Consider the following 1,153,433-nt stretch of genomic DNA (forward strand, 5'->3'; position numbering starts at 1 on the left):
CATTAATGTTCGGTTGTGACAAATGATTTAGTTCTGATGCAGAACTACGATCTTTTAAGACCATTCGATCACTATTGACAAGAACCATGTATAATAGTCCATAAAAAGGACCTTTAAAACCATGATACATCAAAATACAAATAAATTACGTCAAACAATGTTTCAATTAAACGGGTCATATTGATTTATGTTCGGTTGTGACAAATGACTTAGTTGTGATGCAGAACTACATTTTTAGACCATTTGATCAATATGGACAAGAACCATGTGTAATGGTCCATAAAACGGAACTTTATGAACCATGGCATCTCAAAATTACAAATAAAATGAATGAAATAATGTTTCAATATAACGGTTGATATTGATTATTGTTCGGTTGTGACAGATTACTTAGTTTTGATGCTTAAGTACCCTCTTTTTGCACCATTAGGTCAATATTGACAAGAACTGTGTTTAATGGTCCATAGAACGGAGCTTTAAGAACCTTGATACCACAAAATTACAAATAAAATGATTTAAACAATGTTTCAAAGAAAAGGTTGATATTGATTAATGTTCGGTTTTGATAAATGACTTAGTTTTGATGCTCAAATATCTTATTTTTACACCATTTGGTCAGTATGGACGAAAACCATGTGTAATGGTCCATAAAACGAACCTTTGAGAAAAATATTACCTCAAAATTGCAAATAAAATGAGTGAAACAATGTTTAAATGAAACGGTTCCTATGGATTTATATTCGGTTGTGATGAAAGACTTACTTATGATACAGAAGGACCCTCATTTTAGAACATTTGATATTCATTCACGATCGGTTGTGACAAATGACTTAGTTCTGCTGCAGAACTACCCTCTGTTTAGATCCTTGGATCACCTTTAACAAGAACCATGTTTAATGGTCCATAAAACGGACATTTAGGGACCATGGCACCTGAAAATTACAAATAAAATGAATGAAACAATGTTTCAATAAAACGGTTGATATTGATTTATATTCGGTTGCTACAAATGACTTAGTTGTGATGCAAGACAAGACAGGACAAGGACAAGAACCATGTGTAATGGTCCATAAAACAGACTTTTAGAACCATGATAAATCAAAATTGCAAATAAAATAAGTGAAACAAACTTTCAATGAAAAGGTTCATATTGATTTATGTTCGGTTGTGCCAAGGGTCGTATTGGGATACAAAAGTACCTCTTTTTAGACCATTGGGTCAATAGGACAAGAACCATGTGTAATGGTCCATAGAACGGATCTTAAAGAACCACGATACCTCATAATTGCAAATAAAATGAGTGAAACAATGTTTCATTGAAGGAGTTCATATAATTATTTATGATCGTTGTGACTTAGTTATGCTGCAAAACTACCCTCTTTTTACACCGTTGGGTGAATATGGACAAGAACCGTGTGTAATGGTCCATAAAACGGACATTTAAGAATCATGATACCTCAAACTTACAATCAAATGGGTGAAACAATGTTTCAATGAAAGGTTGATATTGATTTATGTTCGGTCGTGCCAAGGGTCGTATTGGGATACAGAAGTAACCTCTTTTTAGACCATTGGGTCAATATGGACAAGAACCATGTGTAATGGTCCATATCACGGATCTTAAAGAACCATGATACCTCAAAATTGTCAATAAAATGAGTGAAACAATGTTTCATTGAAGGAGTTCATATAATTATTTATGATCGTTGTGACTTAGTTATGCTGCAAAACTACCCTCTTTTTACACCGTTGGGTGAATATGGACAAGAACCATGTGTAATGGTCCATAAAACGGACATTTAGGGACCATGGCACCTGAAAATTACAAATAAAATGAATGAAACAATGTTTCAATAAAACGGTTGATATTGATTTATATTCGGTTGCTACAAATGACTTAGTCTTGATGCAGAAGTACCCTCTTTTTAGACCATTGGGTCAATAGGACAAGAACCATGTGTAATGGTCCATAGAACGGATCTTAAAGAACCACGATACCTCATAATTGCAAATAAAATAAGTGAAACAAACTTTGAATGAAAAAGTAGAAATTGATTGATGTTCTGTTGTGACAAAAGAATTTCCAATTAATGATTCAAGTGTCTTCTCAGTGCTTTTGTTTCCTTTGTAACATTCCTTATAGAGCTGACGCGTAGCGCTGAGGACAATATCGAAGCTTAAGATGGACTCGGACAAAAATCCCAGTCTTTTGTGAATAACCTTAATCACAGACAAGTAGAAGGACAGACTGGCAACGCGGCATGCCTTTTGTTCCATGGTCGTCTCGGTAGACTATGGCCTATTAATATTAAAATGAGCTTCAAAGGTGTTAAACTTTTTGGAGACTTTGTTTGTGGTTGATAATTGCAGGAGATTATGCGAAAAATACGACGAGATGACATCGTGCTGCCAGTCGCGTAGCAAACATAGTTACTTTGTGAGCTTTCAGGGCAGAAACACTGCTTCATGCCAATCAAACATAACACGCCAGCAGTTCATAAACATGTCCTTCCTTGACGAACGTGCAAAAGACGGTATGACTGACTGAAAACCATTGAGTAAAACCAGACAGTATGGATAACACACTTTCAAATTTGGTTCAACAACACTCATTATATATTCATAAAAATATGAGAGGAATTTTTAAAATGGTAAAACTCACTTTCATGAAGCTCAAAACACTCCCGTTTTCGCCAGCACGCCAATTTTGCTCAGCACCACACGACGACAACAACAACACAAACTTCGCCGAACATACTTTCGCTTGACTATTGGCGAAAATCCGAAAATTACCGAACGATGCATGGTCGGCACTCTTCGGAAAAGAGAGGCGAGAGCTACCTGAGGCGAGGCGAACATGGATGGGTTACGTAACCGCTTCACGCCTTGAACAATACCGGTTGCTAGTCTGTCTTTCTATTTGTCTGTGCCTTAATACAGCTTTTAGTCCAATTTTACCAGAAAAAGCCAAACTTAAAGCATTTTCAGAATGGCCGTCTCACACAGCGTAGCGCGATCCAGTGCAGCCTGGAAACGCGTTCCGCTCGTCCGCTAGGTGCACAGAGCAAAACTTCAACCCGCACAGCACAGTTCCACACGTTGTAGACATTGTTGTTCGGCAGCATTATTTCATTCAGTTTCACAGGCTTTCAAGCTCCCCACTGCCTTCTCTCCGCCACTAAAATTCAGGAAATTCCCCATTGCCCACTAATTAAACATATTTCCACAGGCACATTTCATTTTTGAAACAGTTCCTTAAGGCTCCCCACCCCATTTTATTTTCTTAGAGAGGATATACAACACTTTAAAATTAAAAAGCTAACCCTTAACATAATTCCAAACCCCTCCAAAAGATGTATTTGATGTGCTTCTTCCAGAAGGAAACTCCGTGATTGAAGTGATTTCTTAGGGTGGGGTCCCTAAAGGAACTCTTGCCTCATGTACGCACCTATTTCCTCTATCACCCAGTGTGCGTTAGTTCAGAGCATGGATGCAATAAACATATACACACTAAGACCAACGCAAAACTGTGCAAGCGAAAATCTTAATATGTCAACCTTTGAACATTGTTTCCCAATAAGTTAGGCGCTAAATCTTCCCTGAAGTTTTCTATTAAATACGGCATTTCCCTTCCCCTACCTATTTTCCAGTACCCACAGCAAGTATTCCCCCCCCCCACTGTTCAAACTGAAATTTCTTCCCTGCCAACTGTAAATATTGACTTTTTCTCCCCGCCTGCTGATTAGTTTTTATATTTGCCCGCCCACTGAAAATCTGCGCACGAACATCTTTTGCACGAAAAGCTTCGTTGGCGGCATTGACCTAGCCTCCTCCTGTATCCTAAAGCATCTAACACAAAGAAAACATGGCGTCTGGTAGCCCTCACGGGCGTTTTATATGCGACCTTCTAGTGTGTATGCTATTTTGTAGCTTTTGTGTACAACTGTCATCAACCAGTAAGATGTTGATTCTACCGGGCTATCCAGCTGGAAGTGACTACATGGTCATGTCCAAGATAGGCAAGTTGCTGGTCGAGAAGGGACACAATGTCACGATGCTGATCAATGAAGGTTTCCGTATTTGGCAGAGTGTAAAGATAGAAAAGGACAAGTCGATATTCTCCTTTGAGGAATACAACAGCGTCTTCGAAGCCGACTTTATGCAAGCATACTTGCATAATTTGAAAGGAATGTTAGACGGCAATGCAGATATGTGGAGCACCCTCGCCGTTCTTGAGACTCTGTCAAAAGACTGTGAATTGTTACTCGGAGACGATAACCTTTTCCAGCGATTACACAGATCAAACTATGACCTTATATTGGCTGACTCCGCGCACTTATGCCATGCGTTGGTTGTGCACAAACTGAAAATACCTTTTATATCAGTCTCTACCCAAAAGATAGCCCCAATGGTTGATGCTTTTGTCCATGGTATTCCATCCTATCCGTCTTATGTTCCAGGGCTATCATCGGGGTTGACTGACAAAATGACCTTTGTCCAGCGTTTGAAAAACCTCGGCTGTTATGCACTGGCATACTTTGTATTTAACCATGGTTTGCTGAGACCATACCATACTATTCAATCCGAGCACGGCATACGCCCAGATGCTAGTATGTATGAACTGCTAAGAAGTTCTGAGATGGCATTTTTCAGTTTTGACTTTTCATACGAGTTTCCACGTCCGATAATGCCCCATGTTGTACACATCGTTGGAATTCTTGCGGGCCCAGCATCACCTTTAACCCAGGTATGATAACAAAGGCAAGCCATAAAATCATCGATTTGATTTATCATTTTGGACTTGTCTTTCTGCTCGCTTTATTATCAGAAACATTACAGTTCATATTCTATCACAGTACTCCCTGCACAATTTGTCCACAAACATGTCACAGCCAGTAAGACATTTATAGTATGGAGTTTGCATAAAACAGAAAGGTTACAGGGCGACGTGAGGATATGGTTGAATGTGTTTCTGTAATGTAAATGCAGTGACTTAAGTAGTAAATGTGCATTATCAATGATAAACCATTTATCACTGGAAAGACATAGCTAAAGTTATATTGCATAAATGAAGGAAAATATAGCGCTTCAATGTCATTTTATATACTAGCTCTAAGTATAGACCCCAAAAACTCCTTTAATCTATTCTCTAAGTTAAGGTGACACTGACAGGTTTAATTAAGAATGACAGTTCGTAATTATAGTGCTTGACGGTGCTTCTTTAGGAATTCATGGAGTTCGTTGAGTCGGCTGAGCATGGCATTGTGGTATTCTCATTTGGATCGCACGATATTTTGACATCTAACTTGGAAAAAACCAAGCTTTTCATTAGAGCTTGTGCGAGACTACCTCTGAAAGTTATCATGCGGTACGATGGTCCGCCACTGCTGGGACTCGGAGACAACACCAAACTTGCCAAATGGATTCCACAGAATGATCTCCTGGGTAAATATATGTGTCGATATCTAAATAATATTACACCCTTCGTGTCCTCCGACGAAGGAGCTGACTGCATTGCGAAAGAAAATATGAGAAGAAGTCGATTCAAGTTGAACTTTTCCGCAGTGCTAGAAAATTCTGATGAAGTTGTCTGTACAATTCACACAGAAAACCTTGCTAATGGGAATCCATCCTTTGGACAAAGTACAAACGCTGATGACTGCAGCAGCAGCACACAGTAATCTGTGCGATCATTTGATTTCCAGGTCACCCCAAAACGAGGGCCTTCATAGCTCATGGTGGTATCAATGGTGTTTACGAAGCAATCTATCACGGTGTACCTGTTGTTGGAGTGCCACTGTTTGCCGACAACCAAGATAATATCGCCAGGCTCGTTGATAAGGGCATGGCAGTTACAGTCGATATCGTTACCCTTTCGGAGGAACAGCTCTACCAGGCAGTCACAACGGTGATTCAGGACAAAAGGTAGTCATTTCCACTCGATTTTAACAGGAGTGTTTTCAGTGTTATCAGTAATTATATATTATTTGCGGAGTGATGGTTTTTTGTCCACAAACAGTGTGTTTGAAAGTCTAGGCATTAGTGCTGCAGTGACTTCGCTACTCCTCTCAGAATCATCAATAAAACATTTTGTATGGATATCAGATCGATTTGCGCTCGTCTTGAAATACTTCCATACTTTTTCCATCGTCTTTTATTACATCTTTCAGTTTCAAGGAGAACGCTATGAGATTATCACGAATCCACCGAGACCAACCAATGACGGCCGGTGAGAGCGCTGTCTATTGGACCGAATATGTGCTGAGACATGGTGGACAACATCTCCGACCGGCGTCGTTTGATTTGAACGTTTTCCAATGCTTCCTCGTCGATGTTGTTGCATTTCTGCTAATTATCTGCCTTACCGTAATCTTCTTGATGATGAAGTTATTTTCCTGCTGTCGTCGTCTCTGCTCTTTGAAAAAGAAGAAGGATTAAAAGATACAATGGATGTTAACTCTTGCACTATTCTGAGTTGAGAGATTGTAGTATTAGTTTATCAACAAAGTAATTCTGTTAACGACAATAAAAATGAAAACATAATAAAAAATGTAAACAAAATGAAAGAATAAAGAAATGTAAACATAATGAAATAATGGAACAAAATGAAAAAATGAAATAAAAATGCAAACACAACGAAATAAAAATCTAAACATAACGAAATAAGAATGTAAACATGATGAAATAAAAGTGTAAACATAATGAAATACGAATGGAAGCAAAATGAAAAAATGAAATAAAAATGCAAACATAATGAAATTAATATGCAAACAAAATGAGAGAATAAAATTAAAAATACGAAATATAATGAGAACATGATACATTTATTAAGAATGTAAATGCAACGAAAAATTACATCAAAATGAAACAATGTTAACACAAGTGTTTTTGCACTAATCTCACCCCATAGTTGAACTGTCTGGGAACGTTTCTTATCAACTCATGAAGTTTTAAAGGAAACACACTGATGAATCCACAGGATGCATCAATATTCACATGAAGTTCATAGTTCGATGATAGACTTAAACGAGTGTAAGGAAGTATGACGGCCACTCCTCTGTGTACATTCATTCTGCTGTTCTGTGCTGTACGTTGAATGCAGTGCATTTGTATCTGTACAGCGTTTTAATGTTGTTTTTGTAGGAGTCAGATGTGAAAGAGACATTTCCATGATTTGTACGGGCAATAAAGATTATCATTATTAATATGAAATCACCATCACTGTTCCTACGAGTCCTTAGGTGTCATTAGATGTTATATCTCCAAGATCATCGACTTTCGGGTCCAAATCTCTCTCAAGTCGATAATTACTTGCCATTGTGTAATGCATGAAAATAGATTTTTCGCGTAGGTTTAATTCTGGACTTGTAAAAATGTTACATCGGCGAAGTCATCCGATAGTTCTTAGCGGGACTCTGCACATGCGCACACTCAGCTGGACAGTGATCAGCGGAGAATAACCCCGAGGGAGAACCGGTCAGCTATCTCAGATCACAACCCTTCAGTTGTCATGACATCTCATGTCATATAGGTGTGTCCATGAACAAACCGGGCACGGTCAACTACCGATCAGCTATCTCAAAGCGGCAAAACTAGCTCAGCCTAGATACTTGCCTCTTCGACAGTTTGATCTTTTTCATTTTATCTCATTGATAAATTACAAAAATGCAGCATCTCTGTTTGATCATACTTTTTCGAATCGGTTTAATTATATATTCCAGATTTGATAATATAAACGGAAAAGAAGGTTCTAAAACACTTCAATTGACAGGTTCAAAATAGATTAACATGAACCGTGAAACCAGTACTAGAGCGGTTCAGTGTTTAACTACATTAACAAACATCATTTGCTGTGCCGTTCCCCCCGATCTTTCATTGTGAAGACAATTACCAATCACATATGCTTATTTACACCTGGGCAGATATAAATATGATCATGTGAGTATATTATCAGAAAATCGGCAGACTGTAGCCTATAGGCGAGTTCCCTTTCCTTGCTCTCTCAGAAATGGTACATTCTGTCTCGCCCTCAAACACGTTAGATATAGGACTGAAATTTGTCATAGAGTGGCGTGGTCTGCACAAAATCAACGGGTAAACGTATTTAATATATATATATATATATATATATATATATATATATATATATATATATAATATATATACATGACATGGGTATATATTATATATATATATATATATATATATATATATATATATATATATATATATATATATATATAATATCTATATATATATATATATAAGGTATCATGACAACTTTATCCTGACCCATACACAGTATACATGGCCTTAAGTATTATGCTGGAATTGTTTGTCGGTATAACGGTATTCAAATTGCACTTTTTTCTACGTTAAAATGAATCAATGTAGAAATCCAAATATTTGCTTGTGCCCCAATTTAATACCAACTTTAGTGCAATAAAATGGGAATGAAGAGAAAATGAAAGGAATTATACGTGATGAACCAGGAGACTATTTGGAAATTGTTTAAAAAAATATTAGCCAGGACCTTTTCTCGATTACGTGTACGCTACGCTCCTACAGATTCAGTTTGTGGGACGTGTAAGAGGTCCGACAGGTGACAGTGAAAAAATGGCGGTGACAAATCAGAACCAGAGAATACCCTAATGAATCTGATGGTGATGTTAGGCCTATAATCGGTAAATTCAGCAGTAACAAGCGATGAAGAGGTTTTTGAGCCTTTCGAGGCACAAAGCACTGCCCATAGCACGATAGCTTCAACATCAATGACGATATACTACGCTGCGCTCGCTCTCAGGTCAGACCTGTTACATATTAGCAAGCGCAGCGAGAGCGGCCGAAGGCCGCTCGCGAAGCGAGCATTAAGACTTACGCGTGTACACGAAATTAGAATGGAATCTACGAGTTAGGAAAGAGAGCACTAATCCACCATGGAGGTCCCGATGGAGGTGGCCATTTTGAATACTTTTACACGGATTGCGTGAAATTAAAGATATCATCTACCACAAATCCTACTCGACAATGTGTATTTCCGACAAAAGAATCTCTGTATTCCAAAGAAAGTGTGAAATTTGGTTCACAATGACTATTTTCGATCACTTTTGAAAGCCTGGTTCGGTCATCACAAGCCGCCGCCATTTTGAAACAAGCCAACTCTCCCGAGAACGAACGGTCAACTCACGCGAGAGCTACCGACGGGAATATCAAGTTCGTGTTTTACATTAGACTGCCTCTGTACCACCCCAGTTACAATATACTGATCGGAATCATGTAATTTACCAGTCGACTTTCTGATATAGTGCGTCGAATTGAAAATATTACATGTTATGTTTTGCAAGAGACCTATCGATCATGATATACTCTGACGCAATAAATGATCCAGGAGGAGATGAAGTTTGTTGTCACGACTGACTGAACTGAGAGGTAATAGCGATATTTGTCGATAACGTGCGCCTTGACGAAAATTTTGGTCGAGAGGAAAATAAGATAAAGTATCTCGACTCGCTAGCTGTATGCCAAACTTGTTATTTTTATTTCACATTTTGGTCGTGAGTATTGTGGTTCGTCACGATGAAGACCTAGCAATATAATATATGCAAAAAGTGAGTCATTAGAAAGGTAAGCTTTCAGAGAGAGTGGTGGACATACGTGAGTGCTTACTCCTCATGGAAAAGGCGGGGTATGCTTTATTTCATATGTTGGATTGTATTAGAAGCTTTTTAAAGTATCATTTATTGACTCTATTTGCACACAAACAAACAAACAAACAAACAAACAAACAAACAACCGTTCTTTATCTACAATATTAATACAAATAGAACTCTATTGGTCCTTTATTGTATATGAAAATAATCATACATAACAAATAAACAAACTGACAAACAAAGAGCCAGAGTTCCCGGACCCTGTGTGCATGCGTGTATGTATAGGTAGGTAGGTGGGTAGGTAGGTAGGTAGGTAGGTAGGTAGGTGGGTGATGGGCGGGCGGGTGGATGGGTAGTTAGGTGGGTGGGAGGAAGGTAGGTACAGCTATGGAATCACAACTGCAGTATAGCATGCAGCTGGTGGTTGGTACACCAAGGGTAATTTCCAAATATCTTCAATAGCGTTCAGCATCAAAGAAACAACTCTCAGAATCTATCGTTAAGCCAAAGATCTAATCTGGACATTGAGGACATATAGGACATATTGAAGCCTTCCCTTACATGGTACTCAGAGAGAGAGAGAGAGACAGACAGACAGACAGACAGACAGACAGACAGACAGACAGACAGAGACAGACAGACAGACAGAGAGGATGTATATATTTACAAATATAATATTTAATACTTATTTGTCGCATCGTCATTGCCACCACTTATGCAAAGGTTTTGGCGGAGATAGACAATGCCCTCATCACGTATATGTTTCCACACTAAAAAGTGTCGCATTAATATATCACGTTGAAAACAAACGTTAGCAAATTTAATTGTAGTTTTACTCCAAAATCCTGATTTTTTTCCAAACAGTGTATCTCCCAAAAAATGTATCCCCAATTTTTCTCATGGCCGGACCAATTTTCAACAAATCAATAGATGGACATCTGTCCACTTAAAATAAGCTCCCACCCTAATATACTCAACTTATCCTTGTTTGGTTACCGTGTTGCTCAACACTGAGTCAGAATGGCACTTTCTTCAATGTTTGCACTCAAATTTGATTCGAAAAAGTGCCATTCATTTTGGAAACATAGATATCCAAACGACCTTGTCAGCGACGTCTTTACCTATAAACCTACAATCATTTTACGTAATAATTCACACTGATTGTGGTCATTGTGTTACTTTGTTATTAATATCGAAAAAAAATAGGAAATTGGACATTTTAGAATCGAGACTTAAAGAACTAATGTTTTCTATTTGTCAAGCATATGTTAAGTATATATCTACGAACCCCTGTGCAGCGTTCCACTCACGAACATCAATCAATGAATCCATAAGAGTTCTATTATCATTCACACGTATCAAGATGTTTCCCTTGAAGTTGAGTGTATTGATACAATATAATGGACGTGAAAAGAAAGAAAATTAAAGTGTCATTTGAATTGTGTCGAGTATTTAATCCGACCTTTGGATGACGCACGGAGGTTACAAAGCCTCGGTCTGTTAATGTAGGCTATGTTTGAGGAGAGTTAGATCTCAAAGCCCCCACGTTGACATCTTTCTATCTACGTTCCTCCGGTCGTCAAACCCACTCTGTAAGTAACCAGGGTTTATGCATGTGACTTGGGAACAATGGAGTTTCTCTACTGTCTCTGTCACAACCAGTATTGTTTAAAAACAAAATATTTGTTTTCTATGTTTCCCGGAGAAACTCATAAACTACAAAAAAAGTACGTTTAAACATTTTCTAAATACTCTGCAACGAAAGGTGCCCAGAGCAATATTAATTTCTGAATGCTTTCATCTTCGTGCAAGTCACGTGAGAAAATAAGTAGCATTTTATGTCACTCATTCCATTTGTGTTTGCAAGAAAAAACCATCCGTTGAAACATCATAGGGATGCTGATATACGAACAAAACCTTCGTCAATAGTCCTTTCCATGACGTGTCATTTACTGCAAAGCTTTAAGGATCGAATTACATCGAGAACTTCTTTCTTGTGTTCAAATAAAGTGGCGTGCGATGGCATTAATTTCCGCGATCTATATTCCGCAGGAAACGTTCAATATTTGCATTTTTGTTGTTCCCCGGAACTCCCTCAATGCGGTTAAACAAACCTACACCGTATGTGTTGGCCATTTGAAAGGCTGATTTTTTGTGGGTTTTGAAGAAGTTTGTAATTTCTAACATCTGTTGACATTAACCCGTCCTTGTTTTTGAAAGCTATAAATACCTCTACTGGGAGATATTTTAGTTCACTCTGTCACTAGCAGATTTTGCTTCAGGATCCCCCTCCGTGCTTATCCTGATATAAAGCCGTTAACAAAGGTATGCTCTTTAACAATGTTATTCTGATGTTTTCGGCATTTTTACTGTTTTCAACGATTATTGCAACTTTCAACTTTTAGATCAGCCCTTGAACCATGGGAATGTAATCTAATAACAATCTGAAAGTATATTATCTTATTTTTATTGCTGAAAGTAACAATGACTTTTTAAGTTCCCAGAAAAGAAATGGGAAAAATTACGAACCAGGTAAGTCTTTGTGTCAATCTCCCTGGAAATGGAAACTGACGAACAAACAAAATTAATTTATCAGTTCAGTATCGACTGTCTCTTTCCCATGCGACCACTTTTATTTTTGTTCAGGGAATGGCAGTCAAAATTGCTACGAAAATCTGAAAATGGTGTAATTTTAGATTTTAAAATGCTAAATGTTAGGAAAATATAATTAGAATAGATGCAGCAAACGAGTCAAACTCGCTTTTAAAGCATTTTATATTGGTCTTCGATTTATAATTTTGTAGGAGATTTGTAAGCGGTTGTTAAAATTCGATAGAAGCTTTGAAATATTCATCAATGTAGCTAGTGCAAAGGATTCTTTGAATTCTTGCATTCAAATTATGATGGCGTCTAGTTATCTACTTATCCATCTGCGCATGTTTCGATTATTAGCTGCAGCATAACATTAATTTTCATCGTTGGAGTTCTTTGATGTCGTCTGAATCATCAATTTGAAGAAATGCGTTACTATGTAATTGTACTCTCTGCGACATTCTCGATTATATCACGTGATTGGCTCCACGACAAGTCATGGGAGCTATTACGATAGTTCGCGCCTCGAAAATAAAATACTTTTCTCGGGCAACTTTCAATCATTCTCATTCAAAATCAAAAACATAAATTTGGGACCACAGTCCAAATCTTGGTACTACAGAAACAAATCACCCGATATTGATACCGATATTCGAAATTCAAACTGGCCGCCATCGATGTGTTTATCTCCAGGGGAGAGGAAATAGAATTCTCGATTTCTCTAAAACCAAGCCTGTGAACACTTTATTTATTCCATAAGCTTCAGAATTGGCCCCGACAAGAGGTAGGCCAAGAGAAAATTGTAACAGTCTGAGAGTCTGAATATCTGTCCCCGTGGCGCATTCAGTATTTCTCACGAATTTCAGTAAGGCCAAGAAAAATTAAAAGTTTGTTTCTCATCCTATAGACATAATTCAATAATGATGCGGTGACGCGGTGGTTTACTCTCATTTGTTTTTATTCTTCATTTTTTTTATTTATTTTTGCATTTTTTTTGTATTTTATTTCCTCATGAGCAGAAAAAAAGGTTGACGCGGCGGGTCTGAATTGACTCGTGCAAGGATGAGAAAAAACTGTTTATTTTTCTTGGCCTAATACATGATTGAAAGAAAGTTATCACTAGTTTAGCAAAGTTAACATTAGTGAACATCCAAAATAGTTCTGCTTAACAAACTGTCTATCTCTCTGCCTCTCCCCTAGAAGCAGAAATGAAGTTGATCGCATTCTTTGTGTGTCTTGTGGTAGCTTACACTCAACAGGCAAAGGTGAGTAATAAATTTTATGTCGCTAACGATCGCGCGAAGTGTCTTTATGACTTTTAGCTAAAAGAACACGTCGCTGTTTGTTTCAGGCTTTGGCGCCGGCGATATCCCATGTTGTCGCCAAATGTAATTACAAATTTTGCTCGCCTGCTGAAGTTCAAACATTGCATGCTATCCCAACTTCATTGACATTCAAGTTGTAAGAGATATAACCACGTTCAAGCGAACATGCGCAATGTGGTCGGGTATTTTTTAGTAGTTTCTCTTCATCATGATAACGTTACCGAAACACATTTAGTAAAGAACTTTCATTTGCATATTTTAATTTCAACCAACAAATTTAACCAATAACTTTTGACATTGCCTTTTATCTTACAGATAGGACCAATCGTTGAGTTTGGTAAGCAAGATAATATCACGTGTATTTTATGTGTTTGAACATATTCTGATCATTTTTAAATCGCCAATTAATCAATCAACAGTGTTACAGCAACCAACTCTCCTGCCTATTAATACGATACGATACACGAACCGATAGATAGACTGATAAAAATGCATACTTGATATTTTTTCACAGTAAAGAAACTACTGCTGTATTTGTCATGTCGCAGAAAGAACAGCCATTTGGTTCATGTCGAAAAAAACTACTGCTGTATTTGTCATGTCGCAGAAAGAACAGCCATTTGGTTCAGGAAAATATAAGGAAAGAATATATATCTAGTACATAAGATGTAGAACTTGTAGAAATGTGCGTATGCAACTTTGATCATGTCTTTCATTGACCACTTTACAATAACAATACACTGAATCGAATGCGTTTCGGACTTACCTCGTAATGAATGACGAATTTGTATATGTGGTAAATACCTTAGCGAGATCAATGTCGATTTCCCTTTTCCCGTAAAACGCAATTTAATTACCTGTACATCAATAACAAACTTATGTATATATCACGACTTTGCGGTCGATCATTCGATGTATTTGTAACTTGTCACATAGAATTCGTTTTCAACGTTGCAATTAAGAAACGTTGAATTATTCGATATATCGAATGGCTAATATGGTGTAATGCGCCTCTGGACAGATATTCGGGCTGTCAAATTTTATCAATACTTTTCTAGTCTACCACTTGTGGGGGCTCATTTTAAATCTCTTGGTGTAGAAAAATTTTCACATTCATAGTTTTTCGAAAATCGAAAATTTTATTTTCCCTCCAAAGAGTAAACACTCGGATGGTGGACACATTGAATTTCAAATATCGGTAAATGTCGGGTGATTTGTTTCACTAGAACTAAACTTTCTTCGGTGACCCATGATTTCATTCTTGATTTAATAAGAGAATGGCTGAAAGTTTCGTTGAGGAAAGTTTGATCAAAAGTTTAAGCTAAGTTTAAGTCTTTCACTTTCGAGGCGCATACTACCAACACGCTGAAAATGAAGTATTATAGTGAAGTAGGCATAGAAAGCTTTAGAGCGTCGGACCTGGAAACAGTATTATAAGATCGACTCGTTCTTAGAGATAAAAAGCGACCGACTATCTCGAGCTACGAGAGTTTACCTGACACAGAACAAGTCCCATCGTTTTTCTGTTCTCATTCTTTACCAAAACGTAAAGTGATGTAACACATTTGCAAATATCATGCATGTGCATTATATGAGAACATGGATGTCATTACAGTGTTATGACACTCGTATTCTCATATAATGTTTTCATTCAGTAAACCAGTATGTGTCAGGTCAAACACATTGTGATTACGCAGATTTGTTTTTATTGCATTATAAGGGTCTCGAGTATTACTAAAAGCTTGAAATGGACGCCTATCGAGACAGCTGACCATAAGTCGAATACTAGGAAATTACAATTTTGAAAGTATCCTTGTACGTGATATAACCACAAAATGAAAACAGGATTTCCTCAAAGATTAGAGAGTCCTGTCCTTTTGTTCCCTGTCTCATATCTTCAGTGGTAGAAAACAAAATAATGTACATGAATTGAGTAATTTGAACTGAGAACATTGCCCTTGATATCTCTAATGCTTACATGTGTATGTTTCAGAGAAGTTATGTCACGTCTGTCTTTGGACCGATCTTGAAAGCTGTAAAAGCTCTGAAGACAGTGAGACATGCGCAGATAATCAGGTAAGTACAACTCGTACAATGATCAACATTACAATATTGTATGTGTGCATTTGGCAAATACTAACATTTTCTGGTTTTTTTCGTCAGAACGTCTATCAAACCGCCTTGTAAATACCATATATGGCCTCTTTGCCCCATTACATTGTTTTCCAATCAGAAATCTTACTCCCGTGTTAGATGTGAAATTGCATGAACGCCACCGTATTTCGTTATAAACATTCGATTCATACACTTGAGGAAATCGTCTGACTATATCTTTGAACTTGCCGTATGGTATCCTCCGTCCGCCTAAATATCTCGGTACAATAACTATTTCTGCAGCAGGGATGGAAGTTGTAGTTTTACCCAGGTCCTTTTTTGTGGCATGAACCTGTTTCTCTCTCCGAATGGATAATTCATCCAGAAAATGCCATCGGCTACACCCGTGAAGCTACACAATATATAACGCGCGATTGAATTGATAAGTTCATTTAATTTAATATAAACTCACCAATACAGGAGCTATAGAAAGTTTAGGAATACATTCTACCAATCAAAAGTCGAATTGGCGTGTGAGATTGAATATATGAAATTGTATTCGTCGCTTGGTTTCTGCAGCCATAGATAATCTTATTGCAAATATTCAACCCTTTTACCACAAAGGTTTGGCCAAACTTTGAAGAGGAAAGACATTCAGAATCATCAGGATCACTGAGTACAGAATTCAAAAACCTCCCGTAAGGTCGACGACTTAAGGTCCACTTTGTCCGTAAAAACTTGTAGGCCCTACAGAAAGATAACCGTCAGCTGTGGCAGTTTTAAACTCGGATTTTTTTTACGTAATTCATTGCCTTTTTCAGATTTTATGTATGTGTGTTTTAATAACTGCGTGTCGGTAGCTTTGTGTTGCCTAAAGATTTTCCATTCGTGCTTCTTTCATTAAAGGACAATAAGCTAAGGTTATTTGAATTGAATTGAATTGAAAAACCAACTGTCCTCAATGGCGAGAGAACCTGTTTACAGGGACTTTGGGACGGACAGGTTGAACTCAAAAATAAACATTTCACAAGAAATGAATAAAAAAATAATAAGGTTTTTTTTGGTCGCTTGACTTTATAGATACCTGAAGCTACAAATATTTGCCAATATTTCGAACATGTCGAGGTTTTACTCGTACTTGTTCAACTGGTTAGACAAACACTAGAGGGCGCCATGCATATTTTTTATCCAATTCCAATATTACAAAGGCCTCCTTCCGTCGATTCCATCATACAAAAATATTCTCTATCTTTCTGTGACATATTCATGACATTTTCGTCTTCCCTTCAATTATCCAGCCAAAAGGGCAAGCTTGCGTTACTCAAAATTGCCAGGACTTTTGTGACTTTCAACGTTTTTTATGAATCTCTCTCTTGGTTGCATTTCGCTGTACGGCAGGTATGTCCTCGGTGCATTGCACAATGTATAAAGTGATAAAGCAAGCCGTGATTGTACTGGTAAATTTCAGTTTGAATTCACTCCACAGGTGTGTACGACTCGTTACAGGTTGATCAATGATGACGGTGATCTCCAGGTGAAGAAGGGATGTAAAAGCAAAGGGGTAAGTTCATTTCACTGACAGACCATTCCGTCAAGAAAACACAAAGAAAAAAGTGAAATGTTTGGAAATAAGTCGTGTGTGTGTTGACATGATTCTTTGTCATTTATCTCAAAACGTTGTAGAGCACCCCAAGTATAGTAAATGCCGTAAAGACCTTATAGGTGAATTATACTTTGTATGTGTATTAAAACTCAAAACTCACTCTCTCTCTCTCTCACTCACATTCTCTCACTCTCTCTCTCTCTCTCTCTCTCTCTCTCTCTCTCTCTCTCTCTCTCATCCATTAGTGGGCAATGGACCAGCCTAAGTGCTTGGATACCTTGACTGAAAATCGAGAGATTGTCGTCGGTGAGACATGTCTCATAAGCTGTGATGAACACATGTGCAACTCTCAGGACATGCCGCTAGTGAAGGGACCAACAAGTAAGTATCAGCAATTTTCTTGACAAGACTAGTCAATATCAGGAAACTTCCAGGGCCTACCGGTGTTTTCAATCAAATGACAGCATTTCTTAATGGTGGCACTTTTACAATTTACAAAATTTTACAAACATTTCCTTAAATTTCCTATAAATTTCCTTTTTGTGACCTGATTGAGAAAACCTTTAAACGCTGTCTCCGTGTAAACGAAGACTGGTATCTAATAGAGCGATGTGATCAGACAGTTAGCTGTGTTGTCTTCTTGTCTAGACTACTACAATTCATTACTTTACCTAACTTCCATCTGAGTCCAGTATTTATCTCCAGTGTGCTCAAAATACAGCACCCTGAATAGCTTCAGTCCAAAAAATCCGACCAGATACATCCGGTCCCCCAGCACCTTCACTGGCTACAAGTTCAATACTGACTTGACTACAAAATTCTGCCAATGACTTACAAACCCTCGCCCTACATTCAAACCTGGTTGTGTATTGCGCTCTGAATCGAAAAATCAGTTATACTGACCTAAGTATAGACTGAAAATATATTGAAGAGCTTTCTTATCTTTGGCTCCACAACTGTGGAATTCCTTACCTTGTGACATTTGACCAGCACACACTGTCAACATCTTCAAGCATAAATTAAAGACTCATTTGCCAAGACATATAGTGTACACTGACTCAACCGCGCCTCTGAGAATAATATCGCTTATTCATTTTGGCACATTATAATTTTTTTGGACTGATTGAGTGTTAAGAATGTATGTACTTATGCTACAAGCATATTTGCCATAGTATCATAATCAAAAAAGGAACTATGGACCCGAGTTGGTCGGGCAAATGGTCTACTGCCTCAAGGATGCGTAGTCTCCCCTTTCTAAACGTACATGATAAATATACGCTTTTACTTTCATTATAGACCGAAATTCACAGAACGATTTTTGTCATCGAAAACCGCATAAAAACATATAAATTTGTTATGCGATTTGTCGATTTGTTTAGCATGATTTTGTAAAACACGTGATTTTCTATGTCAATCGACGTGTAATTCGATTGTTTGTAATCCCAAAGTTGTCAAGTTGAAAATAGTTCCGGGTTAGTTTCAGTCAAATGATGAACATGCGGCCCTCTACGTTACCGACAAACTTACCATTAAAAGTGACGTTCATTATACGAGGCATGTAATTCCTTCTTGTCTACTCAGCGAAAACTAATCCACAAATCGTTTAATTTCCAGTAATCATTTGTTGTTCTATAGATTTTGAAGTTTATTCTTGTGGATTGAAATCGGGCTGTCACCATATAAAATTTTTTTAAAAATCTTATTTCTTCCATGTTTTGCAGGTCGTAGTTGTTACCAATGTGGTTTCAGCAGCGTCCGGGAATGCGACAACTCTGATTTGTGTCCAATGTCCGAGGTAAGTATGTATGTTAGAATACAGTGGTAGATTTAACGAACTATTTACTGCGTGCAAGGATTCAAATCATGCATGATGTCCATTTTTTTCGGCGAAATTTTGCATATTTGCATCCAAGCAGCCATATTTAATTGGACACTTCTTTATTATTTATCTTGTTCAAACTCACATAAATTGTATTCAAGAATGACAGTAAAATCAAAAAATAGCGCAAAAGCTTGCAGCTGATTGGCATTTACTGGACAACGCAGCGACGAGCCTGATGCAGTGATTACACTTTTGAAGAAATTTCCGAAATCTCAGGATTTACTTAAATTTCAGCCCGAGTGCATTTTAGTCCGTACCCAGTGAAATATGGCATGAAAAACTGGCCAAAGTAATCTAATTCTTTGTTTTGCGCGCATGGTTGTTTTTAGATTTCATGTACAAAAACCCACACGGTAGCCTATATTCGCATAGGACTTTACCGGATAGCTTTCCTGCCTAGTACAAATTTTTATTTACAGATTTTGTAAAATCTACTAACAACGCCTGCATGCTTACTAGTACCGTAATTACATTTTTTCGTGAAAAAAATACTAAAAATTCCTGCATGCTTTAGAAAAACATATTATAGTGTAAATTTTGGTAGTTAAAATGAATTGTCCGCCATGATTATTGCTTGGGCAAGAGAAATGTAAAACTTGCCTTTATAAAAATGTGCAATTTTTTTTTGAGCTGCTCACCTTTCGAACTGTTGAGTGGGTGCAAAACAAAAAAAAATAAGCTTATTTGGCCTTCACCGATCGTCTTTCGACGCTACTAAGACTCGGGCGAAAAAAACTTAAAAATTGGCACAGTAAACGATGCAAAGCAGGTAACGCAACTGAATGGAGCACAAGAACACATGGATGGCCATTAAAATATGAGAAAGAATAATGATTACTGCTAATATTATATAGGGCTCAGCCCTTGGTGTCGCGCCAGGGGTTAAGATTGGCAATGTTATTTGTATTGATTCATGATAAACTGTAATTGTTACTTCATAAATGTTTATATGACAACTATGCCCAGTTTCCCTCTGATGAAAGCAGTACACGTACTTACACGACGTCAAACCCTGCAGCAGGGCAGGTATAGATTTTCTGTAGCGTGTAAAAATTTTGGACAAAAATTTGCAATTTTTACAATGATAACAGCCTATTGCGTTAAACAAGGGACGTATTATGCAATAATTATCATTGCAATGGTAACCGCACTGCCCACCTTCCACTTGCAAGCTGAAAACTATAGCGTTCCGTCTAAAAACTTGCAATTTTGAATCTAATTATTGACACAGGGGGCGCTCTTCTATAATTCAATCCCAGCATTCTTTGCGTATGCCCCGTTCATATGCACGACAGTTTTCTCCGTTTATCTATATCAACGATACTTTGTATCAGCGACAAGGTGTATAATAACATTTACTGGCTAATAAAAGAGGTATATTTTATAAAAGGTATGTTATATCATGGTAATTTGTTTCGTATTTGTTTATTTACGAGTACTCAAAAAAAAAAACATGGCGGCGCCCATGAAAGAAGGGTACACTTCCGGTTACTCGCATAGTATATTATGAATAAGCGCATGCGTAGTCAGTAAGCCGCTGGCGCGACTATTAAACCTTGTTTTGTGTACGAGCCTTTTTTCCGTGTTCTTTTCTTTCTTGTCCTGTGTTTCCTTGCGCAATTAGTCCTGACGGTTCTGTGTTAGCGTAATGTATGCAGTAAATAGTGCGCGCTCTCATGGTGAACTTTTCATACAGAATTTTTTTGACTCCATTATACTGTTGCCATACTAAAGGCTATAAGACACAGGCGCTCCTTAGCTGGGTGGTCTGCTAAGTAGATCGATTTGTCGGATCAATCTATTGATCCCGTAGTCGATATGCCCGCCACTGCAACCTAAAAAAAAATGACGTCATATGGTAGAATCGTTCTGCAAGCCGCATTTCACCACGCTTGGTCTCAAAACACGGCCGATTTCTTCAAGATGATGCGAGTAACACATTCATCGGCGTGATTTTTGAGGAGATGGTTAAATTTGTGATCCAACTAGGTATATGGGAGTGTAGTTCTGAATGTTTTGTGCGAGCGCACGGCCAGTTGACAAATCGGGTGGTGTGTTTTTTGAGTGATTGTGTTGCACACCTTGTGAGTATTTAGGTTGCAGTGGCGGGCATATCGACTACGGGATCAATAGATCGATCCGAAAATCGATCTACTTAGCAGACTACCCAGCTAAGGAGCGCTTCTGCTATAAGACTATATTATAGCGTGTCAAATGGTCACCAAGAGAGGGCGCCCCTGTGAATGTAGCAAAGCGATCGACAGCTACGATTCATGAAAGGTGGAAGAAGTTTACACGTATGGGTTTTTGATATCTTGCAGGCTGCCTGTGCTACCCAGGTGAAATTCACGAAGGAAGGGGAGAAGCGCTATAAGTACAAATGTGTTCAAAAACATGTAAGTATCTCATTTTGTGTCCGTTTGGGGATTGAGTTTACCTTTCGGGCAGGATAGAATAACACTTCTCAGCCAAAATGACTCTTTTATTATCATGTAATTCGTCATGACTTTGAGAGAAACAAATTTTGCTTATTCTGGTTAAGTACTCTAACAACCTACCTAGCAAGCGGAAAACGAGATAAAGAGAAATTTTGCGGCAAATATCTTGATTTTCTTTGTCTCATAACATATGTGTTTTGTATTTTTTACTTCCACTTTCTACAAATATGATTGTTAAAAATCAACCACCCTTGAACGTGTTTCTCTAACATATTTTACACATCTTTTTTCGGTCAACAGAACTGTCACCAGGACTTCGTAAATGAAAATCATCGTAAATGTGGACAAAGTCCAGACGATGCTTTCAGAGTATCGCCACACGAAGTCTGCAACTACTGTACCTCTGACGTCGATGCTGACAACAGCAACCCCTAAGCTACTGAAAGTTGATGTTGGCGAATAGGTAATGTTTTACACTTCAAAATAGTCTTTGTTTTACTGTGTGAGATATATGGGGTGTTTCGTGGTTAGAATCAATCAAGGCCGGGTTATAAAGTTGATTTACAATAAAAAAAATAGGTGCAAACTATGCAACTTCGTGCAAAACTGTAATGAGAAGAACACAAAAACGTGCATTTCCTGCAATGTTTTGTAACATTAGAGTAAGAAAGTCTGGAAATAAGTACTGTCAGACTGGGGGGATCTGTGACCCAGTATAAAGTACAACTCATTTCACTGAGAACGAGATTGCGGTCAGCAGAAACGCAACCTGTACCTGGGAACTTTATTATTTGTCTCATGGATGTAGAGATCATACTCATACCTTTGGAAATAAAACAATCCTAAGTTATCTTTCGTACTTTTCCAGAATATTTCCAGCTCTTTCTCTCTTTTCTTCAAGTTATTCAGTTCATGTTCAATGATGACGTTTTGTTATTGGGCATATTTCTGAATGTGTTTTAATATGGAATATATCTTTCACTTTTCAGCCAGGATCGGTAGGACAATCTGTACAACCTCAGTATAACAATGTTATTTTGCTAACGCCACTGTTCGGTATCAAGAAATCACACTAACGGCTAGACTTTCCCTCGTTCTGTGTCTATGACGTCATGGCAGTTGTAACAATCATATGCGCAAGTCAGTGTCTACGTTAAAGTATGAAGTTGACAATCAAACGTCCCATCAAGAGCGCCATCAACGTCCAGACAACACTGCGTCTCCAAGTAATTTGCGTCGTTTTCCCTGTGACTTATTTTCCAAATTTCTTTCATCATTTAGCCCGGCTTGTTTCGCAAATAAAATATAAAGAAAACAAAGTTATGTTTTATTGCATCGGTTTTCTTCAGATCGGCCATTGAACACGCAGAGTGGACTATTGTTAAGACCAGATTTAGCTTCTTGACAAACTTTTGACAGACCTCAACTTACTGACAACTAGTACTAAACCAGAGTCAACTGACCTTGACATAGGAGTAAATGTCGGTAATAATCTTTTGGCATAAGCCTACAAACATGTGAAATCGGTGATCACCACTCTGTGAGAAAAGATTGCTTGTAAACTGCTGAAATAAATGTGATACAAACGTTTTGATCAAAGGCGAAACAAATTGTCATATAGTCACAACTCATCTGAATCTTAAAGTTCACAGTACCAGAGATTTCCCATAAATCATGATTTGTACTACCCGTTGGAGATTCCTCAGTGAAGTCTACCATTTCTCCCATGTGTACACAAATTCATAGACTAGTTTTTAAAATTCTGAAAACGTACTTTTAAGCACACCATTCTTCTAAATTCCCATTTTCAATTATTAGGAAAATTATGCAAGATTGAGAGAGGAGATAGCATTTTTTTTAAGTTTTCCACTGATTGTGTCTTCAGCCATACAGAATAATGTGATTGAAAGTAGGGACACTTGTTGCACCTGTTTTATGAAATAAAAGGATATTGATTTTTTTCCAAATAGAAAGGACAAAAGAAATTTAGTTTCTGACTTTTCTCAGAGAAAGACCCCTTCATTTTATAATAACTTGCTTTCCAAAAGTATTGCATTTGTAGTACCTGCGGAATGTGACTTTTATGGTTATTTAACAGTCTTTGAAATTTATACTGAAATATCAAAACGTACTTTAAATTGTTATGTAGGTCATTCCCCCCACACTCATCGTGACCTGAGTTCAATTAGTCTAGAATATTCTCAAGGTCACTGCCCTTAATGACCTCACAACCTTATATTCAATTAGTCATGTTTGGAATGTTCTGGAAAGTTGATTTGATTAGTTGTGTAAGGGAGATAATTTTAGAACAGTAATTAGCATGTCAATAAAAGTTCTAGATTGTTCTTATATGCCTTTATAAAAGGGACGTGCTCAGCTTCCAGTCAGACTTTTGGGATCGTGTCTCTTGTGTGTTACATAAACTCCAGCAGTAGTCATTCTCAAGACTTTTCAAGACCTTCACTGTCAACGCTGGATTATACTGTGGACTTTGTGTAGCTTCAAGCCTGCAAGCCAAAGGACTGTTCATTCATCCGACTGACTGTTACAACTCTGAGACTGGAGCTTTGCCGTCCCAGCTGAGATAAGTAGTCTGTACACTTTTAAAGCTTGTACTCTGTCCCTGACTTAGCAATTAGTTTTGTTTTCGTAATAAATTTTGTTTAAACGTAAACTGCTGAGTTCACCCTTTTGTTCGTTTTCTCTGCACGTAACAAATTGGGGGCTCGTCCGGGAGACGAATATTTTGAGCCGTTTGACAACATTTTGCCTACCTTTTCAAACTACTGTATACTGTGAACTCAGCTAAATTCAATCATGGCGGAATTCAAGCCAGACGAATTTATGGATGACCTTGATCAGGACACATTTAATTCCTCAGAAAGACAACCTCATAGCACTGGCCAATTTCCTTAAAGTAGATGTCAAAAGATCTATGCGCAAGCGAGAAATACAGTTCAAGATTGCAAAACATTTAGTTAATTCTGGCCATTTTGAGGAGTCTGCCTTAAAGATTATGAGCCTGAGTCTTCCTTCGAACTCAAAAAATTAGAATTGGAAATACAGGCAGATTTCGAGCTAAAAAAATTGGCATTAGAAAAAGAAAAAGAATTACAAATGAAAGAAAAAGAATTACAAATGGAAAAGGAGAGACAGGCATTAGAAAAAGAAAAAATACAAATGCAGTTAGAAATGGAAGAAAGACAGAAAGAGAGGGAATTGGAAATGAAAGAAAAGAATTGCAAATGGAAGAAAGACAAAGGGAGAAAGAAAGAGAGGAAAAAGAAAAGGAAAGAGAATTAGCAGAACACCGACTGCAGTTAGAAATAAAACGTTTAGAGCTTGGACAGTCAGGAAAATTCTTCCCTTCAGACAATTTTGACATCACTAAGCATTTCAGGTTAGTTCCCCCTTTCCAAGAAAAGGATGTTGATAAATATTTCCTTCATTTTGAGAAAATTGCTCAGAGTCTGAATTGCCTAAGGGAGTCCTGGTCTATGCTTTTGCAGAGTGCTTTGGTGGGTAAAGCCAGAGAAATTTACATTCAGTTGTCAGTAGAGCAGGCTTCAAATTATGATTCTGTGAAGGAATTAATTCTCAAGGGCTATGAGTTGGTGCCTGAAGCTTATCGTCAGAAATTTAGGGATTGTGAGAAGGTGAAGGATCAAACTTATGTTGAATTTGCTCGAACAAAAGAACAACTGTTTGATCGTTGGTGTTCTTCGGAAAAGGTCAGTCAGAATTATGATAAATTACGACAACTTGTTTTGATTGAGGAATTTAAAAGGTGCATCCGGAGTGACATCAAGACGTTTATCAATGAACAAAAGGCAGATACATTAGAGGTTGCTGCACGTTTGGCCGATGATTATTCATTGACCCACAAATCTTCATTTCTCAGCAAACCATCCCAGTCCTTTTCATACAGAAACAATGCAGGTAAATTTAACTCGTCCTTTTCATCCAAGAATTTTTCAAGGAGAGTAGAAAATCAAATGACAACGTTCACAAAATTCAAGTAACACTCCACATCATCAGATCCCAAGTCTCAATCTCCTTCTGACAAACAGTTCGGTACACTTTCTTGTAATTATTGTAAGAAAGACGGCCATTTAATGTCAGATTGTTTCAAATTGAAAAGAAAACGTGAAGGTCAAAGTAGTCAAAGTGGATCTAAGCCCACCGGCTTTATTTCTTCATCAACTCGATTAGAGTCTAATAATGTGTGCAACACATTTTCTGAGGTTAAACCCCTCTCATCCCCAATTAATGAGGTCAAGGTCAATTCTTCTCAAGATAGCATTATGGGTATTTTCGAGCCATTTATTCATAATGGTTTTATATCACTTTCTAGTGATTTCTCTTCCGCTACCCCTGTCAAAATTTTAAGAGATACCGGGGCTTCCCAGTCTCTTTTGTTGGCAGATACCCTGCCGTTTTCTGAAAAGTCATTTTCAGGTTCTAAAGTTCTTATTAAGGGGGTAGATTGTAATGACTACATTCCTGTTCCTCTCCATAATGTCTATTTGTCTTCGGACTTTGTTTCTGGACCTGTGGCTTTAGGTATTAGGCCTTTTTTGCCTTTTAAAGGGATTCACCTTCTTCTTGGAAACAACCTTGCTGGGGACAAGGTCATCACTAATCCACTTGTGACTGATAATCCTAGTTTAGATCAGGATCCAGAGCCAATTGAACAAGAGATACCTGATTTATTTCCTTCGTGTGCCATTACTCGAGCCATGTCAAAGAAAACTTCCGAGAATCAAAATACTCTCAAAAATAATGTCACAGATGTTGACTTAAATGACACCTTTCTCAGTCAGGTGTTTGACACGGATCATTCCGTTATCCCTCGTGGATTTGAAACTTCCAGTAAAACTTCTGCTGACCAAAGTCAGACATTTTCTAGATCAAATCTCATTGCAGAACAACACAAAGACCCAGATATTTTATCTTTGTTTGACAGGGTAGATGATGAAGGTAAAACTTCAGATAGCTCTGTTTCCTATTATACAAAATCTGGTATTCTCATGCGTAAATGGAGACCTCCAGATGTTTTGGTTGATGACAATTGGGCTATAAAACATCAAATTGTGGTTCCAAAGCCCTACCGTGCTGAAATATTGCGCCTGGCCCATGAAACGCCCTGGGCTGGTCACTTAGGAGTCAGGAAAACTTATCATAAAATTCTCAGTCACTTTTATTGGCCTAATCTCAGGCAGGATGTAGCACATTTCTGTAAAACTTGTCACACATGTCAAATGGTAGGAAAGCCAAATCAGACCATTCCAAAGGCCCCTTTACAGCCAATTCCTGCTTTCAAGAACCATTTAGTAGGATACTAATAGACTGTGTTGGGCCCCTACCAAAAACAAGATCAGGAAATGAGTACATGTTGACAATTATGTGTACATCAACTCGGTTCCCAGAAGCCATACCACTGAGAAACATAAAGACAAAGACTATAGTGAGAGCTTTAGTCAAATTTTTCACTTTATTTGGCCTCCCTAAATGTGTCCAGTCCGATCAAGGCTCCAACTTTATGTCTGGTATTTTTCAACAAGTAATGGATCAGCTAGGCATTAAACAGTATAGGTCATCCGCCTATCATCCAGAAAGTCAGGGTGCTCTTGAGCGATTTCATCAAACTTTGAAAAACATGATTAGGACCTACTGTTTTGACACAGAGAAGCAGTGGGATGAAGGAATTCATTTTTTGCTCTTTGCTGTTAGAGAGTCAATTCAGGAGTCTCTTGGTTTTAGCCCATTTGAGCTTGTATTTGGACATACAGTCCGTGGCCCACTTAAGCTCGTTAAAGAGAAATTCCTATCAGACGATGATGATTGTCTGAATATTTTGCAATATGTGTCAGATTTTCGTACGAAAACTCTCTAAAGCATGTGAATTAGCCAGAGAAAATCTTGAGGCATCTCAGCAGTCAATGAAAACCAAATATGATAAAAGCACCTCAAAACGGAAGTTTGAACCAGGTCAAAAAGTTCTTGTTCTACTTCCAATTCCTGCAAACCACTCCATGCTCGTTACTTTGGGCCATACCTAATTGATAAGAAATTAAGTGATTTAAATTACATCATAATAACACCTGACAGGCGAAAACAAAAACAGCTATGTCACATAAATATGCTTAAGCCATATTTGGATAGGGATAATCCTACTATAACTCAGCCTGTCAGTGCAGTCAGTTCAAACCATTATGAAGATAGTGATACTGAAACTGACTTGAGTGAAAATACTCTAAACTCAAAGCTGGGCTCGGTCAAGCTTCAGAACTCACAAATCCTGGAGAAGCTGGAGTCTACAAAGTGGCACACCTCCAGCCAGAACAACAACAACAGCTGAAAGAACCAATCCATGAACATTTGTTCCAAGATATTTCAACGAGGACAAACATCATCTATCACACCGAAGATGTCTGCGACAGTAATCCAGTGGAACAACATCCAGACGGACTGAATCCTGCGAAAGCGGAATATCTCCAGGAGGAAGCCAAGTATTTGCCGAACAATGACTTTATCGAACTCAATAAAATAACCGGACTTTGCCATGCATACTTTATGCCAAGTTCAGTGCCATTTCGAGTTTTCCAATACCAAATTGCAAGAGGATAGTCATGGGACAGATCATCTTGTTTGCTATTTTTAACAAATTTTGCAAATTTAGCAAATCTCAGAGAAACTACTCTACAATTGAAAAAGAGTGTTTATCTTTGATATTAGCTTTACAGCATTTTGAAGTTTATGTTACTTCTTCAAATCAGCCAATAGTGGTTCATATTGATCACAACCCTCTTGTTTTTCTGCAGAATTCAAAGGCAAAAATCAGAGATTGCTAAGATGGAGTTTAATGTTACAGGAGTTTAATCTTGACATTAGACATATCAAAGGCAGAGACAATTTAATTGCAGACTGTCTCTCTCGTATTTAGATTTTATTGTTGTTCACTTTCAAGAAACTTTACTTTAGAGTAAAACAAAATTTGAGTACTTAAATCCTTTTCAAGATTACATTTGTAAAAGAAAGATTTTTCTTTGAAAAATTTTCTTTTTTTTTGAAGAGGGGGTGTGTTATGTAGGTCATTCCCCCCACACTCATCGTGACCTGAGTTCAATTAGTCTAGAATATTCTCAAGGTCACTGCCCTTAATGACCTCACAACCTTATATTCAATTAGTCATGTTTGGAATGTTCTGGAAAGTTGATTAGTTGTGTAAGGGAGATAATTTTAGAACAGTAATTAGCATGTCAATGAAAGTTCTAGATTGTTCTTATATGCCTTTATAAAAGGGACGTGCTCAGCTTCCAGTCAGACTTTTGGGATCGTGTCTCTTGTGTGTTACTAAACTCCAGCAGTAGTCATTCTCAAGACTTTTCAAGTAACCTTCACTGCCAACGCTGGATTTATACTGTGGACTTTGTGTAGCTTCAAGCCTGCAAGCCAAAGGACTGTTCATTCATCCGACTGACTGTTACAACTCTGAGACTGGAGCTTTGCCGTCCCAGCTGAGATAAGTAGTCTGTACACTTTTAAGCTTGTACTCTGTCCCTGACTTAGCAATTATTTTTTGTTTCGTAATAAATTTTGTTTAAACGTAAACTGCTGAGTTCACCCTTTTGTTCGTTTTCTCTGCACGTAACAAAATAGATATAATTAATGTAGAGACTTGATATTATTGCTTTCATTTATAAGTGAAAAAGTTATAAGAAAACTGACACTGTTGGTACAAATCACACAGAATTGTGGGTAATTTATTTTACTGTGAAGGTGGGATGACTCTGAGATACCTGGAAACTAGTCACTTGGTGTTTTTGTTTTTATCTGCACAGGGGAGGGGATTGAAGGGGGACACACAGCATAAAATGTCAGTTTTCACAAAGGACAGGGCAGATAGGTAAATGGTTTGGGAACCTGAGTACTATTCCTGTTGTCCTCTGATGTAATTTGTATCGATTTTCTCAGGAGAGCCCCAGTTATGTGACAAGGGAGCCTTTATGATTGCAATAACATGACTAGGGAGCCTCTATGATTGCCATAACATGACTAGGGAGCCTCTATGATTGCAATAACATGACTAGGAAGCCTCTATGATTGCAATAACATGACTAGGGAGCCTCTATGATTGTGCTGATGTAAGTCGGGGAATATTGATAATGTGATTTCATGTTAAAATACATCAATCAAGTCGATGTCAAGATAATGACATGTTCAGTCTGGCCGCCATGTCCACTTCTACAGAAATATTTCGATTGTTCTCATGTGCAGGGAGACACAAGAGAACACTGAAATGGAAACTATACTGGGAAAGCTGAAAAACATAGATTAAAACCACCCACACAGAATGATCCAAATAGCTCTACACGCCACCCATGCATAATCACAAACTGGAGTTGAAAACTGAATTCTGTACTTGGTCAAGAGCGTGCTTCCAAATTGCAAATTCAATACTTGAACATGATGCTTGAAAGGTGCTGTTTTGGTCAGATTGCAGTGATGACAAGTGTTTTGTGACTGTTTTGAGTTCTTCATCAAGATTGCTTTCTCATTTCCCTTTCTGTTAATTTTGCACTAAAAAATTCAATACTTTTAAACGAGGCTTTACTGACTTAATATACATACCTTAGGCTTATAGGTAATACTATTGAATTAAAGGCACAGTAAATCCGATTACTTTCAGTACTTTTGTTCTGTGTATCAACACAACATTCCAATTCTACTCCCTATAGTATGAAGATATGTACATCCAGCGTTAAGAATCTCAACATAGCCTGTTTATGACTAGTGGCCATTGTTACTGTGGAAAAATGAATTCAAGTGAGGACTAGAATTTATATCCAACAATAATATTGCTGATTGTACACATAACTGCTGTGTTGAGGAGACAATTTATGTCATTCATGTCGCTTTAGTGAATAGAACAAGAAACTGCAGTTGCTTCAAGGAATGAAATGCTGAAAATATAGCCCAAAGTTAGACATACTGGGGCTTTAAAGAGACAAAGTCTGCCATTTTCATGAATTTTTTTTGATGCGAGATACTAATATTGTTTGACATGTTGAAAGAAACAGAATAAATGGGTAACCATGCATATATTTGACCCCGGTTTCAGACAAATGAAACCATCGCCAAAATGAATTAATGGTCATGACCATTAATTCATTTCGCAATGGTTTCATTGATCGTGTCAAATATATTCATGCTCACCATTCATTCAGTATCTTTCAACATGTCAAACAATATTAGTATCTCGCGTCAAACAAAATTCATGAAAAACGGCAGACTTTGTCCCTTTAAGTAACTGTTTTGCACAAAGGCATTTATCTATTTCGTGCTCTCATAGGGTATAAGAATGGTCTACTTTAACTTTGATGGTCTATACTGTGACCACAGAACACAAGAAATAAGATATTCCACTGGGCATGGCATGTAAATATCTTCTTTGTTACAAGTTATAAACAAAATAGAAAAGAAATCAAATTGACTGTGCTGTTAAATTAACATTCAAACTCCAGTCATTATTATTTTTCATGAATGTTACTGCATTCTTAATTAGAGTTAACCTTCAATTATCAAACACTCACCTTTTAGCAGAGATTAGAAGAATGCAGGCAGTGTAAATTACTTGTTATAATATTACTTGTTTGATAACAAGCTCTATGAAACCTTACTTCCATGAATATTACGTCTACATATACATTATCAGGTCAAATGGTCAAGTGGAAAAATACCATCTATTTTCCCCGTGAGGTTTATGATGGCTTGTCATATCCCTAGCACTTGCATTGCAAGAAGATCGTAAGGTTGACTAAAGTAAGTATTTTACCCATTAAGGGGTCGCTGCACCCAACACGGTGTATGTTGCTCAAAAACAACTTTTTTGCAAATATCCATTCAATTTTAATTAATTTGTCAACCCAAGATTGAAATATTGGTTGAGTTCACCTTTTCGCTTGTCAAGCAGTCATAAGTTGCATGATAAAGAAGTGTTAATTTATGCAAATGTATGTAAATCACCCGATTTCCTGGCTTCTTTTTCCTCCCGATTTCAAAATTTCCAAAGAGTCTAACTCCACTCTGGCTGAGTCAAATTTTCTGAAATTTTCACATTATGTTCTTTAAATGCTATATAAAAATACAATTATTTTGTTTTGCAATAAAGTTCTTACATTTTGAATAAGAGGAATTTTAATTTTGCTTATCATGATTTTAATCACTTTTTGAGTGTCAGTCTTTCAACCCTTGCCATTTTAGAATGAGGATAGATAATGCAAAATAAAATAGTCGTTTTTTTCTACATATACTCTTCTTTCAAGTGAAATATTACATTTCAGAAAATAGCGTCAAGTTTTTGACTTAAATTAATTTTCATCGTTAATACCAAAATTGAGGTTTTTTACCCAAAATATACAGCCACTTCATCCTTCGAGTAAACTACTGCTACCATACTAAACTTTAGAGTCTCTGCTTTTAGAAAATACATAGTATGATGGGGTTTCCTTGTCATTTTTGATGAGAAATATCGCTTTGAAAAAAACTGTGTTGGCAACATGCAGCTCAAAAGCCCCTGTGATTTTGGTTATCATATCATCACAACGATGCCTCTGTCATTATAGTGTGGTCACCAGATTAATACCTTTAACAGTCCAGATCACAAACAAATGCTTGAGATCGACACTATGAAATGAGAAAGCAATCTTTGATGAAGAACTCAAAACAGTTATGAAAAAAAACTATCCATCATAAATATTCTACCAAGATGGCGCCTGTCAAGCCTCGTTTTCAAGTATTGACTTTTGAATTCTGAATTCTTGATTCTGAAGGACTCTCTCAGCCATCACATAAAAATAGTGATACCTTCAAAGACTATGTGTACTTACACTATTTGAATCCTATTTGGGTAAATGCCCCCATGGTGTCATAGGTCACCTGAAGTTCAGGTTCAAAAGTCAACAGCCACTGTCTATGGTATTGAGAATGTAATACGATGATACATACACACATATTGAATATCCAATGACGCAACATTGTTCAAGTTCCTCGTTTTAATAGAATTCCACAAACAAGCTCATTGGCTGATACAAGATGTTTGCGTGCAGGAAAAAGACAAACTCACTGTCTACATGAACCCCTGAGAGTGTGATTGCAAAAAGTTGTGTTCAACATGAAAACATTACTAAAATATAGCTTAGTTCCTTTACTAAAAGTTTGAAAGTGACTAACCATTTAAATTTACAGCTGAAAATCTTTGAAGATTCTCAACTCTTCTTTGAACAAAGACACCACTGGAATAAGGACTGGTGATGTGTTAGGTCATTAATACCTTAAAATCGGACAAACATACAAAAAGAGAGTTGAAACATCTCATTTTTTGCATATTATTATTTACAATAACGAGCTTTGTGAGCAATGTAACCTTTGACCTGTAGAGGGGTCTTCTTACGGCTGACTTGCAGTGTGTTTGCAAGGTTATATCTGATTGGTCGATTGTCACTATTCACAGCAACTTAGGGAGTTTATTTGTATTATTTACAATAATGAGCTTTGTGCGCAGTGTAACCTTTAACCAGTATAAGGGTCTTCTTACAACTGACTTGCAGCGTATTTGCAAGGTTATATCTGATTGGTCAACTGTCACTATTCACAGCAACTTAGGGAGTATATTTGTATTATTCAATTATAACGGTAAGATTCTGCCAACCGATTGGATAACAGGTTCCAAATCGCTGCAAGTCGGCCCTCTTCCACTACTATCTATAACACTCAAAGTCTCAGCTGACAGTACCCTTTCCATCAACAGCCATGCACTTTCTATGTACATATTTGTAGCATGTATTCACTATTCACAATTCAAGACTACATACAACCAACACAAAATACAAAATGTACTTCACAACGACAAATAAGAATTGGTAACTTTGAGAGGCATCACAGTCCCTCCAAAAGGATTGTGGTGGTATCTTATGAAAGAGCAAATGTTCGCAACAGTGTTCAAAAGTGCCTATGCAAAACACCTTTTTCACACACATAAGGCGCTTTAACCCTTTGAGTGCTGTATTTTTTCGCACCAAAATTTTAGTGCAACATTTTACCAATTTTCATGAACTTTTCCGTAATTGTTTTGATAATTTTGGACCAAATGAGCACAAAATGTCATTGACCACAGTTTTTTATCACAATTTTGGCAAAAATCTGACGAAAATTGACTCGGGTATATTTTTATAAGGGCGACAAAAATTGACTTTGGTGCTCAAAGGGTTAAAAGGGTGTTATAATTATTCCTTCTATCATAGAGCAATCTGCACATATTTCAAAATTTGAAACTTTGATATGCTAACTTTTTTGGATGGGATTTGGTTTTTCTAAAGCTAGAATGTAGGCCATGAAATGAATAGATTGGGTACTTGATGACATCACGGTGTACCAATCTAGATCTTCAAGTGAATCTCTTTGTTAGATCACAAATAAACTGCAATATGGCAATTGATGTGACAGCTAAGATATCACTTTCACAAACTGTGGACATGCAAAACTACTGTACACTCCGAGGACAAACCAACTCCCACATTATTTCTTGTTGATTTTTTCATTGATAAAATTTTTATAATAATAGCAAATGTAAAAAAATTTCTCTGCCATGTTATGTGAGGGGCGCTTACTTTCTTGTGAGAACTTTGTATAAACACTTGAACAGTGTTCATGCCAAGTTTGGACGAAAGTGATGCTGGAACTGTGTACATGAAAGTTAGGAAGACAGGGCCAGGGACATTGGATAATGAAAAAGTAAACAAAAAAAGCAATGTCATCATTTATTGGAGGGACATAATTAAATTTTTTTTAAACATCTTACAAAGATCATATAAAAATCCATTATACCATCATGTATCCACACTTTTTACTGAAAGAAGAGAACAGAAAGAGAAGAAAAAAACCAAAACAACTCTTCACACATCAAGTACATATTAGTATGTTTTCATTATCCATGGTCCCTGGGTTATGCAAATACTGTAACACAAACAGTCATGTGACAACATAAACCATGTGACAAATACACCAAATCACAAATGGCATAAGCGGAGCTCAGCACCAATAGAATGGTACCCTACAATATCTAGCATACATTACAATGAGAGTTTGACTTTACCAAGCTGCCATGGGTATTTCATTATGCAAACTTAACACTACCACAAATACATCTGTAGATATCAAATCCGTTACATGAAACTTCAGTTGCATATTCCCATTCCATAGATAAATACATGGGCATAGATTGAATATAAAACTTATCATCCCATAGCCTTCCTTGAAAGACCATTATAATTGCATTTTGAAACATTCCAAACTGGTATAATTTCTCTTCAAATGAAATAAATTACAAAGTTCTGTTTTGTCGTCAACTGCTATACCCTAAGACATCTCTGTTGGTTCTGAAATTCTTCTTTAAGAATGACTTCTTGTCTGTGGATTTCGTCTTGCTCTAGCTGTTCATGGCTGGGGTGCCAAAGTTTGGATAGAAGCCTTTCCATGTTTATTGCATAGACTGTGTGTGATGGTATTGTACTCTTGTGTACCTGAAAGAAAGTGAAATATCAAACAAAAATGTTAGATATAACAAACAGAGAGTGACTCATATTGATGAGGTATGATACAGGTGTAATGTTACCATTTCTTATTCATAATTATATCTACCAAATTGACGGTTTATACAAGCCTGCTGTTTTGTACAGAGATTAGGGTAGAATGTGCCACGGGGAGAGATAAGATATTTGAACTCTCAAATTTTTGCAATACTTTTCTGATCTACCACTTGTGTTGGCTCACTTTGAAGCTTTTAAAGTAAATAAGACATTACCATCATATTTTCTGGAAATAGAAAAATTAATTTTTTACATTGAGTTAACATGGCGGACTTTATGAACTTCAAATATCAGTAAATTTAAGCACAGTCCCTCCACACACTGGTTGGGAAATGTCTATTGTTTTATTGTAACATGTGAAGTACTGGATTAGGAATTGTATGCACATTATGGTTTTGGCATCTGTATTTCATACCCATTATCGTCGGATTTTTCTTTTGAACATTTGTTACCAAGAACCACTGATATTTACTCTGTGTGAAGCCTGCGTCAACCATTTCAAAAAATGAACAATCCATTAGGTTTTGGAGAGATCGGTCATTTGCTTTTGTTGTTTTTGAAAAACAAAATGGCGGTTACGGTAGCTCGCCTGCATTTCAATGCAGTAAACGGCGTTTTCTCACTTTACCAGTCTCCTGATAATAAACTTTTATGACACGTAACACACGAAAATGTAGTGTTTATTTTGGTGTGGGGTTTGATTGTATTAAAAACGAAATGAAGCCCTACAATTACAAACACAGACATCTTATCAAATAATACAGCACATGGTAACAATAGGGACCCAGGTGATTCCCAACTGGTGTGTGGAGGGACCGTGACTTAAAGGCAGAGCCTCCCTTTAAAAGGACGCCAAGGTATGGCGGCGTTCACTGTGTAAGTGGACACCAAACAGGCAACACGTGGGCACACGCTCCAGAAAATGCCACTTTTTAGTTTTCCCCGGCCACAAAAACACAGACAGACTGCCAAGCGGTCAGCGTGAAGTTGCTGTCAATCGAACTCTGTGGTTATATTCAATGTCTAACGCAACTGGAAGATAATTTTTTAGGAAATTTGAGAGTTTGTGGCAGGGAATCAATGACTGTTGGCAATTTTAACTGACCGTCAATCAAAAGCTTGCATAAACTCTGTTTGCAGGATTAGCAAAATGTGACAAAAGGTTGAGATGAGTTTGTGTTATCAATGTTATAGACATCAAACATCATACTGGCCATGTGTTTGACTGGGAGGAGAACTCCACTAATGCGAGAACCTGGGATTGAAAAGTGCGGCTTTACGGTAATTTGTTTCTCTGGTACTCACATTTGCATAATAATGCCTGATGTTTATTTTTTATTTTTAAACAGAACGAGTTTCCTTGAGGAAAGTTTGACCAAAGTTGAAGTCTTTCACTTTCAAGACACCTACTACCTTAAGTTTATATTTTGTTTCAAAGACTAATTTTTGAAGGGGACACTTCCCTTTCACATAGAGTGGTCTCATTTTTCCTTTCAAACACAACACTTTGAATTTCCTCTCTTACATGCCTTGTTACACAGACTTAATAGTCGCGCCAGCGGCTTACTGACTACGCATGCGCTTATTCATAATATACTATGCGAGTAACCGGAAGTGTACCCTTCTTTCATGGGCGCCGCCATGTTTTTTTTTTTTGAGTACTCGTAAATAAACAAAAAAGAAACAAATTACTATTATAACATGCCTTTTATAAAATATGCCTCTCTTATTAGCCAGTAAATGTTATTATGCACCTTGTCGCCGATACAAAATATCGTTAATATAGATAAAGGGAGAAAACTGTCGTGCATATGAACGGGGGCATACGCAAAGAATGCTGGGATTGAATTATAGAAGAGCGCCCCCTGTGTCATTAATTAGATTCAAAAATTGCCAGTTTTTAGACGAACGCTATAGTTTTCAGCTTGCAAGTGGAAGGTGGGCAGTGCGGTTACCATTGCAATGATAATGATTGCATAATACGTCCCTTGCTATTAACTAGGTGTCAACTCTTGGCAAATTGTGGCTGGTCAGCAGCAAGGAAGGGAAAGGTTGAAAGAGTGTGTATCACCCATTCATTGATGAGATTCAAGGTATAATGCATCTCAGGGACAGATATTCAGACTCAAATTTTCACTCTAGTTTGCTGAGGTTAACGGTACTGTTTGTCCAGGTCTATTTTGATGCTGTGGAGTATATGAAATCTTCTCCATCTTGTTTGTGTGAAAATCAAAATTTTCATTTTCCCCCTAGAGTTAACATAGGGACAGTGGCCATTTTGAAGTTCATCTTTTAGTTTTCAGGCATGTACTATCTTAAAGCAGTAAATTTTGCTGACACAGCGAGATCTACCAAAATTAATCATACTGTTTGATGGAACTTGTAAAGAAGTGGAAGAAGAATTATTGGCATTACCAGACAGTAAATGCAGCTGACATGTAATTTTAATACCATACCATACCTGACACACAGGGTTTTACATGACACACATTTCTGTGTCGTATAGGCATAAATTTGGACACAGGACCCTTAAAAAACTAAACATGATGCGTCCCTTGGGATGCAGAAATATCTGTTGCTGGTTGTTATCTCGCAAAGCTGCTGAACACGTAAAACACATCCAAGTAAACTTACCAACCCCATATTTAAATGGAATACCCTACAGTGCATTGGCCTCCAATCTTTGATGACCAATATTATGCGCAGAAACAAATTTTATGAATGTATAAAGTGACTTTCAAATGTAAACTGATTTTTGATTGGTTGATTTCTTGTTCGCATTGATTAACACATGTTTATGTATCATGGCGGATCGTGTCAAACAGCCATGACAGGCCGATCTGCGAAAATTTTTCAGCAGCCGTGGCAATCAGCATGATGCAGGTTTGGTCGAGGCACAAAAAGCAGCTACGCCATGCCAAACCGATACATCAGGTCCCCCGGCCAAGTCAGCAAAATTACAAACATTCAACAGAAGTTGGCTTGATAGATTTAAATGGCTTCGATATTCTGAAGATCGAAACGTGATGAATGCGAATGTTACATGCACATTCATGGAAGGCTGTTCTTATTTTCAATATTCAACTCTCACTCATCATCAGGACTCAAAAGTCATCTCACAAGTGTTAAAATCCTAAGCTTGCAGTCATAATTTACCAGTGGTCGCAAATCTGCAGAGGACCAGCAACTTGAGCAAGTGCAGGGTAAAGTGACAAACTCGAGGCGTACAATCATGTACCACCATGCTGTATAGGTGACACACCATCAATGCCATGTGTACCACCATGCTATACAGATGACACACCATTAATGCCATGTACCACCATGCTATACAGATGACACACCATCAATGCCATGTACCACCATGCTATATAGATGACACATCATCAATGCCATGTACCATGCTATATAGGTGATACACCATCAATGTCATGTACCACCATGCTATACAGATGACACACCATCAAGGCCATGTACCACTATGCTATACAGATGACACACCATCTATGCAATGTACCGCCAAACTCACCTGTAAAGCTTCTAGGAGATCATACAGTGACACTGGTGGTAACGATGGCGGCGGATGATTTGAAGCCAACAACATGGCCGCTTCGTGTTCACCCTCCTCAAGTGTCGGTCTATCTGCAGGAACCTGGCCATGCATCAGGTCAGCTGTGGAACATGTGCTATATGGAAACGAAAAGCTACACAAATTATTTACTTATTGCTATCATTTTCCTACAGAGAGAAGAAAATATGCACTTGCACTTGTATGTTTATCAATGCAAGTACCCTTACACCCTTGCATATCAATTGCATGCTTGAGTACCCACGATCAGGTGTTACCAAAATTTGGGTGTGAAAGTGGTAAATTTTTTATTTGTCTTTCCAGCAATCAAGCACTAAACAGAAATGCTTACCTTTCTTTTGAGTATGTAAATTCATTGCTTGGTTTCCTGAGTTGCTCGGATTTGGTTGCATTGCCGATGCCGTAACGAAAACAGCCTTCCCGTAATCTGAATCCATGGCGACGACCCAAAACTACCGATAATATGTTCTTCAAATGTTGCTGAGGGAAAAATGTCAGATTTACTTTACTTTTTATACATTGTAATTTATCCTAACCCGCTGAACCACATTTATGAGTAAACAGGGTTCATGGGTCAACTGAGATCAGCATCCACAGGGGTCAAAGAAAATCTAAAGAGATACCATTGACCTAAAAAATTATATCTGAATTCTTCATCAAAGACGTAATCCTTTGGTTTACTCAACTTGCTGGTATCACTAATAACCTCTCTTTGGTATACATACATATACCAAGTATACCTAACACTGTAAGTTATCAAGAAATGAGACAGGAATATTCAAGCCAATGACATAATATTGCCCTAAGCCTTTGTATGCTTCGTTCATCTGTCACTATCAGGTCATTTTAGTTAAAACTACTTGAGCACAACATGTCTAATATTGTGTATGCTACCTGACCTGGCAAATAGCAGACCCTTTAAAACACACATGGACATAATTCTGACCAACTTGACCTGACAGTGATTGCCACTGTGCTCTAAAACTTCAAAGATATCTGATCTCTTTGAGTCAATTGAAATGTTTTTTGAAATGTGTTCAGCCCATGGACCAGATGGTCTGCCCTATACTAATACACGTAACACATACAATTTTCCCACATAAAAGAGACCACTCTACTGTCAGTGACCTATTTGAATTGTCTTACAAGACACAATGGTGACAATGCAAGTCACAGGGATAAGTGTCACACAGTACATGTCAGGGGGATAAGTGTCACACAGTACATGTCATAGGGGTAAGTGTCACACAGTACATGTCACGGGGATAAGTGTCACAGTGCATGTCACTGGGTTAGGTGTCACACAGTACATGTCACGGGAATAGGTGTCACAGTGCATGTCACTGGGGTAAGTGTTACACAGTACATGTCATGGGGATAAGTGTCACACAGTACATGTCACGGGGATAAGTGTCACAGTACATGTCATAGGGGTAAGTGTCACACAGTACATGTCAGGGGGATAAGTGTCACACAGTACATGTCAGAGGGATAAGTGTCACACAGTACATGTCACAGGGATAAGTGTCACACAGTACATGTCATAGGGATAAGTGTCACACAGTACATGTCACAGGGATAAGTGTCACACAGTACATGTCACAGGGATAAGTGTCACACAGTACATGTCAGGGGGATAAGTGTCACAGTGCATGTCACTGGGGTAAGTGTTACACAGTACATGTCACAGGGATAAGTGTCACACAGTACATGTCAGGGGGATAAGTGTCACACAGTACATGTCATAGGGGTAAGTGTCACACAGTACATGTCAGGGGGATAAGTGTCACACAGTACATGTCACTGGGGTAAGTGTTCACACAGTACATGTCACAGGGATAAGTGTCACACAGTACATGTCACAGGGATAAGTGTCACACAGTACATGTCACTGGGGTAAGTGTCACACAGTACATGTCACAGGGATAAGTGTCACATCAGTACATGTCATGGGATAAGTGTCACACAGTACATGTCAGGGGTAAGTGTCACAGTACATGTCACTGGGTAAGTGTACACAGTACATGTCACGGGGATAAGTGTCACACAGTACATGTCATAGGGGTAAGTGTCACACAGTACATGTCAGGGGGATAAGTGTCACACAGTACATGTCACAGGGATAAGTGTCACACCGTACATGTCACGGGGATAAGTGTCACAGTACATGTCATAGGGATAAGTGTCACACAGTACATGTCACAGGGATAAGTGTCACACAGCACATGTCACAGGGATAAGTGTCACATAGTACATGTCAGGGATAAGTGTCACACAGTACATGTCACGGGATAAGTGTCACACAGTACATGTCACTGGGGTAAGTGTCACACAGTACATGTCACAGGGTAAGTGTCACACAGTACATGTCACAGGGATAAGTGTCACACAGCACATGTCAGTGGGTAAGTGTCACATAGTACATGTCATGGGATAAGTGTCACACAGTACATGTCACAGGGATAAGTGTCACACAGTACATGTCACAGGGATAAGTGTCACACAGTACATGTCACAGGGATAAGTGTCACACAGTACATGTCACTGGGATAAGTGTCACACAGTACATGTCACTGGGATAAGTGTCACACAGTACATCAGGTCGGGACAAGTGTCACAGTGCATGTCACTGGGGTAAGTGTCACACAGTACATGTCACTGGGATAAGTGTCACACAGTACATGTCACAGGGATAAGTGTCACACAGTACATGTCACAGGGATAAGTGTCACACAGTACATGTCACTGGGATAAGTGTCACACAGTACATGTCACTGGGATAAGTGTCACACAGTACATGTCACGGGGCTAAGTGTCACATAGTTCATGTCAGGGGGATAAGTGTCACAGTGCATGTCACTGGGGTAAGTGTTACACAGTACATGTCACAGGGATAAGTGTCACAGTACATGTCACTGGGATAAGTGTCACACAGTACATGTCAGGGGGATAAGTGTCACAGTGCATGTCACTGGGGTAAGGGACGGACCATTAGATCTTGGGAGGGGGGGTGGTCAAAAACAGAAAAAAAAATTTTCAGAGCAGAAAGTTAGGAAAAAAAAATCTTCAAACTAGTTTGCAAAATAAAAAAAAAATAAATAAGAAGACAAAGGCGTAAAAAAAAAATCTGCAAAAGTCTTTAAAATTTTAAATTTGTTTTAGATTTTACCGACAGTAAGCAACTTTCTGTATTTTTAATACATCCTCCTGGCACATTTTTAATTTTAATTTATACATTAGAGTGACTGTATCCTTTATACTGGAAGTTGTGATTATCTTATCTTTTCAGGACTTTTGTATTCTAATCACTTGAAAATTATGAAATTATAGAGCCTATTTTCTACTTGTTTCCTGCGTACAAACCAAGCAGGTACACTAGGTAAAACATTGAAACTATGGTATGATTGTCAAGACAGAAAGTTGTATTTGCCTTTTAAGATCAAGGTAAACAGATGCAGGCCACATCAGTTTCATTTTTTTCACAGCATTTTATTACAATGATGAATGCAAGAATGGGTGAACAAGTAGAAACACGTCAATAATGATAAAACAACATATCAAGTCATTATGTATTATTTTGCTTTTAAAAAGGCATTTTCAATTCTTTTTTCTCAAAAAACAGCCTCAAATAACAACAGCAACACATGTTTTAACATTCAACAATACACTACGTAGAATGCCATCTATCCAACAAATCCCAACACAAAAACACATAAAAGGGTTGAACTTTGAAAGTTTCTCGATAGCAAATACTGAATAAATCTGCATGGTAATCGTTTTTGTGTAGCAAATTTCAAAGAAATTGGACAAGCCCTTTCAGAGAATACAGATTTTTTGACCATGAATGGCATAAATTGCCAAAAAGACAAATATTGAAATTTCAACACATCTATACACATCCAATCAATTTGGACATGCTGCTACAGAGAAATAGATGTTTTGATCAAAAAGGGCAACAATTGCTCTAAAAACACAAATATGCAAATTTCACTATATTATTTAGCTTATTTTAGCTTCTCAGCTTGTCAAAATCAATTGTAAATCATGAGATATGCATGATGTTTGGTGGGGTGAATGTAGGCATTTCACCACGCAGTAGAAAGGGAAGCCAGGAAACCAAAATAGTCAATTTTCAAAACTATACGAAGCTACTGAGGAGCAAGAAGACCATGTTTCAGAGGAAGATGTGTAATCCGAAAAAAATGCTCCAAAAGTGCCACCAAATAACACCATTTTTATCTCTATTTTTCAAAAGCTCCAACGGCAGGAGGGGGACACCCCCCCCCCCCCCCCCCGCAAAAATACTCCCCAAGTGCCACCAAATAACACCATTTTAATCTCTCTTTTTCATAAACTCCAACAGCAGGAGGGGGGACACCCCCCCCCCCCTCCTGACCTCCGCCGGCAAAAATACTCCCAAGTGCCACCAAATAACACTATTTTAATTTCTATTTTTCAAAAGCTCCAACGGCAGGAGGGGGACACCCCTTCCTGACCACCCCCCGCAAAAATACTCCCCAAGTGCCACCAAATAACACCATTTTAATCTCTATTTTTCAAAAGCTCCAACAGCAGGAGGGGGACACCCCTCTCCTGACCTCTTCCCAGTGACGGCTTGCGCTTGTGCTTGGCACCACGTTTGCCCTCTTTATCTTCAGACAGCGACGAACGAAAAAAAATTATAAATCTGAAAATTTACTCTGAAAAAAAAAAATTGCACAGCTAATCTCAATTGGAAAAAAAAAATTTCAGAAATTTACAATAGTAAAAAAAAAATTTTCACAATTTCATTGTGACCACCCCCCCCCTCCCAAGGTCTAATGGTCCATCCCTAAGTGTTACACAGTACATGTCACAGGGATAAGTGTCACAGTACATGTCACAGGGATGTGTCACACAGTACATGTCACAGGGATAAGTGTCACACAGTACATGTCACAGGGATAAGTGTCACACAGTACATGTCACAGGGATAAGTGTCACACAGTACATGTCACGGGGATAAGTGTCACATAGTACATGTCATGGGATAAGTGTCACACAGTACATGTCAAAGTGGTATGTGTCACACTGATCTTTGAGTCTCTTCATGTCAATGCTGACATTCAATGACTTCACCTCCATAGGATTCATCAAGAATTACTGTGACCTTTGCCCTTCTATTGTCTTAATGAACTGTACAGGGATAAACAGTGTTCACAAACAGTACAAGTTTACTGAACTACTGCTTGGGATAAAATCTTTTCCGCTGAACTTTATGAAGATATCATTCAAGAACTTCATGCAAGATTTAATATATCACCTGTAGCGGCAAGTTAAGAGAACGCTGAAAGACTATTTTAGACTGCACTGAAATTATCAAATAGCGTCTGTGTTACAAGAAGTCAGACATTTCACCAGATTTTCATTCAGGTGTATCACTGATGTCATAATAAGCCATGTTACTGGGTCACTGATTCATTCACCTGAGTTCCTTGACCTTCATGTCAACATTGAAGAATATCTCAAGTTCAAATGCAAAATGATGACAAGCCTGAGTCTCCTACCTCTACTGCTAACTGCAGCAGTTGGACGCAATCATCTGTAATAGCCTCTAATCCACATTCCCAGGCCGTCACAAACATGCGGCCATGTAACATGGATATGTCAGGTAGGAACAGATCTCTTGAACAGAAGGCTATCGGAGAGTCATCCGGAACTTCTTTTGGCAGAACTTCAGGAATGTTTATGAATGGATATGGGGATGCCGGAACAAAGCGATGCTGTTTGAAAAAGAATTAGTCTGTTTACTCTTACTGAATAGAAATTCTGTGATGGTGCTTTGTTAGCATGACTACCTGCATGATAGCATGTGTTTGTGCATCCCGCTATGGTAACTACTACCAACTGCTTATCATTATGCAGGAAAAAGTTAGAGAATTACAGCGTCTTTCACTGTCAGCTATGTATTATCGGCAAGTGGAGTGACGACAAGAAACTAATAACAATATGACAAATTCCACAGTTTATGGAAGTAATAAGTTCATTCCAGAAACGTTTTTAAATGTCACCAGCAAGTGCTGTAGGAAGATTATGGCAAAGACAGTTTCTGTATAGCATGATCCCATCTAGGTTTCACTATACTGGAGTTCTATTGTAACATTATCTGTCATTGGTTTACACAATTTGATGATTGGTTTACATAAGAAAGTTTGTAAAATTATCTGTGATTGGTTTACACAATTTGAAGTGGTTACATTTTCCAGTTCATCTTTTTTGAATTCTAATACAACTCACAGAGTAAAGTCAAAAGTTGCTGAAATAATTACACACCTGTCAGCTGAATTCAGCCAATGATGATGGAAAGCTGCTTCCTGATAAATCTACACTTACCTCAAAGTTCGTTTTGGCCGGTCTGGATTTTTTGAATTTCTTTGAAACTTTTTTGTTGATATTCCGTCCTGCTGACATATTGCTGATCATTGAAGATTCCTTACCAACTACAACTGCTGTTGAATAACAAAGTATTTCTTTAAAATGAGTCAAAATTTTAGACTGTAATTTTACGTCCAAGATTAATATATCTGACTGTGTAGGATAATGACTTATCTAAGAACTGTTAATCAAGGAGTTGGTCATAAGAGCACTGTTTTACTGTGCCACTGCTAGTAATGAAAGTATGCATAATATGGACATAACTGATGAACAGTTCAACACTCGATCAATCTTCATTACACAAAAAAATCAGGTTTTCTTAAGGGCCTCTTTAGCTTTATGAAGCAACTTAACCCCCTAACTTTGAAAGCAATCAAATTTTGCAATTTCATTTCATAAATGATATCGTGTCAAGATGTTAGACTGTCCTGTAATTATATTTTCACTGCAAGAAAAGTCAGAGAAGCTCAGCGGATTTTGCTTAGCTGTCTGTGTAAACATTGGAAGAACTATTGTAAGATATTTGCTGTCTCTGTGATGTAGCTACTGTGGTAAACCAAAGGAAGTACCGTTGAAATGACTGTGGAATCAAGGAATCAAATTTATATAATCCTGCTGATCATTCTGAGATCTGACTAAATCAGTTCATCAAAGCTATTTTGAAATGGAGCAACTGATATCATTATGTGAAAAAAAAAAGACATTAATGGCAAAAGAGAAAAGGGTAATTCAATAAGTTTTACCTTGTGATCCAAGCGTTTGACATTTGGTGAGAATAGCCAGTATGAATTCATTATGATAATGCACTGAAAAATACAACACAGAAACTTTATCAATTTCTATAGAACTGATGCATAGTTGTCTATGATGATTTTATGCCACTGTTCTGGAAATACTTACACTGTACAGTACATATTACATCGACACACTCAACAGCAGTAGTTTGTTATGTCTCAAAAGCTTTCCTGGTACATTTTTCACCCTTAGAAATCATAATGCCTTTGAAACTTGGACTAAATACTTGCACTGTGCACATTGCATTCATACACTAAAAACGGCAGTACTTTATACTTGCACTGCGCACATTGCATTGACACACTAAAAACCGCAGTACTTTATAATGTTTCAAAAAAACTTTTTTTTCACCCTTTCAAAAAAATCATAATGCATTTTGTATTTGGGAGATTAGCAATTAAAAAATTGTCAAGGATGTAGCATCTTTACACACACAGACACACACACACACACTCACACAGATACCAAACTTACATATAGGGTATATAAACCAACAGTACATTTTAATGCCTCACTCAGCATTTCTCTGAACTTTAAAGTTATACAAATGTTGAAGAATGAATATTTTACCATAGTCAGGAGTCAAGAGTCTCCTTGCCTCAAGGTCAAATTCTTCTTTGTTAATCTGGAAAAATAGATTTAATAAATTTTGTTAATAGTTATAATCACCATCTAAGTCTTTTAACAATGATGATGATGAGTTGAGTTACAACCGTTATTTTTTTAAGTTCTATAACATATGATTTTCCTGGCCTTTTGCTCGATTTTTATTGACAAAATATTAATTGAAATATCTATCATCTATGTATTGAAAACATGTGGACTGTTTTCGCTACGACAGACTTTCTTTGCTGAAAATATGAAGTGTTTCAGATTATCAACGCTGCTAAAAAAGTAGTTTACTGAAATGTAAAAGATGACAACATTTAAAGAGCATTATTTTTGCAGATTCAGCATTTTTAGGTTGTACAATATGCTCCTAAATGTGCAAATTGCTTGGTGATAAAGTCGCCAGAAAATTCTGGATGACATTTGATTAAAAACACTTTGCAAGACCATTTTAACTTTCATTTTGTCATTACATTACAGCCAAAAAAACATTGGAAGTTGTGGAAAGAGAAAACTGACTATAAATTTGTGGAAACAGAAAAGAATTACAATTCTAAATGTGTAAATCTTAACAATTTTACCATCTGGGCATTTAAAGTAAACAAAATAAAAATGTGGACTCTGTGCAATATGGGTTAAAAACATATTTCTTGCATACCTTTTGTCGATACCATAACTTCATATTTGTCCAATACCTAAGCAACAAAAATAATGGTAAACATATTACGGTATACATATAATAGATCATAAAGCAATTTAAAGCGACAGCCATGTTTCCGACATTGAGGATTGAATGTAAATAAAATAGGTACACACATATTATTTATTTTTTGGTAAGGTTTCGAGGAAGACTGGCACTATTATTGAAACGTGAAAATATTGTGTTACTGATTTTAAAATATCAATAATGTTGACAGCTATAAGTATACTGATTCATATCCTAAATCAAGCTGGGTACCTTTTGATTTTCATGCAAAATGTAGATGCACTTCAGACATGGAGATCCCTATACTGCAGCTAGCTATATTGCAGCATACTTCAAAACAGAACGATATATTCACAAACATGTAAATCTTTCCGGATAATTCTTTGGATGCAATTCTGGCCTGTTCATAAATAGGAAAATTCGAGCAATTATTTATCGTGAACAATCGACGGCACGCGACTTATGTTGTTTACGGAACATTGGAACTATGGCCTTTGCGTTTAACAATGTAAATTACCCTCTCCGAATAGAAAGCGTGACTGACAAGATAATGTCAAGACAACTTGACACATGGCTGCGTTGTTGTCCTTCACCGTGCCCTTCAACATAAAAAGTAACGCACTCATTCAGCTTTGATTGAAATAATATTAAGAATATGTTGCAGCAATCGCGAACACAACTGTGTCAGGACGCAACACACAACGTTGCGTCAACATTTAATGTACACACATTGGGACGACATCGACAGGCGCACGATTCCCCGGAAACGAAGCTCATCACTCACGAGAACGACCAATGGAACATATAGACTTGTTTCTCGCATCGGTCGGAAAAGTCTGAATTTCTTCATCAATAAACTTTAAGAGGCTGCTTATTTGAATTCTACTCGAACTTAAATTTACTCACTGCTTGATGTTGTCCCCCAAAACCTCCGTCAAGTTCTTCCTGGCGGCGTTGAGTTCAGCCACGGCAGCCATCTTGGACGACTTTAAAATGCGCCCTCAAACTTACAACAAATAAACCCTGCGTTTTTGTCAGACAGGTGGGTTCGTTTCTGGGAGCTGTACATTCTGTTCCGTTACATGTAAAATTTCTTCATGGGTTGTTTTCACTTTTCACATCTATTATCATTTCTTAGTGAGAAAAGGGACATCGCTTGTAGTACTCCTCCAATTGAAGTAATCATGTTTGCTTTTATATTTGAACCTAATCTAAGGTCAGATTAGTTGTTCAGGTGGTTGCACAAACGACGTATGTGATTCATAATGTAGATAATAAGCTTATCCGTGGCCAAAAGCATTTAACAAATAAATAAATAATTTCAACTTCCTCTATAGTGTAAAGACTTTGATATACACCTATGCATGCATGTGCGAATAACAAATTGGCTATCATTACAATATCTGACTCTCCTTTGTAACTTCTATTATGGTTTACACACCCGTGAAAGGCCTGTTGTTGTACGATATTCGCAAAATGGACAAAGTCATATTGGTCTAGGAGAAGACTTCAATATTACCGTTACAGTAAAACAGATATTCATACTGTTTGACGATTCATGAATGTCATATTTTCAAAACAAACACTTCAAAATAGATAAGCTTTGATGAAAAGACATACGAGTAACATTAATAATACCTACGTAATGTCACAGTTCAGACTTATCCCTGTAAATAGATCGCCCGATGTCCCCATGTTTAGAATTTGAAATTTTTCATACGAATTTTTTGGACACTCAATGTTCGCTCTAGAAACGATAGACTTTTATCTACAGCTTGAATCGTCTTGGAGTAGGCATACTTTAAAGTAGCCTTGAAATTGCACCAATATGGTTCATCTTAAGTATGTGCGCAAATTGGTTCCGGGGGTGACGTCATGGTGTCACATCCTCTGGGTCAACCAGAACAATATTGGTTTCGAGGAAATTCACGAAGACAGTTTCATTGGATTCTAAGCATAGAAAATGCAAAGATTAAATTAATCATTAAACTTAAAGCTTTTCATGAAAATATGGGCCTGATGCACATTGTTGTCAGTGGTCATAAATAGAGACGCTATAAAATATATACTACAGAGCCTTGTTAAAAGGATATGATTATTATTCAAAGGACTGATCTGGTGAAAACAGTGTTTTGTTGAATACCGTAAAGTTTTGCCTTTAATTTCTTTAATTAATAGTTGCTGTGCGTCCGATATCAAACACCTGAACTTTTGTTTTTAACTAATTACCTAATATTTTGACAACGTTGAAACTGTACCACTATCGTTCACAAATGATTGGCGCCTAATTAATTTAACATTGTTTATTTGAGATAATATCTTAAATGTTAACATTACAGTTTAATACAAGGTGATGCGATGTTGCTTTTGCTGATACCTATAGAATCTTGCCAAACGGTCTGGAGACAATAGCACCTGAATTGCGGATCTTTAAAAATTTACTTCGTTAATATGTGCATGCACTGGCTAGGCTTAAAAAATGCGCGCACAAGTCTATGGATGAATATCAGACTTTTCACTCGAAAATTGGTTCTAACTGGTGTTTTGGACAGCTGACCTCGAAAATTTTGCTCGTAAATATAGAATTTTCAGCTTCTCTCGCATTCATACATATAAGTAAAATCTCTCTCTCTCTCTCTCTCTCTCTCTCTCTCTCTCTCTCTCTCTCTCTCTCTCTCTCTCTCTCTCTCTTTATGTATCGAATGCTAAATATACACCGGCAATAGAGTATTTAAAGCCCCTGTAGCCAACTAAAACATATTTCAACCGTCTGATTCTTGATTACGTCAGACGGTTATGAATATGCGGGAAAAAAGATATTTCCGAAAATTTATACGGGTTTTGAAATTACGCTTATACTTGAATCGTGAATATGGTACATTGATACCCCCGATATGTTCTGAATGAAACTGATTAAATGAAACCAATTGTTTGCCAGAGGATACGACCACAAGCAGAGGTAAGAAGATAGGTTGAAAGGTACAGGCATACTAGGTGTGCTGTAACAAGAATTTCCGTCGGCAAGAGGAAATGGCGCCGTATGCTCACTACTAGGCCTAAAGTTCGCCGGTTGCACGCTGTCGCCGCAGACTTTTCGGCCCGCCGTTCTCGAAAACCAGATCGCAGAAGGATGTGGTTTTTGACCCCGCATTCTCTGTACGGTCAAGAATACGGTAGTGCACAAATTAGATGCTAAAAATTCATATTTTTCACGAAAAATGCGATTTTGCCGTAGTCTCGCGAGATCTCGCAATTTCATTAATCGCCTGTGCCCCAGCCAAATTCTATTGACGGGACAAATTATCTAGCAAAAATTGTATTTTCCGGGAAAGAACTTTACATACTTTCTTTTGAGAGTCGTAGAAGTAGCATCGCTCATCTTAATAGGCTTATAACATTTTCTATTAGGTGACATTAATGCCGATTTCTCCGTCCCCGTTGGACGATCGTATCCCGGGATCGTATCTATAGGTTGATGGGCCGATGTACGCGTCCCTCGATCACCCCTATTTGGTACACGAGGAAAATTTGGCGAAATGAAAATTACCAATGGTCCTCAATTTCGCGTGTCAAGTGTACCTAGCCATTTTCATTTACTCAAAATACTAATAAGTATTCTAACTATGACGTGAAAAATCCGGAAATACCCATGAATCAGTGTAAAAATTAGGGAAATTACAATTCTGCCTAACATCAAAGAAATTAGGACATAAAAATATTAAAAAATTAATGACATACCAATTAGGGGTTACCAACTTCAATTTCGTTTTGCAAAAAATCACTGTAATCAACCATTCACTACCTGTACCTCGGAAAAGGAGTACCGACGACTGATGGAATTTTTAAACTTTCACCTGTCTCGCGAGACTGAAACGAGAGTTTAAAAATCGCAATTTTAGTCAAATTTCGGGATTTCACCACACAATTCCTATACCAAACGTGACCCTCCCCTAAGATGGGTTTATAGAAAGTGACCCTCCCCCTTGGATAGTTTTCTAAAAAGTGACCCTCCCCAAATTTCCCCGGCCAACCCCCCTGTAATTATTGGAGGCTCCCTTATGTTGTACTGTCTTGTGTATAACATTTTAACATTTTATTAGTACTCAGCATACACTATCAGAGAGTGTTGTAAGATACAGTACTCACAGTACAAAGTAGGAAAATTACATAATTACATAACTGCATTGCGTCAGTAAATGCAATAAATGCAAAAATCAACATACATTGTAAACAACTTTGCAAAATACCCAATTACCAACTTGGGCAGTGTCACTGGAGGAAACAATAATAATAATTGTATTTTTCAGGAAAACTGCTAATGGTAATGCATTAATTGTAACTCATAATGTTGATGATAACAGCTTTTCTCTTATAAACATTAGTGAATCTCATCTGTAATTTCACAACTATTGTATAAATGTTTTCTTTCCTTGGTAAAATTAGTACAAGTAAAAATTAGATGCCATATATTCATCATCTACTTCATTCATATCACATCTACGACAAGTTTTCTCAGTAACGGAATTTTAGGAGTTTTTTCCTCCTAAGCTCAATTTCTAAGTTGTCACTAACACGAAACTTTGTAAGACAACGCCTCAGGCCAAAATCAGAAATATTACGCAAATAATTTTCAATGGTAAAGTTTGATTTAAACACTCTGTAAGTACGTAATTAATTACCATTACCAGTCTTTCTTTCATCATTATAAAGGTGACTCATCCAAGAGTCAATATAATCTTTCTCCAATTTCTTCCTTACACACTTGAAAAGCTGAAACCTTGATTTTTAGAAAACGACTTGAAGACATTTCTCTGATTACAACTTCCTGTATAGAACTGATTAGGTACTATCATAGATGCAAATAACAACAACAATAACAACAACAACAACAACAAAGTAAAAGCGTCATTGGCAATAAATACAGGGGCCAATAGAAGATGACACAGAAACAGAGAACACAATAGACATGATTTCAACAAACACGAGTGAAAAAAAAATCAAATTGAACACCGATACAGACAGAAACCTAAAATTCATGCGAATCTCCCCTTCCGAACACAGAATAGACTACATTGAGAACGCTCTCAGAAAACGGCGAGATACCAATCAAATCATAAGATAAAAGTGAAATAGCAGTAACTGGAGACTAATAATTAGGACTACATAACAATACAAGGTCTACAAAGACGAATGGAACAAACAGAGAAAAATTCAACCTCAGAAAAGAAACGTACGATGCAAAACATTTTAACGAGAACAAGTCATCGTTGATGACACAGTCCCCACTTGTAATTGATACTTTGATAACAGGTCCTCAGAGAGAATAGAGTCCTCTTCATTAGGTCTGTGATAAAAATACTTTTGAATAAATTCACTTGATACATGTCTGAGTTATGGTTCCGGACATGAAAAAAACGTAACAAAATGGCCACATGGCGGCCATATTGGACCGTATCACAAACAAATCAATGTGCATGTGTATGACATAGGTCAATGTCCTTGTACCAACTTTGAATAAAATCGGTTGAGATATGCCTGAGTTATGGCTCTGTACATGAAAAAATCGTAACAAAATGGCCGCCTGGCGGCCATATTGGATTGTATCACAAAACAAATTGATGTGCATAGCTATGACATACATCAATGTCCTTGTACCAACTTTGAATAAAATCAGTTGAAACATGCTTGAGTAATGGCTCTGTACATGTTGGATTGTATCACAAACAAATTGACATGCATATGTATGACATAGGTCAATGTCCTTGTACCCAGTTTGAATAAAATCAGTTGATACATGTCTGAGTTACAGCTCTGTACATGAAACAATTGTAACAAAATGGCCGCACGGCAGCCATATTGGATCGTATCACAAAACAAATTGACGTGCATATATATGACATTAGTCAATGTCTTTGTACCAACTTTGAATAAAACCGGTTGAAACATGCCTGAGTTATGGCTCTGTACATGTAAAAATCGTAATAAAAGCGGCCATATTGGATTGTATCACAAAACAAATTGAAGTGCATATGTATGACATAGGTCAATGTCCTTGTACCAAGTTTGAATAAAATCGGTTGAGATATGCCTGAGTTATGGCTCTGTACATGAAAAAATTGTAACAAAATGGCCGCACGGCAGCCATATTGGATCGTATCACAAAACAAATTGACGTGCGTCTCTATGTCATTGGTCAATGTCCTTGTACCAACTTTGAATAAAATCGGTTGAAACATGCCTGAGTAATGGCTCTATACATGAAAAAATCGTAATAAAATGGCCGCCTGGCAGCCATATTGGATCGTATCACAAAACAAATCAATGTGCATCTGTATGACATAAGAAGTAATCCTTGTACCAAGTTTGAATGAAATCGCTCCAGGCATCTCTGAGATATCTGCGTGAACGGACGGATGGACGCACGCACGCACGCACGCACGCACGGACGCACGGACATGACCAAACCTATAAGTCCCCCGGACTGTGTCCGTGGGACTAAATATATCTATCTTTCAATCCAGTAAACACAATACGAACACTACCTTGAACCCAGTTGAACAAAATTAGACATTCTTAAGTTTCTTTTTTTGCTACTTGATTGACATTTTTAATAACACTGTTGTTAAAAAAGACCAATATCAAGATTACTATGACGCAGAATTGTTTCGACATGTTTTACCCACTTCGTATTGTTTTTCACTTTGTTCTTCTCGAGCACATTCTAAAATGTGAGTTTCTGGCAACTTATTTAATTTCTACAAACACAACCTTCGTTTTATTTGTATTTATAACAAGATGTCACTTCTTCCTGTCTCACATTAATTTATCAAGAGTTTTGTAATCCATCTGTAAGAACTAGATCATCTGTATACTGTCTGAATGCAACTTATGGGTCTAGCCTGTCTCAAAATAATACAGGTTATCCGCAGGATTTACAAATGTCTAACGACAATAGCAACAAAGTAAAGAAGAGAGAGAGAGAGAGAGAGAGAGAGAGAGAGAGAGAGAGAGAGAGAGAGAGAGAGAGAGAGAGAGAATAGTATAGATGTGACAGTTCCTGATATTCCGACTGTCAGTGCGGAGAACAGATGAAAAGTGGACAACTTCTCATGTACTTGTGGAGAGCTGTTCCCTCTGAAGTTCGCGGGTTACACACAGTCGCCCCAGATTTGTTTTGCCCGCAGAAGAATGCGGTTATTGGCCCACCGCATTCTCTGCATTGGGACTTATAGTGGTATATCGACTACATGCCTCGTATATCGAACGTCGCGCGCTCCATAGGATTCAATGGTAACTCGCCGATGACGTCGCGGGCCGCATAGTCATCACTGGACTGAAAGTGAACCGGAACTATTTTCAATTTGAAAACTTTTCGACATAAAGTCTTGAAATGGCATGTTTTGCACAGAAAATCCCGTTTTTGGAAAATTTCGCATAAAAATATTGATAAACCGCATAACAGTAGTTTAAATATATCAATGCGCCATTCGATGATGAAAATCGTTCTATTTTAACCGTTTTTCGTCTAAAATGAAAATAAAGCATTTAACTATAATTTGCCAATGAACGTAAATATTTTTGGTGCAAAGTGAGTAAGAGAGGCATGTAATAAAAATATTATAGCCCAAACAAGGGACTATGTACCCTCGGGGCAGGAGACCATTTGCCCTCCTTACGTCGGGCAAATGGTCACCTACCCTCGGGCACATAGTCCCATGTTTGGGCTATAATATATAATATCGACTACGGGATCGATAGATCGAGCTTAAAATCTATCTGTTTAGCAGACTACCCAGCTAAGGAGCGCCTGTGATGCCATGGTAAGCTCGCTGTACAAGACCGTGAGTCCGCGTTTAATTGGCGCTTTGACCCGTTGACCTGATGAGGTATGTGTTCAGTGGCATGCGTATAGCTTGGGCCTGGCGGAGATGGATACAAATTTTGTATACGTATTATTGTACAACTTGGATACCATTGTGACGTCCTCTTGAAAGTGTTCAGTTTTGTCATTTGTCTAATTTTCAAATGTACCATACCACACTCTCTGCTAGAGTGAGTTGAGAATAATGAATATCGATTGATTGACTGATTGATTGATTGTTCTGCCGTCGCTCGGCTTTCGTACGACTCTGCGACTACTAGAGTTCTAAAATTCTGAGAAAAAATGTCTCAAACAGCTTAGTTTGTCATTTGAAATACTAAATTCATGACTGAATACGAATGAATGACGGCAAAAGTCGATAGATGAAATTTTGTTCACTGCTGTATCATTGATATCGAAAATATACTGATTATTAAATTAATCCAGAAATACCAAGTTTACAAATATAGTGTAATTAAATTTTGCATCTAGGCCTACTTGAATATATAGATGTACCTAGATTTAAATATTTGATAAAAATTATTTGTTTTTGTATGCTTTTCGCAAAAATTGTGCAGAATAAATGAATGAATGTAAAGGTGTGGAAGTTTTAATATGATTTCCAGCCATATTTGAGCTCCACCAAGTACTCATGACCACAGACACATTACATACTTGAAATGCCAGGGAACAAATATTTATTTGATCAGTTTTTCTTTTTCATTTTTAACAACTAATTAAAGATCATTATCACCATGGAAGGAAATTGAGATAAAATTCCAAAGTTCCCAACTATTTCTGTGAATTTACAAAATATGCAAAATCATAAATGACTTAATCATGTCATGATCTGCAAGCTAATTTTGTGAAACGGTTCTTGTTGGATATCGATGTTGGTAAAAATTTCACCTTTTACCCATCATGTCAAGGAACTTCAGCAATTTTGGATCTGACTATGACGCTTCGCTTCTCAATCATTTCGGTAGCGCAGAAAGCTCTTGCACAACATAATCGGGAACTATTTCGTTCAGCCGTAAGCGTGTTCTGATCTGGTTTTGAGCCGGGTTCAAAAGCTTACAGGCCTAAACGGTACTTATCCTGCAGAACCACGGGCTCACACGGCATGAATACTTTTAGTGATGTTATATTAATAACACATAATTATGAAATGTGAGTATTTTCAACACATATTTTGGGGTATTCAGTCAGGGTTGAGCTTCATTTTTGCTCTTCAAATTCTTGCAAAATCCCTAAAGAGGTATATGGATCATCAAGACAAAGCCGTGATATGTGTCTCATCATAGACCTTATAGGTCTATCGTCCAATAAGCTTATAGCATGTGTACACAGAGAGTTTATGGGACATCCTACAGACGGCTGTGCCAAGTACTTTTCGCGTCCGTACCCGTTCGCTCACTGTTTTTTTTTTCAAGTATTACAGAGCAGAAATGAAGCTCAACCCTGATGAGAAAACAGAACGATTTTATCTATGTCATATTTCATATTTATATATAATTAATATAATGTTTCTCAGACTATTCATGCCTAGTGAACTGTACAAAACGATAAAAGTTGCCCGTCAGGAACTATCGAAGCTATTATGAACCATTTTTTTTTTGCGAAAGCTAAGTTGTGAACAATAATATTTTTATGATAAAAGGAATTAATGCCAACATGATTACGCAAAAAAAAATAATTCTCAGGTATATGAGTAAATATGAGTAACTTTTATGATTTCTCTGCGTCTCTGAGCCCACATTCAGGTATAGTTTTAAATTAAAAGCTCAATTCGAAGAACTCAGTCGCATCCTCTATTACAAATAAATAAATATCGATGTCTCCCCTTTTTACTGAAATTAAAAAAAAAACTGGATGCACAGCTGGCATCCTGGTCGATGGGGCGTACAAACGAAACATGCCGACTCAGACTACTTTTTTGGCCGCTGAGATCGTGGCAGACGACAGGAAATACAATACACCGCGTCAGGAGTTTCACCTAACCAGACAATACGTCTCTCTGTTTTCCTCTGCCACGCTACAGTCTCTATGACCTTGTCACAGTGAAGTTGGACAGGGATTTTTTTTTTCAAATATGTCTAAATTATACATGACCAAAGCCAATCAAATTGCTATGACTAAATGGGAACTGTGCAACAAACATTTCATTGAAACAATTTTTCTCGGTGACGCAGGAGCTATTTGAAATATTGCTGACCCTTCCGTTATATTGTATAGTACACAAGCGTGTGTAAGGCGTGCATCGAAGAGGGTACGTGGCATTACCCTTCTCAAAGCACCCTGGGTATTTCTCTTCCTGCTCCGCCATTTTGGTGATAACCAGCGAGCGGGCCCCGTCTCCGTCTCACGGTGTGTTTCAGGTCTTCTCAGAAAGATGTCGTCGCAGAATGAATTGCTAAGCAAAGCAGAGGATATCGCTGATCAGGTATGGCTGATGCACCAGCATGTCTTTGATTTCTGATGGCTTTGTCATCATATTTTCTGTAAGTGTTATGGGTTTACCCTTGCAATCACCCCCTTGCCCGATACAGACACTGTGCAGTGCAGTGACACTGCGCTACTTCCGCTAGTCACGGCCGGTCTGGACCGTGCGGCAGTGATCGGCGAACAGACCAGCTGTGCTGTCACCGCAAACTTGAGCTCTTTTGAAACCTCTGCTCTTGCGTGGATGAGCTTGAATGTATTAACGCTTTTGCAGACTTTGTTCATTGATATACGAATGAAAGGGCTGCAATCCCAATAGTCGAACTTCAGTGTACAGGGCCGGGCTCTCGACTCACTACTGCTTGTTCGACTATCATCGGTAGCGATCCTAAAATAAACGGGTGACCAGTTGTACATGTAGTACAACGTCGGCAAGGTATTGGGTATACAACGTCGGACTTCGATTTTGAAGTCAAAGTCCCTCTGCCGGGCACTTCAAGGTGCTTGCACAAAAGACGGCTGTCGAAAAATCCCACAATCCGATTTCCGGCAGTTATGGAGAAAATGTTTTCAAAAGCTGCTTATAAAAAGCAAATAAGTTAACTTATTTATTTATTATGAGACCGCATTGTTCCTTACTCCACGTGAAACTGTTGGAAGGCTGGTGTAGATAAGATTGTTGGAAGGGTTCTGCTTGGACGAAAATGTCGTCAGAAGCATTTTTGAAATTCTTACAATCTGCTGTACTCCTTGTGCTGATTGGCAGTAGCTTAAAATATCAAATATATAGTGCTTAAGTCAGATTAGGAATAATCAAAAGATACATAGATTTGAAATTGGTTGATACAGTTGAAGCAATCAGTATGTTACAACTACAATTATTGAAACATTCATTGAAAACACCAGAAAAGTCAGCGTGTAAGTCACAAGAACACAAAAGACCATTAATGTCTTTAAGAACACAAACACTGCACTACCACCAGTCAAAGAAGAAAGTTATCATCAACTAAAATATGTAGTTTCAAACATCATGGGCAGTCTGCCTTTTCCTTACCAATCAAACATTTCACATCAATTTAAAGTAAGCTCCCATTTAGTCATTAGTCTGTGAATTGGTGTGTAAATTCAAATTACCACCCAGTGTACATTTATACAATGTGTACTTCATATTGTATGTTTTATGCCTTCCATTCAGTTGAGTAGCTAAAAATAAAACATATGGTAAGGTCTTTTGAATGTTTAACGACACCAATAAAGATTTGTCCTCATTCACAACATGACTTTATCACAGATTACTACTTTGGTTATTGTTGCAACTCTGATCGAGTATAGCCAGTGAAAGCTTGCAGACTGCTTACTGTCACAGACTAGGAAAAGTTCACAGGATTTGGGAAATTTTAAAAGCACATGGTGACTGGATTTTCCAAGAGAGTATTTCCAGCTCTTCACACCTGTTGTTGATCAAACAGATATATGTATGTACTGACAAGCAGGATGATGTGAGGTCAAAAAAACCCATACTGTCAAAGTATTTATGTAGAAAAAAAATAATTTTTCCCATCTTATATATATATATATATATATATATATATATATATATATATATATATATATATATATATATATATATATATATATATATACAAATTACTTCAATACAAAAAATCATACAGCCAATATATATGTACATATGTATTTACAGTAGTATCTGTTTGAGCTTGCATTTTACAACTTACAAGTCTGAGAAAAAAGTCGCACAGTGGCAGCTGCTGTAGTTTGTTATAGAAGCACTTGAACTTCGAAACAAAAGAGTTCAAAGCTTGTGCAGTATGCATGCTTTACCCAGTTACAGATTAAAGAAGGGAGAAATTATTAGTAATATTACTCTCATAAAAGAGAAATTGAAAGAGTTTTGTACTCGTATGAAAAAGAAAGGAAACAATTTGTCAGATAATTGAACTTTTAAACCAAATTTCTTTCATGGCAAAGGCCATATTGCCTGAGGAAATGTTTGTTTTTCGCCATATGTATGTGTGTTTTCATCATACTCCCATACTGTCTTCAACAGGACATTGGTAAGCTAGGTACTGAAAATGAGTCATAAATTTAATAGATTGGATAATGCACAAGAAGATTGCCATGTAGACTGGTGTACTTGAAATGGATGGTGATTTAATAGATTCCCTTGGTAAAAAGTAGCATCAATTGGAATTTTTAGGCAGAATGCACTGAGGAAGTTTAGTGACGCAGTTTTGCTCATTAATTGCCTGAAGGGAACATTTGAAATTACTGTCACCTTTAATCAGGAGAGAAAAAAAGAGTCATTGTACTAAATCGGTGTGAACTGGCTGAAAAAGAATAAATTGTAATAATTTTATAGTTCTAAGATATTTGTGCCAGATGCACACTTGACTTCTGCATCACCTGGTAGTTCTGAAGCATCAACTTGTTTGTTAGGAATGGAGTTGAATTTTGAATGATGAATTGCAATCGCAAGATGCAGTAGAAAATCATCAGATGTCATTGAGAGGAAGTAATACGTGGTCAGCACAATCCCACACTATTACTTTGCCACAGAGGTATTTCGGCTACAGTACATGGTGAACACGGACAAACGATCAACTTTCCAGACACCACACTTGGCCTTGGAGGTAGACATAGGGTCCATTCACTTGTAAATATTTGCCAATTCCTTGGGTTTCAGAGATACCTTACTGAACTGCTCCACCTGTCCAGTGTGTATACCCCATCATATCAGAGTCAGTTTACATCAGGCATATAAGTTAATCGCTCCAAGTCAGTAACAATGACAAATACTGTTCACAAGTTACATGTTTGATGTTTTGTGCAGAAAAATAACCCATGGGACATGTTTTTTGTTGTAAATGTATTGATGAGTGTATGTTTTCAAATGAGTTGTGCAGGTTCAGTTGTAGCGATGCACCTTTTCCCACAAACAGTTTAACGTTCAAATATTTGAATGATTCTGTGAGATGATACTGAGGTGTATGTACATCAATGTACAACGTACACATATGCACTTGTACTGTACTGGTATTATACATGTTAAAGCAGTCTTTGCTTTGACAATGTGAATGCAAGCAGCACATCAACATTGTAAGGTGTCCCATTACCTTTTACTGCTTTCAAGAATGTGAATTTTTTTCACTATGGAACCTTTCTGCTTGCTCAGCACTGGGTACATGTGCCAGCCTCTGATTGGCTGTTACCATAACATTCAGCAAAAACGTTGCCGCAGCCAATTATTGTAGACCATTCCCTTCCCTTTATCATTGTATCACCTGCAGTGTACAACAGAGCCTTTGCCAGGATGATCTCTGAATTCAAATTTGTAGGTTTGCTTACAATTTACATTTTCTTCCATACGTGGAGTATGTTTATACATTCTGGTGGTTAATCTATTTTAAATAGTTAGGCATATTAGGATATTGAATGAGTGGAAGACCTTCAAGTCTTTGATTTACTTTAGTGAAAAGTTTAAATCACAAAAGTTGAAAAAAAAAAAGTTTAAATGTCCTCACTTTCCTACCAAGTCAGTAAAAAGCAGTATTGAGCCAAAATCTATTTTCACCTACTTGGCATATCCTATACACAAGAATGTAATGAAATAGTGCCCACTTTAGCAGCTTGATCCCCTAAAATTACCGCGGAATAGAGTGAGTGTCATTTGTCTGTGCTGGTGATTATATATAAGAGTATGACATGTCACTGACTTTTGCGGCATTATGGCCCATGAATGCCAGCTTCTGGGCACCCTGAAAATCGATATAATTTCCACTGACTTCGCTTTAATTGGGTTGGACCGATACAATTCATCATGTTCAGCTCCTCTGATAAACTTATCCATGCTTTACCTGGTGTAGTGAGAAAATTCTTTCTGAAAGGAACTATACTGTTAGTCAGTATCATTTCATGGGGCATACTTATCATCAGAAATCTTCCGTCAGCAGTTCAAGATCACAATGTAACTGAATGTGTAGACAGACTTAGCTGTGCAGCCCAGATACATATTCAGTATATAATAATTTCTCAATGAACATTTAGACTGTGTCAAAGGTGAACACTGAAAAGTATGGTTCAATGCAGTGGGACATATGTTACATGTACCTTCTGTGATATAGATATCAGTTTGTGAACACAGATGAGTTAAAAACTACAGCCAGGAGTGTGTTACAGTCAGATGGTGTATGATTTCTGTAGAATCACAAAAATATGGTAGATTTGTTTTGAATATTTACGTTTTTTGTTTGTCAGATCTGTGTGTTCATGTATTTAACCTTGCAAGTCTTAAAAAGTAGTGTTGCTGATGTTTCAAGCAGCAAAGAAATTTTTAAAAACATTTGTCAGCAATTGGCAGCCCAGCATGGCAGAGGAATTGCTCAAAGTCTAGGTAAAATGAAAATGTGAAAAAATTGAGCATGTTATTGTGAACCGGTTGATAAAACCAACACATGTTCATCATGTTCACGTCTGGCTTCTATGCCATATCATAATATTAACCCTTTCACCATCATGGTTTGGTCCAAACCCATTGTTATCAATGGTGATCTGGACCGAATTACAGGGAACTGGGGGTCAACTGGTTAGTACAATGATGTTATAAGGTAGTACACAACATTTACATTCATAATCACAAACATAGATGTGCATGAATATTTAGATGTGAAAAGCAGTGTGAAATGATATGATATTCTGCAACTCTGGCTTGATTGGTAAAATACTCCATTTGCATTGGGTCAGTCACACATTTCATAAGATAGTGCAAAATGCCTGGAAAAAGATCAGACTTGTACAGCTGTTCATTTCGGTCAACATACTGTGTGTTTTAAAACTGATATCGTCTATCATGAACTTGTTGCTATGTTGCACAGGTGTACATGCAGTAAAGTCAAGTTATATGGCATTCTCTTGCCGACCTTCACCGCTACATCATCATTGAGCGCACCAGCTGTTGTGTTTATGTACCTAGGGTAATTTTCACTGTCTGGATCAAGGCATAGCACCTGTGTCCTCAGGTGCCCTGACATTGAAAACTCTCAAAATGTCAAGTTCATATTGATTTGAATCACATTAGACCTGAACTATCATCCAGGTTGACAAACATTGTAATCTGGAGTGGACTTCAACTCTGCAGTTGCTTGATCAAACACTTGGCTGTACAGAGTCAGTGTGTGTTATACTTTGATAACTGTACCATGTGATCTGGTTTGCTTTGTCGCACCACCATGTATATACCAGGGTTCTCAATGAGGTGATTTTGAGGGATGGGCCACCGCTGTACTTTTGGGCAGTTTTATTCATATGTTAATAACCACACCAAGTAGGTAATTTGCATAAGACAATGATATGCAAATTTTGACATTATGCAAATTAGTAACCATTTGTTATTCCAAGCTGTGCAGAACTAACACACATACGGTGCTGACATCTATCTCTTATTTTTTTTCTCTTCATCCATTTTCAGATTCTGAGACACAGCAAGCATGTACTGCCACACATAGCCAGACTCTGTCTGATTAGCACGTTTTTAGAAGACGGTATTCGTATGTGGTTTCAATGGAATGAACAGAGAGACTACATAGACTCAACATGGGGTGTAGGGTATTTTCTTAGGTGAGTGTCAACATGCCAATTCCTTCAAGCTGAAAGCAGATCTCTCAACTTGGATTGCGGGTTAATGCTTTTTTCAGTAGCTTAACCAGTAATCTGTTTTCCATTCAAGCATTTTGTTAATTAACATTAATCCCTCCAGTACCCAAGTTGAACATGTCAATCATATTTCTGACCATGTTATCTCCAAACATATTACAAAATCTAAGTTCAAAGCAATGAACAGCAGTTTATTTGTAATTTGATATTTGAAAATTAATCATCCACATTTAGATTTCTTACAGAATCTGAATTCATGATATCAGATCAAATCAAAATGGCATTTATTTTAGATATCATTGTTGAAAATGCAATTTCATTGAGTATGTGAGTGACACTTTCAAGTAACTTTGACCCAGCATTGTTAATCGTAATTCCCCCCGACAAACAGAATTTTATTTATATTATTACCATATTAACTAGCAATGTCCACAGATATGAGTTTTGCAGAACATATACGTACTTAATCATTGTAAAACAATCTGGATTACAAATGAATTTTCTTCTTTCCTATCTTTTCCACACAGTTCTATTTTTGTGTTATTAAACCTTGTTGGCCAGATAGGAGGATGTGTGATGGTGCTAAGTCGGAAACAAGTACCAATAGCCTGTGGCTTGCTGATAGGAATCATTGCATTACAGGTGAGAATTAAACCAGTGTCAGTCATTGGAGCAATTATAAAAATGAAGAGAACTTTATAGCAGTAGTGTAAAAAAAAGGTTACAATGTGCATAAAACTATTGTCTTTAATCACTTCTAGTTCTGGAGTCATAAGTGTAATGAAACATCTTATCTATTTCTATTAAACACATGTAATGCGGTAATTAACAAGAATCCCCATAAAGGACAAATGCACATGAAATTAATTTTATCATGATAATGTATTTTTTTGACAATTCAAAACTGTAAATACCACCACTTTGTCTCAAACCGTTATAGGAAAGGTCCCACAATCTTAATTTTAAAATGAATGCATTCATGATATCAAATTTTCACTGGAAAACAACAGCTCTACAATACCTTTCTGCCTTACTGACTTGAGTTTGCTTTGCGTGCTTGGCTCACACAGTAACCCCCTATTTTAACTCAGTGACCCTATTTTAAGCATCATGGGACACTGTGTCCTACCTTTTCAAATCCTGGGCAAAACACTGGTGATGGATCCATGTGAGTTAGCTCACACTCTGGTACTTATACTGATCTGTATTCACCACTGAGAGCAATAGGATGAAACAATACCAAGGAAAGGGTAATTGTATGCAGCAACGTAGTTATGCTAAATGTACATTCAATAGTATTGCCAGCATAACAACAGTAACAGTGCAGTACAGTGACATTGTTTTTCCTTTGTATTTTTCTATATTCAGACAGTAGCCTACAGCATTTTATGGGATGCCAAATTTTTGATGAGGTGAGTTGTGTTTGATCTTAAACTATCTATCCTGCATGATATCTTCTCTGAATATGGTACACTGAACTGAGACAAGTACATTCAAATTCCATGTTGATAACTGCTTTCCCTGGATTGAGCAACGTGGACTCTAATTCAAATGCAAGCTGTTGTTGTACTCTTCAACTTAAGCTTTTTTCCCGGAAAGATATTTTCTCTCAGGGAACAGTATTCCAGTTTTCATGCCAATCAGCAAATATGTTATAGTTTTATGGTATACACCTCAGCAAAGTTGTTAAAATCTCATTGCCTCATCCCTGTACATTTGTACTTGGCAATGCATTAGTTCAGTGATATAAAGAGAATTTTCATAATTCCAGTCACTGCTGAAGGACAGACTAAGTGAATTATTAAGTGCTAAATGCCAGGAAGACACTGTTGTCAAATCTAATTAAGTTAAGGGGTCTTAGTAAATGAAGCATCAGAGTTTGCAGACTGTCAGGTTTATAGGCGTTACATATGCTGAAGATGTAAAAGATAAAATGTAAGATTCTAAAACTGTGTCTCCAAATGTACTTTGAATCATAGGATTAACTGAAGTTGAACTGAGTTTTTCGTCTCTTTCCTCCCACAGAAATCTTTCTCTGGCTGGTGGCATTATCCTGTTGTTGGCAGAGAGTCGTGTTGAAGGCAAGAGTCTCTTCGCGGGCGTTCCAACACTGGGTGACAACAGCCCTAAGAACTACATGCAACTCGGTGGTCGTATCCTTCTGGTCCTCATGTTCATGTCGCTGCTCCGCTTTGAGTTCTCTCCTCTGCAGATGATTCAGAACATCGTTGGTTCGGCCTTGATGGTCTGCGTCGCTGTCGGCTTCAAAACTAAACTTTCAGCGCTAGTCTTAGTTATCTGGCTAACTTGTCTGAATTTCTACTTCAACGCTTGGTGGAATATCCCAGAGTACAGGCCAATGCGTGACTTCCTCAAATATGATTTCTTCCAGACATTATCAGTGATAGGTGGCCTTCTGCTTGTGGTTGCCCTTGGCCCTGGGGGAGTCAGTTTAGACGAACACAAAAAGAAATGGTAGACAAAGTTTTTTTTTTCGCCATAAAATGTCAGTGGCTTAACAGATTGCACATCAGTTTGTGGAAAATTCACCAGTAATCACCATCCTAGGGGACCTTATGTAGATTAGCTCTTAGTGATGTAAAATATACAGCTTAAGTAGTTTTGTTAGAAAAAAAATCTCAAACCTGCGTAGTTTAAAAAAATACTTATAGACCTCCAACATTTATTTAAGAAGAGGAATATAACTTTGAGTTGGGAGGGGACCTTGTAAATAATAATAAGGTACTTAGTGTGTGAGTCTGGAGCCATTAAGATTTATGAAAAAGGAATTTATTGCTTTAAATCTAGGTCTCCTGAGCCCGAGCAAAACTGTGAATTTTTCACATTCTGCACAAGTCCAATTACCAGCAGATCCACCCATGTTAGTGCATTAGAGTTCTTGGCTTTCACTGACTTGCCACCGTGGCAATAGCTTTCTTGGTAGCATCTTGACCAAAACTTACCGAAAACTTCAGAAACAGTTTTATGGTCAAGATGTGAATACTGTCTGTTCTTGTCTTGCTAACATCTCTTATATCAATAAATTAAATACCATTCATGTTGAATTTTAATATCACTTATACCAACAAATTAAATACCGTTCATGTTGAATTTTAGTTCATGATATGGGCAGCACTGATATATATTCATGTTCCAGTTTATGCTTACACCCCCAGATTTGGTGTTGTATCTGCACTTTTTGTAAGTACTTTGGACAAGACCATTGTGAACTAGGGGTGTGCAGCCTAAACCTTTCACCCACCACTCTTACTTTCTGATAGAGACTGTTTGAAAGAAGAAGGAAAGCTTCTGTTACAGGGTTGATACAATTAAATTTTGATTTTTTCCGCAATAATTCAGAAGGTGTTTAATAATTGGAGCAGATAACATTAGAAAAGAAGTCATTGTCAAATTTGAAAGTAATGGTGGTGAATGGTCAATGGTTGTATTCAAATTAGATTTTGGATCTATGATTATTTAAATATGACCTGTCATGTTTCATTATTAACTCATTTTGTCAGCAAACTCCCACCTTTGTAAGCCCCACTGTCAAAACAGAGTCTCTTTTTTGTAAAAGTTTATATCAAAAATGTCTAAAAAAGAAGCAAAGCAAGAGAAAATAACGTCCCTGAGAAAGTGCGATTCAAGTGCGATTCTTGAATTTGAAACTGTACTGTACGGTGCCAGAATCCCAGTATGAGAACTACAAACCCACACTAGAACCTTGACATGTACAAATAAGCCTGATTAATATGTATTATAATGATTGGCAGCTGATCGGGCCTTCAGATCTGCATGTAAATCAGCAGCCACTTTGGCACAGTGCCAATGTTTCTTTATCACAGGTGCACATGTACAATTCTTTCCTAAGTTTTCATGTTCATAATTGGTGGAGTTCCTTAAAGTCTGACAAAATCATGTTTCTATCGGTGAAATCGTTTCTTTGAACTCCGTGAAATTTTGTATTATTACAGTAGTAGATTTCAAAAATCTTTTGAAATGAAAAACTAGATTAATGTCTGCTCTACTGTCACTGCATGTGCCAAGTCTTTTGCTGCTTTTCAAGGTTTTGTTGTGGGCTTGGCGGGCAGCATCATGGACAGGCTGAAAGTACATGGTACCCTGCTTTGAACTCTGCCTCTTGATTTATTTTTCATGGAACAGGGTTGAAATCAACCCAAATATATTTCTGTTGTTGCTGTCATGTACGCACCATTACCTCTTAATGTTTTGCACAAATGAGTGCAGCATCTCATGAAGTATTCCAACATTAAAATTCAGAAAGCTGTTATTACAGTTACTCAAAGTTGTAAGTTTCCTAGCATCATTTCTAGACTCTAGAGGGCGCTCTGAACAAAACAGAAAATTGCCAGTTTTCACTCATTGTCTGTCGATATGCCACATATTCTTTCAGACTTTTAAGTTATGTTTTCAACAAGAGAATTGTAAACACTTGTCTCCCAGTTATGAATTTTTTTTTAGTGTATTATCAGATTGTTTTGTCTTGATTTAAACCAATGCTAGAAGCTTCATGATTCGATCATTTGATGTATAAAAATACTGAAATAAATTTTTAAAACAAAACTGTAACTTTGTTTTATTTCTTAGATACATGTTGTCTTAGTAAAACTCAAGAGTAGTAGTTTGGTTGTCCATATGAGGCCATGTTGGTTCATGAACCATGGCAACATTGCCAGTATAATCAGTTTATGGCTGTTGAAGCCGCAAGTCATGGTATAATTTTCTGGCAAATTGCATTAGTGCAGTGTCAAAGGATTTGGTAGTCCATGAATAAAACTTTGTTGAATTTTTGTATAAAATGACAGAAAATTATCACGTGATACTCAAATGAGCCTTAATTATGCTAAATCATTTCTTTTTTCACCAATGGAATACCACAGTCTTGTCAATAAAGGTGCTGCAACAGGCAGAAATTTCAGACCCTATTACACCACTGTGATCACTGAGCACTGTATACAGTCATGCATTCACAGTGCTGCGTGCAGATCTATATACCAAGCCTGGTCCCAGCCATGTGACATCCAGCGGACACAGACCTGTACTACAGGGTTGTGTCAGAGTCTACACCGAGGACCTGTCACACGGGGCAGATTTGTTGTGTCGTGTACTTGGCTACCTGCATGACATTGAACTATTTCCAAGGAACTCCTGTCACTTGAGATAGAGAAAATGTTTAACAAACAACCACTTGTTGCATTTCTACCTGTCCTGTAAATATTAAGTGCAAACCAGATATGAACTGAACATGCTCACGTGTGTAGTAGTGAGTCAGGGCTGTCATTTAGTTCAACTAGTCTTTATCATAGAGTGGTATGTGACATAAGCATAAATAGCAAGTTTCATTAACTTTCGTGATTAATTACAGGATATGGTAATTAGTGGCTGACAAGTGTCATTCTTATTTCATTATTATTCATTCGCATAGTGTAGAAAGATGTACTCTGTAAGATTAATATGCTAATATATGTTTAGAATAAAAATAGTCTGATGTGAAAAACACAACATGGATGATAAAAGTCGATTACAAAATGTTAGGAGAAATTGCTCCTTTGGTTTGATACAGCGTAGATGCTATTAGGTTTGGGAGTGTTGCCCTACTATTCATTATATAAATTTTCCTGGAAATGTCTTTGTAGAAGAGGGGTACATTATGGATTTGTTTGTGTAAGAACGATACCTGAAAGTGGTAGTGGAGTAGAAATGGCGCCCTCATGTGTGCAGCTGCAGAAGTTATAGTCAGTTTCTGTCAATCTTTGGCTGAATCAGATATGCATTGATTGTCACTTTTATCTTATCAAAAACCACAGTGTTTCGTATATTCCAGATAGTGTATTTAACATAAGAAGTAATACAATATATTATTTCTGAGATCGAATCATCAATGTCTGCTCCAGTTATTGCCATTTTTTTAAGTCAGTGTCTTCATGTAGTCCATGCTCTTTAGTTAAGAACAATTTGCATTTATCCCATAGTTCGTTTGCATATCTGCAATCAAAAATTGCATGTTAAATGGTCTCTTCGTCACTACGAATGTGCGGGCATTTCCCATCACTAACTTTGAAGATTTTTACCAAACTTTCTGTGACTAAACCTCCATGATATATCTTCCAGTTTAGGTCATTTACCAGATTGCTGAAAATTTTGTCTGAATTTAAAAGCTGGAACAAGGACTTTTTATACATATCCCAGTTAATATCAAAAGTCTCTGTCCAGTCACACTCCATACATATACGTGGTACTTACAGCGCCCTCAAACAGCCGATATGGTCAAACAATCGTTTTACTTATTGGTGGTGCTATCACTAGCCTCTTTCACCACAGGACTGAGGTGACAAAGGCATGAAAAATCCAGCATTCAGTACTCAGCAGTCCTTTCCTTCACTGGTTCAGATTATACCATCAACACTGCGAGCTGTTAATTAACATGGCTCTGCTGAATGTCTCACAGCACCGTCAAATGTCTGTCACTTCAATATCTGCACGTTTTATCAAAATTGGTGAACCAATTTCAGAATTGTATCAAGAATTACAATATTCAAATTAGCATTTAATTGGCATGATGCTCCAAAATATTATCATTTCTTGCATGTTACAATTAATATGGCAAGTTTCATCATATTTAGTGCTGTAAATCTTGGTATATAATAACACTATAGTCATTATGTGTCTCATAGACAACCATGTACAGAAAAATTTTAAAAACTTTGATAACTTCATTAATATGCATACCAAGCCCACTAAAATCTTATCAGTTCTTGCTATTTGATATCTGAAGCTATGTACAAAATTTTGTTGAAATCTGTTGAGCCTTTCTTGAGATGCTGTGTATACAGACAGACAGACAGACACGTAGACATCGCTAAACCATAAGTCCATGTGTGTGATACATGTAAGCTAAAAAATGTTAAAAATCTGAACTTCGTTTCTTAAATAGGTAAGGTCTGCTTTTTCTATTAATAAACATAATGTGTGCGATAATATTGAAAAATATTGAAAAATGACACAACTATGATAAGAATTTGCCAATAACGGCTGGTAAGAGTCATTACATTTGTTTTAATTAAAGAAACACACAGGACTTGTCTTTAACTTTTTAATTACTGTATTTTGGTAAATTTCACAATTATCAAGTTCAATATGGTACATATAGTGGCCAATCAAATTGGCAAAACTTAGGCCATACAAAATATCAGATACCATCGATAATTTTGACTACAAATCAAAACTGCAAAGTTTAGCCAATGAGATGTCAAAATAAGTTTTCAATTTTTTAATTTGTTTCTCATGATTAATGTTTATCTATAATTTGAAAAAAGGACAACAGATCATTACTGGAATACTATTATCCATACAAAGAGAGGTGGCAATCTGATTGGCGATTGTGATCAGGTTGTGCACATCTGATTGGCTATTGTGATCAGGTTGCGCACATCTGATTGGCTATTGTGATCAGGTTGTGCACACCATCATACTTCACACACATCTAAGAACGAGGGGACTAGGGCATTCTGGGTGAAATATTTCTGCCAAATGTACAACTTGATAGATTTTATAAAATCAATCTTTGCCAGTGAAATTGACATCATCACCTTGCTAGTTCAGAGCTTGGAATTAAAGTTCCTGGTCAATTGTAATGATGCTCTATATTTGCTGACACCCATCACAACTGCCTTGAATACTCTATGTTATGCTGTGCTACTCACAAAAAAATAACTCTCCAAAGATAAAATATTACAACGTAAAAAAGAATGTATGAATGCACATCAATCTTTAACAGGAAAGATGTAATCATAATTTAAATGTTGATATCAAAGTTATTACAAAATAACATCTTTGAGACACTGGTGCTTTCTCAAGTAAGTTTGTAAATCTGTTAATTATTTCTGTAATGTGCATACATTTTCAACTACACTCCTGGTATCCTTCGAGCTTCCAGACAAAGATTACTCCAATAGTTGTAAGGTCCATTACTCTATACAGTAAAGCCATATTTATCTAATAAATTAAAATACTTTTTTTCTATCCTATGTGATTTTCTCCATGTTTCTTTTCTGAATTCAAGATCCTGCATAGATGACATCTTCTTGTAATTGTCATTATTCTTATCTTAGTTTTGTTGTTAATGCTTGTGGAAAATTGAAACACACGTGATAAAGAATATTTATTGTATTTAAAGGGCTATCAGCAGTGACTTTACTATTTTGGTTTTGTTTGTCTCTAGCACGTTCTTGTTCTACTACCCAAAGCATGTTGAAACATCTGCTATTTAGCTTGTCGACACAGCATCTATAAGTGTGCAGAACACTGATATTGTTTGCATTTGAATTCTAGTCCGGACCAGAATTTGCTTGTCATCATAAACAATGCAGGCTACACATGTATAGGCCAAGTTGACAAGCTGAATACTGTGTATCTCAACATGCCTTCAGGAGTGGAACAAGACTATGTATTAAAATAAGAAAAAACAACAGCAAAGAAATCGTCAAAAATTAGAGCTACTTAAGGGACTTTTAGGTCAATTTGAGTTATCACGCACAAGCGTACTCTCACGAGCTAATCACAATGGCAATATTTTTTGTGATATATGTTGTTCAAAACCATGTCAGCAGTTCAAACTCTCAACAAGCTATTTCAGTTATTTATTGTGTTTGATGAAAGTTGAAGCAACAATTTCATTAAATGATTTTCATGCTGTCTCACTTTTCATTCATTCAGAGGAGGTTTGGAGTTAATGGCTATGGGTTTGTAAGCCATTTGAATGTATTAATTCTCCATTGCCCCTTATTTTAAATGGGAAGAACCACTCAACGTTGACCACTTGAAATAAATCGAACACAATACATTTCATCTGAATAGGAGTCATAGCTGTTCCATGATTGCTGTTAAGGAACTTTTACAAAAAATCAAAATTCAGTCAAAATGACGGAATCTGGTCTCTTCAAATTTGCATATTTGCTTCAACCCATGTCTGACATTAAAGAAAGAAGCCAAACAATTTATAGACAGAGCTTTGCCGAATACAGGTTAACTCATCTGCCAAAGGGCGCCCTCTGCAGGCTGAATACGTAATAGGAGTCATGCTTAACACTGCCTTTCACTCTGAAATATCTCTCAGGAATTTTCACATCCTCACACTTGTGTACAAGTTTTGATGTGGATGGAAGTCAAATTACCATCTACACAGAAGAAATGGTGACAAAGGTATACAAAAATGCTGTCTGGTGTAACAAATAAAATTGAAAAGATCTGAAAAGCTTGGAAAATATTTCAAGCAAATAAAGAAATCCTGGTATGAGTATTACTGATATATGTTGAAATGAAAATTCTGAAATAAGGGAAACCACGGAAAGTGTAAGCAATCTTAACATATTGTTGTGGTTGCATCCTGGTAGAATGACAGCACTTCACAACATGTGTTGTGGCTCCTTGAAGAAAACTGTAGAAAAAGCAACATGTAATAACACACTGATGACAGGTTTCCTGTGTACACAGATTTAAACCACTCCAAAGTACAAAATAAGTGGAGTCCCTAGCTTCATGGTGGCAACTGTACAGTTACTTAAGGTAGTATGCACCTAAAAAGTGAAAGATTTAAACTTTTTCTCAAACTTTCCCCAAGAAAACTTTCAACCATTCTCTTTCAAAGTCAAATTAAAAATCAGGGGTCACTGTGCAAATTTTGGCACCAGAGAAAAAAACTACCTGGATTCAAAATGGCTGCAATCCTTGTGTTAACTCTATGGGACCAAAATAAAATTTTCAATTTTCACAAAAATGAGAGGTTGAAAATTTAATTTACTCCAAGAGTTTCAAAATGAGCCCACAAGTGATAGACCAGAAAAATATTGTACCAATATGAGTCTGCATACCTATCTCCAAGGAACATTCTACTTTAAACACGATGTCATGGTGCAAAGTGTTCTTTAACTCCAGTGCAACATGTTGTTGTCCATAGGGGTAGAGAGACAGTCATGTTTGTAGAAAATGGGCGTATTTGAACCCAGTTGATGCAGTTTGAAGCTGCTACTAGCAGATGAGATGGAAAGGGTAGGAGGGTGTACAACTTACATATAGTGGAAGCTTCAAACAATCTTAAGCCACAGAAATGAATGTGTAAAATTGACAGAGACGCCTTTCCTGTTCCATAACATCAATGGCTGACATTACACCTGAAATGATGAAAAGCTGTTGCATAACTGGCTGTATACTGTATTCCAGTCCACTATGTGATGAAATTACTTCTTCATTTCAACTCTGTCACAATAACCTTCTGGTATGACAAAACTGTTTGACATGGGATAGTTGAATCTATGTCTCCTGAAAATTTCATGAGGATGGGGTGGGGGAGGGTCAAAGAGGGAGGGACAAGTAATTTAACAAGTTTGTTGTCTCATACTTCAGGGGAATAATACTATCCACTGAATGTCAATCAGTTCTTATCATCAGTGGTGTCATGAAATTCTCTGTTGAGATTACTCAGTCTGTGAAGGGGTGTGTTTTGGAGTGGCTTTATGTCGTGTACACTTTAGAGTACTACCGCTGTGACCTAAAAACCTCCCTATCATCAAATGTGTTCAAGTTCACTCACTCTGAATATAGCCAAAATTATAAGAGACTGAATTCTGTATGATCTTTCCATCCTCTTCTGTATGATCTTTCCATCCTCACAGTATACATTTGCAAGGCCACAACCCTATTGATGTCAATGGGTTAGACCAACATAAGAGAGTTTGACAGGGTTTAAGTACAGACTCCTCACAAATCCAGCCTGGCTGAGCTCATGCATATGGATCTTCACAAGGCTCTCCGTCGATGTCACACAGTTGGATATACACCATTACTGTATCCTTGAAAACTGACGTCCTAGTTTCCGACAGCTCCAGGAAGTTACAGTACAACGCTTCCATGCACCTTTCAACATTAAGGAATGTTATGTCTCTCATTTCCTTTCCGTTTGCAACTGGGGAGATAGAAAGAAAAACAGATATAGTGAACGAATGTTTCGAAAATATCCCAGACTGGAGTACGTTCCATAGTAATATCACATGACAGGACTGCCAGACAGCATTATAACCTTCACCATTTTTGGTGTAGTCCCTTCTAATAGTTGGAAGTAGCAATGTTGGTACAACATATCTACAACATCTCAGGGAAGAACGTGAATCGCAGGGTCTCTGCCAGACTAGTCAAGACAATGCGTGTTAGTGTATACACAAAGTGAATGATGTATATTTCTGGCACTAAAACATGTAACCATGAAGGATAAACATGAATTGTAACTCTAAAAAAAAAAACAACCTGACTTTTAAAGCATAAAGAGATAATATCTCTCTTACAGGAGAGAATTTTGCCACAAAGACAGTTGATATGCACATACCTGGTTTAAATGGTTCACCAAGGGGAAAGTCCTCATTTCCTGTCAGGAGATGAAGATACGGTGAATCCGTCACTATTTCTAATGGAGACTCCTTGTATTTAACTGCAATGAAAGCAAGATACATCAGTAAAACAGGAGAAGCTGATAAAATTGTTCATAAGTGGTTTCTTGGCTGGTGTATGGGCACATTTTCCCATATCAGCTAGCAGTAAGGGAGCAGGTTACAGTTGCGTGGACAACTCTCCCTCATTAGTGGGCAAAGAAATTCCATTCCCTTACTTGGTGGGCATGGGCAACTTAAAACAGGTACAATGGGTGAGCAGGGAGTGTGGTCTGGTAGTTTAGGGAGTTTGCCGATTGGTAGGGGACAAGCATATGGTACTGGGAGAGCAGTGGGAACCTCTTCAGTTGGGAGGGGGCCTAATATAAACCAAACTTTTAGTAGGGACAGGGTAGGCATGGTGATTTCCATGGGGAATGGGGAAAATTAATGGGTGGGGTAGGGGGCACATTTCAAATCGCAATGAAAGGGCAGTAATAAACACCTATTTTTCTCCACTTCAGAGTTTAATTTTGTTCAATGTACATTGGAATTATAGCAAACTTTTTTATGAAGACACCTTATTACAATTTCTAAAAATTCATGGGCTGCTTCTTGGTAAAAATCAATACAGGCTATACACTACAACTTTAGGCAATTCTATGATTTTTTTTTTGGCATACAGTGGAATACTCTTTTACGTTTCATTTACAATCTTGTCTCCACTGTATCTCACTATCACTCTTGATATTATCATGTTTCTTATCAGTATGACATAAATGTATATCTTTCAGACAATGAATTTGTGGGATATCATAGATTGGATTCGGTGTTGTCACTTACATGAGAATCTGTGTATATTTCTGTTCCATGGGTACTTTTTTGAAGGCCTAGGTATTCTGAGTGCATTGGGCATCTTGAAACAGTCCATCAGGTCACTGTTCAAACCACGACAAAACAAAAAAGTTTTCAAAAATGACAGAAAGGAGGAGTCCTATTGGACAGACTAATGTCAACAGTTTGTATCAGAGTACACAGGCCAGCATGTAGACATTTAACACATGACATATGCCCATGTTGACAGTATATATTATAGCCCAAACATGGGACTATGTGCCCGAGGGTAGGTGACCATTTGCCCTCCTTACGTCGGGCAAATGGTCTCCTGCCCCGAGGGTACATAGTCCCTTGTTTGGGCTATAATGTTTTTATTACATGCCCCTCTTACTCAGTTTGCACCAAAAATATTTACGTTTATTGGCAAATTATAGTCAAATGCTTTATTTTCATTTTAGACGAAAAACGGTTAAAAACAGAACGATTTTCATCATCGAATGGCGCATTGATATATTTAAACTACTGTTATGCGGTTTATCAATATTTTTATGCGAAATTTTCCAAAAACCGGATTTTCTGTGCAAAACATGAAATTTCAAGACTTTTACATCCAAAAGTTTTCAAGTTGAAAATAGTTCCGGTTCACTTTCAGTCCAGTGATGACTATGCGGCCCGCGACGTCATCGGCAAGTTACCATTGAATCCTATGGAGCATGCGACGTTCGATATAGGAGGCATGTGATAAAGCCCATCTGATACCTCCCTTCTTTCTTCAAATATCACAACTAGTAGGATAGTATTTAATAATATCACATTAATCCTTTGTGCATTTCCCTGCGATTTGATCTTCAAATACATGCTAAAAGCTACAAACATCACACATGTCCATTGACTGAACTGATGGAGGATTCTTATTTGATAAAACTCATCTTTATCAAAATTCCCTCCACTACGTTGCCTGCATGGTGACAAAACACTGCATGTGGAGATACAACATTATTTATAAGTTGGAACATCATTATCCATGTACACATTAAAACTGGCTACACGTAGTCTACAAACACGTCTTTGTTTTTGTTTTTGTTTGAGAGTAAAGAGAATCCTAAAACAGGAATGAGAGTGGAAGATTTGCCGACTTACAAACTGATGTCTGACATGATTTGTAGCCAGTTCTTCATGTAGACTGTAGTTTCTATCTGTGGTGGGTAGCTGTGATCAAACACTAGACAGATATTGTAATTGTGAGGTATCAGGTCTGAAAACAGCATCCTCTCCATTGAGATGCGGTCAAACTGAGTACAGAGAGAAAGAAAGACAGATGAGGTACAAATTATAGAAGGATGTCATGAAGGTCACAGGACTCTTTGATCGACTTGTGGGACTTTTACATCAAATTCAGTAGCTACAAGTTTACATAAAACTACAAATACCATTTTTCATACCCTCGACTTGTTTAGTGATACCTGCATGATACGCTATTCAATGTGGATATTCACTACTGGTGTTCTCGCCAGAGAAATTAAGCATAGTGGCCACAACTATTTTATTTTGGTAAAATAATAAATTCATTAACAAAGCAACTAATTATATTGTTATGCAAATCAACTGCTGTGATTCTAGATATCCTGGGGAGAATACTGACAAGGGTGTGGGTGTGTTCTCATAGTTAAAACTCTCAATTGTTTCTTGATTTTTTCATTTTCCAAAGTTCTGTCAAAGTTGTTTCTACAGACATCCTGTCATTCACATGTTCTTTAAGATCTCCGCAGGACAACAAAATCATGACAGAATTTCAACGAAAATACAATTTCCAAGAAAGACAAAACTTGAAGCAAACGACAATTGACATTTACCCTGTACATTGGCCTGAGATGAACAAACCGTGACGCCCTCGGTGGCAGCTTCAAGACAGCTCGTAAAATGGCATCATTATGAAGTCTACGACACTGGGTCAGTTTAATATTTCTCAGATCTGGACATCTGTCCAACTTGAGATCTTTGAAAATCCTACAAGCTGTAACTGCAAATAGAGAAAGGCAGATATTTAATACATATAACAACATGACATTATCAATTGCTGGATGACACAAACTCTTCTTCATCACAAACTCTTCTTCATAATAAAATGTAGTGCTGTATATTTTTGACAGGCAATCTACAAAAAAACTATTGTGCATAAAGACTAGCCGATCATTTTTGACTGTTAATGTTGGAAAAGAATTGTGATTTTTGTTTAAAGTCAATCTAGGTACATTTGAAACATACGAATACATCAATGCTCAAATCTGTCATTTATTCTTCTCAGTGCAATGACAAAATTGTCAATACGAATGCTAGATGTCAAAGTTTGCCACATCAGACTCAAATATACGTAAGGTTGTGAGAGTTTCTGTAATAGTAAGTCATGAGTTCTGTGATATATAAAGTGTTATCAACATTGGTTACATGGAATATGTCTTACTTTGTAGATTTTTCATTCTCATACACCCCTCTATTTCCAAATGGGATATTCCACACCAGTGCAGAGTTACTGTTTCTAGAGTTCTGGCTGTTAATTTCAATGTCTGCACCGGATCTTCCTCCTTCACTGGGTCACTTGTACTGTTATGAAAAATACACAAAGAACATGATACAATTACGTTGAAATGAATATGAGATTCAGAAAGTCCTCTCCATCAATTTGCATGACGCACATTAAGTTGAATAACTCTTCCTTCACTTATAATTTCCATTTGGCACAGATGTCATGTATCCTCAATGATGGTACTTTTGTTGTGAAATGTTTCTGAATATTCAATGTGTGTCATTCATTGTTGCACACTGCATGGCAGATTTCAAGATTATAATTGACAAATATTATGTTTCAGGGCCCAGAAGCTGTAACTTTGATTTTTATTACAATTTTTGTTTTGTATGTCATTTGTGAAAACTTCTACTCCCTCAAACCATGTTAAAAGACCAACTATTCAGCTTGTGAATACAGTGTCTTAACCTGTCAAATACACTGTTATTATTTATTTTTGGATTCCTGTCTGGATCACTTTTCAACCATTACAATGCAGTTTACATGCGTAAAGACTAAAATGTACGTGTACAAAGCTAAAAACTATGTATTTCAAAATGCTTTGTGGAGTAGAATAAGAAACTGTAGTTGACATAAAAACACAAATAGCCAAAAAATTTATTAAAAGTTACAGCTACTGGTCCTTTAAATGAATCACATCCATATCAATTTGAAATAATGCTATACTATGTTTATATTTGTCACGACAGGCAGAACCAAATAAATCTTTCATATTTATGTCCAGCAAATTTTTCAGTGAAAATTCATTCCCTGCCATTATCTTTCAATTCCATTATCTTTCTCTATTCTCTCACAATACAAATACTCATACTTGCACAGAAACCCACCTTGTAGCTTGGTCACACATGTTTGGTTTCCTTTTTGTAGGTCGCGGTGTGTTCGTGCCTTTATCACTCTTTGTCTTTCCTCTCCTATTGGCTGACACTCCACTGGCGGGCATCGTGGCCGCTGTCAAATTATTCACAGACATGTCATTCATCCGCACAACTCCAGCATTCTCAGACATCCTCCTCGCCTGCCGTCGCGTGGTTATCCTTGAAGTCGTGGTTGGTGTCCTAGAGGGCGCTGCCTTTGACCCCTTAGCCTTCTGTTCTTCATTCTGTAACTTTTCCATTTTTGCCATTTGCCTAGTAACCCTTCTAGTAGGTTCTTCTTTCATCTTAGTAGGTTGCACAGTTTTGCTAGATTTCCTCTCGCTGATCATGTCATCGGTTGATGTGCCAACACTCTCACCAGTCGGTTGTTTTGTGGTCTGACTTCCTACTGTCACTTCCTCTTTCTTCTCTTTCACGCCCTCACGCACACCACTCTTCTGAGAATCCAAAGTCTCCATTGGTTTGTCTTTACTAGTGGACGGTACACTATCGCCAGTAGAAGCTTTGCTTGTGGAAGGTTCAGAATTAGAAAAGTCAGGTTTCTGATCGGTCTTTCTTGTCTTTCCTCTCGGTGCCTTCCCTGCAAGTTTTTTGCCTTTCCCAAACACAGGTGATGTTTCCGTCTTTCCAGATTCACCTGCACTCGCATCAACCTTTTTATTTCCTGACTCCGGCAGTCTTTTCCCACTCTCTGAATCCTTCCTATTCCCCGATTTCCCTGCAGGTTTGTCAGGATCCACAATGGACGTAGAACCACTGGTTTTAGTTCTTTCATCACATACATTATCACTTACCTTCTCCTTCACATGATTTTCACTTTTACCTTCAGATATTGACTTTGTCATTTCTTTCTCCTCCATTGCATTGGGGTCATTTTCCGCCACACTTTCTCCTTGTTTCTTTTCCTGGCTATCCCCTTCCTTTTTTCCCTCTTTATCAATTCCAGATTTTTGCTCCTTAGTATCCTTTATATCCTTTCCTTTATCAACCTCCTTTTCATTGTTTGGCTCATCGGTTTCCATGACTACATCCTCGTTTTCAGTTTTCTCCTCAGCATCATTTGAGGTTTCTTCTCCCTCAGTTGTCTCTTTTTTCACTTTGTCCTTGGCAGCTTTTGCGGCTGCCGAGGTTTCCTCCTCGATTTGTTGACTTGAAGCTTGACAAGATTGGTTTGAAGTATCCTGCAGAGCGTCTGGTGAACTCTGTGATGACCGGTTTGCTCTTTTGCTCTCCAGGACTGGTTTCTCTTCCTTTTCAGCACCAACATCATTTGTCTCCATGGCAACAACATCCTCCTCTCCCGGTTTCTCACTTGATGGTATGCTTTCATCCACATCCATTTTTTCCTCACTATTCCCTGATTCATCCTTTTCTTTCACAGTGTCACCATCATGTCGGCTTGGTCCGGCAACCTGAGAGTCATTGGCTGTAGATGTCGATGGACCATCTGAAACAGTTTTGTCAACACTTACAGTGTCTGCATCACCTGCATGTTTTTGATCACTGGGAGATGCCTCGGCTGCATCACCCTGTTGCTGTTGTTCTTCCTGTGGCTGTGGCTGATTTTGTTGTTGTTGATTGTTCTGTTGGCCTCCTTCCTGTGCCTGCTGTTGCTCCTGTTGTGGCTGCTGTTCCTGTTGTTGTTGCTGTTGTTGTTCTTGTTCACCTTCTTGGTTTCCTTGCTGCTGGTCTCCGTCATCATTCCCATTGTCACCTGAACATAAAGAAAACATTATTACACAACTACGTCTGTCACCTATGGAGTTTCCTCATACAGTAAGTTTTACTATAAGTAGATGCGGAGTCCATCAACTTTTGGTGTTATTGGATGCTCAATGGCCTTTGACCTCAAACTTTATGTAAACACAGAGAAAGCAAGACAACAATATTTTCTTTTTTTAAATATACATTTAGTGATCACTTAGTCATGCAGTGAGTGATGGTCACTCCAAAGCCTGAAAGTTTATGTGAAATAATGCTGCAGAACTACAATTTCTTCACATGTACTGCACTGCGCGGGTTGAATTTCGTTCTGTGCACTTAGTGGACGCACTGAACGCATTCATGCACTGTGTTGCGTGGGTTGATATTTTGTTCTGTGTGCTCAGCAGACATGCTAAATGCATTCAAAGTCTACTTGAGTTTGCTCAGTGCAATGCATTACAGGCATCCTAAAAACACCTTGGTTTCAATTTTTTTCTGGTAAAATTGGGACTAAAAGGGGGAATAATAATAAGGTCATTCACAAAATACTAAGATTCATGTCCTCGTACATCATACGCTTCAGTATTGACCTTGACGCTACATGTCGGACAATACCTCTGCAGCATGATGTTCTTGGACATAAATCCCAGTATTTTGTGAATGAACTTATATTTGAGAAGTTACTGTTTAATGAACCTAGGCTACTTGGATTTGTCAAGGAGTGGAAGTGGAGTATCATCAAGGTAGATTGCATCTTGAGAAGTTTTTCCAGACAGCTCTGCTTCTTATGTGGATTCGTTTCGAAGCTTGTGAGCAAAGTTTTCAAAATCTTGTTTTTGTGAAAATCTAAAATACGATTGTTCAAACATTATTGAAAGCATATATGCTGTAAACATGATTCACTTGCTTTACCATGCCAAGTAGGTGAAAATCTGTGAAGATTTTTGTTCAATACTGCATTTTACCGACACAGCAGATGGGGACGTGAGAAGCCTGGCAGGATAGGTTTTAATATCGTTGATCGCAATTTTAAGTTTGTTACTAAATATAGCTGAACACGTGCTACTTAGGACAACGCTGCCTAAAATTCGGACAAACTTTGTTGTTGTATGCACGGCTGTTGTTGCAGCTTGTAGTCCCTGAGACATAAATTCATCAGAATAAGTGTGACTTTTCGTAGCCATTATAACACCTGAAGGTTTTATTTCATCATTTATGCGGAAAATATGGACAAATATTTATTTATGCATATTAATGAGAGAACAGTGACGTCATTTGCAATCAGTGCTATTGTTACATTGATGTTGTTCATGACACTGAAAATAAATAAATAAAGTTTCATACCATCGCCATCATTGTTTCCGTTATTATTGGTAACCAGTGCCGATGACACTCCTATTCCGGTTCCAGCACTCAGACCAACTCTGGAACACCCCATGGGTTGCTCTCGAAACATCTGCTCCAAGTACAGGTCGACAATGGAATCCAACTGGTTAACAAACTTACAGAAACTGTCCAGTTTGATGGCGTGGCATCGGTTGAGGTGTAAAGTGGCCAGGTTTGACCACGTCAGATTTCCTGTAGATTTCAGCACAAGACAAGGTGTGTAACGTTAAAAAGTGGAAATGTAAGATTACAGGAATTGCACATGAGTGTTGTGGAATTAAAATGCCAGAATGAACAGCATATGAACAAACGTGTCCACAAAAGAATGGTTAACAGTTCAACATGACACAGCAGACGTGAAGTGGCTGCCACCTTTACAAATTGCTTTCCATACTCCATATTTTCAGGAGGAACTGTACTCTGTTACATTAAGTGGCAGGGGTCATCCCATTTGCAGCTGTGAGACTTTTTTGTTGATAAACATTGCCTCTTCCCAGAAATTGGCAATGAATGTTGAATGTTGAGCAAGTATGACAAAAATTCAGCCTTTGATGCATGTTGATAGTTCACCAATTTTGTAACTTTCCAATCACTGCAAGACTTTGCCAAATAAACTTTGGTCGAGTCCCTTTATTTGTATAAAGCTGCTTTGCCCATGATCACCAGTTTGGGTATAGCTGCCATTTTAAAATTTCATATATACACTAGAGATGTTGGCATATGTTGTGCATAGCAACAGACCAGTTTCATGGGTCCCATACACACAGGGGTCCCATCCATACAGATAAAATTTGATTTGTCACATCTATATGGTTTTACTAAAATAATTTTCTAAGACCAAATTCCTTTCAACAGCACATTTTCCACTTAAAAATGTGGAAGTATATTTGGAAAATTGTGCAACATTTTAAAATAAGTATTTTTTTTTCAAAGTTGATCTTTCAAGAGCAAAAAAGCCATTTCTGAGTAAAGAAAATTTAAAAACACCTATAATGGGCATGCATTTATACATGATACTGTTGATGTTTTGGGTATCAAAGCCTGCTTCATCATGATTTTTGCTATCTTAGATGGTGAGCTATGGCAGAATTTTGAGGTTAGTAAACAGTGATTCTTTCTCAGTTCTTTTGTTTTTTGTTGCTGTGTTCACTTAGTGTATGTACAAAGGTAATAAAATATTGGGACACCAAAAAAAATCACCACACTAGCAATTTGACAAACCATAGCCTTAGTAAAAATGATGGAAGCTGACCTGGAGTTGTTGGCATCCATAGGTGAGGTTTATGAAGATGAGGGCAATTATATGCCGACAATGCCCTCAGTGTCGGGAAGACCTCCCCTGCTGCTTTCATTCCGTTGTCAGTCAATAACGCTGGATTTTCAGTAACATCAGCCAAACCATATTGTACTAGCTTCTCATTTGTATAACCCTCTGTGGAGACAAAAATGAGTGCTGATTAGTAGCTTTGAAAATAAATACTCAAGAAATAAATATAGCCACCATACTCAGTGTGCAGAGTTGGAACTATAGTCGGCACACGTAACATCTTAAGCTCTGACTTCTGTGCTGGCACAATGAATGGATGGATAGTTCAATCTCAGTGGCAGATTTAAATTTTCACTTCCATCTCTGTCCGTAGCAGCCCATTTGCAAAACATAACCACGGCATTGTACCACACTATGGCAAAGAAGGGAGGGGGACAAGCAGACTTTCCTACGATTTTGTTGCTTGAAAACAAAGATTACACTTTTCCTTCTAGTAGTATGGAATCCCGTCTTGAAAACACATATGCCATTAACATGGACAAAACATTGCTTTTGAAACAGCAGAGTGTCTTCTCGGATAAATTGATACGCCACTGACTCATATAAACATATGTATCAAGATTTAATGGGGTTAATACAATGAATATTCTGGAAATTCAAAAATCAAATCAAAGGGTTCAGAAATGTTGCTAGTTATATGACACACTGAGCTGGTGTGACTTTCCCATTTCCTATCAAAAGATATTCATCAGCTTGGTAGATTAAATGTAGGATCAAGTTTCTTCTACACAAGCAGTCAATGTTTTTTCAGCGTATTGAGCTTTCTATCTGTCAGAATGACAAAAAGAAATGAATAATTTATAGTTTACCACTTATCCCAACATGCACAGCATTCCATCACCGTATCGATTGGAATACCATTACTATCATTGATTCAGCACTGTTTGACTTGCAAAGGAAGATCCAACACGCCATTAATATTAGACATCACAATCCACAAATAAACAGAGATGGGGGTCTTGAAATACTCTATATTTACAATCAGTTGATCACACCGCCATCTAGTGGTCAACTTCTTTTTGTCATTCTGATGAAGATCATTGTCCATGACAGATCGGAAAGCTAAATAGTACACTGAAAAAACACTGACTGCTTGAGTTCTAGAAACTTCATACTACATTTCCCATTTCGTGTTAACATCCTGAAATCTTTTCATCACTGTTTTCCTTTAACCCCAGTTCCCTGTGTACAGGTCCAACTTTACCATAGAAACAATGGATTTGGGACAAACCATGGTGGTGAAAGGGTTAAAGAAGTCTAAATGTATCAAAGAAAAGAACTGTGTTGTGAAAAAATTCAAAAGCAAAACAGACTTCCTTACCTGCCTCTGGAAATGGATGAACATATCCTAAATTGAGAGACTTCAATTGTGGGAAGTCAGTGTCAGCAAGTCTCAAAGCAGAGAAGAAACTGTCCTTTGACAGTGATGGCTGTATAGTCAATTCTTCAAGCCACTTTTCTGAACAAACAACAAGGTAACCTAGATCAATTTCTAAACAGTTTTTGCAAGTGCCTATCAAAATTTTCTTCAGTTTCCCAAATCCTTCCATTCGCCATGCGTCTTCGATGACATGCTGGAAAAGCCCCCCGAGAAACGGAACACGGATTAGTTCAAGTCTTTGGAGTCGATGTGATGCTGCTAAACCAGCTACTAGGGGAACGTATTTTAGCGCATTTGTTGGACCAGCACAGTTACGCATGACAAAAGTATGTAAGCGTCGGCTGCCAAAGTCCTTGAAAGGCTGAGCATTGGTGAGTTTGACCCACTCTATAATAATTTCCTCCAGGGTGACAATCTGCGGCAATTCTGGCATGGTAACTCCAGTAAGGTGGAGAACCTTGATCCGCGACAACTTCGGGATGCAGAGTCTGTTGTGTGGATCGGGAGGAAAAGTCCCATTACGATTTGCAAACTTCCCCATGATTTCAATCAGATCTATGTAGGTGAGTACTGCTTCAAGCAATTGGACGTGACAGGTTTCTATGCCGAGTAAGTTCTCACAGCTCTGCAATGCATCCACTATTCCTGGGATACTGAAACCCATCTCATTACCTCTTGTCCAGCGATGGGAGAGTTTACGCGGGTTCAATCCATACACGTACTCCAATACTGGCATTCTCTGAAGGAACTTCTTGAATGTGTGATCAGTGAAGCCATCAGGCATGTATTCGTACCATCCTTCTTCAGTGAAATCGAAGGACTTTCTGATGCGCAAATGCATGCTAACAGCCTCCTGAAGTTTGCGATTCATCAGTTCCATGCACATTACGCTGCGTATGGGCAAGTAGAACAAAATCTTGACCAGCAATTCCAATGACAAGCGATCAAAACTATCCAGAATCTCCAATGACACTTGCCTCTCAACCACACTGGTTTCTGATGACACTCTCTCGTTGGACTTTCTGTCCAAGCGCCGCTGCTTCCTTCTTCTCATGGTTCCTCTTTATAGATGTTCAACCTACGACAAAGTCACAGAAAAAAAGCTACACCTTAACATGATTGTTTCATGAAGTATTCCGTACAAAAACAATCTGTAGTGAATGTCATACCAAATATCACAGATATTACTAACAATTGGGCATTTACAGCATGAACAAATGGTGACAAAATCACTTAAATATAGTTTTTACCTGCTGCACTTTTGTGCATTCATTCACCCTAAAATAAATTGTAGATCAACTATCAATGCCAAAGTTTAAAGTAATGACTTTGGCATTCCACCTACCTGTATATAATGTTATGATTTACTCAAGTCTGCACTTGTATAAATACATTGCTGATTATTATTGGGGAGTTTTATTGCTGCAGTTCCCTACAACTTCTCCTTGAGAGTTTTGGGTTGAGGAAATATAGTAATTCTAAGCGTATAGTATATATATTTCCCCACCACAAAATTCACCAGGTAAAGTTTTGGGCTAAGGAACAGCAGCAAGGAATTTTTTATGATCGTCGAAAACCGTTATTGTACAGTGTTGGGTCGAACTATTAGGAACTCGCGAAGTATTTTGACCTTTACCTCACGGGTTCAAGGTCGGTGCCATTTCCTGTCCGAGTAGTCGGGTGACCGGTGAGGTGCTTTTTAGCGGTAAATGCCGTATATCATGTAACGGCTGTGACAAGCAAAGAAAACGTGACAAGCGGAAAGTATCGATATTAGTAAAGTTTTCGTTGTCATGAACGAATATGGGACAAGAAATGAAATCCATTCTTAATCACTATGATATGAACACCGCACTGTTTGGGAAATGTACAACACCCCATCTGCCAGTCAACGCTCATGGGACATTTTCGTGTCAATGATATAGCCAAGAATTTGCCAAAATTACACAAACTACCAAGGGATGCCTAACTACTTATCTTCAAAGCCAAATCTAGAGGGTTTGCTTTGAAATTATTGGGTGTTTGTAAATCTACGGGCGGCAAGAAGGCCATGAACAAACGGTTGATGGCGCGTCGATTGGTATAAGCATGCGCGCAACAGTCACTCCACGCCGCAATATACAGCCGCATTTAGCGGCGCCTTGGTCAAGCGAATCAGAGATAGTACATAGGAACGATGTCATACGATGCTCACCTAGTAGGAAGCCCATTATTTAACAAGATGACACTAAAGTATGTTTGAAAAGCAGAACAAATCTCAGCACCGGCTGCCTTACGTGGGATTCTCAGCAGCCATCTTGATTGCTGGCGTCGACGTTCGTGAACTTTGAACTAGAACACCCTAACTGAGTAGACATAATATTGCATTATCATTCTGCATCCGTGCATTCGGGAAGTGACAAAGATGAGGTTTACTGTATGGTATGGTACGGTATGGTGCCTATGCCGCTTAAATAAGCTAACGGGGGTAGAGCGTGGGAAAGCCATTACACTGATTTCGTGCAACCTTCCTACATTTTCCAGTCCTGACATCTTGTCGCCAAAGATATCCGAGAAAGGCAGGAAAGGGAAAAATCACAGGCACTCGATTCAATGCAAGCGAAACCGTCACTGATGCAAAAACTGGTTGTGCCAGTGACGGTTTCGCTTGATTGAGTCGAGTGTCTGTGGGAACTATCAGTTCCCCGCTTCTCGGAATCAAACGAGGAAAAAGGTCTTAAATTTTCTCCGGGCCTCCGGGGTTGGGGGCTGTAGCCTATTTCTATTAAACTTGTGTACCCTCAGAGATTTTGGTGAACAATTTGTGTGGAAAAAATAAAAGGGAGCCTAGGGTTAAGTGAAATGTGAAATGTTGCGAGCGGTGAACGACTATATTGCCTAAGAATTATTTCACGATGAAACCCTGAATCAGGCCTAATAGGCCCTGTAAATTAATATAAGACATTAAACTGGTCCAATAATCATTTCCGTTCAAGGTAATACATTACCAGGTCCATTGGACAGTTGAGATTTACAAATTAAAGCTTACCCATCTATGAGAGAAAAACAAAACAAAACAGAATAACAAAAAAACTATGCGCATGCCACAATCTTCTCTGCAGTTTTCCTGGTGTTATGCTATTTTGAGACCTTCTAAACCGAAAATTAAAGCTGCATTAAAGGAGAAAGTAAAGTAACGCAAAATAGGTATTAATGAAGCACAACGATGTAGCCTACTGAAATAACACACACTTTTAATCTAAGGTAGGCCCCTAGATGTACCCGTTCAAGACATTCCTAAGGGGCCGTCGATAATAAAAGCTGACGCACGACAAACGTAATTCCTTCGTTTAGGGGGGAGGGGGTAAAAGCTCATTTCGTTTTATGTGCGTCAAAATCGCATAAGGATTTGCATGCGTCTATTGTTTTCGAAGTGCGACTTTGCAGCGAGAACGCACTACTATCTTTCAATACTATAAGGGCTTATTCGAGAATAGAATGACAACAAAATACGGAGACAAAAAAGACAACTAAAAGACATAAATGTGAAATAAAACTTGTAAGTTTTTTCAAAGTGAAACATATACATGAAACTTTTCCTACATGCGAAATACATTAAAATGTTCTGTGTCTTAAAAAGTGAAACGTGTAAAGTGAGGTTTAGTAATTGATGTGAACTTCCGGTGTTTTTTCATGGGCGTGCGGATCGCGGAGGTGTGTGTTGGTTTGTCAGAAACAGCATCATAATATGAAGTTGATTTCGCATAAGAACTTTCGTTTTGAGGGGGGAGGGAGGGGGTTTCAAGTAAAACGAAGGAATTACGTTTCTTGTGCGTCAGCTTTTATTATCGACGGCCCCTAAGTACATTTTGACTGTGATGACTCAGCAAAAACTAAATGTAGGTGAACGAAAGTAGATGAAAGAGTGTTTTAATATCCTGATGACTTGCTCTAACACCAGCTTTCCAGCTCTGGGGAAAACAAATCGAAATTGCGGTGCTGTGAAAAACTTGGGGGGTTGGGGGGTTAGACCTCATGTTTTTTTAAGTTGTCCAGATGTCATACTGTGGAAATCACTGGCCTATCAGGCGTATATTTGCTCCTAGAAAAAGAAAGAAAACAGTCTTTCATTAAGTGATACTTATAAATGAATTCGGCTATTATTGATAAAAGCAATTTGCATCTTTAATGCCAAGGTGAATGACATTGTAATGTCATCCATTTATGTTAGTAATAATTAAACAACATCTAGAACAATTGTGTCACATTTCATGACTTTTATCTCGAAAAAATCTGTACGTGTGATTTCTCGTAAAATAAACAAACGTGTGGGCCTAATAGCGGGGCAGAAGCTGCAACTGTTGATAATTTTTTTTCAATATTTCTGTGCAATATATCAAATACAGTTTCTTGCTGTCTCCCTACAGCATGAAACACGTAGTATTCAGTGTGTCGACAAAGCCTGCATATATGCTGTAGGGAGCAGAACAAGCACGCAGTTGTATAAACTGAACAAAAACTTTGTCAAAATTATCAATTTTATACAACTGCCTTGCTACTGCACTGTCACTGTCACCGCATACCTGAGCAGTGGCAGAGATAGCTCTGACTCTGATGTACATGGTAGTTGAAGAAAAGTTTGGGCCAAATGACGCTCATGACAATGAAATATACTTGTACACAATATCAGGCCAGAGAGCAACACATGATATGGAAGACCAGGAGACTTGAAAGTATTGGGAAGTTTTAAATTCTGGTACATGAGAATAATCAAATATGAAAAACGGTGGGATCACCATGCTTCATTTTCTAAATTTTCACATTCTCGTCGTAAAATAACACAAAAGTAAAACTTTGAACAGTTAATAACTCTTATTTTGTTTTAAATTTAAATGAAAAAATGTGCGACTAAATGGTATTATTTATTTTTTTACCAAATTTGCCATTATTACACCCAAAATTTCAGAGATTAAAACGTTTATTTTATGAATCCTTCCAGTATTGTCAATTTTGAGCAGCATCGAAGTCATATAAGTTGCACTTTTGAAAAAACATTTTTGGTAGGTCTCTGTGATAACTTTTCACAATTTGGCAAAATGTAGCCAGAGTTGGATTAACTCAAATTGACTTAGACTGATAAATCCAAAAAGTCCACTGATGCGTTAAAAATGAATCAGTTTAAGAACTTGCCTTAGGAATATGGCTCTACAAACTGCTAATAACAGGTAGTGTCGAACATCTGCCAGCAGAATTTGCCCAATACATGTTTGCGTGCATCCCTAATAAATATGCGGCTATTTGGGGGCAGGATTTGAAAAATTTTGATCATATAGATTGGGGGACTTTAATTTTTTTAGGGTATTGAGGGTTATCTGAAAAAAATACTAAGATTTCAATCATGATTCCTCCAAGCCCCCCCCCCCGCGTTATTTATGAACGCAGCCTTATGCTACGTTCCGACGTCCAGATACGTAGACTACCGAAACGTCGGAACGTAGCATGTCTACACACGAGAGACTACCCAGTCCATCTACGCCTGTGATAAGTTTGCGTATACTTCCCGTTGCTCTTTGTTTAATACTATTCTTAATATGTTTAAGTTTCCTACTTCTTGGAAATCTGCTTTTTCAGTTCCTTTTTTAAAGTCAGGTGACTGAAGTGATCCATCAAAATATCGAGGAATCAATAGTTGTCCGGCAAAATTGTTCACATCTGTTCTCAATTGTAGGCTTGTTAAGTACTTGAATGATAAGGAAATTTACACTCCATTTCAGTCTGGTTTCAGAGCCAAGAGATCTACTTCTGATAATATTTGTTTTGAGATCTGCTGTTGATAAGTATATTTATTCTTCGTATATGAACAAAGCTGATTGCAACTTTAGAAACAAGTATCTTTTTTGTTGTTTTGATCTTCATAAAGCATTTGATAAAAGTTTGGAGACCAGGTTTGCTTTGGAAACTTAGGAATTATGGTATCAATGGTAAATTTCTTTTCTGAGACTAAGTTTATGTATGAAAATGTTAACTATAGTGTTTTAAATCTAACAATAGCCTCACTGACATGTTTAAATCAAACGTGGGAGTTAAACAGGGCTGTAATCTGAGCCCTACATTATTTAACATTTACATAAATGACCTTCCAGGTACTTTTGGCTCCAGTGAGGACAGCCCAATTACATTAGATTCATTGCGCATCAACTGTCTTTCATATGCTGGTGATCATGCTGCTGATTTCAGAAACTCAAGTAGGTTTGCAAAGTTGTCTTGATAAATTACACTCTTATTGTTTAACTTTCTATTAGTGCAAAGAAGTCAACAGTCATGGGTACGTTTTAACAAAAGTAACCATGTACTGAAAGGTACATTACTTGCCCTTGATGTTGTGAAAGAGTATTGTTATCTTGGTTTTGTTGTAACACCCAATGGCAAATTTAAAGCAAATTTTCAAAATCTTAAGATGAAAACTACAAGGGCTCTTTTTAGTCTTCGTAAATGCACTTCCTATAATAATACGATTGGAATTAATTTGGGACAATTGGATAGCGTATTAATGTTGGTTTAATCAGTAAATGTAAGCTCATCTACTTTTCTTTTTTTGCAATACACTTGTTTTTATGGGTAATTTGTAATATTGTAACTTTAACACTTTAACTGCGTAATTAATTTTTATACGTGCATTCCTGTGCGTAGTTTTCTATGGATATATGGCCTTATAAATATTGATTTACATGCATGAGCTGTATCTTTGTTACTAAACGAGTATTCGGGACAATTTTTCAGTGAGTATTGCAATATGACAGAGCATCATAAAAATGAACAAAAAGTCACGTGACTCATCTGGAAGGTCACGTGATAGTGGCGGCCATATTGGATTTTAGAAAAAATTCAAAAAATGTTGCATTTTTTTTATTTCAATATATTAATGTATTTTTTTGTCAGCGTAACACTTATTAAATTACCACTTACATTATATTAACTCAAATTAAGCAGGGGAACACATACTCTAAAACATATTCAACATAAATGAGGTAAATATGCATATTTATTACAAATCTATCTTCGAACAACAGGTATCATCTGACATTCAAAAGAGAGATATATTATATATATGCTTATATACTTGTAGCTAGTCCGATATGTGTAATTGTCACTGATAGATTGATGCCGTACAAAATCCACAGGATACCCCATCAATATTTATGACGTTTGTCACCGACCCTTTGTTGCACTTTGCTCTCAGCATGCTCAGCTGGCCTACCTTCCTGTCTTGCTTGCAATCTCTGTGTTTGCTCAACTGGTTCGGGAACATATTCAAGTTCGGTATTAGAGTTGTAATTTGAAATTTGACTTCCGCTATCTCCGTCGAGTTCAGTTTCACGATCAGTGACAATTCCACTATCACTGTCTAGAAAACATGCTCAAGGGCTTAGTCAGTGTTAAACTGTGCCCGCGTCGCCATTTTTAAATACCCCCTGACAGAAAAATAACAACTGATCACACGATCCTTACAAATTACGGCGGAGAAATGACCGAGTAGTATGATGGCATTTGTTTACAAATTTGGCGCGCATGCTCATTTAGGTTTGACCTCTACCTCGTACGCTACACTAGGCTTGAGGAAATAGTCAACAAACATGATGTAGATCAGACAAAGCCAACGTATATCGAACGCATATAAACGCGTACGTTCTTGGCGCGTTTACGCGCCTCCCGCAGTCTGGCCGTTGGCGCAGAATGCGCCCTCCGCGTGAAAGTGTTAAGCTACAGGGCAACTAAGAATTTTGATAAATTCTAAATATTATAAGATCCAATATACTCCCAAATTAGTTCCAATCGTGTTTAATGGGATTTTTTCAGTGAAAGTTGCTTTAGATCTTTTTGATCATTTGATTGTTCCCACATTCTGACCTATGGTTGTGAAATTCGGGGGAATGAAGTTGATGATAAGAGTAATTTCTTAAATGATGTTAGCTTTTCATTTTACAGATATTTACTGGGAGTTTTGAAACATGCTCCTCAGGCAGGTATTGTAGGTGAACTTGGTAGATATCCTATCAAAATTGTCATAGTCAAAAGCATGTTAAAATATTGGCACAAGTTAGTTTTCAGTGATGACATTCTGTTACGTTCAGCATATCTTTCTGCAAGATGTCATTCAAAGTGGTTTTTGAGTTCATTCAAAACATACTTGATGCTTATAGAGGGAGTAATATTTGGTCAGCTATTTGTCACTATTAAAACTGTCCAGAATAACTTACGCAAGCATTATCAAGTTCCTTGGTATAGTGATTTACACAACGATAATAAGATTCATGTGAAGGGAAATAATAAGTTCAGAACGTACAGAGAATTTAAAACTAAGTTTGGTTTAGAAATTTACTTACTAGATATCAAGAACTTAAACTGCAAAAAATTGGTCATAAAACTTCGTATTTCTGATCACTGTTTAAAATAGATTTGGGCAGAAGGTCAAGATCAAGAATTCCGCCTGAATCCAGATTTTGTAAGTTTTGTAAGTCTTCCGCCGAGGATGAATGTTACTAATGAAGTGTCCAAAATATAGTAGTGATAGAAAAGTTCTCTTTTCTTCAATGAAGTTGTATTATCAATATTTGATAGTTTAAATGAAAGAGATAAGTTTTTGTACATTTTAACTTCAGATGATACGCTGTCTCTCATGAAATATATCACAAACACTATGTTTCCCCTAGCAGTTGCAGGTAAAGACATCTACAACAATGTTGTATATGCAATGTTTAGTTTTGTTCTTGCTATACTGCACTTTCCGAAGTGTGTTGTTATGCAATAAAGTGAAAGTGATATTGTCATAGGAATATGGACTTTGTTCAGTGTAATAGTTTGTTCATTGTTTATGCCAAATGCAATTTTACCGGACCAGCGCAGATACGTCGGCAGCAGTCAAGATCTTGTTCCTGCGTCGTTTGATCACCTCTTCACGATACGGCAAGTGTAATAAAATAAATAGTAACACATGCCAAAGGATTGTGCTCGTGTCTCTATCAATATTGATGGGACATGATCAGTATGATCAGGCTGCTATATGTAACCACTTTTCAAAACAAAAATATAGTAACATGAAAACAAAAGCTACAGAGGAAGTTGTCTATTTGGGCTAGAATCATGGATATGAGGAAGATCGTTATTTTCATACAGCGCCCTCAACAGTTAGTAGGTGAACCCCACCTGACAGATTTGTCTAGGAAATCCCAATAAAGTGTTGAGCAATTTGAGCAAGCATAAATTTTGGTCTGAGACGTTGTATAACACTTGTGCGTGAAAGAGTGCATGACAAAATTGTAATTCGTTTGGAAGATGAATACTGTGATGAAGACTACATGGAGGACATAGTGACAATGACCTACAATGAACGTAGGAACAGGCTTTGTCAAGATTTCAGTCTCCCTGGCAATAAATGATACATGTGTGATGCTAAAGGCTGGTTGACAAAGCTATAGCAATGAAATATAATTAGATGCATAAAATTCTAACACCAGTCATTGTCAATCAATCAATCAGAACAATAATCTTTCCAAACATCCTTGGAGTTCAAGTGACAAAGTGGTTTTCATTAGGAATGTCAAAATTTGACACAGCAAATGTCACAAAATTTGCACAATAACATTATTCGGATCAAAATACTGATTCAATTTTGTTTTCTTCATGTCAAGAAAGTTCAAACCTTTACATGTAATTGCTCGTAAAGTGCTTGGCCGAGTCAAAATTAAGTTAGTCTAATTTTATTTGTATTTCCATCATGTGATGTTGCGTGTCTCGGAAATTCAATCCGAATTACAATTTCCCACCTGATCATGAAAGGGAATCTTGCATTTCCAGCGATAATTATAGATATTTATCACAGGATGTAACCTTGCACTGACGAAGCTCACTTTAGCAAAGCATTGTTGCCTTGACAACTGCATCATTGTTCAGTGGGCTATAAAACATTTCATCATTAAGAGAGGAAACCTCTGTATTTTGAACAATATTAAAATTTGCTGAAAGGAATGTTCAAATCTTTGATCTGTAAAAACATTTTAATTTCTCCAATCTTTCCACATATTAAGCTGTTGTTATATTTTCAGATATCATATATCTCACCGGTCCATACATGACTTTCATATATAATATCCATTTGGTTCATTTTTTATCATTATGGTATGTGCACTCCTTACACCGGTAAGTACAGCTGAATTGAAGTACAACTATTTGAAGAAACAAATTTGAAACATTTCGACATTATGTCTACATTATAAAGAACAAAAGAAGATACAATAGCCATGACATTACATGTAAAGGGACAAAGTCGCCCATTTTTCATGAATTCTGTTTGATGCAAGATACTTCTTATATTGTTTGACATGTTGAAAGATACTGAATAAATGGGTGACAATGCATATATTCGACCCCGGTTTTAGAAAAATTAAATGAAACCATTGCGAAAATGAATTAATGGTCATGACCATCAATTCATTTTCGCAATGGTTTCATGTATCGTGTCTAAAACCGGTGTCGAATATATATGGTCACCCGTTCATTCAGTATCTTTCAACATGTCAAACAAAATAAGTAGTATCTCGTATCAAACAAAATTCATGAAAACTGGGCGACTTTTGTCCCTTTTTAACGCCAGGGAAGATTTTATAAATCTTCTTGCTTTACCAAAATACATAGCCTCAAAGCTTTACTTGCACAAATATTGGCCATTAGGCCAGAGAAAGAAAATCTTGTTCATCTGATTTTTTGGACCAAGGTTCAGGAGCGGCGAGCGAAAAAAAAAATTTTTTTTAGGCCAAAGATAACCGCGGTCCCTCGGACTTTGCCGGGACGCAGACAAGGCAAAATAATCTTTTCCCCTTTAGGCTAACCAGAAATATCTCAGACAAGATACATTGATACTGGTTATTGAATTCAACACTATATTTCTCAACAATAACATAGGGAATTACATATACAGTCGGTGTTTGCACAACAGTCTCATTCAGAATCCCACATGCCCGCAAAACCCCGACGAAGTGTAGGGCGCCGCCACCGTCTGTACTAAAGTATTTGCAATGCAGAAGTATGAATTTGCCGAAAAAAAATCCAAATCGGGCAAAGTAGAAGCGGCAATTCCGATGAACAATTTATTTTTTCTTTGTGGCCTAATAGAATATTGAGTTTTTGGTTCGTACCATTTGTTTGAAATGATACAGTTATGCATTTTAGCACTTCAGTTTTTTTTTTTTTCCTTTCAACCACTTTAGCTACCACATCAGGTGTTGTTATTTTTCACGAACTGCAAAATTTGATTGTTGAGAAGAGAAGGCAGCCACACAGATGGAGTTTAGTAATTTTTTTTCTTGATAATATAATGTGAATCGTTCTGGTTTTACTGTTTGTTTGAGAACACACTATAGTTAGGATTTTATTGGAGACACCAAAGAAGAAAAAAAAGGACACAGTGAAGGAGTATATGATAAGAAACAAATCTAAAATTTTGTGTTTTGCCTTCACTCAAATCATACTGTCATTTTTTAAGTTTTTTAAACAAAAGGGTCTTACATGGAAATGGTGTTTAAAGTGAATAGTCAGGTCCAGTAAGTCTAGGTTATAGAGTTCCACCGTGTTTGTGTACACTTCACAGACATGAATTTTATGAATATAAAGTCAGTGAAGACAAAACAGAAGGGCCATGGTACTTGAGTCACAGACAGCCTCGCTTCTACTTCTATTATCTATGCTTGTATCATTGCTCAACAGACAGAATTAGTTTATAATAAACACTTGTCTGTTTATGTCACAGAGTTACTTGTATGAGAGTAGTGTGTTGTGTTGATCATCAAAACCTTCCTGATTTGTAAGATATGTTGTGGCCATTTTTGTCCATCTGTCAGTAAGATTCATAAAACAGAATAATGTTGTGGAATTTCTAGAAGATTTCGCAGTTACGTGAAACTTTAATATTGGAAATCATGTTTAACAAGTATGAACGACGAAGACGTCAACTTATAATTGAGCAGCGTAAATGAAAGAACAGTGCAAATAAAATCACTGAGGAGCAGCAGAGATGTGAAACTTGGAAATTCAAATTACATTCACGAAGGTTTAAGAGGCAGGATAGTGGATACAGCAACAATCACACAAAATTATTATATTTCTCAAAATTTTAATCAGAAATATTTCAAGACAAAATAAATGTGACTAATTTTTTTTCCCAATAACTCTAACTGAAAGCTACTGGATACAATAACTATATCTATGGGTCCCACATAAATTGAAGGCAGATATGACAAGAATGGAAATGATACATGATGTAAGGTAAACAAACGACTGTACAGGGAGTGGATAGCAATATTAAGTAGAAAATGTAAGCTGACTATAAAACCATGGCACACCTGAAGAACCTGGACCCAATATTCCTTTCAATAAAAACATTGTTTTCTCGAGGGAACCTTTCCATAGCGATGAGAACTGGACCCCCTACGAACTTGATGATTTGTAAAATTGTGCTGTATGCTCCAGTATTCTCAGGTCTTGCTACAACAAGTCTCTCAGTGGTATTTCTATTTACAAATTATCAATGAAGGTCTGTCCTAACTGACCAAACTGAAACATTAAAAGTTTGTGTCATTGTAGTTATAATGTCGCCCTACTAGAATTGTTTCTGTATAGCGCCATCATTGTCAGGTTAGCATTTTGTTCGTCTATTGATTTTTGTTTCCAGTATTTGAGACACAAACTTAATACATCTGACACAATAAATCTCGGAAAGTGATTTTTTTTCTTGAAAACTGATGCAACACAACAATCTGGATTTTTTCTCTGTATTTCACTGTTGTTAAAAATTTCTGCAGGGGATATAGGATGCTTAAAGATTTATAATTCATGTTTGGACATCAAGTAACCAAAACATTATCAGAAACTTGCCTGGATTTCTTGAGTAGAAAACTGCACAAGCTGCAAGTTTAACATTTGAACTCTGTCAGACCTCTGTCCACTCATGAAGTTCAAAATCAGATTAAACAAAAGCTGGAGTATCAACAAGGTAACAGGGATCTTGGCTGTTTTGATGAAATTTATAGTTTTCTTTTTTCATGAAATGATCAATCCGCTACACATTAAGTTTTCCATGTATTCAACTGTTATCTTTTCGGAGTTTGAACTTTCCATTGCTAGCCTTCGAATCTTTACAGTGGTAGTAAATTTACAGATCAGAAGACAGACGGAATCCAAACGGTGGGTTGATTTACGATGATACACTACTCAAAATGGAGTTCAACTACAAAGTCAAAGAACTGAAATACATGTCTGTATATGGTGTGTTCAGTCCATGGTATAATGCCATACAGAAACATGCATTATTCAACCTCATGAAAGACGAAAAAGGTACATTATGTCAAATTATGGGATGAAATGGGTATGTACATCATTTTATGAAGTCTTACCAAGTTCATTTGCTCAAAATCAAACATCTAGAAGCTGTTTTAAGTTTTATTATTGAACTTTTGTCATATAAATTACGGCTTCCAGGCTTTGTCTCATACATGGGGATACAAAAAAATCTGAATAGGTATAAAAATGGGACACAGTGTTGAAGACAAATATGAAAGAATTATTGACATTCGACCAATGACAGGACTTTGCTCACCTATGTGAACCAATCACTGATTTTCACTTGGACGGCCATGCAAAAACAAGTGCACTTGGCTGCCATTACTGTCCAGTACATTGTAGTTTTGCCAATTCCAGTTAATATGTGACATCATATCCTCAGATTATTTAGGATAGTGTATTAGATCATCCATCATTGTAACACATGTTTTCTGCATCTACAAATTCACTAGCATCACCAAATCTATGAATTAACGGCAATAATTTCCCCAGGCCCGGCCAATAATTGACTCAAGGAAACTTTGCACTCTGTAATGTACTTGGGTTTTGCCTCATATATACATTATCATGCAAAGTTTGCTTTCGTCCATTATGGGCTGGAGGGACACATTATTGCGTATTAAGTATAACAGACTCGCTATGGTAAACATGGCTGATACCTCTTTAACCATTATACGGATATATGCAAACTTAAGATGACTGAGTAATTTCAAAGTGTTTAGCAATTTCTACAATCCTTTGAACCTTGACCCCCATTGGTGACCCTTGACACCATGTGAACAGGGTTGAAACAGTCAACGCTGAGGGTGAGTGTTTTGCAATTGGAGAGAACATCAGTTATTAAAAGCATATACAAATGAAATACCTAAAGCTAAGTGAATGTGTATAAAAAACATTTTCAAAATAGAAGACAAATAAGTAAACACTGGATTCTGAAAGACTGGTAAAATGTTTAATTGCTTGATACAACAGAGTATTCAAAAAAACTAAATACTACCGTTTGACCATAAGTGATTTTTAGATCCATTTCCAAAGGATCTGATTTTTTAGACTCATTTCCCAATCCCCCACAAATATTTCTCCCAGAAATCAAAAGGCTATTACAGAACAACATGTTTAACTGACATAATGTTTCAGAATTCTATTTGTACAACCCACCCTGGATGGCAACATATCAGTGCTGTGGTTGCTGGGAGAATACACAATACATTATTTTTGCACTGTATGGTAATGCCAAAATTTCACTCTACACTGTGTCACTGCAACTACTATAGGGGATGCAAAATCTGCCCTCTATCACCACATGAGGCAGTTCAAAACAAAATAATATCTGTGAATCTGTTGTATTACAATGTGTTACATAGCAGTACTTCTAGATGAAATTAAAGTGAACATAGCAAGGTATTTTGTAAATTGCCTCAGTCACACTCTATCGATTACATAGATATATATTCACTACAACACGATTTTTTTTGCAAATCAACAATATGCTGTATTTTCTTTTATACTTTAATATACATGATTAAATGCACTTTTCCAGTACTTCTCATAAAGTTCTACATAGAATTCTACAAACATTCCCTCTTTGATTTACAAAACTATTTGGTTTGTAAACACCACTTATCTTACATTGTAAAATAGGTTACAGTCAACTTAAATTAAGAAAGTTAACCAAAAAATGAGATGAGCAGCAAAATTGTACACAAGGAATGCCTGCAATGCTTTGGTTCAGTTGCCTAAGGAGCTCAAAACAAGTCACTATGAATCAAGCATCCCTAGCCTGACTGTGAATTGCCCTTGGCAAAAGATTCACGCATGGGACGGCTTTAGAATATAAATCTACAGCAGGACTGAATGCAATCCATACATGGATAGTAATTAATTTTGTTATTTGAGGGCCGTAACAGTCTGTGGGCTACAAAGTTTGCTGACTATAACTAACTTCTTTTCAAACAAATTGGTAAAGGGTAAGTATTAAAATGTTCGGGAGGGAACAGACTGATTTGTGTACTAACTCTGAGTACCACAGGAGATCAGCAAGCACCATCAGGCTATGGTACCAGATAAATAAATACAACTGGTCTGCAAACACTGTATTGCTGGGAGTTTCTTGTGGAAACGTGTGCCAAAAATTTGCTAAGAGTTTTAACCCTTAGAGTGCTGTAATTTTCCCGCCAAAATTTCAGTGCAACATTTATCAATTTTATGAATTTTTCTGTAATTTATTTGATTATTTTGGACCAAATAGACATCCCATTTCATCGGCTGCATTAACAGTTTATTTTATTTAAATTTTGGCAAAAATCTGAAGAAAATTTACCAGGGTATATTTTAAAAAGGCAACAAAAACTGACTTAGGCACTCAAAAGGTTAACATTCATACACAGCATGGTAAACATTGTTGTATGCTGTAACATGTGGACACTGCAAGCAGAATTTGGTTTGGAATGCAAAGTTAATAGACAAAATGGATGTTTTCACAGGTTACTAATACTCCTGAAGAAACAAAATTGCCTTTCTGCTGCCCAAAGAGGAACTCGACAGGAAATGAGACAAATTTCCTCAAAAATTATATATCATAAAACAGGATGATCAAAAGAAATGTTCATAAATTTCACGTTCACTCAAGAAGCCAAAATTTCTTGGATGGATGAATGGCTGTCAGCATCGGCTGTAATAGCACTGTCTGACAAAATAGCTGAAAACTTGATCTAACTCTTACAAGATAGAGTCATGTTGTGTGGCTTTTACTTGTAAAATTTCTACAAAATTGTCACAGGAGACTGTTTTACAGCCAGAATGTGAGCAGAAATATTTGGATATGGATGAGAAAGTATTTATTATCACAAACACTATATTTGGGCGACAAATAATTCCAGAGGAGGATGGACGATGACTGAAGTGTCTGTGATAAGAAGTTCATAATCAAGTTTAAGGTAGAACGCACCTCCGGGACAGATATTCGGACTCTCAAACTTTTACAATTCTTTTTCTGATATACCATTTGTGGAGGTTCGTTTTATAAAGCTCTTGGTGTAAGAAAACTTTTTACTGGTTTAGTTTTTCGAATTCCAAAATCTTATTTTCTCCATAGAGTCAGCACAGGGATGGTGGCCATTTAAAATTTTAAGTATCGATAAATCTTGGGTTACTTGTTTCTCTGAGTACCAAAATTTGCCCAGTGACCCCCAATTTTTATTTTTGATTTTGAAAGAGAATGGTTGAAAGGTTCCTTAAGGAAAGTTTGAGCAAAAGTTTCTCTTTCATTTTCGAGGCGCATACTACCTTAACTGTTCTGTTATGGATCATAAGTGACTGAGGGCAAAAATGAAATAGCGCCCTCTTACATTGTGCAAACAAAAGTAGGCAAATGAAAACTTGTCTCCAATACGTGAACATTGATACCAAAAGGTACACACATACTCTTTGAGTTTTGGCCACTTCTGCATTGTTTTTGGGCAAGACAGCATTGTGTGTTGTCAGATCAAATGGAAAATATGAAACTCTACGCTGATTGGACAAGAATCTACATACCCACAAGGGTATTTGTCTACTCTTCAAGCTGATTGGGTGGTAGCTAAAGTTAATGTAAATTTATGCAGCTTACATGTAAATTGCCATGTTTCATCAAATGGCTGAGGGAGAACTCTTATAAATTCCTTAATCCTTCTTTAGTGACAGCAACTAACTTCTATGACAAACCATACAGCATCAGATGCATACCGTCCAATCATCATTCAGATAGCTGCGTCAATATGCAAATATTTCACCTCAATATTTACTTTGTCAGTGGGCTTGTGAGAACAGACACTCAACTGTTGAGAGTCCTTGAGACTAGATACTTTAGGCTCTGTTGGACTAGAATTTTCACTTCTGAAGTTTAACAATTTTCTGAAAACATTAAAAAAGACAAAAAGTTCTGTACTCTGTTAAAATCTATATACTACATTTATATTTCAGAAAAAAAGGTACGAAAAAAATAATGAGAAAACGACGTCCGTAAAACTATTTACTAGGATTGTTTTGATTTGTTTTCTTTTTCTTTTCTGGTAGTGTTGATCTTTGTTCTTCTATTCTACCTGATTGAAGTCTCTGTATAAGGTTGAAGAAATCTTCATCGGGGACAGTGGGTGCCGTGAGTGCTGCGGGCGGATTACTCCGTTGATCATCTATCCTAGAACCCTGCAAAAGACGAGATGCCAGATATGGATAAGACCACAAATCTAATAGCATTTCTCCATCCTCTTAAAAAGTTCTCCACATCTGATGTTGACATCTGATCATGTGAGGACGGTGAGATTGCGACAGACGGCACGGAGCCGTGCTGTTAAGGCAGTTGACAAGAAGAAAAACAGAACAAAGCTGTCTTGTAGAAAGGAATTAGTTACAGTGTTTGGGACTATCTTGTCATGTTTACAGACGATGTCAGACTAGAAGTAGACCCATCCATCTGCAAACACATTCACTTGGTAATCTGATTATCCATTTATACACAAGGAAGGCAGACTTGTTTAATTACTGTTGATGAAATTGAAACATGCACACACAAATTCATTATTACATCTCTCATGCCTTATCAGATATGTTATCTGGAGTCAGACATTGCGTCCATTTAGATGAATAAAACAAACAGACCAATCCAAATCAAGCACAAGAGACAACGGACTAACTTGACATCTCATTAACATATCAAAGAGACAACAGACTTACTTGACATCTCATTAACATATCAAAGAAATTATCATCAGGCACTTGAGAATCATTTGTGACTAGTTGTTCTAGCATGGATGGGTTGTCGGTTCGGAGACCTGGCAGTTTGGGTAGACTAGCTCTCTGCTCATTGATTCTGCTGCTCTGGAAAGACGCTATCTTGTCCAAAAGCTCCTCCTTCTGTGGTGATAATGCTGGAATGTGAACAGAAAAAAATGCCAGAATGTGAACAGGAAAGATGTCAGAATGTGAACAGGAAAAATGCCGGAATCAGTCAGATGATACAGTATGTTTAGATTTGTCAGCGCTTAAGCACAAGCAAAGAAAGGGATGTCTCAATTGGTTGTCATTGTGAAAGTGACACATATGTCATGTTCATCAGCCAATCAAGTGAGGTCTTTTAATCAACAGAGAAAGCAATCAATGTAATCAAACATTATTATGTTCTCTCTGAATTCATATTAAGTATACTTGCACATTGACATTGTAAACTTTCTGTTGTCCTCACTGTGCCAAAGCTCACCAAAAAGGGGAAAAGCCACAAGCTTTTCAAAAATCCTCCCTGCGAAAAAAAACCCCCCAAAGTAATCTCCTGCATTTCCATCTAAAATATCTCTCAGTAGGTACACAAAGAACATCTCTCAGCTTTCAAAAGGGCAGAGATATAGATTTGTTATTGGGAATAGCGGTTGCATTACTTTACATGGACTGACATGTAAGAATGGAGTGATCCCTGCACAAGGGGGTATCATCTGATCTCAATCCTTTCTTTTCAGCACTTTCACATCTGGTGCCCATGGCAACTCCTCTAACGAGGGAAGATGAAGAACATGGATGACGCCAAAGGCCCTGCTCAAAGCTCCTTGAACTTCTAAAGAAAGCCCCATGACTACTTCAGGCGGAATTCTGTTGCTATTGTTGCTTTTGACTTACTTTCTCCGGGAAATGATTTCCGTTTTAGAATGGTTCCCATGATTTTGAGGTGATGTCGTATTGTTAATCATGATTCAAGGACAAGACACATGCGATTTGAAGAATCAAACAGACTGATTAATCAGTTTAAGGTAGTATGTGCCTCGAAAGTGAAAGACTTAAGTATTTCACTCAAACTTCCCTTAAGGAATCTTTCAACCATACTCTGTCAAAATCAAGAGTACAAAATCAGGGGTCACCGTGCAAATTTCAGTACTAGAGAAACAAATTACCCAAGATTTACTGATATTTGAAATTTAAAATGGCCACCATCCCTGTATTAACTTAAAGCCCCAGTGCTGCTAACTTTTGATGATAATTTCACCATCTTTATTTTAAATGTGAACCATAATTGCTTGTTCTTCTCCCCAAAGAATGTTGATATACACAGTATCCAGCTTGTCAACTCAGCCCCTATGGTTGTAAACTGCATTGTTATTGTCGAAAACTGACTTCTGGTCTGGACTAGAATTCAAATGTAAACAATCACAATGCATTTTACACATATAGACGCTAAGTTGACAAGCTGGATACTATGTATATCAACATTCTTTGGGGAGAAGAACAAGGAATTATGGTTCACATTAAAAATAAAAATGGTGAAATTATCATCAAACGTTAGCTGCACTGGGGCTTTAAGTGGGAAAAAAATAAAATTTTTGATTTTCAAAAAAAAAGAGACAGTGAAAGTTTTTCTTTCACCAAGGGCTTCAAAATGAGCCCCATGAGTGATAGATCAGAAAAGAATTGGAAAAGTTTGAGAGTCCGAATATCTGTCCCTGAGGCGCATTCTACCTTAAGTAAATGATATCAGATTTGGTGTGTGCATTTCCTTATGATCAGCCATGCTGAAAATTGCAATGTTAAAGACAAAAGAAATAACTTTTCCAAATATTTCAACCAAAGCAGTTTACAGTTTTGTTGTTCAATGATTTTGTTGGCGAAAACAACAAGAAGAACAACCTGAGATTATAATTCACATAAAAATATTTCTTGAGTGCAGAGATTACCATCACATTTTTTGTGCATAATTTGAATGCTGAACTATTGGACTTCCTAGGTATAAGACACACAGATAGTACTGTACAGTATTGAGCAACCAACTGAACTGTCCACCAAAAATCTTTGCCAAGCCGCTGAATACTAAATAGTAGCAGCAGAAGTGGGTATCTTCAACAGATAATTGTGAAAATTGATACTGACTTGAACATAACCCATACAGAGGCCTCATTTCCTGGCTCTCAGTTTCAATCTTCAAGCTGTCCACAACGTTTGCTAACATCACCGCTCATACAGCGATTAGCATGATGGACCAAGTCAGGGGAAAAGAACCAATTAAAAAAGCCTTTGTGATCTTTGACCAACCAATAAACAGAAGTATGCAAATTAACCTTCCCCTGAATTATCTATGTGTTCACATGTGAGGACTCCTGAAAGCTCTAAATTTGTGAGATTTGCTGATGCAGTGTAAGAGGATGAATTTACAGATAGTTAATTCCCTACAAAGCTCAAAGTGATTAGACAATGTTACTGTGGACAAATGTTCTTCCATTCATGTACACCCAGGAACGGTATAACTCAATTGCTTCAGCAGCTAGGTAGAAACCATTCACAGAACATAGGAAAACAAGTTTACCTTAAAACCAAAACATTTATTGATCGGCAATAATTAACAGAACACAACATGGGACGGGCTAAAAATATCACAAGGCAGATCCTCCTGGATAATTAATACAATGGTGAAAAGAAATCACAAACGTACAAACATTCTCCGAGCACAGCCATTGCTATCATTTTTATAGTATAGATTCAATGTTAAGATGGGAAAAAGTGAACGAGCAGTGCTCTGATGACAAACAATTAAAATTCAGTAAATATCAACAAAAACAGGTAAAGGGGAAAAAGTCATTGTGAAAACAACGCGCCTTAAAGAAAACAGATTGTTTCAAAATGGCCGCCTTCAGTAAATTTGATGTCATTGTAATTTATTTCGATGTGACTGTTAAACTGCAATATTAAACGGCTGTCATAAAAGTCTAGATGGAAAGCGTCATAAATTTGACATTCATGACAAACACAGCCGACGGGTAATTACAGAAATCGGATCGTAAACAGCAGTCCATTATAATTCACCAACTTTACAGTCATTTTGTGGGGTTTTAACTCTTTCTGTCACTACCTGTTTCATCTCTGTCTCTGTCTGTCCCTCTTTATTGATTCTCTGGTTTTCAATATCTTGTGCATCTCTTGTTCAATGTTGTATTGATAAGCCCTGTTATACCTGCTTTTCATTTTCATCACATATAAAACCTATGTCATTCACAGCAATTCACAATTTCACTGTACCGTTGTGTCATTTCAGTTACTTTGCTACAAGCTATTACACACATTATTCCTTTGTGAAGATTTCAGCTTCACTGCCGCTGGGGACTACTTTACTTAACATTTACTGACCATAAAACCAACATGGTACACTGAGGGGATACAATATTTCATAACTCTCTGATTAATGCTCAATTTATCTCTACTTAAGCTCCTTTCTATGGTTCAGAATGACCTACGGTATGGTTCTCAACCCCATGACGGCTGATTATAAACTCATTACGGCCACTTCTTTTGTGGAGATATGAAGAAAATACTATTATTTACACTCTACAAAAGGCTGAAGAACCCAAATACCTTAAATATTGGTCACTCACCTTTTACGGTTGTAATAACACAAATACTTCAATGATACAGCAGATTTTTTCACATTTCTTTTTCTATGACATGCAATTGTAAAACAAGTGTACGTTCATACTTCAGCTGTTGTACACTGTTTTGTTTTGTTTTTTTGAAGGAAGCTGCCACAATTGTGTTCCAAAATCTGTAAGGATATATTTTTTCAAGCTGTGTGATTCTAAAAATGGATATTTGAACAAAAAAAACTGACAATTATTCTTCAAAGATGCCATCCATTGTTTTTCCTATGGAACTATCACGGAAAACAGTGTGCTACTACTTTTCGTATCTCATGCCATTTAAAAGGAATAATCCACAAGTATATAATCAAGGAATGCATTGCCCATCTCCACTGATTTTCCTTGATTAATTTTTCGTCAGACCTTTGATAATCTCAGCTAACAAAACACAGCACATTTTACGAGGGAATTCAAGTGGCTCTGTCTGTGATGCTTCATTACAAAAAAAATAAGCCATCTGTAATTGTTCGGAAACTGAAAAGCAGTAATTGGTCAGGTATCCAGCTGAGCCTACCAGTATGTACCTTGTAAGCTGACAGTTGACATAAAATACAGTGTTTAATGTGTGAGGAAGACATTCAAGGAATTTTGAAGAAATCAAGCTATTACTTTTCTCTCTCAGTGATTTGTATAATGTCTCTAAAATTTACCGTAAGTCAGTATAAAATCTCTGCCCTTCATAATTCACCAGAAGTCTATATACAGTCTCTGCCCTTCATAATTCACCATAAGTCAGTATACAGTCTCTGCTCTTCATAATTCACCATAAGTCAGTATACAGTCTCTGCTCTTCATAATTCACCATAAGTCAGTATACAGTCTCTGCCCTTCATAATTCACCATAAGTCAGTATACAATCTCTGCCCTCAATAATTCACCATATTAAGTCAGTATACAATCTCTGCCCTTCACAATTGACCATGAGTCTCTGCCCTTCATAATTGACCATAAGTCTCTGCCCTTCATAATTGCCCATTATTTAGTCCAATTATTATTAATAATTATTAAGTCCATTATAAGTCCAAATTATAAACCCTAAGATGACAGATAATGATGTGGATTATATTTTTCAACTTTCAATGACATTTTACTTCCTTCCCTTCTTTCATCATTAATTTATTTATACTTTGTTAATTATCCAGACAATACGATGTAATTCTTCTAACCGAAGAATCGTCAGTAATTGGCACTCAAATGCCAAATAAATGTCTGTACAACTTCTTAAAAACAACTTTTTAGTCACACAGGCACAGAGCACACACACTTTAATACAGCAAATAGCTAAGGGCAAATAGACTTTATACTACATGCACTGAACCAAATCGAAACTGAATTCCATTTTTATCTCATATGCCCCTTGTATTGTAATTTACGCAAAAAATTTATCCCTCAATGTTACTCCAAACCCCTTCTCTCTCTTGAAATTCACAGAATTCCTCAATTAGCAAAATCCCCACTTCCTAATAAATTTGTCACGGTATTTATTTTACATTTTTAGACTGCGGGAAACCTCACTCCAAAAGACGTCTGCTTAACGAGATAGTGCAACTAATAGATGTATTAGCCACACACATGTATTCACTTGTATTTATTTTTCATGAATCTGTAAAAACACAAACTGAAAATACATACACAATGCAATGCACAATACATGTATTCTATCACTGAATAAATCCTAAAAAAATAAAAATAAAAGAATAAAGCTGGCCCATCAGAAGTGTTTGTCATTTCAACACCAAATGATGTTGGGAACATGGAGTCTTAAAGTCATGAATGGCAGAATGAACCATTTTCAGTTGATGAGTTTTTGTTTTTCCAGGGTTACTCAGGATCCAAGATATTATGTTTCATCAACAGATCCTGAGAAAGACAGACACTGACACTGAGAGCACTTAGAAAAGACAATTTGATTTTCTTCAAGATCTCTGTCAGCTTACAAGCTACAAGGTACGTTTAACCTTTGAACTCTGCCTGTTACATTGCATGCGCTCTTGCCCATGACAGAAAAAAAAATATTTTGTGTTCAGAACGCTGACCAGAAAAAACAATATTGAGGAAACATGACATGTCGAGAATCATTGTCATTGACAGGAATTCTATATCAGTAACTCTCATACTGATTTCATAAAATGATAACAATGTTGAACTTCACTGAAATGCAATGTACTGATGCTCATGTACCAACGGACTTAAAATTGATCAACAAGGAGTGACAAAAAAATTCAAGATCACCTCGACCTTGAAATCCAGAAAGGTCAAACTATAACATTACACTGCTTTTTTCTACTGACTTATAAATGATTGACAAGGAGTGACAAAGAAATTCAAGATCGTCTTGACCTTGAAATCTAGTAAGGTCAAAGTTGTAAAATTACTTGGCTTTTTCCCACCAGGAAGATCACACAATACACATGGCACCTCGTGTTTCCTGCCCATGCCATTTGTATTGCAGAATTGCCCTGGGCAATCCATTACATGGTTTCCAATTGTACATTACATGGAACGGTTGTAATTTCTCTCTCTGTAACATTGCCGGAGGGGATGTTTAATATTGCATGTCTGTCTCCATGAATCTAACAGTGTAAACATCTACTGCCACCTCTTGGTGATGTTTATGGGTTTTGATTTGGTGACTGGACTTAATTTAATAAACCTCCCTGTTCCTGTGCTTGGGCAGTGCTGAATGTTTTCACTGGAAAAGCCAGACCACTTTACATGAAAATGGGGTTGATAGGGTGGAAGGCAGGGTAAAAGTGTGTTACGAAAAATGTCTGACAAGAAAACAGGGTTAGAATAATCCACTCATTAATCACATCAATTTTTACTTTCTTTAAATGTGCGATTGGCTTTAGCTTTGCAGTGCAAATGTCCAGTGAAAGTGCTTTATTAACCCTTAATATCCTGCCAAGTTCACATTTCACCATCAGGTCACGTCACGTTGGTTATAAAAACTAGTGAAGCACAACTTGTCACGCATAGCGCATTTTAACAAGAATTGAACATTTGAAGGTCCCTGAAAACAGAGATACTGTAAACATGATTTTTAGGGTAAAAAGATGTGCTGTTTAGGTTTTACTGCTTTTTACTGACTTGACAGATGGAAAAGTGATAGCAGCAAAAGGGTTAAATGTATCAATGGCTTTGCAAAATAATGGATTTCATTTTACCGTAGACGAGTTTGTATTTTCTTTCAATCAATATGTACAACATAACTTTTAATGAATACATTACAACAGCATGCACTGCAGTACATGACAATTTCAATAATCACTATTTCATATTACTGTTAGTAATCTGTTGATCCTAACACCTATCTTTATTTGTTTTTTTGAATGACATGTATTGATTTTCAGATAAATTAATGTGCACAATTGTTATTTGCCCCTCTGTCTAGCTTCATTAAAAAAAACATGACATTTTACATTGCAAATCATGATTCCATTTCCTGTACATAATCAACTTGCTGTTGGCCATTTCATAACTTCCTGTCTCTACTCAGACTGGACTATTCATCATATCAGGCAACACACCCACACTAGCAGAACAGCACTGCAGTCCAGTCTCTCCTGAGATGAAGTGATGGAGCCCTTAACTTACTGGCAATAGTAAAATCAAACAATCATTGACTATCATCACGTCTAATCAAATTTCACAAGCAGGGTCCATAAACTCAAAGTCACAAAAAATTCCAGGACTTTCAGGGACTTTGTGCAGCAATTTTTAAGGAATGTTTGAGGTCAAAACTAACATTTTCCAGATATCATATTTACAATTCCATTGTACATATCATTTTTACGGATCAAAACTTATCACCTTGTCACTTTTTTAAATCGTAGGTGTATTATCAATTTTCTAGAACTTTCCAAGACTCAGTTTCATTTTCAAGGATATTTCCAGGACCTTCCAAGAGGCTTTAAAATTCAAGGTCTTTCAAGGACTTTCCAGGTGCGTACGGACCATGCATAAGGCACACGATTTTCCAGCATGAGTGAAGGTAAATGGACAGTTACAGAACTTTGCATTAATCACTAGTAACTTAGGGAGTCACTAGGGTTAGTGTTTTAATAGCGTACTAGGCAAGATAAGACTGAGAGATCTGTCTTACATTCGTGTTCCTATCGTCCCTTCAGGTGGAAGTGCCCTATGAATCTTCAGGTCAAATATGCATGATCTCTCCACAAAACACCATTTTGGTTCACATCAAAGGTTTGTATCTTCTAATCTTGGATGATGCCGTTCCACCACTTTCAACTTTCTTTATAATATACAGCTGTCATTGCATTTTCAGTATCATACGGCTGCATTAAACATTTTAATGTGCGATCAATTATGAACATAGACATGAGCATTACATCGCATCCCTAATAATACTTTTAATATCACTTCTGCGACAATTGCCTATTGGCAATTTTAGACTGTATATAGATAAAACACCAACTTCAGGAAAGAGTTCCTAGTTGTCTGATAAAATTTACTTTTTAATTACAAGTCTGCAGCAACTTGAAATACCAAGTAGCCAAAATAAGTTATTATTGATCACACTAATGAGCACAACCCCCTAAGCTACAGATATTAGTTATGCATGGCATATCCATCTTCATCATGTTGTGAACATCAAATTAAGGATGGAATTTGTCACGATGTTTTCACTTTAACACAGTATTAATTTCAAAGACGCATTGTTTAGAAAATTGCAGTAACTGTATAATTATCTGTGTTTATAATGATTATAACCAAATTACACCATGTCCCTTGGGAGAGTGGCAGTATTTTCCCTCCATTAATATTACAATAGTTATTGGTTGTACTATGTCTCAATTCTTTGTATTGTAACCTGATACATCTGCATCACTTTGAAATGATACACGATAATGAAGAAATAATGAATAATTAAAACGTGCCGCAGGTTTTATCATCATACAAATTTGTTTTCAAAGTTACAGCTAGAATGTAAAACTTTCAAATTTCCCAACAACTGAAAGCCCAACAGCCAGCACATCGGAGCAAGATAAATAGATTCTTAACGAAGCAGACAAGAACATCAATGTTCACAACAAATTGTATGGATCGATAGTCTTTTGGCTGATTAAAGTTGACAAAAAGTGTATTAAAATTTAAACTCACTCATATCACAAATGCTCTATTGTGCAATTATTTTTCATTCTTTAATTAACAGACAAGAGGTCTGAATATCAGTAAAGCTTCAGAGAATTTGTTTTTTTAGAGCCAAAATTTTCCAACTTTGGAGATGAACATTTTAATGTGTCTTTGAGGACTGATTGAGTTACAGTTTGATTTTTCAGTATGGAGGTGCACACAGTAACTCCCTCAGTAAACATACTACACAAATCAATTTTTTCTGTTGCTACAGTAATTGACACACCATGATGGCTAGTAAACGGTTTCAGTTAATTTGCCTAGAAGACTAATTATCACAATTCTGTGACAGCCATTTCATTAGGGCAATCAATTTTAAGATGTTTTATGACTTTTGGGTCATGTCAGTTCCATGGGGTGACATCATTTCCTGTACAGCCAACAAACTCATGCTGGCTATTACAAACACACAATGCTCTCAAACCGTATCAAAATTTGCACTGTCAGAGTCATATCGTACAATGCTACCTTAGTAAAATCATTATTATGATGCCCCACTTTTCATTTATTCAATGGATTTCAAGTTAGTCTGATGGAAGTGAAATTGAAATGCAACATTTATTCCAGAACTGAAAATCATTTCATCTTCAAAATCAAATATCACCCTGCATTGCCGTAATGGTAGTCATCGTTAACGATTAAGTGGCCTTCAGCTTTAAATTTTTAAAAATCTACCGCTGACATGATGTAAGGTTTCTTTTGATTTACTTATGAGATTTTGTGAAAAATGATTAATTTTTCAGTCTTCTCTGTGTGTGTGTATTTGCATAACTACGGCTCTGGGCAACAGAGACACTGCCATGTGGGAGTTTTTAAATCAAATTCACTGATACTGTGAAGGGCTCTAGCTTTTGTTTGAATCTGTATCTAGATCAAACAAAGTTGAGGGATTGCAATTACACAGCAGAAAACCAACAGGGAACAGTTTATGATTAATTTCATCTACACAGCTGAATGAGTTCAACAGCATCAACATTTTCCAGTTACCAAGACAAAGTCTCCTTTAATACGGACTATGTTTGTTCCTTTTTCAAATGACGGTACATCATAACACCTGATCGTATATCTGAAAACTGGTCTTTCACAAGTTTAATATGAATTAAGGGGACAAAATGTCTCTGGATTTTTACATCATGAACCCCATCTTCAATCCTTTTGGGAGCAAGTTTACATGCATATGACTGGCACAGTACATTGTTGCTATATCGACTTTGGCCGAGATCTGTTCAGGCACACTTGAATAATGGCTTCTGGACAGATGGAAAAAAATTGTGACGAAATGGCTGCCTGCAGATAGCCACATTGGAACATATTACAAAATTTAGTTTGATGTGCTTTACACATGTCATAGAGCCTGGATACATCAGCTTACCTGACTTTGTCTTTGGGGAACTAATATGACAATAGACAAGAATTTTTCAGTTGACGCTGATACATCATGTTTCAGTCACTGATTCACTAATCTTGTAAACTGATGATTCAATACCTCATGTGAACAGATATTGACGTAATGAAATATTGCATATCCATTGTCCAATGGTGACATGTATGAAACAATTTAATATGGCAAGTGCACATCTAAAAATTAAAACGGTCACTTGTCCACTTTTGACTTGAACAAAAATCAGGAAAAACACAGCAAGCTTATTTTTCTTGCCATTATCTCTGCAATGATACGGTAAATGGTGCATTATCAAACCATTTGACAGAGCAATATGTCAAACATACGGTTGAAAAACAGTAAAATTAAACACGCATATCCTTCTGTGTAAATTATCTGTAACAGAATCTAGGAATTCAGCGTACCATTGAGAGCTTGCAAAAAAAGCCAATGTATCAAAGTCAGTTTGGACAAGACTTGGTGAGTGAGACAGAATCCCGCTTGCTTAGTATGTAAGGAAAGTCTTGATAGGGTTTATACAGCCATAATATTTTATTTATTTTTGTATCCCTGGTGACCCGAATTATCCAAAACATTTTTCAAAAGCTGCCATGGCTGCCTTTTGGGAGCTGAATCAAAGCCTTGTGTTATTTTGTCGACTCTACGATTAATTTTGTTGGAGGAGCTGCGCTTGGAATCCTTTCAGGTAGCTTTGCCTCAAATTAATCAAAATGGGTATTTGTATGTTTTGTTTGCTCTTTATCTTGATATCTTGATGTCACGTAAAAATTGAAATTTTTCACAATGACTGTTAGTTATCAGTTCATTACAGCTGTGATTTCCTAGGACACACACCACTGGACCCTGAAAAGTACCAGATTGTTGATTTTGGGGTCAAAACAAAAACACACTTATGAAAATACTGGCAAATTAAAATAAGGAAAAGTAAAATCAGGATTTTCCTGAAAATAATGAGACATAACAACTGCAAAATACCCTTTAACCGCAAAGTTGAACAACACTAATCATTTCTGCAAGCAGCATCCTTTTCCATCTGAATGAAATATTACAAACTATTCACATACTGAGAACAGATAATCCTATGTTGATCGCAAAACACCAGAATGAGGCTAGGGTGATGCGTGCCTTGAAAGAGAAAGGTTTCAACATTTTACTGAAAACCATACCCTTTCATAAGTAAAAATTCAAATCTCTATGAGAAATAATTAAAGTTCTGAATGGCACATAAACAAATCTACATTTACTGAAAGAGCTTTAGAATCAGTCTACACAGTTGGTACACTCGAAATCTGAAGTGTATACTACCTTGAAAGCGTGGTTATGCACAAGTTATCAAAATGTCTTTTCACTGCAGACTAGCAGAACAACCAGATTTCACTGCAGACAGTGAGAACAACCAGACATAGGAAGATCAATCAATTAGTCCTCCCAGACTTGTTCTACTGAGACTTATAACATTAACGATTCAATCACAAAGTGAAGCTGCATGAAAATCTTCACAAATCAGGGTTTGGTGATGAACCTATAACCTACAACACTCCCAGAATAAAGAGGAATAGATGTTGCCTGGAGATTTATTTAAATTTCATTGAGAGAGGATGATCCTTAGAAAAGATGAGATTAATTGAATGATAACAATTGAATAATGAACATCAAATTAAAGGGCAGAGATTGTTGTCTGAATCATGAAAGTCAAAGTTAATTTAACAGTATCCATGTATTCTCAGTTTTTCTATCTAGTCCTGTTTTAAAACTCAAAACTGCGCAATTTTTTGTTTGAAACTAGGGCTACATACCAGACTGATACATTCTTTATAAATGATAATTCATGGACTTCTGCAAATACTTTGCGCAGCAAAGTAAATTGGTTTTATTCTGTGTACTCACAGTGTTCAAGTATGAGTCACGGTGGATCACGGTCAACTATCTTGTAGCTGTTTACATTTGACAGGAATTCATACATCAAAAGAAATTGTTGGCATTCTGCAAGTATACCTGGCATTGGTCTGACCCCTGGTAATTCTTCAAAGTAAGGATAAGCTGTGCAGTGTTTTCATCACGGTAGCCACTGAATTACAAGAACATGACATTCAACCATTTTCTCGGATAAGTTTTCAATCCTCCTTCCCCAAGTTGTATTAATTCCTATGGTTTGTCTATGGAACCTGGTAGAAAGAGGATCATGCTATGTCACCCATTGTGGTAGGAGATGCGCATTAGAAGTATTAAACCCATGCACAGCAATGCCTGCTATGCCTGTTGAATGGCCTTAACTGACCTTGGTTACCCTTTCGATGAAGCCCGATGGAGCTGAAACACTGTTACTGTTCAATAGTGAGGATCTGCACACGCCAATAGAAATATGATGAAAGTAATATTCTGTTCAGCTAACTGTGAACATCTGAGAAGAGCACTTTAGTTTACTTAAACTCAGGGAAAAGCGATGCGATGTATGACACCATTGTATCTGTGCTTCACCGACTCTCATTTATACTAGGTCATCTCATGGTATTGGAGTAAACATCGATTACCAAACCTGTATTTTCTGTTACGAGTTCTACTTTGTTTGTGAAAAAACAGTTAAACCCTGTCCATCATTCCTTTTGTTATTTCAACTATTACAATGCAATGTATAAAGTGATTCCTGATTATTTCTACTTTAGAATTATTTCATTTCAATATTCCATTCAAGTTTTATCATACGCCATGCACTTGAGAGTTTCTTGCTATTTCTTGAATTCAGCAGTATATATCTTATACAAAACAGTACAGGTTAACCAATTATTCCAACATTTAGAGTATCAACCAATCCAAATATATACCTCTGGTCATCTAAGTATATTACCAGAAGTAATATACACAAGAACATTGCTCAGAAGACAGAACAGACACCGTCGACGTTCATGTTTCATTGATGTCCAAAGCACTGGGATCATCGTCACTCCACAACTGAAATGCCACAGTGGGATAGCGAAGTCCCGGATTTCCACTCAGGAAATTACTTTTTTAGGAAGGCTCAGAGGCATGATCATCTAAGGAGGGTATTTACCCTGCTCTCAGGGGTAGTCCTCTGATTGGCTGGTGTGCTGGTCTTGATGTTGAAGATACGGCACGGGTCAAGATAACCCCCAAGTAAGATGTAGGATATGAGTTTCATGTTGCAAATTGCATTTGGTTTCACTTGACATGGCAAACTGAGTAGTGACTTTGGACAGAGGAATTGCTGCACTTTTGTTATAATTTCTAATCGAACTTCTCGCGGCAAATGTCAAATTTAACCAGGTAATAATCAGTGTTGAAATCTTATAATGTTGGGTTTTTTAAAACTGTAAGTGTAAACATCTCTTTTTGATCTTACTGGTTTTTGAAATAGCAAATACACTTACGAATGATATCCCTGTCACTATGCATTATATGTGAATCATTATATTCCCAATGAGAATTTCAACATCAATCAAAAATAGTGCTCATTTTGGCATGCGATAAGGAAAATTCAACAAAAGCTGCAGGTAGCAAGCCCTTACATCAATCATAGCATGTTTTACTTCAGTTAACTTCACACTAATAGTCATAAGTGGCCGTTGACATTCAAAATATAGCATGTTTTGTTAACTTTAAAAGCCTGTGATTGTTTGTGATGGAGTTTTTGAGTTATAGTCAGCTGTCTTATTCTCATATCAACTGCAAGAGTGATGAATTCATGATGATTTTGAAAAGTAGCTTTCAAGACAAGGACTGCACTGAGCGTACACATTTTGTAGAGACTTCGAGAATACCTCGATACCTCACACAGGTTGATGTTTTCAAGTGCTTATGATTACCCGTATGACGGAAATCATGAATAAGCCATCACTATGTCCACATGTAAAAAAATATGAGAGTCTGTGGTGACTCATGAAGCAAGACACAAATTACTGTCAATTCTATGGAGTATTTCAAAATGATTAAAGAGTCAATTATTTAAAAATATTGCCAATGTTTATTTCCGACAATTGGTGTCTGTCTGACAAAAGAAGTCATGAAACAAAGCAATTGAAAATCAGAACTGAGCTATGAAGCTTTACATTTTCCCTACGACAGCCGATAAAAGAGAAAGATCTAGAGACTGAGACTTTAGTAAAGTCTTGCAACTAAATTTATTACATGCCTTGTATATTGAACGCTGCAAGCTCCACAGGATTCAACGGAAACTTGTTGGTGATTTGCAGCCTGCATAGTCATCATTTGACTGACTGTCAGACAGAGAACTAGAACTATTTTCTACTTGACAACTTTAGGATTCAAAAATGATAAAATTACATGTTTTACATAGGAAATATTGTTTTCATAGAATTGTTCATAAAAATTGATAAACTATGTGCTGTTTGATGATGAAAATCGTTCCATTTTTTGAAGGATTTTTGTCCGACATGGAAAAACCATATAATTGTCATTTGTATGTAAACCCAATAATTTGGAGTGAAAACTATGTAAGAGATGCATGTAGTAAAAACATCATAACCAATAACATAGGACTATGTACCCTCAAGGTAGGAGACCACTTGCTTTCCCGGTGTCGAGCAACTGGTTACCTACCTTTGGAAACACAGTCTTTTGTTTGGGCTACAATATATAATACTGCAGAAAGAGGCATCATCTTCAAGTCTGGTGAAATTCTTTTAACCCTTTGAGCGCCAAAGTCAATTTTTGTCGCCTTCAGTCAATTTTTTTCAGATTTTTGCCAAAATTTTGCTAAAAACTTGTAGCCAATGAAATGTGATGCCCATTTTGTCCAAAATTATCTAAAAAATACTGAAAAATTCTTAAAATTTTGGTAAATGTTGCACTAAAATTTTGGTGGGAAAAATTACAGCATTCAAAGCGTTAGGAATGCATACAGTATGAAGTGTTCAAGTTCAATGAAATCCTATACACTGTGACTGAGGAGTTCTAAAATGTATTCACTGCGTGTCAGTAGCTAAATAGGTTCTGAACCACTGTACCGAGTGTATCGGAATCATACACACTGCATACCTAGCACAGGTGTTCTTGAATCTCGTCGTCTTCAGCCTTGTCAATTTGTTAACAGATCAAGTACATGTACATGGGACAAGTACACGTAATACAGATAGACTGAGAGTCTGATTAATTGACAACAGTGTAATTGAAACCCTAGTGGGCAGAAATTGATTTTACAAAGCACACCTGAGCTTGAGATTTCTTGTAAGTAGCCAAGCCTTTCATACAAAATGAAAAAGCTCAAAATTAATTATCTTCTAAATCTCAAAAGTCATCAGCACTAATTGGCCAATTTGTTCCTGATAATTAGTTTTCCAAGAGTCTTAAGCAGGATAGCTTTTCCTGATACAGCCTATAGTGACTTCAAGCAAATATGCAGCAGGTTTTTTATAAAACTGTCAGAAATCTCTCTCTGATTGATCCTAAATCTTTTAATTGAGTTTTAGCAAAGGACTGGTGAAATGCAATCATGAAGCCTGGCTTGGATAGGCCGATGACGGTGAAAAGTCTTGTCAATCAGTGATCTAACTATATATCATGGGTATGGACAAATTATCTATCATGAGTCACAGTCCGTACTGATTTCCTGCAGTCAGACTGATGACTTTCACTGATGTATTTTTACTCTCTGGATAAACGGACGAATAGCTGAAACTCTGAAGGATATTTTTCACCATAATTTTTGTTCAGTAGGTCAATCGCAATTTTGGTTCTTCTGACCAAAGCATGTTGAAACACCTACTATCTACATGTATCTTGTCAACTCAGCATCTATAAGTATTAAATGCACTGTTATTGTTTACATTTGAATTCAAGTCCGAACCATAATTATATCATCAACAATGACAATGCAATTTACAAATGTACATGCTGAGTTGATGAGCTCAACACTGTATGTGTATTCTAAACTTGGTTTGGGGAGTAGAACAAGAAGCTGAAGTTGATTAAAAAAAAACAAAAAATAGTAAAAAAATCATAACATGCTACTGCTACTGTCCCTATAAGTTTCACTTAGGGATGATAATACTCTCAGACTGGAGGATGAAAATTCATGCTTAGTTTCATTATGTTTGGTGAATGAGGGATTTCTTCCAGCTGTGTTTAAAGATCATAAAAAATGACGACAAACACTCTGTGTTGTCCATGTCATGATAAACAATGCGGTGATTCGAGATTAAAATCAATTTTTCATTTTTTTAATCTCACATTTTATGAAGGCAAGCAGCTGGAACAGTAAAGAATTCATTGCCGTATGGAAGAGTTATACTGGACTGGAAACAATGGGAAATAAAAATTTAATGAGGATATTATGCGAAATAGAGAATTCTACCAATAATATCATTAAACTTTTAATTTTTATCTTCACCAGGGCTATGCTATATTACAATATTGTTTTTATTAATGCAGGTTATTGCCCTATTTGCAATACAACACTCCTGTTCAGCTGGTAATGGTTAAATTCAGCTCACTGGATACATAACATCAAGTACACCTACTGCTTGGAGATTGCGGGGAGGAATGCCATTTGATCTGTGTGCGTCATTATCTCATCCACACACGACATTTTGGAGATTGCTCTGAAAGATCATTTGTACCCGGTGAACAACAGACTGAAAACACCTGCATGAGAATGACGTTACTTTTTCCTTCCACTGCTGTAAAGTGACTGCCGCAAGCATCCTGTTGGCAAACTCAAAATTTCTAATAAAAACAATATGCCACTTGTCTGTATGACAGCATTTTGCAGCCTTGATAATCCATTTCTCTTCCAGAAAGATTCCACTATAAAACTTGCACAACAAATCTTTAATATCTTGCTACTTTTGAGAATCTTAAAGATTTTGTTGATTATTCGGAAACAGCAATCTGTCATCAGACTACAGCCTTGTACTAATCTCATGACAGAGCATTTTTTTATTCAAGAACACAGAGACAGCAAAAACAAAACTTTTGGTGATTTTAGGACTGAATTCAGCATGCATTTAAAATCAACACTGTTTGCATCAAAGCATTTTTTCCCTTTAAAAGCTTCAACGGTAAATGCCCTTTACTTGTGTCCAAACACACAGCTTCAACAATGGGGAAATAAAGATTGACAGTGAGAGAGTTAAAGATAGTAACAAGTAGCATTCAAAATTCACAGTATCCATCTATCAGTAAAGATGGGCTTCACTTTCACCCTTGGTATTTGCAGCTATTCCGTGCGTCCTCCTTTGGATGGTATTCAATCTCATTCCCACGCTTTTTCCTTCTCCCGTCATTTTCATGCATCAGTGCAACATCACAAGGAGCATTTCCGGGAATCCTTTCATGTGTGTTTGTTTGCTTCCTAATGGCACAGTTGGATATTTAGCAAGTGCCGGCTGCTGGATCCGACTTGCCTGATTCCAGATGAATGGCAATCTATTGTCTGCAGGAACATATCTGCATTTCATCCTTAACACATCAACAGCGCATACGATTTTAAAATCTTTTGTTTGAAAAAAGCCTTATGAAATTCCCCTAAGAAATTGTACCTCTACAGATTGACATCTGTGTGCTAGATACGTGTTTTATAGATTTAACCCTTTAAGCGCCAAAGTCAATTTTTGTCACTTCTATAAAATATACCCCGATCGATTTTTTTCAGATTTTTGCCAAGATTTTGATTTAAAACTGTAGCCAATGAAATGTGATGTCTATTTGATCCAAAATTATAAAAAAAAATTTACAGAAAAATTATAAATATTGGTAAAATGTTTCACTACAATTTTGGTGGGAAAATTACAGCACTCAAAGGGTTAAGTTTCTTTTGAAACTGTTGGTAATGTGACACCATACTCCAGCACATCTTGACTTGAATGCATTCAATACATAGATCATTACTAGGACAATCACAGGGAGAATTTGAGACAAATTACACTTCACAGCAATCTGACTTTTCTTGTCAATCAGACCACAGCGTAATCACCATGCAAGAAGACCCATGGTATAATCACAATATGTCATGTGTCAAAGGTCAATGAAATGGTCTTTCCCCTATTATTATGAGCATTGGAATAACTTATGGTAGGTATTCACATTAGCATCATGACCAAACGATTCATGCCGCTGGCAAAATCTGCAATTTATCGATGAAACTTCAGATAAACTGTTTTTGCTTCAAGATCAGAATAATTTTCGGAAATGTGAAACAAGTTGACTGGTCAAACTTTTACAAAGTGGCAATTTGACACTTTTATTCATCTATTTATTATCCAGCAAATAAATGACTGTGGAAATGAATATATCGTGTCTAGGGATCACTGGGAGTGATCTCAACATTGATGCATTTAGACCATTTCATGGAACTTTAAAGTAGTTGATTGAAAGCTTTGGCATTTAGATGAGTTGTTCACATTCTGTACGGTCAAAATTACTAAGTTATTTGAGAAATCCAAATAAACGCAGACTCACTCACAGTAATGATTGAAGAGATACCGAAGTTCAAACTGACATGTGCCTTAATAAGCAATGCAATGCACTGCACTGCACTGCGCTGCGCTGCGCTGCGCTGCGCAGCGCTGCGCTGCGCTGCGCTGCGCTGCGCTGCGCTGCGCTGCGCTGCGCTGCGCTGCGCTGCGCTGCGCTGCACTGCACTGCACGTGCACTGCACTGCACTGCACTGCACTGCACTGCGCTGCACTGCACTGCAAACAGGTTCTGTTCTTTCCTCTGCCTTTAATTACATGCACAACTTTATTCACTGAGGAACGAGTCATGACAAATAGTGGACACTGTCATGGTTACGTGCCCAATGGTTGGTAATTCTGTACGCTCAGGTAATTACATCCTTTGGAATCAAAACCTATTAATTATCATCTTGCGTTTTACTCAGAATTGAAATGTATTTGAAGGGAATCTTGTTTATATAGTTGCTGTGAAAACTGAACAAATATACCTGTCAGTGAAAATTATATGATATTGAACATGATTCTTCTTTTACTGATTGTTCACAGAAATATTCTCATGAGTTTTGCATTTTTCATATTTTTTAATAATTTGCCATGGAAGGAATAACTTTGCTGTTTAATAACTAATATTTGCAATTATGTTTATCATAAAGATCACCATGTGTCATAATGCCATAAGCATTAAAGAGCATTCATTGAAATCAGCATTATAATCAATCTCCTTGTTGTTCTTTTCTTAGGAAAGTCTAATTTTATTGATGACTACAACAACAATAATGAAATTTGTTTTTAAAACTTTCTGCTCACAATACAAAACTATGATATTCCCTTTGCGTATAGCCCTTTACCTGCCAGACAATATCACTTTCCCATCAGCTAAGTCAGTAAAAAGTGATACTCAGCCAAAACCATGCATATTTTCACCCACTTGGCTGCGTCTGTTATAGCAGCGTTAATCGGTAAAAATCACATTTACAGTGTCTTAAATTTGTTTCCAGGGACCTTCAAATATTCAATATTTTGTTAAAACATACCATATTGGACATATTGTACTTAACTAGTTTTAACCAACTTCACCTGATGGTGAAATATGAACTTGACATGACAATAAAACTTATTTTTTTTTGGCTTATAATAATTTGCTGGTCACTTCTTTGACTATAGAAGGTGAACGGTTTAGCCTGGACTGGAATATATTCCATCCTTAGTTGTCTGTGTCTAATTCCCAGCCACATGGAAGATACTTTGTGAACTGCACCAAAATCTGTTGATTTGGAGAGGGAGATACAAAATTCTCCTGTAGAAAATTCTTAAGATCAGTTTCAGTTTTTTTGCACGAAAACTATGAAAAGAGAGATTGGAAACTGGAGAAGGGTTGAAGGCTGGACTGGCTATGTCAGCACTAGGTGTATTTTGTGATTAATTTAAACTCAATGGAGTTACTCTAAACAAAATTGTCAGGATCGGGAATCATCCTGACACAGAGTAATGAGATTGTATAAATGAATGAAGACGCCATGATTGACAACCAACGCATGCACCTAGCAGGATTGTCATAAGCTTGAATCACTGTTGAGTATCTGCAATGGTTAGTTCTTCAGCACAAGGTGAGCCATATCTTCAGCAAATTTGAGACATTTCAAACAAGTTGAAGACAGCACAATGCCGTTTGAATGAATAAAATGTTCATTAAAATATAATTATTTCAGAGAGGAAAATGGTTCTATGCCATTTTGGTTTGAGTTTACAATTTAGACATGCATGTGAAAAAAGTATTTTGATTTTGATTTTGAAAATCCATTTGATCAGCTTTGGTTCAGGTGGTCTGCAAATTACTAAATACCTAATCCCTGATTGGAGTTATCAGTCTAGAATCCTGCCTCTGAACTGCCTTCTAAAATACCTGTCTTCTGTTACTACTCTAAAATAGCTCTATAGTCTTGGCATTTTAATGGCAAGGACCTAATAGAGTAAAGTAACGTCGCTGACTGGAAATCCTGTCGTGACTTGAAATGACAGCTGTCTGGTTGTAAGGCCTCATAACATCATAACCTAATCACACTGGAATGTGTGTAACACAGAGTATATTGTAAATTGAAATATGCACAGATAGAGAAATCAAGTTTACGCGACGCTGGAATGTACACGCTATTCTTGCTAATCACATTTTATCTGCGATGAAATCACATTTCACAAAGCGCCTGATAAATCTAAATTCCAAATGTCAAATGCCTTATTTTCTAGAGGCCATTTCCCTCTTTTATTCACTTTTTCTGTGATTGCCGTATTTCCTTGTAGTTTTTTCACAGGAGATGCAACGCTCCATTAATGTGGTATTTCTAACACTGCTGGGTTGCGACCTCAGCTGTAATTCACTTGTACTTCCCAGAGATCAGCTTTCTGTCAATACAGTCCATCCTGCCTCTCTAAGCTTGGAGGCATCATCGGTGGCAAATGTAATTTTCCAAAGTATACCACATATGCAGGTCACAAGGAGACTCAGATCCCGTAAATGTGATACCATATGACATGATCATTTTTCAGCGGTGAAATTTACACGGCAGAGCAATCTCTGATCGATGACATGGCTATATGCTTGAATCAATATCATCCTTGGTCTTGTCAAATCAAATGTTTGCCATTACTTCTGTGCATGTGCAATAAAATTGCAATTTTCAGGTCTGAAAATTGTGAGATAATTGCACCGGTCAAGTTTCAAATTTCAGTCAAAACAGGAATGCTCAGTTACCGTCACTGATACCACATGTATGACTTCTAACAGTGATGAAGATTGGACTATATCTCTTCTAGTGATGCAAAGCACAACATGAGTCCATAATTATGATGCAAGGTTGCGTGGGAGTGTTTCTGTACTTCTCCCTTGTAATCAACATTTGGAAACGACAGCCATACTCATTTCACAGTACCCTCACAAGTTGTTATTTCAAAATGACACTGTACAGCGAGTAGCTCAATCCTACCCACAGGAAAGAAATATCATTGATAAATTGGTCAAGCAATGTCATATTATGGAATAAATTGTGACTTTAATGTCTGTTCTCTTGTACCCGGCAAATCTTCATACAATTGGACAAGGCATGGGCAAATACAGACAGCTTTCAGCATCAACCTACATGTTTTAAAGCAATCCAGCAGGTACATGATACACAATATGTCTACAGCAAATGTATATTTACAGGCTCTAAAATATTGATATAGCACATGTATGGACTCGTATATTTATATGCACATGACTACACATACAGTTATCTGATAAAAAACAAATTTTTGTTCCGCACAATTCACCGCTAATGTGTTGCTACATGCATGACTCTAGATTTTTACTGAAAATAGATTTTTATCGCTTTTTCAAAGGTCTGCATCGGAGCACAATAGAAAATCAATCCTCCCGTGAGTTATCCAGCAGACACTTTATAGATCAATTGCTTCTCAAATTTTACAGGAGAGCAAGCTTTACATCAGATGGTGTTTCAAATCCGTGCAGATTCAGTGACACAGCAAAACTCATAAAGACAGAGGTGTAAAATGTCACTGATTGCTTAATTATAGGATTTAAGGATTACTGTTAAAACTTTCTGAACTCTTTTAATGCTCCTACAGTTTCGTTTCAAAGATGAAACACTCCAAAAATATACAGATTTGAAAACAGTGAAGATATAATTCCATGAGGAGATAATGGATGGGATTAGAGTAAGTATTTTGGGTAGTTTTTCCATTTGAAAATTGTACACTGATCAGTTGGGATATCTTTTCTAAACTACTATTGCATGCAAATTTTCTCTGTGTGCTACAATTCCGATTTCTGCTGTTGAAGTTTACTGCAATGCTGCATCTCTCATTTCTAGCACTGGTGTTAAAAAAAATAAAAAAGGATGCAAACAAAAACTGACAGTAGAATGCAACACAGGGACAGAATTGGGTCTCTAAAATTTCTACAATACTCTTATAGACTACTGCTGATGTGGACTCATTTTGAAGCTTGTTGAATGAATAAATTAAGTTTTCTCCATCTTCTTTTTGTGGCAATCAAAAATTTATCTTCATCCCATGAAGCCGTCATTTTGAATTTTAAATATAGACGGACTTCCAAAAAACAAAATTTGCTTGGTGACCCCTGATTTTTACTTTGTTTTGAAATACAATGGTTTAAAATTTCCTTGAGGAAAGTTTGGGCAAAAGTTGGAACCTTTCAATTTTAACACGCATACTAACTCAACCTGTTTGAACTGACACCCTGCATACATGTCTACAATCACCACTGATAACAACAGTTTTTTTGGCATAACCACAATGGTCAAATGGTTCAATCAGTGGATTGACCAGTTTTTAATATTTGCGTGTGTTGTCCAGATCTTCTTGGTGTTCTCCCAAAGCTTGTTCAAACACACACCAATGTACTTGGCTTGTCAAAACAATGCATTAGACTGCTGTACACTGAATTCAAATCCTGACAGGGACTCAAAATTCAACTGTCAGCCACAATGATTCATGTCAAGATACATACGTCTAAAGGCTGTGTTGACTTGTTGAATACTGAATAGTCTGTCATTCTGTGAGTAGAAGATTCAGACATTCGAAATTATACACAGATAAAAAATTTTTACTGAGACATAACATTTATTGGGATTTTAATCTGAATGTTGACAATACCTTTTAATCTGTTCAGAGAATTCATTCAATATTTTTTTTAGACGGATGAAAAGGAAACAACAAATGTTATTACCAGCCTATACTTTTTATATGTATCAAGCAAACATATCAAGCAAACATATGAGGCAGTGCAGGGATGCAGGAAGATAGACAAATCATTGCTGTCTGATCATATTGCCGCTATCTTTGACAAGACAAACCAATTATGCTGTCGTGATCATTAAAATTTTGCCATATGTTTCTTCCGATCTTTCCTATAAACTATATGGGTATACTTAATTCCTGACAGTTTTGTTCTGTAGAGAAGATGTTAACAAATCCAGCAATGTGCAGTCGGATACAGGCCATAAAAATAGTAGTTCACAGTTACTCTTCAACTTGTCACAAGGTCATCTGCCTGTGGTGAATAAATGAGCAGTTACCGTGACAACATGTCATTCATTTTACTGCATGTTTCTCTTGATAATTGTTCAGCACTTGTGAATGTCACAAAATTCATCTTTATAACAATCTCCATGGAAGCAGGAGTCAATGACCACCGATGTCGAACACAGTTATCAATGATCAAACTGACAAAAGACCTTGTCCCCTCAAAAAATGAGTGATATTTCGCTTCTTACTGTCTCTCTATGAATAAATTCTTACAAGTAATTAGTCCACTGTCCCTATGAAAATGTTGTATCTAATTCCTGTTCAAGACTACTCTTTGATGAGTCCCTTCAACTATCGTCTTTCAAAATACGATGAATGATGAGATTCATTCAGTGTCATCACAGGGAAAATATTTCACATTTACTTTAATTGGTGGTTTACTTGCAGACAACCCGGTGATTAATGTATTCCATATTTGTCAGTAAATTCTCATTAGTCTCGGCTGGCCAATATCTGGTTCAGAGACTACCACCAAAGGACAATAGCGCTGATTGCGATTTCAGGTTTGTTACTAAATATAGCTGCACGCGCATGCCTTCCGACAACTCTGCCTAAAATTCCGACAAATTTTGTTGTTGAAGCGCGGCTTTTGTTGCAGCTTGTAATCTGAGCCATAAATTCACAAGAATTAGTGAGACTTTAAGTAGCCATTGTAACAATTGCAGGTTTTATTTTTGTTACGGCTGTCAAGTAATGTTTGATGTTCTACTCCTCAAGTCATATTGAAATGTCAAGTATTCAATTTGTCAGTACACCCTGTATGTAAGCATGCAATGTCCAATGTAATCCTATTAACTAAATTCAGATCAAGACCAGAATTCTTACCTCAACAATGACATTGTATACAGCCATGAAGTATAGCATAGACAAGGCTAATATTTTGTATGTTGACATAATTTATGAAAAAGAATGAAGATGAACACGTTTCCAGGAACAAAAATCAAAGTGAGACTTGAGTGGACACCGTGGGTCATCAGTATGTATTAGGGAGATGGTGCAGTGGCAAAGAATGGCTTGCTCAAAATTAGATATGCACATAATTAATGAGGTACAATATGTGGCGTCATAAGGTGTCCCATCATACCAAATATGAAGGGTGTAGCACTTGTGGTTCCTGAGTTATGGACAAATATGTATATTTGAGGTCAAAGGTCATTGAGGTCACGTGACATTTTTTCAAAAAAATTGTATTGCTAAGTTATCCCTACATACCAAAAATCAGACCTCTTGCTCTATTAGCTCGCTCAAAATTAGATATGTGCATAATTAATGAGGTACAATATGTGGCGTCGTAAGGTGTCCCATCATACCAAATATGAAGGGTGTAGCACTTGTGGTTACTGAGTTATGGACAAATATGTATATTTGAGGTCAAAGGTCACCGAGTCACGTGACATTTTGTCAAAATAATTGTATTGCTAAGTTATCCCTATATACCAAAAATCAGACCTCTAGCTCTATTGGCTCGCTCAAAATTAGATATGTGCATAATTAATGAGGTACAATATGTGGCGTCATAAGGTGTCCCATCATACCAAATATGAAGGGTGTAGCACTTGTGGTTACTGAGTTATGGACAAATATGTATATTTGAGGTCAAAGGTCACGTGACATTTTGTCAAAGCGTCTGAGATATCTGCGTGAACGGATGGACTCACATGGATGGACTGACGGACTGACTGACATGACCCAATCTATGAGCCCCCTGGACTTTATCTGTGGGGACTAAAAACTGTGTCACTGCATCCTTTTTGCAATATGAATACGATGAGAAACTAAATTTTTATTTTTCTTGGCCTTATACATGGGAGTCTATGGATTGCCTTATACATGGGAGTCTATGGATTGCCTTATACATGGGAGTCTATGGACTTCCTTATACATGGGAGTCTATGGACTGCCTTATACATGGGAGTCTATGGACTGCCTTAAACATGGGAGTCTATGGATTGCCTTATACATGGGAGTCTATGGATTGCCTTATACATGGGAGTCTATGGATTGCCTTATACATGGGAGTCAATGGATTGCCTTATACATGGGAGTCTATGGAGGCGAAAACTAAAAAGTCCTCTAACACGGCCAAATTTGATCGCATTGTGAAACAAATCAACGTGCATCTGTATGAGGTAGAGTACTATCCTTTTACCAAGTTTGAACGAAATCGCTCCAGGCGTCTCTGAGATATCTGCGTGAACGAAAAAAGTCATAAAATATGCAAATGAGCAATTAATTAATAAGCCACACCCACCAAAATCTAATCAGATCTAAGTCGCATCATGATAATACCAAATACCAAATTGCATGACATTGGACCTAAGGGTTCTTAAGTTATGAGTGGAACAAAATCTGTCTACGGACGGACGGACAGACGGACGGACGGACGGACGGACAGACGGACACACACACAGACATTGTGGCGACATAGGACACCTTTGGTGCTTCGCACCACGGTGTCCAATAATGAGAACAGTATCAAACATCATAGCTATAGTCTTTTTAAACTTTTCATGAAGACGAGTCATAGTATCTGATTATTTATTGGGCACAAGTTTACTAGAAGAACATTTTTGAGTGAAAATGATACTTTGCTGTCTTTGTCACCATTCTTTCTTTTGCGATAACAGTGCTGGTCATAAATTATAATTATAGTGTGATTGCCCTCTGGCAGACAGACAGACAGACAGACAAACAACGATGTGACATGAGCTGCTGTATATGAACAAGGGAGCTAAAACTGAAGTGATATTCTGTACAGCTATATGAATATGGAAAATTGCCATAACATTGAAAATTTAAGCATACATTGTACCTATGCTCAGACCTTTGGTCACTTGGGTGATTCAAAGTGCTTTGAGAAGAACACTTTCATCAACAAACCTCCAAGGGCATACCTGTTTGCTTCCATTATGATGCTTAATGGAATTTGAGGCATAGAAAAAGTTACGAAATCCTTCAGAGATTTCCATGTAACTGCTTAGAATTTCTCAAAAGATAACACGGCCTCCGGCATAATGACATAATTGACAAATTCTACACTCTGTACAACTTACATAATACAAAACCAATTTGAATGGCTCCTATTGCTATGTAGAATATGGCATAGGAGGTAACAAAAGAGTGCCATTTTGATATAAATTTCATTACCCACTACAAATGTAATATCCCTGATTTTAAACTGACTTCCATCAATTGAATAGATAGCAGCAAAATGCCAGAAATTCATTGACGGTGAGAAGACTATCTCAAATCCCGGGATGAATTTGTCATTAAATATGGGTACCTGATATGTTGACACACTGCTATTCAAAGTATGGCAGATACGTTTGATGGTTTGGATGAAATCTTTCCTACCATTCAAAAAAATCTACATTGCAGGAAATCTGAAAATGACTCCACGATCTTGGGAAAAGCTTTGCTTACCAAAACTAAGAGGTTACCCATTGTGTTGAAGGCAATGACTCAATCACTCAAAAACTGTTCAAAGTTTAATTAATATAAATTATGTGTAAAGCCGTTACACACTGGAAGGGTGTACTAGAAAAGATACTGTGCACACAAGTTGCATGAAGGAATTGAAGCAGAGGCTGTAAAATAATCATCTGAAATTATACTGGCAGGGAATTGAGGCCTTGTGCTGTCATTTGGAACGGGCTGATTAATGTTGTACTTCAGATACCTCAGCAGTATACAAGCAGGATATCAATCAAATCTGGTTGCTTTTTTGTAAGATCTTTGTGGCTCAATAGAAACAGACTTCCTAAATTTTGGGACAAATGACAAGATTAAAAGCGTAAGGCCGGTGGCAGTAACTTTTTGATGATTTTTTCACTATTTTTCAGCTTGACAGCTCATCTGTACATTAAACCCTTTACCTGCCAAGTTCATATTTCAACATCAGGTCAGGTTGGTGAAAACTAGTAAAGCAAAACATGTCCCATATGGTGCATTTTAACAAAGACTTGAAGATTTGAAGGTCCCTGAAGACACAGATACTGTAAACATAATTTTATCAGACTAAAGATGCTATAACACACCAAGCCAAATGGGTGAAAATACATATGGTTTTGGCTCAATACCGCTTTTTACTGACATGGCAGATGGGGAAGTGATACTGTCTGGCAGGTAAAGGTATATTGCCTTGTTATTGTTGACAAGTGAATTCTGGTATAGACTAGAATTCAAATGTAAACAAAAACAGTGAATTCTACACCTGTATACCCTGTGATTACAGACTAAATAAGTATGTGTTACAACACATTGTGGGGAGTAGAACAAGAGCTTACAATTGACGTACATATGGAGAGAAAAATTATCAAATTTACAGCTTAGAAAGAATTTTTACTGTGGAATTTTGTAACTATGGAATTAAGTAAAGCTGTTTTTTCTGACTTGTTATCTTTAGACAGGAAATTCAATGTATAAATCTTTTAAAGGGTACATTTTTGTCCTGATGAAGGGTTTTAGCATGCAGTTCAGGAAGTCAATCAGAAAAGCCCAATAAACAAAGAATTGCTGACACTTTTATTAAATGTGTGTGGGGAATGTGAACACAGAGCAAGACTTTCAACTGATGGACACTTTTTCTGTTACAGCAACAACTACGTACTAAACAGACTTCTTCAGAATTAAAATATTTTCATTTATCATTGGAAGAAAGCGTTGCAAAAATGATTAATTTATGACAAAGACTAATTTGCATGATACATCAGAGACATGACTGACAAATTATGGGATGTATAACATTTTGGATCTGAAAACTCTTTTAATTATCCTGAGTAATGACAGAATATCTAACTTGTTACAGTGAAATACTTGCGTTATGTTAAGGCACTGGTGATAAATGTTGTATTTGGACATTGTGCGGGGTGCTTTCACATTTCAATATTACAACTGCACGCTAAAATCCTTCATCAAGACAAAATATTACAATATGAGTGACTATTGATAAGGTAATTTGCTGACCACTTTCCACAGTTTTATGAGTCCAAAAGATTTGACATGGCTCACCAATCACTGGGAAGTATCATTTCTGCAACATAAACATCAGTTTTTGAGTCGTCGGAAATCCAAGACTTAAAACGGGCTCGAGTGAATTTCTTTTTCTTGGAAATATCTCCTTCTAATTTTGATTTTCCCCACAGGGCACATTCATCAGGGTGATTTATGCCACTAAGGGTTTGGAAGCATAAAAGGATGACGTGTGGGAGTATTGCATTGGCATCAATAGGACAGAAATATTGCCACAGGGAGTCCCTAACAGCCTAACCTTCCCACCCCTAATATTCCCTAAACACTTGGTACAGCCGTATAGATTTACCATCTTAGGGTCATTCCACTTGACTGAAGCGGGATCCCCCTGCTGCAGTTTACTGATGGCGAGAAACCGTGCCAGGATGACACGAAAAACAGAAAAAAGTCACAAAATTAAAGTTGGCAGGCATTTGCAATTCATATTAAAAATCCCTGATGGTGTTGCTTTCCAATCAGCAAACAGTGAGGTTATATTACATTAGTTTTCAGTCCTAAGTGCACATGTCATCCGCTGAATCCACAGGGATGAAATGTCTCTGCTTTCTGGAAGTGTATTTCCCAGCAGTCATAAAACTTATATGTACAAAACAGTGGGGACTAGAATTTCATATAAACAACGCCGACTGCAGTTGGCTCAACAGAAAAAGTCGTGACTATGATCTTGTTTTCTCTGAGGGGAGAAAACACGTTTTGATATTTGGATCTGATTTAAATTCAACGCCTTGATGCTGAGAAGGAAGGAGCAAGGAGATACAGGGAGTTAATATGCAGAATAAACATCATTTTTTTCCGACCACAATTAAAATAAATGCTCTCAAAGGTTCAAATGCTGCTGAAGAGAGAAACTTTTAAGACCTTTTCTACATTTTAAAATCAAGATATCCATTTTACGACAGCATTAGGTTGGACCTAGATACAGGTTGGAGCTAGATATCGGTACAGAGAAATGAAAAGTGTGGACCTCATTGCTTTAAACCCTGTTGTTATCCATGTAGTGTAACTGGATCTACCATGTATACTTTAGAAAATGACAGCTTTCATCACCGTGCTAGGTTTAAACTACCTGTATTAAGTGGTAAAGTGGGACTGAGAACAATGGTTTGGTCTTAACCACCGTGCTACAGTACAGCCAAGACGCTTTTCATAAGTTTGGACTGATTTGTAGGGAAGTAAAGATTGATTCAACTGTGCTGGTTTACAGCCACTGTTTGATCTGTGTGGTTTAATGTCATAATTTATGACTACAAAGAAAATGAATGAACAATAACAATCGATTGTAAGTTGTCTTGCTGGGAAAATTACACTGGTTTACAAGAGAATCTCGTGCACTGTAGCGACAAGAATTTATAGTGTGCGTGCACAACAGCAGGTTTCCTACAGCCCCACATTGACCTGTATCAGTTGATGTAGTTTTTTTGCCATGTAAATCTTCTCTGACAATTTACAAACCAGTAAACTAACACTCAGCTACTTTGCAATAAAATTTCCAAGCATTAGTGTTTTTCAGAATCCTGGATTACCAGGGACGGCCATTCAACAAACAATACGTGCAGATCTAAAGCTACTTAGCTGAATTGGAAATTCCAAAAAAACATCTGAAACTGTCACAGGACTTTATAAACATGTCTTTTAAACAGGTAGAAAATACAAAAAGAGGGAATGAAAATAAAAATCAACATGGCAAAACCCTAAGTAATGAGTCTTGCTTGTAAAAAGCTCTCTGATAGGTCATCCTTCTATTCTAACTTGATTTCAGCCAATTATCATTTCTCTTTTAGAACTTCATCACCTTCAGCCTAATTCAGGATTCACCAAATGATGTCTTCAGCTTTACACGAACTATCTAACACATCATTAATTCTCTTTTCATTGAATGTAGTATCAGGATTGTTGAAAACAGAACAGGCAGAGGGCGGAGACTTTACCAGATGGACCTGAACACAAACAAAGGCTCAGCTTTGAAATTTTGCTTCCATATTCTTGGTACTCAGATATTAAAGATAGCCACATCAAGTGTTCCCTTTGGTGATGAAAAATTTTTGGTCAAACAGCATGGTTTTTTAGCTTCAAAACACAAGAAACATTTGATGGGAAAAAGGGATGCTTCTTAGATGTGCCACAGTTTTCCCATCACTAATACTATGATATGTTAGATAAGGCTGCTACAGAGATAGGATATTTCCAATCATTTTACGAGCACTGTTACTAGCTATGTACAAACTGAAAGACTTTCAACGATACTAACATGTATACTTTTGTTTCACTGAAGAAGTTTACTTTCTCCACAAACTGGAAAAAAATGGTCAGTCTTTTGCCATCATAACAGCAATAAATATTTTGTTAGTATGTACATCATAGATTGAAATGATTTTATCATATACTGCTCACCCTATGACATCATTATATCTATACATTCTATACATTCTAAAAGTTGGAGTATACGTTTGGCAACAGATTTAAAATTGTGTAACAGCATAAGTATGATTTCTCAAACGACATCAAAATAAAACTGGCCAAAAATTATGAATTCATCCATTGAAAACATATCGTTCCCTAATACTCATTCCGATATGTCATATTTTGTAAAACCGCATAGTTGAAGCTTCACGAATTTTTTGAAGCCAAATAAATGAGCAGATAGAGGCAATGTATTTTTTCAGCTTAGCTGCAAAACCAGCATGGTTTCTGGGAGTAATTTTCTTCTGACTAAAATTTATACCTTTTCAAACTTCCATGAGTCACCCTAAAATGTGCGCAATTTCCCCGGCGCCTTTGGAGAACGACTTCAAACATGCATCAGATTACCTGGTTTGACTGATTCCCATTGCTGTGCTACAGCTGAATGCACAGCATGGATCCATCATTTCTGGTTTTGAAAAGAGCATTACAGAAACACCAGGGATCTGCCAAATCACGTCAAAAATTACTTTTCTTGACAGGAACTTCAGGTGTTCTTTGTAAATATTTATCAAGTCACGAAACAGCAAAAGATCCCCTGAATTCCCTTAATATAGTGACATGTTTTTTGAAAAAAATGGAATATCTTTGCATTAATCTTTGCTGCAGCAATGTTTGGTACTGGAGAAACTCTTTCTTGCAAAAACAGAATTCAATATTTAAACATACTTTTACCAATTGTCTACAAAAAGGAATGCAATAAAATTGAACGTGAAATTGGACACACAAATTAGGCCTGTTTACCAGTTTTCATTTACCAGCTGCCGGATGCCATCTTTGCCCGAAGTACTACATTTTCAGGAACTGTTGCAATTTTAAATGGAACTCATCAGACACAATGTTTCTCCAGGATGCTCAGTTGCATGACTAACCCCCTCCCCAAAATCTAATCAAACTCCCCTTCCAAATAATCACAAACAGGGACAATGACCCCCTTCTACAATGAAGTTTGAGATAATGATAACTCAGAGTATTTACAGTGGCATTCCACTTCATGGTTACTGTTTATGATGTAACATCATACAGTTGATGTAATCCACTTCATGGTTACTGTCTATGATGTAACATCATACAGTTGATGTAATCCACTTCATGGTTACTGTCTATGATGTAACATCATACAGTTGATGTAATCCACTTCATGGTTACTGTCTATGATGTGACATCATACAGTTGATGTAATCCACTTCATGGTTACTGTCTATGATGTAACATCATACAGTTGATGTAATCCACTTCATGGTTACTGTCTATGATGTAACATCATACAGTTGATGTAATCCACTTCATGGTTACTGTCTATGATGTGACATCATACAGTTGATGTAATCCACTTCATGGTTACTGTCTATGATATAACATCATACAGTTGATGTAATCCACTTCATGGTTACTGTCTATGATGTAACATCATACAGTTGATGTAATCCACTTCATGGTTACTGTCTATGATGTAACATCATACAGTTGATGTAATCCACTTCATGGTTACTGTCTATGATGTAACATCATACAGTTGATGTAATCCACTTCATGGTTACTGTCTATGATGTAACATCATACAGTTGATGTAATCCACTTCATGGTTACTGTCTATGATGTGACATCATACAGTTGATGTAATCCACTTCATGGTTACTGTCTATGATGTAACATCATACAGTTGATGTAATCCACTATATGTAGCCACAGTAAAGTCATACAAGCATCCTGTACAGAAGGATGGGATAAAGCTGAAAGACTGTCTTTTATTTGATATTTGATCAATGGTATAACCTTAAATTGCTAATACCTTATTTTATTCTATTGGAATCGGTTTTACTGGACATTACATTTTATCTCATTTTTTAATTTTTAATTCATCATTTCAATTTTTCAGTCAATTCCGAGTTGTTTTACTATTTGATAACTTTGTCTATTTTTTGTCCTTTATGGTATGTACAATGCACTGAGACGTATGTGTAGTGCGTTTGTTAAGAATTAAATAATAATAATAATAATAATAATAAATAATAAATAATACCTTGAGTAAAATCGTAATTGGAATAACTTTAATTTGCATAATTTATTATAGTCCCCCCTCAATCAGAACCAAATCCCCTCCATTCCAGCAGAGGGCAACATTCCGCTTGTGACAGAATCTGAGAGTATTTTTGAACAGAGAACTAACACAGTTGAGGTTGTGGGTCATATTAGCCAAGTTTCCTGTGTCTACAAAGTCTGTGTCTCTATACCCATATGATCATAGATTTGCACAGATTCCCTAAGGAACACTACTCGGTATCAAAGCCTGAGATTAGAGGTTCTTCCACAATAAGAACACACTACACTCTCATGTCCTGCAGCCTGTCTAACATTCTTGATTCAATTTGAGTAACTCAAGATTTGTGCTAAAACTGGACAAAAAGTTTCTCTCAGCAATATTTGAACTGTAGCCTTCACTGTACAGAACACCTCTCCTAGATAATACACACCAAAGTGATACTTCCATACCATCATGATCAAATTGGAAACAACCATATAACTATAATCAATTTCCAGGAACAAAATGACCTTTTCCACACATAACACCCCAAGTAAAAAAGTGTTTGCAAAAACGTTGTGAAAATATGAATGCTAATTTAATCACATTTTTTGCAAACGTATCACAAAAACCAAGTTGCTACAAAATGCTGACGTTGAACTGAAAAATTTTTCTGCAAACTTCACTGAAAGTCCATGAAGGGAATTCTTTCAACTGACTGACCCCTAAATCCTTGAAGAAAGATTTATTGATTGTCCACAGACTGTTGTGCATTTAGAAGATTAATTAATTAATGTATAAATGTTATCAAACTTATAGATGCAGATAATTTTGGAGGCGAAAAGATGAGGTATCGGAATCTTGGAAATTCCAGGAGTAATATAATTTTTACCTTTTTATCAATCAAAGCATACTACGTATAAAGGGACATGCTAAACATGGTTGCACTATGAACACAGTATAACAGGAGGATCTGCAAATTTTATAGAATCTCACTTTTTCAATGACAATCTCGACAGAATCAACTCATGTAATGAATAAAAAGTTCATGACTATGTTGGTACATGTATGCCTATGACATAATTTAATTTACCTGGTAGATGGTGAACATCAGAATGACAAACAAACAAGAATAATGAGTAATTTCTTTTTTGCATTGTGCTCGGCTGAGAAAAATGGTTTTAGCTTGACTGGATTTGCAAACATCATCAACTGTAACATGTAAAAAAACTATGGACATACAGAATTTCACTTAGTAGATCAATACAGTGTACAGTGAAATGATCATTTACCTGTTTGCTACGTCATTACTAAAGCTGTATTAAATTTGCATGAAGATTTCCATGAAGTATGGAATCATATTGCAAGTTCAGTGGAAAAGCCAGATGGAGTCACATGTATGGAGTTGAATGCATTTGTGAAACTCCTCACTTCCACAGTTCTATAAAAAAAGCTGATCATCCTTTGGCAAGACAAAAGACATTTAAGTTTTCAAAGACACTCAGTACAAATTTCTGATTTGAGCTACGGAGCAGAGTCACATGAGGATAGACATTAAACATTATGCCACAATAGTTTGCTGCCAAGTTTTTCTCTCCTTCCTATCAATGATAGCCTACTAAAACTGTGCATTATGTTACTTCAAAGCCTGCAAACACAGGTGAAACACCATTAATTCAATTACACTGTTTCACTGAACCATCTATGTCAGCAATGATGCCTCGTTTTACTCAAGCAGTTGCCATGGAAACATGAGAATGAGAGAGGGAGATTTTCAACACATTAGGTAAAATTAGAAAGCCTACATGTTTAGGGAAAACTCAGATCTGTTTTCGGCAACATGGAAAGATAGCCCAGGGTGGTGAGACACACTTTAGAGTGTACAGTAATCAGTTGATCTGAGACTAACACCTGAACACAAACACAAAAACATTACTCAAAGGGGTTGAAATCAAACGGCAAACTTTCATAAAGGTAAAAATAGTTATGTGTGTAAACCATATTACTACTTCAATTGTGAAATTCTGGATATTGCAAATCCCATAGGAAACAACTAAGTGGCTGGGTTTGCTTGAAGAGTTAGGCATGAGAAAAATACGATGTCATTCAATGAAAATGTCAAAGTTAATTCAGCAAAAAAAGAGATCAAGAAAAGGTGAACTCCTTGAAAAGAAAAAAGAGCTGTTAAAGAGGTTGAGCAGTAATCACAAAGTAGCATGGGGGTAAGTTTGGTGGACACCTATCCAATTTATATGGGGGGAAGGGGAATGGACGATTTTGCAAACATATTTACGTGGAACCACAAGTCTAAAATAAGATTACCAATCAGATTGAAAGAACATTGGTTGAAACTAATGAGATTCAAAACACATGACATTACTAAAACAATTGAAAATAACTGACTGTGTGAAGGTCACTGCATTGAAAATGCTCGCGTTTAATTAATTAGGCAACAATGTGAAACCAAGTTGTACCAATACCATACTATACTGGCACTAACCTCATCGTATTATTCTTTTACAAGACTTTTTCCCCCTGACACAGTATTTTGTGAGCAGACACATTGGGTGAAACTGAAACACAGATGATTTTATTTCGCACCGTTTAAGTGAAGTGTAATTCTCACGGCTTTGTTTACATTATCCTGAGCGAGCATTTCAGCCAAACTGTATTCCTTGTATGATTTATAGCCTCATGAGAATGGCAACAGATTTCAACAAAAACACTGCAATTTGCCCGTGCACAGTGTTTCACATTCACTATTAACGACACAATGTATGCACGTTATGGGCATACGCTCTATAAAGCCTTTACTGAGCTATTAAGAATTCTTGTATCTATGTAAATAAATAATATATTTATGACACATGTGCAAAATCCTTGTAAGTGGTTTATGAGTTGAAAGTAAAATCGTGTTGATTGAAAACAGATTTATTAGATGTTTCTTGCAGTGAGTGCATTTTGAACAAACCATATGCTACACTGTTTTATTTTTTATGGCTTCCATCGATGCTAACCCTCATTGCGACAAAAAAATTGTTAAAATGAATGAAGAAAAAACAAAAGCCTCACATTTCTTTCTGAAATGGTTGTCTTATCAAAATCAGATAACCTGATTATGGTTTTATACTTTTTTGATCACCAATTGATGGATTAAAAAGAAACAGAAATGAGCATGGCATACATTGAGAGTGTGCTATAAATTTGGAATGTGCTGCTTCTTTTCTCATGAAAACTTCACACTGAACAGTTCAAATTCCAGTCACGATACCCTTCCAGCATTATGCAACTTTGCTTTGCAAGGATAGCTTGGTTATTGAATCACCCTGTTTTAATGGTGAGGATTTAGCCGAGCTGGTTTGACTTTGATGTCTTTGCTAGTTGACTAGGTGCCGTACACTGAGTGTGAAACTGACTGAGAATTCACTGAATTTCGTTGATTCAATTTTCAATATAATTATGAAGTTACTAATCATACATTCTGAAATAATACGGACTGCTGGCAATGCTTTATTCTATGTTGTATGTTTTAATTACTGTTGGTTAAAAAATGAAAATATGAACTGTATGTATCAAAATCTTTTGATAAGTATGATGGGAAACCAGGGTTGGTGTTAGAAATAAATTATTAACCGTATTTTAAAACTGTCAAAAGAACAGGAAATATGACAAATATTTGCCTTTTGGAAAACCAGCCACTTGTGAAAGTTGACAACAATTGGTTTTATGGACAAATCAATCATTTTTGAACCCTGGGGACACGGGCCCTACGTGTATTGATCTTCAATATTATCACATCAATTACTCTATATGGAGGGAAGAAATGCCTGGAGTGTTCTGGAATCTTAGAGGTGTCAAGCGTGATATTTTTTATCTGAAATACGGCTTCACACCAACTGGGTTCACACATTGAATTTGTTTCCTTGGGTTAATGCCATCAAGTTGCAGGGTGAATTTCATCGAAGCTGTCTGAAAAGTTATGTGGAGTTTGTAATAAATGAAGCATTTCTATTATACATTAACTCTGCAATACCATGTTTTCAAATCAACTTTTGCAATCAGAATTCACTGAATCCAAAACTGTTATAACTGTTAAACACAAATAAATTTTCTACTGATTTAATGAAACCTGCATAATGTATTAGAGCTACGGTTCACAAACTTATTTGGAAATTGGATGTTTTCATCTAACCCATCAAACGGAAACATTTTTCATTGTCACTGACTACGCATTAAGATTAGAGCTGAAGTACTCGCTCTTATATAAGCCAGACCAACTGCAGATGAACAACATATTTGATGAAATTACAGTCTGAAACTGCAGCATCATAGAGGCATCAAATGTAGCTAATCAAATTGAAAATTTTAGGTTGAAATACACTCATACATCTTTCATAGATAGCCTTGAAATAAATACAGGAATTCAATTCCAAAGTATGTCCTCAAGATTGAGTGAGTTTTTACCAGCGACTGAATAATTAGTATTTTTCTCTGTATGTGTGTGCATATATTCTAAAGTGATAAAACACTGCCTGACTTTGTGACAGAGACGTTGTATAGATAAACAGTGAACTGCTATCACTGGTGATTCTTTCAAGGTTATATTTTGAAGAGAAAAATTATTTACAAGACTCGACATTGTTGTAGATGAGAAGAGAAAACAATAGGTAGCTAAAAAGTCAATTAAATGGGAAAATATAAGTATCCCTGCTGGGGCATTTCAATTTGCAGCTATCGCGCATATGTAAATTCAGGTCACACATACAGGGAAAAATCGAAAATTTGGCCAACTTTACTATTTAATTACATTCATTGATGGAAATATTTGTAAAAAAAATGAAATGCCGCTTCATAACGCAATCATGCTATTAGAAAAAGTCAATCAACTATTTTGAGAGTAAATGAAGCAGTGGTTATAACTGATAATTGCTCACAGGAAGAACTTAAAATTTCTCACTGTTATACTTGCTGTTAGTCCTTACAAGAGAAAGTGAAGCCAAGCTTGACAAAGTGAAAAAAAACCCGACTTGATGAATTCTTCTGTAAGCAATGCATTAGGATGTGAAAGGATTATGAAGGAGGAAGAAAATGAGATACTAACTAAGGTCCCTGAGCTGAATGAGTTCTTCAAGCTCCAAATCCGTCAACGTAGCCTCAGTGTTGTTGTTGCCATGTGCCATAAGAAATCCACTTGATGTAAACAACCCACCATCAGATGATTTCACAAACAGGAAAAAAAAAAATAAAACGTTGGAAAAGTCACACACGGATCTCCTTTGTGGTGTTGCGTGAAGTCAAGCTCCTCCTCATCATATCTGGGATCAACGGATCTGCGGCATCATAAACCTCTCCTCACACAGATGGAAAAGAGAGATGGAGAGAATGGAGTGAGATGTTCACCGGATGAGTACCATCATCCTGATAACATCCTGTCTCCTCAGTCTGCATGCGTGTGAAAAAACATGGGGAGTCAGAACTTCATGCTATGCAGGATGCTGCTTTTTTTTCCCTTCTGTTTTTTGCAATTGGCCAGGTGGTTTGGCTGACCTCATTTAAGACTCATTAAAACTGGTGAATGGCTCTTCATGAAGTGGACACCCTAGGCTGTATCAGTTTTTTAGTACGGCTGTTGAACTGAGTACTTTTACATACATGTCGGACTTGGTTATCAGCTCATAAATAATTCTCAAAACAGTATTTAATGTTGCACAATGTCATGATTATTGCTCAGCTATGAATATATATGGTTGTGTATATTTCATTAATGTTTCTTTTGTAATAAATATGAATTACAAATTACCTGATTTTATCAATATTTGATAAACAAACAAAATCGACTGATAGAAGAACTTCTTTATCTACTGTCAAAATCTACCACAACCTTCCTGACATCACTGGTATGTTTCATGAATTTTATTCAAATGCTGGGCAGAATTACAGGCTACTTCATTCTATGGCTATTGAAAGATTTTGTTATTTAATATGCTTACCACAGCAGACAAACAATGCTGATCAGTCATACAGGCAGTATATTTCCAATGTATACAATTATTTGCAGTTTATTTCGTGAAAAACAACATCAGCTATACATTTTTTTAACTTTAGTGAGAATATTTGATAGAATTACAGAGTTCATGTGACTATATTTCAATTGCACTGAAATGAAAGAGGACACGTAAAAATAAACCGTGAAACAAAGTTTAAAAACTTTCCCTGAAATGTTTTGTACATTTTATTCTTGTCCAATCTCCCTTTATTCTGTATGTGTTCAAAATCATTTCAACAAAGATAATGACATAAGCTTGTCTGTATGATAATTTGGTTGCTATGGTAACAATTTTTCTATCCCTAATGTTACAATACTGACTGAGACTAAGGATATTCAAATTTTCATCATCAGATGGTGTAAGAACTTTTAATGCTGTTTTTGTCCTGCTGTTGAAACTGTTGAAAAATGATTTACACAAACATAACAGGGATCTTTAACAATAAGGATATTGTCCTCAATGATTGAGGATATTGTTAATGGTGATATCAATATGGGACACAAAATCCTGATGTCCCTAGTCATTGAGTAAAATGTCGCTTTGTGATCACATCATATATTTATAGATAAGCTTGTAAATGCATAGACAATAAGGGAAAAAAAAATTAAATCTCATAAAACTCAGTGTCTAAGGATAGATAAAGTTTAAAAAAGTTCAGTGCAGATCAAAAATGGCTTGAAAACGAGCAGTATTGTAAATGATAATTTCAAAGATTCAACATTAATGCTTTCACCATTGTAGTTTGGCCCAAGCCTATTGTTAACAGTAGTAATAGTGGACCTGTTTACTAGAAAATAGGGGTGCACAGCTTAATGTGAAAAATCAAAGAAGATAAAGATGAAATCAAGGGTTGGCATATTAAAATGCTCGCAACACTCCAACTCAGTGAAAAATGTATCAGTGTTCTATACCTGATAGTGACTAGCTGGGAAATCATACTGGGTTGAACAAAAACAACAACAGCCTTTGCAAGACAGATTGGATATTACTACAAATTGAGACACGAGATATTGATCAGCAGCATCGCAACTATGCGCATCATGTAAGCCCTATGGAAGCAGCATATCATATACGCCCTGTGGGAAATGCATGCCATGTAAGCCCTGTGGGAGTTGTACATTATATCAGCCACCAGTGGGAGATGCGCACTATGTACGACCCATGGGAGACAGCTCATTATGGGAGCTCTTATGCTGACCTGGATTCGTGTATAACCTCTACAGACCTAGATGTGCTGTAAATAAACTCCAGCAATCTCAGTTTCAGGTGACAACACAACAATCACCATATGTCATATTTGGCATCACATTGAAACCCTTTTTAAACTGCATAATTCTTCCTTTTAAAATTAGAGTTAAGGTATCGTAGTTTCATAATTATGACACATTTTAATTGATTTTCAAATATTTTCTCTTTCCTTGGTATGTTATAAAATCATACAGTTTCATAAATATTTTACATTTCATAGTTTATAAAATGTGAGTTTGTATTTACTGCAATGCATAGCATAATTTGGCCCACGAACTTATCACCTGATCATCAACATATGAACATACGTTTAGGCACAACATTCTAGGATCTGTAATGCAGCTTATATCCATATGCTTCTCAAAGATAAACACTCTGAAATCTAGACCATGTATTTGTTTTTTCTTTGCAGATATTGCTATGTACATGTACCTTGATAGATTTTTCAAACAAAACATACTGTCAATAGTATCACTGTAATACACAGTCACTTTTTTCCTGTCATTGTCTTAAGGTAGAATGCACCTCAAGGACAAGCATTCCGACTCTCAAACTTTTTCGATTCTTTTCTGATCTACCACATATGGAGGCTCGTTTTAAAGCTCCCGGAGGAAGAAAGTTTTCAACTGCAAAGTTTTTCAAAAATAGAAAATTTTATTTTCCCCGTGCTTGTGTGGGCTCATTTTAAAGACCATCGGGTATGTAAAGTTTTACTCATCTTACTCTTGCAAAAATCCAAAATGTCCTTTGTCCCATAGAGTCGACACAGAGATGGCGGCCATTTTGAATTTCAAGTGTCAGTAAATGTTAGGTTATTTGTTTCTCTGTTTCAAAAATTTGCATGGTGACCCCTGACTCTTATTCTTGATTTGGTAAGAGAATGGTTGAAAATTTAATTGAGGAAAGTTTTAGCAAAAGTTTAAGTTCTTTCAGATCCAAAGTGTGTACTGCCTTATACATGAATGAAGCAATATGTCCTGTATGTAGCCATATACCACAGAATCTGTTTTATCAGAAATTCATAAAACATCAAAGACACCTGTCAAAAAATATGAACAAGTTTATTTATAATCTTAATTCTGTAAATAGATAGTGTACCTTTTTGTTTGCTGAATAATGTTCAGTTGATTTGGGGGTCCAAGACAGTATGTGACAAATTTAGCTTTTATAGTTATTCTTGTGTCATAAATTTCATTTTACCATAATTGCTAAAAATAGCTCAATCTGAATGCTTACACAAGGCTTTTGGATTAAAGTTGCTACATGTTTAGCCTGCTGAGATGAGAAGTTGAGTTTTCATCACCAAACTAAGTTTTGAAAAATGGATACAAGTCTATGAAAGAGGAGTTCAACTGAGTATCATCTTCTTTAAAGATCAAAACAGTTTGCACGAGCAGGGGAGTATGAGGCGGAAAGACTGTGCAAATGCCAGATGTGAGGAAAACAAAGAGTGGCGGGTAGCGAAGTAGAGTTTTACCAGAACACATGTCTGGGTCAATGATTCTCAACGTGTTTGCATCAATAACTCCATGGTATTCATTGCTTTTAGTGATGAATGAAAGAAACACATTGCGTGACAATCGGTTCTTACTTTAGATTTCTATTTCAGAATCCTAGCCTTTCACATCGTAACGTTTGTAGGGATATCTGTGAACTGTGAGAATTACCAACAGCGGTCTGAGTGGAAGTAGACTGATATGATAGAGATGTGCAAAACACTGATAATGTCACTTTATTTGAGCTGCCTAACAGCCTAGTACTGATATCTACTTTGTGTGGAACTGTACCATGCGGTGTACTGTACCATGCGGTGTACTGTACCATGCAGTGTACTGTACCATGCCGTGAACGTTATAATACAATGTGTAGTTTGCAATATTGTGGAAATAAATACAACCATCTGACATGACTTATCAAAAATCAGTTTGACTGTACAATACCTCCCTGAAATAAATGTCCATGAAACTAACTTGGTCCAATTCTGACATGCTCTTCATGGAAAAATCCACCTTCCCAATTGGAATCAGACTCTGACAAACATTTATTGGTAACAACTTTGGACCACACTGGTATATGTATGCGTTAGTCACCTCCAATGAGAAAATAATCACATTTGAACCTGTAACTCAGATACAAGACATTTCATCCAAGTCTGATCATGACCATGAGACATGAATGTCCTTTTCTCCATTTGCAATATTCAAATTAGCCTTTAGTACAACACAGTCCCAACAGTTTTATTAATTGATAGAATTTCTAGAAGTATTCATGTCGTGTTCTGAACAACCTTGAGGTATGTGAGACACATGTATTCCATAATGTTGTTGATTTTATTGAATGTAGCTGCTGCAACAACATTTCCTGGCTGCTTCATCTTAGTTGACACACATGGTAACTACTTTGGATTACTGAATCAACAATTTCCTAGAGATTAAAGTCAATGTCACCACCAAGAGATCATAGACTTGAGCCACCTTGTTTCAGTAACTATGAAAGAACACGGTGACAGTGACCAGATGATCGACCAAAAATTGGATTAACAACTATTTGCTAAAACAGTGAATATTATAACAGATGAGCCCAAGGCAGCTCCGACAATTTCCATGATGAATTATTATTTTTGAAAAAAACAGAAATGAGAGCGTCATTGCAAAAAGTATATGCCCACACATATGACGCCCACATAGAATATGTTGTTTGTCTTTCATTTTACAATGCTCATTAACTTTGCAATTAAAGTATCCTCTGCTGATCTCTTGATAAGATTGTCTATTAATCATGTAGAAAAATCACCATGACAACATGCATAGTGTTGGAAGTACTATCTGATGGCATGCAGTTGGACAAGAAAAGGGGGACTACAAAAACCAGCATAACAGTGCCCTCTGAGGTGGATCATTGAAATTGTTGATCTGATCAAATGAGGGCAGTATTCAGTGCCATTACATTTTACACTATATCAATATTGGTAACACCACTCATGATAAAGAGTAAAATATCAAAAAGCATATTGTTTAGGTTTTAAAAGGTAATTTTTAAGAGTCTTCATGCGTAGATATAAAATTTTCAAATGATGACTGGGTCAGTTCTTCTCTTCATCATCAGGTTTTATTTATAAAAGTTACCAATGTATGAATGTTGATAAGTCTATTACTGCTAACATCAATGTGACAAGTGTACCACATGATACAGCCTGATGGTGTGGTAATTACATAATATGAACATGTACTGATTATCTTTTCTAGTATATATTCTGGATAAATTCAAAGTCTTCCAGCATATTATGAAATGTTGCCAATACAGATTGGTTGGAAATCTGTCAGTGAGTGAACACTTGCTGATCAATCCAGGTATATGAAAGTCAACTGTTATCCATGAAATTCTCAAAGAACATACCTTTGTCCTCTGGTACTAGCATCATTTAACCCTTGATAATCCATAGTAATCTGTGAGCCATATATCTGGATCTATAAACCACACAGCTGATGCAATCACAATGACGATTGGTGCGAAATCAAAGGCAACTGGTATGGCTGTACCACTCAGCCGATAATGATGACCCTTTCAAGGTAAAGCTTATGCACATATTTTTGCAACCTGGTCTTTGATTGGCTGATGAACAATAACATAACTTGATGAAATCTGTTTCATCCAATCACAATATTGGTCACAGAACCAGAAGAATGATCAGTGAACAGACAGAAATATGAAATAAAAAAGACTAAAGATGTGTTCAATATTGGAGACCTGGACAATGACACACGATATCATTGCCTTACCTGCTTCAGCACCTCTTTGCCGTCGTCTGTCTCCAAATTTATTGAAAGAGCACCTTTGATCGTCCATTCTGTTGCTTTGGAAACGACTGAGTACGTCAAAGAATCCATCGTCGTCTATCATGTCAGGTGACAACTTCTGTGAATACAGATTGGGCAAGTTACAAGTGGAAGACACCATGTTGCAATGGATGCCAATTGATAGGTAGTTTTCCCATTTAGCTAACAGGGATCATCCTTTGATAGCTACAGCAAAGTTTTATCTTTCACTTCTGACTGAAGAGCTTTCAGGGCACAATACTCCGAAATCCTTGGATGAGTTGAACAGCTCAATTATCATAAACTAACACAGGACAACTTTCCAATCTTTGTAACAATCACTGGCATGGTACTGTAATGTGAACATTGCCATACCAACCCTATGAATAAAACAATGCAAATGCTGCAGAATATTCAACTTGACCCTGGCAGTTTAATATTTGGCTGGAAGTGGACGGCAGTGTGAAAGTGTAGGGAAGGACAATTATCATAAAACAGTTTTTGCTAAAACATGCAGGTAGACATTTGCATATCCCTACCATAAACATTCACTTGCTCATCCCAAAAATCCCCAGGTTGCAACAAAACATGACGGTGAGAGGGTTAAACTGAACATACAAAATTATTTTACTCCTCAGAGTAGTTTTGTTAAAGGTTAATTTTTGGGTTGAAAGTTCTACACACATCATATTTCATAAATTGTATTTTGGTAGAAATTGTCAGGGCTAATTTTAAACCTCTTGAAGAGAGGAAAGTTTTCACTGTCTTTTTGTTTTGAAAATAGAAAATTTTATTTTCCCCACAGAGTTAACACAGGGATCCATTTTGAATTTCAAATATCAATAAATGTTAGGCAATTTGTTTCTCTGGTACCAAACTTTGCAAGCTGACCCCTGATACTAATTCTTGATTTGGTAAGAGAATGGTTGAAAGTTTCATTGAGGAAAGTTGAGCAAAGTTTATGTCTTCCACTTTCAAGCCACATACCACCTTAATCCAAACTATGCAGTTTATCAATGGCTAACTTGGATAGATGTGTTCTGTCATTGTGCTAACAATGAATACGCAAACTTTCCATATATTCAATCTCATATGAATAAGATTGAAACCTGTCAGCAATGCATTAAAGGAGACTTTCTGGCTTCTTTCAAACGATCTGAGGGATGGCGACTGTTAGCACCTAAAGAGGGCGTCTTCTTGTCTTACATTGATATAGCAATCATCACCACAATATGGTGAGGATGCACAAACCGTCTAGATATAGCCATGTCAATCATTTATCAGCTAGGATTTATAAATTATGATAAGTTTAAAGTCAAAAGTTTGATAATTTCTTGTTATTGTTATGCACACTACTGAATTCCACTGTGATATGATATTAAAAGACAAAGGTGGATCTCATATTCTGTAAAACAAGCCTATCCTAACTGATGACAGCCAAAGTTAACAGTAATTGATAATACTTTGTTCATATCAATTGACCCATGGAAAGTCAATCCTTGTGTCATACTAATGTTCAAATAAAGTGTTTTCATTCATTGTGTTTCTTGATTATGTTAATTTCCTGTGCTTGGTTATTTATAAAATATTGCACGTATTTGAGGCACTTTTTTCAGAATATCACTGGTGGTTGAGTTATTGTACCACTGAAACAACTAGTAATTATTGAAGGTTGTCATATGCACTTGACACATTAACAGCTATAAGAAGGTGGAAATATTAAGTACATGCACCAAGTTCACTGAACGGCCCAGTTACTGTAACTTTTGATGATTTTTTGTATGTCGATTACAAGTTCTTGTTCTACTTCCTAAATCATGGTGAGATATCTGCTATTTAGATTGTCAATACAGAGTGTGTGTATGTGTGTGTGTGTGTGTGTAATTGATTGCACTGTTACTGTTCTACATTCAAGTTGAATTCTAGCCGGGACCAGAATTTAACTAGTCAACAATAACAATACAGTCTACACATGTACAGACTTAGTTGACAAGTTGTATCTCAACATGCTTTAGGGAGATGAACGTAAAAGTATAATTTTGCATTAAAAACAAAATTAGTGAAACGTCATCAAAGTTACAGCTACTGAGTCTTCAAGTGCACTTTCATACTGGTCATCTCCATAGTAACAATTCTACATTGTGGTGTACTACATTCTGTGTGCTGTAGGTCAGGAAAGAACACACCGGACTCAAGGAGGGAAAACGACCCGGAGTGATCGGCAAATCACAGGAATGGATCACACAACAATGTCATCGCCAACGTTGACAAATACTTACCCTCTGGGGCATTTGTAATTTAACTTGATCTGTCTTCAGGGAGGAGGTTGAGGAGGCAAGGCTACCAGAGCTGGCAGAGGAGGTAGCCGAACCCTTCCTAGAACTTTTGTCTTTACTAGATTTGTGTTTGTTTTTCTTTGACTTACTGGTAGTACTTGTATTACTGGTAGTACTACTGGCTGAAGAAGCTGCGTACTGACACATCAAGACAAAATAAAGTAATAAAAAGAAAAACAAAACAAAACATTCAACATGCAGGTGACAATAAGGTTGAGTACTAAGTTCTCTCTCATTTTCAAAATTAACTAAAACAAACAAACAAACATTTTGTTTGGCAGAGGCAATTCTGGACAGTTAGTTTACATAAATATGAAACAATGTTTCTAATTTGTTTGATACTTTCGAATAGGAAGTGAATCAAACCTTGTGCAGAAAACATTGAAGCCACAGTTTTATGAATCTTGCACATTGAATAATTGTATTAGGCCACGGTGCAAAATACCACACTTCTTGAAGTTTTAATTAGAACTCAGAACTCAACCAATTAATGAAAAGGCTGATGCAAATGAGAGGTTCCGTGATAAACATCTACAGAAATGTCCATGCAATAACAAAACCACAACAGTAAGATAAAACAAATAATGATAGACATTCCCCATTCTGTGATAATTATCACACCACAAAGCATGTAGGTCACTATCTAAAACAAGGGAATAGGATCATGCTCTCTACTGGGAACAGAGGCAGGGATAGGTGCATGGTGACAGTGACCATGGCAACAGTGATTGCTACTTTTGAAGGAAAGGGCTCATCTTATGACAGTGATATCAGCAAGCTTGGCGTCATGCTTGTCAGGGATGGCAGTGATTGGATGCCTGTCTATGCTAAAAATATTGCGGGATCACCTAAAATTCTGACAGCCAGTGTACTGGATTGTTCCGGTTGTTTTGCAGACTGGTTGGTGAGAGCGCTGTTAAAGTGCTCAGTATTTGTTGGGAATACACAAGTTGGTACCGCTCCATGAGAAATTGGATAAAATTTGTAATTGCAATGGGGTTAAAACTCAAAATATTTAAGCCCCTGCTGGAAATAGGAAAATACAGATAGAACTGAAGGCTTACTTTTTCTGGAGTCATTTGGACTAATTCTAATAACTCCATACTGTGTCGTCTTGGTCTGGCACCACCTAAAAATTGGACAAAAAACCAGAAAATAAAGAGAGACATAAATACAAAAGCCCAAAAGATTATAAAATAGTGGGTTGCATTAATATATTATAATGACGAAAATGCTTCTTTCACTTTTACAACTTTGGGTGTTTAACTCCAAACTGGTATAAACTTGTCTCACTATAGTACCGGTACTTGTTACTTGGTATGATTCTATGAACGCTGCTTTGTAAAATCAACATACCGATAGAGGGCGCTGTAGGTAACAGCTTGGGGAAAGGAGAACAAAGTTGGTGAGAGTGAATATTGAACACCAATAATTGACTATTATGGGATACATGCTGGTAATGATCACTTGCAAAGACAGCAAATTACATCATACTTTCGTCATGTCACGTGCAAATCTTCAAAGACTTGTAAAGCCTAAAACTTAAAATTATTTATTTCTGTTATAACAGTTAATTGTGTCATGTGAGAATTACTTCGTTCTTGTTGGGAAAATCAAAACAGAATGAGCATTATTTGAACATTGTAGAACCAAGTGTCGTTGATAAAATACAGTGATATGATATAATTTCTTGGAGATAAATAAGAAAAATTCTAAAGAACCTCAATTTGACTGATGAGCTTAATGAGCTTAAAAAACAGCAAGCTCTCTATTCCAAGGCTATGAAATTATTCATTTCAGTGGAAAAGAAACTCCACTGTCTATGCCCTCATGAAACCCAGAGGAAGTGATCATTGATTTTGACCTTGCCTTTACCCACCCTTTCCTGAGGTTCCCCACCCCTCTAAACCCAATATCCCATCCTCCTCTTTACCCAAAGTACAATACAAACACATCATTGGAAATTAAAAGATGGGGACCAAGTCATACTGATGTGGAGAACGGTCGTATCGGGGATAGAAACTGACAGACTAATGGTACAGCATTTGAGTTAGTCTTTGACGTACATGTTTCAATGTCGGTGGTTTGGGTATTGTTGGTTGAAGTAGTCACGCCTCTAGAGGGAGTGCTTCCCATGCCACGCTGGCCCTTCTGTGCTGGGGCTGAAGTTACTGTAGCAATGAAACATGAAACGAAACACATGCAAAATATAAAATATCACATGACAACACGAAAGAAAGAGTGATAGATGATGAAACAATAAATCAAAAGAGCAAAACTTGAAGACATTTCCAATTAAGTTCTCTGCCACAGAGAAGAATCATGTACAGAAATCAACAAAGATGAAATGATATATCAAATAATAACACACAAAATTATAATTTCAACAAAATGTACAAAAACAACTTACAATACAAAATATAATGGTATTAATTAGAACATGTAACAGATGAAGCAAACATGGAAGCAGACACATCACAGTACATTACCAGGACATACGGACAACAAAAGTTTTATAATTGTGTGATGTGGTTGTGGTTTTCTTAGTTGTCCACAAAGACAAGTAGACAATTTCTGTTTGTAGATACTTTGGTCCTGTTATTTTGGATGAAATATGACAATGTGAGCAAACCAAGCATACATCATGCTAGTGGTGCAACACTGTGTGCACAGTGTCATGATAGGAATACTATAATGGTCATACATACTTCAACATTACATACATGTGTAGTAGGCAAGTTTTATAAAGAAACTCTCGCCAAGACTGTCAACTCAGATGAAATGACCCTCCAATCACAAAGACCAAACTGTTGCATTAAGTATGAAAGTACTTCCCAAGATCAACACTGGAAAAGTTAATATCAGTAAAAGTAGAAAAAAAGTTTAAAGGAAACTGCTAAACTCACTGTCTGTAATCATTTTCACTCTCTGATGAAGCTTTCACAAATACTGGTAGCTGAAGACGGACTTTAACAGCAGAGAAGACTTCTCAGAACTGAACCACAAAAATGTTCACAGGCCAAGATATGTTGACAGAAAATTCTTACATCATGTAGAGGGAGTGACTGTCAGGCTTCACTCCTCAAAGGATCTATTTATCATTGTGAGGGAATGCGAAATACAAATTTGCCATTCCAACACATCAAGTATCTGAGACACAACTTTGTCATGCTATCATGGATCTAAGACCCTTATTCTTTACCCACTTCAGTAACAGTAGGGACTTGTAGTCGACAGTAAGGGTATCAAAGGTGGCTAGTTTTCTTTGTTTGTCTTTCAGGTATAACTGAAAACGCTTGACCCCCTGACAATACTTAGTTGTGTGCAGCTGCAACAACCCGACGTGTTCTGATGGTGACTACTTCGGACACGCTCAGCTGTTTACGCTTGACGACAAACTTATTACCGGCTCTAAATCCACCACAACAAGCAAGCTGAAAGGCCATTTTCAAACACCAATCAACAATACCCCCCAACATAATGCAGTCACACTCTGTTTGCCATAAATTCAGTCATCGGAAACTTGCATTTCAAATGCTACTCAGCCTCTGAGTGCCGTGTTGTTTCCTCGCATGAGTTTCACTGGAGATAAGTATCTTGTGATAATGGCATTTGGTGATCAAGAGATGTCAGTGCAAAGAATGATGGGTCAAACATCCACACCTATCTACTTGATACTCAAGTGTCTTACGGTGAATTATGATAGAGTCGACTGACAAGAGGGCTGGTATCCCTTCTCAGTCAGGTATTTTTTCAATTCACATGGGCTGAAATTTCATACCGTCAAACGTTTTTATTTTTGCGTTTTTTGTTTGACAAATATGTGAAAGTACAGCAAATGGGAGAAAACTGCAATTACCCTTAAAATAACATACAAGGTGTTTGCAATGTTGGCATGTTGCTTCACTGCTACCGAGAACACACCAAGTCATCTGTAACAACTTAAAATGTCAGCTAAAAAACATTTGAGCAAATTACACCGCTACAGGTGTGCCTTTGTACCTAAGCCCCATTTCAACTTGATAAATGACACCATTACATCTGTACTACAACTAACTATTCAGGTTCTAACTGGCACATTTTAAATTACTCAATTTTAAGTTGCTTCTAAACCCTTCATGCATAAACACAGGATAGAATTACTTGACATGTTGGCTCTGAGAAGCCTAGGGTTATACCTACATCATCAAAGCAGAAAGCTTTGATGATTTTCTCAAACTTTCCCAAGGGAAACTTTAAACCATTTCATTTCACAATCAAGAATAACAAGCAGGGGAAACCAAGCAGAGTTCATGATTAGAGAAACAAATTACTTAAAACTGACGGATATTTGAAATTCAAATTGTGTTACAGCACCATTAGCTGTATATTTTGCATTTTACTTGCGTAAAGATACCATCCAATCTTCAGAGAGATATTTTTGATTCCTGTCGTCATTAAGCCATATTGTCTTTGAAAATATCTCTTTTTCAATCCATGGTACAGTGACGGATTCTGTCGGTTGTTCAGTTTTTGTGTACTCGCTCGCTGTGACCATATATCGCATGAGTTGCAAGTCAAAACTTACTCAGTTGTTAAAATCTAATTTGACATTCAAAGCCAATGTTTGGAAAACGTTTTGTGGTCACACTTCAGTAAGCATGTTTACATCAGGTGTATTTGATTTCAAATGATCTGACCTAATCGAAAAAAAAAATGCACAAAAGATACAGGGATTTAAGTCTTTTAGGAAAGTTAAAGTCAGGATTTTCAAAAAAATAAAACATTGTAAACTTTATTTACTCGGGAGGCTTTGAAATGGGTTAAAACATAAAGCAGCCGCCAAGAAGTATTGTAAAAATCCGCTGAGTTTGAAAATCTGTCCCTAGGGCACATTTACCTTGACGAATCTTATTCCCAATCTATGAATAACTAGATAATATATAATGTAAAAAAATTATTTAAGTTTTTAAAAATTACAAAAGTTTCATTAAATTTGGCTCCTCTCCTCTGAAATGAACTTTGTATCTGTCTTTTGGCTCTGTTGATGTGATTTTCTCTAAATTGAGTTAGATTGTACACAAATATTATCTCTAATCCATGCAAAAATAGACTCTGGAATACAAAAAATCCATGCCATCAATTTACATTCAGATTCATAGATCTGCAGTGTATAGTTGTTGAGCAGAGATGGAGGTGACCTCACTGCCAGTCAAATCAGTATCACTATATGATACTAACTTGGAGATTAAGTGAGTTTTTCTGTATCACGGCAACAGTATACCACGGCAATGACAAACCATGGCAACAATCTTAAACAGTTGTCACAATGCTGACTTGACAAGGTCTGATCAGAGAAACCCTTGCTAAAACATCTACTTCTATAATACACTGGGCACTCACTAGGTGGTTACCATGGCAACAGTATCAAGATACATCCTCCTTAAAATGAGAAAACATCTCAGCTGTGTCGTCTGTCTGTCAATTCATTGTACATCATCAGTATCATCAAATAGTTTCTTACTCTGGACTGAATTTGACTGATATTCCTTAATTCAATCATGAGTCATCTAAAACATCACATCTACCACTTCATGAATATTTACAAGGTACACTGATAGAAGAGTTCAAATAACATTTTGGTCTACTCCTGAAGTTTAAAGGTATACTGTCACCTATTCCAATTTTGCCACAATTACCACGGAAGAGAAAATCTAACCAATCACAGATTTTAAGCGGGTGGCCGCTTTTTAAAAACAGCGCCCTCACATGGGCATTTTGAATACCAAGGGACGCCCCTTTGACCATATATGGGCATATTCAGATTACAGGTGACTGTATACCTTTAAGGTAGAATGCACCTCAAAACAGATACTCAAACTCTCAAACTTTTACAAATTCTGTTTTTGGTATACCACTTGCGGGGGCTCATTTTAATTAATTTCTTGCATCTGTCAATAGTCTGAATGTGGCTGACCTTTAGAATATCCACACTTACACAAGCTTTTGGCATTTGTTTTGATCTTGTATTTCTTGTATTTTTGAGATGTCATGGGATCAAAACAGACTTTCCACAAAATTCAACCTGGTACACAAAAGATTGAACTTACACAGAGGACTGAGACGAGAACGCTACACTGATTCTCACAGCTGCCTCATCAAAGCACAGTGTAAACTTGAACATCTTAACACCCATGTCAACTTCAACAAATGCCATGAAAATATAGAAACACAAACATTTTTCATTCACATTGACCTTGAGCTTGGTATCACTGGATTTGCCAACAGAACAATATCTAAAGAACTGTGCTCACAATTCTACCTATCTGCAGGTTTTCTCATAAAATATTTTTTTACAAATACAAATACCAGATGATAGATCATATAAATTCCAATGATTTTTTTCATTGGGATATCTTTGTCGGCTTAGATCATCAATCACTATCGGTAATTACGTCTCTAAGCAATATTTTTCATTTTAAAATTTGAACTAAGAGGCCTTAACTTGTTCTGACAGTGTTGGATATCTCAGCAACTGAACTATGAAGATGTGATATGCATCGGCATACAAAATTTACATCCAGACAGATATATTCCGTTGCAATTCATGTACTGTGTATGGAATGTGAACACTTGTTGTCTGCTTGGATATTGATCATGATCCATGCCCATCGGAATATGTTATCAAACTTGACACTGAAAAAAGAAAGCTATTATACACACTTGATATATACCAATAGGAATTCAGACTGGTAAAAAAATTGTCATTCTCAAAGTCACATTTAAAACCAGTTGGCAAAACTGTTCTCTAGTATAATAATATGGAATTAAAGTGCCACATAAGTTTTTACTGTTTACATATAGTGAAAACAAGCAACTTGTCTGATGCAATGCAAAATTTAATATCTACATAGTACTGTATTGCCTATAACCCACCATGTAAATGAAAGAAGTCAGAAGTTCTGTGGCACATGTGCTGTCCATTCTTACTTTTCTGGCTGATAATATTTGTGACTTTGATGTTATGAGTTTATGAAAATTTAGAAGGAGACGACTGAATTTGTCAGGGATGTTTCCATATTGCATAACCAATCAAAGTGTAGTAAAGTAAAGCAATACTGTAGGAGACAGTGTCGTTCTTCAAATAGAGACGTTTAAGATAAATTGTATCATGGATTTTCAAGGTGAATGTTGATCGATCGGCACACAAAAAGCAGAGTGTTGTATCTTTTGTTTTGACAAACCGTACCACACATGGTCCCTCCAAAAAGAGGGAGGAGGGACCGTGCACTAGTGTTGCAAACTTTTCATCAAAGTTTTGAAACGCAGGCTCTTGTTCCTTATTCTCTGTGACAGAGAAATGCTGCGAGTAAGTCTGACCTATATTTTGAGGGTTACTGACACAAAACACAGACTACAAATGCCATCACAAACACTGTTGACATTGTTGACACACACACACTTGTGGATGAACTCTAGGTAAGTGGTGTTATTGTCACTTATTTAGCAATAACTTATGAAATCTAGTTCGTTTCATGACAGGTGCATTTTCTTATAAATTTAAGAATTACATGTGACATCTAATCGGCAGCATGCAAGTGTGAACACCAAACAGTATAATACAATTCAAAAGTTGTTGCATAAAGTCCTGTGAGACGCACGATTAAGAGATCCAAGCTACAATGATGCATGTTAGCACTTGAACCAAGGTTGACTACGATCAAACAGCCTGACAGCAAGTCAGTGTTTCTACTCACAGACATTGGATCTCTTCAACTCCTTCAAGACACACTTCACAGCATTCAACTCTCACATGGCACCGGTGTCAGATTTACAGTTCATAGGTGTTTAAATCACTTTGAGATTAAGGTGTACAACCCTTGAATGACCAATTCCGGACAAATTTGACAGCTGGCGGAAGTTGAGGTACGCGATGACACAGACCAGTACAAATTGATTTACTCTATGTTTTCCTTTCTTTTCTTTTATTCTATTTTTTTTCCCCAACCTGGCGCGGACAAGGTAGACCAACTGCGTGTGGGAATGTCCTATTGTTGACACCACAGCAGTTACCAGGAATCAATAGCATCGATTTGCATAACAATAATTACTATATTTGCATAACAGTAACTATTCTATTTGCATAACAGTAGCTGATAGCTCCTGTCTGAGCTCAATAAAGACTATTCCACTGTTGAGTTCCTGCAGGGGTGGGCAAATTATTGCAATACTTCACATCACCGCCGACTACATCACCACAGCTTCTCTCAAAATTACCTTTTTTCTACCTCAACAAACTTTTCTTCTTAAGATACGATAAACATGGTAATAGATATCTGTCATTACTGACAATTACCCGATACATTATGTTCAGCTGAAGACAAATTCTCCATCAAAGAAGGGGACAAAGTCAAATGAAAGGGATTTTCTCCAACAAAGGGTGTTTTTAACTGTAAAAGGAGATTTATCGCATTTAAAGACGCTTATCCCATATCTAAGAATTTCTTATCAAACTTGAATCAAGCTTAGGTGTTAGGGTATATCAGACAACCGGTTTGACATGTCCCAAATTTTTCTGCTCACCATTGACTAAGAGTAAATGTGACGCAAAGTTTTGACAACAGCGAAATCAAGGTAGTCCAGTTTACATTTGATGATAATGCTATACAAGCCAGCTTTAACTACCATGAGGGTGTTTGTGTCCAAAACAGAAACACCATTCATGTTTTATGAGCATTGTTCTTAAACACTAGCTTGGTCAGTTATTTTCATCTGAAATAAAGATTTCTCATTGTTGGTCAGCTCTAACAGAAAATTAAAGAGATTTGCATCACGAAGAATTTACAAAATACCTTTGAATACATTAAATTACCTGACATCAACATCTGTAAACTGACATGTTATCATCAATGGTGTAACGTATCAACATTCAGGTGTGTGGAACTCACATTTTGCAAATACTAAAGTTACAGCCTACTATAGATACTTTAAATCTATTAAATGAATGCAGCTTGGAGTAAAAAATACTGGTAATAGCTGGGCCTATCAACTGTTGGTCCCTTGAACAATTCCTGGTTTCATAGACCCATGGTTCTTGTCTAAAACAAAACATGACTGAACACACAATCACATACACATTGTGACAGGGAAAATATAACCCTTGCTTGCAGTCATGTACAACCTAGCTATATAGTTTTGATGATTAAAGATAAAATTTACAGTCCTACCTGAGCAATTGTCTGAATTAAAGGACTTACAAAGCAAGGTATAGCTTAGTTGTAGCTGCACACTATTTCCCTTCTACAAATAGCTGACAATCTAACATGTAACAGGTTGCAGTGTCTTTATCAAAGCACACATCCTTTTAACACTTGTTCTTACATCAGATAGCAAACTATTTGGATTATTACGAACAGCTGCCATTAAACAGCTCAACTACAATACTTAATGGAGTAATATTGACATTCCAGGTGCACAGATAATTTACATACACTTGTCAAGTGGCTTACGATGGCTTGTTGATGATGATAAAATTATATGAGTTATGAATTCAGGTCTTTATCCTAAACTAGGATAAAACTTATAGACGGAAACTCTCCACAGATATCACTCTGCACATCCTTACATGAACTTTAAATCTTCCATCCACCATTGGCCTTTGACCTCTGATGACCTTTCCCCTCAGCCTGAAATATTTCCGAGTTGACCTTTGACCTTTCTCTGTGGACAACCATTGGATGCTGACAATGACAGCATAACCATGCCTTTCAAAAAGCATGTCTCTGTGACCTGCTTTGCTGTTTACAAAGTCTATAAACAGTGTTTACTCCCAAATAGAAGGCTGAATGTAGGAGAATACCAGTTGACAGGGTGCTGGTTATGACATAAAGTTGTCTTGTGTCAACAAAGCAACTGATAGACACTTTTAATATCGTACCGTAGCGTTTCCTAATTAAATTTGGAAATGGGCAAAACGGGTTTGAAATGAAATTCCACATTCAATGAGTATCATTGTTTACCATGGTCAAACTTCAACTGAACATGTTTTGCAGTTCATAGTGTAAACAAATCGTGTATACAAAGTGGAAGCTGTTGATCTATAACTAAATATTGAAAACTAAACTCTTTATCCGATGTAAAAACAATGCTGAACAGTAACTTATCTGTTTTGCACTAAATGTTCCACATACTACAAATTCATACTTACATCTTACTTTACGGTTCAAATACTTTTATGCTGACTTTAATTTTATTTATTGCATATTTTTTTTATTTCAGATACGTTCCTATGATTTGACAGCTTTCAGAGGACATTTTAATAAACACAATGTTGAAATGTGTGCAAATCAGTGACCTAGTTGTGTGATGCTTAGACTGATCAAATCAAATATTAATCCATATTGTACTTCAATTTTGTTTTCCTTCCAAACACTATGCAGATGCTAGCACTTTTTTACCTGTTCACCCCCAATTCCCTGTAAATAGAGCCACAATCACCACTGATAGCAATGGATGTGGACCAAACCACAATGGTATAAGGGTTAACCCTTTGAGTCCCATAGTTTTCCCTCCAAAATTTTAGTGCAACATTTTGTAAATTTTTGTGTATTTTTCTGTAATTTTTGTAATAGATTTGGACTGAATTGACATATCACATGGGCTTCAGTGTTTCATAATGATTTCTGAGAAAATGTGAAAGAAATTGTTTGAGTTTCATTTCACAAAGGTGTCAAAACTTGACGTTGGCGCTCAAAGGGTTAAGAAGCATTATACTGGCATTTCCTTGGACACTGTTTGATCATAGACAGTTTCAGCCGTTTCATACACATCTCTCCTCTAAAACACCATGATGAAAATAGCTATATCCCTTCATTTGCTTGAATTCAACATGTTTCATTTTATCATCTCAGCAAACAGCTATCACTACGGTCTGCATGACCCCTGAAACAAACAATGCAAGGTTTGTGTTGATTGATATGCGTAATGTTATATGGCAAAACAAAACTTACCAATGGCCTGGTTTTGCTCTTGTAAAGGTGTTGAAAAGTTCTGTTCACTGTAAAAGTAAAAGACACAGACTTTTAGTGTTTTTTGCGAGCCAATACTAAAATTCAAACGATCATTTCAAACTCAATTTAAAGTTTAAATATAAAGTAACACACATGTTGTCTTGTGCAGTAAGTCATGCTATGTCTTTGGTTGCAGAGAAAATCAGCTGTTTTACAGCTTGGTTTGACAGCTTTGTTAAATTTATCAATTTTCCTGAATTTATCAATAACATAGCTAGATGATTATGCTCTCAAAGTTAAAATTGCCCACATTGTATCATACGTAGTGTCATCTTCAAAGGTAGGTATTTATGGCATATTTGCTTTGGATGTGAACAATTATTAGGAAACTGGCAAACTGACAACCAGACTTGATTGAACCAAGTTGTATTGTGTGTTCCTGGCACCTCATTTTAAAGATATCATTCACTAAAACATGAGTGCTTGTTAACTTTGGACACAGAAAAATTTACAAGATAATGGCAGCCTTGCAGCTATACTGGGTCACTATGACGTGAAATGTAAAAGACGTGCCTCCTGAAGTCATGTTTATTTCATTCTTTCACCATATATGAAGTAAATCAATTAGGTTACATCAGAATATCTATCTGGGCTTGTTTCTGGATGGAATGCGCCTAGGGCACAGATATTATGATTCCAAAATTTTAACAATACTTTTCTGATCTACCGCTTGTGGGGTTCATTTTAAAGCTCTTGGAGTAAAAATAAAAATTGTCACCGTCTTAGTTTTCAGAAACTCGAACTTCAAATATTGGTAAATGTTAGAAAATGTGTTTCTCTAGTACCAAACTTCGCTGGAGACCCCGACTTTTATTCTTGTTAGAGACGAAAGTTTGACTAAAGCTTTAAGTCATTCAATTTTAAGGCGCATATTATTGTAAATGCCAGGGACTCTATCCCTGGGATCAAGTTTGTTTTAGTCTGTAAGAGGATTATGGAGGTGTCATAGCCTTTTGTTTTCCATTGAAATTGTAATCTAGCAAGTAAATTTCCTTGCAAGACAATCTGACGCCAACACAGGCCTTTACCATATCATATCAAAATGGCTGCTGGTCAAGTGAAAGATACCAACAAAGGATAAGTATATTTACAAAAGTTCAGTCAATATACCTTTCTATTTTCTTGAGCTGTTGTCCATTGGCTTGTATTCCTAGGATAGATCTGAGATCAGCTAGGTTCATCTGTGCTGTCACTTCACCGGTACGATCTCCAACCTGTCACAGAAAAAATTTTTACGAAAAAAAATTGATTACTGAAATGAGGGCATGTAGCAATGTACTTAAACTTGAAAATAAAAGAGTCTGCATTTAGATTTTGATTTGCAACATTTAATGGCCTAAAGTTTTATTATTTCATGATTTATTTTAGAGTGACCACACGGGTAATAATCTTACTCTGACACATAGAACAGAAGTTACTAAATACAATACATGGGATCATCGTTAGCAGATGTGGGACTGTGAAAATGACAATGAAGATTTGGCTTGCATTGCACTGTGCACAGAGTTAGATATAACACACGTCTTAGATAGATATAACCAGACAGACAGTTGTAACCAGACAGTAAATAGTTAGATATAACCAGGCGGACAGACAAATGTAAAGATACACATGTGTAGACTGACAGATTTCTTCCAGATCAGGATTACCACAACTGTAAAATTATGAATACTGATATCTGATTCAACTTGTGAGTTCTTCTCATGCTGTACAAAGTTCCTCGCAGCAAAACAAACTACATGTACGGTGACTGTTACCGGTATGGCTAAATGAAAGCAGTGAAGAGGGCAGTGTACGAGTGTAGCTTGAAATACCTGCCTGTGTGTCCAGAGAATTTTAGATACCTATTCTCTGTGTACACTAGAACTTCAATGATTAGACATTTAGCGATGTTGAATTTTTCTGAAAATCTCACTCTCCAGCTAAAACTTGCTTGTGTACATTTGGAACCACTAAATCTGTAAATTCTGGCGTAACAGAAAAATTTTGAAGTATCCAGTGCGTGTGAAAGACATCAACCCTGCAATGTTTTGTTATTGACAGTAATGAGATATTTTATACCTTGAATTTCTACCGTCATCAAATCTGATTGGATGATATAAATCTTAAAATATGCCAAAAAATAGATGTTTAAATGGTTAAATTGGGATTATATCTGCATATCTATATATGGAAGTACCAGGACAATGCTTTCAGGATTCAAAAAGTCTTAATTTGGTATTTTGACGTCACAGACGCTATTACATGCTGGTAGATCATGCTGGTAGAACCAGTGCGTAAGCTACCTGGGTAGTTGTCCGTAATAAATGAGAATTTACATTTTAGGTAAATATCTGGATAAAAATGAGAAGTGACTGTGCAGGCATCTGCCCCTGGAAAGTGAAAGACTTAAACTTTCCTCAAGAAATTTTTCAACCATTCTCTTTCAAAATCACAAATAAAAATAAAATCGTGGGTCACCGTGCAAAAATTGGTACTACAGAAACAAATAACCCAAGATTTAGTGATATTTGAAATGCAAAATGGCTACCATCGCTGTGTTAACTCTATGGAGAAAATAAAATTTTCCAATTTCGAAAACTAAGCAGGTGAAAAGTTATCTTACACCACGAGCTATAAAATGAACCCCACACGTGATTCACCAAAAAAGAATTGTAAAAGTTTGAGAGTTTGAATATCTGTCCCCCGAAGCGCGTTCTACCTTAATCACTCCAGGTAGAGGTGGAATCCAACCAAAGATGGCAATTTTAGTCTGATGACTGGTTACTGGGAAAGAGGGGTTGATCTGCCGAGGTGATCAAAACAGTAAGTTTGAAGATAGCATATCCCTGCCCTCTCATTGAAACGAACCCTGGATCCCAGCATCATAGCAGTCAATACATAGCAATGAATTTCAATGTTGAAGGACAATTTCATAAACAAAACAGTATGTAACATATTTAAGGTTTAGCTTGCAGATTCATTTAAAACAGATTTGTTCTGTGACTTAGGCAGAATATATCACCTCCTTTAAAAGCCTTGACAGAAATAACCAAGGAACACTTTACTAAGCATGGCTGCTCCCATTATGACCATGAGAATTATCGCTGAGGAAAAAAATGAGCAATGATAAATGGAAAGGATGATTTGACAGCACTTCATTAATTATTGAAGGTCCTAGAAACATTTTCAATGTCGTTTGACGGATAACAAAGTTATGATAGCAATGTGAATGGGGTTTGATTCTTGCTGACAAAATGAACAATGATTGCTCCACGGCAGTCCAATATTTCACCATCAGATAGACTGCAACGTAAGGTAGATTGGAAGGGAACAACGGAATAGTCTCTGCAGTGACACGCATGACAGAAAGTGCAAGGTCAACTCAAGTGAACAATATCTCTGATGTTCTCTACCTGTATTTGAATAAAACAGGCAGTGTTGGAAGATATAGAACAATTCAATTGTATGCCACTTTTCGTCCTAATGAGAAATGATCTACACAACACTACGTTTTGCAAGCCTGTATACTGTTTACTGCAGCCACTGAATGCCTGTATGGCTTTTTTCATGTGTTCCTATGCTCAGTGTGTTAGCGGTGTTCAGATAACAGACAATACGCCAAGTCTCCAGCAAGCCTGTATGGCATTATGTTACTGCAGATATGAAACCAAACAATCGCTCTCAAAAGATGGCCGGATACAAACAAATTTAAGGTATTCTCTCTGGTGACCAACATTCTACGACTGAACAATTCTAAATGTTCACCTTGACTGTTTGATGTCATGTTCAAAGCCAGATGAACAAAGTAGTGAATGATAGAAAAAAACTAAAGCAGGAAATTTTTCTGAAGCATTTAAAGTTTATAAATTTTTCAAGTATTGAAGACAGACACTCTCTAACTAAGCCAGAAGTAATGTTCAAATCTGGCTTGTCAAAATAATACAGGCTACAACATTCTCAAATAAATCGTAGGGAAGATTCTAAAACATTTTATTTTCCCTGAAGCGTGAGGAACTCTTAGTTATGCTCTAATCAAGCAGATTCCCAGTACAGGGACTAGAAATGTGCATGTAGTCTTATCTTGCCATGGGTCATCTTGATCTGATTTACGTCATTGAACAGGATGGGGGTAGGGGTACCCACGATGAGGAACAGTTCATGTTGCTATGGAAACATGGTACGGAGTTGTAGTTTGTGAATATACAGATTGATGCTTCTGATATGAACTTTATTAGCTACTAGAATGTGATCAGTGACAAATTATTTCTATCATTCACAACATCAAAGTGTGCATACCAGTGGTATGGTAGTGGAATCTTTGTCGCATTAATGACAAACTGGAGGGAAACGGAAGAAAAATTTTATCTAGGTACCAAAACAATGTGAAAAACTTCTGTGTCATCCTGACTTTTGGGTGTCATGCTGCAAACGGCAAATGGTAATCTCCTGAGAGTTTGATACAACATCATTGGGTAACTGAAGTGAATTCATAGTGACGTGAATCATGGTAACGTCACAACATGAATGTTCTCTTACATCTCAGAGGATGAATAACAAGACCAAACACTGTATAGTGGTACTACCTGTCAAAACTCAAACAATTCACAAAACTGTCACTCATATACATTTATACTAAGTATGTGGCTGTGTTTGTGCTTATTAAAGTACAATGCACTTAGTGGAAAGATATTCGGACTCTAAAATTTTCACAATTCTTTTCTGATCTCACACTTGTCGGGGCTCACTTTAAAGATCTTTGAGTAACGAAATTTTAACCAGCCTAGTTTTTAATAAATCCAAAATGTTATTTTATCCCAAGGAGTTAACACAAGGATGGCAGCCAGTTTGAGTTTCAAATATTAGCAAATGTTAGGCAATTTGTTTCTCTGGTGCAAAACTTTGCACGGAGACCCCTGATTTTTATTTTTTATTTGGTAATTGTCTTGTGTTTCCTTGAGGAAAATTTGAGCAAAAGTTTAAGTCTTTCACTTTTGAGGTGTGCACTACCCTAAAAATAAAATACAGGATGAAAATCCAACACACTCTTGTGTTTGAAAGTTACTGATAGTCAAGCCAGCAGTAAAACTGTTATTACGACTTCCTTTATAGTTTTTAGCGGTAACATCTGTCTTCAAAAGAATTGCGTTTTCATAGACTACATGTACCTCTTTCCAATCTTGCTGCTCAATGTCACATGATAACCATAATTAATATAGCTGATACATATCTTTAGATTCAGTCAAGGTCAAGTTTGTTCTATCTATCCAAACTCTGGGGTCAAAGCTTTTCTTTTTGCAGCTTTTGTATGCCAAGAAAATGAACAATAGTTTTAAACAGTCTGGAATGAAGTGTAGTGCTTCATTGCATAGAAAGAGTTTTAAATTTGGGTTTAACAGTTGAATTTTATTTTTGTAATAAGACTGAAAGTGCTATGAAATGAACACAATGGCAAGGAATATCACTTTCTAAGGGTAATTATCCATCAGTCACTGAGTGTTTCAGTTGATTTCCTGGCAGTCTCTATCGGAAAATCCCTGGTGACCTCTCCCATGTGACCTTTCCGGATGAAATGCATGAAACAGGTAGCAAGACATCAAATATTTAAAACTACCTAGAGAATTATGAACCATTTTTGATCAAATTTCACAGTGTAATATAACCACATCCTTGAATTAAACCTTTTGGGCAAAGTGCTTTTTAGTTAAAATCTGTGGATGTGATTTGAAAGTATGTTACTGGTATTGAACTAGACGACAGAAATGACAGGTACAGTGTATGGGGTATTTTGAATGATGAGAGACTCAGTTCCATTGCAATTCTGTCATATGCACCTCAGGGACATACATTTTGACTCTCAAATTTTTACAATTCTCTTCTGATCTACCACTTGTGTGTGAGCTCATTTTAAAGCTCTTGACGTGTTAAAACTTTTCACCATTTAAGTTTTTCGAGAAATGAAAATTTTATTTTCCCCCAAAGAGTTAACACAGAGATGGCGGCCATTTTGAATTTCAAATACCAGTAAATATTAGGCAATTTGTTTCTGTAGTACCGAATTTTGCACCGTGGCCCTTGCTTTTTATTCTTGATTTAGATAGAGAGCTGTTGAAAGTTTCATTGAGGAAAGTTTGAGTAAAAGTTAGTCTTTCACTTTTGAGGTGTATGCTACCTTAATGTAGTCACATTACATCAAATTTCACGATGAAAGTTTGATCTTGGTACCGTGTACACAAACTCCTGTACTGTGTGGACGTCTTACATCCCAAAGGAGGTATGCACACAGACTGTGGGTGGGTATAACAGACATGGCTGACGGTCACAAGATGATCAACTGTAACCTGAACTCACACAGCAAATTTTCATTTGGTGTTTTGCGAGTCTGATGCCTCGTGGTTGTACTTCAGCTGGTTGTCAGAGCAAGCCACATCAAACCAGGATCAATAATTTACCTATCCAAGCATTCACGTTTACACACATGACAAGTATTGATGAAACCAATAACAGTTGCCAGCCATTATTATGAACTCAATTTCCATCATCATTAAATATTCATCATAAGACAATGTTGTTGGTGGCAAAAGCTAACATACTCAGATGAGCTTCATCAAGGTAGTTTGAAATGGTATGGAAACCAAATTAAACATAATATACTTGATGAAAAATAGCAGAGTGCCACAGTTTTTGAAAATGCTTGAAGGAAACTAAAAACATGGGCACATTCTAAATGTTGAAAAATAGTTCCATCTGCATTGATAAACATTTCACGAAACGACAGAATTTCTATCACAGATAAGAAAGGTACAGGTAAATAAAGAGACTGAACAATAGCTAACATGAAAAATAAACTGCCTCTTATACAGGTAGCTGAGATATCATACCAATAAATTTGCCAAACTACGAAAAACAAAATTATAATAGCAAAAATGACGGAGGATGAGCAGCAAGATTTGAAGAAAAAATAAAATTGGAATGACATATTTGTAGCTATCAAGAAATGAGATAAGCAATACCCTAGAGTGTTGTAGATTTTCCATGTTATTGAAGTCTTATGACACAACATGGCACTGGTAAACACATTTATGTATAGGCTCCAGGGAAAGACATTGTGTATGATTGCAATGGCCTTTCCAAGAAATTACATCACAAAACTACAGACATGTACGTATGCAAACAAAATTGGCTGCCCAAGGCTTGTTGGATGTACTACTGTTAGCTTGTGCAAGTTATAAAGAAGTGTCCTTCTGCAAAATTCAAAGAAACCAAAATCATCTTTCCAAACATTTCAGTCAGAAACTAGATGGAAGAATGTGTCAACTGCATTTTTATTTAAATATCAGTAGTGCTCTAGATCTTAGGAGTACATCTTTATGAATACTATTTCTCCATCTGCCATGTTAGTACTGAGCCAAACCTATGAGCATTTCTACCTACTTGGCATGGTACGGCAAAGCTGGTCTAGACATTAGTCAGTTCAAACCACACTTGTATCTCTGTGTTTTAGGGGGCTTAACCCTTTTCCTGCCAGACAGTAATAACTGTATCACTTCCCCATCAGCCAAGTCAGTAAAAAGCGGTATTGAGCCAAAAAAAATGTATTTTCACCCACTTGGCTTGGTATGTTATAGCATCTTTTGTCAAAAAAAAATCAACTTTACAGTATTATGTTTTCAACAGCCTTCAAATGTACAGTATTATGTTAAAATACATCATATGGAATATGTTGTTTCATTAAATTTAACCATCTTGACCTGATGGTGAAATATGAACTTGGCAGGAAAAGGGTTAAATGTTCAAGTCTTTGTTAAGATGCACCATATGGGACATGTTGTTTCTCACTGGTTTTAACATACTTGACCTGATGGTGACATATGAACTTGGCAGGATAAGTGTTAAGATTTTATGATTTTACTACAACTTCTATCATTCACTATCATTGCTGTTGTTGTTGTCGTCATTACAAGTATAGTTAGCCTCTGCTAACACTTGCTTATACTCACATCATGTCAGTTGTCTATATCTTACAGACAGTGAGTATGGATTGATTAAAATTCACATCTTCTTCCCACAAACTAATCATAAGCACTTTGTATGATGATATTCAGGGTTATTCTCACTGTCTTTTTGAGCTTTGTTTCACACATTTATCGGCATGGCAATAACAAGGGACGTAACGAGGCTTTGATGTACACACAAGTGTGACCACTGATAAAGCCACAGTCAGCTAATCGTACCTAAATGTCTTTTTAATTGACCTTGGCAGTTCTGTTATCCAAGGACAGTGATTGCTTTGGTGTACCTTGGAAATCTTGTTGATGTTTGGATAATTTTGGTAAGGTTCAAAGCCTTTAATACAGCTGATAACAAACATACCGACAACCTTATATAACTGTCACATGTACACATGTAGACAGGGAAAGACACTTATTTTTTTATCCACTTGCCCTTCGGGCAATTTGGGGGTTCGGTTCACTTGCCCGAATTGGAAAACCACTTGCCCAGTATGATTTACGTGTTTGAAAAAAGCTCAAACACTGGTTTTTCATTTCACGCACTTTATTTTGAAAATTATCATGTTATCATGAGATAATGTCAGACATTCTCATAGGGTTCTCCTCACACTTCTAAGAGTGCTGGATGGCTCATTTATATTAAATTAATTATTAAAGCCCCACTAGCTGTATCATTTAGCATTTTTTATGTGATTTTACTTCTGAACTAAAACAAGTTTTTGGGAATGTGCTCTTTGGGGGGTTGGAATACAAGTATTGTTTACTGCCCAGTGAGACTGCATGTGCAATTTCGAACAAGAGAAATAATAAATGTGTGCCCAAACGTAAAATGGCACCCCATGCAAATATAGCAAAAACAGTGTACACCGTGCATTTATGCATTTGAATATTCACGGAAACAACAGAGTAGTCCAATGTAATGCATAGTGTTTAATGTTTTCAACTGCGACAAAAATGCTTTGTTTTCTTTGTAGTATGGTGGGAAATCAAAATAATGGTTAAAATGTAAATTTACTTGTCCAATTTTTCACTGTTTTGTAAAACTGTAAAAGACTATATCCTGTAAATGGGTAGAATTTAAAGAAAACCAGAGAAAATAGGAAGCCTTTTTTAGGTCAACAAATTTCAAGATTTACAGCTAGAGGGGCTTTCATATTCATAGAAAAAATTCTAACAGTTCATATGTTTGCATGTTTACTTTCTTGCCAGTGAGGGCTTAATGAACAAATAATAACAGCCATTTTAATTGTACCTTCAAGGTATTTTTGCAGTTAAAAGTTTTAACTTATCTATACTGAAAGAAAAAAATCTGCAGCTATAAAGGAATGTTTTTAAGCTTCTGAAAAATAATGTACTTCCTTGTCATGTTTTTACTGCGCTGATATCATACACGAGCCCTATGAAGTTTGGATTACCATTGCACTATACCAGTATCCTATGTTTTTCTAATAACCTAGGTGGTCTTTTTAGTGCTCATGCGCAGACTAAATAGAATTTAAACCAACAACCTAAGGCGTCGGTGGTTTTCAATGTGCAAGTTGAATTTCTCGATGCCAAACTCGCTCCAATTGCTTCTTGACAGTCATTTTAGAATGGGAAAATTCACAAACAGAGAGGTTGGTCGCCACGGACAAGTAACTTTTGGCTTATTGACCTGAAAATTAAGTCAGTGTTCATTAAAAATTCAAAGACTGGACCCGTTGACACCAAAGCTTGCTCATGACTTTCATTGCATGCGGTCTTGCCGGGATGCCACTCACTGTCACTCAACAAGTTAACATTGAAGAGTACGTTTTAGTAAAAGTCCCTTTTTTGGTGATTTTTCACCACTGGACTTTATTTTTACATCATTATAAACGTTCATACAAAGCACAAAAACCGCTGTGTGTTTCTTTTTTTACCGTATCGATATATTGTGAGACACCGTAACCTCACAGTCAATGCAATGAACTTTGGTGAACGTACGCTCCACCAGCTGAACAGCTTTCTCATATGCAAAATCAGCGTACGGTAACTGGTGGTATTGTTTGAACTGCATTTTATTGAAAGCGATTACATGATTCTTTTCATCAACTCTTCATGCAATTTTATGAAAAATATTATGGAAATGTTCACAATGACATAATATGATTATTTTTTGTTGTTTATAGTCCGTGTTCCGTCACCAGAAAATCGCTCTCGTGAATTCGATTTCTAGGTATTATTTTTTTCACTTGTCCCGTCGGGCAAGTGGCATCGGAGGTTCACTTGCCCGAACGCGACTTTCACTTGCCCCGGGCAATCGGGCAACCCTTAGTGTCTTTCCCTGGTAGATATGATGTACACATGTAGATATGATGTACATATGTAGATATGATGTACACATGTAGATATGATGTACACATGTAGATATTATGTACATATGTACAAATGTAGATATGATGTACATATGTACACATGTAGATATGATGTACACATGATGATAGCTTCCACTTGCATTTTATTACTCATCTTCTTGTCACTATTCTTGAGATATATCTATTCAAATCTCTGTTACGTACTGATACATCGATTTTTTAGTCATTTTTATCTTTTTCAAAGTTCCTCCATGTATTTCATAATTAAGTCACTTTCTTTTGTATTTTATTTCATGTTCATAAGTTTTAGCTTTAATATACCAGTAATATTTGTGATTCTATTTTTATTGTTCAGTCCATGAAAATCCCTGAATGCACTGACCTAGAATAATAAATGAACGCTTCAGAAATGAACTAAAATGATGCCATAATAAAACATGGTATGACATAAACAATGCAGTACATAAGAAAAGTTCAAAGTGACATAAACTCACATTTACAGTTCACCATGACTGTGTAACAGTTGCTACAACTGACATTGTCATGGCAACAATCTTACTCACCTCTCTGGATATTTCCAGATGCTGAGTTGCAAAATGTAGCGCCTTCTCATGGCTGCCCAGTGCTGTGTGAGCATTTCCTAGACTCCAGCACGCCCTCCCTTCACCAACCCTAGGTAAACAACAACGCAATATGATTGTATCAACCTTGTTGTTTGTTTCAGTTAAAACTTTGAATTCCTTTCCTATTGACCAAATATGGACGTTATATTTCACTGTCAAAGTAGTTCACGGTACAGCAGACACTGCAACTACCATATGGATTTGTCCAAACATGGAAATACAGAAAAGTTATTGCTGCCCCAAAAACATATTATGCATATTGAGCGGACATTCTGGTCTTCCTTTCCATCATGCGTTGGTTCCAACTTATACATGGAGTAGATATAACTGTTTATAATAAAACTGTCTACAGTTCAGTGCAGACTACATTTTCTATATTCTTTGATCTGCTGACTCATTTTACTCTAAGTCATCACCACATTGATTTAGAATAGCGTTGATCGCAATTTCAGGTTTGTTACTATATATAGCTACATGTGCGCGACTTCAGACAATGCTGCCTAAAATTCAGACAAATTTTGTTGTTGTATGCTCGGCTGTTGTTGCAGCTTGTAGTCTGAGCCATAAATTCATACGAATTAGTGTGACTTTTAATAGCATTGTAACACTAGTAGGTTTTATTTTCATCGTTTATGCGGAAGATGCAGACATATATTTATTTCTGCATATTGAGAAAAAATGACGTCATTTGCGATCAGTGCTATTACATCATCTTTGATGGTATTTTTTCCTGACTTTCCTTGATCAAATCATTCCATGCATTTACTTTGAGATGTGAGTCTCTACTTGGCAAACCCTGAACCGAGAATTGCCATCCAGTTTAATTGGACGGTTAAAATGCCACAAAAAAAAGCTTTCCCGGATGAGTGTTTCCCTTGCCTGTCTACTTACCGATCAAAGAGTCGCTGAGCAATTTTCAAGTGCTTCATATGGTACTCAATGGCGGTTTCATAGTCTCGTAACAGTGTGAATGTGTTACCTAGACTGTAGCATGCCTGAGCCTCAATGGCTAGATCTCCTAGCTGTCTTGCAATCTGCAGGGTTTTCCTGAAAGGAAATCAGAAAAAGAAATAATGCTTGTTGCAAATAGATATTTGGAAGCCATTCAGTCAGGCTTTTTTTAGGTTATACAATAGTGCATATAACTCAAACATTGCTTGAAGTTTTCTAGCTCTCCAACCATCTACAAATAAAACCGGCAGAGTTTTGTCAGTTTTCTTTTAAAGGTAGAATGCATCTTGGGGACAAATAGTCAGACTCTCATATTTTTACAGTATTTTCTGATCTACTGCATGTGGGGGATCATTTTAAGCTCTTAGAGTGAGTAAACTTTTCATCGTCTTAGGTTTGTGAAAATTTTATTTTTTCCCAAAGAGTTATCACAGGAATGTCAGGCAATTTGAATTTCAAATATCCGTAAATTTAAGCTTATTTGTTTCTATGGTAATAACATTTCCATGGTGACCAAAAATTTTTCTATTCTTGATTTTGAAAAGGAATAGTTGAATGTTTCCTCGAGGACAGTTTGAGCAAAAGTTTAAGTCTTTCAAATTCAAGGCAATATAACATACAATAATAGGCTTTTGTTTTACTTGAAAAAATGGACATCTCCTTGTTCCTCATCTTATTAAATTTACAAAAAATCCTAATCTATTTCACATTTCATATTGATATTGATTTACTCACTCCCAACACCAAATCTGAAACTACCAGTATCACAAATTAAACAATACACAAATGGCAAAGTTTACAAATTTGATTTCTAAAATGATTTTTCATATATTCAAATGTTATGCCCAATTGGACTTCATACTATCTCTAATAAATCAACTCCTTTCTACAATGTCATATCAATATACTGTTGTTGTTCCGTTCAAATTTTTGGTGTTTAATAACTTTATGAACGATACAGTAATTACACAACTGCAGCAATACAACCAATCTGATTAAAATCAGATGTAGAATACGGCGACGTCTTCATATGCGTACGTGGTATTCTCGTGGAATACCACGTACGCATAAGAAGACGTCACCGTACTCTACATCTGATTTAATCAGATTGCAATACAACAACATTTTTGACTAGTAGGCTATTCAGTTTCCATAGTGATGTCTCCATATCGATGAGCTGTATTTTCCTTCCATCTTCATTTTTTACCACTCCAGCCAGACAAGAAATGTTTTCATTGAAAAAGAAGAACTTATTTTCACTGGTGATTTCATTTTCGAAAATTTCACAATAATAAATGCTTCTGATTTTACAAATCACAATTTTGATTGGCAATTTTATCTCGATTTGGTGAAAAAAAATGCAAAATCAATCTTCCTAGTAAAGCAAGGTACACTACAACTATATGGCACGTAACACAAGGCATTTTTAATGACAGAATTTGATGCCATCATTATTTCTCTATGCCTGCTCTAATTCTAGGATCGATTGATTTCAGTGTGTTGTAAAATTACCCCTGATTTCGGTGTGTTGTAAAATTACTCCCTTTGATTGCATCTTAATGAACAAACGAAAGGCTATATCGCAGGATAATGCAAATCTCTGATTGAAAATGGCAAGGACGGACTGACACTCTTTGAGTTGTTTCGTGACATTGCTCTGAAGTTATTTCCATTATGTTTGATAGGGGCAATTTTGTAGCAGGAAGAGTATTACCGCCGAGGGTACTCAGAAGCCATGCTGATGATCTACCTCGGAGATTTGAAGACGACATGAAATGTTGCACTCTCTATTCCCAGCATGGCTCATTTATTCCATTAGGAAATCCTCAGGAATAATTTACCGGCCTCGCTCCAAACCCAAGCACACTTTGTTCACGACGATGTAATTTTGACACAGATCGCAGACCACTGAAAGTGACATGACTCTTGCGATAAATGGGTTTGTTTTATTCCCTCTTGATAAATTGAAACTGATGTCGCATTCATGGCTGCTTCTGAAATTATCTCCAAGAGACTTCAGGAATGGCCACTTGCAAACGGAAGGTAATTATTGTAGATGAGATTTCTGTGTCATTGTGATGGAGCTAAGTACAGACCTGACACATGTAACACAGCCATGTACTTTGGACTTCTATTATGATCTGTACTTGTAACCTCCCTTTTACTGAAAGTTTTGGCTCAACCAAACTGTTGTCAAAGGTTTGGAAGAGTCTAAGTGTAAGTATTGGAGGTGAGAAAGCTTTTAACTGGAACAGGCGGAATGTTGCGACCACTGGGTGGAAATCCACTGCTTGTTAAAAACCACTCTCGCTTATCTAACCGAGTCTCTATCTTAATGTGAAATGCATTTCTCATGATCCATGAACACTTTTGTTGAAAAGCCGAGATAAAACACAGCAAAAGACTGGATCCTATTTCTCATGCACGTACAACTTGAGCTGTCTGTGAATCAATAGATAGTAGACATCGGTGTAACAGTAATTGTCTGTAGTCATACAAAAAAGAGAAATCTAAGAAAAGAACAAACATCTGCTTTATTTGCCTGATTTCCAGAGTAATGTCTACATAATGAAAGAGGTTTCTGTACCCAACCTTCTGGCAACGATTGTGACAATATGAACTACTGTAATGACTAGTGATCCAGTATTATTGCTTGTTTTACAATACTTTCCAACAATACATTCATAGGTTACAAGAGTCTGACCAAACTTAAATCTGCAGCTGTATATATCACTACAATTTGTCCCCGACTTTGGTCTCTTTTCACTGGCTGTAATGAACGGATCACCAGAACACAGAAACAATTGCAAGAAAATGTTTAAACAACTCTCTTAGTAAGGTTAACAACCAATGAAGAAAGAATATGTTATGGAAACTTTTTTGTCTGTGCTGAGGGGGTGGGGTGGGGGTTGTGTTGTTTTTTATATAGTTCAAGGGACAGTGGTTTACCATCAATTTTTTACACTCAGACACAAATGCAGTGGTGTTGATAAGTCAGCATTTCATGACAAGGTAACTCACTTGTAATACTCTGCAGCTATTTCAAACTCTCCAAGAAACACATGAGCGTTGCCAAGGTTACTGTAAGCTCTTCTCTCAGCTGATTTGTCACCAAACTCTTTTGCTATTGACAGCCTCTGTGACACAAAGAAAGATATCCAATTTGATGATACGCTGCATTCTCTTAGTGATGCAGCAAAATCATGTAAAACAGCAAATTCTGGATTGTTACATTTGGAGCTAGCCAAATCTTCAAAGATGTAATGGCTGGTAATATGGGAAAGTTCAGGGTTCAATTAATCAATTAACAAGTCATCGTAGATGACACAGTCCCCACTTGTTAATGGGTACTTTGATTACAAGTCCTCAGAGAGGATAGTGTCCTCTTCATGAATTTGGTCTGTGATGTCCTTTTACTAAGTTTGAATCAAATCGGTGAATAAAATCGGTTGAGACGTGCCCTAGTTTTGGCTAAGGACATGAAAAAATTGTAACAAATTGGCTGCCATGCAGCCATATTGGATCATATCATGAAACAAATTGACTTACATATGTATGACATAGGTTAATGTCCTTGTACCAACTTTGAATAAAATCGGTTGAGATATGCCCGAGTTATGGCTCTGTACATGAAAAAATCATAACAAATGGCCACACGGCAGCCATATTGGATCGTATCACAAACCAAATTGACGTCCATGTCTATGACATTGTTCAATGTCCTTGTACCAACTTTGAATAAAATCGGTTGAAACATGTCTGAGTTATGGCTCTGTACATGAAAAAATCATAACAAAATGGCCGCCTGGCGGCCATATTGGATCGTATCACAAAACAGATTACCGTGCATATGTATTACATAGGTCAATGTCCTTGTACCAACTTTGAATAAAATCAGTTGAGATATGCCTGAGTTATGGCTCTGTACATGAAAAAATCGTAATAAAATGGCCGCCTGGCGGCCATATTGGATCATATCACAAAACAAATCGACGTGCATATGTATGACATAGGTCAATGTCCTTGTACCAACTTTGAATAAAATCAGTTGAGATATGCCTGAGTTATGGCTCTGTACATGAAAAAATCGTAATAAAATGGCCGCCTGGCAGCCATATTGGATCGTATCACAAAACAAATCGACGTGCATATGTATGACATAGGTCAATGTCCTTGTACCAACTTTGAATAAAATCGGTGTAGATATGCCTGAGTAATGGCTCTGTACATGAAAAAATCGTAATAAAATGGCCGCCTGGCGGCCATATTGGATCGTATCACAAAACAAATCGACGTGCATATGTATGACATAGGTCAATGTCCTTGTACCAAATTTGAATAAAATCGGTTTAGATATGCCTGAGTAATGGCTCTGTACATGAAAAAATCGTAATAAAATGGCCGCCTGGCGGCCATATTGGATCGTATCAAAAAACAAATCGACGTGCATATGTATGACATAGGTCAATGTCCTTGTACCAAATTTGAATAAAATCGGTTTAGATATGCCTGAGTAATGGCTCTGTACATGAAAAATCGTAATAAAATGGCCGCCTGGCGGCCATATTGGATCGTATCAAAAAACAAATCGACGTGCATATGTATGACATAAGAAGTAATCTATGTACCAAGTTTGAATGAAATCGCTTGAGGCGTATCTGAGATATCTGCGTGAACGGACGGACGGACGCACAGACGGACGCACGCACACATGCACGGACATGACCAAACCTATAAGTCCCCCGGACGGTGTCCGTGGGGACTAAAAACAAAGTTAAGATTAATTTGGTCACAACCAGGAAGACAAAACATGTCTCATATAAATGTGTTCATTGACCTAACCATTTGAAGATGCTTACAACAAAAATAAACATGATTTCATACACCTATCATTCCAAAACTTCGATTAACACGGTGAACAAACTTCACCTGATATAGACAGTGAATACGACTGTTGTGTTTGTCAAATGTCATCTTCTGGGTACCTTAACTTTTACGCTGATTTGGAACAACTTGACCTGAAGAGGGCCAACAACGGCAAGGGTCGACATTTTCATAGGCCATACAATAAAAGTCACTTATTCAAGTACACATGACCTACCTCTTCATGGAACATGATAGCTTTGCTAAAATTTCCCAGAAGATAATGCGTGTTGCCCAGATTTCCACAAGCTCTTCCCTGAGCTGCCTTGTCACCCAATTCCTTGACAATGGACAAATTTTCCCTGGAAAAAACAGAACAAAGAATGTCTGATTACCAAACTGCACAAATGTAAAATAAAAAATTCATAAACATTTTTTACAAATGAATAACTAAATTTACGCAGTTTTGAACGCACGAACACACTCGTAAGTGTGAATAACTACATACACAATATACACACATACATGAACATATGCATATGATATAATATACCGGTATATACATATGATATATATATATATATATATATATATATATATATATATATATATATATATATATATATATATATATATATATAATTAGAGATATACTTTTTTTATTGACATTAAATCATATGGTATTAAATTCGACAGCTCAACTTTTTTCATTCATTTCAAACCAAGTGTTCTTTCTTTAACAGCATGGCTGTATTTGTCTCAAACTTGAAGTAAGTCATATTGAACTGCTTGTGGCTGGATCATAGCTGTTTCTATTTCACCTCATTTCCCTGTAAAGAGGTCAAATTTTGCGGTAGGAAACAATAGAATACAATGTAGTATCAAGTTTGATATTAAAAGTCACTGGAAAAACATTGGACCCAATTTTCCTTCTGGAAAGCAATGACGTTTTCCTAGAGGGCACTCCCATAGCTTTCTAAGCGTCTGTGCCCCCATAGGCTTACTTAGGTTTGTATGACTGTCAGCCCAGTAATCTTCCTTCTTTAAATGTTTTAATAGTTCTTTCTTATGATCATTTCTTAATAATCAGAAAAATCATCTGACTTCTATCTTATGGTAAAATGCTCCCAAGGGACAGATAACCGGACTAACATTTTTTCAACAATTTTCTTATCTACTGCTTGTGGGGGCTCATTTTAAACCTCTTGGAGTAAGAAAAATTTTCAACATCTTAGTTTTGCAAAAATTTTATTTTTCTCCATAGAGTTAATACCGGAATGGCGGCCATTTTGAATGGCAAATATCAGTAAGTGTTAGGAAATTTCTCTCTCTAGTAACAAAGTTTGCACAGTGACCCCTGATTTTTCTTCTTCATTTGGTAAAAGAATGGTTGAATTTTTAATTGCGGAAAGTTTGAGCTCAAGATTAAGTCTTTCAATTTTGAGGTGCACACAATACCTTATGATCATTTTGAATCATCAGAAAAATTGTCTGATTCTATTGACTTTTTTTCTTACTGTTGACAGGAACACACTTATATTAGTTATGACAATTTATAATTGTACCTGAAGATATGTTTATATTATATTTGATATTTCCTGTAACCAGGACTTACGCGTCATCTGACAACCAAACATCATTATTTCAATTGATAGTATATCATCAATAACTTCTCATAAGAACAAAATTTACAAAGAAACCATCCAAAGTAGGTCTTTTTGTTGAAACCGAATCCATCAGAAAACACTAATACCCTTTGAGTTTTAGATTACTTGCTGAGATATCGACATATAATGTATGGATTGAACTATATTTTCTATGACATCGTCAAATTCATTCATTTACAATCAAAACAAACATTTCCTGTCAGATGAAATTCAATAACATCAATAAAAGAATAACGAACTTTCAAATATAACTCGGACAATAAAAGTCTTTTCGGCTAGACATTTCAATTTGAATGTCTTCATATTGGCCATATCCCCTAAAGCTGGTATTCTAAAATTGTAATCTTTTGAATCTGCCATATTGCTTTGACTGCCATAAACCATCGCTAGCTATTCAATTACCGCATTACTTGCTCTCACTCATGGATATGGATGTGTAATAGAATTCTTCTAGCGGTATAAAGTTGCCATCTTTTGATGATATTTAACGTACCATGACTGTATGTGAAATTTATACATGCTATATTCTGTGACTCAAAATGTATTGCGTGATAGAGTGTTTCCTTGAATCATGTATTGACTCAAGCCACAAAATGGTCGATGGGAAATGTACAGCTTACTAGCATACCATGAATATACCAATTACTGCAACGACACACATTAGGAATTTATACTTTTGAAATATCATCTCTTCAATATACAAGCACAATGACAGGAGCGTTCAGACAGTCTGTGACCATCCGTATTCAGGAGCACAGAATAAAACAAACAAATGTTTACATGAAAACAAAACAAAACAAAACTCATATCAAAGGCTTCAATAGAGCCGTGTTGATCTTGCAGCACACTGTTGATCAACTGTTTTACTGTAACATTAGACTGTTGTCTCCGAAAGCTAATGTTACAGTACAGTTGATCAACAGTATGCTACCCTTATAACAATAGTGATATAAAAGGAGGACACTATTCCTCTAGAGCACAGGAATTCTAGAGCAGTTCTGTCAAGATGAGCTGATCTGATCAAATTGTAACAATTCCTCTGACAGTATCATTCTAACTTTGATAATTCTACAGGAGAACATTATGATACATCATTGCAGTCACTGTTTTTATAAAGACAAAGAAGATTGATGGAACCTTTAAAATTTCAACAGACATAATCTTTCCACTTATCACGAATACTCATGACACGTTGGTATTAAATGTTCCAGTTCCTTGCCAGTCAGAAACTAACCAAACTTTTTTTATGAAAGTTGAATGTCTGAATAGTTGAGTTACAATGGTGTGACTTTAGCAGAGTCCTTGACAGTATCAAGGACCACATGCTAAACCACCGTACACAGTGTTGTGAGACAATGCCCTTTTATCAAGCCTTGATACAGTCATCTGAAATACAGCAAATAATCTATTGCATTGACTGACCTACATATCTACCAGTAATCAAGTTGTGGTTATTAAAAGGGTTAGATGGATGGATTTTTCCCTGACCAATGTCTGGGAAAGATGCTACAACAACAGCATTTAATAACCTTGCAAGATTTCTGTAATGGTAAGGTGAGTTCTACAACAGCAAAGGAGTGAGTTCCTGTTACGCCATTTAAAGAAAAATCTTTGTTTGAAATCCTTGGATTTTTGAAAACGTACTAGCCAGCTAGGGAAAAAAAGAAACACAAACAAAAAACACAAGTGTATCAACATAAGCTCAATTTTTGTTTGGTTTCTTTTGGAAAAATAATGTTTTTATTTGTAATGGTGTTAACATCGTGGGTTTTTTTTAATTTTTTCTGAAAACCTACCAGCACGCGGACGGCAAACAAAGAATTTTACTTAAAGCGCCTTACACTGTGGATGCCATATCTCACTGACGAATGAGGGGATGATCAAAACCATCTACTAGTGGCCTGCATTCTGGTATCAGCATTTATCAACTCACATGTCTCAACAGCTTTCCATTCCATGCTTTGTTTTCATCCAAATCTCAAATTATTACGGTTATTTTGTTTTTTCAAGTTTAGTGACAACCAATAGTGAAAATTGAAATCTAATACACAACTAATTTTTTGGCTTCTTCATGATATCCAAGAATGGTGACAAGCCTCAGCTCAGGCAAGAAAAAATGACAAGATAACTCACTCATAAAATTCTGTCGCTTTCTGAAGACATTCTTTGACGTCTTCAGGAAAGTCGCCCGGATCCTGGTGCCCGGATCTTCCGGCATGTTTTCCCTTTGCATGATAGACGTTGCCTAAGTTGTACAAAGCTCGCCCTTCACCAACCTAGTGAGAAAGGATGCAAAAAAAGTAAGAACATTGGTATATATTGTTAAGTTGGATGCATGATCTATGAATATTCATAAATAGCTACATACTCTAGAATGAAGAGAACACACCGTGTTCTACAGATACAGCATGGCTACAAAGGTCACATGATGGCACTACAAACAAAATCTATGTTCACAGAAATGTATTCGGGAAAATTCGGGATTACAAATATTTCTACACTCATTTGAGCATGTGGTTTTCCTGTACCACCCTGCTTTGAATTTGGGTTTTGCCCATTGATAATCTGTGATTACCATTGAATTTGTACACTCCAACAAAACACACATACATGACACATGTATGATACACTTTGCATCGATGAGATGAATGCATACCTGTCATTATCAGAACTTTAGGGATTGAAAATTTCATTTCAGGTAGGGTGGTAAAAAAGGGAACAACACCCGCTGGGTATAATTGCAAGAAAACGTTCGTGGCAATGTTACTTTTGACAAATAATATTCACACAGCATGCACTTGGATCAAGTGTTGAATTCTGATTTCAGGATAAAACTGAGACATGCCATACTGGGTAAACAGGGAAAAACATCTGTTTATAACAGATTGCAAAAACCTGTGCATGTCTGTGCTCTAACTACATCCCTTCCAAGATGTGAGGGTTCATCCCTGGGAAGCAGAGTACAACTGGTGGTGACTGTACTTTCTGATGTCTGACGATTCATGATAGCTGATAAAACTCTCACTTGAGACACACAACTTCTCTTTTAATAATTGATAATGTTCTCAGGGTTGACAAAAATCATATCTTCCAAACTCTCTCTGCAGATTTAAAGCCTGTAGCTTAAAGCGAAAATGTAAGCGTGTACCATGGCACTGAAAGAAGTGACTTGAGAGCTGGGAAACATATGATATGTCTAATCTGGGACTTGTGAATCTAAAATGTGTAGATGAGAAACTGTAGATCCAATTTTGTATTATATAAGGTTGAATACACCTCGGGGACAGATATTCAGACTCTCAAACTTTTACAATATTCATTTGGTCTACCGCTAGTTGGGGTTTATTTTAAACCTTATGGAGTAAATAAACTTTTCACCAGCTTACTGGTTGTAAAATCAGAATTTTTATTTTTCGATGGAGATAACACAGGGATGGCAGCCATTTTGAATTTCAAATAGAACTACAGTACCAAAATTTGCAGAGTGACCCCTGATTTTAATTCTTGATTTAGAAAGACAATGGTTGAAAGTTTGCTTTATGGTAAGTTTGAGTAAAAGTTTAAATCTCTGATTGTCAAGATGTGAACTACCTTAACTGTTTAAGGTAGAGCAGAATTTTCCAAGTAGTGACAAAATAGCTGTAGCATTCAGTCAGAAGATATGTCCCCTTAGGAACTGAATAAATCTCAATTCTGAGAAGTGTGTGAGAAATTAGCAATACATCATACAGCAATCACTCCCTCTTGTGAGAAGGGTAGCACCATATTGCAAAGTATTGAACATCACTTCATAGAATTTGGTTGTATTTGCAGACATTTGTTAAGAGTTAATTTGACAACCCTTTCATGGGACAGAAGCCGTTAACTTATGATGGTTTTTTCACTATTTTTATTTTTTTATGTCAACCACAGTTTTTGCTCTACCGCCCATAGCTGAGACACACAGTATAATTTTGGTTAATATGTTTTTCGGCAAACTCTCAAAAGTCTCCTTAACCCCACATACAATTCCAGTACAATATGTAAAGTGTGTGATCAGGATTGAAACGGCAAGAAATGAAGCTTAGGAATGCCCCCTAAGATCTTAGACAGGAGTAGCAAGAAAGCTAATATGCAAATCTTTGACCTTTTGAGGTTTGTTATCCAGAATTTGTAGGGTATGCATAGTGAGATTGTATTATTAGCAAAACATGACTAATTAATATTCATTTATGCAAAGTGTCTTTATGAATATCATTTGCATATGCTAATTCATCCTTTGCATATGCAAATCTAGAGCTAATGACAAATAATAGACAGAGAATATTTAGGGTCCTCAGCTCAAGGACTCTCTAATTGACATCTGGGTCTTAAATACTGACTTTCTACTTATTGTAAACTTAAACGATATCATTTTCATCAACGTTTTTTGAATATTTCACGAATAATTAAAGTAATGGAAACACGAAATATCCATTTTGGTTTGACAGTCTCCATGCTTTAGCATTGCATAAACTATTGAAAGTGTAATACCATTTCAACTGTTACTGACTTTTTTATTAGCACTAGCGATTGCCAATAAAACTTAGCAGTTTCCCAATCTTTTCAGAATCTACTGGCAAATTTATTTATATTATCACAAACACTAAAAACAGGAAAAGAGGGAGAAAAGCACCAATGTTCTCATCCTCGTAAATAAAGAACATTCATTTAGCACAAAGATGTTTTGAAAAAGTCGACGGCCAGTCCTTTAAAGATCTCATTTATGTCTGTCGTCTGCATCTGCCCCCACTGCTGGATGCACTTAGCCTGTGAAAGGAAAGCATGGAATCGCCCACTCACTCTGTCACTGAGTTCCTTGGATATTTCCAGATGCCTCTGACAGCACACAATGGCTTCATCAAATTTGCTGAGCACCTTTAACGTGTTGCCTAGGTTACCACTGGCTTTTGCTTCTCCTAGTCTGTCACCGATGGTTCTAGGGAAGCAGAAAAAAAGAAAAAAAAAAAGATTTGAATTTACGTCACCGTATTCATAAAATCTGCATGAACATAGAAATTCCTGGGCCTGAGTGCTATAAATTTATTGAACCCTAGAGTACAGCAATGACAAATGCAAATACTTCTCACTTTCAACATTGTTTGTACTTTATACCGTTGGAAGTGAACGGTTGTGCCATTTGTCGTCAAGTTTACAAAATTGTTTGATATATGTCCCTAAAGATTGGTCAAACTTGTATCAATATCACGAGTTCAGCTCACCTGACACTGTGTAAACACTATTTACTGCTGAGATTTATCAATTTGTTTGGCTGGCACTTCAAAGTCTTGCAGTCCGTCTTTGAAAAATGGGGACAAAGTCCCTGAAGCTACTATAGACATGGATACAAAATTAAGTATTTCCTGACTGTATGAAATTATCTCACTAAGGTCATTCTAGGGACATGTAAACCAAATATTAAAGCTGTCTGACCAGCGGTTTTGAAAAAACAAGCGACTCAACAGTTGACAGAGCTCTGCTGTGTTATGTAGAGAATAACCTTTTGTGACACATGTATTGATGAAGGTGGTGGATATCTTTGATAGCTCATATAAGGATGGCCTGACCAAAAATGGAAAAAAATTCTGTAAAAATACAGATTTGCATATTTCATCAGACTATATTAGTCTATAACAGCAAATAAACGAGAGTTAATTACATCCTCTAATTAAAGTAAACAAGACTTGCTTAAATCAAGATTTACGTCATAAAAAAACAGCATATCTGTCAGGTTATAAAGAATCTTGAGCTGGTTACCATTTAATATCTGTATTTTCATCCTATTAACCAAGCACATTTTAACTTTCAAATTAACATTGTAAGTAAGTTCTGTTGAATAAGTTGAGACTGTACGTACTCAGAGAAAGCACACTGAAGAGACAAATGTTTGTAACTTAAGAAGTTCAAGGTCATCAAAAGCATTATAAGGAATCATGTTACACTTTCATTGCTTTGTTTACACAGATTGCATAATTGCTATAAATAGCACATGAGAAATCTTACAGTCCAGCTTTACCATAAAAACCCTATCACTTTGACCACTCTTTTAATTGACCACTCCATTTTTTTCCTCAAAAAGTAATCTTAATTTTATCCTTACCAAGTCAACCATAAATGGAAATTAGAACTTTCTCTATCTCTATTTATTTGACCACCCTATCATGATAAACTATTATGAGCAATTTCTTTTAGATAACATAAATGGTGGTTCAGAATATATCAAAGTTGGTATTCAGGAAAGTTGCCTTTACATGTTTTAATCCTCAATTCACTATGAACTGTCAAAAAAAGTTGAACTTTCTGATAATTCCACACTAAAATTATTTTGGCTTTGATGATTTCCTAATTAATTCAATTATTTAAAATCATATCAATTATTTTTTTCTGGGTGAATTGATAGGGTTTATACAGTACAAGAATTACATACAATGTAAGTCAAACTTTGACCAAAAATGACAAAAAAATTCCTTAAAAATACACATTTGCATATTTCATCACAATTTGAACAAATCTAAGTTGGGTTATCCCTAGGGACCTGTATACCAAATAACAAAGCTGTCTGACCAGTGGTTATGAAGAAGAAGATTTTTTACCAAAAACACCTTTTTTGGCATTAATTTGCCTATTTTCAACAATATCAAAAAATTAAAAAAAAAACGGTTTCTCAAAATCATATTTTTCATCTACACAACAAATATCAAATCAGTAAGTACTGCGGTTCTCAAGATATTTGAGTGGACGGACGCCTCACAAACGGACATACATACATACATACATACATACATACATACATACATACATACAGACTGACGACGGACGCCGGACGGATACCCATCCCAATAGCTTCTATAGACTATAGTCTATAGTAGCTAAAATGGGGACAAAACTGTAGACCTTAGATGATTTTTCAAAGACAGTTCTGTACTCGTGCCAGTGGTAGATTATATATATACCTATATATATATATATATATATATATATATATATATATATATATATATATATATATATATATATATATATATATATATATATATATATATATATATATATATATATACACATGTGTATATATATAATATATTATAATATATTATATATATATATATACATATATATATATATATATATATATAATATATATATATATATATATATATATATATATATATATATATATATATATATATATATATATATATATATTTTATATATATTTATTTATTTTATTTTTTTTTTTCCAATTTATAACTTTTAGTATAATAAGGGAGATCCATTGATAACAATATTGTTGTTTAACTTGCATTGATCTGTCTGTAAAAGAACACAGATAGCATAATTTCTAAGGTAAAAAAAAACAAAAAAGCTATCAGCATTTTATGGAATATAGCCCTACCTTGCTAGAGTTAAATCATGTTTGTGGTATTCCAAGGCTTTTCCATACTCTTGTAAGTAGAAGTATGCATTGCCAAGTTGACTGTAGATAGCACTGAGAGTTTTCAAGTCATCTGTTCCCACTTGGACGGCAGCTTCAAAGAACTGAACTCCTGTTTTGCAGTCTCCAGCCTTGCATAGTCTTTCTCCTTCTAGCGCTAGCTCTATACAGGACGCCTCTAACTGTCGACAGAAATAAAACACATGAGGTGAATTTGAGCTAAAATCAAAACTGTTGGACTACACGTAAACAGGTGGATGCAAAAATGTACATATACATGTACAGACATAAACTGCATGTTCACATACATGTACAGTACCATTTGGTGTCAGGATGTTTACCCCTGTATATTTCCTATTTGGGTATTTTTCCACCCATCAGTTTGGGTTAAATGAAGGGTTACAAGTAGGGTGAGTGTGCAGAGAATCAATGTCCAGGAGGTACAGCCATCTTTCCTGAACCAATGGTCATGTACCTATCGCCCTCATTTCAACTTCACAATTGATGCCACTGATATGAAGCTTCAAGCAGTCACATTTTTGTTCACAGAAACTGAAGAACAAGTCATTCATCTGATTACAGCGATACAAAATATGATCACCAAAATACATCTACATCGCATTGTCACTTGAGATAGTGATATTTTTTTCCAAGGAATCCAACTTAAGACCTTGAGATGGGAGGGCTCAGGAGTGAGGATACTTAATGTTTTGTGCTCACAATGCAAAGATCTTGCTATTAGTAGTTAAAATTGGCTTTCAAACTTTCTTTGAAGACTTTTCCTATTTCATTCTAACTTCAAAGTGGTGTGACTTTATTTCACAAAAACAGCTGTTCGCAGAGCAGATCACACTACTTGCATAAAACAACGATTGACATTGTTGATATCTCAATGGTTGCAGACACTGAATCTGGAGGCAGTGGGATGATAATTCCTCATGATTAAAGAGACACAGTCACTGCTTTTTGTGCTTTTCTGTGTCATAGAACACATTCTCAAAATCCAACATGACCCTAAATAGTGTTGATCATACTTGATTTGAGGGTCAGATAGAACCTTGCTATGCTGGACATGCAATTTTCCATTAGAGCTTGCAGCCATATCTTAAAGGTCAAATACTACATTGTACCATACAACCTAAACTAAGCAAGGTGTGTGGGAGTAATAAATGTCAATCATTAGAGGCAGTTTTTGATCAACATGCCCTGCAGTAATTTTACAAGACATTCCTGTTTCAAATAATTTCAAATATTACAAAATACATTATATTCTTATAAAAAATTAAATATTGTAACAATAAGCCAAAGTAATCCATCAATCAGTGTGTGCATGCTTATCATATTTCCAAAACCTTCACAAACTCTGTGAGGAGGTATTGTACTGCTGTTAGCGACCTTTAGACAAGCCTACTCCGAGCAATTTCCTTGCATCCGAGACTTGTCGTTGTCAATGATGACTCTCATTGACAGTGATATACATACTGTATCCATGTAATAACAATTGCGGTAATATTGCCTTATTGCAGTGTTGCATCCTACTGCGGTGATACGCGTACAGTTTATCCTTTTCACAGTGATATCACCTAGTGACAGTGATACAACCTACTAGTTATATATATCAAATTGACTGTGATATACCATACATATCTTTTGCAGAGTATCCAATTATCAGTGATGTATCCCACTGCAGTAACTCATCATGGCATCCTATTGATAGTGAAATATCCAATTACTAAATCCAATAAGTCTTTTATAACTGTGATATATCCTATTGATGTATCCTGTTGACAGTCCACATCATCATGGCATCCTGTTGATAATGATATATCCGATTGCAATGATATACTTTATCCTATTAACAGAGATATATCCTATCAGCAGTGGTATGTGTAGGTTATCGCCTGCTTGAAACGTAAACAACGAGGCGGAGCTGAGTTGTTTTACGTTTCAAGCGGGCGATAACCTACTTATAGCTGTCGAGCAAACAGGGAACCCAGGATTAACGTTTATCACTCCTGTCAGACAGCGCGGAATCCAAGAAACCCAGGATTAGCGTTTATCACTCATGTCAGACAGTGCTTACCATTAAAATGTTTTGTTTTCAGGCAACCGAATTTTTCCCATCAGATCACCATAACATCGACTTATCACATCTAGCGTCACAGTCACTGACCATGCTTGCGTTTATCACTCGTGTCACACTGCTCACGATTTTAAATGTTTTGTTATCTTCAAGTTATCTTCATTCTTTATTATCAATAAATCATAGAGCGTACGGTCTATGGATAAATTGCGAACAAACTTTTTCTTTGTTTTCGTCTTCAGACATGAAATGGAAGCGATTACGTGCTGCAGCCATCGTGGTCCTCAAATTGGTTTTCTTTGGAGGCAAACCATTGAGATGTTACTCGCTACACAATGAGCTTGAATGAAAATCACGTGTTCATCTTGCGTTTTTCTAACACCCTTACTGTCGGCGACGCACATCCTAGCACTAATAATGTAGTCTCAATTGATAGGCCGTATGTATTATTTCAGTACTTAATCATTTATCACCCGCTTCCAAGTTTTCTTTCAGTAGTTAATCACTTATCACCCGCTCGCAAAAATCCAGCTACACCTGATAAGTCGTTCTGAGCAACGATTTTAATCCTCAAACACATCAACTGCTGGGTAAACATTTTGACAGATTCAGGCTATAAATCCTATTACTCTATCCTGTTGACAGTGATCTACTGACTGTGATATATCGTATTAACAGTGATATATCCAATTAGCAGTGGTTTATCCTAATACTATATCCTGTTGACAATGATCTATTGACACTGATATATCTTATTAACACTGATATATCCTATTAGCAGTGATCTATTAGTACTGTATCCTGTTGACAGTGATCTACTGATAGTAACATATCCTATTAGCAGTGATATATCCTATCAGCAGTAGTATATTCTATTACTGTACCCTGTTGACCGTGATCTACAGACAGTGACATATCCTATTGGCTTTGAGGATTTACACGCATAGTTGGTATCATATGATATTACGTGGTGCAACAAGAACAATCTAAACATGAAACTGATGCATCAATGGTTCACAGGCAGCTATATTAAATGCATCTTTCTATCATAATAATTAGAAAACTTTCCTATTCATGATACTGCTTGTGCATATTGCAATATACAAAAGACACTGAATAATCATGTATAAACAATGCTGATTTTCATTTGAAGGTTTGTTACTATACATAGTATTGCAAGTGTGACATCAGCTGCTGACAGAAATTTCAACAAATTTCATCTTTGGGTATCTTTCTTCATTGATGTAGTTTGCAATAAAATCCACTGATTTATAGTTACAATAAGGACATTGGAAGCAATAAAAGGATGCACACTATTATGTCATTCCTGTAACTCTTGTAAAAGTAATTTCTTAAAGTCTTGTAAAAAATTTCTGATAAATAGTTACTTTTGCACATTAATGATTGAACCATGATGTAATTGAAGGAATCACAGAACAACATATATGTCAATATGTTGATACATGTATAAGGCATAACGATAAAAGCATAATGCTAATTGATAAATAATATTTAACCTTTTTACCGCCATGTTTTTGGTATAATCATTTCAAGCAGAGCGGTTGGCCCCATATACCGGTACAGAGAAATATCAGAAGTTAACAGTATGAAAGTGGATAACCAATGCCGGTTCATGTCTTAGAATCTTTTGTATGGAAAACCTGACTACATACACATACAACAGAACAACACATCGATATATACAGGGGTGATGATGGTGGTATGCTAAAGAGAAAAATGACTAATAATATCTATAATTTCAGAATTTCAATCCACCTGAGTTAGCTCCAAACAAGAGAATCATCATAAGATTACACTTGTATATATTTCAATGAAGTATTTGGACATACCGGTACAATTACAAAAATATGTTTTTACATGTACAGGCATGTGAATAAGAAACAGAGTCTTGAAAATGATTGACCTGGGAAAATGTATGTACATACCCTTTGTTGTAGACAAAATTATATAAACTGAGTGAGACAATCGTTTGTCAAATCAAATGACTCTCATGCCAGTTTCAATGGTAATTTATTTGTGCAACTACAACAAAGAGTGATTTGAAAGTACACCTAATTATATACAGAAACACACCTGTGGCTTGGTATAGCTGGGTTGCCTGCGATGAAATATCTTGGAGCAAAATTTCTTAAAAGACATGTTGAAAACCCTACACGTATCACCTTGGTGAAATCAATCACTTCGATGTTTAACAGAGGATGAATACAGACTTAGATTGGAGAGTGCTGACGTTAAACCAAGTCATCCAAAGAGTCACAAAAGAAACACTGAGCCTCTGTGTACAGCAAGGCACTGCCACGTTCCATAATATAGTTTCAACTGACATCCACAAGGCTGCGACTTCACTTTCAATCCTAAAAAACTGCCTCATTTGAATATGATATTTTCGTAAGGTTTCAATAAAATCACATTCGCTGTCGTCATCACAAGTGTAAGACTGATTTGCATAAGTGGATAAGAATCAGACAGTTATGCAAGTCAATTACTTTGCATTACCATATACAAGTGATAAGTGCAAGCTATTCACAACACCTAATGTAAATTAAAAGCAAACCACTGACTAATACTCTCACTTCAAAAATTTTGTGATTTATATCATGTGTTTTAAAACGAAAGCTTGTCATTTGTTATTGTTTGATATATCACACAGTGGAAATGTTTGTTTAAAAACCTTATTTGGAGCTAGTTTCTTGCAAATTCAATTGTTCTGTTTTCATAGCACTTTATACAGCCTTTATCCCTGGAGGGATGGAGTTGCACAGCTGTTTTTAGGGTCAGTAATGGTAACTTTTGATAATATTTTCACCACTTTTGTTTTGAATGTGGATCATAATTCCTTGTTCTACTCCCCAAAGCATTTGATATAAACACTGTTCAGCTTGTCAACTCAGCCTGTACATGTGTAAACTGCACTGTTATTGTTGAAAAGTTACTTCTAGAATTCAAATGTTAATAATAACTATGCATTTTATACATGTAGATGCTTAAGTTGGCAAGCTAAATAGTGGGAGTTTTAACATTCTTAAGGAGTAGAATTAGAAGTTGCAATTGATATACAAAATAAAAATAATGAAAAAATCATCAAAAGTTATCATTACCTGCTTTTTAAGAAATTACTAAGATAAATATATGAACATGTTCAAGAACATGTTCAAAAACCTTCATTCAAAACAAGTTTTTTTCCCACAGAATAGAACACTATACATAAATTTAGATGTACTTGTTTGCTGTCAGTATATTATAGATCAGGGTTCTTTCATCCCTTCGTCAAGCTATAAACACACTGTATAAGGCCAATCAAGAAATAACAATGATAATCACACTATGGTAAATTGTGGTCAGTTACCTTTTGTGGAAAGAGGTCGTTGACTCAAAGTTCATTGCTCTGTATGTGTAAAGTGTACAACAGATCAACATTTTGGTAGACATGTAGCTTGGGGGGCAAAGCATGATGCATCACTGACCAGGCTTTTTGTGTTTCGTAAAAATTAATGTTGAATGGTCAACAGAAAAACTATCCAAAACAGGAATACGGTAAGTTTAGTAAATGATGTCAAATGCCAAATTGGCATTCAATTGACAAAGCCTCTCCACTTGTATATACACTCACATGTAGCATCTTACTTTCTTTTGTTCTTGTGTAAAGATACACATGCACCATATGCATAGATTTCAATCATGCAATCATTTTTCATACTTCATGTTATAATTGACTGATTGTGAGAGCCGCAGTGTTAATGAATGACACACATTATAAAGGAGTACAGGTCACCATGGCAGCAAGACAGAGGTGAGCACTAGAGAGAATGGCACTGTCTGACAAGAATTGCAGGATAATGATAACACGTTAATTTAGGCTGGAAGTAACAAAATAGCTCCTTTTTTTGGCCATTTTGTGATATCAAGTATATAAAAATACCAAGCGCAAAAGTCACTCAATGTGCAAATTGATGACGATACATACATGTAACTGGAGGTTCTGTTATGATAACCTGGTTAATACAGGCAAATTTGGCCAGGGTCAAATACATGTAGGTCTGAAGTAGCACCAATCAAGGATGAAGTTTAGTTTCTATTCAGACATCATCGCGAAATAACTCTAGCTCTATGTAATCTCTGACCTTTTGAAGTTTAAATTGGCGGGCTTGGATAGCGTCACAATATTTATACTGTTCATGCTTTTCGTACATGTACATGTTGTATCCACAGGAAGGGCTTAAATGTGACCTGTACAGAGCTATTTTAACCATCGCAGACAACTTCACTGAGCATATGTTTACTGAGCATATACGGGCCAGAATCCGTTATGTCAGTGAGAAATAATCAGTACTTGGTGATTTTTTGCAATGATGTCAACATGTTAAAGTACTGTGTATTGGGCGACATAGTCTTGTTTGCAGGCCAAAATTTTACGGGAAAATGTCATTCTGACTACATGGGATAACAAGGATCAAAAATTTTCATTATTAACTCTTTTCCTGCCAAGTCCATATTTCACCATCAGGTTAAGATGGTTAAAATAAATGAAACACAACATATTCCATATGGTGTATTTTAACATAATATTGAACATTTGAAGGCTGTTGAAAACATAAATACTGTAAACTTGATTGTTTTGGACTAAAGATGCTACAACAGACCAAGCCAAGTGGGTGAAGATACGTCATGTTTTGGCTCAATACTGCTTTTTACTGACTTAGCTGATGGGGAAGTGATACTGTCTGGCAGGAAAAGAGTTGATGTAAACTAAAAACCTGGGAATGATCTTGGACCAGGGCCAGCATTATGCATCCACACACTGAAATCTTGGCTGACTCGGATTTTGTGTTGGCCCTAGACCGCCTCACAATCAGAAAAAAATAGGTCCGAATGCTCAGTCCTAGACCCCCTCCCAGTTAGAACAAAATAGATGTGATACTGAGCATTAAGATTGCTTTTATATACCACGTAACCGACATAAAATATACGTCAGTTTAGTTGCCACGCAATTTTGTCTGTGTGAATGGGGTAGATCATAAAAATTGTGCGTGCATCCGCATGAAGGTCAAGTGAAATCGCCTGCAACATATGAACCTCTTGTGTTATCTCCTTAATGTGCTTGATTTCCTCACACTATATGCATGGTGTGGATGTTTTGCAGGCTTCAAACATACATTTGTAGAACCACTGTGTCAAATGCCATATTAGGGTTTAAAGAAACAAGGTTAAACATTTCACTCCATTCATAACAAGGAATATAAATGGTCTTAATAATAAGACATCCTTTCCTTTGTCAAAGAGGATAATCAATTTCTTATCTTCATTGTTAGTTGCTTGGCAACACAAATTTTCTTCATATGACATCACTACATGCAGGGGTCTTGAGGCAACATTGACAAATGGAAGTACTGTATATTTTTTATCATTTTTTATTATTGTTTTCAAATTTTGCTGGTAATGGTGCATAAACATTCTGTATAAAAGCAAAACAGTTACCTGTAAAAGCGATGGTATCAAATCAAAGCGGTGTTTACTTTTCGACAGTATCTTGTTCAAAACTTCAAAAAGATTTTAATTTTTTTTTCGGTTGTTGTATATTTGTCATTCCAATGTCCAGCAAGTGCATACTAAAACAGTATGTATAGTAGATTGTATCACATGTAACTGCATCAGTACTTCAAAGATTTATGCAGCACACCAAAACAGCTGATTATTCAAACAGAAGACTATCGGTGGAACTCAAATTCAAATTCATGTTTGAACGTGTTAAATATTGACGACAAAATACAAGTTTTCAGTTCTGCAGAAACTGCACACAACTTGACTCAGGGGATACTATTTCCTTCCTTTTCTGACACACAAATGTCACAAATATACAACTAACTGTAAAGAACAAGTGGAGTTGTACCTGTGAAATGGCGTTGTTATTGATCAAGCAAAAAGAAATCTTGTGCCATGGCCTTCTCCGCAGAAAAAAATTAATTATTATTGTCTTTTTGCACCATCCAAACATTATCTGACATCTACACTAGCCTTTTAACTAAACCATTTCAAAAATAATATTCTCATTTCCATGTGGATACAGTTTAAGAACTGCAATGGCCAGTCATACAGTGATATCTATGTAGGCGTAAGTTTGTCATATTTAAGTTTCTTATCACGATACAGCAATGCTGATAGAAAACATAAAGAATGGATCAACAAACTTAAAGCATGTCACAATGACTGCACAAGAAAGCTTTGGCAAACTGGATATATGACTGTCACAAAACCTGATGGCGAAAGGATTACTTAAGTTCATTTGGACTCAGATATCATGAAGTCAGCGGAGAGTCTTTGAAAAGAACACTTAATTTCAATTGTTGTTCAGTGCAATATCATCTTCTAGGAAATTCTGGATAAATAAATAAAATAATAAGTAACAAAGAAGCGAAATACATGAGAAGGAAGGTGGTTGCTTCAGGAAAGAATAAGAATCTGATTCATGTTTCCTGAGGCAGTACACATACAAATCTTCAGTGTGCATTAGTTGCTATGGAAACTGGGGATGATTGAAAACTTACATAGTTTGATATGATTATGAGGTGGCAGGAATCTGCTCTTATCTTGCTATATCTTGTATGCCTTTATTATTAATATGTTCTGCATGTCCTGAAAATTGCCATTTATGCCCATGCTGGGTTACAAGAGGCAAATGGAAGAGAAATGTGTTCCATTGAAAGAAATCCTTCCTGTGTGTACTGACACAGTACGCAGTTTGTTCATGTTCAATCCAGCAATGCAGCATGTCATGCACTACTGGTGCTATGTGTTCTACACTTCTTGGCTATTGTGATTGCAATATGGACACGACCGGTAACCTACATAGCGAAAAAATTTTCAAAAACGGGTTTCATTTAAGTTTTAAAAATTCTGAGTCTTTACTTCCAACAAGCTTGGTACAACTTCATTATGTTTTGGTGGCGCTTGTCACAGAACATAGATGATTGCTAACTGAAAGATTCTGACAATGTTTTGTATTCCAGATACTTTATGTCATAAATATGCCGTTACCATTTCTTACAGACATAAGTCACAAAAGTTTAATTATCCAAAACATCATTCGAAAGCAGCAATTCACGGCAAATAGAGTCATCCAGAGAACTCCATTTTTCAATAGACCATTAGAGAACCCAACGATTCTCAGTTACATTATATACTTTGTAATTGTGTATCAAATCTAAGGGTTATCAAGAAAGTATGTAAAAGAAAGTAATTACAAAATCAGAAATGACATGACGCAGACATATAGAAGTACAAAGAGTGATGAAAAATTAGTTGACAGGCAGAAGGAGATAAATATTGATGGAAAAAATAGAAAGACAGATTTTATCATCATCATCTTGACTAAAAAATCTTGATTTCATGAAGTGGCTATGTCCTTGTTGAATAAACACATACTGCAAACAAATTGATACAGAGGATTTTTGTGTGTAAGTAATGTTTCTGTTTTGACAGGAAAATCATTAGAATGCCTGAAGTCTCCAGTTTTAATAACAAATATTGCTACAGGGTGACTAAATGTAGCAGTTGTACCGCTGTACATCGACATAAGTGCAAAAATTCAATATTTTTGGGTACAGCGGGGGAACTTGTTTGTATTTCATAGAGTTTTCCATGGCTGATGATGAAAACAACTTGCACAGAAATATTAGAAACGAAAATGGTGGAACAAATTATAAACTTACACTAGACATTGAAATAACATCTCTTGATTTTGGGTCATATTCATTTTTAGACTTTTTTGGAACAGTCTTTTGTCTGATATCTACACATTTACATTAAGCAAAACCATAACAAATATAATTAATGCTAAATGGTTTCTGAAAACAGCAGCTGATCATTCCGGCAATTACCAATGTTACGTCATCAATAAGTGACATTCTTACAATGTATGTGTACGGGCATTTGATTAGATCCAAAGCACTAGCACTGTACACACTAGTGTCTTTGCAGAAAAGAAAGCAAATATAGGCATTCAACTAAATGGATGCATAAAACAAACACTCAATCCATTTCCTAATTCCAGATGATGACAAATCACTAGGAATACATTTACCCTGGAAGTTGTTCCTTGTAAAATCACCACAGAGATGGTTACACAGACACTCATTGTAAATAACATAAAATCAAAAAAGATGGTCACTCAATTTTTACTGTCTGATGAACTCTGTCGGTATACGGTACTGTATGAGATTACAGTTATCATGTCTATTAAATGTAGATTCAGAAGCCATGAGAAATCATGACACAGCTTTCTCTTTTTTCACCTTGGAAACTACTTAGATGGAACTAGTATGAGGGCCACAGGAAGATCCTGACTTTTAAATTTTGTAAAAATGGTTCTTTTTCAAAATAGTCACCTTTTCCTGTAACATGTACATGTAGAAGAGCTGACAGTTTGTGTTTTCCTTTGAGACAATGTGTGCATGCCTGTCTGAGTGTGTAATTCATGGGGACTAATATAAATTTGCAAATCTTTGCCAATTTCAATTCTTTTTTCTCAAATTCAATAACTACAAAGTTTTGCCGTTACCAAATCTCTAACATTTCTTACAGCTGCATTTCCACGGTGGGTTCTCTACAGGGGCATTTGAGGGGTGGGACACCCCTTTGTTTTTCAAGCTATCCACTTATAAGTTAATAACTATACAAAATATATTTTCACAATAAAATAATATGCAAATTATGCATTGCTATGTAAATTGGCTGTTTTTCCGAGGCTGTGGAGAACACTGTTTACACGTGTGTACATGTATAGTTTGTAAAGTGCTGTTATTGATTTTATAATGATTGATTCAAAAATTGATATTTCGTTTCAGTAAATAATCTATATAGCATTTGCCATATTCACTATTGACCATTACATATTTAAAACTTCCATCTACTCTGTCCCAAAGAGTTTATAAATACACTCATACCCTTACATGTTCATGTACTCTTCTCTGTATGATATGCAAAAACACAAGAATCACACGGCCATGAGTTTTAATAGTGCCTCATAACAGTGCATCTGCAGTAGGAAGGATTTCAGTCATAATCTGGAAACTTTATACCAGTGATGAGTAGAGAAGCAAAGAGTACATGTATGCTGCCGAAATCGCAACTACAACTGTGTAAAATGGTAAGGATAATGCAAGCAGATTTGACATTGTGCTTCACTCTACTGCAGGGTGTAGTTACAATCCTGATACCTCGGTATCAAACCAGAACAGTGTGTCTGGGTTCCACAATGAAGTGACAACGGATCACTTTAATTGCTCTCAGCCCCAATGCTATTGATCAATTCAGTCATGTCACAGGCCTTTGAGAGTGTCTGCATTCTCTGCTCACAAATCATCACACATTATCGGTAGACTGAGTCCCATCTGTCCTATCTCTACAATGAATTTTATCTGCTGATCAGATAGTGACAGATTGTACATGTATTGTATCTTTGCTGTTCAGTGAAACGCATACCTCCACAGTCTCACCATCTATGCTTCAGGGATTCACAATTACAAATTTCTTGTCCCTGGATTTCTGCAAATTCAAGGAAAGTTTCCCTGAGTTTGAGTAACTCTTGAAAGACTGGCAAAAACCGGTTTCCACGGACATTAATTACATGTTTGAGATTTAGAAATTAAATATGCATGCATCATCACGTTTGATACTAAAACTTCTTTTAAAAAAACATTTACAGATATTGGCAGAAATGGAAAAATGAAACGACATAAAAGGAACCTCAATATTGTTCCACAGATGCAATTTTACTACTTTACAGCCAGTAAGCACCTGCTGAGAATCAAATAAAACAATTTATTTCTTAGCATAAAAAAAGATTTCAGAGGGAAATTTTTACATACTTCATTCCATCATAACGAAATACATTTTGAATACTTATGAAAGGCTTTTGTGAATGTTATTAAACGGGAAGTTACAGGACCGTGGACGCACAATAGGGTGATTACTGATGACACTGCCGTTTGCATACACTGGGTGGGAGTTTTTGAATTCTCATAGCATTGCTTTGACCGCGTGATAAATTTGAATAATTGTGATGGGCACTTTCGTAACATATGCAAAGAGGGGTCAAATGATCATACAGGGAACGCATTTTAAAAGATATGCGTTCTCCGACAAAAAACAGAACATTTTTTTTCAGTTTATTTTTTATTGAAGTATAGTCGCTATATATTCACAGACATCATACGCAAGATTTAAAGACAATGAACGCCCGACAAAATTATGGGATTCTGGGACCAAACACGGCACGTCCGATGTGGCCGTTTTACATTTGCACAGATTTATTTTAATCCGGCTTTTAAAGGGGAAGTTCCTGTGACATCATATTGTTCATTTAACCAACTTTATAGTCTGCCTAGACTTTTGCCTCCAAATGACAAACTGTGTTTGAACTTATATGAATGATTAGTGTTGCTTCAAATAAATTAGGTATTCATTACATCATGTGCTAGATGGAAATGAGCAAGAAACTGTAGCTTGTTGTCAATTTAATATTTGATCCACACAATAACCTTAACCCTTTCAACACCATGGTTTTACCCAAACCCATTATTATCAATGGTGATCTTGGACCTGTTTACAGAGAACTGGGGGTGAACAGGTTAAGGAAATTGCTACTACCTTGAAAACCCTAAATTCACACAACTTAAACTTAAAATTCCACAATTTTTTATGGTCCCCCTTTATCACAACCAAATCTATCCCCTCCGCCAATTTTCGGGAGGGAGGAGGAGAGACATTCCCTTCTTCAAGGAGAAACCTGGAGAAAACCTCGTAACTGCATGTATAACTGTGTTACTCATCTTGAGTGGAGATTTGTCGCCCACTTCAGACAATGTAGATATTGTAGTAGAAGCGGTGGAAAATCTTCCCTTTATGAGTCAAAAAGCAACTGGATTCTAGAACAGCCAGTATCCATGACAACCATTTGATTGTGATAATAATGCTACTATAAAATAATGATGCCACTGTGGATGACCTGTTGAAGGCTAACATACGCCATTAACTGGCAGAAGTTTCGTTATTTTGTTACATTCAGTCGCAACAGGAGACTATTCCTGCAGTGCCCTACCATTGGTTGATTCAAATACAGGGTGAAAAAAGTTGTTAAAGTTGTTCAATTTCTGTATTCAGCTTTTCCATGTACTAAGTCAATTTAATTGAAACTAGTATTTTCACTTTGATAGGCATTTTACAGTCCATACGCATGTGATTGTAGCGTTGGATTAAACAAAAGTGAATTAAATTCTGGAAAATGAATCAAATACTTGAAAGAAAATGAAAATGAATTATTAAATATAATTACGTTAAATACCTTTAGTATTTGCATAAAAGATATATCTATTTTGTCTTGATATACTGCATAAACCGGCATGAGTCTTAATTATTCTGATAGACAAGAGTTTCTACATTTACAACTGACAGAATAAAATTCATGGCTGTCTTACTTAATTAACATCTCATCGCATGTGAAATGTCTGTGGCATCACCTCATAGTAATCAAAGAGCAACTTGATTGGTGTATGCTCGGTGAGACTATAGTATCATGCAATATACAACTTGATCAGTGTATGCTCAGTGAGACTATAGTATCACGCAATATACAACTTGATCAGTGTATGCTCAGTGAGACTATAGTATCACGCAATATACAACTTGATCAGTGTATGCTCAGTGAGACTATATAGTATCACGCAATCATGGTAGTAACAGCACCAAATCGATATTTGATCCTTCATGTATGCAATCATATGGATTGCTCACTTGAAATCTCACACACATGACACTGAGAAATTGGGTCAACATAGGATCGACTGGAACTGCAAATTTATATTCTGAATCTTCACTGCCAGAAATCTCATCCAGTACACCTACATATCCATACCGGTATTGTAAATTTCATCCAGTACACCTACACATACATACCGGTATTGTAAATTTCATCCAGTACACCTACACATACTATACATACCGGTATTGTAAATCTCATCCAGTATACGTAGCGTTCATATTGCAATCTCTTTCTAATATCGCCATGACTGTTGACTACACAACTCACTAAAATACTTTCTCATCCTGTGTCCTGCTACCAAAAGACGGCACCAGATGTTGATATACCAAAGGTACACAGAGCTTTTATGTGTTAACATGTCGCACAGAACAGGGAACTTTAACAATGTGCCAGCAAAACTACAAAATTTGGTAAGAATGTCATCATGATCAGATACTATACATGTATGCAATATCTGAATATCAAAAAGAAATTTGACACTGACTTCTAATCAGCATAGATTTTCTTGGACTTGACCTCAGGTCACTGGAAATCAGAGCACCTAGACAATGTTGCTTGTTGTGATACACCTCACCTGTACATGTACCATGAACTCTAACCCTACTTAGGAAATCTTTCCTCTAGGTCAATTATAGGACAGATATTGATCCAATGAAGAAATCCATTGACTTTCACAGCAACAGGGAAACTTACGCAATTCTGTATCATCTGCTAATTTAAAATTTACCGATTACACTGTCAGGGAAACACAATTACTTCTTACATACACGTTGTACATTGTAGGTGTGAAGAACATAAAACTCAATTTCAGTAATTCCCTTAATTCTACTGATCAAAGTCTACTCTGTATAAATCTAATCATTTTCTAAAGGACAATTGCACTTAGGGGAAATTATCTCTTTAACGGTCTCTTTAACGGTCACAGTCAATTTCTTATCCACTTATTCCATTATCTGCCCCTCATTGATAAATAACATGTATTCAATCAATTTTCAGAGCCATGGTAAATTTTATTTTAAATCCAGGCTGGTGATTTATGTAGGCTGTAGCCTAACATATGTGAGTACACAATCAGATTGTAAAACTCACCACCACACTACCACTATATTATTGTACTATTGAATTTAAAAAAACTTGTTCCTTGTGTGATAAAAGGGAGGTTCATACAAGTTGGTATGAGTACATATCTATGTATGAATACATATCGATGTATAAATACATATCTATGTATGAATACATATCTATGTATGAATACATATCTATGTTATGTATGAATACATATCTGTATGTATGAATACATTTCTATGTATGAATACATATCTATGTATGAATACATATCTATGTTATATATGTATGAATACATATCTATGTATGAATACATTTCTGTGTTATGTACGAATACATATCTATGTGTGAATACATTTCTGTGTTATGTACGAATACATATCCATGTATGAATACATTTCTGTGTTATGTATGAATACATATCCATGTATGAATACATTTCTGTGTTATGTATCAATACATATCCATGTATGAATACATTTCTGTGTTATGTATGAATACATTTCTGTGTTATGTATGAATACATATCTATGTGTGAATACATTTCTGTGTTATGTATGAATACATATCTATGTGTGAATACATTTCTGTGTTATGTATGAATACATATATGTGTGGGAACACATATATGATAGTAAAGTATTTAAAATGTTTTTAATGAGACAATACAGGCAAGTGTGTAAAATTTGATACCTTGGTCACGCACACAGTGAGACCTGTTAGACTAGTGTGCATATACATATGTGGATTACACTACACTTGATTAGGACACTCTAATTCTACTACGGTAAACTACAAAATGTCCGTACTGCGTTAGCAATGGTGAATGACAGGTCTGTCAGATGTTGAAAATAGTACTCTCATCTCATTGACTTGACAGTGTTTTATAATGTCTTATTTGGTGATGAGCTGTATTTTGTGTTGTTGGTTGCCAACGTATAAAAAATACCGCAATTATACGGTGTCGCTCAAATTTGATCAGAATTGGTACATACCAGTATGGGTACCAAAGATCAACAATAAATGTTGTTTCTATCTGTTCAGTGCAGGAAAATTCAACGTTGATGTTATGACAATGATTTCTACACAGTACAACCAGAAAAACAAGAAATATTTAAACCAGAAAAACAAGAATGACAAAAGTAATTAAGGTCTGAAACTTTAGGTACTGGAGGTCAACTTTAGCAGAAAGGCAGCTAGCCCCCTTACTGCCTTAGTTTGACCATAGACGGTCTTCCTCCCCTCTACTGTCTATGGTTTGAGCAGGTCTGTTAATACCGTACTCGTCCGAGTATAAGCCCCTGCTCGTGTATAAGCCCCCCTACTGATTTTAGAGGATTTTAGAAAATGCATTACATCCGTGTATAAGCCCCTACCCTAGTGTAACTCAAATACAGAAAGGTTAGGAGAGTATATTTGGTCATTTACCTTGGTAAAATTACTTTTAGATAATAAAGAAACTATTAAAAGATGTTAAAACAATGGGAAACTGGAGTTCCCTTGACAATATCGTAAGGAAAATGACACGTTTTTCCAGTACTATCTTGATTCTTTGACCCTGCACACCCCCATGCCTAAATAGAATAGTCTCACTCACGTCCGCCATTGTTTATTTTCATTCACGGCCACGATGTTTTCATGCTTGAAACATGCAGTTTCTTTTGTTTGAAGCAGTTATCCTTTCATTTGTGAAGACTTTTTCTGGTGACTATTACAATTTTTACTGCTATGTTGTTGTTTTCACAAGATGTAGACAGTTTGATATTGGAATATTGAGTTGCCTTTCCGTGTGGGCAATACATGCCTGTTCACATTAGGGCATACATATGACGTCTTTGTTTCAAGTTTGGGTTTTTTTTTTGACGCTGAAATTTCATCAAAATGTCACTTCTGTATTCAGAGATTGTACAATCAATTTCTTTGGACTCGTAAGTCGATTTTGAAAGCGATAGAAAGATCGAGTGGTGTTGAAAAAAATCGTGCATAAAATTAGCATAAATTAAGCGTCCATGCCAGATACATGGGGTTGCTCGAGTATAAGCCCCTACCCTAGTTTTACCGCTGTTTAGTGTTGCCGAACCGGGGGCTTATACTCGGACGAGTACGGTATGTAACAGTTCAATGACAATGACAGGAAATGACTCAAGTCAGTGGAGTATTAAGCCTGTTTCAAGCCTGTTTCAGAATTTCGCTTTTTCTTACCTCATTTGCACATTTTTGACACTGATGTGTTCATTTGAACAAATTCACATCTCAACCCCTACATCTACCTGTACACCAAATACTGAGACGGTAGCTTTGGCGGTATGGGAGCCTTTGTGTGTGACGGACATACATCCGCACATACCCACAAATATACAGACATCTAGACTCATCATATAAGCTCTTTTTGGTATTTATATATAAAACCAAATATGAGCTACAAATGCTAACTCTCTAATTACACAGTTAAAATGAATACAAGTATGTGTCAGGTGGGCAGGTCAAACTTATCATTATTGACAAAGAGCTAAATAACTGTCTCAGGGCTCTGATACATGCATGTCCTTGTAATCAGTAGAAATGATATTTTATTTTTAATAGACAGTCTCCCCTGTACGCATGACACCATTTTGCTAAATGTTTTGCCAATTTACCAGTTTACACCTATTTACCTGTTCAGAACCAGGTGCCAGAAAAGAAATACTACGGTAGTATATGAACTACGGTGTAAATTGACGAAAAAACCTTATTACCACGTAAACTAAACCAATATCTCGCTCTAGAATGGCAAATGAACAGCAAATGAAACTACTGAGGCCTGTCCAAGTACACAGCCCTGCAAATATTGTACATTTTAGGCTAATACAGTTTTCCAATTCCATGTTCTCATCTCAATCCTCCTTTGTAGATTTTTCCGTTAGACCAGGGACAACCAAGATTTGTTTCAGGGAAATGCCTCTCCTCATTTTGCCAATTTTAAAATTTAAAAGAAAAGTGCAAAAAAATCAGCTCTGGGTTATTTCCATTGCAACTACTCTTGGTACCTGATTGGTAATTTTGTTCTTGGTTCATTGCATGACTGATGAATAAATTAATCGAAAAAATATTTTAATGACTTTTTTATACATTCAAGTCACTACAGTACAATGTAGCTGAGCATTCAATGTTTTCATATCGATGGCATTTAAATAGTGGTTCATAAAAACATTCATATAACTGTCCTTTCTTTCTTGGTCTTCTCGTATAGAATAATACCTTACAACAAATATTTTCTGTATTCTTCAGGTCTTCCCTACAATCGTAAATTACCACACACTGACTGATTGGTGAGACCAATTGATCAATGATCATAAAACAACTGAAGGTGTGGCCTATGAATGCAGTTCTCTGAGTATTAACCACAGACTGTGATGTGCATACACTGTATACAGCTAGCACTCAGAACTCCATCTCATAAATTTTGTCCATCAATGGTCATTATCCATTCATTCATGATGCTGACCAGTTGAAATTGCACTGATAAATATTACACATCGCTGTCAATTCAGTTAAGACAATGGATGAAATCCTCAATAGGTACAATCAGAGGCTGGCTATGCATACATGTATGCTTGTTTTCTACTTCATTCATAACGTCAATCATACATGTACCGTACATTGTCTACATGGTTACTACACATTATTCAAAATCATACATGTAGAAGTGTATGGTTTTATTGTACTATTGTCTGAATAACTGTGTTAATGACATAATATTGGAACCATGATATTAATGCTGGTCCTGATTTTTTTAACCCTTTAAGAGCCAAGTCAATTTTTGCCGCCATTATAAAATGTAACCCAGACAATTTGTTTCCCAAATTTTGATGAAATATTGTAACCAATGAAAAGTAATGTCCATTTGGTTCAAAATTGTCAAAAAAATTACACAAAATTCCTAAAAATGGTAAAATTTGCACAGAAATTTTGGCCACAGCACTCAAAGGCTTAAAATTTGATATCAGTTTTTGATTGATTACACACTCTTCTGCTAAATACAGTTGTGTCAAAGAAACCAGCCACTGTAGTAAACATAATTTCTTTTTCACTTTATAGATTAACCTTTGTTAATACCAGGGCTTTACGACACATTCATGGCTGTAATGGCAATTTTCTTTTCATTCTTTGTCAACGGTCAAGTACATCATGCACCTTACACGCACCGCATATCTTGTTCTGTAAACTGTTCAGTGATTTTCACCAATTTCATTATTTAGGGAGTGGCTTGGAATGATTTTGAGTTGACATGGAGTTGACAAATGAAGAATGGATCATTGACACTTGTATTGTGCACAGTTACATTGTACCTACAAGAATCCAGATTTCAAACTTCAAAGACAATACAATTTTGGACTACCACTTGTGGGGCTCATTTTCAAGTTCATGTGGTACATAAATTTTTAATGATAAAACTGGTAAAATAAATATTTATTTTTATTTTTTTAGATGTTTCTATGAAGTATATCAAACGAGAAATAGAGAATTAGACATTCAAATGAACAGAGATTAAACAACTATCTGCTAGTCATTTAGATGACTCGTCCAAACCAAGAAAAGTGATTCACATCTCCAAGTAGCCTGGAAAACTTATTCCACTGGGGCAAACAAACACGAACAGATTAACACTTCATTGTGGGGAGTGGGGAGGGGGGAGGGGAATGTCTTTTCAATCGTTCAGAATGCCTTTTCTTCACATACCATCATTTTTCATTATTAATTCTGTCCAGGATTCCACTCAAGAGACATAGCATGTATGCTTCTTATCTTGAACAGGGCACTCTTGGGGAATGTCGGCTCAGGCTGATGCTAATTTGACACTGACATGTCAGATTGCTTAGAATAATGCCTCTATATATTTCAGTGTAATTCACACACCAAAACCTCTTATACAACTACACCTATTCAAACGTCAATTTTTAAAGAAATAAAATCCTTTACACCAGTCTCGCTATTACAATCTATTAAATCTTTAAATTACATTATCACTTTAGTACATGTCGTGCTTCTACATTTTTCAGTTTTAAGTGTCAATGATCATTTTTTCTCTCTTTTCTCTCCACCAAAATGCTTAAAATATTTCTTCAGCAACTCCTCTTTTCAGAATGTTTCAAAATGCCGATGGAATGATTCTCATACTTAAAAAAATATTGATAAAATGTCTGATTCTAAAGACAGCAACTTTGCTTACTTCAGAACACAAGCTCACTTTGGTTTGAATAATTTTCACGTAAATATACCTGTATTGGTAATGAAGATAACATGTAATGCTGTATATCTGTATGGTTTCATTTTCCCTCCAGAACTTGATAGAACCACAGAATGGATGGAACTTATTATCCAAGATAGGTTACTGGTGTGATGTTACTGTACAGCATCAAAAGACATGCCATTTTTTTAGTAATGATCCATGTGTACATGCACATTGTAAAATTTTGGAGTTTAATTATTTTTTTCTGCACAGAATCTTCAATGTTTAACAACCTTTGTGCCCTGTATGGACACTCACGCCACATTACATCAATAAAAGGAAATTAAGCAGAGGTTGATTATACTCTTCAATACTGGGAACAACTCTGTTGCCTGAGGTGAAGCATTTAGCTTTGTAATTACGAGATGTACCTGTACACAGTGGTGCTCAGAAGATAGCCTTGCAGATTGCTGCAACAAAATGGCATAATACTGTGTATTTCAAAGAGGAATGAAAGACAGAATCACAGAAAAATGAAAGCACTCCAAGCTTTATATAATTCATTAGCAAGTTTTCAGCATTACACATCAGCTATAAAAGTCATTGCCAATTTTTTCGAAAAATATCAAAATTTAAATGGTTATTATGCTAAATATTACAATTATTTGAACATGCGATGATTTTCTGCTGACTGGGCTGGTTTGAAAGCAAAGTCTACGTATGAACACTTTCTAGGCCTTGTAAAGAAGATACCAATGTCATCTGCTACCGAGAGGAGAAGAAAAGAGCTGAGGAAAGTTCTCGACTCTGTCAGAAAATTGGAAGAGGTGAGTTACGAAACACATATTGACTGGCAGCGGCCATATTTGGGTAACAGCATACATTCTGAGATTCTCTAGCCTGAGTTGCCCAACCAGTCTGTTTCCCCTGGACTACAGCCTTGTGAAATAGATCATTTTGGGCCACTCTCAGGCAACAAACTTAATTGTATTCTCATGTCAGTAAATACATGTATACTCATGGTCCATCAAGGGTCTATGGTATAATGTATTATCAAGAGTCTATGGTATAATGTACTACATGTATACTGGTATATTGTCATAGAATTTCACATATACGTCCAAAAAAAGGACGGGACATTTACTCATCAAAATGATAAATAGACAAGTCCTTGACATGTGACTGTGATGAAGAACGACAACTTTTGCTGAAATATTTCGAGATATTAGATGACAAATACATATCTTAATGTAAGGAATATCGCAGTGCATGACATCACGTGGCAGCAATTTTCATGGTCATGAACATACATGTAAGTGTACCATTCTATGTATGTACTGTACATGTGGTTGAATGATACAATTCTATCACCTACTCCTGGACTATCTGGTATGTCTAATGTATTGCCGATGCTATTTGGAATACAAGCATCAGCAGAGTTTCTGTGTTCAGGACCTTGAAAAACTTTGACAATGCGTCGTCTCCTTTGCCAGTTGCCCGTTCAGCAAATGTGTGCAGAAAAATTGCATTAAAGCCCCACTAGCTCTATCTTTTAGCATTATTTTTATGATTTTACTTTCACACTAAAATAAGATTGTGAGAATGTACTAATTTAGGTGTGTGTATACACTTATTATTAATTACCTTCTGGGACTGTATATGCAATTTTGAACAAAATTAAGATTACACTATTATTAAATGTTTGTCCAAACATTAAATTGCTGCTTCATTCGGAAAAGCAAAAATAGTGACAACATCACTGTTCGCCCCCATATAGTTATCAAAACAAGTTAACAATTGTATGAAACATGGACATACAAATACAGACAGACTGACATACACAGACTGGCACAGAGTGATGACATTGACCCCAAGTGTGCCTTGGCCCATGGAGAGTGATAAAGATATAACAAACAGCTGAATGTAATGATAAAATAGTTAAGTATAGGCCTACAGGCACTGAGAGTGAATATGTTACAGCAATTCAATTAGTTTCTTTTCCTTTTCTACTTCTGTGATAATCTTTAAGAAAATCAATCTGCAAGGCAGTTTATGTATTGACAAATATGTTATCTTTTACAAGCACACAGTAAACTGTTCTTGATTTTTCATTTACAATATTTGACATAGACTGAAATACATAACATGCAACCAATGTTTACACTTTGCCCATACACCAGATACATGGAGAAATTTCAACATACAATCATCAACTCAGAAACCCTACAGGGAAAAGTAAACATTGTTTTCTTCCAGAACAGCTGGTGCATCCACATCTGGAACAACTTACAAACTTAACCAATTACACAAGGATGATGACACAAGAGATAAAGTTAAACTGTGGTGAACTTGACTATTCCTTTCAAATCTTTACCTAACTTGACATCTTAAACTAAAATACACTGCATGGTTAATTGTGCACAAAAATACATCGGGTGGACCATTTGATAAGGGATGGTGTCTGGAAGATCGATGAGGTACATTATCTGTTTTATCCAATCCATTGTACATTCTTTTTTCCCCACTCTCCCACCTTTTCTTTTTGTCAAACCTTCTCTGGCTGAATTTTTTATTGGCATTTGTTTGGAATTTTTTCAAAATCTGCCAGGATTTTTTTACCGCATTTCAACACCAAATACAGTTTACCATATCAAATGCTTACTAAATCACCACATTATATACTCTTAGTGCCAGTAGGTATAAAATTACCAAAAAAAATCTTAACAAGTCATCGTTGATGACACAGTCCCCACTTGTTAATAATGGGTACTTTGATTACATGTCCTCAGAGAGGATAGAGTCCTCTTCATTAATTAGGTCTGTGATAAAAATACTTTGATACAGATGGCGCTCAATGGCCAAGAATGAGTTCCATGGTGATGAAAACATAAAACCAATGTAGGCCACCATCCTAAAGTTCATAAAATGAGTCAACTAGGAATTAATCAACAGGATGTTGCAAAACATTTTTGCATACAATTCTAACACTTAACAGATTATCACTGGTACCATATTTCATAAAGTTTGATGCAGTATTTACAACACTATGAGATCAACATCTGTATCAAGTTTCATCACATTTGACGTTGTATTAATTTGGCTATATCACCCTAATTAGGAAAGTTCATTACTTATGCAATTACAAATTATTAAAATGACACTGATAAATGTCTTTTTCAATGTTAAAGCAATGTGAGCTTAACATCAGTTAACATCTGTATAAAGTTTCATGAATTTGATGCAGTACATATTTCTTGACATATCAGCCTACTTACGAAACTTCAATAATTGACATGTTACTGCTACATGACGTGAAACAAATTGACGAGCATATGTATGAAATAGGTCAATGTCAACTTTGAATGATACTGGTGGAAATATGTCGGAGTTATGGCTCTGTACATGAAAACATCGTAATAAAATGGCTGCCTAGCAACCATATTGGATCGTATCACATAAAAATCGATGTACATATGTATGACATAGGTCAATGTCCTTGTACCAACTTTGAATAAAATCAGTTGAGATATGCCTGAGTTATGCCTCTGTATATGAAAAAATTGTAATAAAATGGCCGCCTAGCGGCCGTATTGGATTGTATCACAAAACAAATCGACGTGCATATCTATGAAATTGGTCAATGTCCTTGTAGCAATGTTGAATAAAATTGGTTGAAACATGTCTGAGTTGTGGCTCTGTACATTAAAAAATCATAATAAAATGGCCGCCTGGCGGCCATATTGGATCGTATCACAGAAAAAATTGACGTGCATATCTATGACATTGGTCAATGTCTTTGTACCAACTTTGAATAAAATCACTTGAAACATGTCTGAGTTATGGCTCTGTACATGAAAAAATCGTAATAAAATGGCCGCCTGGCGGCCATATTGGATCGTATCACAAAGAAAATTGACGTGCATATCTATGACATTGGTCAATGTCCTAGTACCAACTTTGAATAAAATTGGTTGAAACATGTCTGAGTTATGGCTCTGTACATGAAAAAATCGTAATAAAATGGCCGCCTGGCCGCCATATTGGATCGTATCCCAAAACAAATCGACGTGCATCTGTATGACATATGAAGTAATCCTTGTACCAAGTTTGAATGAAATCGCTTCTTGCATCTCTGAGATATCTGTGTGAACGGACGGACGGACGGACGCACACACGCACGCACGGACGCACGCACGGACATGACCAGACCTATAAGTCCCCCCGGACGGTGTCCGTGGGGACTAAAAATACAAAATGAAAGATATCCCAGTAAAACTGAAAGTTTCGCAAAGATGCCCCAAAAATTCAAAATTCCGGATTCCAACTTAATTTCAATATATCTTATTAACAAAAACCCTAAGAACCGGTTTACTAAATATCAAAGCAATCAGACTGGTAAATTTTGAGAAACAAATTTTTTTACCTAAAATGAGAAAAATTGCCCCCCAAAATACAAAATTGCAGATTTCATCCTAATTTTAAATATATCTAACTAACATAAACCCTAGGAACCTGTACACTAGATATCAAAGCTACCAGATCAGAAGTTTTAGGAGAAACATTTTTTGATCAAAAAAGGCAAAAATTGCCTCAAAAATAAAAAAAAAATGCCAGTTTCAACATACCTTCAATACATTATATTGAGATTAATCTTAGATACCTGTATACCAAATATCAAAGCTATCAAATAAGTAGTTTTTGGATTAAAAATTTTTTATCAAAAATTGGGAAAATTGCCCCAAAATTACAAATATGACAATATCAATACAATTTGTACAAGCATGACTGAGGTCATTCTGAGGAACATGAATATTAAGTTTCATAGCAATCAGACGAGCGATTTCAGAGAACAAGATTTTTTGACTAAAAACGGAAAAAATACCCTAAAAATACAAACATGCAAATTTCATCCCAATTTTTGCACACATAATTTAGAATACCTAAAGAAATCTGCATACCAAGTTTCAACCAAATCTGACCAATGCTTACTGAGTTTTAGCCATTTGCAGGATTTTTCCTTTTTTCCCCTCATTTGCATGTTTTTGGCACTGACATGTTCATTTGAACAAATTCACATCTCCACCCCTAGGTGCACCTGTACACCAAATACTAAGACAGTAGGTGCTACGGTTTAGGAGTTTTTGATGTGGACGGACTAACAGACATACATACATACTTACATACATACACACAGACGCCATTTTGCCACCTTATACGAATACCTCCCATTTGCATATATACATATGCATATATGGGAGCATAAAAACCGTGGATACTGTGCATATCTGCACTGAAATTTTCACATCAATGCACAGAGTAGTCAAATTTAATGCATAGGGGTGAATATTTTCAACTGTGACATTGTACATTGTATGTTCTGTTTCCTTTGAAATAGTACCAATTTATGAAAATGGCGGGAAGCAAAATGACCGTTAAAATTTGAATTTATTTGTCAAATATTTTACAAAGGAATGGTTTCCTAATGTAGTAACAGCCTCCATCCCTTCAGAGAGTAGGATTCAGAGAAAACCAGGTGAGAATAGGAAAATATTTTGAGGTCAACAGATTTCAAGAGTTACAGCTGGTGGGGCTTTAACTGTTCATTGTAAAAAAATCTTTATTGGACTCAAAATTATATTTTTACTTCGGTTACTGTATATATACAACTTTGTTTTCTTAATGTTACCATTCTGAGGTACTTTGTGATAAAGTATGTATTTTTTCATACATTTTCTATAAATGAAAACCCCATTTGCATACAGTCACACACAAGCTGAAATTCATAATGATCTACATGTTACAATGCATGTCTGTATATGCAAGCACGTTTATGTAGCTCTACAGGTAGAGTATCTAAGATTACTGGGAATCACACATACTTTCAGCAATCCTTGGGGAACAGTGATTAAAATCATAATTCTATAAACCCAGATGTCATGCACTATATGCAGTTAATTTCTCATATCATTGGAAAGGCAATATGTTTTTTATGATTTTCCATTATTTACATTGGCAATTCTGTGATTGGAAATCAGCAATCTGCTCCAGAGTTTGAACAACCAGCATATTTTGAATATCATCATGAACGTACACGTTTCATCAAAAAACTCACCCTGACATCAATCCAATTATCAAAGCTGTCCCTCGCTGAACTGAGCAAAGTCAACATCAGCCGAAATGAGAGAATCATTTGCATTGATATTGAGTTCTGTATCACCATTCCATGTGTCTACAGAGTACAATGTATCGCACCAAACATGGCCGTACCACAGCTAAGCACACTGATGGAAATCCATGCAACATAACTCTTTATAATCCTTCATATACTGACAGTCTGGATTGATCAACTCAGTTTAAGAAGTGCATTTTCAGATTTAAGCCAATATTATTTTAAGCACACGTATGAACATGAGTGAAAAATTTAGACATTAACTGTAGTCCAATCTGATGAAAAAAGACATAATTTGGAGTCTAACTTTTCAGTGTGGATAGTACTGGTATAATGCTTTACAGTAAAGTACTGTTATTTTATTACATGATGATGTCAGAATGACTTTATTACATGGTGCTGTCTGGAACAAAAGGAATTGAACTTCGAAGAAGTGTTTATTATCAGAGTTGTCATGGTGGTTAGTTCCAGTGTTTGTCAATAATTTAGTGAAATCTGTGTTGCCCTAGGTGTATCAATGCAGTGATATCATAGCAAAGTAAAAATGTTGCCCAGGTACATAAAATCATTTCTGTGTTTCTCCTTATCTTACTGAAGCAATATGACAACAACAACATGTACATGTACAGTGTATGTATATACATGTACAGTGTATGTATATACACAGCATGTACAGTGTATACACAGCATATGTATATTACCTATGACTTCATTTCAGTTTTAATATTGCACATGTACATGTGTGTTGGCATTGTATGGTACACATACATGCATATGACACAAGTTCTCTATATAATGGTACACGTATACAGGTTTACAAAATACATGTAGAGCATGAGCAATTAACAAATATGTTTACATGTTATCTGTCATGAAACGATTACTAGCAATGCTGATGCTATGTACAGACACTGCATGTTTCATGTAATATCTATTGAGATCCACACACTTATTCTAACCAGTGTGGCCCCGACCTTTATAAGATTTCCAAACTCTTTGACTCATTTAGGGAATTTCTTGAAATTTCCTTGTTTCAGCCTTACACTAATACATGTGATGTTTCAAATTTCTTGAGTCTGAAAGGAAATCTCATCTAGTCAATGGCGTGTCAAATTGGCTTACCGGGCACACTTATTCCCGCTAAATAATAGTATCAATAAATGCAATTATTATCAGGCTAAGCTTTTCCACAGCTGAGGCCCACAGGTCCAGACAAAGCCTTGAGAAGAGAAGGCAAATGAGAGTTATACAATGTGGGTATAGAATATCCAGGTCTTATTCTGTATTTTTGCCGTTAACATGTAAATAGCCCAGCGGCAGTAACCTTTCCAAAGAAAGGTTTCAAAAATCATGCTGCTCCCTGAGATGAAATGACAATATGTTTGCAAAATACTTATTCCTCATTGAATTTTCTGATATATATTTCCCAAAAGATTTTGACCTGTCAACAGTCTGGACTGCTACCAGTTTGACTCGACATTTCTGAGTACATGAACCAGTCATATACATGTAGGCTACACCACAGACCCTATGGCCTACATGTAGCTGAGCTTACCAGTCCATTTTGATAAAATCTTCAAGATTTACATTTTTCTGGTATATTTTTCTGGCATATGTGGTGAAAATTCCTGCCTTATGTTGGGAGTTCTTGTTTATTGGCTCTAAATTTCTTTCTACAAGAAATAGATGAGTAAATGCCAAACAATATATAAATTTTCTGACTTACATTGTACTGTAATCAATCATGTGTTTGCTACTTTACTGGTGTGTAAGAAGAATGCCATATATTTTCAATTTTAAAAGTGATCAAATTGCCTATGTAAAAAAAATATTCAAGAGCTGGAAACTTTGGGAACACCTTTGTTGAGCTGAAAAAATGACATCAAAATACATGCTTCGTGTACTTCAAAGTGTTTTGCATCCACAGTATCACTAAGCCACTGTCATGACATGAGTCCATTTGAGTGGTTGCTATGGAGTCTGTTGAGAAGCTGTTGGTAAGGAACACGCCTGTGTCATTACTTTACATGCACACATCTCTGCTGCTAAGAGCCTACCCTGAAGAGCACTATGTGTACTTACTTTACCGTATAACAGTGCTTAAATATGTGAACTGGCTGACATTTGTCTAGTCATTCAAAAGGTGTTGATAGGTACCAGTCTGTTTCAAATGTACAAATGTGTTACACTTGTTAAATATCATTACTGTCAAGCAATGTTTGGTGGTTCAAAAGGTGTTATTAGCACAGTCTGTGATAAATTTGCGAAGTACCGATATGTGGAGAGATGGTAATGTAAATATCTGAACAGGCAGGTATATACAGTTTCCAGTAGTTCAAAAGGTGATATTTGAACAATATGAGATTAATTTACCTAACCTAACCCTGGTCATGTATCTAAACCAGTGGTCATACATATATGTCTGGTTGTTGAGGAGGTGATACTGGTATAGGCTGTGTGTGTTAAATGACATACATGTATCAGGACTGGCACAGGGCAGGCATGTAAAGTGTCTGGATTTTTCAAAAGGTGATATCAGTAAAATCCTGACTAATTTACAGACCTTTGAGTGACCCTGAGAATATACATGTACATGTTACACAGTGTGAGACAGATTTTATAATAAATGAATGTTTGAGTAAACAAGAAATCTGAAATGGCGAGCATATGTAATATTTGGTTTTTCAAAAGACGAGATTGGTATAGTCTGTGGGAAATTTCTCAATGTGTAACACTGGTTAAATATCTGAACTGACAATTTACGTAACACTGTTTTCTATTTATGGTTGTTCCAAAAATTTATCACTGCACAAGCTGTTACAAAAAAATTATTGATGCGGCAAAGTACAAGAAACATACCGGTACGTCTGTGTACCACATTGCAAAATCAATTTACGACATAATAACAACATGTAGATTTCAGAGTTTAGTCTTCAAAGCATTCTTCATTTGAAAACTTGACGTACATGTAAAAACAAACATATTGTAAACATAAAACACTCCTTGAAAAGATCAAACTTCAATCCAGATGTTCCAACATTGATGCGATGTGATATCAAAAGATCTAGCAAAAAAACAGGTTGGCACAAAATGTTTATTACTTAAGATCACAACACGTGACAATAAAATTTTTTTCTCAAAAATCAAAAGAGTGGCTATCACTTTTCATGTATTTACATTTGGAGAGAGAATGTTTCAGATTATCGCAGTGTCTTTAAACAGCCACGGCTACCTTTGATATGTATTGCCAAGGCAATTTTCTGTAAGATTCATTGATTTTATATTTAGATTATCATCAGAATATTTACTAGTGAACATTATTCTTACACCTTGCTGATAATGTACATGTAGATCTATCTATACCGGTACATGCACACGGGGAAATCTCACGCCAAGGAAAACCAGTTCACAGTTTGATTCCACCTGCACGATTCATGCTTTTGGTCATCCTTTAAGAGCCTTGTTAGCAAAAGCAGTGAAACACCATGACGTCACAAGACCATGGAAAATTTTGAAGGGCCTTGCTAAGATAGAGCATGAATAACCACACTAATAATCATGAATATGTACTACATGCACTGTATGAGGGAGGCTTACAAAAGAAAATTGCAAGACCAATTGCAAGTCGGCATGCATAAAGAAAGTCTGAAACCTTATTCACTGTAATTACTGTTTGCCATGTCACAAACAGCATAGTCCACTAAAGACAACATGACCTATGTTTCCTATTTTTGTATTTAAATCTTCATGTTACTTTTTCTGTAGTAGTTGTCTTCAATGCTATTGTTAAGTGAGTGGAATATTTGAGAATAAAAGGCCCTTGATGAAAATTTAAAAAAAAGCATCACGACTGTAACTATCATTATAGCAATCAGGTTTTGCATTATTTATTGCCAAGGTACACCTTTCTTTGACACTGCTGCTAAATCTAGTCAAATTTTGTCAGTGTTGTATGTGTTGCTCTTGTTGCTCCTTGCAGTCTGAGCCGTAGATAGCGCCGATAGCAAATGACATCATTTTTTCTCTCATTAATATGCATATTATTTGTTTCAAATTAAATTATGCTGATGGAAAGATTATTATATAAATGTTTTCACACTTACTGTACTTGATCTGTGTAGCGAGAATTTCAGTCTGCTGTAATTGAAAGTGGAGGGTAGATAAACTCTTACAAATACAGCCATTAACACAGAAAAATCGATATGCTTCAATCACTAGATAGCTCGGTAGTCTTAATTCACTCTGAGTATCCACTTTGTTTGATATATGTACAGTAGATTGTATGCTGCGTGCATTAATCCTGTGACTGTAAGCCGTGTGCGATAGTGCTTTGACTATGACATGTGTGCATTATGGTAGTATGTACCTCGAAAGTGAAAGACTTAACACTTTTGCTCAAACTTTCCTTAATGAAACTTTTACCTATTCTCTTCCTAAACGGAGAATAAAAATCGGGGGTCACTGTGCAAATTTTGTCACTACAGGAAGAAATAACCCAAGATTTACCAATTTTTAAAATTCAAAATGGCTGCCATTCCTGTGTTAACTCTATCGAGAAAAAATATAATTTTTGATTTTGAAAAACTAAGCAAGTGACAGTTTTCCTACACCAAGAGCTTTAAAATGCAACCCATAAGGGATATATCAGAAGAAATTGCAAAAGTTTGAGGGTCCGAATATCTGTCTCCGAGGCATGATCAACCTTAATGCTATGAATCCAGTACATTGCCATGACATCTACATCATACATGTAGTAATTTTGAAGTAAATCTTCAGATGCAATGTTCATCATAATACAGATGTGACAAATGTACACAATCCTCTTCTACTGCCAACCATTTGGTCAGCTCCTCTCTCGTCATACCCCGGGGCACATACGCTCTTCTAAACAAGTAGTGGAAGATACTGGAATCAGGGTTGGGGTGGGGCTCCGAGGATTGCAAGACTTGAGACTTTATATCATGGCGTATACTTAGTCATCAGTGAATAACCATTATCCTGTCAAGTTCATATGCCACCATCTGGTCAACTTGGTGAAAATATATCTCATATAATGCATTTTAACAAAGATTTGAACATCAGAAAGCCCCTGAAAACATATTAGATTCTGTAATCATGATTTTTACTAAGCCTGCTACAACATACCATTCCAAGTTGGTGAAAGTATGTACAGGTTTTGGCCTAACTCTTTAAGCACTGCAATTTTTCCCATCAAAATGTCAGTGCAACATTTTATTAACTTGTATGAATTTTTCTGATTTGTTTTTGATAATTTTTGACCAAATATATATTACATTTCATTGGCTACAATTTTTTATCGAAATTTTAGCAAAGATCTCAAAAGAATTGACAGAGATATATTTTATAAAGGCGACAAAAATTGACTTTGGCGCTGTGGAATGGAGGGTAATTTTTCTGGTACAATAGCTACATGTACATACACTAGAAGGAAAAAGCAGAAAGGATGACGGATATTTAATTCTTTCCTTACAGTGTTTACACTGATAATATTATAAACAGTTACAAAATACAGGACAAAATATTATAGCATCTGCAATTGTTTTCCCTCCAAAAAATCTTTACATCCATTTTAGTAATTTTGCACTAAACAGGTGATTAATTGAAAATTCTGAAATGAGCTTGGTTCAGGAAAGATTCCACTGGCTGAAAAATAATTCACAGGTTAACATGTAAAACCAGAACAATTTGATGATGTATATTGTAAATGGTGAACGTTTTCACATTCATAGCTACTGGAAGGTCAATGAAATCAAATGAATATTTATTCACCAGGTCAAGATGACCTGAGTGGTTCAACAAACTGTAGTCTGGGCTGCATAAATACGTCTTGTTGGATAAATGTACGAAATTTGGATTTGTTATTTTTTGCAAATGCACACGTAAACTCAACTCCTTAACTTTCATAAAAAGGAACAAATTCACACAAAAATTAAAAATATTGAATGTTGACTATAAAATTCATGCCATTGTTTTCTAAGTTTATCATGAGACACGATTGTAGCGAAGTGCCTTGTCAAATATTGCTAATGGGATATTAATGTTTTATAGGATAATGAAACAAAATATTTCACAGCTACTAAATTACAATACTTTTCAATGTCCTGTTTGTGGGACAGTCTTTATTCTGAAAGTTGGGAGTTGACAGGTATCTATTGGATAATGCATGAGCTGGTATGGAAAATCAACAAAAGAAATTTTAATGCATAAAATTTGATGATGGCTGAACATGAAAGTGTTTCAGTTGACATGTATTCAAAGACTCAGTCATCTCATACAGCTCACATGCCGAAATCCAAACCAAAAGTTATTGTCTCATGGGCATAAATAATTAAAATATGAATGTTTCTCATAACATTCCTTCAAAAGATAGGGTCGGTCAGACTGACGTTTTTATCTATATATATTTACTTTCTTTATCGTAGTAACTGTGACTGAAGAGAATGGAAAAATTTGTTAGTCACTCTTTACTTTGAAATTGTTTGAAAGGACTTTGTTCATTTGGTTGAAATACATCAAGTCAAACAAGAAGTCAGAAATGCACATGTACAATCATGTACATTAACACCAATTACTTCAAGTACAAAGTAAATACATCAGCATCCAACAATTGGCAGACTACTTGTACGATATAATTACTTTGTACTGGAAGTAATTTGTTTCATAATCAGTGTTTCATCCAGGATGGCATCAACAGGGGGGGATTTTCCCCCTTTACCAGAAAATTTAGGGAGGATTTTACCAGTTAATGTGTTCTTCTTGTATCTCTAAGGTGTGACTGGCACCATTTTATGAGGCGCTGATCCCCCTTTGACAAAGTACTAGGGGGTGCCAACATGTCAACAGAGGGGGAATCCCCCTGTCCCCCTCCCTAGATGAAACACTGTATAATGCTCTGCTTTTAGCATCAAACACTGTAATATATATATATATATATATATATATATATATATATATATATATATATATATATATATATATATATATATATATATATATATAAAATTACAAACACGTGTGTGCATGTACACTGTACAGTATGTGTCTATACACATACATGTGTGCATATATATGTGTGTATGGGTTAGTGCATTGGTAAATGTACTCCACACATAACATACAGTAGTCTTTCTATCTAACATCTAACATATGTGTATTTACATATCTTGTTATTTTACTCTAGGTATCAAATCCTTTGTATTATGAGACCAGTATAATCTGGCCCGCCCATTATTATCTGTATCCACAGTCGATATACCTATCGCACAATCAACAACTCCTCCACAACAAGTTCAAAGGAGTTTGACCTGATTTTTATCATCTACTTTTCACAGATCAGAAAGTGCCATTGCTTCCTGTGAATTCAAACATGTCTGATCGGTGTACGTCAGCTGTGCTGGGAATAAAGCTGTATGAGTGAACGTGTGAACATGCATTGACGTCATACAAGTATGAAACACATGATACAATTGGAATACTGATACATGAGTTAGTAATTCTTCATGATCAACCGATCACAGACTTGCTTCAATGGCTCTTCGTGACTCTCGGGTTTGCATTGTCAAATTTACACTATCATTCACACTGCATTCATTATTGGACGCTTCTTGATTTGTTTCATTTTCTGTCTTTGTAATCAGGCATTTCAATGCAACTCAACATCACAACTCCTGCTAACTAGTACTTGAATGATATGCCTCACTCTATCAGCACATTCATATTGAAATATGCAGCAATTTCACAGTTTTGCAATGATGAGCTGAATGATATAACAGTATCATTTTTGTAATCCCTAATGATAGCTTTGTCTTACATGGCAATTCAGATTTTTTGGTAACAACTGTAAACTTGATTTCTTTGACTTTAAATTTGTCACAAAATATGAGATGCAAAAAATACTGTGGTGTTGAACTATCATTGTTGTACATACTGTGGACCTACTTTATCCAACAACAGTTGTCGGCCATAAATTTATATACCAACTATTAGATGATACATGTATATCATAATTCACTATTATTTTTTATGTGTCACTTTAAAAAAATATTGCCAACAGTCAAGCAGGATTACAGCTCACACTTCTGCCATAACTTTTTATCATTTATTATATCCACTGTGTGACTTGATTTTTAACCACATCCTGAGTACTCTGCATGTTGAATATTTTTCCATGCCGTAAATTCATTTGAGTGTTGTATGATGTGTGAATCTATAAATTATATGGGAACAGAACACATATATCACGTCACAGAAATAAATTTTACATCCATACTAAAATCATTGACATGTCATGTTATTGATGAAATATACCCCTGGAACAGTAATGGAAAATGCATGCTAGACGTTATAGCCACGGTATAATGAGAAGGAAGAATGAGTGATATTATTACTAAAAACTGTGATGCATTGCACCCCTGAGTAGAGGTTAACTCTTAATGTTAAAAGTTTGTAGCTACTTACTGTGCTTTGTGGCTATGTACTTATTTTTCTCTATTTTTAATGGGCTGAAGAGCAAAACTTATCAACTGAATTCAAATCAATAGAAGTGAGTAGAAAAGCCTTAAGGAAAACAATTCTCACGTATGATTTCTGAGTAAAAACAGAATCACAAAACTAATCAAATGACAAATGCTCATTATTTACCAATTCATAGCCCACATGTTAAGCATATGTGGTTTCCAGCTTCAATTTCCAGTCACGTACAATTAAAACTTATCTATAAATTTTCCTGTGATGTTGTGCGATTCTTTGGACAGCACATTTGCAACAAAGCAGCACAAATCACTCCTAGGGCTTGTCTGGGCAGATGACACTGAAATTCACTGGAAACACCACTAACCCTTTGAGCACCAAAATAAATTTTTGTTGCCTTGAAAAAATATATCCCAGTCGATTTTTTTTTTCAGATTTATGCAAAAATTTTGATAAAAAAATTTAGCCCACGAAATGTGCTGTCCACTTTGTCCAAAACGATAAAAAAATTGCAGGAAAAATTAGAAAAATTGGTAAAATCTTGCACCAAAATTTTTATGGGAAAAAATTACAGCACTCAAAGGGTGATATCTATGGCAGGATATTACACAGGTAACAACACCATCAAACATCTCTGACTGCCTGTGATTACTAACACTGGTAACAGTCAAGTCAGTTACACAGAAAAATTATTGCAAAGAAAATCATTCTGGACTACTTAGATGGCCGAGTGTTTTCCTCTCTTTATGGTATATAGCCGAGCCCAGTCTGCATCACCATAACCACCACCCATTAGATATTGATTATGTTTGAAGGAAACTGCACAGGTAAATTGACAAATAATATCTTTCATTATCAAACTGTTATTCTGAGTGCAAACCGGATTACTCGACTATCCCATCAGACAATCAATGGCTCATATCGATGAAGCTATGTATAATAAAGTAATTATTATCAACAGTATTAAGATTAATGAAATGTACACAAAAATTAATTATGAATCACTACATTTCATCTCTTCTCTGATACAAACAGCTGTCTCCATTAATGCAACAGAAAGTTATATACTCATTCATACAAATTCTTTCAAATGATAAAAAAAATAATCTCAATATAATGGATATTTCATCTTTTGTGGGCAGTTCTAGTTTAATATTGCCTTAACAGAAAATTACATCAACACACATGCCGTAACATGATTGACACTAATGCAAGCTTTTTTTATAAAATAGCAACTCTTGGGCAATTTCGGCGAATGAATGGATGAATACGGTTGCCTATTGGTACAGCAGCAGAATAAAAACACACTGACCTTTACATGTACAAGCAAGCTGGTGCTCATTTGCTAAAGCTGCTCATGAGCATGTATGGGAAACTACCTAGACAGTTTACGTGTAATTTGTATCACAACATTTCTTTCAATTCCATATCAATGCCAATGATTTGTAGGGCTGAAAATGGGGTGAAGGGACTTTTTCAGTGGAAGAGACCATGACAACACCAAAACTACATTGAAGTGTGTTGCACGGTCATTCCCAATGTATGTAAGTGTATGTGTACATCCAAGCACATCATTTCCACTGGAAAGGCATTTTTAGAAAGGCATCAGTGAGGCAAAATGGTATTGAATTGTTGTTTGATCATTTCCCTTAAATTTCAAATATCTGTCAAATACTCAGATGTTGCTCCTGTGAAGATGTGAATTTATGTTCGCAGAACTTGAACTTACATATGAGAATCAATGCATGCATGATTAAAGTACAGTAAGCTTCACTGGTACCTGATAAGTAAGCACTGTACAGTTACCTAACAAAATGGCATTGGCCTAACCGAATTTAGAGTTTCTAAAATTGGAAATTTTGTAAATGCGAACTGGTCTGCCATTACATGTTTACAATCGCTTTCTCCTGAGATGTATAATGTTTAAATCAATAAATGTACATATTATACATACACAGATATATGGTATATTAACTTGTGTTAAAATGTGTTTTGTATGTGTGTGTGGGAAGATATCTATCTATCTAATCTATCTATCTATCTATCTATCTATCTATCTATCTATCTATCTATCAGTATCTTTATATATATATATATATATATATATATATATATATATATATATATATATATATATATATAATATCTGTGTGTTTGGGTACATGCATGTCTATACACACAAATATGTAACCTGTATCAGTGATTTTGCTTAGGTTGGGGAATATTGATCAATGATTTGGGAACCCTGGTAACATTGCTGCTGTCTCCCTATTTGATTCTATTGATATACCAAGGGGAACCCCAGTGAAGAGACTGGGGAAGCCAGGTAACATCTATACCTACTTACTGGCCCTAGCAAAAACACTGTTGTATGCATATACAATTCACCAATAAAGGGATGAAAAAGCACCTGGTATCACTTCACATATGGACATTAATCCAAACACTTTACGGCATTTATCTAAATTTTTATGTCAGAAATAAGAATTATATGTACATGTACAGCTCATCAGAGTGAAAACACAGCGCCAAAGCATGACATACAAATGTGTTTTCTACACCCCTGCACAAACTCTTAAAATTTAAAATTGACCTATTGACCTGTCCTGGAAACTTTCAAGAGATTCAGTCCTCTTACAACATGTTGCTTGGATAATAACACATCTTTTTAAAAATATTTGCTTTTTGTACTGTATTGACTCCCATGTGTCAATTACGCAGGTAATTCTTATATTTGGTAAAAACAGAAGAGCGATACAACTTGATTGTAACAATTGTTTTGAGAAATTCATGTTTTTTGTAAATTTTACAGTAACACAATTATGAGTACATATTTTTTGTTTAAACATGGAGATGTCTCGCTTATGAACTCCACGGTGAATCTAAGGTTTAATCATACATGTCTCATGTAACATTCACACCACTGAAATGTAAAGAATTACAGTATGTTCACAGAGATTTCATTCAAACCCTCTTGTGATTGAATATATTGTAAAACATGCATATCCTTGGGACATACATGTGCGTACTGAAACTAGCGATATACTTTGTATGAGTGTAATATTCAAGATGAGCCAGCCATGATAGTATCGATATAGTACGTGCATTTTATATGCTGTCCAGTTTTATGGCAATTGGATTCTAATCCATGCTAGGATTGTCAGACTAAGAAGCATGGGGATGCAACAATAACAAAAGCACTGATTTCAGGAGAGAACTTGTGGTTCAAGGGATAAAATAAAAACATAACAGCATGGATATACATGTAGAAGTCCCGCTTCTACCTAACGTCAAGCCGCTTGCACATAGCCGATGGCATAAATAGGGGAGTATACGATGTATACACCACCGGCTTTCGAAAGTGCAGGAACCGTTCACACCTTGAACAGCTGGTTTGGTCACTGTTACGAGCTTTTCATTTACCGCCCGCATGAACGTTGTGGCCACATCGAATATGCACTTAGAAGAGTGGGCCATAACTGACAGCAATTTCTGGCAAATTTCTCGCAGAAGACGTCACTCAACATTGTTATTATTCTCCTGGCGGTCATTTTACGGACTGTGTCGTTCTTGGTGGTGAACATTGTACATCAAGGGTTTGGACAACGACGAAGGTCAAGAGACAAGAGACGCTATTATTAACCGGCGCGGAATGTCTTTGGGACGTTCCACTTCTTGTAGCCGTAATAGCCGGTTGATTCGACCAGCGTTTGACATCAAAATCAAATCATCTGCCAGAAAATAATAAAGTTTATGAATCAATAGTTACCTTATTACTGGCCATCGAGTACGACTATTTTTCTTGATAATAGCCACGATCTTCAAACTGGTCTTTGACTTCGACGATAAAATTTAGGATCAGATCGGTCCAACGCTACTATTGCATGACAAGAATGTGTCCGGGAGTTTTAGCAACTGTTGCTCTAGCTATATTCCCTGAATGATTGGAATCGCCGAGAAACAGACCAATTCAGCCAAATTCCTTACTGTTGGAGGTTTCCTGCAAATAGCAAGTCGGTTATTATTGTACCAATTTGCAGTAATCCAAATTCGGCAACAACGCCAGAATAGAAGATTTGTGATTGGCTGCTTAACAAATTGGATTGGCTACTGAAAGAGCTCAATTTTCATTGGAGGCAGATAAAAAGTGGGTCACTCGTTTGTTCGGCATTTGATTGGGCATTAGCAAGTCTCGCAGTTTCACGACCTTCACGAGATATTACTATTTCCGGTCACAAAGTGACTGACAGACGTTTCGAAGTCGTTGACAAATCGTTCGTACGGAAACTTACAACTATATCGAAGTATTCTCGAACCGATGCAGGCATGCCGATCGCACCGGAGAGAACAGATATTTTCTTTGTAAGTGCATTACTCGTTTGCCATCGCGTTTTGCTCACACATACATGTTGATCGCATCTTCTGCACATGTCCTCCTCACTATGTACACTCATCATATACACATATTTACACACCATAACAGCCTGGTCTCTCCGACCATGGAGCTATTACCTCCATGCTCCGACATCGACAGGATGATTCAGTGAAGTGTGCAATACCGAATGTAATAAATCACATCAACTTCTCAGGCCTCGCAGGTTTTCCTCATAAAGTTGGGATGTGATTGAATGGTTTAGCTGTATGGTGCTCAATTTTATATGGAAACGTTCGATGAAGACATGGATATGTACACTAGCATAGATAGTGAACAATGTTAGCAAAGTTTTGATCACACTGTTATCTATTTACATGTAAAAAATAAAAGATTGTAAAATGATATGAAAGTTCTCATCTCTCGACAAACAGGAAGAAGATGATTTACCCTATGAAGAGGAGATATTGAGAAATCCTTACTCTGTAAAGTGCTGGTTGCGATTCATTGAGCACAAGAGTGAAGGACCTGCAAAAGCTATCAATGTTGTCTATGAGAGAGCATTGAAGGAATTGCCAGGAAGGTAAACTATACTGTACACGGAGAATACAGATCCCTGGATTCTCAGTTGCTGTTGAATATGGGCCTTTCATTTCTGTCCAGACAATTGAAGCCCAGTAAATCCCAGCTGTGAATATAAGGCTGTGCTGAAGCACATCGACGACGCTCAGGTCAGGGGTCATTGCCAAAGAACTTCGAGCCAACCCATAGGCTGTATCTGGTACCTTACCACGACATAAATTGGTGTTGCTGATTTTATCAATAGCTCACAAAATAGTTAAATACGTTAGTCTTTGAATAGCTGTCGACGGTATCTGACACATTTGCCCTCTCGCATACAACACATTGAATATGCTGCAGGTAAAATGTTCAAATTTAAGCAGAAACTGGCGATTGCTTGGGGGAAATGGTTGAAAATACATGTTCTTATCGTTTGGGTAATCAGTAGGAGTAGAGAATGTGTCATGGATAGTCAATGATAAAGCAGATACAGATTGATTTATTAAAAGACTAATATATTTCATTATTTTTTTTAAGTCAACAACAGCAATCGTGTACCGGTGTAGTAGTAAACTGTTAATTAAGCCTATGGGTTGGCTTGTAGCGGTTCTGTGGCAATGACCCATGACCTGAGTGTGATTGATATGCCACAGCACAGCTGCATATTCACAACTAAGCAAAGTCCAGGTCAGAGATCCGGTGCAACCAAGCTTCACTATGAACACAATGCTGAGGAAAAATAATGATAAGAGTCAAAATATTGCAGAGGCTTTCAAAATGTTTCTCTGATACCGATAACTTTTACTGCAAAAGGAACACGAAGTAAAATAAATCACTGATTTTTCCAAAGAAAGTGTGTGAGTCCCCATACATAATCTGGTGGTAAGTAGATTAGTGTTAGAATAATGTTTGTTGTAATAATAGAAATGAAAGGCGTCATAGCAGATCTGCATAGTAGAATTGTCTGTATTTCATTAATCATATAATTTTTATCAATCAACAGTTACAAACTTTGGTACAATTACCTGAAACATCGAAGGAAGCATGTTAAAGGCCGATGTATCACTGACCCAGCGTATGATGATGTCAACAATGCACATGAAAGAGCCCTTGTCTTTATGCATAAGGTAATAATAGGGACTTACAGAATTCTTTGCTTGGATCTGAAACCATGTGTTATCCTTCTTCAGCCATTCATATAAATGATGTTGACTCAGTACTGTTTACCACAAGGAACAAGAAGGAATTACTTCTACGACAAAACCTTGTAGTACATTAGTTTTGTATTTCACCCTGTCTCTATGCATATAAAGGTCCAACTTTACGATAGGAAAGACTAGGTTTGCATCTAAGCATAAGTAACTTGAAGGGGAAAATGTCACACTATTGTTGTACATTATTTACCAGCATTTTTGTTCTGTTCAACACACAGTTTCTTTCTCTTCTCCCATAATCATGTCAAACTTCCAGGTGTTTAAACTTGAGGTAGAATGCACCTCGGGTACAGATATTCGGACTGTCCAACTTTTACAATTCATTTCTGATCTACCACTTATTGGGGCTCATTTTCAAGCTCTTGGTGTAAGAAAAATTTTCACCATCTTCGTTTTATATAACAAAATTGTAATGAAAATATCAAAAGCTATTACTGTTGTCAATTCCAGGTTGTCCAGGGGCTTTGTGGTCATCACGTTTGGATCCATAAAATAGTTTTCCTTCGCAGCCATCATGGACTTTGTCATTAATATCATTTTCATTTTATTGTTGAATCTGTAATTCTCATACTTATGGATTTTGTGGGTTCTTCTTCACAGATGCCGAGGATCTGGTTGGACTACTGTCAGTTTCTGATGGACCAGTGTAAAATAACCAGAACTAGAAGGACCTTTGACAGGGCATTACGAGCACTTCCAATCACTCAGCATCATAGAATATGGCCACTCTACTTAAAATTTGTACGAAATCTTCCACTGCCAGAGACTGCTGTCAGGGTCTATCGTAGGTACATGAAGGTGAGGTGTCATAAGAATTGTTTACTTCACAAATTTATTTCAAATTATACGGACATTGTTTCTGCCGTAATGAATGTGTTCAGTATTTAGAATATTGGTGATCTTAAATCTGCCGGGCGATGATGACTGTACAGAAGTCAGTCAACCTATACAGTGCTGGTGGTTTGTAGACTAGTATCAACGTGAGACCTGTTACTCTGTCTAATCTGCAAGTTCTGTTATACATTCTTCACCATATAAGTACATATAGAGACTGGTAGAATGGTAAAGTGACAGGTCCAGGTAAAAAAATTGATATTCTTGAAACCCAGAGCACATTCTTAGCTCAACCTTGGGTAGGCAGCATTGCCTGTCCTTCCTATGGCACTTTAGAACTGTTGTACACACATGTCATAGAGATCTACTGTCTCAGAATGAGGGTGTTGTATTCTTAAGTCACGTTTAATATCAACACTGACTGTACTTACTTTGTAAACACCGCTACTAATACATTTGATCTCTCCCTTTTACAACTTTTAAGTGCTGCCTGTTGCTTGTTAGCCTTCATAAAATCACCATTTGCATGGAGAAATCAAACGTGTCAAAAAGAGGTCATTTGGCAGAGTTGTAAAGCCACATCATAAAATAGCATGGAAGGCACTTAATGTTGAAAGGGCTCATTTCAATAACTTTTTACATATACAGTCAGAAGGGGCCAAGAAAAAAATTACTACTTTGAAGAAGTGGTCTTTCTATTGAGATTAGGTGTGGCAATACTGTCAGTTTAGGTAGCCATAGTGTGTTGAGTGGTGCAATGATAGAATTCACTGTCATAAATCTCATGAAAATCACGATACATGTATTCAATTTCTGAAACAATTATGTTGAGGAGACCTTTGGCTGTATTGTAAAATCACAGGAGCTAATTAAAATGTGTCTTCTTCAAATGTTGTTTTACAAAGTTACTGCCTGAGAATGCTGAGGAGTACATAGAATATTTGAAGAACATTGACAGGCTGGATGAAGCAGCAGTTCGTCTTTATGACATTGTGAATGAGGAAGATTTTGTTTCAAAGGAAGGCAAGTCAAACCACCAGGTAAGAAGAGTGGAGTCTACAATCTTATATATGCTGTGCCTCATCACTCTGTTCTTCTGTCCATTATCCCTTTCAGCACTATGGTTTGGCCCAAACCCATTGTTACCTATGGAGAGTGTGGAGCTGTGTACAGGGAACTGGGGGTGGACATGTTACAATGCGCTGTCATTGTGTTCCAAGGCTACAAGCTTTCTGAACTCTTGTACAAGATTTTAAAATAACATTTGTATATAAATAAATAATAAAGGTAGCAAAGTTTTCTTCCATCCAAGAAAATAATTGTGCATTAGTAGTGTGTTGTTTTGGCTCAGAGAACTTACCATAACATATTTTGCACTGTGTAGGATAGCAGCGTGTCGTATTATCTCTATATATAAACACCACAGCACTTTCTTATCTTCTTTTTGTAATCTTTAAAAAATGATGACTAGATAATACTTTGTAAAGTACACCATGTTACTCTTCATAAAACCACAGTTAATATGATTGATATATTTGTAATGCCATCACATGGCATGTACTGCACCTTTTCACTAGAGAGCATTAGATATTACTGAGTACTCAAACCATTTCAAATGACATTTTAAAGTTGATGACACCCATCCACCATTCTACAACAATATCAGTATTCTGGACACAGCATGAGATGAATACTTATCCCACAGATCAAAATATCACTTTACTTATTCATATACAAATCTTAGCCAGCAGCCAATTTTACTCTTTCTACCAAATCCAGAACATGAGATCAAGTGTTTTTACAGAATGTTGCATCAAACTGCATTTTGTTTCATAAGGTCCTGTTTGCTACAGGTATAATATTACAACAGCAGAATGGGATCAGTTGATATTCATCATTTGTATTTATGGCATGTACCATGGTAATCAAATACAGATACATTCCATTACCTCAATCACTGGTGATCCTCAGACCTAGATATCAAAATAAATCCAGAAGTCGTACAATCTAATTTTGCATAGCATGCATCTATTCTTCATCATACATATCCATCAAAGAAATTGTGGTCCTTGATCGTAAGCTTCTGGATTTCATCAACCCCAAAGTAAATTTCAGAATTTTCAATTAACAAGAAGTCCAAATTTCCATCAACAGCTGTGGCATGACCTGTGTGACCTTATCTGCAAGAATCCAAAGAAGGTGTCTTCGTTGAAAGTTGACCCTATCATCAGAAGTGGTATCAAACGTTTCACTGATGAAAGAGGCCAGCTTTGGTGTTCACTGGCTGATTACTACATCAGGAGTGGACATTTTGAGAAGGTAACCCACGTCTTCTTCAAGGAGGCAGATTGAATGTTGTAAAATTTTATTCAGCAACTTGTAGTTATTAAACTTACAGAATTCAATAGATGGCCTTTGCATGATTTTATAAACGTCCCATGTCTCTTTAATGGTATTTAGTCATTGAAGCATGTGTTTAATTGATTGATAATGATCACTGCAAACATACTGGACAACATTTTGTCACAGATTTCAGCAGGCTTGCCATATATACAACAAACTGTAAGAAATTTCTCTGATTTTGTAATCTAAAATCTAATACTGGTCTAAATGTGCCTTTTACTGTATCCAAGACAAAGAAAAGCAGCAGTTAACTTCATGTAGGTGTTGTAATCTTTACATACGTGTCAGATGTAATATGTATCTGACAATCCTTACAGTCAGAGGGTAACCTTCAACGTTGTGCCGGCACATTTTAAAATCACTGTTTTGTACATTTGCATGCTAGGCCAGAGACATCTATGAGGAATCAATACAGACCGTGACCACAGTGCGTGATTTCACCCAAGTCTTTGATGCGTATGCACAGTTTGAAGAGAGCATGATCAGTGCCAAAATGGAAACAACTGCTGAATTAGGAAATACTGAAGATGGTCAGTACTTTAGATAGAATAATGTTGAACTAAGCACAATATTTCTACTCATCCATGTATTGACCCAATATTTTGTTCACTATATGCCTATATGGACTTTGACACGACATATAATTAGTGATCACTGATGCCGATTTACATTGATGGCAAGGGAGCTATATACAGTACCTTCTACATGTAAAACTGCCGAACAGTCGTATGGGATTTTCAAGTTACAAAGAAGTGGTTGATTACACTGAAACTTTTAGTATTTGATATTTTACAAAACTAATGTATCACATACACTATGTTAGAGCATGACAAGTTCATCCTTTGTAATCATACAGATGACATTGACCTTGAAATTCGACTGGAGAGGTTTGAAAATCTCATGGACAGACGACCTCTGCTTCTGAACAGCGTCCTGCTTCGGCAAAATCCCCACAATGTCCACGAGTGGCACAAGAGAGTCAAGCTGTTTGAGGGTAAACCCAAGGACATCATCAACACATACACTGAGGCAGTTCAGACTGTAGACCCACAGCTGGCCACAGGAAAGCTATACACACTGTGGGTGGAGTTTGCAAAATACTACGAACAGCATGAGCAGTTAGCTGAGGTAATATTGTGGCAACCCGTTGTTGCTGCTTCCTTGGGTAGTTTGATCTGATCACCATGTGCCTTAGTCTTGCCCCCCACCCCCCCCCCCCCCCCAACTGAATGATGTGATGGCCAATGTGCAACACATCACAGATACCATGTGAATCAAACAGTCTCATTTCTTCTGTACATGCCCTCAAGTGATACCACCTCAAAGCGCTCACCATGGTTATAAATATTCATATCAGCTCAAAATGGGGCAGAAATGTTCTGTGGACTTTGCCTTAACACCTGGAGATGCAGTTGATCCTGTAGATGAATTCTACACAGGAACTGTGGGCCATGCAAGGGTTGGACTGGAAAGCCAGTATTGCCTAGCCGATGTGACTTAGAAAGTTTATGTTCACATATGAACCATGCAACTTGCATTCAGCACAGCACAAGGAAACCCAGCTGCGTATAACATCTAAGTATCTTACTATCATTGCTAATATTGAAATTTGAACTACATAGCAATCACAAAATACTGGTAGATAATAATATTACCTTCTGTTGGAACGATTCCCAGTTTGTCAGGGACAATAATACTGAATCCTATAGAGTCACAATTTTCTTTTACTGTAATGTGTGACATACATACAAGAGTGTATTTTTGTTGACCTGTAGGCTAGAGTTATTTTTGAGAAAGGTACCAAGGTTCCATATGTCAAAGTTGAAGACCTGGCAAGTGTTTGGTGTGAATGGACAGAGATGGAAATCAGACATGAGTAAGCAAAAGTTCTATTTTTATCCATAAATGTTATAAAAAGCTGCAAACTGAATCATCAGTAAGATCTGATAGTTTTAGCTCTTTGAATATTTTTGATAAATAATTATGCTGTGGTATTTTCTATCATTTATGGGATTTTTTTGTTGGTTAATCTGTTAAGTCTCTGGCAAGTTTATATATGGGGTGATTTTAATAATTGCTATATTTGTAATGCACTGCGAATGAATATAAGGAGTTTGTTATTGGACATCAGTTCTTTCCTTTTGACCGGTGATTTTGCCACTCTTGTTGTCTGGCCTAGCAGTGAATATTGCAGAAAGAATACAGGACTATCAGAGGAGGGTTGAAGGATTTAAAGGATTTAAACTTTTGTCGTCATTTTGATTGATTGATTGATTGATTTATTATTTATTTATTTATCTATTTATTTATTTAGCCAAATGACCAATATGAAGTATTTCCCAATTACGGACTCCACAGATCATAGAAAATATACAATTACACACAAACGTACAACTGACCAAAACAAATTTAATATGAACATGCAAATCATGAATAAAAATCATTCATTATACTAGTGTAAAAGGACTAAATCTGTATATATATTGACATTTGCAACCATTAGAGTAAAGTTTTGCGTTCTACCTTTTGACTATGTCTTATTTTTAATTTGAACAGGAACTATGACGAGTGCTTGAAGCTAATGCAGAGAGCTACAGCCATGCCTTCAAGGAAAGTTGCCTACCATGACAAGGTGAGTAAAATTACCTGACAAACATGTCTGTGAAGATACATTCCTATGAAACAAAGCTCAACAGGTGTCACTTGTGCATATATTTTTCCAGAACAATCCACTTGAAATATTTATTATTTATTTCCATACTTGTCAACACATGCTACATCACACTTCAATTAGCCTACTTGTTAGTGTGTAAGCCCCTGCTCATGTATGAGCTCTTTTTCTCTCGATGTTTTTCTCAGAGTGAACCTGTACAGAAGAGGCTATACAAGTCCCTCAAAGTCTGGTCATTGTATGCTGACTTGGAAGAAAGTTTTGGAACATTCAAGGTACAACTGATAAAACAATTTTTTTCTGTGTACAGGACACCATTCAAGTGTTTCCCCTTTTTCTGTGTACTTGTTGAAGTCAGTATGACTTCCATTATCTGCTGAAAAGTACTTTTAATGAAAGTGTGTACTGTAGATACTTTTCATTTTAGATTGTGACTCCAACATTCTTTATGCAAAGTTCATTCAGTTAGAAAACCTGTATGTCACTAGCGTATCACCATGGATGAGAAGGTTCTCCCAAAATATGATAGTGTTCGAGTGAATTTAAAAAAGATTTTTTTTATTTTGCTCTATTTTCAAGTTTAAATTTCTCATTGCTTTCAATGTTGAATTGTTATAATTATATGTCATTTGATGTTTTCTCTGATTCTTCTATCTGCAGTCAACAAAAGCTGTTTATGATCGAATCATAGATCTGAAAATAGCCACTCCACAGATCATTATCAATTACGGAATGTTTCTAGAAGAGCATAACTACTTTGAAGAAGCTTTCAAGGTAAAAGTACAGCAATTTCAACATGTAGATGTCGCTCTCGTGCAAGGGTAAAAGTTTTACTGCACAGTATATTGGTGTTTTCAGTCTCATTACTTGTGGAAACTCACTGTTTTGTCAGAACAGTGATATCAAGGACAATTGTTCAATCAATTGGAGTAAGAATTACTATATCACTCTTTGTAACTGACCAGGATTTGAATAGGATCACAAAGGAATAAAGTATATTCAACTTTACTGTTTAGAAATCAAGAAAGTGTCAAAAATGTCCTCTCATCTAACAAACTATTCTTCAAATATCTTTCAAATGGGTCAGAGAAACAACAAAAGGCAAGATTTGACCATGAGACAAAGCATTTGGGCTGTAGTGAGAGACAGGCAGATTTTTAAGTCTTACAAAGTATAACTATATTAATATTTTCTTTTCCCAAGGCATATGAACGTGGCATAGCATTATTCCGATGGCCAAACGTTTATGATATTTGGAATACCTACCTGACAAAATTCATCAAGAGATATGTAAGTACAATAGATGTTAAGACATTACTTTCTGTGAAAACACAATAGTGTGTCATGATATTATGGTGGCTTCCATGACAACTCTGAATACTAATTTCATTCACTATTATCTCTTGTCAGTGAATCTTCATTTTAGGCATTCTTTAGAGATGTATTAAAGTGTATGTCCCGCATAAATTCAAAGTTAATTTTGCTTAAAATGAGCCATGCTATATGATTTTGCCACCCCTACTTTATCAAATAAATGCATCACCCCAATGAAACGACGCGGTTAAATATTATTAAAATGTAATATGTTGTGCGACTTTGAAGTTAGCTGCCATTCGGGTCGTTTCGGAATTCGCCGGCATTGCCACCGGAAATGACGTAACTAATAGAATGTACGAGTGAGTGTGTTCACCTCGGCCATAGCGAATGCTTACCGCTGTGGCTTCAACATGGTGAGAAGTTACGCCTTTGGTGGCTGAAGTAACTGCAGCCATTGTCAGTTTATTGCATTTTAGGATGTATTAGCCGCATTTGACAAAATTACAAGAAAGGGTCGGAAAAGAGGCATTCAGACAAGCGTTTTCTGCGGTGCACATTTTCGAGAGCCGTGACTTAGAATAAACACGGTTCGGAAGCCAGATGTACGGTAAGATAGACTTTAATTCCTGGAGTTACTACATCGATTATGTAATCGCAATGCCGTACCAGTACGACCATTGTCACCAGAAAGCTTCGCGTGTATCATCATCAACTGTGGACAAGAGTGAGAACAGCAGCAAGACTGCGACAGGTTGCCCAAAACATGTCAAGGATGCGGGGGCCGCGGAGAAGTATGGCCATGTTTACATCCCCCAAGACTGATCGCCGATTCAGATGCTTTACGACAGTGATTGTAAATAAATAAATGAATACAAGTACTAGATCTCATGCATGTGTGACTCTATAATTAGTAACGTTAGGAGATATCTAATTTTATATTCCTAAATAGTTTACGTAGTGATTGACTGACTCTTTGCGAGACTGAACGATAGGTTGTGTATAATACAGCACGGCGCTGCCTGTAACAGTGACACAACGTGTAGCAAAGAAGTTTATACTGTTGACGAAGCAGTCGCGTTGTCGTCATCTGTTCCCTTCTGCTCGACTAAGTCTCCCCTAAAATATTTTAGCTTCTTTGAGAATTTCGCAGTCATGAAACAATGAACACTGTGCTTTATATCGCTGACACTTAATCAAGAAACAAAACTGCGGAAGCGTAGCTGATCACTCCGTCACAGAAATGGCCGGCTGAGCCGCCCGGCCTCGGGTGCCAGTGTGCCCGATATTTACATCATGTCAATTTTAATTTATCTCTTCCCGAGAATTTGGCTAGACATGTCTTTACGGTCACATATTTTAAAAGTGCCAATGTTCATGTGAGGTTTTATAACGCCAAACTGAAGATTTTGCGGCGAGACTACTACCTTTGGTGTTTATGCTAACATGACCCTCAGCCTGTTCCACTTCCAGCTGTTGATAGGAAAGATGTGTGTTATGAACGGTGGACAATTTTCAACTTGACCTCTACTTCATTTATCTACAAGCGTCATGGTGTAATTCAAATTTTTATATACAGATTTTGAACGAGGCAATTTGTGTTGAGAAGTAATAATAAGGTGGGATGGCAACTCCAGACTTATATTATATTTTGTTAGCTTGCGGTTGTGGTATGGTAGTGCACTGGTGTGTTGACTGTGGTCACGGTGGGTTGTCACTGACGCGACGGTCAACAAGAGTTCCGCTCTTGTTCTCGTTTAGGTTAAGGTTCCGACTGTTAAAATTTGCAGGCCTGTAATTCTGAACAGCTTTGTCATATCTTCTGTGACGATGATATTCTCAGTTGCACTGCTTTCACTCATGAAATTATCACTATCTCCATAGTCAATGCACGAAGTCACCATCACCCATTCTATTAGTGACGTCACAGCTACTTGCGCCAAAACGGGGCGAGCTCGGCAATTTCCGGAAAATGTCGCCATGATGGAAATCGAAAAGTGCAACTTTTCCCGTGTTTTCGTCGAAATAACATAATACAACCGTCTAAAAACCGCTCAAATAAGCTTCAGTTTGTGTGTAAATGTTTGTTTTATTAATACCAATTTCATTGACAACCAGAACTATAGTATATGCCCCAAGTCAAACGAAAAAGTCTCAAAATGTGGCAGGACTCACACTTTAAGTTTCATTGCCATCAGTGATCATGAAGTATCTGGTACCATTGAAAATCAACTTACTGGTATTCAGTTTTGAGGAATCAGAGGGATGAATAAATTAAGGACTCTGTTCAAGTGTTCAAATACAAATGCAGTATTAACCCTTTTCCTGCCAAGTCCATATTTCACCACCAGGTCAAGATGGTTAAAATTAATGAAACACAATGTATTCCATATGATGTATTTTAACATAATACTGTACATTTGAAGGCTGTTGAAAACATAATACTGTAAAGTTCATTTTTTTTGGACAAAAGATGCTATAACATACCAAGCCAAGTGGGTGAAAATACGTCATGTTTTGGCTCAATACCACTTTTTACTGACTCGGCTGATGGGGAAGTGATACAGTTATTACTGTCTGGCAGGAAAAGGGTTAAAATGTCCATGGATTAACACTTTGAACCCTGGCCCCTGGGTGACTTTGACATAATATGATGATTTAACCCATAATGTGGATTAGAGTGTTAACATATTCTCTCCACATCGGTGTTGGAATTTCTCTTCAGGGTGGAAAGAAGCTAGAAAGAAGCAGAGACCTATTTGAACAGTGCCTTGATGGTTGCCCACCAAAATTTGCCAAATGTAAGTAGTTTCTCCATTGTCTCGTGAATTTTGGATATGCAAAACAAATACCATAAATTTCTAAAATCCGTCAAATGGCCCAGACTTTCACCTCTGGTGTCAGGTTGACCCCTGTCAATGTAACCTCTGTATGCAAGCCATACTTTTAAGAGAGTATGGGGTGAAATCAATACAAACTTACCAAAGCAGTAATTAAATGTTATTTCATATACATTCCAACAGCAATTTACCTACTGTATGCAAAACTAGAAGAAGATTTTGGTCTAGCCAGGCATGCTATGGCTGTCTATGAAAGAGCCACCAAGGCTGTCCTTCCTGAGGAACAATATGAGGTAGGTAAACATAACATCCAACAAACTTTCCTCACCAAGCAAATATTTTCCCTGTGATGTGACTTTGAAAAAACAATATTCAGATAGCAGGTGCCATTGGTCCCATTTTTCCGCCTTGGATGAATTCCATTCTTTGGCAAAAATAAGGGACTGAAGTGTTCCAGAGTTTCAAGCAGTGAATTGACAGTCTCACCCCCATTTTCATATGTGTTGGTCCACCTACCCTATTGAAAACAATTGGAATGTACCAAAACCTGCTTATGAAAAGGTAAAAGAATCCAGCAGTCATGCAGTCATTCTTTATTATCTTGTTTGGTGATTCACTGATCTTCTGCTTCACTGTCACCCAAAAGAGATCTGGGACACTTTTTTACTTACTGGTACACTTTACTTTTCCAGATGTTTAATATTTACATCAAGAGAGCTGCTGAAATCTATGGAGTGACCCATACCAGACCTATCTATGAAGAGGCCATTGAGGTTCTCACCAATGACCAGGCAAGGGAGATGTGTCTGCGCTTTGCTGACCTAGAACGCAAACTGGGTGAAATTGACCGTGCTAGGGCAATATACGGTCACTGCTCACAGATGTGTGACCCAAGGGTGAGTTGCTATTCCATAATTCATGTTATTGTCCAGAAGTTTTTAGGAATGCCTTAAATTTTTTCCTAGTATTTATTAGTTCATAACTTTCTAAAAGCTATTATTTCATAGTCTGGGTGAGTTTCATGTTTTCAGTTCCTAGTACAAATGTTTGTGACAAATTTTGAAATTCCAAGACCACAACATTTCACGAAGTATAGGTTAATGTACGCAGGCTGAGAATTTCATCATCTGCTTCTATACAAACAAGCTGAAATGCCAATGTTGGGCTTGTTAATTTAATCTGTACTTAATTGCAATCTGAACTTTTAATATGTAGAGTTGAATACATTGGACAGCTATATGCTCAGTCAAAGCCTACCCAAGGATTGAATCCATAGCAACTCACCACACTCCATCTGGTTGGAATGTCATGGAAAGTTTCTATGCGAAACAAAATATTGAAAACCATTGAAGCTGATTACAGCGACAGACCTATTCAATGACACAGGATTTTTGATTACAGGTGACACCAAGTTTTTGGCAGACGTGGAAAGAGTTTGAAATCAAACATGGAAATGAAGACACAGTGAGAGAGATGTTACGAATCAAGAGAAGTGTTCAGGCAACGTACAATACACAGGTATTATTATCTTGAAATGATCTCATTTTGAAGAGGTATAATTAATTCTTCACTGTCATATTGAAATATTGGAATATAACGATGCATCGTTGGACTCTCCTGTTGTAGCTGTACGGCTTCCATTACAACTTTTCCACGGCAATCTAATCTTTGATTGAATTTTGAACATATGTAATGAACGAAATACCAGTATGTACATGTTAATTCAAGATACATCATGAGTTGCATGTGTTTACAACAATTCAACGCTCATTGAAATATCTGTTTTAAGAGGATTTGGGACAGTTTTGAGCACAGCTGCCACAGGCCATGAGTTTGTTTCACCAACGTTGCTGCAAAACATTATGGAAGTTTTGAAGTGATATTAATTTGATAACGATACTATACACTGATATTACTTACTTTTTGACATTGTCAGGTGAATTTCATGTCAGCACAAATGTTGGCAGCGTCTGGAACAGGAACCGGAACAGGTAAGCCTCACAGGTGTTCTGTGGACTGAGATGTTTCTATGTAGTGTGATTGCCTCACACAAACCATCTTTTGCCAAAGAGCTTCAACACATCAATACACATCTAAACCATATTCTACAAAAGAAGGAAGATTACTCAGTGCAAGATTAAAGTAATGCACGCCTTGAAAGTGAAAGACTTAAACTTTTACTCAAACTTTCCTCAATGAAACTTGCAACCATTTCCTTATCAAATCAAGATTAAAGTTCAGGGCTGTCGCGCAAAGTTTGGAACTAGAAAAACAAATTACCTAACATATACCTATATTTGAAATTCAAAATGGCCGCCATCCCTTTTCTCTATGGAGAAAAATATAATTTTCCATTATCAAAAACACTATGATGGTACAAATCTTTCTCACTCCAAGAGCTTTAAAATGAGCCCCACGCAAATGGAAGAACAGAAAAGAGTTGTAACAATTTGAGAGCCGGAATATCTGTCCCCATGGCGCATTCTACTTAAACAAAAATGTGATGCCATCACTACGAGCATGATCTAACACATTGACATGGGTATACCTGCTTTCTGTTATACAGTATCAGACTTGGCACCAGGATCCAGTGGTGGAGATGAGATGAAATTACTGGAACAGAGAGCACATGCCCTGGCTGCTGAAGCTAAAGCTGACAAACCACTGCTTAAGAAGGACATTCTCTTTGTCAGGTATGTTTCTGTACATCAAGCCACTCATCAATTCCTAACCTGTATTGATACTGTACAGTGAGTATCATATTCTGTCAGATATCAAAGTTAATAAAACACTTTCAGTTTACCTTGCAATGTTCATATCACTCCAAACAAAATAGCGAAGTACGTAGACTGGTGGTCAAAGGTGTCTCTCTCTGGCCTGCTTTAAAGGGAAACGGTCGTCAGAACTGCACCTATGCAAGTTTCTTGTTTACAAACAATGTATTTCGTGCACAATGTCAAGATGCACCTCATTGTCATAGTTGCAACATTAAATTATACAATGTAGATTATGAAAGACATGTTTTAACTTTTATCAATCACCACCATACCTTGGATACAGTGTTGCCATTGGTCGTATGGGTCCCATACGACCTTTGAGCACAGTTCTGACGACTGTATCCCATTAAACTGCCAGTCAGTGTTCCTTTCTGTTTTCTTGGGAAGATAGGAACATGATGAGAGGAATTATCAATTTTGATATCTGAAATCATATGGCACCTACTGTGAATGTATCTCTCCGTAAGTTGATCTGTGTCATAGACAACCAAACATTACAACAAAATTTAATGGTGACAAGATTACATCATAACGCTAGAAGTGCGCAAAGGCAGAAGGCACTTACGATGATAAACTTGCTTTATAAATATGGCAAATCTGATCTCTCATAGAGAGAGATTAAATTTCATTCAATTAATGTTAGGACTAACAATATATTGTATCATTGATATTTTCTTAGTGGTGGAAAAACCACTGACGAGCAGATGGAAGAGGCAGTCAAAACTGTCAACCCAGAGGAAATCAACATTGATGATGATGATGAAGACAGTGATGAAGGCCCGGATGGTGAGTTATATGGTATTTGCGTGAGACCACTGGTCAGTGATGTTATATGCATGATGTTGGGCTTTATAAGTTGTATATTCACAAAGTTGAAACGTATATTATAGTGCCGACCTTGCATAGATTTAGCAGCAACTGACAATGCTGATCTGTTTCACATTCACTGGAGTCTTCTTTGTTTAGTAAAACACATGCCTTTAGAATATTTTAATGTATGAGTGTATGATATATTAACCCTTTTCCTGCCAAGTCGGTGAAAATCCGCTTGAAATTCAGTGTAGCTAGAATCTGAGCAGCCACGGCCGTTATCCTGCCAAGGCGGTGGAAATCGGGCTACTTTTTGGTACCCCCTTTCCTGCCTAGTCGACGGAACTACGTGTAGCAAACCCTTGCTCGCGCTAGGGGTCGTTCGAGGACAGGTTTTGGGCGAGGAACGGCGTTTGCTCTCGAAATGGGTTCACAGAGAGTCCAATGACAGGGAAAGGTGCAGAAGCTACCCAGCCAGTCCCCCACCCCGTTGGGGGACTGGTTTTTTTTGGGGGACGAGTAGCGTACTTGGCAGGTTAGCACGGTGACGTATCCTAGCGGAGTTTGGGCTAACTTGGCTCTGAGGCACTACATAGATTGCGGCCGAAATTGACTGTCTCGGCAACGCTAATCTGTAAGGCAACCGCCTAAGACCGCCTCAGCTGGCGGTGCAATTTTTTGCCAATGGTGCGAGACGAAAATCACGGACTTAGTCCTGATTGACGAGAAGTGCGGACGGATTTGACGGACTCGGCTTGATTAGTCCCTGACATGGAACTGATCCGAACGGACTTGAGCGACATTTGTGAAGGGTAACCACCGCTTTTAACCGACTTGTTACCTTCTCGAAAAGACTACCCACTCAGATGTCGGACGTTGTCGGCTGCACTTGGCTCTAGACGTTCAAGCCGTGCAACGAAACACACCGCCTCAGCCTTGCCATTCACGAACATGGCCTCAAAATTGATACCATTGTTCACCGACTTGGCGGCTGCGGTTAGGTGCGTGAACCGTTGTTCACGGACTTGTTACGCCTATGTTGTCCCTGTGAAGTTCGGCTAACGGCCGAGTCTAACGGGAGTTAGCAGACCTGTGTTTGGTTTATACCGTAGTATGACCGACTCAGGTAGAGGTACCTGTCGGTATATTGATTATCCGAGTTTTACGCACTCGGGCGTCAATGACGGGTCGTCATCACCGCTGATGACGTAGACGTGCTGGCCACGTTATTTGAAGGAGCCATGTATGCCCAACGGACGAGGCCGAGACAGCTGTTGACAATTTTGGCATCCTTCATCTTTGACCACCTTAGTTGGGTAAGCCGCTCGGCAGGCGACTGTTATGACCTAAACAAGCCGCTGAAGCACTGTTCGTTGCCGTACAAGAACGAGACGGCCAGTCCATTACTGCTTAATGGGCGATCTGTCGGGTTGGCTTGTCACCGACTTGGATGACAATACGCCCTGCGCAGGCGTACTTAGAAGGGACGTGAGGTTAAAGATACGGGTTTCCCACCTGTACTAAACATGGGCTTGGGCCAACGTCCTTGGGTGGCAGGTGCGCATGCCACGTACCCAGCTGGACGGAATGTCAAGTTGAGATGCTAATGACATTGACTATGTTATGCTAAGTGCTCGAGGGATTTGCATTGCAAATGAGTATTATTAGCATATCAAATGGTGCGGACAGGCAATTTACATGACGGGTAGGAATGTCAGCGCCGGTTGGTGGACTGATTGCCGTAGGTCCATTATAATAACAGGTGGCTGCATATATAAACACCCCTGCGTCCAATCATGTCCAGGGCTTTGTTTCCCTGTGGCTTTAAAAGGGTGGGACCTGCTAGTCTGTCGACACTGTTCCAGACATAGGCTTGACGGACCGCAAAAGTTTTCTGAAGGCGAGCAGACGACTGAAGCTCAAAGATGCAGAGTCTCCGGGCGGTAGTGGTAGCGATGGTTGTGATGTCCCTAGTAAACGTTCTAAGAAGTCGGGCAAGAAACGCTCCCGTAAGGCGAAGCTATCTCCGGCTGAAAAACCCAGTGGTAAGCGTAAACGTAAGACTGATCGTTCTGCCGATGAGGATGATGATGGGTCACCGGTTGCCAGTGGTTCTCACCCGGCTGCTCCGGGAGAGACTACTTCACCTGCAGAGACTACATCTGCTCTTGTGGGAGATACTTCACCTGCACAGACTACGTCTGCTGCTGCTAGTGAGACAGTGAGTAACGAGACGGCTGATGCCATTGGTTCTCCCCCGGCTGCTCCAAGAGAGACACCACCTGTTGCGTGCACCATGAGCCCTCATCCTGCGTCAGGAGAGGTTCCTGTGCCCAGTGCGAAAGAGCTTGAGTCCTCGTCATCAGCAGAGGCTGCCCAGCCCGCTCCTGCCATAGTTTCGTGTGCTGCGATGTCCCCGCCGAAAAAGATAGTGCGGAGGGTTCGTTATCAGGATAGCCCACCTGATTTTGAGCCAGATATGATCCTTGATGCCGCTACGGGCGAGTTCAGGCCCAGACGCCCAGACGACGGTGATATCACCGCTGAGTCCGACTCGGAGGTTGACGAGGATGCGGCAGAGGACGATGACTTTTATGACAGGCAGTATGTAGGTGAGGCAAGCTCTGACGACGATGATGACGTTGCTGCTGTGTTGGCGAAGGACGACACCCCTCCTGTCTGGCGTATGTCGGAAACTACCGATGCTAATATATTTGAGGAGACCGATTTGACCATGAGAGAGGACCGACTTTCACCTTGCCCAGCCACTCCCGTGAGATCGATTACTTTTTAAGTTTATTCCAGCTACACTGATCAGATTGGCAAAGGACGAGACTAATAAATACGCCAAATTCCACCAGCGATATATCGCTAGGAAGATAGATAAATACTGGCGTAACGCTGACTACCGAGAGGTGCAGGCGTTCATTGGCGTCTTAGTCTGTATGGGTATGACCGTAAATCATCAGTGGAGGATTATTGGTCTAGCGATCCCTTTCTGAGAAACCAGGGTATTTCTACTGTGATTACCCGCAGTCGCTTTCAGCAGCTTATGCGATTACTTCATCTGGCAGACCCAGAGAACGATCCACGTCGTGATCCTGATGAGGCACGCCGCCGACGTCGGTGTCAGGAGGATCCCCTTTATAAAATCAATCCATGGATGGAGCCCATAGTTGACAGGTGCGTAAATAATTATAAGATGGTAGAGAGATCTCCATCGACGAGGGCATGGTGCGATTTAAGGGCCGTTCTAAATTTAAGCAGAGATTACCGCATAAGCCTGATCGAGACGGTTTCAAGATATGGCAGCTGTGCGACTCTAGCACTGCATACATCGCTAACTTTGCACCGTACCTAGGTGTGAAATTTCAGGATCGGACTGATGGGAGACGGCAGGAGCGAGGTGTGGTGAAAAGAATTACGATGGAGCTGGTCCAGCCATTTTGTGGATATAATCACAGCCTATTTTGTGATAGCCTGTTTAGCACGGTCGTTACTGCTAGAGAGCTGATGGAGACCGGGATCTACATGGTCGGGAGTTTTAACCGCCGTAATCGTCGCACCATGCCCCCTCAATTAATTCCGCCGGGTAAGAGGAAGCGCCTTCCTCTGTCTGTTGGGGATATGAAAGCCACGACCAGAACGGACTCTCGTCTTAACATCACTGCTTATCAGGATAGTAACGCTCAGGTGCTGATCTTGAATACGGTCTATCCACCCTTGGAGTGCGTGCCAGTGGGGGAGGGAGACGAGCAGCGACAAGTGCCTCTGTCGCTGTATAATTATCGCCGGTACATGGGAGGTGTCGACCGAGCCAACCAGAAGCGCAAGTACTTTCACACTGGGCGCAAGAATCACAGATGTTGCCCTGGTAAATGCATATATATGCTTCAAGCATGTACACCCTGATAGTAAGCTGACCCATAAGATGTTTCATCTGCGTGTCGGGAAACAACTCATTGGCGGTTATTGTGGGCGATCGCAGCCCAGTGTGAGAGAGGTCGAGGCCACCGTTTCTCTTGCCTCGTACATAAATCCACAAAATCAGCCGATGCACGTTGTCAGCCGTTTGGAGGGGCGGCAGAAATGCTGTAAAGTATGCAGCAGAGAGGGTAAGACCACTGCGAGCGGACGACTGTCTGAGACGTCCAAAGGATGTAGTCTGTGCGGGGTTCATCTTCACGAGGGCGAGTGTTTTGCGGCTTTTCATCATCGCATGATGCTACGAGGTAAGAGGAGCGTTGGCGTGCAGACCTCTACTCACACAGCCCCGACGACACCCATCAGCAAGAGAACCCGACGTAAATAACGGACAGGGGACAGCTTCGCCTAACAGTGGCTTGACTGTATTCTTAACACGGACCATGATCACATTTTGAGCACGGTTGTGCCGTTTGTTTGTGCTTTACGATCCCGCTGATTGTAAATTGAAACACGGATTATTTTGTACAATCCCCCCGATTGTAATCTTTGTAACACGGACCATGCACTCGGACGTCGAGACAGACTCTGAGATTAATTATTCGGCATAATGTAAATTATTCCCGAATAAAATACTATCTATGGATCGCATATTTTCGTTTGTTTTGTTTAGACGGATTATTTTGTACAATTCCCCCAATTATAATTTTTGAAACACGGATCTGCCACCCCGATTGTAATTTTTGAAACACGGACCATGCACTCGGACGTCGAGACAGACTCCGAGATTTATTGTTCGGCATAATGTAAATTATTCCCGAATAAAATACTATCTATGATCGCATATTTTCGTTTGTTTTGTTTTTACCCCCACTTTCGTTTTTGGCAGATCCGTAAGGACGCTATAGTAATGGATGAACGTGCGTTGTATCACGTGGGAGGGGCACAGCCCAACGGAGGCTGTGCTCGTGCGACGTAGACGTTGTACCAACCATCTGTCGTTTGGGTTAGTGCATAGAGCAGTTGCACTGTCCAGAGCTAAGGTGGTACAAAACTGCACCTTAGTAACAACTGCACAACTAACCTGTTAGGAAACGGTAACACTAACGAGCTAAGTGTGCACTGAACTGGCCAAACTATGTACACGCCTTCCTTCAATGGCGAAGCTATGTCGTTGACACTACGTCAAAGCAGACTGCACTGTGCGACTCTTCCAAGTCGTTCAAAGTACGTGGCCAAGTGACACAAAACAGGACAGGTTTGAGGGTGCTGCCGCACCCATAGCACTAACCCCTGGGTCTTCTACTAACCCACGAGCGAGGTGATGTTTCCCCGGTGTGGACGTGCGTGCCGGCGAACGAGCTTTACTTCCGCAAAAGTAAGCTAGAAAAGGGCATAAAAGTGCACGTCCCCCGGGGCAAACAACGCCCAAGACCTCGTCATTTTCTCAACACAACCTCATCAGCGGTTGCCCCTCTATACGGGCATGCAAAAATTTTTAAAGTCTAACACGTGTATGGTCGGTAATCGTACCCCGAAAATGCGGTATTTTCCCGCCAAATGCCTGGCAGGAAAGCGTGCAGGAGAGCCTATCTTCTGTAGACACGGAAAAGGGGGCCGGTTTTGACCGACTTGGCAGGATAACGGACAGGGGCGCTCGGCAGGAAAAGGGTTAAGGTAGTTTGCGCCTCAAAATTGAAATATGTAAACTTTTTTCTGAAACTTTTCTCAGGCAAACTTTTAACCATTCTCTTTCAAACTCAAGAATAAAAGTTTGGGGCTACCATGCAAATTCTGGTACTAAAGAAACAAATTGCCCAATATTTATTAATATTTGAAATTCAAAATGGCTAGTAGCCCTGTGTTATCTCTATGGGAAAAAATTACATTCTTGATTTTCACAAACATTAATGCAGTGAAAACTTTATATACTCCATAAGCTTCGAAATGAGGCGCCCCTAAGTGGTAGGCTAATAGATTATTGTAAAAGTTTGATAGTCTGAATATCTGTCCCTGGGGCACATTCTAACTCAATAGAAGTCAGAAATCAACTTGAACTGCAATCTAGTTTTGTCCTTGTGTGTCCAGAACATTGCAACAATGATTGCTGTGTAAGAGAACAATTCATGAGAAACTTTAATGAGTATAACACTCCAAGGAAAATAAGATAAAAATTTTAGGAGATGGATGTAAATATTGATTCTGCAAGCATAGGGTTATGAGCGCTGTATGACTTCCAAGCATCAAAGCAGTTAGTGTTGGGGAGCATAGGGTTATGAGCGCTGTATGACTTCCAAGCATCAAAGCAATGAGTGTTAGGGATTGCATGCTAATGTTCTTGTACAGTAATGGTTGTTGCTTTATTTCAAATCATTGCACACTCATTACCACCATGCAGTAAATACTTTTTCTCTCCGCTTTTTCTCACAGAAGTGGAAATCGAAAAGAAGAGTGTACCGTCAGAAATCTTTGGCAGTTTGAAAGAAAATGACGACTGAAGAAATTACTTTCTTTCATTTTATAGCCTCAGTTTTTATAATTTCTGTCATCTTATTTGTCAGACATGAAATACCATCAGAGCAGAGCCTATCTAAATGAACAGTTCCAACTAACAATCCATCACTAATTTAGCTGTGGAATATTTGACTGTCAAACAAAGGGTCAAGTGTCAACCAGGGTCAAAGTTTATGCCTTACCAAACTGCCAAGTATCAGAATACCATTGTGTAATTGTACTTTAAAGTTAGAGTAACCGAATAAGTGAATTGTACTTGATGGTTTACAAAATGCACCAGGATATTTGTATAATGATCATGTTTCTCTGAATCTTCCTGTTTTTGTTAAATAAAATGAACTGAGGTAATAAACTGTCTGTTGTACATAAATGAACAAGTTTGATGGTGTTGGAAAATCAGATTTTTTTGCAAGATTGAGAACAGCATATATGCTCTCTGTAGGCATAATAAATCCTAATGTTGCATATTTTTATGTTAAATTTGGATTTGTTTTCTCTGAAATATACAGGTTTATTTGTAAAAGAGTTGAAAAGACAAGTCAATGCCAATGACATAGTCTCCATTTGTCACAGTGTAAGAGGATGATGGTCTGTTAAACTGTATGAAAGCCAGTGTCATGTACTGATTAAAAAAGTATGATATTTCCAATGCATTTTCTTGAACAAACCTGGCAATATTGGCATCATAGAGAAAAATTAGACATGTCTATGTATTCAATACTAGAAGGTCCATGTCCTTGCATCAACTTTGAATGAGATCAGTTTACAAATTGCTGTCTCTCATGACGCTGGACATGAAAATTTACAACAAAACAAATATTGACAACTGGTGGCCATATTAGAAGATATGTCAAAAACTTATCAACATGTATGCAGTGCTTGAACTAGGGTTTCATCCTTGTAACAACTTTGAAAGAAATTTGTATAGGGAATGGCTCAGTAAAAATTCACAACAATCAAGGACAAGAATGAGAAATGTGTTTGCGTTGTGGATCAAAAGCAATGAGAATATCATCAAAAATTAAAGCAAAACACTACCTGTAACCTTGGTTGATTAAATATAAATTTTCTGAGGGGATTTAGATTATTTTGATATGGTACACAGAGTGATCCTTCTACATATCATCGTCGTAAACCACGCGCCTCTTTACGGCAACAGCTTAGCGCTACTCGCTAAGAGGCGTACTTCAGCAGACGGAAGTTATGCTCAGGCTCGCAAGAATGCTACATGTTTATTTAGCTATCAACTGAGCCAGCACATGAACAATCACATTTGATATGTCCCAGAAAAGTAGAAGCATTCTCAATATATGGCACTCTTCAAAAAGGAGGGATAGAACCAGAAATGTAGATACCGACCGATTGTGACATCAGAATCCATCAAAAAATGGTACAACAGCTACCATAGTATTGAGTGGCCAGGTAAACTGACATGATGATGAAAAGCTGGTTCAAATTTTCCAAATATTTTGTCACTGTGACAGCAATTCTTTATTTTTTCCTATCGTCAGTCTATAGTTTTTCTTAAGTCACTGCACGATCAAATTAAACTATTTTTTCCTTTGCCTAACAACATTTTTAGCTGGCAATTGTTGTAATGTTAGTTTTAATAAAACAAAATCTAGAACCATTTTTCACATTTCATTGCTTTTATCTTGCAAAAAATAAACATGCATGTTTTTCTGTATTAAAAAAACCAAACAAGTAGGCCTACTAATGGGCCAGAAGCTGCAACTGTCGATAATTGTTTCAATATTTCTATGCAATATATCAAGTACAGTTTCTTGCTGTCTCCCCACAATATGCTCAAACACACAATATTCAGTTTGTCTACAAAGCCAGTGTATATACAGTCATTATGTATTGGATAATAATTGAATTAGAGCTAGTCCAGAATGAAAGTCATTTGTCAATGATACAAATGTGAGGTACACATTCACAGGCTGTGTTGGCAAGCTAAAGACTGGACAGTTCAACATACTGTAAGGCAGAACAAGAATATTGTCAAAATTATCAAAATTAATACATGCTACTTTGACTCTGATGAAATTGAAGAACTTAGAGTTTGGGTCAAATGTAGCTGTGATATCGCAGCGGTACTGGTGGCGTATATCGAACGTGCTTGGGTCATTGGGTTCATCGCCACAGTTTGTGGTGATGACCCCAATAACCCGATCGCGTGTGATATACGCTACAAGTACCGCTGCGATATCACAGCTAGGTCAAATGGTACTCATGACAGTGAAATATACTTTGACATAAGATCAGGTCAGAAAGCAACACACAATAGGAAGACCAGGAAACTTTAACATGTTGAATGTTATCAGGGATTTTGAATTCTTGCACTGAGACTAATTTAAATGAAAAAAATGTGTGACTGAATGGAATTATTTATTTTCTACCCAATTTGCCATAATTACACACAAAATTTTAGAGATTAAACGTTCATTTTATGGAATATTTTAACCTACCAGTATGGTTAATTTTGAGCAGCATTTAAGTCATACATGTGTTGTACTTTTGAAAAAAAATTTGGTAGGTCATTGTGCTCAGTTTTTCAGAGTTTGGCAAAATGTAGCCTGTTGCATAAACATGAATCAACTGAAAAACTTGCCTTAGGAACTTGGCTCCACAAACCGCAAATAACAGGTAGTGTTGAACATCTCCGAGCAGAACTGCCCATGTTTATTTTTCTTTGTAAGCATCCCTAATAAAAATGCGGCTTAATACTTGGAGGTGGGGACTTGAAAAATTTTGAACATATAGACGGGGGACATGAAATTATGTTAGGATATTGAGTGGGGATCTGAAAAACAATGTGATTTCAATCGCAATTCCTCCAGCGCCCCCCCCCCCCCCCCAACCGTAATTTGTGAACGCAGCCTGATAGCCTGGGGAGCACAGTCGTATTGAGGCACGAGTTGTAAGAATCGTTGTTTGAGGGCTCCTCGCTATTAAGTGCGCATGCGTATTTTAACCGAGTCAATCCATGAGCTTGCGTGCCATCTTGGTCTGATCCTGCAGCGAACCGATCCGTCGTGCCTTCTGAATTTGACCTCTCGTATGTAAATACATATCGTAAGTGAAATTTTGATATTATTATTGACTCCAATCGACAGAAGGTAGATATGTCTTATACTTTTATGGTAGGGGAGGGACTTTCACCGTATGTGTACAGGCGTTCCGATCGGGGCTTCGAAGCGACCATCCGAGCGCCTGTGGCCTGGCGTGCTGCTCTTCACGAAATTAACCTTCCAATTACCGTATTCAAAGACCATTTATCTTTATAAAAACCATGGATGTAAAATATAGAATAAAAAGAACAAACGAAATACTTCCATAATAGTGCAACCCTCAAAATTACGTTGGTTTTCGAACGAGTAGCAACACTGATCGCATGATCGTATTCGACGTCCGAACACTGCCCGTCAGGAAATATCAAAATTTCTGAGATTAAAACATTAAATGATTAATTTGATGGAATATTTTAACCTTCCAGTATTGTAAATTTTCTGAACATTTATAAGTGGCATCCAAGTTGCATATGTCTTGTACCTTTGAAAAAAAATTTCGTTAGGTCACTGTGTTCATTTTTTCACAATTTGGTAAAAGGTGCATATAGCCAGGAATACACAATTTTCATACTCTCTCGATTGTCATTTTGTGTGCTTTTCAGCTGGTGCCATTGACCTGGCCAGAGTTGGATATACTTAAGTCGCCTCAGACTGAGAAATCCAAAAAGTCCACTGATGCATTCAAAAATGAATCAATTTAAGAACTTGCCATAGGTATATGACGCTACAACCTGCTGATAAGAGGTAGTGTTGAACATCTGTGTGCAGAACTACACAATACATGTTTATTTTTACTCTGTGTGCATTCCTAGTAAATATGCGGCTATATATGGTAATGGGGGGACTTGAAAATTTTTTAGGGTATTGAGGGGGGGATCTGAAAAAAAAAAAGATTTCAATTGCGATTCTTCCAGCCCCCCCCCCCATTTCTTTTTGAACGCAGCCTTACAGTAGACTAGTACTACATGGTAGAACCACCCAGCTGCAATAGTTGTAGCTCTAGTATCGTGGGCTTGGCCGTGCTGCTTGGGCTTCTGTCCTGTGGCTTGCATGATGCCGAACCATCGCACATTCCACACAACAGTAGCCTAAGCTGCACAACCCAGCCCACCAGGGCTATTGCAGTTATAGGGCCTCCATAATGAGTCTAGCCCAGGCGTACTCTGTGTCCTGCACTTTAACGTTCTGTAGTACATAAGAGAGCGGAGCATTGAGTGTGAGATCAATTGGATCAATCAAGCAAAGTACCCAATCTATATAAGTACCCATGGTTGACCCTGATCAACAGAGGATTTACAGCGCATATGTGTTGTGAGATGATGAGAGACCAGACATATTTTACGAAATTTTAACTCACTTATATGCAAATCAAATTGCTGTTGCAGAACAGAAGGGTACCCGGAACATGATCATTGATATATGTGCCTGCCCCTGCCATTCCACATAGTAAACTTACCTTCAAATTTCCATTTCCACAGTTATTGAGAAAAAATTTATTCAAACCGTTCTAATAAGACGTCTGACAGTAAGCCAAGTGCCTTTTGGCCAGCCATCCTGCTACTTCAAAATTACAGCCATAGAATTCCTCTGATTATCAGTGGTGTTCCATTGCATTTCTTTGCAATGACATCAGTGTGATTGAAACAAAAATGTCCGTGTTCTTTTATTTTGTCAGTGAATAACAAACTAGATAGGCTAGCATTGTTAAGTTTACATGTATGAATTGGATCCAGGCAGTTGCTGGCACATATTATTGGTGAAGCACAGTCCCATATTGTGTATTTCCCTGCATATTTGAGCATGGTCATGACACATTAAACCTTTTGTTGTTACTGTTGTTGATTGTATTTTCATCACAACATATATACCTTATGAATTACCGCTATCACATATAGGTTCATGATACTGGTATTATTTTTTGTAACCTATATTGTAGATGTTAGTGCTTCCCTGCTCAGGCAGCTTGTTGTCTCTCTCAATACAAAAGCATTGACTTTCCTTGACCATTTCTTTCACCATATACAGGTTTCATTTGAGGAAAGGACATGGAGCAATCATCAAATCAAAGATTTATTCAATCAAGTCAATATGCTGCTATGAATGACTTGTTATTCCAACAATTTGGTTTTCAAGTACTTGCAAATAACATCCGTGAGGAAGATACAGACACTCATCCCATCGTGGTGCAGTGTGTTCTGAGAGAATCAGATGTAGAAATCTGGGGAGGATTTCGTGTCCGTGCATTCATTGTCAAACTGGACTTTCTAAAGACTCACGACCAGCCTGACATGTGTTTAGCCATCCTGTTGAAAAATAAGTTTACTCCTGATGTGAAAAGACTGGGAGCACCTTTTCAACTTAAAGCTTATCATTTACAGTGGATTCAGAATGTGTTAGATGAAGATGTGGATGGTATGCCGGTCAGAAATTCAAAGGAAATTCCATTTATTGCCATGTATGATGCTGCTATATTGTCTGAGGCAGAAACATTGACAAATAATTTACCATTGAAAGGATCAGAAGTCACCACACTACTGGAAACTGAAGGAGAAGCTAATGCTGTAGAAGAAATGGAAACTCCTGGTGACCAATCAACTGTGAGAGAGAAGTCCCATGACCTTTCACCTGCAGATACCAGCCAGGTATGTCAGGAGGTGTCAATTAACACAGTTGATATGAATAAGCAGTTGGAACTTGAAAAATGTCCAACTGATTTGAAGGACGGAAATAAAAGGGAGAGAGTTAAGGGACAGAATGAAGAGGCACCTGGAAATGTTAGCCATGAGGATGGAGATGTAGGACAAACAACAGCTGAATCTGAAAATTGTGAAAGTTCTGAAGATTTGGACAACATTCAAAGCACAGATGCTGACAAAAGATTAAGTGCTGAGCTGTCTACAAAAGAAAGCAATCTGGAAATGATCCATCCAGGGCATAAATTCACTGAAAATGCTGCCATCACTGACATGTCAGAAGCAGTAGCAAAAGCAACAGAAACTCCATGCTCTGACACTGGGGGCGCTAGCAGCCCTGATACTGATAAATCTCGCCATCGAAAAGCTGAGCCCAATGATGATGATGAATTACTTCCACGAACACAATCCAAAAGAAAGAGCGCTGCATTTAAAAAGGCTCCATCCAAGAAAAATAAGCTACAATGTGAGGAAAGGTTAACAACAGGGAGAAACCCTACTGTGCATGCAAAATTACATGTGCAGAAAAAGGAAGCAAAGACATTGAAATGTAACAGAGAAAAAGAAAAAAAGAGAGCTACCAAGAAATTTAACAGTTGTAAGGATTGTGGTATTGGTTTTACATTAAAAAAAGAATACTCTTTGCATATGAAAATACATAAAGAGGATGCCAAGAAACAACGCTTCCAGTGTCTGCTTTGTGGTACACAGTTTGTTAAAAGGAAGGACTTGACAGATCACGAGAGGTCTGAGCACCCTGGAGCAACACCCTATGTCTGTGAAGTGTGCCACAATGGTTTTAAGAGTTTTGATTACCTCCAAAACCACATCAGGAAGGGTCATAGGACAACTCCCTTCAGTTGTGAGGAATGTAACAAAGTCTTCAAAACAAGCGATGGCTTAAACATACACAACAAGCGACGGCATCTAGGCATTTGGAATTACCAATGTGACACTTGCAGCAAAAAATTCTTTGGTAAACATGAATATGAGGTGCATTTAGTAACACACACCAATTTGAGGAATTTCCAATGTGAGGTATGTGGCAAGGCCTACAGGTCAAAAGCAAATCTTCGGGGGCACACGCTCTCTCACTCAGGAAAGAAACCACATCTGTGCAATGTCTGTGGAAAGGGTTTTGGTCGCAGGCAGCATCTGATGGAGCATATGGTGGTCCACACAAAGAAGAATGATTTCTTATGTGATTACTGTGGGAAAAGTTTCAGTAATAAGACAAATCTTTACGTACACAGAAGGCAACACACAGGTGTACATCCTCATGTCTGTACCATATGTTGGCAAGGGTTTCACCGCCAACAGGGGCTTGCAAAGCATATGGAGAAAATACATTCAAATGTAGAAACTGAACCAAGTGCATCTTTAAATCCATAAAAATATTGTACACTTGCTATTTCTGTGGTGGTTTGTTTCTCAGATAGCATTGTTTGTATTACTTCATTCAAATATTTTTTTAGTGAATTGCATATTATTTTATCGACTCTGTATTTATTTAATTGATGTTTAATATATTTTCATAGTTCTTGTATTTGTCATATATTTCAGTTGTTTATTCATTTTTTCAGTTCTCTACACTGCACTGAGGTGTATGAAAAGTGCGCTTCAAAGAATCTTTTAATAATATTGATGAAAATGTTTGTGCATGTGTGTTTACAGTTCAAAATTGCTATGAAGGTAGTCATTAGCCAAGTTCAAACCCATGCATTGCAACTGCTATGCATGTCAAAATCTATTCAATACACTGTAGACTGTGAGCACAGCAGTTGCAGATATTACAGACTGTTAGTTCTACAAATACAACTTATATACAATATTTGATATTATGTTGATAAACATATGCTTGTCTGGACTATTAAAATTGTTTTTAAACAAAATAAATGAGTTTTTGTACATCACAATGGTAATTTCAATGTATGTTAGTGATAACACGTCGTCATAACACAGGTATGGCAAATCACTGAGGACACATACAATGAGTATTAGAAATTTATTACATGTAAACTTACTTTTTATTGTTCGTTTTAACCCATGGCCCAAATTTGATTTTCAATTTCACTAATCTGTAGCAGACAATAAATACACAAGTGGAAGGAATTTGCAAAAAGAAAATGATTTTGATTTCATGTCACTTAGACAGTATACACATAGTGACTGGCCATGAGGGTAACAGCATATATATATCTGTACCCGAGGTTCTTTGAGTCACCCCCCCCCCAAAAAAAAAACAACCAAAAAAACAAAAACACTTTGTTATTGGGGTTGACTCACAGGCCTGGGGGGTTAAAGACATATGCCGTTACCCTCATAGCCAGTCAATAAGTGTTTTGTAACACACCTCATTTAAAGTCATGAATAAGAACGTACCAGACAAGGTTTGAAATCAGAGTATTCAGTTTTTCTTCAGAAAGTAGGATCACGGTCCAAACCATGGTACGATAAACCCCAAAATTTGTGACCAGTGTGACCTTTCATCTGCTCACAAATAACATCATGGGTCTGTGGATGTTTCTTAAACTTGTACGACAATCTGAGACGGTCCCTAAGGCAGTGGAAATTGTTATTACTCCAAGATCTTCAAAATGAGCTTCAACAAGTGGTCCCTATAGATATACAGGTGCGATGGGAACTGGGTAGGTTTAATAGTGTAAAGTTTATACTGTGAGTTTATGCTACATTCCAACCAGTAGACCGCGTACAGAAAGTGGTGAATCTCTGTCTGATGCTGTTGAGTACATCACTCAAAGATCAATCAGCGATGCGGACAGCAGTCCATTATGATAATGAGTTGCGTTATTATGATGGTGGACACCAGAAAAGCCAATTTTGTCATAGCGCAGCAGATTTCTTCAAAAATTTTCAATTTATCGCGATATAAGTGTGTTTTTTGGACAGTAGAGAGCATCGAATGAGGTAACTGAATATAGGATTTGTGTTTATTTTTTGACTGACAGACAGTTTTATTTGCAGGCCAGACAAGTCTGATACACACCTTGGGGATAGTCTACAGAACAGAGCTTTGGAACATAACATAAACTCACAGTATAAACTCTACACTATTTATAATTAAAACTACCAAGTTCCAATCACACCTGTGGGTAGATCACTAAGAAAAAATCAGAGTCCGAATATCTGTCTCTGAGGCGCATCCACTGAAGTCTGTACAACAGTCATCCGTGTCATAGCTCTTTCATACACTTTGTACTTTGCTTATGTTGTGGCTATATCACTGTTTGCCAAAAATTATTGAAGCAAGCCCTGGTACTGAGAGTATGGTCAACCTCAGCAAGCCTCTGTTGTCATGCTTGTCTATAACACCTTCTGCAAACTCACTTCTTGGGCTGGCCATGATAGGATAAGGATATAGTCACAAAGACCAACCAGAATATGAAATCTAACACAGGAGAGAGTGGATCTTCATCAAAACTATACTTTGTATAAGAACACAATCCAGTACTTATATTAAAGTTACATTGATGTAACAGAAACAAAATGTCTTGTAAAAGAGCCCCACAAAAATGTACAATAAAACAAATATTTTGTCTAAAATCTATTTCACAACCTTGTCTGACAGCTTTGATATTTGGTATACAGGCTCATAGGGTTGATCAAAATGTGATATATTGATATTCAAATTATGATGAAATCTACAATATTGTATTTTGGGGGAAATTTTTACCATTTTGGTAAAGATTTTTTTTCAACAACTACTCATCTGATAGCTTTAATATTTTGTTTTCAGGTTTCTGTAGATCAACTAAATGTAATACATTGAAATTATGATGAAATCTGCAATTTTGTATTTTTAGGACAATTTTTGCCATTACTGATCGATTTTTTTTCCCAAAAAACTACTTGTCTTATAGCTTTGATATGTAGTATACAGGTGTCTAGGCTTTATCCTAATATAATATGTTGAAATTATGATGAAATCTGGATTTTGTATTTGGGACAATTTTTGCCACTGATGGCCAAAACATTTATTTCTCAAAAACTACTCTTCTGATAACTTTGATATTTGGCAGACATGTTCCTGGGGATGATCTTAATGTGATACATTATGATGCAATCTTCAATTGTGTATTTATGCAGCTTTTATTGTTATTTTTGGTCAGGCCATCCTGAAATGAGCTATCAAGATTTCCATCTTTCTTCATTAAATCATTTGTCACAAATATTCTCTACATAACACAGAAGCTGTATTGGCTGTTTAGTAGCTTGTTTTACAAAAAAACGTTCAACACCTACCCTTGCACCCCCCCCCCCCCCCAACACTCATATACGCATATTTACTGCTGCAAAACAGCCAACAGTTACCAAAACTTTCATAGGAGTGTATTTCACTCCATTTCATCACCAAAAAATTTCAATTTGCTTAAATATTGCATAGGACATTATCACCAAAACGAGTACTCAATGGATACAAATTTTATTGGTCAAACATATTGTACCAGATGGAAATTATCTTATGAAATGCACCGTCTTTGAACCAAGCAATAGCAACCGGAGAATTTACGGGGAATGTCAGCCACCAAATGAGAAAAAAAATGGTTTGCAATTGAAAAGATTTAAGGCTGTGTTCACAAAAAATGGCAGGGGGGGGTGTAGGAAATCAGAGGGAGGGGATTGGAAAATTTTAGGGGGTAGTAAAGGGGGGACTTGAAAGTTTTGCACTGCCTATAGGGGAACCTGAAATTTTTTTGCTTCACTTTCACTTTTTACACTTTCCAATTCCAAGGTTTGGCAGGTGATTTAATGAAAAAAATGAACAGCATTTTAATGTCATCCAATAGTTCTAATGTTAATAATAATTAAACAAAATCTTGAACCATTTTTCACATTTCATTACTTTCTTAATAAATTTCTAAACCTGCATGAAAACAAGTAGGCCTCGTCACAGGGCAGAAGCTTCAACTTTTGACAAGTGTTTCACTATTTCTATGCAATTAATCGCTGAATTAAGTTTCTTACTGTCCCCACAGTATGCTGAAACACACAATATTTCATTTGTTGACAAAGCAAAGGTATATAAGTATATATTGGATGATACTTGCATTAGAGTCCAGACTGAGAGTCATTTGCCAAATACACAGTACAACAGTATACACACACAGGCTGTGTTGGCAAGCTGAATACTGGACAGTTCTACATGCTGTAGGATAGAACAAATATACAATTGTATACACTGAACAAAAATATTGTCAAAATTATCAAAGATAATACAGCTACTGCCCTGTTGCTGCAGTGTCACTGTCAATGCATACCGGCAGTGACAGAGGTAGCTCTGACTCTGATTTAGTTGAAGAAGAGTTTGGGTCAAATGATGCTCATTACAGTGAAATGTACATAAGATTAGATGAGAGAGCAACACATGATAGGAATACCAGGAAACCTGAAAGTTCTCGGGGATTTTTGAATTCTTGCATATGAGAATAGTCAAGATAAAGACTATAATTTAAATGAAAAAATGTGTGACTGAATGGAATTATTTATTTTCTACCAAATTGGCCATTACTACAAAACAAATTTCAGAGATTAAAACGTTTACTTTATGGAATATTTTAACCTTTCAGTATTGTCAATTTTGAGCAGGATCTGAGTCATGTTTGTCCTTTTGAAAAAATATTTTTTTTGTGCTCAGTTTTTCACAATTTGGCAAAATGTAGCCAGTTAAATTCACAATTTGCACATACTCTCTCATAATTGTCATTTTTATGTGCTCTTCAGCAGGAGCCATTGCCCTGGCTAGAGTTGAATTAACTCAAGTCTGCTTGATAAATCCAAAAAGTCCACTGATGTGTTTAAACATGAATCAATTAAAAAACTTGTCTTAGGAATATGGTTCTACAAACTGCTAATGACATAGTGTCAAACATTTTCAACAGCCCTATACATGTTTATTTTTTCTTTGTGTGCATCCCTCGTAAATATGCAGCTAATAAATATGATAATTTGAGGAGACTTAAAAGATTTTGAACATATAGTCGGGGGACGTGAAATTCTTTTAGGGTATTTAGGGAGAATCTGAAAAAAAATATGATTTCAATGGCGATTCCTCCAGCCCTTCACCCTTATTTGTGAGTGCAGCCCAATGTTACCTTGGGAGCACAGTCGTATCGGTGCAATAAATTGTTTGAGGCCCCCCCCCCCCCCCCCCCCCCCGGCTATGTATGCGCATGCGTAGTTTACCGAGGCAGCCCATGATGCGCCATCTTGGTCCTGTGGATGTGAACCGACCAATCGTATCATCCTTCTGAATTTGACCTCGTGTATATCGTGAGTGAAATTTCGTTATTATTATTGACCCCGATCGACAGAGGGCAGATATGTGTTGTACTTTTATAGTGGGTAGAGGGACAGTTACAGTGTGGGTACAGGCGTTCCGATTGGGGTTTCGTAAAGCGACGATCCGAGCGCCTGTGGCGGGGTCCCGTCCGGCCGGCTAAGGGACGGACCATTAGATCTTGGGAGGGGGGGTGGTCAAAAACAGAAAAAAAAAAATTTCAGAGCAAAAAGTTAGGAAAAAAAAAATCTTCAAACTAGTTTGCAAAATAAAAAAAAAATAAATCAGAAGACAAAGGCGTAAAAAAAAAAATCTGCAAAAGTCTTTAAAATTTTGAATTTTTTTAGATTTTACCGACAGAAAGCAACTTTCTGTATTTTTTAGTACATCCTCCAGGCACATTTTTAATTGTAATTTATACATTTAGAGTGACTGTATCCCTTATACTGGAAGTTGTGATTATCTTAGCTTTTCAGGACTTTTGTATTCTGATCACTTGAAAATTATGAAATTATAGAGCCTGTTTTCTGCTTGTTTCCTGCGTACAAACCAAGCAGGTACACTAGGTAAAACATTGAAACTATGGTATGGTTGTCAAGACAAAAAGTTGTATTTGCCTTTTAAGATCAAGGTAAACAGATGCAGGCTACATCAGTTTCATTTTTTTCACAGCATTTTATTGCAATGATGAATGCAAGAATGGGTGAACAAGTAGAAACACGTCAATAGTAATAAAACAACATATCAAGTCATTATATAATATGTATTATTTTGCTTTTAAAAAGGCATTTTCAATTCTTTTTTCTCAAAAAACAGCCTCAAAAAACAACAGCAACACATGTTTTAACATTCAACAATACACTATGTAGAATGCCATCTATCCAACAAATCCCAACACAAAAACACACAAAAGGGTTGAACTTTGAAAGTTTCTCGATAGCAAATACTGAATAAATCTGCATGAATAATCGTTTTTGTGTAGCAAATTTCAAAGAAATTGGACAAGCCCTTTCAGAGAATACAGATTTTTTTACCATGAATGGCATAAATTGCCCTAAAAAGACAAATATTGAAATTTCAACACATCTATACACATCCAATCAATTTGGACATGCTGCAACAGCGAAATAGATGTTTTGATCAAAAAAGTGCATCAATTGCTCTAAAAACACAAATATGCAAATTTAACTATATTATTTAGCTTATTTTAGCTTCTCAGCTTGTCAAAATCAATTGTAAATCATGAGATATGCATGATGTTTGGTGGGGTGAATGTAGGCATTTCACCACGCAGTAGAAAGGGAAGCCAGGAAACCAAAATAGTCAATTTTCAAAACTTATAGGAAGCTACTGAGGAGCAAGAAGACCATGTTTCAGAGGAAGATGTGTTATCCGAAAAAAATGCTCCCAAAGTGCCACCAAATAACACCATTTTTATCTCTATTTTTCAAAAGCTCCAACAGCAGGAAGGGGGACACCCCCCTCCTGACCTCCCCCCCCCCCGCAAAATACTCCTCAAGTGCCACCAAATAACACCATTTTAATCTCTTTTTTTCAAAAGCTCCAACGGCAGGAGGGGGAAACCCCCTCCTGACCACCCCCCGCAAAAATACTCCCCAAGTGCCACCAAATAACACCATTTTAATCTCTATTTTTCAAAAGCTCCAACGGCAGGAGGGGGACACCCCCTCCTGACCTCCCCCCGCAAAAATACTCCCCAAGTGCAACCAAATAACACCATTTTAATCTCTATTTTTCAAAAGCTCCAACGGCAGGAGGGGGACACCCCCTTCTGACCTCCCCCCACTAAAATACTCTCCAAGTGCCACCAAATAACACCATTTTAATCTCTATTTTCAAAAGCTCCAACAGCAGCAGGGGGACACCCCTCTCCTGACCCCCAACCCCCCCCCGTGACCGCTTCGTGGCCGCTTGTGGTGGCACCACATCTTTGCCCTCATTATCTTCAGACAGCGACGATCTAAAAAAAAATTATAAATCTGAAAATTTACTCTGAAAAAAAAAATTTTCACAGCTAATCTTAATTGGAAAAAAAAAAATTCAGAAATTTACAAAAGTAAAAAAAAAAATTTCACAATGTCATTGTGACCACCCCCCCCTCCCAAGGTCTAATGGTCCATCCCTAAATAGTACTTGCCATTGCCCGGCCTAGCTGTGATATCGCAGCGGTACTTGTGGCGTGTAACGAACGCGATCGGGTCATTGAGGTCATCGCCACAGTCCCTGTGGCGATGACCTCAATGACCCGATCGCGTTCGATATATGCCACAAGTACCGCTGCGATATCACAGCTATTGCCCGGCCCGTCACGAAATTCACCTTCCAAATACTGTATTCAAAGACCACTTATCTTTATAAAAATAAACAAAATACTTGAAGTAATAGTCCAAGACCTCAAAATTACGTTGGTCTTCGAACGAGTAGCAACACTGATCGCATGATCCACAGTTGCGAGTGGAGTGATACGTACCGGCCGCCGCGTACTATGCATATCCAATTATATGCATAGTACGCGGCGGCCGGTACGTATCACTCCACTCGCAACCGTGGCATGATCGTATTCGACGTCCCAACACTACCCGTCAGGAAATAATATTATATAGGGCTCAGCCCTTGGTGTCGCGCCAGGGGTTAAGATTGGCAATGTTATTTGTATTGATTCATGATAAACTGTAATTGTTACTTCATAAACGTTTATATGACAATTATGCCCGTTTCCCTCTGATGAAAGCAGTTCACGTACTTACACGACGTCAAACCCTGCAGCAGGGCAGGTATATATTTTCTGTAGCGTGTAAAAATTTTGGACAAAAATTGGCAATTTTTACAATGATAACAGCCTATTGCGTTAAACAAGGGACGTATTATGCAATAATTATCATTGCAATGGTAACCGCACTGCCCACCTTCCACTTGCAAGCTGAAAACTATAGCGTTCCGTCTAAAAACTTGCAATTTTTGAATCTAATTATTGACACAGGGGCGCTCTTCTATAATTCAATCCCAGCATTCTTTGCGTATGCCCCCGTTCATATGCACGACAGTTTTCTCCGTTTATCTATATCAACGATACTTTGTATCAGCGACAAGGTGTATAATAAGATTTACTGGCTAATAGAAGAGGTATATTTTATAAAAGGCATGTTATATCATGGTAATTTGTTTCGTATTTGTTAATTTACGAGTACTCAAAAAAAAAAAACATGGCGGCGCCCGTGAAAGAAGGGTACACTTCCGGTTACTCGCATAGTATATTATGAATAAGCGCATGCGTAGTCAGTAAGCCGCTGGCGCGACTATTAGGCTGCGTTCACAAAAAACAGGTTTTTTTGGGGGGGGCGCTAGGAATTCAGGAGAGGTTCGAAGCAGGAGGGACTAGAAAGTTTTGCTCTGCCTATAGGAGGGGGGGACCTGAAAAATTTTTGGTTCCCTTTCATTAGGATTCCAAGGTTTGGTGGGCAATCCAATGAAAATTCAATAACATTTTAATGTCATCCAATTGTTGTAATGTTAGTAATAGTTAAACAAGATCTAGAACCATTTTGTCGCATTTCATTACTTTTTAGTCAAAAGATCTGAAAATGTATGAACTTTCATAAAAAGAAAAGAAACAAGTAGGTCTTGTATAGGGGCAGAAGTTGCAACTATTGAACTATGATCTTTTCAACGATATTTCTATGCAGTATAGCAAATACAGTTTCTTGCTGTCTCCCTACAGCATGCTGAAACACACAATATTCAGTGTGTCGACAAAAGCCTGATATGAATATTGGGTCAGGATTGAATTAGAGTCCAGTCTGAAAGTCATTTGTCAATGATACAAATGCGGGGTACACATGCTGTGTTGGCAAGCTGAAGACTCAACAGTTCAACACGCTGTAGGAAGTAGAACAAGAATGCTGTTCTATAATCTGAACAAAATTGTCAAACTTGTCACAGTCAATACAGCTACTCACTGTCCTGCTACTGCCTACGGGCACTGGCAATGTCACTGCATACTGGCAGTGACAGAGGTAGCTCTGACTTTGAAGTTGCTGAAGAAGAGTTTCGGTCATGTGACGCTCATGACAGTGAAACATACATGCAATGTACACAATATCAGACCAGAAAGCAACACATGGAAGACCAGGAGACTTGAAAGTTATCAGGGATTTTGGAATTCTGGCATATGAGAATAATCAAAATTTTAATATTAAGGAAAAAAGATGAGGGGGGGTCACTATGCTTTCTAAATTTTTACATTGTCATTGTAATATAACACAAAAGTAAAACTTTGTACAGTAAAGACTGTAAATGAAACCAGATATGAACTGAAAATGCTCACGTGTTTCATTATATATTGAAGTTATGTGTAAATTTGAACCTTTGCCACATGTTTGCAACTTCATTGAAAGTATTATGATCAACATAATCACCGCCGATCAATTCTAAAAGGTCATGAAGTATACAAATATGTCATTAGCTGAAATAAAAATATTAAAGTTATTTGACTGCTCTTATTGTATCACCACTTTATCTAGCAAGTGTAATTACCGTTGGCCAAGTCCTTCAAGCCATATGTGCCGAGCTGTGAAAGCTCATTAGATATGCAAATTATAAATTAGCTGACATGAAAATGTGAAATGACTTTCGATATTGTTTTGACCTAGTACCTGGTATAATCATCAATGTACATAGCATGTTTTGCCAACTTTGATCAAGTAAATCCTGGTATATATCCCTAATAAGCAAAGTTCATTAAATGTGTAAATTAGGAATTGGCTAAGTAAAAATGCTTAATGCTTAAAGATAGTTGCTAATTTGCATATTTAATGTACTTTCCTAACTAGGGATATATATCTGATTTGACTTGATCAAAATTAACCAAACTTCGTATGTATATTAAAGATACTATGATTTAACATTATTGAAAGTCATTAAGCGTTATAATTTCAGCCAATTCCTAATTTGCATATTTCATGAACTTTGTTAATTAGGAATATATATTGGAAATGACTGGATCAAAGTTGATGAAACTTGCTACATGTATTGAAGCCACTATGATACAACATTTTTGAAAGTCATTAAACATTTTTACTTCAGCCAATTCCGAAATTGCATATTTAATGAACTTTCCCAATTAGGGATATATATCTGAATTAACTTGATTGTAGTTGTTGAAACTTACTATATACATCAAAGATACTGTGATATAACATTATTGAAAATCAAAAGACATTTTTTCTTTAGCCAAAACCTAATTTGAATATTAAATGAATTTTCATAATTAGGGATATTTATCTGAATTGACTTGATCAAAATTGTTGAAACTTGCTATGTACATTAAAGACACTATAATAGAATATTATTGAAAAAACATTAAGCATTTTCTCTTCAGCCAATTCCTAATTTGCATATTTAATGATCTTTCCTAATTAGAGATATATGTCTGAATTGACTTGACCAAAGTTGACAAAATTTGCTACACATATTGCAGATACCATGATACAACATTACTGACAATCACTAAGCATTTTTACTAAAGCCACTTCCTAATTTACATATTTAATTAACTTTGCTTATTAGGGATATATACCGGGATTTACTTGATCAAAGTTGGCAAAACATGCTATGTACATTGATGATTAGACCAGGTACTAGATCAAAACAATATCGAAAGTCATTTCACATTTTCATGTCAGCTTATTTATAATTTGCATATCTAATGAGCTTTCACAGCTCGGCATATATGGCTTGAAGGACTTGGCCAACGGTAATTACACTTGCTAGATAAAGTGGTGATACAATAAGAGCAGTAAAATTACTTTAATATTTTTATTTCAGCTAATGACATATTTGTATACTTCATGACCTTTTAGAATTAATCGGCGGTGATTATTGTTCATTATGTTGATCATAATAATTTCAATGAAGTTGCAAACATGTGGCAAAGGTTCAAATTTACACATAACTTCAATATATAATGAAACACGTGAGCATTGACAGTTCATATCTGGTATATTATATCCGTTTTTTTTCTAAAATCATAAATTATGCAAATGAGCAAGAAGTATGCAAGCCACACCCACCAAAAACTAATCAGTTTTTGCCGTTTGCTAACTAAATATATGTACCAGATTTGATTCTGATCTGATAAGCCGTTTTTGAGATATTGGACCAACAGACAGACAGACAGACAGACAGACAGACGGATAGAGAGACAGACAGACAGACAGACATCACTGCGACATATGCTCACGTGTGTAAACATGTGAGCAAAAAATGTGTGCGTAAATGGAATTATTTTAATTTTACCAAATTTACCAATATTACACCAAAAATTTGAGAGACGAAAACGTTTATTTGATGGAATTTTAGTAAGAAATTTATTCAAACCGTTCTAATAAGACGTCTGACAGTAAGCCAAGTGCCTTTGGGCCAGCCATCCTACTACTTCAAAATTAAAGCCACAGAATTGCTCTGATTATCAGTGGTGTTCCATTGCATTTCTTTGCCATGACATCAGTGTGATTGAAGCAAATAACAACATAGATAGGCTAGCATTGTTCAGTTTACACATATGAATAGGATCCAGGCAGTTGCTGGCACATGTTAATTTCATCACAACATATGTACCTTATGAATTACCGCTATCACATATAGTTTCATGATACTGGTATTGTTTTTTGTAACCTATATTGTAGATGTTAGCACTTCCCTTTTCAGGCAGCTTGTTGTCTCTCTCAATATAATAGTGTTGACTTTTCTGGGCCATTTCTTTCACCATATACAGGTTTCATTTGAGGAAAGGACATGGAGCAATCATCAAATCAAAGATTTATTCAATCAAGTCAATATGCTGCTATGAATGACTTGTTATTCCAACAATTTGGTTTCCAAGTACTCGCAAACAACATCCATGACGAAGATACAGACACTCATCCCATCCTGGTGCAGTGTGTTCTGAGAGAATCAGATGTAGAAATCTGGGGAGGATTTCGTGTCCGTGCATTCATTGTCAAACTGGACTTTCTAAAGACTCACGACCAGCCTGACATGTGTTTAGCCATCCTGTTGAAAAATAAGTTTACTCCTGATGTGAAAAGACTGGGAGCACCTTTTCAACTTAAAGCTTATCATTTACAGTGGATTCAGAATGTGTTGGATGAAGATGTGGATGGTATGCCAGTCAGAAATTCAAAGGAAATTCCATTTATTGCCATGTATGATGCTGCCAAATTGTCTGAGGCAGAAACATTGACAAATAATTTACCATGGAAAGGATCAGAAGTCACCACACTACTGGAAACTGAAGGAGAAGCTAATGCTGTAGAAGAAATGGAAACTCCCGGTGACCAATCAACTGTGAGAGAGAAGTCCCATGACCTTTCACCCGCAGATACCAGCCAGGTATGTCAGGAGGTGTCAATTAACACAGTTGATATGAATAAGCAGTTGGAACTTAAAAAATGTCCAACTGATTTGAAGGACGGAAATAAAAGGGAGAGAGTTAAGGGACAGAATGAAGAGGCAACTGGAAATGTTAGCCATGAGGATGGAGATGTAGGACAAACAACTGCTGAATCTGAAAATTGTGAAAGTTCTGAAGATTTGGACAACATTCCAAACACAGACACTGACAAAAGATTAAGTGCAGAGCTGTCTACGAAAGAAGGCAATCTGGAAATAAACCATCCAGGGCATAAATTCAATGCAAATGCTGCCGTCACTGACATGTCAGAAGCAACAGCAGAGGCAACAGAAACTCCATGCTCTGACACTGGGGGCGCTAGCAGCCCTGATACTGATAAATCTTGCCATCGAAAAGCTGAGCCTAATGACGATCAAGAATCACTTCCAGGAACACAATCCAAACAAAAGAGCTCTGCATTTAAAAACGCTCGGTCCAAGAAAAATAGGGTTCAATATGATGAAAAGTTAACAACAGCGAGAAACGCCACTCTGCATGCAGAATTGCATTTGAAGAGAAAGGAAGCAAAGACATTGAAATGTAACAGAGAAACTAAACAAAAAGAGAAAGCTACCAAGAAATTTTACAAGTGTGAGGATTGTGGTATCGGTTTCACATTAAAGAAAGAATACTCTGTGCATGTTAGAGTACATAAAGAGGAAGCCAAGAAACAACGCTTCCAGTGTCTCCTTTGTGCAACACAGTTTACTCAAAGGAAGGACTTGACAGATCACGAGAAGTCTGAGCACCCTGGAGCAACGCCGTACGTCTGTGAAGTGTGCCACAATGGTTTTAAGAGTCGTAATTACCTCAAAACCCACATCAGGCTGAGTCATAGCTATAGGACATCTCCCTTCAGTTGTGAGGAATGTAACAAAGTCTTCAAAACAAGCAGTGGCTTAAACGTACACAACAAGCGACGGCATCTAGGCATTTAGAATCACCGATGTGACACTTGCGGCAAAAAATTCCTTGGTAAATATGAATATGAGCTACATTTAGTAACACACACCAATTTGAGGAATTTCCAATGTGAGGTATGTGGCAAGGCTTACGGGTCGAAGGCAACTCTTCGGACACACATGATCTCTCATTCAGGAAAGAAACCACATCTGTGCAATGTCTGTGGAAAGGGTTTTGGTCGCAGGCAGCATCTGATGGAGCATATGGTGGTCCACACAAAGAAGAGTGATTTCTTATGCGATTACTGTGGGAAAAGTTTCAGTAATAAGACAAATCTTTATGTACACAGAAGGCAACACACAGGTGTACATCCTCATGTCTGTACCATATGTTGGCAAGGGTTTCACCGCCAACGGGGGCTTGCAAAACATATGGAGAAAATACATTCCAATTTAAAAGCTGAACCAGTTGCATCTTTAAATTCATGAAAATATTGTACACTTATTGTTTCTGCGATGGTTTGTTACCCAGATAGCGTCATTTGTATTACTTCACCCAAATATTTTTTAGAGAATTGCACATTATTTTATCGACTCTGTATTTATTTAATTGATGGTTAATATATTTTCATAGTTCTTGTATTTGTCATATATTTCAATTGTTTATACATTTTTCAGTTCTCTACACTGCATTGAGGTGTATGAGTAGTGCGCTTCAAAGAATCTTTCAATAATGTTGATTAAAATGTTTGTACATTTGTGGTTACAATTAAAATTGCGGTGAAAGTAGTCATTGGCCAACTTCAAACCCATGCATTGCAAGTGCTATGCTTGTCAAAATCTATTAAATACACTGTAGACTGAGCACAGCAGTTGCAGATAGTACAGAGTATTAGTTCTACAAATACAACTTATACAATATTTGATGTTTAATATGTTGACAAACATATGCTTGTCTCGACTATTAAAATTATTTATTTAAAATAACATGTTAGAGTTTCGTATATCAGAATAGTAATTTAATTGTACATGTCGTCATACAGCCGAGACCCTATTCATTGCTTTCATTCTTTGTCCCCACTCCGTCTAGCCTTGAGGTTGAAAGTCAACTGTCTCCAGGAGAGATTATGTCACTAAACTAAACGTTCTCTGGCTTGTTTATGAGCAACACCCATTTAATCATCGGCCAATCATGTGAGGAACATTTTGACTGATTGACTTTTAAAGGGATGACAGTGACATCATCGTCTCTCCTGGAGACCAATGACTTTCAAATAAGCTGTTTTTTAAGCTGTGGCACTAAAAGTGGACCTCGAGGCTAGATGGCGTGAGGAATGTGAGGATGAATGCCGAAAACAATGAATAGGGTCTAGGCTAGTTGTCTGACCACAGGTGTGGCAAATTACACATACAATGAGTATTAGAAAACCATCACATATAAACTTCCTTGGTATTGTTCGTTATAACCCGAGATACTGTGAGTCCCCCAAAATAAAACCAAACAGTCTGTTATTGGGGTTGACTCACGGGCTTGAGGGGTTAAAGACATGCTGTTAACCTCACAGCCAGTCAATATGTGTTTTATAACATACCTCATCCAAAGTCATGCATAAGAACGTACCAGACGCAAAATTTTTAGCATGTATTAAGTAATATGTAACAGATGCATTTAATTATTAATTCAAACTTCAAACTATATTACATAAAATTCAAACATCACAATAACTTCATGCTTCAAACTTGGAAATTTAACTTCACTACAAAAAGTTCAATACACCTTTGATAATCTTTTTCTTCTGTTTTGAGTCCTTGTTCGAAATCAGAATATTCAGTTCTTCAGAAAGTAGGATAAACCCCAAAATTTGTAATCAGTGTGACCTTTCATCCGCTCGCAAATAACAGCACAGGTGTGTGGATGTTTCTTGAGCTTATGCGACAATCTGAGACGGTCCCTAGTGCTGCAAAAATTGTTATACTGAAAGATCGTCAAAATGAGCTCCCACAAGTGGTCCCTATAGATCTATAGGCACGATGGGAACTGGTAGCTTCAATACATGTAGCAAGTTTCATCAACTTTGGTCCAGTCAATTCAAATATATATCCCTTATTAGCAACGTTCATTAAATATGCAAATTAGGAATTGGGTGAATTTAAAATGCTTAATCATTACGGAAAGCTCATAAACTTAGGAATACCCTACTTCCCTACTTAGTTATCAGAGGATCAATTTCACCTGCCTTTCCTACAATGGCACCAGCTGGATAAAATAAACGTAACAATGGAACACCTTGGGAAATTAAAAGTCTTCTTTTTGTCACCCAAGTTGGTCAGGCAAGACCCGGGTTACAGGAACTATGCAAGTTAATGCAGTCTTTCCCTAATGTGACTTTCAATAATGTTAAATCATAGTATCTTCAATATACATACCAAATTGGCAACTATCTTTCATGTCACCGCTTACTATAATGGTTCCCACTGCTGATATATCTTGGTGTGATCAACATCTCATCATCATGTATATCCATTTTTTTATAAAATCATTAATTATGCGAATGAGCAAAAAGTATGCAAACCACACCCACCGAAAACTAAGAATTCTTACCATTTGCTAACTGAATATATATACCAGATTTGATTCTGATCTGATCAGCCGTTTTTGAGATATTGGACCAACAGACAGACAGACAGACATCGGTGCGACATATGCTCACCTGTGTGAACACGTGAGCAAAAGATGGTTCGTCCCAGTTATCAGATCAACATTGCTGGCTGTAAAATCTCATTACCCGCTGTGTTTGTTTAGATCTCATCTTGCCACTCCAGATTGGAAGAGTTTGGCTTAGGAAGTTCCCTTGGTATATTGGTATATGGCTAGCTAAATTGGTAGGTAATTACCACAGGCGTGATGTTTACTGGGTAGTTTAGTTTAGTTTATGCTACATACGTTTCGACGTTCTCTTCCGTAGCCTACGTCAGAACGTAGCATAAACTACACTTATACAAACTACCCAGTAAACATCACGCCTGTGGTAATTACCAACTTGCCCCATCGAAGAACAAGTCATCGTTGATGACACAGTCCCCGCTTATCCATTTTGTTATAATCTTTGGTGTCTAGGTAGCTGTGGTCTAGGTAGCTGTGGAATGACATTGATGCAACGGGTGCATTAGGCCTGTGACTTGCATAATTAGTAATCTGAGGAACGTTCAATAAATGACTCATCTCTGCCGGTAATGACCACTCAAGGAACTTTTGATTACATCATCCATAACGATGCCCTTATTGCCTCCAGTGTCATAATGGCACATACTATACACATGGTTTGGTGGAATTTTTGAAATGGTATGGGATCGGGTATGTTGTTGTAATCAGCCATTTCGGATCATATAACGAAACAAATTAATGTACACAAAAATGCAGCCATAGTATTTTATCTTCATATCACGTTTGAACAAAATCAGTCCATCGAGGGATAGTGACCTATGTTTATGTTTCAAAGACATAAAAAAATCACACCAAAATTTAAATCAAATGGCTGTCTATTGACCATATGGATCATAGTACAAAATTAGTAGACATGCATATGTATGCCATAGTACTTTATCTTTGTACCAAGTCTCAACAACATTGGTTAAAGAATATTTGCATATGATTAAGCCTCAAAGACATGAAAAAATCCAAAAATGACCATCTGACAGCAATATTGGAAAAAAATGACAATCTGGCAGCCATATTGGAACATGTCACAAAGTAAATTGACATGTATATGTATGCCATAGTGCTTGATCTTTGTGCCAAGTTTGGACAAAATGGGTGTAATGACCTTTGAATTACGATTCAAAGACATGCAAAATTCCAACAAAATGGCAGTTCTGCAGCCATATTTGATCCTATCGCGAGCTTAATTGATACATGCATATTTATGCCATAGTGCTTTGCCTTTGTGCCAAGTTTGAACCAAATCGGTTCAAAAAATGTTTGAGTTATATGGTTCGAAGACATGAAAAAATCGCAAAAAAAATGGCCGCCTGTCAGCCATATTGGATCATATCACGAAATAAATTGGTGTTCATATGAAGGGCATAATGTTTTGCTTTTGTGCCAAATTTGAACAGAATCGGTTCAAATATGTCTGAGTTATGGTTCAAAGACATGAAAAATTGCAACAAAATGGCCGCCTCACGTCCATATTGGATCGTATCGCAATATAATTCAATGTGCATATGTAGGACATAGTGTTATGCCTTTGTGTCAAGTTTGAACAGAATCGGTTCAAGGATCTTTGAGTTATTGTCCAAAGACACGAAAAATCGCAAACAAAATGGCCGCCTCGTGGCCATATTGGATTGTATCACAAAATAATTTGACATGGATATGTAAGCCATAGTGTTATACCTTTGTGGCAAGTTTGATAAGAATCTGTTCAAGGATGTCTGAGTTATGGTCCAAAGACATGAAAAATCGCAACAAAATGGCCGCCACGCACCCATATGGAAACACATCGCAAAATAATTTGACATGGATATTTAAGCCATAGTGATATGCTTTTGTGCCAAGTTTGAGCAGAATGTGCTCAAGGATGTCTGAGTTATGGTCCAAAGACATGAAAAATCGCAACAAAATGGCCGCCACGCGCCCATATTGAAACATATCGCAATAAAATTTGACATGGATATGAAAGCCATAATGTTATGCCTTTGTGCCAAGTTTGAGCAGAATGTGCTCAAGGATGTCTGAGTTATGGTCCAAAGACATGAAAAATCGCAATAAAATGGCCGCCTCGCGCCCATATTGGATCGTATCACAAAATAAATCGACGTGCATCTGTAGGTCATAGTCCTATGCCTTTGTGCCAAGTTTGAACAAAATCAGTTTAGCAGTGTCTGAGAAACTGTTGATGACGGACGGACGGACGGACGGACGGACGGACACACGGACGGGACCCAATCTATAAGTCCCCGCCGGACTTCGTCCGCGGGGACTAATAATACCCTCAACTGAGAAAAAAAAAAGGTTTCAAGGGCGATTCTTCCAGCCCTTAACCCTTCACCGTTATTCGTAAGCGCAGCCCAGTGTTAGCTTGGGGGCACAGTCGTACAGATGCAATAAATTGTTTGGGGTTCAGACACTTCGCACCAAAACCAGTTCGCCCCACACAACTTCGTCCCAAAACCATTTCGTACCGAAACCGCCTCGTCCCAGGTACTACTCCGCCCAACCCCACTTCGCCCCAAGTACCACATCGTACTATTAAAAACCACTTCGCCCAAAGTGTAGTACCGTCAACTCGTCCTGAAACAACGATGTTACGACGAATCATAAGGTTGTTTTTACCTACAACTTGGAAGCATTAATGTGTTAGCACATTTTGGCTACCACGAACCATTTATTGTTGCATGAAACCATTAAACGATAGAATAAGAAAAAAGAAACACGTAAGGCTGCGTTCACAAATAACGATTAGGGGGGGGGCTAAAGGAATCTCGATTGAAATCTTATTTTTTTTCAGATCCCCCCCCCTAAGTACCCTAAAAAATTTTCAAATACCCCCCTCTATATGTTCAAAATTTTTCAAGTCCCCCCCCCCCAACTATCACAGGCCCAAATATTTGCAAAGGATGTGAGCGCAGCAAAAATAAACATGTATCGCGCAACTCTGGTCGCTGTTCAACACTACCTGTATTAGCACTTAATTTGTATAGTCATATTCCCAAGGCAAGTTCTTTAAATGCATCAGTGAATTTTTAGATTTATCGGTCTAAAAGCCAACTTGAGTTAATCCAACTCTGGCCAGGTCAATTGCTCCTGTTAAAGAGCACACAAATGCAATCATGAGAGAGTAGGAAAATTGTGAATTCTGGCTAATTGCCGTATTGCACAGTGACCTACCAAAATTGTTTCGAAACTACAAGACCTATATGAATTAGATGCTACTCAAAATTGACAATACCGGAAGTTAAAATATTCCATCAATAAATGTTTAATCTCTGAAATTTTGGGTGTGATAATTGCAAATTTGGTTAAAAAATAAATAATTCCATTTGGTCACATATTTTTTCTTTTAGTCTTTACTATTCAAAGTTTTACTTCTGTATCATTTTATAATAAGAGTGTGAAAATTTAGAAAATCAAGCATGGTGACCATATCTTTTTTGTTTAATATTTGATTATTCTCAAATGCCAGAATTCAAACATTTCTATGTTTTCTTCCATGTGTTGCTCTCTGGCCTGATCTTGTGTACAAGTGAGTTTCACTGTCAGTGTCATTGACCAAAACTCTTCTTCAACTACCATGTACATCAGAGTCAGAGCTGTCTCTGTCACTGTTCAGGTATGCAGTGACAGTGACACTGCAGTAGCAGGGTAGTATCTGATAGTGACAATACCCGTAGGCAGTAGCACTTTGATGATTTTGGCAATATTTTTGTTCAGTTTTACAACTGCGTTCTTGTTCTACTCCCTACAGTATGTTGAATTGTCCAGTATTCAGCTTGCTATCACAGCCTATGTACCGGTATGTGTACCGTGCATTTGTATCACTGACAACTGACTGTCAGTCTGGACTCCAATTAAATTATACATATTCATATTCATACTTATATATACAGGCTTTGTCGACAAACTAAATATTGTGTGTTTGAGCATGCTGTAGGGAGATAGCAAGAAACTGCAGTTGTTATATTGCATTGGAATATTGCAGAAATCATTAACAGTTGCAGCTTCTGCCCTGTTACGAGGCTCAAGTTTGTTTTTTACGACAAATCACACGTTTAGATTTTTTCGAGATAAAAGTCATGAAATGTGACAAAATGGTTCTAGATTTTGTTTAATTATTAGGCCTACTAACATTACAACATTCTGATGACATAAAAAATGGTATTCATTTTTCATTGAATTATCTACAAAAACTTGGAATTGGAAAATGTAAAACTCAAAAGGGACCCAAAATTTTTCAAGTCCCCCCCTACAGGTAGAGCAAAATTTTCAAGTCCCCCCCCTCCACTACCCCCAAAATTTTCGAATCCCCCTTGAATTCCTCCAGCCCCCCCCCCCCCCCAAATCGTTTTTTGTGAACGCAGCCTAAATGCTACAACTCAGGTGCCGTGCGCGGAATTGCACGATGTCAATTTCGCGAAATGCGTACACTTTCAAGATTTCAGTCCCAGGATGACAGGAAGGTGGTTATATTCAGCTTTACCAGTTTAGCGATAAGTTTCGGGCAAAGTGGTTTGGGGGACATTGCTTTTGGGCGAAGTGGTTTTGGTACGAGGTAGCTCTGCATGGCAGGGCTGTGTGTTACCGGCGTTACACGGTTTCCCACCACAGTTGTTTTGGTGCGAAGTGGTTGGTGCGAAACACAGTTGCGAGTGGAGTGATACGTACCGGCCGCCGCGTACTATGCATATAACAATTATTATATGCATAGTACGCGGCGGCCGGTACGTATCACTCCACTCGCAACTGTGGTGCGAAATGGTATAGGACGAGATGGTATGGTGCGAAGTGGTTTTGGTGCGAAGTGTCTGGGACCAATTGTTTTGAGCCCCCCCCCCCCCCCCCCCCTACGCGCGTGCGTACTTAGGCAGCCCATGATGCGCCATCTTGGTCCTGTGGATGCGAACCGATCCATCGTATTATCGCCAATATCTTCAGAATTTGACCCCGTATACATAAATACATATCGTAAGTGAAATTTTGTTATTATTATTGACTCCGATCGACAAGGCAGATATGTGTTATACTTTTATAGTGGGTGGAGGGACTGTTACAGTGTGGGTACAGGCGTTCCGATCGGGGCTTCGTGAAGCGACGATCCGTGCGCCTGTGTGGTGGGGTCCGGCCAGCTAAAATAATACTGCTCGTCACGAATTAACGTTCTCATTACTGTATTCAAAGACCGCTTATCTTTACAAAAATAAACAAAATACTACTAGTAATAGTCCAAGACCTCAAAATTACGTTACTTGGTTTTCGAACGAGTAGCAACACTGATCTCATGATCGTATAATTCGCCCAGGGAGACGTCCGAACTCTGCCCGTAAGGAAATATTAGGCTGCGTTCACAAAACAACAGGGGGGGGGGCTTGAGGAAATCAGGGGAGCTTCGAACATTTTGGGGGCAGCGGGGGGAAGGGTTGAAAGTTTTACTCTGTCTACTCTGCCTATAGGAGAGGGGGACCTGAAAATTTTTTGGTTCCCTTTCATTAGGATTCCAAGGTTTGATGGGTAATTCAATGAAAATTCAATACCATTTTAATGTCATGTTCTAATGTTAGTAAGGAGCCGTCGATAATAAAAGCTGACGCACGACAAACGACAAATTCTTTCGTTTAGGGAGGGGGGGTTAAGAGCTCATTTCGTTTTGTGTGCGTCAAAATCGCATAAGGATTTTCTATTGTTTTTGAAGTGCGACTTTGCAGTGAGAACGCAAAACTACCTTCGCGTTCATCGAGAACAGAATGACCGCAAAATACGGAGACAGAAAAGGCAACGAAAATACATGAATGTGAAATTAAAACTTGTATGCTTTTTCAACGTGAACAATGTACGTGAAACATTTTCCTACGTGCAAATACATTAAAATGTTCTGTCTTAAAAATGAAACGCATAAAGTGGAGGTTTATTAATTAATGTGCCCTTTCGGTATTTTTTCATGGGCTTGCGGATCGGAGAGGTGCGTTTGGGTTTGTCAGAAACGGCATCATAATACGAAATTGATTTCGCTTAAGAACTTTCGTTTTGAGGGGGGAGGGAGGGGGTTTCAAGTAAAACGAAGGAATTACGTTTCTTGTGCGTGACAGCTTTTATTATCGACAGCCCCTAATAGTTGAACAAGTTGAACCATATTGTTGCATTTCATTACTGTTGTCTTGAAAAGATCTAAAAATGTATGAATTTTCATAAAAACGAAACAAACAGGTAGGCCTAGTAACTGTTGATAATTAATCTTTTCAACTTGTAGCCCTGCGTACGATGCTGTGTGTTCCGCTACAGCTAATCGCCCCGCTCACCACATGTGGTGAGCGGGGCGATTAGCTGTTGCGGAACACACAGCATCGTACGCAGGGCTATTCAACTTGATATTTCTATGCAATATATTAAATACAGTGTCTTACTGTCTCCCTACAGTATGCTGAAACACTCATTCAGTGTGTTGACAAAAGACTGCATATATGAATTTTTGGTGATAATTGAATTAGAGTCCAGACTGAAAGTCATTTGTCAATGATTCAAATGCGGGGTACATATTCACATGCTGTGTTGGCAAGCTGAAGACTCAACAGTTCAACACGCTGTAGGAAGTAGAACAAGAATGCAGTTGTATAAACTGAACAAAATTGTCAAACTTATCACAGTCAATACAACTACTGCCCTGCTACTGCCTATGGGCAGTGGCACTGTCACTGCATTCCGGCAGTGACAGAGGTAGCTCTGACTTTGAAGTTGCTGAAGAAGAGTTTGGGTCTTGTAATGCTCATGACAGTGAAACATACCTGCAGTGTACACAATATCAGACCACACATGGAAGACAATGAGACTTGAAAGCTATCAGGGATTTTGGAATTCTGGCATATGAGAATAATCAAATTTTAAACATAAAGAAAAAAGATGGGGTCACCGTGCTTGATTTGATGCTTGATTTTCTAAATTTTCACATTCTCATCGTAAACTAACACAAAAGTAATACTTTGCACAGTAAAGACTAATTTAAATAAAAAAAATGTGTGACTAAATGGAATTATATTAATTTTACCAAATGTACTGTTATTATACCAAAATTTCAGAGATGAAAACATTTATTTGAAATTGATGGAATATTTTAACCTTATGTATTGTCAGTTTTGCAAAACTTATAAGTAGCATCTAATATAGCCAGAAATTCACAATCTCTCATCACGGTAATTTTGTGTTCTCTTGAGCAGGTGCCACTGTCATGGCCAGATCAAGTTGTATTAATTCATGTCGGCTTTGACTGACAAATCAAAAGAGTCCACTGAATCACTTGCCTAAGGAATATGACTCTACAAACTGCTAATAACAGGCATTATTATACACCTGCATCTGTTACCTGTGGAGTTTTGTTGTACAGGAAGTTTCGGTATCAGAGGACGCAGAGTCCAATTACTTTGACACGGAATACAATAACTTTAGGTGTTTTTGGGTGCTATTTGACCTTTGACCTCAAAAAACCTTTCCGTCAACACAGAGAAAAGGAGAGATACTATTGTTTTACAACAAATATCCTTCTGAACATTCAGTACTTCACGAAGTTAATAGTGGTCAATCCACAAACTCTGAATTTGAGTGAAATTATGCTGCTTACCTACAATTTCTACCGCCTGCACTGCACTGTGCGGGTTGAAATTTCATTCTGTGCACTTAGCGGACACGCTGAACCTGTCCCTAGACTGCTCGCGACTGCTCAATGCAGTGAGCAATGGGCATCCCCCGAAACGCTCTATTTTGACTTTTTCCTGGTAAAATTGGACTAATAAAGGTGTATAAGAATAAAGTTATTCACAAAATACCAGGATCTATATCCTCGTACATCCATGCTTTGGGATTGTTGTTGACGCTACATTTCTCAGACAATACCTCCGCTGCATGATGTACTTGGACATGAAAATATTTCTTTGCCTGCATCCCTAATAAATATGAGGCTATATGATAATTTGGGTTGGACTTGAAAATTTTTCATTACATAGAAGGGGGACATGAAAATTTTTTAGGGTATTCAGAGGGGATCTGAAAAAAGTAAGATTTCAATTGCCTATTCCTCAACCCACCCCCAACCCACCCCCTGCCCTTCCCCAACTGTTATTTGTGAATGCAGCCTTACTATTGCTGCACAGACCCTTTGATGAATGACCATCATTGACAACAAGCTCTTAGGCATGTGACTCTGGCATCTGTTAGTAAATCAGACTCTTTTTTTGTAGGTTTCTATAAATTGTACTGGTCTTTGGTACGTTATGGAGGTAAAAGAATTTACCTCTATGTATTGGGATTGGTTTATTTCCTGATGGGCAGTAGTTACAGTAGACTAGTAGTAGTAGGGCCATCATAGCTGCAATAGTTGTAGCCCCAGTGGGCTGGGATTGTTGCGTATTTTCCTGCATATTTGAGTCTTATACATTACACCATTATTGTTACTGTTGTTGATTGTATTTTCATCACAACATATATACCTTATGAATTACCGCTATCACATATAGGTTTATGATACTGGTATTATTTTTTGTAACCTATATTGTAGATGTTAGTGCTTCCCTGCTCAGGAAGCTTGTTGTCTCTCTCAATACAAAAGCATTGACTTTTCTGGGCCATTTCTTTCACCATATACAGGTTTCATTTGAGGAAAGGACATGGAGCAATCATCAAATCAAAGATTTATTCAATCAAGTCAATATGCTGCTATGAATGACTTGTTATTCCAACAATTTGGTTTCCAAGTACTCGCAAACAACATCCGTGAGGAAGATACAGACACTCATCCCATCCTGGTGCAGTGTGTTCTGAGAGAATCAGATGTAGAAATCTGGGGAGGATTTCGTGTCCGTGCATTCATTGTCAAACTGGACTTTCTAAAGACTCACGGTCAACCTCAGATGTGTTTAGCCATCCTGTTGAAAAATAAGTTTACTCCTGATGTGAAAAGACTGGGAGCACCTTTCAACTTAAAGCTTATCATTTACAGTGGATTCAGAATGTGTTGGATGAAGATGTGGATGGTATGCCGGTCAGAAATTCAAAGGAAATTCCATTTATTGCCATGTATGATGCTGCCAAATTGTCTGAGGCAGAAACATTGACAAATAATTTACCATGGAAAGGATCAGAAGTCACCACACTACTGGAAACTGAAGGAGAAGCTAATGCTGTAGAAGAAATGGAAACTCCCGGTGATCAATCAACTGTGAGAGAGAAGTCCCATGACCTTTCACCCGCAGATACCAGCCAGGTATGTCAGGAGGTGTCAATTAACACAGTTGATATGAATAAGCAGTTGGAACTTGAAAAATGTCCAACTGATTTGAAGGACGGAAATAAAAGGGAGAGAGTTAAGGGACAGAATGAAGAGGCACCTGGAAATGTTAGCCATGAGGATGGAGATGTAGGACAAACAACAGCTGAATCTGAAAATTGTGAAAGTTCTGAAGATTTGGACAACATTTCAAACACAGACGATGACAAAAGATTAAGTGCAGAGCTGTCTACGAAAGATGGCAATCTGGAAATGAACCATCCAGGGCATAAATTCAATGCAAATGCTGCCGTCACTGACATGTCAGAAGCAACAGCAGAAGCAACAGAAACTCCATGCTCTGACACTGGGGGCGCTAGCAGCCCTGATACTGATAAATCTTGCCATCGAAAAGCTGAGCCCAATAATGATGAAGAATCACTTCCAGGAACACAATCCAAAAGAAAGAGCACTGCATTTAAAAAAGCTCCGTCCAAGAAAAATAAGGTACAATGTGAGAAAAGGTTAACAACAGCGAGAAACCCTACTCTGCATGCAGAATTACATATGCAGAAAAAGGAAGCAAAGACATTGAAACGTAAGAAAAAAGAGAAAGCTACAAAGAAATCTTACAATTGTGAGGAGTGTGGTATTGCTTTCACATTAAAGAAAGAATACTCTGTGCATGTGAGAATACATAAAGATGCCAAGAAACAAAGCTTCCAGTGTCTCCTTTGTGCAACACAGTTTGTTCAAAGGAAAGAACTGATGGATCACGAGAAGTCTGAGCACCCTGGAGCAAGGCCCTATGTCTGTGAAGTGTGCCACAATTGTTTTAAGAGTTTTTATAGCCTGAAAAGCCACATCAAGAAGGTTCATAGGACATTAACTCCCTTCAGTTGTGAGGAATGTAACACAGTCTTCAAAACAAGCAGTGCCTTAACCATACACAACAAGCGACGGCATCTGGGCATTTGGAATCACCAGTGTGACACTTGCGGCAAAAAATTCTTTGGTAAATATGAATATGAGCTACATTTAGTAACACACACAAATGTGAGGAATTTCCAATGTGAGGTATGTGGCAAGGCCTACAGGTCAAAAGCAAATCTTCGGGAGCACACGCTCTCTCACTCAGGAAAGAAACCACATCTGTGCAATGTCTGTGGAAAGGGTTTTGGTCGCAGGCAGCATCTGATGGAGCATATGGTGGTCCACACAAAGAAGAATGATTTCTTATGTGATTACTGTGGGAAAAGTTTCAGTAATAAGACAAATCTTTATGTACACAGAAGGCAACACACAGGTGTACATCCTCATGTCTGTACAATATGTTGGCAAGGGTTTCACCGCCAACAGGGGCTTGCAAAACATATGGAGAAAATACATTCAAATGTAGAAACTGAACCGGTTGCATCTTTAAATTCATGAAAATATTGTACACTTACTGTTTCTACGATGGTTTGTTACCCAGATAGTGTCATTTGTATTACTTCACCCAAATATTTTTTAGTGAATTGCACATTAATTTATCGACTCTGTATTTAATTGATGGTTAATATATTTTCACAGTTCTTGTATTTGTCATACATTTCAATTGTTTATACATTTTTCAGTTACTTTACACTGCATTGAGGTGTATGAGTAGTGCGCTTCAAAGAATCTTTCAATAATATTGATTAAAATGTTTGTACATTTGTGGTTACAATTAAAATAGCTGTGAAAGTAGTCATTGGCCAACTTCAAACCCATGCATTGCAAGTGCTATGCTTGTCAAAATCTATTAAATACACTGTAGACTGAGCACAGCAGTTGCAGATATTACAGAGTATTAGTTCTACAAATACAACTTATACAATATTTGATGTTTAATATGTTGACAAACATATGCTCGTCTCGACTATTCAAATTATTTTTAAAAAATAACATGTAGCGTTTTCGTACATCACAGTAGTAATTTCATTGTACATGTCGTCATACAGCCCAGACCCTATTCATTGCTTTCAGCCTTTGTCCCCACTCCATCTAGCCTTGAGGTTGAAAGTTAATGGTCTCCAGGAGAGATTATGTCACTAAACTAAACGTTCTCTGGCTTGTTTATGAGCAACACCCATTTAATCATTGGCCAATCACGTGAGGAACATTTTGACTGATTGACTTTGAAAGGGATGCCAATGACATCATCATCTCTCCTGGAGACCAATGACTTTCAAATAAGCTGTTTTTTAAGCTGTGGCACTAAAAGTGGACCTTGAGGCTAGATGGAGTGGGGATGAATGCCGAAAGCAATGAATAGGGTCTAGGCTAGTCGTCTTACCACAGGTGTGGCAAATTACACATACAATGAGTATTAGAAAACCATCACATATAAACTTCCTTGGTATTGTTCGTTTTAACCCATGGCCCAAATTTGATTTTTGGTGTCACTAATCTGTAGCAGACCATTAATACACATGTGGACGGAATTTGCAAGAGGAAAATTATTTTGATTTTGAGACAGTACTCACATACTGACTGGCCATGAGGGAAACAGCATACATCTGTACCCGAGATACTGTGAGTCCCCCAAAACCAGATATGAACTGAAAATGCTCACGTGTTTAATTATATATTGCAGTTATGTGTAAATTTGAACCTTTTCCACATGTTTGCAACTACATTGAAAGTGTTATGATCAACATAATGAATAATATTCACCACAGATTAATTCTAAATCCAAGTATATATCACCAATCAGGAAAGTTCATTAAAATATGCAAATTATGAATTGACTGAAATGTTCTCATTAAATATGCAAATTATGAATTGGCTGAAGTAAAAATGTTAAATGACTTTCAATAATGTCATACTATCTTTAATGTACAAAGCAGTTCGTCAACTTTGGTCTAGTAAAGACAGATAAATATCCTTAATTAGGAAAAATCATTAAATTTGCAAATACGGAATCGGCTAAAGTAAAAATGATTAATGACTTTCAATGCTGTATCATAGTATCTTTAATGTACATAGCAAGTGTTGTCAAATTTGGTTTAGTCAATACAGATAAATATCCCTAATTAGGAAAGTTCATTATATATGCAAATTAGGAATTGGCTGGAGTAAAAAAGTTTAATGACTTTTAATAATGTTGTTTTATAGTATCTTCAATTATGTGGGAAAATTCATCAACTTCGGTCGAGTCAATTCAGATATATATTCCTAATTAGTGAAGTTTGTTAAATATGTAAATAAGGAATTGGCTGAAGTATAACTGCTTAATGATTTTCAATAATTTTATATCATAGTGTCTTCAATGTACATAGAAAGTTTCATCAACTTTGGTAAAGTCCATTCAGATTTATATATCTAATTAGGAAAGTTTATTAAATATGGAAATAAGTATTTGGCTGAAGAAAAACTGCTTAATGACTTTCAACAATATTATATCATAGTATCTTTAATGTACATAGCAAGTTTCATCAATTTTGGTGAAGTCAATTCAAATAAATATCCCTAATTTCAAAAGTTCATTAGATATGCAAATTAAAAGTTTGATGTAGTAAAAATGCTTAATGACTTTCAATAATGTTAAATCATAGTATCTTCAATATACATACCAAGTTTTGTCAATTTTGATCAAGTCAAATCAGATATATATCCCTAATTAGGGAAGTTTATTAAATATGCAAAATATCCATTATCTTTTATATCACCCCTTAATATCTTTCACAGCTGATATATCTTGGTGTGATCAACATTTGTAGAAAATCTCATCAAATTGTGTGCAGTCGTTGTTAATATATATCCATTTTTCTAAAATCATTAATTATGCAAACGAGCAAGAAGTAACCAAGCCACACCCACCAAAAACTAATCAGTTCTTACCATTTGCTATGTGAATATATGTACCAGATTTGATTCTGATCTGATAAGTCGTTTTTGAGATTTCGAGCACACAGACAGACAGACAGACAGATAGACAGACAGACAGACAGACATCGCTGCGACATATGATCACGTGTGTCAACACGTGAGCAAATAAAACCAAACAGTCTGTTAATTGGGTTGATCGACTCACGGGCTTGAGGGCTTAAAGACATATGCTGTTACCCTCACAGCCAGTCAATATGTGTTTTATAACATACCTCATCCAAAGTCATGCATAAGAACGTACCAGACACAAAATTTTTAGCATGTAAGTAATATGTAACAGATACATTTAATTATTAATTCAAACTTCAAACTATATTACATAAAATTCAAACATAACAATAACTTCATGCTTCAAACTTGGAAATTTAACTTCACTACAAAAAGTTCAATACACCTTTTATAATCGTTTTCTTCTGTTTCGAGTCCTTGTTCGAAATCAGAATATTCAGTTCTTCAGAAAGTAGGATAAACCCCAAAATTTGTAACCAGTGTGACTTTTTATCCACTCACAAATAACAGCACAGGTACAGTGTGGATGTTTCTTGAGCTTATGCGACAATCTGAGAAAGTCTCCAGTGCTGCAAAAATTGTTATTACTCCAAGATCTTCAAAATGAGCTCTGACAAGTGGTCCCTATAGATCTATATAGGCACAATGGGAACTGATAGCTTCAATATATGTAGCAAGTTTCATCAACTTTGGTCCAGTCAATTCAAATATATATCCCTAATAAGCAACGTTCATTAAATATGCAAATTAGGAATTGGGTGAATTTAAAATGCTTAATCATTGCGGGCAAGCTCCATTAACTTGGGAATACCTACTTCCCCACTTAGTTATCAGAGGATCAATTTCACAGACCTGCCTTTCCCACAATGGCACCAACTGGATATAAGATAAACGTAACAATGGAACATTCACACCTTGGGGGGTTAAAAGTCTTCTGTTTGTCACCGGAGTTGGTCAGGCAAGGACCCAGGTTTCAGGTACCATGCAAGTTAATGCAGTCTTTCCCTAATGTGACTTTCAATAATGTTAAATCATATCTTCAATATACATACCAAATTAGCAACTATCTTTGTTCCCACTGCTGATCTTAGTGTGATCAACATCTCCTCAAATAGCACTGATTGCAAATGACGTCATGTTTTTCTCTCATTAATATGCATAAATAAATGTTTGTCTGCATTTTCCGCATAAACGATGAAAATAAAACCTGCTAGCGTTACAATGGTTACTAAAAGTCACACTAGTTCGTAGTATTTTATGGCTCAGACTACAGGCTGCAACAACAGCAGTGCATGCAACAAAAAAGTTTGTCCGAATTTTAGGCAGCATTGTCCAAAAGTCGTGCGCGTGCATCTATACTTCGTAACAAACCTGAAATCGCGATTGCAACGCTACTGTGTGCAGTCGTTTTTAATGTATATCCATTTTTCTAAAATCATATTACGCAAATGAGCAAAAAGTATGTAAGTCACACCCACCGAAAACTAATCAATTCTTCCATTCACTAAGTGAATCTATATACCAGATTTGATTCTGATGATCTGATCAGCTGTTTTTGAGATATTGGACCAACAGACAGACAGACAGAAATCGCTGCGACATATGCCACACACGTGAGCAAAAAATGGTTCATCTCAGTTATCAGATCACCATTGCTGGCTGTAAAATCTCATTTATACCCGCTGTGTTTGTTTAGATCTCATATTGCCACTCCAGATTGGAAGAGTTTGGCTTAGGAAGTTCCCTTGATATATTGGTATCATGGCTAGCTTAGGGACTGGTCAGTTTCTTCGGCCTGGGGAGGCCGGTGGATTATTTTTTGCCGACGTCAAAAAGTGGCTGACCCCCCCTATTCCAAATTTTGAAAACAGGGTGACCCCCCCCTATTCCAAATTTCGAAAACAGGGTGACACCCCCCCCCCCCCGGCGTGCGACATGGGTAAAACAAAAGGTGGACATAAATTATATATATATATATATATATATATATATATATATATATATATATAATATAATATTTTACATTTAACATATATTTATATTTTAAATAGTCATTATCACATGAACTGGCCCGAATTCCCACCTGTGTGACGTAGAACAGGACGGATAAGAAATCCGAATTACCCCTGTTGTACGTCATCAACCGGAACTTTTTTCTTTCATGGTACCGTTCATACATACCGGTCGCGACGTGAACTTAGACCGATTTGTCGTTATCGATGCCGTGGTCTCATGACACTTTTTCAAAAAATGTGACCCGACAAATCCACACATGGAAATATAGAAGGCATGTCCAGCGAAATTTCGAGTCGCTAAAACTATAGCTGTTCCCGAGAATCGAATAGGGATACTGCCGATTCAGTCAAGTCACTAGTCGCCTCGATAGGCTCAATGTGGACGTCGTACCTGGCGATCCCGGTTGGCGATAAACCTGAAATCTTCACGTCAACGGAAGTTGAACTGAATAAATGAGTACAGTATAATCTTCGGGAAAGCGACATACAGGCTCAAGCATAAAGTCATTCGACTAACAACGATAAATTTCCTTCATTATACAAAAAATTCCGTAAATTCTTGCTCGGAATCAAACCTGTAGCGCGGCGTAAGGCTGTAGCGCTAGCGAAGACATCAACTGTTGAGCTGTATATGCATTCAATTTGCAGCGCTGTGGAATCCGATGTACTTTGAAAGTTGACTCAGATAACACTCAAAACAGAGTTTCCGTCAAATAAAATTAGGATGTATCTACGGGTGAGATATATGTCACTGCAAACATCAAAGTCAAACATTGACGACCGAGGTCGGGATTAGCGAGTTGACACCGGCATGGCAGAGACCGGTGCGGTGACGGCAGCGTTGTGGGCATAAACATGCAATGAGGTACACTCTGTGTGTCATCGAACGGAATCTTTCACGCTCGCTACGGTCGTAAACTTGTGTGATATTTTGAAAAGCCACGGAATCTCTGAGAATGAGAATTACTGTTTCGATCGTGTCGTTGCATTTACTTCATAAATCTGTTTGTAAATATTCTGAATAACTCTGAATACTATGGCTATCCGTCGCTAGCACGATGAAAGTTATGTCCGCCGTACCGATGGCCGACTTGCCTTGCCATCGGTACAGCGCGAGACAATGATTGACAGGTTCACGTGACAGAATCCGTATGTCTGGTTGGTGGAGATACCATTGGATGTAGCAAATTTCAGCTTGATGGGATTCATGAATGAAAGTATCTCCTGGGTGACGGGCTGCTTTACTCTTTAAATGAAAGTAATCCGCGTAAGTAAAACACAAATCGCGACGAAATTCATGCAATTTCTTACGATAATTTTGATCCATTCACGTCAAAAGAAAAATAAGAAGACTGTTCATGTGATAAATATATAATCCCATGGTATTTTTCTCTGTTTGACGTCATCGTATACTCGTGTTTTTCGCGGAGCCGCACAACTTCTCGCCTTCGGCTCGAAGTTGTACGACTCCGCGAAAAACACTCGTATACGATGACGTCAAACAGAGAAAAATATCATGGGATTATATATAATTATATGTTTTAATGAAATTGTTGACATGTCAGTTGTAAGATAGGAATTTCAAAGTGTCAATCTTAAAGTTTGAATACAGTACATTTTGAATGAGCTGTATTTTGAATGAGCTGTGAATGTATTTCACACTTTCTATGCTTAACCTGATGTCCTGTACTGTTGTACAGAAATGGATGTCAATCATTAATATCAAAGAGGAAAAAGCAGTGAATCAAAAACTTTGATGGGTGTAAAGACTTGCCAACCATCCAATTAAATCTCCTGAGGAGCCATAGAGAGCTTTTTAGTCAAATCTGATGCGTACAGTGTCTGAGAGGACCTTTTCTTGTAACATTGAAACCATAAAAGCACAGCTAATAATGACAAAAACTGCCTTTTTTAACTGTTATTTTGTTCATAAAAAGCATCTTTCTACAGAAAACCTGTAACACAAAGGAAAATAATTGCATCAATGAGAAGGAAAGATATCTTGTCATTTTTCTATCTCTAAAATAAGTCACTGTATCAAATATATATTGTGAAATATTTGTGCATGTTGCTTTCTCATACTGAATTCTCATAGAGAGAACAGAAAAGTATCAGGAATTTGTCATCCTTTTCATATGAAATGCAGATTTCATAATGGTACACTTTCACTTAGCAAACACCAAGATATCTCTGATTTATTAAAGTATGGCGCCCGAAGGGCGCGCCGAAAAATATGAAACATCCTGATATCTCTGATATATATGACTTGTATATTAAAATAATCGCAATCATACCAATCCATAATCCAATAACACTAGGTCAAAATTTGTAAGACAATAGTTGTAAACATAGACACAAAACAGCACAGAACAGACAGTAAATAGACGGTACAAACAAAGTCAAATTCATGAAAGAAAGATATATGGACCTCTGGCCAAAAGACCAAGAAGTGATGTCAGGTGTTTCGAAAATAGTAAGCGCATCCTGCCCCACATGTGGCACCCGCCATATATCAATCTGTAAGTCAGATAGGTAGTGGTCACTAACTAAGGCCCAATGTCACCGATGCCATCAGTGATCATTTGTCGAAGAGAGATATTGTATTTATCTACCAGCTTGCGATACCTGCCAAAAAAGTCATGCACCTGAACGGCATGCTGAAAAATGTCTGATATATTAAAGTAATGAGCTTGAAGAGCACGCTGAAAAATATTGAACATACAGATATCTCTGATGTATGTAAGCTTGATATGTTAAAGTTGGGTGTTCTGAAAAATATGACTAATTATTAAAGTAACGCGCCCGAAGGGCGCGCCGAAAAATACAACCGAATGATGAAATTTGTGGCTGACACTAGCATTTTAGGCAATGATGAGCCTGTGTCAAAACTCGAAAACACACTGACCCCCCTATTGGGCATTTCAAAAACGCGGTGACCCCCCCTATCACCAAAGTCAAAATAGGGTGACCCCCCCCCCCCCCCATGAATCCACCCCCCCCCCCAGGCTGAAGAAACTGACCAGTCCCTTAAGGTAGAACGCACCTCGGGAATCAAACTTTTACACTTCCCTTCTGATATACCACATGTGGGGGTTCATTTTAAAGCTCTTTGAGAAAGAAAACTTTTTACCGGCTTAGTTTTTCGAAATTCGAAAATTTTCATTTTTCTCCATAGAGTTAACACAGGGATGGCGGGCAGATAGTCTATGTAGCCGACACGAACATGGGGTTACACGAAAAATATGTAAATGAGAAGACAATAATAGATGACACGGGCCTCTGCCCTCTTGGCAACTTACTTGATAACTGGAAAGTTGGTGAGGCCCCCTGACAGCTTGCCAACTTACTTACTTGCCAACTTTCATGAGTCTAAGTTGGCACAGGCCCCCGCCAACTTGGCAACTTACTTGCCAACTTTCAGGGGTGGAAGTTGGCAGGGACCTCTGCCAACTTGCCAACTAACTTACTTGCCAACTTTAATGGGTGGAAGTTGGCGGGGCCTGTGCCAACTTGCCAACTTACTTGCCAACTTTCATACAGGGAAGTTGGCTGGGCCTGTGCCAACTTGCCAACTTACTTACTTGACAACTTTCATGGGTGGAACTTGGCGGGGGCCTGTGCCAACTTGCCAATTTACTTACTTGCCACCTTTCATGGGTGGAAGTTGGCAGAGGCCTGTGCCAACTTGGCAACTTACTTGCCAACTTTCAGGGGTGGAAGTTGGCGGGGACCTCTGCCAACTTGCTAACTTACTTACTTGCCAACTTTCATGGGTGGAAGTTGGTGGAGGCCTCTGCCAACTTGCCAACTTACTTGTCAACTTTCATGGGCCGAAGTTGGCGGGGGCCTCTGCCAACTTGCAAACTTACTTACTTGCCAACTTTAATGGGTGGAAGTTGGCGGGGGCCTCTGCCAACTTGCCAACTTACTTACTTGCCAACTTTAACCGGTGGAAGTTGGCGCGGGCCTCTCCCAACTTGCTTACTTACTTACTTGCCAACTTTCATGGGTAGAAGTTGGCAGAGGCCTGTGCCAACTTGCCAACTTACTTGTCAACTGTCATTCAGGGAAGTTGACAGGGGCCTCTGCCAACTTGCCAACTGACTTACTTGCCAACTTTCATGGGTGGAAGTTGGCAGGGGCGTGTAACAACTTGCCAGCTTACTTGCCAACTTTCATACAGGGAAGTTGGCGGGGGCCTGTACCAACTTGCCAACTTATTTACTTGACAACTTTCATGGGTGGAAGTTGGGGGGGGGGCCTCTGCCAACTTGCCAACTTACTTACTTGCCAACTTTAATGGGTGAAAGTTGGCAGAGGCCTGTGCCAACTTGCCAACTTACTTGTCACCTTTCATGGGTGGAAGTTGGCGGGGGCCTCTCCCAACTTGCCAACTTACTTGCCAACTTTCGTGGGCTGAAGTTGGCTGGGGCCTCTGCCAACTTGCCAACTTACTTACTTGCCAACTTTAATGGATGGAAGTTGGCGGAGTCCTATACCAACTTGCCAACTTACTTGCCAACTTTCAAGGGTGGAAGTTGGCAGGGGCCTGCGCCAACTTGCCAACTTACTTACTTGACAACTTTCATCGGTGTAAGTTGGCATAAGCCTGTGCCAACTTGCCAACTTACTTGACAACTTTCATGGGTGGAAGTTGGTGGGGGCCTCTGCCAACTTGCCAACTTACTTGCATACTTTCATACAGGGAAGTTGGCGGGGGCCTCTGCCAACTTCTCAACTTACTTACTTGCCAACTTTAATGGGTGGAAGTTGGCGGGGGCCTCTCCCAACTTGCTTACTACCTTACTTGCCAACTTTCATGGGTGGAAGTTGGCGGGGGCCTGTGCCAACTTGCCAACTTACTTGCCAACTTTCATGGATGGAAGTTGGCGGGTTCCTCTGCCAACTTGCCAACTTACTTACTTGCCAACTTTCATGGGTGGAAGTTGGCGGGGGCCTCTGCCAACTTGCCAACTTACTTGCCAACTTTAATAGGTGGAAGTTGGCGGGGGACTGTGCCAACTTGCCAACTTACTTACTTGCCAACTTTCATGGGTGGAAGTTGGCGAGGGCCTGTGCCAACTTGCCAACTTACTTACTTGCCAACTGTAATGGGTGGAAGTTGGCGGGGGCCTGTATCAACTTGCCAACTTACTTGATAACTTTCATGGGTGGAAGTTGGCGGGGGCCTCTGCCAACTTGCCAAATTACTTGATAACTTTCATACAGGGAAGTTGGCGGGGGCCTCTGCCAACTTACTTACTTGCCAACTTTAATGGGTGGAAGTTGGCGGGGGCCTCTGCCAACTTGCTAACTTACTTGCCATCTTTCATGGGTGGAAGTTGGCGGGGGCCTGTGCCAACTTGCCAACTTTCATGGGTGCCAACTTACTTACTTGCCAACTTTCATGGGTGGAAGTTGGCGGGGGCCTGTATCAACTTGCCAACTTACTTGATAACTTTCATGGGTGGAAGTTGGCGGGGGCCTCTGCCAACTTGCCAAATTACTTGATAACTTTCATACAGGGAAGTTGGCGGGGGCCTCTGCCAACTTACTTACTTGCCAACTTTAATGGGTGGAAGTTGGCGGGGGCCTCTGCCAACTTGCTAACTTACTTGCCATCTTTCATGGGTGGAAGTTGGCGGGGGCCTGTGCCAACTTGCCAACTTTCATGGGTGCCAACTTACTTACTTGCCAACTTTCATGGGTGGAAGTTGGCGGGGGCCTCTGCCAACTTGCCAACTTACTTGACAACTTTCATGGGTGGAAGTTGGCGGGGCCTCTGCCAACTTGCCAACTTACTTTCTTGCCAACTTTCATGGGTGGAAGTTGGTGGAGGCCTCTGGCAGCTTGCCAACATACTTGCCAACTTTCATGGGTGGAAGTTGGCGGAAGCCTGTGCCAACTTGCCAACTTACTTACTTGCCAACTTTAATGGGTGGAAGTTGGCAGAGGCCTCCGCCAACTTCCCCATTGAAAGTTGGCAAGTAAGTTGGCAAGTTGGCAGAGGCCCCCGCCAACTTCGGCCCATGAAAGTTGGCAAGTAAGTAAGTTGGCAAGTTGGCAGAGGCCCCCGCCAACTTCCCCATTGAAAGTTGGCAAGTAAGTTGGCAAGTTGGCAGAGGGTCCCACGAACTTGCTAACTTCCACAACTTGGCAAAGGGCGCCACCAACTTCCACGCATGAAAGTTGGCAAGTAAGTAAGTTGGCAAGTTGGCAGAGGCCCCCGCCAACTTCCCCATTGAAAGTTGGCAAGTAAGTTGGCAAGTTGGCAGAGGGTCCCACGAACTTGGAAACTTCCACAAGTTTGCTATTGAATTAGGTAACAGACGATAGCCACCGACTTGGTATTTCAGAGTTTGAAGTTGTACCCAAGACGGGGAAGTTGGTCGACAAAACCTGAAACTTGTACATTCTGCATATCATTAGCATCTCATTTTCAGCTACATGGACTGTCTGTCGGAAGTTGGCAGGGGCCTCTGCCAACTTGACAACTTACTTGACAACTTTCATTGGTGGAAGTTGGCGGGGGCCTCTGCCAACTTGCCAACTTACTTACTTGCCAACTTTCATGGGTGGAAGTTGGCGGGGGCCTCTGCCAACTTGCTAACTTACTTGCCAACTTTAATGGGTGGAAGTTGGCGGGGGCCTGTGCCAACTTGCCAACTTACTTACTTGCCAACTTTCATTGGTTGAAGTTGGCGGGGGCCTCTGCCAACTTGCCAACTTACTTACTTGCCAACTTTCATGGGTGGAAGTTGAACGATAGCCTGTGCCAACTTGCCAACTTACTTACTTGCCAACTTTAATGGGTGGAAGTTGGCAGAGGCCTCCGCCAACTTCCCCATTGAAAGTTGGCAAGTAAGTTGGCAAGTTGGCAGAGGCCCCCGCCAACTTCGGCCCATGAAAGTTGGCAAGTAAGTAAGTTGGCAAGTTGGCAGAGGCCCCCGCCAACTTCCCCATTGAAAGTTGGCAAGTAAGTTGGCAAGTTGGCAGAGGGTCCCACGAACTTGCTAACTTCCACAACTTGGCAAAGGGCGCCACCAACTTCCACGCATGAAAGTTGGCAAGTAAGTAAGTTGGCAAGTTGGCAGAGGCCCCCGCCAACTTCCCCATTGAAAGTTGGCAAGTAAGTTGGCAAGTTGGCAGAGGGTCCCACGAACTTGGAAACTTCCACAAGTTTGCTATTGAATTAGGTAACAGACGATAGCCACCGACTTGGTATTTCAGAGTTTGAAGTTGTACCCAAGACGGTGAAGTTGGTCGACAAAACCTGAAACTTGTACATTCTGCATATCATTAGCATCTCATTTTCAGCTACATGGACTGTCTGTCGGAAGTTGGCGGGGGCCTCTGCCAACTTGCCAACTTACTTACTTGCCAACTTTCATGGGTGGAAGTTTGCGGGGGCCTCTGCCAACTTGCTAACTTACTTGCCAACTTTAATGGGTGGAAGTTGGCGGGGGCCTGTGCCAACACTCCAACTTACTTACTTGCCAACTTTCATTGGTTGAAGTTGGCGGGGGCCTCTGCCAACTTGCCAACTTACTTACTTGCCAACTTTCATGGGTGGAAGTTGAACGATAGCCACCGACTTGGTATTTCAGAATTTGAAGTTGTACCCAAGAGGGGGAAGTTGGTCGACGAAACCTGAAACTTGTACATTCTGCATATCATTAGCATCTCATTGTCGGCTACATGGACTGTCTGCCGCACACCGGCCATTTTGAATTTCAAATATCGGTAAATCTTGGGTAATTTCTTTCTCTAGTACCAAAATTTGCACAGTGACCCCCTATTTTTATTCTTGATTTTGAAAGAGAATGATTGAAAGATCCCTTGAGGAAAGTTAGAGCAAAAGTTTAAGTCTTTCACTTTCGAGGTGTAGGTAACTACCAACTTGCCCCATCGAAGAATAATGGCTTCAACTGAGAAAAAAGAAAAGATTTCAAGGGCGATTCCTCCAGCCCTTCCCCCTTCACCGCCATTTTTGAGCGCAGCCCAGTCTTTACCTTGGGAGCACAGTCGTATGGATGCAATACTTATTAATTGTTTGAGCCCCCCCCCCCCCCCCCATACGCGCGTGCGTACTTAGGCAGCCTGTGATGCGCCATCTTGGTCTTGTGGATGCATGCGAACCGATCCATCGTATCATCGCCAATACCTTCAGAATTTTACCCCGTATACATAAATACATATCGTAAGTGAAATTTTGTTGTTATTATTGACTCCGATCGACAGAAGGCAGACATGTGGGTGGAGGGACTAGTATGTGGGTACAGGCGTTCAGATCGGGGCTTCGTGAAGCGACAATCCGAGCGCCTGTGGTGGGGTCCGGTCGGCTAAAAAGATACTGCTCGTCACGAAATTAACGTTTTAATTACTGTGTTTAAAGACCACTTATCTTTATAAAAATAAACAAAATACTTCAAGTAATAGTCCAAGACCTCAAAATTACGTTGGTTTTCGAACGAGTAGCAACACTGATCTCATGATCGTATTCGACGTCCAAACTCTGCCCGTAAGGTAATCTTAGGCTGCGTTCACAAAACAACAGTGGGGAGGGGGGGGGCCTGGAGGAATTGAGGGGAGGTTCGAACATTTTGGGGGCAGCGGGGGGAAGGCTTGAAAGTTTTACTCTGTGTACTCTGCCTATAGGAGAGGGGGACCTGAAAATTTTTTAGTTCCCTTTCATCAGGATTCCCAGGTTTGATGGGTAATTCAATGAAAATTCAATAGTGCCGTTCACAGTTTACGTCACTGTTCTCTCATTAATATACAAAAATAAACATTTGTCCGCATTTTTAAATTACGCTTTTGAAAATTGTGCAAGCAAAATCGACGAAAGCAAATCGTAGTTGGGGACTGTTAGTGTAACAATGAATACTAAAAGGCATATTCACGACTCAGAGTACAAGCTGCAAAAACAGCCATGTATGCAACATTGATAAAATTTGTCCGCATTTCAAGCTGCGTGTCCGATGTCGCGTGCGCACAGCTACATTTAGTAACAAACCTGTAACCGTGAACAGCGCTATACCATTGTAATGTCACGTTCTAATGTTAGTAATAGTTGAACAAGATCTAGATCCATATTGTTGCATTTCATTACTGTTGTCTTGAAAAGATCTAAAAATGTACGAATTTTCATAAAAACGAAACAAACAAGTAGGCCTAGTAACTGTTGACAATCTTTTCAACTTGATATTTCTATGCAATATGTAAAATACAGTGTCTTACTGTCTCCCTACAGCATGCTGAAACACTCATTCAGTGTGTTGACAAAAGCCTGCATATATATGAATTTTGGGTGATAATTGAATTAGAGTCCAAACTGAAAGTCATTTGTCAATGATACAAATGCGGGGTACACATTCACATGCTGTATTGGCAAGCTGAAGACTCAACAGTTCAACACGCTGTAGGAAGTAGAACAAGAATGCAGTTCTATAAACTGAACAAAATTGTCAAACTTATCACAGTCAATACAACTACTGCCCTGCTACTGCCTACGGGCAGTGGCACTGTCATTGCATACCGGCAGTGACAGAGGTAGCTCTGACTTTGAAGTTGCTGAAGAAGAGTTTCGGTCATGTGACGCTCATGACAGTGAAACATACCTGCAATGTACACAATATCAGACCACACATGGAAGACAATGAGACTTGAGCTATCAGGGATTTCGGAATTCTGGCATATGAGAATAATCAAATTTTAAATATTAAAGAAAAAAGATGGGGTCACCATGCTTGATTTCACATTCTCACCGTAAACTCCCTAACACAAAAGTAATACTTTGCACAGTAAAGACCAATTTAAATTTAAAAAATGTGTGACAAAATGGTATTAATTTTACCAAATTTACCATTATTACACCAAAATTTTCAGAGATGAAAACATTTATTTGAAATTGATGGGATATTTTAACCTTATGTATTGTCAGTTTTGCAAAACTTATAAGTAGCATATAATGTAGCCAGAAATTCACAATCTCTCATCATGGTAATTTTGTGTTCTCTTGAGCAGGTGCCACTGGCCTGGCCAGATCAATTTGTATTAATTCATGTCGGCTTTGACTGATAAATCAAAAGAGTCCACTGATGTGTTTAAAAATGAATCAATGTAAGAACTTGCCTAAGGAATATGACTCTACAAACTGCTAATAACAGGCATTATTATACACCTGCATCTGTAACCTATGGAGTTTCATTGTACAGGAAGTTTCGGTATCAGAGGACGCAGAGTCCAATTCAATTGATGCGGAATACAATAACTTTAGGTGTTTTTGGGTGCTATTTGACCTTTGACCTCAAAAAACCTTTCCGTTAACACAGAGAAAAGGAGAGATACTATTGTTTTACAACAACTATCCTTCTGAACATTCAGTACTTCACGAAGTTAATAGTGGTCAATCCACAAACTCTGAATTTTAGTGAAATTATGCTGCTTACCTACAATTTCTACCGCCTGCACTGCGCTGTGCGGGTTGAAATTTCATTCTGTGCACTTATAGCGGTCACGCTGAACGTGTCCCCAGACTGCTCGCGACTGCTCAATGCAGTGAGCAATGGGCATCCCCCGAAACGCTCTATTTTGACTTTTTCCTGGTAAAATTGGACTAATAAAGGTGTATAAGAATAAAGTTATTCACAAAATACCAGGCTCTATATCCTCGTACATCTATGCTTTTGGTGATTGTCGTTGACGCTACATTTCTCAGACAATACCTCCGCTGCACGATGTACTTGGACATAAATCCCAGTATTTTGTTAATAACCTTATGGTGTTGAATATCTACGAGCAGAACTGTCCAAAACATGAAAATATTTCTTTGCCTGCATCCCTAATAAATATAAGGCTATATGATAATTTGGGTTGGACTTGAAAATTTTTCATCACAAAGAAAGGGACATGAAAATTTTTTAGGGTATTCAGAGGGGATCTGAAAAAAGTAAGATTTCAATTGCCTATTCCTCCACCCACCCCCAACCCACCCCCTGCCCTTCCCCAATTGTTATTTGTGAATGCAGCCTTACTATTGCTGCACAGACCCTTTGTGGAATGACCATCATTGACAACAAGCTCTTAGGCATGTGACTCTGGCATCTGTTAGTAAATCAGACTCTTTTTTTTGTAGGTTTCTGTAAATTGTACTGGTCTTTGGTACATTATGGAGGTAAAAGAATTTACCTCTATGTATTGGGATTGGTTTATTTCCTGATGGGCAGTAGTTACAGTAGACTAGTAGTTGTAGGGCCATCTAGCTGCAATAGTTGTAGCCCTTAGTGGGCTGGGATTGTTGTGTATTTTCCTGTATATTTGAGCATGGTCTTATACATTACACCATTTATTGTTACTTACGTTGATTGTATTTTCATCACAACATATGTACCTTATGAATTACCGCTATGACATATAGGTTCATGATACTGGTATTATTTTTTGTAACCTATATTGTAGATGTTAGTGCTTCCCTGCTCAGGCAGCTTGTTGTCTCTCTCAATACAGTAGCGTTGACTTTTCTGGGCCATTTCTTTCACCATATACAGGTTTCATTTGAGGAAAGGACATGGAGCAATCATCAAATCAAAGATTTATTCAATCAAGTCAATATGCTGCTATGAATGACTTGTTATTCCAACAATTTGGTTTCCAAGTACTCGCAAACAACATCCGTGAGGAAGATACAGACACTCATCCCATCCTGGTCCAGTGTGTTCTGAGAGAATCAGATGTAGAAATCTGGGGAGGATTTCGTGTCCGTGCATTCATTGTCAAACTGGACTTTCTAAAGACTCACGGTCAAGCTCAGATGTGTTTAGCCATCCTGTTGAAAAATAAGTTTACTCCTGATGTGAAAAGACTGGGAGCACCTTTTCAACTTAAAGCTTATCATTTACATTGGATTCAGAATGTGTTGGATAAAGATGTGGATGGTATGCCGGTCAGAAATTCAAAGGAAATTCCATTTATTGCCATGTATGATGCTGCCAAATTGTCTGAGGCAGAAACATTGACAAATAATTTACCATGGAAAGGATCAGAAGTCACCACACTACTGGAAACTGAAGGAGAAGCTAATGCTGTAGAAGAAATGGAAACTCCCGGTGACCAATCAACTGTGAGAGAGAAGTCCCATGACCTTTCACCCACAGATACCAGCCAGGTATGTCAGGAGGTGTCAATTAACACAGTTGATATGAATAAGCAGTTGGAACTTGAAAAATGTCCAACTGATTTGAAGGACGGAAATAAAAGGGAGAGAGTTAAGGGACAGAATGAAGAGGCACCTGGAAATGTTAGCCATGAGGATGGAGATGTAGGACAAACAACAGCTGAATCTGAAAATTGTGAAAGTTCTGAAGATTTGGACAACATTCCAAACACAGGCGATGACAAAAGATTAAGTGTAGAGCTGTCTACGAAAGATGGCAATCTGGAAATGAACCATCCAGGGCATAAATTCAATGCAAATGCTGCCGTCACTGACATGTCAGAAGCAACAGCAGAAGCAACAGAAACTCCATGCTCTGACACTGGGGGCGCTAGCAGCCCTGATACTGATAAATCTTGCCATCGAAAAGCTGCCATCGAAAATGCAGAATTACATATGCAGAAAAAAGAAGCAAAGACATTGAAACGTAAGAAAAAAGAGAAAGCTGCAAAGAAATCTTACAATTGTGAGGAGTGTGGTATTGCTTTCACATTTAAGAAAGAATACTCTGTGCATGTGAGAATACATAAAGATGCCAAGAAACAAAGCTTCCAGTGTCTCCTTTGTGCAACACAGTTTGTTCAAAGGAAAGAACTGATGGATCACGAGAAGTCTGAGCACCCTGAAGCAAGGCCCTATGTCTGTGAAGTGTGCCACAATTGTTTTAAGAGTTTTTATAACCTGAAAGGCCACATCAAGAAGAGTCATAGGACAACTCCCTTCAGTTGTGAGGAATGTAACAAAGTCTTCAAAACAAGCAGTGCCTTAAACATACACAACAAGCTACAGCATCTGGGCATTTGGAATCACCAGTGTGACACTTGCGGCAAAAAATTCTTTGGTAAATATGGATATGAGCTACATTTAGTAACACACACCAATGTGAGGAATTTCCAATGTGAGGTATGTGGCAAGGCCTACAGGTCAAAAGCAAATCTTCGGGGGCACACGCTCTCTCACTCAGGAAAGAAACCACATCTGTGCAATGTCTGTGGAAAGGGTTTTGGTCGCAGGCAGCATCTGATGGAGCATATGGTGGTCCACACAAAAAAGAATGATTTCTTATGCGATTACTGTGGGAAAAGTTTCAGTAATAAGACAAATCTTTATGTACACAGAAGGCAACACACAGGTGTACATCCTCATGTCTGTACCATATGTTGGCAAGGGTTTCACCGCCAACGGGGGCTTGCAAAACATATGGAGAAAATACATTCCAATTTAAAAGCTGAACCAGTTGCACCTTTAAATTCATGAAAATATTGTACACTTATTGTTTCTGCGATGGTTTGTTACCCAGATAGTGTCATTTGTATTACTTCACCCAAATATTTTTTAGAGAATTGTACATTATTTTATCGACTCTGTATTTATTTAATTGATGGTTAAGATATTTCCATAGTTCTTGTATTTGTCATATATTTCAATTGTTTATACATTTTTCAGTTCTCTACACTGCACTGAGGTGTATGAGTAGTGCGCTTCAAAGAATCTTTCAATAATGTTGATTAAAATGTTTGTACATTTGTGGTTACAATTAAAATTGCTGTGAAAGTAGTCATTGGCCAACTTCAAACCCATGCATTGCAAGTGCTATGCTTGTCAAAATCTATTAAATACACTGTAGACTGAGCATAGCAGTTGCATATATTACAGAGTATTAGTTCTACAAATACAACTTATACAATATTTGATGTTTAATATGTTGACAAACATTTGCTCGTCTCGACTATTCAAATTATTTTTAAAAAATAACATGTTAGCGTTTTCGTACATCACAGTAGTAATTTCATTGTACATGTCGTTATACAGCCGAGACCCTATTCATTGCTTTCATTCTTTGTCCCCACTCCGTCTAGCCTTGAGGTTGAAAGTTAACGGTCTCCAGGAGAGATTATGTCACTAAACTAAACATTCTCTGGCTTGTTTATGAGCAACACCCATTTAATCATTGGCCAATCATGTGAGGAACATTTTGACTGATTGACTTTTAAAGGGATGACAGTGACATCATCATCTCTCCTGGAGACCAATCGACTTTCAAATAAGCTGTTTTTTAAGCTGTGGCACTAAAAGTGGACCTTGAGGCTAGATGGAGTGGGGATGAATGCCGAAAGCAATGAATTGGGTCTAGGCTAGTCGTCTTACCACAGGTGTGGCAAATTACACATACAATGAGTATTGGAAAACCATCACATATAAACTTCCTTGGTATTGTTCCTTTTAACCCATGGCCCAAATTTGATTTTTGGTGTCACTAATCTGTAGCAGACCATTAATACACATGTGGACGGAATTTGCAAGAGGAAAATTATTTTGATTTTGAGACAGTATTCACATACTGACTGGCCATGAGGGAAACAGCATACACCGGTACCCGAGATACTGTGAGTCCCCCCCAAAATAAAACCAAATAGTAGTCTGTTATTGGGGTTGATCGACTCACGGGCTTGAGGGGTTAAAGACATATGCTGTTACCCTCACAGCCAGTCAATATGTGTTTTATAACATACCTCATCCAAAGTCATGCATTAGAACGTACCAGACACAAAATTTTTAGCATGTAATATGTAACAGATGCATTTAATTATTAATTCAAACTTCAAACTATATTACATAAAATTCAAACATAACAATAACTTCATGCTTCAAACTTGGAAATTTAACTTCACTACAAAAAGTTCAATACACCTTTGATAATCTTTTTCTTCTGTTTTGAGTCCTTGTTGGAAATCAGAATATTCAGTTCTTCAGAAAGTAGGATAAACCCCAAAATTTGTAACCAGTGTGACCTTTCATCCACTCACAAATAACAGCACAGGTGTGTGGATGTTTCTTGAGCTTATGCCACAATCTGAGAAGGTCTCCAGTGCTGCAAAAATTGTTATTACTCCAAGATCTTCAAAATGAGCTCCCACAAGTGGTCCCTATAGATATCTATATAGGCACAATGGGAACTGATAGCTTCAATATATGTAGCAAGTTTCATCAACTTTGGTCCAGTCAATTCAAATATATATCCCTAATTAGCAACGTTTATTAAATATACAAATTAGGAATTGGGTGAAGTTAAAATGCTTAATCATTGCGGACAAGCTCCATTAACTTGGGAATACCCTACTTCCCCACTTAGTTATCAGAGGATCAATTTCACAGACCTGCCTTTCCCACAATGGCACCAACTGGATATAAGATAAACGTAACAGTGGAACATTCACACCTTGGGGGGTTAAAAGTCTTCTGTTTGTCACCGGAGTTGGTCAGGCAAGGACCCAGGTTTCAGGTACCATGCAAGTTAATGCAGTATTCAGTCCCTAATGTGACTTTCAATAAATGTTAAATCATAGTATCTTCAATATACATACCAAATTAGCAACTATCTTTGTTCCCATTTCTGATCTTGGTGTGATCAACATCTCATCAAATAGCACTGATCACAAATGACGTCATGTTTTTCTCTCATTAATATGCATAAATAAATGTTTGTCTGCATTTTCCGCACAAACGATGAAAATAAAACCTGCTAGCGTTACAATGGTTACTAAAAGTCACACTAGTTCGTAGTATTTTATGGCTCAGACTACAGGCTGCAACAACAGCAGCGCATATTGCAACAACAAAGTTTGTCCGAATTTTAGGCAGCATTCCAAGGGTTGTCCAAAAGTCACGCGCGTGCATCTATACTTCGTAACGAACCTGAAATCGCGATTGCAACGCTATTGTGTGCAGTCGTTTTTAATGTATATCCATTTTTCTAAAATCATTAATTACGCAAATGAGCAAAAAGTATGCAAGCCACACCCACCGAAAACTAATCAATTCTTCCATTCGCTAAGTGAATCTATATACCAGATTTGATTCTGATGATCTGATCTGCCGTTTTTGAGATATTGGACCAACAGACCGACAGACAGACATCGCTGCGACACATGCTCACGTGTGTGAACACGTGAGCAAAAAATGGTTCATCCCAGTTATCAGATCACCATTACTGGCTGTAAAATCTCATCACCCGCTGTGTTTGTTTAGATCTCATCTTGCCACTCCAGATAGGGAGAGTTTGGCTTAGGGGAGAACCATTTGATTTCTGGGAGGGGGGGGAATGGAGGATTTGGGGAAAAAAAAATTTGTCGGCAGGTGAAGGACAGAAAAAAAAAATTTGATCCAACAATGGCTTGAGAAAAAAAAAATTGTTCCAACAGACAGGAGAGAAAAAAAAAATTGTCGCCATGTGCTAAAATCACCAAAGTTTGGGACTGATTTAAAAAAAAAGCTGGAGGGCGGCCGCCTACGGCGGCACTAATATTTTCAATATGTTAGAGTGAATCCTGATGTAAAAAATCTGGCATATAAATAAACTTCAATACTACACAATGTTCAAAGTTTCATTGTGATGACAGTGTTTTAAATATGTTGCAATAAAGTATTGACACAGTCAGTATTAAAAGGGGAACCATTGGACTTGCTGTGATCTGTATCTACTGAAAATTTAAAACAAACGACACGATTTAATGAACTACTTTTAAAAGCAATATATTATTCTCAAAATATATGTCTTTCCTTGCAATGAAAATACAATAACAAATAATGAAATACAAACACAACTTTTGTAAAACATGACTTCTTTCCTGAGAAGTTGACAGTACTGATTTTATATAAAACACAGCTATAGTACTGACTTTCACAACTGTAATAATGATTACTACACTTCTATACTAGTCACTATCAGCCTGGTTTAACCAGACGGCTGATCTGTTCAGTGGATGGAACAGATCAGCCATCTGGTTTAACCAGGCTACTATTACTCTACTTGAGACTATGGCAGTGGCTTCATGGATGACAGTAGGCAGATCCCATATCTTTTTGGTTCGGTACATGCAGGTACCTGCTGAGCACCTTTAAGAAAGGAAAATTGAAAGAAAGGAAAATTGTTATTTTTATTAAAAATTGTCTGCAGTAGTTTTGTGTTTGAATAAAAGGTTTCTCACTTTGGAAAGGGACTAAAGCGTTATTATTGGTGATTTTTATATGCATTTTTATATTACTCCAACACAAACAAAGTCATCACTCAAAATAATCTGCTGATATGACTACCTTTGTCTCCCCTTTCTTGTCTGTTGAATAAAGTGACAATGTCAGTTGAGTGGATGTCCTCTGCCATCTCTCTTCGGCACTTTGCCTTGACATGTGGATTGGTATTGAGTGATGCTGGATATCGCAGCTCTTTTCTTCTTCTTTCTTTTTTTCGTTAGCAGCTCTCCTGTTATTGGCTGCTGCCTGCTGGCTAGCTCCGTACAGTTCTTTGTATTTCTTATGCACAGCTGATATGGTGGCCATTTTCTCATTTACCATTTGCACAACTGCTTGACCTTGGCTTGTAGAGAGTGGTAGAAAACCGTACTTTCTTGGTATGACGCAGATTTCTTGTTGAGTTTTTCCACGTCTGCTACACAGCTTGAGTACAGCTGGTCAAGTTTGTCAGTCTGGTTTTTTACAAGTTATTTGTTGTACATAAAATTTTAATAGCAGAACCATGAACACAACAAGTTATTAAAACATCCGGTTGTGAACCAATAAAGTGTATGTATAGCATATTGTATTAAAAATTGGCAAGCGAGAAAAAAAAATTTGCTTTGCCACTGCATACAGAAAAAATAATTTGATGCAGGACTGACAATAGATAAAAAAATTTGCTGTCACAGTCATGGGAAAAAAAAAATTGTTGCCCCAACCATTTCCTCCATCCCCCCCAGAAATCAAATGGTTCACCCCTTAGGAAGTTCCCTTGGTATATTGGTATCATGGCTATATAGCTTAAGGTGAAGTACTACGAATTATGTCAAAATTAGGTTGTGGTGTCATTTTCTTGAAACTTTGCACAAATATTCTTAGAAGTTGTGCAAGTGCAAAAATGAAATAAAAAATGGGGGTCACCACGCTCGTTTCCATGGAAACGGACGTTAAAATGGCGTCGTTAGAAATAAATAAAAATGATATAATTCACTTAAACTAAAGAAAGCAATTATAAAACGCTTAGTAAATGAGTTAATTTTAATAAATACCAAGACTTAAGATCCATATCTATCGAATGTATAGTTTTCATGATGTTTGTAAAGAAATTTTAACATAAGTATCGATTACAAAATGACGATATCGAAATCATATCACTACATAATTTTCGAACTTTCTTCCTGTCGCTTTGAATGGTGTCATTTTGACCAAACTTGGCGAATAAAATCCTGACATAATACCATTTAGTTTACACTTTTAATAAAAGGGTGTCACCATGCTACTTTTTACAATATCTCCAGTTGAATGGGTAATATGCGCCATGTAAATGGGAGATAAATGTTAATTTTCGCTCATATTGAATAAAAACCAGCTTCCTAGGGGGTCAAAATATGACAAGGTTATAGGTCACATGTATTTCTAAGAGACTGGGTCAAAAAATTAGGTAAAAGCGCAATTTCAACAATGACAGGTGATGTTAAATACATGCACTACAAAATAACCAATTTGCGGCAGGCCTGAGTTAAATCTGCGCAGAAACGTTCTAAAGCGTGTGCGCGTCCGAATTCGGCGCCCTTTACCTTAATTGGTAGGTAACTACCAGCTTGCCCCATCGAAGAATAATGGCTTCAACTGAGAAAAAAGAAAAGATTTCAAGGGCGATTCCTCCAGCCCTTCCCCCTTCACCGCCATTTTTGAGCGCAGCCCATTGTTTACCTTGGGAGCACAGTCGTATGGATGCAATACTTATTGATTGTTTGAGGCCCCCCCCCCCCATACGCGCGTGCGTACTTAGGCAGCCTGTGATGCGCCATCTTGGTCTTGTGGATGCATGCGCGAACCGATCCATCGTATCATCGCCAATACCTTCAGAATTTGACCCCGTATACATAAATACATATCGTAAGTGAAATTTTGTTATTATTATTGACTCCGATCGACAGAAGGCAGACATGTGTTATACTTTTACAGTGGGTGTCGGGACTAGTACGTGGGTACAGGCGTTCAGATCGGGGCTTCGTGAAGCGACGATCCGAGCGCCTGTGGTGGGGTCCGGTCGGCTAAAAAAATACTGCTCGTCATGAAATTAACGTGTTAGTTACTGTATTCAAAGACCACTTATCTTTATAAAAATAAACAAAATACTTCAAGTAATAGTCCAAGACCTCAAAATTACGTTGGTTTCCGAACGAGTAGCAACACTGATCTCATGATCGTATTCGACGTCCAAACTCTGCCCGTAAGGAAATATTAGGCTGCGTTCACAAAACAACAGTGGGGAGGGGGGGGGCCCGGAGGAATTGAGGGGAGGTTAGAACATTTTTAGGGCAGCGGGGGGTGGGGGGGGCTTGAAAGTTTTGCTCTGTCTACTCTTCCTATAGGAGAGGGGGGACCTGAAAATTTTTTAGTTCCCTTTCATTAGGATTCCAAGGTTTGATGGGTAATTCAATGAAAATTCAATAGTGCTGTTCACAGTTTACGTCACTGTTCTCTCATTAACATACAAAAATATATATTTGTCCGCATTTTTAAATTAGGCTTTTGAAAATTGCGCGAGCAAAATCGACGAAAACAAATCTTAGTTGGCGACTGCTAGTGTAACAATGAATACTAAAAGGCATATTCACGACTCAGAGTACAAGCTGCAAAAACGGCCATGTATGCAACATTGATAAAATTTGTCCGCATTTCAAGCTGCATGTCCAATGTCGCGTGCGTACAGCTATATTTAGTAATAAACCTGTAACCGTGAACAGCGCTATACCATTGTAATGTCATGTTCTAATGTTAGATATAGTTGAACAAGATCTAGATCCATATTGTTGCATTTCGATCATTACTGTTATTGTCTTGAAAAGATCTAAAAATGTACGAATTTTCATAAAAACGAAACAAACAAGTAGGCCTAGTAACTGTTGATAATCTTTTCAACTTGATATTTCTATGCAATATGTAAAATACAGTGTCTTACTGTCTCCCTACAGCATGCTGAAACACTCATTCAGTGTGTTGACAAAAGCCTGCATGCATATATGAATTTTGGGTGATAATTGAATTAGAGTCCAGACTGAAAGTCATTTGTCAATGATACAAATGCGGGGTACATTTTCACATGCTGTGTTGGCAAGCTGAAGACTCAACAGTTCAACACGCTGTAGGAAGTAGAACAAGAATGCAGTTCTATAAACTGAACAAAATTGTCAAACTTATCAAAGTCAATAGTTGTTGTCTCTCTCAATATAATAGTGTTGACTTTTCTGGGCCATTTCTTTCACGATATACAGGTTTCATTTGAGGAAAGGACATGAAGCAATCACCAAATCAAAGTTTTATTCAATCAAGTCAATATGCTGCTATGAATGACTTGTTATTCCAACAATTTGGTTTCCAAGTACTCGCAAACAACATCCGTGAGGAAGATACAGACACTCATCCCATCCTGGTCCAGTGTGTTCTGAGAGAATCAGATGTAGAAATCTGGGGAGGATTTCGTGTCCGTGCATTCATTGTCAAACTGGACTTTCTAAAGACTCACGGTCAAGCTCAGATGTGTTTAGCCATCCTGTTGAAAAATAAGTTTACTCCTGATGTGAAAAGACTGGGAGCACCTTTTCAACTTAAAGCTTATCATTTACAGTGGATTCAGAATGTGTTGGATGAAGATATGGATGGTATGCCGGTCAGAAATTCAAAGGAAATTCCATTTATTGCCATGTATGATGCTGCCAAATTGTCTGAGGCAGAAACATTGACAAATAATTTACCATGGAAAGGATCAGAAGTCACCACACTACTGGAAACTGAAGGAGAAGCTAATGCTGTAGAAGAAATGGAAACTCCCGGTGACCAATCAACTGTGAGAGAGAAGTCCCATGACCTTTCACCCATAGATACCAGCCAGGTATGTCAGGAGGTGTCAATTAACACAGTTAATATGAATAAGCAGTTGGAACTTGAAAAATGTCCAACTGATTTGAAGGACGGAAATAAAAGGGAGAGAGTTAAGGGACAGAATGAAGAGGCACTGGAAATGTTAGCCATGAGGATGGAGATGTAGGACAAACAACAGCTGAATCTGAAAATTGTGAAAGTTCTGAAGATTTGGACAACATTCCAAACACAGACACTGACAAAAGATTAAGTGCAGAGCTGTCTACGAAAGAAGGCAATCTGGAAATGAACCATCCAGGGCATAAATTCAATGCAAATACTGCCGTCACTGACATGTCAGAAGCAACAGCAGAAGCAACAGAAACTCCATGCTCTGACACTGGGGGCGCTAGCAGCCCTGATACTGATAAATCTTGCCATCGAAAAGCTGCCATCGAAAATGCAGAATTACATATGCAGAAAAAGGAAGCAAAGACATTGAAACGTAAGAAAAAAGAGAAAGCTGCAAAGAAATCTTACAATTGTGAGGAGTGTGGTATTGCTTTCACATTAAAGAAAGAATACTCTGTGCATGTGAGAATACATAAAGATGCCAAGAAACAAAGCTTCCAGTGTCTCCTTTGTGCAACACAGTTTGTTCAAAGGAAAGAACTGATGGATCATGAGAAGTCTGAGCACCCTGGAGCAACACCCTATGTCTGTGAAGTGTGCCACAATTGTTTTAAGAGTTTTTATAACCTGAAAAGCCACATCAAGAACAGTCATAGGACATTAACTCCCTTCAGTTGTGAGAAATGTAACAAAGTCTTCAAAACAAGCAATGGCTTAAATGCACATAACAAGCGACGGCATCTGGGCATTTGGAATCACCAGTGTGACACTTGCGGCAAAAAATTCTTTAGTAAATATGAATATGAGCTACATTTAGTAACACACACCAATGTGAGGAATTTCCAATGTGAGGTATGTGGCAAGGCCTTCAGGTCAAAAGCAAATCTTCGGGGGCACACGCTCTCTCACTCAGGAAAGAAACCACATCTGTGCAATGTCTGTGGAAAGGGTTTTGGTCGCAGGCAGCATCTGATGGAGCATATGGTGGTCCACACAAAGAAGAATGATTTCTTATGCGATTACTGTGGGAAAAGTTTCAGTAATAAGACAAATCTTTATGTACACAGAAGGCAACACACAGGTGTACATCCTCATGTCTGTACCATATGTTGGCAAGGGTTTCACCGCCAACGGGGGCTTGCAAAACATATGGAGAAAATACATTCAAATTTAAAAACTGAACCAAGTGCATCTTTAAATTCATAAAATATTATACACTGGCTATTTCTGCGATAGTTTGTTAGTCCCTGCGGCAGACGAAGTCCGGGGGGGACTTATAGATTGGGTCATGTCTGTGCGTGCGTCCGTCCGTCTGTCCATCCGTTCACGCAGATATCTCAGACTTGCCCAGGTCAATTTCTTTCAAACTTTGCACAAGGATAGTACCCTACCCCATACAGATGCACGTCGATTTGTTTCACAGTGCCATCAAATTTGGTCGTGTTAGATGACTTTTTAGTTTACACCTCCATAGACTCTCATGTATACGTCAGTTCTGCATAGAATCCCATGCATAAGGCCAAGTAAAATAAAAATTTAGTTTCTCATCGTATTCATATTGCAAAAAGGATGCAGTGACACAGTTTTTAACCCCATGGATGAAGTCCAGGGGGTCTTATAGATTGGGTCATGTCCCTCCGTTCACGCAGATATCTCAGATATTTTGACAAAATGTTGCGTGACCTCGGTGACCATTGACCTCAAACATACATATTTGTCCATAACTCAGTAACCGCAAGTGCTACACCCTTCATATATGGTATGATGGGGCACCTTATGACGCCACATATTGTACTTCATTAATTATGTGCATATATAATATTGAGCGAGCCAATAGAGCTAAAGGTCTGAATTTTGGTATATAGGGATAACTTAGCAATTCAATTTCTTTGACAAAATGTCACGTGACCTCAATGACCTTTGACCTCATATACCTATTGTCCATAACTCAGTAACCACAAGTGCTACACATGTCATGTATGGTAGGATGGGACACCTTATGACGCTACATATTGTACCTCATTAATTATGTTCATATCTAATTCTGAGCAAGCCAATAGAGCTTGATGTCTGATTTTTGGTATGTAGGGATAACTATAGGATAGAAATTTTTTGACCAAATGTCATGTGACCTCGATGACCTTTTACCTAAAATATACGTTTATGTCAATAAATAAGTAACGACACGTGCTATGTCCTTTATATTTAGTAGGATCGGAGACCTTATGACAACACATGCTTTACCTCATTAATTATGCACATATCTAATTCTGGGCAAGCGAATAGAGCTAGAGGTCTGATTTTTGGCATATAGGGATTAATTAGCAATGTAATTTTTTTTTCAAAATGTCATGTGACCTCGATGACCTTTGACCTTGATTATACATATATATGCATAACTCAGTAACCACAAGTTCTATACCCTCCAATTTTGATAGGATATTAGACCTTAAGATGTCACATCTTGTACCTCATTTAATATGCACATATGTATTTCTTGGCTGACCAATACAGCTAGAGGTCTGATCTTTTTTCCTGATTTAGAACAATCAAATTGGGAACAACGACATAGACCTATGTGCCCATAGATCTCAACATATACACTCCAGTGATACTTCTTAATGACCACATTTCCCTGCCCAATCAAGACTAATACTACTATTACAAGTGGGGACTATGTCAATGTCAATGACTTGTTTCTCAGATAGCATTGTTTGTATTACTTCAAATATTTTTTTTAGTGAATTGAATATTATTTTATCGACTCTGTATTTATTTAATTGATGTTTAATATATTTTCATAGTTCTTGTATTTGTCATATATTTCAGTTGTTTATTCATTTTTTCAGTTCTCTACACTGCACAGAGGTGTATGAGTAGTGCGCTTCAAAGAATCTTTATATTGATAAAAAGGTTTGTGCATTTGTGGTTACAATTCAATATTGCTATGAAGGTAGTCACTAGCCAAATTCAAACCCACGCATTGCAACTGCTATGCTTGTCAAAATCTATTCAATACACCATAGACTGAGCACAGCAGTTGCAGATATTACCGAGTATTAGTTCTAAAAAATACAACTTATGTACAATATTTGATATTATGTTGGCAAACATACGCTTGTCGGCACTATTAAAATCGTTTTTAAAAAAAATACCACGGGAGAGTTTTCGTACATACCATTAGCCAATAATTGACTGGCCATGAGGGTAACAGCATACGTCTGTACCCGACATACTGTAAGTCACCCCCAAAAACAAAGTCAGTTATTAGGGTTGACTCACAGGCTCAAGGGGTTAAAGACATATGCTGTTACCCTCATAGCCAGTCAATATGTGTTTTGTAACATACCTCATTCAAAGTCATGCATGAGAACATACACAAAACTTTTGGCATGTAATATGTAACACATGCATTTAATTAATAATTCAAACTTCAAACCATGTTACATAAAATTCAAACATAACTTCATGCTTCAAACTTGGAAATTGAAACTTCACTGCAAAACCTTCAATTCACCTTTGATAATCGTTTTCTTCTGTTTTGAGCCCTTGTTGGAAACCAGAGTATTCATTTCTTCTTCAGAAAGTACCGGTAGGATAAACCCCAAAATTTGTGACCAAATTTCAGTATGGCCTTTGATCCTCTCACAAATAACAGCACTGGTCACATTTTTCTGAACTGGAGGATAATTATGTGTATGCAGTAATTCACTATTAGTTTTGATTACGACAAGTCCAAAGGACTTCAGTGCCCCTTAGCTCAATGATTATATCAACTTTTGTGCCTCTGTCATCATATTGGGGTATTCTCGTCACTTTTAGCCTAAAATGCAGAAAATGGATGTCTTAAAGATCCAACATCAGAAATTCAGCGTCTGAGACACTGAGACAGAGACTGAGCATTTTAGAAGTTGGGATTACGTTGACAACACACACATTACATTCATTAACATCTCAGGTGTTTTTATCGATGTACTCCAGGACAGCACTGGATCACTTCCACAGGCAGTAAGGCCTGATAGAATAACTTTTTTAAAGAACAGGCAAATAGATCTAGATCTAGATTTCTTGTAAAGCTGTGGATTGTTTGCTTTGGACTGCTCGGCTAGCAGCCAGCTGCTCCAGGGTGACATATTTCACGCTGAGTGAACTGAGGCACAAACTCTACGCTCACAAGATTTCCAATGGAATCATTTTCAACAGTAACAACAGACTCTTCATCACTGTCTACCCTCTAAATCAATCATTCTAAACTACATTCTATTGCAGGACTGATTGTTACTTTCCAAATTATTGACTGACATTCTGCATGCAATTGCAGGTATAGCTTCTCCATTCTACACTTCACGAATGCCACTTATGACCTCACAGAAATGGATGCGTTCCTCACAAAGTTTTTTTTGTAAAGTCCTGAAAATTTTTCTGTACTTTTTGTTGGACTTGCTAAATTGTACAAATACAAATTTCATGTTTTACTGGACATTTTACTGGACATTTTGTTTCTGTTATGTAACTTTAATATGAGTACTGGATTGTGTTCTTATACAAAGTATAGTTTTGATGAAGATCCACTCACTAGAGAGTTATATTTCATATTCTGGTTGGTCTTTGTGACTTATATCCTAATCCTAGATCTTTGCTAGACAGCCAATTCATGACTCCATACACTTGTAACAATTCAAAACAAGTATGCCGTGGCCAGCCCAAGAAGTGAGTTTGCAGAAGGTATTATAGACAAGCATGACAACAGAGGCTTGCTGAGGTTGACCATACTCTCAGTACCAGGGCTTGCTTCAATCATTTTTGGCAAACAGTTATATAGTCACAACATAAGCAAAGTACAAAGCCTGAGAAGTGTGTTGAAAGAGCCTTGACATACTCGCCATACAGACTTCGCTGATCGAATGCTCCTCTGAAACAGACATTTGGTCTCTCATTTATTACAACTCTTTGCTGACGCACCTCGGGGACAGACGGTCGCACTTTCAAACTTTTACAATTCTCTTCTGATACACCACATGTGGGGTTCATTTAAAAGCTCTTGATGAAAGAAAACTTTTCACCGGCTTAGTTTTTCGAAATTCAAATTTTTTAATTTTTCTCCATAGAGTTAACACAGGGATGGCGGCCATTTTGAATTTCTAATATCGGTAAATCTTGGGTAATTTGTTTCCCTAGTACCAAAATTTGCACGGTGACCCCTATTTTTATTCTTGCTTTGGTAAGAGAATGGTTGAAAGTTTCACTGAGGAAAGTTAGAGCAAAAGTTTTTCACTTTCGAGATGCATATTACCTTAATGATCTACCTCTTGTGGGAGCTCATTTTGAAGCTCTTGGAGTAATAACAATTTTACTACCTTAGTTTTATGAAAAACAAATATTTCATTTTTCCCCCATCGAGTTAACACAGGGATGGCGGCCATTTTGAATTTCAAATATTGGTAAATACTGGTTATCAATTTCTCTTGTTCCAACCTTTACAAAGTGACCCCTGATTTTTAGCTCACATTTGGTATACCAATATGAGGTTATCATATAAGCTGAATCAGTTCATTTGCATCTGATTTGCATGTCTGTATGTATGTATGTATGTATGTATGTATGTATGTATGTATGTATGTATGTCCGTCATCGTCAAAAACACCTAAACAGCAGCACCTACTGTCTTAGTATTTGGGGTACAGGTGCACCTAGGGGTGGAGATGTAAATTTGTTCAAATAAACTTGTCAGTGTCCAAAATATGCAAATGAGGGGAAAAAAGGAAAAACCCTGCAAATTGCTAAAACTCTGTAACCATTGGTCAGATTGGGTTGAAACTTGGTGTGCAGGTTCCTTTAGGTATTCTTAATCAGATGTTTAAAATTTAGGATGAAATATGCGTGTTTCTATTTTTGGGGTAATTTTTTCATTTTTTAGTCAAAAAATGTTTTTCTCTGAAACCACTCATCTGATCGCTTTGAAAGTTGGTATACATGTTCCTCAGGATGACCTCAGTCAGGTTTATACAAGTTGAATTGAAATTTTCATATTTGTAATTTTTGGGCAATTTTCCAAATTTTTGGTCAAAATTTTTTTTATTCAAAAACTACTGATCTGATAGCTTTGATATTTGGTATACAGGTTCCTAAGGTTGATCAAAATCAGTTTAATGAATATCGTGAAGATATCTATAATTTTGTATTTTTGCAGAATTTTTTGGTTATTTTTCTCATTTTAAGTAAAATTTCTTCTTCTCTGAAACCGCTAGCCCAATTGCTCTCAAATTTGGATTGGATGTTTGCAAGGGTGTTACCCTTCTAATTGTTGAAATTATGACAAAATTGGAAATATTACTGTTTTGGGGCAATTTTGTCATTTTTGGTCAAAAAATCTGAAAAAATATTTTCTTTTTAAAGCCCCTGGACAGACAGCTTTTATATTTGGTGTACAGATGTCCAGGGATGACAATACTTAGATATGTGGAAATTGTCCTGAAATGTACATATTTGTATTTTTAAGACAATTTTGTCATTTTGGTCAAGAAAACGTGTAATCAAAATTACTTGACTGATAACTTTGTAATTTGGTACAAAAGTCCTGAGGGATGTTATTAGATAAATTTTCTGCTCAAAGTGTTGGGAAACCCCGAAATTTTTATATTGTAGGTAATTTTCTCAGTTTGTGACCTTAAATGACCTACACCAACCCAGGATGTTGTGAGAGAGTTTCGAAGGCTGTTAACTAATTTTGTCATATTTAATATCAATTTGTAGTAAAATTTGATCCAGAAAACAAACTGAGGTAAATTTTTTCATTGCGAATCAATTTTTGCATCTTTTGCATGTAAGACACACAAGAACTGATGAGAAATTTGGATTCAGGATAATTCTAGATGTCGTAATCCCCCCACAGTGGAAGGCATTTCACTATCTGTAACTGATTTAAGTGCTGTTTACATTCGAATGATAGCACTCATAGCATTAATTAAAACATCCCCAAGGTTGTAAATACATTTCCTGCCAGCTGGTCTTGTATAACAGTGGTCAACCAAGGGATGGAACATTTGATATTCAGGAGGGGGTAGGGGCTAGAAGATTGATGAGGTAGCATTACTTTTTACCAGATCCCTTGTACATTTTTTCCCACTCTTTATTTTTTCCCCACTCTTCCCCCCTTTTCTTTTCGTCAAGCTTCTCTGGCTAATTTTTTTGTTGACATTTGCTTATGTATGTAGGATCTGCTTGTCCCATTGCTATAGAAGTTGATATGTATGTTCCTAAAGATGACCTCTAGTACCTAAGTTGTAGACTTTATTCGCTTTTGTCATTCTTGTTTTTCTGGTTTAAATATTTTTTGAATTTACCGATTCAAACCGAATGTGAGCACACTGTCCTTGACGGTATTTTTATTCTTGATTTGGTAAAGAGAGTGGTTGAAAGTTTCATTGAGGAAAATTTGAGGAAAAGTTTTTGTCTTTCCATGCATGTGTACTGCTTTAATAATCACTACAGATGTCACTCAATATGTTATATTTAAGTTGCTTTGTACTTTATTATTTATTTTTGCAAAACCAAAGAGCAGAGCTATCAAGTCTTTTAAGCATTGATTAGAAGGAATCTATCAAAATACCACTTATTAGTGGTGCAATAAGTTAGTATCTGCCCCAAAAACGGGTCTGAAAATATAGGCTGAAATGTGGTTAAGGCAGCTTTGAGTTGTTTTGCTTTTGACATCATTGAAAGGGAGCATTGTTAATAACAAAATTTCACTTAAGGTAGAATACACCTTGGGGACAGATATTCGGAATCAAACTTTTACGATTATTTTCTGATATAGCACTTGTGGGGGCTCATTTTAAAGCTCTTGGTGTATTTTACCATCTTTAATAGTTTTTCAAAAACCAAAAAATTTTTATTTTTCTTCATAGAGTTAGCACAGGGATAGTGGCCATTTTGAATATCAAATATTGGTAAATCTTGGGTAATTTGTGCTCTCGTACCAAAATTTGTATGATGACCCCCGATTTTTATTCTTGATTTTGAAAGAGAATGGTTGAAGTATTCCGTGAGGAAAGTTTGAGCAAAAGTTTAAGTCTTTCACTTTCGAGGTGCACACTACCATACAACTTGCTGATTTACAAATAACAGTAATAAGGTATACTGAGCTTGAAAATTAATAATAATTGCATCATCTGTATTAACAGAATGGGAAATCTTCATTGAAACACGAAAATGACAATTCTGTATGTTTTTCTTTATTTCAAAATGACTCCACTCTGCCCTTTTCACTGCAATGGTGTGGACCTATTTACATGGAATTGTGGGTGAACGGCTGTAGTGTACCATTTTTTTTGCAAATTTAATGCCCTGCGACTTCCATGTGGGGGCTCTCACATATCATTGATAATACCATCAGGCAATGAAAATCTCATCTACACGCATAGTATATTGTTTTACAGATGATTAAAAAATCTCAAATTTACACTCTGACTCATTCTACCTGACATCAAGCGATTTTTAGACAGTTCATTCAGATTGTAAATTTCATGGCAGCTGCAGAATTAAAGATCAATGAATGTGATGTATGTTTCCATACAACATCACATTTTCAAGTTCAAGTGTAAATGTTCTCAAGTTCCATGTACCAACACTTAGCAGTTCAATCACTGCAAAATCCGCAGGAATAAAATAATGTAAATAGTCCAGAATTTGTTTGTGGAAAATTAGACAATGGATGACATTTAAGGACCATGTAGCTATCCATTCAATGAATTAGATTAATTTTTTCCTGATTCTTTTTCTGAGAAACAAGTCTTATAAGAAAAAAGTCACTTTGGATTTCTATATCGTTTTGGTCTTCTTGTAAGTATCAAGTTTATTACATGAAAAACCAATTATTATAATAATCATTAGTTCTAAGTGAAACGTGCTCATTGCTATAAAAATGCCAGAGTTCACCTGGAAATTCTGATTACCAGATGGGTAGATACTTGCATACTAGAATTAAAATATATTACTGCATAACAATGACACTTTTGAGCATGTAATGTGTAATAGCATTGGTTTTCATCAATGAATCTTCCTATTTTGTCCTTCTACATAAATTGATTCAACCACAACTGCGAAGTTAGAAATTTTGAAATCGTGAAAACACTGCAATTCGGATTAAAGCATTTAAATGTCATAGCACATCACAAACTTCTATACATACCATAGAGGGTGGCCTTTTTGACATGTTATTTAATTTTATGAAAGCTTTAGGGGATAATCAAAAGGCATTCATCGTAATGTCACAGAAGTGAAACTATTACTGAAACACTTGTGCAAAACCCAGAGCTTGACAAATCTTTAAGTAGCAGATCAAACCAGTCATGAAGTTGAATGTAAATTGGCAGTGATTACTGGCTTGTTGTAGGTGTCAACATAGACATGGAAATTGGTATAGCTGACGTATTGACTGACAGCTGATTGGCTATTTCCATAGCTGTGCTATTCAGTGGGTCTGGGCTAAGTATGGTAGCTCCTTGTAAGGATGTTGAGACCTCCATTGACTGTTGGAGTAACTGCTGGGTGATCTGCTGATCTGTGGGGATGCTCAGCTCCTGCACTGCTGTCGTCTGGGTGTGTGTTAAGGGTTGTGTTGTGGGTAGCTGGGAGGAAAGTCTGGGTGTGGCTGGACTAAGTGGTTGTGGGCTGACTGAGTTCAGACTTTGGAGCACTGTGTGAGGTGCTAGGCTGGTTTGGCCGTGGGGGTTTGAATTATTAGGGTGGTGAATGTTCTGTTGGCTGATACTCAGAGCTGGGGTTTGAAGATCGTGTTGTCCAATGCCACTCTGTGATACATGTATGATATTCTGAGGAATCAGAGTCTGCTCAACACTTTGTTGTTGTACTGCCATGTTCTGTGGATTCAACACTTGGTTGATGTTGATGGCCTGGTTCACAGACTCACTGTTATGTGTCTGCACTATTTCCTGTGCCTGGGCGTTGCTGTTATTGGCACTCTGATTGGCCAAGGATGCTAGTAACTGACTCTTTATGGCTTGAATTATCAAGTCTGTCATTGGTTGCTGCTGTTGTTGTTGTTGCTGTTGTTGTTGTTGTTGTTGCTGTTGTTGTTGTTGTTGCTGTTGTTGCTGTTGCACTTGCTGAGGTGTGCTGTGGTTGGCCTGCTGCAGTGCAATACTGAGACTGTAACTTGGTGGCGGTGGCTGATTTGTGTTCTCTTCAGGGCTCTCCTGTTGCTGTATTGTCTGCTGCTGTTGTTGCTGCTGCTGCTGTTGTTGTTGAAGCAACTGAGCAATAGATTGAGTGACATGTTGCAAGTTAATGTTCTGGTCCAAGCCTGATTGGTGGATCAGCACCTGTTGCTGGGTACCAACTTGTTGCTGTTGCTCTTGTTGTTGTTGTTGTTGTTGCTGCTGCTGTTGTTGTTGCTGTTGCTGAACATGTTGGATCTGAAGCTGGATGATCTGCTGTTGTCTTTGTAATTGCTGTTGTTGTACCTGCAGTTGCCTCTCAAGCTGCTGTAGCTGATCTTGCTGTTCTGACAATTGAGCCTGTCACGGAAAGATATCGGGGTTAAAGTCAACACTACATACAACATTGTTTATGATGTTAACATCTTGTTACAGGGAGATAGTTTTTACTTCTACCTCTGTACCCAAAATGAAAATACTTTTGCCTAGTGATTTTAATTGCTTAGGTTACTTAATCTATGGACATTACAAATTACACCATGTTGGGTATACTACTGTAACAATTTAATGAAACGCTGTTCTTCAGGTGATAAGACAGGTCCAGTACCTTTGTGTGCCATTGTATCACACATTGTATCTTCAGGTACACACATTTCTCTGCCAAGTTTCAAACAAATTTGGGGCTATGAATAAGTATCAAAGCTATGATTATCATTATTTCTGAATCATCATTTTCATTACTCATCCAACAGGCGAACCCAATTACAGGGCAAGGTACCCACAACCAACTACCCAATGGAGCACTGAGGAGTAAAGTGCCTTGCTCAGGGACACAACACCGTGCTGGATCGAGTCTCAAACTCACCATCCTTTGACGGTGAGTCCGTTACTCTGGACGTACTGGGTCTCAAACTCACCATCGTCCAATTATGAGTCAGGTACCCTATGATGTGTACTTGTACATTATCTACGAATGATACATTCTGGTAAGGTGAATTACTGAAAATTCATAACATCATCTGGATTTGAGAAATAAGGCAACATCATCTTTACCTGAGTAAGTTGTTGAGAAGTCAATGAAATGGCATTTGCTAAAGCATCAACACTCCCCGGTGATGAAATAGATGTATGTGAACTTGACGCTTTGCTGGAACTTTTTTGTGTTTTGGTACTCTTTGCCTGTCGTGGATTCTCTTTCCAGTATTTCTTCAGGCCATGTGGTGGTGGTTCTCTATTACCTCCTGTTCTTTTCATCTGGTCATTGACCCTTCCTATGGTGCTGTGACTGCAGCCTGTCACCCAGCTGATGAACTTGTAACAGTTGAGTCTGGCACCCCCTGATTGGTAAACACAGAAAGTAGTCGTAAAACGGCCATATCACTTAGGATTTTCCTTGGCAGGAAATAAATCAGCCAGAACAACTATGTGATAATACTCTCTTTAAGGAAATTACTGCCCGTCTGGGGTTGGTAATTTCTGGCCAGGCAACTGAAGCCTACATATAAATGTTACAGTTACCTGCCATATGCACAGGTTGAAATAATAATTTTTGGTTTTGCTGAGATCAGAGGTGGGCTACAGGTATGCAGTATGTGAGACATAATTATTGGGGTAGATATTATGGCTGGCAACTTCTCAAAGATGCCTGCCAACATATCTGGTTGCTATTTTCAATTTACACTGACTATACCAAATACACTAACCTTGCATTTCTTCTACAAAATGGGTGTGTGAAAATGACTGATTGTAACATCAACTTTGAAAGTATACTGGACTTCTAGAGATTTTCGTTGTGAAATTCCTCAATTAACTCACACAACATTAAAAAACAATGGAAATACGTCTATCTAAAATATGAATTCTACATCTTGGTAGGATGTTGAAGAAGTTTCACACAAGACAGAAAAATTCTCAATGTATTACACAGCAAATGATGCATTTTTAATGACTATTCACCCAGCTCAGCTTGGCAATTACGATAAATATGACTATGAGCAGATCATGATCATGAATTCTACAATTCAATATCTTTACCTGAAGGTGTCAACATCTCTGCTAAGACTCTTCTGGCTTCAACTTGACCAGAAATTGCTCTGGACCGCCATGTTTCTAGCAAACACAAATGTGATCTGGCCATCTGCAAGAACAATATGAAATGCCGGCTATGGAGTTTATTGCTACGTGATGACAAAGAGTCTCGTATTGACAAACAAAATGTTTCACTGTATTTCATTTGATCTCATGCAGTCACCGTAATTGCAGGCTCTACATTTACAGTCACCTCTGGTCAAACTGATTTATCTTGCATTTTCTCTTTTAAAAAGTTCTTTTCCCTTTACTGAAACACTTTGGTACCTATTTCTTGACTGGAGACATTAAGTTAACTTTGATAAGGTAATCGTATGCATCATATTGCCCCACAAGCAAAGTGTCTTCTTAAAATTATATACTTACCATCACACAGTTATCAATACAACATCTTTCCTTGGGAAGATCTATCAATGGTTTCATCAACCCCAAAGCTGCTTTTCCCTTCTGTCTCTCAGCTCTAACGCCTTTTTCAGGATCAGTCTTTAGTTTCTTGTGCAGGAAGTTATTGGAGTACATGAGAACTCGCTGAGTGGCTCGCTCACAGAACTTCAACTGTTCTCTCAGGTACTTCCTCTTTGTCAGCACAAACTCTTCAAATTCCTTGGATTTCCTCTGGCCATTGCCTAGACCAATATTTTTGACTCTGGAGTAGGATTGGTGAAAATAAATGATGATAGATTTGTTATGTATGGTAGTAGGGAGTTTTCAAATTATATATCTACTTTAACCCTTTCACCACCATGGTTTGTCCCAAATCCATTGTTTTCTATGGTAAAATTAGACCTCTACACAGGGAACTGGGGGTGAAAGGGTTAATCAGTTTCCCTTTCAAAATCACCATGCTATTTCAACAAGGAATACCTTCCTGCCTACTAAGGGAAGGGAAAATGTTGGGACAGGATTCACTTTTATATCAGCCTCAAATTTATTCAAGAGTACCGCGACTTAATATTTTGTAAGAACTGGCCAAAAAAAGATGTAAAATATACAAAACAAACTGAAGTATTCTGAAAATAAAAATAAATGTATAAACACTTATTGTAGAATAAGTCTTTTTAGCTAGCATCCTTTTTTAGGAAATTGAGCTAAGTGTTAAAATTCGCTAATTTAAGATACCGCTATTTTAAACTTTTCCTCCATATTTGTTATGGTCAAGATGCCATGTCAGCTAAATTGAAAACCCGCTGATTGCAAAAAGCATGCAGCTAATTTAAAGTGTTTTACAGTACTTTTTTGGTTTTCCATTTGGTCCTATAGTTGTGGACTCATCGTAACATTTTCTTTGACTCAATGTCTTGGCTTCTTTGACAATCAACAATAAAGACTGGGCCCGTCTTCTGCTTTCTTGCATGTCACCTGTAGATAAATCATGGCAGAGAAAGTAACACAAAGATGTATTATCGCACATGTATGACACTGAAAGTGTGTTATCAATTTGTTTAACCTTTTGAGCGCCAAAGTCTACTTTTGTCCCTGTTATAAAATAATCCCTGTCAATTTTTCTCAGATTTTCGCCAAATTTTTGAGAAAAAAACTGTAGCCAATGAAATGTGATGCCATTTGGTCCAAAATTATCAAAAAATTACAGAAAAATTCATAAAAATTGGTAAAATGTTGCACTAAAATTTTGGCACGAAAAATTTACAGCGGTCAAAGGGTTAACCCTGATTTGGCTACAAGCATTGTCAAGCAATATTCTGCAGGTTACCATAAACAGGTATACAAGTTGGTAAATCTGTAGATGATATGAAAGTTTCATCACAGCCCACAGACTAGTTAATCCATAAATCAACACATTTTTAATGGGTACAGTTCATTTGCATATATGTGCACTGTTCAGTTGACACAGTGTTATGTCCAAAACTTCAAAAATAAACCAGAAGAAATGAGTCACCTTTGAACCATGCACTCAGAGAATTAATTATAGGCTTTTGATGGGGACTGTGAAGCCAAAGTTTAACTAGACTGTTACAGAAAACCCTGATGAATTGGCATTCTTTGTAATGTCTGACGTCTGACAATTGGACAATGAATCATTCCCTCCATCTTTGTGTTTCTATACAACATGTTGACTTCCACAGTGACAGTTGATGTGCAGAGGAAAATATAGATGTTAAGGTGTTGGTACTGCTTGATGAATGGAATTATAGCATTCTTACCGTCATTTATTATGTATGTCTGCATACAGCCACATGATTTGGTCTTGAAGTGTGGACAGGAAAGACGCTGAGCTGGAAAGAAAAGAACAGTTGTAAGTTGGCAGCAAAACTGTTGTTCAGTTCTGCTAGAAAGTCTGTGGTACGAATATTCTATTACCGGTACCTATGCACTTTAAGGACAGATTTTCAGAAACATTGTACTTCTGAAATCATATTACTAATTGAATTTTTCTTTTTTTCTTAAAGTCACATTATGGTTTATAAATGTACAGGCCTGACTTTGTGATTGTACGTACACAACAGCATCTGTACCTAAACCATGTTGCATTCAAAGAAAAGAAATATTTGCATATGAAAACATGTACAATGAACATTTCACCGTTATATTTTTGGTATGTGCAAGTTTTGTATCTTGGACTTCATGTGTATATAATGCTACACTCCCACATTTTAACAGTTCAATCTTACACAGAATATTGTCTTCAATCTTAAACTTCTCTGACGTTCATACTCTTTACCAGGATATGCAGAAACTGTAACACAAATGAAATTTATACTGATCAATCCCCCACTCACCATCAGGGTCACCAAGTCCTTCCACAAGGGACTTTGCAAATTTTTGAGACTCATCTAAATATTTCCTTTTCTCTTCAGGACTGGGTTCAGGTTTGGGTTTCTTTGGTCTGGGTTGTCTCTGTCTATCAAATGACAAACCTGAAAAACAAAGGATGGAAAATAACGGGTAGTATTCATCACTAGAGGAAGTGAGAGGTTGGTCTTAAAACAGCCAGTAAAAGAAGAAAGTAATCAATAACATTCAACTACGGATAAGAATTGACAATTAAACTGCAACTGAAGATAATATACAAATAACAATATGTAAAAATAAATTGTATGTCATTCTTTTTTGTGTCAGATGGATCTGGAAATTCTGATGGAATTTTGAATAATAAATGGGTGACCATTGTCAAAGAAGTCAGCAGGGTCTTGTACAATGGTAAGGGAACTGTCACATACAACAAGATGGATTTGATAAACTCTTATTCTATAGCCAGGGCAATGCCATGGTTGTAGTGGAATTCTTGGGTCAGGGAAATTTCATAGTCAAGATACACTGACTAGTGTATGGTATTGATGAGAAGCGTCGTCATGGGAAATCATAACTTATTCTTACATGTGTGATACAACTTTAAAAATGTTTTATGATAAATTATATAATAACTATTTCAGGACAATTTTAATAATTCTACCTGCACTCTTCCTTGCTTCTTTTAACAACTGTAACCTATAACTATCAGTATACATGTCATTAAATGAGACAACAATTAAAATGATTCAACCAGACAGCACCTTTACATATTTTTCAACCCTCTGAACATTATTCTTGCTTGGCAGGGTATAGTGATCATTTTCTGTCTCATGGGTGTAAGCACAAAGCTGCAGACTTACCACAGGCATTGCATAGTGTAAGCACTTTCTGGGTGATAGGGTCTACTTTATGTCGAGGACTTGGCGTGTAGTCCCCTCGTTTGGTCTTGTTGATTTTCCTGGAAGGGTTGGTGATGTAAGGTGACTTGCACAAATCGCAACAAAATGGCTCTGAAAGGAAATAAAACATTTCTTCAGTGACATGCTCATGTGCAAAAAACAGTTTTTATCACAACAAGGTCTATGTATATTGCATACTTTGGGGTTGAGAATTTGCAGTGACAGCAAATACAGTCAGAAACTAATAGATGGAGGGCATGTTATTTTCATCACCTGCTTTCTGAGAATCCTTAGACTTCATTGTCTTGATGGGGTTGGGATTTTTCCGTGGTCTTTTCCTCTGTTTGCTGACAAGATCTTCAAGAGGTGAGTAAGATCTAGGCCTTCGAACTCTTTCACTCTTCCTCTGAGGCTGTTTGAAGACAGTACTTTTCTTGACCTGTGGAATATAGAGCAGTCCTCTTTGGGTTGAAGATATTTATTGAAAGGACAATAGTGTTAACTTTTGATAATATTTTCATTATTTCATTAAAATATTGGAAAATGTGTACATTTACTTCTTCTTTTCCTTACTGGATGTTGAAATAAATAGTGTTAGTTTTGAAAATAAAGTACATTGAGTAAAATATGCATTATTTTATTGTTGACAAGTGAATTCTCACTCAGGCTAAATTAATCCTCTTTCTACCAGGCACCATAGACAAACCACAGAAATAACAACGACTTGGGAGAAAGAGGATTAAGTTGGCAACAATGGCGCTGGACATTATACAGTAAGTGAGGCTACCCACGTCTCCATGATCCTTACACACGGACATCACTCACTGAACTGAAGCAAATTTCTTCTGTACACAGAACAGCTCGGTCCATATTTCAAAATTCTGGCAACATGGTAGTTTTGATAATCATAATTTTCTGATTTCTCACATGAATGAGAAGAATAAACCGTTTTCCAAGGAGGAGATAGCAATTTTGTAATTTTGTCGACATAGATTTTTGACAGCCATACACAATATTTTCAAGGAATCGTCAGCATAGATTTTTGACAGCTATAAACAATGTTTTCAAGGAAACTAAGGGAATAAGTTGCATCTGTGTTGGCAAAAGAAAGGGTATTGATTTTTTTTTAATGTTTGTGACAAAGGAAATTTGCGTGTCTGACAGGTGATATGATTAGACCATCTTCATTGCTGATAACTTTAACTTGAAAAATGTACATTTTTTAGCACCTCCAAACTTCGACTTCTTATTCAATTTACTCTTGAATTTTAAAAATAATCAATAATTTTGGAATATAGTTTTAACAAATAATCCTCAAATTAAATTCTAAATTTCAAATTGTTCAGAAACTGATAAAATTGAAGAAGCCCGTAGCAAATAATGTCCGAGTGCAAAAATCAAGGGGAATTGTGGGTACCCTCACTTACTGTGCATTACACACACATACAGGCTGTGTTGAAGATTCTAAGGCATTTCATCATGATTTTGGGAGTAGACTGAGATACTTTATTTTGAAAAAAAACTGATAATGGAAAATACCACATAACAAAAGTTAAAGTTGATGGAGCTTTTGAGTTGTAATGCTAACAATTTGTATACATCTTCCATTTCCCATAAGTTACACTGCAAAATGAAAATACAGAAGCACAATGCTGCTGTTTTTCCAAACTCTGTCACAAGTAGACTGTTTTTATTAAGGGGAGAACCATTTGACTTCAGGGGTAGGGGTGGAGGAAATAGGTATGGCAGCAATTTTTTTCCCCGCCACTGTGGCAGCAATTTTTTTTCTATTTTCTGTTTCTAGTTTTCTATTTTTTTTCTTCTTCTTCACCTGCCGACAATTGTTTTGTTTTGGAAAATCCTCCAGCCCCTACCCCAGAAATCAAATGGTTCTTCCCTAAGCAAAGGTAACTCAAGCTACAACAGCTCCAATTGGAGAAAATCACTGGAAAGAGAACACAAAATGTATTTTGCAATTAATAACTGCAAGTTCTACCTGTTGTGACTTGCTTGGTTCCTGGGTGCTTGCAATGCCTTCTGTGTTGGGAATGTTTACCACGTTGTCTGTGTCAGTTAAGGGTACACTGTCATTGTCTGTGCTGGCTATGGCTATACTGTGACTATCTGATGGGGACTCTGCATTTACCACTACCGAAACACCTGAAGAAAAATATAGTCTAGGTCAAAGTTGAGGTAGATTATCAAATTACTTTGTGTTTCACTGCCTATGACGGACAGAACTTTTCATTCTCAATCTCAACTTGATGTTTATAGTGGGAAAAAATTACGTTGAACCCTTTTGGTATTAATGTTCGTCATTTTTGTATTCCTTTCAGTTACAAGTATAATGAATATGATGTTAATATTATCAAAAGTCAAAGTTATATTTAACAATTTTGTATTTCTATGGTGCAAAACTGTTGCACCACTCGTCTTCTGCACTTAAAGATACACCAAATACTAGCAATTGTTGTCTAATACCAGAGAAATTTTTCATAGTATCCTGGGTGTTGAATAGTTTTAGTCAATTGAAACATTCAGGAAAATTTTATGTGTGTGCCGATGCACAAAAAACCCTGGCAAGTCTTAGACAGGTCTAAAAATCAACACTTTGCCCTATCGGATTCTTCTTTTGGAACCCTACAAATTAACAGAATGGCTAAAATTTTCCAACAATCCACACCAGCATCAATATATACCCAGAGACCTTTCCTATTTCAAAGCACAGGAGGTGTGTGTGATATAAAATCATTCTGAAATACAGTAAAAATCCTCTGCTGCTGCTGATATACATCAAACACGTAAGCTGAGCTGGCAGGGGTGACATTTGTGGGACCACTGCATGATGTACTCAGTTCATTCTAACATAATCAAACAGTGATATTGCCGGGATATCATACCTAATGTACACAGGTCAGGCAAAATAAACCCAATGATATTGTTGTTTGCAAAAGACTGCTTCATAAGCCACTGACATAATACATATAACTAAAGCATTACACTAAAATTAAACAAGGCGACATTGTCGACAACTTTATAAAGGCAGTTGCTATGTTTGTGAAAAGTCTGCCATATAACCTGATAAATTGTTATAATTTATGAAATCATTATCAATTTCCCTGCTGTTCAATAATATTTCCCCTAAATTCCAGCTGGAAAAATGCTGTTCAAGAGCAATCCAAATTCACTGGCGGCCAGCTTCTAATGAAAACAAGTAAATACATGTGAAACATCAGGAAAATGAAAGCTAATGACATTTCCTCACACCCTAGCTGGCCCAAGGCCACGTTGTCTTAAAAAATACCATGAATTCAGATGTTGTGAAACTGAAAATAATCCGAACAAAGTCTAACGTCATTTCAATCAATAAAAGATCTATTAATCATTAATTTCTGTTTTTCAGACGTAATTTTGAATCAACCATTTTTTCTTTAATTATTCATTCTAAAATGGAAAAGGAATTTTACTTTAAATATTTAGAAAGGCTTTTACACATCTTTAAAAATTGATTGGCTTCAAAACTCTACCCCAAAATGATAAATGCAACATTTCGTCCGACTAACAAAAAATAAACTGGATTACTTCATTGAAAATATTTTTTATGGGAGTGAAAATATAATTTCTTACAGTTATTTTAATTTTCAATTTTTGGACGCTTGATTCCCTATCTCTGTACTTACAACCAACCCTTCCAGTTCCTCCCTAAAAATAACTTGTCAGTTGTACATCTCTGTTGAAATTCCTCCCAAATCCAGTTTCTGGAATTGTGGACAGTGTTATTGTATCTACTAAAGTTGGTGGTAAAACTATGCCATTGAGCAAGAGTCAATACTAGATTTTATAACGTTCACATGAATATATAATAGGAAAGTGTGCAAAGTTACAATCACTAGAATTAGAAATGAACCTCTGCTATATATAACAGTAAGGGCCACGGAGGAGCCCACGCATCCATTCTAATAATGGAAGCCCACACACATGGCGTTTCACGTTATCAGAGAAGCCCTACAAAACTAACACGATTTAATCCTGTACATGTGCAGAACGTCTACATAATTAAAACGGGCTGATACAAATGTGACGAGGACTTCCAGCAGAAATGGTTCAAGCTGCTGACTGTAACAGAGCTCTCTAAAGATGGGTGGCATTTTGAAAACACCGCCCTGGATCACCTGTGTCAAATTGTCATTTCAGGGCGACAAAAGTAATTGAAGGTTGATAAACTCCTAGGTTTGGAGAATTGCCTATTTCAAACAGACCCCAACAAGGGAGAATATGGATTTCAACGACAGAACATACCTTCAAGGAACTCACAATCCCGGTTTATATTTTCTGCAAGACTTTGTACTGAGCAAATGTTTCCACCATCTTGAGCGCTATGAAGCACAATAATTTGGTGTTCTTGGTTTTGTTCATTACCATTTTCTTCATTATTCGTCGGGGGAAGCTCCAGTGTCGACGCCATATTTGCCAAATTTATCGCAGCTTCTCTTTACCTGCCGTTAATGTACCAGGTAACCTGTGTAATCCGTAAAAAAGGCATGCTTTGCATCTATCCGTACGGTTATTCAGAGTACAGGGCCTGAAAGGGCAGGTGGTACATACCAATTTGTTTGAGGGGGTTAGGAAGGAAGGGAACGAAGCCATTTGTCATGGTTAACGACATGTCACCATCAAATTTGTCTATTATAATCAGTGTATGTTATTATGTTTCCGCTGCTAAAAGTGAATCTTAATCAAACCGGGTAAACGTTTTAAATTCCAAATCACATTTTTGAGCCGCCCGCCTCTTCTTCGAACTTCAGACAACCCAACATGGCGACCATCGTGCTAGAACCTAGTCTTGCCAATATGCAGTACGTACAAGATCAGTTAATATAATAAGCACTCTCGACGATTTTCCAAGCCCGGTGAGTTTGCATTTGCATCGTAGATAAATATTAGGAATCAAGAATTGCGCATGTTGATGCACTTGGCGATTTTCAGCTAACTGTTTCGACATGGCGCACCTATCAGACTGGTCAATCGTATATACTTTCATTGACACACAGCGGAAGTGTCCGTGTCCAGTCCATAGAACAAGTTGAGTCACATCGTGCATCGTATTATTGTGTGTAGTAATCGAACACACCTTGAAGTAAGGGTCGCATGCCCACGGTCCTGTTAACTTGATCGAAGTGCACGTTTACTGTACAGCAGCTGCAGACAATCAAAACCTAATGCATAGCCTAAAATTGACGTGTGAGTAAAATGCAGGATTTCTTCCAGGAGACAAATTGTTCAGAACCTCAAGGTCGACCAAGTTTAAGTCCGGACTGCATCACTGCAGACCTGATAGTGACATGGACCGTTTTCTCATGATCGAGCGCAAATCCAGCCACAGTTTGGCAGACGAAAGATTTGTATATTTTTTTAGAAGGGTTCAGTAACTCGCCCATTTCAGAGAAAATAGCCGTGTTTGCAATCTGTGATGAACTCTTTTGTCATTTAAACACATGCACCATAAACAAACACGTATGAACTTGGTGGTTTCGGGTGTCATTAATAAAACATATGTGTGCAGTACCTTTATGCATCATGTTATCTTTTCCTCTTGAAGATTATATGCACCATCCCTTGGTTTCACAGAATGAGGAAGTGAAGGGATACGATGTAGTTGCAAAGCTTGAAAAGTTTTGTTCATGATTTTATTAATTACCTTTCCCATGTTTTCACAAAACAGTACACATTTACTCATGTCCACAAGAATGTTTTAAGCAATTGCTATTTAAATTTTAATGCAACATATGTTTAGTTCAGCAATATTTATATCACATTGGTGATCTTTGGTGGCACATTTTATTTTTCCAGACCAAGGTTAATGCCATAACAGAAATATGAGACGTTCTGATGGGCGAAGACGACGGAGCTCTGGGAGGAGTGACGGGGAAAGGACAAGTGACTCAAATAAGACAGTATTTATGACTGGAAACAGCATTATCAGAACAAGATCACAGTTGAAAGATGAAACTCTTCCAAAGGAAAGTAAAATAGTTGAACAAAAGCCAGAACCAGAAAAAAGTAAACACTTAAGCCCCAGGGGGAGAGGGAGGGGAAGAGGTAGGGGTAGGGGTCGGGTGCCATCCCCAAAGGGAAGTCACATTGCCTCACCGCATTTTACACGGTCATGTTCAACAAGGAACTCTTCACCAGGAAGGGCAGATCATGTGACCACCACCCAGAGTAATCAATCAGATACTTCAAAAGTGACTAACATCACAAGCCAGCCTGTTTCTTCTCCGACAAATTCACCCAGCAAGCTAAAAGATGCTCATAAAGAGGAACATGCAGAAAAGGATCATTCCAACAAAACACCAATCACAGAAGAAGATGAAGTATCGAGTAATTTGAATGGTAACATTGTTACCCAATCAGAGGATATTAAACAGAATGCTTTGGCAGATGCAAAGAAAGATCCTGCAAAATCTGCTGGAATAGACACTGACATTGAGAAAATCAATGAAGGTCAAAAAGTGGAAAATGTGAACAACGAACAGGAAACACAGCCATCACAGAAACACACTAGCACCGAAACTGGTGTAGACAAAAGTACAACAAGTACTTCAATGCAAAACGAAAAGGTTACCATTCAAAATGAGAAAGATGGAAAAAATACTAAAAAGACAGGAGAGCAAGCCACAGACGTGATTGGACACTATCCACGGACAAGGAGATTGTCAGCAAGGGAAAGGCAGTTATCAGGGGATGTTTCTAAAGAGAAAACTACAGATCAAAATATGAAAAAGACAATTATCAAAACTGAGCCTGAAATCTCACCCATCCGTTGCAGTCCAAGGAGGGGAAGAGGATATTCGAGTCTCTCCAATAGCAATGCCAGGGTGAATTTGAACAATAAATTGCAAAGTACTGAGGATGATGGACAGAAGGATAAAACTAATAGCAATGCTGATCTGCCTGTGAAAACAGACAAAGGTAAACTAAGCACATGTACTGAAGCTTCAGAAAAACCTTTAACCACTGACACTGATATTCAGATGTCTAAGGAGGGTGACACCTCAGAAAATTCTGATGTGGCTGTTCTGACTGAGGACACAGGTACAAACGCAGCTGAAAAAGCTGTACAAGAAGAGAATGTTAGACAAGTGGATGCACAGTCTGCTGCCAGTGTCGTTAGCTGTGACCATGACTACTTTGCCACCTCAAAGCCAGGAAGAGTTTCTAGGGATACTAATGATGATGATGATGAATATGATGATGGTGATGATGAGTCCGATGATTCAGATGAATCAGATGATGACGATGATAATTCTGAGATTGAAGTGATGGACGTTGATAGTGTCACTTCACAGAACAAACTCATGAGCACCACTCAGGGACCCACCTTTGCTAATTCTGCAGTCTCCGCCATAAGTGCAGAAACAGTGGGCAAAAACAAACAAGGTGAAACTGTTATGATCCCAGTACACACAACCACAAATATTCCCATTTCAAAAGACACCACGAGTCAGATAATTTCACAAAGCCTCATGAATCAAACTTTAATTGTCCAATCGACATCAAGTGAAATGACGCTTAAAAGCGAAACAAACGTTTTTAGTAGCCCGACCCATGGAAGAGCAATGACTCAAACTGCGGTGTCTGCACTAACAAACAGAGCAAGTCCTAGGGGAAGAGGTCGGAAGAGAGGGGCCAGTCCTCGACAGAATCCCAAAAATCTCAAGGCTGCATCAACAGTGAGTGCGGCATTCTCCAGAGACACTGTCAATCAAAACGAAACCCTTGACAATAGGTTAAAGGTCAGTGAAGTCAAAGATGGTTCAGAGCATGACAGGAATGGTGAGCCATCAACATCCAATGAATCAACAGACTACAGAGCTAAAATTCTTGGATTAAAGCGGAAATATAGCTCACTAGAAGAGGATGAGGACAGTAACTATGGAAACAAATTATATGATGCATCAGACATTGATGATCCATTTTTCTTTGAGTCTGATCATGCAGCGATGAAAGGAAATAAAGAGTAAGTAATGTTTTTGTTGTATGTGACAATTACAAACAACTGCAGAGGGACAGTAGCAATGTGACTAAATATTGTTGCCATTACATTTGTTTTATAAAAACAAGATCTTCTTACTCTCTCAGAATTTGATGGAATACAAAGTATCAGCCTGGCCAACATGAACTATTGTTTAAAATATGCAATGTTATTGTTTAGGAATGAATACTAGTCGGGACTTAAATTCAACTGTCAATAATATCATTGGAACTAGCTGTGATATCGCAGCGGTACTTGTGGCGTGTATCAAACGCGCTCGGGTCAATGGGGTCATCGCCACAGTCCCGCTGCGAGCCAACGCATGGGCTTCGTTGGAAGTTTACTACGACACCGACCGGTGTCATAGATTTAGCTCGCAAAATAATGAACTATATTAGCTTTTGAATAAATAAACTTGTATCATCTTTATCATTGACTATCTGAGACTCATTCTGTACGCCTGCTAACTACCTTGACGATGAGACGATTTTCCCGTGAGCCGTCGACGGTTTCTGCGATGTTTGCCCGATCCCGCGTACAACGCACTGAATACGTTGGAGGTCAAAATTTCAAATTCGAGCCGGAACCATTGACGCATCCACGACTCACCGAAAAACGGTCGAAAATACATGTTGTCACAGTCGGGTTCGTTAGCAAGAGCAGAAGATGAGTCGTAGATAGTCAGTGATATACTAGGTATAATTTGATTTATTCCAAGCTTTATCTATCTTATTATTTTGCGAGCTAAATCTACAACACCGGTCAGTGTTTTAGTAAACTGCCGAAAAAGGCAATGCGTTGGCTCGCAGCGGGACTGTGGCGATGACCCCATTGACCCGAGTGCATTCGATACACGCCACAAGTACCGCTGCGATATCACAGCTACATTGGAACCTAATACACGTAAATAGGCTGTGTTGACAAATGGAACACTGGCCGTAGTAACATGATATTTGGAGTAGACCGACAAACCCTATTTTAAGAAGAGATGAAAATATTTGAAAATATGTTAAAAGTCACTGCTAATGAAGCTTTAATTAAGGAGTGTTTGCTCTCTCTTCACAGTCAGTAACCAGGCTATTTTTTCTATCGTACAAATCATGGACAGTGAGACTGAAGTTCCACCCTCCATATACAAATAGATTTCCCTGTCCCTTGTGTTTAAACACGGTCCCTCTGTAGAGGGACCATGGTTTAGAAAATACAGTATTTTTGTAGTCAGTTTATGCACAATATTCAAAATTTTGTAAAGTAGATAATCATCCATAAACACTGCATACAGAACATGTGAATGGTGAAAAATGTTGACATCTGAAGCAACTCTTGAACAGTGGTCCTTCAAATATTGTTTATGGAAAGTATTTGGCCTGAAAAACTTGTACCATATGTGCCTGAATACAAAACAAAGGAAAATACTATCAGCCGGTAGGTTGTGCCATTATCAGATTGATAATCGAGTCTCGTATTCTGTAAAGTAACACTCATTCATTTGTTTCACAGCTATCGAATGCTGCTGAGAACGCTTGTGACTTTGGAAGCTCAGAGAATGCATGCAATACAGGACCTGGACAAACTTTATGAGACTCAACACAGAGGGCTACAGAATCCAATTGGATTTGTGGAATGCCTCCAGCGAAAGGTAGGAATGGGAAGGACTCAAGGTCAACAGTAAATACAAATAAAGCAACCTTTCTCATGTCACTGTTTGCAACTGTTGATAAGATATTTTTACAAGTACCTGTAGGTTGGCATGTAGTTAAAAATGTGCGAATGTATATGTATAGCATGCTCATTACACATACAAATACATATTTACTCTGTTTACCTGTGTTAGCACCCAGGGTCTGGATCATGTAATTTTCTTCAGAAAGGAGGGATAGACACTTACCCTGACCCATCCCAACATGTTCAAAAATGACCTCAGCTGGCTTATCCAAATAACATGTGGTCTTAACCTGTTGACACTGAAGCACCATCAAGTTGCTTTTTCGAAAAATTTTCCGCTCAAAATGGAAAAATCACAATGGGCCCTTGCTTGAACGTTACCTTGATTTTGAGAATTTCATTGAAAAATGGGACATGGATAAATACAGTATATATATATAGAGAGAGTATATATATATATATATATATACACACACACACACATACACACACACACATACATACATAGAGAGAAAGACGGATTAACAGATTATTCTGTTAGATCACAATCTCTTACACAATCATTCTTTTATCATGATATCTACCTTTTAGGAGGATATGGGTTTACCAAGACCTCAGAGAGTGGTACCAATCCCGCATGTTGGTTGGGAAAAGTATGCTAATGTGAATGTGACATCATCACAAAATGCCATGACAACCAGTGTTCAGTTGAGGAGTAAAAACAACAAGCAAACAGGTGAAAAATAGCTCTTTTATAAAATCTTTGAATGAAGAATTTAATTCTGTGCAGCATTTATGGTGTGTTTTTTGGTCTTCCCACATATTGGTACATGTTTATCATCAATCAATCACAGAAAAACATGTCAGCTGTGCAGAAATTCAGTTGTGTATGATCGTATTTTGAGGCTGTATACTATGCAAACGTCAATCAAGCTTTTAGCTAGAGAAAACTACATTTCCAAACATTTCAGGTTAAAATTTCATACACTGTAATAATACACCCGCAATAAACTACCCACAGTGATGGGTATACTGTTTTGTTTTGACTAACTCACTCCATCTATGCACTTGCTATTGCTTTTGTGTATATGCGTGATTGTTGTGAACTGGTCAAAATCTGTTGGTATACCCATAGCTAGGATGGTTTATTGCATTAATATTTCATGTTCAATTGGACAAACTACATCCATATAACAGACTTTGAAGGATTTGATATAAAAAAAATGCAAGTGACTGCTGAACAAGTTAAAACAAACCTAGACTATTACCCCTCTGTTGCTTATACATTGGTCCATTAAACCATTGGAAACAATGGACTGAACCATGCTGTGAGAGAGACATGTAGAGACGATGCTTGTTAAAAGATTTGAAGAATACAGACATAGTTTGTGTGTTCCATCAAAGGATTCTTTACCTTGCCCAGGGAAGGGGATATTGAGAAGAAAGATCCCATATGTTTTACTGAGAAACAATCCATTTATATTGCTAGGCTCAACTGCAGCAGAAGGATCTGATGGTGTACTGTCTACTGCTACTGGAGAAACTGGCCAAGCTGCCGACGGTGAAAGTAAGGTAGGGAATTTTTCGAGTATTTCAGAAAAAAAAAACGTTACATAGTGCTTGACTTGCATCCGTAAAGTGTGACTTGCTGAAAAGGTTGTAACAGTGCGGAAAACGAATGGCCCTCAGGTGAATAGTAGCTTTTTTCAATGTGACAGCTGATGCAAAGAGAGAGAGAGAGAATATGTCTTCATAATAGGTCTGTAATGTTGGTTAAGGTTGAGCAAGCCAGATGATAGATTCAAAAAGAACAATAGAGTCAATGTGGAATTCTAATGTTGTGCAATAATTTAATATTTTGATTTTATTTTCAAATAAAGTGCAGATCTGTCAATCAGGATTTTTTTTGTCAAATCATTGTTATTAAACTGTTTTACATGTACCTGAAATTTCTTTGTACTCGAGATCTGACATTGAAGCTATTTTTCAGATATTATGTCAAACTTTAACCACAAGCAAATTTGAGTATCTTCTCCCAGAAAATGTAATTGTTCTCTGAATTATTTTCATAGGGCAGTACCATTGTTCGTGGCAGGATAGCAGATGGCAAGAAACCACCAACCTTCAATCAACTGTGGACTATTGAAGAACAGGTGAGATAGATACGTAGTCTGTGAGCATTACCTGTGATTTCTAATTCAATTTTAAACTTTTCAATCATTCCAGACTACATATTGATTCATTTGACATGTTCTGTGCATGTCAGGAGAGAGGAAGCAGTGAAAGTGATACGTGCATCAGACCTTTCTTGATTGGTTGCCAAATTAATACTCAATGTTATATCTTCAGTGATTGGCTAAAACAATGTTACCAGTCACACTTATCACCTGATCTGTGATTGGTTGCATAAATATATCAGTACATTAGTAGGTCATACATATCAGCATCGTAGAATGTTTGCAGTTGATATTGTCATCAGGTGCTCTTACAATGTCAAGTACTGTAATTCTCCACATCAAAGGAATATTTCTAAAATTTTGCATGTCATCATTTACGGATTGAAAGTCTTTTGTTTATCATACCATGATAACAAAATAAGAGAAATTTGTGTGTATTTCATCCTTCCTCGACAGCGTCACCTGGAAGAACTTCTCGTCAAATATCCTCCGGAGGAAGTAGAGGCAAGAAGGTGGGAAAAGATTGCAAAAGAACTCGGAAACAGAACAACCACACAGGTATGAATTCTACTACTGCACAGTGATGTTATCGCTGGAAGCTTTTAGAACCCCTTCTTTTATAATTAATGCTTCAGTGCCATTTGTTACTACTCTGAGGTATGACAGACATACATTGTACCAGTCAGGTAACATCTATTGATCAATTTTTACCCATGAATCATTGGTTTTGAAGTTTTTATTTCAAAAAGTGGTGTTTAATTTGCTAATTTTCTGCAAAGTTTCCATACAGGTCAGTGAGCACCGTTTGTTTGTCAATGAGAGATACTGTTTTTAACCCCTTGACTACCTATGGCGCCGGATATTTCCGGCGCCATATTGAATTACCATATACCTTGAGTGCCGGAAATATCCGGCACAGTTAAATAGGCGTATTTGCTTCGTTATTGTCGCTAAAAATCCCGTAATTTCGGCGCCGGCACGCAGCGCAACTAAGATTGATGTATTCCGATCTGGCCTGAATGTGATTGCGCCCCCGTACGTCCGAGTATGGCCAAATTCCGGAAGCAAATGTCGTGACCCATGACCTCGACCCTGAAAGGTCAGGCTGATCACTGAAACGTCGCGCTGATTGTTTACAGTTTTCAGAAGTACGGACGATCGCGAAGATGTTTATGGTTTTTTTTAATGAAATGAAATGTTTATTTATTGAAAACAAATGATTTATATGTAAATATGTTCTATTAACAGCAATATTCGTGAATGAAACTAGAGGAAATACAATTTTTTACTATAAGACGGTGACATTTTATAGCAGCCATATTATCAATATGACTGGTCACATGACTGGTCATGTGTTCGGTCATGTGATATGTTGTTCCCTAAAATATATTTTTAAATATTGTGAATTATTTTTTGATAAATCATAACCATTTTAGATGCATGTTTCTGCAAGGAAGACATAAAGCAGGTGTTTACAAATATAAAATGTGTTGATTTTCAAATACAGAATCATGTCAGATGCTGATGTTTATGGTTCATTTATTCTGCCTTTTGTGAGAAAAATCTTAAATAGGTACATCTATAAATTAAGTAAAGGTTAGTTATTTTTACATATATGTAAAGACAATGCCATGAAAATTGCAACTGCATTCAAATTTGCATCATTTTATGGATTCAAAAAACGTCCTGATGCTTCAAATATTCATAATCTTTGCCAACTCTGGTCACAAGACGTGTCATGTGATCAGTCACGTGACCTGGAAATACAAAATTTATGTATGAAAAAGTGGGAAATTTCACGCTGATTCAGAAAATATATGGTTTATTGGTACTTACTTAATTTTCACTCAAAGCAGTGTTCTTGCAATGACCACACCCACGATTTTATCAATATTTACATAAGGGGCCTGGTATATAGGAATACATTGGCCTTGGTAGTCAAGGGGTTAATAGCAAAGTGTGATATATTTGAGAAATTAAAACTCGCTCAAAACTAAACATTTTGCGTGCTGTTGAACCAACTGAAAGAACTTTGCCTATATGCAAAAGCCACTTAAAATATTACATTTTTTGTCAAGTGTAGACTGTTGTGAAATATTTGATGGGAAGTACAAAAAATTATGGTGATGTAATTAAATATTAACATACTCATTTTCATCATTCTTGATCACAGGTTGCAAGTCGAGTACAAAAATATTTTATCAAGCTGACCAAGGCAGGTTTGCCCGTTCCAGGAAGAATTCCAAATTTACAGTACCACACAAACAGATCAAAGGTATGTACAGAATTCCATTGCACTAATCGCACTCATTCATTGCCCTTCAGACTGAAAGGATATTTTCACCTTGTGTGACCTTTTTAACTTTAACCCTTATTCTGTCAAGTTCATATGTCACCATAATGTCAAGTTAATTGAAGCAAGTGAGGTATAGCATATTCCACATGTTGCATTGAAATATAGACTTGAAGATTTGACAGCTCCTGAAAACAAAGATACTGTAATGATGATACTTACTGATTGTACCTGCTACAACATTCCACGACAAGTTGGTGAAAATATGTACTATTGATTTGGCTCAATACCTCTTTTCACCAACTTTACAGGTGGGCAAGTGATACCATCTGGAAGGCAAAGGGCTAAGTTATTCAAAATCCATTTCACTGACCTTTTAGGAAACAATCTAATTGTATTAAGCAGGTCAATATAATACATATGTCACAGTTGCTTCAAATTATATGATTTTTCTCTTTGAAAATCTGAAAAAATTCAGCGGTGTCTTTCTACCGGAAATCGACATCACTTTAACCATCTTACACTAATCTTGACTCACTGTGATTCTTGCAAACAGAGAAAACAGCACGCCTTCAGTAGGCCTCTGTTTCCAGCTTCCACCATGCTTCAGTCTCATGTACCGCCGGTCTACATGACGGAAGATGAAAGTGACATGTACAAAGAAGACTTGTTACAATATGACGAAGATGAACCAATCTCTGTGAGTCACATGTTCTCTAACATAGAAATCAACATTTGCTGTCATTTAGCTTGTCATGAAAAGTATACAATATAAATGATTTATTCAAATAAATCCCACAATTTTTATTTCTTTATGAATCATTGATGTAAAAATGAAAGCCCGAATATTCGTTTTTCTGACAACCAGAATACTCCAGCATCTGGTTTTGAAAGTTCCATCAAATCTCTAAGCTAAATTGGTTCTCCAAACATTCTTCTGGATATAAAGTAGCTTGTTTTGTCGCCCCATTTCAACAAGTGAATCTTTTAGGTTAGATTGAAGTAATATATAAATCTTTCATCTTCTTATATGATGAAGAAGATATCACATTTTTACCTTCTCGTGTCTATTTATAGACAGAGAAGGTATTAGAGTTGAAAACCAGTATGCTGCTGTCAAGACTTCTGTCTGTCAAGACTTCCGTCTGTCAAGATCTGTTGACGTCATGCCATTGTGATGGATCATATCATAAACTGCTGGGGGTGTTCGTGGCTCAGGTTTAGGTGTGGGAGAACGATTTTGAGCTATGACAAAAATCAAAAGGGACTTAGCGGCATAGCCACAGTGTTAAGCCTTTCTCCAAGGTTTCTTAGTTGACTACAATCTATTACAGACTACTGAGCTGACGTTAGGGGTACTCACTTTGTGTTTGCTCACTCTGTGAGCGCTAGTGTTTGGTACTGAGTTGCATGGATATCCCCTCATGGCCTCACGTGATCTGGGCCTGTTGCATAATCTGCAGAGATGATCATATGCTCCGAGTCAGAAAACTGTTATTGTGTAAGCATGTCGGCATTTTCCTTGCATTTTTTCTCATTTAATTTTGCAAAATATCGGCGAGTACCTCAATATTTCAAGATAACCCTTTCTTCCCAATCGTTTCCTGGAGTTTCAGAGTCATATGAACGAAAATGAGTGAAAGTTTTAGACAGGAAAATCGGACGTCGGCCATGTTCACTGTTTACAGTACAATCAGAAGTTTACGTGGAGGAATTAACCAACAAACACTGTTCATGATGCCCGCCCTCTAGAGGCAGACCCTCCCATATGAAGTACCACATTTGATGCTTGTGGAAAGCTTGACCACACAATGGCGCATTTAAACTTATAGAAAATGACAAACTGAATAAGAAGGTATTCAGAAAATGTCAAATACTGAGGAAAAATGCGCAAATATTCAAAATAAACAGGTTAACTGACTAGTCAGCTATAAAAAACAATGAAAATGTTTATGATCAAAAGTTTTTGAGATGCGCACATTTTAACAAATACAGAAATTATTAACATAAGACCAAACTATTTTTTCAGGGATGGGACAGGTTGGAAATGAGGGGTGAGAGACAAAGGCACTCCTATTGCTGCATGTGGATGCAGCCACACCATTTCATTTACAGCATACTTATTCACTGTGTTGTGTTCAAGTTCCATATTGTACTGACTGTCATACAAGGATAACATAAGCAAATCAAATCAAATTAGAAAAGGATCAATGCTGTTGTGTGGATTTTGCTGAACATGGCTGATTTTAATATTTCACCCTATATATTTGGTATCCAGCAAAGGCATATTTTGATGTACAGTCAAAATTAACACTACATTGCTGACAATATATTTTACCGTTTCTGCATGAACTTTTCTTTTTTAAATTATAGTATATTAGTACTTCAAACAGATTAACAGTTATCGTGATGTCAACCCATAATTTTACATCACAAAGATTGTAATTCTGCCAATTTTTTTTGTTTTTCAGTCATTTTATAAATTTTGCACTGCACAAGATGATTGAACAAATTGCAATGTTTGAATTTGTAAACTCAAAGAATAAAAATCCTTTGGTCACAGATTAAATTATTTTTTGAAAAGAAATTTACTCTTAAACACTTTTAGCATATATTCTTTACACGGTCATGTATTTCAAAGAAAATATGCCTATTAAAAACAATAATTTCTTCACTTTCAATTTTTTTTCAATACTATGACAATTATCAGCCATGAGGTTATACAAACACAAGACCAGATAAGCGTTTTTCATCATTTCCACAGGACTCTTGGAAAATCCATTAAAAACAGTTAAAAGTGACTTGAAATGATCACTTGGTATACATTTAATTTACAGATGCCAGGTTGTGTATTTCACATGCACTCAGGTCAGTAAGGAAGTGCGTCATTACTATTTTGGACTGTTAATTCTTATTTCTGAATTATTTAACTTTTTTCCACATTGAACTATCTTTAGGCAGTTTATACTGTAGCGTAGAATTTTTTTTGATTGATGTATTTAATCATCTTTTGGGTTCTTTGGGTCCATATCCCACCTCATGCCCCTACATCATCAACTATTTACCAACAACTCCATGCCAACAACCAATTACCTGACCTGGCCACACATTAGAGAAGGTACAGCGTCATTGACGGTATTTTTATTAATAATGTCTGAGGTAGAATGTGCCACAGGGACAGATATTTGGACTCAAGTTTTTGCAGTATTTTTCTGGTCTACCACTTGTTTGGGCTCATTTTGAAGTGCTTGGAGTAAGATCAATTTTCAACACATTAGTTTTATCAAAAATTAAAAAAAAAATTTTACTTTCCACAGAGTTAATACAGGGATAGCAGCCATTTTGAATTGTAAATAATCAATAAATTTTAGGTAGTTTACTTCTCTGGTACCAAACTTTGCAAGGGTGACCCCCAAATTTTATTCTTGACTTGGTAAAAGAATGGCGGAAAGTTTCATTGAGGAAAGTTTTTGCAAAAGTTTCAGTCTTTCACATTCAAGGCACATGCTACCTGAAAGCACTCCACACTTTGTATAGGAAAAAAGCCAGCTGAGAGAGCCAAAATTAAAGTGAACCTTTCAAATATAGATACTACCGGTATTTCCATCAAAGTCTATGCATACATTCTACCCTACTACTAAACTGTGCATTCCTTATGTGTGTTCACAGGATGATGAAACAATTCCGGAAGATCTCCGGGATTCTGAAGAATACCGGGAATACATGAGAATGAAGATGATAAAAAGAGAGAAATTGAGACAGCAGGTATGTGCAGACCAGATTTGTAACCGGTAAAGTCATCATCGTTTTGACAAATAAACAGGTAGAGCATGTCAAATAACCACATTACCTACTACCAGCTCATGATAATATGCAGATTATTTTTACTAGCTCAGTGGGAATAAAGTCTGGCTTTTCAATCTTACATAAAACTATTTCTTCTCTGGTATGAGATTAAAAGCACAATCTGAATTGTTAATACACTCTATTAAACTTTTCAAAATTTGACACCATTTTCAAATATAGTTGAGAATACTTAGTTTCTTGTACTATATAGTCTTAGGTTGTGTGCACTATGTTGACAGATTTTTAGACTTAGCAAATTTTTATGAGTTTTAAACACAATGAAACAAGACGCAAAATAATTATGTTTAATGTAATTTAGCTTGGGTTGACCCTTTGCTTCCATTGCCTGTATCTCGAGCCAAACTTCACATTCAATTAGAAATCTTCATGACAAACCAGATTTTGTCCATAAAGGTAACGTTAAGGCAGTGTTGGTCAGTTTTAATTCCACATTCTGAAATACTTGTAGGCTTTTGCAGCCATGTAATGCCAAAGGATTTAAATTTAATGACTGTAGCCTAGCTTTGAAATATTGAAAACAAACGTCCTGATTCACATTCTCATTATTTTTCTGGCAGGAATATGGTCAAGCACAGCATATCAGCTATAGCTGTGATGGATGCCAGTGTGAGCCTATAGTTGGAGTTCGATGGCACTGTGTTGAATGTCCTCCAGACGTATCAGTTGACCTCTGTGAAAACTGCTTTGAATTGTAAGTATATTAGAAATCTGAACTTGAAAAATCATTTGAGTAGCATAAGAGTGATGTTGTCAAAACCTATACACCCCTAAGTCCCTGTAAAGAGGTCCATTCTAACTATTGAAAATGGTGAGTTTGGGCCAGACCATGGTGGTGAAAGGGTTCACTGTTGAAAAAAGAAGTTTAGGCCAAACTTTTTGTAAATAATGAGTGAATGCCTCAAATTTAGTGTTTTAATTTTATAGTTGAAAAGTAGTCAGCTGAGATGGATAGGAAGATGTTTGCCAAATGTTTGATGTCGAGTTCCTATCACTGAAACAAAAATCAATAAACATATTTCAATAATCTCACTGTACCTCTTATTATTGGCTGTAACAATTGACCCAAGTTCCTGTAGCATAAATTTGAGATTAACAATTCTTAATATGAAACATGGAACCTCTCCTCACAACCAAACACAAAGGAAATGCTGTCAATGCAATTTAAATGTCAAGATTATGAATCCAGGTAACAAAGATGGAGATCAGATAGTTCACAGTGCAGAAATATTCCAGACATTTATCACGGATAAATCATTTTTAAAATCAATTTGCTTTTTTGTGTTTTTTTATCCTATCCAGTGGGCACGTAACAGATTCACACACAAGTCATCATCGCATGGAACCGATGCATTATGCAGAAGCAACTACCGGATTCATTGATGGCGACTACACACAGTTTAGACCATACACAGGCGATTATAACTATCTTGATCCTAACTACAATCCACACAAACTGCCATCCTAGACTTTTTTGTACCTAGACCAGTAGACATACCGTCCCCTGTGTAGAAATAAGATAGCCTTTACCATTCCATGCAGTGAAGTGGAGCAACGCAACAACTATTTTGTTGTCTGAACGATAAAAGTGAAGCAAACATTGCAGTGACGTACATCAAGTTCACCTGTACCATCCTACAAATACCCTTGAACTTCAGAACTGGAATTCCATGTTGCATTGCATCACTGCATTGTGCCAAGTAGTAACACTCTTGTACATAGTAAAACCACTCTTTAAGAAAATTCGGTGGTTGGCATCCCATTTATTAGCTCACAATTCCCTTTAAGTATGCCCTGAAACTCACGTCCACCGTTTCCATAAGAGATGTGTTGTTGTAGAAGTGAAGCAGTGTGCTAGACTTTGTGTAGCAAGTTTTGGAAAAAAAAAAACCACATGAACATTTGAAATTTCTTTCACATTTCAGTTCATAGAAAAGCCTTTTATCAGGCAAGGCATGCGAAGATGTTGAAAAGTCAACCAGTGTAATGGCTGTATTAAAATGTGCATTTTTGTTATTGTATATTTGCATGTTATGAATTTATTTGCATATGAAATGAGAGATGTGAATTTTTAATGAGGAACTTGCCGAATGGTACTTGGATTAAATTTGAAAGAAAGTATCAGGGTACTGTATGTGCTTGAGTGTATCCCCTCCATCTTGCCTGTCTGTGAAAGGTTCTTATATTCAAGATTGTATTGTTTCTATGTATATAAAAATCTGAAATGTTTGCACTTTTGAATTTGAATGAAATATGTGTCCTCTAGTATGTGTTGCCATCTTATTTAGCCATAGTCACATTCAGCCACAATGAAGGTCTGTGTTGACTATCTTGGTCATCAACAATGACCTTTTTCATTTCATTTCATTGAGTGAGCACTAGTATTTTCTAATCATGGAGAACAGTTTCATCATGTGTAGAGACCACGACACATGGCTTTTCATCATTTGTAGACACCATGACACACGGCTTTGCTATTTCAATCAACCATGGAAGTTTTATAATTTCACTACAAAACTGATTTCTTTCTTTTTATGTTTTCAATCATCATATCCCCAAAATCTGACATTTTGAATTGATCCAAGTTTTACAAGTACAAGTCGTGTGCATTGGCCCTGACAAGCCACTGTACTCAGCTAGACTTCTGTCATTTGTCATCTTCATCCTGGTCTGATTTCTCTATATCTCATCTATCATCAGTGCATGTACTGACATCATAATGGATTTTAAACACCAATGGTTTTTCGTTTCCATGATTCCGTAAGACCAGTTTCACCGGCATGTTGGAATTACAAGCTTCCAACTGAGTAACATGACAGATTTCTCTGAACAACTTTGTTGAGGTAGAGTCCCCTCTCTCCTCCCCCGGTTCCCCAACAATTAAGGCAGGATAACCCTGACTTTGCATAATAATAATAAATCATTAATTTAAAGATAGTGTAATAACATAACATGATTAATTACAGACCAGAGCCAAGTGACATAAATTCAGGGGGGAGGGGGGCAGCTGCCCATGCCTGCTTCCTCAAAGACTACCGCCATGACTTTTATCCTACTTCCACTTAATAAAATTGCAATAATTGTTTAATCCAATCATATTACAAATATTTTGATGACAAAGTCACAACATTATGTCAGTTTGTATCTACCATTCTGTAAGAGGTTATAATTTCACTTGGGGGACTTTTTAAACGCAAATTATTCAAAGACATGAAAGCAGCAAAATTTTAATTGCGACAATTCTCAGCCAGTTATACATCCCATCACAATAACTATAGAAAATTCACTGTTCTAATTCACTGTCACTCAATTCTGCCAGAATTCTGTACCTATCAATGTACTAAAGTAGCTCAAGTTGTTTGGGGATTTCATCCTGCTATCTAGTGCATGGTTGGTGATCATAATATGATGAAGGGAAAAAGCAAATCACGTTCAGGTCACACATATCTTACTCTTTCACCACCCTGCTGTTACAGTGTTTATAGCATGACAAGTTAAGGTAACACTCACCTTGAAATTGAAATACTGAAACTTTTGCCCAAAATTTCAATAAGGAAACAATACCATTTCCTTTCAAAATCAAGAATTGAAATCAGGGATCACCATGCAAACGTTTAGTACCAGAGAAACAAATTTCTATTGGCTTACTGACACAACATTGGAAATGGCCATAATACTGTGTTAAGCCTATGGGGCATAATAGAATTTCGATTTGAGAAAACTTCATTTTCTCCTTGAACTTCAAAATGAGCTGCAACAAGTGATGGACCAAAATATATTGTAAAAGTCATCAAGCCTTCATATCTTGCATCACACAAACATTACAGTGATCAAATACAGTGACATATATTCAAAAAACAAATGCAGAGCTGTCGAACTTTTGAAATAAAAATCCCAAAATTCCACAATTGTATGATTGTTTAAGAGTTTAGATTGTCAAACTTGCGCTACCACCAGCATTTACAACTGCAGAACTTTTCCTACCCATTCAGTGTCACTTTGGAACCTCTCACATATTGAAACAAGAATTCAGACAATGTTGTAGGTCTCCAGTATGTGACAATAAACAAAATACATTCATGAAAAGACATGTTAGAAATTATGGTTTCTTTTCTCAGAATTTGAAAGTAGTCACTAGAGTTATACAAGTTGACAAGCTCTCAAGTTACATTTTAAAGTACAAATGCCAATCAAGATATTGTCTATAATATCAAAGTAGTAATGTGACCTAGAGAGAGATATATTTAGTCACTCAATTTTTGACAATACTTAATAGAACTGGTTTGTTGCTTTTGTTGATTTTGAAGCTTGAGAAGCAGTTGAAGTTACCAATGTCTTGGTTTCCTCAAAATCGAAAATTTTATTTTTCCTGTAGAATTGTCATCAATGAATGTTTTAGTAATTTGTTTTTCTAATCGCTAACTTTGCAAGGTAAACTCTGATTTCTATGCTCCATAGTGGGAGGAAATAGAATATTCCTTGATTTTTGTTGAGGAAAGTTACAATAAAATGCAACTAACGAAGGGGACTCTCAAATGTACTTTTACGGTACGTTTTGGTGTACCGTTTGTGTTAGATCATTTTGTAAATAAGCTCATGGAGCTTATTTTTGTTGTGAAAATTGAAAATTGTATTTTCCACTAGAGCATATAAACACTAAGGTGGCGCCATTTTGAATTTCAAGTGTCATCAAAAATTGGGTAATTTGTCTCTCTAATAGCAAATTTTACATGGTGATTTGAAAAGCTTTGTGACATGTTTCAGTTTTACTACCATCTTTGCAAAGTTTTAATCACATTTACAAATACGTTATTATAATTACAGTAAAACTGTTCTACCTTATTTTTATTCATTATTTCAAAAGGGAATGGTTTAATATTTCCTTCATGAAAGTTTGGGCAAACGTTTAAATCTTTCAATTTCGCGGCACGTACTACCTTCAAAAGTTGACAAGTTTCTGTTCAAGGTGCATTTTACGCCAAATATCAGGAATGCAAATGTCAAGGTCGGTTTTTCCTTGTTGCGAAATGCATCAACATCTATTGATGTCATTTGCATTAAATTTGTTTTTGTCATCAGGAACGATGTTTTGCATTTGTAACATGCTGAAGTTTGTCATGTTATCTGTCTCCATGGTTACAGGCAAAATATATGCTGTATATCTTTGAAACATTACTTAATATGTATATGAAATAGGTATCGTAAACTTTTTTTGTATGCCTAACTACTGATGATCATGCACACACACTCAGGTATGCATGTATAAGCAGAGGGACCAGGATTTGAAGTGTACAGTAGCAAACTGGTTGCAAAGAAAACAAATTATACATGAAGAGAAATGAGCAGGCATTGATATGAGTGTTACGTACTTAACCCTTTGAGTGCTGTAATTTTTCCCAACAAAAGTTAAGTGCAACATTTTGCCAATTTTTATGAATTTTTCCATAATTTTTTGATTATTTTGGATTGCTTTACATGGAATACAGTTTTTGATCAAAATTTTACAGAAAAATTTCAAAAGTTGTCCGGGTATGAAAAAAAATTGGCCACATTATATTTTTGAAGGAGTCAAAATTGGCTTTGGCATTCAGAGGGTTAATATTAGCTTAGAGACTTTCAAAATATATCATCTTAGGTTTCTTTTCAATTAGGAAAAGATTTCTGTTTAATTCTTGCATGTATGATGGCACATTAAGTCATGCTTTCACATTCAATGTGCCTTAATTTCCATCACCATACTAACCTGTGTTAGGCAATAGTACGGTAGTATTGTGGTTTGTCAACAGGAACTTACATCTGCATATTACATTTGCATATTACATTTGCATATTTGCTTTTTTGACCAGAAGCCAAGTGTTGTAACTTGGCAATTCAACAACATGCTCTTGGAAAATAGAAACCCTTATTGACACAAAGTGACGGAAAAATTGCAAAAATTACAGCTATATTCTGATCATCAATTGTTCATTTGCCCAATCTCATATTCAGTGCCTAGAGATCAGATAAACAACAAACTGCAGAGTTTGTAATATGAGATAGAATTTATCAAATATGACCATCCAGTATGGTGCATCAACTTACCCATACATCTGCAGATTTGTTTTTGAAAATCACATGCTACCAAAACTATGATGATAAACATTTGAACAAACTAGGTTTGATGTCAAGCAGAGTAGGACCACATGACTACAAACTTTTCCGCTAAATGTTTAATGTGTAGGAAACATATAGGACATTCATTGAAAATCATGTACTTTTTTCTGGCATCATTTTGATGAACACGATTGGTTTCTTTCAATTCCCTTCTAGCCAGCCATCATATAACCAAGAGAGCAAAGCACCATATCCAATTCAATGTAAACCTCTGACTGAAGTGTTCTCTTTGAATCTAGAAATTGTTTGAAGATGTCGACTAGGAAATTCAAAGAAATTCCTCAACTGACTCAAGGTCTGCAGACCGATACCCTTTCACTGTATGACACATTAGAATGACCCCAGCAAGTTCAATAGGGGATGGGTTGAACTATATACTGGGGAGTTGGGTGAAAGACTTTAAAGGGGATACACTTCATTTATATATAGTCTAACAGTTAAATGATGTCAAAGTCTTGGCCACTTTGATATCTTTGTCATAAAAAGATGAAAAATCCACTACTCTGATGTCGGAGACAACTTGATCTTGTGCTCTCAAATCAGATAAACACAATGTGACTTAAATTCCTTACCGCAAAATATTTTGACCACAAAACTTATCAACCTCGCAGATGTTTACATTAATTGCTCAAAAAATTGATAAAATGTGTTCATAATTCCTTTCATCAATAGAGTGCAATGAGATTGTAAAATTAGTTTTCAATGAATTTTTGACAATTGCTGTGTCACTGTAAATACCATATCCACAACTGATAATTTTATTATCGAAACAAGTTTTCTTTTTTTAGTGTATAGTACTTTGTAGATTTTGCTTGATCAAATAAATGTCAACAGTTTTACAAGTTTCCTGTGGAGGTGATTGTTATTGTTGGCTCATGAGCAGGAACCAATTTGGCATTAAAATTAGTTTTTGTAAATACACTTTATATCGTATGTGTACATAAGCAAGCTTTACTAAGTGCAGCCCCTAACTGCCAACTGAGGACTAGCTGCCTTACTGAAGTTTGGACATGGTTAATAACAAACGGGTGCTCTATCTAAAGTACTGGCGTACGGAATGTTTCGTAGATCGTCGTCGGATGGGAAGTGACTGACACTGTGAGGCCGAAGGCCGAACCTTGGTACTGTATAATATTACCAAGGTATGTCACGGAAAAATCGACCGGTGGCCCGAAACAAACGAAATAAAGCATCTACCTCAAAAAAATTACATCGACCGGACGGAAATACCTTCAAACTTTCAAATCTTTACTCTGGTTACAGCATTTCTTTCAAATCCGCCAGTTATGGGCGATAATTAACTGTCCGGCGAGTACTCGCACTTGCATTGCCACTTCGCCATTTTGAATAGCTTTTTTACTCCCGAAAGCCTTTGCGAGTGGACGAGTGACCCTGTGAAGAGTTTGTTTACAAATGTCAGATGGCGGGATTCACAAGCATAAACTTTCCCATGGTTTGCGTTGATTGCCTTGTTGCCAGATAGCTGAAGTTGTATTCACTGACAGTATAAAATTTACCTAACGGTTAACGGTTGAATTTAGCGGTTGTGGGGTCACGGGGTCACTCGTCCACTCACAGTGTCAGTCACTTCCCATCCGACGACGATCTACGAAACATTCCGTACGCCTGTGCTTTAGATAGAGCACCCGTTTGTTGTCAACCATGTCCAAACTTCAGTATTGCCCATAACTGGCGGATTTGAAAGAAATGCTGTAACCAGAGTAAAGATTTGAAAGTTTGAAGGTATTTCCGACGGTCGATGTAATTTTTTTTGAGGTAGATGCTTTATTTCATTTGTTTCGGGCCACCGGTCGATTTTTCCGTGACATACCTTGGTAATATTATACAGTATCAAGGTTCGGCCTTCGGCCTCACAGTGTCAGTCACTTCCCATCCGACGACGATCTATGAAACGTTCCGTACGCCTGTGATCTAAAGTAGCTGCCTCATTGTAAAAGTTCCAAAAAAACAATGGCGGACATTGTGTAATGGGGTAGGTGGGGTGGGGTGATGCATGTACCCTCAATCTTACCATCCCCTTCCCAAATGGTTGAACCCTGGAAAAATAGGGATGACATAGCAGACATAAGGTGATACGATTATGGGCAAATTTGTGTTGTAGCTGTAAGGTTATGGTGACAATCATTGACACCACTTAATGAAAACATGAATTTTTGCAGTACACACTCTAAAACACTGACCTGACTAGACTGACTTTTCTATGAGGGACAATATTCCTAATGCAGGGAAGTTATGCCAGGGCACTAGTGTTAGTCGGCAGATCGTCTATGTAGCCAACACGAACACGAACTGTCTGATACAGGCTATCAAATACTATGAAAAATAGTAAAGAATGAGCTACAAAATCACTATCAGTTTTAAGTTGCAGGTAGAAAAAGTCTATGACTTTGTATAAAATACCATAAAAATAGTAGAAAGTGAGCAACCAGCTGAAAGTTAGTCGAGGAGACCGCATCTCATTGTCAGCTACATGGACTGTGTGCCTGTTAGTCACTGGCCGTTTATTCAAATGAATGTATGGAAAATGAAAACAGTGAAATGAAATGAAAACAAAGTCAAAAATGGTGTGGGCCAATAAGATTAATGAATTCAACAACATTTACACGTAAATTTACAAGGAAGGAGCCAGGTGGGGAAGACACTGGTAAAATTTAGTTCTTAAAAGGTATGTGAAAACAGCAAGGATATCACCACACTCAATTGACAGAGGCATTCTACAACACAAATTACTAAGTATTCTCATTGGAAGATTGACATGCATGATTGCATTCTTTATTGTTCAGTAAAAAGAACTTCAAAGGGAATTTCATTGCAAATTATAGTTAAATAAACACCCTTAAGAATTATATGCACTCAATAGCAAATAAATTACATTTATATTATTTGAAAAGAGAAATATACACACATATTCACACACTGTAAAAATTATGATCTTAAGTGAATGATATTGCACTGTTGAGAATACAAACAACTCTTATTAAAAGCAGAAATTAAGATGAAACAATTGATAAAAAGATAGTTTTCTACTTCACAGTTTTCAAAAACTATTACTGTATTGCCCAATGCATGTATCTTGAAACTAGACATACATAACAAAATGTGATCGCAGCGCAAGCTCCACTTTCTGGACTTAATGCTATGAGAAATGTGCCTAAATTTATCATAGACATTCAAAAAACTGAGCTTTTGTCCAGATCTGACTACGTTTTCCCACAAAAAGTTTTGCATCTCAACATGAGGTTTAGGACCTGTCCGGAGGAGAGGCCATAGTCTCAGATCTGCATATATAACATGTAAGTTCTGTTAATTGTTTATTGCAAGATTATAATAACATCACCTGCATGTGGCAATATGTGCAGCATAAACTGTATTCAAATCATATTTGATTTTATTACTATATTTGAAGCAAAAATCAGGAAAGCCTTACATGGAATTGTGAGAGTTCTTGTTTTTACATTAATTCAAGGTTACTTTAACAATGCAACTGTCCTAAGGTAGAATGCGCCTCATGGACACTGTATTCGGACTCTCCAACTTGAACAATACCTTGTTGGTCTGCCACTTGTGAGGGCTTACTTTGAAGCGCATAGAATAACATTACTGAAGTTTTCAGTGGTTTAGTTTTGTGAAAATCAAAAATTTAATTTTCCCCACAGAGTTAATACAGAGATAGTGGCCTTTATGAATTTCAATAGTCAGTAAATATTCAGTAATTTGTGTGTATAGTTCTGAATTTTGCAAGGTGACCCCTGATTTTTATTTTTTATTTCGAAGTAATGAAAGTTTTAGCAAAAGTTTAACTTGTCATAAACTCTAACTTGTAAAAGCTAAAGATATAAAACAGCAAAACTAAAACAATGCTATGCATAGACATATTTGTATAAAAAACCCTGACTGCCCTCAAATCCCATTTGTTCATAAACTTCACATTTTTGTAGAAATATTCCTAGACTATAAAATATTGCTGACATCCTTAAACCCTGAAAATATTTGTTGAAATTATTCAATGAAGGAAAGACTTACACACAGTCATAATCTGATGTCTTCAATAAAATCTCGAAATCCACTAAAATATATTTAGAGTGGTAGAACTGGTTTGGTATAGTCACAAGGGAATTTGGAATTTGTAAAGTACTGAACACAGTAGCTGTAGGAAAGACATTGTAAGGCAATAAGTATAGATTTCATATTTATAATCAATAATTTTTATCAAGGTGATTAGAGTTTTGCATTGCCAAAATTAATGCAATTGATATGTTGGAAAATTTGTTCAAGCTCAATGAATAAATTAATGAATTTTGAATTTTTCGCAAAAGTTTGTAGCATGTTTAGTCTTAAAATTATTGATCATTAAAACCTTATCATCATCTCAGTACATCTAAAGTAAAATGTTACATGGTACTCTGGCTTCATATAAAAACAAACTGAAATCAATCATATCAAGTTCATTGATGGCTAATCTGCATACAAATTTTATTTCCATGCACTTTGGCTATATGCACTTTCTTGACAAGGAATTGACGTTCCTAGTTTGTTCTACAGACAATAACTTTTAACTTTTGTTGTATTAACAATTCTCTCATAAATCAGTGATGATTCAGTGCTTTTCTCTGCAATTAGTGATGAAATAAATATAATAATAATAATAATAATAATAGTAATTAACTTACGGTTTTCTTTTTACCAACTTTATGATGAAAGTGTAATGACACTCTCAGTTTAAAATTACTCACCAACACATGATCATATCCTGCATAAAATTATTACAAATTTTATCATTATCTGTATAAGAAGTCACTGCTTTTTTATTGCCTGTCACTGAATTGCATCATTTTTCTTTGCAGAGACTGACTGACTAAAACGATGTAACAATCAGATCACTTCATATGTCCTTGCCTAGGGAGTTTTGATTACTTTATATGTGCTTGCCTAGGGAGTTTTGATTACTTTATATGTGCTTGCCTAGGGAGTTCTGATGAATATTAACCATTGTTACACTGTATGTCACTTGCATCTGAACTCTCTAGGTTGGCCAACAAATTATCCAAATCATCATTCATCTTATCCATCTGTGCTTTCATTATTTCCATGCTAGTACGCTGGTTGATGTACCGTAACAGCAACGCTGCAAGCAAAGAAAGAAATTATCAAATTTTCAAAAAAATTTGAGTTTTGCAAGGCACACTCTAACCTTTAAATCATTAAACATTTCTCATCCAATTGTTTGCTGTTCAGTACTTTTTGTTATCAACTTTGGATATCACTTCAGTCCTCACAGCTTCCAATGATATAAAAAAATAATTATTATATAGCTTTACATTTATAATACAACTTAGATTTTTCAAAAAGTTTACTAACAGACAGATCCTTTGAACCTTGACTCCTTGTAACCTATGACATCATATATTGAGCATGGTAAAAACCATTAAAGGTGGCACTCAGCTGGCATACCGGTATAATACAATGTATAACAGTAACAGATTCCCTGACAATGGGAAGCTCATGTGTTGGCTGATGCATTCTGGGACTACAACTACATGACCTTTGACATTGATAATAATGCAGACTTACTGTTGAGGTCTTCCATCATCTTGACCTGGTCGATGTCTTGCTTGAGCTGTCTGGCAGAGTCACTGACACTCCTAACCTGCTGATACTGTGTCATGCCTGATGAGTAAGCACTAGTCACCTGGCTGTTGATGTCTGACTGTCTCTCAGCATTGTTTGTATATGCCTGGTATGTGGACACAGGGAACACATAGATACATGATTTAATATATCCACAAAGAGTCCACACAAAGACACTCGAATCTAAAAAACGTTCTCAAAGCCCTTTTCAGCAATTTTCGATGATTTTGGGATCCAAAATACAATTGTCCAGGTATCATTTCTCGGATAAATAACTTTCACACACAATTTTACAAATTATTTCTACAATATCATGACTGATAATTTCGTGATTTTTGAACATCATGGGATGTATCAATTTTCTGGGGCTTTCCAGGATTAATTTTCATTTCAAAGGAGTTTTTTCAAGGAATTTCCATGGAGCTTCACACTTCAAGGGCTTTCAAGGAAGTTAGAGCAATGTACAGACCCTGTAAACACTTCATTTTTCCACTCATTGATGGGAAAGTTACAAAAAACTCCAGGGTAAAGCAAAATATTAATTTGCTATCACATTAAATTCAGATGAGCTAAATCCTTTATTCTCAATAAGCAAATTCAATTATGGAAATAGAATTATTACATGAAAAGAGCGCAGTAATGCTTGTTGAAGAATCCAAACAAAGGTTTTAAAGCCTGTACAGCCTACACATGTGTAGACTGCATTGTTATTTTGAACAAGTGAATTCTGGTCCGGAATAAAATTCAGATGTTTACACTAACAGTGTATACCGGTACACTAATACTGAGATGACAAGCCAAATAATATACATGCCATTGTATGTTTCGAGGTGCTTTGGGAGCACAACAAGAAATTGCAGCTGACATACAGAACAAAATAGAGGAATCATTAAAACTTACAGCTGCTATACTTTTGCACACATGATTACTGTCACAGGTTCACTGGCATCTGCATCAGCCTGGTTGGCCCTGGACACTGAATTTATACTTTAATATATGATTGGTATTAAAGATAATGAAATTACCGTGACAGCTTCATTAGCATCTGCCTCTGCCTGGTTGGCCCTGGACACTGCATTCTCAGCCTGTGTTACTTTATCTGAGAAGCAGTCATCAGTTGACACGATATTACCACGGATCAGTGCTATGTTGTCGGCTGTATCTAATCCCAACTGATTCTGCTCAATTCCTTTGGCTTGTACCTGGTGGCATGGATAGAAATGATTACATGTAAAATCATTTCATGTCATTCAAAGATAAAACCTTACTAATTTTTGGAGTTTATCCATCAACGCAAATATGAATCACCTTTTTGAAAACAACATCAAATAGTTTTCATGTTTGTAAGCCACTCTTTGGTATGTTTCAACAAGTCATGGTATCAAGATTACCTGTTCAAAATGAGAATGTGTAAAGATAGCCACTCTTACAAAATATGCTGTATATTTGTTTTTCATATATAGTGGTAATATTGACTTTTAATTTTCTTTGAAGAAAAGCAGAAAAAAGTAAAATGTTATTCTTATCATGACAAGGACAGCCAACGTGCCAAACAGTTGATGGGATGTATGAACATGTTAATGAAAGCAAATCAAAAATGAGAGAACCAAGCCAGAAGATTTGCCTGATGCCTCACCTCATCTGCAATACGATGGATGTTAGTGGCATTAGCATCAGTACCGTTCATGCTTTCTTGAGTGGCAGTTCTCAAATTATCTGCTTCTTGCAAAGTATTTTGAATTCCTTGTACCAACTCAAGGGCTGCTTGTGCGTCAACTCTGTGAAAGAAAACATGAAGTGTTATGACAAATGAGTTTTGATGGTGCAAATGAATACATCTACTCCATCAACAATCAAAAGTTAACGTCGCCATAAAAAAATACTTCATAAGGTGTTCATACCACCATGTTTGATGGTTATAAGGAGTTGTAACGAGTCTGTTATTTCATTGTAGTGATGTTTGAGATAATTATGATTTTGTATATTCATTTCATGTTTCATAACCAAGTATATTAATTTCATCATGTTTGATGGTTAAGATAAGTATGTTTATGTTATTGTACAGTGTATATGATCATCAGTATGTTCATTTCATTATTTTTGATGGTTGACAAAGTATGTTCACATCATTGTATTTGATGTTCGATATCAGGATATTCATTTCATCATGTTTGATGGCCTAGCACATTAATTTCATCATTCTAATATGATAGTTGAGATAAATACTGGTATGTTAATTTCATCACGTTTGATGGTTGAGATATGTATAGTCATTTCATCTTGTTTGATGGCTGAGATGAGATATTTATTTCATAACTTTTGACAGCTGATATGAATTAGTCACTATATCATGTTTAATATTAAAAGTTCATCCAAGGTATGGCAAAAGCTAACGACAGAAACAACTTCAGTGGTTTCCAGTTTTAAATACATGCACTTATACATGTGTTCAGAATGTAACCGCAGCTTGCTATGTCCAGATTGCTAATTACCATCTAAGGTGAGTGGGGCAGTATAAATAAAATTCTAATACTTCCCAGTGTTTTATGACCAGAAATTTGCATTTCTCTCTTTATGGGATTTGACTCATCTTAAGGTGTTGTGTGCAATGTTGAATTCACTTTCAAGGAATATTATACCTGGTATATATGCAAAGTTATGAACACTGTGAATAGATAGGTATTGTTTACTGATTTCATTAATGTGCAAAGGAAAAATTCAGCTCAGAGTTTGGAGTAACTATGCAACTAAGACTTACTCTGCCTCTAATGAGTTATTGAGGGCGCCAATAGCAGCATCTAGAGTGTTTTGTGCCTGTTCCAGTGTATCTAACACGGCTTGTTCAGAGATGTCAGTACTTGTGATCTGTCCTGCAAGGGCAGTCATGTCAGAGACAGGACGGATAGACTTTCCAATCACTTCAGTGTTCATCGACTGCATCTGAGTGGTCTGGTTCTCAGCATTCAAGAGCTGTGAGTATGCATCAAGGACGTCTTCATAGTGAGAAGTCATGTTGCCCTTGGTGTACAGTGCAACACTCTGTAAAAAGGATAGGATATTGAAATAATCTTCTAGTGTACATCGCCAACAGCTGGCATTCTGAAATGAGTGACTTGATGGTTCTGATTGCATCCAGTTTGCTTGTATCTTCTTATGGAGTTTCAAACCTATTATCATTATCACAATGGTGTCACTGACAATTCTGTTTTTCCTTTACAGGTTATGAAATACGTCAGAAACACATTTTGGTATGACACAAAGTCTTGGACAAAATGGAGATTCAAATTCTAACAAATATAACATGAAACTAAATACAGTATTTTGTCCAGATTCAAATTATCATAATATAACATATCCAATACAGTGTTTTGTCCAGGTTTCTTACACAATGGGAACTGTCCCCTCTCATTGAAAAATTGGGGTGATTTGGTTCTGATTGAGGGAGGACCATAATAAATTTGGTAAATTAAATTATTCAAATTAAGGTTTATCAGCAAGGTATTAACACAATGTTTAAGAGTGGGTTAAATATTAAATTAAAAACTGTCTCCCTTTTTTCTTCTTGACTGTGTATGAAATGTTTATACTACTATATACCAATACATCAGAAGTTTACACTGATCATTCACACTTTATTCATGTAAGTTCAGACACAGTTTTGTAATCTGGAAGCAAAGTCTGTTACCGGTATGTTACATCATTGACACCAGTCATGAGGCTGAGTGTCACTATCAATACAATGTTTAATCAGTATCTCAAGATCTGATTGTTGAGATGACACTGCCAGCCCTTTGTGATTATTTTAAGTGGAATTTAGATTAGATAAGGGGGAATTGCACAGTTGCATGTTCTGGAGAAAACACTAAATAATACACTGTCTTGACATTAAACTTTAAAGATTTTGAGTAAATTGTTATGTGAGATATCAAATTACAGGTTAATTCATAGCTCTGCTGAAAATCTCCATATTCAGTTGATCATTTTGTGATGATGAGAGCATTGTTCATCAGTGATCAGTCAATTAGAAGCTTGTAGAAAAATTATGCTGCATTTTATTTCTTTGCACTGTAATTTACATGTTAGTTTATAAATTTTCATGATTATGCATTTTGTAATCTTTAGACAGAAGAGATTAAATGCAAAAACTTTGCTGAAGTGGGAAAAGTAATCAGCTGATAGTACATTAGCAAGCAGTGACTGATAGTCTAAGAGTAGTTTATTCTTCTAGAAGTTTGACTGTCCCTTGATTAGTTTGTTCCAATGAGTAAATTAATCATGATTACTGTTACAGTAAGAGTGGAAGCTGTCATGCCTAGTGTTTTTTATGATTTTTTTAAAGAACAAGTCATGAAATTGACATGTAAGTATTAACCCTTTGAGTGCTGTAATTTTTTCCCACCAAAATTTCAATGCCACATTTTACCAATTTTTATGAATTTTTCTGTGACTTTTTGGATAAATTGGACCAAATGAACATCACATTTTATTGGCTACATGTTTTTTATCAAAATTTTGGCAAAAATCTAAAAAAACTGACAAGAGTATAGTTTATAAAGATTACAAAAATTGACTTTCGGCACTCAAAGGGTTAACATTATCATTTAGTCAATCTTGTACACTAAACAGAATGGAAATCTAAGACATGCATTCTGAACCTAAAAATCTAACGTTTCTTTACACTCCAAACTTTGTGTGGACAAATTTTTTAACTTGTGTATTTCAGCTGTCTTGTTTTTGGTAAATCAGAAATTGAATTCTTCCCAATATAGATAACACAGAGAAACCAATCCATTTTGTTTTATTTTTTTTAAATATCAATCAATTTGCTCTGATGATCACAATTTTCAATGTTTGCTCTCCTCGATTTTCATTTGAGTATATCTGAAATTATCTGAAGCAAGGCATGCCGTAGCAAAATTTCATGATGAATGAGTGTTTAATAGAATGTGACTAGAAGACTATCATACTTTTGCAATACAGTTGTGGTCTTCCACTTGTGGGGGCTCATTTTGAAGCTCATGGAGTGATGAAATGTTTCACTGTTTTTATGAAAATCATTGTATTTTTTCGCAGTAGAGTCAACACATGGATGGTGGCCATTTTGAATTTCAAGATTGGTAAATATTGGTTTATTTGTTTCTCTAGCACCAAATTTTGACATGGTGACACCATATTTTTATTTTCGATTTTGAAAGGAAATGATTTAAAGTTTAGTTGAGAAAAGTTAGAGCAAAAGTTTAGTCTTTCAATTTCAAAGCGTATCCTACCTTAAGGTAGTGTGCACCTTGAAAGTGAAAGACTTGAATGAAACTTTCAACCATTCTCTTACCAAATCATCAATATAAATCAAGGGTCATTGTTTACCCAACATATTTGAAATTCAAAATGACCTCCATTCCTATGTTAACTCTATGGGTAAAAAATTAAATTTTGGATTTTCGAAAAAAATAAGACAGTAAATGTTTTTTCCCTCCAAGCGCTTTAAAATGAGCTGCCGCCACAAGTGGTAGACAAGAAAGAAATGGTAGAAATTTTGAGTCTGACTATCTGTCCCCAGGGCGTGTTCTACCTCGACTTTAGGCACTGTGCATTAGGGTGCATTACCTTGTATGTGAGTGCAGCAGTCTGTGCTCTCATGGCAGCTGATGCAGAATTAGTTGAGTTGTATCTTGCAATCTGACTTTGATACAGCTTTGCCTCAGCTTCCTGCTTGCGTACTCTGCCTAACTGATTAGCAAGGTTTGCTGAAGTGTTAGCGCTGACTGCCTCAGCATACGCCTGGTCTACTTTGCTTTGCACCTCAGAGACGGGATAAGCTTGCTGGATTGTGTCAACGCTGGCAAGAAGTTCAGTGTTTGATTCGTACTCATCCTGTAAGACATCATTGTTGATGAGAGTCGTGGCAGCACCACGATCCATGGCAACGAGCTCCACAGTTCGCAGCAAAGACTGAACCTCATTGACCAGAGACTGCACACGTGTGTTGGAACCAGCCACTGCGTTATACATGTCTTGAATACTAAACCACGATCCATTGGCAGCCTGAAAGAGTGTTTCCTGGGTGGCCAGAGGAGAGGCAAGCTCAGTCTGTATTTGCTGAGCAGTTTTGAAGACTCCAGTCTCCACTTCAACATTACCAGTGTAAGAGGAAACGCCAGTCAGTCTCTGTGTCACATTCACTTCCTTGTCTTCTATGATATCCAACATTTCTGAAAAGTTTCCAACTTCGTATATAATCTGAATGGAAAGGGGAAAAAATGGTTTCAAAATAATAAATTTAAATGTCATGTAATGAATGTGTACACTGAAAATAGGATTTAAGCCTAACATAAATCACATGATCCAATGAAACACATAACAGAATAAATGATACTTTTTCAAAAGCAGCACTAATGATAAAGAATGTGAAAATTTATGTTAGACGTCTGTATTTCCATGAAGAATCATTTTCTTTCTGAGAAGAATAATTATTATTTGATACACATTCGATGAGATTATTACGAAAATACTGCAAAGGATGCACGAGGACATCGGTGCAGCATATCGCCCGACGCGAAGTGGAGGGCGATGCGCTGTGCCGATGTCTTATACATCTTACATTCATGACTCGGGCATCTAATTGTTCAAGTATCGACCGTTTTTGCGCTATGTCAAAATCTTTTCTTCAGATTTACAGCGTAAGTGTGGAACACCATATTGGACATACATCTGGATAGTCTGTGCACAACATGTACAGAGCATGAGCCATATTCTGGCAATCGTCCAATGGGTCCCTTGAAACCGTTCAACAGTGAACGTGCAAATGCAGCCACAAGGGGTGGGGTGCCTGGAAATGGTAAATGTTACGGAAGAGGCGATCCATACAGCTTTTTTAGCATAGTATGTAAAATTCTATTGTTCTCAAATATCAAGCCATTGCAACTTTGAAATTTTTTCAACTAAATTTCATTAATCTTAAATGGCAACTTTGGAGACTAAACTTTTTGAGGAAAGGGAAAAAAAATCATTTTATGTTGAATTTATGAATGTAGGCCAAGAGCATCATGTACAAAAACATAGATGCCATACTCATTATCCTACCTTCTCAAAACCTTGCTGTATTTCTGCCAATTCAACACTCTCCATCATAGCATCAGCCATGACTTGCTCAGCATAGGAGAGGTTCCCCCTGATGTATTGTATGGTTGCGTCTACCACCTCTACTGACATGTTGTTGTAATTTGACAGCAGATCTACAGTGATGTCATACTGGCTTTGCAGCTGGTCACCAACTTCCTGGATGGAGTCTGCCCAGTTGTGGAAACACTCTGGGCATGGACTGCAGTCTGGCCAGGGACCTTAGGAACACAAGGAAAAGTCCTATCAATTCAAGATTTCATATTGTTGGTCAGCATGTGATATGCCAGTTGTGGGATATTTAGACTGTTTTGCAAGGTACAGAAATCAGATTAAATTAATTCTGGAATCAGAAGTGCCCCTACTCCGTCAGTATAATGATCACAGTGGACGCGTGTCTAATGGGGTACTTGGGAGTGGTTTGGGCAGTGGTTAGGTTTAGGTGTTGGTGATGGGGACAACTCGAAAAAATAATGATGATCCCGCGTATTATTCTAATGGCAATGATAATAATGAGATGATCTGGACATGACAGTAGTGTATATATCTCAGAAATGATAACATAGGTGATAGTTGTATATACTTTAGCAGTGGCTACTATCTTGCCAACATTGATGACACAGTCAAATGGTGACAGCTAGAATTTTACATCTATGATAATGATAATGATGGCAGTAAGAGCTGGATAATAAAAGTCAATATTTACTTTACTGATCTCCATTTGGTGACAGTGACACTTAAAAAGAAGATTACTTAAAGGCAGGGGACTTAATCCCCAGGATCAAGTTTGTTCTAGCCTGTAAGAGGATTATGGAGTGTCACAGTCTTTTGTTTTCCATTGAAATTGTAATCTAGTAAGTAAATTTCCTGGCAAGACAATCTGACGCCGACACAGGCCTTTAACAGTATTATTATGTTTTTGTAACACCTAAGACACAATGGAAGATTTTCACTTAATAATGAGGATGGCAATAGGCGATGCAAACTTTTTTTCTACCTTCATCAGTGACAAATTCAAAGTGAGAAATTTTTTTAACTACACCACATAATTCTTTGAAACATCATTTTATACCTATCTGAAAAAATAAATTTTGGTGTAACTGCTGAGATTTCACGCTCAATTTTGGAAAAAAATAAATTTTTGAACAAACTACAAGTAGATCATCCTGTGGACAACTTACCTGTAAACACCTCGTCAACGTACTCGTTTTCATCTAAGATAAAAATAGCAGAGTGGACAGAAGTCAATATGGAATAGAATCAATGAAACATACAATATTTCAAAAATAAAGGTCACACACTTGCAAAAATTTTCACAAAGATCTGGATCGTGATCCTGCATTTGTTCATTTTTCAGTTCTAATCATTATGGTTTTTAGAAGTGCAAAGTTGGAATCTAATTCATTGTTTCATTTAGTTTTGTGACATGTTTTGGCAAGTCAGAGAAAGTCTTGACCATTTGACGTTTACCATTAACACAGTGACAACAAGGTGCATAATTTCAAACAGATTTCAGTTATATGATAAAACTGATTACCTATTTAAGGCTCAGCTTGTGTTCATGGAAAAAACATTACTAGAAAGTAAAAACTGCAACCCATATAATTCAGCAAATTCTACTGTGGATTGCAGGTTTACCCTTACAAGTGAACAAGTCTGAGTGGATTGACAGCTGACAGAATTGATTAAAAATAAGAATTTTGAAATTGCATGATGCTGACTCACCATCTCCAACTCTTCCACACTGATCACAAACTCGACCAGCAATGGTGGGTTTGTTACAATAACACTGTCCAGTCTCTAACTCACAGCTGATGCCAATGGATCCATTCAGATTACAACCACAGGCTGGTGGAAGCAAACATGGTAATATGGTAATTAAGTATTATCTGTGAAGGATATGGTACAATTTCAATTTCAATGCACAAATAAAATATCATCCATAAACTATCATCACTATTAAAGTAAGATATGCACCTCAAGTGAAAGACTTAAACTTTTGCTCAAACTTTCCTCAGTGAAACTTTCAACCATTCTCTTACCGAAGCAAGAATAAAAATCAGGGGTCACCGTGCAAACTTTGGTACTAGAGAGACAAATAACTTGCGATTTCTCAATATTTGAAATTCAAAATGGCCGCCATCCCTGTGTTAACTCTATGGGAAAAAATAAAATTTTCGATTTTCGAAAAACTAAGACAGTGAAAACTTTTCTTTTGCCAAGAGCTTCAAAATGAGCCCCCACAAGTGGTAGGTCAGAAGAAAATTGATAAAATTTGAAGGCCTGAATATCTGTCCCCGAGGTGCGTTCTACCTTAAAGTAAGATTTGCATGTCTTTTGATTTTCAAAAATCCTTTTACACTGCCACTTGAAAGGGTGTATAATTAAAATTGTAAATACCATTGAATATCAAAGAGGGATATTCTATCACCACAAATTACACTACTTTCTTTCTCTCTTTCTTCATGATAAAACACATAATCATGAAGCAGAATGGACAGTTGTACACTTTGCAAAGAGTTACTTTACATGAAATAAAATCAAAGATTTTTTCCCCTCAGTCAAAATCTTTCATATCAGTTGATGAAAATTAGGCATATATCAACCTTCACAGTACTAACAATCTTACATTGTAAAGGGCCAGTATTGAAGCTTTTGATGATTTTTTTTTTCTACTTTTGCTTTTTAATGTGAACTTCAGTTCATTGCTATACTCTTCAGAGCATTTTTGAGGAACATTGTATTCAGCCTAATTAGTCAATTCTGCCTGCACATCTGAAGACAGCATTGTCATTATTGACAAGTAAATCTTTGTCCAGACTAGAATTCAAAAGAAAACTACAACAACACTCAACGTATATTAATACTATGTAGACATGTTAAATAATGGCAATTTCAACATACTTTGGAGAGTAGAAGATGAACATGCAATTGACACTGCAATGAAGAAAACACTCAATGACCTGGATGGAAATCAAAAAAATAGTAATTTGTACATTATTTGAATATTAATATTAATCATAATAATTTTTGGTTTGTGTACTTACGAATGCACTCTAAGTCAATGTCATAGTAACCATCAATGCACTGATTACACTGTAATCCAATAGCTCTCTCTTTACAGTCACACTGACCATTTGTCTGGTGGGGAGAGGGGGAGGAAACATTCATTTAATACATGGTAAAAATTGTTATCTTGCATTATCAAGGTAGAACAACACCTCAGGAAAGGAAATCCAGCTTCAAATTTTGTCAATTCTCTTCTGATCTACCATTTGTGGGGGCTCATTTCAAAGCTCTTGATGAAGGAAAAGTTTTCATTATCTTAGTTTTTCATTTATTTTTCCCCATAGAGTCTACACAGGGATGGGAGTCATTTGAATTTCAAATATCAGTAAATCTTGACTTCTTTGTTTCTCTAGTATCAAAATATGCATTTGTATATTCTTGCTGTGCTGAAAGAATGGTTGAAAGTTTCATCAAGGAAAGTTTGAGCAAAGTTTTTAAGTCTTTCACTTTTGAGGTGCATACTATATACCTTAACTTTTTTTTGTCATTGAGCAGCACCAGCTGAAATGATTCATTTTTTTATGCTTGACAACCATACAGAACTACCGGTATATATCATGAAGGAATACGTTGACTTTAGTGTAAAGGTGAACAGAAAAATTTATGGGATTCACAAAACATCTATTATGCTGATAGTGGATAATGAGTGCCCTGCTTGACAGAGATTATTTGAAGAATTTTTGTAAAAACTTTGAAATGGAATGCAAGACATTTACTCTCAGTATCCAAAGATTTCAATTGCAAATAATTAACCCTGATCCTGCTAAGTTCATATTTCACCATCAGGTCAAGTTTGTTAAAATAAGTAAACGCAAAACATGTCCCAAATGGTGCATTTTAACAAAGACTTGAAGATTTGAAGGTCCTTGAAAACAGAGATACTGTAAATATAATTTTTACAGACTAAAGCTACTATAACATAACAAGCCAAGTAGCTGAAAATACATAATTGTATATTATGGTTTTGGCTCAATGCTACTTTTTACTGACTTGGCAGATGGGGAAGTGATACTGTCTGGCAGGAAAAGGGTAATATGATTACAATTTTAGTTATCACATCAGCCCTTTTAACCAATCTCCTGTATGTACGTCTAACTATCTTACTGAAAGGGGTGTACCGTATAAAGTTTAGAGATAGGCTGAAATATCAGATGCTCAAAATATTGCTATAACCTTTTCCCTGCCAGACAGTATCACTTCCACATCAGCCAACCAAGTGAAAAGCAGTATTGAGCCAAAACCATATGTATTTCAACCCATTTGACTTGGTCTGTTCAAACAGCTTTAGTCCATATAAAAATCATGTTTGCAGTATCTGTGATTTCAGGGGCCTTCAAATGTTCAATTTTTAAAAAAAAATGCACCAAATGGGACATATTGTGCTTCACTACGGTAACTAAGTTTAAACGAACTTGACCTGATGGTGAAATATGAACTTGGCAGGAAAAAGGATAATTTCAAAATGATTTGAATGCCAGATATGAATGATTTCTTAACAAATTTACTATTAGATTAAAAAATATAAAATATCAATTACATATCGACATAACGGAAGTACTTTCTTACCAAATTACATTGCCACTGTCCTGGCTGAGTTCCTATAAGATGACAGTCACATTCAGTACATCCATCACCACTTTCAAATCCCCAGCTCCTGGCAGCACACTCCGTACAACGGTCACCAACCACGTTGGGTTTGCAAAGACAGATACCAGTATCCTGGCTACAGTTGCCATAGCCACCGATATGATCACAGTCACATTCTAAGAAAAAGAGCAAGAAAGAAACAGGAAGTCACATGAAAGATGATAAATTTCATAAGCAGCTTTGTGACTTGGCAACACATACTTGTTTGTATATTCATGTTAAATGGTGCGGACAGTATTTTACTATTTGCAGCAGCTGTAAATTAACTAAAACAGTAATGGTCTCGTTGAATTATTTCGTACATCTTTTCATTTGTCACTTTTTCAAAGAAGAAAGAGGTACTTGGCAATTCAACAGCAGCAGAATTTGTTAAATCTCTATACTTTTATGTTCTTGTTTTTCTGAATGCAATTCAAATCTACACACTTTCTGATTCTCTGTGACATTATATGCTTTCCTTTTATTTCTAAGTATGTTTTAATCAATTCTAAATCTGTTATCCTGAACTTCATGATCTTATGATCAGTACCCAGTCATCTAAATTCCTCCTTGATTTGTTTCAGTTGAATGGCCAAGTGTACCCTTCCATTTGCTGTCTACATTCTGCTTTTAAATAAAATTCCATTCTCTTCTAGTTCATTAAATTCAATATCAGGAAAATCTTGCATGACATAATCTTATAGGCAAACATGTGCTTTAGGGAAAACAATTGAAATGTATATGAAACATTGAATACGCTTGCTGATTACATACCTTGACAGTTTTCAATGCTTCCCCAATATCCAAACTCACAGACTTCACAGTGTAGTCCCTCAGTGTTGTTCCAGCAGTCGTTACACTGTCCAGTGACACTGTTGCATTCATCTGGACTCAGATTACAGAAACAGGGCTGGCAAATTCCACCCTCATTCTACAGAAGCAAGAGATAAAATTATCTCAGTCTGAGCCTCTCATACATGTACATTGTAAAACTGTAGAGAAATATGGATGATTTGTTGATCTGATGATACGTTTGACCCTGAACTGTGCACGAGTGCCGGGATGTAAATGTAGATATGACAATGTCACCTGAGGTCAAAGTTCAATAGGTCCTTGAATGAGTAAAAGATAATGATTCTCCCTGTCCATTCCTCCACATAATCTTAGGTCAGCAAAGTGACTTAGATACAGTCGTGAATTTCACAAGCTTAAAAAGCCTATTTTTACGAGTAAAAATGAATCTATTGATGCTAGAAAACACGTCAGTCAAATGTCAAATCACTTTGATACAATTCTTTTGGTCTGTCATTATATTTTATCAGTATGAGAAATGTTTTAGAGTGCCATATTTGCCGATTTCTACCAGTCAAGGTTTTTACATAAACGAAGTCATGCCAATACAGTTATACAATGATCACAATCTTGAAATTAAATTAGGTAGAAGACGAAAACTTAAGATACCAGCAGATAGTACATTTTGCAAAATGCCACAGTAAAGCAATTGAAGATGGGTCGAGATGCATTTATTTCTGATTGCGAGTTTTCAACAAAGAAAGAGTGTCTTTGTTTAAAGCTGTAATTTGCAAGTTGTTGATAAAGACAACAGAGAGGGTACTTTGCAATCCATTATAAATAGTTTGGCCTTTGGGAAATAAACTAATTTTGCTGAAGAAAACTATATTCAAAACCTAGTTATGTTTCGCCAATACTAGCTGAATTGGCGTTTTTTTTTCTATCAGATATACTTTTAATTATTGTTTGTTTGTTTTTACTCTTTTGTATTATTATAAAATGTTTTCTGTATTGTGATCTTTTTATTATTTTTTTCATACTGTAACCACAGAAGGTATAGTAGTGTATGCTAAAGTAACAATAATAACAATAATAATATATACGTCTTTATAAAAATGTAGAAAATCTTCATCAACTCACAGAATATTCCTCTGGTGTTCCATAGTAACCAGTTTCACACACTTGACAACGGTTTCCACCGTGACCCTCAGCACAGCTGTCACAGGTGTATCCATTGACAACAGTGGAGTCCAGGACACAAGTGTCAGAGAAGGAGTTCTGTCCGGCTGGTCCTGGACACATGCATGGCTGGCAGTCATCTGTAATGTGGTCAAAATATCAATTTAGTCCTCAATAACAAAGGTTGAAGGGAGAATTTTTTTTCAGATTTGTAAGAAAGACTGTTACAGTATTATTTTACATGTATGAACAAGTAAATGCTGGATATCAACATAGAGTACTATTCTACAGGAAACAAACTTGAGAAGATCAGGTTACATTCCTGGGTTGATTGAATATTTTTGTTGACACTGTATTCATGAAATGTATCCCTCAATCTCATAAGGTGAGATATCAGGACAATGCTTGATTCACTTTTTCTTCACCTTATTCTTTGTACTCATCTCGGTCTAGTCCTAATAACGAGAAAAAGACGCTGGAAATCTTGGCACAAAATTAGCTGGTAATACTGGGTACATCTGATCATTACTAAGATGGTGTGTAACAGTTAAGGGGACAAGGAAGATGTTTTGCAAAAATTTTTCCTAATGATGAGGAAAAGAAACCCAGTTACTTTCGATTTGTCATTGAAATGATCATGTTTACCGGGACAATATTGTTTGATAATAGTCTTTGAGTTGCAAAAGAACTTACACAGAAAAAAACTGGACACCAGGAAGTCAAATAAATAGAGATGATTGATGTGGGATCAGAGGGATTATAATACAGACATGTAAATGAAGGTATTTCAAGTCTAGAAAACAAGCTCCTAAATACCTATCCATTTGGTAGGAATTCATCGCTGAATAAAACATAATATAGGAAATCTTAATCAATATTTCAGAAGTCTACTTACCGGGTGTACCTAGGGTGGCATCACCATAGTAACCGGGTAAGCAGACATCACATTTATCTCCAGCTGTGTTGTGGATACAGTCTATACACACTCCAGTATCCGGATCACATCCCATGTCACTGTGTCCATTACAGTCACACGGAACACACTCGGAGAATGGACCTGCACTGGGATCGGCTCTGGTGAATGTCAGGGCACAGTGCTCACAGAAATTACCCTTTGAAATTGACAAAATGAAAAATGCGTTATTTGTAGGATAAAAGAAAATACTTATACATCCTACAATAAACAAATGCTGTATTGTGCTCACAATTTTCTGCCTGGCTTTAAATCACTAACAAATTAAAGTCACCGTCTTTTGATAATCCACTGCTTCCAATGATCTACAGTGAAATGGAAGGGTTGGTTGTATTTCCACAGTGATGACACACAGTGATACGGCTGTGGTATGTACACTGTTTAGAGACAGCACTGTTCTAGTTCAGCAGTCACTGCTTACTTGATTGTCAGTGAAAGTTATTTGTTTACAATCAAAATAACAACAGTAAACAATTCTCTGACGGTGCAAGACTTACAGTATATTCAGGAGGACATGCACACTGCTCCACGTTGTCTATTGTTATATTAGAAAGCGTCACATTGTCAGTGGAGAACTCCAGACCGACAGCATACAGGTAACTCTTTTGTTCCGGTGTCTGAAATGAGAAGAAATAATAATAGTCAAATCCAGATGAGAGATATTCATAATAGACAATAATAATTAATGTGTGTATTGAAACACTCTTTTCAATATCAAGGCATTTCTGAAGAAATTTCAAAAACGCCATTTTAAAGATAAGTGTTTATATAGGGTCTTTTGTCACTCAAAATACTAGACAGTTTACTGCAGCTGTGATTTCAAAATGTTAAAAGGTGTAGACATACACAACTCTGGCATATGCAAGTATGAATACATATATGGTAAATAGTGAAAACATACTGAGAATTTTAAACAAGACCATATGGACAACATCATGAAAAAATGGAACAGTGTCTGTTCTAGGCATTATTAAATTATTAAAATTAAATTTAACAAGTCATCGTTGATGACACAGTCCCCACTTGTTAATGGGTACTTTGATTACAAGTCCTCAGAGAGGATAGAGTCCTCTTCATTAATTAGGTCTGTGGTAAAAATACTTTGATACAGATGGCGCTCAATGGCCAAGAATGAGTTTCATGGTGATGAAAACATAAAACCAATGTAGGCCATCATCCTAAAGGTCATTAAATGAGTCAACTAGGAAATAATCAACAGGATGTTGCAAAACATTTTTGCATCCTATCATAACACTGATAGATTATCACTGGTACAATATTTTATAGAGTTTGATGCAGTGCTTCTAGACATTCACCCTAAAAATGAAAGTTCATCATGTAAATGCAAATTGGCAATTAATTTAATTTATTGGATCGTATCACAAAACAAATCAACATGCAAAACAAATCAACATGCATATGTGTGACATAGGTCAATGTCCTTGTACCAACTTTGAATGAAATCTGTTGAGAATATTATGCCCGAGTTATGGCTCTGTACATGAAAAAATCGTAGCAAAATGGCCGCACAGCAGCCATATTGGATCGTATCACAAAACAAATTGACGTGCATATCTATGACATTGGTCAATGTCCTTGTACCAACTTTGAATAAAATCGGTTGAAACATGTCTGAGTTATGGCTCTGTACATGAAAAAATCGTAATAAAATGGCCACCTGGCGGCCATATTGGATCGTATCGCAAAACAAATCGACGTGCATATGTATGACATATGAAGTAATCCTTGTTTCAAGTTTGAAAGAAATCGCTCCAGGCATCTCTGAGATATCTGCGTGAACGGACGGACGCACGCACGCACGGACGCACGCACGGACATGACCAAACCTATAAGTCCCCCTGGACGGTGTCCGTGGGGACTAAAAACTCATATATTTTAAACTTTCAGGTACCATTTCTTTTTCTTTATTTCTGATAGTATTGGTTATATTTAAGATGTGATAAGGATTCATTTGAATGCTGTGGGACGAAACACCTGTTCTGTGGGGGACTGTCATCTGACTAATTAAGCTAATGACAACTCATCATATCTCGAATCTATAGACAGAGTAATGTATATTTTCCATTTACAATGAAACATTATAAGTTAATTTGCATTTATTGACAACATTTATTTACAACATAAAACATTAGATGTCACCTTGTAGAACTCTTTTAGCTGTTCTAAATACTGTACAGAAATTAAATTCATGTTAAACCAGTAATTACACTAAGAAGAAATCTGCTGATGAAATAATGTAAAGCAAACTCACCGATGTGTACTTTGCCCTGATGTAGATACTGTCAATGCCACTCAACACACGATAGAATTCATTGAATGTTGCCAATTGTCCGCTTACACTTCCATGGTGCCAGGAACCATCTATCTCATTCAGAGTGTACTAGTAAAAGGAATGAATACAAACACAGAGGAACCCATTCATTCACTGTGAAATACATTTCTGGATTAGATGAAATATGTGATATGAGTCACTTCTAATGATTAATTGCTTCACTACTATTTCAGCACAATTGTATCTTAAGCTAATTCAAGAATTTCTACCTTCCTGGAGGAGATTTTGTAAAATCTGTCAAGTCTTTGTCTTTTCTTTGCACCGCTTGAACCTTTTGCTTTGGGTATCTTCTGTAACTTGCCACTGATACTGAGTGTTTTTTGGAAACAATAAACGGATCATTTAGCACACAATTTTATATCTATCTTATCAGAATTTTATGATTATATACTGTGACAATGACTGACAAACCTAGAGGATGACATTTTAGTCCAACCAGATGTTTCCTTATAAAGGGATAGTAGATGCTGTAACAGTGTACAACTAACGTATATCTTACATGATTAGTGTACAGAACAACTGATAGGGTACAGAGTTCTCCCTGAAACAAGGTAACAGGGAAGTGGCGCCCTCTAGTGGTACCTGAACGCTCACTTGTGAAATGCTTATTTGCAACAAATATTTTTAAAATTAGAAAATAGCCACAAATTTCCACAGAAAATATCAGCCAAGACCATACAGGTCTTTTAGATTGACTGTTTACACTTGCATGTTCATCACACACGTTTTCTTCTAAAGTACACACAGAATTTGTTGATAAGCCCGACATAAAGGTTGCCGACTCATTTAATCATTGTGTGAGAGTGGTCAATTTGCATGTGTGTGTGTGCAGTCAATTGCCTTACTGTTAATGTGAAAGAGGTTATAAACTGGCACCCTGTGTTCTGGAAATTAGTGTTCCATCTCTGCCAAGACCATACAATCCCTGGTATGTTTTGCTTGCAAATTAAAGATACCTCTTTCGTATACCCCAGAGGCTGTCATGTTTTTCTAACCAGTGATTCAATGAGTTGGCAACTTTAATGTCTGGCTTATCAACACATTTTGTATATACTTTTGAAGAAAATGTGTGTGAAGAACATGCAAGTGTAAATGGTCATCCTGAAAGACCTGTAAAAGCCCTCTTGTCAAAGTTTCCAAAAGAGAACCTTGAATTACTCACAGAATATGTTGTCGCTGTCGTGTTGGGACTAAATGGCAAACTTGCAACTAGAGGTTGATCTGCATATGAGCCATAAATAAAGACATCACCTTCTGCCGAGGTTGTCTGATTTCCAAGCTGTGATTGGCTTATTGTGAAAGTGAAAACCTGGCCATATGCTGTACGTTTATCTCCATTGTAAGGGTCGGAGGAGACAAAGAACAGTTCATCTGTGTTGTTCACTGGATCTGTGATCTCCAAAACAAACCTGAAAACACAGACATATAAACATTGACAATTGGAACAAACTATGATCAGATATTTGTTTTGCAACATCAACATCCAGCTGAATGTTGTAGAATTTGATTTAATAGGGCAAATAGATCAAAAGCAAGTCTATCAGTGGATGACATATTTTCTCATTCTGCTTGGCTCAAATTACAGTTTGATAACTACCTTGTATCAGTTGTATGGCAAAGCGCATACCCAATGCTGTGTACTTACCTTGAGAGGTCCCCCTCAACGACTGGATTATCGTCTACTGGAACGTCCGTGCCATTCATTATGCTTGTTGTACCACTCCATCTGGGGGCCACAGCTACCTCATCTAACAGAGACCAGTCGGTGTACAAGTTGAAGTAGTTGTAGCTTTCAGATGTTGTACAGTTTGTTGAATGCCCAGAGCAGGTACAGGGTATGCAACCGTCACTGTTCCAAGGTCCAAAGCCATAATATGCTGGAAAGACAAAAATCACGGTAAAAATAATGATTTCAGTTTGGATAAGATACTGTCATATATGCTGGGGAATTCATCTCTGTGGCCCTGAGAGAAAAGTAAGTTATGGATCCCAATCTATTTAAAGGACAACTATAGCTGTCACTATGTATACAGTACTGGCATACTTCTTCAAAGCTTGATATTAATGCAAAATTCCTAAAATATGATCAATAGGCAAAACTTAATTGATTCCCTGATCTTGTAAAAGAGACTTAAAGATTCGATATGGCTTCGCAAGATTTGTTACGACACAATTTCAATAAATGTGATCAGTCAAAAGCTGCATGGTTGCAATAGTCAGAGAATACCTTTAATTGAAATCAATCAGAAAACCTTTTTGTGTACAGCTTATGAATATTCACATGCAAGTTTGATAAAATTGTTCTGACTTGTGCTTTCAGTTTATGTCATGTTCAATATTGACTTGCAGCAATATTCATGTACTCTATGGCAAGTGATGAATTCTGATGGTCTGATTCTTAATCATCCAGTCGTTTCAAATCATTAATACGCAGATATTACATTTGTGCGAAATATTGATGAGATTTTTGAATATTACCCTCACAGAAATCATTAAATTGCCAAATTGGTACAGTATTGATACTCAGGGTTCTCTACGTGGAGATTTTGAGAGGTGGGCCTCCCCTCTGTTTTTGGCGCATTCTAGTCAAATATTAATAACAGTATAAAAGAATAATTTTCATAACAAAAAGAATATGCAAATTAAACACTGGTATGTAAATTGGTCATCACTGTTTATCTAAGCTGTGGAGTACACTATAAAACAGTTGTATCAAAAAATGTGACCAAAAGCATTTAACCAATGTCAGGCAACTACCATATTTGGAAGGAAATCTATTATCCAAATCAGCTTTATCATCGTATTTTTATTACTTATTACAATCATGAGATATATCTTACTTTCTTTGCAGATGTCACATTTATCTCCCATTGTTGCTGTTTTACAACTGCACTCTCCGGTCGTCACGTCACATCCATCTGAAGCTGTGCCGTCAGGAGCACATCCACACGATGTGCAACCATCAGTCGTCAAGTTGAAATATCTGAGATGTTAGAGGAGTTTAGGGGAGTTAGTACACTCATGTGTGTGAAGGATAGAATGATAATTAAATTATAGCCCGAACATGGGGCTGTGTAGGGTGACCATTTGCCCAATGTCAGGAGGGCATACTCAGATGGGTATGTGAATGCTATGATGATATATGGATATGTTAATACACTCGGTGTGTGGATGCAATAAGTTTGCTGGTGGATATGTTGGAATGATAGACTGGAAAACATGGCCACTTCAATGGGTGCATATCATCTACGTAATAATTACGAATATTCTCTTTCACTACCAACATATCTAGTATGACTCTACTATTTTCAGCATGATTGACCTCTACTGGCAGGACAATCGTGGGTGATTTTGACCTCTACTGGCAGGACAGTCATAGATGATTTTGACCTCTACTGGCAGGACAGTTGTGGGTGATTTTGACCTCTACTGGCAGGACAATGGTGGGTGATTTTGACCTCTACTAGCAGGACAGTAGTGGGTGATTGAATTAGAACTAATGGTACAGATTTGTTCATCAGGTTTTCTCACAATGAACAGATTAACCTCAGGCTGATAAACTTACACAGGAAAACACATCAAGGACATTAAAATAATGTTCAGAGTTGATATCAACGAAAACTTAATGCAAGAATCTGGGATGATTGTACCTTGGATGTGTAAGTGTAAACTTTTGGATGGATATATCTTTGCCACAGTGTAAACATGGCAGGTTATATCAAGTTAATGCAGTGTGCATCAATGCAGTTGAGAAAAATGATCTGAGGGTTGTCAGTAGGTAAAGCAGTGAGCAAGTTTTTCAGGAAAGAGGAGAGAGAACTGAACAGAATATTCATCTCATGCACTTTTAAATTTGAAAGTCATGAATGACACTTTAAATTCTAGCACACCTGATAAACTTTGGGGCTCAATCTTCATTATGGCAATAATGAGGTTACTTAGGGGGCCCTCCCATAGTTTTTAAACTACTGGACCACCTAGGATTATGTTGATTTGCAAAATTGCTAAGCGTTGGCACAGTTAGGTTCAGTCATTGTAATTTTTAAACACTTTTGGTTCTGAAGATTTATTGCAATGTGCACAAAATCCAAATACTTAATTGTATATCATTACGCAGCTGCATTTCCAATGAGGAATTGTTTAGAAATGATCACAGAACTATTGGATACATCGACAGCACCTCAATGTGGGTAAAAGGAAAAGCTATAGATCCCAATTACAATCATTATGACAGCTTGGAATCATTTGGTGTTAACATAGACTCTCTCACAGCCCCTCACCGGCCACGTCTTCAACTATACTTACCAGTAGCACCCTCTCAGTAGTTTAGCTGAGCAAAGCTTGGCTCAGCGAGCCTGCGAAGCCAAGTTCAGATACGCTATAACCCGGCTGGCTCGGTGAGCCTTGCTTGCTAGTAAGGCTGTTAAAGGGCGTGTCACCATATGGTTGAGGGTAGAGCTGCGTAGCGGATGAGGGGCTGTAAGAGAGTCTAGTGATAACACTGCACAGTTGTATATAGGTGCTTATGAAGACATGAGCAGACGGAAAGACCAAGCAAGAAACTAGGAATTATTCATTGGAATCTTGAGAAAAGGAATAACCCTCACATTTAACCTGAGGTATCTATGCCATGGTAGTAACATCAATGTGTGGGAGAATGTCCATGGAAGAGCCAAAGTAGAAATGTAGATGTACCTATGCAGTAAGAGATAACGTGGTATTCCTATCTACCACCACTGAAATTAATTCCCTATAGTATCACGGAGTGCAAAGTACAATCCAAAGTCAATACATGTAATTCAAGGCTTTCCTACTGCCACGGCTATTTGCAGGACTTCAATGTAAACATTGATATTGTTTAAGCCACGGCTCAAAAAGGCCCAGGATCAGGATTAACTATGGTGTTAAGAAGATTATAAGGACTGTTACTGTTTTTGTACTCCTTTGAAATTGCAATCGTTTTGGATTAATTCCATGGGCTTTAAGCAGATACCAAATGACCAATAACAATCAAACTGGACCACAACAATATCCCAAGCTGCTTTTCTATATATATCGGATCTTGAGCAAATCATCAATTATCACATTGGCCATACGGGTGAGTTCACTCATTGTTCAATATATTATGACCAACTTACCCACTTGAAACACTCCACACAGTCTTGGCGACCAATGCCTGCTTTAAATTGACCACTGTCATGCACACTCATTGTTCAATAGATTGATATGACCAACTTACCCACTGAGACACTCCACATAGTCTTCATGGCCACCTGGCATGCCTGGTTTACAATCACATTGACCACTGTCTGCACACTCATTGTTCAATAGAAAGATATGACCAACTTACCCACTGAGACACTCCACACAGTCTTGGCCACCAATGCCTGGTTTACAATCACATTGACCACTGTCTGCACACTCATTGTTCAGAGAATAAGTCATATCACACGTACATGGCATACAACCTCCACCTACAGGAATGTATACAGTAGAAAAATTTATCCAGGCGCGTTATAAATGAAACAACATGATGTAGCACTTAAATATAGTATCAGCAAACTAATGCCAAAATTATTGCTCTGAAGAAACAAATGATTACTACACGCTGGTTTCAGAGTCGTTTGTTCATGCACTTTATTTCTAAAATTTATTTTAGTTGTCACAAATTATGAGATGACAGAATACTGAATCAGATTGTGACGTTTGGTTGAAAGTTAACTTCCACACTGTCATCACATGAAAGACAGTAAAATCATTGCCTCAAAACAGTATTGAGAAGATCAGATCTGGATTGAGAAGCTATACATTCAATTTGAAACATTTGATTGCATATAATGACCATTTGGAAGTGAAAGCAGAACTTTTTTTTCCAATTGCACCGTCATACTATTTAAAGTTACGGGTCTGACCCTTACATACAGAATTAGGCTACACAATATCTTGACAGCAAGTATTTACATTATTGACAATTATGGAGTTTGTTTACACAATTGCATTGTTTAGAGTGTAAAAATAGTCTTACAATTTCACAGTGTAAAGAAAGGAATATGACTGTGTACACAAAAAAATTAACAGTGAACTTTAATGGTTAAAGCCTCTTCAGCTGTATCTTTTTTGCATTTAACTCAACACAAAATACCACCCAATATTCAAAAAGATGTTTTAGATTCTTTTTATCAAGCACAGTTGCTTTTGAAAATATTATAATTTCAAACCATGGCTGTGATGGATTTGGGCAATTGATATTATTCACAGTTTTTGTGTACTCGCTCACAGCAGCAATATATGGCTTGAAAGTGGAAAATTATTTAATTGTTAAAATCTACTTGTAAGTTGTACGTTCATCATCAGTGTTTGTAAAATATTCTGTAGTCCCACTTTGGAAAGCAAATTTACATATGTTGCATTTGAGTTTTATCAAAAAAAATACACAGAGATATAGCTAATGGGGCTTTAACATTTTTATTTACCGCTACTCTAAACAATCATGTTATTATTGGATTTGTTTATGAAGAATAACAAATGAACACATATTAGCAAAATTAGTTTGAAGATTTTTGTCAAGTTTACTGCAGAGTTGAAGGTTTTAGGTCCATTACCCTATGAACATTTCCAACACAACAGTTGGGACCAAGGTTTGGAGAAATAATGTCCAGACGGTAATGACCTTGAACAGAATTTGAATGGACCATTTCTGACGGGACTGTCAATTTCAAACTTTTTAGTCAGTCTTTATTCACTTATAGCGAAGATTTTCAAGTTGCTCCCTGTTCCAATTGCCAGACAACCTTGCTGAATATCAAAAGGAGACACAATGGCTTCCCAGTACTTTTAGGAATATTTTAAGTACCAGTTACTGAAGTCCTGATAGGATTAAGTCAAATGTCATTGACTTTTATTTTCAAAAACAGTCCATCCAAGCAACATTTCAATCTAATTTAAACAATAAATATACAATCTACTGGCATAATCACTGAGAATATTAATCTGTTGGATATGATATTAACAAAGTGAAGGAAATACATATTTACAAAATGTTCAAAACATTATTTGACAGGGATGTCACCACCTTTTTAAAGTAATAAAGGTAAAAAAAATAGAAACAGTGTTTAAAAGATAAGGAAATATCGATATTGCTCAAACTAACACACAAATACTATTATTCAGTTTCAAATATGAAGGCATTGATTTTTATAGACATCTGATCTGTAGCTACATCCCTGTCAAAATTAGGAAGTGAAAGGAAGACTTTTCAAAGAAACATTACTGCAGGATTCCCAGTCAAGCAAAGCAGATACACATGTATGACCCAAATTCCTAACCACTTTACCTGTTGTATTTGTTGAATTAACTGGAAGAGTGTAGACAAAGCACCGGTAACCACGGTTAGAAATTAAAAAAATATATAAAATGCACACATAAAAGAAGATGATTATCATGCTTGCTCAAAGAGAGGCAAGAAGCAATAAGAGATGCCAGCTGACCAGAAATTGCACATTATCAAAGCTAGCAAAGCAAAGCAAAGCAAAGCATCTTGAATAAAATCAAATCTTATCAAGAACAAAGAATATTACTGCATGGCTGTGAGGTAAATCCTATTCCTGTATTATATATTATATCATGCCAGTATATTGATGGTGCAAATGCAGTGATCTGATTGGTCGAGACGCAAAAAGAACCATGGAATATTCGCGATATACCACGGGTGGCACCTGTGTGAGCTCACGGTAAGAGCCAAAATCCTTTTTTGACATTCCATGCCAGGATTTCAATATACTGTTAGGATATAATAGAAATAAATCACACCCAGCGAAGGTATACCACTCGATTTTGACCATTTCACTTCATACATGCACTCGCTATCGCTCATGCACATATGTCGTGAACTGGTAAAAATCTTGTGGTATACCATCGCTGGGTGTGCTTTATTGCTTAAACACATGTTTGTCTTTCTAAAATTCTACTTTTACCTAGTACACATATCCTAAAATTATTAAAAAGTTTTGAGATAAATTGAAGAAACCAGTGAGATATTATTTCACAGAACACATTCTGGATGAGATTAAACAGAAAGCAAATTTTATTACACGTTTTTCTTTGTGATTACGAGTATGAAAAAATGAAGAATGACCTACCAAGGTAGAGTCCATAGAATTCAGTGTCACACACATCACACTTCGTTCCATTGACATTGAGTTTGCAAGTACAAACACCTGTTGTTTGGTCACAGGTCAAGGACACAGAACCTTGTTCATCACATCCACACGCTGACGAGAAACACGAAGAAATTGAAAAGGTGTTATTGCATGATGTCAAGGTGCCAATAACCCTTTAACCACAATGGTTTGGTCTAAATCAGTGTTCCCTCGAAGGTTTTGAGAGGGTGCGCAACTTGAGATACGCCTGATTGCCTCACAGCTGTGTCCGTTCATGGATATGCTAATTTATTGAGGTACGTCACAACGTACAATGAACAACGCGTCAACAGGCGCTAAACTCGAAACGCAGAAGTAAAATCTACGCTGAGATCGCACATTTCGCCTTGAGTTATCATTTCCAAAACTAATACCGATTGAAATGATTGAGACTAAAGTTGCGCAAAACATGAAATTTCACTGCGAGAGCAGTCGGAGACACTGCGCAATTAGCGCGCAAATAAGCCTTAGCGGGAACACTGGTCTAAATCCATTGTTGTCACTGGTAATTGTGATGCTGTTCACAGGGAATTGGGGTGAATAGGATACAGCACTACACAAGCGTACACATATAGTGAAATCCATGTTGTGTTTGTTTTTATTCCTTTCAAGTTTCTCTGTGTGTAGGATGACTTGGGAAGTCATAAATCCCTTCATTATCACTGGGTAAAATAAATCATTTTTCCTGGGAAATCCCTTGTGTATTTTTTGCTGATATGCCACTTCCTAAAAGATGCCTGAAGTTATCAGACAAGAATTAAAATCAGTGACAATATTCTTGTGATTTTATCAAATGGTAAATATCTTAGTCCACTATAACAATAATCATTTGAATTTATCTCATGTTTAACCATACGTGAAGTAACTATAAGCATTCACCACAATAGGTGAAAGTTCTTAATTTTTCAAATATTCAAAAATTTCCTCGTTTTTTCTTGCTGAGAAAATCCACAGAACATAGTAATTTAGAATCTTCTTTTGCTTTTTTTTCTTTCTGGTATACTCTAATGACATTATATGATAAACTACAAATAACCAATATGCATGTGCACATACACAAACATGTACAACAATAACATCATAAACGAATTCAGCACACACTCTAACCAGCTGCCATATATAACTTACATGTACCGGTACAAGAATCACCTGTACACCAAAATTACAGACAAACACACACCACATAAAACCAGACGATATCTATGAAGCAGAGGGTATACCTGTGCATCCCTGTCCAGATTCATAGCCGTAATGATATGCAGCACAATTATCACACTGCCTTGTGATGACATTATCCATACACTGGCACTGCCCTCCCTGAGGGTCACACACAGTATTCGGCACAGTACCGGCTCCATTACAGGAACAAGCTGATGGAAAATATAAAGTTAATGCATAAAATGCTCCCTTGACACCTTGACATGATGGTAAAGAGGAAACTCTTGAGATCCGTAATAACTCTGGTTGTTTTTCACTTGTGTTTTGGTGTTTTTTCTTGTCCATGTAACAATATTTCTTTCTGTTTCAACTTTTGACAATAAGTTTTGAACTGTCTGTCTCATATAGTAGAATTTCCTTCGGTTGATTTTTCATTCCTGAATCCCAAACAGACTAAATGTTCCTCCTCCTCCCCTTTTCTCATCCATTTATCAAGATAAATAGTTCACCTATAGCACCATCAAAGACTTCAGCCATGAGGGAAAATTCCCATTTGGAACAGGACAGGTTTTGTCTCTCTTCAGGATTGAAATCGCTAACCGCATTCCAGCATTGTCCCATCAGAGCTTTGTCTTCATCAGTTGTGTTTTCACTGGTGAAGATATCTATATCACCAAGACTGGGCAATAACACCAACTGAAAATGAAATACAAAACATACAATTGAGTTGCTTAATGGCTGTCAATTGGAAAAGTATTTCAATAAAGTGGAGAGCAGAACCTGTTACTTTATACTGTCGTCCGAATCTAGTGATATAGCTGAAAACACTTGATGGGAAAACCATGGCCTGGCATTCAAGGGGTTTATCAAGGAAAGTGATGTCAGGTAGGGGGAAGGATGATTTTTTTACCTTTTTGTTACCATATCGAGATAAAACCAAGTTGGGGATTCTCTTCCCCTGGGATGTGAAGTGACAGGGCTATAATATCAAATTAGGGCTGAGCCCATAATCTTGCACAGCTATGTAATTTCAATAAAGTGACATTTCACTGTTCGTAGTAGATGAGCTTTGGATGAAGATATTTTTAAGGATACTCTTCTATGCCATATATTGGTGTTGATTGCCTTCACATTCTCTCTGGTTATGTGTTGGGCAGCTTGTTGAGACCCACTACTCAGCACGATGCAGCATACGTACTATGTGCTTCAGTAATGACCGTTGATACAATGACACAAGACAGCTGCTAGCGTACAGAGCACATGCTACCTAATCATATCAAATGGTGTGATATGTTTTTTCAAAAACATAAACATATTAATGCTTGATAATTTATTTCAAATTTTTCAGTTAATTTTAGTTTTGTAAGTTTACTGCTTGTAAATTTTGCTCACAACCCTTTGAGTGCTTTAATTTTTCCCAGCAAAATTTTAGTGCAGCATTTTATCAGTTTCAATGAATTTTTCTGCAACATTTTTAATAATTTTGGACCAAACGGACATCACATTTCCTTGGCTACAGTTTTTCATCAAGATTTTGGCAAAAATCTGAAAAAATTTGAGTGGGGTACATTTTATAAAGGCTGCAAAAATTGACTTTGGTGCTCAAAGGGTTTAACGTAAAAACTGTTGAAGCTAGGCTTTGACATATGATGATGCAAATGGTTGAAATGAAGGTGACAATGCTGTCAAGAATTTTATTCTTATCATACTGCAGTAATGCATGCGTATCCATGAACCACTTGCAGCTGCTGTGAGCTATTAATATCTTCATTTATTATTTCTTTTCTGCTGTAGATCCTGGAGTTAACTATGTATATTTAACACTTACCGAATCAAGTTTCAAATTACTACCAGTCTGGGTTGGTGTTGTCACGGTAACAGTCACATCGTATGGAGAGTCTCCTCTGAGACATAATGCGCCAAACGCTTTAGAGCCTAGCAAAGAAGTAAAATAGTGTTACACGAGGCTTAAAATTACAGTCACAAAAACTAACAAGAAATGAGTATGATCGAATCACATGCTGTTTTTCCATACTTACCTCCAACATCAACTATCTCAAGGGATCCCAATTCACTCTGCGGTGCATTAGTCAGTGTGTTCCCTCCACACTCATAGCTGTCTGGATTTTGTTGTGTAAAAGTCACAGTAACCGATGTCCAAAGGCTCTCACTCTGAAATAGTAAAGCATCCGTGAAATTTCAGACGCCAATCCTTCTGCACTGTCAATGCTCAAATACAGTTTGTAGCAAACTGAGAAACATTTTACACTGAGCAATGTAATTTAACCGGGAGATCAGGTTTGTGGGAATTTTAGTGCAGTTTATGGCAAACTTATGATATGCCATCAGATAGTGTATATCAGCTCATGTAGGACTTAATATAGAGTTACTGTAGAAAAAGTGCTTGGGCAACTTTTCACAGTCATTATCTGAGCTACTTTCTTTACCCTACCCTGGGTACATTCAAGGATCAAGAAGTTCAATCAACCATTCATTTTGCATGGCCTTGAAGTATATAATTAGGCTGTGAGCAAGGGCATTTGAAATTCATAGCTTAGATAACTGTAATAAAGAGAAAACATAAAAGAAGTCTAAAACTAGCTGTGCATGGTGAGAGTAGGTGAGTAATACTATGTAAATGGCATTAAGTTAATATTAGGTACTTAGGGTAAGTATTGCTTGCTAAATTAAACCTTAAAACATCATCAAAATGGTTTTCATGCACATCTTTGTTCTCAGTATTTAACTCTTTCCCTGCCAGACAGTATGTGCACTTCCCCATCAACCAACTCGGTGAAAAGCGGTATTGAGCCAAAACATTATATATTGCCACCCATTTGGCTTGGTCTGTTCCAACAGCTTCAGTCCATAAAAATCATACTTACATTACATATCTGAGATTTCAGGGGCCTGAATGTTCAATTTTTTGTTAAAATGCAACAAATGGGACATATTGTGCTTCGCTAGTTTTAACGAACTTGGCCTGAAGGTGAAATATGAACTTGGCAGAACTTACATAGTATCTCAATACCACTTCATAGTTCTGAGATCTGGGAACAGTCATACCGGAGAAAGTCACAACACTGTTTTCAGAGACCACAAGATAACCTGACCCAGTTGACAAGCCACCCTGGTCAACTGCTGGCATCTCCTCTATGACCACTGGCTACAAGAAGAGAAATGAACAAAATATTAAAACTATTCAGAAGTTCTGTCATGAACCAAAATCATTCTCATTTAGGTAGAATGCGCCTCAGGGACAGATATTTTAACTCTCTAACTTTTACAGTTTTTTTCTGATCAACCACTTATGGAGGTTCATTTGTGAGCGCTTGGTGTAAGAAAACTTTTTATCTTCAAGTTCTTAGTTTTTCGAAAATTGAACATTTTATTTTTCTCCGTAGAGTTAACATAGAGACGGTGGCCATTTGAATCTCAAATATCTCTAGTACCAAAATTTGCACGGTGACCCCCTATTTTGATTTTTGATTTTGAAAAAGAAAGGTTTACAGATTCATTGAGAAATTTGAGCAAAAGTTTAAATCTTTCATTTTCGAGGCGCAAGCTACCTTAATCCAGGCTGTTGTGTCATGGAAAGAAATACTTAGTCAGAAATTATTATAATGAAGACAAACAGATTTTTATCTCGTGTTTTGTTTTCGGTCTGCATGCATGCATGTTTATTTCAGTGGTGCTGTAATTGCAAACTCAATACTCATGGCTCATTTTCCTTGACAACTTCAAGCTATTTGTGAACAGTACTTCACTCTTGATTCTCAAAGTCAAACTATAAATTTACACTATATCAGAAAATACAAATAGGTACCCCGCTGTACGTTGCCAGCTCTGCTTCCTCCATAATACCGTCTAACTTGGGCACAAAATACCCTGGATCAGCCGTATCACACGCCCTGCCTGCAATGTTGTTGCCGCGGCACTGACACTGTCCAGAACCCGGATCACAAATAGGGTCCAGGGAGCCACCTGGATCACATCCACACAGAGTACAACCATCAGGGTTGGATGGTTGCAGATTAAATGTACCGGGCTAAAATTAAAAAAGAATGAATGATTAATTCACTTATTTTTAATAAGTATAAATTTTTGTATACATTTCTGTGTTAGGAATCACACTGTAGTTTGTGTAGACTCATGTTCACAACACAAATAAAATAATGATTCCTCTACATGGATTTGCTGCAGTTTGTTTAAAGCAGTAATATACTAAGGTATGGTATAACCTTGGTTACGCTATTCATAAAATAAATATTCATATAAGAAATGATTTACTACCTCCTGATATTTCAGTGTCATAATATCAATGTCATAATCATGTTAAAATAATTTCATGAAACAAAATCTAACAAGCCCAGCTACACGTATAGTCTCAAAAAGGTCTGACTGGTCCCAATGAGATGTAGTTAATATAATTATCAGTTTATAACAAAGCCTTCATAAAATATCTTTTGACAAAACTCTACAACTTATATCTGAATCTGAAAGGGACATGGCTGATATTTTCATCTCTAGCACATACCTATTAATAGCTAGTCTAAAAATGCAATCTCTGGCAAAGACCATGATGTAATATGAAACTTAGGCACAAACTTACCAGCATGTAATGTTTCATCTCTGGCATACACATATGTTACTAACATTTCTGTTGCTGGCATTATTACGTCCATCTAATATTTTCATGTCTGGCATACACCTACAGTTAGAAATTTTATCTCCGGCACATAGAGGCAGAGTGTAGATTTGTCTAATTCAGTCTAGAAATAGGACAAAGCATACTGACCTTACACTCATCACAGATAGAACCCTGGGTGTTGGCTTTGCAGATACACTGCCCTGTGATCTTGTCACAGAAGTTGGATGTGTCTTTAGAACCATCCTCAAAGCAGGAACACGCTGTAAAAGTCAATTAGTAACAGATGATAATCAATACTCAATATTATATGCATAGTGTATGTGTTCACTGATAAGTGTGTCATTATTTTTCTGTCACCAACACTGGCCTTTAATATATCTTTTGAGGTCAAAGACAAAGTGTTGAAAACGCTGACTTTATCATACAGCCCGGATATGACAAATATCACAAAATGCAACAGTTGTAAATAAAGAGGGATATAATTCTTTATGAGATTAAACAGAAATTTATTTTTTGCAATTGACGTAGAATTAGGGGAAAACAAAGGTTTAATTGTGGACAGGATTAAATACCGGGTGGTAGGTACACATATCGAACAATTTGTGCATCAATTGTCAAGAAGTATGCCCCTTTATGACCAGACATAATGTTTCACTCAGGGATTACAATTGAGGTGTACACGTGATAATAACTAATTATATATCGGTATTTATAAACAAATTACTGTCATACGAGATTTTGTTTACCTGATATGGTGTGTATGAGCAACTCACACACAGTCAAAACATCAAGTGAGAAATACTTGAAATCAAGATGAGGTATATCATATATGGTTATGAGGTAAGGAATTGCATAAAATGTAAAGAAAATGCACTTCTAGGAATTTGCAGATTCAGAAATACATGAAGTCAGTGAGTGTGAAATTATGTCTTTACAGACACACAGTAAAACAATTATATGCAAAATGTGTATTTTGTCATTCTACTCACGTTCACATCCCAGTGGGTTATTGGCATCTAAATTCCAGAATGTATCCTTGCAAACATCACAGGCTCTTCCTTCCACAAATTCCTTACACTGGCATTCTCCCGATGTTTGATTGCAGTACGTGTTGGCCACTGTTCCAGCATCGCTGCAGTTACACGCTAGAAATTCATCAGATGGTTATATATTTGGTAGAAGTAACGATTTATGAAATGTCTACAGTAGGTTTTCTGATTTCCACTACTGTACAAAAGCAATAATGTCACAAAACTCATTGAACACCACTGTGTGCTTTGGTTTGAATATCATTGCGAATATTATAGGGGTATAGCGTAAGAGTAGCAACAGGGCCTGGTAGCTATAGTATATCTTTGAAAGTTCAAGTACAAACTACTTCTTATAGACACATCCCTCATCAAAAACGCTATCTGTTTGGATAAATTTAATTTACGATATAAGAAGAACAATCTGAATTCAAAGTGTTTATTATTATGCCAAATATTTGTTCAGTTTGGAAAGAGATAGACATGTTTGGCTTATAATGTATCATACATATTCTGAAAGAAGAAAAAAGGTTTGACAAAAAGGTCTAGAGCAGACTAGCATCGTATTAATAAACTGGTTTCAAGAGAAAATAAAGATGATTTTTCCCATACATGTATACCCAACCATCAGATTTATATATATGATGTATGTTTTTATGTATGTTTGTATATATGTATGTATGTACATATGTACTTATGAGTGTGTGTGTATGTACGTTATAACGTACGTACATAAGTACATATGTTTGTATGAATGTACATGTACCTGAATTGTTATTTGACATGATAATTTAAGAAAACCCAAGAACATAATCAGATTTCTCACAGCATATTAAGTGTATTAGCCTATCAGATTTAGTAAATTTGTAGAAGAAAAAGATAACTAGTTGATGTGTTGTCTGAACCAAATACAGGTCAAAGGTCATAGGTTAAAGAACAAGTGCAGCAGCCAATCAAAACAAAGCATATATACAGAAGTCAGTGAAGAATATGAAAGACATTCAATCGTTGAAATCAGAGCAATACTTACAAATACAACTTTGATTGCAAGGAAAGGTGACCTCTGAATCTAAAACAAAATGCAATGAAAATGCAGAACAACAGAAAAGCAAACAAATGGGTTAGGGCTGAAAAAACCAAACGCATCAGTCATTCGCACATTCAGCATCATTGGACTGTGTAGGCATTGGATGCAATGAGCTTAAGGGTGGGGTTTAGCAGTGGCACTCTGCAACTGTGATAACAGTGAATTTGAGGTGTGGCCAGACTAGGTAGCGAGAGAAGTTACACCCTGGTATGAGTCATAAATATTTTAAAGTTGATAGAAAGTCATTCAAAGCAGGCAAAAGCTAGTAGCTGTAATAGCCAGCATTCAAGCATTCATACTAAGGCATGGACCTGCATTCCATGCAATACAATATGAATGCAAAGAGCTAATTCTGGGTACAGCATAGAGCAATCAGACTTATACAGGTAGCAGGATATTAGCATAACATGCAAGAGTGCCAGATATAAGATATCATCCTGATATGTCATGCTATAGCCATAGTGTATACAGTTGCGTGATTATCATAGCATGCATAGATACAAAGATAGAAGCTCTGCTCCATCGTTGCCAAATTATTGGCTGCTAATTACATTCAGTAAATAAAGATACTATATCAAAGTAAACAAAATCTCTGGATTGTGCATGACTAAAACAATTTACTCACATACTGTGCAAATTTACCATGCCAAAAATTTTAAATCACATTAAAGATATCAATCAAATTAAATGTTTAGTGGTGAAGGAAAATTGATAAAATCAACAGGGTTATGAATATATTAAAGTATAAAATTGCTAAACACAGATGTTGCTGCCATAAATCTCAGTAAGTGCATAGACACATCATAGTCACCTTGGCAAAAAGTCTAAGCCTCAAATGAGCAGTATAAGACTGCTCATTGAGTGAAAGGAAGTAAGAAGGTGCATGTGTATATATTGAAATATTTATCATTTTTAAGGTAGCAAGCACCTATGGACTGAAAGTTTTGAACTTCTTCTAAAACTTACATACAGAAAACTTTAAATTACGTTTCTTTTATAATCAAGAAAAAAAATCGGACCGGTGTGCAAAGTTCATGAGAAGAGAAAAATTACCTAAATTTTACTGATTTTCAAATTTCAAAATGGCTTCTCTATCCTGTACGTGTTATATTATAACTCTATGGGGCAAACAAAACTTTAGATTTTCACAAAAGTGGACCCACTTCGTTTACTTCACTGGCTTAAAAATGATTCTATAGGAGTAGTAGACCAGAAAAGTATTGTCCAAATTTTAGACTTCTAAACACTGTCTCACAGGTATATATTCTAGTTCTTGAAAAACAGTTTAATTGACAAGTTACAGGGACAATTTGGCTTGGTTTGTGTCAGCTCGCATTGACAACAAATTTGAAATCAAATCTTTTGCTAACACAAATTCTGATGACACTTTGCGTTAGTGACTTTACAATTTTCAAAGGGAAATTTCAGTGAAACATTGTGTTAAATTGTTTAACACAACTGATCCAAGAGACATGTTTTTAACTCCATGAACCTATCAGATTATTAGTATTATCTATGTCAACAGTCACTGCTTTGATATAAATGTTTCTCTAACGGTTGGCAGGGTACAACTGCACTACATCCACTTTTTGATGAAATTAATTATTTTTTAGTCAAACCCCACTGCTGTCTATGTTTTCTTATACCTTGTATCCAAGCAGTTGATGAAACCTACCTATGCAAGTTTCATTGATTCCTGGGAAGGCAAATGGATTTTTAAAGAAGGACGGAAGACACATCTCACACTTGTCCCCTGTAGTGTTGTCTGTACAGTCCTGACACACTCCGTACTGTTTGATCTCATCATAAATACAACTAGATGCATGCCCATTGCAGCCACAATCTAAAGACAAACAAAAAAAATAAGACAATATGTGTAATATATGATTTTTACTTGTCACTGCAGGAGAGATTTGACCCTTTGAGTGCTGTAATTTTTCCCACCAAAATTTTAGTGCAACATTTTACCAATTTTTATAAATTTTTCTGTAATTATTTGGATAATTTTTGACCAAATGGACATCACATTTCATCTGCTACAGTTTTTCATCAAAATTTTGGAAAAATTCTGAAAAAAACTGACTTGGTTATATTTTATAAAGGCAACAAAAATTGACTTTGGCACTCAAAGGATTAATACATGTAAATATTTAAAATACACACTCTGGCTAAATCTTGCCCTTATTATCTAGATTCTCTCATATATATTGTCCACTTGAATATATCATATAAATCTATTTTGAGACAATATCACAGTGAGGTTTGGAGTGTAAGGATTGTTTGTTTAATTTACCTTCACATGCATTGGCATCTGTGTCAACTCCAGCAAGCCATGGTTTATTGTTGTACAGTGGCATACACTCTTCACAGTTCTTACCCATGGTGTTGTGTTGGCACACACAGTCAGCTCCGTTCTGTTTCATTACACAGCAAACATAATAATTATCAAAAAATACCGTCAAGGACACTATGAGCTCACATTCGGTTTGAATTGGTCCATTCAAGAAATATTTAAACCAGGAAAAACAAGAATGACAAAAGCAAATAAGGTATCCAACTTAGGTACTGGAGGTCATCTTTAGGAACATGCATATCAACTTCTATAGCAATGGGACAAGCAGATCCTAAATACATAAGCAAATGTCAACAACAAAAAACAGACAAGGCTTGATAAAAAGAAAAGGTGGGAGTGGGCAAAAAATGCACAAGGGATCTGGTAAAAAAGTAATGCTACATCAGCAATCTTCTAGACCCTACCCCCTCCTGAATATCAAATGTTCCACCCCTTGGTATTACATAAGACCAAATGACAGGAAGTACATTTACAACCTTGGAGATTTTTTAATTAATGTCATGAGTGTTATCATTCTAATGTAAACAGCACTTAAGGTAGTTACAGATAGTGAAATGCCTTCAACTGTGGGCAGTGATTACAACATCTGGAATTATCCTGGATCCAAATTTCTCATCAGTTCTTGTATGTCTTACATAGAAAAGTTGCAAAAATTAGTCCAAAATGAAAAAAATCACCTCAGCTTTGTTTTCTGGATCAAATTTTCCTACAAAATTATGTTCACAGCCTTCAAAATTGTCTCACAACATATCCTGGGTTGGTGTAGGTCATTTAAGGTCACAAACTGAGAAAATTACCTAAAATATACGAATTTTGGGGTTTCCCAACACTTTGAGCAGAAAATTTATCTAATAACATCTTTCGGGACTTTATATCAAATTACAAAGCTATCAAACAAGGGACTTTATACCAAATTACAAAGCTATCAAACAAGTAATTTTGAGATAAAGTTTTCTTGACCAAAAATGACAATATTGTCTTAAAAATACAAATTTTATATTTCAGGACAATTTCCACATATCTAACTATTGTCATCTCTGTACGTTTGTGTACCAAATATGAAAGCTGTCTGTCCAGGGGTTTTAAAAAGGAAATACTGTTTAAGATTTTTGACCAAAAATGACAAAATTGCTCAAAAATAGTAATTTTCCCAATTTTGTCATAATTTCAACAAATTAGAAGAGTAACACCCTTGCAAAGAGACAACCAAAATTTGAGAGCGATTGGGCCGGCAGTTTCAGAGAAGAAGAATTTTTACTGAAAATGAGAAAAATCACAAAAAATTCAGCAAAAATACAAAATTAAGGATATCTTCACAATATTCATAAAACTGTATAAGGTTAACCTAAGGTACTTGCACACAAATTTTCAAAGCAATCAAAAAAGAGGTTCTTGAGTTATTAATTTTTAGCCATTTTCACATTTTGTAAGCTCATTTGCATAATTTTGGCGATGCAGACTTCATTTGAACAAAATCCCATCTATAGCCCAGGATGCATCCACACACCAAATACCAAGCTGAAACGTGCAGCGGTTTGTGTGTTTTTGATGTTGACGGACATACTGTACGTACATACATACATACATACATACATACATACATACACACATACATACAGACGCCATCGACTTCAGCCTATACGATAAACTCACATTGGTATAACCAAATGTGAGCTAAAAATATGAAAATAGATCTATTATTTACACACTATTCAAGTCCTCATACACTTTCACTGTAACACACTTGTCATGAGAGAAAATTTATTGGCATGCTGAAATAAATTTACTATTTTAATGTTAAAAAATTCGTGACTACATTGTAGTATCACTACATTTAAAACGGAGCCTTGTGTGCTTCTGTCATATTTCTGCATCAAAACCTAGCAGGTAGAAAATAGACACATGACATTCTCCTCTGAATAAATACAAATAACATGTATGTTCTCTCATGTGAAAAATTACATATTTCATGGAGTCACAAAAAAAATTGTTCATATAATACATTTGCTGCATTCAAATTCTATACAATCTGCACTAGAATTATTATTTCCAGCAGCAAAAGAGATGGCATAATTCTGATTGCAAGTGAGCTGAATTAGATCTCAATCATAGACCACTTATTGTCTCAAAGAATGCATTCATTCATATCAACAACCACATTTTTAACACTAAATCTTTAAGTTCCTATCCATTGTACCCTGAGATATATAGTAATTCCATGTAGCTTGCACTGTGCTGACATGAGCACAAATGCTACCACAACACACCACAATGGAGTTCAATGCATCATATTCCAATCAATTCCAATTGTTTTGTTATTTAAGTTTCTGAAACACTGATTATGATATTTGACATTCACTTGTAGTTCTCAGATCAGTCACCTGAGATTTTCATTTCTAAAGGCAGATAATAACTGTGTCAGTAAATGGAAGTTTAAGAGGAGTTTAATTTCTCCCAGTTACTTGAACAACTGTCACATGCTGGGTAACAGGTGGTTCATCAAGCACAATGCAAAGATTATCTAACTGTTGGACAGGGCATTCACGTCTCATTGTTTTCCAATTTCACAATCAGAATGACAATAGTTATGGATTTGTCCTCACTACAAAATTGAAATATCCTGTTTCATGATTATTGCTCTGAAAGATGTTACCACCAGATTAGACATTCAAATCATGACAAATTTACCGTTATTTGCATTTTTATAAATTATAACTGTTATACAATAGCACTGTAATTTAAATATTGAAGTATACAAATATCTGATGTTGATGTGAGAGCATACATAAAGTATACTATGCTGCTAGAAATAATCACTTTTATGATTAATCAAAATCACACCAAAATTGAAATAAATAATCACTTTTAATGTACACTAGCTGACCAATATTTAGCCAATCATAGTCGGCACTTTCTTCTTTAATTATAATAATAATAATAATAATAATTTATTCTTCTAAAGCGTATAACATAGTAATAGCATCTCTATACACTGTACAGTTAAAATCTGAATAAATGCAAATTACACTAAAAATTAAATATATGATATGTTTTGTTTTAATCTTTTTCAGAAGACATGGGGAGAACTTGCATTTGATAAACCTACCTCTCCTGTACATTCTTCAGCATGGCCAAAGCATATACACTGGCCAGACACTTCCCAGTCAGCCACGGCAAAGAAACTTCTCTCGGCATCTGTCAGAAACGGCGGTACTGCCAATGTTGCCCGGATATCTGTGGCCAGGAAATACTGCTCTGCTTCAAATGTGAAATATACTTCTCCAAACAAGTATGCTGGGTTGTAGATGACCTGTAATGATCAAATTCATTTTTTTTATGTTTTCATAGAAATTTGTGGATCATTGATACAAGCAAAAGATGAATAAAAACAGAACTGAAATGATGAAATTTGGCACACAGACTATTTCACTGAATATGTACCAGAAAATGATGTTCAGTGTGCCCTGTAACAAATGTGTCTTTCTGGAAACTTTTCATCAATTTGAGAAATTGTGAAAAATTCTTTCCATCAGCCCAATGTGACCAAAAAATTAGCTTTCTTCACAGGCATGTTTTTTGCGTCATGACGCGTCATATTGGCTCAAAGGGCACACTGATAATGTTGTTGTCAACAATACAGTGTGGGACAACTTGCAAATTTCTTTAAAAGTACTGTCTATATTTATTGCTTTCATCCATGCTACGCTTGGCAATGTTTTCATTTGTTTGTGTTTAAGTTTTTCCTGACAGTGATGGCTTCCATGGACTTTCAATTACCCTAGATCCGCACCAATGTGACACTCACAATACAGCATTCTACAATATTGTGCATCATATGGGTGAGGCATCTAATATGTTCTGCAAGCCTACAGAGGTCAATAACCCCACTTCTGATTAGTTTATAACCAATTCACAAAGGACTCAAACCTTTCATTGTTTCAATGAGCTTGGAGGCCTGCATACAGAATCATTTATCAGCAGTATATACCATTTACTTTTCCTTTCAAGAAATTTACATTCTGCTCATTTCTTTCCTCAATCATAACCAACAGCAATACTCCATTGCAGGTTATAGATACCTATTACCATAGCTGTACACTACCCTGCACTTTCAATATTTCATCAATGTATGCATATTACTCAAAGTTAATAGTCTTTTTAAAATTTAAATTCAACATCTGGAATACACATCTACAAATTCAAGTTTGAAATGCACCGTTATTTGTACTTATATAACCTTTGGATGCATATAAACATTAACATTCATACAAGGCCAGTATTTTTTTCCAATATCAGATACATGCAGTTTTATTTTCTAAATTTAGGAACAACGCTACCGTTACTTCTAGCAAAGCCAATGAGGACAGTGAAAGTATCTGAAACTTAATTAGTATCATTGAATGCTGACATGTGTCTATGTTCGAAAGAACACAGGAATTGAATAATGGCAGGAGTTAATTGACTTTGGAAGGCCCATATTACGTTCCAATTTTCTGGTATCTGGAAGAAGACAGTGAATGTAAGGACTGCATATGTTATCAAAACACATATAGTAAATTTATAGTCACCAAAAAAAACCAGAGGGGTATATGTTTGGAGAAATGGTAGGGGTGTGAATCTCGACATGAAAAAACCCATATCCCATTTCAATGATTTTAGACCTAAAATTTCATTTTTAGGACCTCATTTTAGACCTCTATGACCTTGGAGCTAATATATGTCAAAGGTCAAACCATAGAAATTTGCAAAGCATTATGGGGCAAAAACTAAGTCTATTTACTTCTGCAAAGCAAAGCAAAGACTACAATTCCATTGTCTGTCTGATTACTGTGGTTTGGTAACAGTCTTCTCTCCAAATATTCATCTTCAACACGTTTTTTTGTTATTTTTTCTCCTCAAAAAAATAAGTCCCTCATAAATTAATCACATGTAAGTAAGTCATCGTACAAGTGACGTCACATATAGTTCACAATATACTATATCACTCTAAATATAAACTACCTTGTTAGATTAAGATTTTTATGCAAGGTTTAGGAAATATAAATTTCTTCCTTTGTACTTCAAGGTTTAGGAAATATTTCTTCCTTTGTACTTCTGGGAAAACCAGGATAAAATATGACAGGTTGATGACCTGGAAAAAATCTCTGACTCCACAAACCACTACAGATTAAAAATTATAAAGTTTGGGTTTTTGGGAAAAGATGTCACAATAAATATTTGCTTTTATTTGTTTTCAACATGACTGCATACATGTGGGTGTCGAGCTTGCAAATTCATAAATTACAAGATTCAGTTGACAGTCAAATGCCACAGAACCTCCCAAGATCTGTCAATGTATATAAGCCATACCTGTTGAATATTCCCTGGAACTCTCGTAACATCATCTCCTAGGAAGTAAGCTTCAATACACGTTGGTTGGAGTACCATTTGTTGTTCTACTAAATCAGCGATGGGTATCCCTGGAAATCTAGATGCACAGTCATCTGCGTAGTACTGCAATATTTTCCATGTGGTGCCGTTATCTGTACTAGTCTCCACGTACATGCTAAGAGGACGGGCGCTGCGGAACGAAATCACCATCTGCTGCAGGAGAAACTCGTCGTTCAGGGAGAGCGTCAACTGCGTATCGTTAGGCTGGTTTATAGACTGCCACCAAGTGTCTAAATTGGATGTGTCTCCATCCATGTCATGTAGGTACTCTGCTGGGTGCATACTGTCTGGATCAGACGCATTGCATGTGAGATATTCCAAAGTTTGATCATCATTTTCATCCACTGTAGCTAAGTAGTAGTTATTGGGAGGGTCCCCACACGTGGAGCTCACAAACACAGTCCTATTTGTGTATTCTGGCAGAATGAGATCTTCAAATGGAGGATAGCAAGCCTTGTTAATGCATTCCCCTGTATCTGTGTTGTCCTGTGCGACCGCTACCATGGAAACAAGCAAGGCAACAAAAATGACAAAAGTCTGAAGGCAGCGCATTGTTATTCAAAATGCAACAACAGTTCCTTTGACCGACAACTTTCTGACGAACATTACTCCAAGCCCTTAATCCCTTGTATGTGTCCCTGTTACCTAGGAAACAAACAGAAATACCATTTATTGAGTGCTGGATAAAATAGTAATGCAGCAAAATTATCATAACTTATTCTTTGGCTTGAAATGAAATTTTCCATTCCAGTTACAAGTTTACCCATAATACCAACACAGGGCATTTTGCTTGCGGATTGTCCAATCAAATTCAACTGTTCAACTTTGGTGTGATTCCATGATATGGCATGTCGCAAAAGCAATGCAGTGATGCAATTAGTATCTTTTTTGCCCAAACTCCTTTGATATAATATGCTATTATCACGACAATTATTAAATTTCACTGACTTCCTTTTCCTGGTTCAGTATTTTGAGGGTGTGGTGGGAATACACATTTCTCGAGCGTGTGTTAGGTTTTTGCTAGCAAATATTATGGCAAAGATTTTGTTGTGTCCATCTTTTGTATGATGGGAACAAAAGACATGACATAAAGCGCAGTGTTAAAAATGGTGTGATGGTTGGAAAACATCTTTCTTTTTTTCAGAGTTTATTAGAGTCAAATTGATGGCACTACCGGTATAACATACTGTGCAAACACTCTCTACTCCATAGACACACTATGTGAAATCCACTTTCTCCTGATATCCATCAGGTCTCTATTGAACATCAAGAACAAAAAGCTAAAAAGCTGAAGGCGATAAACAAAATAGTGTACCTCAAAAAACTATAGCATGGCTCTGAATTTCCAAATAAAAAGATTGATAATGTTATTTATAGTTTATCCACACATAAATGTTGATCTTCCATGCAGCCATACTGCAGCATCAATTCAGAGTACAATTACGGGTGATACCAAACGATGGGTGTGGCCTAGATATGCGCAGGTCAAACATGACTCAAATATGCTAAACATGTTATGATCATGTAAATAAAAGTACAATACTGTACAGCTGTGTCATGCTTATGCGTACCTTTTAGCCAATTCATTCCGATAAAATGAAGCTGAAGTTAAATTGAAAATATCATTTCTCAAACAATAGTTAATTTTCATGCTCAAAATGGACTCTTCATAAGCTTCTGAGCTGTTTAGATGAACCTTAATATCAAAATTAAAATTGTAAAGATTTGATATGGTCACAGACCTAGTATACACCATTAAGGATAAAAATACCACTTTTTGCTAAAAATATCACATGTATAAACTGAGTTCTATTTTATTTATCCGCCTTTGGTTTATGACTAAATCATTACACAATTCAACTTGAAGTTATTTTATACCTATACACAGCACCATTTCCAATTTTTTCTAAAAATTTGGTCGTATGTACAGGAAGTTTCAAAATTACAAAATATCACATATTTTACAGGATACAAAATTAATAATACTTTCATTTTGTTCAAATTACAGAATGCACTATAGTACACCAGTATTGTCCAAGAAAAATATGTAAAGACAGTTGTCATTATATTAGGTGGTAAATACCAGCAAATGATGATGAAGTGGGCTTGTATGTGCCTTTTAATTGGTCAGTCCGTTTGCTCTTTTTGAAATATTTCAAAGCATACCTGCACCTTATGAAGTCACTTTTGACTGCAGGAAGTCAGGCAAATTTCCAAAAGGACATTCTAAACTGCTTTGCATGCTAGTAAATACTGAACTCCTTGTCGCATAGTTCAATTCTTATGGGCATTACCTTGTATTTGCTGCCTGTGTTTTGCAATTACTGGAGTTTGGATATGTTCGTGTATTGTCTCGCATGTGCACTTCCCCTATATTAGTGTATGCCTGCGGTCGTTTCTATATATTTTTTATTTTTGCATCTCCTAATCAACTATTGTATCTGAATGCATCGATTTTAATTTTTCTGACGAAATTTGTGTTTCCGGCTATCGGTCTCAAAGCAATGTCGCCGATACTGATGTTGCATGCGACTTCAAATACTGCATTGTTGGTACAAACACTGAACAGGGTAATGGCATAGTAATGCAGTGGCAGTGCTCACTATGGTTTTCCACTGTATATTGCCGACCCTATTCACTTAGCGCCTCTTTCGTTCAGTGAAACTCCAAAAAATACTAGTAGTCTGCTTGTCATGTATGGCTTTGTCGCGATAAGTGCTAATTACAACATATTGTATTGTTTACATTTGAAAGAGCAGCTCAACCTGTTGTTGTGATGTAACTGCTGTGGGGGCTTCATCTTTTGGCTTCCCATTGAGATATTTTCTGATCCCATTTTCTCTGTTCAATAACAATTGCCACCAGTAGGATCAAATATTGAATATCTTGAAAAAATCATAACTACAGGAATTTAGGATACTGTCAACCTACCTCATAGTCGTAGTGAGATGAGAATTCAGATGAAAACGTGGCATATAAACGACGTAAGACCCCAGGCCAGGTTGACTGTTCGACCACTTTCACTCACTGGCTTGCATGCAGCGAGCGAAAACCAATTGTTATGTAAATTGAGCCATGTAATTTAGTTGGGAGAATTGAGTTATTGATCTCCAAGGTAGTGTGTACAGGGACGGGCCTTTTGACGAGGAGGGGGTGTAAATGAAACATTTAACTTTAACTTCTTATTTAACACCCTCTTCACCTGGTTCGTATGCTTATTTATTTTCTTTTGAAGTGTAAATAAATAAATAAACAAATAATGATATTAGGCTATCTCAGAAAATATTCAAAGTCGTGAAAAATAAAATATTACTTAATATATTACAGATTTGTCAATATCAATAAATTTTATTACTTCATCCCCCTAGATTATCCGATTATCCAGCATTGTGGCCCCAGATGAAATTTCTACATCTACAAATTCACTGGAATTGCCAAATCGTACCCTTTCCGGCCCCTTATGGCCTCAACTCAAGTAAACTTTGCACTTCATACTGTACAAGATTCAGCACGAAGGCGTTTGTGCGCCTATATTCAGCGCAGTGCACGACTTGAATTAACTCTCTCTTGTCCACTCAACCAAGGGAGCGTTCAGTTTTTACGGCCTGGGGGGGGGCAAAATCCAGGGGGGGCATCATAATTTTGGAATCCGCAAAGGGGGGGGGTCATCGCTTTTTCACTGGTAGGAAAGGGGGGGTCACCACATTTTCAAGAACATAATACCAACAATAAAGTTCACTTTATGCCATGGCCATGATCGACCCTCTTTAGGCCTACCGGCGGGCCGCCTTCGGCGGCCCACTTCAATAAATATACATTATGTATTACCCATGACCCTCTTAACGGGCAGACGCCTTTGGTGGTACACTCCAATTAGGTTTACTTCATGCGATGGCCATGATCAACCCTCTTTACCGGCGGGCCGCCTGCGGCGGCCCACTACAATAAATTGACTTTATGTAATACCCCACGGCAATCTTTAATAATGGCCGCACGCCTTCAGCAGCCCTGTCCAGTAAAGTTTACTTTATGCAATAGCCATGATCGACCCTCTTTACCGGCGGGCCACCTTTGGTGGCCCACTAAAATAAAGTTGACTTTACGTTATGGCCCATGACCCTCTTAACCGAAGGGCTGCCTTTGGCGAACCACTCCAATAAAGTTTACGTTATACAATGTCCATGGACATAAGTTGTCTATGGAAATGAAGTTCAAAATTGCCTTACAGTCGTCCTAATTAACAGACGTTTCAATGGATGTGGCTGAGAAGTTTGTGCACTCGCATTTCTGCTACACGAATAAAGTGTGCTGCGTACCGGAGTTCAAATCCAAACCATGCGGGTAAATTTGACATATGGGTTTTGGTTATTTTCAGGGGGGGGGGGGGTTCATCAAATTTTTTCATCTGACAAAGGGGGGTCATCTTTTTTCACGAAAAATGCAGGGGGGTCTATATTGTTTTGAACACCGCCAACAAGATTTTGCCGCCCCCCCCCCCCAGGCCGTAAAAACTGAACGCTCCCCAAGGACTGGGTAAACTTCCAGAGTTGGCCAACAAGGGGATTAGGGAGCCTTCAGTGATTACATTGGGATAGGCCGAGGCAATGGGGGAGGGTCAGTTTTTAGAAAACTGTCCAAGGGGGAGGGTCACTTTTTATAAAGCTATCTGACCATCGTTGCATTCTTGCAGCTGTTATGGTAGGAATACCTATTTCCAACCTAAGATTACCAGCAATGGCTGGGGGGGGGGAAGGGGCTTATCGCCCTGACCACCGGGCCTGACCAACTAACTCCCAGCAGCTCATATAATAATAATAATAATATTTTATTGCTTGCTAGTAAATATAGGATTTACATCACATTTATGGCAATAAAAGTGTAATACAAAAATAAGTTCAAATTTTTCCTCGAAAAAGATAAAGTAATACAGTATAATAAAAGTAGCTAATAATAAATATAACTAGGTATATCTTTGTTTATATAAAGTAAAAATATAATCTGCCAGTTGTTCATTAAAAGATAACTCTTGTTTTGTTAGTAGAGAAATAAGCTGATTTTCAGTTGTATCTTTTGGGAAATTGATTTTACTGAAAAAGTTCTTTCTTTGGACTTTGTATTTTTGACAGACTAATAAAAAGTGTGTTTCATCTTTAATACTGTTGGTGTTACACTGATTGCAGTATCTCTCAGTAATTTGAGATTTTTGGAACAGTGTGTCTCCCTTTTTCAATTGCTAGATCATGATTGCTAATGCGAAGTTTGGGAGTAATTTTCTTTTCTCACCTTGTAACTGTGTTAAGTAGGGTTCTAATCTGAAATTATGTTTTATTTTGGCGTACATTCTTAGTTTACTGTTTTCATCAGAGATCAAATTTTTCCAAAAGAGTTCATAATTGTTTGTTAAATTTGTTTTCATTAATCCAGTTATAACTTTGTGGTGTTTAAGTGATGGAGCTTTATCAAGGAGAAAGTCCATTCCATTTTCTTTATAAGATAACCATCGTCGTAACAGCTCTGGCTCGCGAGAATGAAGATAAGGAGAACCATTTGATTTCTGGGGGGATATGGAGGATTTTGAGAAAAAAAAATTGTCGCCAGGTGTGATAGAAAGAAAAAAAAATGATCCTGTCATGGCCTGAGAAAAAAAAATTATCATAACAGACAGAAGTGAAAAAAAAAAATTGTCACAATGCACCAGAAATTAGCAAAATTTGGAAACCAATGTATTCTTTGCCGCCACGCCGCCATAGGCGGCGCAAATGTTTTTACCACAAGCAATTCTTATGTGTTTTTTTCCTAGCACTTACGATATAACCATACACTACATAGGTCTACTTTACACCTCAGTACACTCAATGTGTACCGAAGAAATTCATATTTCAGGATTTCTGTTGCAATATCTCAATGGCATAGGCACTATCTAAAGGGGACTATTTGACTTCTGTAAATTGTGAAAATTTAAAACACAAGACAGGAGTCAATAAACTAGTGTTAAAACCAATATATTATTCTCTCAATATAAATATGTTAGAAAGATGTACCTTGACAATGAAAAATTGAGGAACAACAAATATAATGAAATACAATGTGTGAGCCTTGTTTCTCTGACCACAAAAGATAACATGTTCCCTGAGAACTTACATCGATGCTAGGTCGTGTTAATTGTAATATGACACCACACACCGGATCGCTCACTATAGAGTCCGTCAATAGTGGCGAACTCTCTCAATAACTATTCTGGCTTCTCCTCTTTGAGGACGAAGATGACTTAATTAATTAATAATCACACAACCAAGCGGAGGGGATACAAAACAAGAGAGCGACTGATGAAGGAACCCCATTTTTGCTTCTTAAACACCGTCACGACGAATCACTCAATCAACAAACCGGTTTACCGGGGACTGAGATCACATGACCAGTGTCTCGTGCATGTATTCGGAGGAATGTGAGGGGGAAGGGGTCACTAAAATATTGAAAACTTCAGCGGGGCGTTACTCAAAATGTGGAGAGGAAGAAGGGGGGGGGGCAGGGTTACTCAATTTTTTTGTGCGAAATAAATTGAAACACATCTCAGATTGCACCATTGCACACATCCATTTCTCAAAATTTTCAATGTGAGAGGGGGCGCCCCCCTCTCGTGCTCTTCCCTTGCGTCTTCTAACAGTTTTACTGGTAAAAGACAAGAAATACCTCTCGGATAGCACTACACTGCATCGTGGCGCAAATCAATTTCTCAAAATTTTCACAGGATCAAGGACAGTACTGAACTGTTGTGAATTCATCCTTTATTATCACAGAAATATGTTTTAATTTACCTCAGTTCAATGACCATTTTGACAGTTAAACATGCCATATTCAGGCTTTACATTAGGAGCTGGCAGCTGGAGAAATGCCCGGGAGAAATGACACAAGAAGGTCACAGATTTTCCGTTCCTGTATATTCATTTGTCTTCAGTCTCTGGCAAACAGAACTGTTTTTAACATATTGTATTGTCATTGTTTGGTTGTTGAATATTGTGACTCAAACACTGATCATGCAAAAAATGTAAAAAATATTTATGTTCAATGTCATTTTCAAACAGTTTTACCGAGTGCAAAATAACCTGAAACTCCTCTCAGATTGCACCTTTAAACACATCAATTTCTCAAATTCACAATACGAGAGGGGGGACCCCCTCTCGTGCTCTCCCCCTTGGGGTATTCTAACAGTTTCACTTAGTAAAAATAATTAAAAAATACCTCTCCGATTGCACCAGATTGCACCATTGCACACATCAATATCTTAAAAATTTTCATGCAAGATAGGGGAAAGCCCCTGTGACACTTTCCCCCTAAGCCTCTCGCGTGTTCTCCCCCTGTACTTTCGAATTCTGCCTTGGCAGATATCCTAGTGAAAAACCTGTAATAATACCCATCCAAATAAACAATATACTATATGGTTAGATACAGCGTGAGCTTTTATATCTTTATTTTATTTGACTTTGAATTTCATTTTGATGTGTTCACCTTTTTTGAACCATCATGAGATAACTGATGATAGTCTAGCAGGGTACATCAGGATTTGAAAGGTCTTTACTGTTGCTGTATTTTGTAAACTTTGCAATTACATGTAGGTTGGTATTTAGCTTTTCTAAGTGGGGGATCAGTCAACATTTCAGAGTTAGAAAGGCAGGTTACTCAAATAGCATTGATCGCGATTTCGGGTTTGTTACTAAATAGGCCTATAGCTGCACGCGCGCGACTTTCGGACAAATATACTGAAATTCGGACAAATTTTGTCGTTGTATGCGCGGCTGTTGTTGCAGCTTGTAGTCTCAGTCATCAATTCATACAAATAAGTGTGACGCTAAATAGCCATTCTAACACTCGCAGGTTTTATTTTCGTCGTTTATGCGGAAAATGCGGACAAATGTTTATTTATGCATATTAATGAGAGAGAACAGTGACGTCATTTGCGATCAGCGCCATTCATCATGGTTGGCGAAGAGGGGATCACTCGAACTTTCGGAGTTTCAGGCCGTAAATAATGACGACTCCCTTATATACAACGCATTACAAACTTGATGACCAATAAAAAAAAATGCACTGCTACTCCATTGAAAAAAATATAGCGCCAATGGCACTTGATCACAACTGGCACATTGTGAAACTACTCATAATTAATGAGGTACAATATGTGGCGTCATGCGGTGTCCCATCATACCATATATGAAGGGTGTAGCACTTGTGGTTACTGAGTTATGGACAAATACGTATATTTCAGGTCAGGTCATGTGACATTTTGTCAAAAAAATTGAATTGCTAAGTCATCCCTATATACCAAAAATCAGACCTCTAGCTCTATTGGCTCGCTCAAAATTAGATATGCACATAATTAATGAGGTACAATATGTGGCGTCATAAGGTGTCCCATCATACCATATATGAAGGGTGTAGCACTTGTGGTTACTGAGTTATGGACAAATATGTATATTTGAGGTCAAAGGTCACCGAGGTCACGTGACATTTTGTCAAAATATTTGATATATCTGTGTGAACGGAGGGACATGACCCAATCTATAAGGCCCCTGGACTTCATCCGTGGGGACTAAAAACTGTGTCACTGAATCCTTTTTGCAATATGAATATGATGAGAAACTAAATTTTTATTTTACTTGGCCTTATACATGGGATTCTATGGACAGCTGACTTATACATGGTAGTCTATGGTGGTGTAAACTAAAAAGTCCTCTAACATGGCCAAATTTGATTGCATTGTGAAACCAGTCCGGGTCAGCTCCAAATTGGAGACTCATTATGATAATGTATTCCGGCATTCAGCCAATCATCGACCAGATTACATCATTAATAAAGTACAGGTCACGCTGGGTCACAAATTACCCACCAAGTGTGATCGGCAGTTTTGGGCCGCTTATTAAGCCCCTGTCTTGTGAATTTCGACGAATTTCGACAGTCAACATAATCCACGTGTTCTGCAGAAGGTCATGTCCAACAAGGAGTCCGATTAGTGAACAAATATTTGAAATATTGACGATTCATTTCTACCCCCAGTTTATCGATTTCGCTCAAGTACCGAGAATCATTTTGTGGATGTTCGTCATCTCTATTAGAAATACTGTTATAAAGGTTATTTGTGTAGGTACGCGTATAACATTTTGCAAGAAAGAAGAGCAATGTCAGAGCTTTAAAACGATACCTGTTTTGTAGTTGTCAACGCAGACTAAAAATGGTACGCGATTTTGAAAATGTGTTGACAGAGTGGCCACACAACTGTTCCCCATACGGTAGAATTGTATCGCTGCCATCACCGATACAAATGGGGTATTCTGAACGATCTGTGTAGGTACACGATTTATATTTCGCAGGACTTCAAGCCAGAGTCTAGGAATCACAGCGATATATGGGGTTTGGTTGTCTTAGCCAGAATAAAACTGGTACGCGATTTTGAAATTGTGTTTTGACAGAGTGGCCACACAACTGTTCGACATTATGACAGAATACGGCGCGGGAGTTCGACACAGTATGGCGTACGTAACGAAGGACGCATGTGGAGGTTGCCAGGAAATACAATTTTTACTGATGGCGCGCTGGCCGCTGATTGGCTAATGAGAGGGGGAAAATATTATGGTATAGCGTCTCCAATTTTGGAGCTGACCCGGACTGGAAACAAATCGACGTGCATCTGTATGGGGTAGGGTACTATCCTTGTGCAAAGTTTGAAGGAAATTGACTAGGGCATGTCTGAGATATCTGCGTGAACGGACGGACGGACGGACGCACGCACACACGGACGCACACACGGACATGACCAAACATATAAGTCCCCCCGGACGGTGTCCGTGGGGACTAATTAGACAGACCACGAAGTCAATGAGCAACATATAGCTGAAAGACTATTTTTCACATTGCGATTTTAAGCCCATTTTATGAGAAAAGGGACATGTATATGTATATGGAGAAAAAAGCAGAAGACATATTTGTAAATGTTTGTTAAGTGACAATCATATATGCATCTCTTGAAATTTTGTGGTTATAAGGTATAACAGTAGTGTAAGAATAATGAGGTTAGAATAAGTTAGTATAGCTAAGTTGACAGTAATTAAGATTACAAAATTATACACTAAGCTGAGGAAATCTGAATGAAATAAATGTTGAAAAGTAGCAAAGTCATGGTCATCTTTTGTCTAATACCTTGTGTAAGTTCATGAACTTTACATAAATCTTGCTATAGATTTGTTGCTAATGGGCAATAACTGTGTTTCAGATCATTTGAGAGCAATCCATCCATGACAGGTTTAAATTGTAATATACTTCTATTTAAAGGAGAGAAACTTCTCAAATAATTTTTTTTCCCTGTAATTTCCTGTGAGAACACATGGACAGATGCTCAGGACTCTATGCTGGTGCTACCTTGATAACTAACCTACAACTTGTAACGGCATTGTCTAACCTGTTCACCCCAATTTCAGCTATGTAAGCGGTCTGAAATCACCCAAGTGCGCCTGCAAACTGCGCCGGCGCATTTCAAACTGCGCCCCCATTTTGCGCCGGTATATTGCGCCGCCCAAAATGCGCCCTTACTCTGCGCCATTGCGAAGTTTCAATGTCAACCACGGTATTAATAGTCTATTTTGGTTTAGTCAGGCGATTTCAAAGAAATATTCATGTTTTTCGTGGGAAATATGGTGAAATGTGTCACTAAAATGCGGAGGATGGAAGTAATTTTTTCCGACACGTATGTGAAGTATGTAATAACATCACCCGAGAGGGAAGGTAACTCCGAGCCAGTCGAGTGTCATTTGCATCGTAAATCGACCTTTAAATCTGTTTGTAGTTTCTACCCAAACCTTGTCGGTAAATGCTTTCACAGGTTAAAAAAAGACGCTAAATTTTACTCTCAAACTATTTCGATGGCCAAATATCTCTGCCATTATACATTTCGTAGGGTAACTCTATACTCAGTATATGGCGAGAGTGTCCTGGCTGTCTCAGTGTCTGAATAGGCGGTACAGCCGTAAACCGAACATTCCATACTCATTCCTTGTTTGATCGGAACCTCTTGGACCGTAATTCTTGCTCTAATTCTGCGGCCTTTGAATCGTCCAATAATTGCTACTTCCAATTCATGACGACCCCAAATGATAAGGAATGCGACTGATTCTGAGACTCTCAGTTCATAGAAGAGTCAAAGTGCGATCACGTTTGCGACTGAACTTGAGACTCCCATTTCGCTTTGTGATGCACATTTGCGAGTGAATTTGAGACCTGGTCTGATACTCTCATTTAACGTGCAAACAGCAAATGCGACCGTCCTTACGACTGACTTCCTGACGTAAGGTATGTAAGGGTACCGGAAATCGACAAGTGCGAGGCTAAAGTTAGGAGAGCGAATGTGAGGGCTTGAAGTGTACGTGCTCACTATGAAAGTGCGATCGATAGTGAGAATGTGAAGTGAACTCGGACTGTACATAGTTAGTGCTTGTCAGCATTATTTCATCACTTTGGTCGAATGAAAACTTACGATCAAAGTCATTGCTAAACAGCGATACAATCTCCATGGAAGTACAGTGCTGTGTATCATGAGCGAACCGCTGAGTGAATTCATCATTGAAGTCCCCGATGGAAATTATTGCAACACTCTTATTTCCAAACACCAAGAAGTTGATATATTCGTCTAAATAAAAATATGAATGAGACATTCATCTTTACATAATGGAGAATAGAATATTATATCAGACTACGAAGAACATTATTTACCAGGTTTTAAAAATCAGCGAGAGACTGATCGGGCTGGGACGTACGATTCACAGACTGATTCAAAGTGGTGGTCAAAGTGAAAGGGGACGCCATGAACACTCAATCCCGATGGGTATTTATATAGTTATGTCAAAAACGGGAGTCACGACCGTGATTAGATTATTCAGAGTCAATTAACCTTGAAACTGACCAAACGATAGCACACAATTACATACAATCTAGGTCTAGCGTCCTGTGACACTATGGCGGGTTTCCGAGTCCCTGTCGCGGTTCGGAAAACGACCTGCTGACAGCTGATGACAAAACACGCTCATGCTTTTGATCATAGACCCTGGAGCGATGTTTTGATGGATTTCTAGCTTCCTTACCCTATAAACAACTTGAAACTAAATGAAAGACCAAAAAAGATCCGTGAACGGACGAGAGATTTCCTGTAGAAGCTTAGACATTTACTGAGGCGGATCATCTATTTTTTTACATCCATGGGCGGATCATGGCAGAGAAATTTACCTCAATGGATGGATCGATCGGAGCACCGAGAATATGGCATTTCCCATTTGATTTCCAAAACATCATCGTGGAGTTTCTGACAGAAAAGAAAAAAATTGAAACGACAACTGATATCGTGTCATTTAAATACGGGCTTTTAATTGTTCATTCATTTTAGTTACTATCATCGTGCCGTTTTAGAAGATTTTTGAGGACCTAAACGACATCATGTGTTGGTCCATTGCCATGGAATCCTATGCCAACGAAAGGTGGTGACTTTTTCAAAGTTGAATAAAATTTCCTTTTTGGTTGTGTTAGTCAATCGAAATATTTTGTTCCCAATTGATCATAAACCCTCGATTCTCCCGTCTCTGATTCCATATTCACTGACTCATTCTTTCTCTTCTTTATCGATCGGTGAAAGTAATTTAATCTTCAATACTCTTTGACAGATGTAACATCTTCACCTATATATTGTCATTAGTTTCTAACCAACGTCCAAAAAAATTGGCCCGAGCGTTTGCCAAAGCACATGGGTCTATGATTGCGTGAACGGGCCGTACTCTATGCATTGGGAAGATATTCATGTTGCAGTCTGCCCGAAAACAAAACCGAGGATGTTTAGGCGATAACAAAGGCGATGACTCAGTTGAATAAAACAAAACTAAACTTTTCGGACATATTTTTATCTTGGCGTCGATTCGATGTGCGACCATACGCTGATCGCCCATATTCTCCATAAACAGATAAAGCTAGTTATAACAATTCTGCGACAAATCCGTGGTGTTTCTCCCCGTGAATTCGAACGTCCTTGAACCCGTAGCCGCGATCATTGTTTTTTGATGTGTTCCGTGTATGTGTTAATGTATCAAAATTTGAAGACACATGTGACTGAATCCTGTGATTGTTAGACAATTGATGGTGTGTAGGGGCGAGACGGAAAGCAACAATCCAAGGACCAAGCTAGGGAGCATCATGCATTGCATGCTTTCTAACAAAGAGCTGCGTGTTTCCATATCTATATACCATACGAAATCCGGCTTTGACCAATGTTCCTGTCCTGTTTCGGAGGATAACTTTCGAGCTGCGTAACCGATGTTGAGGTTCAGATATCCGAATATCTTTCGTGTTCGAAAGGCTTATTGATTTACAGTGAATACAACTTTTGTATAATTAGTTTACGTGTACATAACCCAGCACACGGGGCAAAGCCAAATACTAACCAATACCAGGTTGGAAAATTTCACCGAGTCGCTCTCATCAGAGGTCGAGAAAAAAAATATGTCGGTATCGTTGCTCCGCCATGTTTATTGTGTTTGTGCGACTAGTTTGAAAGTCATAGACTTTCTTAACGGTGAAATTCATATTGCCATTCAATATTTTACACACGAAGTCACCTGTCACCTCCATTCGGAAGCAAAAACGTTTACACAGAATGTTTTTATAGTGATAACTAGCTCCAGGCCGTGACATGTCTCTAGTTACGAAGAAACTTCGTAAATCAAAATCGACATCAACATTGAGCTGTGATCGTGAACCGTTAAATAAATGTCGGCAAAATAAAACATCAAATGGCTAAACTTTTTTGGGAGAGAGATAGAGAGAGAGAGGGGGGGGGGGGGTTCTGCAGTCGCGAACTGATCATGGTCTTTAGGATGGATAAATGCAGAGTCGGTTTACACATTTGCGCTGCGCGCTGCACAGATATCGAAAATGTACTGATACTTTCCCGAAATTTGACTTATTTTATAACATGAGTAGAACAAAACCAAAATATTGACGTTACTCTTCGGATGTTTGACTCGCAAGTTTGCTAAAGTTAGATTACATGTATACTTACAGAAAATGGACGCCGTAGTCTTCTGTTCAAAAAATATATGTTCTTCAACACCACGTTTCTTATGATCGGTGATGTCACATTTTATTATTTTTATAAATATAAATAATGCACCGATTTCAAACCGTAATTATTTTTTCTTGTCGAATTGAGAGAGTTTTTAGTAGTTCTGTAGACAAAACGATCGGAAACAGCAGAGTATCTTGGCAATGGCACGACATCTACGCTATCGTTTAGCTGCAATAATAATTGTACAGTTGCAGCCAGAGCCCCGGGTAAGCCGAATTCGGAACGTAATAACGCCAGTTGCAGCGGCGTCGTGGATTGACTGTACCTTTGTCATTTCTGTTGAAGTACACCTGTTATTGCTACAAGCATTGTGGGCTTCATGAAACGTTGTTTCTCTGTACATGTATACCGGTCTCGCCGTTATATTCAGTGTCGTATAATCTGTTGTTTGCATGTCAACACATTGGCCTGTGTACAACCTCCTGTGGACACTAATCGTGGCCGTAATTTACACAGACATAAACATTCGATCCCGTCCGGGGATGTCAAAGGTGAACGGGATTAACTTGATCCCGGGTATCAAGTCCCTGGCCTTTATGGAGATGCAAAATTCACAAATTTTGACTGCTGCTGAGGCCAAGCCACGATACCGCCAAGTGAGTGTAATCCGTCCCATACAAACATAACATGGTCTCGTACCTCCGAGACTCCGTGAAAACATGTCATATCATTTTTCTAGCTGCATTTTTTAGGGCACGGATATTAATATCTACAGTCTACACTGCTAAAGCGTCTGCTAGTGCTACGCAAGTGCGACTACTCGATGTTGTGACACTCGGAAGTGTTTTGGCGCAGAGTAAGGGCGCAGTTTGGGCGGCGCAATATACCGGCGCAAAATGGGGGCGCAGTTTGAAATGCGCCGGCGCAGATTGCAGGCGCACTTTGGTGATTTCAGACCGCTTACATACCTGCAATTTCCTGTAGACAGGTCCACACTCACCATTGATAACAATGGGTTTGGGCCATACCATGGTAGTGAAAGACTGCAACATGTGAGGTCGTGGATACTTAATCTCAGGAATGTCAAAGTCTGTATATTGACTCAAGGATGTTTCCTTAACAAATGCCTAGGGTCATCTCAAAAGTGAGAATCTAAACTATGAAATATGATTTTTTTTATTGCTTTTGATACCCAAACGAGCATAGAATTTCTTATACTTCGAATCAGCCATCCTGCATATTTCTTACATTCATCAAAACCTAATTTCTGTTCCACAACTCATAAAACAGTCCATAATGCAGGATTGGTGTACATTCCAAAACTACATATATGAAAGACCCCTAAAATCAATTAGTTAAAAAGGGGGGTTAGAAATTTCCCAAAACTATATAACCGCCGCTCCGTTTGGCTCCATTTTTCGGAATCGGAACCTTGGAACCAGTCTGAATATCAGTACTAAATATCAACGCAGTCTGTTCAACAGTTTTTGACTTTTGTCGTTTACGGAAAATGGACGACATCTAACACCAGTTAAAACTACCCCTATATCACAACTTCCAGTTGTGATAAAAATTGATGCAGGTCTGACAATAGAAAAAAAAATGCTGTCACTCTGACAGGAAAAAATTTGCTCCCATACCCACTTCCTCCATACCCCCCCCCAAGAAATCAAATGTTCTCCCCTAACCTTATGGTACATTTCGACCTTTCGACCTGACTGTTATCGCTTATTTGTTTGTGTAAGCTTTACTGAGAACGGTAACAAACTACAACACTGAACCACACACAGGCTCTAGAGTCAATGCAGGCGAACCGCCAGCCGCCAATGATACAATAAAAACAATAAAAATATTGTATCAGTGGCGGCTAGCGGTTCGCCTGCATTGACTCTAGAGCTGTGGAACCACATAGGCCCTCGCCGCGCCTTTAGAACATTGAGTAGTCGGTCTATGGGGTAGTGTTGACCTTGTCTATTCTTTGCAGGGCTCGAAATTAACTTTTTTCCCTGGTAGTCCACTTGGGCTACCATTTTCTGAAGTTGGGAGCCCAGAAACAATGGCTGGTAGCCCATGCATATTTTAGTTTAGAGTTATTATTTTTCATTAACCAGACAAGAAAAAGCAATTTTCAAGATTCCGCCCATGAAGTGAATTTTCTAGCCATTTGATGTGAATACTTGCACACCTAATACCCAACAGGTATAATGCCCCTCAAAAATGTTTCTGGTCTTTGACATTCAGCAAAAGTGATGCGGCAACGCGGTTTTCCTTTTTTTGATTCTTAACTGTGCTGGGTTGGCACTATTGATGAAACAGGTATTGTCTTTAATCACCGGCTGCATAATACTTTCGTGTCTTTTTAGCATTTTTGACATGCAAACAGGGATATCAAGGATAGCTGTACTGATGAGTATGTAACCCCAAAAAACCATGACGCGCAGGTTCTGAAATGACATACGCGGTGACCAGAAACGATCTTTTTTTGGCCAACAGTGATACTCAAAAGTTTGGTGACCTATTGACAACTCGTTTCACTCAGAGTTGTACGCAAATTTTGACAGTCGTCATGACAACGACCACGACCTTCTCAGCACGACTAGCAGTGCTAAAATAGACCATGGGCTTTCTGTAGGGAGGAGGCATATTGTCTGTGATTGATACATTATGATCAAAATGCAATGAAAATACGTTTTCATTGGCCATCATTTCCTGTGCCTGTCATCCAAGTTCATCAGTTGAGATATTGAAAATTTGTGCAAAGTTCCATCGCACGGTCGTCTTTGTAATTTGCAAAACAAAGTCATAGTCTGGCCTTACTCATGTTATTGTTTCCAACTTGATTCGACTGCAATTTAGCTCGTTCCAAAGTGACGGACCCGATATGGCACGCAAAGTACTGACTGAATTTTATGTCCCGGTCTTTGGTAGTCCGTGTGGGCTACCATTTCATGGATTTTGGTAGCCCCAGGGAAAAGTTGGTAGTCTATGGACGCGGGACTACCGCTAATTTCGAGCCCTGCCTTGTGGAGGGACCGTGCTAGAGTTACTTGTAAGTTGTACGTCGCTCGGTTGACATAGCGCGATATACTAGTAACATCGAGTCTTGTGGAGAGGACTGTCGAAGACCATAGAGTGTTTGCTCTGATGTAAAGGCAGCGGAATATTAGGCAAAATCATGTCAAAGGCTGAAGTAGCCTACAACGGTATGACACCCAGAAAAAGGTTCGGCACCTACATCTACGAACGAACTGGACACTATTTATTTATTTATTTATTCATTAGCCGTGTCACAATAATGACATTGACTCAGAAAGAAAGAGAGAAGGGGAAGAAAATGTATAACACTGAAAAGTTTTCAGATTCACTTCATTCACATTAGCTCAAAAGTAATTAAACTTTCTGACTGAAAATCTGTAACAATTCATTCATGTATTTTGCAACAACATGAACAATGCAACTGTCAGTACATGACAAAAAGTACTTAAAAAGAGAATCATTGTCAAAGCATTTTAGCTGGTTCTGAATGTTAAAAATTATTTCTAAGTAAATTGTTTACTTGGACATAATAAAATACAATGGATTTCATCACCAACACCAGAATGACAAAGGGTACAAAGTCTAAGATGTCTTGGAATGTTTTTAAAACGACCAATTTCTATCGCAAAAGTATGATCAGAAATTCTTGCCTTTGTCAAAGCAATTCTGTGAAATGGAGACTTAACAAGTGATAGATATTTTCACATTTAAACATGTTTTTAATACTACAGTATACATTTAATTTGTTATTTTTTGACAAGGCATTTTTCCAGGCTTCCTTAAATTTAGACTTTAAAGACTTTTTCACAAGTTCGATAACTGTTGAAGGTTTACATTTCTCACAATTCAAATGCTAGAATTGCACAGTAGAAGAACAGACTCAACAAAATGTAAGAAACACGAGAAACCTTTCTTGTGTAAGCTTTTTTCGAGTTCAAATGCAGTAAACAGCAAACTGCCCTTGGACAAATTCTTAAGGCGTACCCAAAATTTAATAACATTCAAAATAACTGATATCAGTAACGGGTAACGCCCAAGTTCACCAAGACAAGCATGGATGCTGGCAGTTTTACTAACACCAAGAATGTGTTTACATGCTTTCATATGAATTGACTCAAATTCACTGACAGGTTTTGCAAAATAATCTGTAAATCTTTCCACACTGACTTTTCTGAATAAGTAAGCACCCCACACCTCAGATCCATAAAGCAACACAGGTTTTACTAATGAATCAAATAAATGTAATTGAACCCCAACTGGTGTTCCATTGAGAGAGTTGAAAGCTTTCATGTAAGCGAACAACGCCCTCGATGCTTTGTTTTTCAAAACTGACCTGGCTTTTTAAAGTTCGCAGATGAAGTAAAAGTAATACCCAAGTAGGTATAGGAGGGAACAATCTCCAGTTTTTTCTTTTGGATAAAGATACTAAATTTGTGGGGATTAAAATTAGCATTGAAAACCATAACTTTTGTTTTCTTGATGCTTATTGAAAGTTGCCATTTACTACGATAAGATTCAAGCAGTTGGAGTGAATGCTGTAAACCATGCACTGTGGTTGATAAAAGTACAATATCATCAGCAAACATAAGTATTGGTAGTTTTCTATTGACTAGTAATGGAGCATCAATACATTCTCTGTTAAGTATAGATGGCAAATCATTCAAAAAGAGATTAAACAATGTAGGACTGAGATTGCAGCCTTGTCTGGTACCAATGTGTGAATGAAAATAATTAGTAAAACCAGATGGTAACTTGATACAAGATGTAATGTTGTCATACAGAGACTTGATAATATTTAAAAACTTACTGCTAAAACCTTGTTTAGATAACTTATAAAACAATCCCATATGCCAGACACTGTCAAAAGCTTTCTGGAGGTCAACAAAGCATGTAAATAAATGTCTAGATCTACTCTTGTGCTTGTAGTAATTGATAAGAGATTTCAATACAAAAATGTGATCTGAAGTGCGATGACCTTTTGAAAACCTATTTGTTCACAATTAAGTAAATTATTCCCGTTAATAAACTTGTTTGCTCTGTTATTAAGAATCACAGTAAAAAGTTTACCAATACAACTACTAACAGTAATACCTCTGTAATTTGTATTCTGACCCTGACTTGTGGATAGGCACTATATGCCCTTTGGCCCAAATAGTAGGAAAAAGTTCAGAACTCAACACAGTATTGAAATCTTAAGTAAAGCTGGCATCAAAATGGCAGAACCACTTTTAATCATTTCATTTAAAATTGCATCATCACCACAGGCTTTCCCTGATTTTAGAGATCTGATTGCAGCTGACACTTCACTGGCAGCAACATCAGAGTCAAGAATTGCATTATAAGAAAACTTAAAACCATTAGCAAGCTGTTTCTTTACCTTTGCCTGAAAATTGGTATCAAAATGTTGAGAATGTAAACCTTTCTGTGCAAGTGATTTAAAGTGGTTGTACCAAGCATCAGGAGAAATTCTGTCACTAGCAGAGTTATTTTTGTTTTTCAGGGTATTAACTAACTTCCAAAATTTTTTTGGATTTTTCTTTTCAGCATCTGCAATAATTGTTAACATATTTTCTCTAAATGAACGCTTACGGTGTCTTACAGTCTTAGTGTACATTTTTTTATAACGGAAAAACATGCCTCTTATGACTGGGTCATAGGGGTTTTTGTGTAAAAGTTTACCCATCTTACAAGTCTCCCTTTTCAATTCATAACACGAGTAATCATACCATGGTTGTTGATTTTTCTCTTCTTTGTTTTGTTCTCATTTTAAGATTTTTACATGCCATGTGGATGATCTTAACAAAATCACCAACTAACAAATTAATGCCACACATGTCAACATCATATTTCTTACTTAATAACAAATTAATGTGGTTTTTAACCATTGGATTATTTAATCCCTTAATAAATGGTTCCGAATTTGACCAAATATAAGAGTTGGGTAAAGCACTGAGAAGGTTGTCATACTGTGTATTGGATTGAACATGTGGTAACTTAAAACCAAGTGAAATCATACAGTGATCAGATAAATGACTTGGATAATCTACGTGAAAATATTCACACAGCTGTAAAACATCATGACTAACAATACCATAATCTACTGTGCTACAACCATTATTATGATAGCAAGTTGTCATGCCCAACAGATCACCACTGACACGGCCATTTAAAACTAATAATCTACTTGTTGTACAGAGAGATATTAACTTCCTGCCATAAGAATTAACAAAATTATCTCTGTTCTTTCTAGCAAAGACAGATTCATCACAATCATTTTCCAGATTTTGGGGTAGCTGATCAGAAATAAAATCCTCAAACGTACCTGTGCGTGCATTGAAGTCACTCAACATGATGACTTTACCAGAAGAAAGATAGGTTTGCAACTCCTTTTCAATCATTTCATAAGGATCAAAATCAGTAACAATTTTTGTCATTCGTAACATGTAACTTGAATTTTCGGGAGGAAAGTAGACAAAGCAAATGAAAACGTCATGACTGATATTAAAAATGACTTATCTAATCTTAGCCAAACAGCAAAATCATGTTTCTTTTGTAAAATTTTAACACCAGCTCGTAAGGAGTTTTTAATAAATACACAAATGCCTCCACTAGTTTTTCGACCAATAACACCCATAGATCTATAAGAATTATAACAATAGTAATCATCAATAGAAATACACTGGTCAGAAGATGACCATGATTAACAATTCCAAAAATGTCAAATTTCATAACCCTACCAAGGAAATCAGGGTCAGACATCTTACTATCAGAAAGACCTTGAATATTCCAACATGCTAAGTTAATAATAGGTTTTGATACAACCATACTTGAATTACATACCATAAAGCACAAAGGAGTAACCTTTGGCTGGGAGAAATCAGCAATATGATACAAATATTATACTAATACTGGAACTTATCACGGAAAGGAAAGAGGGGAAAAAAACCAATATAGACAAGGATGAAAAGATGGGAAGGAAGGAAGGGGAAGGGAAAAAAAAACCCAAAAAACAAAAAAAAAAACCAACAAACACTATGCAATGGTTCATCCCCGCCTTTATTCTCGATGCTCTGAACACATTTGAAGTGAGAGAAAGCGATGTCTTCTTGATCACATACCCGAAGTCTGGTAAGGAAGTCGTCATTGCTCATAGTTTGGGGGATCAAGAAAAAAATGAGTGCTGAGGGTCAATACGTCTTCGCTTGTCAGGGTCTCTTGTCCATGCAGCTGGATGCTTCCTGGCCTGAAAACAAACCTTGGCCGAACGAGCCGTTTTGCAGATCCTTTGATTAAAAGCGCCGCCACGCGGTTATATGTGACCTGTGAATAGACTACACGCAATCGCTTTTAGCGTACGACAAGTCATCTTCCGCGTTTGATTTCAATGTGGAAATTAACAAGTTCATTTATCACGTACGGTCGATCTTTCCCTTTCATTCTCAAAATTCATTCACCTACTTCAAAAATTCTCATTAGTGGGAAGTAACGGACCCGTGCGAGCGGACGATGAGGTCAATAAGGTTACTGAAATGGAGCCACAAAATCGAACAATTCTCCAACATGAACAAGATTGACGAAAGCTCTTTATATGAAACGTTTAACATGGAATAATAATTTTTTTTTACTTTGAACACTAAAATTCTCTAATTGATAATTCTGCACTCTATCACCTTCAAAATCACTGTATCATTTAACTTGAAGATTTCAATAAAAATTTATTTATAGAAACGGATATAGGGCCTACAATGCAAGATGCGCGGTACATGAATATTCCTCATTGATAAAGCTAAGTATCATTTGCATAAAATTTCAATACCAAAACAACGCTCATTCACATAATTTGCATAAATGAATACTAATATACCTAGCATCTTGCACTAATAGCAAACGGATGATAGGTGTATGCGGTATCTACCTACCTACCTACTATACCTACTTTAACCTACACACATATATACATACATACACACACATACACACATACATACATACATACATACATACATACATATACAAACATACACACATACATACATACATACATACATACATACATACATACATACATACATACATACATACATACATACATACATACATACATACATACATACATACAATTGAACATACATAAAAACATACCTACCTACCTACCTACATACATACATACACACACATACATACTACCTACCTCCATACATACGTACACACACATACATACATACATACATACATACATACATACATACATACATACATACATACATACATACATACATACATACATACATACATACATACATACATACATACATACATATAGGGTACTGATTTGAAATAAAATGGCTTTATTGTAAAACATTGAAGCGTGATAATACAAAGTGAAGGAGACGGTCCGTTATACATTACGTTTTACCAAGTTTCTAATGGAGGACAAGTCTGTCGGTAGAAACATGCATAATCGGTTATATGTTCTTCTAGAAAATTTGCCACCTTAGTTGTAGAGAGACCCTCACATATCATGTAGCCAACTCGGGGGACTATTACATTAGTAAATAGAGGCTCCCATCCCCTGAAAAGGGCTGAAATTGGGGGGGGGGGGTGGAGGGTCTGGGAGCCTCCATTTAACAAGTAAGAATATAGCTCTTTTTTTAAAAGGGTGCGTATCTGCTTAAATGGTCAAATGGAAGCGCCCACTTCCAAAAAAACAACCGTCACATCCAGATCACTTGTGGGTGTGGGGCTCTTACATTGGTAAATGGAAGCTCCCAAGCCCCAAAAAGGCTAAATCCAGGGTCACTTAAGGAGGGCGCGCCCGAAGCACAGGAACCTCGGCTTCTTGTTGTTGTTTGGTTGTTTGTTTTTTTGTTTATGCGTGTTTGTTTGTTTATTTGTTATGTATGATTATTCCTATATACAATAAAGAACCAATAAAAAGTTATATTTGTGTTCATATTTGTCAATAAGGAACGGTGTTTGTTTGTTTGTTTGGTTACAAACATAGTCAGTAAATGATACTTAAAAAAAATTTTAATACAATCCCAAACATGAAATAAACTTATAAGAAAGCATACCCATCCTTTGCCACGAAGACTAAATACTCATGTGTGTCCACTATTCTCTCTCCTTTCTAATGACTCACAAGGGGTGCATCTCTGCTTGAGTTTATTTTTTGGGGGGGGGGGGAGCTTCCATTTGCCCATTTAAGCGGATACTTTTTAGGCACCTTTTGAAATAAGAGCTATTTTTTAAATTGTTAAATGGAGACTCCCAGACCCCCTCGATTTGAGCCTTTTCAGGGGATGGGGCCTCTATTTACTAATGTAATAGTCTCACATCCCCCGAGTGGTCTACATGTGAGGGTCTCTATACTACTGGTGTTCTAGTATTAATGCTTTTTTTGAATATATTATTATGTTTTTCTCGACAGGAACAACACTCGTACATAAAATTCTCGCCCTCGTGATGAATAATGCAGATGAAGAGTTAATTGACGGCGGTTTACATGTGCCTTTTAGTAGACAAATATCTTACCCCGAACTCCATTTCCTTGAAGACAGTGAACCAATGTGTAAGAAGTTCGAAAAAATGGAATGCCGTCGTTTCATTCCAACTCACCTACCTCCCTCTCTTCTACCTCGGCAACTATTTGAAAAACCAGCAAAGGTTTGTGTCTGGTATCCGTCGTCCGTCAACTTTTTACATTCGAAGCTTCTTCAAAACGGCAAAATTTTTCATAAATAAAAGTGAGGCGGTGTCTATTTTCACATACGGATTGCAGCTATATTGAATCTGAATATCTTATCACTGCATTGCAAATGTCTGTCAAGCAGATAAGCCACACCCATTCTTTTATTTATATTTTGGTTTGCCGACCTTTCCTGTATGCTAATCTCATTAAAGTATATTTTTGCTATTCATTCAGTATATTTGTACAACGTTTCATCTATATTAACTTGTTCTTATCCTATAAGTTTGATGTAATGCTAAGTCAACAAAACCTGTGTATGTAAAGTATTGTCGAAATATTAACTCAATTTGAAACTGAAGTCTTCTGTTTAAACAAATAACTATGGCGAGTGTACACGTGTTGGTTGTGTTGATTGGCTGATTGTGGAATATTGCACAATACAAGCAAAACTGCTGGACAAAACTATAGAACAAAAGTGCTGCTATTGGAGATGTTAAGCAGACCAGTAGTAACACAGATTGAAAATATGAAACCAATTGACATAAATAATACTATTCTGTCAAATTGAAAGATGGATTTGTCAGAAAGGGCGGTATTTTTAAACAGCAAAACTATACTTATTGTTATATAATTTTCATTTCGTGGAAATATTGTCATGGCTGTTTGTTTGTTTTCTCAACTTCGTCATGATTATAGTCATCAAAACATTGACAAGTTACTTCTGATGACATTTATTGGCCGTCGCCATGGAAGTTCTTTGAGTCTGAAGATAACATTTACGTAGTGCAGACTGACAGAATCTACCTGTAATGTTAATTCTGCCCTGCACATTTACGTATCAGTTCTCCAAAAGAACAACGACAAACTTCGTATGTGCGCATACATGTAGTATTTTGTTCAACTTATATATATTTCAGAGGGGCTATATATGCTATATATGCTATGTTCCCCATTGAAATTCGAAGTGAAATTTGATTTAAATCAATTCTGTAACTTCTTAGCCTAGCATTGATTCACTGATTCAGTGTTCAAAGTATAATTAATCCTGCAGAATATTTAAATATTCTAAATGATGATTTACGACGTCTTTAAGGCTTTTACTTGAGTAAGTCGTGTTTCTTTACTCTGTGCGCAAACGGCCTCGTCAACCTACTTGCGTATAAGCTTTCCCAAGAGAGGCATCATGGGTAATTTAGTCCGTTTCTGATCATTTTGACAGCAATGCTTATTTTTTTTATTTTCAGGTAATATTCGTCTGTCGCAATCTAAAAGATTCCTGTGTGTCGTATTTTCATCACTACATGAAATCCCCTTATGAGGTCCCACTTAATTGGCAAGATTTTCTTTCAATGTATCTCAGTAAAGACATGAGTAAGTATAATTGTATTTAGTAATTTTAAAAGCGTGATTCGAGTCACACAGCTCGTAAACAATCATGGATGTTGTAAGTAGGGGCATTTTTGTCATATATGAGGCTTACGAATTTATGATTTATACGTATCAGAAATATGAACTCGTCTGCCTCTTTCGCTGTCAGTCACTCTCTGTTTCCTGAACAGCAATTGACAGCGGTGCGATGGCCTCATACACGAGCTTGATTTTTCCAAAATACCTCTGTACTCATTTAAAACTCTATTCTGTAATTCGACGATTGTTCATAACATCATAGCCTAGACTTCATATCCTAACCGGGTTTCAATTATTTGTGAATAAAGTTTCGCGACCTCTAACCGCATGGTTCAATATTTCTTTCTTTTGAATGTTTAAGTATATGTTGGTGAGTGGGGCAGCCATGTCATCCCGTGGTGGAAAAAACGGAATGATCAAAATGTGCTTTTCCTGAAATATGAAGATATCGTGAAGGTCGGTATACTTCAGGGCCATGTGTGCAGTAAATAGGCGGGGGCAGTGTTGTACTGATGTCTTTTTGTGGGTATTTTTTCTTCTGTCCATTAATGTATTGCCTTTTTGTAATAAAACAAGCCTTTATATCTGCGGACGTTATATCCAGCCACTCGAATTAATTGTATAGTATATTTGCACCATTTGATATTACATTATTATTAAAAATATCTTCCTATTGTTTTGTCATCAGTATTAGAACCCACAATATTTATTTATTTATTTATTTTTTTGAAAGGATCTTGAGCAATATATCAGAAAGATTGCCGCATTCATGGAACAAGACCATCTCACTGATGAAAAGTTCGATAAAATTGTGAAACTCTGTACTTTTGACAACATGAAGAGAGATCCGGTCGCCACCCGTGCGTCCTTGAGCGAACTTCGGCAGTACGATGCCTCATCAAATCCCTTTGTCAGAGAAGGTAGGGATAAAATGACGGAAATATGATTAAACAACTAATTAAAGCTATATTGTCACCTGTTCCAATTTTACCACAGTTACCATGGAAAGAGACAACCTAACCAATCAGGGATTTTAAGCGGGTGGCCGCTTTTTAAAACAGCGCCCTCACACGGGCATTTTGAATACCAAGGAACGCACCTTTGACCATATATCGGCATATTTAGATTACAGTTGACTGTATACCTTTAACAAAGAATCCGTCACGTATAATAAGAACTTGCACTGAGAATAGCGGTGTCAGTCGTCATAGGCAATTGAGGTTCGTGGTGGAGAAATATTGTTATGCGTGATGAACCTTCGGATTTTACGATATCTTACATGATAAAGAGTTACATCGTCTTCTCACTTCAATTTCTGTTCTCAAACACAGGTAAAATTGGCCTTTGGAAGGAGTACTTTACTGAAGAAGAGAATACTCGGTTTGATCAAGCTTACAAACGATGGATCGGAGACAGTGGACTTGAAATGGAGTTTCACCGAAGGGGTTCGGATCAAGTTCAAATTCAAGAAACGACGTGAAAGATTTCCGAATAAAGCCATCCGGGCCTCCTCCCAGCACACTATAGTGTTAATTCCACAGAATATTAGAGGCCTTAAAACCCTTAAAAGATTCTTATCTCCCAACCGAAAAATCGAACCACAAAAGTTGTATTTTTTCCAGTTTTTGTTTTTAAGGAATGTGTCCTTGCCCTCAAACAGTTGTTTCAGTAGATGCGGTGATGGGAACTGTTGTAATGAAATAAATGTAAGTTTAACCAAGTTCACAAACAACGGATTGGAGATAGTGGACTTAAAATAAAGTTTTAACTGAAATGGTGTTGACGTCAAAAATCAATAAATTACATGCAAGATTTCCGAATATGGCCAGCCCTGCCTTGTCATAGAAAATGGTGACTCAAAACAGCCTTTGCTATAGGAAATATAGTTTTTATCTTTAACGATTTCTCAGAGGAAAGAAAATCTGAATAAGGTTTCATATGGTTAATCTAATTCAAGGGTTCATTTGTTTCTTTCCTTAAAGAATTTACAAGTGACACAAAACAGAATCAACGTATACTTGTTGTCTTTATATTGCAACGATTGTCTTTTCATTGCAATGAAAGTATTTTGTCTGGAGCTGAACTCGAGATATTAAAACACCACAGCGATTTGTTACGTAAATGCCGTCTCAATAAACAGCTTCTATGGCTTCATTAATGCGGTTGCGTAAATCTGAGACCTGAAATGAGATGGTTTGACCACTTTACTGGTAAAGTTTACATTCGATATTGCCAAGCTGGGTCATATTTAAAGCCACACTTACAATGCTATGTTCCTACAACCATTAAACTTACACAGAAATAAGCCATCCTTACAGATTTGATATAATAAGTGCTGTCGAGTCGCAAAGAGGAAACTCTGACACTTCAGAGAAACTGTAAGAATATTTCCATTACCTTATTCATATATTCAAATGACGATGAAATTTGCATTTGCATGTCTTTTCGGCTTTCGTTTTAAATTTTGGCTAAAGTATGAGTCCCTTAAATGTCAAATTTATTATACAGCTTCTTATGGATGACTTCAAACTAATATGATCTGCTGGCACTTGTTAACGTTCTGGGCATGGATCCCTGGCAATGTGTCTTGGATTCTACTTATTGTTTGTGATGTCGTGTCTTTGACATCGCAGTTGCTAAGATACATGGATTTTATAACTCACATCTTGAATCGACTTCACAGTATGAGCGCTTGCTCAACTTTACACAAGCTACTCTTTAGAATACTTGGCAGCAAGAACAGCAATTCAGGACGGCCTTCTTCTAGCTAACATAGCTTTCCTTGATCATGAATCCTTACATCAAGGACGAATAAAAGTGACCCTTTCAGTATGAGAGAATGTTTCTGAAAAGGAAACCTAAAGCTTATGTCTCTTTATTTCAGACAATGAATGCCTCATCTTGCAAATGCGTCAAGTGATAGTGTTAATGTTTATTGTTTCCATAGAAACGTTTTACCTTAAGGTATAGCTTTGGCACCAAGACGGAGGATAACTCTGGTGTTTTTCTTTCCTGGTCCTTATAGGGATCTAGACTGGACGAAAGTAAAGAGACAATTATAATCAGGGAAAATGTACTGCATGCAGGCCTGTATGCCTTTCTGTTTCAAATCGGTTTTTTATCATGAATAAAAACAGTTTGCACTTCAAAAATTTGTTTGTTTGTGACAGACTGAGTTTACATTGAAATGTTTGTTTCTATTTGTATTTCGTCGTCTTCAGTCGGACTCAGTGGAAGATTTGGCAGCGTTGATCCGTGCGTCAGTCCGTTTGCTCACGCATGTACCTCAGAAATGCGTGATCCCATTTCTTTCAAACATGGCACAAGGATAAATCACTGTGGCTGGCTGCAAATTCACGTCATTTTTTTTAATACAACCAAATATGGCCGCAAGGTGGCCAGTTTGTTATGTATGATGCTTGCCTGTTCACTAACCACACGCAATCATTCCGTAACGACAAATACAGAAATAGTACAGAGTTGTCAAAGTTTATATGGAACTTTGAAGACAAAGTCTTTGACGTCTCGTGGTCAATTATTGACAAAGTATCGAGTTACTCTAACACATTAGCAAGTGATTCAATCTTTGTGTATCAGACTAGATGCACGGTATCAATGCTGACAAATCGACATCGTTCAACAAACGTTCTGAGTTGGTTTCAAAATGTCGGCATCAAAACAAATATTATTTTTCAAACTTTAACACCACCTACAAATTACGTCCCAAACATATAAATGAGAGTGTACAGCTAAGAATCCTTTCACGGATATTATTACATTATGCTTGAAGTAATTTTTATATATACATACTGAAGGGGTTTCAGTTAAATTTCAAGATATGGCACGAACGATATCGAATGTGTCCATCCGGGGCATCTCCTTGTAAAATACAATTTATATCAGGGCCACAATCAGCAAATTATAGTTTTATTGCCAACAGAATCTTAGAACCACTAAAGCTATGACCCGTTTGTTTGTTTTAAAGTATTTGCTCGTGACACAAAAACGCGTCAAAGTAAAGGTTGTTATTGCCACAGTCATTTCTGGACACCTGATATCCAAAATTTCACAGTCATACAGGTCTGTCTTGCAATGGAAAACGTTTTAAGAAATTCAAAGTGGGTCGCTCTCTGAAAGGTATGTGCGTTCTTGTTTCTACAAGGAAATTCATCTTCTATCATGTAGGTACAGATGTCAGTTGAAAGAAGTGTTCTATTCAGAAGAACGGAATATTCAGTTTGACCAAGTCTACAAACGATTGATTGGGAACAGCAAAGTTTGAAGAAGAGTTTTAGCGAAAAGGGCATTGATGAAAGGTACACGTTTTTGGGAGCAAGAAAGTGAAACTGAAGTAGAAACCTGAGAAACACAATAAAATGTCAAATTAAATAAAAAACAACCAAAAATAAGAGTTGTAACATTCATCATAAAAGGGCGTAAAAATCTGCCGAAAATGCAATGAAATCAAATATTCTTTTGAAAATTAGGCGACCAAAGGTCGCGTCGAAAATAAAAATGAGAAAATGCAACTAGCGATGCATCATGATTTTCACATCTTTTATGCTCCCAATCTATCTGTCTTTCCTTAATCTGTTGGTAGATTTCTTCCGAAGGCACCTTCTTGAACTCTTGTTTTTCCAATATTGTCCCAGCCCCTCCCCCTCATATCATGAAATGGTCCTGCCCGTAGTTTTTTGCCTTGAGTGAAACGTCATCATAATCCTTGGGTTAATCGAGGTCAAATGCGCAGGAGTGTATTAAACGCCCGAATTGACAGTGCGCTTAACAGCACACCTATGCTCACCTGCGTTGACTATTGCCTGCAAAATCCAGTACAGTTGTAAAACCATGTCGAAAACAGAAGAACTTTACAGAAATCGTGTGCCGAGAACACGGCATGATACTCATGTGTATGAACGAACTGGACACACTATGCCTTGGTTTGTACCATCAACCAGTCTCGATGCCCTTCAAACGTTTGAAGTTAGGTCTACTGATATCTTCCTAATCACGTACCCTAAGTCTGGTAAGTCTGCAGTTGCACAGTTTACCTAATTTGGGTAACCTTTGAATTGGAAGGGAATCTTAGACATCGCTGCTGACGTGAACAATATGCCTTTGCTTACACTCTATCATGGTCATGTTGTGGAGTGACCGTGACCCGGGCCGTGAACCCATAATATTAAACAAAGTGATCTGTGATAGAAACGGTGCGGTGCTATGCATGATCATCGCCTAAGCTTTCTTTCGACTAGTATTTGTCAACACATCATCAGAACTTGTCAGAAGGCCTGACACGATTTTGCGTATACGTTTGGCTACTTGGCTACACATATACATGTGTGTTGTTTAAACGTATAATGTACATATCCAACCGGTGTAATTTGACATTACACCTGTAAAAATGTATTTAAATTTATGGAATATTTATTTTACTTTTGGCGCCAAATGTAAAGCGATAGTGAGTGCATATATGAAGTGAACTGATCAAAATCAAGTGGTATACCGTCGCTGGATGTGATTTATTGCTATTATATCATAACAGTATATTGAAATTATGGTGTGGAACGTCAAAAAAGGATTTTTGCTCTAGTCGTAAACGCGCGCGTGTACCAGCCGTGGTATATCGCGAACATACCACGGTTCTTTTCACGTCACGACCATTCAGATCGCTGTATTTGCGCAATTAATATACAGGTTTGATATAATTAAGCAATAAAGCACACCCAGCGATGGTATACCACGAGATTTTGACCAGTTCACGACATATATGCACGAGCGATAGCGAGTGCATATATGAAGTGAACTGGTCAAAATCGAGTGGTATACCGTCGCTGGGTGTGATTTATTGCTATTATATCATAACAGTATATTGAAATTCTGGCGTTGAACGTCATAAACGGAGTTTTGCTCAAGCTGAGAGCTCGCGCGTATGCCAGCCGTGGTATATCGCCCAATATACCACGGTTCTTTTCGCGTCTCGACCAATCAGATCGCTGTATTTGCACCATCAATATACTGGTATGATATAATATCCATTATATCATGCTGGTTTATGTTGACGCAACATACAGCGATCTGATTGGTCGTGAAAACAACTTTGCTAAATTCGATTGGATCACTGCGAGTTCTCAGCAAGGAAAATATCCTTTTGGAGTTTCACTCCGGAGTTTCAATATAATGTTATCATGTAGCGACAAACCACCTCAGCAACGGGTAAACCGTTTGATTTTCACGAGTTCACTTCATATATGCACTCGCTATTGGACAAACATATTTGTCCTGATATTCTTGAGATGAGGAAACTTCAGCCGGCCAGCTCAAACATGCCTTCATTGCTGTAACATCAATTGTTAAACCATTGCCTCAAACGCAAATCACTATCCTATTTTCTTTGGTTTTGGGTTATAGGAACAACGTGGACAAGAAAGATCATTACCTTGGTAATGAACGATGCCAATGAGGAGATGATTCAAGCCAACATCCCCATTAGTATGAAGGCATCATTGCCTGAATTTCATCGAAATCTAAATGAGGAACCATGGTACAAGAAGCTGGAAAAGACGAATGGTCGGAGGTTCATCCCAACCCACCTGGCACCCTCTCTGTTACCGCCACAAGTGTTTGAAAAACCAGTAAAGGTACACTCTTTTTGTCAATTTTCCTGTCTATCCAGGCGTCGTTAATCGTCTTCAATATTTTAAGACAGCAATTCTGAAATAACAGAATAACCCGATCAGTCGTGCATGGCGAACAATCGGCGCATTATATAAACACGTTGCCCTGTGAATTGTAAATTTGCTAACGACGAAGTCAGTGAACAGTGTATCTACATTGCAAATATACTGTAACGTCGTCAATTTTCGATATCAAACATTCATTGAAAAGTGTTGAAGCTGTATCCACAATCCTTTGCCTCAATTGAAAATATTGAGATTCCACTGTTACTTACTGTAAGGCCAAAAAAATTTGTTTCTGGTCCTTGACATTCAGCAAAAGTGATGCGGCGACGCGGTTTTCTTTTCTTTTTTTCTTTTTTTTCATTCCTAACAATGCTGGTTTGGCACTACTGATGCAACAGTTATTGTCTTTTATCACTGGCTGCATTATTCTTCCGTTTTCTTTTTAGCATTTTTGGACATGCAAACAGGGATATCAAGTATACCTGTACTGATGAGTATGTAACAAAAAGCCATGACGCGCAGGTTCTGACATGACGCGTGCGGTGATCAGAAACGATTTTTTGACTAAACTTGATGTCAGCAAGTTTATAACATTTGTCTCTTCAAGGTGATTTACGTTGCTCGAAACCCCAAAGACGCCGCTGTCTCCTACTACCATCATTACATGACTAGCCCTGATGAAATGCCATACAAATGGGAAGACTATCTGTCAATATTCCGCAGTAAAAACATGGGTAGGCCATCATTTTTATTCTTTCGAAATTTTATTACGATATAGTTACTTTCGATTATAACTTTTATGGCTTTAACTTTTATGGCCATAGTTGTGGTTTGAAAACACTACGTTCTTACGTCATGATAGTTTGACTTGAACCGCCGTTTTGAAATTGATCCTGGTTGAATAAGAGATCGTTGTGGCTTCCCTGAGGAATATGGCAGTGTCCTTCATCGTTTGCAGAATGGAACATTTGATATCATGTACATAGAGCCAGCCAACCTGTTGAAAGCTACGGTGAAGTTTAGTGCTGAAAGAGTTAATTATGGGGGTAGTTTTGCATTGAGCACCAAAACAAAAAGTACCATGTTGCTTATGGTAGCGGGCGTAGGCCTAGATAGCCTTTCTTGACACTCGTTTGAAAGACATTAGAGGCAATTTGATGATGAAGGCAGCGCGTTAAGCATGGCAAAAACGCCACTGCTCATGGAATCTTATAAATGCACTGTATAGTTGGGAAAAGTGAACTTGCCGTAGCTGGATCTTGTTACTTTCTGAAAATTACAAAAAAATACAAATCACACATTATTGAAATAAAAAAAACACGTTATCATATGTAAGATACACAGAATGCGAAACAAATCTCGTTGTTATGATATCTGATAACACTTTGATTTTACGAAAACAAAAGCATATGGTGGCGATTGGGGCAGCCATGTTATTCCATGGTGGGAGAGACGCAATAATCTTAACGTACTTTTCATGAAGTATGAAGATATGGTGAAGGTGGGTATTTGTTTTTATTCATGCATTTTGTTTTAAACATGTCTTATTTGTGAAATGCATTGCATTCAAACTATCAAAATGGCCGTTTTTGTATCAGTTCAAATTGGTCATACTTCCGATGGCATATTAGTAAAACATGGGATGCTCTTGTGCCAACGACTAGAAAGTATCATGTTGTGAATCGTCGTTAGATATCAGTTTGGTCGGGAAATAATCTCAATTTTAATTTGCTTGCAGGCCTACTTTTTGTGATGAATTGCGTTAGTTTGCTCTCTTATCGCAAAACTTCTTACATCACGAGAGGGGCACTAGACTGAAAGATCTGTCGCTCGAGGGCTCCATGGGGAGCGTAGAGAGCGCCCTCGAGCGACGTATCTTTCAGTCTAGAGGGAAAACGAGGTGAAACGATTTTGCGTATCAAACATGACATTTTGGTAAACAAACACGCAATAAGATTACACTATAAGAGTCATATTCAATCTTATATATCAATAACATCAAAAAATCTAATCTACTGTTCATAGCCATTGAAACATCAACAGTCTTCATAAGCGCGTTGACAGAAAACTCGGCAGGAATTTTATACAGCGCTTGTCTTTTTAGTGTGGAGTTTCAGGGTTTGGCACAAACGGATTTTTTGTTGTCACAGCCTAGGTTTACAGTTCGACACAAAGAAATACCAGATGGAAATGCAACATTTTATCCAAGACAAACGACACGTTTTCATCTCTGTCTTCGTCTGAGAATGCCGCACAGTGCAGTGTTGTTGCATGCAAATTTAAGCGAGTTGTTTTAACGGTCACAACTGTCGGTCTGAACAGAAAAGGACCCACGTTTGATCGTCGTATCTTCGTATAGCTATCGCCTTGGAGTAATCTATCGAAATAATGCAAAATACACGGGGAAGAACCTACACCCGTGGAAAGGCAACCAGCAGTGATCTCCGGCAATAAGTAGTTCACGAAATAGAGGAGATAGGTGGTGATCAGGCGACTGGTTTTGTACCTCGTGGATCATATGTACAAACAGCGAAGAAATTGCGATTGGCAGCAACGACCGTATTATTATTAAAAGAAGATTTGGGTACATTTTTGCAAGACCGGTTCAGTAAATCCCCTAGAAACTATCGCCGTGGTCGACAAAGTGTGTTACTGGACGTTGAAGTTGAGTTCATAGAAGCCATCAAATCTGAGAAGCCCTCCGTTAGCGACCGTTCAGTTTTTACGGCCTTGGGGGCCGGCAAAATCTTGTCGCCGGTGTTCAAAAAAATATGGACCCCCTGCATTTTTCGTGAAAAAAGATGACCCCCCTTTGTCAGACGAAAAAATTTGATGACACCCCCCCCCCCCCCCCCCCGATGAAAAATAACCAAAACACATATGTCAAATTTACCCGCACGGTTTGGATTTGAACTCCGGTACGCGGCGCACTTTATTCGTGTAGCAGAGATGCCAGTGCACAAACTTCTTAGCCACATCCATGCAAACGTCTGTTAATTAGGAATCGTGGTACGAGTCCAAAGGGTTGTGTAAAATTGTCTGCATTTTCCCCTGTATTGGACTTGGATTGGTACTAGACTCATGCTTGTTTATTGCAATGAGTTCAATCTGTGCCTGCCTATCTGCGCCGCTGCTCTCAGAGAGCAAAGTTGGCGGAAACAAGTTTCATGTGGAAGTTTTGATGAACACTCAATACACTGGTGTTTTCCGTTATGGAAGTCAAACCTGGCTACACTGAGTGAGTGTTACCCTTCAGGGTACAATACAAATAAATGTTTAGTCAATTTCATAACAAATAGTTTCAATTTTTGCATTTAGGCTATTTTAATATTCCCGGTAAAAATCACGCCCTTTAGTGCAAATCACATCCTTGATGTTAAATGGAATAGTCTTCCGGGTGTGTTTGACCGAGACTGCAAAGGTTTGAAGCAATCATACGCCTGTATCGGGAAAGATTACTGTCACTCTTAGGTAAAAGTTCTGCTACAGTGTTATAGCTCCGTAACATTCTGCATGATAAGAGAACGTGCGGCAATCGACGTATCCTTTGATGTTATGTGTCGGAGTACAACAACTTGTACGTTACAGTCAAGAAACCCATGTGTGCCAAACCCTGAAACTCCACACTAAAAAGACAAGCGCTGTAATGCCTTCCTTATACTGTTTGTTCGGCTTCATTTTGAAGCTGGTGCGATAAATCGATCTTACACTGGTTAATGTTAATCGAAAGTTAATTGAATTAACGGAAGGCATAGCGGTCATTTTGAATTTCAAATATCGGACGGTTATATTAGTTGTTTTCTTGTCACCCGTTTCATAAGCTGACCTCACTCATGTGTTCTTTAGAAGGTAAGATAATTGGATCAGTACCTTAAAACTCCTGTCTCGGGGCGTGTGTTACTTTCACGACTACTATACATGACCCTGAAAAGCTTAAGTGATCAAGATGGCGATGAACATCTGTCAAAGAGATTAAGTTGCCAAGGAAAATTGAAAAACAAACAGACGACAAACACACATGGCACGGCTTCAACTCGAGCCTTGCTCCTCGTTTCATCCTAAATATCACGGGGCTTGCCATAAAAATGTCATTAATCGCAACGAAGTGATGGGTGACTATGGACAGAAACTTCATGAAACACAAATGAAACAATATCAACGAACGATTGAGCGGTAGTACTACTGTATTTTGACCATCCCTTACAAAATAGTATGACGATTTAGAATATCCCACTGTATGATAGTGACTTGGTCCAATGTGTCAATGAATTTCAGGATCTGAGAAAATGTGTCAAGGAAATAGCAGCATTCCTAGAACAGGATCATCTCTCTGATGAGCAAATTGACAAGATAGTGAAACTTTGTTCCTTTGAATATATGAAGAAGAATCCTAAAGATAGATGCGACCGATACCTTATAGATACGTGGAAAGTTGATCCTTCCAAAAGTCCTTTTGTGAGGAAAGGTAACCATTACTTTCTTGAACGCTAACTTCTGAAAATAATTACAATAGAACGCCAACCACTTTTGATGGAGCATGCGCATTGAGTACAAAGCAATGTCAGTATTGTGCATTGAGAGTACACTATTATATTAATAACAAAAAATAAGAATCGATGCGCTGTCTCTAGTCTTCACGCGATTCGTCACCATGCCACATAACATAAAGGCGGTGAATATTGAGTGTTCCGAGAGACAACCATCCTCTTGCTGTCGCCATGCATTAATTTACAAAGGACTATTTCGCAAATAGAGGTATTTGAAAATATTTGATAAAATGTAATGCTTAACAAATACGTGCTGAATGGCTGCACAAATTCAATTTGTCGATATATCGACAGAAGTATTGCAGTCTGGTGATATTTCACATGAGCTAGTAGCACATTATAAATTAGATGCATGAGAGGGAAGACTTTCAGAATCGGTTATACAGATATCTGACAATGTTTTCTTCATGTTCCCAGGTAAAGTTGGCGGTTGGAAGGAGTACTTTACCGAAGCGCAGAATGAAGAGTTCGATCAAGTGTACAAGAAGTGGATCGGAGACAGTGGACTTGAAATGGAGTTTGAGTGACTATTCCCTACTTATCGACGATATTCTCAGAGGCGGAAATGTCGGGGAAAACGGCTAGTCGATAAACTTTTTATTTCCATGCATCTGTCAATCCAATGCCGAAATGCTTTCGGTAATTATGAAAGTCTATGTTGCACTGATATTATTCTCCGCGGAGCATAAAAATTCGATTTTCATGATGTACGAAATATTAAGGAAATTTCTTGACTTTTATCCACGTATTATTTTGACAGGTGATAGCACTCGATAAGGTCCGTTATAATCGGAGTGAGGCATTGCCAGTGTTATGTGGAGGATTTATTTCATCACAAGTGTAAAGCTGTTCTTCGACTTCGTGTCTCATCCTCTGGTCCACGGTGCCTCCCGTATTATGACGATTGTGAAAGAAAGGTTTTGTTTCGCGAACTACGAAAGTTTGCGGTGTCTTATCAGTTGTAATGTTTTCACTTTGTTTTGACACTGTATCATCATATATGGTAACCACAGACAGAAAGAGAAACTGTTTCTTTATTTGTCTGTGATGGTAACATTAGGATGCGTGCGTACAGACATTCTCAATAAATTTATGAAACCTTACTTTTCCGGGTTGGTTTTATTCGAAACTGTGCTTCAGTGAACGCGAATGTCTGTGCTTATATGGAAGAAAAGGTGTGTCACTTGCCATCATGATAAAATAAGGTGAATGTACATGATAAACGTATGTATTTGCTATGATTCGCAATAAATTGAAGAACAGTCGCCTGACGATACTCACGATTTTTCGTGCAAGTAAAATTGAGGGTTATAAAGAGTATATTACTGAAAGACATGATACTCCGTTTGATGAAGTTTCCAAATTATGGATTTGTGATAGCGGAATAAACGTGGAGTTTCCACTGAAGGGTTTCAATTCAAGTTCAAGGCCAGGAATGACGTAAACCTTGGGCGCTGTTTCATGATGTACCGTTAACCGAATTCAGTAGTTCATAGTGTCGGTTCAAAGAATATGATAATGCAATGAAAAAGTTATTTCATCAAAACGGTTGTAATTTTCTGAACATCTTATCTTGAGAATGCAACAGTAGTTGAAAAATAATAATGGTCATACCTACATAGCAGACACAATTCTGAATTCAAAATCCATATTTACATTGCCGACGACAACTACAAAACAGAAGTTCGTTACGTACGTTGTATAAAGATAACATAAACATCTGCGATAGCTATAGTAATATAGCTGCGTAAAAATTTTAAGACTCTTTCACCAAGGCAAAACAGTACACCACTAAATAAAATATGATATAGCTCGACGATTGTACGACTGACAATAAACTGACCAACAGTAACCCCTTGCACGTGGTGCATCGACGTGAGAATGATCTCCCTTGCTCACCTTCGTGACCTCTGAAGTGGCCGCATTGTTTTCAAAACATTAGCATTGACCGGACGTTGAATCTTGACCTTCCTGCCCTATGCTGACAGATGAACTTGGATAGGAGTGACCTTCCTCCCCGATTGTCTTTAGTTAATTATGATGCATACCAAAGGCAAGATAATACATGCAATATGTAGACTTGGAGACGATTTAAGTTGTACTCATAGCGAGAGACATTCCCTCATTCGCCCTGGCACTGAGATGTAGACGCTCTGAGACTTTGACGTCGATTTTAGAGATTCATGGGAACATTAGCTTACAACCTATGGTTTTAGATAAAACGTCCTTGGATATGGATTGCCTTTTCAGGGCCCTGCAATACTCGAATAATTGAAATTTTTATTTTTTGTGTGAAACACTATTGACATCGACAGATATGCTATACCTGTTAAAATTGATTTATTTGCCTGAACGTCTTTTCCCGGCCCATTGTCCACCTTTCGACAGTTTCCAGTACCCCCATATTAGTCTACTGTTGCTCTCATTTCTCATGACCACACTTTGACAGCTGGCATTACAGTGCTCACAAGCACAAACTGTAAATGATCATCAGTCGTTGAAACACTGCTGCTTCATTTGATGACCTCGGACAACTGGTTTGTGAGAAATTTGTTTCTGTCCTGTTAAGAGTAATTTAGCGGTAGGGTGTGCATTGAGTGAAAAGTTGGAATCCCCCAGTGGTACTTTAGAATTTTCAAAGCCCCCTTTAACACCCTATATTTTCATAACCCCTCTGCCGTTAATAATGTTCGCTCCCTAACTACTACTGGCAAGAACAAGTGGTTTTAACTGGGTGGACATTTTTGAACATCGACAAATCCATCCTCTGTACTGTGTGGAAAAATACTCTCAATCTCACTTTTTCAATTCCTCAGCAGATCTCGCTTTATTATAACAATCACACATTAAAATGCTTGAACACGACCCGCATATCGCTACTTTGCCGTAATGGACCAATGATACCGCAACCGTTACGTAAAATCAGATGTGAACTGAATATGCTCCTATGTTACAGTACATGTCATGCAAACAATTGTCTGTAAATTGAAAAGTTCTTTTTCTCTCACATTCTCTCTTCTCTTCAACTTTGTTATGTTGACAAACCCTCATGATTACCGTGAGGAAATTCGCCAAAATGGTGTTACATAAGCTAATGCAGCTTTTCTGGTTTCTTAATCACAATAACATGAAATGATCATTACATTTCTCATGAATCCAGGAGAATTGCATCTCCTCTTACCTTCTTATTTTTTCAGGGATTATTTACCAAATTAAATAGAGGTAAAGGGACTATTGATTCATCTGAGCTGTGTGACTGATTGACATTGTTGTATTTGCAGTGTTAGGCCGAGGGAATACCATACATGATTCTTTGTCTCTTAGATGAAAGCAATTCAATTAAAGACATATAAAACAGTCAGTAGTAGTAATTCGTCTGTGGACCTTTCTTTAATGTAGTTTTGATGTTCCTCGACCTGTTCTAGCAAATTGAGAAAGATGGGAGGCGAAGTACATTTAACGAATAGTCGCCAATGATTTAATGACAATGATTGCAACACATTTTTATCGAAATAATTACATATAACCTAAATCATTTACAAGAGTCAACATTCTAACAACTAAAAAATGTCAGAAATTTAACACAGACATAAATATTATATCTTTAAACCGAAAAGACGTGCTAGAGTCAACGCTCTAACAACCATGAGTCTTAGAAAGTTGAACACCGACGCAAAATAATCAATATTTATGGTAGTTAAATTTGACTCAAACTTTCCTCAAAAATTTAAACCACACTCAAAATCAACAATAAAATCCGGTGGTCGCCGTGCAAAGTTTGAGAAAATCCAGGGTCAAAGGTTCATTTCAGCGTACTTGCCTCCATAAATTCTGCCTTCACAAATGTTCGCAAAACCACATGAAATGTCCTTTTGAAGTCCCATATAATTGGCAAGATTTTATTTCAATGTACCTCAGTAAAGACGAGTGAGTATAATCGTATTCAATGATTTTAAAAGCGTAATTCGACTTGACATTGACAATTTCATACAATGTCAGTCACATAGCTTGTAACAATAATGTATGATTCAAGTCAATGGTTATCACACATGAGGCTGACGAATTTGGGAGTTACACATATCAGAAATTTGTACTCGTCTGCCTCTTTGCTTGACTGAAAATTTCGTCACTCGAGGACGCTCCCTATATATGCTCCCTCGGGGAGCGAAGAGAGCGCCCTCGAGCGACCGATCTTCCAGTCTATCTCTTTGCCCACTTCAGCGACTGCCCCTTTCTGTGTCACTATCTCCGGCCGTCTCCAAAACAACAATTGACAGAGCTGCGATGTCCTCGTGCACAAGTTCCCCCAAATACCAAGATACTCAATTGAAACTCTATACTGTAATCAAACAATTGCGTATAACATCATAATCTTTAACTCACGTAGTAGGCTTTTAGAGTGACTTGTTGTAGCGAGTCTTTAGCTAAAATTCAAGAAAATATGCATTCTTGCATTTTGCATGCAATAACGGAATCGCCTTATGCTATATTGCCCATGGGCGATTGTATATCCACGATGTTCAAGCTGCACACTTTGCTATCGGTTATGTTCTTGGCATAATTCAATATTGTACGTTGACGCCAGCTAACAAACTCGACACAGGCATTTTATTAGGGTGAAGATAAGTTTATGTAAGTTGTCAAAGTCGTTTTGTGATTAACCTAAGTGAAACTTCGAAAAAGTCATTAAAAAACACGCAAAGCAGGTCTGACAAAATAAGCTTATGGGAAATCTTGGAAGGTTTTAAGGTAGTTCGCGCCTCCAAAGTGAAAGACTTAAACTTTTGCTGAAACCATCCTTAAAGAATCTTTCAACCATTCTCTTTCAAAATAAAAATAAAAATCGTGGGCCACCGTGCGAATTTTTTGCACTAGAGAAACAAATATATTTTCGGATATTTAAAATGCAAAATGGCCGATATCCCTGTGCGAACTCTATGGACAAAAGTAAAATTTTCGAATTTTGAAAAACTAAACCGGTGAAAAGTTTTCTTAGACCAAGAGCTTTAAAGTGAACCCTACCAGTGGTATATCAGAAAAGCATTGTAAAAGTTTGAGAGTCTGAATATCTGTCCCCGAGGCGCGTTCTCCCGTAAATATTTACCAGATTCTCTTAATTACCCTTTCCTCCTGACCTAAATGGTCTATTTCTATAGAAACATTCATTAGTTTGGCGAAATTCACGATCTTTATTAAAAAGATATGATCGGTTTTTTGTGCAAGATGATTTTGATATTTAAAACGGGTGTACTTTTACGCACTTAATTTGTACACCAATGTGCCTGTACTAATCATAGTACACCAAAATCATCCAGCAAAATGATTAGGAAGTACATCCATTGCTTCATAAAACAAAACATCATGAGGTACAGCATCAAAGGCTGCCTCTGCATCTAGAGAGCAAGTATAAACTGTCGATCTTCGTTTGTTACAATATGAAATTTCAATCATTTATTTCATAACAGTGGGCAACAGGCCCATAGAGAAAAATTGTTAGAGACTTTAACTAACGGAGAGAGAGTCCACTCGTCTTTTTATTGCAAAGTAAATGAATGAGGTCTAAGTTGCTTAAAGCGTTGTAAGTAAGTCACATTACTTGTGCTCATCAGTGAGATAAACCCATCGAATGACGGATTGATACAAAACCAGTTTGGTAACAATTAATTGCGAAGGTCTCTATAGAGTGGACAGATAGAGAGAAAATGGAACTCGTCTTCAATACAATAATAACTATTTTTCGTACAAAATTTACAGAACCTTTGATCTGCTGGTATGATCGCCCATTCTTAACTTCCAAGAAATGTGGCGAACAACAGAATCTTACAGTGCGGTTCTAAATTCAGAACTGTGTACAATACTCGAATATTTGTCTGGATCAAGCATTGTTTTGAAGGCACAATAAGAACGTAACCTGGAAGATGATTCTATACCTCATACCAACTCTGTCGAGCACAATCTCTTATTAAATCTCTGAGAAAATTGAAATAAAAAACAGCCTAACAGAACCTACACCTTGATTTATCCATACATGGCCAATCCAAAACGACAGAGTAGGGTTTTAATGTTAAGTTGAAAGCCCAGTTCAATGATTTTGTCCGACATTCTTCTGCAAATCTTGTCAACATGAGATAACATTTGTAAGGATAACTATCAGAGTCGACATGCAAAAGTTTGAACAATAACTTACACATCTTTTGAAATGTACAACATATAGAGGGGAAATCTGACATATTCACCAATTGCAGCTAGATCATTCGTTTTCCCACTAACATTTAAAAGAAACTTACAAATTTGATAACGAACTTGCTCAACCTGTGGGCATGATCGTAGCCCCAGATTTCACAACCATGCAAAAGAATTGGGTTGACATAAGTATCAAAATGTTTAAAAAAATCTAACAACGACATTCCTCCCAGCTTTGTCTATACAGTTTTCAGTTGAAACATGGCTTTTCTACCTTGTGCATCTTGGTTTTTCTTGGTTGGGCTCCAACTAAGTCTAGATGAGAAATTAAACCTAGGTACCTTTAATATGGTACAACCTGTATTTGCCTTTTATCTAGAGCACATTTTTGATAATTTTAACCGAACTCCACTGCAGAACACAATAATTTTGGTCTTATCAAAGTTGACACTTAAACCCCAGTGAGAAAAAAAAACCCTGTAACCTATTAATTGTGTGGATTGGCATATCTGATCCATCGGTCATATCGTCGGCATACATCAAAGTATTAATAATTAGGGCTTCTTCAATATACACACCTTCGCAACGTTAACCGACCTTATTTGTGTACGAGACAAGGTCATTAACAAGAAATAAAATAGGATAAGGCTTAGCATACAGCCTCGCCGTGTTCCAATGGTACATTCAAAATAATCAATGATACCTCGGAAGTATTTACACAAAATTGTAAAATCCTCTATATTTAAATCAGAATAGACAATCAATTTATCCCTCAATAAATAATGCTGAACAGAGTCAAAGGCATTTGAAAAGTCTATGAAAATACAATAAAAATATCGCTTTTCGTAGTGTCAGATATTTGGCTACCATAGCTTATAGTCTGAAAATGTTATCTATAATGGTACTATAGCTGCGCCGAAAACCGGCCTGAGCTTCTGAAATATTTTTTTTACGATGATAATAATTTTCTAGGCAAAAGTTCAAAATCTTTGTAAATATTTTGCCAAGTATAGGAAGAAGGGAAATGCCTGTATAATTATTTACATCACACAGGCTTCCTGTTTAGAAGCGGGGTAATAATAGCCGTACTCTCCGACTTGAAGTAAATATACCATTAGAAAAAATGTTGTTGTCCAAAGATATAACTTTATATTACTAAATTCATGTTGTCCGAAACATCGAGAAGATAAGTTCAAGAATTTCGAAAACATACAGGACAAGGTACTGCAGGATCAAGTGTCGATTTTAATAAAGGTATAAGTAATCTCTAATGAAATGCCAACGAAACAATACCAAATTTAAAACGAATAGAATACATTAGTCTCATATGATAGATAACCTTAGAGTTAATGGAATATTTCAAACGTTCAGACATCACACCATTCTGCTCCGGGTGCACAGCCAGATCTCAGCTTTTTAACATACGCAAGAAGTATAGATTCAGACAAAACAAAGTCGGGAAAAATTAACGTCCAAAAGGCTGGTTACATTGATCTCCAACCTTGACATCGTTATTTTGAGATGTATCATATTTGTTTGACGAATGCAATTCCAAAATTTCCTTACACTACGGCAAGTATATATGAATTGAGCAAATGGTAAACACCATTGCTGTTCATTGCTCGATTACATGAATGTCTGTATGTCTTTTTCGCTACTTTGTAGCATAAATAATTCGACTTCGTCACAGGTAAAAATTATATAACTTATCCCAAAATATTGAAGCAATTTTAATATCATCGAGGAATGACAATAATTTTTTAGTAAACACTATAAATAGACAAATACTTCCCGTTACTTCACCACAGTAGAGCTTTGAGACCTGGTCTTTAAGGTCTTTTAGATATCGGCGGAAATCTTGACTTTCTTTTCGAGTTTACAGTAGACGACTCTGTATACACCGATGACTCGACAAAAAGTCTTCCACCATAGCTGTCTTTATCTGGCTTTTTGGGCTGCAAAGGAACGATTGTTTCTTGTGTAATTAATTTTAAATAGCGAAGCTCTTGTTGAGCGGTATCGGAGACCCATCGTGTGTGTCCCTGGAGGTGATGAGCAACTTGCACGGGTTTTGACCGCTCCCAGGGTACGCTCTCAGTTACCGCAAATTTGCCAAGCGAATCATCCCCTCGAAAGTATGAAAGTAATAGAAAGTTCTCCTTAAAGTTTAATTTGGCCGATGGCAAAGGTCCCCCGTATTTGTTCTTCCTGTTTATTTTCACGGCACCAGCGTCCTCTATTTTGCTTCTACTATTTTTTTCCTTTTCAAGAAGGTTAAAGTCGTCATTTTCTTTTGTCAACGCCTCTACGTCACGTATGGCGTCGTCCAAAATGTCACGTTTCTGTTTTACAGCTTTTACTCTCTCAGTCAGTGTTTGTTCATGTCTTTGATAATGTGCTTCAACTTCTAACATGAGTGCCTCCTCCTGCCTTTGTAACTCGCAATGTAACTCCTCCACATATTTGTGTATCTCCTTTGCAATTTCATTTTTCCAATTTTGCCTCTTTTCCATGCTCGTCGAGATTGCCAGAAATCTTCTCGGCGTTATACCTTTTGAACTTCAAATCATTAAAGGCTTTGTGTAAGTCACTCCGTCGGCGGTTGGCGGCTTTAGACAACTCCAGGACAGTGTGGCTAGAGTGATTCGCCGTCTCCTTGCAATCTGCACACACTGGCTCGTCACACGTATGGCAAAAGTATTTATGTGGTTGCCGGCATGAAGCGAACATATTCTCTTAAAAGGCATATTGTATTCCTCGATGGACGTCAGGGTGTGCTTTTGATTGGTGCCAACTCCTCTGTCATGTGACCGTGCACAAGGAGGACAGTAAAATTGTCACATTTCGAACAGTAAAACTTCGCAAAGTTCCTCATAGCATGGCATACACTACATCTTGTTGTATTCGTTGCCGGTCGTTTGTGCCTGTCAGTATGAAAACTATAATATCCACTTGATGGCTGTAACGAAAGATAACAATATTAAGTTTATTTACTTGTTCGATTTACACAGCTAGACATTTAAATCGGCAATCCGCATGCACTTGAGCAAAACCTTATGTACATGAAACATATCGTGAGCACAGGCTTCTGAGACACAAGGCATACAGGCTATTTTTCAGCCTTCAACTGCAATGGACGACTTCTTAAAGCTCCGAAAATCACAAGAAATGATGCTTACTGCGGCTTTGATAATGTTAACGTCTAACCCTTAATTTAAAAAACACAATTTTTCAACCAAACCGAAAATTGGGTTTACTTTACCCGAAAATGAAATCCTCACCTGTCCTTCAATGGACTTATACAACGTGCTGCCGCCGCTTGCACCGCGTACTTCTCCACGCTTCCTCGACTTATCGAGGAGAGTTCCAGGCCACAAATAATCTCTTTCTAGCAACGAGAAATCGCATTAAAATTACTTTGTCTGAACTGAACACAGTTACCTAATGAAAATATTTTATAAAAAGTACAGACACATATGACCTAGATGCCACTTAAAATTTTTTTACAAAATTGACAATTAATACTTGAATGTTGAAATACTCCATCATATAAAACTGTTAATCTCTGAAATTTTGGGTGTAATAATGATAAAAATGGCAAATTTGGGGAACAATTAATTTAAAAATTCCATTTATTCACAATTTTTTTATTTAACCAAAATTCTTCACTATTCAAAATTCTACTTTTATGTTATTGTACGATGAGAATGTGAACATTTCATTCACTGCATGAACTTGAAATGAATGGTTTTATACATACATTGATTTTAAGTGAGTTTCGCGAAAAAAGTGACTTTTCATCATATGTTATATATAAATATACCAGAATTCACCTAATGCCTTTAAAGTGTAACAATAGCTACAATTTTCTGAATATTACAAACATAAAATTTGATATTTTCACTATTTTTGCGTTTTTGTGTTAACTTCAATCTCTTGTTTTAAATCTTATTATGTACAAGTATTCAGTATTCAACCTATCAACACAATCTACATATGTTTTATGTACACTTTTATTACGTGCCTTGATGTGAGTGGAAATCAGTGAATTGATTTGAATAGGAACATTCAGGGAGTTAACGAGCCGTGTGAACGATGTACGGACCGGTTTCCGTAGTTACCGGTTCCGGTGAAGCCCTTCGACGTTAAGATGTAACATATCCATGCGCGCACTGCTATGCTGGCTTTCGTTAAAATCTGTTTGATGCTGCTCGATAATGGTAAAATTGTTGGAGAATGCCCTGCATGTAACTAAATGTCATATAGCGTAGATGCATGTCATAAAATATTATTGCCTGAATACATCGGGTTTATGTGCCCTCGCATCAGGAGACAATTGCCCTCCTGGAGTCGGGCAAATTGTCACCTGCTCTCGGGCACATAAACCCATGTATTCAGGCAATATTGCTGTCAGTTGCATTTCATATACATCGAAATGTAAATATACCATAAGACTGATGCATATTAATACCCAGGCTTTGTGAATAAGTTTAAAGAAATTCAACACGTCGTTTAAAAATAAAGTACAAAAAGTATGTTGATACACATACATGTTGAAAGAAAATAAAGTAACATACTACTGATCACACACGTCTTTATTGCACTCAATGGACAATGTATTCATTATAAAATGGCAAATATATGTAAGCCATATAGGAATAGAAGTAAAGTGTACCGTGTACTATAGTCAACATTTTTATGAACCGTGATACACCTATTCACTATTGTCCGTTTTGGCCATTGTCTATTGATACTGTCAAGTCTCCTGGTCTTCCATGTGTTGCCCTCCTGCCTGATCTTATGTATAAGTATGTTTCACTGTCATAAGCATCATATGATCCAAACTCTTCTTCAACTACTTCATAGTCAGAGCTATCTCTGTTACTCCCGATATGCAGTAACAGTGACACTGCCCATAGGCAATAGCAGGGCATTAGCGTGTCAGCTTTAATAATTTGACATTTTTGTTCAGTTTATATAACTGCATTCTTGTTCTCCGCCTTACAGCATGTTTATCTTTCAAGTATTCAGCATGCCAAAACAGCCTATGTATGTGTACTGCGCATTTGTATCATTAACAAATAACTTTCAGCCTGGACTCTAATTCAATTAACATCAATAGTGTTTTCATATACAGGCTTTGTCGACAAGCTGAATATTGAGAGTATAATTATGCTGTAGGGCGACAGCAAGAAACTATAATTGATACATTGCATAGAAATATCTAAAAGAATATCGACAGTTGCAGCTTCTGCCCCGTTACGAGGCCTACGTTTTGTTTTTCTTATGAAAATTCAGTGGAATTCACACATTTAAATATTTTTTTTTGAAGTAAAGTCATTAAATGCGACAAAATGGTTCAAGATAATTGTTTCATAATTACAAACATTAGAACCATTGGATGACATAACCATTTCATTCATATTTCAATGACTAACCAACCAAACTATAGACTCTGAAAATGTAAAAAATGGTAGCGAACCAAAATATTTTCAGGTCCCCCCTTATACACAGAACAAAACTTGCCCATCTCCCCTCTACTCCCCTCGAACTTTTCAAATCCACCCCTGAATTCCTCTAGCCTCCCCCTCACTAGTATATGTGAATGCAGCTTTGAAGTCAACTTTGAATCAAAGACAATGATACTTCTAAACCTCCGTAGTGTCCATGAGAACATAAATATATAACAAAAATGGTAAATTTGACGTATAAATACCTTGACTGACACTAGAAAAATTACTATTACCGGTTTTAATGGCTGTGACGAGTTTCTCGATGTAGTCCCGTTCTCGTAGTCGGACAGCGTCAACATACGTAATATGATTGATTTCTTCGGGAATCCCACAGTCTTCTATGAGAATCGGTATGACTCGGTCACGTTCAGAATAGTCAGTCAGTGCGTTATGCAGAACATAATCGCACGGAGAACTCTGTACAAAAGCCTGGGACAATATCAAAACGTCTTTCGCGACTTTTTGATGCTGTCTAATATATTACTGATCTTCGGTTTGCCTCCGATAAAATCTCGTTCACTTAGGCAGCAGGATATATCGTAATCGCGTTCAAGATTTTGTACAAGCCTCTCTGCCATTTTGATCCTGTTGGCTATGACAGATAAACACGTCGAAACGTTTTTGGAAAGTTTTCTGTGAAACCTGCACGTTTCGGTTCATATCTGTAAAGAGAATGGGATTGTTACTTAGCGATCACTTGAGACAAATGGCAAAGTATGTTATTGCCCATTCACGGTACATTTCGCAGTATATTCACGCTACAGTGTCTGATTTTGTTTTGCTGCGTCGATGTAACTTGTATGACAATAAGATAATGTTTAGATCAATTTCATCGTTCATTCTCAGCTGGTTTTCACTGTAAAGTCTCCGTGTTCCAGTTAATTTCATGGATGACATTTTGCTGTCAGTAAAATTTAATTTTGCTTTTAAACAAAAGCTATCAGGTATGGTTTTAAAGTGTTGCTGGGTGCGGTTTATCGATTTTTTTCCATTTAGGGACAGGTATATCTTCCGAAACAATAGCAAGCAAAAATCTCTCGATCTTTGTTATGATACCTACACAGTGACAAAACTGAGACGTTTCAAACATTCAGGCAGAATGTCAAAGTACAGTGCCAAAATAAGTTGTTTAGTATATTGCCCCACTTTCTGGACATCACAGGACTCCCTGCATATAGCTCCTTCAAGATATTATCAAATTTACAACAAAAGGTAGGACATTTGTTGGTATGGAATATTTTGATTCCAGAAAGTGCACGCTGAATGGACTTTTTGTTCTCAGGTGGGGAATTTCCTTCAATGTAAGACTTGACTTTTATTTTTCCGAAACTATGCCGTGGTGATTTAAAGCCGGGACTGAGGATTCAGCATCATAGGGAGAATGCATGAATAGAATGGAAATGGTTGGCATCATGAAGGCAAGCTCCAGAAAAAAAAAAACCTGAGCCAAATAGAGGACTATTTTCCAAAGAATTTCGTTCTTGATAATCCAATGAATATTTTGTTGAACAAAATAAGAAAAATGAGGAGTTTCTTTTAGCTTATGTAAAATAAATTGACCAATTTAGCCTATGGCCGATGAAAAGAGGGCACTTAAGTGACTCTTACAAATTCAAACTGCTGTCAATAATGATGAGTCACATATGAGGACATATAGCTGACAGTCCGTAGAGTTGCTCTTGCATTGCCGTAAGACATGTGCCCGTGGATGCTGTCATAGAAAGGTGTGCGGGTATGTGCAGCCAGAATGGGTCATTTTTTACATAAAAAAGCCCAAAACAAGGGTCACTTTTGAGTAAAGAAAAAACTAAATATGGGCCAGTAACAAAGGAAATGTTCTAATACTTAAAGGAAAACCTTACGCGCAGTAGAATAATGGGACCCATCCCCTAATTAGTCGAGAAAACCCTAACAATGGTTCATAATTTTTGAATGCTCATGAGAAGATATTTCAACTTGGGCGACATACCCCTGTTTGAAAATGTTTGGAGTAGTCCCCTCTCCCCGGGGACATGCCATCTGCTTGAACGACTCAGAAGATTGAAGTAGTCGAGCATTGCCCCTTTGTTGCTAAACAAAAGGGATCACCTGAACCAGAACCCGTACACCAAGCGGAGAAAATGGTAAAAGTATAGTTTTAAAAACGAAAGAAAGAACACAGTGTAATTACATGTGTACATGATGTAAGGAGGGAGAACAAATGGACAGATAATCACTTCCATGATATTAATTTGGACCATAGCCCTGGTTGGAATACAGTCAACAAAGATATGAGAGATGAAGGCGTCCCAGCTTTAAGCGTTCGTCGCTGTTTATATGTATTACTCTAAAATTACACTGTTACATTTATTTGATTCAATAAATTAATAGTCGTCCCATCGACCACCATACGCTGAGAACACAGCATGGTACGCAGGGCTAGGGTCTTTCTATGGTCTTGTAAAACACAAGCCCTGCTGTATATGCAGCTTTGTGAGCGAAATATTTTGTATGTAAATCAAATTGCGACCAACACTATATGAACATTTGGAAGTAACTGTCTTGTGTCGAAAACGAGGATGTATATATATATATATAAAATTTTCTGAGTCCCAGCTGTCTCAGAACGAGTCTGTATATAAAATTTTGCACGCCGTATATATAAAAATTGTGAAACTGTAACTCATGCCGAGGCTGGATGTAACATTTTGCAGTTGTATTACCAGAGCGAGTATATATATATATATATAATATATATATATATATATATATATATATATATATATATATATATATATATATATATTATATATATATATATATATAATATTATATATATATAATTTTTGGAGCTGTAACTCAGGTCGAGGCTCATTGTAGACTTTTCGAGGCTGTGTGTGTATGTACGTATGTATCTATGTATCTATGTATGTATGTGTATAGTGTATGTGTTTATGCATGTTTTTGCGAATGTATGTGTGTACGTGCGTACGTATGATGTATGTGTATGTATGTATTCTAAAAGTATGAATGAATACACTATATGCGTGCGCATATGTTTATGTGTATGTATATGTATGCACACATATGTGTGGCCAATGTATGTGTATGCAAATATATACATTGAAAATCCTCTCTATATACATTTTCCATCTGTTCTATTTCTTAAATAAGCGTGATTGTGTAAATTAATTTTTTTTACATTTGGCGCCTCGTACTAGTGAGCCCTTTGGGCTTTCTTCCAGTTCCCCGCTGAGCAAAAGAGAATGAGATTTTCGTCGAGAAATGTCTGCCCACCAGAAAGAATAGTCCCGCTTTACGAATACTACTTTTTACGAAAACCTTGTTGACTGCCCATGGGGATTTTTCTTTCTGTAGACGATGTGTTATAATTAGGGTCTAATCAAAATGTTTACATACTTCTACCTAGATAGGTAGGTATAGCTTACGCATGTGTAGTCATTATGGTCACCACGGCCCTGGCTGGCAGGGTACTGGGGCAAAGTGCAAAGGTTAAATCCCATTTAGAATTAAGTCAAATGTAGACTATCGATCATGTTCATGTCATAAACAATTTTCGGACGATGTGGATGTTCACAGGCATATCATGCCACTCTTTGAACTTGACGTCACCGGGGGTCCAGTCGCTGTATATTCGGTTACTTTCAAAAACGTCCAAACTTGTCAATTACCCTGCAAGCAGTTGTTATCGTACGTCATTTGAGCTTCACTCCGTTTGTTTACGCATCGTTGCTAGGCAAATATATACAGCGCGACATTTTGGACTAGTTGTGGCTCAAGCTTCGTCATCGCGTCAAGACATAGAAATGGGAAATCGGCCTGATTTATCCCGTCCACGGCTACCTTGACATTGCGCTTCATATTTCAACGACCGCAGTGCATTGTTTTAAAATCTGAACGATTTAAACAACTGTTAGGAAGTGTACTCGGAAATTTGCCACAGCAAAAGTACTAAAGAAAAGCCCTCGCGTATAAATGGTAATACAACTTGAACTTCAAACCCAATTGCTGTGATCGATCTGATGAAAAATCACTATTATATAACGCATAACATACAGAAAGTGGGAAAGCAGTATGCAGGTTTAGAGTTCGGCCTTCCGACAACACGTATGCCTTTTGTCTTATAAGTACATGGCAACCAGCTGATATGATTTCCGTGAGCTACGCATGCTACCTATTGTCAATGAACATGAATTTTAACTCCAGCGGTGCATAATTGCCAAAGTAGTACGCTTCCATGCTTTTCAGTTATTTGAACTTACCGGACCTGCAGAAAAGGGACTCAGTTTGGTGTTTCGACACCGTTTTTAACGGTGACTAATCACGGTTGTTGACCCCGAAGCGACAGCTAGATTGTTTATTTCCTGTTTATGCTGTTCTACATAAAACCCACGGACATGCGCAAACTCTTACGATGTATAGAGTAGGACAACACAGTTCCAAGGCAAACCGAAAATACTTTTCAACCAATATGAACTGAAAATGCTCATGTGTTTCATTACATATTGCAGTTATGTGTAAATTTTAATGAACTGAAAATGCTCATGTGTTTCATTATATATTGCAGTTATGTGTAAATTTTAACCTTTGCCACATGTTTGCAACTTCATTGAAAATATTATGATCAACGTAATGAACAATAATCACCGCTGATTAGGTCATGAAGTATACAAATATGTAATTAGCTGAAATAAAAATATCAAAGTTCTTTTACTGCTGTCATTGTATCACCACTTTATATAGCAAGTGTAATTACCGTTGGCCAAGTCCTTCAAGCCATATATGCCGAGCTGTGAAAGCTCATTAGACATGCAAATTATAAATTAGCTGACATGAAAATGTGAAATGACTTTTGATATTGTTTTAACCTGGTATAATCATCAATGTACATAGCATGTTTTGCCAACTTTGATCAAGTAAATCCAGTATATATCCCTAATAAGCAAATGTCATTAAATATGTTAATTAGGAATTGGCTTAGGTAATGCTTAATGATTTTCAACAATGTTGTATCATGGTATCTGCAATATATGTAGCAAGTTTTGTCAACTTTGGTCAAGTTGATTCAGATATATATCTCTAATTAGGAAAGTTCATTTAATATGCAAATTAGGAATTGGCTGAAGAGAAAATGCTTAATGACTTTCAATAATATTGTATTATAGTGTCTTTAATGTACATAGCAAGTTTCATCAATTTTGATCAAGTCAATTCAGAAAAATATCCCTAATTATGAAAATTCATTTAATATGCAAATTAGGAATTGGCTGAAGTAAAAATGTTTTTTGATTTTCAATAATATTATATCACAGTATCTTTGATGTATATAGCAAGTTTCAACGACTACAATCAAGTTATTCAGATATATATCCCTATTTTGGAAAGTTTATTAATATGCAAATTGGGAATTTGCTGAAGTAAAAATGTTTAATGACTTTCAAAAATGTTGTATCATAGTAGCTTCAATACATGTAGCAAGTTTCATCAACTTTGGTCCAGTCAATTTAAATATATATCTCTAATTAACAAAGATCATTAAATATGTAAATTAGGAATTGGTTACGGTTAAAACGCTTATTGACTTCCAATAATGTTAAATCATAGTATCTTTAATATACATACCTAGTTTGGTCGATTTTGATCGAGACAAATCAGACATATATCCCTAATTAGGAAGGTCCATTAAATATGCAAATTAGCAACTCTCTTTAATGTCGACCCTTAATGGTTCCACTACTGATATATCTTGGTGTGATCAACATTTGTAGCAAATCTCATCAAATTGTTCGTAGTCGTTTTTAATGAATATCCGTTTTTTCTAACATCATTAATTATGCAAATGAGCAAAAAGTGTGCAAGCCACACCCACCAAAAACTAATCAGTTCTTGCCATTCCCTAACTGAATCTATGTACCAGATTTGATTCTGATGTGATAAGCCGTTTTTGAGATATCGGACCAACAGACAGACAGACAGACAGACAGACAGACATCGCTACGACATATGCTCAAGTGTGTTAACGCGTGAGCAAAAAAAAATAAGTCCCACGTGCACTCGTCAAGACGTCGCCATTCTCCGATCATAATATAATTCATTAATTTGAATGTCAGCTCCATACTTTGATAGAAATCAGTTTTTCCTTGTAAACTTTCACCAACACAGTCATAGAAGAATTGAAAGAGACTAAAAACTGCGTGCTTCTGAAATGTCATCTCTGGGGTATTTCTGTCTCATGTAGAGTAATCATGCTTGCACATGAAAATCTGACCAATGACTCAAAAGGAGGGAAACCTGTCTGTCTGTGACTTAAGGTACTAAAAATAAAAGCATGTGGAGATCCAGTATTGACCTAAGTAACTTTGCCTTACCTTATTTCAAGGAGTGCTTCCTCATGCAAATATGTCTACTATACGCCTGGATAGTCACGACAGACCCAGGGTGATCTCGTATCTACTATCAGATGGCAAATTTGAATAGAATCTTTTGACTTTTAATCTAAAAATATGGCAGATACTTGACGTCACGACAACCTAACACTTAATATTCAGTCCGGGCGAAGAGAAGATTATTATAAGTAACAATGATTAGTTTATTCATGTGTGCAGTTTACGTAAATGATTGAGCGCTAGCGAAACAAACGAAGTCCCCGAGTTTGATGACATAATGCTATACCTGTGGTTAGCTTGCATAACTTTTGCATTATTGTAAGTTTACCAGTTTTCTTGACATAATAAAAATCCAAAAACAAATTAAAGAATTATTACCCAGAATAATAATTCACTGGATTAATTCATGTTTTAAAATATAACACTTCTATCACCACATTGTTCTCATTAATTTTGTTTGACTCTGCTTATGTCACTAGACTCAGGATATTGTCCTCGAGGTGCTAACCATGTTATTTGAGTCAAAATATGACGAAAAATCTTATCATAAATACGTCTTGCAAATAATTCAGATCTGTATATGGTGCAAATGACTGCTTTTTTAGTGTTAAATGGTTTTGTATGACTCATAAATTTTGGACGTGGTTCAAAGTCTTGGACAATAAATTAGTCACATCAGAACACTGTGGCTTATAGATAGAAGTTCTAGCGTGAAAAATGCTCGGATTAATAATGTATTCCATTTGGTATCTTACTCTAATTTCAAAGCGTATGGTGAACGCATTGCTTCGCTGAATATAAGTAATTAAAAATGCAGTCCCGAATACCTTGTCAGCATTCATACTTTCGGCAATTAATGATATGCTGTATGTGATACGGACGAAGAAGTACGCCGACCTCAGAGCGACGTTGTGTCGACAACTCAGTAAAGGTGTAGTGTTTGTCGAACCAAAAACGTCTGTGTACGTTTACCACTTGATGACTCCTGATAATTTGCGAAGCGGTGATGTTCAAAAATCATATTTCTCCTCAATCACATCCGGCGAAAATGTGCTTACAACCAGTCGCCGGCTGCCGGCTTCTGACGAAAAAATAGTCCACTCAGTCACACGAATGAGATTACTGCCATATATAACAAGAAGTCTACAAAGTATACTGGCAATCGTTAGGATTGCCGTAGGATTGCGTGCGGACGAGTGTTTTTATGCTGCGCCAAAAATGTGCACAGAGGGGAGTTTTCACTTAAGATCTCTACACTCCTTTCAGCCCCATCCTTACCTGGTAGAGTCTTTATGTACTTGTGCCGGACTTAAGTGAAGAAAAGTAACGTAACCTTAGTCAATGTACATTTTCATCTTTGACTGTCCCGATATAGGTCAGAGTTCATTAAAATCAGATCGTATTTTGCAATCAGTATCTTACTGTACGTTCGCCCTTCAATCTATGATTTTAATTTCATACACTGAAACGTTTATCGTATATTATAAAAATACACGAAATCAGCATGAAGGGAAAGCTGCGACAATCATCAATAGGTATCGATGGGTAATTTCAGAAATATTGATTCACTATAGTGCATACCAATATTGTAAAATATTGCTGTATTACTTATTACTTAGTTGCAGTCGAGGAACAAATATGTCCACAAAAGGTCGAGTAGATTGGCGGTTTTCAAGATGGCAAAAAATAAAGCCGTAAGCATTAAGCTTCATAAATCATTGATAAACATATTTACATTTAAGGAGATTCTGACCAAAATGGTGTTTTGAATGTAAATGTGCTAATTTGATGTAATATGCACAAATCAGTATTTTCTTTGGGGGATGACACATCAACAATTTCTAGCAACATTGATACAAGGACAATTTACTTGGATAAACAAGAGTGATGATGTAAAATGGTGAATGTCGGCTATTTGGCGCTTGGTCTTTCCTAAACATGGGAGTGTAGTCAGTTTTTACGTTGTCTAATCCACGATTTCCTCTCGACTTCAAAGACTAAGCATTGCTTGTCTTTGCAAACGTTTGGCAAATGACATTTGTCTACAAACATTTTTATTCTATAATTTAAACAATCTGCCGAACATTGTTTACATGTATGCAATTTGGCTAATTGAAAGTGATGAAAAGTCAACGATAAGTAACATAACGCAGATTATCAAATGTTTTATCCCGTCACTATCTCATTCACTGAAGATACCAAACCTTTATACGATCTATTGCCAAGAATATCACCGATAATGTACACTAATTCATGACGTGATAAATATAAAGAAGAAGGCGAGGACAATACCATCATAACTATTTGTCATATATAAATTATTGGGCCACTTTCGTTTTCTCAGTAGTCGATGGCTATCGATTTGCTGACCTAGAACGTTACCCTGTCCCCTCTCTCCACTTAACAGATTCCGAGTAGCACCCATCCCAAAGTCCGACTAAGAAATCTAACCACATGACTTCGGGGGAAATAACTTGAAACATCTCTCAGATTGCACCATGGTACCCATTAATTTCTTAGAATTTTCGATGCGAGGGGGGACACCCCCTCTCGTGCTCTCGCCTTGGAGTGTTCTAACAGTTTTACTCAGTAAAAAAGCAAATTAAAAACACCTCTCAGATTGCACCAGACTGCACCATTGCACACATCAATTTCTCGAAATTTTCCACGCAAGATAGGGGACTCCACATGACACTTTCCCCTCAGCCTCTCACATGTTCTGCCCGGTCAGATATCCTAGTGAAAACCCTGTCATGATACACATCCAAATTAAACAATACTATATGATTGGATACTGGTTATAGCGAGAGATTTTATATCTGTATTTTGTTGTCACTTTGAATTTCATTTTGTTGGTTTCACCTTTTTCAACCGTCATGAGATAACCGATGATAATCTAGCAGGGTACATCAGGATTTGAAAGGCTTTTACTATTGCTGTATTTTTGTAATTTTTACAAATACATGCATTGGTATTTAACTTTTCTAAGTTGCGGGGCCGGTCAGTCAAAATATCTGAGTTAGAGAGGGGGTCACTCAAATTCAATATGGTTGGCAGGGGAGGGGGTTACTTGAAATTATTTCGGAGTTTCCGGCTCCCTTTGCTATAATTTTTTTGACGGATGGGCAAGGAAATTACGCAGTCAAACTCACTGTTATAAATAATACAGAGATGCCCACATTTAACTTTCAACGTAATGATACCTTTTCAGATTTACGACTTGTAAATACTGCAAATACAACACCGGTCGTTGAAAAGTTTTGACACATACAAGTTGATACCTTAATGCTTTCTGTTTATTAGTCCGCCTGTCAGTCTGTCTGTCTACCTTTGGAGAAGATTTCTAAAATTCAGTGAACTTAAATTGGACGTGTAGGTTTAAGTACTAAAGATAAAAAGTTTATTACTTTTCTGTGCGTGCGTTGCAAAATTAGCCTTGAATTGCTACACAGCTGATTTCCGAAATATGGTGCATATTCTGATTATACTTTCTGATAATGTATCTAATTTGATCAGACTTTCTTAAAACATCTACAACCTCGAATTACTATTGTATTTTTAGGACATGATCTTCTATTCGAAACATTTCACAGTTATTGATGATGAACTTAACCTTATCTCCGCCTCCACATTGCCAAGATCGGTCACACAATTTGTACAACGCTCCTTCCACACCTTTTCGAAATTAGTTTGTTCACAGATTTGTCATTTTGGCCTATTGATGGTAGCGACCAACATTCATGTAAATGTTAAGACAGATATGTCTTTCCTCTTTGCTGTCTCTGATAAACTATTTCTCTAGATTTTCTTTCAGATTTTATCATATTTTCGATACATGGGGCCAGGGAGAATCGTATGGATCAGATTTTATCATATTTTCGATACAGGGGGAATCGTCCTTTGAACCTCCACAGTGTTTATTAATTAACATGAATGTGGAGTACTGTATAATGGCAAAAAATCAAATTCTTGGACCGAAATGAATTTCACTCATAAGCATGAGTATTTCAAATTGGTTGGCAAATGAACCAGCATTTCAAACACTAAATGCGATTCTCAGGAGTTGAAATATGTAAATTCAAGTTTGGAGTCTTTGATATGCATTTTTGTCCACGCAAGAAATTCTTACAGAAGAAATACAGTGGAATTTGATTGAGTGTCCGGTTTGCCTTGCAAAGCTCGACGAGTCTACATGTTGCTTATCAGTAGAAAAGTAAACATTTGCAACAAAGTGAGTCTTCGTCTTTGGTTGGTGTTAGATTACAGCGCGCGGCAAACGTTTCCCATACACTGTCTCGTCATGATCACTGCAGTTGTTTCAGCATGTCACTCACACCAAGCATAACACTGCACTACATGCAATCACCAGTTTTCTTTTAGGTGTTTACTTTTAAATTGGGAACTTTATGAAGAAACAAGTAAATTCTTTTTTTAAAAAAAACCTTTTCTTCTCCTCTCGATGTCAGCAATCACGACAACAGTTCCTTCAACATGTAGTCTGTAGCATTGCCAGTGCAGTCTACTCTATCAACAAGTTTGACACGATACAACACTGAATATTGTCAACCAGAAAATGCTAAACACTCCTGCATGAAACTTTAATCCCGCTTTCTCTTTTGTCTCAGCTAAATGAAACTTTCTCAATTGACACTTCTCTGAGCTACAAAATAGACTTGAAGAAAAATGTTGATTTTGCACATGCAAGTGCAATTCAATCAACACGGTACATTTTGTGCCATTGAATAACACATCCAGTGTTTCTGAAATAATTCACTGTATTTTGGCATGTAATTTTTCGGACGGCATCATGCACGGCAACGGGTTCGCATGGAGGGGACGGTGATATCTCTCTGCCTTCAAAATATTCTTTACCTTGCTGAAGAAATACAATGTTCTACTATGATAAAACGCCCAGAGTCAGTCCGGTTGATGTTGAGGACTTTCCTAGAGATATAGATCCGACACTCGAAAAATATACCAGTGAGTTTTGTCTGAGTTGTATTTCCCAAATCAAAGTACACAAATAGCTGAAAGAATACTTTGATGATGTGCTATAGCTATAGTGCGGTGTCAAGCTTGTTGTGCATGAGTGGCATGCTGAAACGACTGTCATGATTGTAGACTAGACAGTGTATGGGAAACGTTCGCCGCGCGCGCTGTATAATCTAACATCAAAGACTCAATTTGTTGCAAATGTTTACTTTTCTAATGATAAGCAACATGTAGACTTGTCGAGCTCTGCAAGGCAAAACGGACACTCGATCAAATTCCACTGTATCAAGTTAAGGTTCCAAGACAAGAAATTGACCATTTTAAACTAACAATTCTCTAGTGTTTAATAAGCTCAGAACTCCCGTAAATTATATATTTTCAGAAAGCGTAGATATAGGGGAACATTTTGAGTACCATAGTGTCACCATTGTTGACATAGCTATCACGTGACAGGTAATTTGCATAATCTTTCAAAAATCGGTTTCCCAATGTTTTGTTTCAATGCCTTGAGATATGTAGCTGAAATTTGTGTGAGTGCAAGCTGTCCTAAGGGTCTTCAAAAGTATGTCTCAGAATTTTTTTAAACCTTCTTAAACAGTTTTTATGCCAGAAAAACTTCCAGAGCAGTGAATTTAACCGTACTTGATTTCTTTAAAATTGTGCTCCAAAAAAACTAAGCAAGATATAAAAAATCTGAGACACACTTTGGAAGAGCGTTGTGACAGCTTGCATTCCAGCAAGTTTGAGTCAGATATTTTGAAGTATTGAGACAAAACGTAGGGAAAACCGATTTTTGAAAGGTTATGCAAATTACCTTGTCACGTGATAGTGATGTAAACAATGGTGACACTGTGGTTACCAAAATGTTCCGGTATCTAGGCTTTCAGAAAATGTATACATTACGGGGGTTCTGAGCTTATTAACTGTTAGAGAATTGTTAGATTAAAAAGGTCAAATTTCTTGTCTTGGAACCTTAACTTTCTCCTCGTGTATTATGCTGGCTTCAGGTTGCACAAACGTTGCAATATTAAAGGGTCTATTGCATGCCCCACATAACCAAACATAAAATCACTCCTTGAGTCTTGAAGTTAGCTTGTGTAACTTCTTTGCATTGCGTATTGCTCCTGTGTCCAGATAACAGGCAAGTAAAAGTTACGGATGGGCGTGTACCCCTAACCCAACACGGTTGATTTCTACACATTTTGAGCAAATTTGAAATAGACCATCCCTAGGGACCTACAGCCAAATATCAATTATCTGACCAGCAGTTTTGAAGATTTTTATTGATTTTTAGATCAAAACTTTCACATCGATCGGAGAAGTGATTCTTGAGGTTCCGTTTTTTACCAAAAAATGTCAAAAATTGCCTCAAAAATACAATCTTTCTAATTTTGTCATGATTTTGACAAATTTGATTTATATTATCCACACAAACCTGTATATCAACTTTAAAACCTATCAGATGAGCAATTTCTTAGAAGATTTTTGACACAAAACAACAAAAAGTTTCTGAGAACTGCATTCTTTGATAATATCATCATTATCTGAAAGGAATCTAATTTTAATATGATCATCATATGAAAAAGGTCTAACTTACATCACCCTGTATCAAGCCTACCTGGCAAGCGATTTTTGGAGATTTTTTGCCATTGCATGCCAATGTTTCTGTTGTTTTCATATAAGATGTCAGATCTTGTGAGCTCAAAGTTAAGAAATGTTACCATATCCAATCCTAAAACACCTGAGGTGAGAAACAAACTCATGATGTTTTTGGCCTAGCGTAGGTTGCATAAGCTGGCTATTAATACCATGAGAAAGGTATATCATGGTGTACAGAAATTCTTGTGCAAAGGATGAAAATTTAACAAACTTCAGAGAAGCAAGGCACCAATCTGATTACAAGGGAAGCTCCCTCCTGAAACTTTTACCTGATAATAGTTTATTTTGCACACGCCTACTGATAGCACTAAGCAGAAATGAAAACATCTTGATGATCTTAAAATCTTGCACAAGAGGTTTTACATCCATTCGACAGTTGACAGCACATAAAAGTAAAAAGAATTTCTATACAGATAAAACTGTAAAAAAGTAAGTGTCTGTGTAGTGTGGTTGAAGCTATGAATGATCTATGACTAAAATAATGGTTACAGACACTGCAGTGGACCATGAAAGCACTGACAGATATCCAGCCCATCTTGAATTTTATGGCAGTGTTGTGAACAGCGCCCTCAGACAATTTTTCGTTCAAAATGTGGCTGATTGTCAACAACTCGCTGGAAACTAAACCTTGACAAATCAATGGAAGTGAACTTTCCGTCCAGGATAAGCTCACTGACAGCCCTTCCAGCTGCAGGTCCCTGCATGATTCCATGACCACTGAAGCCATTGATGAAATACAAATTTGTAATAGCTGGATGCTGGCCGATGATAGCATTCTGATCAAGTGTGTTGTAGTCATTGAAACCAGCCCAAGCGTTTCTGACCTGTTGAAAGATTAAATTAGAATTGAAATTTATGTGTACAAATTTAATTTCAAGGAGATCCTACAAAGGATAAACAGCTCACAAGATGACAGTCATGATCATCAATTGTCATTTTCAGCAGATCACTGGCCATCTTTTGATGTTACTGTAACTTAGAGTAATGTTTCCTTCTCATATATAATAATATTTATCAATACTGGGACATATTGATGCGTAAAGGTTAGCATCTGTACAGTTTAATTAAAATAAGGGAGTTTTGGACAATGTTTGAGGCCCTACACTGTGTGCTAAAATTAGTCTTGTATGTTGCGAAAATTGCATGTATCTCTGCCTGTTTGACTGACTCCTATTCGTAAGTCCACGCATACACACCATGTATGAATTAGTATCGTATATGTTGACACAGTGTTCTCCACATCATCATAGCGGCTGTGATGTCAGGAAATTTCAATGTCCTGTTATAGCATGATTTTTTTGTCAATTGTCTTCTTGTTGAGTGGGAAGTCACACAGTTTAAAGGCAGTATGTGCTTCAAAAGTGAAAAACTCAAAACTTCAGCTCAAACATTCTTCAATGAAACTTTCAACCACACTCTTACCAAATCAAGAATAAAGATCACGGGTCACTTAGCAAAGTTTGGTACTTAGAGAAACAAATTATCTGACATATATCGGTATTTGAAATTCAAAATGGCTGCCATCCCTGTGTTGACTCTATGGGGAAAAATGAAATTTTTAACAGATGCACGATGTCTAACAAACGCTGACGGGCTTTAAGTAGATGGTACAGTATTTACTTTGAGTGCTTTAGTAATGAACAAATGAATATATTCCGTTTTTGGATTTTCTCAAATGCAGCTCATGGTGGTTTTTATGACTAAGACCAAATCCATGTGTTCAACATGATGGCGCTCTTTAAACAATGTTTAGTAACCTGGGTCTCTCCATGACTTACTTTTAAATTTTCAAAACTTGGTACTCTGTGAGCTAACCTTGGCCAAATTTTATCATCAAACCATTGGTAGTCAACTTGCAGATCATTTGTACTGGGTTCTTCTTCCTGGAAGAGAAGGAACACACCCAGATTATTCAACTTCCGTCAGATTGTGAAGGGAACACTATGAAACTGGCACAATGGAGATCTTGTGTTGTAAAGGACAGATAAAGATCACATAAATTATTATTGAAAATAGTACATTATCACTGCAAATTGCGTAAATACCGGGTATTCGGTCTTGAGGGTAGACTGCTCATAAAACTATCGGAAAATATTTACTATCTACAGAACTGATACTCATATCATCAATGACAGAGTAAAAGAAACATTATGAGGGTTTTAGGTGGAGTTGCATGTTGCCAAGAGTTTTTTTTTTCAAAGGAATATTTCTCATCTAAGATGACAAGGAAATCTCCTCATACGATATATATTTTCAAAAAGCACAGTCTAAAGTTTAGTATAGTTACCGTAGCAATTGTTTTCTCAAGGGATAGGGGGTGTATATTTTGGGTAAAACATCTCAATTTTTGTATTAATAATAAAAATTAATTTAAGTCAACAACTTGATGCTATTTTCTGAAATGTAATATTTCACTTGAACCAAGAGCATACACGGCAAAAAAACATTATTTTATTTTGCATAATCTTTCCTCATTCTAAAATGGCAAGGGTTGAAAGACTGACTCAAAAATGTGATTGAAAACATTATTAGCAAAATTAAAATGCCTCTTATTCAAAATGTAAAAACTTTTTTGCCAAACAAAATAATCGTAAATTTGACCAAGCCAGGGTGGAGTTACATTCTTTAGAAATCTTGAAATCCGGAGAAAAGAGAAAGCACAAAATTGGGTGATTTGCATACACTTGCATATCGCAACTTACGACTGCTTGACAAGCTAAAAGGTGAACCCACCCATTTTCATCGTGGGCTAACAATTAATTAAAATTGAATGAATATTTGCGAAAACATGTTTTTGAGCAAATACACAGTTGGATGCAGTGCCCCCTTAAGTGGTACCACTGAAGAACGCATCAGCAAACAGAATATTTATATGATGTTCAGTGTTTTAACTTTAGAGGGAACAGATATATTGGTATGCAACACTGCAGTGCACAGAAGAAATTACATCTTGTAATCAAACATGTATAAGCTACCATATACTTACAGGAATCAAATTACAATAAGGGTGAAGTGGACTTCCTGAGAAACTGATTTTGAAAAAATTTGAATGTACATATTTAAAATAATTCGAAATGAATTGGGACTTCAGTCAAAATCACTGAAATTTAATGGAGCAGAGAAAGGGCTAGGAATACCACAATCGCTGAAGGCCAAGAGACCACTTACCACAAATTGAAAAATTTGCCAGTTTTTGATCTGAAGGTATGAAAGACACAATCACTTCATGCAATGGTAATGTGCATGTTTTGGAAAAAAGTGATCAGCAGTTTATTAATAATAATGTTTATTGCGCAACAACACACTTAAGAAGTGTGGTAAGGCAAAAATACCTGTACAGTTAAACGAAGTGTGGTAAGGCAAAAATACCTTTACAGTTCAACGATACAAGGATTAACAAACACTGGTTGTAGCTGCTGCTGGGGGAGAAAGTAAGGTACTTGAAATATACTTAACAAGGGTAATTTATCTGACTGACTAAAGATGTAAATGAACTTCTCTTTCTGGTCTAATTCACCTCAGGAATTGTAATGGGTATTTCCTAACCCTTTGTCCCTCACACTCCTTGGCCCTCCCCATCAAATAGTGGAAAAGTCCCTGACATGGCTTATTGGCACAATAATTGACCAGATCCAATAAACAAGGAACACATGATTACCTTTGATTGTGACAGTAGTCCAGAGAGATAAACACCTCCAAGACCTTCCCTCCTGAAATATGTCCCTGTATGGTCAATCACAAAGGGGCACTCTATGCCAGGTCCGTTAGGACTGTGGAATGCAAACACATATCTCTTCCTTGGCTCAACAGGGAGAGGTGCAGCCATGTCTCCTTCATCAAGTCCAATCTTCAGAAGTCTTGCAAAATCTGCAGTATGGGGTCCTGCTGCATTGATGACTGTTCCACAAACCAATGGTACCACCTCTGGACTGTTTGGCAGCGAGATCTAGAACAACCAGATATGCTCACTTGTTTCAGTATATTGCAGTTGTCTCTAAATTTAAAGTTTTGCCATATGTTTCCAAGTTCATTGAAAGTATCATTAAGTATGTGTAATTAGCCGAAATAAAAATACTTAATTTTTTTTACTGCAGTCATAGTATTACATGTACCACTTTCTATAACAAGTGTAATTGCCTTTGGTCAAGTCCTTTAAGCTATGTATGCCAAACTGTGAAAGCTAATTAGATATTAGAAATGCAAATTATAAATTAGGTGACATGAAAATGTAAAATATATTTCACTTACTAGTATACAAAATAATTTTCTCCTCAATATACACAGCAAGTTTTCATAAACTTTCTAAGAGTCCTTCCAGTCTTATATCCCTATTGGGAAAGTTAGTTAAATATATAAATTAGTAACTAACTGATGTAAAAATGCTAAACAACTTTCATTAATATTTTAACATAATTTCTTCAATGTGCATGGCAAGTGTCATCATTTGATCAAATCAATCAAGATATATCCCTTACTAGAAATGTTCTTTAAGGCTGACAAAAAAACATTGTGCTTCCCATAACCCGACCTATCCACTTTATACCTACCGACCCTAAACGTTTTAGAAAGATGTTGAAAGATACTGAATGAATGGGTGACCATGCATATATTAAACCCCGGTTTTAGACAAATTAAATGAAACCATCCCGAAAATGAATTAATTGTCATGACCATTAATTCATTTTCACGATGGTTTCATTTATCGCGTCTAAAACTGGGGTCAAATATATGCATGGTCACCCATTCATTTTGAAGCTTTCAACATGTCAAACAAAATAAGTAGTATCTCGTATCAAACAAAATTCATGAAAAATGACCAACTTTGTCCCTTTAAATTATAGTATTTTCAATATACATACCAAGTTTTGTGAATTTTGATTAATTCAGATTTATATCCCTAAATAGGAAACTTCATCAAATATGCAAAGTAGCAATTAACTTTCATGTCACTGATTTATGCCTTCTTTCATGGCGGAGAAATCCTCACGTGATCAACATTTGTAGCAAATCTCATCCCATCTGTGCAGCCGTTCTCATTGTATGTTTTTTCTAAAATCATTAATTAAGCAAATGAGCATGAAATATGCAAGCCACACACTCCAAATACTAATCAGTTCTTGCCATTCTCAAACAGAATCTATGTACTCGATTTGATAGACATCACTGCGGCATTAGGTCACATGCGAACGTGAGCCAAAAATGATTGAGGAGCTTGATCTTTCATTATCTCGGCCATTATATTCACTGTTGTCATGTAAACCCTGACAGCCATCCCTTAAGAATGAGGTACACTCAGATTGATAAAAGTTACTTAAAGACAAAATTTAGTGTCATATACATCTTAAAGGTAAAAGACGTAAACTTTTGCTCAAATTTTTCTAAAGGAATTATTCAACCATTCACTTTCAAAAATCAAGAATATAATCTGGGGTAACCATGCAATTTTGGTACGAGAGAAACAGATTACCCAAGATTTACCAATATTTGAAATTCAAAATGGCCGCCCCTGTGATAATGCTACGAAGTAAAATACAATTTCAATTTTCAAAAAAATTGAGACAGTGAAAGCTTTTCTTGCTCAAAGGCTTCAAATAATCGCAATCATACCAATCCATAATCCAATAACACTAGGTCAAAATTTGTAAGACAATAGTTGTAAACAGAGACACAAAACAGCACAGAACAGACAGTAAATAGACGGTACACAAACAAAGTCAAATTCATGAAAGAAAGATATATGGACCTCTGGCCAAAAGACCAAGAAGTGATGTCAGGTGTTTCGAAAATAGTAAGCGCATCCTGCCCCACATGTGGCACCCGCCAATATCAATCTGTAAGTCAGATAGGTAGTGGTCACTAACTAAGGCCCATGTCACCGATGCCATCAGTGATCATTTGTCGAAGAGAGATATTGTATTTATCTACCAGCTTGTGATACCTGCCAAAAAAGCGTTTGAATGTAGAGACAAGTCTTGCTCTGGTGTAACCTTGATTTAACAGTTTGTAAGAGAGATGGCCATGTCTCTCTAAAAAAACACCATATGAACTGCATGCTCTTGCATATCGAATAAGCTGGGAAATGTATACCCCATAAGCAGGTGAGAGTGGAATATTACTGATGAGGTGTGGAAAATTGATTATGCTAAAGTTGAAATCACTCTCTTGTCATATGGCATAGTAGAAAGGTGACCATTAGAGTCAAATTCAAGTAAAATGTCCAATATGAAGCAGAAGATGCTTTTTCTGTAGTTTCTTTAATCTCCAATTCTGGAGGATAAATCATAGCGAGATATTTACTGAATTCAGAGTTATTCAATGAAATAACATCGTCTATGTATCTAAATGTAGGTTGAAACTACGAGCTACAGAGACTATTTTCTGCTTGATGAAGTTCTGGATAAATTCTGCCTCGTATGAGAACAGAAATAAGTCGGCAAGTAAGGGAGCACAGTTACAATTTTTTGGGAATTCCTATACACTGTTGGAAAATGTGTCCTCCAAATTCAACAAATATGTTGTCAATGAGGAAATCAAGCATACTGATAATGTCTTTCTCGGTTATAAAACACTTTAGCGTTAGTAATATTTTTAACAAAATATGTAGAATTAAACCCTAATACCACATATTTGTAACGGCGTGAACCGTTTTTGTAGAAAAATGCTTGGTTGATGATGTTTTTCAAGCGTTCTTTCAATTTATCATGTGGTATTGTGGTATACAAAATGAGTCCCGACAGATGGTAGATCAGAAAAGAATTGGAAAAGTTTGAGAGTCCAAATATCTGTCCCATCGGCACATCCTACATTAATTCACAACTACCCTTGATTCTAATTGACAAAATAGGGATGTGACGACCCCTGGATCAGATCGTAATGTGTGAAGTTTGAACATGGCACAGGAAGTGAAATATGATAAAAAGAACTCAACCATACAGAATGGTATAACAAAATAACAATGCATAATTACCAGGAGCTGCTCCTTGATGTAAGAATCAACTCTATATGTGTGCAACTATGTCTGACTACACTTGGATTTAATAACCTAAATGAACCACATTTTACCTCTAGATATTTGATTTTACTTGAATTGGCAGAATCAGCAGTATCTGTTGATAGCTTCCCTTCTTTCACGAAGGCACCAGTTACTTCACCATGCACATACTCAACACCCAATGACATGGCTTTGCGTTTGAATGCATCCAACAGTGACCAAGGATCAAACCAGCCTTCGGTGTTCACACCTTAAAAATCAAAGGCGATATTTCTGTAGATGTGTTTTGAACAGAGAACATCAAAGAGTTTTAATATGCATAGTTTTGCTGAATTATTAAAAGATCAAGATTAACTTAGAAATTATCATCTGATTAAACAAAATAAATAAACCATTTCTATAATTACAATGCAATGGACAACTACTCCAAATTTTATATATCTGACAGAATCAGAGGGAGAATCACATGGCAATTCGAAGCGTTACTTCAGGATGAACATGTCGATGGAGATTGTCACTTTGATCTCTTCCAGTGCATAGGATTACACTCAGAATCATCGAAAACTAATATCCCACGATAAACAATTTCAAGGGGAAGTATATTAAACAGTATAGTTATATTTTGCAGGTACCGTATATACTGAGCTTCATTTTTATAGCATTACATGTTTAAGCCAGAAGGAAAATATGTGAATAAATGCTGTCATAAAACATTCTTTAACAAATAAATGCTTGATTCTATATATAGAAAATGTGAGTAGCTGGCCATGCAATGAAGGTAGTATGCCCTATGTGTAAATCCCAAGTAGATTGAAAATAGAAAGTTATACTTTGGCAACACTTACCATAACCACCTATTTCAAGATCATCTGTATTCAGCCATGGAAATTTATCTTTCAACTGAGCTGCACTTAAGACTTGCGTGTCCACTCCATTCTCTCTGTACATAAAATGAAACTTTTAGTGTCAGTGGGCAGTAATAGATTATGCATTAATTACTGTTGGAGAAAACCTAAACAGTGTCAGATATATACTGAACACATGAAAAAAGAAACTTCACTCTAGCACTACCTATGTACATGTACATGTACAGAGTATAATGTACCAGTAGACGTAAGGGTTATCTAACTGGATCTCCATAAAAAGATACATCAATCTCGTAGATATTTGCCTGATAGCTAGGCCACGAAGGAGAAGAAAATTAAGATCTCCATGAATAGATATATCAGATACTCATGAGCGTCAAAGCAAATCCCACTGCAATTTGACGGCTTAATTGCATAGAACCACGCTTTTAATAGGAAAACAGACTTTATAGAATGCTTAACAATTTCATAAGAAGGTACATGTCAAATTTTGAAGCCACAAGGTAAAACGATGTTTTTACCAAAATGCAGATACTGGCCCTAAAAATTTGCATATGCAAAATTTCATCACAATTTGAAATAAACTAGATGAGGTCATGCCTGCAATCTTAGGTAATTTCTATTGGACAAACACTTTCAGAGAAGCAGATTTTTAAGAAAACTGAACATATGGTATAAGAAATATAAGTTCTAAAAAATAGATGTGCAAATTCTGTTGTAACTTTATTTATAAAGTGAACAAGGGCAACCCTTTGAAATGGCATAATGAAATAGGAGTCATCTCCAGAAAGTTACAGAACTTACTCAATTTAATTGCAGTTAGACAAGCACTTTCTGAGATGGAGATTTTTAAAGGAAACTAAGCCAAATATCGAAGAAAAATCCTATCATATTCAAATATGCAAATTTTATGCTAATTTTTTGCTAAATTCAGGAAACACCTGAAAAATACCTCTAACAAGCTAAAAAGAAGAAAATTAGCCCCCAACATATGCATATCATTGCGGGACACTTGCATTTAAAAAACAGCATTATATTTTACCCCCTTTCTGCACTGATAATATGTAATCTTTAGTAGTTATATCAGATATTACATAACACTGAGTCAACAACTTCAAGGGCAAATGATTGTCTGTGGGAGTAAAGTGTATGAGGCATTGAGTTTTGCCCTACACATTCACTTATCGCTATCTCTAATCTTATACTTAGTAAACAGCTTACAAGAAGGCAAACAATTTTAATTAGGATGAAAATACCCAACTTCCTGGCTCATAAGTCGGGTATTTTTGCACAGTTTTTTAGATAGGAGACTTGTCCCGTCATGTGTAATTTCATTCAACATTTGAACAATGCAATAGGGGTCACCACTTGGACTTTACACATCAACTGATAGATATTGGGCATTCAGTGTCAACAAAGAATATCTTTGAAAAATATTGAGCCTAAAGTGAGGGAAAAAATGTCTTAAACAGCACATTTCATCACTATTTGAACAAATCTGATTTAAGTCATCACTTACGACCTGAATAAAAGCAATTTTGATAGGCAGTTTACCCAAGAAGTTTGATGCAAAAAGATGACAGACATACAGACTGTGATGATACATGATGGTTTCAGAGAAGAGTTTTGAAAAACTTGATCAAAAAAGCGAGGAAAAAGTTCTCAAAAATACAAAATTGCAGAGTTCTACTTAATTTGACAAATCTCATTTAGGTACTGTGATGGCACATGTGGTCAGATTTGCAGGGGTGACAATCCCGTAATGACTCTGTGACTTTGTGTACAATAAATTACGTTATTTGACTAAAAACTGATCAAAAAAGCAGTGAAAAAGTCCTCAAAAACACAAAATTGCAGATTTCATAGTCTCACTTTGGACAAATCTCAATTAGGTCATACATATTTACTGTTATGGTACATGTAGTAAAGCAATGTTTGCAGGGTTGACAATTATGCAATGACTCTGTGACTTTGTGTACAGTATATATACCCTTTATATGCCAATAAGAATTAACCCTTAGGTGAGTTTGAGCATTTTACCTTTGAACTTTGACATTCTCCAGAAGTGCGTCAGCACCTTTCTCACTTGCAAGAAACAAATAGCCTTGTCTGTGAAACTGGACATCTGGTGGATCAGCATAATCTACTGTCAGATACTCCTTGACATTCTGTAAGAATTCTGATCCAAACATTCCCATTTGAATGTTTTCAGGCAGTGAGAACTGTTGTCGCACTCCACCCGCTGAAAGAACTGTTGAAGCTCGGGTGTACTGTTAGTGGTACAAGAAACTAACAAATATTAGCATAGGAAAGCAATTGTAATTACAACCCCACTTTCTGTATAATTAATCCTTTTTCACCTTAGTCAGAGTGTTAACACTTCTCATTCCAATGTAGGGACTGGTCTGTGTCTTTGGCTGGGGGGGGGGCAGGTTGGTTCGGGGTTCACCCGGTTTATACTTTGGTGATTGGGAAGGGGGAAGTGGTTCACCATGATTATGACTTGCTCAATGGCAGGGGGTCAGTGTGGTTAATTACAACGCAGAGTCATACTAGCCCGAAACACTTCATACCAGCCACGAATATCATCATTCAGTTGCATTTTCTGGCACGCCCTTTGCATGGGCACGTAACTTTAATATATCAGACGTATATTTTTCGGCACAACCTCCAGGCACGTAACTGCAATATATCAGACATATATGTATCAGGGATATCTGGATGTTTGCTAATTATAGAAATAACGGGTGACGCGCTGACCATTAATATTTATCTATGGGCAAGGGCGAGAGGAAAGCCAAAAATTAACGGGCGAGGCTTGCCGAGCCCGTTAATTTGGCTTTCCTCGAGCCCGCGCCCATAAATAAACGTTAATGGTCAGAGCGGAGTCTGTTATTTCCATTATATTATCAACGAACCGAAGAAAACCGTCAAAATTTGCGAAAATTTCCGGAGCGAACGACAACTGGGCCCCAGAACTGAGCAATACGCGACGCACTGTCACGCGCGCTGTAAAAAATTGGCAAATTCGGAGATATTTTCAGAAAAAAAGTATCTCAACTTGGCCCACAAGTGCTCCATTTTATTTTGTGTTTGATTATGATTTACGTTTGAGCTGTAAAGTTACGATACTTTGAGTTGTTAATCTTATTATTCATATTCACGGGCATGTAAGCAAACCATTACATGGTTCAGCTCGACCAATCAAAATGCGACGGGCAGGGCATGGTAATATAATGGAAGTTGTTTTGCAGAACACTGTCATACCGTGATTACTCAGCACATCACGCTCTCAATATTCATGGCTACCTACTTAATATACATGAGATTCACTGACATCCTGTATCTGTAACTACTGATAATCACGAGAATAGTTTTTGTCGAGGGTCTATGAATAAACTTAGTCTTTGAAGTAACAACTCAAGACTGTGCCTCCATGCAACACAAATCATAACAATCATCATGCCAGCCACAAATAATTGCATCAGTCACAGTTTTCGATGAGCCCTTTGGGCGGGCCATAACTTCAACTGGATGTTTGCATATCCCCCCCCCCCCACTGAAGAAACTGTTCAGTCCCTTAGAAGCCATCTCAGTGTATGGGATATCTTCCACTCTACTTTTGATGTCAGAATGAACAGGACATGTCGTGTGTACTGCAGTTTTGACTCACGGCTTTCTCACTTTGTGGACTTTTGACCATCAACATAGATGAAGTGTTGACTTATGACCCCTTTAAACATGGCTTCTGACTCATCATTTTTTTCTCACGTGAAGTTTGCACACCAGTGTTTGGCCAAAAATGCATCTTTTTAAATCAACTGAAAGAAAAATTATAGAGTTGCACCGTACAGTTTGAACATAAGACATTGATTTCTATTAGTTTGCGAACAATTTTACTAAGAAATATAATTGCTGATATTAATATTTATCATTGTTATCATCATCACAAAATGTGCATAATGACAGCAATATCTAAACTATTCTTTGGATTTAAGTGAACAATATGCCTGCAAATGTAGCTCCAGCCATGCAGTAGCCTACATTTTACATCTCGGACCCCACTAGCTGTGATATCGCAGCGGTACTTGTGGCGTGTATCGAACAAGATCGGGTCATTGGGGTCATCGCCACAGTCCCGCTGCGAGCCAACGCATAGGCTTCGTTGGCAGTTTACTACGAGACCGACCGGTATCGTAGATTTAGCTCGCAAAATAATAAAATAGATAAAGCATGCAATAAATAAAATTATACCTACTGTATCACTGACTATCTGAGACTCATCTTCTACTCCTGCTAACGAGCCCGACTGTGACAACATGTATTTTCGACCGTTTTTCGGTGAGTCGTCGATGGTTCCTGCTTGAATTTGAACTTTTGACCTCCAACGTATTCAGTGCGTTGTACGCGCGATCGAGCAAACATCGTAGAAACCGTCGACGGCTCACGGGAAAATGGTCGAAAATACGTGTTCTTATCTTCAAGAAAGTTAGCAGGCGTACAGAGATAGTCAGTGATAAAGATTATACAAGTTTGTTTATTCAAAGGCTAATATAGTTCATTATTTTGCAAGCTAAATCTACGATACCGGTCGGTCTTGTAGTAAACTGCCAACGAAGCCTATGCGTTGGCTCGCAGCGGGACTGTGGCGATGACCTCAATGACCCGAGCAGTGCGGACGCAGATACCCGAGACGCGCAAAATCGATTTTCCTTCGTGGGTGGTATGGAACGCGAAAATTTCAAAAAAAAATCACTAAATCTAGCGCTACACATTGTAAAGAAATTTCGCCTATAGTTCATCGAGAATTCAACTTATGTTACTTATAACTAGGCGAATTGAAAGATAGATAGTTAGATTTACTAAATCGTACATTATTTAGTGTCTTATTAGTTTATATTGCAGAAAAATCGCGAAGTCAAAATGTTGTCTCGTGCGTTTTGACAGAAAATACAACTCATTCACTCCTGAATTTTCCGGTCATGCTCATTCCATGTTTCTTCTCCAAGTTTGATTTTGTCACTGTCCTTTTACACAGAAATCAAACTTTAACGCTGTGCCCTCAGTTTTGGCGATAAGGCCGTGAGACGGAAATGTTAAGCACTGACGGCTATACCTGAGTTCAGTAATTTTAACAATTATCATTCTATAAGTACAGGTTTAATTAATGATGAGGTTATGCTATTTTCCTAACTAAAATACGTATTTTTTATAAATCTTTCACAATTTGATGCAATAAGTATCTTAATACAACAACAATATAAACTTTATTTTAACTCTATAGCCATGATAGGTATACGCCTCTTTTCACAAGGGTCGAGCACAAAGAAAACTTATAATACACAAAAGACAAAGAAAATGCTTAAATTCTGGCAAGAAGATACAGATTACTCTTTATTTTTTCACAATACTATCAACATGTAATGTTTATGATAAATGACGCTGAATCTTCCACACCAAGCAGCTTTTCGCTTTCTACATTTTCAATATCATTGTCACCATCTTATGATGGAACTTTGAGTTCATTACAATCAAAATTCATAAAATTGCAGCAAATCTAAGCTTAGATTGTAATAATCATTAATGTCTTTAATGGCACTATATCAATGTTGTAATGACATGTCAAAAATTCAGTCTTGTCACGCATTACGCTCACTTGCCGTCTGTATATGTTGTGTTGATCTGAAAGAATAAGGTCACACCACTTCTTAATATACATGCATATTAAAAACCAGCAAATTTATCATTTATTATACATATGTTTTAAAAGTATTTGTCAATGATTATTCATCAAGTCCTCAGTCAATTGTTAGGACACTTTAGTGCGTGAATTTTATAAGAATGACTCTTTGAAAATTATATCTTCAATGGATATAGGCCCTACATGCATGATATATTAGGTAGCAGATATTGTTATATAAAACAAACGATTTTTCTCTATCCTTCCGTATCAGCTGTTCTGTGGAATCGTCCGACTTAATGTCAGCATGCTCTCATTTGTTTCTGATAGGATCTCATTTCACAAACTTAATGCACATCTGAACTCCCAATAGACTCCCTATACTTGATATGAACTTCAGCCTACTTAGTTTTCAGCATTGCTCTCTATAGACTATCATATTCTGTAATGTGTACAGGTGAGGCTAAAGTAAATAGTCGCTGCCATGGCTTAAGAGACGGGTCATAGGAAGGGGACTTTGTTTTTTTTTCAATGTTATACGTCACATCGTAGACACTCAGAGAAAAATCAAGAGAAGAATCGGAAATCGTACCCAAAAATGCAAGGAGATCGTTATTGACGATAGACTATATCTGGTATGGATTCAGAAACGTATTGGAAGCCATCGATGCTGGTTTATTAAGTAAACTATAGCTTTTTGTCAGGAAAATCCGTCTGCGAACTCGGTTGTACGTGCGTATAGCGGCTATTCCATTTCCCGACTTCCTATATTTTTAATGCATACCAAAGCGGTGTATCGAACCACTAGTGACTGTGGTTTGAGCATAATTTTTTTTGCATGTTTTTGTTTTTGAAATACCGCGACGGTTATAACCATTCTGCATGACTATACATTAAGTAAGCGACAGAAGATTGTTAACTTAATGCTTCTCTAACAAATAACTGGATTAAACGACCGTGATACTGAATGAGAATATTGTGAACGAAGTTGTGATCAATGACATCGCCTGGAAAGTTAATATACTTCCGGTTTTCAGGTGTCTGCATTTCGAACGCTATCGTACTGTCAAATGACCTCCTCCAGAAGCGATATTCACAAAATCTATTCCTATACATAAACTGTTCCGGAAATTACTAAAATTGTTCAAGATAAGGCCGTGAGACGAAAATGTTAACATCAGAAAGCAGGACATAATACCGACAACTTTCTCCTAACGATGCAATCCACTATCGTCAGCAATGTCAATTTCCTTTGGGCATATTTACATTATTTAGAGGAGGATTACTACATGAACGGTCAATTTTGATCGGAGACCATTATTCTTAAAATAAGATAACGTAAAATATTCGATCTCAAACTTACTGGACGAAATTAAACGAAAATTTGGAGAGCTCCACCTACCTGAACCGTCGCCCAGTCAGTCTGATGTTGCTCTGAAGCGCACGCCAGGACCCCTTGGCAACGATGGAATTTGGCATAAGCATGCTTAGCAACAACGGAAAAATCGCATATCTGCGTCCGCACTGCGAGCGCGTTCGATACACGCCACAAGTACCGCCGCGATATGACCTCAATGACCCGAGCGCGTTCGATACACGCCACAAGTACCGCTGCGATATCACAGCTAGGACCCCACAGGCTGGCCATGCAGAGCTCTGAGAGCTAGCGATACTATAGCATTCTTGTTTCTAATACTAACTCCAACAATTTTTCAACATTTTTTTGATATTGTTGCCGCCATTCGACAGTGTTAGCGGAAGACCTGCTGTTTAGTATAAGTATTACCACTGCTATGTTTTATTTCTGAAAGCAAGTAACATATATTTTGGATGCCCATTGCTTTGAACCGCTCGAGGTGCATACAAAGCACGGTTACGAGTGTAGTGATACATAGCGGCCGCCGCGTAGTATGCATAGAATAGAGGGCATACTACGCGGCGGCCAGTATGTATCACTACAGTCGTAACTGTGATACAAAGTATATGACCCGAGAGACCGAGTGTCACCCCGGCCGTGCATGTCTAACGTGGAAATTTATCATTACTTACCGCTGGGTCTCTTTCCACAACCACTACTTTCAGGGGTGTTCTCCTCTTCAAGAAAAACGCTATGCTTGATCCCATTATTCCACCACCGACAATAACGATATCAGCTTGATCAGGGAGGTTATTGGCGACTGGTCCGCTGTCGTACAGTGAGAAGGACTTGCTCTCTTTCAGTCCGGCCCGAAAATCCCTTAAAAAACTCATACGTCTGGCGATATCGATTATTTGGCTATGCTTGTCAATTGACACCATTCGACCAGCTATGACACAGAGTCGATGCATTTCGAAAGTAACATTCTCGCGAGTCAGAGCAATACCTTCCGCTCCGCTGACCTACGCAAAAATCTCTTGACGGGTAGCGCTGAGCTGTTGCCGTAAAGAGGCGCGTGGTTTACGACGATGGAAAGTACATGAAGGTCACCTTGACTATTTCAGTTGTATTAAGCAGTCGTACAAATGCACTACACAACTACTAACGCCAACTTGGCACAACAGCGCGCAATGCGGCAAGCGTTGAGTAAACGCAAACATCCCGGGCAAAACCTATAGGCCTATAAATCAAAAACGTCAACAGTTGTCACAAGTCACAGTCGATTGAAGGCCAAAAGCTGAAGGCTGAACCTCGGTACAACTCGACACAAAACTGTGAGCGCCAGTGGGCGCCATCAAGTAGAATTGGCGATTTAGCTAAATGACAATGTTTACATCATATTATACACGATCAAAACAGTTGTGATGCGTGATGGCGTTGAGAAAACTTGCACTAGTTGCATTGTGTCAAGAAGTACAGATAGTAGTATATTAGGAGGTTACATAATTATTTTATAACGAAAGAAAATCATTTTATGTGCCGACACCATATTTTTATGAGCATCAGACATTACTCCATGTGCAAACATTAAGATATTATGTGCTTCAAGTATTATTTAAGGTCAATTTACTATTATTTTATGTTCAAACACTATGATATTATTTGTCTATGGTATTATTTTATTTGCAAACATTAAGATATTATGTGCTTCAAGTATTATTTTATATCAATGTACTATTATTTTATGTTCAAACACTATGATATTATGTGTCTATAGTATTATTTTATTTGCAAACATTAAGATATTGAGTGCTTTAAGTATTATTTTATATCAATGTACTATTATTTTATGTTCAAACACTATGATGTTATGTGTCTATAATATTATTTTATTTGCAAACAGTAGGATATGTTGTGCATAAAGCATTATTTGATGATTAACTACTATTAATTAAAGTTCAAGCTGCATGATATTAAGTTATGCAGTGGTACTTTATGTTCAAATTTTACGATATTACGTGCACAAAGAATTAGTTTTTGTGCTATCACTATGATTTTATCTATATACAGCATATCTTACGTGAAAAAATAATATTGAGTATTTTCGATATTGTTTTATGAGCACACGTGTATGTATTTTGTGTGTAATCATTATTTTATTTGGTGTTGCCATCGTGTTATGCTGTTACATTAGTATGTTATAACCTTTCTTTGTCATTTTATAAGCTCACACTTTGCAACCACTACAGGGCATACTTTACAGACTTTATGGGATCAATCTGATCACTTCACAATTTTCAAGTTGCATGCGACCTGTTAACCCCGAACAAGGCCAACTAGAGTGACACCTGGACGAAATCAGGGGTTTAAACACGAAAGAAATAAATGCACTTAGCCCGGTCGTTTTCTATGTCTCGCCGATCGCTGTGCCACTAAGTGGAAACACTGATTTAATGGAAATATAGCCTAATTCAGTGTGGAAACAATCAGTATATTACGAAGTTACATGATGCAACATGATTAAACCGAGCATGCTCCATGCCCTTTGGCAAGTTCTTTGAGCTGTTGTCCATAATCAGCAACAGGCAGTTTGACACGGATAGTAATTGTTCATCATTGAAATGCAACGTTCTGCAATGGCCACATTATTGTTGGGGCTTAATCTTGGCAATTTGGTTGACAAATTTGAAGAGGAGAAGATTACGCCAGTACATATTTGTGAATTATCCATCGCCGACTTTCATTCAGTCGGTTTGCACAACTCCCAGGAAATGATGGCATTACGCACTATGTGCACATCACGTGGGTCAAAAGCTCCTGTTAAGGTGCCTCAAGGATGTGGTGCACCATAGTATTTCATTCCCAGAGACATACTACAAAACCACTTAGAAGAAGGATTCATCATATTTGAAATTACATCCATGTTGTCTGTATTGGAGAGAACTATCTACAGGAGAATGCAGTCATATAGACTCAGTAAGATGAACTTTTCCAGCATATCAGATGAGGATCTTGATTTGCATGTACATCAGTTAGCCACAAGAATATCCTAGCTGTGGTGAGAACATGGTAACATGTCTTCTCATGGAAAAATTTGGAGTAAAAGTTCAACGTATGCGACTTTGCGATAGCATACATAGAGTTGATAGTGATGGAGTATATGCCAGGAAAAATAAACGGCTAAAGCAACGGGAATACAATGTGAAAGGGCCCAACCAATTGTGGCATGTGGACACAAATCACAAACTCATACGTTGGTGTTTTGTCATAATTGGTAGCATTGGTGGTTTCAGTCGGTTGCCTGTAATGTTGGAATGTAAAGATAACAACAAGGCAAAGAAACAATAATTTAATACTTTCATGCCCTTGTAATCTTTCAATACTTGAGACTGATCTCGGCCAGTAAAATGGCAAAACTATCAAAGCATATGTGAACTCTAAATGAATACTTTCCTGACTAAAAAGACATATCACACATTTCCAAAACAGGCATTGGCAAATGCCATATCATACAGCCCAAAAAGAGTATCATTTCGGATGGCTGACAGAGGGTCAGGTTAAGACTGTTTACACATGTATTAGCAGGTGGCAGGAATGATGACATAGCCTCAAATCAAATCTGATCAACTATGCGTCCGTCATGTCGAGGACCATTTCAGGTTTGATTCTGTCAGCTAAGAAACGTTCTGCCAACGTTGACAGATTTAATCTTTCAAGAGTGGCTTCCATGTCTAATGAATGTTGATTCTCACTGACACGTCAACATTCAATGGCCGCATTTCCAATTTCATGCAAGAAAAGGTGCCCTCTAGTGGTTCAAAAGTGCGAGGTAATAATAATAATAACGAATGGTCTTAAAGGTATTAACATAAAGCCTTAACACCATAACCAAACCAAATAAAATAATACCATAGACAAATAATATCATAGTGTTTGAACATTAAATAATAGTTAATTGACCTTAAATAATACATGAAGCACATAATATCTTAATGTTTGCAAATAAAATAATATTATAGACACATAATATCATAGTGTTTGAACATAAAATAATAGTACATTGATATAAAATAATACTTGAAGCACATAATATCTTAATGTTTGCAAATAAAATAATATTATAGACACATAATATCATAGAGTTTGAACATAAAATAATAGTACATTGATATAAAATAATACTTGAAGCACATAATATCTTAATGTTTGCAAATAAAATAATACTATAGACACATAATATCATAGTGTTTGAACATAAAATAATAGTACATTGATATAAAATAATACTTGAAGCACATAATATCTTAATGTTTGCAAATAAAATAATATATAGACACATAATATCATAGAGTTTAAACATAAAATAATAGTACATTGATATAAAATAATACTTGAAGCACATAATATCTTAATGTTTGCAAATAAATAATATTATAGACACATAATATCATAGAGTTTAAACATAAAATAATAGTACATTGATATAAAATAATACTTGAAGCACATAATATCTTAATGTTTGCAAATAAAATAATACTATAGACACATAATATCATAGTGTTTGAACATAAAATAATAGTACACTGATATAAAATAATACTTGAAGCACATAATATCTTAATATTTGCAAATAGATTGCTACTGTAGGCACATATTACAGTGTTTGGACATAAAATAAATAGTATAAACTTAAAATAATACTTGAAGCACATAATATCTTCATGTTCGCAAATAAAATAATACTATAGACACATAATATCATATTATTTGAACATAAAATAATAGTAAATTGACCTTAAATAATACTTGAAGCACATAATATCTTAATGTTTGCTCATGAAGTAATGTCTGATGCACATAAAAATATAGTGTCGGCACATAAAATGATTTTCTTTCGTTATAAAATAATTATGTAACCTCCTAATATACTACTATCTGTAAACTTAAGGCAGCTGAGGCTTTCCATAAGCTAAACGTCCGGGCAACGAGTTTATGTTTTCAGTCCTTCGGTTAGAAACCCGGCTAACTGAATGAACTGCCCTGACCGTATACGAGGCGCCAAATGTAAAAAAAAATAACATACATACATACATACATACATACATACATACATACATACATACATACATACATACATACATACATACATACATACATACATACATACATACATACATACATACATACATACATACATACATACATAGACTATGTTAAAACTGTCTTCTAAATATTGCCAGTCAACTAAACCCGACCCAAGTTCATATTACACAATCAACAAACAGGAAAGAATGATTATCGTACAATTTGCGTTGCAGTTTATATTGGGGTTTATTTCACTACAGCTAAAATCTCTACTACTAATGATAATAATAATAAAAGAATAAAAAAACACTGGTCTACAATGATTAAAACTAATAGCAGTATTACTTGAAAATAATTTCCAGGCGCAAAATCTAAAGTTCATCCACCATAATAAAGTTCCAGATAATTCTAAAATGGCTGTTGTCTAGGTTCATTCACTTAGCTAATGTCCGATAGTTGTACAATGGTTTCTCCTTGAGTTGTAGGTCAATGTCCGTCCTGTTGCTATGACGATGACAGTCTATCCAATAGGAAACTACGTTACACACAGAGTCCTTCCAGACGATCCTCCCTGGGGATTTGGTATTCCAACCCTGGTAGCAATAATCGAGTTGATGATTGACACGAACACTTCCAGGCACTCCTTGTTGGCTCTTCACTCAGGCCACACAATAGGAACACACGCAGTCTATCAGTAATTCATTAACTCACCGTCCCTCCACCCACTCTGTAAGCACAGCCATGTAAAAGACCAATGGCAATTATGTAAGCGTTTCCTTCTGTTTACACAATCTCATTCAGGATGAGACTAAGTCAACATGATAGCAAATAAACTGTACAAAAATCCCATTGAAACAAAGAACTAAGAATCACAGAAAATTTCCTTCAAAATCAGAAAACCCAAATTTCAACATCTAAAATAAAGCTTCACTACTATCATAAAGTACTACTAGAATCAAACTAACTACAGAATAACAACTTAGAAACTTTTCCACGTTAATTGGGAAACACATGGTCCTTCCACGTTTCAACTTGAGGGGTGTGTCTCACACTCTGAGACTTTTAAAAGTTCATTGCTTTCAATACCAAAGTATTCAAATACACATACCTGTAAGCACAGTCATGTAAAAGACCAACCACGTTGTCTTGGAATTTTTCTTGGTAGTAAAACGGATAATAATTCCCAAATCCACACCAAAATACTGTCTTCAAGCAGTGAAAATCAGTAGAGCATTGCAATGCATTGTGGGTGAAGATGCTATCAATGAAATTCCACACATGTGTCATCACACTCAAACAACACGCAGTAGACCTAATCACATGACTTACAATCGTAACCGGGGGTTACATATATATATATATATATATATATATATATATATATATATATATATATATATATATATATATATAATTCCTCTCTCTATATACATTTTCCATCTTTTCTATTCTCTAAAAACACTGATTGTGTAAATTATTTTTTTTTACATTTGGCACCTCGTAACCGTAGGCTTGCCGAGGTAGCCTTGTTTGTCCTCGCACATGTCCCTGGCTGTATGATCTGAATGCGGACTGTACAGTAGGCAAAGCAGTTGCCGTAAACGGGTGTGCCTTTTTGTTTACGACGATGTAGAATCCAACCTGGTCGCATGCAGAACCCTGCTGTATGAAATAGTTGCCGATTAGGGGTTGCCCATTTGACTTCGGGTGGGGGGGGGGGGGGCTTGAGGAAATGGGTATGGCGACAATTTTAGAGTAGCCAGTAAGACCCCCAAGCTAGGTTAGCTACAATCTCTGTATGGAGAATGGACATGAGATTAACAGTAACATGTGTGCGCCCGAAGGCCTAGTAGTTGCCCAAAACAGTTTGTATCACAAGGCCGTAAATTATTGATTTCGGAGGGGTAGGCGACAAGATTGGTCTTAAATCATTCTTGGAGTCCGTGAACGTTCTGAATCGCTTTAATGAAAATGACACAAAACCATTCTTGAAATAATGAGTTGAGGATATCCACTGATGGAAATGCTAAATGGTAACTGGCACTGCGCCGAAAAGTTATCCTTTGCGCATACAGCGTGTCATCCATCCTCTGTGTACATAGACCATCTTCCACTTAAATGATATTTTTACGTTTATTGAACTGCGATAATAAATGTATTCCCCTTAATACACCTTTTAAGTCTTGACAAACGTTTGATTTGCCTTTCGGAATAATAGCCTTCAGCGGTGAAAAACAGAAACTATTTCAGCGAAACATTTTCACAGAAACATTTTCACAGAATAATTTGTGTAAATTTCTTATTGACATAATGGTTACTCAATTTTCGCTTGCCGTTATCAAAGATTAGACAGCTACCGTTGTAAAATGTTGGAACAAGACTGAATTGAAAGGAGAAACATGTCCGTTGCAAGACTACTTTCTTAATCTCAACTCTCTCATTGTTTTCAGAGCAACGGAGTTACTCTAATGAAAACTACGATAATTAAAGGGAAGAAGTCGGCCATTTTTCATGAATTTTGTTTGATACGAAATACTTCTTGTATTGTTTGACATGGGATAAATGAAACCATCGCGAAAATGAATTAATGGTCATGACCATTTATTTATTTTCGCGATGGTTTCATTTATCGTATCTAAAACCGGGTCGAATATGTGCATGCGTCACCCATTCATTCAGTATCTTTCATCATGTCAAACAACATAAGTAGTATCTCGTATCAAACAAAATTCACGAAAAATGGCCGACTTAGTCCCTTTAAAGTAATAACTATGAATTGAGAAAACAGAGAACATTTCAAATATATTCAATAAATTCAAACTTTATACTGAACTAAACTCCATAGAAAGCATTATCATTTGAATTCACTATCACCAATGTTTAATGAAACAGGATGAAAGGCTGCTCACAAATATTAAATATGTACACTTCATCACAAGTACAAATTCGATAACTTATCTGGAAATATAGCAATTTCAATATTTTTGAGGAAATGCGAAAAATTTTACAATAACACTATAGTTAAATACTCCCAGTTATTACTTTGAGACCTGCTCTTCAAGATCTTTAAGATGCCGGCGGATATCTCGACTTTCTTTTCGAGTTTACATCAGCCGACTCTGTATGTTGTGCTGGTGACTCACGAACAAGTCTACCATAGCTGTCTTTATCTGATGATTTTTCAAGCTGCAAGGGAACAATTGTTTCCTGTGCTAGTATCAATTTTAAATTAGAGACACTCTTGTTGAGAATGAAGACCCTTGGCGTGGTGTCTCTGGAGGTGATGTGTAACTGGCACGTGTTTTTGACCGCTGCTTGGGTACACGCTCAATTACTGTAAATTTGCCGAGCGAATCATCTCTGCTTAAATCGGAAAGTAGTCTAAAGTTCTCCTTAAAGTTTAATTTGGTCGATGGCAAAGGTCCCCCGTATTTGTTCCTTCTATTCATCTTCACTCCACGAGCGCCCTCTAATTTGCTTCTGCCATTTTTTTCCATTTCAAGAAAGTTGATGTCGTCATTTTCTTTTGTCAACGCATCTGCGTCACGTATGGCTTCATCCAAAATGTCACATTTATCTTTTACAGTTTTTGCTCTTGCATGAAGTTCCCGTTCATGTACTTGATATTGTGCGTCCACTTCCAACATAAGAGTCCTCCGCTGTCTTCGTAACTCGCAGTTTATATCCTTAACATATTGATGTATTTTCACTTTCAATTCCGATTTTCTCAATTTAGCCTCTTCTCCATATTTTTCGAGATTGTCTGAAATCTTCTGGGCGCCTTCCCTCTTGAGCTTCAAATCATTGACGGCTTTGTGTAACTTACTCCGTCGAAAGTGGATCACTTCGGACAGCGGTGAGAAAGTATGTCTCGAGTGATACACTGTCGCCATGCAATCTGCACACACTGGCGCTTCACACTCGTGACAAAAGTATTTTACCTCTTGGCCGGCGTGTAAAGAACAGAGTCTCTTAAAAAGGCTATTGTATTCCTCAATAGAGATTAGTGTGTGTATTTGATAAGTGCCGACGCCTCTTTCATGTGACCGTGCACAAGGAGGACAGTAAAATTTATCACATTTCGAACAGTAAGACTTTGCAAAGTTCCTCACAGTATGGCATACACCACATCTAGTTGTATTCGTTGCCGGTCGTTTATGGCTGTCAGTATAAAGACTATGATATCCACTCGATGGCTGTAATGAAAGATAACCATATTACGTTTGTAGAACGCTTCACGTTTTATTTTTGTGGCTTCTCGATTTACACAAACCTTTAGATTGGCGTTAGCAAAACTTACGTACATGAAACATACCGTGAGCACAGGCTTTTGAGACACAGTACATGAAGGTCACTTTTCTATGAGTATCACCGTTCAACTGCAATGGATGACTTCTCAAAACTGGGAACTCCGAAATTTTGATGTGTTTACAATAGAAGCATATGAAGATATTAGAAGAAATTATGCTACTGTGACCATAAAAATATTAGTGTCCAAACCTTAATATCTAAAACACTGTACGGCTGCGTTTGCAAATAATGGTGAAGAGCTGGAGGAATCGTGATTGAAATCTTATTTTTTTCAAATCCCCCATCTATAAGATCAAAATTTTCAAGTCCCCTAAACTATTATGTAGTTTCACATTTATAAGGGATGCATTGGAAGAAAAAATAAACATGTATTGTACGGTCGTAGTTGTTCGACTCTAAGTTTTGGACATACACATAAATATTCTGTAGTGGTTATAGAAATGTTTTCTGCAGTTTGTAGAACAATATTTCTGGGGAAAATTCTTAAATTGATTCGTTTTAAAATGTATCAGTGGACCTTTTGGATTTATCAGTCTATGCCGACTTGAGTTAATTCAAATCTGGCCAGGTACATTAAATATGCAAATTAGCAATTAACTTACATGTCATATCCTAGTATCTTTCACCGCTGACATATCCTAGTGTGACCTATGTTTCAAGCAATTCTAGTCACATAGTATGCATCCGTTGTCAATGTATATGTTTTTCCTACAATTATTAATTATGCAAATGAGATTAAAATATTTAAGCCACGCCAACCAAAAACTGATCAGGTCTTGCAATTTGTAAAGCAAATCTATGTACTAGATTTGAGTTTGACCCAATAAGCCGTTCTTGAGATATCGTGCCACCAGACAGACAGACAGACAGTGTTTTAATACGTGAGCTAACAATATTACCTGCCAAACTTGGCAATCTGAAAACGTAAAAAATAATAGGGAACCAAAATATTATCAGGTACCCCTCCCCCACTCATATGCAGAGCAAAAACTATCAAGTCCCCCTCTATTACTCCCAGAATTTTCAACTCCCACCCCCTGAATTCCTCCATTCCCCCTCCCACCAACATTTGTGAATGCAGCCTGACAACAAACTAAAATCGGGTTTACTGAACCGTAAATTAAATCCTCACCGGTCCTTCAATGGGCTTCAACCAAGGGCTGCGCTGGCTTACACTACACACTTCTTCGTACTTCCCCAACTCATCGAGGCGAGTTTTAGGCCACGAATCGTTCCTTTCTAAATAAAGAGAAACCGCAATAAAATTACTTTTCAAAGTTGAAAAAATACCACGGAATAAAAATGATATCATTAGACGTTTCATGATCCTCGATACGAGTACATCGTCGTGCAGACTTAACTATGTCATGGTTTTATTGTAACCGTGTTATGCGAAACTTGAACAGAAATGTTCTGACACCCGCACTTTGACGTTTTGGACGACAGTCAAAACTTCAAAATCGATACCGCGAACATGAAGGTTTAGCTGTATTGTAATCAAGGTTTGTCACAGATGACGATCAATTCACTGTTGTGTTGCGAGGCGCCAAATGTAAAAAAAAATAATTTACATGCATACATACATACATACATACATACATACATACATAACATACATACATACATAATATAACATACATACACACACGCATATATATATATACATATATATACATATATATATATATATATATTATATATATATATATATATATATATATATATATATATATATATGTAAATTATTTTTTTTACATTTGGCGCCTCGTAGTTGTGTATCGTAGATTGTTATAATCATGGGGAACAATATCTGATTGTCTTTTTGTTTTGAGGACCAAAACATAAATCATATCACTGCGATTTCCTCGTAGATGCATTGTAATGATACATAATCACAGTGGCAATAACATAAAGAATCTGACAAAGTCTTAATAAGGAAAGAAGCAGACTAATTTACTGACGGCTAGTATATTTATGATTGCTCAATCAAACTCAATGCTGCTTCGAAAAACCTCAGTACTGTCCATGCAAACATAGATCTATAACAGAATTAGTAATGAATTACTTGACTAACACTAGAAAAATTAGTATTACCGGTTTTAATGGCTGTAACAAGTTTCTCGATGTAGTCGCATTCTCGCAACCGCACAGCGTCAATGTACGTAATATGATTAATTTCTTCGGGAATCCCACAGTCTTCTATGAGAATCGGTATAGTCGGTCACGTTCAGAATAGTCAGTCAGTGCGTTATGCAGAACATAATCGCACGAAGAACTCTGTACAAAAGCCTGGGACAATATCAAAACTGTCTTTCGCGACTTTTTAATGCTGTCTAATATATTACTGATCTTCGGTTTGCCTCCGATAAAATCTCGTTCACTTAGGCAGCAGAATATATCGTAATCGCGTTCAAGATTTTGTACAAGTCTCTCTGCCCATTTTTATCCTGTTGGCTATGACAGATAAATACGTCGAAACGTTTTGGGAACGTTTGCTGTGCAACCTGCACGTTTCGGTTCATATCTGTAAAGAGAATGGGATTGTTACATAGAGGTCACTTGAAGCAAATGACAAGGTATCTTGCAGTACATTCACGGTAAATTTCGTCAGTATATTAACGCCAACAGTGTCTAATTATGTTTGCTATGTCGGTAAAACTATTATGACAGCAACATGACATTTAGATAAATTCCATTGATCGTGCTCAGCTGATTTTAAGTGTAAAGTCTCCGTGTTTCCAGTTAATTATATAATGAATGGCATCTTGCTCTCAGTTTAACTGATACGCGTATTTTGCTGCCAAACAAATGCACATCTATTGCAAAGTGTTGTAAGGGGCAGTTTATCGAGTTTCCCATCTGGAGCCTTGTAGCTAGCAATAAATGATTAACCTTTTTCAATACCTATACGCAGTGACGAAACTGAGATACCGTTTCAAAAACTGAGGGCAGAATGTCAAAGTACAGTGACAAAATAAGCATTGTGTTTTATATGTCTCACTTGAGGACAACCAAAGAACTTCCTGCACATATCTCTTTACAAAATATTATCAAATTTATAACAAAACGTAGGACGTTTGTAGGTATGAAATATTTGTATTCCAGGAAGTGCACGGTGAAGAGGCCTTTTGTTCATTGGTGGGCATTTCCTTCAATGTGAGAATTGACATTTTATGTTTCTGTAGTCGAAACTACACCATCGGGCCAAGGATTCAGCATCGTGAAGCGAATACATAATTTGAATGGAAATGGTTTGCATTATGAAGGGATACTCCAGAAAAAAGACACCATTGAGCTGAACAGAGGACTATTTTCGACAGAATTTTTCCTGAATTACTCAATGAATATCTAATCGTATTTTGTTGAACAAAATAAGGAGTTTTTACATTTTGTAAAATAAACTGACCAATTTACTATTATGTCGATAAAAACTAGGCACTAAACACGGGTTACTTTGATCAACCCCGCAACCCCAATATGGACCAGTAACAAAGGAATTGTTCTCATACGTAAAGGGAAACCTTCATGTGCAGGAGAACATATTTGTGGAATACTTGTGAAGAGATATTTCAACTTAGGCGACATACCACTGTATGATAATATTGGGAGTATATCTTCCCCTGGGGACATATGCCTGACTTAAACGACTTGAGTGACTTGAAGCACGGACGGTGCTAAACGAACCGGAATACCTGAGCCGGAATCGTTGACACCAAGCAGAGAAATGGTAAAAAGTATATTTTTATAGCGAAAGAAAGAACACAGTTTTAGTAAATGTATATATGGTGTGAGGAGGGAGAACAAATTGACAGATAACCACTTGCATGATATTTATATGGACGGCAGCCCTGGTTGGAATACAGTGAAAAAAGTAATGAGAGATGAAGGCGTCCATGCTCAAACGCTCTTCGCTGTTTATATGTATTACTCTAAAATTGAACTGCTACATTCATGTGATTCATTAAATTTATAGTCGTTGTATGTATCGAATTTGATAACGATCGAATTCATTATCATGCATTAGCCTCGTTTTCAATTTAAAGGCGGAGAAGCAGCCTTAGGATTCAAAATTCCTCCTTTAAGTGAATACAACACAAATGTTTTGGTACGGCTTATTACAAAAAGGAAAGTTAGTCCATAGACCCATTTCTGTAGGGTCCGTAGACTTGTTCAACTGTACCTTCTATATTAATTAAACCTTCTTCGTACTTAGGAAGCCTTCATTAATTATTGGGGGGAGGTGGGCCGGGGGAATTTGGGAGAGGTTCACCTTTCAGAAAACTGTTCGGGGGGGGGGGGTCACTTTTTTAAACCTATCTTGGGGGAGGGTCACTTTTGACAGAAGCTGATTTTATGGCCAAACCTTTGATTGTCGTGTTATATTGCCTGAATAGGAAATCACCAACGAAATACGCCGATTCTTGTTAATACGTACACATTATCCATAAGTTTTACAAGAAAAGAAGATGCAGTTGTATCCTATATTAACACCTTGAACAGTTAAACTGATGAAAGACAAGAGACAAAAATACATTTCAACAGATGGAAAAGTGTATATCAATTATCAAATGTACATAAATGCAAAGATATTGTTAGTTTTATATTGGAAAAAATTGTGCATAGTTCTCTCATAGACTACCATGTACAGTGAATCAACATTTCAGTGAAATTCCAAATCAAATTTATTGCACAACCATGGACGTCTCTAGTCTAATCAAGAATATTAATATAAATAATCAAGTGTACAAAAATGCACATATTTACCTATTTTTGTATTGGAAAAAATATTCATAGTTTCATCATAGACTGCCTTGAGTAGTGAACCAACATTTTATATGAAATTCAAAATCGATTTCTTGTACACAAATGCACATTTTACTTCCCAATTCAAGCAAAGTACATTTAAAAACATTATCAAACATATATAATACTCAGACATGGCATGTTTTGTGGGGGAAATTATCAATAATGTGCCTGATAGACTCCATGTATTATGATTTGATATTTTTGGAGGAAGCACTATTTCAGCCACATCTTGCCTTCTTATAGTTGCACAAAATATGGTGACTCTCCCACAAATGTATGAAGTACCGTATCTTTTCAAAAATTTTTGCGTGATATATTGCGACTGTCCGTCCAAAAACACCAGCCTCCCGTTAAACTTACATGACAATTGAACCAATTCAGTTATTACTGGGGAGAATACTGCAGTGGTTGGGGAGAGTCAAGTTTTAGAATGTCGGACAAGGGGGAGGGTCACATTTTAGACAGGAAGATAGGGAGGGAGGGTCACCGTTTACTGTACAGGTTTGCGCGGAATTCCCCCGGCTCACCCCCTGTAATTACTGAAGGCTCCCTTAGCTGTATACCTAGCCCAGGACTCCAACGACAAGAAATTATGACGGTGAAGTTGGACTGGTTCCTACTCGTTCTCTTGTTCGTGTGTGAAGAATCCGTAGAAGTGGGAACCACAAATACATTCTTTTGTTTTACATTAAAATGTTTTTCAACTAATCAATAAATCACCTGTTTAATAAATCTGATCATAGAGTGAGCTTTTCGCTAAAAATTGTATTTTACAAGATAACATTAATAAAGAGAGTATATGTCGTCCATTATTCGGCAAACATACTGATATTGCTTACGAACCAAGCTGTCAGAAAACACAATAAAACAGTAGTACAACGATATACTCAAGACTGCACGTTATGACAAAGAGACGGCCTGCATGAATGAATGTGAGCTGTAGATCACCACATTTACCAGAGACCCGTACTTTGGTAGCAATAAATTTGCATATTAAATGACAAAAAAACACGTCGAAAGTGATAGAGGATATTTTGAGTCACTATCATACACAGATCAAAGTTGAAGGAACATAATTATCGTGACATAGTTATTACATGCAGTGACTCGTCGAAAATGTGACGAGCCAGTAAAGTGCTGGAGATTGCACACCCAACTCATCAGAAACATTTTCCCCTGCATGGTGATTAATGTCAGTTAAAACTATTGCCATTGTTTCAGATGATGGTCTACCCAGCTTTACGAAATAACGTGGTAGCGAGGGAACTTGTCGCAGTTGAATTTCCAGAAATATTAACGAAGGTCACGATGTTGCTACACGTTGAAGCTTCTTTCGCGTACATTGGACTAATAATTATCTCAAACGTCATTTTGCTACGATTTGAAAATGCCATCCACACAATTCTAACGATAAGAAATCAAAATTGGTCAGTAACACTGTCATTCAAGGTAAATAAACAATTTCTCGGGTCCAAGGAACAAATAGAATGCTAGAGTAACAATAGGGTCTACCTTAACTCTTGTTAAGTGGTGGTATAAGATGAACGCTGGTAAAACCCTCTGCTTCCCGTCTCAAAATCAATAGCAATCCAACTAATAAACAATCAAATCACACTATATCGAAGCCCGTTGGGCTTTCTTCCAATTGCTCTCTTAGCAAAAGAATTAAATTTTCGTCGAGAAATGTCTGCACACCAGAAAAAATAGTTTCGAATACTATTTTTTACGAAAACGTTATTGACTGCTCTTGGAGATTTTTCTTTCTGTAGACAATGTGTAACATACTCCCATACCTAGGTAGGTGTAACTATAAGCATGTACTGATTTTGCTCACCGCGGCCCTGGCAGGTAGGGTATTGGGTCATAGTGCAAGGGTCAAATCCCGTTTAGAATTAAGTCGAATGTAGACTGTCAGTCATATTCAAGTGACAACAATTTTCGGACGATGTGGATGTTTACAGACACATCATTCCACTCTATGAACTTGACGTCCAGTCGCGGTATATTCGGTTACTTTCAAAAACGTCCAAACTTGTCAATTACCTGCAAGCAGTTGTTATCGTACGTCATTGAGCTTCACTCCGTTTTGTTTACGCATCGTTGCTAGGCAAATATATACAGTGCGACATTTTGATTTTGGCTAAAGCTCAATTTCGCCATCGCGTCCAAACATGAAATAGAAAATCGGGTTGTTTTCTCGCGTCCATGGCCACCTGACATTGCTCGTCATATTTCAACGATTGCGGTGTATTCTTTCAAAATCTCAACCATTTAACCAACTCTTAGGAAGAGTACACGGAAATTTGCCACGACAAAAAACACTAAAGGAAAGCTCTCGCACATAAAGGGTAACACAGCTTCAACTTCACTACCCCATTGCTGTGATCGAACTGGTGAAAAATCACTATTACATAACACATTACATATAGAAACTTGGAAAGTAGCACGTAGCTTTAGAGTTCGGCCTTCCGACAAGACTTCGGCGTTTTGCCTTACATGACAACAACTGGCATGATTTCCATGAACGGGCATGTTATTGTCAATGAACATTATGAATTTTAACGCCAGCGGTGAATAATTGCGAAGGTAGTACGCTTCCATTCTTTGTAGTTATTTAAACTTACCGGACCAGCAGAAAAGGGACACTTACAGTTTGGCGTCTGGACACCGTTTTTAACGGTGACTAATCATATGATGGTGACCTAGCGGACCCTGAACCGACAGCCAGATTGTTTATTTCCTGTTTATGCTATTCTACATAAATCACACGGACATGCGCAGACTCTTACGATTTTTAGTGTATGCCAACACAGTTTTAAGGCAAACCGAAAATACTTTTAAAAATGGAGTGGTTCGATGAATCGATGTTTTACGCAAACTAATCCGTTAAACCAATCATAGATTCTAAAATAAGGTGAACCAAGCCAGCGCTGATTATAAAAATAATCCAAACACACCCTGAGATGTTTCGCAGTAGCTGTTTAGACTCTAACCACTGGATTGACCATGAACTCAAAACTTTCAAAACGAATGTCATTATCTTTCAAACTGGCGCAAAGAAAATTAGTATTTCACCCTCGAATATACTTACGTGATGGAGAACATAACTTCGATCAGTCTTCAAAATGCGTCGCGTCTTGTGACCGTCAAATAATTCGAAGAGCTCTGCCTCTCTTCAGAAGATATCTCTATATTCTTTTTTTTTCAATTCGGTCTACAGGTGGCGGGAATCATCTTTTAAGTGACAAATAAATTCAATAAATTTAAATCGGAATCAAAGCCACTACATACGGTACCTATTCACCACTGAAGACATCAGCAGTCAAAACCAAGATATCCAGTCACCTTCATCGGTAAGAAAAGGTGTGCCCATGTAAGGTTAACGTTTCTTTCATAAATCAGTTGATTTTTCCACATCTTTGCTTTGTAGTAACAAGAAATATGAACAAGATAAAGACCGAAAAAATAGAGTGTTAACTGCAGCGTTAAAGTTTTACATGACTGTAAGACTGGATGGAAATTCTGTGTCACACTGAGGCTATTGTAGAAAATCATAATACAAACGCTAATAAAACTAAAGTTCGTGTGCAGTCGTCCATGCATCGCCAGTAGGTCAAAAACATATAGTGATATTTAAAGGTATACAGTCACCCGTAATCTAAATATGCCCATATATGGTCAAAGGGGCGTTCCGTGGTGTTCAAAATGCCCATTTGAGGGCGCTGTTTTAAAAAGCGGCCACCCGCTTAAAATCTGTGATTGGTTAGATTTTCTCTTCCATGATAACTGTGGCAAAATTGGAACAGGTGACAGTATACCTTAAGGTTTTCAGTTTATTTTCCGACTTAGAAAACGACTGAAAAATATGCATCTTCAAAGATAACAGAGATACAAGAGTACTCAGTTTTAATAATAAAACTACTGTTATTTAAAGAATCATGAGACTATCAGGAAATACAAATTGTTAAATCCAATAATAGTAAAATCAGTTTATAAGGTTTCCAAACGTCTTTGCAATTTACGTTCATTATAAATTTTGCAACACTCACAAAATGCAAATAGAATTGGCTTGTGTTGAAAATTGTGGGATGGCCCAGGTATGTGAGAGGTCAGAAATCGACAGTCTGCGCCCCCAATCTGCGCTAGCGCATTTCAATCTGCGCTATCAATCTGCGCTACATTCTGCGCTATCAATCTGCGCTACCATTCTGCGCTATCGAGCCATGAATGTTTTGATTTTAGTCATTACGGTGGCATTTATGACATTGCCGCGATATAGCTGCCGCTAGATGATAAGACATGGCACGGTCTAGTGTTGAAATAGATTTGTATTTTGTACAGCATACCGACACTTGTACAGCATACCAAGTGTCAGGAAGACTGGTTATTGAGTAATGTTTATGTACGATTGAATGCAATTCCGAATCAAGCGCGACATAAAGTTATAGTCTCATGGATCCTAGGGCTATGAAGAAGACATTCGATGAATTTTCTTTCTCATATAAAAAGCTTGAGAAATGATCAAGTACATGTAGTAAGCGCAAAGTCAAGTACGCTTACAATTATGGTAGACCTTGCTACAAGTCAACGACGACTTAGTCGACAGCCCAACAACGCACAGCAGAGGGAGTGGCAGGGCTTGCTACCAGCACTGCAGCAACCTTGCGACATTGATTGAAGCAGTTTGTAGGATGGCCTACGGAAGCGCAAGTGGATACAAACTTTTGGTCTGGGTTACCGTCACTATTTAAAAACTTTTTTTACGATTTTTCTGTCGATATTGAGCATTTCTGTTCATGTTCAGAGAAACGTTTGAGCCCGACAATTCTGACGTTAGCCAGTTCGCAATGTCCGTTATGATGATTGGCAAGTTACGTCCATTGACGTCAAGCTAGCTGAATACACGCGTCTGCGGTCGGTGACCTGTAGATGACGTGACACAATGGCTATCTGTTTATGTACTGATCAGGAAGTAAATAATTCACAGTAATTGTGCACAAAATCGCGAAAATCGTGAAGGGAAATGTAAATCATGTCTTTCTGTTTCACATAACGCAATACGATGCCTGGCCTGTCACAATAAATATTGTCTCTGACCGTGTGCTGACCTTGTGAGTTTGACTCAGATTGAGGTTTCAATGAATTTCTCAAATAAAGATGACATCACTGATCTGAGAGATGTGATGTCGAAGAAAACTGATACTATGACGGTGACGATTAGGTAAGTTGATGCCATAACACATCGCAGAAGACAAGTAAAAACAATGATAGATATATTTCTTGAGATGTTTGCGATTTTCAAGATTTGCACATGATAACAAGAAGGCGATTTACATGTAGTCCTATCATGCAAGAAGTGAATGCCCGTGAACTTGGAACACTCTGATTTGTACCAGTCATTTCAATTTCAGTGGTTGGTTCGAGCTGTAAATAATTTTTCAATGTCCACAAGGACGACCCACGACTAAAACTGCATAACTTTTGTGGCACTTTCAATGCTGCTCCCTTGTTTTCATGTATGATCGTAGATGGCATTGATCAACAAATTATGACATCCGTTCTAGCTTTATGTTTATATCATGCGAGGAGGTCAGAAACGACAATGTACTCCCTTGTCACCGCATCAACCTGTCCTGATATAATCAAGGCAAGGTGGTGTCACGTCTGCAAAGATAATAAATTACGTACTATAATTCCATAGACACACACTCTCTCATAAATGCATGTGCTCCTTCTCTTTCGATTGTTGAAACCATATTCATACGGAACGATTGAACTAACAAGCACAAACATTGCGATTGAAGTTCCACTCTTGTAAACAATGGTCAGTTCGTAAATCTTTCTCTAGTCACAATCCCTCACGAGCATGTCCCCGTAATTTCTAATTTCATTTCAAGCTGAGCATCTCTATCAGCTCATTTTCAACCCAACTATCACTATTACAGTAGCTAAGCCCATAAAACAGTTAATTTGAGTGGTGAAAACTAGATTCGTTCAAGATTACTGCAAACTTTTCTACAGATGTGAAGACGAAATATCCAACTCTAGCCAAAACATATCTCTGCGTTTGGGCGGTTGCACTTGACGTCTTTTACCAATACTAGCTACAACCTTATATCAAGGAAAACGGTTGCGCGACAGGGCACGTTCAATTCGAAAATAGAGAGCAACTTTAAGGCAAACGATTTATTTTAAAACATGGAGGTTTAAAAAGACCCCCTTTGACTATGTTATGATTGGAAAAATCTCGCTGAAGTGTAGCGAAGCCCCTTCAGCCTGGCACCTGCGTGAAATATTACATATAGGGCCTAAATGGACAATATGTGGAACTCGCGGTAGAGAAAGTCATGACCACTGTACTGTCAACAGTGCGTGCACACGACGTAACGAGGCAATCATACAAGGACGCCTTGTAATTTGTCTTCGCTACCGCTGGTAGTACGGCGAGAGTGCCCACTAAAATGTTTTACATCCTTGGTGTTTAGCTTTTAATTTTCAAATTGAGCCCGTTTGCGAAGTGAAACGTACATACAAGAAAACAGCTGGTAGTCTTTGTCAAGGATTTTATAAAAGAGAGATTCGTACATCTGATCCCCTTTTTCAACAATACAAGCAATGGAGCAAGAGAGTCAGTTACTACATGTATTAGAAACCCGCTGGGAAAATCGGGCAACAGCCCAGACGTCGCATGGTCACCATGGAAACCGGCGGTTCTATTCAGAACAGAAGGTACAGCAGGTGATGTTTCACCATCTCGACAAAATAGAATCACTGTAAGTAATGCTTATCTTTGACCCCCAAAACCTCGAATAGCTAAATTGTACCAACCACGAAACTAGTTCAGTCACGTGAATTTGTATATTTCGATACATTTATGAATTCTTTCACAACGGAACGCATCAAAAATAAAGGTCGTGGTTCTGGTTCAAGGACGTTCACAAGAATACTACGTCGACTAGCGTCTATCCCAAAAGTTCTTGACGTTATTTATTTGCCTACGAACGCTTGTTGCTGTGAAGATCAGTAGCTTAAAACTGATAGAGATAGTCCCGAATTTAGTTCTTCAGCTTGCTGGGTCTGTAAAAGCATCTGGTCATCATTGCACATCGCATCGACATGAGTTTCTAAGAACTTTTACAATTTGTATCAAGGTCCCCCTGTCATAACTTTTGACACTGTCCCTCGACAAACTGTGGAAAGACGATGCTGCGTAATACCATGGAGCTAAAAAGAAGAGGCATCCCTCATGGTAATTTAGAACTGTCGTATCTCGTCATGTTTCCTGGTCAAACAAAGCCGCATATGCAGCAGTAACGTATATGCTCTAATCCACCAGAAACCTGGAATCATATCTTACACGACGACGACGTCATGCTCAGCGGTATAGACAGTAGACACTAGGATACTGCGACATTGCACTTTTATGTGATATCGGATATTTTCAGGAAATTAGGATTGTTGAGTCAGATATGAGAAGAGGGGAAATCTCCGATATATCGGATATTTACCCGTGATTTGACAAGTCTTTAGTATTGTCTAGTATTGTAAATAAAATCAGACTGACGACGTCGGGCTGAACCAGCATGAAATCTCCAGTAGCACCTACATTGGATATACTTACCTGCGTTTTGACAAGTCTTGTATCACCCAGGTAAAGCATATGACAAATGTGACTTTTCGTACAGTGCTTGTATCAAAGTTAGAGTTAGACTGACAACGCCGAGCTGAGCCAGATCTATTCATGGGTGAAATCTCAGATATTTATCGGATAGAATTACCAGCGATTTGACAAATGTAGTCTCGGTATTAGAGTCCCAACATCGCCAATAAAAATCGGATAATCGACGATCACGCAGACCCAGCTTGCCCATGCAGATACAAGGTACGTCGTTGTGGTGACGTCTAGTATTGATATGGGACTCAACATATATTCCAAGTCTGTTATCTATAACAGAAATATATGTCTATCTATAACAGAAATATATGGGACGTCAAACTTCGATACTGGACAGTAAATAACCAATATTTAAAAATTGTGCAAAGTCGCTCCTTCATGGGGAAATACCCGATCGGTTAGGTTGTGCAGTTGACTTTCCCGATACTTTGGTGACTTATTACAGTCATTTTTGGAACTGGATTTTTAACATAATGACACGTCAACGATGACATTTAATTTTGTTTTTTGTTCAACAATGACAATTCTAGTTTTTCAGTGACCACAGTGTAGTCCCGCAGTGTTCTACCTTTGTGAACACAGTTCATGCGTACGTCTGTGCAAAGATATTTTTGAAAACAGACACGACAGTCAAATTTGGTCTTCGCGTGTCTCAGCAAGATCTTGTGCCGATTCGGCAAACTCGGAAACTGTTCAGTCCGATCTTTTCTGACTGAGGTAAAGCAGATCTTAGTGAGAAAAATTAGTTAGCCAGTGAAAACACTTGCATTCACCCATGTATTTTTATTTGGGGACATTAGGTTGACCTACTGTGCGGACACATATAACGCAACAAACCATGTACCACAAAGTTAACTATAGACAGTTTGAGCAAAGTCGTTCGGGAAAAATATAATGGACAAAAATACAAGTTTTCAAAACAATAATGTAATATGTTGTCCCTTTTACCTTGGATATTCTTTGAATTCTACTCACTCCATGATCTGTACCCTGAGAGCTCGAGAGCGCAGAATGGTAGCGCAGATTGAGAGCGCAGAATAGGAGCGCAGATTGGTAGCGCAGAATGGGAGCGCAGATCAATAGCGCAGATTGGAATGCGCTAGCGCAGATTGGGGGCGCAGACTATCGATTTCTGACCTCTCACATAGCTCGATGGCCGGTATAGCCACTCTTGCGAATAGTGACGAGCCAAAAATGTACCAACAACTAATATAAAGCGAAACTTTCAAAGTGAAAGATTCCGTTACCTATGACTTGAAAAGCATTCGAATCAATTCTTAGTCAATAATAAAAATATCGATGTATAACATCGCTATGTAGCGAAGCGATTTACAAAACAATAAAAAGTCCCACATGCACCCATCAGGACTTCGTCACTGTTCGGTCACACCACACTGATTTGAATCTCAAACGATTACCTCCACGAGACATCCTTATGCACATTTAATTTCTAAGGATGAAAATTTGACCGTTACTACACAGTTTACTGGCAAAATCAATTTTTCATTGTAAACTTTCACCAGCACAGTCACAGAGGAAAGGAAAGAGACTAAAAACTACGTGTTTCTGAAAGGTCACCTCAGGATCGTTTTTATCTCACGTCTATAGAGTAATCATGCTTCCACATGACAATCTGACCAATGATTCAAAAGTTGGGAAACCTGCCTGACTGTTTACTTAAAGTACTAAAGATACAGGCATTGGAGATCAACATCGATCCAAGTAACCCAAGAGTTGACCTAGACTAACTTTGAGTTATCTTATCGCCAAGCGTGCTTCCTCATGTAAATATGTCTTAACACCTGGGGGCTGACACAACAGACGCAGGGTGATCACATCTGTTCTATCACAGATGGAAAATTTGAATAGAATCTTTTGACTTCGAATCCAAAAGATATGGCAGTTACTGGACGTTATGACAACCCGAAACCGGGCAAAGAGAAGATTATTATAAGTATCTACGATTAGTTTTATTCATGGTCAAGTTGGTACAGTTTGCGTAAATGATTGAGTGCTAGCGAAACAAACATAAGTCCCGAGTTTGAGGATTGAAATCAATCAATACTTTATTCATCCCAAACACTTGGCAATTAAAATGGTGACTGAAGAAAATTTACACGCACGAACGAGAAATATACAAAAGAGAAATAAATAAAACAAACAACAGACAGACACTGGATTAAAAGCTTGACATCATTTCTTTTCATTTAAAAGCCGCACTGCGGTTGGAATAAAAGAATGTTTGCGCCGATTTGACCTGCAAGTCGGTGACTGAAAACGCCGACCGGAAGGAAGGAAAACAAACTCTGAAGAGAAAACATTGGTTTACATGACATTATAGAGTGTGCCTTAACGCTATAACGCTATAACGCTATATCTGTGGTTAATTTGCATAACTTTTGCATTATTGTAAGTTTACCAGTTTTCTGACATAATAAAAATCCAAAAACAAATTGAAAGATGTTGGCATACTCATTAAAAGAATTATTACCCAAGAACAATTTACCGGGTTCATTCATAGATTATATTACTATCACCACATTGTTCTCATTGATTTTGTGTTTGACTCTGCTTGTGTCACAAGACTCGGGATTTTGTGCTCGATGTGCTAACCAAGTCATCAAAGTCAAACGAAACATCTTAAATACTTATTATGAATAATCCAGATCTGTATATGGTCCTAATTACTCCTTTATTGGTGTTAAATATTTTTTGATCGTACGACTCATACATTTTGGCCGTGGTGCAAAGCTTTTGACATAAATAAGTCACATCAGAACACTGTGGCTTATAGATAGAAGTTCCAGCGTGAAAAATGCTCGGATCAATTTCACTGTATTCCATTTGGTATCTTACTCTAATTTCAAAGCGTATGGTGAACGCATCGCTTCGCTGAATATAAGTAATTAAAAATGCAGTCCCGAATACCTTGTCACCCTTCATACTTTCGGCAATTAATGATATGCTGTATATGATCCGGACGAAGAAGTAGGCCGACCTTAGAGCGACGTTGTTTCCGATGAAATTCCTCCGACCCCCCGACCGTAAATAATGACGGCTCCCTTAGCTATATTTCTTTGACGGATGGGCAAGGAAATCACACAGTCAAACCCACTGTTATAAAGTAATAGTACAATGATGTCATTTATAACTTTCAACATGATGATACCTTTTCAGATTTACGAATTGTAAATACAGGTGCCGACAACTAGTAAATTTTATCAATTCGCAAAATCATCACAAAACATGTTTTGAAGACTGATGTACTGCTTTTACTTATTTTTGACTTTGACCTAATATTTGGAGAGGAAAGTAGAGCTGTTTGCAACTGCCCTCCCACTGGCATACACGGAAGATATGCCCTCCCCGCTGAAATATGATTCCCGTACCCTCCAGTATCTATGGTCTTCCCGCTCCCCACAACAGTTCAAGCTCCCCAATTATCTCTACCCGCAACCGAAATTCCACATTACCCAACAGATGCTCAATAGGCAACCAAGATCAACGCAAAACCATGCGAGGAGTATACCTTGGAACATATCTCGCCTTTAAGGGACTGGTCAGTTTCTTCGGCCTGGGGGGGGGGGCGGTGGATTCATGGGGGGTCACCCGTTTTTGACTTTGGTGATAGGGGGTCACCATGTTTTTGAAATGCCCAATAGGGGGGGTCAGTGTGTTTTTGAATTTCGACACAGGCTCATCATTGCCTAAAATGCATCATGTCAGCCACAAATTTCATCATTCAGTTGCATTTTCGGCGCGCCCTTAGGGCGCGTAATTTTAATAATCAGGCATATTTTCAGCACGCCCAACTTTAACATATCAGGCATGACTTAAATATACAAGAAATATATATATCAGAGGTATCAGGATGTTTCATATTTTTCTCCGCGCCCTTCGGGCGCCATACTTTAATAAATCAGAGATATATGCCAGAGATATCTTGATGTTTGCTAAGTGAAAGTGTACCATTATGAAATCTGCATTTCATATGAAAAGCATGACAAATTCCTGATACTTTTCTGTTCTCTGTATGAGAATTCAGTATGAGAAAGCAACATGCACAAATATTTCACAATATATATTTGATAAAGTGACTTATTTTAGAGATAGAAAAATGACAAGATATCTTTCGTTGTCATTGATGCAACTGTTTTCCTTTGTGTCTCAGGTTTTCTGTAGAATGATGCTTTTTTATGACCAAATAACAGTTAAAAAGGCAGTTTTTGTCATTATTAGCTGTGCTTTTATGGTTTAAATGTTACAAGAAAAGGTCATCTCAGACACTGCACACATCAGATTTAGCTAAAATGCCTCTCTATGTCCTCAGGAGATTTAATTCGATGGCTGGCAAGTCTTAACACCCATCAAAATTGTTGATTTACTGCTTTTTCCTCTTTGGTATTAATGATTGACATCACTTCTGTTAAGGACATCTGGTTAAGCATAGAAAATGTGAAATACATTCACAACACATTCAAAATGTACTGTATTCTAACTTCAAGATTGACACTTTAAAATTCCTATCGTACAACTGACATGTCAACAATTTCATTAAAACACAGAATGACTGTTAAAATATAAATGTACGTAAAATCTAATATATATAATATATATATACATATATATATACATATATATATATATATATATATATATATATATATATATATATATATATATATAATGTCCACCTTTTGTTTTACAGTTGTCGCGTGCGGGGGCGGCAACCCTGTTTTCAAAATTTGGAATAGGGGGGTCAGCCACTTTTTGACGTCGGCAAAAAATAATCCACCGCCCCCCCCCCAGGCCCAAGAAACTGACCAGTCCCTAAGTTAGGCGCTTTATCTCCACTCAAGTTATATCAACCACGGCATTCCCCTCCCTCTACGTCCTTTCCGGTACCCACTGTCAAAATATGTGCTCCCCGCCCACTGAAAACAATGGAATATCTTCCCCGCCCAAAGTCACGGTAAATATCGATTTTTTTTCTCCCCACCCGCTGATTAGCTTTTAAATTTGCCCGCCCGTTGAAAAAAATCGCAATAACACCTTTTTGCACGAACAGCTTAGTTGGCGGCACCTGTAAATACAACACCGTGAAAGAAAGTAATGAATAGGCCTTGTAACTCACTCATTGACACATACAAGTTGATACCTTAATGCTTTCTGTTTATTTGTCCGCCTGTCTGTATGTCTGTCTGTCTGCCTGTCCACCTTTGGAGAAGATTGCTAAAATTCAGTGAACTTAAATTTGACGTGTGGGTTTAAGTTCTAAAGATAAAGTTTATTACATTTCTGTGCGTGGGTTGCAAGAATTAGCTTTTAATTGCTACAGCTGATTTCTGAAATAGCGTGCATATTCTGATTATACTTTCTGATAATGTATCTAATTCGATCGGATTTGTTTACTATTGTATTTTTAGGACATGATCTTCTATTCGATGCTCGATGGTGAACTTAACCTATTTCAGCCTCCACATTGCCAAGGCGCCGGATCGGTCACTCAATTTGTACAACGCTCCTTCCACACCTTTTGTAAATTAGTTGGTTCACAGAGTTGTCATTTTGACCTATTGATGGTAGCGACCAACATTCAAATAAACATTAAGACAGACGTGTCTTTTCCCTCTGCTGTATCTGATAAAATATTTCTCTGGATTTACTTTCAGAAACCCATCGCTGTAAATCCTTCTTTATCCGTCATCCTCAACCTCTGATTTCGCTAACTTTTTGTTTGTTAGAAAATGATGGGTATTTAAAAAGAACTCGAGAAAAGGATACGTTTAAATGGGCGTAAAGCGTGATTTAGAAAAGAGTGCTAAGTTTTTTACCGCGGTTTAACTACAGGTCTGACACGAAAAAATGTTGTGCGCCACCATGGGACGTGACATACTTGCAAACTTTGTTCAAGTCTAACACAGCCTAACATTGTATACACTCTTCAGCGTATCGCCCACAGTCGATTGGCAGCATATTTTACGATATCACAGTTTTTTGTTGAATTTGACATGAGAATGATATCTGGTATCACATCCGTTGTACCAAGGAGACGACTTAAGAAATCGAGTCGTTGTAGAGATAAACTGACAAACAACAAGGTTGAAATTTTCTTTGGAACGAAATTCTGAAAGCCCAAATAGCTATGAATTTGTGCATTATTTTCATTATTTTATTTTCAAGCTAAAAGTTGGTTCATGTAAATGTGCTAACTGAAGGATATGGATGGAAGTATCACTGCTCACTGATTTGGACCATGCCTACACGTTTGAACAGGCTGAATAATAAACGGGTGCCACACTAATAAAACGGCGCCCCACGGAAAAGTACAAAAGATGCAGTATTTCCTGTACATACACATCCTGATCATAAAAGAAACAATAATGACGACATTTACTTGAATGCACTACGCACGATGGTCAACATTTTGTTGTTGTAATCTTTATTTTTTCTGTCACATGATTAGTTTTTGAAAATGGCGCGGGCGAGAAATCCAAAACGATGTTAGGCCTAAAGCGTTTGAATTTACAAGCCGCGTTCGACACTTATGACAGTGCTATACACTTTTTCAGCCTTTAATGGCTCTTATTCAAAGAAAACGTTTGGAAAACAGGATATTTGAGATCGGTTTAATTTACATTCGTAGTTTTTTGGGCTTTAACCTGCTAAATGTACTAGCGAGTCCGGGGGCTAATCCATGGCTAATAGAACGGGGGGGGGGGGCTCCTCACGAACATGGAAACCCAAACTGTTGTGATACCAGTTTTGAGCCAAAAAAAACCTACCCTTTCTGATACCATACAATATAATTATATAAAATTACGTACACAGATACGACTCACTCGCCTTGCGTACCAGGGGTACCAACAGTCCAACCGACAGATCGGAAATTTTGATGGTAGATCTGGGATGTAGATACATGGGTTTCCAGTGTGACAGCATGATTTTTTAACAATTGTCAGTTTTTTGTGTTTAAAACAGGACCCTTTCTCATACCAACACCTCGTGAAAAGTATACCCTTTCTGATACCAAACAGTGCAAAAAACGACCCCTTTCGCGCGGACCCTCCCCGTATAGCCATCTATGGGAGTTACCCCCCCCCCCGTTAGCGAGTACTTTGATATTAAATGAAGAGACATACACACAATATAAACCCCTTGGCGGAACCCCAAGTCGTGCACGTGAGAAGCCATTGTGAAAGGTTACAGAAAGTTTCAATGTATCTTTTGTAGAAAAATCAAGCACTCCTGCTCCTTCAACAGCTTACTCAGAAATCTAATCACCAACATTTTCATCTCTAATAGATGTTTGGCGATTTCGATGAACAGAACAACGATAATGGCTCAAAGATAACCTGTGCGGCGAATTCAAATCACGTGGTGTTAAAATGCTGGTTTTGGCAGCCATCTTTAACTTTTAAGAGTACCGTCTGCTAAGCAGCTTTGGCTACTTGAAGAGTGGGTTGACTTGAAAATTTGTCAAATATTCTTCTTCGACAAAATCTAAAAATAAAAAAAAATATTTAAAAATGTTGACTTGAAAAAGTTTTAGCCGATTGTTGAAAGGGTTGACACATTGTCCAAAACACCCGGGAAACGGTAATCCAAGTAATGCGAAACTGTGATGTGTAATTTTTTTAGAAACTTACAAAGCTTTTCAAAATTCTTACTTCCATCTTAAGGTAGTGCACGCCTAGAAGTTGAAAATCTCAAATTTTAGCTCGAACTTTCAGTGAGAAAACTTTAACCATCCCTTTTCGAAATCAAGAACTATCTAACTCAGGAAACAATATCTGTTCTCGAGGCGTATTTTAATTTCAGGATGACTGGCGTGACTGACTAGGATTTATAAAGAATATCACAAAATCGAGGGACTCATCTGTGCATTCTGTACATCATTCGTTATAATAAACAAAGTAATTTTTCATGACTGACAAAGAGAGTCAAGTGCTGTTGAAGGTACATATTTTGCCCACGTGAGGGCGCATCCCTACAGTTTACCTGTACATGTCCCTGAAAATAAATTTTTGTAACCAATACACCATACTATGTAATTTAACAAGTAGTAGTTTATCAACATTAGTCCCTAAACTATCAAACCACCCTTGGTATTACTTGCATAATTCGAGAATTACTGAGCCAAATGCAGAATTCAGAACGTATATGCTCAGCACAATACATGACAAAATTTCGAATCCTCTCCGGACATTAGAAATGATTTGCACACTGAATCGTTGTAAATACATTTGATATACGAAAACAAAGTCATTGATTTTATGACAATCAATTCTATTGCGTATGTAACAAACGTTTACAATTTGGGCTCTACACTGCTAAAAATACGCTGTAAATATTTTCATATACATTATTAGCATGATACGGTAATAGTAAGTCACAGGTATAACTCACGTAAAAAGGGATAATTGTACAATAGCCTTAAGACATATAGTGTAACGTCTTGCACCAACGTAACATATTTATTGTTTTGTTTCGCGATTATTATATATTAGAAATTGTCCACACATGATCCGCCCCATAACTCTTTTGTCCCAATAGTCTCTTACATACATAAAGACTTAGCCAAAAGAAAAATTCAAAGTAATGAAACGTGACTATATGAACAATAACGTTAGATGAATTTCGCAAACGCAAAGTAGTTTTCAGTGTCGTAGGGTTACGATAAAGAAAAAACGGTAAAATATTTCTACAAATAGTTTGACAAACTAAGTAACGCAAATCGGAAATAAATTCTTCAGGTTGAAAGAGAAGTACACTGCATATCACCAACGATTTTGAATTATTAACAAGGAACCAACGAAATGCAAAGAATTTGATATCAAAGTTATAAATACCGCCTGGTAGAAAAACCGTGATTTATATTTCAAAGAATTATTGAGTAAAATACGCTATAAAGGTTTGCCGTTTGAATTCCTTAGCCGGAGAAAACGTGTCCTGACTGGTTTATAGCAGGTTTCCACATGATACATGTGAACCAGGAAACACTGCGTTTCATCTTTCATTTGCGGTCAGTATAATCTAAAATTAGCAATGTTTTATTTGATGCTTAAGGGATAGCTGGCATTGCTTAAGTGAAGTATAGATTGCCGAATACCTGTTATTGGTATACAGACATCGTACTAAAAATAAACTTTAAAGTAACCGACGTTTAAGTACCTTTTTGATGTGAAAAGCTACTTCTAGCTATAGCTAACGAAGCAAACTAAAACTTAGTAACTTCAGCCCATGGCTGTACGGCCAGAGCAATATCGTACAAAACCTGCTATAATTAATGCAGGTCACAAGTAGGTCAAGAAGAAAATCAGCACTCAGTTTTACGTTTCGATAGCTAGTCCTCATGCATAAAGACACACGGACATTGGAAAATGAGAAATTGTTTTCTTTATTCACAAAAATCGTCAAGTTAAAAAGAATGAAAAAGAAAAAGGGGAAGAAAAACAAACAAGGAATAAAATTGGTCATATATTTTTTTTCTTATTATTCGCTCTTGTTGCACTAACATTTATACATGTATTCTCATTATTCATACTTCCTTGTCAGGAAACATGTAACCTTCGATCTTTCTAAATACTATTATGTGTGGGCAACATTTGTGACGTCATTGAGGTGGCGCAAGGTCGGATATGGTATGGTCCACCGCTAGCGTGTCAAGACGAAAACAGTGTGTTATGTGGTGGAATTACAACATTGTCGATAATTTTTATAGGGAAAACGATAACCAAGACATTTTGTGTTGAAATGTTATCGTAACAGCGAAAAATACAACATTATAGTAAACAAATACGAAAGTTAGAGAATGGTCTCATCAACGTGATCTCAGCATCATGAAAGCAATTGTGTGCATACATAATCTTGTTGTACGATTCCTCTTCTATGGAATTTGTCTTTTTTAAATAGATTCGGACATTTTATGCTTTTTTCGTACATGACTCACAAGGGTAATGATACTGAAAAGCTTGTCCATTGCAGTCCATGTACATTTCTGTGTTCGGCAGTACAGTACTGCTGTTGCCCTCACTCCAGCCAGAGTGAACTATGTCAGTGGATTGACACATTTAAAAGACAAACCTGCGGTCACACAATTAGGATTATTTTATGCTTAAATTGACGACACCCCTTCAATTACTTAGTCTTGTCGTCGATCATCATTTAAAACGGACTGATCGCATAAAGTGGCATAAAGTAGAAATGAATGATAATAACTGTTAGAAATAATTACGCTATTACGTCGAGCACATCGTTTCCTACAGATTGAAGCAAGCTACTTCTTCTCTTGCAAATATTTTATACAATCTAACATCGATTACTAAGTACTCTTTGGGATGGCTCTGATTTTGCTCATTCAATCACTTCAAAATAGCCTGAAGAATTGTTGTGGAAAAAGCAGAAAAAAGCCACGACTACACTTCTCTACCACAGAGGTAAAATTATGCCAGTGAAAGATCATGTATTGTGAAAAACAAGAGCAAGCTGTTTACGTATGAAGCAACCTAAAATTGAATACGCCAGTGTTTGTGCGAGCAAGTATGCCAACATTTGCAATGTATCTTCCCGCAAGGGCAGACTCAAGACTCATACAATATCTTAAATGTTTTAAAATCTCAACTTCAAAAGGTATCAGATACAGTTAGTGGTTAATAATAATAATAATAATAATAATAATAATATAATATTATTCTTAAAAACGCACTCCACAAACGTCTCAGTGCGCTAAACACAACCATTTAAAAGAAGACACAAAAGACAGCTAAAAACTCGAAAACTACAAGTACGAGTTAACTTAGGGAAAAAGTGAGTCTTCAAACAACGTTTAAAAGATGTAACATTGCTAGCTCAACGAATTCCTGAAGTCAGTGCATTCCACATCAAAGGAACACATACCGAAAAAGCTTTGTGACAGTAAGACTTATTAATATATCCACGAGGAGGATTTACACGCAATCTTTCAGAAAATCACAGATTTCTTATCGGTACATGCAGGTCATTTAAATCGCTCAGATAAAGAGGTATATCACCTCTGAACAATCTTAAAAGTAGTCAATAAAATTTTGAAATGTACAGGGCTTTCACAGGTAATTAGTGTAAATCAATGAAAACAGGAGTGATGTGGTGATATTTGCATGTACCTGTGACTAGACGGGCTGCTGTACTCTGAACAGACTGCAGACGATTTGGATGATCATTTCTTCATCAGACAGTGTTTGATCCTCCTTCATATACTAATTTCACGGCAAACCATATGTCACGCCACGCGGCATGTAAATTTTTACCTCCGGCTTTTTTGTCATGTCAGTAATTTCACTTTTGTTCATGCCTGAAGAAAAGAAATTCCAGCATGACGTTTAATGACGGATGGAAGACGAGCATACTTTGCTGGTTTACGTCGTAGTACGTCATTGTACGGCAAAGTCGTCGAAAAGTACATACATACATACATACATACATACATACATACATACATACATACATACATACATACATACATACATAGTACGTACGTACGTACGTACATACGTACATACGTACGTACGTACGTACATACATACATACATACATACATACATACATACATACATACATACATACATACATACATACATACATACATATGTTATATCTTATCTCGTCGGTCTGGGGAGTGTACTTGCTGTTGAGAGGTACTTTGAGATCTTGACAGAGTAGAGACTCACAAAATTTTGGATGTCAATCGATGGTGGTTTATTACTGAAGTGTAAAGTTTACACATCAGAGGTGTCAACTACCTCCGACTGAAAATAGCGGGTGATCATCCCTTTTTAAAAGAAATTATAGCATCCTAATTAGATTAAATTAGTTAATCCTCTAATCACTAATCGACTAGTATTTCTTGATGAAGTAATTAAAATATTCTTCCCTTCAAGAAATACACTACTAAACCTCCTTTCATTAGGTCTTGATCATATAAAATTTTACATAATCTGTATAAGTGACATCATCGTTATACAACATTTCCCTTATGTAATCGTTCCAGGGTCCTGTCTGGGATTTAGGTATTGATGACACGAAATCACTCTACTGCCTTGACAGTAGATGTCACTAGTACAAGTTTCTACCTGTATCTCTCTGCTCTTGTGCAAATTTTTTAAAGCTTTCAAGTCGGCAAATTTTCCATCTGTTGAAATGAATTTCCACAGAACTGTAGACAGCCAAGATGAATAAGACTAAGTATACGTTTTAAAAATTCTCAATAATTTTTGAGATATAGCATGGATGGGATTAAAAATTGTACGAAATTACAAAGTTGATTTTGCCATTTCAAAACACAGTGTTTGTTTCACGTCTGACCTAATCTATGCCTTAGACTGTCAAGCAGTATGTCAAGTATCAATGTATAAAATTGCAGGGGATTTTTAGAAAATTTGGAGTGGCTTAATATTTTCAAAAATATGCTGTGCTAATCGGCATATCTGTGACATAAAGTGTCGATCTTTGTGGGAGTGTTCACTTTCCTGTAGTCAGTGCACATACGACAGCTTTGATCTGGTTTTGGCACAAGTATGCATGGTGAACTGCAGTTGCTTTTACTGGGTTCAATAAAGTTATTTGACTTCTTCCTGGAGACATTTTGCTTTCGTTGATTCAGTCTGTATCGATGTTGTTTCACAGGCTCACTGTCATCGACATCAACATCGTGATAAATGATGTTTATCATTGTTTGAACATCTTGGAACAAGTGTTTATGTTTGTGGAGAAATTCTTTCACCTCTTGTTATTGTAAAGGCTGGAGGTGTGCAGACTTCGACACAAAAGATTTTCCAGGATTTCTGCATTCTGTAGTTTGACCGATCCCAGCTTTGAATTTAGAGTACTTTCACTCAAGTCGGCTTTATTATCACTATAGTCACAATGGTTTGAACTGACTGCACTGACAGGTGTGTTACAGCAGGATTATTCCTATCTAAATATGGCTTAAGCAAATTGTGGCATCACTGCTTTTGCTTTTGCTTGTCAGGTGTTATTAAGATGTAATTTTAATCACTTAATTTCCTATCAATTAGATAAGGACCAAAGTAACAAACATGCAGTGGTTTGCCAGGAACCGGAATAACAACAAGAATTTTTTTAGCAAGGTTCAAACTTCCGTTTTGAGGTGTGTTTATCGTATTTGACTTTCAACTACTGCTGAGATGACTCAAGGGTTTCCCTGGTTAATTCACACTTTGTAAGTTTTGTACGAAATTCTGATACATATTGCAAAATATTCAGACAATCATTGTCGTCTGATAGAAATTTATCTTTAAGAGCCTCCGAGTGGGCCACGGACTGTATGTCCAAATACAAGCTAAAATGGGCTGAAACCAAAAGACTTTTGAATTGACTCTCTGGCAGCAAAGTGCAGAAAATGATTTTTTTCATCCCACTGCTTCTCTGTGTCAAAACAATAGGTCGCAATTATATTTTTTAAGTTTGATGAAATCGCTCAAGAGCACCCTGACTTTCTGGGTAATATAGGTAGAAGACCTATACTGTTTAATGTCTAGCTGATCCATGACTTGTTGAAATTTTCCAGACAAAGTTGGAGCCTTGATTGGACTGGACACATTTAGGAATGCCAAATAAAGTGAAAAATTTGACTACAGCTTTCACTATAGTCTTTGCCTTTATGTTTCGAGTAGATGTACACATTATTAACAACAAGTAATAATTTCCTGATCTCGTTTTGTAGAGGTCCTACACAGTCTATGAGTATCCTACAAAACGGTTCTTGAAGTGCAGGAATTGGCTGTAAAGGGGCCTTTAGAATAGTCTGATTTGGTTTTCCTATCATTTGACATGTGTGACAAGTTTTACAGAAATGTGCTATATCCTTCCTGAGATTAGGCCAATAAAATGACTGAGAATTTTATGATAGGTCTTTCTGACTCCTAAATGCCCAACCAGGGGTTTCATGGGCAAGGCACAATATTTCAGCATGATATGACTTTCGGAACCACTATTTGATGTTTTATTGCCAATTGTCATCAACCAAGATATCTGGAGATATTTTGTCTAGGTCTCCATTTGTGCAAGAGAATAACAGGCTTTGTATGATAAGAAACGGGACTATCTGAAGTTTCAGCTTCGTCAACAACCCTGTCAAACAAGCACAAAATATCTGGATCTTTGTGTTCTTCTGCAATAAGAATGTCTGACCTTGGTCAGCAAAGTTTTACTGGATGTTTCAAAGTGACTGAAAAAGGTGTCATTTAAGTCAACGTCTGTGACGTAATTTTTCAGAATATATTGACTCTCAGAAGTTTTCTTTGACTCTAAGTAAGAAGTTTTTTTGACATGGCTCGAGTAACAGCACAGCAAAAATCAGGAATTGCCTCTTTAATCGGCTCTGGATCGTGATCTAAAACTACATTTATCGGTCACAAGTGGATTTGTAATGACCTTGTCCCTAGCAAGGTCGTTTCCAAGGAGAAAGTAAATCCTTTCGAAAGGCAAAAAAGGCCTGATACCTAAAGTTGCAGGTCAGAAACAAAGTCTGAAGACAAATAGAAATTCTGGAGAAGAACAGAAAATATAGTCACTACAATCTACCCCCTTTAATAAGAACATCAGAATCTGAAAATGACTTTTCAGAAAATGGCAGGGTATCTGCCAACAAAAGAGACTGGGACTCCCCGGTATGTCTTAATATTTTGACAGGTGTAGCAGAAGACAAATCACATGAAAATGATATTAACCTCATTAGTTGAAGATAAGAGGAGTTAAACCTCAGAAAATATTTGCCCACATTATTAGACTGTAATTGAGACAATGAAGAAATAAAGCCGTGGCTCATATCGACCTTAACCACTCTGACCTGCATGTCTTCTTTTCAATTTGAGACAATCTGACATTAAATGGCCATCTTTCTTACAATAATGACAAGAAATAGTACAAAGTTTTTTGCAAGATGGGGATTGGGACTTGGGATCTGATGACGTAGGAGTGTTACTTGAATTCTGTAAACCGTTGTCATTTGTTTTTCTACTCTCCTTTTTGAAATTCTTAGATAAAAAGGAGGAGTTAAATTTCCCTGCACTATTTCGATATGAAAAGGACTGGTAAGGTTTTCTGACATATTAAGTTTTATGGGTCAATGAATAATCATCGGCCAAACGAGCAGCAGTCTCCAACGTATCTGCCTTTTGTTCATCGACAAATGTCTTGATGTTACTTCGAATGCACCTTTTAAATTCTCAATCAAAATAAGTGGATTCAGGCACATAATCGTTCAAGGTTGATTCACGCACATAATCGTTCAAGGTTGATTTCTCAAATTTGCCTAAACTAACTAAATATGTGACAATATTGTACTGTATTTCCCTCTTGCCCATAGACCTTTGAACTTCTACAGTAAGAAAATTGGCCAGTGTAATTAGGTTGTCTTTTCTGAGGGAATCATATATGTCCTGATCAGGGTCCTCAATAAAAGTTCGGCAGCCTTGAATTCATTATGAAAAGTCACTGAGTTCACAATACAGTGTAGTTTGGATAAGGCTGGAAAAATGTTGTCAAACGGCTCAAAATGTTTGAATCCAAGATAAGAACCCAATTTTGTTACATGAAAAAATAAGGGTGAACTCAGTGACTGTCTTTTAAAAAATAAAAAAAATGAAACAAAGAAAGTAAAACTAATCACTAATTCAAGGACTAGAGTACAAACTGTAAAAGTTTACAGGCTACTTATCTCAGCTAGGACGGCACAAAGCTCCAGAGTTGAGTCAGACACTGAGACAAAGCGAACAGTCCTTTGGCTTGCTTGCAGGCTTGAGGTTGCGCAAAGTCCACAGAATAAATCCAAAGCTGCCGTGAAGGTCTTGAAGAGTCTTGAAATTAATACTGCTGGAGTTTCCTAAGTCTTGAAATAACACGTCATTGACATGATTCCAAATGTCTGACTGAAAACTTGTCGATCAAGGCTCCAACTTTATGTCTGGAAGTGAATAAAAGAACTATCTAGAACTTCTATTGACATGCCAGTTACTGCTCTTGTGACTAATTGAATTTTCAGAGAGTTCTTAACATGACTTATTGATTTCAAGGGGGAAGGATAGTGACCTTAAGATTGTTCAAGATTAATTGAACTCAGGTCATGAGTGTGGTAACGGTATATCCCATATGCCGACCAGTTATGAAAGCATTGCAGTCCCAGGATTGCAGCATTATAGACAAATGGGAAGATCATAAGACAAATCTATATATACCAAGGAGCTGAGTTATCAGATATGTACATCTGTTTTAAAGCCCTTCCAACTAAACCTGGGATTTGTGTGGAAGCCATTATTTGACTTACACAGACAAACAATTCCATAAATGCACAATTTGACGATGGAAAGAAACAACAACATAATTTGATATATGTTAATGTGATGATCCTTAAGAACTTAAAATCCGAATTTGATACCTGGTATCTGACATGTGATTCCTGGACACAAGACTTTTACAAAATATCGGTAAAAAAATTCAAAAATACATTTATATCACTTTCATGCTTTCAACCTAAAAATCGCATACATTGTCTCTCCCAACATGTGTAACAAATATCAAAGAAATAACTCTCTTACCAATATACCTAATGAAGTTTATGAAAAATCATATCTTTTTCTTATTCCGCTATCAACATCTGCAAGATTCCATTCTGTTATGGATAAGCATGGTCACATTTAATTTGAACAAATTTCTGTCATGAGCTCCACAAACTTGGTCTACAGACAGACCGATGGATGGATGGGCAGCTAGACAGACAGAGAGACTAACATACACAGACTGACAGTGTGATGACATTTGTCCCTTAGTGTGCTTTGGCCCATGGAGAATGTGGCACAGACATAACAAACAGATGGATGCATTGATAAAATAGTTAAATAAACAGGCACTCATGATGAATATTTACCAGTTAGAAAGAAATTCAGTCAGTTCAAAATGCTGCTTCGCACCTAATTACAGGCACAAGAAAATGGAACATATTTCACCTGTTCTTGGGTTACTTGTAAAGGAAAGGATTAAGTTTAAAACAGCCCTGCTTACATTTAAAATTCTGAGTGGCAATTATCCAGATTATTTGAGGTCGTTTATCGATATACAAGCACCAAATTGTACTCTCCGTTCATCGAATAACTTTTTGTAACTAGGATTGATATGATTTTATGATATTAATATCATAATATTGTGATATTATGGCTTTCATGCTTTTCCAGTTGTTGCCCCAATGTTGTGAATGAAATCTTTTTTTATATCACTGTACGAGATTGTCCGATTGTGTCTTTTTTCCGCCATTTGAAAACTCGCTTTTTAGAGAATGTTATACCATCTACTTCTGATCTGTAATTTTTTAACTTTTATTCAGAGCACTGAGACGTAGTGTAGTGCGCTTTTAAGAAGTAATAATTAATATAAGTATTATATAGAAATAATAACGCGAATAATAATAGGTTCAATTTCCGTGAAATTTTCACCATAAGGTATTTCGGGTCGAAAGACCAAATATGATATAGATTTCACTGCCCCATGTTTCCATGGTAACCATTTTAGGGGTTGAAAATTTCAGTTTTTCTAATATTCCATGAAAAGTTACTTTGATTGATATGAAGATTATCTAGTGGGGGAATTCGGGTCAGAGAACACAAAAACAAGACGTTTCGAGTTGCCATGGTAACTATTTTGGATTTAAAATGTTACTTTTTCCCTAATTCCTATTAAAGAACGATTGATTGATGTAAAAAATTTGATCATAAGGGTTTGTCTGGTTAGCACACCAAAAAATATCACTCATTGTAATGTGAGATGTTTCCATGGCAACCATTCAGGATTAAAAATTACCATTTTTTTTTAAAGATTCCATCTAAAATCCAGGAATCAATAGAATGTGTAATATCAAAGGGATATTTGGGTTAGAAAGACCAAATATCCAGTGTAAAAATCCAGTAATCAACAGAAATATTATACCAAAGGGTTATTTTGGGTTAGAAAGACAAAATATGATATCCATTTTTACTGCCCTGTTTCCATAGTAACCTATTTGCATTTTAAAATTTCAATTTTTTTCCAAATTCCATTAAAAGTAATCCCAGTTACTATGCAAATGCTCTCCTAAGTGTATTTATCACAGCATGAACTCCATGTTAATTTTTGTTTTATGTTGCCTTGGTAAAAAATTTTGGTAACCACAGTTTTTTTTATTTCAAACCATAGACCCTCGAGAGGGTCTATGCTAAAACATAATTCACTGTTTTTATTTATTTTATGGATGTCTAAGTAACAACTTAGAAATTTGTTCTATAATAAAAATAATTGTAATTTCTTTGCCTTCATTCTAGGATGAATAGTAAACATAATATATATTGGGGCCATTCTGGTCAAAATTATGTTTTCCGTTAATTTTAGTGTGTTAGAATTAATTTTATATAGACCAGAAATAATTTTTGAAGTATTTTTAATTTTGTTTCATGCAGTCATCCCAAATAAGTGTTATATAGTACAGTACTAACTCATTATGCATCGAATTATGTTATGCCTTCAAATTAATTTTATGTGCTAAAATTAATTCTACTAGTATCTCAAATTAATTAATTTTAATTTATAATATTAATAATTAATTAATAATTAATTTTTTTCGTTAACCAGAGAAGAAAAGGCTATTTTACAAGATTCTGCCTATGAAGGAATTTTCTAGTCTTTTGATGTGTATACTTGCACACCTTTAATACCCAAGGAAACAGGTATAATGGACGACAGTGGGACGCAAAAGTTTTGTGACCTATTAACAACCCGTTTAACCCTCAGAGTTGTATGCAAATTTTAAAAGTCGCCATGACGACCTGACAACAACATGGCCTTTTCAGCACTAAACATAGTGTAGCAGGGCTAAAAATAAACCATGGCCCTTCTGTCGGGAGGAGGCATAATTTCTGTGTCATTGTGATTGATACATTATTATCAAAATGCGACGAGAATGCGTTTTTATTGGCCATCGTTTCCTGTGTCTGTCATTCAAGTATGCCAGTTCAGATATTGAAACTTTGTTACAAAGTTCCACCGCACGGCCGGTTGTCTTCGTAATTTCCAGAACAAAGTCTGTGCGCAGCTGGGTTTGACTGCATGCATTTATCTAGCTCGTCCCAAAGTGACGGACGCATCTTTCAACCTTTCAGCTTGGTGAAAAATGCATTTATTGATTCGCCAAAGGCCTGTGGATTCGCATATTTTTGCACAAGTGCTACATGGACATAGGAAAAAGTTCGACTCACCCTAGCCCTCTCGATTGTTGAATACAACCACGGTCCATGATGAGAGTTCTCGAATCAAAAACTGTAGTGTAGCCGTGCTCGAATACAAATATCTTCTTATTAAATTACGTCATTGTTATACAGAGTTAGCATTCCAAAGTCTGTCACCCTGTATAGGGCGGCATTTCCATCTGAATGATTGAACGACGTGAAACGCAAAATTCTATAGCATATGTTCCGGCAATATGTACAGTGTCAGTAGAAATATATACTGTATACGCTGCTGAGTTACGTAAGCTTATAAGCTTATACTCCACAAAATGGCCACAGGCGGCGTGAACTTCTGAAAGGATTTCCTAAACGTCCTACTTGGTACCTTAGACACTCACATGTGATATCCTGAAAAGTATTCTCTGCAGTAATTCCAGTTTCTGTCAAATTCCATCATTTTTAAAGCTCACAACGACACGATAGCGCGAGATCGGAGACGTTCTACTGTCACGCCACGCACTCTCAATTGCGCATGCTCTGGGATTCGCGTCGCGTCTCTGAAGGGCGCGCGCGTGTTCCGACAGAGAAGAACGCGAATCGCAGGGTTTCTGCCAGACTACACTGCCAGGGCGAAACATGCGAAATGCAGAAACAATGTTTATTCTGCAATGCCAATATGACGCTTACGAAGTACGTCTGAATAAGTTTTAAATTATACATCAGAATGAATCCATTGTACATTGGTACGTTTATGAAAGAATTAGTACAGGATACGTGTCTGAGATGTTTTTCAATTTTAGGTCAGTTATTAGAGTTGGGGTTTGGGATGGGAGGTTCTGAGACCCAACTTAAGCAATTAAGTTAGATTTATAAAATGAACTTTTAATATTACCCCTACTGTATGGAAAATATTCGTTCGGTGGTCGCAGCATAGCAATTTCACTGCAGAGAGAGAGAGAGAGAGAGAGAGAGATTTAATTTATATTGGAAATCTTTTTCATAGTCGTGACTTTTGATGGAAGAAAACTAAAAACAAAATTAAATTGAACCGATTGAACGTGTATCCGTAAAGTTCGCACAAAAGTTAAAAGTCTAGGCCTGCTGGTATCGCGTAAACTGCTTGGTGTCACTTTTCCGACAAGCATTTAATTACCCCTTGGCTTAATGATATCCCCCTCTCTCCGTACAGTATGATGCACAATTCTGCGCTGCACGTAAAACAATTGGAAGTCACCCCTATTGACAAAATTAAAATATACAACACCTCTTTTTCAGAATTCCCACACAGCTTCAATGAACTGTTATTAGATTTCTATATAATACTTATAGCCCCTAAACTCTGGCAAAGACATAAATGAAATACAGGAGGCGTTGAGTATTGAAATGGAGACTATTCAGGAATGGTTGGTTGACAACAAGCTGTCTTTGCATCTCGGTAAAACCGAGTCAATTCTATTTGGAACAAAAAGAAAGTTGAAAAATTCAAACGAACTACAGGTCAAGTGTTGTGGAACTGACATTGAGTCAAAGCGGCAAGTTGCATATTTAGGAGTAAAATTAGATCAGTCGCTGTCGGGTGATTCCATCGTAAATGATATTGTCAGTAAATGTTCTAAAAATGTGAAATTTCTTTACAGAAATGCAAGGGATTTTAAACTTGATATAAAGAAGCTCCTTGTCTCGGCGCTGATTCAATGTCACTTCGATTATGCTTGTTCTGCATGGTACTCTGGACTTACAAAACGATCTAAATCACGGCTACAAGTGGCTCAAAATAAAGTTATCAGATTTCTGTTGAATGTCCCACCTAGAGCTCACATTGGGCTGGGCGAATTCCGTCAAGTAGGTATGTTGCCTGTTGAACAGAGAGTAAACCAACTTAAACTTAATCATATGCATAATATCTTCAATGACCATGCTCCCGATTACATGAGAAATCAAGTACAAAGATACATAAGCTGTTACAATACAAGAAATAGTGTTGCATCTTTCAGATTCCAAGGGTAAAAGGTTGTGGCATAAATTCCTTTAATTATACAGGTTCCGTAATTTGGAATAGTTTACCTTTGTCACTAAGACAATGTGAGTCAATCAGTGTATTCAAAAAAGGAGTAAAAGACCACTTAATGTCAAGAATGTTTCTCTGATTTTAATGAATGATATACATCTATCTACACTTTTTAAAACATAATTGTCATGACATTTTCCCCATGTATTCCAATACATCAAGCAGAACAATTGCCGTCTTGTCAAAATCAAATCCGTCATTTTGTATTTTTTAACATCGAGGACCACAATGGAAATAAGCATCAATTGCTTTCTTGTGTTATCCTCGGCAGTAATGTGAAATGTACATTTTATATATTTTATTTTAATTGCCAAATAAATTCAATCAATCAATCAATCAAATTATTAATAATAATAATAATAATAATAATGAATACCTCGATGACGTACAAGATCAAATAGTAACAAATAGTAAACGCTTTTGGTCTTTCATAAATAATAGACGCAATTCTCGTTCTTTCCCAACGTCTCTTACGCATGACGGGATCAGTGCTGTTACACCACCCGATATGGCTGAACTTTTTAATAGGTATTTTAAGTCTGTTTTTAGTACTGATAATTGTGATGTTGTCCCTGAATGCGAACCTTTTGTTAACGATTGTTTAAACAATGTCATTATTACTGTTGATGAAGTGACTAACATTTTGAACAACTTAAACCCTAATAAGGCTCTAGGTCCTGATGGGATACCCGCCAGAGTCATTCGTACTTGTTCACAACCGCTTGCTCTACCGCTTACGTTGATTTTTAACAAGTCACTTCAGACTGGTGTTTTTCCGTCTCTGTTCAAAAGAGGTGATATTGTTCTGGTCTATAAATGAGGCCTGTAATTACCGGCCAATCTCACTTCTCCCTATTTTTAGTAAAGTTTTTGAAAAAGCTGTCTTTCCCCACATTTATAATCACGTGCAGAATGCACTGGCCGACAATCAGCACGGATTTGTTAGGGGGCGCTCCACTGTCACCAACCTTGTTTCTTACACAGACCATTTATCCAGAGTTATTAATGATCGTGGCCAAGTTGATTCTATTTACCTTGATTTCAGTAAAGCCTTTGACTCAGTCAATCATAGACTTCTACTAGGTCCGCTTCTATTTGTTCTCTATGTTAACATTTTGAATTGGTTCTACTCATATCATTGTATGCAGACGACTCAAAATTGTATAGGCAAATTTCTAACAACTCGGACTGCAGTTCTCTCCAACAAGACCTTAACCATATTGAGAGATGGTGCACGACATGGAAACTAAAACTCAATTTTAAAAAATGTATGGTTATTTCCTTTACGAACAAGAAAACTCACATTATGTATGATTATAGTATTAATGGTGACAATTTATGCAGAGTAACATCAGTTAAAGACCTGGGTGTTCTTCTCACCCAAAATCTAAACTACTCTGCGCACATTAATACAATTACTGTAAAAGCTTTCAAGCTGCTAGGTTTTATAAAACGTAACTCACGTAATTTAGCAATGTCAACACTCTCAAACCCTGTATATAACACTTGTCCGGAGCCAGCTTCAGTATGCCAGTCAAGTATGGTCTCCGCACCAGCTGTTTCTCATTCACCGTCTCGAAAGAGTTCAGTGTAAATTTCTCAAATACTTGTGCGGTAAAACTGGCATAACCTACTCATCTGGCTACTACAACCAACTCTGTACCTTCTTCAAAATCCCATCTCTACAAGAGCGTAGGAGTTTTCTGGATGCCACCTTCTTTTACAAATGTATGTTCTCTTTTTATAACAGCTCCGAAATTCTAGAGCGCATCTGTTTGCATGTGCCTTCTCGCACTCTGCGCTCAAAACAACATTTTAAACCTAATGTATCAAAAGTCATTGCTCATTCTTCAGCATTTTTACAGAGAACTATGAAAAATTTGAATAGTATTTTAAACAATGAGACTTTTGGTATTTTTAATTGTAACTATGGGCAATTTCGCAGATTTTATTTAATAATTTTTATTCTTTTAAGATCTGTATTTTTTTACCAATGATTGTTCTTTTTAACTGTGTTGTTATTGCCTTTGTTTCTTTGTTGTGCTCTTTGTTAGTTTCTTTTTCTTTGCTGGAACTGTAATTGGGCGAAAGCCCGTTGTTCCCAGCCAGTAAATAAATAAATAAATAAATAAATAAATAAATAATAATAATAATAATGTTTCTTGTCGTGTTTCTACTTGTGTAATAATTTTTAAGACAATCATCCAGCAAGGCAGTTTATGTGTTGACAATATGTTATAACTTTTCTTGATTTTTCATGAACAATAACACTGACTGAAATATATAACACTAAACCAATGTTTACATTTTGTCCATACACAAGATACATGAAGATTTCAACTGATAACCATTAACTGAAACCAACCCTACAAAAAAGTAACATTGTTTTTGTTCCTTCTGTGATTATAACTACCAGTGCATCCATGTTTGGAACAACTTTCATAGCCAATTACACCACAGGGATAATATTGAGATCAACTTAAGCATTTTCACTATTGTGAACTTTACTTTTCCTTTCTAACGCTGACCGAGCTTGGCATTTTCCACTGAGATTTCAAGGCAGTTAACACCAAATACAATGATTATTGGACCTCATTTGATGTCTATTACCATATGAAATCACCACATACAGTAGTTCTAAATTCATGTAGGTATAAAATCGCAAAAAATAAGAAACTGCTATCACAATATTAATCTATTTTGTTTATATCATCATAATTTGAGTAGGTAATCATATCATAATCTGAGTAGGTAATCATACTACCACTTAATGGAACCTTCATGCTAAATTTCAAACCAGCATTGGAAGTGGTTCTTGTAAAGATATTTTTTTAACAAAAACAAAAAGAAAAATATAAACAAGTATTATAATTGTTCATCTCATTCTGACATGGCAACATTACTATGAGGTCATTTGTACGGATTTAAAAACTAAATTTCAAATAAATACAGATTATTTCTGAAATTTTTTGTCAAAAATTGAGAAAAGAACGTCACAAAAATACAAAATTGAAGAGATTTCTATCAAAATTTAAACAAAAGACCTAGCGGCCAATAGAGCTCCATTTTATTATCTACAGAATAACTTTTTGTGACACTGTTGATGAAGGAGGAAATCTTTGATACCATACTTCAGAAGAGCCTGACCAAAATTGGCAAAATAGCTTCAAAAATATGAAATTGAAGATTTAATCATAATTTAAACATATTAAATCAAGATCGTCCGTAGGAACATGTCTGCTAAATATGAAAAGTGTCAGACAAATGGTTTTTGAGAAACAAATTTTTTGACTACAAATGGCAAAAATAGCCCCAAAATACAAAATTGCAGATTTCATCAGAATTTTTATACATTACATTTTGATCAACCCCATGAACCTACATACTAAATATCAAAGCTACCAGACACTTTTAGGTGAAAAACATTTGTTTGACCTGAAATGGGAAAAAAATTGCCCCAAAATTACAAATATGAAAATTTCACAACAATTCAAATAAACTTGACTGATCTTTCAAAGGAATCAGACAAGCCGTTTCACAGCAGAATCTTTTTTTTCACTAAAAACTGAAAAAATTACCCCCGAACATATAACGATGCAAATTTCACCACAATTTGTATACACTTAACTATACAAGTTTCAACCGAATCTGAATTAAGGTCACAGAGTTTTAACAATTTTCATGATTTTTCTTTCTTTACCTCAATTGCATATTTTTGACGCTGACATGTCCATTTTAATAAATTCACACCGCTATCCCTGAGTGCACCTGTATACCAAATACTAAAACGGTAGGTGCTGCGGTTTTGGATTTTTTGATAGGGACGGGCATACAGACATACATTCACACACACACACTTATACATGCAAATAAGATGCAAATGAGACTGATTCACCTTATGAGATACGCACTCTGGTATATACACATACACCAAATGTGAGGTAAATACCAGAGATACACAACAAAGGTGTTACCAAAGATAACATGGGTTATTACTTGATCATTCTTTCCTACGTTCTCTACCCGTTCCTGTCTGTCCTGTCTAAAATCGTTTTATACTCTTTCTGTATTTGTACATTCTTGTCACATTCCGAAAATAACAGATGCTGACGTGTAAAATGCTGACGTATACAAAATTACAGAGTACCTAACATTAGAAAATAAACATCATAGAATGCTTGTTGTGTCACTCGGTTCTGTAAGTGGACATTGTTCATGTTTTCCACTCCATTGTTCATCACACATGTCTGTCTGTTAAGTAATATGAAGGGCAATATTCATCTTCATACAAATACTTTTGAAAATAGCCTAGACGTAGTGAAATGCGACGAGAGGAGAGAAAAAAATATATTTCTGTCTCGAGAATGGCCCAGCGCTTTTCTTGGCAAACTGTCAAACCAATGACATCAGAGTTATCTTTGTGTCTGTGTCAATGTTTGCGTATATTGTATGCACCATATTTGGTCGACACCGAACTTTGGAACCAAATATTAATGCACAGGTGAGAAACAGGAAGGTCATTTTATTAAGGTATTGGTTGCAATGGCAGACAGAATTCTGTGTTCGATGAGCCTGGTATGTGTGATGAATCTTGGCTTACTATGGCCTCAGTACCAAGTGAAAGGAGGTGAGAGGTAGTGTTAAGGCAGAACAAAAAAACTGTGCTGTTCCGATAACCCGACCTACCCTATTTTTTACCTGCCGACCGTAAATTTTTAGAGCTACGTAAACAAGGAAGTAAAAAAAAAAAGAAATAACCTGTAAAATCACGCGTTCGTTACTTAGCATTTGGTTTTTGCTTGAACGAGGACGTTTTTAATGTTCTTTTTCCTTTTGTATGTATGATACATTTTACAGGAAAATTGTGGCCTGTGTTTGACCGCCCTGAACCCCTGAAAAATGCATATTTAAATATAAAATATTTTGGGAAAAAATTCCTGCCGACCTACCTACCCTATTTTTGACAAACATGTTATCGGAACAGAACAATTTATTTTTTGGCCTAATAGTTTTACAGAGCTTGAAGGTTTGTTATACAGTGATCGAATATGGTGTGCACGCTGAGCATCCTTCTATCAAAAGACACTCCAAAATTAATCATTACAAGATTCCTAGATTTGTTGCGGTTAATGAGTCACATTACACTAATTGGGTGTGTTTTCAAGTTAAAATTACTATTTATGAGTGATGTGAACAATTTGACGCCAGAATGTACGATTCATACAGCTACCTTAATACTTATGATCATACGTGGAAATGTCCTATCTGTCTTTGTGCATACTGACGTATTGAACAAGAATGGCGAAGATTACGTCTATGCCAAATACACAGATGAAGGAAATCATTATAAGAAATGTCACAATTGTCTACCTTGGGGGTTATTTAGACCCATGGCTACTTAACTGCTGATTAAGCCCACTTGATGCAGTCATAAATTCTGTTTGCACAAACGCAAAACCAGCTTTACCAAAGGTTTTACATGAGTTTACTATTGGCGCCCTGTGTTCAAAATTGAGTAAACATTAATATAACAATATACAACTGTCTTATAATATACAATTGTCTTATTCAGACAACTCATTTGTCGTATGTATGTATGTATGTATGTATGTATGTATGTATGTATGTATGTATGTATGTATGTACATATGTATGTATGTATGTATGTATGTATGTATGTATGTATGTATGTATGTATTGCATCACTTGTTAGGTTGTTTTGAGATTCGATATGAATGTCCTTAGAAATGGTATGCATGCGTTTTCAATGTCATTACATTTGTGTTATTGGTTTTTAAAGTTGATCCGGTTGCACAAGAGAAAGAACAAAATCGATGCTTAACTTTTCTCTATAGGCTTTCTAAGTTAATGACTGTATGTTGAAATCTCTCCATGTATCTAGTGTACTGGTAAAATGTAAACATAGGTTCTAGTGTCACGTATTTCAGTCAATGCCATCTACTCTTCATGATAATCAAGAGAAATTTAGCTGTGTTCCTCAAAAATATTTCATATTTGTCAACACATAAACTGCATTGCTGGATGATTCTCTTAAAAGTTATCACAAAAGCAGAAAGAGATAAGAAACTTATCAAATTGCCGTAATGTAAGCCGTCTGAGTGTCTGTGTATTTAACTATTTTATCATCACATTCAGCTGTTTGTTACATGTATCGATAGTTATGAAGAATATTTGTCACTCTGCATGGGCCAAGGTACAAAAGGGGGCAAATATAGTCACTCTAAGTTTATATCAGTCTGTCCGTCTTTCTGTCTGTTTGTCCATCCATTAGTAAGTCTATCTTCCTGTTACATATGTTGGTAGGTCAATGTATGCGACATTTTGGTTAAATAGCATAAAATTTGTCTAATAGATATGCGCGTTTAGATATGCACTGGTCCAGGTTCGGTGCTCCGTACTAAACAATGGCCTATTTACACGTGTGACCAGAACACCGAACTAAACGCCGAACTATATCCTGTCTTTGGGCTTGTGGTCATTACCACAATGGACGGTATTCAAGTGAGAAGCTCTCGCGATCGCGGCAACAATTGGTCACAGGAAGAGATCATGCTGTATGTCAATCTGGAGAGACAAAAACGTCATCCGTATGATTGACGGCACGTCGAGGAATCGGCAAGTGTGTATGAAGTCGTCGCTGCCAAGGCCAGGGAGAAGGAACTCGAGAGGACAGCGGAACAATGCCACAACAAAATCAAACGGTTACGAGCTCAGTTCAAGTCCGTGTCCGACAACAACCGTGGTAGTGGCAGAGCTAGAAAAACGAAGCCATTTTTACCTCGCGTGCGCATGCGCGCAGCGAGGTTATGTCGCAGCGATGTCTGTCTGTCTGTGTGTCTGTCTGTCTGTTGGTCCATTTTCTCAAAAACGGCTGAACGTATTTCAGTCAAATTTGGTAGACATTTCAGAATTCAAATGGCTAGAACTGAAAAGGTTTTGGTGGGCGTGGCTTGGATATTAATGAAGTTATGAAAGTTTTAATTTTTCTGTTACGCCGCGTATGACAAGTGAAAACAATCGACTGTTTGAGGGCGCTGTGAAATGTGCTTGTCCAGGTTGGCTACAGCTGGATAGCTCTGGTTTCAACCACGGTCCCTCCGTGTTTCAACCTCGTATTGAACATTAAAAATATGATATTTTATTACTCATTCAACTCACTATTCAAGATAAAATATCGTTTAGCAAATTAGCTTCATCCTTGGTAATTGATTGTTTCCCTCGCTGATCGATCGCCAGAAATGAGTACATACGTTCTTAGCCCTGCGTACGATGCTGTGTGTTCCGCTACAGCTATTAATAGCCCCGCTCACCACAGCCCTGCAAAGACCCGTACGTAGAGTTGGTGACTTCAAATCCATTTTTGGACTTGACGTAAAAAGCCAAATTACTGCCGAAATTCAGCGTTCTTGGGCCCAAGTCGTATCCCTGCCTACCGCAGCTACTCGATCGCTTCCAAAAATGCCAGTCTTTTATTCTTTTTTCGTAAATAACCGTCGATGTCGGCAACTCTCTCGCTAGCCCTGCGTACGTACGCAGTGTACGCTGTGCATTCCCTGTGTGCGTTCCTAACACACAGCGTACACTGCGTACGTAATACGTTCTCTACCTAGCCTCATGGCATGGAAGTGCTGATGAATAATAACTTTGGGTCAAAGGTATTGAAGTGTCCAATCAGGTTCGTGCACAGAGTCCAAGGCCATGACCTACTTCATGTACTGCTGCACTGTTTTGATTTTGCTTCGCCAAGAAACGTATTCGTCATTGTCCATAGAAGTATGTTTGCTCTCCTTTGAGGTTGTTTGTGAAACAAATTCCGGGATAGGCCTTGGAATGCATACGATCGGCATCGCGGCAGTGCATGTAGCTAGCCGTACGAGTATGGCGAGAGTGTCCGGCTTTGGCTACGCCGCCTCCCACCTCCGGTAGGCGGCGTAGCCCCCGGCGTAGCCAAAGCCGGACACTGTCGCCATACTCGTAGGGCTATGCATGTAGCGTACCATGCTTGTGTAACTGCCGAGCTCAACGTGCATTCACGGTTGATACTCGTGTACAATCATGATGTGTTCAATTCTGATGAAGATTCATAAGTCTTAGTTTTGCAGTCTTTTTTCCGTACGATAATCCTGACAATACGTGTTACTGTTAGACGAGGTGGCCATTTTATGATAAGTTTCAATACTGCACAGCTACATAGCGTCACTATCGTGTGATCGAGGTACAGCGTTGTTGAACGGGATACAGAAACTCTGCAGAGGGAGAAACGATCGTTGACATGAACAGTCAATGTACTTCAGCACGTAGTCCGCAGATAGCGGATCGAGAAAATAACAGTCTGTGTCTTTTAAGTTGCTTTTCAAGATTGTATTAGCTACAGAACCAACAATGACAAATTTTTCATGAGATTTCCATGTATTTGCATTGATGTTAAATCAGGAGCAGTCAAGGCTAGCTCCTGCCATGCTCCTGCGTACAATAGGTCTGCGTTTCCCGGCGGTACGGTGGTAGGCCGACGGCTTGTACCACACTGTCCACAGGACAGCACGTGGTAGAGGCCGTGTGCACAACCTGTACGCAGAGCTTCGAATACACTAGACAAAGTTCGTGTTTCCGTAAATTAGGCATTGAACTTGACAATATAGGCAATAACCAGAATCATCGACCATCGCCTGACAAGTGCACCATAGTCAGCTGTACATGAGTTGCGTGGCGTGGTGAGCAGGTTCCCATGGGTATTTATTTTTGAAACGCGTACTTCAAAGGTCACGAACTCATTTTGCTGCTACACGGCGCGGCACAGATGATTGTATCGTTTTTGGGCGCATTGAGATACTGTGAAGTAGGTCAACTCGTTCTACATGGCAATTATATGTGAAATATGCAGAATTTATACGCAAACGCGACCTCTGCCAGTTAAGAGCCTGCTCAGCCATTTGCACTTGCATCGACAGATATTGTTGGATCATACCCCGGCGAAAGTGTCGGTGGTCTAACATGGACTAACATGTTAGTTCATGGTCATATGACCATGGTCAACCTTGGTAGTTCACGGTCGACCATGTTTGTTAAATGGCACAAATTACTATGGTTGTCCATGGTCACCAACCATGGTCAACCACGGTAAACCAAGGTAGTTAACCATGGTTAACCATGGTTGACCATGGGCATCAAACGTGGTTGACCATGTTATTAACCTTGGTCAACCATGATTACCGACCAATGGTATTTGATGGTTTTTGAATCAAAACCTTGGGTTGAAAATTGTCAGAACAGAAAAAATCTTGGTATAAACCTCACCAAAACTCTGCAAAACACCAGTGATCCTGACTGGTGTCATTATAACTTGACAGACTCGCTTGGGGATCAGCAAACTTAGCCTCCATTACAGTGTCCACTGCAATAACAGCCAAGCCCTTCAGATTCTATCAAAGATCATCCTCCAACATCTTCTGAGTGTTTCCCTGAATGTTCGATGAGCAAAAATAACCAAAATTTCTCCCAAAATCGATGTTAAAAACACAGCTACTTTTCCAGTTGTTCACTGAACAGACAATCCGTTTGAAGTGAATTTTGAAGATGGCTGCTTCAAATGAGCCAATCAAATGCATTGCTTTATGACATGTGACATCATGGTAAAGGGTCAAAGGTCCAATGACAATGGACCTATGACCTTGCCTATGTTGATATCATGTTTCGAGACAAACATTGAGTGAGACTGAGATAGTCTGAACTTCCTGCAATTGCAGCAATGCTTTCATGCCCTCCATGTCAATAATTCCAAGAAATTCAGCTGGATATTTGTCCACAATCTTCTGACATGAACAAGAATATAGCAAATTGGTCTAAGCTTCCCGGGCAACGACATTAATTCTCTCTAACAACTGTGAATGATGTCAAGAGACTCAACTATGTAAATATAGGAGTGTATGTACTACAGACTATTATCAATATGATCATCAAGAAAATTGGGCATCAAAATTAAACTACCATGAGTCATCAAATATCATGGTCAACCATCGTTGACCATCGGTAACCATGGTCAACCATGGTAGCCAATATCCATAAACAGGTCAGCCATGATAGACCGTGGTTAACTGTGACAGACCATAGTATTGTAATGCCTACTGTGGTCTCATATCATGGCCAACCATGGTAGTTCATGGTTAAACATCAAAAACCATCAAATACCTTGTTGACCATGGTACACCACAGTTGACATTTCGCCGGGGTAATTTTTCAAATGGTTTCTTTTCTTTTTTTTCATTGCGTAATACAGTGGGGATAATGTCAAATTTAGATAGATTGGATTAATTTCGGGAATAAAAACAATGTAATGTCATAAAAGCCAATACCCCAAGAAGTACTTTACAAAATGTGCACGCGAGGCAATTCAGTTCATATCTGGTATGATGAGTTGTAGGTAGTAAAGGGAAAGCAACTGGTAGTAAAGGGAAAGCAACTCCACACATCGTTTATATTTGGGTTGTTTGCGTTTTGTGTATGATATTGTGTATAATATAAGTGTATATCATGTTTGGCTGTTTTATGTAAAATGTTGCTTAGCCATGGCGAGACGTACCCGTAATCTACGTGTCTTGTGTTAATCCGCACTGGAGCGGAGAGACTACTGTGACACTGCGATCCTTTGGCGCTACGCTTCGAAAACAGAGTTTTCTTCATCAGTCGCTTAAAATTCATTTTTGATTGGTGAGACGTGTTGAATGGTTGATTGTTTTTATTTGGTAATATGTTGTTCCACTTACGTTTGGTAGGGAAGCTAGAATGTCTACTGTTTGATCTTGTTGTGTTTGTGTAGGTTCGTGTGAACCTGAGTTTGAGCTATTGTAGTTTTTTGCTCACGTGTGAACACGTGAGCATATGTCGCAGCGATGTCTGTCTGTCTGTCTGTCTGTGTGTCTGTCTGTCTGTCTGTTGGTCCATTTTCTCAAAAACGGCTGAACGTATTTCAGTCAAATTTGGTAGACATCTTCAGAATTCAAATGGCTAGAACTGAAAAGGTTTTGGTGGGCGTGGCTTGGATATTAATGAAGTTATGACAGTTTTAATTTTTCTGTTAAGCCGCGTATGACAAGTGAAAACAATCGACTGTTTGAGGGCGCTGTGAAATGTGCTTGTCCAGGTTGGCTACAGCTGAATAGCTCTGGTTTCAACCACGGTCCCTCCGTGTTTCAACCTCGTATTGAACATTAAAAATATGATATTTCAACTCATTCAACTCACTATTCAAGATAAAATATCGTTTAGCAAATTAGCTTTATCCTTGGTAATTGATTGTTTCCCTCGCTGCTCGATCGCCAGAAATGAGTACATACGTTCTCTACCTAGCCTCATGGCATGGAAGTGCTGATGAATAATAACTTTGGGTCAAAGGTATTGAAGTGTCCAATCAGGTTCGTGCACAGAGTCCAAGGCCATGACCTACTTCATGTACTGCTGCACTGTTTTGATTTTGCTTCGCCAAGAAACGTATTCGTCATTGTCCATAGAAGTATGTTTGCTCTCCTTTGAGGTTGTTTGTGAAACAAATTCCGGGATAGGCCTTGGAATGCATACGATCGGCATCGCGGCAGTGCATGTAGCTAGCCGTACGAGTATGGCGAGAGTGTCCGGCTTTGGCTACGCCGCCTCCCACCTCCGGTAGGCGGCGTAGCCAAAGCCGGACACTGTCGCCATACTCGTAGGGCTATGCATGTAGCGTACCATGCTTGTGTAACTGCCGAGCTCAACGTGCATTCACGGTTGATACTCGTGTACAATCATGATGTGTTCAATTCTGATGAAGATTATAAGTCTTACTTTTGCAGTCTTTTTTCCGTACGATAATCCCGACAATACGTGTTACTGTTAGACGAGGTGGCCATTTTATGATAAGTTTCAATACTGCACAGCTACATAGCGTCACTATCATGTGATCGAGGTACAGCGTTGTTGAACGGGATACAGAAACTCTGCAGAGGGAGAAACGATCGTTGACATGAACAGTCAATGTACTTCAGCACGTAGTCCGCAGATAGCGGATCGAGAAAATAAACGTGTCCCAGTAAATAACGGAATATTTATGTACATTAACTCGATATTAATCAAATTTCCAGCTCATCGCAAAAAAATGTATTGCAAAGATTAATTTGTCACTGACAAATACTGCACTGTATGGAAAAAAACAGTCTGTAGAATAGTTCAACTTCAAGTGGTATTACCCGAGACAAACACTTGTGTTGTCAATTTTGATTTCATTTCATAAACTTCATACTTCATCGAGTATCGTGTATTTCAGCCTTTGTGAAGCCATTTTATTGATATTTTCAATTTTTGTCTTGGCTTTGTTGTGGAACATGTTGAATCGTCTCCTTGGACATGTAGGCAAAAGTGTGACGGGGTCGAAGTGACTTGGGTACCTGGGGCCGACCAAAACCAGTGTGAATTACTGGGGTCAAAGCGGACAGCGGCCGGGATGACGTGTTCCCCAAGCGAGCTACCTTCAGAAGTCTGTTTCATCGCAAAAAACGTCAACTTTTAAAACCCGTCATTTATTTACTGATGTTATTCTCAGCATCACAAACATATACGCCTCTGCTATGTATCACAGCAAATAGTTATATTTGAGCGCCCCGTAAATGGGATCCTCGTTTTTTTGCGAACCCGGAAGTGTGTCTTGCTCAATGCATTTCCTACCCATAGCGAGGGAAAACTGCCCGCGTTCCCATGCTCCATGCACCCTTTTTCAATGCCAGTGCAACGCCATCTGTGCAAAATTTGTGGTGGTATGCTCCCGTGTGATGGAAAACCTCTCTTATTCTAACAATGACGTAGTTGACTTTGGACTTCGATTTCGTAAATGTGATGTCCATGCAGTGAGTTTGGGTTGGCGCGCTTATAATGCAATCTTCGCCCGCCTGCGGTCCGATATCCCGCATTTATTAGCGATATTTATCTGTTTTGACTTGACCAAAGTTGGCAAAACTTGCTATGTACATTAAAGATACTATGATACAAGATTATTGAAAGTCATTTGACATTTTTTTCAGCCAATTCCCAATATGCATATTTAATGAACCTTCCAATTAGGGATATATACTGGCATTACTTGATAAAATTTGGCGAAACATGCTGTGTACATTGATCATTATACCAGGTTATAACAGTATTGAAAGTCATTTGCATTTTCATGTCAGCTAATTCATAATTTGCATAAATAGCTAACAAGCTTTCACGGTTTGGCATATAGAGCTTGAAGGACTTGACCAAAGGTAATTACACATGCTATATTGTGATACAATGACAGTACTCAAAGAAATTAATTATTTTTATTTCAGCTAATTACATATTTGAATACTTAATGACCTTTAGAATTGATCTGTGGTGAAATTCATTGTGTTGATCATAACACTTTAAATGTAGCAAAGCATGTAGCAAAGGTTCAAACTTGCACATAAATGCAATATATAATGAAACACGTGAGCATTTTCAGTTCATATCTGGTTGTAAAGTCTGGCGCTTATAGTGTGTCGCCTATATTTCTGTTCCTTCTATATGCGATAATTGGTTGGTTTTGGAACAGTTTTTTAGTGTTTCGTCTTTTTCAAGTTCACTCCAGTTTTCTGTCAGGCCTTGCTTGATTTTTATCGTTTCGATGTACGGGCTATACATTGCTATGAAGACTACTGCATTGTTTGTAGCGTTATTTCTTTCGCTTGACCCAAAGTAAATTTATACCTTGTGTATGACATGTAAACGTGAGATCGCTGATAAGGAATATTTATAGAACGACTAATCAGATTCCCTCAGGTTAAAAAAATACACGTGTAAACCCACCTTTACACTATTTATCGCAACCTCTGCTAATCACCTCTGCTAATCCTGCTGAATCTGTGAAAAATCGCGGCCAAATATGTCTACTAAAACGACATTTCAATAAAGGAATTATGAAATGGATTTTTGTTGGTTTTCTGGTGTGCTACCATCTGTTGCAAATCGAAATATACCACTATTTTTATTTTATATTTTCAATATATATTTAGTTCGAACTAGGCATAATGCTGCTTCTGCGTGGCATATAGCGGCCAAGTGCAATGTCGAATTTATTTATCAGGCAGACGTAAATTGAAAATAGGTAATGCAGGCTATTTCCTATTTTAAATTTGTTTCTGATAGGCGCCATGACATGTTGCGCCGCCGACCCATGCATCACAGGGAGTCAAACGCAACAACGATGATTACATTGTAAGAAAAATTTATCAAATTGGACAATAATTTCACATCAAGATACACTGCCTCTTGTCTGCAATGTAAAATGGCACTTGCTGGCAAAGCTCGAAAACGAGAGAAGGCACATAAAAATATCATCCCCTATTTAACTTGAATGACTGGCGCACATTATCTTTGCTCCCAATTGCTACACTAAAACTAAAATTAATTTGGTATGGGCATGGCATGCACGAAAAATAATGATCCTACTATAAAAAAAATTTAACGAAAACTTTGACACATTTGATAACGAAGCAATAAGTCGTCTGTTTGCGCCGTCCCAACATGGCCCTGACAAAGGGTGGGGACTTTTGTTGATAATTGAATCAAGAAGAATACAGCTCTCGAAAGCATTCGTTTGGTTTGACTTGTATATAGCAGAGCATATTTGCATGCGCGAGGCTCTTTTATAGCCCCGGTATGCGGTGGTAGCGCTCACATGAAAAGCTGGGTACGCTACAGCAAAATTTCAAACAATACTGTCTTGGATTTTTAACAAAAAGACACCTTTGTCATGAGAAAAATAGGAGAAACTATGAACCAGAAAACACTACCTAATTTAGTAAATCTAGGATTGCTGAGATAAGTACAAATAAAGTTAGAACCCTGTCGATGTCATACAGACCAATGACGTTGTCTTGAGACCACAATGTAGACTTTCGACAGTCCCTTGTGGCTCTTCTGTCTCTTATCGGTGCAGTCTTTGCACATACAACGAGGGGGGGGGGGCAATCACACAGGTGCAGCCAACGGAGCTATTCATCGAAAAAGCTATTCCAGGAGCAATTTTTGAGGGCAGGGGAAATTTTAATTTTGCTAGGGCAGGGGACATGTTTTTAGGTGGTAGGGGAGCAAATTTTAGTTTTTTTTGTTGGGCAGGGCGGATATCGGTTGATTTTCCTGGGGACAGGGCTTGGCGAAAAACTTTTTGAGGGGAATTGTTTCCAAGGCAGGGAAAATTGGCAAGTTGTTTTCGCTACAGGGCGAGGGAGCTTCAAAAATCACAGTGGGAGGGGAAACAGGCAAAATAAGTGGGAGTGGGTAAAAATGAAGTTTGAGTGTGGGAGGGCAAGTCGAAAAATTTTCTGTGGGAGGGCAAATTATGAACAGCTAATTAATTACCCTCTTGACTTAAAATTAGTCATTTCACATTATTTGTCATGCACAATATATCTTATCATAGTAAGGACCTTTTTAAAAGTGCATTGTTCGTTGGCTGCACCTGATCACAAGCGATAGCTTACATAGACACCTGGTACCTTCAGCACTCACACACTCGCGGTTATACCCAGCTGCTTTCAGAATGCCCCGCTTGTGCCTTCAGCGCTACACTTGCGATTCTCCACAGCATCGTATGTGCGAGAGACTGCAACAATAAGAGACAGAATGGCACAAGGGACTGTCGACAGTTTACAATGTAGTCTGTGTTGTTGTCTAACAGCTGACCACTTATGGCACTATACATTACAATGTGGAGCAACAAAATGATTTTGGGGGAAGAGCTTGTCGTACGCGTCTTTATTATTGTCACATTCTAAGCTTAGCACTGTAATGGCGGTATTAAAATTGTGTTCTAATCCTTTCATTGATCAACTTTGCTTTACCCTTTTTCTAAACTGCCCAGGTCGCTGGGCTTGTCTCATCAGAGCAGTTACGATCTAAGCACCAGTGTACCACATAGGCGGACAGTTTGAAATTCATTCCTTAATTTTTTCTGTTTTAATATATATATGCTCAAAGACATTGAGCAGGTCTACCCTTTTTGGAGTTTTCACGGGCCTAGATGTGTGAAACATCCCTCTTTTCCATGATTTTGGGAACATGCCTGGGTATCCATTGTCTATGAGAGTACCATCATCGGGGTTATAACCCTTCGTCAAGAGTGAATCTGGCACCAAATACGAGTACATTTGCAGGCTAATGATTCGATGAATGTACCTCACAATGTGACAATTACCGTTCAACAGTATACACATATTGACTGGCCACGAGGGCAACAGCATACGTCTGTACCCTGAGGGCCTGTGAGTCACCCCCAAAACCAGACTGTTTCCTGAGGCCGTAGGCCGAGGGAAACAGTCTGATTTTTGGGGTGACTCACAGGCCCGAGGGGTTAAAGACGTATGCTGTCGCCCGCATGGCCAGTCAATATGTGTTTTATAACACACCTCATCCGTAGCCATGCATAAGAACGTACTATACACAAAACTTGTCGCATAAATGATGTTGAAGTGGTTCAGCAAAAAATGTTTTTCCCGTCAGGGTCGCAATACTTCTGCAAAACGTTCAATTGATTAGCGTTTTCGTTCGTTTTGAGTCCTTGTTGGAAACCAGAGCATTCAGTTCTTCTTCAGAAAGTAGGATAAACCGAGAAATTTCTCGACTATCATTTTGCTTGGCTGCAGACGACATCTTTGTTTACCTTCCAGTTCGCGCATGCGCCAATGCTTTTTTGACATCAGCGGGCATCATTTTTCGGAACTGATGCCTGGCAGGCAACAGTTCCGACAAATGATGCCTGATGACGTCGTTTTACGTGGATCAGCAAAAAAAGAACGCATCCCACGTGACTATCAATTGGCGAATTAGAACACAGACAGCGGATGAGATGTGATATAATCTTTGATGTCTTCATAGTCACGCAATATGCCACTGCGCATGTCTCCCCAAATTTATGTAATAACTGAGGTATTTTGTTAATATTCTCCTATATTTTTCACAGTAAGGGTGTCTCTTTGAAATCCTGGATGCCAACAATTGGTGTTTTGAAAGTTTGCGGAACAGGCATGGGTAGCCAGCTTTTCTCATTTCCTGATTTAAAAAATGGGAAAAAATTCCAGACCTACCTGTCCTATTGCTGACGGACAAAGGCCTGATCCCGATTACATTTCTTGACTTGGCCCAAAATAGGACATTTAGTTTTCGCCTTACAATAAGGGAAATTGACGAATTCCCTAAATTTACGCGATTTCTAGGTTTTTTTTCGGATCCTCGGTCTTTGCTTCCAATCAACGGAACTAGCTAAGAGTCAGAAGTTCGGGTAACAAGAAACGGTTTTTTTCCAAGCCCGATGTAATTTCGTAATACCGAAATACGACAAACCACCAGAACTGGCTAGGAGAGGGAAAAAAGTTCTGCAATATGAAAGCTCATCAGTTCGACTGCGGATTTACAGAAAGTTCTGGAACATGCCAGATCGTAGATTTGCATGTTGTGACCAGAGATACCTTTCATGAAAACAGCAGCTAATGCGTGCCGATGATGTTATTCCTGTATGCGCGACTTCCCCCAGTCTTTGTGTTCTAACACATAGGGTACAGTAACTGCGATCCGAACTTGCCCTGGATAACGTGCATCGGACATCGCTGGGCATAGCATAATAAGTCTTTCTCAGGACTACATACCAAACTGCCCTTTCAGACGACTAAATTTTCAAAAATGAGAGTACCTAATACCTACATCTCAGGCCCTCTACATGGAGGAAATTTGACCGTATCATGGGCAAAATTTCAGTTGAAATGGTTTGTTGGTGCTGGAGGAGAAGATTTTTGAATATTATTTGGAGGTAATCGTTGTTGTTTTGCAAAAAACAATATAACTGCCAAACCACATTACCGATTCAAATGCCTTTTGAAAACTTGAGAATACTCATACTAAGGATGACACAACTAAAATTTGACATTAAATATAGTGCGTTGGTTTTGTACAAAAAGATTTTTTAAGATTAATATGGATTTTTTTGAAAATCCAACATGACCGCCAAACCAAGTGACCAATCCAAATGCCTTTTGCAAAATTGAAAGTGCTCACACTATTACTAAGGATAATATGGGTAAAATTTCAGTTCAATCAGCCTGCTGGTTCTGGAGAAGAAGATTTTTAAAGTTAATTTGGTATTTTTCGAAGATCCACAATGGTGACCAAGGTCACATGATGCTAAGGAGGGCAAATTTGTAAAGGACAAGCAACATGCTTGCTACGCAAAAAAATTCAAATTGACCAGACCCCTAGGTCATCAGGAGAAGCCATTTTTATGTTTTGGAAAAATTCTACATGGCTGTCCGGTCATGTGACCAATCAAAATTTAAAGTAGTACTTAGTAAGCCCGAGAAACCCTGCAAGTATGAAAACGCTGCGTGAAATGCTTTCAGAGATCTACCTTGGCAAAAACACGGCTGAAGAAGATGAGGAAGAAGATTAAAGCTGCAAGCAGCCTTGGCGGGGCCAAAGCGATTAACATTGTTTCAAGTTCTTGCACTGATGATATTATGTGCAAAATTTGAGCTTGGAAAAGTGTTTTGGTTCTTGTAAAGAAGGATTTTGAACATCCATCTCATAGTTACTATAGGTTTTGCCAGTAATCATACGTTTCACACAAAATCGAATATTGCGGCCAAACCACGTGCCTCTTCCAAACTTTAAAGTGCTCACACTAAGGATAATGCAAGTTAAATTTCAGTTCAATCGGTGTTTCGGTTCTGGTAAAGAGGATTTTAGAAGTTCAATTGCGATTTTCGCAAAATCTGCTATGGCGGCAAAAGCACGTGACTTATTGAAATGCCTCTTGCAAACTTTAAAGCGCCCATGTAAGGATACTACAAGTAAAATTTCAGTTCAATTGGTGTTTCGGTTCTGGAGAATTAGATTTTTTAAATATTATTTTGCGATTTCACAAATCGAATATGGCGGCCAAACCACGTGACCAATCCAAATGCCTTTCGCAAACTTTAAAGAGATCACACTTTAGATGATATATGTAAAATTTTAGTTGAATCGGTGTTTCGGTTCTGGAGAAGAAAAATTTTAAAAATTATATTGCGATTTTTTGCAAAATCCAATATGGCGGCCAAACAACCAATCTTAATGCCACTTGCAAACTTGAAAGAGATCACACTTAAGATGATACAAGTAAAATTTCAATTGGATCATTGTATCGGTTCTGGAGGAGAATTTCAAATATTAAATTGGTATATTTCGAAAATCAAAAATGGCGGCCAAAGTCACGGGACCGCACGCGATTTTAGTTTTTTATTCTTAAGACCTCACACCATGCTCGCCATACAAAAATTTCAAATCTGCTAGACCCCATCTAGGTCTCATTTTTAGGTTTTGAAAAAGCAATATGGCTGCCAGGTCACATGACTAATTAAAATTTCAAGAATTAGTTGCACAACTTACCATTAGTTCTGATCATTGTGCCAAGTTTGGGAAGTGTTTATGCAGCTGTTTTCAAGATCTAGGCTGGAAAAGAATAAACGGAAGAAAAAGCGAAAGAAGAATCCGAATGAAACTAATAGGGGCCCAGCCGATAAGCTAATTGAAGCTACAAGCAGCATCGGCAGGACCCAAGTTGTTGTAGTCTTTGAAAGCACATGCACTGATGATACTATATGCAAAGTTTGAGCTTGAATGGTCTTGTTTAAAAATAATTTTGAATATCATCTTATGGTTATTGTAGGTTTTTGTGAAATCCAATATGGCCACCAAAGTACAGTACTGATTGTAATACTTTTCGCAAACTTGATAGTATATATACTAAGGTCGATAGAAGTGATAATTCAAATTAAATGGTGCATTGATTCTTGAGAATAAGATTTTTAAAGATGAGATTATAATTTTTTGAAAATCCAATATGGCCGCCAAATCACACAACCAATCCGTACGCCTTTCACAAACTTGATAGTATTCACACGAAGGATGATGCCAGCAAAATATCAGTTCAAATGATGAGGTGGTTCTTAAGAAGAAGATTTCTGAATATTATAAGCTGGTATTCTTAGATTTTTGCAAAAACCATAAGGCCATCAAACCATGTGACCGATGGAAATGCTGTTTGCAACTTAATATTACTCACACTAAGGATGACACAAGTGAAATTTCAAATTGAATAGTGCGTTGGTTCTTGAGACAAGATTTTTAAGATTTGAATTTTTGCAAAGTCAAATATGGCAGCCAAACCACATGACCGATTCAAATGCCTTTTGTAAACTTGAAAATATTGATACTAAGAATGATACCAGTAAAACTTCAGTTAAATGGGTGTTTTGGTTCTTGAGAAACATTTTTAAAGATTAAATTGGTATTTTCGGAATTCCTATACGGCAGCCAAGGTCACATGACCGAACGCGATTTTATTAGCAAATTTGAAGACCTAAGATAATGCTTGCTATACAAAAGAATCAAAGTCGACCAAACCTGTTGGTCATTAGGCGAAACCATTTTTATGGTTTCGAAAAATTCGATATGGCCGCCAGATCATTTTAAGGATCAAGATTATATGTACCTATTAGCCCTGCAGAAATGAAAAGTTATATCAAGCGGGATTTTTTAGTTCTAGGTGAACAAACAATTACGGAAGAACAAGACGAAGTTGAAGTTGCAGAGGAAGAAGAAGAAGAATTAAAGCTGCAAGCAGCGTTGGCGGGGCCCAAGCGGTCGCCATGGTTTCAAGTTCTTGCATTGATGATATTATGTGCAAAATTTGAGCTTGAAAAAGTCTTTTGGTTCTTGTAAAGAAGGATTTTGAACATCATCTCATAGTTACTGTAGGTTTTGCTGGTAATCGTATGTTTACGCAAAATCCAATATGGCGGCCAAACTTCATTACCTATGTAATTGCCTTTCAGAAAGTTTTAAGTGCTCACACTTGGGAGCATATTGAACATATCAGTAAAGTGTTAGTTGATTCTATGTGTTGGTTCTGGATGATTACATTGTGATATACGCAAAATCCAAAATAGCAGCCAAACCAAGTGACCAATCCAATACCTTGTGCAAACTTGAAAGAGATCATACTTAAGATGAGCCATGTAAAATTTCAGTTCAGTCGGTGTGTTAGTTTTGGAGAAGAAGATTTTTCAAGATCAAAAATCCAATATGGCAGCCAAATCACGTTACTGATCCAAATGCCTTTGAAAACTTTAACAACATCCTACTAGGGATGCCATGGGTAAAATTTCAACTTTTAAAGATGAAATTGGTATTTCCAATATGGTGACCAAAGTCACCTGACCGCACGCGATTTCATTTGCAAATTCTGAAGACCGTAGGTCTCGCTTGCTATATAATAAAAGTGAAATTGACCAGACCCCTAGGTAATCAGTAGAAGCCATTTATAGGTTTTTTGAAAATCCAATATGGCCGCCAGGTCACGTGACCAATGGCAATTTCAAGGGTCAGGTACACGAATACTAATTAAGGACTATTAGCCCTGGAAGTTTGAAATGGCAGAATAAGAAGAAAAAGAACAGGAAGAAGAGGAGGAGGAAGAGGAAATAGAGCTCGACCAATAACAATAGGGGCCCAATCTGTTGGCTTAGGCCCCTAAGAAGAAGAAGAAGAAGAAGAAGATTTTTTCAAATAAACGTTTATTACTAAAAAATAGCCTCCTGTACAGACAAGTACATATCAAAACAATTCAAATTTTGAGACAAAAAGCAAAATGAAATCTGACAAATGCTTTATGGCAAATGATGGTCAATTACTGAAAATACTAAACAAAATTGGACTGTAAAAAATCAGCAAAAACTGCAAAATGGCTATGATACTGATGCTGGAGCGAGACGGAGAGAACTGGTGAAAAGGCAAACAGGTAGCTATATCACTTGCAACATGGGGAAGGAAACCAATTAAATCTGAAAAAAAGCACAATTTTGTTAATGACAAAAGGCAAGATGCGAGGTGCATGAAAAATCTCCACTGAATAGGAGAAAGCGAAACAAACATCCGAAACAAGAAAAAGTGACAGAAATTGCGAGGAAATAGGACAGGAACACCTTACATCTTGCAGAAAAAAGCCACCTAACCGCCAATGAGAAGGGGTATATTGAGAAAACTTTTCGTTGGCATGTACATGCTTACGAAGAATCCTCCCAACTGACCACCCCCTTCCATTCCGTGAGGAGTACGGTGCCCAGGACGAGATAGGATTTGGCAAAAGGGAAAGTGTGCTTAGAGGTGAAAGCATTTTCTTTACAACAAAATTGAATCAATAGTAAAGTTCCATCAATGTCTACAGAAGCAATGACGTTATTATACACCAAATGTTTTTGAAAGCACTTATGTTTGAATTGAGCGTGAAGTAATTATATTCTTCTAAAATGCGAGCACAAACTCGCCTTTTAAAAACAGAAACAAGCATATTACTGATTGAAGGATCATGACCATTAATTGCATTTCGTCTTGTTACATGAATTGCAATTTTAGCTGTCGTAAAAAGGAAATTTAAAAGCGCAAAAGTATTCTTGTCCATGTATGATTTATCAAAGGGTGGGCCTAAAACAAACCACCAGAATAAAATCTTGCATTCCTGACCAAGAAAAAGGTGACAGAGTTTACGAAGGAGAATGAACAAGGGAGAAAGACGAGGGCATTCTAAAAATATGTGTAAAAGGTCATCTTTGGCACTACAGAAAAAACAATCAGAGGATGAGCTATACCCAGAATGGAACATAAACGAGCCAGTTGCGTACGCACCCTGGAGAAGACGCCATTGAAGATCTCCTTCTTTTTGGAATTGGACTGAGATAACAAGAAGTGAAAAAAGGTTTGATATTTTCCGTAAGTGAAAGCAGATCTCTCCAAACTGTATCTTGACGTTTATTGTTCCTATGAAAATTTGACATAATCAAGAAATTATAAATGCTACCCTTTCAAATTTATACAAGGGACAATTCAAAATAATATGGTCATCAGTGCCTTTACAAATAAGTTCGAAAGAGTACGAAGGACGATGACAAGAATGAACGTCATCCAAATCAACTTCCTCTTCAAAATAACTTTGGATTTTGTTTTTCCAATCACCGGGAATAGAGTCGACCAACGTCTTGACAGTATTTGTTAAAATTCTATCCGAATGAATAGAAACAATGTTTTTAAAATGGCTTGGGGAGCGCCAAGATTTTTGGAAAGGGTCGAAAAGATCTCCAACTTTTGTAATGCCAGCATTGATAAAGTGATTAACAAGAGTACTATCAAGAGGGTTTGTAAAACTAACACAATCGTTGAAAAAAAGGGCTTCATGGAAGATATCTTTGATTGAAAGGGGTCCACCTTTTTCAGGAAAATACATGACTTCCAGACTCTCAAAAGTTCAAGATAAAAATTAGGAAGATAATCTGGAACAGACTGATAATTCACTGTAAAAAGTTGAGAGGTGTACTTGAGATTACCAACATTCCGAAAATAAAAATCAGCAAACAAAAATGAAGGATGATCCAGACCTGAATACAAGTATCTTTGAAGATAATTTAATCTGAAAGCTTTCACACGTGAAGAGAGATCGATGAGATTTTGCCCTCCTAACTTCAATGGAGTAAAATTGTACGACTTGGCAACCAATGTTTTCCTTGCCAGAAGAAATCAAGAAATTTGTGCTGAATTTCATCAATGATAAAAGCAGGAGGACAGAGGCAAATTAAACGGTGAAAGAGTTTAGTTGCAGCAAGTTGATTAATAACGATAACACGGCCTTGGAATGACATAGCAGGAGCATATCTATTCCACCAAGATAACTTATTGTCAATCTTTGTAACACACTCACTCCAGTTTTTTGAAAAAAACATGTACTCGTTACTGTTACCCAAATAAGTACCAAGGACTTTGAGACCAATACTATTCCAACAGAATTTCAAGCGGATGATCAGTACGCCCTCGCCATTAGCCGACAAAAAGACTTGGGACTTACGATAGTTAATTTTTGCATTACTGGCATGCTCATAGACAGAAAACCAATATTTAAACCTCAAAAAATCAGTATCACAAGTTACAAGAGTATTAACGTCATCAGCATAAGCTGAAAGTTTACATTTACGATCACTTGAATTTGGAATCATAACACCTTGAATACTGTCATCTTGTCTTATTCTGTGTAAAAGAGGTTCAATAACAATTGCATACAGCTGCCCCGATAATGAGCAACCTTGCCTTATACCACGTGAAAATTGAACTGGAGCAGTAAGGGAACTGTTAACACGAACAAGACTATCAGTTTGAGTATACAGAAGTTTAATAAAATTGATGAAATTTTCACCAAACCCGAACGCATGCAGAGTTTGAAAAAGATAATGATGACTGACACGATCAAAAGCTTTTTCCTGATCTAAAGAAAGAATACCAAGAGGAAGATCCATGTCATTATGAAAATGAATGCAATCCCTAATTAAATGAATATTGTCAAAAATCTGTCTGCCTGGAACAGTATAACTTTGATCTACATGAATGATATCTTGTAAAACTTGCTTTAAGCGAAGCGATAAAGCTTTAGTGAAAATTTTATAATCAGAGCAAAGCAAACTGATAGGTCTCCAGTTCTTAAGAAGGGAGTTATCACCTTGTTTCGGAAGGAGTGTGATAACAGCTCTACGACAGGACGTTGGAAGAAGGCCATCGGAAATTGACTTTTGAAAAACCTGGTGAAAATCGTTCCCCAATAGAGACCAGAATTTTTAATAAAATTCACAAGGAATGCCATCAACACCAGGTGTTTTACCATTCGCAATGTTCTTGAGTGCAAAGGTGTACTCATCAAGACTAATGGGTTCATCAAGTTGCGTAACTTTGTCAGCAGGTAGTTGAGGGAGATCATGAAACAAAGTATTTTGTGCTTCGGGCGAAACAGGCTCAGCAGTAAACAGGTTTTGATAAAACTGGCGAGTAAGTTGACGAATTTCTCTCTGATTTTCAGTAATTGTATGATCTTCACGTTGGAGATGAGTAATTGATTTACGACAGCCTTTGTATTTTTCAAGAGAAAAGAAAAACTGTGAATTAGTATCAGAATCATTGAGCTGTTGAAAACGAGAACGAATAACTGCACCTCTGGTATCAAGTTTCTGAAAACTGTCTAAAAGGTCTTTTTGCTGATGATATCTTGTTTCCTGAGAAGGCTGAGTATGAATCAATGTTTCCAAAGTACGAATTTCCTCAATAAGCTTTTGTTTTGAACGTTTAAAGTGATGAACTCGTTCAGCGCTGTACTGCTGACTCAATTCTTTAATCTTTTGTTTTCCTATATCCCACCAAGACTGAAGAGAAGAAAACCTATCCTTCTCATTACGCCAACCTTCCCAAAATTCCTTAATTAAAGTACAGTAATTTTCATCGTTAAGAAGACTGGTATTGAGACACCAAACTGGATTTTTGTTGACACTCGAATTCATAGTTAAAACAAGAGAAACAAGAGAGTGATCAGATAAATCAGTAGGAGAGTCAATAGACACAGATTTAATTTTCGAAGTCAACCTCTTGTTGATGAAGAAAGTATCAATGCGATTTTTTAGCTCTCCTCTCTGCCACGTAAAATTTTGAGCCTGCTTATGAAAATAACGCCAGGCATCAGAAAGCTTACAGCGATGAACAAGAGAAGAAAAAACTTGCGAAGACTTTAAATGTGGTTCAATATGAGACGACCTATCTAAATCAGGAACAAGAGTACAATTAAAGTCGCCCCCTATGACAATATTTTCATTATCAAGATCAAAATCAAGGAGAAATTTACGAAGACTTTCAAAGAAAATACAACGATCATCTCCACTTGAAGGAGCATAAATATTAAGCAAATGAAAGGAAGTGTCATCCATTTTAATATGCAAATGAAGTAGACGACCCTGGACGACACTTTTTACAGAAACAACATCAACATTTTTGTTTCGTGGAAACAGCACTGCAACCCCAGCAGAATTACTAGTACCATGTGAGAAATAAATAGGCGCACGCCAAACTACTTGCCACTGAGCCTGATTAGCCACTGTAGAATGTGTTTCTTGTAAAAAATAAAAATCAGCAAAATGATTGGACTTCAACGAAGACAAAATGTTATACCGTTTCAAAGAAGAAGAAGAAGAAGATTTTGTTTTTTCAAATGAACATTTATTACAAAAATTAATCTCCTGTACAGAAAAGTACATATCAAATCAATTCAAATTTTGAGACGAAAAGCAAAATCTGACGAATGCATTATAGCGAAAGATGGTCAATTACTGAAAATACTGAGCAAAGTTGGACTATAAAAATCAGCAAAAACTGCAAAATGCAAAGACACTGATGCTGGAGCGAGATGGAGAGAACTGGTGAAAAGGCAAACAGGTAGCTATAACACTTGCTACATGGGCAAAGAAACCAATTAAATCTGAAAAAAGCACAAGACAAACTTTGAAACAAGAAAAGCAACAGAAAAAAAGGACAAGGACACATTACATCTTGCGGAAAAAAGCCGCCTAACCGCCAATGAGAAGAGACAAATTGAGAAAATTCTTCATTGGAATGTACATGCCAACGAAGAATCTTCTCAACTGACTACCCCTCCAATTCCGTGAGGAGAACCAATTGCGTGAGGAGTACGGTGCCCAGGACGAGTTAGGTTTCGGCAAAAGGGAAAGTGTGCTTAGAGGTAAAAGCACACAAAAGAAAGAAGAGTTCACAATAAAATTGAATCAATAGTAATTATTCCATCAATGTCTATGAAAGCAATGACGTCATTAATACACCAAATGTTTTGAAAGCACTTATGTTTGAATCGAGCGTGAAGTAATTATATTCTTCTACAATTATATTCTTCTACCTCGCTTTTTAAAAACAGAAACAAGCATATTACTGATGGAGGGATCATGACCATTTATCGCATTTCGTCTCATCACATGAATTGCAATTTTAGCTGTCGTAAAAACAAAATTTAAAAGCGCAAAAGTATTCTTGTCCATGTATAATTTATCAAAGGGTGAGCCTAAAACAAACTACCAGAATAAATCTTGCATTCCTGACCAAGACAACGGCGACAGAGTTTACGAAGGAGAATGAACAAAGGAGAAAGACGAGGGCATTCTAAAAATATGTGTAAAAGGTCATCTCTGGCACTACAGAAAATACAATCAGAGGATGAGCTATACCCAGAATGGAACATAAACGAGCCAGTTGCGTACGAACCATGGAGAAGATCTCCTTCTTTTTTGGGAATTGGACTGAGATAACAAGAAGTGAACAAAGGTTTGATATTTTCAGAAAGTGAAAGCAGATCTCTCCAAACTGTATCTTGACGTTTATTGTTCCCATGAAAATTGGACATAATCAAGAATTAATATATGCTACCCTTTTCAAATTTATACAAGGGACAATTCAAAATAATATGGTCATCAGTGCCTTTACAAATAAGTTCGAAAGAGTACGAAGGACGATGACAAGAATGAACGTCATCCAAATCAATTTCCTCTTCAAAATAACTTTGGATTTTGTTTTTCCAATCACAGGGAATAGAATCAACCAACGTCTTGACAGTTTTTGTTAAAATTCTATCCGAATGAATAGAAACAATGTTTTTAAACTGGCTTGGGGAGCGCCAAGTTTTTTGGAAAGGGTCAAAAAGATCTCCAACTTTTGTAATGCCAGCACTGATAAAGTGATTAACAAGAGTACTATCAAGAGGGTTTGTAAAACTAACACAATCGTTGAAAAAAGGGCTTCATGGAAGACATCCTTGATTGAAACGGTCCACCTTTTCTCAGGAAAATACATGACTTCCAGACTCTCAAAAGCTCAAGATAAAAATTAGGTAGAAATTCTGGAACAGACTGAAAATTCACTGTAAAAAGTTGAGAGGTGTACTTGAGATTATCAACACTTCCGAAATAAAATCAGCAAACAAAAATGACATCCTTTGTATTTTTCAAGAGAAAAGAAAAACTGTGAATTAGTATCAGAATCATTGAGCTGTTGAAAACGAGAATGAATAACTGCATATCTGGTATCACGTTTCTGAAAACTGTCTAACAGGTCTTTTTGCTGGTGATATCTTGTTTCCAGAGAAGGCTGAGTATGAATCAATGTATCCAAGGTACGAAATTCCTCAATAAGCTTTTGTTTTGAAGTGATGAACCCGTTCAGCACTGTACTGCTGACTTAATTCTTTAATATTTTTTTCTTTATCCCAACAAGACTGAAAAGAAGAAGACCTATCCTTCTCAATACGCCAACCTTTCCAGAATTCCTTAATTAAAGTACAGTAATTTTTATCATTAAGAAGACTAGTATTTAGACACCAAACTGAATTTTGTTAACACTCGAATTCGTAGTTAAAACAAGAGAAACAAGAGAGTGATCAGATAAATCAGTAGGAGAGTCAATAGACACAGATTTAATTTTCGAAGTCAACCTCTTGTTGACGATGAAGAAAAAGAAGAAGAAGAAGAGGAAGAAGAAGAAGAAGAAGATTGAACTCCTATAAAAAACAAACGGGGCCCAGCCTGAAGGCTTGGGCCACTAAGAAGAAAGTTGAACCTCAGTAAATGCAATAGGGGCCAGCCTGCATAGGGTTTTGGCCCCTTACTAAGTTTTGAGTCGAGTATTTAATATATGGAAGTGGTATCTTACATCTTAATCTCGAAGACAGGGTGCCAATAGTAAAATTTCCTTCGGCGAGGTTGATTTGTCTAGTTTGTGGGAAACATCAGTGAAACTGATGACACGTGCGATCGGACGATGCATGATTGCCTGCCTATAGGCTATTTATAGCCATGCGATGGCGCTGTCAATTGTAAAATTCACAGCCTATTCCCACCAGGGATTCTTCAATGGGAGGGAAACTAACTGAGGAAGCAACCATGGCTAGAAAGTTGTCAGAAAAGTTTGGCGCCGACCATCTGCCGAGAGTGCACTGCTCGTGCGACATAGGTCCAAGAGACTGATGAGCTCACAGCAGCCTAGAATTGCCAGTGAAGTATACACACAGGAAATCTAGACATGAATAGTCTATAAAAAGATATTATTTTTGTAATGATTAAAATTTATAAATCATAAATATGAAACACTGATATCACTAAAACCAAGTAAGTTTTTAATCCGGGTTGAGCGGCACTCGATGAAAATGCTCTTTGTGTATGAGTTGTGTATGACATAGACGGCTGGCCAGCTGGTTTGCCACCTGCAGCAGTTGACCTCTGCATACTGCCGTTAGGGTCATCATGCAGAGGTAACTAACCTGAGTGGACAGTATTGCTGGTGGATATTTACTTGTCCCCGAGTCTGTCTGATAGCTCAGTAAAAAGCTTCGTGCTTTTCCGATTACTATATGTGTGTGTACTGTGTCTGTGTGTGTACTGTGTCTGTGTGTCGTCTGCTCCACGCACACCGTGTTGGTCGGTCGCGCACAGAATTGCAACATCTAAGTCGGTTACTGTGACCAACTCTTTTTTGGGTTGGAAGCAGTGGCCGACTGGTTTTGTGTGAGGCCTATCAGCTAGGCGATGTTGCCGTGAGTGTGTGGGGGTTCGAATCCCGTTTGGGTTATAGTAAAAAATTTATATTCTTTAACCTGAGTGGACAGTATTGCTGGTGGATATTTACTTGTCCCCGAGTCTGTCTGATAGCTCAGTAAAAAGCTTCGTGCTTTTCCGATTACTATATGTGTGTGTACTGTGTCTGTGTGTGTACTGTGTCTGTGTGTCGTCTGCTCCACGCACACCGTGTTGGTCGGTCGCGCACAGAATTGCAACATCTAAGTCAGTTACTGTGACCAACTCTTTTTGAATTGGAAGCAGTGGCCGACCGGTTTTGTGTGAGGCCTATCAGCTAGGCGATGTTGCCGTGAGTGTGTGGGGTTCGAATCCCGTTTGGGTTATAGTACAAAATTTATATTCTTTAATCTGAGTGACAGTATTGCTGGTGGATATTTACTTGTCCCCGAGTCTGTCTGATAGCTCAGTAAAAAGCTTCGTGCTTTTCGATTACTATATGTGTGTGTACTGTGTCTGTGTGTGTACTGTGTCTGTGTGTCGCCTGCTCCACGCACACCGTGTTGTTGGTCGCGCACAGAATTGCAACATCTAAGTTGGTTACTGTGACCAACTCTTTTTGGTTGGAAGCAGTGGCCGACTGGTTTTGTGTGAGGCCTATCAGCTAGGCGATGTTGCCGTGAGTGTGTGGGGGTTCGAATCCCGTTTGGGTTATAGTACAAAATTTATATTCATTGGTTGGACATTTTTATTTTATTTTATTTTATTTTATTAAACCTTGTTTAACGAGGGTAGCCTGGTAAGCTTCAGTAAAGATGCTTATCTTCCCCAGGGCCCTCAAATGAACATATAAACTGATACAAAGCAGGAACATATAAACTGATACAAAGCAGAACAACATGAAACATGACAAACAAAGCTAGAACAATACAATGCACAGAAAAAAGTGGCCAGGAGTCACCACCTGCACACAGGAGGAAAAAAAATGCACAATCACACTAGATAACAAAACAAATTTAACAAGAAAACTAAAACTTACAAACACAAAAAATTATACCCAATAAGCTTTCAGGTAGGCAGTTTTAAAACTGCTTAATGAGTTACTAGATCTTATATTTAAATCGACATTATTCCACTGATTGGCACTATTTACAGTAAAGCCTTTTCGATAAAAATCCTTATTTGTTGCAGGAACCACTAACAATTTTTGCATCTTGGATCTTGTAACTCTTTTGTGATCAATTTGGTAAAAAAACTTGTCATATATTGCGGTGCAAGATTATTTAAACATTTAAAAACCATACAAACATTCTTATAAACTATTCTATCTGGTAATGGCATTATATGCATTGTTTTAAAAAAATGCTCGGTCGAAGTATTATACCTTGCATCACACATCACTCTGATAGCACGTTTCTGAATCTTATGCAACCTTTTCATAAACGGTGATGCTCCCCATAAATGACAACAGTAATCCAAGTGTGGTAAAATATAGCTATTATAAAAAAGTTTTCTTATATTCATAGGTAAAAACTGTCTTATTCTCTTGAGCAAAGCAATATTACTATTTACTTTTTTAAAAATCTTGTCACAGTGCTGCTTCCATGACAGATTTTCATCGACAAGCGTACCAAGAATCTTTTCACAGTGTACTGCTTGCAATTCCGTTCCACCAAGATTACAATCTAAAGTTTGTTTATTCAAATGTCTACGTCTTTGTTGCGTTGTTACAATCATTGTCTTTGTCTTGTCACAATTAATGGCCATTCTATTATTCTTACACCAATTATGAACATTATTTAAGTCAGAGTTCAAAGTTGTCTCAATTTCTTGAATACATTTTGCACTGTTAGTTATGTTGAATCATCTGCGTACATGTCAATGTTATTATCAATATAAAGTGGCAAATCATTTATGTAAATGATGAAAAATAAAGGCCCAAGTATACTACCTTGGGGAACGCCAGTCAAAATATGTTGCTTTGTAGAGTAAAAATTTCTAAATTGAACCAATTGCATGCGATTTTGTAGGTAAGATTTAAACCACCGAAGAGATTTACCATCACACCTGTAAATTGATAATTTTTCTAACAATACACTATGATCAACCAGATCAAAAGCTTTCTTAAGATCCAAAAACACTACTCCATTAATATTTCCATTATCCATAGCTTTTAGCCACATGTTGCTTAGTAATCAAGGCTGTTTCGCACGAATGGTGCTCTCTAAATCCTGATTGAGAATTGTTCAATAGCGGCTTGATATGCTTGTACAACTGAATGTGCACATGCTTTTCAATAGTTTTGGAGATAATTGGTAGTATTGAAACTGGTCTGTAGTTACAAAGGTCTTCTTTTGAACCAGCCTTGAACAAGGGAACAACTCGGGCTACTTTCCATTGATCAGGAAATATACCGGATTTTATACTAAGATTGAAAATTTTGCATAGTGAGGGGGCAATGATAGTAGCAGATAATTAAGCATTTTAGCACTCAGATTGTCTAATCCAGTTGCCTTGTTATTGCACAATTCCTTCAAACACCTAGTTACGAATTCTGGTTTCATATATGTTATTTCAAAATTATTTACTTGATGAAAGTGTTTATGTACATGATGTTTTAACTTCATATGTTTGTCATCCATACTTTGATTATTAATATTATCAGAAGAGACATAATTCTTTGAAACATTTACAAAAAAGTCATTAAATGCATTTGCAATGGCCTCAGGGTCAGTAAGTTCTGTGTTGTTTACTTTTAATATAGTTGACTGCGAAGAACTTTTTACACCTGTTAACTCTCTTAAATACTTCCAAAGCTTATCGGTGTTGTGTTTGTTTTCTTCTATAAGTGTTTTGTAGTAATCTTTCTTTGATGATTTAATAAGCTTATTCACCCTATTTCTCCACATCTTATACTCATCATACTTCTTTTGAGACTTAACCTTGTCACGCTGTTGAATGGCCTGAACAATATCCTCTGTGAGCCATTCAGGTTGCACCGCCCTTTTAACCCTTTTCTCTTTCCAAGGGGCGTGCTTGTCTAAAACATCCTGGTATAATTTACACCAAGCATCTAGACTATCGTTTGGGTCATCATAAATATCCAACACAGACCACGGTATTTCCTCTAAATCTACAAGAAAATTTGCCAGCTCAAAATTCTTGTAACATCTATATTTAATGGTAAGAGGATTAGCCTTACATGAAAAATTATGTTTCCTAACTATACTAATCGGGTAGTGATCACTAAGACCATAGGGTTTAACATTTACACACCGTACGTTATTGACATTATTAACATATATGTGATCAAGTAATGTTCTAGATGTTTCCATTCTGTGATGTCAGACTATATGAATTATGCTAATAAGTCAACAGCATCGGACTTCTGCTGAGATGTTGCCATAACAGGGGCAAATTGTGTGAGAAATGGTATTTTCGGACTTTGCACAACATTCTGAGAGAAATAGTTTCAAAAGCCATAGGTGGCAATTAAGAAGGGCCAAACACGGCAGATTTGATGGCAGGCTTATCAACTATCACTAATGCGGCGGAGATGCAGCGGTAAAACAGACATTTCACAGCTGTGTAGAGAGGACTGGCTGTGTAAGTTGGCAATTTTCCGCTTTTATATACTCCTAGTATATCGGACACCCTGGCCGGCCGCCTGTACACAACTCAAACACATACAGCATTTTATCGAGTGCTGCTCTGCAGAAAGGGAGCTAAAGCGTGATGAAATACCTACTCGGTTATGTGGTATCAATATTACGATTTATTATTTTTACAAATTATGAAAATAATATCATATTCTAGACTATTAATGTCTAGTTCTCCTGTGGTAAACATAGAGAAAGGGCTTCCCCTTCTCTCTGTGCATACTACACTGGCAATGCCAGGCACCTGTCAATGAGCTCATAGACTCTGGCTTGCAGATGTATGTTGCCGACAGAGAAACACGACATGAATAGGCAAATAATCGCAATCATACCAATCCATTATCCAATAACACTAGGTCAAAATTCGTAAGACAATAGTTGTAAACATAGACACAAAACAGCACAGAACAGACAGTAAATAGACGGTACACAAACAAAGTCAAATTCATGAAAGAAAGATATATGGACCTCTGGCCAAAAGACCAAGAAGTGATGTCAGGTGTTTCGAAAATAGTAAGCGCATCCTGCCCCACATGTGGCACCCGCCATATATCAATCTGTAAGTCAGATAGGTAGTGGTCACTAACTAAGGCCCCATGTCACCGATGCCATCAGTGATCATTTGTCGAAGAGAGATATTGTATTTATCTACCAGCTTGCGATACCTGCCAAAAAAGCGTTTGAATGTAGAGACAAGTCTTGCTCTGGTGTAGCCTTGATTTAACAGTTTGTAAGAGAGATGGCCATGTCTCTCTACAAAATCACCATATGAACTGCATGCTCTTGCATATCGAATAAGCTGGGAAATGTATACCCCATAAGCAGGTGAGAGTGGAATATTACTGATGAGGTGTGGAAAATTGATTAAACTTGATCCTGCATAACGCTAACAAATAGGGATACCGCCTAGCCTTGCGTGGCAATACTATGTTCCCGGCATTGTACAGAGGCCGTACAATACATGTACCAGGAACACAGCATCGTACGCAAGGCTATCATACATCAAAAGAGCTTCGTTTGCACTTGTAACACAAAGTGATTTGCCGCTTCCAGTTCTACTTGTTACAAAAGACATCGATGCCATTTTAAATTGATCGTCAGCTTTCTTTTGACTGTCAGTCAAACTTTAAATGGATAAGACGCTCGTAATATATTCTGCTAGGTCCTTACGAACTTCGCCATTGGTACTGAAGTATTGTAAGCAATGACATGATAGGTTAAGCTAAGCACTTTAAAACACACGATCTACCGACTCTTTCTGCCAAGGTCTGATTTCGGGGAGCATCATGCCACATGGAGAAGAGACCTTGGTAAGCGAAAATGCCAATCATGTAACTCATCTCTACTGCATTTTACACTTCATAGTGACACCCTTCAAGCGACCTCGAGGAACATAATCACTGGTCTTTTTCAATCGATATTTCGACCAACAATCAAAAAGCAGCAAACTCGATCGTACATGTACATGACAACAATCAACGATGACAATATTACAAGCATAAGTGATTTTGGCAATTGACCATGTGCTATCCAGCGTTTTGGCTTTGCAGTGTCCAGCATCCCTCCATCCACAGGTTTGAAAATTTCGTAGCCAAGGGTCAAAGCACAATTCGATCCAGAAGTGCATCGTCCTGTATCAAAGATCATGTTACCATGATGAATATTGAGCAAAAATATGTTTATTACTAAGAAAGATAAACAAAACTTTAGAAGTTGCTTTCGTTTTGATTGAATTTCTGTTATCACGAATATGTGTGACAGTGAGTGTGATAGGTTCGTATGATTTATGGCGGTGGCGACTGAAATATGGACACCTAATCAGCAATTACCCAGCTAAATAGCCAGCCATATCGCCAGTTCACTTTGTTTTTAGCGAGAGACTTAGTTAACTTGTCAGCGATATCGTTTTACATTTCAGTCAGCTGCAGTCATTTCGAGCATGATGTAAGGACATGTTGCCATAAAGCATATCTAGATTCGATGCAAAACGAATAAACATAAGAATGATATTCTTATTAATATAATACACTACACTGCTAAACAAAAATATTTTTCACACTACACTTGTCTCATTTACTGGTCTCGGAATTTCAATAAAAACCCTATTTTGTTCGTGTCGATTTCATATGTTGTAAATGAGTGGTTTCTTCCAAATAGTACATCCAATGCTCTTCTAAGTTAGATGTAGTCATGTGGAGACTCTTATCTGGCCTCATTCTTGGTTCCATTTTATACCCAAATAACACCAAGGAGTTTTTAAAGTAGGGCCTAGGAGCAGTGATCCTTTTGGCACATGCATGTAACTTTGAACTGTAGAGACAGAGCGACTTTGGAGGTAAAAACAGATGCTGCAACCAATGCACATACAGTAACTCTCCATGACAGTTCTGTAGATCTGAACACATATTTCCAGAATACCTTCTTCATGTTTGAACTGATTATGTGGCTCTGGAATAAAGTATAGTGTACGCCGCACCAGGATGTTGCATTTTCTTACAGGGTTTAATAAAATAATCGCAATCATACCCATCTTTAATCCGAAAACACTAGGTCAAAATTCGTAGTACAATAGTTATAAACGTGTTCCTTTTAGGGGGGAGTTCGTTAGAAGAGCCCTTTAAGGAATTAATCATGCTACGTAAGGGGCCTGATTCCGTCAAAACATATAACGGCCCTTCACTGAGGACAGGCCTTCATGACGGTCTTGACTTACAAGTTCTAGTTGTGATAGTTGTGATAGTTTGGGGATTTCAGTGTGCTTGTTCAAAGCAGCAGCTATAAATCGCCATCGTTAACCTCGCCCCCGGGACCTCGCCATACATTTGACCATGTTTTCTGTTATGGCATCAAAACGAGAGCGAACCCTAAGCACCAACGCCAACACTCCAAGGAGCAGCGCCTAAAGCAGAAATTCTTGACGAATTTAGATCACTGAGGAGGGAGATGCAAGCCATCAGTGAGCAGTTAGACAAGAGGAGAACAACAGATCCTTTATGCCGTCACACCAAGACTGTAACAGCTGGCATATGTACCATTGCCAAATCCACGGGTGCATCCTGGGGGCACCCCGGACACTGTCATGGAATTTCCGGCCCTATCTGTCATGAAATGAGTCAGATGATGGCCACCAAACAGCGACTACGACAAGAGGTAAAGAAACAGCAGCAGCAATACATACCCGAGTTTTATGTTATGATCGGCAACCGAAAACTGGTGACTCCCAACATTTCCTAAAACGAAAAGACAAGGCCACTAAGGGAGCCTTCAGAAATTACAGGGGGATGGGCCGGGGGAATCGGCGGGAGGGTCACTTTTTAGAAAAGAGTTCAAGGGGAGGGTCACTTTTTTATAACCTATCTTGGGGGATAGTCACTTTTGACAGAAGCTTATTTTATGGCCAAAACTTTTATTGTCCGTGTGATATTTCCTGAATAGGAAATCACCAACAAAATGCATAAAAATTTATCCACAAGTTTCACAAGCAAAGAAGATGCAGTGGTATCCTACATTAAACACCTTGAACAGTTAAAACTCATGAAAGACAAGAGACAAAAACATATGCAACAGGTGGAAAAGTGTATATCAATTATCAAATGTACATAAATGCAAAGATATTGTCAGTTTTATATTGGAAAAAATTGTGCATAGTTCTCTCATAGACTACCATGTACAGTAAATCAACTTTTGAGTGAAATTCCAAAATCAAATTTCTTGCACAACCATGGACTTATAACCACTCTAGTTTAATCAAAAACATTAATATAAATAATCAAGCGCACATACATGCACAGATTTACCTAGTTTTGTATTGGAAAAAATTATTTATAGTTTCATCATAGACCACCATGCATAGTGAATCAACATTTCGGTGAAATTCCAAAATCAAATTTCTTGCACAACCATGGACTTGTAACCACTCTAGTCTAATCAAGAACATTAATATCAATAATCAAGAGTACACAAATGCAAACATTTACCTATTTTTGTATTGGAAAAAACTATTCATAGTTTCATCATAGACATCATGGATAGTGAACCAACTTTTTAGATGAAATTCAGAAATCAATTTCTTGTACACAAATGCACATTTTACTTCCCAACTCAAGCAAAGTACATTTAAAGACATTATCAAACATATATAATATACACATATAGCATGTTTTGTAGGGGAAAAGTGTTAACAATTTGCCTGATAGACTCCATGTATGTGATTTGATATGTTTGGATGACGCACTAAACCAGCCACATCTTGCCTTCTTATAGTTGCACAAAATATGGTGACCCTCCCTCAACCTGTTCCGTTGTTATTTTTTGAGCACATATTGTGCAGATTCTGATCTTACCTATGTCCCATCCTGTCAGGTTTTCAAAAATGACACTTTTAGTAATTTGCATTTTACAGTTGACGAAGTTTCTAGGGCTCTGAAGACGGTCGATTGTAGTAAGGCATGCGGCCAAGACAAAATTCCGCCCACAATTTTATTACAGTGCACAGATGAGTTGAGTGTCCCGCTCTGCATTATTTTTAATAAGTCTTTCAGTGCTGGCTATTTCCGTCTGCCTTTAAAATCGCGAATTTTGTTCCGATTTTTAAGTCTGGTGCTAGAAACGATGTCACAAACTATAGATCAATATCTCTTTTGCCACTTTTTAGCAAGATTTTTGAGGGTTTAGTTCATAAGTATATTTACAATCACGTTAAAAGTACTATTCACGATTCTCAGCATGGGTTTCTTCCGCGCAGATCAACAGCCACTAATCTTCTGTCATAGAACAAGTTTATTACTGAGGCTGTTTCCACTGGTCTTCAAGTAGATACCATTTACACCGATTTTTCAAAAGCTTTCGATTCAGTTAATCATCAGCTTTTGGTTCACAAATTAAATTATTACGGCATACATGGAAACCTACTCTCTTGGTTTTGTTCGTACCTAGAGGGTAGGAGACAAAGGGTTGTCATCGGTGGGCACGAGTCTGCGGAGATGTGTGTTCCCTCTGGTGTTCCTCAAGGCTCACTACTGGGTCCGCTTTTATTTATTTTATATATCAATGACCTGCCCATGTCTATCCATCATTCGACCATGTTTCTGTATGCCGACGATTCGAAATTTTCTCGGATCATCAAAACTGAATCGGATTGCAGACTATTGCAATCAGATATCTCTCTTGTTGTAATTGGTGCAAAGCATGGAAAGTTAAACTAAATCTTAAAAAATGTTTTGTTATTTCATTCTCCAACAAGCGTATTCCGGTTCATTCCAATTATAAGCTTTATAAGCAATCAATCACACGTGTTGATGTCATCAAGGATCTTGGTGTTTATTTCTCCAAAAATCTAAGCTTTGTACATCACATCAATTGCACAATCAAAAGAGCATCTCAATTGGTCGGTTTTATTAAACGGACTTGCTGCGACTTCACTAATACCACGCCATCAAAAGTATTTACATTGCACTTGTTAGGAGTATCCTTGAGTATTGTTCAGTAGTGTGGTCTCCACACCAGAAGTCGTACATTGACAAAATTGAACGAGTTCAGAAGAAATTTATTAAATTTCTTTGTTTTAAGGAGGGTATGGAGTACAATGTTGATAATTATTTTACATTATGTTCTTATTTTAAACTTTCGCCTCTTTTTATTCGTCGTCAAGTTTTAGATCTTTGTTTCTTCACAAGTATGTCAATTTCATTACCGATTGTCCAGATATTAATAGCTCCTTCACTTTCTTTGTGCCCCAAAGGCGTCTCAGGTCTTCTGACCTTTTCCGGATACCAAATCACCGCGTTAACCTGTCTAAATATTGTTTTTCGTCTCGGGCAATGTCACTTTTAAAAAGTGTCTATCGTTTTGATATTGATTTGTTTACCAGTCTTAGTGCTTTTAAAACCCAAGTGTCATCTGTTTTATTATCTCTTGCTGATAGTCATTTTACTACCGAGAGTTTTTGATGTTTGTCAGTCTCTGTTGTTACTTGTTTAGTGCCTTTTTTAAATTAGTTTCTGCATGTTGTAATTTGTCTTTTTCATGTTTTAATTTTTCTCTGTTTGCATCCAGTTATTGGGCTATGCCTGTTGGATGTCAGAATGAATGAATAAATAAATAAATAAATAAATAATAAATAAATAAAATGTATGAAATACCATGTCTCTTCAAAAATTCTTGCATGATAAATTGCGACTGTCCCTCCCAAAAACACCAGCCCAACCCTCTGTAATTTGTCCCTAACATAACAATTGAACCAATTGTTTTGTAAAAGAGCTGATACTGTTTCAGTTATTCCTGGGAGAATACTAGAATACTATAGTGGTTGGGGGGAGGGTAAAGTTTTAGAATGTCGGACAAGGGGGTCACATTTTAGACAGGAGGATAGGGGGAGGGTCACATTTTACGATACAGGTGTGCGCAAAATTCCCTCGGCCCGACCCCTTTAATTTCTGAAGGCTCCCTAAATGGCCCACGTGGCCACTCAGCAAGGTTCACGGCTCCAGGAAAGAGATCGGGTACGGCACATGTCATTGTTTGAGTTTGTCGAAGGCTTCACGGCCATATTGCTCAGATGACATTGATAACGAGGAAAAACGACACCGCCTACAACATTTAAATCAACTTATGCGATATGCGGCAGTGTAACCGTGGGATGCCGTTTTGAAATTTCACGGGGCGTTCTTACAGGATATTGAATATGGCCGTCGTTCATGTAACAACCGGACTGGTCTCAAGGAACTATACCGCTACCCACGGGCATCGGAAGTGAAACCGCATCAGAACACGCGCACGGTCTGCAGATGATATACAGTTTCTGCTGGTCCTGGCAGGACGGAAAGTGTAACGAGAAGACTGCAAATAAAAGCATATCAGCAGTGCCTGTTATAAGTACTGAAAATCAGTAGCAGATCTCCCTAAGGTCAAGTGCCCATATAGCGATACAACATATAGGGAAACTGAGAAAAATTCTGCTACACAGGAGAGGAAAAACAAGGTATCTAAAAACAATTCCGGCGCATCAAAACAGTGGATACTGTTTCATTCCAATGTACTGCTACTCAAACATGTACTGTCAACTCTGAGATCATATCAGCGCAATGTGAATGTTTTATTGCCATAAATTTTCCTCAATAAGTACACAGACAATCGATATTGTTCATACATCACTTGTATCACAGACTCTGAAATTGATTCATTTACAACGGAAAGGTCGTTTCACAATACCAAGGTTCCCAACATTGGTGAGGATGGCTATATTTTCAGATGGATCGGTAGACAGGATTTATGATTGCCCTGGTGCTACCGGTAGTGAACTCAGTTCGAACCCCGAACACAATGATCAAAGAGTAATGATAGTTGAAGATGGTGCAAGTGCGAGTGATTTTACACAGCATGAAGTGCTTCACTTTGACAACATGTCCAATGTAACCACTGGTAACTCGAACCAAACTAATAGTTGTGGTTCAGGGGCTGCAATTATCAACCCGACCAAACAGGCATGTCTACAAACAATATCACAATTTATGATACCAACCTAACCCATTCATGCATGGCAAATGATTTGCTTAACACTGGAAGCACACAACACATTAAACCAGAAGTCTCCTCATGTACTATGGATACCTAAGGCTAAAACAATGGTACTGAGATATTTAAATATAACATTCCTGTCACAACAGACAAATGTGTCACTTTACATAACATTGTTCACAGTCAGGTTAACCAACTAAAGAGGGCTTCGCATCCTAGTTCATTCAAATCTGTGCATTTGGTGCAGTAAATTAGAATCATGCCATGACGAGGAAATACGTGACTTACTGGAATATGGGTGGCCCATTAATCATACATCAACCAATTCACCGTCACCCAAAATCATACTTCTACCTATCGATATAGTGATCATATTAACCAATACATACATACAGACTGAGCTCCAGTTGAATGCAACCATAGGGACCATTCAGTCAAAACCCCTTCATGGATAACATCATGATTTCAGAATTACAAACTGTACCGAAAAAGGACTCATGTAACACACCTATAGTCATTGATCTTAGTTACCCATTAGGGGAATCTGTCAATGATGGCATACCTACAGATAGCTATCTAGACGGCCCCTTTACTGTTTCTTACCCGCGGTTGATGTCTTATAAAAATCATTCACGAAAAAGGCTCGGGTGGCCTTTCGTTCAAGCGAGATTTGAGACTTGCTTACAAGCAGATCCCAGTGGACCGTAATTTTCTAGGTTATAGATATGTTGTACTTTGATACCAAGAATGCCATTTGGGCTACGCACGCATCTATTGCATGTCAGAGAACTACTAATGATATTATAAATACATTCTGTTATGCAAAAAAAAAACAAACAAAACAAAATCGTGAACTCAGCAGTTTCCCTTAGAATTAATATATTCCAAAATAAAATAAACTAGTCGCTAGGGCAAGGGACAAAACACAAACTGTAAAAGTCTACAAACTACTTTTCTCAGCTGGGTCGACAACACTCCAGAAAAGAGTCATACAGTGAGACAAAGTGTACAGTTTTCTGACGTACTTGAAGACTTGAATGCAAAAGTCCGCTGGTAGTCCAAAGTATGTCCAGCGTGGCAGTGAGACAAAGTGAACAGTCCTTTTGCTTGCTTGAAGACTTGAGAGCAAAGTCCGCCGCAGTGCAAAGTCTAACAGTATAAATCCAGCATGGCAGTGAGACAAAGTTCTATACTGCTGGAGCTTCCAAAGTCCTGAAGTAACACGTCTGTGACAGGATCCCAAAGATTGTCTGACTAAAACCACGCTGCCCCAGTATTTATACTAATATTTATATAAGAAAACAAAGAGCAGTCCAGAACTTCTATTGATATACTAATCACTGCTCTAAAACATCTCCACCTGTGACTAATTTGAATGTCCAGGTCATGAAAGACAATGAACCTAAGAATGTTCTAGTACAATTAAACTCAAATCATGAGTGTGGGAAAAATGAGTTACATAACACACCCCTTCTCCAAAAAAAGACACATTTTCAAAAGAATACACGGCGAATTACATTAACTTTTACTGGGTCAAATAAAGCAATTGTCCAGCAGATATTTGACTTCTTCCCGGAGATACTTCGTTTTCAGTTGATTCAGTCTGTAAGGGTGTTGTTTCACAGGCCTACTGTCCCCGACATCAACGTCGTGATAAATGATGTTTGTCCTTGTTTGCACATCTTGGAACAAGTGTTTGTATTCGTAGACCAGTTCTTTTGCTTTTTGTTGTTGTGACAGTTGGAGGTGTGCCAACTTTGACTCAAGTTTTCCATTATTTCTAAATTCTAGAGTTTGACTAAGCCCAGCTTTGAATTTAGCAGCTTTGAACTTAGAGTATTTTCACTCAAGTCAGTTTCATTATCGCTACTTTGATAATGGTTTGAACTGACTACACTGACAGGTTGTGTTACAGATGGATTGTTCCTATCTAAATATGGCTTAAGCATATTAATGTGACATAACTGTTTTTGCTTTCACCTGTCAGGCGTTATTATAATATAATTTAAATCACTTAATTTCTTATCAATTAGATAGGGACCAAAGTAACGAGCATGGAGTGGTTTGCCAGGAACCGGAAGAAGAACAAGAACTTTTTGACCTGGCTCAAACTTCCGTTTTGAGGTGTTTTTATCATATTTGACTTTCATAGACTGTTGAGATGACTCAAGGTTTTCTCTGGCTAATTCACATGCCTTTGTAAGTTTTGTACGAAATTCTGATACATATTGCAAAATATTCAGACAATCATTGTCATCTGATAGGAATTTCTTTCTGAAAAGCTTGAGTGGCCACGGACTGTATGTCCAAATACAAGCTCAAATGGGCTGAAACCAAGAGACTCTTGAATGGATTCTCTAACAGCAAAGAGCAGAAAATGAATTCCTTCATCCCATTGCTTCTCTGTGTCAAAACAGTAGGTCCTAATCATATTTTTCAAAGTCTGATAAAATCGCTCGAGAGCACCCTGACTTTCTGGGCGGTAGGCAGAGGACCTATACTGTTTAATGCCTAACTGATCCATGACTTGTTGAAAAATTCCAGACATAAAGTTGGAGCCTTGATCGGACTGGACACATTAGTAAGGCCAAGCACGTACTCATTTCCTGATCTTGTTTTAGGTAGGGCCCAACACAGTCTATGAGTATCCTACTAAATGGTTCTTGAAATGCAGGAATTGGCTGTAAAGGGGCCTTTGGAATGGTCTGATTTGGCTTTCCTACCATTTGACATGTGTGACAAGTTTTACAGAAATGTGCTACATCCTGCCTGAGATTAGGCCAATAAAAGTGACTGAGAATTTTATGATAAGTTTTCCTGACTCCTAAATGACCAGCCCAGGGGGTTTCATGGGCCAGGCGTAATATTTCAGCACGATATGACTTTGGAACCACAATTTGATGTTTATAGCCCAATCGTCATCAACCAAGACATCTTGAGGTCTCTGTGTACGCATGAGAATACCGGACTTTGTTTAACAACAAACAGAACTATCTGTAGTTTCAGCTTCGTCAACAACCCTGTCAAACAAACACAAAATATCTGGGTTTTTGTGTTGTTCTGCAATGAGATTTAACTTGGAAAATGTCTGACTTTGGTCAGCAGAAGTTTTAGTGGAGGTTTCAATCCACTTGGGATGACGGAATGATCCGTATCAAACACCTGACTGAGAAAGTGTCACTTAAGTCAACATCTGTGACATCATCTTTGAGAATATTATGATTCTCAGAAGTTTTCTTTGACATGGCCCGAGTAATGGCACATGAAGGAAATAAATCGGGTATCTCTTGTTCAATTGGCTCTGGATCCTGATCTAAACTAGGATTATCAGTCACAAGTGGATTAGTAATGACCTTGCCCCCCAGCAAGGTCGTTTCCAAGGAGAAGGTGAATCCCTTCAAAAGGCAAAAGAGGTGTAATATTTAAAATCAAAGGTCCAGAAACAACGTCCGAAGACAAAAAGACATTATGGAGAGGAACAGGATGTAGTCACCACAATCTACCCCCTTAATAAGAACTTAAGAACCTTAAAATGACTTTTCAGAAAACGGCAGGGTATCTGCAAACAATGAGACTGGGACGCCCGGGTATCTCTTAAAATTTTGACAGGGGTAGCAGAAGACAAATCTCTAGAAGTGATATTAAACCATCATAAATGAATGGTTCGAAAATATCCATAATGCTATCTTGAGGAAGAATTGTCCTTGACCTCATTAAAATTAACCTCAGAAAATGTGTTGCGCACATTATTAGACTCTAATTGAGATGATGAAGAAGTAAAACCAGTGAGTTTAGATCTACCTTGACCTTCATGTTTTCTTTTCAACTTGAGACAATCTGATATTAAATGGCCACCTTTCTTACAATAATTACACGAAAATGTACCGTATTGTTTGCCGGAAAGAGGCTTGGACTTGGGATCTGATAACGTGGATGTGTTATTCGATCTCTGTGAACTATTTTCATTCGATTTTCTACTCTCCTTTGAGAAATTCTTAGATGAAAAGGAGTTAAATTTCCCTGCACTGTTTCGGTATGAAAAGGACTGGGATGGTTTGCTGACAAATGAAGTTTTGTGGGTTAATGAATAATCATCGGCCAGACGTGTAGCAACCTCTACTGTGTCTGCCTGTTGTTCATTGATAAATGTCTTGACGTCACTTTGAATGCACCTTTTAAATTCCTCAATTAAAATAAGCTGTCTCAACTTTTCAAAATCCTGACAAATTTTCTCAGAAGTACACCAACGGTCAAACATCTGTTCCTTTGTTCCAGCAAATTCAACGAAGTTTGGTCTTTCGTTTTCTCACGATCCCTAAATTTCTGACGGTAAGCTTCAGGCATCAACTCATAGCTCTCGGGGATTAATTCCCTCACACAATCATAATTTGAAGCCTATTAAACTGATAACTGAACGTAAATTTCTCTAGCTTCACCCACCAAAGCACTCTGCAAAAGCATAGACCATGACCTCCTAGGCCAATCCAGACTCTAAGCAAATTTCCAAGCAATTTTCTCAAAATAAAGAAAATACTTGTCAACAGCCTTTTCTTGGAAGGGGGCAACCTGAAATGCTTAGTGATGTCAAAACTGTCAGAAGTTGAGAAGCTCTAAACGTTTCATTTCTACTTGTACTTGATGTTCTTCTAATTGTCTTTACCTTTCTTTATTCCTCTCTCTCTTTCTCTCTTTGTCTTTCTTCCATTTGCAATTCTCTCTTTTTCTCTCTTTCTTCCATTTGTAATTTTTCCTTTTCTAATGCCAATTTCTTAAGCTCCAAATCAGCCTGCATTTCTGATTCTAACTTTCTGAGTTCAAAGGTAGACTCGGGCCCATAATCATGCAAGATGGATTTTTCAAAATGGCCTGAATTAACTAAATGTTTTGCAATTGTATACTGAATTTCCTTCTTGCGCATGGATCTTTTGACTTCTATATCCAGAAAATTGGCCAGTGCAATTAAGTTGTCTTTTCTGAGGGAATCAAATGTGCCCTGATCAACGTCCTCCATAAATTTGTCTGGCTTGAATTCTGTCATGACGAAATTTTGCTGAGTTCACAATATACAGTAGTTTGGTTAAGGCTGGCGAAAATGTTGTCAAATGGCTCAAAATGTTCAAATCCCGGACGAGCCCCAGTTTTGTTACTTAAAAACAAACAAACCGTGAACTCAGCAGTTTCCCTTAAAATAAAATTTATTCCAAAAAGAAAATAAAATTAGTCGCTAGGTCAAGGGACAAAATACAAACTGTAAAAGTCTACAAGCTACTTTTCTCAGCTGGGTCAACAACACTCCAGAATAGAGTCATACAGTGAGGCAAAGTCTACAGTTCTCTAACTTACTTGAAGACTTGAATGCAAAGTCCACCGTAGTCGAAAGTCTATGTCCGGCGTGGCAGTGAGATACAGTGAACAGTCCTTTGCTTGCTTGAAGACTTGAGAGCAAAGTCCGCTGCAGTGTAAAGTCTGTGTCCACTGTGGCAGTGAAACAAAGTGAACCGGGGGCTCATGTGACAATTACCTTGATGACTGCGGAGGTGCAGAAGTACCTCAGAACACCGACAGTATGTACATTTAACTCGGCTGCACAATCAATGAAGTGGGTTTATAAGAATCAACTGAGAAAGCTTGTCCCCCTTCACCCGCAGTCATTGTGACTTTTTGGGGAGTGAATTTTGGCGGACACTCCATGTAGACGATAATGACATGCTAATTAGATGCATTTGAATGGAGTTACAAGTTGGCCTCGCCAGAGTTCCAGTATATCTGTGTCAAGTATCACCAAGTTAAACCATTACACAGTAGAAGCGAGATTGTTGTTACGCCTACATTACTACCTTACCTACGTCTGATTAACCCGGCCTCTGTACGGAGTTGCGTATTAACTAAGTTATGAAGTTATATGGGATTGGTTGAGGGCGTCATACACATTCCAATGTGTACGTCGGGGGACTTACATAGTTACAGAGTTACAATAAGGGAACTATGCGGGGGCCTCTACCAAGCTGCGTACTTACATAGTTACAGAGTTAGGCTGGGGGAACTATGCGGGGCCTGTATGAAGTTGCGTACTTACATAGTTACAGACTTCGGCTAGGGGAGCTATGCCGGGCCCTCTACCAAGTTGCGTACTTACTTAGTTACACAGTTAGGCTGCGGGAACTATGCAGGAGCCTGTATCAATTACGTACTTACTTAGTTATGGAGTTAGGATAGGGGAACAATATGGGGGCCTGTATCAAGTTGCGTACTTACTTACAGAGTTAGGATAGGTGAACTATGCAAGGCCCTGTACCACGTTGCGTACTTACATAGTTAAAGACTTAGCCTAGGGGAACTATGCAGGGGCCTTACCAAGATGCGTACTTATATACTAACATGAGTTTGGTTGGGAGAACTACGCAACTGCGTAGTTACATATCTGACACAGACGGAAGATAATCACCTGCACACAGAAATTGCGTCACAGCTTGATGATTTTGCACACAATGGTCACATTAAAACTCGCAGTTTTAATTCCAATACGTACTCATCTCTATATATATATATATATAATATATATATATATATATATATATATATATATAATATATTATAATATATGTAAAATCGGAAGTGAGGATGGTCTCAACAAGACACAACAAAAAGGCTTTCACGGTGACTAGCTTTTTGCTCTGCTTACAGGGCATCATCAGGTCCAACTGGAGAACTCAAGTACATGTGTCACTGTTAGGGTTTGAAAGTGAAAAGTATGCAAAATCAATTATGCAAATGATTATATATACATATATACATATGTTTCGTTCTTAGACGCATTTAAGAAACGGACCTACAAAAAGGCGCCCTCTTAAAATGTCCTCTTACAGTATATGACACCAACGGTCCTTTTACAGTATATGACACTGACGGAAGATAATCACATTATCAATTTTGCTCAAGTGAATTGTACGCAAAATTAAGTCACAGCTGCATGATTTTTGCAGGCAATGGTTACATTACAACTGGCAGTTTAAATTTAATTACGTACTTACTCATATCTATGTTTTTATGTTTCGTTTTTAGACGCATTTGGACACAAAAATATCGCATAGTATTGCCGCCAATCTATAGCGTTGTATTACCTTATACACTCTACAATATTATCTTTTCTTTTTTTCATTTTCATAACATGGAATACGATATTGGTTATTTTACCTAGACGTTTGGCTTTCCTTACTTTTATTCTTCCAATTTTATAGGCCCTTCATTGTTTCTACTTGGGTTCGTGGCACACATGTACACCTTCAATCAAAAAATTCACATCAAAGACAGGCTAGCCCACCCACCACATGTACAATCTCTGTTAGGTGTACATGTTAACAAAAAGGAAAATGTTTTGTAATTGTCAAAAATGCATTCGAATACACGTCTTAGTCACAAATGTATCATTTTACGTTTTTTCACCCTTTTTCATGGTCAAAATTGCCAACTTCCTAAGTCATGTCTTGACTTCAATCGACACCTGCCTATATTTGGGGGCAAAGGTTTACATTTTTAATTTCATTTTTTGCTGTTGTGTCTATGTATGTCTATTTTGTATATTCGCATTAATAATCGACAATTAATTGTAATTTTAAGGATCATTATGCAAAACGATAGAGGTTTTCACAAATCAAAAACACGGTTTCTTCCTGAATATACTCAGTTGCCGATTTCCGTTAACATATCGCCTACGGGGTTTCCAATTTTATTTCTACTTTTCCCATTGGAAAACCTTAAAATCACATTTCTTGACTTCAAAACACATACGAAGGTATAATGTTACAATGTCATAACATATCGCATTTCTTCAAATATATGTTAGATGTGAGACCCCGATTTTATGTCAATTTTTTCATCGAAAATCTGAACCACACTCACTTCATTCATTTTGTCATAAATTACATCTTCTTTTCATTGCCATGGTTTGGTCTGATTCATAGTCAACTTTTCTGTTTACGCATTTATAAGTGATTCTTCTTGTCTATGAACCAGTTGCCCCACCACCACGTCAAGGTACATGCCATAGGTACGATTTGTAAGAGTTGTTATGTATGTATTATGTGTGTGTTCGTTTTAGCAATATGCCGACTCATTCTTATCATGCGTCCTTCCTTTGACCATAGATGGATACTTCTTATGACTAAGTACGCAACTTCATACAGGCCCCCGCGTAGTTCCCCTCTCCTTACTCTGTAACTATGTAAGTACACAACTTGATACAGGCTCCTGCACAGTTCCCCCTTCCTAGTACTTAATTTGATATAGGCCCCTGCATAGTTCCTCCAGGCCAACTCTGTAAGTAAGTACGCAACTTGATACAGGCCCTCCGTAGTTCCTCCAGGCCAACCCTGTAACTAAGTAAGTACGCAACTCGTTACAGGCCCCCGCGTAGTTCCCCTAGCCAAACTCTGTAACTAAGTAAGTACGCACCTTGATACAGGCCTCGCCTAGTTCCCCTAACTCTAAAAGAGTCTACCCCCATTACCATATTTGCCCTGAAGTTATTTGCATAGTTTTTGTGTACACTTATATTCGTGTCGGCTACATGGACTATCTACGCGAATTTCACTCTAATTCTATGACCATAAGCATACCTTCGTACGAAATTGAGGAGGTACAGTTGCAGTCACTAATTGGCACACCGGCTTTCTTGGCTAGGGTTTTTATATCATGCCCTTTCATATTGAGGGTCTCAGGCCAAATCATCATTGTTTTCATTTAAATCAGAAATTAAAAAGGATATTACGTGGCGGCTTCATTTCCTTAACCAATTGCAATGGAATGTCAATCATTCCAGAGTATAAATGGTCACTGCCAGATGCAATAATCACAACAGATGCCTGTTTAGAGGGTGCAGGGGGCAATTTCGCAGACACATGTTTCCACTGTCGCTTCCCACCACACATTAGGGACCAGAAACTACACATCCGTGCACTGGAAAATCTTGCAACAGTTTTATCATGCAGGGCTTTGGGGATACAGTTGAAAGGAAAACGTATTGTAATCCATTATGACAATGCTGCCGGTCCATGCTTCAGTGTGCCATAGAGTTATGGTACATTGCTGCCAAATGTGAATTTGAAATCATAGATAAGCTCTTATTTAGTGGTTGTTGAAAACCGTCTAGCAGACTACCTCAGCATATGGCACTTGTCTCCCTCATACCTGTCAAAATTCAATGAGGGGGTTTGCCAAGAGCTCTTTGAAGAGCCTCAGATAACACCAGACAAGTTCAATTTCACTCATATTTGGTAATTTATCTTTTACAGGACCAGAAACTACTGGACTAGTAAGGTTATTCCACAGGACCATAATTACAATGAAAGCCGCTTATGCACAAGGGACGGTGCGCAATTTCCCATCAGTTTGGAAAACATTTTTGTCATTTTGTCTTGTGTACCATTTGAAGCCGGTACTAGCGAGTCCAACGACTTTATGTCTCTTCGTTCAATTCCTATCAGAGACAATCACCAATATTAGTACGATTCACAATTACCTCAATGCTGTACGCATTCTTTATGAATGCAATGGGCATCAGGTTGATACTATTCACCATTTCACGTTAAGTTGGCTATTCAAGGGGCTAAACATAAGTACCTAAACTACGTAAACAAAAGTTGGCCATCACTCCAGAGATTTTGCTGTTAATTCATCAACACTTGGACTCCAATTCCCTCGGGATCTATTGGCTGCCTTCCTTACAGCCTTTCAAGTTTTCCTGCCAAAGTCTAACCACCACCAGCAAAAACATTCAAGTCTGGGGCTCAGCAGACAGAATTTGTGGTCAGGCACACAGAATTTCAGTTTCACCATCTCCGGTGAAGTTGTAGCGTTAACTTGGTCTAAGACCAATAAGTTTGCACAACGTATTCATTCTGTCCCCATCCCGGCCTCACTGGACTCACAACTTTGTTTGGTCGCTGCACTCAGACGCATGTTCAAAAGTATTCTATCCCTGCCCCTTTCCCCAGCTTTCCTGATTCCTGGACCCAGGGCTCGTAATGCTGACATGTCGTTTCTTTACTTCAAACGTGCACGGCTTATTGATATTGGCAGGGTTCCTTCCGAAATGAGATTATTCTGGGCACAGTTTTCGTCGGGTTGGAGCCAATGCTGCCTTTTCGAAACATGCGCCGGGGAGCTCATCCATGTACATGGCAACTGGAAGTTGCAAGCTTGCAAAGTTTACCAAGAGTTACCATTTATCAAACGCGCCGAGCTTTCACAGGGATTAAACTTGTATTTAAGCAGCTTTCTGAACTAGCAACTGGTGTCACGCACTTTGTTCTATTTGTCTGAGCAGATTTTAGCGTTCCTAGTTGTATTTTTCAGGCAGTTGTAATTTTCACGTTATGCCTCTGTATTCAAAGTTTACACCTGTTGAACATACAGTTCTCCATTCAACAGTCGTCGCTTTGCGTGCTTATAGTTGGCGATTACTTAGCCATTGTTTACATTTAGATAACCATAGGTTTTGCATTCTTTCCCAGGGAGGTGCAAATAAATGAGGCACCTGCGTCAGATTACCAAGCTAGTAGTGTAGTGTGGATGTTCGTTTAGCTCTTAGTAATTGTGTTCCTTTGAGGGGAGGGGTTCGCTAGAAGATAGCCCTCTAAGGAATTAATTATGCTAAGCTGAGGGCCTGGTTCCGTCAAACCATACAAGCCCCTTCACTGAGGACAAGCCTTTATGACCCACCCACCCACTATCATATATTACCATCAACGTTACTACTACATCCTGATAATTGCCCTTGGAAACATTTGAAACCTTTAAAACTATGTAACTTTGTTAGAAATGTACACTATTCACATCACTTTGTTACATTGTGTAAGAGCCGTTGTATGCTGAGATTTGAATTGTGTTAACTTGTCATGACATCTTTTCCATGTAAGTGCAATAAATGGGGCACCTGCCTCAGACGTCAAGCTAGTCGTGTAGTTTGGATGTTCGTTTAGCATTAAGTAATTATGGACACAAAACAGCACAGAACAGAGAGTAACGCATATTAGACCAAAGTAAGAAGGGTCAATAAAATGACATTCAGTTATAGAGACAATTCACGAAGATTTCAGAAACTGCTACATGTATCGGAGATTCAGAAATAATACCTGAAAGAATTTCTTTCTTGTTGTTTTGACTGATCATTGGCCTTTGAAGTTTTGTCACCAAAAAGTCATATCATATCACTGGCCGTTCTGTTTGGAATAAACCACTCGTTCACAACACAGCGCTTGCAGTTCATGAACATGATGGAGATTTTATTGAAATTAAGAGAGCAGGAAATGAGACCAAAGATAGCTTATAGAAATATCTTTATTCAGTGGTTTACTTTGACTTTACTGCATTATATTATTCCGGATGTTATTATTTTCTTTATTCGTTTTGAATCCCATGAAGCAACAAGCAGCATCCCTCTACTGAATATTTAAACCCAGATAAGCTTTATGACAACCTGCCTGGCCCCCTACTTGCATGAAGCGTCTGCAGCTAACTGAAATGTAAAACGATATCGCTTGCAAGTTAACAAAATCTCTTGCTAACTACTACTATGGCCAGCTAAGTGTTGCAAAATTAAAAAAAAAGACATTTGCGTGTTCTATGTTTTAATGATTTGAATCTTCAGTTTTTAATTACTTTATCTCAGTATTTTCAACATTTACATTGTGCTCTGCGGTTGAAATGGTGCTGTAGCAGCGAAAGTTAACTTTCAGAATGTCGATTTGTCTTAATACTGGCCAGTATATATCGATGAAGTAGACAGGAGATATATTATAGGTAGCTTAAAAGACCGACGGAATGTCAAAAGTTAATATTGAATTGATTTAATTACCCATACCTGACCTTGAACGTACAAACTCAATCAGCGTCAGTGCTCATCTCTTGCAGTGGTGCTTGCTTGAGCATCGCCCTTGTTTGGAGTATGAGTAATTACTTTCAAAAGTGCAAAAAATTGACTTAACGTTGCATCCAAACGATACTGACGACAACAGGAGAATATAGTACGTATGTTGAAGTAAGAACAGAATCACAATTATCTTTTGTATTCATCACAACAAATAATTTTCTTACCAATACTACAGGAATTATATTTACAGGAATAATATTTTTGTCTGTTTTTTCAGCATCCAACATATCAACAGAAGAAACTATTTACATGAGTACCCTTGGTAAGCAATGCTTCCGCTTTCATAAAACAGCTTATAGTGGCAGCAAATGAAGTTGACATGTCGCTGACGATTGGTTTGCTTTTCTCTACAAAGACTAGTCGTCTCAATACGAAAAGTTTGAATTTATCCTAATTTCTCGTAAGCAATTCTCTTAAACTACAAGATATATAAATTTGGGGCCACAACTTAGTGTGTGACATGGACACACTGCGTATAATAACAAATGATAAAGCTTCTGTATCTCGACACATTACAGTCACCTACTAACTGATTCATTACAGTAAACCAGCATGGGACAGCTCCCGCTGGACTCATAGCTAAACAGTTAATTGCACATGATGAACAACGTTTTTTTTATAATTTCAGCTGAGAGTTTAAGAGATTATAAGGTTTCCTCAGCTTAAACCACATAAAGTGCGCTTATTTTACTGCTATGCACCTCAATTTACAGAAAGTGCTCAAAATACACACTTTAACATACTTCAAAAACTATATTTATGAACAAGAATACAGTAACCATAAGTCAACGGGTTACTTTGATTCTGCTCTCAACTCAGTGAAATAAACTTTAATAGGAAACTTTAACCTTCGAGATCTGACAAGGACCTCAAAAGTCTGCTGTCAACACAGAAAATAAAGTCGATTTCAAATATCACTGCGGACAACAATGAAGGTAAATATGAAAAGTGAAGTTCAGATTAAAGTAAGCAAAATTCATAATTCAGTGATGTATTATAGTTGTAATGTCTACATACGAATTTTAAAACTAAATGTAGAGACAACGTTAGGGAGCATTCAATTATGGGGTTAGTTGGCAAATTCCTCCCGTGCATCAGTCAAAATAAGTGAGCCCTTTACCCATGGCCCCCTAAAATTGATGACCCCTATATAAGATGGCAAAAATTACATGACCCAACCTTGTTTGAGTCGAGTAACTATTGATAATAATAACACTGGCCAATATCGGTGCCTAGATACAATATAACATCAGTGAAGAAAGATTTTTTCCAAGATCCAACTATTCTTCCAGAACTTGTATAACCTGTATACTGTGTCGTGAAAGGTTCACAAAGTTTTTTCCAGCGCTTGGGCTACTGCCAATTTTGTGTATCATAAGATCTTCAAAAGGCACAAATGGCCTAATACCTAAAGTGACAGGATTAGAAACAAAGTCCGAAGACAAATAGACATTATGTAGAGGAACAGGAATAAAGTCACTACAATCTACACTTTATTAGTAATAAGAAATTTAGTACCTGATATGACTTTCAGAAATCGACAGGGTATCTGCAAAAAAGAGACTGAGACGCCCTGGTATCTCTTAAAATTTTGATAAGGGTAGCAGAAGACAAATCACTAGAAAGTGATATCAAACCATCATGAATAAATGGTTCGAAAATATCAATAACACTATCTAGAGAAGAATTGTTTAACCTCGGAAAATGTGACAGACTCTAATTGAGATGATGAAAAAATAAAGTCGGTGGGCTTAGATCCACTATCACCACTCTGACCTTCATGTTTTCCTTTCAATTTGAGACACTCTGACAATAAACAGCAGTCTTTCTTACAATAATGACAAGAAGGAGTACCAACTTATAGAATTGTTACTTGAACTCTATGAACTGGGAGGGTTTGCTGACAAATAAAGTTTTATTGTCAATGTATAATCATCAGCAAAACGTACAGCAGCCTCTAATGTATCTGCCTTTTGTTCATTGATAAACGTCTTGGTGTCACTTTGAATGCACCTTTCAAATTCCTATAACTTTGCATGATCTTGACAAACTTTCTCAGAAGAACATTAACGGTCAAACACTTGTTCTTTTGTTCGCAAATTCAACATAGCCGTGCAGTTCACAGAGCAAATCCAGTGTCCTGATGTAAACACTGCAACGTAATCCCTATCAGTCAAACAGAAGATCTGTATCGTTCTGTATTTATTCTAAAAGAAGCTTAATCAAGACAACACTAAATAATTCTAGAAGTTCCATTGATAGGCAAATTACTGTTCTAAAATATCTTCAGCTTTAGAAAACATTACTTTGTAGAAAGTTCTAAACATGACTAATTGAATTCAAGGTCATGGAGTAGAATGACCTTAAACACATGACCTTCAAAATGTTCTAGACTAATTAAACTCAGGTCATGGGTTGTTGAATGAATGAATGACCTACATAAGTGTTTTATTGCAATTAACCATGAGCAATAGCCAATCTTATCGTTTGTATTGTTTGTCGCACATACACAGTTGTGGCACCGAACTGAAACCAATGTAACAAAGAAGATCTATTTGAAGGTATTGGCGCATATTGAAGGTATTGATGTCAATGATTACCAATAATGATATATTTACGTTGAGAGACCACTTAACTTCCTAAACTTCCCATGGTGCAATATTGAAATATCTGTAATGAAACAGTTGAACTTCTGTAACATAATGTTGTCTTGACAACATTCAGGTATTAAGCAGCGATTAAAATCACAAGCAATGTTGCGAGTTTTATAAATAATTATTATGTTTAGCAAACAAACGTATTCATTAAAAATCTTAATTGCAGCAATAACAAGAGGGGAAGTAACGATTACAAGTTCCCAAGGTAAGACAACGTTTCGTTACAGAGGATGACTCTGGCTCTGCTATAATAATGGTTAAGGATGGTAAGGGCAGGGAGAACTATGTCATATGTACTAATTTGTGCAAGCTATTCACGATGGTGTCATATCACCCACACACTACAATACATCAACGCTACACTGATGAAGACTACATCCGCGTTATACGTATTATCACCATCTAATATGCATACCAGACACACTTGCATGACATCCAATCTAGTACCTAGATAGATCATTTCCCATCAGCCGCTTAAAGTGTGAGTCCTGCCACATTTTGAGACTTTTTTCGTTTAACTTGGGGCGTATACTCTAGTTCTGGTTGTCAATGAAATTGGTATTAATAAAACAAACATTTACACACACACTGAAGCTTATTTGAGCGGTTTTTAAACGGTTGTATTATGTTATTTCGACGAAAACACGGGAAAAGTTGCACTTTTCGATTTCAATCATGGCGACATTTTCCGGAAATTGCCGAGCTCGCCCCGTTTTGGCGTAAGTAGCTGTGACGTCACTAATAGAACGGGTGGTGGTGACTTCGTGCATTGACTATGGAGATTGTGATAATTTCATGAGTGAAAGCAGTGCAACTGAGAATGTCATCGTCACAGAAGATATGACAAAGCTGTTCAGAATTTACAGGCCTGCAAATTTTAACTGTCGGAACCTTAACTTAAACGAGAACAAGGGCGGAACTCTTGTTGACCTTCGCGTTAGTTACAAGCCCACCGTGACCAGAGTCAAACACACCAGTGCATTACAGTTCACACAACCGCAAGCTACCAAAATATAAATATAAGTCTGGAGTTGTCATCCCACCTTATTATTACTTCTCAACACAAATTGCCTCGTTCAAAATCTGTATATAAAAATTTTAATTACGCCATGACGCTCGTAGATAAATGAGTAGAGATCAAGTTGAAAATTGTCCACCGTTCGTAACACACATCTTTCCTATCAACAGCTGGAAGTGGAACAGGTCGAGGGTCATGTTAGCACTAAACACCAAAGGTAGTATTCTCGCCGCAAAATCTTCAGTTTGGCGTTATAAAACCTCACATGAACATTGGCACTTTTAAAAATATGTGACCGTAAAGACATGTCTAGCCAAATTCTTGGGAAGAGATGAATTAAAATTGACATGATGTAAATATCGGGCACACTGGCACCCGAGGCCGGGCGGCTCAGCTTGCCATTTCTGTGACGAGTGATCAGCTACGCTTCCGCAGATTTTTTCTTGATTAAGTGTCAGCGATATAAAGCACAACGTTCTTGTTTCATGACTGCAAAATTCTCAAAGAAGCTAAAATATTTTAGGGGAGACTTAGTCGAGCAGAAGGGAACAGATGACGACAACGCGACTGCTTCGTCAACAGTATAAATTTCTTCGCTACACGTTGTCACAGAGTATCATAGACAGAGTGGTAACGCCTGCATGCCTTTTGTTCCATGGTCGTCTCGGTAGACTATTGGCTTTTCATATTAAAATGAGCTTCAAAGGTGTTAAACTTTTTGGAGGCTTTGTTTGTGGTTGATAGTTACACGAGATTATGCGAAATATACGACGAGATGGCATCGTACTGCCAGTCGCGTAGCAACCATAGTCACTTTGTGAGCTCTCAGGCCAGAAACACTGCTTCACGCCAATTAAAACATAACACGCCAGCGTTTCATAAACATGTCCTTCCTTGACGCACGTGTGAAAGACGGTATGACTGACCGTAAACCATTGAGTAAAACCAGACAGTATCGATAAAAGACTTTCAAATTTGGTTCAAACACACTCATTATATATTCATAAAAATGTAAGAGGAATTTTTAAAATAGTAAAACTCACTTTCCTGAAGCTCAAAACACTCCCGTTTTCGCTCAGCACCACACGACAACAACAACACAAACTTTGCCGAACATACTTTTGCTTTACAATTGGCGAAAATCCGAAAATTACCGAAGGATGCATGGTCGGCACTCTTCGGAAAAGAGAGACGAGAGCAACCTGAGGCGAGGTGAACATTGATGGGTTACGTAACCGCTTCACGCCTTAAACAATACCCATTGCGACTCTATCTATCTTTCTCTATGACGTTGTGTCACTTTTACTGGCAGCACCGTGCTGTATTATACACAACCTATCGTTCAGTCTCGCAAAGAGTCAGTCAGTCAATACGTAAACTTTTAGGAATATCTCCTAACATTACTAATTATAGAGTCACACATGCATGAGATCTATTACTTGTATTCATTTATTTATTTACAATCACTTTCGTAAAGCAGCTGATTCGGCGATCAGTCTTGGGGGATGTAAACACAGCCATACTTCTACGCGGCCCCGCATCCTTGACATGTTTTGGTCAACCTGTCGCAGTCTTGCTGCTGTTCTCGCTCTTGTCCACAGTTGATGATTATACACGCGAACGCTTTCTGGTGACAATGGTCGTACTGGTACGGCATTGCGATTACATAATCGATGTAGTAACTCCAGGAATTAAAGTCTATCTTACCGTACATCTGGCTTCCGAACCGTGTTTATTCGACGTGAAGTCACGGCACTCGAAAATGTGCACCGTAGAAAACGCTTGTCTGAATGCCTCTTTTCCGACCCTTTCTTGTAATTTTGGCAAATGCGGCTAATACGGCATCCTACGATGCAATAAACTGACAATGGCTGCGGTTACTTCAGCCACCAAAGGCGTAACTTCTCACCATGTTGAAGCCACAGCGGTAAGCATTCGCTATGGCCGAGGTGAACACACTCTCTCGTACATTCTATTAGTTACGTCATTTCCGGTGGCAATGCCCGCGAATTCCGAAACGACCCGAATGGCAGCTAACTTCAAAGTCGCACAACATATTGCATTTTATAATATTTAACCGCGTCGTTTCATTGGAGTGATGCATTCATTTGATAAAATAGGGGTGGCAAAATCATATAGCATGGCTCATTTTAAGCAAATTAACTTTGAATTTATGCGGGACATACACTTTAGGCCTAAGTGCTAAGGTCCTTCTGCTCAATGCCGCACTCACTGAAGTTAACATCACGAATTCCCTCCAAGTAAAATTCAACATAAATAAAGATCATTAAAAAATGTCAACAAGACAGATAACACAAATACATTTCATAATTATCATTTTGTACTACGATTTCGTTTGGTTTATCAAACTCTCAATAAAGTTCCATCGGATTGCTGACCTTGGACCTTGGTACCAAGGAACCTTGGTACCTACTGGGCTTACGCGTGACATGGTCCCATGATGTGTCACGGTCATCTTCCAGGCCACTACGACGCAATGCATCCCCTCCATGGCAGAAAGCGCATCCTTGGTAATTCAAGTATTTGGCTGGCTTCATAGCAAAGGCCGATATTATGCCTGAATATGTATCACCCATGGGCGTCCGAGGGGTCTGACCATTGTCTCCATGTTGTTGCTTTGCATTGATGATAGTTTTAAACACGCAAATGTAAATTAGTTCGTGAATTCCAAATTGACTTAGTAAATTGACAGCTTGGTAATTTTGACTGTTGACTAGAAAGACATATATGTCTGTCTGTCAACCATCTAATAACTTAAGTATAAAGACTTTACTGCGGGCTGCAGTCATAGTGCTTAAACCAAAACACAATAGCATAACTAACTGTCTGAGAGCTCAGATTCCTTTCTAATTAAGGAGTTTTAGAGAGAGGAAATTTAAAGAGACATTGTGTGGCAAATTTTGGATCTTTTCGGAAGCATTTAAGAATCTTTCCTATGACAAATTGCCACGATGTAAGGCAAACTGCTATCAAAAAGCCTAGCCAATAAGCATTTCTTTACAAAAGCTTGCTTGAGGTCCAAACTTTATGTAACAGTATATAATAATCGCCATCATACCCATACATAATCAGAAAATCTTAGGTAAAAATTCATAATACAATAGCTATAAACATAGACACAAAACAGCACAGAACAGACGGTAACGCATCGGTACATACTACAAAGTCAAAATCATGAAAGACAGATATATGGACCTCTATATGTTCAGGTATAGGCTGTAAATGTTTGTGAATCACTGAATGTTTAATCTTGTTTTGTTGATTAGAGGCTGTGCACTGTTGACCAGTATTTCAGCATGTTTCAAGAAGTCAAATAACACTTTATCCCCTTAATGAGGGGTGTTCAGTTATCAAATGATTTTCAAAAATATATTCGCAGTATCAACAGTAGAAGAGTTCATCGGCACAGAGACTGCTGGATTAGAAAGTACTGAAGGTAGGTAGCAGTTTTTTTATGTTTTGATGACTTACTAAAGGATTGGCCATTTTAAACAGTTTCTAGTATGGAATATAATATGGCTTAACTATGTTTTTCCGAGAATAAGACAGTTAGCAATATCCCATTAATAAGAGTTTCTTCAAGCTTTTAAACATTTTCATGTAATTCTTCTCAGTATCAACGATAGCAGAGTTCAACAGCACACAATCGGCTGGATCAGAAGTCCTCAAGGTAGGTTGCAATAAGGTTTTCTTGTTGTAAGACAACCGCCCTATTAAGTACTTTCTTGTAAAAATATCATGCTCATCTGTTTTTAATAAAAAAAGACGGACTGTCGGCGTGTCCCTTGTCTCTCTGGCATTTTTTACTCGCTCAGGTGCGAGCAGGGGGAGGGCAAGGAAAACAACTGTGGTCAAGGAGGCCATGGAAATTCCAGACAACTATGAGGTGGGCGTCTAATCTTTCACTTAGTGCAAATCACACTGATAAATCATTTTGAACGGAGCAGTAAAACAAATGTTTCATAAACCAGATTTCTAGAAGTTTTCAATAACACAGCCGTGTTTCAATGACTGACATCATACTTCTTTTGTGCTTGTACACACTACAGTGCGTTTCAATTCGGTGCCACAACTCAGTGTATTAGATGGTCACATTGCATGTACAGAACAAAAGATTAGCTTTGGTATCACGACACCTTTCAAATTCACCAACTCATTGATTAATTTTAGTAAACCAGCATGAGACCAGCATTTTTTACAATGTCAGCTAAGAGTTTAAGAGCTGAAGCGGGTTTCTCACCTGAACTTAAATAAAACACACATATTTTCTTGTTTTAGCTTTCAACTAAAACTGTAAAAACAGCTAGGTTGGTAAATTTAATCAACTGATCAGCTATCGGTCTAGACAGAGCTGCCCCATGCTGGTATACTGTCATTAATCAATCAGTGATACCCTGGCGAATCGTTTATATTGCACGTAAAATGTGTCCGTCGCACATACCGGGTTGTGGCACCAATTTGAAACCACTGTATAATGATATATGTTGCAGTGTTGTACATAGTTGTTAAATGTAGGAAGTACATTATAATAAAAGAAAACGGGCAATGCTATGAGGGGCGCGCAACGAGCAATACGTGAGCACAATGAATAAGGGGGAGCTCGAAGAAGGGTGTCCTCTCTCTTGCAAGGCGGAAATTCTAATTAAATCAATAATTGCGTTGCACAATCACACAGACATACCGTACAATGTTTGGCAGTAAAGAAAGTGCTTTATTAACTGCACAACAGAACACAAACGCTACAAGGAGTAAAGCCACTCAACACCTACAGTAAAGTAACAACAGTAGGTATTGAAATAAACAGCAGTAAAGTGACATAAAGTGAATAAAGTTCAAGTGTGAAACATTAGGTCTATCAACAATTACAGAGCCAGATGAATGAGCTGTAAATGAATGATACAAGGCACAAGGGCGGGAAACATTGGGGGGAGAACAAGACAACGGCAACCGAGCAGTCAAACAGGTGCATGCTTGGTAGAATTTCCCATAAGAGTATCCTGAGGGTGCTAATATGACAGCAGTGCACTGCAGAGAAAACCTGATAAGTGCTGCAATTACACAAATTTAGTAGACAAAATTGAATACAATTGCAACGCACAAACACACAGACATATAATGTTTGGCAGTAAATGAAGTGCTTTATTAACTGCGCAACAGAACACAAACATGCTACAAGGAGTAAAGCACCTCGGCAAGGCCACCAAACAGAGTATGGCTGAGATAAAATATGGTTTTTATTTTTGAAAATTGAAATGGGGAATAAGTAGAGGGAGGAACAAAGTGACGGGAAGGAGAAAATTGCTGACTCTGTGAGGCTTAAGGCAGAAGTAGGCCCATGGCCAGGGTAACAGCAAATCTCTCAGATGGGGGAATGGAAATGTAACCTGTGTAGACCATAGACTTCAAGTCTCCCTGAAGCTTAATTAAGGCCTCAGGAACGCCCGCCATGGCGGCAATCATGGCTCAATCCGCCTCTCCGGAGGCTGTGAAAGAAAAAAATCTGATGTTGGAAGGTAAATTTGAGCGCAGAGCTGCTTAAATTTAAGAGCGAGGGATGATTTCGTGAGGGAAACTAACTGGCCAGAATGAGGAACGACAAAGATGGGAGAGTGAGCAGGGGCGGGAACCACAGACAACATATTGCAGTAAGGGACTGGTCAGTTTCTTCGGCGTGGGGGGGGGGCGTCGGATTCATGGGGGGGGGTTACCCTGTTTCTGACTTTGGTGGTAGGGGGTCACCATGTTTTTGAAATGCCTAGTAGGGGGGTCAGTGTGTTTTTTAATTTTGACATGGATCATACTTGCGAAAAATGCATTGTGCCAGCCACAAATTTCATCATTCAGTTGAATTTTTCGGCGCACCCTTCGGGCGCATAACTTTAATTATAATAAGACATTTTTCAGAGCCCCGCCTTAGCGCCAAACTTTAATATATCAGACATATATACATATATCTGACAAACTTGTATGTTTAAAATTTTGCGGCGCGCCTTCGTGCCCATTTCTTTAAAATAGTAAACAATATTTTTTTAGCATGCCCTTCAGCTGCATGACTTTCATATATCATATATGTATATATATTAGCGATATCTGGATGTTCAATTTTTTTCGGCGCGCCCTTCGGCGCAGTAAATTAATATATCAGAGATATTATGTCAGGTATATCTTGATGTCTGTATATTGAAAGTCTGTTTTGCAAAGTGTACTGATCATTATGAAATCTGCAGTTCATATTAAGGCGTGACAAGTTCCTGATACTTTTCTGTTTCCTCTATGAGAATTCAGTATTAGAAAGCAACATACACTAATATTTCACAATCACATTTTTCTTACAACAGTTCTGGACATCTGGTTATGCATAAAAAGAGTGGAGTATATTCACAGCTCATTCAAAATACTGTATTCAAACTTTAGAATTGACACTTTTAAGTTCCTATCTTACAACTGACATGACAACAATTTCATTAAAACACAGAATGACTGAATGTTTGAAAAAATATATATATATATATATATATATATATATATATATATAATTGAATAATTCAGTATATATAATTGAATAATACAGTATATATATATATATATATATATATATATATATATATATATATATATATACTGAATTATTCAATTTATATTCCAATTTATATTCCACCTTTTCTTTTACCTTTGTCGTGTGGGGGGGGGTCACCCTGTTTTCGAAAGCTGAATAGGGGTGTCAGCCTTTTTTTCGAAAGTTGGAATAGGGGGGTCAGCCACTTTTTGACGTCGGCAACAAATAATCCACTGCCCCCCCCCCCCAGGCAAAAGAAACTGACCAGTCCCTAAGCGCGAACTGGGCAGAGCTGGGAGACTGGAACCGCGGCTACATGTATGTGGTGAGAAAAGTCATGTTTTTGTCTGAACTTGGACCACTGAGTGGTAATGAGCAACCCTTGTGAAGTAAATGTTATGTCCCCATGATTTTCAGTAGGAGAGAAACTGGAGGCTGAAGCTGGAACCAGGTTTGATTTTCGAAGGAAGGAAAAAAGGCAATAATAATACATGCCCAGATGGTTGCGTCCATGGGAACAGTAGTGTCCAGGCAGTTGTAAAGGGATGCTAGGTGAGAGGGCAAAATTGGCTGGCACGGTGAGGGGTCTGAGACATGGACTTGTCCAGTCCTTGCAAAGTAATGCGGAGATCGATGGTATGTCTGAGTGGGGGAACCTAGTAACTTAGACCATGTGCAAATACCTGCCACGTAGTTCTGAATGGACCTAGAACTACGAAAGGACCGGGCTAGAAAGCAGGCAAAGGCTGACAGTATGAAACCGTTTGCTGGAAATGGCTTGATACGCATGAAACTAGTGAAATGCAAATAAGAGTCTAGTTGAGTCTTTAGGTTGCGGTATGTCCCTGGAAGGAATGCTGTGATCTGAGCTGACCGAACTTCCTGTTTGATGATGGTCCAGTGGTCGCCTTTACCGGTAAGAAATCAAATGATATCATTCAAGTGAAACAGGTGTGGGTAAACAGGCATCTGGTGCAAGGTAGGGTGACTGGTAAGGCTATGGAACCGTTTCTGATGTGTTGCAGATGTGTGCCACCGAGACAGCTGGTCTGCAATTGCGTTATTCCTGCCAGGAAGGTGAGTGGTGCGAACTTGAATGTTGTGGTTGGCGCAGACCAGCCAGATGTGCCGCGCGATGCAGAGTAAGGTGTGTTCTCGACTGCATCCTGAGTTGAGCACACTCACAACTGCCTCATTGTCACTGTGAAGCTGCAGACGTTCACCCTGAAGTGAGGTGGCCCAAATGCGGATGGCAACAAGAATCACTAGCATTTCTAAAATCGCAATGTTTTGGTGTTTCCAGGTATCTGGGAATGTACTGTGGAAGTATTCGGCACTGTTGCCTGCCAGCTGACGCCATCCGCCACACCCAGTACTGCATGCGTCAGTTGTGATGTAGCTGGGAGTGGACCAGATGCTCTGGGGTATCATGCTAATTCCGTTGAATTTGTCCATGAACAGCAGCCACCACCGGATATCTTTGCAAAAACCACTGTTTAATCGGATGTGGTGATGCTTGCATTTGGCGGATCGTAACAGGAGGAGCATGCGTGATATAAATAGTCTTGATGAGCGTACACATTCGGCGACAAATGCTAATTTGCCGATGAGCGACTGAAGTTGTGTTTTTGTGCACCATTTCTTTTGTGCAAATTCCTGCAGCGTGAGCTTGGCTGCGGACAGCTTCTGCTCAGGTATACTGATGATCATGCTCTGAGTATCAAAGGCTTTGCCAAGAATTGTCAGGCGTGTGGTTGGAGGGAGTGATTTCCCTTACGGAAAATTGAGATCTACATCTAGTCCACATTAGATCTACAGTAGACTTTATTTTAATTGGGCAGTAGATGAACTGCTTCATCTACTTTTGTGCATACTAATGAGGTCATAGTTCAGAGAGTAGATGAAATGTAGACAAAATGTGGATGAAAAATTAGACGAAATTTAGATCTCAGGTAGATGAAATGTAGACAAGATGTAGATCTATTGCTTCGTCTACTTTTGTGCATATTAATCATCAGGTCATAGTTTAGAGAGTAGATAAAATGTAGATGAAAGGCAGACAAGATGTAGATGGAATAAATTACGTATAGATGTAGCTTACCTCAGCTTAGACAAAGAACAAGAAATTAGTGAGGCATGGAGATCTTGCAAAAGTGTTGAAAATGAAAATGTAACTAAGTATGTTAACATGTCAATCAATTTTTAGACTTTAAAAATTGACCGATGGCCATGGTGTAGCACAGGCTAGGGCTGCAGTTCATGATGAGTATCACAATATTGCATATCACAACAACATCCTCTTGATGTAATTTGCTGGCAACTTCACTGAGCACATGGACCTTTGCATAACATGAGATATCTCACGCGGGAAAAATCAATCATTCAATGACCGATCATGAGTGGTATTCAGGTCGAAATAGAGAGTAGAACATTGTGCATGCTTAGGCCTACTCAAATTTTTCAAATCTTTCTCAACTGTACATACATCATTACATGATTAACAGAACACACTGCATACAAAGCATTTCAGTACATTCAACGACGCTTTATTAAAAAATTTAGAACTGAAATATTCTACATGTTACACAATCAAAATTCATATGGTCGTGGTATTAAAACAGGCGATCAACAAACCTTCCCTACCTCACGGGCCTACCTTACAAGTTGCATTACCGCAGTACCAGTACAGCTGTATACTGGCAGTGTAGAGGCACTGCCATCGTCAAGTTATCGATGCCAACCTATGTCTCAACCTGATGTAATTCTCGATCGGAACACTTTCTATGCATATCAGAATTGATGTCACATTGTTTCCAAGGTGTACAGATGACGAAAATGTGCTTGAAAGTACGAATGATGAGCAGGCTGGCTTCTCTCTCCGATATGCATTGATATGCTGAACCGTTGAAAACATGGCGCCTTCTGATTGCGCATGCGCATAAGGTCAACTCTCACAGTTGACCCGGAAATCGAAGCCAGTTACAAGGTCATTTGCTCTAAAAGAGCAAGAGGTGGAGGCTGAAAGGTGGTGGGGAGATCAGTCCATGCGCGAACTCTCCATGAAAATGCAAGAAAATACGTCGCTCAGGTGAAGAAATTACTTAAAGCAGTACTGGTAATTTTAAAGCTAACTCGTGTTATGCATGTGTACTGAAATGCCATTGCCAAAATAACACTGAAATAATGTCTTATGTGTTACGTATGTGGCAATGATAACAATGTCAATACAATTATTGTAAGTTGACTGAGAGATAGGGCCGTGGCTGCTGATTTTCACACGATTCAGAAGTGACTCAATGATACTCAGAAAGTTTTATACGAGGATAGTTTTGATTTTATTTTTTACAATTAAAAGCAGCTGGGATATCAAACAGGTTCGTTTGATTGTTTGTTGGATATGAAGCCGAGGAAATAAAGTTAACAAATAGCTCACTTGCATATTTATGAAGTTTTGTAATTAGTCACATAACTCCAAAAACAAAACTTACAAATTAGATCAGGGTCCAGCCCGTGGTTAGATGCTACTGTATTGACCCATCTGAAGAAAGTATCAATGAAAACATTGATTTTTTTATTAGATTCACTTTAAAGTCACTTTTTCAAAAATTAATTACTGGATAATCTTTACATTTTTAACTTTACCACAAAATTGTAGTTTGATCCCTGTGATACTTTGCATTTGTGTTCCTCGAGTTAAACAGGAGTGCCTTAGGATGAAAAGAAAATTAATTCACTAATTTCTTCTCTCTTGTTGTACAGTATATATTCAAATGTAAGGTAAAATGTCTTGTCTTTTACTGATGCCTTCTCGCATGGAGCCTGCAGTTTGCCAATCATAGAATTTGAAGGGATTGGATTGTTGGACATAGTATACAGCAAGAAACAGTACATTAGATTAAATGTAGACAAGATGGTGATTTTTGAAGTAGAAGTGGATGAGTCTTTGTTTGCCTAAGTGGATTTTGTAGATGAAACTCCCTTAGATTGGATGGTAGATCAGTGTAGATCAAGCGCAGACGAAGTTAGTGCGAAATGTAGACATAGTCATGTCTGGTGTGGACAATATCTGTAGACAAAGCTTCATGTAGACAAACTGCTGTGGCTGTTCATCTACAAAACCCTGATGTAGATCTACATAAAGTCTACTGCAGACGGTCCGTAGATCTACTCTCATCTACTGTGGACATAGGTTTTCCGTAAGGGTTATTCTCAGCTAGAGGAAACCCTAACTTTGTGATTATAGGTGTGAGCTCCTGAAATGCCTGATCTGCTATATGCGGTTGCTCTGCTTCGGCAAAATTGTCAATGTAATTAACAACATCATGACCGGACTTCCTGTGGATGTAGGAAACTGCGTCGGTGCATCGCTGACAAGCCATTGCTGAAGTGCGTAGACCAAAGGGGAGCTTAGTGTCAAAGAAAATGTCCTGGCGCCAGGTAAGTCCAAGTAAGTGATAATCGTGAGGGTCTACCGGTATCCAACGGTAGCAGCGGCGAATGTCACATTTGTAGAGCAGGCAGCCACTGCCTTTATCGTTAATGATATTTATCAAATTCTCTATGGACAGATACCGCAGCTTGCATGGTGAACCAAGGTATGTTTTGATGGGTATTCCGTCATTAACTGAAGTGCCATATGGGAATGACAGATCCATGACTGTGCGTCTCTCCTTCTTGGGGACTGATGAGAGCGGTGATGCTGCCAGAGGGATGTGAAAAAGGTTCTCTGTGAAGGGGCCGAGAAGTGCCCCATATTCCAGTTCCTTAGTTATGTATTGGTCCCCATGAGAGGAGAACTGGATAGCTGAAGCATGGTTCCGAGGGTATGTCGTGGGTAGTTTATTGTCTACGTAGTTAATGGGCCATCCGAATTCCAGGAAGTCTACAACAATCTTATCGTGATAGTCTTGTAAGGATGTGCACCATAGTGGGAATACGCATGCCCATGAAGTTGGGGCAGTATGACTCGTATATCTCTCTGTGCGCCTTTAACCAATGTGCTGTGTTCGTGTTAGGCAGGGTAGGCCATACAACTGGTAGTGTGCAGGTACTGTGAAGAGGAGCCGATGTTGGCGCCGATGGGCTGCGTGCCAGCTAGGGCTATTTAAAATTGGGTTGATGCAGCTCAATGTGGGAGAGTGCAGTTTCAGTACTGTGATTGTCATAGGCTAGAAAACACTCATTGTCATTGTATGGCTCTGGTACGTAATGTGCAGGAAGATCAAGGCCATAAGTACACAGTCCGGAGGTAGTCTCAGCTGTTGATTCATAGGTAATGTCTGGGTGTGTATCGCTGATATGAGTGTCAGGAGAGTATAAGTGGTCACGTGGGTCTTCAACAGTGGAGATATCTGCAATGGTAGCCCTGCAACGGTGGCATCTTGCTGTAATTTGACTGCAACAGTGGTGTCTTGTTTTGGTTCGGCTGCAACAGGGGCGTGTTGACTAGGTGTTACTGCAATGGTGGCATCGAAGTTTGAGATGAGAGTGCCTCAATCAGTGAGCTTCTGATTTTGTTTTGAAGCTGGTTTGTGTGGGCAGTCCTTGGGCGGGTGTGCAGCTTGTATATTGCGTATGCATAGACAGAAGCGGCATACATGCATCTCCATTTCCCCCAACTCGTTGGTGTGGTTGCCCTATAATTTACATTTTCCTGTTGGTGTAGTGCACAGTACCAGACTAGTTATTTGGTTTGGTCGGAGCACAGGGCTCGTACTGCTTGTTTATTTGTGTCTGTGTTTGTTGGTGTGTATGTGTTTGTCTTTGTTTATTTGTTATTTTCATAAAATAACAGCAAAAAGCTGTTTTGTTAATATTTGTCAATAAAGAGCAGTTTATTTATTTATTTGTTTGTTTGTTTGTTGATATGTATTTCCGATGGTTAGGGTTAGGGTTAGGGTTAGGCTTAAGTTAGGTTAGGGTTAGGGTTAAGTTAGGGTACGGGTTAGGGTTAGACTTATTCACTCCCTCTATATATTCATATAGAGGGAGTGAATAAGCCTAACCCTAACCCTAACCCTAACTTAAGCCTTATAACCCTAACCCAACGCTAACTTAAGCCTAACCCTAACCCTAACAATCGGAATACATATCAACAAACAAACAAACAACAAATAAACAAATAAATAAATAAACTGCTCGTTATTGACAAATATTAACAAAACAGCTTTTCGCTCATGCCAAGATTCCCCGGCACAAACGCTGTAGGTTCGAAATCATTTCCATATGAAAAGATACCTTACTTGAGGTGTGAACTGACTGTCATCGGTGATTGTTCTACAAATATCACAGATGATATCATATTCATAAACATTGTGATCTTTGGCTCTACTTGATCGGTAGTTTATTTACTCCCTGGGAATCATAAGCCGTTAATTCGGTAATGCGGAATTTTTTCGCTCTCAGGAGATTAGTCTACCTACATGGTTTGTGCCGGCCAATCCCCTCATGCTGTTATTTATTAAAAATAAGAAATAAACAAAGACAATTACATACACACAAACAAACACAGACACAAATAAATTCAATTCAATTCAATTCAAATTACTTTATTGTCCATTAATGAAACACGCACATCCACAAGTGGTGATTTTTCTTTCGGCACTACAAAGCTCCTGACTTACAATAAAACAAACACATATATATACAGTCTTGGGGAAAAATCAATAAATTACGTATAAATTCCGAGTTTAAAACTGCCACAGCTAAAGGTATAAAAGACTTTTTGTAAGTTTTTACGCGCAAAAGGTACCTTAAGTCGTCGACCTGACGGGAAGATTTTAAATTCTGTGCTAAGTGGGTGTGTTTGATCCTGATGGATCTGAATGGCTTTCCTCTTCAAAGATTGGTAATATATTACTGAAAGTTGCCGTTGTTTTATACCACAATCTTTCTTGCCAGATTGACGACTTGCGTTAATCTCATTTTGTCCTTAACTGAGAGGTTCCCGTACCAGGATACAATATTAAACGTTAAGATGCTCTCAACAAGTGAACTATACACAGTTACTAAAATTCTTGTTGACATTAAAGCCTCTAAGTTTCCTGAGAAGGAATAAGCGCTGCTGTGCTTTTTTACAAATAAATTCAATGTTGTCTGTAAAACGACATTTCGAATCTAAAATTGTACCAAGATATTTGAAAAGAGACACTCTTTCAATTTGTTTTCCATCTATATTTATCGGTCGAAGTAATGAGTCCGGAACTTGCTCTGTGCTTGGTACAAAGTTCTTTAGTTTACCGACATTTAATTCAAGAAAGCTTTGGTCAAACCAAGACTTCAAATAATCTATGAATAGAAGATAACGACTGAGAGAGTATTCATCTTTGAGTCGTGCAACTAAGGCCATGTCATCAGCAAATTTTATGAGAGTGAGAATGACGTTATTACATCTTAATTCATTTGTATAAACAGAGAAAAGAACGGGTGATAGTACACAGCCTTGGGAGCCCCCTTATTTAGAATCAATTCTCTCAAAAGATGACCTTGTATGCTTACACGTTGATGCCGATCACACAGAAATGATCCTATTCAAAGGATAAATGTGGTGTTGGTTTGCAAATCAACAAGGCGTTTGAGCAGAACATGAGGCTGTATTGTGTTAAATGCTGACGAAAAGTCCATAAACAAGATTCGAACGAAATTTCCAGTGGAATCCATATGACTCGTAATTAAGTTGAGAAGTGTTAAGGTTGCATCTTCTACTCCTCTCTTAGCTTTATATGCAAATTGCAGCGGGTCCATACGATCGGACAGAGACGTTGTGAGCCTGTTACATATAATCCTTTCCATGCATTTACATATAACGGAGGTCAGAGCTACTGGTCTAAAGTCTTTTTACAATTTAGCACCCGGTATTTTAGGGACTGTTATAATAGTTGATGTCTTCAAAATACGAGGAACAGCATGGATATCCGGAAAGAATTGAAAAAGACGGGTAACCATGGGACCTAACTGATATGCACATTCCTTTAAAACGTTCCCCTGACACCATCAGGTCCAGGGGCTTTTTGAGGATTAACCTGTGAGAGAACTTTGACAACTTCATCAATTTCGACCTTAACAGGGGACAGGATTAGATTATGGCAAATTTCATCACAATGCTGTCTAAAATCTGAAACATCAAAACGTGCATAAAAATTATTCAATTCATTGGCAAACATAATTGGATCATTACATTGCATACCTTGCTGCTGTTGCTTCCTTCCCATCAAACAAGGAGTACGAGCCCCCTTTGGTCGGAGGTGTTTGATTTTGTTTGCAAACACCATGCTCTCTCTGTTGTGAAGTCATCGCCCCATGGTATTCCCTGATTTCAGACCAGCTGTACACATCTGCAACATGCAAAAATTCGATGAGGTGGTCTGCTTGTTGTTTTGCTGTGATTTTTGGCTCAAGTGCTTTATGATATACAACTCCCCGTGAACAAGGGCGTTGAGTGACAACTTTGTGTATGACAGGTCATCGGCACGTGTGGTGCCTGCTTTGAACGAGTATTCATGTGGCCAGGGTACGTTGTATTTGACCAGTCCTGAAGATTTCCTAACTGCTCCGGATTTGGCCTTTTTCTTTTTACTGACTCTCTTGAAAGTCTCATAACCGTTCTTCTTACCTGCTGTGTTACTCTGGCTTTCATCGGAAGTAGATTCACTCGATGATTCACTGCTCGATGAACTGGACGAAGTTGCTACCAGTTTTTTCATGTGTTTTTTGGCTTTCTTGGTGATTTGTTTGTTAGTGCGAATGTCCTGTATGGTGGCAGTACTGCCGCTGTCAGGCTTTACTTTTGAGGGAGTAGCCGCCTTCTTTAGCTTGGTGTTCTTGGCTATTTCTCGTGCCAATTCTACTTCGAGTTCGAGTTGTTTATTTTCCTGTTTCAGGGCGTCTAACATCTGTATGGGTGACTCGGATGCGCTCGGAGAATTCCATTGCTGTAGAATCGCTTTGCGTGTCTGACTGAGATCTCTGTCACCGGGTGCAGAGAGCATGGCTTGTTCTGGTTGGACTTGGCAAGCCTTACATATTCTCTTTGGGCAACTGGACATAATGATTGGAGATAAAAGACACGGCTGAAATGGGTACGGAATGCAGAACAAGCGAGACAACAGCAGCCAAGCAGTCAAACAGATGCATGCTGGGTAGAATTCCCCATAAGAGTAGACTGAGGGCGCTAATATGACAGCAGTGCACTGCAGAGAAAACCTGCTACGTGCTGCAATTACACAAATTTAGTAAACAAAATTGAACACTATGAGTGAAAATAACATTTACTGATGACATTTAAATGTGAATTGTATTGAGATTCAGTGGGAGTTTCTGCTTGGATAATGGGAATGCACAAAGTGCCTGAAGACTGAAAAATTATGTTTAAATCAGTGTCATGTCTGATGATTTATGGAACAGCCAGACACAAAGAAAGTACTACACTGTATCCTAACAATGTTAAGCCTCCGCCTCAATGTCACGTCATCACAGTATCACCAAGCATAAGTGCAGCTGCTGCTTCCTCAAGTTCGATATGCAGGGCTGCTAATTGTGTCATGGTATTAGTCTGTCACGTTGTCGGCGCTATATACCATTTTACTGTGTCCCACATTGGTAACTCCGCAGTTCGGTCACGTCTAAAGTCCAATGAACTAATCCGTCTAATCATACTTCTGATTCATAAAAAATAATTGTTTCAGACCGTCAAATTTGGATGAAGCTTTCTTTGATAAGAAAAATTCCATCGACATCTTCAATATCCTCCTCTTGGCAGCCATTATTGCAAAGGTGATCTCACAAGGTTAATCTACTTTTCAATGTGAAGTCCAAACCAATGGCGATGTCAATAATTTGGTAGGCGATGCCAGTTTGATTCCGTCAGCAAATCACACGAGGCAACCCGTTCTAATGACAGATCACAATATGAGAACTTGGCACTGTTATTGTGTACGTGAAACATGTGTCTGTACATATTATACGCTGGACAAGAGGTCAAAAACTGCTAATTGGATATTTACGTTAGCACGGAGGGTTGTCACTCGCGATCTTAAGGGTTGTCAATGGCGATCTTTAAATAGGCAGGCCAGGTATAGAATAAATTTTTGATAGTGAAAAGAAGGCGGGAAAACACAAAAGAGATATAGCAAGGTTTATATCGATTTTTTCACAGTATGCCCTGTATACTCTTATGTGTAACAAATTGATAATATTTTGGTGACATTCAATGTAATGTATTTTGCACACGTAAACATTTTAATCGCTTTTTTCTAAAAGATTAGTAGATAAATGTCATTTGCCATTGATTTCCTTTATACAACTACAAAAGCACCTCTGATCACTACATATTTGTTAAGTGCACTCATGTCAGGTTTTAATGATATATTATTACATGGCTCGATGTAAGTGCAAATCAGTGCATTGAATATCAGGATGAAGTATGATCTAATCAGAAAAGTGGGCTTGGCCAGAATTGTCGTAAGAGCTTCTTGAACTAGCATTCCCATAATCTTTGCACAATCCCCTTCACAAAAAGGTACACCATCATCACTGAGAACATCAATGTCCCTCACTGAAGTATAAAAGGGCTGCTCATTTTGTGCATAAGGGCACAGATGCAAGACAGGCTACATAGTGAGCTGTTCCTTAATCCAGCCATTAAAAGCATAAGTTTGATAATAGAAGGGATCCCGACCAAAGTAAATGCCAAAAGAACGCTCCCCCTGCGTTTCCAGAAAGAGGCCCCTGGTACTTTTTCAGAGAGTGCTGAAGACCAGGACATCAATGTGTCTAAGGCTGATTTCTTGAAGGACAGATTCTGCCTGTTGGTGGACTTGAGAAGCGTCAAGCATGGAAAGTTCCATGGCAGTGGCCTCAGAGTGATAAACGTGAAGGACGGGGTGCGGCTGGAAATACGCCATAAAACCCAGCCAAAGCAGATTGTAAAGACTGGTTGCTGCCATATGTGTGAGTGCTGGCTTATATGCAGGATTCATTGGAACAAAACGGTCTCATGGTGGTTTGTGGGTAGAGCCGCCCTTCATCATGATCGTAACAGGGTCTACCTGTTGCAGCAAGACATCGTACCTGATGAGCCTGTTGATGTGGTCAGGAAGAACTTTTTACCCTTCACTTTCTTTGTCTTGAGTACCTTTTAGACCCTAGAGACATTGGCATTGTGAACCGTCACCTTTTCCAACTCATCCTCGTAACACATAACAAAGAACTGTTCACCTTGCAGGTCGGCAATTTTATACGCAGGGGGCTCGAGTCAAGAAGGACCTGGGACAAAGTTGAGATATCCTCTGTCCATTTCGATAGGTACCCTTTGGTGAAGATGCCCTGTTCTTTGAAAGGTGAACCAGCCCCCCTCCCCCATGGAACTTGGGCTTTGTCCGTCTGGCTGCGAACTCTTGCCTGTACAGGGCTTGGGCCGCGTTCAAAAAATGGTTAGGGAGGGAGCTGGAGGAATTGTGATTGAATTTTTTTTTCAGATCCTTCCTCAACACCCTAAAAAAATTTTCAAGTCCTAACCGTCTATATGAACAAAACTTTTCAAGTCCTCCCCCAAATTATTATATAGCCGAATATTTATTATGAATGCACACAAAGTAAAATAAACATGAATTGCGTACTTCTGTATGAAAACGTTCGACATTACCTCTTATCAGCAGGTTGTAGAACCATACATGTATTCCTAAGGCAAGTTCTTAAATTGATTCATTTTTAAATGCATCAGTAGACTTTTTGGATTTATCAGTCTAAGCTGACTTGAGTTTATCCAACTCTGGCCAGGTGAATGGCACCAGCTGAACAGCACACAAAATGACAATCATGAGAGAGTATGCAAATTGTGCATTCCTGTCTACATTTTACTTAAGTGTGAAAAACTGAGAACCGTGACCTACCAATAAAATATGTTTTCCAAAAGTGCAAGACATACACAAGTTAGATGATACTTATGTTTTCAAAATTGACAATACTGGAAGGTTTAAATATCCGGACCCATATAACAAATATTTTAATCTCAGAAATTTTGGGTGTAATAATGGAAAATTTGGTAAAAATTAATAATTCCATGTAGTCACGCGGTTTTGATTGAAATTAGAATCTTTACTGTTCAAAAGTTTACTTTTGTGTCATTTTACGATGACATGAGAAAATTTCATTCACTGCATAAACTTTAAATGATTGTTCTATATATTGATTTTACGTGATTTAAGACAAACCCTGACTTTATATCCTACATTTGTATAAAATCAAGCATGGCTACCCAATTTTTTCCTCTAATATTTGATAATTCTCTATTTCCCGTATGTCTAAACCAAAAAATCCATGGTAACTGTTAAGTCTCGTAGTCTTCTATGTGTTGCTTTCTGGCGTGATCTTGTGTACAAGTACATGTATGTTTCACTGCCAATCGAGTGTCCTATGAGCCGAACTCTTCTTAACTACATCAGAGTCAGAGCTATCACTATCACTGCCGGTATGTAGTGACAATGACACTGCCCGTAGGTAGTAGCAGGCCAGTAGCTATATTAACTTTGTATTTTGACAATATTTTTGTTCAGTTTATACAACTGCGTTCTTTATCTACTCCCTGTCCAGTATTCAGCTTGCAAACGCAGCCTGTGAATATATTGTAAATACCCCACATTTGTATCATTGACAAATAACTTTTAGTGTGAACTTTAATTCAACTATCATCAATATTTGGACAAACAGGCTTTGTTGACAAACTGAATATTGTGCTTTTCAGCATGCTGAAGAGAGACACCAAGAAACTGTATTTGATACATTGCATAGAAATATTGAAAAAATTAATAACACTTGCAGCTCCTGCCCCATTACAAGACCAACTTGTTGTTTTTACGAAAATTTAATGGCATTCACACATTTTAAGATTTTTTTGAGATTAAAAGGCATAAAATATGCAACAAAACGCTTCTAAATTTTGTTTAGTTATTGCCAACATTAGAATCTCTGGACGACATCAAAATAATGGGAACCAAAATCTTTGCAGGTCCCCACCTATAAGCAGAGCAAAACTTCGAGTCCACCCTCGACTTCAGCCAGAGTTTTCGAATCCCCCCTGAATTTTTCCAGCTCCACTCACCATTTTTTTGAACGCATTCTTGGAAGGCTATATTTTTTTGCGACTATTACGTCCTGTCGCTTCATGACGATGCTGCCATGCTTGGTGCCATTGTAATTCGCAACCAGGTTTGCAAGACATCAATCCAGGTTTGCATATTTTGGTGAAGTATTTCCACCTCAGCCCTTACAAGGTCAGGTTCAAGTGCTCCACGAAACCGGCCTTCTTGCCCCTGTTCGTGTAGAACCAGCAGATGTCTTCCTGTGCCAGCCAGTCCTGCACTTTTCTGTGAGCGACTTCGTGACCTTGTCTGTCTGCAGTTTTCGAGGTCTCCAGCCTGCCACTTCTCATCCCTTCTGGTCACAAATACTTTGTTGGAGAAAGCACTTTGCCTGGCTGGCTGGTACAGGGTGTAGGTCAGCTGCCGAACTAGCCAGTCTTTCACTTACTTCTGGTCAACCTTCATTCATTGTTCTTAAGCGCTTCTCCAGGGAGTTGCCAGACCCCAAAACCCCTGTGCTGGGTCATAATAGATCTCCCTGAGATGCGGTTTGGGCCACGAGTGCTGCCCCTGCATTCTATGGGCCATGCTGTACCAATCTAGACAAAAACATGCACGGGAAATCATTGGAGTCAATGAGCTGGCTCTCCTGATCCGTAATCCATAGCATAATACTGCTGAGGTTGCTACCTCGCTTTTGGGGCATGATTAGTAGGTTGCTGATGCCATAAACCCACTTTCTCACAGATTTCTTTGGTGTCCTTCAGGCAAAGATTTGCAGATAATCTTTCAAAGAGGTGCAGGAGTCTGCCCTCATGTATCTCTCTCTGCTTTTGTCAACAATTATCATTTTAACACCAAGCAGGACTGCGAAGCTATTGTTGGCGCTAAATTAGATCTTCCATTCTTTGGCCACTAATTTGTAGATTTTCCCTGTGGCTTTATGTTTTGAAAGACAATCTTGTCTGGCAGCCCAATGCCCTTTGTTATGGTGTCGATGTTGTATTTGCCAGATCACAGCGTCCTTCCTTTCCACGGTCAAATTGAAGTGCGATAGCGATAGTAATCTTCTGTCACATTGTATCAAGAGTTGTACAGTGTGCAGCACTGCAGCGGGTGCTGGTGTACCCTATAAGTCAATGCTGAGGCCAAAGTGGACCACGTTGCATGCCTCACTGAAGATGTAGAGAAACAACAACAGAGACTTTGTCTTTCAATATCAAGATGAGGCTGGAGGTATGGCCTTGAGGTCGGTGGTGCCTTACAAGCCTGTCGCAGGTAATAATATACCAGGATATCCTTGTTGCTGAAGGCATGACAGTAGAGGCTAAAAAGACGTTCTTTGCTTTGAGGATTCTTTGTGATCCGAGGAAAAATGTATGATGTCAATTAGTTTTCTAAGTTGATGCAAGTTCCCTGAAAATGAGTATAACCTTTCACAGTCTTTGCCCAGATCCAGTGACTATGGAGTCCTCAAATACCCCCTTGTTCAAGTCCCCTTTTGACTTGCTATAATTTTGAAGCCCCCTATAAAAGGAAGGCAAAAGATGGTCGATATACTCTTCGTCCAAAAATATCAAATCATAATACATGGGAGTCTATTGGGCAAACTATTAACATTTTCGCCATAAAAACAAGCTATATCTCTACATTTATATGTGTATGATAATTCATGTGAATATACTTTGCTTGAAGTGGCAGGTAAAAGTGCATGTGTGTACAAAAAATTGATTTTTAGATTTCATCGATAATGTTGATTCACTATACATGATAGTCAATGAGAAAACTATGAATGCACATTTTCCAATATAAAACTACAATTATCTGTTCATCTATAGACGCTTCATTACTGGCATAATTGAACTCGATTAGCATAGGATGTTTACAAGTGTACATGTGTACAAGAAATTTAATTTTTGAATTCCGCCGAAAATGTTGATTCACAATACACGGTAGTCTTTGACAAAACTGTAAATAATTTGAAAAAACTTACAATATTTGTGCATACATAGACCCTGAATAATTGACATAATTGTACTTGATTGGAAGAGGATGGTTACACGTACATATGTGTACAAGAAATTTGATTTTGGAATTTAGCTGATCAACACTATACATGGGAGTAAAACTGTGAATGATTTCTTACACTACGAAACTCTGTAAATCTGTGTATTTATTACTCTTAATAATTGATATTAATATACTTGATTAGATTAGGGTGCAGGGCTCGAAATTAACTTTTTACACCGGTAGTCCACTTGGATTACCATTCTCTGAAGTTGGTAGCCCAGTGACAATGGCTTGTAGTCCATGAATATTTTAGTTTAGGGATACTGTACTCGTCCGAGTATAAGCCCTGGTTCAGCAACACAAAATAGCAGTAAAACTAGGGGTTTCAACTCGAGAAACCCCATGTTATATGTCGAAACGCCTAATTAATGCTAATTTATGTACATTTTAACACTTTCTATCACTTTCAAAATCGGCTTATACATCCAAAGAAATTGTAACTTGAGTAAAGAAAAACAGAAAAAAAATATTCTCATGATCTTTATGAACTGGCATGCCTTGTTACACCCGAGTCTCTCTATACAGAACGTAATACATTGATACTGATCGACAACCATAGATAAAAGACAGCGAAACTCAGCCAAGCTTAACTGACACAGTGTTTTATATTACTATTTCAAATCAAACTGATTACACAATCTCTTGATATAGAAGTGACAGTTTTGTGAAATTTCAGCAAAGACTGCACACGGAAAAGCAACTCAACATTCTAGTATCAAACGCTCTGCATCTTGTGAAAACAACAACATAGCAGTGAAAATTGTAATAGTCACCAGAAAAAACTCTTCACAGATGAAAGGATAATTGCTTCAAACAAATGAAACTGCATGTTGACTGCATTTAGCTCGTCCGAAAGTGACGGACATCGCACGCCAAGTATTTCATGTCCCAGGCTTTGGTAGTCCGTATGGGCTACCATTTCATTAACTTTGTAGCCCCAGGGAAAAGTTGGTAGTCTGTGGACGCGGGATTACCGCTAATTTCGAGCCCTGGGGTGGTTACAAGCCCATGTGTGTGCATGAAATTTGATTTTGGAATTTCACCGAAATGATGATCCACTATACATTGTAGTCTATGAGAAAACAATGAATAATTTTTGTACATACAAAACTAGCTAAATCTGTGTATTTTTAGACGTTTGATAATTGATATTAATGTACTTGAGTAGACTAAGGTGGTTACAAGTGCATGTGTGTGCAAGAAATTTGATTTTGGAATTTCACTGAAAATGTTGATTCACTATACTTTGTACTGTATGAGGAAACTACGAATAACACATAGGTTATCATCTCCAAAATTGTTATTCAAATGTTGTTTGACCTGAAGCTTCCAGTTGTTATTGATGACACTATGCACTATTCTAAACTGTTTGTATTCAGTCAAAGTCCTCAAAAAAAAGTCATTGACAATTACATAGTCCACTTGTAAAAGGAGTATTAATCTTGATGGGGCAGGGAAATGTGGTCATTAAGAAGTATCACGGAGTGTATATGTTCAGATCTTCGGACACATAGGTCTATGTCATTGTTCCCAATTTGAAACAAGAGGCATGTCTAAGTTATGGTTCTAAATCGGGAAAAAAGATCAGACCTCTAGCTGTATTGGCCAGCCAAGAAAAACATATGCGCATAATAAATGAGGTATAAGATGTGACATTTTAAGGTCTATTATCCTATCAAAATTGAAGCATAAAGAACTTATGGTTACTGAGTTATGCATTTATATGCATAATCGAGGTCAAAGGTCATCAAGGTCACGTGACATTTTGAAAAAAAATTGTATTGCTAATTAATCCATGTATGCCAAAATTCAGACCTCTAGCTCTATTGGCTTGCCCACAATTATATATGTACATAATTAATGAGGTAAAGCAAGTATTGTCTTAAGGTCTCCCATCCTACTAAATATAAAGGACATAGCACTAGTGGTTACTTATTTATTGACATAATCGTGTATTTTAGGTAAAAGGTTATCATGTCACATGATCACTGTCACATGACATTTTGTCAAAAAAATTCTATCCTATAGTCTATCCCTATATACCAAAAATCATACATCTAGCTCTATTGGCTCGCTCAAAATTAGATATGCACATAATTAATGAGGTACAATATGTGGCGTCATAAGGTGTCCAATCATACCAAATATAAAGGGTGTAGCACTTGTGGTTACTGAGTTATGCACAAATATGTATATTTGAGGTCAAAGGTCATTGAGGTCACGTGACATTTTGTCAAAAAAATTGTATTGCTAAGTTATCCATATATACCAAAAATCAGACCTCTAGCTCTATTGGCTCGCTCAAAATTAGATATGCGCATAATTAATTAGGTGGCGTCACAGGGTGTCCAATCATACCATATATGAAAGGGTTTGCACTTGTGGTTACTGAGTTATGGACAAATATGTATATTTGAGGTCAAAGGTCACCAAGGTCACGTGACATTTTGTCAAAGTGTCTGAGATATCTGCGTGAAAGGATGGAGGAATGGATGGACGAACGGACCAACATGACCCAATCTATAAGCCCCCTGGACTTTATCTGTTGGGACTAAAAACTGTGTCACTGCATCCTTTTTGCAATATGAATAAGATGAGAAACTAAACTTTTAATTTTCTTGGCCTTATACATGGGAGTCTAAGGAGAGCTGCCTTATACATGGGAGTCTATGGAGGTGTAAACTAAAAAGTCCTCTAACACGGCCAAATTTGATTGCATTATGAAACAAATTGACCTGCATCTGTATGAGGTAGGGCACTATCCTTGTACCAAGTTTGAACAAAATCGCTCCAGGCGTCTCTGAGATATCTGCGTGAACGGACGGACGGACAGACGGACGCACGGACATGACCAAACCTATAAGTCTCCCGGACGGTGTCCATGGGGACTAATAAAGATGTACATACGGCGACATGAAATTTGACAATGACCCAGACCCAATGTATTGTCAATGGGAGAATGTTTATCAAATAAGTTTTATCTCTCCTAAATTGTTATTGAAGGGTTAAGTTGAAACTTTTAGTCATTATAGAGGACAGTTTAGTGCAACATAGGGGTTGGGTTAAGAGAAATCATGACAACCTGAATATTTTGCCTCAAGGTGGCTGCTTGGATTATCATTGTTTAATATACCCTAAAACTGAAGGGTACGCCGAAAATGAAATACAGGAAATGAAAGTGCCAGAAGGTATTTGAAAAGGAATTTGTGACCTTTGCGATGTCACTCTTTTCAGATCCTCCCTGGCATGTTGTAAATTTTTTCAAGGACCCCCGAAACCCCCTCCAGAGGTGTTCGTGAATGCAGCCTAAGGAGACATAGTTTAATATCCTCATAAACGCCCTTCGGGGACATTGTAAATTCATCACTAACCTTATTTATGGTCATCTACCTTTTTTTCTCGCAGTTCCACAAGCCACCAACGCTTTGGTCGTGTCTTCATGTTCGATAGCTGCTATCTGTCTCGTCGTAGCAGTTGTTGCTGTATCTTGCAAGAGATGTAACGAAAGGAAGGTGCCGATGCCACCTGGAAGTGTTGTTTTGACATCGAAGTTAAATGTACTTGTCACTGCTGTTCTTCGCAACCACAGAATGCAGGTGAAACACCGAGCAACAAAAGAAATAATACAGATGAGTGCAGAGAAGGCGGGAAAGAAACGTTGGCATTACCTTCCAGTACAGAAATGTGGACTTGACTCCACTCAACACAAATGATATTATACTTTGTTCAAAGTCAGAGATGACAATTTGCGCTCGGTATCATGAAGAAGCCCTAATGATCAATGAAAATGAGTTCTTTTATTGTAGTTATGACGCACAAATATTAGCTCCCATGCCCAAACCATATATCTATTATGATAAGGTTGTTATCGGCAAAAAATCTCATTTCAAAAGCGGCCGAAATACGCTTCATGTGCTCTGCGATAATTTTTGAAAATGACTGATTTGCCTAAGTTCTCTTTCTAATTGAGTGTCGAAATTGAAAAATGGACTGGTCGTAAACGTGCCACGGATTTTCTGGTTTGGAAGGCCCTAATTTTCAAAAAGGTGAAAAGAACCCAGACAAGCAACCGTGACATTCGGCCAACCATTTTTCACCCTGAAATGAAGAAGTGGATGTCGAAATATGTGCAACTTTCATTATTTCATCGGTTCACATTACCATTTACATTGAAATTGCAACAAGTTTCGATCTGGGATGTGTTTTTTAGCGGTATATTTAAACAATAACCCCCGCCGCAGGAGGGTATACATCTATTTTTAGTACGCCAAAAAAGCCAGCGATATTGTTTTTATGTAAATTTACGAAAAAAATTGTTACTTTTTCTTTTGCTTTGAAATCTTGACCCATTTCTGTGTCTGCAGCTGTTCGCGTTGCATGTAAATATTAATTACATTTTGATGAACGTAATGCATATATATGTTATCGCAGGATATTGTGTTCGTGTGTTGTCAACGTATTCCAAACTTATACACGAGATTTTGGTACAATGCGCGACATATAGCACGAGCCGATGGAGCGAATTGTACTAAAATCGAGTGTATACCCGACTGCGGCGGAGTTATTGTTATTATATTATATCAACTTGTTTGTCTTTGTTGTCTTGCTCCGGTATTTTCGTCAGTTCCAGCCCCAAATGCAGAAAATGGACGTCTGAGAGATCGAATGTTGGAAATTCATCGCCCGAGACTGAGCATTTTATAAGTTGGATTACGTTGACAACACACGAACACAATATCCTGCGATAACATATGCATTACGTTCATCAAAATGTAATTAATATTTACATGCAACGCGAAGTGCTGCAGACACAGAAATGGATCAAGAGTTCAAAGCAAAAGAAAAAGTAACAATTTTTTTCGTAAATTTACATAAAACAATAGCGCTGGCTTTTTTGGCGTACTAAAATAGATTTGTCTCTTTCACTGTCAGTCCGATGTGCGCCAACCGTCGTTATAACATTCAGACACAGGAGGTGGTGTGTAGTGAGGTTACTGTTACAGGTTCTATTTTCGATGGATATTTTTGATTGATAATGTGATGGATAATTTGTACCAGAAAACGTGCAGTTTTGAAATAATCCAGAAATGGATTACATCAACTGTTATGAACAATTGAGCAGAGTGTGTTGCCCGATTCAGCGAGAGCTGGACGCCGACACAGCGATTTTCGTCGCAGTCGACAGGAATGATCGCATTGTTACTTTGAACTTCTTTGGCTACATCGTTAGAACGTCCTCGTCTGTTACAGCCAACTTTAGGAGGGAATATCTGACGTACCGTTACTGTGAGGAAGTTTCAATTTATTTGTGTATGAACGAATAGTAGGTATGTCGCGTCTCGACTCCTGCTGATCGATCAAGCAAACTACACAGTGCGCTGTTACCCTATACAATTTTGTACATCATCAATACCAAAATAAATGCGTTGCTTCGGATTTTTCTTTCATCATCGACCTCTACCATACTTTATCTCTGTATCGAAATTCGAACTCGGTTTTTGAAACAAAGCGGACTGTTTCCGATTAAGTTCAGAGCTACATCGTTCAAATGCACCGACTGGGCAATTTTCAAAAATGCTGGGTTTAGGGGCCCGTTTTACCACTGCTATCAGTGTTAATACAGTATTTTAGCATCGCGGAATACGTTTTCGTCCAATCAGAATGGCGCATGGTAGCATAGTATAATATAATTCTGAGTTAAGAATAACACGTTCAGCGCCGTATCTTTATCGGCCAACCTATTAATCAATAAATGCAAATAGAAATTACCAAATTGGGTAAAACACTAAATTATAGTTTCTTTATCCCGAGTACGAATAGCGACGTTACTGACGAAACCTCTGGTTGTGCAATGTTGACAGCAAAACGAAATTAGAAATTAGAATTTGCACCACATGATTCCACCCCAGGGAACTTTCATTTTTGTCCGGAGGGGTCGGTGGATAGCAGGTAGTTTATTTTTACAACTCTGTTTGGGGTCAGACATTAAAGACACAGTCTTTGGAGTTGCATTTTACAAAAGCCCTGACGCAACACCAACAAAATTGAACGAAATTTATTCAATCCATGAATCGATGTAGATTGAAAGAAAGAATATGAGTACAACTTTAACAGTTTACAATCTCTGTATTGATTCAACTGTCACGGATAACCATTTGATAATAACTGCAGCGGTTGTCTATAATAATACAACTGTAGCAGTTCACGGAAAGTGTGCGAAACCGACGCAAATCTCTACTGGCCAAGCGGGCCAGCAACTTAAAAAAATCACTGGCACTGAAGAAAATCAACTGGTCCGATCCTCAGGTCAAATCCAAATGTATTGCACATTTTTTACTCGCTCAGAGTAGGGGCCTAGAACATTTGATTGAAAAAATAAAAAGACATCACTTAAACATCCTAACATCAAACTGTTTTTATGCCTTTTAATTCTTTTAAAGGAAAGCAAATGAAGATGACTATCAAAACCAAAAGTTTGGGCAACTGATCTCAGTGCCAAAAAACATACGAAATCAGTGAAAGGTTAAGCACAAACACATAAAACGTTTGTATTTCTTAAAACAGCCTTTCACAACAAATATTTCTAGCATTGAGCAAACGAGCACAAGCCTGGGCTCGGAAATATGTGCCAACACGGAAAAGCTAAGCGTCCAGAACCTGTCTCCGATCACGGATGGGTGTTTAACATCACAAACAACGGATCACACACAAAAGTTATTACAACAGTTGACTCTTTCAAAAACGATTCTTGGTTCTCCTATTTGAGGGAAGAATGACTACCATCAAATCCATGGAAGGGAATACAAAAAATTATGACAACTAATGAAATGAACAAACACTGAAGTGTCGAAACCCACGTTAAAAGACCAATCACAAAAATGTAATATTTACAGGTTACCAAGGCTAAATATGGTCATCAAGGTCAAATCACCATAAAGGCTCGATTTTGCAAAATGTTTTAAAGACATTTATTTTCTAGTATCGAAGTTTTGCGTTCAAAATATGTCTGTTAAACATAATCTATATATCGGGTCTAATATCGATACTAGACGACAGAAGAATGATTTGCCTTCTGTCGCGGCACGATGGGTTTGCGAAATTGCCGACATTTTAGCTCAGGCTTATACATATCGGCGACATAATTGATACTGGACAATTCTAGAATGACTTGCCTTGCGTGTCGACACACCGGATCTGTGAAATCATAGATATTTACTTGATATTTATCGGCGATTGGGATTCTAATATCGATACTATAATGACTTGCATTGTGTCTCGGGCACGCCAGGTCTATGTAAAATCGCCGATGTTTATCGGCGATTTCGGGACTCTAATATCGATACTAGTCGATTGTAGACTTTCAAATCGCGAGTATATATCCGATGTATCTTCACGATTTTACTACCTCACAGATCTTGACAAGACAACTTCCTCAATCCGACTCTAACTTCGATACTAGGCGCTACTATACTTGTTAAATTGCGAGTAAATATTACATGTATATCACTACCTTACAGATCTGGCCCCGCGGTATGGCCAAGCCCGACTTCCGTAGTCCGACTGAAATGGTGGGTAAATATATATCCTATATTAGATAGTTCACCACCTCACACATCTGACCGAACAATTCTAATTTCGATACTGCGTTGTCCAGTAGATGTTAAATATCCGATATCACGTAAAAGTGCAATTTCGCGGACTCACTGAATTCCAGTTTACCTCGACACGGTCGATACGCTGAACAACGACTCTGTTTATGACCACAACGAGATCTCGGACCGAACACATGCTTAACAAATGGGAAGCATATTGAATAGCGCAACTAAAATATAAGGTAAGGTCTTTCGCCTATGCAGTACCAATTAGTCTGTTTAGTTTTTATTTGCAAATTTCACGTTTTGCAATTGTTTTGAAAGAATAAATTTCGTATCGTTGAATAATTTTGTCAGGTATTCAGCAAGGCAAAACATTCTGGAAAACTTCCTAAATATAATGAAAGTTACTAGCCGTGTCTGTCGGAACAGCAGGACATCTTTCAAGAGTTACTGGTCCGGCATGAAAAATCTGGTCTCGGGCCATCGGGTTGGCGCAATTTCGCACGCTTATTTACGAACATTCGATCAACAAAACAACACTAATTAAAACGAACAAGAAAAGTAAACTGGTAATATACATCTCCACTTGTGACACCACTTTTTTCATTTACGATTAATCATTTCATTCTGACGAGTTACGTTGAGTGTCAAGTTGGTCTACCCCTCAGAATCAAATGATTAATATTACGCAGATTATACACCTTTCTAGTTATGACAGCTTGCCTAAAATTAATCATTGGCTGCTGAGAGGTCACCTTGAGTGCCAAGTTTACTACCCCATGTAGAGGGAGTTGATATCTACAAATTTTACATTCAAAGTAACCCGTCAGAGTAAAACGATTAATCGCAGGTTAAAGTGTCATATTCAGAAGTGTATAAACCGTTTTACTGTTCATGCTTGTTTCAAAACTGTAGTTCAATTTACAGAAAGTTCGTAACCTTCCATAGTTTTAACAGATAACTGCTGTAGTTATATTCATGTAGCTACCTATTTCCAATCTTTTCAAACTTCATGGTTGTTTTTATGTTTCGTTCAATTTTGTTATTGCCAACCATAGTTCCACAAAAAGCTTACGTAAACATATGTCTCCCAAACCGTCTTTTGTGATGTCTGACCCCCAACCGTGGCGTAAACTAAACCCAGCCCTTGATTTCCACACTCTTCTGTAAAAAATGATGGTTACGTGCTGCCAATTTCTAATTTCAATTTGCAGTTAAACATTGCATAACATAAGGTTCGCGTCGCTATTCGTATTCAGGAAAACCAATATCAATTTAGCATTTCACCCAGTTCGTAATTTCTATTTGCATTTATTGGTTAAAAATAAGGTTGGCCGATTAGACACCGTGCTGGACCTATTATTCTTAATTCAGATCTACAGTGCTGACAAGTACATTCAACGAACTTTTATTCAATTTTAATGTAAATGGTCATGTGGGCGGATGAAATACACTTTGCCCATATTTTCGACAATCATCCTTTGATTTCCAGGTCAAATAATGGTTGGCCGAATAATGTTACGGATTAGATTGAAAAACCGCTGATTTACATTAATTTGCATTACTCGTCTTTCTTATCTAACCTAACTATGTGATGCGCGACACCGCCTTCTATATTTGATTTGACACTAAAATTCCTGTTTGCACGTTCATCAAATACTGTAAATTCTTTTGTTAACGTTTCAAAAGGGCAATATTCCACAGTCATATAAGCTTGCATGTGTACACGCAATAATAGGCGTAATCCTGACAAAACACTCCCTATCATAAAGATCCAACCGTAGATCGAGATATTATCAGCGTTTAACTTGTACAGTTATCGAAAGAGAAAATGTATTCGACGTTCTTCTGAGATCAGATGCGCAAATGTTAATATAGATACACTGGACGATATTCGGAAAAGCTATTTCATACCTACCGTGAAAGTCACCATAGAAAACTTCGAATTTCAGTTTAACACCACAAATCTTACTGTTGTTAAAAGTATTTCTGTGCAAAAATAATTGGATTTATCACCCAATATCGCCAGTTCTTTGTGCCTTATCCTCCATCAAGGGCAAACAGTCACGAATTCTGTACATTTTGCATTTTTACATATTAATCATGCTCACTATACATTATTTACACTTTATACACTTTTTATATAAATTTCTGCAAGAAATATATTTAACAACGGGACTTCGTCGGGAGGGTATCGTTTGTAGTTCAGGAAGACCTTGCACGAATACAAATATAAATTCTTTATGAAATACATTTTATTATAAGAACATCGTCGAGAGGGCTTGGCGCGAGCTACATTTTGTACATTTAATAGATTTTTAACATTTTGTAAATTTAATGACTGAATGAAATACATTTTTACGATTAGGACTTAGTCACGAGGGCGGTGTAAAATATGCAATCAATGTGAAAATGTATTTCGTGCAAGCCACCTAGACCTAGCCCAGATCTTAAGGTTCCAAGACAAGAAGTTGACCTTTTAAGGTAACAATTAGTGGTAAATAAGCTCAGACCCCCTATATCGAGGCTTTCGGAAAGCCTCGATATAGGGAAACACTTTAATACCATAGTGTCACCATTGTTTACATAACTATCACGTGACAGGTAATTCGCATAACCCTTCAAAAATCGGTTTTTCGTCATGTTTTGTTTCAATACTTTGAAAATTTGTGTGAGTGCAAGCCGTCCTAAAGATCTTCCAAAGTGTCTCAGATTTTTTTAAACCGTCTTAAATAATTTTTATGCCAGAAAAACTTCGAGAGCGGTGAATTTGACCCTAGTTGATTTCTTTAAAATTGTGCTCCAAAAAAAACTAAGCAAGTTATCAAAAATCTGAGACAAACCTTGGAAGAGCGTTGTGACATCTTGCATTCCAGCACGTTTGAGTCAGATATATTGAAGTATTGAGACAAAGCATAGGGAACCGATTTTTGAAATGTTATGCAAATTACCATTACGTGATAGTTATGTATATAATGGTGACACTGTGCTTACCAAAATGTTCCCCTATATGTAGGCTTTCAAAAATGCATAATTTACGGGGGTGCTGAGCTTATTAACCACCAGAGAAATGTTAGATTAAGAAGGTCAATTTCTTGTGTTGGAACCTTAAAATGTATTTCATGAAGACCTTAAATGTAGAACATATACTTCTTGCATGCCCCTTTAGACCCAGCCTGGATCCTAAAATGTATTTCATGCAGAAATTAAAATGTTAAAATATAACAGAGTAAAACATTTATCAATGAACAAAGGTAATTTGTACAAGCTCGTCTTAAGCCCAACAATAAGAGTATTTCGTACAGATCTTCCAATTAAAACGTGTATTTCATGCAAGCTCCTCCAGACCTGATCTAAAAATATATTTCGTGCAGACCTTAATCCAGCTTCCTACCTACCTACCTACCTACCTACCTACCTACCTACCTACCTACCTATATACCTGTACACATACATATACCCATGCATGGACACATACACACACACAAACACACCTACCTACCTACTTATTTACCTACATATCTGGCTACATATCTTCCTACCTTCCTTCCTACATACCCATATGCATGCATACGTATATCAGCTTGACGTGTCAGAAAACCATTTATTTTGATGATGTTATAGTTATAATTGTAAAACATACTGTAATGTCATTCTGTACCATAAGGTGCATTTGAAAATATTTGTAATTTGTTGATATCCGAATGATATTTTGATACTCGTGTAAATTAGTTTATATTCTATATATATAATATATATATATATATATATATATATATATATATATATATATATATATATATATACTTGTTATTCCATTTTTATATTTTTCAAACAGCACAGAGGGAGGTCACTTGATTTTCATAAATATCAATCCCGTCCAATGAGCAGTTCCAGTGTTCTAAAATATTCTAGAAAATAAAAATGATTGGCTGTATGATTTCATTGACGTACGTCGATAAAAGGGAAGCGGTTGTCGGAACTGTACACGTGGGACTTTCTTGTTTCAAACATATATTTTATGCACTATATATAGACGCGTCATGTCAACACAACTGCAACATTTAAATTTACGCCATAAGTTATGACAACAGGTTTTAAGTTTCATCAATCGCCGACGTACCTTGGATACAATGTTTACATCGGTCGTAGGGTCCTGATCAACCTTTGAGTGCAGTTCCGATAACCACCTACCTGAACATCTTGCCTTGGAAACTCTGTGGCTTGTCTTCTTATAATCAAGCTCGCTGAGAGCAGTGAACAATTCCTATTACAACAAAACGCTTGTCACAACTTTTAACCATCATTTTATCAACCATTAAATCTGGTTTCAAATTGGTACGTTATTGTGACAAAGTTTATGAAACTAGTGGGGTCTAAATGTGGATATTAAAGAACTCCAAAGAATTGTCACATATTTTACAAAATAACAAAATTATGTACAATTTAATCCACATATTTGATTTTTCAACGTTGTACACAACCATCCCACATACAAACAGGCTATCAACTCTCGTGAAGAAAGCCTTCTTTTACAAGAATGGTAGTCGTAGGTATGAATACATTGCCATCAAGCGCAACTTGGGCCATTGCACCGACAACAGCGATGCCAAACTAAATACAGTGATGTTGAAGTGATTCAAATGCTATATTTCCTAATTGACAACATATTTATCAAGTTTGCTGGCATGACATTCAGGCAAATCATAGGCATTCCCATGGGCACAAACTGCGCCCCACTTCTTGCAAACTTATTTTTGTATTCGTATGAAGCAGAGTTCTTGCAATCACTTCAGAAATCTGGGTGTAAAAGGATTGCCAAGCGATTTAACAACACCCACAGATATATTGATGATCTCATCAGTTTAAACAATCCTGGTATATCCAATTATCTATACCACATCTACCCAGATGATTTAGAAATAAAAGAAACAACTGAAAGTGTGGACTCGGCATCATACCTAGACGTATTTTTTGAAATTAGACAAAATACACTATATACTAAGCTGTATGACAAAAGAGACGATTTCAATTTTGAAATCATAAACTTTCCTTTTTGTCAGAGTAATATACCATCATCTCCAGCTTATGGTGTGTATATTTCACAACTCCTTAGATACAGTAGAGCATGCAATTCATATGAAGACTTTCGAGTTAGACACAGCCTATTAGCTCAAAAGTTAGTGAGGCAAGGATTCTCAGAAAGTAGGTTAGTGAAATCATTTAAGAAGTTCTATGGTAGATACGGAGATGTTGTATCAAAATATGACCTGTCTGTTTCTCGAATGATGAGTGACAGCATACCAAATTTTGACTCACAAAAGTAATTTGGTGAATTCACTAAATAACAATGGATTTGTCGCTTTGGGTCAATCTTGACGGGTGCAGCTAGCTGGCAGGGTACGCTTACCCATTCCGGACACCTGGTACCACCACTATTTCGTGGTTCAAGATGACCCCATTGCCTTTGTCATTTTCGATATATTCCTTGGACCTGGTAAATTTCATAGTTACCTTGAAAGAAAATATTATTGGACCTGATTTGATGTCTATTACATGGTTGAGATATAGGAAGTTTAATCAGGTGAAATATTTAATAGTTTACCTGTAGACTACCAGAGAAGTTAAATAATACTTTTATGTTGTCCACATCATTTGTATTAATTATCGAACAGTTACAAAGGCACCGATTTATTAGTTTAGTACTGTAAAAAATATTCATAGTTTCTCCGAGAATCCAATGTATAGTGAATGTACAGTTTCATTGAAATTCGAAAATCAAAACGTTTGTACAAATATACACTTATAACCAACCTATTCTATCAAGTACAATTATGTCATCCAACGTCTATATATGCACAAGTATAGCAATTTTTACATCGAAAAAAATAATTAACAGTTTTGTCATAGACTCCCGTGTACAGTGGATGAACATTTTCGATGAAATTCCAAAATCAAATTTTTGTACACATATGCACTTGTAACTACCCTATTCTTTCATGTACAGTTATATCAATTATCCAAGGTCTATATATGCACAAGTACAGCAAGTTTTATGTCGGGAAAAATATTGAATGTTTTGTCAAAGACTCCCATGTAAGGTGGATAAATATTTTCGGTGAAATTCCAAAATCAAATTTTTTTACACATACGAGTTGTAACCACCCTATTCCAATCAAGTACATTTATGTCAATTATCAAACGTCTATAAATGCATAGATATTGCTAGTTTTATATTAAAAAGTATTATTCATAGTTTTCTCATAGACTACCATGTATAGTGAATCAGCATTATCAATGAAATCCAAATATCAAATTTTTGTATACACACATGCACTTTTTACCTGCCACTGCAAGCAAAGTACATTTACATGAATCATCAAACATATTTAAATGTACAGATATAGCTTGTTTTTTATTGGGAAAATGTTAATAGTTTGCCCAATAGACTCTCATGTATTATGGTTTGATATTTTATGACGAAGTACTATATCAGCCCAGCCACATTTTGCCTTCTAATAGTTGCGCGAAAAATGGTGACCCTCCCCAAAAGGCATGCATGAAGTTTCATGACCCTTCAAAATTGCTTTCGCAAAAAAATTGCAACCCACCTGTAATTTCTGTTCAATCCCTTTGAGGGGGATTTCAAAATTATAGCAAGTCAGAAGGGGAGATTTGAACGTATTGTGAGTTTTTGGAGGTCATTTGAAAAATCTGAGACTGTCTTCGGATTATATCGTCCCCCTCCCTCCAGAGATGGTTGTGAATGCAGCTTTACTCAAGCAACATTGGGGTCGTCTAATTTTTTGTGCAATAGGTAGGGGGTTTCACTTATTTTGACTGATGCATATGAAGAATTTGCTGGCCCACCCCGGCCAAAATAACTGACACTCCCTGGCATTGCTGCCTTGAGAAGGTTCTGTCATGGACAGATGGAGCCGTTGATTGAAAAGCGATAAAGGCATTACAATCTCAGTGTTTAACCATATCTGCGAGTCAGTCAGTGTATGATAGTCACACCCTAGAGGGTTCTGACTAAAAATACACTACGCAATGCCAGATAACATCAACGATCATAACCGAACTGACGGAAGGAGTCAAACTTGGTACCGAGACCAGGATGTCCCTTCATTGTAATTGGTTAGTGGATCTGTCTGCTTGTTAATGAAATGGTTTGGTCATTGCCAGATATATATATTTTTTTTATTCAGTCCATCATCCAACAGGCGTTAGCCCAATTACAGGATGAGGTACGCATAACCCACTAACCCCAATGGAGCAATGAGGAGTAAAGTGCCTTCGTCAAGGGCACAACACCGTACTAGAGTCTTGAACTCACCGTCCTCCGACAGTTAGTCCATTACTCTGGACCTCGACCTACCGGGTCTTGAACCGGGTCTTGAACCCACCATCCTCTGATAGTGAGTCCGTTGCCCCACTGGTCCACGGTGCCTCCACGGTGCCTCCTATTTTCTTTGAAGAGGCACATTACCGATGAAGAAACCTAAATGTTTTGCCATGCAATCCATACAAGAATGTTCTAAGATCGAGTTTGTTGATTCGAAAGGTTCAAATAAAAGTTTGTTATAAACTTTGGAGTGAATCTGGGAATAAATGATAAGTTTTCGTTGCCATGATTGATAAAAATTGAATCTATTTGTTTCCTCATTTATGATCATTTAATTTGTTTCACAGAGTGAATGTAATTCTCTTTCACGTAAATTCCATTTCCTGTACCACAATTTAGTTATTCAAGATTCCAAAACTGTTTTATAATTTCTGTCGTGAATCTTGGCTGTCACATTGTCTTAAGTTTGAAATAGTAAGATTGCATTGTACATCTAATTTCATTTAGGTTGAGCTTATAAAGTTAATTCTATAATATTATCAAAAATCCTTGACAACATAATGACAAAATGCAGTATACTCCTGGTGATGATTTGATAACATGTGATTCAGTCGAGCTTGACACGGGTATTACTGCACCTTGTAATATTCACTCCTCATTACTACCAAAAGGTCAAAATGTTCCTATCGTACCATGACAAATGGACATTTTACTTCAGCCACAGTCTGAACATCTTAAAGTATTGGCTTGTCTTGTACACCACCCATACAATAGTCTATAGAAATAACATAACTGGTGATTTTTATGCCCGTCTACAACAAAACATAGATGCACATCTAAAATATAACATGGAAGTCATTTGATGTCAAAAAAATACACCATGCATGTAAACAAATTGTTGAATGTTGTCTCTCATTAGGGAAAGCAGTAGTAGTCTACATTTCTTACAATCGTCGCATATCCAATCATCATTATCATCACCATCATAATCATCATCATCATCATCATCATCATCATCATCTTTGATTACAGTCAAATATCCCAAGGATATCAAAATATACATGTTATGCATGACACATTATGACACAGGAGTATAAAATACTTCCGTGAGACCTAGTAAAATACTTGTCATGTGTGATTTAAAACAAGCGACCTAACGGCGGATATCCGCTTTGTTAGAGAATAAGTATTTGTGGCACATGATTTGATGAAGTAGATGGAAATCTTTGATAGTTCATTTCAGTAAAACCAAAAATGACAAAAAGCAGCAAAATACACAATAGAAGATTTATAATCATAATTTGAAAATATCACATTACGATCATCCCTAAGAACATGCCTACAGAATATCACAGCACCAGACAAGTTGTCTTTGAGAAACAAGTGTTTGGACCAAAATTTCAAAAATTGCCCTAAAACTACAAAATTGTCATTTCATCATAAGGGAGTGTTCAGAATTTACTTCCTGAGGGCTGGAGGATTTTCATTGGGGGGCAGACAAAAAAACAATCTTTCAGGGGAGCTAAGAAAAAACACATTAATTCAATATTTGTTCAGAAGTCCTGATCTTTAAAAAGAAAACCATAGTAGCTGCTTTGGTGACAGATAAACTCCACAAGTGTACAGATAAATTCAACAAGTGTATTTAAAGGTTAAATGAAAAGAATAAAAGCCAAAAAGTTACCCTGTTCCACGTATTAAGTATGACCAAGAAGATTAGAGACAAAAGTGCAAAGAAAACGTCGAAAAACCATTTTCGATCTGCAAGACTGACCCAGAATCAGTTTTGTTATCGATTTCTCAAATTCACCATCAGAGGGCGTCTAGTGACGTCATATGAGTCAAACAAAATGTCGCTAAGTGACAGCGAGAACGATGCAGACTAATGCAGACCTCGAAGACTTAGCCAGAGTAAAACACTATTCTTGCCTAAAACTCAATATTTCATTCTTTTCTATTAATTCAATAATATGAAAGACAAAGTTTAAAAATAAAAAGCGTACAACTCTGTAAGCGACTGGACATAAATTACAGGGGGATGGGCCAGTGTTTTTTGGGGGTGGGTCGCCATTTTTCGCGCAAGCATTTTTGAAGGGTCATAAAATTTTGTGCAAGCCTATGGGGAGGGTCACCTTTTTCATGCATCAAAGCTAAACTTGCATGTGCACGTATTGAAGAATATGGAATACTGAAAATAAGAAAAAATACCTTCTGGCAGTTTCATTTTCTGCCATTTCCATTTTCGGCGCACCCTTCGGGCGCAAGTTTTAGGGTATATTCAACAGTTTATTGATGATCCAAGCAGCCACATTGAGGCAAAAGATTTAGGTTGTCATGATTTCTACTTACCCAACTCCTCTGTTGTGCATAACTTTCCCTTATAATGACTAAAAGTTTCAACTTAGCCTTTCAATAACAATTTGGGAGATAACTTATTTGATATCATTCTCCCATTGGCAATACATTGGGTATAGGTCGATGTCAAACGTTCATGTCACTGTATGTACATTTTTATTTTTTGAGGAATTTGACAGAATACAAACTATTTAGAATAGTGCATAGTGTCAACAATAACAACTAGAAGCTTCAGGTCATAACCTTTATATAACAATTTGGGAGCAGAAAACCTATGTGTTATTTGTAGTTTCCTCATAGCCTACAATGTATAGTGAATCAACATTTCGGTGAAATTCCAAAATCCAATTTCTTGCACACACATGCACTTGTAACCACCTAAGTCTAATCAAGTGAATTAATATAAATAATCAAGCACACATAAATATACAGATTTAGCTAGTTTTGTATTTAACAAAACTATTCATAGTTTCCTCATAGACTACAATGTATAGTGGATCAACATTTCGGTGAAATTCCAAAATCAAATTTCTTGCATACACATGCACTTGTAACCACCTTAGTCTAATCAAGTACATTAATATCAATAACCAAGCATATATAATTACACAGATTTACCGAGTTTTGTATTTAAAAAAAAATTATTCATAGTTTCCTCATAGACTACAATGTATAGTGGATCAATATTTTACGCGAAATTCCAAAATCAAATTTCTTGTACACAAATGCACGTGTAACCACCCTCCTTTTATCAAGTACATGAATAACAATAATCAAGCATACATAATTACGCAGATTTACCGAGTTTGTATTAAAATAAATTATCCATTGTTTCCTCATAGACTATAATGTATAGCGGATCAATATTTTATACAAAATTCCAAAATCAAATTTCTTGTACACAAATGTATGTGCACCCACCGTCTTCTAATCAGTACATTAATATCAATAATCAAGCATACATAATAACACAGATTGACCGAGTTTTGTATTTGAAAAAAAATTATTCAGTTTCCTCGTAGACTATAATGTATAGTGGATCAACATTTTAGAGGCGAAATTCCAAAATCAAATTTCTTGTACAAAAATGCACATGAAACCACCTTCTTCTAATCAAATACAATTTTGTCATTTATTCAGGCTCCATATATGCAGAAATAGTGCATGTTTTTAATTGGGAAAAAATATTTACAGTTTTGTCATAGACTCCCATGTATAGTGGATCAACATTTTCAGCGAAATTCCAAAATCAAATTTCTTGTTCACATGTGCACTTGTAAACAACCCATGCTAATCAAGTACATATCAAGAACATATCAGCTATTAAACGTCTATTGTTGAACAGATATTGCTAGTTTATATTGGAAAATAGACGTTCACAGTTTTCTCATAGACTACCGTGTAGAGTGAATCAACATTATTGATGAATCTAAAAATTACATTTTTTGTACACGAATGCACTTTTTACCTGCCACTTCAAGCAAAGTACATTTACATGAATTATCACACACATATGATTTGATATTTTTTGGACAAAAGCATTATATCAGCCACATTTTGCCTTCCTTTTGGGAGGGGGGACTTCAAAAGTATAGCAAGTCAGAAGGGGGACTTGAACACATTGCGGGTTTGTTAGGGGTATTGAGTAACAGGGAAGGGTCACTTATTTTCATGCACGGATACATCAATTTCTCAAGGTAGCAAGCACCCTCCTCTGACACTTTCCCTTTCAGCCTTTCGCGTGTTCTCCGCTGTACTTCGAATTCTGCCCAGTCAGATATCCTAGTGAAAACTCTGTCATAATGCCCATCCAAATTGAACAATACCACATGGTTAAAGTGTAAGCTTTTATATCTATTTTTGTCGTGACTTTGAATTTCATTTTGTTGGTTTCACCTTTTTTATCGTCATGAGATATTCGATGATAATATAGCAGGGTACAGCAGGATTTGAAAGGTCTTTAATATTGCTGTACTGCTGTAAATTTTACGAGTACGTGTATTCATATTTACCCTTCTAGGTTTGGCGGGGTCAGTCAAACTTTCTGTGTTAGAGAAGGGGTTACTAAAATTCGTCATGGTTGGTTTGGGGGGTTACTTGAAATTTATGAGTTTCCGATGAAATTCTTCTGACCCAAGGCCGTAAATAATGACGGCTCCCTAATAAGGGAGCCGTCATTATATTATATTATATTATATACATACATATATATATATATAATATATATATATATATATATATATATATATATATATATATATATATATATATATATATATATATATAATAAATCATAATACAGGTGGTTTCAAGTAGAAACTAAAATCTCATTACACTAATAGATGTGTTTCACGTTATTGTGATCTTCAGACGAGAATGATCAGCTATTCGACGTGGCAAGCCTTATGTTAGAGGCTAGTACTGAGTACATTTTTCAGTATTTCCTGATGAAAGATTGATATACTTGCCTGATCATTCATGAGAAACGTCTGCTTTCTATATTCTACATTGTATAGGTTACCGATAGGGGAAAATGTGTAAAGCAAGCTAATTCTGATTCTATAAAGTTTAAAAACCAGTGGAATGCCTTGACAACAAACCCATCTTTTATTGCAGGAAAATAATAATAAATAATAAATGTGAATAAATGTATGTCTGTCGCTATTTTTTCGTTTTCAAAAAATGTAATCTTCATTGAAATCAGTGAACTGGAATACAAGTTTTGGAATACTGTCTCAGATTTCTGTTCCTTTGAGTTTTTTATACGAAAAAAATCTGAAAAAAATACTCCTCAAGTGCCACCAAATAACACCATTTTAATCTCTATTTTTCAAAAGCTCCCCGCCATCCGTTTACGGCGGTCGCTTAGGTTGCTTTCGCATCACATCTTCGCCCTCTTGTAATAAAATTCCTACAGAGAACACTGCATATCATCAGAGCACTGGATACAGACCTGTACATCAGCCCCTGTCACAGCAATGGAACCTCTTTCCGACACAGACCTGTACCACAGGGTTGAATCAGGGTCTGTACGGGGCCTGTCGGAGCAGCAATCCATTTTACTGTATAGATTTTAACTTGCCCATTTGGGGGGGGGGGGGTCACTCAAAATATCTGTAGCAGAGAGGGGGTTACTCAAACACACCATGGTTAGCAGGGGGTTACTGGAAATTTTGGAGGTTCTAAAGCATTTAGTCCGACCCCCCCCCCCCCCAATCAGGCATGACAGATGTTCAGATAACGTTTCTGCAAGACGATTGGTTTTTTTTCTTTGTCACTACGATAAACGAATCATTTTCTGTTGATGCACTTTCACTACGCAGGATTAATCTTCACAGCATGTATAAATGATTTGGCTGTTGGTACATCACGGGAGTTAGATGTTGATTTGTTTTTTATGCTTGTTCTTTGTGGCAGCTTTCTGACTAGCTGTACGACTAAATCAGTATCACGTGTTTTTACTGCTATATATTTTACCTAAGTATAGCCTTTATCGGTTCCTCCTTTGTGAGGACATAGACACAAACCGTGATAGTGTCAGCTTACGGGATAAGTTAGCACCGATATGCTCTACATTTATCGCATTTTTTACGAAATGTATAACATAGCAGCGGTAAAGGTTGCTGGAGCTCGATACAGCACACAGAGTCAACTTTTCTACCTTGCGTATAGTCACAGTGCTGAAAAATGTTATGAACTTGCCCGAATCGCCACCTATGTGACGTAGAACAGGACAGATAAGAAATCCGAGTTACCCCGTTCTACGTCAGCAACTGGAACATTTACCCTTATGCACTACGCTTGCATGCACAGACCCGATCTGTCGATATCGATGCCGTGCTCTCATGACAGTTTTACGAAAAGATGATGCGATAAACTCAGACATGGAAACAAAGAAGGCATGTTCAACGAAAATTCGAGTCGCTGAAGCTCCATTAGCTATTCCAAAGAATAGAATGGGAGTGCCGTCGCGGCTAGCGTTACGGACAGCTGAATGTGGACCTTGAATGTGGCGATAACCAGGAGAAAGCTACACCTCGTCTTTGATCTTCGTTTTGTACACAACAGTCAGAAAACCTTTTATTTTTAGGTCTAGACTAAAGGTACATATTGCATTGCCAGATAACAACAACAAATAAAATATACATACATACATACCAGGGCTCGAAATTAACTTTTTCCCCTTGGGCTACCATTCTCTGAAGTTAGTAGCCCAGTGACAATGGCTAGTAGCCCATGCATATTTTAGCTCAGGATTTTTTCTCACATAAGGAACAAAGTCGGCCATTTTCATGAGTTTTGTTTGATGCGACAGACTACTTATATTGTTTGACATGTCGAAAGATACTAAATGAATGGGTGACAACGCATATATTCGACCCCGGTTTTAGACACGATAAACAAAACCATTTGTCAATCATTTGATGTGAATATAATACTTTCATACCTTTTATTACCAAAAGGAAACTGTGGTATAATTGACGACAGTGACCTTAAAGAGTTGGTGACCCTATCATTGTATTGACATCCCGTTTCATTCTCAGAGTTGCAAGCCAATTTCGATAGTCGTCATGGCAATGTACGTCACCTTCTCAGCGGGGCTAAAAACAGACCATGGACTTTCTGTGTAGTAGGGAGGAGTTTGTGATTGATACATTTTGATCAAAATGCAATGAGAATACGTTTTCATTGGCCATCATTTTATGTGCTTGTCATCCAACAAGTACATCAGTTGAGATATTGAAACTTTGTTGCAAAGTTCCACGTAAGGTTGTCTTTGTAATTTGCAAAACAAAGTCATAGTCTGGCCTTACTGTGTCCAGCTGGGTTTGACTGTATTTAGCTCGTCCAAAAGTGAAAGACCGGACATGGCACGCCAAGTACTGACTGAATTTCATGTCCCAGGCTTTGGTAGTCCATGTGGGCTACCATTTCATGGACTTTGGTAGCCCCAGGAAAAAGTTGGTAGTCTGTGGACGCGGGACTACCGCTAATTTCCAACCCTGCATACATACTTACATACATACATACATACATACATACGCACGCATGCACATGTACTAGCATATACATACATACATACATACATACATACATACATACATACATACATACATACATACATACATACATACATACATACATACATACATACATGCATAAATGCATGCATGCATGCATGCATGCATGCATGTATGCATATGTGTATTTTGATATTATATGTATTCTATATTTATACATATGTAAACCTATTCTGCTATACTGTGCTGAAGTATGGACTGCGGACATATGCACAAATACAAAAACCATACTCACAAACTTAACAAACACGATGGAAAGTTATACATTAAATTCTGCAAGCACATACTTGAAGTACATAACAAAACATCCAACATCGTATGCTTAATGGAACTGGGTAGATATCCTCTAATTGTTTCGTTGATAAAAGATTCCTCTCTCGAAAGCTACCTTCAGGTCATAAAAAACTCCGATTTGTGAGGCATATGATCTGGACTGTCAACTGGAAATTGCATTACAGATAAGTGGGTGTCAGGTATTAAACAATCATTGCTGCTCGTAAGTATTGGACATGCCATGAATGTAAAATATCAAAATTACGACTGCTTAACACTGATTTCAATGTAAAGGTTAAACAGTTATTTGAAAAATGTGCATTTGAATTGATGAATGATGATACCAGACAGGGGCACCATAGAAATAAACTTCGCACATTTTTTTTTCAGTAAACTAAACATTTGTGAAAACGCATTCAGAGGCACACAAGACCTTATAAGCATCTTTTCAAGAACAGATAAAGCATCATTATGTGAATTGGGAAAATACATACATACATGTTTTAAACTCAGACAAGAAAAAATGAAAAAAAAACAAAGTAAAATATTTATGAACCTGTAATATATTGACCTCATATACAGATGTTTATATTTATGTATACTCTTTCGCTGTTGATTTTGTAAAACCTTTATTGTACTTTATAATCAAGATCCCAACTGGGATACGATTTCAATAAAGGCTTACTTTACTTTACTTAACGTTATTATACTTTACATACATACATACATACATACATACATACATACATACATACATACATACATACATACATACATACATACATACATACATACATACATACATACATACATACATACATACATACATACATACATACATACATACATACATACATACATACATACATACATACATACATACATACATACATACATACATGCATGCATGCATGCATGCATGCATGCATGCATGCATACATTCATACATACATACATACATACATACATACATACATACATACATACATACATACATACATACATACATACATACATACATACATACATACATACATACATACATACATACATACATACATACATACATACATACATACATACATACATACATACATACATACATACATACATACATACGTACGTACGTACGTGCGTGCGTGCATGCGTGCGTGCGTGCATGCGTGCATGCATGCATGCATGCATGCATGCATGCATACATACATACATACATACATACATACATACATACATACATACATACATACATACGTACGTGCGTGCGTGCGTGCGTGCGTGCGTGCATACATACATACATACATACATACATACATACATACATACATACATACATACATACATACATACATACATACATACATACATACATACATACATACATACATATATACATTTGAAAATAGTGTCATCGTTGTTGTCATTCCTGTCATCATGGTAATCATCATTATTACCGTCACCGTCATCTTCATCAGTCGTAAAAGTGCTTGAATGAAACTGTTTGCAAACCAACTGATTGACAATTACAGGTTTATTAACTGAAAAAATAAATCGGTCCAACGAATTCGTTTCATACTTAAAGCACTTGTTCCAGAGATTTGAACTGAGTAAGCGTCATCTAGGAGTTAGTAACCTTAGAAATAGTTATATGTTTGCGAAGAAATCGGCTTAACATAGCAAACTGTTAAGTTCTTTTGAATTTGAAAGAAAACTATGCTTGATAACCACATATCCCCAATGGCAGAAATACATTAAATCGTAACGCATCTTATATAACGATACTACTTGTAGCATTATGATCAATACTCGATAAATCTTTTCAAAGCATGTTGTATACGTACCACACACGTTAATTTCATTTTATATTATAAAGCATAACAAGTCCTTGATGTTAGCTTGTACATTCAAGTAAACTTTTAAAGGGAGGCAGTCGTCGAAACTGCTCAAGTGCGACTTTCTTGTTTACAAACAATGTATTTTGCACATGATATCTAGATGTATTAAGCCACCATAGCTACAACATGAACAGTTTACGATATTCATTGTTACCAACATGTTGTAACTTTCATCAATCGCCAACATACCCTACATACAGTGTTAACATCGTCGTAAGGGTCCCTGGTAACCTTTGAGCAGAGTTTCGACGACTGCCTCCCTTTCAAGGCGTTGGTCAGGCGTCAGGTTGTCTTGCCAGGAAATTTACTTACTAGATTACAAGTTCAATGGAAAACAAAAGGCTATGATACCTTCATAATCCTCTTACAGACTAGAACAAACTCGATCCCGGGGATCGAGTCCCCTCAAATCAACTACTTCCCGAGAGACACTTAATATCTAAATCCACTACTAAGTATGTAAACCAGGATTTATAAAGAATATAATAAAGTTGAAGGACTCATCTTTGCAATCTGTACACCATTCATTACAATAAACAAAGTAATCTATGATGACTGACAAAGAGAATCAAGTGCCGTAAAAGGTACATATTTTGCCCGCGTGAGGGCGCATCCCTACAGTTTACCCGTGTCCCTAAAATAATTTTTTGTACCCAATACAGCATACTATGTAATTCTACAAGTGGCGTTTTATCATTATTAGTCCCTTAATTACCAAACCACCCTTGGTATTACTCGCATAATTAGAGAATTATTTAGGCCAAATGTAAAAATACAGAATGTACATGCTCAGCAAGCAAAATACATGACAAAATTTCGAATTCTCTCGAAATTGGAAATGATTTGCACACTAAAACGTTGTAAATACATTGGATATACAAAAAGATATCAGTGATTTTATGTCAATCAATTGTATTGCGTATGTAACAAACGTTTACATTTTGGGCTCTACACTGCTAAAATACGCTGTATATATTTTCATATACATTATTGGCGTGATACGTTGATAGAAAGTCACAGGTGTAACTCACGTAAAAAGGGATAATTGTACAATAGCCTTAAAGGTATGGAAATCGATCCCAGGGCCTAGGAGTGGCACATGTAAAACAGTGTGTATCTTTGCGTCAGAGGCGGAATAAATCTATTTATCCGGGAAATCTTAATCCCGACTGCTATGTTTGTACGCACATAGAGCCAGTCGACGTTAGGGACACAAAAAACAACACGAGAACAAACAGCAGTGGTTTTGAACAAAATCAATGTACCCGGTACTTCACCGATGTCTGTAACTCAGTAGATGAAAATATTCGTAGCTTGACGCACTTTGAACATAGCTCGTAACAAGGGACAGTGGAAAGCCCACAGAACTACGTGTACAACTATAACAGCCACTCATGTAGTTGGCGCTCAGTGAAGATTTTTCCGATCAACAACTTTGACGGATGATGGACTGACCTTTTCTACCGCAATTGTTATCTCCCTCGATTCAGCACAAAATTTTTGTATGGACTGTTGATGCGGTGTTTACAGTTGTTACGTGGTGGTAAATCCTAGTCGTATTTACGACTGCTGCGTAAACAGTCACTGAATAAATTTTGCACGCATTTACGAGCACTGAATATTTACTACCGTTTTAATCGAAAACCGTCCGTATACGCGTATGACGGTTGTGACAAAAACAACACAAAGAATCTGGCATACATTGTTACTGCATTACTTTGACCAAAAAATCACCCAAATGCCGAACGGTGATCATACAGAGCTCTGCTGCAGGTTTCTGGACTAAACGACCCTAAACCGACCGGGTCCCAGTCAGCTGTGCCGGGCTCGACGTCTACTGTATCAGCGTCAACTCAAACTTTCACTCCAGAAAACTTTACCCCACAAACTGGAATATATACTAAATTTACCTTGAAAAAAAATTTCAAACTGTGTATCGTATTGAAAAAATCTTACCGGGGCCACGGAGCAAATTAAAAAACCAACAAACCACAACAGAAACAGTGGAATGATCATTAGTGTGCAAGGTCGCTGTATTATATGTCAGGGTGAAAAAATCTAGCTTTGAAATTTCTGGACGGCACAAACGTCGGGGCAGAATAAGATTACGACCAATGTGTTACCGCCGATGGTACATAACGTACTGTTGATAGCAGGCAGTTCGGTGTCCAGTGAGAACACGATTTCGAATATATCACGGCTGTTGATTTGAGCTACCTCAAATCGAAAATTTTTAACACAAAGACATGATATCAATAATTTTGCGAGATTATAAGTACCCGCTGTCTTCTCGCCAAATAGCTGCGATCAAGATCATTATGATAGAAGCAATTGACCGCCGAACACCTGCTTGCTGTTCTTATACACAACGTGTAAAAACTTATTATTCCTGCTGAGAAATACGACAGCAAATATTGCAATGTGAATTTCTTACTATCTTCCTCGCAATGGTTTTGCATCTGTGTTTATTTTATCACGGTCACTGGACCATTTCTGACGATTTTTACTAACAAAGAATCAGTTCACACTCATCGTGGGAACACATTGCAAAGACGTTCACAAAATTTTCATCACATTCATCACATTACCGTAATCCCCGTTTCAAAGACGTAGGAAATGTATAATGATTTGTTATCTTGAAAAATCCCGAACTGAAGCCTCTAAATACAAAATGATTTTTCTTCTGAACAACTTCTCGACAACTTTACAAACACACTCTGATCATCACATGACGGTTGTAACCGTACATGTGCTGCTGCCATGGAGAATCAAAAGACTTCAAATCAACAGTCAAAACGTACGGAAAAAATATCAATATCCAAGCAATGTAAAACAGAGTACTTTTGATAAGGTCAATTTATTGTATATTATAAAAAATCTCCAGACCACTCGGAACAGCGTAAGATTATGATCTCACTCATTCGAATACTACACTCGTACGGTAGGGTAAAAATATGGGAACTCAGATCGTTATATACTGCTTCCGTCAAACGAGTCCGCTTAGCTAAAGACGGCAAAAATGGTAAAAAAGACGGTAAAATGACCATAATTATTATTGCTTATCTCTGTAAATTTTGCCGACTATTCGTTAGTAGTTGTCGAATTTCTTGAGTTTGTCCGAAAACTATTTCAGTGAATGACGTAAGTTTCAAGACACCCGAGTGCGAACGCAATATCGATATTGGGATAGCAAAATCAGTCACAGACAATCGAGGAAGAACATAAGAGTCTATTAATCTGCGATTTAATTCATCCTAGGTTACCATGAAAGTAAAAAAGGTAATGTTGTGCCCTGGTTAAGAAAGAAAAATTGATTAAGTTTTCAAAAAAACGTCAGCTAATACTCGAACAATTAGTAAAAACTAGCTCAGAAAAACGTATAGAGAAGAAAGACATCACCGATCACGGCGATCTTCAGACCTTTTATCATGTTTCAGTCTGAACGGTCAACATTTGATGCTATAATCTATGGCAAGTGTCTCTTTTTGGTCAAATCCGACAGAGATGAATCAATCACGATTTAGTTTCATCGCCCCGACCCGACAGGAAATAATGAAGCTCATGGGCACCTGTATACATGTAATCGTGGCATGAACGTATACAATGCCCGTCCACTGCATGAGCCATTGACCGTGCATCGCGTAGATCGGAATCGAGTTGATTTCGGCCGAAAACAGTTAGAAAGTAGTTTTTCGTGCTCCGTCCAAATTGGATCCGCATGTTGCCGGTTTTGTCCATGGTAATCAGCAGAGCTGTGGTGGGAGGCCGTATAACGCCGGGAATACACGTCATCGTACGCAGGGCTGGGCCACAACATACTTCCAAAAGCGATCTATCGTAAAATATCGTACTGCAGGTCAACACACACATCACCCATTCATAGGCCTACAGGTACACATATCAACGAACAAAAAGGGAGAGGCAATCTGCTTGAAACCATGAAGTAGTCCGTTTGTGTCTGAATTCATTGAGGCGCGTGTTCAGTAACCGTTGGTCAAGTTTTTTCGTTCAGTAGTAAGAATTGTTTATTCATTGTTGACATCGTAATCGATCCGATGTACACAACAAATGTTTGATCGTTTGCACCTTTCCGCGTCCCCTCGTGATTGGCAGCTGTTTGAATGCTTTCATCTATTGTTTGTTGGACGCTTCGAACACAGCATCGAAGCAGTTTTGGCATAAAAAATCAACTTAAAATGGAAAAAATGAGAGAATTTCGCCAACAGGGTGATGCCACAAGTATTCACAAAACGTAATATGTTGGAACAGTGCTTTAATTTACACCATGGTTGTTGAAAGATCCAGATTTTCGGGAGCATTCGTTGACGTTGTTACCATGTGCCACTCATGTTGGATTATGAATCCTCAGGGAGATAGGGGTATTTATAGGCTCCCCCTGCCTTTAATACATATAGTGTAACGGTTTTTTTTTGTTTTCTTGGGTTTTTTTGCGTATTATATATTAGAAATTGTACACATGTGAACCACCCCATAATTCTTTTGCCCCATTAGTCTCTTAGATGAAGGCAAAGGCAAAAGAAAAACTTAAAGTAATAAATGTGACTATATGAACAATAACGTTAGATGAATTTCGAATACAAACGCAAAGTAGTTTCAGTGCCGTAGGGTTAAGGTAAAGAACAAACGGTAAACTATTTCTACAAATAGTTTGACAAACTTAGTACAGCAAAGCGAAACAAATATCTTCAGATTGAAAGAGAAGTACACGGCATATCACCAACGATTTTGAATTATTAACAAGGAACCAAACTAAAATACGAAGAATTTGATATCGAAGTTATAAATAACGCCTGGTAAAAAACCCGTGATTTATATTTCAAAGAATTATTGAGTAAAATACGTTTTAAAGGTGTGTTGCTGTTTTAATTCTTCAGCCGGAAAAAAACGTGTCCTAACAGGTTTATGGCAGGTTTCCACATCAAATATCTGAACCAGGAAACAATGAGTTTCATCTTTAATGTGCTTAATATAATTTAAATGCTAGAATTGACAATGGTTTCTTGAAAGCTCAAGGGATAGCTGGCATGAAGTATAGATTGCCGAATACCAGTTATTGGTACATACAGACGTCGTACAAAAAATAAACTCTAAAGTCACCGACGTTTAAGTACCTTTTTGATGCATGTGAAAAGCTGTTTCTAGCTAACTAACGAAGCAAACTAACACTTAGTAACTTCAGCTCCTTGAATAGATGTACGGCCAGAGCAATATTGCACAAAGCCTTTTATAATTAATGCTGTCACACGTAGGTCAGAAAGACGGAAAGCACCCAGTTTTACGTTTTGATAGCTGGTCCTCAGGCATAACGACACACGGACATAGAACAGTGGGAAATTGTTTTCTTTATTCACAAAAATCGTCAAGCTAAAAAGAAGAACGAAAAAGAAAAAGGAGAAGAAAAACGAACAAAGAATACAATTGGTCAATAAATTTTTTTCGTATTATTCGCACTTGTTTCACTAACATTTATACATGTATTCTCATCATTCGTAGTTCCTTGGTCAGGAAACATGTCAACCTTCGATTTTCCTAAATACCATCATGTGTGGGCAACATTTGTGACGTCATTGAGGTGGTTCAAGGCTGGATATGATATGGTCCACCGTTAGCTTGTCAGTTTGCAATTTTCAATAGACGCAACAGTGTGTTATGTTGCAGAATTACAAGATTTTCGTTAATTTTAATAGGAAAAACGATAACCAAGATTTTTTGTGTTGAAATGTCATAACAAAGAAAATTACAAGATGATCTCAGCGTCATGAAAGCAATTATATGCGTACACAGTCTTGTTATACGATTCCTTCTCTATTGAATTTGTCTTTTTCAAATGGATTCATACATTTAAAAGACAAACCGAATTGGATGATGTTTACTGATACGCTGTCAGGTCGGACCAACGAAAAGCTGACGAGGCCAGGGGAAGCCTAGACTGATAAAAGTCTAAGCCTCCCAACAAAGTCTTGAGTCTAAAGTTTAGAGTCCAAAAGCCTCCAAAAGTCTCCAAAAGTATTTGAAAGTCGCCGAATGTCTCCTAGAATCTGATATACTCCGAAAATGTGAAAATCTACCTATACACATGAAAACTTCACATTAAATAGACAATTTTAAAGGCGTATCTGAACACGTAAAATTCATCACAGGAAGTACACATTGGCTGGAAAGTATGAAAAGTACTTGATTGATAAAAGATGAAAATCCAAATACTTGATTGGAAGGAAGTTTTTAAGATATTCAGAATTACTCTGCTGACTCGGCATACCAACCGACGCTTTTTAATATTTATAATGTTCTTTTGACAAATGCCGACTTCTAAAAATAATAGTTACTAACATGACATGGTTAAGATTTGTGGAGCCAGAATCTGATTATATATGTATGAGCTATTGTTTCATTCCAAAGTCAATTAAGCGTTTACCAAAGTGACGTAACCATATCGGTGTCACACTTTATTGTTTTAGCTTAATTGTCCATTTGAGTACCAGTATCATGGTCAATGTCAGTAAACATCTTTTGTCCGTATTTAATGAAAAGTAAAGTTGTTGATTGTTTTTCAGTCTCTTTCAATTGACTGACCGGTAGTTGCATTGTATGTTAATTAACACATCGGCAATGATACTTGAGTTAATAAAAGAAACACCGGTAATGATACTTGAGTAAACAAAAGAAAGACCCTCCACGTTTTACCGTGTGAAATTGTTCATCCGCCTAGTGAATGTTCCGAGTCGTCATGGGTTCAACAAAATTATACATATCTCGTGTAATACTTTTACCTAAAAATTACAATCGTAACACAGCCACGACTACACTTCTCTACTACAGAGGTAAAATCATGCCTGTGAAAGATCATGTATTGTCAAAAACCAGAGCCAGCTGTTTTACGAATATAGCAACCTAAAATTGATCACACCAGTATTTGTGCAGGCATGTTTGCCAACATTAGCAATGTATGGTCCCGCAAGAGCAGACTCAAGACTCATACAAATATCTTAAATGTTTTTAAATCTCAACTTCAAAAGGTATCAGATACAGTTTGTGGTTCATCTCCTTCATTTCTTAATCAGACAGTGTTTGACGTTTTCCTTCATTGAATAATTTTAAGGCAAACTACGTAAGGAAATACGTCACGCCAAAGGGCATTTGACTTTTTGCCTTTGGTTTTTTTTGGTCATGTCAGGTAATTTCACTTTTGTTCATGCTTGTGAAGGAAATAAAATTCCAGCATGACGTTTGACGACGGATGGAATACGAGCACACTGTGCTTGTTAACGGTGTGTGTGTATTTAAGAACCATACATACATACATACATACATACATACATACATACACACACACACACACACACACACACACACACACACACACACACACACACACACATACATACATACATACATACATACATACATACATACATACATACATTACAAAACAAATTGCAAGGATAATACGAATGAATTGACAACTACAGTTTTATTAACCGAAAAGAATATGTTCAACGAATTCGTTTCATATTTAAAGCACTTGTTCCGGAGATATGAATGAACTAGGAGTTAATATCTGTAGACATAACATTTATCTTTGCGAAGAAATCGGCTTAACACTGCAAACGGTTACGTTCTCTTGAATGTGAAAGAAAAATATGCTTGATAGCCAAATTTTGTGTCGAATAGTAGGTCATTTAAAAACCATTATTTATTCAATGAATGGAATAATGTACATTTTATAAAAATCTTACATTCAATATTTATCAAGTAATTCATCAATCATGTATGACTTACATGTTTAATTGATATGTGATCAGTAATCAAATGAATATATAAAAGAAAGGTATGTGTTACCCTGGGTGACCATTTCAGGTCACGTGTGGATGTTTCAAAATAAGTATGTTGCATTGATAGGAAAGACAGTTTGATATGTTTTCTTAGTCTAGGTATGGTAACAGTAGTTGTAAGTTATCCTGTAGACTAAAGGTCATCAAATGCTATTGGAAACTTCAATGGCAGAAATACATTGAATCGTAACGTATCTTATATAACGATACTACTTGTAGCATTAACTATGCTGAATACTCAATAAAACTTTTCAATGCATGTTGTATACGCACCACTTACATGTTAATTTCATCGTATGTTACAATGCGTAACAAAACTGTGCTATTGGCTTGTGCATCCAAGTAAACTATTAAGATCTAATCAACTACTTCCCGAAACACTTAATATTTAAATCCACTACTAAGTATGTAATCTCTGAGGAAAATAATAATAATTAATTTGATGAATGAAAAGTCTCCAAATATAGTACAACCAGTAAATAGTAATTAATCATATTATTACAAAGTGAGATTCATTTAAGCAGTAGTGGATTCGAAGAAGCGAATATATATCGTTCGTGAAGCATAACACTAATTGGAAACTTTTGAAATAACCTCAAGGTAGTTAGGTTATAAGGTACAGATTTTTTGCGAACTTTGAAACAAACAAAACAGACAAAACAGCACCATAAGATAATAAAACTTGTATAAATATGGCAATAGTGGCATTTACACAATGAGGTAATCTGTGCATCCCTGTGTTAATACAGTGTTCTAAATTCAATGTAAAGGAGTACACATTTGATCATACATATTGAGTGAGAAACTGTGCAATTGTTCCACTGTAAATAGAAGTATTACGATTAATAACAAATATTGCTTATTGTCAGGTGATCTCTTTGGTATTGACTTGAGATGTTTCCATCCACAAAGAGTAAGTTTCAAGTTAATAAAGTTACAAAGTACAAGTAACCATCATGTGATATCTCGACGATTATGTCGCAATTTGAATTTCTTTTATAGTGTAATCAAAATTTGAACTGAGAGATATTTCTCTTAATTGTTGATATGTCAAACATAAATATCGTATTGTTAGGCTGTTTCAGGAATATATATGCAAGATTCATCAAAGTCGAATGAAAGTTTAGAAACAGTATTTATAAAAATATTATGGCCTAAATTGTTCACATGCAGATATCAGTGTTCCATTAGGGGAAGAACGACGGTATTTTCGACTGCCTTCTCAAGTAATACAGATGTACTTATACCACCCAAAATATCGAGCTGTGATATGACGACATTGAGTTCCTTTGAAGCCCACGTGACCATCTCTACGGCCATGAGGGAGTCTACGCCATAGTCTATCATTGGTTTGGTGATATCAATGTCTTCGGGTGATTGACAGATCATTTGGCCGAGTTTCTGTTTGACCATGCTTTCCAAGTCTTCAAGGGAAAGTTGGCAATCAGCTTTGTTCAGACTAGCATCATCCATGAGATGGCGAAACTTAAGGTTAGTTCTATGTGTAAATTTTGCCGTTGTGGTCCAATCCTTTTGAAAAATAAACAAACAAGCCACTCTTCATTAACAGGTTTATAGTTATATCGTATTTATGACATCGTAGGGTTATAATAAATGCCTTCAATGTTTATGTTAATCTTTCTCCGACCTTTGTGTGGTCACCTTTAGTGGAAATTAACTTTCTTCTTGATGAGGCACAGCAATCCAATTAGTGTTGCACATGTTTATTTTTCACTGTTTAGTTTGTGATTGGTGTAAACCACAACCTATTCTATAACGTCGTCTAAATGCAATTCATATTTAAGGCACAATTTTAACTCCTACTTTTTACATTTGAGATTAACATTATTGCGTGGGCTAAATGACTTACCTGATAGGCAAAACACACAACTGGCTTGCTGTAACCATTTAGCAGACTCCCGAGAAGCTCCATTATTTCATTGATGTGCAGTGTTGAACATCCCTGGCTTTCCAGTACCTTAGCTGTTTCTGGTCTACTCTCCAGATGACCTGCTCCTCTTACTGCACCCATCTGTAGTGACAGAGCTGGCAAACCCAAAGTGTGTCTGTATTCAGCAAGTGCATCTAGTACAGAATTTGCTGCACAGTATGCTGGTTGTGCTGACTGGCCCCTTAGAGTTGAAACTGATGACATCAGGAAGAATATGTCAAGATTTTCGTTCTTTGTCAAGTTATGTAAGTGATGAGCACTCTTTGCTTTTGATTGTAGCACAAAATCGAGTTGTTCTGGTGTCAAGTCCGGCAGAAGAGTTTCGTCAATAACTCCAGCAAGATGAAAGATACCTCTCAATGGTGGGATTCCAGGATCAGATCTTATGTTGTCTAGAACTCGTTTCACATTCTTGTACTCTGAAACATCGGCTGCAAACGAATGAACTTCAACTCCTTTATGTTTTAGGAACTTTAGTGTGCGATGAGCAGACGCTGACTTAGCTCCACTTCTTGATACCATCACCAGATGTTTTGCTCCCATCTTTTGCATCCAGCGAACAAGAGCTTGACCAACACCACCAAAAGCACCAGTTACAAGGTACGTTGCATTTTCATGGAATATGTCACCATGAAGATCGAACTTCTCTGGGATGTAATCACCTACATCGAAGACCACTTTACCAATGTGTTGTCCTTTGGCCATCATTCTAAATGCTTCCAAGTAGTCAGCAATGTGGTACATTTTCACAGGAATTGGACTGAGCTTACCATCTTCAAAAAGTTGCACAACCTTTTCAAGCGTACGTTGCATTCCTTTACGGTCTTTTCGAAGTCTGATGTCAATCTGACAGGACAGGAATGACTTGTTTTCCAAGAAAGTTTTGAGGTCAAGCTGAGAATTTTCCAGTATATCCCGTTTCCCAATTTCACAGAATCTTCCTCCAGATGCCAATGAAGCTAAACCTCTCTCCATCAGTCTTCCATATAGCGAATTGAGGATAACATTTACACCTTCACCATTGGTCCATTTCATGACATCATGATAAAACCTGTCAGATCTGGAATCCGTGACATACTTGATGCCCAATTCTTTCCTGAGGTACTCACGCTTCTCTTCAGTCCCAGCTGTACACATGACTATTGCTCCTTGCATCTTTGCAATCTGAATCGCAGACAAACCAACACCTCCACAGGCAGAGTGTATCAGGACTGTTTCCCCTTCCTGTAGGTTTGCTCTTTCAACCAAACTATGATATGCTGTGGTGAAGGCGACTGTGATACTTGCACTGTCCATCATGCTGAGATGTTTTGGTTTAGGAATTACAAAACGTGCGTCGCTGGTGACATGAGATGCAAAGCTTGTCTTAGTGAAAGCAATTACTTCATCTCCAACCCTTAGATGATCGACACCATCGCCAACTTCTTCAACTACACCAGAACATTCTAGGCCAAAACGACACCGTGTCTCATCCACTTCTAAACCTTCGAGCATACCATGAGCCATCATTACGTCTTTGAAATTTAGTGCTGCAGCTTGAACCTTGACAACAACTTTTCCCGGCTTAGGTGTCAGATTTTGTAAAGCACAAAATCCCACGTCATCAAGAGATGTACTCTTTCCATCATGGTGAATGCTTTGCTCAAGACGCCAGTACTTCACATTTTTAGGTGAGATATTCGGCGCTTCAGCATTGATGATTCTTTGACAGAAAACTTCATTTCCCTTGATGACCAACGCCCTTTCTGGTTGACTGGGATCAGTCAGAATACGACATAAAACCTGTGCATTCTGTTGCAGAGATGATTCGGAGTCAAGGTCGACATAGTAAACAGACCCTGAGTTGATGTGGTTACACACTGATCCTGCCAGACCAAAGACAGCATGTGACCAAACATTGCCTTCCTGTTTGTGAGTTCCTTGGGTGACGATGTAAACAGCTCTTATATTCTCCTCATGACAATCCATTGCTTTAAGTAAAGCAAGAAGGAAATGGAGATCAGCATCCCATTCTCCACACCAGTAAATGATGTCTGCTACTTTGACTTTGCAGTAGGATTCGATATCTTCAATGCGTGGCATGTTCACCATGGAGCAAGACTTTCCTGTTGATTTCCTGATGCAGTTCTTTACAGTTTCATCGGCGCATCCAAGAAGCATATATTTGTCTTCTTTTGCCTCTTTTGCATGCTGTCCATTTTCTGCAACTTTGCGACCAATTACAATACTATGCATCAGTTCATTGGGTGTAGACACACTTACAACATCATTAAAACCATTTCCCTTAACAACATCTTCCCATCCTTGACGTGTCAACCAGCATGATTCTTGCCTAAAGTCTTCATAGACCCAGCAGAGTTGCAAGGAACCAAACACTAACTCAGACATGTAGTTTGAGTTTGTGCCTTCATACATGAATAGCCAGCCATCTTCACAGAGGAGATTTTGCATGTGGTAGAGACCATTAATCACATCAACTGCTGAATGAAGTGTATCTAAACAAACCACGATGTCAACACTGCCAGCGATGAATCCTTGAGATTCAATGTCTTTCTCTATGTCCAGTTGCTTATACTTTACAGATGGAAACTCTTCAAGGCATTGCTGTGCATGAGAGAAGAATGAAGCACTCAGGTCTGTGAAAATGTACTCGACTTCCTTACTCTCAACTTTCTCTTTCATTAAGCTCAGTATGTATTTTGACAGTCCACCCATTCTTCCTCCAACTTCTAGGATTCTAACCACTTTCTTCTGTGTTAATGTCTTCTCAACAGCCCTTGCTATAGCTTCCGCACCAGCTTTATAAAACAGACGAATTGTAGGAGCATCAGCAAAGTACAGGGCCAGACTGTCTGGTGCAAACAGTAGTGAGACACCAATGTCGGGGTCTTTTAATGTGTCAGGTAAGGCATCTCCCAAGGTCTTTATCATCTTCAATTCTTGGGATATCTCTGGAATCATAACTGTAACATCGTCTATGGCTTTGTGGACATTTTCCATGGAAAGTGTTTCTACTGTCGTATCATCTGCAATGGCTCTGAGCCTTTTGATGTATCGTTCATTTCTATCCCCAATTTTACTTTCATCCACCATATCAAGACCGTGCTTAATGTAAGATTTACAGATCTTCTTTATGGTCGGCATTATAGCTTCTGTTCTTTGTACGATGTGCATGTCTGATGGGAAGAGTTCGCTGAGGCTTGCCTCCTCAAAAACAGTGCATACGTCATTGGTAGGAGGTAAACATGATCTAACTGACTGCCACTCTGTTGTGCACAGACATGATTCTAGGTCCACTCCAGAATTGCTATCCTGTAGACTCTTAGCCATCAGTCCAGCAACTTTCATCAAGACTCTTCCATTGCTGGTACAGAGGAACGCATCACCAGTTATTGATGTACTATCACAGTCAGTAACCTTTGCATATGCTATCAGTTGTTCATCTAATGGTAGTGTCGGGACAGTCATCTGCAACATATCCAACTTGATGGGCAGATATGCTGTGGTAAACTGACCAAGCGAGGCTATCACTAATTGAAAACATCCATCTAACAATGTTGCCTGCACCCTTTGTTTGGTATCAGAGGCATTTCTCATCACAGCAATGGATTCCCCATCACCAAGCATCAATTGTTGAATTACTTGAAAGTTCGGTCCATATTGTAGACCAATGGAGGCAAGCTTCTGATATATTTCAATGCCAGATACCATGACTTCACATCGCTGTTTGATTTTAGCTATTTGGAGGCACTGGTATATTTCATCAGTGGAAGCAGGAGTGTCCATTTCTGCTTTGTAGTGCAGGGTCTCGCCACACATGATGTGGATGGAAGAACCTTCCTTGGAAGCTTGGGTGAGAATAGTCTCTCTTGATGGTCTACCAGTTCTGTCATCTTGAGGCCAAATCAATGCTCGCAGAAAACGCATGTTTTTAAGTGCTGGGTTTTCATTTTCTCCAAAGAACATCTCCACACTATACTCGATGTAGCCAGCACCAGGGAACACGACTTTGTTCTCGACAACATGGTCAGCTAAGTATGGAAAAACATCAAGAGACAGGTTTCCATTTTGGCCCTTGAAACTTTTATCCTCCAGCCCAAGGCGAAGCTTTATTCTGTCTTCTGGCTCAGTCCAATGAGTGTGATGCTGCCATGGGTATGTTGGGATGGGCGCCCACTTAGCTGTGTTGTATGTCACGTTACTCCAGTCAATGGCAACACCAGCGGTATATAATGTTCCGGCTGCTCTTAGCAATGAATGGCGATCGTCCTTTCCCCGCTGTCCAAGACCAACAGTCAGAATCTTTTTTGAACCGCTGGTTTCTTTACTTATCTTGTTGACAGAGGACAAGAGTGTTGCTGAGGCACCAATTTCGATAATGACATCTGGTTCAATTTCATTTATCATGTTCATTACAGCTTCACTGAAAGAAACCTTGTTCCTGATGTTTTTCCACCAGTATGACCCTGCAAATGATCCATTGTATTGGCTGCCATCTACTGTAGAATAAAATGGAACAGAATCACGCCTCTTCGTTGTTTTAACCACACCATCCATTGCTCTAAGGAAGTCTTTCTCAATAGGATCCATGTAGGGTGTGTGGAAGGCACACTGAACCCTCAATTGTTTGGCATGTTGAGGACTGTTTGTAGTAATTTCTTCAATTTCTTTGATATCTCCTGCAATAGTTACTGAGCCTGGCGCATTAATGGCTGCAATATACAAGTTTTCATACTTTTCACACAATTTTTCAGTGTCTTCATTTGAGTGGCGCAGGGCAGCCATACCTCCAGCGCCTTTCAGCTTCGCCTGCTGTGTGCTTCTATGGTAAATGGCTGTGACCGCTTCTTCCATTGTCATTCCACCACAAGCATAGGCAGCAGCAACTTCACCAAGACTATGACCAACTACAGCAGCTGGATTAATGCCCCAGTGCTTCACCAAGTGGAACAGACCAATTTGAAAGAACAGGATGACTGGCTGGGAAACTTCCATTTCATCTACAATGTTTTCAGAGTTGACAGGGAGATTTGTTCTTGTTTTTGATGATGACATTCCATTTAATAAACCTGCATCATCAAGAAGTGACCACCCACTGAGTTCCTTAAAAATTGCATCACATTGGTTGATAACTTCACGGAATACTTCCTCAGTGGCGTATAAATTTCTCCCCATCAATCCCCATTGTTGTCCTTGGCCAGGAAAGACAAAACATATGCTTGGTGTTCTACTTCCATTGACTGTACCAGTTATGACTGATTCTACAGATGCACCATGTAGGTATGCCTCTAAGCTTTGTCTGAATTCTTCACCTGACTTAGCTGTGATTGCCATTCGAGATTCATGATGCTTCTTTCGTGTTGCCTGCCAGGCAATGATGCCAAGGGCATCATCTTCATGTTGGAATGATAACCATTTTCTTGCAAGATCATCCACTGCCTCCTTTGATTTTGCCGACAATGGTATCAGCAACTCTTCACCTTCATCATCAGAGCCAAATTTCCATCCACAAACATGGCTTGGCTCTTTATTGGTATTTGGTGGCTCTTCAATAACCAAATGAGCAACTGCTCCTGCAAAGCCAAAGCTGTTCACTCCAAATCGGTATTTCTTGTTCGGAAGGAATGGCTGTTTTGTTGTCTGTATTTGTAGCTTCAATTGTTCCAGATCAATGGCCGGATTGGGTCTCTTGTGGTTGATAGTAGGACAGAGTGTACGATTGGCTAGCATGAGAGATGCCTTAATGGTTGCTGTTATACCAGCTGCACATTCATTGTGAGCAAAGTTGCTTTTAACCGATCCAATTTTAAGTGGCGCTTCAATGTGTGGTCCAAATGCATTTCCGATGGCACGTGCTTCTATAGGATCACCTACAGGTGTGCCAGTACCATGGGCCTCCACATAATCAACTGAAGACATAGACAGATTAAATCTGTCATAGGCTTCATGCATAACGTACTCTTGAGCTGCCTGCAGGGGCATTGTAAGACTTCCACAGAAACCATTTGCAGCAATCGCACTTCCTCTAATGACTGAGTAGATATGATCACCATCTTCAACTGCCTTTGACAGTGGTTTCAAGATGAGAGAACCCCAACCTTCACTTCGGACATAGCCTTTTGCTTCATCTGAAAATGGACAGCAGCGGCCTTCTGGAGACAACACCCCAAGTGCACTGAAACCAACGGTTACCTCTGGAATAAGAAGACTGTTACAGCCACTGACAACTGCAACCTTACATTCTTTATTCCAGAGATGAGTGCAGGCAAGATGCATGGCTGTCATTGATGCAGCACAGGCTGTATCGACAGCATAGCTAGGGCCTTGAAGATTAAATGCATATGAAATGCGATTGGCAGCAACACTGTGTGCATTGCCTGTTATTGTGTAGGGATTCATGTGATAGGCATCGACATTACTCATGCCATAGTCCATCATTCCAATTCCAACAAACACACCGCAGTCAGTTTTCAATGTATCTGGATCAATACCAGCATCTTCAAAGGCTTCTTCTACCACCTCCAGTAGCAGTCTTTGTTGTGGATCCATAGATGCTGCCTCTCTGGGCGATATCTTGAAGAAGCCGTGATCGAACTGATCCACATCATCTACAAACCCTGCTCTTCTGGTCACCATCTTGCCCGATTTTGATTGGTCAGCATCATAGAATTCGTTGATGTTCCATCTCTCCTTTGGTATTTCAGTGACTGTGTCTCGGCCTTCACTGATTACTTCCCAGAAACTTTCAGGCGAATTGACTCCTCCAGGCATTCGACAACCTAAACAGCATAAAATTATGTCGTTTACAAAAAGATATGTCTTCAAAATAAATTGTTTTTAGAGGAAAATATCTTTGATATGCTGAGAACTAGAACTCCGTACAAACAAATGAAATTAAGAAATAAAAGACAACAAACTGCTACAATGCCCCTAAATACATCGCCAAAGAGATAAATATCTCCTCACATGGAAGCTGCCACAAGATGACAGATGCTCAGAATGTAAAAATAGGAAGATAGTTTTCATCTCTACGTATGGTGTAAAAGTGTTATAGAGTTCTTGAAGAGAAAAACGTTTGTGATGACTGGTCCTCAAATTGCATAACAAACGGTTTTATCGATTGGAACAGCTTATATACTCAGCGATATTCTTTAACTTATGTAAAGCAGAAAGCCATATCCATAAACTACGAACTTGTTCTTTTTAAGCTGCTAAGAACCTAAGAATAGAACAGGATTGTTGTACAAGGATGTTGATTTAGCAAATTAGTGTACATTATGCAATAGGGTAAATATCTATATTTTTCAAATGTTGCGTAAGTCAAAGAAACCACTGAGTTCACCGCGTTTCATGTATTGTTTGAAATTGAAAATAAAGGAATACTGTCTCTTAAAATGACAATTCAAATATTTAAAGTATGTAGGAAACTACTTGATTTTGCAATGACTCAATGAAATAAAATTCTGTATCTAAGAGTCATGAGAGGCTTAAAAACAGATATCCAATAGGTGTAAAAACATGACAACAAAAATACTTATCATAAAAACTTACCGATGCCAGTGACAGCGATTGGGAAGCCAAATGTTTCAGTTTGATAAGCTGATGTTTGGGAATATTCATTGAAGTTCGAATCATGCACCAACGCATCTTTATCCTAAATTTCAAAATATGGAAAAGAGAAATGAAAATGTCCGTATGTATGTATGTATGCGTGTATGTATGTATGTATGTATGTATGTATGTATGTATGTATGTATGTATGTATGTATGTATGTAATACATGTATGTAGCTATGTATCGATGTAACTATGTAAGCTTATATCCATGTATCTATGTTTTTGTGTGTAAGTACATACGTATGTACTGGAAATTGAAAGTGGTCGTCTGTCTGTGTCAAATCTAAATTTTAATTCATTTGATAAAAAATTCTGAATATATACATTCTACTACAATTTCAAAATGATAAACGTTGTGTCAGAATTAAGAGTCCGAGGCACATTCCCCATTGGCGGGTATTAATTGAATATGTCATTATTTAGTTGAAAATGAAGTTCTGAACATGAAACTTTGTTATTTATGACATGTTTCTATTTCGGGCCACTTTGCTATTCACAACCTGTATAGTAAATGCGTACCTGCTTCAAACGCTTTGTTGGCGAAAACGCCTCCTCTTTTCTGTAGGATGGCATAGTCAGTGAGCTTCTGAGGTCTAACACGGCCTGTTGAATAGATAAATACACGATGCGAATGAACAACAACAACAACAACAACAACAACAACAATAATAATACATGTAATAATAATACATGTAATAATAATCATCATTATCATAGTCATAATAATAACATATCATCATCACCACCACTGTCATCAAAACAATGCACTCAGATAGGCAAGACTATGCTAAACTGAACATGAGGGTGACTCATCGAATTTCTGCTCTGCCGAAATCACAACGCTGTAAAGACTTTGACTTGAAGAATTTTCAAACTTAGAATGTTGTCATCCTTGTAAGCATTTTCATCGAGTGCATGCACTCATTTTAATAATTGCACGTCTCATAATCACCATTTTTACTGGCAATAGCAAATATATTGAATAAGGTGTAAGTTCAAGTTGTCCACCAGGTAGAACCGCGTACGCTGTTCTTGATAAAAATATGTTTTTGCATTGTTGGACGATAGTCTTCTGGTTCAGTAAGCTAAAAACTATATTGTTTTATATTTGCAGATGATGTCATGATACTGCAATGCTGAGATTACGATTCATGAAAACAAGCGCATAAAATGAATAACTCAAATCTCAAAACTTGCACTTGACAACGTACATTGGAGGTCACAAACATTGAAAGCCTGTGGCTAAACATACTTTCCAACAAAGATTCACATAAGCAAGCGCACAGAAGCATGGACCGAGTGGGGCTGTCGTAATTTACACATAGCCGAAAAGTGCCTTCGTGACAGTATTATGAGTTCACCATGTGCCCGGTGTAGTGAAATCATCCTTCATGGATTTGATACTTGTTTACATTAAATGAAATACCGAATAACCATCAAAATACACTATTCATATTGTGAGAGCAAAAATCATAATGCCTTTTTTACTCTGCAATGGTTGAACCGTTCAAAGGCAACATGAAATACCTTGTTAGTAAATGGTAAAAGACAAGAACAAGTGAACGAACTTTTTTAATGAACGATCATTGCCCATGGGCAAGCCCAGGACTGGCGTGACATGTACATTTGACTCATTGAGCAGTGTGAACAGTACAGGTCAGACAATTACCGTTGACTTGTGACAACATTTCAGTTTTATTGTTCAGTTTATTGATAAAAATGTCCCTCTAAAACACATCGAAACTTCCTGTTTGTTGACGTCGCGTCAGTGAGTATGATATTTACTATTTTTCACACATTAATGCATATCAGAATTGAAATGCGGTGTAAAAATAACACATTGATGCATGTACCTCTTACGTGTCAGACAACAATTAACCGAATATTGTATTTTTCAAAATCCCCAAGTGAGTAGAACTAGAAACTTTGGAACAAACACTGAGGAAAATTGTGCGCCACAATAGTATGTTGACACAGAAAACTGTCGAAGCTTATTAATTGCTCTCGAAGTTCAAGTAACTCGAAGTTCAATGCAGTCATGGCATATTACTAGGTCAATAGCCGGTTGTGTACAATGACGTGCTTTGCCACGTGGGGTAGTATGTGCTTCACAACCCCTTTACGATCACCAACGTAACGCCTCACTATAGTCTCACTATTGGGAAAAATCAAATATTTCCGCCAAAAATCAAGCTCATACAACGAAAACCCTATGCCATTGTCACTACCAGGGCTTTTCCCGAGGTGCAAAATACGGTTTGTGCACATTGTCATAGCTCTTAGCTAGGGCAAAGGCACAAAACTTCGACAGGGCGAACTTTTAGGAAGAACACATCTCGCACATTTTATTCGTCGATTATCTCACAGCGGAAATAAATAAAATATCGCGTCTAGGGACCACCAGGTCTGACCCTAACGTTTCGCTGTAGCTGCACCTACCAACTGCTTTTCGATGTATGGAAATAGAATATAGCCGTGGACTCAAGATTGTACGGGTGTTTCAAGTATAGAACGGGATAAAATAAAACACTGGAAGATGCAAGATTTGTAGGCAAGGTATACGAGGTTGATTGGCCATTAAAATGGACTTATGTTTCAGCAACGTCTTCTTCGTATCAATTCAAGTCAAAATATTTGAATGATTTAAGTGTGATTTTTCTGTTCATTCTTTGTTTCCAAGTTTAAAAGATAGTAAATCTGAGACATTTTCAAAATTTAATGTTATCAACATATTTGACTGAAATTATCAGCTGTCAAAAATCAGCAACGGATACCAGTAAATAAAAATGGCCGCTACGATATTTTGGCCCAAGAAGTTATTGGCGGCGATGCCAAAACTTCCATGCTATACTTAATTCTATCGAAGGGGAAATGTCCGCTCTTCTGTTTGTTGGCATAAAAGGGACTGCTTTGGAAATAACGTAGACGCAGCTTATCGAAGGATAAGAAGCTGCACTCATGACAGTTTTATAACAATAATTATTATTACAGCATTTGATCGGTGTAATTTATCATAACCACATATGGCATTGTACAGAAATACTGTAATCAGTTTGAATGCATATTGACTGTGACAAAGCATTTCTCCCATATTATTTTCGCGAGAAATGCAACTACAATTGATTGTTCTGCTGTAGTAGGAAGTGGAAACTTAAAATGAAAAAATTCACAAAGGGAAATAAATATGCCTTCAAGACAGATGGACGAGTTTCCTAAAGTGATTGGTTTGTGTATAGATATTCTTGAACTGGTATAGATACTCTTGAACAGTCAAGAAAATTCTTACCTTACGACTCTGTTGAAGATTCTGCAGGAAATGCTACCCATTCAAAGACAGAAGATGCAAGATGATGCGATTTGTCGGAAAGCTTCCTTCCTTGTGAGGAGCATTGGTCTCGTCGCGTCTTTATATAATGCTATCCGATTATCACATGATTTGTATTCTGAAGAAATTACTGCAAGGGGAAATTTTGTTTGTTTAGTTTCATGATTGTAGTGGAGCAATTTAGCAAGATAGATTTTATTTTGAAGTGTAGATCTATAAATTATTAAACACAAACAAAAACAGAATCCGGTTTTCGGCTGTTTTCATCCGGGTCAGGGAAAATATGTAAGCAATTCAGGTTAAATTTAGGTTGCATCAAAAATACTGACCGTTGTGTTTGAGGGCTGAAGGGATATCACAGAGTTATCTTTTCATTTTAAAGTATTCTGGTTGCCGCTATGTTTAACATTTGTAAAAGTGACATAATACTTTACCGAACGACATATGTACAAACTTCGTCGTTTATCGCACCTTATTCCACTTTGTCCTCAGTCTACAGTAATTAATAGCAGGGCCCTGTCACCCGGCCCTCGTCCAGTAATGCATGTCTCCTTATTTGGACTTTACCTTCGGGATTTCATACGACAAGTCCCCGATCATTTCCCAGGTTATTTATAGACAAACGAAACTTTACTCCAGCGAACGTCAGTGTTTTGCTATTTTCAAAAGGGTTAGAAATATCTCTTCCAATTATGCAAAATCAAGACTCCAAACCTACTGGACGTATTTTCTTAGTGGTCAGAATCGATATTCCAGATTCAGCTCACAGTGCTGCTGACGTACAGACGTGAGGTGTTTACAACCATCTGATTTTCGCTCAGTCAACAGTTACCAAAACTATAGAGTCAGTTGAAACACTTACTTTATTGCAACAACGAGGAAACAATCAATTACGAAATATTATGCAGCAAACATTTAGGTAATATCCGGATTCTTCCCTAAGCTCAACTCTGGGATTGCTGTTGTCGCTCACAGCATTGCTGTACAAAAACGCTGGCAAGCGCTTTTGCAATGGTGCTTCACTGGCTGACTACACAAAAATGTATAGCTTTAGCTGGGTTGTGTTACGCATTATCTCTTTTAAAATGTAATATGTGTAAAGTAGGCAAATACTATTATACAGAATATAATGAAGGTCCACGATGCTTGGCAAGTTAGCCGGGTTTTGTCTGCTTATGACCAAGCTTATGACCTAATTAAGAATGCCCAATTTTACAGCTGAAATATTTGACAGTCAAGAATTTATGGTAACTCCTTGTGTTGCTCTTGACATCCGCCCTATAAAAACTACTTTAATCGGAATTTTCGTCTGAAGTTTTCAAATGAAAATATGTTCAATCCCATAGTATGAATGGCATTGTGTGTTCAACTAAACCACCAATTCTACAAGAGCGCATATTACAGTGTTTTGAGATTACTGTGAAAAGCGTCTTTGTAAAACATCTGGTCGACACGTCTATGATGTGTGTGATGCAAATAAATTTAAACTAGATTAGCGTACTCGACTTTTCACAACACCCGTCACTACAAATCAAGAGACATTAGCGTTTGCTTAATTTTCTTTGCAGGGACGAACAAAGCAGTGCCGATTGGAGTGTATCAAACAGTCTAGATCTTATTAAGGCAGAAAATGTTCACAATGTAGGTCACAAACTCGTCGGTCAGACGTCATAAGTCCAAAGCCATAAATTGCATTTCAGAAATTTCAATCCACTACGATAAGTTTTTGATCTTGTGTTTCGCATTATTGTCAATAAAAGTTGTACATTAAGATGTATTTGAAATGCGTATTATGATTGAATCAAATTCATATTTTAGAGGACGTTTTTATATATCTTGGCATGTTGTTTATTTGCTGCCTGTCTGTGACGGTAGACAGAGATGTTATCTGAAGAGGCCTTGTAGCGTGATAAACCAACGTCAGAAGTTGTCTCGCCTGTCCCACTGTAGCTGGACAAGCAAACAGTTAATCGGGAAAACGACGGAAATCACTTTGCGAAAACCGTGGCGAGTTGTCACGATCAAGTAAAGTCAATAACTAGAAACCTTTCTCGCACTAATCGCGAAAGATGCACTTTTAGATTTCTCGTCAAATTTCCAATCAAACACAAACGAACAAAACTGCTGCTCAAGAAGCCAGATCATAATAAAACGATTTATCTTCGTCGTACAGTCATACTGAAGTCACCGCAGCAGGTACACAGTCAAAATTCAATTTATCAGGAGAAATCTTATCAACGTAAACAGTACCTTGAATCTTTACGTTAATTAACTGCTACTCCAGCCCGGATTTGTTGGACAAGGACGAGGTCATCTGCACATCCTGGTACGGTACTACTCTCCGGGATCTTCGGCCCACGCGGTAAGTCGGTATGTTTCACACAGGTCACGATACTCTGAAAGCTGTTGTTTATTGTTGTGATTAAGTGTATAGGATGGCATCAATTGCATTAACAAAACTACAACGCCGGTATGTGTTTTTATTGATGATACCGAGATCACGTAGACAGATAAAGGAGATAAGAAGCGCGTTGAACATCACCCGGACGCTGTGATGACATGTCTGATACCCTGGAATGTGAATCCTTGTCTTTATGAACTCAATCAGATGTATAGTAAAAATCCCAGGTTTTGGTAATTACATTTAGCACGGTTGACAGCCGTATCAGTTTTCTTTTTAATATTTGCATCATCCTATATATAGCTGGAGTGAATTCCGTCTTTTCCATCGAATTTCCAAATTTAAATTATTTCAGGCAACAAAAACGTCACGCTAGAAATAAATATCACATAACCTCAACAGAAAATGTTTACCGTTGACATAGACTGCATACACGACCGACACCGGTCCTGAAACGGCGGCAGTTTCTTGAGTGATGACTTTAAAGAAACTGCCGATGTCATATTTGAAAGGTTTAGAACGAGTTGGAGAGTATTTTCTGTGACTTTCTATGGTTCTTGGATTTGGATGTCTGGTGGAAAACTTGTTCAACCACTCGGTAAATTCATGCTCTCTCTACATACGTGAATGAAATTAGCAGGAAAAGCACGATGGACCTATAGAACCGTCACCTAGTTAAAAATGTTGCGTAAAAACAATGCAGAAACACGTCTCTGAAATCAAAATTATTGAGTCTTCCCATGTGGCGACATCAATACTGTGCCCCCATCCCCCGAAAAAAAATAACAAGAAGACGGAACGACAACCAAAAAAATAAAAGCATTGTGGGGGATCGGTATTTACCAGTGCGGAGGAGTATGTCAAGAAAAATATATAAATTGATTTATTGGTACTCTGAATCAAACAGTCGGACAAAAGATTGGGGTTCTCCCTCTGCATCAAACAAATTTAGCAAGTGGGAATTTAAAAATATATTCAAATTGATTACCTGCCAAAGTAGCAACAGAAAAATCAAAGATACATATCAAATGTAACGCTGATATATTTTACGCTGATCTTTGTCGTTTTTAAGAGGCCTTTAATCCGTCTACATGTATTTGTAGTAGACACGATTCAAGAAATGTCAGTGCTCTATTTTTTACACAGAGTTGATAGTGCACCTTGTCAATAACTACAATCTTAGTATGATGCGAAATGACGTACGGAATGAACGAATATTGGTAGAAATTTGACAAGAATTCGCTCTTTAGACTGCATATTTTGCCAAATCTATAACACATTCTCTAAATGTGACTAAGGTATTAGGAAAATTCCATTACAGTGGGGTTCACAGACGGAACTGAAACTTCAGTCTCTGTATGAGATCTGATCGACTCGATAAGTCATTTGACACCTCCATCCAAGACTAAAAAGACTCGGTTCTTTCTTATCTTCTATGTTATCTACACAACCTGTGTGTACTGGACAAAAAGTAAACGAAAAATGCAACTGTCCTTCCTGGATGATCTTCCCTATAAAGCGTCTATGGTTTAACGAGAAATTCAGTGTCCAAATGTGAAATACTGACACTTCTACGGGTGCAAGATGAACACTCATAGACGAACAAAGGAAAATTGCACTTATTACGGAATTCCACTTTTAGAGTTGACGCATTTCTCTCGTAGGCTGTTGATAAATTCCTATTACATTACAAAATAATGTAAACTGAATTTCAGAGTTCTTTGTTGGATGCTCATAAATCGACAGGGATGCGAAAACACAATATGACAAACATAAGAATTCGACACAATGAAGGGCGTTGCCGAATATGCAACCATACAATCGTGACAAACCGACAAAGGCACAAGCAATATTGATTGACGGGTAACAAGGAAATGCACTTAAAGTCGTATCAAAAACTGACGTAAGAATTATTCCAGATGACCCAGGTACATTAAACATCCGTATTTGTACTGCTTTATATTTAAGTGACCATGATGTGTTGTGTTTTTTTTCCGCCTCAATAGTCTTTCAGACACGAAAATTGTAAGCAAAATGACAAGAACTTTGTAGTAAACGATTGGAACTAATTTGGGAGAACAGGATCTTTTAATTGTTCAAATTTATCAAAAGTGTTAGATGCCCTATAGATGAAAGTTGCAATATAACAAATTATGCACAAAAAAAGGGACAAAAAGTAAATGAGCTTAAATTTGCTGAGTAAACCAACATTACTACAGTATTCTATTCTCCTAAATTAGTTCCAATCGTGTTGTAATAAGGAGTTGACAAACACAAACAACTAATGTGTTCGAAAGATACGTCTTGTCGTAAAACACAAAACAAAGACTAGCTTCAAGGCCTACATGATATCTAAACAATGTAATCGGATGATAACTGCAAGGTGCATGGGTTTCTCCATGACTCTAGAGCTGCCATGTGTGTGCACGGTGTTAGGTAACCTATGATTGAGTCTGGGAACGATCGAAGGAGATAATTCACAAATTATGGAAGATGTAACGGCAAATCTCGAAAATCTCTATAGGGCCTGAATACAAGGATATTTGAATTGTAAATCAGCTTTAGCGAAGTTACGCTCGGTACAGTCTGACGACACTTCACTGAGTTTGAAAATCTACTTACATGTAGACTGTCTTATTGAGAGTGTATGCAAAGTCGGGCTGAGGATCGTATCTATGTAATGTAAACCTCACGAGATTCATATAGCCTTTAAATTCCTTGATAGCTGACTGAATTTTATTTTCATCAGAGTTAGTGCTTGAATTAACACCGTGTAAAACATGACCAGCAGTGCCCGATGTCAAGGATCTTTTTATTGTTTATCAGCAATAGTTTGTCATAACTTTAAACGATCCGAATTGGAAAGCACATGATTTCCAAATAACTTGCTCATGATGTAAGAAATATTTCCATATTCTTAGTTTTTCGAAAATCAAAAATATTATTTATCTGAATTCAGTTAACACATGGACAATGATGGCCATTTCGAATTTCAAATATCGGTAAATTTTGTTAATTTGTTTCTCTGGTACCGAACTTTGGCCACTGATTTTTATTCTTGACTTGGAGAGAATGGTTGAAAGTTTCACTGAGGAAAGTTTGAACAAAAGTTTAAGTCTTTCACTTTCCGAGACGCATACTATACCTGAGTGGATTTCCACACATCTTACTGTCTGTGTCGTTGTTTCAGACTCTCAGGTGTTGCTGACAACCTAATAAAGTTTACGACTTGTGGGGTAAATTTAGGAGCAAAGTACCAAACATAATCTATTAATTACTCAAAATACAGTTGTGTTACGCCGTAATATTTCTTTCTTACCACATTGTACTTATTACTCCTGTCGTAGTCTTGATCTTCCATATCTTACTGAAATGATCAGTCTCTATGTTGAAAGGCGTTGTCTATGTTGTTCTTATTATCTTAAACTTATCAAAATCAAATAGTGACAACACGCAAAAAGTCTTGTGTACAATATTTTAATTTATTTGAAAGTAAACGATACATTTAAAATATACAAGGAAATCCATGTGTAAACTTGAAAATGTCACCAAAATAGCGACCACAATAAACACTTAAAAGTTTTTCATTCTTATGGCAACCATGGCATTAATGCACAGTAAAATGTAAAGATCATAGGTAGATCTTTAATTTTCAAAATATGTATGTGGTCGTATAATTTTATCTCTGCTGTAAGTTGAGTAAAATTTTAAAAATTCACGTGACTACTCTGTATTTTACAAAGAAAGTGTTCATTGCTTGATAATGTTCAATGGTTTAAGTGCATTCAGTTTTAAAAAGAAATAGTTATACAATAAATAATGCGTTGAGTATTACATGTTAGTATTCGTATTAGTTGAAATATAATAAACATGCTCCTCAATCAAATAGAAGATAATGATACGAAATAGTCCAAGAATTCGTCGGGATTGGAAGGCGGAGATTGATCCATCGTTGACTGGGAACTTTTACCTCAAAGTGTCCAGATTTAATAATATAGATCCAGTTATGTAAATTAATAATTTTTATCGCAAACTTTCCCGTCTATTAGAAAACTTATAATAAGTGTATGGCGTCTAAGTACTATTGACGGGAGGACCTAGAAATCTGTCTGCAATACAAAGCATGTTGGATGGAGTTCACAAACTTTAATGTAAACAGCCTTCATAGAGAGTGTTCCTGAGTTGCTCGATAAGAAAGAGTTCGGCAGTCACAAGAATAAATACTTCAACTCGCTCTTGAAAATGAAGAGAACGCGAGAAATATTTAATCCTTTGGTGTACCACTTGTGTCATGTTTGGAAAATATGGCAGTTTACGAACTTCAAAGTAATTGTTGCGGCCCCGGGCATGGCGCCATTTGTCCTTACAAGAGTTCAACATGTTCGTATCTGCGAACCACCATTCGCACAGTGTCCTCTGTGTTCTTCACCAGGTCGATGGCATCTGCGTAGGTCAACGATTCTCTTCGTTGTCCGTTGAGTTCAAGTACATGGTCGCCAACCTGAAAACGTTATGAGATAAATCATAGACGCTGTAAATATATACATCTCATCCACGAGTTGAAGCTATGATAATGTCACAATGGGTTTGAAGAATGCAAAAAGTTGAAATATCGGACATGGTGCACGTATTTCATATGCTACTGTCACGAGAAATTATATGGAATGTAAATTCTTTTCGCAAAATGAAAAAGCATGTGTGATGATTGCGACACCAATTAAAGATTTTTCGAGGGGAACTTTCGAGGGAGCTATGTACTTTCTCTCCAAACCTAACGACTCCCTTGGTTACTGCCAACAAATGAGAAACGTCATCCGTGTCATCTTTAGCAAGTTGCCACTCTGTTGTTACAAATAACGACAGAGTGTTTTCCTACCTTTAATTTTCCGACCAAACTGGCGGGTGAATTTGGTACAACGTCGTCAATCCATAGCGGCATTCCCGCAAAATTTTCTTTTATGCCTCCAAGTGAAAATCCAAAGCCGTTTTGTCCTCGATTGAACTCGATTATGTGTATGCCTGTCCCGATATGGACGTTGTCTTGGTCAGAATCCTGTTATCAAAAAAGAAAAGAATGAATAACTTCGTTGAGGGTGAAACAGGACAATGAACTTTAGCGCGGTTCATACGTTCAACCACAGTCCCCCAATGTGTGGAGGGACTGTGGTTCAAGCTGCTTCTTTGATCCTCTATTCCATTGCTACACACATTTATAGCAAGCGATCACCGTGGTCATTCCTGATATTTGTGATACCGTTCTCTGCAGTTTGACGTCACAAAGCAGCTTGTTACATCATAATACTCTACATCTCGAACAACAGCCAAGATCTCGTCGATTTTTGGAATATTCGATATACACAGCACACTTTCCTCGCAGTAATGAATATTGGTACTGGCAACACTGGTAACATTGTAATATGAACTTGAACGACCTAATCACTTACAAATCATACAAAAGACAACGTGGAGTTTTTTCATACTTTTGTTGCAGTGTAAATATAGTCGATTCATTTACAATGTACACGAATGCGTACCTTTACTCTGACAGCAAAAGTCATAGTACTGTTTATTATGGTCTTCGCGATTTTTAACAAACAGCGCCATAGGTCAGGTTGTGATCAGAAATTAATCACAGAACAACACTGAAGCACAATGCTCCCTCGGATCAGGCGAGAAGGAGACCCGATCACATATGAACCTCAATGGTGCAAAGCGTGTTGTAAAACCAATCAATGGCATGAATATGGCATAATAGGTCGAAAATGTTCAATGGCGTCTTGGAATTACCTGAGGGAAATTTCCTTGTTCGGCGACCTCGTTTTCATCATCGTTTGCTCCTGAAGGCGACGGTATGGCGTTGCCATTCTGTAAATGTACTTCATTCAGTTCAAGAGATTCGTTGACGTGTCCCATAGAATGTAGGAAGCTTGAGTTTGGTTTCCTCTTCTTCTTAGGCGAATCGTCCTTTTTCGCGATCAGACCTGTCTGGTCGTCATCTAGCAGCGTGTTACTGGTGTTACCAGGGACATATCCATTGGCAATAACGCCGTTCCCATTGGGATAGGGAGGTGGTAAAGTTACCGTACCAAAGCTGACAATAAAAGATAGGAATGATGAGAATATGGTTGTATATCTACATGTTTGCACTCATAAAAGCTTTACTCCACTCTTCTCGTCGTCACAAAAATAATTTGGTTAGAATCTCGATAATACGTGTCGCCATCATGGAGTGCTGTTTCACGATTGTATTTTGCGTTCGACTGCATTTTGACAAATGGTCTATCAAGAACTGGTCTAAATCTCCCCATGTGAATGACATTATCTTATCTAATATATATTCTTCGTAAAACTGAATACTTTTAGAAATCATTATGACTTTTTACAAAATCTGTAGTAAATGTTACCCTTACTATTTTTTTATTTCAAAATAGAATTGGACTGTATCCCTTTACTGTTTTAAAACCATCACATACACTGTATTTTTCTTTTCGGTACATAATGTACAAATACTTGACACTGCAATTGTCGAGTTCGCAATTGTCACTGTGCTGCTGTAATGCGCAATGCTCGGAAACTCTAAACTTGCTTGACCAGCGAAGTAACGCACCCTGTGATTGGACGAACCTCATCTTATTCCGGCTATACACACCGCTTTTATGACTTCACCCGGTGTCAAATCATACAGACTGGGATACGTATCATAAAATATACGATCAAAGAATTTCCAGTCATCCCCGCTTACCTTGAATTTCCTCCGAAGAGGAAGTTGCCGTCCGTCGTTGAAGGGAGTAGTGTGCCGTGGCCGTTTGGTATCATCGGCTGCAACGAGGAAAGATAATATAATTACGGTCAGAATGGTGCACTGTTTGGTCATTGCGGGGGAACAGGCATCGGAAAACATGTCATCCAGCTGATATTACAAAAGTTACTCAGATATCGCAAATTTGCATATTACCTTATATGGTTAAATAGGAGTGTCGGCCATGTTTACTTTTGATAGCACCACTTACAGTGTTGTAAACTTTTAGCGGCGTGTTCTCTAATTTCTGGTGAAGATAATTAATTGATTGCCTGCTGTTAATACCGGTGATCGATTCCATGCAATCCTAAGACTTTCCATGCCAAATTTTGTTACAACATTTCTTTTTTTGCGGGAAAATTGGATTTCTACGGAGGAACTGGTATACAATAGTGACGTTTGTTTCCCTCACCTTGTGTCCATTCGGTATCATGAATCCAAACCCGGAGGCAGTGTTCGGTCTCGCTTGGCGCTCTTCGTGGTGAACCCTGGCCATTTCTCTCAGACTAGACGCTTCTTGTCTGCCAGTCTTGTCAACCATTTTATTCAAGAGACTGTGTTTGTTTTGCAATAGGACATAGGGTTCTTTGAATTCAACCACTTTCCCCTCGCTCAATACCTGGAGTCATAAAAAGAGGAAAAGAGTAGAAAATAAAGGTGTTGCCTCTATCATCTTAATTGCCTGTGAGCAATACTGAATGTATTAGCCCTATATCTTCTAATCTGGAAAGTGTGTTGTTTTCAATAACCGCTACCGGGGCGTTGTAGTAACAAGTGCGCTTGGGATAGGAAAAAAACGATTAAACTATGAAACACAGTGAGGAAGGTAAGCCGGCAGTAAAACAACCTTAAAAATTATTTACACCTATCGTCATGGCGTGAGCTTGGTAAACTATCGTTTCCCATCAACATAATTTTCCAACTTGACAAATATTGCTGTCATACGGCAACATGTAGAAGTGTATCACGATTGTGATATGAGTTTGACTGCGACTTTCCTGCAGCTTGAAGCAGTAGACGACATTTTACCTCCATCCATTCCATCCATCCATCCATTCATTCACGTTCATGAAAGATGAAAAATAAACCGGCTTTACGTACCATAATTCTATCAGAATCCATCACAGTATGTAATCGATGTGCGATGGTTAACACTGTACAGTGGTCGAATTTCTGTCGGATAGTTTCTTGGATTAATTCGTCCGTTCTGCATGGAGTGAACGAAAAATACGCCTTGGAGTTAAGTATGCCATATTTGTAAGTAGAGCGGTAAGAAGGCATCGCCACGCCTCCCGGCATATACGTTATTTGTTTATCCAGCACTGTGTTGTGGCGAAGAAACTACCATTGCGTGGCTTGCCAGTAAACTTACAGACTTTGTGATAAAACCATTAAGGCTTAACAAATTTCTCATGTGACACTTAAACAAAAAGGTGATTATTTTAAGGCCCTAAATTACATGGATACTGTGAACTTTTATTTCTAATGACCCAAATTCCATAGCGTAAAACGACTCCATAATAGCACTCATGCGAAATGTTTATTTCCAAGGATATCACGTGATAATTTCAATCATTCACGGTACGATTAACAATGTCATAGTTTCCAACACTTCTTCATTGACGCAAATGTGACATTATTGGATTTATTTCATCTTCTTTTATCACACCAAACCACTCAATACAATATCCATTCCTATCTCACCTTGGATCAACGTTCGCAGTAGCTTCATCCAGTATGAGTATCTTGTTTTGCCTAAGAATGGCTCTGGCAAGACATACCAGCTGTCTTTGGCCAACGCTGAGGTTGGAGCCGGACTCTCCGACAGACGAGTCCAAACCGTCTTGCATATCAGAAATGTGAGACTTCAGTTGAACCTGGTAGAAAGAGAACGAATGTTGTTGAGTAAAGTTTAATTTTCCGACATAACCCAATAATTAGATCTATTTTGCGCATTCGTAATCTGACAAACTGGTCCGGTGCAAGGTTACGAACAAAGTTACGCTGATTGGACGTTGTTATTTTTGTGCCAAAGTGACGACAAAACTGCACTTGAAAACTCGAATGCGTTGTGGATTTCCCTTATTGAAACGTTCCTGTTCTCGATGTTGTTGTCTAGAGTCTTGATCGTGGACTATAGTTCACAACTTACCTCATTCAGAACTGTCCAAAGTTCATTGTCATCAAACTGACCGAATGGATCGAGGTTATTACGAACGCTGTCGGTGAATAGAACTGGATCCTAAAAGAAATCAGAAATCGCCATCGTGATAATGACGTCACTGTCCCAAGTATTGTCCTCGTTTTGACGGCCAGCTTAGTAAACAACACTAGTCAGAATAGTTTAATTTCGAAACAAAAAATTCTACTTCTCAATCGCAGTTGGCTACAAAATATAATTATTGTGTTTCGCAGTATTTTAATTAATTATAGCGTACAAATTCTTTGTTGTTGAGTGAAATAGAGAGACAGACATAGCGCACGTACCTGAGGGATGATTGATACTTTTTTACGGAGGTCGTGGAGACCCAATGTTTTCACATCGATGCCATCGATCTGCAAACCTCCATCGGGTTCAGCCAGACGGAATAAACATGTAATCAAAGAGCTTTTTCCCGCGCCGGTTCTGCCAACAATGCCAATCTGTGTGAGTAGAACAGTGCGAATATGAGTATTTTGTTGTACAAATGTTCTGTGAACTGTATGCCTGGATAGCAATGACGATAGACTTGTAACAAAGTATGGGTTTTTCTATCTCTTGCATTGGAATGATTGCAGTCTCTGATGCGCAGTTATTGTCAAATTCTTCTCTACACTCATATTGCAAGTAAAGGTGTTCTTACCTTCTCTCTGGGCAGAATTTGACAGCTGATGTCTTTGAGAACGATCGGTTCTTCGGCCGCATATTGCAGACAAAGTTTGTCCATAAAAATCCCGCCATGCCAAGGCCAGGCATCGTCAGGCTTGCGATCGTCAAGTTCAAGGGGGGCCTCCGGTTCTAATTTGGTGTATTCAACAACTCTCTCAACTGACGTGATCTGAAAGTGACAACGAAATAATCACAAATTACATTTCGTTGGCAAGTGCGCCTTATGGCAATATGAGCCCCATGAGCGGAGATTCGGACTTTCAACGTTTTGCAAATCTCTTTACATCACGTTAGCTAATCTATCTATAGAGAAAATTGGATGTTTCACTGTAATGTTTTTTTGCGACAAATGATGTCGAATTTTCCGAACAGAGTTAACGTTTAGACTGTTCAAATTAAACCGAAAATTTCAGTTCAGTCGATTTTTAGACATATGAAAGAAAATAATTTAAAATTTCCTTGAATAAAGGATCAGCACTTTAACACCTTTACTTTTAGGGTGAGTATTACCTTAGTCTTTACAGTTTATCATATTAGATATGGAATCAACTTGTGTGGTATGCTGTCAGCAAATGCTTAATTTTCATTTAATTCGTTTCAGTCGGCGTATCTTAACCACCAAGCCACAGCGTACTTATTATACTCACCATATTCTCAACCATGGCACTCTGTCTCACCGTGTACTGGAAGGCAGCGGTCAAGTTGATAGCGCTGCTTAAGATAAGTCCAGCAAGTCCAGTATCAATCCCTGAATGTAGGAAATAATGATACGTGGAAACACGGAATTATGAAAGTGGTACAATTTTGTCAGTTGTTTGACTATATAATGCATAATTTTAGGCCAATAAATATTCTACAATGAAAACGATTTAATATCGATTCATTTGCATACTCAAACAACCCTAATTGTTTTTATTTAGTCCATCATCCAACAGGTGCTAGCCCATTTACAGGATGAGGTATCCATTACCCCAATGGCAAAATGCCTTGCTCAAGGGCACAACCCGAGCTAGAGTCTCGAATTCGCCGTCCTCCGACAGTGAACCGCTACTCTGGATTCTACGGACTTGAACCGGGTCTCAAACTCTGACCATCCTCTGATAGTGATCCGTTACCCTAACCACTGGTCCACGGTGCCTCCCCTAATAAGTACACTTTGCAGAAATGATAGGTTCAGAAAAAGAACATCTCCGATGGTCTACATGATCTTTCACAAAATAAAATACTACGTTGAACTGCTTTTGTCTCGTATATTCATTATGTTGTTATGAACAGGCATGCGATGGCACCAGATTGTCTCATCAGAAAATTTACTTACCAGATTACAATTTCAATGGAAAACAAAAGGCTATCACACCTCCATAATCCTCTTACTGACTAGAACAAAGGCGATCCCAGGGATCGCGAGCAATGCCTTTAAGTCATTCTGTTTCTTGCAAAATTCTGCAATGCATAAAGTAGATTTCCTTTTTCAGTGGTTTTCATAATCTGTAGGGATTACAGACCAGCGCAACGTATTTTAGATCACTTACAGTTAAACTGAGCAGCTGGTATCGTGGAGAACACTACGAAAGTGATGAAGGTAGCGGCCATCCAGTCAAGTCGAACGCCAAACCACCTGCTCGTAGTCATGAACAGAAACCAGGCTTCTGTGTTGGCGTCTTGACGTTTGTGGAATTGGCGTGTGAAGTTCGTTTCCATCTTGAAAGCCCGGATGGTCCACAGTCCTTGCACGGATGTTGCTAGGTGGGAATACACGGGACTTCGAGCTGAAAAGTGAAGGATTTTCCATACATCAATGAACACTAGTTAAACTTCGTTCAAAGGATGACACTAATGTGCAGGTAGAAAATTTGGTGGAGATTGCACAGAGGAACAGCAGAAATAAAACCATGCAGCTGATTCAAAGTATTTTACAACATTATGCAACGGTTACAAGGATCCAGAGGGACATGAATGGAGGAATGAATGACAGATATGGCATTTGCTGAATGGGTGTACGCCATCAGCCAAGAAATATCAGCAGGATATTTAGACCTAACATTGACTTTATTTTACTTTATTTTACTTTACTTGATTTGATTTGATTTGATTTGATTTGATTTGATTTCACTTTACTTTATTTTTATTTTATTTTATTCTCGTCAACAGCGCCAGTTGGCAGCAACTTACAGACAAGTTAAATATGAAATGTAAAATGATGCACACGTTTTGTTGTTGAGTCATGATTAATTTATACCACATCAGAGAAATTCAAGTCGATACCCGCAATGAAAGACTAGTGCATTGCGCAAGGCGTAGAACAGTTTTATCGTATAAACCCTGCTGTAATTAAGAGAAGACTGTAGCCCTTACTTATCCCATCCAAACGCTTGACGTCACGTGTTGTTCGAATACTGTAGCCCCTCAAGAATCCGAACAAGATGATGAGCGGAATTGTGATGATAAGGACGACGGGACTGACGACACATATCACGATGAGTATGCCGATTATCATCAATGCTTTCTGTGAAATTGAGAGGCAAACAAACAAACAAACATACACACTGATTTACTCTCATGGTTTTCCTTGGCATGGTCTGTTTGTTCTACAAGAATGCAGCAGGTTATATTCTCTTTAAAAGGTTCTGCATGACAAAACTGTTCGCATTGTGGTACTATCTTTGAGAAAAAAACGCACAAATAGCTGTTATTATAGGTGCAGAGAAACTTGCTCTTCAACGACTTCATGTTAAAGGTAGAATTCTCCTCGGGGACAGATATTCGGGCTCTCAAACTTTTACAATTCTTTTCTGATCTACCACTTGTGAACGTTCATTTTAAAGTTCTAAACGTGAGGAAAATTTTCACCGTCTTAGTTTTTCGATAATCGAAAATTTTATTTTTCTCCATAAAAAACAAGGATGACGGCCATTTTAAAATTCAAATATCGGTAAATCTTGAGCAATTTGTTAAGTACCAAACTTTGCAAGGTGATTCCCGATTTTTATTCTGGATTTTGAAAGAGTATGGTTGAAAGATTCATCGAGGAATGTCTTGGCAAAAGTGCAAGTCTTTCGCTTTCGAGGCGCATACTACCACTAAGCTGATAAACTTCGTTCAGTGTCGTAAGCGGTAGGAGAGTACACACATTATATGCATGACACCCTTATCATTATTTGACAAGATTAGAAAGGTCATGAGGGCTTCAGAGATAAATATCATTCATCAATTTAAAATCATGGTTACACAAACCAAGCAGACAAACGACCTCGTACACATATTGTACGGCACAGGACGAGGCTCTCACCTGAGAAAAATCGAAGAAATTCATTGGAAGCTGGTCGTCCATTATTCCGATGTCCTTGGTGAAACGATTGAGTACTCGCCCTAGTAGAGAATATCACACAGAAAAAAAATCAGCGTACTGCAACATGGGGCTCGATTCCTTTCAAGAAAAACTGCCAGAAAGTTAAAGTGAACGGAATTAGGGTCAATCGTTGCAAAAAAATCATTTACAGTTTAAATATTTACTTTCATATACTATTGTCAAACAGAATTATTTTTATCACGGCTACTATGCTGTTTTGTCTGAATGTCGGTAAAAAAGCAGCTATACATACCAACAGGATTTGTGTCCAGGAATCTGATTGGTGCGCGGATGAAAGCGTCAAACATGGCATTATGAAGATTCTCAGAAGATGCAAGGGCGACTTTGAAGAAGTATATACCACGGTAGAGGCCAACTATGAACACCAAGACCACCAGAACTGAGTATATTATGGGATAATAATAACGATCTAAGCTCCTGATAAAGACGCTGTACGGTGGCTGAGGAAAAAGAAAAAAAAAAACAAGAAATTGATAAACTAAACGTCCAAGACTAGTTTTACTTCTGATTAACCGTATGTGGTGAATAAAACTTACGGGAAAGGAAACATTTGAGGTGAGCCTATCTATCATATAATTCCTGAGATGATCGTGAAAATTTACTCAAACCAGCAAGAACATCTAAATATGATCTCATAAAATCGGCGTTGTAATGATATCAGCCATATCCTTATAAACAACAGAATGACAGCAACCCAGTATATAGACAGAGATACAGACAGGTCCATCCGTCCATCCATCCATCCGTCCGTCAATCCATCCATCCATTCACACACACATGTACACATGCATGAATATAAAATGCATGCTTACATATTTACATACATTTACGAACATAACACACATGATGACTTTCCATTCCCCTGTTTCAAATTTATTTACCTCTTGAGGAATCATCCCAGATCCACTGCCGCTTCCTTCGTCGGTGATGTTCTCGTCATTAATATAGCGCCATTCTTCTATGTCAGCCCATACAGCTATCCACAGATCGGTCAGCACGTAGAATCCCTGGGTTCAAAATAAAATAGTCAGCCATGAAATAAGTTTATGAAATAAGTTTAATGTCAGAGTCCCTCCAAGGACTGTGTTTACGTTATGGATTTAAATTCTTTACAAGTATCGCGTCATAAAGTCAACAATGACGGCGGTGTGAGGAGAAGTACCATATTTATACCTGTGCAGCGAGCATGGTCGTTAATAACCAGGTAAATCGTAGACATCCTCCACCAGCGGCGAAGTAATCTTTGTAAGTTCCAAAAGTCACTTTTCCCTTTGTCCTTTGCTCTTCTTTGATGAGGGCTGTCCCCTTTTCCACGTCTTTGGCGTCTTGTGACTGAAAGATAGCCAGAAAGATAAGTGTTAATAACTAAAGTGAATTAGTGTAAATACAAATGCCAGTGTCTGTTTGATGAAAGCAATTTAGGGGACCCCTTAGTTCAGACTATTTCTTTCCATCTAAGGAGTCCCTTCACCATGAACTTGCTCATTCCGACCCTCCACTTCAGCTGGTATAGTTCTACTCTCCGCACCCAGGTCAGTTTCATTCCATTGTACCTTTGTTTCAACCACTCTTCTTGTTTCAAACGGCTTACTGATCTTTAATTTTTAGTCATAGCGCTTTTCACTGTTTTTATCACTACTGGTTTTTAATTTCGTTCCTTACTACTGTAGTTGTGGTTTTTTCACTCACTGTAGTTCCAGTTTTCATAAGTATTGTAATTCTCATTTTATTTCGTTTTTACTCTCAGTTTACTTTTTACCAGCCCGATTTTTACTTTTGTTTGTGCTCATTTTTATTTGCCAGCTTTTGCCCTGAAGAAGGCAACTTGTGTGTTGCCGAAACGTCGGTATTTTTTAAATAAAGATCATTAGAAGACAAGGAGTACTGGTTGAACTGCCTTCTTTATTAATTTATCTATGCCATGATCCTGGTGTGTTCCCGCACTCTACGTGTTGCTTCTATGGTTGTAGTTGGACTGACTCTTTTTAGAGCACTCTCCAATTTATTACTTACGCCAGCTTGAGGTAAAGGCGGCCGCTTTCTGACAGTACTGCGTCTGCGCACTGACCCCATTCCCCTATTGCCTGGGAGAGGAATGCTGGTTTGAATTTCTTCGTCGTCCGATTCTTCTTCGTCGTTCTTTTCGCCTTTCTCTTCCGACACCAGGAACGATGTGACGTCAACACCAGATTTCATGATTTCGTCGAAAGTCCCGAGTGCTTCCTCTTTGCCCTTTTATGAAAGAAAGAAGTGCGAGTTAAAAAACCGGTCGCTATTTTCGATCGACGTATGTGGCGAAATTCTCTTTGATGTGTGATTCTTCCCTGTGTTTTTTACTTTGCCATGGTTGAGAGATTTGTTTTTTTATTTTGAATGTAAAATAAAACAAAAATAGATCCTTAGACCAAACTTTGGTCCATCTAAATTGGCCAATCGTTCAAACTAGCGTTCAACAGAGAGTCAGTAATATATCACATATTTGTTATTGGTTTAGAAGTCACCAAAAATCTCACCTCTTTAAGAACGAAGATTCTGTCACATGACCCGACGAACTGCAGCTGATGCGTCACCAATATGACAATCTTGTTACTCAGGTATTCTTTGATGCATCTATGAAAAGAAATAAAGAAATGAGTGAAGTAAAAATCATGATATCATCCTATATCCATCCTACAGCAATTCTACGTTTGTTTTGCGATTTATTTGTGTAAGCATCTTTTATATTCTTTACAAACGGCTGTACAACAAAAAGCACTTATCATTCAGTCGTTGGAACAAGCACTTATGGCTCAAAAATAATCAGAGTTCGCTTAAAGCTGATATAATGTGAAGCAAAACGATGAGATTATCGAGGGGATTTTGTGCACCAACTTTAATGACGCTCGGTACAACAGATAAGGCACTGCCTCTGTTTCAGATTCTACTCTTACGAAATATACTGCTAATCGGTTTTACCTTTCGAAAATGTGCCTCCCAACTTCACTGTCAACAGCGCTAAGAGGATCGTCAAGAAGGTAAATATCGGCATTCTGGTAGAGCGCCCTCGCTAGGTTGACCCTGGCCTTTTGACCCCCACTCAGGGTGACTCCTCTCTCTCCCACCAATGTCTTGTCACCCTTCGGTAGTATTTCAAGGTCCTGTCAGAAATATGCATGAATTAATTTATTGACTTTTAATCACGAAGAGTATTGTTAATTTCCAGTATAGACCCTTGGGTCTGTGAGGACATCCACTAACAATGGTTAAGTAAAATACAGATTTCATATTTGTTTTTCAATGAAAATATCCAAGTTCCGGCATGTATCAATGCTGTCAATTTCTACATGGATCACGTAGCTACATGTACAAAGGATTAGTATTTCGAAACAAGATAAGTTAATTTTCAGTCAAGCATTTAACGCGAAAACGTACTGTCCAAGCGGACTGACCCGACAGTTCTGATATCAACATAAATCTGGTTACAACTGATAAAATGTCACTTCTTCAGACTGTATTATAATATTTGTTTATCTATACATTTATTTATTATTGAACTGAGAATTCTATGGACATATTTAGTCCGAAATAAAGTGAAACAAAATAAAATAAATAAGGAAAATCCGTCAATGTACTGCTACCAAAATCTTTTTGGAAGTTTTGTGGCATTATCGTCCCTTCTGTACTTTTATGGTATTATCAAATCAATCCTATGGGCTTCAGTAACTCTCACGTTGAATTAAGATGCCACATATTTATCTTACATTTTATTCATTTTAATTCTGACTTACTTTACTTAGAGCACAGACATCAATGACTTTCTGGTACAATTCTTCGTCGTATTCCTTTCCAAAGAGAACATTCTGTCGTACGGTGCCAGTGAACACCCAGGGCTGTTGAGCAGCGTATGCCAGGGAACCCTGGGACTTTATGACACCCTCTGTCTCGGGTATCTCACCAAGAAGCGATAGAAGAAGTGACGACTTTTGATCAGAAAGGAGAAAAAGAGATGAATTTCAGTTTTAATTCACTTGACGTTGTGTGTGTAAACAGGACAGCTCGTTTACAGTCGATCTGTAACACTATTTTAAGCTCTGTATGGCTAGCTTTGCGAATTCTAGATATGAAAGTCGAAATGGGCAATTCACAAACCGATAGATACAGATAGTGATACTACACTGGTCCCGAGTTGCCGATCCTTGCCGAGACTTTCCGACGCCCTGGGTGCAATTGACGTGTTACAAGCTGTAAGTTCCGGCTTCAACCGACAATATAAACTATGTATCTTCATATTTTATCATTACAGATTCAGTTGACTATATATCATCTGGTAAAAATTATGGTTCCCGGTCCAAAGGTCCAGAGCAACACAAAGTTGACAAAATGAAAGAAAGACCAACACAATATACAGCTGAATCGGTGAAGTGATATGATCACGAATGTCGTACACACCCTGTAATGAGGTTGTAAGCTGTAGCATAGCAAACAAGGACATCCTGCTTCACATATAATGTGATATTATATCCGCAATTTGCAGTCTGCTTGGCAAATGTGTCTGGTTTAGGAAACGTGCAGGCCACATGAGGTATTCGGACTCTAAAACTTTTAGAACATTCCTTGGCCTACCACTAGTTGGGAGGGGGACTCATTTTGAAGCTTACACAATACATCAATTTTCATCAGCTTGAATTCATGAAAATCGGAGATTTTTATTTTCATCATAGAAATTAAACACAGGGATGCGGCCGTTTTGAATTTTAAATATCTCTAAAATGTGTGTAATTTGTTTCTCTAGTTACCAAAATTTGTACAGTGACTCCAAACTTTTATTCTTGATTTTGAAAGACAACGGTTGAAAGTTTGTTTGAGGAAAGTTACATAAGTGTATAAATCTTTCAATTTCGAGGCCCGAACTAACTGAAAGCGAATATCTGCCAATCCAGGTTGCAGACCAAAACACATACGGTCCACTGAGTGTGTGTAATTGATACATGCCACAACATCAAAAGGAGTAAAATAATATGTAAAGACACAAACCTTTCCCGACCCTACTGGTCCTACTACACCGAGAAGTTCACCAGAACCCATCTTCAAATTTATTCCCTCCAGCACAGGTGTGCCTTCGGCTTCCGTCTATTGTAAAGAACATATTTTTAAAACAGGAGAATGATTTCGCCGTCCGACAAAAAATGGATTATCTTTTAGTCCTGTGAACAACTTAGAAAGAAGGAGGTAAACTTCAAATTTAGTTTCAATCGTGAAAAACGACGAAAAAATCTGCATTTCGAATGAAAACACGGAAAACTTCGAGCTGAGCCGTACAAATATTGCCATCTTGTAGGAAACATGAAAAGGCGTTCGTTAACATTATACGTTCACAATCTACCATGGCACTATGTCAATCTACTTGCGTCAAAATTACCAAACTTGGATATTCACAAACAAATTCAATGCTAATTATCATCGTAATTATTACCTTTGCCCAATAGCACGTCATATTTTCGATGCATATACTGGTTTCTTCTACGCAAGATTTTGACAATTGCCCTGCTTCAATACTATCTTGGCATTCTGCATCCCAAACAGCGTTGTCTTCCGCGTGCGCACTATCAGCTCGGATGTCACTCTCTGGCAGAAGGAGAAACGCCTAAAAAGGGAAGATATCCAAGTGTCGTTGATGAGTGACTAACCGATTTATTTCTCTGATTTACGACACATATTTACTGAGTTTTCTGACGATGAGATAAAATGATATAAAACACATCTGCCTTTTTGACGATAACATCATAAAATGACATATCGGCAAAAACACATTTATTTGCTTCTCTGACGATAAGACATAATGACGAAAAACACATTTGCTATTTAGCGAAGTGACTTTTTATCGACGTACTTCACGTCAGTAATAACGACACTTGGCCAACGATTTTGACCTACTGTTTTACGGCACTGGTGTTATGGACGTTGTGAGATGCAGCCAGACCCACACATGTGTTTGCAACGTACCTGGATTCTCTTTAAGGACACTGTGCATTCCGACTTCATCTGCATGGCCTTCGGATAGAACCGCAGGAAGGTGCCTCGTAAGGTAGAGCAGTACATGACGATTAAGTACATGGTGGACGCCCTCATGTAATCCGTTGACAAGGAGTAGGCTACAAGCATGGCCAAGTCCAGTGCTCGGTTGCCTACCAAACCAACGGTCAAATTGATGGAGCGAGGTATTGCCGCGGCCATCACTTTTGCAATCTCCGATCTGCAAAAAGGTACAGAATTTTAACCAATCATAAGAAACTTACTCCGACCTCTTAGATTTATTAACCGGTCCGTTTTACCGTCTACATCCTATCCTGGTGACAGGGTTGTGTAAACAAACATGTTTGTGGTGATAGCACGTGGGTCAGTCCAATCACAATTCGAATATGGAATTGCAGTTGGAGCTCGTAGATGATGCATACACGTGGCGTGAAGATGGTTGTATAGTCCCAGCTGCTTCTAACAGTGATGAGCAATAGTTTAGTAGCCGGTTGGACTTGTCAACTATTCTTCACGTCTCAGACAGACACAATAGATAGACAAACAGAAAAAGGGTAAAATATCTTACTTTCGAACCCTGACAACCATCCCTGAAAATGGCTTCTCCCACGCATACATTTTGATGACTCTCATAGCATTTACTATCTCGTCCATCAAACGAACTCTTTCATCAGTCAGGACTGCCGTCTTTCTCCTGCCAAATAAACATGAAAATCGTTCACGATGATCGATAGAAATACAAACCTCGTGGGTATAACACCTCTGAAGACGGGGAGCTTTCGTTTAAAGTGAGACGGCAGGCCGATTCATCATCACACCTTTCACGTGTTACCATCAGTTGCCGACTGCCAGTACTTTCCGGCAATCTTTGCTTCCGCCAGGGTACCAACTTGTAAAATGGTGATTGAATTTGTCACAGTCACATGCATCGTGCGTCAGGTTTGAGATGAAAAATTGAGGTAAAAAGGCAAATGTATATTTACTTTTCGTATACGACAAATTGAGACATAACTCTCTTACACTTCTGTAGACGATGACTTGTTCAGCGGTTGAATCAAATCTTGACAGGGCGGGAACAGTGAAAAATGATGACAACAAAAGGTGACTTACCGAAGTTTACCGAAGAGTTTGCCGAGGAATGCTTGCATAGGGAATAGGAATACGAGTAGAGCATATCCAAAAAGACAGGCCCAGCCGATCTCGTAGAGCAGTATGCCTAGAATGACCAACGCCTGCAGTGGTCCCAGCCATAGGTAGTGTAAGAATGTAATGGCCTGTTGACGTTTGGAACAGTACCATGAGTGCTAGTCTGGTAAGAAGATCATCTTTGTAGAAATTCCGGGATTTGCATCAACGCTATGTGACACTGTGTGGGTGTTTGTATGATATATCAAGCCAAGCGTCGGTGACGACAGCCGTTTACGATGTAAAATTCATAGCCTGTTACATCCTACCCAATCTCGGGAGTTTACCGGCAGACCGTATTATGTAAGGCAAGTCAACATTCGAAAAATCTGGTCCGTTAGTGTTTACATTTCATTTTACATGTATCGATAAGTGCTTGGGAAACTGACACAAATTATTCACGACTGACCGAGGCCAAACCAATTCTTTCAACGTAACGTTTTGCTAACATCACCTCAGTCTGGAGTTTTATGCATTCCATGAACATTAAAAAGTGGAAATTATGGGAAACAAGAACTTAAACAATGATATGAATATGTAACTTGATGGAGTCTCGTTTCTATCCGGAATCGTCATATCATGCCAGTAATATGACAGTTCCTGTTACATCATTACAACTCCAGTACTGTCAAGGTTATATCCTTTTCTTTCTGGGTGCCTTCCTTAACTTCTTCCAGGATTCGTATTCTGTCTCTTGCAAATAGATACTTTTGGCGCCTGCGTTGTCATCACTGGATACTAAATCTTTAAACTAATGAACCCAGGACATTAAAAAATAAGAAACCACTGACCTGATCGAATCTGGAGACATCATTAGTCATTAGATTGCTCATCTGACCTGTGGTGGTTTTCTTGAAGGCTTTATTGTTTAACTTCAATGCCTGTGAGATGGAAAAGGAAATCCGTGAGCGAGGATGAAACACGTGATTCAAGTACATCGTAACACACTGTGAAAGTGTTTCAGTCTGACTTAGCAACGCATAAGGTTTTCCTGGACACTCAATTGTTTACAGAAGTCTGCAAGTCATCTCTGTGAAGCGGCCCTGAATCACGTATTTTGCTTTCGATCATTTAGTATGCTATCCGTCATTACAGACGCTGGATGAGATGCCCATTGCCTAAGAATTGATGAAACACTGAACACGGAGTACGGTCCTCGTTCAAGGGCAGAGTCACCACAACACTCTTTTAGTACACTCCAATAATGTCGTTAAAAATCTCAGTCGACTTTCAGTTCTCGCGGCTAGACGTCAGAGAAAACAGCAATTGAAAGTGCTACAAAACGTTGAATACCTGGTACTTTACTATTGACAGTGTTAAACACGTGAAAAATACTTGAATGTAAGAGCCATTTCATTGAGGTACGCCGACGGGGCCAACAAGAATATTATTCGACAGATATCATCTTTGCACACGCCTTTCTGGACTATCGAAATTCTATAATTTTTGCAATAAATTTAGGGTTTAATGACCTTTTTGTAAATCATAGCACAGCTTGCTATCCTAACATGCATTCCAATTCGCTGAGTGCCGAAGAAGTGAGGATGATGTATGATTGCACGTGTGATGGTGCACAAACTAACACCCATCGCATGTAGATACGCTTCCTTGTCTGTCATCTGCGAATCGGGCGAGAAATAATCGATAAGCCGAGTGATGATGATCGGTTCGACCAGCTTGATGCCTTCCTGTTGAAAGGGAAAAATGCGAAAAAAATTAACACTTTACACGCATTTACTTTTAAAAATCACAATGTATATTTTGTTTGTTGAGCTCACAGACGATTATCAGGGTATTAAACAGATGTTTTGGTCACGTGAGTTTTCTGTACATCAAGTGGTAACCTGCACATAAAATTGAGAGGACTTAAGGGACAGTATGTTAGCGAAAAAAGTGCGACGAATATAAGAGGTAGAATATACACTACGCGAATCACATATGCATTGATTTGACGTGTCACAGTCATCCATCACATCACTGTGGGTACATGAAGATACACTGAATGAAACAAGACAGTACCTCAAGAAGCAGTAGGCCTGCCCAAAGCATGAAACGCGACCCAAAACATCGCACCACAGCTCTGGTCAGGCTGGGTTCCTTCTTTTCATGTTGTTGTTTCTCAAGTTCTTTGCTCCATTCTCTGTTGGTAAAGACATTGCACACACCTCAGTTAAACTGCTAAATAAACAATAAAGTTCAGTTCCTCTCTCCGCTACACCCAAGCGAGAGCATTGTTTTTGCCCATGTGAACTGTGCAACCATGTACGGTCGTCACAAAATTGGTACAGGGTTCTTAGGGGCGGCCTTCGGCCTCCATGAAGATGCGAGCATTGGTATCAACATGTCTTTGTGAACGCATCGGATTTTATTCCCCATTTTCATATGTTTTAACCGAAACTTGGCAAAGGTTCTTTGCATCATGCATACTGAAGGTTAAACTCTTGGGCATAAAGGCGAGCAGTCTACGGGTTTATATAACCGCTATCATTTCTACATAGCAAAGCACATCGCTGGAGATGATAGTAGAATTGTATCAGAAGTATTCAGTCACTGACGTTATGAGATTTTTTAAGGATGCACAGCGCGCCGGCTCGACAACTACAGTAAGCAAGTTTTCCGAGTATTATAACTTAATGAAATGCTGTTCAATATACAGAATGACAACTCACTCTTCCAGTCTGGCTGACACTCTTTCTGAGGAATCCCAAGAAGTTACGCCGTACAGGTCATCTTTTTTGATCTCGTTCTTCGATCCATATCTGAAGAACGCATTGAGCCAGCTGCAACAAGATGAAAAAGATATAAGTCGAACAATGTATGTACGATCGAGTTCTGTAGGGAATCCTAGGCTTATTTTATTGTTCCACAAAATCAAAATATAGTGGAGTGTGCCACATCTCATTTGCGGCTTTGAATTCTAGAAAAATGAATAGATAAAAATGATTTTGTTGCATGGCACTCCACAGATTCTTCGAAATCGTTAGCGATGTGTATTTCAACGGGTCAATGTTTTAAAAATACATATAAAACAATTAAATTGCGCAGGCTGTTCCTACTATGCATAGACAAGTTGTATAACTTCGGTAAATTATTGTGGCAAGGACAGAAAATCAATATAGCTTGAATAAAAAATGTGACCACATTGAAATATAAGCTTGTTGGATAATCGTTTTGATCGTAGCGCCTGTCAGTGTTGTTCCCGCTTTAATATTTAGATCGAAGAGAAGTTTTAAAATGGTATTTCAGTGTTGAGAAAAGCGGAGTCGTTGGGGTTTTAGACCGGTAAAATTCAATGTATAAGTGAACTTTATAAATCTACGAAGAAAACGAACAACTATTGTTACTAGACTGACCGCATCGACTTTGACAGACGATGCAGACTGACACAGACGATGTATACTACCGAAACGTAATACTAGTATTTAGCACTGGGGTTATTTTGGCTTTTTATTGTACAGTTTAGAAGTTAAAACTCACATTTAGTGCTTATTGTGGTGCTTATACCGCGCAATTCAAACACAAAGACACAGACAGTGACATTTTGTGAACAACTGTGACACATAAGTCTAAAAAGAAACATGCCATCTATGATAACATCTCAATGGGCATAGTCATTACATAGTGACACATAAGTCTAAAAAGAAACATGTCATCTATGATAATACACAGACGCGGATTTCCTCTTCTATTAAATGTGTGCGAACTACAAATTTCCTGAACAAGAATATGTCATGGAATAGTACCAAACCAGAATTCAAAAAGAAGTAAAAATATGTCATAGAAAGTATCAAAACTACCAAATTTGAAAGAAACTAGCATTCATTTCTGAATCAGATACGTCATGGAGACATGACATTCTTAATGATGGAATACTTGTCCACTGTAATCGAACCAGATTTATCACACACAGCGTTGCCTGGCAAAAACTGGCTTCGGGGCGATTGTTACAATATTATTTGCAAGAGACAGAAATGGCGATTTTGAAATCATTTTCTAGAAACTGACGGCTTTGGATTCTGTATGAAACATTTCCATGAATTTAAGCATTGCATGGTACAGCATTGCACTCAATTCTTTCGTTGGTCGTTACTTTATTTCCTCATTTCATTTTATGCGGACACTCAGATTTATCTAGAGTCAAATTGTGTTTACACAGTCAAGAAAAATACAGAACAAAAGTACAGAAATCTTGGCCTTACCACAAGAAAAGCTTGGAGAAAGGGTTTGCAGATTTGTACGGGTTTTCTTTGCTAGTCACCTGCCGAGAGGAATCCATGGCTGTGTATTCTCCGAGTCTCGTTACGATTCACGTGCAATGTTAGAAAATCACAGTGCCCTTGTTTAAAAGTCCGATTGCTTTGTAAGATTACCCAACTTAAATCACGTGACACAAAGTGGAGAGACGATTGGTTGCAGCTTGTAATTCTCCCGGATCTGTAAAAACCAAAAAACCGAGAGAATATTTTGGTTATGAATGGTTCTGACGGTCATGTCCAATCATGTGGCACAACTCTGAAATTGACAACCAGATTGAATATTACATCGTCGATGAGGAGTCGTCAGTGGTCGTCAGGAAACTAATGAGGCATATATTTAACCAATGAAAGGGTGGGCGCATTCCAAATTTGGTGTTAATCTGCCAACGTACCCAGATGTAGGCGTATGCAATTAGCAGATGTCAATGAACTTTCACAATAACCATGTAAAATCTTAGAGGGTGTCCCTTTCCGTAGATTTTTTTTCAAGGAATGTTTTATGTAAACGATTTGACAGTTTATTATGCAACCAATGACTGCGCCATTTTCTGATGAAAGTTCGGTGTCTGATTGCACATCACGTTTTTACTTACCACACATGATGCCTGAACATAATGGCTATTTACTCTGTATGAGACCTTTACATTGGATAATTCTGATTTTTTACTTGTGAAGTAAAAGAGCCCTTTCATTGTTCTGGTAAAAAGATCTAAAATTGGGTTTTTTTTATTTTTATTTTTTTTTATTTACAACATGGGCATTCAGAGTCACTCCTGGTTGTGACGGTGCGGTTCTGTAGTGAAGCACTTTCAACAAACGGCGTCTCTGCATAAATACGTACCTGGTAACCTTTGAGCATCAGTTCTGTAAAAACTTTCACTGTGTTGTTTAAAAGTCATTCGAAGTCTAAGAAAATGAAAATCTCTGTTGGCTTACACCTCTAAGTTGCTGATAATGTTATACTTTTTGCAGAATACCAGCCTTTTAATAGTGACACCTTTTTTCAAACTTGATAGCGGTCACTCTGACGAGTTTTTGTTTCTCTCATAACTGAAGTGTTCCAACCGGTGAAGTAAAACTGTGCTATTCGAGTAATGTAATCCACACATTTACATTTACCAAATAGTAATCACCGTGTTCCTGCTGTCCATAGACGTTGACTGGACTCAAGGTCGAATGCGTCTCGGGGGCAGATATTGGGACTCTCACACTTTTACAATTCGTTTCTGATCTGCCACGTGTGGGGCTCATCTCTTAGTTCTTCCAAAAATCGTAAATTTCATTTTTCTTCATGGAGTTAACACAGGGACGGTGGCCATTTTGAATATCATATATCGGTAAATGAAACTTTGCACGGTGACCCTCGATTTTTATTTTTGATTTGGTAAGGCAATCGTTGAATGTTTCATTAAAGGAAGTTTGAGCAAAAGTTTAAGTCTTTCATTTTGAGATGTATACTACCTGAAAGTAGAAAAGCTAACTGCCAGGCATGGAATAAAATACGCCTAAGATTTACACTTGCTTCACTTCGCCAAATACTGAAATAGCAACGAAAATAAGTCCAATATCGAGGCTCTCTCGTGGTTTTTCTTTAAATCGTTTGCCAAATTTTGATTAAGTTACCATCAACGTCATTATTATTTTCAAGGTCAACCATTAAAGCTATCGTTTTTTCCGAAACTAGACTTTGAAGATTCATTATTATTTGCAGATAGTTACAGTCGCATACACCGAAACGTGTTGACATTATAAAAAGCTGAAGTCCCGGTAAGCCAAACTGAAGTTATTTTTTTGATCATAGACAGCCTGAGGATAGCGGGTAAACGTGTCGTGCTTCTTAAACCATTGTCACTCAAAAATCGAAAATGAGAGATTTTATTCGGTCTACGTAAGAGATACACAAATCAAACATCACAATTCCATGGATCTGTCGTGCAGGGATTTTGTCTGGACACGGATGTATACAAAACCTATTTTTGTAACTTCATGGTCAGAGGCAGTACAGCTGATTGGAGAAGACCTTAATGAGATGTCATTAGATATTGGATATTTGCATAATTGCATACTAATAAACCTTTCACTTTTACATATTCACGTGTGTGGCAGAGAATTACGTAAGACAGACTTCGTTGACAGTTTTTGAATCGAGTTCAGAGCAAATCGTATAATAATATTTTCCGCCGACCCAAACATATTTCATGAGCCGAGACTTAAGTGGTATGCGACTACCGGCAGCATGGAGCTAGAATCTAGCTCAATGTCGGCAGTAAGTGCTGCCATTACTGGACGTCTGCTCTTTTATCTATGGATGGTAGGTATGATTTCGTCGTCTGACGTAGGAGTACGTACAGGTAAACTGGCCCCCAGTCACTTGGCTTTTCTCGGCAGCGCTGGCTGTAGCCCATTGACTTCACCCCACTGGTTCAGAACAGCCTGTCAGCTCTGACTCAAAACAAACGCGACAATCTGCTGAAGTTTATACTTCATTATACCCTGTTTTGATATTCGTAAACTAGACCCTACAGACTTGGGGCAAGTCAAGAGAGCAGGTTGTAAAGTTCATACATCATCCAAAAGACTGAGTGAAGTACAATGTCTTACTTTTTTCTCCCGTCCTCGCTATGGTAGAAAAAGCAGTCCGAATAGCGCCACCAAGCTCCAGGTTTGTGTCAGTGTGCCGACGAAAAACAATATTTGCCAGAAAATGATTGTTTACGTTTACATTTATCGTAATCATTTTAACGAGCTAATGTTTAGCAAAATACGTTGAAAAAGTATTACCTTTAAAACTTCTGTACGCCCTGGGCTTTGTTGATGGTTCTCTGTCGGTATTGATGTTCCGGTAAACAATTCCGTGTGTCAACTATTTCTACTCCGTACGCTCGATCATCCGCCTTTCAGTGTACCAGTGTACGATGATTTGGGAAACTCTGCCAACTTCAAAGGTGAATCAACTGTCCAGAGTTTTCAGACATTAGGTCGGACATATTATCACGAAAGCCGTTGATGCTGAAACGCACACATGGTATGTAACATTGACTTGTCCAGAAGAAATTATATCACTGTATAGCCAATGTACTTTGCCCTAAACAGAGTCTGTAAATCGCCAGTCAATGACGCTTCTCGATCTCTGACATACACTTGCTGATAACAACCCGGACAGAGAAGGCGGATCCGCGACCCCCTAAGTCTGCATAAATAGTCACTGGGAATTCCACGGCTGACGTGGGGCCACCCCTTCTGGTAGCTTCAACCGTAGACCCTCGAGGGTCTATGCTTCAACCATATCTCACTTCTGAGAAGGCCGTGCGACACGTAATGAATTCCGGGTAGCAAAGTTGGCAATGTCCGGATACACTTACCGTCAGAACGCAGAAGTGGACGTTTTCGAATTTGTCCTTCACATTAAAAGTGAACTCCTCGAACAGTTTGATTCGAAAGACGGTGTAATTGTTGCCCCGTAAATGTTAACTGTAAAACAACAATAGCTAGGGTATCAATGAGACTCAAAAAATGATAGATGGCTGTACCAAAAATTAATGTTTAACCGATCAATGCTATAATGATAAAACGTTACAAGATCGCAAGCTGGCGTATTTGCTTTGCCTGATTAAATCTCTGCAGTTGTTTCGTATGAGACGTATGGTATTACGGTACACGCGAGTCCGTATGTATATCGAGAAGTGGCTGGCTATTTGAAACCTGCAATAGACACTGCGAGATTATCATCGCTCGTGAAGGACGTACAAAAGGCACCATCCGTGACATAAACCTGCAAATTGTCAATAATTGTACGTGTGCAATGATGTGATCAGTATTTTGTTAAGCTGTCAAATTGACACGTTTTAATAATTACAAAAGCGAGCATGCATCATCTTCGGAAGCATACTATTTTCATCATAGACGACTCGGACGACTGTCCTGTCCGCTGTGTATCAAATGAACGTCGATGTTCCCAATTCTTTTTTTTTTCAAGGTATATTTTATAATTTTCAGAAAGTTAGAGGCGAAGAAGCTAGTCAGCGAAAAAAAACGTAGATCATACAATCACAGTCCCTCTATCCACTGTGATACAATACTACTGTCGTGTAAACCTCAACCACGTCTTCACTGACAGTCTACCGTTTTCAAAGATAGGTGTGTAATTGTGAGCATTGACACTGGAGTCACTGAATGACATCAGTGATCCGACCCAATAGTTGTCGACGTCTGTGTCGACAAAAACTCCTCGAATAAAAATCGTCTTCCACAATTTACTTTTAAAGTGTTCTTGTCTACCTTCACTGAGTTCTACTTTTTGCGCTTCAAGCATAGACCCCTCTCCTTTTTGGAACGTCTATGCTTTAAGCATGTTTGATCATAGACCCTCGAGGGTCTATGGTTTGATTGAAAAGTTTCCTCAATAATTAGAGAGATTACTGTAATTACTGACAACATACCACTTGATTTACGGATACAATATCTGTCATTAACATGGAAATGCAGTTTGACAAGTAAATGAATATCTGCAAAAGATCACAGAGATATGATAGTAGGAGATTAGCATTGCAGTACAGCACTGGCCATGGAACTTGCACGTTTCGGAAGCTTTAAGCCCATTTGTCGACTGAAACTTATTGTGTTTGTTGAAGTTCTTCCCAAACAGCCAATCAGCTATTCAATAGCCAAAGTATCTGACTCCTTAGGTTGCTTTAAATAAAGACAATCTGCCAATTATATGCAATCTCCCGAAACCTGCACGTTACCACGGAACTTTGAAAAGGTGTGAACGAAGTGAAGACATGATCACTACCTTTTGAAATAAAAGACCGTTACACGCTTGTGTTTGTGAACAATGAGGCTTTCGGGTGTTAATGTTGTACTCATTGACAATGCACGTTAATTTAAGGCTGCCTATTCTCAATTCACCGTTCATAAAAAGATCTTGATGGCATAGGTAATACGGAGCGATTGTTGCCCCTCCTTCGCCATGGTGCCAATCTTTGAGTAAATGGTCGATTGCTCCTTCGAAAGACGATCCTTCCACGAAAGGGAGAGACCGCGTCTAAAACTGTGTCCTTGAACTATTCGTATTCATTAATTTCGACTTTCTGTCTGCATACGATGCAACACTACATCATCAACTCTGGGCTTTATCCTGTAATGTAGTTAATTCGATTGACTGATGTAAAAATCTAGAAAAAACCCCTTGACCTACACAGTTTAGCAAGTCAAGAGCAATATGCAATTTGAGAGTCAGTTTTCCCCGGGTCTACTGAATTTGAATTCAAAGTTACATGTAAGGTATGGTACTCTTTGCACCCAATGCGTCGAACTGTGTGATCTTGTAAAAGATTCCCCACTATACCGGTCGACAAAATTGTTCGCAACCACGCGTGAAGCATGTGGACCCCAAATCCAAATAATTTCGTCACCAACGCCCTCATCGGGCATATTTGCTATTGTCATTTTGATTTATTACCATCGCAAGTTAAGGCAACTATGTTCGAAATTTTCTCTCGTACCTGCAGATCAGTGACCAACGAAACGACCATTATTAAAGCCATAGGCAAGTTGAAAATTAAAAGAAATTTGCATAAAGCATGAAATTTCAACTAAACAAAACAGAGCGGCCTTTCCTCCCCATTGGCCAGAAAATTTGTGCAAAAAACCTATTTTTCATTAATGAGAATGAAAGTGTGTCGAATAATCTCATTAAATGTTGCCTCTCAAGCATAATTCGATGCTACATGATTTGATATTTCTTGAACAGTTCAATTTAAGTTCTGTTCCGTTGAAGTGGCAAGTCATTAGCTGTGGATCTTAGTTTCAACTATTATCAAACAGTATCGTATACTTCAACTTGATTCGGAAATTTTAATCAGAAATGGTGACTTTTCGTATGGGAGAACTCCAACCACGATGCCATGATGTCTCGACCATTCAGTAAATATATACGAAATTAATGAATAAAATATATTGATTCCTGAAAAATATACACCGATTACTTCAAGGTTACAATAGTTTATGATTAATTTTCTGTCGAATATATGGCTCCATATCATCAAAGTTGTTCAAAACGTGCACTTTATGTAGTATACTCTGTGCAAAGTCTGGTACTAGAGAAACAAGTGTATTTCCAGACATTTGAAATTCAAAATGTCCGCATCCCCATGTTAACTAAAGGGAAAAACTAAAATTGTCGACGTTCGCAAAAATTAGCTTGTGAAAAGTTTAGTCACTCCAAGAGATTCAAAATAATCCCCTACCCCTGACAAATTTTATAAGTGCAATGTCAAAGTTTGATAGTCCGAATATCTGTTCCCGAGGCGCATTCTACCCTAATTATGACAGGCACATACACTGTCTTTACCAGGAAGCCTGGCCTGCTCTGTGATGCGAACACGCATGTGGGGGACACTGCGCACGTCGCGCACAGTACGCGCGCGCATACACCACAGTAAATAAATACCACAGCTGTCCAATCTGCTGCAAGCCATACGTCTGGTGAACACAAGATAAGTGCACATTATTGTGCTTTTAAGACGCGAGAATTGTGTTTCCTTTCGAAATGAACCATCATTAAGCGCGGATATCCTGACTTTGATCAACATTTTCTCTAGTGGTTTCCGGGATGTATCTTCCGGAGGGTAGCCGATGGAGTCGAAGTGACATGATTTTGATGGTGGCTAACAGGAATTCGGTATTTGAACAGGTGGTTTCAGGCTTTGCGCCCAAGTCTAAATAGTGAAAAACAACTGAAATTAATTGAACACGGTAGCCGTGATATTAAATAGTGAAAACTTCAGAAAAACAGATGCAAATGTTGCACTTTTTTGTACTTGAAGCGCGGGCGGATGGGGGGGGAGGCTATCTTTGGAACACCAATGAGATGAATTTACCAACCCCTCCCCCGGCCGTTAAAACTGAAAGGTCTCTTACATTGCGAAAAGAAAATGGTCAATCTAAGAAGATATTTTAAGAACGTATTCAGATAAGCAATACTAGGTCTAATCAAACATTTGTACTCAAAAAGTTGGTAACCCCGCTTGATGACGAGTGGATCATTCTCGCGGGCATGAAAGCCTTATTTCCACTCAACCATGCCATGGAATTTCTCAATGTTGTAAGTCCTCAAGAAAGTTAATCGCTGAGAGGCAAGGGGTTTACAGTGACGAAAAACAATTAGTCCTAAATGTCAATTCTGACTCTGCGTATTTTGCCATGGCAGCTAAAAATAAGCATTGAACGCTGTCCAAGAACTTTTATATGATGTCTGAGTCGATTTACATAGTGTCATATACGCTGAAAATGCTATTTTTTAAAATCCGTTGATGAGATTTCAGACTGTTTCAAGCTCATGGAAACAGAAGAGCATCTTCATGGTGCTGTACTTGGAAACTTGTGATTCAACAGTATTGAAGGTAAAAAGTCGGTTTTTATTTATTCGTCAATGCTCCCGAGAGTCGACAAAGTTGAATCTTTTAACCTTAGAGTTGATCTATTCAGATTAGATTTCTGTAAATCAAGTGTAAATCAATGTGTGCTTTTATTTTAAATGTACACAAAAAAATTATCAGAAAGATGCGCGCGCAAACACACACACACACACACACACACACACACACACACACACACACATACTCTCTCTCTCTCTCTCTCTCTCTCTCTCTCTCTCTCTCTCTCTCTCTCTCTCTCTCTCTCTCTCTCTCTCTCTCTTGACACAGTTCATCTTCTTCACATCTGCTCTGCTGTTTGGGAGTTAAATTTTGAATCGAATCTCCGGCAAATACCCGACCTTAATCGAATTTATTCACTTTTAGACTGTCTTCCAGTCTAAATGTTCTTAGAATTTCAGGGATCTATTCGCCAAGCAGGAAACAGTGCACGGAATCCATATGTCTGTGTTTCCTTGTAGACCTCACACAGGCTGTAAAAGTTTGACTGAACCGTCTTTCCGCCTTCCTTATTCCATCACGCTACATTTGTGCTGTCCATACCGTTATGTTTTACAGGACCCCATTATTTTTTTGCTCTTAAAGTTTATATTGTAAGTATGCAGTAGCTATTAAACGGTCTGAGCAAAGACATAAATAACTGTGTCACTAGTTGGTATTTCTGTAAAACACTGAAAGTCCAGTTCACACGCTGCGAGTTTTCATACGACACCACACGATAAGATTTCATATCGTGTGGTTTGTCATATCGTATCCTTAAAAATCGCTGCGTGTCAGACATGACCCTACCTCTAGATTTTCCACGAACAAAGATGACAAATTTAATCTCCCGCCCTTTGACAGCCGCTTATTTCGTGCGTTGCCTAATGGCATTCAGAAGGATGCCTCGGTTTCAAGTGTTGCCATGGTTGGCGCGCCGGAGGTATTGTTCGTTACCATATGACATTTGAAAAATACTCGATTCATCTCTCGAAAGCTAATGATTTTGTTATTTGTTTGGGAATATCTCAAATATATCTCTGCCATACATCTTATTTTTGGCGTATGTACTTCAAATTAGCAATCTCTCCAAACACGCTACTTAAACGCCCTTGCTGCAATGAAAGTTCGGGTGTCACGCATTCAAATTTATAACAAATGCCAAGGACAGATTTTATGCATAGAGTCTCCTTTACTTATTCCACACTCCAAATACAAAAGAAGACAAGCTCCATGTATGTTCATGGTAAGGCCTTCATAATTCCACTGATGAGGCAACAATTACCATGCTCACGAAGCATATTTAAATACCTATTATTTAATTTGTCAACATAGCCCTATATGTGTAAAATGCACGGTCCTTATTTACATTTGATCGTCCGGATCAGCATTCACTTGGGAATGTCAACTTGTGGCTGCAATATGTTAATTTTGCTTGCTAAAGTTCATGGCAGGAGCGGTGGTTTTGGCGAGATGAAGGCACCAATCTCTACAATACGACAATATTTTACTACAATCTGTACAATAGAGTACGATGATGATGATATGAAGACATATATAAGACACGTCGACTTCTGTTGAGTTTAGCATCATTAAAACGCCTGCGACAGACAACCCTCGCCGTAACCCACCGTATTATAAAACAAGGCACGATTATGACAGATTCAATCGACGATCTCGTGGTCTTTTGGCTATCTCAGCAACTTGTCCTGTCGAGTTATTCCTATGAAAACTTGCAGTGCGTTAGATGGACTGAATGGAGGGGACCATTGTTGGTTTTACAATCCGAGAGAAATATTCATTTATCGGTGAACAGAGATTATTATCATAAGACAAATGGTGCTGCCGATGACATATACTTGCTGTCAAGGAACTTCATGGTTAAGACAAACGGATGTCCTCCTTTCTTCGGTGAAGGTCCTTTCAAGGTTACGATTGTCACGACAGGTCAAGCTGACATTGCTTGCATGGACACTAACACAAAATATTGCGGAAACACATGGAAAAGTAACACGTTTGTAGTATCTGCATATCTAATCACTTCTCGGGCGCAAAGCATCCTCGACTCTATCAACTTGTTAAAATGAATGAAAGCAAAGTCGCACCAAATTGAACTTGAAGTCGTTCAACTTGATACAGTGATGTTGCTTCACAGAAGACTGTGAAGTATAAAGTCTCTCACGATTGTGCAATGTTTTTCACGCACGGCAGCATAATCCGTTGCCAGACCCGCAGAGTCGATAACATTGACAGGCGCGTTGCGGCTGATTCGGCTTCAACATTGCGAAGTTGTAAGTCGTAGTTAGAGAGATACAAGTTCAGATACCACTCTGGGTCGTATTGCGCACCAAGATGCACCAAGATGTTGGTTGTAAGCACCACTTTAGATCTTCATTACGTGATGGCAAACGTGACGTTCCAAGTTTTCGAATCTTTCTATTGAACATTCTCTACACATTTATATACTTGTCTAAACTTACATAACTGCAAAGTCATCATAACTATACAATTGCCATCGCACGGTAATGTCCGTCACTCTTTGATTGTTTCTTAGTATGAAACAAGATCACACCATGAAATATACCGTTCTCGATTGTTCTTCCGATAATTAATTAAAGTCGTGACGCTATCTCCTTCTCGTACGATCTTCAACCAACCTTCACACTTGCCAACGTGAGAGACGCTTCGAGAAAGAATATTTCCAATCAAGAGAGGACGTTTAATACACAGTCGGTTATTTTAATACGATTCTTTACAGAGTAAATATTTTTTTATATGGTAATGATGCTCTCGTATGATATCAGATCACTGAAAGTGTCAGTGGGGGCGTTTAAATTGATTGTTTTAACTTCTTTAGCATAAATACGATTATGCAGTACTCGGTTTCAACAGTTCTCGTCATCTTCAGCGAATTCGCCGGCGTAGTCCATTAGCTACACAAACTGACTCACCGTGTTGTCGTCCGACATACCTTTGTAGTACAAATCAACGGATTTCTTCGTAGGTCATCGTTGCCGTCCCTTGTGGCTACATCCACACTGGCCCCCTTGCTGTTAATCAGTCCTGCACCGCTTATCTTAGCGTAAGTACAACCACCATCTTGTGTTCTGCAGCGAACGAGAACTGAGCTATTTAAATTATACCCCTTTAATAGAAGATTGGGGGACGGAGAAGCTGCACCTGGCATCAAAAATGTAAAGTCTTTAAGTGTTGTTCGTGGAAATTTCCCAGAAAGGGTTTTCAAGGAGCAGGCTAATCATATCCACTGAAACGTAAAATATCTGATTTATCTCAAATTCTCGACCCTCGGGACTGCTGCGGTGTTCATGAAAGGAAAATAGAAGCTAGCATTACAGCTATTTCAGAATTGACCTGTACGTGCTCTTTCTCGTCCGCGTATTTACGTCATACAATGGACCACTTCAGCTTGCCAAATAGTTGTCATAGCAATGTTTGAATGAGCAGAGAAGGATAATTCTGTTACCTTTCCTCGTGTAAGTTTACACGATTTCATTTTTTATGAAAATGATTGTATAATGTTGTCACGATTGACACTAAAATGGACAATGAATGTGTAATTAAACAGTCTATACCCCTAGCTGATTTTTATCGTTGACTTTGCAGGTGAAAATCTCACCAAGTATTTAAAAGCTCCACTATTGTAACGTTCAGTCATGGAGGTCGATCACCTCCACGCCTTCGGTGTTCAGTCCAGTATTGTTGTGTCAGTAAAACACACATGTATAGTCTTCGACGTGCCAACATACCCTGTATGCGTATAATATAAGATATCATTGTTGACATCCAAGTATGAATCCAGACAATGACAACAATGATATTTCATATTGTGCGTAATCTGTTCCATAAACAACATGCTTTATGGGGTCAATATGTATTTATAGAAACAAATTAATGTCACCAAAAGTTACATTGTTCCTTAATCAGATTAGAAGACAATTTTCAGTTTCATTTTTGGGTTTCTCATCGTGTAAGACGGAAACGGGAACTATAGCAGCAAACTAAAGTTATTTGATTATATGTGTTTATTATTGTTTATTTTATATTTATTTATTTAAATTGGGTTCAAGGCCCATAGAATTACAGAGGTCGCTACAACTTGATGATAATAAATAGATACAAAGCACACGATAAAAAGCAAAAAGGATAAACATGTTTGTATGAAATGTTTGTAGGTATAAACACCTGGTCCAATAATATGTTAGTTTACATTTTGTTGTTTCAGTAGAAACGTTTTCCGCGAGCACTTTGTTAGTATGAGATAATTGTACGTTAGACTGGAAAAATTGTGATAGCTTGGTAAGATCTAAGAACGAAATACTTATTTGTCAAAAATATTTATTTGCAAAAAAAAAATACAAGTGCCAGTCGACTATTTAAACTGTTTCCGCATATCAACAAATTTAATTTAGAGACACGTAGGCAAGCTGGGCTGGTAAGTTGAAGAATGTTGTGGCGTGACCTACTTCCACGGACGGATGGGCTCAAGGTCAGTGATCAGGCGCTGCACTTTGTCGCGATGGAAAATTTACGACAGGGTTAAAGTTGAAGTCACATACAGAACAATAGACGAGCGCGAAGGGAATTTCCCCCAAAATTTTGGAGTTTTTGGAGTATCATTGTAATGTTGACGATGGTCATGCATGCCAAGGTCAGACTAAATTTGAGGCACCGTGGGGCAGTGGTTAGGTTATCGGACTCACTGTAGGAGGATATTGAGTTCGAGAGCCGGTAGGTCCAGTGTCACGGACTCACTGTCAGGGGATGGTGAGTTCGAGACTCCAGCACGGTGTTGTGCCCCTTGAGCAACGCAGTTTACTCCTCATTGCTCCATTGGGTAGTTGGTTGTGGGTACCTAACTGGGTTAGCCTGTTGGATGAGTAATAAAAATAAAAATTATATAAAATAAATAAATTAAAGCTCCAACGTGTACTTGATTTTCAAATATCTCTCCATTCATTGAGGTATCACACCAAGCATTCTACATTAACTTTCCTCCTAGACTTTTTTCCGTGAAGTTCATTTTCTCAACATAAATAATCATTTTATTATTCTTAAATCTTTTACTTACCTGACTTAGAGCGTATCAGGTTTTGATAAATGTTGTAGGAGTTTAGATATTCCATAGATCCCACAGGAAAGATATTCTGAATACAGAGGTTGAAGTTGTAAGCCAAGAATTTCAAGTAAAAAGAAATACTAAAAGCGCAGTTGTTGAGCCACAAAGGTTTGGTCTTCTAAGGCTTTGTACTGCCTTTGAGTCATATATTAATCTGTAAATGAAATCGAGCCCTTGCTTTTGCGATTAGTAACATTTTTTCTGCTTCTATCGATTTTGGTGATGAAGACGTGATGTATACAATTCATATGAACTTAAATTAACGGAATGTTTCTGGGTTATGTAACCAGGTCACTGTCCTCAAATGACCAGATATGTTCTAGTTCCAACATTTCTGCTTCTGATGAGTTTTGGTGATGAAGAGGTGTTGTCAACAATTTTCACATCCATTTTAACGTTACGGTGAGATTTTATCAACCATTCTGTTTCACGTCGATTTTTAATGACATTCCACTCCGCCGAGATTTACCAATGCACAAACCTCGCTCTCTTTCATGCAAACTTCGGTCAATGGCTTTTGCACAAATATCTCGGCAACGCGAATCAGTTTCGAGTGCGTTTGATCGTTCTGACTGATTCTTGGTTCAAAGTCTATCTTTGATAACACGTGCATCAACTGACAAGACAGGCGGATATCCTGGTACATATAGCTCGCCAGGGTCGAAGCTTTATCAAAACTAATAAAAAAAGCTTTATCAAGTAATTCAAAGCAAACCCCGGCAAATACAAACTCGCCTATTTGTATACAAATGTGTCGCGCAATGTTGCAATCTCACAAATCGTGGTGTTTTCTGCATGTCCTTACGGAGAATCAAAGCATGGAATATTTCAACTACTCATAACCAACAGACCATAAACAAAGTGTTCGTAGAGGTATGTAAGACCCCAAAAATTGACAAAGTGAGCGTCAAAGTGCTTGATCGAGTACTTTGTGGAAAATGGCAAACTGAGCGTCAAACTGAGCGTCAAACTGAGTGATCGAGCACTTTGTGGAAAATGTCAAAGTGAGCGTCAAAGTGAGCGTCAAAGTGAACATGATGGCGCCTCCAACGATAGGATGTGGTATAATTAATTTTGCCACCAGTTGTGAGATCGCGTCCCGCCAGGTCGATGTTTACATTCACTATGGCGTTACCCAATGAGTCGTCAATCCCGCCTGATGATTTGGTATGAGTTGACATTCCCTGTTACTGTTGCCCTGTTTCAGGTAGATAATCTTTCCGAACAGATTTCGCTTCAAGGCCATGACAATTATCATTTTTATACCTCTGCCTCGCTTACCGCCAGGATTACCGCTGCTCAGAGACTGAATATTCATGAAAAGTCATTTACCACAGACTGGAAGTGAATCATTCACACCTCTTCTACTCCTAACGATCGCGGAAATACCGCAGGCACAGCGGTAAATGGCATGAACGGCTACAGTTTGCAGTATTTTTTTGAGAGGAGAGAGAGAGAGAGAGAGAGAGAGAGAGAGAGCGTGTACATCTACGTCTTGGTCAAATAAACTAGTACGTTGTCACTGTTGCGTATGTTCAGTTCTCTTCCGTCTGTAAAATATTGCAAACTAAATACCGAACAAAAGGTGCATTTCACGAACACCCCCTAACATGTCTTAGGTGTAATCTATGTCAAAAAAATAATTGACAATTTATCAGATGTAAAGTTCAAGTAAATTACGACATCCAAATTTTGTTCAATTTGTGCGAGATCGGGAAATAAAACTCTGGTGCATACATCGGTAGAGCCATTCCATGATAGCAAATATCGACATTGCGTCTGGGGACAATTTGTCGTGTCTATTTTTATCTATATTTGATAGCAGCATGAATGTCCTTGTACTCAATAAAGAAGGCACTGAAATTACCAGTTAAAATTGGCTAACTACTACGATGGGTTGCGACGTTTTAGCCACATCGTTCACCCCACAACTACGTAACAGCCTATCACCAACCCGACATGCGAACAACCGGGTAGGCGAAGTTTATTCCTTAAATTTATGCCATTTTGATATTTATACGCCTACAGACTTGGAGCAAGTTTACGATCAAGTTTATCATCACTTCATAAACACGTTCAATAAAGAAAGCATTCTGCTATAAAGTTCGTGTCAATAAAATACCCTGCTGGTATAATTGTTTTGAAGTCCGAAGCTCTGCATTCAAGATTACAGTATGGTAGGTATTCTTTGAACTTTGAGCAAACAGAACGATGAATGTAAGCAAGGAATAAACTAGAAATATTTATGTGTTTATCACACGACACCAATGTTATGTCTTGTGTTGATAGCATTGTAGTTTTTTACAGAGTGATAGAGATATTGCAAATCTAGTTGGCGCGATCACTATGACATAATCAAGAAAAATATAAATTGACCGACATATCGACGTAGTTTACGGCTCTGCACGCATCGATATTACCATAGTCGCGACGGGGCCCGGGATATGTGCCGCTACGGACCACGCTTCTCTAGATAAAAATCACTCTCCATTTTGATGATTTTGAATGAATGTGTCTGTGGACTATTGTAGCTGCACAGTAAAATTTCTCAGATCATTTCTGCGCTGATCGCCATAAAATGCCGACGTTTTGTCAAGCGACGCCGCTCACCGGTACCATTTTTTGTATATCCATGACGGCGATTTTTCCCAACAAAATTTTTGAGGGACATTTTACCAATTTTCATGAATTTTGCTGTCATTTTTTATAATTATACACTGTTTAAGTGTATGAAGAGAGTGTACGCGTTAGCAGATGGCCGGCAGTTGTATCGGGCCAAGTGTCCTTGTAGCGTTTCTTATGACATCTACGTTACGCTTGAAACATTAACAACAACACAACTTATGTTCGTTGAATTTTATTGGTCAAAAACAACAACACGACTAATAAACATAAACAACAATACAAACAACAACAACAACCAGACTTCTTGGTTCCCTATGCTCAGAGGGTTGAGCCTACTGCAGCACTGAAAATTCCATGAACTTGATTTGTTCATGGATGTAAAAAATACATCCATCCAAAAATACATCCATGATTTGTTTGAAGTCCTGTCAGCGTGGCTAAACTTGACTGACATACAGTTCGCGTACGTTCAATAATGATTCTACATAAATCAGACTTGTTATCCAAAGACTCTTGATGTTGAAAGGTCAATTTAGACGTTGCCTGAATAAACACAGTGTCTGGAAATCGTTTGCTGAACGTGACACTCTATGCGATGATCGTTTTTTGGACGTGGGATTCTGTGCATGTGATGACCGTGATTTTCTATCCATTTGACATCACGATTGCCGAACAATGTCTTATCATGACAAATGTTTCAGAATTAAAGCAATGTGAAAGAACATCTTTCATCCGAAAAAGTGAAAGTTACAGTAATTTTTTCGGCTTCAGGCGTAAGCTTATGATCGACTCAAAACTTTTCAGTCCAACCATAGAGAATGACGTATATTTGACCTCGCTCTGCCTGCCATTTGTCAACTCACATACATGCACACTACAGATAGTGATTGACATTGCTCCATCGAGGTCCGTCGACAGCAGGACCTTGACTCCTATCTCTTATTCTTTTTGACTACGAAGAGTTAACTGTAATTAACTGTAATTATGACACCAATATTGCGCGCATCATTGTAAACACGTTTTTATTAGCCAACTGGCAAATCGTGTACTATCCAGTACGCGCTAACTGAGCACCCATGCAAGCTATATTTCGCATATTCGCTACATTTTAGCACTCAGTTCTTCTTTTTTTCGCCCAGTTTGACGCTCAGTTCGACGCTCACTTTGCCATTTCCAACGCTCAGTTCGACGCTCACTTTGTCATTTTCCACGCTCAGTTTGACGCTCACTTTGTCTTTTGCCACGCTCAGTTCGACGCTCACTTTGTCGAATTTGGGACCCTTACATACCTGGTTCGTATCTTCATTTTCTGGGAACAACAAAATTTTAAGATTCTTTTCGAATCTAATATAATTCATTTTTTACCAAAAAAATGTACAACAATGGCGCTTATACAGATTAGCGCATTCAAACGATCAACACGTAGCGACAGAGCCTCCTAAATAGACTAAATAAATAAAATTCCTGCGTTTTGAGTCACACAAGGAAAAACTCTGTTCAGTTCTGACAGAGTCTTGCACGCTTGGCAATCCTGCACATAAGCAAATCTGAGAGGCGCTGACCATGTCGAGTTTCCTTGTTAGACAAAACTATGCTCATTCAAACAGGACAGTGATTTGATGATTGAAACAGGATATCCTTGTTGTTGAAACAAGCAAACTGGACTCTTGTGTATCATAAATTTACTGAGTGCTACTACTGCTTGCCATATTATGTTTGTTTTTCAGGTTATTTCGATAGCATCGTAGCTGTAACTATTGGTGCTTTTTTCCTGACTATTTTTGTCATGTATCTCAATTGAAAGTTCTGGTTAAACACCAACTATTTAGCCTTTCAACACAGCGTCAATACGTGTAGCATGCATTGCTTAGTGTTATTTTAATTCTAGAATGCAGTCGACACATGTACAGGTTTTTATGTAAGGGTTTGTTCAATGATAAGTAAACTAATGAAATATTCTTGAGTCTTTTCACTGTTTTCAGGAAATTTTAAGAAATTTAATCAAGATAACGACTCCAGGCCGAATACAATAAGATGATATGCAGTCTTTTGATTTCTGACGGTATAGTATTAGAAAAAAAACAAAAGGACAAATTATCACTTTCCAGTGCGTGGCATGCTACAATTCTTTTGTTTCAAACCCACGCCATGAATAAATTAAAATGATGTTGACAGCTCATTATTAAACAGGTGTTTGAAATACAATAGAACACTGGGGTAGTACAGAATACTTCCATTGGGGATAAGTTACCGGGTGAATTTTTAAATGTTTAAATGAGTTAGACCATGTTATCGACACCGTGCTGGTATTTCGTTGCGCCAGTATTGTATTGTTCAATTACAGTCCCTCCACACACTATGTGGAGGGACTATGGTTCAATCGAGTGGTATTGCGTGGGAGTTATCGTGTCCAAGGACGCTAATGTATCTAGAGCGCGAAATACTGATTTTATTGCGCTAATTTTGAACATTGGGACAGAATAATAGGCAGTTTAAAATAATCAAAGTCACAGAATGCTCTCAAGAACGATATGGCATAAACCCTGTCTGTATAAGAATTTGAATACATTTATTTAAGCAAAAGTAGCATGCACAGTGGGATCCACCATTCTAAATTTGTGATCTGGATTTTATCCGATGATACACACCTTTCATTTCCTAAAAATAGTGTTTTTCCGACAAAAAGACATAGGAGAGGGATATTTCTAAAACATCCAGAAATGCACAGGGCTATCAAACCGTGCAGAAATGGCCATCTCACGGTACAGTACAGTGACAGTGAATATGTACAATTCAGAGACGACGGGTAGTTTTACATTTGCCTTGATCATGCATTCATGTCCTGTCACACAAAACACCTGACTCGTCACTTTGTGCAGCCTTATTTTTAATTCTTGATGATCTCTTGTTACCCCCTCTCCCGAGACATTTGAATTGATTGCGATAGACAGGCAAATAATAGTTGCCTGTTCTTCGATCATGACGAAACAATATTTGATCTGATACTCGGTATCTGCAGAGAATTGAAGTTCTTGAAGCACTATCATTGTTTTAAATCTCATGGCCGTCGTAATTATTCGATACTTTTGTATTACTAAGTTCAGAGTCCATGGAATGTCACGGTTCCATCGCACTTTATGGCACTACAGTATCTAGCACGACAATCGAGTCCTTGAACCGGATATAGATGATCCCTGCCTTTGTTTTCGTAAAATGTAGAAAAACAAACTAGTAGAATTTAGGATTTGGAAATATCTTGATGTGTAGTACTAGCAGTGAGGAACACGTGAATTTATCTCTATATGGTGCTGGGCTGGATTTATTATCTATTGCATCAGCCATTGGAATTTACGGCGTGCAAGCTCCGGTCTGACAGCCGTGACGTGCAACTCTGTGCCGGGAATAGAGTGACAGTAGTGACGATGAAAACACAATAATATCGACAAGCTATAAGCTACGTAGCTTTGTGGATACTGAAGTCGTAAAATTATAAAAAGTGTTACGTTGAATACTTTGAATACATCACTTGCACTTCACTCTTGTCACTGTGACGTATATGACAGTCCTATTGTTCTAGACTCGTCTTTAATTAGTAATTGAAACGTCAATTAACAGCTCGATATGACAAGGTGGACGTAGCACAAAAAAACTCGCCATCTCCACGAAAAGAATTTGTTGGTGCATCGCAGAATCTTCAGACTATGGTTGCTAGGGGGACAGTCCCACCATGTTATTGAACCCGTGCTGAAATTTCGTGACACCACAGTTGTTGTAGTCCAACTAGAGTGGAAATGCGATGGATTCGATGCGTTCAAGGGCGGGTAGCAAGACCGAATTTCAGAAACACGACCGCACATATTTGCTTTGATGTACAAAGTCAACAAAAATTCAACTCAGAATCATTTTAGCACTTGTCAAACTGTATGTTCAGGCGTAAACCCTGTACCTTGCAGATAGTTTGTATGGAACCATTGTTCAGGTAGCAATCAATCTACCAAGAGCTCGAGAACATAGAAAACACGGCAATTTTTGTTTCATTTCCATGACAAGAGACACACGTTGGTATAGAGAGAACTCATGCTTTGACAAAAATGTTGGGCCGGGTAATAGGGAAGGGTTGCCCTCAAAAACGACTATCAACTATATTTCTTTCGGGCTTTCTTCTTTTATGAGTATGTAACCGTTTTGGTTTTTCCCCCGTTGACTCCATGACTTCTTAAGCGCTGGTAAAAGGGCAACACGAGATGAGATGAGCGCTTACCATATATGGCAACAATATGTTTATCGCTTTCGAGTCCTAAGTCCTTACTGATGAAATGGTACATTTTACCCGGGCCGGACGTAAGCCTTAGTATATCCGCATTTGGAAGGTTATTTTTTTCAGAAATCATCTACTTTGAAGTGCCTAGAGAAAAAAAAAAAACAAAAACCAGGGCCCCTGGTTACCCCCTTCGCTCGATGAACAAAGAATATGATCACGAGTCACGTGACACAGAACAGCTTTCATAAGGCGGCCGGGGCCGTGGCAGAAATCAGAGAAGTCCGAGCATGAGACACCGCTCATCACTGCAAACTTAGACTTCACGTCCAAGAAGAATTGTATGACATATTCCTAAGGTGAGAATTTGTGGTGCCTTAAAGTTCTTGAAATTTGTCAGTTTGCTTGTAGTCATAGATTTGTTCATGGTTTATATCTATGCTTACCTGTACTTTATACGTCACAAAACGCAATTGTGAGTGGGAATGCTGTCATTTTTAAAGATTTCTTCACGGTTACTGTAGAACAACCGTGGTTTCTTGAACTATATCTGTAAACAGACCGTTCGTATTTCTTCCTTTTTCAAAACCCAGACGAATAACTCGAGTTCAAGCACAGGTCTCGATGTAACCTCTATCATGTTTCTCATTAACGTAATTACTGTGCCGTGTGACGACAGGACGAATACTTGCTCTTTTGAAGCATCTTTTGGTACTTACGTCATTACTTCACGTATTTGTATTTCAAGACTCTCTTACGCTTTGTTCAAGATTCGAATCTAATGAGAAGGACATCATTTCAACAATAAAAAATTATATATTCGACTGTCCTGTCAGAAAGCAAATCGTTAACATGGGGATGTAGGATGCTGGCACTTTTTCTTCTGTTCCAAAACTCAGACAATGTTTAAAAAGAAATTTTATATTTCTTCGTTTCACTTACGCAGTGTTCTCCCCAGGAATTTTCTGAGAGCATATCGGCTAATTTGCATAACAATTCAATTAATTGTCATGTTAATGAATTTCTATTGTTTTACCAAATGAGCAGTGGCCACTTGGGAGAACACTGTTTCGTTTTGCCTATTTGATCAAACCAGAAAGGTAATTAAATACAGGGCAACAGATCGTTTTGGCATTCTGTGTGAATGTGACAACGGCAGGCTCTTATTGCTTGGCCATTCTAATGAACTGACAGCTCAAGTTCAGTAGCATATGAAATTCAACGGTTTAAATGTTTTCTTACTTGTGATCGGGTACCTTCTACATCTTGTTTGACTTCATTACTCGATGTGCCAGTAGATTGCAGACCACGTGATTGAATCATGGATTTGTATGATATATCGGTTCTGGTTGGAAAGAAACAAGGACTGTTTCGTGCAACAGTTGCAGTAGGACGTCTCGATGCCAAGGCCTGTCCACCACTCGTATCATGTATTCATTATATCTCAATAATGTACCACGTGGCTACTTATGTTTCATCGCCGATGACCGTCAAGTGTCAGGGGTAGCCGACGAACCTGTCAGAACAAAAAGCTGTTTGTGTGCAATTTCTTTGCTATCGAACGCGCAATTTTTCAGTTATAGCTGGAGGGGAACGGGCGGGGCGGTCTTTCCTCATCAGTGGGCGGGGAAATCTCAACTCGGGTAACTTTGGTTTGCAGAAGGTCTATGCGGTACGCACTAGTACCCTTAAGCGGTATGATTCGGTCGCCGAAAGAGAGGCGTACGTCAAAGATTGTACTTTTGTCATGGAAAGACTGCTTTGGAGGGTAATTTTAGTGTGGAGAGCTAAGGCGGGAGCTTTTCGAGAGGGAAGAGGGGAAAATAATAGTTGGGTGGGCTCTAAATTTTGACTTTGTTTAAAATGTGTTGGGATAGCATATCGGCATTTACTGTGTAATTTATTGAAATAGGCTGGTCGGCTGCCCCAGATATATGCCTTCTTTCTGTACGAGTATTAAGGTCACTACCCCCTATAGGGCTATTGAAATGAACACGGCTATTGTAATGCTAAGTTTCCGGCGGAGTGGATACGATTCTTGAGGCTTGTATGTTCACTAACAGGAAACATTTCACAAGCATGTTACGAGATCATATCGAACGATCCAAAACGCTCGACGGGGAAGCTGACATTTCGGCTGTTGTTTAAATTACTGAGCTTTCTTTAAGAATTAAACGGTAAGAATTGCACTTCACCATGATCAAATTAGCAACCCTCCCTCTGCATGATTTGGGTGCAAATCAATAATCAACACCTGTTGGACATGTGTTAAAGAGCTGATACTGTACAATATATTGATTTGTCACTGACATCCTCGGTCGCACCATGCTTGTTATTGGCAGCGTTTTTCGACAGAACAACTTGTTCCTGTATATCAAGCATGGCTGTACCAGCACATCCAAACTTTTAAAACGCGCCGCGCCAACTTTTGTTTCTGTTTTTTTGGGGGGGGTTTATTTTATTTTATTTTTTTGCTTTTTTTTGGAGAATTTTGAGAAGACATTTTTAATTTATCAGGACGTACACTGTTTTAGCAACACTAAAACTCATTATCTACGTGTTCAAGGGTAAAATGGCCGTGATTTGAGTCTGTATAAACTTTTTCTTCGTCTTTAGGGAGCTACGTGTTATCCTGTTACTTGTTTCATACAACTTAGCATTTGTTATCAACGCTCATCAACTGTGATCATGGATACCGCGACTTCATTCAGATTCTGCCTGCACCATTCCATCATATTATTCATTTTGCTGACACAAAGTTGGAATTTCATGTGAAAGCAAGCCTGTTTATAATTGTTCGAAGTCGGTTGACCTGCCATCCCTGATGAATGTCACTCACGGCGCCACGCTGTTAACTTTTCACTTGGGTTGTTGACCACACGAAATAGTTCCACAACTCACTTCGTGAACTCTGTACTTCTCACAACAAGAGAACGGAATGAAAAACTGGCCGGGAACGACCCCCCCCCCCCCTCCTACTCTACTCCAGTATTTGATATTTTAAATCAAGTATTAATCGTTGCATACGTCATCGTTTTGCTGGAAATGAAATGCATCAATCATTGACCTCGAGGGTCTAGGGACAAGTCTGTTGTTATTTCGATTACAATAGAAAACAGACTTTCGTGTGATGCAATATTATTAGTATAAGCTGATGTTCGTTTAACTTAGGAAATGGTGTCTGTGTGTCCACCGCAATGCAGTCTCCGCTGTTTTGTTATGAGTTGTCCGAGGTTCAGATTAACCTCAACTGACTTTTTTCCTCGGTGACGGAGCTATTTTCGCTTAGGGTTGTACCTCTATGATTAGGTTAACAGGTCATAGTAAACATTAACAGTGCAGCACAGTTATTAACAGTTAGTCAGTTTGTTTTGTATTTACTGACTTACAAACGAAGCTTCCAACGCCCAGTGTATTATTTTGCCAATGATTGCTTAAAGGTAGAACGTGCCTCGGAGACAGATATTCGGACTCACAAACTTTTACAATATTCTGTTGGTCTACCACGTGTAGGGGCTTATTTCGAAGTTCATGGAGAAAATGAAATTTTCACAGGCTTTTTTTGTAAAAATAGAAAATATTTATTTTTCCTCATAGAGTTAATAACGCAGCGACGGAGGTCAATGGAGTTGATTTTGAAGTTAAAGTGTCTGTAAATATTGGGTAATTTGTTTCTACAGTACCAAATTTTGCATAGTGAGCCCTGATTTTTAATCTTGATTTACAAAGGGAATGGCTAAAAGTTCCCGTACTGAAAATCTGAGCAAAAGAGTAAGTCTGATATCTGTCTTTCTACACTTAAAGGAACGAAAAAGGAACATGTACGAGAAAAGTGACCGGAGAGAAGTGTCTAGTTTGTGTGTGATTTTAATTATCACTCAAGCAATGCGCCGTCATCGTGAAAATGTCAGGTGTAAATGCTATGGATGTTTTGGGGGTCTTGTTCAAAGTTGATTTATTTGCTGCAAGTGTTGTTTTACAGTCAGAGATGGCATAGCGGTTAGGGGTAGGGTTAGGGTTAGGGTTAGGGTTATCGAACACGTATTTAGTTGACTAGTTTTATAGTTTCATAATGTTAAGTTGTAGGGGTTAGCTAGGACAGGAACTTTACGGAAATTACTTCAAGTTAATTCTTGGGTAACGGTAGTTTGAAAGCTTTTGTGATTGATACAGTACTGGCGCCCTTCTAGCCCTCCCCAACACTTTCGAGTCATAGAATCAGTTCTCTAGCGAAACCGGAGTACCGACAGATGCCTTGATGTCGGCCTTTGCATTGTCAACGTTTAGTACATGTTTTAACCGTGAACGTGTAAAGAAAAAAGTTCTTAAAAAGCAGAAAAATGACGTTGAATTCCTTCTGTGTTGAACACATAAACAAGAACGGTGCTGCAACAACTGACAATTTGGCGACCTTCGGAAAGCGACTATAGAAGAGTTTTTCACATTTCCTGTGCTGATTTCATACCATTCGAACCCAACATAAGATAGAACGAATTAAAATTCTAACCATGGTTCTATCACTTCTGTCCTAAGATCATATTCTTGACAATCATATTTTGTGTTTCTTAATAGGGTGGTCATCATTTTCTCAGGGAGATATCATATAGACAAGACGTATTACGTTAAAGCACGACCATGCCACCTAGCAAAGAGACTGATTCATCATCGCCTATGCAACAGGTAGAGTGCCAATTCCTTTTCGGAAATGTTTTATGATCTCTCTCGCATGTGATCTAATATATGGTTTTTTGGATTTTTCGCAATCATACATGGATTATCTGACATTTCTAAGACGTAATCTTAACGTAATTAGCAGTTTTATTCACCAATGGTATTTGTACTGCCAACTGAATACAAAAATTACATAATGAACATGGCAATTGTAACTAAAATGAAAACTTGTACATTTCTCATTTGTCCAACATCGTTAGAGCTCCTATGGCACTCCTGGTGAAGATAGCGATCGATGGTCCCAAACTTCGCAAAGTCACGGTCAAGAATCATATGGATTTCCCATCGCTATTGTAGGAATAGGTAAGGGTTTTCGTACATGTAATTCACACCAATGACAAAATCAATGTATCACTTCTTCGCGGAAGCCAAAGCCATTTGTTTGCAAAACAATGTGCAATTGGCTTTTTGTTTACGTGACATAAGGTTAAACATTGAATCATACTACTATCTTTGTGATAAATGTCGCATATGCGTGTAATTCTCTAGATGTGATGTGTCCACAATAATATCGGATATACAACTTATCTATATGTCAACGTACGCAGGCGTCGCTTAAAGTCACTGTAGTCATGAAATGCTTTCTTCTATAAACCTGACGACATAGCCTATGTTGGTTTTGAGTTGTTTTACTCCCTTCTGTTACACACAGGTTGTCGAATGCCTGGCGGGGTCAGTTCGCCCGAAGGTTTCTGGGAAGTAATCAGTGAAGGCCGAGACACTGTCACTGAAATACCAAAGGAGAGATGGAACATCAATGAATTCTATGATGCAGACCAATCCAAATCAGGCAAGATGGTGACCAGAAGAGCAGGCTTTGTTGATGGTGTGGACCAGTTTGATCACGGCTTCTTCAAGATATCGCCCAGAGAGGCAGCATCTATGGATCCACAACAAAGACTGCTACTAGAGGTGGTAGAGGAAGCCTTTGAAGATGCCGGTATTGATCCAGATACCCAGAAGACCGACTGCGGTGTGTTTGTTGGAATTGGAATGATGGACTATGGCATGAGTAATGTCGATGCCTATCACATGAATCCCTACACAATAACAGGCAATGCACACAGTGTTGCTGCCAATCGCATTTCATATGCATTCAATCTTCAAGGCCCTAGCTATGCTGTCGATACAGCCTGTGCTGCATCAATGACAGCCATGCATCTTGCCTGCACTCATCTCTGGAATAAAGAATGTAAGGTTGCAGTTGTCAGTGGCTGTAACAGTCTTCTTATTCCAGAGGTAACCGTTGGTTTCAGTGCACTTGGGGTGTTGTCTCCAGAAGGCCGCTGCTGTCCATTTTCAGATGAAGCAAAAGGCTATGTCCGAAGTGAAGGCTGGGGCTCTCTCATCTTGAAACCACTTTCCAAAGCAGTTGCAGATGGTGATCATATCTACTCAGTCATCAGAGGAAGTGCGATTGCAGCAAATGGTTTCTGTGGAAGTCTTACAATGCCCCTGCAGGCAGCTCAAGAGTATGTCATGCATGAAGCCTATGACAGATTTAATCTGTCCATGTCGTCAGTTGATTACGTCGAAGCCCATGGTACTGGCACACCTGTAGGTGATCCTATAGAAGCACGTGCCATTGGCAATGCCTTCAGCCCACACAGGAAAACACCTCTGAAGATCGGGTCAGGGAAAAGTAATTTTGCCCACAACGAATGTGCTGCTGGCATCACAGCAACGATTAAGGCTTCATTGATGCTTTCTAAGCGTATGCTATGCCCAACAATCAACTACAAACGGCCAAACCCTGCAATTGATTTGGAAGAATTGAAGTTGGAAGTACAAACAACAAAAGACGAATTCTCATCTGAAAAGAAATATCGGATTGGTGTCAACAGCTTTGGTTTTGCAGGAGCCGTTGCTCACCTTGTCCTGGACGAGCCACCTAAGATTGGGAAAGAGTTGGAACGTCAATGTGGATGGAGTTTTGGTGGTGAAAATGAAGGAGTAGAAATCCCAATACCGTTGTCAGCCAAAAGTAAAGAGGCAGTGGATGATCTCGCAAGAAAGTGGCTGTCATTTCAAGATCATGATGATGCTCTTGGTGTTGTAGCTTGGCAAGCAACAAGACGAAAGCATCATGATTTCCGAATGGTCATTACAGCAAAATCGGGAGATGAGTTCAAACAGAACTTGCAAACTTACTTAGACGGAGCCTCTGTTGACTCAGTCATAACTGGTTCAGGCGCTGTCAAGCAACCAAAGATATGCATGCTCTTCCCAGGACAGGGACAACAATGGGCATCGATGGGGAGAAAGTTGTTTGAAACCGAGGAAGTATTTTGTGAAGTCATCTCTCAATGTGACGACATTTTCCAGAAACTCAGTGGATGGTCCCTTCTTCGTGATGCAGGTTTATTCAATGGAATATCATCATCAAAAACAAGGGCAAATCTCCCTGTCAACTCTGAAAACATCGTAGATGAGATGGAAGTTTCCCAGCCTGTTATCCTCTTCTTTCAAATTGGTCTGTTCCACTTGCTGAAACACTGGGGCATTAATCCAGCTGCTGTAGTTGGTCATAGTCTTGGTGAAGTTGCTGCCGCTTATGCTTGTGGAGGAATGACAATGGAAGAAGCAGTCACAGCCATATATCATAGAAGTATACAACAGGCAAAACTAAAGGGAGCTGGAGGAATGGCAGCTTTACGTCAATCAACTGAAGATGCTGAGAAATTATGTGCCGAGCGAGAAAACCTGTTCATTGCTGCTGTGAATGCACCCGGCTCAGTTACAATTGCTGGAGACATAAAGGCTATTGAAGAAATAGCAGTAAATAATCCCCAACAAGCGAAGCAGTTGCGAGTTCAATGTGCATTCCACACGCCATTCATGGATCCAATAGAGGAAACGTATCTACAAGCAATGGATGGTGTAGTTAAAACAACTAACAGGCATGACTCCGTCGCATTTTATTCTACCGTCGATGGCAAAAGATACAATGGTACATTTGATGGGTGCTACTGGTGGAAGAACATCAGAAATCCTGTTTCGTTCAGTGATGCTGTCGCAAACCTGATTGAAGAAATGGAACCTGATATCATAATTGAATGTGGTGCTTCAGCAACGCTCCTGTCATCTGTTAATAAAATCAACAAGTCAAGTAAGCAAGCAAGAAAACTTATGACTGTAGGAGTCGGGCAGAGGGATAAAGATGATCGCCATTCTCTGCTCAGGGCAGTTGCGTCATTGTATACAGCAGGAGTTGATATTGATTGGGGTAAACTGACCTACACCTCTCCAAAGTGGGCACCAATTCCGACATATCCATGGCAACATCACACTCATTGGACTGAACCTGAAGACAGGATGAAACGCCGGCTTGGACTTGAAGATAAAACCTTCAAAGGGCAAAATGGCAATGTCTCTGTCGATGTATTTCCCTACTTGGCTGACCACATAGTTGAGAATAAAATGGTATTCCCTGGTGCAGGTTATATAGAGTACAGTGTAGAAATGTACTTTGGAGAAACTGAAAACCCTGCCTTAAAAAACATACGTTTTCTGCGTGCCTTGATCTGGCCAGAAGATGACAGGAGTGGTAGACCTTCGAAAGAAAATGTTCCAATTCAAGCCTCAAAAGAAGGAGCATCCATTCAAATAACATCAGGGGATGCTGTACACTACACAGCAGAGATTGACACTCCTGTTCCAACTGATGAAATATACCAGTGCCTCCAGATCCCCAAAATAAGACAGAGGTGTGAAACAATGATATCTGGCGTTGAAGTGTACCAGAAACTTGCAGTGATTGGTTTACCATACGGGCCAAACTTTCAGGTGATTCAGCAGATGATGCTTGGCGATGGGGAAGCTGTTGCTGTGATGAGAAATGCCACTGATGAGAAACAGAGGGTTCAGACAACATTGCTGGATGGATGCTTTCAACTCATCATAGCCTCACTTGGTAAATTTACTTCGGCATATCTACCTGTTAAACTGGGGAAGATGCAGATGACTGTTCCTACACTTCCACTTGGAGAGCAATTGGTAGCATATGCTAAAATTACAGATTGTGACAGTACCTCAATCACTGGTGATGCATATCTATGTAACAACAGTGGGCAAGTTCTCATCAAGGTCGGTGGATTGGTGGCCCAAAGCCTTCAAGATAGCAGTTCTGGCATCGATCTTGAGTCCAGTCTCTATGTAACGGAGTTGCAACCCATAAAATCATGTTTACCCCCCACTGCTGAAGTGTGTTCTGTATTTGCAGAAGAAAACCTGTTCAAGCTTTTCCCAGCTGACATGAATGTAGTGTCAAGAACAGAAGCAGTTATGCCATCTATCAAGACCATTTGCAAATCGTACATCAAGCATGCACTTGATGGTTTAAATGATGATGAGATCGCAGAAAGAAACGGAAGGTATATAAGAAGACTGAAAGCCATAGCAAATGATGATACAGTCGAGACCCTGGATCTAGAAGAAATCCCTAAGGCCATAGAAAAAGTTGCTTCCATTGTTCCAGATATATCCCAAGAATTGAAAATGGTCAAGACTATGGGTGATGCTCTACCAGATACGCTCAAAGATCCTGACATTGGTGTCTCATTACTGTTTGCACCAGACAGTCTTGCCCTCTACTTTGCTGATGCACTGACCATTCGTCTGTTTTATGAAGCTGGAGCAGAGGCAATAGCAAGAGCTGTCAAAAAGGCACAAACACAAAAGCAAGTCGTTAGAATCCTAGAAGTAGGAGGAAGAATGGGTGGACTGTCAAAATACATACTGAGCTTGTTGAAAGAGGAAGTAAAGACTAAGGAAGTCGAATATATTTTCACCGACCTGAGTGCTTCATTCTTCTCCCATGCACAACAATGCCTTGAAGAGTTTCCACTGGTCAAGTACAAGCAGTTGGACATAGAAAAAGACATTGAAGTTCAAGGATTCATCCCTGGTAGTATTGACATTGTGGTGTGTCTAGATACACTTCACTCTGCTGTCGATGTTAATAACGGTATGTACCACATGCAAAATCTCCTCTGTGAAGACGGTTGGTTGTTCATGTACGAAGCTACCAATTCTAATTATATGACTGAGTTGGTCTTTGGTTCCTTACAACTATGCTGGGTGTATGAAGACTTTCGGGAGGAATCCTGCTGGCTACCACGTACAGGTTGGGAGAACCTCTTCGTAGAAAATGGTTACACTGATGTTGTAAGTGTGTCAACCCCAGAAGAACTGCTGCACAGCATCGTGGTTGGCCGCAAAGCAACAACGCCCAAAGACCCTGGGAATATGGTAGATGTCGTTGATAGTCAATGGTTCCTTCTTGGATGTAACGATGACACAGTTCAGACTATTCTGAATAATTCAATGCAGGAAGCCTTGCACTGTGATGAAGAATCCTAGCATTGATGACATCAAAATTCTCTGTAACAACAAACTGGCGGATGTTGTATACTGGTGTGGAGAATGGGATGCAAAGCTTCATTTCCTCCTTGAGCTGCTGAAAGCCATGGACAACCATGAAGATACAATTAGTAGCATTTACATAATCACACAAGGAGCTTACAAAGACAAAGGAAATATGTGGTCGCATGCAGCATTTGGGCTTGCTGGGTCAGCATGCAATCATATTAAATCTGGTTGTGTGTACTATGTGGATCTTGATTCTCAACAGTCCCTTCAGCAGAATGCCCAAATGCTGTGCACCATCCTCAGTGATAAAGAACAGCCAGAAAGAACGCTTGTAATCAGAGGAAACAGTATTCTATGCCAAAGAATCATCAATGCTCCAAAGCCAGAGGTCAATTCCAAAAATGTCAAGTACTGGCGCCTTGAGCAAACCATTCACGGTGATGGAAGAGGAACATCGTTAGATGACATGGGATTCAGTGCATTGCCAGATATGACCCTAAAGCCTGGCAAAGTTATTGTCAAGATTCATGCTGCAGCACTCAATTTTAAGGATGTAATGATGGCTCATGGTATGCTGGAAGGACTAGAAGTTGATGAGACAAGGTACCGTTTTGGCCTTGAGTGTTCTGGTGTGGTTGAAGAAGTTGGCGAGGGAGTCGATCATCTTAAGGTTGGGGATGAAGTAATTGCCTTCACCAAGACCAGCTTTGCCTCTCATGTCATCAGTGATGCCCGTTTCGTGATTCCTAAACCAAAACATCTCAGCATGGTAGATAGTGCGGGTATTAGTGTAGCTTTTACAACTGCTTATCACAGTTTGATTGAACGGGCAAATTTACGGAAGGGAGAGACTGTCCTTATTCACTCAGCATGTGGAGGAGTTGGTTTGTCTGCCATTCAGATTGCAAAGATGCAAAGGGCAACAGTCATATGCACAGCCGGATCAGAGGAAAAACGCGCCTACCTCAGGAATGAATTGGGAATCGAATATGTCACAGATTCCAGATCTGATAAGTTTTATCATGACGTCATGAAATGGACCAATGGTAAAGGCGTAAATGTCGTTCTCAATTCTCTATATGGTAGACTGATGGAAAGAGGGCTGGCTTCACTTGCTCCAGGTGGAAGATTCTGTGAAATTGGGAAACGTGACATCTTGGAAAATTCACAGCTAGATATGAAGATCTTCCTTGAAAACAAGTCTTTTCTCTCCTGTCAGATTGATATCAGACTTCGACAGGACCGTGATGGTGTACAGTACACACTGGAACAAGTTGCACGCCTTTTCGAAGAAAGAAAACTGAATCCAATCCCGACAAAAGTTTTTCACATTGCTGATTACTTGGAAGCATTTAGAATGATGGCTAAAGGACAGCACATTGGTAAAGTGGTCTTTGAAGTCGGTGATTACGTCCCAGACAAGTTCGATCTTCATGGTGATATATTCCATGAAAAGGCAACGTATCTCGTAACTGGTGCTTTTGGTGGTGTTGGTCAAGCTCTTGTTCGCTGGATGCAAAAGATGGGAGCAAAACATCTGGTGATGGTATCCAGGAGTGGAGCAAAGTCAGCTGCTGCTCATCGCACACTAGAGTTCCTGAAGCGTAAAGGAGTCGAAGTTCATGCATTTGCAGCTGATGTGTCCGATTATGATAGTATACACAGAATCCTTGACCAACTGAAATCTAACAGTGACATTCCACCACTGAGAGGTGTCTTTCACCTGGCTGGAGTGGTCGACGAAACTCTTCTGCCGGACTTGACGCCAGAGCAACTTGACATTGTGATGCAATCTAAAGCTGAGAGTGCCCATCATTTACATGAGCTGACAAAGGAAGAACAACTGGACATTTTCCTCTTGATGTCATCAGTTTCAACTCTGAGAGGACAATCAGCACAACCAGCATACTGTGCAGCAAATGCAGCACTTGATGCCCTGGCAGAATACAGACATAAAATTGGCCTACCAGCACTGTCACTGCAGATGGGCGCTGTAAGAGGTGCAGGATACCTTGAAGGCCGAGCAGACACAACTAAAGTTCTGGAAGGCCAAGGATTTTGCACGCTTCACATCAATGAAGTTACTGAATTCCTTGGAAGGCTTCTGAATGGGTATACAAAGCCGGTGGTGTGTTTTGCTAACCAGGTAAGAGACTTTTATCTTACCATTGTTATATTTACATACTCATAGCTATAGATATCTTAATGGTTTGCTTATTAATAATAGGAATTGCACATCCAAATTTAAAAACGTTGGCATGTTGAAGTTAAGAAGATACCATTTCGTAGATAGAGGTATCATTTACTCCAAACAATTTGTGGTGTGTAGGCAGTCTAACTACACACAGACTTCACAATTATTATGTGATGAGCATATTCACCGGAGACAATCGAATGTGTAGTGCGCAATATCTTGATGTCCTAGATATATTTTGTACATAGTTTCATGAAGAAGACTTTTAGATAAAAATATAACAATAGTTCCTATAGTAGAGGGGCGTAGTAGTCCATTTACCATAATGTGTGATTTTTTTTGCACACCAGGACTGGACTGCAGCAGCTAACTTCACCCATCAAACCAACCTCAAATTTCGCCACCTGATGGATGACTCTAGTCTGAACAAAGCTGACTGCCAGCTTTCCCTTGAAGACTTGGAAAACATGGTCAAAAATAAACTAGGCCAGATGATCTGTCAATCGCCCGAAGACATTGATATCACCAAACCAATGATAGACTATGGAGTAGACTCCCTCATGGCGGTGGAGATGGTCACATGGGCTTCAAAAGAACTTGATGTCATAATCTCACAACTTGATATTTTGGGTGGCATCAGTACATCTGTATTGTTGGAGAAAGCAGTCGAAAACAACGTAGTCCTTCCATTGATGGAAAGCTAAATTGTGAGTATAGGCTACAGAGATTTCTGTACACAGTCATGTTCTATCAATGAATCCTTGAACAAAAATCACATTTTTTTTTCAAAATCATTAAGTACAATGATTGCCTTACTTTTTGTGTGATAAATAGTTTTCTTGCAAAGGTTTGAAAAAGCAAAATGCACTTTCAGCCCCATACTCGATTATCAAAAGTATAATCAGCGGTCACACGATTTTGTGAATGCCAAATTCTTAGCCAACCAAGGTTATCATTTCAGAATCATATGTTGCAACGTTTGTTTAGATTTCTGTTTCAAACTATCGGAAGTTAGGAGTTAAGTGTGATATCTCAGATAAAGGACATGACAACAGTCAATTGCGCATGTCTGCAAAACATTGACGTAACGTACTTTCTTCCTTTCAACAGGCCCATGGTTATTTCACCGGCAGAGGAATCAAATCCAATCAGCCAAGTATATTATCTGATCCGCCAACAACACTCAGCTCTACGTGCTTTGTGCACTGCATGAAGTGGTGTATTTGATCAGTTTCTCGATGGAACATTTTCAGAAACACAATTACCTAACTTGCCTTTATTCCAATCATGTGATTTTCGGACTGAAGATCGATTGCGAACTGAAGTTTTGCCTTTCTGTACTGCCTTTTAACCTTCTGATATAATCGTTCCGAAATGCTAAGTCTTATAAGCCTTCTTCGTGACGAATATATTAAGATAAAGGACTCTTAGGACAATAATAAGAACACGGTGTTTAAACCTGTCACTAATCATTTAAATATAGTTAAAATAACCTTGAAAAGTCAGTACATATTAACGGGGAAACAGAATGAATACGATTTTTACATGTCAGTCTTTTCTACTAGACTTGGTTTGCATTGTACTATATCAATATGTATATATATTAAACAAAGTATCATCTGCGTATATTATGTAAGTAATGTAATCTTGAGAATAGTACTGTTAATTTTAGAGTTGTAATAAGCTTTTCCCTCTTCAACAAAGATGGATTTCTGTATGTATATGTATAATAGAGTGTTTGTATCTGCTTGATTCGCTTGTTTGTTATTTCTCTCACTTTTTCCAGGGTGTGGAAAGAAAATGTAAACAACACAGTTCAATTTTATCACAATTTATAACGCTAAATGGTCCTACCCTGGAACAAAAAAGGGCATACGGTGTCCTCTGGGCTCAGTATTATACGTACAGAAATACACCATATCTTTGCGAGTTTGCGCATGTGGCTATTTGCCCTTTGCTATATTCGATTTACAAATTTAACCAAATAGGGTCATGGACATAGTTCTCAAAACTATACTGCAACATCTTTCTCTGTTTCTTTGTATTCCGAAGTTTGTTTATGGTTTTGTTGTCTTTTTGAGGATAATTTTGGTGTTATATCGCTTTGAGTCAGTCTGCTACATTTTTATGTATATATGTATGATATAAAATAAAATACATGTCAGTGGAAAATAACATTGTCTTTGAAGTCTTATTTAAATAATAAGAGTAATATGTTTGTGCATTCTTTGCTACACCAGTTTGCTACACCAGTTAATTTTGACAAGTGAATTTGAGATATCTATTCGAGATATCTATTCCCTCTAGAACTAAATCTCTGATTCAAATGTTGATTTTCATTTTCTATTTTACCATGGTTAGGTTATGAATAGTGCAGGTGTATATCTGATCCTTCAAGTTTCAGACACACACGTAGAAATCAAGCACACAGAGAAAAGATATTTTTGACTTACCGTAGAATGCGTCCCGGGGACAGATAATGGGACTCTTCCGATTTCGCCTTCCACTTATACGGCTAATTTTGACGCTCATGGAGCAACTTTAGTCTTTTCTATCTTATTTTTGTGAAAATCGGAAATTCAATTTTACCTTTTAAGTTTACAAGGGATAGCGGTCATCTTCAATTTTATGGATTGGTAAAAAGTTGGTCTTTTTTGCATCCTCAAGTTCCATATTTTTTTGGGATGAGCCCTGATTTTTATTCTTGAAGCCGAAAGATAATTCTCTATCGTTTTCTGACAGAAATTTTGAGCAAAAGTTTAAGTCTTTCAATTTCTAGGGGCACACAACCTTCATGAGTTGCCGCTAAATTAGAGTTCTCATGAGGTAATTGGTAATTTTGAAGCATCCAACATAATTTTCATAGGAGAGTAGGCCCTAAAAACTGCCCTGCCAGCCATGAAAATAGGCTGCAGTATGTTCTCGATGAAAAGAAATTTCGGTTGTAGCCCAGCTGTAGAACATTTTGCTCGGAGTTTATTTATTTATTTATTTATTTATTTATTTATTTATTTATTTATATGTATTTATATTTTGTTTCCAAGCTTGTAATAAGAAGCTAGATTACTTAGAAACGTACTTTTAATCGAAGCTCAAGTGAACTAAAAGAATGACAGAAAATCGCAATACAATGTAAAGGAACCCAGAGCTGAGTTTGGCCAATGTAGTTAAAACGAATATTAAATGATTGAACGATGCCGCAATTTTTTTCGCAATAAATTGTGATATCTTACCTTTATATCAAGGTCTTTAGCAAATTATATTTTTGTAGGATGCATTTATCGAGATTCAAGCAGGAAGGACGCTCCTCACGGTGTTCTCAACTCAGTTGGACGGGACTGTGATCTTCCTTATTGCAGCATGAAGACGGCTAAGAGTATTCATGGTGGGTTTTCCAGGTTTCAAATTCATCATCGCTAGAAAAGACTCTTAGCGAGACAATTTATTTAGAGAAAGGATGTTGAAAATAAAAGCCGCGATTGTTTGTGACTTTTGCTATTCACGTAACAACTCTTTCATTGGAATTATTCTCTGTGTATAACTGTATACCTTCGTATCGCAAACACAGACACTTGAGAAGTGACCTTTCAACTGAACTAACATTTAATCATTTGCGCATGACCTGTTAATTATTTGAGCTGCTTTAAAGGTTGACCTTATCTCACTTTAAAATTCCTACATTCTACTGCAGTTCGCGTACATTTGCTTTGTTCAGCGATCTACAACCCCAAACCTGATAATTGGCAATTTTTCGAGTTTAATACGCATATTGAAAATGATAGTTTTAAACCGTTGCTCATATTTTATCATGTTTTGTCCAAGACAACCTTGAACTGTATTTTTCGTAATAAAGAATATAAAGGTCTGAGTGTAACTTTTCTGATCACAAAATAATTACAAACAACAGTCTACCATTATCTGTCTATATTAACGTTTTCGGATAAAATTATCGTCCACAAAACGTGGTGATGAAAATTTCATATTTTTCTCAACATGTTTCAATTGAATCAACCATAGCCGTGGACCATATTCTTTTTCACGGTGTGTTCTGCCTTGCTACGCTAGACAAAGAATTTCAGCCCCCGAAGTCACTGCACTCTGTTGCATGGTTGTCTGTGACACGTGTTGGACCATTCTCGCGAGCCAGAGCAATAATTTCCGCTCCGCTGACCTACGCAAAAACGGGTAGCGCTGAGCTGTTGCTGTAAAGAGGCGCGTGGTTTACGACGATGTGTTGGACAGGCAAAGTTTATTCACGGGCGATCAGATGACCGCTTTTTCAATCAACTGAATCAAGGACGGTCTGATATTGTTCGCCGTAGACCAGTATCCGGGTTACAGGCAGGTAAATTATGCGGAAAGACTGCAATCAATCTAGACTTGGTTCAAGTCTGTGATTTGTGAGTGTTTGGGTGAGGTGAATGCAATGATTTGTATTCTGTTTTCAAATGAAACGAGTGAGTGGGGTGAACGCGATAGGCGGGGTGAGCGCTATACAGGGGAGTTTCACCCGTTAATCCGGCAGAAACTAACTCACTACCGCGCAGATTCAAAGGCAACGCATTCGATGGCAAGGAAAACCTGGCTTGGGCAGCCAAATTCAAATAGGTTTGTATGAAATAGCACAGACACAAGAGAAACTGTTGCAAATGATTCTTTTATTCGCCGACTGGAACCAAATGTACCGTCAGTCCGGTGAAGAAAACAACGTTTTCTGCATTCCTCCATCGTCGGCGTCAAAATTTGCACACTTGCGTCATTTGAAATAAAGTTGGGTGATGGATGTGTTACTATGAAAGACGTTTGATATGATTGTCAAAAGGCATAAATTTCAACACTCATGCTGCGTCAAGCCGTCAACACCTATTTAATATGGTAGGCTACTGAGCCATTCATCATGTTCAATTTTTACCGAGTCTGTTCAAACGCTTCTCTACTGGTGGATAGAGAGGAATGTTTGATGTCCGTGTTTGATGCAGTCCCGATGTATACGCTTTACGTTTTGACTTAATCAAGGTTACTCTGCCCCGACCGATGGCGATAAAGGAACCGTAACCCAGCCCGACCGGTGGGGTTAGAGTAACGTTACTCTACCCCGACCGGTGGGGTTAGAGTAACGTTACTCAGCCCGACCGGTGGGGTTAAACTAACCGTAACCCAGCCCGACCGGTTGGGTTAAACTAACCGTAACCCAGCCCGACCGGTGGGGTTAGCGTAACCGTTACTTGATTCAACGTCAGTATGCGTCACTAATACAGTAATTGAAATCTGCAGTGAGTACAGCAACTGAAGTCTGTATTATCATGATACATGGCAACGTTTCACAGACAACCAACATAATCACAGTCTAAACTTCTGACTCTTTCAGCCAAATTGTACATCTATTATTCGACACTGAGAATAAATATGGGCGTCTAAATAAGGCTAAGAAAAATAAAAAGTTTGTTTCTCATCCTAGACATATTGCAAAAATGATGCGGTGACGCGGTTTTGTTTCTTCTCATTTTGTTTATTCTTCAACCGACGAGAACGCGCAAAAACATGAAAACAAAATAGGAATGCACGCAGAGATAAATGCACAGCAGTGTTGCTTTATTACTTTTGTATAGCAACAGTTCTATGGTTTGACTTTTAGTGCAGCATTGCACACTTTTGACAGCTTAATATAACAGTGACATATGTGTACAGTTCTGAATGGAATGTTAGTGTCAGTTATTTTGTTTACAGATGTTTTGTAAAGCTCTGTGTTACGCACTATCGTCGCGTATTTTTGCGGGTTTTTTCCGTTTTATTTCCTTATGAGCACGAAAAAGAGGTTGACGAGGCGGGTCTGAATTGATGCGCGCGAGGATGAGAAACAAACTTTTTATTTTTCTTGGCCTAAAGGGCGGAGCGGAAATTTGGTGTGTTTGTGTATGTGGGGGGGGGGATAAGACAGAACATCCTACCAACGACGAAAATTAATTATTTTGATGAAAAAGTACCAGCTTAAGGATGGGGGGTTTCCTGTAACTCGAATGCTGGTATAATTCATGCTAAATTAATGATTGTATGCTCTCGTTAAATTCATTTTACAAACGAATTTGTGCAGATTGCTTTCTGGCAATGCAGAACTCTTGCAAGGTCAGACTTTATTAGCTGTACACTACAAAACACAATATTTTCATACATCTTACTATACACATCCACTTGAGTAGATAGGCATGTATGTAATATATATCTTGAAAATGATAGTTTATTGCTCATTTCCCCTAATTTTTGGATCAAGACAACCCTGCATTGTACTTTAATAATCAAGAATATTAATAGAGGGTCAAAGTGTAACTCCCCGGATTAATATTTTTTTATCATCAATCAGTTCACCATTTTCTGCCAGCTATTTCGGATTAAATAACATTTCAATGAAAACTCGGAATGTTTCAAATTCAGAGCAGGAAAGCTGTAGACCAGTAACTAGCTATCTATTCTTACCATGCGTTCTGGATCACTGGAAAAGAACGCACCACTGTCGCCGAAGGTATGGCAATCTAGTTCATTGTTGTCAGTGATACATGTGTTTGACCGACACAAAGTTCATTCGAGGGCGGCCGGCAGGTAACCGCTGTCAAACAGTGTCCGGGTCGCAGGTACTCAACATGGCGGAAAAGTCGTTACTATATCCTGTAAAGACAACAATATAATCCGCATTCCTTCATCGTGATAACTTTGGAATTCGCACATGTATGGATTTAAGTGGGGGCAATGTGTTATTTTGAACACAAAATTGTGTTTTAGAGAAATTCTTTACGTTTTGACACGCCTTGTTTGTAATGCAAACTGTAAACAAATTTGGTCTTTCACTGTTTCTCTCTGCCTCACACAGATTTCAACTTAGGATTTCAAGAAAGAACAAATTAAAGTGTAAAAAAGTCTCAAATATAGCTCATTGGCGGCATCTGATTCAGGAAAAAAATTGATACTATTCTTTACACGTAAAGCGTTTCTAAACAACTCTGTTACTACGTTGTAAAATGTTATTGTTAAAGGATCAGTCAATACGCATTACTTTCATCTAACTTCAATTAACTGCAAGAATACTTTCGTTCATTGGTTGAAAAATATGACGACACATACTGATTTTTCTTTTGAAGAATTGCGTTCACACATACATCACTATGTAAGTAAATGTACTAAGAATGCATGTCTGCATGCAGGTTGGCAGGCAGGTAGGCAGGCATATGTATGTATGTATGTATGTATGTATGTATGTATGTATGTATGTATGTATATGTATGTATGTATGTATGTATGTATGTATGTATGTATGTATGTATGTATGTATGTATGTATGTATGTATGTATGTATGTATGTATGTATGTATGTATGTATGTATGTATGAATGCATGCATGCCTTGAAAGGTAGGCAGGCAGACAGTTAGGTAGGTAGGTAGGTAGTTAGGTAGGTAGGTATTTAAGCATGTACGTGTGTAAATTCCAAACCATCGGTGGCTATGACAGCAATCAGCTGTATTAGAAACAGATGTCTGAACCTTATTTTTTTCTGTTCGTTAGCACAACCGATATATTTGTAATTTCAGCAAAAACTGAATACCTGTACGAGTTAATCAGGTCACACCAGCCGACATATGAGATATGCGGACATGCCGATAGACTGGGAGATGGGTTCCGTGTCAAGGAACCTGGATCCGGAACTGAATGGTGCTGATTGATATTTGGTGTCGTTGGAAATGCCACTTACCAAAATACTGTCTGTAATATTTAAGACCCTGGAACAAAAAGGGGTAACACATGTTGCATTTAACGCTGGTTCAGTTGTTAATGACTACGATCAATTCTTAACCAGAGTCAACAACAGTTGCACTGGCATTTCACAAACAGTGTCGGGATCAAGACCGGAATCCAAATATTCTCTCCCGCAACTGATCAATCGACGGAGTTAATGTTTTACAAACACAAAATATGAAGCAGACAGAATCCGAATGAATTTTGTTCAGGTTTTCTTTTGAATTTCAATCTTCCAAGAAAGTATATGATGTCTTGTCTGAGATGTCAAAAATATGTATTCTAAAAAGCATTTGTCAGACGAAGGCATTTTCTGGAAGAACTAAAAAACTTTATTCAGAGCTTTGCTTTAGCAGTGGGTAACCTCACCAAGTTCGTTCATCGTGGTGAAATTTAAATATTTGTATTTTGGGGCATTTTTTGCTATTTTTTTGGTGAAAAAATCTTCTCTGAAAGTGCATGTCCAATTGTTTTGAAATTTGATATGCAGTTTACTTAGGGTGACTTCAGTTAGACTTGTTGAAATCGTAATGAAATTTGCATATTTGAATTTTTAAGGCATTTTTGTCATTTTTGGTCAAAAAATCTTCTTCAAAACTATCACTCAGGTAGCTTTGATATTTGGTTCATAGATTCATTATTGGTCAAAAAATTTATTTCACCAAAACCGCTCGTCTGACAGCTTTGATATTTGGTATACAGGTTCCTACAAATGAACTAAATGTGATATATTGGAACCTACAAATGAACTAAATGTGATATATTGAAATTATGATAAAATCTGCAATATTGCAAAATTTTTGGGGCGTAATTTGTGCCATTTTTTGTCTTGCCACTGAAATGAGCTATCAAATATTTGCACCTTCTTCATCAACACATGTGTCAATTACATACATAACACAGCGGGACTATATCGGCCGCTAGGTCGTTTGTTAATTATCAAAACAAAACGAAAATCGACATTTGTGAAATATGAATGTTGTCAATAAAATCATACTGATATACCGGCAGGGTTCTGTTTGCTTTCGATAGTACAAAATTTTCAAAATTTAATTGAATACACAGGATGACTCTAGAACAACACCCCTCATTGTGGAAAGACAGTTACGAACAGCCACAAAACCTTTCACATTTCAGACAAGTTCAATGTAGGTCTATTTGAAATCACCGTTTAAGCGCAGAAAAACTGGTTTGCAAATATTTTGATACCATGAGCATGATGAGTCGGGTAGTGTTTTCACACTGCTACACGCACATACGCATGCTGCGCACTCAGGACTTACAACTGTTAGCATCTATCCTGGTCATCGATAAAATTGAGGACAATTCAGTCTATGAAGAGAGCAATCTCCTTCTGGTCTGACACTGCGATCAGAAGGTCAACAAATACTATGACAGTCGAGGACATACTTCAAAACAATGAAGAGATTCATTGATCAGGTGCAGCCAACGAACAATGCACTTTTAAAAAGGTCCTTACTATGATAAGATATATTGTGCATGACAAATAATGTGAATTGACTAATTTTAAGTCAAGAGGGTAATTAACTAGCTGTTCATAATTTGCCCTCCCACAGAACATTTTTCGACTTACCCTCCCACACTCAAACTTCATTTTTACCCACTCCCCACTTATTTTTGCCTGTTTCCCCTCCCCACTGTGAATTTTTGAAGCTCCCTCGCCCCGTGGCGAAAAAAAACTTGCCAATTTCCCCTGCCCTGGAAACAATTCCCCTCAAAAAGTTTTTCGCCAAGCCCTGTCCCTAGGAAAATCAACCGATATCCACCCTGCCCGACAAAAAAAACTAAAATTTGCTCCCCTACCACCTAAAAACATGTCCCCCTGCCCTAGCAAAATTAAAATTTCCCCTGCCCTCAAAAATTGCTCCTGGAATAGCTTTTTCGATGAATAGCTCCGTTGGCTGCATCTGATTGATCGGCTTGTTGAACTTTGTTCATGCGTGTTTCGGCTCCGCAGTAGAGATAAGTTATGTGACCCCTGCCTTTGCCGTATAGATACATAGATACATAGATAGATACATAGATACATAGATATATAGATACATACAACATACATACATACATACATACATACATACATACATACATACATACATACATACATACATACATACATACATACATACATACATACATACATACATACATACATACATACATACATCCTCCATCCATCCATCCATCCATCCATCCATCCATCCATACATCATCCTATAGCCCTGGGTTTGGTTATAGGTCTGTGTGTGCAGTCTTACAAGCATCATCCTACACCTCTAATCCATTGTTGAAACTGACGACCTGCAGTCCAAAATAAAACCCCTCTCTACCGAAATCCTTCGATGTATTGTTGCAACAAATGCTATCACACTGACACTATGTATTGGCTTTACAGTAAACATTTCATCACAATTATGGTGTTGTGTTGTGGTCTTTACGCTCCCATAGCCATGCTCTACGCGAGCATAGGGATGTAAAAGTAGCTAAACGGATTAGTTATAAAGCCCATTACATTTTCGTTTAACTTGCCGAACTCGAAAAAGCCGGCTGGCTATAGTTGTTACACTGTATGAAGATCGATCATTGGGGACAAAACTAAAATTATACAACGTCGGATAAAATTAAACTCGTTTTATCATATTTTTGCGGAGAAATGTTACTGAAAAATCTAAAGACATTCCTGTTAGGAACCAACTTGCCAAACACGACAAAACGTCGAATATTACACTGTGTATTGTGGGTGGATAAGACACAGATTGTGCATGTATGTTCGACAGAGAAATTTTATTTCATGAGACAATACGCATTTATTAGCAGTGCAATTTAACAAGTCGATGTTTACTGCGTATATGTGTGCTATTGTTTACTGAGGGTCTCTTGGTTTGCTGATAGGTTGAGGTGGAATGCGGCTCGGGGACAGATATTCGGACTCTCAAATTTTTTCAATTTTTTTCTGATCTACTACTTGTGGGGGCTCATTTTGAAGCTCTTGGAGAAAGGAAAACTTTCATCGTTTTAGATTTTTGAAAATCGAAAATTTTACTTTTTTCCATAGAGTTAACACAGGGATGGCGGCCATTAAGAATTTCAAATATCTGTAAATCTTGTGAATTGGGTAATTTGTTTCTCTAGAACCAAAATTTGCAAGGTGACCGCCGATTTTAATCTAGATTTTGAAGTGTATGGTTGAAATATTCTTTGAGTAAAATTTGAGCGAAAGTTTAAGTCTTCTACTTTCGAGGCGCATACTACGTTCTACAATCGCAGTCATGAAACCTTTATAGTTTTAACGAAAAGAAAACAACTCGGGTAATCGTATATCAGGCTGCCGGGACAGGTGTTATATTTGAAACTTTATTTTGGTTGATTTAACGGTTTTCATCTTTCATCAGGAAAAGCTCTTGAAAGACAGAATGGTATTTTTCTAAGACTATTGATAATTTACTGAATCTTTTCTAAGACTATTGATAATTTACTGAATCGAGAGATATCGGTTTAATTTGATCATTTTGACTTCGCAAGGTTGCAATCAGGAAAAGAATAAATTCAAAAATCCTTCTGTATGCTATCTGGCAGTGAGTGTTCCGTGTAGGTTATTTTCGCTGGTGTGATATGGATGAAACACATAAGATGATTGGGCATTTCATTTGAAAATATTTATTCTACTTAAAAAGAAATTCGACATGTGTAAATTGTAAGCTTTGTAATGCGGAAGAGATATATAGAAAAATACAAGTTTATAAGGTACTAGTATAACATACAGCAAATGGAACTCTATGGGCACATATCTCATTTGAACTTGTTTGACATAAGCTCTTTGTACTTGTCAAAGGGAAATGGCTAAGATAGCTTTGAAACCTGAAACAAACGATGCAGCTATCATATCCTTATTGGAACTAAACACATAAACAAGTCTACAGCCAGTAGAGTCTTCCGTAACATGAGAATTTCAATCGTCAAATTGTCCAGGATCAAATGATCATGAAATTTTTATACGAAAGGAAGTCGGATATCCGACGTTTCGTATTGATATATGTCTAAGCACCTTGTATTGGGGTTCTTTCCAGTAAAACGAATAAAATGGGGTTCACAACACCCGTTCAAATATTGCAAATTACCACTGTCAATAACAGAACTTGAGTGGTGTACTGACAAGTATTACATGTAAAACTTTTGCAAAACATAAACACAGACCAGACAAAGTAAAGGAAGCGAATTCTCTTTAAAGTTGTCCATTTTTGATAAAATACACAGATTTCCAGCCACTGTCAATATGGGGCGATAGAAAATTCATGCAATAATTACTGAAGAAATGTAATTATGAATTATTAATATGAATAATTATTATTATTATGAATGTTCTGTACCTGCTATAATAATTGCTTAATGAAAGCTAAAATATGTAAATATAATTCCAATAGCTTCCTCCAGTTAAGTTCAATGAGCTTGCAGAAAAAACAGTAGTTTTTTTACTTTCATACGCTATACAAATACAAGTACTCATTCAAAACGTGGAAAGAGGATCGTCCAGGAAGCGATAGCAAAATACAATAGGCCATCATGTGGATCTGAAGTGTACTATTGATGATCATGACAAGGCAATCCTTATGAAAACATGCAAACGCTGTCCTTTCACGATAAAGGGTGTGGTATTGTGAATTCACTCTACTTCTGGCAAAACTATCAGTTTTTACTTTGGCGCAATTGGCATTGTCGATATATACAGTACAAAACGTAAACTCGAACATTACAGCAAGAAAGATGTAGGGGGTTATTTAGAGGGGGGCTTCAGTGAGATAAAATGGCAAAACTCAGCAACAAGGGAAGAATTATAACAATCAACAATTTGAGTAAAAACGACATTGAGATACCCTTGGTCGGCGTAGCCACGGTGTTCGGCAGAACGGTTTTCGTCGGGTACAACATGTTTTCTGGCGCCTTGAAAATGGTTTCCCTAGCTTTCTCCCATGATGCACCGGGGCCGACGAGGCGATAGGACGCTGGATAACAGGGACCGAAGACCAGTCTGAAAGCCAGTTTAGGGTCAGTAAGGAGCACCCTCCAGAACTTTGGTCTCACACCGATCTGATCTGCTATTTCTTCTTGATATGGAACCGGAGGAAACTGAAAAATAAAACACTTTTGTCAGTGTATATCCATTTCTGAATCATGTAACACCGACATTGCATTTTAGAGATTCCAGAGTCAGAATTTGTTCGTTAAACAACTTTGACATTGATCGATTGAAAGTACAGTCATCTTGTTCAATACTAAATTTATCATCAGTATGATAAAAACGTGTATTAAAATGCACTCATGGGTAGACGAAATCGATCGTTACAAGACCCCAACTATTAACATTACGAAAAAACGGTATATCGGGGTTTTGAGCTTGTGCTCCATGTAAGATGTCCAGCCATGGCTGATCCCATATTTGTTGTCTAACGATCATCCCTGTCATCATAAGCCTATATGAATTATACAAATCACGCATACTTACAAAAACTCTGGGTTTTCCGAATCTCTTGCAAAGAGTTTCCTTTCTGTCCTGACATCTTCCAACATGGTTTCCTGTCGGGCAGCGACGCTACGCCTTTGAAAACCCTCGTCGCCCACCTGGCCTGAAGCTCAAAGACTGGGCCCTGGGCTCCGACTGTGGCCACGCCTCCGATGAGAGCCAATGTGTTCTTCTCAAGACGAGGAGGGAAGACGTGGAAATATAACTCAAGGTCTTTAAAGTTGTCTGAAAATAAAGAAATATGGAAAGATAAATATTAGAAGATCAGAGTGTGCTAAAGCGAAGTCATTTATAGGGAATAAATTATTATACCTTATGAAAGTTTTGATAGGCAATCTCCCACATAACTCTGACATTGTCCAAGGTTAGAAAATTTTAAGAATTAAGACTGCCTACCTGCAAGAATTGAACCATCGATGAAAGGAAACTCGATGTTGTATCCCGTCGCAAACACCACAGCATCGAGATCGTTCACTTCTGATCCGTCGACGAACTTGACGCCATGCTTTGAGAAGCTTTGGATTTCCGGCTTGCATTTCAGTGAGCCACAGAAGATGCGATTGTGAATGTCGTCGTTCACCATCACCGAACCGCTGAACATGCGACGGGACGATTTGAGCCCAAGTTTTTCATGATCAATTTTGGACTGGACTATCTTTTCGACGATGAACTGTCGCAGGCTGTCCGGAATCACATGGTTGAAGCGTTTGTTGGCGATCTGGTCTGACGTCATCGCACCTGGTCCCATACGCAGCACAACCCAAGTTCCATCTCTCATACTGAGATAAACCTACCACAAGAAAATAAAATCACATGATTTGTAAATAAATATACGTCTTGAGGCATACAATTCTACATACGGTAATAAATCACGGCGTCAATATATTTTTGTTTGACAGACAAACAATACTTTTAGCAGAATACCGGAGGAAACTGAGCGCAAACCAATTGTATTTTGGGGATTTTACAAAATATGACTGCAAATAAGGAAAACAATTATCCAGTAAACCTTCAAAGCTAAAGGATGAAACGAAGACCGCACATCGATGTAAATATGTCCCAGTTTTAATTTCCTTGCATATTTTATTTGTGTGATTTCACCAACTCTCTGTAGTATCTGGGTGTGGCTTATAAAACAGGAGTTGCAACTGACCTTTTTAGCATGTCGACTGCTGTCTGTGGCGACGTCACCAGCCGAATGTGAGTCTCCTGTCAAAGAACAGAACACAGAGAGAAAAATGTCACAACACAATCACATAGTTCATAAAATCTGCAAATTAATCCTTCACATGTTGGAACTCTTGAAATTGCTCGTTAAAGGATGATAGCCTGATCCCATCTGTTGTGACGCTACCCTTGTATAACTGTGGTTTGGCCCACACCCAACTTCACCTATCGCTTGTACACCTGGTCACAGGAAAATCTGCCCCGGATGAACATGTTTACTATAGCGTGTCAAGGTACATCTATGCCATTAGGAAAAAAATGATCTCACGTGACGTGGATTGCCATTACGCATTTCCTCGTCACTAGATGATGATTCAACATATGCGTTGCAAAGATTCTGAGAACAAGACGATGATACTTGTGTTGGCATGTCAATATACACCCATTACTTAGAAGGGTTTTGTATACTTGTTATTCGGGCGGAAAGACCCAATCGTGTAACCAGCTGCGACGTTAAATTAAACGTTCAAATACATAAACCCTGGTATCAAATGTTCATCGTTCATGACCTTTGAACTTTATATTACAAACGTATTAGCGATACCCATAGCAACGAACTGGCCGACCATGCATGGAGGTCTAAGCTTAGACTACCATACAAGACTAGCATTTGATGTGCTGCCATGACAGATTTCACTATGTGACGTTGACTTTCACTGCTCAATTGGAAGCTCTATTTGTTGTAGATTTTGATGTACTTTACATGATTTTGGTTTCGTTTGCAAAATAGTTTCTCGACCCTCTCATAAAAATGACGAACTGTTCAGAGTGTTCAACTTGTAAGAGCATCCTCGGTCCTTTATTTTAATGTCGTTGACGTTGTCTGAAGTTCAGTCTGCACTAGAAATAATTTGTCAACAATAAGAGTGCATGTCGTGCAAAATGCGCTGTCTTTACTATATATATACGTTTTGGAGAAGAAAAATAACATGAATATACGTTGGACATTCGACTCCTAGGCAGTGAGAACACTTTGTGTCAAACTAGCTGAAAAATGGTCATCGCGTGGCTACAAAAATACTTCAAAACACTATTAGTACTAGTATGCCATGGGTTGACATTGTTCAATCACTTCTCCCTGACATGATACGATAATATATGCACATCTAATGAATTGGGAGGGATATTTAGATCGTCGGCAAATTTCTCGCCTGTACAAAATTAACACACAAGCAAAAGTTGTCAGTTCATTATGTACGCTGTGCGGGGGATAGGGTATGGTTATATGCAAGGTCAATGTTGTTTAGATAATTATCTTTGTGAGCAAGATGGTTGGTTGAATAAGACTAAACAAGCTGTTAATTGATATGAAATATTTACATAATTGCATACTAATGAGCCTTCCAAGTCATACATATTTGCACAGTCCCTCTAGAGGGGGTAACAGGTCAACTCGACCCCGCGTCAACTCGACCCCGGTCAACTCGACCCCGTACCCGCGTCAACTCGACCCCAAACCCAAGTCAACTCGACCTCTGAACCAAAGTCAACTGGACCTGATATATAACTTGCCCTGTCAGTTTAAGTATTTACCTGGCACTGGTCAGTTTCACTTGAAGTTGACGTTTTGGACGTGATGCCGGAACGTGATGATTGAACATGAATCAAAAATAAAACCAAAGCGTTCGTTGTACACACTTATGCAAATATATTCGTGTTCTATTGTTTTCATGCATAAACGTCGTTGCGTCTGTGAATGGACGTACTTCTACCTCTATGGCCTGTCGGCTGGCTGAAGTTCGTATAACATATAACACACTTTAGAAAAAGTCAACCTGCCTTCCCTAGTTCTCTGGCATTTACCGTAGTCAGATAGTTGTCGTACAAGCGTGGGATAGAGTACGTAAGTCAATGAAGATTCGTACATACAGAGAGACGGAATAACTCTCAAAATAGGTGGAAAATAATCGCACATGATACGGAGTTAGTGTTGCTCAAGGTTCGGGGTCGAGTTGACTTGGGTACGGGGTCGAGTTGACCGGGGTCGAGTTGACTCGGGGTCGAGTTGACTGGGGTCCAGTCGGTTTGGGGTCGAGTTGTCCAGAAACCCTAGAGGGACTGTGATATTTGTGAGGAGAGCAAAATTAAACAGAAACTCACCGACAACAACAACTGTTTTGCCAGCGAAGTCCCGACCTCTCCTGAATTCGTTGCTGTGAAGTTTCTCGCCCTGGAATTGATCGAGTCCCTCGCAGTCCGGTATGAAAGGCTTGGTGTATATACCCGTACAGACCATTATTGCGTCGAAAATCTCTTGTTTTTCTGCTTGGCCTTCCTCTTGTGTGCGAACGATCCACCTTCCTGTTTCGCTGAAATCCTCGGATTTGACAACTTTAGTCACAGTGGTTTTCAGTTTGATGTATTTGTGAAGTTCAAAGTGATCTGCATAATCTTTATAATAGTTGAGGACCAAGGGTGGTGTCAGGTAGGGAGGGTATTCTTTTTTGAATGGAAAGTCACTGAAATACATCATTTCTTTGCTGGAATTGGTCACCAGGCATTCGTAGAGGGCGCCGCCGTCGCCTTCACGTGGGATGTCGCTGTAGTTCCATAATCCAGCTGGGTAGAAATTAAAAAATAAACTTTGAAACGCACTTTGCCTAATTTGCATTTGAATGTCGATGAGGAGCACGCAGACATAAATGTGAAAGTAAATGCAAATTCTTCGGAATTACGTAAGCAAACGAAGATTATTTTACTTGCGTAATTGACTGTGAATCTTCCGCTGCACTATCAGACTATCAATGCCCGCGTAAAGTAAGCATCTTGTACGTATTTCGTTCAGTCGTACACACGTACAGAAAAAGTTCTCCCCTAGCAATAATCCATACATATATTTGTATTCAGTATTCCTACCACGTCCTTTGGTGCAAACCAGCCATTCAAAATCTAGGCAAATTTGAAAATCTCATTTTTTGTTAAAGAATATGTTCTGTAACACCTTTCTGGTGAGCCTTTGCTGTCAAACACTCGCTAAATACTAAAGTGCCATTGAAATGTCCATCACTTACCAATGCGATCCGACTTCTCGAAACAAACCGGTGTCAATCCTTCCTCAAGACAGCTTTTGATAGAAACCAAACCACTGACTCCTGCACCAATGATAGCTACCCGTTTTGAAGACATCGTTCAATTTTTATAGCAGAGCTGGCGAAGAAAACAGAAATTGTAGCAAAGGTTTATAGAATATCAATAAACTGTCGCCACAGTAATTAGTAGAGTGCTGAGAGAGAGAGAGAGAGAGAGAGAGAGAGAGAGAGAGAGAGAGAGAGAGCGCTTCTGAACTTACCTCCAAATCTTGCCGTCACAAACGCCACAACGTCAACGTCTCTGTATTGTCTCTGACTGACTTCGACCAACGCTCGGCCGTAACTTTTTATTCGGAACCAAATCAACACGCATGCGCAGTTCGTGAGCATAACAGCCACGCCGGGGATTTCCCATTCTCGGCTCGTTCAGTTTGTACCTGAGAAGCTGCCAGTCAATCGCCCATCCGTGCTCTTATCGTAGCAGAACACAATAGGATACAAACTGATTCTACAAATCCGGGTCTTGAAGGATATAAGACCCAGGATGCCTGAGTGATCGGACTTTGGCAATCCGGTAAAGCAGACCCGAGTACTTGTTTTTCGGTCCACCGCGTTGTGACTTTGCACGTACTCACCGATCGGGTGTTAACATTCCAACAGTTTTCAAATAAGGCTCAAGGATATGTTGATTTTTTTGATACTTAGGTTTTCTCGTATGGCAACTGATGCTTATCGACCAAGGAAAGAATAATTTTGCTTCCGCAAGGCAAGATATCACTCCACAGTCACACTGAATTCACGAAGAAAAAAATGATATTATGTAACTGTTCCTGGTATTTCCGATAAAACTTATCCTTCGATGTGAGTTCTATATTTTGGGCACAAAGCGGTATATGTAACACAGGGTAATATGTGAACAAGAATTAGAATCACTTTTTTCCTTTATTCAAGGTTGAAACATAGAGTCACCCAATATTTGAAGTTGTAAACGCTGAAGTAGATTACAGATGTAATATGGCGTGTATAAGGTACTTGACTTCGAACAATTTTAACAAATGCTCTCGAATGGAGCATTTTCACATGAAAGGGTTTGAACACGATCACGGGTTCAAAGGATGCATCGTAGATTGATATCGTAGATTCCATTCTCCCCGGTATTCAGCAACTGTGAAGTTTAAAACAGTACTTGATCAAGTGTCCACTAAAGCAGCATAAAACCGTACTTCTTGCTTGTCCCACAGGTTGAATTGTTAAACCTTGATAAGAATTGAAGTCGAGAAAAAGTACATGAAACAAGATAGACAAGAAAGGGCAAACTTCCTCGAAGGGCTGTATTACATGTTTACGAGTTTCACGCAGTGCTCTAAGATATCATACCCATACCGGTTTGAACGATATATCCACAGATCATGGTTTCCAAAGAAGAACGTCATTACGTAAAAGACGTGGTTTTCCCCGCAGCGACTGACGCACAAACGTCCAGGCGTCGCGTGATTTACAACAATTGCATCTGGATTATCAGGTTACAGCTAAGAGGAAACGCAAGGTTACATATCCAGATATGATTATCCCATCCCTTCAAATCGATAGACTACAGTGCCGCTTTCCCATCCAAAGACGGTGCGTTTTCTTATGGTACCGCCCCGTGTAAAATTTTTGGCCGAGCTGACACAACAATTTCTGGCAGTAGAACGTTGAAATAGATTTTCTTCTTCCCGTAGATGAACCCGTCATCAGATCATGTCACCTTGTCACAAATACTACGAGTTGTTCTACTTTCCATGCGGAGATAATTTTCCCGATTTTGGTAAGACACAGCGAACACTTCTGAAGATGGATAACTAATCAATGCAGTTGAACCACATTCAAGTAAACCAGGATCTTCCCTTTCAATCATTCTGGTATACACTGAAATGATTGTAAGGAGTATCGAACAACAACATCGACTTCTGCTGTCAGCTGCCTTCACTGAATCTCACAAAGAAATTGGCTTTCACTAATGTGACAATAACGTGCTTGGCTGGAATCGATAGAAATTTCAACCCATCACCCGATGCGGATCACATATGACAGTATAAATGTACAAGATGTCGACTAGATACTGGTGTAGCTTGACAACGGATTGGCTGAGAACTGATCGAAGGTTGATTAAAACCAAGGTGAAGATTGGTTGGGATGTTTCCAACCTGGATACGTTTGCCCATTTGTGTGTAAGCACTGGCGATTTCACATTTCATCTCTCCGAGTAAAAGTAAGACAGCGAACTATCCCTAGGTCTGTTTTACTCAGGTTGAATAAAACTCAAACATAGAAATCCTATGTTTTAATTTTTTTGTAAAATGGCATAAAAGCAGATAGCCTAGTCAAACCGTCTATTGAATATACTTATTTCCGTACTTTCATAGCAAAGCCGAGTCGTCACCGTCACAGCGAGTGTGAGCTCATTAGTATGTATTTCTTGAAGTTATACAATATATCCTCGAGTTTTCTCGAGGGTCTGTGATGACACCCAAATTCACATAACGAAAAATATAACCAACAAGAGTAATACTTATAAAGAGTTAATTTTTAAAATCGCTCAAGAAATCCCGAGAGGGGGGATCAAAGCTGCAGCGACACTATAGGGCCTAATAGTCTTGTATCGAAACGGAGTGTTTTTGCCTTCGGGTTGGGCGAAGGCCAAAAAAATTCCGAACGCCAAAAAACTCCGTTCAGATACTAGACTATGCGTGAAATATGGTAAATTAAAACTTCGCTGTGTGGTCGGAATTTGAAAATGAAATGAGTCCTTAAAGCGACGTTTTTATCTGTATGATGGCATTTTGTATCAACTGTTTCACTGATAAAGCTATTTTATCAACACTGTTGTCTTAGTTGTTTTAATAATATCGTGAAGCATTTAGTCTGAACTTTAGTAGGGTTATATGACTCATATTTCAAAAAATTCTGAAGATCACATTTTCTGAACAGATTTGTATCAGGTGTGTACTGTGTGGGTCACACAATGTTGATAGTTAGACCTTAAAATTAAGGGTTACCAACACCACGCAGTAGTAGTTCTCCTTGCAGAATGTTGTTTAATATCAGTGTTGCATGACAGTCTCGCTTCACTGTCTGCACTGTAATAATCATTCAATGTCTACATACACGACCGACTTAATGACACGGGTTATTAGTTAAAATAATGGGTATTTTTGCATTTCTACCAATCTACCATCAAATAACAAGATAATCCCTAGAAGGGTTTTCAGCTTGATGTAAGTTAAACCCTTGCAAGATCTGGCGAAAGCCATACTCTACCAAACTGAGAGGATAAAGCGCACTACAGCAGATTTTTCCTCCCGAAAACTTTTCTTTTTCACAAATCTTTTTCACAATTCAGGGCAACTATTTTTTCCGAATACCCTCGAGTCTCGGGCCTGAGGTCAGCTATAGAGAAATATACAAAACAACATGTGTGTACAATCACGTCAAACGCAGATATCGTGGTATCACTAACTCAAAAATCTTTCGATGAATTCAAGTTGGGGCCTTACGGATATCGGAGACTGGCATCCGGGATCCCTGTATTTACGAACGTCTCAGAATCCGGTCACGCCGGACCTAGAATGTTTACAGAAATGCACCGCCTGCGTCATGACTTTATCGCTGAATAGATCGGACGTATGAACGGTGCACGGATCAGTAACCGCCCTTTCAAACAGTGGATATTGGATGTCCGGGGATGAAACAGCAAGACATTTCAATCTGTACAAACTGGTATATCGTATTTCCTCCTATAGGAAACTCGAGTGCCATCCCGTGATATCATATTACGCGAAATATACCGATAGAGGGCGTACAACAAAGATATTTTCACACACGCAGTTTATATTTTTTAATCTCGTATAAAGATAAATGATACTGCCGACACCAGGGCTACCTAGGCCCACGAAATAAATTTAATGCACGCCAAAAAAGAAATGGGGACTCCCCTTATGGACAATGAAACAAAGGTGAAAGGTCACTAATATTTACGATAAGACCTGAGTTGTCCTCATCCAGTCATAGACGAAGTGTCAACCGCAGCGACAACAAGCCCGGGCCCCGTATAACCCCGCCGTGAAAAAAACCCCAGCACAGCAGTTCAACAACTCTTCACCACTAGCATCGGGAACCGAACAGGAGCGACCGCGTAAAATATGGCCAACAAACGTCTCGGCGAGGTGTTCGCTAAACACGCTCTCAGCAGACATTTGAAGTGCGATCACGTCGCTCCCGTCCGCTGCGTGTCCGTCGACGGCAACACTGACTGGGCAGAACTTGAGAAAGAAAATCAATGGCTCGCAAGTGAAGTAAGTATTATCAAAACCTTCATGAAAAATTACACAATAGGAATGTTCTGGATCGCTATCTTAGGTACGATCATACAATAATGGGTGAGAAAAGTGTTGCGACTGTTAGTTGAGAAAATGTATTTTGTATTTTCTGAAGTAATTTACGCAAAATGTACAGAAACGATTTATAAATGTCAATGTAAAGCCAAACGGGGTGAGGCTTAACAGCGGGTAAAGTTTACTAATTAATTAATTAATTAATTAATTAATTAATTAATAATTAATTAATTAACCTATTATTAATTAACCTATTAATTAATTAATTAATTAATTAATTAATAATTAATTAATTAATTAATTAATTGGATTTACAAAGATGCTAATATGATTGCAGCTGGTTATAATAATTCTACTCGATTTTTTTTTTTGATTTCTGGCGCTTGTAAGCTGTAGCTTTGACAATAAATATGTGATTTGAAATTCTTAGCCATGTATGTTTTTAAATTTTTTGTCCGTCATCTTCTCTTCCTTATCAAAACCGAAACAAATATGTACACATCAATTTTTGTGCATAAGAGAACTACGAGGGTGATATGCAGTTGTGGCCTTTGCGTTCTGTTCTGCCGCTTGGCGCACCTCAGCAAGCCGTTGGCCCCGCGTGGGTGCCAAGTTTCGTAATGCGTGGCTGACTTAGTACCTTGACCTCACATGTCCAGACTGAGACGAAAGTCCATTGTAAACCCTAGCTCGAATGAGGGCGCTGTTGCTACTGGCAAATGCCAAGGACTTGCGTAAATCCTATAGACTGTTAAAGATGTGACAGCTAAACATTGTGCAGGAAAATGCATTTGCCCTGTAAGAACAGGGCCAAACTAACGGAAAAGCTATGGCATGTGTTGTGATCTCTGTATGTTTCAAAAATTACGCAGTTATAAAACGTACATTATGGGACGATTAAACCGCAGTAAATTCATACCGGGCTCACCAGTAGAATTCTGAGGATATGTCTGCAGCCATACTCCGCAACAAACAAACAACGGTACACCACTTCCATTCACCAATAAAATTTCTTCAAAGTGTACGCATGTTCTGTCGAAAGTGTTGAATGTTAACCGTACACTGTGTTACAGTATTGTCGCCACTCCCCGAATATTTCCATTCCTCGAGATGTTGTGGAGGAACAGTGTCGAGACATAACTATAACGAGTAAGCCAATTCTTCATTTGCTGTTCTACATTTCAGAGTCTAGTTGCCAAGCCGGATCAGCTGATAAAGAGGAGAGCTAAGCAGGGCCTAGTGCTGCTCAACAAGGACTTGAACGATGTCAAAGGATGGATCGCTGACAAGCTAGGCAAGGAAGTGGAGGTTAGTTTCGTTCCAATCAGTGAGTTAAGGGGTCAGATAAAAACGATGATGTTTAGAGAAGAATTCTGAGACTAAGTGTTTTTTAACAATGCAAATCGGAGTGTACAGTCATTGCTAATACTGTTCCAGTGATGTGATATCCTATGGTACCCAGTACTATTGAAGAACAGCTCACAATACGCAGATTATGAATGACCACCACCGGGTCTTAAAATTGCAGGTACATTACTTGTTATCGAGCTTTTTTCTTCTTTGGAATGAAAATAAAATAGCATTTTAATTAGCTCGTCGACCCAGACCTTTACTGAAAACAGCACCTTATAGTTAATACTTAACACTGCTTTCGCGTTAGGACTAACCTCGATCCGACCGTGGACAAATGTTGAATATCTTTACTTGTAAAAATGTACATATACTTTCTCACTTTTTACACACTCCTTCAATTATAATCCTCTCAATTTAATCTTAATCAATCTATCAGAACTAAGTCGGAAAGGAAATGAGAGAGTATTGGAAAAAACGGAATTGTGACTAAAATGTGCACTTTTCGTTCTTAGGTTGAAGGGGTTAAAGGTCGTTTGAACAAGTTCATCGTCGAACCGTACGTCCCACACGACCCGAAAGACGAGTACTACATCTGTGTTTACACGGCCAGAGAAAATGACGTCATCATGTTCCATCGCGAAGGAGGAGTGGACGTCGGTAACATTGACGAGAAGGTAAGCCATGCTGATCATAGTCGAGCTAGTATGCGCCTCAAAGCTAAATGAACTTTTGTTCAAACTTTCCTCGTGCAAAGAAACTTTCAATCATTCTCTTACAAATCAAAAATAAAAATCAGGGGTCACTGAGCAAAGTTTGGTTCCATTGAAAAACATTCCTAACATTTACCTTTATTTGAAATTCAAAATGACTGCCACCCCTGTGTTAACTCTTTAGGGAGACAAGACAATTTTCGAAAAACTAAGACGGTGAAAATCTAGCTTACCCCAAGAGCTTTAAGATGAGCCAAAACAAACGGTGGATTAGAAAAGTATTGGGAAAATACGTTTCCGAAAATCTGTTCCGATGCGAATTCTGCCTTGACAAGCCTGAGAAAGTGAAAGTGTATGGACACACATTGTCAAAGAATAGTTGTATCTGTGTTTTGTGTTTCTGTGATACTGCATGACGTCATCACTTTCCTATCAATGAGAAATCTCGTAAAAGTCGTAGACAAAACGACTCAGTATTAAACACTAAACACAGTTGAAACAACGACTGACATGAAACGTTAAAACGTAAATACGTCGGACATCTTTATGAAATATTTCGATACAGAAGGCTTCTACATTGATTGAAAGATCCCGGACGTATCAAACTGACGTCATTTCCGTTTCCCTTTTAGGCAAATAAGTTATCCGTCAATTTAGACGCAGACGTTAACAAAGAAGATATCAAAGACAAACTTCTGAAAGGTGTTCCGTCGGAAAAAGAAGAGTAAGTCTGCAAAGTGTACTCTGTTAATTTCTGTAAAGGGAAATGGAGCACTTACTTTTGAAGAATAATCAGTTTGTGGACGTGTATTATCTCAGATATTTCTATTATGTCGTCCTTTTGAATACAATCTTTCAGGAAATAGTTGAAGACAGAGAACCATTTTAAAAAGAATATTTTATCAATTTATATATAGTTTAGCAGTTGCAATTGTATATTCACAAACTACTCAACAATGAAAGAACATGTAAAGCAAGATAAGAAAATATTTCCTTTAAACTTACTTAAATTCTCTTCCCCCTTTCTGTAGAATGCTGCTGACTTTCATTGAACTTCTGTACAAAGTGTTCCGCTCGGAGTGTCTTACTTACCTTGAACTCAACCCACTAGGTAAGAAAAAATTAAAGTTATATCATGCCAGTCGCAATTGAAAGTACTCTTTCAATTTTTCACAGATTATTCAACGACAGCCACGTGAAATAAAAAATGATGTGATTATCGGGCATCTCAATTAACGATACTTCTGATTGATTTTTCCAATTGCATTTTAGAATTAAAGTATCAATTATTCCGATGATCTGAAAAATATTAGATACGTTTACTTCAACGCGCGTTTTGACAGGGCTTTCGCTGTCTTATTCTCACAGTGGTGACCAATAAAATCTATCTCGTCGATACGGCGCTCGTCCTAGACGTACTAGCATTTGCTGGTAAACTTCAAGCTAGTGGCAAATCCATCGACAAGAGTAAATTGAGCTTCACAACACCATTCGGACGGGATCTCCTACCAGAGGTAAGAATATTCGCTGTCTTCTTGCCCAGCCGACCAAACCGTTTCCTCATGGTACCAATCAGTAGTATGTAGTAGCTGACAACATTTCTTACCTGCCTCTAAGTACCTAATCTTGAAGTCACCCATCGCCAAAACTCAATACTGAATAAATAAATAATGATTATATTCCGTCGTGTAGAACTTCACCTGTTATGAAACTATTGATTAATCAGCAACAATTATTCCTGAACGTATTAAATGAAAAAAAAAGTGTTTTATGCCAAGTGAAAATGGGAAAGTTCGTTCACCGATATAGCGCATGACTGCTTATGCAAATCATAACTCATAAAAGCGTTCTTTTGAATATTAGGAAGCACGTGCTGCCAAACTGGATCAGCAGGGTCCCGGGGAATTCAAACTCACCCTCTTAAATCCAAAAGGGCGTGTTTGGATGATGGCTGGTGGTGGCGCTTCTTCGCTCTTCATGTGGTGAGTTAATTGTGTTGCAAACGTTTTCAAAAATTTCAGACGAGGTAAACTTGACTTGGTCGCTGAAAGAGGTGATCTAACACCCTATTATTTCGGACAAATGACCACTCTGACTTATCAGCTATGGTCATTTTCAATGTTACATTCGCATACAGCTTCGCGTCTACGCGTATTGTTTCATCCGTTCAGTGAAATTTCAGCTTAAACGGAGAGATCGTCATGGCTCGGCAACTTTCTTGTTGATAAAAAATTTCCTCATCCCAGCATGTTCATAGTTCACCAGTTTTGTAGCTTTCCAATTAAGACTTTGCCAAATAAGCTTTGGTTACTTTGCTTCATTTATATGAAGATGTTTCTACCGCGCTCACTGGTTTCGGTACAGCAGCCATTTTAACAATTTGGATATGCACATTGAAGGGATGTTGGGATATGTTATGTATAGCAACCGACCGGTCGTATAGGTCCCACACTCACAGCCCCAGACGGGACGACCCCACCCTTTAAGCTTATCGTGATATACCGTGTACTAGTCAAGTAAAAAACGACATATCTGAAGTTAAAATAAAAGTTTTTAATCTTCTCAACCAGTGATGCTGTTTGTGATATGCTTGGTGAAGAGCAGCTGGCAAATTACGGACAGTTTTCAGGCAAACCGGTTGCAGGAGAGAGAGGGGAGTTCGCCAAACTAATCATCGATCTCATGACGAAAGAGAAGGTAGAAGGAGGAAAGATGTTCTACATCGCATCCACGGTTGGCCCCGTCGGCAGCGGTAAAGGAAGTTCCGACGTTTTCACAGTGAGTAGAAATAACACTTTACACGTCTTCAAAAAGATATTAACATTTCCTTATAATGGGCGAAACCAAACCATACTGCAAAATGTGACAGTGCCTTGTATAACACCTGGAGGAAACATGGATAAAAAACCTCTTTGTAAGAAAAACAATAGCGCATCAGCCCATCTAGCCTTCTCGGTGTCATCTTGTCAATTTAAGGGATACGTACGTATGTATATATACATACGTACGTACATACATACATACATACATACATACATACATACATACATACATACATACATACATACATACATACATACATACATACATACATACATACATACATACATACATACATACATACATACATACATACATACATACATACATACATACATACATACATACATACATACATACATACATACATACATACATATCAAACAGTTAAATAATTTGCAAGCTTGAAAAATATTTGACCATTTATATCTTACTATCAGGCAGTGGTAGACGTCTTGAAAGAAAACAAAGACAGACTTAAGGAGTACGATGTGAAAATCGCCGTCCAGCAAGGAGTTGTTAGCAAAGACACCGAACGAAAAGAAGCCATACTAAAACTAGGTATGTCGATGTTGTGACGTTATTTAACCGGTGAACGTATAGTCTGTGGTTAATGGAGACCACCCTATCCTGAGTTGTCCAAAGAGGTCAAAGTGAAAACCACAGTATGAAACATATTAAACAGTCTGTTGTTAGCAGATATTATGTCACTCATTTGAAAGTGTCATCAATAATCACCAATGTATTGTAATCTACCCCATCATGCCGCGCCAGTTAATGTAACACTTTTTTTATTTAGAATAATTAACACAAAAATATAGGCCACTCGTGATTATCACCAAAATTCAAATCAAATCTGTATAGATTCATTTGTTTAATACGTTATTATTGGCAATTTCTTGCATACCCATGAATCTTTCTCTAGATTCAAATCTTTAATAACGTTTCAGTATGTTGTTCACATATTTTCTCCTTTCCTCGACAAAAAATGGTCAATAAATATTATTTTTACGTTTCCTCTATCTTTTGGTTGTTTGAATCAGTATCAGTCACTTCTGCTTCTGATTTCTCGACTGTCATCATCCTGTTTCAGAAAAATTTCTGGGCATTCCAATTTACGCGTACGGTCCTGAGAAGACTGGAAAGGATATCCTAAGCGAAGTTTTCAAAATCGACCCAGCAACAGTCTCGAAAAGGACGAGTAAAGTGAGTATGTCCGTTATTTACCGCCTTCATCTATATGAGCCTTTCTTTAAAATTGTTTAAAATTGAACGACAGGTATTTTATCATACAAGTATCGTAAACTCTGACTACCAGGTGAATCATGGGATAGTACATGTCAGATTCTCTAGACTGGAAATCCAACAGATACGATAGAATATGCCAGGAACTTCCGATAAAATGCACGTACAGTAATCCCTCGTCCCAACGACCACCAGTATTACGAATTATCGGTTATAACGTAAGTACAATGTGTCCCCGGGCCAGGCTAGTCTTGATTCGAATTCTCTCATTTGAACGGACACGTTAACACCTTTCTCGGTCCCCAGGCATGGTCGTTAGAGCGAGGGTTTACTCTATGTAGACTTCACCTGTTCCTCATAATTGCAGTCCCTCGCCTAATTGCTTTACGTCAGTGATGTATGACGTATCTTTCTGGATGTCATGTCATGTCATAGCCATGTTTTCCCCTCGTCCTTTGACGTAAATCCCCTTATTGTAGGTGTGAGTAAGAAAGACTTGTAATTTGTCTGATTGAACGTTTTACAGAATGTTGAAAATGGTCATCTCGACAAAGAATATTCCGCTGACGGTCAGAAAGACTGGAAACCAGTCAAAACACTCTTCACTAAAGACACCAAGGTAAGTTTTCATTTTTTTCAAAGCGTGACAATGATGGCATTACAACCATCAAATGATTTTTACATGTTTTAATTTTGTTCAGGGTATTATAATACATGCAAAACTATTAGATCATAATATCGATCAACATATGTACCAACATCATCCTCTACCCACTCTCCCAGAATGCACCTCGAAGACAGTCCCAGAATGCACCTCGAGGACAGACATTCGGACTCTCAAATTTATGCAATAAGTTTCTGGTCTACAGCTAGTTGGGGCTCATTTTGAAGCTTTTGAACTACGCAAATTTTAATCGTCTCAGTTTTGTGAAAATCGAAATTTAATTTTTCCTGGTAAAGTTAACACAGGGATGACAGCCATCTTGTTTTTCTAGAACCAACCTTAGCACGCTGACCCCTGATTTTTGTTCTTGATTTGGTAAAAGCATGGTTGAAAGTTCCATCAAGCTAGAAAAGTTTAAGTCTTTCTATTCCGAGACACGTACTACCTTAGGGTACCTTTGATAAACATTGTTCCCATCAATGGAGGTCGACTGCAATAAAGTAGACAAGTTGTAACTTAAGGACTCAAACTTGATACAATGCCACCGCGGATTTCATCGTATTTTCCATCATTTCAGGCATTTTTAGCCGGAGTACCGCCACCTGTTGTTCAAGACTCCCTCGACGTCGATTTCCTTGGATCAAGAACGACGCCCTCTGTGGCAGCGCTGATACATCCAGACAGGTAACTCTCCAGCTTTTCCAAAATTAAGCTTGAACGCGTCTGTTCATTCATACCTGATATACAATCCACATTTCACATTGTGAGATGCCTTTAACTTGATGCTTCCTTCCAGGATAGAGCTCGAGAACACCTACTTTAAGATGCCAATGTGACTCGCGTACAATATGACACATTTTGCGCTTTGAAAGTACTTCTGAATATATCAATACTTTTGTAACTCCTCTTTCTTCTCAATCTTCTCAATCTTACTGAGTTCTGTGGCTGTGTAGTAACTGTTTACCTTCCAACAGTGGTGTTTTCATATTTAATTCCAATTTATGTTCTTATTTGTTTCATTGTAGCGTCGATTTTGGATGCATTTCTATGCGTCTTGATTTCCGCGAAAAGGTTTTGTACATTTTTTACTGCTGAAGTCATCAAAATTTATTGCAAATGAAGATCCAATTAATAAAAAATGTGGACAGACGAGTAGAACTTCTTCTCGACTGACACCGATATCTATTTGTTTATTTTTCAACAGTGAAGAGTCTGAGTCCAAGTTCAGATGGGGTGAGGGCGTCATTTCAATACCAAGTAAGTTGACAATGGTATCGGAAAATGACGCAAGTTTTGAAGAATATCCAACCCAGCATTGAACCTGACCTCCACTTCGTTAATTCCTGTTAGTTATCCACAGGAATTGTCACGATTATTCTGTTTCGTAGCGTTACCTGTACTGTCATTCTTGGTTGTCAGAAATAACTTCTTGGATGAATCGAAGAAATTGAAATCTAAGAAATAATTACTTTCATGTAAACTAGATATGAAAAAGCATGTCCGTTATACTATAGCCTTCAAACCCAAACTCGTAACCTGCGCTGTATCAATGTCGTCTCTATTTGATTTCAGCTTACAAGAGAATCGACGAGGCCTTGAAGAATCATAGTGATGTTGATGTGCTGGCGCTGTTCGCACCACCGCCATTGGCTTTCAAAGCAACAATGTTCGCTCTGAAGCATCCACAGGTAACATTCCATCAGTAGGATAATTGTTGTTCATGGCGAATAAAATAGAATGGATTTGTTGTGTTGTTTACGTTGTTTACGTTGCTGTTTATGCTGTTGTGTTAATCATATTTTAGTCGTGAGTAACTGTTAATGTGCCTATAATAGGGCCTTTACCCGTCGCTACTGTGGATGTATGGTGACTTCTCTGGCCTGCACGCCCAGCTCTAAGATTTTTCACATACTCCACGCCCCTGTGTAGAGAATACGAGCATGTCGTGTGATTAAGCCAGTTTGCTAGGACAACTTTGAATCTTGGTATTAAAATATACTAGTATGGAACATATATACAAGGCAATTTTATCTCAGTAAATTAGACTCGTCGATTCTAAAACCAGCCGAACCTTTTTCTTAGATTAGTTCAGTGAGATTGATGAAATCACTTGTCATTCGACTTGTTCCTAGATCAAAACCATAATCCTGAATGTTGGAGGCTTATCAGATCTGCAAAGTCGGCAAGTACTCAGCCTTGCAAAACAGAAAGACGTTACTATCATCGGACCGGGATCGGTAAGTCTTAAAAGCATTACATTCTCAGTATCATTCAGTGGTGTCAATAGAAAGAGAAATTAGCGGTTTTCTGTTCCAGTCAGTAACTGATTTCTATGCCGTCACGAAACGCATCTTCGATGATATATGCACTGCAGGCCTCGCAATGTCAGTTCGTTTAGTCTGAGTCAAAAGAATATACTGCACGACCCATTGATGATATTAAGCCAAGCCGCATGGTGAACAGGGGGCCGCCAGAGAATCGTGCGTGTTCTGGTATAGTTCTCGGAAAATTGTTTGTCTGTAATTATTTATGTCACTGTCTTTTGAGAGTTACTGTTCCTCACGTGTGTTATCCGCACTGGTTCATGAACACAATGAGAGAGTGTGACCAACGTTTACCCGTCGTCAGCTTCCAGCTATTTGTGAATGTTTGCATGACTTCCAGTCTATGGGGCGTTTAGACAAATATCATGGCTGATCCGTTTGTTGCTCATAAAACTCTTCATGGCAATGTGAACAATAAAACTAGCCCTCAGGAATGTTTTCTGTTTCTGAAACCAAATTTAAAAAAGTATGGGCATGGCGATTTGGATGATTAATAGCGTTTTCTAAAGTATCATGCATGTTGTTAATTTTTCACAGCTGAAGCATCCAATGCAGGTCGGTGGTATCAAACCAGGATGTTTTCAGTTTGGAAGAATGGGTGGCAATGCAGATAATGTGTTAGCATGCAAGCTGTACCGTCAAGGCAGCGTGGCACTGGTTTCTAGAACAGGTGGTCTGTCTAATATGGTAATTCACGCAGTCAACCATCACACCGATGGCATTTATGAAGCCATTGCAATCGGCGGTGGAAGGTAAGCCATCAGTTGCATGTTATCTAAATCTTGTACATTCACACATTACATTATACCAGTAAATCGATGGCCAAAATACAGATTTGTCGAGATGTAAAAGTAACAGCGCACTACTTGCGATGTAGTAAGGTTGGAACGTACGCCAGCTCTCAGTTGAATAGGAAACCTCATAATGTTTTACATAATAATTTCTACACGCTGTTATAAGTTACTAGCAATATAAAACCATCTACACAACAGGTTTGACCAAATCACGACATCTATCGCTGGTGCATGTATGTCGTGAACTGTTCAAAAACCACGTGGTATATCCGTCTGTTGACATAGTTCAGATTCTTATTGGAATCTTCGCATGTAGTGTTCATGACATAATTTTGTTCTCTGTGAAAATATTTTGCATCGACGATTCTATCAACTGTCACTATTCAGGAAAAGCAAAGCCCGAAAGTTCACTGTATAAAAAATAACTATTGACGATTTTGAACTTTAAGGGTAATGATTCGATGAATGAAAGTTTTCCTCTAAATCATTAATTACCATAAGATATGTTATGGGTTTTTTTAGTTACACTGGTACATCCATGGTTGGCCATGTGCTTGGTTACCAAGACAACCCTGACGTCAAACTTATTGTTGTCATTGGAGAGGTGTGTATGACATAGACCTTGTAAAAATCTTTTTTGCTATGGTCTAAGATTTCGTCTATATGTATGTGTGACAACAGTGGAATATTAAAACCGACTCTTCTGCGAATGTATGGTTTCACAGCCACGCTATTGTGAAGTAATTAATATAAAATACCCAGAGGGCAATAGGCAGTGCATACTGTCACGCCAAATGGTTGAAAATTATGAAATAACCTGAATGAAAGCTCTCAAGATATTTATTTACAATTTGGCAAATCTGCACATACAGATTGGAACAACAGAAGAACAAGATGTTGTCATGGCAATGAAGAAAGGCTTGATAACAAAACCCGTGGTTGCATATTGTGTTGGAACGTGTGCGTCAGCTTTCAAGCAACAGGTATGAACTGAACATGCGCAATTTTGTGCAAATGACAGCAATTTAGTTTTCAGTTCTTGACGGAATAAGTGTGCCGAAACGCATCTCTCACGAACGATTGCTGAACGATTTCATGTACCAAACCAGTGTTTCATAATGTAGTGGAGCTGCTGGCGTCCATCAGGAATTGACTTTACTTGCAGAAAGATAACATTTGCAATTTTTTAAAACCGTCTCACGTACCAAAAAGGGGCGTATATAACATCAAGGCCATCGTCCTAAAGGTTTCAACCGAAGTGTGTTTGTTTTCATGTTTAGCCTGTCCAGTTTGGTCACGGAGGTCTCACCGCTGTCGGCGCTGTTGAAACGGCAACTGTTAAGAACAAAGCATTCAAAGACGCTGGAGCCATTGTACCTGACTGCTATGATGACATTGGGAAATCTCTAAGGTAATAATCATACATGACACTGTCTCCATTCTAACTTACAATCAGTATGGTCTCAGTTGTGTTCTTAGCCAAACCATTCGCCTGTAGAAGCCTGTATGTCACGTACGATACTTAAAAGTTTTCATGTACCAACAATGCATCACTTTCTTCGCGGGTTCTAACATTTCAAAATGAGTATCACTGGTCTCGCCTACAGTTTAAGGTTCCAAGACAAGAAATTGACCTCTTTAATCTAACAATTCTCTGGTGGTTAATAAGCTCAGAACCCCCATACAGAATACATTTTCTGAAAGCCTAGATATAGGGGAAGATTTTGGTAATCACAGTGTCACCATTGTTTACATAACTATCACGCGACAGGTAATTTGCATAACCTTTCAAAAATCGGTTTTCCTATGTTTTGTCTCAATACTTCAAAATATCCGACTCAAACTTGCTGGAATGCAATCTATTACAACGCTCTTCTAAAGTGTGTCTAAGATTTTTATATCTTGCTTAGTTTTTATATGAGCACAATTTTAAAGAAATCAATAGCCGCTCTGGAAGTTTTTCTGGCATAAAAATTGTTCAAGAAGGTTTAAAATAATTCTGAGACACGCTTTGGAAGATCCTTAGGACAGCTTGCACTCACACAAATTTCAGCGACATATCCCAAAGCATTGAAACAAAACATAGGGAAAACCGAGTTTTGAAAGGTTATGCATATTACCTGTCATGTGATAGTTATGTAAACAATGGTGACACTATGGTAACCAAAATGTTCCCCTATATCTAGGCTTTCCGAAAATATATAATTTACGGAGGTTCTGAGCTTAGTAATCACTAGAGAATTGTTAGCTTAAAAAGGTAAATTTCTTGTCTTGGAACCTTAAGCTTATGTCTCCATTTTTTTTTGCTTTCTACGTAGCAAGTGGGTGTGAACTTTCTTATTTTTTAGTCGCTCACATCTAGAACACTGTTTGGACATTGAGTAATGCACTCGTCTCATCTATTTTACAGCGCCGTGTATCAGGAATTGGTACGTAAAGGCACCATCGTACCAAAGCCAGAGGCAAGTCCGCCAAGTCTACCTGCAAAGCAATAGAATGCGTACACGTCCGTACAAAGCACCACATCAGCTCTGCTTTAGAGAATTATTGTAGAGTTTTAGTAGTTTGGCATACGTGCGAGTTTGAACTGAAAGCATTAGTCATAGAGTTTCCTTGAAACTAAGAATCCTGACATGAACGAGTGTTTTTATATTTTTTTTGATAATTTACACTAAAATTGCAAGGAAAATTTCAATGCATTTCCAATCTCGATCGTTACCTAACAACGAGTGACACTCGTCAAGTGATTTCGTTGAAATTAATGAAGTCATTTTCTGTTATTGACTTAAGCTTATGTTCTGTTGACAAGGATGTATGGACTTCAAATTTATATGCTGAAAGATATTTCATCAGACATCGAACTATCATAAGTCCTTGCCAAATACAGGTGCTACGCAACAGAGAGTAGTTAAGTTCGCTTACTTTATACAGCACTAAATTCTAAGTGTGTTTACGTTGCTGAAGGGGAAATTATTAGCACAAATTTGCAAAATCCTTAATCGGGCAAACAAATTAAAAATCTAAGTTGACATCTGGGAAAACTTCTAAAGCTTAAACCTTCAAATTTTCAAAAATCTTAAACTAAACAGTCAATGACCAAACTCAAGAACGATTTAATTGTCTCTAAAATATTGCTTTACAGTAAATGTGTTTTCATGCGTCCCTCTGGACTATTGACGTCAATAATTTTTTTAATGTGTAATTGAATGTATAAATTTTAATGTAACCATTAAATGGTTGTAAATTTTCGGCGTTCATGGCAGTGCTTCCCGAGGCAGTAGAGGTAAAATTGAGGAAATTTAGTGGTCATTGTGACCGGGGGTATTTCCTGAAGATAATGTTTGTTTTGGATAGCATGCTAAACAATAAATGTACCATTCTCCCTCTAAGTTCAAATCTGATCCAACCATGTAATGCTATATTATTTAATATAATAGTATAATATTAGTACAAACGTAATGTAATTGCATCAAAATCTTGTATATTGAATCTATATTAAAATCTATTCATAACTGTTATTTTATCGATTAACAATTTATTAGAAATGTCAAAGCAGCTGATATAAATGAAAGTACTATTTAGACCTGGAGTCATGGAGACTGGAGTTGTGCCCTATTTATTTTTGCAGAAGCTTTATCCATAGTACATATCAACTAGCATTTACAGCTAAAGATTTTTTTGCATTTCATAACGGAAGACTTGTTGAATAAAGCTTTTTAGTTGAAATAAAATAGTTTTTAGAGTTGTTGTGTCGTACGTTTTTGTTTGACTAATGTTGAGAGACGGGATATGAACTGTTGATGAATGTAGTTTATGCATTAATGCAGTAAATGCATTAATTGTAGTTTCAGAGAGAGAGAGAGAGAGAGAGAGAGAGAGAGAGAGAGAGAGAGAGAGAGAGAGAGAGAGAGAGAGAGAGAGAGGGGGGGGAAGAGGGAGACATTAAAAATGATATGAGAAGTTCAGTCGTCGAATTGTCCGAGATAAAAGTCAAGAAAGTTTATAAAAAAGAAAGTTGATGTCTTAGAGCACAACACGATGTGTGCATCCCAGGTTTCTTTTCAGTAAAAATAAAACAAAGAAAAGGATTCAAAGGATTTTGCCTGTAACAGAAATCGTGTACAAGCACTAAAATTTCTGGAAACATAAACGCAGACAAAACAAAGGCATCAAATAATCTGTAAAATTGTCCATTGACAAAATATACAAACGTCTACCTATTGTCAATATCAGATGCAGTGCAGAAAATTCATAAAACGATTACTGGAGGAAATGCAATTACTAGTGAGCTCTACCTGCTATCATGATCGTTTAATAACAGCTAAAATATGTAAATATAATTCCCATGGCTGTATCACGGTACATTTCTATGAGCTTGTAGAAACAGAGTGGGGTTTTACTCTCATATGCTGTACAAATTCAAGTGTTCCTTTAAGACTTGGAAAAGGGATCGTCTAGGAAGCGATTGCATACGTGGCTATACCAGAATACTGGAAGGGCACACGTTGAGTTGAAATGTATTATTCTCGATGCCATTCATCGTTGAAGGTAGTGTGTGTGAAAATAAACTTTGAGGGCGTGGTACTTTGAACGCATCCTTGATGTCAAAAACTCAGGGGATTATTTTGGCACATTTGGTATTTACAAAAGGTGAGTTACATCGAATGTGACAGCAAAGAGCTGCAACAGGTTGTGGGGTACCTTAACGTGATAAAATGGCAAAACTCAGCAACAAGGGAAGGATTATAACAATCAACAATTTGAGTAAAAACGACATTGAGATACCCTTGGTTGACTTAGCCACGGTGTTCGGTCGAACGGTTTGCATCGAGTACAACATGTTTTCTGGCGCCTTGAAGATGGTTTCCCTGGCTTTCTCCCATGATGCACCGGGGCCGACGAGGCGATAGGACGCTGGATAACAGGGACCGAAGACCAGTCTGAAAGCCAGTTTAGGGTCAGTAAGGAGCACCCTCCAGAACTTTGGTCTCACACCGATCTGATCTGCTATTTCTTCTTGATATGGAACCGGAGGAAACTGGTGAAAAAAACACTTTTGTCAGTGTATATTCCTTTCTAAATCGTGTAACACCGCCACACAACAGGAAACTGTAAAGTTATTTCAAGTTTTTACCGACTCGACAGTCAGAATAGTCATCTTGTTGAGTAACTAAATTTGGGAGCCTTCAGTAATTACAAGGGGGTGGGCCGGGGAATTGGGGAAGGGTCAATTTTTAGAAAACTGTCCAAGGGGAGGGTCACGTTTTGTAACCTATCTTTTGGGGAGGGTCACTTTTGACAGGAGATGATTATGGCTAAACCTTTGAATGTCCATTTGATATTTCCTAAATAGGAAGTTGCCAACAAAATACATCGATTCCTTTAAACACATACAAACTATCTAGCTTCACAAGCAAAGAAGATGCAGTGGTATCCTACATTAAACACCTGAACAGTTAAAACTGATGAAAGACAAGAGACAAAAACATACGGGACAGATAGCAAAGTGTATATCAATTATCAGATGTCTGTAAATATACAGATGTTGTTAGTTTTATGTTTTAAATTGACAAAAAAAAAGAATCAGAGTTCTCTCGTACACTACCATGTACAGTGGTTCAACATTTCAGTGAAATTACAAAATCCAAATTCTCGCACGCACATACATTTGTAACCACTCTAGTCTAATCAAGTACATAAATATGATTATAATATGCTTAGCTGGAATCCAGCAATCTGATTGGCTGGAGCCGGGGTTTATATTCTCAACAAGAAGACCTGCGCGCCGCGTAACATTTTTGAGCTCGCGCAAATTTCGAACGCCAACTTGAGAGCTCAACGCCCCATAATGTCGAACAAGTCTATGGCTTCAGATTGATTTTGATTGTTAAATTTTAGTCTAGTGCAGCTTGACGAACCAACAAATGAAGAGTTTCTGTAAGCAGCGGAGGCTATGTAACAACAACATAATTTTTAAAAGTTTTTTGAGCGTTTTTTTGAAGTAAAATTCTTCAAGTTCGATGTCTAATCGCGATATCGATGCGTTGCGTAACCGTATTTTATGAATTCAACTGTGCACGCGCGCGCGTTCTGAAACGTTCTATTTTAGAGTTTGTATGAGGCTGGGCGCTCCTGAACTTTCGTTCCAACTTCGGCCCTAAATAACGACATTGTCCACCTGTTTTTAACTTTAGCATATTATAATGAGGTTATAAACGGTGCGCTCGGGTATTTGGTTTCGGATATAAGACCTCTGGGGTGAAAATTAGCATATTTGGGTGAAATAATCACCTCGCTTCGCTCGGTGATTATTTCCCGCCAAATATGCTAATTTTCACCCCAGAGGTCTTATATCCGCAACCAAATACCCTCGCTTGCCGTTTATAACCTCTGAATAATCAAGCGTACATAAATACACAAATTTGCCTATTTTTGTATTGGAAAAAAATATTCATAGTTTTGTCATTGACTACCATGTTTAGTGAATCAACATTTTCAATGATATCCAAAATCCAATTTCTTGTACACACATGCACGTTTTACTTCCCACTTCGAGCAAAGTATATTTACATATATTATCAAACACATATAAATGTACAGATATAACTTGTTGTGTGGGGAAAATTGTCAATAGTTTGCCGGATAGATTCTCATGTATTATGATTTGATATTTTTGGGTGACGCACTATATCAGCCACATCTTGCCCCCTTATGGTTGCGCATAATATGGTGACCCTCCCGCAAAATGCATGACCCTTCAAAAATGCCTGCGTGATCAATTGCAACCCTCCTTCCGAAAACGCAAGCCCTCCCCCTAGCTGTCATTTTGTCATTTTGTCTTTAACTTATATAACAACAGAATTCCCCCTGCCTTGCCCCTTGTAATTACTGAAGGCTACCTTTGCAAACAGTATGACGAAAGCGCGTGATTGAATACAATATGAGGTAGACGAATCGATCATTACAAAACCATAACCCTGAACACCAGTATTTAAAAAAATAAATGTCTGGTTTTGAGCTTGCCTTCCACCAGGATGTCCCGGCAATAGTTGATCAACGGTCCGTGGTTGATCCCATGAACAAAATTGTCGACACGACGGACGACACAAAATGTGATCCTCGTAAACTTTTACCACGGACCTTGTATTTTTTGGTGTTTAACGTTTACTTATACTTAACCCTCTCAGCCTATATGAATTATACAACTACCGAATACTTACAAAAACTCTGGGTTTTCCAAATCTCTTGCAAAGATTTTCTTTTCTTGTCCTGACATCTTCCAACATGGTTTCCTGGTCGGGCAGTGACGCCACGCCTTTGAAAACTCTCGTTGCCCACCTGGCCTGAAGCTCAAAGACTGGGCCCTGGGCTCCAACTGCAGCAATGCCTCCGATGAGAGCCAACGTATTTTTCTCAAGACGAGGAGGAAAGATGTGGAAATATAACTCAAGGTCTTTAAAATTGTCTGAAATTAAAGTTCCGAAAGCGAAGTCATTAGGGAGGACGAAAGTCATGATAGGCAATCTTCCACACTACTCTGACATTGCTCAAGGTTCGAAGGACAGCCTACCTGCAAGAATTGAACCATCGATGAAGGGAAACTCGATGTTGTATCCCGTCGCAAACACCACAGCATCGAGGTCGTTCACTTCTGATCCGTCGACGAACTTGACGCCATGCTTTGAGAAGCTTTGGATTTCCGGCTTGCATTTCAGTGAGCCACAGAAGATGCGATTGTGGATGTCGTCGTTCACCATCACCGAACCGCTGAACATGCGACGGGACGATTTGAGTCCAAGTTTTTCATGATCAATTTTGGACTGGACTAACTTTTCGACGATGAACTGCCTCAGGCTGTCCGGAATCATATGGTTGAAGCGTTTATTGGCAAGTTGGTCCAACGTCATCGCACCAGGTCCCATACGCAGCACCACCCAAGCGCCATCTTTCATACTGAGATAAACCTAGTACATTGAGAAAAAAAACGTGACTGCTTAGAAAATATCAGCGTCTCTAAATTCGGCAGTATGAACGTATCTTAAGGGAGACAATTCTACCGGCGATGTTAAATTACCGCGTTCCCTCTATCAATACGCCGACAATACTGCTAGCGGGATACTGGAGGAAACTGCTGAGTGATTCTACTTTTGAGATGAGAGAAAGATAGAAACTAATTATCCTTTAAGCCTTCATCGCTGAAAGACGAATTGACACTCGCATATCGTTATGTACTTGTTCACGAACTCTCTTTGGTACCTGGGTTGGGCTTATAAAACAGGAGTTGTAACTGACCTTTTTAGCATGTCGGCTGCTGTCTGTGGCGACGTCACCAGCAGAATGTGAGTCTCCTGTCAAAGAACAGAACGCCGAGAGAAAATTGTCACAATACTGTTACATAATACATACAATTCTGCAAATGAATCCTTCAAATGAATGATGTTGAACATCAACACTGTTTTGGCGCTACATGTTAACCTTTTCACCATTATGGTTAATGGTTGGCCCAAACCCTTGGTCGCTAGTGATTGGATGGTTTTCTTTGGAAGCAATATAGTTTGGTGGGGGAGACACTGCTAATTATCAAGATGTTTTCACTATTGCGAAGTAATTTACCTTTCATCACTAAGATTCTTCCATTCCGACTGAACAAATTCTTGTTCCAACTCTTGGCAACGGAAGATGACAGATAACACCTATGTGACTCTCATAAAGTGTATATGGAGAACGAAGTGGTTCTGTTGGTAGGTTTCTTTTTCTCAAGCAGCTCAAGCAGCTGCTCAAGAAGTCCTCTATATTATCTGAAGAAGCCCCTTAAAGGGAAACCGTCGTCGGAACAGCGCCTGTTTCTTATTTACAAGCAATGTATTTCGTACACGATATCTACATGCACCTCATCATCACAGCTGCAACAATTAAATTAAGCTTATACCATGTAAATGACAGACATGTTTTAACTTTCATCAATCACCATCGTACCGTGGATACAGTATTTACATTGGTCGTATGGATCCCATACGACCTTCGAGCGCAGTTCCGACGACTGTATCCCTTTACATGTAATTCTTGCCAGTACCAATATTTATTACTGTGAGGAATGTGTGCTGTGTAGTCCTCAATCCCTGGTTCTCGCATATAGGTCTTGTGAACATTGAGTATTTACATGGTGTTAGTCCTTCGTTTTCCATTGAAATTTCAATCAAGTAGCTAAAGCTGATAAAGAAACTCACCGACAACAACAACTGTTTTGCCAGCGAAGTCCCGACCTCTCCTAAATTCGTTGCTGTGAAGTTTCTCGCCCTGGAATTGATCGAGTCCCTCACAGTCCGGTATGAAGGGCTTGGTGTATATACCCGTACAGACCATTATTGCGTCGAAAATCTCTTGCTTTTCTGCTTGGCCGTCCTCTTGTGTGCGAACGATCCACCTTCCTGTTTCGCCGAAATCGTCAGATTTGACAACTTTAGTCACAGTGGTGTTCAATTTGATGTATTTGTGAAGTTCAAAGTGATCTGCATAATCTTTATAATAGTTGAGGACCAAGGGTGGTGTCAGGTAGGGAGGGTATTCTTTTTTGAACGGAAAGTCACTGAAATACATCATTTCTTTGCTGGAATTGGTCACCAGGCATTCGTAGAGGGCGCCGCCTTCGCCTTCACATGGGATGTCCCTGTAGTTCCATAATCCACCTGAGTGGTAATAACGTCGAAACGTCATCTTTCTTAAGATGCATTTGAATTATAGTTTGTTGCAGCCGTAATACTAACCTTTTGCCTATGATTAATTGATAGAGTTTCCCCAGAATTACATAAGCAACAAAGATTCTTTCGCGTGCGGCATTGACGATGGGTCTCTTGCTCCACTGTCTGTGCCCACTGCACTCACGTCTCTCCTGCATGCATGGCATATCAACTTTGCTTTATACACATGCACAGCGAAAGTTGTCTTGCATTGTAGCAAAGCCTAACAAATTCATATTGATGTTCAGTTCCTGCCAATGAGAATAGCGTGTCGTGAACTAAGATCGCATGCCTTGACATATCTATTTGTATCATGGAGGTAGAGCTTTCTACCCCCATGGTTGTATGTAGCACCTTGGAGGTTTAGAGTTCTATAGTGGCAATATGTAAATCTGGTTGCATAAGGCTTTTTTGTGTGCGTTGACGATGTGCACCTATAAACACTGTTATTATACGACAACGAAAGTTGTCTTGCATTGTAGCAAAGCCTAACATATTCATATTGATGTTCAGTTCCTGCCAATGAGAATAGCGTATCATGAACTAAAATCGCATGTCTTGATATATCTAGTTGTTTATAGCACCATGGAGGTTTTAGACCCTAGAGAGTTCTATGGAGGCTATATGTAAATCTGGTTGCATAAGGCTTTTTTGTGTGTTGACGGCGTACACCTATAAACACCGTTATTATACACGCATATAGGTTCTCGCTACCACATCCATCGGTATCACTCAGCCATTCATCAACAGATAAATTGAAAAATTCCGGTTTTCGTAACTAACATGTTCTGAATCACCTTTCAGAGGAACCTTATAAATTTACTTCAAAACACACTCGCTAAATGCTACGACTGTTCTAGAAGGGCGCCGGATCGATTATGTAAGTGTCAACATGGTCTCAACCACTTACCAATGCGATCCGACTTCTCGAAACAAACCGGTGTCAATCCTTCCTCAAGACAGCTTTTGATAGAAACCAAACCACTGACTCCTGCACCAATGATAGCTACTCGTTTTGAAGACATCGTTCGATTTTTATAGCAGAGCTGGCGAAGAAAACAGAAATTGTAGCAAAGGTTTAAAGAATATCAATAAACTGTCGCCACAGTAATTAGTAGAGTGCTGAGAGAGAGAGAGAGAGAGAGAGAGAGAGAGAGAGAGAGAGAGAGAGAGAGAGAGAGAGAGCCCAACCTTCAGAACCTTCTGATCTTGCCGTCAGAAGTTCCAAAACGTCAACGTCAGTGCCTCTGACCATGGGCGTAGAGTCGATCTATTCTTTGACTGACTGACTACGAACAATGCACTACTGTCAGTTTTTATTCAGAGTATCGGCTCTTTTACCACGCATGCTCAATGTGAGAGCACAGGTATAAATATATATATGTGTGTGTGTGTGTGTGTGTATGTATATATATATATATATATATATATATATATTTTATATATATATATATATATATATATATATATATATATATATATATATATATATATATATATATATATATATTGTGTGTGTGTGTGTGTGTGAGTGTGAGTGTATGGGTGTGTTTCGGGTTTTCCTGTTTCAGGGAGTCAAAATTTACCCATCTCCAACCAGATATCTGGTGGACTGTTTTCTTTGATTTAGGATAAATGTCACACCCTAATTAGTGATGATATTCGCTTTCGACGTTTATGAAGGTGTTTTGTGAAATTTTAAGTAATACTAAGGATATTTTTTTTTTACCTCATTAGCCCTTTAACCCTGTCGTCATGTTGCATGATAGTGGAGACTACCAGGCGCCAAATGTAAATAATATTTTACACATTAGAAGAACATATTCATACGAAAAGGGTGTATTTGCATGCATTTATCAATAAAAAACTACTATAGCATAAGTATAAATAAATCAATACAGACATAAGTAAATACATATATGAGTGAAAAAACATACATATTGTGAACCAATTCACACAAGACCTATGAAGACAGACATATACATACATACGTGCATACGTACGTGCATACATACATACATACATACGTACGTGCATACATACATACATACATACATACATACATACATTCATACATTTATACATACATACATACATACATACATACATACATACATACATACATGCATACATACATACATTCATACATACATTCATACATACATACATACATGCACTCACGCACGCACGCACATACATACATACATACATACATACATACATACATACATACACAAGCCCATATGCACTCATGCACGCACGCACGCACATACATACATACATACATACATAGCCCATATGCACTCATGCACGCACGCACGCACATACACACAAACTCACACAAACTCACATACATACATACATACATACATACATACATACATACATACATACATACATACATACATACATATACATATACATACATACATACATATATACATACATACATATACACACATACAGGATCGAAAAGTTTACATGAGGGGAACGAAGTACGCTTGCGTATATCCACTCGCACACACACACACACACACTGCTCTGAAAAGTTTACATGAGGGGGAACGAAATACGCATGCGTATATCTACTCGCACACACACACACACACACACTGATCCACGCCGCCCTGGAAGATATCCTATAATGCATTGCTGTAAGCCCAACGCCTAAACCGGAAATAGGCTCATTTGGCGTCAAGACACCAAGGCGAGCGGACCGGCCTCGCTCATCCAATCTTGCCGCATATGGCAAGCAATTGCGATAATGACGAATGCTTTATTTCCAAAAATCAGTAAATGACATGCTTTATCCATCCGTACTTCAGTGAGACACGTTCCCCAGTCAGTAAATGACAATGGGGCCGGGGTACCCCAGGCCTCCACAAGTATCAGAGTGTTCACAGCCCCGTGGATAGCTGTGATATCGCAGCGGTACTCGTGGCGAACGCGATCGAGTCATTGGGTCATCGCCACAGGGACTGTGGCGATGACCCCAAACCAATGACCCGAGCGCGTTCGACACGCCACAAGTACCGCTGCGATATCACAGCTACCCCGTGGATTGTTGTAGCGAAGCCAGCAGTTTTTCTCACAGAAACAAGTTGCATAATGTACTCAGTAAAACGTTGTCAGGTACATGTAACATGAAAACTGACTGAGGTCGAAGTGACTAAGGCACCGGGATTGATTTGACCACAATCAACGACAAGAGGGTGTGAATTACTTGGGTCGAAACGGAACACAGGGGTCGAGGTGACCTGCTGCCCCGGTCCTCAACTGCAGGCCTGACGGCCTGGCTATGTTTACATAAGGCGTCCACATTTTAGAAAATCACTAAAAGTAGGCAGAAAGAAAGCCCCCATTACGTGAAAACGCTAGGGGTCGATAGGGGTCGGATGACAGTTTGACACATTTCGTACCATTAAGAGTCGAATGATACTACATTGACCGGGTTGACCATATGACTTTCATCAAAAACGTCCGGGGAAAAGTGAATACATTTGATGTTTGACCAAACTTTACAAAGCATCAATTTTTCGATCAAAAAATTCACGCGTAGAACTAATGAAAATTCGTAAAAAAATACCACTGCCTTGTACATCAGGCACTAAAATGTCGTAGGCGTGAAAATGAGTTTATTAGAAAATACACAGTGGCTCTTAATATTAGTTTGAAAATTCCAGTTCTCCGTACTCCGTTGCTGTCTAGTTCAAGTGGGCATACTTGGCATTCCAGACATTCATTCCCTGCTGAGTGGAGCTACGTACGATCCTGAGTAAAGTAAGCAGAGAGTTTAGAGAGCAGAGAGTTTAGCAGTAAAGCTGTTGCTTTAGTTCCGGTAAGCTGTTGCTGTAGTTCCTGTTGAATGCTGTATTTAACCATTAAAGAATATAAGCCGAATGGCAGAGAGCTGTAATACACGACTCCCAGTGTTTTATTGGCCTGGGTTGGGCCGTTAACCCCAGCAGAACTTCGCCGGCATGGCAGGTACCATTAAGTCAGAAACCCTTACGGGGCCTCTAAGCAGTGTAGTATTACTCAGGCCGGCTACCACTTTACCACTGTGTAAAGCCCTGTACGAACCCGACTCACGACACAAAGGCAAGAAAGAGAAAAAGTGTCGCACATCTTTGTCATCGTCACTAGCCTTCGACGCCGCGAGGTACGTAGAGTCCGAGTAAGAAGTGTGAGCTCCCCGGTGTGGCACTTCCGGGCCTGCAGATCGTCGCGTCAGTGTGTGTATCTCAGAGAGAGTAGCAATGTTGTGTGTGTTTGTTGTGTGTGTGTGTGTGTGTGTAAGTGTGTGTGTGTGCGAGTGGATATACGCATGCGTACTTCGTTCCCCCTCATGTAAACTTTTCAGAGCAGTGTGTGTGTGCGAGTAGATATACGCATGCGTATTTCGTTCCCCCTCATGTAAACTTTTCCGAGTAGCAGTGTGTGTGTGTGTGTGTGTGAGTGTGTGTGTGTGCGACTGGATATACGCATGCGTACTTCGTTCCCCTCATGTAAACTTTTCGATCCTGTATGTGTATATGTATGTATGTATGTATGTATGTATGTATGTATGTATGTATGTATGTGCGTGCGTGCGTGCGTGAGTGCATGCATGCATGTATGTATGTATGTATGTATGTATGTATGTATGTATGTATGTATGTATGTATGTATGTATGCACGTACGTATGCACGTATGCACGTACGTATGCACGTATGCACGTACGTATGCACGTATGTATGTGCGTGCGTGAGTGCATGTATGTATGTATGTATGTATGTATGTATGTATGTATGTATGTATGTATGTATGTATGTATGTATGTATGTATGCACGTACGTATGTATGTATGTATGCACGTACGTATGCACGTATGTATGTATGTGTCTGTCTTCATGTCTTGTGTGAATTGGTTCACATATATGTATGTTTTTTCACTCATATATGTATTTACTTATGTCTGTATTGATTTATTTATACTTATGCTATAGTAGTTTATTTTTATTGATAAATGCATGCAAATACACCCTTTTCGTATGAATATGTTCTTCTAATGTGTAAAATAATTATTTTACATTTGGCGCCTGGTAGACTTTGTTTTCAGTAAACGTCAATTTTCTATCGTACCCTGTAAACCTTATCATGTCAACAAACAAAGAGCGAAAATACGTTAAACATTATCCAGGAAAAGGGTAAATAAAAGCACTAATACACATTTCACATCTCAGTCAAACCTCGTCTACTCTTCGACACTCGAGCAAGAAAGTGAGCAAGAAAATATATTTGTTGTAAAATGGAGCTCATAATATTACCTCGGCCGACAACAGGGACACTGAGACGTTTCGTAGAACAGGACTCAGTACCTGAACCCTAGTAGGTACTAGGTGCACATGAAAGCAAAACCGCCTGCTGCTAAGATTTCAATATTTCATAAAAAGTGGCAGAAGTTGGAGACAAAGACTCAAAAAGACGTTTGCAGAACTTCTGTTGGACTATACATAACCAAGTGACAGTTTTACTTTTGTTTTGATAAACCTTCAGCTTCCAAGAGGAAAATTATCATTTTTAATGATCAACTCCTAGCGCCCTCGGCTGAGGCAAGAGGGCCTGATTGAAATACACTATTATGTATAATAACAGAATGATATAGGAATTTTTATATTTGTCTCTACCATTTGAAGGTGCCCTTGAACTTTGACCTTAAAATGATGTAATCTATGCATAACTAGTATTCTATACTCAATAAGTACTTGTAGGTACTTGAAATATATTCATATCCTTTCTAGATGTTGAAATATTACAGTTTACTTTTTTATTATTTTTTTAAAAACGATGATTCATGTGTCAATCGTTTGTGGTAAAAGAATTTTGATATTAATCAGTACAAAAATAAGTAAGCAAATGTCAAATTCTACATAGCACTATCTGATGATCAAATATGATTTTCCATTTCAACAGCGTCTATATAGGAACTTGTAGAGTTCATTGATACAAAAGATTCAAGTGCAACCAAGGACGTTAAGTCAGGTATCCTAAGGACATTTTTGCTTTATTTTGTGAAGGACCGCTATTGAGAATCACCTCATACAGTAAACTTCTCAAAATATGTTGTTGCAGTGCCTAGGTGTATCTGAACACATTAGGCCTAAAAGCAATAACATAGAACAGCATGAGCATGTGGTGCACTAGTACAGAAATTTGCGAGAAATTTGCGAGAAATGGACACTTTCTCGCTTTATTGCGAGAAGTAAGCGAGAATACATACTTTCATGCAATCAATTGGCTCGAATTTAATTTTCTCGCAATCAGCTGGCGAGAACTGTGTTTTCTCGCTCAGCATCTGCGAGAAACTAAATTCTCGCAATCAATCAGCGAGAAATTTGTTTTCTCGCTCTGCATCTGCGAGAAATTGTATTCTTCTGTGTAAGCATTTCACAAAAATTTCACAATTTCTCGCAGATGCAGAGCGAGAAAAGATTATCTCTGATTGATTGCAAGAATTCAATTTCTCGCAGATGCAGAGCGAGAAAGCACAGTTCTCACTGCTTGATTGCGAGAAAGTATGTATTCTCGCTTACTTCTCGCAATAAAGCGAGAAAGTGTCCATTTCTCGCAAATTTCTCGCAAATTTCTGTACTAGTGGTGTGTAAACCCCTATAACCTGGTCGCCATTCGGGCTTTAACCTCCGTTTATTACTCCTCATGGCCTTGCCTTACAAGAAACATCTCGGGAAATGGCGGCGTGTATCTGGTAACGCATAGCCCGTCGGGGTATATAAACGGGCGTTACAGCCCTCATGACCAAAAACCGTCCACGGTCTGGCTGCAACACTGCCAAGGTAAAAACTGTGGAATTTTTCTCCCCGCTGACACAGTCCAGAGGGGACTTATAGATTGGGTACCGTCCGTTCGTCCGTCCGCCCGTCAGCAGCCGTTGTGTAGGTGCACTTTGACAAATCATAATACAATGAAATTCATCTCCAACATCACTTTTGCATAAAGTACAAAGTCTAAGGTGTCTAGGGATATTCTTATAACGACCGACTTCAACTGGAAAAATATGATTTGAAATTCTTTTTTTGTATAATGCTATTCTATCAAAAGGATCTTGAACAAGAGACATACTTCTCATATTTGAAAACAGTTTTAATCTTACAATAAATATTTAATTTCTCATTAATTTCTATGGCTTTCTTCCAGACATCAACAAACCCTGCTTTCAAGGAATGTTTTACTGTCCTAATTACTGTAGACAATAACAATTCTTCACTCTCAGTAAGTGTGAACAATTACAGAATGCAAAGACAGATTTAATAAAGTCTAAAAATGTACATATACCCTTCTCATGCAATTTGTTTTCAAGTTCAAATGCTACAGCAAGGAGACTTTATTGTTTTTAAGGCTTTCTAAATGACTCCAATATTTGATCACATTAACGATAATACATAGCAGAAGTTGGAGACGCCCAAGTTCTCCCAAACAAGCATGGATGCATGCACTTTTATTAACACCAAGAATATGTTTGCATGCCTTCATCTGAACAATCTCAAATTCAACGTTAGGTTTCAGAAAGTAATCACTAAATCTTTTTGAACTTACTTTCCTAAATAAGGGGTGGACCATTTGATATGCTGGGGGGGCTTGGAAGATTTGGGGGGAAAAAAGATATCAGGTGGAGTTGCTTGAAAAAAAAGGCTGATGGAAAAAAAAATTATGGACCATTGCGACTCGGAAAAAAAAAATCTTGGCAATTTTGTTCGATGCACACTGCAGCATCAATAAAAATCAAGCAGTAGCTCTGGAGTTTTATAAAGCATAAACCATTTCAAGCTTGAGGAACAATAATTTAGAATTTATTAAACGAGGAACTGAAATAAATACACAAACAAAAACACTGAAAAATTGTCAAAAGTTACAGCTACTATCACTGTAGCTTTCAGCAACTGAAAACAAGAACTCGTCTGAAGTGGTCTCATTGAGGAAGATTTTCAGATTATGATCTTTATGAAGCAGGTTGTAATTCAACAGAATTTGTATGCAAATAATAATAACCTGGTGTATCAATAAACATATAAACTCTGAAATACTTCTGTTTGTCTTTCATAATTTATTTCGCAAGATTCAATTTCATGTTGCTTTTGATACTTCAGTTATAATAAACTTGACAGAAAATTGCCCTCAAAAGTGCCACCACAGGCCACCAATTGAAGATGAATAATTAGAAAAGCTCCAGCTTCAGGAGGGGGGGGGGCACCCCCTCCTGGCCTCCCCCCGCGCACGCCTTGCTCCTCTTCGCTCCGCACAAGGCTGTACCCTCCTGTTCTTTCACTTGTACCCTTCTCTTCTGAAAAACATTGACAGCCCTGATGTAGGATACCATCATCTCTTTTGATGACACCAGTGATGTTCTCAGAAAAGTTTTCACTGCAAGTTTGTTAATGCTTAATGTAGAACTCAGTAATCAGGTTGTTTGATTTGTATTTTCAGTGTGTTACCCATGGTATAAATAAGATCTATAAACTGATATTTTTGTAAAGTGAATAATAAATGTACATGTATTTACATATCTTTATTTAGTTTCTTGAATATAGTCTGTGTGCGATAGAACAGCATCTTGTTATTGGGTGTGAAAAACCAAGCAAGCAAACATTGCACCGAAATTTGGTAAAAAAAAAATATCTCGAAGAAGGAAAGTGAAAAAGAAAGTTGCAAACATATGCCCTGTAGAAAAAAAATAATTCATGGTGAAGCAGGTGGGGAAAAAAATAATGGCTCTCCACCAATCTTCCAAGCCCCCCCCCCCCCAGGATATCAAATGGTCCACCCCTAAGTAACTCCCCCAAACCTCCGATCCATACAATAACACTGGTTTGACTAGAGAGTAAAAAAGATGCAGTTGTATCACCACTGGTGTCCCATTTTGAGAGTTAAAGGTTTTCATAAAAGCAAATAAAGAACGCAGTGCTTTGTTTTTAAAGAAAGCCTTGCCTCTTTAAAATTTCCTGATGGAATAAAAGTGATATGCATTGTAGTTGTGTGTGTGTGTGTGTGTGTGTGTGTGTGAGAGAGAGAGAGAGAGAGAGAGAGAGAGAGAGAGAGAGAGAGAGAGAGAGAGAGAGAGAGAGAGAGACAGAGATTGGAGAGCCAGAGAGGCAATCAGGCAGGCATAGACGTTTGTGACGCAGAGAAAAAGAGCCCCTGTTCTTGTTTGTTTGATTGTCAGCACATGTACAGTCATATAGTATACGCTGCCTTTACACCACATTAACCCATCAAGCCATTTAGCAAAATGCCTAGTGAGACAGGGAGTCGTTTGGCCAGATAACAAATAAATTGGCGATCAACTTCACTGGTTTGGTACAGCAATTGCAAACACTAAAATCAGCGGGTAATCTCAATCGGTGTCAATTGTGAATTATTCTTCATTCGATTCAGTTTATTTTCTGAGATAGACCATGAGAGAAATGGTTTGTACCACTGTGCGATGTCTACGCAGCCTGTAGTATCAATATCAATTTTATGGCCAGAGTTGGGCTTCCTGCTGACTTTTGTATTACAATCGCTGTACCAGACCACCGAAGTTGACCGCCAATTTACTTGTTATCTGCCCAAATGACTCTCTGTTTTACAAGGCATTTTGCTAAATGGCTCGACGGGTTAATGTAAGCGGTGGTGGCGCCCTAGCAAGACGAACACCTGGTTCCACAGGCTGCTCCACGCCTGAATAACATTTTCAGGGCAAGACTGATATGATTTTGAGAAGGGTCACCATTTTTTTACGCAACAGTTTTTAAGGGCAATGTCGTTTCGTGCATGAATATTTAAGGGGAGGGTCATCATTTCGTGCAAGGATATGGAAAAGGACAAACTAATAGTTAAAAACACTACCTTGAATGTACCATAAAAAAGAAATATCGACCAGAATACGTAGAAAGGACACTGCAGGTTTGACTGTGCTTATACGGTCAAATACATCTTCTGTATAACAGTTCAAAAAGGCATATAACATTTACATGGCTTTTCACAGTACAAAGATTATCTTCTATAAAATATGAATAGAATCATAACACTGTAAAAACTACTTATGTAAAAGAAAATTACAAACGTTGTCTCATATCATCTGATTAGAATGGCACACTGTAAGACATCAAGGTCGTGGAAGATAGTTTTATGACTGTTCGTACCTGATCGGCTATAATCGGATGGAAGTCAGTGAATACATGGGGTGGTAGGGTATCATAGTCGTCAACCTGTTGAACTGCAAGTCCGTTTCGGAGCTTAGCTACCTTGGATTCGAAGTAGGTGAGAAATTCGGATGGCAAGTCCGTGAGAGGGATGTTGTTTGGCAATGCATTAGTGGTTTCTTTCATTCGCGTTGGAAAGTTCGCCAACTATGCTAAATAGTTTCCTAGAGTCCGCCTCTTGGATACGACGTCGACGGTAACAAGATTTCGCGTCGAAAGTATTCAGATCGCACGCACGTATTTTCTACCCATGGTTGATAGCTCTGCTGGTGGACGGAATTGTCCCCGAGGTTGTCTTTCGCATTGCTTCGATAAAGTTTGTGTGCGATGTGTTTTAGTTGAGTGTGCGAGCATGAGTGCTTCTGAACTCTAAAACGTGTGGAGAGATCGCAGTTAGAAAAATGTAACAACTTTATAGCTCGGTGATTGACACTCTTTTGTTGAGATTGGGGATTCGGCCGAGCGGCTCTGTCTGTTGCTTCTCCGCTAGGTAACTGGATGCCGTGTGTTGTGGGTTCGAACCCCGAATGAAGACATTGTATTTCAAATGATCAAATTAATATTTAATTGTTCTTTCTGTGATATGCCAGAATGAAAAATATTAGCAGCAAAACCATTCCATCTGTAAATTTTTCTGTGTTTATTCAATCATCTAGTTAAATAAAATATTGAGGCATTTAAGGGTGATCGAGCCACTACGTCCAACAATTTTCATTATTTTTCTCTAACAGTAAGACTTATATGTGAGGATGAGATTACGACAAAAAATCAATATGTCACCAGATTAATTTGGCAGCTAGAAGGATTTGAAATACGCCCACTTTATCCCATTCGAATGACAGAAATTATGAATCTGTCGTAAGCGTTGCCCAACCCGATATATTTACTTTCAGTTCCTTTCTTGAAATGCTGCACTTGTTTTATTTACATGTGAACCACATTGAATAAAAAATGAAAGTTTCAGCTATTTTTCCGCTGAAAACGTGCATAAGAACTTAAATTATCACTTCTCAGGCCTTCCAAAACAACAGTTAAAGCTGTTGCAAACTTAAAAGTAATGACCACACCTTATCCATACTTTTTAGAATAATTAAGAATTAGATTTCCAATCCAACAATTTTGTTTATTTTCATATAAATTATTGTTCAGATATTGCACATTATATGCATCAAATAAAAATATGGGGTCACCAGCCTATTTACAATACACCCCCTCCCCATATGTGAAATGGAAAAATCACAATTTGATGAGAAATATGTCCTTTTCAAATTAGTTTGTTGGGATTTCTAAATACTTTGTAAATATATCGACATTCAAGCATTTAAAACTTACAACTCGAAGATAATATAATGATCATTCAATCATCACTAACAACGTCCGCTGACAATAATTTGTATGAAGATAGGTTTCCATCAAAACAACGGTGTAATTTTTCGTGAGCACGGTCGGTCCCGTACAGTGGACGCGCGCGTCGTTTTCATGATCGATATTGGACTGGACGACCTTTTCGACGATGGACTGTCGCAGACTGTGCGGAATCTTATGGTTGAAGCGTTTATTGGCAAGTTGGTCCAACGTCATCGCACCTGGTCCCATACGCAGCCCCACCCAAGCGCTATCAGTCTCATATTGAGATAACCTATTACATTGGGGTTTTCTTTAAATCATGGCAAAATTATTCATTTTGGTCAAAATACAAAAATTCTCAGAATCTGTTTATGTTCTTTCTTTGAAATCTGGTTTTATTGGGGTATTCTTATTATAAAGTTTAAAAATTACCGATAAATTATCAGTATCATACATTTTTGGCATTTTTTATCATTTTAGTCAACATTTTATTCTTAAACACCACTGTTATAATTGGAAAACAAGTTTAAAGTTAATATCAATTAGGTAGACATCAGTGGACTGTAAGAAAAGTGTTTCACAGAGATTTACATGCTTTGTTCTTTTTTCCTTATTTAAAAGTAGTGAAACATTTTCAGTTAAATATTTTGTAAAATTGTTTGAGTATAACACAGTTTATTGCTCATTTATTCTTTTTTATATTTTTTACTAATGATTTTTTAAATAAAGTAATATATATTGTTTTATCCTTTACATTTCCAGTCATTGTTTAAAATACACCATCAAGGCAATGTCAACAAATGCGACTGAAGACTTGAGTTAAAGCAATTTAACACTCACCCAGTTGTTTTGTTTTCTATTAAAATTTAAGACAAAATGTTAAACTTTTATAGACATATATCAATTAATAAAGTGTTGCCACTTTATGAGATTTGTAGACTTGACAAACGTTCTCACATATATTTAACACTGGCAGCACTGCATTTATAAAACAGAGCATGTGGGAGTGCAGCAGCAGAATACAAATACACATCCATGTACGGTCTGTTCTGTGCTGTTTTGTATTTATAACTATTGTATTACAGGTATTATGAATTTTGATCTAGTGTTATCAGGTTATCGGACATACAGAGTGACCATGGTTCACGCTACTGAGAAGAGGTTTCTGCTTCTACAGATACCCATTCAAAAATGCCGCCGTAGGCGGCAGCTCCGAAGACAATGTAATTCTGCTTTCAAAAATTCTTGTTCAAAAATGCTGCCGTAGGCGGCAGCTCCAGGGAACACAGAATGCTAGTCTAAGGGTGCATCACAGCAACTTTTTGCGGTGAGCGGGGCTATTAGCTGTAGCGGAACACAAAGCATCGTACGCAGGGCTATCCTGGAAGCAATTTTTTTCTTTTGCAGAGACAATTTTTTTTTCTCAGCATTTGGCCGGCAACAATTTCTTTTGCGAAAATCCTCCAGTCCCCCAAAATCGAATGGGTCACCCCTTATGGACCTGCAAACTCACTCATGACACCCCTAGCTCTGCATGGCACGGCTGTGTGTTACCGGCGTTATACGGTCTCCCACTGTGGTGGGAGGCCGTATAACGCCGGTTAAACACACAGCCCTGCCATGCAGAGCTAATGACACCCCCATCCATACCCAATTTGAGAAAAGACCTCCTGACTTTGTTACGTATACGCCGGGTACCTCTCTCGGAACTACCACCACGGCAAAGCAGAGATTTCAAACGTGTCTGCCTGGGTGTATTTAATCTTTAACCTTTTCTCTTAGGGACTGGTCAGTTTCTTCGGCCTGGGGGGGGGCCGGTGGATTATTTTTTGCCGACGTCAAAAAGTGGCTGACCCCCCCTATTCCAAATTTTGAAAACAGGGTGACCCCCCCTATTCCAAATTTCTAAAACAGGGTGACCCCCCCCCCCCAGGGCGCGACAAAGGTAAAACAAAAGATAGACAAAAATTATATATATATATATATATATATATATATATATATATATATATATATATATAATATATATATATTTTATATATATATATATATTATATTTTACATTTTACATATATTTATATTTTAAATAGTCATTCTATGTTTTAGTGAAATTGTTGACATGTCAGTTGTAAGATAGGAATTTCAAAGTGTCAATCTTAAAGTTTAAATACAGTACATTTTGAATGAGCTGTATTTTGAATGAGCTGTGAATGTATTTCACACTTTCTCTGCTTAACCAGATGTCCTGAACTGTTGTACAGAAATGGATGTCAATCATTAATATCAAAGAGGAAAAAGAAGTGAATCAAAAACTTTGATGGGTGTTAAGACTTGCCAACCATCCAATTAATCTACTGAGGAGCCATAGAGAGCTTTTTTAGCCAAATCTGATGTGTACAGTGTCTGAGAGGACCTTTTCTTGTGTAACATTGAAACCATAAAAGCACAGCTAATAATGACAAAAACTGCCTTTTTAACTGTTATTTTGTTCATAAAAAGCATCTTTCTACAGAAAACCTATGAAACAAAGAAAAATAATTGCATCAATGAGAAGGAAAGATATCTTGTCATTTTTCTATCTCTAAAATAAGTCACTGTATCAAATATATATTGTGAAATATTTGTGCATGTTGCTTTCTCATACTGAATTCTCACAGAGAGAACAGAAAAGTATCAGGAATTTGTCATCCTTTTCATATGAAATGCAGATTTCATAATGGTACACTTTCACTTAGCAAACATCAAGATATCTCTGAAAGTATGGCGCCCGAAGGGCGCGCCAAAAAATATGAAACATCCTGATATCTCTGATATATATGCCTTGTATATTAAAGTCATGCACCTGAAGGGCATGCTGAAAGATGTATGATATATAAAGTAATGAGCTTGAAGAGCACGCTGAAAAATATTGAACATACAGATATCTCTGATGTATGTATGCTTGATATGTTAAAGTTGGGCGTGCTGAAAATATGACTGATTATTAAGTTACGCGCCCGAAGGGCGCGCCGAAAAATACAACTGAATGATGAATTTTGTGGCTGACACTAGCATTTTAGGCAATGATGAGCCTGTGTCAAAATTCAAAAACACACTGACCCCCCCTATTGGGCATTTCAAAACATGTGACCCCCCTATCACCAAAGTCAAAAACAGGGTGACCCCCCCCATGAATCCACCGGCCCCCCCCAGGCTGAAGAAACTGACCAGTCCCTTACATTCTAAATGAAAGGCTAAATAGTTTTTTAGATGACAATCATATTATACATAATAATCAAGCTGGATTTCGCAAAAACCATCGCACAATAGATCACATATTTACCCTGAAGACAATAATACATAAATATATTAACAATAAGCAGAACATTTATGTTTGTTTTGTTGACTTTGCTAAGGCTTTCGACTCGGTATGGAGAGTTGGTCTCTTTCATAAACTTCTCAAAAATAACATTAATGGCAAATTATACAGACTTATAAAACACATGTACACCAACACAAAAATACACATCAAAACAAATAATTTTATCTCGCCCAGCCTGAAAGTTGAAAAAGGAGTAAAACAGGGCTGTGTTTTAAGTCCTAGTCTGTTCAATTTATATGTCAATGACTTGAAAACAAATCTAGACAAAGTAGATACTCAACACCAGTGTTGAATAATACCCCAGTTAACTCATTATTTTACGCTGATGACCTTGTCTTAATCTCTACTTCAAAAGAAGGTTTGCAGAGGGAGTTAAATACACTACACACATTTTGCTCCAATTGGAAACTTGATGTTAATTTACAGAAAACCCAAGCAATTAATTTTAGTAAATCTCCTTTGATAGATAAACACTTATTTAACTATGGTAGTACATGCATCAAATCTGTTAAGAGCTATACATACTTAGGACTGACAATTAAATCAAATGGCAGTTTTAGTGACACAATTACAAATTTGGCTGATAAAGCAGCAAAATCTTTGTATAGTTTAAAAAGGGTTTTATTGCACAACAAAAAGATAAAATTTTCCCTACATCTATTCAATGTTTTCATTAAACCTGTTTTACTGTATGGCTCAGAGATTTGGGGACAAGATTTCATGGACTACAAGAAGTGGGATAAATCAGCAATTGAAAAAACTCACCTCAAATTTTGTAAGAACATTTTACAGTGTAATAGACAAGCTTGTAATGCCGCTGTGAGGGGTGAACTAGGACAATTCCCACTTCTACTTGAGATCAAACTTAATATTGTTAAACACTGGCTTCATATCGTACAACTGCCACATTATAATCTCGCTAAAGAAGCTTTTCTGGAGCAAATGGTAAACAACACTAACAATAGATCCTGGTTTAACTGTTTAAGTGCTTTAATTAAAGACAATGGAATGGACTTTCTCCTTGATAAAGCTCCATCACTTAAACACCACAAAGTTATAACTGGATTAATGAAAACAAATTTAACAAACAATTATGAGGTCTTTTGGAAAAATTGATCACTGATGAAAATAGTAAACTAAGAATGTATGCCAAAATAAAGCATAATTTTAGATTAGAACCTACTTAACACAGTTACAAGGTGAGAAAAAGAAATTACTCACCAAACTTCGCATTAGCAATCATGATCTAGCAATTGAAAAAGGAAGACACACTGTTCCAAAAACCCCAATTACTGAAAGATACTGCAATCAGTGTAACACCAACAGTATTGAAGATGAAACACACTTTTTATTAGTCTGTCAGAAATACAAAGTCCAAAGAAAGAACTTTTTCAGTAAAATCAACTTCCCAAACGACAATACTGAAAACCAGCTTATTTCTCTACTAACAAAACAAGAGTTCTCTTTAATGAACAACTTGCAGATTATTTTTACTTTATACAAACAAAGAAATACCTAGTTATATTTATTATTAGCTACTATTATATACTGTAATACTTTATCTTTATTGAAGAAATTTTAACTTATTTTTGTATCACACTTTTATTGCCACAAATGTGATGTAAATCCTATATTTACAAGCAAGCAATAAAATATTATTATTATTATATTATTATAATTTGCATACATCATACTGAGAGGGAATCCCACAACATGAAAACGAGGCGGGAAGCCCCTTTTGCTGGCAAATATGCGTTTCCGGTTAACAATTTTTATTTCAGCTGGTCTCTGAGCCAAATTTCATCAACGAGACCCATGGTAGTGACTCTAGTAGCCAATTCAATAGGATATTTACCAAAAGTGACAAAGCGGAAGAAAGTCTCTAAAGATTATGCATGTTGTCTGAACCTAAGAGTAAAGTTATGACAAACGCACAAATGAATGTACAGAGGTCACGTATGCCGTCGCGCTAGACTTGAGAATTTAACCCTCGGTATAGTTCATTATGGGGTTTCCAGCCACTCTAACGGAAGAAGAGGAAATATTGAAGCGAAAATATGCGCTACTCAGGAAAAAGGTTAGTTGATCGGAGTATTGGCATTACGTTGAACACACATGATCAATCGACATGAATGCTGTACCAAAACAAAAGGCGAAATGACGGCAGTGCAACAACGCAAATACTATCATGAAGAAAAGATATCAATGTATGCAGACCATGTGTACCTGCAATAATTGTACCCACGGACCTTTATTTGCCGTGTTGGCTGTTCAACCCCGCCCCGGGCAGGGGCTGAACAGCCAAAACGGCAAATAAAGGCCCGTGGGTTACAATTATTGCAGCTAGAACATGTGGAGTTTGTAGTAACGACATACACGCAGGGTTTCTGTCAAAGCATATGGTACCCTCTCCAATAGGGTGACCGGACGAGACGCCCTCCTATTCCTTAACAATGGGGCTGACACGAAAACTCTGAGAGCGAATGCTCGAAATCTAACTTAAGGCTTAAAGTAGGGCTCAGGTAGTGATAAGTTGCACAAATTCACCTTAATTATGCAACAGTTGTGCACATTTATGTCTGTGAACAAGGTAATGGCGACAAAATCTTGAAGTTTACGAACACACTTTGTCAACAAACGTCAGAGGGGGCGTAGCTGCAAAATTGTAGTGTTACGGTGAGGCGGTCGGTGATTTTTGGTTTTTGCGACTTCGCTCACCAGTAGCGCTACAATGCCGATGGCCCTGTAGAGGTGAAAATAAGCGCACCCCGTTGGACAAGGCGTGTTGATGTGATTACCAACTTCCGGTAGTGGCAGCTCCCAGAAACACAGATGCCCAACGCAAGCCCAATGTTTATGGAACGCGATCGACGTGTTTGAACAAATTCCAAACCCCATAAACGACAAGGTTAATGTAGTATAGTGTTGAGTCTTCAGCTGTCATAAATCGGTACGACCAAATGCAGTAAACATGTAGCATTTCACATCAACACGCCTAGTCCAGTGGGGTGCGCTTATGGCCATTGGCATTGTAGCGCTACTGGTGAGCGAAGTCGCAAAAACCAAAAATCACCGACCGCCTCACCGTAGCGCTACAATTTTGCAGCTAGAGGGGGCGCCATCTTGGAAGTCATCTACTCGCACGCGAACGGCCGCTATGAGAGATCGTGTGAACGGAAACAGTTGCATTTCACAGTGAATGTTGTGAAGACTATGAAGTCAAGATGAGTGCAAAAATTTCCAAAAAACTGCTTACGACATTTTTTACTTTGAAACGTCTATGACTTTTGGCATTGTTTTCCAAGAAGGGAAGGAGTGGCCATGCGGGCAAATTGTACCTTAGATATTTTTCTACTTGTTCTGTGCTCTAAAAAGGCTCAGCTATGCAGCGCAAATTAGCGCCCACGGTTTTCCCAAAGCAGGAAGTAAGGTTCGCAATAGTGCCGTACTTGAACAACATGCTTTTTCACCCATGCACACCTGTCTCTGACCAGAAACAATGGCTTGTATCCATGATACTGGAAACACAAAGGTCAGCGTGAGGACAATCTTCCATTTTCTGTCACTGGACTTATCAGCCTATACAATATTCTCACAGAAATAATTTGGAAACTATAAATGCACCTTTCACCTGACTCATTATTGTACAGTTAGTCATCTTTGAGCCATTTGAACCATATTTGGGCCGATTTGTGGTCAAACTGTCTCATTTTTCCTCATTTCAATATTCTCAGGAAAAGAATTTGGAAACTTTGATTTTCAAGAGGCTGCCAAATTGTGATGATGTTAATTAGCCATATCATTTTTCCAGATTTGGACTTTTAATATACCAACGCTTTCAACAGGTGCCATCAAAATTTTGGCAAAAGATTTCAGTTTTAAAAATCATCCGGTCACCCTACTCTCCCTTCTCACTGTCGTCATACTGTTTTATAATCAAGATTTAGATCACTGTAGTTGATGTTTTACTTTTCTGAATAACATCGATTCAGTGTTTGTTTCAAAAGATCCCTTACTCATGTGCCATGTATATCACATACACTCCTGGGATGGTTCTATTACATGTGAAAGAGTGAAAGGTGACATTTTTTTCAGACAGATGATCTGCAGCAAATGTCCAAGCATGGAGCTAGAAACGTTTCTAGCTCCATGGTCCAAGGAAGTAACAGGTTTTCGTTTAATTTTCCACAAACTTACGACAATATTCAAACTCAATATCCGATGGTAATTATAATGTGTCTTATAAATTTTGTATTTCCGTACCACTCATGTCTGCTACGAATTGAATGTAATGTCACACTTGATTTTCACAGAAAAAGGCATTGCAGCAATTGAAGCAAACCAAAAGACAAGCAAGTACTTCATCAGCAGCAACACAACAAAAGAGAAGTAAGAAAACCTCACTTATCTTGTTTCATCTCCAGACGTAGCTGCAAACTTGAAGCTCTGTCAATCGCCTTCCAAAAACATTTCTGGGAGTCGCCGTTACCAACTTCTGGTAATGCTGGCTCCCAGAAACATGGATGCCCCACGCTCAATGTTTATAGAATGCGATAGACTTGTTTGAACTAATACCAAACCCCCATAAACGACAAGGTTAGTATAGTATAGTGTTTTGTCTTCAGTAGTGATAAATTGGTACAACCAAATGCAGTAAATATGTGTGATTTTACACCCAAATACAGCACCATATGCGGTACGCTTATTTTGAACGGTACAGGGCCTTCAGCATTGTAGCTCTACTGGTTAGCGAGGTCCCAAAAACCAATACTCACCGACTGCCTCACCGTAGAGCTACAAGTTTGCATCTACTCCAGACGGAAATATATTTGTAGACAACTTTGTTTTTATTAATATTTGCAAGCAATGACCATGAATGAGGTTAGACTGTTAAAGGACCATTCCGCCCAAATACATACATCAAAGGGACTGTAACTTTTGATAACGGTATTTTTCTCTGGTCTTGTACTGTATGTCAAGTTCTAGTTCTCCCCAGTATGTTGAAACACCCACAAAATTCATCTTGTCACCAAATCAGGTATACATGTAAAGTGGGCTGTTATTGTTGACATTTGAATTCCAGTCCAGACCTGTATTCATGTATCTACAATAACAATTCAGTTTGTATATGTGTCGGCTCTGGCTATGTTTACAAGCTGAATACTGTGTATCTCAACATACTGTAAAATTATTATTTTTAACTGGCATTTTATTTCACTATTTTGATGTTTTAGACTTTTCATTAGGATAAAAGTTATTTAACATTTTCACTGAGATTTTATTTAGTAGATTTTATGTGTCTGCGAAAGTAGCGTTATTAAATTCCAGTGAATAACTAATGCTTTTACAGTACACTAAGAAGTATATGAATATAGTTAAAAAATTTATCAAAAGTTACATCTACTTACCCTTTATAGGTTGCAAATTCCTCAATTTCTCAAATTGTGTAGAATATAACTAACTTTCTTTTTCATTGATTTTCAAATGTTGCTCAATTTTATGGTAATGTTTTTTTGACAAATATCAATAGTTAAGACACAGACACAGAGATCAAAATTTCTAAAGAAAGTATTGCTTTGTTACTTAGCAAACCATGTATGCTATTAATCCAAGATACAATTCATACTGAAGGGTCTGTCAATCATGTAATGTTCCATTGATTACAGTTGCTGTGGAGGATGTCAGTGAAGGTGCCAAAGAAGCAGCCAAGGAAGTCGCCAAGAAATTAGTAGCCACAGGGGTAAGTTAGTCTGCTAACTATGGTTCTCTGCAACCTGCTGGTTCCTACCTTGTTCGTTGCAGTTCCTCAGAGGAAGGCCGGCCATCCAAGTTTACTGATTCCGTCTAGCCTTGAATAAACAACTCCAAGCTGATACTCACCTTGCCAGATTCAACCAAGGTCATCTGTCTGTTGCTCTTCACGCACACAGTCCAAGTTACAATGCATTTTTAAGATGCAAAGCTGCTAAAATACTAACAACTCACCACAGATAACTTAACACTAGGAAGAATGAAACATTCATCTTTGACAAAGTAAAACTAACTGTACATACCGGTAAACCCCTCAAAAAACCCAAGAGGAAACCATAAAACTTTTGAGGTCTTTTTTTCGCCGTCCCTCTGGCCTCTTTCTTGTCGTTGATCTCAAATGATCTGAAGTATGAGTGAATTTCAATGATGTGTGCCCTCTATGACAAACTATACACAAATTCGATGCTGTTTAGATAGTGCAACAGGTTGGCAAAGGTGAAAGAAAGAAACAAGTAATTTGGCATCTACACTTCTACTCCAGAATAAAAAAGATGTAACTCAGCCCTAAGGGATCACATAATGACAGTACAAACAAACTTATTTGTGCAAAAGCATATAAAATAGTCGTACTTCTGCATACATTTTTGCACATTTTTCTGTTTGTGTTGTGGTCCAGTGGAATTCAGGGTTTAACCCATTGACAACAATGAATAATTAGACAATTGTATTTCTGCTCAATATCCTATTAAACTTCATCAGAAAAGTCTGCTGTTGTATTGCTAGAGAGTGAAAGGTTGGAGAGCATACATAGAGAACAAAAAAACTGTGTGTCATCATTACACTACAAAACTCAGTTTGAGAAAATAATAGACAGATATATTGAGATGAGATGCCTAAAGCAGTGTCATATTTCCATTCATGTGATTGTTACATACTCCTTCCTACAGGCCATCAAACTAGATCCTGACAGTAAGAGCTCCGGATTCAAGAGATCTAAGAATCTTGAACACAAGTTGAAAGATCCTGAGAAATCTCACAACACTCTGAGTTTTCAACCATTCCATCCCAGTACTCCGACAGAAGACAGTGCTCCATCACCAAACAAATCAGTCAAACCACTTTATGAAAGGTATCAGCCTCCACTCACCTACCTCAATGTACTTGTATGGATTTGTATTCACTATGCAGTCAATGCATGTACTGAAAATCCTAGGAAAATTTTTGACCAAAATATTACGTTACAATATTCCAATAGTTCCTTTCATACTGCCAATGAGTACATCATATCAGGATTTGAAGATATGACTGGTTCATTGGATCTGTAATGAAAACTTACATCCATCTGTGAAAGGAAATGTTCACTACCTGAATATAGACTCTTGTATCAAAATTGTGTTGAAAAACTACAGAGTGTACAGTTGCATTTCTTTATCCCAGCCAGTGAGTGTATCTCTTAAAATATCAAATGTGAATAATGATAATTTTTTTTATTGTAAGGTTCCTCCAAACTATTTCCATCCATACAATTATGTATTGTTCATTTTTTTTTTTCATTTTCAGTTTTGTCAGTAGTGGAAGTGGCTCATTATCAAGAGATTCAAGTAAGTTACCCAGACTGCATTGTTTGCCTAACACATTGTCTTTCCCATTCCTATCTCCTCTGCCATAATCAGTGAGTGTTGACAAGATTTTACATCTTGTGAGAACAGTGAGAACAAGTAGAACTCATAGAGGAATACTCAGTAATTGAGATTACCCACAATTTACATCAGGTGTACGAGTAATCAGCACACCAAATTAGGTAATTACTCAGCAACTTGGCTGAGCACTTTGCTAGTTGACCTGGCGTTTACCTGAGCAAGCCTCTGTTTTATGGTCTAAAGACTAACAAGGAATCCACCAAACTCAGCAGGCAGCTCCTAGTCTGAGGAAAGTGATATGCTTATACTAGAACAAATCATTTCTAATATTGTATAGGGCTCAGCCCTTGGTGTCACGCGCAGGGGTTACATGAAAAATCAGAAATATTATTTGCATTGATTCATGATAAAATAGAATGAATTGCCACTTGCTATATACGTTTGCCCAGTTTACTCTCTGATGAAACAGATCACGTACATGATGTAAGACCCTGCAGGTATAGAATTTCCATAATGAGTTAAAATGTTGGACAAAAATTGGCAATTTTTACCATGACAACAACTCATTTTGTTTGACAAGGGACGTATTGTGTCATCATTATTGTTGTAATTGTAACTCCACTGCCCAAATTCCACTTGCAAGCTGAAAACTATAGCGTTACGTCAGAAAACTAGCAATTTTGCATCTAGTGATTGACACAGGGGGCGCTTTTCTGAAATTCAATCCCAGCATTCTTTGCGTATGCCCTCGTTCATATGCACGAGTTTTCTCTCTTTTTCTTTTTTTTGGGGGGAGGCGTGATAGTAACGATATAGTGTATTAGTGACAAGATGGATAATAATACTTACCGGCTAATAAGAGATATATATTTTATTAATTGCATGTTATAAAATAATACTTACGAGCACTCAAAAACATGGCGGCGCTCATGTAAGTCGGGTACACTTCCAGTTACTCGCATAGTATATTATGAATCTGCACATACGTAGTCAGTAAGCCTTTGGCGCGACTACTAGCACCCAGCTCTTTGGAGAGTATTGAAAGTGGGATAAAATACTGTAGTGTAAAACACAATTTGTTGTAATTATAATTCAAATACAAGAAGAAAAAAGGGACACAAAATGACTACAACAGATCATGTTTTACGCACTATGATATTTTATCTCCCTTTTAAAAATTTCAAGAATAGGCATACCAGTTTACTCATTGGAGGAGTTACCTGCTGAGTTTGGTGGATTTCTTATCAGTCTTAAAGCCGCCGTTCTCAATCCCAGGATTGTGCATTAGCAGGTACTCCACCCTGTCAAACTAGTATCGATTTCATTGTTGTGCGTCAAACGCCGCTATATTAGCAGAATTATAAACATAGATTGTCACCTGCCTTGAAACTGTTTGTATTGATTGATAAGCATTTTACAGATCATGGTCGCTGCAACTGTACTTGAAGCCAAACAAGTCCAACGTCTTCAAAGTCACGCGACACGCGTACCGGTACGTGGCAAGCTGTTCTGTCAGACGCTAATTACGGCGGCGTTCTATGGGAAACATACACTAAGAAGCCAAGAGATAGTCGTGTAAATGTTCACCTAGAGCGTCGATATGAACGCGTTGGAATACATACATTTTGGCATGAGGTGTGGTGCGTTCAAGTTACAGATTTCACTAGCCCTTCATACTGTGCTGTGTGTTTCTGATGTTATGCTGCCTCCCACCAGCCATAACGCCGGGAACACGCAGCAGGGTACGCATGGCTACAGTGTGTCGCTAGCGCGGGACAGTTCCCGCAAAGTACAAACTGACCACTACAAGTCAATATACCGGTATGCTATAAACACGATCCGCATCGCTCTAATCATTCAAATTATTGGAACTGTCATCTGTTTTCATCCAATTTGGAAATGTTGATGTCGAAATAACATTAAAACGACTAATTTCTGAAGATTGAACTGTGATCCTGACGTATTCAAGCAGTCAACATAAAATTAATGGGACAAAGATGGCGGTTGGATAGTGACCAGGCCGCTAAGGTATTCGTCAGATCAAGGTCCCTTCACTATGGTCACTGTTGCAAAATAAAATACTCCTACCATGCCAAACGCCTCTATTATTGCAGCATTCTACAGGCAAACAAATTTTAGAGGGAATGCCCACCCCACACAAAATGTAATCTTTTGACGTTCGTTCATACTGTTACAATTGTCAATTGTAAGCTTATTACGTGGTCGACCACAGGGAAAGGAACTGCAAAGTGTGAAGCCTTATTCAACAACTTTTTCAGTATTCACAAAACCATGTTGACATGCTAGATGAATGGACAAATGGTGATTTTCACAGACAACAATAAAATGGTTTATAACGTGTATTCTTTACGATGTTGATTGTTGGTTGTATAGGTGTATGCATGTATGTATGTTTGTGTGTTCTGTATTCTTTTTTTTCTGTACTGATTTATGATCTTTATTATTAAATTAATGTCAATCACTCGTGGGAATCTTCAATTATTAACCACGAGTATGAACGGAATACACTGAAGTATTGGTAGTTCTCTTTTTGAGGATGTGGTGGCCCTGAAAAGGGCCTTTTGGCATGCGTGTGCACAGCACACAGTGGCATTTCCAGTTCATGCTTGGCTGTAGCATTCTTGCATCAGCCGCTTCCAAATGGCTGCTCGCCAATGGTAAGTCTTCTTCTTCAAATGGTGTCATGTCGATCATCGTCGGTAATGCCTGCCATTCTCCCAATCTTGCCATCGTCGAGTCCTTTTTGGCCTTGGCCTTGGTGTACTGCATGGCCGATCAACATTCTCATTCTGAAATATGGACATTTTAAAGAGTATATTGTGAGACCACAGATAGAAACATTGTGCTTGCAATATTTGGCTTGATAGAAGAAAGGGGCAGCGAGTTGTTTTGTTGCACTACTCAGTAAAATACACTCATTAATTTTACAATGATGAATGCTACTGCAGTAAGAGAGAAACAAACACATACAGCTTTTCAACTACAATCTTTTCAAATGTGTATGTTTCGTAATGCCTATGAAATTTTGTCATCTTAAAAATTTTTCCTGACCTTAGTTCTCGGATGTCATGCCTAAGAGCTGATCACGAAGGACACCTTATGACTAAAAGAAACTATCAATAATGAACATTACCCAATCCAAGCAGGTGAGGTCACTTCGAAACTTATACCCGGTCTTGCCAAAAGCTATTCGCTTGTCGTGCTACTAGAGGGCCACATTATTGAAACTTTCAACATAATGGGTATCCTGACACTGTGAATGGAAAAAAGTAAAGAAAAATGTTTACTAGATCTGCTGAGTAAGAAAGATTTCACGATGCACAATATGAATAATATAAGGAAAATAAGAGGAAAGAAACTCATGTCGATCTAGTTTTCAGGATGTTTGTAGATAGCTGATTTTTGTAATGCCTTCCTCAGCATTTCAGCTGCTGTTGGACTTCTTATGGCCCGGTATGACACCTTGATGATTTGTCACAATTTGTGTGGTTGTCCTTGGCAAAATATTAAAAAAAATGTTTTTGAAAACATGTTCAACTATTTATTCAAGCTCTGGGTATGCTGTAAAAAGCACAGTTCGTTGACTGCAGTATATGACATTAACTATCATACTATGTGAGACACTTTCAATGGGTGGTATTTTTTTGAAATTCACAGTACTTACTTGATAGTGTGCCACAATATTGTCCAGGTCTTGACGTAATCAACGTGATGCCTCTGCCCGTACCTCGGATGTGTTTCCATGGACTTGCAGATACTGCTTCGCACGTTTCATGGACCAATAACAGTGCGTCTTTATGCCGGATCCTGTCATAATATACACATACAAACAGCTACATTTGATATGAATATTCTCAACTATGGATTTTCTCTTACATAGTAGACACATGTAGTTGTAACAGAAGTTTCGTGAGAAGAGTTGTACGTTACAACAACTTACTTGACAGAAACACCTGGCATTGTATAGAGTACATTAAATTATTTGACTATCTGTTGGAATACTGTGAGGTATCAGTATTACATATTGATGACTAAAATTTGCAATGACTTTTGCTATGATTTTCAACTGAATGGAATTATACATTTTATGACATTACCTTTATTTTTAGCTCCCATAGCCATATGTATATATGGCAATGGAAGCTATTCTTATAGGCTAGGGAAATGTCTGTATGTATGTATGTCTGTATGTCTGTATGTCTGTATGTCTGTCCGTCAACATCAAAAACTCCAAAACCGCTGCACATTTCATCTTGATATTTGGTGTGTACATGGATGATGGGCTGTAGATGAGATTTTGTTCAAATGAAGTTGTCATTGCCAAAAATATGCAAATTAAGTGAAAAAATGTAAAAACGGTCAAAATTGAAAATCTCAATAATCCACTGAGCAGATTACATAAAAAATTAGCATGTAAGTACTTTGGGCTGACCTGAAATAATTGTGCTTTTTTTGATTTTTTGATATTGTTGAAAATATACAAATTAGTGCCAAAAAAGGCGTTTTTGGTAAAAAATCTTCTTCTTCATGAACCGCTGGTCAGACAGCTTTGATATTTGGTATACAGGTCCCTAGGGATAACCCAAATTGGATTTGTTCAAATTGTGATGAAATATGCAAATCTGTATTTTAAGGAATTTTTTTGTCATTTTTGGTCAAAAATTTATTTCATCAAAACCGCTCGTCTGACAGCTTTGATATTTAATATACAGGTCCCTAGGGATAACCCAATTTGGATTTGTTCAAATTGTGATGAAATATGCAAATCTGTATTTTTAAGGAATTTTTTTGTCATTTTTGGTCAAAATTTATTTCATCAAAACCGCTCGTCTGACAGCTTTGATATTTGGTATACAGGTTCCTACAGATAAACTAAATATGATATATAGAATATATGATGAAATCTGCAATTTTGTATTTTTGGTGCAATTTTTGACATTTTTGGTCAAAAAATGTGTTTCTCAAAAACTACTTGTCTGATGCCTTTGATATTTGGTATACAGGTTCCTGGGGTTCTCCTAGTGTGATATAGTGAAATTTGATGAAATCTTCAATTTTTGTATTTTTGAGTCAATTTTTGCCATTTTTGGTCAAATATTTGTTTCTCAAAAGTTACTCATGTGATAGCTTTGATATTTTGTATACATTTTTATACATAATTATGATGAAATCATCAATTTTGTATATTTGCAGCTAATGTTGCCATTTTAGGTCAGGCCATCCTGAAATGAGCTATCAAAGATCTCAACCATCTTCATCAATACATATGTCACAAAAAGTTGCTCTCTACATAACACAGCAGAGCTCTGTCGACTATTGGGTCGCTTGTTTTTTTCAAAACCGCTGGTCAGACAGCTTTAATATTTGGTTAACAGGTCCCTAGGATGACCTTAGTGAGATGATTTCATACAGTCAGGAAATACTTAATTTTGTATCCATGTCTATAGTAGCTTCAGGGACATTGGCCCTATGTTTAAGATAATGTTGTGATTCAGTAAGCATTTGAAATGGTAAACTGTATTTGGTGTTGAAATGCGGCAAAAAATAATGAGAAAACATAGCTGAGGTGATTTTAGCAGGTTTGGTTTCCAACAAATATATTCAAAGTTTTTTTCAATGTTAAAGAGTGATGGAGGGGGGGGGGGGGAGTCCTGGCAGATTTTGAAAAAAATCCAAACAAATGTCAATAAAAAAATCAGCCACAGAAGGTTTGTCAAAAAGAAAAGGTGGGATAGTGGGAAAAAAAGAATGTACAGTGTATCGGATAAAAAAGATGTTCCTCATCAATCTTCCAGACAACCCCCTTTTATCAAATGGTACACCCCTGATGTATTTTTGTGTGCCATTAAACATGCAGTGTATTTTAGTTTAAGATGTCAATCAAGTTAGGTAAGGATTTGAAAGGAATAGTCAAGTTCACCACAGTTTAACTTTATCTCTTGTGTCATCATCCTTGTGTAATTGGTTAAGTTTGTAAGTTGCTCCAGATGTGGATATACCAGCTGCTCTGGAAGAAAACAATGTTTACTTTTCCCTATAGGGTTTCTGAGTTAATGATTGCATGTTGAAATCTCTCCATGTATCTGGTGCATGGGCAAAATGTAATATTTGTTTGCATGTTATGTATTTCAGTCTACAGCGTGTTCATTTTTAGCCGGATGCCGGCCAAATTGACCGGCTACTTTCGTATTTTGGCCGGCTACTTTACAGCACTGTTTCGCTCTCTGGCCCGGAAATTCTGGTTTTGATAACAATAATTAGATTTTTTGGTGGTCTTGCAAGCCGCAGATAATATTTCAGAAGTGCCGATGTGGGTATATGTAGTCTAGCAATTTACGCGGTGAACTTGTTGCTATCACTGTAGTACCGCGATCAGCGAACGTGTTGTACTATACACTGGGCATCGCTCTCGAGGTCAACCTCGCTCGCCCGATCACAGCCCGAATTATTCCGACGTTCACATCGGGTATAGCCGAAAATTGGACTAACATACAATTACGTTATGCCCGCGAATAGCCGACCATTTCCGAATGAAGCCGACTTTTGTTTCGCTCAACGCGGAAGAGAAAGTCGCTTGAGAGCTTTGGTTTTCTGCGTAAGAGTAGGGCCTAGTCTGATGGGTTTGGTAGGTTTTTGATAAAATCTAAAGCGACCACAAGTTACTGAGTCTCAGTGTTCATACTTTCGAAACGCCACGTCAATCTATCCATGGTCGATCACGATGTCAATATTCAACTCAAGTCGATCGACATCGCGCTTTGTGGAGGGGCTGTGGTTGTGTGCATCGCGGAAGAGAAAGTTGACGCTTGAAAACTTTGATTTTGTGACTTTGTCTGTTGGTTATGGGAGGTTTAGGTCAAATCTAAATAAACAAAAAATTACTTAGTCTCACTTTTCGTACTTTTGAAACGCTACGTCGATCACAGTGTCAAATTTCAGGTCGACCGATATCGCGTTGTGTGTACTGTGTTACAATTGACTACCAGTGTAGTACAGGCTGGCGTTCAGTGTCGTTTATAGTTTGAGGTTTTATCAAACATGAACACTGAAATTTAGCTCTCTTTTTCAATTATATTCAACATCAGCAAAAAATCAATAATCAGCTCGCGGATTCGTTTTATTGTGAAATTAGTACAGTGAATTAAAATCACTGAAAATTGTGTTCCTATAATTCATTGAATTGAATAAACTCTTTGATTTTACTGTATCTTCAATCAAGTTTATTTAAATCAGTAAAACACTTTGTACAGCCAGGCTGGTCAGGATTCTAGCGGATCGTTACCTGGGTTGTGAAAACCCTAGGCCCCATTCTATGATGTATTTCAAAATGTTTGTTCAAGTCATGAGCTAAACATAATTCTACACAACAGTCTGGTGAAATTTTGCTATTATCCTTGTCAATGAATGTTTGACAGGCCCAAGTGATATCAAATTAATTTTTCTGACTTTTTTTAAAACTTTATCCCTTGAAAACATGTTGTAATTGGCAATGATAATGATTATTCTGTATGCTGAAACGGTCTTTAATACTGTACAAGAATGCATAAAATTACTCCAAAATGTCTTCAAAATTTAAAAATTTCTTGCCCACCCCCGTCCCTGAAACCCTCTCCCTTTGTGTATGTTGAAATAGCCTTTTATACACTGTATAAGAATGCATGAAATTGCTCAGAAATGTCTTCAAATTTAAAATAATCCTTAACACTCTCATGCTGAAATGGTTTTTCATACAGTACAATAATGCATGAAATTACTCCAAAATGTCTTCAAATTTTAAAAATTTCTTGCTTTCAGGGAGGGGACCCCCTCCTTGAAACCCTCCCTCCTGTGTGTATGTTGGAATAGCCTTTTATACACTGTATAAGAATGCTTGAAATTGCTTAGAACTATCTCCCCCCCCCCCCCCCCCCCCCCCCGCCCAGGGAACCTGGTTGCACACATTAGCTAACCGCCTACTTTTCTGAATTTTCCGCCAACTTCAAAAATTTTTGAGAACCCTGGTCTATGTCAAATTGTAAATGAAAATCAAGAACAGTTTGCTGTGTGCTTGTACAAGATAACATGTATGTCAATTAAATTATATAAAATAATTAAATATTAAATATTAAATTAAATTATGTCAATTAAATATTAAACTGCCTTGCAGTTTGATTGTCTTAAAAATTATCACAGAAGTAGAAAATGAAAAGAAACTAACAAATTGCTGTAACATATTCACCCTCAGTGTCTGTAGGCCTATACTTAACTATTTTATCATTACATTCAGCTTTTTGTTATATCTTTATCACTCTCCATGGGCCAAGGCACACTTGGGGTCAATGTCATCACTCTGTGCCAGTCTGTGAATGTCAGTCTGTCTGTATTTAGGCCCATGTTTCATACAATTGGTGGTTTGTTTTGATAACTATATTTGGTATATAGGGATAACCTAGCAATACAATTTTTTTGACAAAATGTGACATGACTTCGGTGACCTTTGACCTCAAATATACATATTTGTCCATAACTCAGTAACCACAAGTGCTACACCCTTCATGTATAGTATGATGGGACACCTTATGATGCCACATATTGTACCTCATTAATTATGTGCATATCTAATTTTGAGCAAGCCAATAGAGCCAGAGGTCTGATTTTTGATATATAGGGATAACTATAGGAGAGAATTTTTTTTGACAAATGTAATGTGACCTCGGTGACCTTTGACCTCAAATATACATATTTGTCCATAACTCAGTAACCACAAGTGCTACACCTTCATATCTGGTATGATTGGACACCTTATGATGCCACATATTGTAGCTCATTAATTATGCACATATCTCATTCTGAGCAAGCCAATAGAGCTGGATGTCTGATTTTTGGTATATAGGGATAACTATAGAAGAGAAATTTTTTGACCAAATGTCATGTGACCGTTGATGACCTTTTATCTAAAATGTATGTTTATGTCAATAAATAAGTAACTACAAGTGCTATGTCCTTTGTATTTAGTAGGATGGGAGACCTTATGACAACACATGCTTTACCTCATTAATTTTGCACACATCTAATTCTGGGCAAGTGAATAGAGCTAGAGGTCTGATTTTTTGGCATATAGGGATTAATTAGCAATATAATTTTTTTTTCAAAATGTCATGTAACCTCAATGACCTTTGACCTTGATTATACATATATATGCATATCTCAGTACCACAAGTTCTATACCCTCCAATTTTGATAGGATATTAGACCTTAAGATGTCACATCTTGTACCTCATTTATTATGCGCATATGTATTTCTTGGCTGGCCAATACTGCTAGAGGTCTGATCTTTTTTCCCGATTTAGAACCATAACTTAGACATGCCTCATGTGTTTCAAATTGGGAACAACGACATAGACCTATTTGCCCATAGATCTCAACATATACACTCCAGTGATACTTCTTAATGACCACATTTCCCTGCCCCATCAAGACTAATACTCCTATTACAAGTGGGGACTGTCATTGTCAATGACTTGTTTAGTTAATGGTTGTATCACAGTATACGATATTTCTAATTCTGTATTTTTTCCATTTTATATTCTGAATAAATACATTAAACATATTTCACTGTCTCCAGTACATTACATTTAAGTATTTTCACTTCATGCACTTTATCCCTTTCACACATGTTCAAATATCTGACCAGAGAACAAACACTAAATAGTTCAGGATGGGAGCTACAGTGTCATTGACGCTATTTTTAGAGTTCGGATGCCAGGTTACATTTTTGGTTTGCGGTTTGCGTCCATTGTATTTTCTTCGTTTTCCTTTCCACCGCCTTAGTCACTAAACAAACAGTTACATATTTACATTTAATCTTTCGAATTTTGGTGAAATGTTAACATTATCAAATCTCAACAGACGTTTATTCTCAGCAAATATGATCTTTTCAGAATAATTTACATTACTAAATAAACCAGCAGCTGATACACGATTACGTGTACACATATTTCTCACACACACCCAGACACACAGACATATATATATATATATATAATATATATATATATATATATATATATATATATATATATATATATATATATATATGTATTGTTATTTTAGCATACTAGAACAATGACTACATAGACATCCATGCACAGATAAAACAGTTTTCAATTACCGGTAATACACATTTACCTTTCTCGTCTGCCCAGTTATAAAACCTTCACACGCCCACCATTTCATGCCGTTGTGTACAGCTGTCATCCTCTTTTGTTATCACCTTTTTATGAATGCATTTGTGAGATCTATGAGGAATAACGTGAAAAATTAAACCAGTTACAAAAATGGGCATTTATTACAAAAACGGCCAAGTAATTTCAAAAAGTACATTCAAAGCAAGTGTGGTTAGTCTTCAAAATGAGAAAAATTAATTACGTAAGTCATGTCTCTAATGTTGATAGATGTTGGAAAACTTACATGTCACCCAGGATAACCACATCATGTGTTTTTTGAGTTTTTGCGTGTTCCATGGCGTGCATCGCTCATGATGTCAATGCCAGGATTGGATGTCCTGTCTTCTGATGCAATTTCCTGGATTTGAAAGGATAATGATATTGTGAATTGTGAAAAGCTTTTATGCTTACATTTATAGGCTTCTAGATTGTTGCAAATAAACTGTATCCTGTATCAAGACTAATACTCACCACATGCAATGCATCTTCCAACGATTTTACTGTTTCTTCATGAACTGATTGTCGATACTTGTCAAAAACTGTTAAACGTAACAAAAATGAATATAATGTTTCCATCTTTGTTAGTAAATAAAGTATATTCCACGCTTTGACTTTGCTTTGGTCATTATATATAGGCGTGACACAACTCGTAGTGACTCAGTTTTCAAAAAACAAGATATTATTTTGTGACCTATGCTCTGATAGTCAAACCAATTCTAATTATTTTTGTGTTATAATGTTAGAGGAACATAAACATGCTTCCTCAGTCAGCCTGTTAAGAATTCACACTGTAATGTGTTAAAAGAAAAGGAAGACCGTGAAAGGAAATAGCAAACTTACATGTCTTCCTGAATGCCTGTTTTACTGGTCCCATTTTGGCTCCACTGGTGATGACTTCATATGTTCCGTCTCGTGTCCCGGACGCTTAAAAGCTGTGCAGTAGCCTAAAGTAATACAAAAGTGTGTGAGAAATGCTCTCATAACATGTTATAATTCAGCAGCTCAACTGACATTAATAGAATGATTCAGCTAAAATAATGAAGTACCTCATACATACCTATAGTTTACGAGTAACTTTCCGTTTGGCAGATACGGAGAGGAGTTCCAGTTGAACGTATGGCCTTCCAAACAAGAAAAGCTTACTCTTCCCTATCCCATATAAATAGTTTATGTCGATGTAAGTTGACCGCGACACGATTCGGCGCGTACTTCTACCGTCGAAACCAAAAAGTGAATTGCTGGTAAATTTAACTCTACCACCAGGTTCATGAAATGTCCTTTTCTGTCTAGTTGATCGCCCAGGAATGTGTAAATTAAAAATTGGTTGGCAATCAAGAAGGGCATTAATTGATTTGTGAAGGGAAACAAGGTCAAAATAAGTGCGCCTTTTAGACAGCATTTGTAAATTAAACATAACACACAGATCATCATATGAATAATCATCAAACCCTACTTTTACAAGATAACACAAATATTTAACAAAATTATGCTGTACACCTTCTAGCTTGTCTGAGTACACTTTGTCAATGCTGTTCCAAACAACTTAGGCGTACTCAAGTTTAGTTCAAATGAACGTTTTGTAAACCACGAGCAATGCATCCACCGACAACCTTTTGCCAAACCTTTTTAGCATGCCAAGTAGTCTTCGAGCATCAGTGACAATGGAAAACACGTGAGTTGAAAAAGTTAACTTTGTGTCTAGTGTCACGCCTAGATCACTGTAACTATAAACAGTCTCCAAGTTGTGTGCATCAATATTATAAGCCCTGTCAATTGGCACCATTTCTCAGACCATGTAGACAAGTAATTGATATCTTCTTGTAACATTGAACAGTCATTCACACTACGTATTATTTTAAAGAACTTCAGATCGTCTGCATAGCCTAAGGAGCCACATATAAAATTACCAAATATATCATTTAAAGTGCAGTGGTCGTCTCGCTGCGCGTGCACAATTTTTTTGTTGATTAACGTAAATGTTGTAAACCAAGTCTTCTGAACTTCAATCGGAGTGAGATGGGAGCGGTCCCTCACTTTGTTAACGCCTTTGTAAGACTCAACATCATGCAATAGTAAAATATTAAGATCGGAAACGAAATTCAGTGGTGTATTTTTATCTCTAAACTCATGTAAGGCTACGAATATTGAGACACTCTGCACATTATGTCGCTGAGTTTACTGCATGCAGTCACAGTGAACAAATTGGTTTGATCGCGCGCGGTCACGCTGGTTGTACACAATGCTATGTACAGCACAGTAAAGATACATCACTAAAATGATCAACATTATATATATATATATATATATATATATATATATATATATATATATATATATATATATATATATATATATATATATATACACACATATACATATATGTATATATGTAGACTAGCAACAAGCACAATGCCTAACACAAAAATTACACTCAAGACCATGATCGGCAAGCCAGAGCAGGACACGGGAGATGCTGTTGCTTCGATAAGGGAGAAGGTCACCGCGTTGACGCACACGGATATAAGAGAATCCAGTCCCACGACTAGCTGCACAACGTACCAGCTCCGCGATGACTTGGCCCACGACCCACTGTTGATCACCATTTCTTACTTCTTCTAGTAATACGTGGCTAGAAGTAGTCAAATGACAGGACACAATAGACAAAAACGAGCGGGTTTTCACAGCATTTGACAGGAAAATTGCACGGCTACACATAGGGACTTTTTGAGAGATCCTGTGCACGGCCGTGGCAGTGATCAAACGGCTAGCTAGTGTAGGCCTACCGGTGCTACGCAAACTTCGTTGTTGTACCTCCTGATTGCCGGGTAGGTCTGAATCCTCTTTCAAATGAGATAATCCCCCGCATAACAAGAAGTCCTATGAAAGGTCCTTCGCTTGACTTGATACCTGTACACGGAATTCTTGTTTGCACCCCCAGACGGGTAAACTTCGTAGTGGAGTTGGATTCTCCACAGGCGAGTGTAGCGCGCCATATACCCGGTTCTCTTGACACCAATGTTCATGCAGACCACGGAAGAGATGCTTCTTGCTGCAGCGGGCATTGCTCTGCGACCTGTAGATTTCTGTAGCTTGCGTTTTTGTCAATTGTACTCCTGTTAGGCCTCTTGAAATGATATTCTGTCCTTGCTAGCGATGTCGTAGACCAGAGCCCGGTTATTGATAGTCTGTTCGCAAATACACGCATACGGGTAAGTGTTTAGCTCCATGGCTCGAGCAAGCCCCATTCAACTGATTCAAGAAAATCATGATCAAATGTGATCTCAATCCAGCTTGTAATTACTGTTCAATGTTCAGCAGATATTTAACTTAGATTAATTGACCTTTATTGCGTGTTAGATTTGGTAAGTTGGTATGCTTGTGACAAATCAGCCACCATATCAGCGGCAATGTCGCAAACATAAAAATCAACCCGTGACCTCATGCGGCATTCTTGGATATGTTGTCAACAAGGGGGACCCCCACTGTGCTAAAATAAAGAATGAAAACACAGTGGTCCCAGTTGTGACCCCTGCGGAACCCCGGACTTAACTAAGACAGGGTCTGATCTACACCCTTTAACAATAACTACCTGGGATCTATCAGTTAGGTAGTTATTAAACCAGTCAAGGAAGGTGTCTTGTATGCCAGACTTATTAAGTTTGTGAACTAAATATTTATGTTTTACTTTGTCGAATGCTGTGGAAAAATCTGTATATATGACATCCCACTGTCTTGCCTCATTAACAGCAATACGAGCTTCATTAAGCAAGGCAGATAGATTAGACTCATATGATCGCCCAGGCAAAAAAACTATACTGTTGTTCAGATAAAACACACTTTACATGGTTATATGGTATATACGTGCCTTGATATTATTTTCTTACATGTTTTCAAAACAATTGATAAGAGGGACACTGGGCGATAATTTCTAACGTTAGTTTTTAAACCCTTCTTGTGTATAGATACAGCCAAAGCTTTCATCCACTTTGTTGGGAAACTCCCTCATGGATAGACCGATTATATATGAAAGTGGAATGGAAAGTGAATCAGCACAATTGTTTAAAACTATCGCTGGCAAATTATCATCACCCATTGCCTAATGATATGTATCAATTGAATTACAGGACCAGTCAGCCATTACGACGACAGAAGAGAAAGAAAGAAAGGCAATACAGTCTACGTACATGGACTTGGTATTACAGAACAGATATGTCAACAAGCCTTCAGTCGAATTGGCAAAATTGTCAACATTAATATGGAACGAGACAGAAGGTAAGATTTCAAACCTTCAACTTTTACATAGTTAAATTAATTGAAATAAATTATAATTATAATATGCTTAGCTAGAATTCGGCAATCTGATTGGCTAGAGCCGGGGTTTATATTCTCAACAAGAAGACCTGCGCGCTTCAAACATGAGCTCGCGCAAATTCAAACTCCAGCTTGAGAGCTCAACACGCCATAATGTCGAACAAGTATAAGGTGTGAGATTGATTTTGATTGTTACATTTTAGTCTGGTGCAGCTCAATGAACCCATAAATGAAGAGTTTGTATGACGGCGACGACTATGTAACAACAACATAACTTTTAAAAGTTTTTTGGGTGTTTTTTCATGACAAATTGTTCAAGTTTGATGTGTAATCACAATATTTATGCATTGTATTGTATAGAATCAACTGTGCACACACGCACATTCTGAAACGTTCTTTTCAGAATTTGTGTTCAGGTTGAGCGCCTGAACTTGTTCCAGCTTTAGTCGTAAAAACGGCATATGTCCACTTGTGTTTAACTTTAGCATATTATAATGAAGTTATAAACGGTGCGCTCGGTATTTGGTTGCGGATATAAGACCTTTGGGGTGAAAATTAGCATATTTGGTGGGAAATAATCACCCACTAAATATGTTAATTTTCACTCCAGAGGTCTTATATCCCAAACCAAATGATAGCATTACCGTAGTTCACATTTATAATCCAACTGAAATTTGGGCCGACGTAAAATAATTGTCTTTTTGGGAATAGATTTGGGCCGTGTTTGCACTTACCCATACTTACCAGTACCTGAATTTGGGCCAATATAAATTTACCGTCCTTTGTGACCTCTTACCTGTCAAAGTTCAAAATGGCGCATTTGAATAATGGCGCCCTGTTTCTACTGTTCATGATTTTCCTGCGTTTTTTACACACAAGAAGGGCAAATATGACCACCACTCGCCATTTTAATCATCAGAGAGATCTTCACTATTTATTGGATGAGCATAAAGTATATGTACTATGGCAGTGGAGAAATAACCAGTGCGTGGAATTTTTGATATCGTTTGGCATCAACTGAGACCAGGGCCGACGTGATGTGTCCACACACACAAATTTGCGTTGACCCAAATTTGCATCAGCCCTGAACCCCCCTTCTTACCTGGACCAAACGTGTCAACATTGGTTGTTGAACATCGGCCCAGGCCCAGCACTGGTGCTACACCAACACAAAATGGCCGGTCTGAACAGCATAACTATCAGTTGTGCCTCAAGGCACCACAGTTTCATTTCTGTCATAGAATCAAATGTAAGCCCTTCATACCAAAAGGTATATCCCTGTACCAAACTCACCTTCAACTGACATGAAGTAACCCATGACCTTGACCTTTCCACAGCTGTGGCTTTGTTACCTTTGAGAAGATGGAAATGGCAGACAAGGCGATAGATGAAGTCAATGGCACACTTGTTGGCAGTATCTTTTTAAAAGTTTCCATGGCAAGAAGACAGCCGATGTTAGAAAGCGCCACTGACAACTCACCATGGGGCAGTGTAGGTAGGTAGTCAGGACAGTGTGTTCAATGTTAGAAAGTGGCACTGACAACTCACCATAGGGCAGTGTAGGTAGGTAGTCAGGACAGTGTGTTCAATGTTAGAAAGTGGCACTGACAACTCACCATGGGCAGTGTAGGTAGGTAGTCAGGACAGTGTGTTCAATGTTAGAAAGTGCCACTGACAACTCACCATGGGGCAGTGTAGGTAGGTAGTCAGGACAGTGTGTTGAATGTTAGAAAGTGCCACTGACAACTCACCATGGGGCAGTGTAGGTAGGTAGTCAGGACAGTGTGTTCAATGTTAGAAAGCGCCACTGACAACTCATCATGGGGCAGTGTAGGTAGGTAGTCAGGACAGTGTGTTGAATGTTAGAAAGTGCCACTGACAACTCATCATGGGGCAGTGTAGGTAGGTAGTCAGGACAGTGTGTTGAATGTTAGAAAGTGGCACTGACAACTCATCATGGGGCAGTGTAGGTAGGTAGTCAGGACAGTGTGTTGAATGTTAGAAAGTGCCACTGACAACTCATCATGGGGCAGTGTAGGTAGGTAGTCAGGACAGTGTGTTGAATGTTAGAAAGTGCCACTGACAACTCACCATGGGGCAGTGTAGGTAGGTAGTCAGGACAGTGTGTTGAATGTTAGAAAGTGGCACTGACAACTCACCATGGGGCAGTGTAGGTAGGTAGTCAGGACAGTGTGTTGAATGTTAGAAAGTGCCACTGACAACTCACCATGGGGCAGTGTAGGTAGGTAGTCAGGACAGTGTGTTGAATGTTAGAAAGTGCCACTGACAACTCATTATAGGGCAGTGTAGGTAGGTAGTCAGGACAGTGTGTTGAATGTTAGAAAGTGCCACTGACAAACTCACCATGGGGCAGTGTAGGTAGGTAGTCAGGACAGTGTGTTGAATGTTAGAAAGTGCCACTGACAACTCACCATGGGGCAGTGTAGGTAGGTAGTCAGAACAGTGTGTTGAATGTTAGAAAGTGCCACTGACAACTCACCATGGGGCAGTGTAGGTAGGTAGTCAGGACAGTGTGTTGAATGTTAGAAAGTGCCACTGACAACTCACCATGGGGCAGTGTAGGTAGGTAGTCAGGACAGTGTGTTCAATGTTAGAAAGTGCCACTGACAACTCACCATGGGGCAGTGTAGGTAGGTAGTCAGGACGTGTGTTCAATGTTAGAAAGTGCCACTGACAACTCACCATGGGGCAGTGTAGGTAGGTAGTCAGGACAGTGTGTTCAATGTTAGAAAGTGCCACTGACAACTCACCATAGGGCAGTGTAGGTAGGTAGTCAGGACAGTGTGTTCAATGTTAGAAAGTGCCACTGACAACTCACCATGGGGCAGTGTAGGTAGGTAGTCAGGACAGTGTGTTGAATGTTAGAAAGTGCCACTGACAACTCACCATGGGGCAGTGTAGGTAGGTAGTCAGGACAGTGTGTTGAATGTTAGAAAGTGCCACTGACAACTCATTATAGGGCAGTGTAGGTAGGTAGTCAGGACAGTGTGTTGAATGTTAGAAAGTGCCACTGACAACTCATTATAGGGCAGTGTAGGTAGGTAGTCAGGACAGTGTGTTCAATGTTAGAAAGTGGCACTGACAACTCACCATGGGGCAGTGTAGGTAGGTAGTCAGGACAGTGTGTTGAATGTTAGAAAGTGCCACTGACAACTCACCATGGGGCAGTGTAGGTAGGTAGTCAGACAGTGTGTTGAATGTTAGAAAGTGCCACTGACAACTCACCATGGGGCAGTGTAGGTAGGTAGTCAGGACAGTGTGTTGAATGTTAGAAAGTGCCACTGACAACTCACCATGGGGCAGTGTAGGTAGGTAGTCAGGACAGTGTGTTGAATGTTAGAAAGTGCCACTGACAACTCACCATGGGGCAGTGTAGGTAGGTAGTCAGGACAGTGTGTTGAATGTTAGAAAGTGCCACTGACAACTCACCATGGGGCAGTGTAGGTAGGTAGTCAGGACAGTGTGTTGAATGTTAGAAAGTGCCACTGACAACTCACCATGGGGCAGTGTAGGTAGGTAGTCAGGACAGTGTGTTGAATGTTAGAAAGTGCCACTGACAACTCACCATGGGGCAGTGTAGGTAGGTAGTCAGGACAGTGTGTTGAATGTTAGAAAGTGCCACTGACAACTCACCATAGGGCAGTGTAGGTAGGTAGTCAGGACAGTGTGTTGAATGTTAGAAAGTGCCACTGACAACTCACCATAGGGCAGTGTAGGTAGGTAGTCAGGACAGTGTGTTCAATGTTAGAAAGTGCCACTGACAACTCACCATGGGGCAGTGTAGGTAGGTAGTCAGGACAGTGTGTTCAATGTTAGAAAGTGCCACTGACAACTCACCATTGGGCAGTGTAGGTAGGTAGTCAGGACAGTGTGTTCAATGTTAGAAAGTGCCACTGACAACTCACCATGGGGCAGTGTAGGTAGGTAGTCAGGACAGTGTGTTGAATGTTAGAAAGTGCCACTGACAACTCACCATGGGGCAGTGTAGGTAGGTAGTCAGGACAGTGTGTTGAATGTTAGAAAGTGCCACTGACAACTCACCATAGGGCAGTGTAGGTAGGTAGTCAGGACAGTGTGTTCAATGTTAGAAAGTGGCACTGACAACTCACCATAGGGCAGTGTAGGTAGGTAGTCAGGACAGTGTGTTCAATGTTAGAAAGTGCCACTGACAACTCACCATGGGCAGTGTAGGTAGGTAGTCAGGACAGTGTGTTCAATGTTAGAAAGTGCCACTGACAACTCACCATAGGGCAGTGTAGGTAGGTAGTCAGGACAGTGTGTTGAATGTTAGAAAGTGCCACTGACAACTCACCATGGGGCAGTGTAGGTAGGTAGTCAGGACAGTGTGTTGAATGTTAGAAAGTGGCACTGACAACTCACCATGGGGCAGTGTAGGTAGGTAGTCAGGACAGTGTGTTGAATGTTAGAAAGTGGCACTGACAACTCACCATGGGGCAGTGTAGGTAGGTAGTCAGGACAGTGTGTTCAATGTTAGAAAGTGCCACTGACAACTCACCATAGGGCAGTGTAGGTAGGTAGTCAGGACAGTGTGTTCAATGTTAGAAAGTGCCACTGACAACTCACCATGGGGCAGTGTAGGTAGGTAGTCAGGACAGTGTGTTCAATGTTAGAAAGTGCCACTGACAACTCACCATGGGGCAGTGTAGGTAGGTAGTCAGGACAGTGTGTTGAATGTTAGAAAGTGCCACTGACAACTCACCATGGGGCAGTGTAGGTAGGTAGTCAAGACAGTGTGTTCAATGTTAGAAAGTGCCACTGACAACTCACCATGGGCAGTGTAGGTAGGTAGTCAGGACAGTGTGTTCAATGTTAGAAAGTGCCACTGACAACTCATTATAGGGCAGTGTAGGTAGGTAGTCAGGACAGTGTGTTGAATGTTAGAAAGTGCCACTGACAACTCACCATGGGGCAGTGTAGGTAGGTAGTCAGGACAGTGTGTTCAATGTTGTCAGTGCAGTATTCTAGCCATTGCTGTGTATTTTACATTCAAATACTTAGACCTTCATCATTTCTTACTATTTAGCTCAGTAGAGATCTGGTATTGCGACTGAAAACTATAGCATTGTACTTTGATAGGGTAATTCAAGGTGTACACCCTTACAAGACAGAAATACCATCTGGCCACTTTTAGTTTGGATCAGAAATTAATTCTTTTGAAGTGAGATGACTTGTACTTGATGTTTGAAGATGAAGAAATCTAATTTGTGTTGATTCTATGACTTCTAAATTTGAACACATCACATTGTTTTCAAGTGTAACAGATACACCTGTGCAGAATTGTTAGGAGGTGAAAAGTTTTATCAGTAATAAGATCAGCTGGTCGGAGACATATGTTGCTCAAAAATATTCTTTTCTCAATCTGTAACTTGTATGTTTCCTTATCTATAAAAAACCAAATGGCTCACTGGTTGTGAATACTTTTGATATTTTGTTCAAAATTATTTCAATGTAGTTCTTGGCTTTCAACTTTAATTTTGTTACATCTTCATGGTAGATTCTAGGAAAATGAGATAAAATGTTTTGGAGGAAAAGAATTCACTTTAAAACATATTCACAGTCCTCAGTGATGGGCAACTGAATTAGTTTGTTTCTAATGATATTTGAATTTGTTATCTTTGCAGCTGCTGGTATCACCAAGAATTCACACAGGGAAAAGCGAGAAATGGTTGTTTATGAAGACGATACATTCTCATAATGAATGATGCTCCAGGCCTTTTACTTTGAGTTATCATGAGTATGACTTCACAGTATTGGAAGACCTGGAAAAAACTATTGCCTTGTTTCAGTTTATGTCAGCTTCTGTACCTGCAACTGGAGAGCGCCCTCAGTGGTTGTAAATAGAGAGGAAATAACTTTAACACTGAATGGCAGTGCCATTTTTACTGCCACTCTTATATGGTGTAGTATTCATACTGCCTTGGAGAAGGGGAAACTATACCATAACTATTATGAGCATTAAAACCTTATCCACTTTAAGTATTCAAGTCTCAATATCTTGCTAATAGGCCCTGTTTCTGTGTGTCTTGGATTTCAGTTTATTTTTCTCAGAGTTGGCCCTATTCAATGTGCGAGTGCAAGTAAGGAACATCCATATATTAGACGGGTGTTAGAGGTATAGTTTTTTTGACCTACAAGACACATTTATGCTCCCATCTTGCCTGAATATTTAACAGAAACCGCCTATTTCAATTAATTTTTCAACAATCTGCTTGTTTTCCCATTCAATTCTCAAAAAGTGTACCGGTACATAAACCTTGCTGTGTCACACAGCTGTACACTTGTCTAGTTGCCGCTTGTGGCAAAGTTTAGAGCAATATTGATGATAAAATACATAAGTATCTGAGCATCAGTCATCTAGGTCACATGCGCAGTTTCTAGCTGTTCTTTTTCCAGCTTTGAGTATTGCCCCACTAAATGTTTCCACATCAAGTGACTTGCCTTAGTAAATGCTTACATCCTGGGTCTTGTCAGCCTATCAGCAATACTCTGATATATGTATGTGTCGACATGACGGATACAATTATCTTCAAGAGTATGCTACTATTAACATTTGTTTGAACCAGTTTATACAAATTTAGAAACAATCTATAGCATAAATTATTAGGTAAGGTAATAGAGATCTCAACATCAATTTGCATTTTGCTGTATTTGTTTGGAATGTGATACGACCATTGAATGATCACTTGTCTGCTATGTCAGTCTCAATGAAGGCTTCCCATTGTACAATTGCAGGTTTTCCTGTACAATAAACTTAAACAACAATCCGCTGTATACAGACTTTGTCAGTTTCAAGTGAAGCATCATCGTTCTTCTCCATATTTGAAATAAAATGTCTGACCTGCAATAATTCCTGAACTGCTTTGTATGTACCACCAACAATAGATGAAATATTTTCTGTCCTAAATGGTGACAAATTGATGCTCTTAGTTTTGTCTTGTATTTAATCTTAGTTTTGTCTTGTATTTAATTTAACTATCCATGGCTGCTTGCGCTTACAGAGTGTGCCAAAGGGACTGAGGCATTGTTGATGGAGTCTGTCATTGATGCCAGCTTGCACATTTGTATAGTGTTGGGATGTCAATGGCACACAGATACTGTCATTCTTGACAATTGAAGCAGTTTACACAATACAGAGATGTAGAGAATAGCCAGCAGCCAGCAAAAACAACGAGCTGTCAGATAAAATTTCCCAGCTTTGAAAATTTAGTTTTAATAAAAAATCATAACATTTCGCACGAACTTTACATGCACATACACTACTTGTAATCACTTGTACTTTTATTTTCGCCACCTGTAATCAAAATTTTCTAAATCTCTGCAATATTGTAAGACACTTCAATCAAAGATGGAGTGCACCTCAGCTCTTGAGAAATACGTACTCTGCATGACAGTGAACTAACTAATCTCCAAAGTTTCCACCGACATTGAATAAGATATTGTGAGATAAAACTGACTTCTCGCCAACTTTTCTAATCTGAAGATGAAGCTAGGAAAGCATTACTCCCGTTAGAAAATTAAAATTCTGGCACTACCTTCTTTACGTACTGTCTTGGTGGGTAACAAAAACACTACACACAACAGTGAACAGTGACAGTGAAGGATCCACCAATATTGGAAGAAGTTAAGACAGAGCAAAAAGCAAAGCAACAAAATAATTTTCTGTAATTTGGATTGACAAGGTGTCACTCAGGGTCATTGACCTTACAAGTATACTGGAGTGAAAGAGTTTAGGCATACAAGACTTTGCCCGACTTTGGTCCTGATTAATTTGGGGATGATGCCCGATTGTTTCGTAGCTAAATTTCTTCTAGAAAGAATGTAACACACTTAAGTTTTTTGACCGGATTAAAGGTTACCCTACCTATGGAAACTTTTCATCAAAATTGAGCCGCTAGGTGACTGTATGTCGAAAAAAGGTCAATTATATGCAGGAAGATAAGCTAAATCTGCAGCAAGTTTTATTTGAATGTCGAGAGGAAAAACAGGAAAATTTGGCCAACGTGTCATCCGTTCCGACAGACCTTTTCTTTGGTGGGGATGCCCGAAAACGTCCTCATGCGGCCGAGAACTCTGCTCTGTTTTCTTGAGATAGACAAGATTTTCTGACGCAACTCCTCAACTCACTTTACACATCCGTAGGATTATGAAACAGTTTATCCTTCATATGATAATCTCAAGTTAAACAAGAATTTCTGCATGTTGGAACACTCAATCTCAGGTCCTACTTTTCTTCCGGACTATGGATAATCAAAGTCTCAGACTCCAACTTTTAAAATTCTTTTCTGATCTACCACTTGTGGGAGCTCATTTTGAAATTCATAGAATACAGTTTTCACATTGTGATTTTTGTAAAAAAATAGAAGATTGTATTGTCTCAATTAGACTTAACACAGGGTTGTTCGCCATTATGAATAACCGGTATCAGTAAATTAAATGCAATTTGTCTATTGTCAACTTTGGCACGATTACCCTAAAGTATTATCCTTGGAGTTTGAAAGAGAATGGTTGGAGGTTTCCCTAAACTTCAGCAAAAGTTTGTTTTTCACTTCCAATGGCACACTCTACTTAAGAACAGATTCTTTAAATTTCAGACCTTTTTTAAGTTTCATCCCAGACATTTCAGCTTTTGCAAAAGCATTTATCCACATCACTCAAAACTTCACATACACAATGCTGAAATTCAATTTTATATACATCGAAGTAAAACAAACCGACCACAAAGTTTTTCTCTTAAGAAAATACTCATTTATTCCAAATCACTTAGCTTTACACTGAGTAAAGGGTAATTGATGTACATCAAAATAAATAAACATGAAGATGATGATGACGATGACAATCATATTCTATAATGCCATTTTGGAAAAGATGATCGTCAGCTATCTCTATTTATCCCAATAAAATTGTACATGTTTAAACTCTACAACAAGCTGTCCATGCTCTGAAATACACACCTCATCATTGGCTGAGATGAATCTTGGCACAGACTACCATCCCATGCAAAATAAACTGAATTTTTAAAAAATAAGATACTGGAATGTCTACACAGCCTTTGAACAGTATTTTCACAAAAATGGAGGAGAAAGAAACAGGTAGCAGAGAAAATTGAAATCCACATAATTATCTCCTAGGCTGATCCACTTGGTTTGTTATAAAGCTCAGTTCTGTCACCCTGTCTACTGGCTGCTCGCTAATATTGCTAATCCCTGTGTTATTTCCGAAACTGTGGCCACATATGAAATGTGAATCAGTCTTTGGGATTGCCTTATAAAACATTTGTGGTGAAAGAATGAGATGACGGTTGGATTTCTGACCAGTTCCGGGAACAGACTTCTGCCCCTTCAAATTTTTTACCAAACTAATGAATACAGACACCAAAGTCCTCTTAATAAGACAAAGACATACCTACATGAGAGCGTGTTTTACAAATGATCCATACACAAGCTGCTGTCTATGGTATGGTGTACACAAATAAAAGAATGCTGTAGTACAATTACATTGCTTTGTGGACTGTGCAATGTTTAACAATGGATCTTGTCTCAGTCCCTCATGGAGGCACTGTGCTCCGACAGACTGTTTACCAGTTTGAAAATTAGAAATATGTTACAGCCAAAACAAGTATAATAACGCACAGACACTAAAAATGACATGACAATTTTTGTTTTCAAACTTGGACATATTTCCCAGAACAAACTTGTGTAAATGACACCAGTGTAAGTGTTAGCAATAAAATCCCAGTTCTACAATAACTAATTCAATGCATTAACTGTAATTGTTTATCTGTGTGATTCCTTTGCAAATATACATCTCTAACTAAGATTTATTCTATTGAGGTTTTCCAATTGATACGCACCTTATTAAAGGATGCTATTATTGCATTATGTTACATGGAACGGTATTCCTAAGTGGGTAGTGGAACGGTATTCCTAAGTGGATTCCAAACTCTAAATTGACTTGTTCTAGGTGGATCTGGCTGTGTTAACAAACACCACCCAGCACAATACTTCTAGGCTGATCTAGCCGTGTGTGTTCAAACAGACCATCCAGTATAATACTTCTAGGAAGATCTAGCCGTGTGTTTAAATAGACCATCCAGTACTAGGCTGATCTAGCCGTGTGTGTTAAATAGACCATCCAGTACAATACTTCTAGGCAGATCTAGCCGTGTGTTTAAATAGACCATCCAGTACTAGACTGATCTAGCCATGTGTGTTTAAAACAGACCGCCAAGTACAATACTTTGGGGAAGATGCCAGTGAATACAGAAGATCACATTCACAGCTATGTTTGTCGGTTGAAGATGTTACATCTAGTTTAAGAAACTTAACAAGGCCGCTCTATCTTTTTCAACTTGCACTACAGTGCTTAACTGCAGCCATTGACATACAGCCACTCATGTCCTCTAATTAAACATGTAGAATTTTTCAATTTCCCAAACAACTGTAAAACCAAAATGGCTTCACTTTCAACACTAACTTTGGATGTCAATATGCAATACACTTTCCTGGAAAGACAGAATAGACCTAAAATATGGTGTGAGAGCATCTGTCTGCAGTATTGCATTTTGAATTGTGTTACTGACAGCAAAGGTTCATGGTACTTGCTTTCAAATCATGCTATTGGTATTAACAATAGATGATATCATCGAATATGGCCTAGATTATAAGTCATTCACAATGTTAATGAAACACTAGGAAAGGAAAGACATATGAGTGGACCCACATCAAGAATTTTTGGATGGTAGTATTGTGCCTGTGTATTTCAATCAATACCAGGTTGTCAATTTGAAGATTGGTTACCATAACAACTGCTGTACAACCTCTCAATACTTTGAATCTACCTTTCCACACATCAGAGTGACCATAAATTATACAGGTAGCAGTGTTTTGCTTTTCTTTTCATCCGCATACTGGCAAAGAAACTCAAGTCCTGACATTAAACATATTAAAAGGAAACACAACATATCTTTAAACATTTGCAATCTCGGGTTTACTTTTCTCCGGAAACACAAAAAAGTGGACAGAAACAAAATCACAATTACGCCTTGGAAAGTATACATTACACTCTCTCCTCAAGATTATTAAGGAGAACAAAAAAAAAATATCTGAATTTTATGAGGTTGGACAGACCATGCAAAACATTATGTACAAAAGAAAACAAATTAAATCGTTTCTAAAACTATATTTCATGATTGTAGCTTTTGCCTCCATTCTGTCTCTGCTTAAAGGATTTAAATCTACAGAAAAGTATTTTGGTATCTGGTATGGCATCTATATACAAAAGAACAGCTGCATCAAAAATAGCAGCTACAATTACTGTTTGACCCCTAGAATAATTTACCCACGTGGGTGAGGGACTGTGATGTGGCGCAGACAGACTAGCCTTTGGCAAATCTGTGTCAGTATATGTGTGCATACTTGCGTGTAGGATATCTGAGCCTAATTTAAAAACTTTGTGTAGTCAACTTCAATGTAACCCTTCAAACACTGAACTTTGGTCAAATCCTATTGCTTTTCAATAGAGTGGCTGGATTTGCTGACTTAGAAATGGGGGTGACAGGGTTATGATGCGACATGAAAAGTGAGTTGAAAATGAACTTGACCACTGAATGATAACACAGATAAAATCTATTCACATGTATTTGTCCATCTCTTGATGTCCCTCCCAAACAGAGCAACCACATGGACAAGTCATAGCATACTGTGATATCATTGATTCCCATGTAATATCTCTCCTATAGTCCTATACAGGTGGGCTCCATGTTCAAAACAGATCTGCGACACAATTGAACTGAATATGAAATGAGTTGTTAAATATTGAGGAAGATACAACATGAATGTAGAGAAACAGCAAAATAAAAACATCCTTGGACATGACAATCAGTAGTACTTCAAAACTATCTCAGATTATTTCTCCATATATTTAAAAGATTCAATGAAAGCTGTCACAGAGCCAATTTCCTAGTTAATGGAGTTATTCTTGTATGCAGTGTCAATGATTGTATGGTAAAGCCTTACTTGGACTACCTTTGCTGTTTACTGTATTATGCAGAGGATGTAGTCAAACTTTACTTTTCTAGTATGCGAAGAATTTTGATTGGGTAAGACATCATCCCGTACAACCACTCAAGAAAAGGTAATTTTCATAAAAGGTCAATGTCCGAAATAGAATAAGTGTCAATAAATGTTAAAATACATATGCTGAGAAAAGTGCTGCTCTAGAATAAAAAAAAAAATGTACAAATGCTTGATATGCTCATGCTCATCTCTGTGGACCAATCAGATATGAGCATTCGAAAAGATTTGCATAGTAAGTATACCAGATGCTCATGCACGATTATGGGGGAAACTAAGCAAATGCTTGAATTAACTTACCAGTGGAGATTGTACCAAGACGGAAGGTGGAAATATTTGAGTGGTAGAATTGTAAGAAATACACATGTATCTCATGAAGTATAAGTCTGTACTGCTCACATTAGAATGGTGTTGCATGATAACCAAGTGACATCGAAGGGACTTGACTAACAATGGGAAGACTTATCTACTTTGAAAGACTCTGAGGGGGGATGTTGAGGGCTTACCCCTCTTAACACGTTAATACTATGTACATCAATTAAAATCCTAGTACCAAATGAATGAAAATGCGGTAAAAATATCATAAACGCTGTGCCTTCATCCTGTCCAGTATCATAACACACTGTCTTGGCAGATACTGGATCACAAAACATGCCCGAACAATTTTTCCGTTTTTGATAGTTGTCTTATCAATGGCATTTTATTATATGCCATGGCGATATCCTAGCACCAATCAGCCATGTAAGTGAAACCTTTAAACAGATCCTGTTCAGCAGCAGAGATTGGTCGCGGATCTTTTGCCGGTGTCAGTACTGGATTCTCACTGGTAAATTCCTCATCAAAGTTACTCACATCCTCTGGTGCTTTCTGTGAAGACAATAACAACATATATTAACCCTTTCACCACCATGGTTTGGCCTAGAGCTTTTGTTATGAATGGTGTTTGTGGATCTGTTTATGTGGCAATAGGGGTCATGCAGGTTTAAAAAAACATTGCATATTGTTTGTGAAAAGACAGTGATTTCAACAGTACACTTGAGGTGCCTTGTTTGTAATTTTTTGGTTACTAAAATTGCTTGCTTACATGTTTCTTGTCATACACATAACAAGTACTCAAAGTCCGGCTAAGACGTGTCAATCATATAGTAAAGCGCCCTCTAAGTTCATGTGCTGTGGTGAATTACACATGGTAGTTATAGGAGCTGGAAAAGTTACCCAACTCCAGTGGTTTGCAAAATGTAATTTTCAACAAAAAGTTTGGCTTTTTTCTTCCTCTTCCTTTTACCGCTTTTTTCTTCCTCGACAATTTTGTAACAAATTTCTTGCTAATTTATCTTTGCTTTGAAACATTCACCGACACATGAGTACAAACTTGACTGCAAAGCCAAGGGGGAAAATGGACAACTGATTATCAGTGCCCAATCTCTCCCGTTCATTTCTGTTTTATGATAGCATTCAAAATTCATGTTGATAAAAATGCAGCAAAGAAGCAACACGTACCACTGTTGGCACAAAAGGTGGTTTGACCCGCCTCAACAGAAGATCTTCCCATTTCACATTCTGAAAGAAAAAAAATAAAACTTAGCATTATTATTTACTTTCCCGTTATCTGTTTTAAGTCCAAAAAGGTTGTGAGTCAGCCCAAAATTTGATAGAATTGCAGATCAAATGATTTCCCACAAGTTTCATTTGGTTTGAATTTGAATTTTGAAGTTTGTTTCTGAAACACTAAATTAAACTCGTTGGCTGTTTTGAATGTGTAATAATACTAGACAGGTCATATGCCAAGGGCAAAGTAGACATTCAACAGTTTGATTCAGTTAATACGAGAGATTCATCAATTCACTGACACATGCAGAAAACTTGCTGGCCAAGTCTGAATCATGGAAAACACTGAATTTGAAATCACATCAGCTATTTAATCCTTTGCTGACAGATAGACTCATATTATATCTAGCTGACTATAAAATGAGTACATACTCTGAAGAATGCATGTTTCTTGATGTCCTCGGCATCTCTCTCACTGGATCCTAACCTTCTCTCAGGATTCTTACGCAGTAGCTGTCATAAAGAGACAAACCAAATATCGTATCAAATCTTGTCAAAGATTGATGTAATCAATCAGACTCAAAATATGATACAATAAATGAAATTGCAGCAGCAATGGAGTTACAGCATGGATCTTTTTTTTTACACCAAATGATTTGAAACATCAACCTGTAACAATGGCAGAGATCATGATACAATGCACTTCAAAAGAAAACTGCCTTAACCCTTTCACCATCATGGTTTGGCCTAAACCCATTGTTATCAATGGTGACAGTGGACCTGTTTACAGGGAATTAGGGGTGAACAGGTTAAGACATACGTCTACTGAACCTGAACAGCTGGTTCACAAACCCAGTACAATGAACTCTAGAGATACTACGCATGCATTTTATCATATACCCATGCCTATATCTCTCCATACTGGTGACATCTATCGGAAAATACCAGCGATGATTATATTATAATAAAAAGGTAAATGAACAGATATGCATGATAAATGTCATCAGTTTTGAAGTGTTCCTGAACTATATTTTCAATTTGATAAACAAAACAAAACAGAATGGCTTGTTACAGCTATTTCATATTTTCAACATGAATTATGAAAATATTATCCCGTGTTACAGTTATTTCATATCTCAACACATTTGGACAGCGCTTACCCGTCTCATGATTGAGATGGCCTCTGTTGATAGATATCTAGGATACCTGACTTCATCATTGACTATGCTATCAAACACTTCCTCCTCATCATCACCGGGAAATGGTGACTGTGTAAGAAACAAGTACGTAACACAATGTTATTGTTTGATGAAGGTGTTCAAGTCCACACTGAGCAAATTGAGTTGTACTCTGGTATCTGGTAAACAGAATACCATACTGCCTGTTTGGAATATTTTTGCTTTGCTTGTCACACTAAAAATAATCAATGTGTTTCATGTCCTGCCTGCTTCACTGTAACTATTTGTTTCCAATAGGCTTATATTACCTTGTACTATGAAGTCAACACTGCTTTGAAAAACAAGAGTATTTCTTATGCACACAGATACAACGCATACATGGAGTGTTCAGAGGGACCTTACAATGATTGTGAACAACACTTCCCTGTTCTATATTTGAACTGGGAGACCAGACTGTCTCACTAAAAACACTGCACAGATTGACAAAACGGAAGTGAACTGCTTGCAGAACTTTCAACAGAAACAATGCCTAAGAGTTGACAAAGACACCTTACCTCACCGACAAGCATTTCAAATATGAGAACACCAAGGCCCCACCAGTCAACAGCTCTGGTATACGATGGTTCTGTCAACACCTCGGGTGCCAGAAACTCTGGTGTACCACAAAACGTGCTGGTGCGGTCACCGTATCCCATGCCTTCTTTGCAGAGACCAAAGTCAGCTATCTTCAGAAATCCTTCCACATCCAACAATAAATTATCCAGTTTTAAATCCCTGTTGATCAAAATGACCAAAACATGACATCATTCCTTCTCCCTTTTAACCAAGACATTTCAACTTTGTCAGAATTTGATTTTACAGGACTGTAATTATTATTCATTTTCTCTGTGTTCATACTTTGCCTTTCATGAACTATGGCATGGTGAAAACCTATTTCTTTCACGGGGCGACAAAGTTAAACACGTATTCCAGAAAAATAAATGACCAGAGAAAGTCTGACATGTGAACATTGACAACGATAACGCTTTAATATTGCATTGTAGATGTTCAAATGCTGGACATGTTTCCATGGTTACTTCTATCTCTAACATCATCTTCCCAGGGAGTCATACAATACCTTGAACATTAAACCTGTTTATCATTTCATGCTAATTTGAAGAGTGTGTATTGATATTCATCTTGGCCATTTGGGAACAAAACAATTGTTAATGATGTTCACCAGGAAAACTATTGGCAAAATTAAGCAGTGTTCTCTTACCTATAAATAATCTTGTTTTCATGGAGATATTGCAATCCAAGGACGACACATGCTGAGTAAAACCTGGCAACAAGAGATAAAATATCAAATTATACATCATTAGCATGACTTTCAGATCAGGAATACCTTTGTTGTACTCTTAAAGCCAGGGCATACATTTGTATACATCATAATCACTCCAAGCAGTGTCGATCACAGAACCAACCACTGCGCATAGAGCGGTTTTCTAGGTATAACGGTGAAGCCATTAAAGAAAGCCAGGCCAAAAACCTGGAAGTCATTTTCCCTGAGATATAATTATGCAAATCTGCTGATACTGATTTGCGTCATCCAATGCAAATAATGTCAGGTAATGGCAATAGAGTCACATGGAACACGTCTTACAGATTCCTATCATGTGTAAAGGCAACCTGTCACTGCAAACTACACATTTACAATATTTGGCAGCATTGATCTAAATCTGTTTTCACCAAAGATGTAGAACTGATAGGAAATAAGCAGTAATTGCACAGAAATACTGTTTGACATCTTGGAACTTATACAAACTGAGAGTGGTACAAGAATGAGATGACTTACACCGTCCTTGATTCAGTAAAGACATCAGAGTGTATATGCATCATCAGATCACCGCCGCATGCATACTCCATCACAAAGCATACATGCTGTTCTGTCTGGAAACACGCAAACAGGTTGACAAGGAATGGATGTCTCATGGCATTGGCAGCTTCAAATATCCTCTTCTCACACATCAAGCTGAAATAATCAAAGACGCAAACGTCAGTTTTGATGAGATATCTCTCAATACTATTTCATTTCATGACAAAATCCACTTTGACATCACAAATCCAAATCTGTATCACTGTTGTCTGATCTTCAACCCTCTGAACACGATTTGGTGGTTAACTTCTGCATGATGTCAAAGGTCACAAGGGGCCAGGGTTCAACATGCGAAACACCAATTAATAATCCTCTTGCATGTTTTTCATGTAAACTATTTGCCAATCAAAAACCAACAATCATGAAATCAAACATTTCTAGCTAAAATTAAGGAACTTTAAGTTGTTCTGTAAACTGTTCTCACAATGAAAATTATTCCGCGTTTATTCGTTTCATTTATTTCTTGTTTGTCAAAGGAGTAGCCAGCTTTCAAAGATGTTTTCAGAATTAAACACATTACCTTGTACAGAAATTTACACAGTACCACATCAAGGTTGATACACCACCTTGCAAATTAAGAATCAGAAAATTGTCGCGAGATCATTTCTACTTAAATTGCCAAAAACAATACTGCGTGTGCCATACCTGTCAACTTCATCCCTTGCTACGATGTCTCCTTTCTTCAACGCTTTGATTGCAAACAGCTCTCCCGTGGTCTTGTATTCAGACAGCAGAACTTTGCCAAAGTGACCTCTGCCCAGTACGCTGATACAGCGGAAATTCTCCATACTGATGGAACTGAAATTTAGAAAAAAAAAACATTTTTGTGATGAACATAGGAAAGTTCATGAGAGGGATCTCAATTCTTCAGCTGCAATTTTCTTTGTGACTGTATATTTGGCTCTGGCTGAAAAACTTCAAATCACACAGCAAAACACAGCAAGATACATTTATGCATAGCCTATAGAAAAATTTTTCAAGTGTCTATGATTCATGAAGTGAACATATCACAGAAGATTTTTTGAGCGTCAATTTCACATACATATTTTTGGGAGGGGGGGGGTGTGTCTTTGAGTCACCATAACTCTAACCTCATTTTTTTTTGTCATCAAATCCATTTGGATACAAAATAAAATATTACTGTATCTGAAGCTTTGTATAAATCTGACGCTTTGTATAACTTGCATGTGCTGAAGAGTAAATTCAAGAGCGTTTTCAAAATATTTTTTTTTTCATTTTAAGTCATCCTAATAATAGAATAAAAAGTTAAGTCTGAAATGCTGAGAGAAGTTCCAATCAAAATTTGTCATATATGGCATATTAGTATTTGAGAATGTATCTTTAGACAGTTTTGTGGTGAGGAATGGATTTATTTTACTTTCATGGCAAATGAGAGAATTCAATGAATGAATCATCAAAGTCTTTTAACTGGAACTAACATCTGAAATGAAACAAGCATCTGATGTCAGATGAGATGGACTCACAAACCAGCAAACCCCTATTCCTCCACCCCTCTGCTCCTTACACCCAATAAATGTTTTATCAACTACCGGTATAATCTGTCAATTGCTTTAATGTGGGGGCCCGGTACATCACAACCAAATCAATTATTACACAAGCAAAAGTTTAAAAAGAAAGGCAAAGAAAAGAAGACACAAGACAAAGCAGAGAAAATCACTTTTTCTAATGGACAGAGATTTATTTACAAAAAAAAGATGGAAGGGAAAAAATCTTTGAAATCATTGTGAGAGTTCTCTTACCGCTCAGATTTTATCCTACTACATGGCAGAATGAAAAAGTCAAGACATGTTGCAAAGTGTTAGTAAAATTTTTTGAAGAAAGCAAACCAATGCCAACTTATCCAGCAAAAATCCCTAATGTGAGTGATGGACACATAAGCCTCTGCTTTAGATGAACTAGCTGCACACTTCATACATACATATATTTTACTCATTTTTACAGTTTGCACAATCACCGTACATAACAGGACTTTTCCGCAGCGAGAATGTCCAACCACACAAACTCTTGCTCAGAATTATGCAGTTGAATGCAAAGTACAGGATGTCAGATATAATGTGGGTCTTGTCTTTGTGGAAATGCATAATGGTGTTGTATTTCTAGCTATCACATGGCGATGATTTGCGAACAGCAATTCTGAAGTTTAGTCAGCAGTCTGGTTCCATTAACAGAAACTGACACACTTGTGGTTTTTGAGTTTGACAAGAAAAATATTTGTAAACCCGGATGATAAAGCACAGTATACACACACTACCAGTGGTGCGGCAAATGATATGTGAAGCTGTTATCCATTACTAGGGTGACAAGATTCAACTATTTACCTGAATTCAGGAGGCGGCGGCGGTAAAGCATCAAAAAATTCCTCCATGGAGTGATCAGACGATTGCTCTCCTGATGTGGAATTTTCAAGAAATTCAAACGCTGACAGAGCATCCTGTACAAAAAACAAAGAAAAACCATATGATAATTTGGAAAATGAAGAAGAGGATTTGTCTCTGCATCCCTACACTGTATTACCAATTACAAATTTCTTCATCACATGATACTCACAGCAATATTTGTCATTGGCATACCCTGCGGTTTGAGCATTGCTGTCTGGGGACAGCATTTAACTTGTGATACTAGCATACAAACTATTCAAACTTCCTTGAATCAATCCTGAAGGGAATTAATGGACTCATGATAAGTAATGGAAATGCCATAGGGTACCGTTCCATTTCTGGGAATTCATCAACTGACATTTCAGAAAAGGGCACGGGATGACTTCAGCTGTATACACAATATTATCTGTATGCAATTTGCTCAGCAGTTCTAGGAAAAACTCAACTGTTTCTTCTGAGACTGACAAATCTTCAAAATCCATGTCCTAAAGCTACATGCTCTAATACTCCTAGCTATAAGCTGCTTCTACTCATTCTTTACGTACTCAAGACTGAGCTTACTTTTGTTGAATTTGGAGAAGTTGACCCCGGTTCTGAGAATACCGTACTCGTCCGAGTATAAGCCCCCGGTTCGGCAACACTAAACAGCGGTAAAACTAGGGGAGGGGCTTATACTCGAGCAACCCCATGTTATCTGCCATGGACGCTTAATTTATGCTAATTTTATGCACAATTTTTTCAACACCACTCGATCTTTCTATCGCTTTCAAAATCGACTTACACATCCAAAGAAATTGATTGTACAATCTCTGAATACAGAAGTGACATTTGTTGAAATTTCAGCGTTGAAAAAAACCCCAACTTGAAACAAAGACTTCACTTATGCTGCTGATCAACAGTAATGTGAACAGGCATGTATTGCCTACGGAAAAGCATCTATTTTTTACATCCATGGGAAAGGCAACTCAATATTCCAGTATCAAACTGTCTAAATCTTGTGAAACAACAACATAGCAGTGAAAATTGTAATAGTCACCAGGAAAAGTCTTCACAAATGAAAGGATAATTGCTTCAAACAAAAGAAACTACATGTTCGAGCATGAAAACATCGTGGCCGTGAATGAAAATAAACAATGGCGGACGTGAGTGAGACCATTCTATTTAGGCTATGGGGGTGAGCAGGGTCAAAGAATCAAGCTAGTACTGGGAAAACGTGTCATTTTCCTTACGATGCTGTCAAGGGAACTCCAGTTTCCCATTGTTTTAACATCTTTTAATAGTTTCTTTATTATCTAAAAGTAATTTTACCAGTTAAATGACCAAATATACTCTCCTACCCTTTCTGTATTTGAGTTACACTAGGGTAGGGGCTTATACACGGATGCAATGCATTTTCCAAAATGCTCTGAAATCAGTAGGGGGCTTATACACGAGCAGGGGCTTATACTCGACGAGTACGGTAATTATTTAAGTATAGGCAATAACATTGACTACAAATTCCAGTTGGATTTTATACAATGTGTCAGGTATGTGGGTGACTTCACTTCAATAGACGTTGGTTATCAATATGAATGCTACATTTTAAGAGGCATGGTGTCTGCCTTTAGTTTCTTCACAGTGCATAAATTGACCTTGTGGTCATCTTTGTGACACATACAGCATTATGAATCACCATCAATATCAACAATCTTTCAAGACTGCTCATGAATTTGAATAAGTGATGACATCTTGTATGTCATCATTAAAATTTGTCGCAATTTGAAAACTCACCTGTACTTCATTTTCTGACACCTGTGGTTGCTCCAGATCTTCAAGGACCACCTCGCTGTCTTCCTTACCCGTCTCGAGCAATCTCACCTCCGTCATCTCCTCTGTAAATTCTAATTTCTGTACCGGTGGCGGTCGCGTCTTTGGCAGTGGGGGTGGCTGTGAGCTTTGCTGGCTGTGTGGACTCATGGTTGTTGGGGTAGAGCACGTTGGAGGGATGGCACGTTTCATTAGTCTCCCCCATGTTGCTACATTGATATTCATCTGGCCTGCTCGGAGGAAATTTTTACCTGCGGATGAAATTATATTACAATTTTATATCAATATCATTACAGTAATACTTAATTTTTTTAGTGATTAAGTTAAATTGGCATGAAATTAAAATGTCAGATTCACTCAAAAGCGTGAAAAAGACGGATCAGGTTGGAGGGTGGTACGTTTCATATTAAAATAGTCTAACCAAAGTAATCACATTAATACTCATCTGGACTGCTTGAAGGAAAATTTTACTAGTGGAGAAATTAAATCAAAATTTAAAATTGCTACCATGCAATTGCAGTAAATCTTTATTTCTTGATTGATTATGAAACTAAATCAATAATATTTGGCTGTATTACATGACATGCAAAATGTCAGATTTAAAGTGTGAACAAAGCTCAGGGGTTGATGGATGTGAAAACACTAAGAGGTGGAGATATACCTTTGTGTTTTGGAAATATCCTCCTCTGTCTTTGGAGCTTCGGTTTTCTTTCAATTGTTGGATTGAGGAATGTGATCTGGAAATGACAAAAAAAAATTGTAAACATGTAAACAACACCAGTAATGGTGAAGTGACTAGAGTAATATGACAACAATCAGTGTGTAATCAGTGTACACCTTATCTATAGACTCTAATGTCTTCAAAAGTCTTGTAAAGATTTTACCCATGCCTAATTCTTGTACCTTTTGGATTGTAATATCACTGCATTTGTACCAAACATTAAATTTTTTATTCTTTACAGAATTACTATTCTAATTACTGACAGCATCAATTTTCTCTTTCACTGTTGTGTAGTTTTTGTTGTTGTCTTCTTGTTTATTTGCCATGTTTGTTGTTGTGTGTCAATCTATTTTTGTCCTTTACATGGCTTTTACCTTGTCTTAATTGGGTGAATTGAATTTCACATCAAGTTTACACTTGATACAAATCATCCTAATGTTGACACTGACAATACAGAGCACATTTACAGTATGAAAATCAAGTGTATTTGTCATCAAAAAACACACCGGAGTTTCATATTACAATTCACAACAGTTCCCTATCATACTGGGCTATCATACAAGTTAGTTGGGGGTAGGCAGGTTGATGACGTTGGGATGATGTTATGTCAAACTTCCTCACCTCTACAAAAAGCATTCCTTGCGGTTCCATTGCTAGACACATACCATGTCTCTGATTATCTAGGAAATCTTCTAATCTAAGATACTTGAGTGCACACAGCGACCTCCAGTCTCTCCAGTACACTGCAATTTCTAACTCCCTAGACTGAAAACACAAGCAACGAGAAGAAAGGTTTCATATTAGGATCTAAGAGTACTGGCATTAAAATGAGAATATCTGAAAAAGATGGAAAACATTTTTCATGAATTGTCTACAACTCATGCTTGTATATCAGTATATTTTTCTGTGAGTTTCAGGTATTCCTGATCATCACTGTTATTTAAAATGAAATCATGAACTGAATGAAAGTCTCTGCAAAAAGTCCCTAATATTGGGAAGAGCGCAAATTGCCTGAGCAACAAAAAACAGATAAACTGGTTTGTTTGGTACATAAATTTACTGAATGCTTTTGCCAGTAATACACAGGCAACAAAGCTCTTTGGAGTGAATGGTCCGATGATTTCATACAGCCTGTCAACTTTCTGATTTTTGAACCCTGTCAACTACCATTGCAAATGATATCCAACATAACAAACATATTTTGATAAAATACAGGATCTCATAAGTATTTGGACACACTCAAAGTATATAGTAATTCATTATGGCTTTGGAAATTTACATTATTCAAGGTAGAGAATGGGTTAATGACAATCTGTTTGCCCTTTGACCCTGACTTACCCTTTCTAACTCTATACTAAATCTCTGATCCCATGACTGGTTACTTATTGGTTTCCATGACGTCTGACCTACTTGAATATTGTCTAATTTCAAAACTGCGCTAATTTCACCTGAAAATAGACGAAAACAGTGAATAACCTTGAAGTGTACACGCGATTGTGAAATGTACGACCACTGCCTCCATGTGTCTAATACTGAGTATTCAGTACACTTGCTAGTGTAGTGTCCATGGATGTATATGCGTGGCATTGATCATGAGTTTGGTTGATGCAGTTTTAATTCAGAATCATCATCCACCGATATGCAAATTACACATTTGAGTTCAATGACACTGGAAGTTATACTACCCTAGATGAAATTCTTCACAAGTTTCTCTCCATGAATTGAAATCATTTGATGGAAGAGCGATTACTGCAATAGAGTCATTTGATGTCTTGGCTTGGAAAAGCTCCATAAAGAACAAATTTACAGTTAAGTATCTAGTTGTAGGATTCAGACTGTGTGCTTTACAGCTCAGTGTATAAAACCCACAGCTAGACTCTTCACTCAACATATTCTGAAACAGAGGGAGGCTGTGTAGTGACACTTCCAAATACGTGTTAGCGACTGCAATTACCATAAAAGTGTCTCTTTTCCCAACCTTTAAGAACTACAATCTAGCACAGAAGATCAGTTTTCACACAACGCCTGTTCGTGAAAGTATTGTTCCTTTCAAAAACACAAGTGTTCCATTGTAATGTACATATTCATTGATATATATATATATATATATATATATATATATATATATATACTCAGTGAATAACATGATAAGCAAACTTACTTGAAAGTTCATCTTGTTTAATACTATATGATTTATTATTTCTGCCATGAAAACTAGGTTTGCCCTTGAGGAGGCCTTTGCTCTCTGGAGGACTGGCAGCAGGGTGATAGGACTGGCCTTTGCTTCTTCCAGGAACCACTTCCAGAAGATCTTGGCAGCCCATGACTCGAACTTCAAGTCTGCCTGTTAGCGCTGCTGGCTTTGGCAACATGTTGTATGGAGTTTGAACCTAAAAAACACAAAATCACCATACAGAAGATACAATAGATGATTCATCAGTGGTCTGTAAACGTCCATTTGGTCAGATGGCCATAGCCATGACATGTTTTGCTTAGACTGACTTTGGTATTATTACTTGAACTGACATGATGAAGATGTATGCAGGACTAGCAAACTAGACTGCAGGACTAGCAAACTGGACTGCAGGACTAGCAAACTGGACTGTAGGACTAGCAAACTGGACTGCTGGACTAGCAAACTGGACTGCAGGACTAGCAAACTGGACTGTAGGACTAGCAAACTGGACTGCTGGACTAGCAAACTGGACTGCAGGACTAGCAAACTAGACTGCTGGACTAGCAAACTAGACTGCTGGACTAGCAAACTAGACTGCAGGACTAGCAAACTGGACTGCAGGACTAGCAAACTAGACTGCTGGACTAGCAAACTAGACTGCAGGACTGGCAAAACAGACCACGGGACTGGCAAACTGGACTGCAGGACTAGTAAACTAGACTGCAGGACTGGCAAACTAGACTGCAGGACTGGCAAACTGGACTGCAGGACTGGCAAACCTGACTGTAGGACTGGCAAACTAAACTGCAGGACTGGCAAATTAAACTGCAGGAATAATAAATTAGACTGCTGAAATGGCAAACTAGATTGCAAGACTAGCAAATCTGACTGCAGGACTAGTGCACCAGGTCCACTGAGACTATGTCAATACTGGCCTGGAGATCTGCACTATTAAATGATTTGGTTAAACCCTAGAAATTGTCTAACAATTGTCACCACACTGACCAATCATATTATCTAAGGATAAGACATACCTGTGCATTACCAGCTGCTAATTCATTTTGAAGTTCTTGTACCCTGTCAGATCCCGGTACAAGTTCCTCAATTCTCTTCTGCATTGATAGCCTAAGCACATCCAACTTCTGAGAAGATTCTGTGTGCTTGTTTTGGGCCTGGTAAAAAAAAATCATCAAATATCTCTCACTTTGTTCAATTAAGAGAACATTTTAGCAGTGTAAGGATTTCATGTTAGCTTTATTTTGCTGAGCACAGCTGTCAGTTTTCAATATACTGTGCATGTGGCTGAACCATTCTGTGGCATGATAAATTACGATTACATTATGCTTCACCAGGCGATGGAGCGAGGTATATGTTAATAATTATAAACAAATTATTCAACATCACTTGCTGAAGTGGAAGCCTATCTATTCACTCAGTAAAGTCTTCATCCAAAGGCTGAAATGTTTCACCTAAAATGGGCTTCTTTTGATGTGCAATTTATATCTCTCCTAGCCAAGAAACTACCCTGCTATTTCTGGGCTCAAGAACACCCCTAAAATTTTAAGGCTTCCCCGACTCTGTGAATATTGAAGGATATTTCCCAGGCTACGGCTGACAGGACAACAAATGTCACTCATCACAACAGCATTTCAAAAGCCTGACAAGGCAAAACATCTGCACATTCAAAGTCCTACAAACAACTTATTTTCACAACTTATAAAAGTTTTTCTTGAGTATATTTAGATGAAAGCGATAATTTTTGAGGAGAGTTTGTGAAACAAATTGGGAAGCTTTTGTGAAACATCCACAGAATGTGCTTTGTATTTGTCAGTTTTGCAATAAATTGATAAATATTTTTGTTGAAGAGGTTTGACGTCCTAGAACTTTTGGAAACTGTACAAATCTTGTTCTAATCCATCTCAGTGTTACACGTAAAGTAAGAACAGATCATAGTCTCACTACATAGATGACACGGCCACTCCAAGTTAGAAATGATGAAAGTCACCCTAGCAGATAGTTACCTCATTGAGAGCTTTTTTATCTGGAAGTTTAGAACGCTGTAACGTTTTCATGACATTCTTGCAGCCCTCCACAACGGCTGACTCTATCTGCATGTGGTGCCGGAGTTCCTCAATCCGGAACTCTAAGGGATTCAGGGGAACCTCGGCGGCCGGCCTCTTGACTCCTGTAATGCAGAAATACATCATCAAACAATGGGGATATACTGTCAAAATTCAACACACTGCACACATGTATCATCACAGTCCACTTTGAGTTCAGTCTTCTTGTTGAAGATCTCACAGGAAATGGCTTTGCTAGCTTCAAACACTGCAAGACTATTGTATTCTAAATTTACCAGTTTACTAAGCTCTCACTGTGATTAGACAGATAAAATCTGACCTGTACAAGTTTACTCTATGACTTGAGGCATCCTGCTTTGTCAAAACGTTGTGTTGGAAATCTAATAATCATACTGACCATAGGACAAAAAGTTAGTCCCATCCAAAAATATCAAAACTTAGAAAAAAATTTACAATCTTGTGCTTCTCCACAAAAATAACGGACAATTTTAAGTATGATTTGGTTGACAAGCTGCTTGAATAGGACATAGCTTAGATTGTCCTTGATATGACATCCTGGTTTAGGATTACTTTAATAGTTGTAAGGACAGACATCAGCAGGGACTCTGTCTATGTTATGCAAGAGTTCCCTGTTAAAATCTCTCTCAGGTCTCAGCTCCAGATGTTAAATATTAAAGTGACAGAATATTACTGATACAAACAGAACACCATTAGCATATAATCTGAGTTTAAATACAGTATATGAGAAACACAGTACATTTTGAGGTGTGCGATTGATATTCACCAGTTTTGGTCTGCAGCAATGGGAACATACATAAACTCTCCATACATGAATCTCTGGTCACGTTGGCACAGGCATTTTCAAGTTTGTTTTGACTGTGGTGAGTGTTAATAACAAATTCTTGAGGATCCACATCAAAAATGCAAACACAGGAAATTCTTGAGCTATGAGTATGGTAGTATGGACTTGTACACTGTTTGCTGACAGTTTATCAGTAACATTGATAATGTTTCACATTTGCATACGATTACAAATGATAATCTGACAGAAATAATCATCAAATTTTGCTATCTTAGATAAGAACTACAGAGCTTCATCTATCGAGTAAATTTCTCTACTGTGTTACTCTTGGATGTTATATTTTGCTAGTTGTCTGTGTGAGTAACTGTTGATATTAACCTTTCCAGGAAGTTATTTCCTATTTGTATAATATCCTGACTGGATGGAGCCTTTTCTAGAAGTCTATTCATATAGTCAATTACATAATCTGTGCGGCCCTATCAGTGCAATTTAATATAATGCAACTTCTCAAGTATATCTGAGCTTATTTTTCATAATTTCAAAAGCAGCAAGTGTTTTACAAGACTTCATATCTTGGACTTGCAGTGTAAGTAATCTTTGGTATATCTTCTGCATTCTGATGAGTTAATGCAAAATCTTTAATAATAAGACTGTTCATGCCTGCACATACAGTGACTCAACCCTTGTGCAGGTATTGGAGGAACATTTTATACCAAATTTTTTCTTCATCCTTTTGAAACCCGATTGTGTGGTTCTTTTTGTATTTGTGCTTTGCAGTGCAAATATCTGTTGTTCTTGCCTTTCAATGTCCTTGAGCCTGATTCGTGTACATTTACATGTACAGTTATGAACCTGCATGATTAGATGAATGTGTCTGATTTTAGTGGATTGATGGATGGGCTTGAGACTTGGATCTAATATGTACTACTGTCACAAATATCACAATTATATAACAATGATATCAAAAAATATACTAATATCACACTGCTTCTCTGAAGCGTACATGGGGACAACTTAATATAAGTGGACACACCATTGGTTGTGAACTAAAAGGGATTTTCTTAGATGGTCTAAATAACAAGTGGTGGCATGAGTGGACTCCCTGGGTTACTTACAATTCAAGCAATTTATTTGAGACCACTTATCTTCAGTTTTGCTCATACATGCATATGGCCACTGATACATTACTGATACATTTAACATCGAATCAGTGGATATTCAGATGGACAAACAACAGTATGGAAAGTCATGGCAAATACCTTGACAGTTTCATCTGCAGGCATACCTACATCCATAACACAGCGCCCCCACACAGAAACTACTCAGAACCTTTTGTTTTCTGAATGGTTGTGGAAAAGGTAGACATCCATATTTTCGGGCCGACAATGTGGCCAAGTGGGTCTCCATTGCTGCTGTAGCATAGTTCATAGGTTGCATGACTCCCGAGAGAGACCCCTTAACTTAATGACACAATATCAAAGTTTCTATGTCATCAAAAAATTGCATGCACCATGGAGAGCCACTAGGTGGCACTTCAATAAGGCAAAATGGTAAATACACCAAGATTTGGAAAAAGATTGTTGCAAAAGAACTGACTCGTATATTTTGTATGTTTTTGCCAGAAGTTTGTTGAATAGAACATTCTAGAAACAGCAAACGGTATTCCTGAACTTCTCCTTTAATGATAGGTGCACAGATGACTACCTCTCTATGACATGTGTACGGCACATACTCATTCACAAAAGCATTTCAAATTTCTAAAAAATAGATAAAACTGAGAGAAGTGAATTGTAAAGAAATTGTACTTTAGACAAAAACAATTCAACCTACCGGAAGAATTTTCTGTGGCAGCTGCACTCTCTCCGTGCGACAACGACTGTTCGGCTTTCAGTATCTGCATTCTAATAATTTCAATTTTTGTTTTACTATCCTCAAACATTTGCTGTGCCTCGGCCAACATTTTACGGTCTTTAGAAGACCCTGATGAGTACATTTGTAGCATGTTTTCAGCACCTTGTTTGACTTTCATTTCAATTGTTATTTGTTTCCTCAGAGCTGCTATCCTGCTGTTGATGGGGTCCAGGGGTTCCGACTTCACTCCGTTTCCTTCCGGTGAGGTCACATCCGAATCCCCTGCAAATTGTCAACAAAGAAGGTCACTTTAACTGACATCCATGATGACGTCTTTAGAGTATCATATTTACTGAAGCACTGATAAAGTTGGAACATGAAATGGTGTTGTAAGATATTTGAAAGACCTAAAACCTGTACGTGATACAGGACATGTATTTAAAATTGCTGAGTGAGATAATTAATAAATCAGTGTAGAGCAACAACTCTTCTGAATCATCATCTATTTTATCAATTCCATTCTATTTCCACAACAATATCATGATTGTTTACACAGCTGGAAACAATTTTCTCAATTTATTTATGTACAGAATGTGAAATGAGGATCTACTTCCCAGATCTATTTCAATAACACCAATAAATATTATAATAATGTGCGAGTTCAGGGGTTGTTAAAACATTTCAAATGGTAAACTGCTTCCATTTGAATAGATAGTGAGAATCATTTGTCAAGTAAGAATGCCATAACAGTGTCGCTGCAGCCTGCAACGATGTAAAATATTATTTTAGGTTCATGCTGACAAGATTCTGTTTCCTCTTGTTTGTAATCACTGATACGTATTATTGGTCTTTTTCATTGTTGACTGCAATTCCTAACCGTCTCAAACTACATTTGAGCAATTGAACATTCCTTGATGGAAGGAGTCTCAACCATTCAAACATTTTCATTTGCATCACAATATTTCAAACTTCTGCATTATCATTTAAATCCTATCTCACATTGATTCATTGATTCAACAAAAAGATCTATTAAGCAAGATTTGACCAAGGTATATATTTATGCCATGATGTTGATGGAATCAATGCCACAACAAATCAACTGATATTCCACAGGCAGGACTGTATCAATGACTTCTATAAAATGCAAAAAAATCCCCAAACACATCAGCTGGCAATTCAATCCTTATAAATCATCTCTGTGATGAAAGGAACAGCAGTGATCTACTGCATTGCAACAGCAACACATCCATCATAAACAAGACACAATATAAATTTCACTCTGACACTGAGGATGAACTCAGAAACGTGATCACCGTTAACTCAACACTGAAGAATGTTGGCATTCCCTATTTGTCTACATGTTTAGCCTGTCCAGCTGGCAGATTGGAAAGGTGATGCCATTCTATATTTAGACAACATTACGTGGCTTTGATATATTTCCTTGTCATGGCGCCTGAGACACGTCCACTTAGCTTCTGACCCAATCTGTATCACTTTAACATACAGAATCACTTACACTGGGGATAGGCAATTACAAACCTAAATAAATGAGATACAACTAGACTTAAAATAAACTATGCGATGCAACAGGTATACACTAATGATATGTACTTGCTGACAGACAGCTCTAAAGGTTACACAAATCAATATCACACACACACTGTGAGTATATTATGTTGCATGACTAATGCATCGTACATAAGTTCTGCTGAGGACAGGGGATTCATCAGTATAAAAGTGAGAGGAGAGTATGCGGAAGTAGATTCTTACTTCTATTTCAAACTTGGCACATAAAATGTAGTTGAACGTGAACAAGTCTATTGATGAATTTGTAGCTAAAATGACAAACACTGAAAAATTCTTCATGTACTACATCTAGCAGACCTACGGACGTGTACTGTCTTTCCTGTTCCTGTAAGTGCTTTCATTATCAGAGTTCATTTTCGGAAAACTGGTCTTTCACAAAATTTGAAAATCCTGTTCACAAGAAGGCATTAGAGAATATAAACTTAACTGATACAACATTGATCAGACTGTCTCTCTTGAAAAGCTCATTTCATATTTTTCAATATAAACATTTTACTATTTTCTGAATGATATCTTGACCTTTGCTTGCTGCATGTACTCACAATCATGGCGCAGATATACCACACTATCTCTTGGAATACTGAAATCACCTTTGATACAATTTACAGGCCAATTCATGGTTATATTCATTTTAATACTGGTACAAGCTACACATACAAAACAGTGTATCCCAATTATATCACAGTATGGTATGAATAATGAAACATTTCAATGGTCTTTTCATGTCAACACATATCAATTTGACCTATCAAAAAGAGGTATACATCAGCATATATTCACAACAGCTTTGTCATCTGGGTGTAATATTTGAAATTCCACATCCACATTAAACCTGTTTGTCATTTTTCATTTCAATTAATCACACTTTCTTGGATGCAAAATCACTTAAGATGCATAATGCAGGACATTTTGTTTTCTGTTTTTCTTCAAAACTGCTCGTATTTATTTTCAGCATTCCATATGTGTTCGGATCAAAATCTTTTGACCACAAAGGTTCAGAGAAACCTGATTGTTTTCACTGTTGTGGTTGGAAGGTATGAATTCATTTCCTTCCATGCGGTTACACAGTCTACAGATGCCAGGTTGAAATTTATTGGAAGAATGCCTGATATGCAATGAATCCTCAGTCAAAACTATTTCCAATAAATTCAATCTGCCTTTGATAAGTCATCCATTCAGCACCCATTAACATTTGTATATGGATCTTCATTTCTGCAAAAGTCAAAATCATCCTAATACAGTATGATGAACCATATTTGATTTTGAACTTTAATCATTTATAATTCTTTAGGAGATATCATGGGTACAAAACTGACACAGTACAAACTTTAAATCTATACAACATAGACAAGACAAAAACCCAAATTACAGAGGGGCAATGCCAGTAGATTTCCCAAAACCTATGCCTGAATGGATTACAGGTAAGAAGGGTACGGCATGATCAGTCCTTGCAGTGTCAGCTAGAAGGCTGCCTATCTCCTCCCTATGTACAGAATCATGTTCCATGTACCACAGCGTACATGTAGTCTGGTAATGGTAACACCTGAGAGAACAAACTTGGGGTCAATGCACTTCGAAGGCATCGCTTTGATTTATGGCAAACCAGGTATATCTCACCCATTGAATATCGCACTGTATTGTATCAAGAGGAACATATTTTTTATGTGGTGAATCTATTGTTCCTCATGGTGTGTGCTTCTCTGATTAAATTTCCTGACTAAAATCTTTGTTCTATATTTCATGTCATTCTGTTTGAACAATTTCCTTCATGTTTAATTTCATCTTGAGTTCACAGAACTCATTTCATACATTCAATACACTGTACCTGATAACAAACATACATGCAAATCAAAGTCTACAGAAATGAACCAGTGACATTCCTTATCATCTGCAAGGAAGAAATATTTACAAGTGTGCAGTGACTTGGGGTCTATATCGTAATTGATATGAAAATCAATTTTACCATTGAATAAGTAAATACATCATGTATGAGGTATTTGATTTCCTGTTTCTAAATTGGTCCATAACAATATTCACATCTAATGACATACCACCTGGCAGCAGAATAAATACTTGTCTAATACCTGTACAGTTTCTTAACCCTTAGAGCACTGCAATTTTTCCCACTAAAATTATAGTGTGCAACATTTTACTAATTCTGTGAAATTTTTGTGTAATTTTTTTGACAATTTTGGACAAAATAAACATCAAATTTTATTGGCTTCAGATTTTTAGCAAAATTTTAGCAAAATTTAGGAAAAAGTTGACTGGTGTATATTTTGATATAGGTGACAAAATTGACTTTGGCGCTCAAAGGGTTAAGGATTGTAAACCCAAGGAGTGATAGAGATTTAGATTCTGATTTGATTGGTATTTTGCTGACAGGGCATGGGATCTTTGCAGGTAAAATCTAACAACATGGTAAAGTTCAAAACCCTATTACCTGACATCTGCACCAAAGGAACTTTGAAAATGTATCAGCATTCAGTGATGCAATATTTCTCAGATAGAACATATTAGTACAGCCATGGATTGCTGCTAAAATGTTTTGTGTATACATGAAATTAATGGTGAGAGTCAATCACATATACAATGTGATAGGAACACACCAAGCTATGTGCATTGCACACAGTTGATACACATGGCTTAGTTAATTCACATCAAAGTCACAGTGATCAGTTGTGAAACTATGAATATTCCCATTTCATAATTTGCATCACAAGAAAAGTTATTCAACTTTCCAAGCTCACACGAGGTTGGAAACATGCAAAGTCAATGGCGAAACATCCCCGGAGGAACTCCACGTATCTGCCCTTGGCTACTGGAGTCATACATGTACCCAACAATGAAATCAGAGAACACACACCGAGAATCATGAATTTACATTACAACCTTCATGTGAACTGAGAAGATTGTTTTCCCAATTCCTAACAGATACACATCTCAATGCTGTGCTGATAATAGATACATACATCATAGTTCATCCCATTCTCAGCAATACTTGTCACTGATCCTCATGGGGCCAATTTATATCCCTACATAGCTCATTACTGTATACCTAATGAGCATGGGTGATTTGGGACATGTTACATGCTGGAAGTTAGAGATCGCATAATGGATTGTAAATGTTTACTCTGAAACATCATACACATTCTGTACTCATATATGCCTACTTTTCATAGCTCACATACAGAATCCTTTCAGTACTTGAAATGCATATCTAGGCTTGGGGGCTTATTACTCCGTTAACTACTAGCACAATAATAGCCAGTACAAAAGCCATTGCAATTTTCAATTGCAATTTTTAATACTGTTCAATTTTACAGTCGGCGACTATTTTGAGGAGGGGGGGTGGGGGTGGTCTTGATGTCTGAAAGCAAACTGAAAATGCTTTAAAATACACTAAAATCACAATGGACCAGAGCAATCAAGCATTACTGCTTGTCTGCGTGGTGAGCTGAGTCAAAGGTCACGCTAATATTGATTTGCAGAGGTTATGGGCTGTCATTGCTTGTACTTTTATTTACTTCCATAAAAATTTTCATCCTGTAAAAATATTTATCAATGCAGCTATCTAATTCCCAATGTAGACATAGTTGAATCAATACATACAGAAGTATGTTGACACAGTATAGATATATCAGTACAGACATATTGAAACAGCGTGATGAGGAAATATCTCTATATTGAAATATTCAGACTGTATTTTGATCAAAATCTAATGCATAAAATATTGCCTTTTGAGATTTCATACCATGGTAACAATACAATCAGCTTGAACTACTTTCAGTATTACCACGGTTTGGATTCTATGACTTAGCTGTATCAGTGAAAATTAGGCATTTCACAAGAAAGCTAGCATGGATCCTCTTAAAAGCGGCAAGATTGACCATTACCAGCTTTTAAAAACTGCTGTATATGAAAAAGGATGATTGAAAAGAGAACACAATGTCAAAGGCAAATATTGGGACGGCAGAGTTATTAGAGTTCAAAGTTACTGGTTGATAATTATTGGAATTACATCATATGGTCTGAACAGAAAATATATCATGTATTTCTACAACCACACTTGTTGAATAAAATTTAATAAAATAAAATAGCACATTTACTTTAAATTCAATACCACATTTATTGTTCAAATTGTTCAGTTGTACCTTTAATTAATTCATGAGTGAAGCTGATCAAATACTGGGTTTCCGAACAAAATTCCCGTGGTACATAACACCACGGCTCCTGTGACAGTTGCAAACTAACTATAGATATGTGCTTTCAGAATTTGAAAGCTGAAAAAAACTGTTTTAAAACAGCAAAACATAACATTTTGTTATTCTGTACTGTCCTTTGAGCCAGACAGGACCAAAAGGTGACCTTGATAAGGCAGCCATGTTTTTGTCTACCCCAGACTACATTCAACATGGCCGCCGGCACTGCAAGGCAAACACGCATACACCACACAGTGCTGTACCATTACTATACCAGCAGTACTACTGATCCAAGCTGTATGCAATTCTGTATGCTCCCACTATTTCATCTTTACAAATCACAAAATATAAAACTGCACATCTCTCCATTTGAAACATGTACCAGTAGAAAGTGACATTCAACATGGTGACTGTTAATGTACAACTACATGTCTGTCCTCAGCAAAGTTATACAATGTATACAATATTAATGCAATTACTGTAGTCTAGACAGTTTTACATAGATTTATAAATGTTCAACTAAATGACAAGCTTGCAGCATTAGTTAAGTAATTTCTGGACAGTGCAGTACACATACTAGAATCTTATGGCTATATAGCCCCTTGCTGGCTACACACTGTGGTTGTTGTACATGTAGCCCGGCTCAGTGAGATGGTACACGCTCACTGGCCAAGCCAGCTTGCTGAGCCAACTATACCGGCTTGTGTTGAGCCAGGCCATACTAGTGCCTGTGAGAGAGTCTTTACACATGCCTATACCTCAGCAACCAAAACTAGTGTAAAGTAATTAGTAATTAAAATGCATTCAAACTTCAATTGGTCTTTAAATTACATTGTTAAGATAGTAAGGTAATGGCCAATTCAAAAACAATGGAACCAGTATGTACCTGACATATCATAGAACATAGCCACCAATGCGATCTAAACATAAATTTTGATATTTCAAATGATATCCTTGCAGTCAATGCTTGTAGATGTACAGAGAGCAATAATTGAACATTTTTCTGAGACTGATTTTGTATGTCTATCACAAATGAATTGTAATGATTAACATGGACTCTCTATCAACAATGAATGTTTTTAAGTCTAAATGTTCTAGATCATGAAATTATTTACAAAGTCATGTCTTCAAATCAAGTACCTGGCTTCAGAGTGAGTGTATACTTTGGTGTGTGTGTGTACATGTGTACATATACACACACACACACACACACACACACACACACACACACACACGTACACACACACACATATATGTGTGTGTGTGTGTGTGTATATATAGGTATCCTAGAGAAAATATTATATATGTAGATATACTACACATGTTTGACTAGATAGATATACATGTACTACACATATCTGGCTGAGAGCTATGAAAATTTTTAATGTACATGTAAAACAATAGGAAAACTGTATTGACAGATTTTAATTAAGCTGTACTTCATTCTGTGCAGCCCTATAACATACTTTGGATGAGCGTAACTGAACACTGTTGGAAACATCTACAGACAAGTGTTACAGATGGGTAGATACAGCAGAAACAAAGCTTTCCATCTTCTTTTACTGTCTTTTGACATTTAAATGGTCACACTTACTGCATATTTCAAATGGCTGATGCGTGGTTTGCTTGAAGTTCTAGCCTATGGGCTGTTACTAGGACATATCTGTACACAGTTGAGTAGCAAGTAGGATTTTTTTATGGAGTCATTGGGGCAATTCAGTGTTTAGGTATGTACTATTTATCCACTTTTGCAGTATCCCTTGAGATCAATTTGTCGACAGAGAACCATGGATATGAATTGGATAAGAATTTGCTAAATCACGATGCCATGTCTGTACATACTACAGTTCTGGCATATACTGCTTTGTACCTATTATACTTTGTATATTCACTGATGCATGAATGTCATATTCCTGTGAAATGTACAAACATCAGAAGTGGTTTCAATGGCATCGTGGGAGGGCCATAAGTGTTTGCACTTGATGGAATCGCTGTGACCCTTTTCTGGGTCAATGTTGGTCTGAAATGAGGGCATCTCTGCCCCCTCCGGTCAGTCCTGACCAGGTTACCAGCTTTGATTCCACACTTGTCAATCAAACCTACCCTTGCGGCCATGACTTAGTCTGATTTCTTGAAGTAAACAACAGCTTCCACATGTCTACTTCAATCACAAATGCTATGCGTGCAGTCCATCTTTGCTGTCAATCAAATCTACATGTACCACACAGTGTAGCTGTATATCAAGAGCCATGGAAATGGACAGAGAGTATAGAAACTGACTGGCTATGTACATAAATACGTGGATGTCTGAACATGCTGGCTGTATTTGTTGGCCTTATGAAAGATAGTATTGGGAGAGGGGGAGATTGTATCTGAAACAGCACATTTGATGGAATCTCAGATGTCCAAAAAGATCTTTACTGTTTTGCTCAAAAGCATAGAAATGACAGATAACAAGATGTAGAAAAAATAATTATCGATGAAAACAATGTCAACCATACGGCAAAAGTTTTCAGTGTAATACATGAAGGTAGTAGATATTCATGTACTGCTGGAAAGGCAGCCATCTTGATTTGAATTACACAGCAAAAGTGACTTCAGTAATTGTAACGTCAGGGAGTTCATAGCAACACTGCTTATGTGGCAATATATCTATTGCTTTGATTTTGTCCCTTGCATAGATGCAGCAACAACAGAAGTATGTCCATGTAAATACACAGTACCTCAAATTGGACGCTTCATTCTCGGTATGGCATCAAATTTCATGTATGCCACATGTATTGTCACATTTAGAAAAGTTAAAATTTGATATTTTGTGATGTTCGGCAGTAACGGAACCATTTTTGACCGATGGCCCAAGGGTTAATTTTCAACCAATGGCCCAAGGGTTACATTTACCAGACTGAATGTGGTTGCAAGTATGCTCAATTTCCGATGAACTTGATCTTCAACACGTTTCATTTGATTTGATATGTCATATTCACTTGCACATCGACAGTCTCAATCAAAAACACACAAGTTACTGGCAACAGTGTTGAACTTTCACTGCTTGTGGTTTTTAGAAGTCATGGGATCAAATTGAGACTTTACCAGTAAATTCAACTAAGTGAAAAACTGGACGCAGGATAAAAATTATTGGATGGTTCTAATATTGGCATTTCAAAACCCTGCTCAGGGTGACAATTTCAAACTTGGCATTAACCCTTAGAGTGCTGTAATTTTTCCCTCCAAAATTTTAGTGTAACATTTTACCAATTTTATGAATTCTTTTGTAATTATTATAATAATTTTGGACCAAGTGGATGTAACTTTTAATTGGCAACAATTTTTGATCAAAATTTTGGGAAAAATCTAAAAAAAATTGTCTTGATTTGTTAAAAATTGTCTCTAATTTACAGAAACAACAAAAATTGACTTTCGCATTCAAAGGGGTTAATATTGAATTCCAAAGCAGAGAACATCTCACATCATGAACTGATTATTAAAATCATTATCTGCCATAGAATGTTTAATCAAATGATAAAAATTAAATCTGGGATGTATCTGCAAAGACATGTCCACCCACCATTGTTCATTTCAATGCCTGTTAAGAACTATTGTATTTTACTGTAGATATTTTTATCTCCATTATTTCCTGATCCTTAATTCTGACAGGCACACCACAGCATAAACCACAACTGAGTATGAAGTCAGCATTAAACTCAGGGTGACTGTATTGAGCCCTGGTAATTTATTCATGCTGTGAATGAAAGCAATTAATGGCAATTACATGTTATGTCACTCAAACTGTCTCTCCTTGTAATGACTGCAATCATGTGAGATAGCACTTGATATTCAAGATAGATCAACTTCACGTCACGGTGTTAAATGGCTGACACCATTATGTCACCAGGCCATCCACCGGTCATGCACCCATACTTTTCCAATCATTGTATGTAACAGTAGTTCACTAATATTTTTATTTTCAATCACTATATGCGGCTTGCCCACTATATGTGGCATGCCTTTGAAAACTTGGGATAAAATTCCTCCAAATCAGTTAGATGCGTGACTCCATAACCTCGACACATGATAAACACTGAAGATGCTCTATACAAATTGTGCCTCCTTTCATTCCACCAGCAAGATTTGATCATTTTATGTACACTCTCTTATTCTCCTTGAAGAAGAGTAACAATTACCGGACTGGAAGTTTGATGTGAGTATGCACAATTTTCACTGATCTAGCAGGTTACAATATCTTGCACAAGTTCTATCTGATTTGATGTGTCGTATGTTTAATTAATACCTATAAACAGTGTCCATGTCGACTTTTGTTTCCAAAGTATCAAAATTACATATAGGCTGTTGGTAGATATTTTGAACTACAATTTTCTCTAAATTACAGTTGTTATTAGCTAAAATAACCTTTCTACAAAATAAAATTTGGCAAAAAATGAGTATTCTATTCTTAGAATCTTGTTGAGTCTATGTAGGGTTATCTGTTGTGTCGACTGCTGCCATGGTTACAGTTTGATAATGGTGATGCAGCTATCTTACAGAGCAGACCTTGGAAACAGAATTTACATGTACAGTGGGCAGAATGACAGACTCTAAAGATACGTGAATTCCAGACATAACTCATATGAAGTTTAAAGACATCCTGTGGCAGGAAGTTTTCATGGATGGTGTATTTGTATCCTCATGACTTGCAATGCAAGGTTACAGTGCTGCTTACGTCACTGACAAATCTTACACCTACACATGTCCATGTAAATCCTGACATTAACATTGCATCGGGAAACGTGATCCTTCATTTACAGTTCAACGTAAGCTATATATAGAACTAGACGTCATTTAGCACAAATTTAGACTTGCCCTGCATCTGTGTGCTTATAAATATCACAACAGAGTAAATTGAAGGAAAACACTTCAGCAGACTGTTGTGATGATAGTGAGGTAATTGTGAAATTGAAGCAATATTTAGTAGACTGCTGCGTAGCTGGTGGTGTGAACACAAAAACCTTGGCTGAGCTGGTAACTACCATGTATCCCAGAGAAATACTAAGTGACTAGTGAGCTAGTTGAGCACAAATTCTATACATCAAGATGGCTAATTTTACCTAGATGTACATGCTGTTTTGAAATGTATTTATTTTTATCTCAAAATACATGTATGCCATCAAAAACAAAAGCTGGGAGTCTGTGCTCCAAGAGCCATGTGCATTACAAGTATATCTAGTAAATATTCCAAAGGTAGCTAGATGTAATAGTTTAGACTCACATTTGCAATATAAATTATAATTTTGGGTTGGGAGACATGACATTGCGTATTTTGCCAAAAACAAATGCCAATTTGTTTTAATGTTTCTTTAAGCAAAGTTATTTGAAACATTATCAAATGTGTCTATACAACATTACTTTATTTGACAAGCTAATATTTCACAGATTTGCAAGATGACTTGAGTTTACACCATGTTGTTCTCTGACAGTTTTACTCTAAAACTAACAAAATGTACTTTATTGCGACACCATGACAACTATGCTGTCATGGGCAGGCAGTGATATGGTTCACTGATTGCTGAGCTACTTGAAACACAATACTATACATAGCAGCTTACTTGTAAATGGACAATGATAGAGTAGTCCAAATACAACTGTAACAATATTTACTGAAGGAATATTATGTCTAAAACAACAACCATCAAACTGCTGGTCAGTTCACCCTAATGTCTCTTTTATTTACTTGGTTGAGTTTGTTTTTTCACTTTACACCACTTCTGAAGACATTTTTAATATTTCACTATTTCACTTTTGAAGGTGACCTGCATGTATCCAGTTAACTCTGATACAAACTTGTATGTCCCTGTAGAAAAACATAGCAACTTTCAACACATTCAGAATGGGCAAAGATCAATGCACACATGGTGACCTTTGACCCTTACATGACAGGCAGCGGTCTGAGTGGGTCTGTGAAAATTTAATGATCAAAATTAACGGCAAAATGCGTGGGTGTAGTGTCATAAACAAATAACTCCTGCAATATGGTTTGTAAAAGAAAGTTTTGGAAGACTACATGCCTCGTACCTTCAGGAACATAGGTTAACACCAAATATTAAAATTTTACGAGTAGAAAGCATTTTTTAGTATTTTTCGGGAAGAATCACAGTTTTATGTTCCTGTAAGAACTTTTCAATGACAATACTCACAAACATTCAACACCTTACATGCAGGTATGGTGGCTCATGCACTCATTGTAGGACTTGTCTTTAAATTTCAACCCAGTTTCTTAGATTCAAGTTTCAAGCAAGTGTCTTTTATGTATATAGAGCCTTGCATATGATATGTATCAAAATTCATTTCAGATGACCTATGTTTACTCATCTGCCATGGGCTGTATTTCAATGCCTTTGAAATTTAAGTGAGTGAGTGGGGAAAGTGGAAAAAAAAAGAAAAACATGGCCATAAAACAGGTGAACCGTGAGATGGGTCAGTGCTTGGAACAGTGATGGATCTCTATTACAACAGCTAACATTCTTACTTTCTACTTGACAACACAGGTAAATTATCTCAACAGATGCTGTCACGGTGGCCTGTGCTCCGTGTGTATAATGGATATGCATGAAATTGAAGGCAAAGTCTTGGAAGCCCTTCTAGAACCTATCAAGCCCTTCTAGAACCTATCTGCTCAGTTTTCAAATCATTTGCATTTTATGGATGGAAATCTTCATATCATAGTGCCTGTCTAACACAACAGCAAGAGATCAGACCAATGTATAGGAATTTAATCACCCTAAAACTATACACAAACTACAGTAAAGTAACAGTACTACAGGAGTTATACAAACATTAAAATCGTAGCAACATTAGGAATCAAATTCTGCTAGGCCTACCACTTGCACATTTCCGAGTCAGCAAAAAGCAGTATTGAGCCAGTTGAGTCAGTAAACATATTTACAGTATCTCTGTTTTCAGGGGCTTCAAAAGTTCAAGTCTTTGTTGAAATACAAAATATGAGACACGTTATGCCTCACTGGTCTTTACCGACTTGACCTGATACAGACATACGAACTTGACAGGGTAAGGGAAAAAAAGGCATCTCTCAGTCATGAATAATGACTTGACCATTTCTTGTGCATAGTTCAATCAGCGTGTGACCGAAATTCCGACATATTTTGCTCACACTTATTGACAACAATTTAGATTGTTAAAAATTCACGAACTCCACCATGGCAATACCCAATACTAATGCATCTGACAGTTGAAGATGATAATTTCACTTTCAAAAGTATGTACATATATATTGGACAGCTTACACACTCATACTCTCCTCCACTGTAACACAGAAAATATTTATTTTAAAATCTACATATTATCCTAAACTGACTGACTATCCATCAAAGTCTTTGATCTTTAAAAGATACCATAATCAGTAAGCAAAAGGCTTACTTGTAAGGGTTCCAGGCTAGAAACTTTCTGCTCAGTATCTGATTATGAGGAAGAATAGAAATCAACTTCATGGCATGGGTGTTCGCATGTTCATATGTCAATGATAAGTGATGAAATTCAATTATTTTTAACATCTTTTGGGAAAAAAAGGCATCTGTTTTTAAGAGTAGTGCACATCTCCCTGTGCCATCATCACCATCATCATCACTATGACTACCACTACAAACACAATTATCTTCATCACTATCATCCTCATCAATCTCTAATGACAGTGATCAGGTTATATGGCAATGTGTCTTCAGACAGACCACCTTTGATTCAATGTAGATTACACACGGAGAAGAACTCAGGCACTCTACCTCTCATAATGCATTACAAGTATACAAATTGCATATGTGATAGAAACCAGCTGATGACATCTTCTACACATACTGAAGGCCATTCATTCCTTCAGGTTCTGAATAGTTGAACCACCCATAAATTAAAATTGTAAAATAGTCCTCCAAGAATGTGTAACTGTATCCTGTTCAATTCAAACTGACAACGGTATAAGATGGACATCACAAAAGCACCAAACACATACAGGGAAAGTAATCATAATTTGTCATGTGCTGCCGATCAGTCTAAACTTCTGATGAGTTGTATATTCATAGTGTATCATTTCACATGTACAAAAGCATGAGTGTGGATAATCTCTACACAGTATGTAGAAAATTTGACCATTGTAAATTAAGCTTGATTGAGATGATCAAGTGTGGCAAATACTGTTGCATTTAAATATACCATGTGACATGTAAAAGTCAAGCTACACGTACTGCCCAATGAGGAAGACTGAACAGAATGACGAAACGGGGATGAAATTATAGTAGCAGAAACGACAGCTGTTCTGGAAGGTCACCGACAGCAGACAGATAATTGAACTATTTCATGTGATTTATGGCTAGAGGGAAAACTGATTTCTCCTCCATGTGAAATGCATTTTGTGTTGATTATGCATTCCTTTGTAAAACCATGTATGAATAATGCTAACATGTAGACATTTAGCCCCCTCCCCCTCCCACTCCAATTCAGAAAGTATTACCTTATCATGTATATAGATTATTGCGTACTGCACGGACTACATCACCATATCTCTTGATTATTTTGTCATTTTTTGAAATATTTTATTTCTTTGGTATGGTAGTGACAGGTGGCGTAGAAGGCATCTGTGTCTGGACACTAAATTTGGAAATACTCATGGCTTTTTCCCATGTTACAAAAATTTACTGGTTTCTTTCTGCATACAAATGCAATGTTCATCTTGCACCCATGCTTTTTCTTTCTCCATTTTCACCATTTTTAAATAAAGTCAAAACAGAAAATGTGGTACTGAACCTCACGATAACTAGCCACTGCGATTACTTACATGTTCATTCTGCATTATAGCAAGTAAAAGATATCCCTGAATACCAGTATACAGAAACCATGTCAACACACCAACAAGCATTGTCACATCATGACAGTGCAGGCGTAGGAGTGATACAGCCAGTAGTGAATCTCCTTTGGAGTGTGGAATAGCAATCGGCTCTATGGGACAACTATGTCAATAGCTCTAAGGCATTGGGGCAAGTATATTGTACCTCATTAGAATTATTCTGTACAGTATAATATCACACTATTTCACAGCTGAGCTGTCATACCATATTTGATTGACAACAACAGATAGCAGAGGATGGTAAGTTGATATGCATATTTTTTGGCCAAGGGTTTATCACTGTCAGGGACACATCACTTGTGGCATTGAGAATTTGATTCAGCTCATCCTAATCTTTGTGTCTGAGTTACAAATTTCTCTGTTTAGCCTTTGAATATGTCTACCCGCAACCTACACAATTGTGTCTGTGTGTCTCTCTTGTCTGCTTGTCTGTATTATCCCGTGTGTGTAGATTTGTAAACATTTCTGTTGGAAACAATATGGGTGCTGTAGACCATACTTATTATTGACTGAGACAAATCAAAAGCGAGCGATGTGATTGAGGAAATCAACTACGACAACAGCAGTCACCATCCGACATTTATACACGACAAGTTTGAATAGCTTGAATTTTCAATAACATTTTATTGAAAAAAAACAGTGACTGCAGTTTCAGAGTCATTGCCTTTTTTAGTCACCCGTCTTTTTTGCAAATAATCTGACATGGCATACCTTATGAATTATTAGATGACAGGAAATTTTTTTTCAATTATTTTATTTTTAGAATACCGTACATAATGAACAAAAGAAAGAAAGAAGTCCAAAGAAAAGTAGAAATTATTAAATCTACATGAGAATGGATGAGAAAAGGTCATACTTTTCTGTGAAAAATTTGTCACTCAAATTCTATTGTTCCAGATCTTCCTTCCTTCCACTTGTGGACAATAAAGTGTTGAAGGGCTTGGTAAAATGAAAGCCTTACAGGCAGGATATTGTCCTTTTGTTTAACAACCTCTTGATGATTTGAAAATTATGCAAACATTCTTCTCAAAAGTATGGGTAAATGTTTAAAGAATATCTGTATACAAGATGCTGTTGAAACCGCCTCAATGCAGACTTCAGTTTGCAAGAGATATAAAGTACATGTGACATGAGCACAATTATTGACATAGAATACAAAATAAAATCTATAATTTCCATGGTGTTGATGAAAGAAGGAAAAAGGCAGTTACATGTAAAAGGTCCATAGCTGTAACTTTCAATAGTTGTGTATTTTTGTTCTGTATAACAAATATGGTTTCTTCTTCTTTGCTATAAAGTATAATATTGAAATAGAGAGTATAAGCTGTGCCAACACAACACAGTGTGTGGACAAAGTACAGTTGTATTTATGACAGGTGGATTCAAGCCAGCACCAGACATTAGTCGCTGATAGAACTGGCAGTTATAGATTTACAGGCTGTATTGTAAAGTTGAACATTAGTCATTTCAACATGAGTTTTGGTACCACCACTAACTGTCAGTGGTTCACGATGGTCCTACTTAAATTTGTAAATCACAAATGTCCCATGGACCTGGTAATGTTCCTTGAATGGAAATGATTATTGGACAAGTTTAATGTCATATTGCAGTGGAACAATTTTTTTTTCCACAGACAACATAAATATTGGAAAATAAAAGTTGAACTACTGAAACTTTGCATTGTAATCACTGTAGTCCATTTCCTTTGTTGTAAAATGTTACAGGTATTGGGTTGCATACAGTCTTTGAACACAAGGGACAGCAAGGAACTACGGTACACTAAATTGCATATGCTAGAGAACACTCTCCATGATTCACTTGACAAGATTCTAAATGCTTTGTAAAAATAGCCTTTCCCAACTGTACAAACATCGATTAATGCGTCTGTTGTCACTCTGTAACACCTCCACTTTGTCTGACCGATGAGTTCTGTTCATGATCCGAAGGGAAAGGGCGACCAGCGGTTTTTCACTTTTCATGATGAGAACAGTGTGGCTGTTTTCAAGCCACCTACACAGTCTCACTCATCAGGAAGAGTATGACAAAGAGCTGATCACCGGACCGTGACAAAAACATTCACTTGCCAAAACACCCTGAATGAAACCTTTTCCAAAGTGTCCATTTAGACAGGCCATTTGCCTCAATACAAAGCATTATCAAGAGGCACTTCCCAGTACTTAAACTTGAATATGCGTTTAATACATTTATTTTGGAACCAACTAAACTTCTAATCTCTTTCCATTCATGAGTTGTTTCACTTGGTAATTATCATACACAATCAGACGTGCTAAAAATTATATCTCTCCATAAAGTCAGGCTAATATTATGACAATAAGAGAATTTTCCTTCTTTATTACTTTAGGTCACTGCAAATATTATCAAAATGGTTTAATTTTACAGTCATAATTTATCACCTGTTGTACATATTTACAGAACACTTCAAACTTTGATGGGTAAGTAGTGCTTGTTTCTTGTGTTGTCACATCACATGCGTATACATGTATATTGCACTGGAAGAAATTGAGTGATACTGAATAATCTTTGGAATAAATAAAATCTAAGAATATGGATAAGAAATCTTAGAATACAATTATTTTATCTGAATACATGTAAAAGATATACATTCTGAAGCAAGCACCACTGTGTGAGAGTTATCAACTAGAGTAAAACCACCATTAGCTTAGAGGGTTAGCTGCACGCTGCACAATTTCAATATCTTTGCCTCTTTTGCCAACTTCCTGTATGATCCTACACAAAAGTAATCCTACACAAGTGAGTCTAAATACGAACATAACACTCATATTTACTCATCCTATGAAGTCCATGGTCAGAAAAACTATAGTGTTACAGCACATTGATTCATCAAGTTAATGTTACAAACTATTGTGAAATTGCAAACAAACATATGATCAATATACCCTGCATCTAAATTTCTACAAGCGATAGTTTGTACACAATCTCATGTAATATCATACAGAATTCACATATGCCCAGTTTTGACAAGCTACAGTAAAATGGTAGCATAGTGGTAGACTGATTATTGACATGTACAACTGTCAAAATAATTCATGTTTGTTCCACTCAATTTGAAGTTCACATCTACTGTATGCAGTTCATTTTAATCTTAGCTAATTTCATTACATTGATAACAATGAGTAATGAGAGAAATTCTAATTTAATCAGAACATCATAATTTGTGTGATCTCGTATCTTGCGTGCGTTAAGAGTTCACGTTGCTCCATCTGGTTATTTTGTTTTAAATTCACATCAGACTTGTATAGAGAGGAACTGAGGAATCTACCACGCAGTTCAAAAATAGTGCAGTAAAAGGTCAACTAGCTTTGAACCAAATCCACTGTTCAGTTGCTGGGAGAATTCCATATTGTTGAGAATTTATTTTCAATGCAGGGTGAAACAGCACAAACTTTGAACTACAATTTCAAAGTCTACAGCATTTTGAACGTCAGTCCAAATTTTAAACTTTGTACTGCAGTTCATCTGTCGACTATACTAAAACAATAAATAATCGATACGTACAAAATTGATAGACAAGTTACAGAAGTATTACTTTATTGGTGGAAAAACACTGAACAGTATAAGAACACGGAAAAACCTTTCATTTAAATAAATTAAATATATGACAAGCTAAGGTGATTTGGACGATTGATTCACACGCAATAGTTCAATCATCTATCTGACATACATGATCTTCAAGAACTGCTGTCATTTTGTTCCTACATCAGCACTTTGTATACCATTTCACCCCTATTTAACTGTTTTATATGTCAACTTACTGTAACCCATTGAAACGATGGGGTTCTATCCAAGCTTTATTGGGTCATGGAGGCAAAACCTCCCTGGCTAGGTGAAGGGATGTATGTGAACTGTGACCTTTATCGATAAATGTAAAAGTTAAGAAAGGTGTCAGAATTATGGCAGCATTGAGATGACTGGCTCTAGCAATGTCAAGTCACACTGCAACCATTTCACACCCATTTCTGGTTTTGTTTCTTTAGATTTGACACGCTTCATCATGTAACACGGCTATTCTTGGACATCTACCACTAGCCATTACCTCACAAATTACACAGGTTAATGGTATTATTATCAATTGTACTGTCAGTACACATTTTGCTTTGCATTCATCATGTTGATAGACTACTAGTAATTATTTTTGAAGAAGTGAGACTGGATCTGTCATTGCAGTGGGAAACAGCCGGAAATGGCCGTATGGGGACTTGTTACAACTGCAAGTTTTCCATTTACATTCTCTGATGAGATTTGCAAACATGTCCTTGATGAGGTGGGTGTGGTGTCTTTTCTCCCTATGCAGACATTACTGTTTGCACAAAACTTAATCCGATTTATAGATGCCAAGGCGGACACTAATAATTTTTATTCTCTGACTGGACAAACAAAAGGCTATTGAAACCCAATGGCGTGATTACCAGCAAGCATTATTCTCAACAGAAACTGGCCAACAATCACTTTTTTTATTGCAGAAGACCGATTGTTACAATCTAGAAACAAGTACTCTCAACCTGCTTCTCTGCATAGCAAAACACAGCATGAGATTCAATGGTTGCGCATCATACAATAGCATCCTCAACCTAACCATGGATAGAACAATCATTTAAAACAATGGATGATATAATGAGAGTGATAATAGGGGACAATGATGGTTATTTTGGTCATTTGTTTTCAGGTACAAGTTGCATACTTATGTTGAGTTACACGTAATTCTCATATGGTAATGATAATTAGTTGCAATAGTTCAACATTGAAATTAGCAAAAATGATGTTTGAGTTACATGTATTTGACCCTTTTCTCCAAGATTCACATGTTGCTATCAGGTCAAGTTGAAATACAATCAGTTGTGTATAACAATTCCATATAACTTTTGGTTAACAGACTTGACCCTTTGAACACAAGCATACATAGTGAGATTACAGTACCACTTGCTTATCCTGTACAGACTGTGATTTTTGCCGACTTGATCTGACAGTGAAAGTGTTTTTCACAGCAGTGTCTGTTATAGTGATCTCCAGGGTCCCTTGACTATGCTGCTAACTTGGATAACATTGTAGTGTAATTGTCTCATTGTTGGTTGTTTTGACCATGGCTTACTCTCAAGACTTTTGATAGTTTTCTTAATCCATACCAAAAGGACAACCATGCTGTGGTTGTCCTTGGAAGTCAGCAGTAGAACATTGTAACCCATTCAGGTGAAGTCACTTCAAGCTCACACCATCTTCTTCAGTGCATCAAAGCTGTATACTTGGGGTCACATGGAAATGAATTCTCAGCTTTATCCTGACATTCTCAGCTAAGCAGAGGAGATTCTCAGCTAAGCAGAGGAGATTCTCAGCTAAGCAATGGAAGAACTACGATGACACTACTGAATTTCAAATGCTCAGGATGATTTACTGACGAAAGTGAACTGGTGTTTGTCAGGAATTTCAAGACGTGTGGCTCACTAGCACGACTTGAAGAATTATGATCCGGGTCACATAGCTTTCTCTTCTCATTACTGTGAGAGAGGGGCCAAAAATCTGTAATGGCTTGAGATAAAACATTTTCTCATCTCATTGATACTTTGATGGCGATGACGATACAAGCAGCTACACTGTAAAACAAAGTGCCACTGGTTCACTTCAAGTGGGAAACACCGGAACACATCTTTTCATAGTATGACTGCTGTGGTGGTAAACTAGCCCTGGTATCTTAACCTTTAGATTGCTAAATACAGATCATGTGATCAGATCAAGGTGGCAATTTTAGAGTTACAGGCAAGGGTTAAGAGAAGACAAATTCCATAATTGGGCAAATAAAGTAAGGTTGTTTGTTGTAAGACATGGCAACACTATGTTTCCTCTACCTCCAATGTAAGACCCTGACATCTACACATCAAATGATCAGATACCGCAGAAAACATTTTACTCACTTATTAAGAATTAACTACCGTCCTTCTAAGTGTATGCTTTTTCACAGCCATTACATGTAGCAATGTCAAGTTTTTCTACTTGCAAATTGATTCAGGTTGGCAGACTGTGGCTGTTGAGGGGATGGGTGTGTACATGTGTGTACTATATGTTGGGATATGTGGTTTGCAGAAAGGTAAACCCACAATGCTTTGTTGTGGGAACGGATTTTCCTAGAGAATGTGTCATGTGTTGTTGCTGACAGAACTGGTTATTGTGGTCACTTGCAATGTTCAATGCAACCATGCTGTGGACACAGATCTGACATTGTATATGTACTTTTCACAGGCTCTTTACAAGACCTGGCCGAAGCACATCCAATTTCAACAAACTAACAACAAAATCCCATGGGTATCTTTCACCATCCATATTATCAAAGGAGTTTCCACGTTCCAATAATGTGAACAGGAATACTGCATGGGTTTTATAATAACACAGGCTGTGTGCTATTTAATCTGTTTCTACCATTCATTCATTTGAGCAGATCAGTGCTAATACTGCATGACCTGCACTCCTTTGTCAAGTGAATTTCTTCCTACTTTTGAAAGGCTACAAAACACCGACAGCATAAATAATATGATAAATAAGCTTTGAAAAGTTATCAAAATATTTCTGCCTATCAGACTGTTTATCAAGATTCAATGATGTCTGTTTGAAATCCATTTCCAATTTAATCTTTGTATCTGTCTTTAAATGTCATCAATGCATGAGGAACTACACACAATAGAAATGTATGTTCATACACTGTAGCTTTCAGGAAAGCACGTATTCAAACCATGGTTGTGTGTTCTGACTCGGTTCATGTCAGATCCACAGCAAGAGACAGCAGTCAAGGCTGTTCAGAGATTTTCATCAATTTGCAAAAAGCACTGAGGCTCAGCTGGTCTAATCAAAGTGTATGCAGTCTAGATTTCCATTTCTGACATCAAACACATGCCACCCTACTTCATCAAAGCATTAACCTCAGAGTGAACTCAGAGGTCAAATGTGACAGGTCACATTTCTAAACATAGAGTGCATCACAGTTGTTGTTGATAGGGGCATACATTTGAATATTTAAGCTTATTATTTGGCAAACCCTCATTCAACAGTTAATTAATCATGCATACTTATCATCATGTGACCACAAAAATTGTCAGTAGTATATTATACAGAAAGTTGTATCAAAAGCATGTTATCTGTAACTTGCATGGCTTTTGTAAAACAGTACTTGTAAACAGACATGTTGTTGTTGTTGCCAAGGCTCCTGGACTTCAAAAGTACATTATGGCCAAGTAATTTCTGCAAAAGGCAATATAAACCAATCAGAATGGATCACAAATCTACTTCCCATGCATTGCTGTGGTTTGGCCAGACACCAACAGTGTTCCATTGTTTGGATGAACGCCAACGCGGCAACAGTTTTACTTAGAAACTCATCTCACGGCATAATTAATGATGTTGAGGTGTGTGTGTCACTGTAATCGGGGTCACTGCGTCACAGCAGGCTTGCCTGGCTTGTCAGTGTAATTACAACATTACAAAGTTCACTGACCAGCTGGTGGAGTGACATTGGTTTCCGTTTACATTACCGGTACATTCAAACATTACAGAACAATGGTTCCAACACAACACAGCACTTTGCCTGGCTTGCCACATCCAGACATGACAGATTGACACAGACACCATGTTGGACCAGAAAAAGCTGAAGTGGAGAAAGCCATCCAATGCCCAGACACATTATACTGTATTGTAGTTTGACTGTGGCATAACAAGGCAGTGTATAACTTAATTTCAGTTGAGAAAACACTTGATCAACATTCATTCTTATACCATTACCAAACAGAGAATTTACATGTACAATAGCCATACATTTTGATTAAATAATGTCAAGCTCATAATGTATGACTAAATGGAAGTTGTTCACATACCTGTAATGTATGTTTAACACAAACTAATGAAATTACCAATAAACGGTAGTAACTGGTGCAATTTTTTGCAGCAGACTTTGACATTTGACAGAAAAGCACTACAGACTTGATGGTTTAAAATGTGATGTGGATGTATGCAGGTCATATCTGCATTTTACTTGTACATAATAACTCCTCATACATGTATAGATTTTATCTTTTGTTTGAGATGAATCACTGGATGGACTAAAACTATCCTCCCAATGCTGTCTGGAATGACCCCGCGGGGATTTTAATATCTGACACAAAATAACAAATGCACTGCAGGGTCAAGGGTTATATCAGGCCATTTAACAAGCTGGCATGTGTAATATCCCTGGAATGCATGGCCTAGGCTATCATAATGTAAGCCTGGCACATCTTATCATCTAACTTCCCTTCCTTACTACAACTCTATATGTACAAGTATACAGTGATAAATGTCCAAAATTTCACATTTCACAGCAGATATTCTATTCTGAGAAAAAAACAAATCTCTGACAGCAGATAGACATTTTGTATTGCTTCAGAAGCATAACAAATGTGTTGTTTCTCATGACAGTAAGTCCCACAGGTAATAAAATCTAACTTTCCTAATCAAAACTAAGTCCAAGCATTATTGCATGCTGGTCCTCCACTTATAAACCTACTACTAACGTTAGAATACATAGGAAACTGTTCACAAAATTTTCGGTGACATTTAAATCAAGAAATACATAAATGGCAGTAAATATTTTTGTTTTCATCCATGTACATACCCTTCAAATAAAAATAATTGTTTATATATTTCAATCTAGTAGTTTGAGAAGACATTGTTTATAAAGGTTTGCTTTTGGTGAAATAAATTTCCCAACAATATTTACAAAACATTTAGATGCTTTGGCCTGTTTAAGTTTGACTGACCTGGCTTGCCGCAATATTTAGAGATTGCTAGCATGTCACAAATAAATCAAAACATAGGTAAACAGTTAGAGAATCAATACTGATGACGTGAAAACACATCCTTAAAACAACTCAGGTAACAACAGTTTTACCATTGATAAAATTAAACAAAGTAAAGAATAGCGGTGTGAAACCTTCCAATGAAAAGAGATTAGAAAAGGACTAGAACAATCTGCAGGATACATGTATCTGGATTCTGACAGTTGTTATTAACCAGGTACTGAGTGAGTCACTGATATAACATATTACATTTTGTTACTATAAAAGCTATATTTATAGAAATCATTTGCTGTCGCTTATACATGTAATTTATAACACTCACACATTATAAAATTATCTGATTTCTTACATTGTTTTCATTGGTACCATGCAGACATCAAAACATGATTGTTGGTCTGAGAGTAATTGCCTTGGGGGTCAAGCAGAGGCTGTCTGGAACACAGCCAATGGAAAATGACCTCTTTTCCCAAAACAATGTTATTCAAGAACAGTAACCATACAGAACATGTTTATAGATACAGTACATCCTTCTGGTGAGTAATATTTCCCAATCCACAGAAATTACTACATAACCCTAGTACTCTAAGAGGGTCAGACTATTGATTCCTGCAGCGAGCCCTGACTTTTCCAGTAAACAAACCATACAGGCATACATCGGAGACAGCAGTGACGAGACTTGAAGCATTACATATAGCACTCTAAGAATTTTGTTCAATAGCAATATACTACCAAAACGTCATGTGTCTGTAGTTGAGATAATATTTACACAGGCTGGACTTTAGTAAACAGACAAATGTTCGTTGCTCTGCCTTGTATAAGTAACTGACTGCATATGACATGTGTTAACAGTCTGACATCATGTACTAATCCATCCTATAGACTGACTGCACTCCTCTACCTAACCTATTGTTTGCATCATGACTCCATCATTGGTTTCTTTTGTTAGACCTACATCAAATATTAACCATTATTTGACAATCGGTAAATACATCTGAAGACACAAAATCTAAAACGTGTGTTGATTTGTTCCACACTGTTCACTTACATATAGTTCCGTGAAAACAGTAAAAGTTTTTTTTCTCATTTCAGAAGGAAATATTTTTGTTCGATTCAAAAGCACAGAAGCTGAACATCTAAATCTAAATACAGACACACACATACTGACATGTACGGTCTTGCATTTACTGCTTAAAAGTTTGTTTTTCTCAATGATACCATAGATTTATGGAGCAAATTTGTGTTAGGATTAAACACTTGTACGGACAAATAACAAAAGTAGGAAGAGATGTGCATTAATTTTATATTTCAAGAGCTTTGTTAATGAGCTCTTGAGTACATGCCAACATGGCTTCTCTCTTTACACAGAACTTGAATCAAGGTAAGTGTTTGGTGAAGTAGATATAGGAACAAACAATGGGGGAAGGAGACCGATGATGAGACACCATACATAGATATCACCCACTGTAGATGGAAAATTGAAGAAGCAATCAAATATCAATTCCTTCATTTCCACCATGATTGCCTGTAACTTTCACGGATTCTCTCATACCAGGTTATTGTCAGAACTGTGCTTTCCCTATCATATCAATCTTATTAAAGTAACAGTTCTATCATATTATATGCAAAGAAGAAAAGAGAAAGCATTTACCGTAAACATAGGTCAGTTAGTATAAAGACCTGAAACTTCTGTTTGTTTAGCAAGGCATGTAGACTTTGCTTTTTAACAACTGTATATAATTATAAAAAGTCAAGTTCAAACACCCCTGACCCACCATTGTCATTATTTTGGTAGCAAACAGCTTTAAAACTAAGAAATACTACTATTTTTGCCTATAATCTGGAAGAGAAAATTTGGCCCCTAGTCAAGGGTGCTTTCGGACAGAATTGGTAACCCTGACAATTGGGCATAACACAATTCTGCTATTGGCCTATAATCCTTAGTTGCCTATTTTATATCCAGGTTCAAACTTGCATTACAACTTATACAACGTGATGGGAACTTTGTTGTTTGTCCGACAGTATAATGCTATCACAGACAATTTACAAAGCCAATGCAAATAGCGGTGTGGTGTATTGGTCTATATTTGCAAAGTAGCATGGGGGTTGTGCTACAACGGACCAATAAATACTTGGACACCAGTCTGGTGTCCTGTATGTACAGAGGACAGAAACTAGCGATGGCCACTTTCTGTCTGTAAATAAATCTGACAATGAAACTGTGAACCAAGAGGTCAATTGCAAGCTGCCAAGTCCAGACTCTACTGCTCCACATGTAATGTCGGCCATGTTTAAACTGGCATAGCAGTAAACAGTTTAGGTCATCGGGCATTGTAACACATATGAAGCTTTGTGTGCGCCCTTAGTGGAAATCAATAAAACCAGATCTAATTGTTACACTACCACTCTGGCAAACAAACCATGAACCCTTTAAAATCTATTGATTTTACCACCAAGTGTACCTAGACAGACTTCTTGTAGTTGAAAAACCCATGGCATAACGATATACATTGCCTTAACAAGTTTAATTGTACATTACAGTCACTGAGGCCTGTAACTTACAAAACAACACATCTTGACACAAAATTCTCCTCTGCATCATGGCATATACACAAAATCATCTTCACCATTGTCATAAAGATAGTGAATTTAGGTTGCACTGACAAAACAGCAAACAAATCTTAATGTGTACAGACTAGTATTACTATGGCAATGACAAAGAATCATGATATGTCAGGGTAAAGTACATGACTCAATTACATCAGCTCTTTAGACTTTGCTTTTGTGACAGCGCAGAGCTCTGTAACTTTCTGAGCAGTAATGCATACTCCATGCATACAAATGAAGGAACAGGCTAGAGTACTCAGAACATTGGCCATAAATCTGTAGAGCTTTCGGAAAATTCTGTGGAAATCACCGTTTGTTTCTTTTTTTTTTTTTGAAGTGGTTATTGATTATTGACTGTTGAAAATTACAAATCCCACTGACCTGTCTGTGCTTGGTACATGTATGCACGGCAAAATAGGAAATTAATGATTTGGAAGCAACTTACAGAGAAAAACAACTAAATCAATCATTTCGTGGGAAGCTTGCATCAAACCAAAGGAAAGAACTAGTAAATTTGTAACACCCAGATTGCAAGTCAGGAATACAGTCAATATTTCAATGCTACCGTACTGCAGAGAGTGAAAACCAAGAATACGGTGGACAGTGGACAGTGTCTAATTTACGTTACACTGAAATAAATATACCAGAGTTAGAACACAAAATTTGTTTTTTTCAGGCTAAGTAGTCGACGTTCTGTGTAAATAATTATTCCATGGTTCTATTTTTGTACTCAGATAGCCCAGTACCAGTATTTTGGATGACGATGATGATAACAATAATACCCAGCATGTATTTAGCCCAGGGTAAAGTCCAAGGCATTCTGTAAAGAAACTGTGACAGTTTATACATATCTCAGTTGTTACTCCTAATTACAGTCTGTTTGACAAACATGTATAACTGAAATTAATATACATGTTCCTACAGATAATGAGTTTTGCACTTCACAAATGTTCTGCTTTAGAAAATTTAATACACTGGCAACAGACTTTTTTTACAAATTGTAGCTTGTATAAGACCATCACAGACAGTTTGGCATGCATGGTCTTGATCAAGACTTAACCCTTTGAATGCTGTAATTTTTCCCACCAAAATTTTAGTGCAATATTTCATCAATTTTAATGAATTTTTCTGTTATTTTTTGATAATTTTCGACCAAAAGGACATCACATTTGTTTTGCTACAGATTTTATCAAAATTTGGTCAGAAAATCTGAAAAAAATTGGCTTGGGTATATTTTATAAAAGTGATAAAAATTGACTTTGGTGCTCAAAGGGTTAAACTAAAGTTACGCTGAAGTAATGAAACTCAAGATGAAATTCTTCTGGTTGGATGTTTCTGTTTCAGCAAGCAGTTATCTGCATTTTTAATCTCACTATTTTCAATTTTCTAAGAAAATGACAAAGAGGTCACGTCAATCTCTACTACCGTACAAAGGAAGCCTTGCATGCATAGTGTTGTAAACATGCCCACTTTCATGGATGGAACTTCTACAGTATACGGCTTGATAGTACGATGTATTTATATGCCATGCAAATATACAGGCTCTATCATCAGTGTCCTGGCTGGGCACCACAGTTTCTTACAAACAAGCAAGAATTGAGAAGAAACACAGTGATAGACTCAGAGACTGTTGAAGCATTTACATGATGATGAACATTTGATAAGAAAATATAGAGCACAAACTGTGTTACTTTTCTTGTCTTTCATTTTATTACATAGGAATGGAAATGGTTTAGAAATACTTTGTGGTAGACAGCAAAAACCATCATTTCTTCGACCATTTTCCGGCAATTGGCAGTTGGGGGCATGGACTGCAGATAATGGATTGATAGGATAATGTACCATATATCAAGATCTTTCTGAGTTATTTAGACGTTAATAGTCTCAGCTTGCTGACCAGTGCCAAAATAAATCATAACACCTTTATTAACCGCATTTAAAGGATCTGAGAAATTGTTAAAGCCCAAAGGTCTCTATATACATGTACAGTTTGTTTTTTATGTTTCCCATAAAGTGTTAATTTATAGATCTGAAACTAAGCCAATATCAGGACATTTCAAATTGATGTTTCAGTGAAGACGCCAAAATTTTGTTATTCAGTTGACTTTAGAATGTATATGGGATGCAATTACATGTAGTTCTCAAGAGAAACACTATCAAAGGTATCCACACAATAAAATAACTGGCAAAGTGTCTTTTGCACCGACATATTTCTGATTTATTGTTATACTGTTTGTTATTTATTCATTTTATTTGGAAAAGGATTAATCAAGGGAAGTGAAAGGCTGAGAAAATATTACACTGACTGAAACCAGGAAAGCAATTCATCCATACAAAAAACACATGTTATGTCCCTAAACAGAGAAATTGTTGACAATAATTATAGAACAACCGTTTTCCTTACATGGAAGTAAATTGTACAGGACTGCACATTTGCAATAATTATTTACAACATATCTCCGCCCTTGATTGCTTTAGCAGCTCTTACAGCTTGCAAATATTATCAACCAGCGTCATAAATTTTCAAAACACCTTGTTTCAAGTAATGAGGCTCTTGAGTTTATCCACTCTCTCAAGATGACTTTAACAGTTGTTGTCAGACTGAGTCTTCCTCTTCTAATCATTTAGACTTCACGCTCTGGTTAAATGTACTTTTTCCTACTTGTATACAATATCAAGTGACATGCAAGGTAAGTGGGACATAACTTCAGTATACTTGTTAATGCCGTATTACCATTTCCAGTAAACAGTGTTTTTTTTCAGTATTTTTCAAATACAGGTTGCAAATTGTCTTGAGCAGGCAGCTGAGCCGTAGAAGGGTAAGAATTCATGGAGGATATTCCCTCTAATGAATCAGGAAGTAATTGGAAATAGAAAGCCTAAAATAAGTGAATGACCATTCCATTTGCTTTCCGACGACCAAAAATGAACACATGCAGATTGTAAAAGGTGTGTTTTAATTTATTCATCATGCACAGCAATGGATCAGAAGATATTTGATGTGAAAATAAGAAGCCAAATAAGTGAATGTCCGTTCAGCCTGTTTTGTTCCTGGCTAATATGACCATACATAGCCCCTAAAAGCCGTGCTTCAATTTATTCATAAAGCAAGGCTGCCCTGGAACAGCAGATAACCTGTGTAAACAGTGGCTGCAATTTCTTTCGCTGTACCTACCGTTTTCACAAGAGATTGAAAATGGAAATTTTCTGTCAACAACATTTATGATAAAGTTATCAGAACAGCACGAATATTCGTCTTAAACACTTCCTGTTCTTAAAACAATCTCACAATGAATTGATTTTCATGCAAAGGTGATGGTTCACCTGAGCAGACAGTGTTTTGAACATCATGATTCTCAAGTTTGAGATACATCGTAACGCCGTAAAGCATATTTGGTGACTTTCATATTTGAGATGGAAGATGAATATCAACAAACAATGGAAAACTATTTTTGCCTTGAACATATCAATCACTGCAAAATGAATTTTGTGGATGGAAAACTGAACGGGGAGACCTTAGTAGTAGGAAAGAGGAGGGAAGAGGCATATATAGTGTCAACATTCGACAGAAAATAAGTGAAGGCAAATCAGTCACTCCTTAGTAGCATATGTCATGATGTTACCATTGATTCCAATGATACAATTCAATGCATGTTGCCCATTTGATGTCTCTTTATAATGTGTGTTTCATACATAATGCAGGGTTCAAGGATTGTAGGTAAAAGATCTTTGGCAAGATTGACGCCTAAAATGGCAAACAGTGAAAGTGACCCATGAAAACTGAAAATCACTCCAGGAATAATTACTTTGAAACAATGATCATCATACCATCTTGGTTTCCCTGGAGATAAATAAATTTGTGCCATTAATGCATAGTATCTGTAACCTTTTTGGATTGCTGTGCTTGTTGCAGTATGCTGCACCATATGTAAATTAATCAGACACGTAATGTAGCACAAGGTCACATTTAGGAAGGGTGCAAAGTACGCAACGACCATAGCAGTTCCTAAATAATAATAAGTGTGAAAACCATTTGAATGGGCAGATTGGGCCGACAAGACTTTACAACAAAGGTATGTTTGGCCACACAACAAGTACAATGTTAAGGTCAAAGGTCAACAACTCTGTGTTGGCAATATTTATTTCAGATTATTGACTTCATTCAGTCTGAATATAAAGCTGACTTCAAAGAACTGACGTGACACTTTTCTTTTGAAAGTACGGCTGGCAATAGGATGTAGGATTTTGCAGACTGCCTATTGATTGTGAATTATTCAAACATCAGTGTAACGTCTTTCTATTGTTCAATTATTTTTATTGGAAGTAATTTCCGTCAATGCATTTACAAAGTGCCACATACACAACACTGGCATCAGTTACCAATTCTTCACTCTTTCATCAAGCAAATTTTTGAGCGACCAGCTTTACAAACTGCATAGAACTGACGGCCATCAATATTACATCAGTTCATGTTTGTCATTGAGAATTGTGTCAGCTAACTTCTTGAATACCTTTTCTACATGTTACCATAACAAAAATGTCTACATCTGAGCAGGAAAATATCTCACAAACCTCGGAATAGAGTCATGACGCAACACATAAATCTGAGCTAATTTTTGTTCATGCTGGTTACTGTTATTACTGTTCACAAAGGATATCTCTCGTACATTGTTGTTGTTGTTATTGGTATATAGAAATTACACTGCTCTGTTGTTATGGAAAAATTATGAAAGTCATTTTTATAAACATCATTACAACAACATCAATGGCAGCATCCTTGCTAAGGCCATTAGCATAAGCAATGTGAAGCATACATACATGATTATTACCCTATAAAAGTTATCATCACAATATTGACACATGGCTGAATTTCTTTTCCCCTTATGACATTATCTTTTCTTTAGTTACAAAAGTCACATGATCATGGGAAACCAAAACATGATAAGGCATACTGAAATATTGGTGTAATTTTGCCTAATTTTGAATTCTTTTCCATCCTGAAAACTTGTACATTACCAAGATAATATGATACTGTTTGACTCAAACGTACTAGGACACCCAGAAGTCACGACCACTACACCTTGACCTATTGGAATTCACTGATATGCCCAATGGTTTGACCTGTCTCACTCTGACTAAAAGTAACTCTTTATAGATAAACATGAATACTGAAAGCTGAGACCTTGACCTTAACTTTGAGACATCCTTTACTCAGTAACTGTGTTCTAAGTGGCATGCTTTTGTTTCACTCTAATCTTGCGTCTGGTGTTTATGCCCACCTGACTTTCTATGCAGCTTGAAAACAAAGCGATCAACAGTCAACGTAAGTTACCCGCCAACAGACAGACCTGAGCAACATTGTTGAAATGATTAAGTAATACAAAATCACTGGACTTCACAATCTTGATCAAGGTTATCTGGTATTCTGTTACTTTGATAAGTGAATTTACACTGGCACAGAATGTACACAGTTAAATATAGAACTAATTGACTGATACTGAAATGGTCTTTCCCATTTTACTATGGCATTCAAATCTGCTCAGTCTATGCAGCTGGCCAGACATATTGACCAAGGCAGAAAGTACAAAACAAAAAACACACTTCATTTTGATTAATCTAGAATGATTTAGAGAAATGATTACACTACATGTGTCTGCTTCAGTAAAAATTTCCCCACTGTAACTTTTCCAGGTCAACAGTAAACCTGGGCCCTGGCCAAATCGACACTGATAATAATGACTTGCTTTACGTTTTCTTAGAAACATGATGAAGCCCTACATTTCCTGGATCTAACTCTATCTTAGCATGACTGCCAGGTAAACCTTATTACTACAGTCTATCTACATATTTGTACATCCAGCCTAATACCTCATACACTTTCTATATTGACATCACAGATTAAGCATTCGGATTTTGTAAAAGTAAACAAATCAGTTACACCCCTTTTATTATTTTGAATCATCTAGGAAATAATCCATTCACACATATCGTCATTGGTTCACACCCTACTTCTGTTGAACATCAACGAAAAGAGAATAACAGTGAAAAGAAAGCACAGGACCACATCCCCTTTGTAAAAGTTCGTGCGATCACCCACGACACCCAACAGACGGGGCGACTGAAGATTAGTGGACACGCCTTTGGTTGCGAATAACAAGAGATTTTCTAAGGGGTCTCTGATGGGCAATAGTGTAATGGTGGACTCCCTAGCGTACTTGCATTTCAAACAAAATCTCTTCGTATCCACTAGCTCCAGTCTTGCCCACCAGACTTTGAGGTGACTACGTAACCACACCTATGATGATGTGGGACCTCGTTTGGATGTTGTGGCCAAAAACATGTTGCGCTATTGATGTCTGCCACATATGTTTACAACAACGGCACGTCTTAGTGTCTGAACCGACAAGTTCAACGGTAAATAGCAACACGATGTGACTACGTGAAAGTCGAGGCAGTGAAAACTTCAAAGTTATACTTACCAGGACTATGTTCGTCCGTTCTCGACACAGCGACTGCCCCGCTGCTAACTATATGGGCATTTAATTCATTCAACTCCGCCTGAAGTTCTTGGAGCTTATTGTTCGCCTGTTTAACCATGCTGTTGACATTTGCCAAACTTTTCTTGTCTGTCGTGGCTTTTCTCAAATTTTCGGCACCCTCTTTAATTTTTAACTCCTTCCTAATATCCTTCTTGATTTGTTCCCGAACTTGTTCCATCTTCTGCTGAAGGGATGCGTCCGACAGATCGAGCTCTGTGCCATACCTCTGACTCACATGGAGCAAGCGGCCGGGCTCGCTCTATTCGATAAAAATAAAAAAGTATTATAAGACTCGGACGAATCGCTTGCTCGATTTATTACGGAATGGCATAGCGTAACGAAAATATAAACAAAATATAAACATTGTAGCTCTAAACTTTTACCTGGTGAGCACTGGCCTCGGCCGCCATGTTGGCTATCGGGAGATCCCGGTGCACACACTCCAACTTTTGTACGGTTTTATGCTCGTTGCCTAGTTGATTCGATCACAAAGCTAAAACCGCCATCAGTTTCTTTGATTGGTATATCTTGTAAAATCCAAAATTTCCCGGCACAGAAGTGATATTATCCTCAAGTAAGATACTGAGTGACAACACAGAGAAACTCATCAAACCGTCGGTAAAAATTTTGACAGTATCACGTGATTGAAAACATTATCCAACCAGAAGTTACCTTTTTGCGGGACCTACTCCGTACAGTAGGCGTGATATGGTTGGACATTTTACTGACGTCATCATTGACCTCGGGTTCATTTACAGTCATCTCTGTTTTAGTCTTTGGCTGTGTTTCATCCTTTTTTAAAACTTTGAAGGAAAAAGCTATTAATAAGAAAAAAAATTGCTGTTTATGCATTTGTTTTATTGCTTTTCAGGTTCAAAAATGCTGTCCAATCAAGAGCACACAGTATCACAACATATTCAAAATGGCTGATTAGGCAAATACATGTTGCGGCAAGTCGAGTGCGTTTTCTTAAAATAGTTTGGTTGAGTCACCGCAAAGAAGTGTAGTGCATAAAATTAACGACGTTGGAAGTTGTTGTCAGTCAAACAGGAAGAGCTCACAACTCACAGAGACCAACATGTGTGGCAGAACAGCGTGGTAAGTGGCAGAAAGGACGCGCGCAGGGTCCACTGCACTGCTTGTACCACACCTGCGCGACGGTACTATGGAAGTATGGTTGTAGTGCGATCTATATATCCGTGGGGCTGAGAGTCATTTCCATGTATGTGTATTTGACCCAGTGCACAGTCCAAGTGCGTTCAACATGACAATGTCATGCACGCCCACCCTATACTACAAAATAATAGACTCTTCAAATACCATGGTTACGTGAGCCACTTCAAATAACCGTCGCGTCCAGAAATCAGAATATCGTATGCATATATATACTGTACATCTAAACATGGAGGTAGCTACTACCTCCATGATCTAAATAAGCAATTGTATCGCAAATGGTGGGAGGAATATAGTTGTCAATGTCAAATTCTGAGGGTCTTTAATTGCACAGCTTAATACCACTGCCGAACAACCCAGGACACACCGTCTTGCCCAAAGTTTTAAACTACAAAACGAGCTCCCCATCGTTTGCCCTTCTACATGCACCCTCGAACGTTGCAGTCCAGTCCCTTAGAACACAACTTTCCAAGTTGATTTTGTGTTGTTGGGAAATGTTTGCCGACTGCCACATCACGAAATATCTTGAGAAAGTTGTGTGCTACAAAAACCGCAATACAGCAATTGGTTATATTGACCATGGAGGTACTACCTCCATGTATTGACTGATATGTCTGGGAGAGGACACAACCAGCCAGCAAGGAATGTTCCAAGACTTCCTCTGCAGCTCTGGCGCCCTCTACCCAAAATCAATTTAATAATTTAGGACCTCCCCCCCCCCCCCCCCCCCCCGGAATCAAGGACAAATCCGAACATAAAAGGGTGTAGGATTAGGATTAAAGTTTACTGGTTAATCTTAACTAAAATCATGCAATAATCTACTGAAAAAATTTGGGGTCCTGTAACAGGGCCACAGCTACAGATCATGGCACTTGGTTGTCAAAATAGTCACACCATTTTTGAGAGCTTGACTGCATTGCTTAAAATAGCGTTGATCACAATTTCACTCAGGTATAGCTGCATGTGTGCGACATAAGACTCTACTGTTTGAAATTAGGACAAATTTTATTGTTGCATATGTTGCTGTTGTTGAAGCTCACAGTCTTGACCCATAAATTAGTATGACTTTTAGTATCTATTGTAATACTGGCAGGTTTTACTATTGCCATCCAGTGTTCTCCCCAGGATTTTGAAATAGGGTGGCGGCTAATTTGCATATTGATTTGCATAATATTTACATATAATTTACATATCATTGCATGATTATTGCATATGTATCATGGGATCTCTACTTGCAACTGCAACTACACTGAGGACATCTTACTTTTAATACAAGACGCATTTGCTTTACATGTTCATTATTTTTATTACATTCTCAAACAGAGGACATCAAAAACTTAATCATAAATGGTAACAACATATTGGACAGGCAGAATAACACTCCACCACCAGAACCATTTCAGGCCTTCATGTTGAACTTCTGACATGTCCTGCATAGCATTCCTAAAAGAAAAGACGAAAAGGTCACTTTGTACAATATCAAAAGTATCCCGGACACTTCGATTTTACCCCGAGTTTTTGCCTCCTTGGGTCTGGTTGTGACACGAAAGTTAATGTAATCTTACCAGCCACAAAAAAATGACACCGCGAATATAATTTTGTAGTTGTTATTTTCGGTTGATAGTGTGGCAATATTTGCCATAAAACGTAAAACGAAGGAATGCGACGATTGTAGCCGTTCGTTCCAGTGAAAATTGTTATTGAAGCCCTACAGCCATAAATTAAACGTAAACAGACATGAAACAAAATGGCCGCCGCCCTGCACGATAGATTCTAGAAAGACATAGCAATTATCAACACTCACAAGTTACGGTGGCATTTGAAACTTAAAAATAACTTTCTAGAATAGGAGACATACATTTGTTCCCCTGAAAGGACGAGAGATATCAGAAACCACGCCGAACCAAACGATCTCTGCGTTCTCACTTTGAACTGTTAGTTGGTACTCTCCAGTACTCTCCTCCAGTCATACTGTGCTCGGATCGGCACGAGCGCGCGCCCTCGAAACACACAGATCAATTTTGACAATACACGACGCAAGGTTTAGACGAAAGACATTTATCGAACCGATCTGACATTTAGTTATTAAAATCGCGAAAAAAATCTCATGACAACTAGTCCATGACAGGACGAATGAATAAAACTCAAAACACGTCTCGAACGATATCACATGATTGACGGATAGTAAACAATAACAAGAAATGGCCGCCATTGAACACGTGCTACGATTGCATTTGGAAGTAAAGTGAAATCGCGTTTTCGTACACTTAAATAGGGCGATCTCTTATTTTTTAATCATTAGAGTTAAGTTTTGCCCTCAAACTGGTGAACGGGGAGTGAAATTTGCGGGTAATCGGCCGCATGCCGAACACAAAAACTATGTTTACGTATTTAAATTTTATACGGACCGCGGACGTAGCACAGGCCTGTACAGTAATCTGAGTAAACGAAAACGGGCGACTGTATTTATTTCACCTACCTTATTCATCTGGAGTTACAATCAACCATGGAAATAATTTTTTCCATGTCGGGTCAACACCAGTTACTCTTCTCTTTGTTCTGTGATGATGGTGAGTTCACGGCCTTTCATGTTCACGGCAAAAGTCTTTGAAGTACTTTATCCGTACCCTTACCGCCATCCTTGTCACCCCCCAGGCCAAGTAATCAGCGTTGCCGCTGGCCGCGGTGACAACGTCTTTTAATTGAACGTCTTTTATTTACGTCGGTAAATGGTTTACACCATCAAATTGCGTTTATAACACCTTCAAAATTAAGATTCTTTGAAATTGAACTTGACAAAACGAGGTGTAAACGTGATAATTAGGGCCTATAGAACGTAAACAAAAAAGAGGACAATGAACAGGACGTTCAAACAACGAATGTCGGTGAAAATGAAAAGATTTTACAAAGAACGGGGCCGTGATCACAGAGTGGCGGGCCAAGTGGTAAGCGTGGCGCCTTGATTAAAGCGTGGCGGGTGTGGCCGTAAGCGTGGCGGCACCGCCACGCTATTTGTCCGCTGGGGAGAACACTGCCATCCTTGTGGAAAATGCAGACATATATTTATTTTTGTATATCAATGAAAGAAAAATGACTTCATTTGTGATCAGAACTATTCTAGACAACCAAACTCAATGTATGATTGGACCTGTACATTACTTAAGTTGTAACCTTGTTTGATTCCAAACTATTGTATAATGTCAGACAGTGAAGTAGAATTTCCATTTGCAGTCGGACATTCAAATAGACAATGAAGGCAAAGTGACCCTTAACCCTTTTCCTGCCAGACAGTAATAACTGTATCACTTCCCCATCAGCCAAGTCAGTAAAAAGCGGTATTGAGCCAAAACATGATGTATTTTCACCCACTTGGCTTGGTATGTTGTAGCATCTTTTGTCCAAAAAAAATCAACTTCACAGTATTATGTTTTCAACAGCCTTCAAATGTACAGTATTATGTTAAAATACATCATATGGAATACGTTGTGTTCCATTAATTTTAACCATCTTGACCTGGTGGTGAAATATGGACTTGGCAGGAAAAGGGTTAAAATTGCATATTAATTGAGACCATAGTCTAGCATATGACCAAAATACAAAAAATACTTTTGTAATTGTAGGACAAGCCTCATGGTTCAAGGTTTCTTGAAAGCAAATTTGCTGTCAAATGTCATTTATTTAGAGAGTCTAGGTTAACATGAAGATCAGCATCAGGAACCTCAAGAACAAACATCCTTTACATGATTCACAGTCCTCAAAATTTGTCAATCGCAGACTATGGTGTATGATGGTAGTACAAAACAATGAGTTTTTAAACTACCTCTGAAAAAATTACTTTTCTTGTCTTCTTCTTCGCATAATATTTACATAATATACAAAAGCTTTAAGCTTTCTTCCTTGTAAACAGAATTCAAAGTTATTTACTTGTTTTATATATTTCCATCAGCACCCTAAATCCTGCAGATATCTGCAATGCATGTGGATACAGAAACAGACAAGGGAGACAGACTCGTCCTCAGTGGAGAGACAGAAGGGGTGGTGCTACAGGTGGGGGTGGTGCAACAGGAGGTGGCGGCGGTACAACAGGAGTACAGTACTATACATCTTACAATGTTGGACCACAAACTTACACGTAAGTATGACGAGAAAGACAAGAAATCTAATGTAAAACTTTTATTCAGCAGTAGTGCAAGAGTGAATGTTCATGGACACAGATAGCATTGTGTTGCAAATACTAGTAACCTAGGGAGTCAGGGTTTGGGTTTAACTACATAGGCTTATGGCCAGAGGCCACCTTAGAAAATGTCTTTAGTTGCTATTAGTATTCAAGGGTTTGTGTTTACTTATCTTTACTAATGCCAACAATTCAGATGCAATGTATTAGTTGTTGTATGTTTGTTGCAGTCACAATGCAAAGGTGTGTTGAAAAAAGAATGAGATATGTGAAAATACTGCAGTATTTGGGTACATCAAGTGAGTTTTAAATTTAGGGTATGTGTAACAGTATGATGAACCTGAAAACAGCAGCACAGCACAGCAATCAGCAATCCATTCATCAAGAAATGTTATTCTTATGTCAGAAGAGAGACACATGAAAATCCATGTTTTTTAAAAAAAAAATTGTTCATATATTTAATCTGTCTGATCTCATCACACAGACCAATCATGGTTTCCAAGGCAGCAATTGATGAAGACACCAAAACTGTTGAGAGTGAAGATGAGAGAGTCATCACTCCAATGAGGTGGGGACTGGTTCCATCATGGCACAAAGGAAGCCCAAATAAGTTTAGTTACAGTACAATTAACTGTAGAGATGACAGTCTTACTCAGAAGGCTATTTTCAAAAGACCTCTTGAAAGGGGAAGAAGATGTGTAGTCCTTGCCGATGGGTGAGTAAAATCAACATTTTATCTTTATATCCTTTATCCTTGACATTTTCATTTTCTCAACATGATGCCATCACAATACCTATCCTGAAATTAATTTTTCTGGCTGAGCAATGCGTAAATTTGTCAAGGTTGTCAGTTTAGCTACTGGTAGGGGTATTTTGATGTGTTTTCTCGATCAGAACTATGGATCTTGCCATGTTAGACTTTGATGTGTCACGGGGATGTAGAAAATAGCCAACAGCCGGCAAAAACAACTGGCTGTCAGCTAAAATTTGCTGGCTGAGAAAATTTAGATGTAGCAAAAAATCAGGACATTTGCACAAACTTGATGTGCACATACACTACTCGTAACTGCCTGTACTTTTATTTTTGCCACCTGTAACCAACATTTTGTACATCCCTGTGTCACTTTTCATTAAAAAGACTCAGATTTAAATTTTTGAAATCATCGACAGCAGAGAAACTTTACCATATGTGTAATGTCTTTTATATATTTTCTGAGTATATCACACCATATGTTTTAAATTATAAATAGAGAAAATTAAGTCTAAATATGTGATCCTGATGTTTCCATAGGAAAACAAAACATAAACTCATCACAGCCTCAATGCTGTTTTTCTTTTGCAGTTTCTATGAGTGGAAGAAAACCAAAGATGGCAAAAAGCAGCCATACTTCTTCTATTTCCCTCAGGAGACAAAGTGGTCCAGTCCAGAACAACTTCAGGATGACAACTATGATGATGATGGTAACTGGTGTGGCCGCCGAGTCCTGACAATGGCTGGAATTTATGACGTATTGAAACCAAAGAATGAGGTACTACAACATCGATTTATGCTGTCTTCAATTTCAAATAAACCCTTTTAATGCATGGCAGTTGCACCTTGACAACCAAACACTTTCTTGTAATAGTCAAATAGTCAAACTTGTTTCAAAGTTCTAGATATTTTGATAAGTGAAGATTCTTGGCATTGCTGTTGTCAAGCTAACAACAGTCAAAGAGGAACTATTTGTAGCCTCACATTTGTTTATTGGTCATAAGTTGAATACAGCAACACTCTTTGAAATTTGCATGACATAGATAAAGTGCTCTCTTCAACCCTTTGCACACTAAGTAGTTCTGTCTCAGTAATGACCTCCGTCCAGGAGCATCTCTCTGATATGACAACATTGTTTCCGAACACAAGGCATCTAAATTGAAAGAATGAAACAAGTATGTTTGCAACATTTATTTGTAGTTGGTGTATATGAACAATGCATGCAGCTGACACTTACAGTGAGGACCCTGAAAATGGAGACATGTTAATAAAGGCCATTGTACTTATTTGTATTTCAGGGAGAGGAAACACTTTACACATACACAATCATCACAACATCGGCGTCACCGGAGTTGTCATGGTTACATGACCGCATGCCAGCCATTTTGGAAGATGATGATGCCATCAGGGACTGGTTAGATTCCGGGAATATCGACAGCAGCAAAGCAGTGAACCTCATCAAACCAACCGGCAAAATTCAGTGGCATCCGGTGGCAACTGTTGTCAACAGTGTCCGGAACAAAGAACCAGAGTGCATTGTACCTGTTGATTTAGAGTGAGTGAGCAATATCATGTTCTCTTATTTTTACTCACTTCCAACCCTACCCTATTTTTAGATGCCAAATTAATTGCAATTTGATGGTAATAAAACTTGGTCTCAGGGGTCAGTATTACAGAACCACTGCCATGTTTGTCTCTGAAACTCTAGATTTGTCACAAACACTACTCATTGTGTCCACAGACAAAAATCTCAAAAATTAGACTCAGAAACTTGGGTATTTCTATGTGTAATGAATCCTTCAAATCAGTGTTCAGACACACTTGTCGTGTACATGCACTTTCAAATTTAAGACTTTTAAGATGCATACTAATTAAAACTTTTATGTGTGTTTTATAGTTAGAGTGTATACGTCTTTGGTTCTCAGACAATGGATCTTTCATGTTGACGTTTATGAATGCAAACGTGGCCCATTTCACTTGAATGTTAACAGTGATATTTCTTTTGGAATTCCAGCAAACCCAAGCCAGAAAGTAAATTTATGGCAGCCTGGCTCAGCAGAGGGAGCAAAGGTACCCCCAAGGAAGAAAGTACCAAGAAATCCAGTCCAAAGAAGAAACCAGCACAGAACTTGCTGACTTCCTGGGTGAAAAGGGAAAGTCCAAGAAAACAGAAAATGGCAGAGGATACAGACGGTAGTCCTTCACCAAAGAGAGTGAAAACTGAATAGAGAAGATGGAAGAGGAAATGATGGAGTGTATTTTGATGGAATTGTCAAAGAATGGAAGCGGTGTAACTTCATGGAATTCAGGGAAAGATAGAGACTGACAGTGAAGAGTATTTGCAGCTGTATCTGTACCTGTAATTGTAGTTTTTCTTGCCTTACAGCCATATTCACGGAATAGGCTGATCAGAGCCACAAGCTAACTTTAAGAACAAAGATAGTGTATCAGTATGGATGTATGAGGAACACTACCATCTGACATTGCCATCTGAGCATTGTACAACCATTAGCATAGGTGTACAGTACCAGTAACAGAAACGCACGAGTTTGGCAGCTCTCGTTCAGACAAAAGTATTTTAGGCCAGTGTAAATATTTATAGTACCTCATGTTCTAGTTTTTCAGTGACACACCAAGCCTGGAATGACATTATTTTTCCAAAGTAAATTTACGGTTGTGATCATGTTCATTGGTTTTTTTTCAAAGTAGAGTTAGCTAACAGGTAGTTTAGGGTTTAAACTGATTATTTTAACTTCGTGAAAATGTGTCAAAATCATGATGTATTTTAACTCATTGTGATCAGTCAGTATATACGTCAGATAAGCTTGAAGATTGTGTTCCTAGTAAGTTAGTTTTCATCTACAATTCGCTATTGAGATAGTTGTACACTATTTTGATTCAGTGAAATAATAAACAAAGACAAATCATTATTTTTATACAAAAAGCACATTTATTATCATAAGTACTGATAATATATATGAATAAAAATGTGTATTCTTTACAATACAAGTACCATGTGTGTACTCTGGTTGACTTTGCTTACAATGTGGTAGAAAGGATACCATTTAATGTTTGGCAACTTGAGTTGAATATTTTTGGTGCGCTCTCAGCTTCAACAATACTGTTAGGGATTCTGAAAATACACACAAGTTTCACCTTTGTAAGTTAAAAATTGAATCGTGTTCAAAACATCTCATCAGATTGTGTAATGCTTACTGTTCCCTTGCATTGGCGATGCTTGTCTGAAAAGTTTCCTTTGAAAGATTAACAAACTCACTATTGCACACGTACCTAGAGTAAAAATTTCAGAAGTTTTTTATGCGCACACACACATATATGTATTCCTATTTTGATTTAGTCCCTACCTATTGCTTACATGTTACTGATCCTTGATCAGAATTGAATATTCCGGAGATGGATGGATCTCGCTGTAAGGATTTGAGTTGTCTAATTTGTTTTCTCTGACAAACTAAACTCTGCATATTGCAGGGAGATACATTAAATAAGAGCACCATTCCAATGTAGACATTAGTGACAGAAATACAACCTACCAGACTACTGTTTCACACTTTGCTGCTTAGATTGACATAGGGTGTACTGAAATGGATTTTTGTAGAGAGAACAACAATTTAATCAATGTTACAAGATGAGCTAATGGGTAACTATATCAATAAAACTGAATTCACTGATAGATTCACTTGTATAATCTATCTGTACATGCAGTATTCTGATCTAATGAATCAATGTGAGAGAACAACAGCAAATCACAAGTAGAGATAATATTTCTGCAAACAACTCTACATCCTCATTCAACCATATATGATCAGAGAGATAGTATCTACATACTGACTGGCTATGAGGGTAACAGCATACATTTGTTGCTTGAAGGCCTTGGTCTCCCCAACACAGTCTGTTTCATGACATAGTTTGTCATACACGGAAACATCTACCAGATTATGTATAATATTGCCTGCATGGCTGTTGCAGTATACACACTTGTTTCATGAAATTCATGGTGGAAGAGTGATGGTGAGAGTGCAAAGTACATCAAGAGTTTCAATAGAGATCTGTTTTTGAAGGTGATGTCAACCATGTGTCAAAAGGCTACATTTTCCAGGAATCTATGATGAGATGACTAACAGGAAATCTATCTTTGTTTATGTCAAGTGAAAAAGGCATCCATGTGAGACTGTTTGAAAATATGACATCTTCATTGAATCTACTAGCTAGCACTCAATCATTTCTGTTGATGCAAAAGTTAAGTCATGTGAATCTGTCAGTCCGTGTTCATCAAATTTTGATATCTGCAAATGCTCCTGTTTGTAATACACAGCTACAATCTGATTTCAATAATATTATCACTGTTCTTTTTCCTTCTCCTTGTCGGCTTTCTGTTTACCAGGTTTCTTGTATTTCAGTTCAATGAATTTCTTCTGGTGTTTGAGTTGTGGAAATTTATCTGCAAAACAACAGAGCATGGATATTCAGTGTTAACCCTGGTTCAACCTTGCCCACTTTGCTCCTGATGGAGTGGTTGGGTCTCAACACTGGAACAAGAAAGTACAGGGTTTACACCACATCCATAACATATGACACACAAAATAGCTTAGTAAATAGAACATAGCTTTGTCATTCAGCTGGAGCCACATTTGGCTCATGATCTATCTTGTCTCCCTTTTGTTTCCACATTCTCTATGACTTATTTGATTAATACCAGGGTATGAAATTTAATTTCTGTGACCATTTTAATTGCCAGATTTCTGATTAAATAATTTGATGCAATATCCATGGCAAATAGAGTGCATGTTGCTGTGTTTTCTGTTCTCAAGCCTGAAACATCTCATCAATCTTACTACAGCATACATTTTATAGCTTTAGCAAGATGGTAACGTTTACTTTATAATACAAATTCAACATACTGTATTACTACCTGAACAATGAAAAAAAATGACACTTTGTCAATCATAATTGGTAATCAACAGATATTTTGGGTTAAAACTTGAACTCAATAAAAGCAAGTAGCGAGTAGATTTTGACTTACATGATTCAAGTGCATTCTTGGCAGCCATCATTTCAGCCTGTTGAACACTGCAAAGAAACGATGTAAATACTGTGTTGGCATACATGTATGATATCTTACCTTGGATTTACGTAGGAAGGTATATTGTATGAATACTGAAGGTACAATGTACCTCAGAAACAGATAGTTGGACTCAAATTTTCACAATACTTTTCTGGTGCACCACAGTGCAGACTCAAGTTTGAAGCCTGTAGAATAAATAAAGATTTCTCTCTCTTTCTCTTGGGAAAATTGAAAATTAAATTTTTCCCCATAGAGTGAGTTGACACTGGGATAACAGCTGTTTTGAATTTCGGTAATTTGTGTCTCTGGTTGCACTTTGACATCAAATGATAACTTCCAATGCAAAATTTCAATCACAAGGTACAAAGGCTTTTGATGGTGACTTTGTTGAATTACATCGATACTTACCTTGACCATGAACCACTTGCAAGTCTGTCACCTTTGAAGTAAACTGCAACTGTATACTTTCTGGAGTGAGATGGTCCAACCTGGTTTACAATCCTGTCCAGAAACAAACAAACATTCAATCCTCAATAATGATGATAAACATGGAGAGTCAACGATGGCTGTAAAACAGTTACAAAAATTGTGTGCCATTTGTAAAACATTTGCTTGCACAGAGGAAAGGGGCTAGTGCATGTGTGATGTTGACAACTGATGCATAATATCACGCAATGTTTTTGACATCATTGCAGCTTAGTAGCAGTCTGGCAAGGTAGTCTTCAATCAGATCAACAATTATACATTTTCACCAATCAGCGAATGTATACATCAGGTTTACATATCGTCACAAATAAGATAATATCCACTGATGTGAGGTGTCAGTGACATCAATAAGCCTACAAAGGAGAGACAATCACATGCTTTCATCAACTGAGAGGGAAACAACTTGAAAAAATAACGACATCAACAACAAAATCAGAAAGAAATAAACACTGGAAAAGACATGAGATGTGATTTCTTACTTGTACACTGGTATGTCTGGTTCTTTGCCCTCGGTACGTAATGTTAAACAGCACTGCTGTAACTGTGACTTTGGATCATTCCAATCTTGATTCACAATAAAATCCTGAAATGAATAATATCATTTTGAGAACAACATTGTTTGCATTACTGACAGAAATTTTCCATGCACTCTGGCTGTTTCATGTGCACAGCTATAGTGTGATCAACCTGACAAGCACATCTCAGAAATTTTCTGTTGAAAGCAAACATTTCCACTATACTATCAATGGTGCTCCATTGCAACATGACAGATACGTAATTTGAAAATTCTATGACTTGTCTGAAAAGTAAATACATTGATAAATAATCACACATGATAACTTAATATTTTTTTTTCACTTATTATGATTAATGTTCTTGCATTATCCAGTTGTAAATATATCATGGATGTAAAAATATATCAGAGGCGAAAACAATTTCAAAGTGCAGTATTTTGTTATAAAATGTTTAAAAATGTTCGTGAGTTAAGGCTTTCCCTGACACACTTACCCTAGGTCAATGCATTCATAGACAGACATTGGTATTCACTGGGTCAGAAACACTTACTCAAGTCAAGGCATTCATTAACACACTTACCCTAAGTAAAGACATTCATTAACACACTTACTCAAGTCATGGCATTCATTAACACACTTTCCCTGAGTAAAGGCATTTATTAACACACTTACTCAAGTCAAGGCATTCATTAACACACTTTCCCTGAGTAAAGGCATTCATTAACACATTTACCCTGAGTAAAGGCATTCATTAACACACTTACTCAAGTCAAGGCATTCATTAACACACTTACTCAAGTCAAGGCATTCATTAACACACTTACCCTGAGTAAAGGCATTCATTAACACACTTCCTCAAGTCAAGGCATTCATTAACACACTTACTCAAGTCAAGGCATTCATTAACACACTTACTCTAGTAAAGGCATTCATTAACACACTTACCCTGAGTAAAGGCATTCATTAACACACTTACCCTGAGTAAAGGCATTCATTAACACACTTACTCAAGTCAAGGCATTCATTAACACACTTACCCTGAGTAAAGGCATTCATTAACACACTTACTCAAGTCAAGGCATTCATTAACACACTTACTCAAGTCAAGGCATTCGTTAACACACTTACCCTGAGTAAAGGCATTCATTAACACACTTACCCTGAGTCTTGGGAAGAAACAAACTTCACAGAACACTCTGACCCATTCAATGCTTTTGTCAACATAGAGGGCGCCTAGAAATGCTGCAATGTGACGAAGAAATAGTATCTGTATCAATAAACAGTTACATTAATGCTAATGAAAAGTCATTACCAAGACACTGTACACACAATGAAATAAAAGTCGAGTAATCTTCATTACTTGATGCAGTATTTTGTTCAAACTCAAAAATGAACTATAAAAACACCAATTCACACTTCAAGTCGTTTTATAACTATTTCTATTGTCTTGTGGTCAGTCACCCATGCATGACTTCATAATTATACATCAACTGCAAAATTGAATAAAGCGAGTCTATAGGTACACATGATAATTACATTCAATTAACGTCAACCATTAGATATTCAAAAATGCTGGTACCGCAAAACAAACATTCCTTTTAAAGTGCTGGTACAAGAAACATTTCTGAGGACATCAGTTATATTCATACTTATGTGTTAGAAACAGTTGGTACGTTAAATACAATCATTTTAGAATTTCATACTTTTGTTCTGTGCACAAACAAGCATAATTATGGGACTCAACATTGCATTGGAGAGGAACACTACACCTTCAAGCAAATCAGCCAGAACTTTCACTCTCAGAGCTGGCTTTTCTTTTTCTCGATTTCTGTTGAAATTGATAATGTACTCCTCCATTCCAAGGTCTCCAGCCACTGTAGCCTGCGTTCGATTGTTGACCAGGGAACTTCTTAAAAGCTGAGAAGCAAATTAGAATGATTACTTAAAGGCAGTGTTTACAAGAATACAAACGTAATGCGGAGATTGTACTGTACACTGTCTGCAATGCACTGTTTCTCAAAACATTCTAACATCCACATAAAATTATAGTGTTGCATTATCATCAAATTACAACCGCAACTAGAATTTGTTTTCCAATTCCTCTATCTTGTAATTCCATATTTCCAGTCTAGCGCCCTCTTCCATTAACAAACATATTTAACATTATACAGATAAATGAAACTAAATGAATTATACATCTGCGGTGACACAACTGAAGGAAGGCCCTTTCAAACATTGTCCCCATAATTCCACTCAAGCTTAGATAAACAGACATATCTAAAAGTGTCCAACAACCATCAGTTAATTTCATGTCGTGTCTAATAGTCAATCAGAAAAGTCTTTTTTAGGTTCAATGGTTAAACTACGGTGGAGAAAACAGTTGTCTAATTGGCTGATATCATCGAGCAAACATCTCTCTATACATAGGTCCATCAACATTATTGACAGTAACAGTGGTTTTTTTGGCTTGATTAAGGAAGGAATAAAATTCACATTGTCACACAACAGCAATTGCAACAAGAGATTACTTACAGACAGATGGCCCTCATGATGGTCTGGGAAATGTTTGAATAAATATTCTGATGCAACAAGCTGCATGGCTGAATCTCCAAGGAATTCTAATCTTTGATTGTGTCCTCTGTAATCAAACAACAGAATGCATTCAATTTTGCAGGTTATCAGTTAAAAAGTCATTTTTGACAACACATGATAAACAAAGCATTAAATGCTATTTCCACTCAAAAAGCAAAGCTAGGTAAAAGCCCTGTGCATCTAAACTTGAAGAGCTTTTAATTGTACACTCAGTGTTACTGTTTTCGGACAGGGTAGTGAATTTTGCCCAAAGTCGTTTCGTAAATGGCCAGCAATACGAAATCTTATTACCATACCTTTCGAAACTTTATTGTGGTTATCCTAAAACTCAGTTGACACGACGGGAGTGGTATTTCGGGGTCAAAGTTGCCAAAGTTTTGACCCCATGTTGAAGGCGTAATAATCTGACTGCAATCCCAGAAATCGGACGTCGTGTTTGGAATGTGATTAGGAGCTAAGTATTCAATCTGAATGCTGGGGGTGTAATTTGAACAGCGCCCTCAGAAAAATAGCCTCGTTTTCATTTCAAAACAAAGGTGGCAGTAGTACGCAGGGGTCACACAAGCATGGGTCGCCTAAACATGCCTATATTCACGCTATACCGCAGACCTGAGTGAATGTTATAGGTAATATGTGTTTTTTAGGAATTTGTTTCTGATATAAACAGTTTGTCATGTAAAAATAAACCTACCTTCAAAAGATTGTCGATGTGTATACTGAGTAGTTTCTGTTGCATAACACGATTTGGGTCTGTCTATGAAGGAGAAACGGGGCTAGTAAATGGTCTTCCGGGTCTTGAACACCGATCAAATTTCAGCAGTGTCTTTTTCAGTAACAATTGATTGTGTATACCAATTTTTAACTTCACAGAACTATTTTACTGGAAATGGTACACTTTTCAATAGACCCTTGGCGAAACTTCGTCTAAAAATTTCACCTATGAATGCCGTTTTCTAGTACTTGTTACAGTGGGCATTATACATTCACCACAGATTAGATGGCCTCTACAAACGAGAATAATTTTATGTTAACTACAACTACAGTTCTTTAGTATATTTTTTTCTCAGAATTTTAGAATTTATAAATTGTTTTATGTATCTTGAAGTCTGTTTCTATATATAGGAAAATGAGAGCAACTTTACACATCGTTTTCTACCTTTGATAGTGATGCGGTATATTGACATGATTCGATCACAGTCCCTCTATCCACAGAGGGACTGTGATTCGATCAATGTGGTTTAATGATATGGAGAAACATGGCGAGACACCGGTGAATCGATAGTGCTTTGACCCTGGTCATGTGATCTGGGTCCCCGGGAAAGAACCGGTTATGTGTTGGAGCTATTTATCCCACATGTTAATTTGATAGTAGCGATTGTTCATCAACTAGAGATCCTAGTATGGATATGTTGTGGTCTGAACTTTGAGTGGTTTGTTGGTCAGACCGTTCGTGTTTATTTTATCCTCGTGCTTGATTTGTGCCTGAACGAGGATGTCTCTTAAGTTTTTATTCCTTTTGTATGCTATGATAGGTTTTTCTGGAAAAACTTTGACCAGTGTTTGATCGGCTTCTATTATTTTCCAATTTTTTGTTAGACATTGTTTGATTTGCCTGGTTTTGATGAATGGACTGAAGGTCGTTGTGTAAACCAGTTTTGTTCTTATGTCATATTCCTCTTATCTTTATCGGTGATGTATCGTCGATGGTTGTTGAGATTAAAATCTTTTTTTATACGAGATATATCTTTTTTTTCTATAATCTTGTTGTTGAAGTTTGCGTGTGAGAAAGTTGACCTTTTCAATGAAGTTCATGTCGTTGTTGCATGTGCAAGCATATCGGAGAAGTTCACCTTTAATGAAGCCTTCGAAAGTGCCGCTCGGGTGACACGAATTTCTCAATAAATATTGGAACGTGTCGGTTGGTTTTGTGTTGGTTAAATTAAAAAGAAAATTAATAAGTTCTGAATTCAATATACTGCAAAGACAACAGCTTTATTCTAAATAAACCTGAAGTTTGATCAATACTTAAGCCTCAGAGACTTGACTGCAACAAACTGAGACAAATCAGACACGAAAATTACGTCAAAAAAGTTAAAAGTGAACAACCATGAGGTCACATGCACAAGTTTTTCTATGGGAAGCCCCGGCTGGAAGCTTCGAAGCCATCCTCGGACTGTGATGACCCTGAAAAAAAAAGAGGAAAATAATTAAAAACAACTGTGACACGAATTTTACGTATTACAACCTAAAAGTGTCACTTGATGATAGTTTTCCCCAAAAAAGTAACATTTGACCTAAAAATACGCACATTTTGGGATTTATTTCACTATGGGCGTATGCGAGTACACAGTGTACGTGTAAACGTACAGTACACTAATGTTGATTTGGCGCCATATTGGATTTTAGCGGCAAAACACAGCGGCAAACTTTGCCGCCCAACATCAAATTCCTGGCATGAACAGACAAAATTCTGCGGTAAAAGCTAATTTATACTATAATTCCACGAACTACGCTTGATTTTGGGCCATAATTTCATGCTACCGTAGTTGGTACAGCAACACAAGTCCGCGCTCGACATATAACATCGTACTATGAAAAATCGCCGAAATCGCAAAATTCACTTTAATTTTTCAAACAGAGCCCCGAAAAGTCACTTACCTTCTCAGAAAATCCAATTGAAGAGATGAAGTTGGTCTCCAATGATAATTATCGGCGAAAAAATGAGGATTTGGGAGCGACTGAAAAACTGTGTTAGCCAGCCAACGGTCACAGTGTAGACTGAGTTGCTGAGTGCCGTTCGAAAGGAAATGGTATTTGCATATGCAAATTGCACCCTAGCGTTCAGACTGTATTGATAATTTGAAACTTCAAACCACCGATTTGTAATTTCGATGTGTTTAGAAAACTGTATATAAGAATATTTCATGATAATTAGTTATGTTTAATCCATGGACGACTCAACTATATTTCGACGTGTATAGCGCTTAGATATCGGACACGGGCTGTCTCTGTGTGTGTTGCTTTCTGCACCTTGTATCGTACGGTGTGGCTAACTTCGCTAAGTTTGTTCAGTGAGTATTACTTATAATTGTTTCCATTGCATATTTTGTTTGTATTAGAATCGCACAGGCATTATTTAATAAAAATAGCAAGTATATTTCATCGTATGGAATTATTTACCTGTCAAGTTTTTACGCGGTAAGTCACTTACTACGTTTACACATGCTAAATATTGTCTGTCCGAAAACTTGTACACTTCTTACGTTCATTAAATGTACTTTTTTTTCTCGAAACAACTGCGCAGTTTTCGTTAAAACTACATGCAATCGTAGCGAACAATGGAAAGAATATTTTCAAAATCATTATTCTCCCCGAAATTCAAAATTAAATGCTAAATCAGAACTTTAGTCAAAATTTCAGTTACTTTGACCTGACGGCAGTATGTTGACAGTGTCAATGACGCGGTATCAGACGACAATTTATGACCGCCGCTCGTAGCGAACTCAATAGCTTCTACCAAAAAAACTATCGAAAACGGGACAACAGTGTCACCTGACTTAATATGAGGTCACATGACCTGTAAAACGCTATCGATACGGAGCAAAATGAGTGTAACTAACAGCATGTCACTAAATGTCCGAAAACTGAGGTTGTCCGAAAACTGTCACACTGAGTGTATTTCCCATGCAACTGTTTTCATTGATGTGTTGTTGACAATTATTATAAGCAACATTTGTCTTGAGAGGAAAGTTTTAAACTTCTAATTAAACTTTCCTCAAGGAAATTATAAACAATTCTCTTTCATAGTTGGGAATAAAAATTAGGAGGTACAATGCAAAGTTTAAAATTAGAGAAACAAACTAGATACTTAAAATTCAAAATTACCCCTTTACTCCATGCAAACTCTATGAAGAAATATCAGATTTTCAATTAATCCCCTGAGTGCTTGAATTTTTCCAACCTAAATTTTAATGCAACATTTTACAATGTTTATGAATTTTTCAGTAATTGTTTCGATAATTTTGGACCAAAGGAACCAAACTTTTCATTGGCTACAGTTGTTTATCAAAATTTTGGGATAATCTGAAGACAAGTTTTCTGGATCTGAAAAATTGTCTGTCTTATATTATATGAAGCGACACAAATTGACTTGAGCACTCAAAGGGTTAACAAAATAATCAAACACAAACAACTTTATTTACTACACAGGCTTCAAGTTGAGCCAACGTAAACAGCAGATGAGCAAAATTCTGAATCTGGCAAAATCCTGAATCTGAGGCATAATCTACCTTCATCTGAAGGGATGCTAACAAATCACTAATACTATATATTATTGCCTGTAAACTATGAAAGCCTTCTTTCCTAAATGCCTGAAAATCATTCCACTTCTGATAAAATTGTTCATAATTCAGGAAATCAATGAATTAGAGTGACTTACAGCGTGAGATTCGTATATCCGACAGTTCTTTGAGTAAATGACCTGGCAAGAAGGCGAATGTGATTGAACTCTATTCCAGTCGAATTCTCAAAGTCTGTCAGCTTCTGTAAATGCAAAATTATCGAAAATTAAATTGGATATCAGGAAAGATGGGAGTCTAAAATCATTTTTGTGTACTGTGACAAATTTTCACAACCAACACTTATATGGTGCACAGTCCAAGGCATGTAAATATTCACCAATTACAATGACTCATTATCTCTTGATTTGAAAATTGAAACAATAGTGATTGATACACTTTGCATAAATTAATGTTTACATGTGTTATTATCATTATATTGTTGTTCAAAACTGTCCTTGGAATTCAAACTTGGATCAAACAATGACAACTTTTGTACAAACATAGATTCTACTTTTGATACAGAAAAGTCAATAAGTATTCGTAAGGCAACTTAAAATGTGAACAAATCTCAGAAAAGTTGTTGATGATGAAATACTGTAAATGACAGACCATTTTCTAAGCTACCTTCAAAGATGCTAATTCTGGAAAGTAAACATGGAACTGAAGAACTCTGATGAATTTTGCTGTCACAATGGAATCATGCTTTTTGCGTTTTTGTATCCTGGTTTTTGTCAACATTGAAGGTACAAGATTGCAGATGAATACCAGTATGTACATCAACAAGACTTACATACATGTCCAAATTCATTAGGAGATTCACTACTCATTGAGAAACATAGTACTGAATATTATTGAAACTTTCATTTATATTAATGAACAAGGGCTCCAAATCCATTATGAGGATGCATTATTACTTTTCCAAAACATTATTAAAAGACAATAAACTGACCTGAAGAACTGGCGATGAGTCAATCAAATGGCGGTCTCCTCCTGGTTCTTGATGCTGTACAGGTGAATCAATGAACGGACAGTGATCACCACTTTCTTGTTGAATTGCTAGTATGACGTTCATGCTTTGGTGACAGCAGTGAATGAAACAGACAACTGCTCTGTCTGTGCAGAGGTTTTCAATTACTTTTCAGTGAACTTATCATAACAATAATCATCATGTTTTCAGAGAATCGCAGAACATTATCTTCATTTTGCAGAATTTTCTCTTGCATTGCCACTTATTCTATGATATAACTTACACTAAAACATAAGTCTGTAAGTTTCAACATAGACAGTAGCAAAGGACAGCTGTAGATAGTTTCAAACAGGCATTGACACAGTGTCACAATACTGAGAGACATTCACACCCTCCTGAGAGAGAGAGAGGGGAGGGGGAAGCAGTGACATTTCACATCCATACCTGTAATGGATGAGCTGGGTGATTCATCCAGATACCCTGCAAGTCGTCCTCACAGAAAAGAAGTTTGCAGAATATCTCCTTCACTTTCTCCTGCCCTGCCTCCATATAGAGGGCGCCCATCAAGGCCTCAAAGCAGTTGGCCATAGCATGTTTCAGGTCGGCTGAGTGGCACAGATCAGGTCCATGGGCATACAACATGTAGTGATCCAAGTCAAGTTTCTGTCAACAAAAAGGTACAAAACACAATGTACATTATTAAAAATGTCTTCTTACTGAAAGGACTCTCAGTAGGACATTGAGGGAGATATATATGTATCGCAAATCATTTGTACTTGAAGTTTTCATACAGTACAAAGTTTTGATATTAAAATGAAGAAATAAGCAAAAATAATGACAAAATACAAAATTTCATGAAAAATGACAGGAAATCCAGTCTATCACTAAAAGTACAATAATTAATATCAATAACTTTTGATGACATTTTCATGATATTTGTTCCACTAAACAAACACATTTGCATGGTCTTCTTACAAAACTACCATAGAAATACAATGCCAACACAATATACCATGTACAATGTCAATTTTTCAATGCTTTTGTTGACGAATATATTCTGACATGAAGTCAATCATCATCAAAAATGTTGGGCATTATGAATAGTGCTGTGTTATTGAATTGAACACGAGGCACAGTGGCATAATTTTTAGAGTAGCATAAGAGAATTGTATGTATGTTACAAACAGAACCACAGTTGTGAACAAAATCATCAAAAGTTGCTGCAAATAGCGCTTTAAAATGAAGTAGATATCTCAACATGATCAACATCACCATAGCAACCATTCCTTGCAATCATAGCCAGTCACACACAACACTAACCTTTGCCAGCACAGCCAGGTGTTGATTCTGAACCAAGGCCATTCTATATGTTGCCAGTCCTCCCTCCTCCAGATGTGGAAACAGATAATAGAGATGACAGCTGGTGATAAAAAACATAGCAAATACTTTAGTCAACAATTCTAGTAAACAATAGTATACACTGTGTATTGTTTGAATTTCCATTGTTTTAAATTCTATTATCAGTGAGTTAAAAACTATTGTTGACCTTTACCTGATTATAAATTCTAACACAGCATCACCAAGAAATTCCAGCCTTTCATTGTGTTGTATCCTAGATTTGATTTCATCCTCGCTGGCCATACGAGACATGATATTTATCAATGTGTTGATGCCTGTTGATAGAAGCAAGAAGAAAAGTCAATAGTAAAATCTAAAATCACTGAAAAATAATTTTGCAATGAGGAGTATGAATGAAGAATTCAGAAAAAGTGATCAAAGACTTTCAATAGTGCAGATATATTGTACAACTTCCTTAAATCTCCCACTATTCTTTCGAAAAATGGTTTAACTCTTATTGATAAATGTCAAAAGACACATACTGGTAACACACGTTAAACAAGAATTCTGCTAAAGACTTATAGCGCTGTAACCTACATAATGGGTAAATGCTCTCCACGTAAACCAGTACTGACCATGCACTTAAATATTTGGACAACAAAACTCTTACCAAGTTCAACTTTTGTATTTCCATCCACGTTTCTCAATTTTTACCTTTTTTCCGTGTATGTTCATGGTGGATCCTTCTGTCTCCATATTCCGGCTGTCTGACTCCACAATTTGATAGGGAATTTCGCACATGATCCGGGTTCATTCCAAAGTTCAGATGATGTGATGGGTGGGTCATTGCAAGCTGTTAGATTTTGGAAATTATAGTAAAAACTGTGAGTGGCTGACACTGCTTGACACACAAAGATTTAGAAACACTCCTGTAAATATCACTCCTGAGAACAGTACTCTCAAAGGTGTGAATAACACCATATTTAATACATATACCCTAGATGTGTGCCATTTTCGCACATGCTATTCTCCATTTTTCAGCCATGAAATAAGATAGTACATACTTGGACACGTACACAGACGCCTATTTATCTTACACTATCATGAGGTTGTAGAATAGTTGGCTCTGACAGTGTGACATGTTGTTGTTTCTTGAAATCTAATATTTCCACAACAATACCATATATTCTTTAAGGTAGAATGCGCCTTGGGCAAAGACATTTGGACTCTCAAAATTTTACGATACTCTTTTGGTCTACCACTTATGGGGGTTCATTTTAAAGCTCATGAAGTAAATAAAGTTTTAAGCTGCTTAGTTTTATGAAAATCGGGAATTTTATTTTCCCTCTATATAATGCGATGGGGGCCATTTTGAATTTCAAATATCAATAAATATTGGGTAATCTGTTACTCTAGTACCAAAATTTGTACAGTGACCCCTGAATTTCATTAGAGTTTGAAAGAGAACGATTGAAATGTTGCTTGAGGAAAGTTTCAGTTATTGTAAAGTTTCAGTCCCTCATTTTCAAGATGTAAACTTCCTTAAAGATTGGTTCAGTGAACTGATCATTCTGTCACTGTCTGTCTGCGTGTCAGAGAGTATGAATATGTCAATGAGAAGCCTTTTTTTAAAGTTGAGGGCGCTGTTGTCTGCTGGACTCATGGAGCTTGTTACCACTGGTAATAGTTTATTATTCTGTGTTGTGATTTGACATTTATGAACTTTTTCAAAATGACAGCAGTATGAATTGCTTGGTAATTTGTAATGGCACACTTACCTTAAATAAAGCCCTGTCTTTGAAAGTATATCCAAGTTTCTTGTCCAGTGTGTGAAGGCAGGCAAAGTATCTCAGATGGTGTACTAATACAGGCAACATCATAGCATGCTGAAATATCAAATGAAAAATGCATAAAAATTATTGTTGTTTGTTTCCAGTAAGCAAATTTGTATATCATCGAAACTGACTTTCTTTATCTTGTGAATTTGAAAGACCTTGCATTTAAAACCTTACACAACCACAATTCAAAGCCACCGCAAGTTCTCATTGTACAAGACCAGTGGAAAGGAACTGGGGATGTATGTTAAAAATTTTAGTTATGGCTTAGATACTTAAATCCATATATAATATGTACTATGTTAATAGTGTTTGTTATGAATAGATTCATCAATGGTAAACAAAGGAAATTTTGTGTTGTCTTAAGGTACCTAGAATGGCTATGCGAAATTATTGTTTGCGCTAACGCAAACAGTAATTTTGCATTCCCTGACTGCTGAGTTCAATGGTAGACCTACCTGACAGACATCTGATCGTATACCAGTACGTATCATTCCCTGACTGCTGAGTTCAATGGTAGACCTACCTGACAGACATCTGATCGTATACCAGTACGTATCATTCCCTGACTGCTGAGTTCAATGGTAGACCTACCTGACAGACATCAGATCGTATACCAGTACGTATCATTCCCTGACTTGCCGAGTTCAATAGTAGACCTACCTGACAGACATCAGATCGTATACCAGTACGTATCATTCCTGACTGCGATTTCAATGGTAGACCTACCTGACAGACATCAGATCGTATACCAGTACGTATCATTCCCTGACTGCCGAGTTCAATAGTAGACCTACCTGACAGACATCAGATCGTATACCAGTACGTATCATTCCCTGACTGCTGAGTTCAATGGTAGACCTACCTGACAGACATCAGATCGTATACCAGTAGTATCATTCCCTGACTGCCGAGTTCAATAGTAGACCTAACGACAGACATCAGATCGTATACCAGTACGTATCATTCCCTGACTGCCGAGTTCAATAGTAGACCTACCTGACAGACATCAGATCGTATACCAGTACGTATCATTCCCTGACTGCCGTTTCAATAGTAGACCTACCTGACAGACATCAGATCGTATACCAGTACGTATCATTCCCTGACTGCCGAGTTCAATAGTAGAACCTACCTGACAGACATCAGATCGTATACCAGTACGTTTGCATTCCCTGACTGCTGAGTTCAATGGTAGACCTACCTGACAGACATCTGATCGTATACCAGTACGTATCATTCCCTGACTGCTGAGTTCAACGGTCACTTCTCTCTTCATGCAACCTCTGCTTCTCAATTTCTGAAGTTGTTCTTCTTTCTCCATCAGTTTCTGTCTGTCTTCGTAAGTCACCTTGGGTCGATTGGCCATCAGATGTCTCATCTTCAGATAAGCCTTGAACAGTTTTTGATACCTGCAGTCAGTGAACAACAAACATAACATGAATAAGTGTACTTCACTTTCACTATTGTTTTCTTCCAAGGAAATCCACTCATTTTATGCAATAACCTTGTAGTAAATAAAAACATGGGAAATAAATCTATGTTTTGATCTATTTTTTCATTTTTAATGAGCTGACATGCAATAAGACTTGCTGTAATGCAACTTTGGCATTTTTGTAATCATGAAAGTTTTAGAATTGTATTTGTGATGAAAATGGCATCTACCAATTGCTAATCATAATCTTTGTGTCTTTTTGCTTGCTGTAAGATTTTGAACATGAAAGAAAACTACGGTTTGAATATAAAGTGGGATATCAGAAGAAAATTCTAGTTACTATGTTCTTTGAACAAATATTTAACCCTTTCAGCTCTGTAATTTTGGCCACTAAAATTTTAGTGCAACAAGTTACCTATTTTTATGGATTTTTCTTAACTCTGTTTGATAATTTTGGACTATATTGACATCACTCTTCATTAACTACAATTTTTGATTAAAATTTTAGAAAAAATAAAAAACAAGTCATCGTTGATGACACAGTCCCCGCTTGTCCATTTTGTTATAATCTTGGTGTCTAGGTAGCTGTGGTCTAGGTAGCTGTGGAATGACATTGATGCAACGGGTGCATTAGGCCTGTGACTTGCATAATAAAGTAATCTGAGGAACGTTCAATAATGACTCATCTCTGCCGGTAATGACCACTAAAGGAACTTTTGATTACATCACCCATAACGATGCCCTTACTGCCTCCAGTGTCATGATGGCACATACTATACACATGGTTTGGTGGAATTTTCGAAATGGTATGGGATCGGGTATGTTGTTGTAATCAGCCATTTCGGATCATATAATGAAACAAATTAATGTACACAAAATGCAGCCATAGTATTTTATCTTCGTATCACGTTTGAACAAAATCAGTCCATCGAGGGATAGTGACCTACCGGTATGTTTATGTTTCAAAGACATAAAAAAATCACACCAAATTTAAATCAAATGGCTGTCTATTGACCATATGGATCATAGTACAAAATTAGTAGACATGCATATGTATGCCATAGTACTTTATCTTTGTACCAAGTCTCAACAACATTGGTTAAAGAATATTTGCATATGATTAAGCCTCAAAGACATGAAAAAATCCAAAAATGACCATCTGACAGCAATATTGGAAAAAATGACAATCTGGCAGCCATATTGGAACATGTCACAAAGTAAATTGACATGTATATGTATGCCATAGTGCTTGATCTTTGTGCCAAGTTTGGACAAAATGGGTGTAATGACCTTTGAATTACGATTCAAAGACATGCAAAATTCCAACAAAATGGCAGTTCTGCAGCCATATTTGATCCTATCGCGAGCTTAATTGATACATGCGTATGTATGCCATAGTGCTTTGCCTTTGTGCCAAGTTTGAACCAAACGGTTCAAAAAATGTTTGAGTTATATGGTTCAAAGACATGAAAAAATCGCAAAAAAAATGGCCGCCTGTCAGCCATATTGGATCATATCACGAAATAAATTGGTGTTCATATGAAGGGCATAATGTTTTGCTTTTGTGCCAAATTTGAACAGAATCGGTTCAAGGATGTCTGAGTTATGGTTCAAAGACATGAAAAATCGCAACAAAATGGCCGCCTCACGCCCATATTGGATCGTATCGCAATATAATTCAACGTGCATATGTAGGACATACTGTTATGCCTTTGTGTCACGTTTGAACAGAATCGGTTCAAGGATCTTTGAGTTATTGTTCAAAGACACGAAAAATCGCAAACAAAATGGCCGCCTCGTGGCCATATTGGATTGTATCACAAAATAATTTGACATGGATATGTAAGCCATAGTGTTATACCTTTGTGGCAAGTTTGATAAGAATCTGTTCAAGGATGTCTGAGTTATGGTCCAAAGACATGAAAAATCGCAACAAAATGGCCGCCACGCTGCCATATTGAAACACATCGCAAAATAATTTGACATGGATATTTAAGCCATAGTGTTATGCTTTTGTGCCAAGTTTGAGCAGAATGTGCTCAAGGATGTCTGAGTTATGGTCCAAAGACATGAAAAATCGCAACAAAATGGCCGCCACGCGCCCATATTGAAACATATCGCAATAAAATTTGACATGGATATGAAAGCCATAATGTTATGCCTTTGTGCCAAGTTTGAGCAGAATGTGCTCAAGGATGTCTGAGTTATGGTCCAAAGACATGAAAAATCGCAATAAAATGGCCGCCTCGCGCCCATATTGGATCGTATCACAAAATAAATCGACGTGCATCTGTAGGTCATAGTCCTATGCCTTTGTGCCAAGTTTGAACAAAATCAGTTTAGCAGTGTCTGAGAAACTGTTGATGACGGACGGACGACGGACGGACGGACGGACGGACGGACGGACACACGGACGGGACCCATCTATAAGTCCCCGCCAAACTCCGCGGGGACTAATAAAAAAAAAGTCAAGATCCGAAAAGAAAATTGTCAGGGTTACATTCTCTATACAGTTGACAAAAATTAACTTAGGCACTCAACCGGTTAACTTCTCAAACTACACAGTCAGTGCAGCCAATGAGACATTGTCGATTGCTCTACCAGACTTACCCAGGGTCCCCTGCATAGCTGAGCTGAGCTGGTCTGGTGCCAAAATGTACAATGACAGGGTAGTTGATGACATCATTTCTACTCTGTTCTCTGTCGAGTTGATCAATCCGTACAGATGAAGGTTTCTGAAATTCACCCATTGTATGAGAAACACTGTAAAATGAATGTCCTTTTCAATCCTGTTTCTTGAAAATCAGTTTTTCCACTCATGTATAATTCTTTAATTTGTGATGAAATTGTCACAAAACATACACGATGGTCTGCCAATGTACAAATTACACACACAAAATTTACCACATCATTCAGAACATGTCTGCAATAAAATAATTCTTGTCCTTGAGGATAACAGAACTGACTCATCAATACAGCAGACAGCACTTGTGGCGAAACAACAATGGCTGATTAAATATTGCATAATCTCACATTTACACTCACAATGTCTGAAACACCGATCATGTAGCCTGTCACTACTGATCATGTGACACACCCTAAAACATCATGTGATGATCATTTGACATATATTGTCCAATCATGTGACATACCTTGCCGGGATAGGAAACAATCATGTTTTTTGTTTCTTCTGCTACTTTCTCCCATTCCAACTCATCCATTTGCAGCATGGCTGCCAACTCACTGTCTTCAACCAATGGTCTGTTGTTCTTAAGCAAATACAGCAGTACTTGGTGCATGGAGAGAACTTCCTTGCCATTGTCCGGCAGACTACGTACAAACCTTGGCATGAAGTAGAAAGGTCTGCGGCCATTTGCATCTACACATGAATTGGAAATGATATCAAAGTTACTTTGAATGTCTCCAATGACATTTCAATGTTGAATTTTTCAAAAGGAAATGAATAACACTGTATATAGTTTGTTTGGTGTAAGAAAAGAGATCTGAAATCAGATACAATGTGTATAACAGAAGTACATGTACAAAGCAAGGATGTCACTGGCAGTTTTGAAAAATATGACAAAACATTGATAATTCATTTTGAAAATTTATCTGAATGCCTGTCACATCAGCCCTCATTGAACATCTTGTACCATCAGGTTTCAAGATATTCAAATTATCAATGTATGCTTTGAAGGGTTTCATATCCATTAATTATGGAATGTTTATCCATCTGTGAATACTGCTGACATGGCAATCTTAATCGTAGTGGATTGGCTGAACTGGCATGATGCATATAAATCTACATAAATATTTATAAGTAGCAAAATGGATACAGTATTCTCCACAGCTTGGATAAAGCAGTGGGAGTGACCTATCCCTATAAATACCAATGTGGAGAACACTGGGATATGATATCAAGCTACTTACCTTTCAAGTCGAAGTCATGGAGTTCCAAAATTTCTTCAAACAGAAAATCATCAAAGAGATTGAGACCTTCAATGCAGAAATGCTGATCAAGCAAATTTGGGTCAAACAATGGGAAAAGGAAACAAATTTCTCGATTAGCATTACAACATTTTCTAATGAATGTCATTTTACCAAAGAATTTGTGCAGATGAAGTGAAAGTAAAACTCATAACATATTGAGTGTAAATAATTTTTTTGTTTTTTTTTCTTTTTAGATAACAATGAATGGTTCTCTGTAATTAACTGTTTTAAGTCAAATAAATGATCCAATAATACTATGATTGCTACATGTCATTTTACTAAGATGTCTAAAATATGGTTGATATTTTGCAGTATTATACAAATTTTGAAGATCATTATTTGTTCTCAATTTATTCAAAATACTTGAAGAATTTCTTCTCATGTATTCCCCAGTATCCCCGTTATCTGCACTCTCTAACCAGTACATTTGTGACTTATAACACTCCACTACAGAAGCTGTATTCAACAATCAATGGATAACACTCTTAACCAATGGGAAGTGATCTTTGCCATCACATGATACCTTACCTCAGGCATTGGTTCCTTCAGAAAATAGATGGTGTACTCTATGTTGAACCTGATCACATTGCATTGTGGGAAGGTATCCAGAGGGTAGTGGGAAAACATTGAAAATCCTTCAAAGATGTATTCATGATCATCATACTCTATCACTGTCGGTCTGTCACTCTGAAAATCATAAATTTACATGACAATAATTTACAAATTTCATTACAGTTAATTCCACCCCCCCCCCCACCCCCGGTAACTTGAAACTATCATTGACAATAGTCTGCTTATAAACAATCCAAACATGAGATGAATACCCTGAAACAACCACAACTTTAAACAGCCAGTGGCTGTAACTTTTGATAATTTTTTGTTCAGTATGCCAATGACTATATCTCCTTCTACTCCTGGAAGCATGTTGAAATACCAACTATCTAGTTTGGCAACACAACGTTTATACATGTAAAATGCACTGTTAACGTTTACATTCAAATTCTATACTCTGGACCAGAATTCTCTTGTCAACTGTAACTAACCACGTAGTCTACTCCTGTATAGGCTGAGTTAACAAGCTGAGTACTATACAGTCTATATCAACATGCTTTTGGGTGTGGACAAGAAACTTTGGTTTATATTTACAACAAACATGGTGACAACAATCACTAAAAGCTAAAGCTACCGGCCATTTGAGATATTTATCATATCTGATCATATTTACGACCAAACTGACAGTTTCAGAATCTTACCAGGAAGTTAGTGCCCGGTGACACTGTGACTCTGTAGTGATGTAATCTACCAGCGTTGTTAGTGAGTGGATCACAGGCTGGTATACTGCCCTCTCCAGGGTAGATGTTGTGACGAATTCCTGTCTGCCTGGCTCGGTAGCTGCATTTGCACAGTGGTCCATCATTCATCTGTAAATATGAGTCGAATATAAACATGGCTATTTAAATTATTACTATGAAGCAGCAGAGTGATTTCTTAGAAAACTAGTACTGATGTGTAAGGTGCAGATGAAAGTATTTGTGTCTGACAGCGACATCATGGTCAGGTCTGTCACATCGTTACTATACAGGTCAAGAACATAAATTCTTTATCTATCCTAGAAAGGGGCTTCTACCAAATAAAATGCCACATTCAGACCTCTGTAGTGCTCTATAGAGTACAAACACTTGGTACAATATATTATTGCAGTACAAATACACACGGATAAACATACAAACAGAAATACACCTAGTTCAATCTATGTTTCCAGATTATGTGGGTCTGTTGTGCTGTGGTCCATTAGAATTCCAGGTTTAACCGACAGATTCTGGGACTTGACAATATTTCCAGTATTTCTCTCGCCGTCAAATTTTGTCTGAACATAGGGATGTAAGACTTATTTAAAGGGATTCCAGGTAACGGGTCAATCTCTTCAATTATGAATTGCTAGCACATGCATTGATAAAAAGACATCAGACAGCTCTTGACTCATTGAAAATTCATCTCGTACATCATACAATACAAGCAGTGTGAAATAAAATGTGAAATCATACAAGCCTATTACTATGTGATGTTTGTTGCATAGGATATTGTCTCTGAAATTCTTAACAATAGGTCACTTAGATGTAATTTTGACATAGATGAAGTCTGAAATGAAACATAACTGGGCATCATAGCATCGTCATGATGCAAATGGTTGAGCATCATTGCAACCTGAAGCCATACACAGGTCAATACAACAGTTATCACTCCATTACGAGAAATCACTCAATTGGCTGCTGTGATGTCATTATTACATTACCATGAGACAATCACTGGTTTGGCCATTGTGATGTCATTGCTCCATCACCATGAAACAATCAATAATATCATACCTCTCCAGGATCATTGAACCATAGCTCTTCATGAAGCCTCAGAGGATGTTTTTTCTTTCGTCTCATTTCATTCATTTGTTCAAAGTTCTCAGTGTCGGACTCAGAATCATTGTCACTGTCACTGCTGCTACTCTCACTGTCAGAGATGTGAACTTCAACTGAAATCAAATTATATCAAATCAAATCAAATCAAATCAAAAAATTATCATCATTGTTATCAACATCACCATCATCATAACACATCTTCTGCAACAACTAGTTGTAACTGATTGTCTCTTATTTATCGATACATTTAGGGCTGCTGGGCACACATCATGATCAAAGCAATAAATGATATGAACGACTGTTGTACGGTATACAAAATTTAAAAACTATGTATAAATGTCCCACAAATATCGATAATGAAATTAATTTCAGGCAATTTCAAACAGTAAACACACTACTCAAATCAGTATTTACAGTGTCTTTCAGTGACTGACTGACCTCTGTGTACACACTTCTCTTCCTTGTAATCAGGAATTTTTGTAAGAAGATCTTCCCGACATCTCTTTCCTCTCTCTACAAGATTACGTCTGACTCTGTCGTACAAATCCCGCAACTTACTTGTGCCAGCTACAGTAGAATCATGCTGCAAAACAAGGTGGACAAAAATGTGTCACCCATGTAGAATGAATAACATCTTTTCACAGACCTGCTATGGTGTGTTGTATCTTTGCTATACTATTGATTTTTAAATCAGTTAACGAGTCAAAATTCATAATACCATCAGTCTGCACACTGCAATAATTTCAATATATTCACAAAAGGGGGTATGTGAAAGCATGAATATTGTTACCAGCTTTCTAGAGACAGAAAGTACAGAATTATGACAATATTTGAGGATATAAGACCAAGAGAGTGACATTGCAGCAATATTGAATACTCTTGACAGCATTAACAATTTTATTACATAGTTCAGGGGTCAAGGTTTACCTTTTGATCCATGGGATCTTTAGAATAGTACTGGTCAGTTGGAGTACATCTGATCCAATGAGGTTTCTTCTCATCTTCATCTTCTGTTGTCTCCTTGGCAACAGTGAAAGATGAAGCAGCACTGGAAGGACTTTTCATGGGTTTTATTTTGGGTTTGGGCTTCGGATCTCTGTCTATGTGACTCCTGGCTCTTTTAGGTGACACTTCACTGCAAGTAAGATGTAGTTATGTTGATAAAATTGAATGAGATTAGATTCTTTGGCTTTAGAATAAAGCAAGTAATACAGTCAGACACAGAAATGATTGCCTTTAAGAACTGTGGATAAATTGTTCATGTACCGGTATGTGTATTGGTTATGATCTTAGAGTCATACTGACCCACTCTGTATCTTGACAAACACTGACAGGGCTATTTGTATGTATGTACACATGTGTAATAGGATGTGTCACATTTTCTGAAAACCACAGAGAAGAGAGTTGAGATGTGCTTGGTTCGATGCAAATCAAATCAGGTAAAATGTTAAATAATTTTCATTCTATTATTGTAGAAAGGTCCAGCTTTGAAATGGGAAAACAATGCCCTTGTATACATATTTTGGTGAAAGATTATTTCATGCCTTTTCCCACAAAACTGTTTATATCAAGGAAAAGTTCATCTTAATACACTGACAGAATCCCTATGATGATAAGAAAAGATGTTGTCAGAATGTATTACAAGGCAGAGCAAATCCAGTGATCTGGAGTCTGGTATTCTGCCAAACTCATTTGGTTCAGTATTTTGTGCCAGCATGGTGATCTTCAATGGTCCAACAGACTGGGTCATGTACTTGAAGTTATGGATTTGTATGATAAACTACAGGAGCAGCAAACTAGACCAAACAACTTACAACCATCAACCATATGACTGGACATTGTTACTGGTCCATGGATCACCCTATGACCGAACTACCAGTACATTGTTACTGGTCCATGGATCACCATATGACTGGACTACCAGTACATTGTTACTGTTGTATGGATCACCTACCACTAAACGGATTTGCTCAAACCTGCATGTACCCCTGACAGCAAGTTTTAACACACCATGGAGAAACTATATGCTTTAATGATAGCACTGTCTTAAAGCCAGCAGCTCAAACCAAGGAAAACCATGAACACAGACCTGTATGAACATATATACACATACCACACTAACATACACAACATTTAAAGGTACATATCACTTGCAGTACTCACCTTCTTCTGTGATCATAATCATGACCTCGCTTTCTTTTCCTTTCTTCATGGCTTTCCCCTCGGTGTTCTTTGTATCTACTCTCCCTATCTCTGCTATCTCTGGACCTGTACAGGAGAAAAAAAATCGGTTTCAAGGAAACAGACCTGAACAGCTGTGGATCATGTATACCACAGTAGCTGAAATTTAGGTGTAATTTAATGTCAAAGTTAACAGTTTAACCGCCATAAAAAATCATACTTTTACACCATGGGTACCGTGACTATTACAAGAGTGATGTGTAGTTACTATTTTACAAGAAGATAGTGCCGCCATGTGCTTCTCAACAGTATTTGTCAGTGACCTAGAGTTCAACATAGTCAGTGTAAATCAACATACCAACATTATCTGATCTTACAAACTCCTGCAACAACCTATTTCTGTTGAAGTATGCAGCATCCATGTTTTGGGCAATATTATTGAAGCATTCAAGTGTACAGTACTGATAGATATTAGATATTTTCATTCAGGCTGATGGTTTAGAAATGCTTTTTAATACTGACTTGGCAGATGGAAAAGTGATACTGCCTGCCTGGAAAAAGATTGCATAGTTGTGGTACCTGTGTGGATGAGATGCAAAAGTTTACAAAGGAGGAAAGAGGTATTTATTTTCACTTGATAACTTTAAACATCCTATAACTTGAGAGGCTGTTAGTTATGGATGTACCAGTATTGTAATTATCACTTTTTTCGTAGTCAACCTTTTCCCATCATACCTGTCTAATGAGCTCCTCTCTGTTGAACTGTGTGCATGTCTCTTTCTGTGTCCATCTGCATCGTGACTCCTGTGAGGTTTTCTGTCATCCTCTCTGTGTGCATGTTTGCCATCAGTTCTCCTGGCTCTGTCTGTGTGACTGCGATGTTCATGATGACTGACCTTGTCCCGACGGTGTCTATCATGACCTGCAGAACGGTGTCTATGTTCATCTCTACTATCCGAAGACCTCGGTGAGCTATGCCTGTGCCGGTGGTGATCTCTGTGACCATCCGAGTGCGACACTGGACTCCTTCCTTTCCTTTGCCGGTGGGAATCAGATGCAGATCTGTCTCTGTGGCTGTGATGATCTGGTTTATTGTGTGAAGGGATGTTTTGATGGTTGCTTCCGGTCGACTGCCGAATGTTCTGGAAATTGTGTGATCCTCCAGGCTGGATGGGAATTGCTGGCATGATAGGTGTGTTACCATGGACAACCATCTGATTATTTGTATGTGATACAATGGGATTATTTCCAAATGGTCCCAGGGCTCCGTGTATTGGCACTGGCATTCTTGCTAGTGCCCCTTGGTTGATCAAGGCATTCTGGTTGAACATGGCTGGTGTTGGTAGCAGCCCTGGATTCAGATTCTGTTGGAATGGCAGTCTCCCCATGGCTTGCGGTGCAAAGTTTGGCAAGAAGTGTTGCTGAGTCCATGCTGTGTTTGCAAACTGTAAAGGATGAGCAACAATGGTTCAGTCAACGACTATGGTAAAGAAATAATAAAAAATATCATTGTCATCTTTGGTTCAGGAGGCAGTCTCTTCCTATCTCGGTGGTTCTGACAAATGGAATCTCAGTAGTTATGGTGCTGGACTCAGTCATTTCAATGAGAAGAAGCAGTTCTATTCTCAGACCTGTACTAAATCTACTATGTGAGAAAAACTTACAGCCTGTAACATGTGACTGTGACTCATACTTTTCACAGTTGCAAATGTGACAGAAGTTGGGAAAAACTTCCTTGAGCCCTCCTCCAAAAAGTTATTGGCAGATGAAAGCATTTGATACCTTATTTAATTGCTTTTAGATGTCTGCATGACTTATTCATGTCGACAGAAATGAATGTTTGGACACAGAAGTTTCGGCAATCGCTTTAATCAAATTATCATACAATACATGAATCTCTATCAGTATCACCGCCATTGCGAAAGTTCTCATCATCGAAATTATTATCTGCAAGTCCCTTCCTACCTCCTTGTTAGTCATTATACATTTACTTTACAGACAACTACAGCCTGCTGATACAATCATAGATACAATATTAGTCTACTTGTACTAACATGGGTCAGTCACATTGTTGTTCACATTCTCCAGAATCCACATAAGAGTATGCAAGTTGATTTCATTGGGTCACTGAGAAGTAATCGAATCCATCTTTCGTGATTTTCTTAAGTTCTGAATCTAATAAAAAATTAAAATTCGTTCAGTGTTTTTATAGTGCATATCTTAGTTTCCTTACTTCAACAGTCCTGAGCAAAATCATGGAACAGTTATAACTTAGGGGCCGTCTCAGATTGCCGCATAAGTTCAAACAGCGAAATTTATTCGTTTACGGGGGGAGGGGGTTTGACCTCCATCCAATTAGTGAACTTCACTTTCGCACTTTTATTTTTTGATTACAAATTCTCTTAACAGTAAAAATTAACAAAAACTGCACACTCGTACGAACAAATTTTGCTGTAACTCCTACTAGCTGCAAAATTGTAGTGTTAGGGTGAGGCGGTCGTGATTTTTTGTTTTTTGCGACTTCGTTCACCAGTAGCTACAATGCTGATGGCCCTGTAGAGGTGAAAATAAGCGCACCCCATTGGACAAGGCGTGTTGATGTGATACCAACTTCCGGTAATGGCGGCTCCAAGAAACACCGATGCCCAACGCACGCCCAATGTTTATGGAACGCGATCACGTGTTTGAACAAATTCAAAACCCAATAAACGACAAGATTAGTGAAGTATAGATTGAGTCTTCAGTAGTGATAAATCAGTACGACCAAATGCAGTAAATATGTAGCATTTCACATCAACACGCCTTGTCCAGTGGGGTGCGCTTATTTTCATCTCTACAGGGCCATCGGCATTGTAGCGCTACTGGTGAGCGAAGTCGCAAAAACCAAAATCACCGACCGCCTCACCGTAGCACTACAATAGCGTTGATCATGATTTCGGGTTTGTTACTAAATATAGCTGCATGCGCGCGACTTTCGGACAAATATGCTGAAATTCAGACAAATTTTGTCGTTGTATGCGCGGCTGTTATTGCAGCTTGTAGTCTCAGTCATCAATTCATACGAATAAGTGTGACGCTAGATAGCCTTTCTAACACTCGCAGGTTGTATTTTCATCGTTTATGCGGAAAATGCGGACAAATGTTTATTTATGCATATTAATGAAAGAGAACAGTGACGTCATTTGCGATCAGTGCTATTTTGCAGCATGGAGGTAGGAACTACTGTATCTCCAACTAGTTCGTGTCTTACTGGAGCGATTAGTATTCAAATTTGATCGATTACTTGACGATGTAATGTGGTCAGAGGAAACATATTCTTAAGTAGGTATAGATAAATGCTACGCTCAGGCAGACATCAACATTTGCCCTTTTGAAATTTCGTTTAGGGGGAGAGGGTAGGGGGCTTTGATGTAAACGACGGAATTTCGTTGCATGAACTTATGCGACAATCTGAGACGGTCCCTTATAACATGTTATAGCTCTTGTTCAGTCTTTCCTGCAGAACTCGGTTAAGCATTCGCTCCAGACAGAATCAAAGAAAATATCATGTCTCTCCCTTGCATCAGAGGAAGTAACGATAAACAATAGCTGCCTGCAGTCAAACATTCAGTCAATACTGTTGAACACATAGCGAAATTTTACCTGTCCCTGGGCTTGAGGGAAGGCCGGTCTTGGCCCTCCGGCGAACTGTGGTATTTGACCGACACTGGGTCTGACAAATCCTCTTTGACCAACAGGTCTTCCTTGCCAGGTATTATTTCCTCGGTTCATCTTTGTGTAAATTGATCTGTTCAGACTTCAGCGAACACCAACTTCACGATTGACAACATCGTTACCAGTTGTAGTAAGCGGCCATGTTTAAAATACCCAGAATGACGAATGGTGGGAAAAAAGTGACGCCACCAGCGGTTAATAATTCACAACATTTGTTTTTCGCGCTTTGCTGAATTTGCGTTCTGACAGCCGCCTGACTTGGACCTTGATCAAAACAATAAGACACGCGATCTGTGTGGTGTATAATGAGGCGATAGAGATTTACCTACATCTGACAGGCTGTAACATGAATTGATTAACGTACTTATATACTCTGAAAGTTCTGTGTAAAAAATTACCCATTATCCAATTTCTTTTAATCGCAGGGAATTGCCCCAGAGGTTCCAGCCAAGTTTAGAGGGAATACTGTTGTTAATGTCTGCTTTCTGTAGATGAAACTGTACAGAAAGGAAAAATTCTTTTCTACAGTCGTTGTTTATGACTACACTTACAAACGGAAGTGCCTACAACAAACACAAGTACGCCCTTTGCTTTCATATAGTCTCAATAGTGTCTCTATGGTTCAGGTTTCCCACGGGCCTACTGCCATATCCACGGTGTCTGTGGGAACAAGCAAATTCGGCCAGCTGCCAAGTCGGTCTATTAAAAAACCCACAAAGGTCCATGAATGACCGAATTCGTAGGTGGCCAAATATACTTGTATTACTGACTACAGGTATATGAAAGAGGTACATCGTTCCCGTTTGTACTGCATATAGCCATAGAGTTGATAGCAAAATTCCCTGAGTGTTATTTTGGCATTTTATGTTTACACTTATCAGCATCATCAACAATACTCAAATTTCTTAGCTGTAACTATTGGTTATTGTTTTTGCTATTTTTACTTTGTTTGTTGACTGTAAGTTTTTGTTTTACTTCACAAAGCACGTTGCAACACCAACTATTTAGCTTGTCAACACAACGTCTAGACGGGTAAAATGCACTATTGTTCACATTTGAATTGTAGCCTACTCCAGAATTCACTTGTCGACAATAACAGTGCAGTTTACACATGTGCAGATTGAGTTGACAAGCTGAATACTGTGTATCTCAACATGCTTTTTGGAGTAGGACAAGAAACGTAGTTGACATTCAAAACAAAATTAGTGTGAAAAAAACATCGAAAGTTAAAACTACTGGCCATTTGAAAACGCCATTGACACTTTTTATAACTGCACAGTGATAGTGATGAAGGTCTTTATACTATTTCTTCTTTTTATATCGTATCTAGCACATTTTCTATTTCTATGACTGGTCACAGGTGATGTCCCATAACCAGGCTGATCGATTTGTAAATAAACAATAATTATGAATAACAGAAATGAAACACTAATATCATTTCCTCTGCCCCATGGCACCATGCACTGTTTGACACTTTAAATTACAGCTTTTTCAATAAAAACTGGCATTTTAAAGGGCCAGTTGCTGAACCATTTGGTGTTTTTTATCAGTATTTTGATTTGTATGTTCACGGTTTTTTTGTTTTGTTTTGTTTTTTGTTCAACTTCTTGTCGCATGTTTAGATACATAGCATTGAACTCGTCAGCTCAGTCTATGAATGTGTCGACTGCATTGTTATTGTTGACAAGTGAATTATAGTCCGGACTACAATCTAAAGGTCAATAGCAACACTGAACTATACCTACACACGCTAGGTTGACAGACGAAACATTGGACATTTCAACAACATACGGTGGGGAGTAGAACAAGACCTTTCCGTTAACATAAAAAACAAAACCATGAAATCGCCAAATGTTACAGATACTGGTCCTTTAACAATGTTTTTTCTAAATATCGTGAACCAAGCGAATTGCGTTATCAACATTGAATTATTATTCGGTACTTCGATAAATTCTGTCTATGGACGTATATGAAATTAGTGTATCGGTATTGAAACATTCATCTATATGCAAAGTATGTAAATGGAAAAATATTTTTCACGCCATGCAATGCTCATTCTAAACGAGTTCAAAACGTGTTGGGTCATACTTACCTTAAACCATGGCTTAACCAGGGACTTAAATCATCCAATGTTTTAATGAATAAACGATACGAATGGGGTACAATGAGTACAATAAATCCCCACGTGACAGTGGAACATGTTACGTGACAACTGGCGGGTACAAAAATAGGTCATCTCGAAAATCGCAGCGGTAGACTGATTGTATGACAAAAAGAGCAGAGAACCCGTGACAATGCGCAACAATGAACCGGATCGTTTTAGAGTTTTATGGTTGCAGGTTTAAACTAAGCTGATCTGGCTTTATCTCCGATTACAAATTGATAGCGCCAAAACCGTTGAAATAAATATCACCCACGGTTTAACAGTCAAAACTATTATTACTCGGTCATACTGTCAATATGTACTTACACCAATGCCTTGTTTTAAACGATAGAAACTCCGTGTCTTTCAGTGCCAGGCTTTACTCTTATGTGGGTACTATACACATTGCAAGCCATTTGTTAAACGGGTTTTCTCTCGCCAGGGATAACACTTTCAGCTGATTTGTTTTTCTTTGTGTGAGTGTTTTGCATCAGTTAATGCGCTTATTCTTGCTATTTAACGCAGCAACAATATGTGAAAGACCCACTAACAACTTTGCGATGAACAGATTATTTGTATCACAGGTCAGACGCTAAGACAAAGGAACGGGGAGCGAGAACTGGGACAGAAAGCCGTCGATTGCGAGAGAGAGAGAGAGAGAGAGGAGAGAGAGAGAGAGAGAGAGAGAGCACTAGAGAGAGAATGAAACAGGTTAAAACAACACACTAAGGACAGTCTAGACTAACTTTTAAGGGACGAGTACGAACTTTGCGAGGTCAGACAGGATCATAAAAAACACAAAACTCTAAAATGTTCACCCTGTAGTATTTTGAGAAAATGACATTACACAGCAAAACCAAACCAAGAATGTTTTATTAACCCGACACAAGGGGCCACTGCTGTGTACAAACGCTTGAAAATTCACACAAACAAAACGCAAATATTATCGCCGAGGACAGGAGAGATGCACATCACATGGGGCACAGTTGGACAGCAGACTAAACTTGAACAGCTGTCCAACTATTCCGTACCAAAATATTGACATCAGTTTATGGAGCAGAGACCACGCGTCGATGTGTTCGATGACGTCGATACCCTGGTTGTAGGTCTACAATTCAACATATGATGACAAGAGCCACCTGGGTGATTTATTCTGATGATTTGAATACATGCAAGACACAAAGATTAGAATCCATTTTGAAATCACACCAATTCAAATGAACATTTCACACGAAATGCGTCACACACAATTGACGTCAAACTAAATCTTCATACTTCACACAACATGTGACTTCCGGAATGGAAGATCCATAGCGAATGAAATTAAGCAAATATTAGTAAATTATTTTTGTGCTCGAATAGCGGTGGTGTTTCTTCGATACGTAACCAATTCATATTGGCGTACCGTGATGGCGTACTTTTTCATCCTGTGACGTAAACTTTTCAAAGCAGCTGCATGTTTTAAATTTATTTACGGGGTCAAATGAAAACACTGAACATTCTCACAGAATCTGATATATTGCTGTCACACTACACCCGTTAATGTTAACATTTGTGAAAAGACCAAACCTTTTTACAATTGGCAGAAACACAAAAACAAACTCAATTTTCCGAAAGTGTTGACGCAGATTTTGAAATAGCGAAAGTTATTTGGCAGCATCTGTTAGATATAGATGTGGCTCTCACTTTGTCAGAGCATTGAAAGTTGTGACATGTATAATTTTTGCTAGTGTCACCAGTCTGACTTTACTGTGCGAAGACTTTCACACATCCAGTATACTCTTCAACCACGATAACTTTTCCGAACGGTTCATCATCGCTGACACAGACACCAAGAGGGTGTTTCACATCATCTTCTTCGTTATCCACACGACCGACAAAGTTCCCTATCTTGTCGTACTTCATGACACAGTTACCCGTGTTATTGCTAACATACACGTGACCGTGTCTATCGACAGCGATGCCGGTGTGAAAATCTTGCGTACCCGGTTTTCGTTTGACGAAACTGAAGGTGTACAAGAACTCGCCGACTTCTGTGAAGACACTAACACGGTTGTTATTACTGTCGGACACGTAAACATTACCCGTGTTGCTGTCGACTGCAACGCACCAAGGATGGTTCAGCTGGCCGTCTCCGCCACCGACGTTTCCGAAGGAACTGACGAACCGCCCGTCGAGACGGAAAACTTTCACGCGATGAGAAGAATGGTCGACGACGTACACTTTCCCTTTGGTCGGATTCACTGCGATGCCCCTGGGATCCGTCAGATGTCCCTTGCCGAAACATCTTATCGACTTCCAGTCTTCATCACAGACCAGAATCTGCTTGTTGCCCCCATCAGTGATGTAGCAGTGGCCGTCTTTATGAGAAACAGCTGCAAAGAGTGGTATGCACTGCCTTGCAAACCCAGACACTTGAACAACTCTCCGCTGGTTTCCTTGCAAAGTAAACACTTGCAATCGCTGGTGCCTAGGCTCGCAAACCAAAATATCACGTCCTCTGCTCAGGGCCACACCACGTCTTAGCCATCCTAGCTGTCCCACGCCGGTTTCCGTTTGTCCAAATTTACACAGCAATCCCTTGCGAGGGATTACCTTGATGTTAACCGGGGACACGTGAATGGGTTTTGAATGTACTCTGACAGAGAGTGTATGTTCCCCCTCGGTGTCTCCATGGCAACTCAGAATAAAGAGATCATCTTCGATTCTGGTCACGTTCACGGACTGAACGTCCCGTGTCGGTGATGTCATTTCGGCAGTTATCACCTGCCCGCAGTACGTCTCTTCACTTTGGTTTTGTTGTTGTTTGGTTAGCGTCACGCAGAATTCTTCCCCGATTCGCGTATATTCAGGTACATGCCGAAGTTCGAAACTGTGTCCAGGTTGCACTTTGATCGGCTTGAAGTTGTGTAAATTAACTTCTGGCACGCCAAGTTTTATGGCAGACACCTTTCCTCTCTCCTTGGGCTGTCTTGCACTGACAGACTGAATTTCTTGTGCAGCCCATCGTGAATTATGTTTTGTTCTTGCGAGCAAGGCCGTGTGTACTGAATTTTCCGATGTTGAGATCGGTGTCGTTAGATTTGGCGTTCCTGTTGACATTTTTGTTATACTTTGGGTTGTGACGCCAGAAGAAGTTTTTATAGCACTTTGTTCCGTTGCTGTCAGCGATGCTGTTCTAGATTCTGTCTTCATATCAGTGAGTTCAGGGATATTAACATTCCCGTGGACGGTGTTCGCGCTTACTCTCGTCCTTGACGTACTTTTTGTAGGTTTCCTTGGAGCAGCGTGAGAATTTGCAATTCTGGCAGAGTCAGTTGCAGACATGCCAATAGGTATAGTTAATGACGTCACATTCTCAGGTCCGGAATACGACACTGCCTGAGGAGCAACGGCAAGTGCGGCTTTCGGTGTAACATACTCCGTCAAGGGCACCACTGTCTCCGAAGGCTTTGACGTTACGTGTAACTCGGCAAATGTCGGAGATAATGGCAATATGACATGTTCGGGTCTAGCGTGCATCACCGAGACAGAGCACACCTCTATCGCAGCTTTGGGTGGAGCCCTCTCAATCTTTGAGATTCTTGCCTTTTCAGGTTTTGGCGCCGGGTACGGTTCTGCTTGTGTCACAGTGACTGTTGACGTCGACTGAGTGGCATACGTCAGGGTTGTGCCACTGGGTGACGAATATGACGTTGACACGGCACGGTTCGCTGCATCAGAGGCCGTCACCGTACCAGAATTGACAACGATGGCGAGTTCTGTCCGTATTTTATTGGAAACTGTCCCTGTTCCAGCCGAAGGCGCCAAAGATTCTGCCACGTTCAGCTTCGCAGGTACAGACTTCGCATCAGTCAATAGCGTGCTTTTCGATAAAGGACAATCCACTGCAGTTGTTGCATTTGTAGATAGGCCAAGAGTTTTAGATTCCTTACCTCGTACTTTTCGTCGTCGATGACTTCGACCATTTGATTGAAGTGTTACTGCTGTGGTAACTGGTGCGATAGTCTGTGTTCGTGTAACTTCAGAATGGCGAGACCGGGCGACCGAAAACCCATCTTCGGCAGTTTGTATCACTCCTAACTGCTCGGCTTTGCAGAAGTCATCGTAGACTTCGAATTGCATGTAATCACTTACGATTGGCTCGGATTTTGTTTCGGTTTCTAAGAGTCGTTTTATCTGAACTGTTACATCCTTCCGGGCTGACATCACCTGTTTCATATCCTCACACTTTATCAGGGTTTCGGCTTTCACCCTCGCCTCGGCCAGATCGCTCTGCGCATTTTCAAGCTCTTTGACTTTCGCTTGTAGGCTGATTCTCCTGCGCTCGTATTCTCTTCTTAACTCTTCGAAAAGGTGTCCGCTGTTTTCTTCTATTTTCCGAGTGATCCCTTCAATCGTACTTTTCTTATGGGCCTCCATTTTCATGCCTTCCCTGTGGTAGCAGTAGACCAACGACTTTGACCACTCTTGAATATTGTGCTTCCGTTGGTTGACTTCTTTTTCCTTTGATTTTATTTCGTCGACCATTGCCGCCAAATCTTTCGCAAAGTCGTTGGCAGCATTTTTCAGGCTTGTGCATTTGTGCTCTGGGTGTTTGTGATCTCTCGTTGTACATTCGAGGCAGACACACACGTCACAACTGGTACAGAAAAGTGATAATTCATTTTTCGAGTGAATTGTGCAGTGGGCAGGGGGTTGGACCGAATACGAGTGGCTACCATTGTCGAGATTGTTCTCGGCGTCCACTAAAATGTGCGATCGACTGGCAGAAATATTCCTATGCACGCACGAGCAGGCATAGCAAAGCCGTAATGTACAGTCAATACATTTGTTACTTGGGTTAGCATCCTTACACACGGCGCATCTGGGAATATCCCCGGTAGCGAAGTTTCCCGTGGCAGGGAGCCTTTCTGATTCGCGGACGGACTTCAGTACCGGCTTGTTGGCCGCTCCCTTATACGTCTGTGTTCTCTCAGCCTTCTCGTGCGAGCGACGACACATCGGGCAGTACAGTTTCCCGTCCTTGTCAACCACTGTGTCCATACATTGTCCGCAGAAACTATGAAGACATGGCAAAATATTCGCATCCCGATACCAGTCGAAACAAATCCCGCACTCCAGAAAGTTGTCCTCGATCCCGTCGAAGAAGTGGAAGCCTGCCGCCGCCATGATGGAATGCCTCATAAAAGACACTGTACTATTGTACTCTGACGATAGTGCCCCCTGGCATTGTTGGAATTTTTCACTTGTTAACCGTTTCAGCACTTTCGCTATGGTTTGCTGTTTTTTGTTGTCAGAGATTAGATTAAACTATATATATGTAAATGTCATTGAGACAACTGTCTCAGAGATTTGTAAAAACTCGTAATTCTTAAACTAAAACAAATGGCACTAAGCTAACCCATGCATGGGTCAGACATTTAGACGATTGGAGGAGTGGTCTACTAGTGGTGCCAGACTCGCGTCGTGATCGATAAATTTATTAAGTACAAGGAGAGTAAGTTGACCTTTAATGCCCTGTCTGGCGATTGTCCAGTTTGAACTCTGATATTCGGGTCAATGGCGGGGCGTTGTTGACCCGGGATGACCAGGTCAGCGCAGGTGTGACGTAAAGAATTCTAACATTTTAGCGTGCGGACTTGATCGCTTGGTTTTTCACGTGATTCTATGCCATATGTTCATAAATTCAACGTAATTTTCAAGATTGCAACTCGGTCTATTTTCATACAATGTTCGCAATACGCAGAACATTCATTGAATTTGTAGCGGGTTGTATTCGGCATGTAGTTTCGTCTGAAATAGTTTAGTGTATCTACTCATTGTTTATCACGTACAATTTTACCATTCTTCCTCACCCTCGTAGTAGGCCCTAGGATTCCCGTATTGGTTGAATAAGGAACTGCTAAAGACAGAAGTTCACATAGAATGAAACTACTGCGTATCCTGAATCTGATACATCAGTCCAACAGACTAAAACCCGCACAAAAACTTTACACCAACCCATGGTTTAAAATGGAAGAACATCAGAATCACAAGCACTCGCTGAACGGAAGGGAAACTTAGAAATATTAAATGTGGACGAGTTCCTGTTTTCGCTTACACCTATTGTTAAACAAATTTAATTCGCGTCGAATGATGTTTTGTCCTCTGTAAAACATAAAAACATGACATTACACCGTAATGGTTGACATTTGTCTTCCAAAGAAATAAAATGTTTGAAATATAAACGGATGCTCTCTCTCTCTCTCTCTCTCTCTCTCTCTCTCTCTCTCTCTCTCCCCACGAAGAGATGAGAATATGTATCTATACTTATTATTTGTGAACGACTTTGTAGAGTAAACTTCTGCCAAGTTATTAAGTGCCTTCAATGCCATGCAAGTGGAACAAGAACTTCACTTGATAAGATGAGCTTTATGCTATCTAAGAACAAGCAATAGGAAACTGCTAAAATCTGAATTTTAGTGATATAAGCGTCTTATTTGGTTTGTTTTGTACTTAAATCTTACTTCCATTATTGGAGTCATGGCTCTCATACCTCCTTACTGATATAAATATTAGATAAATTTTCAGTCATTATATAAAACTTTTTGGCAAATCCATGTTCCAAAATTGTGTTGGAAAGCCCCTGCAGAATATTTAGCTAATCACGCAATTTTTTACGCTCAATGTTTACGACGCGTCCGCCGTAGAAATCACACAGCACAATAAATTACAAGGTTCACGTTACCATGGAGACAAGATATTTCTACGCCCAAATCATTTTTCCAGAAATAAATCGCATTATTCGTAGACGAGGTGGCTTTATATTAATGTTTCCCACCGGTGAACGAGTGCTGGGCGGTGTACGCACATGCATGTATGCCTAGGGGGATGTTTCTCCGCGTGTTTACATCAGTTTAGTGACTGCAAATGATGTAACCCTGGGTTGTAAGAATGGTTAACAGTCAAAGTCTATACCCAGCGATGTCATTGACCTGTGTTCTATTCACTTATTGGTATGGATAAAGAGACCACTTCCTCTCAATTGAAAACAATTTTTTCTAACCTTCTTATAGCTTTATAAACATGAGATCGTGAATACAGGGAGTGTTGCGGGTTGTGAAGACAGGGGTGTGGGAACCATGTAAATATTTACAAACAGCTGACATTAAAAACGGAACGGTTAACCCCAATCCCTTTGGATTGAACACAAGGGAACAAACTTGTCGCCCACGTTGAACAAAACAAGGTAAAATTAATCCTTTCTGTGCTGTCGTTGAGAAGCTGGATACTGACATAATCTATGAATACATCACGTGGTCATCACATGAGAAGCCGGAAATTTCAGCGCATACTTCCCACATTTTGTTTCATGTCGAGACTTGGAAATACATTGCACCGATATTATGATTGTCATGTACTAAACAGTATTGACTGATGTCCACTTTAACTACAGGTAATTGGAGCTTCTAGGTGATTCATACATGCAGTGGCCTTTTGAAATCCAGATGCCATGCTAAGTCCATGTAGACATCACAAGCATCCTTACACCTGTATTGCTCTCTTCAAAGAACTTGAATCACTAGTATGTGCGATGAATCCTTAAAACACCGAGCCAGAAACGTAAAGAAAGTTCACGCCCATCAAACTATCGGCTTTAGTGTACATTACATTATTGTGTTTCCCGTAAGATTGCCTACCAGATTATCGTCATTATTGTACGATGCCAGTTGACAACAAAACAGTCATCTTTTACTTTGAAATGGTAATGATGAAGATCATACATGCCACGGCGCTCCCAGCTGGCTCGTTTCAGTGTTGGTATTTCTAACTCTCGTCTACCGTGACATCTGTAACGTTACTGTGTGGGTCTACATAGTTGATGTACTGGGTTTGACCATAGACATAGGCTTCTACTGCCTGTGGTCTGACAACTCTTTATCATACATTTCATCGTGTATGTGGAGTCTCTATCAATCAATCAATCAATCAATCAATCAATCAATCAATCAATCAATCAATCGATCGATCAATCAATCAATCAATATATCTATCTATCTATCGACCTACCTACTTATCTATCTATCCATCTATCTATCTGCCTGTCCGTCTGTCCCTCTATCTTGATACGTATGTATATATGTATTTTTGTGTATGTGTGTATGAGTGTATGTATGCATGCATGCATGAATGAATGCATGCATGTATGTATGTATGTATGTATGTATGTATGTATGTATGTATGTATGTATGTATGTATGTATGTATGTATGTATGAATGTATGTATGTATGTATGTATGTATGTATGTATGTATGTATGTATGTATGTATGTATGTATGTATGTATGTATGTATGTATGTGTCTGTGTGCGTCTGCTGATATCAAGGTGATGTCAGGAATTATAGGTGTATATTAGACATGTTGAAAATTATTATTATTCATGAACATATGTCTCTTTCTAAGACAATATTAACAACTGAATATATCTCTGACACACCCCTTAAAGGACAGGAATCTGCCTAGCCAACTTCTTCCAACATAAAACCGAAAACATAGGTGCTAAAAGGTTGAAGACTTACCAGATTGATGAGGATTTAGTGCTACATTTATACATGTCGAAATGGTTTTTTTTATTTTTTGAAATGATTAAACACCTACGGTGTCATATAATTCATTGAATGTATGATCACTTGTCAATTAGTGAAAGAAGAATAGAACACTTCTACAGTAGTTCGTCATTCTCTCCTGTTTCGAAGATGTGATCTAAATATTTAAAATTAATTAGGAGAAGTGTTAAAGATAACAAACAAAACTTCAGTTTGTAAACTTTCAGTGCTATTTAGAAAATAGTCTCATCTATTATACAGGACACAGCGTTATGCAATGCAATTCTGTCAATTTAAAGTATGACGTCACGGCAAAGGAATGCCACAGGAATGCAATTTGTCAAACTTGTCAATTTTGTATACACATATAAAGCTTTCAAGCTGAAAGAATCGGCCTTGCTTTGTCTAGCAAATACTAAAATATTGTTATATATCTGTCTGCTTTTTCCTTTTGTGGAATTATTGGTGTTTCTACAAATGCATACAATGTCTTCTTAATCCTATAAAGCTGTCATATTTTTCAAGCCTTTTTATTTTTTTGAATGAGCTAGAGGATTTAAATGCAAATAAAACTCTACCTCGAGTATCTAACTATAGAACGCAAGTCAGGAGTGACGCAACCACTGCGATGTGAGGCAAAGTAAAGCGTTTTAATGTTTTGGATGAACACTCATAAGATTCTTGTTTCAACGTGAAAAGTGAAAGAGAAAAATTAAATCTTGAGTCACGTGAACATATCGAGAATCTAATAAGTAGACCCACTGTACCTCAGTAACACGAGGCGTTTCCAGTTATAGTAACGGGAACGATGCTGGACAAACAGTTTTCGTTCGATTCTGATTCTGTTTTTTTCTGCGGGTATTCCTTCTTTGGGACATAAAGGAGCTTTATAAGGTTTTGGTATTGAAGTACAATAGTAAAGTTTTACATGTACGATGGTACAATACAGAATATTACGGTACAAACATCATACACAGTCCCTCTGACCGCTGAAAGACTGTTGTTATTACAAATTGTCGCTCCGTAGTAATTGTTCTCCGTAGTAATGTATGTCGTATCACATGTGATTAGCTTAGTTGTGTTTGACAAGTAGCAAATACACAGCAAATGTTGGTTTTCTTTGTTACTAAGTTAATCACAAAGTTGTTGCCGTAACAACATCATTTCTGTGAAATTTACCAGGCCTAGAAAAAGAGAAGAAGTCTGTTGTTACACAGGCAGTTTCTCCACTGTCCATGTTTCTTGCAAGTTACCGATCGAACCGATATGGACTGTCTGAGGGCGCACTTCCCAGATGAAAAGTACACGAACGACTACCGGATGTATTATGTGTCTAGCATCCGATCGTATGTCATACTAATATGTCCTGTCTATTTTGATGGCTGTATCTTACTCGCTCAGCTCACAGTCGTTGGTGGGCTATTCAGCTCTGGGACTATTCGCCCCATAGACGAGTGTTACGAAGCGAGAAACGAGGTGTTTCTCGCTTCTGTACACTCGTCTATGGTGGAATAGTCCCAGAGCTGAATAGCCCACCAACGACTGTGCTCAGCTGTACATTACTCAGTCTTTATCAACATACGAGTGACTGCGTTGTCTGTATTCGATGGGTTATCAAAGAGACACATACAATTGATTATCTCTCCGTTAAAACAAGAAAGTTATAAGCTTATATATTGATGTTTACACTTCCTCAAAACTTTTCAAAGTCATAAATAATGTGTGTACTTTTTGATTAATAATTCATAATAAGAATAACAAAATATATCCCGGGACCTTCAGGAACTTGTTTTCTGTTACAAAAAGGGGATTTTTAAAAATTTAATTCCACTGTTTCGAATTCCTTGTACATTCTGAACCATTAGTTTATACAGTTCAAAATACTGCAAATTTTAAAATATTGGTAATGTTTTAAAATTTGCAGTATTTTTCTTGTTAACAAACGTCAGTAAGATCTTTAGGCATGATAATTGATCCCCCATAAAGACTGAACATTAGTTTCCTAAACCACGGTCCCTCTATCTAGAGGGACCGTGCCTAAACATTGCTATTCAAAACGTTCAGTCTAGGATGACGACTTTTGTGCATGGACTGTAGCACATGACAAGCTGCGCGCATTATATATGTATCATAATATGTGTGTGATATTAGAGTGGGTAAGCAGTTACAAAACACTATTGCTATCGAGGGACTCTATGAAGTACTAACTAAAATCTGTATGTCTATTTATTCTTCCTCCGTCTTTTGGCGATGTCAATGATTGATATGGAACTCGTTGAAAATTCGTAGTGGCTCTTCAGGGTTCAACTTCAAGGTCCTCACCAGATTTGTTAGTTTATCGGATCAATCGACCAGTCAGATATAACCTTCCGAGCCAGCTGCACATCGGTAGCATGTAAATGTAGCCTACAGTGTATTTTTACTGAATGGTTTGTACCATGGACGTTACGTCCACGTTAATACGTACAACTCCAGTGTCTAAGGATCTGGTAATTGAAACATTCGGTTAAATTTAATTCACATAGGGACAACGATACAGAAACTGTGGGAATACAAATGACGTAAGTAGATGTATGATGTACTTTATTTCTATTTCAATCGCTGTTTGGCCCATATACCGAGAATAGATGAATATGACTACAGGCTGATAGCATTTGTGGACGGAAGCGAGACCGCTAAATGGTGAATCGGTATATGATTAACCTGCCACGGTACGGACGACGCATAAGTCAATAGTTGTCAACGGACAATGTCCTTACCATAAGACTGCAAGAGAACATAAATAACCTGTTGGCTGTTTGATTCGCTATAGTAAATCTTGAAATGCAGTCTTTTAACGATAAGTACAATTTACAGGTTTCCCTTTCGTATTTAGGATTAAGTTTTCTTTGCGTGAGTCCTTTCCCTAAACTTCCCAATGCTCTCTAGTCCTGTGACGTCACATACAGCCTCGTTCTTTTTCAATGTACTTTCTGTATCTCAACTACTATCTTTCTTCTCTATCAAATACCTCAACATTGTTTCTTTCTGTTTGTATTCAATACACAAATCGAAACACGTGCAAAAAGCTGAAGTAAGCGATACCGGGATGCTTGTCATCTATTTTTGACGTCACTGAGTTACAAAGTCAAGCAACGCTCACTGAACGCTGAAAAACATTTCTTCCCCTGATCATGCTGACGCTGCGCTGCTCAAATATTCGGATGACGTGTTTGTACGGCAAACGTGTAAACCCGATACGACCCGAGGCGGGCTGGAGAAACCGAGACCCTCAGGCATATGTACACACGTCTATGGGGCGCATAGTCCGAGAGCGGAATAGATCAAAAGTGACTGAGGTACAACAGAAACTGTGTTAGAAAAGGAAAGAGTTGCAGGTAGTATTCGTCAGATTACAAAGATTCGGTGTGTTACCGCATTGTTACAATTTGTTGCAATTTCATAGCAACGTAATTACCGATTGTAGGTATGGATGAGGCTTGATTGGATTTTCGCACTTCAAAAACTTTCATTTAGGGGAGGGAGAGGGGGTTGAGGCCAAACACAATGAGTTTCGTTTACTGTGCACATGTTTCAATTATCCACGGCCCCTTATGCTGATGATTGGAAAATTGCTCTTTGCGCCCTCACAGTCCAACCCTCATTTGCCGGAAAGGAAAAGTCTTTAATCCTTTGCAATGACATTGTGTCAAGACAACATATTATAATACTTTTCTCATTTTGTAATGACAAATTTACTCTAAGCAAATGACAAGAACAAGTCATGAGTGAAGTTAAGCTGAAGCAGTACGACCTTTCGTTTTTTTAAGTTGCAGTCAATCCTTCGCATGATTAGGGTCATCATCATCATCTGATATTAATACACACGTGCTTTGCCAATGCATCTTTCTGTCATTTCATCTTTAACTTGTATAAGCTGGACAAAGTTTGCCCATGAGCATCAAGAAACGTTAAAAGGATGAGTATACGTTTGAGTTCAGTTTTATAGTTTTAGTGGCGGTCGTTTTTGATAAACATTTGTTTTCTATTTTAATGAAAATTTACTTTTCTATGCTGTGACCTGGAGTTTTATAGGAGGGAGGAGCAAGCCGGCTTTAGAGCTGGTTATTGTACTACTGATAATATTTTCCTTATTCATAAGCTCATACAAAAATATTTAACTACTAAAAGGGGTTGCTTTTACTGCGCATTCGTCGACTTCGAAAAAGGCTTTTGATACCGTTAACATGACAGCTATGTTATTGAAATTTGGTGACGCAGGTGTAAAGGGTAACATGTATTGCATTTCATATTCCATGTATCAAGAAGTCAAATCTTGTGCTTTAATACCATCTGGACTGACTGACGTTTTCAATTGCCCTATAGGTGTAACACAGGGATATCTCTTGTATCCTTTTCTTTTTTTCCTTTTTCATAAATCTCTTCCACGAAGAACTAAGGGTTGATCATATGTTAAGTGACGATGTCGAATGTTCTGCTGGATTGATTAAACTTTTTTACCTTCTTTTTTCTGACGACCTCGTACTAATGTCATACAATGCTATAGGATTACAACGTCTGCTTACCAAATTAAAAACTTACTGTGACAAGAACAAATTGAAGGTAAATTTAAGTAAAACTAAAGTTGTTGTCTTTACAAATGGTGGAGTGTTGAGGAGCTATGAAAAATGGTTCTATGGTTAGCAAACTGTTGAGATCGTGTCTCATATTAAAATTGTCTTCACGTGGCTTATGCGGTCAAGGACTGAACAATAAGAACAAGCATCAAAGGTACTCCATTCTTTGATGATCAATTTGAGAAAACTTGGTCAAGTGCCAATTCCTCTGTGCTTTGAATATATTTGATACAAAGATTGTATCGCTTTCACATTATGGATGTGAAATATGGGGTTATCATGAAGCCAAAGTTGTAGAAAATATCCATATCAAGTTTTGTAAATTTTTACTTTCGTCTCATTCATCATACTTTCACGCAGCTGTGAGAGGGAAACTAGGTCGCCCTACTCTAAGGGCTATACGTTTAGTGAGGATGATAAAAACATTGGTTTAGAATTTTGAAAATGAATGCTGATCGTATGTTTTGCAGTGTTATTACCGCGGATGCAAACAAGGAATGTTGGGTAAAAAATCTTAAAACAGTTTTATACATATCGATTTGCCGATACGTGGTACAATCAGGGGTGGGGATGACAATATGTTTATTTGTATTTTTCGCCAACAATGATTGGACATTGATGTTCAAAATTAGTGTGATAATGTCGTTTCATGGGACAGATTGTCAAGCTATCTGTTATTTTAATCCGACTTTGTCTTGGAAACACCTCAACATTGACATGAAACCTGTATTTCGTTCAGCATTGCTAAAGTTTAGAATTTCTGCTCATTCTCTTATGATTGAAAAGGGAAGACACTTGGGAATTCAAAGAATAGATAGGAAATGTCCAGTGTGTCTGGACAGTATTGAAGATAAGTTTCATTTCCTTTTTGTTTGTCCTGTCATTGTAAAATTCAGAAATCGATATATTCCAAGTATTTTACAGAGCAGCCACTTTCACAATTTAAATTCATATAACTTATTAACACTAGAGACTCTGTTGTTTAAAGGAAGTGTGCAAGATACTTGTTCTATGCTTTTTGAAAAAAGAGCATTATTTCTACAGGATTTATGATTGTAAATTAGTGTTTTCCCATTTTATAGACTGTAAATCTGCTTGGCAGTATCAATTTATAGATGTACCTTTGACCCTCTACTTGTTTGCTATGTACATGTATCGATTTGCAAGTTTGTACATTGGACCGGTGGCCTGTAGTGCTCATTGAATAAATACTAAATACTAATTCTGGAGTTTTGTGCATGTTTGTTGTGTACATTCCGCTCCGTGTTTTAATGCCATATGTGGTTAAGTGGGCGTATGTCAAAATTGGACTTACACATGTTGACTTAGGGGGTCTGGTTGACCCGGCTCGTTCGCCCGTTTTTTGTACAGAATTGGATACACCTGAGAGGAGTTCCGCATGTGTTGTGCTACAGCTGAAATTTTACGGAAATTGATCACTCACTACCCTACAAAGTACTCTACACTTCATGATACACTTGATACATTAACACGATTGAAATTTGGTGTTCAAGTGAAAAGATTCACCAATTTCTGTGCTGGTAGTTTTCATGTTCATTTTAATGGAGCCGGAGGTAGTGAAACTGTTAACTTAGGTGTACAATAAAATGTAGCATCTGTTATCTCAACATAATATCGCGAATTAAATTATCACATGAGATTAAACTTTGAGGATTCGCTCCGTACAATATATATCCATTTGTCAAAATTTCTTTCTGCATTATCATTATTAGTCAACAAATGTTGACTTCATCGATCCACATCATGGTTTATCTATTCGTGCAACTAAAGTGAAAACACATCGTCAGCAACCCGGCCAAGGCAATATGTCAGAGAGAATGCTCGCGAGATTTTTGTGGACACCCTTTAAAACCAGTGCGAAATATTAAATGCCTTTGTTTGATTCTGAGGAATTCTGCGGAATATCAAGAGGAATACTTCAATTCTATGATGTAGTTCCGTGTGCCGTTTTACTGTTTGGTTCCTCCTATTTAAGGTTCCAGTACAAGTATTAGATCCTTCAAAACAATGAATTCTCTGTACAAAAATTGAGCTCGTAATGCCTTTAAAGAATATGTTTTCAGAAAGCCTACCTATTGGTGAATGCTGTTATTTGTACTTTGTAATCATTGTTTACTGAAGGATCATGTGACAGTAACTATGGTAACCTCTAAATATCAGTTTTTACTTTCCACTGTACACAAACGCTGTGATGTTTCCGGTCAGAATTACACCAGCTATTGACAACATAATAATATATCTCAGGTTTCTTTTAATCTGCCCTAATTTTTGTGTGCACAGACTCTTGACCGAATTACAGTCAACTCGCACTTTTTCCAACCCGCCCAGAACCAACTCGCCCGATTCCAACTCGCCCGATACCAACTCGCCCGATTCCAACTCGCCCGATACCAACTCGCCCGACGCCAACTCGCCCGATGCAAACTCGCCCGATGCCATTTTGCACGTTGTTTTGAGATGGAGTGTAGTTATAGATTCCATGTACGCTAACCCGATGGCCCGAGGCCAGCTATTTTCATATCACGGGCCAGTAACTCGTGAAAGACGGTCCTGCTGTTCCTAAAAACGTGAGCCAGTATAACTGCAGTAACTATCCCTTTTAAGTTTACGTAAAGAAGCCGAACGAAATTAATTTTTTTCAAGAGATTTGCAGAACGTGAAATTCGCAAATAAAAAGTTTTCAGTGTTGGCAGCTTGGCACATATTTCAAACCGCACCTGTGGTTCTCAATGTTAGAAATATTTGTTGTTAGAAATAAAACGTTTTATGCGTACCAGGTACTCATAAATTTGCAAAATAGTATCGGGCGAGTTGGCATCGGCGAGTTGAAATCGGGCGAGTTGGTATCGGGCGAGTTGGTTCTGGCGGTTTGGAATCGGGCGAGTTGGTTCTGGGCGGGTTGGAAAAAGTGCGAGTTGACTGGTACCCCTCTTGACCATGGCTCAATCACCAGCCAGATAAAATAGAAAATGATGTACAGCCGCAATCAAAACTTCCTTCTTACGTTCCCAACTAGAAAAGCCACCTCATGCTTCTTCTAGATCTTTCCCCACCACAAAAAAAATCCCTGTCGCCCTCTGTTTGCTACCTGCCGTTGCCTTGCTCATCGAAAAATCCGAAAACATACCAGATTGTTCTCCCTGACAGCTCGTAGGGTTTTTTTTTTCAAGTTTACCGCCGGGTAAAAAAAAAAACTTTCTAGCTCGTCCGTTACTTGCGAATAGCTTTTTCAGAGCAGCCCCGTTACGGCTGCTCCTGACAGGGACCTAAGGCGCCCACGTGTCTGGTGATGTTTATTTGAGTCGATACATTTATCTTTGTTGATAACAGATATCCAAAAAAGAACTTGAATTGTCATTGTTGTCCTTGTCTAAGTTACTTTTAAATTATGAAATAAAGTATATTGCGTTTTGGGACAAAGGACAAAAGAGAAACCGTATACCCTCGAGGGTCTACCGTGACGGAAAACACATCAAACGGAATCGTAAAGAGGACTTACAATGCGATGTGGATATTCCCCTGTTTGTGCATTTTGGACATTGTACTCATGTTGTGAATTTGTTTCCATACACCCTCAATGTTATGTGTGATCATAAATATCAACATGTACTCTGTTTCATTGAACGCACAACAAAAGAAAACGACATTGCTCATGTATCAACATTAACAACGTAATCGCTCAATGCTAAAAATAAACATAAACATACACATATAATGAAACAAAAACAACTTCAATATGTCAGAATATAATCGTCTCAACTCCCTTTGTAAAGGGAAGGGACAGCCATATAACATAATCGTCACACTTCGGGAAAATAACACAAAGTATGAACGTTGATACTCCTTGTGTTACCTCTGTCTGTGGTTAAAGGTGTACGTTTGCCTCCCGGGCTTTGCCTGCAGTTGCAGGTGTAAAACAAGCACGAGGACGCCGACCAAGATGGATATTATGAATATCGCCCTCACTTGCCTTACAATGAATAAACTTATTCAGGGAGAAAGGATATCCCCATTACCCATGGTGCAATGCGAAACGACTACAACTTCCTGGGTTGATTCGGAGAGCGGAACGAATGGGTTCATCACACAGCGTGTGTTCATTCCGCGAATACACGCGGATATCGTATAAACCGTAAGGCGAACGACGTATCTAACGCGACTAATTGATACAAGGACATCGTGGGACACTGGTGATCGTCGGGGATAAAATGCTTTAAATGGCGTTTCTACCGTACCGAGCAGTTATGCAGACCAAATACCAGTTTATGATCGGTATACTGGTTCTGACGGCTCTCTTCTACCTGGAGTCGCAGATCCAGCGGCTTGAAGTGTCGCTAACCAAAATCGGTAAGTCCCGACTCTTTTACTACCCCTGCGGTACCACCGCTAGGCCGGCTCGTGTGCGAATGAAATTAACCAGTCGCTGCTCCCAATATTCGTCTCATAGGATGTGGAATACAGCCTTAGCTCAGCGGTGCGTTGTGTTGACATTTGACAGCGAGTAACACCGGGCTGAGTATCGTAGTGAACAATCCCAAAGTTCATCCATTCAGACTTTCCATATTTACTCATGCTTGTGCGGATGTAAGGGGTGCGTAGCAGACTTGAATTTTGTTTGTCCTGAGCCGCCCACCACAGATCCTACAGTGCCTCACTAAATCGCATTTTCATGTCGCTAAATACAGAGAGATCAGTTCAATTTGGCTTCATAAGTAAACGCCGGGTTTCCTATTGTAAGCGCTGTCGCTCACTGAACTGAACGAAAAGCCTTCGTTAGCTGCGCACAGATCGAATTTCAACCACCAGGCGAAAACAAAGTATCGCGCATGGCGTCTTTCATTTCGTTTGCCCGTGCAAAATCTCCCTAGATACCTACATTCTCTGGACATAGTCAAGCGAACCGATTGACCCGTTTCCTAAATTATGTCCGTGCTAAGTGAAAAGAATAATGTAATCGATTCGCAAAATCTCGACCCCGACTTTTCAGTTTTCTTTTGACAATACGCATTGCGAGCTAATCGTGTGGAAATTCTTAGCGACAGAATCCCGAGTCATACGATAGACCATTTGTAGTGTTTAACATCTTAGTAAGCCTGTTTTCCATGAGTCAGGATTACGCTTAATGTGTTCAGAGGTTCTGAATTTACTAAGTCGCATGGGAGAAGGGTCACTTTCTTAACAGAAAGCTCCGCTGTGATGAATCACCTGTGCGTGGATTTGCGCCTTCCACTTCAGTCGAATCGTTCGTAATGTTTCACTGAAGCAGCCGAATTTCACAGGTGTTGCGACGTTGGTCGTAGTTTTTACATCCTCAAAAGCCCACCACGGAAGAAAAGTGAAAAAAAAGCTCAAAAAATCTGAACCTTGACAGTCCAAGACGCAATTAATGTCAAACGAAGTTCATTTATTAAGCATTAAGATGAAATTGCAGTTTACAGAATAATTCAATCTATTAGCGAGTGTACTTTTCTGTTTGTAGTGACATTTAATCATTGATCAGCAGAAATTACCAGAGTCTGATTGCCGATAATTCAAGTACTTTTTCACTAAAAGAACTTCAAGAAAGGAGCTTAGTCTTATAAACAAATTCCTTTAGTTAAATTTGCTACGGGCAGAGATTTCATCCCCCACTCTCACTTAATGGCAACAACTCCATTGATTGAAAACTTGAAGAACAGCATCATGTTACAATTCTGTGGATCGTACCCTCAGCTTCATCTAATTCAATGCGCCTGTTTTGTGAGTTTCTCTGCGCTTATTGAGTTCATTAAAACGGCTGTGTCAAAATATTATGGTGGAACAGTGTTTCATTATAACAGCATGCATGATGAGTGGAGTAATTTTGAGCATGTCCCCTCTTCTGTTTCAGTGTACTGTTAGCTCCTCAAGCCTAGCCGTACCATGGAGGTACAATGGTTACCTCCATGGCAGTACTGACTTTGCCTCTGACATATCTTGTAATCGTGGCATATCTGTACTGTTTGTACAAATGTCTTGAGAACTTTGCTATGTTTGCTTGTGGTCGTCACACTTTATTTACCGACGGCGCTTTTAAAAATACATGGATTGACAGTTGTAAACACAGTGGAATTGCTTTTTACTTATTTTTGAAATTTATGTTGCTGAAAACTTGACGAAATGACTCATAATTGGCATGATAAATGCACATACTGGAGAGAAATTTATCAAAATTTTTAACTATAATTCTGAACATGTCCCAGGGATATTGAACCAGTTCTGTTAACATTTCCATGCACCCATTCTAAGAATCAACTATTTGAATGTGTTGATTTCACAATGGACACTTAATGTTACTGTAAAAAGTGTAATTGTTTCATAATAAGGTTGTTTAATTAATAAAAAAGCAGAATTTGTAACAGAAAATTTTATTCATAACAGCAGACAGATTTGATTTCCAGGGCAAAAATTATTCCATCAATCGATACCAACGAATTTTAATGACAGAGAGAAAACATTCATCTATTCACCAGCATTTTCAGGTTAAATTTCGTAAAAAATATCGCCTTTATGGTGCTTTTTTGCTTTCGTCGTCGAGTTTCACAGAAATGGCAAACGTACAGAGTGTTGCAAATTCGGTTTCGAAGGAAAAAAACCCTGAAGGCACAATGCTTGTATAGATTCTGCGAAAAAGAACCCTGTATAAAAATTTAAAATTGATGAAGGCTTGAAAAGGTCTGAAATCACCGAATGCTTATTGTATTGCATTGACAAAGGGCTCCCCCATGAAAATTGCTTATACACAATCAGACAGATATTTTCCAGGGTCATACACCAACGACCTCTGCTGGTTTTGCCATGGGGGAATTTATCGGGTAGGGTAACATCAAAGCGGCCTTCTATCAGATGTTAAGGCCTGCAAATGTTCAAAACATGCCCCATGTACTACCCAATATTAATTTCACTATTTGTGTTTTTTCTGTATAATTCATAAAGTTGCCAGCAGCAACATTGTGCAGAACAACTGGTGCATTACAGATGTGTGAATGCATGATTCGTGAGTCGGTGTTTTAGTTGAATCACTGTGCTTTTTCCATTTTCTCCTGTCCACGAGAGAGAGAGAGAGAGAGAGAGAGAGAGAGAGAGAGAGAGAGAGAGAGATTTGACTGGGTATTTGTATTTGCAATTAAATCAGAGTCATTTGAAATGGATATGAAGGGATCAGGATTGCATTCATGATTCAGAAATTCAATGCATTCAATACTTTACATCTGTGAAGTGGTTTTAGCTGTACAATGAGGTTACAGTGGGACCATTCCATATTTAGCAACCAGTTTTGTATTCTGAATGAGAACGCATATATATTCCAAATCAAGCATAGAATATTTGATTGAAATTGCCGAGGCTCCCTGTCAAACTAGCGCGGTGAAACCCACTCTGCTGTGTTTAAATAAACAAGGAAAAGGCTTACCATTTATAAGCTAATTTGTAAGGGCAGTTTTAATTTCCTGGAACATTCATTATTAATGGCCAATGTCAGAGGCAATGGCTAAGACCCAGTGGTTTCGCCTTCCCTTCATAATATTCAATGCCAATTAATGGAATTAAACTTAATTGTTGACTTTCTTTGTCTCCACCTAATATACTGAAACGCACCATAGAGCCAGTCAGTCTGACTAGCATGAGATCAAACTGTCAGCAAGGTGCCAGTGTTTTTCCATGTTTCAAATCACAGATTGCGATGAATTGACGGCTGCGTGGTTTCACGCAGCAACAACTCTTCCCAATTTCTGCCTAGCAACAACCTGATTTACATTTTGCGGGGTAACGGTCAAAACCATGGGAATTATGAGTGAAGGATTGAAATGGTATTCCTTTCACCAATATATTTTTTTTTTCAAGCTGGAGTAATTTTCGCATTAAGTTTTGAGATTTTAACTGAAGGCAGGACATGTTCTCTCATTTAAATGTGCAGGCTACACCTAGAAAAAGTTGTGTTACTCTGTATAAGGCCCTAAGATATCTGAGGTTTTTCTTTGGTTCAGTGGTAACTATTTTGCTTGCATGTATCGGCAGCTGTTAGGTTTTCTTGAATGATCAATTCATTTTGAAACTCTCTGGTGTGTCAAGAACATCACAAATTTCGTCACTAGTCCAGCATCTGTGCGGAAATGATGAGAGAAAATGCCATTCACAGCATCTGAATATCCTCTCTTTTAGACTAGTATAAACTTCAAGCTTATCTGTTCACTTTTCTTCTTTCGGTAGTTTTTCTCTACGGCATACAGGAAAAAGACTCCTGTTTCAATTGTATCAGAAAATAAAGACCAGAGAAACAAGAATATTTTTTGTCCTGGCCGCGTTGATGTTTTGATGGCTGATGATTACCAATGGGTATAGAGAAACGGAATATTTTGAACAAAGGCCCAAAACTGTGATTGTGTTTTACCAACAGAAATCCACAAATCTTGATAGAATACAAATCCAGCAAGTGTTCAGATAACTTCCGTTGACACACTGTTAGTTTATCCTAGGGTGATCCCTACAGGACTCACAAGGCCTTTTGAAATTACCAATATTTTGTACCAAATCTTCCGACAGCATAGTGTTTTTATCCACAGACAACCTAGGGGGAAATTTGAATAATGGATAAAGTGACTCTGAAGCTATTTACATCCAATAAATATTCAAGCAGCGTTTTCAAAGCCAAATATTGGTGATGGCTGCCCCATCTCAACTCTACATGGAACACATGTTTTTTGCCAGTAGATAATTTTGCTGCCTTTGAGCTTCCACAAATAATACCGAGTACACGACTAATCATGTTTAAAGTGTGCTATCTGTGAAACTTGGAACACATTTTATGCATCCATATTGTTTTGGAGGAAGTTAGGGATTTTTATTTTATTTGGTTCAATATTTTCTGTTGGCGTATTTTAAAGTTAAACACTTTCAAAGATTTTGCCAGTCACTTTTATTTAACATCTTTTTGAAAAATGCATATTATATGCAAATGCATATAATTATCTTCACAATCATTCACCAGTATTTGAAGAGGAAGGCAGGAAATAGTCGGCAATGGTTGATTAAAGTGTTAAACAGCATCACATTGATGAAAATAACTTAGTGAGAATTGTATTTATTTGCATTTCAATTCTGTCTTTGTTTGATAATTTGCAGTGAATAACAAGTGAGAATGAATTTGATTGGTCCTGGCTGTATTCATGACAAATATTGACATTAAAATATGTGTAGAATCACTTCCAGCAATGCTCAGACAGAAAAGATTGTAGGGTCTAGTTCGGAAAAATATAATACCTTACAAATATAGTTGAATTTTTGTAGCAAATGAAATGGGTCATGAATGAGACATAGCCATCAGTGTGAGGCATGTTTCCAGCAGAAACACACAAGTACCATTCAGGAATAAAGCAAACAACAGCAAATGTCTGCCACTTCAGTTTGTATGGGTTTTTTTTCGTCAAGGACTCTCTCAGACTCGATAAAGAGTAAAGCTGTCGCAAGCAAGATATTGTTTGCCTTCACGTCTCCCCGCGTCAGATATCCAGACACACATGTGTTTGGAGAGACTAGACTCAGGACAACCACATAACGTTACCTTCTAGCCAGTCATTGTTTGTTTTCTGAAATTAGACCACCCCAGTAGGCCAACATTTAACTGTAAGAGTAGTACAGATACAGACAGCTATCACGAGGACACACACATCCAAAATCACATTAGACTCTGCGAATGTCATGTGAATAACAAAAAAATGCTTTCTGAAAGCTTCATTGGAAACAGAAAATTATTAGAAGTAACTGTTTTGAGTGCATATACTGAAGGGTGCTTGCAACGTGGAAATTATGATTGGAAAAGCATTTTACTGGAATAAACGGAGAGCGAGCTGAGGTCGTTTGCTCAGTGTGTCAGAACAAAGGAATCTGAGCAGGGCACTCTTGCATGTTAATGTCAGTGTCCTTGTGATGTCAACCCACCAATGCACCGATGCACTGAACGGCTGAAACACTGCTTTTGCACTACATTTCGGTGGCACACATCAACAACACACACAAGTAAGCTTGGGTATTAACCCAATATTCCTTTCCACTCTTCGGAGATTTTTCAGGAGAGAGATTTTTTGATGGCGGTACTACAGTGAAGTGACCAGCTACCATCCTGACTTTGACAATGTGTTCTTTTAGGGGAAATTCTCGGAATTAAGTTTGCGTGGATTATAATTAAGTGACCTACAAATATGTTCTGATTTAGTAAGCGAGAAACCCAAAATGGTTTCATTTCCCTCTTGCAAAAGTACACCAAGAGTTACTATGAAAAATGTGTCTGCATAGCCCTAGCTCTGTGATTTGAAGTGTGCCATACAGATGTACGCAGCCTTGAGCATATTTCAATTTTGAGTGTCAAATTTTCCAATTTACATTCAGTCGCCACTGTCAGTTCCTGGCACTAGTATTGAGACAAAGGGTACTGCAGTCGTCAGTGAATTTACAGCAAAAAATTGGAAAGGAATTTATTTGTCAACCCTCAGCAACACTATTGACCTCTGGGAGTTTCAGAGTAGTGGTAAAAATGTTTAAAGTTGATGATCCTCAGCCATAAATATAGTTATCGTGATGGCACTCATTTGGTATCGTACAAAATCCTGGAATCCTTTTATCCCGGAGTTTTACAGCCAATCACGGAATAATGTTAGGCATTCCTTTCAGTCGGACTACCCCGAGACATTAGACCCAAGTTGATATTTTTTAGAAATAAATCGCTGCAGTAATCCTCAAGCAATGAAAGTGCGAGTAGTTCTTCATGATTTATGACTGTGCACAGATCTGCCTGATTCGATTTCCAGCCTGTTTCGATTCAAGTCGTCTTACTGGCCATGTCATTGCTCTATACCTCTGCTTTTGAAGAACATTTTAAGCACACTGTTGTCTTTCAGTAACAGCACAGACGAACGTCACCACAAAAAGTACCATCAAAGTGGTTTTTGTACCGAACCGTCATTGTGAGTGGAGAGTGATGGGTTTTATCTTGCTTGCAGCTAGCCATCCAACAAGGTTTAATGTAAATTTTATTGATAACCAACTCCTTGTAGTGGCATAATGCACATATTTGTCTGTGGCGTGACAGCAAGGAGATAACATGTTATTTAATGAAATTTTGTGTCAAGTCTCAGGTACACATCCCTAACAATCAGAAAACATGGCTCCCTAATAGACCTACATTCCATAATTCACATTCTTTGTGTCACTTATTCTGTTGTCGTAAACGTCTGTTTTTTCCCAAAAAATTGTTTGAGATTGGACAGTTCTGTGTAAAAAGCCATGTTTTGATCAGTCACAATGTAGAAAATGATAGCTGTAAAAAAAATTATGATAATATTTTGCTAATGGTCTAAAAATACACTTAAAAATACACAAAAATACACATTCTTGGTGAAATTAAATGCATGAACCTTGCAAACATAAAGCTTTGAGTGGAATAAGCAATGATATTGTTGACATAGAACCTCAGACCCTAGAGACAATCGGGTTTTCTCGGGGGTCTTCTGGAGGGTCTATGTTTCACAGTAAAGTTAAGTTGTCAATAGTAACACTGGAAGTTCCGTACATACAGGCTGTGTTGACAAGTTTACTGATTGGTATTTTTCTACACAATTTTTGGAATAGATCAACAAACCATAGTTTGCAAAACAGGATAAAAATATTTGAAAATACCATATGTCAGAAGTTGTACTGATGGAGCTTCAACCAAAGAATGTGTACATGCAATGTACAGTGTAACGTGTGTATTAGTTGCTAACTTTACTATGTGGCAACATGGAGGTAGTAGAGATGGTGGCATGGAAATGCAATGCACACTATTGTACTGTGTTCACACCCAGGGTGGGTCAATTTATCATGTGTTTGTTTAAGAAACTTGTCCATCCCATACAGTCAAGTTTAATGAGCAGTAATTGCTTTAGCAACAAAAGTTTCCTGTCACCCACAGCTATTGTGTTCACTTTCCCTCTATGCCTCATTGAGCGAAGTTTGAGTTTGTCACCACCACAATTAGAAAACACAATTTACAAATGACATGTAAATGAAACTAAAAGTATGTAATTTGAGCAAGTTCACATCAATTTTTATGCATGTTAATTATTGAAGCTTACAAAACCTGATCCAGATGTAAGGTTGTGGCAAAATTTGCATCAGACGTACTTGTAGAGTGAGGAAGGAGCGTTATACAGGTCCAGGGCTTGTCTGCTTGTACAGATTTGTGCTGGTGCCGTATGTACAAAACGTAGGCTTCGTAAATGTTGATGGTTTTTCTGTGACAAACAAGAAGGTGACAGATGAAAGCAAATGGCGATCTTAATTCCAGATAGTTTCATCTATTGGAGTGTAATGGAGCCAGCGTGCAAGGACATGACTACAAATTGACATCCCCAGTTTTATTTGCATAATTCATGCCGTGCAATAACCTGGCTTCTATAGCTACTCATTGTATGCGTCCTACACAACCTGTGTGGAGTAACAAGAATTAGGAATCTGGCCTGGACATCTGGCCTTCCAGATCCCCATGAACATGAAGTATCAAATTTGATAACTGTACCTAAGGCCTTACTGTTGGCATAACTGAAAAAGGTTAGGAGCCATAGGGACTGAACTGTCTTGCATCCCGAATTACCAATAATGTGAAAAGGAACTTGATTTTGAATCGTAAATGACCTGCTCATTCATGTCGACTTAAAGTTAATTAAATAGTCCGAGAGGAAATTACTTGGCTGTAAATGCTTCCATCCACATACTCAGAATTTTTCACAAATTGCAAAAACTGTCAGCACGGCATAGAGTATCAAATTTGTGTCATAGTACTGGTTATGACATACCTACTTCTACATAAAGTAACACTATAAAATATATGCAAAGATTTCTAGTCTTATCTTGTCTGGAGGAAAACATGAAATGCTAGGAATTAGAAATTACTAAAAAAAAATGATTTTCCAGGAGAACTTTTTTCACTCCAGAATTCCCATTTCTTCAATATGACAATGCTCTTTATGAAGTAAACACTTGTTCATGTACATAGATGTTAGCAATCGTCTTGTTTTGGATATATTGTGATTTTAGATTTTCATGTTTATATTGTTTTCTTCTGCTGATCTATTGAAAACATGGTTAAATTTTTGTACTTATGGTGCATTTTATACAAAGTACATGTACTAATGTGCAGGAAGGGGATTTCTCTAGAATACATTTTACTTGGCTCAGACCCTATTTTCTTAATACGATGGACGTTGATCTTTTCAGTATGTGTAACCAGCGTGTGTGCTTTACTTGTATGTGAATCCCAGGTAAGGTGCTTTCAGGAGAGAGAGTTTGAGATTAAAATGTGTAGGTAATAGCATGTAGAAAATATTTATAATCTATTTTATTTGTTGTAATTTTTCGTGTGGGTATTTATAGGGTGAGTATTGTTGTTGACACAATGCTGCCGGATGCTAGAAAGTGATGTTGCAAATAGCTGTAGCTTATCTCATCGTTTTGCAGAAGCTGTGGTACTGCTTGTGGCTGGTGGTGTCAAAACAGTAGCAAAATCTGTATTCACACTCGGTGTTTCAATCTTACGGTGAGATCTTGTGAAAATAGACAGGCAAGCAAACCGGCAGTTTAATTCCACCGCTAGGTATGGCTTTGGTGTTATTTTGAACAGCACTTATTAGTTCCGAATATGGGAATCATGTGACAGTCTTTTCACTATCACCTGTTAGTTGCCACCTCTAAAGCCTGGCCAGAAGTTACTTCCTTGAAATTGGCAATTTTGGTCATAATGGATTTTGAGCAGTTGTTTCTACTTTGGAGAAGTGCACTTAAAAAAGAGCCTGCACGCATCATTAAAAAAGGAGCCATTTCCCGAACACCCTGTAAAACAATTTTGTCCTTATGTTTCGCGGTGCAGGATGGAATTTTTTTTTGAAAATCAGTGTCATTTACAGTAACCTGAGCAGACAGATTGGTGCCAGATTGCAGTCGTGGAAGTGCGATGGTTTTGTTTTGCCTCTGTTAAGTGGCTGGCTCTGCCAATTTGACAGCTATTTAAGAAACAAATCGCAGAGGTAGCCTAGTCTCTGTATGTTCAGCATTCCAGACAATTGGCCAGATGCAATTGAGATGGCCCAAGTTTAATCTCTAACTGCGTAGTAGTCGCATATCAGGTTTTCTTTTTCTAATCATACATTCACAACAGAGTAATGCAACATTGCAACTCCGTTGGTGTGCTACTGAAGTACCTGTGTGTAGCTCCCTGCCACTTTTATAATGTGTCATCAAGGTTCTTCTTATCCTTTGTGCTTCAGACTTCAGTGTTACACAGTAGCTGATCTGCAATCATTGCCATCACTGTGTCCTAGCTGTAATTCATCCATCATGGCTGTCCTCAATGGTGTCTCTTTTTGGTCCATGAGTTGCCTCACCACTGTCACAGGTACTCCCCCGTACACTTGCAGACTGTGGTCGTCATTTGCATATAAAGCACCCACAGGCTGAATGTGCTCGTCTTTAGTGTTCCAACCAGGACATGTATTACACAATGTTGAACACCGTGCCCCCACGGCATTGCCCTCTGGCAAGATATGCAGCATGGGAGCAGTTGTTTCATGCCACCTACATCAGTGTTCAGTAGTGACAGCCCACTTATAGAAAATTCAAATCTAAATAAATGACGGCATATTTTCTTGAAAGAGTTGAGATTCCCTCAATATATTTTTTACCATTTTGTAGCCAGGTGATGTGTATAAAGCATGTGTATACCATTGTTTTCAAAACAACCTTTTCAAATTTCAGCTTGTGTACAAAAAAGTCCATGAAGTGTTCGGTAAATGTACACAACAGAATTGTGTCTTGTTTCCATAGAGACACGTCTGTAATTTTCACCGTAGTATGTATCTTTTAGTGAAAAGTTGGCTAAGAACCCACTGAATAAATGGCAAATTCCAGCCTATACTGTATTCAGGGCTTTGTACACCAGTCTTTTGTCTCCATGTCATGCATTATGTATTTCACTGAAGTAAGGCATCAATTTTTAAACCAACAGAGTACTTGACTTTGGAATGTAAGATGCATCTTTAGATGAGTCACCAAGACTCCTGATTTTTATAAGGTACCGTTCAGTTTTTACGGTCGGGGGGGGCCGGCAAAATCCAGGGGGGGGTCATCAAAATTTTGGAATCCGCAAAGGGGGGGTCATCGCTTTTTCACTGGTAGGAAAGGGGGGGGTCACCACATTTTCAAAAACATGATACCAACAATAAAGTTCACTTATGCCATTGCCATGATCGACCCTCTTTACAGGCGGGCCGCCTTCGGCGGCCCACTACAATAAATATACATTATGTATTACCCATGACCCTCTTAACGGGCAGACGCCTTTGGCGGCCTACTCCAATTAGGTTTACTTCATGCAATGGCCATGATCGACCCTCTTTACCGGCAGGCCGCCTGCGGCGGCCCACTCCAATAAATTGACTTTATGTAATACCCCACGGCAATCTTAATGGCCGTGCGCCTTCAGCGGCCCTGTCCAGTAAAGTCTAATTTATGCAATAGCCATGATCGACCCTCTTTACTGGCGGGCAACCTTTGGTGGCCCACTAGATTAAAGTTGACTTTACGTAATGGCCCATGACCCTCTTAACGGAGGGCTGCCTTTGGCGAACCACTCCAATAAAGTTCACTTTATACAATGTCCATGGACATGAGTTGTCTATGGAAATGAAGTTAAAAATTGCCTTACAGTCGTCCTAATTAACAGACGTTTCAATGGATGTGGCTGAGAAGTTTGTGCACTGGCATCTCTGTTACACGAATAAAGTGCGCCGCGTACCGGAGTTCAAATCCAAACCATGCGGGTAATTTGACATATGGGTTTTGGTTATTTTTAAGCGGGGGGGGGGGGGGGGTCATCAATTTTTTTCGTCTAACAAAGGGGGGGTCATCTTTTTTTCACGAAAAATGCAGGGGGGGGTCTATATTTTTTTGAACACCGGCGACAAGATTTTGCCGGCCCCCCCCGCCGTAAAAACTGAACGCTCCCTAAGCCCCTCCAGCGTAAGTTGTTCACATCAAAGGCGGTGCATCCTTGAATCAAGTTTATTTACATTTGGTATGAATAGAATCTCTTCTGTCTTTTTACACCATGTCGCTCTCACAAAAAGTCACTTTATCGGAAGTGTACATGAGATTCATTGCTTCATGATAACACTGATACAGTCATTGTATTCTGCTGGGGGTTCTGATTCTGCGTCAAACTATCATGTATCCAGTATGTTTCAAGTCTTTTTAGTTTCAGAGTGATTCAGTTAGTAGCCCAATGTGGAAGTGATTGGGTTGAGGTTACATGTCCCGGGTGTGACCTCTGACCTCTAAACCCATCTTTTGGAAATGCGTCCCAAAACATACGACAGGCTGCTGTCTATTGGCATGCTGATTCATGGAATGCATCGCATGGTTGATGGTGTATGCCGGAGTTTGCCCTCTTTCAAACATCAACATGTGCACACTATTGTTACATGGTCTGTTTTATTGGCATGAGCAAGACGCTTCTGATGTCCAGGACAGCCCACATGTGTACATTTCACCGCCTTAAAAACTGACAGCTTTTTACATGCATCCACCCAACAAGTTGGACCAAGTTCCTTACACCACAGACGGAATTTCAGGGGAGGGGGAAGGGGGTGGGGAGGATTGGTTGTCTCTAAATTCACATGTCATCATCTGTCATCGTAGTCAAATGTATAGAGTCATTTTTATACATTAATTGGAACATAGACATGGCCATGTCATAGTAGGAACACGGTACTTGTATGAGAGTCTTTGCTGTTGAAAGCAGAGCAAACATCATAATTAACTTTGATGGTACATTTAATTACCAGTAGTGTCTTACTCTTTTTCTACATCAAGTTGACCGTTAATTTTTAATGTCCAACTTCTGGATTACAAAAACCATCTTTAGACACTGTGAAGCCATTACATTTTCTTTGAATGATATTCAGTCTTACATAATGTCTTTAGCACCTTGTGACATCACTTTACGGTTTCAAGGTTGTCTAGGACACTGATTGATGGTAAACCTTTTTTGTGAAGTTTTTTTTCTCATGAAATCAGGAATCGGAATTCCAATAATCGCAATTTTGCTTGACTAACTGGCCATGAAGGTGCCAAAGGAAATGGCATAGTTTCCCAAATGACCAGTCGGTGGCGGTGTTGTCCACAAACCATAGCGAATTGGAATAGCAGTTAACTGACCATTTCCAATCCACTGACCTCAATCAAAGTCTTCTTTTCTCAATTCCAATGATTCAACTACCATCGCACCGTGAAAATAGTATCCTATTACTGACAGGAAAATTATACGGAAGGTATATAGGGAGAAGGTTTCAGAAAAAAAAAAAAATTACCGATGTGAGAAGGAGCGAAGGTCAGTCATGGTTGATAGACGTAATAGTGGTGATTGTCAGAAGGGTGACTGGCTCAGTTACTTAAAGGAACAGAAACTGAACATTGCAAACAAACCATAGCCTCTCAGATCTCCCCTAAATTGAACTGGACATGCCTACTTTGTTTTCTTTGCAAACAGGGAAATATTTCCGACATCCTGGCCAATGGGCCAGTTCAAAATAAATACAAGAAACTGGAAAAACAAACATCTCGTTTCTGATTTCAACCAAAAAGGTGAAATTATTTAAAATGTTTACAAATTACCGAGGTGAACAGTGTTCCAAAGATTGATATATGATAGTTTCAGTAAAACTGTAGTTCATTGTTTAACAAAGTTTGTCTTTGAAGAGCCATAGGTTTCCATCTCTTACAGTTCCGTATGAAATTTATTTTGGTATTTACAGTCTTCTCATCGACAGAGGCCGATTTGCAATTCCTTGGAGCCTTGAGCATTCTATTTGTGGGTCAAAGGTCACACAATGGCAGACTTTGGCTGATGAATATTAACATAATATGTAATTTGCTGAATGCATATCTGATATCATGGTCTGCTAGACTATTATATTATTAACCCCTTTCAAAGCTGAACCTCAGTTAGAAGTCATATGATATTGTTTACAATTGGTTGATTTCACCGTACCCATTGAAGATTGCCCTATGCTTATTTTACAAACGCAAACTTATTGCTCCCCTTTTCCAAAGTTTTTTGTAAAATTGTACTACATGTATCTAGAACTTATAGTCGCAATATCTTGACTTGTTAAAGCCCCGAGAAGAAGTTTTCACCTGAGAACAGAAAGTCATACAAATCTGGTTTCGGAGTACTATTGTATACAGTCATGTTCATGTATTTATGTACGGAATGCATTTCATTAGTTGAACTAAACTTGACCTTTCCTTTGGATTGAAAATTTTACACTGTCAAACTTCCTTACTGAAAAACTTGCATAATTTCCTGTATCATGAAAGTTCTCAAAAATTATGAGGTAACAGCCTCCGTAGTTGAAATCCGGTAAGCCTGTTCTGTTTTTTGGTCATTTTATGCAATTTCTCTTCCCCAAATATAGCTCCACGTATTTATTTTGAAAATAACATTTCAGGCTGCAATTACATTTTGGTAAAAAAATTGTCTGCATGCTGCAATTAAATATTTTGTATGGTTCTGTTAGTTGTTATGTGACTGTTCACAGAATAGATATTTTTTGTTGTCAAAATTTGGAATTCAAACCATGCTGAAAATGAGCAAAAACCCTTTGTGAGAAAAATGAATAAAAGCTGATGGTTGATGTTTCATTAACCCTTTGAGTGCCAGAGTCAATTTTTGCCGCCTTTATAAAATGTAACCCACACAATTTTTTTTCAGATTTTTTACAAAATTTTGATCAAAAACAGTAGCCAATTAAAAGTAACGTCCATTTGGTCAAAAATTGTCAAAAAAATTACAAAAAATTCATTAAAAATTGGTAAAATTTTGCACGAAAATTTTTGGTGGGAAAATTTACAGTGCTCAAAGGGTAAAGGGGAGTACAATTTATGGTTTGTCGAATCACGCAACTTGACAAGTGCTCGTGGCAATATCGGATTTGCTTGGCACCACATCATAAAATTGTTGTTCATATGTGCTAATTTATCGAGTCTCGGCCAGTGAATGTGATTTTGCAAAGTGAATTACATCAAAGCTTATTCATACAAGTCCCCTGTGGAAGCAATGTGCCGTAGTTTCATATTGAAATTGCAAATTGAATAAGGCAAACAGATGTGAAATATTCACAAATCGAAGAGGAGTAGGGATGAATAAAAAGTATACTTGTAAAATTTACTTCTCATGTGTGCAGTTCATGCTGTGCAATTGCACCTGTGCAATTCATATGGCCTTCTTTCTTGCTTATCCCTTTTTGTAAAAAAATGTTTCTTTGAAATGAAAGATTGTTGAATAAGACGAGTGAAGTTTGTGGTTTGAAGTGACATTGTTTCTCCATTCCAATTTTGCTGCAGATGACAATGTCAAACATACTCAAATGCAACGACCAGTGTGAACCAAGAATTGTATTGGTGTTGAAAATAAAATGGTGCAATATTTTTGAGCTGGAAGGTGATCTCAGTATTTTGTGGGGGGGGGGGGGGGGGAAATGTTGTTTAAAGGTGGCGATGATGTGCTACATGTTTGTATGGACATCAGCTTGGAGGCATTTCCATAACAGCGTACACTTGTACCACACATCCATGAATTGTTGCCGGTATGGATTTTTCACAAACAAGATTCACTAGACAACAAAGGGAGCGCAGAGTGCATTAGCTCAGTCTAGGGATTATCTATTGACATACACACGTACACAAACAAGAATCTCAGCGGTTCCTTCTGTGATTTATAACGTTTTCAATCTCACGAGTCATTAACAGGCTAGGTGCATCTGAACCTCCGAAAGTAATTTGAAGGCTTGTGGCTTTATAACCCTCCGTTGTGGAAAGCAATGGCGAACATATGCCTCGACCAATCTTAAGTAGGGGCAATTTTGCTAGAATGCCTTTAAAAACCCTGACAGGGTCACGTCTTCTTTTCTATAAGTACAACAAGATGTCCATGTTGTTACAAAGAAGTATCGCAGCATCCTTCCGTTAATTATGACAGCTTCAAATTTATTCAAAGAACGTGTTTTCCTTTTCCCACAAGTTGACACACATTTTTGTAATTGTCGTTTCCTCACCAATAGCCAATAGTTTCTGAGTAATAAAATTGGATGAATACAACTTTAGAAATTGTTATTCTTTCAACCAAATTGATGCTTTTCTGTTTTTTAAACATTTAATGAACTATTCTCATTTCCATTTCTGAATAGAGCAATTTTAATTGTAGATTTTGACGTTGCTTTCGAAAATGTCACAATATTCTCTTGTCAGTGCTTGCAAATTAAAAATGAGCTTTCTTTGAAGACAAACACTTATTTCACTTCATGTCAAAGAAACATTTCAGTATATTGAGTTTCAGCAACAAAAAAACTTTGGTTAATTTTAGGAGCCGGAGGCATATTAGGATCTATTCAAGCAAAGATACGGTTGTTTGACTTGCACTGTGTGTAAGACAGAGTTTGCTAATGTCTACACCATGTGTGTTGTGTGTTTTAGTAATTGTTTTGAATTGTAACCAATTTCTTTTATGAGAATCTACTGGGGCAAGAAATGTGCTTAATGTACACAGAATGTACACAGAATGTGCTCACCAAAATCCATCAGTGTCATGTGTGTGCGTGTGGTTGTCGATGAAGATCTGACGACCGGTTGTCACATCAAAAAGACGCGATCTTGAGAGTGCAAAACAGAAATATATGGAGAAGTGATGGTTTTCCGATGTGAGACTGCAGCTCAAAGCAAACTTAGATTAACCAGTCCCTGAAGTTGGCGCCTGTGTTCTGCTTAACCTTCAATAGTTGATGTATGTGGCAGTTGTTTACACGTGTGAGCATGTGGAAAGTGCAAATGTCTTTGGCTATGCCAAATGCACAACATGTACAAAGTGCAACTTCCCCTGCATGGGGGCTTGTGTCATTTCCCAAGCGAATAATTTACTCCTTTTACAGGCAAAACTAACAAGGCCACAAGAGTCGGAGGGACGACTGCATTGTAACAGACCCATATAACTGTCTGGCTTCAGCGCTTTTGAAAAAGTGTCCAGTTGCCCCTTTGTGGTCTAGAAAACTTTAACATATGCAGCCCCTGTAATCTTGTCATGGACAATTTACTCCCAGAATACAGCTAAGGGTGTTGAAGATTTGTGGGGCCTGTGTATTGCTATAATTGATGGACCATTAGACCTTGGGAGGGGGGGTGGTCACAATGAAATTGTGAAATTTTTTTTTACTATTGTAAATTTCTGAAATTTTTTTTTCCAATTGAGATTAGCTGTGCAAATTTTTTTTTCAGAGTAAATTTTCAGATTTATAATTTTTTTTTCGTTCGTCGCTGTCTGAATATAAAGAGGGCAAACATGTGGTGCCAAGCACCACAAGCGGCCACGCAAGCGGTCACTGGGAAGAGGTCAGGAGAGGGGTGTCCCCCTGCTGCTGTTGGAGCTTTTGAAAAATAGAGATTAAAATGGTGTTATTTGGTGGCACTTGGAGAGTATTTTTGCGGGGGGAGTCAGGAGGGGGTGTCCCCCTCCTGCCGTTGGAGCTTTTGAAAAAAGAGATTAAAATGGTGTTATTTGGTGGCACTTGGGGAGTATTTTTGCGGGGGGAGGTCAGGAGGGGGTGTCCCCTCCTGCCATTGGAGCTTTTGAAAAAAAGAGATTAAAATGGTGTTATTTGGTGGCACTTGGGGAGTATTTTGCGGGGGGAGGTTAGGAGGGGGGTGTCCCCCTCCTGCTGTTGGAGCTTTTGAAAAAAAGAGATTAAAATGGTGTTATTTGGTGGCACTTGGGGAGTATTTTTGCGGGGGGGGGTCAGGAGGGGGTGTCCCCCTCCTGCCATTGGAGCTTTTGAAAAAAAGAGATTAAAATGGTGTTATTTGGTGGCACTTGGGGAGTATTTTGCGGGGGAGGTTAGGAGGGGGGTTGTCCCCCTCCTGCTGTTGGAGCTTTTGAAAAATAGAGATTAAAATGGTGTTATTTGGTGCACTTGGGGAGTATTTTGCGGGGGTGGTCAGGAGGGGGACCCTTGGAGCTTTTGAAAAATAGAGATTAAAATGGTGTTATTTGGTGGCACTTGGACAGCATTTTTGCGGGGGGTGGTCAGGAGGGGGTGTCCCCTCCTGCCGTTGGAGCTTTTGAAAAATAGAGATAAAAATGGTGTTATTTGGTGGCACTTTGGGAGCATTTTTTTCGGATTACACATCTTCCTCTGAAACATGGTCTTCTTGCTCCTCAGTAGCTTCGTATAGTTTTGAAATTGACTATTTTGGTTTCCTGGCTTCCCTTTCTACTGCGTGGTGAAATGCCTACATTCACCCCACCAAACATCATGCATATCTCATGATTTACAATTGATTTTGACAAGCTGAGAAGCTAAAATAAGCTAAATAATATAGTGAAATTTGCATATTTGTGTTTTTAGAACAATTGTTGCCCTTTTTTGATCAAACATCTATTTCTCTGTAGCAGCATGTCCAAATTGATTGGATGTGTATAGATGTGTTGAAATTTCAATATTTGTCTTTTTGGGCAATTTATGCCATTCATGGTCAAAAAATCTGTATTCTCTGAAAGGGCTTGTCCAATTTCTTTGAAATTTGCTACACAAAAACGATTACCCATGCAGATTTATTCAGTATTTGCTATCGAGAAACTTTCAAAGTTCAACCCTTTTATGTGTTTTTGTGTTGGGATTTGTTGGATAGATGGCATTCTACGTAGTGTATTGTTGAATGTTAAAAAATGTGTTGCTGTTGTTTTTTGAGGCTGTTTTTTGAGAAAAAAGAATTGAAAATGCCTTTTTAAAGCAAAATAATACATAATGACTTGATATGTTGTTTTATCATTATTGACGTGTTTCTACTTGTTCACCCATTCTTGCATTCATCATTGTAATAAAATGCTGTGAAAAAAATGAACCTGATGTGGCCTGCATCTGTTTACCTTGATCTTAAAAGGCAAATACAACTTTCTGTCTTGACAACCATACCATAGTTTCAATGTTTTACCTAGTGTACCTGCTTGGTTTGTACGCAGGAAACAAGTAGAAAACAGGCTCTATAATTTCATAATTTTCAAGTGATCAGAATACAAAAGTCCTGAAAAGATAAGATAATCACAACTTCCAGTATAAGGGATACAGTCACTCTAAATGTATAAATTAAAATTAAAAATGTGCCGGGAGGATGTATTAAAAATATAGAAAGTTGCTTACTGTCGGTAAAATCTAAAAAAAATTCAAAATTTTAAAGACTTTTGCAGATTTTTTTTTTACGCCTTTGTCTTCTTGTTTATTTTTTTTTATTTTTCAAACTAGTTTGAAGATTTTTTTTTTCTAACTTTCTGCTCTGAAAATTTTTTTTTTCTGTTTTTGACCACCCCCCCTCCCAAGATCTAATGGTCCGTCCCTAATTCTCATTCCATTCAGCGTGGACACAGTGCCGTCACAAAAACAACCTCCCACAGGAATGGTAAAGTTTATAAAAATCCCGGAGAGTGAAAGATCTTCTCCGAGTTCCTGAAAGAATAGGATGAATAGAATAACTAATGAATTTGGACTCCAGGGTATATTGCCTATTGCAACATAAAGATCCTTACTTTAGTGAAGTTAAAAAGTTGAACAGTGCACACTGGATGTCCTATATATTTCCTGCGTTTTCCCCCATAATAGCTTAATGGACAACTTATTTATAAGGGATCAGTCTCAAAGATTAAGACTCCGCATAAAGTGTCTGCTGCTTCTGGGTAAACTCTTGTGTGGGGAAAAGGGAGTCACGGAAACCGAGAATGAGGCAGAACCAGAAATCGGTTGAAACTTCAGAGGATGTGTAGAATGCTGGGTCCAATCTTTTTATGAAAACATTTGGGTTTTCTTAGGGGGCCTCTAACAGCTTTTTGAAAGACTGGATCCCCTAGGATTACACTGATCTTCTTCAGTGTTTTTAGAGTCTATGGTCATGCTAAGACATCAACTGACTGATGTAGGGCTTCAGTAAATACTCTAACATGTACACAAAGATTTCAAATAACATAGCCAATAGGAAAAGCTGATTTTACCTCAAATTATTCAGTAAATACTCACACATGTACACAAAGTTTTCAAATATTATAGCCAATAGGAAAAACTGATTTTACCTCAAATTATTGGAAAAAACTGTCATATAAACAGGAAAATAACTGGACAACGAATTGAAATTATGCCAGCAACACTCTTCAGTTGTCAAAGTAACAGTCAAAATATCAGATGATGTTTGATGTTAATATTTCTAAAGACACAATTGTGAAGCATGGGGTATATGACACTATATCAAAATATCTCTGATCACAAAATTTTCAGACTTGTGTCAACGCAGACAGGGTTGTGGGGTCCTGATAGTTGAATTGCACAGCAGGTTTTGATCTGAAAATCTGTCTTCTTTTGCTAACAGAAACATTGCCCTTGACTTGACCATAGCATCATTTTGTCGTACTGTGCGCACGAAAAGCTTTTTCCTGTCCTGGATTGTTAAAATTTGGCCAAGTCACATCATTTTTTTTCATTGATGTAATAAGAATTACAAAACATTACAAGTTTAGATGAACATGAAGTGTGTTTGTATGCGTAGCTGAAGTGATGTGTAGAGTGGAATTTCCTGTCTGCTACACATACACAATTCAGGCTATAGGTAATATGAAAAATACAAACATAAAATTGCCAAAACTAGGTCGAACAGTCAAAATTTTGTCCCATTTTTTTAGTCTTGAGAATATAACATGTTCTCACAGGCTGTTTGTAATATCTGTGATGACTTTGACACCTTGTTCCAGTATCTTTGCTTGGGGGGCCGTTCTTCTGAAAATGTCAACAAATTTTGTTCGACAGTTTTTGGATTTCTCGCCATTATGAAGCCATATAAGAACCTAATAACAAACAACATGAGGGAGTTGAACACAAATGTCATGCAGTGATATTTCAGCAAATTTTGGTGTTTACAACAACTTTGTCGGACTGCAAGGCTTTCTGAAAAATTGGGCAGTTTGTTTTCGCCTACAACTGGTACATCAGCATCTAAAGCCATGTACACATGTTATCAATTGACTGGCTAGCTCTAGGATATATATGGAAGTGGCTCCTGGTTTTTCTGTTTTGTGTCTTGTGTAACTGCTTATAGGTGGTATCGTGTTGTTGTAGGTGTTTGCAATCATTACAGCTGCACATTTGCAGTCATATTCACCACATGTTGTGAAATCCTGCATAAATTTATTGGTATCACCACATCCTAATTATATGGGTGTTATACTTACTTTATCACTGAGACTCTGATCTCACATTGAGGACAATAACATGAAATAGCCTCTCTGAAAAATGGAATTCACTGAAATAACGCAAAGAAAGATTCCCCACCCAGTCTGTTGATACGCCTTCAGTGCATCCTTGTTCTCTTTTTTCTAGTTGTCTTTCCTTCCGTCTTTGAAGTTTGCAGTAAAAACATCCAAATATAGCTGTATCCTCTCACAAAAGATGCATTCATGTTGTTAGTTGCCTATACCTACTGTATACTATCATTTTGAATCCATAGCTACCTGACAGTACCAGTTTTGGCTACAAAACAGATAAATATTAGACAATCATGTTGTACTGTCAACGCTGTAATGTTCTACACTCTATAATGTCTTCAATGAACCTGATAAAGTTGTGAATCACACACATCTGGAAAGAGTTAAAGTACTCGTTTGTATCAGCAAATGTAACTGGCTATCATCATCAAACAGTGATAGCTGATTGGTCGAGATATTCATGTTCGCTTCTCCACCATCCTTGTACCTTGCGAAGTCCGGCTGAGTAATGAATCTTGTGACCAGTATTTTGATAAACCTGAATTTTTATGATATCATTTTGACAAAGAACTGAACAAAGCAAACAAAGTGAAAGTATCCATACAAGCTGTGTACTTGAACAGTTTATCCAATCATGAGAAAGTTTGCATCCTGAGTGATAGCTACTTAGTGTAAATACTTCTGGTAGGCATTACCGTGTGGGAGGAAACTGGTCTCCTTGTCTGCCGGCAATCTGTTTGAAGTAAAACCCTATCACCAATCTGCTATAATCTGGTTTTTTCACAATCTTTTGTCTGCCCTCCAGCCGTTGAGATGGCCTACCCATAGGGGCATACGCAGCTATTCATGTGAACTTCCTAGAGAAAGGAGGAAAAAAAATTGAGATGGAGAATGGTTGCAATCACAGCCGCTTGGTGTGGGAAAAAAGTGCTTTGTGATGACTGAATGTGACCCATTGTTGTCAAATAGTGTTTTGTATATGGATTCGGAGATACAAAGATGGAATGCCAGACAGTTATAAAAAGAGGAATAATCTTCTTCAATTTGATGTGGAAAGCTTCCTCCTGCAGGAGACTGTGTTGATTTAGCCGTGACAGCCAATCATTGATATTAAATCTTTTCATGAGAGTCACAATGAAAAGACAGGGAAAATACCCTGAGGTTAATGCATTGGGTTGACGCACTGTCTGATTTGAAGCGGCCTTCTCGTACACGTTTTTCATTGAAATCTGACATCTTTTATCTTCGTTTACTGTTTGAATAAAACTGTAATGTATCCTAACTGGATCAACTCTGTCCTGTGTGTTGGAATAGTTTAACCGATAACTTCTGGTGAACACATGAAATAAATCTTTGTGGCATTTTTTTTTCAAATATAGCTTTATGGTGTTTCTTTTAGGATAACCATTATTGCCAGCTTAGAATAACTTGAATAGGCTGAGTGCAATCGTACCGCTGTCAACGGGAAAAAAAATGTGACTTCCATGTTAATGTGCTCTTAGCTATTTTTGTTTTGAGGAAAGACACTGCCATTTACTGTACATCAAGTGTTCTGCAGAACGCTCCACTTCATAAACTTACTGGATATGCAATGACGTATGAATGTTATTTCCATAATGAGTGTAGCGGCAGAACAGCGAGATGGGACGAACATTTCTTTTGAGATCAAGTGAAAACCGTGGCATAATTATAAGGGAATGATCATCAGACTGCTATCAAGGACATATTGTGAAACAGAAATCAACAGTAGTACCTCAGTAGTTTTTTTGTAAGTTTTACACTGATTATTTCTGTGTTCCTGTGAATTTCAGCAACCTTATCATTCACGCCAGCACTTCAAAGATTTATCATGTTAGGTCCAAGAACAGATTGGCTAAAAGACGGTAGTTGTGAGTTCTCACTGTGTGACACTTTTTATAGTGTACTTTCAACTACTGTAGATCCCAGTGACTCACGTACACAACACTTTCATTTCTATAATTCAGAACTGAAGGAAAGAGATTGAAATATCATACTTTTATGCACGGTCCCTCCACAGAGGACTGTGGTTTACTTCAAGACAGTGTTGTTTCAATCTGTCAAGTTTTTAACATATGTATCTTAACTTTGAATTTTCCATGACTAGAAAACAGTAATACGGCAGAACCATTTCTATCTGGGTCTAAAAATTAATGGCTAATTTATCAGAAAAATGATATGATATACGAGTGGCTATAAACCATTCAGAAACTGTCTTTCAGAAGCTGGAATGCACAAAGTAACGGAAATATCTAATGTAACCAACCATTCTTTAATGGGATCCTATCTTGGATTACGATCAGCGAATTGGACAGAGCAAATATTGAAATGTGAGTTTAGCCTGTTTGGGAATGTAACCAGTTTTAACAAGGGTACTCAAAATAAAGCATTGTTCAACAGTGTTTGTTCTAGGGCTTCCAGATACCAATGTTGGCTGTCTGCCTGTCTGTCATTTTGTATACAGAAATAATTTGTATCATGAATCCTCCTGATAATGATTTTGGATCAACTCACAGTTTTGTGCAAGTATTTTTGTTTATTGCACATGCTCTGTACATTTGTCCGACTACTGCCGTCTTGCCTCTTAGGACATATTTCTATGCTATGAACTGGCCAGTCTTCACATAGACATTCAATGATTTGCTAGTGACACAGTGAACACAAGTTTATATGTAGTGGGGTAGTTACACTCCATCACAGCCCCCCCCCCCCCCCCCCCCCCCCCCCCCCCCCCCCCCCCCCCCCCCCCCCCCCCCCCCCCCCCCCCCGTGTGGAGGGACTGTGACTTCATTTATAATATCTAAAGCCCCTGCCCATTTCAAAGGTATAGTTTGACTGTGAACAAAGCACAGCAAAGCACAGTGTTTGAGAAATCTTCCGTCCACATTGTAACATGATCTCATACAGAATTATCGTCAACATGTTCAAATTGTGTATATCATTTACACTTCGATTTTTGTGTATCGTCTACGAAATTGCAAAATTCATCATGACAAATGACATTCTGTATTCGTAGCTGTAGTGTTATACTCAAGTCTACATTTCAAAGGACATCAAAAAAAGTTTTCTTCAAGTTCAGTGAATGGAAATCCCGCACCATACTAGTGAGTGGTTATGTTGCAAGAGTATACATACGGTATATATTCCTTTGTGTGAATGAAGATGCTAATGTCGTCAAGAGACAGAAAATTTGAGCTTTGCTTACAATTAGGGATTAGCTTTTTGTCTGTCATTGGTGCCAGGGGTGCACAAAGAATGCATATAGTTGAATGATGTAATAGGACAGTCAAGCTTACCAATAATAGTAACGGAAGGGACATGCTTGTGTCAGTTGATAGTTGGACACCTGTTTCCTAGTTCAAATCAAGTGTACAGTCAAATTTGCAACTGTTTGATGCTTTTGTAAATCTGCCAGCTGCCAAGTTTGTACAACTCAACCATTATGAGTTATATTTTACTCGTTTTTTTAACCAAAGGAAACAGATCACTTGTTGTTGCCAGGTAACACTGTGGAACAGCCTAAAAAGCTGAATTGTTTTGACACTTCTGAAGTCAAATGAAAACAGAATCTTCCAGATACTTGTTGCTCAATGGCATTACTATTAAAATCAGTGTCTTTTTAATCTGAAAGACTCACGAGGTAGTGAAACACATTCACTATTGTTGGTCAGTTTTTGTTTTAGATTATTGAACCACAGACAGCAGAGGCTGTCTATGACTAAACATGTAGCTAGCTCAGAAAGAGACAATGCTCTTTGCTCATGCCAAATCTGTAGATATACAGTTATCAAGTGATATCCAGAAATTGTGCAAGTAATCATGAAAGATCTTTGATACAGAATGTATGTTTCTTTGAGAGCTGGGTCTTTCTATATGAAAATTAGGGTCTCTCTCTCTACAATACAGGATTTAGGATGCAAAATGTTCCATCCTCTTGGGAACAATGGTTATCAACTCATCATATCTCATTGAATTTGCATATACTTTGCTTTATTAACAGCAAGCATGAACTTTAATGAATATTAATGACTGGCCAATCCCAGAGAGAAGTTGCACTGTATCAAGTTATTGTTAGGAGTTGATTATTCTCTTAATGTTGTAAAAAATATTCATCAAAATGATTTGGATAAGTTTGCCTCAAATTTCCAACCGCATTTGATAAAATTCCACTGTTCCCTTTCATATCAATTTCCCAATCAATAACCTGTTTTATTTTTTCATTTGTTTATTTCAGTTATTTTACTGATTATACAATGCCCAAAGAGAACCGTGAAATAGTGCTGAACATACTGGGATAGGCGATGTTTGTCACATTCTGATTTCAAGAGCAACATGCCTTTGTTGATCAATGGAGATCACAGCAGACATGCACCTGGGACAGCAAATGGTGCATTAAACGAAAATCTATCCCGATTCAAAATGTCAGAATCCTTTTTACGGCAAACTTAAGATGTTTAAATGTAAGCGTGCATATGGCATGAAAATAAATTGTGTTAGATGAGTACTTGCTTCACTGAGTTTTATAGCTAGGGGCTTCATTTACGTCCCATAATGCACCCAATCAGATTGTGTTTTCTCCATAATTTTCAAACCCTGTGATTGATTTCTTGCCTCTTAGGATTTCATTAAAGGTGGAAGCAGGCAATTTAGTGCCAAATAAGAATTTTGATGATTGTTGAAGAAGAAAGCAGAAACATAGCTAGTCACCTTTATGCATGAATGAGCACGCTTTCTTTAACTTTTCCAAGTGGTAAAGTCCTGTCCAACTTTTATTTCCAACCCAACAGCCATGCCGGACATTGTGATGTAGGAATTGGCCCAACTATTAAAGGATTTTAATCCATCTCCTGCCACCATGTTTTGACACAGCCCATTCATTTTCAATTATCTAGTTTGAATCATAAATCAAAACTCATGGCATCCTCAGTGTAGAACATCTTGGTTCACAGTTCAGTAGTTGGAACTGGAAGAATTAGTCACACTTCTGCCCTGACAGTGGGATGAGAGATAAACCTATTGTCTCTTCCATTGTCTTTCAGTTTCCTTAGGGTGTTCCTGTGTGAGGTTGTGTTGATCACGGAAGTTGTGGCGTTCATTCGGATGCTGTGGTTTTTATTTTGCCTAGGATTCTTTGTAGAGGTGTTAGTGTATAGCTGATGTGACTCAGAGGGACACAGTGAAACAGGGCTGTTCTCTACAGAAAGGGCTTGGCTTAAACAGTGATGGTTTGAAATTGCTGTTGTAGGGTTTCTTTAGTGGAGGCCGTTTGTGGAGTTAATGTTACTGTGTTCATACCTGTATGTACTGAGTTCATATCTGTGAGTAGGTGAGAAGCATGCTTGTTTCATACCAGTACATCAGCTTCTGAGGCTCTTTCACTCCTGCGTTGAAACACATTTCCTACACACAAAATACATCATAGCCAGACAACGGACAGACACATAAATGTACTTTCTGTGAATATTTCATCCTGCCCATTGTCATAGTGGGTGTCACCATGCATTGAACATGGGTGAATAGACTGTTGTGTGTAAGGACTCAGTAAATATTGTTAAGGTCTGCTTGGACAACGCTCTTGCCACCTCTTTTTGTTGGGTTAATCGATACCAGTCTGTACCTGGGTGATATTTCAACAGAGGGTTATTTTTCAAATCCCCGGTCAGCTTTCGTGGCCGGTTTACTACAAGTTTTTACGGTCCCACGCAGAGTAAATATTTACTATGCTATTGAATATCAGGACATTGAGAATCCCATCCATCATGCTGGGTTGTGAAGTTTGACCCTTGGTAGCAGAGGATGTTTTTATGTGCTCTCAACTTTAAATGTATTTTTTGAGTCTGCAAATGTATGCAACTTGGGATAGAGGGCACATTATGACGTATTGTATTATGTAAATTTAGTATAAACTAAGACGGGTAATGGTGTGTTGTTTTGACAGTGAAAAATGAGTTTTAGCTGTCATGTTGTGTGGGGCAGGGTATAAAGCATGTGTTGATCAAAGGGCAGCTTGTTTCAAAACGACCACATGCCACTGACAATTCATGGTACTCCACCTCGTAATTTAAAGTTTGCCCACTCCTAATTTAAAGTGTGTTATCTCATAATTTGTGTGTCCTGTCCCACAATTCATTTATTGATTTCGGGACAACATAACAGCTTTGTTTGCAAGTTCCTCAGCAACGAGTGTTTGTCCAATATTTCTCCAGGATTTATCGGATGACACCATAATTTGGTGTCAAAGTTTTCAGATCCCTGTGTACCCAGAGTGCAATTTTACATTGAACCATTCAAACAGAAATATATGGTCATTTATAATTATTCAGTGCCATTATCCATCAATGTAATTTGCTAAGAAGTTCTGGCTTGTCATCAAATATCAAAGTTGTCAGTTTGTCATCACCTGGAAGTTACGCTTGATTTTACGTAGATAATAAATAGGCTGAAGTCACAAAATAAAAGACTGTGATGTAGAACTGTCATACGGTACACAGCGTTCTTCTAATTTTGTTCACCTTTATGGCAATATGCCCCCCACCATCACATGCATGAAGTGTCTGCAGCTGACTGAAATGAAAAATGATATCGCTGACAAGTTACAATGTAACAAAGTCGCTCACTAATTACCAAGTGAATTCAACAATGGCTGGCAATACAGCTGGGTAATTTGCTAATTAGGTGTCCAATTTCTAGTCACCATCATAGCAAGTTTGACTCGCACAAATTTTAGTAATTTTCTTCCTTTTGGTGAGACCTTAAACCACAAATCACACCCGTTTATTCTTCCTTCGTAATGTACTATGTCGTGGTGCTGAACTGCACGACGTTGACACCCAGAAAAACTCATAAGCTCACAAGTCAATATAATAAATTACTCCACACTCCAATTACGGTACGCAAACATTTACATTTTGGAATATCCTGTCTTTTTTCATTTCTCCCATCACAGCCAGCGTTGCTATTTACCATACTCTTCAAATTACCTAGAAATATACACTCCGATGAAAATACCAGCAACAGAAGAGTTTGATACAGCCGTCTCAGTCTGATTCCCCTCTACAGGCCAAGTACAAACTTCTATGCCATGGTTCAACAGAAAGAGTAAATCCATATTTGTCTGTGTCTCTTTCTTCACAACAATATAGCTAATACCAATGCCCATAGACAAAAGGGTTAGCCAATTAGAAATTGATACAATAGTATTGATCAGAATATATATGGATTACTGGTTTGGTCTGTCACTGTGAAATCACCGGAAAGGTAGACACTATACCCCTATGTCTGGACACTTGAATGAGTCATTCTGATGTCATATGTGTCTCTTGTTCTCATATCAGAGAGATCAATGTAATGAGTATTCCCACCTGGTGTTGTGTTGAATGACGAGTTCATATAAGCACTGAGTTGATTAATAGGCTTTGGATGGCTTGGGTTCTATTTTCTGTCCAAAAATTAAGATATCTAGGTCAGTTAGTGAGTGTACCCCAAGAGAATGAGTTGGGAATTTTGATACAAGAAAACATTACTTGATTAGAATGCTGACATTGATGTCTAGCCATGTTCCTGATGGTGATAGTTGCAATCCTATCTGCCAGGTTCATAGGTCACCGTCAGGTCACGTTGGTTCAAACCCATGAGACATCCCTGACTTCTATCCATAAACACGTTCATGAACATGAATTTCACTGGCTTGTCTTGCTATAAAAGATACAGTTAATATCAGTAACTCTTGACCAGAGTCTAGCAAGATGTGTACACCTGGTGCATGTAACAGTAATATGTATCTTGGGGATCTGGGTACCCAGATTTTTTATGCTGATTTTGATCGGTGTGACCTGACAAGGGTCAGGGTACCCATTCATATATCATACTTTTCAGAGGTAAACCCATTACAATCACTGTGTAACACACACATAAATAAAGTCTAAAAACTTGTCAACTCTTGACAGTGGTCACTTGTGATAAGCCTCGGAGTCAGTGTGCTTTCTGAGCCCATATGTAGCGCCATGATGCCAACAAATTGCATATGACGCAAGCAAATATTTTGTTTACGTGTAAAGATATAGCTCTGATGCAAAGAATTTTCTACAGTTCCCCATATTGATAAAAAGTTTCCAGGACGACACCCATTGTTAGAAGGCACACTGCTCTGAGTGCTTCATTTCAATTCCGTTCAACAGAGTGAAAGGGGAGGGGGTGGGAAATTGAACATCACCTACATGAAGGCTGATGGCATGACTCTTAGGCAAAGAATTGTAGGGATTTTTCTCAGATGAAATAAGTTGAATCAAATTCATTCAGGAATTCTTCAATAAACAATCACAGATTAATACTTACCAACAAGGTGAAAAATTCAATGAAATGAAACTAGTATTAATGGCGTTTGATTCTCTTTTGACAGAAGAATAAAAAAGTTCTTTAAAAGAAACAAGAAGCATTTTCATATGTAAATGTATGTGTAATGAAGCCATTTTATCACTTGTGCATGTTCACCCCCCCCAGTATTTACTTACTTATTAGTGGTAACAGCAAACAAGTCTATACATTTGGAACCAGTCTCCATTAATTTTATGGTGTGTTGATGATGTCATGTGTACTCTTGTCAAATTCTCATCGTCTTTCCAGTTTCCTAGCACCACATTTTAGTTCCTTTTATGGTGAGGGTTGTCTGATAGCGCCACGTGTGCTCTGATGATGCCACATATACATGTACACTACCATGCCCTCCACTTTGCACCAGTTCAACGGTCCAGGCAGCAGGTAATGTGGTACGTGTTATCAGGTTTTAAACCCCATCAGGTGCCTGTGTTTGCTTGACAACAACACTCAGTATGTTAAATTCTGTAACGTGGTAAGTTTTGACAGTTATTGTGATCTATAAGCTCTACATAATCGGCAAACATTGTCGTGGTGTTTGTTGTTCATGACTTTGGCACCTTTTGCGCAGTGTTTGCCGAGAAGAGCTAATTTTCCCTGGAATTGTCCAACACCTTGTTGAATAGAACGTTGCAGAAAAGTGCATGGCCTGTGAAAGCAGCCACACAACAGACACCTGACTTGGTATGCCACTCATCAACTGTGGAGTGATGGCCGGGCTGGGGTTAAAGTATCAACAAGGGTCATACAATAAATGTCAAACCTGTGTGATATGACAGACAGACAGCAGTGCCGTAGTCTGCAGTGTGTTGACAGTTTGTGCCCTACAGTCTAGGCAGTATGCAGAGTTTCATTAACTGAACAAAGGATTGTCAATCAGCAGCTGTTAAACTGGCGACAGTCGCTCATTTGTGTCGTTTCAGCCAGCAGTGCAACACTTGGACTGAGTACATAACCGCACTTGCAACACTTGACCAATAGACACTGGTATTGAATGAACAAAGTGAAAGGTTATGAAGATAAAAATTAAATTAGCATATTGGATTGTTGACAATCTTAGCAGCAGTTATCTACCAAAAATCAGAAACGGCTTCATATTATCCATTCAAAATTTTTTAGGGAATTTGGTTTTCTTATACAAAACATTTGAACTTTATTATCTTTTAGTGTTTAAACGTCGTATTGGAATGTAGGTGTAACTAATGGCAAATCTGAAATTTATGCTGTTTTTACACCAGTATGTGTAAAATATATCATCATAAAATGACGTAAACATTGCAGATCATCACATGTGCATGACATATGCTGTATCAACAGACAATGTAGACATTGGCGTCAAGTCTTGGTTAAAGGATCTAGTATTGCTGTTCTTTTTCTTATTAGGTACATCTGATCAACTCTGGGTCATCAAGCACATGAAATAAAGTACAATGTTTATGTAATTGTGTTAGAGAGGAGTTGTTGAGAAGTAAATTATTTTGGTCAAGGCTTTCATTTATATTTGGTCCATGACAGTAAATGTAAACCCTCCCAAACACACATCCCATCTAGGTTTTAGTACACATTTCCTTGGTTCCCATCAATATATATACATAGCACTTTCTGTTCACATGGTTCAGGGGGATGCTGGTACACCTAATGAGGGTCAAAGGTCATAAACAGTGCCCTCTTTTGACAACAGAAAGTAGTGATGTAGTCCTCAGTCCTTAGCCCTTGGTATGTATAATCATGTCTTCTCAGAGATGAGAATCTGTTGGTTATAGGTAAATTAATAACAAACCCAATATTTCCATGACACCTAAATATCTTCTGAATTCTGTAAATTTAACAATTTTCTGTGAACTGAGTGAAAGCAGAATGTGATGACAACACATACCATGTGAAATTCTGGACGTGGTCAATAATTCCAGGATAATTCTTTGACTGTTAAATATGATCAGGTCATGACCTCAAATACGAATGTGCAGAGCAGATTTTTAGTCCCCACGGACACCGTCCGGGGGGACTTATAGGTTTGGTCATGTCCGTGCGTGTGTGCGTGCGTGCGTCCGTCCGTCCGTGCGTCCGTCCGTCCGTTCACGCAGATATCTCAGAGATGCCTGGAGCGATTTCATTCAAACTTGGTACAAGGATTACTTCATATGTCATACAGATGCACGTCAATTTGTTTTTTGATACGATCCAATATGGCTGCCAGGCGGCCATTTTATTATGATTTTTTCATGTACAGAGCCATAACTCAGACATGTTTCAACTGATTTTATTCAAAGCTGGTACAAGGACATTGACCAATGTCATAGATATGCACATCAATTTATTTTGTGATACGATCCAATATGGCCGCCAGGCGGCCATTTTGTTACGATTTTTTCATGTACAGAGCCATAATTCAGGCATATCTCAACCGATTTTATTCAAACTTTGTACAAGGACATTGACCTATGTCATACATATTCACGTCGATTTATTTTGTGATATGATTCAATATGGCCGCCAGGCGGCCATTTTATTACGATTTTTTCATGTACAGAGCCATTACTCAGGCATGTTTCAACTGATTTTATTCAAAGTTGGTACAAGGACATTGACCAATGTCATAGATATGCACGTCAATTTTTCATGTGATACGATCCAATATGGCTGCCGTGCGGCCATTTTGTTACGATTTTTTCATGTACAGAGCCATAACTCAGGCATATCTCAACGGATTTTATTCAAAGTTGGTACAAGGACATTGACCAATGTCATACATATGCACATCGATTTGTTTTGTGATACGATCCAATATGGCCGACATGTGGCCATTTTATTACGATTTTTTCATGTCCTGAACTACAACTCAGACATGTATCAAGCGAATTTATTCAAAAGTATTTTTATCACAGACCTAAAGAAGAGGACTCTATCCTCTCTGAGGACATGTAATCAAAGTACCCATTAACAAGTGGGGACTGTGTCATCAACGATGACTTGTATTTTTCTGCGGGAAGGTTATAGAAATTCAACTGAGATTTACCAGTGTTTCTTCGAAGCAAATGTCAGTGAAGTCTTCACCATAATCACCCAGGTCTATATCTATTTTTGCAAGCTTACCTGTTGTTAACAAGTTTAGGACAACACCTTTAAATATATTCAATCTCTCATCATTCATTGGGTTTTGCGGAATTGTCTCCAACATGAACAGGCTTGCTTCTTGCTGACCTTTTGAAATACTGTCGCTTGACTATATGTTGCTATCTGTCGTCAAGACCAATCTCTGTTTCCTTACGCCCTCTGGGCTGTTTCTTTAAACCCATCCATTTTATTCCGGCTCCACTCTGCGTACACACATGTGTGCCTGTAATCTCAGTGGCTTTAATGACATGGCTGACCCATGTTATATGAGACGCAGAGGGGGAGGGGAGGGGGGGGGTCGAGTATCCAGCCAGGCCAGTGTTTTCACCATCATACAACACGACATCGGGGATTAATGTTTCCAATTTGTCTATCTATATGACCTGTGTGACCCTTTCCTTGCCAAAACAACATGGTTCCCTCGGTAAAACTGAAGTCTGTGAAGCTAAGTACAGATTTGTGTAATCTCTGTTGAGTTTAAAATGTAAACAGCCTCTACCCCATATCTTGTACAGAAAAAGTTCAACATTTGCATTATATCAAGAATTCTATATGTTATCCATAGCATGTTACTGTACATGACATGTCCATCCACTAAATGTAAGCCCATTAATGTGTACGGAGCAATTCTATCTATCCATAGCTCCATGTTTTTCTACACAGCCTGCATATGATGTTGTCATAGCATTGTAAATTGGAATAACCTCTTACGTTAGTGGTTAAAATCAAGCACTGTTAATAAAGGCCACCATGGCCTGTCAAATGATGCTGGTCTTTGAATTTTGACATTAGTCCATGTAAAGAAAATTCTTTGTTTGCTGTCCTTAGATTTTTGAAAAACCTACCAGCCAGCAAGGAAAAAAAACAAATATGGACAAAAAACACAAGTGTATTTACATAAGCTCAATTTTTATTTGGGTTCTTGTGGAATAATAATATTGTTATTTGTAATAGTATTGAAATTGAATTTGTTTTCTTAATTTTCTCTGAAAACTTACCAGTATGCGGACGGCAAACAAAGAATTTTATTTAAAGCGCCTTACATGTTTTTATTTCATGGCAGACTTTAGTTCTAATTTTATGCATTCTGAAAGACTGGACAGTTCTTTGAATTGGTTCCGTCTTGATATCTGTCTGTCCACAACAATATCACAGATGCAAATGTGCCCAGCCTTTTCTGATTTAATAACCTGGCATAAGTAGTTTATTTGACCAACTAATACATCTACTAGATGTGAAAAACACAAGTGGAAAAAGAGAAGATGTAGTACACATTTTGTTAACTCTCAAATAATATTGATATGGTTTTACCGTACTTGAAAAAACTCGGCAGATAAAACATCATGACGTGCAATGATGCCTTTACCGTAAATGCTTGCGCATCTGTTGGTTGTAAAAAAATGAGAGTTCCCATGGTGTCCAAGTCATCTCAGAACTACAATAAACCATTGATCATATCTGCACACAAAGGGGAGGATTTATTTTTAGTTCATATGCGCAGTCACTTTGGATACATGATGTAGTCTAAAGTCAAAGTATGGCTACAGGTACCTTACTCATATGCATGATATACTGGTATACTCATGTGCATGCACAACTCATAAATTCATCCATTCATCCATAATGTTGAATGAAATACATGAACATATTTATTTCAATAGTGAACAGGTACAAAACACAGACAAAAGAATAACTGAATCACTGCGTAATGCATTACTTTAATGCACACAGTACAATATACTTCCTAGTGTTTTAAAACTTGAGTCCAACATTTTTGATCACTTTATGGTGTCACCCCACACTTAGTGGCACTAATGTACGTGAGCAATACATAGATCAATGGTTCTGTCATTGAAAGAAACCTTGCAATGATTCTCATGTCCACAGCATATTGTCTTTGTGTTATAACCAGTCATCACCAATTATACAATGGATGTAACAACTTTAAAGGGACTTCAAAGCTAGCAGCTCAATTCAAATAATTGTCATTTGGATAGTTGACAGTCTACAGTAGTAGTCTAGGAGTGGTATTGTTTTGCCCCCTGTGTGAATTGCTTGCTCGAATTGCACTGGCAGCTGGGTGTTATCTGGTCAGTTATACTGACTCCCTCCTATCAGAGGCAAATACAATGGTGAGAATTACCATACACAGTTGCAACAATTATCCACATTAATGAGATACTGTTGCAAATATATGTATCGATAACTTCCAATTAGTATTAATTAAATGTCCCAGGAATCTATCATTTTCAAATTCTTTAGCAATAGTCAGTGAAGGTAGTATTAATTAAATGTCCCAGAAAGCTAAGTCTATTTCTACAGTAATATCAGTAGCTAATAGAGACCAAATTCACCGTGTATATTTCCTGCAGACTCCGAAATAAGATGTATATATGTATTTTGTGCAAAGTGATACTCCCTTATTGACCATGTTGATAGATTTCTGTTCCCAAAAGGAAAGGTTTGGATGAAAGTTGACCTGGAATTCAATTAAATGGGTTTTCCTTGCCATGGAGAATGTATTCTCTTTCCTTGTTTACTCCACCTAAATATTTATAGAGAAATGTGTATCCCATGATTCAGTTTGTTTCAGTGTCTGGTGAAGGCTGATGAACAGATGGATGAATTTTGTCAGACTTTATTAATAAACTTCTTAATCAGCATTTTATTTCTCTGATAATTGAAGATTCATCGTGTAGAAAAGTACATATTTATGTCATGAAAGTTGTTGGTTTTAAATTTTGTGTCTTAAAATTAATATAACAAGGATAAATTACTCTTGTGTCAGAGCCATCTGCATGGACATTTTATTAAAATGCGCATTATTTTCAAGATAACATACATTTATTACAAATATTCCCCATATATGTAAAAGTCACATGTTTTACAATAATTGCAGAGCATGTTTGCCAAATTTTCAGCTTTCCAACTTTTGCCATGACACTCAGAGTGTGTTGAGTTCCTGATTTTGAATAGATGTGACAGCAAAAACCCCCAAATGTGTCTTCGTTCTGATATCTACATTATTCATTCAGTCACCGATCAGAAAGTCTGGCAGATGGCACTCATACATCAATTCAAGTTAAGATGTCCCTGCCTAATAACATGGTTCGAAAAGTGTATAATTTCATCACCATTTTCTTTTGTTTGCTCATTTAATGTTGTCAAAAAACTGGAAGTTGTTGTCCCAGTGTTTTACAAGAGAGAGCCATGAGAAATGTCAGAGTTCACGTGGTCCCTGACAATCTACAAACACGTTAGCCTTTATATCATTAGCGGTCTCTGTTTCATCCCAACATGACTGTGAAAGGGTTAACAGACCAATGTAACCCCTTGTCATACCGCAGGCTAATTATGACAAACAACACGTTTTATTGGCCATAACTGGATGCACACATCATATTGCTCCATACCTTTGCCCCACACTTGAAATGTATGGCTGCCCAGACAGTACTATATACATATTATAAACAAGTCAAAGCATTACTGATTGGTTTGCCCACTTGGAGATATTGGATGTAAATTATTTGATATCTGGTTTCAAATTGAATACAGAAAATTTATTATGCAATTTTCTTTTCCAGATATTCTACAAGAACAAATTGCAATCAGTCATGAATTCATTTTGTGTGTAAACATCCAGATATAGATAAGAAACTTTGTATACATACGTATATTGCATGGGGATTAGAAGGGCTGCAATGTGTATTTGAGGTGGGACAACTGTGAAAGATTTCAAAAGAACAACTTTATTCCATAAAAGTAAAAGTTTGAATAGTTGTTATGTGTTATCCATGGTATGGATAACCTTCTACTTTGCTAACTATACATGTTTTCACGCACAAAAGTTTGTTTTGTGTGAAGAATCGTAATTGAAATGTGTCCCTTACTGCAGCCCAAAGTACATCACTGTGATATGTCCAACTTACAGCTGATATGAAATATACAAAAAGGAATGGACACCATTTGTTTCCGTGGAAACCTATTAGGCCAGATCAAATCAATATATCAAGTGTACATTCTCTATGACACATTGTCGCATCCTTTCAGAATGTTCAAGATACGTCATGGCAACAAAGTCCTGTGTCTATAGACACTTCGCTTTCACCTGCTCTGGAAAAATTGATCCACTGTGATGAGATATTCCTGAACTAGCTACCGGCAATGTTAGGGGCCAGAAATCAGGAGACACGTGTGCAAATATACTGCCAGCAGGTACTACAGTACGATGTCTGATGCAATGCTTAGAGATATCTTAAATGGACAGTCTTGCATACAGTATCGTTTTACTGTCTGCTTCCAAGTGCGCTAGGAATAAACATGTTGTAGACTGACTGTCTTCAAGCTCACGGATCTAAACATGCTTATATTGAGATAAAGTTTTTTGTCAGTCCATTGGTGTAAGCTTTTTGGTGAATAAGTAACAGTCTCATAGTTTTCAAAATTTACTCTTTTACCTCAATTGTAAGAGGGTTCTCGATATATACTCTTGACATATGGGAGAGTTTTTCTTGGAATATGAATATCACACATATTATACCAATGACAGTACTTCTGAATGTGAAATAAAGTTCACCCCGGCAATACTGGTCAGGTTTTAAATGCTTTATTCTGAACTGGGAATGGACTCTATCCAGCCGGTGTGTTTTTTGACCATGGTTTTGTACAATACTTGAATTTCAAGGTCAACCGGAATGCCCTTCATGGTAATGCCGTCATGAAGGATCCACTGTTCTCAGTGGAAATTGGAACCAAGAATTCATGTGCTCTCAGGAATACTATCAATTCTATAAGTTTTCTTTGGGATTTAAACTCACAACCTATGGCGCCTACTCACAAAGCAAAGAAATCAGTATTCAAAACTACCTGGCTACATATATACCAAAGTGTACATTGGTGGCAGTGGTGGGATTTCTTAGCTCCACTAGGACAAAGCTACAGGTAAATCTGTATCTGTTTCCCTTTTCATCTGTTAGATCATTAAATAATATAATTAGATTTAATTTGATAAATTTTACCTTCATAATAACATTTCCAAGATTAAATGATCAGTGTGCTTTTCATACTTAAAAATACCGCACCTGTGAAAAAGAGAAAGTATAGCTATCTATCAATATCATTCTCTTGAATTCAAGCTTGATGTCAGAAAACCCACTAGGATTGTGGAAAATTTAAGAGTAATTATTAGTGAAGGTTTATTTTTAGAAACACTGGGTGGTTGCAAAAATGCAAATGCTTCCTTGCTCTTCAAACTGTTAGAAAAAGACATCAACTACTCTATTTTAAGACGCAGCTATTCAGGTGTAGTGTCATGTACGGCAGGTGTGTCGATAAACTCATCCTGTCTTGTCGGTGTAGATTACCGAGGTACATTTCGTCTCTTGAGTTACAGCATCTTAGACAGTACCGTTGAGAGTTCGCAGACAAAATTTTGTCCAGTATTTGTGTTTAATCTGCAGATTCAAATGAATCATTGATGCGAAGACTCTTAATATTACACTCAAAGCTTCAAACGTAGAATTAAGACATTTCAGCTGTCTGCCAGTGCCTAGAGTATTGCTCTGAGTAACTTGCCCAGTGCATCCTCCCAACAGGTAACAGTCTTGAGTGATTTTTTCGACCATGAAGTTTACGGAGTCAATCCCTTTTCCCTTTGGAAAATAAAAATAAGTCCGTTTAAACCTCTGGATGAGAACTAGTGACATAAATTATTCATGCATTTGCATGCATTTAGAAAGGCTATTAAAGTTTTTCCTAAATTAACTTCCCCATAAGACATAAAGACGCAAGTGTACATATAACATTGTCGTCGCTCTCGGCCATAGTGTGATTTTCTAGATTACTTGTTTGTTTTTGCAAATGTCAGAAGGTTGGGTGTTTAGTTGCTACCGTCCTCAACCCACCACTTCATTAAACAGGAATTAATTTCTTTTGTGGTAAGAAAAGTTGATGGATAAGGATGCTATAGAGACAAAAAATTACTTGCTATCTATCATACTCTATTATCAGTTGATCAGAAAAATCAGAGGGGTTCTTAATTTACATAACAGTGCATAACTTGTATATTTGATGTGGAAAATGTATTCTTGTGTATTATTAATATATGAATAGATTGTTCAAAAAACAGAAGGGTGGCCCATCCCTCAAAATCCCCTTGCAGAGAATCCTGTTGATTTATCTATTTAATGAATTGTATTGCACAAAATTAAAATAGACTGTTACTAGCTTTGCATCAATATATTAATAGAAATCAAGAACGATTTGGAATCAAGAATGATATATTTTTATAATTACATCATTATTACTTTCTGATATCTTTATTGTTTGCAAATCATAAATATTTCACAACTTAATATTTTTTAACTGGCTAAAATTAATGTCAGGTAAGTCTTTGATTTGCCTAAAGACTAAATCATATGCTATGTGTTTCTAACACATCACCTTGGTAGAGGCATTCGTGTAGAATTTTCACAACCTGTCTACAACCAGGAGGGTAACATGTTAGTGATAGCCGTGGGCATCTTGCCCTGAAGGCAGGTGCTAAGTTTTATCAAAATTATTCATAGGTGACATCTGGGAATCTTTAAAGTGTTTTATTGTACATTATCTATTTGTGATGTGATATCACTTGAAAAGTCATGAACTTCAATTACATCTGTTTGCTGTGAATTTCAGAAAAGTGTTTTAGTGTGTATGGATTGCTGGTTTTGTCCAAAAAATTTTAATGTTATCACAACTTATTTAAAGCAAATCGAGAATGGAAAATTAGTCATATCAAACTAAAATCAGAAGGAAATGTTAATTTAAGAGTTCTAAAATACTGATTATTATCATGCCAAAGGTTGAAGGAGCGGTAGCTATATCTTTTTTAATGATAAAAATTTTCTGTACATGTATAGTGTTTTGTATACCAATTGCAAGTTCTTGTTCTATTACCCAAAGCATGTTGAAACACCAACGACATGTACTCAGCTTGTCAACACATCGCCTCTATGAAATCTAGTCCGGACCAGAAATCACTTGTCAACAATAACAATGCAATTTACACATGTACAGATGAGTGGTCAAGCTGAATACTGTGTGTCTCAACATGCTTTGAGGAGTAGAACTAGCAACTGTAGTTTACATTAAAAATAAAAAAATGAAAAGCTGTGAAATGTACAGCTTCTGTCCCTTTAACCAGAATGGTGACAAACTTTCTGAGTTGCATTCATATTTTCCTGCATGAGTGGTAGATCACGCATATGTATATTGTGGTATATTGTAGTAGTCTTACGATTCCTCCAGGAGTATGTGAATATTCATGAAAATCACAATATCACTTCCATCTGCAGAACTGTTTTCCTGGGCATTCAGAGTTTGAAAATACACCAACAGTGGATTAAAAAGTACACGTTAGCAAAAACGTTGCTGTAATTGAACATGTAAACTCTCATTAGGCAAATAATTCCCCAAATGCAAGACAAATAGGAGGCTGCTTGGAGGGGGGACGTTCAGAGGTACAACTCTTGCTTGGAGACATGAAGAAATAATCATGAATTCTGTAGAGATCATTAATATTTAATAATTTGGTTTCTAATTCCATATTCAGTTTCCATTCACCCCAATCAACCTAAGTCTACATTCATTAAAGTATTAAACCAGGCATTGTTGAGATATTGCCTTGGGATCCTACCAGGGAGAGTTACCAAATCTGCCACCCTTGGTGTTTTCTATGTTACAATAGAAGCTTGAATATTGATGGCAAGAAACAGAGCCTGTAGAAATCTCATTTCAATTACCAGTAGTTATTTCCCAAGGGCTGTATCCCACCTCTATCTTGCTTAATATCTGTGCTTGTTTGTCATTGTATGTAAATCACATTAAAATTTATGTACAATTTCTATTATTTGCAGTGATCTTTTGAGATTATTGTTTCTTTCAATTTTTTTGACTTAGTAGCTGATAGAGTTGAATAATAAATTTGGTATTCTTGGTTTTTTGTGCCTGTCATACAAATCACAAACCTTACGATACAACTTTCATTTGATAGACTAGTAGTTTTTTAGATGCTCGCATGGCTCTGAGAATGAAAGAAAATTAAGCATGTACATGTATCACAGAATTTGGGCAAATGGGATTATATAGTGTGGAATTTAAGGCAGGAAATGTTATAAATGTTGTTCAAAAGTGAGAGATTGCAGCCTCATTGTGAACAAGCAAGGGTTCAAAGCATACGATGTCATTCTCATTGCTCTGATGGAACATGTGCCATTTGTCCTGTTAAGGTCATGTAGATTTGAAAAGACTATATTTTTAATATACCAGAAGTTAATATACAGTATCAGTGGCTGTGAAAACTAGATTATCATTATGTACTCGACAGAGTAATGTGTACACTCAGTATTCGGTGTTGGTTGTCTGTCTTCAAATGATACTTATAAGGTTCTTGAAATACAATGTGTATGCACCTCTTAAACTGTTGGCGTCTACTTTATTCCTTGCTTTCAGAATTATCGTCATGTCCTGTGGAGCCAAGTGTTGCAAGGGTAATAAACGTGAACATGTACATCAGCAAATTCATCACAAAATGGATGAACTGAACTTTTATCATCTCTTGGTGATATCAGTATTCCATCCGTGCCCGGCTTTTAACAAAAAATCCAGATGATGCTATATCGGCAATATGCTTTGGAAAATTGATGTACATGTACAAGTCAAAGTTCATCTTTTGTAGTTAAAAAGGGCATCGACATAACTTGTAGTCATGAATACACAATTAGACATTGCATATGAATTAGTGTCCTTCTCTATGAATTCGTCATCGCTAAGGAACGAAGTGATTGGATAGCAGGCTTTTCAATCTCAAATTTACATATTTGAAATCCCAGGTGGTGGTATACTTTCATATCTGTAAGTGATCGCGCCTGATTGTATCAGTCTCAAGGTTGCTAAGAACAGAAGCCAACTAAAATTGAAATGAGCATTAAAAGTCAGTTGTTAAAAAAGACATGTTATCAAAAAATGGTAAAACTTCAAGAGTAGTTTAGAATTGGTTAAGATGATAGTCTTTCATCTGCGAGTGAAATGGAACAATGAAAAAAAAGGGCAGAATGCGCCTCGACAGTGAAGGACTTAAACTTTTGCTCAAACTTTTCTCAATGAATCTTTCATCTGCATTCTTTCAAAATCAAGAATAAAAAATCTGGGGTCACCGTGCAAATTTTGGTACTAGTGAAACAAATTACCCAAGATTCAATGATATTTGAAATTCAAAATGGCTGCCATCCCTGTGTTAACTCTATTGAGGAAAATGAAATTTTGATTTTTAAAAAACTGAGACGGTGAAAATTTTTCTTACACCAAGAGCTTTAAAATGAACCTCCACAAGTGGTAGATCAGAAAAGAATTGTAAAAGTTTGAGAGTCTGAATATCTGTCCCGGAGGTGCGTTCTACTGTAAGTTGTTATGCCAAGTGATGTAGAAACCATGAAAATTCCCTGACGCTAGCAGACGTATCAGCGTCTCTAAACTCATGGAAGTTCATTTCTTAGCCTTGTTTTATTTACTGTCTGTGGGGGCAGAAGGATATCGCTGGTTATGGATGTCTGAGCTCCGTGTCAGTTGCCCAGTCTGATCTTGTAGTTTTCAACTCAAATTAAACATGTCAATCAAACAAAATTAAACAACAGACACCATGGATCACTAACCCCGCAAAAGAAAGAACGCATCAATGGCAAGAGTTTCTTGGCGGTCCCCTAGAGATACCTGTCACTTTCTGTTACGCTCGCAGAGTCTTTAAAGGTGGGAGATAACAAGGCGCGATTGGAAGTTAAGCATTATGGGTCGAAGGTGTAAGAAATTGCAGAGACAGGACTGATCGCAAGATATTGCTTTTCCTATTGAAGCATGGCCAACAGTGAGGCAGATAAAGCGGATTATTATTTGATGTGTCAGGCGACATGGCAAAACACAAACACCGACTGATTGGTCTGTGGCTGTGGCTTCCCAGGGGTTGCGTCTGTGCTTGATGTGTGACCGTCAACTGAGTTGAACAAAATTGCTGATACTACAACGTCAATATTGTCGTATGCTTTTGCTCTATCATGAGGAAAAAATAGCATAAAAGTTGGTGTAATTTTATTTTCTTTATGAGTGAAATGAGGAAATGAAGGCAACAGTAATGATGTAAATATTTGAATTGAAGATATTTGTGTCACTGATGAATCATTTCATTTGGCAAAGGTGTCTATTTCATAAGGTTTATTAAAGACTGTCACCATGGTTATCGAGAAAGTGTTGCATTTTCAATGATGGTATGATACTAATAGTTGATTGAACGTTTGTTTATGGTTTTGTAAATTATTCATTGGACTGTCCACGACGTGCTGGATTAGCCAGCACATGCCTAAGATGGATTAAACTCTGTGTTTTATGGATGGACCCGACTTAAAAGAATCTAACTGAATTTTATAATGTTGTACAATATTTTATATGAAATCTACATGTATATGTTAAAAAATTCAATTGAAGAGATGGAAAGGTGGTTGATGTGCGTGATGTTAAATTCTGTTACTTCATTGGAGAACATTTGCAGTTTGTACTTCCCCTGAACATACAGATGTCCGACATGTGCATCCTTTTCACACCTCACACATCGTAAATTATGCAATCTATTTTGACACAAATCATTACACCATGACGCATACAGTCACAGTGCCGTATTGACAAATGACGATGCAATTGTAGTGTCTGTTTGCTAAACCCAGATGAAGCGGAAAAGGATGGGGGCTTTGATTTCAAAAAAAATTTAAACAAGAAAGAAATTCATTGTTGATAATAAATCACTCAGAGAGGAGAGGGCAAGACAAAGTGATCTGAGTTAAAGAGATGTATACTGTGTGGACGGGATAATTTAATAGCGGCACATACTGTGTGGATGGGATAACAACAAGCGGTGCTGTACCCCGGTACCTGCATCGGGGTACATTGTATTCGGTGTACCGAGTATTTTCTGATAGACACGGCATCTAATTGAGATGTCACTCATGGCACGGTTGGCTACTGTGCATCGGTAATATAATCACATTGGCATGCAGATCTAAATTATTACATTCTTCCTTGGAAGTTCGGTAATTTGCAATCAGGCGGCCAAGCACTCTCAAACCTACTTAGTATGTAGACAGATTTTTGGGTTATGCTGACACAACTGGGGTTACATCTTGACATTGGTGACCCCGTCGGCAATTTTATTGACAGGCACTGTAGACAGGCACTTGACTTAGTTTCTCTGTGTTGTAGGTGCTTTCAGTCTGTCTGTACAAACATTGCTTGGAACAATATCTGTTTCAATTCACAAAAATTTTTATACTTAGAGTGTATAGCCCAGATGTTCCAGGACTGTTAAGTTGTAAGGTAGAAGTGTATATAGGCTCTAGAACTGGGAATTCACATTTGACTTGATGGTGATAGCTGAAACTATGTAAATAAAACAAAATACATGTATACATGGGATGAAATACTTGGCATTTCTCCTACAGAGACAATTATCAACTGTTGATTTGTTTCCAAGCTAGGATGCAAATATATCCCTAGTGTCTTGGAAGCTGTTGTCATAGCTATGGTATCTTTACAGTCTGCACCCTTCTACACCCTTCTACTACCCCCCCTCCCTCCCCACCCCCATTTACTGAATGCAACTGTATTGTACCAAATCTTCTCTGCATTCATGTAAAGGTAAAGGTAGAATTTGGGACAGATATTTGGACTCTCAAGCTTTGCTCATTTTGAAGCTCATGGAGTTACATGTAAATTTCATAAAAATAAAGTTTTCATTGGCTTTTGTGAAACCAAAACTTTCATTTTTCCCTACGGACATATCACAGGTAACAGTGGCCATTTTCAATTTGAGTGTTGGTAAATATTGGATAATTTGTTTCTCTGTTACCAAATTTTGCATGATGACCCCTGATATTTCCTTCTTGATTTCGAAAGGGTAAGGTTTAAACTTTCCTTGATGAAAGTTTGGGCAAAAGTTTAGATCTCTCATTTCGAGGTTTGAACTACAATTTGTACCACACTCAAGGAATCTTAATTTGATGAATTTGTTAGCTGAACTTCAAACATTGTATATTTTACCTTCAAGCATTTCCAAGACCTTTCTAAAACATTTTTTTCAAATGAGGGAATTGTTAGTGAATGAATAGCGCTTTCAGTGTTCTTGTGATGAAGAAATGAAATGCAATATTAACCCTTTCACCACCATGGTTTGTCCAAAATCCATTGTTTTCTATGGTAAAGTTGGACCTGTACACAGGGAACTGGGGGTGAAAGGGTTAATATACAGGTCTAATTTGTTTTATGAAAAATGTCATGTCTTTCATATTTCTCACTGTCTTAGCCAATAGTTGAACCAATGTGACTGTCTCTAGATGCATTTTGTTAACTTATTTTGTAAACTCGCATCTCACAGCTTGTCATTGCGTCTGCAAGATGTCACAAACTCATCCGCCTGTGCATGCAACTTCAAGAATTAAGCTCAGCAAAGCTCAGCGTAGCTAAAGCGAATGCCGGCGTAAACAGGTTTGACTCCACAATGCCTGCAGGCCAAGCAAGACTAGCCTGTTCAGAGGCGCATATGGCATGAATTGGAAGCTGTACTGCAAAAAAAGTGGCTGCTACAGAGTCTAACTCAGTTCATTTGTAAAAGGACCCAACCTTGGCATGACCAACAAGCTGTCATTATATACCTCAAATACAGCATCAAAGCAGCCAAGTTTTATAGTACACCGAATGCACACTTCAATACCCTGTACATAAAACATGGCAGTTTAATACAAATTTCGTGAAAATATTTTAGATGAGAAATTGAAATTCTATTCCAGTGGAGTTCAATAATTCTGAGCGGCAAAATATCACCTTGCAGGTGAGCATATTGTGTCTTATGCTCTTATTTGTGTACAGAATTGAGGAAAGTTCAGGCTTGTGGCATGGTCTTTCTATTTTAGGCTAATTGGGTAGACTAGTAGAATAGGGTTATATATCGTAATGGAAAACTATACTCCTTAGCTCTGCATAGCATTTGACCACTGGCTGAGTATGGAGTTGCAGTATATGATGATGTTTAGTACTTCATTTGCCTGGAAAAATTTTGAATTCAGTGGCTTCACAGAATTTGATGACGGTTTGATAACTGGTTTGTAATTCAAGCACGGTCTATGATTTCAGATAATTTCGTATTCAAGTATTTATGTATCTTAACATTGTAGACATTAAATCTGCAGTGATTCATTCTTAAGATGCTGTTAGAAAAACCTCTTCTTGTACAGGAATGATATATGATATTCAGATACTGTACAGGCCCTGTATTCAACAAATTACCTTATAGCGATTGGAGTATTAGCTGCCCATTGTGTAATTGCATCATGTAATTCAACCCTCACTGTAGGACATAATCTTGCGGCTTACCATTGCACGAATGCCACAGGATCAAAGTGCATTTTAAAAATAAAAATGTTGTGTAAATGAGATGCTCTGAGAAAACTTTGCAAGCGAAATGACATATTAGATATAGATTGATGGTAATTGTTTTAAAAGGTGTCAAATTATGTTTAGTTGTTAAACTCTATCAGCTGGAAGGGAAGTCAATCCCATCATTCCTTGCAACATGTTTTCATGATTGTAATATGTAACAAGGTTTTCATGTTAAGGAAAGCTTATCTCCGGATCTATGCAGTATAGTTTATAAAAGACTAAGGTTTTATAGAGTGAAGCAAAGGCTTCTCATGGACAAAGAGCTTTACATTTATTTTTGTTGTTTTTTCAATGTTTTGTAAAATATTTATAAATGGTTGACAATGATATATACAAAACACTACAGCTGCAGAAGTGGCAAGAATTCACTCCATTTTTAAAAATGTTGCGTTCAATGAAAGTTGAAGGGCGCTAGAACTCTGTAATGGGGTATATTTTAATAAAATCTCAATTTAATTATTACTAAAACTTTGAAATTCACAATATTTAAATACATTTATGGTAAAAAGCTGGCAAATTAACAAAAATCTCTCCAAATACTGAACAAGAAAAATGAAAAATGTTACACATGTGAAAAAGTTCAATCAATGATGATCTAAAAACGGCAATTGCAATTAACATATTATCGTTACCTCATAAACTTGCATCGTGCAAACGCGAAATAACAATCTTGCAGGCTTGAAAGTGATCTCATATTGCATCTTGTGTGTCATTATCCTCGGAAAATATGTTCTTCAATTCGATTGCATGACCTCTAACTGCAGAGGGATGCCATATAGATAAAACTCTATAATTCTTTCCATACACAATCCATCCCTGTCCCCAGGCACACACTCAGTCAGGATTGAGAATTTTCCGCCAAAGCATTCAAATAGGACAATTTTGGTGCCAAGAGACATTTGATGTGGCTGACTTGTAGCCGCCGACTTTTGATCGAACGCCGTAATGCCTGAGTCAGTTTTCATCGAATGATGAAAATTTACATCCCACCAAACGACAGTCTATTCCCAGATCTGGTGGCCTTTGACCTCCATTATAAGCCATAATTGTTTCCGGCAAGGATGCAGCAAGGCTGGTAGAGACTGTAGGGAAATGCATTGCCCTGCCATGTTCCACTCTTTTCCATGTGTTTGACGCCATCATGATGGCTATTGCCAATGTTTATACCAATTATTTAGTAGTTGGTTTTTTGCTCTGGAAAGTGGCTGAAAAATTCTTTTTCCGGGATCTCATGATGGAATTTAGAAAGATGGATAGGCCACCCTTCCATTTTGAGGGGATTCTGTTCATCTGTGAATTTGAAGGGAAAAAGTATGTATTGATAGGTAGATATTCCCATCCCCTAGAAAGTCCTGAAGTGTCGATATCACCAGTTACCTATAACAGTCTGAAATTATTTTCATTTGTTCAAAAGATTTACCAACGATGCAGATGATGATTTTTACATGTCATTTGCTTGTAGCAGTTTGCAGACAACGAGGAATGTGAGCACTAGCTTTATAGCAAATGTCATTTGTATGATCGGAGAGCAATCAAAATGATTCTCTTAACACACACCATTTAGTATTTTACAACAGAGTGTCCAACTGATTTTCTAAATGCTTCTTGAAGTTCAGAGTGGTCAAAGTTTTGTAATCTGCAAAGAGAAAATCTAGTCATGGATTTCTTTTCTTTGGAAGTATGCAGAAACCAGAGTAGATCTGCTCCACTGTTTATGATGAAACCAAGTTGGATTCTGGACTAAATTGTTTAACAAAGCACTTTACCAGAAGTATCTCAAATGATCTCTCTTTAACGTTTGCACAAAATTATATGAAATATTAAGCCTTCTTTTTCAAACTGCACACCTGTAGCAGCCCTAAAAGAGCCAGCTTTATGAGTGAGGAGAATTAAACTCTGTGTTGAATCACAGTCCGTGGAGGGACTGTTGATGAATAAATGCCTTATATGTTTTCACACCATCTGGCTGTCAGAAGAAGCCACAAGTACTGGTACATCATTTGTGCCTTAGATTCCTTAAACTGTGACACACACACCTTTTATGCAAGATATTCTGACAATTACTCTACCCAAGTGTTTTAAAAGCTCTCTCAGTAGTATCTTTAATGGAAAAAGTTTGTTGATGTATGTTTACAATGAACTGTATTAGACAAAATGACAACACCATTTATGTGTCTGCACAGTTGTGTGCTACAAAGAAAGAGTTGTCCGCCATGACCATACTACTCCTAAAGCAGACTACAAGTATGGTTTTTAAAAACAAACCATCCACTCAAACTGTCTGAGTGGTTGTATAACCCCGATATTTTCCGGCATGGCCCTCAGACAGCTGTGAAGCAGACATTTGATTGTGTATAGACCACTTCTTGACCACTAATTTTGCTAACACCTGCAGACAGTCGAATTAATATACTGCATGTACTGTACATACAGTGGTGTCAATATGCAGGCACGTCCAATGCTAACATTTTCAAATGAAAAGGGGGCCAGGTAAAGCCAAACATGTTGATGCTGTATTGATTTTTGTCGTAGAAAGATGTCGAACTCAGCAACACAGATATGGAACAGTAAAGTATCTGTGATTTATTACACAACTCTAAGCACTGGACTAGCTTCAGCCTCCCTAATGTAGGGCTAATGATGACAAATTGGCAATATTGTAATTTATTAGAGGTATTAGGATTTCAAGCTTATCTCAGAAGCACTCTTTGCAAGCGTGTTCTGGTACAGTGTACTTTTTGTCTTCTCAAAATTAGAGAATAAGGAACTGTTTGAATCGTAAATTGTCCAGAACTGAAGTAGATGATCATTCTGTACTATAAGTGGCCCCTGATTATTTCTTTTTGCAAATGCGATATTGACCAATGATAATCCCTCAAAGCTATCATTACCGACATCCACTGGTATACCGGTAGACTGGGGAAATTTTTTGTCTCTTTGATGTGGTTTGGAGAGATCTGTGCAATAATTTTTCAGTTGAAATGTGTAAACAAAGCACATTATTTCAGTGAAGTTTGCTGACTTTTGGTGAGGGATTGCGAAAATCTCCTGATGAAGAGCTCATAGCTGTAAGGTTGATGCCAAGCAATGCCATTGATTAAATTTGTACATTCTGTTCACGTGATCACGATAGTTAGGATTTCATGTATGTGAGAAAGAAAGAAAAAAGAAATGAAGATACCCCAGCCACTATTGTTCTTGGTTCACACTGTTTACTGTAAGTCGCACATAGAGTGGTATATTTCAGTGCAGACAACATAAATACCTTTTTCACCTGTCCTGTGATTTCACCTTCGAAAACTTTGTTCTGAAAATGTTGCTCCAAATTTGATAAATGTAGCTATGGCATCACCTTAGTAATCCTGAGAAACATCAATATCTCACCTTGACTTTGCAACAGAAGTTAGCATGTCAAAATTAAGCATATCATGCCAAAGTTTGTCACAACCTTCAACTTTATCATGCGCAAAGTGTTCAGAGGGAAAGTGTGTGAAGTTTCAGCGCAGTACAACAAATTCAGACTTCATGTTAGACATTGTTGTTTTCACAACCCATCATAACCTCACTCTGGGATTTTTATGGTGTATAATATTCAAAAGTTTACATTTTATTATGCAAAAATAGCAAATTATTGCTTTGAAGTGACTGCCACAGGCATTACAAATTCTACAAATACAGTTGGCCACTACATAATTTTAAGATCAAACTGGTAGATAAAGAGTACCAGAATGTATATACAGGGACTGTGAAAATGTCAATCTCTTCCACCGTTTGGTAGAGAAACGACCGATGACGAGTTAAAATCCAAGAATGTGATTCAGAGCAGTTTTATCATTAAATCTCATGCAGGGAACCAAGTTATTAATTCATTTTCATGTATTGCTCGGTTGAGATTGTAGATGACAGTGGTGGATGTGAATCCTTCAGGCCTCTTTCCAAAGGAAACTCCATAATGCATAATACATTACACACTCTGTTTTTACTGCGTATACCCCTTTCAAAACTGGGCAGAGTTGCCATGGGCATTTCCACCTTCCCATTTCATTTAATGAAATTTTGACATCTGCAGGCTTTTACGTGAACTTTGTAGAACTCCTTCATTTAGTGCTGTAGAAAGGTTAGCGAGGGGCTTTACTTATGCCTGATCATTATTAATACGACTGTCTGAATCTAAAAAATTTGCAAAATTTCACACTTCTTCAGGAACATAAAAACATGCTCAGTAAATGCTGACTGATGGTAACATATAGTATCTTTTTCAGTTGTTGCAGATCATTGAATAGTTTGTGATGATGGTTCACTGAAGTGATTTGTAGAGCTCTACACACACATATACATCTTGTAAAGATTTCTGAAAATCATAGGATATATATATATATATATATATATATATATATATATATATATGTATATATATATATCTCTCGAAATACACATTTCCTGGTGGGAAATGATAGTACTCAATGCTTAGAGTGTTATAAATAATAACACAATTACTTCAAGTACAAAGTAATGATATGTATTACAAAGATATTACTTTATATTATTATATAAAGAAATATATAATAATAATGATAATTATATTTATATATATATAGAGAGAGAGAGAGAGAGAGAGAGAGCGAGAGAGAGAGAGAGAGAGAGAGAGAGAGAGAGAGAGAGAGAGAGAGCGAGAGAGAGAGAGGGAGAGAGAAAGAGAGAGAGAGAGAGAGAGAGAGAATTTTACTAATTAAATCAATATGTAAGTTCATTTATGTATTTATCTTTTTCTTTTCTTCTTCTAGGTAAAATTTAGTTGACAACTCAGTCTGAATCTCATGATATACATCTTATTTGTTTTTATGACAGAACGAGCCATTGCACAGACTCAGATAGAGAATTTGAACAGTGCATGGAAGGACCACACCAGCCGCCATCTTGTAACTGATAACGATGATGAGTCAAAAAAGGACGATATTGTCGTAATTTACAACAGAGTTCCAAAAACTGCAAGCACCTCTTTTGTAGGAGTTGCATATGACCTGTGTTCTGTGAATGGTTTTAATGTTCTCCACTTGAACACAACACGTAATAGTCATGTGATGTCACTACCAGACCAGGTAAGTCATACACAAAATCATTTGATCTTCAGGAGTTACCCGTTTTTATTGGAATTGCATATAAACCTTCATGGCACTACATCAGAAGTTTCAAGACCAAACAGACTGCAATGTCTTTATATTCAGATTTCTTGGTTTCCCACATTTCAAAATATGGTATCTCAAAAACAAGGGTAAGGAGAATTTTTTGCAATACTCAAAAACATCGTGTTTATCCTGAGCCATATTGCAATTCAACATTATCCTTGGGAGTCATTGTTATATACATTTAAGATGCAAAAGGTTATAAGCTTCCATAAGGAATTTGGGACCCATTTCTTCAATTTCACTGAAATTTCATCCTAAAAAGTAATATTTTGTCAAAAAATTGGAATTTTTACTGCATCTGCATGTGCAGGAGTTCCACTTTGGAATGGCTTCAGTACCAGAAATTACTCACAAGTACCGAACCACAAGTAACAAACCTCCAATTCCTCACATGGTCCAGATTTATCCAGAACTCTCTGAATCCATCCGTGATATATCGATTAATCAGTCGGAAGAAAAAAGACAAGGGGAATATGGAATGCTATGTGACGATGCTTTCTTAATCATCCTGAACATAAATTTCTACTTAAGATTTGTTGTTACCATGGATACTGATTGGTATGCTTTGCCATCATTTGTTTTCCATAAAAGCATGGCATCGTTCAGCAGTGATAGCAGAGATAAGAAATAGAGGACGGTTATTTGTGAATGGTGTTCGCTTATCGTGGTTTTACCTGATGTACTGTTCTTGTACTTCAATTATGGGAAGTAGAAAAGACAAATTGGCCATGCACAGTCAAGTAGGCCCTACAAAAGTTGCCATTTGGCAGTACTTGTTATGAAGAGCAGACAATTTTTTTTGCTCTAATTTTTCAGAAGTTATGTCTGAGTCGAATGGCATCTTGTACAGAGTGAGTTGTCTGGGATTTCAGAGTGAATGAGATTCCAGTTGTCTTAAAGGAAGGGGTTTGTCAAAACTGTGCCTGTGCGACTATCTTGTGTACAAATAATGTATTTCATGCACGATATCTAGATGTATCATGTCAACATGGCTGTGAAAATTTAAATTTTATACCAGTACATTATAACAAACATGTTTTAACTTTCATCAATCGCCAGCGTGCCTTGGATACAGTGTTTTTTGAGTTCAGACAACCCCTCCTTTTGATTGCTGCAGGAAAATAGGATTGAGTATTTGAGAAACACGTTTGAGATGTACAGTCATTCTTTATACAGGTTTACATCATTACAGTTTCACCATCTGTTTGTCAAGGTCATCACACCTTGCAAAGTGTTGTCAAATTTACCGAGCCCTGGCTTGATGAAAAGATTGGCAGAGAAAACACTTATAATCATTTGTGAAAGTTTGTGTGATTGAGTTTAGGGCTTTCATATGACCCTTGTTGTTAAAAACTTCATATCATTGAGTGTAGGGCAGACAGATGGCCCTTGTTGTCAAAATCTTCATATCATATGCCAAAGATCTAATGTTCAAAACAGGCACATTTGTGAAACTATGTTTGGTTCTGTTAGTGTCATCTGGCTTGTTGTGAGATAACTTCAAGATTGAGGAGTCAGGATGCCACGTAGAGATTTGTCAAAGTCGTGGCAGCATGACAGCAGGCTGTGAGCTGATAGTGGAATGATTTCATTCCCAAACTGTTCCTTGTCAGATGTGACAAAACTTTTCAATGTGCTGTGATGTGCTTTGCACTTTGCTCTAGTCTTATACTCACAATTTGTATATTAAATTGTAAAGTTGGAAATATTCAAGATATTTTCATCTTGTACTTCGAGCGCGATGGCCTGTTTTTCATATGCGCAATCTTTATCAATGAGTGTCATTTCAGTATTCAAATCTAAAGATGTTTTGGATGTCATTATCAAAGCAGCACTTGTAATATGTACCTTGCTTGGATCATGAATTATGTCAATGCAGTTCGGTTCAAAGGGTAATTTTTCTACATGGACATAAATACTTGAGTGTTGAACTGCTGGCTCTATGAGTCCCCAGCAGTTCTTTAGTGACATCATTATGCAATTGTGTACATCAAACATTTGAGTAGTGTTGTCGCATTACAAAGAGTCAGAAGTTTAAACTTTTGGTGATTTTTATCACTCATTTTTTATGTGTAAGTAGTTAATTGATGAAGTCATCGGAAGCCAAACAAGTAATGGAGGACAAAATTACTGAAAATGTGAACAGTTGTCAGTGATTTTGGAGTTCTGTCTTGCATGTGCAAAAATAATTTTATCCAAAATTTGGAAATAAAAGTCTTAGAAATGAAACACTGTCACCACGTTACCTCTAATGTGTGACAGAAACTATAGAAGTTATATGTCAAGGGTTTAAAGCACAAATTGCAGAGATAAAGACTGGCGCAGTGTCCTTTGGTTTACATGCAATACTGTATTGAGGAACAAACCTACCATGCTAATTAGTGCCATTGGTAGCTGTGTATTTCATAGCATGCAAGCATGATTTCATCTCAGGCAATAGATGTCTAGCCATCCTTTTGTATTGCCTGCACATTTATTTCATTCCGTCCTAAAAGAACATAACGTATTGGAGTCTGTGCAGTACACTCAAAGCTGTGAATATGACACCTTTAAACAAATACTGAATTGTTTGTGTACGTGTTGCTTGTGATTTCAAAATACATAGGCCCATCTGTCGTCAGGAAGGAAATGGTGCAATCTGAAACTCGGGCGACAGAAAGCGCAGCGCTGCAGCACTGCGCACTGAGCGTGGTGTAAAGCAGGTGGCAAGGAATTGAAATTAGAGGTTTGTAGGAAATGAGAAACACTGAAGTGAAAAAAATTATGGCGCAAATGACAGGAAAGCAAAGAGGAACAACTTCCTATAATTCAAGTCTGGATCAGGAAACACCTATAAAAAAGGCAAAAAACTTAAAAAAGGAAACCACCAAAATGTTCAACTTTCTTCTCACAGCGTACGACATGGTTTGCTGAAATGATAAACGATGAACACATAGAATTTGAAATGAAAATGTGTTTTAGAATTCAAATACTTGGCCATCAGTGTGAACCAGTGTGTTTGCAGCAGCTGTCTTCCGGCTCAAGTAGAATCTCAAAATTCTGTTTTACTGAGTAAATATGCGTTGTAAAGACGACCATTAGCCAATGGTTCTGTTGTTTGTTTTGACTTGTTATTCACTTCAGAAAGAAGTGTGAAATCTCCTGCAAGCGCTTGAATTGTTGATTCTCACGATCTCAGACATGCATGTAGACCGGGGACCTAAGCTCAGTTTTCAAGCATTGTTTATGTGTTATTTGGTGCGAGCATTTCACACCAGAGCACCCAATTCATGTATGCAGAACTGTATAAAATCCATTGGAATGCATGACAGGTCCAGCAAAACTGCAATAAAACCTAAGGCCAAAAAATAGATGATTCCTCTCTGTAAATTAACATTTGGAAAAGTAACACAATTTTTGCTGATGGAAATTCTGCAAATTCGATGACTCTTAAAAGCTGTGATATGGAGCTTTTGTTTGAGATCACCTCAACACTTTTGTTGTTTCTATCAGGTGTAGACTTGCTTCAAGTCTGTGTGTGTATAAATATCAGAACAGAATAAATTGAAGGGATAAATTTCAGCAGACTGTCACATTAGTGGTAGGCTGTTGCATAGGTTGTGGGGCGAACATTGCGCTTGGCCAGCCAGTAACTGCAGCCAAGAAGAGCCAAGTAACTGGGAAGGGAGGGGGATGGTGGATAGTAAGCCAGGCATTCTTCATAGGGTACAAAACACTCTCCATTCTTTTTTCAGCATTGTACGGGTAGTACAAAATTGCAAAATTTCACAGCAATGTGTCATATACCAATGTTTCCTGTTGTTGTGAGAGTTGATGTGCACTGCAACACATAAGATATCAATTCATTTAACGTGGGATTCACATTACTAAGCAATGAGATGATTCCGGCCTTGGCATTTCCCAATCCATGGATGAGTAATGACAATTGGGCAGTATGTTAGAATCCATGGATACAGGTTGACAGTAATGTTCACCCAGATCACTAACTTAAAGGTGGATTTTTAAAAATTCAGTGCTGTGACTCTCGTAGAGATCAACTGCTTGATCAATATTTCTCTGTGTCGGTGAAGAAGAAATCTTGCAGAGAGATTTAGAGTAATCCCATCATGGCATTTCAGGTCAATACATCATCATTGTAACAAGTTTGCCAGGCATTGACATAATCCTTCCATTGTTTCTGCTCACTCTGACAGGCGGATCTGTTTGCCCTGTGTAATCCATGGAAGTGTGAATTCCCACCAAGAAACTTCCCTTTTGCATTGTAATGCCATGACACCCCCTCCCATTGACACATCCCTATATATGAATAACTTAACAATGGACATCAATAAACTGTTAGCACCTTTTAAGGTTCCACCTAATTGCAGCTTACCCTGAGTGTTAAAGTAATTGTGTGTTAGCATGCGGGTTTCACACCTTTGTGTACACACACTCAAACTCCATCTTATTGCTGCTCACCTAATAATTCTGGTATTGTGTGCATGCATAGTTGCTGGCTTCACATTACACCTACCATGGACGTGAAAAAACACGTCTGTGCACTTACATATTACAAATTTAACCATTTCCCCCTCACAACATGGATCACAGATTTTCCCCGCAGATGCTGTCCAATATTTCACATAGAAATTACCTGAGTTGTTTTACCGCTGACTGTCAATATGGTGGCTTTCTGCGGTTCTTCACAGTGTGTGGGCCAGGGTTATTGATATTGATACCTGCATGCTTTAGGGAGCAGGATGTGTTCAGTAGTCCATGCAACAGGAGATTACGGCATCACCATTCAGGCTGATTACAACAATTTTTGAGGAAACATAGTGTCCACACAGAACTGTCCGTAATCAAGATTAAAAGGATCAGATCACATTAATAGTAACTGTAAACTGAGTTTCCTCTTGCTGTTGGAAAGAGAAAGTGTCCCAACATCTGCTTATTTAGTTTCCATACTTTTGCTTTCCAACCCTAAAATCTCATGAATCTGATGTTTTATACTGCAAGTACTGCAACAAGGAACTGAAAAGTCAGCTTGGAGTTGAAATTGAAGTAACCTTTGACCCACAAAACAAATTGGGTGCTTGCTTCTGAAGTGGAAATTAAGCTCAGTTTCAGTTAACTCTTGAGCGCCAAGCTCAATTTTTGTCACCTCGATAAAATCTACCCCAGTCAATTTTTTTTCACATTTTTGACAAAATTTTGATGCAAAACTGTAACCAATAAAATGTGGTGTCTATTTAGTCCAAAATCGTCAAATAAATTAAAGAAAAATTCATAGAAATTGATAAAATGTTGTGCTAAAATTTGGTGGTAAAATATTGCAGCACTCAAAGTGGTAAATCAGTTGAAGTGAGATGCTGTGTGTATGCCGAGACTGATTCTCATGACAAGAAATTGATCAATTTTCATACAAGTTGTTCTGATTATCTCGTCAAGTTTACACATTTCTTCAAGCATGTAATATGATCTTCAACCTTCCATCATTTCCTTCGTACAGATGCATGTGTACATGCACCTCCTCAGAGAAGTGGACAAAATCCAACGGGGTCTTTTAGCATTTGGCATATATGAGCTCAAAAAAGCAGCATCTTATATGTACCTTATATATGGCAAAGAATAAGTCATATCCAACGACCTTTTGGGTGTTTGATATCTTTTTACTTATGCCTTCACTCATTTATTGTAGCAGATCATGGAAAAAAACACAACATCAATCGCTCACTGATTATTATGCTAAGTTTATTTCAAAAGAAGGGCATTACAATATACTCTGTTGATTGCAGCGAACTGTAAAAATTATTGTACTGAGGGAAGGTAAACTTTTAAGTAAATCTTTGTGCATTAAAATTTATTGTCAGAGTGTCAATTTCAAAGTGGACAATACGAGAAACTAGTTTAGCTTGAAATGTTTATGAGATTTGATGAGCCATATTTTTCTCCATTCGTACCTTGCTGGGTTAAATCTGTCAAACTAGCCTTGGAAGATACCATTAATGAAATACACGTCATCTGACAAGATTTAAATGAAAGGATTAGCAGAATGATGAAAGCATTCTCAACCATATTTCATCCACATTCATTTTTCAACTTGACAGTGGTATTATTTGAAATATTAATACTTATTATTTGTGGATCATAGTATTTTCTTTCCCACATAACATGTAAATAATTTATTTCAGGTTGATATCATCGGTGACAGAATGCTGTTGAAGGTGAAAAAATGGTGACTGTTGTAGTTATCAATTTCAAGATTTTCAATATTTTCACGTTCAGTGATCAATCACTTTAACTTACGGACTCTGTAATACTGGACTGTGATCTGTATATGTGTTGTGTAGGTCAACGTTTCTGATCTGTCATCTTGAACTTGTTAGATTGTGAAGATTCTTTTCCCAAAGAGGAAAAGTTTCCTCTGCGGTTGCCATGTCATTCATACATGTGTACTGATTTGAACAGTGTGATTTATTCACAGCTATAACTTTCAGTGAAAAACATGCTTCAGAGTGTCTTTGCAGCAAAAAGCAGAACAGGTAGAAATGTTCTGGTCATAAGGGATTTTGCCATCTGAAAAGTATCAGCAGAGCCAGCTGCAGCTTGCCAGATGCTGTTCTCTACAAGGTGTAGGATTTCCTAATAGAAAAAACAGTATTTATAGTTCATGTGATGTGCAAAGCACATCAACCCTGGTTGACTTCTTTGCTGTGAAAATCATTGCTTGAAGAGAAAGACAAAGATGTGGGTGCTGTCCACTATTGTCATGGCACCATCACTGTTCATCCAGACTTATGTATCAAGAAGCTCATTTGATGTGAATGTATCTTACCCTGTTCAGTGCCATCTTTCTGACCAAGCAAAATAAAAAGAGGGCAATTGTCTATTTGGATGTCTTTGATATTCCCTGCTACCGAATTGTGGTTCTCACAGTTATAAATTTATTAGTAATGTTACTTGTACTTTTAATGTAAGTCTTCCATCAAGTTTTGAAAATTTTACTTATGGCAAGAAAAAAATGTGGACAATCGATAGATAGCAAAAATGAATAAATACCATAGGAATTAAAACCCTTCATGGGTAACTTTGAAAGACATTTTTCATCATCTGACTAGAGAGATTTTTCTCATTCTGCTTGGCTCATTAAAGTTCAGCAAAGGATGTTTTGGAGGGAGACCAATGCATGATGGGTAGATAAGCCAGAGAATGTTGATACAGCATTTTGTTGTGCACAGGAAGGTGGTGACAAAGCAGTGGTAATATGGGATCTTCAGATGAGACGCTAGTTTGACAATTTTTGCTTCTCAGGTTTATGCTGGAATTTCGCTTTATTGCTATTATGCTGTTGTGACTGAATTTTCATAGAACCCAAATGAGGAAGGAAAGAAATTATCTAAATACATACTAGTATCTGATGAAAACGCTGAATAATGACCTGTTCTGACAAAATACTTGGATTCAATCGGAGTGCCATTTTTGATCATCAATTATTCACAACCACGCTTTAAAAAGTATCAAAAATTTAGGCAAATGTCGTGAGAAATGATAAATTTTTGTGTGATTTTATTTATTCAGTGATGCAAAATCCTTCAAAGCAGAAGTATTTTTTTTTTGTATGATGGAGTTACTTGTCCATTGTAGATAATAGTGTGAGATGATTATGAGGACGTTGGCAGACCCTTCCAAAGCTATTAGCTGTGCTCGGCTTCAAGTGTTCACTGTACCAACAATATCGATAATTGAGTCTTCTTGAGAGAGAATGGTCGCCGGGTTGCCATGACGTTTCTTACACGATAAAGTGCACACGAACAGCTAATTACGACTGAGGAATTGTGTTTCTGGCTCAGCGGATCTCAGATGGAAATGTATAATTCTAAGGCTTCATTGGTGGAGTAGACTCGCCCAGTGAGAGCTTACACTATTCAGTCTTTTGATCCCCGATATCACACTTGATATGTGTGTTACATAGTCTAGTTTAGCTGCAGCTTAAATTGCCGCACTTGGAATTAAAGTGTTTCTTCAGTTGGTCTCATTTTTGTTGCCTGGCATGCACTAGTGATTAATCCAAACCTTATAAAACCAACGTACCCACTTTTAGCATACATATATGTGCAGTATATATGGTATATATATGGTGTGTGTGTGTGTGTGTGTGTGTATATATATATATATATATATATATATATATATATATATATATATATATATATATATATATATATATATATGTATGTATACATATACATATACACACACCAAAATATATCTACACATACACACACACATATGTGTGTTCATATATAGATAGATAGATAGACAGACAGACAGATAGATAGATAGATAATTTGCAATATTTCTTGGTATTTCTGTGTAACAGTCTTCAGTTGTTGGATGATTACCATATGGGATCAGTACAAAACTGAACTACAAATACAGTCAGTCTTGATTTCTACTTGAAAACTATTTTCTACTTCCATTCTGTAGCTTTGAATTGTGCAGTCTTTATTAACCCCAGAAGCCGTCTGTACACACACCCACCATTCACTGTCTCTTCTATACTGTGGCTTTCACCAGAAAATGTTTGTTTGTATTTTACAACAAAGACTTACCAGCCCATTGCTGCCGCTCTCCCCCAGATCACCTGGTGTGCTTCCATTTGTCGATCCTTTCATCCCCTTCGATTCCATTTATATTTTGCATTCCCACATCATTGAATGGACCATTCCAAAAGGGAAAATAGACAGGGATGTGATAGATCGTTAACCTCTTGAAATTTAAATCAGCATGATTTTAACCAGCAAGGAAAAATATTTAGGGACACACATGCATGTTTTGAAAACACTTTACCGACTAAAACACAGCTGTCACACCACACTGCAAGCTATTCAACCTACAGTTCTATGTGAAAAGTCCAACTTTACCATAGTGAATGATGTGATATTATCCAAACCATGGTTGTGAAAGGGGTGGTAGACTGGTGCCATTTGCAATATCAGTATTGGAAGAGACAAACAAGTAAATTCCCCTGTATTTTGGTATATCTCACCACCCACAGAGCCAGTTAAGCCGTACAGAGTAGAAAAACTGAGTTTTGATCTATATGCATGCACTATCTATGATAATATCATGTTATTAGTAAATCTTTGAAAGAAAATAGAGAAAAAATATGTATAAAAGTAATAAATACAAAAGAGGAAATACTGAAGATTAAATAATAATCCTCTGTATTTCCTCTTTTGTATTTATTGCTTTTATACATCATTTTTCTCCATACTAGAAAAAAACTTGCATAGAAATGCTGTGCAAATAAGTTGCAGAAATTGTATTATAATATTTTAAACAAATGTAGCCCAATGCCGGTACATTGAACACGTCAGTGTTCAGTGTATGGTCTCAGCATAAAAGCTTGGGTGTAATGTAATGTAATGTAATGTAATTAACAATTTGTCATTAAATCTGGTGTAAGATCAATAGATCTTTTAATGAGGTTGACAGTTCATTAACTGTTACCGAGCAGTGTATAATGTGATTGAAAGTAGATGTATTGGGCAGATGGATCTATTGCTTGGGAGGGGGGTATTCTTTTTTTAGTATCGTGAATGTATTGCTTTCACCAGTGTATTCTGTCCCAGGTTTGATGTGCTGGCTGGGTCAGGCCGTTGTTTATTTTGATGCAAGTGGCCAACTCTACTAATTGCCTGAATAGGTTTTAATCCCAGTGTGATTGAGGACATGCCAGATACTGTACAAAGAATTGCAAGGCCAAGGTCAACCATCTCAATGAAACATGATTTAACCACAAATGGCATGTTTTTGGGACAACCATCTTTCCTAAATTGCGCGTTCTTGAATTCAATTTTCTCAAATTACATGGTTGATACTTAATCCATGTAACTCATCACGGCTACATTAACTTCTCCTGGTGATTTTCATATCTGCGGCATTAGTTTCAAAGGTCACATCGAGGTTGCCAATTATTTCGCTATCTTTTTGCACGCTAATCGTCAAGTCAACCATGATATTGCAATATCTGCTTGCTTCCTGGTTCTGTCCAATCAGGTGTATTCATGGCCGCAAACAGAATCTTTGCAGAGCAGATGCATCAAAATGTGCTCATCTTTCTTAATATGTAAAATGCGATAATTGGACACATTTGCAACTCTAGAGGGGGCTATTTGTCAGCCAAAGCTGTTTGGCTTCAGGGAGCTTGCAAGTCACCTGGGGGAATAGCAGAGATAAGTTTGAATTAGGAAGGAAACCGCTGAAAATGGGAGACAGCTAGCCTTGAAGTAAAAAGTTTACCACAAAGTTGTGGTTGGGACGTGTTCTTTTTGATAGATCATTTAACTAAAATATTTGATTCCAGTCCAAAAGACATATTTGGGTAGTATCACTTGCTAAACACAGACAAAAATTACTGTCACACTATTGCTGATCAATGCCTTGAACAATTTCAAATAATTGTTAGTATGCAAAGTTATTATCAGATTCACGTGTGATGTGAACCCCAAGTTGAACATCAAATATTCTGGCATCGAACATTCAGGTTTTTCATCATTTTTATCATTTCTGTCAAAGGTAAACGTTTCCTGTCTGCTGCCTTGTTCTTTGTTTTATTGGTAATGTATCATGTTAAATTACGGCCAAACTGAACAGAAGTGAAATCCCCTCGAGTGGCCATTAAGATTGGCAAACCAATTAAAAACGTCACTGTTAATTACTGGGATTGTTTCATACTGTAAAACGGTGACTGGGTCTTAATTAGTGGGCAATCTCTTCGCTAAAGGCACTTTAGACTGCAGGTCTGCCTCTGACAGAATCTCTTGTTTAGGTCACGATGAACACACAGGAACGTGGATTTGCATATGATTGTCCCATAGCTACTCATGATTCGTCTCCATGTGCAATCAATATAGTCAATTTATGTCAATAGCTCCAGATGTGGTCACCGCCATCATCCGTTGTTGTCGTGAAATGGACTTGGCTGGTGTCATTGACTCAGAGACGCTATTAAAATGCTGCATTCACAATGGTGAAGCAGCAAGAAAGACAATTTTAGCCAAGTTTTTGTTTGTGTGTACCGTGTTTTTATTGGTCAAACAGGTGTACCACTTGTGTTTGTTAATTATGCTTAGTATTGTGTACACATATACTTGTTTGAATCTGTTTGAAGAGAGAGATTGTCATGTAATTGCTCGTTGACTGACACATGACAGAAAGATTGTAAAGAATGAATAAAGAGAAGCAGAAGACAGACATTTGTAATTGAGATTTAATTTAAAACTTTCCATGAAAATAACATGTAACATTAGTGTATTGGGCTCGTACATGTATATCGGGATGGGCAATTTGACTTCACCAGTGTAACTATCTAACAAGCACTGAATGTTATAATGGTATTATCAAGCAGGAGAAATAACATTACCAAAATTGAACTAGAAAAAAAAATAATTGGATATTTGAGACTAATTAGTTTTATTATTATGCCAGGAAAAATTTAATGACTAAATTTCAGCCAGTGCATTTTTTTTTGTGGAAAATAAATGCTGTACCGGTACATTGATCAATTGCCTGATGTGTGAATTGTAGGGATGTTAAAATGTGTATGAAGTAAATTATATTACATGTCTTATCACAGTTTGCATTGCTTGTACCTGTATGATCTGCTAATTCCTGATAAAGCTAATTCAACAAAGTCCCCATGGTTGGTATCGGCAGGGTGTCTTTACAGTGCCGTGGCAAAATCATTGATTACATTGAAATTCTCACTTTGGTTTACAACAGCTGAGAGACGAGTTTTAGAAAAGCACACGGCTGGAATCACTCTTCTCCACTCTGATAAAAATGCCTGTCGAGTTATTATTCAAAGGCCGTCGCATCGCATGTAACAATTTTTCAGCGATGTAGTATCGATGCCGAGATAGATTTCTCGTCGCTGAAATGCTCGCCAAGTGCTCCTGGGCGATGTCACTGCACGTTTGCTACTGTGCTTTCAAGGATGGCCGAGTTAATGGATGCTCCCATGAATATTTAATGAATTTTGTCAGAAGGGCCATTCCTCTGTGGACTTACAGAAGATTTTCACACTTTCCCTGTGTACGCTGACAAAGAGTATTTCAATATATAGAGCCTTGTGCGCCATTTCTTATCCTGGATTAAGTGTTCTTGCATTCTCACGACTTGGTACGCAATAAAATGAGAAAAAAAGTTGTGGGGTGATGAGGCGTAATACTCGTCAGTTGTCATTTCACGTTTGCGTCTGCGATACACATGCAGCTTATTAGCACCAGCTTTAGGTTGGATTCACTCAGGAAGCAGATTGTCAGCGACCATTTCATACAAATGGACATGTAAGAACACAATTCTGGATTTCAGATTTTGTCTGAAAAAAAAATACCAAAGTTTGCAAGTACGTGCTGATGATAGCATTTTCATTGCAGAGGCGCAGTTTCAGGTATAATTGCAGATGTAGAGTGATTTGTGAAACGTTGACAAAACATGACAAGCAGCACCAATCATAAAAATTGTGAACTGAGTGGGATTGGTTTGAATTGACATTTTACGCGTAATGAGGCTGCTTTAGTGTTTAATGATAGAGACAGGATTTTCATAGGATGGGGTATCTGCAATAGAATACGCACAAAGCATGAAAATGCGTTGAAATTTCAATTCATTGCATTGATCGCATCAGATGGTGACACATTTCAGCCAGGGATATTGTGTCATTTTGCAAGAGCATTACTTTGTGGAGTCACCTTGGTGAAAAATATTAGCAGCTGAAGAAAATTCCATTATTAATTTTCCCTGAATGGCTTCTTTTCAGATTAGCAAATTTTACATTTTAAGCTGAAGTGATAATAAAATGGTCATTGCTGTGATTGGAGGCGAGAAGTTTATTAGATGAGAGAAATGAAGGAGAGAGAGAGAGAGGAGAGAGATTAGAAATATAAAATTTGAAAAGGCAGTCTTGCAGAGTGAAGAAGAGACTGAAGTTGAAGATGTAGAGATAGGGTACTTGTAAAATAAGCCAAAAATGATGGAAATTTTGCAGACATCAGAAAAAAGCTAAAAGGACAGATGAAAAAGGAAATTGCACTCGAGAAAATGATGTATACAGTTAGGGAGTGAGGCGGACAGAAATTTGGGGAAATGTTGAGAAACATGCATCATTATTATGAAAAACTTTGAATAATGTCATATCCGCTGAAAAAGTATGGTATATTTAAAATCACATTGCATTTTTTTTATCATAACACTAACAGGATCTTTTCTTGTTGAAAATGGAAAGGAAATTGTGATTGGTTTGGTAATTAAACAAGTAATATATATATATATGTATGATGGGAAATGAAGAGTGGTACAAAGTACTGCTATGACCATAGGTATTGATTTCAACACTGGATACTGCTCAACGGGCATTGATGTGTATGGGTCACGGTGTATAGAGAAAAGAAAGTTATTGAAGATAGTGGTAGGTACGGGGTGTGCAAAAATTTGGTTCGTCACAAAATATGAGTGTGAAAATTAGAATGTGCAAGAGGGTGCTGAGAATGGGAAGGAAGGATTGTAGTTGAAAGAGATGGGAAAAAAGTATTGGTTGCAGTTAGTGTTGGATTGGCAGATACACAAGGAACTGTGAACAGAAATCAGCACTTTTGGTCGCATCTCTGAAGACAGCCACGGTGATGTTTGAGAGGCTGCTATCTGAGTGTAATCTATGTTCAGTTCAATCACCCTTGTAAGGTACAGTCAAGTCATGACTGCATTCATGGAACATGATAGGAATCTATAGCAAATTGGATAAGAGCAAAAACACCATCACAGACCCCACTATCATTGAAATAGAAGATCATTTATTTTTCATCCCAGCCATCACTGAGATAAAAGAAGAGCGAATTCTAACCTTGATGAGACTGTGTGGTTTTTTCGGGGGAAATTTATGACACAAACCTTTATACTCAGCAACTCTGCAGTGCACGAATATCCTGATTACAGACGTCTTTATAGTGGCTTGTCTACAGTTTATGAAGCCACCAGAACTCACAGTGTTGGCTTTGACAGGCTGCCAGCACTGAGTCTAACATCAAAATTAGCCACTCTGTAGCTTACTTAGGCTCTGTAGCTATGTGTATATTCAGTATAACATACAAACTCTTGTTCTTTTCTCCAATCATGTAAAACACTCAGTGCTCAACTCTGCAACATAACATGTGTATATATCTAATGTCCAGTGCCATTTTAGATAACAGAATTCTCTAGTCAGGACTGGAATTTGTTTATCAGAATAATATTGCATATTGTACATATTGTTGTGACAAAGTCAATAATCAGTATTTCCAACATACCTTGGAGAAAACAATAGGAAACACACTTGTTTCAAAGAACAAAAATATCACAAAAAATTCATGAATACCAAAGGTTGTCGGTATTATCCGTTTAAAAAAAGTGTACTCTCATGGTACTGGGTGACATCAGTCGCCAGATGTTTGCATCCTAAACTTGATGCTGTTGGGGTTCAATGATAGGGTTAGAATAATCATTGGTAAATTGAGTGCAAAAGGTATACTATTTCGCTTCTTCAAAAAGTCAAGGTCACCCCCTCTGATTAAGTGTAATGCTGTATAATTGCTTGTTGTTGTAATAGTACCCTGGAGGAGAATGAGTTCACTGTCAATCATGTATGCTTTCTGTGTCTTGCTGTGACCTTGAAGTTGTTTTGGTGTATGTCAAAAAAGCCAGGTCAAGCAGCTCTTCTTTTTAATTATATTATCAGTGAATTTCTGTACTTTTTTGCTCTTATTGTGAATTTTTGTGTTTTTTCATCAGCCTGTGACAAATATTAGAACCTCTTAATTATACCATAAAAATGCCCAGCATTTACCCTTTTACACTTCAAATTAAAGTTGTGAAATGTTTAAACTGCAGAAATGTTTAAACTGTGATGAAAGCAAAGTTGTTGTCAAATAGTGCATCCATATTCTATAGTGTAAAGCAGCTCAGAAGTGAGCTATTTTGGTTTGTGACTGCGTGAGTTTTGCCGAAGAAGCATGCAGTAATTTGTCTAACTGATATGAAAGATGAACCTGCAATTTGAATATATCTTTTTAGTCAGGTCATTACATTGAAATAACCAAATTATGCCTCTTGACTGATAAAATCAGTCAATACGTACAATGTAAGCATTGTGTACTTACTGTGCAAAGTTGGTGAGCTTCGAAACAAAGTTATTTCTTGGTGTGGCTTCACATAGGAGCTGGCACATTAAAGATTCTGTAAGCGCCATGCCTACCTTGGGATTGATTTACAGAACAGCTAATGTATTGGAGTGAGAGACTTTAGTGATAGGAATTTCAATAACAGTCGAACATTTGTACACTCAAGTGAAGCTGTAAAATATCTCCCGGTGTATTCTCATGAAATCGAAAATTTGTGAACTGTGTCTCCTTCTGATCATTCATTCTTATATTAGCCGTGACATGTTGAGATCTAGTTTGTGTTTTCTTGCAACATAAATCTCCCCACGGGGCAAAATTAACTGTGTTTCTCTAGAGCGTAAGGGGATTATAGTTTCATATCGCCGAGATTGATGATTGATTTCCTAGAACATTGTCGTATTTTACGGTACGCTTTGGATTTATCGGTGCCATGATTTGAGGGTAGTTTAGGGGTTCAGTGAGCTAGGTGGCTAGTTTCTGATACAGATTACAGAGTAGCAATACCCGTCCCAGCTGCATGTAGATATTTTGGTAAGATTACGAATGCGGATTGCCTTTCTCTCAATTTGAAATTCACATCACTTTCACAAAATACAGCACTATGGTCCCCACGGAGCAGTCATACAGGATGCGGATGATGTTTTTAGCCATGAATAGCTGGAGCTTTGTCACTGTAAATAAGTAAAAACCCTGCATCGAGAGTCGAAGCCAATTCTGTTGTGGGGACCAGATGCATGTTAAAGGACAAGTAGCTGTAACTTTCGATGATTTTTCATTATTTTTGTTTTGTATATTGTCAGTGGCAAGTTCTTGTTTGATTCCCCAAATCAGGTTGAAACATCTGATACATGTATTCAGCTTGTCAACACAGCAGCTATGCATGTATGCTCCGTTATTAGATACTTTAAATTTTAGTCCGGACTTGAATTTACTTATCCAATGCTAACAATGCAGTTTACACATGTACAGACTGAGCTGACAAGTTTTACATGCTATCTCAGTGCACTTTGGGAAGAAGAACAAGAACTTGCAGTGGGCATGAAAACAAAATGGTGAAAAATATCATCAACAGATACAGTTATGGCCCTTTAAAGTATTCTAGCTGGATTGCCAATCATAGGAGCATATTATCGCCGGTCTTAGTAAGGTTTTATCTCCAACCAACCAATTTCATGCTGAATTGTGTGGATGATGTATGCCCAAAGAGAACACCAAATTCAGCCCGGCTTTGACACCCTGGCAGCAATATTCTATTCCTACCTGTTTGACAAATGCTGTGCAATGATTTTGCAGAGTTGTTCTAGCTGACCCCTGGTGGCCATGCAGTTGATATTAGATGATATCAAAGGCCCAGTCAACCCACTAGAGGCTGGTATAGAACAGACAATTGTCATGATGGACAGTTATCTCGATATCAATAATCATGATCAATTTGTAATTATTTCATCAAGTCCCATGATAATTTTTGCATTTTATGTTACATCACGCATCCAAGGTGTTGATGTATTTTCAAACATATGGAGTATTGCATTGCCTGATGACTATGGCATTGCCTTCAAAATATCCAGATTTAAGGTAGTATACATCTCGAAAGTGAAAGACTTAAACTTTTGCTCAAACTTTCTTCAAAGAATATTTAAATCATTCTCTCTGTCAAAATCAAGAATAAAAATCATGGGTCACCATGCAAATTTTGGAACTGGAGAAACAAATTACTCAAGATTTACAGATAATTGAAATTTAAAATGGCTGCCATCCCTGTGTTATCTATATGGAGAAAAAATGAAATTTTCGATTTTCAAGAAACTAAGCTGGTGAAAAGTTTTCTTACACCAAGAGCTTTAAAATGAATCCCCACAAGTGGTAGATCAGAAAAGGATTGAAAAAGTTTGAGAGTTGAAATATATGTCTCCAACGCGCGTCCTATCTTAAGTCACTATCACATGAAACATTGCAGAAAGATTTGCAGTCTACTACAATGTAGTCATCCACGCTCAGAAATATGAAAGTGATTCCTACAAAGGTTCATGTAATGTTTAAAGAATTGATATTTCCATCAGCAGTTTTGCATAACATGAGATAGCTGCGTGTGATTGGCCAGTGCTACCATTATGCAAATGATGGGTATTTGTAATTTGAATTCTTACTGTTACCATCTGGTCATAGCCTTGACTGTTAAAAGTGCCACTGTGAATGTGTATGTAAGACAATGTGTATTGCATTTTGATTGAAGCAACTTAAAAAACTGCACCAACAAACGTACTTGAATTGCAAATTAATAAAAGCTTTTAGCAGATCTCGATCGACTTAAAAGTAATATAGCAGGTAGATGTAGCACTTAAAAGCCAATAAATCGAATAAAATGCGAGATACATCGACATATTTCAGTTAAGGAGAACATTTGAGAGCTTTTAAAGATGGTGATTTGAATCAATGAATACCCTGGTATTTGTACATGGGTATACACAAATCAGCACTCTGTAGCTGAGTACTGACAGCTGTGAAACTGGCGTTTTTGTAGGTTTGAATTTTTGTCCAGCATGACAATTAATTTTGCTTGATCATAGCCTTTGTTCTGATAAGCAAATGCTTGTCATTTGATCAAGACATAAAGGGAATACAGAGATACAAAATGCACATGAATATTTTTGAGAATAAAATTGCCCTGAGTTCCTGTATATGTACAGTGTTTATAGTGCCTGTGTATTTCTCTAAATGTATTTGGGTGAGATTTATCATCAAATGCTCTGTTATAACCTTTTTTTTGTGATGACATGGACTTTACATCGGGAGAGGGCAGATTTTCATCCATATTTCACTAAAATTACGATTAGGAAGATTATATCAAAGTGCAAAACTGCCATAAAAACTATAAAATGTAGAATTAAAAAGATGTTTTTCCATTCATCCAGTGAGACTGGCTACATTGATTCATGTAAAAAATTTCTTTTCCTCTCAAACCTTTTCTGTTGTGAAAATTGTGATCAAATGTGTATGGTAATGTCATCTTGCCATCCAAAGCTGATGTTTGTGGTAATGTCATCTTGCTATCCAAAAGCCATGGCTGTGACTCTGAAGGATGGCATGTTCTGCACAGTGTATGTCATCATTCTGTTGAAGCAGTTACCTTGAAAAGAATGTGAAAAATGTTTTTGATTTTACACGTGTCGTATCAAACAACTGTGAAATATTTAAACCTCTTTTGAAATATTCAGTGGAGTAATTTCTTTAGTAATTCAAATCATTACAATTTATTGTTTAATCCCTCACCTTTAAGAATGTTCAAAGTTAAATATCATTGTGTTTAAACTTCATAATCACATGTTCACAGCGAGTGTAGCAAAGAGCATTGCATTGGGCATGTATGTTTTTCAGAGTCCTGTTTTGTTGCAAAACAACTTGAAAACAGTGCCTGGATCACTTCAAAATACCGCTGCACCAGGTACCAATTAAAGATGCCTGTCTATTATGTAGCAGAAATATTCACACACTTGAAAGCAGAAGCTTTCTCAAGCAATATTGATTTCTTTATTAGGACGTGAACAACATCGTTTAATGATTCCAAGCAACACATTTCACATCTCTGGTGTCAGATAATCTGATACTCAGTGGGTCAATACCAGAATAACTCATTCATAGGAAAATTAAAATTTTCTGTACTTTCTTTTCTTTTAATCGTTGTAAAATTGCCACCGTTTGTTCATTTAGAAATTAAAACACATTAAATGTAGGATTTACAGGCACATTAACACTGGCACATTTGTCAGTGTATTACATCAGAAAATATCCGTATTCCACACCACACTGGGGATTACGGTAATTCCTTGGAATAAAATCTGTTCCTCCATGAACCATACCTATTTCATTTCAAATCAATATCAATGCACATTACGGAATAAGAATCACACATTAGCAAAATGTCTTTTCTATTTCTTCATTGCAAGTTAATCCAAATTCAATATTTCTTTATAGTATAATAGATTGGTAATCGTACGTGTAAAGTGCAAAATGATTCCATGAAGATTGCCTTTACACTATTTATTGAAGATTTTATTCATGCTTTTATTAAATATTTGTCCCATGTAGATGCGGCAGTCGGATTTAGTATGTGTTGATTAATACATTAATGAAGTTAGAGATAGTGGGTCATACAGTATCAACAACCGAGAAAGACAGCGTGTTTGCTTACCATAATCTTTTAACTTTATTGTACTGTAATGTTTAAATGCATCCTTATAGATGACACATATTTAGTTTAAAAAGAACATATTAATAGCTTGTTATCCATGACATAAAAGATGTGTCATTCCCATACGTTCGTGGTCAAGGGAGAAACTTATTAATGTAAAGAAAATGGCAGAGCCATAGCATACCAAAGGCACACAGGTATCTGTAGTCTTTGGCTGAGTTATTTTGCAAATACGATTTTAATTTATGATTTTACTGCAACAGAAAGAATGGAACAGAATGAAAAAGTGAAAGGTTGGCTTGCTTTTCTATGAAAGCAAGTCTTACACCTGTGATTGATTACCTTGGCTTCATTTCAAGATGAAGATGTTATGAAAATTCAAGAAGCTACTGGTATCAAATGGCTTATTTGTTCAGAAACTTGCATTTTCCTGATAACATTAAAGCTGGACCTGCTTTATCCTGTCACAAGTTTCTTGAACTTCGTTTACAGCTTTTGACACCGTTTTTCAAAGGTCACAGAAGAGTCATGCCATATCGTCATGGACACAAAAACTGCAAGTGTCATTTCCACTTTTCTGCAAGACTGATTCTGATGTCTCCTGATGACACTTCAACGCTTTCAGCCAATCATGACGCAGATTGAATTTATTACACTTTGCTGAACAGACAAATCAAGAACCCCTCAAGATAAGACAGTAAATTTTGTTGTAAAGAGTAAATTACATCGAAAAAAAAAGGTTGGCTGGTGACATTTTCAAATTGTCAGGGGACTGCGTCGAATGGGGTGTTTTTGTGAAAATCTACAAATTAAAGCTCGTCGGAGAAAAAAATGAAAGAAAGTAAATTGACGCATGTTAAAAGGATTCACTCACAATTGATGAGCTTTGTGGAAATGGTCAAGAAGCTCCTCTCTCTGTGGCGTCTTACAAAGGGACAAAATGAATCGTAGTAAACAGTGATTATGGTGCACCATAGTCTGGTCTTAACAACAAATTGATCAGGATAAGCCCTTTTCTTCCCCTGACAAAGAAAAGCTGAAATGCAGTCATTAATCAAGATGAAAACTCGACTTAACCATCTTGACAATCAGCCAGGACTAATGCCAGATTAACCTTTTTTTCACTTTCTCCATCTCAGACTAAAAGCCATCTTGGGATTGTTAGAATTGCTGGCGGGTTCCTCAGCTGCCGTCTGGGGCTCGTCTCCATACGTGGGTTTCCAGTCTCCAGACATTCCAATAAGACCCATAAGAAAAAACGAAGTGTTATAACGATAGAACAAGTGGTATTAAATTATACACACATGATTTTGTCAGGTATTTTTTCCTAATTTACAAAACAAAATTTTGATAGTGAATTCAGTGTTTTACGTGTGACTTCAGCACATAAATTACCTCTCTCATCTTGGACAGCGTTTTTATCTTTGCCAGGAGGAAAAGTTTTGTCATTCCGATGCGTAGGAATTGGAACAGATGACTTTTCCAATGTGGGCAAAACACCCCTAATACCGGTACAGTCTATCCCATTGCTCCTTCAGCATTGGGAAACCAGCTGATTAGTTTACTTCTTAGCATGGTCTGTCCATCCTTATCAGAAGGTAGAGATTTAAGCCCCAGATTAATCCAGTGCTCCAACTTTTAATCCACATTTCTACCTTATCAAACCTAAGCCGATAAGAAACAAATTCTAAGAAGAATGTCTCAAACCCAGGCCTAGACTACCGACAGGACAAATTCCACAGCAATATCAATCAATTATTCAAAGACCATATAATTTTTTGATGGCTTTGGTAAAATCTTCTGTGTGTGTAATTGCCATACCTTTTAACAGGGATAAGTGACTGAACAGTGGTCTATTTACACACTAATGAAGCCAAGCTATTCATTTGTGTTAATTAAACAGATATTAATACATCATGCAATGACAGTTCAGCCGAGTTGCTGAACGCTACTAATTACCTTGCTTGGCTTACTTTCAGACAGAATGTCTCTGTATCTGAAAACACTCATGCATGTAAATCTCTGTCAGCCAAATATTATGTAGAAAGACCTGAGTTTTACTTTTATAGTTCTTTCCCAGGTCTTCTAGTTGCAGTATGTAAATGTAGCCTGACCATGTGCCATTGGATTTGTATGGGTGTCTGTTAGTCTTTGTTCAATGTTCCAATTATATTCAGTATTGTTGCTTGTCAGATAAGTAATTGTTGATATGAAAGTTAGAAATATTTCTTTCAACCATTTCAGCACCGTCATCTGGGAAGCCACTTCCAAATGTCATACAGCAGAACTAACAGATATAATCTGATGCCGTGTGGACAGTTCATCGATGAACATTCATATTAAATGAACATAATGACAGAAAGAGAAATTCCAGATAAGGTCATCTCACTTTTAAGTGTCACGCCAAGTAAGCAGTACCAAGTCATTTTTGGCATAAATTTCAGAGTTCATCAATACACAATCAGTTTCATAGAATATTTTGATATTTTTCATCATGAATATTAATTTTTTTTTGAAAAAAATTGGATCATGACATAAGACATCATAGTTTTACTCTTTTCCTTAGTTCCGATGAAAGAGGCGAGAGGAGTTTTACAATAAGATCAGGAGAAGGGAGATGTTGAGGAATTTGGAGTTGAGATGGTGCTTTTATTATCCTCCTGTTTGTCTAACAGAAGACAAGTATGCATCACAGTACAGTGGATTACCCATAATTCAATTGTAACGATGTGCCAGCAGTGAACAGATAAATCCAGAACGAAGGTGTGCCAAACACAGTAGAGGGGCAACCCCTTGACTGTGTATAGTTTTACTGAGTTTGAAAATATGGGAAAGGCTGCTGTGTGACACCCTCTTCCCTCCCACCTCCCTCACAACACCCACCCCCACCCCGCGCTGTACATTTGAAGTGAATTTGAAAAAGGTAGTTGTTTGTTTAGGAAGATGCAATGCTGTGAAAATAGCAAGTAGGTTTGCAGATGGTAAAAAAGAATATTAATTTTAAAAAGTAAAATGATTTATTGGCTTTTCCCAGAGATAACAACCACACTTTTCATCATTTGCTTGTGAAATACGTATGAATCATTGAACTTATAAAGTGTAATCATTGAATTGATATAGAAAGTTATTATGTTATCAGCGGTTTTTGAATGTACTGATCTGAAGAATATTCTAGCAATTAAAGAATATTTTTTGATAACTCTCAAGTTAGAAATTGATATCTCATATTACAAATGGATACTTATGGATAATATATAAATGCTGTGAAGAATTTGGAGAACGGTTGTTTTTACAGCAAGAAATGCAGTTTTAATATACATAACATATCATATCTCAAACTTCAATTCAAAAGATATAGATTACTGGAAGTAGATTAGTGACAGTAAGTTAGGATGGAGGGATATTCCGCCAGGCAGACAGCAAGATTCTACTGAAAGTTAATGTATGTATGAATGCATGGAGAAAATGGACGTGTTCATCCTATCTGCAGGCTATGATGTGAGAGCTAATGTACCAGCAAGGCCGTATACCTTATTCTTTCAGTAATCAATGTGTATAGTCAATCCCATAAGGTATAGCTTGTAAGCTGATCTGGTCTACCCATGTGCCCCCCAGGAGTATGATGGGTATACAACGTGTCTATACAAACAAGGGTTGTTTCTTATCAAAACAAGACAAGTCTTTACAGTGTTGGCTTGAGAAATGTGATGTGAAGTCAGTGGGGACATGCAGGGTTAGCTTCTAGAAGGACCAACCGCATGTGGTGAAAGCAATGTTGGACAGCATTTCCTTGTCGTTAATATGTTGCAAGCATGACAGCCAATCAGAGGAGAACAAACCAAACATTTGGCAACCCCATTGGATGTAATCCATAGCCCCTGGAAAATTGCATAAATTAACGCCACAGCTGCCAATCAGAAAGAATGGGGGAATCACCTTATTTATCACTTATGGAGCCAGGTTCATGTGTCACTATCAGATCCAGCTGGTTATTTAAAACCAGTGAAGCATTAATATCGCATATGTTGTATTTGAACAAAGATTTTTAACATTTTAAAGCCCCTCAGCACATCAGATATTTTATGCAGTTTTTGGGCTGATGTGTGGCGTCTCGGAAGCTGATGTCCAATGAGTGGCTTAATCTTATATGTACATAGTACAAAAAAGACTCCCTAAGTTGCTGTGAATAGTGACAATTGACCAATCAGATAGAACTTTCCGAGCACGCTACACATCAGTAGTTTGTAACTGACTAAACCTGCTATAACACACCATGCCAAGTAGGTAATAATACACATAGACTGTGCTCCATACTGCTTTCCTGTTTAGACTTATCAGATGGGGAAGTGATAGGCCTGGCAGGATAAGGGTTAGAAAAATTAAACATAATACAAAACCATGTCTGCCAAAAACTAAACAGGCTCGACAGACATTGATGTGCACAACAAAATGACGGAAATCTCACCTGTAACATGCCAATTAAGTGATTTTCATAATGTTTATGATGCAGAAAGCAGAGTCTACTATACTGGTACTAGATAGATCGATAGATAGTGTACCTGTAAAGTTGATTGGAAGCAAGGAAAAAAAGATAGAAAAGATAGAAAAGCACACTTCAAAAAATGCAGATGAAAATTAAAAAAATAGCGTGCACAATTGAATATATTATTTGATTAAACTTGTACAAACAGTAAACAGGAAAACTTCCGCTGTACTTGATGGTTGTCTAATTGACTGCAGGGCCCTTGCTGAGAAAATGACCATCTGTGACCTGAAAAAGAAACACTTCCCAGGACTTCGAGCTGCGTCTGTGAGAACTTGAATGTCAGCATTGACAAGAAGGTCGCCGAGGTCATTGTAGCCTGGTTGTTTGACCTTATGCACGTCTAATTTAATTAGAGTGCTTAAAGATTATTCTGCCCAAAGATTGGTTTCAAATTACCTGAAGTGAAGACTAATGTATCTGGACTTGCAGTCGTTGTGTCGGGAAACAGCTTAGTTGATGGGTGTCTGAAGGATGTGGGGATAGAAACAGAGTTGTGGAGACTGAACTAATGAGAGAGAGAGAGAGAGAGAGAGAGAGAGAGAGAGAGAGAGAGAGAGAGAGAGAGAGAGAGAGAGAGAGAGAGAGACTTACACACACACATACACATACACACAGGTGGGATTTTGTACAGACAATGCAATGTTTCACCAATGTACCTGGTTTCACTTGGTCATCTCAGCAGGAACAAAGCCACATATACCAGTCCAAGGGATAAAAATTTATAAACTCTGTGCTGTTCAAATATGCCAAATACAGAACAGATGTTTTATCAAAAGAAAAATTTCAAAATGACTAAAAAGATAAAAAATTACAGTTTTGAGAAATTTCAATTTCAGTTAGTTCCTATGCGATTATGTTTATCACATGCACTTGTGTTCATATGAAACTGGATAACAAAACTCAGTTATTAAGATAAACAGTTATTGTATGTATGTACGTCATAAAGTGTTAATCAGGTTTTGGTAAAATGCATTTGACTTTTGTTTTCTGTCTGTAAGGTCTGAGCAGGAGGAACTTTTACAGTCGAAAATGTGTATAGTGGTCACAATGGGGTCCACGAAAAAGTGACCACCATTATTTGGAGGTGGCCTTTCTATAGAGGGCGGTTGTAGCAGAACTTTCAGTGCAAATGGTGTTCTGAGTGGTGAATACAGGGAAAGAAAGCAGTAATAATAAAATCTAATATCATAAATCTTTGAACTTTGAAATCATAATACTTTCCTGTAATACAACTGTGAGGCAGCTATAAAAGTCGTTCAAAACAGAGTAATTTCTTGCTTTGAGTCTATTAATTTGTCGACAGAGGTCATTCAAAGTCAGATATGCTGACCATTTTTTACACAGGTTTTGTACCAAAGTAGAGCAATTACATGTGGCTACTGACCACGTAAGAGACGTGGCTGTTCTGAAGAGTGTATTTTACATGTAAAATGTTGCGGGACTACCAAAAGGTAACCGCTATAAAGAAGTGACCGCTCTGTAAGAATGACCACTTAGACAGGTTTGACCGTAGCTACGGTTGTACACAGGCTAGATACGTACAGAATGGCATTGTGGGAAAGTAGTAGGTAGTTAAACCGGAGTCAACCTGCTGAGCTAGTTGTATGAGAATCCAAATGGAGGGGCTTTTAATGTTTTTTCTAGTGGAACAGTGGTTCTATATCTACTTGAATGTAATTATTTTTAGGGAACAATGGAATTGCCGTAGGCCAGTCAACCCCCTAAAATTGATCCAATTAGGGCCGACGGAGATTAACCTTGCTGACGGTAGTCAGTTGCAAGATGTTGTAAGATTTCAAGAGGTGTATCCTAGGGTCTTTCTCTGATCTGGATCTGGTTGTGACAGTTACACTGACAAAATGTATTGTGTGCTTCAGGAACTACAGCCGGAGTCCTTTTCCGCATGTAGAGTTTAGGGTAGAGTAGCAAACCGACTAGTTTGTCTTTGTTTCAGTGAAGATCAGCGACTGAATAAGTTAACTGTACGATCTTGGTACAAACTGTTACTTGCTGTGGGTTTGGTAATCTCTCCTCTATTATGTGATCCCTCGTACCATCACCATACTGACAGAGTTTGCTTCCATCACTGTATTCATTTAATGCCAACAGACTCGTGCAAGTCCACATGTAGAGACGTTCTTCAAATTTATAGACCTGCAAATGTCCAGTTAAGCTAGTCTGTGGTTGCCAGCATGGATCAAGTCACTCATTGTTCAAAACAAAAAGCCAGAATATACATTTGTGATACCATTCTTTGATACCCAATGTGTGATGTGTGCATGTGGTTTGTTTGCTCAAGTAACAGGAGAGCAGACTTAACTTTCTGTTCATCTTTCCTTGCTGTCGGGTTACTGTTTTCATTCTCTTTTTAATTAAGTCATTTATGATGGATGCGTGACTTGGTTAGTTGAAAAGATGACCTATGACCTATGACCCTGTGTATAAATGTAAACCAAGGCAGCATGGACCATGGGGTTTTACCAAAGACACGGTGGTTCGAGGAGAGTTTAAGGATTGGAAATAGTCAGCATCGATGCTGAACTCATAGAGAAGCTGGTATCATCACTGTTTTCAATCTTGCAATTACCCTTCACAAGTATATGTAGGCGCTTTACATTGCAGCTCGGGTTTTGAGAGTATAGAGGCTTCAAAACCTGAGGGAAAGATCTATGACAAGCTGTATGTTGACAGTCTACAGCTTTCAACAAAAAATCAACACGCACCTACAACAATATTACCTACTATTGGAGTGGTTTTTTTAACTGATGAACAGTAATGGAATTGTAATTTTGTTGTCAGGGACATTTTTTTAAAGTATATGATCCTCCACTGGGAACGAACGGCAATCATTGCAGGGCACACTTGATAGGAAAGCAACTGAAAGGACCCATCAGGCATATTTACTTACCAAAATGGCGAATGACGATGTGCCCCTACCGGCTGGCTTTTTCCATGCCACTTTAAGTGCCATTCAGTAAGGTCCTACTTTTCCCAATGGAAGCAGATCTGTCTGATTGCTCCCTTTGTTGTCGCTGGTATGCTTTCATGTCCTCTTGCAGCTCAGTCTATTCAGTATTCAAGAGTGTTTTCCTCACAGAAGTTTGTTTGCTCTTGTTTTGTATAGGCACTAAAAACCCCAACAACAAACGAATAAACAAGTAAAAATTATTCCTAAAAGACATGTGTCTCGTTGCAACTTTACAAATGTTTAGCTGTTTTCAAAGGTTCACAATATTACAAAGCAGAACATTGCATCGTCACCAGTTCACTATGAGCTGTTTGAGAAATCAATACAGTGCGTGCAACATATCTTAACACAAAGTGCCTGTGGCAAGTGTTCCTACATAAGAGGGCTTACATTAGCCCCTTTCACATCGGTTATTTGGACCCGGAGTCTCGCTTTGTCAGCAGTTGGCTTGAAATGATGAGAAATTGTTGCCATTTTCAATACAAGATATTTTTCTCTTTCATGACGGCAATTTAGAGAAAACTGCCATTTCATAAGGGGGTCATTGAAGCTGCATTTGCCGGAATGTACGTGTAAGTATTATAAAACTCACATCACATCCGTAACCAATAAAAAAGATACATGTAGCTGGCATTTCACAGAGGTGCTACCATGGTTTTATGAACACATTGGGATAAATGTTTGATGCTGGTCTTATCCATTATTTACAGTTCTCACGCACTTGGATATTGAATAAATTATAAGCAAAAAGTTTAACTTCTTGGCAAGGTTGTGATGAGGTTAAGTCAGAAGGCAGGGCAGTTTATAGGGGCAGTTGCTTTAACAGTGTTTCTGTTCTGATAAGACAATATTTATCAGTGTTATTTTATATGATGCCAAATTCATATTTGCCAAAAATTGTAGGGCAGCTTTTTTGTTACGTGAGAAAGCAAAATATTTATAAACAGAAAGATGAGGATCCATTACATGTCTTGCAAACTATAAAAATTGCGATAGAATGAAAAAAAAATTTAAAAAATTAAAAATTGTATGAGGTCAAAACGTTGAGAATTGATTTGTTTCCTGAAGAACAAATGAGAAATTAGTTGTCAACGAAAATGATATCTTGAAATACACACTGTAAAAGAAAATTTTAAGGTACAGCAGGGAAGAGTATCTTCTCTTCCAGTGTGCGTACGGTATCTGTGTTGATTCATGTAATAGAACAGAACTGCATCATTAACAGTTTCTGACAGATGGTTAAAAGATTTAAGAAACCGAGAGCAAAGTGTGTAGTGATTCACCGAGGGAGCGTTAAACATTGGCGTAACGACTTTTCTCAATGTTACGTGCTAAAGGCCAGTTTACTGCTTCTTTGCAGAGTGTAAATCATAACAAATTGTCATCAAAGTTTCATAGAGTGCGCCAAACCTGTAAAATAATAAAACTTCTGATTGGTTTAGGGATCAGTAAGAACAGAAACAAAGTTGCCGCTTTCACCGTTGAGACTCGCCACATCCTCATGAGACTGTGAACTGACGTGTGCTCCATTGATAAATAAAGATGGTAAAATTGCATCAAGCAGGGTGTTTTTTTGGTTTGTTATGCCCCAAAGAAACGCGCCAACGGCAAGGATGTTGAAGTTGAACAAAGGTTTGATATACCTACTAGTGATATGCCGGACAACAGAGCTATTAAACAGCAATATTGTGTGATGTGATTTGCTTGGAGTAACAATGTTTTACGTTCTGTGGTTGGTTGCCTATTACGCCGATTCCATTCTTAATGGTTGAGGCACTAAAAATTTAGGATTTGAGGTGAGTCGTAAAATTTTGGATGAGTATTGGATAGAGACAAATAACAGGCAATTGTATTGACCTGTTTGTAAGTGTTACAATTAATATGGACTGTCACTGAACTGGTTTAATATTGAAGTTTTTGTATTCATCTGCACTGGCTGCATTGTCGTAAATTTTCAATGCTTTGGTACGGTTTCATAGCATATATGTACCATTCAATAATAGGCTTAAGGTTCCAAGACAAGAAATTGACCTCTTTAATCTAACAATTCTCTGGTAGTTAATAAGCTCAGAACCCCCGTAAATTATATATTTTCGGAAAGCCTAGATATAGGGGAAGATTTTGGTAACCACAGTGTTACCATTGTTTACATAACTATCACGTGACAGGTAATTTGCATAACCTTTCAAAAATCGGTTTTCCCTATGTTTTGTCTCAATACTTCAAAATATCTAACTCAAACTTTCTGGAATGCAAGCTGTTACAACGCTCTTCCAAAGTGTGTCTCAGATTTTTTATATCTTGCTTAGTTTTTATTTGAGCACAATTTTGAAGAAATCAACTAGGATTAAATTCTCCGCTCTGGAAGTTTTTCTGGCGTAAAATTTGTTTAAGAAGGTTTAAAACAATTCTGAGACACACTTTGGAAGATCCTCATGACAGCTTGCTCTCACACAAATTTTGGCCACATATCTCAAAGCATTGAAACAAAAGATAGGGAAAACCGATTTTTGAAAGGTTATGCAAATTACCTGTCACATGATAGTTATGTAAATAATGGTGACACTATTGTAACCAAAATGTTCCCCTATATCTAGGCTTTCCGAAAATATATAATTTACGGGGGTTCTGAGCTTATTAACCACTAGAGAATTGTTAGCTTAAAAAGGTCAATTTCTTGTCTTGGAACCTTAATCAGTTGTATAAATTATTGACAAACATGTTCAGTTTTATGAATTTGGCTAAGTTATCAAACAAAGCAAAATGATCTGTCTGCATGGCTTTATGAATACTGAAGGGCAAGATATAAACTTATAATATGGCAGCTCTAGTGTTTCAAATTCTCATACACTAGAAGTCACAATAAGCAAGTCTTGGGTATTCAACTTCTGAAAAATGTGATTTACAAGGTTTTGTGAAAAAGGCCTGGGGAATATGAAAGCAACTGACACCTCAGAGTCTGTGGTAAATGGCGCTGAACTGATTTGAAGTATGGTTAGAGGTTGCTTCCATGTGTCTCAGCACCCATTACCTCGTTACTCAGCTACCCAGGCTGTGTGTGCCAATTGCACTACTCTGCTTTCCTCTCACACTAACAAATTTTGTGGGGAAAAAAATTACAATGTAACACGCTCGGCTTCAGTGGCTCGTAAAGTAATCTGATAATTACGACCGCTTTCCGAGATATAATAATATGGCCATGGGATTATTTGTGTTATCCTGGGAGTAGAACAGGCATGCACCTTTACAAGTTGCCTTCTAAATTTCCAATTACTGAACGTGAATAACTCCGTGATTACCTGGGTGTTTTAGTATTTCAATTTCATGAATAATTTGTCGTGTAAGCCTGTTATGTCTGTGTTATCAATATTTTGTTGCTAAGGGAGGGAAATGTTTTGTCATTCTGCTAGGCAATTTTATACTTTACTCATCAATCATCTGGTTTTCAAACAGTTTCGTGATGCAAACTGGTGTTTTATTCTTACAACAATCTCTCCTTTGGAGTGTTTTTTTGTGTCTCATTACCATATTTAGCTTACATCCCGTCAAGGCAGCGTTTAGATTTTACTTTCACAAACCACAACAATATTCCCTGATGGAGAAATAACTTTTAATCGTCTCTCTGCCTGTTCCTGTTGCATGTATTGATGAGCTTTTTGCTTATTTGTGAAAAGTAAACAAAAGCAAATTATATGTGAAACATGTTAAAGCCATAATTACATCATTTGTGATGAATCATCAAAATCCAATAGACATCATCTTTGTATTAATTTCTTCACTTCCATTTCAATTGTGCAGTTCTTGATATTTTAAGACAGAAATTGATACTTGGTGTACCACACAGGTGTGGCATAGCAGTTTACTGTTGCACTACAGGATACTGGTATGCAAATCTGTGTCTGTGGTACAACATTGCCCAAAGTGTCCTTGGCATCTACATGTACATGCACATAAAATTTCTCTCTCTCAGACATTGGTCCTGAAAAAGTATACAAAATGCAGCAGCATTCTGTGTTTGTTGTGTCCTGATCAGCGTTTGTTGAGCTGTCTTGGACTGTCATGGTATGTTTACTATACTGGTAATTCAAAATAAACATTATATGTTTACATGGATTCTTGAAGTGAAAGAGTAAAATTGGATATTTCTTTGAAACGGTTTGGAAATACGGAGCAGAAATGGTGGATTTTGAGATTTAGTGTTACCACTTTCATTGTATTAAACCAACTGATGTTACTTGAACTTTATTGGATAGCAGCAATGTTGAACTTCCAAGATGTGTGAAAGTACGGTTACATGGTAAGATCTGCTGCACGTTGCTGTCAGTGTAAAAAAAGAGAAAGCTGGATAGAAGAAATTTTCACATGATTACTGTACATATGAAAATGAAAATCTAATGGGGATAAGATTGAGTGGGAGTCTCACAAAACTGATGAAGGTGTGACCATACGAAAAAGACTAGCAACATAGGTGATAATTGTATGTAGCAAATGATATACTGTATTGATGTGGGCTAGCCTTGCAATTGGCGTGCATTTAGGGGATAGGGGGATAAGTATAATGGACCAGGAAAGCAAAGCTGGTTGATATAACGCCTGGATTCTACCCCAGGGAGAAATATTCCATCGGAAGTTATTCAGAGTTGAGCAAGACACCTGTGAAATGAATCACAGCTTTGGTTTATTAGTTTCCTTTGGCGTTCTGGGGAAGAGTTATGATTTCAGGACGTGATGTGTATGCCAAGCTTCGGCTGATATTGTGTTCTGCGAATCACCTGCATGCTGGTTTTGTGTGATGTACAGAGATTATTGGTTATTAAAAAGGAATTTGGTCAGAGTAATTTGTTGTCAGAAATGACAGATGTGCTGGGCAGTTGAGAGGTTTTTGGAGTATGATATGTTTGATGCTGATCCGTGTCAGTTTGACATGTTGACACGGACGTTTTGTCGACAAATCAGAAATTAAAGCACATTCACACTCTACTTTTAAAAGCAGTTTATCTTGGACTGTAATCAGTTCATGGCTGACTACTGGGTACAATTTTAAACCAGTTACAAAATTAAGTTTCTTGAAACAGATTTTTTTCAAAATCACGAAATCTTCACTTCCTGGTTCTCAGATTAGCAATTCTTCACATTCATAATTATCATCATCTTAATTTTTTGTCTTCCTTTGAAAGCTTTATCAAGTTATTCAATTTTCTTTTGAGATAAAACTTAGGGTGCGGTTCAAAATGAAGGAAAACAACATTTGTTTGAGTCAGTGTCTCAAATTGTCGTTGGCAATGTTTTTTTGAAAGATGTATTCAAACATTTATAATTGCGGATCCATAATGGATACTTTCCAGAAATGCAGCTGAATTGAATTGAATGATATGTGAGAATTTGGTTTATAAATGCAATAAACAATGTTTAAATTGCATTTCCAGGCCTGTAATACACATACAAATGGGAAATTGCAAATTATTAACTGTAAATGACAAATGTGAAATGTTGAAGAAGGTTCTTTGAAGGTTCAGGAAAGAAAATGCACCGGGTCCAGATGGATTGCCCAATCAAGTTCCATTCTCCATGTTCCAGGTGTAAAGGTCCATCCATTCAAATGCAACAAGCAGGTGTTCAACTAGACAAATGATTTGAAAGGGAAGTAAAATTGGTGAGATATGTTTTGGCATCCTCCATGAAATACTAGAATAAAAATTACAAGTCTCTTTCTACCTGATGTATGACAACTTCATTCTGAGTACCATGTTTCAGATTATACTGATGTAGTTCGATGCTTATTTCCTGTAAAAAGTTGTGTTAAGATATGAAAAAGGATATGCGAGACGTAAAAGATGGTATGGCAGAGCAAATGCATAAAATTTTGCAGCCTTAAATTGAAAGTGGCGTTTATTGCCATGGCAGTTGGTGAGGTCAATGTCATATTCATTGCTGATCCAAGGAACCTGAAAGCATCACTTCACTGCTCTTTTTCTTTTCCTGAAAAACTAACTTTCCAACAGGAAATGATAGGTTTGTATTAATTTGGTAATGGAAAGGGTTGAAGTAGTCCGGATTCCAGGGTTGTTTTGAAACCATGCCATGGCACTGACAGTGGCTTGTTGCTAAATCTTAGTCTAATATGTGCCGGTACATTGGATGTTAGACTTAGGCCATCACCGTAGCAACATCATGTTGTATCTTGTGTAACCTTGATAATCGTTGATGTCAGTTGTACGCACTTGACTGGTTGCCATGGGATACCGTCCATTTCTAAAAGCGCTCCTTAATCACCAAATTTATCACATAACACATTTACCAACACAGTTAAATCCAAATGATTTGCAGTAAGCGGTTTTCTGCTTTTCCCACCACTCCACTTTACAATATCAATTTCATCACCATGACAACTGTGCAGATGACTGGATAGCAGGGATGGTGAGGAATTGTAATTTTCAAATTTATCGTCCAATTTTAGACTGTTTTTATCACAGTATCTAATGGGAAACAAATCTGATAATAACTGGTACTGAATATCACTGCAATAAAAAGGAGATCACAGGTTATTCATAAATTGTTATCAGAGAAAATGCATCACTATGTATTCCAGGGGACACATTCAACAACAGTAATGGAAACTCAAAAAAAATCTCACAAGTAGTTAAAGAGGATTAGCTGTAACTTTGACCATTACTTTTGTTCTGTGAAACACATTGTCATTCTTTTTTCCAAAAGTGTGGTGAAATACTGAGTATTGCCAATACGTGTGGTGAAATACTTGGTATTGCCAATACATGTGGTGATACTGGGTATTGCCAATACATGTGGTGAAATACAAGGTATTGCCAATACGTGTGGTGAAATACTGGGTATTGCCAATACATGTGGTGAAATACTGGGTATTGCCAATACATGTGGTGAAATACTGGGTATTGCCAATACATGTGGTGAAATACTGGGTATTGCCAATACGTGTGGTGAAATACTGGGTATTGCCAATACATGTGGTGAAATACAGGGTATTGCCAATACATGTGGTGAAATACTGGGTATTGCCAATACATGTGGTGAAATACTGGGTATTGCCAATACATGTGGTGAAATACTGGGTATTGCCAATACATGTGGTGAAATACAGGGTATTGCCAATACATGTGGTGAAATACTGAGTATTGCCAATACATGTGGTGAAATACTGGGTATTGCCAATACGTTTGGTGAAATACTGGGTGTTGCCAATACGTGTGGCCTTATTGCTGACATATGAATGCTGAGTGCCAGCCTAATATTCAGACTTGAATTTAGTTGTCAACACCAATGTTGGACTTTATACACATACACACTGTATTGACAGTTTGAATGCTGGGCATACCATATTTACAGTGGGCTTTAAATTCATTGCCACAACTGTGTATGTGAGAGAGTTTCAACTAGGAAAACATCTTCTATAAACTTTCAGCTGTAACTGTTACTACAAACAGCTATATTGTCCATCAAGTGCAATCTACTGTTCAGCTATTGGTCTAGACAGTGTTGCCCAATGCTGGTTTACGGTAATTACTCAATGAATGACTTTGAAATGTGTGATGATACTCAAGCTGATAATTTGCATTGTACATCCAGTGTGTCTTGCTCTTATACAGAGTTGTAGCACCAAATTGAAACCCACTGTGTATGACTTTTGGAGTCAAACAAGCAAGTGTACTGACAAAAAAATTAAACATGCGCCGCAAGTTACAGCTATGGAGCTTAAGTTTGAAAAGACAACTGTCATATTTGTTTAATAGGGTAGAGTGTTGTTCAATGTGAATAGTTCGGGAGCACAAATAAAAAGTGGGCAAACTGATAAAACTGTGCAAACTGCTTGTTGAGAATGATGTTGAAGAAAAAGATAGAGCATATATACACCACTGGAGAGTCTAATTCTCTAAATTTTGTGTCTGTGTATTCTCATAGAGCTGAACAGCCAGCACTGACCACAGCATTGCATCTTGGGTACCATGATGAATAATATAATATCTGCAAGGAACCAACTGCATAATAGATTTGTGCAAACAAAAAAATCCCATATTTCCATCAGGGATAGAAATTATTAATTCATAATGTAATTTGGTGTCTTGGCAAAGACTATTTTCATAGCAATGAGTGATCGGTTTCACCCTGAACTCCCCGGGCTAGACTGTGTCACCATTACTACCTTGTCATTTATTCAGCGCTTTCAGAAACATCTCTCATATCCCCACTGGAGCTCAATAAATTATTTTATCCCCCGGTATGATACACATATTATGCTGTTTTCCAGCTGAAATGTGCTGATATGATTGTCTGTAGCCTAACAAGGCTGCAAGAATAATGGGGGACAACAGTTGTCAAATCCTTGGAAACGTATCTCAGCGTTTCAGTTTGACTAAATATCACTTCATGTAGTAAGATGATCAAGATTGATTGAACAGAACTTGGTGAAGGTGTCCCTTTGTGAGGAATGGGACTTCCAAGAAAACCATCTTGTTGAATAGAGAAACCTCCAGAGTGTTTATGATCTCTGTTCCTCTGAAAGTTTGGACACTTTTAATAATCATTCAAATGTCTTCAATAATTCCATAAGACCTGATACCAAGAATAAGTAACTATCACATTTTTTGCAGATTTTAACGAACGGTGGCCTTTAAAGCCAATGTGTACAGCCATACATTGCACTGTATGGCCTACTGCTTTTGTCATTGGCTGTAAAGTTTCAGTTCAGTGTTCTCCACTGCTTGGAAAAGCAGATGGGTGATAAATTTGCATAACAACATATAATTTGCATATTTTTGTTATGGAAATGAACCAATCTGTACTTACTAACATATGAATAGGTTGCTCCAAAAACAGACGGGTGGACCATTGCTAAAAATTCCCCCTCTGGAGAAGCTTGCAGTTTACTGTTATCTGGGAAAGCCGGTGGAAAAGCGTTAACCTGGGATGTGGCAGTATTTGTCAATAAACATTATCTTGTGACAAGTTATTTCACAATGGTAATGACATGGCTTTGATGTACAAAAAAATTACAAAAATATCACAAAGAACGCATGGCCTTACATTGCTATATCTGTGCAGGACACATATGAAGATATCACCTATGATGAGAGTCCGCATCAAAGGAATGCTTGCTCATTAAGTACTTTTACATGTAATATGTGATGTGACATTGCAGAAACTTATTCTGTAAGTGTCTGGAAATATTGTGAACATCTCAAATTGATTAGGTAGAACGCACCTCGGGAACAGATATTCGGGCCTTCAAATTTTATCAATTTTCTTCTGACCTACCACTTGTGGGGACTCATTTGAAGCTCTTGGCGAAAGAAAAGTTTCACTGTCTTAGTTTTTCGAAAATCGAAAATTTTATTTTTTTCCTATAGAGTTAACACAGGGATGGCGGCCATTTTGAATTTCAAATATCGAGAAATCGCAAGTTATTTGTCTCTCTAGTGCCAAAGTTTGCACGGTGACCCCTGATTATATTCTTGCTTCGGTAAGAGAATGGTTGAAAGTTTCACTGAGGAAAGTTTGAGCAAAAGTTTAAGTCTTTCACTTTCGAGGTGTATATTACCTTAAATTGATTACGTATGAAAGCAGATCAGAGCTTTATCTGGAATATTGGGATGACCACACCAAGAGTATCATCATCTGCATTGTACATGTGCATTGAAATGTTTCTGTAGACTGTATAATAGCATGTTATCATTGGTCATATGAGCATCGAGGTTTGTTTCTGTCAATTGTGTCAATTGTGTCAGCAACTGAACTGTTTACTGTTTATTTTGATGGGTTTGTGTGACAGCAAGCTCTGATAAGCAAGTATCAAAGTGTAAACTGTGATGTGGTAGCGGGCCAGGCAGCTTGTATCATGTGATGCCAGTTTGTTGAACTCTGCTACCAAAGGTTAAAATATTGATCCGCGTCCACTTTGAGAGGGTTTGCCGCAGAGTTTTTGCAAGTATTTGAAGAAATGTACAAGAATTACCTGTTGAAGAAATTCAACATGAAACTTGTAATTTTGCTACTGGCAGGTGCCTTCGTGTGCTCATCAGGTGAGTTGATTTGTTTTGTTTTTATATTTTGGTAGGCTAGCATTTTCATGACCTTTTTGTACAAAATGCAATGAATCTTGCACAGACCCAGAATTGCATACTTTACTGTTATTTCCAAACATTTGATCAGTGGTGGATTTCTAAAATAAAAAAAATTATTGGACAACGGATTTGAATGTTTGGTCTTTTCTTTCGGAAAATACTTCTTCAGAGCAGAAACTATAATGAAAATATCAGTTTATATTTTATGCAATTAATATAAACATAAAACCACAACTATTCATCTGTAAACAGAGGAATATAATTGTAATGATGGGGAATGACAGTTTAGGAAAATCATGCACTCTCAGTTCAACAAAAAGTATATTCTCATTTACTAGGATTCAGCTTACAATGACCAAACTGAAATTACCAGTATAAAGAACTCACAAATCAAGCTTTCTTTCAGTACTTCTATTTGATCAGCAATGTCATCTGTTCAGTGTTAATTAGGAACATTATCGCTATCTTTTGACCTTTTTACGCCAATATGGTTGCAAAGAAGCGGTTGCTGATGTTGTTCGATTTACTGAAAGATGTCTAAAAAATGGTCGACCTTAGACAACTTCCATCCAATTTTGCCTACACTGTGTAGAAAATCCTCGGGTCAGGGGTTAACAGTAGCCCACCTAAAACACAGTGTAGGCAAAATTGGATGGAAGTTGTCTATGGTCGACCATTTTTTAGACATCTTTCAATAAGTCGAACGACATCAGCAGTTGTTCGTTTAATTGGTGTAAAAAGGGTCAAAAGATAGCGATAATGTCCCTGTTAATTAGGAACTTCCCCTATGAAAGCCAGATTATTGTAAATCTATGCAAATGTAACTTCCCGTTTAATCCAGAGTCTGGATATGGCAGTCAGAAATATCAGTATTACTCTTGCTTTATGTAGTTGATTTGATTGTGAATTTCTCATGTCTGTAGTGATACCGTTAGTTAGATTTGAGGTATTGAAATGGAAAGCCTTGATTTTAGCTTAATCTTTCTGTAAAGAAACTTTAAACCATTCCCTTTCAAAATTAAGAATAAAAAAATAAGGGGTCACTGTACAAAATCTGGTACTACAGAAAAATATTCCCTGATATTTACCGTCACTTGAAATTCAAAATGGCCGCCAATCATCTGTTAACTTTATGGAAAAAATAAAATATTTGATTTTCACATGTTAAAGCAAGGCAAACTTTATTTACTCCATTCACTTCAGATCAAAATAAGCACCAAAAAAAGTATTGTGAAAGTTTAAGAGGCTGAATACCTGTGCCCTGAGGGGTACATTCAAGTGTTCACAAGCAGTGAATAAAATGCATGTGTGCAGGCAAATCAAACAACCTGATTGATGTCAAGCGTTGTATACAACAAAAGTCAGTGCAGGTACAGACAGTCCTTCCCTGGCACCTGATGGTCTCACTCGTTGTCATCCATCATCAGAATCAATTTCATATTAGCTTTGATTTTCTGATCCCATGGACTGATAGAAGGCGCCATAATGTGAAAAGTTTTGCCACCGTCGTAGATCAAACAGACCACACACTGGCAATCAAAATGAAAATATCTTGTGTCGTGACTAATATCAGTTTTTACAAATTGATTGTGGAAGCAAAGTTGAACTGAGGCATTGATTGTTTACAGGAGAATGGATCTAAACGATAAATTGTGATTTTAGTACTGAACTTTTACATTATATTTTCTGATCTCACATATATATATATAAATATATATATATATATATATATATATATATATATATATATATATAATATATATACACACACACACACACACACACACACATTTCTTTAAGTACAAAGTAATATCTATCTGTTATACAGTATTATTTTGTATTTGAAGTAATTGTGTTATTATTTATAATGCTCTGCTTTTAGTATCAAGCACGAATTTCCCACAATATATGTGTTTGTGTGTGTGTGTGTACATATTTATTTATTTATTTATTTGTGTTGTGTGGTGTGTGTGTGTGTTGTGTGTGTGTGTGTGTTGTGTGTGTGTGCGCAATTTTATGGTGAATAATCTTATTTATGTATTTGTGAAAACAATTATTTAATCCGTTGCATGGCTGTAAACAATTACCCATACAGTACATTTGTCACATGGCATTTGTACAGATACATACCACATCATCACCAGCCACAAATGATGATGCTGTCTAGCCAGTCATAAACTCAGTATACCTCAGTAGAATTATGTCATTTGTGTGTCAATGTGTATCATTTTTGAATGTGACTTTTTGTGTGACATTCTGATATGATTCTACTTACAGTCACTTCTCAGCACGTTGAAGAAGTTATATGTGATGAGGATACAGACACATCAGGGCTGCATGTATGGCTAGGTAAATAATATATCTTGAAAGTTGCGTGCATGTAGTTTGAGATGTTAAAATTGTGTCATCATGACATGGAGATCAAAACCCTTCATCAAAAGAAAAAGACAGTATGACTACTTGTGAAAATCTTTCAGTTTGGTGGTAGAGGACAGACTTCAATTTATGTTGACAAGTTGATCATTCAGAATTGTGTCTTCAAGGAACTTCCCCAGAATAACAGTAAATTTTTGTTTTCAGGAGAAAATCATCATTTTGATCAAGTATGAAAATTAAATTCTCAAGAATGGCAAAAATATGAAAAAAATACCAACATGTTCAACATCAACAGCAAACACCATCCCAGATTTGGACATCAATTTTTCTGCAGCCAAAGATGTGTGTTTCCTAGTATTGGTCATTGATCTCAATGTACATGTTCATGTGAAGTTCAGTGTTAACCGTTCATGGGATCTCATGTGTGATGTAATTTTTTCTTTGTATCAGATGATGTACCGGGATGTGACGCCAATGCATCCTACTGCGATCTGTTTGGTTTTGATTATGTATGCAGTAAGGAAATCGAACGGGGAGCTGAAGTTTGTGCCAATGGTACCCAAGTTTTATGCCAGCCAAAGCCGGCTATCCCACTGAAAGAGCCAACCCCAGCCACCACTTTGAAGGTCGTGGCCTACAATGTTCTGGAATTGAGGTACTTGTATTGGATGGAGGGCCAACGGGAGCGTACGTGTCGCATCCCTTACCGCATCTTCGAGAAGTTTGGAGATCTGGATGCCATCTTGTTCCAGGAGGTGTTCATGGAAGGCTGTTTCCCAGAAGTGACCCTTCATGACCTCCTCTACATGCATGGCTTCAAGTACAACACGACAACTGTTGGAAAAACAGCCCGAGAAAACGAGATCCTTCGTTTGGAACATGGTGGTATTTTCATAGCATCCAGGTGGCCGATTGTGAAACAGGATGAGTATGTATTTGTATCAGTTGATAGATCTGATACAGATGTGTTTGCATCAAAGGGCATCAGTTATGCTGCTATCAAGAAAAGTGTGGATGGCATCACAAGACGCTACAACCTCTTTTCAACACACATGCAGTCTCGAAACGGCCAAACACGAGAACAGGTCCGCATTATCCAGTCCATTGAATTTCAACTCTTCTTGCAAAAGTTGAAAATCCCAGCAAATGAAGCAGTCATTTATGGAGGCGACTTCAATGCTGATTATCTATTAGATCCAAACCATGTGATGAATGTTCTGCGGGCCATGGATGCAGCCGAACCAAATGTCATCGGGCCGCTGAGAACCACTTACGACAGAGCCAATAACACCCTCCTTGGGATAGACCCAGATGGCAGATTGTCCTGGCTTGACTATGTCGTTTGGATCAAGTCACATCTGAATCCCATCTCCTCTAGTCTAGAAGCGATCAAACTCGTTGACAGCCCATTTCCATTCTGTGATTTCGGTATGCTCAGTGTGCCCACATACATCTACCCTAATGCCGAGGAATGCAGGCGCAGCGAAATGGCGGCGGATCTCTCCGATCACTACCCAGTCATTGGAATCATGGAATTCCCCCTCGAAGCCGTTTCGAATACCTGTCATCCTGTAGCCATGGCAACTACTTCTATCATCCCTTTCATCCTGATGACCTTGATACAGTTACTGTTCAGGATGTGATTTTAACATTTACATTCTTGACCTTTAACCTTTCAAGTTTGTTTCTTCTTGACCCTCCTGTCTTTCTATAGAAATGTCACCCCAAGATAGTCCATGGGAATTTCATCACTATCCACTAAAGAATAGTGATGAAACAGAATGATTGATACACTTTCATCAAAAATGCAATCGGTTTTCTTATGTTGATTGCAGAGTGTATATTTGAAATTAAAGTCAGACAATGAATACATTCATTAAAAAATAATGGTCATGATAATCATCATCTTGAAAAGCTCTTCTCATGAAAGAATTTTTATCAGTTTTTTCTTACTCACTTGTATACACTTGTACTGCTCTACAATGACAGACTAGAACGAATTCTCCAATTGTAAATTGCTTGTAACTCATCTACTTAAACCAAAAGAAAGTAAAGTTATGCACTTTTCATTCATTCACTTGTTAATTTTTCTGTAAATACTTATAAAGATTTGCAAATATTATGACCATTAAACAGGTTTCCACCTCTGTCCATACATACAGATATCAGTGGTATGGTTATCTGTTATCATGGCATGTGTTGGTATTTGTAAAGTCATTCTATCTTGCACCTTTAAGATCTGGAAGATCAAAGGCTTCGCAGGCCATTTTATTGTAGCCCTTTGTTCTCAGCTATTGTTTTATTTTGAATACATTGTTTCAGTGTGGTAGCCTGAGTCTGTTCAGAGTGTGCAGGGACAAGGGTTAAAGGTCAACTTTATCGTGCTTGTAGTTTAGAAGTCAAAATGAGGTGAGGGACCAACATATTCAGATAGTTTGATAGGTAGTTGTCGGAGATTAATGATTGTGCATTTCAGTGTTTGGAAACAGTTGAGTTACACATTGAAAAATTTGAATGTGTGACTTGCTGTTTGAGTTTGTGTCATTACTGATGAGGTCATCAAAATAAAAGGTTTATGCATTATCCTACAGCAAGACATAAATATAATACAAATTTTGTATATCACCACAAGATATGTAATAAGCAGTGTAGTTTGCCTGGTAGATACATGTTAATATTGCCCTCTGTTATAATAAATTGTGTAGGTTTTGTGTGTGCACAAACCTTAAACCAAATGCATTACCCTTACTGATTAGTTCATTTTTGTAACAATTTCAATAGTGACCCTGAGGCAGCCAATCACTTTTCCTCTTTTATAATTCACCTGTATGTGGATGGAATGTAAAATTTCTTGACTTTCTTGTATTGATCAGTGTTTGGCTGCCCTTCAGGATTGTCGTCTTTCATTTTTAAGCAGCATAACTATCGCATAATTATCGTAGCAGCTGAAAAATTCATGCACGATGACCATCACTTTTGTCATGGCAACCAACCAACCAATCATAAAATGTTATGAATTCGTGTTGTCTGGAATTGCAACAGTGAATGGGATTCACTAAAACATTGTTTCCATTTGATGTGATGACAATAGTTCTATTCTGACTCCGCATTAATCAGTCTGTCTCATCTTGTTGCTGAGATGTCTTCCAGATAATGGCTGCCTCTTCATTTTCTTCTTAGGACAGTAAAATACATTAATTTAATCTTGATTATATCTGTGATTGACTTCTGCAGTTGTCTGTGCATGGTTGGTCAATCGGTATTGGCCATTATCTCCATATTTATTTTTTTATTACATGATATTGACGGAATTATGCCTTGACTTTTTTGATGAATTTCGGATACAGCTCAACAAGGTAGGAGCCGTGTTCATCTTGATTGAAACAGTGAATGCTGTTTTCAGTGAAAGCGGATATAGAAGCCATTGCATGTAAAACACTGCTGATGGTAAAATATACGAATTCCATCCCTGCTTCATTAGTAGGACATGCCCTAAATATCACGCTGAGTTTGTTTTGTCTTGTGTGGGAAAAGGAATATCTTTGTGTTATGTTGAAATATTAAGTTATTCCCTTTGAAGTCCACCTAGCCAAACTGTAATATGTAGTTACTGTTTGGTTTCAACACTACGGTCTCAGCAATCTTGAATTGTGGAGAGTACGGTAGAACTCGGGTGGGAAATGAAGCAGTGCTCTCCATCTCAACCATCAATTGCCTCTCGGTTCAAGGTAGAACAAATCCATACACGCTCCAAACTACTGCCAAGTAGGGTATTTTTTGCCCAACAATTGATCCTTGCTTAGGTAGGAGAATGGTAACATCTGCTGCAATGACTTGTTGCTGCTCTCACCTCCTCTAACCTTGCATCAAGAGTGAAAATCAATCGTGAAGTCTTGTGAAAAAGTCTAGAGAAAAACAAGGTTCTTTAAACACATAATGTATTTCAGCAAATATATAACAAGTTGTAATTTATAATGTCTTCAAGATATGCTACTAAGCTCTTTGCTGCACCAGTCAACTAGTATTGATTTTTCAGATACAAAAAAAAAAATGAATTTAGTTACCATCTGTTTGGACTCCCAGGAGCAAGAGAGAAGAAATACTCCAATATTCTCACAAAATATCTGACGGCTTAGGGCAGAGTTTGGAAAAATCCAGTAACCTGTAACATATGTGCATTTACACACAGTCAACCAGGACCCTTTAAACACTGCAGGTAGTTTTGCCGCGGGCGGAATAATTCCTTGATTGCCTTGTCACTGTAGTTCTGCAGTCTCTTAAGTGGTGACCTTTGACACCGTGCAAAATGGAACTTTGCTAAACAGGGATAGGGTTACCTTCCCTAGAGGGTGAAGGTCGTACGAGGTCACTGCACAAGGAATGCTGTGTCATAATTAGACTTAACGTAAACACACCAAGAAGGTATAATGAATGTGAGTTTTTTCATTCTGCCAGTGTTGTCCAGGGTTTCACAGTTGCTTAGTTCTTCCTCTCATTTTGTATTTTCAGCAAAATTTTTGGACACAGCTCATCTCTCAGAAAGATATACATTGGTTTCAGATCCATGCTTTGCACTACCGGTAAATGGTTGTCACTAATTAAAGTTTTGTTAAATATTACGTTATACTCTTGTGGCCCCACCCGTACATCTGTTTTACTGTTCGTTACAACATCCCAAAGCTGTCTGGAAAAACTTTTAAATAAATAATAAATAAATAAATAAAATTGTACCCTATATACTGCTTACCAACCATAACTGTAAAACTGCTTACCAACCAATCTATAATTAGTGTAAGAAGCACAAGTACCCATGCTGTATCTCTGTAGTGACTGATACAGCGTACTGATTTCATCAGTTGTCAATCTTACCGGTATTGAGAGCAATGCAAGAGAAAAAGGTTTTTATCATTTCCAAAATAGCCCCCAAAATTCCAATTTTGCTGCAATGAGAGCTTTATACTGCATGCCAATTATTTTCGTTGCTTTTCAATGATAGCAAGTAAATGTGACAGTTTTCAATATTTTCACAACAGCCTGAAATATTGCCTCAATAGTAGCACTCACACTCTCAGATATCAGTCCATTAAAACGTAATTGGTGGGAGAAATACAGCATAGAAGTGCCATTGGCATGAGTCTTGCCAGCCATTTCAGTTTATTCCGGTGACGAGTTATCATCTAGACTTGGTACAAGTCTGTGAATAAAAATAATTTACTGAATGCGATGTAGAAGAGTAATCATGTCTGTTTTTTCTGACCGTAATGTAAGTGGACTTATCGCGAGATTCTGGGAGAAAGTTATTGCTGATCCCGTTCACTCCATGCATGCGCAAATGCACCGCACAGGGTGTTCACCTCACACAAATGCAGATGCCAGATGGCGTAGGATCGTATTGTAAGTGTTTCACATAAAAAGTAACATTAATGCATTGTAACATGCTGAAATGACTTTATTTTACACAGCCACAGATTTAACCAAGTCTAGTTATAATGCTGTAAAATTTGATTTGAAATTACAAAGTTGATGCACACTACACTATCGAAATGAACACTGGAAACAGGCGACTTTTCTTCATAGTGGGGAAGCTATGATCACAGTATCATCAGGGCCTGTAGTACTGTAACTTTCAATTCGCCCACAGAATAGTTTTTCTATGAAACAAATTCTAGTAATAATAAACCAGCTTTGACACAAAGATACAGCCGTTTTGCCACCTTTGTTTACTCCAGAAGCAAAAGTATTCAAAAGGTATGAAGAAAAACATGAACTGACCTGAAAGGAACGATCGATCAGTCACAGTGAATGTTTCACTGTTGAAGAAAAGCCATTCCCTATCGATGGAATCCTTGATAATAAAAAGAGATACAGGCTTAGCCGAGTGTCAGATCTCAGGAGATATCAGTGTTGTATTATCGTCTCCCTCGGGACTCCTGATGAAATTCTGGAATCCCTTTAATGGTCATATAATATGAAATTTATCATCCAAATCATCAGCGTGATCATCAGCTCTTCTTATGTGGTATTTGTTGGACTGATGTTTTGCTTTTATCCCCGTTTGAACACGAGGCCAGATCAAGACGCTGCTTTGTCAGAGTCACTCATGCACGGAGGGAAGTAGAACCTAGGAACTAATCATCGCTACTGCGATGTACCCGGGAACAAAGAGCCACAGAAAATAAAGTAATAAGAAATACTAGCAGTGTTTTGTCTGGGCTGTAATAAATATGGAGATGAACACGATTTATTCGTAATTCTGGTTAGAAGGTGCTGAATATCCTGGTACAGTATATTTATGGTACATGCAGATTATATACCAAAAATAAGATTCTTTTTCAGCACTAACAATAAACTTGTCCATAAAAGCCACAGTAAAAGCTGAAGTCTTTTCTTGTAATACTCCTTCATTTCTCAGACTCACGAGTCATGGATTTTCTCATTCTTAAATGTCATCACCCTTTGTTAATATCACACCCCCACACCAGATTTAGTAAGTACCTTATGGAGTAGCTGATGGAGTAAGAAGACTTTAAACAATTAGAAATAAGAGGCAGATATTCAACGATATAATTTTCACCGTTACATTAGCTTCTCAGAAGAATAATTTGAGCTTGTTTTTGTATCTAGATTACAATTTAGTCTTGTGACCAAGGTGGTAGCCTAGACTTAAGTTTGTCTCGTTTTAATATGCGCATAATATCCTTTGAGAGAATGAACCAAATTTGCAGTATGGCATTTTTAGAGGATGTGAAATGTGTTAATTTTGTAGATCAAATTCTAAAACAAATCGATATAAATGATTCATCTAATTCATTATGATACAGATAAAAAAATTTTAAAACATTGTTGTTTTTTGACATTTCATATATTTTTAGGATGTTGAGAAGTATACATGTGTGTGACTATCCCAGCATGCATTTTATCATGTGATCCCTCTTTACATGCCAATGATGCTACTTACGAAATCTAGAATTTTCAGTGCCCAGGGCACTTGCTGTGTAGGCATGGCAGAATTTCTTCAAATAAATCACAGCTGGATTTTTTTATGCATTTTCAGGCGTTCCATTTTTTTTCCTGAAATTTCTACCAATGTTTCACAGTGACATAGGATTTACCATTGCAATGGAGCCTTGCTGAAGCTTCAGCTGTATTTTGATGCCCAATGACATCTGTGTCAAAAATGGTCCGTATAATTCCAGTTTTGCTGTAGTTCGCTGCCAATAAAAATATAGAGGATTTTGTCACATTTGAAGAGGAATACAGAGCAAATATAGAAATATTTCGGGGAAACTCTATTTTAATCACTTGTTATGTCATACTGATCAGCAAATTCAACATATTCTGTTTCTTTTCAAAGCTAATTGGAAAACAAACTTTAAGGTAAAATTTTGAAAGAAATACTTGAGGCAAGTGATGGTGTCAAAGAAAAGAATGGTTGATGAAGACTTACACTTTTGTATCATTATTCAATAATAGTACACCCACTATTAACCCCTGTATAATCTATCAACAGTGTAGAGACTATATATGTCCAGGCAAAGCCTGACAGATTACTCATAGATATCAAACTTCTATATATATATCTTTTTTTTTATATTGACTATACTTACATATTTCATGCTGTATGTTTGTCAAAGTGATATTGCTATTGATCATGAACCAGTGTATGAATATTTATATAGGATGACTGCTTGCCAAAACTTGCTTTCTCTTGAGCCTTATTTTCCATCAACGTTGATTGGTTCAGTGGCATTCACATGTGATGTCCATTTGTAAGTTGATTGAGATCTAATTAGAGACAATATTTTTGGAGAGTTGAACTAAGCGAAGTCCTAGAGTCGGTTTCTTTAGAAGTCGGTCAATTATCAACAAACATACTTGTGTTTTGTTTTGCCCTCCTTATAATGGTTCTCTCATCCTACATTATGCCATTATGTCATTTTACATGCACTTATAGGCTTCTCTTCCTTCATCTGTGCTGCATCAACAAAATAAGTTTAATGTTTGCCGGAGGGACCCTACGGAAAACAGGAAGAGACTCCATTAAGGACTTAAGGAGCTACAATGTGTTTCCTGACCATATTTCACAAGAATCATGTCCCACTAATAATGTTTGAAGTAGTTATTAGCCCAAATGATCACACACTGGCCACCGCAAATCATTTTTTCATTAAAATCCAATTTCCAGTTTAATCAAGCGGGCAAACATTAAAGGCATAAAAGAAGAATGTCCCAGGCATTTTTTTTTGAAGGAATGTATTTGCCTTTCAGGCAGTAGATGTGATGTGATGGTTTATTTTGGTGTGGTGTTTGGTTTGTCAACTTTCTTTCACATTGTTTCTGACAGAATGAGTGATCTGTCTATTTCATCCATTTCCATTCTTTGAGGCCCTCCATTAAAATTACCCATACAGCAACATACCTCAGTTCAGGACTTGAAGAAGATGGATTAATGGAATACGTGTGAAGTGCTCCTGCCAATTTTTTTGATATTTAAATACACAGCTGATTTCAGTCGATGTCACAGATACTATGCCTGATATATACACATGATGTTTGTCCCACCCAAACAACAGCTAGAGTTTCATAATAGTTATACCAGTACAGTCTGATTACATTAATTACAGCTGGTAAACTGTGGGTCCATTGAAACTTTATATTCTCATGCAACACCAGGTGTCCAGGTCAAATCTAAGGTGTACCTGGTGTACGGTAGTTGTTATTAAGAGTGTTGATCACGATTTCAGGTTTGTTACTAAATTTAGCTACACGAGCATGACTTTGGATAACGTTGCCTAAAATTCAGACAAATTTTGTTGTAAGCCCGGTTGTTGATGCAGCTTGTACTGGTAGTCTGAGCAATACATTCATACGAATTAGTATGACTTTTTATTACCTAAACTAACACTGGCAGGTTTTCTTTTCATTGTCCTTGCAGAAAATGCGGACAAATATTTATTTATGCATATTAATGAGAGAGAAAATTACACTTTTGATCAGGGCTATTGATTGAGACCCCATTTCTTTTATGAGACTTTTGTTGTCTGTGTTAGATCACACATCTTGGGTTCCATGCACACAATGTGTGTACGCCAGACATACGGCAAGGTTTAGTGAAATACACCGTAAACTTTTATCAACTGATTGGAGTATGACATATTAGCATACTACGGTATATATATCAATTGTTGTGACAGTATGTAAATCTGCTGATAATGGCTAATTATATAGGGTGCATATTTATAAATCATGCAATGTAACCTTTTTGATAATTTTTGACAAGTTTCAATTTAACTTTATGAATGTGCTATCTTGCAATCACTTCCTTTAGGTCTTGTTGGTTGGTTCAAGGTATGGAAGCCATTTTAATAATTCGAAAAACTGAGTTACAAAATCAAATTTCATATTGTAACATATATATCGTGTGTCAAAACTGCTATTTTGTTTGTGAAGCTGGATGTCTTTTCAATCTGTTGCTGATTAGGCCAGGTTTTTGTGGCAGTTTTGACTGGCTTTGATTGCATACATGTATTTATGGAAGATTTACAATGTGATGTGAAATTAAAGGAGACTTGCAAAGTAACAGTGGCAAAGTACAAGGTCTCATGACTTTCTATTTCGCTATGGAACCACTTTTATGTGAAAATTATACTTCACTGCAAGTACAACTGAGATTTAAATCCTTCCCAACTGTGAATGAGTCTAGACAAGAATTTTGTACATTTTTTTAGTTGAAGTTTTATCATCAGATTGACTTTGTGTTTCATCAAAGCCATCAGATTTATACTACACTCCATTATAACCATCACGAGAAATCCTATGTATAATCGTAGAAGGTTCTTTATACTGTTTACTGGATCATCAAGAATTGCATTATTATAAACATAGACATAATACAGTACACATACATGACCCTGACATAAATCATATTGTGTGCATTGAAATGTCAGAATATGAAGTTATTGCGAAATATCGGAAAGGATGCACATATTTTGGACGTGCTTCACTGTAGACCCTGTACTACACATACAGAGCATGAAACTTATACTACCGTAGCACTCATCCAAGGGTCCCTTGGAACTGTTCAACAGTGAACAGAGATGCAGGGCAAGGGGTTGGGGCCTGTAAACGGTAAATATTATGGAATGGGTATCCCATATGCAAAATTCTGTTGTTCTCAATGTCCACAAATAAATTGTATTGTTCTTGATGGTAAATGTATAGTTATGATAAAATATTTGGTTTCGTCAAAAGAAATGTATGATAAAGTCTTCAGTAGCAATCTATGGAAGTGTAACGCAAGTCACAGTATACTGTATGTTTCTACTGTGTGTACTTATGAAAAGTTTGCATTTACTTTCTGTACAGAAGATGTAAGATTGAAGTTTCACTAGCCAGGGGTGCCTTTTATGTTATTCAGGGTTTTCCATGGCATGAATACCGATTTCCTGATGTGCTTGTACATATATATACTTTACAGCTCATGTTTAATGGATCTGCCTTGCAGCAAATAGTTAGAAAGTGTTGCCGTTTTACATTTTTTCCTGCAGTTTTTGGTTTATATTTCACATTTTTGGCTTTACTCACTTTAACTTGTGCTGTATAATGTTGCGGCATTACAAGAGATGAACCAAACAGGAGTTTTATCGGAAAAGATAATTTTCACTTTCAGGTGTTTCAGTCTTGAGTGTTCATTATACTTTGTAGCACCAACTAAGTTAATGTGATACTGTCATAGCATATTCACGATGGAAGAAGTGACATCAGGTTTGCATGTTTTTTCAGAAAAAAATGAGGGAAATTTTAAATATTATATTTAAAATTTCATTATCGTTACCGGGGACGAACCTCCCATATCACTATTCGTTTTCATTATTGATCTATATTTATTAAATATATAATAGTATCTACAAGCTTATACAAATGAGAAAGAAAAATTCGGTCTGTCATAAACGGGCAGCAATCATGTCATTGATATTTTGGCAATCTAAACAATATCAGGCATATACTGCACCCATGGTGCAAGAATACCGTCGTGATATGATGGATGGATATTCATCTTCAATATTTTGCTTGAGCCAAATGTTGTGTAAGGAAGGCAATATTTTGTAGCAATTCAAAGGCAGTAAATAAAGTACCTAAAGAGTGTCTTAAAACGAAGAAGTACAAATACTATGTAATGTGTTTGAAGGCGTTTTGAACAGCTGAGCATGTCAGACGTCTTGATGGTCAGAAGCAAAACATATTCTGCAGTGTCTAAGGTTTACTGAACAGTATTTGAAGGAAAGATCTGTCTACACTGAAGAACACAGATGTAGCTGCACACATATATATACCAGTACACTCACAAACATTAATGCATGCATGCACATGAACTGGTACACATAAATGCAAAATTAACAAAAGTAAGGGCGTGAGAAAGCAAGAGATTGTTGCCATCTGGTAACTAAGCAAAATTTAACCTCAAAGTAAGCTTTGTTGATTGGCAATGAGAAAATCACATCTTACTAAATAATGTTCACTTTGCATTCAGTGAAGAACAAATCATTAAACAGAAGTGTGGACTGGTATGGCCAGATGCATGTTTTGTAAGTTGCTGTTGGTGATATGGTGTACTTGACAGTGTTTAGACTTACTGTGAAATACATGAAGCTCATTGGGGACTGAGTTGAGGAAATGGGAGCAATTGATCAATTTGATTATGGATATAAAACCATCTTTGGATGTGAAATGAATGGAGAACATACTTTGATGTATCCAAATGCACGCCTGGGAAAATATTACCAACTCCCAGTTTGAAATTATATTACCCAATAATCCTGCATATTTAAGGTCAGAAAATCTGCTTACCCGTGCAACATCAGTAAAGGTAGAGAAATACCACGTGTGTTCTGTTTGTTTCTGATAAAATAATCTGATATATTGCGGATTCTGAAATCATCAAACTGAGCCAGTACAGTGTTGTGGGCTATGCAGTCATACTACAGTATGCTGCCTATTCCTCGGAATGGGAGCGTGTTCAGGTTTTGAGCTTTTGCCATCATGGAATTCCAGCAGGATTATAGCATTTATGTAACTATCAAATATCAAACTGCTGTAGTCTCAAGGAAAAAATCAAGATGCGTTAGTGGAATACTTTAGTGGAATCACAAAAAAATGCTATCTCAGTGAAAAATCTTAGAATCATTTATGCTGATTTTAGCGATAAAGAAGATTGGTTTTCTATCTGTGTGTTTTTACTTATGGTATAATACGCCTCAGGAATGGACTTCAGAAAATTTCTATCTTCAATACAGACTTATTGTTGTGTAACTTGCAGAAGAATCAGTCAGAAACTTCAAAGATATCGGCACACCGACCAGCCTGTTTTCAAAGAAATTGCCATTTCATGAAATTTCCACAAGAGCACAGTGGCCATATTGAATCACATATGCCAATTTGTAAAGTAACAAAAACAAAGTTTGCCAAAACTAAACTTAGTGATGAAATATTTTATTGGACGATAACTCAAGAAAATATTAACAACATTTGAATTTAAAAGTTTCAAACTGTCAATGCATAGTACCAGGATGGTGAGGATGTTTCATAAAGTATTGTGTACCGGGGTATACCTTGAATTCTGGAAAATTGCTCCAGTCATATACAAATCAAATATTTCTGGCGATGGTTATCATCAAGTCTTTATGAGATAGCAAATCAGGCTGACACACTCGTTTAAATTTAAGCAACATTGAGATTTAATTAAACTGTCAATGTGTCTCCCTTTTCAAAGGTTTTTTCTACCTTTGACATACACTACAAGTGTGTCTTTAACAAGCTTCAGTTATAATAAATCTGATAAGAAGAGTGCGTGTGAGTGACAGGTCTCACAAAATGTGGAGTTGATTATGTTAATTATCGTGGCCTCAAACTCTAATTGCCCACCGCTGAAATCAGTAACTATCAAAAAAGCCTGATGAAATTATTCCAACCTAATGATGGACTGCCTGAAGACTGAAGTGGACTGTACTGGTGTATATGACATGTATTTATAAAATGGTGTCAGCCTTCTGGACTTCAAACAGCAAAAACGTCTGTTTGGATTTGCCTAGGTGTTCCCTTCTAGTGGACATGATATTTTGTGTGTATTGTTGGAAATTTTCACAGGTGTGTAATTTGTGAGAGCTAATTTGACAATTCTTGTACAGACACAGTTTATAGATGGTATATCATCACTGATGTTATATGGTAACTACAAAGCGTTAATTTTGTTTATTAAAGCTATCCATGGCACAGATTGAAATTCCATGAAGGAAGAACTCTAGGGTACACACAGTGATTATAAGTTGATCATACCAGTATAGGAAGGTCTAAAATCATGCCATTAATACTTTGGGAATGCTGGTATCATTTCTACTACGTTCCAAATGTATCAATGTGTATGACTGTTGTACATTATATATCGGAAACCCAAATAAAATGTAAGGGAAATTAATTAGCATTTGCTGATAAACCGGTATCATTCTTTACAAAAAATACTATGATGGCCATTTTGTAGCCTAATATTCTAATTAACTTATGTATTGATAGTATTTGAGTCTAGTAAAAAAATCTATCATTCTCCAAAAAATGAGAGGATCCTAGATCTTCAAAATACTTTAAGTGATCAGTGCTTGGTACTGAAATTCCCTACACAAAGAAACTGCTTTGAAGTGCTCAGCAGGAATCACTATCAAGAAGTTTGCAATCACAAGATTGATGATATTCTCCTGGCGTCAAAGAAATCAATCGCGATTACTTCTTTGTTGAATTGGTTTGGACATTGCTTCTGTCAATGAATGGTGTGCTTAAGAAAATTCAAAGATTACATGTACATGTTATTATGAGTGCGTCAGTCAGTACTCTGAACACTAGACATGGTGTATAGTTTGTATACCTATCATTTCAAATGAATATCCGATCACCAAATGCACTTTAGCACAGATACAACCATGTACCGGTATTTGAGATCAACTTGTGAGTTACTACTCACTATAATGTTCATCTGCTAATTGGTAACCTGGTGTCACCTCATTCCACATGGAATAGCCCATTAGGCCCCTGAAGACACTGGAATGTACAGTGGGGTTTGCAGATTGGGTTTGGATACTTTTAGAGTGTTTATATGTTTTAATGGCTTTCAAAATGATGAGCAGTCATTTTCTACCAGAAAGACTGCCAAAAGTGACCGGTGCATGTATGGCTGGTAAATTGAAAAATAATGAAAGTAGAAATATTAAAAAATGCAATACTTACATCTCCTGCTCTTTAATGTCATAATTTTTTGACCAACTTACAATACTATCATATTATATATATCATATTTTATGAAGCTGCACTGTCAGTAAAATGTTTGCAATATTTTTTTGTGCAGGGATAGAATGGAACATAATTTTGAATATTTTCCCTGTTTTGGTTAATTTTGGAAATGCACTTTGTGGTCACTGTGTGTTACTGCTTGTTGTATACCGGTATAATAATATCTTCCGTGGAACATAACTCACGAAAGTGGGACTCCTTGTAGACACAGTGATTCATTTACTACTCGCTGACTGTCATGTACCTCAATGAGAGCTCATTGACTTAGAATAGCTGAAAATGCCAACGTTCTGCCTGCAAATACAATAACCAGAATAAATTGTTGTTTTCTGTTAGAGGAGTGCAGTGTAGGAGAGATCACGTCTTGGAATGAGTCATATCAGAAGGTATTTTAATGGCTTGTGCTTTGTGTTCAATGTAAGAGCTCAGATTCAGATGGACAGAGTAATTAATCACTGCCAAATTTAAGAGAAATTTTCTGTAAACTGACATGTGGAGACATAATATGCTGCAAGCCGCAATGATTTACTTATTTTCCGGGCAATTTTGTTGAAGTAATACAATCTTTTGTATCATTGATGGAGACATTTCAAATACCATGCAAATTGTAAACAGTCTTTTACATGAACCTATGAATTTTTAATCAAGGCTAAAAATGTCTTCTTTATTGAGATTTTAATTATACATGCAGCAGTAACATAGAATGTCCAGATGAACATTACAAGATTATGTCATGCAAAGTCGTGATATTGTGTGATGTGCGATATTAAAATGTGAAGAGAAAGTTGTCCTTTCTAGTCTTGTTGGGAGTTGTTACCAAAGGGTTAGGAGAACATGATGACTTTAATGGAAAATGCCGCATACATCCGTCTTTAAATTAGTATTACTAAATGCAGTGCTGTCTTACCTGTGGAAAGGAAATAGAATATCGTGACTGGCACATTAGTTGAAAATGTACTCTTCCAAAATGTATGCTGTGTAAATTCTAATACAAAGAAAGTCAGATCGAACCGAAAAAATTTGATATTCGTGTGGCAGCATACCTATAAAATCCCCGAGATTCAATCAGTTGAGTATTTCTAGGTTGCACTTGAGGATATTGTCCAATTTTATTGTGTCCATACAAATGAGGTATGTGTAGCAGTCAGCTATTTTATATGATGGATTTGTGGCTGGAACCATGATAGCTTTGTACACACATAATGATATGAATTCTAAATGCAGTTATTCAAATTGTACTGACACTGGAGTATATTTATTAATTCCATCAAATGATACTTAATTAAAGTATGTGAAATTTTAAACCAGTTTTTCTATAATTTATTTTAAAGGAAGAGCTATTTTAGCAAGACCCATTTTACAGCTTAAAAAATAGCTAGCAGAAAAGCTATGCTCAGAGATACTATGTGCAAATCAACAACCACTTTGGTGCTTGCTCTGCGTGTAACAAATATAAAAAAATGAGAGGAATTGGAGGTGGAAATTCTCTCAAATCTGAAACCTTTGGCAGAAACCAATATATGGCAGATGTTGCCAGCATCAGAGTTATCTGAGAACCACCTGCCATGATTAGGACGTAGTGAAGTATAGGGTATCTCCTCATGAATGTCATCACAGGGAAACTGGAAAAAGCCCAGAGGCAAAGTGCCGTGATGTTGTCATTTTAGGAATCATTTCATGTCTTTGTGCTTGAAAAAGACACTTCTCTGTGTAAATGGGGAGATATTACCTCCAATACAATGCTTGAATTAGATTTTACGTCATTGAATGCAAGATTTGTTATTCTGGCATACATTTGAGGGTAGGGAACTTAGCCTATTACCCCAGCCCTCTATTCTAAGACAGTTCAGATGAGGTTATTGTTTTTAACATGGTAAGTAATGAACAAGGCAGGATACAGAACCACCTACTTCCACAGGATACTGGTATGTTATGTGTACCAATGTAACAATTTCCTGTTTTAGTTGTAACAACTTCCAATGAAAGGACAACTTGATGGTCAGAGGGGTACAGTGGATAACATGAAGTGTATGTAAATTTCAAGTGGAATTCAAGCTTGTAGCTCTGCCAACTGTGAATATATTTGTATTAAATCCTTATTTTCTATTAATTTTTGAAACAAATTTTTTGAGAACAGTGAATTTTCAAAAATTATGGATAGCTCACAGATAGTCTTCTCCTCAAAGAGAAATTATGTTAACCAACAATTTACAATATGGCAACATGGGAGTGCTATTTTTGCTTGTTTTAGAGTATTCAATACACAGTATGTGCGATTCTGTGGGGGTTCAGTACTTTGACATGCAGACGTCATTGAGCTTGGTTACTGTAACAGATGTTGTGGGCACTATCTGGGCAGGATGGTTAATGTACTGGTAGTGCCAGAATCCAGGGAAAGGGTGTACAGTATCCGGGCAGGATGGTAAACGTTGAGCCAGAATCCGGGAGAAGGGTGTACACCTTAGAAAAAAGAATAATCATGATGCTAGAGAGTGCAGAATAAATTCTAGTTGTTTAGGGAAAACTGGAATATTGAACAAATTCTGTGTCGCTGTGTTTTACACGTTACTTTATGTCAGTTACAAGTGGCTGGAGAGAGATTGATATGAAGCTTAAAAACAAGCTGCATGGTTTCACTTGAGATACTGATCCTGCTGAGTTGTTAAATTTAGGATATTAACTGTAACTCACCAACAAAATATATATGCAAATGCCTGGATGTAATTCAGAACTATGTCCTGAAAATTATCAAGGAAATACATTCACCATGCTGTTGTGTTATTATGGGACACATGCACATTTCATGCTTGTGATTAAAGGACACTGGTTTGGGAGTTTCTAATATTAAATGCCACGCAGTCCAGAAATATTAACCCTTATCCTGTCAGACCTATCACTTCCCTATCTCTCCAGTCAGAAAAATAAATCAAGATTGAGCCAAAACCTACCTGTCTTTTATTATTTAGCATGGTGTATTATTGCAGGTTTAGTCAGTAAAATCAAGTATACTGTATCTAAGTTTTCAGGGGCCTGCAAATGTTCCTGTCTTTGTTAAAATGCAACAGAAAAAATATTGGACATGTTTTTGCTCGTGGTTTTAAACACTTGACCTGATGGGTGACATATTATTTAGGCAGGATAAGGTTTAAAGGATCAGCAAAACTGATGCCACTTGTTTGTTTCAGTTGCTGACAAGAATTCAGAACAAGCTAGGAAATTGTAGCTTAAAATTCTCTAAGTGACATTTCTGTGAGTACAACAATGCGTCACCATCAATGAGATTACTTGTTGTTCATGGTTGTTTTGGTAAAACACAATACAATAGTGGTACAGTACAGTCAGTAATTTTCCCCTTATAATTGTTGACTTCAACCAATAATCAAAGAGTGTGGTACTGATTCGGTGATTGGGAAGAAAAAAATTGCATCGTCAAGTGGGAGATGTCCAATGGGTCAAAATGGTAATATGGCATCTAACAGTTCCCGTCACAATTCGTAAAGCGGTTCCCTCACAGATTAAACTCATATACCCGGTAAAAAGACACCCCATGAATAGCAATTCTTGTTCAAAGAATGCAATATTGCGATGACTTTGCTTAGGCTTGTCCACTGTAATTTCATTTTACAGGTTTGCTTCCTGATTGGAACGGGCTTCTGTATTGAATGTTTCGATATGAAGGTCACGATTTAAACTCAATTCAATCAAACTCTGTATTGACATAGATAATTAGACCAGGGTATGTAAGGAAATGAAACCGGACATCACCGCCTGAGTAGTCTATTTCCATTTTATACCATGAAAGGATGTTTAAGGGAAGATGTCAAAGTTCCCTGAAGGTCAGCCTGAAGTAGGAATGGGGATTTTAAATGCCAAAATAAACAAGGAAATATGAGGAATTATATCCTTGCGTTTGACGCTAGCAGGAACCTCGGTGTACTGCATGGTCTTTAGTGATCTATAAAACATGAGGAATCATTTTAAATCTTTAATTATGAATTATTACTTTGTCGTGATTATTTCAAGAACTCTGGAGAAATGCTTTGTTAGTACAATGTTGAAATAGATAATATATATCATGAAAAATGTTCAAACATAAGGAAAACTCAAACAAACCATTCACTATAAACCATGTGTTGTTATACGGAGTACAATGTTGAAATAGTTCACATATAACATAAAAATGTCCAAACATAATGAAAACTCAAACAAACCATTTACTATATAACATTCTCTATCCTATGTTCTCAGTGGACTGTGCAAAACTTTTCAAACTCATGGCATTATAAAAATGGCAAATATTTTTGGTGGCAAAGAACTACCTCAAGTTTGTTGCATATCATGAGATTGCATACACACATCAAATTCTGCACCAATATCTTGCCATCTTCACGACAAGCGAAAATCTCGGCATCTTTTGCTCTCTTTGTAATATCTTTTGTACATTAAAGAGACTCTGTATGTCGCTCCCTCTTGGGGAAATTCTGCTTGATGATATTAAGATGAGTTTCATGTTTTTATGTAGGAAGGCACCATATTGAGCAAAGGGATTGCCACAGGATAATTTAGAGAGAAATATTGTTGCAGAAAAAGCGTCTTCTGTTATTGCCACAAGCTGAAATCAGAGTGAAAAGAGATCTCTTATTTCCATTGGGCATTTTTTTTCTGAACCACAAGTCTACCTCTGTTTTTTGCAGACTTGTAATACCAAACCTGCAACTTGAAACTTAAGTCAGATGACTGTCTGCAAAGCTTATGGAGTTTTGACGCCAGGATGGGATAGCTCTGTTCTTATCGTTCAAATTTTTATTTTTCAGTTTGGTTTGGCCCTTCCTTTTTTATCCGTAAGATAAGTGTCACAATGGAGACCACATAAGCAAGGGGCTAATATTATCACAGCAAAACTGTTTCAGATATCGCCAGAATTTTACAGCTCCAGCAGTTTTGAAAAAAGACAAATGCTGCCCGTGCAAAATTTAAAGTAAAGCAAAATTTGACCCAGGTCATCTTTTCTAAAACTGTCTGCAACAACATTCAGTAGATTTACACAGAAATTATTACAGTATAGCTTTACAAATCAAATGCCTCCACTCACAAAGGAATATGCCAATAAAACGTATCTCATTTTTGGCTGATGTCATATTTACCATCCACTGCATAAGTTTGCTTTTCAAGAAGTATCAGTATTACTTATATCCCTGTGTCCTTAATTACCCTCAATGGAGTCATACAATCTCCATTCACTGGCAGTCTGTTCATTTCCTTTATGATTGCCAAAGTCATCTGAATCAGACATAACTAAGTCATAAAAGTAAGTTGTTAATCAAGTCATAGGCTGCATGTCTGGATTGTGACTTTGGGACTTGCAACACAAGGTGTGCAGTGACAGAATGAAAAATTTCTGATTGTTGTAAAGCCAACTGTCTGAGAGTCCATATCTGAAATTTTAATCGTGTAACAACATCTGCAGCAAAGCTAATGATAACATCTGATGTATATTTCCTTGTATGCTGTCAGACCTGTATTTCACTGAGAATGTTTTATTCATACTTACAGTAGCTGGTTTCATATCAAACCATCAAGGCGAATTTCTGTATGAAAAGTGCGGCACTATGTTTGAGTTTCAGCTGTCATTGTGAATTCAGTGGTGTCCTTTCTGAATCATAGTTCTAGTAATGATTAACCTGTGTGAACATCGCCCGGCAGAAAAGTGATCATGATGTGTGTCAAACACAGCAAAGATCAGATAGAGGATGTCTGTTAATATGTTGAATTCCCATTTTGAAAATTCACTGGGGAATGTTGATGTCAAGATAAGAGATTCGTTCTTGGGGAAAGTTTGAGATAAGGCTCAGTGGGTAAAAGGGATTCTTTTTCGCAGTCTTGCAAGAAATCCCTGACCATTACTGCCTCTTAAACAGATGTCTTATGGTGTGTGTAATCCAACCCTGTGTGGGTTCAACCTTTATAAATTGCTTGTGCTTTTTTTGACAAGTAATTTTCCTACTGAGATATCAATTTTCCATTAAATTGCCAAACCAATGACATCACATTGTCAGCAAGGACACAATTTCTTTTCCAACAGTGTTCCATTTTCTCCTTGTCCTAACAAGATGTCACTTTTCCTTCAGGATGAGAATTCCTGATGCTCTCCCAGTTTTATCATCAGAGGGCGATCTACCATTAGGTTGGCCCTCTTCTCTGAGTGGTCGATAGGTGGCGCTATTGTGCATGTAAAATCATACTATGGCTCCTTCTATTGAGTTGCATAATGATTACCAATAGTTTCATGTGATACATTGTGAAAAGAGACAGTGGAAACAGAATTACTTTAATGGAGAAACAATACAGCTTACAGTCATTACAAGGCTGCTGCTAGAGATTCACATATTTCCCTAACTTTTATTTGATTAGGCAGTCAATTACAGCATTGAATTTCGATGTTTTTCATGTCAATTCAAGCATTTCAGCTCAGCCAGACACGAGAGTTATCACACTAATTCCTTTTTTTGTTTTTCGTTTGCAGACTCGTTTTGTTCAAAATGTTACAAATTGGAATGCCAAAAAACCTGCATTCTATCATGGACATTTAGCTTTCTTAGATTTTTCAAGGTAAGATATGTAATATCACTAAAGATTAATTTGCATACAGTGATTGTGATTGGCAGAAAGGGTTGTCATCAAGTGTTATTACAGTTTCCCTGCATTGATCAATGTTATGTGTGTCAATCATTTTTGCATTATTTATGTGTACATTTTTTCTCATATACTACTTGTACCTTAAAAAAGAGAAAACAAAAAAAATGAGAAATATTTTGTATTATTATGACCATCACCATGGAAGTACTAAAAAGTGATGCTTATAAACATGGCATCTCCTCAAAATTTCCGAAAAGAATGTGCTATAGTAATGTTACTTTTTATTTAAACAAAGGTTAAAGACCTTTTTGGCCGAGTTAACATATTTCCTGTACATGTTTCCCAATGTTATTGTGTTAGCATAAGTGCATCAGTGAAACCATGTTCGTGCCATAGCAACATTGTCTAAACACCTTAATAAAAACACTGACAGTAGTATCACATTCCTGGTGCTCTTATCAAAGTAATATTCTTCCAAATTTCTTAACTCCATATTTATCTGTCTAACTATTTATCTGTAAATCTACCTATCTAATATGTACAGGTATATTTTGTCAATCTACCTATCTAATATGTACAGGTATATTTATGTGTGCATGATTACATATTTTTATGGGGCAGATTTTGTTATTTTATTTTTATTCTATCTTTACAGGTTTGGTGTTACAACAAAGCCATTGTATATAAATATTATCAGAAAACCTTTAGACAGACTAGTTTCCTATTATTATTTTGTAAGATATGGGGATGACTTCAGACCGCACCTCAAACGCAGAAGGTCAGGTGACTCACAGGTTAGTCATCATCTTCAGGTCACGTGACGGACATGTGACTTACATACAAGTGTTTTTTAGGATCATTGAAAATTCTGAATTGGAAAAATAAAATTTTGTGTTTGTTCATTATGAGTGCAATTCAAGGGATCTTCTGATCGTCTTTTCCTTTCATTTTATAGAGACTGCTAATTGAATAAATTTGTATGTTAAAGTCTCAACTATTTGATATATTTTTGACATATCCTTGTCAATCAGACAACAGTTGTAGTAGTCATAAGTCCATATGTATGGTCGTTTATAACCACAGATAGGTTACGAAATGATCCTGTCCAGTTCACAAATTTCTTGTCACTTTGCTGATGAACAAAATTAAATAAAAAGTAAAAGGTTTTACTCAAAGTATGAATATGAGGTTTTCAATTTTGAAATTTTGAAATCCAAACATGTTTTGAGCATACTTCAACACCTCAACTTGAGCAATTTTTTATTTCATATTTCCCACAAAAATTGTTGTTGATCCAGTTTGCTCCAACAAACAACAAAAACCAGTAAAACTTAGATGAATTCAGATTATACTATCTGAGAAATTTTCACAATCCTCCCATTTGTTTCATCTTTTGCAGAATTTTGATGACTGTGTAGCTAAAGATGAGCAAGAATGCCTACCTGAAAAGCTTTGGTTACAAGTTCCATTTTTCTGTGGCCACTCTCAGGAATGCTGGTAAGTGTGAGCTCAACGGACCAATAGCAGGCCAGTTTCTTGATCCCTGCATGTCCTTAGATCCTTAGATCGTTCCTTTTGATGGTGTGGGGTATTCAAAAGTTAATGTTTTGCTAGCGATATTAAAAAGTCTATGTTTTGCTGTGATAGAAACTACTGCTTGGAAATAAATCGCGTTAGCAGCTCATTACAGAATTAAAGTGCACATGATTGGCTGTTATGTCATGCATTAGTCACTAAAATGTCCAATAAATAGCTATTCCACTCAATGTTGCTTTACAACATCTATCACTGTAAAGTATCTAGAGAACTGTACCTCTAATGACCCATGGGATGTCTGTCTAGATATTTCCACCTCATAGATTTTTTTTATGATAGTAGGAATTCACTGCAGAGGCAGTTTATTTTTTGATGCTCAAATCTCAAAGTAACAAAACTTTTCTGTTCTGTTACTTTTTCGGATTCATTTTTAAGCTTGTGGATTAAATTGAATTTTTTCACTGTCTTGTTTTTGTGAAAATTGAAAACGAAATTTTTGTCCTTGAAGTTAACACAAGGTATACCAGCCATTTTGAATTTCAAATAATTGTAAATTATCGGTGATTTGTTTCTCAGATACCAAACTTTGTGCAGTGAGCCATGATTTAGTGTTTTGATCATGAAAGAGAGTGATTTTAAGTTTCCTTGAGGAATGCTTAAACAAAAGTATAATCATTCTGTTCTGAGGTTTATGTGTTACCAGTAAGGATAACCAACAATTTTTTTTTTATTTTTTTATTTTATTAATCTCGAACCAACAGGTTGCCCCAATAACAGGTTCGTTTGAAAATAAAAATGTAATACAAAAACGAAAAATAAATAACAGTTACAACGTAAACAACAGACAGGAGAATTCACATAAGAAATAACCAAAAAACAGCAACACAGCGAAAGATACACAGAAATACATCCAGATAAAAGTAATTATTCAGAAAAAAGGATCTTACATAATCCATGACGAAAATTACTGAAGTTATTAAAATATCTAAATTTTGCTTGTTACAGATAGAATTAAAATATGTCTGAGATCGTGATAAAAATGAGTGTTTCAAGATATTCGTACGTGCTGACACTGGTCTAAAAAGAACAGCACGACGCAATGTAAAAGCAGGAACGTTAAAATGAATCTGTGCAAGAACATCTGGTACACTATAAACTGAGTGAAGGATTTTATAAAGAAAAAGAGTGTCTAAAAATTTTCGCCTGTTCTCCAATGTGGGAAGGCGAAATTCATAACATAGGTTACTATACAGAGCCCTTGAGTAAGCATCGATGAACGGAAACAAAGATACTTGATTTTATTTGGACTCTTTCTAATTTCTTTATTAAATATAATTGATGAGGGGACCAGATGGGTGAGCAGTATTCAACGTGGCTTCTGACGTAGGAGACATACAATGTTTTTAAAACTTTGATGCTATTAAAATATTTACAAGAACGCTTGATAAATCCAAGCATTTTAAAAGCCTTTGAAACAACATGGTTAATGTGCATACTCCAGTTAAGTTTACTTGTTAAAAATACACCAAGGTCTTTTACAAAGTTGGTGCGAGTCAAGATAGTTTGCTTAGCATATCTGTAAGGGAATATTTTGACGTTTTTTCAAAGTGAATGAAATACATGAACATTTTTTAACATTTAATGACAACTTCCATTTGCTCGTCCACTTCACAACCTGGTTGATATCTTGTTGTAGTTTGTAATTGAATTATACTGCTGGGAAATTTTTCACAATACTGCTTTGTATGCTCATCTGTAGGAGACCTGGAAGCAAGTGGGCCCTTGAGCAGGCCAAGCACAATCTTGTGGAACATTTCTTCCTCGTTGGCGTCACTGAACAACTAGAGGAATTTGTGGCAGTCTTAGAGGCCAGTCTACCAAGTATGTTCCACGGTTCTATAGAGAGATTTCAAACAGGTGAGACATAACTGTCATCTTCAAGATATCAAAGTCTTTCTAATCATAAATGTAAATCTTTGAATAGTCTGTCTACTGAATACCTAGCTGAGGTTATTACAAGTGACAAATGGATTTTAATCTTGTTAGTTTGATATTGCCTATCTCATCTCATTATTTTGTAAAACAAAGCTTTTCGCTTGCAGTTTTATGCAACCTACCCTCAAACTGTTCATAAAATAACATGCATTTAGACTGTTCTCTTATTGATTCAACCTAATTTTTATGAGTGAAAAGATACCGTGCCAATTGGATCTGTTGAGTTACAGTGATTGTCATGGAGCCTATGCCTATCCAATCTACACAGTATTGTCTAATACCCCCGGGGCAATACCAGGCCAATTTCTATTTAATCTGGGTACTTTTTCTATGTTTTAACCCGTTGAGCGCCAAAGTCAATTTTTGTCACCTCTATAAAGTATACCCCACTCAATTTTTTTCAGATTTTAGCTAAAATTTTGATAAAGAACTGTAGCCAATGAAATATGATGTCCGTTTGGTCCAAAAGTATAAAAAAAATCGCAGATAAATCATAAAATTGGGAGAATGTTACACTAAAGTTTTGATGGGAAAAATTTCAGCACTCAATAGGTTATATGTACAGCATACTAATGAATGCCAGACACAGCATCTGTACAACTATTGCTGTATAGTTGAGATCAACAGTTGTACATTTCAATCGAGAAATCTGTCCATGATGAATACAAACCTCAAAGGTTTGAGTAACACTGTATGGGAGCTACCGTACCACTAACACTATTTCTTACTCTTTTCAATGTTTGCACAGGAGGGAAATCTCATCTACGGAAAACTTCAAATAAGCTGCAACCTTCAGAGGCAACAATAGCAAAATTTCAACGCTCAGAGATTTGGCAGATGGAAAATGAATTCTACGAATTCACACTGGAACAATTTGAACATGTGAAAAGGAGGACTATGAAAGTTGTGGACGGGAAAACAGTTATTGTACCTCAACAATTTATGTATGAAAAGATACGTCCAAGATAGAAGTGACCTGAGATTGGAAAGTTGCCGAGACGGCAAATTTAGCGACATGAGAAGAATGTCGACTCATGTGTCAGTATAAAAACATTATTATAACTGACAAAGTGGAGAAACTTTTGACTGCAATGAAAACAGACTGATGGCAGTTTTCGTAGACTTTAACTGCAGGACACCTGTATACAATATGCCTACCCAGGCTATAAATTATTATGAAGTTAGGTGGTTTTCTCAATTCAAAGTGAGACTGCTTCTTTAAAAATAGCTTTTAATTGGTCAACAGCAGTCACATGACATCACCCTGCCTTGAGATTATTGTTTTGGCACTGATAATTTATCCTTCATACCCTTCATATCGGTTACTTTGTTTTATTTTAGCTAGGTCAAATGTAATTTTTCTTCGTCTTCGTGAATTTAGACGATAAATACTGGTACATAATTTTTGATAATCTTATTGTAAAGGAAAAAGAATTTCTGTGTTAACTCTTCGTAATCGTGGATAGTCTTTGACATGTAGCACGCGCAAAATAGAGAATGTCAGAAATTGTATCAACCACTCAGGCACCAAGTACATACAAATGGACCACATCTTCCAGGACACTAAAATGCCCAAGTTCAAGTTCGGCATCCTTTCAGTGTGATTTTACTTTATCACAATATGCTTCCAACTGTGTAATTTGCTTTAAATAGATATTTTGAACAGGTTTATCAATTTGCTCCTGGGGTCGATTGTCAATAACAAGTTCAACTAGCTATCAGTGCCCTTGCTGTTGAACATGCAGTCGTATATGTTCTCTAATTCTGATGATTAATCCCAGAGGGGCAGCTTTTCTTGTCTGTAATAGCATTAGCTCAGTGATATCTGGTGACAAGCAGTTTTGTGAGTTGGAAGTTGACTAGAGCAGGTGAGAACACCAACTTTGATGAAAAAAAGTGTCATGAAATTTTACAAAGGCAATTATTTGAAATCTCCATTTGAAAAAAAAAAAGTGAGTTTCAACATATTCAATCTCGAACAACATATCTAGGCTGTTTGCACCCACTTTTCTTCCAAAGTGGACAAATCTTTGCACACAAGACAATCGGATTGATCCAAGTTACAGGAAGCAGAGGGGTGATTTTGGAAATACGGTAGTGCAGCTGTGTGTACATATCTTGTAGGTTTAATTTCTATCACCGTTTTAGGATTTACATTTGACAAGAGAGTTACCATTGGTTTTCACTGTCCGTTGTCTCTTTGTTTGTGAATTGTTGTTGATGTGGTGTGTTTGTGTAGTCTGCAACGATACAAGGATGACAGGCTTTTCTGAGTCGCGTCATTCAATCATACTTTTTTGAAGAGATGAACCCCATTTGAAGCAAGATTTTTGACAAGGGGTGTATATTGTATCATTTAACTAACCAGTATCTGGTTTACCTGTGCACCGTACATAATTGGAAAGAAAACACTTCACCTGAATGGCTTGTTTTATTTAACTTAAGCACAAGTAATATATTTTTTGTGTCAGGATAAAGTTTAGCCTTGCATTCCTTTTACTTAGCTTCATGAATGTGCAAACACGCTGTCACCCCAATCATGGTCTTTCTGCAAACTTTGTCCCAAAGAACCGTTGATAGTGCGAAGTCTGAGAGGATTAATCATTCATTATTTATTTTCAGTTTGTTATCCAGCGGACCATAATCATGAACTACATTTGCATCCCTCAGATTTATCCAATATTAAGAATCAACTGTAATTTCTTTATGGCACATATGTTTCCACTTCACCTGTCTGTTATTTTGTCTTGCCATTTTCACTTTTTAGAGAGGATTTACACTCACAATCATGAGTAATGCTGAAGAGTCTAATGGTGGAAAATATAATCGTGCTTATTTCCAAAATCAAATGATAACGAAAAAGAATGTGCTTCAGCTTGTGATAAATTATGATTCAGTGAAAAATTGTGGACTCAAGTTTTCTCACACGAAAACATCCTGTAGTGACGTGAGGTAGAAGTATTCATGTTTTTGTCGTTTTGTCAAGATTCTGGTCATTTACACTGTCCATTGAATCATGGGACAAATGATATTGCACAAGCATTGGGAAAATTCTCACACGATCTGCATAGCATCGTTCATGGCTGGTATAGTTCCCTGGTGCATTTCAGGTTAAAGTATGCTCTCTGTTAATGGTTTATACACGATAGAGAATGTTTTGACTGGTAAAACAAGTTGACATCATAAATGAATGCTTTCTGAAGGTACTGCTCACCAATCAGATTGCTCGATAAAGCTGACCATTTATTTACTGCCATGGGTAGAACGCTGCATACAGAACCTTTTTTTGGTGATCACAGTGTATCCAGTGGCAGAAATGAGGCTGGGAACCAGAGACTATACATTCCCATGAGGCTTTGAACACTGTAGTTTTATAAAAGACTCAAAATGCTAAATTGCTACATAATTTAGTTTCCTGATGGACTAAAAAATTCATGAATATTCGACAATATTACAAGTGTTTGTCCTCGGCAGACAGCACTATTTTGTCCACTTCCAATCTCAAAATTACTACGATTTATGTTGTAATACATGTTATTTTGTATGATGATGTGATATATTTATATGTGTACGTAATATAGCTGCCATCTTAGTATGCAAATAGGGGTCATTCTTGCATTCAAAGTGGGTCATAATTTGAATATTTGTCTCTGTTCTAGTACTCCCGAGAAAATTTTGTAAAAAAATTGCACAGAATATTTATTTCCAACTCGCTTGGAAAAATTTATGCATTTGCTTTATTACATTTGGCTTTCTTTTCTAATTTCAGAAGGTACATACCTGACTTAGTAGATATAAATCACATTTTTTTGCGCAAATTGTACAAATAACGTAAAATCTGAATTTGCAGATTCATTCTTGTGTTGCTTGTTGAGTGTAACTCTGAAGCTAGACTGACCACATTGTTTGGGCAAGGAAACAGCTGTAATATTGATTTTGTGTGACCCTTTATCCACCACTGGCCACATGAGGAAACTGGGTATCTCCATCCCCATGAATATATATATGCAAACTTTACCTTCGCTGTGTGGTTTAGAGGGGGTTTTGGGTCAAAGGTCACATCCAAGTTCATGACATCTGTAATATTGTAAATTTAGAGGCAAAATATTAAGAATAAATAGATGGATATGACTGTAGATGATATGCTTCAGAGATACAAGTACAAGCTATTAGGAAAGATTGAATCAGCATTCTGCCATGATAGTGCAAAATCTGGTAAATAAAAGGATTATAATTCTGACATGTATGTTCTTGTGTTGGTGTCATTTTTCTTTGTAGATCTGTGGTGACACAAAGAGGATTAAGAGATTATAACCATCAGAATTTGAGGTAGTGAACAAGACTGAACTGTGTCAGTGTGTTTCTCTTTGAATTGGTGCATGAATGTGAGTGTGGGTATAGACATGTAATGAATGAGAACAAAATACAGAACAATAGATAGTCATAACTTGAACAATTTTAATGAGAAAAAATCCCCGTCAGAAGCTGGGCTATGCATTTTTTGCTCACGTGTTGACACACGTGAGCATATGTCGCAGCGATGTCTGTGTGTCTGTCTGTCTGTCTGTCTGTCTGTCTGTCTGTGTACTCAATATCTCAAAAACGGCTCATCAGATCAGAATCAAATCTGGTACATAGATTCAGTTTGCAAATGGCAAGAACTGATTAGTTTTTGGTGGGTGTGGCTTGCTTACTCTTTGCTCATTTACATAATTAATGATTTTAGAAAAAACTGATATATATTGACAACAACTGCACACAATTTGATGAGATTCACGACAAATGTTGATCACATCAAGGTTTATCAGCTTTGAAAGATATTAAGGGTGACGTGAAAGATAATTCCTTATTTGCATATTCAATGAAATTTCCTAATTAGGAGTATATATCTGAATTTACTCAATCAAAATTGACGAAACTTGGTATGCATATTGAAGATACTATGATTTAACCTTATTGAAAGTCATTAAGCATTTTTACTTCATCCAAATCCTAATTTGCATATTTAATGAATTTTTGAAATTAAGGATATATATTTGAAGGTACATGACCAAAATTGATGAAACTTGCTATGTACATGAAAGATACTATGATAGAACATTATTGAATGTCATTCAGCATTTTTACATCAGCCAATTCCTAATTTGCATATTTATGGACTTTCCTAATTAGGGGTATTTATCTGAATTGACGAGACCAAAGTTGATGAAACTGGCTATGTACATTAAAGATACTATGATAGAACATAATTGAAAGTCACTAAGCATTTGAACTAAGCATTTGAACTTTAGCCAATTCCTTATTTGCATATTTAATGAACTTTCATAATCAGGGATATTTATCTGTATTGACTGAATCAAAGTTGACAAAACTTGCTATGTACATTAAAGATGCTACCATACGACATTATTGAAAGTCATTAAGCATTTTTACTTTATCCAGCTCCTAATTTGCACATTTAATGAATTTTTGAAATTAGGGATATATATTTGAATTTACATGACCAAAATTGATGAAACTTGCTATGTACATTAAAGATACTATTATGTACTAACATTATTGAAAGGCATTAAGCATTTTTGCTTCAGCCAATTCCTAATATGTGTATTAAATTAACTTTCCTAATTAGGGATATATACTCGGATTTATTTGATCAAAGTTGGCATAACATGCTATGTACATTGATGATTATACCAGGTTATACCAATATTGGAAGTCATTTCGCACTTAAGTTTTCATGTCAGCTAATTTATAGTTTGCATATCTAATGAGCTTTCAAAGTTTGGAATATATAGTTTGAAGGACTTGACCAAAGGCAATTACACTTGCTATATTAATACGTGGTGATACAATGACAGCAGTCAAAGAAATAATTATTTTTATTTCAGCTAATTACATATTTGAATACTTAATGACCTATAGAGTTAATCTGTGGTGAATATTGTTTATTATGTTGATCATAATACTTTCAATGAAGTTGCAAACATGTAGCAAAGGTTCAAATTTACACATAACTGCAATATATAATGAAACACGTGAGCATTTACAGTTCATATCTGGTCAAAACTATCACCATAGTAATTTCCAAGAAGTTTCAAATTACAATACTACAAGTTTGTCATAATTTAAAAATATTGGAATGAGAAAATTCATAAGAATGAAATTTCCTGTTGTTTCCCATTTTATGATCAAAGATGAGGAAAATATCCATAAATTTGCAATATTGTCAAATTCAATTATAATGTGAACTTGTCTGAATGAGTACATGCCCAGGAAACTGCAAATTTTCTTGTGTACAAACCCCACTCAAACTTGGTCAGAACAACAACATCACTAATTTCATTATAATTTAAATCTTAAAGAAAACTTCCTCAGAAGCCGTAAAACAAATTTCTTTTGCTCATATTTTCGTTCTCTTGCGTGTTTTTTACAAGTGAAATGTTTGAACAAATCCCATTATCAAGCTGTGATACATATACACATCAAATACCAAGAATCACCAGCTGCAGTTCTTCAACTGTATCATCATTCACACTGTCGATGGACATGTGTACAAACAGTGGACATCAAGTTATCCCAATTGAAAACTACAACGAAATACACTTTAAACCCTACATGTCACTCCATTTAAATTTAGTGTTGCGGAAGACTTGCCATGTAGACATCCTTTGATAAGAATGGTAGCTAGAACCATAGGGTCTGAGTCTATCCTAACACTACTGTGGCCATTCTGCGGAAAAAAGGTCCAAAAATGGCCTAATTTTCCCTGTTTATTCCTTCGAAATTCAAATAAATATACAGTATATTTACTGACTTTGCAGATTTAGCTTATATTTAATCATGCATTTGACCTTTTTCCGACATCCGGCCACCCAACAGGTCAATTATTGGATAAGAAGCCTAGACAAGTAGGTAAGCTTTAATGCAGTAAAAATCTAAGAGCCTTAACATTCGTTAGAAGACATTTAACTACGGAACTGTCGGGCATGGTCCCCAAATTAATAGGGGGCAAAAACAGCAAAGCCTTGCATGCCTAAAACTCCTAGGCCTACTTCTAAGATCAATGGTCCCTGAATGACCCCATGTCAATCCAAAGTGCAGAAAATCGTTTGTTGCTTTGTTTTTGTGCCCTGTCTGAAGTTTTCCCAATGTGGGTGGATCCTTTGTATAGATGAGTTAGTTCACTGTCATTTAGAGTGCTTTTGTTACTTTCCCTCTGAAGAACTAAGAGGTGAGTAGTCAGCCATGTGAGAGTGTTTTGCGTTATCTCAAGGGGAAAAAAAATTCTTGTTTAACTTGAGATTAACATGTTAGTACTATGTGAAAGATACGTGATAAAAATCGTTTCATACTCCAACCGATGTGTAAATGGAGGTGAGGAATTAGTGTCAGAAAATGTTGTCCCTCTCACGGTCCCTCTATTACCGGTCATAGAGGGACCGCGTCCCTCTGAAGGAAGCAGAGGCGAGCACTCGGCCGTGTGAGGGCGTTTTGGTTTACCCCAACGAAAAATAAAGCTCCGCCGGAGTGGACAAAATATCCTAAAATGACCGAATTTCTCCTTTTTGTCTCTCGAAATTCAAATAAGTAAACTGAATTTGGAGATTTAGCTTATATTCAAGCATATAATTGACCTTTTTCCGACATAGAGCCACCCAACAGGTCAATTGTTGGATGAAAAGCCTCCGCAGGTAGGTAGGCCTAATGTTGTCAAAGAACTAAAGAGTCTTACATTCTTTTTAGAAGACATTTCTCTGCGAAACAATCAGGCGTCGTCCCTAAATTAATCGGGAACAAAAACAGCAAAGGCTTACATGCCTTAAACTAGCTTTGTTGCTTCTCAGTGTTGTGGCGCTCTTTGTCCCCAAAATTACTGATCACTGCCGCCGGAGCGCAAGAATAATTTCCAAAGTGGCTGAATCTTTACGTTTTTCTCCTCTAAACGCAAATAAATAAACTTGCTTTGCAGGTTAAGCCTTTATTACGTCAATTTTTGACCTTTTCAAAACATATAGCCACTGCACTAGCGGGTCAATTTTGGATAAAACTTTAAAATATATACAGCCACCTAGCGGGTCAATTTTGGATAAAACTTCGAAATATTGTACACTGTAATGCAATTTAAAAACTGATGCTACCGTCATTGCCTTAAGAAGACGTTTAGCCAGGAAACAATCGGACTTCCGCTCAATATTTTCCCCAAATTAGTCGGGACAGAAAACGCTAAAAAATACAATGCATGAGACTTTTGTACTCCAATGAAATTGTAAAGTTGAAGACCCTGATTGACCCAATGTCAACCAAAAGTATAGACAGTGGTTTGTTGTTTCGGTTTTTGGGTGTTTTTTGCTCTGCATTTCTTAACTTTTTCCAATGATCAATGAAACCTCAGTGGAAATTTGTTCACTGTAATGCGGAGTGCTTTGGTTATAAGCGAAGATAGTCCGTATAAGATAGGGCCTTAGTTTGAGTTTTCCGACCTGGAGCCATACTTATTTAGAACAAAGGTAATTGAGAAAACAGTTTTGTGCTCCCAAGGAAGTGTAGAGTGAGCTATCGGTCTTTCTTAAGTTTTATAAATGACGGTGGGGCTCTTTTTGCAGATTTTTTACTGTCTTACGGCGAGCTTTTGTTACCAACAAAGACAGTCCATAGGGAAAGCAGTTCCGACTTGCGCCATGTTTGTTTACCTTGAGGTTGAGATGTAAAACATTTGAGAAAAAAGTTTTTAGGTCCCAATGTTTTACCATGTCGATGCAAAATTTAAGAAGATAAGTTCACGATCATTCCAATGCTTTGGTTACCTTAGAAATTAGTCGGCAAGGAAATTAGTTCATTAGTTTGAGCTTTCCGACCTGTATCAGTGCTTGTTGAACATAAGATAAAGGTGCGAGTACTGGTCATGCGGAGTTCTTTGGTTACCAACGAAGATAGTCCATAAGTAGTACCTTAGTTTGAGTTTTCAGACCTGTAGCCATAGTTTGCTTTATTTGAGATAAAGATGTGAAAGATACGTGAGAAAACAGTTATATACTCCCGCGGAAGTGTAAAGTAATCTGACGAGTGATTACTGGCAGTGTTGTCAAGGACCTGGCCGTGTGCGGGCGCTCTTTGGTCCCAAAAAGTAAAACTGCTGCTGTAGTGCCAGAATTTCTGAAAGTGGTGGAATTTTTGCATTTTCCCCCTGGAAATTCAAGATAATTAATGTGGTTGGCAGATTAAGCTTATATTCAATCATATCATTGACCTTTTTCTAAACATATAGCCACCTACAGGTCAATATTCGGATGAAAAACTTCCACACGTATGTAGAATTTCATGTTAACTGACAGTGCCACATTTAGACACAAAACAGTCAGGCGTCAGCTTAATTTCTCCCCCAAGTAAGTTGGGACCAAAAACAACAATTCATGGCATTCGTGAAAACTCTTATTCTCCAGTAAAATTGTAAGGATATGATGACCCTGATTGACTCCATGTCTACCCAAACTTGAAGGCAATCGTTTGTAGTTATGTTTTGCGTGTTTTTTTTTGTCTTTCCTCAGGAAAGTAGTACCAAAGTTTACGTTTTCTGACCTGGAGCCATGTTTAACTTGGCTTTAGGTGTGAAACATGAGAGAGAAAAGAGTTTTTAGCTCCCAGTGTTTTCCCATATCAATGGAAACTTTGTGGAGATATGTTCACTGTCATTCTGACACAAGAAGATGGTCAGTAAGGAAAGTAGTTCGCAAGTTTGAGCTTTCCTCCTGCATCAATATTTGTTTAACTTCAGATTAAGATGTGGAAGATTCAAGAAAAGTTTTAAGCTCTGCGTGTTGTTTTTAAGTGGAACCTTTTATGGAGTTTCGTTTATGGCAAGTCAAACAAACATTGCTGCATGTCGGAAAACTAAAAATCTGTTGCTACTTTCCTTACAGACCATCTTAGAGGGTGTGGGGAACGACATGTTGGTCTGCCAATCCTGAGCAAAGTTCATGGAAAGAGGGATGGGCAAGTAGTAAAACAAGCAGTACATGGATTTATTCTTATTCTTGCCACATACCAGTAGTTGTAACCTTTGCTGTGTCACAAGTGCAAGCCGCACTTTATGAAATAGAGAAAGGAAGGCCAGTTGTCTCACTCCCTATTGATACTCAGTCAATTTGCATATTATGTTTCTTGTATTGGATAACTTAAAGGCCAGGGACTTGATCCCCAGGATCAAGTTTGTTCCAATCTGTAAGAGGATTATAGAGTGTCGTCGGCTTTTTGTTTTGCATTGAAATTGTAATCTAGTTAGTAGATTTCCTTGCAAGACAATCTGGCCCCAGCACAGGCCTTTAATATTCAGAGTCTTATCACTTCACTGTAGGATGTCACCTATGTTATGAGATTGGGACAAATTGTGTGACATGTTAACCAAGTTTTTATGCATGGCAAATTGTATGACATACTCAAAAATAGTTTTGTAAGTAATGACAGCCGGGCACAAATATTAGTCAATAGACAATGACACATACAAGGTCATTGTGTCAACATTGGAGACCTTTTTGCCGCTAGCCCAGTGTGTCCCATAACACAAATGAGATGTAGTTTCAAAGAGGTGTATTTAATGTCAGGATTAACAAAATCTTTAACATGACATAGACATGTAAAATTTACAAATAATGTATGAAGCTGCATTTATCAGAGTCTGACAGCTAGTACAATCTAGCTAACAAATGCGAAAAATCTTAAACCCTTTCCATATCATGGTTTGGCCTGATTCCATTGTTTTTGACTGCTAAGATGGAACTCTAAACAGAGAAATGGGGGACGGGAGAAGGGTTAACCCTTCACAGTATTTGACACACACTGACAATTTTTTTTGAAATGATGAAAATGAAAATAAGTAAATCATCAGCTGAGTATAATCTAAGTTGCACTGGGAAGGCTTTAGATCAATTTGGGTGATGTTGTTGTTAACAGTTCAGTGCATCTAGATGGTTCCTATCCATATAACTTGCAGTGCTAAGGTAGAATGCACCACAGGGACAGGTATTAGAACTCCCTAACTTTTACAATACATGTATTCTTTGCCCTAGCATTTGTGGGGGGTCATTTTGAAGCTGAAAGAGTAAATACTTTTCACTTTATGAAACCTGAAACTTTATTTTCCCCTATGGAGAGAACAAAGCGATGGTGACCATTTTGAATTTGAAATATTGGTAAATATTGGGTAATTTTTTTTTCTAGCACAAAACTTTGCATGGTGACCCTAATCATATGATTTGTGATTTTTAAAGAGAATGGTCGAAAGTTTGCTTAGGAAAGTTTGAGCTATGCATTTTCGAGGCACAAACTACCTTAACATGAACTATGAACTCACCACCACACTTTGATGACTGCGATCTGGGTTGATAATATGGAACACTGAGAAAGCACTATATAAAAAATATCCATACTGGTGAAATGTTGCACTTAACTATCATTTATGCAAAGTGTTTTTGGAAAGTTTGCTTTACATGTGCAAGCTACCTCATATTTCTGAGAACAAATGCCAATGCCATACTAGACTGATTTACATAACAACCATGCATACAGCTACTTCCAGCTGGGGGTAACCCCCAAAAAATTGAATGCCAATAAAATTTTCAACAATGTTAATTACCTTTATTTCAAACTGTTGGTACACAATACTTCCCATGCTTAGAAAACCAGTAACAACAGACAGACCAATTCTGAGTGGAAGAATACACAAATATTTCCAATTTTTCTATGAAACCCTGCAGAAATGAAATATTCTGAAAGTTTTGTAAGGACATCAACTGTAGCTTTATATGACCTTTGCTGTGGATATTTTTTTCTCCAGAAAAAAGTTCATTATCTTCACCTCATTAACCTTTGAGTGCCAAAGTCAATTTTTGTTGTCTTTGTAAAAATATAGCCCAGTCAATTTTTTTTCAGATTTTTGCCAAAATTTTGATAAAGAACGGTAGCCAATGAAATGTGATGTCCATTTGGTCCAAAATTATCGATAAAATACAGAAAAATTCATGAAAATTGGTAAAATGTCGTACTTCAACTTTTGCTGGGTAAAAATTACAGCACTCAAAGGGTTAAGCTACATTGAAATACAATTGTGATAGGTTCCATGGAAACACATAAGGTTGTGTACAAAATACAATATTATAGTCTAAAAATGAATTAATATCTGGACTAAAATACAGTTATCAATGATAACATTGAACAACTATAATACATATATATGTTGTGTCAATGAATTGAACAGTACACATTTTGATGTGATTCCCATAACAAGATGTGGAATATGTTATGCAGGTCATTATCCCCATGCATGACATGGTTAATTAGTCTTAAACATTCGGAAGGTTGTGTTTACTACAAATGAAGAGATTTTTTAGAATTGTACTTAGCATATCAATGGAAAGTCTAGAATTTTCCAGTAATCGCTGGATAGAATTATATATACAAGGGTCTGTAGCCTTTAGACTTTGGATTCTCACGTCATTATTGACTTCAAGACTTTCATGCTGGATTTACTTTGTGAACTCTGCACGGTTCAGACGTACATCAACTTTGTAACCAGGGAAGCACTCACTTCCTCACTCATCAGTGTCTGTCTGGACTCAACTCCCTGGAAAAACTGTAGGAGTTTTGTGCCGTCCCACCTAAGAAAAGTACAGCAAACTTTTGATAGTGTTGTATTTGCTACTTAATAGTCCCCCTAGACTTAGTTGTTAGTTTTTATAAAATCATGTACTTTAAAGAATATCGCTGACTTCACTGCCTTTTTCAGTCATAACAAACACCATTACACACAAACAAAACAAGCAATAACTCAAAATAGATCAAAGTTACCAGAAATTAATGTTCACTACATCTGCTAGAATATAATTACAACTAATATGCTAATCAGAATTAGTTATAGCTTTGGAAATTGACCAATAAGTCTTGTTTATTTCAAATAAGAAATGTTACATAAACTGACAAATGACAATGTAATTCTTATTTAAAGTGAGAAAGGAATGGTGTAATGTAATGTAAGTTAGCAAAGAATTCAATTAGAAAAAAGGAATTTACCATATCCTGGTAAATTAACTGAAAAAAAATATTTTTATGTTCGATGATGATTTATGAGTTGCAATGCTTACGCTACCAAGCTTTTTACAATACCATATTGTAAACGCAAAAATATACAATGTACTTTGAACATGTTTTTTCATTTATCATGTGTGTAAAATTGCAAAGAGGAACCTCTTTTGACAACTCCTTACAGCAGCTCAAATTTCCTACACTAGTGTGAAAATTGCTGAGCCAGCAATTAGGAAGAGAGTTAACATGCTGGAGATAAGACCAGTGCTTCCATTACCAATATTGCAGAGATCACCGTCACAGCACGTCACACACAACTCATTGCCTATAGACAGAAAGGACAAAGAATAGGTGACGATGTAACTCAATACTAAGGAAAGACAGGCAATTGTATTAAAGGTATACAGTCACCTGTAATCTAAATATGGCCATGTATGCTCAAAGGGCGTTCCTTGGTATTCAAAATGTCCATATGAGGGCACTGTTTTTAAAAAGCGGCCACCTACTTAAAGTCTGTGACTAGTTAGATTTTCTCTTTCAATGGTAAGTGACTGTGGCAAAATTGGAACAGGTATAGGTTTAAGGCATCTACAAATATTGTTCACTCCCTTGAGAATGAAACATGCAGCAGAAAAGATGCAAAATATACATTTAAATGTGTGGAGGATATAAAAAGTAAACTATTATTGTGAACTTGTTTAGGGACCATCGACAATAAAAGCTGACAAACTACAAGCGTATACTGAATTCCTTCATTTTACTTGAGATCTAACTGTCCCCCTGAAAATGAAAGTTCTCATGCCGAATTCAAAAATCAATGACATAAGCATGATGCCCTTCTATATGGACACACATGCCTCTACATAATCTACTGATGCTCAAAATGTCCATCAGAAAAATGCTGATTACCCTACTACCAATTTTGAGGATTTATTAGATACTCAGTGGATGAAATTACACTTTAATACATGAAAATGTTTACAGAATACAGTAAATACATACAAACATCAGGGTTCTCAAAAATTTTTGAAGTAGGCGGAAAATTCAGAAAAGTAGGCGGTTAGCTAATGTGTGCAACCAGGTTCCCTGGGCGGGGGGGGAGATAGTTCTAAGCAATTTCAAGCATTCTTATACAGTGAATAAAAGGCTATTCCAACATACACACAGGAGGGAGGGTTTCAGGGAGGGGGTCCCCTCCCTGAAAGCAAGAAATTTTAAAATTTGAAGACATTTTGGAGTAATTTCATGCATTATTGTACTGTATGAAAAACCATTTCAGCATGAGAGTGTTAAGGATTATTTTTAAATTTGAAGACATTTCTGAGCAATTTCATGCATTCTTTTACAGTGTATAAAAGGCTATTTCAACATACACAAAGGGGGAGGGTTTCAGGGACGGGTGCACTGCATGGGCAAGAAATTTTTAAATTTTGAAGACATTTTGGAGTAATTTTATGCATTCTTGTACAGTATTAAAGACCGTTTCAGCATACAGAATAATCATTATCATTGCCAATTACAACATGTTTTCAAGGGATAAAGTTTTAAAAAAAGTCAGAAAAATTAATTTGATGTCACTTGGGCCTGTCAACTACATTCAGTTGACAAGGATAATAGCAAAATTTCACCAGACTGTTGTGTAGAATTATGTTTAGCTCATGACTTGAACAAACATTTTGAAATACATCGTAGAATGGGGCCTAGGGTTTTCACAACCCAGGTAACGATCCGCTAGAATCCTGACCAGCCTGGCTGTACAAAGTGTTTTACTGATTTAAATAAACTTGATTGAAGATACAGTAAAATCAAAGAGTTCATTCAATTCAATGAATTGTAGGAACACAATTTTCAGTGATTTTAATTCACTGTACTAATTTCACAATAAAACGAATCCGCGAGCTGATTATTAATTTTTTGCTGATGTTGAATATAATTGAAAAAGAGAGCTAAATTTTAGTGCTCATGTTTGATAAAACCTCAAACTATAAACGACACTGAACGCCAGCCTGTACTACACTGGTAGTCAATTGTAACACAGTACACACAACGCGATATCGGTCGACCTGAAAATTGACACTGTGATCGACGTAGCGTTTCAAAAGTACGAAAAGTGAGACCAAGTAATTTTTTGTTTATTTAGATTTGACCTAAACCTCCCATAACCAACAGACAAAGTCACAAAATCAAAGTTTTCAAGCGTCGACTTTCTCTTCCGCGATGCACACAACCACAGCCCCTCCACAAAGCGCGATGTCGATCGACTTGAGTTGAATATTGACATCGTGATCGACCATGGATAGATTGACGTGGCGTTTCGAAAGTATGAACAGTGAGACTCAGTAACTTGTGGTCGCTTTAGATTTGATCAAAAACCTACCAAACCCATCAGACTAGGCCCTACCCTTACGCAGAAAACCAAAGCTCTCAAGCGTCGACTTTCTCTTCCGCGTTTGAGCGAAACAAAAGTCGGCTTCATTCGGAAATGGTCGGCTATTCGCGGGCATAACGTAATTGTATGTTAGTCCAATTTTCGGCTATACCCGATGTGAACGTCGGAATAATTCGGGCTGTGATCGGGCGAGCGAGGTTGACCTCGAGAGCGATGCCCAGTGTATAGTACAACACGTTCGCTGATCGCGGTACTACAGTGATAGCAACAAGTTCACCGCGTAAATTGCTAGACTACATATAGCCACATCGGCACTTCTGAAATATTATCTGCGGCTTGCAAGACCACCAAAAAAATCTAATTATTGTTATCAAACCAGAATTTCCGGGCCAGAGAGCGAAACAGTGCTGTAAAGTAGCCGGCCAAAATACGAAAGTAGCCGGTCAATTTGGCCGGCATCCGGCTAAAAATGAACACGCTGAAACATGCACACATACATACACATATACATACAACATGTAAACAAACATATACATACATACATGTACATATAGGTAATATATACATTCTACATAATACTACATACAGATAAACATACATATACATATTATATAGTATATAAACACACATTTACATACATACACAAGGCTTAATATAATGCCTTTCTGACTTTACCAGAATGCCTTGGACAAGTATAGTTATGAAAAGTTATTGTTTAAGAGGACAGGTGGAATTTTCAGCCCTCAATGAGAATTACAATCTTAATCCCGTACCATATAATGTGAAAATTTAAATCCATGTAACTTTAGAAATTTTTGAAACCATGATCTGAACACTGATAGATCAAAAACAAAATAACTAAGATTGATGATTATTGCGATACTGTTGATAGGAGGCAGCCATATTGGAATATTCAAGATCACACATCATAAGATCCAAGACGCTGATCTTTTGCCACTACGTGTGCTGTTGCCTTATTTTAATATTTAATTTCTTTGGACTGTTTATATTGGGTATGGCTAAATTGGTACATTTTGTAAGAATAAACAAATTTTCTGTGAGCAGGCACTTTTTTGATTGCGACAGGTACTTGATATTACAGGGGATAGCTGGTTGAAAAATTATTTCAAGCCCTGAAATACATACGAGTACATATATGCACATACACGCTTACCTATATACTGGTACGTACATACATATACATACATATACATGTGTATATACGTATGTTTAACATACATATTTAAATGCATACATGTACATGTATACATGCATTCAGAAAGACACTCATCTCTAATCTTAATATAATTAGCAAATGGGAGTTGTAAAACCAATGCAACAGACGAGTAGCAACATGAACTCATTTGAAATTTTAAAAATCAGGAAATAAATAGAAATTGTGTACCTTACCCTTGGTATACACCATTCCATACAATTTTAAGCAAATATTACACAATAGGAACAAAGGTATATGACCTTTTGACTTGTCAATTTTTAATCCTGTCTTGCTCATTAATACATACCTGCTATGGCTGGATTGCCACCTTTCTGACAACCATGGTAACAGAGATATTTGCTAATACAACCTCGGGTCACAAAAATTCTGATGTCTGATATTTTGACTGTCGTAACCTGTCAAGATAAAAAAAATCCCCCACATTCTTATTGGATCTGTTGTCATGCGAGGGGATCCTTGGCAAAGTTCTGCCAAAAGAGGTATTATGGCGCCCTCCGGTGGAGACTGAACATACTCTTGTGTATATAAAATGCTATGCAGCAAACATTGTTTTCAAACAGCAAAAAAAAATCAATAAATCTTCACAGAAAAATGAGCCTGCATTATGTCTTCGGGTTGCCACCTGAAGAGTCCCTCCACCCACTGAATGTATACACCCCCTCCCCCTCGACAAGATACGGTTGAAGAGGAGGTATGAGAAGAGTCATCCTTTGCTGTCATCAACACCACCAATCCGGACAGTCTGTGTGCAGAACTCCATAAAAACATGGTAATGCTGAAAGATTTAATTCACTCGCATTATATGAGGAATCCTGATCATATGAATTGAAGTCAAGACACAAGGTCTCTAGGTGAAAACAGATGCCAGATCAGACTTAATTGCACAGAACTTCAACTAAGTTGATTTTCCTTTTCGATAGCTGCATCTGAATCATCAAATGCAGCGACAGTTGTCGTCTCTGACACTCTGGCAGAACAATGCAGAAACCAGTCAGCCTGCACTTATAACTGCATATAATCAATTTGCACTCAGAGTTACATTTGTTCAGTGTTAGGGCATGGCATGGAAAAGGCACATGAGCTATAACTTTTGGTATTATTTTCATGATTTTATATTTAGATGAAAATAAATTCATAGCAATGTTCTTACTCAGAGATGTTTACTCAAGGATAATTATTCACTGATTGAGACTGCATGGGGAGTTTCAGTAAAGGGTGTTGCACCCATATATGGCTGCCTCCATATTGCAACTACAATGATAAACAGCATAAATGATGCATGTACACATTTGAATCTTTACAAATACAACATGGTCCAACCCACTGAAAGAACGGGAAAGAGATTCACTCCACTAATTTCTTGACAAAAATTGTGTTTTTCACATAATATGGCAAGATTTTGAAAATGGCGGTGAATAAAAATCTGTTCAATATCTTGCCTATTCTGCCACAAGCAAACATTGGAGAGGCACACTTAATGACTATATCATTCAATTTGCAGATTGCAATGAATATCTGAGGAAATCGGAGGTATCTTGAGGTTGGACTAATTTCGCAGAGTTGCAGCAGCACACTGAATTAATTATGTTAATGTACCAGTAGTCACATGATATCACTTCTCATCTCATGCTCTCTCTAGCCTCTAGGAATTTGGCAGTAGACGTAACTGTCCATCTACACAATAAATTGGTTTGTTCATCTCCATCTACACAATAAATTTGTTTGTTCAGTTCATCTTCATCTCTTGAGTCTTATACATTTGAACTCCATACAACAAACAAACTTAACAACTGCACGTCAATTCAACATATACCGTATTGTCATTTGTATTGGCTGTGTATTTTGTGTATAGCAATAATGGTTGTACACAGGCAAATGGAGTTGACTTCAGTGGAATTAGAATACATTTCAGTACACAAGACAATAGGTACAAACAACATTGTCTATGTTTTTATACATTTTATCAAATTCACCCTCAATCAAGAGATGGTGGGGCTTTCTAGCGGCAGTCAACCTAAGGATGGAGCTCATGACGGTAACATTGATTGTACCCTCCCTGTGGCTTGGGTATCATAAGCATCATCATTCATCCCTTAGGTTGGCAACAAACTGTGATCTTGCCCTTGTACTATGCATACACAATTGCATGCACGAGTGGAAACACAGCTTTACCCCCTCCCCCCTCTTATTACCGTGCCCCCCAGTGTGTATTGTTTGTGATGTATTTTCCTATAATTAAATAAGGGCCTAAGTAGTTGGTTTACCTGGCATATATCATCCATTTCACAGGTGACTTCATAAGCAGATGATAAGTAATTGTCATAGCAGTTTATATCCCCTGTATTCTCTACAGCATTGTGTTCACACGAGTAGCATTCATTTAAAGCCATCACACTGTCCAGGCATACCAGCACTTTCATAAAGAAAAACACAGAGCAGCAATGTTATTAGTGACACTGTATTCATGTTTGGATCAGCTTGGTGTCATACATCTTCATAAAGTCGCAGGTGAAAATTTCACATTCTAAAATTTATAAAAGGGAGCAGTGCATATCCACTTAACCCTTTGAGTGCCAAAGTCAATTTTTGTTGTCTTTATACAATCTAACGCCAACAATTTCTTTCAGATGTAGACAATTTTTTTCTGATTTTTCCCGAAAGTTTGGTCAAATAGTATAGCCCTTGAAAATGTATGTCCATTAAGTCCAAAATCATGGAAAAAATTACAGAAAAATTCATAAAAGTTGGTAAAATTGCCCTGGTATTTTTTTTTTTTGGGGGGGGGGGATCACAGTGCTCAAGGGGTTAATTAACATTAAGATATTCACTGAATACACTACGGGTGCAAACTATGATTGAGCCAAATATGGGCTGGGAGGGGTACATCATTGCTATAATTTTGGCAATGTCAGTTTATTTGTAGAAGTATAAAACATCTGGGGCCACAATGCTAGCTAATTGGATGTACTATAAGTAATAATCTGACAGTACGACATCACAAAATCCAATGGTACTGAAAAAGCTATAATATAATTAAAAATACAAGTAAGTTTGATATGAATCATAAGTAATAAATAACAGCATGTCAAGGAACCTATAATAATTCCAAGGTAACTGGAAGACTGACTGGTTTTGGAAACAGGAGTAGCAAGGTTTCTGATGAATGTTGAAGTAAATGTTAAAAATGCAAACTTGTGCTTTGATAACGGTTAACTTCATATTAAAAGTTGTTCTGTTTTTACAGTATAGTTTCTTGTTCTACTCCCCAAAACATCTCAAATTGCTACTGAACAAGGGATTACCCTGGCTCAAGAACGGCATGAGATAAAATCGCACATGAAAAAAAACAGTGGGAGAATTTCAAAGTCTGTGGGAACCGGACCTAACTTTCCCTGATTTTCTGCATATTGGTTAATTTGCATAACTAGCGTAATTATAGCGCTCTCTACGGCGACACAATGAGTGGTTCTGTACTGAAAACCTGCCAAACGTTACCGATGAATTTAGATTGCGTAAAAGTATCACGTACGCGCCATTTGAATTATCGGCGCGACTTTTTTGCCCAATTAATTTTTCTGAATGCGATTTTGCTGATTTTTGAGCGTAAATATCGCGTTATCACGCCCCAAAGTGATCCCTGACCACTGAAGTTTTGCCACGACTTGAGGTCTTTTTGTCAACAGTGGTACCACATATTGATCATACACAATGTAATATGTTGGCAACACTTAACATACATTCTGATTTCTACAACAAAAGTAATGAATATGATCGTAGTACAACTACTGAACATTAATAAAAGTATAATTGTACTTACATGCCATTGTGATCACAACACAGCGAAACATTTTTGAGTCTTACAGAAACTGTCCAATTGGCCTTTGAGAGAGCTACAAGAGATACACTGCTGAAATAAGGAAATATTTAAAAGAATTATTAGAGAAAATATTTTAAAGTTGACCAATTGATCGTTGAAGGTTAAAACCCAATATTTGATATGTTTCTACTGATGATTTTGTCATTGAGATAGTGTTTCAAGTTCTGCTTTCAAACTTTACCACTATCAAAATAAAATTCCACCTGTATCCGTGGAGACTGAACCGCGACTAAGTCGTTGGCTAAATGACAGGTGATATTTGTCTTTTCCGGGGGAGTATTATGACTAGAAATAACGGCAAATTCACAGGTCACTACACTACACTATGCGCTTGGGTCATCATCATAATCATATGGACGTGTTTCAGGTGTTTGCTTGCTGTGTTTCATGCGATTTCCGCACTGTCAGTAACTTTTCATGGGCAGATAATGGTTCGAGAGAGTCGAGAGAAAACACTGCCTGAGATAACACTTTGTTTTTGAACTAAAGATTTTGATGGAAGGAAAGCAAAAATGAGTGAATCGCAAGGAAAAGAGAAAATACAGTCATATCCTCCAAGAATGCAAACATGTTAGATGACGTCACGATGACGTAAACCTAAATTTGTGTTGGAAATTAATTTACTTCGACAACACATGAAACTATTTTCAACAAGACACATATACTTTTTATAAAAATTCTACTTACACAAACAACCACAAAAGACTGGGACAACTGGATGAAGAAAATGTCCAAATTCCCCTGTGAGGTGAAACTGAAAGTTGATAGTTTTGAGTTTCTTTCCCAACGAAATATCTGATTATCTGAATCAACTTCAGTCTCTCTCTATTCAATTTGATCTGTCAGCAGTTTAAGACCTGAGATTGGCCAAGACTTCATTCATAGTTCACATTAAATAGATATACTGGAAACTTGCTGCATAGCAGGGCTGTGTATTTTAATACCGGGGATGCGTAGCCAGTAACCCTGCCACGTAGACTTGCTCAAATAGTAATATAGGCGTATCAAGAAAGAGTACTGTATATTGAAAAACTACTGACTATCATATTAAAGGGACAAAGTCGGCCATTTTTCATGAATTTTGTTTGATACGAGACACAACTTACAATTAAACTTATATTGTTTGACGTGTTGAAAGATATTACAAGAATGAATGGTTGACCTTGCTGCGAAAACGAGCCCTGCCACTCCTTGACGTGTTCAGCTGGGAGTGGGGAAGCTACCCGAGTGGCAGAGGCTACGGATTCGCAGAAATGGTTGACCATGCATATAATCGACCTCGGTTTTAGACACGATACATGCACGGATATATGCACGGTCACCCATTCGTTCAGTATTTTTCAACATGTCAAACAATATAAGTAGTATCTTGCATCAAACGAAATCAATGAAAAATGGCCGACTTTTACCCTTTAAATTAGTGGTAAGCTTTTTCGTAGATCGTGGGGTGAACGCTCAGCGAATACTAACTCCTGCCAAGAAAAGCCAAGCGATTTGCAGTATACCTGCCATGCTCCATCCTCCACGTAAAGTTTAACTAAATTTGCCTATTGCGCGACGTGAAAAACAGTTGGAAACTTACCGTTTCTGGACAAGTATTCTCCAGTGAAATTTCAGTCAGCGATTTCAAATCAACATCTGACATCTGTGAGAGTCCAGTTGTTAGTATACGCGCCTTTTCATCATGATTATGATCTAAGTTGTTACTTTTTTCGCGCGCTTGAAATTCGCAACGAATATTCCATTCAGTTTGAAGGGGTTTCAGACATATTTTTTTCAGGCGGGAAGATGCATGTTTATGTTGCAGATGGCAAGAAGGTGGAGAAATGGTAAGAGGAAAGAATACGAGGAAGAGGTGTATACTCTCTCTATTTTAAATATAGCTGCATAGCATCAATCGCCGGGTTTCGAGACATCTATTCCACAGTCGTTTGTGGTGCCAATACATGGCGATGCATGTCCGCCGTGACATTGGCATAAAATGAAATACAATAACAAAGAAAGAGATGAAAAAGCCATCTCAAAATTACATGTTACAAGCTTTCATCAGCTCATTAAAGAATTTTGCAGTAATATGCAGTAAGGAATCATCGGAACAAGACATGTAAGCTTAGTTGAAGAAGGACATCTTGTAATTGTCAAAATGTTTCAGTTGAGCCTGAATATCAAAACTAAAATTAAAAAGTAGGCCTATAACCTTGTGTCGTCTCAAACATCACTTTTGCATAAAGTACAAAATCTAAGATATCTAAGATTCTAAGGGTATTGTTAAAACGACCGACTTCAACTGGGAAAATATGGTTTGACATTCTTGAAACGGTATACATCAGAAAAGGGGGCAAACGCAGCCGCAATTGCCGTGTATCGTATCGTATCGAACGACAAGCGCGCTAAGCGGACAGGCGTATTTTTTTTTAAAATGGAGTTCAAAGGTCATTCTGAGTCACGTGACATTTGGCAGAAAACTTTGCTCCAATAGTTATCCCTGTCCAAATTTTAAATATATATCCATGTCAAATGCAAACATATGTATCCCTGATAGCTTTTCAAAAGCCAATATAGCCTAAGTATTGAACGCGCTTGTATTTACTTTCATGAACACGATTGGGACTAATTTGGGATAGGGAATCTGCAAATGTAACCTCATCGATTTTTGTTTTTTACTTTCAAATTCTGCCCAGTCAGATATCCTTGTGAATACCCTGTCGTGAAGCCCATCCAAATTAAAAAATATACTATATGGTTGGATACTAGTTATAGCGTGATCTTTTATAGCTGTATTTTGTTGACTTTGAATTTCATTTTGATGGTTTGACCTCTTTCAACCGTCATGAGATAACCGATGATAAGGTACATCAGGATTTGAAAGGTCTTTACTATTGCTTTATTTTGTAAATTTTACAAATACATGTATTGGTATTTAACTTTTATAAGGGGAGTCAGTCAAAATTTCTGAGTTCGAGACGGGGGGGGGGTACTCAAAATTCATCATGGTTGGTAGGGGGGTTACTCGAAATCTCAGAGTTTCTGACGAAAGTCCTCCGACCCCCAGGCCGTAAATAATGACGGCTCCCTTACAAGTGATCAAACAGGTTACCTTTGAGTCTGTGCAGTAGTGAGTTTCTGCTGGATTCACAGACACGGCAACCTTCTTAACCTTGCACAATTCAGTAACGGCGGCTAAACGGTTTCTTTTGTGTAACATGGCCGATAGAGTACTTAAAAATTCAAAATTCAGAATTCAATACTTGAAAACGACGCTGGATAAGCGCCATCTTGGTCGGATATTTATGGTGGCTAGTTTTTCGAAACTGTTTTGGGTTCTTCATCATAGATTGCTTTCATATTTATTGTGTCACGCTTGCTGTCTCACGGATGATGAGAGGAGAGGTATCGGTCGGGGATCGTAACGCTTTCAGTAACTGAAACCATGGAGCTACCAAAGGTAGTTCCATGCTGAAACTGAAACCAAGTTGTCGGTTATATGCACCACATTTACATAAAATCCTTAAATCTGTAAATCTTTACTGCTTACAGCCACGGAGACGACTCCAATTTAGGTGAACTCTGCAACGACTGTACCAGCTCTATTCTATACTCATTGTATACTACTTAAATCGTTTCTAAATCTACATATGCTTAAAACTTGTTATTTTAATTGCATAATGTACCAGAAGAATGTAAAAGGTATCCAACACTAAACTAAAGCTTGTAAACACGGTAATAATACTGTTCTAAAAAGGCAGTGCTTGTTGAATAAGTTTGTGACTATATTAAAACAATACATCTCTTTACGTTCTCACGGATGGCTAATGGAATGTAGTGTCCAAGTTTGCACTGAATTCAATAGTGTAAATTATTTAACAATAGGAAGTTTATATAAGGGATTTCTCAACCTTGACCATTCGAGGAACGCTAAATATCACCACAGGGCATAGAAATCAGTCCCCTTGGGTGGGGAGGGAGGGCTTTTTGTGCAACGATTTACCTGATTTTATTTTATTAATTCTGAATGTGATATTTCAATTAAAAAGTTCAACCCCAAACCGTCTGACTGCTTTCTTTATTACTACAAGTGATTTTATTAATTTTGACTGTGATATTTCAATTAAAAAGTTCAACCCCAAACCGTCTGACTGCTTTCTTTATTACTACAAGTGATTTTATTAATTTTGACTTTGGTATTTCAAATAAAGATTTGGACTCTACACCGTCTGACTGCTTTATATATACCGACAAGTCCTTATCTCCTCTCCAACTTGTGTATACACCACTGTAATTGCTCCGAAAACATTGCCAACTTGCTAATCCGCTGTCCGCATTAAAATACGTGTGTGATGGCTGTGGTGTTGACTTAATCTAGTAATCCGCTGATACGGACAGGGTATATATACACCACCAAAGTTAAAATAGACTATCCCTAAACCATGTGAGAGTATAAAATAAGTATAGCTTTTAAGCAATACAGTCACACAAAACTCCAGTATGTCTGACTTTGGGATACATTTTCCAGCATATAATTTCTAGAAGCAAGTGCAGTTTCTTGTTCTATTCCCTATAGCATCCTAAGTGACACAAGAAACTGGCTTCTCAACACAGCTGGATATAAATTCTGGTCCTCACTCAAATTCATTTGTCCACAATAACAATGGCAGTTAGTCATAAACAAGCTATGATGAGAGTCTTAATGTTTGGCATGTCTTCATACTATAGGGAGTAGAATGGAAATGTTGAGTTGATACACAGAACAAAAGTACTGAAAATACAACTAACAGTTTGAGTAACTGGACCTTAATTTTATAGTATTAACTGTAACTAAGGTATGTATGTCAAGTCTCGTTTCCGAGTATTGAATTTGAATGTTGCAGTTAAAAGTTCAGATTTTCAAAATTCAGATTTTATAATTCAAAATTCAATGAACTTGATGATGACTTGAAAAATGTTGTGATGCTTTCTTTAGCCAGAAACCTATCCAATACCGTAGCTTTTTATAATACTATACTATAGTAAACGTTAAAAAATATACAAATTCAAACATATTTTTTTCATTTATCATGTCTGCAGATACTGCAAAGAGTTTTGACAACCCCTTGCAGCAACTCAAATTTCCTACACTAGTGTGAAAATTGCCAAGCCAGCAAATAGAAAGAGAGTTAACATGCTGGAGATAAGACCAGTGCTTCCATTACCAATATTGCAGAGATCACCGTCACAGCACGTAACACACAACTCATTGCCTACAGACAGAAAGGATAAAGAATAGGTGACGATATTAAGTCCAAACAGGCCTTTGAGATGGGGACATGTAGCAGAAAGATGCAAATGTATGTAAATTTGTGGATGATATCAAAACAAACTTGTCTGATCAAAATGATTATTGTTAACTTGTTTAGGATCCATCGACAATAACAGCTGCCAAACTACAGGATAATCCCTTAATTTTACTTGAGACCACTGCACTACGTCTCCCTGAAAATGAAAGTTCTCATGCCAAATTCAAAAATCAATGACGTAAGCATGATGCCGTTCTGTATCAGCACACATGCTTCTATATAAACTGCTGACGCTCAAAATGTCCATCAGAAAAATGCTCATCAACCCTAATACCAATTACATAATACACTTACATGTACACATGTATACATACATAAATACATACATCCACACATCCATCCATCCATCCATTTGCACCGTATCATTTCTTGTGTGATTTGTACTGTGTCTCTTTTAATGTTTGATTGTATTTGTGTTTTACGTCTTTTTGTGTCTCGACCTCCATGAAAAGAGGTTTTCGTACCCTATGGAGTTATCGAATTAATAAATAAAGTTTAAATAAATAAATAAAATCCATCCATCCATCCATCCATCCATCCATCCATCCATCCATCCATACATACATACATACATGGATGCATGCATACATACATACATACATGCACACAGACACACAGACACACACACATTCATCTCTAATCCCAATATTGAGCAAATTGGAGTTATAAAAACCAATGCAATAAGTTACATAGTCATTTACATCAATATCCCATCATCATGTCTGTTTTATGTTAATTAAAGCTCACTTTGGCCCAAAGTGTTTATAGGAATACATTGTATGTGTAGTCTATCCTGGTCTGAGTTGCCCAACTGTGAAAAGCGAATAGCGAGACAAGCGCAATATGAACTCACTTGAACAAAAAAACATCAGGAAATAAATAGATATTGTGTACCTTGCCCTTGATATATACCATTCTATACGATATTTTAAAGCAAAACTTAAACATTAGGAAGAAAATTGTATGATCCTTTGACATGTCATGTTTGAAATTTTTAATCCTATTTGCCCAATACATACGTGCTGTGTCAGGATGGCCACCTTTCTGACAACCATGATAACAGTCATATTTGTTTATACAGCCTCTGCTCACATATATTCTGATGTTTGCATAGGTGACTACCGAAACCTGTCAAGATCAAGAAAATATCCACATTCTTATTGGATTTTTGTCATGAAAGGTATTGACAAAGTTCTCCTCAAAAGAGATAATAGTGTTGTGGTGACCTCTCCTGGAGACTACATTGTTTTCAAACAGCGAAAAAATCAATTAATCTCCCAGGAAAAATAAGGTCACTTCCTTATGTAGCAGTACCAGGCTTTGATACCTAAAGAGCTGCTCCACTCACAAGATGTAACAACCCCGACGCAAGGTACCATCAAAGGTAATACAGTTACCTGTAATCTAAATAATCCCATATATGTTCAAGGGGGCGTTCCTTGGTATTCAAAATGCCCATGCAGGGGCGCTGTTTTTAAAAAAGCGGCCACCCGCTTAAAATCTGTGATTGGTTAGATTTTCTCTTTCATGGTAACCACGGCAAAATTGGAACATGTGACAGTATACCATCAAGAGGCGATTGGGCTAGAACCACGTCCTTTGCCGACATCAACGCCTCATCCATCAGTCTCTATACAGAACCCCATCAGTCTCTATGCAGAACCCCATCAGTCTCTATACAGAACCCCATAACAATTTGGGGACTCTGAAGAATTCTCACTCGCATTTAAAAATCCTGATCATGAAGTCCAGACACAGAAAGAGGTCTATAGGCAAAAACAGACGCCACATCAGACCAACTGAAGAGAACCTCGGCGAAGTTGGTTAGCTTTCAACAATAAAGAAACTAAAGAGTTTGCACTAATAATAACTACATGAAATCAATTTTTGCATTCAGCGATATATTTATTCAGTGTTATATAGACATTTTATGCTTAAGTTTTCTGTTCTTATGGGAACAGTCAAATGTCTACCGGACATTATCGATACCGTCATGACCATGCATTACCTTGGCAACAAACTGTAATCATGCCCTTCACACGCGTATTACGCGTAATTATTTAAATAGTTTGCGCAGTTGCATGGAAGAGTCGAAACACAGTTTTACTCCTCATAGTTATCATGCCCCTCACCCTCCCCCTGCAGTGCGTATCGTTTGTAATGTATTTTCTTTTAATCATCCACGACCCCTTCAATACAAAGTGGGGGTTTTTACCTGGCACGCTTGGTCCGCGCTACAGGTAGCCTCATAAGTAGATGTTTGGAAAGTGTCATAGCAGTTTATATCTCCTGTACTCTCCACCGCATTGTGTTCACACGTGTAGCATTTATTTGCAGCCATCGCACTGTCCAGGCATACCAGCACTGTTCATAAAGATAATAGAAATAAAGAGAAGCAATGTTGATAATGGCCCTGTATTCTCGACTGGATCAGCTTTGTGTCATAAATCATATCAAACAAATTCGCAGGTGAAAATTTCAAACTTCCTAAAAGGGAGCAATGTATATATTCACTTTATTAACATTAACGCATTCGCCGAGTACATTATGAAGTTTTTATTGAGCCAATTGTGGGCATTGAGGGGGTACGTTATGGCTAGTATTTTAGAGATTTGACATGTTAGTGAATATGCAGATGTAGAACTTAACATGTAGGGCCACACTGCTGGAAAATTGGATACATTATCAGTAATAATCTGACGTTATGAAGTCACGAAATTCACCGGCAATGACAAAGCTACAATATAACTTAAAATTGCAATTTGATATCAATCAAAAGTAATAAATACGAACACATCAAGGAACTTATAATAATTCCAAGGTAACTGGAATATTTGTATTGGAAACAGGAGTAGCAAAGTTTCTGATTCATGTTGAAGCAAATGTTAAAAATGCAGTGCTTCGATAAAGGTGAACTTCATCAGCTGTACTGTTGTTAAAGTATCGTATCTTGTTCCACTCTAAAATCATCACAAAATAGTTATAGTCAACTGTTAGAATAGCCACTAACTTTTGCCTGGACATGAAGTCATTAAGTGGCACCGCGTATTGATCGTATACAATGTGATATGTTAGCAACACTTAACATATATTTTGATTTCTACAACAAAAGTAATGAATATGATTGCAGTACAACTACTGAACCTAATAAAAGTATAAATGTACTTACAGGCCATTGTGATCACAACACAGCGAAACATTTTTGAATCTTACAGAAACTGTCCAATTTGCCTTTGAGAGAGATACAAGAGATACACTGATGAAAAGAAGGAAATATTTCAAAGAATTATCAGAGAAAATATTTTATAGTTGGCTAATCAATCGTTGAAGGTTAAAACCAATATTGCTATGTTTCGGTTGTTTCCTTTACAATAGAATATAAAGTATTTTGTTTGTATGAAATTTGCTTTCCTTTACTCATATGAGAAATTTCTTGTTATGAAATGATAATTTTATAGAGTTAAACATTTTTGAACTCAAACTCAAACCATATGGTGACTTTTGAGAACAAATGGATTTTGTGTTTGACGGGATATGATATGATTGTAAAAAATAATTTCAAGTTAATAGGATTCAGCTCTTTAAATCTAAATTTAATCTACTATCTAGTTGTTGTTATTGTCAGTGTAATGGAAGGCAGTACGCGTCTCGGAGCTCGAGACAGATAGTCGTTGTCTCAAAATTCTACAACTCTCTTCTGATCTACTACTTGTGGGGGCTCATTTTAAAGCTCTTGGACAAAGAAAAACTTTCACCGTCTTAGTTTTTCGAAAATCCACATTTAATTTTTTCCCTATAGAGTTAGTAACATTGGTATGTCGGCCATTTTGAATTTCAAATATCGCAAACTACTGGGTAATTTGTTTCGCTAGTTCCAAACTTTGCACGGTGACCCCCGACTTGTATTGATGATTTGGTAAGAGAATGGTTGAAAGTTTCATTCAAGAAAGTTTGAGCAAAAGTTTAAGTCTTTCACTTTCGAGGCGCATACCACCGTAAGTACTATAGTCTTGTCGAAATTAAATCACTATGTCCAAGCTGCTACAGGGAAGTGTACACATGTCTCAATGCAGTCGGTCTGCTCAAAGCCACGATGATGTTGAGTAAATTTGTACTGGAAATTATTTCATGTCGACAACAGAAGAAACGTGAATATTTATTTTCAACAAGACACGTTTACTTTTTATAAAAGATTACATTTACACAAACAACTATGGACCGGAGACAGCAGCATGAAGAAAAGGTTCCCACCGCGGCGTCACCTTCCCAGTAAAGCGATGTCGGAATCAACGTCAGCTCTCTGTTCAATTTGGGCTGTTCACAGTTTACGTCACTGTTCTCTCATTAATATGCAAAAATAAATATTTGTCCGCATTTTTAGATTACGCTTTTGAAAATTACGCATGCAAAAACGACGAAAACACATCTTAGTGGGCGACTGCTAGTGTAACAATGAATACTAAAAGGCATATTCACGACTCAGAGTACAAGCTGCAAAAACAGCCATGTATGCAACATTGATAATTTGTCCGCATTTCAAGCTGCGTGTCCGATGTCGCGCGCCTACAGCTATATTTAGTAACAAACCTGTAAGTAACCGTGAACAGCGCTATTTGATCTGTAAGAATTGAGATTTGGTTCACAGTATGTGTTTCCCACAATTCCCCTTGATTTTTGCACTCAGAAATGGTTTGCTGAAGGCTACTAAATTTTATCGAATTCCGAACAATATGAAACTTAAGAATTTCAAGACTGTTTGTTAAAACATGTTCCAAAATTATCGATTATGTTTAAAATTGAAGAACAAATTGAATAATAAGTCGATGCTTGTTGGTGCTAAAAATTGTACATTTTTCAAGGTAAAGTTATCAGCAACTGAGATGGTCTCATCATACCACATGTCAGACATGCAAATTTCCTTTGTTATGAACACTCAAACAAAAATCAATACCCTTTCTTTTGCCAACACACATGTAACCTATTCCCTTAGTTTCCTTGAAAATATCTTATGGCCGCCAAAAATATATGTTGACAAAATTACAAAATTGCTATCTCCTCTTCGGAAAAGGAGTTGATCTTCTCATTATTCAATGTAGAAAGTAAGAAAATTATCATTATCAAACAAATGTTGTCAGAATTTCGAAATATGGACCGAGCTTTTTTGTGTATAGAAGAAATTTACTTCAGTTCAACTAGTGATCTCCGTGTGTACTGATCATGGACAATTGTGGGTAGTCTCGCTTACTGTGTGGCCCATCAAGCCTAGACTTCACGGTTCACATAGAATAGATATGTTGTCGTTGTTGTTGTTGTTGTTGTTGTTGTTGTTGTTTCAAGCGTAATGTACATGTCTTAAGAAATACCACAAGGACACTATCATTATTTGATCCAATTCAACCCTATACAAAGTTACCGCTGATGACTCATAGTCTCCATTTGATACACTTACTAAGGTATGGCGAAATATACCCACTTTTAATTTGCTTTTACAAAATTTCTTTCGGGGCATTTAGTTAGCCGTGTGATCATCATGACGTGAAGGGCATAGATAACTAAAACCAATTACTGCAGGGCTCGAAATTAGCGGTAGTCCCGCGTCCACAGACTACCAACTTTTGCCTGGGGCTACCAAAATCCATGAAATGGTAGCCCACATGGACTACTAAAGACCGGGACAATGAAATTCAGTCAGTACTTGGCGTGCCATGTCCGATCTTTCACTTTTGGACGAGCTAAATGCTGGACACATTAAGACCGGGCTGTGACTTTGTTCTGCAAATTACAAAGACGACCTTGCGATGGAACTTTGCATTACAAAGTTTCAATATCTCAACTGATGTAGTTGGATGACAGGCACAGAAAATGATGGTCGATAAAAATGTATCAATCACAAACTCACCCCTACTACAGAAAGCCCATGGTCTGTTTTTTTAGCCCTGCTGAGAAGGTGGTGGTCATTGCCATCAAAATTAGCATGTAACTCAGAATGGAACGGATTGTAAACAATGATTGGCCACCAAACATTTTAGTGTCACTGTCGTCAATTATACCAGTTTTCTTTGGGTAATAAAGGTGTGCAAGTATTCACATCAAATGACCAACAAATCACTTCTTGGGCAGAATCTTGTAAAGTAGCTTTTTCTGCTCTTGTTAATGAAAAAATCAAAAAAATAAAATAAAATAAAATAAAATAAAATAAAATATGCATGGGCTACCAGCCATGGTCACTGGGCTACCAACTTCAGAAACGGTAGCCCAACTGGACTACCAGGAAAAAAATTAATTTTGATTTTAGTTTAACTAAAATCAATTACTTGATTAGAATTATTAGAATTAGACTAATTATAAATTGATTTAGCTTATTAATGTGCATGTTGTTTGTTCGACTCAAAACGTGAAAATGTTGCTGAATCTTGTTATGTCACGAATTAATAGGTTTAGAAGGCAAATTAAGGGTAATATAGTGACCGTTCACACGCTATGTGGGATACGACAACAGCTAGTATAATTTGAGCGTAAGCGTAACATGGTAGCTGGGACTCAAGTTTCATTGTTAAACGTTGCAATCTAACATCATGTGAACTCTAAATTGCGCCGATCAGTAGGCTAATCATAGTGCATAAGTTATTTGCCCACCTGCGACCTTTAAACTTGAAGCCGTATTTAAAAATATCACCACTTGGTCGACGTCATCCCGTAAACGAAAGTGATGACGTAACGCGCGTACGGGTGACTTCCGAGTAAAGTGGTGCCAGGCGCTGATTCAAACATCATTCCATTCCCTCACGTAAAATCGATACTAGTTGAAAAGGAAAGATTCAGTGAGACGTTTGCGGGGGGGGGGGGGGGGGTCCCAATAAAAAACTCAGAAAGTTAAGGCCTTATTTTATTAGCATTTGTATTACATCCACCAAGATAATGCTGGAAAAGCAATATCACGATCATAAAAAATCACTCACGGGCGTTCAGTCATTTCAAAGTCTGCATTCTGTGATTTTCTGCAATCTATATCTTTTAATTGACAAAAATTGTTAGTACGAATATTTAGAGAGGGAATCTAGCTTCGCTAAAATCGTAATCTGAAGCGAATGGTTTGGTTAGCTCGCCTATACCTCGTTTAGCGCGCTTCCGTAACGTCGCGTTATACGCTAATCATTCATATCTACATGTTTCAACTGCAAAACGGATGATGGATGTTAAAATAGTTCGGAAACATGTGTTTTAAAGCAGCTAAACGAAATAAAACGACTGAGCTGCGTTTCATTCGCCAGTTTTTGTCAATGGCCATAACGTCCATTTGTTTTCAGATCTGGGCCGGTTGCGTGCGAAATCAAACAGGAGCGGTTAAAAGCACCTGGACTGCTATTTTGCTCGATGGGCTGATCCCAAGAAAACAGCGTTATAATTCTTAGACTCTGCAATAGGAAGACTCTTTAATCAATCTTCAGTGGTCGATACCGCATTGGAAAAGTATGAATCTGAACTGAATCTTTATTTTTGACAGAACGAAAACCACAATTTTTTGGTCGGAGCGTCACTTTATAAATTTATTCCAAGATGATGGTGTCATGACAGCAGAGTGACGTCATAAAAATCTGAAGTTCTCTTTTATCTTCTAATTTATACACTTTTCGTAACTTGCATTCAATAACAAACTATCTTTGTTCAACAATGGAAATGTTAACTTTGGTCATAGACTCTCCAAGGCTTTGGTCATCTAACGGAACTTTCCGCCAGCCTTTACGACATCTTTGCATCTGATTTGAACACTATTATTATTATTATCCCTTCATACAGGGACTGTGGCATGAATAATGTCTAACTTTCGGTCAGAATTGATATTCTCCAGTGACAGCGAGATTATTTCTCCTCGATTCAGTTTGTTTGAAAATCCGGCAAATATCTTTTTCGAAAAATTTAAACTACAAGGTATTTGTTTCCTTTCAGCATGTCTTTGCCAGGCAATAGCTATCTATCTGCCTTGTAAAGAAATCCGTATCAAAACGAAACATAAGAGCTTATTTCTGAGTGTGATACCACGGTAAATATTCTTGAAATAAAACAACACAAAAGGTTCTAGCTTTTCTCTCTTTCTATGTCTACGGCCTCTTCATGAATTGAAATGCTCTTATTAAATCACTGCCGGGGCTATTGTCAAATAGAAACAGTAGAATAGAAACGCTGGTCTAAGAAAGGAGGCTTAGAAGCGACGACAGCTGTACAGTGTGTCACACAATGCAGGAGGTTGTGTCAGTCAACGATTCCGTGGCCCTTCGTGTACAAACGGAGGAGCATCGCCAAGGTCGGTATGATTTGATCCATGGTTTGATCTACCGGGTAAGTTATTTTAAGGGAGATTCTCTGCCGAAGAAACACCTTTTTCTAGAAAATATGGTTTAGGACGGGAACAGGTGAATGAAAGATAGGGCGAAAGTGGTGTGGTGTGTAGCGCAGTAGTAATCGGCTTATAAACTTGAAGGTAAGTTGGGGCACAATGGAGCTAGAAACAGACCTTAGTTCCATGCTATCTCCGTCCTAACATCACATCTGTCATACATGATAGGGACAATAAACATGACTTCAAAAGTCAAACTTACCCAATTATGTTGCGTAATACAAAAGGTCCTAAAGTGATACACGACTGTGTAAAATGCTTGTCGCTTTGGACTGGGCTTCTCAATCGGCAGAATTCTCCGCTATGTGGTATGCGCTCCCGGGTATGCGCTGGCCTCTTGCCTGACTGTGTCCGTATTGTGATCTACAGTCTATTACGTAACACACAGCTGCTCTGTTCTTTGTATTGTCCATTCAGTGTCTTGCAGTATCCTCCTTATTCGCAAAGCGTTATGTCGTTGTCAAGGAAATACCCAACATCAATAATAAACTACTTTTTAAATATTTTTTTTCAAAAGAAAGTTCCCAAAGTTCCTCAATTCACTTTCACTTTATTAGAATATTAAGGTTGACTTTATTGTTTTTTATTTGGATTTATGTTTCAGTATCGTTTCTTGATTTGTTCATGACAATTTTTTCCCTTTCTTACCCATCCGTTCTATCATAGTATGCAGCTCATGGACATTCAGTTTATAAACGCAGGTAATTTGTTTCTTTAGTACCACAATTCGAACGGTGAGTCCTGGTTCATCTTGATTTTGAAAGAGAATGGTTTGAAGATTCATTGACGACAGTTTGAGCACAGTCCCTCGACGTCGGGGCAGTGGTTAGGTTACCGGATTCACTATCGGAGGATGGTTAGTTCAAGACTCCGGCACGGTGTTGTGCCCCTGAGCAAGGCACTTTACTCAGTGCTCCATTGAATAGTGGGTTGCGGGTACCTCATCCTGTACTTGGGTTCGCCTGTTGGATGAGTTAGGCCAAAAAAATAATTGTGCTGTTCTGATAACATGGTTTTCAAAAATAGGGTAGGTAGGTCGGCAGGAATTTTTTTTCCAAAATATTTTCATTTCTAAAAACTATTAGTGCAAGATGCGAGGTATAATGATATTCAAATATGCAGATTACATTAATGAGCATTGTTTCGGTATTAAAATTCTATGCTAATGACCCTTAATCAATGTGGAATATTCATGTACCTCGGATCTTGCATTGTATATTTAAAAATGCATTTTCAGGGGTTCAGGGTGGTCAAACACTGGCCTCAACATTTCCAGAAAAACGTATCATACATATAAAAGGGGAAAAAACATAAAAGACATCCTCGTTCAAGCAAAAATCAAATGCCAACGCGTGATTTTACGGTTTTCTTCTTTCTTATTTTACTTGCGCGTTTACGTAGCTCTAAAAAGTTTAGGGTCGGCATGTGAAAAATAGGATAGGTCGGGTTATCAGAACAGCACAATTTTTTTTGTTCGGCCTTATATAACAAAAAAAAAACAAAAAAAAAAAAAAAAAAAAAAACAATCTGTCCGAGAGCGGACAGCGAAAGACGGCTTTAGATGTTTGTTTGTCATAGGAAAGCAAGTCGGAATAGGAAAAATCCGTTTTGTCCAGAGGTCAGGAACGAAATCAACTGTTTTCGTTGATCAAGTGTTGACACTTTTGCACTTACGCGTAGTAGTCGTCATTTTGTGCACTGTGATTTTAAGCAAGGAGACCCATTCCATGTTTTCTTGAAACCACTAAAAGATCAAAGAAAGACCGACTTTGTTACTCAATTCAACGTTTAGCTGAAAAACGTAAAGTAATGATTGATATTCTTAAACTAAACATTGAAAGATTTAAATTCTGATTTTTTTCGTGTATACTTTGGAAGCTGCATCCACACATTCGTACCCTTCATCCGGTCACAACCTGAAAACCCCAAAGGTGATGTTCAGAACGTGCCCGATTACGCCTGACATATAGCACATAATATCAGCTGCTTCCCGTTATTGAAATCACAATGTGAACAGCTAAACTCTTTGTTCAGTTTGTTTCACAGGCAACTGACGATGATGAAACGTCGAAAGAAATAGTATGTCGCGATGTTACTTATGTCTAGACCATTTGATATCCTGGGGGGGGGGTCTGGAAGATTTAAGAGGTTGCATTTTTTTCGTACCTGATCCACTGTTCAATTTTTTTTTCACTCTCTGATTACCGGTAACTTTTTTTTCTCGCACTCCTCATTTGGATATTTATTTTTCCCGACAACAAATATACAGTCAACTACTATGTGCGGAGTAAAATGTTGATGCACGCGACAAAGGTAAACCAAAAGGTGGAATATAAATTCATAATTCCGAATATATATATATATATTATATATATATATATATATATATATATATATATATATATATATATATATATATATATATATATATATATATATATATATATTATATATATATATATATATATATATAATATAATATATATATATTATATATATATACAGGGGTTTCATTAAGTTTTGAAGTAGGGGGCTAGAATGGAAAAGTAGGCGGCTTCCAGCTGCCATGACCGCAAAGCGGTCGTCGTCGGGGGAGGGTCCGGGAGGGGGTGTTCCCCTTCCGGCCGAAGACCGGAAACCCTGAAAAATGAGCTAAAATTTACTTTTTACAGCTTACAGTCACTTGAATTTCTAGTATTTTCAGGAGAATTGTCAGCAGTGTTCCAGGGCAATTTGTGTTCATATCATAGAAGCCATTTTCCTGGGAGATTAGGCCTAAATATGATAATTCATAATTAAAAATGATAAAATGTGGTAATGTTGACGATAATTTGAACAAAGAAAACTGAAGTCTTTAGAGCCTCTATGCTTTTAGGAGGTAAACTATAATAATTCACTATTATTAATGATGTAAATTTGATATGTACAGTGTTACATCTAGACAGGGGGATAGGGGATCCCCCCTCTGTTGAAATGTTGGCACCCCCAATTAATTTGTCAAGGGACCACTCCCCCTTCCATGAAATGGTGCCAGTCACACCTTAGAGGTACAAGTAGAACATATGAACTGGTGAAATGCCCCCGAAATTTTCTGGTAAAGGGGGGAAATCCCCCTTGTTGATGCCATCCTGGATGAAACACTCATATCTTAAGCACAGTAAATTAGAAACTTTTCATTAATGCATAATGTTATGCTTAAAATTAAAAACCCTGATGTTTGGTATGGAAATCTGTAGATGAAGAACTTTTATACCACTGGGGAGGTAAAAACGATAATTTGTATAACGAATAAAATGATAAAAAATTACAATCACTACCATATTGCGCAAATAGAAACAAAGACCCTCAAGGTTATTTGACTATATGGGTATGCAAAGTAAGAACCTTGATATTGGATATGAAAATTTGTACGTTCAGAAGCACACATTTGGATTTAACCTGACGATCGCTTTTGAAGTGAATTAGAGGTCTGATCGTATTGTAACCACTCTGAGCGACGTTCTTATTGGCGTCGATAGACCAAAGAGCAGTACATATCATACGTTCAGCTGGTTATACTCCTTCACAATTACGCCTACCGCAGTGCAACGCACATCGGCTTACTAAAATTTCAACTGTAATCGAAAATTTTTCGTGAGAAAAAAATCAGGTCATTGCCTTCGAAAACAGTTTAAATCCAGGTAAATTATCCTTCTCTCATTTCTTGGTCCACTTCAAAACCGAGGATCGTACAGCGAAGCTTTACCTTGCGATCGCTTCCGTCTTCATTTGTTCATCGACCATTTTGAGGAGCTAACGACGGCCGACAGGTGTAGTATGCACGTTTTCATTAGCGTATATAAAGGTCACCAAATAGGAATCAGCAATTCAGGTAGCCAATAGAATCGTCAATTGCAATTCCGATTTTTATTGAGGCAGTATACGCAAGACCGTGCTGCATCGTAGTACAAGGCGATCGTAGTTAGTCGCTCGTCTTCTAAATTTTGTTTCACATAAAAGCCGTTGAAAAGTTTGATTACACAGCTTGTGAAACTTGTCCGTATCATTTCAGAAGGTAAAAAATATTTTAGCTATGAAAGAGTTCAAATTTCCAAAAAAAGTAGCCGGCGAAATCGTGAGAGTAACCGGTCAATTTCGCCGGCTGCCGGCTCTTAATGAAACCCCTGTATATATATATATATATATATATATATATATATATATATATATATATATATATATATATATATATATATATATATATATATATATATATATAATTTTTGGGTTATATTTTAAACATTCAGTCATTCTGTGTGTTAATGAAATTGTTGTCATGTCAGTTGTAAAATAGGAACTTAAAAGTGTCAATTCTCAGTGTCAATTACAGTATTTTGAATGAGCTGTAAATGTATTCCGCACTTTTTATGCATAACCAGATGTCCAGAAATGTTGTAAGAAAAATGTGATTGTGAAATATTAGTGCATGTTGCTTTCTAATGCTGAATTCTCAAAGAGAAAACAGAAAACTATCAGGAACTCGTCATATGAACTGCAGATTTCATAATGTTAAGTACACTTTGCAAAACAGACTTTCAATTTACAGACATCAAGATATTTCTTACATAAGCTTATATCTCTGTTATGTTAAAGTACTGCGCCTGAAGGGCGCGCCGAAAAATATTAAACATCCAGATATCTTTGATATATATATATCTGATATATGAAAGTCATGCGGCTGAAAGGCATGCTGAAAAATATATTTGATATTTTAAGTAACGCGCCCGAAAGGGGCGCTGAAAAAATTTAAAATACAGATATTTCTGATATATATGTCTGATATATTAAAGTTTCGCGCTTGGAACTTGGGCTCTGAAATATATGTCTTATTATTATTAAAGTTACGCACCCGAAGGGCGCGCCGAAAAATGCAACTGAATGATGAAATTTGTGGCTTGCACGATGTATTTTAGGCAACTTTTGACCTATCTTTTTTTATCTCAAGGGCCCTCTGGCTGATTTTGTTTTTATTGACATTCGCTGAGAATATTTTTAAAAATCTTCCAGACCCCCAGGATATCAAATGGTCTACCCCGTATGTCTACACTGTCCACGTACGGCGAACACGCAGAAAACGTTGATAAGGTCAAGAAAAATGAAAAGTTGCTTTCTCATCCTAGACATTGCAAAAATGATACGGTGACGCAGTTTTTATTCTTCTCATTTTTTTTGTTCTTCACCAACAAGAACGCGCTTATTGTATTTTATTAACATAAAAGTAGATATTTTTAGTACAAATTAATGATTTATAAAGGGAAATATATTTCACCAAGAACAACATTAGGTTTGGTACACACGAGTGACAGGTTAGGAATGCATGAGATATACGTGGATCCGGGGTACAGTATATAACTCTGAGGCGTAGAAACGGAAATTGAGAATATAAATAAAGACAAACGTGAGTTTTAGAAAAAGGACGTACAAATGATAAGGACAAATATGAACTTTACTTTCAGTCCTATATTGAGCTTATATGTTCATTTTTTTATCAAATAGTGGCATAATGAAGTTCACTGAATTGGCATAAGATATTTATTATTCAAATTTAAGTTTCCCGGGTTTTATGTAGATGATATATGTCGTATTCACAACATGTAAGCTTAATTGGTATTTTAGATGTTTAAAAAACGAGCGATGAATGAAAAATACCGATATGAGGAATTTCTAGTCAAAAGCAAATTACAGGCCCTATGAAAACAAAACTAAAACAGTATTGGTAACCCGGCTTACTTCTTGTCAACAGCTTTAGGAATTCGCTGGAGTTTGAGCGTAATGTTAGCCCATGGGCAGCAGGGCGGAAGAGGGTTAGCGTCATCCTCATCCTCAACTTCGGTATTGCACGATTATATACGTCTATAGAGCTAAAATCTCACCATCGGTGTCAGACCCGAATATTGCCGAAGCGAAGTGACTCGGGCTGGTGGTTAAAATGACTGTTGGAATATTCGGCAACAGCTTGTAAAAATAACGCACATATTTTATCGTTTTTCTTAAATTGAAACAATTGAGGGCGGACCAATTTTTATTGGCACGATATATCTCACAAAGACATATTTCGTATTTTCCTTAGTTCTTGCCAATACCCATGATTCAATGGCGGCGTTTATCGGAGGTCAAGTTGGTTACACATGCGTCGCCAGAACCAGTTGCGAGCACTGCAGGCACTGCGTGTTCAACGTTGGCATGGAAAATGTGTCGGAAAAACAATCTCCACCATTCCACGAGGTATATGCTAATAATAATACACAGGTATTACAGGGAGAGACAATGGATCTTAGTGTAAGTTAAATGTAATGTTCTTGGGCACTGCCAATATTCGTGGCTTAATTGATACAATCTGATGTTTCATAGTTTTCATCCATGTGTCAATTGGAGTGTTTAAGAAGCTTTTGTTTTGGCATCTGTGGTGTTTGACAGTCTCTGTCCTATCTTGATACGTCTCCAGGTATATAGCACTCCATATTGGAATTAGTGGCAATTATCTGCTATAGTACATCAGGTGTGACAGCTCAGGACATTTGTGAGGATTTAAAGCAGATGGTGTCTTAATCTTCACTGACGGCCTTTGCTGTTGCTCTTTCTTATATCACATCAAAGTGTTATGTGAATGGTGATTGTTCTTTCATTGTCAGCTTTGACTGACTGGAATGAACCATGATATCATCAGTGTCCCCATCTTCATTTGTGCTGTCATAGATATCAAGCATTGATGAATTGCTTCCACAGTGTTGTTGACTTGTTTGAGTCATTGATACGATATTTTGTACATTAAGCAAATCTTCATAGTTGTTTGTCTGGTGCTATTGTGGGCAAGTGTCTGCTGATCGTGTGAAGGAAATGTGCAGCTCAGACATATTCAAGGGTGAAACATAGGTCTTGCTTATGGTACTTGTAATTCACTACATTCCAGCATTTCCATAGGTAGCTTACCATGTCTTGTCTGTTGAAACACAGCAATACAGCTTGTGTAATTGCCCAGCTGGAATCTGTTTCGATCTGCTTTGGTTGTACTGATGAGCCACACTGATCTCTTACTGATTTCTTTAGCATCATTTAAAAAATTACAGATAGATGAAGCTGAATGGTCACTTGTTACCATTTCAGCGACAGGAAGTGGTGGTTTTCCAGGTATCATATTTCTAATAACAAGAGCATAGTATAACACTCATTTGTTGACATGAGGTGATGAGTTCAGAACCAAAGCTGTAGCATCCAAGGGAAGCACTAAATGTTTTTTTGACATTTCTTAAAACTGTTTTTCCATGCAGCAATGCACAGTAAATGAAGAATATGTAAAATCTTCTGAATGTAACCATCTAGTTCTTTTGCAGTTTGATGTATTGGTCTAGCTGAACATTTCCCTCTTTTATGTTATAATGGTCACTGCATGTAGTCTAATGTCAGTCTGGTGATTCAACAATTGTATTATTTGTCTTCAGGCTGCTCACTGATTATCACTTTGAATTTTTTGACACTCTTTACAATTCAAGAACCCTTGTTTGCAGTACTTATGTTCAAGTTTCCTTTTTTAATTCTACAGTTTTTTGAATAGACATTTTTGTTAACATTTATTTCATCTTAAAATGTAGCAGTTCTGTTCATTGACCATTTAAAGCAGTTCTGTTCATTGACCATTTAAAAAAGTACTACTTCCATCAGCCAGATTTTATTTTATCATTATTATTAATCTTTATTAATTACTCTTGATAACTCCCCAGTTTTTTACAATAAACTTCTTTTCATGGAGGTCGAGACACATAAAAACATTCAACATGGAAAAAACTAGTAAACAAAAGACATATAACAAGAAAAAATACGATCAAACGTTTTCAAAAAATCAAGGACAAAGACAAAGACAAAAACTTTAAAGCAAACTAGAATTACAAAGATCTGTCTTCTAGAAACTGAGTAAATATATAATTTTGAAAAACTTTCTTAAAAGTTTGTACACTATCTAGTTCTTTTAAATGAAGAGGTAAATTGTTAAAATCTTTAGCACCTCTGACTTGGAATGACTTTCTAAAAAATTCAGTTCGCTCTCTGGAATCTGTAAAAGATACTGACCAGCAAATTGTAAGCTTCTTGTGGGATGATACTCATTAAAAAGTAAATATACTGTGGTGTGAGCTTTTTCGTATCTTTAAAAACAAGGATTAAATTACTTAATGTTACTTTAAGGCTTAATGGTAACCATGTTGTAATCGGGAGTAAAGATCCTTGATTGGCACGGTAGAATCACTTCCCAAGATTAATCAAATGGCACGTTTTTGATAACGCTCTAGTATCTCTATACTGGCAGCTGATGTAGAACCCCAAAATTAGAAAAAATAACAAAAGATACGGTAATATGAAGTTACTATAAAATACCTGCTTTTTCTGCCATTCTTCTTTTGTAAGGCTTATAGTAAATTCCTTCTGACTCGTTTCTTCCCTATGACCTCGTTCAATTAATTTAGTGTAGTTTACCTAAAAAGTATTGATGGCAGAGACTTGTCCTTTAAAGCCCTTTTCTCTTGCCTAAATTTTTCCTATTCTTTCTTTGCGGTACACTAGAGCTCTACACTCATCCTCATAGGTTTGTTTTCCACTTTGTCTTTGATGACCATATAAACATTTGACCTAATGTGACAGGAGTCCTCATTCATATTTGCCCTTCATCTTTTTGTTTGTTTGTTTGTTTGATTGATTGGATATTGTTTGCATGATTGTCTTCTTGAAAAGCTTGAGTGTATTATTAAATTTCCCATCTTCATTTTTTTTGTTGCCAAGTCAATTATTCAGGCCTGCCCAGGTCAGTTGTAGTTGCTAATAAACATTCCATTATTGCGTCCAATATTTAAATTTGCAGGAATTTTTCCATCTCTCTCATTTGGTGTAACAGTTGTATTTTAGCAACAGTATTGTTTGAGGAGAGTCTGGATGTTTTAGTCGGGAAAAGTGGTTTTCTCTTGTTGATCTGAAGTGGCTATTGGCTGATCAGAATGGCAGATAAGGATAGACCTAAGATTGCTATTTCCATGCCATTCTGATTCTTTTAGTGTAAGCTTATGCCATTTGGGTTGACCATTGCAATTTGCATAAAGCATGTTTCTAAGACTCATGGAAAGGTGCATGGGAGACTATAACCTGAACTTATGTGTTGTGTATCTGGATGATATCATTGTACATGCTTGGATCTAAACAGCACATGCAGAGAGAGTGCTGAGCAATATGGAACAGGGAAGAGGATCTGATGTCAGTCTGAGTTCCTTAATCAAAAGGATCAATGTACCTAAATAGGTATACACAAAAAACAAGAGAGAATGCTGGAGGAAACATCACGAGAAGAGCTGTGGAAGATCTAAACAATACCGACAAAACTCTAATGAAAAACAGAATGAAAACAGAAGTGACAAAGAGAGATGCAAGATTGCCAATGCAAAAGACTCCATGATGAGAACAAGAGGAAAATTAGAGCCTTTGCTTCAAACAAAAGCTAATGTACAATAAAATTCATCGGTTTATTCCACAATGTAAACTTTGTTAAATGAGTACAGATTTATTTTCTGAACACGTTTTGTGTCTGATTGTCTGTAACTGCATTTTCTGACCAAGCAGATTTCTGTGATGAATGATTTTGTAATTTCCCATAAACTGAACATGTCATAGAGTGGAATATGATATAACTGTCATCTCAAACATTTCAAATACATACACTTTGTTACTTTTGCAGATGTAAATTCCATGTTTGTGACTTTGTGTTGACCAATGTCTACAAGACATGAGCCCAACCACAAGTATTTCTTGGACAGGTATGATTGAGATTGATTTATCCAACCCGCATGTTAGAACCTGAACAACAACCTGATTAAAATCAGATGTAGAGATGTGCTCTGTCTTGCCGGGTTTTTCTTTTAATGTTTTACTTATACTCTCCTTGTCTGTAGAGAGGTGACGACAGCAGCTTTAACGTTAAACGATAAAATAAATGTTAACAGAAAAGATGGAGAATATCCCTACATCTGATTTTCATCAAATTGCCTCAGAAATTGTTTTAAATTATGCAAAAAAAAGGCAACTTTGGTCCATTGTGTTCAAATAATATTGATTAAATCTTCATAGATAAATTACTTTGGCAGAGCAACGAACATAAGCATCACTTCTAAGATTTACAATACTGTTTTTTCCACAGATCACTCAACGAGATGGAGCACTCTTCCAGGTGAAATACACGAAGAAAGTTATGAACAGAAAGTACATCTGGCCCACACAAGATGTATCTTGGTTGCCATGCCAGCAGAAGACATTACAATTACGGTCAATCTAAGATCAGTTACAACGAGAGGACACTTCATTTTTGATGAAGATGAACTCAGTAGAGCAGATAGCAGTAATCCTTGCCATTAGTCATTATAATACAACAAAAGTATAACAATTACCTATCGGATATATCATGTTGACTGGGAACTGATTCTTTAACTTCGTAAGAACTTGTTGACCAGATGAATGTATCTCTGAATGTCATTAAACTAATGAAATTACCTCAAGTGCATTTTTTCACATTATTTAAGGGCAATTGTCATCAAGCATTTTGTCAATTAGAGTTCTATTTGTTACAAACAAATTTTGAGATTTTTTCTGTACAATAAGATCTCTGCATGAAGACAGGCAAGTTAATGTTAGAATTTAGTATGGATTACTTACACCTTCATATAGGTACTGTGACATATTGTGCTACATAAATTTCAGTATCTTGACAATCAGGACCAGGCCCATTGTTAAAGGGACCACAAGTTCTGGAAACTCAGTTACCACCTTAGAAGTGAATTCTAGAGTTACTTTGCAATAATCCTTCTCTCAAATATATACATATTAGTTAACCTTGTGTGATGGTAGATCAGTCTGAGCATGCGCGAGGCTTACAGCATTACGTCATTGCCTTAGCCTTAATGCAAATATCTATACAAGTCCTGCGCGCGCGGCCAGATTTGACAGATTTTGTCGTTCACTGCCAAAGTTCCAAAATCTAGGTAATTTGTAACAAAGAGTGTTTTCGTTCAGTGTTGACTTTTTGCAAAAATGGACATGATCCGCCTAAAATCTATAAATAGAGGTAAAATTATGAACTGTGGGTGCACTCAAGACCTTTGATTTGGAAGTTCACGAAGGTCAGCCCAGCCCCCTTTTAGGTAAATAGCAGCTTGTGTCTTTGTTAGCTTAACTCCATTAGTAATAAAATAAGTCAAATTGTTCATCGAAATGACATGCTTCGTGTACATGTTAATTTGCGGTTGCTTCCTCGCAGTAATAATTAAGTCTCCCAGGGTATTCCCAGCGCACACAGAGAGTGAATCGGTGCATTGGTGAGCAGTGGTGGGTTGGTGAATACGGAAAACGAACTCTAAGTATAGTTTCATGTACACGATTTACGTCGTTTAGAAACCCTTCTATCTCAACTGCAACGGCTCAGCGATAGTATTGTGTAAATTCTTTATTGCTTCGACGTAAAGTCCTGCACAACGTTAACTTAAAATGGCAACAGCTATTTTAAGCGACAGCCTAATCGAACCCACCAGCGATGTCGACAATGATATAATGTTCAACTTAAGAGAACACTGGCAATGCAGCGAGACTACAGCGGACGCAGAGCGGACTGCGGATAAACCTGTCGTTCATTCCAGGAATGAAAATAAATTTGAACCGAACACAGAAAGCGGCTACCGCTCCGCCAAACCCAAGCGCTCGGTAGGCCAAACACCGGGCCGTTTCCCGCAAGTATTCAATAAAGTAAGCAACACCGTTCGATGTAGTTTTTGGCGAACACCAACCAGTATCAGCACACTGACCCTCCAGGATCAGCATAAATCAGACATCGCGACTTGCGCTAGCACTGACGGCAGCAGCGAATATAGAAACACAAAAGCCAAACGAGAATTTATTGAAGGAGAAATAAAACCCGATATGAAAAATAAAGAGACCCACGGTACCATATTATCAACAAAGCCAGAACTAGATGAGCACCGACTATCCTCACAAGACACACCTCGAAGAGAGGACAACGGCACATGTCCACACGGGCTTCCGGTATAGACTCCCGGGCATTGAGCACACAAGCCCCGGGTGACGTACGCCAACCCCGTACCCTTGTTTCCCAGCAATGTTGGACATCAGTGAGGGAACCCCAGAGTGCACAACTAAACGATTTGAACACCCGAAACCCAACGAAGTGTAGATTTCAACAACAGGGAGACATTTTTTGGCCCCCTTCCGGCAAAAGTGGGTGACAATATGGCGGAATTTTCTAGCGTTCAGTCGTTTGGTCTAAACAGCGGACCGCGACAGCGCTTCCATGCAGCCAACATGAAAAACCCCATACCCAGTCCTTCACAACGCAGCGACGCACATCGTACCATCATTAATCAACAAGCAGCAACTGATTGTTGAAGAATGAACCTCGCCCTGGTATTCTCACACCCTTCGATGCGAATCACAGACAAGCCTGCACGAAACAGCTATGTCCAGGACTATTTTGAAAACAAGGGCAGTCCTTATCCTGCTGACAGAGGGCGCCCTGACGCAGGAGACAGCATTTCTCAGCCGAGGCCAATGCTCAGACGTGATCATCGCCTTATAGGGCGCGACCAATTTGAAGAGAGGGGGATCCCAATCCCTCATAAACCTCTAGTCACACCTGATAGATTTGATGGTAGATCACCATGGCGGGAGTACCTGAAACGTTTTCAGTCTTGCTCAGCAATCAATGGTTGGTCCTCCCTACAGAAAGGACAGTCTTTAGCTGCATCCCTTCGTGGACCAGCTCAAAAAGTCCTAAACAAAATCTCCAATGTGGGTGACATCAGTTTTACTGAGCTGGTTGACCACTTAGAACAGAGATATGGGACCAGCGGCCAATCAGAAAAATATCTCTGGCAACTGAAAAACTGTAAACGCCGGCGTGACGAATCCCTTGCTGATTTGGGACAGTCTGTATTGGAACTCACAGAACTTGCATATCCTGAATTAGACTGCAAAGCTATTGACAGACTAGCTCGTCAATACTTTGTGGAAGCAATACCTGATCAGAATGTTCGCATGGATTTGCACCGTGAACGACCACGATGTTTAGAGGAGGCCATCCGTGCTGCAATCTCCATCGAAGCATATCTACACACGGAAGATGATCGCTTAGGAAAACGGAGACAACACATACGTGTTGTAAAATCTGACAATGAGTACAACACTCCCCTTCCCCAACAGACAACAAGCACCCAAAATTTAACAGATATTTATGGCCTAATTCAAGCCATACACAGAGACCAGATAAAAGAGCAGAATCAACGAGATGAGCGCAGAAGACGAGGAGAATGTTTTAACTGTGGTAGAACTGGGCACATTCGCCGAACCATCTAGGCCTCAACAGGGAAACGACAACAGACTGGGCGGAAGGGTCGACATTCAGTCAACCAACCAACACCGACCCCATTACCATGGCAACCAACAAGCATAATACAACATGACGAGGTAATGTCAAGTGCACCAATAAGCCCTTCAAAACAATAATTGTAAATAATAATTCTGTTAAGCCAGCTTATGTTAAGAGAGTCCGCCCGCTTTCTCTGTTCTTGCTCAAGTACATGGAAAGACATGGTGTTCCTTTCTCGATTGTGGTTCAGAAATCACAATCATTTCATCGAGGGCATATCAAGCCATGCAGGAAACCGAACGACCTGCACTTATACCCCCATTGACAACAGCTGTTCAAGCAGACAGAGTCACACCCCTACCAATACTGGGAGAGGCAGACTTCACTATAAAGATAGGCCCAAACACAACAGTAGTACGAGCAGTTGTAGCAGAAATTGCTGAAGACATCCTGCTGGGCAATGACTATATTTTGTCAGCTCCAGCTGAGATTCGCACCCACTCACTGACACTTGGATTCTACGAGGGAGAAGTACCACTACTGGATCGGAGAGGTGGACACTTAAGTGCCGGAGTAACGGTAACAAAAGACACCACCATTCCAGCAGGTCATGAGGTCATTGTCCCTGGATTCCTCACACGACCAATCAGTTCCGGCATAACAGGTAAAGTCAAACCGACAAATTGCCATAAATTGATGTCTGACGGTATAATGGTAGGACGTGTACTAGTAGATGCCACCACTCGTACCATCCCCATCCGTGTAATGAACATAGCTGACTGAACACATATTATTCAACGAGGTACAACCATTGACATTGCAAGCACCGATTACCTCAAATGAGCCAATACCGGCTGAGAAGATTTTCAACGATAGCAAAAATGGTTATACACCAGCTAGTCCAGTACCACCTCACCTTCAATCCCTCTGGCAAGATAGTGTGGCAGAAGTTGGCCAACAACACGGTGAGAAGATAGCCACCTTCCTGGGACAAAATGGGAGGATGTTTTCTCCCGAAACAAGGATGACATAGGACGTACTCAAGTGACAAAACACAGTTACACAGGAGACCCCCCCTGATCCGTCAACAACCCCCAAGACAGTCCACCTGGTCTCGTGAGGAGACAGCTCGTCTTGTGAAAGACATGCTGGCGCGAGACATAATTAAGCTGTCAAAGAGCCCATTGGCAGCCCCAGTGGTCCTTGTCCAAAAAAAAAGAGATGGAACAACCGATTCTGTGTTGACTATCAGAAACTTAACGATGTCACACGCAACAACAGTATAGATTCCCTTGCCGGCGCCAAGTGGTTCAGCAGCCTAGATCTCACTAGTGGATATTGGCAGCTTGAACTTGATGAAGACGTGAAAGCCAAGTCAGCATTTACTACTTGGAACGGTCTATATCAGTGGCGTGTCATGCCCTTTGGGTTGTGTAACTCGCCAGCTACTTTTCAACGACTGATGGAGTGTGTCCTGTCTGGTCTTCAATGGGACATACTCTTGCTGTACTTGGATGACATAGTGGTATATGCTGACTCAGTTGAACAGATGCTGGCAAGGCTTGAACTGGTCTTCAGCCGCCTTCGAGCTGCAGGACTGAAACTTAGGCCCTCCAAGTGCAGACTCTTCCAGCGTCAGGTTGAGTTCCTTGGACACATAATTTCGAGTGAAGGAGTCAAAACCAGCCCCGATAAAACCAAAATGGTGGAAGACTGGCCAACCCCAAGGACTATCCATGACGTCCGTAGCTTTCTCGGACTGGCGTCGTATTACCGACGTTTTGTTCCAGGGTTTGCGACAGTTGCGAAACCACTGACCCAGCTGACAGAGAAAAATCAGCACTTCAACTGGGATGACGAATGTGACGCCGCATTCGAAACTCTCAAGGATAACCTGTTAAATGCCCTAGTTCTAGCCTACCCTCTTCCCAGTGCCCCCATTATCCTTGACACAGATGCAAGTCAGCACGGGATTGCGGCTGTGTTGTCCCAAATCGAAGATGGTAAAGAGCTAGTAATTAGTTACGCCAGTCGGAGCCTGACCAAACAGGAAGGAAACTACTGTGTTACTCGTAAAGAGCTACTACTAGCGGCAGTGCACTTTATAAAGCACTTCAGACCATACTTGTACGGACAGCACTTTACCCTACGCACTGACCACAGTTCCCTTCGCTGGTTACTTAACTTCAAGGAACCTGAGGGACAGCTGGTCAGATGGATGCAAGTGCTAGGCGAGTATGACTTTGATATTGCACATCGCCCTGGTAAGAAACACACAAATGCTGACGCATTATCTCGGCGACCATGTCGCCTATGTGGTTGTATACATGCACTTACCACCCAGGACAACTCAACTGTTACATCAGTGACTTTGAACTTAAAATGTGAGGTCGCTACCCAGACTGATGCCCCGGCAACGCCAATACAACCAGACAGAACCGACACTGCTGATGACAATGGCAACCCAAAACATACGCCACCTCCAACTGAATTTCCCCAAAAGAATACTCCAACTAGGGACACACCTAAGAAACCCAAAGTACCACTTTAATGCATGTGCCATTGGGTTCATACCGAGATGGAATAACATCGAATTACGACAACTTCAGCAAACAGATCCCAATATTGGACCAATACTAACATTAAAAGAGGAACACAACCAACCACCTGACTGGAAAACAATTTCACACCATTCTCCAGCTACAAAAGCATACTGGAATGTGTGGAACCTATTGACGGTCCACGATGGTGTTTTATATCGGAAATGGGAATCCTCCGATGGGGTCGAATCCCGTTGGCTACTTGTTTTGCCAGCCAGCCCCCCCCTACGAAAGGAAGTTTTCACTGAAATCCACTCCTCAAAAACAGCAGCACCCCTTGGTGTATACAAAACTCTACAGAAACTGAGACAACGGTATTCTGGCATGGAGCCTCTGCTTATGTTCGATCAATGGTCCGCCAGTGTGATGTCTGCGCAGCACGTAAAACAACTGGTCGGAAGCGGAGAGCATCACTTCAACAATACATAGTTGGGTACCCACTAGAACGCATTGCTTTTGATGTCCTCGGCCCCTTCCAACGATAGAGAGGGGAAACTAGTCCTGGTGATTGGTGATTATTTCTCTAAATGGATGGAGGCTTACCCCATCCCGGACCAAGAGGCCACCACCATAGCAACCAAACTGACATCAGAATTTGTCACCTGTTGGTTTCCCAGGCCAACTCCATTCAGATCAAGGTCGTAACTTCGAATCAGCTGTCATGGCTGAAACCTGCAAACTACTTGGTATTAGTAAGACGCCCTACAATCCGAAGTCAGATGGATACGTGGAAAGATTCCATAAGACTCTAGTCCAGACTGTGTCTGTACTAGTTGACCCGGATCAGTCTGACTGGGACCTAATCTTACCATTTGCGTTAATGGCATATCGCAGCTCTGTTCAGGAGAGCATTGATGAGACACCCAGTATGATGATGTTTGGGCAAGAAATCAAACTCCCAGTAGACTTAATTCATGAACCCCCACACCAGAACCTGAAACTAACAAAACTGGCTATGCTTTAGATCTCCGTGAGAGACTACAACGGGCCCATCGCCGAGCCAGGACAGCCCTTCAGAAAAGCGCCGTCTCCCAAAAGAGACACTATGAAGTTGGTGTTCATGGGAGCAAACTCACACCTGGCCAGTTTGTCTGGCTTCGAATTGAAGCGTTCAGGCACGGCAAGTCACGTAAGCTTACCGCCAGACATTGGGACGGCCCCTATTTAATACTAGACAAACTTTCGGATGTGACATTTAGAATACAACGGAGTCAACATGCTAAATCTAAAGTTGTCCACTACGATCGTCTCAAGCCATATGAAGGTAACCAGGCTCATGATTGGCGGATACCAGTGGTACATAATCCGACCGATCATGTGCCGGAGGAAACTCTTGTGAACAGTGATGGGACCGAACTTTCCCAGGCCCCCACCTGTGAGTATAACTCCAATGATGAAATGGATCCTGGCCACCCAGAGGAGATGATGACCCCCACCATAGAGACACATGTACCTACTCATAGATACCCTACCAGACAGAAGAAGAAACCGAACCGCGATTTGGCGATTGTGTTTATTCGAGTGATGACAATGAAGATTGTACCGAGAGACCACGTACGAGTAGCCAGAAATTCTGCGTGTTTTCCCAGAGATTTGCGCCTCTGCCCTTGGCCAGCTAAACCAAAACCACGCAGCAAGAGTCACTGGACGACGCGCAAGCAGCGCAGTCAACAGTGAACCAAACCCATGAGAGACGTTTTGGTGCACTCTCATCGGGGCGTCTTTGCGCTACTACTTCACTTCTTCAATTCTTCGCTCTTAGTAAAGTCAGCGCAGCAAGCTTCACCTGCATAGCTTCAGTTCGATGTGAACATTTGAACTATAAATGTTCATGCCTGTGCTATGAATTGATTCCTACAGGCTGAACACAATAGATAATTCGACGTTAATGATTAATCATCGTTCTTCGATATTTCCTTTCTTTTATGCAACAGAAAGATGAATCTCGGATACCATATTGATGAAGACAAAATGAGAGTGTGCGATGGGTGCGATGAAAGATTCTTCCACACTTACCAATGGAAATCTCATAGATGCAGAGGCGCCAAAGACGCACAAATAAGTAAACATCCCCGGAGGGAAATATCCTTAGAAGATGAGATAGGCAAAGAATGTCCAGACCCACTAGACCCGCTCTATGCATCGGATAGACAACATACCACAACCACCACAGACGAGAGATCGCCCAGACCAGCTACTTCAAGGGCAGCCCCTCGGCTGATTCCTCTGGATGGACCTGCCCAATTTGACCCTCGACTGACGGTCCACCGTAGGCTAGAGGCAGTAGACCGCTTGATTAACGACGGACTGATGACATTGTCATCAGATTCTGTCAATCGAGTGGTCAAAACCCTGACCGTACCGTGGTACCAAGACACCACCATCAAGTCGGAGGTAGTGACCAACCGAGTGTACTATCTGAACAACCACTCGTCTGCAAAAGGAAAGCCACGTAAACCATCCAAAAGGACCAGCCCATTAAAGTCTGTCATCACAAACAACGGCCGGAAGGTCGATCATCATCAAGAAAGGAAAGAAGGCCTCCACGCGAATGGCGGTCAACTACATGGTTTAAACTTTCTATTTGAAACGCGAACTCGCTACTTGTTATAAATAAATTTAAAAACAGTATTAGTAGACAGTTTAACTTTTATCTGACCGGTGGAAACAGTGTTATTACATTTTTACCTGACAACATATTTTACGAAGTTACCTCCATGAACAAGTGAAACCCTTACGGACATTTGAACTCGTCATTCGAAACGCGGACTATTTATTACCACAGTTTTACTCAATAGAATTTAATAGTTGTATTCCAAAAAAAAATTGTGTTTAAATGAATTTACCTTTGCGGACAGTTAGAGTATGGACACAAATAGTTCAAGTCGGATACTTTCATCAATTATTCTACTACTGAGTTCCAAACGTTTTAACCACCTACCTGGAGTGATGAAGGATCCATCAGTTTTAGCAATGCAATTTTGAGTACCATTTTACACTGTAGTAAACTTTTAACTGAGCAATGTATCTTTTTTATATATAGCTGCACATTGGGTATTGCTGTCCCACCCAGTTCTGAGGGCATTGAATAAGGGAAGTTAACTATTTGTACTCTTCACCAAATTCGCTTAAAATTAGATGTTTTTTTCACCATAGAATGACTTTAGTTGGAACTTTAAAGTCTCGGAGGAGGGCTGTGTGACGGTAGATCAGTCTGAGCATGCGTGAGGCTTACAACATTACATCATCGACTTAGCCTTTATGCAAATTTCTACACAGGTCCCGCGGCCAAATTTAGCATATTTTGTCGTTCACTGCCAAAGTTCCAAAATCAAGGTAAATTGTAGCAAAGAGTGTTTTCTTTTAGGGTTGACTTTTGGCAAACATGGACATGATCCACCCAAAATCTATAAATAGGGGTAAAATTATAAACTCTGTGTGCACTCAAGACCTTTGACTCGGAAGTTCACGAAGGTCAGCCCAGCCCCCTTTTAAGATAAATAGCAGCTTGTGTCTTTGTTAACTTAACTCCATTAGTAATAAAATAAGTCTAATTGTTCATCGAAAAGACGTGCTTTGTGTACGTGTTAATTTGCGGGTTGCTTCCTCGCAGTAATAATTAAGTTTTCCAGAGTATTCGCAGCGCAGACAGTGAACACAAAGAGTGAAACGGTGCAAAATTGTGTAACACTGCAGCTAAATGTTCTCCCTTCCCAGGCAACATTTAGATGCATGTCCATGGCACTATGCAAAGAATTTTACTGCAAGTTTAACCACATATTTCTCAGTAATCATCCATAATTAAAGTGAAGGAACATGATGAAATGACTCTCTAGAACTCCCTCTACACTGTTGGGTATTTCCTGGACTTACGTAGCCCCTGCATATTAAAGAAATGTAACTGATACTTTTGATTGATCAAAAATTGTTGACCTAACAATTTGAGTCCATTGTATTTTTCTAGAGGTGGAGGAAATTTTGACAATTTTAAAAACCCACACGACATTATTTTTTCCCTTTTTTACAGAGGAACGTCTACAGTACTATCTGAATACCAAAGGTGATAAAGCACTGTCACTTTCCCAAGTGATGTTCCTATCACCCTATGAAATGGAGATAGGAATGTGGCTATGGGAATTGATAGGGGTTTATCAAGTTTGGTATCCGGTTACTTTAGTTGACTGTAACAGAAAGTTTTGAATAAATACTTACTTTAATCTAATTTAGCTTTAATCTAATTTAGTACTAGTTTGATGCCCAGGTATTGTTGAATGTGGTTGGAAGACATGTATTGACATAGTCGAGGGAACATATTCGGCTTGACCTCTTTGCTATTCAAAAAAGACATACTACCTGGTACAACCCTTTAAGGGTATAACCATTTGATTCCAGGAATGGGGAGGGTTGGGGTGTGGAAGAAATGGGTGTGCCAGCAAATTTTTTTCCCTGTCACTGTGACAATTTGTTTTTCTATAATTTTGCTCTTTCTTTATCAAGCTATTACAGGATCAATTTTTTCTCCCAAAAATCCTCCAACCACCCAAAAAAATCAACTTTACCTGTCAATATTTAAGTTGCCAACGTTTTATCCTGCACTACACTAACGTCCTACTATTCTATCATCAAACTGAGCTACAGGATATTTAGGGATTATTTCATATGACTGCTAAAGAGGGCTGTTGAATAATTCAAAAATCTGGACAAGGAGTGTAATTTTTTGCAGAATTTGAAGAAAATCAACAATCGAGTGTCAAAATGAAATGATCCCTGGATGGGCTGCAGACAATATCTCATAACAATTATATATTGAAAAGTAAATATCATTCAAAGGCAGTGAGCATTTTGAAGAAGTGGTTGTTAGAAAGAAATTTTGAAAGTTAGGGCTTCCACCCTTTCTCCCCAGGCTTGGCACTGGCAAGTGCTCATAGAAAGAGACATGAAAGCATGGAAGAGAATGGTACATGAGTGAAAAATGATGATGGATAAAAGAACATGCAAAGTGCACTCGGCGTGGTTAAGTCCTAAATCTAAGTATTCAAAAGGAAATTATTTGCTTACTTTAAGTACAGGTCACATGACCTAAGCATGAACAAGAAAATGCATTTTGTGGATCCCATGTTTGATCGTGTGTTGAGTTGCGAAGTTGACAACAAACTTAACCATTCTTGTGCAGTGGTTAATTATCATCTGGTATTGGAAATAGCTTACAGCTTGAAAAACCATAAACATAATTAGACAGTTATGTTGCGCTCCTGGAAAACTCATAAAATGTCAGAAATATTTAAAAAGTTTAGTTTACTCTAGTAATAGAATGATAATCTCAATACAATTCATTTTTGATCAATACTATGGATCATCTAATAGGCAACAACAAAAACATCAATTTCATTCATAAACAATGGAGGGTCCATATATTACATGTTAGTGGTCATGACCACATGTCAATCAGCTGTCTACCCCAGTAGACCGTATAATATGTTAATCTTCTTGTGCATGTTACAGGTAACAGAATAATAATCTCACTACAGTTCATTATTGATCAATACTATGGACCTAATAATAGACGACAAGAAAAAGGTGAATTATTTCATACACCATGTCAATTTTACATGTGTTAGAAGTAGTCAATCATCATATTACATCAATCAGCTGACTAACCCAATAAAGCTGATAGTAAATATATCTTATGATGCATATTTCCATGATGTAGAATATGTTGCTCTTTCCACCTGTAAAACTTTCTGCTGCCAAATTTAATGATTACAATTTAAGGGTGTCTGTCACACTATTAGGTGCACTTTTATACCATGGAATGACTCAAATACAGAGTCTGACTTGCACTTTCTCACAGCACAGCAACAGTTCAGTTCAAACCTCTGTATTTTTCTTACATCAGCAATGCAGGACTTGTGGTTCACTGTAACAGTCAACTGGAATCACCATGGAGATAACATGTTAACTGCTCAACACATCACCAGCCATACACTGCAGCTTTGGGGCATGGGGCACCATCTACCTGTGTACTTCAACACTTATGCACAGATGCCCCATGATGGGTGCATGATTATGTCTGATTATGTAGCCTGTCAAAATAAAGGAGATTATACATCTACAGTTTACTCGACCACAATATTCACTGCTATCAAAAGCTTGATTATATCAGGCAGACACAGAAAATCTGCAGTCGTCTGCATGTCAAACTTTTTAACAAATTTCCTAAAACTGGATGAATTCACAAAATCGATAGTCTCTTACGATAAGGAAAAGCCATGAAAACTCTAGCGTATTGCTTCAACACATGTATACCATGAAAACTCTGAACAGCTGATCTGAAAATGTGAAATGGTACGCTAACAATAAGGCACAGTAGATCAACGGGCGAATTCTTCCCAATGGGGGAGAAAATCGCACCCAAAATTAGAGTTTTACTCTCATATTCATTGTCCTTAACAGGAGAGAATTTGTCCTGGGTGTGTAACAGTTTAAAATTGTGATTTCGCAAAGTCTGGGACATGACTTAGACATAAAAATGTACAAATGGAGTTGATCCACATGGCTGAAATACATATTTAAGGGTAACTTGGTATTACATTTTGCTGTAAGTCTTTTGTACAGAATATATCACTATTATTAAATGAGAAAATATGCAAAGAATGCAACGTGAACTTTTTCAGAACGATGGTAAATCCACCCTCAAATTTGATAACCGGTGCACTTTTCTTATCTAATAATGCGCAAATGTCTTTTAAACTGCGCAGAGCCATATTCGGAGAAATTCTCCTGATCGGGGTATTTTTTCTTCCAATCGGGAGGAATTCCCCCTTTTCGTCGACTGTGTATACATAGCTTGATCACTACACTAAACAACAAGGAATTTTTAAAATTTTTTCTCGATAAAGAACGGAAAATAAGTAACAGCTAGTTCCTCAACTAAAGTGAGGACGATTTGTTTACATCTATCATCGGCGTCACTTGTCCTGTTTCAGTGGCTGAGAATAAGTCTTTCAGACCCACCGATCGGCACATCAGAAGTTCACTTGCAAAGTCGCAAATGGCATTGCTCCTCGTACTCGTAGACGACAATCTCATCCAAACTTTCACTGAGCAAATCTTGGTAAAAATCACTGAAATACTCTACCAAACTAGCCATGCATACAGGTCTGTGTGTTCCCGGCGTTATACGGCCTCAGCCGTATAATGCCGGGAACACACAGATCTGTACGCAGGGCTATCTACCAAACATACCTGTTAAAGTAAAGGAGAGTATACATCTACAGTTTACTAGACCAAAATGTTCACTGCTAGCTGGAGAATCATCAACAAAACAGACACAGAAATCTTCAGTTGTCTTGATCTCGCCATAATAAATAGAGAGCTTGTCTGTAGTGAAAGTTCGACACTGCTGGCGCTGTACAGACTCACCACCAGCCTAGCCATATCGCAGCGGTACTTGTGGCCACAAGTACAGCTGCGATATCACAGCTAGTATGTAGCATATATATACGACCGCAGGAAAAATAAATAAAAAATAGTCTATGCTTACAATTACTTGCTTTGAGATCAAAGCTTACATAAAATAATCTTGTTTACCTTGTCACCAAATATAGCCGTCGATCGGTCTAACTTTTCGATAAAAAAGCGGGACACTTTAATAGAGTGAATTTTATCCGATTAAAAAAAATCAAATACGACAACATTGTACTGCATTATTTCAAGCAAACACTAGGCCATAAAAAATATTAAATAACCCGAATATTTTGCCTAAATTCGTCGAGATCAACAACCGCTAGCCATGATATGCATGACACCATCGAAGCCAAGTGCGCTTGTATTTCAAGATTGGTGACTCCGGCAGAACCCCCGTCTTTAACCGTAAAGTGCTGAACCATGGGGTGTGGTTTTGACTAGAAATACTGTGTGATGGGTATAAATTGTCTCTTTTCAGCTCCACATTACACATGTATTTTTCAAACTGTCGCATCAGCTCACTTAAACTACACATATCATCGAGTTATAGTGCATCTTTGCAATAAATAATGGTTAAATAGGTGAGGTAATCGATACGGAAACCGTCCAATATATTATGTTTATAAAATTGCAGTACTAAGCCTTATAATGTCCTCACAAAGATGTGAATATATAGTTATGGGAAAAGACTGATTCATATTACCAGGAAAACAATGGGTTTATTTTTAGAATCTCATTTATTGATGAATTAACAGCAGTTTTAAAAACTAATTGCCAAACTTATTTCAAGGTGAAAATGCGAGTCAATGGTCATTTTGATGCATGTTCTACGACGGCTATGGACGCTCCATCTTCCGATTGTTTTGGGCGAAGCTGAAAGTTCACTTATTTGTAAACCGTAGACAGGTAAGCTTAGACAGAGTTTTGAATAGAGGAAGTTTAATGCAGTGATCATTTGACTTCCAATTATTTAAGAGTCATGCCAAGCAACTGTGCTATTAAACTCTATCAAAGGTAAACGAAATATCAAAGTTAACCCAACAGCAGAAGTCAGTGTTTAGACTTGTGTTTGATTTGTCCTTTTCAACTTCACATGATGATTATAGGCCTACATATTTTACAAACGGAATCTTTTTAAAGTTATACATATCATCAAGTTATATGCGATTACGTTCGCAGGTTTTGTGATCATACTTTACAATTATTGCAGGTGCTCACAGACGTATACACACACCAGAGATAGTCTTTGGTCGACCAAACCGGACCTCGGTCCCCGATACATAGTGAACCTCGGGGAACCAAGAAATATGGTTGTTTTTGTTATTGTATTGTTGTTTGTGTTTATAATTGCCTGTCATATAAGTAGCAATTGTGTGCAGAGGAGAATTCTGAATTTTACTTCACTTCAACGCCAAGTTCTTAGTAAATTCAGGGTTCGTCTGATTGAAGTGAGAATATTTTAATTCGCAGTTTTATGGATTCTGACTCGTTGATGTTTTCATCCTTTTGGAGTCATTTTAGAAGTGTAATGTATAGATAATTTTTTTAAAATTCTTTTGTATACATGTTCTTTTATCGCTGTCTTTTTGTACTTTTTTTGATATGGGCTTATTTGTGCCTGAAATAAACAATAATAATGATAAGTCGTGTTGTTGCTGTTGTTGACCAATAAAATTCAATGAGCATAACTACTGTGTTGTTGTTGTTTCAGACGTAATGTAGATGTCATAAGAAACGCTACAAGGACACTATCATTATTTAACCCGATACAACTCTCTGACAACGTACACTTTCTGCCAACGCAGAGTGTACGTAAATTTCCACTTGCTAGATCATTCTTATAAAGACAGCAGGAAGACCAATTTCGCTCATTTGTATATCCTTCATTCTATTAACTTGTTCAAACAAACTTGCAGATGTCGGACATTTTCAGCAAATTTAGAATTTCGACTCTTTCCTTGATTCATTGTGCTCACTTGCATATTATTAATCTGATAAATTTGCTTAAAACCTACCACGTTCAAAAGGACCATTTTTCTCACTTATACTGCTCGTTTGCATATTAGTCACTCTTCTATTGACTAATTTTGGTTTGAACAAAATATTTGAATGCTGTTAGCAATATTATTAAGAAAACATTTAAGTCACATAGAATGTAATTTCTTGAGTCTGGAAATTTTTACAATGTTGTGCTTTCCACACAATACAAGTATTGCTAAATTTGAAGGGTTTGCTAGTTTTGGTGTTTTAAACTTTTTATCATTTCTGCCCTTATTGAGCTCATTTTAATTTGTTTTTGAGCCATGACATTGAAACCTTGGAAATTCCATCCTTGACACCACCAAAATTCAAGTGAAACTGTTTCAAAGAAAACTCTGTGGACAGACAGAATGATACACAAACATACATTGTATGAATGTTTACATACATGGACAGACAGACTCTGGACAGCTACTGCACCTATAGCATCTTTTTCCATATTTATATTACGGCACCTGCAAGCTAAATACACAATAATTAATTCCCAGAGTTTGAAGGTGGTTCATACAAGGCACATTCAGTGGAACTGCACAAAGCCTGTATTTCGCTGGACTGGACTGCACCACTGGTACATATACACCATGATATACACAGTTTATTGATCATCAGGTTGATTCAGGCTTGTATCATTTTGACCATTTCTGTCACTGGAGTACAAAATCTCACATATTTTTGTCCACAGCAGTGTATGCACATCCAAAGCATTTCGACAGGGTTCCAATTTGCTAACATCACTTACTGTTTACAGTTGTATTTGGCTGATTGAAGTAAATATCAATAAAAGCTCCAAATCAAGTTGTTTTTTGTTGTTACATTGTCAATATGGATGAAATGTGATGTTCTACATCATAGTTAAAGGTGTACAGTCACCTGTAATGTAAATATATTCCCATATATGGTCAAAGGGGCGTTCCTTGGTATTCAAAATGCCCATGTGAGGGTGCTGTTTTCAAAAAGCGCCCACCCGCTTAAAAATATGTGATTGGTTAGATTTTCTCTTTCCATGGTAACAGTGGCAAAATTGGAACGGGTGACAGTATACCTTTAATGGAGCTTCTTGACATGTATGTACACTTTTTTCACATGTATGCAAGAGAGTATGTCAGGCAGTGTATATAAAAACCAAAACTATGCGCGTTGTGTTCATGAATATCTTAACCCTTGAACAACAGAAAATGACAAAGCGTCACATTATTTTTCAAAGAATTTTATTTCTGTTTTTGACAAAGGAGGCCCTTCCCTGCTCAGTGTACAATCAACCCTAAGGTATTGACACGAAAAAACTTGTACAAATATGTACAAAAATATCTCTAATATTTACAAAAATGTCCTCTACAAATTCAGTACGTGTCAGCGCAATTTGAAACTCTTTGGAGCATTATTATTAGCATACGGCTGTGAGTGAATCACAATTCAACAACGTAAAGATCCTGACTCTTTTGGTTATCTACAGTAATATCATATTAAAATACAACACCTTGATTTTGGATACCCCTCCTGTTGAATGGTTTATCCTATGATACCCCTCCTGTTGAATGGTTTATCCATTGAAAAATATACAAAATATACAGCACAAATAATGAGAGTCCCTCCTAAACTGTTTGTGAAAATAGAAACCATTTAGTATGCAATTGTCTGCAAATTCAAAATAATATGGTGATAATGTCACTGTAAAATTATAACCCATAACTATACAAAACCAGCAATATACGGGACATTGTGACCTTTCAACTTGAATTACGAACTCTGACCTCTGAATGACCTCCTTGATGCACAATATGACACCTACACTTAACTGAGAGAACTGAATATATGTTTATGTTATGATGTTTGTGATTGTTTTAAAAGTGTCAGTGCAAGGTAAAATATTAATTTGCAGGAACAATTATTTATATATTACAAAATATAATGGAGTAAAAACACTAAAAGCTTTGAAATTTCATGTAATATTCAATTGTAAAATGATAGTCTGAAAAATTGTCCCCATTCAGAAAATGCTAGATTATGTCTCACTGTACAGATCAAACTACCTATATCTGCATTATCTTACCAACAAAAATGCTGTTATGTAGAGATACTCTTTGATACAAAATTTGAACTTCTATAAGAGATTGTACATTCATCCACATTCTAAATGGATACATGGAAGTTAAGTCAGGCTAGGCTGGAATATCAGGAAGTTGTGTTTCATGATAGATATTTGCAATCAAATGCTCTCACACTTCTTTCTTTGTGTTACGATGGTCAACCTTTCACCAGAATAATTTGCTGGAATATGCCGGTACCTGTTATCAGGTCTGTCTACAGCTTGTACGGTATTGTATCTCAGGATAAGCTATGGGATACATTTAAAACACTGACTTGATCAACAAAGTTATTGCTCAATATCAACTGTTGTCAGCCTGTCTTGCAAAAACCTTGATAATTCATCATATTCATGATCATTTTTTGACACCGTCTAAAAGTACAATATAAAACATTTTAACAACTTAACCTTGACATTGCACAGAGATTTCAGTTTATGCATTGGGAGGGGAGGGGGTTTCAATGATGCACAATTCTAGAATGCTTCACATATTTCCTGTTTAAAAGTTGACGGTGATTTGTTCTCATGACTTGGTAATTTACATTTTGTGACCTAAATGCATTTCAACAACTAATTCTAAGTCTGATTCAGATACCATTATGGTAGAATGCGCCTCGGGGACAGATACTTACTTTTACAATTCGTTTCTGATCATCTACTTGTGGGGGTTCATTTTAAAGCTCCCGGTGCAAGAAAACTTTTCACGTCTAAGTTTATCAGAATCGAAAATTTTATTTTTCTCCATAGGGTTAACACTGGGATGGTGGCCATTTTGAATTTCAAATATCGGTAAATCTTAGTTAATTTGTTTCTCTAGTACCAAAATTTGCCCGATTTTTATTCTTGATTTGGTAAGAGAATGGTCGAAAGTTTAATTGAGGAAAGTTTGAGCAAAAGTTAAAGTCTTTCACTTTTGAGGCGCATACTACCTTAACTCTAAATCCGATTCAGATGCCAATAAGCTTAGCTTTATCAGCTCATGTACCATGTGGTGAATGAATCCCTTGGTCCAACCTTTGCATGCTTGTCAACACTGACTTTCTTCATCAATCTCACCTACACAGACTTAAAATGTTCACTTGATTGTACTTGTACATATTTTGTGCCTTCAAAACATACCCTCCACTTATTTTGGCACAAATCACAAAATCCACAGCAAAAGAACACTGTTAAGGTGATGTCAACCAGAAGGTGAGGCATAGGACTTAAAATGATTTGTCATAATTACAACTGAACATATTTTCATAAATTCTGACTACTCAAAATATTTTATTTACATTACAGCCTGGTATTATATAAAAATTATCAGTACAGGCATTCACTGTCCCTGACAATCATGATTTTATGAATTCAAAGTTCACGTTGGACGGCTTTTTAATGACAGGTCACTAATATGGGCAAAGGAATTTTCCAACATGGCAGCTGCTGAATATATCTTAGCAACAGGAGGCAATAAATAAACTTTAACCCCATGCTTAGGGGTTAAAGGTCATGTAAACAACTATACACTTTGGAATTGTATTGTAGAGTGAATTCTGTTCCATGATTCACACATAGATTTGAAACTAAAACTGGTCAACTAATCTGACTTTTGCCATACTGTCGGAATCAGCAGTTATTGTTCTGAAACATTTTTCACAATAATAATTCTTTCCTCGATGGCTGATGATTTCATGTTGGTTGAAATACTAAAGCTGACTTGAGTTGGGTGCAGAGCTGGCATTTTTCTTGTCTTTTTTCTTGACATGGCTTAAGAATCTTTTGTGGGTTTCCTTCTACTGTGAAAAGAGGTTTGATGTTTTCAGCATGGTGACAATGTCTTCTGATTTATCCTTGGATGATACCTGGAAAAAATGCCAAAGATGGAAGTGAGCAGGATGGGAAAAATCATGGAATAGAAGACAGCACAGCTGGGCTACACTCTCATCTCAGGTTAAGTGATTGAATGTCATATTTAAGCAATAAAGCACACCCAGTGACGGTTAAACCACAAGATTTTGACCAGTTCAAAGCATATATGCACAAGTGATAGCAATTGCATATATGGAGTGAACTGGTCAAAATTGAGTGCTGTACCTGTTGCTGATATGGTTTATTGCTATTACATCATAGTATTAAATTGAAAATCTGGCGTTAAACGTCAAAAGGGAATTTTAGGCTTGCTGAGACAGCCAACATACACAATCAGGGTAAATTGATCTACACAGACCCATGTATGCTACAAAAGAGTGTTTCTTGGTGGCTTTAAGGTGCACACCACATTTATTGTCATAGTGCCTTTCTTTGAAATTTCACAGTTAGCTAAAGTGTCAGGACTGCCGACTGACCAGAGCACACTATAGCAGAGAGTGAATCAAACCTTACAACCAATTTGGCAAGAAAAATGTTTGAAATTGGCAACACTGTCTTGCGTAAATTTGCAGCTCTTCATCTAATATACGTATGATGGCACAAGTTGATGATTTCTGGACTAATTTATCTAGCCATATAGCTTCCCTTCCCCGTTCTGTCACTTTGAATGAACCTATATGAAAATGGTTTGTCCCAGTTACATAATACATTACGATTGTTTGGCAAAATTTCCCACCCCCGTGTTTATCTGAACCTCATCTTTCCATTCCAAACAGGAGAACAAAGTTTGGCTCAGGAAGTTATCGTGAAACTTTGGTATATAGCTACATAAGTTGGTTGGTAACTATACTGACTTGAACCATTGTAAAATAGTGGTGGTAACTGTGAAGGTATTTGAGACATGCTGAGACCAATCGTAAACAATACAGCCATACTTGTATCTTAATTTGCTTACTTTCTTGGATTTTTCTTGTTTTTCTAGGTGTTCTATAACCGCTGGCGCATTGTCTTGATAATTTTTGAGTTTAGTTTTCAGAGCGTCACCGGTGTCGTCTTCCCTGCCGCTGCTTTCAGCTCTTGATGTCACATTCTGTTCAAGTTCATCAGCATCCCCATCTACAAACAATACCATCTCTGGGCTGCCAACCTATAAGGTAACAAATAACATGACCATCAATAAAATAAATCAATTTTTGTACTTTGTTCTATGGAGGTGGACCTCTTCACTGTAAAATGGGGGTAAGAGAAATGGGGGTTAAGAGAGTTAATTCTGTGACCCTCTCTTACAAAGAGAGGGCCTACTTCATGATTGAAGAAAATAGCATCAATGGCACTGTGTACACATCATGAAGAGAGACACTACATCATAGCATGTATATTTAGTCTCATACTGATTTATGTTTCGTACAACTTTCTTCTACAGAACCTCGGTATGCAGTCTTAACCTGCATTCATGCCGAGTATCTGTCAACACAAGTGCAAATTTAGAGGCACTCAGGTCAGTAGCAATTTCTGAGACTCGTCAAATAAAATGACTGAAAACACTTCAACGATATATATCTCACATTGTAAAAAAAAAAAATGAATAAAAATCTCTATGAACAGAGAACAAACCAATTTCAAAAGCAGTATTAGAATTTTTGGTGATGAGATATTGTTTATCAAACATTTTTGTTTAAATTATAAGGTTTTTAGAGAATCTGTAGAGTCTGTTCCTTTATTGTGTTCCAATCATTGCATTGGTTGCTTCAGATACAATGTGTGTACAGCAATGTTCCCGCTAAGGCTTGTTTGCGCGCTAATTGCGCAGTGTCTCCGATTGCTCTCGCATTGAAATTTCATGTTTTGCGCAACCTTAGTCTCAGTCATTTCAATCGGCATTAGTTTTGGAAACGATAACTCAGGGAGAAATGTGCGATCTCAGCGTAAAATTTTACTTCCGCGTTTCGAGTTTAGCGCCCGTTGGTGGCGCAGTTGCCACCACCAACCTCATTGTACGTTGTGACGTACCTCAATAAATTAGCCGTACCTCAATAAATTAGCATATACATGACGGACCCAGCTGTGAGGCAATCAGGCGTATCTCAAGTTGCGCACCCTCTCGAAACCTAGACGGAACAATGTGTGTACAGCATACACCTGACAATAAACATTCTTTGATAAGCACACGTTTGCATATCTCTTTGTAATTTGGCTGACGACATGATAAACATTTTTCAGAAATTTGATACATTGCAAAGGAAGAGAGACTGGTAAACATTAATTTCTCACCTTAGCAACGTACTCATCAGCTTGTTCCACTGTCCTGGGAAATCCATCAATAACAATACTACTTGCAGTTGCATTGGCCTCAAGGTACTTGACAATGACCTTCAATAATGTTTCAATCAACACAAGCTCTCCTGATTTCATGGCTGTGTCAATTTGCTTGGCCTCTTCCGTATCCTCTTTGGCTTCTTCTCTGAGCAGTGCACCTACAGAAGTATGGGCACTGCCAAATTCACCGGCAATTTGGCCGGCCAACTCTGCCTTACCAGAGCCAGGTCCACCTAAATCAGACCAAAAACAAAAACCAAAAAAAAAACAAAAAAGAACTACAGGTGAGTAGGGACATGACTGAAGAGTACTAGGTCTGTTCTGTGGCATTATTTCTGGCGCACCTTATTTTTTATGATATTTCGGGGCATTTCAAAAAAGCTTTTTCTCACCATGTTCAATCTAGCCAAAATAGGTAGAAATAAAAATTATGTTTCTTTTCAACTTGCTCTATTTGCCAACTGGTGGTAAAATGTAGTATTTATCGATATAATCAGACCTGAGACTTTATACCGGATAGATTTATCAACACTTAATTATCGATAGGAAGCTTTGCATTTTTCGCCTTATGAGGTGGCAGTGGACAAATTTTCTGGCAAAAATGTAAAATCATTGAAATTTTGACTCCGAACGTGTTGTAATGAAAAATGTCTTGCAGTCTTGATTCATTTGAGTTTTTAATTTATTTTGAACAACAGAACATGTTCTGCAACCAAACAAGCTGAACACGACTTCTCCTGACTCTGTTCTTTAGAATCAAAACTTCAGCCATACCTGATACAAAGAGCACTTTAGGTTTTGGTTTCTCAGCTTCAGCTTCAGAATCTTGTTTCTCTCCGTCTTCTGCTTTAGTCACTTCCTCTGCCTTAGCTTCCCCTTCATCTTCTTTCTTTGTTTCCTCGGTAACCGTCTCTTCCTCCTTAGTTTCCGTTGTTTCCTCATCTTTCTTCTCCTCTGGGCTTTCCTCAGCTTTCACTTCTTCGGTTGCTGTTTCTTTTTCTTCTTCCTTCGTCTCCTCAGCGCTAGGCTCTGCTGCTGGCTCTTCTGGCTTTGCTTCTTCTGCAGCGCCCTCAGTGGCCACTTCCTCTGCTTTTTCCTCCTCTTGACCAGCTTCTGCGGCTGCTACACTTTCATACCCAGCAGCATCAAGGATCTTCTCAACTTCAGCAAATATTGCGTCTATATCACCTTCAGCTGGTATCTGTGATATTAGACACATTACATCATTTACATCATGACTTGTTGATTACAACCACACAGCTTGTAAAACGTTTCATAAATAAATCGTCTCATCAAAGTGTCTTTTGTCAGTGATTATATTCACTGTGGCTGACATCATATCCCTACTTCCACATCCATTTGACTGATGTAGAATACAAATAGAGTGAATACTATAACATAACTATTTATCTCCTTGTGTGTTTCATGGCAAGTAGCCTGGTCTGATGGAACCATTATTGACAGCACTTAGTGTAGCAATGGGTTTTTCTGGCGAGCATTATCATATAGTATAAAAACAACTTCAATTTTTGTTTCAGAAACCTGGGCTGAATATAATCCTTTCTTGTAGTTTAGCTGAAATTAATGACCCAATATGGATCACCTGAATATCTGCAGGTCAGTAACCTCTGTATGTGTTTTTGTTTGGAACCACCATATCTAGCGTTCCAAAATGAATTCAGCCTGGAATTTAAAGCACACACTTGTTTCTCACCTTTCTGCATTTTTCTTTCTCCTCATAATAGGACAACACTGGTTCTGTGTGTGTATGGAATGTTGCCAACCTTTTCTTGATAGTTTCTTCGTTGTCATCAACACGTCCGCTGGTCTCAGCACGCTTCAAAAGTCTCTGAGTCATTGTGTCATCGGAAACTTCAAAATAAAATGCAAACTGGCATTCTGCAATCTGAAATACAAAGAAAATGATATCAAATGAATTTTTTTTTGCGACTTGATTGACATAAACAGCAGCTACAAAAGCAGTAGCTGACTGTGTTTATTTGTTCAGAGAGCAGGTCTGTAACTTCAGCAAAATCACAGTAACTCTTTCATGATACACAGTGTGCTGGAGTTTTCAGATTGCTGTTTGACAAAAAGAGATGAAATTATGCAAGTAGGTTTTGGAAACATACCTGAATAATTCTATGACATATACTGGTTGAGAAGAACTTAAGAGAATCTAGATAGTTTCTAGATAGTTCCATTGTTGAATCAGCATAGACGTACCTGTTTTTCAAATTCTTGGCCCTGCTGCACCTCTCGAGGGTAACCGTCAATAAGATAACCTTTAGAAGAGTCAATTTTAGCCAACATAGCTTCTTTCAATAATTGTAAGACCACCTCCTACACAACAAAATACAAATCAAAGAAACATGTTACAACTTCAAACTTGGATACCCGGAAAACCAATTTGGGCTTCTTGAACATAAATATGAAGAAATTATTTGTAGCTGTTTGATAAACCATGTGTCAAACTAAGTAATCACTACTGGGGGTAGTTCAAAGAATCCATACTACCTTCAATAGCTTGTCTGTGCTGAGAGGGCAAACTACATGATATTGTAATGAACTGTAAAACAGTCTAGTTCTTGCCGCAGCAAGGGTTTATTTAAAGATAGTGATCGAATAAATACTCTTAGCACTAATATAATTGCTGTCATTGCAGAAATTTATATTTGTTCATGAAAGTAGCTAAAGTCATGCATGTTTCACGTTTTTAAGCATTTCTGGCATGATATTCCTGTAACCTAAACTTTTGTACTTTTGCTTCTTTGAATCTTAAGGGTTTCCCCTGTAGAAATCTGCCATATTGGAAATCAGCCATATTGAAAATATGCCATATTGGTCGACCGCCTGAGACTTTCATGACTCCCTTTAATAGATGGCAAATTGTATTTATGGTACCCAAAATTCTTTCTCCTCTATGTGATAAAATTTTGCATAATACCAAGTGACACATGTGTGCAAAAATCTAGTTGTGAAAGAGTATAGTGATTGTACTATGTGAAAGTAAACAAAACAGGAATTAACAATTTGAAATCACTCAAAAGTAACCCTACTCTGCTTAAAGAACAATCACATTAAGAATGCTTTTCCTTTAATAATGTTTCAAATTCCATGGAGGTTGATTTACCTGAGGTACAAGTTCTCCTTTCTCCATAATCTCTGTCAGTTTGGCTCCCCTTGCAGATCCAGAAGCCACTTCAGCTCTCAGTAGATCACCACTGGACAGATGTGTGAATCCATACTTTGCTACAATCTTCTCGCACTGTGTGCCTTTGCCACTTCCAGGACCACCTACAGACAAAGTAATGTGACTTCATGTCTCAATCGCTTTACAGATGTTTGATTTGAAATAACTTTCATAATATAATATTTTGGGTGTGGAAACTAAAAAGCAATATATATCCTATTTTGATTGCCTCAAGCTCTGATTATTATGGACAGTGTTTCAGAAGATTGTGTGAAATATTTAAATATCAGTTTATTTTGCAAATCACAATGTGAAAATCACAATATGAAAAGCTATGCTGTACAACTGCTCTGTATTCATCAATATTCTTAACATAGTGACGCCTTTCATTTCTCAAAACTTACCAGTCACTCATTTATCAATTCCCTGTCTAAAATTGCACATATTTACAAACTTACCTACAACAAATATAACTTTAGCATTTTTCAGTTTAGCATTATCTTCCTCTGAGATTTCAGGAATGGCAAGGGCATCTGCTGCCTCCTCAGTTTTCTCCTCCTCAACCTTTGCCTCGTCTGTTTTCTCAGTCTCTGCAACTTCCTTCTCGCCATCCTCAGCTTTCACCTCCGCAGCATCACCTTCCGTCTCCTTGGTTTCCTCTGTCTCTGCCTTCTCCTCAGCTGCTTCAGTCACTTCTTCAGCTCCAGCAGTGACTTCCTCAGCACCTTTGTCCTCAGCGGCAGTTTCTTCCGTTGCTACGACTGTCTCTTCAACAACCGCATCTTTAACAGCTTCCATTTCACCGCCTGGTTCTCCTACAATGGCTTCCTTCTCAGCTGTCACTGGAGTCTCTTCCACAATGTCTCCTGGAAGGCCATGGGAAACATTTCATTTTCTAAATAACAAATGTTCTGATTTCTGTCATGTGTATATGAGACCAGAAATGCCATGGTAAGATTTTTTTGTTTCTGAAAGAACAGTTGAACACAATTTAGCTCCTTTTCAGATGTGTTTATTATTTCAGTTATTTGCATTTCCTTTCCTTTTATCATCTCAATATTAGTTTTCAGTTTGTTGTATATTATACTACTATGGACACACTGTCTGAAATACTATAATATATAAAATAACAGAATAATTTTTCAAGCACATAAAGATGCGCCCCACAATCTTTTATAAAAACTAGGCTATCAACTGTGTCTCAGGTAACATACTGAGATAAAGTACAGAATTTTTCCATGGAAAGTTTTCTGTTGGTAACTAAATCTGTTCAACCTTCTTGCGTTGTTTTGCACACAATGATATGAGTTGGCTTTGCTTTATACTTCATTTATCAAACGCTCAGATTTCCCTCTTCCATTGCCATCAATATTTCAATCCGGGAAATCATTTTTCTGGTTGAACAAGATTTCTTCTTGGAACTATTCAGAGTTGAGGAATTGCTTCTTTCTTCTGCAATAACATTACTTCAAAGTAATATTAATTGTTTGTGCATAATTTTTTTCCGTGTACAGAGTCGTTATTTCAGTAAAATAACAACAAACAAACATACAAACAAACAAACTAACAAACATATAAATAAATAAATAAATGTGTTTCATACCAGCAGGTGCATCTTCCATCATATCTTCAGCATTTGCCAGGGCCTCAGCTTTGCCAATCTTCTCATCCAAGATGTCAGCAATTTTCTGCATGTTATTTTTCAGAGCATAGTCCTTGGCTGTCATGCATGATACAGGTGTGCGGACTGGATCACCACCGTCCTCTGGTAACACCCAATCAAACACCTGAACAAAAGATTACTCTGTTTCAATATCTCTGATAAAAGTCTCACACTATCCGCAAAACAAAATCTAAAATGTACGGAGTTATAGAAAATTGTCAATTTCATTACATAAAAATCTGCTGACAAGACTTTTGTACATCTACAGCGTAAAATGAATGATGGGCACTCTACAGCTGATGACAGCTCTAAAGGTCATAACGACTCTCCCCTGAATGATTTTAGCAAGGTTTGATTATTTTTAAAATTTGCAAAATGTAATGAAAACATTTAAATCTAAAAAAGAATATAACACTCATTCCCTTTGAAATATTTGTTCAGCATGACTTTCTTGTCTGCGTGTTCGTACTTTTGGAATGTAACACAGGAGGCTGCCGTTTGAAAATCAAATACTTGTTGACATTAAATGAGTGAGCAAAGCCATTGGTTTGAAGTTCTGGAGCATGAACTATTTTGCTTTGACCATTGAAGCTGCCATTTAAGTGGTCAAGTTTACCAGTTCACGTTTAAAGCCTTCGTTTTGGACTCCTTAAGTTGCTGAAAATAATAGACTCCTTAATTTGCTGTGAATAATTACAATCTACCAATCATATTGGCCCAAAGTAATGTAGTGACATTAAGAGATAGAATCGAAACTCTGTGAGAAACCAAAAATCATCTTTAGCTGTGGTAGAGTGGCCTCTACTATGTGACAATAAACATGATGAATATAGTACTTCACCTCATATTTATGGTTCAAGTCAACTCCTCTATTGATCAACAACTCAGCAATGTCTTCATGTTGGTTGACTATTGCAAGCATCAGCAAAGTCCATTGACCCTGAAAGAGTTAAATGTAATGTTAGGACTCTGTGAACCTAGCTCCTCTAGAAAAACAGTATGAAACAAAAACGAGAATAAGGACAACAGTAAAAGTTTGTTTGTAAGGGATGTGATATATTCCATTAACCCGTCCACCATTAGAGAACAACAAAGTTGGGTGAAAGTGTTAAGGAATTTAAAAAAACTCCATCCCAAAGACTGACAATATTCACCAAACACTTATTTTGTTACTTTAATGGTTTTCAATTACAGAGACAATGTCACAATGTTACATGAAAACGTTTTAGTATGTTATTGGAAGAGACATATCAGTGTTCTCAACAGCCTGGAAAAAACAACGGAGTGCCCAATTTATATAGCAATACATAAATATGGTTATTTAAATATCAATAGATGACTACAAAAAACCAAGAGAGATGGTCCCGCACCCCGTAAAATCCGCCTGTGGAGAACCCTGTGCATTTGTGAGCACATAATCACTGATATTAAAGACTTCATGATCTGTAATAAAGAGAATTGCAGTACCGATATGTTCCATGTTTTAGAGCCAAGGTCAAGAAAAACAGACAGTCTACAGTCTCTACCAGGATGCTATTTCTGCAGCAGGTAATTTTGTTAATGAAACAGATTTATAATGAACAACAGCTTGTGCAACTGTACTGAGGCTAAGCTGCTAAAAATCAACTCACACAGCGGTTTACATATTTACTTTGATAATGTTAGTGAAGTATGCCAGGTTATAGCTTCATTATCTATATAAGCTCCCACCCTCCTCCAGGACACAGCAACAAAAACTTTGAAGAAAAAGTAATTGGTCTGAAAAATGTGAACTGAGCTGACTATTCTGGACTTGAAAGCTGTTTATTTTCTTTTTGTTTTTATTTTGCATTACACTTTGGCAGAATCAGTTGGAAATGATTATAGGTATAAAATAAAATGCATTTAGTTCCCAAAACAGGCTGCAAATTCAGTATGTCGCTGGTGGGCTCTTCTTCTTCCTTGTTTTATATTTTGGACAAATGAAAGAACCAAATCTACAGGAAATTGTATTAAAATCTGACTATGGCGCTGCAAAAAATGTAATTTACGAGAAAAGTTACAAGGTGCTCTTGCTCAATCATTAATTTGAAATCTACCAGTACATCCAGTTATTTAATAATATCAAAGTCATATTTCAGGGAAAAATCTAAGCCTGCAACCACACAGTGCACTTCTTATTTAATATCCAAGTCTTTCAGGTTGAAGTAATTATCTTCCATCCTCAGTTCGAACATTTGTTCTGAGAGACATTAAAGGGAACTTTTTGACATTGTTCACATCTTGTGTTCAAATTAAATTGGGTATCATCAATTTTAAGTTCAATAATAATGTCAGACACAACTACTGGCCTTGGACTAAACTATTCACTGAGTCCTGATAGTTTCCCCATCACTGCTGTAGCCACCACTACAGCTGCTAATGCAATATTTAATAGATTGCTCAAAAAAGAGAGGGATGGTTCACCCCTCAAAACCAGTAAAAACACCCCAACAAGCTGTTATGAAGAGAGGGTGTTATTGTTGCCATGGTTGCATGACTAGGTGTTAAAATTATGACAAAAATAACTTTGATGGAAGCACACTTACGTCTTGAGAAGCTTTGCCCTTTTCGGTTTCCCTCACAGGGGCATGCTCATGCAATTTCTGATAAAATATAGAACAACCACCAAACATGTGCCTTTTAGTTCAAAAAAGTACATGCACTGTTCTTATTTATCTCTGGCTTTGTTCTACATTTTTGCATTATGCAAATTGCACCATCCCTTGTTGTCACGACAACCAACTTGTAGCATAGAAAACATACTCTTTTTGTGTCCCTTTCCAGTTATTCTTTTCCTTATCTAACTTGGAATTTGTTTGTCTCTGATCATATTTTGTGGTTCCCAATGGTTCAAAATCAAATATTTTTATCAGACTGCAACAAATACAAGTTGGTGAAAATGCATGAATGTAAGGATTGGAATTTTTTAGCTGTACACCTAGTGTTATATGTTTTGCAAATTGCCTTCACTACAATTGGACAGAGAAAACTATTCTAGAAATATTCAGTTCAGGCAGAATGTAATGGATAGAAGTTTAAGTATTTGAATCTCACTGGGTTAAAGGATTTTGAACACAAACACAGACTGACATAATAGCAGAGGTATGTCCTCATATGTTTTCACTTGCTACAAGTCATCTGTTGGTTTTGAGAAAGGCAGATGGTCAAAGGCATATTGACTTCCAGAGCTCAAGCTGATTGGCTGTTTAGCAGGTGCAACATCAAGTTAGTAAGCAAATCAGATAGCAAAGTACAGTCACATTGGATAGGATCTTTCACTTTAAAAGGTAGAGATATATTGCACAGACTACTTTGATGCAAGCTGATGACAAAACAACGACTTTTCAATTAGGGGATATGTATCCATGGATTAGGAAAGTTAGCAATACACAGAATAATTGACCTTGTAAAAGCTTGTTGCAAGTTACAAAACTTCTGATTGGCTATTGACTATCACACCATGGTAAACTTGAATCTGTGAACCAATCAGAAATGTTGTCATATCTTACAAACAGCTTTGCCTAAATGTTGGTTTCAGTCTCACCTTATCACTTTTATATTCATTTGACGACACCTTGGTGTTGATGTCCACGCCCTCATCCAGTAGTTTTACTGTGGCTTCAATATTTCCCTCCCATACAGCTTCTTCCAGTGCCTGGTTGGACAGAATTACCAAGACAATGGCTGGTGAATCATCACATCATCTAAAACAATGTACATTGTGGATTTGGTCCAATAACATTTGTTTTTCTGTTTTGATGTAAGCCTTTATTATTTAAAGTTTCAAGTAAAATTTAAAAAAAAGAATTATTATGAGGATGTGCAAGTACATCCATACACATTTTTTGTTTTTATTTTCATTTGAAAGGCAAAATCACCATTTCCTCTGCTATACAAGACCATGATATAACTTCCCTAGGTCTTGCTGACAACACAATGACAAACATTGGCAGAAAATAAAATTATTGAATTTCTATCTCATCAAGAGATTTCAGACACAGACTCTCAGAAATCTCAACGGTCTATGGTTTAGATAGATTGTTATTAGAGTGGTAGAAACAAGTCCACTTCATTGAACCTCATTCTTCCCTTCATTGGCAAATGACTGTAGTGATATTTTGATATGTGGGAAAGGTGGATTTCTGTTCCTTGGGTGTTTCATTACCTGTATTCCACTGGTCTTAGATGATGCTGGTCTGATTGGTGGCAATGGATCACTCTTATTCATGATTGGAGATGTCGCACCTAGGGATTGACATGACATTACAAAACTCTGAGATTATTGCAGACATTGCATCTTTTGAAAATTCTGTCATCGATTAGGATATGCTTTATTTCTCTGCACACTTTTTAAACTCATGGATATACATTTGGTTAACAAAACATGATTAAATGCACATGGTGTCAAATTATTTTATGATGCATAATAAAGATATTTAAATAATTTCTCCCATTATTTCCTCTATCATGAAAGGGTATCTTCACACCTTTTTAACAAGGTAGCAATATTGCTCTGTGAAGAAGCTTGCTATAACTCATTGCATATAAAAAAACAGTCACTGAGGGCGCTACTCAGTTACCAAATACTGGGTATTTATTTATTTTTTATTTTTTAGGGATTCTGATAGACATTTCTGTACAAATATTTGCTGACAATGTTCAAATCTGCCATTCGCACAGAAATCTCTAAAATTATTAAAAAATAAATAAAAAATAAATAAAACTGGGTATTGCTTTAATAAGTACTGGGTATTATCAGTGACTGTGAAAGAAATATTCCAAAATTTTGATATGTAAAATCAATCAATCTTCCTTTAGCAGCCTTGAGGACAGCATCATTTTCTGTGTGTTCATTCTCTGCCAATGGAGGATTTGAACATTGTCAGTAAATATTTGTACAGAAATATCTATCAAAAATCTCTAAACAGAATCTACGAACTGTTTACCAACTATTTGGCACAAATTTTACAACATTTTTCACAATTTTGTCAAGATACTTAGCTCTTTGACTGAATATTTTTTACCCATTTGAATTTTTAAAAAAAATACACTGTTCTATGGAAAGACGTGAATACCTGGTGCAGCTGGAGTCTTAGGAGAGAAGAACTCAGCATCAATTATTGTAGCAATATCATAGAAAGTTTCATCAGCATCACGATCACCATCAATCTGAAATGAGACAGAAACAATGAAATCTTATTTCTCTAGACAGGCTAACATTATGTGAAATAAAACAGTCATTCTACAACTTTTACCTTTCAACATATAAAAATACACACACTTCTAAAACCAACTGTACACTGCAATGTTCAGTGAAATTTATTGATATCCATACCAATATACTTGCATCTCATGAGCTGTGTTCTGTTTCAATATTCACTGTTGTAATTGTAATACCATTATAAAATTGACAAACAACACATCTAAATTCATGTACCATACATCACAGTCTACAAGCCACACTGGGATTCATGAGAGTTTGGTATTATTAACCTGAATATATAGAATGGCCAAAGTCTTACGATCTTATGTAAATTTAGGTCAAATATACCTGTCTTGTGTCATTTTACTGTCCAAATCTAACAGTCATTCATAGTTAACACTTTTAAATTTTTAGCTAATATTTTCATATGTAAAAATTACCAAAATGTCAATTATTAGTAGTATTTTTTCCATTCTCCAGACAGGTATGCAATAATTGTAGGTCGCTACTAACACCATAAAGCAGGACTTGATTAATTTATGATTTGATTTTACGATTAGATTATTGCAAGTCGGTAGTGCGCTGTAACTCTTCAAGAAAAAAGACTGCTAGAAAGGTCAAATTCCTAAAATACCACAGAGCCTCTTGGCGTTTTCAAGGGTATACTTAACATTGAGGAGAGAACAGTATAGTGTCTTATACATTGTGTTCAATTTCTGCATGTGACTACCCTTTGACATTTCGCAAGTACCCAGAGCACACCTGAAGATATCTGGGTATGCATGTACATGTAGATATGAAAGTAGCTGCCTGTTTGGTTTTTTTGTGCTGTCTATATGTATCTGAGTAGAGAATATCACAATTCACCCAGTGCCGAGGTGATGTGAGATGAGGCAAGTGGTTTGAAAGCAAAACAGAGGCTATGCAAGATCCATGATGAAATGAAAAACCTGTGATATTAATCTTTACAATACACAGTTTCTAAGCATAATTTGAGTAACAGACTATACTGAAAAATCTTGACATTTAGAATATAGTATTTTATGGAAGATGTAATATCACCGTGCAAATTTTCGGACACAGCTAAATCAAAGCAAACGCAACTCTAAATTTTGAACCTTTCACACCAATTTCTGTAATTTAAGGTCCACCCATGCCACAGGAAACAATAGGGTTGTACCAAAGTGTGGTGGTGAAAGGGTGGGATGAATTACTCTGGAATGGGTCAGCTATTTCAATGACATGAGTGGGCGTATATGTACGGAGTAATGGGATATGTGGATACAATACACTTTTTCTCCCACGCTCACTGCTTTTCAGCTCTTCAATGATCATCCAATTACCAATCTGACCACACTGATAAAATCACACACAGTCTCTTGTGAGTAGTCTCTTCAGTGTTACTCAAATGCCTTTCAAGTTGTTGGCTCTACATTTCTTGCATCACAATCAGGTACAGAGCTCTTCAAGATAAAGATGCATGTACCGGGATATGGGATCAAACCAGTTCCTACATCTCCTTTTGATCAGATTAATCCTTCTACTAGGCAACGTTTGACTTGAGTACCGACATGAATGTCATAAATTAGGTACTAAAAAGATTGTCACAAAAATAAGGTTCCTTTAATTATTATTCAACTAAAGTTATATTTTATAACGTATTGTCCTATACATGTAGCTGTCCCTCTGTATATTCAAGATGGGATGATTTCTGTCAGTCAGATCATACTGTGTTGTTTACAGCAACTGAAAATTACTGATATATGTCAGAGAATTCTTGTGACAGAACCTGGAGTGCATGGGCAAAAACATGATAAAAAGTTGCAAATTAAGAAAATTATACCCCAACACAAGAAAACTTTGTAAAACTTACCTTTTTGACAAGGCCCTTCTCTTCATAATAATCTATTACAGGTTTTGTGTATTCTCTGAAGAAACCAAGTCTTCGATGAATAGCTTGCATGTTGTCATCTATGCGACCGCTTGTCTGTCCTCGCTTCAAGAGTCGTGACTGAAGTCTGAACTCATCGCAGTCTAAGTATACAACCATGTCAACTTCTCCAAACTGGCATTGAGGGAGAGGAGAGAAAGATTGAGTAACATGAAATTAGTTCAAATTGTTGTCAAAGAAAGTAAAGTACATGATTAAGTGCAAAATTACACTGTTCATTAAGAACATGTCACAAATCTTTCTCTATAATGACAAATGAAAAATCAGAGAATAAATTGGCTTGCAGATGAAAATTAAAAATCAAAAATTAGAAAACAGAACGGCACTGAAACTTGAATACTTATTCAACCTCCTTCCACACACAGTTATGAAAAGTTCAATCACCTCTTTTTCCAGTAGTTCTCTCTGTTCCATGTTTCTTGGAAATCCTTCGATAGCAAAACCGAGAGCATTCTTGCTCTCGTTGATTTTCTGCTTGATAAGTTCAAATGTTTCTTCCTGTAAGTATGAAATTAAAATGAAGGAACTATTATTCTTTGACTGCAGCAGCTTTTAGGTACTTGTGATTTCTTTCTGTTTGGCCTTCCATCACAAAGCCTCTGAAACAACCCTACCAGTACGGTTTACTTGTTACTGTTTGTCTCGTGTACTGAGAAACTGAAGTGACAGGGATGATAATTTCCGCAAGGGTTGATGGTAGCGTTCATACAAATCTTGTTATACATGATTTATTGAAGCAAACCTTCAAGACGTATGAGGAAAGCATTTGATATATCTTACTTCAGATAAAAGTGACCATCAACCCTTTTACCAACATGGTTTAGCCCAGACCAATTGTTATAAATGGTGATTGTGGACCTGTTTACAGGTAATTGGGGATGAACAGGTCTAAACCTAATCAGCTGTTACTTTTGATATATTTTCCAGTGTTTTTGTTGTTTTCTTTTCCTTATCTCAAAATTCTGTCAAAAAGCCTTGTGTTCAAATGTTACAAAACCTGTATGCATCATTTCAAATGTTTTTACTTACAACTGAGTATAGTCTTAACTAGAATTTATTTGTCCACAATGACATTGCATATCATCTGTTGTGTTTGCATGGATAACACTTCAGGCTGGCTACAATATACTTTGGGAAATGCATATTCCAATACACTGAAAATTTTACAAATATTTCCCCTGTAAGTGATAAACAGAATGTTGCAATAGTTATTTGAATAAAAACAAACGAATCCTGAATTTCTACCTTTGGTGCCATTTCACCCTTGGATACTAAATCTGCAAGCATAGACCATTTCTCGCTGGGATCCCCTTCCTGTGTGATCTGTGATCTCAAGAGTTCACCCGCTGAAATGTGGACATAACCATATCTGTCTTGGAGATTTTCACACTGTGTGCCTTTGCCACTACCAGGTGCACCTACAAGATGAGAGAAAAGATGACGACTTTGGTTGTTGTAATAATGGTAGCTGTGTGACTTATAGTCAATGTAATTGTAACGGATATAGAAACTAGAGATGGATAAATGTGATAACAACACAATTAAGTGCTGCTTTATGACCAAAACAGAGGGTTGATCTTGAAATGCAAATTAAGATGAATCTTGTCTTCATCAAATATTAAATTCTTTTTTTTTTGATGTTTGGATATGCATATGGGTATAATATGGGTATAATATGTGCATATGGGTATAATATATGCATGAAGTCATAGCATTCCTGTTGAGTACATACATGAATGCACTTCAAGAATATGTTCATACATTCAAGTGTGTGTGCCAGATAAATATTGATAAATTGCGCTGTAAATTGAAGGCCTATTTCATGAACCCTGTCAACTACGTCAGGCAGCTGTAAATCCTGGTCTGTTCATACAGAAGCACGACATGCTTCATCCTCTACCAAAGATTCGTGTTGATGCTCATCTTTCTATTCTAAAAATAATGAAATCGCTAACTAACAAGGTATGACTCAAAATTTTGGCCTTGCAAATGTGTTGGAAAGTATCTTCGGGGATCCTGAGAAGCACAACTTGACAAAGAATTCATTTCTAGTCACTGTCACGTAGTCCCCTGCAGCTCTTACATCGTTTACTAATTACCTGTATGCAAGAACCTTGACAAGACGCCCTATGGCTTCTATGAGATCAAAAACTAACAATTCCTCTGCCACTGTTGGCTACACACATGATGGCTTATAGAGTTGATATCCTCTTCTACTCAGAATTTTGTCAAATATCTGTTTTCTGCTACTATTATAAACATCTATGGAAATTTTTAATTCAAGTTCAAAACTGGTAACAGTAGTATCAGTATGTACATGAATGTGCCATCTATTGACATTCAGAGTGCTAATGGGGGATTTAGCGGATTAAATCATGACAGATACTTTGAATGATAAATTCATTTAAAATCAAGAATACTTTGAACAAAACTTGACTTGGTAAATTGCAAAATGTAATCAAGCAAAAGAGAGTTAATTTGGAGCAAAACACCTTTGTAAAAAAAGACTGGTTACTCACCTACGATTAAAATGAGCCTTGCCTGTGTTGTCCCTTGCCGTGAAATTGGTGGTAATGGAGTTGTTTTCTTCATTTCAGGAATGCTTGCCTCTGAAAAAACAAACATACAAAAAACAAGACAAAACAAATTATTGAAATGTCAGTAATGATATTTATATACCTTGTATGAAATGGTGTAGTCCTTAATTATCAATGACTTAAAGTTCTACCATACAAAGTATTCAACATTAATTGCTTTCAACTTTATCTGCCTGCAAATATATTCTGCAATGCTCATTGGATACATACCTAGCAAATTGACTTCAAAATCTTTGAACAATTTTCAAATATTTCTGCATGGCTAATTCTGCAACATAGTGAACGTGATGCTGAGATCTGCATGGTACATTATATACATGTATGGTACATGTATAAATGCAATGCCATGCACAGTACAATAAATTACCCACAATGCTGTTTGATTTGTACCAACGATGTTGCATAAAAGCAATAATGTGAAGTCTCAAGATAATTGATTTATTATATTTATAAAGAGTACGTTGAAATATTGTAGTATTAGTTTCAAAGAAACCGTTAAATAACCATAAAAGTCACATTCTGCAGGTACTACAAATGTCACAGTTTTGGGAAGCAAGTTATGACCAACTGAAGGGGTCATTCTCTGAAAAAAGTTAGCATGTAAATTTCTTTTGTCTTTTCTATTTGGAAAAAATCAATGTCCTCAGTTTCATAAAACAGGTGCAACTAGTCTCCCTACTTTCCATTACTTTATTCTGTACGGCTGAGGACACTATCAGTTGAAAATTTACAAAAATGCTATCTCCTCTCTCAATCAAGAACAATTTCCTTAATCCTTTACATGTAAAATGGGAATTGAGAAGAAAAGTGTCCTTAAAAGTACGTTTTCAGAATTGTTACAACTAGTCCAGGAATTTGTCTACACATGGGAGACATGGTAGACTTCACAGGGGGATCTATGTTGGTACAAATCATAATGCATTATGGGAAATCTGTAGGACTGTGCCATTTATTTGTGCAGTCTCATCACTTCTTTGTGTCACATGCATTCAAGCATGTCACATGATATCCCTTCTACTCCATTTGTCAAAGCATGTGATCATCCAAGGGTGGCATTCATATTTGAAACCACTTGTACCTTCAGGAGCTTCTCTTCATAGCTCATCGGTCATGAGGAGAATTTTATCAGCTCTGAACAATAACTGCACTGATAAAAGACACATATCAATGACCACCGGACCCTAAGGCAAGCTCGGAGATCCAGCTGCACAAGCATCATTAAAGAATTTTATATGACGGAGCGCTGAATATGAGTCACAAATCTCATTGATAATTTAACTTTCGGCTGATACTTAAGATGTGACATCCTGCAGTCACCTCTCACTGTCAAAAATTGAAACCATGATTTAGTGATCAAAGCAACTGGAGAAAAACCTCACTACCATATACATTGCATGTAGAGTTCATGGATAGAACATGCACAGTATCTAAGTATACTAGTAATGTATGTCAATTGACTGAGTACAGACAAAATCTCAAAATCGAAACTTTCATACTCAGATAAAGTATCACCTTAATTCTTTACATATTACACATATACTATAGAAAATCAAAATCATGAAACTGACTTGTGTTCATCATTGTCATGACAACCATACACATGTAGGTTTCCATGGGAACAGAATATCTCCTTGTCAAAATAACCCATTATCACTTCATACCTGTTTGAAAAGTTGGCTCTCGCGATAGAGATGGTGTGATTGGTGGCAATGGACTGGTACGTTTGACCCCTTCAACGAAGGAGTTCCATTTGATGTTTTCATGGCCTGCTTCCTTGGCCTTTTGCAGGCAGGACTGCAGATACTCAACATGGTCTTCAGGTCTGTAGTACATCAGTCCTGTCATGAGGCTCTGTGTGTAGATGAAAACATCAGAAAATCTACATTTAATCCTCTACCGGTACATCAAAGAATCCAAGGGGGTCACACGTGAGGTCGAAAGTAAAATAAATACATGTACAAACTGCAGATTATCCATTGTGTTCTGATATATTCTATGTGAGATTATAGACATGTCTTTGAATGAGTGACAGATCAGATATGTGTTTGAATGCAGTGACAGTTAAAGTGGAAATTGTAATTGATGGATGTCAATTACACTGTCATCAAAATGTCCCATTCTTCTCAGAGATGAAAGACATACAGGTACTGTATGATAGAGAGGAACAGGGCTGAAATATTGAAGACATTTGACTGCCTAACTGTGTTATGTTAGAAACAATGCACTCATACAGTACAAGACAGAATTGACAGGGAAATTGCATTTGCTAAACAATATGGTGTGTATACTATAACACAGACATACAATTGGTCTATAATCCATCTCGTTATAACACATAGGGCTATACCAAAGCAGTTTGTACATGTATATCCAAAACACTGGGTGAGTCTATAAGATTTTAAATGTCTGCGCTCCATGAACTGATTTGTAATATTGAATTTAACTGTACTCTCTCTCAACATGTTAATCATATATTTCACATTAAAGTAGTAATTATACAGCCTTCAACTGTTGTAATAGCAATTGTATTATACTATTCAGTTTTGACAAACACAGAGCACATTTTCAGCTACTACGGAAAAGGATTTATTATAATTATTTCTACGATCACTACTAGCGTTTTAATTTAGTATTTTGATAAAAAATCTTTGTGGCAATCTTTTTCTCTAATTTTGATATTGACATATGATGGCAAGAATTTGCATATATTTATACACACGTCATAGTAGATTCAGAGGTATACATACATGTATTGTATCCAAAAGTACGGAATATTGAAAATCTCTCATTTTACGATTGGAGGATATTAGTTTCCCGCTGAGGAGTGTAGTTTTAACTGTCCTAGTTAGATTTTGGCTTCCAAACATAATTAAGTTATAATTTGTGCAGTGACATATTTACTGCCGACTCCTACAGAGCCATATATCAGATTCTCTTTTTTATCAAACAACCGCTGCTTTGCTGCAATAATACAACCTTTCATTTTTATTATCGTTGAATCATTGAGTGGAAAAATAATGATCCAAACCCCCTGAAATGCACTTCTCTTTAAAAAGACTGCTGAGACTAGATTTTTGGAAGGTAATTTCTTATCAATTTAATAATACCAAATGAAACATAGTCGATGGTCTGGATATGATTAGACCGATGTCATCAAAATTATTTTTGAAATTATTATCTGTCATTCAAGTGACGACAGGGATGCTGAAGAGTGTTGTTTTAACATTTCACTATCTGTGAGTACATCAAAGATGAACACCATACGTCATCATTTTACAAACCAATTGTATATTGTGAGTTGCACAGCATGGTCAATGGGTTGGAAAATAAGCACTTGTAATCGTTTGTCATAATTCAATCCATTAATTTTGATCACGATAGAAAGCCATTTGGAATAAGAAGTGAGAGACTTTAATAATATCATAACGTCTCTGTTGCATGTCTCTCTGTGCATGAATCAAAGCAACATGAAAACAGGTTATCATGTTTATACCATTCACAAACAAACCAGCTGTGATCCTTTAAAACCTGGTTGCCATGGCAACCTTTCTTGCATGCAAACCGAATATATCGCTAATGGCAACTTGAACATGATGACTGCTCAAAATATCACATCAACTATGTACTAGTAATATCATATTTTGCTGTGAAAATATTTTCAAAGGGAAATTATTTTTAATTTGAAAATGGGTGATGAGATTTTCTCTGTATATTACAGTAAATTGAAAGGTGTACCATATTGAGTTTTGAAGTTTTCATTGATAGCACTATCCTCTAATCTACATTGAAAATTGAAATAACAATTCACAGTATTTCAATGCATTGGTAGATTACACATACAGCCTGAATTCATCCAATGCCTTATGATATCAGTTCAAAATGGGGTATAAATAGAATAAATTTCATCATGTTTCCAAATACTTACTAGATCAAACCTCAAACACACTTAACAATGCAACTTGAAAGAGTTATCACTAATACCTATCATGTATAGAATATTACTTTACAATTTATATCATGCATGTTTTTCTTACACAATCAAACAATGATGATCAATTTGTTTCATAGATCAGTTCATACCAATACAGAATGTTACCATGCAGTCAAACCAGTCAAATAACATGAATTTTATTACTGAGACGATGGCTAAACTTTGTGGTTATTCAAATTTTATCTTTGCTACTTGACCTATTTCAGAAAGATGGCAAGAAAGATGTACTTAGAGTATAAAATGCAGGAAAACGTTGACAAATTTTTGTAGCCTGTTTTATTTGAAGGAATCGTACGTCCAAATCAAATACAATGTAACTCAGAATTAAGGCTACAGCATGAACAAAGAAATACCTCAACAATGAAATTCTAACATTCCATGCAAGACTCTGTGAATTGGAAAAGCTGGTATTTGATTAGAATAAAGTAAAGTCCCACATGGACTTTGTAGCTACACACATCACCCTGTGGTTACATGGAGCATGATGATTGCGCTTGATTTGTTGACATGTAGATTTCATGTTTACCACTCCCTAGCAACCACCTTTCTGTGTGGTGCACATCATAAGCTTCAAATGTCAACTGAAGTCCAGTAGAGCTGTACCACCCATTGTTATGTATTCTAAAAAATACAGTATTCTTAGCAACAGTAGCTGATTATTTTATTTGCAATGGATTGTGTACAGATTTTGACCAGTATGTAATTACTAGGTCTATCTGGATACTGTCTATGAATGAGGACATTTTTTATTACGAATTCAACTTCAGCTCACTCGTATTCAGTTATGTATTATTCAATTTAATCTTGGTAAAGAAAAATTAAATTATTTTAAACGGTTGCTATGGTTATTCAACACAGCCTTCAGCTTGACAGATTCCAATCTTTTTTCTGACAATTGACAATTGTACCTAACGTATGAAACTAGCAGGTCTCAATCAAAAAGTATTGAATTGTGATAAACTGAACAACTCACTTTCTTTCTGTTACCTTTACTTCTAAATGTTTATATCAAAATTTGAAAAGTAAAAACATAAAATATCATGAACAGCGTATGTCATAGAACAGTGATAGGAGTTTTTAGTGATATATCTTCACAGAATATCCATTTACTTTGCTGTTTTGAAACAGTCGGCTGAATACAATTAAAGGATAAATTCTTCATTATTAGCATGTTGCATAGTACCTGCAGATTAGGTGGCCAGCTTAAAAACACGGTAAATGGACATTCATTTGATGGGTTTCTGTGATTCTAGACTACAGTGAACAGAAATTACCTTTCTGCCATTGAGGGATTAAGCTGTGCCCCTGAATCAGTATTAAATAGGCAGTTACTGCTAACTTGCACAATACAGGAGTTCAAGAAAGCAAGCCTATGCGCTCAGTTCAGCACACTGTCATAGTGTGTGTAATTTCAAAGCTGAAATACACAGTCTTTACCACTATTAGATAAATGTATGTAGCTCTGCCTGAGTTATGGCTAAACATTTTGTTGGTCCGTTTAACAGATAAACAATTAAAACTTCATCAAATTCAGGAATCTCTGATGTATAAATTGAAAACTGTGATAACAGTTAATAGGATTTCAGCTATACAGAAAGAATAATCCCTGCACAGTGCTGTTAGAACAGTGGGTTATTGGCAAATACAGTATTACCAAACACACAAATTCTGCCTGAGGAGAAACTAATACTCAAATTTTGATTGAATATTACAATTTTTACTTGTTTAAAGTTACTGTGAATTCACTTTTACAGTTGTTGAGAAAATTAAGGTTTTACATTAATTAGATTCAAAACTGTACACAACTTATTTTCCCCCCGAAATTATCAACTACCAACATCCGTTTTGAATGTTAAATTATGGTAAATTTCACTTAATTTTAATATTGCATTTTTCATCAAAAATTTGCATTGTAGATCCTAACTGAAGTTCTTGAATTTACATGAATGAAGGAAACTAAGAAGTCTCTTATCAGTACAATTGTCATTTTTGAGGTGCATTCAGCTGTGAAACTTTTACCTGTCATTGATCAGAATACACTATTTGTATATAGATTTGAAAATGACAATGATGTACATATGTCATGGCAAACTTTTAAAGCAAGCTAGGGCTCAAAATAAATTCTTACAATACAATCTCAGCGAAAACAAAAGTACATGTATACAACAAGATACTGTAGGTTAAAAGGGTTAACTTTGTTGCTTAAAGGTAGTATCGTGCATACACCTTGAAAGTGAAAGACTTAAACTTTTGCTCAAAATTTCCCCAATGAAACTTTTAAGTCAACCATTCTTTTAGCCTTACTAAATCAACACTAAAACTCGAGGGGTCACTGTGTAAATTTTGAGACTAGAGAAAGAAATTACCCAACATGCGGCAGTAGAAATTCAAAATGGCCGCCATCCCTGTGTTAACTCTATGAGAGAAAATTAAATTTTGGATTTTCGAAAAACTACGACGGTGAAAATTTTTCTTCCAAGAACTTTAAATGAGCCCCCACAAGTGGTAGAGCAGAAAAGAATTGTAGAGATTTGAAAGTCCAAATATCTGTCCATGCGTTCTCAGTGACCTTAACAGAGATTGTAATAAAAGGCCAAGATTTTTTTCTCCAAAGCATGCTGTAACACCAACCATTTAGCTTGTCAACAGTTTTTCTGTGAAAATGCAAGTTGTTATTGTTTACATTTGAATTCTAGTCAAGACCAGAATTCACTTGTCAACTATTTATGCTGTCTACATATGTTGTAGTTGAGAAGCTGAACGCTACATGTACGATCTCAGCTTGCTTTTAGGGAGTAGAACAAGAAACTGTAGTTGACATTGAATGAAAAAAGTGAAAAAAAAATAATCAAAAGTTACAGCTACATATACTGACCCTTTAAAGGTTAAAATCACTTTGAGTGTCATATTAATTTTTGCTATAACTGTTTTTTATTTTTTCTTCATACACAAGATTGTGATCTTAAAAGTATACTGCACGTCTTGATGGGATGAGTTGATATATCATACTTGCCCTTGATAACCATATTTACGTCAATTTAGTGGTGTTTTGCATTCAAATCTAATTAATTTCTAACTAATGTTTGTCCGCACATCCTGCCAAAGAGGCCATATATAACCTCTGCCATGCTAAAGTTGCCTTGCCTTGCACTCAACTAATATTATTACATACATTGTTGTACTGCTAAATTTCCTACGGTCAAACTTAATTTCCTGTATCCATGGAAACAAAAGTACTTCAGATTCCAAAACACTCCCTGGTGAGTTGTTGTCTTGGCAACACTTACTGCCAGTGAGGGCAATATATAGGTTTCACCCTAATGTTTTATCCATGTTTTGCGTACAAAAAAAGGTTGTGACACCAAAACGCTCACTTAAAAAAGTGATGCTACTAATGTAAAATTGATGTTTTGTTGAACGTTTTCATTTGAGGATGAAATAACAGTCGTACTTGGCATTTGAGGATGAAATAACAGTTGTACTTGGCAACAATACCAGGCCTACTGACTTTTTTGACATTTTTACATCAATTGATAAATATGGCTTTAATGGAGCATTAATAATTATGTAATTCCATAGCCAATGGAAAAGGATCAACTCAGTTCTCCATGAATATCAAATCTTTATATCCAACCATTCAACCATTATTTCTCTGGTATGGTCTTATTTTGCATTATTTTATTGTAGTTGGTACTTCTTTCAGTGCAATCATGTATTCTATGACACTGTGCAGTAAATTCAACTAGTGAAAGTCAAAGCCTCTGTGGATAATTGCATGGATAAATTTCCTGGGCACTTTTGATGGTTGTTAAAGAAAGCATCACTTTCATAACACAGTACATGTATAATATTTACAATTATATACCTATTAAAGTCACCTTATCAAATAGAATTATTCTCATCTTGCTACACTATTAATCATTAATCCATAAAATAAATCCATCAATCTATAAAATTAATCCATCAATCCATAAAAAATTAAAATCATCAATCCATAAAATCTACCATTAAAATAATATCAATGAACGTAATTAATTTTTGAAGTTAGATCTTTTTGAAACAGCTGTCCTGAACAGCTATTGCAACTGTGTTTTCCAATTTGTTTAAGAGAATAATCAGCTATTTGATGTAAAAAACCATGATTACACAACTGTCTCATATTAACTTTGTCAGATATTTTGAATGCAAAGTGCTGTATATACTTGCCCTATACTTATATCGTTAAATAAACTCATTTAATCTTGAATTATTATTGTTTAACAAATATTTCAATACACAGATATGCAACCCATTCAGTATTCCTTACCATTTTCAAATTTTATTTTGTCATCTGTTGTACAAATGTTGCTAGTAATATGACAAGAAAAAAAAATCAAAAGTCTGAAATAGCATAATCAATTGGATGGAAATAAGAAAAGATATGCACTTTTTGGTTGAATCAAGAGAACATAATGAGATTTGAATTTTTTGAGATATGGCTACACTGCTATGTCTATTGGTATAAATGTGATTAATACATTTTTCTTTGACTGGAAAACATAAGTATGCATACCGGTATGTGCAGAATGAATTTTCACAAACAGGTAAAATTCATGCCAAATCATTCAAAAAGTCACCCTAAGAGGTGCCTTATTCTTCACTTAAATGGCTTTATTGCAGAGTAAATGCAGTTGAAGAAAATGAAGGCCGAACACATAGCAGGGTCTTTGTGTGGACAACTGAAGGTTAGAAAACACTATTTTTTTGAAAACAAAATATGTGTTTAACTTTTTGATGGGATTACAGCCATTGCTGTGCATTTAATAGACCTGAATTGCCGAAAACAAATGATAAAATCAGGCGATGTTGAAGAGATTTTTATATTACATTACCACTGATACTGAACTTGATACTGTGTATCAAATAGACTGTCTGTTACTGTGCTATATCAAAGAGAGTAAACAAAAATGTTGATGATAGACTGAACGGTAACAATAGAGACAAACTTTGACCTTGATCACATTTGGACCCAAACTGCTTTGATGCAACTGATATAACTTGGCCAAGAATGGGGCATTGCATGAAACAGCTAAATTCTAATTTGCTTTTACAATCCAAATGCCAACAATAGAATCTGGCTTTCTTGTATTGTGTGTTGTACCTGCAAGAATGCATCATTTACATGTAAACAGGTATAACAAGTTACTTTTCGAATAAAGATCGAAACAATGGACTTAAGGGGAATCAAGGGATGGTGTGTCTACGCATTGTACAGGTTATGCAGCAATGAACTTAATACCGGTATGTCAGAAATACAAAGTTCAAAGAAAACACTTTATAATCTCCCAAATGATACAACTGAAAATCAGCTTATTTCTCTTAACAAAACAAGGGTTGTCTTTTAATGAACATCTTGCAGATTACTAGTATATTTTTACTTCATATAAACAAAGAAATACCTAGTTGTTTTATTATTGGCTAAGGTATTATGATACTGTATTAATCTTTATTCGAGAAAAATTTGAACTTCTCTTTGTATCACACTTTTATTGCCACAAATGTGATGTAAATCCTAAGCAAACAACAAAAATATTATTATTATTATTATTATTATTGTGCTGTAACCCCCTTGAAAAAATAGATTATGCATGCATTGCGGCAAACTGATATCAACATCTCCAATGGCTGTGTTAAAGAATTGTACTCCATCACGTCTTATCAACATTGTGAAATAAATCTTCTTACAACTTATTCCTTCCCATCCTATGTCTTCCTATAGCTTTAAACTGTAAACCCTTGCTGACAGTCACAAGTACCCCCAAGTACTAGGTTTTGTTTTTCACCCCAAGAATCTTAAGTTACACACTAACACTGCACAGAAGTTACCCTTGCTTTTTGTACTCTAGTGCTGATGAAGAGAAAACTCTATTTACCTATGCCAAAATGCATCTAAAACACCTCATTAATATCCCTAAAACACCTTTTCATTTTAGATAAATCCATGCAAAGTTCAGCTTTTCAAACTTTCAAATTTAATTATTAGTACCACACCATTCTAGTCACAAAACCCTAATCAATAAAGTATCATTGTGCTTTCACATTTTGGTACGTGTCTTGCATTTTTTAATATGAATAAATGTCACCAGGACATTTCACAACAGAAAGTAAATAAAAAAATCTTAAGTCATTTTACTTTCCATGATAGGGCCAAAATTATTTTTATTTATAGTAATATATGTGTTTTTCTTTTCACATTAAATGATAAAACTACAAAACTACTCTGAATATAATATGATAAACTTAAGGAAGATCCAAAATACACCCTAAGTTTCAGCGGAAATTTTAAAATAGAGGAAACAATTTTCAAATATTAACATGTGGAAATCATATGTGAATTTTAACAAATCTAAATGGAACATCCCCACACATCTATGAATAGATTTCTTTGCTACTGGGCCAGCAGTACTACTTGAGAGAATTATAATGATGCCACAATCGACTACAAGATATATGATAAGCTCTAAGTCACTGACATTGGAGTAAAAACAACAGGTGTAAGGAAATTTTCAGTCTATTGCCTAGAGTAAATGCATTTGATCAATATCAGAAAACATTCTTGCAGCCAAATCAATGTCTAATAATGCTAGTGTGCCCCAAAGGCTATTTACTATATATGTATTAGAATTTGAAATGTTGTAGTGCCAAAATCATTACTTCATGGCTCATTGATTTCATCGTGACACCAAACTCTCTCTATTCCTCTACACTGCAAATCCATTGTTTTGCAGTAATCTGTTTGTCTCATATCAAAATTAATTTACATGAAAAACCACTTGTATTTCAAAACTCAAAAGCAGTAAGAATTGTGGCATCTTGCAGAGAAATTAAGGTGACAAAACAGTCATCTATCTGATATTTATTTTTATTATTGATATTTATTTCCATATGCTCCTTTTACTTTTTTACAAGATTGTAATTTACCAAGGTGGTCTACGGAATCTAGTTCTTATATACACTTGAACATTCAAAATTTCACAAGGGAGATTAATGGACACATATAGAGGTTTACATTAATCTCTGGTAATCATGCCTGGGGTTGTTGCATGTGTATTTGGAGATAAACATAACTATAGGTTACTCTAGGTAAACCCTATTAGTTTGAAGCCAAAGGTGTCCACTAACATGGCACTAGGAATATGTACCATTATTTATACTATGTTAATTTTTATGTGGATAAATTGTTAAACTTTCTCAGTTATTAACTTTCCATTATTAGATGGCATGACCATGATGCCACACAATACAGTCCGTCCCTCTCAGCAGCTTATTTTAGAGGATAGTCTAAATTGCATGGACAGGGAAAAATATGCAGCAAGGAGAATGGAGGTTCTTTCAAGGAAAGTGAGGTCACATTGAAAGAGAAATGGTAATATCTCTTTCACAAATCAATAAAGCTAAAGGCTGAATGACTCCATTCAACTACAGCAAAAAACAATGTCTTACCTTAACTAACATTAAGGTCATTTAATTCATATAGTCAAAGAACATATTAAGGTCATCATTGGGCAATTCACAGTTTGGTTTTAAGAATGACTTTAATATACCGTTAATAGAGTTTCAATGGAACAGTTTATGAGTATGATATTGACTTAATGAATTCAGTCTTGGCAACTCTGTTACTCTGAAAAAACAATCAGCTTAAAGAACATTAAAGCAAGCAGGTTTCACTTTCTCTGTAACCCAGTTCATAGACATTGAGGAAATTTTGCAAAAAGATTTAGACTTACAATGATTAAATGACATGTCTTGGCTTATGCCATGAACAGGATTAAAGCTAATATCACAGCATAACATGTCATGGAGTCTTGTTATCTCATATTTACATTGCATTGATATGTTTACCCATCAGTACAAAGATTATTGATTATTGGATATGTTTGACTGGTTGGCATGAAACAGCATTCGGTGTTCTTGACTTCAAAGATCAATTGTATCACTTGCTTGAGTAAGTTTACATATCGTTTGAAGATTTCACATCATAACCAGAGCAGACCAGCATTACGGCAGAGAGTGATATCAGCTGCATTATCCTGTACTCCAATGGACATTATCACAAATCAGGAGACATACCATTTTATTGAATACTATTGTTCCTGTAACTATTATAATTCAGTTTGCTTCACCATGAAATAAATTTTGCTGACAAAAGAATATTGCAATCAGAAATATGAATATGGCTTTTAAATGATATTATAAAGTCTATTTTAAAACTTTCCGTGTCTTGCACTCTCTAACTAGGTTTCACTAAAATCTTGGTTACACATTCTATTATTTTAATGATGAAAGCAATGGGTAAAGAAACCTAAGAAATTTGGAATTTATAAGACTTAAATATAATGTCTGTATTTCTATGGAAATTATGTTACTCTTGAATTCAAGTTGGACAGCATTTCACAGACTTGTGAGCTAATTAGAAAATATTTATCTAAAACAATGATATGACGATAGTTTCAATGCCGTGGTGTGGCGTATAAAAATACTGCAGTATTTGTTTTTTTCCCATGCTCTTACGCCTCTCCAACAATGCAATTGCTATGTTTACATGAAACTCGATATACTAGCTGGCCATGTTCTGATTAATCCTCTTCAAAACACTTCCATAGTTCCAAGGACTTGGATCCCTTACACACACTAGTTGGAAATGTTCTGTCGATATATCTTAAATTTTCGAGAGAACTGTGATAAATGTAAAACTATTAGCCTTTGTGACATTTTCTCGTTTAATAAAGGTTATGACAAAACAGTATAACAGAGAATAATGCGTAATTACTGCTACGCTTCCTTGAATCATGTGAATTGACAAGACTTCATGGTTGAAATGTGAGATTCAATTGTGCTTAGGAACAACCGCTCCGTTAAATTGACACTTTCAATGCCCTGTTGAAAGGTCTTCCACGTACGTAAACAAATGTGCTGTGTGTAACTCGTACTTTACTAGTGAAATCGTCGTTGGGAAACCTTTGTCCCGACAAATTGCCACTGACATGTTGGCAGCGAATTATTAAAATATAGGACGCGGTACTAACTGCACACGTAAACATACAACATGCGAAGATTCGTACTGTCACAGCGAAGAGGTCAAATCCGATCGGAGTTGTCAGTTTATTTTTCGTGAGTATTCACTTTGACCGTGTACAAATGCCACAATACATTGACACTGCTTACAAAATTTAATGAACGGACAAGGAAGTTGCAAGCAAACTGTATAACTACGTATGGAAACGCCGTGAAAGTTGTGAACTATAATACATTGAAGTTGGGACATACATGGATCGATGAACAGAGCTCTATTCCCGAACTCACCTCGAAAAGCTGCGGAATTTCCCGCGCCGAGAGATATGCCTTCGTGTCCTCGGTCGTCATGTCGAACGATGAGCTCTTCAACTTTCGGGTAAAGCCACCTTTTCGCTTTTGAAATGGTTCGTATCGTTGTAAGGGTCTTCTTGTACGAACCTATTCCCACGTTACTACAGCTCTCGACGTCCGTATCCAGGGCAAACAATTACAGAATGATTATGAATACAAACACGGGAACAGACAACATGTGAATAAAAAGTGGGCGGAGCTATAGTCTGACTGCCCCAACTTTTGCGGGACTAAATAATAATTTCTTGAAGTGATATAATCGCCTCCTAAGATTTCCGTTATTTTATTTTCCTATCTTTTAAATTTTTCAAGGAGATCGCGGAGCATAAAAAATACAGACCGAAAATTTCTTAAGTAAATCGGCATATAACAGTAGAATCATGTGACTGTAAAATTGACCAATAGTAATTTGGCTTATAATAGTGTCTGGTTACCATGCACTATTCATTTCGTTTTGTCTAATTGGTTCAAAGTTTTATCAGGGTCACCGAAATATTCTTACCATTTGGCTTTAACACTTACGGAAATGATATCAAAATTCAGAATATGGAAATTTTTTGTGAATCTTTCTGTTGAAACACGCAGAAACGCACACACTTTACAATGTGACCTATGACCTCGATCAAACTGAAAATCGAAGACTGCCTGTAATTAATCACCATAATTAAACCCGATCACCTACAGACCAAGCTCTATTACACTTTTATAATATAATTTTACGTAAAATTGGGAATCTCAGCTACTAAAACATGTGCAATATGAAGGTATTTACGCTAATATATCTACGAATGATTTTAAATGCGAACGAGGATAACTTAACAGCAATCTCAAAATGGCGACGTCCACAATTAAATTTTGTGTATGGTTTCTTCTCATAGTCTTCGTGGATTACGGCTGTCTTACCTCTCCGGTAAGTGTATCTCTGCTGTTAGCTTCGAAAAAATATTGGAATATTGCATTTCATGTACATGGTAGTAGTAATTGCAATCGCCCGACGTGCAACTGCTGTTCTCAATTGTTACAACCACTTACGGAGTCCTGCTATTAAATTATGGCCCGGGACTGCCCGCGACACATGATGATATAGTCTTTCTTACTCTTTCGAGCAAATATCTGGATGTGTAAAGGTATTTGTAATCTGTTCAGGCAAGAAACTTCACTTTTGTTCGGATTTTCGTCTCGTATCCGGCCAGGATTTTCAGGGGGGAAAACCGCGCTTCTGTCTGTCAAGATTGCCAGCTGGGTTATACCATTTCAAACAAAGGGGTGGTCAACACACTGACAAATATGCCCATGGCCTCGGTTTTGGCCTGGTATAACAAGAAACTCACGGGGAAAAGTAGACAGTGGAAGGGTTCTCAACACTTTATACATGGATGAATACAAGGCATTTGCTTACGAACCATGGATCCATGTCTCTGGGATGACACTTAGAAATAGAACTGGCATGCAAATATTATCACAAAAAAGTATTTTTGCAAACGTGAGTTTAATATAGATGCAACCTCCACATATAACACATAGTTCCTTGTACCACATCAGGAACATTGTCAAATTTTGTTGATATTTGAAAATGTATAATTTTTAAATTTACAGGAATCTGAAGCACAGAGTTTTTTTCAGAGTGGCCACACCAACAATTGGGCAGTCTTGGTTAGTATTTTATAAAATCCTTTATCACTTTCCCTCCTCATCTCCTTCCTAACAGAACCTACTTACACAAAACTCTAAATATCTAAGGCTTTATTTTGAACAGATTACAGAAACATTTATTTTCAGTTCTCCTAACTCTTTAATCTTTACCTGGCAGACAGTATCACCTCCCCATCTACCAAGTCAGTACTACAAGAGGAATATTGAGCCAAAACCAAATGTATTTTCACCCACTTGGCTTGGTGTGTTATAGCAGCTTTAGTCTGTAAAAATCGTGTTTACAGTATCTCTGTCTTCAGGGACCTTCAAATCTTCAAGTCTTTGTTAAAATGCATCATATGGGACATGTTTTACTTTACTGTTTTAACCAACTTGACCTGATAGTGAAATATGAACTTGGCAGGTAAAGGGTTAATTCTGCGATGCTTATCCATATTTGTTCCATCGACCATCTCAGCATTAAATATCACATATGAGACAGTATTCAAATATCATCTTAGTGCTGAGAAATTTTCCCTTCCATGAAAGCAGTAACGAGGACACTTGATCACAATATCACATCTTTATTTTCAGTACTGTTCAAGATCTACTTTTCTTTACTAATTCTCTGTTATGGCTCACTTTAGGTTTGCACATCACGTTTCTGGTTCAACTACAGACATGTTGCCAATACACTGTCAATGTACAGAACTGTCAAACGCCTTGGCATACCAGACAGCCAAATCATACTAATGTTAGCTGATGACATAGCATGCAATGCTAGGAATCCCAGACCAGGTATGAATTTTGCACCATTGTCAGCGATGTGAAAAAGATTTAAACCATGCAATATCACTAAAACTACATTTCGAACAAATGTCTATAAAAATTGCTCTGATATCTAATTAATCTGGAGTCCGCCTCACGGACAGATATTTATGCTGTCAAATTTTTTCAATACATTTCTGGTACAGTGTTTTTGTTAAGGCCGGTACCCCGGTAAATGTTACCAGGGTTCCCCAGTCATTTTACCGGGGTCCCCTTGGTATATCAATGCAATCAGATCGGGGGACAGTAGAAATGTTACCGGGGTTCCCAAATCATTTACCAATGTTCCCCAACCTTAGCAAAAACATTCTGGTAAATAAAATTTTCACAGGCTTACTTTTTCAGTTTCCCAAAGAGTTAATATTGGAATAGTGGTCATTTTGAATGTCAAATATCAGAAAATTTAAAGTACAACTAAAATTTTCATAGTGGCCCCCCAGTATTTGTTATTGATTTGGTGAGAGAATTGTTGATAGTTTCATTGAAAGTGAAAGTTTTTAAGTCTTTCACTTTTGTGGTGCATACTACCTTTGTGTTATTAGAACTTGCAATGTGTAAATTGAAAACAAGCTCAATTAAACAAAGAAAGAAGAACTTAACACCAAAACAGAAAACCCGTAAATGTTCGACAGTGGCAGTGTTGTGAAGGATCTATTGTGTAAGGTTTTGGAATGAGATTAAGTACGATCATGCCGTATTCACATAGGGGAGTTTGCCTTTTTGCTGACCGTAGTTGATTTTCAGAGCTGTACAAGTGTTTTTGTGTGAAGTACAGACCTGAATGTCATTATCAAACAACTACAAAGCTGTTTAAGACCACACATGACACTTTAATAAATAAATATAACATAACATAACATAACTATAAAGCTAAAATCAGTTGCTCTACATGGTGTCTGCATCACGCCTACGGTCCCTTTTGCGTAAAGTGCTCCACAGTCTGTCTAACATTTCATCCAGGAGTAGGTCTGGTTTCTACCAGGTTGTATGATACTCTTGAACATTACGCTGTATAACAGTATAGTGTTGCGTTTCAGCTGACAAATGAATCTATCTATCATAATTGAAATATATATTTTTTTAATTAAACATGCAAAATTAGTCCAACAGATCCAGGTGCCATGCAGTTTGTCTTCTCAGTGTCATGGATAAGTTTTGTAAATTGTAAATTCCAGTAAAATGGCACAAACCAGTATATGTTACCTTGGTTCTCCAGTTTTCTGTAGGTTTCATCTCAGCATATACCCAGCACTAGTAGTATTTTCATTATCATATTTGGGATCATCAGCAGAAATGTGAGTGCAGTTGACATAGGTTTTGTCTCACTCTGTTGTGTTTATGATAACATCTGTGCTTCTGGGTCAGAATTCTACTTTTGATTTGCTTTTTGACAAATGACGTATTTTGGTTTTCTCTTTCAGCTACAGTATTCAACAATGCAAATCAACATATCAATGTCTATGGAGATAATGTGGAAGTAGACTACAGAGGATATGATGTGAGTACAACTTGCATGTGGTAATGAGCTGTGAAGTTATAATTGTCATGGAAAATTCACTGCTCTATATGAAATTCAGACACATTAAAACTACAAACTTGCATGGATTATGAAGGTAAAATATGCCTTGAGGATAGTTTTGGGACACTCAAACTTTTATGATACTTTGATGCTCTGCTACTATAGCCTGTGGACTGAACAAAATTTCCAATTTTTTTGTTAAAAAACAAAAATTTATTTTTTTCCCCATAGGCTTAACAAAAGATGTATTTATAATATCAACAATCAAATATCAAGTAAGGGTAAATTGTAGGTACTTTGCTCCTCTGACACCAAAATTTGCTCAGTGACCCCTGATTTATGTTCATTACTGTGAAAGAGGAAAGTCTCAGCAAAATTTTTAAACTTGTCAAATTTGTGTAATGTAGGCTTGCTTATTTAATTTCTCATGGTGCTTAACCCTTTCAGGCCTGACTTTCTGGTAACTTACCAGAGCTACCCCTATACCCCTACCGTATATAGGGGTTTATATTCAAGTTGTTCGCTGTAAAGAATGTTGGTTATTTATATCCTCCAGGTGACTGTAGAGAATTTTGTCAGAGTTATGACAGGCAGATTGCCGGAAAGTACAACAAAATCAAAGAGACTTCAGTCTGATGACAGAAGCAATATCTTGGTATATATGACAGGTTTGTATAGTCTCAGGTTTGTTGATATGACAAAATATGATTAACTTCCATAGATCACAGCAACTACACACAACATATCTGTAACTTTAGTTTGAAAAGTGTACCAAAATATGTAAATGTGATAATTATTTACCTTTGCGCAAGGAAGATGAATTTTTAAAAGTTCAGACTGGATGTTGCCATTAGGGAGTTTGTCTCCGTGTTTGGCTGAACGTAACTCTTTCAGGCCTAAATTCCGATAAACCGGTACAGGGCTAGCTCTGGTAAGTCACCAGAAAATCAGGACTGAAAGGATTTCATTGAGCACCTGTTGGCAGAAACTATAGCAAAACATCTGATATTTGTAAACTTAACTCCTTATCAGGTTTGATATTATCATCCTCAGAATGTGTAATCAAACTAGAAATGATGAATATCTAGTGAGATACATTTTATATCCACGTTATGATATTTTTTGTGTGTATAGGTCATGGAGGCGATGGATTCTTGAAGTTCCAAGATGCTGAGGAAATCTCCAGTATAGAATTGGCAGATGCGTTTGAACAAATGTGGCAAAAAAGAAGGTGAGTTAGTGTTTCAGCTGATTGGATAATTTTCATGACAATTGAAATGCTCAAATTGCAGAGTTATGTTATGGTTAGTTGTTAATGGTAAGAGTATTTCTTGAAGTTGTAGTGTATTATTTGCACTTGGTTACCAAGGCTGCCAATTTTATCATCATGTGTTGTTGACTTCTCTTTTGTGTCTTTGTGTGTTTGAGGTGTGTGTAGGAACTTTGCTTCATATTTAAACTTATTCACCAAAATTCCTTGTGAACAGGTCTACAATCGTTATCTGTTACAGTGGGGTTTAGAATGAATCATGTTGGTAAAAGGATAAAGTCAGCTTGTAGATTGTTCATAATTTGCACTGATTGGATGGCTGTAATTAGCCAAATTGCCCAAATTATTGGAGTAGATTGTTTTATAAAACCAGCAGCTGTTCATGATCAGTATTAATTACAGTATAGCATGCCAATTTAGTTCCAAAGGCTGACAAAACAGCTCCCCCAACGTCCTCCAGCATGCATACCATATAATCCCAAACTGCCAACATCTACCAGTACAACAGCGTAATGTTAGTCTACATTGGCATATTACCTAGACTTTGCAAGGAAATCAATACAAAGAAACAGATAAAGGTTGCATATTGATATTTCTAAAACTGCTTCAATATATTTACATCTTCATTTTTATCATTAATAGTGTATTTTCACACATCTGTATTCCAGATACCATGAGATATTATACATCATTGACACATGCCAAGCAGCATCCATGTATCACAAATTCTATTCCCCAAATATTGTGGCAGTAGCAAGCAGTCAGGTTGGGGAGGATTCCTTGTCGGTAAGTATGATGAGAATAACATGGTACTATATGGGTCAATAATGACATTTTATGGTAAAAATTACATGGACCAGCTTCAAGGTCATAGTAGTTTCTTTGGAACACAAAAATGTCTGTGATTTTGTGTAATAAACATCTACCAGACAGCATCTGATGTTTGGTCAGACAATTTACTAATATCTCAGTAAATGCTAGATAAGACTTTCTAATGAATACTGTTGGCAAACATGTTTTATTTTGGTCTGTGCAGCTGTTTGAGGTACATTCAGGAACTAGAAAAATAAAAACAAAGTCCCAGAACAATGGTATATTATCATGTAAATAAAAAAACAGAGAAAAATATTTCAAATCTACTTTGTTTACTTACATTGAAACTTGCTGCCCAACTTACGTCACATAAGCAATGTCAAATGACTTTTCTTTTTATTTCAGCATCATGTTGACCCAGCCATTGGTGTCTACATCATTGATAGATTTACCTACTATCTTCTGGATTTCTTGGAGAAAGTCCAACCAACGAGTCAAAACAGCCTAGGAGAACTGGTAATGTTGTGTGTACTATGTTTTCATCTTTGAACTGAGTGACTCCAGTAGATCAAAATGACGGTTTAACTACCAGAATATTTATAACACATTCACCCTACAATTCCCTGACCATTGACAACAATGAGTTTGGACCAAACCATGATGCTGTAAGGGTTAATCTTTTCTTTACAAAGTTGAATTTTGTTCAATAAATGTGTTTTGTTTTGTGGACATCTCGGGTTCAAAACAATGAATAATAGTGTTATTTTGATATTCTAAAGCATGAAATGAAATAAGCATTCATATTCTAACTCTTGATGGATACTTCAATGATTTGACAGTTACTGTAACTGTTGCTGATTTTTTGCAAGAGTTTTATTTTTTGAACCTCAAATGTAGGTTGAAAGTTCTTGTTGTACTCCCAATGGTGGTGAAACACATAACATATGCACATGTAAAGTGCATTGTTTTTTGTTTACATTTTTTCATTTTTGTCCGAATTAAGATTTACTTGCCAACATTAATACTGCAGTCTACACATGGAGAGGCTGAGTTGCCAAACTGAAATTTGTGCATCACAGTATACTTTCGGGACTAGAATAAAGAATATAGTTAATGTAGGAATCAGAAAAGTGAAAAAGTCATCGAAAGTTCAAGCTGCTGTCCCTGTAATGAACATTATTTGATGATGGAAGAAAGATTGATCTGAAAGTTGATCAAGTGAACTTCCATTTCAATTAGATTTGACAAGGCAGTCCTCAACTGTAAGCTGGTCCTTGCAAGTGGAAATGGAATTAATATACAGACTGTTAAATATATTTTTTGAAACTGCATTATATGATTATAATTCGGTCTATTTATAGTTTCAAGTTTGTCCCAAGAGCAAATGCATCTCAACAGTGGGTTGGAGGACTGATCTGTTTCCCCGTGACATCGACAAAGTACTGATTACGGATTTCTTTGGATCTGTGAGGAACGTTGAACTGAATGTTACAACGATAAGTCTGGAGAAACCAAACAGAACTCCAAAAGAAGGGATCACTAGATCGAAGAAAAGCCAAAGTCAACTCAAATATGCAGAGCAGTTTCCAAAATATTACAAAGAAGATACTAAACAGGTAAGTTTTTCACTAGATCATGTGAATTCAGTCATATGGAGAATGTACCTCAAGGACAGATAGTCAGACTGTCAGACAGTTTACATTTTTTTAAGGTAGAACGCACCTTGGGGACAGATATTCGGACTCTCAAACTTTTACAATTCTCTTCTGATATACCACATGTGGGGGCTCATTTTAAAGCTCTTGGTGAAAAAAAACTTTTCCCTGGCTTAGTTTTTCGAAAATCGAAAATTTTATTTTTCTCCATAGAGTTAACACAGGAATGGCGGCCATTTTGAATTTCAAATATCAGTAAATCTTGCGTAATTTGTCTCTCTAGTACCAAAATTTGCACGGTGACCCCCAATTTTTATTCTTGATTTTGAAAGAGAATGATTGAAAGATTCCTTGAGGAAAGTTTGAGCAAAAGTTTAAGTCTTTCACTTTCGAGACGCATACTACCTTAAGCTGTTCACCCCCAATTCCCTGTAAACAGGTCCACACTCACTATTGATAACAATGGGATTGGGCCAAACCATGGTGGTGAAAGGGTTAAGCTACAACTTGTGGAGGTTCATTTTGAAGCATATGGAGGAAATAAATTTTTACCGGCTCAGTTTTGTGAACTTTGGGAATTTCATTTTTAGAGATAACACAGAGATAGCAACAATTTTGAATATCAAATATTGGTAAATGCTAGGCAATTTTTTCTCTGATACATAAAGTTTTATGGTGAACCCTAAATTTTATTCTTGATTTTGAACGAGAATGTTTTATTATAAAAAGAAAGTTTAATTAAAAGTTTAAGTCTTTCATTTTGAGGCCTAAACTTCCTTAAATGCATGGCTTTTATTTGCTTTAAGAAAGTTGATGATTTTGCGTTTTGAATTTTCAAGACATGTTTAAGACAGGGGAGGATTAGAGGATGATCACTTAGTGATTCTTACAATAATGCATACATACCAGGCTGCTGAGAGGTTGATCATCACTAGGTAGTCAGCAATATGCTTAGAGAAATGCAGTTTGACTTTAAAAAATACATATTTTGCGTTACTTTTTCACTGAACTCAACAGATGACTTGTCAAATTGATGGTGAAGACTTCAACAGTGGCCTGTAATGCAGTTTTCCAAAATTTGCATAAATTTTCATGAAATCTTAATGCTATATTTCCTCTTTCTTATTCCTAACAGGTTGAGCATGCAACCAAGCTACCTGTACCATTTGTCGTAGTGTTTGGTGCATTCATAGCTGTGTCTTTATCAGTGTCAATGTCTCTCATCAAACTATGAACACCTTGATCAGCATGTGAATGCCTTTAATTTTAAGAAGTCCACATTGAGGTCAACATCTCAGCCTAGAAGATTTGAAGTAAAATGTTCAATGATGCAATTTGTCATCTATCCCAACCATTTGGAGCTATGGCCTACGGTTTTGAAGAGTGATACATAAGAAAATATTTCACTGACATTGATCACAGTTTACAAGACAGGTATTTTGACTCAGCTCTACTGTGTGGTGTTCATAGGCAAATGTGAAACAAAAAATAGCAGACGAGATTGTAAATTTTGTAGTAGTAGAACAAAGGCAAGGGAGTCATCCCTCAGGACTGACAAAACAAATTGTGAAAATCCTTAGGAGCAGAATAATCCAAAAGTACTGTAGAGAAATACGAATTGGCGTGTTGGACACAAATTTTTGTGACCAGTTTGAGTTACATTTTATTACTTTACTGAAGAGATGTAAATATGAGAATGTAAGTTTTCTTTTAATTTCTGAACATATTTTGATTTTTCAGACTTTTACAGAACTCCTGAAATCTAAATGAGCTTTTCCTACTTTTTAAAGATATCGTCAAAGTTTTGCCAGTTAAACTGGTTAACTTAGCAATTTTTCTACAGCTGATGTACTTTCCTATATGTCCGAACAATTTTTTCATATGCCTCTTCAAATATGGATGTTGATTTAGATCTGGTAGATGTACAACGAAATGATACAAATTATGAATAAAGAAAATTGTTGAGTTGTATGAAATATACATTGCAGTTGCTAAAATGATGTATCAGAAAAACGTTAGCCATATCTTGACCATTTTCCTCAACCTGGATGTGAAGTGAGAATGTTTTTATAATTTCAGTTATTAAAATGACTTCTTTTCTCAAATACAATTCTCATCAGTTCATACATACACTTTCACTTTCTTAAAAACAACTGTTTAACTAGGGTGTGGGAAATGGGAACCCTCTGCACTACAGGGAAATTGGGGAGAAAAATTCAACCCAGCTGTACTTCTTTCTATCAGTCACTGTTGCAATCATCTGTTGAATGAAAATCTTTTGAAATTGACCTGAAATGACACGAAATGAATCAACATGGTATCTAACATGTTTTGAAATAAATGATATACAAGTTTGTACACATCAAAGTTGCTTTACTGTCTGTCATCGAAAGACATTTTTAAAAGACATTTTTGCATTAATGACATGCACAACGTAAACAGTTTATGCTTTCAGATAACATCTCAATGTATAAGTTAATGTAACTTCTTCTTCGAAAATTCATATTAAAGTACTGAATTTTCTAGCATTGTGGATCCAGATGTTTGCTACGACTACAAATTCACCTGCATTGCCAAAACTATAAAACAATAGCAATAATGAACCCCTTCACAGTCCACAGTTGACTCTAGCTTGCTTTCGTCTTTTACGAGCTGGGAGGGGTACATTATTGCTGAAATAATTCTAGAGTCCCATTATGTCACTCTCCACCTGGAGTAAACTATTCAGTGGGTAATGCTTTGTTCACAAATTGACCTCAAGACTGTCTGTAAATAAGAAAACAAAAAGAAACTTGACTACTTAGGAACAGAACGCCGGTCTGCTTTCTGCCAGAAATTACATTGTTGAGCAAATCCATACAATTGTCAAGTCCATAGACCAGTATCAGAGGTCCTCAATTGTGGCCATTGCATTGTCTTCCTTGTCATGAGATCTAAATTCAACAATGCAGGTAAAATTATTATGTGTCCCAGACCTCACATTGCTGATGTTTTTCACTCATGTACAACTTATCAGACTTTTGAAAAGGTCTGTGACTTAACAATCATTGAGGTAGCTACATACCTTTTAGACACTTTCAGATTTTTATTTTTTTCTCAATTGAACACGTCCCAAACCCCAATAAAGTATACATTTTCTGAAAGCCCTGATATAGAGCTATCCGACCAAGCACAGTACACGGTCATTATTTGCATAAGAGTCACGTGACAAGCGTTTTGCTTAAGCTTCAAAAAACCGGTTTTTCCCGCCTTATGCGAACACGCTGCAAGATTTCCGGTTGGAATTTCTTCATTGACAAGCCTTGACAATATCCTTCAAAACCTGTCTGCGATTTTCTTTATGCCTTTGTTTTTTTTTAATGCGCTCTTAAAGGTGTTAGATGAAGTTGCTTTTCAAGGAATTTTAATTATCACGCCATATAATTTGAATGGAGCCTCCGGGAAAAAATCGCAGACACGGTTTTGAAGGATATTGTCAAGGCTTGTCAATGAAGAAATTCTAACCGGAAATCTTGCAGCGTGTTTGCATAAGGCGGGAAAAACCGGTTTTTTGAAGCTTCAGCAAAACGCTTGTCACGTGACTCTTATGCAAATAATGACCGTGTACTGTGCTTGGTCGGATAGCTCTATATCAGGGCTTTCAGAAAATGTATACTTTATCGGGGTTTGGGACGTGTTCAATTGAGAAAAAATAAAAATCTGAAAGTGTCGAAAAGGTATTTAGCTACCTTAATCATTGAATTATTTACTACTTTTTCACATGCATTCACGCATTGGGAATGTTTTACATCAGTTTCAAAAAAAAAATTAATCAAGCTGACTTGCACAGCTTTAGTTGTCTATGCATCAAAAATAAAACAGAAACAACAACATTCAAATGCATTCTTTTGTGACTATAGGTAATTCCTTAGCAAGCTCATAGCTTTTTAACTGTCAGTGAGACTTAGATTCTCAGCCCATTTTCGACCAATTTAACGTTCGACTGCATGCCATTTCTTATCAACTAATTTCCAATAAAGTGACTTAGTTTTGACGTTGGTTTCTGTCAGACCATAATTCTCACTTTCCTTCATTTTGGATGTTTGAAGTGATGATTTGTTTCCAGGAATCTGGAATAGCATTGAGGAGTGTTTCATACCCTGTCTTAATTTCCTCTTGCACATGTCTATTTGCACCTCCTCTAATTTTTGCAATTATTTCCCATTGTTGAAGCCAGTCATTTCTGTTATCATTCCAGATGTCCTTAAGCCTTTAATAAAATTCTACTCTTTGGCAATTTTTCATAAAAGAGATTTCCTTCATTCTGAATATTGTCATTATACCACAGAACTTCACTAAGAAGCTTGTGTTTGATGTGGGTAAATTCACTCTTGTAAGTCTGAGTGACCTCCAGGTATTTAACATATTCCCATACACCATTAGGGTTCGGTTGTTGTTGACTTTGAAATTGGGATGGAGATAGTAACAATCACTTTTCAGTTTATTGTCAAATTCGCTATGAAATACTTTGATAAGCTGGCCCATTTCTGAATTTTTTCTCAAATAATTTCATAAGAAAGTTTAATTGGAGTGCACTAATTTTTTTCTACAATGTCGACAACTTTTTTGCCACATTCATCAGAAAACGTGATAGAGGGCTGGAAACGCAGTGCGCCCTCAACTGCGACTCTTGATAAGGTCAAAGGTTATTGAGAGGTTCAGCGAGGGAACTGGCAAGGGAACGAATCCGAAACAGATGCTTCAGACCGTGCTTCAACTGACAATACTTAATCACGGTCCCTCCACAAAACTGGTGATTTATTCTAGAGTTAAACAGCTATGGCTGAACAAACCATAAAATCATCAACTATATCAAAGAGGGATATGATAGATTCACTCTTTGATCGGGTAAGTACAAAAGTATGATATCTACTGCAATGCCAAGTAAACACACACTAACCATGGAGGTAGTAGAGAAGGAGTCACAACTAGGCGGAGATCAAGGGACCATGTGTTTTGGCCGCTGTTTGCCTTACTAACTACTCCATTAGCACCAACGGGACTTGCGAACGCGTTTTCTCGGATTTAGGAAACAAGATTAAGTTCGTTCGGGGTCGTTCGGGTGTTTTCGGCCGTCCCTCGGCAGTTGACAGATCTTCAAACATGGCGTCACGTGTCCAAACGTCGCGTCGGGAAGTTCGAGTCGTTCCACTGATTTTGATGTACACGATGTTAAAGAGGTCGAGGAACAGATAATTGAGGAAGGGAGCTTTTGTATCTGTAAAGGCGCGGAGACTGAGTTGATGATAGCTTGCGATTACAAAAAAAAATGCCATACATCGTAGAGCAGCATTGTTAACACGGCAACTTTTTCCCAAATCCAGTTCTTGGTTCTTGCCGTGTTTTATCATGTTGTACTGGCATTAATGATGAGGTTAAATAAGAAAGCACAGCTTTTAACTGCTACGTCCATGACTTTAATGAATGGTCGCGATATAAAACAACACGTATGCATTGAACAAAGCGTCGCAGCGTCGCCTATGGCGTCGCTGGCGTCGCGTCATAAACACCCGGGAAACTCTACAAGTTTAACCACAGGGGTTGTCTACATGTCCGTCCCCACGGGTGGGTAGGTGTTTCGTTGTATCGCTAATAAAGATATATTCTACCAACCTTTGGTGTTTCGGTCTTAACTTAGCACTGCCTTCGACAATCTTGCGTATACGTTTTATCAATGCTGCGTCTATTATCTGATGAGTTTGAGTGCCTAATTTGCCAAAGTAATCAAGGGTAAATTACTAATCTGTGGACGCTCTCACCGGATTATCACCGGATTAAATTTGACAAAGTCAACAACGAACGCACCAGCAAGGTATAACACAAGACTTGCTGGTGCATACGTTGGTGACTCTGTCAAAGTTAATCCGTTGATAATCTGGTGACTGCGTCCACAGATTAGTAATTTACCTCGTTTACTTTGGCAAATTAGGCACTCAAACTCATCAGATAATAGACTAAATTACTGCCCTTGCTTGCCTTAGCGAATTACGCAATCAAACTGGTAAGATAATAGACGCAACACAGTGACAAAACTTCGCTAAAGATTGTCAAAGGACGAACGAAAAAAGAAATCGTTACAAAACCAGCGCTAACATAAGACAAAGACACCAAAGCTGCAAAGAAAGGTTGGTAATATAACTCTTTATTGGCAATATATATCATAGTAAAACATATTAAAATAAAATAAACCATAGCAAGAAGAACCCTGTCCTTAGACAAGACACCCCTACCCCTGGGGACTGACTTTGTTGCAATTCCCTATGGTTTAACCCACGCTCACGGCAGTGCTGCAGTCCGCTGCACCATACTCAGTACACGATTGAAAAGTTCGTGATCAGAACTTTCATTCTATCAAGGAAAGGTTCCTGCGATCGAATGTAAAGTATATAAAAAACGACGTTAAAATTACCCAGATTTTGAGAATGAAAAACTTAAATTCCTTGTAACTTCACTTTTCGTGGACGGAACGTGTCGTTTCTTACACTATCATGACGCACTTGACCCAAGCTACGCAAATACAGTCTTTGCGCAGGCGTTATGACACTGTGGAGAAACTGAGTCGCATTAGCAAACCCAGGTTAATTTCACTCGGTTCGGTTGCGAAGGTACCGTCGGCAACGCACATGGCGGGAAAGGGGTGTTAAACAATGGACATAAAGGGATTAAACCAATGGTGCACAATAGTAATAAACGTAATTATCTCAGTTGTGACTCCTTCTCTACTACCTCCATGCACTAACCATGGACGTAACAACAATACATCCATGCTCTAAACAGTTGGGGCTTGACTGCGGGTAGTCTATCGGTTACGGCATGAACGTCTGTTACAGTAACGCTATGCTTCAACCGAAACCTACCAATTTGAATGGCATCACATTGGTGTAATTGCTTCATCAACTGAAATCAGAACATTTTATTTTTGTGCATTCATATTTCATTGTGTCAAAGCATCTAGCGTCTATGCATCACAACACTGGAAATGATCCATAAAGTTGATTGAAATAGGTGCTCTAGGTCCAGACATTGGTGTCATAGAAAAAAGATAGAATAACTGAAAATCACATCGTGCTAGATTCAGGTGCCACCAACTGATAAATTTCATCAATTTCACAAAATCATCACAAAACATGTTTTGAAGGCTAATATACCAATTTTACATGTTTTTGACCTTCACCTAAAATTTTGAGGGAAAGTAGAGCTGTTCGTAACTGCCCTACCACTAGCATACACGGAAATTGTGCCCTCCTACTGAATTTTAATGCCCACTGCCCTCCAGTATCTATGGTCTGCCCACTGCCCACTGCCCACAACAATTCAAGCTCCCCACTGCCCTCTCCCCACTACTGAATTCCCCGTTGCCCTCTAGATACCCACTAGGCAACCAAAATCAACACAAAACCGTGCGAGCAGCTAGCAGTATACCTTGGAACATTGCTCCCCTCTTCCTCAACTTTTTTTTTTTTTTTTTTTTTTTGGTTCTTATATAGCGCACATATCCACAAGTAGATGTGATCAAGGCGCTTTACAATTATTATTACCCCTGGTCACTGGACCTAATATGATACCACTCAACTCCCTGGGGAGCAGACATCAGCTCACATGTGCAGCCAATAAGCGCAGCAGAGCTAAACGCACACATAACAACCTCTGTCCTACCAGGTACCCATCACTCCTGGGTGGGGAGAAGCAATGAGGAATAAAGTGCCTTGCCCAAGGACACAACACCACAGCCATGCCGGGGCTCGAACTCACCATCCTTTGATCGTGAGTCCACTGCTCAAGCCATTGGCCCATGATGCCTCACTTCAGTCCACTACGGTTTTCCCCTCCCTCTACGTATTTTCAGGTACCCACTGTCCAAAATTTTCTCCCCGCCCACTGAAAATAATGAAATTTCTTCCCCGCCCACAGTAAATATCGATTTTTTCTCCCCGCCCGCTGATTCGTTTTAAAATTTGCCCGCCCGCTGAAAAACTGCGCACGAACACCTTTTTACACGAACAGCTTGGTTGGCGGCACCTGTAGATTAAATCATTGCTAGTGCATTGTGTAATGAAGGCATAGTTTGGTCTAAGACAGGTATACATACAAAAACATTGCATAAACAATGGCAACTTTCATTGATCACGGACAAATCAACGTGAGCAGTACAGTATGAAGATCTTTCTCTGAGATGAAATTAAAATATATTGAGTACGTCAAGGTAAACCTTATTATGAGACTTTTGTGCTGTCAGTTTATTTCTTTTGAATATTCATGCGATACCGCTATAGCTTTGTTTTTTTTGTGTTGAAAAAATATGTTGTGATTTTACCACTACTTTGAAAATTAATAAACAACAATGGCAAAGTTTTTTACTTTCTATCAAGTGTGGAATTACAAACGATTTTCCTGAAAAAATCGAGGAAAAATCGGAAAGGAGTGTTCCTTGGCAGTGCTTTATAGAACACATGCACAAGAAATGACAGTAAAAAATTCAATAAAGAAGAAGCTGGAAAATGTGAAAGGCCAGATGGGAACCATCAGTTTGATTTTTTGCGATTTACACGCCAGTCATAAAGTATGTAAAGATTCAAAAGATAGCAACTTACATAAAATTAGTTTGCAGCAAGCGTAACTATTCTGCCAATACTTTCTTTCTCCTTTTTTGTTGCATCACCATATCAGACCATAACTGGAAAAGTTTAAACACTGTCAATTATTGCTCTGTAAAGAGAAATTAAAATTTGACCGACGTTGTGCTTTTTTCCCCCACCATTCTACTCATATGGATATCCCAACTTACTGCATTTTATTTTATTTTAAAAGATATGTTGTAAAGATAAATGAAATTTGGAAATATAAACTGCAGACCAATTTTGTTATTTTAATGAAAGTCTGAACATTTTTAGGGGTAAAATCTCATATTGACTTTTCAGTGTTGTTTTTTCATTGTTGTTTTCTGTGAAAATTACAACAAAAAATTGTATCTAAAAATGTTTCCATTGAATGTTTTGACGATAATGAAAGTGTACTTTGCTTTTCCAGGGTGAAGAATTAATAGAAAGGCTTGGATGTCAAGTGTTTATCCTTGTTTCACAAGATGGAATCTGGTCTAGTTACATGGGAAGTGAAGTCTTCCTGAAAGAATTCCGTTCTTCTGGATTGAAAATAAAATCACAGGATGTTCTACGGACAAAGCAGCAAGATTTCCACTTTGTAGAAGATGCTGGATGCAGTCAACAAATATTGTACAGTACACAGCAAAGAACTTATCATATCAACAATATAAAATCTTCAAAGCTTGAGAATGTCGAGAAGCCTCCTTGCTTGTGTGACACTCTCGCCAGAGCATCAAATAATGAGAATATGACAAGAGACTGTTGCATAGTAACCAACACCATGAACAGTTGCGTAGAGACCAACTGCCAAAATGATGAGAAGGATGTGAAAAGAGAGCAAACTGAAGAAATTCAAATGGAATGTTTTTCCAAAGAAAAGTTGGTGAAAGAGTCATACTTGGAAATTGGTGATGAAGGAGAAACAGCAACTATTATTACTATTGAAACTGAGGCAAAAAAGGAAACTCCTGATACAGAAACCATACCATATATGGCAGATGAGGCGATGTCTTTGGCAAATGTTGATGGAGGAAATGTTTCTTTGTTGCCAGGCAACCATGGCTGCAATGAGGAAAAGAGGGAGAAATCACCTGATGATCATGCCAGAAGGGTGTTTGAAAATGCTGAAATAAAAACAAAGGATGCAAATATTGAATCAGAAGAGGGTGCTGTTGACAACCCAGATAAATCAAAGCTGGGTGAATCAATCAAGGCAAATGCTGCACACAGACATCATCTTGGAAAAAACTATTCTGAGGAAGATTTCAGGCTTCACAAAGAAAAGATAGAAACTATGTTTAAAGAATCAAATGAGAGTAAACCACATTTATGTGAAAGGTGTGGTTTATCATTAAAGGATTTAAATGGACTGGAAGTACATCAGCAGAAAGCATTATGCTCTGAACGTAAATGCCAGTTTTGTGGAATGTGTTTTCCAATCAGAGCCTGGCAAGAACACTTACTTGAAAATCATGTGGCCAAGGTGACCATCTATGGGTGCCACATCTGTGAGAGAAAATTCATCTGTTATCATTCCCATCGTGATCATCTAAAAGTTCATGAATCGGAGAGGAACTCTCTGATTTGCAATGTTTGTGGAGAGACATTTAACAGATTTTCGACATTGAAACTTCATCAGCTTGCACATAAAGGTACAGAGCTTAAGTGTGAATACTGTGAATACACAACTTTTGTGAAACATCGCTTGAACAGTCATATGAAACGACATTTTGAGAGAGGAAAGTTTGAATGTAAATTTTGTGGCAAACACTTGAATAGTGGCGTTTGTCTCAGCTCCCACATCCGAAGATTTCACATCAAGTCCAAACATCAGTGTAGTGATTGCAAGAAGGAGTTTTCATTTCTACGTGAATTGAATAATCACAGAGCTCGACACCATCAAGACAATGTAGCCAGTTTCATCTGTGAAAAGTGTGGCAAAGGTTTTCTCTCTAAAATTCTGTTAAATCTTCATCTCAAAAAGACTCATAGTGATTATTCTGTACAGTGTGAGGTTTGCGGGAAACAGTTTAAGCACCAATCAAAGCTTCAGACACATTTAAAATTTCACAACAAATCTATAAATCAATTACACCGATGTGAACTTTGCCCCAGAAAGTTCACGACCATATCAAAGGTCAAAATACACATGAGGTCAGCCCATTCTTTCGAGAGGCCGTATCAGTGTCAGTTCTGTGAATATTCCTGTAAATTAAAGGGAAATCTGACAAAACATATAATAAGAATACACAACAAAAAATGAGTTAACAACTATAGAGAAGTTGGCTAATTAGATGGTAGAGAGTGCAGTGGGCAATTTTTGAATGTTCACCATTGATAAAGAGTCGTTGTCATTCAATTTACATACTTCAGGCAGTATATGCCTCAAAATTGAAAGACTTCGACTTTTGCTCAAAGTTTCCTCAAGGAAACTTTCAAGCATTCTCATATTATTCCGAATTTACTGATATTTGAGTATCATTCAAAATGGCCTCCATCCCTGTGTTATCTCCGTGGGAAAATGTAAATGTTGAATCATCACAAATACAAGATTGCAGAAACTGTATTTACTCCAACAGCTTCAAAATCAGTCCACACTCAGTTGTAGACCAGAACAGTATTATAAAAATTTGAGAGTCTGTAGATCTTTGTCCCCAAGACACATTCTACGGTTGCATTACAATACATGGAGCACCTGAAGTAGATAGGCACCAAATCGTCCTTGTAAAAACAATGAGGCTTTGTTAATAGTGTGGTCTCTTATAGCTTTTTGAAGCAACAAGACCCATGAATTATGTAAATTTGCTGACAACCTGGGCTCACTATTCTATAGTGTTACCAAATAGATAGAAATTTTTTGGGAAGTTCCAATGATATTTCTCACTGTTAACAATATTGAACAGTGATAGGGTATTACAGTGTATAAAGTACATTTTATTTTTTCAAGAACAGTTGTACTGTTCTAGGAACATTGGGTCTGGTAAAAGTAAACATGGCATAGCTTCATAGGGCTTTCTGGTAAATTGAAACATTACCTTGTGCAGTGTTTCTGCAAAGTTTCAAAATATCCTAGTGTTATGTGTTAGTGTGTTTATGAGATGAGGTCAAATTGTACTTGCCAAACAAGAACTTTCATTCACAAAACATGTGATTCTCCACAATAATTGATGGAAAAGATAAAAAACAACTGTACTAGATTCTCAATCTTGCTTACCTTACACTCTGACTGTTGACAATTTGCTCATGTTCGTAAGGTAGTATGTGCCTCGAAAATGAAAGACTTTAGCTCAAATTTTCCTCAAGGAATATTTCAATCATTCTCTTTCAAAATAAAGAATAAAAATCCGGGGGCACCGTGCAAAGTTTGGTGAGAGAGAATAAAATTACTCAAGATTTACCAATATTTGAAATTCAAAATGGCTACCATCCCCGTGTTAACTCTATGAAGAAAAAATAAAATTTTTAGTTTTCATAAAACTAAGCTGGGGAAAAGTTTTCTTACACCAAGAGCTTCAAAATGAACCCCCACAAGTAGAAGATTAGAAAAGGAATTGAAAAAGTATGAGTCTGAATATCTGTCCCCGAGGTGCATTCTACCTCATGTTTTACTTTTAATCTATTCTTTCTTTTATGTCTCTCATAATTAAACAATAAATTCTTCCATAGTGGGAGGGGACTTTTTGCATCTGCAGCAAAAAAGAAGATTGATTGATAGCTTTTTTTTAAGGTTGAAGTAATTACATTTTTTGTCTCTTGGCAGCTTTGCTGTGTAGTGTTCACTGGCAAATTTTCAAGAGAGATTAAAAATTTTGTAGGAGCAGAACAAATGCAAAAGAGTTATCCCCAGGACTAACAAAACAAATCATGAAAGTCATTAGGCGGGGAAGAATCCAAATGTACTGTAGAGAAATACAGATTCGTTGTTTGGACACAAATTACCATGTTTGTGGCCAGTTTCAGTTAAATTTTATTACTTTGTAGAAAAGATGTAAATATTGGCACTTTAAATTTTCTCAGAGTTTCTTATAATTGTTTTTGAACATTTTACATAATCCTGACATCTTAACAAGCTTTTCCTAAACTGTTTAGCTCACATTTGGTATATATACCAAAGAGCTTTATATGGTAAGTCAGTGTTGATGTGTGTGTGTATCTATGTATGTCCATTGACATCAAAAACTCAAAAACCACAGCACCCACCATCCTAGTAATTGATGTACAGGTGCACGTAGAGGTGGAGATGTGAATTTGTTCAAATGAACATATCAGTGCCAAAATATGCAAATGAGGTAAAAAAGGGGGAATTCCTGCAAACTGCTAAAATCTAACCACAGACCAGATTTTACATGTTGGTGATATTTTTGCAGAAACACACAAAAAGACCTCCTTAAAAATTACTGCTTGATGAATTACCAAATATTGTTTACCAGTACATTAATTCCATGTACTACAATATCACAAGAGGACATCTTTTTACCTTGGTATAGCAGATTGTATCATTATTTTGATGTACCAGGCTGCATGGTGTTGTATATGTTTGTGTCCATTGCAACAGTTGCCAACCATTACATCCTTTGCCTTGGTATTTGATGGACCATGCATCAAAATGTGTTCATATGCACTTGACATCATGATCATTGCAAGCTTAGGCCCATTGATTGATAGAAGCTATGAATCCTATGTACACTCACTCTGGCCTGCCACATTGAACCAAATGTGAGCCAAGTGTCCATGGTACTATTTTTACTAATGTCAAAGTTTTGCCAATTTAATTGGGTTAAAGCAATTTTTCTACAGCTGATATACTTTAATTTTTGTCACAGTGAATTTTTTCTTTGCCTCTTCAAATATGGGTTGATTTAGATCTGGTAGATGTACAACAAAATGATACCAATTATGAATAAAGAAAGTTTAGAGTTCATTGTCAGAAAAATTATAACAGCGTAGCTCGGTTATTGAACCAATCTTTGTGAGATTGGGGATTTGGCCCAGCAGTTTTGTCTGTGGCTTCTCCGCTAAGTGACTGGGTACCGTACGTTGTGAGTTCGAACCCGATTGAAACCACCATATTTTCTACCCTGGATTGATAGCTCTGCTGGTGGACAGAATTGTCTCTGAGGCTGATACGAGATACTACTTATATTGTTTGACATGTTGAAAGATACTGAATGAATGGGTGATCGTGCATATATTCAACCCGGTTTAAGACAAGATAAAGGAAACCATTGCGAAAATGAATTAATGGTCATGACCATTAATGCTGTTCCTTAAATTTTATATTTGCTTTGTCATGGTTACAATGATTCTGATCAAATGGAAGAGATGACTGATTTTATGGTTAACATTCTGAGAAGTCTCTTTTCTTCTAGAGTTAAACTTGATTCTTTCATTCTTTGTGAAACTTTAAAGTCGTGTAAATCATCGTTTTTGTTCAGAATGGCAGAATTGTGTGCTTTTCCAATTTTCAAAGTAACTGCATCAGGTCTAAAAATAATTAAGGATCTGTTTCTCATAGTCTAAATATGATCTTGAACAGCCGTTTATTTGCATCACTGAAGCTAAATTTGAAGAAACCTGGCAGTGCAATGTAAAAAATGAAATTGCCTACTAATTATGATATTACAGCTTAGCTTTATCAATACCAGTGAATTTTGTGACGTCCACCCCATCAGATTATCACTGATATTGTATCCGATTATCACATCCACCCCATCAGATTATCACTGATTTTGTATCCTATTATCACATCCACCCCATCAGATTATCACTGATATTGTATCCGATTATCACATCCACCCCATCAGATTATCACTGATATTGTATCCGATTATCACATCCACCCCATCAGATTATCACTGATATTGTATCCGATTATCACATCCACCCCATCAGATTATCACTGATATTGTATCCGATTATCACATCCACCCCATCAGATTATCACTGATATTGTATCCGATTATCACATCCACCCCATCAGATTATCACTGATATTGTATCCGATTATCACATCCACCCCATCAGATTATCACTGATATTGTATCCTATTATCACATCCACCCCATCAGATTATCACTGATATTGTATCCGATTATCACATCCACCCCATCAGATTATCACTGATATTGTATCCTATTATCACATCCACCCCATCAGATTATCACTGATATTGTATCCGATTATCACATCCACCCCATCAGATTATCACTGATATTGTATCCGATTATCACATCCACCCCCATCGATTATCACTGATATTGTATCCGATTATCACATCCACCCCAACAGATTATCACTGATATTGTATCCGATTATCACATCCACCCCATCAGATTATCACTGATAATGTATCTGATTATCCAGCATTGTGGCTATGGGGTGTTTCTTTTACCTAAAAATGCCCTTGCATCGTCAAAACTATAAAATAATAGCAATAATGTTCTCCCATCTGACCCACAATGGACGAAAGCATACTTTGCATTGCATGATGTACTCTGCTTTGTCAGTATATTATGTCGTGCAAAGTTTGCTTGAGTCTATTAGGATGAACAAAAAAATTGTGCTGTTCCGATAACCCAACCTATCTTATTTTTTACCTGCCAACCCCAAACTTTTAAGGTAAAATCCAAAGTAAAAAAAAAAAAGGAAAGAAAAATCCCGTAAAATCACACCTTCATTACTTGGCATTTGATTTTCGCTTGAACAAGGATGTCTTTTAAGTTTTTTCCTTTATTTGTATGATACATTTTTCTGGAAATGTTGTGGCCAGTGTTTGACCGCCCTGAACCCCTGAAAAATGCATAAATTTAAAAATATTTTGGAAAAAAAAAATCCCTGTCGATCTACCTACCCTATTTTTGAAAACCATGTTATCGGAACAGCACATTTTATTTTATTTTTTGGCCTTATCCTGGAAGGGGTACATTATTACTTAAATAATTCAGAGTCCCATTACTTTTCTCTCCACCTTGAGTATAGTCTTCTCAAGACGCAATTTTTTGTTCACAAATTGACCTCAAGACTGTCAGTAAATAAAAAAAGAAACCTGACCAATGATGGAATCATGGAGGTAAGAAAACCTTTGAGTAGAACATCTGATCTGCCTTCTGCCTGAGATAACATGGTTGAGCAAATCAATACACTTTTCAATTCCATTAACTAGTCTCAATGCTCCTCAACTTTGGCCATTGCCCAGTCTTCCTTGCCACCAGAAACTTGAACTCAATGATTCAAGAAAAATCATTGTGTCCCAGACCGCACACTGCTTTTAAGAGTTCCTTTGTAAGGTCAAATTTATTTATTAAGTTACTTGTTAAGAAATTTACCGACTCGCCTTATAATAGACTCTAAATTAAAAGTTTGATGATATTATCGATTTTATCCGATAATATTTGATAAAACTGTGTCAGAACATCAGCCACTTCCCAACCCATCTAATATTAGACTCTAACTTAAATGTCAGACGATATTATCGGTTTTATCCGATAATATCTGATAAAAAAGCATGTCAGGCATTGGCCACTTCCCCTGCAGCCCGTCTTATATCAGACTCTAACTTAGATGTGGACGATATTATCAATTTTATCTGATAATATCCAATAAAACACAATGTTGGACATCAGCCAATACCTTCAGTCGTCTAATATGAGAATTTAACATCTAAGTAAAGAGTTTAATATTAGACTAGTGGGGAAGTGGCTGGTGCCCGATATGTTGCTTTATCGGATAATATCAGATAAATTGATAATATTGTCTAACATCTAAGTAAGAGTTTAATATTAATGGGTAGGGAAGTGGCTGATGCCCGACATCTCGTTTTATCAGATAATATCGGATAAAATTGATATATTGTCTAACATCTAAGTTATATTAGAAGGATTGGGAAGTGGCTGATGCCCAACTGGCTGTTTTATTGGATATTATTGGATAAAATCGATAATATCATCTTATATCTAAGTTAGAGTCTAATATTACATGTGTGAGGAAGTGGCCGATGCCAACATGCTGTTTTATCGGATAATATTATCCATGTTAGATCACTTTGTTCTCATGCTCCTGAAACTCTCTAACTTAGACATCTTAGACAATATTATGGGATAATAAAGAAAAAGCCTATGTCGCGCCTTCATAGGGACCTACACTGCAATGCTGCTAGTCTTGGTGACTGACTCGATCCAGCTTCTCTGCTCACATAACCTGTACGCGCATACCTAGAGTATGTCATATGGATGCAAACCTGCCATAGGGATGCAACTGTGACAACTGGGAAGGTCTGCTTTTGTATTGTGACATACACTCTTTATGGTTATGTCTCTCCTCTGACCTGATTATAGAAACCGGTGAAAATCACGGACTGTAGTATGCATAATTGGCAATTTACGTGTTTTAATTGGCATGAAATGTGGCTCATACTCTATTGATTGTATAGTTAGACACACAAAAATGGGAACTGATTTTACTCAAAGTAGACAGGGACAAATAACACTCACATAGACAAACTAGCAATTATCTCCTGGAGATTTATTGAAAAGAAAAAAATAACAATACACTTTATGAGAAATTGGTCCAAAAAAAAATGAAAATTTGTAAAGTTAAAGGACAAGAAGTTACTCCAAGGAAGGAATATTCTTTATATGTGTCTGCCCTTATTTTAAGAAATTTGCAAATATTACTATCAAAAAGTTTGGCATTACTGATTGGATCACTGCCATAAAAAGGTGCACTCACTTATAAATCTTACATGTTTACGCTTATTTCCTGTGGATTTCTGTTCATTATGATTAAGTATTTCATTTGCTACTCATACATTAATTTCAATGTTTAGGTTTGCATTAAATTAAAGTTTTCACAGTTAATTTCCATAACTGGTATCACCATGGGAGGAAACCCAAGGTGTCTCTTTCATCAATATTGAGCAAGCTGCTTCACCTTTAGTTAATTGCTGCCTACTTGGCTGTTGACATGAACTGTAGCTATTGCTTAGAAATTGACACCTGGAGTAAATCTAAGATATCATATCTGTCTCAGGGGCAGATATTCAGACTCTCAAACTTAAACAATCCGTTTTTGGTCTTTTTACTTTTGATAATGAAAGAGTTTCCTTGAAGGTTTCCTTGAGGAAAGTTTGAGCAAAAGTCCAAATCTTTCAATTTTGAGGCATATACTGCCTGAAGTATGTAAATTGCATGACGACTCTTTATCAATGGTGAACATTCAAAAATTGACCCCTGCATTCTCTCCTATCTAATTAGCCGACTTTTCTTTAGTTGTTAACTCATTATCTGTTGTGTGTTCTTGTATGTCTTGTCAGATTTCCCTTTAATTTACAGGAATATTCACAGAACTGACATTGATATGGCCTCTCCTCAGAATGGATGGACCTCATGTGCACTTTGGCCTCTGATCTGCTCATGAACTTTCTGGGGCAAAATTCACATGGGTGTATTTGATGTCTATATTTATTGTGAAGTTTTAAATGTAACTGCAAACTTGATTTGTGCTTGAACTGTTTCCCGCAAACCTCACACTGTACAGGATGTTCATTGTGAGTCTTTTTGAGATGACGATTTAACAGAATTTTAGAGAGAAAACCTTTGCCACACTGTTCACAGATGAAACTGGCTACATTGTCTTGATGGTGTCGAGCTCTGTGATTATTCAATTCAGGTAGAAATGAAAACTCCTTCTTGCAATCACTACACTGATGTTTGGACTTGATGTGAAATCTTCGGATGTGGGAGCTGAGACAAACGCCATTATTCAAGTGTTTGCCACAGAATTTACATTCCAACTTTCCTCTCTCAAAATGTCGTTTCATATGACTCTTCAAGCGATGTTTCACAAAAGTTGTGTACTCACAGTATTCACACTTAAGCTCTGTACCTTTATGTGCAAGCTGATGAAGTTTCAATGTGGAAAATCTATTGAATGTCTCTCCACAAACATTGCAAATCAGAGAGTTCCTCTCCGATTCATGAACTTTTAGATGATCACGATGGGAATGATAACAGATGAATTTTCTCTCACAGATGTGGCATCGATAGATGGTCACCTTGGCCACATGTTTTTCGAGTAGTGTTCTTGCCAGGCTTGATTGGAAAACACATTCCACAAAACTGGCATTTACGTTCAGAGCATAATGCTTTCTGCTGATGTACTTCCAGTCCATTTAGATTCTTAAATGATAAACCACACCTTTCACATAAATGTGGTTTACTCTCATTTGATTCTTTAAACATCGTTTCTATCTTTTCTTTGTGAAGCCTGAAATCTTCCTCAGAATAGTTTTTTCCAAGATGATGTCTGTGTGCAGCATTTGCCTTGATTGATTCACTCAGCTTTGATTTATCTGGGTTGTCAACAGCACCCTCTTCTGATTCAATATTTGTATCCTTTGTTTTTATTTCAACATTGTCTTGATGGTGTCGAGCTCTGTGATTATTCAATTCAGGTAGAAACGAAAACTCCTTCTTGCAATCACTACACTGATGTTTGGACTTGATGTGAAATCTTCGGATGTGGGAGCTGAGACAAACGCCATTATTCAAGTGTTTGCCACAGAATTTACATTCCAACTTTCCTCTCTCAAAATGTCGTTTCATATGACTCTTCAAGCGATGTTTCACAAAAGTTGTGTACTCACAGTATTCACACTTAAGCTCTGTACCTTTATGTGCAAGCTGATGAAGTTTCAATGTGGAAAATCTATTGAATGTCTCTCCACAAACATTGCAAATCAGAGAGTTCCTCTCCGATTCATGAACTTTTAGATGATCACGATGGGAATGATAACAGATGAATTTTCTCTCACAGATGTGGCAGCCATAGATGGTCACCTTGGCCACATGTTTTTCGAGTAAGTGTTCTTGCCAGGCTTTGATTGGAAAACACATTCCACAAAACTGGCATTTACGTTCAGAGCATAATGCTTTCTGCTGATGTACTTCCAGTCCATTTAGATTCTTAAATGATAAACCACACCTTTCACATAAATGTGGTTTACTCTCATTTGATTCTTTAAACATCGTTTCTATCTTTTCTTTGTGAAGCCTGAAATCTTCCTCAGAATAGTTTTTTTCCAAGATGATGTATGTGTGCAGCATTTGCCTTGATTGATTCACTCAGCTTTGATTTATCTGGGTTGTCAACAGCACCCTCTCTGATTCAATATTTGTATCCTTTGTTTTTATTTCAACATTTTCAAACACCCGTCTGGTAAGACCATTAGGGATTTCTCCCTCATTTCCTCACTGTAGCTTTGGTTGCCTGGCAATAAAGCAACATTTCCTCTGTCAACCTTTGCCAAAATCATCTCCGCATCAGCCATATCTGGTATGGTTTCTGTATCGGAAGTTTCATCATTTGCCTCGGTTTTTATAGTAACATTAGTCGCTGTTTCTCCTTCATCATCAATTTTCAAGTATGACTCGATATTTGTATCCTCTGTTTTTATTTCAACATTTTGAAACACCCTTCCACCATGATCATCAGGTGATTTCTCCCTCTTTTCCTCATTGCAGCCATGGTTGCCTGGCAACAAAGAAACATTTCCTCTGTAAACCTTTGCCAAAATCATCTCTGCATCAGCCATATCTGGTATTGTTCCTGTATCAGAAGTTTCATCATTTGCCTCGGTTTTTATAGTAACATTAGTCGCTGTTTCTCCTTCATCACCAATTTCCAAGTATGACTCTTTCACCAACTTTTCTTTGGAAAAACATTCCATTTGAATTTCTTCAGTTTGCTCTCTTTTCACATCCTTCAAATCATTTTGGCGGTTGGTCTCCAAGCAACTGTTCATGGTGTTGGTAACTATGCAACAGTCTCCTGTCATATTCTCAGTACTTGGTGCCCTGGCAAGTGTGTCAAACGAGCAAGGAGGCGTCTCAACATCCTCATGCTTTGAAGATTTTTTATTGTTGATATGATAAGTTCTTTGCTGTGTTCTGTACAATGTTTGTTGACTGTGTCCAGCATCTTCTACAAAGTGGAAATCATGTTGCATCTTAACATTTGTCCTTTTTCTGAGAACATCCTGTGATTTCATTTTCAATCCGGAAGAAGAGAATTCTTTCAGGAAGAATTCACTTCCCATGTAACTAGACCAGATTCCATCTTGTGAAACAAGGATAAACACTTGACATCCAAGCATTTCTATTAATTCTTCACCCTGGAAAGAACAAATAAACTTTCATTATTGTCGTAATGTTCAATGAAATATTTTAGATACAATTGTTTGCTGTAATTTTCACAGAAAACAACAACTAAAAGTCAATATGAGATTTTACCCCTAAAAATTTTCAGATTTTTATTAAAACAATAAAACTGATCTGAGGTTTATATTTCCAAATTTCATTCATCTTTGTAACATATCTCTTAAAAATAAAATCAAATGCAATAAGCTGAAATATCCATATGAGTAGAATGGTGAGGAAAAAAAACACAGCAATGGTCAAAATGCTTTTTTTATAGAGCAATAACTGAGAGTATTTAACTTTTCCAATTACGGTGTGTTATAGTATCGTAACACAATAGGGGAAAGTATTGACAGAATAGTTAAAGTGCAGTGGTCATCGCGCTGCGCATGCGCGACTTTTTTGTTTATAAACATAAATTTTGTAAACATATTAAGTCTTCACAACTTCAATCGCAGTGAGACGGGAGCAGTCTGTCACTTTGTTAATGCCTCTATTTATAAAATCATGTAAGGCTATGAACATTGAGACAATACACTTGGCACATTATGTCACTGAGTTTACTGCACACAGTCAAGCTGAGAAAATGGGGTTTGATGGCGCGCAGTCACGCGGGTTGTACACAATGCTATGTAAAGTACAGCGAAAAAATATCACTAAAATGATCAAAATTGTATATATATTTAGGCCAGCAACAAGCACAATGCCTCACACAAACATTACACTCAAGACTAAGATCGGCAAGCCAGAGCAGGACATGAGATGCTATTGCTGCGATAAGGGAGACCACATTGATGTACACAGATATAAGAGAATCCAATCCTATAACGTACTGCCCCCACGACGACTTGACACACACCCACTATTGATCATAATTGCTAACTTCTTCTAGTAATACGTGGCAAGAAATAGTAAAGTTTTCGCGGGTTTTTGCAGCATATGACAGGAAAATTGCACAGCTACACATAGGGACATGTCAAGAGATCCTGTTACTATACAACAGTCATGACAGTGATACAACAGCCTAGTGTAGGCCTATCGGTGCTGTGCAAACTTTGTTGTTGTACCTCCTGATTGTTGAGCAGGTCTGAATCCTCGTTCAAATGAGATAACTCCACACAACAAAAAGAACTAAGAAAGGTCCTTCGCTTGACTTGATACCTGTACTCAGAATTCTCGTTTGCACCACATAACGGGGTAAACTTCGAAGTGGAGTCGGATTCTCAGCCGAGTGTAACGCACCATATTATACCCGGTTCTCTTGACACGGATGTTCATGCAGACCATGGAACAGATTCTTCTTGCTGCAGCGGGCATTGCTCTGTGAGCTGTAGATTTCTGTCACTTGCATTATTGTTGACTGGCCTCCTGTTGAGCCTCTGGAAATAAAAGCTCTAGTCTTTGCTGGCGATGTCGTAGACTAGAGCCTTGTCATTGATAGTGTGTTTGGCATATACATGCGTACGGGTAAGTGTTCTCAAGTACGCTCAGCATGGAGCTACCAACTGGCTTGAGCGATAACAGTAGCTGAGCCCACTTCAAGAAAATCATGATCAAGTGTGATTTCAATACAGTGTGTAATTACTGTTCAATATTCAGCAGATATTTAACTTAGATTAATTGACCTTTTATTGTTAGATTTGGTAAGTTATAATTCGTATGCTTGTTACAGATCGCCCGCCACTTTAACAAGCGGCAATATCGCAAAAATTGTGATCAACCTGTAACTCAGAGCGGCATTCTTGGATATGTTTTCAACAGGGGGACCCCCTCAGGAGCATGGGCAGCGCGACGACCACTGCACTTCAAGCTTGCCACAAATAAATTGGATGCAAGTTATCATCTATTGATTGATATACATGTATTAGGCATGAAATACATTTTAATTTTTTATATTCTTTATGACTGGTGCATAAATCATACAAAATTCATCACTGATGGTTCACATATGGCCCATCATATTTCCACCTTCTTCCTTCTGGGAAACATGTCAGACCGTGTGGATTCTATTATTCCCTTCTTCACCTGCCGACTATTTTATTTTTTCAAAAAAATCCCAAGCACCACCCTCCCCCCCCCTCCCCAACCAAATGGTGCACCCCAAAGACGCCTTACATGGAGCACTGCAGCAGCTGGCTAGTCGTTACGCGAATCCCCTATGATATACCCTTACGTACAGGTCTGTGTGTTCCCGGCGTTATACGTCCTGTACAGGAGGCCGTGTAACGCCGGGAACACACAGACCTGTACGCAGGGCTACCTATGATACATCAATTTCTGTACTGCTACTGTACCTCCCTGCTTGTACATACCCGATCAAAGAGTGAATCTATACTCATTGATATAGTTGATGATTTCATGGTTCGCTCTGCCATAGCTGTTTCACTCTAGGATATTACCAGTATTTACCAACGCAGGTTGAAGCACAGTCCGTCCTGGAAGATTAGATCCCGGGAAAAGAGTCACAGTCGAGAGGATAGACTGCACTGCGTGCTGGTCTAAGCGACCAGGCTCTCGAGGAATGCTGGAGGAGGGAAGCAATGATGAGGGAAGCAGGCATCGGAAGCATAAATGTGCGCATGCGTGTAAGGGGACTCATCCTCGTACGCGTTGTACGCGTGTGTCATTTCAAAGATCAAAGCGACGTGCTTCTTGAGATACTTGTTTTGCACCTTGAGAAACACAATCAGTAAATATCAGTAAATATAGGAAAATTGCATGCTAAACTCATTTTTAAATGCTGTCAATTTCTATTAAGGTAAACGTAGAATGCCTACATTTTCTACATAACAATATCTCTCCCCTCCCTCTATGACGTCACGGTGCTTCTTGAGATATATATTTTGTATCCTTTAATAGAAGCACTCAAACAGAAAATATAGGAATATTGCATGCTAGACTCATTTTTAATGCTGTCAATTTCTGTTAAGGTAAGGGAACTGGTCAGTTTCTTCGGCCTGGGGGGGGGGGGGGGCCGGTGGATTATTTTTTGCCGACGTCAAAAAGTGGCTGACCCCCCTATTCCAAATTTTGAAAACAAGGTGACCCCCCTATTCCAAATTTCTAAAACAGGGTGACCCCCCCCCCCGGGCGCGACAAAGGTAAAACAAAAGATGGACATAGATTATATATATATATATATATATATATATATATATATATATATATATATATATTATATTTTACATTTACATAATATTTATTTTTAAATAGTCATTCTATGTTTTAGTGAAATTGTTGACATGTCAGTTGTAAGATAGGAATTTCAAAGTGTCAATCTTAAAGTTTAAATACAGTACATTTTGAATGAGCTGTATTTTGAATGAGCTGTGAATGTATTTCACACTTTCTCTGCATAACCAGATGTCCTGAACTGTTGTACAGAAATGGATGTCAATCATTAATATCAAAGAGGAAAAAGCAGTGAATCAAAAACTTTGATGGGTGTTAAGACTTGCCAACCATCCAATTAAATCTACTGAGGAGCCATAGAGAGCTTTTTTAGCCAAATCTGATGTATACAGTGTCTGAGAGGACCTTTTCTTGTGTAACATTGAAACCATAAAAGCACAGCTAATAATGACAAAAACTGCCTTTTTTAACTGTTATTTTGTCATAAAAAAGCATCTTTCTACAGAAAACCTATGAAACAAAGGAAAATAATTGCATCAATGAGAAGGAAAGATATCTTGTCATTTTTCTATCTCTAAAATAAGTCACTGTATCAAATATATATTGTGAAATATTTGTGCATGTTGCTTTCTCATACTGAATTCTCACAGAGAGAACAGAAAAGTATCAGGAATTTGTCATCCTTTTCATATGAAATGCAGATTTCATAATGGTACACTTTCACTTAGCAAACATCAAGATATCTCTGAAAGTATTGCGCCCGAAGGGCGCGCCAAAAAATATGAAACATCCTGATATCTCTGATATATATGCCTTGTATATTAAAGTCATGCACCTGAAGGGCATGCTGAAAGATGTATGATATATTAAAGTAATGAGCTTGAAGAGCACGCTGAAAAATATTGAACATACAGATATCTCTGATGTATGTATGCTTGATATGTTAAAGTTGGGCGTGCTGAAAAATATGACTGATTATTAAAGTTACGCGCCCGAAGGGCGCGCCGAAAAATACAACTGAATGATGAAATTTGTGGCTGACACTAGCATTTTAGGCAATGATGAGCCTGTGTCAAAATTCAAAAACACACTGACCCCCCCTATTGGGCATTTCAAAAACATGGTGACCCCCCTATCACCAAAGTCAAAAACAGGGTGACCCCCCCCCCATGAATCCACCGGCCCCCCCAGGCTGAAGACACTGACCAGTCCCTAAACGTAAAATGCCTACTTTCAAACATAACAATCTCTCTCACTCTCTCCACACCATCACCCACCCCCTTGTCTAATTATGACGTGCTTCTTGAGATATATACTGTGTCCTCAGAAGCACTAAATCAGAAAGTATGGGAAAATTGCATGCTGAAACCGACTATTGTTTTTGAAAATTATTTAATTTATTTGTAGTTAAAGTTTGAATGACTAGTGTGGATCACATTTTAAAATCTAACCTCCCCTTTAAAATGTAATGCTGCTTGAGATACATATTTTTTACTCGAGTCTTGGAAGCACAATGAGAAAAGATAGGAAAATTCCATCAGTTACACCCAAAGTCATTCTATAATAGTTAAATTTAGAATGCCTAAAGTGTGGATCACAGTTTAAACATAAAAATTTCTCCTCGCCTCTGTCATGGTTCTTGCTTCTTGAGATACATATTTTGTACCATTAGAATCACAATGAGAAAACATAGGAAAATTGCATGTTAAAACTAATTTTTAAGCAACCATGCCATTTTGTGTTCAGTTAAAATTAATATGCATATTTACGGTCACAGTTTAAACAAAAATCTTTCCCCTGTGTGATGTCTTGTGCTTTTTGAGATGTATATTTTGTACTCTAAGAAGCAAAATAAGAAATTTTTCTGCTCAGTTAAATTTATAATGCCTATATACAGTGAAACCTGCCTAAACCGAACCCGGTCTAAACTGGAAACCTGCCTAAACAATCCTTTGCCAAGTCCCATTCCAATAGAACTCTACATTTAAAATGGACCTCTATAAACCGAACACCTCTCCAAACCGAACAATTTTCTTAGTCCCTGTAGGGCTTAATTTGGACAGGTTTTACCGTATATTCCAAAACATAACCCATTGTCAGGGATTTGCTTGACAAACTCGGGGAATTTTCACCTCTATCATATTGCATGTGAAGGTTTTCCTAAAGCCACAGTCCCTCCCTCCCTTTGTTGGAGGGGACATTTGCTTTGCTATTGACCCATGTTGAGGGTTTTTCGGATAAAAAATCAACCCATGTTTAGGGATTTTTTCTTGAAAAAATGACCTAACACATACACGTACACCTTTTCTATGGGAGTGCCATGCCACAAACAAAAACAACATAATCCTTGATTTGGCACTAAAAACTGCAACCCAAAAATAAATTCAAGGCAGATTTTTCCACTTTGTCACAGATAATATTTCAAGAAAGTCAAAGAAGATAGCACTTCTAGGCAATATTTCTTTGATACTCCTTCACTTTATTGATAATTATACATTTTCAAATAAAACTTGAAATGCTACAAATGGTACAAATCCTCCAGCCAATCACATTCTTACTTTGCTGTACTGTGACTTGATGCACCATCCCTTGACCACATTGAAAAACCTGCAAAACTGCACTTCATAATAGAAGATCCTCCTTTAAATACTGACATTTAAAAAACCAAATTCTAAATGTTACAATAGTAAGTAGTAAATGATATTTGAAAGTAGTAGTAGTACTGCCATCATTGAGGAATTTTCTCTTCTTAATTAGTCACGTTGATGACCCCACACATCTTGATCATACATCTTGGTTTATTTGTCACTACATGAACAATGTAAACCTTGTACTGGAATTTCTTTTTACAGTGTCAGATCAGTATAGAATTCACTTAATTTATTTTGTGTTCATTCAGTTTTCAATCAAAACGGTGAATTCATGTCTTCCCATTGAAATCCAAGAATAAAGGTCATATGGGGTCATTGAAATGGCTGATAACATCCCAGCATTTTCAATATCTTGTTTGACGAATTCATAAACGGAGTACTGCAAAATATTGGCAATGTTACTATACAGTCATAATATGAGGTGGATATACTGCACAATGTCTTTGACAATGAGAAAGTCTATGTTCTATGGCAGCTAGGCCTGGTTACCAACAGTCTCTGCCTGGTAATTGATGTCACTGACTTGAGTTTTCTTTGATGTAGACAATTTTATCAAGTTTAAAGAAATTACTAAAATTAACTCAAGGAATTCATGAGTTGCTCTGATTTTTTTTGAAAAAGATTAATGTATTCCAACAAAGTGGCTAATAAAACAAATCTACATAACAAATTCTAAATGTTACAATAGTAAGTAGTAAATGATATTTGAAAGTAGTAGTAGTACTGCCATCATTGAGGAATTTTCTCTTCTTAATTAGTCACGTTGATGCCCCACACATCTTGATCATACATCTTGGTTTATTTGTCACTACATGAACAATGTAAACCTTGTACTGGAATTTCTTTTTACAGTGTCAGATCAGTATAGAATTCACTTAATTTATTTTGTGTTCATTCAGTTTTCAATCAAAACGGTGAATTCATGTCTTCCCATTGAAATCCAAGAATAAAGGTCATATGGGGTCATTGAAATGGCTGATAACATCCCAGCATTTTCAATATCTTGTTTGACGAATTCATAAACGGAGTACTGCAAAATATTGGCAATGTTACTATACAGTCATAATATGAGGTGGATATACTGCACAATGTCTTTGACAATGAGAAAGTCTATGTTCTATGGCAGCTAGGCCTGGTTACCAACAGTCTCTGCCTGGTAATTGATGTCACTGACTTGAGTTTTCTTTGATGTAGACAATTTTTATCAAGTTTAAAGAAATTACTAAAATTAACTCAAGGAATTCATGAGTTGCTCTGATTTTTTTTGAAAAAGATTAATGTATTCCAACAAAGTGGCTAATAAAACAAATCTACATAACTGTGAATGTGTCAAGCATTTGAGTAGAATTACAGTGCAACCTTCTGAAAAACAAATCAGTCATTTAACTGAAAAGATCATATAAATGCATTCAGGACACATCCTTACTCAGATTACATGTGAGTCAGTATAGCTAATAGCGCCCTCTACAGGTCACTGCCACGATTTGAGAACCCCATTGAACCAGTTTTACGAATTTCTGTGAAAATTTCCACAGGTCAGCTCTGTAGCAGTACCTGTGACATGTAAAATCCTCTGAACAGAATGTTGTCTCGTCTGATGCACATCAAACTGGCTTAGATAATACTGCTGTTGAGTTGTTTGGGTGACACCATGGTAACACCTCCACTACCATTGAAAAGTACACGACAAAGCAATGTATCTCATATTGTCAACATGTGTACATGACTAATTTTAATAAACTCACCAGTGCTGGAAATAATCAAACTTTTAAGTGCAAACAATATTTCTGAATCATGCGTTTTTTGGCTCCAATATGGCCATACATGTGTGTGCCTATGGAAGATATTCTTAGAGGTTGGAAAAATTGCCTGTCTGTATGTATATGTGTATCTTAGCATGTATGTACGTATGTATGTGTGTCCATCCACTGCAAAAACTCCTAAACCGCAGAACCTACCATCTTAGTATTTGGTGTACAGGTGCACCTAGCGATGGAGATGTGAATCTGTTCAAATGAACATGTCAGTGTCAAAAATATGCAAATGAAGGGAAAAAGGAAAAATCCTGCAAACTGCTAGAACTCTAAATATTGGTCAGATTGGTATTTCAAAGAAAACAGTCGGTGATCGGCAGAACAAATTAATGAAGGGGATTAGGGAGGGCAATTAACAGATATAGACTGTTTTCTTTGAAATAATATACACAGATAGCTAGGGTAAAGTAATAGGCACACACTAGACACAGGTAAGCCTTGTATACTGAAAAAAAGTTTAACACAAGACATTTGTTGATCATATTCATAATTCATAACTCGAGACCCTGTGAATAAATAAATAAATAAATAAATTTATATATGTACCCGCATGAGACACACTATCTTAGTGAGTATAAAAATACTGGGGTTTTGAAATTCAAAGTCTTCATGGTACATACAGACACAGGACACAACAAACTTACAAATGCTGGAATGGTATTTAGCACCCTATGGCAGTTAACTTAGACAATCATGGAAATAATGTAAGAAATAGCTACCGAAGTGTTAACCTGGTCAGAGACTTGACAGGAAAAAGTTTTCTAGACTAGATTTATTCAGAGAAGCTGTAGTTGTAGCAGGATTCTCAAAGGCTGCCAGCTGATGCTGCTTTCAAATCAGCTCACAGCAAGAACTCACAATAGCTATACTCTGCTGAATAGCAGCTTGGGATGCACATGACAGAAAGTACTGCCTGTTGAAGTGGCAAGCAGAAGTACAGCGGCTGTGTGTCTGTGGATAACTTTGTTTTTACACACAGTGTTGTGCTCACCAGATTTCCTACTCAACCATAGCACACCTGTTATCATTGCTTTTGTCACTTGTCCCATTATGCTAAAATGGCTGTTCCATGCTCATAAATATAGTCTGGTATGGGCTGACGTAACAATGGCTGTGATTGGATGATAAAAGAATCAAGCTGCTTGGTTGACAGCTTACATTGCACTACTGATCAGACATACAAACCGCTTCTTTATGTCTCCAACAAGTACCCTCCATGACTTTGACACATAGATGTTTGAGGTGAAGTATGTTTTTAACCATCTACTTTTGCAATAGTCTGTAACTTTGTCGTCTGAGTGTACGATGGCTTCTGAGGTTCAGTCAGGATTCTCAGCCCCAGGCACATACATTGGGACCCATATATGCAACCCTATTTGTGATAACAGTGCAGTACAGTATAAGAATGGCCAAGGGAATCAGACAATAATGGACACAGTAACAAGCAACATATGATGCCATGGCTTCACTTACATAAACCTGAACTAAATATATACACGTACATCGTGAAGCTGTTCGTGCTGTAAATATCTAAACTTTAGCTAGTATCTAATATTGTACAGACTGACACTTCCTTCATCCTTTGTGCCGCAATGATAAAACTGATAGAAATTTCAATATTACAGAACTACCACAACCAAGAACGATCAAGCCATATTGCTTGGTTTCCCTGATTCAAATCACAGAAAAAATTAAAATATTGCCGCTTGAATGTATAAGTACTATTTTGAACACTCTTGGCTGAAACTATGAAAGAATCCAGTTTGGGTTGAAGAAGGTAATATTGTAGATTGAGCTCCATCTCTTAAAGATACTCTTCTCAAAGGCATAGCGATGTCTGTCCTTTTTCTTTGCTTCCATTCTGTTGTATTCAGAACATTCCTTCAGTTCAGGTTGTTCATAGTAGTGGTAAGGTATTGTACTTCTGGGATTTTTCCTGTGAAATAAAAAAGTTGCAAGTTAACACTGATGTCTGGAATCAGAACTAGATTTGATATATTCAAAGTGAATTCTGGATTGAAGAGAGTTAGACTGCTGCTGTTGAAAATGGATACCATAAGTTTAAACTTGACTGTAGACTTGGTTCAAGTCTGTGATTTGTTACATAATGTTTGAGTGTGGTGAAAACGCAATGATATGTATTTTGCTTTCATGTGAAACGCGCGCGTGAGTGGAGCGGACACGATGAGTCGGGTGAACGCTATACAGGGGAATTTCACCCGGAATCACAGACATTGCTTTCTTGCATGGTTCGCGTTGCTATAAATTATTTATGAATGACGTTTTTATTTACTTAATATTATTCATAAGATGACATCTCTGTATTTGGAGGAGTTACCTCTTGACCCCAAGCGAGATGTGCATAAAACTTACATGGCGTTGTTGACAAAATGTCGAGTGCAATCACTCCCACAAACATCAGCACGACCTTTGTTGTATCACCAAAAACGCCTGAAAAGATATCTGTGTTGTTTGTGGGGCCCATGTTCCAAAATGCGATAATCGTTGCCGGTTATTCAAGGATGGAAAGAAGAAGTTGTCAAGCGGATTGTTCCGTGCGAAAATCAAAGGGTCCTATCAGACGCCACTAACACTAAGTTCATGCGTTCTCCTTATTGGCCAGAATAATGGCTGGAGTTGTCAATCATTTTGTATTTGCTTGACGTCACTGTGCACACAGTCTGTCTGGTCGCCGGTACTTTGCAAGAAGTCCAAGTCGGTGAATCCGGCAGAAACTAACTCACTATGCTGTGCAGACTCAAAGGTAACCTATTCAACAGCTGGGAAAACATGGCCTGGGCTACCAAATTCCGAATAGGTTTGTACGAAATAGGAGAGACACAAGAGAAACTATTAATTGTAAATGATTTTATTTTTTTTAAATTCACCGACTTGAACCAAGTCTAACTTGACTGCACTCCTGGCCATTTTATGCTTTAACTGAACTGGTTTGAAAGGACAAATTGCTCTAATTTACAGAGAATGGGTTTAATTGTTTAACATACTGAAAAATCAATCATCAACAGCAGATATTATCCAAAGTCCTGATTATCTGAATTTGACTAATGAACATCAAATGCATATGTTCTGATCAGTTATCTGTACAATCAAGCGTGGCAGATATTTTATTGTCTCAATGGTCGGAGAAGAGGACTCTTTTATGTCAGTGGAGGCCGAGTGGGCAAGCAAAATTTTTGTTTTCAATTCAAAGTGGGCATTTTGAAAGATGAACGGCTGGCAAACTTATCATCAGATGAGGGTTTAATCTGCTTGCAAGTACAACTTCATCATCAGTGAGTCGCACGTGCTATTACGGCTATTGCTGCTGATGCCATCGCCCTTCAGCTAAGGCTTTTGATATGCAGCACAGCCTGTGGTCGACTGAATGAGCTAGACTCAAGGGCGCCCTCTATGCTCTCCCGTCTTAAGAGGAGGGGAGCATACAAAGCCTCCTGGAATGACAGATCTTTCAGTCTAAGCCCATGGTAAAAGCAATAGGGTTAACACATTGTCAAATCTGAACACATTCCAGTCCAAAGTAAGAATAACTCAATGCAATAAACCTGAAAGATTTAGCAGTAAGGACAATATCATGTATTGATGAGATGGCAGAGGGGAAATTTGTTATGGGGAGAGGAGACTGGGGAGCTTTTGTGATGAGGAGAGGGACACTTGGGAGTTTTGGTTGTAGAGAGGGGTGAGGGGAAAATATGCAGTGAGAGCTAGTGGAAGCTTTTTAAAATCTTGGCAGTTGCAAACAGCTTTTACTATCCCACAAAAATTCTTTTAAATGTCATATCTACACTTAAAAACACTGAAAACACATTTTGTTGAAATTTCATGAAATATGTTGTTCGGCTGCCGCTGTGTCATTCCAATGAGGATTTCTGTAACTCATTTTCAACTATACCGTATATGATTGGAGCATAAAAATGTTGAAGCATGGACCAAAAGTGTTTTCAATAACTGTTCGAAGGCTTAGCATTTAACAGGTGTTTGCTCCAAAAAACTCAATGACTGTGTCGTTCCTTTGGTGACAGTTTGTTTACTTGTGGTGATGAGGTGGAATGTGGCCAGCAACAAGGTATGTCAATACAATGTGTAGTAAATTATAACATCATAGATGTAAATGGAGCAAGTTGGCATGTACCGATGTCTGTGTCTATTTTTTGAAAAGTTGAGAGACTGTCGACAGTCTCTTGTGCCGTTTCTGTCTCTTATTGGTGTAGTCTCTAGCACATACAATGGTGGGGTAATCACAAGCAAAGCACTGGAGGTGCGAGCTGTGGGTGCAATAAGGCATGAGGGACTGTTGTCTTCTGCTGCGCCCTCAATGAAAACAACAGAAACCCTGTTGTAACCTCGCTAACACAGAGGAAATGATTTACAGGTGAGGCGGGTCGCATCTCACCGGTCATGGCATGGCCAGCTGGAAACAGTACCAACCCAACATGGTGACCGCAAATTTCTTGCTTTACCTCCGCCTTGTTTTTGACGTCATATCTCATGAATATTAATTTATAGTCAACCCACGTCCTGCAACAGACAACAGTCCCTTGTGTCAACATACATGTATGCCCAGCTCGGGCCTTCGGTGCTATGCTTGCGATTCCCCCCACTGTTGTATATGTGAGAGACTACAGCAATAAGAGAAAGAAGATCGAAGCACAAGGGACTGTTGATAGTCTGAAAAGGTTGAGTGTAGTCTGTCACAGACACATGCTACAGATACTGATACTGTACTATTAAGCAATGATTACACAATAAATACAAGTCTCAGCAACAGGCATGAAGATGTTCAAATATTGTTGCACAGTGGAGCTCATTGTGTGCTCAAAATTAATGCAGCACCGCAAAACATGTGATTCTCCACAAGAATTGATGGAAAAGATAAAAAACAACTGTACTAGATTCTCAATCTGCTTACCTTACACTCTGACTGTTGACATTTGCTCATGTTCGCAAGGTAGTATGTGCCTCGAAAATGAAAGACTTTAGGGACTGGACACAAATTACAGGGGGGTGGGCCGGTGTTTTTGGGGGTGGGTCGCCATTTTTCGCGCGAGCATTTTTGAAGGGTCATAAAATTTTGTGCAAGCCTATGGGGGAGGGTCACCTTTTTTCATGCATCAAAGCTGAAATGCATGTGCACGTTATGGAATCATATACTGAAAAAAAAAAAAATACCTCCTGGCACTTTCATTTTCTGCCATTACCATTTTCGGCGCGTCCTTCGGGGGCAAATTTCAGGTATAATAAACAATGTATTGATGATCCAAGCAGCCACATTGATTTAAGTTGTCATGATTTCTACTTGTTCAACACTATTGTGCATAACTGTCCCCTATAATGACTCTTTCAATAACAATTTGGGAGATTACTTATTTGACATCATTCTCCCATTGACAATACATTGGGTATAGGTCGGTGTCAAACGTTCATGTCGCTGTATGTACAGTTTTTAATTTTTTTGAGGACATTGACAGAATACAAACTGTTCAGAATAGTGCATAGTGTCATCAATAACAACTGGAAGCTTCAGGTCGAACAACTTTTGAATAACAATTTAGGATCAGATAACCTATGAGTTATTTGTAGTTTCCTCATAGCCTACAATGTATAGTGAATCAACATTTTGGTGAAATTCCAAAATCAAATTTCTTGCACAACCATTGACTTGAAACCACTCTAGTCTAATCATGAATATTAATACTAATAATTAGTGTACATAATGCACAGGTTTACCAAGTTTTGTATTGGAAAAAATTATTCATAGTTTCATCATAGACTGCCATGTATAGTGAATCGACATTTAAGTGATATGCCAAAATCAAATTTCTTGCACAACCATTGACTTGAAACCACTCTAGTCTAATCATGAACATTAGTACCAATAATTGAGTGTACATAAATGCACAGATTTACCTATTTTTGTATTGGAAAAAAATTATTCATAGGGTTTCACCATAGACTGCCATGTATAGTGAATCAACATTTCGGTGAAATTCCAAAATCAAATTTCTTGCACACACATGGACTTGTAACCACTCTAGTCTAATCAAGAACATAAATATCAATAATCAAGCATACATAAATACACAGATTTGCCAAGTTTTTTATTTAATAAAAATTATTCACAGTTTCTTCATAGACTACAATGTATAATGGATCCACATCATGCGAAATTCCAAAAACAAAGTTATTGTACACAGATGCACATTTTACCACCCTCTTCTAATCAAGCACAATTATGTCAATTATTCAGGGTCCATATATGCACAAATAGTGCAAATTTTTAATTCTGAAAATTTTTTGACAGTTTTGTCATAGACTCCCATGTATAGTTTTGTCATAGACTCCCATGTATAGTGGATCAACATTTTGACAGAAATTCAAAAATCAAATATCTTGTTCACATGTGCACTTGTTAACAACCCATGCTAATCAAGTATATCTACCGGTATATCAGTTATTAAACATCTGTATATGAACAGATATAGCTAGTTTCATACTGGAAAATACACGTTCGTAGTTTTCTTATAGTCGACTACATGTATAGTGAATCAACATTATCGATAAAATCTAAAAGTTACATTTTTTGTACAGGCATGCACTTTTTACCTGCCACTTCAAGCAAAGTACATTTACATGAATTATCACACACATATGATTTGATATTTTTTGGACAACGCGTTATATCGGCCACATTTTGCCTTCCTTTCGGGAGGGCGACTTAAAAAGTATAGCAAGTCAGAAGGGGGTCTTTAACACATTGCGGGTTTTTTGGGGGGTATTGAGTAACAGGGGAGGGTCACTTATTTTCATGCACGGATAAGGGGGAGGGTCACTAATTTTTGTGCATGAACTTTTGAAGGGTCACTATTTTTTACGCAGCGGTTTTTCGAAAAACACCGGCCCACCCCCCCCTGTAATTTATGTCCAGTCCCTTAGCTAAATTTCCTCAAGGAATATTTCAATCATTCTCTTTCAAAATAAAGAATAAAAATCCGGGGGCACCGTGCAAAGTTTGGTGAGAGAGAATAAAATTACTCAAGATTTACCAATATTTGAAATTCAAAATGGCTACCATCCCCGTGTTAACTCTATGAAGAAAAAATAAAATTTTTAGTTTTCATAAAACTAAGCTGGGGAAAAGTTTTCTTACACCAAGAGCTTCAAAATGAACCCCCACAAGTAGAAGATTAGAAAAGGAATTGAAAAAGTTTGAGAGTCTGAATATCTGTCCCCGAGGTGCATTCTACCTCATGTTTTACTTTTAATCTATTCTTTCTTTTATGTCTCTCATAATTAAACAATAAATTCTTCCATAGTGGGAGGGGACTTTTTGCATCTGCAGCAAAAAGAAGATTGATAGCTTTTTTTAAGGTTGAAGTAATTACATTTTTTGTCTCTTGGCAGCTTTGCTGTGTAGTGTTCACTGGCAAATTTTCAAGAGAGATTAAAAATTTTGTAGGAGCAGAACAAATGCAAAAGAGTTATCCCCAGGACTAACAAAACAAATCATGAAAGTCATTAGGCGGGGAAGAATCCAAATGTACTGTAGAGAAATACAGATTCGTTGTTTGGACACAAATTACCATGTTTGTGGCCAGTTTCAGTTAAATTTTATTACTTTGTAGAAAAGATGTAAATATGGCACTTTAAATTTTCTCAGAGTTTCTTATAATTGTTTTTGAACATTTTACATAATCCTGACATCTTAACAAGCTTTTCCTAAACTGTTTAGCTCACATTTGGTATATATACCAAAGAGCTTTATATGGTAAGTCAGTGTTGATGTGTGTGTGTATCTATGTATGTCCATTGACATCAAAAACTCAAAAACCACAGCACCCACCATCCTAGTAATTGATGTACAGGTGCACGTAGAGGTGGAGATGTGAATTTGTTCAAATGAACATATCAGTGCCAAAATATGCAAATGAGGTAAAAAAGGGGAATTCCTGCAAACTGCTAAATCTAACCACAGACCAGATTTTACATGTTGGTGATATTTTTGCAGAAACACACAAAAAGACCTTAAAAATTACTGCTTGATGAATTACCAAATATTGTCAACATTAATTCCATGTACTACAATATCACAAGAGGACATCTTTTTACCTTGGTATAGCAGATTGTATCATTATTTTGATGTACCAGGCTGCATGGTGTTGTATATTTTTGTGTCCATTGCAACAGTTGCCAACCATTACATCCTTTGCCTTGGTATTTGATGGACCATGCATCAAAATGTGTTCATATGCACTTGACATCATGATCATTGTAAGGTTAGGCCCATTGATTGATAGAAGCTATGAATCCTATGTACACTCACTCTGGCCTGCCACATTGAACCAAATGTGAGCCAAGTGTCCATGGTACTATTTTTACTAATGTCAAAGTTTTGCTAATTTAATTGGGTTAAAGCAATTTTTCTACAGCTGATATACTTTAATTTTTGTCACAGTGAATTTTTTCTTTGCCTCTTCAAATATGGGTTGATTTAGATCTGGTAGATGTACAACAAAATGATACCAATTATGAATAAAGAAAGTTTAGAGTTCATTGTCAGAAAAATTATAACAGCGTAGCTCGGTTATTGAACCAATCTTTGTGAGATTGGGGATTTGGCCCAGCAGTTTTGTCTGTGGCTTCTCCGCTAAGTGACTGGGTACCGTACGTTGTGAGTTCGAACCCGATTGAAACCACCATATTTTCTACCCTGGATTGATAGCTCTGCTGGTGGACAGAATTGTCTCTGAGGCTGATACGAGATACTACTTATATTGTTTGACATGTTGAAAGATACTGAATGAATGGGTGATCGTGCATATATTCAACCCGGTTTAAGACAAGATAAAGGAAACCATTGCGAAAATGATTAATGGTCATGACCATTAATGCTGTTCCTTAAATTTTATATTTGCTTTGTCATGGTTACAATGATTCTGATCAAATGGAAGAGATGACTGATTTTATGGTTAACATTCTGAGAAGTCTCTTTTCTTCTAGAGTTAAACTTGATTCTTTCATTCTTTGTGAAACTTTAAAGTCGTGTAAATCATCGTTTTTGTTCAGAATGGCAGAATTGTGTGCTTTTCCAATTTTCAAAGTAACTGCATCAGGTCTAAAAATAATTAAGGATCTGTTTCTCATAGTCTAAATATGATCTTGAACAGCCGTTTATTTGCATCACTGAAGCTAAATTTGAAGAAACCTGGCAGTGCAATGTAAAAATGAAATTGCCTACTAATTATGATATTACAGCTTTATCAATACCAGTGAATTTTGTGACGTCCACCCCATCAGATTATCACTGATATTGTATCCGATTATCACATCCACCCCATCAGATTATCACTGATTTTGTATCCTATTATCACATCCACCCCATCAGATTATCACTGATATTGTATCCGATTATCACATCCCCCCATCAGATTATCACTGATATTGTATCCGATTATCACATCCACCCCATCAGATTATCACTGATATTGTATCCGATTATCGCATCCACCCCATCAGATTATCACTGATATTGTATCCGATTCTCACAGCCTCCCCATCAGATTATCACTGATATTGTATCCGATTATCACATCCACCCCATCAGATTATCACTGATATTGTATCCGATTATCGCATCCACCCCATCAGATTATCACTGATATTGTATCCGATTCTCACAGCCTCCCCATGAGATTATCACTGATATTGTATCCGATTATCACATCCACCCCATCAGATTATCACTGATATTGTATCCGATTATCACATCCACCCCATCAGATTATCACTGATATTGTATCCGATTATCACATCCACCCCATCAGATTATCACTGATATTGTATCCGATTATCACATCCACCCCATCAGATTATCACTGATATTGTATTCTATTATCACATCCACCCCATCAGATTATCACTGATATTGTATCCGATTATCACATCCACCCCATCAGATTATCACTGATATTGTATCCGATTATCACATCCACCCCATCAGATTATCACTGATATTGTATCCGATTATCACATCCATCCCATCAGATTATCACTGATATTGTATCTAATTATCACATCCACCCCATCAGATTATCACTGATATTGTATCCGATTATCACATCCACCCCAACAGATTATCACTGATATTGTATCCGATTATCACATCCACCCCATCAGATTATCACTGATAATGTATCTGATTATCCAGCATTGTGGCTATGGGGTGTTTCTTTTACCTAAAAATGCCCTTGCATCGTCAAAACTATAAAATAATAGCAATAATGTTCTCCCATCTGACCCACAATGGACGAAAGCATACTTTGCATTGCATGATGTACTCTGCTTTGTCAGTATATTATGTCGTGCAAAGTTTGCTTGAGTCTATTAGGATGAACAAAAAAATTGTGCTGTTCCGATAACCCAACCTATCTTATTTTTTACCTGCCAACCCCAAACTTTTAAGGTAAAATCCAAAGTAAAAAAAAAAAAGGAAAGAAAAATCCCGTAAAATCACACCTTCATTACTGGCATTTGATTTCGCTTGAACAAGGATGTCTTTTAAGTTTTTTCCTTTATTTGTATGATACATTTTTCTGGAAATGTTGTGGCCAGTGTTTGACCGCCCTGAACCCCTGAAAAATGCATATTTAAATTTAAAAATATTTTGGAAAAAAAAAATCCCTGTCGATCTACCTACCCTATTTTTGAAAACCATGTTATCGGAACAGCACATTTTATTTTATTTTTTGGCCTTATCCTGGAAGGGGTACATTATTACTTAAATAATTCAGAGTCCCATTACTTTTCTCTCCACCTTGAGTATAGTCTTCTCAAGACGCAATTTTTTGTTCACAAATTGACCTCAAGACTGTCAGTAAATAAAAAAAGAAACCTGACCAATGATGGAATCATGGAGGTAAGAAAACCTTTGAGTAGAACATCTGATCTGCCTTCTGCCTGAGATAACATGGTTGAGCAAATCAATACACTTTTCAATTCCATTAACTAGTCTCAATGCTCCTCAACTTTGGCCATTGCCCAGTCTTCCTTGCCACCAGAAACTTGAACTCAATGATTCAAGAAAAATCATTGTGTCCCAGACCGCACACTGCTTTTAAGAGTTCCTTTGTAAGGTCAAATTTATTTATTAAGTTACTTGTTAAGAAATTTACCGACTCGCCTTATAATAGACTCTAAATTAAAAGTTTGATGATATTATCGATTTTATCCGATAATATTTGATAAAACTGTGTCAGAACATCAGCCACTTCCCAACCCATCTAATATTAGACTCTAACTTAAATGTCAGACGATATTATCGGTTTTATCCGATAATATCTGATAAAAAAGCATGTCAGGCATTGGCCACTTCCCCTGCAGCCCGTCTTATATCAGACTCTAACTTAGATGTGGACGATATTATCAATTTTATCTGATAATATCCAATAAAACACAATGTTGGACATCAGCCAATACCTCAGTCATCTAATATTAGAATTTAACATCTAAGTAAGAGTTTAATATTAGATTAGTGGGGAAGTGGCTGGTGCCTGACATGCTGTTTTATCGGATAATATCAGATAAAATTGATAATATTGTCTAACATCTAAGTAAGAGTTTAATATTAATTGGGTAGGGAAGTGGCTGATGCCAGACATCTTGTTTTATCAGATAATATCGGATAAAATTGATAATATTGTCTAACATCTAAGTTATATTGAAGGATTGGGAAGTGGCTGATGCCCAACTGGCTGTTTTATTGGATATTATTGGATAAAATCGATAATATCATCTTATATCTAAGTTAGAGTCTAATATTACATGTGTGAGGAAGTGGCCGATGCCAACATGCTGTTTTATCGGATAATATTATCCATGTTAGATCACTTTGTTCTCATGCTCCTGAAACTCTCTAACTTAGACATCTTAGACAATATTATGGGATAATAAAGAAAAAGCCTATGACACGCCTTTATGGGGGACCTACACTGATGTGCTGCTAGTCTTGGTGACTGACTCGATCCAGCTTCTCTGCTCACATAACCTGTACGCGCATACCTAGAGTATGTCATATGGATGCAAACCTGCCATAGGGATGCAACTGTGACAACTGGGAAGGTCTGCTTTTGTATTGTGACATACACTCTTTATGGTTATGTCTCTCCTCTGACCTGATTATAGAAACCGGTGAAAATCACGGACTGTAGTATGCATAATTGGCAATTTACGTGTTTTAATTGGCATGAAATGTGGCTCATACTCTATTGATTGTATAGTTAGACACACAAAAATGGGAACTGATTTTACTCAAAGTAGACAGGGACAAATAACACTCACATAGACAAACTAGCAATTATCTTCTGGAGATTTATTGAAAAGAAAAAAAATAACAATACACTTTATGAGAAATTTGTCCAAAAAAAATGAAAATTTGTAAAGTTAAAGGACAAGAAGTTACTCCAAGGAAGGAATATTCTTTATATGTGTCTGCCCTTATTTTAAGAAATTTGCAAATATTACTATCAAAAAGTTTGGCATTACTGATTGGATCACTGCCATAAAAAGGTGCACTCACTTATAAATCTTACATGTTTACGCTTATTTCCTGTGGATTTCTGTTCATTATGATTAAGTGTTTCATTTGCTACTCATACATTAATTTCAATGTTTAGATTTGCATTAAATAAAGTTTTCACAGTTAATTTCCATAACTGGTCCCACCATGGGAGGAAACCCAAGGTGTCTCTTTCATCAATATTGAGCAAGCTGCTTCACCTTTAGTTAATTGCTGCCTACTTGGCTGTTGACATGAACTGTAGCTATTGCTTAGAAATTGACACCTGGAGTAAATCTAAGATATCATATCTGTCTCAGGGGCAGATATTCAGACTCTCAAACTTAAACAATCCGTTTTTGGTCTTTTTACTTTTGATAATGAAAGAGTTTCCTTGAAGGTTTCCTTGAGGAAAGTTTGAGCAAAAGTCCAAATCTTTCAATTTTGAGGCATATACTGCCTGAAGTATGTAAATTGCATGACGACTCTTTATCAATGGTGAACATTCAAAAATTGACCCCTGCATTCTCTCCTATCTAATTAGCCGACTTTTCTTTAGTTGTTAACTCATTATCTGTTGTGTGTTCTTGTATGTCTTGTCAGATTTCCCTTTAATTTACAGGAATATTCACAGAACTGACATTGATATGGCCTCTCGTCAGAATGGATGGACCTCATGTGCACTTTGGCCTCTGATCTGCTCATGAACTTTCTGGGGCAAAATTCACATGGGTGTATTTGATGTCTATATTTATTGTGAAGTTTTAAATGTACCTGCAAACTTGATTTGTGCTTGACTGTTTCCCGCAAACCTCACACTGTACAGGATGTTCATTGTGAGTCTTTTGAGATGACGATTTAACAGAATTTTAGAGAGAAAACCTTTGCCACACTTTTCACAGATGAAACTGGCTACATTGTCTTGATGGTGTCGAGCTCTGTGATTATTCAATTCAGGTAGAAACGAAAACTCCTTCTTGCAATCACTACACTGATGTTTGGACTTGATGTGAAATCTTCGGATGTGGGAGCTGAGACAAACGCCATTATTCAAGTGTTTGCCACAGAATTTACATTCCAACTTTCCTCTCTCAAAATGTCGTTTCATATGACTCTTCAAGCGATGTTTCACAAAAGTTGTGTACTCACAGTATTCACACTTAAGCTCTGTACCTGTATGTGCAAGCTGATGAAGTTTCAATGTGGAAAATCTATTGAATGTCTCTCCACAAACATTGCAAATCAGAGAGTTCCTCTCCGATTCATGAACTTTTAGATGATCACGATGGGAATGATAACAGATGAATTTTCTCTCACAGATGTGGCACCCATAGATGGTCACCTTGGCCACATGTTTTTCGAGTAAGTGTTCTTGCCAGGCTTTGATTGGAAAACACATTCCACAAAACTGGCATTTACGTTCAGAGCATAATGCTTTCTGCTGATGTACTTCCAGTCCATTTAGATTCTTAAATGATAAACCACACCTTTCACATAAATGTGGTTTACTCTCATTTGATTCTTTAAACATCGTTTCTATCTTTTCTTTGTGAAGCCTGAAATCTTCCTCAGAATAGTTTTTTCCAAGATGATGTCTGTGTGCAGCATTTGCCTTGATTGATTCACTCAGCTTTGATTTATCTGGGTTGTCAACAGCACCCTCTTCTGATTCAATATTTGTATCCTTTGTTTTTATTTCAACATTTTCAAACACCCGTCTGGTAAGACCATTAGGGGATTTCTCCCTCATTTCCTCACTGTAGCTTTGGTTGCCTGGCAATAAAGCAACATTTCCTCTGTCAACCTTTGCCAAAATCATCTCCGTATCAGCCATATCTGGTATGGTTTCTGTATCGGAAGTTTCATCATTTGCCTCAGTTTTTATAGTAACATTAGTCGCTGTTTCTCCTTCATCATCAATTTTCAAGTATGACTCGATATTTGTATCCTCTGTTTTATATTCAACATTTTGAACACCCTTCCACCATGATCATCAGGTGATTTCTCCCTCTTTTCCTCATTGCAGCCATGGTTGCCTGGCAACAAAGAAACATTTCCTCTGTAAACCTTTGCCAAAATCATCTCTGCATCAGCCATATCTGGTATGGTTCCTGTATCAGAAGTTTCATCATTTGCCTCGGTTTTTATAGTAACATTAGTCGCTGTTTCTCCTTCATCACCAATTTCCAAGTATGACTCTTTCACCAACTTTTCTTTGGAAAAACATTCCATTTGAATTTCTTCAGTTTGCTCTCTTTTCACATCCTTCTCATCATTTTGGCGGTTGGTCTCCAAGCAACTGTTCATGGTGTTGGTAACTATGCAACAGTCTCCTGTCATATTCTCAGTACTTGGTGCCCTGGCAAGTGTGTAAAACGAGCAGGAGGCGTCTCAACATCCTCATGCTTTGAAGATTTTTTTATTGTTGATATGATAAGTTCTTTGCTGTGTTCTGTACAATGTTTGTTGACTGTGTCCAGCATCTTCTACAAAGTGGAAATCATGTTGCATCTTAACATTTGTCCTTTTTCTGAGAACATCCTGTGATTTCATTTTCAATCCGGAAGAAGAGAATTCTTTCAGGAAGAATTCACTTCCCATGTAACTAGACCAGATTCCATCTTGTGAAACAAGGATAAACACTTGACATCCAAGCATTTCTATTAATTCTTCACCCTGGAAAGAACAAAATAAACTTTCATTATTGTCGTAATGTTCAATGAAATATTTTAGATACAATTGTTTGCTGTAATTTTCACAGAAAACAACAACTAAAAGTCAATATGAGATTTTCCCCTAAAAAATTTTCAGATTTTTATTAAAACAATAAAACTGATCTGAGGTTTATATTTCCAAATTTCATTCATCTTTGTAACATATCTCTTAAAAATAAAATAAAATGCAATAAGCTGAAATATCCATATGAGTAGAATGGTGAGGAAAAAAAACACAGCAATGGTCAAAATGCTTTTTTTATAGAGCAATAACTGAGAGTATTTTAACTTTTCCAATTACGGTGTGTTATAGTATCGTAACACAATAGGGGAAAGTATTGACAGAATAGTTAAAGTGCAGTGGTCATCGCGCTGCGCATGCGCAACTTTTTTGTTTATAAACATAAATTTTGTAAACATATTAAGTCTTCACAACTTCAATCGCAGTGAGACGGGAGCAGTCTGTCACTTTGTTAATGCCTCTATTTATAAAATCATGTAAGGCTATGAACATTGAGACAATACACTTGGCACATTATGTCACTGAGTTTACTGCACACAGTCAAGCTGAGAAAATGGGGTTTGATGGCGCACAGTCACGCGGGTTGTACACAATGCTATGTAAAGTACAGCGAAAAAATATCACTAAAATGATCAAAATTGTATATATATTTAGGCCAGCAACAAGCACAATGCCTCACACAAACATTACACTCAAGACTAAGATCGGCAAGCCAGAGCAGGACATGAGATGCTATTGCTGCGATAAGGGAGACCACATTGATGTACACAGATATAAGAGAATCCAATCCTATAACGTACTGCCCCCACGACGACTTGACACACACCCACTATTGATCATAATTGCTAACTTCTTCTAGTAATACGTGGCAAGAAATAGTAAAGTTTTCGCGGGTTTTTGCAGCATATGACAGGAAAATTGCACAGCTACACATAGGGACATGTCAAGAGATCCTGTTACTATACAACAGTCATGACAGTGATACAACAGCCTAGTGTAGGCCTATCGGTGCTGTGCAAACTTTGTTGTTGTACCTCCTGATTGT

General features: G+C 37.5%; 39 protein-coding genes and 4 long non-coding RNA genes across 72 annotated transcripts; 23 read left to right on the forward strand and 20 right to left on the reverse strand.

Annotated features, from left to right (window-relative positions):
• The first annotated feature begins 3,790 nt into the window (after window positions 1-3,790).
• Window positions 3,791-570,890, forward strand: LOC139152724 (UDP-glucuronosyltransferase 2C1-like). Its single transcript, XM_070726034.1, has 5 exons — window positions 3,791-4,747; window positions 5,226-5,445; window positions 5,706-5,925; window positions 6,171-6,507; window positions 570,215-570,890. Exons 1-4 carry the CDS (start codon window positions 3,866-3,868, stop codon window positions 6,436-6,438), a joined length of 1,590 nt encoding a protein of 529 aa, XP_070582135.1. The 5' UTR covers window positions 3,791-3,865; the 3' UTR covers window positions 6,439-6,507; window positions 570,215-570,890.
• Window positions 11,786-23,545, forward strand: LOC139114867 (uncharacterized). Its single transcript, XM_070676804.1, has 10 exons — window positions 11,786-11,975; window positions 13,443-13,507; window positions 13,883-13,904; window positions 15,561-15,643; window positions 17,148-17,222; window positions 17,510-17,645; window positions 18,986-19,059; window positions 21,468-21,542; window positions 21,885-22,047; window positions 22,574-23,545. The coding sequence occupies exons 2-9, from the start codon at window positions 13,451-13,453 to the stop codon at window positions 22,017-22,019; spliced, it is 657 nt and encodes a 218-aa protein (XP_070532905.1). The 5' UTR covers window positions 11,786-11,975; window positions 13,443-13,450; the 3' UTR covers window positions 22,020-22,047; window positions 22,574-23,545.
• Window positions 32,624-48,335, reverse strand: LOC139152705 (transcriptional adapter 1-like). 2 transcript variants are annotated; one of them, XM_070726004.1, is made up of 9 exons: window positions 48,253-48,335; window positions 47,299-47,335; window positions 46,602-46,656; window positions 45,980-46,042; window positions 45,195-45,307; window positions 44,369-44,584; window positions 39,154-39,302; window positions 38,763-38,919; window positions 32,624-35,167 (listed from the first exon to the last, which is right to left on the reverse strand). In XM_070726004.1, exons 1-9 carry the CDS (start codon window positions 48,321-48,323, stop codon window positions 34,997-34,999), a joined length of 1,032 nt encoding a protein of 343 aa, XP_070582105.1. In that variant the 5' UTR covers window positions 48,324-48,335; the 3' UTR covers window positions 32,624-34,996. The 2 variants fall into 2 exon arrangements, with proteins under 2 accessions (XP_070582105.1, XP_070582104.1); XM_070726003.1 differs by having other exon boundaries at window positions 45,195-45,310; window positions 48,253-48,334.
• On the forward strand, window positions 57,489-67,903 carry LOC139152706 (surfeit locus protein 4-like). Its single transcript, XM_070726006.1, has 5 exons — window positions 57,489-57,650; window positions 63,135-63,283; window positions 63,847-63,961; window positions 64,688-64,731; window positions 65,345-67,903. Exons 1-5 carry the CDS (start codon window positions 57,600-57,602, stop codon window positions 65,796-65,798), a joined length of 813 nt encoding a protein of 270 aa, XP_070582107.1. The 5' UTR covers window positions 57,489-57,599; the 3' UTR covers window positions 65,799-67,903.
• LOC139152707 (F-box only protein 38-like) lies at window positions 70,420-87,172 on the reverse strand. 2 transcript variants are annotated; one of them, XM_070726007.1, is made up of 11 exons: window positions 87,046-87,172; window positions 84,792-85,929; window positions 83,396-83,575; window positions 82,102-82,335; window positions 79,006-80,767; window positions 78,056-78,195; window positions 77,448-77,614; window positions 76,735-76,886; window positions 75,601-75,695; window positions 74,718-74,819; window positions 70,420-74,300 (listed from the first exon to the last, which is right to left on the reverse strand). In XM_070726007.1, the coding sequence occupies exons 2-11, from the start codon at window positions 85,903-85,905 to the stop codon at window positions 74,119-74,121; spliced, it is 4,128 nt and encodes a 1,375-aa protein (XP_070582108.1). In that variant the 5' UTR covers window positions 85,906-85,929; window positions 87,046-87,172; the 3' UTR covers window positions 70,420-74,118. The 2 variants fall into 2 exon arrangements, 1 of the variants encoding a protein (XP_070582108.1); XR_011556690.1 differs by lacking the exon at window positions 75,601-75,695 and having other exon boundaries at window positions 74,286-74,300.
• On the reverse strand, window positions 96,977-225,564 carry LOC139152708 (G-protein-signaling modulator 2-like). 4 transcript variants are annotated; one of them, XM_070726008.1, is made up of 16 exons: window positions 225,250-225,564; window positions 186,590-186,810; window positions 183,997-184,132; window positions 181,309-181,451; window positions 177,747-177,870; window positions 175,667-175,782; window positions 172,586-172,741; window positions 171,635-171,743; window positions 161,855-161,958; window positions 160,685-160,731; window positions 151,763-151,867; window positions 150,761-150,825; window positions 149,640-149,834; window positions 147,325-147,460; window positions 102,933-103,126; window positions 96,977-102,404 (listed from the first exon to the last, which is right to left on the reverse strand). In XM_070726008.1, exons 1-16 carry the CDS (start codon window positions 225,262-225,264, stop codon window positions 102,228-102,230), a joined length of 2,043 nt encoding a protein of 680 aa, XP_070582109.1. In that variant the 5' UTR covers window positions 225,265-225,564; the 3' UTR covers window positions 96,977-102,227. The 4 variants fall into 4 exon arrangements, with proteins under 4 accessions (XP_070582109.1, XP_070582111.1, XP_070582110.1 ...); XM_070726010.1 differs by lacking the exon at window positions 149,640-149,834 and having other exon boundaries at window positions 225,250-225,521; XM_070726009.1 differs by lacking the exon at window positions 151,763-151,867 and having other exon boundaries at window positions 225,250-225,516.
• LOC139152709 (pre-mRNA-splicing factor SYF1-like) lies at window positions 225,698-249,346 on the forward strand. Its single transcript, XM_070726012.1, has 21 exons — window positions 225,698-225,842; window positions 226,287-226,435; window positions 227,417-227,540; window positions 228,228-228,425; window positions 229,367-229,501; window positions 230,616-230,780; window positions 231,250-231,394; window positions 231,721-231,992; window positions 232,640-232,740; window positions 233,421-233,496; window positions 233,724-233,810; window positions 234,196-234,309; window positions 234,739-234,825; window positions 237,575-237,650; window positions 237,873-237,982; window positions 238,382-238,585; window positions 239,091-239,207; window positions 239,626-239,680; window positions 240,256-240,382; window positions 241,146-241,252; window positions 247,631-249,346. The coding sequence occupies exons 1-21, from the start codon at window positions 225,807-225,809 to the stop codon at window positions 247,696-247,698; spliced, it is 2,553 nt and encodes an 850-aa protein (XP_070582113.1). The 5' UTR covers window positions 225,698-225,806; the 3' UTR covers window positions 247,699-249,346.
• On the forward strand, window positions 250,681-255,710 carry LOC139152710 (zinc finger protein 436-like). Of its 2 annotated transcripts, XM_070726015.1 has the most exons (3): window positions 250,690-250,792; window positions 251,391-251,532; window positions 252,814-255,393. In XM_070726015.1, exon 3 carries the CDS (start codon window positions 252,834-252,836, stop codon window positions 254,871-254,873), a length of 2,040 nt encoding a protein of 679 aa, XP_070582116.1. In that variant the 5' UTR covers window positions 250,690-250,792; window positions 251,391-251,532; window positions 252,814-252,833; the 3' UTR covers window positions 254,874-255,393. The 2 variants fall into 2 exon arrangements, with proteins under 2 accessions (XP_070582115.1, XP_070582116.1); XM_070726014.1 differs by lacking the exon at window positions 251,391-251,532 and having other exon boundaries at window positions 250,681-250,792; window positions 252,814-255,710.
• On the forward strand, window positions 259,686-268,927 carry LOC139152711 (zinc finger protein 660-like). Of its 2 annotated transcripts, XM_070726017.1 has the most exons (3): window positions 259,686-259,724; window positions 259,757-259,772; window positions 266,573-268,927. In XM_070726017.1, exon 3 carries the CDS (start codon window positions 266,593-266,595, stop codon window positions 268,186-268,188), a length of 1,596 nt encoding a protein of 531 aa, XP_070582118.1. In that variant the 5' UTR covers window positions 259,686-259,724; window positions 259,757-259,772; window positions 266,573-266,592; the 3' UTR covers window positions 268,189-268,927. The 2 variants fall into 2 exon arrangements, with proteins under 2 accessions (XP_070582118.1, XP_070582117.1); XM_070726016.1 differs by having other exon boundaries at window positions 259,699-259,772.
• Window positions 275,249-282,044, forward strand: LOC139152712 (gastrula zinc finger protein XlCGF26.1-like). 2 transcript variants are annotated; one of them, XM_070726019.1, is made up of 2 exons: window positions 275,249-275,331; window positions 279,500-282,044. In XM_070726019.1, exon 2 carries the CDS (start codon window positions 279,888-279,890, stop codon window positions 281,547-281,549), a length of 1,662 nt encoding a protein of 553 aa, XP_070582120.1. In that variant the 5' UTR covers window positions 275,249-275,331; window positions 279,500-279,887; the 3' UTR covers window positions 281,550-282,044. The 2 variants fall into 2 exon arrangements, with proteins under 2 accessions (XP_070582120.1, XP_070582119.1); XM_070726018.1 differs by lacking the exon at window positions 275,249-275,331 and adding an exon at window positions 275,711-275,836.
• LOC139152713 (zinc finger protein 626-like) lies at window positions 294,144-299,811 on the forward strand. Its single transcript, XM_070726020.1, has 2 exons — window positions 294,144-294,254; window positions 297,604-299,811. The coding sequence occupies exon 2, from the start codon at window positions 297,624-297,626 to the stop codon at window positions 299,523-299,525; it is 1,902 nt and encodes a 633-aa protein (XP_070582121.1). The 5' UTR covers window positions 294,144-294,254; window positions 297,604-297,623; the 3' UTR covers window positions 299,526-299,811.
• On the reverse strand, window positions 302,786-304,077 carry LOC139152714 (uncharacterized). The gene is made up of 2 exons (XR_011556691.1): window positions 303,363-304,077; window positions 302,786-303,164 (listed from the first exon to the last, which is right to left on the reverse strand). It is a non-coding gene; the product is annotated as an uncharacterized lncRNA (long non-coding RNA).
• Window positions 305,075-308,681, forward strand: LOC139152725 (zinc finger protein 782-like). Its single transcript, XM_070726035.1, has 2 exons — window positions 305,075-305,180; window positions 306,563-308,681. The coding sequence occupies exon 2, from the start codon at window positions 307,455-307,457 to the stop codon at window positions 308,484-308,486; it is 1,032 nt and encodes a 343-aa protein (XP_070582136.1). The 5' UTR covers window positions 305,075-305,180; window positions 306,563-307,454; the 3' UTR covers window positions 308,487-308,681.
• LOC139152722 (uncharacterized) lies at window positions 314,787-328,343 on the reverse strand. Of its 2 annotated transcripts, XM_070726032.1 has the most exons (12): window positions 328,328-328,343; window positions 327,496-327,715; window positions 325,193-325,356; window positions 323,470-323,635; window positions 323,158-323,307; window positions 322,285-322,422; window positions 321,709-321,780; window positions 320,779-320,905; window positions 319,913-320,192; window positions 319,493-319,595; window positions 318,512-318,795; window positions 314,787-317,818 (listed from the first exon to the last, which is right to left on the reverse strand). In XM_070726032.1, exons 2-12 carry the CDS (start codon window positions 327,659-327,661, stop codon window positions 316,658-316,660), a joined length of 2,811 nt encoding a protein of 936 aa, XP_070582133.1. In that variant the 5' UTR covers window positions 327,662-327,715; window positions 328,328-328,343; the 3' UTR covers window positions 314,787-316,657. The 2 variants fall into 2 exon arrangements, with proteins under 2 accessions (XP_070582133.1, XP_070582134.1); XM_070726033.1 differs by lacking the exon at window positions 328,328-328,343 and having other exon boundaries at window positions 327,496-327,724.
• On the forward strand, window positions 327,833-343,351 carry LOC139152721 (ZZ-type zinc finger-containing protein 3-like). 2 transcript variants are annotated; one of them, XM_070726030.1, is made up of 12 exons: window positions 327,833-328,106; window positions 329,047-331,216; window positions 332,732-332,870; window positions 333,488-333,632; window positions 334,386-334,468; window positions 334,969-335,049; window positions 335,530-335,631; window positions 337,247-337,348; window positions 337,923-338,066; window positions 341,036-341,131; window positions 341,791-341,924; window positions 342,533-343,351. In XM_070726030.1, exons 2-12 carry the CDS (start codon window positions 329,073-329,075, stop codon window positions 342,696-342,698), a joined length of 3,336 nt encoding a protein of 1,111 aa, XP_070582131.1. In that variant the 5' UTR covers window positions 327,833-328,106; window positions 329,047-329,072; the 3' UTR covers window positions 342,699-343,351. The 2 variants fall into 2 exon arrangements, with proteins under 2 accessions (XP_070582131.1, XP_070582132.1); XM_070726031.1 differs by lacking the exon at window positions 327,833-328,106 and adding an exon at window positions 328,304-328,437.
• Window positions 350,141-397,082, reverse strand: LOC139152715 (laminin subunit beta-1-like). Of its 5 annotated transcripts, XM_070726022.1 has the most exons (37): window positions 396,977-397,082; window positions 393,965-394,690; window positions 391,722-391,925; window positions 388,556-388,676; window positions 387,938-388,105; window positions 386,206-386,244; window positions 385,137-385,292; window positions 384,295-384,407; window positions 383,323-383,544; window positions 382,513-382,662; window positions 381,536-381,668; window positions 381,325-381,431; window positions 380,006-380,192; window positions 379,559-379,708; window positions 378,279-378,410; window positions 377,474-377,494; window positions 375,491-375,614; window positions 372,981-373,123; window positions 371,786-372,017; window positions 371,303-371,549; window positions 370,060-370,188; window positions 368,285-368,404; window positions 367,710-367,926; window positions 366,776-366,954; window positions 365,618-365,774; window positions 364,784-364,980; window positions 363,196-363,289; window positions 361,874-361,996; window positions 361,330-361,362; window positions 360,113-360,369; window positions 358,637-359,269; window positions 355,791-356,071; window positions 354,669-354,810; window positions 354,058-354,234; window positions 352,976-353,138; window positions 352,367-352,529; window positions 350,141-352,300 (listed from the first exon to the last, which is right to left on the reverse strand). In XM_070726022.1, the coding sequence occupies exons 2-36, from the start codon at window positions 394,595-394,597 to the stop codon at window positions 352,387-352,389; spliced, it is 6,327 nt and encodes a 2,108-aa protein (XP_070582123.1). In that variant the 5' UTR covers window positions 394,598-394,690; window positions 396,977-397,082; the 3' UTR covers window positions 350,141-352,300; window positions 352,367-352,386. The 5 variants fall into 5 exon arrangements, with proteins under 5 accessions (XP_070582123.1, XP_070582122.1, XP_070582125.1 ...); XM_070726021.1 differs by having other exon boundaries at window positions 350,141-352,529; XM_070726024.1 differs by lacking the exon at window positions 386,206-386,244 and having other exon boundaries at window positions 350,141-352,529.
• LOC139152717 (uncharacterized) lies at window positions 375,099-391,826 on the forward strand. The gene is made up of 3 exons (XR_011556693.1): window positions 375,099-375,238; window positions 377,771-377,870; window positions 391,687-391,826. It is a non-coding gene; the product is annotated as an uncharacterized lncRNA (long non-coding RNA).
• On the forward strand, window positions 415,208-422,401 carry LOC139152718 (sulfotransferase 1B1-like). Its single transcript, XM_070726026.1, has 6 exons — window positions 415,208-415,301; window positions 417,604-417,839; window positions 419,109-419,235; window positions 419,633-419,727; window positions 420,005-420,191; window positions 420,603-422,401. The coding sequence occupies exons 1-6, from the start codon at window positions 415,208-415,210 to the stop codon at window positions 420,749-420,751; spliced, it is 888 nt and encodes a 295-aa protein (XP_070582127.1). The 3' UTR covers window positions 420,752-422,401.
• Window positions 424,011-431,604, forward strand: LOC139152719 (sulfotransferase 1B1-like). 2 transcript variants are annotated; one of them, XM_070726027.1, is made up of 6 exons: window positions 424,011-424,297; window positions 425,683-425,912; window positions 426,562-426,688; window positions 427,361-427,455; window positions 430,230-430,419; window positions 430,919-431,604. In XM_070726027.1, the coding sequence occupies exons 1-6, from the start codon at window positions 424,120-424,122 to the stop codon at window positions 431,026-431,028; spliced, it is 930 nt and encodes a 309-aa protein (XP_070582128.1). In that variant the 5' UTR covers window positions 424,011-424,119; the 3' UTR covers window positions 431,029-431,604. The 2 variants fall into 2 exon arrangements, with proteins under 2 accessions (XP_070582128.1, XP_070582129.1); XM_070726028.1 differs by lacking the exon at window positions 430,230-430,419.
• Window positions 454,559-471,125, reverse strand: LOC139152720 (FAD-dependent oxidoreductase domain-containing protein 1-like). Its single transcript, XM_070726029.1, has 7 exons — window positions 470,821-471,125; window positions 465,132-465,361; window positions 463,071-463,165; window positions 462,297-462,475; window positions 458,893-459,180; window positions 457,013-457,117; window positions 454,559-456,058 (listed from the first exon to the last, which is right to left on the reverse strand). The coding sequence occupies exons 1-7, from the start codon at window positions 471,097-471,099 to the stop codon at window positions 455,804-455,806; spliced, it is 1,431 nt and encodes a 476-aa protein (XP_070582130.1). The 5' UTR covers window positions 471,100-471,125; the 3' UTR covers window positions 454,559-455,803.
• Window positions 570,891-624,331: 53,441 nt separating the features above from the next.
• On the reverse strand, window positions 624,332-636,670 carry LOC139152726 (probable polyketide synthase 1). Its single transcript, XM_070726036.1, has 5 exons — window positions 636,576-636,670; window positions 633,809-633,892; window positions 633,225-633,327; window positions 625,593-632,452; window positions 624,332-625,252 (listed from the first exon to the last, which is right to left on the reverse strand). Exons 2-5 carry the CDS (start codon window positions 633,860-633,862, stop codon window positions 624,899-624,901), a joined length of 7,371 nt encoding a protein of 2,456 aa, XP_070582137.1. The 5' UTR covers window positions 633,863-633,892; window positions 636,576-636,670; the 3' UTR covers window positions 624,332-624,898.
• Window positions 636,671-642,476: 5,806 nt separating this feature from the next.
• Window positions 642,477-684,461, reverse strand: LOC139152728 (ATP-binding cassette sub-family C member 4-like). Of its 2 annotated transcripts, none has more exons than XM_070726041.1 (32): window positions 684,184-684,461; window positions 663,450-663,684; window positions 661,920-662,030; window positions 661,270-661,390; window positions 660,723-660,938; window positions 660,042-660,131; window positions 659,176-659,339; window positions 658,634-658,759; window positions 658,036-658,285; window positions 657,506-657,676; window positions 657,067-657,162; window positions 655,821-656,012; window positions 655,009-655,190; window positions 654,567-654,663; window positions 654,067-654,285; window positions 653,227-653,385; window positions 652,935-653,060; window positions 652,286-652,493; window positions 651,973-652,052; window positions 651,039-651,189; window positions 650,216-650,452; window positions 649,331-649,431; window positions 648,658-648,852; window positions 648,302-648,457; window positions 647,967-648,056; window positions 647,519-647,691; window positions 646,916-647,021; window positions 646,227-646,433; window positions 645,758-645,834; window positions 644,803-645,106; window positions 643,892-644,068; window positions 642,477-643,516 (listed from the first exon to the last, which is right to left on the reverse strand). In XM_070726041.1, the coding sequence occupies exons 2-32, from the start codon at window positions 663,524-663,526 to the stop codon at window positions 643,379-643,381; spliced, it is 4,797 nt and encodes a 1,598-aa protein (XP_070582142.1). In that variant the 5' UTR covers window positions 663,527-663,684; window positions 684,184-684,461; the 3' UTR covers window positions 642,477-643,378. The 2 variants fall into 2 exon arrangements, with proteins under 2 accessions (XP_070582142.1, XP_070582140.1); XM_070726039.1 differs by lacking the exon at window positions 684,184-684,461 and adding an exon at window positions 666,288-667,066.
• Window positions 683,160-697,411, forward strand: LOC139152727 (probable polyketide synthase 1). 2 transcript variants are annotated; one of them, XM_070726037.1, is made up of 6 exons: window positions 683,160-683,300; window positions 687,514-687,621; window positions 687,873-687,975; window positions 688,325-695,188; window positions 695,587-695,943; window positions 696,347-697,411. In XM_070726037.1, exons 2-4 carry the CDS (start codon window positions 687,577-687,579, stop codon window positions 693,031-693,033), a joined length of 4,857 nt encoding a protein of 1,618 aa, XP_070582138.1. In that variant the 5' UTR covers window positions 683,160-683,300; window positions 687,514-687,576; the 3' UTR covers window positions 693,034-695,188; window positions 695,587-695,943; window positions 696,347-697,411. The 2 variants fall into 2 exon arrangements, with proteins under 2 accessions (XP_070582138.1, XP_070582139.1); XM_070726038.1 differs by having other exon boundaries at window positions 683,170-683,300; window positions 687,534-687,621.
• LOC139114931 (uncharacterized) lies at window positions 693,140-695,940 on the forward strand. The gene is made up of 2 exons (XM_070676849.1): window positions 693,140-695,188; window positions 695,587-695,940. Exons 1-2 carry the CDS (start codon window positions 693,140-693,142, stop codon window positions 695,938-695,940), a joined length of 2,403 nt encoding a protein of 800 aa, XP_070532950.1.
• A 9,267-nt stretch (window positions 697,412-706,678) lies between the features above and the next one.
• On the reverse strand, window positions 706,679-737,877 carry LOC139152731 (flavin-containing monooxygenase 5-like). 3 transcript variants are annotated; one of them, XM_070726044.1, is made up of 7 exons: window positions 713,072-713,743; window positions 712,794-712,929; window positions 711,883-712,341; window positions 709,709-709,764; window positions 708,952-709,345; window positions 708,538-708,780; window positions 706,679-708,161 (listed from the first exon to the last, which is right to left on the reverse strand). In XM_070726044.1, exons 2-7 carry the CDS (start codon window positions 712,906-712,908, stop codon window positions 708,082-708,084), a joined length of 1,347 nt encoding a protein of 448 aa, XP_070582145.1. In that variant the 5' UTR covers window positions 712,909-712,929; window positions 713,072-713,743; the 3' UTR covers window positions 706,679-708,081. The 3 variants fall into 3 exon arrangements, with proteins under 3 accessions (XP_070582145.1, XP_070582147.1, XP_070582148.1); XM_070726046.1 differs by lacking the exons at window positions 712,794-712,929; window positions 713,072-713,743 and adding an exon at window positions 737,742-737,877; XM_070726047.1 differs by lacking the exons at window positions 711,883-712,341; window positions 712,794-712,929; window positions 713,072-713,743 and adding exons at window positions 736,322-736,780; window positions 737,742-737,877.
• Window positions 714,243-730,839, forward strand: LOC139152730 (ATP-citrate synthase-like). 2 transcript variants are annotated; one of them, XM_070726043.1, is made up of 20 exons: window positions 714,243-715,021; window positions 718,370-718,492; window positions 719,050-719,211; window positions 719,880-719,971; window positions 720,279-720,358; window positions 720,616-720,761; window positions 721,111-721,229; window positions 721,818-722,025; window positions 722,508-722,628; window positions 723,161-723,273; window positions 723,839-723,931; window positions 724,554-724,660; window positions 725,181-725,233; window positions 725,549-725,664; window positions 726,109-726,213; window positions 726,838-727,052; window positions 727,617-727,698; window positions 727,967-728,077; window positions 728,375-728,505; window positions 729,505-730,839. In XM_070726043.1, exons 1-20 carry the CDS (start codon window positions 714,890-714,892, stop codon window positions 729,587-729,589), a joined length of 2,394 nt encoding a protein of 797 aa, XP_070582144.1. In that variant the 5' UTR covers window positions 714,243-714,889; the 3' UTR covers window positions 729,590-730,839. The 2 variants fall into 2 exon arrangements, with proteins under 2 accessions (XP_070582144.1, XP_070582143.1); XM_070726042.1 differs by lacking the exon at window positions 714,243-715,021 and adding an exon at window positions 715,907-717,145.
• Window positions 731,683-735,054, reverse strand: LOC139152732 (dimethylaniline monooxygenase [N-oxide-forming] 2-like). Its single transcript, XM_070726048.1, has 3 exons — window positions 734,665-735,054; window positions 734,315-734,559; window positions 731,683-732,132 (listed from the first exon to the last, which is right to left on the reverse strand). The coding sequence occupies exons 1-3, from the start codon at window positions 735,044-735,046 to the stop codon at window positions 731,797-731,799; spliced, it is 963 nt and encodes a 320-aa protein (XP_070582149.1). The 5' UTR covers window positions 735,047-735,054; the 3' UTR covers window positions 731,683-731,796.
• Window positions 737,878-753,672: 15,795 nt separating the features above from the next.
• On the forward strand, window positions 753,673-780,990 carry LOC139152736 (negative elongation factor E-like). Its single transcript, XM_070726052.1, has 8 exons — window positions 753,673-753,858; window positions 756,095-756,170; window positions 757,448-757,521; window positions 758,480-758,661; window positions 759,093-759,133; window positions 773,523-773,670; window positions 775,047-775,204; window positions 779,373-780,990. The coding sequence occupies exons 1-8, from the start codon at window positions 753,787-753,789 to the stop codon at window positions 779,444-779,446; spliced, it is 825 nt and encodes a 274-aa protein (XP_070582153.1). The 5' UTR covers window positions 753,673-753,786; the 3' UTR covers window positions 779,447-780,990.
• A 2,688-nt stretch (window positions 780,991-783,678) lies between these two features.
• On the reverse strand, window positions 783,679-835,625 carry LOC139152734 (serine/threonine-protein kinase N2-like). Its single transcript, XM_070726050.1, has 19 exons — window positions 835,369-835,625; window positions 834,926-835,244; window positions 802,279-802,581; window positions 799,587-799,750; window positions 798,600-798,737; window positions 797,551-797,779; window positions 796,728-796,837; window positions 796,011-796,154; window positions 795,330-795,405; window positions 794,633-794,919; window positions 792,803-792,915; window positions 791,109-791,261; window positions 790,383-790,559; window positions 789,807-789,869; window positions 789,103-789,322; window positions 788,531-788,638; window positions 787,803-787,883; window positions 787,323-787,382; window positions 783,679-786,689 (listed from the first exon to the last, which is right to left on the reverse strand). The coding sequence occupies exons 1-19, from the start codon at window positions 835,393-835,395 to the stop codon at window positions 786,546-786,548; spliced, it is 2,916 nt and encodes a 971-aa protein (XP_070582151.1). The 5' UTR covers window positions 835,396-835,625; the 3' UTR covers window positions 783,679-786,545.
• Window positions 835,626-835,731: 106 nt separating this feature from the next.
• On the forward strand, window positions 835,732-844,092 carry LOC139152735 (abasic site processing protein HMCES-like). Its single transcript, XM_070726051.1, has 6 exons — window positions 835,732-836,083; window positions 840,105-840,290; window positions 840,817-841,047; window positions 841,675-841,861; window positions 842,382-842,638; window positions 843,098-844,092. The coding sequence occupies exons 1-6, from the start codon at window positions 836,064-836,066 to the stop codon at window positions 843,309-843,311; spliced, it is 1,095 nt and encodes a 364-aa protein (XP_070582152.1). The 5' UTR covers window positions 835,732-836,063; the 3' UTR covers window positions 843,312-844,092.
• Window positions 844,011-872,135, reverse strand: LOC139152733 (ribonuclease 3-like). The gene is made up of 26 exons (XM_070726049.1): window positions 871,899-872,135; window positions 868,992-869,701; window positions 868,239-868,343; window positions 867,003-867,210; window positions 866,514-866,658; window positions 866,031-866,188; window positions 864,918-865,085; window positions 864,193-864,351; window positions 863,605-863,686; window positions 862,827-863,053; window positions 862,285-862,409; window positions 859,444-859,651; window positions 858,183-858,290; window positions 857,119-857,257; window positions 856,619-856,739; window positions 856,387-856,486; window positions 855,511-855,729; window positions 855,049-855,102; window positions 854,198-854,301; window positions 849,700-849,805; window positions 848,937-849,084; window positions 848,327-848,409; window positions 847,132-847,235; window positions 846,575-846,667; window positions 846,125-846,171; window positions 844,011-845,542 (listed from the first exon to the last, which is right to left on the reverse strand). Exons 1-26 carry the CDS (start codon window positions 872,025-872,027, stop codon window positions 845,442-845,444), a joined length of 3,951 nt encoding a protein of 1,316 aa, XP_070582150.1. The 5' UTR covers window positions 872,028-872,135; the 3' UTR covers window positions 844,011-845,441.
• Window positions 851,733-852,557, reverse strand: LOC139152738 (uncharacterized). The gene is made up of 2 exons (XR_011556696.1): window positions 852,418-852,557; window positions 851,733-851,943 (listed from the first exon to the last, which is right to left on the reverse strand). It is a non-coding gene; the product is annotated as an uncharacterized lncRNA (long non-coding RNA).
• A 3,724-nt stretch (window positions 872,136-875,859) lies between the features above and the next one.
• LOC139114932 (RING finger protein nhl-1-like) lies at window positions 875,860-879,285 on the reverse strand. Its single transcript, XM_070676850.1, has one exon. The coding sequence runs from the start codon at window positions 879,283-879,285 to the stop codon at window positions 875,860-875,862; it is 3,426 nt and encodes a 1,141-aa protein (XP_070532951.1).
• Window positions 879,286-891,332: 12,047 nt separating this feature from the next.
• LOC139152740 (heparan sulfate 2-O-sulfotransferase 1-like) lies at window positions 891,333-1,011,053 on the forward strand. Its single transcript, XM_070726054.1, has 7 exons — window positions 891,333-891,687; window positions 942,596-942,846; window positions 1,003,164-1,003,249; window positions 1,003,932-1,004,070; window positions 1,004,676-1,004,773; window positions 1,006,572-1,006,729; window positions 1,007,556-1,011,053. The coding sequence occupies exons 1-7, from the start codon at window positions 891,558-891,560 to the stop codon at window positions 1,007,774-1,007,776; spliced, it is 1,083 nt and encodes a 360-aa protein (XP_070582155.1). The 5' UTR covers window positions 891,333-891,557; the 3' UTR covers window positions 1,007,777-1,011,053.
• Window positions 912,634-918,283, reverse strand: LOC139152741 (uncharacterized). Its single transcript, XR_011556697.1, has 2 exons — window positions 918,044-918,283; window positions 912,634-913,587 (listed from the first exon to the last, which is right to left on the reverse strand). It is a non-coding gene; the product is annotated as an uncharacterized lncRNA (long non-coding RNA).
• Window positions 979,757-986,973, forward strand: LOC139152739 (sphingomyelinase C-like). Its single transcript, XM_070726053.1, has 3 exons — window positions 979,757-979,888; window positions 982,208-982,279; window positions 982,757-986,973. The coding sequence occupies exons 1-3, from the start codon at window positions 979,807-979,809 to the stop codon at window positions 983,947-983,949; spliced, it is 1,347 nt and encodes a 448-aa protein (XP_070582154.1). The 5' UTR covers window positions 979,757-979,806; the 3' UTR covers window positions 983,950-986,973.
• An 8,216-nt stretch (window positions 1,011,054-1,019,269) lies between the features above and the next one.
• On the reverse strand, window positions 1,019,270-1,029,079 carry LOC139152743 (uncharacterized). 5 transcript variants are annotated; one of them, XM_070726058.1, is made up of 6 exons: window positions 1,028,967-1,029,078; window positions 1,028,072-1,028,138; window positions 1,027,325-1,027,414; window positions 1,025,772-1,025,920; window positions 1,023,794-1,023,902; window positions 1,019,270-1,020,206 (listed from the first exon to the last, which is right to left on the reverse strand). In XM_070726058.1, exons 3-6 carry the CDS (start codon window positions 1,027,353-1,027,355, stop codon window positions 1,020,079-1,020,081), a joined length of 417 nt encoding a protein of 138 aa, XP_070582159.1. In that variant the 5' UTR covers window positions 1,027,356-1,027,414; window positions 1,028,072-1,028,138; window positions 1,028,967-1,029,078; the 3' UTR covers window positions 1,019,270-1,020,078. The 5 variants fall into 5 exon arrangements, with proteins under 5 accessions (XP_070582159.1, XP_070582161.1, XP_070582160.1 ...); XM_070726060.1 differs by having other exon boundaries at window positions 1,027,325-1,027,411; window positions 1,028,967-1,029,075; XM_070726059.1 differs by lacking the exon at window positions 1,028,072-1,028,138 and having other exon boundaries at window positions 1,028,967-1,029,079.
• A 953-nt stretch (window positions 1,029,080-1,030,032) lies between these two features.
• LOC139152742 (uncharacterized) lies at window positions 1,030,033-1,041,469 on the reverse strand. Of its 2 annotated transcripts, none has more exons than XM_070726057.1 (5): window positions 1,041,315-1,041,466; window positions 1,035,887-1,035,948; window positions 1,034,933-1,035,081; window positions 1,033,737-1,033,845; window positions 1,030,033-1,032,621 (listed from the first exon to the last, which is right to left on the reverse strand). In XM_070726057.1, exons 2-5 carry the CDS (start codon window positions 1,035,915-1,035,917, stop codon window positions 1,032,494-1,032,496), a joined length of 417 nt encoding a protein of 138 aa, XP_070582158.1. In that variant the 5' UTR covers window positions 1,035,918-1,035,948; window positions 1,041,315-1,041,466; the 3' UTR covers window positions 1,030,033-1,032,493. The 2 variants fall into 2 exon arrangements, with proteins under 2 accessions (XP_070582158.1, XP_070582157.1); XM_070726056.1 differs by having other exon boundaries at window positions 1,030,034-1,032,621; window positions 1,035,887-1,035,973; window positions 1,041,315-1,041,469.
• A 12,108-nt stretch (window positions 1,041,470-1,053,577) lies between these two features.
• Window positions 1,053,578-1,054,540, forward strand: LOC139114939 (uncharacterized). The gene has a single exon (XM_070676856.1). The coding sequence runs from the start codon at window positions 1,053,578-1,053,580 to the stop codon at window positions 1,054,538-1,054,540; it is 963 nt and encodes a 320-aa protein (XP_070532957.1).
• A 13,311-nt stretch (window positions 1,054,541-1,067,851) lies between these two features.
• LOC139152744 (uncharacterized) lies at window positions 1,067,852-1,101,678 on the reverse strand. Of its 2 annotated transcripts, XM_070726063.1 has the most exons (20): window positions 1,100,875-1,101,678; window positions 1,089,203-1,089,392; window positions 1,087,464-1,087,553; window positions 1,086,190-1,086,362; window positions 1,085,329-1,085,442; window positions 1,084,867-1,085,058; window positions 1,082,866-1,082,959; window positions 1,081,956-1,082,035; window positions 1,081,335-1,081,445; window positions 1,080,337-1,080,393; window positions 1,078,611-1,078,709; window positions 1,077,710-1,077,893; window positions 1,076,565-1,076,972; window positions 1,076,047-1,076,210; window positions 1,075,140-1,075,256; window positions 1,074,628-1,074,819; window positions 1,073,688-1,074,114; window positions 1,072,869-1,073,146; window positions 1,071,553-1,071,744; window positions 1,067,852-1,070,590 (listed from the first exon to the last, which is right to left on the reverse strand). In XM_070726063.1, the coding sequence occupies exons 1-20, from the start codon at window positions 1,100,932-1,100,934 to the stop codon at window positions 1,070,522-1,070,524; spliced, it is 3,291 nt and encodes a 1,096-aa protein (XP_070582164.1). In that variant the 5' UTR covers window positions 1,100,935-1,101,678; the 3' UTR covers window positions 1,067,852-1,070,521. The 2 variants fall into 2 exon arrangements, with proteins under 2 accessions (XP_070582164.1, XP_070582165.1); XM_070726064.1 differs by lacking the exon at window positions 1,080,337-1,080,393.
• Window positions 1,101,679-1,101,728: 50 nt separating this feature from the next.
• On the forward strand, window positions 1,101,729-1,110,632 carry LOC139152746 (GPI-anchor transamidase-like). 2 transcript variants are annotated; one of them, XM_070726066.1, is made up of 11 exons: window positions 1,101,729-1,101,847; window positions 1,102,534-1,102,590; window positions 1,103,217-1,103,367; window positions 1,104,819-1,104,895; window positions 1,105,473-1,105,584; window positions 1,106,051-1,106,147; window positions 1,106,855-1,106,972; window positions 1,107,405-1,107,515; window positions 1,108,361-1,108,710; window positions 1,109,155-1,109,967; window positions 1,110,016-1,110,632. In XM_070726066.1, the coding sequence occupies exons 1-9, from the start codon at window positions 1,101,770-1,101,772 to the stop codon at window positions 1,108,676-1,108,678; spliced, it is 1,119 nt and encodes a 372-aa protein (XP_070582167.1). In that variant the 5' UTR covers window positions 1,101,729-1,101,769; the 3' UTR covers window positions 1,108,679-1,108,710; window positions 1,109,155-1,109,967; window positions 1,110,016-1,110,632. The 2 variants fall into 2 exon arrangements, with proteins under 2 accessions (XP_070582167.1, XP_070582166.1); XM_070726065.1 differs by having other exon boundaries at window positions 1,108,361-1,108,615; window positions 1,109,790-1,109,967.
• A 2,726-nt stretch (window positions 1,110,633-1,113,358) lies between these two features.
• On the forward strand, window positions 1,113,359-1,122,221 carry LOC139152748 (oocyte zinc finger protein XlCOF22-like). Its single transcript, XM_070726070.1, has 2 exons — window positions 1,113,359-1,113,541; window positions 1,117,721-1,122,221. The coding sequence occupies exons 1-2, from the start codon at window positions 1,113,473-1,113,475 to the stop codon at window positions 1,119,554-1,119,556; spliced, it is 1,905 nt and encodes a 634-aa protein (XP_070582171.1). The 5' UTR covers window positions 1,113,359-1,113,472; the 3' UTR covers window positions 1,119,557-1,122,221.
• A 3,577-nt stretch (window positions 1,122,222-1,125,798) lies between these two features.
• On the reverse strand, window positions 1,125,799-1,132,047 carry LOC139152747 (zinc finger protein 761-like). Of its 3 annotated transcripts, none has more exons than XM_070726067.1 (2): window positions 1,131,800-1,132,047; window positions 1,125,799-1,129,462 (listed from the first exon to the last, which is right to left on the reverse strand). In XM_070726067.1, the coding sequence occupies exon 2, from the start codon at window positions 1,128,393-1,128,395 to the stop codon at window positions 1,127,316-1,127,318; it is 1,080 nt and encodes a 359-aa protein (XP_070582168.1). In that variant the 5' UTR covers window positions 1,128,396-1,129,462; window positions 1,131,800-1,132,047; the 3' UTR covers window positions 1,125,799-1,127,315. The 3 variants fall into 2 exon arrangements, with proteins under 3 accessions (XP_070582168.1, XP_070582170.1, XP_070582169.1); XM_070726068.1 differs by having other exon boundaries at window positions 1,131,897-1,132,035.
• Window positions 1,132,048-1,153,433: the final 21,386 nt, after the last annotated feature.

Source organism: Ptychodera flava, chromosome 16, assembly GCF_041260155.1.
Source record: "Ptychodera flava strain L36383 chromosome 16, AS_Pfla_20210202, whole genome shotgun sequence".
In the NCBI taxonomy this organism is placed as follows: Eukaryota; Metazoa; Hemichordata; class Enteropneusta; family Ptychoderidae; genus Ptychodera; species Ptychodera flava.

What these genes read in the sequence shown, in the direction of transcription:
- LOC139152724 (XM_070726034.1), top strand. Translation starts at nt 3,866, where the DNA reads ATGGCGTCTGGTAGCCCTCACGGGCGTTTTATATGCGACCTTCTAGTG. An exon ending in CAGCATCACCTTTAACCCAG is followed by an intron (nt 4,748 to 5,225) that starts GTATGATAACAA and finishes GTGCTTCTTTAG; the next exon opens with GAATTCATGGAGTTCGTTGA. An exon ending in ACGGTGATTCAGGACAAAAG is followed by an intron (nt 5,926 to 6,170) that starts GTAGTCATTTCC and finishes TACATCTTTCAG; the next exon opens with TTTCAAGGAGAACGCTATGA.
- LOC139114867 (XM_070676804.1), top strand. Translation starts at nt 13,451, where the DNA reads ATGAAGTTGATCGCATTCTTTGTGTGTCTTGTGGTAGCTTACACTCAA. An exon ending in AGGGATGTAAAAGCAAAGGG is followed by an intron (nt 17,223 to 17,509) that starts GTAAGTTCATTT and finishes CTCATCCATTAG; the next exon opens with TGGGCAATGGACCAGCCTAA. An exon ending in ATTTGTGTCCAATGTCCGAG is followed by an intron (nt 19,060 to 21,467) that starts GTAAGTATGTAT and finishes GATATCTTGCAG; the next exon opens with GCTGCCTGTGCTACCCAGGT.
- LOC139152705 (XM_070726003.1), bottom strand. Translation starts at nt 48,323, where the DNA reads ATGGCTGCCGTGGCTGAACTCAACGCCGCCAGGAAGAACTTGACGGAG. An exon ending in AGTTATGGTATCGACAAAAG is followed by an intron (nt 46,657 to 47,298) that starts GTATGCAAGAAA and finishes CTATTTTTCCAG; the next exon opens with ATTAACAAAGAAGAATTTGA. An exon ending in TTTACATACTCAAAAGAAAG is followed by an intron (nt 38,920 to 39,153) that starts GTAAGCATTTCT and finishes GTTTCCATATAG; the next exon opens with CACATGTTCCACAGCTGACC.
- LOC139152706 (XM_070726006.1), top strand. Translation starts at nt 57,600, where the DNA reads ATGTCGTCGCAGAATGAATTGCTAAGCAAAGCAGAGGATATCGCTGAT. An exon ending in CAGAGGATATCGCTGATCAG is followed by an intron (nt 57,651 to 63,134) that starts GTATGGCTGATG and finishes ATCCATTTTCAG; the next exon opens with ATTCTGAGACACAGCAAGCA. An exon ending in TAGGAATCATTGCATTACAG is followed by an intron (nt 63,962 to 64,687) that starts GTGAGAATTAAA and finishes TTCTATATTCAG; the next exon opens with ACAGTAGCCTACAGCATTTT.
- LOC139152707 (XM_070726007.1), bottom strand. Translation starts at nt 85,905, where the DNA reads ATGAGAAGAAGGAAGCAGCGGCGCTTGGACAGAAAGTCCAACGAGAGA. An exon ending in ATGTGTGACCAAGCTACAAG is followed by an intron (nt 78,196 to 79,005) that starts GTGGGTTTCTGT and finishes TTTTCATAACAG; the next exon opens with TACAAGTGACCCAGTGAAGG. An exon ending in TGGTGAACCATTTAAACCAG is followed by an intron (nt 74,301 to 74,717) that starts GTATGTGCATAT and finishes CTATCTCCCCAG; the next exon opens with TTGCAAACGGAAAGGAAATG.
- LOC139152708 (XM_070726008.1), bottom strand. An exon ending in CAGCTCAAGAAAATAGAAAG is followed by an intron (nt 160,732 to 161,854) that starts GTATATTGACTG and finishes TTACTTTTACAG; the next exon opens with TGAACAGAACTTTTCAACAC. An exon ending in AGAGCAAAACCAGGCCATTG is followed by an intron (nt 151,868 to 160,684) that starts GTAAGTTTTGTT and finishes TCATTGCTACAG; the next exon opens with TAACTTCAGCCCCAGCACAG.
- LOC139152709 (XM_070726012.1), top strand. Translation starts at nt 225,807, where the DNA reads ATGCCGATCGCACCGGAGAGAACAGATATTTTCTTT. An exon ending in TCTATCGTAGGTACATGAAG is followed by an intron (nt 228,426 to 229,366) that starts GTGAGGTGTCAT and finishes TGTTTTACAAAG; the next exon opens with TTACTGCCTGAGAATGCTGA. An exon ending in AAGGACATTCTCTTTGTCAG is followed by an intron (nt 240,383 to 241,145) that starts GTATGTTTCTGT and finishes ATATTTTCTTAG; the next exon opens with TGGTGGAAAAACCACTGACG.
- LOC139152710 (XM_070726014.1), top strand. Translation starts at nt 252,834, where the DNA reads ATGGAGCAATCATCAAATCAAAGATTTATTCAATCAAGTCAATATGCT.
- LOC139152711 (XM_070726017.1), top strand. Translation starts at nt 266,593, where the DNA reads ATGGAGCAATCATCAAATCAAAGATTTATTCAATCAAGTCAATATGCT.
- LOC139152712 (XM_070726019.1), top strand. Translation starts at nt 279,888, where the DNA reads ATGCCGGTCAGAAATTCAAAGGAAATTCCATTTATTGCCATGTATGAT.
- LOC139152713 (XM_070726020.1), top strand. Translation starts at nt 297,624, where the DNA reads ATGGAGCAATCATCAAATCAAAGATTTATTCAATCAAGTCAATATGCT.
- LOC139152725 (XM_070726035.1), top strand. Translation starts at nt 307,455, where the DNA reads ATGAACCATCCAGGGCATAAATTCAATGCAAATACTGCCGTCACTGAC.
- LOC139152722 (XM_070726032.1), bottom strand. Translation starts at nt 327,661, where the DNA reads ATGGCGTCGACACTGGAGCTTCCCCCGACGAATAATGAAGAAAATGGT. An exon ending in AACCAAGCAAGTCACAACAG is followed by an intron (nt 323,636 to 325,192) that starts GTAGAACTTGCA and finishes TATATTCCACAG; the next exon opens with GTCAAGAAAAGTACTGTCTT. An exon ending in CCAAATGGAAAACCAAAAAA is followed by an intron (nt 320,193 to 320,778) that starts GTACTGTAAAAC and finishes ATCCTACTCCAG; the next exon opens with AGTCAAAAATATTGGTCTAG.
- LOC139152721 (XM_070726030.1), top strand. Translation starts at nt 329,073, where the DNA reads ATGAGACGTTCTGATGGGCGAAGACGACGGAGCTCTGGGAGGAGTGAC. An exon ending in TGTGGACTATTGAAGAACAG is followed by an intron (nt 335,050 to 335,529) that starts GTGAGATAGATA and finishes CTTCCTCGACAG; the next exon opens with CGTCACCTGGAAGAACTTCT. An exon ending in GAAACAGAACAACCACACAG is followed by an intron (nt 335,632 to 337,246) that starts GTATGAATTCTA and finishes TCTTGATCACAG; the next exon opens with GTTGCAAGTCGAGTACAAAA.
- LOC139152715 (XM_070726022.1), bottom strand. Translation starts at nt 394,597, where the DNA reads ATGCGCTGCCTTCAGACTTTTGTCATTTTTGTTGCCTTGCTTGTTTCC. An exon ending in TAATTCAACAAATACAACAG is followed by an intron (nt 375,615 to 377,473) that starts GTAAAGTGGTTA and finishes ACATTCCTGTAG; the next exon opens with GTGGAGGTTGTATGCCATGT. An exon ending in AAGCATTGAAAACTGTCAAG is followed by an intron (nt 364,981 to 365,617) that starts GTATGTAATCAG and finishes TCTTTTTCTTAG; the next exon opens with AATGTGACTGTGATCATATC.
- LOC139152718 (XM_070726026.1), top strand. Translation starts at nt 415,208, where the DNA reads ATGCAATGGTTCATCCCCGCCTTTATTCTCGATGCTCTGAACACATTT. An exon ending in TATTTGAAAAACCAGCAAAG is followed by an intron (nt 417,840 to 419,108) that starts GTTTGTGTCTGG and finishes TTTTATTTTCAG; the next exon opens with GTAATATTCGTCTGTCGCAA. An exon ending in AAATCCCTTTGTCAGAGAAG is followed by an intron (nt 420,192 to 420,602) that starts GTAGGGATAAAA and finishes TCTCAAACACAG; the next exon opens with GTAAAATTGGCCTTTGGAAG.
- LOC139152719 (XM_070726027.1), top strand. Translation starts at nt 424,120, where the DNA reads ATGTCGAAAACAGAAGAACTTTACAGAAATCGTGTGCCGAGAACACGG. An exon ending in TGTTTGAAAAACCAGTAAAG is followed by an intron (nt 425,913 to 426,561) that starts GTACACTCTTTT and finishes TGTCTCTTCAAG; the next exon opens with GTGATTTACGTTGCTCGAAA. An exon ending in AGTATGAAGATATGGTGAAG is followed by an intron (nt 427,456 to 430,229) that starts GTGGGTATTTGT and finishes AATGAATTTCAG; the next exon opens with GATCTGAGAAAATGTGTCAA.
- LOC139152720 (XM_070726029.1), bottom strand. Translation starts at nt 471,099, where the DNA reads ATGCATCGACTCTGTGTCATAGCTGGTCGAATGGTGTCAATTGACAAG. An exon ending in GAGAATGTCAAAGTTCAAAG is followed by an intron (nt 463,166 to 465,131) that starts GTAAAATGCTCA and finishes TTTTATGTACAG; the next exon opens with AGAGAATGGAGTGGACACGC. An exon ending in CAAGTTTTGAAAATTTAAAA is followed by an intron (nt 456,059 to 457,012) that starts GTAAGTCATGGA and finishes ATCTTTCAACAG; the next exon opens with GTCAGAAACGCTTGGGCTGG.
- LOC139152726 (XM_070726036.1), bottom strand. Translation starts at nt 633,862, where the DNA reads ATGCCATCCTACAGAAAAGAGGAGGCGTTTTCGCCAACAAAGCGTTTG. An exon ending in CAACAAAGCGTTTGAAGCAG is followed by an intron (nt 633,328 to 633,808) that starts GTACGCATTTAC and finishes TTTGAAATTTAG; the next exon opens with GATAAAGATGCGTTGGTGCA. An exon ending in TTGTGTGTTTTGCCTATCAG is followed by an intron (nt 625,253 to 625,592) that starts GTAAGTCATTTA and finishes ATTTTTCAAAAG; the next exon opens with GATTGGACCACAACGGCAAA.
- LOC139152728 (XM_070726041.1), bottom strand. Translation starts at nt 663,526, where the DNA reads ATGGATTCCTCTCGGCAGGTGACTAGCAAAGAAAACCCGTACAAATCT. An exon ending in AAACTCTTCGGTAAACTTCG is followed by an intron (nt 658,760 to 659,175) that starts GTAAGTCACCTT and finishes TTTATTTGGCAG; the next exon opens with GAGAAAGACGGCAGTCCTGA. An exon ending in CCTGGACACAAATCCTGTTG is followed by an intron (nt 652,053 to 652,285) that starts GTATGTATAGCT and finishes ATTCTCTACTAG; the next exon opens with GGCGAGTACTCAATCGTTTC.
- LOC139152727 (XM_070726037.1), top strand. Translation starts at nt 687,577, where the DNA reads ATGCCACCTAGCAAAGAGACTGATTCATCATCGCCTATGCAACAG. An exon ending in CATCATCGCCTATGCAACAG is followed by an intron (nt 687,622 to 687,872) that starts GTAGAGTGCCAA and finishes CAACATCGTTAG; the next exon opens with AGCTCCTATGGCACTCCTGG. An exon ending in CATCGCTATTGTAGGAATAG is followed by an intron (nt 687,976 to 688,324) that starts GTAAGGGTTTTC and finishes TGTTACACACAG; the next exon opens with GTTGTCGAATGCCTGGCGGG.
- LOC139114931 (XM_070676849.1), top strand. Translation starts at nt 693,140, where the DNA reads ATGGACAACCATGAAGATACAATTAGTAGCATTTACATAATCACACAA. An exon ending in TGGTGTGTTTTGCTAACCAG is followed by an intron (nt 695,189 to 695,586) that starts GTAAGAGACTTT and finishes TTTGCACACCAG; the next exon opens with GACTGGACTGCAGCAGCTAA.
- LOC139152730 (XM_070726042.1), top strand. Translation starts at nt 716,993, where the DNA reads ATGGCCAACAAACGTCTCGGCGAGGTGTTCGCTAAACACGCTCTCAGC. An exon ending in CCTTGAACTCAACCCACTAG is followed by an intron (nt 720,359 to 720,615) that starts GTAAGAAAAAAT and finishes TTATTCTCACAG; the next exon opens with TGGTGACCAATAAAATCTAT. An exon ending in GCTTCTTCGCTCTTCATGTG is followed by an intron (nt 721,230 to 721,817) that starts GTGAGTTAATTG and finishes CTTCTCAACCAG; the next exon opens with TGATGCTGTTTGTGATATGC.
- LOC139152732 (XM_070726048.1), bottom strand. Translation starts at nt 735,046, where the DNA reads ATGAAAGATGGCGCTTGGGTGGTGCTGCGTATGGGACCTGGTGCGATG. An exon ending in CGATGGTTCAATTCTTGCAG is followed by an intron (nt 734,560 to 734,664) that starts GTAGGCTGTCCT and finishes CTTTAATTTCAG; the next exon opens with ACAATTTTAAAGACCTTGAG. An exon ending in TTGGAAAACCCAGAGTTTTT is followed by an intron (nt 732,133 to 734,314) that starts GTAAGTATTCGG and finishes TTTTTTCACCAG; the next exon opens with TTTCCTCCGGTTCCATATCA.
- LOC139152731 (XM_070726046.1), bottom strand. Translation starts at nt 737,856, where the DNA reads ATGTCTTCAAAACGAGTAGCTATCATTGGTGCAGGAGTCAGTGGTTTG. An exon ending in CAAAACAGTTGTTGTTGTCG is followed by an intron (nt 709,765 to 711,882) that starts GTGAGTTTCTGT and finishes GTTCTTTGACAG; the next exon opens with GAGACTCACATTCGGCTGGT. An exon ending in TCGGAAAACCCAGAGTTTTT is followed by an intron (nt 708,162 to 708,537) that starts GTAAGTATGCGT and finishes TTTATTTTTCAG; the next exon opens with TTTCCTCCGGTTCCATATCA.
- LOC139152736 (XM_070726052.1), top strand. Translation starts at nt 753,787, where the DNA reads ATGGGGTTTCCAGCCACTCTAACGGAAGAAGAGGAAATATTGAAGCGA. An exon ending in ATGCGCTACTCAGGAAAAAG is followed by an intron (nt 753,859 to 756,094) that starts GTTAGTTGATCG and finishes TGATTTTCACAG; the next exon opens with AAAAAGGCATTGCAGCAATT. An exon ending in AATATGGAACGAGACAGAAG is followed by an intron (nt 773,671 to 775,046) that starts GTAAGATTTCAA and finishes ACCTTTCCACAG; the next exon opens with CTGTGGCTTTGTTACCTTTG.
- LOC139152734 (XM_070726050.1), bottom strand. Translation starts at nt 835,395, where the DNA reads ATGGCGGCCGAGGCCAGTGCTCACCAG. An exon ending in TTAGTATAGAGTTAGAAAGG is followed by an intron (nt 796,155 to 796,727) that starts GTAAGTCAGGGT and finishes TTGTGTTTTCAG; the next exon opens with TCTAGGGAGTTAGAAATTGC. An exon ending in GATATTTCCAAAACACAAAG is followed by an intron (nt 794,920 to 795,329) that starts GTATATCTCCAC and finishes TTTCATCCGCAG; the next exon opens with GTAAAAATTTCCTCCGAGCA.
- LOC139152735 (XM_070726051.1), top strand. Translation starts at nt 836,064, where the DNA reads ATGTGTGGCAGAACAGCGTG. An exon ending in GTTGGACCACAAACTTACAC is followed by an intron (nt 840,291 to 840,816) that starts GTAAGTATGACG and finishes CTCATCACACAG; the next exon opens with ACCAATCATGGTTTCCAAGG. An exon ending in TATTGAAACCAAAGAATGAG is followed by an intron (nt 841,862 to 842,381) that starts GTACTACAACAT and finishes TTTGTATTTCAG; the next exon opens with GGAGAGGAAACACTTTACAC.
- LOC139152733 (XM_070726049.1), bottom strand. Translation starts at nt 872,027, where the DNA reads ATGAACCGAGGAAATAATACCTGGCAAGGAAGACCTGTTGGTCAAAGA. An exon ending in GGTTCAATGATCCTGGAGAG is followed by an intron (nt 865,086 to 866,030) that starts GTATGATATTAT and finishes TCATATTTACAG; the next exon opens with ATGAATGATGGACCACTGTG. An exon ending in CCAGACATACCAGTGTACAA is followed by an intron (nt 846,668 to 847,131) that starts GTAAGAAATCAC and finishes GTTTCTGGACAG; the next exon opens with GATTGTAAACCAGGTTGGAC.
- LOC139114932 (XM_070676850.1), bottom strand. Translation starts at nt 879,285, where the DNA reads ATGGCGGCGGCAGGCTTCCACTTCTTCGACGGGATCGAGGACAACTTT.
- LOC139152740 (XM_070726054.1), top strand. Translation starts at nt 891,558, where the DNA reads ATGGCGTTTCTACCGTACCGAGCAGTTATGCAGACCAAATACCAGTTT. An exon ending in TGATGTCACTACCAGACCAG is followed by an intron (nt 942,847 to 1,003,163) that starts GTAAGTCATACA and finishes TTTCGTTTGCAG; the next exon opens with ACTCGTTTTGTTCAAAATGT. An exon ending in GAAGGTCAGGTGACTCACAG is followed by an intron (nt 1,004,071 to 1,004,675) that starts GTTAGTCATCAT and finishes CATCTTTTGCAG; the next exon opens with AATTTTGATGACTGTGTAGC.
- LOC139152739 (XM_070726053.1), top strand. Translation starts at nt 979,807, where the DNA reads ATGTACAAGAATTACCTGTTGAAGAAATTCAACATGAAACTTGTAATT. An exon ending in TGCCTTCGTGTGCTCATCAG is followed by an intron (nt 979,889 to 982,207) that starts GTGAGTTGATTT and finishes TTCTACTTACAG; the next exon opens with TCACTTCTCAGCACGTTGAA. An exon ending in AGGGCTGCATGTATGGCTAG is followed by an intron (nt 982,280 to 982,756) that starts GTAAATAATATA and finishes TCTTTGTATCAG; the next exon opens with ATGATGTACCGGGATGTGAC.
- LOC139152743 (XM_070726059.1), bottom strand. Translation starts at nt 1,027,355, where the DNA reads ATGTTTCGCTGTGTTGTGATCACAATGGCAT. An exon ending in AAATGGATGATATATGCCAG is followed by an intron (nt 1,023,903 to 1,025,771) that starts GTAAACCAACTA and finishes TTATCTTGACAG; the next exon opens with GTTACGACAGTCAAAATATC. An exon ending in TGGCAATCCAGCCATAGCAG is followed by an intron (nt 1,020,207 to 1,023,793) that starts GTATGTATTAAT and finishes TTCTGTCTATAG; the next exon opens with GCAATGAGTTGTGTGTGACG.
- LOC139152742 (XM_070726057.1), bottom strand. Translation starts at nt 1,035,917, where the DNA reads ATGTTTCGCTGTGTTGTGATCACAATGGCCT. An exon ending in TGTTGTGATCACAATGGCCT is followed by an intron (nt 1,035,082 to 1,035,886) that starts GTAAGTACATTT and finishes CTTTATGAACAG; the next exon opens with TGCTGGTATGCCTGGACAGT. An exon ending in TGGCCATCCTGACACAGCAC is followed by an intron (nt 1,032,622 to 1,033,736) that starts GTATGTATTGGG and finishes TTCTGTCTGTAG; the next exon opens with GCAATGAGTTGTGTGTTACG.
- LOC139114939 (XM_070676856.1), top strand. Translation starts at nt 1,053,578, where the DNA reads ATGAACCTCGCCCTGGTATTCTCACACCCTTCGATGCGAATCACAGAC.
- LOC139152744 (XM_070726063.1), bottom strand. Translation starts at nt 1,100,934, where the DNA reads ATGACGACCGAGGACACGAAGGCATATCTCTCGGCGCGGGAAATTCCG. An exon ending in TAAGACTCCAGCTGCACCAG is followed by an intron (nt 1,082,036 to 1,082,865) that starts GTATTCACGTCT and finishes GTCAATCCCTAG; the next exon opens with GTGCGACATCTCCAATCATG. An exon ending in AGGGCAAAGCTTCTCAAGAC is followed by an intron (nt 1,078,710 to 1,080,336) that starts GTAAGTGTGCTT and finishes TAACTCTTTCAG; the next exon opens with GGTCAATGGACTTTGCTGAT.
- LOC139152746 (XM_070726065.1), top strand. Translation starts at nt 1,101,770, where the DNA reads ATGGCGACGTCCACAATTAAATTTTGTGTATGGTTTCTTCTCATAGTC. An exon ending in TGCTAGGAATCCCAGACCAG is followed by an intron (nt 1,103,368 to 1,104,818) that starts GTATGAATTTTG and finishes TTTCTCTTTCAG; the next exon opens with CTACAGTATTCAACAATGCA. An exon ending in AAAACAGCCTAGGAGAACTG is followed by an intron (nt 1,107,516 to 1,108,360) that starts GTAATGTTGTGT and finishes GTCTATTTATAG; the next exon opens with TTTCAAGTTTGTCCCAAGAG.
- LOC139152748 (XM_070726070.1), top strand. Translation starts at nt 1,113,473, where the DNA reads ATGGCTGAACAAACCATAAAATCATCAACTATATCAAAGAGGGATATG. An exon ending in TAGATTCACTCTTTGATCGG is followed by an intron (nt 1,113,542 to 1,117,720) that starts GTAAGTACAAAA and finishes TTGCTTTTCCAG; the next exon opens with GGTGAAGAATTAATAGAAAG.
- LOC139152747 (XM_070726067.1), bottom strand. Translation starts at nt 1,128,395, where the DNA reads ATGCTGCACACATACATCATCTTGGAAAAAAACTATTCTGAGGAAGAT.